At 45.7% G+C, this 1,052,694-nt stretch overlaps 2 protein-coding genes across 3 annotated transcripts; one reads left to right on the forward strand and one right to left on the reverse strand.

Moving 5' to 3' along the window:
* Positions 1-54,082: 54,082 nt before the first annotated feature.
* Positions 54,083-819,534, reverse strand: RASAL1 (RAS protein activator like 1). Its single transcript, XM_085633253.1, has 21 exons — positions 818,996-819,534; positions 773,567-773,623; positions 597,024-597,137; positions 591,000-591,061; positions 580,194-580,323; positions 495,573-495,654; positions 362,029-362,184; positions 348,651-348,742; positions 269,053-269,170; positions 266,828-266,981; positions 224,869-224,933; positions 221,016-221,128; positions 219,345-219,537; positions 208,477-208,614; positions 206,302-206,446; positions 136,637-136,809; positions 120,272-120,409; positions 109,842-109,977; positions 106,908-107,028; positions 72,777-72,856; positions 54,083-55,128 (listed from the first exon to the last, which is right to left on the reverse strand). The coding sequence occupies exons 1-21, from the start codon at positions 819,058-819,060 to the stop codon at positions 54,989-54,991; spliced, it is 2,472 nt and encodes an 823-aa protein (XP_085489379.1). The 5' UTR covers positions 819,061-819,534; the 3' UTR covers positions 54,083-54,988.
* An 87,896-nt stretch (positions 819,535-907,430) lies between these two features.
* Positions 907,431-1,048,892, forward strand: CFAP73 (cilia and flagella associated protein 73). 2 transcript variants are annotated; one of them, XM_085633499.1, is made up of 8 exons: positions 907,431-907,559; positions 963,748-963,853; positions 1,003,265-1,003,369; positions 1,004,907-1,005,107; positions 1,010,884-1,011,105; positions 1,016,565-1,016,723; positions 1,017,510-1,017,622; positions 1,039,921-1,048,892. In XM_085633499.1, the coding sequence occupies exons 1-7, from the start codon at positions 907,501-907,503 to the stop codon at positions 1,017,600-1,017,602; spliced, it is 945 nt and encodes a 314-aa protein (XP_085489625.1). In that variant the 5' UTR covers positions 907,431-907,500; the 3' UTR covers positions 1,017,603-1,017,622; positions 1,039,921-1,048,892. The 2 variants fall into 2 exon arrangements, with proteins under 2 accessions (XP_085489625.1, XP_085489626.1); XM_085633500.1 differs by lacking the exon at positions 1,039,921-1,048,892 and adding an exon at positions 1,021,429-1,021,990.
* The last annotated feature ends 3,802 nt before the right edge of the window (positions 1,048,893-1,052,694 follow it).

The raw sequence follows: 1,052,694 nt of genomic DNA on the forward strand, positions 1-1,052,694 counted from the left end.
ATAATATCGCCTTGGCTAATGTATTGGTTGCTTGTCTTCCTCTTGCTCGGCACCTGCACTGAAGTAGGATGAGCCTTCCAATGTAACGACTGGTTGACCTGCTAAGCATGTTTGTTATCAGTCCAATTAGGGAGTTGGGGAGGAAATCAGGACCTGAGGAGCAGCTACTGAAATTGCCTGGACCAACATAGTGAAGAGCATTCACAGCCCAGCCAACTCTCCCAAGTCCAATCGTGACGTGCTCCTCCTGTCCAGGATTTTTCTTTGAATTCTGTGACTTACTGTCTTGTATATTCCATTATAGAGCACGACAACAAGTTCCAGAATTCGAAGGAAAAAATATGGGGGCATATTATCAAGAACGGCATTAAAATTATCGCCGCTTTAGCGGCAGGAAACTGCCGCTAAAGCGGCGATAATGGGCTTGATAACATGCCCTGGAGAATTCCCATAGAAGCCCATGCTGACACCAGAACATGGCCTTCTATTGGAATTCTCAAGGGCATATTATCAAGCCCATTATCGCCGCTTTAGCGGCAGTCTCCTGCCGCTAAAGCGGCAATAATTTTAACGCTGTTCTTGATAATATGCCCCATGGACTGAAGCTGCACAGCAACATGGACTTCGGAAACTTGGCAGCTAGGCTTTCATGTTGACCAGGTCCATCCATGAGCGGCTCATTCAGGTCAGGTGTTTGCTTCGCATTCTGGAACTTGTAGTCCTGATTTTATAATGGGATGAAAAAGACTACAAGGCCAAGAATGCAAAGTGCAAACCTGGACTGGATGAACTACTCACACATGGACCTGGGAAACTTGAGAGCTGTGTTGCCTCACAATGCGATAGGTAGGCGTGCCGTGGGCGTGAGGGTGGGTGTTCCCATCTAACACCCACATTCCTAGACTTACAACATGCTGTAAACCTGGGAATGTGTCAAAAGCCTACGGCTCCTCAGGGGTGGCATACTGTTGTTTTTGTGAATGAAAGCGTCCCTTCCTGCACAAAAACAACCTATTTCAATGCAGGCACCCTTGCACCACGGTGCAAGGGTGACTACGGTGGCACTAGGCAGCCATTTGAGCACCAGTGCAGAATAGGGCGAATGGAATGCGCGGTATCTCATCGATAGGACACATTCCTGCCTTTTTCTTTTGACGCAGTGTAGCGCAGCAAATTGACGTGCAGCGCTGCCCTGCGTCAAATTGTTGTAAATAAGCCCCTTAGTTTCGCTCTTACGGCAGACAACATGACAAAGACTGCATAAATTGTTGTGGGAATGGTAAATGCTTCACTCATTAAAAGCAATTCTAAGCTTTGTCTAAATTCTGAAGTTGTCCCATCACAGATTTGAAGTGCTCATCGAGTCATATGTTTCGTTGGCATTTTGGTGATTGTGGTTTCACTTTCCTGTTAAAAATGCAAGAACTTAAATTTACTAGAATGTTCAGAAAAATAGAATGAATGGATGCTCAAGAGCTAGTTTGTGGGTTACCCTATGACTCCATATTTCAGGCCTTCACTTTCCCTATTTTATCTTTCAGATGTCAGTCCAATTACTTCAGTTGAAGTAAACCAAGATTACAACTCTCAAAATACATTACTATGTTGATTAAAAGTGCCTGGCTACAAAATGGTGTCCTCGATGACATGGGGTTGTTTAGTTCATCAAGCTACGCTTACTCTACTGCTACTAGCATAACTAATATAATCAAGCATAACTTGTTTTAAATCAGTTAACAAAATGCTGCTTTCTGGGTATTGTAGTTTTGGCTTTGACACATTTATACTAGCACAGCTGAAAACAATGATTGGTAAAGTAAAAGGAGTGGATTAGAAAAGCCGTCTCCAAATGACATGGGGGCATATTATCAAACACGACGTTAAAATTACCGGCTCTAGCGGCAGAAAACGGCCGCTAAAGCGGCGATAATGGGCTTGATAATATGCGGCAGAGAATTCCAATAGAAGCCCATGTTGACACCAGAACATGGGCTTCTATGGGAATTCTCACGGGTATATTATCAAGCCCTTTAAGGCCGCTTTAGCGGCAGTTTTCTGCTGCTAAAGTGGCGATAATTTTAACGCCGTTTCTTGATAATATGCCCCATGGAGTCCTCTTTTAACTCTACTAAAACGTGACAATAGACAATTTGAAAGTCCTGTTTGCTTTCTGTTTTTTCCTGGGCCGTGTCACCTTACAACTAACTGACTTCTAAAACAACTAATCATTCTAATACCTCGACCCACCCCAACCTCTTGGTTTCAGGACCCCCTCCCCCAGCCTTACATTCACCTGTTACTGTTTATGTTCCCAGCGCCTTCGAGTTCTTGATTCCATGCGTGAGTCGCTCTTTCAGGCCAATGTTTTTTCTTTTCATTGTGGTAGTTGTAGTCCTGTTTATGTCTTTGTAAATGTAGGACAACCAATACAAGAATGCAAAGAAAAAACCTGGACTCTTGAAACCTGTAAACCTGGATCTCTTTGGGACTCTTGAAACCTGGAAGTTCTGTGGCACTTTGGTTCTCTCTCTGGCATTATATGTTCGTCCCTCATCCTATTTATCTTCCTTCCTTCCTCATGACCCCGTCCCAACCCTTCCTCCTGGCCAAACCGAGAGCCACTTTTCAGTTTTTTTGCCCTTAATTAGGTTACTTTATTAGTACATATTACTAAGGGTGCAGAACGTTAGCCCCACATTTTCTCTGAACAACGCAATGCATTCTAGGAGTTGTGGTCCTAGTTCAACTCACTTAATCCAATTGAAAAAACATTCCTTGAAAATATGATGTGTAAAAATAGCCCAAGCCTGTAGGTTTGAGTCACTGGTGACTTGGAGTCACCTGCCAACCTTAATTGTTAAACAGAACATATATTCATTAAATCGCCCTTTCGTATGGAACATTCACATACCCGGCAAATCTGGGATTCCATGTGGTTTGCCAGTCACCAGCCCTCCTTGCAAATTTGCATTCTGGTACTTGTAGTTTAGTTTTCCCTTTGAAAAGTAAGACCACACATACCAGAATGCAGTGTAAAAGCTAAGAATGGATCAGCTACTCATACTAGTCTCGGGTCAACTTGAGAGCTCTGGATACAGCCCCAAAGAATGGGGTTTCTACTAGCCCTTCATTTCCTTATTCCAAACTCTTTCACTGCATTCCGCATCTGATCGAAGTATATTGTTGTCTCCAGTGTGATGAAGGGGAGTGTTAACCAGCCCAAATGCATTGGACATCCTTGGTCTGGCAGGCCCATGCTACTAAAGGGACTACATATCTCTAAGCTTACTAAGAGCTATTGCCATGACTAGCTACAAGTTATCTTCATGACATGGGCAATCTGGTAGCTTTGGCAAATAAAACTCTGTCTTGGTAGTAATAGTTCACTGATGCTGAAACTTTACCAATTTGTGCTCAATTAATTCCCCCCCACACATAATCGATGAGTGATCTCTGACCCCTTAAATTACACAATTCCAGTATTATCACGGTTTATATAGAGATATAATCCTCTTTTTGGCATCAGAGGCATTTGTCTGACATCGTTTGGGTTAGAATAGGTTGGGTTAAAGACAAAATTAATAGTTTTATACAGGAAAATACTAAATAAGATCATACAGCCGATCCCAAAATATGAAATGTTGAAACGGGAACCAAATTCTGTGGGCAAATCTCACAAGTAGTTTATTCAAAGAGGAACTTAGCTGAAAGAATGTCAGACTCGTTAAGGACTTAAACTGGCCGAGAGTGTGCCACCCTAGTGCTGCAATAAGCCAGTACCCCTCTGCACCCTTTCAGCTAAAAGATCCTCCCGCAGAGCTAAGAGTGGAAGGGGTGTGATCTTGAATGGCATGGTCTTCAAGCTGTCCCTTGGGGTCGCTCTTGGACATTTTCAGTGCACGAACACCGCTTTCACTCTACAATTCTGTTTGCACAAGCAAAGTCCCTGTACTCCTTTTCCATTACTGATGTCCTAGAATTTGCCAAGAAACATGACAGCAAGCACTGCATTTGTGCTGTTGATTCTCTTTTTAGGCCGAGCCTGGGCAGCACATGTGCTGGTCTGCAAGGCATGCTGTATTAGAGTATGGACTTGAAACTCTGCCCACTCTCCGCCCATATTTTCCATTGGCTTGTGTCACTGTTCTTTGTGAATGCTAGCTTCTGATTCGTTAATAGGCTTGTTAGTCCCTCCTTAGTACCACCTTGTCATCATTTGTAACCTCCCATAAGAACTGGACCTTTTACTTCTGTTATTACACGGTATGTCTTATTAAGTCTGTAAGCACAATTTTCTTTAATGAGTTTCTCCTACTGCAGGCACAACATGCTTTCCTGCAACATTCAAAGTGCCATGTGCGCTTTCACTTTCCAAACAGCCCAGGACAATGGTGGACGCTTTTTTGAAATGAAATAGGTCTTGCATTTACCACAGTTTGAGCTATTGGCACTGTAAATGACAATGCCTCTTATTTATGTGTTAATTATCACAACAGAGCAATAAAAGGCATTGTTATCAGGGCCGGACTGGGAACCAAAACCAGCCCTGACAAAGTGCTCGACCGGCCCCACCCCAGGGGTTTGGGGGTGCGGCTGAGCTCTTTGCCAGGGCCGGTTTTCAGCCGATTTTGTTACAGGGCCGATTTTGCAGCTATGCTGCAAAAACAGCCCTGTAACAAAAACGGGCCCCAGGGGCCCAAAACCGGCCGCCACCCATGCGGCGCAACAGGGGATTGCCCGGTGCCCGCTACGGCCAGTCCGGCCCTGATTGTCATTCACAATGCCAATAGCTTGAACTCCGGAAATGCGAGACAGCGTTGCATCGCATGTAGTGGTTGAGTTTTGACTTTGAATGGACTGCTCTTATGTGTTTTATCTTGAAAGATTCATGAATAGGCCCTTCCACTGCTCTCTGTGCATCACTGGGGACGCTCTGCCCAACAAAGAATTGTTTCAAATAAATTAAATAAAGCATGCACCGCGTTATAAAGCGTCGCATCAAAAGTGAAAAGATAATTGTGTTAGCCAGCATGTGATCCACGGGCTGGTACTGTGAAACCCCCAAAAGACCCATCGTTAAGGGACAGACATGAGTCCTGGTCGAAGGACCTGGTGCAGGGTTCTCCGAACTCTAGAGGGAGACATAAAGGCTGAGCAGCTGAAACGCTGACCTTGGTGTACCCAAGTCCTGCTGCGGTGAGGACACTGCATTAAAATCTATACTGGGACAGGCTTACCTTTCGGATCCCCAAGGATGTGATGTTATGTTATGCGTTGTCATATTGATGGTCCAGTAATGTGGCTCTTGTATTGTTTATGAATCAACTCTGTGAAGTGAGTCTCTCAGTGGAGCTTGTTGTTTCCAAGTATGGAAAGACTTTCAGTACTGGACTGGCCACGTAAAGTTCATAGCTTGATGTCCAGAAACATACCCGGTCTCAATAACTGAAGATTACGAATAACATTTCCTGGTGACAAGAATGATTTCAGAATTATCAGCAAGGCCGGCCCTGGAATTCTTGCTGCCCTCCAGGAAAATGTCCATGGGTACGCCTTTCCTTTCCTAGTATGCACTCACACACAACCACAGCAGAAAGTTATTTTCAACATATTCCTTGCACTCCTAATTGCGACCATTAGGTATAATACATATTTTCAAGGTAAAAACAGACTTAATAGATCCCTACAATAAATTTATATCACTGAAGTCACTGAAGGTTGCTTTAAAAATCAGACTCACTCACTGCCAATATACACCATTAAAGAATGGAAAGAAAGAAAGGAGAGGAAGAAAGGGAAGAGAAAGGAAGGAAGAAAAGAAAAACAAGAAAAGAAAGAAGGTAAGAAAGAGGAAGAGAAAAATGAAGCAAAAGAAGCATAAAGAGAATGGGAGAAATCCAGACAAAGATAGAGAAAAGTGAGAAATGCAAAATGAAGAAAAAGGTAGAAAAATACAATGTGAGAAAGAAATGCCGAAAGACAGACAGAATGATGGTGGGAAGAAAGAAGGAAGTTAGGATGATTGGGTGAGTGAAGAGAAGGAAGGATGAAAAGGACGAAGGATGGAGAGAAGGACGAATTGGTGAGGAGATAGGGTCAATGATAGATGAAAAAGAAGGAATAGAAAATAGAAAGAAAGATGGAGATAAGGAATGATGGATAGATAGATGAAGAGACAGAAAGAATGATGGATGAATGGATGGAAAAATTACAGAAATGATGGAAAGAAGAAGCAAAGCAAGATGGAATAGGACTGAAAAAAGGATGGGGTGAAGGAAGGACAAAAGGATGGAAGAAGATAGAGAAAAGGACGAAGAACATTTAACTGCTTCAGAATTCCCTTTGGGGAGGAAATCTGTTGAACGACTGCTTGGTTTTCTTTCTTCACCTGCTCACTCCGATCTACTTGGGGCATGGTTCTTAGTGGGGCTATTTTATTTTTCTGGCTACTCCCTTGAAAGCTAGCAAACTAGCCATTCATCCATTTCTCAATTCTTTCTTTATTATTCATACACGCCTCACTCCATCCTTGTTGTTTTTTTCCTTCCTTCTTTCATCCATCTATATTCCTCTTTATCATCCGCCATCCATACGCAATTTCTTGTCCATCTATTCTTCCATCCTTGTTTGCATTCAACCTTTTCTCTAGCCATCCTTCTTTTCGTATATATCCATCCTGAAATGCACATTCAAAGGAGTGCCGGGGCACCCCTCAACCCCTCCGCTCAAGCTGCTCAAGTGTGTGATGCCCCTCCTCATAGAACAGATGGAAGTAAGGAATAAAAGCAAGATGGAAAAAGAAAGTAAGAAGGATGGAAAGATGGCTGGATGTATGGATGGATAGATGGAAGGAAGGAGAAAAGACTGAAAGAAAGATGAAAAGTAAGAAAAAAAGGCATTTCGGAAATCCTTCGAGAGGAGCAATGTCCCGAATGACTGCTGGGCTTACTCACCTCACTCACTCACTCACTCACTCACTCACTCACTCACTCACTCACTCACTCACTCACTCACTCACTCACTCACTGCCGTTTGTGACATCATTTAATTGAGGGGCATTTTATTTTTCTAGCTAATCGCTGGGTTGTGCATTATACTTTGCTAGTGGTATGTCAGTGGCTACCATACCTGACTGAATTACATTTAACAATCCTTGTGGCAGTGTCATCTTTAGTTAAGATAAAGTTAGGATATTTGTAATATTTGGTTTGCTAAGGCTTTGGTGCCTCATTAGTGCATGCTCAAAGACAAACCCGCCCTCCAGAGGATCCAGCAGAGAATGAGGATATGGCAGGCTGCATCGAAAGAGCAGACTGAGTCCTGCTCATTGACTGGACATGCATGCTGAAGCTTCATGGGCAGGACAAAACATATAAAGCAAGATACCCATGGTCGAATATGCAATTTATATCATGAACATTTAGCATGTTATCTTTCCAGCTGATTCAAGTGTGCATGGCTTATATTGTCCCTAGTGTGAATGTTTCAACTAAGAGATTCTGGAAATGAAAAACTGGTATTTAGGCACAAACACGTTTTTGACAAATTACCAGCTGGTTCTTTGGAATAAAATGGTCTCATTTTGCGCTAAGGAGGCGTATTCTCAATGGTGTAGCATAATTTCTTAAGTAAAGTGTAGTGAATCTGCCTGTTCTACATGGTCACCCCAGATTTTTCACTTTTTTGTCTGTACCCTATGTTATTGCTGGCTGCTAACCAGAGGTAAAGTACTTGTGCTCAACCTTTCAACAAGGTAACATTGAGATACTCCTAATTGGCATTTTTCATTTACATATAAGTCTCTAATATGTGGTACAAAATGTACCTAGGGCCTGTAGGTCAAATGTCACTAGTGGACTTCAGCACCCTCTCTGCCATCCACTACAGTGACAGTGCAGACATGACTGCAGACCTACTAATTGTAACCTGACTGTTGTAGTTTTAGACTACAAATTCAACCTGTCAAATTAATCCCTTTTGGCAGGTCAAATCCTTCCTTTTACATGTTTCTAAGTCACACCTCAGTGGACCTTATTGGTTATGAGGAGGGTGCATGGTATTTAAAAGTAGGACTAGGAGTTTAATATAAAACATGTTCTTACAGTGAAATAGCCCCAAAAGCTATTTTCCACCGTAGGTAGGCAAACACTATACAATACAATATCAAATAATAATACTGTATCTCAGGAATGGGATTAGCTAGAAAAATAATGAAACATTTTTTTTACTAGTTATTAAAAATCCAATTCAATGGTGTAGTCAGATGTTCACTAAATATTAAGGAAAAATAACTTTAAGAAAGTTACCTTTTCCCTGCCTGAAGTTCCCGAAGATTAATCTGCATTTTGCTCTCCCACTTCTGCCAGAAAGTAATTGGCATTTGGATAGATGTGAATGGGTGTAAAATGCTTCGCAGGAGCATAAAATAGGTGGACCTGAATGGGCAGAGATAACCATTCTAAACCTTACAGAATATGCAGGGATGGGGCTGTAAGCATCCTTTTTGACACTAAAGTGTCAGTTTCTGCTTCATAGGTCTGCTTGGGTTTCCTCTACGACACTTGGGGCATACTTCAAATAGTCCTTTGCTGTAACAGTACATGTTTGCTGACACCTGGGCACTACCTCTCCTTTGTCGCCCTAACCCCGCAGACCACAATCACAGTCGGCCTCTTTTTTGCATTATGGTGTTAAAGCCTGCTTCACAGGTCTGCTTTGTTTATGAATAATACTTGGGGTGTACTTCAAAGGAAGGAAACAGGATGTCGAATCACTTCTTGTGTATTCACTATCTGACTGCTGAAAACTTTTTTTGATTTACCAGACTTCTGTCTTTGGGTTTATTTGGGGTACCATGATTGCTTTAAACTGGATTTTAGTGTTAGATATGGGAGGACACAAAGATTACCACAGTACACTGTCTGCAAAGACCCCCAGCACTTAGAGCCAATGTTTAGTGTTGCCATCTTGAAAATACCCAGAGTGGCTAGGGTTAGTCTCAGAAACCTTTACCCTATTAGTTAGAGTGTCCCCAAAGGGCATTTCCACCTATTATCCCATGCCAGGCATAAATGTGTCAGCCCTAGGCACCCACTTCAGAACACTCCTGGACTTGTGGAAGAGGAGAAGAACACTGAAACTGATCTCTAAGACTAAGGGTGGGCAGCAAACTCTGCTCCACCAGCGGAGTTGTCAGAGTGTTTGCCACTCCGTGCTCCACTTGGAGCACAGAGTTCAGCAAACTCAGCCGACCGCCAGCGGCGCGGAGTTGATTTTTTTTTACCAGCAAAGGCATGGCAACTGCAGTGCAAGCTAAAGGAAAAGGCTCGGCAGCTTCTTTGAAGTGCTCTGACACCAAGAGCCACCCAGTTTCTACCACGTGTCGAGCACGTCATTGGAGAGAGTACCTATCGCCTCCTCCCTCCCATTAATCTCTCTCCAGCTTCTTTGATGTGCTCTGACACCAAGAGCCACCCGGTTTCTACCGTGTGTCAAGCACGTCTTTGGCGAGAGCACCTATTGCTTCCTCCTTCCCATTAATCTCTCTCCTCCCTGCCAAAGATGAGGCTGCGGTGCCGCGGGCCATCCCGAGGGGCGTCAAAGGCCACGCCGCCACCTGCCAAAGTAAGGGTGCACGGTGCAGTAAATCCAGTGGCATCACTATAAGGGTGCGGGGGGTGCGGACCGCACCGGGTGACACCCTCACATGGGGTGACACCCAGCAGGGCGTAGGGGGAGGGCGAAGGCAGTGCGGAGCGAGGTTGCCTGCCTCTGATCACCGAGTTGTGGGCCCATGTTTTGAGCTGTCGGGAGGCCTGCGAAGACAACTTTCAGGCACATCAGCTCTGTGTACAAGCTGAGGCCTCTCGCCTGCTAGCCCGGCAGTTCTTCTCTTACTGAAGACAGTGGATGCAAGATGGGGTTCTCACTCTCTTTCCTCTCCTTTCTTTTATTTGCTCCCCTGTGAAATGGATCCAAAAAAGAAAATCCCTTTTGCTGGAAAATCAATGTCGTATTTTTCTCACATTTAATTCCAAAGTGCAGCATCGGGAATAAAAGTTTAAAAATATGCAAAATAAATAACTAAATAAAGTAAGACAGAGTGGTAGCAAACTGACCAGATTGATTTTTTTCACACCCAAACACGTTAGCGCCACTTTTACAGAGTTTGCCAGTGAAGCGCTATTTTTGTTCTCTTGGCCTTGTTTTCCCAGGGCTTGGAACTAGTGCACTAATCCTGGAGGTACTGCAATGTGAGGATTGAAAAACAAAATTTGTACTGCTGCTCTGCATCTAGGGATGTTGTCTTTTTTTACCATACTGCTTACGTTTTGTAAGGATATAAGCAATGGTCTTTGAAATGGGTCCATTCAGGGCCCTGTTGTCATGTCCTTAACTTTTCAGGCAAAAGCACTCACTGATTTCTGAACAGTGAGTGTAAAAGCATTAAGGTAACCATGTTGTTCCTGCTTACATTTCACATGGTTTGCAAAATTTTGCATTCCCTATGATCGTTTGCTTTTTCCAGGATGCTGTCACTTTTTACTTGTAGGCCACATATTGCTCTTGCCCAGTGCGTAATTCAAATTGAGCCGCATCCAGGTGTTTATAGCTGGCAACAATTGGGTTGTAGTTGAAGGCAGTCTGAGATTTTCTCAGTGGGGCAGTATGGTGTTCAGTGGGGGAGAGAATGTGGCACTATGGCCAGAGCTGCTGAATTTGGAACTCGGGAACCAGGTTCAGCCTTAATAACCAGTCCACCAGACCACTCTCCTGAGAGAGCACTATCTCATGCTAGACCTTAGAAAGCTTTGCAAGACATTAGAATCCCTGGTGTCGTAGCACCAGCAGGTGCACCCTAGCATGGCAAGTGTAGGTTAACCTTCAAGGCTTGTCCACCACTATTCATACTGAAGTTCACCCCCAGTCTTGCGGGCAGGCCTATGAAGCAGCACACCCTAGAACAACAGTGACCCTGTCACTGAGATCACAGGACCCTTGAGAAGGGCCAGCTCTAGGGCGGTGCAACCGGTGTGACCGCACCAGGTGCTGACTTTAGGTGGATAGTAATAGGTAGAAAATGCCTGCAAGGGGTTTTATTTAAAGAAAATTAGTAATTGGTTGTTCCGAAATTATTTGCTGAGTGAGTCTAGTTAGATCATACATGTGAGACCGGCCTCGTGGCGTGGGCCCTCCCGACCAGCAAGCAACCCTGCAACCGCACTTGATCCCCGATGTCACAGACTTCCGGCCACCATGACCCCACAAACCCGATGGCCGGCCGGGACACCAGCCGAACCCACAACACTACCGTGCATGCCCGGCCGAGAGAGAGAGAAACCCCCAAGCCAGACCGGGAGACGCCGTCTCGATCACACCCCTGATCTCGTACCCAAGGAGGGTTTCGATCGGCCACCAGGCCCCCGGTGAGCGGGCGCCTCACATGCTGGGCGTCTGGAGTCCCTCCCAGACCAACCTGAACAGATCAAAGGGCCGAGCGACAGGAAATCCCGACACACCGCCCCCAGGCACCAAGACCCCTCTCCGCGAAGACTCCGGACTTCAAAGAGGAGGGGGAGTATAACAAGGGGTGCTGAAGGGACGGGAGGGAGAAGAAGACCTGGACCTACGAGAGCCCTGCTGACCTGGTCGCGGCTCGATCCCTGAACCGAAGAACGCTACCCGAACTCTGAGCCATCTGAGCCCTGCTGACGCTGTCGCGGCTCCCCGAACTCTGAAACATCTGAGCCCTGCTGATGCTGTCGCGGCTCCCCGAACTCTGAACCACCTGAGCCCTGCTGACGCTGTCGCGGCTCCCCGAACTCTGAAACATCTGAGCCCTGCTGACGCTGTTGCGGCTCCCCGAACTCTGAACCATCTGAGCCCTGCTGACGCTGTCGCGCCTCCCCGACTCCGAAACCACCTGTGCCTGCTGAGTGACTCGCGGCACCCCCCTCCAGGGGAATCGGCAGAGATTGCCGAGAGAAACAACATCCCCCAGCTCGAGGATTGGGAGCTGTGCGAAGGATATTCCGCAGAGACACTGAATTCAAAGACTGTCCCGCTACCCCGATACCCCCCTTTACGAGACCGCCGCCGCTTGTGGTATTGATTTAATACCTGCATCTCGGATCATAAAGATCCCCTGAACCTATCGATAAAGTATACTGTCTTACGAAGAACTACTGTGTGGTGTCCCTATGTCAGATAGTGAAGCTCAGCGTGTGCGATCCTAGGAACGAGACCCTTCCAGGAAGGGCCTCCCCGCCCTTGCTCGGCCTAACTCTGGGAGAGGTGGGTCAAAGGGTGGTCAGGAACGTATTCCGAAGCCCCCCGGAGAACGCCTTTCCAACATTTGGTGGCAGACGACGGGATCCGAGCCGACACCTAGAGATCGTGCAGTAAACGGCTGATGCACTACCGGAAAGAGATGGAAGGAGAAACCTCCCTAGGTGCTGCAGGTACCAACACAAGCCCGACATTCTGAGAGGACCAGTTGGAATATTATACGCATCGAGAATTAAAACAATTCTGCAAAGACCTTGGAATCGCTACCACCGGATTAAGCACGAAAGAAGATTTCCAGGGAGCATTGAAGACCTGGGTCGAGGCAGGAGCTTCCCTGGCCCAAACAGAAGGAGAGCCGCCAAACGAGCCACGAAGCATCCCGGTAAGGAGCAGCGCCCCAGGGGGGGGCCGATCCCCGGAGGAGCTAGCGGACCGAGAGAGAGGCCGCAACCACGAACTAGAACTAGCAAAACTGAAAATAGAAGGAGAGCTAAAACTGGCCCGAGAAAAAATTAGCCGTGGAACAATTACGCCTACAAGGAGAACTCGAGGAAAAGAAACGCCAGAGAGAACACGAAGAAAGAAAACTCCAACTAGAACACGAATGCAGCCTGAAAGAGATCGAGCTCAAGGCCAAAAGTGAGGAGTCCAGAACCTCGGGAAATCAACCACCCTCCTCCACCGTGGAACCAAAGGTCCACATCCCCAAGGATGTGGTGAAGGAATACTACAAGAACGACGACATCCAGCGATGGTTCAAGGCCTACGAAGTTGCCATGACCTCCCACTGAGTTCCGCAGAAAGATTGGGGGGCTGGTTTGTGGGGCCGGTTCCTGAGCGAGGGGAGAGATACCCTGCTGGACCTGCCCTCCACGGTGCTGAACTCCTACAGTCACATGAAAGAGGCCCTAGTAGCCAGATATGGGCTCACCCCCGAAATGTACCGGCAACGGTTTCGAGACTGCAAGAAGATACCCGGTACTACATGGGTAGAGTACGTGAACTTTTACAGCCGGGCCTTGGACGGGTGGATCAAGGGCAGCAAGGTCTCCACCTTTGAGGAACTGTTTGACCTAATAGCATGGGAACACTTGTCCGCAAATTGCTTTGTGGAGTTACGCCAGCACCTCCTGGACAGCAAGCTCACGGACCCTCGGAAACTGGCCGTCGAAGCTGACCGATGGGTGAACACCTGGGCCTCCCGGGGTCCCGTGGGAGACTACGGTCGCCACAGTCAGGGACCCCCCCGCCAGAGGGGCGGAGGGAACCAAGGCCGACCGAGAAAATTCCAGGGGGGCTCCCAGCACAGTCCCCCCAGAGGCCAACCTCCGCACTTTCCAGCCCCACCTCCAGCCAGCACCGGGCCCCCGGGGAGGCCGGGACCCCGAGTCAAGATCACCTGTTTCCGCTGCCAACAGACCGGACACTATGCCAGTGACCCCCAGTGTCCCATGTACCAACGACCCGCAACGACCACCCCTCCGGCCCGACAAATGGCCTCCGTAGCCCTAGGAGAAGAGATGGACGACTCCGAAGAGTGGGAACCAGCCGCCATGGCCCTGGTCTCCCTAGGGGACCAAGAGATGGTCCCCGGAACACCCCTACCCGCCAACACGAAGAAGTACCGACAGCAAGTGACGGTCAACGGTCACCGAGTCGAGGGCCTCCGTGACACCGGGGCGAGTGTCACAGCGGTCCACTGCCACCTGATCTCCGAAGACCAGATCCTGCCCGACGCTTTCTGTCCAGTCATATCTTCGGACAATTCCGAGAGCCTCTGCCGGATGGCCCTGGTACCCTTCGAATGGGGGGGAGTCACCGGTAAATTGAGGGTGGCAGTCCGAACCTCCCAACCCGTAGACTGCCTCCTGGGCAACGACCTCGAGAGCTCCCCATGGGGACAAGTGGAACAAAGAGCCCATCTGGAGATGATGGGCCTACCCGAATGGGTATGCGCCACCACGCGCTCCATGACTACCCGATCGCCTTCCTCCGAGGGAGTTGAGGCCATACCGCTGAACACAGTCGCCGTCCCCGAGGACCGGGACGCGCTACCCGAGCCCGACAACCCTCTTCCGGAAGAAGTAACCGTTCCCGATGACGGGTCAGTGCATCCAGATCCCGAGCCACTGACAGAGCTCGGGGACCTGCCCGAGATGGCCCAGTGGCACTGCGAGGGAGGTCCCTCCCGAGAAGAGTTCTGCAGGGAACAGGCCACCTGCCCTTCCCTCATTGGACCCCGACAGCAGGCCGAAGCCCAGGCAGAAGGCGACCAGTCCGGAACCCACTGGGCATATTGGGAAAACGGCCTCCTGTACAGCGAACAGAAGTCGGCCGAGCTGGGATCGGCCTGAGTACTGGTGGTGCCCCTGCGCTTCCGAAGTCTCCTCCTGGGCCTAGCCCATGATGTACCCCTGGCAGGACACTTAGGCCAAGACAAAACCTATCAGCGACTAGTTACCCACTTCTATTGGCCCAAAATGTGAGCGAATGTGGAGGCCCACTGCAAGTCATGCCTCACGTGCCAGGCCAGTGGAAAAAGTGGTGGGAAGCACAAGGCTGCGCTACAACCCTTCCCCGCTGTTAGTACCCCTTTTGAGCGGGTGGAAATCGACATCGTGGGACCCCTGGATCCCAAGACCGCCCAGGGACACCGATTCATCCTCGTCCTGGTGGACCATGCCACCCGCTACCCAAAGGCCATTCCCCTCCGCACCGTGACGGCCCCCGTGGTAGGCCGGGCCTTGATGGGGATCTTCTCCCGCGTGGGGTTCCCCCGCGAAGTCGTGAGTGATCGTGGCACAAACTTTATCTCCAAATACATGAGGTCCCTATGGCAGCAGTGCGGGGTATCATACAAGTTCACCACCCCATACCACCCCCAAGGGAATGGCCTAGTCGAGCGATTTAACAGGACCCTGAAAGGGATGATCATGGGCCTCGAAGAACCCCTACGCCGGAAATGGGACGTCCTCCTCCCTTGCCTCCTGTTCGCCTACCGGGAGGTTCCCCAAAAATCTCTGGGGTTCAGCCCGTTCGAATTGCTGTACGGACACCCCGTCCGGGGACCCCTGAGCCTGGTCAAAGAGGGCTGGGAAACGACTCTCCGGGGAACCCTTCCTGATGTGTTCCGCTATATCCTGGCGCTCCGCAACCAGACCCGGAAGTTCCGAGAGCTCGCCGAGGCATACCTCGAGGCTAGCCAGGAAGAGATGAAGCGCTGGTATGACCAGAATGCCACGCTGGTCGAGTTTCAGCCGGGCCAACAGGTCTGGGTAATGGCCCCGGTGAAACCCTGCGCCCTCCAAGACAAATGGACTGGCCCCTTCAAAGTGGTCGAGCGGAAGAGCCAAGTCACGTATCTAGTTGATGTTCAGTCCCCGGGGAACCCCCTCCGGGTCCTCCACGTGAACCGCCTCAAACCCCACTTTGTGAGGACGGAGTTGAGTTTGCTCCTGGCCACCGACAATGGGACTGAAGAAGACACAGAGCCCCTTCCAGACCCCCTGTGTGCTACAGAGAAAGATGGCTCCGTAGAGGGGGTGAGACTGTCATCCACCCTCACCCCCCAACAGTCCGACGACTGTCGCCAGCTACTAAGACAATTCACAGACCTCTTCTCCCTAACCCCTATGGTCACCGACTGGTGTGTCCACGACGTAGACACCGGCGACAGCCCGCCAGTGAGACACCGAGCCTATCGGGTCCCTGACCGGGTCCAAACCTGCATCCAGACCGAAGTAACCAAGATGTTGGCCCTAGGGGTGATTGAACCCCCCGACAGCCCCTGGGCCAGCCCGGTAGTCCTGGTCCCGAAAGCGGCCGCCCCTGGTGTCGCCCCCGAGCTGAGATTCTGTGTGGACTACCGGGGACTCAATGCAGTCACCTGAGCGGACAAACACCCTATCCCGAGCGCAGACGAGCTCATCGACCGCCTTGGGGCCGCTCGCTACCTCAGCAACTTCGACCTAACCTGCGGATACTGGCAGATTGCGCTCACTGAGGGAGCCAAGGAGCGCTCCGCCTTCTCCACCCCGGATGGGCACTACCACTTTAGGGTTATGCCGTTTGGAATGAAAAATGCCCCGGCCACCTTCCAGCGACTGGTGAACAGGGTCCTGGCCGGACTAGAGGGGTTCAGCGCAGCGTACCTAGACGACATAGCAGTATTCAGCTCCCAATGGACCGAACACCTCCAGCACCTCCGGCACGTACTGCTGGCCCTGCGCCAGGCCGGCCTAACCATCAAAGCCAGCAAATGTCAAATTGGACAAGGCTCAGTGATCTATCTGGGGCACCAGGTGGGGAGCGGGCAGGTCGCCCCCCTCCAGCCGAAGATCAACGCCATCTTGTCCTGGGAACCCCCCACAACCCAAACGGAAGTCCGGGCCTTCCTGGGCCTCACCGGTTACTACCGGAGGTTTATTAAGAACTATGGTAGCCTCGCAGGCTCCCTCACAGAGTTAACCTCCAAAAAGCACCCGAAGAAGATACAGTGGACTCCCCCGTGCCAGAAAGCGTTCGACGCCTTGAAAACCGCTATATGTACTGCTCCGGTACTCAAGGCCCCCGACTACTCCCAGGAGTTTGTGGTCCAGACGGACGCTTCGGAACACGGCATCGGGGCAGTCCTCTCACAGTTCGACGACAAAGGCCTAGATCAGCCCGTAGCCTTCATCAGCCGAAGGCTACTACCTCGAGAACAGCGGTGGAGCACCATTGAAAGAGAGACCTTCGCAGTAGTATGGGCCCTCAAAAAGCTACGGCCCTACTTGTTTGGAACCCACTTCCGAGTTCAAACGGATCATCGATCCCTTGCGGTGGCTGATGCAAATGAGAGGAGAAAACTCCAAGCTGCTACGGTGGTCAATCTCCCTCCAGGGGATGGATATCACTGTGGAGCATCGCCCCGGGACGGACCACGCCAACGCTGACGGCCTGTCCCGATTCTTCTGCTTCAGCGAGGAGAACCCCCAAGTGGATGGGTAGTTCTCCCCGCCTTTCAGCTGGGGGGGCACGTGTGAGACCGGCCTCGTGGCGTGGGCCCTCCCGACCAGCAAGCAACCCTGCAACCGCACCTGATCCCCAATGTCACAGACTTCCGGCCACCATGACCCCACAAACCCGATGGCCGGCCGGGACACCAGCCGAACCCACAACACTACCGCGCATGCCCGGCCGAGGGAGAGAGAAACCCCCAAGCCAGACCGGGAGACGCCGTCTCGATCACACCCCTGATCTCGTACCCAAGGAGGGTTTCGATCGGCCACCAGGCCCCCGGTGAGCGGGCGCTTCGCATGCTGGGCGTCTGGAGTCCCTCCCAGACCAACCTGAACAGATCAAAGGGCCGAGCGACAGGAACTCCCGACACACCGCTCCCAGGCACCAAGACCCCTCTCTGCGAGGACTCCGGACTTCAAAGCATTCAGTCTTGGCTTATCTGCGTGCAGCGTGCTGTTACTCTCGCATATTTTAAATCCCTCATTCTGTCGCTTTAGTTATATTTAGGTTTGACTTTTTTCCCTGTTTTTAATCACGGCTGGCCCGCTTACCTGCACGCTGTCATCTTACCCGCACAGTAATTTGAAACACACCGCATTTCGCGGGTCCCTCGCCACTGTCTCGTTGGCGGCCATATTGGGTGAGGGGTGAGCCACATTGCGGTCTAGTCCTCATTCAGGAGGCTCGACCAGCATAAAGGGCAGCCATGCCTTCGCGCAGCGTCATCGCGCAGCGGGATCGCCGGACTTCCGCCGGAGTTACGCCTGAGTTCAGCCCGTCTGCGCCCGTCCGCGCTGAGGACGTGCTGCAGGGCGGGCTGGACTCGGCTGACCCTTCCTTACCGTTCTACGAGATGCCTAGGCGCTACTCTCCGGCTGAACTCATGGCCCTTAGACCCCCAGTGCAACGATGCTTTCACCGTCTCTCACCTGATGAGTGCGCGTACTTCCAGCGATGTGTGTTATGTAAGGTTTCCCTTTGTTACGCTGTTTCAAGCCCCATTAGATCTCATTCAAGTACGGGATGTTTATTTGCATCGTCACATAAAACTGGCTTTTTAATTAACGCGCGATCGTTGATTAAGCACAATATTGCCTTCCATGACTTTGTTGAAGAAAGACAGCCAGACTGGGTCTTTATTACGGAGACCTGGGCTTCGGACACCTCCGGTCACGATCTTCTTTTGGCCATCCCTGATGGCTATCTTCTTCATAGACAGGATAGATTTTTGCGCAGAGGCGGAGGAATTGCTGTTCTCATTAAATCCTCGCTCTCTTGCTCTATTAAACCCCTGTCTCTTCCTGGAGATAGTTTTGAGGCACTTTATTTCTGCATTCTGTGTGCACCATCCGTTTCTTTTACTGGAATACTTATATACAGACCACCTGGCCCTAGGGCGAGTTTTCCTTCTGACCTTCTCAGAATCCTGGAACCTTATTTCGGAAAACCCTCCCTTTCCATCTTGGGTGACTTTAATTTTCATCTCGATGATGTCAACTCAAAGGATACTTTAACACTAACCGAGTCACTTGAAGCTTGTGACCTTGTTCAGCTGGTTAGCAGCCCTACACATAAGGCTGGTCATATCCTTGATGGGGTTTTCTCGAGTGATTCCAGGTTATCTACGGGCTCACCTTTGCCGCTAGTCTGGACGGATCACCTTGCAATACCTCTTGTATTTGCCCTCCCCGCCCAGTTTTTAATTAATCATAATGACACATCATTCACCCTTAGGAGAAACTACAGAAATATCACTGATGACACCATTGTCCCCCTTATTCGACTCTCTGAATCCTTCTCTTCGAAGACTGCCAATGATGCAGCACAGGAACTTATGTATTCTATTTCTAGTGCGGTGGAGGAGCTTGCCCCCGCCTCCCTGCGATATGCAGCCCGTCAGAAACCTACTGCTCCCTGGTTTTCCGACCATCTTAGACTCTTAAGGCAAGGTTGTAGAAGTAGCGAGAGAAGATGGAGGAAGTCCTGGGATCCAGAAGATCGAGTAGCTCACAAATCCGCTTTGCGGAACTACAAACAGAGAGTCATACTGGAGAAGCAAGAGTATTTTTCTAACCTTACAGGTTCCCTAACGTCATCTAGGGAGCTTTTTAAAATTGCCGATTCCCTATGCTCTCTTCAACTTCCTGACCCGGTAGTGAGCTCCCAGGATCTATGTGATAACATCTCGGACTTCTTCCACAACAAAATCCTGGACATTCATCTGTCTCTCGAAGCCCAAAGTCAGTCCTTGGATAAGGATACTTTTGTTGCCATAGCCAAGTTAGATGCGCTGGGTAAAGAGCCTCTCAAATTATTGAGGGAATTTCCTTTACTATCTCTTGAAGGATTGAGTCTCCTACTTGATAAGATCAAATCCTCCTCTCCTATGGATCCTATACCCTTAAAAACTCTGAAGGAGTGTAAAAACAGTATTTTGCCATCTATGCTGGAAGTCATGAATAAGTCCATTGTTCAGGGCTCTTTTCCAGTAGTGTGGAAGAAGGCTATTGTAAAGCCACTTCTCAAAAAACCTTCTATGGACCCTGGTGTCCTTAAAAATTTTAGACCCATCTCTCTGCTTCCGGCTCCTGCAAAGATATTGGAGGCACACCTCAACTTTCATCTTTCCACCTTTCTTGAGACCAGTGAGTATCTTGATAATACACAGCACGGATTCAGAAAGCATCATAGCACTGAATCCGCACTCACGGTAGTAGTCGATAACATCCGACGCAAGGTGGATAGTGGCTAAACTATAATACTGGTCCTTCTAGACCTCACAGCCGCATTCGATACCCTGTCTCCCGCCATCTTAACTTCTCGGCTTAGTGAGGCAGGGGTTACCGGACCGGCTTTGAATCTTCTTGACTCTTTTCTCTGTGATAGAGAACAACGAGTAAAGCTTGGAAGTTTCCTCTCCCCTGCCAAGTCATTGCAATGCGGGGTGCCACAGGGGTCGGCTCTGAGTCCGACCTTGTTTAACATCTATGTGGCCCCCCTTGCCAGACTATTAAGATCGCAGGGGATGGAGGTGGTGTCCTACGCCGATGACACCCAAATTATGGTGTCATTGGCCCACTCCTCTGTCCAGACATCCGCCATTGGCTTTAGGTCATGCATGCAGCATGTTGCAGATTGGATGGTCATCAAGTCCCTAAAGTTAAATGGCGACAAGACAGAGGTTTTGGTCTTTGGGAAAGATCTAGACGTCTGGTCGAGTGAGTGGTGGCCTACTACTCTTGGCATCTGCCCCACCCCCTCCTTATCCGCCAGAAATCTCGGCGTGGTTTTTGACACCTCACTTTCCATGACGCTCCAAATAAACAGGACCGTGGCCACATGTTGGGGTGTTATTAGAACCCTAAATAGGATTCGTAGCTATCTTTCTTTGCAGGCGCGGAAGCAGATTGCAGTGGCTCTTATAGGCTCCAGGCTTGATTACTGTAACTCCTTATATGCTGAATCCAACAAATGCTTGATCCATAGATTGCAAATTGTGCAGAATGCTGCTGCACGTTTTGTTCTTGCCCTCCCTCTGGCATCTTCGGCTACAGTTGCTAGAAGAGATCTTCACTGGCTTCCTGTCCAATATAGAATCTCTTTTAAGATTTTATGTCTCACCTACAGGGCTCTTGTGGCTGACACCGAAAATGCACTTGGCTCTTTGCTTACTCGCTACTGCCCTTCCAGAACCCTTCGGTCTGCTGGATTATTTCAACTTGTAGTTCCACGCACTAGATTAGCCAGATGGGGAGCGAGAGCTTTCTCTGTGGTTGCCCCTAAGCTTTGGAACTCTCTTCCAATTGAGGTTAAGACTCTCCCTTCTTTGGATTTGTTCAAAAAAGCCCTTAAAACCTGGTATTTTACCAAAGCGTATGAATAAAAGTTCGCTGTTCTCGATTGATAAGCTGGACTATGTGTATTTGACTTAGGCGCCTTGACGCCCATTGGGCAAAGTTTTGCGCATGACAAGATTTAATTCATTCATTCATTCATTCAAAGAGGAGGGGGAGTATAACAAGGGGTGCTGAAGGGACGGGAGGGAGAAGAAGACCTGGACCTACGAGAGCCCTGCTGACCTGGTCGCGGCTCGATCCCTGAACCGAAGAACGCTACCCGAACTCTGAACCATCTGAGCCCTGCTGACGCTGTCGCGGCTCCCCGAACTCTGAAACATCTGAGCCCTGCTGACGCTGTCGCGGCTCCCCGAATTCTGAAGCACCTGAGCCCTGCTGACGCTGTCGCGGCTCCCTGAACTCTGAAACATCTGAGCCCTGCTGACGCTGTCGCGGCTCCCCGAACTCTGAACCATCTGAGCCCTGCTGACGCTGTCGCGGCTCCCGACTCCGAAACCACCTGTGCCTGCTGAGTGACTCGCGGCACCCCCCTCCAGGGGAATCGGCAGAGATTGCCGAGAGAAACAACATCCCCCAGCTCGAGGATTGGGAGCTGTGCGAAGGATACTCCGCAGAGACACTGAATTCAAAGACTGTCCCGCTACCCCGATACCCCCCTTTATGAGAACCTCGCCGCTTGTGGCATTGATTTAATACCTGCATCTCGGATCATAAAGATCCCCTGAACCTATCGATAAAGTATACTGTCTTACGAAGAACTACTGTGTGGTGTCCCTCTGTCAGATAGTGCAAGCTCAGCGTGTGCGATCCTAGGAATGAGACCCTTCCAGGAAGGGCCTCCCCACCCTTGCTCGGCCTAACTCTGGGAGAGGTGGGTCAAAGGGTGGTCAGGAACGTATTCCGAAGCCCCCTGGAGAACGCCTTTCCAACAATACACCCAATAGTCATCTGACTGCAACAATTAATGAACATAAAAAGCACAAAAACACGGGAATATCTTTTGATGAAAATGCAAAATTATTTATATAGATGAATCAAGATAAAAGAGGGGGGTACAAATTAACAATAAATTCAGCAATAGATCATGAAAGAGGTACAAACAAAATAAGTCCTTCAGTTCATGAAAATAACATCTATTCCAATGTAACAGAAATGACACATCTCCTAATGAGAATAATAATCACAAAAATTGTTTCGGAAATAGATGGAGGAGTCGACGTTTCGGTCTTTTAAGGCGTCAGTCCATCAGACCATCTTCAGGACAATGGATATTGCAAGTAAGGAAGGACCCTTTTTATAGTCAAACTCAACACGATTAATCCTAGTCGTGGAGATTAAATCTGTGCCGCTTATATAGATGGCGGGGCTATCACTGATCAATAGATCAAGTTTAGGCCAAATTTAATGGCAATAATTTCCAAGACCGTCAAAATCAATGGCGTCAATGTCAGGGGGTGGTCATTCATCCAATGCCAAATTTGTCAATAATCTTTCCTTAGGGAGAGGCGTTAACGGAAAGCCACCGTCAATCCTTGAAAGCAGACAACTGTTACTATTTGATTTTCCCAAGCCTCCAAGGGTATATTGGGTTTACCCTTTTTCCGACTTTAGGTGGAGGCATCATTTTTGCAAGTCTATTATGGTTTTAAAAGCGCTTGCTGCCTCCTTCCTGGCCTCCAGCAATTTTCGGTAACAATAAAAATGTCATGATGACTCTGGTGATTAATGTTCTTCCTAGAGAGAGATCGGAATTTTGTCTAATGGAAGATTTGACTCATGGAAAGGTAGCTCAGAGGGTTAATGTACCTGCTGCAAAGAACATGTACCATGCAGATCACAAAGTGCACATAATGTAAATAGGCCAGTGGGCTACTGCTTTTGTCAGAGAGATCCTTTTGTTACTTGCAGTTTATAAGTTAAAATCCTAATATAGAACAGTGAGCTATTAACTGTCATCTACTCCGCAGCAACACAAGTCACATTTTTTATTAACTTTTGATACGTTTGAGCTACAAACAATTTATTAGGTTCAATGGTCAGATCATGCTGCAGATCTTGTATTATGAGTCAAATATGGCAGAGCCATTATTATTTAGAAAACATTTGCAAACTAGGATTTTTAGCCATTCATGTTTGAACTGCTGTTGTGGAAAAGGGTGAAGTGCTGATGACAGAAACTCCATGGCTCGGAGACAAATGGCTTGTGCTTTTTATCGTATTTGGGGACATTCTGTGATTAGAAGTATATCCCACTTTCTGAATACATTTTACTGTCAATAACTCATTATAACCTTAAATAATCATGTGTATCCATTGGTTGATAAAACAGGGCAGTGAAACCAAATAAATACAAAAAATTGGGATGTTTGCGCATTCTGGCCACACCTCTGGCTCCACCCACTGATCCAATCCTTGGGTTATTCCCACCCTCTGATTCTCCGCCCACAGTTCCCCTACTTATTTCCCCCCACTTCGACCACTGATATATCGTGTTGCTGGATAGTGGGAACACCACACCAGCACAAAGTACCATACCTATGATATTATAAATTCCAATAAACTGTTGACTAGCAGGTAGCCCACTGTACAACCTGATGAATGAGTCATTATCACACTGTTGTTAACAGGCACATTTTGTAAATACAGGACCTACATTTACAAACGTTACTAAGGATTCTGTATGGTCCCGTTATTTGCCAACTGTGTCCACTGGCGGACTCAGAGCGGAGGAGGTCCATGCGGTAAGTCGTGAGGGGGTGACACCATGAGTTACCCGCACCGGGTGACACCAACCCTAGTGACGCCACTGAGTAAATCCCAATACTGTTCCACTGCCAGCCATATCACCAGCCTCGCCCGACCACACCGAAGTCCACCAAGATCCCTGAGGTGGGCCAACCTAGTCTAAGCCTGCTGCAGCAGCTGCGGAAAGGTAAATAACGCGGGCCAGCTGAGGTGGTTACTGATTAACCCTTTGTGTCACTGGAGGAGCGACATAATATAAGGTGCAGTACGCAGCGGTGCATGCAGACTTGGGGATGAGTACAGTATACTTATTACACTTAATTTATGTGACTTCACTTGTAGTTGCTTAAGTTGTTACTGACTCGTTCTGCCGTTGCACCTGACATCCTCACGGGCATGCAGAATGGTTGTGTGCTGCTGAGACATTCTGCTCAGTGCTGCTGACAATCGCTATTAAGCTCAAGGGGGGGCCAAGCAATACTTCGCCTGTGTGCGCAACTCAGCTGAATTCCACAGAGTTTTTTGGTAACCGCGCGGAATCCCGCACAGTGAAACTCCGTGTGCTCCACCCACCCCTATCTAAGACCTGCCAAGAGCAAAGGACTAAATCTGCTCTCCCTCTTGCACCCAGGACAAATAAGTGGACTGCGAGAGTAATAAGGCTGATCACCTGTTAAAGCTACAAGAGGCCTTTTCCTGCAACTACTGAGCTGACAGATGGCATCTGGACTGGACACCATTGTTTCCTTGGTTTGACAGCCTTCAAGCCTCTTAGTGCCTCCCTTGTGGTCCTGGGGGGATTTAGAATTGTACTAATATGGTGGATTGGGATTTAAAGAACTAACATCAGTACATAAAATCTTTGACCAGGATCCAATCGGCGAAGGAATTATGATAACTGAATAAAAGATTAAGAAAGAAAGAGAAGAAAAAAAGACCAGAAAGAAAGAAGAACAAAAAAGAAAAGAATTTGTTTGTCAACACTAATTTTTGATTATATGTTCATTACTATTGTGTGTGTGCTGGGGACTGTATTCATACTCTGTTTGAAAGGGGCATTCCATGGGTTGCTGTGGGTGTTCCCATGCAACATCCATGGAACGTGACGCATTCCCAGCTTTATAACATTTTGTGAAACTGGAAATGCGCCAGAATTTACACACCTTCCCAGGGGAGGTGTAGGAATGACACAACAAGTAAAAATACTTTTATTTCTCTTCATTTTTACCTCTTTTTATGCGTGCTGTATTCTGCAGCACGCATAGAAAGAGAAAAGGCTATTAATGATTTTTTTTGTGCAGTAAGGTGGCCCTTCCTGCACAAAAACAATCATTCCCATAGCGCAGGCACCCTTGCACAGTGACGCAAGGGTGCCTGTGCTGGCGTGTGGCAGCCAATTGTGCGCCAGCGCAGGGGAAAGCACAGTGATGTGTCGTATTGCTGTTAATACGATACATCCCTGTGTTTTGAAAATTAAGTAGAATGGCACAGCTAAATGGCTTGCGGCGACGCGCTGTGTCATTTTGTCGTAGATGAGGCCCCCGGTATTTAGGATGTGCTTGCGGGCAGAGGTGAGGCTGGGAAGGCCCCCTCTCCAATCAACTCTCAGCAGAGTCCCAGAACTGCCTGTGAAAGCTATGGCTCTTAGCTGATTTCTATCCCAAAGTGTACTGTAAAGTACTCTATTTGATTAGCTGTTTCTTTACACAGGTGATCTCACTCTCTTCTCCCTCAAACTCCCTGTTGGTGACATGTTTCACCCAGATACAGGTACTGAAGGAAGCCCTACTTTTCTTGCTAGCCTGAGGCTCCAAAGCTGCCTTTCCGATCTCCCCCTTCCACCAAGAGACTGACATTTGTTGTTGACAAGTTTCTTCCATTCAAATCTATCCCAGCCACTAAACCTGTAGGAAATGCAGCTAGCTAGCACCAGAAGTAAAACCAATAAAATAAAATAGGAGGATCCTGGAAAGACTCTGCAAGAAATATTATAGCAATAATGACAAACTAGCAAACCAATTCCAGTCTCTAGTAGACCGATAATGTTTCACACTATAGTGATATCAATTGCAAATTCATCCATGAGGATATTACTTTACATGTTTTTTCTGGGTACGTGTCCCATCTAAGCCAGATTAATTTTCAGTTTTGCAGTCCATGGGCCAGATTTAGGAAGTCTTTGTGCCGTGAAGGTGTAAGATCTAGAGAAACTTTTTACTTTCAACTACACATCTTGATTTACGCTGGAAAGTACCCTTAATAAATTAATGCAACATAGTGCTTTGCATTATTTTGCATCAATGGGGCATCCCATGAATGGTATATTGCCATTCCCATGCAAACCCCCACCCTGTGGGTTTTGCCTCCCACATGACCCTATAACTGTCTGCAGTTGTTTCTTCCTGCTCCATTCAAACATAAAAGTGTGTGATTTGGAAGACTACTGCTGTGCAGTCTCTGCTTTGATGGCATCTAGATTAGACCATAGCAATGTCAGGTACCTGGGCATGGCTGATTCCCTGTTAAGGTGTCTCCACATTCTTCTAATGCACGTTGCTAGATTGGTAGTTAATGCCCCCAATTTAGTTTTGTTATTCCTAACTCGAAGAGTTCATGCTGCTTGGTGGTCTAATCCAGAATTTAATGTTGTCTTCTGTATGGTAAAGACACCTCTCTTTGGAAAAGCCCTCAGTTTCCTGCAGAAGTGACTTTATTGAAATTCACCCCAACCAGATTCTTGCATCCTTCTAATTCTTCCATCCTGCAAATCCCATGCTTCAAAAATGAGAAGCTTGGAGGCAGGTCCCCCTCTGTACTGGCTCCCACCTCTGGAACTCATTCCTTGAGACTTGAAAATATCCCCCATCTGTTATCTTATAGGGAGCCATTAAAAGCATGGCTGCTCCAGTCATTCTTCTCTCGCCTCTGTGATTAGTAATATGCTTCTTCTTCCTAGAGTCAAGGGACACTATGGGTGAGTGCGATCAATAAATATTATATAACATAAAGCAGGAGCGGCAGAGCGGCAAGAGGTGTAACATGCTTTAGTAGAACCCCTACAACACCTACACTGCCCACGTCTAAGCGTTTATAGATAGGCAGGGCGGTAAGCCTGCATGAAGTGCATGCACCTTATTGGTAATGCAGGTCAAACTCAAAAGGATTGTCGCTGCTAGAATCGTAGGATGCCCAAATCATTAAACTCAACTCAAAAGATAAAGTACTTAAACGATCAGGAAAATAATTTATAAAAAATAAGACTGTTGTAATTAACACCATTAAAAATATGAATTAGGAAAAGTGAGAAAACCCTTAGTCCTATTGCGTTTCGGGAATGTGAGAAAATTCTGAAAATATTTCTAGGTCGCCTTATTATACCCTTCAGCAAGACCACAAAGTAGGCCAAGATGCAAGTTGACTTAGATGGTCTTAAGTAGAAGGTTAGGGCCGGTGGGATAAACTACTAAAGTCTAAACGTTTCACTTGGGTCATGTCCAGAAGTGATTGACCCAACAATGAGCCTGATGATTGTTCCATGAGGCTCGATCAGCTGAGTGGGAGCTTGCGTTCAAAGGTCTCTGAAGTGTGGCAGGAGGACCAGGATGGTTGTGTCTTTCCCAGACTATTGTTGCAGCTCATTGGCTGTGCTCTAATGAAATTCAGGAGTTACATAGTCTTAGGCACGGTTACCAATTGACCATGTTCTCATGTGCCGCATTGTCTAAAGCGCAACAGTCAGCTGCTCCGTACGCGGGAGATAGAGAGCTTAAAAATGTACTGCTGGGTGCTTCTCTACTAGTGCGCTTCTTGAGATACCTTCTGGGGTCATGCAGTCTCCTGTTGCCCTTTATCCATTTGGGACATCTCAGATATCAAACTCCTTTTCTCCGGCTTAACAATACAGGGCCATTATCAGGCATGCCTGTTTGAAGTGTTCCAGAACAGCTTAGTGTCTCATGTGCAAAAGGGATATCTACAGAATGTCTCTCCCAGCCGTAGTACGTAATCTCCATAGCGAGCATGAACCATTCCTCTACTTTGTAGAGAAACGACATAGCTCCAGAATGAAGCGGTTCACGTCTTGACTTTATATAGGCAATAGTGGACACCAGCTGGTGGAGTTCTAAAGTAGTCTACTCAACCAGTCTTAACTAATGCTTCAACCCCTTTTATTACACTCCACACTCCACTGTGCAGGTTGATGGCACATCAAAGCACATTAGTGTCTTTCTGTCCAGCCAAGATGGCTTCTCTGAACTTCCCTGGACAAGGCCAACCTCCTGTATTTAATGTCCTGATGATATAAACAGACTATTGTCATAGGAATTCTACTCCACCCCTGGCTTCTGACTCACACTTGGATAGCTAAGAGACCATGTGCTGATTACTTCAAAATAATTTCTCTTCGGGAGGACATAATATAATGTTTATCCCTTGCTTTTAATTAAAGTGTGCAAAAGAGGAGTGTTGGAAAGTTCTAGGCTGTTCCCAAGAAACTCCTCTGGCTAGCATCCCGAGAACTTTAGTAAAGCATGACAAAAGTTGATTTTATAAATGAATTTAAAAATACCTCATTGTCCTGCAGCTATGAAGCCCAGCTGTCACTAACTCCAGTTCAACTTTAGGGTTGATGTAAAGCTACTGGACCCATTTCAGCATCAATGGACATCTGTTTTTGTTCACCTTTATGCAGTTAGTAAAATTTTACGGAGCACCCTTGTGACTTGTGGATGTAGGTTAGGGTCACCGAGGCTAATGCATGGTGGTAGGGTAGCCAAGTAGGAACTGGCCTCCTGCTGCTGCATTGGACCCAGAGAGGCAAACAACCAGAGATGGAACTAGCAACCATAACAGCACCTGTGGCCACATCGCTTCACAATTGCCATAATCAATCAATCAATCAGGATTTGTGAAGTGCGCTACTCACCCGTGAGGGTCTCACGGCGCTGGGAGAAGAGGTGAGGGGTTTCATGTATCTCCGTCTCATCCAAAGAGCCAGGTCTTGAGGCTCTTCCTGAAAGCTTGCAGAGTGGGGATCGTCTGATGCTGAGGGGGAGTTTGTTCCAGGTCTTCGCCGCGATGTGGGAGTAAGCTCTTCCTCCCGTTCTGGCTCTGCGGATGCGCGGGGTTTCGGCAAGGGCGAGGTCGGCTGAGTGGAGGCTTCTCTTGGGTGCGTAGAAGGAGACCCTTTTATTGAGGTATCGGGGTCCTGTGTTGTGGAGGGATTTGTAGGCGTGAGTGAGCAGCTTGAAGGTCGCTCTCTTTTTGACGGGGAGCCAATGGAGGTCTTGTAGGTGCTGGGTGATGTGGTCTTGTCGAGGGAAGCTGAGGACGAGTCTGGCGGCGGTGTTTTGGATGGTCTGGAGTTTGTGGAGTAGGGATTTGTTGATCACGGCGTAGAGGGTGTTTCAGTAGTCCAGTCTGCTGGTTATGAGTGCGTGGGTGACGACCTTTCTGGATTCATAGGAGTGCACCTCAGATGAGGTCAAAGGGCAGATCAGTCCAAGCTACAACAGTGCATGGATTCCTTTCACTCGCTGATCCCTTTAACGGTGTTATGAGTCATGAAACTAGGGGGGATATTTCAATAAAATGTCAGAGTGCGGTGTTACTCCAAATTTCGTAACGCCACTCTCCGACATTTTTTAAACCAGGGATTGGCGCACCCCTGCGTTTCCCCTAGAGCTGGCCACAAAAATGCTGCCTAGCCCCAGCGCAGGCACCCTTGCATTTTTTTTTTTATCATCTGTTTTTAATAATTTTTCAAACACAAGTACAGGAATTCAGTTCACTGACATATTAGTTCCCTTATTGAAACAGCAGTATGTAGCGCACATGATAGGAACATAGTTGGGTCGCAGCATGGAAACTCCACCCAGCTGTACTGAACCCCTAATGAGGTACAGATCTTGAACATTGATATGTGCGGCCCTTCATTCCCCACATGAGCACGTCAGGATACCCCATTGAGTCCCTCAGCCGAATCAATAACTACTTTCAAAAGATCAATAATGAAACGAACATATAAAACCTCAACCACCTCAAAATTAGACCAGCTCCGTTGTTCATACCACCGTCCCTGCCCCCCGTATAGTCTCCCTCTCCCTTGGTAATGTGTAGTGAGTAAACTGCGGCACATAATCGTGTGTTTAGATGCATATTCCCACATCGCCCAATCTAGGTGTAAGTTGTGTGTGGAACACTACGAGGTCACTCCGACGGAGCTCCTGCTGCCCGTCTTAGCGTCGACCCCCCCTGCCTGCCCATCCCTCCCATCTCCCTCCTCAGCATGCCTGAGCGCCTGAAGTAGCTCCTCCCACTGCGCGGCTATGGGCATCTTCCTCAACCCTAGTGTCTCCTCCCGTCTGATGGCAGTTCCCTTCGCTCCGGCCCATGCAGTAAGTGAGTGCCTCCATGCCCGTGGATGAGGCGGGTCCTGCGCCTTCCACCTCCTGGTTATGAGGCGCTTTGCAACCGCGAGCCCTAAATCCAGAAACCTAGACGTCACCTTAGTTGTCTGCGTCCTGCGAAAGTGATGCAGTAGGTAGACCACCCAGTCAAATGATATATCCCGTCCCGTTATAGTGTGCAAGGAGTCATGAATGGTACGCCAGTAGGAAGCGCAGGCACCCTTGCACGATGTTGAAAGGGTGCCTGCGCTGCAGGGGCGAATGTTTAAACAATCTTGAAAGGCAATTTGCTGTTTCTTTGTGTGCTGCAGAATGCAGTACCCATAGAAAGAACAAAATATGAGGAGAAATTAATTATTTCTCCTTGTATCATCATCCTAAGACCAGGTTTTACCTAGTCTTATTTTTTGGCGAAGTCCCATCCTTGAAAATATAGCGAAGCGTCAAAAAGCAGTGGGTGTTGCGCTGGAACGCGCACTGCAACACCCATTGCATGCCCCTTTCACGCAAAGTGAAGCTTGAAAAGGGGACTAAAAGTGACGTTCTGGTGGCGGTATGCCCTTGTAAATATGCCCCTAGATATCACCGGTTTATAGAGATCACAAAGCACACAGGAGGACCACACGAGTGACTTTACTGATGGGTAAAGCAAGCATCTTTTCCCTTTTGCTAGAACATCGTCTGAGGGAAGTGAATGAAACAAATGAAGACCTTGAGGTTTCCGGGCTACAGGTGCCCCTGCAGAGGGAGTCCTAGTGCACACGGGATGATGGATGGGGTATTTATGTTAGCTTCATTCCCCCAGGAAACCGTGATGAAAAGGCTTGCAGCTGCAGGGGCGAGAACGTGCTGAGATAGGCAGAATCCCTGCCCACCCCCATCCCCAAGCCCAGTTCTCTGTGTACATTTAGGCTCGTGGCCGCACGCCTCACCGTTCATGGTGCCGGTGTTTTCTCTCAGATGAATGACTCGCAGAAGGACTCCTAATTGGGTTGAAGAGCCACAAACACAACAATTCTATATTTCCTATGCAGAGAATATGGCGAGGGGTGAGGAGGAGAGCATGCCTGAGACCTTTGGGAAATGGCTGGCTGAATTACCTGTGTGCAAAGGCAATGGTGCAGGAGCTCTGGCTGCAGGCAATGGCGCAGGAACGCTGGATGCAGGCAATGGTGCAGGAATGCTGGATGCAGGCAATGGTGCAGGAGCGCTGGATGCAGGCAGTGGTGCAGGAGCGCTGGCTGTAGGCAATGGTGCAGGAGCGCTGGATGCAGGCAATGGTGCAGGAATGCTGGATGCAGGCAATGGTGCAGGAGCGCTGGATGCAGGCAGTGGTGCAGGAGTGCTGGCTGAAGGCAATGGTGCAGGAGCGCTGGATGCAGGCAGTGGTGCAGGAGCTCTGGCTGAAGGCAATGGTACAGGAACGCTGGATGCAGGCAATGGTGCAGGAGCTCTGGCTGCAGGCAGTGGTGCAGGAACGCTGGATGCAGGCAATGGTGCAGGAGCTCTGGCTGCAGGCAGTGGTGCAGGAACGCTGGATGCAGGCAATGGTGCAGGAGCGCTGGCAGTGGCAATGGTTATGGGGCGCTGGCTGCAGGCAATGGTGGTGGAACATTGGCTGTAGGCAATGGTGCAGGAGCGCTGGCAGTGGCAATGGTTATGGGGCGCTGGCTGCAGGCAATGGTGGTGGAACATTGGCTGTAGGCAATGTTGCAAGAGTGCTGGCTGAAGGCAATGGTACAGGAACGCTGGATGCAGGCAATGGTGCAGGAGCTCTGGCTGCAGGCAGTGGTGCAGGAACGCTGGATGCAGGCAATGGTACAGGAGTGCTGGATGCAGGCAGTGGTGCAGGAGTGCTCGCTGAAGGCAATGGTGTAGGAGCGCTGGCTGAAGGCAGTGGTGCAGGAGACCTGGCTGCAGGCAATGGTGCAGGAGCACTGACTACAGGCAATGTTGCAAGAGTGCTGGCTGAAGGCAATGGTGCAGGAACGCTGGCTGCAGGCAATGGTGCAGGAGCGCTGGCTGCAGGCAATGGTGCAGGAGCGCTGGCAGTGGCAATGGTTATGGGGCGCTGGCTGCAGGCAATGGTGGTGGAACATTGGCTGTAGGCAATGGTGCAGGAGAGCTGGCTGAAGGCTAGGGTGCAGGAGCGCTGGCTGTAGGCAGTGGTGCAGGCGCACTGGCTGCAGGCAGTGGTGCAGGAGCGCTGGCTGCAGGCAAGGGTGCAGGAGCTCTGGCTGAAGGCAGCGGTGAAGGAGCCCTGGTTGCAGGCAATGGTGTAGGAGTGCTGGATGCAGGCAATGGCGCAGGAACATTGGCTGCAGGCAACGGTGCAGGAGTGCTGGCTGCAGGCAATGGCGCAGGAGTGCTGACTGCAGGCAATGGTGCAGGGGCACTGGCTGCTGGCAGTGGTGCAGGAGCGCTTGCAGCAGGCAATGGTGCAGGAGCGCTGGCTGCAGGCAGTGGTCCAGGAGCTCTTGCTGAAGGCAGTGATGCAGGAGAGCTGGCTGCAGGTAATAGTGCAGGAGCTCTGGCTGAAGGGAGTGGTGCGGGAGCATTGGATGCGGGCAATGGTGCAGGAGTGCTTGCTGCAGGCAATGGTGCAGGAGCAGTGGCTGAAGGCAGTGGTGCAGGAACGCTGGCTGCAGGCAATGGTTCAGGAACTCTGGCTGCAGGCAATGGTGCAGGAGTTCTGGCTGAATGCAATGGTGCAGGTGCGCTGGCTGCAGGCAATGGTGCAGGAACTCTGGCTGCAGACAATGGTGCAGGAGTTCTGGCTGAAGGCAATGGTGCAGGAACTCTGGCTGCAGGCAATGGTGCAGGAGTTCTGGCTGAAGGCAATGGTGCAGGACCGCTGGCTGCAGGCAATGGTGCAGGAGCGCTGGCTGCAGGCAATGGTGCAGGAATGCTGGCTGCAGACAATGGTGCAGGAGCGCTGGCTGCAGGCAATGGTGCAGGAACTCTGGCTTCAGGCAATGGTGCAGGAGTTCTGGCTGAAGGCAATGGTGCAGGACCGCTGGCTGCAGGCAATGGTGCAGGAGCGCTGGCTGCAGGCAATGGTGCAGGAGCGCTGGCTGCAGGAGCGCTGGCTGCAGGCAATGGTGCAGGAGTGCTGCTCCAGTGTTGTACTGAATACGGGAAACTGTATTACAACTCGCCCAACTACAGTGACTAAGATGCCCAGGGTGTGCGGGATATTATGTATAACGTCAAAGACTGCCTGCGAATGTGATGCAGAAATCAAATGCAAACACATAATCGAAAGGGCTACAATACAGTAAGAGACCATAACGAGAGAAAGGGGGATTAAAGCCAAGAAATAGTCCCGAATGTTAATAAGGTTGCCTTGATGGCATACCCCTGTGTATTGTGAGCCTGAATACATGATTCTCTGTGGCTGAAGAATGGGGCGGGTACAGAGTGAGGTGGGGAAGCACGAAGGGAGCGGCATTGGGGGTGTGATGGAATATGAATAGATGCTGTCAGTGGTTGGACATACTCAAGTGGATAGATGTGGGTAACTGCAAAGTGGTGCTCGGAGTAGGCTGCGAGTTCATGGAGGATGGTATTAGCAGACACATAGCAGTGGAAATGGGTTGCACTTAAATACATACTTAGAGGATTCATACTGGTGCAATATCTCCCACCCTATGGAATGAATGAATAGGTAAATGCAGTAAACAGGACAATAGTGAGGAGGTCATCATGAAATGGGTTTTGCTGAACTGGGTGCGAGCTAGTTATGCACCTTTTATGTAGCAGTGCAGCACATGGCCTGATGAGGTTGAGCTGATTGACAGGTATCTCCTTGCCATGCCTCCTAATATATTGTTTTCCTGGCGCAATTCAAGATTGGAAGTCACCTAATGTCCCGATGAAGGTTTAGTCAAATACTCTTGGAGCGGAAACGGTAGACAGTGTTTTCATATATGATCCAGATTCCCTACCAGGGCATATTTTCAGTTACAACTCGAAAAATTTAGCAACACAATTAGGCTTCAGTAAGTTGATGAAGTAGGTTCACTGCATATGTGAGATGTGGGCAACCTCCAATTTTTACTATTATATAATGGATTTGCTCCACAATATGGTACACAATGGTCTCTTGGAATTATGGTCAGGTTACACACGGATAGATGTTCTTTAATGTTAGTGTTAAAACATGTTAATCAATAAGCTCGATACACCTGATTTGGGCCATCTTCAAATTGCTGTTCCCTGCTATCATCTCCCACCATCTTCCTTCTTCTCTGCCTTTTTCACCTCCATCTGCCCCCTCCTCTCCTGTGAAAGTTTTGTTTGAGTGCAGCCACACAACTTTATTTACAAATGTAACTGATGGGCTGTCAGGCCATGATGGCCTGTATGGGAGAAGAAGCTCCCTGCAGAGGCATGTTGGCATTTGTCATTTGTAATTGAATACAAGTATGGATCTGCTAGTGCTAGGACAAATACCGTTCACGCTTTGAGTAGCTTTTTCATGATCTAAGTTTGGGAGTGTGTTGGGGGTATCCGATAGAGTGGGAAATCTTGGAACCCCTCAATGGGGGCCAAATCATAGCCTCCGTACACCACAGGCATTTCCACTCAGTGTTTTTGTGGCACACTGCCTAGAGGAAAGGGCCTTGTTCGGTCAAAAGACCTTCATGGCATCATAAATTGAGTCATCCTGTCTCTAAATTTTGCATTTTGACCAACCATGTATCTTTTTTGCCTAGTGAGCCTAAATCCTGAGCCTACCTGAAGGTGTGTTACGTGGTTGCTGTGACTCCTTCTTCTAGCAGACGATGTAGACTGTGGTAGACAGGTGGTACCCCAAGGTGTTCTATTATCTCAGTCCCTTCTTTGTTTTTTTTTTATGTCTGCCTTTGGGCTCCCACTACACATTCCCAGAATCTGCCCAGCAACTAGACACCCAGAGCTCCACCAGGCTAGTTGCCTTTTCCTCTTTCTGTTTAAGTGATTAGAGTCAAAAACAATTACTTTTTCTGGAGGAAGATGCCTTTAGAAACGATCGGAGAGCCATATGAAATTGCTCCCTGAATTGGTACTTGTTTTCCCCCCATTGCCCACTACTTTGGAAAAAAAGGAGGTGATTGGCGTTGGCGACCTCCACCTGAGATCATAAACCAGATCTAAAGCCCAGCTGAACAAGATCTGTTGTAAGGACATCCTTGAAGAGAAAGATCCTGGCCAAGATTAAAAGATCATTTGCCCTTAATAGATTTAGAAGCTTCTGTCTTGGAAAATCTAGCTAGTAAACTTATGAATAAAATATTATTTTGCAAAAGTTGAATGACAGCACATGCTTTACCAGTAGGCCAAATTTGGAAAAGTTCCAGTATAGTGGAATTTCAGTTCCTAAAATTTAAAGGGATGTTCACTTATAAAGAGGTACTTAGGAACTAATTTAGAGATTGGCGTAGAGGGTACTCGCAACGGCAACAACAAACTGAAGGACCACCCGCCTGATTTACAGACAGGCGGACCATAAGTATGTCAGTGACGGAAATTACAGTGGGCCATATTCAACAAGCATTACAATGCATTGTTAAAGTTAAAGCTATTGGCACTGCTCATGACATTATTTTTGTTTTTTTTTGTTTTTAAAACATTTAAAGAAACGGCATTGTTTATTTACAGTGTCAATAGCTTAATCACTCTCAAATGCGAGACCTATTGCATTTGCACCCACACACAGAGCCACACACCCAAAGCCACCCACACACACAGAGCCACCCATAGAGCCACCCACAGAGCCACCTACACACACAGAGAGTTACCCACACACAGACAGACCCACCACGCATAGAGCCACCTACAAAAAAAGCCACCCACACACACAGAGCCACACACACAGAGCCACCCACACACACACATACCCTCCCCCCACACACAGAGCCACCCACACAAACAGAGCCACCCACACACACACACACACAGAGCCACCCCCACACACACACAAACACAGAGCCACACAGTAACCTCAAAATTTGACACATATTTACTTTTTGCTGGATCAACTGACAAACCCCTGAACAGGCTCTATCAAGATTAAGAGAAACCATTTAGAATAGTTCCACAATAATTTACGTTAAAACCATAAAACAGCAATATACGTGTGACGTCATTGCCCACCGGAAAATACCATAGGCTTGAATCTTCTGGCAATATTTACATCGTGTCCGTGGGCTCAATTAACTAGCAGTCCTTTAAAGCGTTTCCTTAATTAAAGGGGGTTAAATTAGCTGTAGATACTATTGCAGCATTACAAGTTCAACCCACCTTCAGCTCTTCGTTAAAACATAATGAAATATTTGCATCACTTGATTGCAAAATTAATCAGAGACACCTGGGTCATAGGCCAAGGTTCAGAAGCCAAGCTGCAGAGGTCAAGCTGTCGGATTTTAAACGGTACATCATAACGATTGAGGGAAGGTGTTTGATGCCCAACTGGTTTAAATTTATTAAACCATTACACTTTGAAAAATGGCACTACAAAGTAATTCAGAGCACCAATTTTTTGGAATGCGTCTTGTACTGTACTTTCAAAGTACATGTCCCACTCTCGAGTTCTTCTGTGTGTTATGGTGTTCTCTCGTGAGCGGCCTTGAGCTCTTTCACTAGAGAAATGTTTATTTTAATGATCTTCAGGTGCATGTCTTAGTTATGATTTTCACGTGCACGTTCTTTGTGTTTGGAAACCTATGTGCTTGTAATGTGTGGCTGCGTCTTCAGTTGAGACACTGATGGCGGGTTGGCTGCGCACATTGTGGGCTCCTTATTTTCCTACAAGCTTAATTAAATTTTTCAACCTGCATCTGCTTGTCAAGTATTCTTTCTTCAAATGAAGCGGATGTTACCACTAAAAGAACTCTACAATGCGAACACTAATCTCAGAGGGCCAGCTGTGAAACTAGTTTTTCGCCGGCGCATGGACGTCCACGGAGGCCAGCGCCCGGGCTGCACGAAGCGGATATGTGGTTGTCCCTGCCATTCACCTAAGGTACACAGCTCTGCCTCTCCCCAAAACACACGATTTGCACCCCAAATGTTACCGCGACCCCCGTCTTTTTTCCTAGCCACCACCCTGTCCTCTTACAACCACTTTTGCCCCAAAGCAGATCGCAGTTCGACTCACCATGGTGGCGGTCCACGAGCAGAAAGGAAAGCGTTCTGCGCCGATAGCTCTCAGCCGACTTCAATGCGCAGGCGCTGAATGAGTGTGATCCGGAAGATCAGGGAATGACTAACCCGATGTCGTGAGTGGAGTAGCCATCTTGGAATGGTGCATTTGTACCGTAATGTAATACTGAATATGGCACACAGCAAGGCTATAGACAAATTTCAGTCTCTTTTACCATTTGAAAGTACTTTCCGAGTTTCGGGAAATATTTTGTTCATTTCAAGCTAAAAAGTGATGCGATTCAACAATATCATATTAATTTCTTATGATCCGTTTATTTCATGATTATTGTTGTAAATGGTACTGAACAGAACAGATGCGTTCATAAATGCACGTTTTGTTTTCAGTAGAGGACACAACCTGCTTGAGAGAGGCGGCCGGCCGCGGTGGCGGAGCTGAACGCTGCGGGTGGCTCCTGTAACTCGAGCTCACGGCTTCACACGTGGTGCGGGCCCCGGCCGCGAGTGCAGGGGGAGAGACTCGCACCTTGGTAAGTGGGGTTTTGTCGCGCTTTATCTCGTCGCCGAAACAAACTTTTCCGTGCTTTTTTGTTGTCCTCCATGAAGAGCGCTCGTTGTGCAGTCATGACTCTCGGACATACTGCACTCGGCACTGATTGCATGTTTCCCTCGATCTTCGTGTCTTTCAGCCTTTTAAAAATCAGCCGCTTCCTGGACAACAAGCGCAGCCTTCGATAGCCGAGACGTAAATAAACAGAGAACGTCCCTGTGAAAAGTAAAAAAAAAAAACACGCACACCAGTGAAAAAGGGGCGGGCTTCAAAAAAGAGAAAGAATCGGAAAAAACACGCCCCCGAATCGCAAAAAGACGGGGCTTGTTTGGAGAGACAAACCTCTCCTCCAATGGCTGCCCAGCATTTAAGAGGCCAGCCAATGGAGAAGAGGAGAGAAGAGAGGCGGGTTCAAGCCCCTCTTCTCCAAGTCATTAAATCTCACGAGCGAGACTGCGCAAGCACAGCCTTCGCTAGCCGAGACCTAAAAAGGGCCTCCGCCCTCATGGCGGAGGCCCAGCATTCGTGACAAGGGGCCCCTCACGCATGGCGGGATCATGAACTACAGTTTGTCATGTGGAGGTCCTACCATGACTGAGGGCATCCACCACGACTGCGGGCCTTCCCCATGAGTGCAGAGGCCCTTTGTGAATTGGGCCTGAGTCTGATTTGCAGACATTTTACTACGGGGCAAATGCAAACACCCACACACTCTCGACACTGGTGTTTGCCGTTTTGTTTTTTTACACTTCCCTCTCCACTCTGGCATCTGGCATTACACCACTTCCAACTTGAACACTGTTTGGCTAGGTGCTGCACTGTAGGCGGCAAAATGTTTGTTGGAAAAAAGACGCAGCACAAATTCCACATACCACTCTGTCACTATCGCTGACATACTCCCCTGACAGCCTGATGGAGTAAGGGCCATCGGAAGTTTGCCCATTCAATTTCCCTCCCGATTTAGTGTGGGTGGTTGAATGGCAGTTTTTACTATACCTTACTGCTATAAAAAATGTGTCTGTAAGGGACAGTATCAGCATTTACATGCCGGGCTGGTTCTAGAGTTTGTGGGGCCCCAGGCAGTATAGGAACCTGCGTGAAGGAAGTGACATCAATTGAATATTCATTTTCTGGCATTATTGAAGAAGTTTTGCAGGAAGCTACTTACCTAGTATGGATATGACTAAAAGGGCGTAACATATAAATAATAATTATAATAAAATAAGTACTTATATTTTAAAACTGTATTACGTGGAGATACATTAGATTAATCAAACTGGCTGAAAAGGCTATGCCTAGGTCTCTCCGAAGCTGATTTGATTTCTACGATGTTGACTAACTGTTTCCAGATTATGGCATGATTAAAATTCCAACTCAGATTATCCTAAATCTATAAAAAGGGGCTGCCAGTAACTCCCCAGCTCTCCCTTTACACTAGTGAAGTTGAACATAAGGCATTTGGTTTTAAGCAAGCATGGGGGATCAACACAACAGATACATGCTAGATCGGATGAGTGACTTGCAAAAGCTGTAGCAAACAACAGAAAGCACAGACTGCCAAAAGATGAAAAGAGGAGACAGCGCAAATGTCATAAACAGGTGGGGTAGCTAATGTATTGGCAGTCAGAAGCACCAAAGGCTGGACCACATCTGCACATGGAGCGCCTAAACACAGCAATTATTCACAAACTCCATTTTTAAGAGATGCAAAAAGCTAAACTAACTTAAAGATATACAGAACAGATGGCTAAAAAGGGAAAACATTTGTGACCAGGGAAAAAAAACATCCAGAGCTCTGCTGAGAGCTAGTCACTAAAACGATACATTAAAGCAACAAAACAAAAAAGGCTTACTGTACTAGACTTTGCGCAGTTTACAGCTACATAGAAAGGAAATGTAGCAACATGGAAAAGGTAGTTTGGGGGGGGGGGGGGTGCTTCACTTGCAAAATATCGCTAAACTAAGTGACTCACAAAAACATTATGAAACATGTCTCTAATATCTGGGAAGACACTTGCCAAATTGCAAAGAGACGAGAACCATGCCACTCAACTCATATTTAGCTTAAGAAGTAATAACCAAATTGTGGCTGGCTTCAGGTAAATCCTTTAAATCTTGGTTAAAGAGATAATTGAATGCAAGGCAATTTCCATCATCCACAAGTCACTTCAGTCACTCCCTGGGTACTTAACCAAACACTTGGTCTTCCAACCTCCAATGCAAAATCTGCCTCTTTGAATGTTCTGGCTACAAACTCACATAGGCTGAGTGTTTGGCAGATCACTCGATCTGTATTGATGTACTCAATGGAATGTCCCCTTGTTTCTCTGTTGCCTACCTCCCCCACACACCCCCATTGCCTGTGCACTTCCTTCTTCCCCTTCCTCCCACAGGAGGCCAATTCTAATTGTGCACCTGAACAGCAGCCACTTCCTCAGACCTTGCTGTCACTCACTGAGGTTTGGGATTATTTGTTGTGAGAGGAGGTGCACTTGCTTGCCCAGGCTGGCTCAGTGTCATTGTGCAGATGCTTTGCGAGCACAGTCAGACTGATTCTGTACACACCAACCTTAAGGCTGCAGCATCCTTTTGGGATGTGCACCAGCGGCCAAGCCAGCCCAAGCAAGGAGCTTAGTTTTTCCACAGTAATAAAAACAATAATCTCACAAAGTGGCCTGGACACAGGCTTGTCAGTCAACTGTGCATTCTCAGCCTTTCCTACCTGAATCTAGCCCATTTCTTGGGCCTCGCAGCAGTTAAGCCTTGCAGGATGGACTACTGTCCGTGCTCACTTTGCAAGATACTTTGCACACACAGAGAGATTGTAAGACCTATGTGTTTCAATCAATATCCACCTTCTCTAAATCAGTCCCTTTCAAAAGACATAGCTAGTGTTGGAAGGCGGACCCCGAGGAGTCGGCGAGACCACCCAGGGGGGCCCTCACACTGTACGAAGTAGCCGAGCGCTGCCGAGAAGTCTCCTGAGAGATCCTTCTCCTATCACGTACTAGCCCAGTAACACCACCACACAGGACTCAAGGAGGTTGTCTCAAGACAAGCAATTCTTTATCAGCAATAAAAAGGTTACGAGGTCAATATTTACACGATGGGATCGCGGGATCCACCAAAAGTCTCAGTGTCTCTTTGGAAGGGTAGGGGTAGCGGGACAGTCTTTGGCAGGAGTGCGGTACGAGGGTACCTGGGGCCCAGTTCTTATCCTCAAGCTGGAGGACCTCCGGATCTCGGAGGGGTCGAGCCGCGACGGCGTCAGCAGGGCTCTGGCGTACCGTTCGTGGAGAGCCGCGATCCAATCAGCAGGGCTCTCAAGATGGTTTCTGCTCAGCTCGAGCCGCGACGTCGTCAGCAGGGCTCCGAGGGAGGTTTCAGCGAGGTTGGGCCGCGACAGCGTCAGCAGGGCTCCGATGTTCCAGGTGGCTTCAAAGTGTTCACAAGAAGGAGCCGCGACGCAGTCCGCAGGGCTCGTGATGGTTCCGACAAGAGTTCCTCTCCGTAGGGTCAGCTGCGATTCAATCAGCAGGGCTCTCGACTCCGGGATACAACTGCCGATCTGTGGCGGGGTCGCCCCAGATATAGGTCTGGAGCCCTTTGATGTCCGGACCCATGCGCCCGGGGGGGGCGGAGAGGCCGGGTGGAGGTGGCCAGACGCACAGCAGGAGAGGCGCCAGGCCCAAGGGAGTTGCAGGGCGATCACACCTCGAGAGGGGAGGACAGTTGGGGGTCCCATCGATACTGTCCTCCGCCGGGGGCGATGAATGGTTCCTGCGGCACCCCCTGGCCAGTCCGTGGTGCCGGGATGTCGGGGCTTCGCTGGGGTCGAGGCCGGGTTGAGCGGGGTCGCGCCGGCTGGTGCCCAGAGTCACGTGGATGCCAACAAGATGGCGGAGCCACGAGGGGTATGCGACTGCGTGCAGCTCAGGATGAAGGGCCTTGGTGCAGTTCAGACGGGTGGCCCGTGAAGGCCGGGTCGGGGAACGGGCACAATCCGTGGGGTTAAGGACCACGCCACGAGGCCGGGTCCAACAGGCGTCCCCCCCAGCCGAAGGCATGGAGAGTCACCCATCTCCTTGGGGATTCTCCTCGTCAAGGCGGAAGAAGCGGGACAGGCCGTCGGCGTTGGCGTGGTCATTGCCGGGCCGGTGTTCGACGTCAAAGTCCATCCCTTGTAGCGAGATGGACCACCGCAGCAGCTTGGGGTTCTCGCCCCGCATTTGCATTAACCACCGCAGGGGCCGGTGGTCGGTCTGGACCCGGAAGTGGGTACCAAAGAGGTAGGGCCGGAGCTTCTTGAGGGCCCACACTACAGCGAAGGCCTCACGCTCAATGGTGCTCCATCGTTGCTCTCGGGGCAGTAGTCGTCGGCTGATGAAGGCCACTGGTCGGTCGAGCCCCTTTTCGTCGGCTTGGGATAGGACGGCCCCGATCCCATACTCGGAGGCGTCCGTCTGCACCACGAACTCTTTATTGTAGTCCGGGGCCTGCAGCACCGGAGCAGTGCACATGGCTGTTTTCAGGGTGTCGAAGGCTGCTTGGCAGCGGGGTGTCCAGTGCACCTTCTTGGGCTGCTTTTTGGATGTTAACTCTGTGAGGGGGCCAACAATGCTCCCATAGTCCCGGATAAACCGCCGGTAGTATCCGGTGAGGCCCAGGAAGGCCCGGACAGCGGTCTGGGTAGTGGGGGGTTCCCAGGCCTGGATGGCATTTATCTTCGCTTGGAGGGGGGCCACCTGCCCGCTCCCCACTTGATGGCCCAGGTAGGTCACGGACCCGTGGCCGATTTGGCATTTGCTGGCCTTGATTGTGAGCCCGGCCCGCTGGAGGGCGGCCAGGACGGCTTTAAGGTGGAGGAGGTGCTCTGCCCAGTGGCTGCTGTACACGGCAATGTCATCGAGGTAGGCCGCGCTGAAGGCCTCAAGCCCGGCCAAAACCTTGTTCACTAGTCTTTGGAAGGTGGCCGGGGCGTTCTTCATTCCGAAGGGCATCACCCGAAAGTGGTAATGCCCGTCCGGGGTCGAAAAGGCGGATCTTTCTTGGGCGCCGGGGGTGAGCTGGATTTGCCAGTACCCGGCGGTGAGGTCCAGCGTGCGCAAGTAGCGAGCGGCCCCCAGGCGGTCGATGAGCTCGTCGGCCCGGGGTATCGGGTGGGCGTCTGTCTTGGTTACGGCATTCAGGGCTCGGTAGTCCACGCAGAATCGCAACTCTGGGGGGTGGCCGGGAGCTGCGGCCTTGGGCACCAGGACGACAGGGCTGGCCCACGGGCTGTCGGAGGGTTCGATGACCCCCAGGGCCAGCATCTTCGTTACTTCGGCCTGGATGCAGGCCCGCACTCGGTCAGGCACCCGGTAGGCTCTGTGTCGCACGGGGGGGCTCTCCCCGGTGTCGACGTCGTGGACGCACCAGTGGGTCACCCCCAGGGTGAGGGAGAAGAGGGCTGCGTAGTCCCGCAGCAATTGCTGGCAGTCGTTGCGCTGTTCCGGAGTCAGGGAAGAGGCGAGTTGGACCCCTTCGATCGATCCATCATGAATGTCGGACTGCAAGAGGTCGGGCAGGGGCTCGGAGTCGTCCTCGCCCCCCTCGTCGGTCGCCAGCAGCAGGCTCAGTTCGGTCCGGGCAAAGTGGGGTTTTAGCCGGTTAGCATGTAGGACCCGGAGGGGGTTCCGGGGGGACTCCAGGTCGACCAGGTAGGTGACGGGTGTTTTCTTCTCCACTACCTTGAAGAGCCCGGTCCACTTGTCCTGGAGGGCGCCGGGTTCAACCGGGGCCATGACCCATACCTTCTGACCTGGCTCGAATTCTATGGTAGAGGAGTTCCGATCGTACCACCACTTCATGTCCTCTTGGCTGGCCTCGAGGTTGGCTTCGGCCATGGCTCGGAACTTGCGGGTCTGGTTTCGGAGGGTCAGGAGGTATCGGTAGACGTCAGGAGGGGCGCCTTGGGGCTTCGTCTCCCAGCTCTCTTTGACCAGGCTGAGCGGTCCGCGGACCGGGTGTCCGTACAATAGTTCAAACGGCTGAACCCCAGGGACTTCTGCGGGACCTCCCGATAGGCAAACAGGAGGCACGGCAGCAGGACATCCCATCTCCGCCTGAGGGGCTCTTCTAGCCCCTGGATCATTCCCTTTAATGTTCTGTTGAACCGCTCAACCAGTCCGTTCCCCTGAGGGTGATAGGGGGTCGTGAACTTGTATGTGACCCCGCACTGCTGCCACAGGGACCGCATGTATCTGAAAATAAAGTTCGTGCCTCTGTCGCCCACCACTTCGCGGTGAAATCCCACTCGGGAGAAGATCCCCATTAAGGCCCGGCCTACCACGGGGGCCGTTATAGTTCTTAGCGGGACCGCCTCCGGGTACCTGGTGGCATGGTCCACGAGGACCAGGATGAAGCGGTGGCCCAGGGCGGTCTGGGGGTCCAGGGGCCCCACGATATCGATTCCGACCCGTTCGAACGGGGTGCTGACGGCTGGAAAGGGTTGGAGGGGGGCCTTGAGCCGACCCCCCGTCTTCCCGCTGGCTTGGCAGGTCTGGCAGGACCGGCAGTGGTTGTCCACGTCTCTCCGCATCCGGGGCCAGTAGAAGTGGGTCACCAGACGGCTGTACGTTTTGTCTTGCCCCAAGTGTCCGGCGAGGGGCACATCATGTGCCAGGTTGAGCAGGAACTCCCGGAAGCGGAGGGGGACCACCAACACTCGGCTGGCCCCGAGTTCTGCCACTTTCTGCTCACTGTATAGCAGGCCCTCGGCCCAGTAGACCCAGTGGGTGCCGGTCTGGTCCCCGTTGGTTTGGGCGGACGCTTGCTGGCGGACCCCTTCGAGAGTGGGGCAGGACTGCTGCTCTTGTTGGAACTGCTCCCGGGTGGGGCCCCCTTCGTGTCGCCATTGTGTCAGCTCTGGTAGGGCGCACGGGGAAGCCATCTCTTCGGGGGAGGATTCACTAGGTCCAGGGTCGGTGTCCGCCTCCCCCTCGCTGCTGGCGGGAGGTGGTGCGAGCCCCTCGGGCTGGGCGGCCCCGGAGGCTGAGGATGAGCGGGGGGCCCGGGTGGTCATAGACCGCGTGATGGCACAGGCCCAGTCAGATAGTCCCAGCATTCGGAGGTGCTCTCGTCGCTCTACTTGAGCCCAGGGGGAACTCTCAAGTCGTTCCCCAGGAGGCAGTCGACTGGGGCGTCGTCGCGTACCGTCACCTTCAGCAGGCCCGTCACCCCTCCCCACTCGAAGGGGACCAGGGCCATCTGGCACAGGCTTTCGCTGTTGTCGGCCGTCCGGACGGGACACAGCACATTCGGTAGGATCTGTTCGGGGGTCACCAGGTGGCAGCGGACAGCGGTGACACTAGCGCCGGTGTCACGAAGGGCTTCGGCCCGTTGTCCATTGACCGTGACCTGCTGCCGGTACTTCTGTGTGTTGCTGGGGATGGGGGTGCAGGGTACCATTTCTCGGCTACCCAGGCAGACCAGGGACATGGCTGCCGGCTCCCATTCAGTGGTCCCTCGGTTGAGGGTCTCCTCTTCCTCTTCTCCTTCTCCCAGGGCGGCGGCCGCCAGCTGTCGGGGCGGGGGCCCGCCGGCCCCGTTTCTTCGGTTCAGGGGGCAGACCGGATCGCTGGCATAGTGTCCGGTTTGTTGGCAGCCGTAGCACGTTACTGGTGGCCGTGGTCCGGGTCTGGCCGGGGGCGCCCCCCTTCGGGCCAGGCTCGGGAAGAGTTGTTGCTGCGGTGGCCCTGGAGGGGGGCTCCTGGGGGCCCCGGCGGGAGGGTCTCGGTTCCTGTTCGGCCCTCCCCCTCCACCGCGTTGGCGGGGGGGTCCGGTGGGGTTCCTCTGGTACTCCCCCATTGAGTTCCGGGGGACCCGGGAGTTGACCCATCGATCGGCCTCGACGGCGAGTTTTCGCAGGTCGGTCATTTTGCTGTCGAGGAGGTGCTGTCTCAGTTCCACGAAGCAATTGTTGGAGAGATGTTCCCACACGATGAGGTCGACCAGCTGCCCGTAGGTGGTTACTTTGCTACCTCTGATCCACCCTTCTAGGGCCCGACTGAAAAAGTCCACATATTCCACCCAGGTGGTGCCCGGGATTTTCTTGCAGTCTCTGAACCGCTGGCGGTACATTTCTGCGGTTAGCCCGTAGCGGGTGAGCAGAGCCTCCTTCATGTGATCGTAGGAGGTCATCACCTCCTCCGGCAGCTGGAGCAGTGTGTCTCGACCCTCACTCAGGAACCGCCCCCACAGGCCCGCGCCCCAGTCTTTTCGGGGCACCCGATGAGAGGTCATGGCCACCTCGTAGGCTTTGAACCATTGTTGGATGTCGTCATTCTTGTAGTACTCCTTGACGACCTCTTTCGGGATATGTACCTTGGTTTCGGCAGGCGGTAGAGTGTCTCTAGTACTGGGGGCGTTGGTCCCTCCGTTCTTGGCCTTGATTTCGAGCTCCTTGAGGCTGCGCTCGTGCTCAAGGGTCAGTTTCTTTTCCTCCAACTCCCGGTGTCGCCTCTTCTCCTCTATCTCCTCTTGAAGCCGTAGCTGCTCTAGGGCCAGTTTCTTTTCTGCCAGCTGGAGTTCGCCATCCAGCCGCAGTCGTGCGAGCTCTAGCTCGTGGTTCCGGACCTTCTCCCGCTCTCGTATTTCTTCTTCGGAGATGCCGGTTTCTAGGCTCTTTCTTCCTCCGGTTGCCGGAGTCAGTGCGGTTGATATGGTCTCAGTCAGGGGCAGGGGACCTTCTTCCTGGGAGGGGCCTGCCCCGGCCTCCAGCCATGTCCTCAGAGCTTTCTGCATGTCCTCTTTGGTACTTAGGCCGGTGGTTGCAATGCTTTTGTCTTTGCAGAACTGTTTTAACTCTTTGTGCGTATATTCTTCCAGCCGTTCGGGCTGGAACTCCATTGTCGCGTTGTTTTCCTGGCTGCTCATGATTACTCTCCGTTTGGATGGGTAGCTAGTGGGTACTGGCTGGTACGTACTGCGTTCGGCTCGGATCCCGTCGCTGGCCACCAAATGTTGGAAGGCGGACCCCGAGGAGTCGGCGAGACCACCCAGGGGGGCCCTCACACTGTACGAAGTAGCCGAGCGCTGCCGAGAAGTCTCCTGAGAGATCCTTCTCCTATCACGTACTAGCCCAGTAACACCACCACACAGGACTCAAGGAGGTTGTCTCAAGACAAGCAATTCTTTATCAGCAATAAAAAGGTTACGAGGTCAATATTTACACGATGGGATCGCGGGATCCACCAAAAGTCTCAGTGTCTCTTTGGAAGGGTAGGGGTAGCGGGACAGTCTTTGGCAGGAGTGCGGTACGAGGGTACCTGGGGCCCAGTTCTTATCCTCAAGCTGGAGGACCTCCGGATCTCGGAGGGGTCGAGCCGCGACGGCGTCAGCAGGGCTCTGGCGTACCGTTCGTGGAGAGCCGCGATCCAATCAGCAGGGCTCTCGAGATGGTTTCTGCTCAGCTCGAGCCGCGACGTCGTCAGCAGGGCTCCGAGGGAGGTTTCAGCGAGGTTGGGCCGCGACAGCGTCAGCAGGGCTCCGATGTTCCAGGTGGCTTCAAAGTGTTCACAAGAAGGAGCCGCGACGCAGTCAGCAGGGCTCGTGATGGTTCCGACAAGAGTTCCTCTCCGTAGGGTCAGCCGCGATTCAATCAGCAGGGCTCTCGACTCCGGGATACAACTGCCGATCTGTGGCGGGGTCGCCCCAGATATAGGTCTGGAGCCCTTTGATGTCCGGACCCATGCGCCCGGGGGGGGCGGAGAGGCCGGGTGGAGGTGGCCAGACGCACAGCAGGAGAGGCGCCAGGCCCAAGGGAGTTGCAGGGCGATCACACCTCGAGAGGGGAGGACAGTTGGGGGTCCCATCGATACTGTCCTCCGCCGGGGGCGATGAATGGTTCCTGCGGCACCCCCTGGCCAGTCCGTGGTGCCGGGATGTCGGGGCTTCGCTGGGGTCGAGGCCGGGTTGAGCGGGGTCGCGCCGGCTGGTGCCCAGAGTTACGTGGATGCCAACAAGATGGCGGAGCCACGAGGGGTATGCGACCGCGTGCAGCTCAGGATGAAGGGCCTTGGTGCAGTTCAGACGGGTGGCCCGTGAAGGCCGGGTCGGGGAACGGGCACAATCCGTGGGGTTAAGGACCACGCCACGAGGCCGGGTCCAACAGCTAGGCTGGCTGAATAAGGTGCTTATCTGCTATGATAAAGATGACATACTGTGTTTGAGTTCCAATACCTTTATCACCTTCTGCAGTAAGCGTTGACTTCTCATTGTTGTCACTTTTGGAGAGACAAGTTTTTAAAAGGAATAACTTTTATCCAAATGAGTTGAATTAGTCAAGTTCTGAAACAGCAATTGTAAATAATGTTCTCCTGCACAGCCGCTGCCAATTAATCACCTATTGCCCTTGACCCATAGAAATGGTCTCACAATATACTTCAGTTTTTTTTCCTTTACAGAAAAATGTTGTGAGACAGTTGAGAAAATTGTAGCAAAGAGAAGTCAGATGATGTAGAGACGGTTTGAACCTGCTGAAGGGTTTTAAAGCAGAGAAACAACAATGGGTTTTTAGTTTTTACATTGGTAGGAACTAATGACGAGGCAAGCAAGATATTGCAAAGGGAGTTCAGGGCAGGAGCTAGGATCTCTGTATCTCCAGTGAGGACATGTGCAGGAGAGGGTCTCACAAGAGAAGTAATAGATGACACAGAGAGGAGACTGAAATTCAGCAGACACATTGAGGATGTTTCAAGATCACAACCCTTGGTGAGGGATGTTACATGCATCTAAAAACTAAGACTTTTGTGTCAAATAAAGAGATAGGGAATTGCCAACCTAGGTAGACGGCTTGACTGACTTAGCAGTACACACTAGTTCAACAACATTTTTATCTCTTCTCCAGCCTCCTATTCTTTTTGCTGATTCTGCCTGCTTACAGCCACCTCTCCCCTCTATGCTCTACTTTTCACCTCATCTCTTCCCAACCTATTGCCCACTCTTACTGGTTCAGCCCCTCTTATATCCACTACACCTCTGCATGAGCTCCTCCTCACCTTTCACCTGGCATCTTGCCTTCTCTTCCTGATTCTGACAATCTTACATCAATCTTTCCCCTCAATGCTCTGCTCCTTTCTTCCTATCTTCCCATCCAACCTCTTATATTTTCTTGCCTCAACTGTTTTAGCTGGTTTGTCCCCTTTACATCCACCTCTCCCTTTTCACCTGCCTCTTCTTGCTAGTTCTGCCACTCTTACATCCACATCTTCCTTCCACACATTGCTCTTTACAACTCTTCTCCCACAAGCCTCTTATCTTGTTTTAGCTGTCCTCCTCCTCTACATCTATCCCTCTCATTCCATCCTCCCACTCTCCAAACAGTTTTTTAATTTATCATTGATTCTGCCCCTCCTAACAGTACTCTCTTTTGCATGCTATTATAGGTGGGCAAGCCACGGAAAACTCGAGCCGGAGTCCTGGCTCTGCTCAGCTCGAGGTCCTTTTGGAACCTTGAGCCCAAAATGAGCTGAACTTTCACAGGAGGCGATGTGGCCTAGTGAATACAGCTGCCCACCATTCATCATGGGATGCTGGGCTTGACTCCTGGCCTCGGCTCAACATCCTGTAAAACTAGCGAATATTTAAAGTGGAAAAAAATGAACATAGTCTGCGTCTGTTGGACAGCGCTGTAATGTTCATGGCCAAGGTTTGTGCTGTATAAAACTGCCAATCCAGACCCTTGCTGCCACCCAGGCTCTAGTCTTATCCTCCAAGAATTAAAGACGAAGCAGTAAGCTTTAATGTCATAAAGAGATGCATGTGTAATTCCTGAATTGCAGCATGAGAAACTGGAAAATCTATTTCATCAACCTCTGTTTTTTTCATTATCATATATCAGAGCACATTCAAATCCGTGCAGTCAAGGTGTGTGCTAACAGCACCTCTCATGCTTGATGTAATAGACTATGAGTTTGTTCCATGTTTAAGAAGAATCTAGCCCCCATATAGGGTACACATGAACCCTGTCATGAATTGTAGTCAGGGTCAATGGAATTAAGCATTATTGCGCTCTCTGAATTTTCTGCATGATTATAGATTTGCTGCATAAGCCATCTGATGCATAATCTGGTTTTTGACAACTAAAAATAAGTTAGTGTCTAGCTCAAGCAGATAAAAAAAAACATAAAAGTTTCTAAAAATGCAGCAAAACTTGTTGCACAGTGGAAAGCCATTTACAAAGGTTGACTGATCATCTTTCTGTTGTTTATTGCTTTATTTGGGTATTTGGAAGATGAAACCTTTGCCTAGAAAGTAATGCCAAAGGGAAAAATGACTAAATAATGAGATAATACTATCACAGAATGTGCAGCATTGTGGCACATCATTTACCTTTCTTTCCTGCACAAGTTAGTAAACCCTGCCTCCTAATGTGGTCTTTTCCTGCCACATTATTCCTGTCACCCTGCTTTAGTCCACTAATACCATTATCATCTGGCCTGGGGCAGGCATGTTTCTCATGTCATGTTAAAAAACACTCACTTTTACTAAATACATCTCAAAGCAGTGATATATTCTGATGTACTAAAGTAGAAGCTTCTCTGTGTTAAAGAAATAGGTTTTTTAAATTTTGAGTTCACCATCTCCCTTTCCTCCTTTCTAGGTGAGTAAGGCCCATTGGTGATAGAACATGGTTCTTTCTTTTGTTGTGAACCCTGCAGGACACCCTGCCCTACATCTTCTGGGCTTTGCAGCGCTGCATCTTTGCGCATTGCTCTGGTGCGGGGCCCATTAGTTGTGAGCTGAAGCGAGGCCCTGGGCAGCTGCCAACACTGTCCATGCCTAGCACCGGCCCTTTTACATGACCCCCACGCCACGGAAGAACAAGCATTGGCATAGCCAATAGGTCTCGCCTTTGGGACCTTATAAGTGTTTAGCCATGCAACAGTTGCATAACTAAATACTTATAAGGTCCCAAAAGCGAGACCTATTGGCTATGCCAAGCGGTCGTGCGGCCGCGAAAGTGAAAGTGATCGCGATCAAACATCAAAGTGGCCGTGCGTCCGCGAATGTGAAAGTAATCGTGGTCAAGCGCAGAGTGCGCGCCCGCGCACATGCACTGTAGCTCTAGGCTGGCCTGGTAGCACATTTTGGAGCCCTCTCAAAAAGTCTCGCCAGACCAGCGCATGCGCTGGGTCAGGCGAGACCTAAAAATCCTGTGGACTTCCCTCTGCTTCCAAACTCTAATCTGCCCTTCAGTTACTGGCAGTAGTGTGCACTTTTCCAGGTTCTTTTTAATGTGCGGACTGGGGAATTGCTAGTATCCCAGATTTACATAGGGGCAATCAAAGTAATTTACTACCAATTTCAGGCATTTCTAAACTTATTTTGGCTACACAAAACGGAAGTGAATAGGAGCTCTGAGAAATGCAGGAAGCAAAAGGTAGAGGACTTAGGAATCCACGTGGACATAACCCTACTATTGAAATTGCACTTTAACTTGGGAACGGCATACCAGAATGTCCTAAACAGGCTTTATTGGATTCCTATTTCAATGTCTAGAATATCACTTATTGCATCCAGTCTCTGATATGCTTGTCATTCAGATCCAGGAACTTTTGGACTGATTGCGAGGTTGACGAATGATGTTCCAATCATCAGGGTGGCAGAGGGCATTCCGTCCGTCATCTTGATGGACTACTGAATGTTAAATTTAGGGATGGTACAGTTTTATTGTTTCGCACTCAATGTGCTGTAGTATTGTTTAAAGTAATGCATTTATAAACAATAAAGCTGTCACCTTAGTTCACAAACACATTTGGGGCATATGTACTAGAGAAGTGGCAGAGCGTGGCGTTAGCCTCCTTGGCTTAATGCCACGCTCCGCCACTTCTGAAATGCAGGGATGCACCATATTTACAATATGGTGAAGCCCTGCGTTTCCCCCTGCGCAAGCGTTAAATTTAAGCAGCCTAGCACCAACGCAGGCACCCTTGCACCATAGTGCAAGGATATCTGCGTTGAGGGGAAGATTGTTTATGTGCAAGAAGGGACGCCTTCCTGCACATAAACAATCAAAGGCCTTTTGCTGTTTCTATGTGAGCTGCACAACGCAGCAAACATGGAAACAGCAAACACGAGCGCCGGTTTAAGACCAGGTTTCCCTGGTGTTAATTTTGGTGCTGCCCCATATTTATGCCAACCTTGTAAATATGGGGAAGCTTCAAAATCAATGGGTGTTGCGGTGGAACGTCCACTGTAACACCAATTGTCCTCCCCTTTCACACTAAGTGTAGCGTGAAAGGGGGCCTTATACACAAGGTAGCGTTAAGCCAAATTAAGTGGCTTAACAATGCCTTGTAAATAACGCAAAGCACATATCGCCACAGGAAAGTCGCTGAAAGTGACGTTGCTGTGGGAATAGGATCTTGTAAATATGCCCCTTGGTCTTCCAGTACTAATTTTGTGAAAGAGAGTTTCTTACCGTAAGCACTTACAAGAGAGCTAAAACTTGCATTCAAATATTTATTGATAATTCGAAAATTCAAAGGAATCTCATGAGGCTGTAGCCTGGCCAGCACCTCCATAAGGCGAAGTGCCTCACATGCCCAATAAAATACCTATTTTCAGTTTATGGGGGTAGATCATTGTTAGATATGGGTTTCTGGTTGGCTAGGCTATGCACCTGGGCCAGGTCCAACAATCATTCAGGCAAAAGCTAGTTTGCTTGAAGAGCTGAAGATCCTCACTCTGTCCTCGATCGTCGGCTGTTATATGTGGTTGATCCCACGCTTTGGAATGAACCCCGTTGGACCTGAGCCTTGATACTAACCTGCTCAGATTCAGAAGGAAGCTGAAAGTACTATTGCTTATTTAAAGTTGTAATAGTTATTCTCTGACTGATGTGGAAGTTATAATATAGCCTTATAGCCCGCCGTAGCGAGCTATACCGGCTATTACAGGCCCGCTGCAGTTGAAGGCGATGGACTTTAACAAGGCAGCGGGACTTTAATAGCCGTTATAGCCGTGCTACGAAGGGCTATAAGGCTATTAGAACATTCTTCCACTAGAGGGCAGAATGTTCTAAAAAATAAAACAAAGCCTTCAGGGAGCGCAAGAGGATTCAAATCCCCTCAGGCTCTCTGAAGCCTTTAATGTTGGAGCTCCGGGCTTATACCAACGATTATAAGCCCGGAGCTACTCCATTGTTTTCAATGGAGCTTCCAACATTCCAATGTTCTAATAGGAAATAAGGATCCATTCCTCCTGGCCTTATGTGTGGCATTCACATATGGAGTGTTTACCCGGGGCTGGATGTAGGCACTGCTATTGCTCATAGTCTAGTGTTGAGAAACACAAGGTGAACCACTTTTCTTCTTGGTCCCCATTTAACAAGCTTTACTTATAAAAGACAATAGAACTGGGCAGATCCACCGGCAAAAGTGCCATCTGTATCACCAAGGGCCTGATGTAGGAAACTCTGTTGCAGTAACAAAACCTGCAATTCGCAAAGTCACAGACTCCTTTGACTACAAAAGAGAAATGTCACATTGTATTGAAAGTGTTTAGTCGCGAAAGTATTTCTGCCTTGCAAGTGTGATTTATAATTAGCAAAAAAGAAGGTGCATGAAAGGGTCCGTCTACTGGCCTGGGGATTTGCAATAACATATAGCGATGGTTTGTGATCACAACTGAGGCCCTAAACCATAAAACATATCATAACACCAGACTCTAAGTGGTGTCTGATTGGCTACGTGGAAAGCTGTCCCTCCTGGACATTTTCCGCCTTTTGAATGGTGGTGGCATGCCTTGGGGAAGCACCCAGTAGACTTATTTCATATGTATCAATGAAGCAGGGATCTTTGAGGCCTCCGATGAATGGGTATTTTGCGATTCGACTCATTAGTATGTCATAAGCTGCATCGCAAAAGGAAGCGCAGCCTGTGCAGTTGGCAACCCACTCAGTGTGCATACCTGGACTTCATGCACCAGGATCTGAGGTTTCCAGTACTGATTTGGGATAACCAGTCTTGCAAAATAACTAATTTCATGTACAGCTTCCTTCATAAATGTAAGAAACGCAGATAATACTCAAAACAGAAACACACAGTTACAAGTCTTTACTTTAAACCAAAGGTTGCACCAGGCATGCCTTTGAACATCTGCTGTACATAGAAGTGATTGGCACATGGCATTGGCTGCCAGTTAACTAGTATTTGGCACACATTGGTTTCTGCTCTCCACGTCATAAACAGGCATACACAGACAAGCAGTTACCCCACAATTCCATTAATCTATTTTCACCCAGGTTCTGCCTTTCTGGACAGTTGGTTGCAGGGAGCAAAACAGACCCTCATATGAGTGAAGAGCCAGAGGGTTCCCTTTCACAGAGCTGTACAGTCACAGGTGTTGCACCATTATGTGTGCAATGGTGTGTAGAAGTTCTTTAACACATTCACAGTGGTGCTTTAACACTTTCCCCAGGACAGCACTGCCTGGATATGTCCTTCTTCCACAAGCAAGCCTTTGTTCTTGTTTCTTGCTGATGCATTCTTGTAAACTGTTGATCACTGTGAAACAGCATTCTTTCAGCAACAAAACTTCTTGCTGCTTGTAGTTCTCACCTTTGGTCACAGCACAACCATTAATACATTGAATAGGCAACCTCCGGACTCTGAGAACCTTTGTCCTGCCATACTATTCCCCAGCCCAAAGAGACCTGATTCTGAGTCTCTGGGACTCCTCCACTGCCACTCCACATAGCAACAACACAGAACCAAACCCTGAAGCGGTGTTGGCAAGAGACACGGCACATGAGCTATGGTTCTAACAAGAACTGGAGTCCGGTGATGACGAAAAACCTTGTACGCCACAGACAACACAGGCCCCGGAAGTCTTCCCCGCACCTTCAAGCATGGCGGCCCCACTGGAGCCACGTCAGGAGTCGCTCAAGGTTCGCCCGCGTGGGTGGTGCAGCAACTTCATGGCACAGCCAGCAGTAAGATGAGCGTTTAGAGGTGATGTGAATGGTTGGTGGCCTCTTCCCGCTCCCGCCGCTCAAAGGCTTGGTGAGCGCGCTCCAGGTCCTGGATGACATCTAGGAGATGGGCAGTGGCGGCCATGCGGCGCTCATGAAAGGACTGACTCCTCTCTGAAACAGACGAAAAGGTTTGCATGTCAATTTTAAAATCAATTCAACTATTAACCAACATGTTACCTAAGTATCAGGAAATTGTCTTACATGTAGAATTAAATTATACAGTTCAGTGGAATTTCCTCTATTACCATGAATTGAAAAGCGTTCACTTGTAAATATAAGTCCCAGGAAGAAAAATGACAAAATTCCAATTTAAAATGGGGCACAACTCAAGTGCCAGAAGTGACAGAAAATAAAGTGTTTGCTACAAATAACCAATGTTTGTTTGTATAAATTGACCTTATGAGTTATTAGTTTAAATGTAATATAAAAAATATTAGTCCATTACATTGCTGCAATACGTAAAGAGAATAGCAAAGAAATACTCAACAGCTGAAGAAATCAAATTATTTTTAAAAGGAGGAGCCTGGCTAGCATCCAATCAAGATGGCGTCCAGCTGCTGTGCTCTACCGGGGAGTTTTTTTAATGATGTCTGCAGAGGTTTCCCCCACTGTGCACTCCCTTTACTTTTTGAAGGATTTGGATCACTATTTCTTCTACAATTTCCACAAGAAAAATTAAATGACCATATTCCGCTCAACGGGCAAACCGAATGACTGAACAGCACGCCCCGGGAGGCTGCATTCAAAATGGCCCTCCCAAAAGTGAAGCAACTACTCTGCAAAGCGTACTACCCTGCCACCACCTGCCTCGCAATCTTTGCTCATTGAGCCCATACTCCCAGTAGGAGAGGGCTCTACAAATTCTGGGTCATTGCAGGTAAGGAGCGGCTTCCCTCTTTGCTCCGCACCGGGGCCTCCACTCCCATCATGGTCCAAGCCCTGCATGAAGCTCTAATGGACTCCACAACCCAGACTCCGTGATCCAGGCCCGGTGTGACCAGCTCCTAAGTTCTGCCTCGGACCAGATACACCAGTGCAGATCTAGGAGGATACATTTCACCTTCCCCCCTACCCCTCTGTCTGGAATTATTCACACCTGGGCTCATCTGGTAGGTGCAATCGGCACCCGAGGCTGACAATTGGCTACAAAATTATCATCCGACTTATCTCTGCCTCGAAATGACAGCACATCAGCCGACATCCTGCTTACCCCGAACATGATGGTCCATTGGTTGGATGAGCATCCGACGAGCTCACACTAGTAATTAACCTCTTGGGGTAGTCTCTTTACGTTGCCTTCTGGATGCTGATAGTGTGACGTCACTCTAATGAAGCAATACTCAAATACTGCTGATGTGATGTTTCTCACCCCTCAAGTGTCTCCTACAGTGCCTCCAATATCCTTAGGTCAGGAAAGTGGGGAGGTGAGACAACCTCTTTCAGAGCACTCTGTAATTCCCCTGGTGGTGACCATTTTACATTCAAAGTGGAGCATATAATTAATCTGACTGGGAGTCTATAAATCACTCACAAACTACTCTACTGCTTCTCCCCTTTTTCACACTTATAATGAATAACTAAAGGCAGTAAACTCGTATCCTCGCAACAACCTCTGTGTGACTTGACTAAAGAGTATTTTCTGACGTGCCTGAACATGGCTGATCCAAATGGAAAATAATTCAAGGGAATTAAGGAGCAAAAGAAGCAAAAAATGGGTCAATAAATATCTTCACAGGAATCTCCTATTCCTGACTCTCCTATGAAGGGAAAATCTGGCTTACGTAGAAATATGGATCTCATCTTACGATACTTCAAGTCTCTACATGACATAACCCAGAGCACTAAATCTACTACCAAACTTCTACAATCATAAATAGTGGGTCAGAGATCTGACTTTAAAGCCTTGGTGAGCATATTTGAAGAAGCAAAAATGTGAATTGGTAAAACCGATCACAACCAAACCATCCTAAAGCAAAAACAGACTCCACAGGGGCGGCTCCTCCGGCCAGCAGATGATATATAAAATGACAATAACAAAGCTATTTTCATTTTATTTATTTTGTCTGGGCCCCGCAATACAATAACTATAGGGTAAGGCAGGGCCGGGTATGTGAGGGAGGAGGAGTGAAGTGCGCCGCTAGGCCGGTAAAACACACCTGCTTACTTATGTTTCTCCAACCCGGCTGTGTTACACCGCTTGGTTGGAGAAAAGGCACAGGTTCCAATGCACCATCTGAGCGGCAAATGAGGCCGCTCAGACCAATCCTGGTGCTGCTCTCATGCGAGAGCAGCATCCACATTGGGTGTGGAGCCTGTGCCCTGAGGGCCCATCCCCTTCTGGCCCGACGGCGACTAGAGGAGCAGCAAGGCGGTGTCAGCGGGAGCTGAGTGGCAGGTATGTTTTTTTTTCTTTTATATTATTTCAACCCTCCTCCCCTTCCCCAAACCCCTGCCCTCCGCTCACGGCCGCCATACCACCTAAGATAGGCGGCAGCTGCCACTGAGACTGCATGGCTAATAAACTAATGGTTCTTTAAAGGAAGTCACTGAGATCGATGATAGAAACAGGAGAGGCAACCTAAGAATCTTTGGCTTTCCAGAAAGCATTGAGGATGAAGCAAAATGACATGTTACCTTGCTGGAAAAATTGCTAATACAAGCATTAGGACAATCTTTCGGAAAAGATTTTACATTGAAAGGGCTCACAGAAATCCATCTCCCAGCTCAGGATTCCATAAAGAAAATTCAAGAACAAATGAAGAAAATAATGACTCTGAATTGGAAAGGCCAGAAAACTGGCATTACACAGGGCTATACAAAACTACATTGATGCACAGAAAAGGTTTCTTGGCCCTTAGGAATGAAATGAGATCTCTGAACATATCCTTCTCCTTTACTGGCCTAGCTAAAATGAAACTATTTTTAAAAGAAGAGAGACTCAATTAAGTCCATTATGGTTACAGAACAAAGAGACATTTTCATGACAACAGGGTTTCATCTGGACATATTAAGTGAATGTTAGCAACAAAATAGGAAAAACAAAACTTGCATAGTTAGATGAAAAGGGAATTTACTCATAACTGTAGTGCTCCTGCATTGATAATTTCATAGAATCACATACTTGAATTTTCTTATCATCAAATGGGGAACCATGCATTTCCAGCCTGCCGATGGTAAGTAATTCAAATGTGTGAATGTATGCAAGATCTAAACCTGAAGAAGAAAAAGCTTCTCACCTGTTACTACAGTTCTCTATTGTTGGACTTTTCATAGATACACAACCTTGTATTGTTGACCATCATCGAGATGGGTATCCAAGATTGCCAGTCTGATGATGAAGAATACCTTAACTATGTAAATCTATTAAATATCCAATAGATTCCCAGTATGACAATAGGGAAGAATTCAAGCATGTGGTTTTATGAAAGATCCAATGCTGGAGAAATTAACTTTTTCTCTTAATAATAAACTTCTGTCCCAGTTCAAGAATGTCCATATAATATGAATTGATTTATTAACAGGCACAGTTGCCTGCCTGATACAGTCGTATTCTTGGTCAAGAAAGTTTGAAGAAAAGTGGGTATCATATTGATTCTACTGAGTAACAAAAAGTCATTTTTAGAGAAATTCCTCTAGACAATGAAATGTGAGACACCATTTACTTCAATTTAAAATGAACACCACTGAGTGGATACCTGGGCAATTATATTGGGCAGAGTCCCATCACTGTGACTAGATGGCCTGTGGTGGAAAGGCCAAGGGGTCACGAGATCTGAGACTCCACTCTCAGAAACTCAGGGGATTCCCCCACTTATAGATGGGAATAAGAAACCACAACTGTGGTGGAGCAGAAGCGTCACCAGATTATTCAATTTAAGAGCTCTCATTTATGCTTCCTGCAAAATCTGGAAATTCCTTCTCCTTAAAAAGGTGGTGATCTACAGGAGGGTAGTGCAAAGGGGGCAGGCCAGGTCAAAGATTCTTTGCAGCATTTTGGCTCATTTTCAAGCTATAATGTGCAAAGAATGTGATGTCATATTCAATGGTCAAACTTAGGTAATGGTTCATTCCATCCCATTGTGTGTGACATTTGTCACACCAGTATCACCGGTAGGTGACATATTGCCCAACAAAACTAACCAAAAAAGTAAATAAACAAAAAAAACACATGATTCAATGGTGTGACTCGGTGTTCAGAATTCTGAGCTCCCCTGGAAGAAGGCCACTCCAGATTAGTACAGGCTGGCTCTGGATGACCTGCTTTTCATCTGGTTGTTCTCTCCTGATGGTGCAAGGGCCCTGACCCCCCCATAGAATTGATCAGATGGCCAGTCCCCAAAACAGAGCTCTACCAAGCATGATGGTGTTGTCCTCTAGGACTTGGCTCAATTTGCTGACCTGCTTTGTCAGAAAGTACCCAGGACAGGGTCCACAAGCCCTGTGTGGGCTCCCATGCTTGGTTGGCGTAAAAAGCTCTTACTGGGTTCCAGACTAGAGCTCTGGAAGGCCTGTGGGTGATTCCTTCACTGGTCAGTTGTGCTGGATATATGAGATTTTGTTTTTAGACGTCTGAGCTAGAGAATGGTATTGCAACTCTGGCTTCAAAATACCCGGATCTGAAAATAGTTGGCAACAGGTGAGGAATGTCCTTTTTCTCTTTTTGTCATCAATCTTACTCCTGTATAGACTACCTGCTACTCAATGTAAAACATGCCAATTTGTTTAATGAGGTCTGAATAGAGCCTGCCTGTATTCAGACCATGCATGTATTACTTCTTCTACAAAACTGAATATGTTTTGTTAAGGATAAATGCTGGAGGTTAATAATGATTTACTGGAGGACACAAAAAATGTGCAAAGGATTAAAAAATATTAGATTATTTCAGTGACAACAACCAAGCTGAGATTGGCCCAGTCATTTTGTGGGACATAGTGAAACTTACAGTCATTAACTCTATGTTTAGTACTGATCCTGAGCATAATAAGAAAAAGGAATCAGACATCCACAGATATACAAATGGAGATTAAAAATCCTGAATGAACTCAAAGGTAAGCCACAGCAATTCAAAATATAGAATACTTAAGACCTTGAATTACGATAATAATAGAATAATGAGCAAAAATGCCAGCCACTGGGTCAATTTTCAAAATCTGTGGAAGTAACAAATCCGCTAGAGCAAAGAAATCAAGGGTCCATTATCAATGCAATTAGATGAAGTAAAATAATGATTTCTATTGATAATAAAATCATCCTAAAAAATTATAAATATTTCTTTGAAAATCTATAGACTTCCAAAATAATGTCTGCCAAGGCAAATAGAAAATGCTATCAGTACTAACCTAATCCTACAGAACTATAAAAAAAAACAGAAACTCAATACTACTATAACAGAAGTGGGAACAAGGACTGCCATTGAGTTCCTCCCAACAAGAAAATCCCTGTGACTGGATGGTCACCTACAAGTGATGATTCTATTGTTCTTCTTCCCAAAGAATGGAAAGATCCCTTGTAATTGTCCTGCTATTAGCTTATCTCTCTTCTTAATTCAGAACCCAGTATGTATGTTTAATTTTATGCAAATAGACCAACTATGGTCTGTCCTTCCCTGAATCTTTCACATTCTATTGAGCAGGGGAAATAAAGCTCAGTTTCTGCATCGGCTATCAAGTTTGTTGCCAAAAAGTTATCGATTGAGTTTTATTCCCTCCTGGCTTGCTACTCTCAATCGAGCCAACTTGAAATGTTTATTCACCAGAGTTGCACTTGAACTCTATCAACACTCTAAAAGTGATATTAAAGTTAGCAGCTCTTCCTTAGATTTTTTTTTCTTAACAAGACACTAGGCACGCATATCTTGTTACTTCCCTACAATTCTTCATCACCCTTGAACCACTATCGCAGGAACAACAAAGAGAGGAAAGGAAATAGCTGAGTAGGCTGACAATGCCATTCTATTTGTAGCATAGTTACAAGATTTGTCCAGTCTGTGCTACACATCATTGAAATATATTTCTTATTATCAGCAATTGCTTCAAATAGGTCAGAATCATACACAATGCCACTATATATACCCTGCACTAATACAATGACGGAGAACACAGGGTTAAATTGCAAAACATACTTAATTTGGCCTCAAATACATTAATGACATTCCAGAAATGTAAACATAAATGCACTAAACCTATAGAGAAAATAAACAGAATTGTTGAGACTTGATGGGGTAGAGTGGAAGCCACTATCAATGTTACCAATGAGACTACTTTCATTCTTCTTCAAATATGTTGATTGTATCATTAATTCTTTTTGGGAAAAATAATCCACACATTGCCTTTACTAAATTAAGAACTGACCAAAGGCAAAGGAGTAATTAGATGAGCAGGCTACCACGACTATCTGATTGTATTTTTGATCCATATGGGGACGTGGTGGTTTCTTGAAGTACATATATAAGGAACCACACCGATATGGTTAAATATTGAGTGAGAACTGACCTGACCTCCACAATTGATGTCCTTAATATCAGTTTTGTCCAAAACCTATCTATCTCTAACGTATTAGCCAGGGTGCTGCTGGTGTTCTTTTAATTTAACAAAATAGACCAAAGCTAAGTTTTAGTAACAGTACATCCTTTCAATTATTGTGTAACAAAATGATTAAGAGCAACAGCATTACAATAATTTGGGTATACTTCATCAAAGAAGGAATACAATACTTAAGTGATTTATAGAACAATGCAACACTTTGGTTGTTACAGCAAATTCGCCATTTAGTAAATATAAACTTTTATGATCAATTAAATTGAAAGATGCCATTTCTAGGTTTATAATTAGTCGCTTTCTTTACTTAGTACGTAAGGCTGACACAAAAGGTCACGCTGCCTTCTTCATTTATAAATACATGAGAGATTGCTGTCTTGATCTTAATAAGACAGACTGGACTAAAGATTTAGAGGAAAATCTGAATTGACAGTCATAAAATGTCACTGATTGAAAAAAAAAAAATATTGCAATATTCTTCTGTCTTGTTTATGTGCATCTCCTCATGAATACACATATGTGGAAAGTAAAAAAAAACTTTATCCCATGGTCTTTCTTTTGGCATACCAAATTCATATTGTAACAAAGTCATCTCAAACGTGTTATGAAAATAATAGCACAGTCACTCATATCAGCTGCAACCGCTAGAACCTGGATTTGTAGAATGAGTAAGATGCCTTTGGATCAGAGGAAGTTATTAGACAAGGGAAAATAAACCACTGCTACAAAATAAAGGAGAGTAGGCCTGCATTCCACATGCAACATCCTGTTCAATAAGTAAAAGAACTACATATTGACTTAAGACCATAAAATGATATCCTTATGTGAGAACAATATTCCAGCATAGTCTTCTTTTTTCTTGAAAATCTTTACTAGTAGTTTAACAATTTTTTTTATCCTTTACCATTTATGTTTTGATGTAATTAAAATTAATTTTGTATTGGTATGACAGGTGTGATTGATGAAAATGCTCATTGAAATTGAAAAATAAATGTATTCAAATAACATAGTTGGAAGCCCTGGCTTTACCCCTTCTTTTCAAAGTGAATTATACTTGTTTGCATGCAAAATGCGATTGGCACTTCAACAATATACATTTCTTAGTGCACCTAATACATTTGAATATTTTACTATGATTTTCTTTTTCTTTTTACTTCCCAATTATTTGTTTGATTTAATCGTCTTTCTTTCGCATTGTTGGTAACACTTTTAACCACCTGTTTTCCTCTTCCCTTTGCTCCCTTCTTTTTTTTATTGATCCTATTGCCTCCTGTATATTTGGCCTTTTTAGGTCGAGCCTAGAACAGCGCATGCGCTGTTGCTCGACTTTTAGTAAGGGGATTTTCAAAGTGCTGCCAGCCACTGGCCTCAAGCCTGCGTGCATGTGCGTGTGAACGCGCGCAGCCACCTTCTGTCTTTTCTCCGTCAGGGTAATGTTCCCTGTCTGTCTCTCATTCTCTGTTTAGACCTCTCTGCCTTGCTTTATTCGTCTCTTGCACTTTCCTTCTTTTTCCAGGTCTCTCTTACTCTTCTTTACTGTGTGGTTGTCTCTCGCACTCTCTTGGTCTTTGGCTCTATCTGCCTGTCTCTCACTCTTTCTTCTCGCCTTCGTTTCTCTTCTGAGGCTTTGGATTTCTGCATCTCGTGTGCTCTCTTTACTTCTCTCTCGGACTCTCTCTCTATCTCTTACTTTTGTTTGCACTGCCTGACTCCTCCCCTCTTTGTCTCTCGCCCACTCTCTTTCGCTCTTACTGTCTGTCTGTCCCTGCCTCTCGCCATGGGGCTCCCCCTGCCAGTCTCCGATTCTCTTTAGCTGTCACGGTCTGTCTCCTCCGCTCTTTGTTTGTCGTCCACTCCCTTTCGCTCTTACTGTCTGTCTCTCACTACCTCTCGCCATGGGGCTCCCCTTGCCAGTCTCCGATTGTCTTAGCAGCAGCAATTAAACCGGTAACTGGTAGTTTTTACGCGGCTCGATCACACTGCTGTACTCTCAGCATCATTGATGACGTAATGATTACACCACTGAAGACAACACTTCACAAACAGTTTTAAATTGTTTTAACCCCTGTGTATAACTGCGTGTTTGTAACCTCGACAAATTTTGGCACACACTGTGATTTGCAGCATCTGAAGGAAAATGATTAATTGCTGCCGCATAATATTTGTGTAAAACTTTAGCTAGCATACTAGCCTACTATTCACATTTAACTCTGTAAACCATATGCTATGTTACTCTACTGGGTAGCTGTATAACACAGCAGCTGGCTATTACTTTGCCTCCGTGCGTTTTCTGAAAACATTTGACTACTTGCGATTCTCTAGAGCAGGTTGTCCGTTAGGCATTCGTTGCTGAACCACACTGGTGTGGGTGTGTGGTTTGAAGGGTGTGTGTTTTGAAAGGCCTGTGTTATTTTTAAAGAGGTATTTCCTGAAGGGCCGAGAGACGAGTGGGTCTTACAAAACATGTATTTGTAAAGAGCACACATCAACCCTTGGGGCTTTTTGGCGCAGGCTACACGTGTATTGTTATCCATCTCAGTGGTACTAATTTTATCGACCTCTGAAGGATGAAAGGCTGAGTGGACCCATCGAGATTAAAATCTGTGATCATGAGCAGTTCAGCAAGCCAGCAGACTTAATTAGACCACCCATTCTAGTCCATCTGATAAGTGTACAGTTTATCGTCTCTTCATGGTAGTTTGCAGTAACGCTTTGGGTCTTGAGCCACGCCGCCTAACCTGTGTCAGGTCTGGTAGTGTTACCGCTTAGGAGTAAAATATCTTGTGCCCTTACAAACAACCTGTGACTGTATGTCAACCTTCTTAGTTCAATGTGTGTGGGTCTTCTGGGGAGTAATATGTCCGATCAAGGTACCAACGGAAATTTCCCATCTATAGTACTCGTTTCCCAGTCACTTGGAGAAAGCCTGTCCTTTTCTTGCACTGCTTGCGCTGCTCATGGGTGCAACCTCCCTGTGAGGTTATGGCTGATGTTTCCCTACCCTATGTTCAATAGAGAGATCTCCGAGACCCACATACCAGTAGTTCCCAGTTCCCATGTTTACCCTGTTCCATCGGAGTTCGGCGCTCTGTTTCCTGGCCTCCCTAGTTATTGTTGTTTTCTTTTTTTTTTTGCCAACATCTCTCCAGATGTACACACTGTTGGCTAAAAAGAGAAGAAAGCCCGGTTGCAGCCAGCGATGGCTGCTTTGAGAGGCACCTGGTTTCTTTCATGTCCTCCTGGTGATTTACAGTCTTTCCTCTTGAGCTGTGATAAGGCTGTGAGTGACCAGTTTATTGCCACGCGTTTGCCTGTTCTTTCCCCAGCCTGTGTAATCAGTGCTTCGGTATGCCCCAAACTTGCACAAAACAAGCATTGGCATAGCCAATAGGTCTCGCCTTTGGGACCTTATAAGTGTTTAGCCATGCAACAGTTGATGTTGTTGCACTAAGGATATTGTACTGCATAACTAAATACTTATAAGGTTCAAAAAGGCGAGACCTATTGGCTATGCCAATGCTTGTTTTATAATCCTTTTCTATTGCCCACAAATCTTTCATCAAGTAAGGTCACCACAATGTCCGTCTCTTTCTCATTCCTCACCTCCTCTTTTTCAGTATTTTTCCATCCTTTTCTCCTCCCTCTATGCGTCTTCTGATAGTCGAATAAACTTTCAAAGTTTTTATGGGGAACTGCCACTTGTAAAATACTGAATTTCAAAGAGGCAACTTCTCTGTGGTACCAAACTAATATGGTAGAATTTGTATAAATGCTGCTGCAAATATGCAAGAGGAACAATGTTACTTGGAAATGTGCATCCCAATTTTCATTCACAAAATTTGAACATTTAACAGGTATGTTAAAATAAGTTTAAAAGAATAGTTAATCATAAGGTATACAGATAATGTAATCATCACTAGAAGTGTTAAAAATAATTGCACAGCACAATTACAATGTGATGTATAGTACAAATCTTTGGTAATAAAACATAGATCAATATTTTGTATATTTCAAAGAGAAGTTGAAAAAACATGTCTAAGTGAGAGAAAAGTATAACCATTTATAATTATTGTTTTGGAGGAAAGATTAATGTAAAAAGAACTCATATCAAAATGCTCAGTAACTGAATGATATCAAGAAAATGTAAAAACCATATTGCAGTTTGATTAGCAAAGTCGTGTTTAGTGAAGCCTAGTCTAAGATTGATGAAACAATTATGTGCTACAGACCAGAGTGTAGGAGTCAAACTGAAAATCACATAACTGATGTGCGGGAAGGCAGAGGTAAGAAATGACAAAGTAGAGCTCAAGAAAAAGAAGTCTTGGAATTGGCAAATGTTTTGGCTTTTGAATACTCAAAACTGTTTGCCAGTCGAGGTGGGTTCATAGAAGAGATAACACATGGGTTGCAAAGGTGGGTTCATATTTCTAATATGCACACGTTCTTTGTGAATGTATGACGTTACATTGCATAAATTCACAACGCAGTATTTTACATCGCGTTCACTACAACGCAAGTCGTTACAACGACTTGCGCTGGAGGGCGCTGGACTTAGGAATAGTATGATTTTCATTTTCCAACTCCAGTCTACGTACCTTAGGGAAGGTGTTGGAATAGTAAATCAGAGCGCCATCCAGCGCAAGTCGTTGTAACGGCTTGAATTGTAATGACCGCGATGTAAAGGCATTGCGATGCAAGGCGCGCATTGTATGGATGTCTCCCGTTTTTTGTGTGTATGCGTGGTAAGTATGTGAGTGTGCATATGTTTTATTTATTACAAACATTGGGCTCCGTATAGTCCACAGCCTTGATTGTGGGGCCCCTAATATGCTCATAGGGTTGTTTTGAATTTGGAAGACAGTGCAAAACGACTCCTTTAAAGAATTCTCCCCATTGAACTAAATTCAGGCAAATGAGACGTCTTCCTGGTACTGGGATGTCAGAAGACAAAATACACTGAGGAGGGCGTCAAGAAAGAACTAAATGAACCAATGAGGGCTAGGTGGAGACTTGTTCAGTACTATAAATACTAGACTGCAAGGGGTGGATTAAAGCCAGGAATACACGTAACAGGGTGGCTAGGTATGGAAGCCTACACCAGGACAGTAAATAGCCAGATGCACTTATAGAATAACTATATTCACAAGGATGCATTGGGGAGGTTTGTGGCTTGCCAGGACTACATGTACCAGGGACAATAGGGCAGGAATGAACTTAAGGATGCAAGTACTAGGATGCACTGCGGTGGGATTTACAGCAGGACTACAATAACCACGATGCACTGGGGTCAGAGTTTACATTTGGGTTGCAAGCACGAGAGTGCATTGGAGATGCAACTTACAGCAAAACACTGTAGGATCACAAAATTATGGCATACTGAGGAGAGTCAAAAAAGGGCACTCACCTGCAACACTTTAACTTCTCCTGAGGAAATAACAAATTAACATAACATGATATATAAAAGGATTAAGCATGTGTAAGTCTGAAAGGAAATATGACACCAGCACAAGGATATTGAACCTTCCACTGCTAAGGTGGACACACACAGGAAAATGGTGGCAAGATATTGAACAGTCCACTTCTTTATGGGATTGGTTGCGAAATATGCAGTTATCATGCCAGGGGTTGGATGATCCACGGTGATGGTTAACAGTGACATTTTAAAAGTATGGGGCCCAATCACAGAGCCATTTTGGATTACGCAAAATAGTCCTCTTTTAGTACTCTTTTACGTACTCTTATATGCCTTATGAATTGGTGCCAAAACATCTAAAATGGGATTATAACAGGAATACTTAGGGAAATATATATATGTAATTTGTACACATAGAAAGGAATGTACCCTCTTTGCACACTTACTAATAGTGAATTGGACGTTTCACGCATATTCACAAAGGAATGTAGGAGTACCTAAAAGCGTAATCCTATAGTACTACTTCTCATACTCATAAATACGTTTGTGAATTGGCCCCTATATTGTTAATCAATAATCCGAGATAAGACTCAAGGAAATTAGTTAAATAGGCAAATATAAAAGAGTTCCCACACTGTAGTCTTTTTGATAGTTTAATACAGTGATTGGCAAAGGTTAAACAGGTGAGCAATATCCCAAAATGCAATTGTCTTATAAATAGTTAGTTCAAGTTTTTATACCTTATACAATTAAAAAAATTATTGTGCTTTGTGATTAATATTTATTTGTATTTTGTACAGTTATTGAAAGGATATTTGACACAAAAAAGAGAATGAAACATTAAGGATAAGACTGTTAACACAAGTCTTGAGCATCGACAGTGTAAAGGGGGCGGTGAAACAATGATGGGTAACAGCTTGCCTGGGAATTTTTCTTCACAGTTTATAACACAGCCTCATCATTGTAAAACAGAAATGTTTCAGATCAGTTGAATAATTTCATGAACAGCATTCATCACGACACAAACCTGAGGCTTATTACCCACAGACGTGCGGCACTTATCCTTGCAAGTTAAAATTGCCCAATTGAAAAACAATCATAAAGTTCTTTATCTTGTATTTCTGGTTTTGTGACGGTATGAAATGATTAGTTTATTAAAATAAAAAGTGCAGGGGCTAAAGGTTTATTTTTGGAATACCAATGCTTGGTTTTCTGGTGATACGGAGTATATCTAGACTTGATTCCACTGCATGCCTCTTTCTTCCAACACATTGTACTTCCAGTCTCTTTATTGAGATCTTAACTTTCTCTTCCTCCTTTATTCTCTCTTTTCTGAGTCTCTCTCTTGATCTAGGTCAGTGACAGATGAAGAAGAACAAGAGAATTACCTTCGTTAATGCTCTTTCTGGTAAACTCCATATAACTGCATATTCCTCACCTTCTGAATATTCCCCATACATCAGACTGGATCTGGAAACTTTTCAACAGTACCTCTGTGCGCCAGTAAGTGGCGCTGTGCAACTCTGCGCTGATGCAGTTCCGCTCCAAAAATGATATTTGGGGTCTATTAAGGCGCCATGCCTGAATGATGACATCAGTTGCATTTGAGGCTGTCCGCGACCCCAGATGCAATGCCCCAATATCAAATGATTTGTTACCAGTGTGCGGATTCCTAGACTTGGGATCTTATTACAGAATAGAGTCCATTAGACAGAATGTGGAGGATGGGAGGGTTGGTGAGGAATCTGATGTTAGACGAAGTCTCTACCAGAAAGAGCGTCACCAAAAGGTAAGTAACTTGTTCTTCTGATAAAGAGTTCTAACCGCAGATTCCACACTTTTTGAATAGATACAAAAGCGGTACCTATTTGGAGGCGGGTGTGTGAATGGTCTCAAACCAGAAAGCAGTGGCGGCTCCTCCACAATGGCGGAGGAGCGTCGCTCCACCGCCTGTCGCAGAGCCAGCAAACGAAAAATAAAATGATGTCCTAGCATCGTTTTATTTTCCGTTTTCCGGCTCTGAGCCAGCTTGTGCAGGGAGGGGCGGGGCATGGGAGGGGGAGGAGGATTGTTTGTGCACTCCGTAAGTATGCATATGTGTTTGGCCGGCCGTCTCAGGCTGACCAAAACACACATGTGGGCTTAGGTTCTCCAGCTCGACTGCATTCAGCAGCCGGGCTGGGGAAACCCCACAGACTCCATGACCTGAGCGGAGCGTCTTTCCTGCCCTCTCAGGTCAATCCCCGCACTACCCTGCAGCGTGGGGATTGGATGGGAGTCTGTCCCAGGGGCTGCTGGGACCAGAAAGAGGACAGCAGGATCGATGTGACACTGGAGGCGGCCGACGGCTTCAGGTACATTTTTTAAAAATTATTATTAACACGTCCCCCTGTGCGTTCTCCCCACCCCGCCCCGTGCTCCCCCACCCGCCTACCACCCTTTGTTTGTGGCGGCCGCCACTGCCAAAGTCCTGTACAACTGAGTGGGTGAAATGCCCCTCTTGGCGAACCTGGCTGTCCAAACATTAGTGCTTTGTGAATATATGGAGAGATGCCCACACAGCTTATTGGCAGATGTCCAGGACAGGAACTTCGTGTGCCAATGCAGTGTTGACAGCTTTGGCCCTGCTGGAATGAGCTTGCAGTCCTTCTGGACCTGCTTTCTGGGCAATGCATAGCTGATCCTAATGCAGACTATGATCCAGTTGGAGATGGTCTTTTCTGCATGGCCTTGCCATTTGTTACTCCGGCGCACCTCTCAAAGAGCTGAGTGCCCACTCGTTGTTCTTTGGTACAATTGATGTAAAAGTTCTTTTGGGGTCTAAACGATGGAGTCCCTCCTTCTCCTTAGAAAGGTAAAGCAGGCAGGGTGGTGGTTTGTCTGACGTGGAACTGCGTCACAACTTTCGGCAAGAAGGATACGCTCGTTCACAGAACCAGTTTGTTTGGAAGGAAGTGTGGTAGGGCAGATTGACGTGCAGAGCCTGCAGATCACTCACTGGCCAGACCGTGTTATGGCAATGAGGAACGCTAACTTGAGTATAAGAAGCCGCAAAGAACAGCTGTGAAGAGGCTCAAAGGGAGTGCACCTCAGAAATGTGAGCATCAAGTTATGGTCCCACTGTGGCATGGCAATAGGAAAGGAAGGAAAAAAGTGTTGTAGGTCTCAATCGCACTCCCCGTGGGCTCTATATATCTTCCTGTCATCCTTTGCTTTTCCCACCAATCCTGCTCTGCTTTCTTCCTTTAAAAAATTTGATTCCTGCCACTCTTCTTTTTCTCTCCTGTCCATCACTTCTGCGCCATTTAGCATTGTTCTGTTGCTCCCCAACCTCGGTTGCTCACCCACCCCGTCCCCCGTGTCCTGTTCTCTTTTGCTCGGGGGCGGGGCCAGTAACTGCAATTTGCTGCTGAGATGCTCCTTTCTAGAAAATTCATTACTAGACAATTTTTTTTTAACGTACAACTACAAGGTGTGCGTTCACTGTCTTGCAATGGTGATTTAAAAGTAAAACAAAAATGACTGCTGGAGCATCATGATGCATATGTGGACACATGCATGTGAATGTATTGTGGGACTGGGAATGCCTTTTTTCTTTAACTTTTTCTCCTTTCTCATTTTGCCGATGCTGCTGAGCATTGGCAACTAACATTGGGAAGGCCACAAGGTGGGAATGGCGTGACCAATCAGCTTTGCCAATGCTTGTTTATCTAGTTTGGTATAGGAACAAGGCATTTGGATTCCATATTTATTCCTTTTGCACAGTTTCTTTTTCAATTACACGGGACACATCTCAGTGAGCATTTTCAGACATTGGAAGCATGGATAAACAAGAAGTGACGGGTGCTCTGGCAGGCGTTAAGCACCAGCAAAACAAAACTGAAAGTCCCTGGTGCCGGCGGCCATGCCAAGAGAGTGTTTATCAGCCGTACAGATGTGACAGTCGGTGAGACAATGACTCCACTACAAAAGAAAGAAAAAGCCCTGGTCATCCAGATAAGCAATCACAGAGGGGGATCATATTAACCATAGAACTAACTGGTGTCACTAGTTTTCAGTCACTCTGTCTCAGTAGCTTACTTTCTAGTATAAACAGCAGAAATAATGCTTTTCATTCATTTGTGTCTCTTGCCTACCAGTGTAGACGGTAACCCAATTTCTTCAATGGAGTTAATTTGATTAGCCTCGGGGAACTAATAAATGTGTTTCCTTCCAAAATAAATGGCGCCTTTTTGCACGACGGAGACGCAATGAAATTGGCACAGCGGAGAAAGAACAACGTTTTAAGATATGAAAGCATGGAGAAAAGACTGCTGAGGCAGATCACAGAGGACTTATTGTCTGAATCCTCGAGGAGTTTGCACTGTGGGATATTCGCTACTGCTCTCACCCTTTGATTACTCCTCACTTGTTCGAGACAACTGGTGCCTCGTCTTAAGTTATGCAAAATAAATATTATACTTTTCCATACATCAAGTATTACTCAAATCCATATCTAGGTAATAAACTGTGGGCATCCAGAATGCCTAGACCTAGATTAAAAAACATTTGTTTGCTGAAACATACTGTATTAAACAGTGAAAAGATCATCCTTTGGAACACTTATGTATTTAGCACAGTGTTAGAGAGCCCTTTCACTTCTGTGGACCCCCACTGAATCATTACTGGAATCTGGGGACCCCATTGAGTCATATTGGAAGCTGGGGACCCCCGGGTTAAGGAATTCTATGATTTAAACTTCAAAACAATACACAAAAATATAAAAACAAGTATACACCAAACAAATGCTTAAATAGTTTGATTCTTTATTTGTATATAGTTTATTAATTGTAATTCATTAAATGTTATACTAACTAATTTGGTACAACAGTCGTGGACAGATAGTTTGTGAAATTGGCACAGCCTCACAGCTTTCCATATTTATGAATGAATGGCTCAGGGGACTGTCACAGCAATTCAGAGCCTTTCACCTCTAGGGCTACATAATTCAGGAACAAGCAGATTGATTCACGCGGACTATGTGCACAAGGGAATTGATGTCTGGGATGTGCTATGTAGGTTATATATGGTGCGCGAGTGTTCCTTTATCTCCAGAAATGGATTTGCTGTGAACACTATTTGTGCTGATGGATTGGTTCAAAACACATCCCTTTCACTTCTAGAACTCTTATGTTATATTGCAGTCTTTGAATAGCACAGTATGCACTTTTTTCCAAGGCCATCTTTTGCTGTTAAATGTTTCAGAAATGTAAGCTGTGGCCTGCTGGTTGATGTGGGCTATCTAAGTTTGCGCTTTACAAATGTGGAATGTACATGTACATGTATCTTGCCATGTAAAATTCCACCTAACCTGTTTAAGTGTCAAAGGCATAAACTGTGTTTTTATAGGACTGGGTGCATTTGGGAATTACGACTGGATATAAGAGTCACTCCTAAGCAGACTGCAAAGGTTAGAGGGATCCAACACTGCATTGGTAGGAATGTTCAAGTCGCAGTGATGGTGTGAAGTAGTGATGTGAATACACAGGGCAGCAGGAGATGTAATGTCCTCTTATGCAAGGTCAAGCCTACAATGATGTTGGCTTATTAGATACAAATGCAATGTATTCTGTTCTCCTCCAAACCCCAACCACACACATGAAAACAGAGGACAGCTAGCTTTTAGCTGGATCTACTGGTACCCACAAAGCTAGAGCCTCCATGTGGATTTTGAAGTTCTAGCCTCCTAGCCCATCAGAAGATTTTCCCATTGGCCTGTCCATTTGGGCATAATTTAAAGAATATGTAACTGAGAGTAAAGAGCTCATACCCTGCCAGTGGCTGTTGCTTTGCACTGTAGCCTCCGGTTCGGTCGGCGTCCCAGGGTCGGAAAACTCAATGTACTTTTTCCTAAAGGGAAAAAAATAAAATGTTAAACTTCAATGTCTAGAAGAGATCATGCATGTAAGGTGGAGATGATCTTGGTGGAGGAAAAATATCCCTACAAAGTGCTTTGCACACCCCCATATGAACAAGCACAGTGGTGAAAACGAATCCTCCCCCATCCGATATCCAGTCCAGAGAGCCCCAGCTGAGCACAAAGAGAGAAACACCAGATGATGGACAGGCAAGATCTTACAGTATTGCGGCTTAACAAGGATGGAACAGTTTCAGAAAGACAAGAGTCGAGGAAATCCTATAACAAACATTCCAGGGAGACCATGAGCAAAACCCTACAACAATCACATTGAACTCCATGTGAACAGTAGCGGCTCCTGGAGGGAGTGCTGCGGGGTGGCGGGGCGGGCGGGGGAGGGAGGGTCAGGGTGGGGGGGGGAGTAAACTCTGGATTAAGGCCGAATGGAGTTCAGTAACTAAATAAATAAATAAAACGGAGCCGCTACTGCATGTGAAGTGAATGTTATCATGGCAAGCAGGTCACACTATTACTATGATCTCGTCTCAGGCATGGTCCTCTTTATTTAGTTATTACAGAGGCTGTATGTCCCCTTCTGGTTACTTCAGAGCACCAATTACAGATATATCAGTTTCCATAATGTTAGTACATGTCTTTTTTGGGGTCATACTTCGTGCATCCTGGTATAGATCTATAATTTGTAATCAATAATCCAGTTCATAGAGCGGGTTATGGATAATACGAAGGGGATTGTCTTTATTGGCTATTGGGTCGGATAAACAAACTAGGGGCCAGATGTAGGTGGCTAAATACCGGTCGGTAACCCCGAAATTCAGTAAATTTCAGGGTTACCGACCGGTATTTAGCCATTCCTAATGTAGGTGATGATTCGGTAAATACCGAATCTGTATTTACCGAATTCCTTTAAAAATTCATTTTTGAATTTTTTTTTAAGTGCCATGTGGCACACATCCATGCCCTTAGGGCATGTATATATGCCACATGTACACCCTGGCACCATTGAAATCCCTCCCGGTATTACCGATTCGGTAATACCGAATCGCTAATACAGAATGGCTTTAGATTCATTCCTATGGGCCTCCAAGCCCATAGGAATGAATGGGTAGGTATTCCTTATTACCGAATCGGTATTACCTCTTCGGTAATAGGGAATATTAAGGAATCTGTATTTTTTACCGATTCATTACCTACATAAGAAATACCGATTTCTTAACACCGAATCGGTAAAATTCGGTATTAAGAATTCAGTGTTTGTGGATTACCTACATCTGGCCCTATGTGTAGTTTGTGACCACTTTCTTCAACCACTCTTTTCATACATCTGATTCTAAGTCTTTGCAGGCATAGTTTGTGACTTTTGTGATAAAGAGGTTGTGAAATGATATTGTGGTTAGCATCAACAGAATGCTGATGAGTCTAATGGCTGGCAGGTCACAACATTGGGACAGTGGGGAATGGTCTTTCAGCTAGGTGGTAGACAGTAGTTATAATGTCATTGTCTTTAGATTAGACTTTGGGCGTAGTAACGTGGCAGCACCTCACACTGCTAAGCTTTTGTTCTTGCCATCAGGTAACATGATTTGCCTTCACCATCTACTCCCACAATGGAGATAGTCTTGTGGCCAGAAGGTGGCTCTGCAGATCTGGGCTTGGGGCCCAGGGGTTCTGAATGTGAAGATGGTATTGTGGAAGGAAACACAGGGTCTAATTTATATGTTGGCGGTATGTATACTCTCTTGCAACAGAATATACATACCACCAACATAATGATCCGCCCGCCCACCCGACTTAGATGCATGCGGGCCATGGGCAGGCTATGGCAACGACTACTCCATTACCGCCATAACCAAACATCTCCGACAGCCCAGTGGAGTAAGAGCCATTGGAGGAGCACTACTTTGTTTTATGTTTTTTAAAAAACATCTCATTGCAGGATTCTCTTTTTGAAAAAAACAAAAAAAGAAAACTGGTTGGTGCAGGGCTGCATCATGCCGACGCAGCTCTGCACCAAACAGATAAATGAATTGGTAGAAACCACTGTGACGGCGGTTCCTGTCAGTGCATTATAAATGATCGCCTGCTTGGGAGTCATTTATACATTTGGTGGTAATTTACTCCAACCTCCTGGTGGAACGATTCGCTGGATGCCAAATAATAAATTCGGCCACAGTGGATGAAAATGCGACAGTAAAGGCTGTGTTAGGAGGGGCTGTCATAGGCACTTTACTGTCTAGAGTTGGTTCTGTAGCAGGCAGATCTGAGGCTAAAGCTGGCCCGCAGTGGTATGAGGGTGATGCTGTGACAGTTAGTTCCGTGCGAGATGGAGCTGTGGCCGGCAGATTGGTGTGCAGAGAACGCCTCTAGCTAGCAGCACCTGTGGTGATGGGGCAGGGCTGAATGATAGTACAGGAACAACATATTGTGCAAGTAAATCACAGTATAAGAGCAGACAGGAAACTAGTCAGAGTGTAGGGATTGTGTTGTGTCACACAGATTGGTGTTAGGATGGTGTTGTCATGCTGATCACCATGTGGTGCACTGCTCTTGCATTAAGGTCGGCTATTGGGTGGTTTGTGGCCAGCACATGACTGTTTGGCGATAAACCTGTGGCGGGCAAGCCCCAGCATATGCAGGAATCACATTTATAGCTCTCTGCGATGAGCACAAAGTCTATTGGAGTAAAGAGGGAGATACCTACAGGAAGCAACAACCCACTATGGGCCGGCCTGATACCTGTGATCATTGACTGCTCACTCAATAAAACATGAGTACACAGGGGCCTTAAACCAAGAGGCAGATCCATGGAAATCCAACGCTGTGGAACTGACAAAACCCTGCACCAGAGCACGACATGCAGCTGAGAAAGGACCTAAAAACCTAACAAAAATCACCTTCGACTGATCACCATGTAGAGTAGGGGTTAATAATTGTAGATTGTCGGTCACAGCATCCATCTCACCTACCTGCCCTCTAACTGCCCATCCCTGCCTAACACTGACTTTTTCTTTTTATTGTAAACTCTCTAGTGATTGTATAGTAAATCTTGTGTTGAGATTTGTAGTTTAATTCATAGCATTTTATGAATCACCTAAATAAATATTGAGTGGGTGGTGGACAGGAAGACATGATAGAAAGTCAGACCTTGCTGATGGCGCCATGGCAGGCTGACCAGACTTTTGGTGGTGGTGCAGAGGCTGGCATATCAGACTGTGAGAATGGCACTGTGGAAGCAGATAAGACTGTGAGCATAGCCTTTTGGCCACAACGTCACTTCATGGTGATGGTGCTTTAGCCAGCACATCACTATCTGCAGGTTCTGAAATACATGCCATGTCGGATTCTGTGGCTGGTTCTGTGACTGTTCGTTTATACAGTGGGGATACTACTCCAAAGCAGGTCCAACTGTGCCTACCATGTCACTACAATATCACACTGTGCTCATAGTTGTGTGGTTTGGACATCCCAGTAGAGAGTGGGCTTGTTGCCGACGGGTCAGCCTGCGGGGATGAAGCTGTGGCTAGCTAGTCACACAGGAGAAATGGTCAAATATTAAGTTGATCTGCCCCGTCTGCCCCGCGGTTTTCAGAGGAAGTTAGGGGCATATTATCAAGGACGGCGTTAACATTATCATCGGTTTAGCGGTAGAAAACAGCCGCCAAAGCGGCGATAATGGGCTTGATAATATGCCCTGGAGAATTCCAATAGAAGCCCATGTTCACACCAGAACATGGACTTCTATTGGAATTCTCCAGGGCATATTATCGAGCCCATTATCGCCACTTTAGCGGCAGTTTTCTGCTGCTAAACCGGCGATAATTTTTAACGCCGTCCTTGATAATATGCCCCTTAGACAGGACAAAAGCACGTGTAAAAGACTGGGACGAAGATAATGCAGCTCTACTCTACTTTTTTCCCTGTTACAGAGTCCAGAGTAATGGGAGACGCCTGTACCCCCCCCAATAACTCGCAAGTTTTTGCGACATTTCTTCCAATCTCTGTAGAGGTGTCTCTGGCTGAACTTCGGAAATGTAAATCAGGTTCGCCAGGGGACCCCTGCCTGGTGCAGCAGTTCAGGCTGTTGGCCGAGTGGCTTAGCCCAGACCTTAATCACATTTTAAATGCTTCACTTAGGACTGGAATCTTCCCAGCCTCATTGAAACATGCTTATTTGTTACCTCTGTTGAAGAAATCCAACACCAACCCGGAAGTACTTAGTAACTTTAGGCCGATCTCCCTGCTATTGGCACCGGCTAAGGTGCTAGAGACCAACAATTAGCCAACTATGTGGAAGACAATGATCTTATACATGACTCTCAATCTGGCTTACGCGCAGGGTACAGCACGGAAACGGTGTTGATCGAGGTGGTAGACTCAGTTCGATTGTCAGTGGATGGCGGTGCTTCAGCCATGCTTGTGTTATTAGACCTTTCGGCGGCATTCAATACTGTGCTGCATGCAATCTTGCTGTAAAGGCTTAAACAGATAGGAGTACAGGGGACTGCACTCGAGTGGATTTCTTCATATGCTAAAGGACGTGCCCTGCAAGTCTTTCTCTGCCCTTTCATCTCCGCAGCTAAACCACTCAGATGTGGAGTGCCCCAGGGCTCTGCCCTAAGCCCGCTGCTTTTTAATATCTACCTGGCTCCGCTGGCAGCCCCTCATTTCTAGGAGAGGGGTCAAGGTGGTTTCCTAAGCAGATGACACCCACTTGGTGTTCTCCTTCAAAGATCACTCTACAGCAGCTTTTGATTCTTTTAAAAACTGCCTCAAAGACATTGCAGAATGGATGAATGTAAACTGGCTGAAACTGAATGCCGATAAGACGGGAGCTCTTATTCTTTAATCAAGCACCCCCCCCCTCCCCCCCTTCCTGGCCTATGGTGGCCTGGGGAGCTTGGCCTCCCACCCGTCCCTAAGGACTCGGTCAAAAACCTTGGAGTCAGATGAAATAGGGATTTGGCCCTCTCGGCACAAGTCCGGCAAGTCTCTGGAGCTTGCTTCGGTAAGATGAGCGCTATCAGGAAATTCCTTGGCTTCCTGCCAGAAGAAAGTCGGAGGATCACAGTTCATGCCCTGGTGACTTCCCACCTTGACTATGCCAACGGTCTCTACCTGGGAATGCCAGGGTTCTTGATCAAATGGCTGCAGGCGGTGCAGAACGCGGCAGCTAGGCTTATCCACAAGGTCCCGCTGTGCCAGCTCGTTTACCCTCACCTTAAACAACTCCATTGGCTCCCAGGAACCAGGAGGATCAAATTAAAAACCCTCACCTTCACCTTCCGTGCCTCTCAGGTTAAAGGCCGTGGCTACCTCAGGAAGAGGCTTAGTCTGTACCGCCAGGAGCGGAGATTAAGATCCAATCATCGGCATTATCTTGCTGTCCCCGGTTTCTCAGAAGCAAGGCAAGGGGGCAGGTCTTTCTCAGTTAGAACCACCAAACTTTGGAATGCCCTTCTGCACCACTTGCGTATGCTGAGAACAGGATTTCAGAAAGATGCTGAAAATCTGGCTCTTTAAGCAAGGGGAATAGTTGCTCGAGCCTCAAACTCTGTGGTCTGTTGCGCTAGCGCTGGGACACCTCGTCTGAGGTAGCCCTGCGCTTTATAAATGTTCTTTGATTTGATTGATTGATTTAGCACGCTCAAGATTTGGTAGGCAGCCACTTTAGAAACACATAACACTTCAGAGAAAATGCCATCATTCACTAAGACAGGAAGGAAGGAGGTTCAATCACTCCCACAAGAAAACGTATCTTCACAGTGAGCGTTTGCTGTGGAGGGGGCTATCTCCAGGGAAAGTCTTTGTAGCTTTCATTAGAATGCTTAAAAACAGGTCTCCTGAGTTCATAGACACAGTTGGAATTAGTGAGTCCATAGAGACAGCTAGAATTAGAGGGCGCTAAGATTGATGGACCTTGTGTCTTCTTTAAGCTACACCAAATACTAACATATGGTCACTATAGAGGAGTGTGTGGTTCCCTACAGATCCTGCTAGATGCACCTGGATTTACAAATCTTAGATATAAAAGGGGCGATGATAACTCCTTAGCCTAAAGAAATTGTGAAGACAAATACTTTTTTCACAACTCCAGTTGGAGAAGGATAGGGTTGTGTTTCACCAAGGTAAAGGGATTCAATGGCTTTTCCAGCTAAAACATGTATCCTGTCTATGCATGTTCTTCCCAATTACCAACGATTACCATATGAACTAATCCTTTCATTTGACTAAAGCTCTTGAAAATGTATATTGAACGGAGGAAAAGACAAGCGATCTCCTCCATAGTACTAGCAAGGACCATAAAAATGGCATGCCAGACCCTGGCCAATGCCAAAGGTCATCTTGTGCAGTATATGTACAACTCCTGGGTTTTTGGATTACGAATGCTGAAAAATAACCTCAGATCCTACTGAGGCATCTCCAGCTCCCATACAAGTTAAGGAGAGACATTCACCACATGTGTGGCTCTCCAGCTAAAGCACTCTAAATGAATGTAAATTGGGTATGTAAAATACTCAGTGAAGTATAGGTCCAATAGCTTATCTATTGTAGCCCAAAAACCTCATTATAGGGCATAGTCCTTTTCTAAGTTTTCATATACTAGTGTTTGCATGATTACTTAAATGTTTCTTTTTTTAACAGTGCCCTACTGGGTATTTTGGCTGCTATGTTGTCATTACTGGGCATCATAATGCCTCTAAAGTTGTTTGGGTACATATGGTATTGTTTGAAAGCTAATGGAGCACATATTTTGTTATGCCTGGTAACTGATGTTGGTGTAGATGGTCTGTTCTTTGGAAAGAGTGCAAAGCTTCCAACGAAGGGTGAATCTCTTAATACAGATACTGAAGGTATAGTTGCCACGAACACTGGTGAGGCCTCTCATGCCTACATATTCCTACAATTTTCTTTGACTGTGATGAACAGAAGGGTGAAACAAACAGACAACAAAACCTTTATTTTTTGCGTCTGCTTTGAATTACGTTGGGGAAACCCATTCCTGATACCACGACTAGCGGGGGACTGAACTTCCAGTGACTGTGGGATTGTTCTTTTTGGAAAGGAGTGAACAACAGTGGCATAACAAAAGCCCCAGCATCCCCTGCAGAATATGCCTCCTTTTCACACATGCCGTCACCACGCATGCAATTACAACACGCTTGTTACAACGACCGCGTTGTAACAATGCATACCATTACCCCGCAAGTCGGAACAACGACTTGCGGAGGGGGGCGCTGGATGTTGGAATGGTATAATTTACTATTCCAACTCCAGTCTGTGCGGAGAGTAGGGACGTGTGTTGGATTTTAAATCCAACACCTTTTCCCCCCTGCGTGAGTTGTTGTTCCGGCTTGCGGGGTAACGGTATGCGTTGTTACAACGCGGTCTCTGTAACAACCGTGTTTTAATTGCATGTGGGGTGACGGCTTCGTTGTGAGGGCTGTTTACTGCCCATTCAGTGCGGGGGCACCTGAACTCCGGGAGCCCCTCTCCCTATACTGACAGGCACCTGGCCTGAGAACTCCGGACTGGGTCTGGAGCATGGGTGTCTGCCTGCATGTACTTTGCAGGGGGGGCCCTCAAGTTTTGGTATGCCACTGGTAAACCACTGACTAAATTGTGAACCACTATATTTGGTACTAAACATGTAGAAGTAACTATATATTGAGAATCTTGAAAGGTAGTCTAAAACCTAAAGTAATTTGACAACCGTTTATAAATACTGGACGCATGTAAGATTTTGGCCTTCAGAAAGGGGTGGTTCCCGTAACATGTATTGGCTGGATGGGTTTTTGGAAATTTGATAGTTTGATGGTGCATTCATTTGAACTCATGGAGAAGATTGTTAATAAAAGATTGCACACCTTGAATCATTAGCAATGCAGGTTGTTTGGATTTATGAACTTGATATGAAACATATGGTTTTCGACCTTCTGTGGAGTATAGTTACGCAAGACTACCCCATTGGGATTTGGTGCTAGAGGTGGACGCAATCATTTACTTCTGACCCGAACTTTGACTCTATGATATGGAGCCTGTCTCCTACCTGAAACATTGTTTTGCCCTGGGAAAGTGTAATCATTTTAAACTTGTACTGAGGAAGGAACATGTTCATGGAATGATGGCTTTAAAGAGAGGAAGGATCTTAAGCTCTTACATTGGCCTCATTAGGAGAAACATCTATACCAGCTGAAACTACCTTACAGACGATGTAGTGACACTTCTCTTGAATTCCCTTGAAGGACAAGGAGACACTGGATTAGCAAGGGAAATCGATTGCCAACAAGGTGAAGTAACCATGAGCTGTGGATTTCCATTGTCCACTCATGCCGGAATAGGGATATTCTCCCAAAGGCCTTCTGGAAATTCACCAAGAGTTGATGCCATCCCAGTCAAGCATCAGGCAGAGATTAAGACCTATCAGATGCAGAGGCTGCATGAACACAATAGTTATTGAAATGGAATCCATGATGTTTTAAGGCGAGGCAACTTCATAACCCAAGACTGAATAAATGTGATGTAGCAACCAGTTAGTAAGTTGTACTAGGTCGCTGGGTCCACAAGAGTGAGTTTGCTGACTTTTATTGGTTTTGAAGTCTGATACTCAGCCTTACACTGGTCAAGAGCACCATCCAAAGTTGAGCCAGGTGGGGATATATTGCTTTCTTCAGCACATCCTATTTAAAGCCCGAAGACTTCCCCCGGCCATGATGCTGTATCAACACAGCTCAGGTCATTCTCCTAATGCTCAATTGTGTGTTCCATCACAGGCGAAGGATGGCATCCAGGGTCACATGCTTTCTTTATGAATTTGACTTGAGACAGCCAGTAAGGCTGTCTCAAGTCAACAAAATTAAGTATCAGATTTGGACAGTCACATTAATGTTCTTCCTAATCAGGGAACAAGATAGGTGCATTTTCTTGCACTGTAAATCCAGTATTCAGTAGGGACACACACAAAAAACTCACAAACCATTATTACTATACCAAGCACCACTACTGACTCATCAGAATGCCTGACCCTATGCAGCATCTTTAAATATGTGCATAGAAGTAATCAAAGTTTTTATTCCAGAATTACATGACTTTTGGACAAGGTAGCACCTATTATTAGGCTGTGTCACATTGACCTTATTAAAGCAGGAGTTCTCATCAGTGAGACCATGAATTTCGTTTCTTGAACATTTCAGACTTCCGAAACCCAGTGGCAGATGAGTTGAATACCTCTGAAGCAAAAGATGTCCTTTTTCCCAAAGTTATTTTATATTATGTAGCCCTGTAGAGCACACTATCACCCAGGAGGGTATCCTGGCGCTGAGCAGGTGCAAAAAGCCAAAACTAGTGCCTACGGAGGCTACCCGGAGAGCTAGGTCTTCAGCTTCTTGCAGAATACAAGAAGTGATGAGAAGGCTCGGACATATAGCTGCAGGTTGGTCCATGCTTTAGGAGCGATGCAAGAGATGGCTTGACCACCAGATCTGTCTTTCTGTATGTGGAGTCTGGCTGAGTGGAGGTGTCTAGACGGTTTATCAAAGCAGATGCAGTTGTTGATGCTGGGCCTGAGTTGTGTAGAGACTTGAAGCTGTGGGTAAGAAGTTGATTAGTGCTTGTTTGTGCATTGGCAGCCAGTGGTGCTCCCTGAGGTATGGTGTGAAGTGTGTTTGGTGTGGGGGGTTAAAAGTGGGTGTGGCCATTTAAGTCTGGATGAGTTGTATGTAGATTCTGGGATAGATGTTGTTCCTGTAGTACAGCTTGCTTGTGATGAGTGCGTAGGTGATAGTTTTCAGGGTGTTCGTTACAAGCCATTTGAAGATGTTTCTCATCATCTTCAGAGTGTGAAAGCATGAGACAGTGACAGCGTTGACTCAGGCAGTCATGTCGAGTTTTCTGTTTATGATGATCCTGAGGTTCTTGGTGTTGCAGGTTCTAGCTCTGCCGGCCACCAGGAGCTCCACAATGATGCACTCTTACTGAAAATCACCACGTCGGTCTTGTTGGTGTTCAGCTTCAGTTTGTCTTCATTCAGTCAGCGATATTGGTTGTGCATGAATGAGCTTGTTGCAGGTTCTGGGCATCTTGTCCATGAGGGAGATAGAGTTGCAATGTTGGAGTTGGACATGATACTCATGTCATGCCTGGATAGGCAACAAGGATTTATAGGTAGCCAAACATAGGCATCTTTCAACAGTAAGGAGAGAAGAAAAAGAGATGCAGTGGGTGGCAGGAGGGACGATGATAGGGAAGTAGGTTTTTGGATTGACAGTGAGAAGAATCAGATAGTGGCAGTGCTTTGTAAATCATGGTATTCTATTAGTGATGCTAAGGTAGGTCAGAAAGTCTCATTGAGGCAGGAAACTGCTCAGCCGCTTTGCAATATCTAAAGGCTGACCTCTCATGTGCCTCCTCCTAATAATAACATGTCACTGTGTGCCCACTGCTGAAGATGGAATAAGGTTTGGATAAATAACTAAGGTCCTAGAAGGGCAAAGAGGGCATCAGGGTTAGGTATTCGGTCTTTTTACAATTGTGTAAGGGCTGTGAGCAAATGAGCTAGGTTAAGTGGAGAGCAGTGATCGTTAGTCATGTTCTGAATTTCCATACATCATTCTTGTTAGAAGCCAGTCTAAAAATGTTCTAGAATTACATTTTCATACTTAAACTGAACATTACTCCAAACGTCATATTTCATGATCCTTTTGCCCCACAGAAGGATTCCAATTAAATATATGTACCATGCTATGTGCAAAGCATTAAGTTAAATTCCACAGAAGTTTCATGGAGATTCTTCAAACGGGGCCAAAGTTATCAGCAACACAAAAACAAAAAATTCCAATGGACAGCTGACCTAACTAAAACAACCCACTGGGTATGTATGTATGGGTGAGTGTATATATATATATATATATATATATATATATATATATATATATATATATATATATATATATATATATATATATATATATATATATATATATATATATATATATATATATATATATATATATATATATATATATATATATATATATCCTACTCCGCCTTTCACACTCCTTTCAGACAGGAACAGACGAATGCGGACCCAGGTTCTGGTGCAATAAGTTTTATTTCATGCCCTGCAGCGCCGCCATAACACGTTTCCGCCTTCAGGAGGCCTTGATCACATGACGCGCATGTGGGTGCCTTCACATTTTTTTAAAGTGACAGTGCTCTAACTCGTGACGTAACATGTTATCATAGACATGGAAGAAATAATCAATGTAGTTTGGACTGTATATCACATCAATACTAAAATGCTTTTTGTAATCACATTTATAGATGTCAATAGAGATGTTATAAATATTAATAAATATATAACTAAATATTTATTTAAAATAGGCATTGCATAATATATAATTCAAAATGCAAACGAGAATTAAAACCACAATTCTGGATAAAATACATATTAAAAATTTGATCTAGTCCAAAATTTTCATGTGTAATCATAACCCAGTCTTGTATCAATTGGTAAAACTCCCATACCCATATCACCCCCGAAGCATTTCTTAATCTGTGGGGGTTGCTAATGCAATCTTATACAGTGTAAAACAGTTATGCCCCAGTGGGCCTAGACTGTTTTCCATGGCCACGCATAAAAAAGTGCGAGTGCTTACTAAATATGGAGCCACCTACAGAAACACCAATTGGTTCTTAAAGTGCAAAAGTGCATACAGTACATATAGTGAAGACTAAAAACAATGCTGAGGCAGTGGTAAAAAGCGAATTCATATATGTATATCACTGTGCTATCAAATGCAAGTATAGAAATCTTTGCTGGAGTTGAGGCCATGTGGCGTTTTACAGTCCAACTCCAGTATATATCTAGTCGTAGGGTTTCCTTAGGAGAGCTTCCCTGTTGCCTCCCCGCCTTTAAGGGGGGGGCCGTGTTCACAACAAAATATTTCAGATTGCTCACAATGTTGCCGTGGTGCCCCTTAAAATGCCTCACAACCATGTACGACATGTCACTATTGTTGATGGCCCTTATGTGCTGGAGTATCCTCTTGTGGACCTGCAGCTTCGTACTTCCTACGTACCGCAGGCGACAGGGACACTCCAACACATACACTGCATATTCTGTTTTGCAGGTCAATTTTTTGTTAATGGGCATGGGAACTGTCTTGAATGGTATGGTGTACTCTGATATGCTCACCCCGTGCTTACAGGCCTTACATGTCGCACATCTAAGAAATATATATAATGAAAAAAACATGGGATTCTGTAATTCCTGTATAAATGGCAGTCTCTGATTTGTGTATAATCGGGCAAACTGTGAAGCATCCAGTCTCCGAAAATTCATTTCCTATGGAAACGTGGTCCAAGCTAGCCTGGCTGATGAGGGGTGATATCCCGAAATCGGTCCCAAGATGCTTGTTTCCTGTCCAGGGAGGTCCTGGCTTGGCAGTTCGGTATGGACTGCCCCCGTGAGGAGCAGGGTCAAGACTCTGGGGCATATTTACAAGCCCCTATCGCCACCACAACTTCACTTTCAGTGACACTGTGATGGCGATAGGAGCTTTGCCTTATTTACAAGGCAGCGTTAAGCCACTTAATGTGGCTTAACGGTGCCTTGTAAATAAGGCCCCGTGAAAGGGGCGGGCAATGGGTGTTGTGGTGGGCGTTCCGCAACAACACCCATTGATTTTGACGCTGCCCCCTATTTACAAGAGCAGCGTAAATAGGAGGCAGCCCCTAAATTAAGACCAGGAAAAACCTGGTCTTAAACAGGCGAAACAAGGAGAAATACTTTATTTCTCCTGTTTTTGATGTTTCCATGTGTGCTACCTTGGGCAGCACACATGGAAACAGCAAAACGCCAATGCTTGTTTATGTGCAGGAAGGTCCCCCTTCCTGAACATAAACAATCATTTTTAAAAAAAAATCAGTTTTGCAACTTCTATGTGTGTGAGAGATTGTTTATGTGCAGGAAAGGGGATCTTCCTGCACATAAACAATCTTCCCCTCAACACAGGCACCCTTGCACTATGGTGCAAAAGTGCCAGCATTGGCGCTAGGCTGCTAAATATAGCACCAGCGCAGGGGGAAACGCAGGGCTGCACCATATTCTCGTAAATATGGTGCAGCCCTGAGTTTCTAAAGTGATGAAGCGTGTCGATAGCCTTCTTGGCTTAATGACACGCTTCTCCACTTTCTTGTAAATATGCCCCTGAGTCGCACCTGGCTGGGTTCAAACTGGGGTGGCATAGAGAACAAAACAACAACGGATTCAAGCCAGATCTCTTGACTGGGGGTGAGTGGTTGAAAAGTTGCAGCACTCCGTCCATCATCTTGTTGTGTTTCCTATGTTTGCCCTAAGCGGCCATGGGTATGCCCAGACGTGAGTCCCTTGCTGGCTGTGCCACTGGATTCAAAGCTAGCCTGGCTGATGAGGAGTGATATCCAGAAACTGGTCCCAAGATGCTTGTTTCTGGTCCAGGGAGAACCTGGCCTGGCAGTTCGTGGTGGACTGTTACCATGAGGAGCAGGATCAAGACTGATTTGCATATGGCCAGGTCCAAACTGGGGTGGCATAGTGAGGAAAAGAACGATCGATTCAAACCAGAACTATTGACTGGGGGTGAGTGGTTGAAAAGTTTCAGCACTCCGTCCATCATCTTGTTGTGTTTGCTTTGATTTTTGCACACCACGCCTTCTAACACAGGAACAAGAAATATGCATATCAACCATGGTCCTGTTGAAATAGGAGTAGCCTAAACAAAACGACCAGGCCAGGAATCCTATGAATTGGAATACAAGTAACCCTAAACCAGTTTCGACCTATTTGGGCCTTGGCAGTTGGGTACAGCTTCAGTGCAATAGTACATTGAACATAGGACCGAGATCTGGGCTCAGCTATTGCTTTTTAAGTGTCACACCGAAGAAAGCAAAAAAGTGATGGATGCAATGCTTGAATAAATCTCAGCCACTGGAGAGCTGCATTCTAGTCCATTGTATTTTGCCCAGCATGTGACTTCTGACTGGAACCAGCGATATACAAATCAGCCTTGGTCCTGCTCCAATTTTGCATCGCTGCAAATGACGTGTGCCAACCTTAACTAAGTCATATTCATGTTATCAATCCCAGAAAGATGAACGATTGAGACACCCCTACTGGAATTCATAATTTCTACAGGTTGTGTGTAGATATCTGCAGATGGCACAATAATGGTACATATTACTACTGATATACAGTTGCCTATAATTTGCATTAAACAAAATGGAGCATTCTTTTTTCCTTGATGTCAAAAAGCATTATATCCTTTGTGCACCTTATGTTTACTTAGTTTTGCACAATATGGATTTCTTCACAGCACCATTAAAACATGAGACAAGATGCTATTAAAATGTATCTTATACTTTAATATATGAGGCTAACTTTATAGACTGTTATGGAAGGCAACATTCTACTGGCAAAAAAATGTACACTTATTCTAGCTCTTGGGTTAGATTGAAAGTGTTGCTGGGTACCCTGGCTGTTAATCGTTGGTGAGAGTGGGATACGATAATTGCAGCTTTGACCCATTTCACCAATTTACTTTAAATAGTCAGTCACAACTCTTTATTATGGAAAGAAACAATCATGTTTTATAATGATAACAGGGATTTGCATTTCGATTGTCAAAGCAATAAAAACACACACAGAACTGTCAGGGCTACAACTGTCCTCCCAGGAATATCTTTTTGTTGTGGCTGAAGGTCAGGCCAGCAGCTCCAGCCCAGCCGCCTAGCCCAGGGGGCTAAAGCCTTCTCAGTCCAACGGTAGTTGCGCGCCTGATCTGCATTCATCTGTTCTGGGAAAACCAAGTTCCTCCAGATACTGAAGACCTGTTACATAACTAATGCCCTACTATAGACAGTCTTTACCTGTATCTAACCCCTCACAGTCACAGAACATACACTGAGAAATGAGGTGGCTATAAGTAAAAAAGTGAGTACTGGTAACACTGCTTACTCTATGGAGAGAGTTTACTCCGTACCACACTGTTTGCAGACGGTGAAACTCTCATGAGAAATACACCACCGAGTATGAACAAGCCTTCCCAAAAACAACAGGTCTCGCTTATGCAAGAGCTATTGGCTTTGCCAATATGTTTTAGCAATGTTGTACACCATAGTGGATGCTGTTCAGAATGGCTAAAAGTTAGTGGGGTAAAGGAGAGTGGCGTGGAATGGAGTGTTGTAAAGTGGAGTAGAGTGGAGTGCTATGAAATGGCGTAGAGTGGCATGGAGTTGCATACACTAGAGTTGAGTGGCGTGGGGAGGAAAGGCGAGGAGTGAAGTAGAGTGTCATGGAGTATTGTACAGTGTTGTGGAGTGCCGTGGAGGGAGTAGAGTGTCACAGGTTGGAAAGGCTTGGAGTTGAGTGGTGTAGAGTGGAGTACAGTGTCAGAGATGAGTAGAGTGGTATAGAGTGGAGTGGCATAGAGTGCAGTGGAGTGGTGTAGAGCAGAGTGGAGTAGCGTAAAGTGTGTTGCATAGAGTGGAGTAGAGTGTTGTAGAGTAGAGTAGATTGTCATAGAGTGGCGTAGCATTGAGTGGAGTACAGTACTGTAAAGTTGAGTGGCATCAAGTGGAGTGGCATTGAGTGCATAGAGCAGAGTGGCATAGTGTCAGAGTGGAGTGGTACAGAGTGTAGTGGAGTAGAGTAGAGTAGAATGTCACAGAATAGAGTGGAGCAAGGTGGCATGGAGAGGCATACAAGGAGTTGCATAGAGTATCGTAGAGTGGAGTAGTGTCATAGAATGACAGAGTGCTGTAGAGTGAAGTGGCACACAGTGAAATAAAGTGTCAGTTGAGTAATGGAGTTGAGCATCATAGAGTGAAGTATCATGGGATGGAGTGTCTTAGAGAGTGTAGTAGGTAGAGTGGAGTATAGTGGCTTATAGTGAAGTGGCTTAAAGCACAGTGGTTCAGAGTAGATTGGTGTAGAGTGCAGTGACACAGAGTGCATTGGTTTTAAGTAAAGTGGTGTAGCACGTATTGGTGTAGAGTGCAGCAGTGCAGAATAGAGTGGGGTAGTGTGGAGGGGCATAGTGTGGAGTGGTGCAAAGTGGAAAAGAGTGGCATAGACTGCAGTGGCTTATAGTAGATTGTTTCAGGTTATAGTGAAGTGGCGTAGAGTGCAGTGATATAGAGTAGAGTGTCATAGAGTGCAATGGTGCAGAGTAGATTAGAGTGGCTTAGAGTGGATTGGCATAGACTGCAATGGCGTAGAGTAGAGCGATGCAGAGCAGCGTAGCAAAGAGATTAGTGGCATAGCGTGCAGTGACAGAGTAGAGTGGCAAAAAGTAGAATGGTAGAGAGTACAGTGTAGCAGAGTATACTGTCAAAGAGTGCAGTGGTGTATAGTAGAGTGACATGCATTGCATTGGTGTAGAGTGCAGTGGCACAGAGTAGAGTGGTGTGAAGAGCAGTGGTGTTGAGTGCAGTGATGCAGAGTAGAATAGTGTGGCATAGAGTGCAGTGACAGAGTACAATGGCGTAGAGCGCAGTGGCGTATAGTGGCATAGAGTTCAGTGGTGCAGAGTAGACTGGCATAGAGTGCATTGGTTTTGAGTAAAGTGGTGTAGAGTGCATTGGCATAGAATGCAGTGGCGTAGAGTGGCGCAGAGTAGAGTGGAGTGGCACTGAGTGCACTGACGCAGAGTGCAGTGGCATAGAGTAGATTGTTTCAGAGTAGAGTGCAGTAGTGCAGAGTAGATTAGAGTGGCTTAGAGGGGACTGGCATAGTGTACACTTGCATGCAGTGGAGTGGTACAGAGTAGAGTGCATTGGTGTAAAGTGATCTCAACCCTACTCAGTCTTGTAATGGTCCAACCCATAATAGAGGCTCTACCCTTGATCTAATCATCACCAAGGAAAATGTCATACAACTAGAATCCATATCACCATGTGAATAGCTAGATCACTACCAAATCTTCTTCTTCATCTTGGATAATGTACTGATTAGACAAGACAAACCTCGAAAAACAAAACAACGGTCAAAAGACTAGAAAAATCAATATAACCGGTCTAACCACCATGAGCAACAATCTCCTTTCTCCACCCTCAAACATGACAAATGTGAATGACCTCACCGATCACTACATCCATTCCATGTCAGACATATTTGATACAACTCTTCCAAAGCAGCTAAAAAGAATATCCAGTAGACACTCCAATCCCTGGTTCGGGGGCGACCTTAATGAGGTTAGTTGGAAATTAAGGCTTGCTGAGAGAGCATGGAGATTATCTCCTTCCACAATACACCTTCAGCACCTGCGGTCAATACGAAGCTACTATAACAAGCTCATAAGTAGCTCCAAAGCAAACTACTTTTGGACGCAACAGGACAACACCTAAAACAGACCCAAAAAGCTTTTTGAAATCGTCAAACAGCAAGCTGGCGGCAGATCTAATCTACACCTTAAAGATAATTTGACACTCCCAAGTGGTGAAGATTTCTCAACTCGTTTCACTGAAAAAATTAGGAAGATTGAATCAGATGACCTATTCTCCTCTCACTATCCACTAAGCCAGTCTCAATTCAATCTCCTCTCTATGCATCCCAGGATTTGGCCCCCTCTCTCTGATTTGACTTAAGAAAAATAATGCTGCATGGTCTAACTTTAAACTGCCTGAGATACTTAAAACAATAATATCAAATAATACCTCAAACCACTTCAGAGATCCTCTACCCACCAAACCCATCAAAGAGCTTAAATCCTCCATGCTCCCACTTTGGTCTAGGATTGTCAGTGCATCTTTCTCCCCAGGCACGATTCCTGATTGCCTAAAGATATGGCAGGTTACCCCAATCCCTAAAAAGCCAAATGTTGGCTTGTCTGAACTCAACAATTTTTGCCCTATTACTAACACTATGTCACTAGCAAAGCTACTAGAGAAATGCGTACACTTACAACTCTTCAACCACATCGAACAGTTTCAGCTCCTTGACCATTGCAAATCTGGCTTCACAACAGACCATAGCACTGAAGCAGCTCTGACACACATTGTGGATTACGCCTTGAGACTACTTGATCAGAAGAAACCCTGCCTACTTATACTCCTTGATCTCTCCTCTGTGTTTGATACGGTCAAACATGACAACATGGTAGACCTTTTGGAGAAAAGGATGAGTTTATTTTGTCCCGTCTTAAGTTTGTTTTTCTTGTTCCTTCATAATAGATCTCAACGAATCGAAGTCAATCAAACCTTGTCTGAGATTACTCAATTCTTGACGGGAGTACCTCAAGGATCTACACCCTCACCCATGTTATTCAACTTGCGTGGCGATGGAGAAGAGGAGAAGGCATTTGTGGAGGAGCGAGTTCAAACGCTGGGAGCCTATGCTCCCTTGGCGGGGACTGGAGCTTCTCTACCTAACGGCACATCCTCACCCTGGTATAAACTCTCCTCCTACTATGGAGCTGGGCACCGCTGATGACACTGGCCAAGAAAGTGGTGGTCTCGTGGGTCCATGCTGTTGCTTATCGGGGCCGGTTGCATTGGACATGTAGATTTGAAACTTTAAGAAGTTGCCGCCGTGAGTCTTTCTCCATTTAATTTGAACAATTGTTCCTAATCAGTAAGCCATTTCCGAGTAGAAAGCAGACTGCCCTCGGAGACGCATGCACTTTTAAGAAGTTAATGGACCAAGAAGGTGGGCAACTGTGCTTAGAGTGAAATAGCATGAACTTGAAAAATGCGTGTGTTTGGATTTTAAAGTTATTATAAAAATGCCCTTGGTCCCAGCTGAAGGACGTGTATAAATCCAGTCCGGGTTTTGCTGAAAATGGAATAAGGCATGATGGGAGTTTTCTTTAAACAAAATGAACTGGAGGACATAAACACGGATTAGCGCAGACTGAAAACAATCCTAAAGCAATCTAGTTTGAAGGATTTTCGCTTTTGCGGTTTTCGGAATAACTGTGATTATGCTTTGTTTAGAATGAATGGTCATCAGCCCACATGCTTACATGTACCCAATCGATCTGTGATGTAGTGCATCTTCAATTTTAGTGAATATTTGTTTTAAATAGAAGCACCAATATGGCGCATTTCAGGTTGAGAAAGGCAGCTTGACTACCGAAACGCGTTCCTGTTTTGTCCATAGCCTGATGTAACCTTCGCAATAAACGAGAGAACCCCCGTGATGACGAGTGCTGGCTCCTTAATCAGATACGCTTGGGGATTATTTCATATATATATATATATATATATATATATATATAGAGATATGTATTATTAAAAAAATGTGAGAGTGAATTCCAGCTGAGCTGCAGAAGGGCATGTGTTCAGTTTACATGTGCTCATGTCATGCGTCTAAAGGTATTAAGGAAAAGAAAAAGATGGTGCCTGGATGCTTGGCTCCAGTGGCGGCAGGCATGGATCGCGGATGGCGTGGTGGGCGTGGTGAGCGTGGCGGGTGTGACGGGCGTGGGGGAGGGTTGCGGGGGGTTGCCGTGGGGGGCTCACGGGGAGGTCACAGGGGTAAAAATAAATAAACTTACCTTGCCGCCAGGCCCCCTGTCTCTGCTCCTGCTCTCCTGACTCCGACTCTAGGAACAGGAAGAAGGCAGCCAGGCTCCCTCGACTAAGCCAATCCCAATGCTCCAATACAGTGTTGTGATTGGTCTGAGTGCCGTGACACGGCGCACAGCCAGCGGCTGGAGGGAATGGGCATGTTCGTCACGCAGGCTTTAATGCAGCCTGTATGGAGAACGGGGAAAGTGTGCATGACTGGTTTGGGCGGCCGGAGAGGGCTGACCGAACAGTCACTGCGCACTTAGAAGTGGGCAAATCACTCCTCCCCTGCCCTACTACTCCGAGAGCAGAGCAGCCCCGCCCACCCGCAAAGCAGCAGGACATAAAGCATAAAATGATAATAACTCTAAGTTATTATCATTTTGAGTTTCCACTTGGCACTGCTTAAAAGCGGTGGGGCAACGCTCTTCCGCGATAGTGGAGGAGTCGCCATGGCTTGGCTCGACTGTATTTTGAAAGGCCAGGCACCATGGGCCGAGGCACGAGCCAGGTATCCATCTAGTGTGGGGGGGCTTACTTTTCTTGCTGGCCTCTAATAGTAGCAGTTGTGTTTTTATAGTGCTAGAAATGCCATACGATATGGGAAACGCTATATAATTAACACAGTATTACTATCGTGGGCTCTATTAGCCATGCTACATTAGTCATGCTGAACAGTACCACAATTGTGTGGGGTTTCCCTGTTTTTGTTGTTGTTTTAGGTTTATTTTAAACTGTTAAATGTGGGTCGTATTGCATTTTTTAGTGGGGATTGGAAGAGCGATTGCAGCATGGAAGGAAGGCCTCGAGCATGACTCCTACAAACTGGAGCTTGAAATATATGTTACTTTTAAGAGAACTGCTAATTTTGCAGCCAATCCAGTCAATTACAGAGCGGTACTTACTAGGAAAACAAACTGAAAATGTATCGAATAATTCCCACGACTTTTTGCATTTTAATGACATCACAACAGATGCGATATATGTACATGGACACCAAGCGAGAGCAAAACAGACCAACAGGCGAATCAAATTTGCGACTGTCCATTTCTCTAACTATTTCAGCTTCTGAAAGCATTACTAGTGTCTGGCTGCACCCCGCCTCCCCTAACCTTTAGAGCCTGCTGTGGGCTGCATGCTTTCTTAAATTCGGTTTCCCCGAGGTCACCCCCGAAGATAGCTCATCCTCATTAGCCTTTCGTGCTTTTCTCATTCTCCCCATCTCGGAAGAGCGCCCTTAAGAGTGATTTGTCAATTGGGTTCTGCCTATTTCTGGCTCACATGAAGCGCAGGTCACAGGGTGGGCTGCCGATCTAATATAGTTCCAAATGAGTCCTACTCTCTTGTTGCAAATATCTGACCTTCAGCGTGCCAGTGTTGCAGTGACCTCTTGTGGCGGAATAGAGAAATACAGCTTCCCCAATTCTGCATAACATGCCACGAGTGGCTTCTTATTACTTCAGAGCTGCTCAGCCTGTTGAGGACCCAATCAATGCATGTACAACGAAATCTGGGTCTCTGATGAGACCGCCCAAACGGGTGCCAGTGCTGTGGCACGTCTAAAGGTGAGTTACCTGATAACACTATGGAAGAAGAGGGCACGAGGGTTTGAAGGCATGATGGTCTGGGACCATGCGTGTAGGAAAACAGTCTAATGGTGCAAAGACAAATGGGCAACGGAGGTGCTTCATATTTACATTTTGATATATATATATTTTTTTCTATGACTACAAGAAAGAAGATGGAAAAAATCAACCAGACTGGCTGGTCTATTTCCACCTGACATACCGTAGTGTGTACTCGGTTGATGATTCGAGTGATTAGTGAAAGAAAGGTCAAACCAGGAAGATAGAGGGCGGCTTTAGGAAATTTTTGGCACTGGCCCATGATGGTGAGACATCAGAATGTTGAGCACTATGGTAAGACTGTAAACAAGTGGCCTGTTCTGATGGCTGTTTGAGTGAATCTTCAGCAGTGCATTCTACTACTCTTTCCAATGCACTCACCCTATGCCTCTATCAATATATCCTATACATCCACTCTCTCATTCATCCCAAACCCCATACCACTACTATGACCCCCAAAATAACCCTCTCTAGACTCTTCCCTACTATATCCCTCCTTGCATCATCTCATACCTCTTTTACTATTCAGATCTCCCAAACCAGCCTTTCTAAACCCTTCTCTCTGACTCTTCCCCCTCCACCTCCCTTTTACTCATCCCAAGCCTCCTCCAACTGCTATGAGCTCCCAAAAAAAAATCTAAATCCTTCCCTCTTCCATCCTTCCCACTATCCTTTTCAATCCAAATAACAGACTAACATGTCCACCGCTCAAATTAATTTCCTCTTTCACAATACTAATTCACCACTAATCCATTAAGGGTTCTGGAGTAGCGTGCTACTCGCAGAAAAAGCACTTCAGCACCTCATCAGGGGTAGCAAGCAGGGCCGGACTGGGAACCCAAACCGGCCCTGGCAAAGTGCTTGGCCGCCCCCCCTGGGCGGTAGGGGGTGCGACCGTGCTGTTTTCAAGGGCCGGTTTCGGGCTTTTCTATTACAGGGACGATATTGCAGCTATGCTGTAAAAACGGCCCTGAAACAAAAAACGGCCCCCAGGGGGCCTGAAACAGACCCCCACCCTAGTGGCCCACCGTGGAAACACTCGGTGCCCGCTACGGCCAGTCCGGCCCTGGTAGCAAGCGCTATATAAATGCAAACCTTTTCCCTCTTTTATCCCTCCACTATCCTTCTCAATCCAAATAACTGACCAACATATCCACCACTCAAATTACTTTCATTTTTCACTATACTAATTCACTAGTAATCCTTTGTGGCTTCAAGAGTAGTGTACTACTCGCCAAAAAAGCGATTCAACGCTTCATCAGGGGTAGCAAGCTCTTTATAAATGCAAACCTTTTTCCCTTTTCTGCCCCTCCACTATCCTTCTCAATCCAAATAACTAACATATCCACCACTCAAATTACTTTCACCTTTCACTACACTAATTCCCCACTAATTCTTTATGGGTTCCAGAGTAGCATGCTTCTCACCAAAAAAGTGCTTTGTTGCCTTGTCTGGGGTAGTAAGCGCTATATAAATGCAATTACAATACAATACAATACTTCCTGCCTAGCAGCAGAGGCGATGCTGATGCGCTGCAGTGTTTTTTTCAGTGCCATGTAGACTGAACACGATTTGAAGCGACATTTGTCTTGTTTACTGTTTGGGAGTTGCTTTTCTTCTGTGTTTGTTTATCTCTATAAAAGATGTATGGATGTATGCTTTCGTGCTCAATGTTCCAACCAGAGCTGAAGCCTGTGATGTTATCATAGGAGGAATATTGTAGCTGTTGCTTCAGAGCAGGAGGTCGTAAAGCAAAGAAAGAGAGACAGGGCAGTTTTGGGAGCTGAGGCAAAAAGGGGTGGAGGCCAGGGGCTGCACACCGATGCCAGTGACCTTGAAGAAGCCTTTATATAGATATCCCCTGTGTTGGAGCCGGCCTCGTGGCGTGGTCCTGTTCCCCCTCGCTAAGCCGCACGAGGTCACATGCACCTCGGGGCTCCTCCATTTTGGATTGTACGTGACTCTACGTAACCACCTACGTGACCCCGCTTCACCCGGCCTCGGTCCCAGCGAGGCCCGACATCGAGGCGCCAACCCCTGGCCAGGGGGATACCACGTGAACCCTTCCCACTCCCGGCGGAGGGCAGTATCGATGGGACCCCCAACCGTCCTTCCACACCTAGGTGCGATCGCCCCACAGCTCTCTGGGGCCTGGCGCCTCTCCTGCTGGGCATCTGGCCGCTCCCTACCCGGCCTCTCCGCCCCCCCCCGGGCGCAAGGGTCCGGACATCAAAGGGCTCCAGTCCTATATCTGGGGCGACCCGACAACAGGACAACAGTTGTATCCTGGAGTCAAGAGCCCTGCTGATCGGATCGCGGCTGACCCTACGGAAGAAGACTCATCCTGAACCCACACTCTGAGCCCTGCTGACGACGTCGCGGCTCCACCGTGCTTAAAGACCTTCACGAACCTTTGGGGCCCTGCTGACGCTGTCGCGGCCCGACCTTGTTGAACCTTACCATCAGAGCCCAGCTGACCTCGTCGCGGCTCGACCGAAGCGGACCTACCACCGGAGCCCTGAGACCAGCACTCAAGGTCTGGCGCAGAGCCTTCCCGTACCTGGCTGGTACTAAGACTGTCCCGCTACCCTATCCCTCTAAAGACATTAAGACTCTTACTGGATCCCTCGATCCCACTGTAAATATTGAACGTACTACTATTGATAAAGAACCAAGTTAAGCAACTGATACGGAGTCCTGTGTGGTGGTATTACTGGGCCTAGTACGATCATAGGAGAAGGACCTCCCCTAGGGGGCTTCTCAGCGGCGCTCGGCTATAACTTTGCGGTAGGAAGGTGCCCCGGAGTAGTCTCCCCGACTCCCCAGTGGTCCTCCCTCCAACATTTGGTGGCCAGCGACGGGATCCGAGCCAGACGCAATCGTACAGGCAAGTAACGCACCCACTACCTAACCAGACGGAAAAAGAAAAGGGAACCATGGACGGCCAAGAAGCAACCGTGGCCGCAACCTTCCAGCCGGAAAGGTTGGAAGAATACACCCACAAAGAACTGAAACAATTCTGCAAGGACAAAGGGATCCCAACCACAGGATTGGGCACCAAGGAAGAAATGCAGAAAGCCCTGAAAGCCTGGGCAGAACCCGAGACCACTCCACCCCGAGCCGAAGGGACCTCGGCCCGGGACGGAAACCTGTCGACCCCAACCCCGACAGATGGGGGGCGAAACGTCCCAGAAGCAAGCCTTTCCCACGAAGAAATGCGAGAACGGGAGAGGGTCCGGACACACGAAATGGACCTCGCCCGACTCCGGCTGGACGGTGAGCTGGACTGGCGGAGAAGAAAATAGCCTTGGAGCAACTACGGCTGCAAGAGGAAATCGAAGAAAAGAAACGGCATCGGGAACTAGAGGAGAGACGGCTAACCCTCGAGCACGAGAGGAGCCTCAAGGAACTTGAACTAAAATCCAAAACGGGGGAGACCAGCACCCCCGGATCCCGGGACGCTCTGCCACTGACCGAGCCAAAGGTTCATATCCCCAAGGATGTCGTCAAGGAGTACTATAAAAATGACGACATCCAGCAATGGTTCCGAGCATACGAAGTAGCCATGACCTCCCATCGGGTACCCCGGAAGGATTGGGGTGCCGGCCTATGGGGGAGGTTCCTCAGCGAGGGCCGGGATACCCTGCTGCAACTCCCCGACGCGGTGATGACATCATACGACCACATGAAAGAAGCCCTATTCACACGCTACGGACTATCAGCCGAGATGTACCGGCAGCGCTTCCGGGACTGCAAGAAGCTCCCCGGTACCACGTGGGTCGAATACGTGGACTTCTTCAGCCAAGCCTTTGAAGGATGGATAAAAGGGAGCAAGGTCACCTCATACAATGAACTGTTCGACCTCATTGTCTGGGAGCACCTCGCCAACAACTGCTTTGTTGAACTAAGGCAACACCTCCTGGACAGTAAACTGACCGAGCCCCGGAAGCTCGCCGCCGAAGCCGACCGATGGGTCAACACCCGGGTCCCCCGGAACCCCGTGGGGGACTACCAACGGAGTACCACGGGACCTCCCCGCCAGCGAGGCGGAGGAGGGGGGTCCCACCGCAGTCGAGAATTCCCGGCCGGGCCGCCCAGAAGCCCGCCACGAGGCCAAGCCACCAACCACACGTCCCCGACCCTGGGCCGAAGGGGGACCCCTATCGCACGGCCTGGACCCCGACCGACAGTGACCTGCTTCGGCTGCCAGCAGACCGGCCACTATGCGAGCGACCCGGCCTGCCCCGTGAACCGACGGAACGGGACCGCTGGGCCCCCTCCCCGGCAAATAGCCGCCGCAGCCCTGGGGGAAGGAGAAGACGAGGAGGAAAACCACGACGGTGGGTCCCCCGAGTGGGAACCAGCTGCCATGTCGCTCGTATGCCTGGGCTCCCGAGAAATGGTGCCCCGAGCTGCCATCCCAAGCAACACCCAGAAGTACCAGCAGTGGGTCACCATCAATGGACGACGGGCCGAAGCCCTCCGGGACACTGGGGCCAGTGTGACCGCTGTCCGCTGCCACCTGGTGACCCCCGAACAAATCCTGCCACATGTCCTATGCCCTGTCCGGACCGCGGACAACACTGAGAGCATGTGCCGAATGGCCAGGATCCCCTTCGAGTGGGGAGGAGTGTCCGGCACCCTAAAAGTAACCATCCGCGACGACGCCCCAGTGAACTGCCTCCTGGGGAATGACCTAGAGAGCTCCCCTTGGGCCCAGGTGGAACGCCGAGAGCATCTGGGGATGCTAGGGCTGCCCGAGTGGGCCTGCGCCACCACCCGGTCCATGACCGCCCAACCAGCCGCTGCCGCGGCCCCCGACAAGCCGACGGGCCCCGAACTACCACCCTCCTCCGGCACGGAGGAACCTGACGATGAGGCCGGGCCATCCGAACTTTCTCCCGACGAGGCCGCCTCCCTCAGCGAGATCCCCGAGCTGGCCCAGTGGCGCCACGACGGGGGCCCCACCCGCGAACAATTCCAGCAAGAGCAGAAGGCCTGCCCGTCCCTCGAGGGGGCCCGACAGCAAGCGGCCGCCCAGGCCGCGGGGGACCCCACGGGAACCCACTGGGTCTATTGGGACAATGACTTATTGTATAGCGAGCAGAAAGTCGCCGAACTAGGGGCCGGCCGGGTGTTGGTGGTCCCCCTCCGATTCCGAGAGTTCCTCCTGAACCTGGCGCATGACGTGCCCCTCGCTGGACACCTCGGGCGGGACAAAACTTACAGCCGCCTAGTGACCCATTTCTATTGGCCCCGAATGAGAAGAGACGTGGACCATCACTGCCGGTCCTGCCCGACCTGCCAGGCTAGCGGGAAGACTGGGGGTCGAGTTAAAGCCCCCCTCCAACCATTTCCAGCCGCCCACACCCCGTTCGAACGAGTGGGGATCGACATCGTGGGGCCCCTCGTCCCCCGAACCGCCCTGGGACACCGCTTCATCCTGGTACTGGTCGACCACGCCACCCGATACCCCGAGGCCATCCCACTCCGCACCGTGACAGCTCCAGTGGTGGGCCGGGCCCTGATGGGCATCTTCTCCAGGGTGGGGTTCCCCCGAGAAGTGGTGAGCGACAGGGGTACGAACTTTATTTCAAAGTACATGAGATCCCTCTGGCAACAATGTGGGGTCACCTACAAATTCACCACCCCTTACCACCCCCAGGGGAAAGGACTGATCGAGCGGTTCAACAGAACCCTGAAGGGGATGATCAAGGGCCTGGAAGAGCCCCTGAGGAGGAGATGGGATGTCCTGCTGCCCTGCCTCCTGTTCGCCTATCGGGAGGTACCACAGAAATCCCTGGGCTTCAGCCCCTTCGAACTATTGTATGGGCACCCCGTCCGAGGGCCCCTCAGCCTGGTCAAGGAGGGCTGGGAGGCGCACGTCCAAGATGCCCCCCCCGACGTCTACCGGTACCTCCTGACCCTGCGGAACCAGACTCGGAAGTTCCGGGCCCTGGCAGAAGCCAACCTCGAAGCCAGCCAAGAAGACATGAAACGCTGGTATGACGAAAATGCCTCAGCCATCGAGTTCGAGCCGGGCCAGCAAGTCTGGGTCATGTCACCCGTGGACCCCTGCGCCCTGCAGGACAAGTGGACCGGGCCCTTCAAGGTAGTTGAGAGGAAGAGCCCCGTCACGTACCTGGTCGACATGGAGTCCCCGAGGAACCCCCTCCGGGTCCTGCACGCCAACCGGCTCCAGCCCCACTTTGCCCGAACTGAACTAAGCCTGCTGCTGGCTACCGACGATGGGGGCGAAAGTGACTCCGAGCCCCTACCAGACCTCCTGGGGTCCTCGGGCCTAGACGGCTCCTTGGAGGGCGTCCGCCTCTCCGCCACCCTGACACCAGAACAGCGCCATGACTGCCAGAAGCTGCTGCAACCCTTCGCTGCCCTCTTCTCTCTCACGCCCGGGGTGACCCCCTGGTGCGTCCACGACGTGGATACTGGGGACAGCCCCCCTGTGCGACACCGCGCTTACAGAGTACCTGACCGAGTCCGAGCCTGTATACAGACCGAGGTCTCCAAGATGCTCGCCCTCGGAGTCATCGAGCCATCAGACAGCCCGTGAGCCAGCCCGGTAGTCTTGGTGCCGAAGGCCGCCGCCCCCGGCACTGCCCCGGAACTCAGATTTTGTGTCGATTACCGGGGCCTGAACGCAGTCACCAAGACCGATGCCCACCCCTTGCCACGAGCAGACGAGCTGATCGATCGCTTAGGGGCCGCCCGCTACCTAAGCACCTTTGATCTCACCGCTGGGTACTGGCAGATCAAGCTCACTCCCGGCGCCCAGGAACGATCCGCCTTTTCCACCCCCGATGGGCACTACCACTTTCGGGTAATGCCCTTCGGTATGAAGAACGCCCCAGCGACCTTTCAGAGGCTGGTGAACAAGGTCCTGGCCGGGCTAGAAGCCTTCAGCGCGGCCTACCTCGACGACATTGCAGTCTTCAGCGACCACTGGGCCGCGCACCTAGGACACCTCGGGGAAGTCCTGGCCGCTCTCCAAAGAGCCGGGCTCACAATTAAGGCCAGTAAATGCCAGATCGGTCAAGGATCTGTGACCTATCTGGGCCACCAGGTGGGGAGTGGCCAGGTGGCGCCCCTCCAGTGAAAGGTCGATGCCATCCAGGCGTGGGAGCCCCCCGCAACCCAAACCGCTGTCCGGGCCTTCTTAGGCCTCACAGGCTACTACCGACGATTCATTAAGGATTATGGCAGCATTGTGGGCCCCCTTACGGAGCTCACTTCCAAGAAACAGCCCAAGGCGGTGCACTGGACGCCCCGCTGTCAGACCGCTTTTGAGGCCCTCAAGGCGGCCATGTGCGCTGCCTCTGTGCTACAGGCCCCTGACTACAGCAAGGAATTTGTAGTCCAGACCGATGCCTCGGAGTACGGGGTCGGGGCGGTCCTCTCCCAGATGGACGCCGAGGGCCTCGACCGACCTGTGGCCTTTATCAGCCGCCGACTGCTGCCACGAGAACAGAGGTGGAGCACCATCGAGCGAGAAGCCTTCGCTGTGGAATGGGCTCTCAAGAAGCTCCGGCCCTACCTTTTCGGCACCCACTTCAGGGTCCAAACTGACCACCGGCCCTTGCGGTGGCTCATGCAAATGCGGGGCGAGAACCCCAAGTTGTTGCGATGGTCCATCTCGCTGCAAGGGATGAACTTCACCGTGGAACACCGGCCCGGCAACGACCACGCCAATGCTGACGGCCTGTCCAGATTCTTCCGCCTCGGCGAGGAGAACCCTCAAGGAGATGGGTGACTCTCCCTGCCTTCAGCTGGGGGGGACGCGTGTTGGAGCCGGCCTCGTGGCGTGGTCCTGTTCGCCCTCGCTAAGCCGCACGAGGTCCCATGCACCTCGGGGCTCCTCCATTTTGGATTGTACGTGACTCTACGTAACCACCTACGTGACCCCGCTTCACCCGGCCTCGGTCCCAGCGAGGCCCGACATCGAGGCGCCAACCCCTGGCCAGGGGGATACCACGTGAACCCTTCCCACTCCCGGCAGAGGGCAGTATCGATGGGACCCCCAACCGTCCTTCCACACCTAGGTGCGATCGCCCCACAGCTCTCTGGGGCCTGGCGCCTCTCCTGCTGGGCGTCTGGCCGCTCCCTACCCGGCCTCTCCGCCCCCCCCGGGCACAAGGGTCCGGACATCAAAGGGCTCCAGTCCTATATCTGGGGCGACCCGACAACAGGACAACAGTTGTATCCTGGAGTCAAGAGCCCTGCTGATCGGATCGCGGCTGACCCTACGGAAGAAGACTCATCCTGAACCCACACTCTGAGCCCTGCTGACGACGTCGCGGCTCCACCGTGCTTAAAGACCTTCACGAACCTTTGGGGCCCTGCTGACGCTGTCGCGGCCCGACCTTGTTGAACCTTACCATCAGAGCCCAGCTGACCTCGTCGCGGCTCGACCGAAGCGGACCTACCACCGGAGCCCTGCTGACTGTGTCGCGGCTCGACCCAAGCGGAACTACCACCCGAGCCCTGCAGACGCCGTCGCGGCTCCCCCCGTCCGAGCCGCTCTGAGACCAGCAATCAAGGTCTGGCGCAGAGCCTTCCCGTACCTGGCTGGTACTAAGACTGTCCCGCTACCCTATCCCTCTAAAGACATTGAGACTCTTACTGGATCCCTCGATCCCACTGTAAATATTGAACGTACTACTATTGATAAAGAACCAAGTTAAGCAACTGATACGGAGTCCTGTGTGGTGGTATTACTGGGCCTAGTACGATCATAGGAGAAGGACCTCCCCTAGGGGGCTTCTCAGCGGGGCTCGGCTATAACTTTGCGGTAGGAAGGTGCCCCGGAGTAGTCTCCCCGACTCCCCGGTGGTCCTCCCTCCAACACCCTGGGTAGCTCGTAATCTAAAACTTGACATCTGCCAGGCCTATCCTGGGAGAGTTCCCAGGTTCCTGAGATCACACAGCATATCTCAGTGAAAAGTGAAACTACAAGTAAGAGCATGCTCAGTGCTGTTGAGTGCAAAATTCTGTTTTCAGGCAGGTCGCTACCCACGCCGCACAGCACCACCTGTGTGCCCGTGTCCCTGCTGCTGACCTCCGCTACCGCTGCCGTTAGTTCGAGGCCCTCCTCCACCCGCAGGCTGCCACCTGCGCCTCATCCTCGGTGGCCCAGTGGTTAGCGGTAAGTATCTGTCTGCTCGCTCTGCCCCTTTTGCCTTCTGTGTTGTTTATCCCTGCTCAGCTGTTTAAATTGTTTTCTCATTTTTCTGTACTGTATCTTGCCCTTAGTTCGTTCAGACCCCTTTTTTGTTCTGTATCCTGTGCCCTTGTTCTGTTTCCCGCCCGTTCTCCTTGCTGTACTCTGTGCCCAGAGTTGTATTCCGCCCGTTTTCCTGCTAGACTCTGTGCCCTTTTACTGTACTATTCTGTGCCCTGAGTTGTATTCCGCCCGTTTCCTGCCAGATTCTGTGCCCTTTTACTATATTTTACTGTATTTCCGCCCGTGTCTTCCCTGCTGTACTGTACCCTGTGCCCTTCTCTCCCCTTCCCGCCGCTGCATCCCCGTCCCCGCTCACCCATTCTTCTCGCTCCCGCCTCTCAGCTGCTCCTCCCTCCCACCTCCCCTTCTTATGGCGGCCGCGCCGCTGGCGCGCCGAAGGTGTGCTTAAGGCAAGCCCGTTTGCGCCCGTCTGTGCCTGGACCGCACCCAGCGCCAGACAACCTGGCCCCCGCGAATGCCACAACGACTGCCACCACTACGACGCCAGCACACTCCACGTGCTCAATGCAGGCCGATCCCATTCCTGCTTCCTGGCCGCCCCGAGGTGCACCCAAGGACCCTTCTCCTGCCGAAGCTGCAGCTTCACCAGCCTTGAGCCGCCAAACCACCCTCAGATGTATACTTCTCAACACCCGCTCCGCCCACAAGCACGCCATCGAACTCTGGGACCTGCTCGACACATGCTCCCCGGCCGTCGCCTTCCTGACGGAGACCTGGCTGAACGCCTCCTCGGCACCCGACATAGCCATAGCCATCCCGGACGGCTACAAGATCACCCGGAGGGACCGCACCAATGGAATAGGAGGAGGAATCGCCATCATCCACAGGAACACCTCAGAGTCTCGACCAGCACCGACGACACCCTCAGCACCGCAAAACACCTGCACTCCAGATCCACACTGACCCCAACACCACCCTTAGAGGAACCCTCATCTACAGACCCCCCGGACCCTGGCCTCAGTTCAGCGACTCCATCGCCGACTTCGTCAGCACGCACGCCCTCGCCTCCGCAGACTACATCCTCCTCGGAGACCTGAACTTCCACCTCGAGAACAACGACAGCCACTCCACCACCCTGATCGACAGCCTCTCCAACCTCGGACTCAGACAGCTCGTCACAATGGCCACCGACTCCGCCGGGCACACACTCGACCCCATCTTCTCTGCAAGCACCCACGTCACCTTCAGCCACACCACCGAACTCCACTGGACCGACCATCGCTGCATCCACTTCTCCTTCCAGAAACCCACCACACACCACCGCACTCAACGGACCCTCTGCCGCAGCAGGAGCAAAATCAACAAAGACCAGCTAAACACCGCCCTCGCCCGAAGCCCACCTTCCGACCCAATCGACACTGCCACCCGCAACCTCAGACAATGGATCGACGACTGCACCAACATTCTCGCCCCGATCAAAAAATCCTCCAACAAACGCACCGACAGGAAAGCCAGCAGGTTCACCGCCGACCTCCAGGCCTCCAAGCAGACCTGCTGAAAGCTCGAGAAGAAATGGCACCACGAACAGACACTGGACAGCTACGCAGCCCACAAGAACGCCATCCGCAGGCACCATCACCTCATTCGAACCGCCAAAAGGACCTCCTTCAAAGACCGCCTCGACAAGAATGCACACAATAGCAAAGAGCTCTTCAACATTGTGAAGGAACTCGCCAACCCCAGCGCCAGCACCAACGACATCCCACCTTCGCAAGACCTGTGCGACTCCCTAGCCACCTTCTTCCATCGCAAGATCGCTGACATCCACAACAGCTTCAACTACCAGACCCCCCCCGACAGCCAGCGACACCTCAGACCCACCATCCGCACCAACTCACTGCTCACCTGGACCCACGTAAACGATGACACCACCAAAAAAATGAACACCATCCACTCCGGCTCTCCGTCAGACCCATGCCCGCACCACATCTTCAACAAAGCTAGCGCCACCATCGCACCCCACCCCGCAGATCATCAACATCTCCTTCGATACCGCGACCTTCCAGGAGAGCTGGAAGCACTCCGAGATAAACGCCTTATTAAAAAAAAACAAGGCAGACCCGAGGGACCTCAAGAACTTCCGGCCCATCTCCCTACTCCCGTTCCTGACGAAGGTCATCGAAAAGAGTGTCAACAGACAACTAACCCGCTACCTCGAGGAGAACAACATCCTGGGCCCATCCCAGTCCGGGTTCCGCAGCAAACTCAGTACCGAAACTGCCCTCATTGCTGCCACCGACGACATCAGGGCCCTGGACAACGGAGAAGCCGCGGCCCTCATCCTCCTGGACCTCTCAGCTGCCTTTGACACCGTCTGCCACCACACTCTACACACACGCCTCCAAAACGCAGGGATCCGAGACAAGGCCCTGGAATGGACCACCTCCTTCCTCTCCGGCAGAACCCAGAGTGTCCGCCTCCCGCCATTCTGATCCAAAGCCTCCAAGATCATCTGCGGTGTACCCCAAGGATCATCCCTCAGCCCGACACTGTTCAACATCTACATGGCACCGCTCGCCCACATAGCCCGATCACACGACCTCAACATCATCTCCTACGCTGACGACACCCAGCTGATCCTCTCCCTCACCAAGGACCCCTCCACCGCCAAATCCAACCTCCACGAAGGGATGAAGGCCGTTGCCGAATGGATGAAGGACAGCCGACAGAAACTGAACTCGAACAAGACGGAGGTCCTTATCCTCGGCTCCACCCCCTCAGCCTGGGACGACTCCTAGTAGCCGACCACTCTGGGAGCAGCACCGATCACACACGCAACCTGGGGTTCATCCTCGACTCAGCACTCTCCATGACCAAGCAAGTCAACGCCATCTCATCCTCCTGCTTCAACACCCTCCGTATGCTCCGCAAGATCTACAGATGGATTTCCACCGAAACCAGACGGACGGTCACCCAGGCCCTCGTCAGCAGCAGGTTGGACTATGGCAACGCCCTGTTCGCAGGAGCCACAACCAAACTCCTAAAACGACTACAACAAATACAGAACGCCTCTGCACGCCTCATCCTTGACATCCCTCGACGCAGCCACATCACACTCCACCTGAGAGTCCTGCACTGGCTCCCCGTCAACAAGAGGATCACCTTCAAGCTCCTCACCCACGCACACAAGGCACTCCACAACACCAGACCCACATACCTCAACAGACGACTCACCTTCTACACCCTGAACCGCCAGCTCCGCTCCGCCGACCTCGCCCTCGCCACCATCCCCCACATTTGATGAGCAACCTCCGGTGGCAAATCATTCTCCCACCTTGCCGCCAAGACCTGGAACACCCTTCCCATCCATCTGTGGCAGACCCAGGACCTGCTTACCTGCAGGAGACTTCTCAAGACCTGGCTGTTCAAGCAGTAGCAGCACTCCCCCCACCCCCAGCGCCTTGAGACCCTCACGGATGAGTAGTGCGCTTTACAAATAATTGATTGATTGATTACAAATAATTGTTTGATTGAAAATTGGGGCTGGCTCTAATGTATCCTTATGGTATGGGGAAAGTTGACAGCCATGCCTGTGCTTGGTGACGTCACTGACTTTAGTTTTGAGCACGAGGGGTCAATGGGTGTTGCAGCACTGACCTCAGCTTGTCTCTCCCCAGTAACAGCTGCCGGTAGATCATCTGTGTCTCTGCATCTGGATCCAGTGGGTCACTCCAGTCCCCCAGGGTAACCGCGGAGTGTGTCCGACTGCAGCCTCGAACTGAAAAAGAAAATGGTGGTCAGTAACATCACTAGTGAAAGGCGGTGCACAAACTGCATGTCTTGGCCCTAGGGCCGGCACGAGGAGGCTGAGTCCTTGCCCTCATTCCTTATTGGTGATCAGTACAGTGGGAGGCAGAGACTGAATAGGTAGGACACTGATCTCTCCTACGTAGACACGCCTTCCAGTGAATGGGGAGGTGACTTCGCGAATATCCATCGGGAGGGTAAGCCTTAACTGGACGACAAGAGACAAGGTTATCGTAATTAGAAGTGGCCCACACAGAGAGGCCATGCGTTTTGAGCATCTAGGGTCAAGAAATGGGGCCCTCATACCTAGGCTGGAGACCATACCCAGGGACAGATGAGCAGGAGACAGGGCTGCCCACATGGAGATAATATCCGGCAGAGGAAGGGCCAATGTGCATGTGAGAGGCTTCTCACACCGGTGATGCTGAGAGAGTGGAGAGCATTGAACGTGGACAGTTCTCAGCTCTCAAGCCTGGGTAGGGCATCCAAAGGCATATTAAGGAATGGGGAAGAGACAGGGGTACATCAATAGGTAGGGCCCGCAGAGAGGGGCTCACACACCTTGCCATGCGCTCCAGTTAGGGCTTACACATTGAATGGCAGGAGAGGTGGCGGCAGGTGCGTAATGACCTCCTGAGAGGCGGAGCATTTAATGGTCAGATGGCAAGAGCGTCAAATCTAGGAATGAATGTCAGCTAGAGGTCAAACACTGTGGGCTGTAGGCTGAGCGCTCCTGCCTGAAGAAGCTGTGCAGAGCCAGGTCAAGCAGAGCCTGGGCAGCAGTCTGAGCTCTCAGACCTAGACGTGGTCCCTAGAGGAGGAGGCTTTGACCAGAAATCCCTTCGTTTCAGTGTCACAAGCCTTGACCTTTCTCTCCGTTCTCCCCAGAAATGAAAGGCAGTGGTCTCTTCCAAAATATGTCCTTTTCCCTAGAGGCCAGCCAGTCGACGCTCTTTGAGGCGAGGGTCTGTCTGCAATGCCCACATACACCTACTATGGCCACACAGCAGTTTGGGGCAAATCACTGCCTCCGGGGGCTATGGAGCACTGACAGCGCCCTCCTCTTCCGTGGTAACTCATCAATGTAGTGCAAGGGAAGCTCCAGTGCATACACTGCGCATAACTACAGCACAAACAACCCTAGAAGCAGAGGTCTAGAGCTCACTCAATCCCTCCTATCACACAGCACTTCCTCGATGGCAGCCTCAAACTATGACAATTTTGGAGCACACAAGGTAACACTTTAGATACATTTATCAATTCCAAAATACTCTTTGACTGAGATTTTTCCAGACATTATTTTACCAGTTTAGAAGCAATTTCTCTAGAAACTGCTCCTATATCCTTTTGATGCATTTCCTAACCTTTTCCCAATCAGTTTCCGGGTGTAGTTTTATATAAGATGAACTGTTGTCATATTTTAGATTTGTTCTCATTTTTACACAACAGTCAAAGTCTGGTTTTATTCAGATTTCTCGCCCCCCTGTGCTTCTCAATTTTTTTAGCGGTATCTAGTTCACACATTTGATACTTTCAAGTGGATATTTGATACGAGCCAACCATTTTTATTTCCTAAATAATTTGGATTGTGCTAGTTGCCCTCTAGTGGGGCTAGGCCCTGAGATCAACCCCATGGTACAAAAGGGATATTTCTAGGAGCCTTTGGCACAACTTCAGTTTGGGAATATCTTGATTTCGGATTCTTTAGAAGCTCAACTAACGTGCAGTAAGGTGCCAGGCAGCCACTCTGCTGTGCCAGCTTTTGCACACTGGGCACAGCATGGGCATCAAATCAAGAGAACAACGTACACAAATTCAATCCATAGATTCTAATATATCAAAAACAGTGGCCTGCACAAATGAGGTACTGACCCTTTGAATCTTAACGGGGTGTGAAACTTTCCTTCCCAATAAGTGTTAACAGCACCCGAGGGGCAAGCTGCAAGCAGACATTTGAGGGTGCACACTTATCGAAAGTGAGGGCTCATATTGCAGTTAGACTGTAGACAGCAGGATCAGAGTGGACGTGGGGGGAGGGGGGGGGGAGCCTGTAGACTCACCAGTCCAGCCAGACTGCAGAAAGCTGGGCCAGTGGCCAGTCAGTGAGTGTGGACTCACCTGTGCAGATTGCTGCCAGCGGTGAGAGAGTGAGTGTGGACTCACCTGTGCAGAGAGCCAGTAGTCCCATTGGCTACAGTGTGAGTGTGGACTCACCTGTATAATCAGACTTCAATCAACAGGCCTAGCGTGGAAAGGTTAAGTGTAGATTTAGCTGTGCAGTCAGGTAGCAGTTAACAGGTCGAGTTGTGAGAGAGTGGGTGAAGGCTCACCTGTGCAGTCAGGTAACAGTCAATAGGTCGAGTGGTGAGAGAGTGGGCGAAGGCTCACCTGTGCAGTCAGGTAACAGTCAATAGGTCAACAGGTCGAGTGGTGAGAGAGTGAGCGAAGGCTCACCTGTGCAGTCAGGTAGCAGTCAACAGGTCGAATGGTGAGAGCGTGAGTGAAAGCTCACCTGTGTAGTCAGGTAGCAGTCATCAGGTTGAGTGGTGACAGAGTGAGTGAAAGCTCACCTGTGCAGTCAGGTAGTAGTGAACAGATCGAGTGGTGAGAGAGTGAGTGAAGGTTCACCTGTGCAGTCAACAGGTCCAGTGGTGAGAGAGTGAGCGAAGGCTCACCTATGCCGTCATGCAGCAGTCAGCAGGACCAGGAAAGAGAGAGCGAATGTGAGTTCATCTGTGCAGTCAGACAGCAGCCCCATTGGCCAAGTAATGAGTTTGGGCTCACCTGTGCGGTCAGACTGCAGGCAACATGTCCATCGGCTGCTGCGAAATGCCCCAGGGTGATAGCAAGGCTGCATCCGTTCGTTGTAAATACTGGCCTTGCGTAGCGCTGAGAGCCACTGGTTCAACTCGTTTACGTTCTGCAGGAAAGAGAATGGCATGTTACCAAGGGCCGGAGAGCTTGTGTATTCAGAGGCATGCCAAGGTCCAGACCAAGAGCCACGAGTGTTCAATCTCAGAATAACAGGACACACACTAAAAACGCAACCCCTCGCCCAAGAAGCCACAAGCACTGAAGACTATTTATCAGAAGAGGGATGGACAGGCCAGCAAAATGAAGACCTCTCAATGCCTACTGCAATCCCATAATGGAGACGGAAAGGACTGAGTGTAAAGGGAGACAAATCAATCAGCCACTTCCTAGAGCCTGCAACTAGGAGTGAGGAAACGGCGTAGGAACAGAGAACACACTACACGTCATGTCATAGACCCATCCCATGATAGCATTGTACACACATGAAGACTGCATAACTACCCACTGCTGACTGCATCATCCACAAGAGCAGAATGCACGAAGACTGAGGCCTCTCTTGTAGGTGATCTCTCCATGTAGAGGACACTCACCCACCTACCATAATTACTGCTGTGTCTCTGAGAATGATATCTACATAGAAGTCTCAATGAGAGAATGACCCTTACAAACTAATGGGGAAACCCAAATATAGTCACAGGACCTGGGTGTAGCATGCTATGAAGAACAAATGGTCCTAGACCTATTACGTAAGAACGCAAAAAGTCAGACAAACTTTTTAGTAGGTGCTGCCAAATAATCAACAGCTGGTAATCAATACAATAAATATAATGAATGAATCTGTGGTTAGCACCCAGAAAGAGAAAAAGAGAGAACACACCCACATTCTGTTTTGTCAAAAACTATTAACTTTTTCATTTTTCTTTTCAATGCAAAAAAAATAGGTAAAGACATTACCACATATTATTTGAGAATTTGAGTAGGTTGCTCAAAGGGAAAGTTGTAAGGAGAAGAAAGGTGCGCGTGCTTAAAATAGAAAAAAGGGGAAATAACAGGCTGTAGATAGTCAACTTAGTATCCATTTGGTGTTGATACTGGTTATTTTATATAACACAAACCAGTATAATGAGACCTGTCCATAATAAAATTCACACAACAATGTAATGATCTTTTTCCATGCGCATAAATGCACCATCAGAAGGAAAGGGCAGGGTGATATAGTATGGTACAGATCCTTGCTGGGGGGTATGTGCCGACGTTTCGACCCGACTTGTGCATAGAGGGTAATTTAAAACCTCCGCTTGTGGGTCTTCATCAGGACAAAAGAGAAGGTGAGGCAACCTAAGAGGTGAAAATAAAATTAATGGCGCGCATTGTCCACCTAAAGCCAGAAGGTTCAATGGGGTGTGGGTACTAACCAATTCCTGGTGCCGAGGATGGGCAGACCAGGTCACTATTCCTGTAGGTGAATAGCCTGGAAAATGAATAAAAAGTGAGAGTCAAACTCTACTTGGAGGAATATTAATAATCCGAAGAAAGGGTGCAACGGAAAACACTTACCCACACAGTGCGGAGTGTAAAGAACAACTAGTTCGATGCGATGTCAATTGCGAGACTTTGCAGCAACTCTGATATGAGTTGTCATCATGGGTAATGAAAACCCAAGAGTAAATCCCAAAGGAAATTGAATTAATCAATATTCCTGTGAAAAAATTAATGGGAACCTATCAGTACCTAGTGGTAAAGTAACAAAAGTAACAGAGCGTGCGATTAATAGTACCGTCCTGTGGCCCAGCTGAAGCATACCTGTACTTGTCTCACAACGACTGAATGAGCATGTAGACTGATCTGGAGGTGATATGAACATAAAAGGGCCAATTACCGAATCAATGTCAAATGACTGTGAAGGATGAGTTATCACTGCAGACAGCATCCTTATAGAAGGGTCCATGAATGAAAAACCATGAAGACTGAGGTCTCTGGAAAGGATACCTACGTCGAAGAGTCAATGACTGAATGATCATGAAGACTGAGATGTCTCCACATCGGAGTCCGAAGCCTGAGCTGTCTCTGGAAATGAAACGTACGTGGAGGGGTCATTGATTGAATGATGATGGATACTGAATTATAATTGGTGACGATCTCTAAAACGAAGGGTCAATGATTGAATGATCATGGAAACTGAGGTCTCTCTAATCCCTGGAAGTGATCCATCCTATAGAGGCCAATGAATGAATGACTGTGAATACCGGTGACTCTCCTCCCTGAAAAAGATCCACCCAGAGAGGCCAATGACTGTATGATCATGAAGACGGAGGTTTCTCACCCTGGAACCGATGTCTTCATTGAGAGGAAATTGACTAACTGATAATGGAGTATGAGGTTAATTTTCCCTCAGTAGGGAATCCCTCCACACAAAGGCCAATGACGTGCCATGGAGATTGAGCCCACTGGAAATCTCCACTGACCAATGGGGCTTGGCGAGAGAGTGGGAGGGTACACGGCACGGGTCTATATTGGCCCACTCCCCTTTCAAGGTTGCATAAAGGGTCTGGCGAATCGCCTCTCTTCCTTCTTCTCTCACCACATCCCCTCTTCATCCCGGCTTTACATGTATCTACCTTCGCTTCCTCCGGTTCTGTGTGTATTGGGCCTAGCTTCCTCCCACTGAGAAAACATCATAGGGAGCTGCTAATTAGATAATTAAACCGATTTTTAATGAGCCCCCTCCTCCCACCCGCAGCTGTCTGATCACCCTACCAAGCCCCTCTCGTCTTGCTTTCTCGCTAATTGGGACGCTCTCCAGTCTGAGGCAATCAGAGGTTTCCAGAGCAAGGTTGCCAAGGCAACCCCATCACTGCTAGTGGCTGGAGCGGGGGACCATTTGGAGAGAGGGATGGAGGCGACATTTCCATGTCCACAGCCCTCTGGAAACGGACCTTTCAAACTGCCCCGAGGCAAGACTGCGCATCTTTCTATAAATGATTTACTAATAATATTGGTGATTATATAGGGCCCTAACTGCAGTAAGCGTTGTGTTCACACGAAGCATTGGGACTGCGAGGGATGAGTTTCCCGCTCAGCCGACAGGAGTTCCCGCTGCTGAGCAGATGGCGGCAGACGTCGTTTCTGCGCAGGAGAGTGCGGATGACGTCCCGTTTTACTGCACGAGATGACGGGAAATCGGATTTCCCGGCAGGAGGTGACGGGATGTTGCATTTCCCTACAGTAGATCGCGAGATACGACATTTGTCCTGAGGAGATGGCGGGATATCCTGTTTTGCTGGAAGACATAAAGGGAAAATTGATCGTCCTGTTGCGTGCGATGATGGCAATTCTCAAGCCCCAGGAGAAGATGGTGCATGAAATGATGCTAATTCTCACTCCCCTGCAGGAGATGATGGGATGTCCCATATTGTTGTGCAAGATGGCTGTAATTCTCACTTCCTTGCAGGAGAATGTCTGATATCCCATATTGTTGTACAAGATGACGGAAATTCTTACATCCCAGTAGGAGGTGGTCTGACATCCCATTTTGTTGTGCAAGATAACGATAATTTTCACTTTCCTGTAAGAGAAGGTCTGATATGGCCTACTCTTGTACAAGATGACGGATATTTTCACTTCCCGGTAGGAGATGTCTGATATCCCCTACTCTTGTACAAGATGACAGTCATTTTCACTTCCCTGTAGGAGATGGTCCGATATCATCTACTGTTAGTTATACAAGATGACAGTAATTATCACCTGCCTGCTAGAGATGACAAGATATTCCACTTTGCCGTAGGAGATGGTGGGTTTTCCCATTTTCTCTTAGGAGAAGCAGTGTACCCCGATTTCCAGGTGGTAACTGCGAGATAGTCTATTTTCCTTCAGGAGATATCATAGCATCCTGTACCCCTACAGGTGATGGCACAGATCCTGTTCCTCACAGGTTCAGAGTTATATATCGTTTACAGGAAACACAGGGATACTCTATTAGGCCAGAGACATCTGTGAGCCTTGATCTAAAAAGGATTTTGTGGCCACTTACATGGCCCTGTGCAGTTTTGTGCAGCACGTACGGACTTTTATAATTGAAAGTAAATCAATGCGATGCCCAGCGTTCCTTTGCGCCATGTGATTGCCCGGGCAAAACTTTAGTGAATAACCTTTAGGAGGTAGAAAGTGAATCCAACCACAAGGTTTCCCTCGAAAGAATGAGATGCAAAGTGAGGCTCTGCAAACCCTGCTGAGAGGAGAGTGGAGCTGAAGGCCCTGCATGTGAAAATGTGCACATGGACCCCCTGGATGCAGGAGATGAGACATGAGAGGTGCGCGCGCGTCCACCAGGCTGTGGTCGAGGAGCAGGCTTGGAAACGAAGATAGAGGAAAAGTCTTTCCCATAACTGTGGCCTTAAGGGCCTGCATGAATTCGGTTATCTGAGCAGGGATCTGAAAACTTTGGCTGGGGTTGACTGTTCCAACAGAAAGACTTTGATATTTGGGCATATTCCAGTGAAACTGAACCTATGGTATTTACTCTGATTTGCATTTCATTGTTCTTCTAACCAGTCTGTGCCTGCGCTACATGGAATGAACCTAATCATTAAGCTTGGGCGGAGTTGCGGAACTCCACAAAGTGACACAAAAACTCAGCTGTGCCACACTGAGTACAGCAAGCGGCAGAGAGCATTTGGTCATGCCTGTTGGCTTTGATTTTAAGCGTCGGGTGTTTCTCCTGCGCTGGAAAATCAACACAAACCACAGCATGTGCAGCACAGGAGGGCGTTGCTTCTTTTCTGCAGCTTGAGTAGATATTCTATTCGAGTGACAACTTTCTGAACGCGAAAACGGAAGGTTTCTCAGCGCGAACACTCACGACCACCCGCTTTGAGAAATTGGAGCGCCCACATGGAGAAATCTCATCGGGAGGTGGACTTTTCTTGCTCGTGCTCACCAACTTGACGTTGGGGCGCGCAAGCGAATAAAAATCTCGCCATGAGGTGGATTTTCCTTGCTTGCGCTTGCCAACTTGACGTTGGAGAGCGTGAGCGAGGAAAAATACTCTGCTCCGTGCGGAAAACTCTGCAAACTCAACAAATGGAGTGGAGTTCACCGCCAGGGCTTACTAATCATCCCAGGTTGGCTGCAACCCAAAGTGGAAGTACAGAGGAAACTACCAGGCCTCCCCCACCCGTAAAGGAACACAACACCGAGGTGAATGTTGGCCTTGTAAGGTGAGCACGACTCTTTGTTGCACAGTGAGCTGATGGAACCTCAGTAGACGACAGACACATTCTAGAGGTAGAGTTTGTCTCAGGATTCACAATCTTATGATGGAGATTTAAACTTCTCAGAACTGTCAGAAACCATGGCCATCACCCAAATATATATCTGTGCAATATCTGGCTGCTGCTCAAATCTTAATAAAAGCATAAACATCACAGAAAAACATTGAAGCCTTGCAAAAATGCCTTCTGTTTCTGATAAAAAAGGTCCCACTCAACGACAGAACCTTTCCTGTCAGATCCAATCTGATTTGCATATAGCTGGGTCCAAACTGAGTTGATATGGAGGGTAAAAGAACAATGGGTAGGAATACTTCCGTGTGTGATTGCCATTGGTTATATTTATTGCAAGCGTTCCTCCTATCACCTTTAGTGCCTAGCCTAGAGCTCACAGTGATCCCTCACAACCTGAATTCTGCACTACAAGAACCAAATTCAAAGACCATGCAGCACAACTGAAACTTTAATGAGACAATATGTACTGGTTGTGCACTGCCCCCTGGGTGTGAAATGTAGATACAGCTCATAGAGTTACCATATGGGATTGTGCATTTAGGATTGTATGTCCTGTATGTTTGTGTTAGTGTGAAACTCCACCAGGAGAAAGGAAAATATCTGAGCCAATGGCATCATCTAGAATCTTGCTTGGGGAAAGACAAGGACATTATTAATGCGTATAGAGGTGTAGCAGCTGCTATGGCGCTGACATTGAATTTGCTCCTCCTCGTTTCAGGAGCCATAAAGCCAGTGGCAGGGAAAGAAAGTTAATATAAGAGTCCTGTCGATGAGTGACTAAGGGTAGGAAAAGGGATCATATCTGGAATGTCATTGGTTGTCAAAGGCTGTGTGATTTAACCCCTTGACCTTTGGTGAATCATTATAGGTAAATACAGGTGGGGTGTTCTTTTATGCGAGATAGTGACGCCTCCCGCGTTTGCGTAATTAATTTCTGAACTATTCCTGCGGTGCAAGAGGTGAGGGAAAACACCCTGAGCCCTCAGACTGGACTTATGGCACAGTCCACAATCAACTGGTAATACTATCCTATGCACACACTCCCCCATCCTTCCTCTAGTAAGGTATGTAGTGATTCATACAGTTACAGTTTCAGATATGCAGACTAATGAGCTCTTATCAAAACAATCATAGTCGTTTGGTGTGTACTTTTGTTCTTTAGTTCGATGAATTGCCCAGTCAACACGTGTTTCGTGTGGGTGATTGTCCATTTGACTTCTTCAGGGCTTCTATTCGGCCATCATATATCCCGTATGCTGGCGGTTAATTATCCCGATATTGTATTCCTTTCCATTATAATGACAACAGGTGGTGTCCTAATGTGCCTGAGGCTAAGAGAACAGGAGCTTCAAAACCAACCTCACTTGAATCCAGGAGCAAGTCAGAAACATTGGGATCATAGCCTGAACATCCTGGACTCGTTGCTGCAGAGATAAAGCCTCGAGCTTCACCATATCAAAGATTGACCCAGTGAATGGAAACCTCAGTGAGGGAATCAGGTGGGACTTCTGCTCGTTAATGGTGAAGACCAATGTTGTTAAAAGTTCTGCTGTTGTGTGGAGCTGGTCCATGACTGACTGTGGCAAGCCCGAATTCAGCACCTAGTAGTCGAAGTACAGGAATACAACAATTCCTGACCTCTATAGATGAGCAGTGACCACTGCAATCACCCACTGGGAACACCCAAGGGGTGCTGGTGAGGACAGAGAGGGGCACAGCTCCTGCTCAACCTTGAACCATAGGTAACACCTGTGTACTGCAGGAATGGTATATGAAAAAACATATCCTGCAAGTCCAAGTACACCATCAATCACCCGAGTTCAGAGCATCTAGAGTCTGGGCCAAAGTGAGCATTATGAATCTGTCCTTCTGTAGGAATGCATTCAGGTGATGGAGGTCCAAGATAGGCATGAGCCCCCCCATCCTTTTTCAGGATGAAGAAATGAGGTGAGAGTAACAGCCGCCACCTTTTGCTCAGTCCGGTATCCTCTATATGGCACCTTTGGAGAGCAAGAGGCATACCTCCTGGAGGAGGATGGACCAATGTCCTTCTGAAATCTGTTCTGGTATGGGTCAGCTATTGGGTGGGAAGGAAAATACCCATTTTGAATAATTTGCATGACCAATCTGTCACATGTGATATATCACCAACCTGGAACAAAATACCTAATTCTGCCTCCCACTAGGTGGCCTAATCTGTGTATGTGATGGTTCACCAAACAAGAAGGAAGTGCCGAATCCTGCCATGCACCAGGTGGGCAAGGCCAACTAAGGGCAAATTAAAGTTGTTTGTTGTCCGTTGTATCAGGGGAGGAAGACTTGGAAGGCTGGTGCCCCCTATTGACCCTCACAGCGTCTACCAAATCCATGTTGGTGGCCCCTAAAAGACTAGGCTGTCTATTGCATAAATGGTTGGGAAAGCTGTCTACATGCCAGACCTCAGGAGAAGCCCCTCACTATCCGAAACTGGTGCAGAAATTGTTTGTCAGAGGACAACAACCCCAAGGAAAGGGCTGTAATTTTACTGCCCTTAAAGCGTTTCAAGGCAGAGCCTGACTGCTCACCAAAAGGGGGGAAATCATCAAAAGGCATATCCATCAGAGAAGCCTGCATATCACTGGGGAACCCAGAGGAGGCCTCATTCAGGCATGTCAACAAAGGGACACACAGATATCACTCACCCTGCTAAGGCACTAAGTGGTTTCCACATTGGCATGGTTTGGCCTCATCTTGCCCATTATGTATCATCTGGACCAGATCTTCCTCAACAGGTCCAAAAGAGCATAGGTGTATTGGCTCAGCGTACAGATTGTGTTTACCGACCACAATGTCAAATTGGCTGAAGAAAACATACTTTTGCCAAAGACAGCTATACATATATCAGGAGGGGAGGTGGAAAATGAATTAGGGTTCCTCTTACTGGTCGAGGCCTGTATAATAAGGCTTCTTGGAGTTGGGCACCTGGGAGAAAATCTAGGTCACCAGGCTCTGCTCTATGATGAACAGCCAAAGTATGTAGGTTTCTCTTCACGGACTGTTGGTCTCCTGGCATATCACAGGTATCCAAAGATATTGGAAGATGACACCTCACCCACCCTTCTTTGCGGCACGCTTTGTCACAGGTGCACCCCCCATCGAGGTAGTCAAATACCACCTTGATGGAATCGAACAGTGATGGGAGTGGAGTCCCAAATAAATTCTTCTGGATATAAGCAGGGAGCAAGATAACTAAAATGATCTGAAGATAAAACCAAAATATGTCTCTTTATTCAGAGGCTACCCTAGGCATAATTAAGAAATTGGACAGGGATGTTCATGGAAAGCAATGTTTCCCATATCCACTTAATTTCTCCGACATGTTTCAGCCATTTCTTGAGCCCCATTTGGTCATAGGCCTTATTAGGAGCATGGGTCATCCCTACCTAGTTTGCATTCACTATCATGATTTGATTACATGTGATGTAAAATGTAAGGTTAAAATAATTCTTGTTATAAACAATAAAATGGTTTTTTTTTGTCATAGAACTGTATCAACTTCCTTTTGAGTACCCTGTAAACCACACATTTGTGGGGTACCCAATGGTGAAGTGTGTACACAGCATAGCAAAAACAAACATGATAGTACATGTGTCACTCATCCTCAGTTATGCTGACGTCCTCTAAATTGGGGCCATTTTCACCTCCTGGACATGAAGCGGTTGAAGAAAAATCATTTGTATGCTGACATATCCTGGCAGGCTGTCTTATTTGTGGGGCTTTTCCCATTGCGTTTGTGAGTTGTAATGTCATCACTGGGGATATGAATGGTTTTAGACCAATACTCTGAGACTGTCTTGCCACATCTGAATGTGAAAAGGACGGGGAAGAGATATATTTATGCTGCTTTATTTAACTATATCTTGCACCTCCCCCATGCCTTGCTTATGGTTTGACCGCGGCCGCCCGTGCAGGGAAGAGCGGTGGGGCCGGGTGGGGGAGATTTCGACAGACGACAACGAGGGAAAATTTATTATTTATTTAATTTTCCCTCATTGTCGGCTGGCGAAATCCACCCCCCACCCGCCTGACCGCAATAATCTCTCTGACCCTTTTACTTAATTTTTGTTTGCTACAAAATCCAGCCCGTTTAGTGCACACTAGTATTGCAGACAATATAATATCTCCTGATGTCAAAGTGTGCTATATAAAAGTTCTTATTCATTATACATCTTTATATCATAGGAAAAGGCTAATGGTTCCAACATCTAAACACAAATATCTACCTTTCAAAATCCCCTAGTTCTAGTTCTTCTTGGCTTCAATTCATCCTCAGAACACCCCGCTTCCATGCACCTATTTCGATCCTTGATTTATCAGATCTTACCAATGTGTCTCACCCAAAGGATTGAAGGTTTAATGATGCCCTGGAACAGCATGGGGGGCGGTGGAACCACCGCAAGTGGGGGCATGTAAACTAGACTTCGACTGGTGTCAGCAAGCCGAAAAGGTGGTCTATGAGAGTAGGGGATGCCCAAAACATGGGAGAAGATCTGGAAGCAATGGAGCAAATATCGGAACTACTAAATGTTGATGGTTTGAATGCGGCATGCCAGGTGGAGGGTACTGAGTTACTAGGGTGGGTTCTGGGTGGGGGGGAAGTTTCATAATATGGTATTGTATACTGTCTTGGAAGTTGATATGAAGATATATTGTAATTTCGCGTTGCCCGTATATGGGAAATGTAATGTGCATCAACTTAATAAAAAACTGAAATTTAAAAAAAAAATGATACCCTGGATCTGGAGGCTTAAGGAAGTCTCCTATATTAAGCTGTGTTGAAACTAAGATGCAAGATTTCTATTGGGTTAACAGCCAGTCACCATCAGTCATTATATTAGTTAGCTTCCACTTATTGAAGAATACATTTTACTTCAGTGATACCAATTCCTGTAATTTTATTGTGGTCAAATTTCAACTGATGTCATTTCCTGTCTTGGCACTGGGGTAAATGTCACATGATATGGGTCCCTGCGAAGTCATGAATAGGTCATGATATCATTTCAGATACAGCTGTCATTCTGGTGAATGGAAGTCCATAATTGTTCTGGTTACCTCCAGCCCATCCTCATGGTCACTCACCTTACACTGGATGTACATGGTGTGGGGGAGACCCTCGTTGTCCTGAGTTATGATCTGCATCATGTTCTGCTGCTGGAAGGCGTTCTCATCCACTCGCTCAACCGCGCAGATCCGCTTCACGGGGATGGAGGAGCGCACCTGCAACAAGGCACTAGATGAAACGAAGGGCCAGTCACAGCACAGGGAAACCCCTACCACAGAACTATCGACTCAAACAGAATATAACCCAGCAGCACTGCCAAGCATCAGCTACAAAACTATCAAGGCAAAGTACAAGTCAACAAGAGCACTGGAAAGCACACACCACAGAACTATCATCTCAAAGAATTCACCAACAGCAGAATTGGGAAGCACAAGACACAGAAAGATGAACACAAAGAAAACACCAACAACAGCACTAAGATACACCAGCTACAGATCTATCAACTCAAAGAATGCACTGACAACAGCCTGGGAAGCATCAGCCACAGAAAGATCAACGTTAAGGAAGCACAAACAACAGCACTAGGAAGTGCCGGACACAGCACTATAAGCTCAAATTAAATACTGGAACGCTCGCTATCTGCTCAGAGCAAGCAAAAATGACAGCAACATCAAATTAATCATGAACCCAAACCACATAACTCTCAAATTCAGTATAATTAAATCAGTTGAAAGGAAGTACCATCCTTACTTCACATAACTACAGAACTATCAGCTTAAGTAACACAACACAAGGGCAGCCGCAGAACTATAAGATGAAGAATCAGCCACAGCACTTATGAAAGAAGACACCAGCAATGGTACCTTCAATATAACTAAGACGTGACCCACAGTGCCATCGCAGGAAGCACTAGCCACAGCAACACAAAATAAATAAAACACACACACAACTTTCCCACGTCAAAGAAATCAGAAGCAACAGCACCATCAGTTCAAATGAAGCCAAATCACAGCACTATCAAGGAAGCAAAAGCCACAGTACTAACAATACAATGAAGAACAAACCACAGCACCAACAAGCGATGCACCAGCCACACCAAACCCAGATGAAAAGAAGCACCAGCACAAGCCACAGCACTCTCACTTCCAAGGAAGCACAGGCCACATTACTATGAAAGTAAACACTAGCCACACTGGTGCAATTCTGTTGGAGAACCAGTCACATCACTATTAGCTCAAAGGAAGCACTAACATCTCTATCTACTCAAAGGGAGAACGAACCAGATCACACTCAGGTCAAGGAAGTACCCAGAGAAACACTATTGATTCAACGGCAGCACCAGTCACAACACTATCTGTTTAAAGGAAGCATCCAGCCACAACACTATCAAAGGAAGCACCACCATGCTGCTATCAGATCACAGGCAGCATCAGTCAAAGCACTGTCATCTCAATGTAAGCAGCACCAACAGCATTATTATCTCACACGAAACACACTAATCAACTCAAAGCGGGTACAAGCCACACCGCTAACACCTAAAATGAAAACACCCACTACAGCACAGGCAGCTCAAAGAACGTGCCCATCACTATACTATGAGTGCAAATTAGCCTCCAGTCATAGCAGTGTGAAAGAAAGTACTGTTCGAGGAGAAGCCATTTCCAACACCATCAAAGGAAGCTCCAATCATAACAATCCTATAGGAAGCATTCACCAACAGCACTATCATCACAAAGGAAGCACCCATCTCAGCACTATGATAACAAAGGAAGTATCCGCCACCCACAGTAATATAAAAGGAAATAACAGCTTAAATTATCCACTCAACAAAAACACTTTTCACTGCAATAGAGGAAACACTGAACTATTCACTCAAAGGCATCAGCAAGCAATCACATAATTAAAAGAAAGCACTGCCACATACAATTCGCGGGAAAGAAGCAGTAACCACAGCATTATCAGTTATTGTGAGCACCAACCACAGCGCAGTGAGCTCAAAGGGAACAGGACCGCAACACTAGCAGCTGAAGGAAGCCTCCAAAACCGCAATACCAGATCTAAGGAAGCACTGGTCAAATCACTATCAGACACAGTACTACTAAAGGGCGCACCGGCCACAACATAAAAAGCTCCAAAGGATTAACCAGTTGCAGTTCTACCAATTCATTGGGAGCACCCACTACAGCACCGTTCAGAGAGCTACCAGCTCCAAGGAAGCACCAGTCACAACAAGCAATTCCTATCCAAATTAGGTGACCTGGCTCCCTCAGCCATGTTAAATATGATCCATACCGAGGGGCGTGGCCTGCCGGGCTGCGAAATGGCCGCTAGCTAGGCGAGCTCTGCCGGCCAAGAATGAATCCTTCCATCATCTGCACGACTGGAGAGCTCTTGCTAAATAAAAACGTTCCCGAACACGGACCGCAGTGCGGGGCACCGAGTGAGCCGCCTTCCGCCCTTGGGTGTGCTACTGTAGCGGAGATGTGCGTCCCGGCGTAGGAAGGCCTGCTCACGACCACTGGAGGTATGAGCGTGCTGCCGGCTGTGGCGAAACTTGAGCCCCCGGTGTCAGAGAAGTGGAAGGCCGTGGTCAGCGCGGCAGATTGCCAGCGGTCTGATCAGGGAATTTGACGGTGGGAGGGTGTTGCGAATGTTGCTGCCCCGGAGGACATATAGGTTGCAAGCGGGCACTTCGCCCCATCCCTGACACCCTTGAGGCAGAGTTTGGACCAGAGGTCGCTGAAAACGAGCGAGGGGCTGCTGCTCTGGTAGGATCGGAAGAGGCCCGTTTGGCTGTGAGTGGCAGTGCTAAACAAGGGCCTAGTGCACCATCTTAGAATCCTGAGGTGCTTCATCTCCGTGATGTGAAAGGCGGCCATTGCTGTGACACTACTCTGTGTACATTGGGACTGGTGGCAGGGGAGTGCACCTTGGGAGAGCACAGGAGAGAGTGTCGTGCTACCCCCTCTGGATGTAGGGACCAGCTCGAACTTGCTGCGCCCGGGATGTGCGCTCATATGCAGGGTACTCTTGTTCACTGCGGCCCAGGTCAGATACGACATAGACATTGACAACATTGCAGGTGGCTGACCCAAGTTGGATGAGGCCTAGATGCTGGTCCGTTGATGACCCCCTGAGTGTCCTTTAGTACACGAGCAGCATGCTGACCACACTCCAGAGTAGGGAGTAATGGTAGACGAGCCGCTGGAGGGGTAGTTCGGCGACTATCCCATTGTGTGTCGACTGCTGGAGCCAAGACTCATCAGCGGATTTTATGAGAAGGCCCTGCGACAATCGAAGCGACATGGCTAAACAAGATGCGAAACAGCCGAAGCTGATCTTCGATCAGAGGAGGACCACAAGACTTACAGAGCAAGATCCAGAGGCTGGCGCGGAGAGACCGTCAGATTCGCAGATGGAAGACCGAGGAGAAGATTTGCGCACCTTAATGCTTGAAATGAGGTCCAGTCTTCGGAAAATAAACACCAAGTTGGAAGCGCTAACGTCCCAACTAGATACTGATAAAACGCAGGTGGGGTCGCACAAGACCAGACTCGATGTGCTTGAAAACCGGGCCGCGGACTTTCATGAGTTCCAAGTTGAAACCAAGGAACAACTACTACATAAGGACAAGGTGTTAGGCATTATCCACGCCAAAAATGAAGATTTGGAGGCCCGGTCCAGCCGCAACAACCTTCGAATTACTGGCATACCGGCGACAACAGCTATCAACAAGATGGAATCTTACGTAGTGGATTTGCTCCATGAACTCTTTGACCCTAACCTCTCCTCCGTTTTCACAGTGGAGCGAGCACACCGTGCCTGGGGCCACAAGCCTCCAGTAGGCGCCACTCCCAGACCCATCTTGGCCAGAATTCTGAACTATCAAGACAGAAATCTTATCCTGCGCCTGGCCAGGGGTAAGGGGCCTATCAAGCATAAAGGTAACAATTTCTCCTTTTATCCAGATTTTACACCTGCGGTGCAGGCGGCGCGGCGGAAGTTCCTCCCTGCTAAACGAATCCTGATGCAGGCCCAGGTCCCCTACTCACTTTTGTACCCTGCCAAGCTAAAGGTCACTCACGAGGGGTCTGCACATTTTTTCACGGATGCTAAGTCCGCCCTCAAGTTTGCGAAACACATTGGTGGGAAGAAATCCAAGCAAACTTCCAAGGCTACGGACTCAGCTGAGGACCAATTGAGTGACAATGACTGAAGGGGCTATATTTACCTAGTTAGAGTTGCTACGCCATGCGGTGAAGTGAGTCTGTTTGTGCCTGTCTAGGCTGGGAGGGGAGTTTCTCTTTACAGTTTAAGTGTGTCCGGTCTCTTTTCTGCAGAGGCTGGATCTCACTCACACTATTTATGGTTCAAACCTGCTTGCTTCTGTAGTGTACTGAGATGGGTTGGGACTTATGGGATTCTTGTTGTTTTGTAATACGCAGCCTACGTGTGTTCCTGTTCTGCTGGCTCTGATGTCTTGGGTTTTCTTACACGGTCTGTGAGATAAGTAAGGCTCTCCGCAATGTTCTTGGCCACCCTGTGTTGTCAGGGAAGTATGCCGGCGGTACTGCGCCCGCATGGGAGAGCTCCCACTTGTTGCTGAATTCTTTACGATGTTTGGGGTGGGTATTCTACAACCTGATTGGGGGGGTTGCAGGGGCGGGGGGGAGTGTGTAATGTTATGTTGTTTGCCAGATCATTGCTTTTCGCTTCAAAGTCTCGTCGCTGGGTGCAACCAGTTCTGCTATTATGTTTCGCTCCTATTGGCCTTCTACAATATATTGTGATAGATGTCCTATGATCAGTTAAAATGTTTTAACCTGGAACATCCGAGGGTTAAATGACGGCAGGAAATCCAGGTTAGTCCACTCCTATTTGCTTAGACACCACATTGACATATGCATGTTACAGGAGACACATCTCCGTGTTCCATCTTCTCCCAGACTATGGCACAGTAGATGGCAGTAGATGGGGCTCAGTTTACTCCTCCATTTACTCAAATTACTCCAGAGGGGTTGCCGTGCTGATCAGACGGGGTCATGATTGGAAGGAAGGTGACCTACAAACAGATCCAGAAGGCAGATATGTCATAATACTGGGCACCCTGGGTGGGATTCCAGTTGTCTTGGTTGCGGTATATGGCCCCAATGTTGACTCCCCTGGGTTTTTTCAAGATATATGGGCCAGAGGGCAGGCGACGAATTGCAACACCATTATCTGGGGCGGGGACTTCAATGCCAACCTAGATGACGAACTGGATAGGAAAGGGGTATCTAGAACGCTGCACCCATCAGCTGGTGCTGCATTGAAGGCCATACTCTCTGACGGGGACCTTGTGGACATTTGGAGACGTACTCACCCAACTGTTAAGGAGGGGACATGTATTTCGGAGTACCATAAAGCGTGGTCCCGACTGGACTACTGGTTAGTGTCCCGTGATGTGGCTACATGGTCCAGGGAGGTCTCACATTTTCCTAGGTCTCTATCAGATCATGCGCCATGTCGTTTGCGCCTAGAACTCCCCAACTCCGTTCCACGGATGTTTACCTGGCGGTTACCATAAGATGCCCTCTTAGACGAGGCATTTAAGGAAGAAATTAGGGGAGACATAACTGACTACTTTATCCTTAACACTGGATCAGTCAATACTTTGGCTTCCTTATGGGAAGATTTTAAGACAGTCATAAGAGGTAACTGCATCGCCCGACAAGCTGGGGTGCTGAAAGCCATTCGAGGGATGCTCGCGTCTCTGGAAAATCAGATTAAGGAACTGGAAACACAGTTCTATTCCTCTGACGATCCTAAGATATTGGCCTTACTGAAGGAGTAACTGCTCGAATTTGAAGAAGAGGCAAATCATGAAGTTACATTTTTGGGTAAATATGCCCAGGGTAGGGGGAGGGGGACCGGCAGGGAGAACTCTGGCGTTGATGATTCACGCCACAAGGTCCACAGCTTACGCAACTGAGCTGACAGGTGCACACCAGTCTGTACTTAGAGGCCAGAGAGATATCCTAGACGAGTTCTCCCATGTTTATTCTGAACTATACACCACTACACAGAGATCTAGCCCAGAGGGCTTGTTGCCCTTTCTCGATTCCTTGGAGCTGCTCTGGCTGGGTCAAAGGCATAGAGAATATTTGGACTTCCCCTTCACGGTGGAGGACGTTGATCAGGTCATCAAGAGCTTACAGCTAAACAAGGGCCCTGGATCGGATGGTATAACCACCACTTTTTATAAAACATATGTTGAAGAGCTGGCGTCGCATTTATTAAGAGCTGTACGAGGAGGCTTGGGAGTCAGGCGTCCTACCACCATCGATGCATGAGGCGATAATAATGACCCCGTTAAAGCCTGGGAAGCCAGAAAATGAATTAGACTCTTATAGACCGCTGTCATTAATAAACGTGGATGGGAAAATATTGGCGAAGCTGATTGCGAATCGGCGGCAGCCCTTACTCCCGCTGATCGCTTGCCCAGATCAGTCGGGGTTTATCCCCGGGAGATCTACTTCTCATAATCTGAGAACTCTATTCTCAGTACTGCATTATTTATACCCCAAAGTGCAAGCGGACGCTGTATTCCTAGACGCTACAAAAGCGTTTGACACACTGGAGTGGCAGTATTTATTTGCCATCCTGAGTTGCATGGGGTTTAATCCGCTGTTTATAAATCTCATTTGTCTGCTTTATACTCAACCGATGGCTCGAGTCAGAATGAACGGACTCATATCACCGCTATTTGGTATCTTGCGAGGTACGTGGCAAGGATGCCCATTATCCCCTCTACTATTCGCAATAGTGATAGAGCAGTTCGCAGCATGCATCCACCAACATCACACCGCCAAGGGGACCGGGTTTAGTGCTCGAAGTCTCTTAATTTCACTATATGCTGATGACGTCACCTTATACGTGACGGACCCGGCGTAGAACCTCGATCTGCTACTGTGGGAATTTATTAGATTCGGCGGCCTTTCAGGCATCTCAATTAGCTGGGCCAAATCAGTTATTTTTCCTTTAACAGACGCCACCACCCAGGCTCCCTCCGAGTTTCCTCTTCAATGGGCAGACGAACCTGTGAAGTATCTGGGTATATGACTCAGTAGGAAAAAGCAAGAAATATGCGACATGAACTACGGACGCGCCATAACATGGCTGGAAGAGAAAGTTGTTGCGTGGGTTAAACTTCCGCTTTCACTAGCCGGGAAGATAGCATTGGTCAAGATGGTGGTTCTGCCTAAATTCCTTTATCTGTTTGTCAACATTCCCCTCACACAGGCCTCTTAAAGCTTTCCATTCCCTACTGATCTCCTCGGTCTGGACGGGAGGACAGGCGAGAATCTCGTGGGATCTTTTGACACTCCCTCTGCGACAGGGTGGATTGGGGGCTCCAGATATGCAATTGTACGCATGGAGTGCACAAGCTCAATTTTTACACCACTGGGTACACCGACCCCTTTTCAACCTCATGTGGCTGTGGAGACGGATGCTGCGGCACTGGTCTCCCTGCAGGTCGCTTTATTTCAGGCTAACAGGCATCCCAGAGACGACATAAACACAGTGGAGACCCTACGATGGGCATGGGATGAATTGAGAAAGAGAGCTTGCAGTCCTATTCTCTATGCCCCGTCCATACCCCTAGCACATAACCGTATGCTATTCACCACAGGTGAGGGTATCAGCAAAGATTTAACACAAAAACGGTGCCTCCGTACTTTCGCGGACCTCTAACCAGAGGGGGCGTTTCGGCAGCACCCGACCTCAGTGGAGGATTATCCTGTGTCTTTTTCTGAACTATTTGTATACTACAATCTTAAAGCGGCGTATCGGTCTCTACATGCTACTTTCCCGGACGCCCCGCCAACCCTGAAAGCGTTCGAGAACGTGCTTAAATCGGACTAACCCCGAAGACTCATTACCCGGAAATATAATCACATGCAGACGTCTGCCCCTTTGTCACAGCCACGGGCGCTCCAGGCATGGAATGTAGAACTTCAGCCTCCACTTACGGAGGACCAGTGGACTTATTGCTATTGCCAGCTGACAGCATTGTCCCCTAACGATAAACGTCATCTTATCCACTTCAAGTTCTTGCACAGATTTTATAGGACACCCTCCAGTTTGCACCGCATGGGTCTGAAAGAAGACGAAAGCTGCTGGAAATGCGGTACTGCTCCCGCTAATTTTTTACACATAGCATGGAGCTGCCCAAGGCTGGCAGCATACTGGTCCAACGTGTTTACTGCGATACACCAAATAACTAGTACGATCGGGGATCCTGACCCTGTAAAGAAATTGTTGGACTATGTCAAGGATACGCCCGTCAAGGTCCGAAAGCTGCCTGCCCTTTTACTTCTATTTGCTAAACACCAGGTTGCTATACACTCGGGGTGTAGGAGGGTTCCCTCTAAAAATGATTGGATTCGGGACGTCACGTTTGGCCACTCACAATTGACCACCTTTTGGGAATTTATGCCTTCGGAATCCAGGCCCAGGGACATCTGGGAACCGTTTGTTGTGTGGGCCCGAGAACAACAGGAGGCAACTGGAGATACGACGACATAGCCTGGGTCATTATGAGCCAGCGCAGGTGGCCTGGGGGAGGTCGGGGAGGGGGTGTCACACGTCTCTTGGGGAGAACTATGTAATTGTTTGTCGTTGTGCTTAATCAATTGTGAACTCTGGAAGATGCTGCAGGGACTATTTCTGCAACGGTCTTTTGAAAGGTGTTAGCTGTTACTCTTTGTCATGATAGGATGTACTCTCTCCTGTTCACTTATAAAGCAATGCAGCGAATATGTATGCAAGACTATATTTAATTTAGATTATGGTTCTATGGCGAGTTAATTATGTATCAAATAGCAACTGGCTTGTTGTTTAAATGGTTTGTATCATTGTTTTAAAATGCCAATAAATACAAATAAAAAATAAAAATATGATCCATACCCCTTTGCGCAGTGGCATTGTCCCTGATCCACTAAAATAAGGCATTGTGGTACCGCTATTGAGCCTGCTATCTACCGCCCAATTCCTATTCTACTAGCAGTGGCAAAGATTTGTGAGGCTTATGTTGCCTCTCAACTTCTTGAACTTTACAACGTCTTAGATGACTCTCAAGGTGGTTTTCGCCCAAAGCGTAGCAATGAACTTGCTCTCGTGGCTGTTCTTGATTATCTTTGCCTCACAGTCGATGACAACTGTACAAGTGCATTGACTGTGCTCGATCTGCTGGCGGCGTTTGACACAGCTGACCACACCATTCTAATCAATCTATTGTTCCGTCTTAAATTGGTTTACAGATTTTCTCACATACAGTAGTCAGCAGGTGCTGCTGGGACAAACTTACTCTTCTTACACTAACTTTTTTTGTAGGGTCCCTCAGGACTCGTCACTATGTCACCTTATTATATATATATATATGTATACACACATACATATATATGTGTGTGCATATAAATATATGTGTGTGTGTATATATATATATATATATATATATACACACACACACGCGGCGCCCCCCCAGCCTGGATTGTGGTGTAGGCACTGGGGAAAGAGCAGCAGCTGGTCTGCTGATAGAGTTGCTCAGCAGTGACGAAGTCCGCCATCGACCACGCCAGTTAAAGGAACGAGCAGAACAAAGGCTGACTAAGTCAGGGGACAATTGTATGCACGGGCAGGTTATTATACCGCGCTCGCAATTTTGGACCTGTTTGTTCCTTTTGGCGAGATCGTCGCACTGGGCGTATTGAGAGGAACTTTGATTGACATATTGGGAGAGGGAAAGTACTGACTTTTGGGAACTTTCTCTGTCCTCTCTCGATAGGTACACCAGTCAGCCAATGAGATTCCTCCATACAGACATTTAAAACATCACCCCGCCAAAATCCTCACTTTTGGACTATCCAGCTGAAAACCGGCATTGATAAAGGCATCCGCCGAAACGCGTCTGCCAGGAGCTGTTATATGAGGACAACGCGTTTGTTTTTAAAGTGTTAATGGTGGCATTAAAACTTACTGCAGAGCACCTCCAGCATGTGTCTGACCCGTTTTTAATGGCAAAAGCGGGACTGGTGTTGTACATAAGGCGGAGGTCGGCTCCGCATTCAGGCACGCCTCTTGATCTGGAGCTCCGCGCATTGCCGACAAACTTTGTGGTTTGAGTGCACGGACTGCACAGCGCGGCGCCCCCCCAGCCTGGATTGTGGTGTAGGCACTGGGGAAAGAGCAGCAGCTGGTCTGCTGATAGAGTTGCTCAGCAGTGACGAAGTCCGCCATCGACCACGCCAGTTAAAGGAACGAGCAGAACAAAGGCTGACTAAGTCAGGGCACAATTGTATGCACGGGCGGGTTATTATACCGCGCTCGCAATTTTGGACCTGTTTGTTCCTTTTGGCGAGATCGTCACACTGGGCGTATTGAGAGGAACTTTGATTGACATATTGGGAGAGGGAAAGTACTGACTTTTGGGAACTTTCTCTGTCCTCTCTCGATAGGTACACCAGTCAGCCAATGAGATTCCTCCATACAGACATTTAAAACATCACCCCGCCAAAATCCTCACTTTTGGACTATCCAGCTGAAAACCGGCATTGATAAAGGCATCCGCCGAAACGCGTCTGCCAGGAGGTGTTATATGAGGACAACGCGTTTGTTTTTAAAGTGTTAATGGTGGCATTAAAACTTACTGCAGAGCACCTCCAGCATGTGTCTGACCCGTTTTTAATGGCAAAAGCGAGACTGGTGTTTTATATATATATATATATATATATTCACTGAAAAAACCATAGGTTTCACACATGTTATAGTTAGCTGGACATTTTACTGATAAAAAACCAATGAAATTCCCCCGTTATAGTTAGTGCAGGCAACTATAACTCACGCGACCGCAATCCTCTGCTGATGCTAATACTGTATTTAGACACTTATTTGCCCATGTCTTCTTCCATTAAATTTTAGCTGTACATATATTACAAATATTTTTTTTTCATAAAGACACATATGTCATCAGCAGAGGATTGCGGTCGCGTGAGTTATAGTTGCCTGCACTAACTATAACGGGGGAATTTCATTGGTTTTTTATCAGTAAAATGTCCAGCTAACTATAACATGTGTGAAACCTATGGTTTTTTCAGTGAATTTGCAAGGTTTTTTAAATGCTAATTCCTAACTATAACGTGTGTGAAACCTATGGTTTTTTCAGTGAATTTGTACGGTTTTTTAAATGCTAAGTTACTTTACGCCATTCGTGGCGTGCGCGCCCACTTAACGCAGTTCGTTCCGTGCGCGCACGGTGCGCTTCGCGCACCGCGCGCCCACTTTACGCAGTTAGTGCCATGCACGCACGGTGGGCACGCGGTGCGCTACGCGCACCGCGTGCCCACGTTACGCTGGATGGGCCATGTACGCACGATGCGCTTCGCGCACCGTGCACACATGGAGGACATATTATGCGCTCCGTTGTGAAAGGTAATCTTTGATTTTTAACTTTAAATTAATATGCCATGCACAAATGAAGCACTTCGTGCACCGTTTGCACACGGGGTGTGGAGAATGTGGATATTTGTTTTTTTTAATTTTTTTTTTTTACCGTACGCGTAATCGGCGATTTTTCAAAAAAAATAAAAATTGAATTTTTTGCCTTGGGGGTTCTTAGGGGACACCTTCATCATGGCTAGGTGGTCGCGAACAGTCTAAACAGCCCCTTTACATGTTTTTTGCCTTTGTTTTTCATCTTCCCCCTCAGAGTGCGAGATAGAAAATGGCGTCCGCCGCTTCCTGGTTTCGACCGATTCGAATGTTTACTAAGATGTAACAGCCAATCAGAATCGCGCTCGCGCACGTCACCGTACGCGTACGGTGAGCTTACCGTAAGCGCACGGTAAGCGCACCGTAAGCTGGCTCAGATATATATATTGATTTAAAGGCTATTTTCTCAGGATCTACTGAACAGATTTACACCAAACCTACAAAAGGCACTTCCTTGACCTGTAGACTACCTCTCTGCCAAATTTCAAGTAACTCTGTTCAGCCGTTCGGTCTGTAGCTGTGTCTAAAGGTCCTATGGAAAAATGCATGGGAAAAACGGGTTTTGGGACCCCCCTTTTTTCTCAGCCCCCGCTTGACGAATCTCCCCGAGACTTTCAGGGTAGGAGCGGAGCATAGCGCCCCACCTATTTTGAAAATTTCGCGAGGATTCGTCGACCGGCGCCAAAGTTATTCCAAATAGAATGTTGCGGATTTCCTATGGAAACGTGGTCCTAACTATAACTATCTACTGGCGACCGCCAGTAGATAATATATATATATATATATATATATTCACTGAAAAAACCATAGGTTTCACACACGTTATAGTTACGAATTCGCATTTAAAAAACCTTGCAAATTCACTTAACAAACCATAGGTTTCACACATGTTATAGTTAGCTGGACATTTCACTCGTAAAAAAACAATGAAATTCCCCCGTTATAGTTACTGCAGGCAACTCGCACGGCAGGGTGTGCGCACGGTGCGCGCGTATAGATATTGATATGCTTTTAAATGCTATTTTCTCAGGAAATACTGAACAGATTTACACCAGACCTGCAAAAGGCACTTCCTTGACCTTATGGCTACCCCTCTGCCAAATTCCACGTAATTCTGTTCAGCCGTTCGGGCTGTAGCTGCGACCCCCCCCTTTTTCTCGGCGCTCGCTTGACGAATCACCCCGAGACTTTCAGGGTAGGAGCTGAACGGAGCGCCCCATTATTTTTGAAAATGTCGTGAGGATTCGTCAACCGGCGCCAAAGTTATTCAAAATAGAATTTTGAGATTTCCTATGGAAACTAGGTTGTAACTCTAACTATCTACTGGCGACCGCCAGTAGATAATATATATATATATATATATATATATATATATAGCTATGTACCTCAGGCTCTCCAAACCTCCTTCCGGCGAAAAGAGTCACGAACTCCAGTGGGTGAATGGCATAATATCTTTTTATTTCTCGCAAGCCTCCGTTCTGACGCGTTTCGGACAACACGTGTCCTTGATCACATATATATATAATTTTTCATTCTCATGGACAATAATTGGTACTCCTTAACGTCATGGTCGTACCATTCACTCCAAAATATTGTTATTTACTTCAGACCATCACCTGCAGAGATACTATCCTAAAAGAAAGCTTTAAATGTCCTTTTTGATCCTAGATATTGAAAAGCCCATACAGGGCTCAGAACCTTTCTAGTATGCACTCTTACCTTATGGGGTACGCTACGAAAGAACTCAAACTCATCTTAAATCATCCCGCCTTCAGAAAATTTCTTAAAACCCTGCTTTTTTGTTAATTATGGTTGCTGAAAAGCATGGATTTCAACTCTTTCCTGAATCCTTGAATTTTTGATGGGTCCCTGAGGGACTTGTCCAAGCTGTTCCACCACCATGCCTCTTGTGCCTTAGTGACTTTCCTTTTTGCTTCTCTAATTTCAAATTCTGTTGGTGGTCAGGACTGAGAGGGTCATAAATTAGCATCCCCCCCCCACACCTTGCCAACTCACGGCGGAGAACAGGAAGAAGCATCATCTACAGAGCTAAAGCCAGATTTTCCAGTTGAAACCCTTGACCTAATGTCTGACAGGCCACAGTAGCACTTTCCCCACCTTATTAAGTGTGGGACGTCCATCAATAGAATTCCCTACCTGGGAACAGCGAGTGAAATCTGGCAGTTAAAGGTAGGGAAGTTGCTCAATGACCCCCACATGCAGGGAGAGAACTCCATGTGACTCAGGGCCAGTGATCTTTTTAGTTTTTCAAGAACAAACTCGTGCTTTAGGAAGTAAATCTAGTAAAATAAAAACGTCTGCGGAGCAGGCACAATAAACTTGGTGCCCATTCAGCAAACTTTAGCATTTGCCAGGGAAGGTCATGTATACTGGACGTCAAATGATCCAACTTCTTGGAAGTAAAGGACTGTTAAGTCATTTTGTTCTGTATCCTCTGCAGTCCAAGGATCTGTTCTTGGGTAGCCCTACACACAGGGTATTGCAACAGTCCAAGTGCAGTATTATCAAAGTCCTAATCTGGTGTATGCAGTGAATTATTTAGTGCAGAGGTGCAGACTTCCTAGGCAAGCTTAGCTGACAGTATGAATCCTTCACAAAGATCTGACTTGAAGGGAGAAGGATATATCAGAATAAAAATACAAATTCATTAGTTCTTCACTTTATGTGATGAGACTGGACAGCCTCAAGGAGTTAGGGGCCAAGTGAATGGTAACCGGCCTTGAACTGCTTCCAAACCAGGAATATCTTCGTTTCTGTTCCATTTAGACTTATGAAGATCTCCATCCACAAGCATCCATGGCCAAGTCACAATGCGAGATGTGTATTCTCCACTCTCTGCCCCATCAGAGATGAGATGTGGATCACCCACATCCTTCGTCCATATCCCACCAAGAAAATGTGGCGCTGTTCAACCACCTATACCAAGTGACCAGGGTGAACAAAAGTAGGAAGAGGATAGAACCATCAGGTTTCCTGAATGTAATTTTCTTGATGCCATATTTTAATCAGCCTACCCAGATCACTTGCTTGCTATCTGAGAGGAAGTCTGCCATCCATGTGAGCACCATTTCATATATCCTTAACACTTCACTGGAAGCTAGGTGGTATATGGTGCTCCACTGTGTCTGGAAGATCTAAAAGTGTTAGCTTCCTGTTGTGATGCACAGCCATGATATTCATGAACACGTGGAGATGGTGGGATTCATTGTTCTCTAGTTCATTACATGCGTATGGAATGTGTGAGATCAGTCTGTTGTTGGATTTGTCGCTGGGTTTCTGCCACAGGCTTCCTGAGAAGTGGCATTGTTATAACATGTTACAGGGTTCCAGGAACTGTGCCCCGAAGGATGATAATATCTTTCAACACCTGAGAATTATAGAGGGACGCGTTGAGGAAACAACACATGCATTAATATCCTATTGACATGCACTGAAGGAAAGTTATTGTTCAACAATAGTGGAAAAGAGGATGAAGCATTCCTGCGAAACAGGACCAGTTGGTAGTTTCGTAACTCAGAAATGAGCCCTCAGTTTAGTAGTTCTTGCTAGAAGACCCTCAGGCCTCAAAACATGGATCTGGATAACCCCTTTTAAAAGGTTTCAGATCAACCACGACTTGAACGTTTTTATAGCTTTGGTAAAGGACTAAACAAAAAAGTACCAAGTCAAGCTCTTTCCATGGATCTGCCTCGTGGCTGCTCAACTCATTGACAGTCAAAAGCATGGCTCCCTAATACAACAGCATTCTGGAGTCCACATTGACATCAAGTTTCTGCCTTCCTGTAGACCGCATTCCCCCATACCACGTTCACGGATATTAACCTAAGCTTATCTCCGTATATCTTATCTATTAGTTCCCATGGTCACTGACACCAAGTTGAGCATACCTTAGTACACTGTCCTCACTTCCTCATTGAGGGTCCAGGAACCACTGTCATGACACAAAGGTAACCTACCTTGGTAGATCATTTTGACTAGTCCCATGCTCAACAATAAAAATCTAAATTGATCTATGTAGTACAGCTTTATGACACCAAGATGACATTTTAATAGGGCCCCACACTCATTGACCAGCAGAGCTTCCACTGGACGTACAAGAGGTATTCTCTCAGTAGTACACCCTGTGAGGCCCACCACATAAAATGACAACAAGATAAACTTTCTCCAGCATCCCAGTCGCATGGGCTCTAAATACACTGAAAGCATGCGGAGTTCTCCCAATGCATACATTTCATGGGCTTCACACAACCGACATCATGCTGTGGTCTCCAATAATGAGTCAAATGTTCAAATGACACCATATTTTTTTTTCTCCCATCGCTGATACATCGTGTGTGCAGAACGTTGTGATACTGTGTTGTACTCGCCGGAGCTCCAGCAACCTTGGCTCAACACTCACTTATACCTTGGTTTTTGCTCCCAGTACTGATGCAGTCAGGCTGTTACACCACTTCCAGTTCTACCATGGGAGTTCTCATCACCACAGCATTATAGGCTTCGCACTCATTGACAATGCTGAGCTCTTCACAGTGAGCATGCTGCGCCCTCCCATTATTCATGGGTTCCGCACTCTTAGACTCCATGATGATTTACTCCATTTGTACAAGCTAAACTCTCCCAGTACCATGGCCTCATCAATGCAACATTCCCAGTCCCATTGCTGATCTCTCTCTAGCTGTACCCTCCTAGTGCAATAGCCTCATGGATTTCACTCTCCTAGACAGCACACTTAGATCTTATCTTTCTGACAAGCTGGGCTCACCCTGTACTACAAACTAATGTATCCCCACTCACTTGAGATGCACTGAGAAATCGTGATAATTAGTCTTAGGCTACCAAATGCATTCACCCTTATAAGATGTCCCCTTCTTAAGATCTGCGGTGCAGCTCACCTGCCAGTCGGGTGACTTGGAGTACGACAGTGTTTCGCTGCTCAGCCAGAAGTATCGCTTCTTAAAGGTGAAGCGGGTAACCAGGTGCACACCTTCTGCCTTGCGTTTGTGAAGATATCCTTCCTTGATTGTCACTGAGGGGTGAAACAGTGCCCGTTGCTGCAGCTCACTCACTGTCACACACAGAAAGAAGATAAGAGTTAGGCAGAGAAGTACCTTCCTAGATGCTTCAGGAAAGGTTGTCAACCAAAGTAGCACCCATTACAGATTAAGTAAGGCTGGGGTGCTCCTCTTTCTCAAACATGGCCAGGTGAGATAATACGAGTCCATCATTCAGGAAAGCTAAATATTTTGAAGAAGGACTGTTAAGTGGGATTAGCACAACCATTTTAGATCCACAATTTTGACCTACACTTATTTTGGATCCTAGACACAAAAAACAAAGAGTTAAGTATATAGCACTATTCATATAACCAATGTGTGGATGGAGTACATAAACTGGAACACAATAGAGCCTATAGGGGGCTACTCATATTGGATGATATCACATGGATCTATTAAAATGAAATTTGATAAGTAAAACCTCATCAGTTAAGATGCATTTTATTTTAACTTACTTAATAGCATTATCAATGACTTTGAAGATGCACCATGCTACCACTGTGAGATTATCTTTTTTCTATTTCTAATTTTTGACTTGTACTGATTTTGATTGAATGGAGGCTAATGAGGACAAACCTCCAGTCAGGAACAAAAGGGCATCTGTTCTGCTATGCCAACTCACTGCACGAACTAAATTACTTATCAGATCGCACAATTGGGTGATTTTTCAGCAGAGAACCTGCCTCTGACTGCCCCGCCCCATCACGCCCGGACAGGGGAAAACAGCTTTGACAGCACCTTAGAGCTGGGACTAATATATGCTGCAAACTTGCCCTACACCCTTTGAAATACATATTGGATGAAACTCAACGTTCCACACAAGAGAGTTGGTTGAGGGTTGGCCAAGACCATACCAGAGGTCACAGACTGGGAACCCACTCCTGCGACTACTAGGAGTCAATAGTAGCTGGGGTGTGCCTGATTTCAAGAATCTGACGTTGAGTCGGTGGACAACACATTATACAGTTATTGCTTGAATACTGAGAAAAGGCAGGAGACAGTAGTTTAAAGCAACAGACACTCTGATTGACAACAGCTCTGCTTTATGAACAGATTGAAGAAAATTAGTAGCAAAGCGGTAAAGGAAGTTACTCTGTGGGGCCGCTATCATTAGGGCAAAAGCTTAAGCAAATAGTCAAGCTTCACATGAGCGAACTGAGTAAATGCTAGAAGGCAACTTTCCTGCATAATTACAATGGTGTAGGATGGGTTCGGAGAGGCCTTCAGATCCACACAATGCCCTCCTATGAAAACCCAAATCTAAAATGGATAGAGGAATGGACAAGCATGGACACTTCTTCTCTCTTACGTTTCAAGCAGCAGATCTGAGAGGCTCTGCCCCTCTCGGATACTTATTCCAAGTTCTCTGGGTCAAACAGGAGGAAACTACTGTCCAACGAGGTGAACTGTGTCTTCTCAGAAGAGCTGGCTAACCCTAGGGGCTCTTTATCACCTCATCAAAGGAGCCTGACCAATCAGGACAGACCACTGGAAGGCTGAATTTCGGCTAACAGACAAGAAAGTCTTATAACTTCTTGTCTGTACATTTTAGGAGAAATTTAACAATACCATATTGTTGGATTTATCAATAGCATTCTGGGAAGTCCTTGAATGCTATTTTTATGTTTCTCCTAATGGAAATTATTAGCTAATAACTTATTGCTATGTTAACCTATGTGGCAGGGGATTTGCAATGGGAAAAATGACTTGGGCAATTTTTCCAATACCAGGGCTTAAAAAAACACCTTTTATAAGAACCCTGCTAATATTTACAGGACCCCCCCCCCCTCCCCCCCTGAAACACCTAGGGGTTCTGAATATGTAAACATATTGCAGATTCTCCCTCCACAGTGCTCCTAGCACAAAAGTCCATTTTGTGAAGCGCTTTATCACCATGTGGGAAGTGAAATGTGTAATTTCACTTAACCCAGGGCACAGAAAACTCATTTTATAAGGGTTCTCATTATAACACCTGACCCCCCACACTGGGAAACCTAGGGGAGACCTTGGGGGTACCTAATATTCCCAAACATTGTAGTTTATCCATTGTTAAGTGCCCCAAACACCAAGGTCGAGTTTGGGCACAAGTTGCATTTTAAAAGCAGTACAGCAATGCAGGACTTCTTTTAAACTGACCTCAGGCTTCAGCAGTGCACACATGCAAGTGCAGAAAGGGCTGCTGGCCTCTAAACTGCCATGCCCTATTATATTCCAGGGAATTAAAGGTAGTTGCGATCCCCCTGTCCTATTATGTACTAGGGCCTTATAGGGGAGGTCATGCCAATCACAGGGTTACCCTAACCCATAGTGTACCCTTGTGCTCGTAGGTGTGTTCTGTCTCTTTCAGCATAGCACTGGTCCTGGGCCTGGTTAGACAGAGCCCAGGGCCCGACAGAGTCAGTTACCACCAGTACCAGTCAGCAAAATGTTGGAGGGTGCCCAGGGCACAGGATGACTTTGCAACAAGCAACAACAGCAAATATGAAATAATGCCTCTTTTTTAATGCGTGACTATTTTTTACTGTGAAAATATATGCACTTGGAAAATTTGTTTCATTGTGATGTTTTTCAACGCTATTTAAGAATGATATACATAAACATGCATTTCTACATAATGTATTCACAACACAATTGCAATGTTGGAATTTGTATGCTTTCGCTGAAGGTCAAGTGCTAATCTGGATTTAAGGCCCTCAACTTTGTGCATTATGTTTTGGCTCACCTGTGAACAAGACTGATGTGGAACAGCCGAAATGCGTCAGGAAGCAGTGAATGAAATGCTACCTTTCTGAAGGAAATAAACACTGGTTTTCTACAGATTTGGGCTTTGATATCTCTTGCTGTGTGTGATTTATATGACAGGGCACTCTATGCCAGCCTAAACCAAGCGGCCTGCAGGGATGGGGCTCCCAGCAAAAATAGAGAATGTCATGTGGATTTATTATGGGGAGCATTTCCCGCTCGCCCCTTCTGCAAAACTATAACAACAGCACCAGTGGCGGCTGCCACAAACAAAAAGTGGTGAGACATGTGGGGAGGCAATGAAGGGGGAGCGCGCGGGGATAAAGTTTAATAATAATTTATTTTGAAGGAAGATTTATCTAAATGTGCCAGCCACCTCCAGCGTCGCACCTCTGTGTTCTTCTTGCTACAACCAACAGACACTGGGACAGCATCACAGACTCCCTGTCCAATACCCGCTCTGCTCTCATGCTATGAGTTCAGCGCAGGGAATGGCCTGAACGGGCTGGTTTGATGCTCCGCTCAGGCTCTGGAACTCTGTGCTGTTTCTCCAACCCAGCTGTTCAATACAGTCGGGTTGGAGAAACCTAAGTCTGCATGTGTGTTTGGTGGGCTAAGACAGCCAGCCAAACACACACATACACTTAGAAGTGCACCAACCAGTCCTCCTAGCCCTCCCATGGCCCTGCCCCTGCCTCCACACGCTGGCTCGGCCAGCAGGTGAAAAATAAAACGATGATAGAATATTGATTTATTTTTCAGCTGCGGGCTCTGAACCAGTGGGGCGGCGCTCCACCGCGATTGCAGAGGAGCCACCCCTGAATTGCACGAAGGTTTCCTGGCAACAATAGCACAGAGGTGAGAAAGGGAGACTGGAGGAGAAGTTTCTCCTCTTGCCATTTCTGGGAAACTCGTGTTTTCAAAGAAGACACTGATGTTATTTTGGCAGCAAATGTATTGTGCAAGATCAGCAAATATGAAAAGAAGCCTCCTTCTTAATACATGACTATACTGTGGACATATGTGCGCTGGCCAATTTGTTTCATTGTGATGTTTTTCGACGATATTTAAGCATGATATACATGAACATTGTATTTCTACATAATGTATTCACAACACAAGTGCAATGTGGGAAAAGTATGCTCTCAGGACAGGTCATGTGCTAATCTGGATTTAAGACCTCCAACATTTGTGCATTATGTTTTGGCTCACTTGTGAACAGCTGAAACGCGTCAGGGAGAAGTGAATCAAATGCTGCCTTTCTGAAGGAAATAAACACTGGTTTTCTAAAGATTTAGGCTTCAATATCTCTTGTTTTGTGTGATATATGTATAAGATATATATATGTCTGTGTGTGCGTATGTGCGTGTGTGTGTGCACAGAGGCGCAACTAGAGCCACATTTTGGGGGGGCTACTAAAAATTTCAGGGGGGGGCTAATTCTTCCAGTGATAGTCAGAGTGGAGATGCAGGGGCTCAAGAAGGGGTGAAAAAACAACAAAGTCTCATTAGCAAGTAAATGGTCATATATATATATATATATATTCACTTAAAAAACCATAGGTTTCACATATGTTATAGTTAGCTGGACATTTCACTCGTAAAAAACCAATGAAATTCCCCCGTTATAGTTAGTTCAGATAACTATAACTCGCGCACCCGCAATCTACTGCTCATGACGTCACATATTACATCACTCATGACATGGTCAGTGGAATCACTGATGACATCATCCTTGTGATAGAGTGGCGGTCGCGCGAGTTATAGTTATCTGAACTAACTATAACGGGGGAATTTCATTGTTTTTTTACGAGTGAAATGTCCAGCTAACTATAACGTGTGAAACCTATGGTTTTTTAAGTGAATTTGCAAGGTTTTTTAAATGCTAATTCCTAACTATAACGTGTGTGAAACCTATGGTTTTTTAAGTGAATTTGTAAGGTTTTTTAAATGCTAAGTTATGTATGTATTATTATAAAAAATAATTACATTAAACTACCTATGTATATAGTTATAGATTGACTGTATCCTGTAATATGGAATGGCTCGTTTAAAATGTTATTTTTTTTTTTTTAAGGTTTTTCACCGTGCGCGCACGGTGCGTGTACCCCGCGAATTTTTGAACAAATTTTTTTTTCCACCCTTCGGGGTCCTTCAGGGACCCCCTGACAAAGGCTAGGGGGTCAGGAACTCTCTACCCTGCCCCCTTTTCACGTTCTCCACCTTTCTTTTTCACTGTCACACAACAAACACACAAAATGGCGGCCGACACATCCTGATTTCGACCGATTCGTATGTTGACTGACATGTAACCACCAATCAGAATTGCGCTCGCGCACGTTAGGGTGCGGGCACGGTGCGCGCACGGTGCGCGCCTATAGATATGTATGTACTTTTAAATGCAATTTTCTCAGGAACTACTGAACAGATTGACACCATATATGCAAAAGGCACATGCCTGACCTGAGGACTACCTCTTTGCCAAATTTCAAGTAATTCTGTTCAGCCGTTCGGGCTGTACCTTCGACTAAAGGTCCTATGGGAAAATGCATGGGGAAAACGCGTTTTGGGACCCCCGAGACTTTCAGGGTAGGAGCTGAGCGGAGCACCCCATTAGTTATGAAAATTTGGCGAGGAGTCGTCAACCGGCGCCAAAGTTATTCAAAATAGATTTTTCAGATTTCCTATGGAAACACGGTCCTAACTATAACTATCTACTGGCGACCGCCAGTAGATAATATATACATACACACACATATGGGGATAGGGAGCACACTGCCTCTCATCCCAGCACAGTTCCCGCCATTGTATCCTGGTAAATGCAGTACGCTTACTTTCAAAGACTTGTGCACCATTTCAGCAATCCCTGATGCCTTTTCTCTGCTCCCTACTACTTTTGCTCTCTACTGATGAAGGGCTAAACCCAGAAACGCGTGACTAGAGATAACAGCACTACCTGTACCAACTTTGGTGAAAGACTTCAGCAATTTTGAAGCGAAGCTTACTGCATTTACCAGGATGCAATGGGGTGAACTGTGCTGGGATGAGAGGAAGTGTGCCCCCTCCCCCTTGTGCTTAAAAGGCTCCCTTGAGCCAATGAGCTGACGAGCTCTCCTAGGATGCACCTGTGTGCTTGTGGGGCGGTACTGTGACCTGTGAAGACTAGGGCACCATGTCAGCAAGCCCTGATGACTTTTCTCTGCTCCTTACTACTTTTGCTATCTACTGACGAAGAGCTAAACCCAGAAACACATGTCTAGAGATAACAGCACTACCTGCACCAACTTTGGTGAAAAACTACAGCAACTTTGAAAGTAAGCGTACTGCATTTACCAGGATGCAATGGGGTGAACTAAGCTGGGATGAAAAGCAGTGAGATTCCTTCCCCCTTGTGTTTAAAAGGCTCCCTTGAGCCAACGAGCTGACAAGCTCTCCTGGGATGCACATGTGTGCCTGTGGAGAGGTACTGTGACTTGTGAAGACTTGGGCACCATTTCAGCAAACCCTGCTGACTTTTCTCTGCTCCTCACTACTTTTGCCCTCTACTGATGAAGGGCTAAACCAAGAAACATGTGTCTAGAGATAACATCACTACCTGCACCAACTTTGGTGAAAGACTACAGCAACTTTGAAAGTAAGCGTACTGCATTTACCAGGATGCAATGGGGGTGAACTGTGCTGGGATGAGGCGCAGTGTGCTCCCTCCCCTATATATATATATATATATAGGCATGAGGACAAATGCATAGCATGGAATCACACCCAAGAAAAGTAGACTTATAGAACTAGGTATAATGGATTTAATATGGCTATGATACAATTTTTCTCTTTCTTTGCTTTATATATATATATATAGATAATTTTCTTTTTCACTATTGGTTTTGTGAAGTATATGTCAGCATTTTTCACGGTTATGGAGCACGTTTAACATTTTTTCATTCACTTTATTCAATATTCATGAACTGTATAAAGAGGGTCAACTTGGCATTGAGGCCTCAATTTTGAGATGTTTATCAGCATTGATTGTGCATTTCCAAAAAACTATATTTATATTATTAAATGTGGACATATTTCATGTCTAAAAACGTAGGAAATGCAAAAAGTGTCTATTAAGAACATGCACAAGCATTTAAGAGAATATGTTTGTAATAAACTATAGTACTATTACTATAGTATTTCTACTATGTTCATGAACCTCATGCACTGGCACTTTAAATAGCAGGACAAATAAGCTGAGCGTCGTCATGTGATCAAGGTCGCTTGAACGGCCGAAACGCGTTATGGCAGAGGACTAGAATAAAAATAAAATAATTTGGCACCATTGGAGGTCTGCACTCGTCATTCATGCGCAAGCAATTACGAGGCGTTACGAGCTGGAGAAATATATATATATATATATATATATATATATAGAGAGATATATATATAGATGTATATATATATAGATATATATTTCCAACCCTCTTTTTTCAGAAGAACTGGAGCGCACTCAAGTGTGACTTTCACAAATTCCTTTTAATTCATAAACCAATATTTAACGGGCATATCCTCGCTTCCAACCAACGCGTTTTGGTCTCTCCGAGACTTGATCACGGTTGATTTCTCACGCTTTTACTGCTATACAAATACTTTCAGAACCTCGTCATGTGATTTCCTGTTTCCTCACAGGGATTTCTGGGAATTGTAGTTTTTGCCAACATATTTCTTTTGTAACCACGTATTTTGTGTATATAATCTCATCATAACATCGCAACGTCGAGCCGGGGTGCGGCGACCGTATGCGCCGGAGATCCCACTGGGAATGGTAACGGCGCTCCCGCATGGCGGAGACTGGTCGGGACTGCAGATGTGGGAGGAGGCGGGCCTCCAAATGTTGGGTGACTTATACGAAGAGGGAGCGCTGGTCCCTTACCAAACGCTGCAAGAGCGCTTCGACCTCCCGCGGGGAGACTACCTGATGCATGCGGCGGTGACAAGTGCGATGCAGGCGCATTAGGGAGCGGGGCTCATGGAACCCGCCACATCCGCAGCCTGCCAATACACCATGATGTCTGCTGGCACTTATAAGGCGGTGACTTGTCTGTACTCCAGAATGTTGCGTGAGACTCTGCGGCCGCTGACGGCACTAAAGGCGAAATGGGAGCTGGAAGTGCAGACTGAGATCCCTGACGCTACGTGGGCGGGGCTGGTGCGGCGAGCTCGGAAAAGTACCAGGAACGCGCGCTTCCAGCTGATACACTTCTATATTCTCCACAGGGCCTACCTTACACCAAGTAACCTTGGGAAGTATTTTGGGGTGGCAGATGCGGCGTGCCCTAGATGTGGAACGGTGGGAGCGGAGCTGGGGCATATGCTGTGGGACTGCCCTCACCTGCAAGACTACTGGAGGGCGGTTGGTGAAACGCTGACCGAGGTGACGGACAGGGACTTACAATACACCAAGGCGGTTTGTGTCCTACACTGGTTTCCTCACACACCCAAGAACAAAAATACAAGTAGATTTATTGACATGGGCCTCCTATTAGCTAAAAGGGAGGTGACGAGACTCTGGAAGTCAAAAGCGGGCCCCACGCACGGGAGATGGGCCAAGGAGCTGCAGAAATGGGCGGCAAGTGCAAGCACGCTTCGATACCAATTAGCGACCCGCAAGGCTGATGACAGGGCGCTGGAGGCGGCCACGGCATGGGAGTGATTAGTGCAAGCCCTGCGAAATAGTATGCTAGAGGAGGACGGGACGCCGTCCGAGCCCGAAGGGGTCCCCCGGAGCAATCCATCCACACAAACGAAGTGAATAGTTATGTACTTCTGAATTGTACCCAGTCTACAAGTGAGAGCCGGGAACAGTCGCAGTTGCGGGCGTGAGCACGGGAGGTGGGGAGGGAGGGAGGGGGACGGGGAATGGGATGGGGGAGGGGCAGTGTTGGGGGCAGGGGCCGGGAGGGGGGGAAATCTCTAAAGCGGAACGTAGTCACCCTACCGTGTTAGCGGCAAAAGTAAAGCTCAAACTACAGTTCAGTATGATGATCCCTGAACATCGCTGCCCGGCCTCCGGGATGTGGGCTCATGAGCTGTGTACGGCTGTCTGAATGGCCACAGGATATATGGCATTGTTATCAGCGATGCAGGCAAAGTAAGAATGTATGCTGCTGCTATTATTGTTCTGCAATAAAAACGGTTTTACAAAAAAAAAAATAATAATCTCATCATAACATGCTTTCATTATTTGAGCATTTTAAAGTAGAGTTCACAATATTATTCTTGACAGAGAAGATCTTTGCCATATAATTATTAAGATTCTCGAATCCTCAGGTCTTAATTTCACATAATCGAGCCCTCCAGTGGGCATGCTTATTATTACACATTTGTTCTTTTTCAACCAATTCAAGAAACTCATAATGGAGAATAATTCTCCCTAATTTCATTCACCTCTGTAAATATGGTCTCAAGTTTAGGTGGAAAGCAGCTCCTGTTAGAGCACTCTCAACACCAGCAACACTCTAGATCTGCTCACCTTAAATGTCTGCTTTTCTACCAAAGTATTTAAGCATGGGATTAGCATGAGAGTGCTCTAACAGGAGCTGCTTTCCACCTAAATTTGAGAACTACCCAGAGTTCTCTGCTTCTTTTTTTACATAATTTATTCGTCACTCTATGCCTGAAAGGGTATTGTTTTGACTTATACTGGGTACTCCCTTGTGTCTGGACAAAGCTATACCTCTCTGAAGAGCTCTAATTAGAGTGAAACACTGTGTCAGGGGTTGCTTTTACTCATTTCAGGATGGCTTGGTTGGTATTTTACCAATTCAAAGCAGTAATACTGTGCCTGGAGTGGTAAATGGCTTTTGTCATTTTACAGCTCAGCATGGACAGTACTTGCTAGTCCTATGCTTAAAGACTTTGCTATAGAAATGGCAAAAGACGTTGTCCTTTTCTATCTCGGCGTGGATGGCACTGTGCTAATCCCATGCTTAGGCGAGCATAGGCAGACCCGGTGAACACTGCAAATGTTCTAAATTCCCCTCCAATTTTATTTTGACAACCGCAGTAATCATTCTGAGTACGGAGGCGGTGTGGAGCCATAGCGTCAAGCTCTTTAACACAGACACACTCGGGTGTATCCACATCACGAGCAGGTCATGTGTATGTGATTGTATCATACTACAAATCAGTTTGGATTGGCACAAGGCAGAAGGAACCTGTAATTACACAGGGGTAATACGGAAATACACAGGACACCCGAGTAATCTCAGGGGTGCAGTGCCCAATGGATGAGGAAGATGAAAGGTGGGCAGCTGCCCAAATCCTGTTCACACGGAGACAAAAATCCAAAACAACTATGGGGATAACGACGGTGGCTTCCCAAACCATAGAAGATAAAATTAAAATCTTGGAAAAACTTAAAAAGACAGAGATATCTAAGTGGTGGGAAACGATCTTGCTGCAGAACTATATTGACCAAGAGATGATCCCGAGGGGTCTACGGATATTTACAACACCGACTTATGAAACACCAAACCCGGCGATGCTTAAGGAATGGTCCAAGAATTCCGCACTCAGCTCCAGAAGAATGCTAGAAATTCTGGTGAAATTTGCATGGATTGATAGGGACCTTATCCTCAAACAGATACAGGAAATACGAGAAGAGCTTAACAAACTGCCGGAAGTAGAAACAGTGGAAAAACTTTGCAATAATATGAAGGATCGTCTAAAGAAATACGAAGATGACATCAAGGCACGCAAAGAGCGCAAACTCAATCGTGACTAGAATGATTATGATAGCGGCAGAATTTTAACCTTCAGCCGCAAATATGACAATCTCTATAATGACAAGGAACCATTGGTGACAACTTCCCTCAACAACGAGGACGGACAAACAACCTCAGTATCCACAGCCAGTGAAACTGAATCAGATGTCTCAGTTGAGGCAGCTTCCAACATGGATTTCACAAGCCGTCCTGTCAATTTTTTAGAGGAATACCGTCATCTGCGCCGGAGCAGACGGACGAAGCAAGACACTCCGGCACAGAGATCTCGAGGACAGAGGGGCAGAGGCCACGGCAGAGGCCGGGGAAACGCAGACATTGCAGAAAAAGAGTACAGCAGCGATGGCAGAAGAGGCAGAGCAAGGGGCAACGTGGGAATCAACAGCACCCGCTCCAGAAGAGCTCATTGATGGACATTGACATGGTAAACAAGACTATTATCAATCTATCCAAGAGGGTGATGAATGAAACTGAGAAGATGACTCTTTGTTTAGGTCTCTCCTTTTGTCCCTCTACGTCATTTAGTTACACAGATGCCAGAATAGATTTATTCAAGTTTATCAGAAAACTTAAACTTAAAAATGGCACAAATTGAAAAGACTAGGGGAGACGAGAAAAACCAAGACATATATTCCCAATGATCAGGATAATATTTATGTGGGTGATATTGACATCCTCATTGTTATGATGCAACTTAATCGGGAAGAGCCTGAGAATACTAACATTACAGGGCAACTAACTCAGAATTGTGAACACCTTGGCATCATCACCGACAGCAATGCTTCTTCAGGCTTTAGACCTAAGTCTACATTCTATCCCACACTTCCTCATGACACTATAGATACTTTTCACGAAAGTGTGGGCAAGGCTTTGTGCACTTTTAGAAACAGGAATAAGAGTCGCACGTCCACCAACAACAACCTCTTGTATCCTCAAAGACAGGCACTCAAATCACGCATCGAAGATACTGGCATTGTCATCCGTCCAGCAGACAAGGGTGGCAATGTCGTGATCATGGACAGGGACAAATACATTGCAGAAGCACATAGGCAACTTAATGACATCAGGTACTATGAATCCATTAGTATTGAGGGATACAATAACAGCATCACTGAACTTTGGGAAAAACTTACCACCTGGAAAGACAAAGGTATCCTTGAATGGGAAGAATTTTGCTATTTAAGAAATGATCACCCCATTTTACCTGCTTTGTATCTGCTCCCTAAACTCCATAAGGATCCCATTGATCCTCCTGGACGTCCCATAGTGTCTTCCAGAGGGAGTGTATCCGAACATATATCCAAGTATGTGGCTCATTTCCTCAGGGATAATGTCATCCGTCTTCCCAGTTACATCAGGGACACCAAAGATTTTCTCAACAAAATTGACGGTCTAGAATGGGATGATGAGTTCCTTCTGATCACTTTAGATGTACAATCTTTGTACACTATTATTGATCACCAACAAGGATTAGAAGTCTGTGAACATTTCCTCAAAACTAGACCTGCTCGTTTCAGAGAACACAATAAGATGATATTGGAAATGATTAAGTATTGTCTTTCCAATAACATCTTTCTTTTTAATGGTGTCCTGTACCGACAGACTGTCGGTACTGCGATGGGTTCGTGCTTCGCTCCCAGTTTTGCGAACCTCTTTATGGGGCACTGGGAGGAAGACATTTTCACCAACCCGGACTGGAAAGTTGATCTTGAGCATGTCATCATCTGGATGCGGTATATTGACGACCTGTTCATTGTGTGGAAATGCGGTGAACAGGAGGCGATCCGGTTCATTGACAGGCTCAATATCAACAACAAAAACATTGTCCTAACCAGCAGTATCAGCAAAGTACATGTGGAATATCTTGATGTCAGTTTGGACATTATGAACAATAAAATACAAACCACTCTCTTTAGGAAAAGCCCAGCTGGGAACAGTGTCCTGCATTCCCTTAGCAGCCACCCCGAGACACTCAAATGGAGTATACCCTACGGGGAGCTGCTGAGGGCAAGGAGGAACTGCAATACTGAGGAGGCCTACCAACTGGAGAGTAATGAAATGCTGGCTCAATTCAAAATCAGAGGGTATCCCAATTCTGTGTTATACAAAGCCAAAAAGAGAGCAGATGCGATGCCCAGATCCCTCACTATAACCGACAAACTAATTGAATCCCCTGACAACAATGATGACAATACCCGATTGATCTTGACCTATAATGCAGAGTCCAACAGCATTCGTAAAATCATTGCAAAAAATTGGGACATTCTTAAATGCGATAATACGATTGGTGAGCTCATTTCGGATAGGCCCAGTATAACTTACAGGAAAGGTAGAAACATCAGGGACATGTTGGTCCGCAGTGATGTTACCATCTATCCGCACAGACATGAACATGGTTTGAAGGGATTTTTTCCCTGCGGGCATTGCAAAGCATGCAAAAACAGCATTTTTATCAAAAGTATCTTATACAATGGTGTCACTAAAGAAATTGGACAATTTCTCACCTGCAGCACCACCTTCGTCATTTATGTAATTGAGTGCCCATGCAAACTCTGGTACATAGGAAGTACCACACTTTTGGCCAAGAAACGAGTTTTAGAACATTATCGGGCTATCACACATAATGATGAGAAGTATCCAGTGGCACGTCACTTCAGGGACAAACATTTCACCAATCCAGCCCTTATGAGATTTTTTATTCTTGAACAGATCACTATCAATCCCAGGGGTGGAAATAGAGTGCTCAAATTGAGACAAAGGGAGTCCAAGTACATCGTGGACTTCCAGACTAAGGTGCCAGGCGGTTTGAATCAGGATGAGGAGTTGGCAATCCATCTCAGAGAATGTTAGTTGTCACTTGTTCTCTCTCCTCTTTCACAGTTTCCTAGTTGGAAAATGGTTTTATGATAATTTGTGATACATGTATGTTATAACGTGTGATGTATGATTCTTCCTCTCCTTATTTGGTAGATCTGTGCAGTTGTGATTTTGTGCAATGATTTCAACTTGTTCTTAGTTGCACATGTCTTATAGACACTGGCACGCACACATCACGGGCAACCTACCCTTTTCCCCTCATCTTCACTTAGCACCATGACTGGTCAGCTTCTGTGAGCACGTAAGGTTTTGGACTTATAGATCACTAATGATTACATTATGGGCACTGGCCATCTATTTTACGTTGGTTATCTAGTCGCACATGACCTGCACATGTCAAATGCATCCACTTGAGGCGCAAGCATGTGCACAGTGGGCTAATTTAGCTCCATCGATTGCAAGAACTCTGAACACTTGTTCACCAGAGCTAGTAAGACTGTGTTATAGGGGCACTTGCCCATCTCTGGCTACAGCTACACGAGTACTGATCATGCACTCTGTGCAAACATCGATTCATTTACATTACGACGTATGCTATTTTAGCGTTTTTTAGCGTTTCGTTGCCCAATTGTGTTTATCGACATGTAATCAGTCAGCAGGTCGCTACATTTTCACTGACAACCGCAACATGGCCGGCATCATTTGAGTTTGACCACTCTTTGATTAATGCGGACACCATGTACTTTCACTTTTACATGCATAACTATATTGTTTATAACTATTATGATCCACTGTCATTTAAGTTTATTCTGAAAACGTTATTACATTATGCTAATCATTTTGCATGTTACCTTACTGTGTCAGTATACCATTCTAAGATGTCTGCCGTCTAAGTCACAGAACGACAATGGTTGTCCTTTGTTTATGCTTACAGCCAAAAGCTTTATCAGTCATGGTTTGTGGTGCACTGTTGGATTACGTAAACAAGGCTTCTCTGTAAGCTGAAACGCGTTGTAATTAAACACCCTTGAATCTCCGAAGTGTCAGTGATTCGTATTACTGAGAGCGCACGACTAGCAATTCTTGTGACTGGATATATATATATATATAGATATATATTTCCAACCCTCTTTTTTCAGAAGAACTGGAGCGCACTCAAGGGTGACTTTCACAAATTCCTTTTAATTCATAAACCAATATTTAACGGGCATATCCTTGATACCAACTAACGCGTTTTGGTCTATCCGAGACTTGATCACGGTTGATTTCTCACGCTTTTACTGCTATACAAATACTTTCAAAACCTCGTCATGTGATTTCCTGTTTCCTCACAGGGATTTCTGGGAATTGTAGTTTTTGCCAACATATTTCTTTTGTAACCACGTATTTTGTGTATATAATCTCATCATAACATGCTTTCATTATTTGAGCATTTTAAAGTAGAGTTCACAATATTATTCTTGACAGAGAAGATCTTTACCATATAATTATTAAGATTCTCGAATCCTCAGGTCTTAATTTCACATAATCGAGCCCTCCAGTGGGCATGCTTATTATTACACATTTGTTCTTTTTCAACCAATTCAAGAAACTCATAATGGAGAATAATTCTCCCTAATTTCATTCACCTCTGTAAATATGGTCTCAAGTTTAGGTGGAAAGCAGCTCCTGTTAGAGCACTCTCAACACCAGCGACACTCTAGATCTGCTCACCTTAAATGTCTGCTTTTCTACCAAAGTATTTAAGCATGGGATTAGCATGAGAGTGCTCTAACAGGAGCTGCTTTCCACCTAGATTTGAGAACTACCCAGAGTTCTCTGCTTCTTTTTTTACACAATTTATTCGTCACTCTATGCCTGAAAGGGTATTGTTTTGACTTATACTGGGTGCTCCCTTGTGTCTGGACAAAGCTATACCTCTCTGAAGAGTTCTAACTAGAGTGAAACACTGTGTCAGGGGTTGTTTTTACTTATTTCAGGATGGCTTGGTTGGTATTTTACCAATTCAAAGCTGTAATACTGTTCCTGGAGTGGTAAATGGCTTTTGTCATTTTACAGCTCATCATGGACAGTACTTGCTAGTCCTATGCTTAAAGACTTTGCTATAGAAATGGCAAAAGACGTTGTCCTTTTCTATCTCGGCGTGGATGGCACTGTGCTAATCCCATGCTTAAAGATTATACAGCATTGTGGGCGTGCGAGTTATAGTTAGCTGAACTAACTATAACGGGGGAATTTCTATGGTTTTGTACGAGTGAAAAGTCCAGCTAACTATAACGCCCCTGAAACCTATGGTTTTTTCAGTGAATTTCTAAGATTTTTTAAATGCTAATTCCTAGCTATAACGTGCCTGAAACCTATGTTTTTTTCAGTGAATTTCATAGGTTTTTTAAATGCTAATTTCTAGCTATGCCTACGGAGATAGGACATGTGAAGAAAGAAGGAAAAACGCACAGAAAGAAAAAAAGAAATGCAGAAAGAAGCAATAGAAGTCCTCAAAGACGAAGAAAAGTGCAGGAAGAAGTATAACGTGCAGAAAGAACAAACAGAAGAGCACAAACAAGCCTTGTTGCAAAATCATCCTGTACCCTCAACTTTTTCAGACGGATACTGGTGGTAACTCAGTCTGACTAACCAGTCCTAGAGCCAGTGCTATGTTAAAAGACACTCAGAATACAGTGAAAACAACTACATACACTAGGGCACACTATGTGTTGGGGTCCCCCTGTGATTAGCATGACCTCCTCTGTAAGCCCCTAGTATATAATAGGGCAGGGGATTAAAACTACCTCTTAAAACGCACCACAGGGCGTGTTTGAACACGTCACCTCATGCCCCGTCCCCTCCCTTCCCCACTGTGTAAACACGCCCTGTAGCCGTTTCAAGTTGGGAGATTAAGTCCCCTTGAATCCTGAGGGTCCCTAGGGTCCAACTAGACCACTAGGTACCTCCAGTAAGGGCCACAGAGCTGCGTTGCAGAGAGGTGTAAAAAGTGGCACGGCCTGCACCACCTCTCTGCTTACTGGAAGCACCTGGTGGGCTAGTTGGACCCCAGGGTCCCTCAGGATTGAAAGGGAATTATTTCCCCAACTTAAAAACGCGCCACAGGGCCTGTGGGCGTTCTGAGTTGAGAGATTAAGTCCCCTTGAATCCTAAGGGTCCCTAGGGTCAAACTAGCCCACTAGGTACCTCCAGTAAGCGCCACAGAGCTGCGTTGCATGGAGGTGTAAAAAGGGGCGTGGCCTCAGAACACCTGTCTGCAACGCAGCTCCCTGGCGCATACTGGAGATACCTGTTGGGCTAGTTGGCCCTCAGGGACCCTCAGTATTGAAGGGGAATTAATTCCTCAACTTACAACTGGCCAGGGGGCGCGTTTGCAGAGTGCTGCAAGGAGGGGGCGTGGCCTCCGGCGCGATGCCGGTCTTTTATTTATTTATTTTTAAGAAGGAGGGCTGTGTGGCCCCCTTTCTTTTTCTAATTTATTAGCCCTGGGGACCCCATCCCCCAGGGCCTGCACCCTCATTTTTTTTTTGAAAATAATTAATTTGGCCCCCCCAAGGCCTTAATCGGCCCCGGGGACCCCAACCCCCAGGTCATGGCCTTTTTTTTATTTTTTTATTCTTTAGGAGGGGGGCTGTGTTGCCCCCCTCCTCAGGCCACTTATGGCCCCGGGGCCGGCCTTTGTTTTTTATTTTAAAAAATATATATATATTTATAGAAACACCTAGGACATGCTGGACAAACCGTATGTACCCATCACCATGACGATTTGCGTGAAATTCATTAAAAGGCTACTATGCATACAATGAATCCACGTAGAATGTATTCACACCGCTAGTGAAGCTCTGACATGTCTGACACCCTACCGTGCCTAATCCCGGCGCCCCCGCTGGTGGGTACTCTCCAAGTAGACACCCTTGTAGTTTATTTATACAAACATGGGTAGCTATTGACGGGCACATTTAATACACATGCACACCAAGCCATTCAAAGGGGATTCGACAAAAATTCGACCAAACTATGCAAGAAACCCCCTCACGGTTAATAAAACACACATCCACCGCCGGATGTGTAATACTTTTTATTTTACTCTCTGGAAAGGAGACAAACCTCACTTGAGAGTCACAGCATGCTCCTGGCTGAGCCCAATGCTGTGTTACACCCACCAGTGCCCGCCGAGTGCCACACACCTCTGTGTTGTATTCCACCAGCTAGTGCGTATGCTATGACACTCTCTAGCCCATGTGCACTGTAACACCACCCCGTGAATATGTCATGCCAGACTTGCCTTCGCACGGGTTATATTGCCCCATCTAACGTGCCTTCCTCGATGCCTATGTTATAAAGCACATCACTATGCCATACATATTACAATCTGGGATCCATATCTTTGTCACAGTACATATGCAATGTTACACTACCCAGCACAAATTTTATATTACAACTTTAGAGACTACTTAGGTTACACAACACTGCCCTGTGCATATTACACTCCAGGGCGCATATCACATAGCAAGCGATAGTGACTGTGCTATCTCACGCTCTCCAATGAATCTGTCATTGCGCACAATGTATTGCATATTATATTTCACGCCCCGGTTCATCTTACATCACACTTTTTGGTGCATAGTTTATACCATATACTATATCTAGTTTTCATTTTCAATCGTGCTCTCAGGACTATGTTCTATATAACACTGCGTCCACCTACCCTTTTCACGGGCATTACATTTTGCGATGGGGGGTGGAGGGTCAGGGGATGTTTCTGCCAAGTGAGCCCGGAGTCACAGTCCCAAACGTCCTCTTCTTCCTGAATAAAAGTGAGATTATGCTGCATACTTGTTCATATTTTAAGTAGTTCGCACAGACACACATTTTAAAAACAATAAAGTTCTTAATTCCCACCTTCTATGAACAGTTAGCTTGCTGCCCCATCCACCTCCTCCCTATCCTCTGTTGTCTGAATCCATGGACTAGCCTCCTCCCTCCTGCCATGCATGGTCTGATGTGCTGCCACTGCCCTGCATTTAGCATGATGTACCAGTGCACTCATCCTGCCCTCCATTGCCCAATTCTATGGCCCATCATTGACCTCCTGCTTAGCCTCTGTGCTTTGCTTGCTGCCCCTATTCTCCTTCCCCCTGCCCTCCGATGTCTTTGTGCATGCCCCTGCTCCATCCTTTTTGACCACCATGTTCCATGGACCTGCCACTCCTATCTACTCTGAGTGTTCTGTTGAGCTGCCACTCCCCTACCACCTGCCTAGCATTGTCAGATGACTGTAACCTGTCCCTGCCACCTCCACCCTGCCTGTCCACATGCCATGCCCCTATCCCCTTCCTCCTGGGTCCATTTTACTGCCACACCCTTCTGCCCTCCTTGGTCTGTTGTGCTGCAACTGCTCCTCCTTCCTGCCCCGCGCGGTCTGTTGTGAGGCCCCTTCCCCTGAACTCTCTTGTCTGTGCCCAGGTCCTGACCCTCCCTTCTATCCTCCATGGTCCTTTGTGCAAGGCCCTGCACCCTCCTTCTTGCCCATCATAGCCATTGTGCTGCCACTAACCCTCCCGCTTGCCATGCATGGTCTTCTGTGCTGCCATGGCCACTCCCACCTTTCCTGTGTGGTCAGCTAGCTGCTCCTGACCCCCTCCCCCCTTCCCTCCATGGTCTGTGTGTATGCCATCATAGTCTCACTGTTGCTCTCCATGGTGTGTCTTGTTTCTAGTGCCCATCCTGCCTGACCTCCATGGTCATCTTGCTGCTCCTGCCCTGCCCCCTTGCCCCCAGCCCTCTGTTTCCATGTGCAGACCCCTATTCCCTCCCTCCTGGCTTGTCGGTTCCATTGTAATGCCCCTGATCCGTCGCTCCTGCCCTTTATGGTCTGTTATGCTGCAGCTTTCTCTCCTGTCTGTCCATTATGGTCGGCTAGCTACCATTGCCTCTTTCCCCTCTGTTGTCTGTTGTCCATGTGCATGGTCCTGTCCCCTCCCTATTGCTTTCTATGGATTGTTGTGCTGCACTCCCGTCCCGCATGCCCTGTGTAGTGTATTGTGATGCTGCAAACCCTGATGCCTGCCTGTAGGGTCAGTTTGGTGCACCTCTCAATGTCCCCCCTGTCCTCTGTTATCCGAGTCCATGTCCCTACCCCAATTCCTCCTGCCTACCATGATCCAATGTACCATACTTGCGAACATTTTGAACTTGGTAAGAGGGAGATTTTTAAATAAAACTGGGGTATTGATTTTCCCCTTTGAGTTACATTGAAAAAGAGAAGATTGTAGACAGGAAACAGATCAAGTAAAGCCCATTTGAGCTTAAAAACATTGGACGTTTCCTGGCTGAAACGGGTCTGTTGGGATGTATGGTTGTATGACCACTGCCTCTTCCTTCTGCCCACAATGGTCTATTATATTGCCACAGCCTCTCTTGCCAGTCCTGTATTGTTGGTTTGTTGCCCCTGCCCCCTTTTCACTGCCCTCCATAGTCTGTTGTGCTGCCACTGCCCTTCCTGCCTGCCTAGTGTGGTCAAATTGTTGCCTCTGCACTCTCCTACCTGCCTTCGAGTCTGTGCCCCTGGCCTCTGCCTCTCAACAGTATCCCAATGAACAACTAGATTGCTAACATTCTTATTTATTACAAAAGTGTGGAATGCCTGATGTCATCTTGATGTAATCAAATCTGTAATGCCTAGAGCATTTCCTTTAGAAATTACATATATGAGAGGGTCTTATTTGCATCAAAATTATGGTTAGTGCTCTAAAAAACTAAAATGAGGACATATTTTCTGAGTTTTCAAATAGCGACAAAGAACTTTTAAATTATTTGTAATCTTAGTTTTTTTATCCAGTTGACCACTTGATTAAATGTTGCATCCAAGGGGAGAGGGTGTGGTGTTGCTTCCAGAGCTGCAGACTTTGCAACTGGGGAACCAGGTTGGAGTTTCTGCTTCAGCTCAACATTCTGTGATTCTGGTCAAATCACTTAATCTCCCCATGTCTACAACCAAAATGAATTTGATCTTGTGTGATGTAACCAATGTTCATGTAAAGTACCCCAATACCTGACAAGTCTGCACTATATAAAACTGCAAATACACAAAAAATAAGTGTTTGCACACTTCTGTCATTGGGCTACATTTGGGCGACATCTGGGTGATATTTGGGCTACATTTGGGCTCTTTTGTCTCTGGTGGCCATTTTAGGAGATTTATTTGTTGTGAAGTTTCCTAATTTCCTCATTTATTGCAGTCTCCTCAGTAGGAAATGCTTTCAGTTTTTTACTTTGATTCCACCAAGAAGGTATTCAGATATGTCACACATTTGCCATAAATTCTGAATGTTAGCACTCTAGTTGCTCATTAGATCACTGTAGTAAAGCTACTGTTCACCACGGAAGTCTGCTGCTAGTATTAGAAGGGCATGTTTCAGTCTGCATATCAGAATTTTTTAATGAAATAGAAGAGGATTTGAGAAGGCACTAAAAATGTGCCCTAATTTTTCTTTCTTCAGCACTAATCATAATTTCTATGGCACAATGAACCCCCTCATTGTGTTCCTTTTTAAATTAAATGTTTTAAGTGTTACCAGTTTATTCCAATCAAGATGGCTTCAGGTGTGCCATACTTTTGTCATAAGTAAGACAGTAAGCGCTCTAGTTGTTCTTAAGAACACTCTAGGACATTCTGTCATTGGGCTATACTTGGGCTACATCTGGGTGATATTTGGGCTACATTTGGGGTCTTTTGTCTCTGGTGGCCATCTTGGGAGATTTATTTGTTATGAAGTTTCCTAATTTCCTCATTTACTGCAGTCTCCTCAGTAGGAAATACTTTCAGTTTTTTACTTTGATTCCATCAAGAAGGCATTCAGATGTGTCACACATTTTCCATAAATTCTGAATGTTAGCACTCTAGTTGCTCATTAGATCACTGTAGTAAAACTCTGTAGTAAAGCTACTGCTCACCAGGCAAGTCTGCTGCTGGTATTCAAAGTGCATGTTTCAGTCTGCATGTCAGAATGTTTTTATGAAATAAAAGAGGATTTCAGAAGTCAAAATGTGCCCTAGTTTTTCTTTCTGCAGCACTAATCATAATTTATATGGCAAAATTAATTAAATGTTTTAAGTGTTACCACTTTATTCCAATCAAGATGGCTTCAGGTGTGCCATACTTTTGTCATAAGTAAGACTGTTAGCGCTCTAGTTGTTCTTTAGAGCACTCTGGGAAGCTGCAGTAGAACACAAAGGAATCAACTGACAGTCTCTGCCCTTGTTGGATGTACATGTTTTACTGAGAATGTCAGACTTCATTCTTACATGACTGAGAAAGATAATGTGAATTTACAGAAAATATGCTCTCAGTTTAGCTTATAGATCACGTTCCAAACCTCTGTGGGAAAAGTATGAGAAAATAGTTTTCTCTCAAACATGGTTCGTGATATCACAGCAGAAGGCTTTTTCCCATGGTAAAATCACCTTAGAACACACCACAATTCCTAAAATGAGTATGGTACCATCAACAAATGATTTATAATGTAACTAAAGTCTTAAAACCTTCTATTAACTGCAATGCTTTTTAATAGGTGCTATCATGTATATTGGTCCCAAGATGGCTGCCAACACTTCTTGGATGAAGTACTGACAGCCAATCAGATCTCACGATGAGATGTGTGGTTAGGCTCCGCCCAGATATGTATGTGATTTTACTTTTGATTTTCTCAGGAACTACTGAACAGATTGACACCATATATGCAAAAGGCACATGCCTGACCTGAGGACTACCTCTTTGCCAAATTTCAAGTAATTCTGTTCAGCCGTTCGGGCTGTACCTTGGACTAAAGGTCCCTATGGAAAATTGCATGGGGAAAACGCGTTTTGGACCCCCCTTTTTTCTCAGCCCCCGCTTGACGAATCCCCCCGAGACTTTCAGGGTAGGAGCGGAGCGGAGCGGAGCGGAGCGGAGCGGAGCGCCCCACCTATTTTGAAAATTTCGCGAGAATTTGTCAACCGGCGCCAAAGTTATTCCAAATAGAATGGTGCGGATTTCCTATGGAAACACGGTCCTAACTATAACTATCTACTGGCGACCGCCAGTAGATAATATATATATATATATATACATATATATATATAAATATATATATATAAGGAGATTGCGGCATGCTTCAAATAACGAACTTTGGCTGACAGACTCACTACAATGACCAGAATGCTCCATGCTGCAGTCCATCGTGGCGCCCACTAGAGGGAAATCACCGGAGATAAATTGAGCAATCATCTGGCTTGAGTGCGTTAGTGCGGCTCCCAAATGCCTGAAGCTCCTCCTCTGAAGAAGGCCAAAGGTTGGCCGAAATGCATTAGGAACAGTGGAGTTTTTACGTTTGGCAAATAAATCTTGAATGTCACCGCGATGTGTGCGACTCACTCTTTCCCCCGAGGAGAGATTTTGCAATGTAATGCGGCTTGGTCCTGCCGCGGAATAACGCACCACCTTAAAAGCGCGCCAAAACTGCCCGCAAAAGGACCCTCTTTTTGGAATAGCGAAAGCTACAAGGGTAGTGGCTGCCACCAGGGACTGGCCCCTGGTTTCGGACTTCAGCACGCCCGACAATGGTGTGCAAGGAGATTGCGGCATGCTTCAAATAACGAACTTTGGCTGACAGACTCACTACAATGACCAGAATGCTCCATGCTGCAGTCCATCGTGGCGCCCACTAGAGGGAAATCACCGGAGATAAATTGAGCAATCATCTGGCTTGAGTGCGTTAGTGCGGCTCCCAAATGCCTGAAGCTCCTCCTCTGAAGAAGGCCAAAGGTTGGCCGAAATGCATTAGGAACAGTGGAGTTTTTACGTTTGGCAAATAAATCTTGAATGTCACCGCGATGTGTGCGACTCACTCTTTCCCCCGAGGAGAGATTTTGCAATGTAATGCGGCTTGGTCCTGCCGCGGAATAACGCACCACCTTAAAAGCGCGCCAAAACTGCCCGCAAAAGGACCCTCTTTTTGGAATAGCGAAAGCTACAAGGGTAGTGGCTGCCACCAGGGACTGGCCCCTGGTTTCGGACTTCAGCACACCCGACAATGGTGTGCAAGGAGATTGCGGCATGCTTCAAATAACGAACTTTGGCTGACAGACTCACTACAATGACCAGAATGCTCCATGCTGCAGTCCATCGTGGCGCCCACTAGAGGGAAATCACCGGAGATAAATTGAGCAATCATCTGGCTTGAGTGCGTTAGTGCGGCTCCCAAATGCCTGAAGCTCCTCCTCTGAAGAAGGCCAAAGGTTGGCCGAAATGCATTAGGAACAGTGGAGTTTTTACGTTTGGCAAATAAATCTTGAATGTCACCGCGATGTGTGCGACTCACTCTTTCCCCCGAGGAGAGATTTTGCAATGTAATGCGGCTTGGTCCTGCCGCGGAATAACCCACCACCTTAAAAGCGCGCCAAAACTGCCCGCAAAAGGACCCTCTTTTTGGAATAGCGAAAGCTACAAGGGTAGTGGCTGCCACCAGGGACTGGCCCCTGGTTTCGGACTTCAGCACGCCCGACAATGGTGTGCAAGGAGATTGCGGCATGCTTCAAATAACGAACTTTGGCTGACAGACTCACTACAATGACCAGAATGCTCCATGCTGCAGTCCATCGTGGCGCCCACTAGAGGGAAATCACCGGAGATAAATTGAGTAATCATCTGGCTTGAGTGCGTTAGTGCGGCTCCCAAATGCCTGAAGCTCCTCCTCTGAAGAAGGCCAAAGGTTGGCCGAAATGCATTAGGAACAGTGGAGTTTTTACGTTTGGCAAATAAATCTTGAATGTCACCGCGATGTGTGCGACTCACTCTTTCCCCCGAGGAGAGATTTTGCAATGTAATGCGGCTTGGTCCTGCCGCGGAATAACGCACCACCTTAAAAGCGCGCCAAAACTGCCCGCAAAAGGACCCTCTTTTTGGAATAGCGAAAGCTACAAGGGTAGTGGCTGCCACCAGGGACTGGCCCCTGGTTTCGGACTTCAGCACGCCCGACAATGGTGTGCAAGGAGATTGCGGCATGCTTCAAATAACGAACTTTGGCTGACAGACTCACTACAATGACCAGAATGCTCCATGCTGCAGTCCATCGTGGCGCCCACTAGAGGGAAATCACCGGAGATAAATTGAGCAATCATCTGGCTTGAGTGCGTTAGTGCGGCTCCCAAATGCCTGAAGCTCCTCCTCTGAAGAAGGCCAAAGGTTGGCCGAAATGCATTAGGAACAGTGGAGTTTTTACGTTTGGCAAATAAATCTTGAATGTCACCGCGATGTGTGCGACTCACTCTTTCCCCCGAGGAGAGATTTTGCAATGTAATGCGGCTTGGTCCTGCCGCGGAATAACGCACCACCTTAAAAGCGCGCCAAAACTGCCCGCAAAAGGACCCTCTTTTTGGAATAGCGAAAGCTACAAGGGTAGTGGCTGCCACCAGGGACTGGCCCCTGGTTTCGGACTTCAGCACGCCCGACAATGGTGTGCAAGGAGATTGCGGCATGCTTCAAATAACGAACTTTGGCTGACAGACTCACTACAATGACCAGAATGCTCCATGCTGCAGTCCATCGTGGCGCCCACTAGAGGGAAATCACCGGAGATAAATTGAGCAATCATCTGGCTTGAGTGCGTTAGTGCGGCTCCCAAATGCCTGAAGCTCCTCCTCTGAAGAAGGCCAAAGGTTGGCCGAAATGCATTAGGAACAGTGGAGTTTTTACGTTTGGCAAATAAATCTTGAATGTCACCGCGATGTGTGCTACTCACTCTTTCCCCCGAGGAGAGATTTTGCAATGTAATGCGGCTTGGTCCTGCCGCGGAATAACGCACCACCTTAAAAGCGCGCCAAAACTGCCCGCAAAAGGACCCTCTTTTTGGAATAGCGAAAGCTACAAGGGTAGTGGCTGCCACCAGGGACTGGCCCCTGGTTTCGGACTTCAGCACGCCCGACAATGGTGTGCAAGGAGATTGCGGCATGCTTCAAATAACGAACTTTGGCTGACAGACTCACTACAATGACCAGAATGCTCCATGCTGCAGTCCATCGTGGCGCCCACTAGAGGGAAATCACCGGAGATAAATTGAGCAATCATCTGGCTTGAGTGCGTTAGTGCGGCTCCCAAATGCCTGAAGCTCCTCCTCTGAAGAAGGCCAAAGGTTGGCCGAAATGCATTAGGAACAGTGGAGTTTTTACGTTTGGCAAATAAATCTTGAATGTCACCGCGATGTGTGCGACTCACTCTTTCCCCCGAGGAGAGATTTTGCAATGTAATGCGGCTTGGTCCTGCCGCGGAATAACGCACCACCTTAAAAGCGCGCCAAAACTGCCCGCAAAAGGACCCTCTTTTTGGAATAGCGAAAGCTACAAGGGTAGTGGCTGCCACCAGGGACTGGCCCCTGGTTTCGGACTTCAGCACGCCCGACAATGGTGTGCAAGGAGATTGCGGCATGCTTCAAATAACGAACTTTGGCTGACAGACTCACTACAATGACCAGAATGCTCCATGCTGCAGTCCATCATGGCGCCCACTAGAGGGAAATCACCGGAGATAAATTGAGCAATCATCTGGCTTGAGTGCGTTAGTGCGGCTCCCAAATGCCTGAAGCTCCTCCTCTGAAGAAGGCCAAAGGTTGGCCGAAATGCATTAGGAACAGTGGAGTTTTTACGTTTGGCAAATAAATCTTGAATGTCACCGCGATGTGTGCGACTCACTCTTTCCCCCGAGGAGAGATTTTGCAATAAATATATATATATATATATATATGTATCATTTTTTCTACTACCTAAGGTACACAAGGGCCTGCAGAATCCACCAGGGAGGCCCATTGTCTCCTCCAATTGAAGTTCTTGGACAACACTGACATCTGTGTCAACTCCTTTTTATTTCCATTTGTGAAAACCCTCCCTTCATATTGCAAGGATAGTGCTGACTTCCTTACCAAGATTAATAACCTTGTCTGGGCAGACTCATATATTATGATTACACTAGATGTAACTGCTCTGTACACTTCCATTGATCACAATTTTGGCCTACATGCTTGCGAATATTTTCTTAAAAAGAGGCAGGCAAATTTCTTGGAACACAATCGTATGTTTCTTAAAATGATCAACATATGTTTGAAAGATAACATTTTCATACACGATGGGACCCTGTACAGGCAGATGATGGGGTTGGCAATGGGGACCTGTTTCAACCCCAGCCTCGCCAATTTCGTGATGGGCTGGTGGGAGAAGCAGGTAGCCTGGGTTGATGTGAATTCTGAATATGTTCAGAGTACCTAGATCTAGACCTGTTACATTGACGATTTATTTCTGTTATGGAATGGGTCCAGGTCGAAAGCAGAGGAATATATAAGGGTTCTCAACGACAATACTTTTAATTTACACTTTACATCACATATGAGTTCAAGTGGGATCTCCTTTTTAGACATTTGTTTACAAGTGAAGGATAGAAGTATAAATACCACAGTCCATCACAAACTAACTGCAGGAAATAGCATTTTGCACTTTAAAAGTCAGCACTCGAAGAATTTGAAAGATACCATTCCCTACGGCGAAACCCTGAGATTGAAGAGGATCGTTAGTCAGGAGCAAGAATTTGAGAAAGAAGTGCTGAAAATGAATAACAGGTTCCACAAGAGTGGCTATGGTTTAAAATCTTTGAATATTGCAAAATCCAATAACATCCCCAGGAACCAGTTACTTTATCTGTATACAAGTAGGGAAAAGGATAACTCAGCAACTAGATTCAGCACGTCCTTTAATTCTGTGTCCTCAAAGGTATTTCAAATAATGAGAAATCACTGGAAACTGGTGAAAATTGATATAGTGATAGGGAAAGATCTGCCACCAGTACCTCCAGTGAGTTATAGGAAAGGGAGGACGTTGGGAGACAGCCTGACACATAGCTCCTTTGTAAGAAAACGTAAATCGGATACATGGTTATCTTCCAAAACGTTTTTTTTTTAAATGCAATCATTGTAAAGCGTGTAGGATGACTAAAAATGTATTGATGTTTCAGACCTCAGATGGCCAAAAAAGAAGGGCTCACTGCTTTTATAACTGTAATGCGGACTATTGTGTGTATGTGCTCTCCTGTGCCTTCTCCCTCCTGTATGTGGGTAGTACCATCTTTCCATTGAAAAAACGTATTTAGGAACACCAATGAGCAATCAGAAACAATGATTTTACCTACTCTGTGGCCAGACACTTTTATGACCAGCATTAGAGTGACCCAGGACTACTGAATTACTTTGCAGTAGACAGAGTTGCCCTCAATATAAGAGGTGGGAATAGGGTGAATAATCTAAGATGCTTTGAGTCTAGGTATATCTTAGACTTACATACCAAATTCCCAGCCGGCCTGAACAGGGATGAAGAGTTGGAGGTACATCTGAGCTGATTTATTTGATGCCTCTATAATATGCCATTTTATAACAGTCTATGCTTTTTATACTGAGTAAATGGATTAGGAACTGTAAACTGTCCCTACTATGTAACCAATTTGCTTGCGGCATCTCTCGTTTAATATTATTAATTTATTTATTGATGAAAGGAACAGCATGTTATGATTAATTTATTAACATTTTATAGTTAAATATTTCAAAGTATTTATATCCGGATAAAAACCTCCCCTTGTTTTGATATAGATTTTGATATATTTTAGAAATGAATTTTGACATATATTAATTATTTGGTGGAAGTGGTTTTACCCCTGGGTTTTATATAGGATTGATATATATACATATGTTCTTTTTTTCTGAAAGCTGTGAAGAGTCGTATCCATTTCATCTTGTATATACATTTTATTCTTTCATTACGATTGAATAGGGCACTGGCCCAAGAGATTACAGGATCTATCGAGACCTCCTAGTTCCCAGGTCAAAAGCTTGTACACTTAAGAGTAAGTTAGACAGGATAGTGTTATACTAATGCAATGTATTGACATTAGAAATGTGGAGAGGAAAAAAGAGGAAAAAAGAAAATTTGAAAAAAATGAAGAAAGACTACTGAAACATTGATGTCTTTTATGTCTATGATACTATGTACCTTTAAAACAGAAATGGCCGGATGGCCAGTGTAACTTTGATAAAGGCTGGGACCAGCCGAAACGTTTCAGGGAACTGAAACGCTGTGATTTTGAATAAAGAAATTATTCTTACCCCGTCTGGAGTGCCCACTGTTTCTCGTGTATCGAGAGGTTTGGAGTATATATATATGTCCCAGATAATAAAGAGATCATCGCTGTATCTCAGCCATAATGGGATGTGTTCGGTGTATTTTTCCAGTGCATCGGTCCATACCACCTGCTCCTCCCACCAGCCGAGAAAAAGATTAGCCAGGCTGGGGGCGAAGCAGGTGCCCATAGCTGTACTGGACCTTTGTCGATAAAGTGTCTTGTCAAAGAAGAAGATGTTTTCCTGCAAGCAAAAGAGCATCATTTGTTTTAACATTAATGCATGATTTAATTTGTCTTTAGATTGACGTTGCAGATAGTACATGCAAGCTTCAACACCTCTACATTGATCTCTTTCATGTCTATGATGACGTTTTTCTGTGTGTGTATTCAAAATGTTGTTCCCCCTACATCCGGGTAACTTGACAAAGGCCTTTACGGCTGAAACGCGTTGTTTGTAAGCAATTAAAGCTCTCACTTTAATCGGATGGTGTGCCGCTTCATTCCTTCGTGGATTGACCCTTTTTCTTGGATTTGTGGCTTTTCGCTACCACGGCAAGCACCGCCTCGAATTGGCAGGCGTACGGCGATACATGTTTTTGGAAATATATATGTATATATATATTATCTACTGGCGGTCGCCAGTAGATAGTTATAGTTAGGACCGAGTTTCCATAGGAAATCTGAAAATTCTATTTTGAATAACTTTGGCGCCGGTTGACGAATCCTCGCAAAATTTTCAAAACTAATGGGGCGCTCCGCTCAGCTCCTACCCTGAAAGTCTCGGGGTGATTCGTCAAGCGGGGGCCGAGAAAAGAGTGGGGTCCCAAAACGCGTTTTCCCCATGCATTTTCCCATAGGACCTTTAGTCGAAGGTACAGCCCGAACGGCTGAACAGAATTACTTGAAATTTGGCAAAGAGGTAGTCCTCAGGTCAGGCATGTGCCTTTTGCATATATGGTGTCAATCTGTTCAGTAGTTCCAGAGAAAATTGCAGTTAAAAGTACATAAATATCTATAGGCGCGCACCGTGCGCGCACGGTGCGCGCACGGTGCCATGCGCGATCGTAATTCTGATTAGTGGTTACATGTCAGTCAGCATTCGAATCGGTCGAAATCAGGAAGTGTCGGCCGCCATTTTGTGTGTGACAGTGAAAAAGAAAGGTGGAGAACGTGAAAAGGGGGCAGGGTAGAGAGTTCCTGACCCCCTAGCCTTTGTCAGGGGGTCCCTGAAGGACCCCCAAGGGTGAAAAAAACATTTTATTTTTTTTCAAAAAATCGCAGGGTGCGCGCACGGTGGCAAAAAATTCATTACAAAAATTACAACACAGTATATTAGGAATATAGCTCTTCTTGGAGAAGTGAAGTGAGTTCTGAAAAGAACTGTTGTTTTTTGTCGAGCAGTAAAAAAAAAAAAAAATGCAGCCAAAAAAAAAAAAAAGAAAAACTGTTCAACAGGAACAACAAAAAAAAGGAAAAAAATTAGGGGGTGGAGCATGTGTGCTGCTGTATCTTGTTCTCTATTAGGTTAATGCTGCTCTCACCATAACAGACAACAGCATTGCACACATTGCACCGTATATGCACCTTCTCGAACAGAGGGTGCATATCCAGAGGTCTGGAAGCAGGTGAAGCTGCGGCTGCAGATGATGTGCTCGGCAAAACCATTGAAATTCCCCCGTTATAGTTATAGTCATTGGAGATGTCATCAGTGATGTCATGAGTAATATCACTGACCATGTCATGAGTGATGTAATATGTGACGTCATCAGCAGTGGATTGCGGTCACGCGAGTTATAGTTAGCTGAACTAACTATAACGGGGGAATTTCAATGGTTTTTTACGAGTGAAATGTCCAGCTAACTATAACATGTGTGAAACCTATGGTTTTTTCAGTGAATTTGCAAGGTTTTTAAATGCTAATTCCTAACTATAACGTGTGTGAAACCTATGGTTTTTTCAGTGAATATATATATACATACATATACACCAAAATAACTTTAATCCGATATTATGGTGGTCGGAATAGTGACATAGAACTATTCAGTGTATGAAGGTTTAATAAGTGTTTCAAATAGGAGTTTCTCTCAGGTTTAATAAGTAATTTTGAAATGATTTTGCATATCTAACCTCTTTTTGGTGCAAAGGCACATGGGTGTGTGTTTCAGGGATGTGAAATTCCTATAGCCCGACTCCCGGTACATATTGTTTGGGGTCAAGGGCAACAAGTTTTCATGTGTATTTTGTCCTTGGGACAAGTAGGCCCAACCCTCTACAGCACAAACCCTTTGGCTGCTAGTTTATAGTATCACATTATGGATCAGGGAAGGGTATTGTCTACAGTTAAAGTAATATGGGTCCATGTGTTAATGCTGTTCAAACTTGTATTTACAGTTCAATTAATGCAAAGCCTTTATTATAAGGGTGAGCACTAAAAGTACATGTTGTAAGCTCATCCTGCACTACTAACAGTGGTTCCAGTATAAATGTGTTCACACGTTTTCAAAGTCGAGTAATATGAAGATATGTATAATGCTCCCAGAATGCTCTCTGATTAGATGCAATTTTTTGCAGAAGCTTGAAAGCAAGAGTGAATGATTCTTTGCTTTCAAAATAAAATGTTCACAAAAAATGCAAGTAGGAAAAAACCTTTTGCTAAACTACTGTAAGATTTTAGGTACCATATCTTTGCAGCATCATTTAGTAATATGTTGATGTATGCTTGTAATTCCCAAAAATATTCATAATGGTAAATCAGTGTAACCAGTTTAAATACGATTATGGGAAACAAAGATAAACAAGCATTGGCAAAGGCAGTAGGCCCGAAATTGGTGGTCAGCCTTTTGGTTTTGTCAATGAATGTCTTGTTTAGGCATGGTTTTTGTAGAACCTTATCGGTGTGGGAGCTGCTTGGCCCTCGCCATTCTAACAAGCATTGTCAAAATCATAAATTGTTTTTGATCTCAGAAAGCACACATTGCCACAGCAGTTCCGGGCACTGCACTAAACTACTTTGTGTGCCAATATGCACCTTGTAAAAGAGCAGAATACTGTCACTCACAGTGAAGCCAGCTGATAGACCGAGAGAAAGAGAGAGAGAGAGAGAGAGAGACAGAATTTTATCAAGCACAAAAAGTCATGGTTAACGCAAGGCCTAATTAGAGGCCCAATTATTAAAGAAAGTCTCAAAAGTGCATCCATGGTATATATCCTTGCATTAAGTGCATATATACAGTTTCCGTGAATTCACAAGAATTTAAAGAAGTAGTCCAAGAAATAGTACTCCGAGAAAATATTTGTGAACTGCATTTTAGCATGAGCAAATGTGCATGTGTAGATTTTGCTCATATGAAAATCTGAATGTTTTAGGTTCACTTTTCCTCCAAACACTTTTTTCCCAACCCTGGAAAAGGTTTTATGTCTGCCACTGTCAGGAGTACATTTCCAACCTTTTTAGATTAGAAAAGAGTTGGTGAAACCCCTTAAAACATGCAAGATAGTAGGTTTGCACAGACTCAATAGGGCATTCCAACCTTTGTACTATTGCTTACCACTACCTTCAGCCCCAGTATGTAGACCTGCCGAAACATAGCAACATAAGGAATTTGCTAGTATTTAAACCCTACTATGGTAGGAGCCCTGCCATAATTAGAGAGGCTATATCAGAACTCTTATATAATGAGATTGCTGTCGTAATTTGTCGCCGCATTACAAAACACAAACGGGACAAGTGGATTTTGTTACAGGACAAGTAGATTTATGAATCAATCTGCCCCATGGACAAGAAAATATTTTATTAAATTCCACACCCCTGGTGTTTGTTTGCTCGTGTTTTCTGCCACAATGTTCTTCTACAACAGCGAGGTCCAACATACGTTTTAGAAACTGGGGTGTAGCTTGGTCAATAAGAATAGGGGGATGAGCTTCAGACTATCCAACAATCATATCATGTTAAAATTAATTTTACGACAAGCAGGATGCATGAGAGGGGCTTAAGAGATAATGGAAAGGGAGAGGAATGCGGATTAGTAGGGGTCTTAAACGAGAGAAACCACAATATTTAGTAAAACAAAACATTTTGAAGACTATTAAAACAGAGAGAGGGAGAGAGAGAGTGTGTGCGTTTTTGTCTGTGTGTATGTAAAAATTGCTGGTGAAAACTGACAGACACCTCACCATCCTCGGCTGAAAGTACCAGTACCCAACTATTTAGCAGAAAATACATTTATTGGTGGGGCGCAATACCCCAAACACCTCCCTGAAGCTAAGCCCCTGTTTAGAGGTCTATACCAGATTTAGAGACTGACCATTAACTAAATAAAATTAACTTCACTTGGATTCATTATATGTCAACATATAATATGTAGATGGCTTGAAGTTCATCCTTGGCCTCCATGGGACACGCCTGCTGAAGGACACGCTGGAACGCCATTAGAGCCGGCTGCAAAAGGCTAGAGCTGAAAAAAAACATGAAGTGAGCACTTTCTGTAATTCGGACCCTGGAGCGCTTTCTAAAACGCTTATTCCCTCTGGTCTCAGATGGTGTCTTTAAATGCCTGACTGGACAGCAAGTTCTACTTTGCTTCGGACTCATGTGGTTGAGGTGACCTTCATGAAAAGCTCAGTCTGCTGGGCCAAATCAGAGATTTTTGAAGGCAAGGGAAAGTGTGCAATTGCCCAAGGGGGCCCCTGTGAAAGTGATTTTGCTCTCTATTTGACCATTGTCTATTTCTTTATCTCTCTCTCTATCTCTCTCTAAACCTCTCTCCCTCTGTAGCTACCTCTCTACCCCTGACTCAGTCTCTCTAGCCATTGTCATCTTGAGGATTTTTGGGGTTCCAGGCAAGATATATTTCAATTATTGTGTGACCCTGTTAATAAAATGTTGTATTCTTTGACATAACGAGGGCATGATTATTCAGGAAATGGTAACAAAATTCAAATTTGTTCCATAAAGTGGAGGGCCCCCCAAAATATGTCTTGCCCGGGGCCCCAAAGACTGTAAGATGACACTGACACTACTGGGCCGTGCTCTTTGTCCTTCAAGTCAAGGGTGAGCTTTTTGCCACACACAGGGCCACACGTTTCTCTTCTGAAAGACAAAAGCAGACCGTAGATCAGAAACCTAGGTCTTTCCTGGACCTTGAAGAATAAAAGCCCCTTGCAGAGGCTGTCACTGACAAAGGTCTCTCTGGGCTGGTCGCCCCTTTTCCAGGTGTCAGGCGAAAGCCAGTTACAGGCTCGAGGGCAGCCAGTCACCCTGTTTACCAAGTCATGATTTTCGTCACTACTGTCCTAAGCGCCTCCCTTGCTCAGAGCCTCTGTTCCCCGCTGTCTTCGCATCAACACCTCAGGCGCACGTGTCTCGGGGCTTTATACACACAGTGTTCATTTTCATTGCTTCTGGGAGCAGGGCCAGGTGTTCGCCACACATGCAGGCCATCAGCAGGTACCGTCAGACATCGAGGTTTCACTTTCTCGGGTTAAATAATCACATAGACGGGCAAGTCAAGAAGCGGAAGTGATTTAGGCCTATCAACTTCCGGATCCCTTGGCAACGACCGCTGAATCGGGAAAGTAGATAAATAGCAAATGTCAGAGCTCAGGAGGCTAGAGGAGGACGTCAAAGGCAGGGGGCGGAGTCAGACTCACAGGTGAGGTTTAAAGGCGATCATGCAGACACATACTGGAGAACAGGAGCAAAAACGGGCCTGAACGTCGTAGGGCGAGGTGTGGTAGCTGTCTTCTGCCGTTCGTTCCCTAATTCTGGGCCCGGATGTGGCCTAGCAGCCAGAGCTGCCGATTTTGGTGCTGGTGAATCAGGTTCGATCGTCGGCTCAACATCTTGTGATTCTGGGCAAATCACGTAATCTCTCTGTGCCCCCGGATGTGGCCTAGCAGCCAGAGCTGCCGACTTTGGAGCTGGCGAACCAGGTTCGAGCGTCGGCTCAACATCTTGTGATTCTGGGCAAATCACGTAATCTCTCCGTGCCTACCAAAAATGAATGTGTGTTTATGTGTAACGTAACTGGAGTTCATGAAAAGTGCTTCAATACCTTCAGTCGAGTTCCAGGTATATGAAACCGCATAAAAACATAATAATCTTGTGATCGAAAATAAGTCCCAAAAATATGAGTGCACCTGCAACAACCTACATCAATTAAGCACTGACTGAGTTGGAATTGTTGCTTCCCAACATGATTTAACTGAGTTTCACAAGGGAACAGTAGTGGCTGCTACAGGGCTGGGGTGATGGGAAGGGTGGACGGTTAAAAAAAGGAAAAATCCACTTACCTGCCAACCGCCGCCTCTCCTCCATCAGACGCAGAAACATGCGCAGGTCATCAGCATGACAGCAGTGTCGTGATTGGTCTGAGCACCGTGGTTCGGTGATCAGACATGGAATAGAAGCCAGTGCATGTTCTAAACCCAGGCTGTGCAATACAGCCAGGTGGAGAACATACTAAGTGCGTATGACTGTTTGGCCGGCCAAACGGCCATGCACACTTAGAAAGTGCCCACCACTCCTCTCCCTGCTCTGGGGTCAGTCCAGCCCCGCCGTGCACCAAAACAGAGACAGTACAAAAAAATAAAATGCTAATAACATGGTGTTATCATTTTATTCTTCCTGTGGGGCGACGCTCCTCTGCGTTAGCAGAGTAGCCACCGCTGCAAGGGAGTATCCAGAAAATTCAAATAACCCAACTTTGAAATAAAGCGCTGATGCCACAAAGCAAGCAAAGCATGTGAGCCAAACTCTCGCTATAACAGCTTTCTTGTCTCTTCCATTCATGCATCTGTACATTAATTATTTCACCCTTCCATCCACCTTCCATACTCCTTTACATTCTGCCATTGATTCATTCTTTCATCCACCATTCCAATTTCCCCATTCCATCCATCCATGAATCAATCCATCAAGTCTACCAACCTTCCATCCATCCATCCACTTTGCCATCCATCCATCCATCCATCCATCCATCCATCCATCCATCCGTCCGTCCGTCCGTCCGTCCATCCATCTGTCCATCCACTCTGCAATCCATCCAGCTCGACACTTTGCCATCCATCCATTCCGCCATCTATTAATCCATCCACCCACCCATCCCTCCATCCCCTCTGCAATCCATTCATCTCAACACTCTGCCATCCATCCAGCCATCCATTAATCCATCTAATCTGCCATCCATCGATCCACTCTGCCATTCATCCATCAATCTGTTAACTCTGCCATACATTCATCCACCCTGCCTTTCATCAATCCACCCTTCCATCCATCTATCCACTCTGCATCTCTTCATCCACTCACCCAATCTGCCATCCATCCATTCTCTCTACCATCCACCCATTCACTCTGCCAGCCAATCCATCCATCCTTCAACCGTCTACTCTGCATCCATCCTTCCTTCCATTCATCCACTCTTCCATCCATCCACTCTGCCATCTATCCACACATTCACTCTAACATCCATCCATTATATACACCATCCACCCATCCATTGTACCATCCAACCATCCACTCTGCTATTCATGCACCCTTTCAGCCACTCGGGCATCCATCAAAACACTCCACAATCCATCCATCCACTCTGCCATCCATGCATCCACTCAGCCATCCATCAATACACTCTGCCATCCATTCATCAACTCTGCCATCCATCCATTTATTCTGCCATCCACCTGTCCATCCAGCCACTCTGCCATCCATGCATCCATCCACTCTGCCGTCCATGCATCCAACCAGCCACCCATCCACTCTGCCATCAATCCATCCAGGAATCCATTCTGTCATCCATCCACTCTGCCATCCATCCACTCATCCACACTGCCACCCATCCACGCTGCCATCCATCCAGCCATGCATCAATCCATCCATTCTGCCATCCATTCGTCTGTGGAAATATGGATTTTTATGGTCGGTTATGTCCCCTATCTTGGACCCCAACGGTTTCATGTATAAATCACAAGTACATGTATGTTCCCTCCAGTTCCAGTTATGAAGACGCAAACACATGTGCGTCCACCGTCAACATGTCCTCTTTCAGATCCGCCATGAATGGGCCGGATATTCTATTCCTAAGAATGAAAGGCCACCGGCTTTATATGGTTCATTTATCCCATTTTACAGTCCAGGCGAGTAGGCCCCGATTCTGCCATTAAGCCTTTTCCTGCCTTCTGCCTCTGAAAGCTCCAGTCTGAGCTCGCATCTGTATCCATGAACTTTGTCCTACTCCCTGCGCGGCTAACGGTGCCTGACTCGGCCTGTCGGCCTATCTGCCTGCCAAAAACTGTATTTCACCTTCAAGATTATCTGCTCTGCTCCGCTCCTCATCCGATGCATTCCTGTCTAGCAGTTTAGGTAAACATTCCTCCAGCTACCGTGCAAAGGGGCCAGGCCTCGCTGCCCTCATGCAAGTAATTCATAGCCCGTTACCATGGAATATTCCTACCCCCTCGCATCTAGTGTAGACACTTAGACGCTTGTACACGCACTAACAGTCAGTATAGTCAGTATAGAATAAGATTCTATCCTAAGAGACCTCTCTTTTTGGATAACACAGTTCTTTAAACATAGGATATTAGATATGATTTGGGATTAGGTTGACATAACCCCAGACTTCTGTCTCCACATGTAGAGCTAAATGTCAAGTCCCCTTCACCCTCTAGTTACACGTCAATCACACGTCATGCTGCTGCGCGCGCATCTCTGCCAAGTATTTTTGCTGACATTGCGAAATTCTTTCATGGAACCACCCATTTGTGACATCATACCCAATGACGTTCTTTAGTTACGCCTAGTTACACCCATTTTAGTTACGCATGTATGCCCTTATCTCTGTTATCAACTGTTACGCCTCCTGCATCTGTTTCACTATAATGCCTCTTCTATAAATATGATTATCTGTCAATAAAGTATTGTTCTTCACTTCCTGAACCTTCGTGGTGACGGAATATGGAGTCCTCAATTCGAATTGATTTTGGAATAAAGCCCGTTCCGAACCTCTAATACCACGGATTCTGCCTCTTATTTTACTGAGCTATTATTATAGATTTTCCGCATCAAATTAAGTACCGGTAATTAAATTATTTACCACATAAATGGCGCCCAAATAGGGACACTTTCTCATCTCACGCGCCGGAGGTGCGTTGCAGGCCCGGTCTCCTGCCACAGCTGGACGGACAACAACGCGTACCCACAGGATTTCCTGTATCTCCCTCCTGCCGAGCGGGGGTAACTGAGGCTGCGATCAACACCCAGACGAGGCGGTGAGAAGTGCGAAGTATCCCGACCAGAGCCTAGCTGAGAGAGCAAGATCCGAGGTATACAGAGGCCCACCAGGTTCCGAAGTTCCGAAGTTTCGAGTCGAGTCCAGTCCGGTCCGAGTCCAGTTCAGTTCAGTTCCGAGGCCTTCCGTTCCGAGCTACCCGGTGAGTACCATTGTCGGGGAGGCGTTCTGACGTGCACATAGGTTGTGCCGGTCAAGACGGGTTTGGGTACACAAATCCGGTCTGCACTGTTTCAGCAGTGTATCTGTACTGTTCAGCAGTATATCAAGTATGTCTAGTATATAATTCAGAATTACCTAGTTAGTGCCGAGTATTATGCTTAGTGACTAGTTCCCTAAATGGGCATCATTGTTGTTCATTAAATGTTAAATGTTAAAATGTTTTAAATACGTTCTGCATATTGTGGTGTGAATGACTGTTCATTATTGTGTTTTGTTGTATTAAAACGTGTTCAGAATTAGGTATCAGATCAGTTCTCAAATATGCCGCTCTTTTCGAAATTAAGACAGATCAAAACTAGAAAAGGGGTACTCGAAGAAGCTGTTCCCATTCCTCCTAGGGACACTCCAGGGTACTTCATGTATCATAAACATGGCCTAGACGCCATATTATTTCTTGATTTATGGGCAGACTACACCAAGGAATTACCAGAAAGTCAGAGGTGGCCCGCAGCTGGGACCTGGGATGCAGATTGCATCATGAAAGTAGAGGAAGAATTATGGAAAAAGAAAGCTAGACAATCACAGAAAGATGCCATTGAATTATGGCGTAAAGAATCGTATAGACGTACAGAAAAAGCACGTAGACAGGAAGAGAAGAGTAAGGAGAATTCAAATAAAGTCCGAGAAAATCTATTAATTGAAGAAGGTACCCGAGCAAAAGCAGAACAAGTAGACAGACAAAGAAATGCCCTTATGAATGGTATGTATCCTCTTCTGGCCGAAGGGTTACCTAAGGCTACTCCGGAGATACCAAAAGACTTGCCACCCCCATTGTTTCCGATAAAAGCACATCCCAAAGGGCATCCCAGAACCGCAGAAGATGTTTTCCTTTCTTCTTATTTAGACGACGCAGCTCCCGAGTATGCTAATACTGCACCACATAGACCGCCTGCCGAGGGGGTTCAACGCCAAGACCCTCCTCCGTCTGTACCTCCACAACAACAAACTCCGATACAAGTTCCGGCAAGCACATCTGTTTCTACAGCTGTACCCACACCTATGGTTGCTATATCACGTTCAACGAATCCTTTCACACCCAGCACCCCAGGCGGTGCTACAGGAGGTACAACAAACATTTTTTCCACGCCACCCAGAGTAAATAAACTTTCCTTTCAAGAATTAGCCCACCAACGTACGCCCAAACTAGTAACTCCCGACATGCTTAAGGAACTTCTAATAGATTGTAGATATGACCCTGTGCCCGGCAAAAAGGATGAAATGCTGCTGGCCTCATTACGTATCCGACGAGCTGCAATATATTTAGGGAGGCTACCAGGAATGACTACACATTTAGAAAATATATATCATTTTGTCCAGTCAGGGCGAGATTCTGAAAGTATTAATAGAGCCATGGAGTACCAGAAAGTGGAGATACAGGGGGAACTGTTACGTTTCCTCATAAATTGTGTGGTCAGAAATCAAGACCGACCAGGGGTAAATCCGGAAGAAATGCAAATTCTTACCACATGGAGTCGGAATATATCAGAAGGGAGACATGATAAACGATTAAGTATAATAGCTATGTGCCGAAAAATCCGCAAAGAAGTAGAACGAATACACGAAGAAAGATTAGCAGTAGACCAGCCTGAACAAACCGAAGAGGAGGAAGAATTAGAACTGCCCACAGGACAGTTAGAAACAATGGCCTATGTAGGTAGAGGAAGATCTTGCAATAATACTAGATGCTTTACTGATCCGATACGTCCGATACGTCCAGATAATAACAGAAATTTCCAAACACCTATAATAAATATAAGGTCCCCCGAACATTCGTTCCAAGCCGCTGACAAATTACTCCGAGAACGAAGGGGTTATCATATACTCGATTCTATGGACGAACAAGAATTAGCCAGGTCAGCCGTTCACTGGGTTGACAGTCCCGGAAAATATAGTGATGATACACTAGCACACACGTTTTTGAACTTCAACCCAGATGAACAGCGTTTAGCTGGTATCTATATGATTCAACAACTCCTTATATTATATAAAAGCCAACACTCCGATCCTGGTCCCTTACCTGATATATTGACTGAATTACTCACGAATAAATGGAGAGGTTCAGGTACTGAGTTAATTAGAGAGATACTAGAATCCAGAAAGCAGTACATTCTTTTTGTATGCCCCGAACATGTCTCACTGCCCATCAAGGAAAGAACGACGTATTATATGGATAGACAGAATCCCTTACGCGAAGTGCACCCGATAAAAGGTGATGACAATCGATTTAAACGTGTGTTTGTATACACACCCATATCCAAAATGGAACTATTAGAAATGAAGAAAGTGGTACCCAGTCATGACAAAGACCCAGCGGGTTTCCACCGTGAAATTAAAGACATGTTGCTCATGGGAGAGTATACCTATCCCGACATTATGAAAATATTAAAGGTATTAATGCCTGCGGGCATTTACGAAAAACTCAAAGAAAAGGATTGGGAGGTGGGAGACCAAAAGATAGATTGGACAGCATTAGAAAACGAAGAAACAGCTCGAGGTCCAGGTTTAGGGCTTGGGGAAAAGACCAAAATACTACCAGGTTTATTAGTACAGGTACTGCCACGTTTATTAACTACGAAAAAGGAAGACTGGGGTGCAATCTCAGCCTGTAAACAAAAGCAAGATGAAGACACTAGTGATTTTTATGCCCGATTCGAAAAATGTTTTGGTATAAATAGTGGAATAAAAGCAAGTAGCGAATCGTATCCACATCTGTTTGTGACAAAATTAGTTGAAAATTCCTTGCCCCAAGTTAAGAATAGAGTATTGAAATTCGAGAGTACCTGGCAAGGTAACACGCCGTCACAAATGTTACAAATGTTACAGTACCATCACAATAGAATTAGAGAGGAACAAGAACATGAACAAAGACGCATGAAAGACACGAAAATGAAAATGCTAGTTTCCCAGACAGTTCCAGCTGACGGTCATAAAAAGGGTATGACACAGTCCAGTGTTTCACCAGGTCCTGTAAAAGGGACATGCAACTATTGTAAACGGCCAGGTCATTATGTACACGATTGTCCAGTTTTAAAACATAATATCGCCATAGGTAATACAAAAGAAAGACCACGGCCACTTAGACAGGATCAGAACCAACAAGGAGCCCCGCAGCATGCACAGTCCATGCCAGCTCCGCAACAGTCTATGCCAGCTCCACCACCGCAGCCTATTGCTGCCACTCAGACAACGACACAACAGATGTACCAGACCGCACAGTATGACTATCCCGATTATCAACGATACTCATGAAACAGCCTAGAGAGGGAAGTTGGCTTACCCCTTATCGAGGTCCCTGTAGATCAAGAAGGACCTTATGTACACAGTGAACTATTAGGCCAGGATAGAAAATTTTTACTTGATACAGGGGCAAGCCGAACAACCATAAAACATAGTGAAGTTCCAGGGGCACCCCTCTCAGGCTCACAGAATATTTCCCTTGGTTTTTCAGGAAAACCTATCATTAACGAAGTATCACAGCCTCTTCCCCTTACGATTAGTCCTTTGACACGAACTACAGATTTATTGCTTACTAAGTCATGTCCAGAAAACCTGTTAGGTATAAAAACATTGAAAGCTCTAGGAGCTATAATATGTTGTTCTCCGGAAGGAGTAAGATTGTTTTTACGTGATTTCAAAGGGCACTACGTGTCCCGAGACATGGATCACCGACTGCAGACTTTACCCGCACATTTATGGGCACAAGGCCCTACAGATGTTGGTTGCATGAACATTACACCATATCGAGTCACACTAAAGACAGGAGTGGTACTACCACGAATGCGACAATACAAGTTACCCCAGATGCTGTAGTGGCTTTACTGCAAATCATTGACGAGCTTATTACCCAAGGAGTGGTTGTGGAAACTGACTCCAATGTATGTAATTCCCCGATAATTCCGATTCTTAAACGAACTGATCCAAAAGCCCCGCCAGTATATCGATTGGTTATTGATCTGCGCGAATTAAATAAATGTATTGTACCACAATACCCCGTAGTCCCAGACATTTCTTCATTACTGACAGCCATTGATTCCGAAGCAACATTCTTTACTGTAATTGATCTCAAGAATGCCTTTTTCAGCGTCCCAATAGATCCGGAAAACCAATACTTGTTCGGATTTAGTTTAAATGGACGAAGCTTTAAATTCACGCGCGCACCTCAAGGATTCACAGAAAGCCCCAGCATCTATAGCCAAGCACTGAAGCGAGAACTTGACAGTATACACATGCCAGTCAACACTGCCCTGCTTCAATATGTCGACGATCTGCTGATCACCGCTAGAAGCGAACCTGAATGTGAAAAAGCCTCACTGACGGTTTTACAATTTTTGGCCGAAAAGGGGCACAAGGTGTCCCCTTCTAAGCTGCAATTCTGTGTTCAGCGAGTTGTTTACCTTGGTCACTCGCTGTCCAAGGAGGGAAGGCAGCTTACACCCGATCGCATCCAGTTAATTGCTAACATGCCAATACCCAAGACACAAAAGGAGGTACGAGCTTTTATAGGCCTCACTTCATATTGTAGGCAGTGGATCCCTCAGTATGCATTTCTAGCAAAACCACTCATTCAGTTGACAACACAGGAGGCGGCCACATCGACTGTCCTCCCTTGGACTCAGGAACATACACACGCCTTTGAAAGCTTAAAGAAAGCTTTATGCCAAGCACCTGTCCTAGCAACACCATGTTACAGTAAACAGTTTACACTCTTTGTTACAGAACGCGAAGGTACTGCCTTGTCAGTACTCACACAGGAACAAGCAGGAGCACACAAACCATGTGCTTATTTTTCTAGTACATTAGATCCCGTAGCTCAGGCTCTGCCTGCGTGCCTGAAATCAGTGGCAGCGACAGCTTTAGCAATCAGACAAAGCGATGCCATAGTGTTAGGACATCAATTGACAGTACAAGTACCACACGCAGTAGAGGTTCTTTTGAACCGCACACAAACACAACACTTGACTATAAGCGAGACTCACCGGTTACGAACTGACATTGTTTCAGCCACACATAGAAATCAGACGTTGTAGTACATTGAATCCTGCCACACTTTTGCCAGTAAACGGAACAGACCCACTAGCACATGATTGTATTGAAGTTATTACTATCACGACGAAACCCAGACAAGACTTGACAGACGTCCCATTGTCAGATCCAGACCTGACGTTGTATGTAGATGGTTCATGTATGAGAACAAGTACAGGAGAGCTAGTGGCCGCGTATGCAGTCACAACAGACACTGAAGTCATTGAAACAAATCGTATTAATACCTTGTCAGCTCAAGCAGCAGAGCTCATCGCTCTGACACAAGCCTGTATTCAAGCCACAAATAAGAAAGTCAACATATACACTGATTCACGTTATGCATTCGGAGTTGTACATGACTTCGGCGTGCTGTGGCGAGAGAGAGGTTATTTAACTTCTCACGGTGCCCACATTCAGCACGGACCCCTCATTCATGCCTTATTAGATGCAATACATCTACCCATTGCAATATCAATTATGAAATGTAAAGCTCATACGAAAGTTACTGATATCATTTCCCAAGGCAATGACCTAGCTGACAGAACAGCTAAACAGACTGCTCAGAATAAAACTCACACATCTGACATGACAAAGACAATAGTTCTGACACCAACACATTGCATGACGGTTAAGGATCCCGCTCTTGACGTAATTGACATACAGACACATGCTACACCAGAAGAAATAAAGAAATGGACTGAATTAGGAGGGATCCAAACGAATCAGGGATGGATGACGAAGGAAAAATCTATATGGTTTCTTCCCGACTCAATGGTCCAAGTTATCATTAATACAATACATAGTCCAGCGCACCTAGGAGAAAAGGCTATGCTAGACAGCATTCAACACATTTGGTTCAACAAACATTTACGAGCAGCAGCTAAACAAAAAGTTCGTACCTGTATGATCTGTTGTCAGTTTAACCCAGGTAAAAGCATTCCCGTAGAACAGGGTGGATTTCAGCCTCCTGATCACCCTTTTGAAGTCCTCCAGATGGATTATATCCAGATGGAACGATGTCGAGGATTCAAATATGTTCTTGTAGTTGTTTGTGCTCTTTCCCGTTGGACAGAGGCATACCCGGTCTCAGATTACACTGCCCCGACTACTGCCAAACAGTTAGTTCGAGAATTCTTCCCACGGTACGGTTTACCACGTGTTGTCTACTCAGATAACGGCCAGCCGTTCTCATCCGAACTAATGAAACACGTTTCACTTTTGTTAGGCTATCAATGGAGATTTCACTGTGTCCGACACCCCGAGGCAGCAGGTCTCGTGGAACGACATAATCAAACTCTGAAAATTAGATTGTCCAAAATATGTAGAGAGAAAGGTGTCGACTGGGTAGTAGCCTTACCAGTTGCACTCTTTTACATGAGAATGGTAGCGCACTCTCGAACAGGGCTATCCCCGTATGAGGTGATCTTCGGTAGACCACCAAATATGTGGGGGACGCCTATACCACGCAAAATAACTGATGTTGACTGTAATATGCTGACAGATTACTTGGTTTCCTTGATGTCTGCACTACAATCTTGTCGTTCACAGGTAGCTGCAGCCTTTCCCGACAACACCGAGGTGAAACCCCATGACGTAGTTCCCGGGGACTTGGTGTTAGTGAGGAATTTTGACCGGAAGACTCAGCTGGATCCTAGGTGGAAATCGCCTCAACTTGTACTGCTCACCACGAGGACAGCCGTGAAGATCGAAGGTCGCAAAGGTTGGATACACTCGAGTCATATCAAGAAATTTTATGGACTACCATCCGATATAGAGACTAAACCCTGTATTTCCTCAAAGACAGACTCAAAGCTCCCCTTGGTTGAGCAAACGAACTCAGAACTATATAGACTAAAATTGAGGTCCAGTCAGTCAGACAATTTGATTGTTTAAGTCCTCTCCAAGGTGAATCGGTCGAATTTGTCCCTGACATGTATCCTCTGGACCGGAATAGAGAAAGAAATAATCAAATGCAGTTGAAAAAACATGCGTACTGTAAATCACTGCGTAGTCATTGCACAGTGACGTTATTAATTTTGTTTTTCTTATGTCTTTTAATAATCGCTGCAAGTATATTGTTGCACATATATTATCCTATTTCTAAACATGTTTACAATGTTACTGCTGAACATTCTTTTAGTGAATTACCCCCGCATGAGTTGTCATATAGATTTGCGCTGCGCAATAACACTTTTATTAGTATGTTACATCATTCCCATCAGGCTAGCAATGCTACAAATTGTTGGATATGTGGCCGACTCCCTCCCTATCAGAACTATAAGGGAATTCTGCCTCTCTTTCCATATCCGTTCACACACAATGGCTCCTGTGGAGCATGGTTTAGTTTAATTAATTCCTTAGATTCGAACTCAGCAGTTTATCAAGACAACTGGGTATGGGGAAACCTGAACTTAGTTTTGCTCAAAGTCTGCTACCCTAACAAGGAGGGACTTCCCAAAAGAACAGGAACTGATCTAGAAAATGAAGTATATGGATTAGGTAATTTCACGCTTAATCTCATGATCCTGAATGTTGAATCCGAAGCTGCACCAATTTTGCCTGCTATGTCAGTATTTCCAGTTAAAGGTGAATTATGTGTAAGAAAGAATGGTTCCATACATATGGGCCATAGTAGATGCACCACTGTAATAGAATTCAGTGATCAAGGCAAGTCTACATTTAGAGCTTCTCGTCATTCCTACTTCATATGTGGCCAGACCGCATATATACGTCTACCTCTAGACTGGGATGGTACCTGTTACATAGCATTCCTTCTGCCACCTGTTTTCCTAGCTCCTCCTGATTATCATAGAAATACTCATTTAGTACACAATAGACAGCAGAGAGATCTCCCAATTGTCGATTACACTGAAACAGCATGGGAAAAATACACAGATTTCAATAAAGGTTTCTTCCCCTATATAGGTACAGTCACTAATAGTAAGTTGATACGTAGATTAACCAGAACCCTTGAAGCAGTAGTGAACGAAACTATTTCCGCCTTAGGCAATTTAACAGAAGAGCAGTCTGCTATGCGGATTGTTGTGCTTCAGAATCGTCTTGTCCTTGACGTCATCCTGGCCGATAGGGGCGGAGCTTGTAGGGTCATCGGATCAAGTTGTTGCATTTTCATACCAGAAAATTCACCGTCAGTATATAAAGCCATAACCCGCCTTCATAAGATTGTAAGCCAGATACACCAGAGTCCAGGCACCTGGACTTGGTCCGGTTGGTTCTGGGGCGTGTTGTCAGCCTGGGGATGGAGAATGCTCTCCTTCCTAGGTATTGGCTTTCTCATCCTATTCAGTTGCTGCTTATGTCTACAATGTGGGCCAGCGATTTGTGGTCTATGTGCCACCTCGTGTATCCCACATCCAAGTTTTCGTTCAAGATTCCGGAAGAAGAAAGAAGAACAAATGATGTTATATGAACAGATCAACGGATTGATGAAGATTGATATCTCCTAAGGGCAAGTAGGGGACAAGGAGGGAATGTGGAAATATGGATTTTTATGGTCGGTTATGTCCCCTATCTTGGACCCCAACGGTCTCATGTATAAATCACAAGTACATGTATGTTCCCTCCAGTTCCAGTTATGAAGACGCAAACACATGTGCGTCCACCGTCAACATGTCCTCTTTCAGATCCGCCATGAATGGGCCGGATATTCTATTCCTAAGTATGAAAGGCCACCGGCTTTATATGGTTCATTTATCCCATTTTACAGTCCAGGCGAGTAGGCCCTGATTCTGCCATTAAGCCTTTTCCTGCCTTCTGCCTCTGAAAGCTCCAGTCTGAGCTCGCATCTGTATCCATGAACTTTGTCCTACTCCCTGCGCGGCTAACGGTGCCTGACTCGGCCTGTCGGCCTATCTGCCTGCCAAAAACTGTATTTCACCTTCAAGATTATCTGCTCTGCTCCGCTCCTCATCCGATGCATTCCTGTCTAGCAGTTTAGGTAAACATTCCTCCAGCTACCGTGCAAAGGGGCCAGGCCTCGCTGCCCTCATGCAAGTAATTCATAGCCCGTTACCATGGAATATTCCTACCCCCTCGCATCTAGTGTAGACACTTAGACGCTTGTACACGCACTAACAGTCAGTATAGTCAGTATAGAATAAGATTCTATCCTAAGAGACCTCTCTTTTTGGATAACACAGTTCTTTAAACATAGGATATTAGATATGATTTGGGATTAGGTTGACATAACCCCAGACTTCTGTCTCCACATGTAGAGCTAAATGTCAAGTCCCCTTCACCCTCTAGTTACACGTCAATCACACGTCATGCTGCTGCGCGCGCATCTCTGCCAAGTATTTTTGCTGACATTGCGAAATTCTTTCATGGAACCACCCATTTGTGACATCATACCCAATGACGTTCTTTAGTTACGCCTAGTTACACCCATTTTAGTTACGCATGTATGCCCTTATCTCTGTTATCAACTGTTACGCCTCCTGCATCTGTTTCACTATAATGCCTCTTCTATAAATATGATTATCTGTCAATAAAGTATTGTTCTTCACTTCCTGAACCTTCGTGGTGACGGAATATGGAGTCCTCAATTCGAATTGATTTTGGAATAAAGCCCGTTCCGAACCTCTAATACCACGGATTCTGCCTCTTATTTTACTGAGCTATTATTATAGATTTTCCGCATCAAATTAAGTACCGGTAATTAAATTATTTACCACACGTCAACTCTGCCTATATCCATCCACTCTGCCATAATCCGTTCATCTTTTCACCCACTCATCCGTCAATCCCTTTAACCTGCCATCATTTCACCTGTTCATTCACCTATACAGTCACTCATCCATCAATTTACTCTGCCATCCTTTTATCTGTCCATCCACCTATCTATTCACTCACTCATCCATCCACCCTTCCCTTTACTTTGCATTCCTTCCACCTGAAAAAATATACAAAAATTTCCGCCCAACCTTAATTTATCAATATATATCCATCTCACCATTTAACTTGAATGTGATGAAGGCTTGGTGCAATTTCAGTTCACATCAACAATATTTATTTCATATCTTATGTTGATACATGTAAATTTTATTCATTGTGAGGTAGTCATTTTCTTTTGAGGATATATATATTTTTCTGGACAAAAAACCTTTTTCTTTTTGATACAAAAAAGACTTGCTTGAAACACATTTAAAACGTATGCATTCTCTCACTCATTTACACATGCGTACCTAAATCTCATACATTCCTCACACCAATGCCTTCATGAATCACAAAAGACTTGGTTGAATAAACATTCTTTTTTTGGGTCTGGTTTGCAACCACCTTAGATCAGATCATGAATACAAGTCACTCTTAGCTTTTGCTTATGTATTGTTAAATGAAACAAAACATGCATAAAACACAATATACTAAGATAGGGTCAATTTAACCATGCTATCTATTCCTTTCAACATTCTTGATAAAGTTGTAATTTCCTAATGCGGCTTAATCAGTCTTCCTCAACACGTGTTTCGGCACAAATGCCTTCCTCAGGTCGCGCCATATTTGAAGACCTCATCACATTTTCAAAGCTTTGATTAAAATAGTAGAAAGAGCATAGATCTCACAAAGCAGTATAGAGGCTAAACGATCCTGGTGAAATCCTTAGGGTAAATTAATTCACAAAGCGTCATACACCTTCGTCTCCTTTAGTACGCCTCACCGCAATTAAAGGGCTTGTGTGTCACTGGATGGTGTTCATAAAAAAGAAGGCATACCCACCAACACCGTCCAGTGACACACGAGGACTTTAAGGGCGGTGAGGCGTTGTAAAGGAGAAGAAGGTGTATGACGCTTTGTGAATTCATTTACCCTAAGAACCTCACCAGGATCGTTTTGACTGCATGAATGTCTGTTGCGTTTAGCACCTTGACTTGTAAAATGTACGAGGCATGGCCACCCCTGGTAGGAGACACAGAATATATGCCTTTCTCAGGTGCAGGCAGTGCTTTAAATGGGACGGTACTCACCGGTACTGAGTACCGGCACTTCTCATTTTTACCGCTCTGACTACCGGCACTTCTCTGCTGCCAAGGAGAGTACCGGTACTCATCAAAGGTAGGGTCATTGTTGCTTTGGCTCACGCGCACGGAGGAGGCTGTCTGACAGCCAAAGCGCCTGTAGCCCAAGCTGAGCCACCTTTAAACAATTCAGTAGTGCTCATCTGCATAATGTCTGGTGTTCACCACCACGCTGTGTTTGACAGAGCAGGGTCCATTCTGGCCCTATGCTGTCAATCACATTCACACCATGGTGTGCATTTGTACACACACTCGAATCGAGGCATCCCGCTGACAGCAGCAATAGCAGCAATTAAGAAAGCCATGGGAGATAAGGGGTGTAAAATGGCCTTTATCCCACCTGAGTCTTTTGTGTGAGTGTCTGTCTTTTGTGTGTCTGGGTGTTTGCCTGCTTGTGTGCGCTTGTTTGTGTGTGTGAGAGAAAAGCAAGTGAAAGAGGGAGAGAATCCAGACACTATGGATGTATTTTAAAGGACATTCTTGGAATGCTTTGTGTGAGCATTGCTGCTTGTTTCTGTGAGTGCGCACTCAAGAATATATAAGTATTCGGCCAGATAGTAGAAGTTTCTTATAGGTCTTGTTTTTAGCCCCGCCCCTAGCCCCGCCCACTTGCTACACTCATAGCTCATTTTAAGAGTACCTGCACTTATTTTTTCCCATTTAAAGCACTGGGTGCAGGCATGTCCACTTTGCATGTCTCCAGGAGACGCGCCTGACGAAGAGGGAACTTGATAAAGTTGGTAAATGATGGAGCGGTCAGGTGTTTGGTACAGGATTCTTGGAATATGCCCAGGGCGTTCTAATTTGGGTTGGTCCAGAGGTTCCTTTCGTGAAGCGCAGGCTCCTGATTGATAGAGAGGGCAGATATGTGGCTCTAGAGGGAACCCTGGATAGACACCCGTTTTTTGTAGTATTCCTTTATGCACCCAACACCACACTGGGAGAGTTTCTGGACTCCCTTTCCCCGGCTATGCTACTTGATCCATAGTCTCCGGGGTTGTGGGGTGGTGATTTTAACTGCATACATGATACAAACTTGGACTGCTCTGTCCGCTCTGCTCTCGGGCTACAAAACATTTTCGGCACTGGTCTCGGGCCCCCAACATGCATGATGTTTGGCACCTGGATCATCCCGGGAAGACAGTCTACTCTTACTATGCGCCAGGGGACCAGGTTCACACTAGGCTGAATTACTTCTTTTGCAACACTGACTGTTGGCCCCTTATACGTGGCTCTGACTATTAAGGCTGGACTCTGTCTGGCCCAAATCCATTGCAAGTCACGTTACAGTTGGGGAGTACGAGGGCTATCATTCCAACTTGGAGGCTTAGCGTGGAAGCACTACAAGACACGGTGTTTACAGATACCATCGCCATACACCTCACCCAGTAGTTTGCCAATAACGCGGGCTCAGTGGACTCTCGAGGACTTGAATGGGACGCCCTAAAGTTGGGCAAGCGGGGACACACTATTAGTACGACAGTACGACATTGGGAGTTTGAACAGCACTAACAGGCACAGTGCTGGACTAAGAGACACGTATTCGAACAACTGAGATAGAGGTGGTGATGACACCTGCCGCACGCCCCCGCCTTACGGACTTGCGTCATCAGTATCAGGAGGAGGTTGGACGATTGTGTGCTGATTATAAGACCTCCTTAGCCCACCACCATGCTGACGGCGATAATCTAAGGTGCACACTGACATGGTTGTTGCGCTCTGGGGTCCTCAGGATCCAGATTGGCACCATGCGGGATAGTGCGGGCTGTATGGTGAACACACAAACTGATATTAAAACATTTCCAAATTTGTTGCTTTTAAATACCTTTAAATACCAGAGTTGAAGTACTGCTGCTAAGGAGCGGGGGAACTTGATTTTGATCGGGCTGTGAGGAATTAGTCGAACCATAGAGAGGACCTCTGTCCCTCAGACACTATAGAGCCAGGGAAGGTTGGTGCTCTAGTTGTCGGACAGACACGTACATTCATGGCGGCAGGGGTGAGGGCTGGTAGATGAGTACGCTGTTCAGAGGTACAAGGTATACAATTTTGAAGTGAGCGACTGTTTTAAAATTAAGCTGCTGATTGAATCTGATGCTTTTTAAAAACACTGCTATTCGAATTTGTTGCTTTTAAATGCCTTCGAATACCAGAGTTAAAATACTGCGGCTAAGGGGCGGGGAACATGTTTTTGATCGGGCGGTGAGGAAAAAGCCAAACCATAGCGAGGACCTCTGTCACCCAGACACCATAGAGCCAGGGAAGGTTGGCGCTGTAGGTGTCAGACAGGCACGTACATTTATGGCGGCAGGGGTGCGGGTGCGCCTCTGGTATGCCAAAGGCAAGCCCGTCTGCGCCTGTCTGCGCCCGACTGGGACCAGGGGCCAGGACCTGCCAAAAGTCCCCCATACACTCAGAGCCACTTCAGGTACAATGTGGAAGAGTTACTGCGGCTCAGGCCGCCTGTGGGACCTCAGTGTGCCCACACTATCTGGACAGACAGACTAAAAGGAAACAAAGAGGTATGTGTCCAGTGCAACTTTGCTCTAAAAAAGTACTCAAATAACAAGTTTACACAGGTTACTCAAAGGAAGAAAGAACAATTGAGAATGGGGCTAATCAACAGCAGGTCTTATCCAGGGCATAACATTGAGATTGGGCTGTTGGTAGAGGAAAAACAATTAGATGCACTGTTCATCAGAGATACCTGGCTCAAAGAGAGTTCGCCCCCCAATATCATAATGGTCCTTTCCCCGGGATATTGAATTGGCAAACAGGACCAGGTGGGCCAAACAGGAGGAGGCATCGCCATTGTCCATAAAAAAGCGTTTAGATGCATCACTACACCCCTTACAATGACAAATTGTGATATCTTACAATTTGGAATGGCACTTTCTCCTACATGCTCATTTTCAGGAATCCTTATCTACAGACCACCAGGACCTTGTAGCACGTTCATAGAGGCCTTCCCAGACTCCCTAGCCAGCCTGATTGTGGGAAAAGGATTTATTACCATGCTTGGCAATTTTAACATACATATAGATGAAACCAATAACCCATCTACCAAGAGACTTCTACAGGACCTACAGGCTATGCAACTTATCCAACTAGTTGGCACCGCTCCCCATGAGAAAGCGGTACAAAAGGGGGTGGTGATGGACGGAGCATCAGAGCCAATCAAACACTCACACCCAGTCAACAGATCTGGGTTTGATCCATCACCGTTCTTTAGCCCACTCTGCCACCCCAGTTCAGACATGGCCATATGCAAATCAGTCTGACCCTGTGCCTCATAGGAACAGTCCAGCCCGAACCGCCAAGCCATGCCTTCCCTGGACCAGAAACAAGCTTCCTAGGACCGGTTTCTGGCATTTCAGCCGTCTTCAGCCAGGCTTGCTTGAATCCAGTGGCAAAGTGAGCAAGGGACTCACGTCTGAGCATACCCTGCCAACTTATGGCGAACAAAGCGGTACAAAAGGGGGTGGTGATGGACGGAGCATCAGAACCAATCAAACACTCACACCCAGTCAACAGATCTGGGTTTGATCCATCACCGTTCTTTAGCCCACTCTGCCACCCCAGTTTAGACATGGCCATATGCAAATCAGTCTGACCCTGTGCCTCATGGGAACAGTCCAGCCCGAACCGCCAAGCCATGCCTTCCCTGGACCAGAAACAAGCTTCCTAGGACCGGTTTCTGGCATTTCAGCCGTCTTCAGCCAGGCTTGCTTGAATCCAGTGGCAAAGTGAGCAAGGGACTCACGTCTGAGCATACCCTGCCAACTTATGGCGAACAAAGCGGTACAAAAGGGGGTGGTGATGGACGGAGCATCAGAACCAATCAAACACTCACACCCAGTCAACAGATCTGGGTTTGATCCATCACCGTTCTTTAGCCCACTCTGCCACCCCAGTTCAGACATGGCCACACTGGGTGTGAGTGTTTGATTGGTTCTGATGCTCCGTCCATCACCACCCCCTTTTGTTCTGCTCCCCATGAGAAAGGGCATATTCTTGATCCCATTTTCTCCAATGACCCAAAGATTCAGTTGAACACATCTATTCCTGAACCATAGTCAGATCATTATTTTATCCCTTTCTAATTTACGAAAACACCTATATGAAAACCATCTAAATCTACCTCAAAATCGGTCAGGAGCTGGTCCAAGCTCACACCTAAGTGTGGGCCAAAGACCATATAGGCCTCTATTCCAATCTTAACAGACAATCCAGACGAGGCCCACACACTATGGGAACATTGGATTTACCAAGCATTAGACCAATGTATTCAGTGATCCAGGCTAAGGTCTCAATCTTTTTTTTTTTAGTTTTTTAAAATTGAATTTTACAAAGAACAGTCGCACTGGGAGTGCATGGTAGTGTACAGCTCATAAAGACAGTGAAGTACAGTTATGACAATAAAGAAAATTCCCATATCCCAACAACCAAACAAGGTACAGAGGAGCAATTCCTGAAAAATTAACAATTATAATCACAGAGTGGTACATCCATTACATCTATTATAACAATACCTACAGTGAATCAAGGTTTGTCCTACTTTTAGCGGTTATTAATATCCAGCCACCAAGCTATCCCATAGTTCCAATCTCCCTGTATGGTACTTCGTGCAGCTGCAACTGTATGTATATTTCAAATTTCATCAAGGGGGTATGTATGTAAATACTTCTTCAGTGGTTGCCAGATGTCGCAAGGGCGTGAGGTGGGTGGTAATAGTGTAGCGTACACTTCACTCATGGTGTCACAGTAAATCATGTCATGGAGCCAGGCCTTCACCGTTGGCACTTGTGCTCTGCCCCAATGTAGAGAAATTTAACATTTTGCAATAAGCATGGCGATTGCAGAGAACCTTCAAATGCCTCTCATTAGAGGTTTAACATACCCCAATAATGCCATCAATGGTGTAGGTTGTACAGTCTGTTCTACCATGAGAGACACGTATCGAAAGATTTCTTCTCATTATGCCCGCACTGGTGCACAATTCCATGCAAGGTGTAAGAAGTCTGCCTCAGGGTCAGCACATTTAGCACATGTGTTTGATACGTTAGGGTCAATGTTTTATAGTAATTTCGGGGTTACATAAACTCTGTGTAGATATTTAAAATGTAATAATTTATGTCGATGGTTATTCGAGACGTATTTTGTTTGTGCACAGCAATAATGCCACATACTGTCAGTTATTGGCGTGCCTTGGTCCCGTTACCAGGCTGTCCGTGCTTTGGCCCCAAATACAGGGCGAAGGGATAATGATAGGTGGTATAAGCATTAAACGAAGTGAGTATTGTCCAGCGAGTTTATGATGAGCGAGAGAGGGGGAAAGTCACCCGGTTCTGTCGATGCATCCGGTATAGCCTCAATCAGGGATCCCCGGACCCTCTGAAGGAGGAACCTATCCATGTATGTAGCGTCCCAGCGGGCAGCAAGTTCAGTTATCGTACATGGTTGTGAGTCTTTAAACAGTTCTCCAATCTTCTGGAGTCTATGTTTGGCTAATATCCGTTTGGTAAGGGCTTCAGTGGTGGGGGGTAGCCATGGATTAACTGCTAATGGTATATGTGCCGAGTATAAGGACTTTTTTGTAAGTACCGCCGCAATTTGGTCCATGCCCAACATGTCGTGGACAGTGTTTAGAGCGAGGTAGGATATATTTGAGACCGCTCTGGCTTAAGGTATTGGAGTCGGGCATCAGGGCGATACCAATAATATGTAAAGTGGATTTGAGCAACCAGGTAATACAAGTAAAAACTCAGGGACTCGGAATCCCCCGCGTTCGTAAGCCATAATTAAAGTGGTCCAGCTTATACGTGGTTGCTTACCAGCCCAGACAAGACGAAGCAATAGAGACCGGAGTGTGTCAAAAAAATTTGCTGTTAAAGCTATAGGAATGTTCAAGAAGAGATATAAAAATTGTGGCAGAACCACTATTTTCAATATGGCAATTCTGTCGGCCATGGAGAGGGGGAGTTTAGTCCACTTTTCAATCTGCGTCGCAAGTTGGTAATATTGCGGGGCCATAATTCAGATGAATTACCTCGGGGGCACTACAATGTAAGTAAAGACCGAGGTATTTAGGGGGGGTCGGCATACCACTTTAGGGGGAACTCAAAATCTACTCGGGTAGTCGCTGGAGTCAATGGAAAAATATCCGACTTGGTCCAGTTGGTAACCAGCCCCAAATACACCCCAAATCGGACTACTTCTCTCAAGAGTGGGGACAGGTTCTCTGCTGGCCTCCGTACAAATAGCATTACGTCGTCTGCATAAAACGAAGCAGTGAGAAGACCTGTATGTAACTGTAAACCACGGTGGAGGTGTCGTTTCTGTATGTGGCACGTGAGGGGTCCATAGCCACAATAAATAATAGGGGCGAGAGAGGGCACCCCTGCCTGGTGCCACGTGACAGGGGGAATTGAGTTGTTATTTTACCATTTTACTTCAGCAGAGACACTGGGCAGGAGTACAGCAGGCGGACCAGATTTAAAAAGCCAATTGGGCTACCTAATTTCTGCATCACAGAGTATAGAAAAGGCCATTCCAATGATTTAAAAACCTTTTCGGCATCGAGGAGAATGACTACCCCCGGCAATGTGGACTCCATTTGGTTCATCACTGAGAAAACAGCACGTAGGTTAAGTGCAGTAGACCTGCCAGGGACGAAACCAGCTTGAAAGGGGCATAATGTGGTATCTACCAGTAATGATAGACGGGTAGCTGATATTTTGGCTAGGATTTTATGATCGTGATTGAGTAACGATAATGGCCTGTAGGACTGACATTGAAGTGGTGATTTGCCTGGTTTAAGCAGTAGTATGACTATGGCTTCCCGCATAGTTGGAGAAAGGGATCCGCTCTGCAAAGCTTCATCATACACCTCTGATAGTCGTGGAGCTAATTTGTGTTGGTAAGCTTTATAAAACTCCCCGGAAAGACTATCGGAGCCAGGGACTCGGCTGATAGCCAGGTCGTTTTATTGCTTGTTTGATTTCCTCTTCATCTATCGGGGAAGCTAGGAACTCACGCTGCCCCTCCTCCAACCAAACGATGGTTATCTCCTGTTAAGTAGTTCGTAAGGGCCTGTCCCACTAGGGGTTTGCGTGTCATGTATAAGTGAGTATAGTATGAGAGAAAAGCTGCTGAGGTATCTGTCCCCTTTGTCAGCGTGACATCGGTTTCGGTGTCTAGATGTGTGATAAATGCAGACTGATATTGGGGTCTGAGGAGGCGGGCGAACGTCCTCCTGGGCCTTTCACCCTCCCCGTACAACTGGGCCATTGCATGCTTGCCAAGATATTTAACTTTTCGAGCGGCTGAGTCAGTGAATTCAGTCAATAATGTTGCGCAGCCGCGTAGCGATTCCGGTGATGAGGTAGTCTGTGCGGTTGTGTCCATGTCTTTTAGTTTCTGCTCTATTTTCTCCAGGTCCCCCGGTATAGATCGAAGCATGCCAGCATGTTTTGAGATACAAACACCGCAAATGAATGTCTTAATGGCATCCCATAACACCAGCTGTGAAGCCACCGTTCCTTTGTTTACCAAGGTCTCAATTTAACATCAAAGAGCCCCCTGGTTTAATAGTCACCTAGCCTCCCTGAAAAAAGATTGTAAGAAACTAGAAAGAAATTGGAGTAAGTCCTATGCCCCTGCCCTAAAAACTCATTACAAGAGGGTCATCAGACACTATCACAATGAAATCAAACAAGATCAGGCTAAGCACTAAGAGGATAAGATCAACATAGCAGCCAATTCCCCTAGAGAACTATTTAAGATAGTAAAACCCCTGACAATGGTTGAGCAGGGTAACTCCTCCTACCAATTCACTAAGGAGAGCTGCAACAAGTTGGCTGCATTTTTTCAAAAATAAAGTGGATGACATCTATGAATTTCTTCAGGGGAATAACCCTGACATTTATGAATTATGGCTGGGTAATTACCCCTGTCCAGACCAGAATTTAGTAGCTGAATGCACAGTGATCGCAGCACCACCTGTATTAAATCACATCCCAGCCTTGAATATGGAAAATACAATGCTTCTCCTGGGCAAAATCAAATCAGGTCCCCCCCAAGATCCAACCCCCCCCCCATATTTTACTTAAGGGTGGGGACCCTGTTCTCTTCACCACAACAGAGCTTCTCACACTATCACACTATCCCTCGAAATTGGGAGGGTCCCAAAGAAATGAAAGCATGCAATCATGAGGCCCTTGTTGAAGAAGCCCCACCTAGATCCAGCGATATTAGGGCATTTTCGTCCTATCTCACTACTACCCATTCTAGGAAAATTACTAGAGAAACATATTAACCATACCCTATTCCAGTTTTTGGAAGAGAATAACTATTTGCATAAGACTCAGATGGGTTTCAGGCCACAACATAGTACAGGATCAGGTCCGAGATGATCCTGGGAACTAATCAATGGCCCAGGCCTATGATTAGCTGGTCAGATGATTGAGGAGATTCTCCCATCCCCAAACTCTCAATCAAGAATCTGGGCATGTGGCTAGATAATACACTATAGATGGAAATCCAAGCTAAAGAACTAGCAGCAACCTTCTTTGGCATACTCCGAATGATCCGGAACAGGCACGAAGAACGGTGATCCAGGCCATTGTGGTTTCTCGTCTGGACTATGGCAACTCCCTGTATCTGGGTTCACCAAAATTTGTTATTAACAGACTGCAGGTGGTGCAGAATACGGTGGCCAGGCTACTTTTAAAAATCCCACACAGGAATCAGTAAAGACCTCCCTGAAACAGCTTCACTGGCTGCCCATCGAAGCCAGGATTAAATTTAAATCTCTCTGCCCGGCTCACAAAGCAATGAATGGCAGGGACGGCAGGGGCCCAGCCATACTCAGAGACCTCATTTCACCATATGTACCAAAAACGTACCTCAGGTCATTCTAAGACCGTCTCATAGAGAAGCTGAGGATCAAGAAGTCAAGATGGAGAGGCATATCAGTCTCATTCCTGGCCCCGAAGTTGTGAAATTTCATGCCCCGGGAGGTGCGATTGCTGGAAGAAGCATGGTTGTTTCCATGATGATGTTATGTTATCCAGTTTTTTAAAGCGCAAACAGCTGCCCCAGCAACGGGGCGTCCCGGCGCTAACCCATCCAGTACCTGAGGGGTGAAGGAGGATAACCAACAGAGGACTAGATAAGGGAAAAGAGATGCGTTTTTAATTCTTTCCGAAAGGCAGTTAAGTTGGTTAGGGTGCGGATGTGTAGAGGCAGGGAGTTCCACAATCTTGCCCCCAAGACCTTGAAGGAACGTCCACCCATTCTACACAGCTTGGAACGGGGGACTGTCACAAGGTGTTGTCCTAAAGAGCGTAGAGTACGCTGAGGGGTGTAGGGAACAAGGAGCGGGCGTAGGAGTTCAGGGCAGTCCGAGTTAAGAATTTTGAATGCCGTGGTGAGGGTTTTAAAATGGATGCGGGATTCAATTGGCAGCCAGTGCAGATTGCGGATGGTAGCTCTGGCCGAGCACCTGCGTGGGATGCCAACCACTGCTCTGGCGGCCGAGTTCTGAATACGCTGCATCCGTGCTAATTCTGCTTTATTTGCCCCTAAGAATAGCACATTGGCGTAGTCCAGCCGGGCGAGAATCATGGACTGGATGATGAGTTGGCGGGTTCTAGAGTCGAAGAAACCGAGTATCGGGCTAAGACTTCTCATTAGGCCCACACACGTAGCTGCCACTTTCTTTGTGTGGGACTGGAAGTTAAGAGAGGAGTCGAGCCAAACACCTAGGTTCTTCACCACGTCTTTCGGCACGGGGGTGGGACCAAGCAAAGAGGGCCACCAATGGTCACTCCAATGGCTAGGGTTTTTGCCAAGGAGAAGCACCTCCGTTTTCCCGGCGTTCAGCTGCAAACAGTTGTTTGTCATCCACTGTGCAACTGCCGCTAGCCCATCCTTGAATTTAGTGGCTGAGGTGGATTACCAAACCTGTACCGTTGCCAGCATCTCTCTCTTCCAGCGCTGGGAAGCCCTTTTGGCAGCCATGCGCTTTATAAAACCGCCAAACAAACATAAACATAAACTCTCACACAATATTATGAACGGTCGTATTCTCCAGCGCAGCTACAAGATTATCTTCGCGCAGTGGCACTTCCCCGTTTGACCCCGATACAGTTGTGGGAACTGGAACACCCCCTTCAGTTAGAGGAAATCCATCTGGCTATTAGTCAGATGGCTTGTGGCAAGACCCTGGGCCCCGGCAGGTTTCCTGTGGAATATTACGCCACCTACAGAGAAACCCTAGCCCCTCGTCTGTTGGAGGTTTATCAGGAGGCGCATAACCGGGGCTCTCTTCTGGGGACTCTCCTCATAGTGGTGCTACCCAAGCCGGGCAGAGACCCTCTTGGGGTGACTTCCTACCGCCCGCTGTCAATGTTGACCATTGACTATAAGATATTAAGCTAGGTCCTCACCAACAGACTGATAACGGTGCTCAGCTCCTTAGTCCACTCAAAGCAATGTGAGTTTGTGCCACAACGGGCGACACACTCCAATATTCTGCGTCTGTATCATTTCATGGATGCTTTCCAGGGGGGACGAACTCCCGGTGGCAGTCTCTCTGGATCTTGTGAAAGCATTTGATACGCTGACTTGGTCTTACTTGCTCCAAGTGTTGGAAGCCTTTGGGATGAGCTCTGGCTTTTTACAATCGGTCAAGATACTGTACACTACCCCGCAGGCGAAGGTCTGCACTGGCTGTCAGATTTCGCGTTCTTTCTCCATCAGAAGGGGACCTGACAGGGGTGCTCCTTGTCACCGGTGACCATTGTACTAGCCATGGAACCGCTAACTGTTCAATTGTGTACTAGGGGCCCATCATGTCATCATAGGCTGATGATGTCTTGGTACATCTAAGGGACCATATACTTACCCTGCCGACCCTCTATGCCCTACTTGATCTTTTTGGTGACATGACAGGCCTCAGGGTAAATTGGGGCAGGTCCTGTATTTTCCCACTGCCCTGGGTCGTGCCTGAATGTTGCATGGCACCAGTGGAAGGTCGTCTCTCCTGGAGCTTTGAAACCTTTTGTTACTTTGGTGTGAATGTCTTTCAGACAGACAGAGACTTATGGCAGGAACCTGACCAATATGGAAGATGCTTATTCTCCTAAGGCTTTTATACTTTTTCACTGCCTTACTGACGATTCCCCAGAGGTCCTTTTTTGCTGCTTTATGAAGTTTAGAATCCGAGCTTTCCGGGGGAGCCGCTCGGAAGTGAGTTTTGCTTCCAATGATCCAGCATTCGATGCTTGAGGGAAGACTTGAGGTCCAGGACCTAGATCTATATTTGGCAGCGGCCCAGTTGCAATGGTCCATGTATACAGGCTGGCTGATGATCAGACTAATTAGGATCGACTCATTTGGGCGGACTTAAGGGATGTGAAAATATTAGACTGGCTGCTATCTCCAGGAGGTCCTGCTAGGGGATTGTACAGGCTTCCGCGTGTGGCCCAGCTGGTCTGGGTTTGTTAGATGAGCCCTCGCCGCGCACCGGTTCCTTAAGCACTGCAACTGCCCCTTTGAGGCGTACCTGCTCTCAAGGCCTTGCTTGAGGCACACGATCCTTTCCCTTGGCAGGAGGTAGCGCTTACTCAACTGGGCGACATGTACAAGGAGGGTGCTCTGTTCTCCTTCCAGGGCCTAAGAGAACTCTAAGGACTGGGGCCTGGCCCCTTTCTTCCCCATAATGCAATTGTGGCTATGATTGGGGTTATATGGTCGACAGGTCAAGCAGAGCCTCCACTACATTTGGGATTGCAATGCTTCTTGACGCATTGCCTGCGCCGCTGGGCAGTCTCGGCATTAAACGTCACATTACACGCGGGTCACTGATCTCTAGACTCAAGACAACTCCAAATGGGATGAGTGCTTAGGGGCGGACCTGATGACCAAACAATGGGCCATGGCCTAGGAGCAGTTGAAACACATTTCCCGGAGCAGGTGAAACGCATTTCCCGCAACAACCGTCTGAAATTTACACAATTGAACTACGTGCATCAGACCTACCTTACACCACACCACCTCCATAGAATGTTCCCGGGAGTGTCACCGGCCTGTCCGCGTTGTGGACATGCAGACTCTACATTTATGCACAGGTGTGGGAGTGTCCTCCGTTGCTCCGTTTGTGGACCTAGGTGATGGAACAAGTGTCAATGGTGATTGATGTGCAGGTACCACCAGAGCCACTCCTATGTGTGCTGGAGATTATGAAATGTACAAAGCGCAATAAGCACTATCTAAAGCTGGTGGACCTGGTGCTAGTCCTTTTTAAACACTTAATTGCTGGAAGGCCCCGCAGCCGCCCACACTTAGATTCTGGCATCAGGTGACTCATAAGTGAGCTCGAGCGGAGACAGACACCATGACACATGATCATCAACTACGGGGAGGAGGTGGCGCCACCACGTTTTGGGACACATATGTTCTCAAATTATTTGACAAACTACAAGAGACTCCGAACTAGGCTCTAGACTCCTATATACTGCCACCTGGAGATGTTTCGAGGAAATTGGGTGCCACGGGTCTCATCGAACATGCATGGGGGCTGGGCGGCTCTGTGGCCCATGTAGATCCCTGAAGGGGTCCAGTTAGGGATACACCTTTCTTCCCTCCTCCCCCCCTGCCCACCCACATGTAAAGATGTGTTGGCAAAGAGCTCCTGATCAGTTCACTGTTGCTCCCCAACATGCTGGCTCTGAGCAGCATTAGTTGTAGGGTTTTGTTGGTTGTTGGTTTGTTTTCATTGTCTAACAGGCAATTTGACTGCTTCTCTATCTGGTTAGATGCACTGCGTCAACATGGCTTTTGTATACTAACTCTCACGTGCCACATTTCTCTGTTTTCATTGTATGATCTGCTAGCAGGATACTGTCTTTCTATATGAGATGGGCCATATTTGAGTACTTACTCCTGGATGATACATTTTTCTGCATTTTCTCTGATATAAGCTGTTTTGTGTATAAATGCCAATAAAGATATTATTTTTTTTTTAAATAGATGTCTATTGATAAAGTAAAGTCAGTCAGGAGCTTTTGTACATTGTAACCTCCCATGAGAACTGGCCCTTCTACTTCATTGTTACACGGTATGTCTGTAAGCACTATTTTCTTTAATGAGACTCTCCTACTGCAGGCACAACATGCTTCGTGCAACATTCAGCACGCCATGCGCGCTTTCACTTTCCAAGCAGCCCAAGGCTATAGCAGCCGCTTCTTTGAAATGAAATAGGTCTCGCATTTACAAGAGTTTGTGCTATTGGAATTGTAAATGACTGCCTTTTATTTATGTGTTAATTATCAAAACAGATAAATAAAAGGCATTGTCATTTACAAAGCCAATAACTTAAACTCTCGCAAATGCCAGACCTATTGTATTGCAAATGCTTATTTTCCTTGCTCCTGCGTGCTCTTCTTGTGACGCTGTATTCAGCTCCTTCCCAGTGCCTCTGATCTGATCGTATTTGGTGGCACCTGGAGACCATCCCGTTCACAACACGCCCTGCACAAGAGAATGTACTCATTGTATATACCGCCATTTCACAGTGGCTGGCTTAACACTTCTTGGGTCCTGTTAGGGACGGCATCACATCTTTGTCAGTGTCTTCTGGCATGAAATGGAATTGCCACTACAACTTTACAAGTGTCACTGAAAAGCTCTGGAGTGAATAAATACATGTTCTACTAGAGCAAGAAACTTGCAATTATTTGGGTAAAAAAGTTTCCCTCGAGAAACATAAGCCATTCCATAAAAAGGAAAGGTATTTACTTGAGTGTAGGTGTTTTCCCCCAGGACACTTTGCCTAACAGGGAAAAGTGGGCAATTAGAAAGCACTTTTCATCGCATCCCTTGCTCATGCAAGTTCATTTCTTGAGAAACTTCGTGTGACGGTGGGAGGGAAATTGTCAGAAATCACAGGCAGGACATGGACAGAAAACACTCTTTTTGAAGCTGGAAATGGGTACTTTCACACTTTCTTGATTTATAGTTTGGAATACAGTGGATAGAAGAGTAGGTGCTGCTATGTTTCCTCTTTTAGTGATTTATATTCTGCTAAAGTGGAAACATTTATGGTGGAATGGGGTTTATTACCGGTCCCCTCAACAAGCTTGATTTTTTGGGCCGCCGCCATCTTCCTGCTGCATCTCTTTGTGCTTTGACCTCTTCTTTCAGCTTCACTATGTTCATGCCTGTCTTTTATCCCCCTTTCATACACGTGATTTCTGCATTATACTTTTCTGGACTGTGGTTTGGTGATAAATAAAGCGCATACCAAACTATCAAAATGTCCACACACCTGCCAACTTACAAATGAGTGTCACTGTATGAGAAGGGGGCAGGGCCTTGGAGGGGCGGGCCTCATGCGAAGAGCCACCGAAGAGCTACTCTGCTCATCACCAAGCCCCCCATCCCCTTGCCCTCAAAACAAACAAAAAAGATAATCGAGGGTGTTGCAATGCCTCGGTTTTTTCCCCACCTCTTAATGGACATCGGCTGCTTACTGCCTCCGAAAACGAGCTGAAAATCCACTGTTTACAGTGTTCAAGTTCAAGTTCAAATAACTTTATTCGATTGTAAACCTTACAATCATAAAAGCACATTTCATAAACATACAATTAAAATCAGACCATCCATTTCATTTATACAGCAGGAGTTTACATGATCAATATAAGACAAGAATAACAGGCAGAACAAAGCATATTTAAGAATATAAATAATTATGACATGGTTAAAAAAGATTAAAAATACATAACAACAATAACAGCATAATTAACCCTCCATACTTTTCCTGAAGGTAATTGCTAATTTCAGAAAGCTGCATACAAATAAGGTGCAGTCACTATTCAGGAGTTGAAGGTAATAAAGTGCTGGTTTGATCTGTGTAAATTTCAGTTCTTTCAGGCATGGTTTTCAAAATAGCCTCCGAGGTACTATATAATAAGGACAAATAAATAAAAAGTGTGCCAGATCTTGCGGAGACTTCCCGTCGCAGCCGCAAGCTGGCAACACTTGGCCTCGATGAGCCCCGCTCGGAACCGCTAGTAAATAATGAAACAAGTCAAAACGGAACCTTGTTAATAGGTAACGTTCGTAGCTAGACATAGGCCATAATAAGTATGGTTCCATTTGTAGACAGGTTTTAAGTAAGACATGTTTCCTAACACTGTCTTTCTGGAACTCAACCTCTTCCCGAGCAAAATTCCTGGTTATCATAAATATATTTTTCACAAAAAGGGGATCTGTTTTAGTGATGAAATTTGGGGTTAGAAACAGGTCTGGCCGACCTATTTCAGTAAAACAGTCTTTAATGTACTTTATCCACGGAACCTTGAACCTACCATCCCATGTTAAAGCTTCTTTTAGTATTTCATGGGTGAGAGGTATATCATTATTTAACCAGCAATTCAGCCAGCATAATAGGGGGTTTACTGCTATTCTGTCGCTAAGGTGGGGCACACCTAACTCCTCGTGTACCGAGAAGTTTCCGATTCCCCTTGGGAGCCTCAGTATCTTCTTCAGGAAATTATTTTCTGTAACCTCCAGGTCACGCGTCTGGCAGTAGCCCCAGAGCTCGCTTCCATAGCAAGCAACGGCAACACTTTTAGCCTGGTATAGTTTAAGTAAGGCAGCCACCGGACTATTGCCCATTTTTCTCGCGAAGCCAAGTATGGCTGCGTTTACGCGGGTTACCTCACCCTTCTTCTTGAGAACAGCAGGGCCCCAAGATAATTGGTAATCAAGAAGAACCCCAAGGTATGAAAAGGTTTTGGTGGTTGGAATTTTTTCCCCATTTATGTTGAAGAGATTAGGTTTTCGCGACCCTAGGCCTATCTTCATAACATAGGACTTAGAATTGTTAATACTTAGGCCTCGAGACTCCATAAAATCAAAGAAAGAATTTAAAAGTGTCTGGAGGCCGATTGCTGTCCTTGAAATAAGGACAGCATCGTCCGCGTATAGCAGAACTGGAATGCCTTTTCGGCCTACAAAGGGGTAATCCGCTCCAGTTCTTAAGAAGTATTCCTCCAACTCGTTAATATACAGGTTGAAGAGGAAAGGAGCCAGGATACACCCCTGTCGAACACCCCGATAAATTCTGATATCCCCCGTCACTTTCAGGTCTTGGGTATATCGGACATTTGCTCTTGTGTCGGAGTGTAAGTCAGCCAGTAAGTTAATTAAATTCTGCTCAACGCCCATCTTTGACAAAATGTCCCACAATTTGCCTCTGTCCACACAATCGAATGCGGACGATAAGTCCATAAAAGCCATATGGATGGTTCCCTGTCGAGCCAGGGTGTATTTACCTATAATCAAATATAAGTTCAGACACTGAGTCACTGTCAAGTGACCAGGTCTGAAACCGTATTGTATTGGGGATATAACTTTGTTCTCGTTTGCCCATGTTGTTAACCTATTCAGAATTACACCCCCTACCACTTTGGTTACACTGTTTACAGTGGTTTTTAGCTCATTTTCCCTGCCAACATGTGACTTTGGCTCCTCACTGGGTGACAAATGTGAAGAGAGCGAAAATCATGTGTGACACGCGGTGGCACGGTGTGAGTTGCCAGGGCTGCATCTATGTTGTGAAGCGAAAGGCATGCTGGCAGGCAGGCAGGCTTAACATTTTTTATCGCACTTACAAAAGGTGGATTTTGACAAGCAATTAAGTCCAGTGTGCTTGGCCAGGGTCCGACTGGGACAACAAATAGACCCAGGCACCAAATTAAAGTTCCCCACTTTAGTGAATCAGATAGCTAAAAAATGTGGCCCACATTTGCAAATCAGAGCAGTTTTTAACTTGTGAGGGCAAGGACTATAGGTGTTTTGCAAGGTATCTGAAACTGCATGCAGTTGTGTTTGCTAGGTCTAGTGTTTGTGTTAATAATTAAGGGTGTAGCTTCAGGGGGTGTTTGGTGTTACAACCACTAATAAATGTATTATCTGATAATTAGTTGGGTACAGGAGCTTTCAGTCAGGAATGGTGATATGGCTGTCGGATTTCACCAGGAAATTTTACATACACACAGACAAAAACACACACACTCTCCAGCTCTGTTTTGAAAGTCCTCAAAAATATAGCTCATTTTACAAAATATCGTGTTTTCTCTCTCCGTACTCCTACTAATCTACATTCCTGTCCCTTTCCACTGCCCCTAAAGCCCCTCTCATGCCCTCTGCTTGTCGTATAATGTATTAAAGCATTATATGCCAGAGTGATTGTCAGAAAATCCGAAGCTCAACACCCCCCCCCCCCCCCAATCTTACTGACCAAGCTAAGCCCCTGTTGATAATATCAGAGACATTAATAGTAAAAACCGGCGGATCAGGCACAAAAACTGACCCAGAGACATAACACAAACCCATACATACACTGATGTGTGAGAGCAGCCCTGCGGGCACCGCCTGATTGTCCTATAAGCCAGTCCGACCCTGGGCTTTGCTGTAGCCTGGCATTTCCTCATGGCGACTGCAGCCAGGGACGGTCTCTCAAGAGCCAAGGAGGGTGTAGTCACTCACTCTATGTAGGGCTAGAACCGAACTCAGCCTAGGAAAGAGGCCCAGACCAGCAGTACACTGCCCGAGGCAGCGACGCCAATGGGGTGATGGTGGCGTGGGAGGGTCATAGCGGCCCAGCTTGCTCTAAAAGCAGCCAGCAAGCCTGCAGCAGGCCGGGGAAACGCAGGAGTGGCATTTCCCTGTCCGGCCCTGCACCTGTGCACATGCTGTATGGCTTGCCTTCTTTATACATTGTTTTCTTCGTTCCCTTGGGGTCTGTGCACCACACGGCGTACTCTGTCTGTGCTTTCAAAACTCTGATGCCTCCTGCCAGAGATAGCAGGAGTCATAACATCAGTGAGGCCTTACTGCCACCACCTGAGAGCAGGTTCTTGTCAACCATATCTATTGATGCGTTTTACATGTGTAAAACGATGCAGAGGCGGTACCCCGACTCTGCCAGGCCGCAGTGTAACTTTTAAAAGTGCACATTAGCACAGTGACGTTTCCACAGCGCTGCGACTCGCCTCACAGCAGTGATTCAGCGCGACGCCTACAGGCCAAGCTAAAGCTATTTATCCACAGATATTAACTGGCAGTGCTATATTTCCCTTGTGGTGGGCTGTACACCTGTGAATTTCAGAGCATAACTTTAACTATTGTTGGAGCTCGTAAAGCTGAACTGGGATTTTTCTAAACTCTTTTCCAAAGCACGCTTTGATGAAGTAAGAACCCTGCGTTTCGGTTTTCCTGCCACTCGATTAAAGTTATATGAGCTGGCTGCCTGGAAGACGTCATCAGATGGCACGCTTGCTTCTCAGAATCTGCTCCAGAGGACAGCTTGTTGGCATCAATGTTGGATGTTGATTGATCTCAGCTTGGTAGAACTCACCGCTATTTTGCAGACATATCGTCCACTGGAGGTTCCACAACAGAAGGGATGTTGCCCTATGTTCTGGCACTGGGCATGAGGTAATTTGAAGTACTCAGCAGAAGGATGGGTCCCACGGATAGGAAAGTCTACTTTTGGTACCTTTTACGGGCCCAAGTGCCTATGGATCAAGGTTTAGGATTTCTTCATAAAATGATAATTTGTGGAAGGCTACCTTGAACAACTTTGGGGCCCCAGGCCTCCCACAGTGTTAGGAGACTCTGGCTTGCCTGAGCCCTTGAAGGGTGTAGAGTGTTTCCAGATCAGATCTGCCTCTCCCCTTGACTTGATCACTTGGAAGAGTGGGATCCTTTCCAGCGATGCTTGGATGCCTGTGACGGTGTGTCTCTAAGATGCCCAAGAGCAGGTGCTCCTGTGATGCAATGTATGGTAGATATGGACCCATCCCCCAATCCCTTTAGTGTTATGAGAAATTATTAACGACGAGGAAGGTAGCACAGCTATTCCTACTAGATGTCATGTTATCTTATGCAGATTTGCACAGTGCACGATCACCCGGGAGGGTAGTCTGGCACTGAATGGCACCAGAGGCTGGATCTGTTGGGCCTTCTCTTTTCCTGCACAACATTTCTTTAAAACCTTGAGACAGATCCTCGCACTCTGGAGGGACCCGCTTCAGCTTGTCAGGCCAGAACCCCGACAAAAAGTCTGGCCTGCCTGCCTCGAAGCCTTGATCTCGTTGCTTAAGGCACCAATCTGACATGTAAGGAAGGTACTGCTGTAATAGTGGGACAAACAGATGATGATCAATGTATCTATGTATGTATGTATGACTGTAAGTATGTTGTTGTATTTGTATGGGGCAAAACTATTGGGGTGGTAACAGTAATGGACAGGAGCCCTAAGGTACGATTCAGAATCATTTACAATAAGGTGGATAAGGCAAAGCAGACTCCACCTGTCCTACTCCAACTTAAGTAGTGTGCGTAAAACCTCTAGGGCACATCATTTCTACGCAAAGACAAGCAGTCCCACTTGTGGTAAGCTATAATTGAGCCTCAAAAGTAGAGGGACTAGTATTTGTGCAAACTTGTGCCTCTTCGGTGGATTCAGGCAGAAAGCAACATTTGTTGATGAAAATGCCTGAATTAATCTCGACCATTGCAATTACTCGGCTTAACATTCTATTCCATTGTTTATTTGCTTGAATGTATCACTACAGAAGCGAACCATTACATTGAAATCAGCCAAGAAATGTCCTGCAGCCCTTCCATATTCCTTGCACATAGGAACCGTGGTAAACCCATGCGCGTTTCGGCTTTGTTGGTGAAGTGAAGCCCCTATAAACAGCGAGCCACTGGTCAGGCCTAAGCATACACGAGCTACTTAGGGTGAATCACTAAAAAACAGAGGCAGAGGGGAATGCTTAAATTAATCTTATCCAGACTCCTACCATGGGCATCATCGTCATCACTGATTGCAGCTCGCTATGACGTTAGAGAAGACCAACCGTATGCAAATTCATCTTGAGCCTCCTCTAGAATGGCAAAGCAAAACATGGAGTCAGGTTTAATATGTGAATACTTAGATGTAAATCCCATGGCTCACTGTGCCAAGGGACTTAAGCTGCACCACACCAAGTAGACCCATTAGGCCAAACCGCCCACGGGGTCACCTGTGTACCCATACACGTTGTGAAGCTAGAGGAAGAGTGAACTGCACGTGCTTGGTCCTCCTCTATGATGGCCCTATTGAAGAAGGAACGGAATGCTACCTGCAAGGAACTTAAACTGATTAAGAATGAGTCAAGTTTTTTCTTACTTGCCTTTATGTTGTTTTTTTCCTCATAGAACAGCAAGAGTAGAACTGGAGGTTTCTGTGACAACCAGGACCCTCGTAACACTGGCAACCACCAATGAGCTGTGCCTGCCAGCAACGGGAGGACCTGATGGCAGACCAAGCCACAGCGTCTGGGTGACAGGGCACAACTCACCGTTCTCGCTGTCCACGTCAATCAGCTTGTCCAGGAAGTCCTTGACCCTGCTGATGCTCTGAAGAATGAAGGGGTGGAGAGGTGCCATCCACTGCTCCTTTCCGTGCCCAAGCTGCTGGCCCAGGTTCCCGATGCTCTGGACGGCCTGGAAGAGGAGGTGGAAGTTATTTAAGCTGTGCAAAGCAACAGTGTGTCGCCTCTTTTTGGTTGAAATAGAAAAGGGAGTTTGTCTTAAAGTTAAACAAACCATCCTTATGCCTCACATAGGGTGAGTAGCTATCATTAGTGCAGCAGGTATATTTGGCCCTGCTCCACCTACACACTTAGGGCCTTATTACGATTATGGCGGACCACAGACAGCCAGACCTGTGTGGAGTGGCGGTCTTCTGACCGCCCTATTACAACTAGGGACCACTGTAACTGCCAGGGATCAGAGATCCCTGCTGGTGTTGCGGTGGTCTTGAGGTCGCAATATTATGCATATTACGAGTTTTCTCACCGCCACACTTTTCATGGCGGTGTGACAGCCATGAAAAGTGTGGCAGTGAGGAAACAAAGATAGCCCCACAGGGCCCCCGTATGCCTCTGTGCAATGGGCTGCATGCTGTGTGCATTCACCTTAGTACCTGCAGGTACTGATTTTGACGTTTCCAGTGCAGTGCCTATTTCATAGGCACCGCTGCGGAAACGCCAAAGAACCGCCTGCCAGACAGGCGAAAACTCCTAATCTGGCACGCGGTTCAACCATGGGTTTGGCGGTGCGAGAGCGCGGCCGTCCCGCTCCTGCACCGCCAAACTCGTAATAAGGCCTTTAATCTGCCCAACCCGCACACCCCTTAAAGTCAACTGGAAAAACCAGAAATAGGTCTTGAATAAGAAGTACCCCCTGGCATATAAGTCAAGCTTCCGAGGGGCATCTCAACAGAGGAAGGGCTAAGCATGATCCACTGCTCAGGAATACTGGGGTGCAGGACAGACTTATCGGATGCCAATAGCACAATCTGTGGTGATGATTCAGGGGATGGATCTCCAGGGGCACAGCAATGCTGAAGCTGATAGAATATGATAAGGGATACCGTACTGCAGATCAGTTTCGGATCAATCTAGTACTAGATTGGGGGGGTCGTGGATTGCAAAAGGTGCAATGGCAATGTTGTGATTGTAGCAGAAATGATTGAGGTCTGGAATCTGGGCTGAGGTGCGTGGGCGCTGACTTGCGTTTATTGGCACTGGTGTGTGAAGGTTACCTGTGGTACAGAATGTCAAATTTAATTAGCATTGACGCTCCTATGGAATGTAGGCAGGTTTTGCAAGATTAGATTGAGATGCATTAGTAAAGCTGTGAGTGGTGACCCAAATAATGATTGCACTGAGCTTGCTGTAGGCCAGACCTCTGTTGCGCTTGAAGTGATGGTCTCAGTAATGAATAAAGAGAGCGTACTGTAGGTCACCATTGGGGAAGGGGTGAATACGCAGAGCGGAAAGTGGTGGTCCCAGAAATGATTATACTCAGCTTGCTGCAGGTGAGATTCCAGACTGAGCTGCATTGACAAAATGGCACATGACAGTATCAGTAATGGTTATGCAATGGCATACTTCATGACAGCGACAGACTTGGGGTGCTTTAACAGAGCTGTGACTGATGTTCTCCGAAGATCATGCACGGTTTTCTGAAAGCCAGGGCCAGGGTTGTGGTGCATCAACAAGGCTGTGACATTTTTTCTTCAGTGACCATGCAAGGTTTACTGCACACCTAGAACACGGTTCTGGTGCATAAACCCGGCTTTGACTGTTGTTCTCCAGTGATCATGCAAGGTTTACTGCAGGTTAGGGTTGGGGTGCAACAGTAGAGCTGCAAATAATGATCCCCAGAGATTACATAGGACGTCTCACAGATCAGGGTTGAGGTGCCTCAATGGAGCTGTGAGTGATGGTCTCCTGGTGCAGATTAGACCAGGGGTTGGGTGGATCCGCCCAGCCAAGGGTATTGGTTCCAACAGTGATTACTGCTGGTCAGACTGAGGCTCGAGGAGCACCAGCAGACGCGTGTCCTCCACACTAGCCCCGTTGAGACGTAATCAATGGAAACCTCAATGTTTAACTAACAGAGCTTCACAATCAACTTTCCCCTCTTCCGCTGACTGAAAATACTCCCGCTTTTTTTTTATGGCACACCTTGGCAAGAAGCAAGAGGGTGCGGCTGGTCCTCGTGTCGGCATGCTGGTCTCGAAGGTTGAACAATTTTGGTGTCAGAATGGCAGGAGCAAAGAAACGCAGGAACAAGAATCCACTGATGGCCAGGTACTTCACTTCCTGCAGATAAAGAAGACAGTATATTTTAATAAAACACTCTGACACCCGGCATAAACTAAAGAACCAACACACTGACAAACTGGATCAGACAAATAATGCATTGTAAGAAAATCAAAACACCACAACAGGTAAACAGCCAGTTGATGAATGAAGGAACTACTATTAAACGTAGCTACTCTAACAGATGAACACCCAGCATCAGAATTCACAGCCCAGAAGGCTGGATGGTTCCACCTCAGGAGCGGTGGAGTACCGCCCCATCTGCTGCGTGCGCAGCAGGCAAAAACAAATAAATAAAATGGCATTTGAATGCATTTTATTTATTTGCCACCACACCGGCTTGCGCTATGTACATCACGAGGGTGGGGGCCGGGCTGAATCCTGCAAATACAGGATGACAGCACTGGTCTACAGTGCGCATGACGGATTGACCAGCTGTCTACAGCCGTCCTATACGACATGTGCAGTGTAGAACCAGCTATCCAAAGGCTGTGAAACAGCCTGGAGATTGCTGCCAAGGAACCCCCAGCCTCAGTGCTGGGCGAGCCTGCTCCCACCAATCCTGGAGCTGCTTTCACAGAGTTAAAGCAGCTCCAGGATTGGTTGGAGTTCGGTTCCACTAGCAGAAAGTAAGTCCTTCCTTTTCCCGCTTGTGGATGGGAGAAGTGCTGCAGCAGTCACTCATGTTCCAACTCTGAGTTTATGGTGAGTAGCGCCTTCGCGCCCACCATTTTGTATTGAAGGTAGCCGCCACTGCAAAGTAGGCCAGATGAATCGAGGCATTGCACTCAGAACCAACACTTCTATCCACAGAGGACCTTTCAAATCCAGAAATGGTAACACATCCTCACCATTCAACAGGTAAATACACAGGATTCACGCATGATTATAGCATACCAGCCATCAGAGACAGCACTGTTGAGGCATCCATATCCCTGAGGACCTGTTGAATAAAAGGACAGTAAGAAAATCTCACCATCCAACAGGTAAACACCCAGGATCAACACTTGCATACAATCCCATGAGAAGTTGATGTATCAAGGGACTGCACCAATACCACACCACCCCAAAACGAAAATGCCCAGGATCAGCATGCACATCCTGAGAGGTCCTATTGAATCAAGTGACTGCACCAAAACCTCAGCATCCCAACAGGTGAGCACCCAAAATCAACGCACACCCAGCCCCAGAAAGTTGCGATGAATTAAGGCACTGCAACACAAAACCACCACAGCAGGTAAACACCCAGGGTCAGCATGTACTTCAACACGACCTGCTGAACGAAGGGACTGCACTAAAACTACACCACCGTGACAGGAAGCACTGAGTATCAGGGGTAACATCTCCAGAGAAACTGAATAATTAAGGTACTGCAGCAAAACCACCCTTCAGGTACACATACAATAGATCCACTAGCAGCGTCCTTGTAGGACCTAAAGAATCAAGGTGCCCCAACAAAACAAAATCACTGTGAAAAATGAACACCGTGGATCAGCACACACCTCCCCAGATGCTCTTGTGAATCAAGGCACTGCAACAACAAAAAAACACCCTGACAGGTAAACACCAGGGATTAGCAGCACGGGCATCCCCGGAGAACATGACGAATCAAAGCACTGCCACTAAGCCACAGTGAGTAATACTCATCCATGATACATTGTGGACCACAGCCAAATGAATGCAGAGGCTGTAAAAACTCCAACCCGACAGGCACCAGACAAGGACACAGTACGGACACAGCACCATGGAAATGCCACCTTTGTGAATTCATTGCTCCCTAGCTTGTCTCTGGTATAACTAATACACACTAATGAAATTATTAGGTCTCGCCTGACCCAGCGCATGCGCTGGTCTGGCGAGACTTATTGAGAGGGCTCCAAAAATTGCTACCAGGCCAGCCTAGAGCTACAGTGCATGTGCGCGGGCGCGCGCGCTTTACCGCGATTACTTTCATTTTCGCGGCCACGGCCGCTTTGATGTTTGATCGCGATCACTTTCACTTTCGCGGCCGCACGGCCGCTTTGCATAGCCAATAGGTCTCGCTTTTGGGACCTTACAAGTATTTAATTATGCAACTGTTGCATAGCTAAACACTTATAAGGTCCCAAAGGCGAGACCTATTGGCTATGCCAATGCTTGTTTGTGTTTGCAGCTTGAACAAAAGCCAAAATCGGCTAAGGGGCTGCATGGTAATGGAAGGGAAAGCCAACCATACAACAGCTCCAGGACTGCGCTACCCGTGTCCCTAACAAGGCCTGTTTAGCTCAAAGGAAGTGATTTGAATTCAGGTTATGAGGTTCCTTAAATTAACATAAGAAATGGTCACCCTCACATGTATTCTTTAGAGTGCACCAGACATACAGACTATTGGAATGTCTTTAACAGTTTCTGAAAGGTAAAGTTGGTAATAAACAGTAATAAGTTGCCTACCGCAAAATCGAGGGGACGGTCTTATTATATCTGTGTTTCTCAGTTACACCATTTTATGAGAATTATTTTATCTAATGCAGAATGAGAAAAAATAGTGTCAAGGTGTAGAGAGGCATTAAAGATTATTAAGTGGGATGTTAACTTTCACACGCACATGCGCAATACCATTTACAGTCACATGGTGTCTGGCAATCAATATGAGTATAGCACAAGAAGAGGTATACCCAGCAGAAAGGGAAGGGACGCTTGATATAGATGGTATAAAAAGCTAAAGGAGGAAATATAACCACCCCCTGAGGAGGAGTAAGTTAGACAGGTAACAGGCTCAGGTCAGAACTTTTGGAAATATCCACAGGCTTGTGAAAAGTTTTTGCTGGGCCCAGTAGGTGTAAAAAAGCAATACGTGGGGCCCATTTCTTTTATGGCAGGAGCACCCGAACAAATGTTTTTTGAAGTCGCAAATCCTGTGATTCTCAAAAATCACACCTGTGATTCTCAAAATCACATTATTTGCAATAGCAAAATACTTTTTAAAAATATACAAAAGTCCTATTTTAGGAGATTCAGAAAAATGTCCATTAAAGAGTTGTGACCACAGTTGTGGAAGCAAACCATTGATCGGATATTGACACCTCAAAGGGAGTGGTATGTGACCTGCAAAGGGAAAGCTTCCTCAAGTGGGACCTCTTCTCCTTCGTTAATAGTGTTGGAGGCCTCGGCGGGACAAGGCAGTGGTCATGGTACCACTGCCTGCTTTCTGCAGTGTCTTTCCAAAAAAGGAATCGTTTTGTTTTTTAACTAACAACACTCCTGTTAATAGACACTGGCTGCTTAAAAAAGTGTTTCCTGTTTTTGGAATGCGTATGTAGAGTAGAATGTCTGCTGTCCTTTTCTGGTCTCCATCCCTGCACTCGGAGCCAACCACTAGGGGCGCACTTGTGCACTGCCTAATTAATATTTATTTATTTAAAAGGTTTTATATAGCACTGGCTAGACCCGAGGGTATCAGAGCGCTTTACAATGGTTAGGTGAGAAAAACAATTGCAACATAACATTTGTACAAAAAGGTAAAATGCAGGGCAGTAAGAACAGTATGCATAGGACAATTATAACATGGACAAGAAAATAAGAAATAAAATTAGGCCATAACAAGTATTGGATAGTTAATCTAGCGTGGGACGTCAGGGATGAGGGCGGTGGATATGAAAGAAGAAGGGAACTGAGGAAGGTGATGGGAGAGGTGATAGCATGCTGGAGTAGACAGTAATTATAAGAGAACTGGAGGGGGGAGGTTAGAAGTATATGAAAAAATGAGAAGGGGGGGGGAGTGAGTCAGGTATAATGTGGCAGGAACATTGTACAGTCAGGAGCAGGTTGAGACACCATGCTAGGCGGCAAGGATTAAGGACCCCAGTATTAGTTGAGAAGGTGCAGCTTGAGGTCTTTTTTGAAGCGGAGGTAGGAGGGGTTGCAACGTAGATCTTTAGGGAGTGAGTTCCAGATAGTAGGCGCATTTCCAGAGAAGGAGCGCGATTGAGTGGATTTCTTGTTTAACAAAGGAGGAACTAGTATGAGAGCATTGGTGCTCCTCATTTCTCTAGAGCAGCCCGCTTTGTGGAGTTTATCTGAGAGATACAATGGGGTGTGATGATGCAAGGCTTTATGCGTAATGCATAAAAATGCATAATATTCATTTGTCCGGTCATTTTGCAACACCCTGCATGTTTCAGATTTGCTAAGCTACCCATCAGTTCAGTGGTCGCAGCGCAAATTGCATTCCCAATCACAAACCAATCAGTTTGCAAACTAGCATGCCTGCTTTACTGAATAGGAATAGTACATCAATCCCCTAGTTATGTCTTTGACCCACCCACACTCCCTCCTTGTGGTGGACCTGAATACCACATGGAGGAGGGGGGCGAGGGTTGATAGACACTATTAACAGATCAACAAAAAAATGAATGGTTTCTTAGGTAGGATGAGAGCCATTCATGAGCCATGCTAGTAATCTCAATAGCCGCTGCCAGGGTAGAGGTGCAAATCACACCACTGACAGATCGATAGTGGTGTCTGAGATGAGGTGATGAAGTTAGAGGCATGTAACAAAGCAGTCTCATTGATTGATGACCCCGTAAGTCAGACTGTAAGGAATCAGATGGGCTGGAGAGGTACCCGCAGAGCCTTTAAACACCAAGTGATCAAGAACCTTAGAGGAAAACCTAGCTGCAAGCAGTGGCAGCTGGCATGTACGGGGGTGCGGCAGGTGGAAGAAACATTAAGTAATAAAATAAAAACACCTACCTTCCTGGTGCAACGTCCTCCTCGCTCGGTCTTCTCGGGGCAGGCTCTAATGTAGGACACAGAAAACTGCACTAACCAATCCTGGAGCAGCTCTGATGCAGCATGAGAGCAGCGCCAGGATAGGAGGGAGCGGCCTCCTTCGGTACTTCCGAGGACACTGGAGCCCTATTCTTTCTCTAATCCAGCTGTCTTAGACAGCTGGGTTAGAGAGGTTTAAAATGCACGTCTAGCTGGCCAAAGAGACATGCGCACTTTAAACTTAAAGTGCCCTGCCCATCACTGCTCCCTTCTGCTACCAGTCAGCAGCAGCCCTGCCTCCCCCTCCCCCCCATCCTGACGCTTGGTTTGAGACAGGTTTATTGAAAAATTAAATGGTAATAAATTAACGTTATTATCATTTTATTTTTCATCTCTGGGGGCAATTTAGATAGTGGGGCGATGCTCCTCTGTCTTAACGGAGGAGCTATCCCTGGCTGCAAGACAGACCAAGATTCAAACTGTGAGAAGGGATCAGATATTGTGTTCTTAGTAGCTGCGGTGCAGCAGATGACTAAAATCAATGAAGATGCACATCTGGGTAAAGAGAAGATTGGATTACACATAGAGAAGGGAAAGATCAGAGTCTCAGAGTCCTAGAGGTGTGGTGATGCAAGGACATAAATAATCAGACGGGGTACAGAGTGGATTGGAGATATCAAGGATAGGAATATGCTTGATAGGGTATCTGCTGGAGAAAGTGGTGAAGCATGTTGACTGTATATTTAAGAGAAGAAGTAGGATGTACAGTGAGTAGGGTTCTAATGGTCTGAATTCTGAAAACCTTAGGGTGAAAGTATTTAGCACATCTATTGCCCAAGACTTTGGATAATTTATTGCCTATACAAGACAGAGAGAGAAGTGGTTGGATAGCTTGAGATTTTTAGGGTGAGGTCATTGTGGTAGTGTTTACCCTTGGTCTTACCAAGGTGTTTTGTTGTGTTATGCGAAGTTGTAGGGCACAGCTAATCACCTGTGAGAGTATCCAGGCACTGATTAGGGCAGGCCTGAGGGGGGAGGAGTAGATCATGCCTTTTTCGTCTGGAAGAGCCATGTCTTGAGGTTACTTGGAAAGGCCATGAGGAAGGGGGAGCTTCTGAGGTGTTTCAGGAGGTCATTCCAGGTCTTGGCTGCGAGGCATGAGAACTATTAGCTCGATGCATGCTAGGACATTGTCTCCCAGACACCATGCCATAATGTTAGGTTGACTGGCAATATGGCAGACTGAACAAATAAAAACTAACTGTGGAACTCATGCAGAACACATTAAGATCAATGCTTGAACATCATAGACACCCTAATGTCACCACCGACAAGCAACAATGCATAAGGGACGTATTAGTAGTAGCTGCTTTGTAAGGGGTGGAGAAATATAATACATAACTAACTATAGTCCTATGACCCAAGATTCATTAACCGATTGCATTTATAGAAAGCATCTAGTGTCAGGTTCCTCCACCGTTCCCATGATGGAGATAGCCATTTAGGGGATAGAGAGTGTTTTGTCAGAACAAGATAAAATAAAAGTTAAAAAAAAATTCTCTGAGTTTTATATAGCGCAGACTTGGCACAAAGGTATCCGAGCTCTTTACATGAGTACCAGTTGCGTTACAAACGGACACATTCATTCTGTTAGGTACAGTGAGATTAAGTGATTTGCCAAGAATCACAGAATTTTGAGTATCCCTGCCGAGACTCGAACCCAGTTCCACAGCTTTGAGGATGACCGCTCTAGTCGCTAGACCACATCCTATCCCCTGATCCTCCAATTGACATTGAAGTTGAACAAATTAAACCATGAAGCCTATAGCTGAAAAAACGGAACACTGTATGTTGTACTGTGACACTTGATGTAGGTGAGAAGGGTGTGAGCAAGGCAGAAGTTGCTGCAGTGAGCGCTACAGCACTCTTCATGATTAAGACTGTGGTAATCATTAGCAACAAAGGGCCACTGAGTATGCTCCCATGCAAGCGCGCAACGCCCATTGGGCTCAAAGGGCTTCAGCTCCCCCGTCGTGTGTGGCAGCCCGGGCTGAGACAGCTTCCCGGGCACACACACAGCCGCACCGAGTACTTCACAGGTCTCTAAAAGACCATTCGCTTGTTAATGAGGCTTTGTTGTTTTTTTCACCCCTTCTAGAGCCCCTGCATCTCCACTCTAACTATTGCTGGAAGAGTCAGCCCCCCTGAAATTTTTTCTTAGACACCCCCCCCCCCCGGAATTTTGGATCTAGTTGCGCCCCTGCCACTGACCTCTTAAGGCAGAAGAAGACAAAATCATGTCAGCTCTTTAGACATTAAGGGTCCTAATACACCCTCTTGATTTTGACATTATGACAGGGCGGTACCAACCTTGGCACAATTTTAAGCTATGATTGGACCTATATAATATATGTAAGGGGATATTGTACAGATTAGGCACATCGCGAAAAGGGTGTTAGAACCGCTTCCCAGACAAAAGGGTGGGACACAAGCATTTCACCGCCTCATCAGAGGTAATAAGTGCTGTAAAAATACAATTTACAATTTCAACTTAAAATTGACAATATATTGCTCTCTTAGGAGCTCATCTATAGAGCCCACCAGTTGCACGAGCATCCAGCCATGGTGAGGAGAAGACTCTGTAATGAAGCATGCCATCCTCAGTGGGCGGGACGTTGACGTCTCTTTAAAATAGTTTGAGTGGTATTTGGTTGGCAACAGCAGCACTGCCAAATGGGGAAATTGCCTTTGCTGATCCTTGTGACAGGGGCTTCAGTATTCAGCAGTAGTGTTATAGATGTACAGAGTAGATAGTTGAGCATGCATAATCAAGAGAACGGTGAGCATTAGTTCCTGCCTGCCTGTGTTAGAGTTCTAGTCTGGAGCCCAGAATCCTCCCTCCGTAACCTTACATAAGATTTTGACAAGATGGTGGTCCTTAAAGTGCCTGGCCTCCTCTGTAACACACACACTGCTGCAAAAGGATAGGTACAGTAATACAATCATCATAAAGCTAGTGTCATTTTCATTAGGGCCAAGATTGGGGCACAAGTCAATGTGCTTTTAACAAAGGTCTATTTCTAGGTTGACGTTAGGCAAGGGCTCCCAGCAGGTATGCACAATTCAAGTACAGTGATAGTTAACCTCACTGTATGTCGGCCAGTTTTTCGTTTTTACATCTAACACCCCTTGCACCTGGTGCAAAACAATTTCCTGAAACCAATTTCACAATAATATCTCTGGTACCTACTCCACCAGAAGGTCAGCTCTAACACAAACCCAACCAATGTCACCACAGCCTATTGCTTGGCTTGGACTGAATTACAGCAAGTCTCACCCACCCTCTTGGACATTGCCCTGACCTTCTAATGATGGGAAAAAGCGACAGACCTAATGGAAAGGCATTCCCTGGCTCTGACAATGGCTCCTCCACTGGGAGCCGATGAAGGGTGAAATAGACGAGGTCCTTGCAGGAAAGATAATTGACGAATTTATTCCAAGGTAGAGTAACAGCACTCAACATCTCTGAGCGATCGCCCAGGCTCCAAGGGGCAACTGACCAAGCCTAGAACTCTCACCCAGAGACAGCAGAAAAAAGAATAAACATCCTGCAGTTAACATTCTACAATTATATAAGTCCACAATACTTGGGCACTGGAATTATGCAGGAATGGAGGACCAATGATGTAGAAGAGTTGAAATACAGGTGGCAAGGAAAGGTGGATGCTGAAACATATTTGGGGATTAAAGACAAAATATGTGCCATATTCCCTGGTATTATTATAATCTTTTCAAGAAGGATTAGCCTTGCAAAATAATATTTTACGTTATATATTTATTAAATATCGTACTAGGAATTTGTGTTGGATCAAAGATATTAGACCATCAAAAGAGGTACAAAATGTCAGGCATTCTTCTAAGCTCACAGTGCCTCACGAAATAAACGCTGCTTTGAGAACAGTGTGATGTAAAAATGAATTTGCAAGAACAGTGAAACAAAAAAAGTATGACAAAGAAGGAATAATTCTTTCTACTGTGTTTGACTTTAAATGTGTAAGGTTTTTGATTCATGTTGTAAACGAAAGCGGTTTCCCAAGATTACCATTTGGTAAAATTAACATTCCACAGGCAAAATGCGCACTACAGTGAAGCAATAAACAGGGTTACTTTTGTAGAGTTTCAGGAACCGTGTGGTATCAAATATGCAGCATTTTAGCCACTTTTGATCAATTTGAGGTAGAAACATTTATTTTATTGAACCTCTGTACATTATACAGTGGATGGTGGATTAAGTGACAATTGTAGCAATTCCATTATTATGTGGAAAAGACCCAGGCAACTAAATCACACAATTCCAGTGGCTCTTGATATGCATAAAACTCGAGGACACAGAGAGTGTAAATGCCAGGGGGGTGTTATCACAGTAATTATACATAAGACTCACTAGAGGAAAGTGTACAAAACATTCTACATTCCAAGCATTCTATGAAAGCTATTAAGGAAGACACCACCAGGTATAAATAACTAGGGGTCAGAACTCGTGGAGTTTCACTCCGCAGAATTCCTCTGGGTTATCTAAAAACTCAAATAGATTCCATGGAGTTCCGAGAGCTGCGAAGTTCAGGACGTCGCGCTGCTCACTCTGATTTTTAGTGCCGGAAACTTGTCCCGTGCTGTGAAATCAGCGGGAATAGCACAATGCTGCGCCGCACAAGGAGGTGCTTCTTTCTACCACTCTGGTAGATTTTCTACTCAAGTGGAAGCTTTCTCAACGCGAACGGTAGCTTATTCAACACGAGTGGTAGTGACCTGCCGGGACCTGCCATGACCTCCCGAGTTAAGAAATCTCGCCGGAAGGCAGTCTAGTGCTCAATTTTCTCGCTCACATTTGGCAACTTAGAATTGGCGAGCTGCGTGTGTGAAAACACTCCGCCATATGGCAGTTGGCAGAGGTTTTTCAAAACTCGGTGTTCCAAGCGGAGCAAGCAAAACTCTGAGAACCCCACCAGAGGCACGGAGTTTACCGCCCACCCCTATAAATAACACTGAAATATAGGGCTTAAACAATACTAGATCGCTCTCACAATGAGCATTTATAATGCTTGGGCTCTGATAGTGGGTTGATATTCACTTCATGACGGCAAATATTATAGGTACACTTGTCTCCTTTCATAATTCTTGGTCATCTGACAGATGTTGTCATGTGTTTTGTGGTGTATGTGTGTATTTGTGTGAGAGAGAGAGTGAGATAGGCAGGGAGAGAGAGAGGTCTACTCCTTCAGCTGCATCTGATAAAGCTTATACTCTTGTGGCAGCTGCAGCTGATGACCCTGTCCTAGACAAAGCTACCACATTTGACAAAAGAACCTGCAGATTTATCTTTTGAAATTGCTCATACCACTAGCCGAGAAACCTTTAAGCTAAAAGTCATAGGCCTTACGCTGGCAAAGATATTACCACAGGAAAAGTAACCAGATGGTTAGATTTTTGAGTCTTGCCGTTTGGCATAGATACCTCCCTTTGGCAAAGGAAGCTGCTGTTAGAAACATCAGATCTCTACCTAGCGTAACTACCACCAGTGTAAGAAGAAGGGCGTGTTAAGTGACTTCTGATGGAAGAAACAGCTGCAGTTTAGGGGTCTTAGGCCTACCACAGGCATAGATACCTGTGGCATGGAAACCTCTTATTAAATATCTCTGTCTTGCCCCACAGCACAGCTTGAGACCATGACAGAAGAAACTGAGGGTGGATAATTAAAGTCCATCCCCTGATCGGAACACTTCTTGGAGTTAGAAAAGTACATACTACCGAAAGAACCTGTGGAATCATCAAATGATATCCCAGCCTATTACAGACTTTCTTCTCAACTCTCCTCTTCTCCTCCCGCTCCTTCCGTTAACCTCTCTAGATTCTTCCATCACAGCATCCTTTACTTCTCTTGGATTCAACACTTTCTTGTCAAACCACTCTCTCATTCTTACCTCATTGGTCGGATCTGGAAACTGGTCTTCAACACGTTTATGTAGCTGCTTGAAGGCCACCCTCATGATTGGTGGACACTGCTCCACGGAGTTTATGATGGCGTCCATGATGTCGCTCAGATACCCTTTTAGGAGCTCCAGACTGCTCTCCCTAATGTGATTCTCTGACAGAGAACTCTTGAATGAAATCTTCCTGGGAAATGAGATAAAAGAAAGAGTTTTACCAACAAGCTGTTCCAAACTTTAAGATTCTGACCTCCGAAGTGAATGCTGCTCCCGGCTACAATAATGCAACCAACATTCCAATCCTGAAGAGTGTGTCCTCCCATGGGCATAAACAAGTAACCAATATTAGAAGATTTGCATACACTGACCTTCCTACGGTCTGATCCTTCTGACTGCAGCAAAGCAAACAGTGCTCCCAAACTTCAAGGACATTCAGAAAAGACAACAGAGGCACAGAAGAGCTTTTAAATATACTTATTTCTTACTACGCGAACAAATGCCAGGACTAAACCTAGCTTCTAATCTACAGCCACACATTCCTCAAAAAATACAAATGTAGCAATGGGGCTAACTAAACATGTGATTTGTTGAAACTGAGCTCCTCTTTTCCTGATACCGTTGTTATTAAATCTTAGGCAAAGGTTGATGCACACCATGTGCATGGAATGCACTTAGGACCTATTGTACTGCAATATAATAAGTGAAATTATGTACAAATGTTCTGTCTCATGCTTCCTGTGATGCATGTCTTTACTTTCTCTGCTTGTATGTTTGTTATGTATGATAAATAGGCCTGGGCGGTAAATTCCGTTCCGCTCGTGGAATTTGGGTAATTTCGCGTTCCGCGGAGAACGCGGAATTGCCCAAAATTCCGCGATCCGCGGCTTCGCTGATTCTTTTTGCTTGTTCGCGCTATTAAAATGCGTGTTCACGAGATATTTCTCCCCGAGCAATCAAACAGCGTTCGCGAACAGGATAAAAGCATCGCGAACGGGCAGAACAATCAATTCCGTGTGTTCGCGGAATTTTTGCGTGTTCACGGAGATTTTTTATCGTTTTGCGGAGCTTTGCGTAGCGCGACTACCCAAATTCCCCCCACCCCAATAATAAATCAATAAAAGCTACCTAAAAAATGGATGACAAAAGTGGATGTTAGATTCTTTTGGAATATATTCATGAAGAGGCAAGGCGCCACAAGCTGGAGCTGCATCCAAATGTTTCCTGAATATTGTTTCTATTTTGAAAAAGGTCACTGACTAGGGAACATCAGTAACAGGCCTACATGAAGTTTGTGATCCAACCCCCAAAAAACCTTCCGACAGGCCTGCTAGTTGAGACCTTAGGTCTAATAACCTGAAGCTTTTGGTTGTTCCTAAATTTAAGAAAAGTGCCCTGGGAAGCTTACTCACTCTGGAATCAAGGTCTGATCACCCTTTAAGAAGTCTGGCCCAGGCTCCATAAAAACGTCTTGAAGGTCTAATAGGTGAGACATTAGATCTAATGACGTTCAGTTTCTGGTAGTTCCTCATTTTAAAAGAATTAACTTGGAAGATTGACTCCTTCACCTGTTAGGCGTTAATCTCTGGGATCAACTTCAACAGGTTTGTAAGAGACAGATACTGACCTCTGATCTCCCAAGCCCATGCACTAATGCTTTAAGCTCACCTGGTGCGGGTCTGGTCGATTTTGCATGGATCCAGCTCAATATACTTCTTCTCATCAAATATTCGATTCACTATCGACTTCAAGACTTCATGGAGGTAGGGCATAGCAACAACCTAAAGGGAGAGGGAGAGAGGGAGCTGAGGAAGGAAGAAAGTGTGTGATACGGACCCTCCTCACACACCAAGGCTACATCAATTAGTGGATACATCTTTTTTTGCACTCCAAGCCTGTGACCAATAGCTGGAAAATACCTTCTTTCCATGCTGAGCTCACATACATCAGAGGGCACAACCCCCCTAGACAAAAGACTGCATGAATAATCAGATAGACACTTCTCACACACACAGTCTTCACTTGCACACAAGTAGAGACTCCCTTCACACTCCAAGTCTGTAACCATTAGCAGTTACAGAAGTTCTTTAGGCATTACGCCTGCACCTATCAGCAATTAGAGACCTTCCTCATAGGCCAAGCCCAACACACCAGCTGATACAGACTCTCCACACAATATAACTGTGCCCATCAGCCAATACAGACCTCCTTGTACATCGTACCTGTGCCCATCAACAGATAAAGATCCTACACAACATGCTTGCATCCATCGGCAGACACAGCACCATCTCACATACCAAGCATGTGGCCCAAAGAGAATACAGAAACTCATCAAATGCCAAATTTGTACCCCTCAGCATATGGAGGTCCTCCTCAAGCATCATCAGATAGAGCCAGTGTGAAATCTGCCTTGTCTAGATGGTCACCCTGGATTTTTTGCCTATTCTTGGACCCTGTTTCTTTGCTGGTTTTAGAATTCTGTAAACCTTACTTCTCCTGACCAGTAGTAAAGTGCCTGTGCTCCCCCTTTAAACATGGTTGTATTGGCATATTACTAACTGGTGTTTTCAACTTAACTATAAAACTAGTATATGGTACAAGAGGTACACAGACCTGGAAGTTAAAGTGCCAACAGTGGACTGCAGCATCTATTGGCCATCCACTTCGGTGGCAGTGCTAACATGTCTTCAGGCTTGCCATTGTAGCCTAACTGTAGCAGTGTAAAAACTGCAATTCAGCATGTCAAATTAAATCCTTTGACAGGTCAAAAGCTCCCTTTTAAATATCAATAAGGCACCCCCGAAGTAGGTCTTTTGGCTCACAAGGCAGGCACATGGTATTTAAAATTAGAACATGTAGGAATTTAATCTTAACATTTCCTTACAGTAACTAGGACTCAAAAGCTATTTTTCATTGTGGCAGGCCTAGCTGGTCTATATAGAAAACCAAAGAACAAATAAAAATTCTAATGTTGTATCTTGCAAATGGGACTAGCTAGAAAACATTTTAACAATTTTTAGTAGTTATTAAAAATTCAATTCAATGGCAAAGGCAGATTTTTAATAAATATTACAGAAAGAGAACTTTTAGAAAGTTAACTTTCCCTGCCTGAAGGTCTTGGGGCCTAGTTACATTGCTTTCCAGCTTCTACCAGCCAGGACTTAGCAAGTAAATAGGTGTGAAAAACATGAGAAATGCCTCCCTAGAGCAAACAATAGATCGACCAATATGCAGGGTAGGAGGTGTGGGCATATTTTTTGCACTAAAATGTCAAATATTGATGGAGTGTTAAATGCCTCATGGCAGGCCTGCTCGGTTTATACAGAACACTTGAGGTGTACTTTAAATGTAGAGAACTGAATGCTGTTTGCTGCAGTGCCGGACCTTCGTCCTACCAGACTTCTGTTTCTGGGTTTAACATATAACACTTGGAGTGCACTTGAAAGGAATGGAACAGAAGGCCAAGCAAATCTTGTGTATCCACTGTCTGGTTGCTGATAAACTTTGCTTTTGTCCTACCAGAAATTTGTCTCTGTGTTTATTGGGGGTACTGTGGCTGCTTCAAACTGGATTTTAGTGTTAGATGTGGGAGGACACTAGGATTACCTTAGGATACTCCCCACACCCACCCTTAGCCCTCAGAGCCCATGTTTAGACTTTTCTCAAAGCGGGTAGGGATGGCTTCAGGCACTTTTGCCTCTATGGTTAGGGAGCCATTCCCACCCACTAGCTTTTGCCAGGTATAACTATGGTATGTCCAGGCACCCACTTTCGAGCACTACTTGACCTGAAGAAGAACAGAAAAGGACAGCGTCTACTGTCTGTGACCTGGGAAAATCCCTGAAAAACTGGGCCTGCTCCCTCTTGTACCCAGAAAAAAAGAAGACTCCAAGGGTCACAAGACTGACTTTCTGATCAAGCTACATGGATACAAAGAGCTACAAGAGGCATTCCTGCAGGTACCCAGCTGACCACAGGCAACTTGACCTGGACCGGACCATGCTGTCGGCCTCTGCATGACACCCTATGAGTTTCTATGTGCCTACCTTAGGTCCTGTGAATCTTTAGAAGTGTACTCCTGGGGTGGATTGAGACATATCGGACTCAATCAGAAGTAAAAATCTTTGACCAAGGCATACCTGGTTGGTGTATCCGACCCAATCTCCATTGCAGCTACACTCAAATTGCACCTAGGTACTGGTCTACCGCGACCATTGACTATCATTGGCATTGTGTGGATCGTTGTGCTATTCCTACCTTAAAATCCATATCTCTGTTATTACAATTTTCTCTATTTTTGCAATTCAGTTTGGGATTTTTATTCTTTTGCATTTTGATTTTATTACAATTTTGGTACTGCATAAATACTAAGGCAGTCTGCACTATGCCATAACTACCAGGGTGTTGAGCTCAGGTTAATTTAGTGCCATTGAGGGTTCACCCTGACAAAGAAGTGTTTATTCCTTGAGGTAAGTGGTCACCCTCAGCAATTAATAATCTATTTTCTCACAGAATCCATTTACTATGCTAAGCCCACAACCCTCAGCTGGCACAGACGCTCCTCACACATGAAGCCTGCAATTATTAGTAGATTAAAAGACATCTGGTACATGGCTTACCTGATCCAGATGTGGATGGTAATGGAAAATCTTCCAATTTCTAGAGGAAGTACTAAAACCAGAAGATAACCCAACAATGACATTTGCTCCACCATTCTATCTCTATGGTGGGGTAAATTCCACTATTTGATTAGCACTTACTGCACAGATATGGAGGTTTTCATTACCACCTGCCTCTAAATCAGGTGCAGGTCATTTACCAATGAGTAGAAATAGATTTCTCTAATGAGTAGAGAGCTTGCAGTAAAAGCTGAAAAAAAGATAGAGGAACAAAAAAGTAGAGACAAAAAGTAAAAAACTAGACTACAAAAAGAAGAGTACAGAAAAACATTGAAAAAAATAATGAAAACACAGAATGAGAATAGGGTTCAGGGTTTGAGTTCACTTAACTCAGGGGTTAGGATTCGAGTAACCTATATTTTATAGTCGGAGCGAATGTGTTATGGTTATGACTGGAGTTAGGAGTAAGAGGTAGGGTTTGGGTTAAGGTTTGGGTTAAGATTAGGTTAAGAAGCTGATTTAGTGCTAAAATTAGGGATAGATTAATGGAAAGTAAAAGTGACAAGAAGGTGGCCTGTTAGCATGGAGGACTCTCCCTGTAACATGGCATACACACTGAGGTGTAGGGAAAACGAGTTAGGGTTAAGGCAGGTGTAATAGGGCAATGTAAGTCTAATTTAAAAAATGTGATGAAAGATTGGCTGTTTATACTTCTACCTTTTGTATTTTACATACACATGTATTTATCTCAACCTTAATTCTTGTACTATTTTTGCACTTTACTTTTTTTTTACTCTGTTACGTGGAATCAAATAGATATTACACACATCAAAAGATACAGATCTCCTAGTGGGCAAATTCTATAGATAAGACAGTCCTGTAAAGCACAGAACATGCATCACCTTCATGAACTGCTCCATGGATTTTGAAGCCAGAGAATTTGATCGAAAAAGAGTGTTGGGATCAGCTACAAAAGAATAAGAAAGAGATTTACAGATGTTTTGATACAAAACACAATTTAACCATTTGGTAACGTTTCAACACATCATCACAGAGCTTCTTCATTGACCAGGTGAAACACAAGATGTGTCTGTTCTTTAACGCTTTTGTTTATTGGCATTTCAAAGATTACAACAATACATCACAATATTAACACTGAATCAGTATCCTGGGTTTACAATTATTAGCTCACGCTGTGCAGACAGGAGCAAGCGAAAATCACAAGGGATGGTGTTATGGTCGCACTTTCAGAAGAACTAGATGCCATAAGATAATAATAATACACATTTAAAATACAAACTATAACCAGTTACATGCTTGCCTAAGACATGTCACAGAATGTGTGTAAAGTGTCAGTTGCTGAGAAGTGGAGGGGGTGGGGTGAAGGAGCTGGGGTAGGGCAATCCATTCTGCCTATGCCTATCAGGGTTCCGCTCATTTTCTCAACCAGGATTTGACCTCACAGTCTGCCCCTCCTCAGAGTCAACTGCAGCCCCAGGGGATTCCCACTCATCAACCACTTCCCTCCAGAGCAATTCAATAGGTCTGTGACAGACACCCTTTGCTTCCTCCCTCTGTAGTGCCCTTTCCACCGCCCATGCCCAGCACGTGACGTCAGTCACCCATGTTTCCACATTAGGTCCCTCTGGTGATTTCCAGTCCATGGCGACTCATCGCTTGGCCAGAGGCCAGGCCAAATTAACAAATCTGTTCCCTATCTTCTTGGGGCCCGGCCTACGGAAGAGGCCCAGTAAACAAACTGCAGGCGTATTAGCGTGTGACCTGGACATGGTCTTATTAAGACACAAATGACCTCCCTCCTGAATACTGCGAGCCCAGGGCAAACCCAAGTCATGTGACTAAATTCAGCATCCAGTGTCGTGCAGTGAGGGCAACCTCTAGACTCCCACCATAGATAGTCTGAATCGTATGCGGATTAAGGTAGGTCCAGTGAGTGTAATTGAATTGTATGTATTTAAGACACCTGTTGCGAGAGACTTTTTGAGTATAAGCAAGCACCCTCCCCCATTCAGTATCTGTCATGTACCGGACCAAGTCAACAGTCCGGTGAGTCCAAAGGGTGACCAAAGATTTCTTAAGCTGCCCATTTAGAGCCTTATAGAACGACGAGACTAGGCGAGAGCCCATTCCTAGCTTCAGGAGTAGCTGTAGGACTGCATGTGTGGGAGGTTCCTCTCCCACATCTCCACACACACAAGAAGTCTCTGTTGTGGTATTCCACTATGCCACGCATACATCATACATTTTTTCAAAACCTTTATTTCCTAATCCACTATGTCAGCAGTTTTGTCTGAATAAATCCTTTTTTTATGATGTCCCAATAAGAACCAGAACATTGACGCATGTTGGTGGATCTCTTAATGATTAAAAGAGCCTAGAAAATTAAAAGGATTTTTTTGCTTCAACAACCCACAAGCCCCATAGAAAAACACTTATACAGGAAATTCAGCGTACAGAAACTCATCTGACAGTTGTGTTAACTCTGAGGGAAGTTCCAGTTGACTAGATACAAATGAAAATAAAAAAAGTAGATTCTATTTTCATCTTCAAAGTAGTTGATGGTGTATATGAGTATCAGATAGTAAATATTTAACTTGAAAACATCTTTGTTTTTTCTTCTCAACACATATTATCCACTGTAAAAAAGTATGCACCAGACCTGGATCCAGTTAGCAGCTAATACACTGGAATTTTCAACAAGGAAATTACAGGACTACATTGTTCTTGCTCAGAGAAGTCTTTGTTCTGTAACCACCCAGGTAGGGGATACAAGCATGTGTATCTTCCTGTCGACCATTTGAAACAATCTAGCATTGTCCTACATACATTAAACCCAATCACGCATTATCTTTTGTTAGGATCTGCTGATTGCTGACTGCTGAAATGGTGGCCCATATTCCAGGAACAATTTTCAATGGAGTGTCCCTATCTGTCAACATGTGCTTTGCTGAATAGCGCAGTTTACGAGAATTCTGAGAGGACGAGCATAGGCAAGAGGAAGGCTGATGGAAAAAGACAATGGAGGCAAAGTACTGGGGTACAGAGCCGTAAAGTGCTCGATGAGTATGACAAAGTAGTTTGAAAAGGGCTCTTTTGGAGAGAAGAGGAGTGGGTAAGGGCAGGGAGGCTGAATACAAGTTGGACAGTGGTGTTGTGAATAATTTGTAGTTTCTTAATGAAAGCAGTAATACAACATAGAGATAATTGCTAATGTCTGGGCGTCTAGTTATTAGAGGTGGATGGGTGGATGGATAGGTTTGAAGAATAGGTTTGAAGTTGGATGGATAGGTGTGGAAATGGATGGGCAGACGGGTGGACGGATGGATGGAATGGTGACAGACTGAATGATGGATGAAAGACTGAATGGATGACAGAATGTAAAGGTGAAATGGTGGATAGGAGTGAGTAGATGGAATTATGAAAGGATAAATGGATAGATGCTTGGATGAAAGAGACAAGCAAGCTCTTCAGGGGACTTGCTTCATTTGCTTGATGCCACATGACCTTTGTATTAAAATGCGGTGTATTTTAATTTCCTGGCTACTCCTTTGTCTTTTTCTCTTAATAATATGTGGGAGCTGTAGGAAGGCTGGGTTTCTGTTGCAGTAAACCCCCCCCCCACAATTTTTGCCAGACTATCAGGTTCCCAGGGCCTGTGTTCTTTGCCCAAAACTGTACCTTGTACCACCAATTGGCACCTCTCTGGCCACATGTCAGTCCCTTGTAAAAGGTATCATGGGTACCAAGGGCACTGTGCCCAGGGAAGGCCTCTAAGGGCTGCAGCACTTATTGTGCCACCTTTAGAGGCCCTGTACCTTTACACACACTGCCATTTCAGGCTACATTTTTTGGTGCAGAACAGAGTGAAGAGTCGACATGGCACACATCCATGTGTGCCATGCCTACAACCCACTGCCCTGGCATAGATAAGTCACCCCTCTAGCTGGGTGCACTATACCAGTGGTAAGGGTACAGGTGCATGAGCCCTGTACCCCCAAAGTGTGTAAGTCAATTCTTAGACATTGTAAGTACAGTGCTGCCATTAAGAGTATATGGTGCTTGGAGTTTTTCATTACAAACTCCACAGCACCATAATGGCTGCACCGAAAACTGAGAAGTTTGGTATCAAAATTCTCAACACATTAAACCCACACTGATGCCAGTGTGGGATTTAATGAAAAATGCACTCAGAGGGCATCTTAGAGATGCCCCCTGAAAAACGACCAGCCTCTGGTGGGTTCCCTGACTGGTACACACCAGCCTGCCACCACGAGACATGTTTCTGGACCCCTGGGGTGGAAGCCTTCGCTCCCGAGCTCAGAAACAAATACTTTCCTGGGGGGAAATGGTCACACCTCCCCAAGGCCAGGAAGAGCCATCTGTTGCAGTGGAGTTTCAAAGGCCTTAAAGCCTTTGTAATACAACCCCAGCCTCTCCTGCTATCAGGAGCAGGCCCCCTTGTCTGCCCTCCTTTTTGGCGGGAAAACATGCGGGAACAATTAGCCAGCTCAGAAGGTGTGCCCATCTCTGCCAACCCTCAGGTGGGGGAGGCGTGGTGAAGCCCACTCTTCAGTGACCGCCATCTTTATGATGGCAGGCACTCTCCAATCAGGATTAGGGATTGTGCTCACTCCCCCATGTGGGGTGAGCACACCAAGGGTGTAGTCACCCTAAGGTCAGTAGCTCATTGGCTACTGACCCAGAGACCCCTAAAACACCCTCTAAATACAGTATTTAGGGGGCAGCCCTGAACCAAGAAAGCAGACAAGAAACTACAAGAAGAAAAGAAGAAGAAGGGCCGAACAGACGTGCCGAAGCTAAGAAGAGGAGGACGTCCACTGACTTGACCCCAGCCCTACCGGCCTATCCCCACCACAAACCTGCGGAAGCAAAACTCCAGTGTGTCCTGCAGCCATAAGCCTCAAGAACCCTGAGGGCCTGCCCTGCCTTCAAAAGAAAAGACTCTCTCTCCCGTGAACACCAGATTTGTTCCCCAACAGACTCCAGCTGTGTCAAGATGCACGGGTCTGCACCACTCTACACCCGACGCCCACGGCCCGAGTTCGAGTGGCCCAACACCACGAGGAGGTCTCCCTGGCGATCGTGACCCGAGATCCAGTGATCCCTGATCTGCCTCAAGCCTCCAGCCGATGCCTGCAGCCTCAAACCAGAAGGTCCCCCCAACCACAACCAGGAGCTGGTAAGAAGACCTGACCCTAAAAGACACCCCTGCACCCGACGTACCACGGCCTTGGGTGGCCTACCCGACGGTGTCTAACCAACCCCCAGAAGACCTTCGTCCTCGAGCCTGCAGTGTGTTTGCACTCCCCACCGGAGACTCCCCATTGAAAGCTACAGGGCGCCCGATGCCAAAATAGCACTCTGCAACCGGCCGCCCCAGTGCCTCAGAGGGTGCACATTTTGTGCTGGCTTGAACCCCCATTTGCCCTGAGCTTAAGTCTAGGAGCTTTGCTCCTACAACCTTGTGGCCTGCTTGTAAGCAGCCACCAAACAGAAGACCCCTATCCCTCTTTGGATAACATTGGGCCTTAGCACTCTGCACCCGGCCGCCCTAGTGCAGCTGAGGGTGTAACAAGAGGCATCATTGACCCTGGAGGACCACTGAGTCTACCCCCAGAATACGAACTCCCACAACCGAATAGATACCTTTGACCCAATACCCCTATTTTCCTCCATAGGATAACATTGACTGTTTTTCTGTGAAAAGTTTATGTGTGGAGTTGGAAAATCTATAAAAGTCTCTAAAACAGTAACAAAATAACCAAAACGCTTTTACTTATCTGTTTACAGGAAATGTCCCAGTGCAGTATCCAAGTATACTGCATTGTGTAAGAAAAGTAATCTACTTGGCATTCTACTAAAAAGCCAATACAAACTAAATATGCAATATTTCAAAACATTGCGTTACTAGTAGTTCTACTGTAATCAAACCAAAGTATATCTACAACTGCAATCCAAACTGTTTACAAACTGTATTATTACTGCAAAGTACATATCACTTCCCTGTGCCAAGCTTGCTTGGTTCTAGGAAATAAAATAACTAAAAGAATATTTGTATACAAAAACAATTGGTCTGAAGTTCTGTATTTGAGTGAGTGATATCATTTGATGATTAAGTGTGTACAACAAATGCTTAACACTACCCTCTGATACTTAATCTTAGGCAAACTCATAACTGGCTTATGAAGGCGAGGACCCAAACAAGTCCACAGGCGTTCTTGTCCTTGGATGCCGAAAAGGCATTTGGCGCCGTAGACTGGATGTTTCTGGATGCTGCTTTGGCTAAATTTGGGTTCTGACCGAAATTTCGAAGTTGGGTGACACTTCTTTATATTCTTTATAATCAACCAGTGGCCACAGTGCGTGTTAATGGTACAGGCTCAGTACCTTTCCCAATCGAGAAAGGGGCAAAGCAGGGTTGCGCCCTCTCCTGCCCTTGCTTTTTGCGCTGACCCTCGAGTACTTGGCCTGCACAATTAGATCCCATCCCTCTATTAGGGGATTCCGCTGTACTTCCACAGACACCGAAGAAGAAACAATTTCTCTGTATGCCAGCAATATTTTACTGTACATCTCTCACCCGTCCACGACTCTACCGACTCTGTTCGAAACAATAGTTGAGTACGGCCACTACTTGGGCTACAAAATCAATTGGAACAAGTCGACGTTCTATTGCCCGAATGACTCCAAGACGGACTGGCCCCTGCCAGGGAAACTGCCAGTTGTCAAGCAAGGTTTTCAATTCTTGGGTATCTTTGTTACGCCACATCCAGAAAAGTGCAGGAAAGAGAACCTAGAGATTATCCTGACTAATTTCAAGTCGGACATTAAAAGATGGAGAGACCTCCCCCTCACCAAACACACACGGGCAGCACTCTTTAAAATGATTACCCTGCCCCAACTGCTCTATGTTCTTCAAAACTCTTACCATCCACTCCCTACAGGTACCTTTACTGAAATCGCTAGTGAAACCCGCACCTTATTATGGCAGGGGACACACCCTAGAATAGCGCTCAAGACAGTACAACATAACCCATATAATGGAGGGATAGCACTCCCAAATATAGAAGCCTATTATTGGGCCTCTCACTTGATACCCATAAATGAATGGATACATAAAAGTAAACTCCACCCCACATATCCCCACGAGCAGGCGGAGATGATGCCGCACACACACCTACATTATCTTTATGGGGGGAAAGGGAGCTCCCGACTGTTACCCGCAACTCGAGTGACTGTCGGCATGGACAAGGGCGACTAAAACTATGGGTTGGACGGCTCGAGTCACGTGGAGCACACCGCTCTGGGAGGGGCATGGTTTAAAGAGCTTGGAAAGCTCAGAGGATTCAGGACATGGGATCTCCTGGGATTTCCACGATAGGAGACATCACGGATAATGGTGAGCTCAAAACATGGGCAAAGCTCAAACAGGAGTATGAGATGAATGACTCCCAATTCCTTAAATACGCACAACTGCACCATGCCTGGCAGAAAAAGACTATTCCAAGTGACCAACTTGACACGCTTATCTGGAATGTAGGCTTCTGCAAGAGGAACTAACTCATAAGGCGGTCTCCTTTACTTATAAAACTATTAACAACAATATCCCGAACGGACTAGTGGGGCTTAGAGCATGATGGGAGAGAGGTGGGATCTCTAGAGGATATAGACTGGGAAGCGGCGTTAATGCACCCCAGAGATGTAGCCATAAAGGCGAGGCTTCGTCTTATCCATCTTAAGATACTACACCGCACATATTACGATCGCGATCGGCTACACAGAATGGGGCGGGCTGACTCGCCATCCTGTCTGACTTGCTCCAGGGCTAACAGTGATTTTTTCCACACGGTCTGGGCATGCCCCTAGCTGCAACTGTATTGGACGAAGGTACTTAAATTACTTGGAGACGTTCTGGGAGTGACGCTACCCGTAGAGCTCCGTTTTGTGATACTGGGGATACCAAGCGACATGGATGTCACCAGAGCGCAGCTCATTTTCACCTCCCTGGGGTTGGTAGTCGCTAAAAGGAATATAGCGTGAAAATGGGGGTGGCAGATAGACCCACTATACAGGAATCGATAAGGGAAATGGACTTATATTTGGCGGCCGAACGTGCCACGTATCACAGCAGGGGGTGTCCTAAAATATTTCATAAGATCTGGGACCCATGGAGAAGATACTTTGGGTTGGACATTGGGGACGACACACAACAGTCTATAACACATACAACACAAGGAACTCTCATAGCTAGGTCAAGATGAGGACTGACGTAGACAATATCTCGAGTGGACATACGAGGTTGCTTTCAGATCTCAAATACACCCGCATGACAGTCAAATGGGGATAAGGGTGGTGTTTATAATCCTATATGTATCAGAAGAGGGAAGGGAAAGTGGCTATGTTACCAAAGAGATTGTTTCTTACCATAGACATTAAATTATTGTAGACACATCATGCAATGACTGTATTGTGCTAATTGTTCAGTTGGAAAATAAAAATAAATATATAAATAAAAAACACTACCCTCTGATAAAGCCTTACTGCTCAACCACACTGCCACAAATACAGAGTAAGGTGCTATCTACTTTTACCTCTGCCTACCTTTGGGGTTCCACTGGACTCTGTGCACACAATACCTCACTTTGGCATAGTATATACAGAGCCAGCTTCCTACAGGGGCGAGGACAGAGTTCTGGCAGGTTAAAGGGGCAAGATATTCTTTCCTACTTGTATCATGTTGTTTGGCAATAACACCTCCTGTTGGGCGGAAGGCTGGTGGCCCAAAGAATTGGGAGATACCCCTTTACGCACCACATGTATTCTCACACTGTTCTGCAAAGGGCTCCCATTGATATCTCTTGGTACTTGTAAATTAGCAATTCAAGCTTCAATAACTAGCTGCCCGGACTATGGCAACGAGCTCTACGTTGGTATTACAGCTTATCTCATTAAGAGACTCCAAATTATTCAAAACACCACTGTCCAACTTGTATTCATCCTCCCCTGTCCTTACCCACTCCTCTTCTCTCCAAAAGGGCCACTTTCTTTTTTTTTGTAGCAATTGTTTTATTGGCATGAGTAAAGTCTTAAGAAACAACAAAAGAGACAGGGACATGCAAGTCCAACATGGATCCATATAGAAATTTAAATGTTGAGTCCGATACATACATTGAAGCCAAGTATTATGAAAATATGACAAAGGAAGAGAAAGAGGGTGTGGGGAGGTAAAAACCACAGACGGGAGGAAGAAAAGAGGAGAAGGGAAGAGAGGTAGAAAGAGGAAAAGGGAGGAAAGACGAAAACCATGAAACATGGGAGAGGGGGTCAGCCAGTGTTGGTGTGTCGGGCCAGTCAGGCAGAGCCTGAGTTTAATAGAGCGGGGCAGGCTGGTGGTTGGTGGTGAGGAGGAATAAGAGTTGGGGTCAAGGTCAGGGCAAGTCGGGGGTAGGGTCATCCTGTAGTAAAAAGGGGAACCTTGTGAGAAGGAAAAGGGCTGTCTTATCGATTGACTTGTAAATTATTTTTTCATAGGACACAGTTTTGTACATTGCAGTAAACCATTCCTCATGCGACTGCAGTAGCGGGGAGCACCGATATTGCAGGATACAGATCATTGCAGGAGTGATGGCAGTGATGAGTAGGCGTCGGGCACGGTGGGTCGATTGGGAAAGGTCTGTCAGCTCATAGAGGAGCATCAGGGAGCCTGGGGGCGGCAAAGGCGGATCCATAGATTTCCGGATCATTGACCCCCACTGCCATCTAAAAGGGGCGGTTAGTGTGGCGGTCCAGTGAGATATCAAAATTATCAGAGGGCGCATGATGGCATCTCCAGCAGGCAGAGTGAGGGAGCAAACCTGCAGTCTGAAGTGGTGCCAGGGTCCATTTCCAGCCTAGAAGAAACTTAAAAAGAGTGAGTTTCATCTAGGCCTCCTGGACCCCCGGTCTAGGCCTTCCAGCAGTTGTGCCTCAATCCTGAGGTTGGCCAATGCAGTAAGGAGTAGAGGTGACAGACTAGGAAGCTAGGGCTAGCGTTAGCTTTAGGATTGCCATGGGAGACAGCCTCTATCTTTCCAGCACAATTTACACAGCAAGAGGCCTAAAGAAGTCGTGCGCCCCTGCTCTGTTATTTATTGTGTATGTTTTTGACCTGGGCAAAGACCTGGATAACTCTGACAGGTTGTGCCAGAGTATCAATGGTGAATTAGTGTGTTATTTACATAACACTGTCCTACTAGGCCAAAAACGTATTGGCCTAAACCACCAACTAGCCACTCTGCAACATAAAGAGTCAAATCTCCTCTCATTAAATGTTGAAAAAATCACAATTAATGATATTCGGGTGGCAAAGGAAGGAAAAAAAGCCATTGTGGATCTAGCATTGACTCCTCTGCACAAGTAAGGTTTGAATATTTTCTAGTGAAATAATATTTAGCACTACTGGCCAGTATTTGAATCACTGGCACAGATTCAGAGAGGCTAGCCCTGGATCAATTAAATCTCTTGTATAGTAGGATGTGATTGTAATTCAGAAAGCGGGACTGAATCCAGGGGCTTGCTTTTTAGAAAATTCAATCCACTCTCAGAGTTGGGATGAGTTTTGGAATGACCAGCTGACCTTCAATTAACTTAATCAAGAAGTAAACAAACTTTCCTTATGTCAAATCTAGTCACTGTTGCTAAAAGGACACATTCTCACTATGTAAATGCAACTTCTGAAGTAAACCTCAGCGACATGTTCCACCCACCACCTCGGCATTATCCACGGCTTCTACGGATGATACCTATTCCTGCACTCCTGGACATCCCACCCAAGAGTTGAGACTGCGTGCCTTCTTTTATAATGTATCTACCTGTTGTAATTTGTGTCCCATATGTAGCTGGGACCTTAGACTGCGTGCCTTTTTCTTGTATAAGATATCCACCTGTTTTACCAAATTGGTCCCTCCCTTCCTAGCGCTTTGTATACCACCCTTAAACCTGTAAAGCGCTCTGATACCCTCACGGGTCTGGTTCGCGCTCTATAAAACTATTAAATAAATAAATAAATAAATAAACCAAAGCCAGGCTTACAGTGGGGAGCTGCTACCCCGCTTTTTTAAGAAATAATTTGGCCTGATTAAATTGGGTATGGGAAATATACATTGATTTGCTTCATAATTGAATAAGTTCCACCTTGGGTTCAAAAATGAAACATTAACTCGCAGTTTGAGTCTTTGTCATCAGCCAAATTGTCACCAGAAAAATTGGAGTTATCGGTATTAAATAAATATAGTATTCAGTCAAGTGCTGCAGCTGTCTCACTTATCTTGGAGGGTAAAGATTTCCAAACTTTGGTCGGATTTGATAAATTATTACAGATTGCATTGTTATTGTTTTAAGTAACTAAACAAATTATTGTTGACATTTACAGTGCGATATGTAGGGTACTATCGGGCTTAGATCCCCAAATTATCAGATGTTCATTGAGAAGTGGCAGGGAAAGATCACGTCCTGCTATTGAACACCGTTATTATTTGTTTAGTGTAATAAATTTCCCCAGGAACTTGAGTACTTGCCATAGAGGGCTCCAGCCCCTTTGCGAATCAGTTACCAGCCCTAATTGGGAGTCAATAACATCTATGATTTGCATCCGGAATTACGGTCACAAACTATTGCTATATCAGGGTATTAAACGCAATTTGGAAGAGACGCCAATAACACACCCCTTTCAAATAACCATTCATAAACCATCTCTAAACCGGTTTAGTGATTCAGCACCACTTTTCCGCATCAGTAACAGTGTTTATCAAACAAAAAAATGCTTTTTAGTGGTCGCAAACCCTCTGTTTCAGTGAATTGGAGGGTTTGCGGCTGTTAAATATTTTGCACATCAGGGCCGAATTTAGCTACATGATCTTTAATTTTAAAAAAACAGCTATTGAAAGACTAGGAAAAAAGTTTAACTACACCAGCAAGTAAAACTATTACGTTGACAAATGTTGCAAGAGTTTATAATCTGTGAGTATAACAAAAGAAATTGACACTAGATGAATAGGTTTAGAGCTTTTCTCTTCAGTCTTCAAATTGTCAACCCTCTAGAATTTGTGAGGGATGGGGCTGGATTCTGCCTCTGTCCATTTTTTCCTTTTTAGGTTTCACCTGCAGTGCGGATGCGCCATCAGCGAAAGCCATTGTTGTATTTTTAAAAAGCTTAAAAACAGGTTTAGAGACAGCCCATTACTTGCCAATATTTACCATTGGTCGGTTCCCACTTCACTCTCGTTTCCTTGCTTCTTACTGGTCAGGCCTCCTGCTCACATCCTCCTGCAGTCTTTTCTAGGCTTCTGTTCATGCCGTGGAGCATGGACCCAGCACAGCTTCCTGTTTCTGGCCAGTGTCCTTCCGCTAGGTGTGCTCGGCGGAAGGTACTTTTTCCCCAGTTTTGGCTCTAGAAGAGTGGATGGCACTGTATGGCTCCGACCTTCCCTCCCCCCCCCCCCCCCTAGCACCCCACGGTCCATTTTGACTACCACCCCTGTCTGTTTTCACCCATAGCCCCCCCATCCATTTTGACCCACATCCGTTTTCAACCCCAACCTCTGCCCATTTTGATCCCCTCCCTCCCGTTCTCATGGCCCTTTATTAACCTATTGCAGAGCAGCTGACTCCGGAACCCCGGGGCTCACGGTTCGCTCCCCGGTTCCGGCGGCAGATCAGCCCAGCACCATGTGACTCTGGGCAATAGCTCGCTGGGCAATAGCTCACTTAATCCTCCTGACGGCCCCCAGCGCCTTGACACTCTCGGGTAATTGTTCGTGCTTTACAAATACTGGGCAAAATGTACTCTAGTAAAATGGCCCTTGTTAGAGTCGTCCATGCTGATACAGGTCAAAAGGGAGATGAACAGCAGTAGCGAATCAAGGAGAAAGCGATGATTATATTGCAAACATCCCTGATGGTGACAAAGGTAATCAGACATCTGAACAGACGCTCTCCTGGCCTGCTGCCATTGGAAAGGGATAGACGTCTTACGCACTGATGTGCAGAAACGGATACCCGCGACTAAGTAGTCAGTATGGTCGATGGGAAATAGTCACCGTTACCAGATGAGTACTTTACAAAGGCCTGCAAAAAGTAAAACCCACAACATGAAACATGAGTGTCGCGGTGGGACCTAGAACCCTGTCTTACCACTACTCAAACTTGAAGCGTAAATGCAACTTTCATGATGCCACTACAATGCACATCGAATGGAGCAAGAACGGTATATGTGTTATTCGTAACGAGGCCCTGCTGGCTATAGCTAGATCCATTTTAAAGTAATGTAACTGCTGCTCTCACATTCTCTTCTTGGAGAAACAAGCATTGGCAAAGCCAATAAGTTTCGCCTCTGCAAAATCTATTGTGTTTGTCAATGGTATTTTCAGACATTTTGCACACCAGCACGGGCTGCTGTGCAACGCTGTTTAAAGTTTTTTTTAAAGCATAAATGAGGTTGCCAGCACTGACTGTGTCACAGCACTTTTTTTCTTTTAAAACTTGTTGAACAGCAGCTCATGCTGCTATGCAATATTTATAAAAGCAGCAAAGGAATGGGAGTGGTTAAGCAACACAAGTGCAATCTGGCTTAAAGTTAATCAAGGCGCTGTGATGCAGCCAGCGTTGACAGCATCACAGCGTTTGTTTAAAATGTTAAGCCATGCTGCCATCTTGTTGCCTAACCATTCCTTTCCTCAGGGCGGTTTTTACACATATTGCCGATCAACATGAGCTGCTGTTCAACATGATTTAAAAGGAAAAAAAGCTATATGACGCAGCCACGGTCAACGCTGGTCACGTCATATCGTATTTTAAAAAAACTTTAAGGCATGATGCACAGCAGCCCGTGCAGCTGTAAAATGCCCCCCCAAAAATGTAAAAACTAGTAGATTTCACAGAGGCGAAACCTATTGGCATTGTCAGTGCTTGTCTTCATTCATGCACAATCGCAGTAATATGTCTGTGATAGAGGTAAAGATGTAACCAGCATTTTGGGACTGAGGCGGAGGAGCCATTTATATCCAATATCCTGCTGCAGTTGGCATGTAGATGTCCCATGTCTGGCGGGCGTGATTCGACAGGTGGTCTATTTGTATGCGCTTCACCTTGGTCAAAACTTGGGAGAATTAAATGGCCAATTAACAGATGGTTCACCTCGCTTTTAGACAAAATCTGTGTGTCATCAGAGGCCTTCAGCTAGCCTTCGAGCCCCTCCATTTTGCTCTCACACCACATCTTTCCATAGTGAGAGATGTTTGAAACCCATAATGGCTCTCAGTAATCCCCAAACAGCCCTATAAACTATAATTTGCCCTCTGATAACGCACCGCCAGCTGGTCCTTCCAGATGGGCGCTCAGAGACCCTTGGCATGCTCCCTGGCATCAACGGGGGTATTTCTCAGTTCAATTTGCGCTAAAAAGTTATTAGAAATCCATTGGTTGCACCAGCAGTTCAAATCATGTGGGTGTGCTATATAACATGGCCTTCTATCATTTTTAAACATGTGTATATATATAGCAGCATCTTTGCTTTCTTCTACCGCTCTGTACATTATTTCACTAATATATTTTGACAAAGTCTTATTCGACAGGGCAGGATTAGAATATAAAAGTTAGACATCTCAACATTTCATGCAGAGGTCAGCAGGGCTGGCCCTCAGGTCAGACTGATTTCTGATGGTTAGTGTTGGACTTGGCCCCTTTTCCCTGAATTTTTCGCTTTTTCTCCCCCATGGTAGAGGAATGTATAGGCCATGTGTGGTGCGAGAGGCAGTGAAACATGCTGCGCGATGGCGTGCGCAGAGTCATCTTCCCCTTTGCAGAAGGGTTACTTTTAAAATGGACGCCATTGCTGTGTGCTTGTGCCTGTCTGCCGAAGCTGGGTTGCCAGTCTAGTTGATTGTTTCCCAGCAACCCCAGCTTTTGGAGGAAAGCCTGGCACCAAGGGTGCTCTACACCTTCCCCTAGACCAGTTAGGACCAGTTTTCCCAGACGCTTCTAGAAGCTTCTGGCACTGTCTGGTAGGTGGGAGGAGGGGTGTATATATAGGGGGGGCTGGACCACCATGTGCTCAGACGAAGCATGGACTTGAATGTGAGGGGACCTACTGCCAAGAGGTACCGCCGCATGGGGCTGTGTGCTGGCCCCTGTGCCCAACTGTAACCCCTCTGATGTTCACAGGGCTATTGAGAGCCCACTGCTGGAGTATAGACTGCTGTACCAGGAGGAGTGCCACGTTGTGGGGGATGACTGTTCCTAGGAACTGTGGCCCTGTTCTGATGAGTGCCCACTGACCGCTGATCTTGCCCAGTAGTACCTGGTGCTCTCCTACCTAGAGCCTTGTGGGACCCTGACTGCATGCCCTGCGTAGGGAGAGCGCTAGAATCAAGTTGCCAGGGGTAGGTGAGCGCTATATTTGAGTTCCCCCCCTATCCCTGCACCAGGGGAGCGCTTTAGGGGCACTGCCCAGGAGAAGGAAGAAGCTCGTGCCTGTAGCTCTGGGCTGTGGACGAATCCCCGGCGAGTGGGAACCCCTCCTGCGCTCTTGGAATTAGCGGGAGTGTTGTCCGGGGGAACTGCCTGCTCATTTGGAAGAACAGCGGGAGCCTACCCCGTGTTCGTGGCCCCAGGAGGAGAATCCTTAATCCCGGCGGGGCCCCGCATTGCAAGTTAGAGTGGGTGCCCACCCCGCGTTATTTTTGCTGCACTTTGCTGGTTTACGCCCAGCGGGAGCCCACCCCGCATGCCAGCCTAATTGGAAACCCAGCGGGAGCCCACCCCGCGGGTTTACTGCCAGTGAGAGCGGGTGCCCACCCCGCGTGTATGCTTTGACTTTGGAGGGAGCCTACCCCTCATTGCGGAACAGTGAAGCTGCCGGGACTCACTGCCGCCGGCCCGGGAGCACCGCGCGGGCTTCCCTGTGATGGCAGGGGAGCCGCGCTGGCATTGGCGCCGGCGGGAGCCACTCCAGGAAGTCCCGCCCTGCAGAGGCGGAAGCGGGAAGTGCAGAGCCTTGCGAGCTCCGCAACGAAGTCCCGGGTTCCAGGAGGGGGCCCGGGTGAAGCCAGGAGAGGAGCTTCGTGGGCTCCTGTGCCGCAGAGTAGACCGGAAGCCCTGCGCTGCTCCCCGCACCCACCGAGGAGCCCGAGCGGCACACATCCCTTCCGGCAGCCCGCCTCCCGCCAGCAAGAAGGGCGGAGCAGAGACCAGAGCAGCTCCGCCGGGATCCTGGTGAGTGGGGCGGCCTGGTCCAACTGTTGGAGGGGGGGGGCGGCCGAGGCCCATTGTCGGTGCCTGAGGCCCCCGGGACCCAGGAAGGGGCCGCGCCACCATTTGCGGGACTTACCAGGCAGCTGCCCCGGGTAGCAGTGGACAGCTGCCTTTCATCCGTTTACCGAGTGGGGCCTCCAATTGCTCCATGGTGCACGTGTACTTTTAAGGGCCAGTACTTTGTTGGGACACCCAGCGGCACCGCAGTTGTGGGCCGCTGCACCGGTTGGGATCCTTGGTGATTCAGAGCCCCAGAGGGGACTCCCCCTGCCCGTGTTTGGTTCTGGGACACAGCTGCCCTGCGAGAGCGCTGGGCCGCCGCAACGTGGACATTCCTTAGTTTGAGAGTCACAGAGAAGGGGGCCCCCCTGGCACAGTGACGCCAAGGACTAACTTACAACATTGGGCACGTTTGTTTTTGAAGTCAGGTTGTGCCTCTGCCCCAGGATGATGCCCCCAGGCTCACAGGTTTAGGTCCAGGGTGACTTATGCTGATATGCTGCTTTATGCTAATGATGTTTTTATTGCAGGGTTGATGCTAATGCGCTTTATGCCCACCGGGTATAGCTGAGGCTATGAAGGTTATGCCTACAGTTTTATGCTTCACATTCATTACTGGACTTCCATTTATCCTTTGTCCTTTTGCGATGGTTCTGGCAGCGGCCCGATTGGCGCTGCCCTGTATATAGTCCCCCTGTGAATTATTACCCGGTGCCGGCTGGCACAGCTTATCTGCACCTGTGATTCCCTTCTGATGTGTTTATTTTATAATACACATACTGTGTTTTTTCACCTAAACTGGTGTGGTCTCTTTTTGTAGTGTGCCTGGTGTGTCGCCTGTGTGTGCTGCGCGGATGCTTTACACATTTCCTCCGGAGTTTGGCCCACCCGCTCCGCGCCACGCTACCCCGTGCCTAGCAGTTAGATATTACAAGCAGTAGCTGTAAGAGCAGGCAGCAGGCACAGCTGCAAGGCTGCACCGGTCTCACAGGCACTGGCCGCAGACAGCACTATTTATGATAACCTATTAAATAGCTTTATTAGGCGGCATGATGGAATGCCTCCGCATGAATCATGAAACAACAGTCACAGCAGAAGAGCGCCAAGGAAACGGCACCAGCAATGCGCGACCCTATGAATTACCATTCAAATAGCAGATTTTGATATATGATGTCATTATTTCGTCCCCTCGCATCGGCTTGACATTTATTGAAAAACAGAAATATTGGTCCAAGCTTTCATTTTACGCAAATAAACCAGATTCCCCAGACAGCAGCTTGCAACTTTTTTTTATTAAATAAAGCCTTTGCCCACCTCATGGCAGTTTTTATCTGTAGTAAATCTACGAGTTTGGTCCCCAAATGTCGGCTTGTCATTTTCATCAAGTGCTTACATCTGCTGGTCCACACGTACAGAACCCGCCCCGCGGACCAATGTATGTGACGCACATGCAAGGGACGCCCATTGTATGTCTACAGTGGCCATCACATTTGGGGATGCCCACCTTCTGTCTAGATGACCACCCATCGGTGGATATAAGTGGGCACCATCTGTGAGCTGCACTATGCATCAGAAAATTACGAGGATGCCAACAATATGCTGGGGGGGGGGGCAAATTATGCCTTGCCCATCATGCTGCTAATAATTGTCCTGATAGAATGCCTACAGTGTGCAGATGAGGGATCCGGATGCCCACAGTGTGCCAAGTTGGTTGCCTTTTGTTAGGACCTCTGTAACGCTGATAAGGCCCACGGTATCTCAAAGATTGCAGTCTTATGGCAGGACCACTGCCACGCCTAGAATACCTACAATATGCCAAAGAGGAGCACCTGATACCAGGGCCATCATAATGAATAGAAAATCCACAACTCCTTACCAGTGTCGCAGCCAATTCAATCTCCCAATTTCCCTCTCATATTCACCTGTTTTGTATTTGGTCACATCTCTCCTTTTTCCCATCTCTACTCTCTTCCCTTTAGCTCTCCAGTTCAGTCTTATCACCTGAAGGACCGTTTCTGCCCCACTTCTCATTATTCTTCTCTTAAACTTTATCATCAGTTTCCTGTCATCCTTTCTACCAGCCATTTCTATTTTCTTAACATTGTCTCCTCATTTGTTTCCTTCCTTTCTAACGTCACCTCTCCACTCATCGTGTCTGAATTCATGCTGTCACCTCCTTGTCTTTCTTTCCAGTTTATCCTTTTTTAATTCTCTTTTGTTCTTTATTTTTTCTTTTCTTTTCCTTTTTCTATCTTTCCTTCATCCATAACTCTTTCCTGCCCCTTTTTGCCTGTTCTTTATTGCCCATCTTTTTCATGTTTGTTTCTTCTTTCTCCATCTCTTTCATTCGCATTCCTCAGTTACTTCTTTTGCCACCTTCTGCTCATTTTCTTGGATTTTTTGTTTCTTCCATTTTCCAACATTCTCTCTTCTTTTCTTCCCATTGAATGTTATCCTCCTTTTCGGCTTCCCTTATATTTTACCTTTCCTTTCTTCTCCCACTTTTCTCATGCCCACTTACTTTTTTCTTTACTTTCTTTTTTCTCGCTCTTTCCTTATTTTATTCTTTCTTTTCATCTTTCCTATTTTTCTTTCCCCTTCCTTTATCTCCTGCTCTGTCTTTTTTTTCGTCCCTTAACCTCTATCATTCTTTCTTTCATCCTCTTTTTCTTTTCCCATTTTTTTTATTCCGACTTTTCTTTCCCACATTTCTGTTTTCTGAGTTTCATTTTCTCATCATTTTAATTCACCAATTTCAATTTTTCTTTCACATGTTCTTCTCCCTTTTTATTATCATTCTCTTTTTTCTCTCAACCCCCTTTATCTAACCTTTCTTCTTTTGTCACCTTACTCTTTCTATCCTATTTATTCTCTTTATTTCTCTTCCTTATCTTTCACCCACCGTCCTACTTTTTTTCTCACCCTTTCTCTTTTCTCTGTCTCTTTCACATACCCTTTCTCTTTCTTTTTCTTCATTTCTGTTCCTTTCATTTTCTCCTTTTCTTTCTCTCCCATTCTTTCAGTTTGTCTTTCATTCTATCTTTCCTTATTCACTCATATTGCTCCTTTTTCTTCTTTCCTCCTTTCACTCTTCCTCTCTCTCCTACTGTTTAACTTTCTTACCCTCATTCTTTCTTTTGGTTCCCACTTGCTTTTATTCTTCCTCCCATCTTTCTTTCTTTCGTTTTCTTTCCCCCAATTTCTTCCCTCTGTCTTTAGTTCTCCCCATTCTCTCACCTTGACCTTATTTCTTACTCTTTCTTGCACATTTTCACCTCTTCTCTATCTTTCTACTCTCTCTTGTTTCTCTTTCATTTTTACCCTTTCTTTTATCTCTTCTTCTTGCTTTCTTTTTTCTTCTCTTTCGATTTTTGTCAATTTTTGTTCTCCATTTCTACCTTTTCCTCCTTCTTTCTGCCTCTCTTCCCCTCTTCTGTTATCACTCTTGGGGGCATATTTACAATGCCCCTGCGGGAGGTGCAGTGTGCAGGCCCATGTTTACAAGGCTACGTAAAGCCACCCTGTGTGGTTATTCATGGCCTTGTAAATATGGCCCCCTTTCATGCAATACTCTGCATGAAAGGAGCATTCCATGGGTGTTGCTGTGGGTGTTCCCATACAACACCCATGGATTCTGAGGCATTCCCAGATTTACACGGTTCCGTAAACCTGGAAATGCGCCTGATTCTAGTGCAGTTAAAATGACTCAACAAGGAGAAATGCCTTTATTTCTCTTTGTTTTTTGCTCTTTCTGCGTGTGCTGCATTCTTCAGTACACATAGTAAGAGGAAAACAATATAAATTTTTGTTTTTTTGCAGGAAGGTGTCTCTTCCTACACAAAAATAATGATCCCTGCAAAGCAGTCCTCACTGCACCCTAACGCAAGGGTGCCTTCTTTAGCGCTAGGCAGCCAATTGTGTGCCAACACAGAGGAAAGGGCAGGAATGCATTGCATTGCTGTAAATAGAATGCATCTCTGCAGTTTCCTATAGACGCAACGCTGCACCATGTTCTAGTAAATATGCCCCTTTGTCTTATTCCCTTTATAGGTTTCTGTTTATCTGTTTCTTTCCTGATTTGTTCATTTCTCCCACTTTTTCCTAATTTCCCCATTACTTTCTTTCCCTCTCTTTGTTCTCCCTCCAATCTTACTTTCTTCTCACTTTCTCTTTTTCTCACTTTCTTTCTCATTGTACTTTCCCCTTTCTTTTATCTTCCTCCTAACTCATTGTTTCTTACTTCCTGTCTTCATTTTTTCTCCTTCCTCCGACTCAATCTTTCTTTCTCACTTTCCTGCTCAATTTCTCTTTTTTGCCTCCTACCTCACCCTTTCTTTCCTTCTCTTGCATTTATTTTTCTTTCCTTATAACTCTTTCTTTTCTTCCTTTCTTTGGTTGTTTATTTCATTATTTCTTTCTTCCCATTTCTTTAGTTCTCTCTTTCTTCCTCTGCTTTAATTATTCTTTCTTTCTCCCTAGCTACTCTTTCTTTCTTCCTAAGACACTCTTTCTTTCTTTGACATTCTTTCTTTCTGTCTTTTTTCTTTCTTTCACCTAGCTTTCTTTCTTTCTTCCATCCTCCTAACTTTTGTTTCTTTCTTTTTTCCTCTTATCTCTTTCTTACTCATATTTCTTTGTTTGTTCTGCCCACTCTTTCTTTCTTTCTTTCTTTCTTTCTTTCTTTCTTTCTTTCTTTCTTTCTTTCTTTCTTTCTTTCTTTCTTTCTTTCTTTCTTTCTTTCTTTCTTTCTTTCTTTCTTTCTTTCTTTCTTTCTTTCTCCACCAGCCCTCAGTTCAGTCATGGAAGTACCTTAGTGTTCTTCAAGCACTTCTTTTAGAGTAAGTTTGCTTACTAGTACCTCCATGGCAGCCCTTCTAAATTCAGGCTGGAGGAGGATGGAAGTGTTCACACTGCCTTGGCTCCTCAAAATATCCTGATCCATTTTAACAGAGAGGCAGACTCTCCCACGTCATTCACAGCATTTTAATCCACTTGGTAAGAAGAACTCATCAGGTTCAACAAATATATACACGTTAGTCCAAAGAGGAGAGCTGGAAACCAAAATAGAGGGAGCTCACTACATCCCTTCGAATGAAGATGGCAGGAGGCTGATTGAAAGTGGACTGGCAGTGGGCGTGGAGAAAGGAGAAAAACTGAGCAAGAGAACAGGATAAGAAATAGAGAGAAATGAAATAGAGAATGTGAGGGATAAAAGAAGTAGAAATGAGTGCTCTGGGAAAGGAGGATTAGAGAAGATGAGGGAAAGGCCTTTCTGTGCTGAAGCATCACTATGAGGAACAAAGTGGACATACAGTAAACGAAGGCAGAAAGTGCGGAGAAAGTCTAGCTCTATCATTACAATAAGGGAGGAAAGCCATGCTTTGATAATCAAAGAATATACTCAAACAGGATTACTTTTCCTTGTGAAGGGAAAAAGACAATAAGTTAGCAGATGCACCTATTACCCTTCATAAAAGTACTCTTCATGCATAACTAAATGTGGTTGTTAAAGCTTCCAAATACTGCTACTAAAATTGGTTGTGAATTGAAAGAAGTCAGGAGTTTGTCCCAAACTTACGAGTAACCCCATGGAAGCACATTTCCAGGTTTGTTGATAAATAGGGCCTTTGAATTCCAGTTGCCAATGGCCTACTGTGAACCTGTGGCAGCTGCGCCTGATCTTGAAGACAAGTCTCTGGGATAAGGGAATGGTTGATTACATGTTTTGATAAAGAGCCATGATTATGTTCTCGAGAAGAAGTAATAACAACCTAGAAAATTGGATTTGCTTAAAGTGAAAACCTTTTCTATTGGAAGTGAAATCCAGTTAGACCCCTTCTGCACATGAGCCTGATTTGTTTTTCTGCTCTACAGAAATTGTTATAGATGTGATTGCCTTTTCATCTAATGATGTAAAATGAAATTCTGTGCTTTTCTGTTTGCTTGCCATTTCTTTTTTGGATGCGTAATGCTATTGCTAAAGGGCATGCGCCTCGTGTGTTTTTTGTTTGATGCCACCGTTTAGTGATTCATTGCTTGTGCTCCATCTTACTTTACCAGGCATGGATGCAGCCAAGACAGGCCCCAGATTTCTAGCCAAGCGCGAGTGGTTATTTCTTTTTGGTCTGGCTCGACAGCACAGCTGTCTGCAGACTATTATCTATTCTTTAAAATATACATAGAGTGGGCGTCAGCCCTGTCAAGATTATTTCTCTCTCATCTCATGTTACTGGGAGTTTGGTCTATCATTCCGAATGCTTTATACGCGGTGCGTGCATTACAATTCATTTTACACCCAAAAGTACTCAGAATCATCACACATTAATTATATTTATGCCAGGCAGGTAATGTATTAAGAAATATTTTGTATTTAGTTATCATTTCACCGCAGCAGGCTTCTTAATGTTTTACTCTGTACTCGTATTTTACCTACTAGAATGTCAATGCATGGGTCAAAAGTGTTTCTTGTGAGCTTTCTGCCTGTACTGCCAGGATTGCTGCGTACAAAGACTGCCTGTCTTGATTTCACTGTGTGACTCTTTCTTCCTCCGCTCTTCACCTACTGTTACATTCATTTCACTCTTGAGATCCCTTTTTTAGATCGAGCCTAGCGCAGCGCGCATGCGTTGCCCTGGGAGAGGGCCTCTTGGAAACACTCCAGACTTTCTTAAAGTTCCTGCGTGTGGTTGTCACATTCTATTGGCCTTTGCGTGTGGCTTTCAAAAATGAAAGCACGCAAATGGCCAAAGGCGGGTGTATGTTCTGCCTTTTCTCTAAACGTCACTCCCATGGCCTTTGGGTCTCGGGAGCGGCCAGCATCGCGCTAGGTGCCAGCTGCATTCCTGGATCATGTTACTCATTAACCCAGCGCGGTCGCTTTCACTTTCGCGATCGCACTTGTTTAGCCTGCCTAACAGGCAGCGCACAACTCGTGTAAATATGAAGGGAATGTGCTTTAAAGGACAAAAATGATGGTTCCAGTCGCACTTCCAATGCTTAATTTGTAACCTTACACAACTGCCGGGGCTTTTACTAGGCAGCAGCTTCAGATAACATGCTTCTTTTTTTACCCTGCCTAACAGGCAGCACACAACTTGTGTTAATGGGAAGTGAATGTGCTTTCAAGTACAAAACTTCTAACTGTACGAGCTCGGAAACCAGGTTCCACTCTCAAATGCTGCTCAATAGGGTGTGATTTTGGGCAAAGCCTTTAATTTCCATACAAGCAGTAAAAATACAGGTGTCATGGACTGCAGATAAAGTATTTCTGTTGAATATTAGGTGCTGCTGTTGAGCACCAGAAACAACCAGCTCATATTTAGCCCTGCACTTTCCCTCTATTTAAAACACCACTACATAATATAAAGCATGGCAACCTACATTCAATATTGGTTTCACTATTAAAACACGTCGCACAACCTGTGTAAATATGAAGGGGATGTGCTTTAAAGGACAAAACATCTGGTTCCAGTCGCACTCCCAATGCTTAATTTGTAATCTTACAACTGCCGGGGCTTTTACTAGGCAGCAGCTTCAGACAACATACTTCTTTTTTTAGCCTGCCTAACATAGAGCACACAACCTGTGTAAATATGAAGGGAATGTGCTTCAAACGACAAAACGTCTGGCTACAGTCGCACTCCCAATGCTTAATTTGTAACTTTGCAACTTCCAGGGCTTTTATTAGGCAACAGCTTCAGACAACATACTTCTGTTTTTTAGCCTGCCTAACAGGCAGTGCACAACTCGTGTAAATATGAAGGGAATGTGCTTTCAAGGGCAAACCTTCTAACTCTATGAGCTCGGAAACCAGGTTCCACTCTCAAATATTGCTCAATAGGGTGTGATTTTAGACAAAGCATTTAATTTCCCTACATGCAGTAAAAATACAGGTGTCCTGGACTGCAGATAAAGTATTTCTGTTGAAGTTCCCAAATGCGAGACCTATTGGCTATGCCAATGCTTGTTATCCTTTCTTTCTCCTTGCGCCACTGTTTCCCTGACTTTCTCTTCCTGTTTTTTTGGCCTTTGTGTCTCTTGCTCTGGGCCAGAATCTGATGACGAAAAATGAGTAATGGTCTCCAAAAATAAGCGTGCTGCCCACACCAGCAACCACCTGCACAAATTAAGCACAGGCATGTGACAATGGTGTAGTCACAATTGGAATGATTTGTATTCAGTTGGCTGCTACAGAGTTTTTCAGAACAGCCTTTGCCCCGCCCACAGTATCGATGGAAACGAGTGGACCAACCACAGACGATTGGACCCCTACTCCCCCACGATCATGGACTTTTAAGTCGAACTCTACGGTGCTCTCAGGTATCAGTGAGGCAACAATCGTCGCTACATAAAACGTCTAAATAAAATAAAAAATATATTGTTTCAACATATACATAGTACATAAGTGCATGCATCACAACTTGGTAAAAATTATCAATATGTTGAGCTAAATTAGGCTTTCTTTTCTTTTTCAAGACACCTCCAGACAGAAGTCAATACAGAACCAAAGCGGAGCTGGTGCTCCCGTCGCAGGGCCAGGAATTAAACAGCAGTTTATGCCTCCGAAGGCCAGGAGTGGACTGGCCCTTGTGCAGCTGTAAATCCCATTCATGGCAACATCTGGCAGAGGGGGGGAGACCGCCTGGGACAATGGTAGACTTGGGTTAGTGGTAGTTTTGTTACACAGGGCATTGTCAAATATACCCGGGGCCACTGGAAATATGCCGTTCTGCAGCTGCAGCGGTTTTCATATAATTATGTGTTTCGCGAACTTGCCACATAATCCATGATCATCTGCATAATTTGCAGAATTTAACAAAGCAAACTGTTACTAGCTCAAACCTATCATAAATTAGTGAGAACCCTACCGCACGTTGCTGCACATTGACAGGCGTCAAACACAGAGACTAATCGCTTTTCGCTTACTGGCTGCTGTATTTGGGGGTTAAACTGGTATTAATGAGGTGAAATATCTGCCCAAACAGTGTGAACTTGAGTGAAAATGACAAAATGGTGAAGCAATACTGCTTTAAAATGTGCTACATTACACTCATAGTTTGCCTTTTCTTCACGCCTAATTTAGTCAACTCTGCCGCATAATTTGGTTTTACCATTCCAGTGGCTTTAAATATACCGACTGGTCATCAAGAGCCAAACCGGAAATTAAAGATCTGCTCTTTTATCAAAGGCAGTGACAAGTTCAAGCCATTGAGTTCTAGGACACCTGTTCTAGGTCCGAGGTGGAACAGGCTGCTCTAGAACCCAAGAAACCTTCACAAGCAGAAGGCGGGAAAGGGATGACGTCAGTAGTGGAGGGGAGAGCTGTGCTTTAGAGGACAGGCTTCAGCCCTGTCCCTCTCGCCCCAGGAGAGTGGGTCCCGGCAGTTTCCATGGAAACAAAGCCATTTTTAGGGTAAGATAAATACATAGCCATGATGGAAGGGAAGATGGAAAGATCGCTGCTTAAGTTATTAAAATGAAGAGCCAGGCTTTCAGGTCAAGATTCAAAATGGAGACCTATTCATAGCGCTTGAGGTGTGAAGAAGCAGAAGGGGTAGGGAGAGCAGAATGGGGTAAGGGAGGGACGCGGGGAAGAGAGCACTGAGAGGGTGAGGGATGCCGGAATGGGAACGGGAGAGGGGAGGACAGATAATGGCGATATAAAGAGAGAGAAAAGTGAGAGTCTGGCGCAGAGATGGGAATAGAGAATAGAAAGGGCAGAAAAAAAGGCAGAGACAAGGGGGCAGAGATGAGGAGGCAGAGATGGGCCGGAGAGTAAATTATAGGAGAAGCAAAAATATATAGAAAGTGAGGGAGTGAGAGCTGGGAATATGGGGATGAAGGAAGAGCGGTTGGGCGAGGGGGGAGAGGAAAAATGGAAAAGTGAAATTGAGAGAAAAAATAATCATAGAAAGGTCGTAGAGTGAGGGATGGAGAGGCAGAGGGAGGGAGGGGCATAGAGTGGACTGGGGAAGAGTGTGGTGGATGAGAAAAGAGTGAGACATATAGAGAGGCGCGGGAGTCGAAAGGGGACCATGTGGGTGGCGAAAACTGAGTATCAATAGATCAGAAAAAGGGAAGGTGAGAGACTAGGTGCGATCGTTGGAGGAAGAGAGAGAAAAAATACGGACTTGGTAAAAATGGGCATGCAAAGAATACAAGTGGAGGAAAGAGAAAGCGGGTAGTGAGAGAAAGGAACAGGGACAACACGTGGGAGGACTGGAGGAAAGAGAAAAAGAGTGAGGGAACAGAGATGGGATGGGGAGGAAAAGTATATGGGAGGAAATAGTGTGAAAGAAGAGGGTAAATGGTGGATGCACAGAGATGGGATTTAAGAGGGATTTAAGAGGAAGAGTGCAGGAAAGAGCAAGAAAAAAACGAAAAGGACAGTTAAAAGTAGAAAGTCGCAGGAGGCATAGCAATACCAAGGACAGAATTACCATCCCACTGAAATGATGTGGCACGAGAGGGCCAAATTATGTGGCAGGGTTGAGTAAATTATGTAGCAAAATAAGCCAAATTATGCGGCACAACGCGTCACATTTTGTAATAGTATTACTTCTTCATGTCATCATGTTTTTTAAACTTGGTAACACTGACTGGGCATTGGTTGCACCTTATTAGTGCCAGTTTAACACCCAAATATAGCAAAAAGCAACAGAAAGGTGACCAGTCCAGCTTTGCAAAGGGAGCTTCACTGTGCAGCAACACATGTCGCCGCATTTTTAGTAACTTTTGAACCTTTAGAGCTAGAAACATTTAATTTTGCTCAGATCTGCAGATTATGCGCTGGTGATGGACTATGTGGCAAATGCTGCAGATTAATAATCATGCAAAAATCGCTGCAGCCACACAATTGCATAAATCCAGTGGCTTGCTAGAAGGTTCTCCCACCTTGCTCTATGCAGTTCCAGTTCAATGGGGGCAGACATGCTGCTCGGATATGCAGGCCTGGTTCCGCACCTGTTTCCGCAGATAAATTTCGCCCACTCATAGCAAGCGGAGGTGCAGTGTCCACCCCCGGCCCGAATCTGAGTCAGCCGGTAACTGGAGCTGGAGATTACTAGAGTGACCGATTGCATCCGGTATCTCGATCCCAGCAAGAGAAACAGAAAGCGAGAAAGGGAAAGGGGTGCTAGGGGAGGCAGAGACAGGAAGGGAGAGTGAGAAGCAATAGGAGAGAGGGACAAGGAAGAAGATGGGGGAAGAAGAAAGTGAGAGAGCGAGGTTGAGGAACAGGATTAGAAGATTGAAACGGGAAGGTTGTGATGGAAAGAGGACCTCATAACAAGAGGTACCGATGGAGAATCGAAAGATTTAAGAGCAAAGGAAAGAGCAATAAGAGGTTTGCAGCAGGCAGAGAAGATGTGGAGGACAGAAGATTAGAAGTGTGGGAGAGTGAACATAAAGTAAGAGGTAAAAGAGGAGAATGTCAGTAGAGGGAGGCAAGGGATAGAGGAGAGACAGAGAGACTAGGATAACGAAAGGACGAGAAGGAGGAAGAGAAGTAAAGGATGAGAGGAGGTTAGGATGTAGCTAAAGAAAGAGAGAAATGAAGAAAGGAAGGGTGAAGGAAAGGAAGAAAAAGAAGAGGGAGGGTTATAAAGCAAGGATGAGATAAAAGAAACAGAGAAAAATGGGGAGATGGGTTATAAAAATGGATGACAAGGAGGTGGGAGTAGGGAGATGAAAAAAGAAAGGAAGTAAAGAATGCAAGAGATGGAGGGAAGGAGGTAAGAAATCGAACAGTTGTTAAATAAGGAGGGACAACATGGTGGTGATGAGATGAGGCAAGGAAGAGCAAATTAAGGGGAAAAATTAGTGGGAGTGGAGGAAAGAGTAAATGAAGGAGGAGGAAGAGGGGGGAAATAAAGGGGAGATCAGTAAAGAAAGAGAGGAAGGGGCAGAAGAAAGATTATCAATGTGCTGGGAAATAAAAGAATGAAAAAAGGGCAATAAAATGACGAGTTGGGGGTATTTAAAGGAGAAGTAAGAGGAAAATAAGGAAAAGGGGAGAGAGGTGAGGAGATCAAGAGAAGGAAAACACACGGAATGGAACACCGGAGAATAGAATATAGCGAACGGAAGAGAGGATGGGGGTGAAAATATAAGGAACAAGGTGTAGGAGGATACAGAAAGGGAGAAGAAATAATGGAAAGAAATATTGTAAGCGGAGGATCAGATTCGATGATGAAGAGATGGAAAGGGATCACGAGTGGAAGAGACCGAAAGTAGAAGTAAAGGAAGAGGTGAGAAGAGGAAGAGTTGGAGATCAGAAGAGAGAGTGTGGTCAGGTAAAGACGAAGGGTGATAAGAAAAGGAAGAAAAGGGGAGCTCAAAATAAGAAGCGAGAGAGCAGATCACGAAAGGAAGAGAGAGGCGTGGTGGCAAAGGTAAGAGGTGGGAAGAAAAAGAGGACATTGAGAATAGGAGAGAAAGGGGGGTTATCAGCATTCAAAGAGAGGGAAGGAAAATAGAAGAAGAAGAAATAAAGGTCAAGTGAAGTAAAGATCAGTCACAAGGAAGGTGAGATAGAAAGGAAAATGCTGGGAAGTACAGGTATTAAGGGAACGTGAGGGAGCTGGCGGGAAGAGGATGAAGGTTACCTTTTTTTTTTTTTAGTCTGGGGATTTGTTAAGCAGTCACGAGAGGACAGCGACCTGCAGAGAGACTTTGGCTGCAGCGCGTCTCACAGAGCAGTGATTGCACGAGCGCACGAGAGTGATCTTCGGTAATCAGAGCTGGTGCCTGATTGCAGGGAGATGGGCAGGTGGCCGTAGGAGGAGGCAACTCCCCCGCGCGTACGTCGAGAGAGAATGGAGCGCTCTGTTTAAGGAAGCATGGCACCCTGGTTCTCTCATTCTTCAATGGAGCACTCTGTTTAAGGATACATGGAACCCTGGTTCTCTCATTCTTCAATGGAGCGCTCTGTTTAAGGATACATGGAACCCTGGTTCTCTCATTCTTCAATGGAGCACTCTGTTTAAGGATACATGGAACCCTGGTTCTCTCATTCTTCAATGGAGCACTCTGTTTAAGGATACATGGAACCCTGGTTCTCTCATTCTTCAATGGAGCGCTCTGTTTAAGGATACATGGAACCCTGGTTCTCTCATTCTTCAATGGAGCACTCTGTTTAAGGATACATGGAACCCTGGTTCTCTCATTCTTCAACAGAGTGCTGTGTTTAAGGATACATGGAACCCTGGTTCTCTCATTCTTCAATGGAGCGCCCTGTTTAAGGATGCATGAAACCCTGGTTCTCTCATTCTTCAACAGAGTGCTGTGTTCAAGGATGCATAGATCCCTGATTCTCTCATTCTTCAACAGAGCGTTGTGTTTAAGGATGCATGGAACACGGGTTCTCGCATTCTTCAATGGAGCACTCTGTTTAAGGATACATGGAACCCTGGTTCTCTCATTCTTCAATGGAGCGCTCTGTTTAAGGATACATGGAACCCTGGTTCTCTCATTCTTCAATGGAGCACTCTGTTTAAGGATACATGGAACCCTGGTTCTCTCATTCTTCAACAGAGTGCTGTGTTTAAGGATACATGGAACCCTGGTTCTCTCATTCTTCAATGGAGCGCCCTGTTTAAGGATGCATGAAACCCTGGTTCTCTCATTCTTCAACAGAGTGCTGTGTTCAAGGATGCATAGATCCCTGATTCTCTCATTCTTCAACAGAGCGTTGTGTTTAAGGATGCATGGAACACGGGTTCTCTCATTCTTCAATGGAGCACTCTGTTGAAGGATACATGGAACCCTGGTTCTCTCATTCTTCAATGGAGCGCTCTGTTTAAGGATACATGGAACCCTGGTTCTCTCATTCTTCAATGGAGCACTCTGTTTAAGGATACATGGAACCCTGGTTCTCTCATTCTTCAACAGAGTGCTGTGTTTAAGGATACATGGAACCCTGGTTCTCTCATTCTTCAATGGAGCGCCCTGTTTAAGGATGCATGAAACCCTGGTTCTCTCATTCTTCAACAGAGTGCTGTGTTCAAGGATGCATAGATCCCTGATTCTCTCATTCTTCAACGGAGCATTGTGTTTAAGGATGCATGGAACACGGGTTCTCTCATTCTTCAACGAAGCCCTGTGTTTAAGGGTGCACAGAACCCTGATTCTCTCATTCTTCAATGGAGCGCTGTGTTTAAGGATGCATGAAACCCTGGTTCCCTCATTCTTCAACGGAGCCTTGTGTTTAAGGATGCATGGAACCCTGGTTCTCTCATTCTTTAACAGAGTGCTGTGTTTAAGAATGCATGGATCCCTGATTCTCTCATTCTTCAACGGAGCGTTGTGTTTAAGGATGCATGGAACCCTGGTTCTCTCATTCTTCAATGGAGTGCTGTGTTTAAGGATGCATGGATCCCTGGTTCTCTCATTCTTCAATGGAGCGCTGTGTTTAATGATGCATGGCTCCCTGGTTCTCTCATTCGTCAATGGAGAGCTGTGTTTAAGGATGCATGGAACCCTGGTTCTCTCATTCTTCAATGGAGCGCTGTGTTTAATGATGCATGGCTCCCTGGTTCTCTCATTCGTCAATGGAGTGCTGTGTTTAAGGATGCATGGATCCCTGGTTCTCTCATTCTTCAATGGAGCGCTGTGTTTAATGATGCATGGCTCCCTGGTTCTCTCATTCGTCAACGGAGAGCTGTGTTTAAGGATGCATGGAACCCTGGTTCTGTCATTCTTCAACAGAGTGCTGTGTTCAAGGATGCATGGATCCCTGATTCTCTCATTCTTCAATGGAGCGCTGTGTTTAAGGATGCATGTAACCCTGGGTCTCTCATTCTTCAACAGAGTGCTGTGTTTAAGGATCCATGGATCCCTGGATCTCTCATTCTTCAACGTAGCGCTGTGTTTAACGATGCATGGCTCCCTTGTTCTCTCCTTCATAAACGGAGCGCTGTGTTTAAGGATGCATGGCTCCCTGGTTCTCTCATTCATCAACGGAGCGCTGTGTTTAACGATGCATGGCTTCCTGGTTCTCTCATTCATCAACGGAGCGCTGTGTTTAAGGATGCATGGATCCCTGGTTCTCTCATTCTTCAATGGAGCGCTGTGTTTAAGGATGCATGGAACCCTGGTTCTCTCATTCTTCAACGGAGCCCTGTGTTTAAGGGTGCACAGAACCCTGATTCTCTCATTCTTCAATGGAGCGCTGTGTTTAAGGATGCATGAAACCCTGGTTCTCTCATTCGTCAATGGAGCGCTGTTTTTAAGGATGCATGGAGCCCTGAGCACTGTGTTTAAGGATGCATGGAACCCTTGTTCTCTCATTCTTCAATGGAGCGCTGTGTTTAAGGATGCATGGAACCCTGGTTCTCTCATTCTTCAACTGAGCGCTGTGCTTAAGGATGCATGGAACCCTGGTTCTCTCATTCTTCAACAAAGCCCTGTGTTTAAGGGTGCACAGAACCCTGATTGTCTCATTCTTCAATGGAGCGCTGTGTTTAAGGATGCATGGAACCCTGGTTCTCTCATTCTTCAACAGAGTGCTGTGTTTAAGGATGAATGGATCCCTGATTCTCTCATTTTTCAATGGAGCGCTGTGTTTAAGGATGCATGGAACCCTGTTTCTCTCATTCTTCAACAGAGTGCTGTGTTTAAGGATGCATGGATCCCTGATTCTCTCATTCTTCAACGGAGTGCTGTGTTTAAGGAAGCATGGAACCCTGGTTCTCTCATTCTTCAATGGAGCGCTGTGTTTAAGGATACATGGAACCCTGGTTCTCTCATTCTTCAATGGAGTGCTGTGTTTAAGGGTGCACAGCACATTGGTTCTCCAATTCTTCTACAGAGCGCTGTGTTCAAGGGTGCGCGGCACCCTGGTTCTCCCATTCTTCAACGGAGCGCTGTGTTTAAAGGTGCACAGCACCCTGGTTCTCTCATTCTTCTACGGAGCGCTGTGTTCAAGGGTGCACTGCACTCTGATTCTCCAACGGAGCGCTCTGTTCAAGGGTGCATGGCACCTAGTTCTCCCATGCTTCAACAGAGCGCTCAGTTCAAGGGTGACGGCACCCTGGTTCTCCCATTCTTCAACAAAGCGCTCTGTTCAAGGGTGCATGGCACCTAGGTCTCCCATGCTTCAACAGAGCGCTCAGTTCAAGGGTGCACGGCACCCTGCTTCTCCCATTCTTCAATGGAGTGCTGTGATGGAGTGTTGTGTTCAAGGGTGCACGGCACCCTGGTTCCCTATTATTCAACGGAGCGCTCTGTTCTAGGGTGCATGGCCCACTGGTTCTCCCATTCTTCAATGGAGTGCTCTCTTCAAGGGTGACGGCACACTGGTTCTTCCATTCTTCAATGGAGCGCTCTCTTCAAGGGTGCATAGCACCCTGTTTCTCTCATTCTGCTCTGTTTATGGATGCATGGAACCCTGGTTCTCTAATTTTTCTATGGAGCACTCAGTTTAAGGATGCATGGAATCCTCGTTATGCCATTCTTCAATGTAGTGCTTTCCTTTCCCATACCAGGGATCCTTGTTCTCTCATTCTTCAAGGGAACGCTCTCTTTTACGTTGTCAGGGAACCTTCAACTCTCATTTTTCAAGGAAGTGCTCTTTAATGATGCCAGAGCTCCTCGTTATCTCATTGTTCAAGGAAGCGCTATCTTTTATGATGTCAGAGCACATAGTTCTCTCATTCTTAAATAGAACACTCACTTTAAGGATGCCAGGGCTCCTTGTTCTCTCATTCTTCAAGGAAGCACTCTCTTCAATGATGCTAGAGCTCCTTCTTCTCTCAATCTTCAAGGAAGCACTCTCTTCAATGATGCTAGAGCTCCTTCTTCTCTCATTCTTCAAGGGAGCGCTATCTTTTAGGAAGTCAGAGTCCATGGGCTTCACATTCTTGAACGGACAACTCTCTTTAAGGCAGTCAGGGCTCCTGGTTCTGTCATTCTTCAAAGGAGCACTCCTTTTAGCAATATCCGTGCTTGTCGTTCTTTCATTCTTCAATGGAGTGCTCTTTGTTGTCAGAAGCACTCTTTTCAAGGATGTCAGGGCTCCTGGTTCTCTTATTCTTTAATGAAGTGCCCTCTTTATGGACATCAGGCCTCTTTGTTCTCTAACTCTTCAAGGAAGTGCAGTCTATAAGGATGTCGTTGCTCGTTGTTCCTCATTCTTCAAGGAATCATTTTCTTTAATGAAGTCGGGGCTCCTTGTTCTCTTGTTCTTCAAGGAAGAACTCCTCATGAGGATGTCAGGGCCCCTGGTCATGAAGACCATACAAACTATGGGCATCCATTGTATGGCTCCTAATTCCCGAAGTTCTAAATTGTGGTGCATGATAGCAGTAGGCAGAGCAGAGGTTTGTGGACTGGAGGAAAAAGTTAACATTTGTTCATGAATCATTTAGGATTTCTGTAGATTTAAAATTGTACATTTGCACACACATGATGAATGCACTGTGGGTTTTGAATGGTGTGACTTTAGTATATTTCTAAATTAAGATATAAAATGAATGCTGATTTTGTTTTCTTAACTGGCCACTGGGATGTGTGTGTATACATATATATATACACATCCCAGTGGCCAGTTAGGAAAACAAAATCAGCATTCATCATATATATATATATGTGTGTGTATATATATATATATATATTAATTCAGGATATTTCTAGAACACCTCATACGCCTGGGTGGAAGACTATACAGTGGTATCCCTTGGGTAGGTATTGTGGACCCTCGTCTATACAATTCTATATTTTGATGGAGTTTGTTTTAAGACATATAATCCAATCATTGTGCCCTAACCTCCCTTTATTGGACCCCGCGTCAATTCGAGAAGCTCTAGACTGATACATGAAATGTCTATTTCCTCCTAGTAAACAGAACTGATGAATTATGTGGCATCCTATTGCTTTACAGTTGTGATGTTCTATCTCTAGGTCCTCTGAGACATTTGAGGACTTCCTCAAGGCCAGCACCGGCACCGGGTACATGGCTGATCCCAATAGAAAGACATCCTACAGACATTGCATTTGGAGGGCACTATAAATAGAGTTGCTCCTTCAACAGCTTTCTTGCAGGTGTTGGGTGGCAAGCCCACACCACTCACCATTGTTAAACCAACCATTCTCGACCTTCGAAATGAGGTAGAAATTGCCAGAGGGGGGCAGATAGGACAGCGGCCAATTTTTTGAGGCAGTGCCTTTAAGCTCAGCTTTAAATGATGCCCTGAGTTCATTTACCGTGTAGTGATAGGAAAGCTTTTTCAGTTTTGAAATTACTGCTTAATTACAAAAAAATAACACTTACAGAAACTAAATTTGGGATTCGGTTTCTTTTTTATATTCTCTTTTTGTGATTTCTTGACATGATGCTGACTTAATATGTAGTCTCTATTCATCTTCGGCTCTTAAAGCCCCTTTTAGCTTCTATCCCTGTCTCTTCCTTCGATGCATCAACATAGTCCAAACCCTGTTGAAACTTGGAACCTGTTCTCAGTCAGGAACCGGTCAAAAGACCAGCAACGCAGCATTAAACAGTTTTGCCCAGGAGTGATGGGCTTTTACTAGTAGGGTCATTATAGGATCAGTTTTAGAAGAGTTACCACTAGAGAATTTAAGACAGTATGGGTCAAGATTTCGCCTGACTTCACCATGGGGTCTGGTGTGTTGTCTGCTCCTTATGTGACAGCTTAAGTGGTGCAGTGGTGCTTGGGGGGTGTTGTATTGTTCCTTGGCTGCTGTAGATCTGTACGTTACAGCGCTCGTCAAGCCTCAAGGGTGATATTTGTGCTCAGTGAACACTGTCAGCATGAAAATTCCACAAATTCTAAGTGTTTTTCACACTATATGAGTTAACTGTGAGAGTGTGAGGGTTTGAAAATGGTTTCATCAGTTCAAAATATTTCTTGGGGTGATTTATTTTTGTGACAGTGTGCCTTCGAAGTATGAGGTTTTGTTCTTGCTGATGTTGTTTTTGTACACTTTCTAGTGGCTCCCAGTTTGCCATGTAGGCCTTGCAAGGAATTAGCCAACACTAGCATTTTGTAGGTGGAAAGGTTTTCTTTATTAGATTAACTTAATTGAAAACAGCTGTACAGTTTACTTTGCATTTGTAGCTCGAGCCTACTAGACAGTGCATGTTCTGTCTGTTGTGAGGCATATTGTGGCTTACCGAGAGTATAGCGGAACTTGGAGCCCATCCATTGCTTACCATTGGCTGGCTTTCCTTTCACTCTCATTTGCCTGCTTCTTATCCATGCCTCAGCTTGTCAATCTTCTGCATGTGCCTCCCACGAAGCATAGCCTCTTTACCATCGCATTGATTGGTTGGCATCTCTGCTTCTACTGCTTGCTTTGGAAGTATTCCTTTTTTCTGTAAGTCATTTCATGAGAGTGCATGTGTTTTTGAACTGTCACCCTGATTACATCTCTCCCTTTGCACTTCCTGTGGCACTCTGTCACCCAAGTTTTTCTCTCAACCCACTCACGGTTGCACTCACAAGTGTGCTTCTCCTCATTGCCTCCCTGCACACGCATTTCGTTTCCCCACCAGCTCACGCTCCATTTTACTTACCAGCGTCTCCTGCCCTCCCCTGTGTTGCTTTGGCTTCCCCATCGCGTTGCTCTAGTCTCCACCCCATCATGCTTGAAAAAAGCACTTTGCATGCTTTATTTTCTTTTTAGTTATGATCCAACTTGGATCAAAATAATACGGCACGCGCATCAAAGGCTGTTTTTTAAAAACATCTGGCGTCCTGCATAACATTGGGAATGCTGTGCAGCATGGTTGAAGCCCGTTGGTAAACCCAATAGGCCACACAGGTGAGAACGTTTGGCTTTGCCATTGCTTTTTATGGTAGATGGTGACAGCTCACCCACACGGCTGTATGGCATTACAACGCATTCCGTTGCGACGCATGCCTTTACCACGCATGCGTTACAACGCAAATGCCATTATCACGCATAACCTTTACCACGAAAATGCCTTTACTACGCATACCTTTACAACGATTTTTGTTTTAAAACCATGCATGATATTGGCATATTCATGGTAAAGGTTATCTCCGATCCCTGCCCCAATTCCTTTAACTGCTCCCCTGCACCCTCCCCCCTCCAACTCTCATATTTCTTTTTTATAATACCCCCTCTCTGTACCCCTGTACGACCCCCTGCCCCCATTCCTTCTAAGAAATACCCCTGCCCGGAACACTGAAAATCTCGCCCTGCGCGATTCCCCCACCCACAAACTCTTCTATCAAATACCCCTCCCCATAACCCTAAAAATGTACCCCTGCACGACACCACCCTCTCATCCCTTACATTTTTTTAAAACTAAAATCCCCCTTACCTCTCCATGACCTCTCCTATCCAAGCTCTTCCGAGGTGCATCGCATGTCGTAAAGAGGAAGCGGAAGTGCCTTTCCATTTCCTCTAACGATGCCAATTGCATCCACATCTTTCAACAACAGAAACAGAAAACGAGGGAAACAGGTGCGTTTCTTTTTTTGGGGGGGGGGAGACCCCCCAAACCCACTTTTTGAAACAAACATGTTTTTTGGGGGGGGGGGGGAGACCCCCCAAGCCCCCTTTTTTAATTGTACCTTTAACACACATGCCTTTACTAAGTATCTCGTAGTAAAGGAATGTGTGGTAAAGGCTATCCGTGGTAACCACGCATGCGTTGTGATGCATGCATGGTTAAGGGTATGCATGGAAACGGCCGCATTGTAGTGGCTGTTTCCCACCCACACAGACCATTTTTGCCCTATTGTAGACAAAGGTAGTAGAGCTCACAGGTGTTGGACCTGAGATGACAATGTTTTAAAATTCACCCATATCCATTTTTTTTATGTTAGTAAACACGATTTTCTGATTTTTTGGCTCGTGGTTCCCACTTTGTCAGACTGAAATTGAATAGAACCTAGAGTAGAGATGTTTTACTCATATTCACCAGACATCCAAAGATGAAGAACAGTTTGGATGAATATGCTTGTACAGTGGAGCATGTTCATGTGGACGTGGCCAACAATCGCTTTTATTTCTGGTCTTAGTCAATGCCTGTGAAGAAACAGAATCCAGGGGAAACCGGGCACTCGCAATCATGTACAAGGTAGGCTTGTTTTTTGCTGTTGCAGTTTTATATAGCACAAACTCGGCCCGAAGGTATTGGAGCGATTTAAATGAGCACTGGTTACGTTACACAAGGATACATCCATTTTTTGGTAGGCAAGGGGAAATTAAGTAATTTGCCCAGAATTACAGGACGTTGAGCCGAGACTCGAACCTGGTTTCCCAGTTCCAAAGTTGGTAGCTCTGACCGTTATACCACATCCTTTCATGAATAGGAACTTGAGGTTTTGTTAATTTATATTATCTGCCAGATTAATATAAACAGCCAAGCACAATCCACAGATATTAAGAGAACCTCAGATCGAGGTACCTTCTTGTGACAGGAGTTTCAGTAGCCAACAGTGTTCAGGTTATGCTGTCCTTGGGTTCTACACTGAAATTGTGAAGCAGCTTCAATGTCTGTCCTCACAATGTTATTCTTGTTTTTTGACTGCCTGGTATTAGGCATGGATTATGTAAGATCCCAAACTCTTCCAGATGGTCATCAACAGCTTGGTTAATTAATTTGCCGATACTGAAGATGCTGATCACTAGCACTGGATGCTGAAACAGAGTTCTGATATCAAGAGTTTATTGTAGTGGTGTAAGAGAGTCTGAGGTGTTCACAGAAAGGAAGTTATTGAGAGATTGGTGGATATACTGCCTGCCCTATTTAGAGAGTATACCCACAATCTACAGTCTAAATTGGACGAACAGGACATCTGGAAATGTTTGCCACATGTTCTGCATCCATCAAACTCTAAAGAACCCCCAACGTTTTTTATGTCGAAAAAGTGGGTAAAAAACATGATCACTCACACAAAGACATCAGGAGTCACTACATCGCAGCTACAACACCAGGAACATCACTACTTCGCAACATTTCTTGTAGTTTACTTTAAAGTTTGTGTGTGTGTGTGTGTGTTTTGTATGGGAGGGGGAGATAAACAATCCCAAACCACATTTTTATAAATTTCTGCTTTTACGCGGTAGCATCCATCCCTCAAATCCCCCATTTTTTACCCCTTTTTAGGTCTTGCGCCTAGAGTTGCAGTGCGCAGCCCTGCTCACGCAGCGCGAGGCCTCTTGTACGGGGTTCTGAAAGCTGACCACACGCTTGTGCGTGTGATCAGGCTTTCGCCGGCTGCCATTGGCTTTAGTGTGTTTTAAAAAAATAAAAATAAGACACGCAATTGGGCAAAGGCGGGTGAATGTCCTGCCTTTGCTCCGCCCATTCCCACCGGTGTCTAGCACGCGCATCAGCGCGGCACAGACGACAGGCTCCCTCGCCCCCGCTCCCCTGTGGTGCGTGCGCACCACTGGGTTAATGAACTTCGACCACTGGTTCTTACAAAAGAGCCACCCGCTTGTATATCACCTCTTCTTCTGAAAACGCAGCGCTTAACAACATTTGTTTTTAAGACTTTTCCGGCAGAGATATTTGACGGGGCTAGCAGGAGAGCATGTGCAAATAACAGTTCCGTGTTGCCCCATTTCAAATTACGAGATTTCGCTGAGATTCAGGTTCATCATCTGCTATTAAACCCCGCGCATTACAGTGGGGCCCACCGGCGCGTCGGGCATCGCCCCTTTAAGAATGCACATCTGCCTGCGCAGAGATTGGCGAGGAAGCTGCAGAGGGGAGCATCAGAGCCAGCACTAAGTGGCTGAATTGGCGGGGGATCCAAGCATAGGCGCGGGGATCGTGGCTACCGGCAAGGGGGGGCGTACCCTAGAGAAGGTAAGGTTGATAGGCGAACCCCATCTCAGTAATCCAGCGTCCCGCGATCTCAAGCCTGGAGGGGGTGTGGAGGTCAAGACTGGAACTTAAACACCTGTCCTTCGCTTCCATCATATGTGGCCTGCAATCACGGGCTCTGCGCGTGAGCACCACGATGCATGTGATACGTTTTCACTGGCTGCAGCCGTTCATCATAAAATAACATTGCATGCATGTAGTCTGTCATGAGTTTTGTCTTGGTGTTTAGTATGCAAGGAGCGCTCGTGCACTGGCGCTACTCTAACAGGGCGCACGCTGTACACCCCTGTCTAACATATTGGTTATGACAGCGACATGCAGACATGAGTACCATTACTGGGGGCGCGTGCACATCTTCTCCCACAAATGAAATAGGAATATTGACTATCACCTTTAGTGCATGCATTGTCACACTCGCAGGCTGCTATCGATTTGTTTTGTAAAAAAAAAAAAAGTAAAGGCAGTGCACCCATAGTTACTAACCCAAACAGTGCATGCATAACTGTTATTGCAGGCAGGAACATGCATGCCTGCTCGCACAGGAAGTGCATGTGATATTCTGGTAGCACAAGCAGTGCGTGGTCCAATATCACAGGCAGTGCACGTTTATTTACTAGTATAGGCCTGTAGATATCTTCTGTCACTAGCAGTGCATTCGATCTTGCAGTCTATGGCCATTATCACAAGCAGTGTGTGTATCTTCTTTTACAGGCTGAACATAGCAACTATCAAAGGAACTACATGCATATCTGTTGATACAGGCAGCTCTGACGTTTCTGTTATTGAGCGTAGTATCTGCACATATGTTATCAAAGGCAGGACAGGCACATAAGTCCAGGAGTGCTAAACCATTTTGCATTTGCAAAGCCTACGACTCTGTAATAACAAATTCCATGCACTATGTTGGCTGTGGAAATATTATGAGGACACGAGAAATGGCGCACACAGGGATGGTTTAGGTGCCCTTCTGAGACTCATTTAGAGACTGCAAAAGGTGAGAAAAATAGGAGAAAAACAATAGTGCAGGGATTGTGTGATGGAACTGCAAACAAGGTGCATTCGAGACTTCCTGCCTCTTGCAGGTTTAGAGTGCTCCAACCAATCCTGGTGCTGCAGAGTGTATCATCTGATGTCATTTTGTTCCTGCAGTATTGCTTGTTGGCCCCTCTCTATCTGCTGCACTTTTTCTTTTTCTCTTTCTCTATCTCGCCTCCAGACTAATTCTTGTTCTGAAGCTCTCATCACCATATTTTGTTCTGGTACCTCTCACTCTATCTATCTATCTATCTATCTATCTATCTATCTATCTATCTATCTATCTATCTATCTATCTATCTATCTATCTATCTATCTATCTATCTATCTATCTATCTATCTATCTGTCTGTCTGTCTGTCTGTCTGTCTGTCTGTCTAATATTTCTTGGTTTGACCGTCCCACCACCACTCTTTCCGTTGTTGCTCCCTTCACTTATTTCTGTATTTCTTACCCCCCTTCCCCCAAATTCCAGATGGATGTTTCATTACACATATGTTTGACCTTGCCTCATTTCTATCCTTCCTTCTCTCTCTCGCTCTACTCTTTTTACTGCAGCTGTCTCACTACAATTTAGTTTTCGAGCCTCCTCTCAACTGCCATTCGTTCTCTCTCGTCCTTGCACAATGCTTTTTTCTGTATCCCCTCTGCCTCGTCACTAATGCCTTCTATTCTCTCTTCTCCCTCTCTCCTCGCCAGTGTTTCAGCTAATTTTTAGGTCGAGCCTGTAGCAGCGCGCATGCAAAAATGCAATGCAATAGCTATTGGTGTTGCATTATTATTAGCAATGCCAATATCTCAAACTTTAATAATGCGAGACCTATTGCATTGCAAATGCTTGTTTCTCTTAGGGGGTAAAGCAGTGATTCTGGAGGAGCATGAACAGGGTGGATAGGTCTGTGTGCGGTTTCTTATGGTACATCATAAAGACACTAATCTGATTACTTCGGAGGGAGATTACAATTTCCTTTAGACCAACATGTTGATGTGCACTCATACAATTTTCCTCTTCCTCCTCTTAAAATAACCTTTCATCAATGCACGTCCAATGGCAGTTAAAATATCCCTGTTTTGTTGTCAGAATCTGCCTGACTCTAGTTTCCACGCGCTGCCACCTCTGTATGCCTGCCTTGCAGGTGGTCTTTAAGTAAGTGCCCTGATTCTGAATCACAGCGAGTATTGGTCATTGGTTCTTCTGCCAATTCCAGGATTGCTGCTCTAGGAAAAAGATCTGCAGTTGAATAGTTAAGAATCTAGATTGCAATGATCCTGTGTTAAGGTGGGATTTAAAGTACACAGGTGTTGTTAGTAAAGACTAATGTATCTCATCAATTTCCATATATAACATATATATCACAGTGAATTTTGTGCAACTCTTGAGAAATGTCTCTGCGAAGTTCACGTTAGAAAGGTCCATTTTTTTTCTACTGTGATGGTGGTAGTGGATCCTATGTATTTATCCATCCAACGTGGTCACTGTGGACCACTTCTGAATCTGTAACATCCATGCCAAAAAATATAAAGTAGCCCCTTACAGTCTATTTTAACTTTCCCTCACTGTCACTGCAGTCAAGGAATCCTCAGACAATTCTTCCACTGATACCATTGACCTGCCACCATCATCACTCAAATGAGCTGGGGTTAATTCAACAAATGTGGTCTGGGAAACTCTCACCAAACCTCCCGCTGAGCAAGCCATGCCTCTTACCTGACATTCAAGCGGTGAAAGGGTGCCTTTAGGGCAGACTGACTTAGTTAAAATGTTGCAGTGAATAAGTGAGATGTTTCAGCGTAGAGCTGCTATGACCATGGCTATTGGTGGAGAACAGGTGGTCGATGGTAAGCAAGTAGGATATAGGTCTCTTATGGCTGCAAAGCTGCATTCCTCTCCAAAAGTATGTTGTTACCCCTCTCTGGTCCCTTGGGAAGCAGGAATATTACAGGGTCAATGGGAAATGACATAATGATCCTCCCCAATGTTATCTTTTGATCCAGAGTTACTGTTCTTTCTGTATCTGGGGTTGCTAGCACTTCAAAAACAGAGGTGTTATGTAGAACAGAACAAGGCCATTGTCTCCATTTTCACAACTTTCTGAAATCAAGAGCTGATATAGCTTTTTAATGGAAACCCGTGTGCCTTAAGAGAATGAAGACAGGTGCCAACTGCTAATGAAGTTAATGGAAGGTTTTGATTACTGTACAGTTTGTGACTTATAAAATCCCATTGTTTTTCTATCCACCCTGAATTCTGTAATTTTGACGTTGTCCTATAGAAGTCTGTCCCCTGTGCACCTGGTCCTAAGCATCATTGTTCCTAGCTTTCCTTTGTACCTTACACTACATGAAGAGTCAACAATGTGTTTATCACAGTGACACTCGCATGTATGCCGTCACAGATCTGCAAACGATTTAGAGTTGGTGTTACAATTAGGCCTCGGCGTAGTTCGTGGAGTTTTGCTACGCGGAACTACGCGATCGCGAGCGAGGAAAAAACTCTGCTGCACATCGCGAAGCGGAGTTTTCTGCACTCCGCGGAGTGCGGAGTGCGGAGTGCAAAAAACTTTGCAAACTCCACGAACGGAGCAAAGTTCATCGCCCAGGCCTAGTTACAATATGGTTTTATCAACCTTTGTTACTGTAGAGCGAGAGTTAGCAGGAAATTGCACCTACCTGTTTTGGTCACTTCGCTCATGTTCAGATAGTCCAGAAATGGAACAGCTAGACCCTGGCCCAGGAAGATTTTCACCAGCTTCATGGCAATCTCTTGGCGGCTTTCCACAGAGCTGACCTCCTCCAGCATGGTTAGGGGTGTGATGTCTTCATCCTGGATATAGCAAGAGATAACAGAATAGAATAAGATACCATCCTACAGAGGATTCAAAGGCTGTGCTATCCAACACTGGGAGTTGGTGCCACTCTTCCCCTCCTCCCAAAATTGAATCTCTCACACATTGAGATAGGAAACAAACCTATCACTTTAAACCTGAATCTTTCTACCGCTGAGATAAGGGCCTGTCTCTATATTGCTAAACTCCCATGCTCCCTCTATTTCGCCCTAGCAGTGGACAATATCTTTCCCTCACAGATTCTGAACCACCTTCAAAGAGGCCAGTCTCCATTCTTCATACACTGAGACCTGTTCAGTTCCACTCCAGGTCTGCTGACAGGAATGTCAAAGTCTTGATCTCTCTCTCGGAGAAGGATATCACCAGCTATTATATAACATCTGAAGTATTTATTTTGAGAAAAAGAATACTTTTGATCATGATGTATGGTGAGAGAAATATTGTGAGAATTCTATTACAACTCCATGTGAAAACCTAAAACTAGTCTGCTTTCTTATTAGCACCATCTATTCATATGGCTACATGAATATATAGACTAGAATCATACTACCAAAACACACAATAAATGCCCAAAGTGGTGCAATAATGAAAATAAATGCATTATCTTTTGCAAATTATTAAAATACGTATATGAACTAAGTAATTGAGCAAATGCATACTGTGGTGGTGTGGGGGGATAATAGACACATAAGGTAAAATATATTCCAAGCAGAAGTTAGACTCCACCCTTCATACACAGAGCTATTCACTCATGTAGACGTTGTGCTCGTTTCATACACTGCGAACTTGTTATGTCTCACACTGGCAGAAATTGATCCCCATTCCTTAAACACACAGAGCTGGCTCATTTCCACCCTTTCAGATGTTGGTCACAATCTCAGGTGCACCCAGAGATGGCTCTGCCCAACCTTGACACAGGTCTGCTCCCATATTGATACCCAAACACTTCTGTTCCTCTTTTGGAGAGGTGGACTTCGTCCCTCGCACATTTAGAGCTAGTAATATCCCACCACGGCAAATGTAGTAGGTCAGCTTCTCTCACTTACTTAAAGCTGGCTTTGTCCCACTTCAGAAGACATTGGTCTCTATTGCTTGTAGACTCACTCAAACCTAGTTCTATTCTAATCCTTGTAAAATGTGGTCTCCTCATGCATTCAGATTGCCTTGGCTCTGCTTTGGCAGGACAGATATCAGTTTCCATCTCTCATACACTCAGAGCTAGTTTTGTCTCTCCTTGGAAGAGAGGGGACTCATTCCCTCATACACTCAGTACTGCTTTTATTCTGGCCCACAAGAGGTTGATCTTAATCCCCCAGTCACTCAAAGAGAGATTGGCCTTTATTCCTCATATACTTAAAACTGGTGCTGTCCCATTAATGGAAAAATTGTCTCTAACCCTCCTACCTTCAGAACTGATCCCATTTTATCCCAGAACAGGTCATTCTTTAGTCAATGTACATTTAGAGCTCCTTGTGACCCACTGTGTAAGATGTTATCCTGCAGCTCACATATATTCTCATATAAGCTTCCCAACTTAATTGATGTCACTGTCCATATTTTATGCACTCAAAGAAATGTATACCCCACTTTCACAGAAATCGGTGTCCTTCCCTTTCACACAAACCCAGCTTCCTTCCACCATGGCAAGGGGTGCTGTCCTTCCCTCTTATACTGAGTCCTGGTTCTGTTCCACATCATATGCACAGGTTCTGTTCTGTAATGCTCAAAGCTGATCTTTCTCACCCTGGGAGAGGTAGGTTTACACCCTTCAAGTGCTCAAAGCTGGTTCTGTTACCTTTCCCAAAGGCTGCGTCCTTGTTACCTAGAGAACTTTGTCCCAATCATGCCCACAGCTCATGGTGTTATACAAATGGAAAGATCTGGCTGCATCACATTCACACAAGTCCGTGGATCATTCTGTTCCAGGGAGGTAGGGATCTGCATTTCTAACTCCTGCTTACAGGGTGAAGGAGGAAAAACAGCATGGTGGTGGGAGTTGAACCATACAAAGATAGCAAATACCATAAATGCTCTCACACCAGGACTCACCTCTGGTGGATACAGAATAGACTCCACCAACAGTTCGATCAGCGGCTGATAATACATGGATGGCAGGATCCGGTCTTCTGCTAGACGAACCTTCAGCCTCAGGGCTCCCAGCTTTCCACTGGAACCGGAAGAAGATAGATTTGCATAAACATCATAATACTGCTTTTCAGAGACAAACTCACAGTTATATACACATGGTCATCATGGTGGTATCTACTGGCACAGTTCACACAGTTGTGCGCATATCATTGGTTATCAAAAATGTTTGTATAGGCAGTCACCGTTGTATGTATAGGTGGTCAGCAAACAGGTTTAAATGAACACAGAACAAACTGGTGTGTATATTTGCTTGGTTTTCTTAACAGTTTGTCTTAGGGTGACCACCTTTCCAGCCCTGAACGTTTCACCTACAAATCACTGATGTGATGTGGGTCTAATGAGTTGAATGGAAGCAAAACAAGACTACAACAGGCCAGCTCTAAACAGCACTGAATGTGCCCTTCTACTTATTATGGATGATATTCGCTTGCTGACAACTGGCGACTGAGCCACCTTTGTTCTACTCGGTCTGTCAGCAGCGTCCAAAACTGCAGACCAGCACATTTGGATGTCCCACCTTTTCCAATCAGTAATTGAGAGAGATGCCCTTGCTTGGTTTACTGATTACCGTAAGGACTGATCGCAAGCAGACAACTACCCTCCTCCGGTCCACTCACTGATGCCATATCCAGAGACCAAAAGGGCTTTTTGCTCAGCCTCACACTTTTCAATATTTATGTTTCTCCGCCTGCCGTTCTCAGCCTTTCGTTCATGTTCTCTTTCATGACATATGTGAATGATGTACATATCCTCCTTCGTCTCCACATATCTTCCCCTTCCAGACATATCAAAAGTGCCTCATAACCATTGTCTCCTGGATAAATCAGAATTCATTAAAATTCAAAACCAACAAAAGTGAAATCTCGATCATCATAGGTCAGCGTTCTTCTTTCTCCCACTTTAACTAGTGGCTGGTTGATGGGGGTCTACCATCAACTTCTGTACAAGAACCTTGGTTTCTGTTTCAATCACAACCTCTCGCTAATATCTCAGATCAACAAAATCTCTTCATTCCATTTTCTCTATATGCAAGATCATTCCTTTTCTTCCTTTTATCTTTCACAAAGACACTTGTTCGAGCTGTCATACTATGAGACTTGACTACTGCAATTCTCTTACATCAGTCTTCTGCCTATGATCTCAACCGGCTACTTCGCATTCAACATGCTGCTATTCAATTGATGTTTAACCTCCCCAAGGCTGCTTATATCTCTTTGTTCTTGTCCTCTCTTCTCTTGCTTCCCGGTCCTGGGTTCAATGCTTTCAAGTCTCTTTGTCTGCTTCCCTGAGCTAGCCACAAACTTGGGCTCTGTTGCCTTCAGATCAAATCCTCACACTATTCACCATCTTGTACTCTCCGCTCAGCTTGTTCTTTCATGGAGCACTCTTTCTCACTCTCTCTCCTTCTTATCAAAAACCATCTTCCCTTTCGGAAAAGTATCGAGACTTTGCTTTTCCTAGATGTGTCTAATCCGTCCTGCAGTTGCTTCTTCCATTAGTGATCTCAGTACTGTGGTACCTTGTTGGGTGACAGTTTGTGCTTAATAAATTCTTCTTCATCATCATCTTCATACAACACCATGAATGAAATAAGCTACCCAGTGCTTAATTTGTAAAATATTAACAGCTAGGGCTCTGACCAGGAGGCCACTGCAGCTTGCACCACCCATCGCCCTTGTTATCGCTGCCAAAAGAACTACTAACCATCTCTCTCACATGGAAATGCGACAGTTCAGATTTTTACAGGTCCCCAAAGCTAAAGGAATGGCTGGGGAGGCAGATATTAGCAATTTTAATGTATATTGTACTCCTTAACAACTGTTGTTCTGCTCATCTCTAAATTAGATGAGCAGCAGCACCACCATGTGGTGGACTGTTTTAAGTATGGTATTGACAATTAGGTGCTGGTGCTGAGGACCGGAAACAAATTAAGTGCCAGTGCTAAGCACCGGAAAGCCCCGGCTCAAATTAAGCACTGAAGCTACCACACAAAGTTTGTGGACTGGAAAGAGTGTCCGTAATGGCCTTGTGGGGAGGCGGTCACCCTAGTTTGTATAGACACATTTAATAAGCTTTGTATAAACATAACCCATTTATGTGCAAACATAATAAAACCACGTATGAAAACACATTTTCTATCTATGAGCCACAAGTCATGCAGCTACGTATATACAAAGCAATTACCATACAATTATGGGCTAACCACACACCAAGCCCACGTGCCCAAATTAAGACATCTTGCACATATATGTAAAGACACAACATGGAAGCATGCATTGACAAACACTTCATGCAGGGCATGGACAAATGTGAATGTATGAAGATACACGTTTATTGATTTGATATTCATTGATAGCATACAGGGATGAATAAACACATGTTTAATACAGGTATATATATATATATATGTATATATATATATATATATATATATATTTATCTATTTATCTAGATAGATAGATAGATAGATAGATAGATAGATAGATAGATAGATAGATAGATAGATAGATAGATAGATAGATAGATAGATAGATAGATAGATAGATAGATAGATAGATATGTGTGTGTGTGTGTGTGCCACTCTGTATGTACATCATACATACATAAGCTAGGAGGTACGTGTCACAATCATGTACTGTTGCACACAATGCAGGTAACTTACAGGCAGTAGGTTAAGACATTCTCATTGTCCTTAAATGTGTTTTAAACATTACAATACATAGAAATTCATCCTCCAGGTATGTAGAAACAGACATATTGTCTGTATGAGCAAGGACACGTACATATATGAATAGATGCATGCATCGCCAAGGTATGTTTCGACTTATGCAACACAACAGCCTGAAGGCTCACATGTATGCAAGGAGACACAAACAGTACGCGTAATTAAGGAATGTGTACAACATACAGTGACAGAAAGGATAATAGAAACATGACACAAACAACTAGGCATCAACACAAGAAAAAATGTTTTTGTGGAAATTGATCATATGGAAATATGATACAGTTAGGGACAAAAACAAAATGCATAAAACATTATGCAGGCATCATACATGGAAACACCTATAATGTACTAGAGGAAATTCAATAGCCTTTGGTCAAAATACAAACATCTAACTAGTTTCTGTTCTGTGTTCTTCCTCTCTTAGTTAGCGTCACATCTCAGCACCTCAATCAGAGAGTCCTTTCAGATCACTGTATATGGGATTAGTGCAGTATGAAAAAGATGCATTCACTTTTGTTAATGCAGATTTAAATCAGTCAGTATGTATGTTATGTGATGTTTTGTTATATTTTGTTGTGTATTTCCAAGACCACACATGCAGACGTTCATGGTGCTATAGGGAGACAGAAAATAACACCAAGATCTAAAAACAAAAAAGACAGAAGAAGATGAGATATAATAAACTAAAGCCCAGACGAAGCTGGGTAGAAAGAGATGTACTCTATGAAAAAGCAGGTCTGCAAGCGTTTTCTAAACTATCATATATTGGCTTCTGTTCTTAAATAGGCATGGGCGGATTTCGCAGAGTTCCGCTACACGAAACTCTGCGAAGTGGCCAAAAAACTGCACCGCGCTACGCAGAGTTCCACAAAGCAGCAGAGTGTGTTTGGCCATGCCGTTCTTATTGATTTTCAGCACCGGGTGTTTTTCCCATGCTGTAAAAACATCGCCAGTGGCACCATGCACAGTGCAAGAGGGTGCTACTTCTCTACTTGCTGCTAGAGTAGATTTTTTACCCGAGCTGCAGCTTTCTCAACGTGAACGAAGGTTTCTCAATGCAAGCGGTCGTGACCATCTGTGACCACCCACATTGAGAAATTTGACCTCCCGCGTTGGGAAATCTCACAGGGAGGGATTTTCCTTGCTCGTGCTCACCAATTCCGTGGAGCACGGAGTGCAGAAAACTCTGCAAACTCCCCAAACAGACCAGAGTTTACCGCCTCTCAGAATAAGAAGTGCAAACAAGAATGTAGATAGGGTCAAAAAAGGGAAAGGCTCTAATAGACAACCTTTATCACCTAAATAAATGATTATCTTAAAAAATAAACTTCTAAAAATGTTGTCCTTGTATAAAACCCCATTCACACTTCATGCAGTTACACTTCACGCAGTTACCCAGGTTGTAAATGCTAACACCATGCAGGTATACCCAGGCAAATGCATCACACGTGCATTTATAGACATAGATGTATAGGCAGGCATAGCAAAATATATAGACACAAACACAACATCCTGGGTCATAGTAATATACAGGAACACAATGTAGGTGTGAACTATGTACTGCGTATTATTGTCCTAAATTGGTCTGAAGGGGTTCTGGTACATGACAATAAATTACACAGATGAAGGGCAAGTGGTGTATATGTCACAGTCAAAGTGTGAGATACCGCATTCTATAGAATGCCTAGATAATGTATAGAATGCCTGAAAATCGAACGTCAAAGTATGAAATGATTAATAATTTATACATTGCCAAGGCATTGTATACTTTGCCGGATTGTCTGCCGGCAAAGTATATAATACGCCTAATCCCGCCATTTTATTCCCGCCCAGCAATGTGTGAAATCCCGCATTCTATTGAATGGCTAGGTAATGTATAGAATGCCTGAGAATGGGACGTCAAAGTATGAAATGATTGATATTTTATACATTGCCTAGGCATTGTATACTTTGCCGGATTGTCTGCCGGCAAAGTATATAATAGACCTAATCCCAGAGACAGCACAAGTTATCAGCAAGCGAGGGGCAGAGACAGCATAAGTTATCAGCAAGCGAGGGGCGGAGACAGCACAAGTTGCCAGCAAGCGAGGGGCAGAGACAGCACAAGTTGCCAGCAAGCGAGGAGCAGAGACAGCACAAGTAACCAGGCGGCAGTCGTGCGGTGGTGTGGGGAGCGACCTGCCTGCAAGCAGGGTCAGAGGTCGTGTATAGAATCCGGCTGAGGTTCCACAGACGCTCTGCCGTCATCCTTTCCCGTGGTTCTTGTATCACCATGTCGGAAGGGAGTGTAGTGCCAAGACAGGAATCACGCCATGCTGACATGCAACAACGGTTCTGCGATGAATTATCTCAAGTAAGAGCCAATGCTGCTAAAAACTGTGTTTTCCTAACCGAAACTAGTTACCAAAAATTAGTGGACGATGTGAAAAAGGCTAAGACGACCATTAAGAAGGAACCACGGGACTATTGGCTGGTGAAACACTATGACGTAATGATGGTCGAGAACACAACTAAGTTGATCTATCCTGTTAAAGAACGTACCAGTGCTATTCAGTTTTACATCGCGGACTCCGAGTTATTTGACGGACTCCATAAGACCCATTTGGCTATTGGTCATGGAGGACCGGACAGGATGTTGAAAGAACTTTCACCCAAGTATAAGAACATTATCCGTCATGATATTAAGCTGTACATTCACCTTTGTGAGCCTTGCCACAAGAAGCAAAAAGGTGTTAAAAAAGGTGTGGTCAAGCCAATGGTTTTTTCTGAATTCAACTCCCGTTGTCAGGTCGATCTCATCGATTTTCAGTCCCATCCTGACAGAGAGTACAAGTTTATAATGGTGTACCAAGATCATCTCACTAAATTTGTAGTTCTCAGGGCTCGGAAATCAAAGAGAGCGGAAGAAGTAGCCTACAAGCTTGTCGACATATTTACGTTGCTTGGTGCTCCAACGATTCTACAGTCCGATAACGGCAGGGAATTTGCAAACAATGTGGTAAGCAGCCTAAAGGAGTATTGGCCCACCTTGAAGATCGTCCATGGTAAGCCGCGCCACTCACAAAGTCAGGGGAGCGTCGAAAGAGCTAATCAGGACATTGAAAATATGCTGTGTGCTTGGATGCAAGATGAAAAAACTAGCTGCTGGAGTGAGGGATTGCGGTTCGTCCAACTTATGAAGAACAGAGCTTTTCATTCTGGGATTAAAAGGTCACCATACGAAGCTCTGTTCGGCTGCAAAGCTAGAGTAGGTCTCTCGACGTCGTCCCTGCCTGACAACGTTTTACAAGACGTAGAGACTGAGGAAGAGCTCGAAAAAATAATAGAGAGCGTACAAACAACACAACAGCAGGAAGAAAGATGAGATGAATCAATGCAAGAGGCACAGCTTCCTGCAGAAGACATAGCTGAGTATGCAATCCAAGATGGAGGAAACCAAAACAGTGATGAAGCCATGGTTATCGAAGATCCTTCCATTTCCGTGGTTACCGAAAATCCTTCTTCTTCCGCTACCTGTTGCGTCTGCTTAAAAGAAACCAGCGGTGCTCATACATGTCGAAAGTGTGGCCGAAACGTTCATGCCACCTGTGGACATTCTCCTAAAGACGATGACGGCGACGAAGTAGAAGGTTAAGGGGTTAGCATTTTGTGCAATGTTTGCTTCAATATTGAGAAAGCTATCCAAAGTAAAATGGAATCGAAATCGAACCTTGAGATTCAGGGCAAAAAAATGAAAAGGGATTCTGACAAAAAAATTCCTCCTGTGCCTTTGGGTGCCACTGTGCGAGTTCCGATTCCCGATGTCGACAAAAGGGGGGGTGACTCACGCAATCTCTTGGCAGTTGTTATGAATGTGACGGAAGATGGCTTTTACCGACTTGGAACTGCACAAGGAATCTTGAAGGAACTCTACGCCAGATCACAATTCATCGTATGTCCAAAGAACTTAATGAGAATTGAAGACGTTCCTGATCACGAAATACCTCTCCGATCTGCAGCTACTTCTCAGTCCACAGGAAGCGGCCAAGGATTCGTCAGGTGTATGTGCAAGACGAAATGCCAAAATATGAGGTGCCTTTGTGTGAAAAAGAAAATTAAGTGCAATTCAAAATGTCACTCTAGCCTTCCCTGCTGCAACAAGTAGGTCATGCCAGTTCTGCTTTGTGTTTCACCGGTAACAATATTCTGTTCGCATTCTTCTTTGAATCGTGAAATGTATGTACAAGATCAAAGTGCCAAAATAGAAGGTGTTTTTGTCCTGCAACAAGTAGGTCATGCCAGTTCTGCTTTGTGTTTCACCGATAACAATATTCTGTTCGCATTCCTCTTCAAGTCGTGAAATGTATTTACGAGAACAAAGTGCCAAAATATAAGGTGTTTTTGTGTGAAGAATAAAAGTGAGTACAATTCCACGTGTTACTCCGGACTTTCTTAGTGTAACAAGTACTTCAATCTCAGTTCTGCTTTCATTGTTTTCCGGTAAGAATATCCTGTGCTTTATTTCGTAGTTTTGTTCTTTGAGCTTCAAATGCGTATTAATTAATAAATGCTTCTCATCTTGTGCCCTTTTAACACTTTGCGTAAATGGTACTGGTCATTCTGTATAATGCCTAGAAATCTCATCTCGTGCCCTTTTAACACTTTGCGTAAATGGTACTGGTCATTCTGTATAATGCCAAGGAATTGTGTAGAATGCCTAGGAAAAGTATGTAACATTTTCACCAAAAAATTATATTTCCTAGTTTGCCTCTAAATCATCAGGCATTCTATACATTACCTAGGCATTCGATACAATACCGGGATTTCACACTTTGCCGAATGCCTAGGAATCTCATCTTGTGGCCTTTTAACACTTTGCGTAAATGGTACTGGTCATTCTGTATAATGCCTAGGAATTCTTTAGAATACCTAGGAAAAGTATGTAACATTTTCAGAAAAAACTTATATTTCATACTTTGCCGAAAACCATCAGGCATTCTATACATTACCTAGGCATTCTATAAAATACCGGGATTTCACACTTTGACTGTAACATATAAATGTCGCCGGAATGCTGATCGGGCATGTTAAAACCTATTTTTTTATATTCCTTGTAAATGAAAAAAATAGGATTCTTATTGTAAGTTATGGGAACTGACACCAAAGATAAAGTACAGTATTAATGTCACCAGAACTACAACATGCTAAGTCTTAGTTGAAAATCACAAGAGTCCATTTGATATAGGAGGGTTTGGTTTTGGATAATAATGAAATACAAATATATTTTTCCCAAAGAAAAATGGCCGTTGAAGGCAGCTAACTGACAGCTTAAGTGAGTTTTTTTTGTAATCCAAATAAAAGGAATACACACGTTAACATCGGTTATGTTAATATAAGATGGCTTTTCATTTCGTTATTTGTTAATTTAATTTTCTTATTCTATTGATGATATGTTTATGAAATTGATTTAATCCACATTGCATAGATTTTGTATTACATAAGCCTAAAAATATATAGCTCTTCTGTTTTGGTAAGGTTGTTTTGTTACAAAGTGTATTCGACCTTAAAATTGCCACTTTGAAACATATTTGTCTGCACATGAATGGGCTTTGACTGCTAATTATTTGCAGTATTCAGCTAACAATGGACAACTGATTGCGTTGAAAGTTTACGATTCGTAGCTAAGGTGCAGTTTCGAGAAGTGAACAAAGCAGATTGATTTTGTTTTGATTTCTCACAAAGTCTTTCAGGCTTAGAGAACAATAGCTAATTGAATGCTGAGGAGTGAGTCATACCGATCTCCTAATGCAAAGGCTTTCATTTGTAACTCCCATGAGTTATTGAAAATAATTAATGGGTATCACCCCATTCCTGTGAATTACATGTTTGCACATATATATGTATCTTATGCCTATGTGTTTGCATAGCACACATATCTCATTAATTTGTATAGTCTTGAATGTAAATCTCGACATTTGCCATAATGACATATAGAGAGAGAGAGTCGAAACAAACACATACATCAAACAGTCATGTAAGGAGACCCATATTATAAAGGTATATAAAGCCACTCACATCTTACAAGTATTTACAAACACGTATATACAGCTTTATACCACAGCAGTACCAAGAAATGCAGTGCATATTGCAAGCTTAAGACCTATTATTAAGGCATCGTGCCTTCAGCCCAACAACAGTGAAAAAATTAAAACAAGTACTGGCAATCAAAATAGGCCTGGTTTATAAATGATGGTGCCTCTTCACTCAGTGATGGATCAGGAACTCAATAAGTCATCATACATGCACTTAGTCACTCATTCAAGAAGAAGGATATGATTTACTCTGCCCTGCTCAACGCACGCTCTCTCCCTAAACATAAATACGAGATAGCAGAATTATTAGATAGATATGACTTGGATCTTCTATTTATCACAGAAACATGGGCTGACCCTTCAGCTGGCCCAGATTTCTGTACTGCTACTCCTGAAGGCTTCTCGGTATATAGATGTGATAGAACCTTGAAGAGAGGAGGAGGATTAGCACTCATCTATCAAGATGAGTTTTCAGTCAGGACCGAGGTGATTGCCTCCGAGGTCTGTGAGGCATTTAATTTTAATATAATGCTCACTAAACAACAGTCTTTCAAGGGAACCCTCGTATACCGTCCACCAGGCCCCAAGGGAGATTTTCTATCAGCAATAGGCAACCTATTGGAACCTGTGGTGGGCGAATCCAATCTGGGGGACTTTAATTTTAATCTGTAGGCCCTCACTGATACAGAATCGATAGCCCTCATTTCGGAACTAGAAGTACTAGGACTCTCCCAAAAAGTCATGATGCCTACTTACTCAGCTGGGCACACATTAGATGGTCTGTTCTCAAACAATGATCAAATCTCAGTAAGGAAGATTCTTCCCTTAACATGGTCTGATCATAGTGCAGTATTATTTGACATCAGGATACTACAGCCCACTTCTATGTTCACCAGCTCAATCCCCTCTAAACAATTCAGGGCCTGGAGTGGCATTAATCAAACCTATCTTAAACAACATTTAATAGACTCACAACCGGAAGCTGTGCCAGACCCTGAACTGGCCTCTACTAATTATACAGAATGGCTCCAAAATGCATTTAGCAGACTAGTACCTTACAAAACAGTCTCCAAAAACAGGAAGATTCCCTCGGCTCCATGGTTTAATAAGACACTTAGACTGGAGAAACAACACTGTAGGAATCAAGAAAGACGCTGGCGCCAAGAATATGAAAACACTGAAAAAATAAGTTACAAGGCGGATCTGACAAAGTATAAACGTCTTATAATATTTTTAAAAAGTAACTATTATACAAGAAAAATCGAAACAGCACACAATTCCGCTAAACAGCTGTTTCAGGTAGTATCCAACTGGCAGGGCCAGTGGTAAATTCCACTAAGGAGGCGTCTCAATCACTCTGTAATTCCTTAGCCAGCTATTTTCAAGACAAGGTGGGACAAATTTATTCCAATTTTTCGGATCCTACGGGAGGCTGGAATCAATTGGTTGATAACTGTAGGAGCAGAGACACCCCCAGATTTATGGAATTTAGGCCAATGTCGGTGGAACAGATCATTGATCTGGTCAACACAGTTAAATCAGGCTCCCCATCCGACCCATGCCCCCTGTTAGTCCTAAAAATTATCCCGGACTTGATAGGCGCTAATCTAGCGAGCATTTGTAACTCTATGTTTTGCTCAGGCACCTACCCTTCCATTTGGAAAAAGGCCATCATTCAGCCATTGTTAAAGAAAACAATCTCGACCCGGGAGAGACCAAAAACTATAGGACAATCGCACGTCTACCTTTTCCAGCAAAAATCATTGAACAAACTATGAACATTCAGCTGGCGCAGTATATTGAAGAGAATAAACTGTTAGATGACACACAATTTGGCTTTAGGAAAGGCCACGGCACAGAGACTGCACTCATCAAAGCATCAGATGAATTAGAATAGTGCTTGATAGAGGAGGTGCCGCAGTCTTGGTGTTTCTGGATCTATCAGCAGCTTTTGACACGGTTGATCATGCTACTTTGATCAACCGTGTCTCAGCCATAGGCATCGGACAAAAGGCCAAAGCCCTTCTGTCCTACTTCCTCTCTAATCGGACCCAGTCAGTCAGTATGTGTGAATTCGACTCATCAGTTTTTTCACTCCCTTAACGAGTTCCGCAAAGTCTGACCTTGTTCAATATATATGTGACGGACTTAGCACGAGTAATCAAATCCTTTGGGATGGGTCTCACATCTTATGCTGACGACACGCAACTGGTGCTTGCGGTGCACAAAGATGGAGAGGCAGTGGCGGCTAGCTTTCATGATGGCATGTTGGCCATTAGCTCATGGATGGCAAGTAACTGCCTTAAATTAAGACCGAGGTAATGGTCTTTGGTAACCCTGCCCCAGGATGGTCTCTGACCTGGTGGCCAGCTGAGTTGGGATTACTCCCCACCCCTGTTAAGAAGGCCAGAAACCAGGTATTATATTTGATGAGAGCTTTTCTTTTAAACATCATGTCAACGCAGTGGTCTCCTGATCCTTTTATGTCTTAAGTATGATAAAGAAATTGCTACCTTTCTTCACAATTAGTACTGGAAAAACATTCATCAGTGCCCTGATTATGTCAAAGGTCGACTACTGTAATGGCCTTCTAATCAATGCCCAAGAAAAGTTCTGAGCCGGCTGCAACTGATACAGAATGCAGCCGCCAGGATACTGTCAGGTACTCCAAAGTTTAAGTCAATTACTAATGTGGTGCGCCAGCTCCACTGGCTGCCCATAAAATGTAGAACTAAATTTAAAGCTCTATGTATTGCCTACAAGGCTGTTCGCGATATAGTACCTGAATACCTGAAAAAAGCTTTTATGGCACACGCGCCCAGCAGAGCCCTGCGCTCAGCAGATGCCAACCTTCTGATCGTCCCCAGAACCAAGAAAGTCAACTGGGGTGATAGAAGATTTATAGTGGCCACGGCTAAGCTATGGAATTCGCTCCACCTACAAATTAAGACCTGTTCCACCTTGTTATCATTGAGAAAACAAGTAAAAACTTTTTGTGCGATAAGTGGCCAGCCCACCGCTAATCCTTACAGTCCATAGCGTTGAGACACCCATGGGTATTTGTGCGCTCTACAAGTTGTTAAAATAAATAAATAAATAAATTATTGCACTCATACAACCTTCATACACACACTTACTCAGTTCTCATTTTTGCATTCACCTACTTACACCACCTCATTGAAACACGCCCAGACTCAACAACGTATGCCTGGTGGGCATATTCTTGAAATTATTAATTAAGTTAAACATACCAGCATGTGGATGTCTTGCAATGGTACTGTATTGTGCATCATTGTTTTTAAGTTCCAGCGTGACCCCCACATTTAGAACTGACATATTGGAATGGTAAATCATGGATACCCTATGGACAATACTGTTCCACGATAGTTGCCAATCTTAGAGGCAATTGCTATGCCCGATGTGGAGCACATTGCAGATGAAATGAGATGCAAGCAAGCATCTTGCTAGAAAAGTCTGGGAACCTGTAGCGTGTGCTAAAAATGAAGATAGAAAGAAGAGAAGGAAAGAATTAAAGAGGACCTCTAAAAGGAGAACATGGAAAACTAAATTTCGGGCCCACCAAACCTGGCAGTGAAGCACACTGATTTTGAAGCAGATGTGCACGTGTGCTCAAGCAAATATCGCAACTCACAGGTCAAGAGGGATAATGGCTGACACCTGCTGCCCCATAAATCTCCACCTAGTACTGTAATCTCTGAGATTCATGTGACAAGATACAAATATTTAGACTTTCGCACTGTTTAATAACAGTCTGCACTGACAGCTTTTTCTTAATAAGTTAGTCAAACCTACTGGTTTTGTCACAAGTAAACAAGATCAAATCTATGGAATGTGACATAATGTTTCCCAATGAACCAATAAGAGCCTTTAGCATTGGCTTAACACCATGATCAACACAAACCTACGGAAGTGTGCATAAACTGGCAACTATCATGCATACCGTCACAAACCTGAAAATATGTGCAAGATTACAGTTGGGAAAACAATAAACAAACCCCTTTCAGAAGGACCTAACAAGGATTATCACAGTGAAAATCTCCTACCCTAAGGTTTGTCAATAGGGGGTGACCCACACCAAAACCATTGGTTCTACAGTAATCCTGTGGGGTTTTATGTAACCAAACAAGTTCTACACTCTGTAATACAGTGGAATAACAAACCACGGTTAATTAAAAATTGGCTTTAAAAAATGCTCTTCCCGATAAAAAAGTCAGGCCTATTACCTTTTCCATACCTTTTCATAATAAATAGATCAAACCAATGGCCTAGGACATAATTTTGCCCAGTGAACCAATCTGGCCTATGGCCTTCATCATTGGCTTGTCACCATTACCAACTCAAACCCTCAGTATTGAGTGCAAGCTTTCCAACAAAGCAACTACCAAGCATTCAGTCATAAAATTACAAATATATGCAAAATTACAGTTAGCAAAGTAAAGTACTGTCTCTCCTAAAAGGGCCTAACAGGGATTATCATTGCACGAATCTTCAATTCACAAGATTTGTCAGAGGGTGTGGACCCAACACCAGAGCCTCTGCCTACTATGGTAACCTGTGAAACTCCATGTAACAAAGTGCCTCTCTCCAGGCTTTAACACAGAATGATAACAATCCCTTCTTAAAAGCCTAATAACTTTAATTCATGCTTTTCACAATAAATATGTCAGAGTTACTGCCTTTACTTTCCATAATAAACAGACCAGGCCAAAAAACATGATTGTAGGCTTTCCACCACAACAAATTAATTCCTATAACTGCAAATTATACACTCTTGTATGTTGCACACATCTTCTGTACTGTTCTATTCTGTTAAACCTGTCACAGTTGTTCATAATCCGTGAGCCATACAGGGTTGTGATGCAGGTTCCTTGCAGGCCAATTCCAAAGGCTATTTTGTTGCCACCATTGGCCGCCTGTGATTAACACCCTCAACAGGAGCACTAGAGACATGACCTCTGTGAATCACTGTGTTAGAAGACCTTACCTTTCATTGCCCTCACACTAGTAATTCACACTCTTGTCAGTCTCGTTGGCCTCATCGTGCATTCAGGTACTGTGACCTGTTCAGACTTGTTCCACACACCGAAGCCACTCTTCCTCGTTGTAATTGCCTACACAGGAACCATCCTCTTGTCACAAGAATGACATAAAAGCAGCAACTCACAGGACGGATTAATTTGTGTGAAAGCCCCTGGGATATCCTGCAAGAGAGAACCACAGTTCACACCACTCTCCAGAGCAAATTGAACTTCTTCCTTCACCATTCTATTTTACTGTTCAGCCAAACCATTACTCTGTGGACAGTATACTGTTTTGTGTGGGTCATTTGATATTAGAACGCCTTTCAGAGGGCCACGGGCAAGCAGGAGCTACTGGGCCCAACCGTGCAGGTTGAGGCCAATTTCTCCAGATGTCCGGGGGCCAGAATTACTATGGGTCCTTAGCAACTGGGCCAAGTACCCTTCAGCACTTGACGTTCAGTTTTAACGTGGGTCGAGCAGTCCAAGGCTTTTTTTTGGGGGGGGGGGGGAATATGTGCAGGGGGAGGATACAGGTTCACAAATTAAAATATGTTCAATAGCAGCAATACATGATTGTTCAGTCAAATACTTGCGTTTATGAAAAAAGGAGTATTTATATACAACCACAAGGTAACATACGGCATATGCAAACAATGCACACTGTCCCTGAGGTCGAGGCTCTAGTGCTCGATAGGCAGGTCTCTCAGTTCCACTTCCCTCCCACTACTGATAGGGGTTATTACTCATTATTGGCAACATCCAGGTTATGCCCTACTAGTAGTCCGAGTCTCAGGAGTCCCACTCCGACTCTTCCTAAAGTCAAAAGTGTTCCAGTGCCCGCAGCGGCAGAACAAGTTACATTGGGCGCCTTCTGGCCCTGCAATCACTCTTACCTGTTCCTCCAAGGTTTGCTCTACTGGAGTCCTCTGGATCATTTCTTTTTTGGAGGATGCAAAGAGCTGCCGCAGCTGATGACTGTAAGTAGCACTCGCAGCTCTTCAGGGGCAGCAGCTGGGCGTCCACAGCGCTTCTTACGATGAGAAGGTAAGATTCTCTGATCGGCTTCACAGGTAGGGGGATAGCTGTTTAAATTCTCAACCTTAGTCAGAGCTTAGGCACGCACAGGTGACCACAGCATCCTCTCCTCATGACCACGGGTGAACCAGGCAATGTCCCTTGTTCTTCACGGTGGTGCCTTGTGGCATACATGGTCAACAACCTTACTCTGGACATGGGTGATGGCCTGATCGGCATGGCAGTATCGTCCTCTTCACTGCACCAACTCTGGAATATGTGGTAACCAACTTCACTTCGCACAGGGTGTACTGCCCGACCGGCACTGCAGTAATCTTCTTGGTGGCCTCCTCTGGCAAATGGGGTCACTGACTTAACTCTACACATGAGCAATGGCCCGATCAGCATGGCAGCAATCTTTACGGTGGCCCCCTCTGGCATACAGGGTCACTGACTTCTCTTTGCACTTGGACTAAAACCTAAGTGGACTTCGCTTCCTCCAAGTGCTCTTGGCAAGTAGTCAGGCACTGGTTTGCTCGACTCCAGTGGCCGGTGGTCTTAAATTTGCCTGGCTGAAGTTCCCCCACTCAGCGGGAAGATTGGCAGGCCTTAGCCCCATTCCAGGTCCTATTCAGAAATCTTGCAGAGCTTTTCCTCCTTCACATTCCAACTGTCTGTTTGACAATTGACAATTTAAAGGGCCTTGAGCTCCCTTCTTACAGATCATTTCCAGACACCAAATGCGATTTAGGTTCAAAGTCCCTGAAGTTTGTGATGGGTGTCTGATAAGTTTTGTAGTGTCCACTCCGCTGTACTGCCCTTCCCCTAGAAAGCAGTCTGTCACAGCAGGAGCACTCCAAATTTGATTGCTCCTGATAGCCTCACAACACATCGTTTGACCTGCCGTCTTGGGTCGGCCAAACATTCATGTGCACTTTGCATGTTCCCCACCTTGCTGCATTACACAGCCTGGTAGGGGACATGCACAGGCTCCCTGTCCCCGTCTGAGCTCCGAACCACAGCGCTAAGACCAATCACAACACTGCAATGTAGCATTGTGATTGGCTTTGGGGAACATAGGGGAACCAATCACAATGCTGCATTGCAGCATTGTCATTGGCTTAGGGAGCATGGGAGCGCAGGTGCTTCCCCTGCGGCCAGGAGCGGCTGCAGAGAGGAGGCGGCTGGTGGTGCGAGCAGCAGGTAAGTTTTTTATATTTTTGTTTCTTTTTTTTTTAACCCTCAACACCCCCAGCCTCCCGTCACCATTCCCTATCAGCTGCCGCTGTTAAATCCATAAAACAGAATACAGAAAGATAAACCATCGTTACCAATACATGAATTTACAAGCGTAATTGCAGCTTTTAAAAAATAGCCAGTGCTGAAACAGTCCTCCTCATTGTCTAATTACTGTAAATAATTTTGCTCTCTTCTGCATTTTGCAAAATCAAGCTAAGTTAGAAGCGATTTTAAAAACTGCTTAGTATAAAAAAATACAAAACGTACAGAAAAATATGAAATGCAACATAAACTGTGAAGACACCCCATCACAGCACATTGGTCAAACATTAGAAAATTGATTGTGGTCCGATGAGAAACAGCAAAGACGCCATACAGTCCCAGATTTAAAACAAACCATTTTAAAACCCTTACCCAAGAATGTAGATAGGACAGAAGGTAAGGCTCAATTCTTGGTGATACTATTACCAATAGGACACTATCCTGTAAGGATGCACCATTACCATAACAATAGACTACTGCACTGTACCCAGCAATGAGAATGTGCTGGAATTTATAGATGTTAAGGAGAGGGTTCAAGATTTTACGCCTAGATGGTTGGGGAAGATTGGAAATCACCCCAGATGACCTAGATAGCTTTAGTCTGGCGATTGCTCGATGGGTCCTGAAGAGCCGAATACAACTCCCAAGTATGGGAAACACTTGACACTACTCAGGGAGTTTGTATTAATAGCAAGCATTAGTACGCTTATCCTCTTGGGGCCACATGCCATATTATGGAACTTACTATAATTCATTAAAAGGTACAGACATGCCATAAAGTTCAGAAACGAGCCAACCAACCTATGGAGGGCCTTGGACATATGGGCCATTAGGATCATATCGTCCGCATATAGTAATGTATCCCTATCGAACACCCCTGGAGAGGGATAATGGGACTGCCCGTTTTCCCAGAGATCCGAATCTAACAGCAGCAAGAGGTTTCTGTGCAAAACACAAAAAATTCCCCAGATTCTGGCCAAACCCCTAAATCTAGCAACATCAACGACAGTTTGGTCCAATTTACACAATCAAATGCGTTGGCGAGGTCCATGAAGGCCAGGTAAAGTGGACAGCGCTTGGCAATGGCATAACTTCAAAGACATTTTCCTTGGTGATTTCAGCCTGCACTGGAACGACCCCAACGCTATAAAAGATTTCCTAGCCACACAGGCCCTAACCCAAGTCTGCACACTCCCCACACACTCGAAAGGCGCCACCTTAGACTGGATCATCGCTAAGGAACCAACAGTCAAACTTATCACTATAGACCCTTGTGACTGGTCCGACCACCATGCTATCACCTTCCTACCACCTGATGCCCGGACGACTAGAGCACCGCAACAGGTGATCCCCAAATGCTGGGTTAGAGACACCAAGAACTTGGATCCCAGTGAACAAGTCTGACCTGCCCCCCCCCCACATCACATCGGTCAGTGACCTTAATGATCATTACTTGGTAACTATAACTAACATTCTTGATGACCTTGCTCCGCTAAAACGAAAACGAACCCAAATCAAAGACAGAAACCCCTGATTCAATGGGTCCCTCAACAGCGAGAGGAGATCCCTCTGGCAGTCAGAAAGAATCTGGAGACAGCACTCCTCTGCCGCACATCTAAAACTTCTCCGCCAGGCCAGAAAAACCTACAACAGAAACATCCTCAACTCAAAAAAAGAATTCTTCCAATCTGAACTGGGGAACGCCAAGAACAGACCCTGCAAGCTATTCGAACTGGTCAAACACCAATCAAACAAACTGGCCAAAACCCCCCTAGTCACTAATATCATCTGAGGAATTCTCCTCCTTTTTCTCTGACAAAGTCACAGCCTTAGGAAACAAACTTAGATCCTCCACTTACTCTCAACCCCTTCCGGATCTGCCTCCCCCCTCTGTGCCGCCTCCACAGGTTTCACCCAACAACCAAGCACACTGGACCGACTTCAAAAGCTATGACGAACACGCCGTCTCGGAAATCCTTTCCACCTTAAACCCGAACAACCACTTCAATGACCCACTCCCCGCTAATTGTCCAGCTGCCGCCGCCCAGTCTCTCATTCCTAGCTCTCCCCTTCAGGGATCAATACCCGACTCGCTGAAAGCTGGCCAAGTCCTAACCATCCTAAAATAAAGTCACTGGATCCTGCCTCCCCTGACAACTTTAGACCTATCTCTAACATCCCACTCTTAGCTAAAGTTCTGGAGAAGTGTGTGCAACAGCAGTTGAGCCAACACATCACCAATTTCCACCTCCTAGATGACTTCCAATCCGGTTTCAGGTCCGGGCACAGCACGGAAACCACCATACTCCACATTGTGGATGATGCCCTCCAAGCCCTAGACCAAGACAAAACCTGTCTCCTAACCCTCCTAGATCTGTCCTCGGCCTTCATGAGAAACTTCTCAAACGCCTCAAACTCAGGATGGGAATGGGTGACTCTGTCCTGGAATGGTTTAGGTCCTTCCTCCATAACCGATCGCAGAGATTCCTGATTAACGGCAATATGTCTGCTCCTTTCCCGGTCACGGTTGGAGTCCCCCAAGGTTCAACCCTGTCCCCCACCCTCTTCAACCTTTACCTAGAACCGCTTGCCGAAGTACTACACACCGCTAATATCTCATACCACATGTATGCTGACGACACCCAGATCTACATCAAGATCTCCTCCATCGAGGAGATTCTCTCCATAAATGAAGCCTTGAAACTGACTGTCCAATGGCTCTCATTCAATCAACTCAAACTTAACGCAAAGAATACAGAATTTCTTCTAATATCCCCATCCAAAACCAACCCTCAGATATGGATCAAGGCCATCACAGCCTTAAACTGCCCTCCAACCATTGTGGACTCGGCCAAATCCCTCGGAATAACCCTGGACGGCAACTTGAACATGCGGGACCACATTAACTCGATGGCTAAATCAGCCAGATTCCACCTGAGCTACCTAAGTAAACTGAAACCCTTCCTCGACACTACCAACCTGAAAATGGCAGTCCAGGCACTAGTCATCTCTAGACTGGAATATGGCTGCTCTACCCTCTCGAGTTTACCCAAGATCTCGCTGGCACCTTTAAAAGCCTGCCTCAACGCGTCCGCCGCCAGGCTTCTAATAGGCTCAAGGAAGTTCGACCATATCTCACCACATCTGAAAGCACTGAACTAGCTTCCTCTACAGGCCAGAATCTAACTCAAAATGGCATGTATCAAGCACAAGGCATTATACACAAACTCCCCTGCATATCTTGCCCAGAAACTCATGTTATCCGGAGGGACCAGAAACTCACGGTCCTCCAGAGACCTCCTACACGCTTTAGGAAAAAGAAAACTTACAATCGGGCCTTCTCTGGGGCCGCACCAAGAATATGGAACTCACTCCCGCCGCCACCAGAAGAATCCTGTCGCTGGCTCGCTTAAAAAAAGATGCCAAAACCTTCCTAATGGGCAAATTCCTCACCTAAACTCTGCCTGTTATTTCACCCAGAGATGAGATCTTGCCCCATCTCCTTTCTATGCATCCCCGGGAGTACACAGGCGCTATCCTCTAGGCACCTCTGGGCTTCCCACCATTGACTTTGGGACCCTCGTTTCCTTGTGAATTGTAAATCTCCAAGCCTTTGTATACTGCTGCCGATTCCTGTAAAGTGCTCTGATACCCAAACGGGTCAAGTTTGCGCTCTATAAAACTCAAAATAAATTAATAAATAAAATATTTACCAATTATAAGATGGAGATTCAAGCAATGCTCCACTGTATCCAGCCGAGCCCTTACCCATATTGGCAAGGATGGAGCATTTTATTAATATTTGCCCATTCCTGCATTATATTGAGCCCCCTGCTTTTTAATATATATGTCACGCCCTGGTTCAATTGGCTGAGGAAGGGGGGCCAGGGTTGTTGCATATGCTGACGACACTCAACTCCTGTTTACATGGGACAGGACTGACTTTTCTACCTCCAGAGTGCAGGGCTGTCTGTCAGCCGTTTTTCAATGGTTATCTGCTGCCCAACTGAAATGTAATGAGGAAAAGACGGAAATTTTACTTTACGGCAAATTTCCTCCTAATTTTAGGGATTCTATCTGGCCCCCAGCTTTTCCTCCTCCATCTTGCACGGGTCTCCCATTTAAAAATCTAGGTATTTGGTTCGACGAACAACTGTCCTTTTTTACTCAGATCAAAAAACTTACAGGCTGTTGCTTTGGCTTACTTAGATCTTTGAGAAAGTTTTTGCCTTTGTTGCCCAGATCAGCTAAGGAGACGGTAGTCCGGGCATTGATCCTCTCCCGTCTTGACTACGCCGATGGTCTCTACATTGGTCTGCCTGACTACTTGTTGAAAAAGCTACAGGTAATCCAAAATGCTGCGGCCCGCCTGGTGGTTAATCTTCCCATCAGAAGTTGTATTTTCCTTAACTTCGTCTACTGCACTAGCTCCCAGTCAGGAAACGCGTTGAATTCAAGGCTTTGGTTATTGCACATCGCGCCCTCTATGATGGAGGCCCTTCTTATCTTAAAAAACGTTTTTCTTTCTACCAGCCTACCAGGCTTCTGAGATCTTCATCGCAGCTTCTTGCCTCTACCCCCGGCGTTCGCCTTCAACGTATGGGGGGTAGATCTCTTGCTTCTAAGGCCTCTAGGCTGTGGAATGCTTTGCCACTATCTTTGCGGGCGATTCAGGATTCCAATCTGTTCAGAAAGCAACTCAAAACTCATCTGTTTTAATTTTTCTATTGTTCTTCTGTCCTCGTAGATCACGCCGGGACACTCCTTGGAGTATCTGAGCGCGTTATAAATACACAATAACATAACATAACATAACATATTGAAGATGACCCTGATGATTATCAAAACAGTGCTATCTGTAAGGGAAGTGGGCCAACAGTTTCTCGGAAGCGATCAATGACCCTTTTTAAAAATCAGCACAAAGGTGGAAATAGACAAAGAACTCCAAACTAATCTGGCACAATATTTTTTATAAACATATGTATGGAGGAAAGCCCATATTTCCACATTACATTTAATTAGACCTATTGGCATCCCATCTGGGCCAGGAGCCTTGCGGGTTCGGCTTTGTATTATAGCTTCTTGGACCTGCTCAAGGGTAAACATTCATTTAAAGAGACCACATAATGTATCCAACAATGTGGCTTGCAGACACCCATCCTCAAGAGAGAGATAAAAGGATAAAAAGTGTTTTACGCACTCGCTGCCAGATATATTACTACAAATGGTATTCATAGGACATTCTCTTTATCTACACTGTGTCACTGTGAGCCAAAACGTATTCTGCTTCTTAGAGGTAGCCACATTTTCAAGATGATCCCAGTCCACCATAGACAGTAAATCCCTATGCCTTTCTGAAGCAGCTTTGTATTTCTTGAGAGCCTGCGTAACAAAGGACGGAACCCTAAGACTGGTTAACTGAGCCTTCCTGAGCTGCTGATTGGTAAGAGAACAGTGTGAATCAAACAACCTCTGGCCTGGCAGGGACTTCTTCACAGGTTTCAAAAGGACAGAATAAATACATCGGCAAAATTCCTCGAAATAGAGTAACATAATATCACCTGATTCCACCACTGAAAAGCAGTTTAAAAACACCATCAAATTATTAGTAAGAAATGAAGCAAGGAATATGCCTGGGTTCTTCAGGGTCCTACACAATCTCTGCCCATCATTCGAGGGATGTGGTGGCTGAATGCACTTATCTGGGACACCTTCCCAAGACATTGGGATGCATTATGATCTCCCCAATCATCTCAAGGATGCTGCCCTATGGAAAATGGCCTAGGTGATCCCGTGTGGCAAAAATATAATCGAGGATAGAGGTGCATCCCCTTCCTCGGAAAAAGGGTAGCGCATAACATTCGGCATTAAACTGCTGTACCAAATCAAGTGTAGCTACATATCAGCCCAGTTCGGCTCCTCTGCGATCACAGGCTGTAGTGACATCTTTGTGTAGAATATACCCCATTACCGCCTTGTTTATAGCAAGTTTTGGGTTGACAATAATATTGGGTTGGGATATGTCAGTGAGGCTAAGCCCCTTTGATTTTTCAAAAAGCGAAATAATTTCACAAAAGTACTATTAGCCATATTCACAAAATCATTGTTAACACACATAAATAAAACAAATTGTTCAATCCTTTAATGAGACGTGCCTGAAAGGCAGGACATTTGGTTCGCTTTTACATCCATCCTAATATTTAGAGGCATGATTTAGATCTCGGCGGATGAGTTACTTCGTCACAATGGTAACGGATATAGGATATAATGGGATTTATATGTCGGCAGGCTGGATATTCGTCACCGTTGTGATGGAGTAACCCGTCCACTGAGATCTAAGTTAGGCCGTTAGACTAACTTCAACCCAGGCTGACAGACCTCCTCTAGCACAGCAGACGTTTGATGCTGTAGCAGGGACAGGATAACAAACAAAACAGTCTCAGGCTATAGCTGAAGTTTCCCAAGTTTCCTGAAACAGACAGATGTCGAATTTACTACTCACTGGAAGCCAGTCTGGGAGCAATATTTGGGCTCTATTCTGGCAGCTTTCCAACCTAAAAATTTACCTGTTGGCAGAACAAAAGGTGTTATCAGCAAGTACGCACGACTGGACATCCGTAGAACTAGCCGTGGTAGAAACAACTGCCTTCCCTGGGAATTTGGAAGTCAATTAACGCATATGAGGTTGGACAAAATGTCAAATCTATTTGACAATGGGATGCTTGTGTGGAGAGCTGTATTTATATTGGAGTGACTCACACTTCTACCCACAGTGGAACACATGCCAATGTTGTTCTCAAAAACGGGTTTGTAAAAATAACCAAGTGGAAGAGTAAGAATTGAATCATTCATCGGGCCCCAACATACATGGCAATTAAGTATGTGTCTGACAAAGATGGGAATTCTAAAGTTCACCAGCATGCAGTCATCACTCATTTCTTTCTCTGGAGAACCAATCTATCCAGTACTTCTTGTCATTAAGATATGGCTGCCAACCAAGGTAGTAAAGCCTTTATTTTCCAATGGAAAATTTTGTCAGACAGTCCATCTTCCGTTTACCAGGTCACGCCTAAGAGCTGGAACCCCAGACAAAATCAACACATAGCAGCAGGAAGCAGGAGGGAGATTTATGGAAACAGTACTAGCAGCAGCGGTTTCTTAGTGAGGGTAGGAGAGCGTCCCCCCCCCCCCCGCTGCGAGCCGCACTAAAACAATGTGCACCATAAAATGGCAATGAAATGATTTCATTGCCATTTTTTTTTTCACAAGGTGCGCTGCAGCTGTCAGCCTGCCCCGGAGCTGGAATAAATGAGGGGTGTGTCCTCTGCTGCATGCAGGACTACAGCAGTGGCTGTCCATACACTGCAAAGTGCGCAAGTCAGTTTGACCTGCTGTCTTGTGCAGGCCAAACTGGCATGCGCACTTTGCAGCTCTCCACCCAGCTGAGACCAAGCACAGGCCTACACGGCCTGAAGGAGCGTCTAGCCAGTACGCCTCATCCAATCCTGGTGCTGCTCTCATGCTGGTTAACTGCATGAGAGCAGCATCTGGATTGCTTAGGGAAGTTACCTCTTCCACAAGTGCCCGTCAGAGCCCCAGACTGTGAAGGACCGAGAGGACACAGCCTGGGTAGGTACATTTACTTTATTTTTATTGTAATGCATGCAAGGGTTTGTATCTTGCATGCTTGTTGTATGTATTTGTGTTTTGGGATGCGGTGCAGCACCTCGCTCGCCCCACCACTTTTAAAATGTACTAGCCACCCCTGAGTCCTAGGGAGTATCGAGCTCTTCTGTTGCTCCTCTATTGGAGATCGGAAAGTGGGGACAATAAAGAGGGGTCAGGCAAACCAGAATTCACACTGACGGCGGCCATCAAAAGGTAAGTGTTTTTTTATAGTTTTTTTTTACCCACCCCTCCATACTCCCCCCCCCCACACGCCACGCCCATTCACTGCCAGTCACCACTGGTGGAGTAGTTGACACTTGCACCTGAATAGGGCTGTGCCTGTCCCCACACAAACAGCTGTGCACCCCCCTATAGGGAGTCTGGAGCCAGGGCAGGAAAGGCAGGGACCTTGTGATCCGCAATGGCCTCCTTCAAAGTACCGTCTGTATTGCAGAGACCTGTTTCGAGGAGCAATTATTCATAGAAGACTGAGAAAAAAGACCAGGGCAATTAGGGGCACTCACAGGTTCGTTAGGGAGGGATGAGAAAGTTGCAGAGATGGAAGTGACACTATCGTCCCTGCATTCCACAGGCTGCGCATCATTAGAGTTCATAACAGTCTGAGAAGCCTGAGGTTGACTAAAAAAAGTATGTCAGCACAGCTCCTCTATGCTTGATTCAATCTGGCCCAGACAGCCCATAAGGTGCCAGCTGTAGGTGGGGGGTAGAAATGAACCCAGCACAACACTCCTCCAAGAGGGTTCTATCAGTACCACGGCCAAGTGTGCATCATCACTACATGCACCCGGGGGCCCTGAGGTTTTCTCCCCCTGTTTCTTCTTTTTAACCGCAGATGCTGAGAGGGATTCAAGCTCAGTCCCAGATAAAAGCTCTTCTCCAGAGACTGAAAAGGGCAGAGCTAGAGGTGGAGAATAGATGAAACAATCAGCCTGGGCCCACCAGCCCTAGTCAGGACACACAGTACGGACAGCAGATCCTTGAATCGGTGAGAGGCGCCTCTCAGTTAGGGCAATTTCATGTGCTATTCCACCCGCCGCTGTCTCCAGCATTTTATCAATGGATGTTCCTTTGTGCAGTGGATTAACGCCTCTAGGCACCTTCCTCTTCCTCATCATTACAGGCACAGCGGATAGTGTCCTCTGGTCCAAAGACAAAACAGCAGAAAAATTAAGACAGAGGGCCAAAGAAAGTGGGCCCAGCCCAGCATCCTCTGGGGTCTGACGGGTACAGACGGGCCCAATCTTGACCTTGAGTTAGCATGGGCATGTCCTGCGCAGTGGGGAGCACAACCACTCTTTGTAGCGCCTTGTCCTGCCTCCTTCCTGACTCCAGCAACCAGTTGGGCAACAGAGCTTCTGGAGCGCATCCCATGCAGCGGGCACCACAACTGCGCTTTCTAGCACCCTGTTCCCTCCTCACTCCAGCAAACAGGTGGGCAACAAGGCTTCTGGACTTTGTGGTCCCAAGCAGAATCCAAGTGCGTGATTACTTATTTGACCAATGTGTTTTGTTTCCGGCGTTGCTGGATGGGATGTAAACAAGTGACGCCTGGTTAAAGGCACTATATGCAGTCTGGGACATTCTGGAAAATTACGAAAGGCCTCAGCCAAACGTTTGCTGGTGTTTTACATATATGCCTGGCATCCTTGGCCTGGTTTCCCATGACTTTTTGCCTTCTGACCTCCTGTTTTGCTGACTTCATTTTTGCTGGCTTTAGGATTCTGGGCACTTTACCATTGGTAACCAGTGCGAAATTGCATATGCTCTGTACTCAAAACATGGTAACAGTGGCTTATGCACAATTGTATGCCGATCTCCTCTCCCCGGTCCACCACAGGTACAAAGTGCTGATTGAGTGGAGGGAGTGTTGGTAGACGCATACGGCTTCCCCGGAACACTCATTTCCAGTGGGACACCTCACGCTGCCATTTTAGAGACACGCTCTAGTTGCTCACTGGCTCGCCCACCGCAGCTTGAAAACCAGCTGATGGTGCCGACGCACAGCGTAGAGAAGCGCAGGCAGTGCTTCGAATCAGACACGCTGATGGTCCTTGCGCCCTGTGTACTATGTATCGAACATTTATATTTTAAACTTAATATTTCTGTCTGTGTTGCTCAAATTGTGTTTTTTAACTGTTTGGTGGCAATATGGGCTGAACCTGCTCACCTGGGTCACCTCACATCGCCAATTTAGAGACACGCTCTAGTTGCTCACTGGCTCGCCCACCGCAGCTTGAAAACCAGCATACGCGCACAGCGGGCGCACAGCGGGCGCACCGGCGGCGCGCCGAAGGCATGCCAAAGGCAAGCCCGTTTGCGCTCGACCGTGCCCAGGGGCCAGAACCCCTGGGTCCCCGCTTACCTACTCGGCAGCAGAGTTACGGACCTTTGCTACAAGTAAGTACACCCTAGATGCCAATGCTATGGTTAAGCTGCAGGCTGAATACCTATTGAGGAACAACAGGGCTGAGGTCATTTCTAGGCCACCACACATATTGGCCCAGGTAAATGCTCCTCCTCCCATAGCACTAGGTCTGAAGGTAGCGGTTCTCAACACACGCTCCTTACAGAAGCACCATCTTGAGGTCCTTTCTTTGCTGCAAGATGGCGATATAGACATTTTGGCCCTCACGGAAACCTGGTTAGGGGACCTGTCAGCCCTAGACATTATCGCTGCACTCCCAGCAGACTTTGATGCTCTCTGGCAAAATAGACCAGGGGACACTAGGGGAGGGGGTGGCTATTCTCTGTAAAAAGAGTCTAATGGTTACTAAGATAATGGCAGAAAATTATGATAATGCAGATATTTTGGGGGTAATAATTTCCTTTAAATCATCCTGCATATTACTCATGGTGGTCTATCGGCCCCCGAGGACCACCCCCAGTTTTAATGACCTTTTCTTGGAACTCATTACTGACCTATGCTCCAGATATAAACGTCTTTTAGTAGTCAGTGATTTTAATTATCATTGGGATAAAGCGCAGAGAGAGTCATCAGCTGGCCAATTTGACACCCGCTATGCTCTCAATGGACCTTCACCAACTGGTCAATAGCCCCACCCATGAAAAGGGCCACACTCTTGACCTTATTTGGACATCACAGCCTTGGGCGGATATAACAGATATTAGCCCTTGTGCCTGGTCCGATCATTCGCTACTTAGATGTTGGGTCCCGAGTGATAGTCAACTACTGCAGCTTCCACCTATGTGGAGAAAGGTGAGAAATTGGAAAAATATCGAGGCAGACCGTCTAATAGCTACTCTGCACTCTATTCCGCCCCCAAGGACTAAGATGGCGAATATTGACCATGAGAGTGAAGCTTTGCTGACCAATTTATGCCAGCTATAGATATAGTAGCACCTGAAAGGAAGGAAAAAGTCAGAGACAAAGGAAAGGGGGCCCCATGGTTCAATGAACCATTGAGGGAAAAAAAACAATGTATTCGCCAAGCTGAGAGGCAGCGGCGTAAAAGCTATGATCCAGCAGAACTGAATGCCTACAAAGCCCTCTTTACCTCTTATCAGCCATTTTAATCAGGAAAGCGGAGTATTATGAGGGAAGGATTGTCGCGGCAGCGAACAGACAGAAAGAGACTTTTGCAATTCTGAAAGAATTGAGCCAAAATGCCGAGAAGAAATCTACAGTCGCATCTTTAGACTGTGATGTCTTCCAGGATTTCTTTCTTCACAAAGTCAAAGACATCATTTTGGAAATTGCCACCACCTCGACTGACCTTGGTTCCCCCCACCAGACCAAGCCCCCACCCTGCTTCGGCAGTCAACTTACTAATTTCCCTAAAATTGATTCAGCCACTCTATCTCTATCAGTGAACCGCAATAAATCAGGCTCTCGAGCAGACCCCTGCCCTCCGAGGATTTTCCAAATGGCCCTTCCAGGGCTGGAACAACAGATCCTTGTGTTACTAAACAACTCCCTGGAAACTGGCTACCTACCTATTAATTTAAAAGAGGCCAGGGTTACCCCCCTGCTGAAGAAACCAGGTGCAGATGCTTTGACTCTAAAGAACTATAGACCTATTTCACAGCTCCCTTTTCTGGCCAAAGTGTTAGAACAACATGTACTAAAGACTCTTGCTAATCACTTGGAGGACCACCAGCTACTCCAAGCTAGACAGGCGGGCTTTAGAGCCCACCATAGTACGGAGCTAGTAATGCTGTCCATTCTTGACATGCTCAGAGTTACGGCTGACAATAAACAGCCGAGTGCCCTGATTTTATTAGATCTATCAGTGGCATTCGATACAGTCAGCCATAACATACTGCTGACTCGTCTCACCAACCTGGGCATCAGTGGGATAGCACACCAATGGCTAAAGCATTCTGTCTGACTGTACTCAGAGGGTTCAGTTGGGTGAGCACACATCGGACCTGGGCACTCTTGCCTGCGGGGTACCCCAGGGCTCCGCGTTATCTCCACTCCTTTTTAATATCTATTTGCAACCTCTTGTGGAGACCCTGGCTCACATGGACTGTCATGGTTTTAATTACGGCGACGATACCCAACTCCTTATCCGGATTCGCAACTCCCGTCAGGCACAGGAGTCATCCAAAAAAGCTGCTCAGATTCACAGTGAACTGGATGACGGCCAATTTACTGAAAATAAATTCTGATAGGACCGAAGTGCTCGTCATTCCAACAAGTAAAAGCCCCTGGTGTGATCTTTTCTGGCCTCCGGAACTGGGTGCCGCTCCGGCACCAGTCCCGGTTGTAAAAAGCCTGGGTTTGAAAATTGACTCTGAGTTATCTATGTCCAGCCAGGTCACCACGGTGGTAGGAACCTGTATAGGACTATTAAGGCAGTTACGGAAACTTGCTCCTCTCCTATCAACATCTTCATTACAGTCAATTGTTTCCGCTACCGTCATCTCTAGGTTGGATTATGGGAATGCCCTCTACATCAGCCTTTCCCAGAAACTTATCAGAAGATTGCAGGTGGTGCAGAATGATGCGGCTAGGCTTATTTTCAGACTTCCTAGAAAGACACGTTCTACACCTCTGTTAAATAAACTACACTGGCTTCCCATCAAATAAAGAGCTCAATTTAAGGGCGTAGGCATTGCCCACAAGGCAATCTACGGCCAAGCACCTAGGTATATAAAAGATCGCCTAGAGAAATATGTTCCCAACCGGACACTGCGATCATCTGAGGCCTGCCGTTTAGCTTCCCCCCGGTACACTATTAAATCTAAAGGGGGTAGAGCATTCTCTGTTTTGCTTCCACAAATTTGGAATAACTTACCTGAGTACCTGCATAGGGAACCGGTTCTCCTCACTTTTAGGAAACAATTAAAAACGTTCCTATTTAGAGAGGTGTTAACTACAGTGTAATTGCTGTCACCACTGCTGATTTTCCATCTGCTCTAGTGACTTGCTCACTTTTCTCTATAAGAGCTTAGAGACCTGAAGGTGATTTTGCGCTATATAAAAGGCATATAACAAAACATAACATAACATAACAATTGGCATATTTAATTTACTTTTAAATACCTAGTAAAGTGCACTATGTGTGCCCAGGGCCTGTAAATTTAATGCTACTAGATGGCTTGCGATACCAAAGGGGATGATGGACGGAACGTTTGAGCAAATCAAACACTCACCCCCAGTCAACTGATCTGGGTTTAATCCATCATCATTCTTTAGCTCACTCCACCACCCCAGTTCGGACCCAGCCATATGCAAATCAGTCTGACCCTGTGCCTCATGGGAACAGTCCAGCCCGAACTGCCAAGCCATGTCTTTCTTGGACCGGAAACTAGATGGCTTGCAGCACTGATTGTGCCACCCACCCAAGTAGCCCTTTAAACATGTCTCAGGCCTGCCATTGCAGACCCTATGTGTGCTGTTTGAAACTGCCATTTCGACCTTGCAAAGTTAACCTACTTGCCAGGGTCAAACCATCCCTTTTATTACATATAAGTCACCCTTAAGGTAGGCCCTTGGCCGCCCTATGGGCAGGGTGCAGTGTATTTAAAAGGTAGCAGATGTACTTTTGAGCTTTACATGTCCTTTTAGTGAAAAACTGCTACATTTATTTTTCACAACTGCTAGGCCTGTATCTCCCATAGGCTAACATCGGGAGTGCCTTATATAACAGAAGAGGAAATAGTGCAGGCCATACATGATCTAAGTTCTGATGAAGCACTCGGTCCTAACGGATTACCGATTGAATTATACAAGCTGGCGGCCCCTAAACTTGCTCCCTATCTCCTTCCCGTGTACAAAGACAGTGATCAGCTCGGCATGCTTCTAAGAGACCAAAGGTTGGCCTCCATTGTGGTTATTCATAAGGAGGACCCCCCCAGACGAATGCTCTTCGTATCGCTCCTCAATGCAAAAGGTAAGATTCTGGCTAAAGTGTTGGCTTCCCGTTTAATAAAAGTGATCATGACTCTGGTCCACCCACACCAATCGGGCCTTACGCCCTGCAGAAATACTTCCCTTAATGCTGAACCAGGCAAATAATCTCCAGGAAAATTCCCTAGGACTCTCGCTACATGCGAAAATGGTGTTTGGCATGGTGGAGTGGACCTCCATGTTTGAAGTATAGGTGTGTTTTTTATACTCTGGCCCACTTGCCCAGGAGCAATTCAATGGGGGACGCTCTCAGGTGTTTGTACAGTAATGAGGCAAATGACAGGACTGTCCTCTATCACCAATAATATTTGCATTGGTTCTAGAGCCTCTCGCAACCTGGATTTGCCAAGATCTGCTAGTTTGTGGCCTCTACTGGATGGATGACTGCAAGGACAGAATATCACCGTTAGACGCCGATATACTGCTCTACGTCACGGACCCATATTTTACACTGGACAGACTAATGCACATACACTCGTCATTTGGCCAATACTCAGGCTATGTGATAAATTGGCATAAGTCTATGATATATACCCTGACGGGGCCTGCAACCACACTGCCTCGTGATTGTGAGGCAGTCATAGTCACCAAAGGGTTCCACTACCTTGGAATCTATATTACAACTGACCCAGTACTATTTGTAGTAGAAATGTGTTGTCCCCATTGAACAGACTGAAAAGCGATGTTTGTCACTGGAGATTCTTACCGTTGTAGCTCCTGGAAAGAGCTGCCTCATTTAAGATGATGTCCCTGCCTCATTTTCTATACACTCTGCACAATACACCCTGTCTGGTCCGCAATTCATACTTTAGGACACTAGAAAGTGAACTCCAAATCCTACTATGGAATGGAGGTCAAGCCGTATAGCCCTACATCAACTCAGCAGGGTATGGTAGGATAGTTGAATGGCCCTTCCTGACATCGAAAAGTATTACTGGGCGGCACAGCTGACTACCATAAATTGCTGGGTATTTTAGCCACCAAAAGAGCATGTTTACTGAATGGACAGACTGAGAATGCTGCCGAGGGGGCACCTCAGTGCTCTGTACAGTAATACCTAACTGCACAAAGTCCACAATCCAACGACTGTGGCAATACACCTTTGTCACACAGCTACAAGAGCACTGGGCTGGAAAGGCAAGATCACACAAGCGACTCCCCCGTGGGACATGTCAGAATAAAGCTACTTGGGGATGCATGAAGGCTTTGCAGGCTTTGACAAATGGGATCTCATTGGCCTTTCCCGGGCAGTAGATTTATGGGCTCGGGGAGATGTAGTTCTTTTTATCGATCTGCAATGTGATTATGGCTTGGCTCCCTCTGAAACTTTCAGATATTTGCAAATAAAACATGCATTACAAGCAGTGCTGCTGAGGGGAATGGAGCTCCCTGAATCCTCACCCCTGGAGGACAGACTGCTTGACTAATTTATGCCAAGCAAAGCAATATCTTTGACATATAAAAAACATATCAACAATTTCCCTGACGGACTTCAAGGTCTACAAGAAAAATGGGTCACAGATCTGGATGGCCTGGAAGATGATAAATGGATGCAGGCTCTGGCATCTCCACGAGAAGTGGCCATTCAGGCGGGGTTTCGACTTGTTAAATTAAAAATACTACACAGCTCCTCCTACACACAACACACCTTGTTCAAAATGAGCAGAGCTATAGATGAATGTTGTAGGCGTGTATGTGGTAAACATTGTACCTTCTACACACTGTTTGGGGCTGTCCACTGATACATAGGTTTTGGGATTCTGTGATGGGATGTATGGGTTCCCAGTGCAACAAAAAGTTAACCATCTCTGCTTAATGGCTCAGGTTAAATATCTGGGGAGAAACAGACCTCAGTCGCACAGTACGGGTCACATTGGGACTGGCCATGGCCAAAAGAAACATTTCACACCTTTGGGGAACAGACCAAGTACTGCACCTTCATGATTGGAAAAAAGATATGGACTGGTACATGCTGGTGGAGAAGGTGGTCTACGAGGGCCGTAGGTGGCCCCAGAAATAGACCAAAATTTGGGGCCGCTGGAATGAGTATTGGGGTCTTAACCGTGACTCTGGACTGCATCCACATGCTGTCCATGCAGTGAGTGGGGCGGAGAAGGGGTTACTAATGATGAATGCCTAGATGTTATTTTTGCTGTTGAAAATGCTGCTGCATGACCAGGGGTTTTCTGCGTTTACTAATATAGGATCAATGAAAAAAAATATTTTTTTAAAAAACATTGGTATTGCTGTACAATATTCCAATTGGGAAAGGATAGAAATTTGGAGTTTGATGTCTCTGGACTCGCAATTTAAAATCACAACTTATGGTGAAGTCGGATTCAAAATTGTAAGTCTGAAAATGCCACTTTTAGAAAGTGGAAATGAGAATGTAGTGTTGCACTCAAAGTGAAAATAGTACTCAAAAGTTAACATAAGTCAGCTCGTTTTGTGCGCTTTGTGTTCACCCTGTGGTAGGACAATAGTCCCCAATTACGAAAATAAGAAAGTGTCTAGAACATAATCCTAGACGCAGTGTGCACTACTGATGTCCCGAACAAGGGATAGACAATATTAATTGTCACACTTTCATCAACGGCTCAAATAGTGGAACACTGTTAACTGTGTATGAATCACACAATACAATGACTTCAATCCATACAATATAATGCACAAGAACACTGTATTAGATCAAATCATTTTAATCTCAAAACCATAATTCTTCAATTGATTGTCGCTGTGACAGCTAGTCTTGTCATTCTCCAAAAACTAGCTTCAAGCAGAATCCCAATGTATTTCCTGCTCCATTGGTGGCCTTTCATCAGGGGTATCTATGGACAAATATGTACAAGCATTGTGTAACCAATGATTGAGAATTATTAAAAAAAGAAATCTCAGAGAGCCTCATGTCTTGACAGACATTCCTCGATACGAGTACCCATGAACCATAATAAGAGCCAAAAGGAAAAAAGTGCCCAAAGGAAAACAATATTGTTGGTCATGAAATCAAAATATCAGCAAAAAGTAATGTGCGTACCCGCAATTCAAACAAACCAAAACGGCAAAGGTGACACATTGTGAAAAACTGACCTTGTATCTCTTAAAATATAAACCGTGTACATTTAGTGTTAGTCCAGTAGTGAGAAACCTAATTCCCTGAATATAAACTAGGTGAACGCCCGACTAATTTGTGATGAAATTGTGAATATTCATGCTCACTCTGTGAAGAAATACCTCGCAAATTTATCATACTGTCAAAGTAACAGTGATGAACGCCAGCAGCCAATAGCACTACATGCGATTGTAATTCTGCAAATGAGCCATGAAAGAGACATGAACAGTGATACTAGCACTGTGTTCTGCCGACTAGGGAAGAAATGAAACCCGTCTTACCAAAAGAGAATCTAGTGAGATTGACACATTGTTCTCAATGGATGCGAGGATCAAACTAGCCAGAACTAAAGGAAAAAAACAGAAAGGAATCAGGAGTATGTGCACCTGAAAACCAACTCACTAAATATGACCAAATCTGCAATAACTTTTGTCTTATCCGAAACTGGTCATATCGGATTCCACCGACTACAACTCTGTGTGCCAAAATATAGTGTATTAGACGGGATTGGCCTCTGGCTTTTGTAGAAGAAGAAATAGAACTATGGGGAGTCCCGTCTTCCGTAAAAGAAATAGAAAAAACACAGTGCAACCGAGCGGACAAGCTCAAACAATAAAATTAGGTGAGTGAAAAAAAAGTAGGGCGAGTGCAAAAAGATTGAGTGAGTGTTTTTTTGAAGACGTGATAAATATCGTATACAAATGCACTTTAATAAGGCCTAAGAATCTGTAGTTGTTTTTTTCATGTGGGCAAACGGATATTTGAGGGTTTTAAAGTCCAATGTAAGATTAGCGCATATGAGTTTTTAGATTTGTTCTGTGTAATGAAATGTATGGTATATTTTAGCCTTTTAATCAGTGTTTGTGTATATGTGCTTTTATGGTCAAAATTTGGCCGAATAAAGTTTGTTTGACTTGACTTGATTGAGTGAGTGAAAAAGTGGCCATAATAAAAAGCAAAAGAAACAAAATTGATGGATGGAATGCAGAACAAATTATAACATTCACCCCCAGCCAGAAGATCTGGGTTAAATCCATCATTCTTTTGCTCACCATGCCACCCCAGTTTAGACCTGGTCATATGCAAATCAGTCTTGACCCTGTGCCTCATGGGAACAGTCCAGCCCAAACTGCCAAGCCAGGTCCTCCCTGGACCGGAAACAAGCATCCTAGGACCGGTTCCGGGGTTCCAGCCCTCATCAGCCAGGATAGCTTGAAACCAGTGGCACAGTGAGCCCGGGACCCACGTCTGTGCATACCCGGCGCACTTAGGGCGAGGAAGCAAAAGACACATAATTGATGGATGCAATGCAGAACAAATAAAATCATTCACCCCCAGTCAAGAGATCTGGGTTAAATCCATCATTCTTTTGCTCACCATGACACCCCAGTTTAGACCTGAACATATGCAAATCAGTCTTGTCCCTGTGCCTTATGGGAACAGTTCAGCCTGAACTGCCAAGCCAGGTCCTCCCTGTACCGGAAACATGCATCCTAAGACTGTTTTCAGGGTTTCACCCCTCATCAGCCAGAATAGCTTGAATCTAGTGGCACAGTGAGCCCGGGACCCACGTCTGGGTAAAAAGGCCTAAAGGCATCTTATAATGGTAGCTGGTTTACAATACAAAAATAAAATGCAACAGAATAAATGCAACAAGCTGCATCTGATTAGCCTAAACATTAAACATTCAACTATGCAGGCGGTGGTATTGTAACAAACCTGGTAATTGTAACAATGTTATAAATCTCATCACACTCAAATGAATGGAACTAATCATGCGACTGCTACAAAAATTTATTGTCTGATAGCAACATGTACATTACAGAAAAAAACTCTACTTTCAATGAATACTTATGCATTTGCTCAAGTTTGAAAAAAGCAGTAGCGGTTTGTCAACAAATATGTTACAAAAACATAAAATGAAAGTGAATAGTTTGAAGTGTCAACATCGTAAGAATATATCAATATGTGCCCATGACAACATAAGGACTCAAAACCTAACTGCACAATGAATAGTAATAAAGGTATAGAAAGCATGAAAATTCTATCTTGTCATTTAAACCTTTTGGAGTTAGGGTGTCAAGGAACTGTATCCAATAAGTCTCGCTTGTGATAGTGTCTTAGGTGAATCCCTGCCTGGTGAATGTATGACTGTCTCTAAGACGGTAACATGCATCTGAGAAATGGTGTGAGTAGCCTCCATCCAATGAGTTGCAAAAGGAGAACTCAATGTTCTGGTTCTGATTCGACTGTTGTGCTCAGTAATTCTTGTTCTAATCTGTCTCTCAGTTTTTCCCACATAAAAGAGCCCACAGGGACACTTGATTGCATATATGACATTCTGTGAGTTGAAATCTTCTGTAAAATTGAGTGTGATGTGTTTGCCAGTCCATGGATGGGAAATGGTGCTACCTACTAACACATTATTTCAATGTTTGCAATTACTGCATTTCATCATGCCTGTATGTTCGGTACCTACGTGTTTGACAGTCCTTGAAAACAATTCTTTCAAATTTCTGGATCTTTGGTAGGCAAATAGGGGGGAGCCTTAAATATGACTTTAAAATCTGGCTCCAAATGAAGTAACTCCCATCGTTGCAATATAGTTTTGTTGATGCTCGAAGACTTGGTAGACAATGTAGAAACAAATAGTTCTCTAGTTTTTTCAGGTTTTGATTGTTGTACTAGTAGATCCCTTCTATCTTTTAATAAAAGCCTTTGCTCTGCACGATCTATCACTTCTTGCTGCAAGAGCCAGACCGATGCTATTATAAGACTGTTGATACAATGGCCCCTCGTTCATTTGTCGTCTATTGGAGCAGGGACCCTATCTGACAAAGACACAAGATTCTGAAATGTACAGGTCTCTGCACCCCAGTCCACTAAAAGTGAATAACAAAGGCTTTGTTATAAATATTTTTTAAACTCAAGTCACGTGTTTACACTTTGCACAAGAGCCCGAGGCATCTGCCTTTGGAAGCTGATGGTGCTAATACATGAGATAAGCTCTCTTGTGCCCTGGGGGCTCCTCGCAGCTACTTGCTTCAGGCTACTGCCTTCTATGCATGTACTTTGGAATGTCATTATTTAATGGTTTATATTCCCTCCCATCCACGTGCTCAGTCACGCAGGTACATGTTGGAAGGGCAGAATGTTGTATTCCTACCCGAACGACATGGACTAAGACAGAACTTGCAGACAATCCAGAGAACTGGGAATTCACTCTAAACCCTAAGAGTGGGGGTACAAGAAAGTAGTACAGTGGCACATTAACGCTTTTATTTACCACAGAAAAGTGCACTCAGCTGCACTTTTATGGGATCCTGATCAGAACGGCAGCTGATCTCATGGGGCAAATCCCTGGTTGGTCCGCTGCATCAAATTTGACAGGTTTCCTGCTCCTTTCGTACTGCCTCACTGCATGTGATGAGTGTCGCTTCCACTCTCTTCATCGAATGACCGTGCTCCCTCCAAAGAGACCACACAGATGCTTTTTTAGCACAACTAAGCTGAAGGTCCTCCAACCCCTTATCATTGTGGTGGGGACCATTTTGATACAGCAGCTCCCTTTCACCGTCAGCCATTTGAACAACGTGACTAAAAATCTCCTTTTTCTGTGCCAGACTATTTGGGCACATGAGTGATCAAGGCGACATGTGTTAAGGGTGGCATGGTATGTATTTTGATAATACTTCCGTGCAGCATCCTGCACAAGCCTGTGGGAGGTATCCCACTTACCCAATACCCCTACACGCGATTAGGGCAAGAGGGCAGGGAGGAACTCATTCACAACATCGAGTGAGTATCAGCAAAATAGTTGTCATTTTTGCAATGCATAGTCTGTCACCTCTCACTGCAGACTAGGCCTTCGTGGGGACCCAACATGTGTCTCCCAAGCAGAGAAGGCAGTTGACTTCTGCAGCAAAGAATTTATTTTGGAAAAGGCTTTTTTTCCATCTCTAATGAAATTTAGACATGGCTAGTTTCTCTTTATTGTATCAACTTGAGACCCCCTGAAACTGAAATGTACATACTCTATATACTTCATGTTCAGTGGATCTAAATAAATAAGCACATTCTTCTATGTATTGGGCAGTGTACTAAATAGCGACTAAATGATAAACTGCCCAAACATGGAAGAATGACCTTGGCCTCAAGTGATCTATAACCCCTTTCACACCTTAGCAGGGGTGGCTCCTCCGTCATGGCAGAGGAGCGTCGCCCCCCTGCTGAAAGCCAGCCGAGGCAACCAACAAAAATAAAATGATATTAAAACATTTTTATTATCATTTTGTTTGTTGTCCTACAGGCTGCAAGCCGAGGGAGGGGTGGGGCCATTCATCCTGAAGCTGCAGAACCAGGGAAGAGGGGAGCGTGGTGGGCACTGCTAAGTGGGCATGATGGTTTGGCCGGCCCTTTGTGGCCGGCCAAACCGTCATGCACACTTAGCCATTCTCCACCTAGCTGTGTTGTACAGCGGGGTGGAGAAACCAACACAGGCTTCCAGTCCATGTCTGAGCACCGAACTGAGGCACTCAGAACAATCCAAATAAAACCAATAGCATTCCCAGCATGTGAGCAGCGCTGGGATTGGGAGCTGGGATCCTGCACAGTGTGTAGCAGTTCATGGACGTCTGTCCAGTAGGTGAGGATCGGGAGGAAGGCGGGATGAAGGTGGCGGCCGGCAGAGCAGGTAACTGTTATTTTAATATTTATCCTTTTTTTTCTCTAGTCTGTATTCCTCCCATCCCCGCCTCACCACTTCACAATACCAGAGACCACTACTGCTTTAGTGGCTCATGAATAATCTTCAGAGGATTGAGCCATATTAAGGGTATTTAGGTGCATGCATGTATTGTATTGCAGCATCTGTAAAACACTTACCCTGCAGGATGGCAAGCTACACCATGTGGAGTATGAGTTTTGGAGGGTGTTGTTTATGTTTTGAGTCTATGTGAGAAGTGTTTTCATGTTGTGCATGATGACCATCAGGGTGCAGTTATCCTGTTGTGGGAGGCGGCACCAGGCTGTGTGGTGGGTGCGTGTATGTAAGAGATTAACGCACAAACTCTAATTATGAAACGGACTAACCAGCTTAGTCACTACTAACCAGCTTAGTCACTGGGGCTGTGGGATGCTGTTTGCTTGTACACCAGAAGGGGGGGTGTAATCAAGGAAGGCCGTGCAATCAATACACCAACAAACAGCAGGCAGAGAGGCAGTTGAATGAGTAAAATGATACCAAAAGGGCAAGGTTGGCAATCGATGACATGAGCAGTAGCAGGGACACGATCTACTGCTGAAAAAATAAACCCCATGAAGGAGGAAGGATGCGAAAGAGTAATCAAGGGTGGCCAACTGAGCAGAAACTACAAAACTTGAGAATACCCAGATCCACACACTCCTGCTAGTCCAAAGGAAACCAGACTTTTTAAACATCACTCTTATTTGTAGTAATGAATGACATTTCAGGGTAAAAAAATAAACAATGTGGTGAAAGGAGATTTACCCCGCTTCATTAAATTGGCTAAGACAGTAGCATAGTACTGATTTGGCAGTTCTCTATTTATTCAACCTTAGCCCAGATCTTCTCTTACCTATGCCCTTGCAATTAACATTATTTATATATGCCTCTGCGCTCACCTCTAGTCAGAGGCATTTGAACTAAAACAGTAGTAGCCAATAGCTGTCATTTCTTGTCCTACTTGATTCCTTATTCAACTCCTCTCACTGCTGGCTCCAGCCAGCTAAGTGTGTTGATTGAGCCTACTGCAGCTTTGATCATCTCTGGAAGAGCAGAGCCTTTGCCTCCCTTGTTTGGTCAAGAACTGGTCTTGGGCCATACAGGCACATTACCAGAAAAGTTAGACTGGTCCTTGGACCTTTAAGGTTGAGTGCTATGCCTCGGGCTAGCCTCACTGATTCACAGGAACTTGGAAACATCCTGCTGACCCTTCACATTGCATAGATATGTCCTGCACTCTGCCATTACCAGCATTAGAAGATGCAAGCCCCATGAGCCTGCCAGCCAGGAAAAAATCAAACTACTACCTACCACATTAAGGTGGGTCACAATGTCTTGGGCTAGCCTTGCTGATTCCTGGGCACTTTGTCCAATCCTGCTGACCCTTTGCATTGCGCTAAACTCCACTCTGTATTTAAAGTCATTAAGAGATGTAAATACACTGAGATCGTGGTAGCACCCCCTACCACATTGAGGCTGATCACGTCTTAATCTAGCCTTGCTGAATTCTAGGAAAAGAATCCTATCCTGCTGATCCTTCCCATTGTGAAGATATGATCCACAATGTGCCTTTCTCTGCATCAGAAGATTGAAGTATGCGGAGCCCCGTCAGCCTGTAAACATCAACCTCTCCCCTGTTGCATTAAGTAAGGCACAATGTAGCAGGATAGCATTGCTGATTCCTAGACAATTGGTCTCATCTTGCTAACTCTTCCCATTGACCCACAATCTGCCTTTACCAGCATAAGATGAAAGTATGCCAAGCCCTGCCAGCCAGGGAAATCAAACTACCCCTTTTAAGGCTGGCCGCAGTGTCTCTGGCTAGCCTGGTCGATGCCTGAGCACTTGGTCCCATCCTTCTGACTCACAGTATTGCAAGGATATCACCCACAACCTGCCATAATCACCATTTGAAATTAAAGCACATTGAATCCTGCCGACTAGTAACTTTACACACCCCTACCTTTGACTAGGCCTGGGCGAAAATTTCGTTCCGTTCGCGGAAATTGCGATAATTTGACATTTTCGCGTTCCGCGGAAAGCGTGAAAATGTAAAAATTTCCGCATTCCGCAGCTTAGCGATAATTTGGTTCTTGCTCACGCTGTAAAATAATACATTCTCGCGCGCGCGCGATCGCCTTACCTGAATCCCTGCGTTCGCCGACAAGTTTTCTTGATCCGGTCGCGTTCTCCATGAGATGTTGTATTGTTTTTAGCCATTTACGCTGTCTCGCGACAGTTCGCGCCCGCAGTGACGTCATGCGTCGCGCGATCACGTCTTTCCTCTCGCGATCATGCACCGCGAAACAACTGAAAACAAGATGGCCGCGCCCGCGAGCAACCGAATGGGTAAGTTGGCGAGCCGCAACCATGCAGAAAATCTCGCGAACATGCGGGAAAAAAACTTCCGCATCTTCGCGATATTTCCGCGTGTTTGCGATAATTTTTAACATTTTCGCGATAATTTGCGAAAGTGGATTTCGCAAATTCCGCCCACCCCTACCTTTGACCAGAAGTATCTCGGTAGCAGGGGCATCGGTTGGAATAGTGGTCAGGATTTTACAGCACAAGTCTGCCATTAAGCAGAAAAGCCTCTGTTTACGCGTAGTACTGAATTGTATTGGAGTATCTGTATTGCTCTTACAACCTCTATGTGGGGCGCTGAAGTGCTTACTCACACGGATATCACGCTACACCATATATGGTATGTGATACAGAGGGTGTTGTTTTTGTTTTGAGCCTATATGGGGAGAGTTTTCATGTTGTGGATGATGACCACGGAGGTGAGGTTATCGTGTTATGGGACGCAGTGTGTGTCAGAATAATGGCTGAGAGTATGTGGGAAATAGATGCGCCAATTATAAATATGAGAACTAACCAGCTTAGCCACAGGGACAACGGGATGCTGTGTGTCAGTTATGTGTGTGTGTGTGTGTGTGTATTTGAATGAATCACTTTTTTGCTAACATCTAATGTCTGATAACACTACCAAAAGAACCACTGAAGGTGTCATGCAGTATTTGCGTACATATATGTTCTCTTTTTACTTTGTTTTACTTTTCGTCCTGTATTAAAGAAGGTTAATAGTCAAGATTTTGTAATTGAAACATTGTTGACACCATTTTTGTCTTGTTGGCACCCAAAAATAACCAGCAGATAGAGAAAGATAGTTTAGTAAAAGACAGCCAACTGTCTCATATGTTTTTCCTAATATTGCTTATATTCATTTTTGTGATTACATTTATGCTATCTGTCCCTTTTAGTCTAGAATATTTACAAATACATTTTATTTTTCAGAATAATTTATGATATACACTTTTCCCAAATGTTTTTGTTAGATCTGTCATCCTTAGGGTGGTCTTCCCCCAACTTTTTGCCTGCTTACCTACTCTTTTTGCTGTATCTTTTTGTTGGCCTTAGGTCTCTGAGCACTTTACCACTGCTGACTGAAAGTGCATGTGCTTCACCCATGAAACATGGTGACAGTGGTATATACCTGATTGTCATTTTTAGTTGACCTATAAGTCCTTTGTAAAGTGGTATACCATATGCGCATGCCTGTAAACTAAATGCTACTAGTGTGCCTGTAGCACTACTTGAGCCACCCACACAAGTAGTCTTTCAACCATGTGTCAGGCCTTGCAACGGCAGGCTTGTGAGTGCAGTTTACTGTCACATCGACTTGGCATTTAAAACCACTTGCCAAGCCTTAAACTCCCCTTTTAGTACATACAGGTCACCCCTAAGGAAGGCCCTATGTAACCCTAAGGGCAGGGTGCTGTGTAACTATAAAGCAGGGCATGCACTTTTAAGTTTTACACGTCCTGGCAATGAAAAACAGCTACATTCGTTTTTCACTGCTGTGAGGCCTACTCCTCTCATAGGCTAATATTGAGGATTCCTTAAAAAACGTTTTAAGCTGTAATTACTGACCAGAAAGGAGTAGCTACAATATGTTTAATATCTGTGAAATGGTGGTGATAAATCCTCTTTTGTGGTAAAGTTGAATCTGACATTACCATTTTAGAAATGTCACTTTTAGAAAGTGAACACTTCTCTGCTTTTACCTTTGCTCTGTGTGCCTGCAGCCTGTCTCCAAAACATGTCTGGGCTGGGTGACAGCTACACTTTGTGCATTCCCTCTAGACAGCCGCAAACACACAAAGGGCTGGGTGTAAGAGACGACCCATCTACATTCTGATAGCCTTCCTGGGCAGGAAGAGGGAGAGGCATCTCGCAATTACATCTGAACGGGCTGTGTCCTGTCCTCACACAAAGGGCTGATTACCCCCCACAGATAGCCTGTCAGACAGGACTGGGTTGAAAGGGATCCATGTGCACTTCAGAGAACTCCTTTCAAGTAACCCCCTACATCAAAGGCACTTTTGGGTATAACAACCAGGGCTCTGGCCCTACCAAATCAGTACACTACTGAACCTGGGAAGAACTCTGGTATAAAGATTGCCACTTTGCTGTGACTGATTGTTGCAAGGAACTGCTTCTCTGCTTTGCTGAGCTGCCCTCCTACCTGCTGATCTCTGCCCTGCTGAGGACAAGGACTGGACTCATCTCACTTGAAACCAGAGTGACTCCAAGGGCTTGCTGGCTTGCCTCCTCTTTTCTGAAGTCTCAGGGACACAAAAGATGTCCTGCAATTGTGCTGGTGCTGCTGGACTCTGCCATCTGTGAGTCCTACCCTTGCATGAGGTGCCTCCTCCAGTCCTGGGCCTCTGAAGTGGTTTCTGCCACTGATTGCTGCAAAAACGACACATCGCCTCAACTGCGTGAGAAATTCCCCACATTGACCTTCGAGGCTGACGTAGAGGCTGCTCGATGACATCAGTTTCACAGCCTGAGTGGCTCGACGATGACGCTCTGCACGGCTCGACGACAAAGCATTGCATTCACCTCAATGGAGCTTGATGACGATGCGGGACTCCCTTTGTGAGGCTCGATGACGACGCAGTAGATTCTCAATGTCAACCAAAGCTCCATCCAATGTATTTTTCCAGAGGTACATGTCTGGGTCCTGTAGCCAGCTTGCCCTCCATCGGGGTCGGCCTGAACTTTGAATTTGTACCAGTTTTGCGCGACCTTCAGTAACCTTTTGACAGTTAGTGACTACTAAGTACTGTTTTCATATTTAATCTTCAAAAATTCATATCTCGACTTCTTTTAATTGGATTATGTCACTGTGGTCTTGTACTCAGATAAATATTCTCTATTTTGCTAAACCTGTGTGGAGTCTTTTTGTGGTATTTTCAATTGAGTTACTGTAATGTAAGTGTTGCACAAATACTTTACACATTGCCTCTTAAGTTAAGCCTGAGTACTCTGTGCCAAGCTACCAGACAGTGAGCACAGGTTAATTTAGGGTGTGTATCTGACTTCTCCTGACTAGAGCTGTGGTCCGTACCTGGACAGGGTGCAAACCTCTGCCAACTAGAGACCCTATTTCTAACACTGGTGATCAGCAGTGAGGATAGGACTTTTGTTTGTGCTATACCATATAGCAACTCAGCGTTCACTACAACACTATACTTAAGACCAATTCAAACTTGATTAGCATTTTTGCCCTGTCCTTTGCTAATTTCCATTTTTTTATTTTTCTATTCTCCCTGATTGACATTTTTTACTTTTACCTAAATTCCTGTCTCTCACTGGTGAGCCAACAGCTACACCTACACCTGTACCTGCCCTTGCATTTGCACAATTGGAGTTTGAGTTGGCCAAACTGGAGAGTTACAAAAAGGCACAGCTCAAGAATTTCTGTCAGGTCTGTTTCAGGTCTCTATGAAGGGCTTCACCAGAAAGGTGGAGTTGCAAAAGGCACTGGGCGCCTACATGGAACCAAGGGATGAGAGGGTGGTGGGAGCACGCTGCTTCACGTCTCCGCGTCATTACCTCAGGGCATCTTGGTCAGGGTAGTTCTTTCTTCTTCGCACAGGACAAAGTTCAAAATTTCACTTGGCTTAATTCCATATTGCATTCAGCATATCCCTAGACACGTGTTTCTGGATTTCTCCGTCATCAGTAGGGAAAAGTTCAGAGGTTGCTTTGACGTGCTGCCGCTAATTTTATCAGGCATAATTCCGCTCATGGCATGCAGGCGCTCCCGAGCTCGTCAGCTCAAGGCGGCTCGTGGGAGCCTTTTAAAGTGTGAGAGGGTGGTGGGAGCACGCTGCTTCACGTCTCCGCGTCATTACCTTTAAAAGGCTCCCTCGAGCCGCCTTGAGCTGACGAGCTCGGGAGCGCCTGCATGCCATGAGCGGAATTATGCCTGATAAAATTAGCGGCAGCATGTCAAAGCAACCTCTGAACTTTTCCCTACTGATGACGGAGAAATCCAGAAACACGTGTCTAGGGATATGCTGAATGCAATATGGAATTAAGCCAAGTGAAATTTTGAACTTTGTCCTGTGCGAAGAAGAAAGAACTACCCTGACCAAGATGCCCTGAGGTAATGACGCGGAGACGTGAAGCAGTGTGCTCCCACCACCCTCTCATGGAACCAAGGGATGCAGGACCTGTGGTCCCAGAGGAGGAGTGTGAGATTCTGGATGAAGATGAGGAACTAGACCAGGAGGATCTGGGATTGCCTACAGGCCAGGAGGTCAACAATTTGCAAAGAGTAGTGGACCTCACCAAGACAGGGAGCATTGCCTCATCCAGGGACCTGACCCCAGAGGAGCTGTATAACAGGAGGGAGTACAGAAAACTAAAGCTAGAGCTGCCAAGATGTGGTTTGAGAAAGAGCAGGCTTTATAAGAGAAGAGGCTGGCTCTAGAGGAAAGGAAACTACCCCATGAGCTCAACCTCAGAAGCTGGACATTAAAGTCCTATAAGTGAGGTCCACCAACAGCAATGGTGGCAGCATAGCTGCAGTGCACATTTCATATCCCAAACGTTATGGTGCCCAATTACAATGTGAGGGATGACACAGAAGCATTGCTGGCAGCCTATGAAGTGGCTTTAAAAGTGCACAGGTTCCCAGAGGAGTTCTGGTGGGGTGGGGGGGGGGTAGTCTTTGGCAGTACATGCCCACAGTGGAGAGGGATACACTCCTTACAATAGAGGTAGGGGACCAGACCTACTACACTGCAATGAAGGCCATTTTAGTCAGGAAGTTTTTTTTGACACCTGAGTAGTACAGGCAATGCATCTGGGCTAGTCACAAGCTCTCTACACAAACATGGGTGGATTTTCTGGACTAGGCTGGTAAGACACTAAATGCTGGCTGAGGGGCAGGAAGGTTAATCATTTTGAAGGGTTTTACAATATATTTTTGAAGGAGCACATACTTGATAACTGTTTTCCAGAGCTGTGCCAACACCGGGAGGATAGCAAACTCTAGGAAGCTTGCTGAGGAGACAGACATCTGAGTCAGCTCCAGAGTGTCCAAGAAGGTATCGGGGGAGGGGGGGAGACTCCCAAGTTAGTGGTCAGGACTCCCAACATAAGAAAGAGAGGGGAAATAAAAAAGAAGGAGTTCTCTAAAGACCCCCAAAAAGACTCACGGAGGAAAGGGTCGGATTCCCATTCCCAATCTGACCGTCAGAATCAAAACATCCCTGGCAAAAGTCAGCAGCCCAAAACTCCCATATGCTATGAGTGTAGTGAGCATGGACACTACATGGGGGATCCCAAGTGTCCAAAAAGAGCACACCTTGCCACTGGAGGCAAGAACATTAGGAGGGGGGTAGCATAGTGCTGGGGGAGGAGTTTTTCCCAGTTAATGGGGAGAGTTTAGTGAGGTTACACTAGTGTCCTTAGGTGGCAACGAGAGGGTTCGTAAGATCCATGGGCCCTCAAATACTACTATGTATAGGCAATTGGTCATCATCAATGGGCAAGGTGTTGAGGCTCTGAGGGACCCAGGTGCCAGCATGACTATGGTACGGAGTCCTCTGTTTTCCACAGAGCAGGTGATTCCCAATGCAGTCCATCCAGGCTGTGGTGGCTGACAACCAGGAGGGTCACTATCCAGTGGCCCTGGTTCCATTTGAGAGGGGGGTTTACAGGTCTTCTGAAGGTTGCTGTGACCCCTGCCATGCCTGTGGACTGTTTGTTGGGTAATGGCCTTGAGCACACTATCTGAAAAGAAGTGGAGCTAAATGCTCATGTGGAGATGTTAAGGTTACCTGAGTGGATCTGTGCCACAAAAAGGTCCATTGCTGTCCGGGAAGGGAGTCAAAAAGGACTGAAGCCTGGAATAATGGCCCAGTTAGGTACTGAAAAGGGGAAAAGCAGCAGGCATGGGAAACTAGCCAAGAGACCCTGAAAGGCATGATCAGAAGTCTGCCTGAGGTCCTGATGAGAAAGTGGAATATCCTCTTGCACTGCCTGTTGTTTTCCTACAGGATGGTACCGCAGAAGGACGTGAGCTTCAGCTCCTTAGAACTTCTGTACGGGCATCCTGTCAGAGGTCCTCTCAGTTTAGTAAAGAAGGTGTGGGAGCAATCTCCTACGCAAGCTCCCCAGGATGCAAGGAGCTACATGCTGGCCTTCCAAAGCCAAATGGCTAAGTTGTGGAAGCAAGCTTCTGACAACTTAGACGTCGGTCAGGCTGTGATGAAAGAGTGGCATGACCAAAATTCTACCACTGTGGAGTTACAGCCTGGGCAGAAAGTGTGGGTCATGGCACCTGTGGAGCTCAGTGCCCTTCAGGACCATGTGAAAGGGCCTTATGAGGTAATTGAGAAGAAGGGTGAGGCCAACTACGTGGTGGACCTTAAGACCCTAAGGCAACTCCACAGGGTGTTTCAATTCAATCATCTCAAACCATGCTGTTGATGACAGATGGGGCAAAGGAGGAGGAGAGTGAACCAATCCCTGGCCTCTTAGCCTCCACAGAGAAAGATGGGTTTGTGGAAGGAGTAACACTATCCCCCACTCCAGCTCCTGAACAGCAGAGGGACTGTTGCCAAGTATTGGAATAGTAATCTTCTATTTTCTCCCTAACTCCTGAGATTACCCACCTGTGTACCCATGTTCTGGATAAAGGAGACAGCCTCCCAGTCATGAATAAATCCTACAGGTTGTCAGATAGGGTGTGGACCAGTATCAATAGTGAAGTCTCTAAGATGTTGGAGTTGGGGGTGATAGAACCATCCAGTAACCCCTGGGTAAGTCATGTGGTTCTGGTACCAAAAGCTGCCCCACCAGGTACTACACCTGAGCCGAGGTTTTGTGTGGATTATAGAGGGTTATCTTCTGTGACCAAGACTGATCCTCATCCCATCCCTAGTGTGGATGAGCTGATTGACAGGTTAAGGCTGCTCGGTACGTTTTTGTGTGTAAATATTTGTATTGTTTTTGAGCATAACAAAAGCCTGTGAACATCAAGACATAGTTTCAACAAGCAGCAAGCAAAATCGAATGGCTGCCCAGTACTTAAGTACCTTTAATCCTATATCAGGCAGATCACCCTAACAGAGGGTGCTAAGGAGAGGCCATCCTTCTCCACTCCAGACGATCACTATCAGTTTAGGGTGATGGCCTTTGGATTAAAGTACACCCTTGCCACCATTCAGAGGCTGTTGAGCGAGGCCCTTGCTGGCCTGGAAGCCTTCTTTGCTGCTTACCTGATGACATAGCTGTCTTTAGTAGCAGTTGGGAGGACCACCTTTTTCACCTCCAGGGAGTGCTTTAGGCCCTTCAAAAGGCAGCCCTATCAACGCCAGTAAGTGCCAGATTCGGCAGGGATCTGTGGAGTACTTGGGACACCTGGTGGGCAAGGGGAAGGTGCAACCCCTTCAGGCCAAGATAGAAACCATCATGGCCTGGCAACTCCCCAAAACTGAGACTGAGGACCAACCTGTAGCATTCATATCCAGGAGGTTACTCCCCAGAGGACAGAGGTGGAGTGCAATACAAAGAGAAGCTTTTGCTGTGGTTTGGGCAATGAAGAAGTTGAGGCCATACCTGTTTGGCACTCACTTCCTGATTCAGACTGACCACAGGCCCCTCAGGTGGCTCATGCAATTGAGAGGTGAGAATCCAAAAATGCTAAGGTGGTCCATTCCCCTACACGAGATGGACTTCAGGGTGGAACACAGACCAGGAGTAGACCACGCAAATGCTGATGGTCTGTCCAGGTTTTTTTATCTTAGTGATGAGAACTCCCTAGAGGTTGGGTAGCTCTCCCCACTTTCAGCAGGGGACACACATGTTAGACCTGTCATCCTTAGGGTGGTCCTCCCCCAACTTTTTGCCTGCCTTCCTCTACTTTGTCCTGTATCGTTTTGTTAGTCTCACGACTCTGATCACTTTACCACTGCTGACCAGTGCTAAAGTGCTTGTGCTTCTCTCGGAAAACCAATGGATCAAGAGAGCAATTTACTATTGGTGGTGTTTAAACTCTGTTTAAATGTTGTGCGAATAAGTAGCTCTTGAAGTTCTTTCTGAATGCTGGTGGGCAAGGCTGCATAGTCAGCTCTTCCTAAAAACGGTTACAGGTAGCTGGGCCCAGGTGTTGGACAGTTTGCTCGTCATTTGCAAGTGTGCCTCAGCTTCGGAGCATGAGTTGCTGTTTTGAGCTGTGGCAGGAAATTGTGTGCTTGAGGGCTTGTTGATTTTCTCAAAAAATGTTTTTTTTGCTGTGAAGTGCATCAGTGTGAACACAATTGATGCTTTTACTCTCAGCCACTTCAGGGGCCATTGGATCCTGGTGGATGTGGTGTTGGATCACTTCACGGTGTTCGGGGTTTTTGATGTCAAATGTTCAGTTTCTTTAGAAAGTCTTTTAGTAGCAAGTTTGAGAAGTTCAGTTTTGCTTTCTTTGTAGGCATATGACAATGTAGGTGACATTTCACCCATTCTTCATGTCACTTGCATTTCACTTTTCCTTTGTTTATCAAATGGGTATGCAATGTTTATCTAACAGTTTTTCCTCCGAAGGATGTTAAAACACAGGTTAGTGCAGTACACACCACGCAGGCCATTTTTGGCCTGTTTATAATGTGGTACTTTACCACCCAGTTGAATATTTTTTTAAATAACATACTTTTTATGTTATTTAAGAAAAGGCATTTAAGAGTTCAGGTCTAGATTATTTTTTAGGGTTTAGAGTAGGTAGAAATATAGGGAGGTACGTTTTTTAGGGTTCAAGGGTGAGTAGAGGTAAGGGTTTATTAGGGTTCAAAGGCAGGTAGCAGAAAAGAGAGTAAATGATTTTTAGGGGTCAGGGCTGGGTAGAGGTAATGGATTTTTAGGATTCAGGATTGGATCAAGGTAAGGTGTTTTTAGGGTTCAAGGGCAGGTAGCGGTAAAGGGACGTAAGGGCATTTTGCATATCTATATATTTACATTTATATTTATATAAAAAATGGGGGGCTCTCCACAATCAAACAAAACATGGGGCTTGCTGGGATTTCTTCCTAAAAATAATATACATCACTTTGTATACATATATACACATATTTATTTATTTATTTTTGAGTTTTATGTGGCGCTTGTTATGTGAAGAAGTTTACTCAAGCTACATGTGAGGATTCGTGTGGGTCAAAACAGTCAACAAAAAGGTATAGAAATATACAGTATTAAGGTAGCCAAAAATGGTCACAAGAGTATATAATTATAGCATTAAGGAAAAAGGTGTTGGTGGCAGATTAAAGACTGAGAGAGACAGGGGAACGCCACGAAGGCTCCTGCCACTGTGGTTAGATCTTTAGGAAAGATAGCTCAGTGTAAGAGCATGTTGAAGCAGTTGTCCATCAGTAGCAGTTTGAGGTCTCGTTTGAAGCAAGTAAAGGAGGTGTCACAGCGGAGTTCCTTGGAGAGTGAGTTCCAAATCTTCAGAGCATTTCCAGAGAAACAGCATGCCTGGGATGATTCTATTTTCAGCTTAGTAGGTGTGAGAAGTGAGTTGGAGCTTTTCAGTGCCAGGTCTCTTCCTGGACAAAAGTTTGGTTTCAAGGTATTTGGGGTGCTTTGAGTGACGGGCTTTGTGGGTGATACAAGCTGTCTTGAAGGTTTACCTTCCTTCAATGGGAAGCCAATTGAGACTCTTGAGGGCAGGTGAGATGTGGTTAAACCATTTGATTCCTGTGAGGAGTCTGGCTGCCGCGTTGAGAATTGTTCTTAGGGTTGCAAGGTGACTTTTCGAGGTTCCATTGATGATGGCGTTAACATAGTAAAGCTTCAAAAGGATATACATATGAAGTAAGGGGCTTATATATAGAAAATATTAGTTGTTACAACACAGTTTGCATTGTAAAGTACCACGTTCTAGTAACAATGCGTGGTAAAGGCATGCGTTGTACACAAAACTCATTGTAAGAACTGTTATTTTTTAATTATCTGCCAGTGGCTTGCTAATACATCACTCATTGTTCTAGGAAATTGAAGTTGTAGCTTCCCTCATCCGGTTGAATTATGTATTCAGCCTCTGGACACGTTCTTCTGTTGTATCAGTTTAAATTCCCTTGCCTTCCATCCTGATGTAATGCTTTCCTACTCATTTGGGACACAGTGCTTTGGCATGCACATTGAAACAAGTATTCATAGGGGTGCCCATCTTTTTTTATTAGGGGTAACTGTTGTCTTTTTTATCATCCCATTTATCTACCAAGGGAAGTTTTATTGGGTCCCTTGTGCTATTGACCTCAATTAAATCCTCCTCAGTTTTTCCGCACATATTTTCTCCTTACTTTCCCTACCCTCTCTTCTCCTTAAATTATAAAATGCCCTCCTATGGTTAGAGTTGGTTCTGTACACATTACAGAACCAACTCGGGGCTCGGGGTGTTATATTTTAGTATGTCTCAGCCTTCTTTTCCCTTCCCTTTAAGGATACTATGGTGTTGGACCATTACACAGATGTTCTCAGCTTGTGCTCGTCTTGCTCATTTGGAATCAAATAGGATGACTGTGCTGGCCGCCACCATGACATCTGCAGCAATGGTAAACCTAATTAATGCATGATGAGAACCTGGGAGCTTCCCTGTGGCTTCCAGACCTGTCAGTGGTTTTTTTTGTCGTGCGCTGATAGCGTCTAAAGACACACCATCTTTCCTTGTTGCATCCCCTAGAGTAAGCTGTAACATGTGTCTGCTAGGCAGCCAAGAAGAGAACTGACACCCTGCAGTGCGCCGGACAAGCTTCCCAGCTAATATCCCGAAAACTGAAGTCGACTTTAATCACATTTTATTCTTTGGCCCCTGTGAATATTTATGTCTTTCTAGATTTAGTAGAGTAAGTGCATTAAAGATAGTTGACACTTGATTGGGAAAGAAGCCAAAAAAAAAGCACAATCTTCCTTGAAGGCGGAGCACTTTGTCAAGTTTGATTATTTTATTTTCCTTGACAAGGGTCGCTTGCACGCGCTATCACGGTGTTAGCGAACAGGCGTGGAATAGAGCAATCGCTTGTCATTTCACTTATTGTCACCAAGATTTGAATGGTGATGTAATAAATAATGTCAACAGTGATATGATCGATTATGTGGGGTTTTATGGAAAGAGTTTTTATAAATAATAAAGGTTACTGATACTGCATAATAGCAATTCATATGTCCGTAGGCGTTTTTGGGACTTGAATGGTTGCAGTAGTACTGTCCAATAACAAATGTGCGATCAATGGATGCATATAAAATGGAGGCTGTACTTCTACTGTCACCATACACACATGGGAAAACAAGTATTGACAATGCCAATATGTCTAGCTTATCAATGCACTGTCAAGCCAGACCTAAAACTCCATGTACATAATGACTGCCTCCTTTTATCTGTGCTGCTGCCAGAGAAAAAAAACATATACTATCTAGTTATTTGAAACACTTTAGCAGCATTACAATGGCATGTGTGTGCCCCTGAACGTTCAAGCTCAGGCAGCAGGATAAACAAACTAAATGATCACAGCTGTGTGGAGGGCCAGCTCTTTTTTTGTGGAAGCACACAACTTCAGCCTAATCAAAAGAAACATGTACTCCTGGCACCCAACATGTGGGCGGACCAAAAAAACACCTCTCCTTGTAGACCTCACATAATTGTCTGGCAGCTGCTGCACTGTCAAGCCAGACCATGAAAAGAGAATGCATGCAGGTTTTTCAGGGCTACAACTTCCTGAAGAGCTTTGCCTTTTCTCCCATTTAGAGTGCATGCCCCATAGGTGCTAATCTGGTACTTTTGCTGTTTTCTCTGCGATGGAGGAGAGACCATTTAGCACATTTGCATTGCCACAATGACAGGAGCCTGGGACAGCAGTCATCTATAGCAATCCTACCCTATCCAAGCAGGAGTTAAACACACATTGCTCTCAACCCTTGGACAAGTATGTGGAGCTGTGGTGAGATGGCTCTCACCACTGGAGTAGCACTCCTGGGCCGCCCTAGGTGAGGACAACAAGCAGGTCAAAGACCCTAAAGTCACTTGCAGGCTCTGGAGGCGAAAGGAGAGGCCAGTTTGCTCGATCTGTCCCAGTTGCCATTTTATGGCCATGAAGGTTGGAAGGAGGAGCAAGGCCCTGGCCTCAGCCTTTTGGCTGAAAAGCCTGTGAGGTTTACCCTCCCTAATGCCCTTCCCCCTAGCTGTAGTACTTTTTAGGTCTTTAGTACAGACAGCTTTAGCTGTCTCTAGGCAGACCTATTATTCTAATACATAACATATACTTAGGGTGGGTTTGGGTCAGCCCCTTGCTCTTAATTGGATGACTTTGTTGTCTATCTCAGTTGTATCGTTTTGATTTGATAGCTTTCTTCCCTATTCTTGTCCTTGTCCTCCCAAGGAGCATTTCGGTTTCATCGTTTTGTGACTCGGAGGGTTGCATTCTTCCACTGCTTATTTAAGGGAACTCCTTTTTACTGTATTTTTAGCACTCCGTTAGAGTGCATGTGTGTTCCTTGCTCTCTCCTTGGTTTTTTTTCTCCACCATGCTCTCCTTCAATTCTCTCCCACTCCCTAATACTCCCTGCCTTGCTCCCATCCAGCTAGCCACCAAACACCTTGGGAAAGCCAGTAGCTTAGCCAAGCTAAGGCCTATTGTATTTGCCAATGCTTGTTAGAATACATGTTTGACACGCCAATTGGTTAACCTGACTCATTGGTCATGAAAAGTTTGTTCACTCTTAGTTTGCAAAATGGATTTACGAACCATGACTCCTGGTTTACAAAGCAGAACTGGCAGTTTGCCGCCGCTTAGCTGACATGAGATGGACCTCAGTAGAGCAGACATAAGGGGAAACAACCTTTACAACGCAACTTTTACAACGCACTACACTTACAACGCATTTTTTACAACGCAAAATCCATTACAACGCATTCCATTACATAGCATGACACTACAACGCATTTTTAAAAACTACCTTTACAACGCATTCCATTACAACGCATACTACCTTTACAACGCATACCATTACAACGCATAATATTACACTACACTATCCAACACTTACCCTACTGTTGCACCCCCTGGAGTTAGAATAGTAATTTTTACCCCTATACTATCCAACACTTTCCCTACTGTTGCACCCCCTGGAGTTAGAATAGTAATTTTTACCCCTATACTATCCAACACTTACCCTACTGTTGCACCCCCTGGAGTTAGAAAAGTAATTTTTACCCCTATACTATCTAATACTTACCTTAAATGTAATTTAATATTATGCGTTGTAATGGTATGCGTTGTAAAGGTAGTATGCGTTGTAATGGAATGCGTTGTAAAGGTAGTTTTTAAAAATGCGTTGTAGTGTCATGCTATGTAATGGAATGCGTTGTAATGGATTTTGCGTTGTAAAAAATGCGTTGTAAGTGCATGCGTTGTAAAAGTGGGCGTTGTAACGACATACATCCGACATAAGTTTACAATCAAAATTTAAATTTGTTAACGTTTTGATGAAGGAAACGGTCACAGTATATGCATTTTGCCATATTTCTTCGTTGACTAACAAGTTGTATGTTCTCAAACCCTATGGAACTAACCAAACCACGTCCGGTGTGATTCAGTCACTCAGAAAATGTTTAAAAACAGGATCCAATAATATCAGATTGAACCTTCAGAATTTCAGGTGGCAGCACGCAGGGTGGGTCTTTCCGGTAGGAGCAGGGAGATGCATGGCAGGGCAGCTGTGACGTTCAGCTGCGGACTTTCATCCATGCAGGGGCTTTCTGCATCACTCTGCTTTTTAAATCTCAGGGGGAAGTGTGTGATCCTGGCCGCGGGGCAGGTTTGTTCCCAGTGAGTTGTGAATCAGAAGTAAACAATCGGATTAGGAGACAGCGCAGCATCAGCTGGTAGCAAGCCCTTTATTTTTGGATCACAGACAGAGCTGCCCAGAATATGTGGAGCGCAAATAAATCAAATGTCTCTGCTGCGCGCATAAAAGAATAGCAGAAAATTGAAAAATGGGACAAAGGCACGAAAAACTGAAATGTTTGATATTTTTGTATTACCCACGCATTGTCAGCAGCACCTGAAAGCACCGTTCTCCGTGTACACCTAGGCATTGACTATCCTCTCAACATACCTGAGTACTTCCCCAGGGACTACTTTATGGCGGTGCCACCGGTGCGGCAGCACTGGGCACAGACCAGGAGGGGGGCACTGACCTTTTGGGGGATCCCGCATCTAGCAATAACTTATGATTTAAAAGCACCTGCTGCAGTGTTCCTTGTGCGTCAAGCTTTCAGGCAGCAATAAAAATGTCAAGATAACTTGTGATTAATGCTCCTGCTAGAGGGAGAGATGGAGTTTGGTCTAGTGGCAGCCTTGACTCATGATAAAGTAGCGGAGAGGGTTAATATGCCCGCTGCAAAGAACAGATCTGTATTTTATGTGGATAGATGAGTGGATTAGTAAAGACAGCTTTTACCAACGCTTTAAAGCAAACAAAATGTTTGTGAGAGAGGGGCTATGGAGGGATGAGGGACACTATTACAGGGTCGTAGTGAGAGAATCGGAGGAGAAGGTCAAGGAGAGAGGGTGGGGGCTAAAGCCGGCCCTGTACCACCCCTATCAGCAGCACACCCACCCACAACCCCAAGGACATACCTGTGCAACACACTCAAGATCTACCCTATCAGCGTAATGTCTAGGCTCTGCCTTCCTAGCACAACCATGCATTACCAGAATCAGTATATATAAAAGCGCTACCCAACCAGAAAACACCAGCACTCCTCTCTCAGCCACACCCCTAAGCACTGCCCTCCTTGCACACCCATTTGCTAACCTAATGCACAGCCATGTGGTACCCACCTAATACAGCCAAGCATCCCATGTCAAAAGAACTCTTACACTACCGTAGAGGCACACTCAAGCACTAAGGATTGGGCACAGCCATGCACCACCCTATCAACAGGGCTCCAATGCTAATCCCTCCGGGCACACCCATGAACGACCCCGTAACGATGCCCAAGCATCAAAACACCACCCTATCACTATGATTCCTATGCACTTCTACACAGCTCACCATTGCACTAACCTATACGCAGACCCAAACACTACACAACCAGAACACCCAAGCACCCAAAAACTATCACTATCCTCTGCACTTCTCTATTAGCACAACCATGTACTACCCTAGCAGAAGGACTCCTGTGATATCCCCATCCAGCACACTCAAGCACTACCATCACAGCATACCAAGTCCCACCCCATTCATGCAAAACACCAACTAATGATGCTCTCAGCACATCTATCAAGACACCACTCTCCCATCACTGCCCTTTCGGAAAACCCAAACATTGCACTCACAGGCCTCCCTGAACACTCATAGCATACCTAAGCACCAGCATGGACCTAAATTCAAAAGCGGAAATGACTTACATGTTAATTGACCTTCACTTTCACTCACACATACATATGCTTATACATATACAGGCATTCACACATGCACACACACTCACACACTCTGCCTACGCATGCACACAAATTCACACATACACATTCTCTCTTATATAAACACACTCAAAACTGCAAGCACACACACAGCATACATACATTTAAAAGCATTTTTTTCACTTACCTCAGCTGCCAAGGAAAGTCATAGTCCAGCTATTTTTGTATTCCATTCTTATTAAACTAACACCGAATAATGTAATATTATTCATTATTATTACAATAAAAAAAATTGACAAGACATGAGAGTGAAGCCCCCGCCGACGTCCAGAAGGACAAGATTTTTCTGTTCCTGCCACTGATTTTGCCACTGCTGATGCTAGGGGTCACAAAGGAAGTTCCAGAGGTCACGAGGGGCATGCCAGGGGTCGCAGTTCCCAGTAAAACCCAAGTAGTATCCTCACAGCACACCCAAGAACAGCCCTTTATTTGTCGAGTACTACCCTGTTCATAGCTCAGCCTCACCACAAGTGCCACCAGCCCCATGATCAGTAACTCACAGACATACTAAAGCACAGCCCTTCTGGTGCACACACAGCCCTGCTACATTTCTGAGGTCCTTGCAGGACTTGCTTCTCTAGTCCAGGTATTTGTGTTTGAATTCTGAGACGTATAGTCTTGTTTATTCCAGTATACAACCGAGACTTCAAGTCCACGAAATAAAAAACAACCTGGACTGGAGCAGGTCATTACCCATGGATCTGGGAAATTTGGCAGCTATTGCTGCCACATGCCCAAGTAGTACACTAATAACAGATCTCCAAGTCACAACGCTCCCAAAGAACAGAATAACCAAACACTACCATCCCAATAGACTCCAGTACTTCCAATTGGTAAACCCAAGGCTCACCCGCCCATCAACTCCAAGTACAACCACACATGCTCACCAAGGCAACCTTAGACTAAAGTCATGCATAGACACTCAAACATACACACTCCACACCATAAGTGATTTCACACAGCACACAACTATCTTCTCAGCACACACATTCAACCCTTCAAAGCAAGTGCACTATACTCTCAGCACTAAACACTACCTTCCTAGAGCAATAAGAAGCACCCTTCCAGCACACCCAATCACAACAATGCCAGCTCATCCAAACACTACCCACCACACAGACCTAAGAATCACCATCCCAGCACACCCAAGCACTATACTCTCAGCACACCTCAAAGCTACCCTTCCAGCACACCCAATCACAACAACGCCAGCACATCCAAACTTTACCCACCACACAGACCTAAGTATCACCATCCCAGCACACCCAAGCACTATACTCTCAGCTCACCTAAATGCTGCCCTTCCAGTACACTCAATAATGGCACCGCCAGCACATGCAAACTCTACCCACCTCACAAACCTACGAATCACCTTCCCAGCACATCCAAGCACTATACTCTCAGCACACCTCAAGGCTACCCTTCCAGCACACCCAATCACAACAACGCCAGCATATCTAAACTCTACTCACCTCACAGACCTAGGAATCACCCTCCCAGCACACCCAAGCACTATACTCTCAGCTCACCTAAATGCTGCCCTTCCAGTACACCCAATCATGGCACCGCCAGCACATCCAAACTCTACCCAACTCACAGACCTAAGAATCACCCTCCCAGCACATCCAAGCACTATACTCTCAGCGCAACCTAAATGCTGCCCTTCCAGTACACCCAATCACAACAACGCCAGCACATCCAAAGTCTACCCACCACACAGACCTAGGAATCACCCTCCCAGCACACCCAAGCACTATACTCTCAGCACACCTCAAGGCTACCCTTTCAGCACACCCAATCACAACAACGCCAGCACACCCAAACTCTACCCACCACACAGACCTAAGTATCACCATCCCAGCACACCCAAGCACTATACTCTCAGCTCACCTAAATGCTGCCCTTCCAGTACACCCAATCATGGCACCGCCAGCACATCCAAACTCTACCCACCTCACAGACCTAAGAATGACCTTCCCATTACATCTAAGCACTATACTCTCAGCGCAATCTAAATGCTGCCCTTCCAGTACACCCAATCACAACAACGCCAGCACATCCAAAGTCTACCCACCACACAGACCTAGGAATCACCCTCCCAGCACACCCAAGCACTATACTCTCGGGCACCTAAATACTGCCCTTCCAGTACACCCAATCATGGCACCACCAGCACATCCAAACTCTACCCAACTCACAGACCTAAGAATCACCCTCCCAGCACATCCAAGCACTATACTCTCAGCACACCTCAAGGCTACCCTTCCAGCACACCCAATCACAACAACGCCAGCACATCCAAACTCTACCCACCACACAGACCTAAGAATCACCCTCCCAGCACACCCAAGCACTATACTCTCAGCGCACCTAAATGCTGCCCTTCCAGTACACCTAATCATGGCACCGCCAGCACATCCAAACTCTACCCACCTCACAGACCTAAGAATCACCTTCCCAGCACACCCAAGCACTATACTCTCAGCACACCTCAAGGCTACCCTTCCAGCACACCCAATCACAACAACGCCAGCACATCCAAACTCTACCCACCACACAGACCTAAGAATCACCATCCCAGCACACCCAAGCACTATACTCTCAGCTCACCTAAATGCTGCTCTTCCATTACACCCAATCATGGCACCGCCAGCACATCCAAACTCTACCCACCTCACAGACCTAAGAATCACCTTCCCAGCATATCCAAGCACTATACTCTCAGAACACCTCAAGTCTACCCTTCCAGCACACCCAATCACAACAACGCCAGCACATCCAAACTCTACCCACCTCACAGACCTAGGAATCACCCTCCCAGCACACCCAAGCACTATACTCTCGGCGCACCTAAATACTGCCCTTCCAGTACACCCAATCATGGCACCGCCAGCACATCCAAACTCTACCCAACTCACAGACCTAAGAATCACCCTCCCAGCACATCCAAGCACTATACTCTCAGCACACCTCAAGGCTACCCTTCCAGCACACCCAATCACAACAACGCCAGCACATCCAAACTCTACCCACCACACAGACCTAAGAATCACCCTCCCAGCACACCCAAGCACTATACTCTCGGCGCACCTAAATGCTGCCCTTCCAGTACACCCAATCAAGGCACCGCCAGTACATCCAAACTCTACCCACCTCACAGACCTAAGAATCACCCTCCCAGCACATCTAAGCACTATACTCTCAGCGCAACCTAAATGCTGCCCTTCCAGTACACCCAATCACAACAACGCCAGCACATCCAAAGTCTACCCACCACACAGACCTAGGAATCACCCTCCCAGCACACCCAAGCACTATACCCTCAGCACACCTCAGGCTACCGTTCCAGCACACCCAATCACGCCACCGCCAGCACATCCTAACTCAACCCACGTCAAAGACCTAGGAATCACCCTCCCAGCACACCCAAGCACTATACTGTCAGCCCACCAAAATGCTACCCTTCCAGCTCACCTAGGAAGTACCACCCCAGCACACCCAAACCCTACCTTGGCAGAAGAAGCAAGCAATACTCCATTTGGCACACCCGGTTGCTAGCCTTATCCCAACCTACACTTTAGTGGGCAGCCCTGTTGCTAATTTCTTCCACTATTTAACTCTCCTTGGCGTTCTGCCCTGCTTAGCTTGCCCTTTTGTGGACGTGTCTAAATCTGCTGAACAAACGAGGTCTCTTTGTACCTGAGGTATGCACAGATAGACTTAAAAGAAAAGCCAGCAATGTGTGTCAGTGCTGGGTCAGCTGCTTTAAGAGCCAAGATAAGTGTTGTGATAGGACTGGAGCAAAGTAGGCACCTGGCAAGAGCCTGGTGCCAGATCCGCATTCCGTTCTGTATGGATCGGGTAACTGGAGAGAGTCACAAAGTTAACAAACATTGGCAAACGCAATAGGTCTAGCACTGGCTGCCAGCCTTTTGGGTTTGAGAATGCCTGTTTTGCTGAAGTGTGCTGACCAATTGCCCCATGCTGTATGCTGCAGTGGGCAGAGGGAAAATGTGAATGGAACAACAGCAGACCAATGAATGAAGAGGTTTAAAGCGCCTCTAAGTATGGATTTTATTTGCAATTTTGGTAAAATCAAAATGTTTTGGCTAAAGCCAGACCTAAAAAACATTTGCTAAAATCAAAAATATTTTTGGGTCTCAAAAAGCACACATTGCCATAGTAGCCCATGCTACTTAAGGTAACTACTTTCTGTGCAGATGGACCACTTGAATGATAATTTTACTTACAGTGGAGTTAGCTAATCGCTAAAGTGTGCTGTCCTTATAGTAAAATATTAATGGTAGCCAGATCAGAGAGTGGTGGAATCAGTAAGAAGGCAAGAGCAAAGGATGTTGTGAAAAGAAAGAGAGTAGCACTACTAGATAACAAGCATTGACATAAACAATTGGTTTCACCTTTGGGACCTTATGCATGTTTAGCCATGCAGCACATTTTCCTGGGTACTGTGCAGCCAGGGATTGAGGAGCTAAGCAATTACTACACACTGGTGACTTTTTTTTACTCATGGGCGAACGGCTCTCAACGAAGTCTCTCAATCAATTTATGGCAAGCATTATTTGTTTCAATAAAAGTCAATTCGGGTTCTCTCACTTTGAAGCCAAATGGTGAGATCCACCGGCTTTGCAAATACTTATTTGCTTCTTGGCCTAAGGGAGAGCAGGAGAAAGGGCTATGAGAGAGAGGGAGATGCTACACAATGACTCTAGTGTTAAAAAATCATAATTAGAAATTATTATTGGAGTAGTTGAGCCTTAAATCATAATATTTGTGTTAGCACAGGCATTGCAGAAACCCAGATAAAAAAAAAGAGGATTTCACCGTAGAAAGACCACTTACTCCACTTAAGCTGTATGGACCATTTGATTACCGGTTGGGCAGTAGAATACATAAATTATTATGGATCACTGGGCTTCTCAAACCTTTGGGCCCTGGTGGCACTGCGCCTGTTGCACTATTGCTGGCTATGCACCTAGCCTTCGAGTTTGATAAAACATATTTATCTATACTTAATGAAAGGCTTTGAACAATATTTTTGCCGGTGAGGCAATCCATTTTGAGAACTGTAGCAGCGAGTTATGTTTCCAATTTCATTTGGTTACTTTGCCTTAGAAACCCTCCATTGCATTGCTAAATTGAACAATTAACAAAGTAGCCAAGGTTTTATCCAGGCCAGCCAGCTGTTTCTGGAGTATTCTCTGAAGTAGGCAACAAAGACATACAGGATTTACTTAGGTTGTTAATATCAGCTACACTTACTCCGAGGATTGGTCGACTAACAGTACAGACGTATGACGTTTAGATACAACAAACATGCAGAAGTGCACAGGGAGGACTTTCACTGCTGACCTCGCAGGTCAGACATCTGACCCTATATCCGCACGCCAGCAGACATTGGTTATTGCTACATTTGACAAATACTTAATTTAACTTTCACGTTGCCCGTGTGGCAGCTGGCTGGCATGATGATTGGCCAGGAGTTCACAAAGGGTTTACTGTTGCTTTCATAGAGGTGCTGTGATGTTGGCAGACAGGCTCTGCAGCATTTTTCAAGTTCCAGCTTTGCCAACCAATTACTTTGCGAATATTATCACAGAGATGACTTAGGCGCTGATGACAGAGATAGGGATTAATGAATATATGTCTGGGCCAGCAGGTTTTGAAGCTTTTTTCACCAGTGCCACAGTCAAAGTTACCGATTGTGTAGAAAATGACAGAAGGCTTTAAGTTGTACAATGAATTATTTATGCCGAGTGAGTGACACTAAGCTAAGCACTCATAGTACCTACTAGTTCTGGTCTCATCCGTTGGCTATCCTCTGGCCTACAGTGGTAATCGCGCCCTTTCTTATACTGCTATCATTTATTTGCGCCCTGAGGCAGCTGGAAGAATATTCATGGTCCCTGCTGGGAAGCGGGTAAGAGGGTGCCACATCTGAACTGGAATGTGACTGAGTACAGTCAGAGCTGTTCGCTTCAAGCTGTTACGAACAGGATTCGGAACTGTGCAGGGAAACCCCATTGGAATTCGAATCCGACGCCTTAACCACTTGGCCAACGTGACTGACGAAAGTAGCATGCGACGCTTCCTTAACAAGGTATTTGCATGAAGTGACAGTGACTTTACTGTGAACGACGGCTATGTGCGTTCTTTACCACCACATTACACTAGGGCTGGTAACGCAAGCAAGAGAGACATATTTGATGCTGTTCTTTGGTCTCTAGGCGATGGACTATGAGGTGTGGAAGAAGGAATGGAAAGAAAAGACGGATATTTTAGTAGTGATCCAAGATGGCCACATGATCAAACTTAGGTGCAGTGCACCAAAGAAGAAAGACTGTATACGAATAAACATTATATACAGAAGATACGTAACGTAGAAATGTAAGACAGCTTGAAGCTTCAAAAAAAGATAACAGCCTACATTAATACAAAGTACAGCATTATTTTTATTTTAAAACGGTAAATCAGCGGAAATATATGACAGACGCACAGTCTAGTATTGGAAGACTAGAATGTCCTTGAAATAGAAGACGGACTGCACTGCAGACGTGTCTGCTGTGTCTGGTAATGGTACGCTTCTAGGGCGATGCTGCCAGAAATTGTGACAATGCCGAGCAGGCCATTAAGAAAGGGTTCCGGTATGTGCGGTAGTGTACACATTTGTTTAGGTACCCCGTGTCCAGAAAACACATAATTGTGGTTGGGCGATTAGGGCAGCGTGCCGCTGGTGCCGGGAGGTACCAGGCAAGCCATTATACAGGGGGTCCGGTAGAAGTGGTAGCACACACAAATGATAAGTTCCACACTACCTCCTTGGAAGAATGAAAAAAATGAAACATGAAGCACGGCGCCCATCCGTGAAGCAGGCACCGTCCATATAAAACAAAAACAAAAGTTTGTTTACACACACTACTGGTTGGAGAGTGCAAGCCCGGCGTCCATGAAGCAGGCGCCATGCTGAAGCACAAACCCGAGGCAGACCTCCAAAAAATATAGGGAGCACAAAGGAGCATATATTAAAAAAAGATTAAGACCACATGTAACAGGGGCAGTCTCCTGGAAGGGTTGGAAACACCAAAAGGTGCGACTAAATAAGCATATTTACCAAACAAAAGTAGGCATTTACGAACAGCAGCAACAGGAATGAATGGAAAAGATGGGAAGTGCTTGAAGCCTACATTGTAAATACGAAGCCCACATTGTAGATACAGCGTGTCTTGAAAGAGACAGAGCATGCGCTGCCTAGGCAAGACGTTAAAACCAGGGAAAGTAAGAGATGGCCTCAAAATTGAAGGGCATTTCGGATTAAATGAAAAGGGATGACAAGTAGGTGGCAGTGAACTGCATGACATAATGATAACCATGATTAGGATAAGACTGTCGAACACATGGAATAACGAGTGGAGACAGGACATGATAATGTAAACAAGTTAATCTTGATTGAATTCAGCAGTGTGCATCTACTGGTGCATAAAACGGACGAGCCAAGGTCAGAGGATTAAAAGCAGAGTGTGCAGCAGCAGCTCAAGTAGTTGCTGGGAATTGGGTCCATCTCTTGTACTGCTCCCGGGCCCTCAGCAAAGACTCATGTTACCATTCGAGGACACTGGGGAGGCTCGTGGGGGGGTGGGGAACATATATCACAACAGTGAGTAGAATATATCATCCCGCAGGAATATCAAGTGCACAATGTCGACGTCCGAAATAGCATCAAGGTATATATAGGATAGGGTACATTTACTATTCTGAACTTCATATCAACTTACCTTAAAAATATGTTCGTGCTGTCAAAGTACATAGATGTGGAGTTCAGTATAGCAAGTCTCTAGTTAGCTATACATACTTATGTTGAGGATGTAGTGGTAGTCGATAATCTGCACTCAAATCAATGTTGTTACAGGGTGACATAAAAAGTGGACATTGTGGTGCACACACCAGAAGCTGGATAGAAGAGAAGTGAGCACTGCAACATTGACCCTCGTACTGCCCACCGTCGCCAAATACTAACCTCCTGACAAAGGTTTGCTAATCTTACTCAACTATCACATGTGAGACCCGCGGGCAGACATTTGCACTATTTTACTTATACTCGCTATCCTACCCACATCAGTTTCCCTCTAAAACCTCTTTCTAGTTAGTAACCCAAGCCATCACCTATTAATTTTGGCTCCCGCAACACCCAGCGCCAATTGCGAAACCCATAGGGCCAAGTACAATATTAGAAAACAATACACCGCAGCCCGATTAATAAAAAATAAGGGTAGTTCAAAGAGAGATGTGGAAGGCAATGGCCAAGAAATATAGCTTCATATCTCAGGTACAGGCAAAACAGCAGAAGTAGTAGAGACACTGTCATGGAAGGTTTGAGATAAGGCAACATAGGGGATAAATCTTTGTGGGTAATCAATCAAGAAATAGGAACATATTCCTAATGAAGGCCTTAGGCTGTAGGAGAGATAGTATAAAATAAGGGACCAACTACGGGACCTGGAGAGTCCCCATAGATGAGAGAGTTAGAGCATGCATCAGTGAGGCAGACACCTTGTACAAGATAACAATTAGAGCATGCGTCTGTGAGGCAGACACCTTATGAAAGATTACAGTTAGAGCATGCATCAGTGAGGCAGACACCTTGTGCAAGATAACAATTAGAGCATGCGTATGTGAGGCAGACACCTTATGAAAGATTAAAGTTAGAGCATGCATCAGTGAGGCAGACACCTTGTGCAAGATAACAATTAGAGCATGCGTATGTGAGGCAGACACCTTATGAAAGATTAAAGTTAGAGCATGCATCAGTGAGGCAGACACCTTGTGCAAGATAACAATTAGAGCATGCGTCTGTGAGGCAGACACCTTATGAAATATTACAGTTTGAACATGCAACATTGCGACAAAAACCTTTTGCAAGATTACAGTTACAGCCTGAAACAGACACCTTGTGTAAGATTACAATTAGAGCATGCATCACTGAGACAGACACCTAATGCAAGATTACAGTTAGAGCATGTTTCAGTGAGACAGGCATTTTATGCAAGGTTACAGTTAGAGCATGCATCAGTGTGACAAAAACAACTTGTGCAAGATGTTAGAGCCCGTATCAGTGAAACAGACACCTTGTGCAAAAGAACAGTTAGAGCCTGAGACAGACACCTTGTGTAAGTTTACAGTTAGAGCATGCATTACTGAGACAGACACTTTCTGCAAGATTACAGTTACAGCATGCATCATTGAAATAGGCACACTGTGCAAGAGATTAGCTAGAGCGTGCATCAGTGAGGGCCCAGTTATCTAGAGAAAGAAGACACTGTGCACAAGAGAACAGTTAGAGCATGCATCAGTGCGACAAACACCTTGTGCACAAGAGCAGTTACAGCATGCATCGGTGATACCAACACATTGTGCACAATAACAGTTAGAGCATGCATCAATGATACAAACATATTTTGCACAAGAACAGTTAGAGCATACACAAGTGAGACAAACACCTCGTGCACAGGAACAGTGAGTTCATGCATCAGTGAGACAAACACCTCGTGAACAAGAACAGTTAGAGCATACACAAGTGAGACAAACAATTTGAGCACAGGAACAGTTAGTTCATGCATCAGTGAGACAAACACCTCGTGCACAAGAACAGTTAGATAATGTATCTGTGAGACAAGCGCTTCATGCACAAGAACAGTTAGAGCATGCATCAGTGAGACAAACACCTCGTGCACAAGAACAGTGAGTTCATGCATCAGTGAGACAAACACCTTGTGCACAAGAACAGTGAGTTCATGCATCAGTGAGACAAACGCCTCGTGCACAAGAACAGTTAGAACATGCATCAGTGAGAAGAAACACCTCGTGCACGAGAACAGTGAGTTCATGCACCAGTGAGACAAACACCTCGTACACAAGAACAGTTAGAGCATGCATCAGTGAGACTAACACCTCATGCACAAGAACAGTGAGTTCATGCATCAGTAAGACAAACACCTTGTGCACAAGAACAGTGAGTTCATGCATCAGTGAGACAAACACCTCGTGCACAAGAACAGTTAGTGCATGCATCAGTGAGACAAACACCTTGTGCACATGAACAGTGAGTTCATGCATCAGTGAGACAAACCCCTTGTGCACAAGAACAGTTAGAGCATGCATCAGTGAGACAAACACCTCATGCACAAGAACAATGAGTTCATGCATCAGTGAGACAAACACCTTGTGCGCAAGAACAGTTAGAGCATGCATCAGTGAGACAAACATCTCGTGAAACAGAACAGTTAGAGCATGCATACGTGAGACAAACACGTTGTGCACAAGAACAGTTAGAGCATGCATCAGTGAGACAAATACCTCTTGCACAAGAACAGTTAGAGCATGCATCAGTGACACAAACACCTCGTGCACAAGAACAGTTAAAGCATGCATCAGTGAGGCAAACACTTCGTGCACAAGAACAGTTAGATCATGCATCTGTGAGACAAAAACTTTGTGCAAAAGAATAGTTAGAGCATGCATAAGTTAGACAAACACCTCATGAACAGGAACAGTTAGAGCATGCAGTTAAAGCACACATTAATGAGATAGCCACCTTGTGCGAGATTACAGTTACAGCATGCTTCAGTGAAGGCCCTGTTATTCAGAGAAAAATGCACGCAAACATCTTGTGCAAGAGAACAGCAAGAGCATGCATCAGTTCCTTCCTCAAAGGGGTAGTGACTTTCTTTGTGAAAGTGTGTGCTTCCCATGATGTTCATTTGCTCAACAGCTCATCTTGCTGGCTTGCTAAACATACTAGGCTTGTCCTTCCAGATCTGCTTGTGGGCACACGTCTTGGTTTGCATTTAGTTAATCTGGTGATCCTTCCTGTAGTCATATATGCTGCTACTTCAAGGGTTATATTCAGGGGCGGCTCCTCCGTTCGAGGGAGGGGCATCGCCCCACTGAAATTCCCCCAGAGAGAAAAATAAAATGGCAATGAAGTTAATGAATTACCATTTTATTTTTCTTCACCCAGTACCGAATGGAGCGTCAAGACTGGGGCGGGGCTGCTGCTGAATGACAGCAGCAGAGAGAGCAGGGCACTTTCAGTTTAAAGTGCGCATGTCTTTTTGGTCGTCCGTCTTATGATGGCCAGCCACACATGCTTACTTTAAACCTCTCAAACCCAGCTGTCTTTAGTGTGGCCACTCTCACCAATCCTAGCACTGCTCTCATGTTGGTGAGATCAGCGTTAGAATTGGTAAAGGGAATTTGGAGCCTGCCTGCCTGCCTGCCTTGAGGAGAGAAGTCCATCGAGGAGGAAGAGGACGTTGCGTTGCGCTCGCAGCTATATTGTTTTAATTTACTTTTTTTTAATGTCCCACTGCCCTACCACCCTGGGAACTTGCCAGCTGCCACTGGTTATATTCTTTTGTGGATCTGTCAAGAGCCATCCCACCAACTGTTTTTCTTCCACAGAATCAAGCTTCCGTAGGATCTCGAAGAGCATTTTGTTCTGCACCACTCCTTACCCATTACTGGCTCCAACATGGGGTCAAGCATCGCTACCTTTGTAGAACACAACCTTCTACATATAGCAGTATTTCTAAGCAAACGCCACTCATGATAGAAATACTTATGAACATTTGGTGTGGTTTTTGTGCATTGTTTTTAAACTTATTCACTGTGGCGGGTGTTAAATAATTGTACTCTTTCCGGTCAAACACCAAGCTTTTAAATCATTACAGTAAAAAAAATTATAGCTCTCACAGGAAAGCTTTCTGGGAGGCTTTTTCCTTGAAACACAAAAATCAAGATTTTCCTTCACAATATACAGAGCCATAGACATATACACGTTAATATGCGGATTCGTTGAAAAATGCATCTTTCATATAGTCGATGAACGCAGTTTCTTCCCATTTCAAGCAGAATGTTGCAGGGTTCCTCAGTTTACAGAGTAACGAATTCAAGATCCTTCTTCTGTGTTTTTTATTTTTAGGCCTTGTCTTTGACAGAGCATGCCCTGCATGTGCTTTCACTTGCCACGGAAAAAGTATACAACAAGGGGCTTGTAGGCCATTGCTTGTCAATTGTTGGCTTATTTTCTGCCTTCTACATGGGCAGTACCTGCTTGCTTCACTTCCTTTTCTTTCCTATGGAGTGAGGACCAAGTACAGAGAGCTTCATCTTGATTAAGGTCTTTCCGCTGCTGGCGCTGTGATTGAGGTATTATTTTTAGGTCGAGCTTTCGAGACCTCTTGTATATACTTTTGTATATACTTATATGTGTACTGTGTGGGCTCTGGAGATCAGCCCCAGGACTTGTCTGCTTCCGCTTCGGGACTTTATATTCTGTTCAACTGCCTCCACTTAACTGTCTTGATAGAAAACGACCACCAGAGTTCAGTAAAATACCAGAATTGCTTTCTGCTTGGTCACCTGCCTCTTTTGAACTGTCTGGATGGAAAACAACCAGTAGAGGTTAGTAAAATACCAGAATTGCTTTCTGCTCAGGGACTTTCTTTATTTTATTTTTCTGGCAACTACATCTATTCAACTTTCTTGATAGAAAACGACCAGCAGAGGTCAGTAAAATACCAGAGTCACTTTAGCATTCTCTAGATTCCAGTCCATAGAAATTGTCTTCCATAAATACCCGTAGACAATAATATTTTTTTCAAATCCTGTATTTTCAGTGATATGACCACCGATGGCCCTGATTTTATATTAAAAACAGAGCTTTGGACTATACCATTTCCCGCTGAAAGGCAATATTTCTCTCCATGTGTTCCCATACCTGGTGTGCCACGCAGTTTGGTGCTTTCTTTCCCTCCATGTTAAAGAACATTAGATGTTTTAGCACCCAGGCTAATGTGCTGCATAGCTAAATACCTATAAGGTCCAAAAGGAGAGATCGATTGTATTGCAAATGCTTGTTCATGTTGTTTCTTCTTTTATTCTTAGTGTCAGTGTTAGCAACTGGCTCACTACCAAGAGCTTGTGAGTCTTAGGTGCTAATGTACAAAGATTTCTGTCAAATAAATCACAAATTGTGACATTTAACGATTCACAATTTGAGACTGAATGCATTGGTATTTTGCTAATCGACTTATGTACTAATAGGTCGGCTCTCAAAATACAAAATTGCAGTGGATCGCAATTCGACATACCGCATTAATATGCTTGAGGTAGGCCGCAAAATTGTGACCCACTAAGATGCACTCGCAAGTCTGATGGCCTGCTGGGGTTAACAGACTGCCGTATCTGTTATTGCTTCTGAATAAAGCAACCTTTTTTAAAAAATGCAGACCATTTTCCTTAAAGGAAAACGGGATGCGTTTGGGAAAATAATACAAAATTACACAAACCATTTTTAGGAGCAGTCAGTAGTCCCATGGACCATTGCCTGCGCCTAAAAAATGTTGGGGTGAACATTCACAAAAGGGGAAGGAGACCCTTAAAGACCCCTTTATCTTTGAGGAGGTGGTAAATTATTAGTGATTTGCAACTGATATTCGGTTGCAAAACAATGCTACACCCCTAAAGCAATCAGTATCTAGAAGGGACGCCCTTAACACGCTCCTTCCAAATACTGATTCAACATCTATTCCCAAACCCCAATTGCAATTTGGTAAGATTCAGTAACATCTCACTAAACCATTATTGGGGTTTGGGCAATTAAAAAGTGCCAATTTGGGGTTGGAAAGGCTCCGTTTTTAAGAATCAGAGCCTTACCAACCGCAAAATAGCTTAGTACATGAGTGTCAAAGTCTCAGCAAGAAACAAATGCAGCTGCAAACTTGGAATAAGGAGAACCCTGAAGGAGCACACGTCTTTCCAGCATTAAAATACTTTGGCTTTTCAACTCAGGGCTATAATTTGAACATGGATGTCATAAAAATTAAACAGTAAGAGCCTGCCTAATGACTGCTCCCAACCTGACGTACATGGCTGTCATAAAAATTAAAGCGAAAGAGCTTAATGACCGCTCGCCACATTACCTTTACTTTGCTGCCACCTTAATTGCTACTTCGCGCATTTTGATCGCTAAGCATGCTTTTTCAGAAATAGATGGCGCGTTCACTATCGCGGCTGGACTACTGCAATAGTCTTCACGGAGGGATTAATAAAGCCACCCTGAGGAGACTACAGGTAGTTCAGCATGCAGCAGCCAGATTGGTCCTAGGGCTTCCTCGTAGAGCGTCTGCCTCTGCCGCCCTGAAGACCCTCCACTGGCTCCCGGTTCATAAAAGAATCTTGTTTAAACTATTGTTGACGACTTTCAGAGCATACCGCCGCCTGGGTCCGGTATACTTTTCAACAAGATTCAAACCATACACTACAGCGAGAAAACTTAGATCTAGTGCTGCAAACTTGCTTAAAGTGCCTGGCTTCGAACTAACAACCAGAGGAGGGAAATTGGCCACGGTATTGGGAGCAAAAGCCTGGAATTGCATGCCAAAGGAAATCGGAGCAATTGAACAGGAGGAGCAGTTCAGAAAGGCTTTAAAGACATGGATCTTTGGAACATCTGATGCCTGCTGCCTGGCCCTAATTTAGGTCTCAATCTACGCAGCTGATCTTTGTCATTTACAGATTCCGTTAGGAGTGACAGATGCGCTATACAAGCAACACCTTTAATTTAATTTAATTTAATTTAATTTCACTTGGATTACCAGTTGCCCAGGTCTCTATTGCAAAATGCCTGTTGCAGTTACCCTGCCTACAACTACAATTGGTAAGTGATTAGACCGCGTCAGAGTACCCAAAATGGCTGGCCATTTAGAAAATCCTGCTTTCCTCCCCCATTGTAACTGCATAGACCGAGGACCCAGATTTTTCTTTAACAAAGCAAAGCCCTCTGAGATATTCGATTTTTATATATAAAAGTAATTTGTGACTTAAATACCATGCCCCTGAATATTTTGAAAACGTCAAAAATAAAGTGGCTTACTATTCCTTCTCTACCCTTTCCATGAGATAGCAAGACTGTTTACCCAGATAGCACAGACCAATTTCCTTGCGTCCAAAAGTGGGCGAATATAGCCTCAATTTTGTAAAGTGGTGTTTTTCATTCTCGGGCACTGCGGACACAGTGGAAACAAAAGTACTGCTTGCGTTTTACAGGAAGTTATTAATTTACTCTCTTAGAGTTCTTCCGCTGTTGCTATGATTGAGGTTCTATTTTTCGTGTTGCTTTTTATTTCCAATTTTCTTCTTCCTGTCTTTTTGTTCTATGTTGCTTCTATTCTCCATCCCTAACTCCCCACTATAACAAAAAAGCTAAACTACAATTGTAAACCAAATAGAACTAAAAACAAAAATACAGCAGGAAATTGAGAAAGGAGCAAAACTTCAAAATAATACAAGGTCCGCTAGAAAATTAGGTCTCCAAATAATCCTGGGAGATTTTCTAAGTGCAAATAACACCTACCTGATACTTGCATGTTCCATATACTCAACACTATCATTAACCTTCGAGACAATATTCCACTTCACAGGGGAACATCCAGGCACACTCTGCACAGGGTCTTGAATTCTCACAAGGTAACCCAATGGCAACTCAATTCCTTTCACATGCTTTTCACAATTGTATCTTTTCTGCACATGCCCTATGTGTTTTCTTACAGCAGACAAGTCTGCCACTTCATTCTTTACCATTCTAGCAATATAGAAGAGAACTAGCTTTGAGACTGGTTTTTGGAGTAGCAAAGGTTTGAAGGCATTCACCCTGGCAGTAGAATGTGGTGTGACAATGCAGTACCACATCCTATCCATGAGTATCATTTCTAGCTCTAACTTAGAGAAAATGGCCAGATGTATGTTGTACTTCAACATCTTATTCACTCTTTCTACCATACCATTATTTTGGTGCAACAGAGTAATGTTCAATTTAAGTAACCAAGTGATGCTTCTACGCTTCACTAGAGACAAACTGCACCCTGTTGTTAGAACATGCGTGGATATCCTTCAATGGCAAATGCGTTTTCCGAGAAAATAGATGACATCATCTGTGTCTGATTCCCTAAGAAAGACGTAGTATAACCATTTTCAATGAAAATCTAGAAGAACAATCAGGAATCTGTTGACCAAAGGCAAGTTTCCCAGTGGGCCTACGAAGTCTATTGCAAGGTTCTCCCATGCACCCTTTGAAAATTTAACAGAAATCAATGGTTGCGTGTAATGCCTGCATTGGCACACATAATGCAGGATTCCATGAAACATTAAAATGAGGCATCTAATGCCGGCCACCAATAACCTTTTTTAAGTGTTTCCTTTGTGGTGGTCATTGCTTGGTACCAATTCATGTTTAACAGGGGTGGGCAAAACTTGCGGAGTTCGACCGCAGAATTCTGCGGAGATAAATAAAATCTCTGCAAGATTGGGTGGAGTTCCATCAGCGGGCAGAATTCGGCACATTGCACTGCTCGTGCTGATTTTTAGCACTGGGAGCTTTTTCCGCACTGCCAAACCAGTGCAAATGACACCATGCAGTGCGCCCGAGGGTGCTGCTTCTTGAGTAGATTTTCTACTTGAGCGGCAGCTTTCTCACCACGAACAGTTGAGACCTGCCACAACCGCCCATATTGAGAAAATCTAAGCTGGTGATGTTCTAGCACCCGAAAATCGCGCTAGGGGATGCAAATTCTCACTCACCAAATAAATGTTGACGAGCTGAGCGCAAGAAAAAAATCCACCACGTGGCGGTTGGCAGAGTTTTGGTAGATCTCCACATTACAAGCGTAACGCGGGTGGGCAAAACTCCGTGAACTCTGCCGGTGAAGAATAATTTATCGCCCACCCCTAGAGTTCAACAGAAATTAATCTATTGTGGAGTTCCTTAGGAGGAGCAACACACTGACTTAAGTACAAACTCATACTGAGTTCATCTTGGACTTGGGCATATGATTATAGATTTCACTGTAAATATCATACTGTGTACCACCCCAGTATAATACGTTCCTTCACCTCCTCAAGCACACTGCCTGCACGTGTATCAGTCAACCATCAGTGGCAAAAGGTTCCCTTAGGGGGCCCCCGGCAAGGAATGGTGAGGGGGAACCTAGTAAAACCCATACCCTCGAGCTGACAAGGGGGACCCCTCTTCATGTGTAGATGACTGGGGGCCCCCGCGCCCCAGGGAGGAGGGGGTGTCCGTTACACCCCTGTCAACCATTAATCACAAGTGATGCCATCTGCAGACCCAAGCTTATCATTCACCAAGCCAACTACGCATTCAGTCTCCTCCATTCGATTACATCATTGGTACACTGCAACCTATATCTTGACACGAAATCAGCCCTTGCAAAGTTAATTTCATGCATATAAGACAATAACAAGTGTCAGAGCTGCACTCACCATACCGTTTTCTTCAAGCACGTACACTAGAAGCTTGTGGTCAGTACATCAAATACATTTCTGACCCCATATAACAATACAAACCTGTCCTGTACACACATGCAAGTGCCTCCCTCCATATCGTTTACGCAAAGATTCTAACTAATCCGCAGTGGCGGCTTGCACAGGTAATGCTGTGGGGCGGTGAGGCGTGGCTGGGGCGGGGTTGGGTGGGGGAGTAGTGGAGTGTGACATACGACGGGAAAGTGAGAAGTAAAGAAATAAATAAACATGCTGCGAATGCAAAGTAAGTGCTTTTATTTCTTTATGTTTTTTACTCTCCACTTTCCCGTCATATGTCACACTCCACTACTCCCCCACCCAGCCCCGCCTCACCACCCCGCAGTGTTACCTGCGTGAGCTGCCACTGAACTAATGCTAAGCCCTCCAAAGTCTGCCTGCGTCCCTGATCCCAGATGATTGTTGGTTTAAGCAAAGTGTATCGTGGGTGCTGTAAGCCCAGTTGTACTCAGAAATTAATTTAGCTTTTTCCACCCACAGACACTTTTTTTAATTAGATGCACTCTCGGGTCTCGTAACTGCCTGAATCCCAGAGTTTGCGCCACCAAAGGTTGTTCACATAATTTCTGTGCACTTTCTTAGCCCCGTATTCTATGTTGTTCGAACTGTAGAACTTCTGTACCTTTATAACCTCTAACAGCTCAGATGATGTATGTCCACACTCTAAAATCTTTATCTGGGTAGTTCACCTACTTTTACCTTCATCCTTAACACCTGTTTTCATCTGGCATTGTGACTAGTGGATGTAAGAACGGGGTCGTCAAACTCCTTTTGAAGAAAACAAGCTCGGATCATGGGGTGGAGCTAACTATAGTACATCTTTCTTTCGCCAGCAGTCACTAAAATTGGTGAGATGTTCTTGCTCATCTGCTCTCTAAATATCTTGAAGACCACAAGTTACTAGAATTCATTTTTATTTATTTATAAAGTTTTATATAGTGCAAACATGACCCACGAGGGTGCCTGAGCGCTTTACAAGTGGTCAGGAAGAAAGAAACAGTCAAACAAATAACATAATCTAGTGCGAAAAAAGAAGGATAAATCCCAACAGGAGGCCAAAACAGAGACTAGTCCGCCCACTAAATATAAATATACATGATCCCAGAAAGTCCAATAATTTATAAGGTTTTCGCAAATGTGGCCTAGTGTGTAATAGAGAACATGAACCTTAAATACAATAATGTGTTCATTAGTAGCAGTTTGACTTCCTTTTTAAATGATACGGTTCAGGGGATCAGCCTGATTTCAGAGGCGAAGGAGTTCCATATTCTCGGGGCAATACACACAGAGGCTCAATTATAAGTTTTCTTTTTATAGAATTTCTGTGGTTTCAGCAGTAAGGTGCATGATATTCTAGAAGATCAACAGCCACCAGATAACTCAAGATTTTGAGCAAGGTACCTCGGTTTTTGAAGTTTCCAAGCTTCAAGGCGTTCAGAATATAGCAGCTTGACTTGTCATTAACTTCCGGAAATTTGATAGGTTCTCCGAGGTTTGTCGTAAGCTGCACTAGTTGCCAGTTTGCAGAAAAATCCTTTATAAGGTATTTTGCCCACAAATCCGATTATGAAATAAGCCCCATGCTGCTTATATGTTTGCTTTCAAGTTTAACCATTCCATTAATTTGGGCTCTTCCCTTCTTCTAATGGACCCCAATTTTGAAAGGCTCAATGGAGAGTACGGCTGGAGGGGGTGTGGGTAGTAGAGGTTCACATTCGTTTTGTTGCTTCTTCTATTTGGAATACACTCCTTCTTGTCCTGCTCAAAATATAGGGGGATTCTGTGTTTAGAAAGGCTCTTAAAATTCATCTATTTAATGATAATCTTTTCTGAAGGTTAGTCAGTTCTGCGCCAATATGCCTTATGGTGTTTGTTGCTCTTTATAAGTAACAAATCAACTCATATTTAGGGAGTGCCCTCAGGCAATAAACACAGGTCAGGTATCACTTTTAGAAGACATCAAGCAGAAATAATGGATGGTGTCTCTTGTCCTGTGGTGAAAAAGTACTGTCACTTGAGGGATAGCATAGATGTCAGATGCGTGACCTCTGGGTAAACTGAGAGATAGATTAATTATGTGAAACAATTAGCATATATTTGATGTCTAACCAGAGGTATACCTCTGCCACCTAAAGCAAGCACCTCTATGATCAGTTTCTCAGAGTGCATTGTAAGTCATTTGCAGAATTTCCTTTAACATATACATTGCGTGTTTTTCCTCAGGGTTGTGTCTCTGCAGAGCAGTACCCCCACACTCCCCTTGTTTAGACATTGCATCGCTGTGTCCTATCTCTTCAAACTGGTGAAATGTAGCAGCAAAATGCTTGTGAAACCTTATTCTGCTATCAATAAAGCCTGGGTTTGTCAACAGCAGCATAACTCGGATACTGGGTATCATAAGCAGAGCCGGACTGGGAACCAAAACCGGCCCTGGCAAAGTGCTTGGCCGCCCCGCCTACCCCCTGGGGGTTGGGGGTGCGGCCGAGCTCTTTGCAACGGCCGGGTTTCGGCCGATTTTGTTACAGGGCCGATTTTGCAGCTATGAGGCAAAAAACGGCCCCCAGGGGCCCAAACCGGCCCCCACCCGTGCGGCCCACCGGGGGATTGCCCGGTGCCCGCTACGGCCAGTCCGGCCCTGATCATAGGTTAGAAATGCAAAAGCACCGAACAAGGAAAACACACACGTCTGCATTGCTATACAACACATGCTGTTAAGAGGTACTCTGTCTGTTACTGCTGGGGTGATCTTTTTGTGGGACACTGCACATCAGCCACACAATCTACGTGTTCTGGAGCTTGAAGGAATACTTGGATTCCTTGCATGCTAGAAAATCATTTGTTGCAGTTATTTCCTGGCAACTAACTTTTTGGCAGTTCTTTTGGCTTGGTGGCTTCCTGCATGATGTAGCTCAGTCATCTCGTATGAGAGCTGCTCGGTGTGGGGTGCCAACAACTGCTATTTTCTTTTTATTAGAACAAAACAGATTCCAGCCAATGTAATAAGCGATAATATTGCCAACCGATTGGCACTCATATTTTCAGTCTCAGAAGGGATGGAAGATGAATTAGGAATCAAACCCAAGACTTGTCAGTCTCGCATCTCAAAATCAGTTGTGTTAATACAGTCATCTCAATATTCTGAGACAAATACATGCATGTAAAATCAAACAAGCACATGTCACAATGTCCCGATGAGTGAACTGCAAAACGCATCATTGGTCAACAGTCATAAAGAAGTGTCTTTGTGAAGCTAGAATAAAAAATATTCAACCAGCTCACTGTCATTTCACAGGAGGAATTTTCTGAGAAATGTCAAAAACGGTTGTTTCATTGAGCTAACGGTGTAAAACGGGTTCTAAAGTGTGTTTGCATTGAAAACTGTAGAGGCTGCTTTTTAGTTGTCAAATTACTGATTGCCCTTTTTAAACATCTCTGTTGGCAGCCTACAAACATTGTCAAAATTCACCAAAACATGTATGTTGTAATCGTATCACGTTTTGTTGTGTGTAGATTTAGATTCTGTATATAGGTTTTCCGATTTATGCCCTTATATAGGTACAATTCATATTTCCCTTATTTAGGCATAGAAAATCCAGCCCTTATTTAGGCATTGTCCATGCTACCCAAATACAGGCATGGTCTCCTACATCCGACAATCCACGTCACAACGAGTTCTTGGAAAACCAGACACTTAAGCCTTTAGGAATTTCCCTTGCTTGGATATTGATTTCTCCAAGAACTCATTATTATGCATGAACATCTATTCCTTAGAGGTTCATTCATGACGTTCCGATGCCCGACTTTTACGTCAATACAGGCATTCCTAAAGACCTTCAAGGTATAAATATACCTGAACTTGCCCTGGCAAACCACAGTTCCGGCACGATCCAGCTCGACTGCATACTTGCGGTTCGGCACGACAAGTTCGGAAGGAGATCGAGTTCCAGCCTGATGCTCTGACCAGACGCTGTCATCCTCTTCGCAGAGAATCCAGCTCCAGTGTTTCTGACTCCCCTTGCGGGGTGTTAGAAATCGAGTCCAGGAAAGAGATTCCAACCTCACACATTCTAAAGGTATGGAGCAGACTAGAACTTAGAGAAACCTTTGGCAACTCTTGGCAAAACTAAAACTATAGCTATAGTTAGCTATACTTTAGAAAACAGCACCTACTTCTTACCTCATACTACACTTAGGATAGGTACACTGGGGTAGAACAATTTAGAAGCATCAGATGAGTATTCACATTTTTAGCCTATGTTATTTATGTATGTATTTTAATTAATATATGTCATAGCTACAAACCATGCTATTGCAGTATTATTTTATCTTTCTGCTAACTCTGTACATATTGTACTTCGCAGCCTGTCTTACGATTGTAGCAGTTCATATCTCTTGCATGAGAAATAAGACTGTTCAGTGTTCAATAAAACCTTTTTATTGAAACGCCCGTCTCTCTTTTTCTATGCAACTCTGTAGAACCGAAGCATGCACGATTGACTGAGTGAAACTGTTATCTATTGTTTCCACGATTCTGAGATTGTTCCGACTCCAAGGGAAACAAAGTTGTCATGTTTATGCGGTTGTCAGAAACTAATCCCTTCTTGTATCTTCGAGAAGTTTCTAGTGACCTCTGAGTTAGCTGGCACACACAAGTAATTAAGTTTAATGTACTCGATAGAGACATACTGACTTCAGTCCTATGTCAAATCTATAGTGTATATTCCAATGCGCAGAGCCTATCAGGGCTATAGGAACTACACTACAGTTTGACCAATATGTTTAAAATACTCAATTTATGACTCTATTTTCTTGTATTGGCTTTAAGGATTGCTCCGCCCCTTCTTTGAAGTGTTAGCCACACCTCCTTTGATTAATTTGTTAGACCGCCCCATACCCCCAACCTAAAGTTCAGATCTGCTTGAGCCCCTGGCAGGAGAGGCAGACACAGTAGACGAGGGAGAGCAAAAACACGAGCCGGGGGAGAAGCACACAATCAAGAAAGCAACACAAAGCACAGGGGAGGAAGGGATATTGGCAAGGGTGAGGCACGGGAGAGCTTCCAAAATGAGGGAGGCAGTAACGCTGAGTATAGGGGGCATTTAGCAGGGGGTAGTAACACAGTATGAAGAGGGCTGGATAACATGAATTTTCATAGAGTGCTTAATCAAAAAGAAAAAAGTAGTTCCTTAAAAGTGAGCAGTGGGAGGATAGAAGCCGGTCAGTCTGAGAGATTGTAAAGAGGCCATGATCCAGTGAAGGAGCAAACACAAGGTGGACAAGCTGGGACAAGGAAAGTCATAGAATAAGAAGCGAGCAAATGAGAGCGCCAATAAAGCCAACCAACAGCACGCAATGGGAGGGCTGAAACCCCCGTACATTTATGGTAAGCCTACAATATTTCTTTTATACCCAGACCGCTTGCGTTGTATGGTAGGTGAGACTTAAAAAGGTGGATAGCTGCTGGTCTGCAAGGCGCTTCAGGAGCTAAGAGCGCATTATGGAAAAGGTGAATCAGAAAAGACTGCACCGTGGATGGTAGTCACAGACACCTCAGACGGACAGATGCAAAAACAGACAGATGCACGCAAACAGATATACACTCGCATACACACATACATAACTTATATCTGTCAGATTCGGGGAGTGCTATAATGCAAACATGGCTTCACATAAAGATGGAAAAACTTAACATTTACATACAACCACGCAAACAAATACATAACTATGACAAAAATACAGACACACAAGTAGACGGGTGCACAAAAACACAAACACACGAAGACAAATAACATCTCCACAAATATGCACATATACACACTTATTCGTGCGTGTATGTGTAGTTACATATAGACACACAAACCACACGCAGATAAAGAAAACAAACATATAGACACACAAACCACACGCAGATAAAGACAACAAAACACCGGCCGTTCTTAAAAGCCATGCAGGTCAAGGGATGCTGCGGGCGCCAGGCAGCCAGAGTTTTAGGACATGTGGAAGGAATGCAGCTAGAGACTGAGAATGGCGTCTGGGACAACCCACCGGCCGGAAGACTACAATCTTGGCAGCTGTACCAATAAAATAGGGTATCTCATGATGGAATTTTCAACCATAAAATCGACTCACTGTGGTTGGGCACGTTTCTGCCTCCTCTTTGATGACATTTTAGTGGACCCGTCTTTCAGGTAATGTCACTTACCCATCATCCTCCTCTATGTTTCCAAAGGGAAGGAGCCGGAACCAGCCTTTGATGGCTGGGGACTTCTGAAGGGCATCCAAAGGAAACTCCACCTGTGGACAGTAAACACAGAGATGTGTGTGTTGTCTCTTGTTTTAGGGGACCACAATTTCAGTGAGGGCACAAGTACGCAAATACCACCTCCAATAGCCATAATTCCTCTGCCTCTCATCACATTCATAGTGTGTGTCTTGATCACTAAAGATGCCCAGAACTTATATTCTTCTGATGTCATTCATCATTTCAGAATACTGCAGACTTCCAAAAGTCTTTTTCTCAATTTCGACCATGGCAAATATATTTCTTGCAAGTATTTTTTGCAGAATTACATAGGAAAGAGTTGCTAAATTTGCTGTAGGCGGTGTGGGGGTTGGGGGAGGGTGGGCGGTATTTATTCCGGAATTGTGTTGTGTACATAAACTATGAAGAAATCCAAGAAGTATAATATTTATGCAGAAAAAAAAATCAAATTTAGATTCTTCCGAATATAATGTATGCGACATTACTGTGCAGAACTTTTACAAGCCTAACACTTCACACACAATCATTGACAGCTTTATGTAGAATTTCAGTTCCATTTCCACTGGCCAGACCAAGAGACGGGCCTTAATTCCAGAGGTGAGGGGCATTTTTTCCTTTTTCTTCACAAAATCCACTTTTCCACATTTGGTAGTAAAGTGGACACCTCATCTCAGCTGCAGGTGCCCCCCAGCTGGGCTAGAGTGGTCCAAGAATATTGGCCACATGGCGTTGCATTTCATGGGCATTCTGCAGTTGTGTGGTAGAGACAGCTTTACTTTTCTGCAAGACATGATGTCGTCTTGCCAGTTTTGTGAGGCGTACACTAGGTGGAATGTGCCCATTAAGGATCTAGAAGACCTGAACTCTAATCCAGGTCTCCCTGCTTGATCAAGATTCGATGATCATGAAAAATAGACTTTCTCCCTCTGACCCTAGTTTCCATACCCATCAATCAAAAAACATATTAGGCAATTCATAAAAAGTGAATATTTCTATTTAAGGTGGTTAAAGAGGCAGGCGCATGACAGAGTTACTCAAATAGCCTGCAGGTGTTAATAATGTGTACATGTTGTCTACTGCATCAGCTATTTAGGTTTCGACCAATGGCGTGAGACTTCGAGACACACAAGAAAGGAGAGGTGGATTCTTGTAGGGACTAAAGCATCTGGATTTGCGCACCAGAGGATGGATGCTCTTCAAGGCGAGGGGAGAAGCCCAGTGGGCCTATGGTCATATGTAACAAGCCTATGGTGAGAAGCTCAGCTTGACATTCTTCAAGCGTCCATAGTCTCTGTAGGGATGAACAACTACACAGAGAAGGTTTTTATCATAGAGCTCATCGGGGGATGCAGGACAGCGGTGAACCAGTCTGTCTGTGCAACACTTGTCCACACTGGTGGGACCACAGGGATCTTGGGGAGCCGCACTGGCATGGTTGAGTAAGTAATGCGATGCACGTAGTGCAAAACTTCAAATTAGATCCCGGCAATTCCAGACTGAACGGAATGGCCCCTTGATATACGTAGTGCTTAATAGTCATAGCGGGCTTGTTTCTAAGCACTCCCATTTGTTCTACCAGGAAGGTGCTGTGCAGAAACAGGTTTCCTAGGCTTCTAGGTTTGCACTGCAGATTATAGACCACAACTCTCTCCCTGCCCCCAGGGGTGTGCCAGGAATATTGGGGAGGACAGGACACAGATTGTGTTCCAGTGTCAGCCAAAGGTCTGAATCACCTGCGTATTCACCACTCACGCGGACATTTTCCACTATCCGTCAGTGAAATCAATGTAAGATGGGGTACGGCTCCAAGGACCCATATGTGCCAGTGAGATCTGTGTATCACAGAGTACATACAACTCTGCTGTCAAGTGTGCGAACGGATGACTTTGTAACATTGCCTATCACTCAACTGTTCACTGCCTATGAGGGCCGTCCATCATGAGGTGCAGCTCTTCCGTTACAGGTGTCGCCCTGTGGGAGCCGTCTATGGTGGGGTATAGCACTTCTGTCACAGGGGTCCACCCGCGAGAGACGTACATCATGTGGTGTAGCTCTGCTGTCCCAGGTGTCACACTGTGAGTTCTGTGTAGTGTGAAGTATATCCCTGCTGCTCCAGTTGTCAAGCGGTGAGATACATATATCAGGAGGTATAACTCAGAGATAGCATGTGAGCCCTTGAAGGCACAGTCCTATATGTACGGCTCCTATCCACAGGGAAAGCTGTTGTTTAAGGGCTGAGTCTGAAAGATGTGTATTCCTCGGTAGGCCGCTGCTGCACATTGTCTGTCTATCACATCTCTCTTAACATGAGACCTAGCCCTGCTGTCTTAGTCCTCTGTGTGTCACATCTCGTTAGCATGAGCGATAGCGCTGCTGTCTCAATTCTGCCGCCACCTTTTTAGCATGAGAGACAGTGCTGCTAAGCCACTTGTATGTCACATAGTTCGAACGTGAGTGCTAGTTCTGCTGTCTAATGTCCCTGCCTCTCGTATTTATTTGGCACGCGGGATGACGATACTTTTTAAACCTCCAGTCAAATATATCACTGAGATGAGAGACTGTACTGCTGTCACTTAGTTCTAACATGAGAGCTAGTTCTGCTGTTTAAATCTCCTCTTTTTGTCATACTTCTTTTACTTGATCAGAAGCTTTGCTTCCTACTGTACGTGCATAGAAAGCCTCTTTCACAGATTTAACATCAGAAATAACATCAGAGATGGTTCTGCTGTCTAAAGCCCACACGTCATGTCTCTTTAGGATGATGGGTAGCGCTGCTGACTGAAGTTTGTATCAATACAAATGGTGCATCCCCAGAGAGACCACTTGTGCGGGATGTGGACTTTTGCCAGCTGCATTACTGTAGAGCAGAGATCTTCAAACGTTTTTGCTCTGAGCCCCCCTATGCAAAATGTTTTGAAGTCAGGCCCCCCTCCAAAACTTTACGGCAAGGATTGGGGGAGCGGGAGGGACATGGCTGAACACAGGGGGCAGGGCTTATGAGATCATTTCAGGAGTACGTTTTCTATAACTCATAAACCACACTAAATATGACACATAAAACAGGAAATGCATAAACAAAAACGGGTATTGACCCAAAACTAATGCTCACTATAACTGGAGTGGTTTGAGCCTCTCACACTCCCCTGGACCCCAATGCCACTGCACTTGCTGCACTAATGACAACTGCAGTCTTCAGTAGCAGGCTATCACCCCTGCCTCCTTCACCCCCTCCCCACCATGCCTGGCCATCACTTCAATCTTGAAACATGCTTCGGTCCCTTTCAGAAACAAAGAGCTCCCACATGTTGTCTCCCTTTTTCGGCAAGGGTGCCTTCTACTAATGCTAGAACGGAAAAAAAACTCCCATGCCTCTGTTTTTTTTAAAGTGAGACAGTCATAATTGTGATGCAATGGGCCCCTCAGACCCCCGGGCCCCAGTGCTGCTTCACCTCTGTCATTAATGATAGCTACTGCCTTGCAAAGAGGGCAGTTTCCTCTGTCCTTTGACAAAAACATGGACTCCCATCTTGCCACACTGCCCTCTTTGCCGTGTCTCTGAGGCCAAACAAAGGTGTCTCCTCTGCTTTAATTTCCCCCTCCTGTATGCCATTGCTCCGAGGCCCAAATTAACTCTGGTAAGTGTGCAGTGTTCCCTAATGCAAGCAAGGAAGGAAGGGTAGTAATGCAGCCACAAGTGGGGTTTATTTGGCTCCTCATGGACCCTGGTGCCACTATACCTGCAGCACCAAAGATACTTTCTGTCCCTTTGTCTTGAAAAGAATATAGTCACCTTACTCTAATGCTAGCAAGTATAATGGGCCTCCAGTCTTCTTTTTCATGGCCATAATTGAGCAGTAGTGGCCACTAACACACCTGGCAGCAGTAACTGCTACTCTAATAGATCTCAGCCATAATCCAGAATACAGCAAAACGCAGAATGCAGCCAAACTGTTCTAAAACCTACTTAACTGCCTTTACCTTTGGTAAGCACCGCCATTAACTATCACCTACTAACTTCTCATCCGCATTTACGCAGTATACCACGAACTTACCACGGTATACTGAGACAAAATATATAACTACAGTTTAAAAATGTATAACTTTAACACTACTTACAATATTCACACATACTACCAAAAATTACCATTTACACCTCATAATGTATATTTCTGACACAATACATCTACATCTGTTTACACACTTTCACGCTACGTCTATTTCAATTACCAAACTCCACTCTATGTCATTCCACTCTATGCCACTCCACTCTATGCTAATCCACTGTACGCAACTCCACTGTACTCCACTCCACTCTATGCCACTCCACTCTACCCCTCTCCACTGTAGCTATTGCACTCTATGCCACTTCATTCTGACACTCAAGTCTACACCACTCCACTGTACACCCCTCCACTATACTTTATTCCAATGTGCGCTTTTCCCCTGTACGCTACTCCACTCTACCACACTATGCACTATGCTATTCTACTCTATGACATGCCATTATATGGAACTTCAATGCAATGCACATCACTGAACTGTATGCTTTTCCAGTGTACATCACTCCGCTGTACGCCACTCTACTGCATGCCACTCCACTCTACTACAATCCAGTGTATGCGTTTACACTGTAAACTACTCCATTCTACACGAGTCCTTGCCACTACACTCTACATCACTACACTGAACAAGACTACACACTACGCTATTCCACTGTACGACATTCCACTCTACCCTACTCCCCTATATGCCACTCCACTCTTCGTCACTACACTGTGCGCCAGTAAACTCAATGTTATTCCACTCTGCACCACTCCACTCTACGCTACTCCATTGTATGCCACTCCACTCCATGCCACTGTACGCCACTCCATGCCGCTCCACAGTACACTATTACACTGTACATCACTACAGTGTACCCCACTACACTCTACCCCACTCCACTCTACAACACTCCACTCTATGGTATTCCACTCTACAACACTCCACTGTATGTCACTCCATGCTACTCCAGTCTAGGCTACTCCACTCTACGCTATTCTGCTGTATACTAGTCCACTCTACCAAACTCCACTCTATGCCACTGCACTGTACACCATTCCATTGTATGCTATTCCGTTGTATGCCGCTCCACTGTACAACACTCCAGTCTACGCCACTCCATTGTGCGCCACTACACTGTGCGCCACTACACTGTATGCCAATCCAGTCTGCATTGTTCCCCTGTACGCACCTCCACTGTACCACACCCTGCTTCATGCTCTCCAATTTCACTCTACATAACTCCTCTCAATGCCACTCCATTCTATGCCACTCTACTATACACCAATCCACTGCACACAACTCCACTCCTGCCACTCCACTCTATGCTACCCCGCTCTACGCCACTCCACAACACATCCCCTCTATGCTATTCTACTGCATGCCGCTATGTTGTACCTCTCTCCATTGTACGCCACTCCACCTAACATCACTACACTCTACGCTACTCCACTCCACTCTACGCTATTGCCTCCAAACACACTCCATTCTACATCACTCCACTCTTCGCCACTCCACGGTACACTATTCTACTGTACCCCACTCCACTTTACGCAACTACACTCTACAAATCTCCACTGTACGCTATTCCACTCTAGCAACTCCACTCTATGCTGTTACACTCTACGCTACTCCACTCTCCGTCACTCCACTATACGCCACACCACTCTACGCTAATCCACTGTATGCCCCGCAACGTCACTCTACTCCACTCCATTGTACGCTATTACATTCTACGCCACTGCAAATTATGACATTCCAGTCAACGCCACTCCAGTATACGCCTCTTTACTCTACGCTACTCCACTGTACACAACTACACTCTATGCTATTCTACTCTATACCATGACACTGTACACAACTGCAGTATAAACCACTGCAGTGTATGCTATTCCAGTGTATGCCACTCCATTGTATGTCACCCACTGTACGCTATTACAATGCACACCACTCCATTCTAAGTCACTCCACTGTATACGCCTCTATTCTACGTCACTACACTCTATGCGACTACACTCTATGCTACTACACTCTACGCTATTCCAATGTCTGACACACCACGCTATGCCACTCTACTCTACGCTACTCCACGATATGCCACTCCACTCTACATCACTACACTGCAAGCCAGCAAACTTAACATTATTCCACTCTACACCACTCCACTGTACACTAATCCGCTGTATACCACGGCACGCAACGCCACTCCTCTCTATGCCATTCCACTGTACCTCACCCTACTCTACAACACTCCAACCTATACCTTGTATATTGATGATATTACCTTGTATGCCAATAAAGTCTACCTCTCTACACTCTACCCTGCTGTATTCTACAACACTTAACTTTACGGTATTCCACTTGATGCCCCTCAACTTTACTCTATTCCACTGTACGCCAGTCCATTCCACCACTGCACTGTACGCCACTCCACATGATGCTATTCCACTGTATGCCTCTTCACTGTAGAGTGTCGTACAGTGGAGTTGCATACAGCATAATAGTTTAGAGTGATTTTGCATACAGTGTAGTGTTGTAGATTGGAGTGTCATACTGTGAAGAGGCATACAGTGAAATAGCATCATGTGGAGTTGTGTACAGTGCAGTGGTAGAATGGACATACAACACAACACTGTATGCAAATTCACTCTAAACTATTACACTGTATGCAACTCCACTGTACGACACTCTACTCTATGCTTTCTCACTTAATGCCAGTCCACTGTATGCTACTTCACTCTATGCCACTTTACGATATGCTATTCCTTTATATGCCACACCACTCCACTCTACCTCACTCCATTGTACACCATTGCACTCTATGCCACGTCACTGTACTCTATTACTATATACGCCACTTTAGTGTACACCACTCTACTGTACGCCACTCCACTGTGCGCTACTCCATTTTACAGCTATTTCAGTGTATGCTAGTCGACTGTACAATATTCCACTGTATGACATGCCTCTCCCCTGTATGCCACTCCAGTGTATGCTATTCCACTGTATGCCTCTCCACTATATACCGCTCCACTCCACTCTATGCCACTCCACTTAAATTGTATTCCACTGTTCCCCTCTCCAGTGTATGCTACGGCACTGTACGCAACTCAGCTTTACACTACTCCATAACACTCTACAGCAGTGCACTGTATGCCACTCCAATCTATTCCATTCTACTGTAAGCCACTCCACTCTACGCCACTCTACTATATGATATTCCACTTTATGGTACTCCACTTTACACTAGTCCGCTGTACCTCACTCCACTATATACCATTACACTCTACCCAATTCACAAACTCTACAACATGGCATACCACTCCACTATATGACACGCCACTCCACTCTATAACACTTTACTCCACTGTATGCTACACTGTTACAGTGTACTGCACTCCACAGCACTCTACTATACAAGACACCACTCCACTATATGACACTTTGGTCCATCTAGGCTGGACCACTCTACTCAGCTACACTATACTACAGTTTAGCCCACTGTACAACACTCCAATGTATGCCACTCAGCTCCACAAAACTCTACGGTACTGTATAAAAGTGCACTCTACAACGCACTACTTCACTCTTTGCCACTATACTACACTGTATGCCCCAACACTGCACTTTACAACACTCAACTCCACTCTATGCCATTCTACAACACTCTACTCAACTCTGTACAACATGCCATTACACTCTACTATACTCCACCCCATTATACGACATACCACACCACTCAACTATATAACACTTTACTCCACTGTACGCAACACCACTCCTCTCTACTTCACTTCACTGTATTTCACTCACAACACTAGACTCTATGTCTCTACATTGTACGACACTGTCCTTTACTATACTCTACAACACTGCACTTAACAACAATCAATTAAATGGCACTCAACACTGTGATTTGAAACACATTTTTATTAAAACTGTTTTAAATTTATTTAAAAAAAAAAAAGTTTAAAGCTAAGTTATAGTCATGAAAACTTTATTCTTTCTATGCAAACCCAACTTAAACTATACAAACATTAGAAATTCTAAAGTTATGGTTATAACTTAAATTCAAAATGTACACACCACCAGTTATAACTTACATTTCTATTTTAAGCATCACCTTCAATTTAATACGTTGCACACCTCCGTACTCAGTCTCATCGCCTCACTCGCCACACTATATTAACTATAACTTGCCCCTTCTCTATGCAATAGTTATACCCTTGCATATTACATCACTTATACTATGTGAAATCATAGCATTCATAACAATACTTATCACATCTTAACATAGTTTGTCATAACTCAGTGGCAAGTTATAGTTAATGTAGTGCGGTGAGTGAGGCGACAAGACTGTGTACAGAGGTAAGCGATCTATATTAATTAGAAATGTCAGTTAGAATTGGTGGTGCGTAAATTTTAAATTTCAGTTGCAACTATAACTTTATAATTCCTAATGTTTACATAGCTTAAATTGGGTTTCTATAGAAAGAATAAATAAGCTTTCCGTATTATAATTTATCATTAACCTTTGTTTTTTTCGTAAAATATATATATATATTTCATTATATTATATATATTATATAATATGTGTGCATGTGTGAATAGTATAATATGTTTATATTTGAGTTGAGTGTGTTTGTGTGAGAGAGAGTGGAGAGAAAAAAATGACAAGAGAAGCAGATGGGAGTAGGAATGGATCAATACATCAATGGCTTCACGGATGAATGGATCAATGTTTACACTGTTTAGACACATAGGTGGAAAGGTGGACAGGTATTTTGTTGCATGGAGAAATAATGGGTTGAACAGATACTTTGAAGGTCGATATATGTGCAAATTAATGGGTAGATGGATGGATGCACAGATAAATGGGTGAGTGCATAGATGGACATGTGGATCAGTGGGTAGATGGATTTATAAATACATGGGTGGATAGGTTAATGTATAGGAAAGTGTCTGAGCAGAAAGGTGAGCGCATGGTTGGATAATTGTGGGGATGACTCGCAGATGCATTGCCAGATGGGAGTAAATGCAGGAGACAACATGTAGGGAGGGGCTAAATAAGACGGATCGCTGATAGACACACTGATCAATAAGAGAAGATCAAGACCCAGGGGCAGTTTCTCCATTAGGGCTTTGGGGCTGCAACCCTTTGAAATTCCTACACATTTTATAAAAAAATATTAAATAGATCTATTTATTTAGAGATATGATTGTATCTCTAAACAAATCGATGCTTTTAAGTCTTGGCTGTCTGTTCCAGGCTGCCTGACCCACATTGCTCTGAAGCAGGAAATGGTAGCCAAGCAGTAAATCTAAATAACTGCACCATGACGCATGACACAGGGCTCTCCTTTCTAAAGCCCTTCATTGCCATTGTGGTCTATGGTGGTATGCACAATAGGCCAGTGACGCTATTAGCGTCATGGATTCGGGCTTCGGAGACGTCATCCCTGCGTGATTCCAGACGTCCGTCATTTACAGGCATAGATCAAACTCTCTCCCGTTCGTCACACAAAGGAGTGGATGAAAGCATGTGTGATTTGGTGCCTTGTGCTCGGTAATGGTGAGTGTTAGAATGTTAATCTTGTGTTATGCATATTGTGCTGAGACCCCTCGTGGCAACCCAGGCCCTGACTGCAGATCACTGGCCCCTTTCGAAGTGGAGCTGCTGTATTTGTTCACCTGCAAAATTGATCCAAAAGACAAGCAGGGTTCTTTTTACCTTTCAAAGATAATCCAAATATCTGAGTCAAACGCAAAATGAGAAATATGTGTTCGACGTTAGACAGTTATCTGCTGTATTACATTAAAACCGGCCCTGTCTTCATGCCCTTAACATTAATGCCAAAAATATGGATTGATTTACTGACAATGAATGTTAAAAACGTTAGGGTAATGCATGTCAGCGATTTAGTTCCTCTCTAATTTCACATGCTTTACCTATTCTTGCATTTACCAAGAGAGTTAGCTATTTCATTATGTTGTGTTTCTGTATTTTCTTTCCTGTATCTTAATCTTGCATTGTGCATCCTTTCAGTTGTGCCAGGTGTTTATGAGGGGCTTTGATTGAGACCTCTGGCACTAGCTGAGGCTGAAGGCAAAGCAAAGTACCTGTCAGTGGGTTAGCATCTCTGCAGAGCACACACAACGTCCATGTATTTTCAGTGGCAACTGAAATTCTGTGTAAATGTGTGAAGGGGATACACAGGTGTCATAATATTTACAAAGCAAAAGCAAAAGAAAATAAAGTGCTTAAATGTGAGTGTGTGCAGTGCATGTTTGGGGGTGGTGAAATGAAGATGCAAGTAAGTGCATTCAGGGGGAGAATGTGGAAAGAGGATGCTGAAGAAGAATGAGAGGAGGGTGAAAATGTGCAGATGGGTGAGATGTGCTGAGAAAAAGGGCATACATATCCAACATAAAGCACACATAACTGAAGGCCAATACTCCTTCCACAGGCCTCAATAATATTTAATTCACAGTCTCACAATTCCAGAATTGAAACATTTCCAATGTCAATTATTTATAACAAATCACTGTTGTTACTGATTTAGCTAAAACCACTAATAACCATTGACAAAGCCATCGTACTGACAGGTTTTAGGTGTATGTCAGCTGTTGTGTGGAATATCTCGATGCAATAACATCTCAGAGAGAAACCAAAATACCAGTCGGTTGGCACACTATGGGAATCACATAAATGTATTTTACATGTTTAATTTTAGAGAGCCCCACTATTTAATCCCACCTAAAGGCCTGTTTGCACATATTTCTATATGACGTATTGCAGCCAGCAGCTGTGGGTGCTTCCCGAAGCCTGGTTACAGCATTTTCTTCCAAAGTTGATGCCGCATGCAGGGCAAGATATGTGGCAAGCACACACTTTAAAGGCCCTGAAGTTGTTGCACTATACAATGTGCACATTAAATTAACTGTTGAACATATTAATGAAGTAAGATGTGGCACAATTTTTAATGTATTTAATGTTTCAAGACTGTAAGTTCCCACTGCTTTCTCACTAAATTAATTTGCTTTCAAATACACCATATGTCAAACTTTTTTCATTTATTTCTCGGGAGGAGGACCAGGGCCGGAGGAAGAACACAAATCAGCCCTGGCAATTTTATTGGGCTGGCCCCTAGGGGGGAGGAGGGCAGTGGGGAACTGAAGGGGGTGGGCAAGGGTGCAAGCAGGAAGCCCTGGTGCTTAACTCAACTGGCCCCCAGCACTGCTGCTTTTGTTACTGTGGGACGATATTGCAGCGCCGCTGCAAAACCAGCCCCCAGTAACAAAACCAACCCCTACCGCTCCAAAACCGGGTCCTACCCTTCCAGCCTCTTGGGGAAATGCCTGATGCCTGCTAGGGACAGTCCGGCCCTGAGGAGGACCCACCCTGCACCCCATGTTTGTCTATTAAGCTTGCTCGCTACACAAAAGTCATACCCAACTTTCATGCCCTCACCACTTTCAAATGTCACGAGCCACCACTGTCAAGGTCAGCAGACAATTAAATTGCTAAACTGGGGGACAGGTGATGGGGTAGATGTACGGATAGGCACATGGATGGACTAGCATTCTGATGGACAAAGACAAAACGATGGGCAGGAGGGTGGATGAATACACAGGTTGCTTGAGAAGAAGAATAGAGGAACAGGTCTGCAGACAACTGGACAGATGGATATGTCGCCAGTAACTGGCCTGCTGAATAGACTGGCTGGTGTATGGATTGATGTGCTAATAAAGCACGAAAGATAGACTCTGAGATGAGAGGAATGATGACTCTGCAAGTGAATGGAATCATGCACAGACAGACACGTGTATTTCCTGAAAAGAATATGTTAAGAAAGAGATGGAAGCACACATGTATGGATAAAACCTGTGCATGCAATGTATTGATGAATGGGTATCTTAATAGGTGGAGAAATTGAAATTCATAGGGTTAATTTAAAAAATGAATAAATACATGAATAGGATGAGTAACAGACGTTGATAAAAGTATCAGTGTAGACTTCAATTAACAAAGGGTTTTTGCAGAGCCAAAATGGCCCGCATAAAGGATTTCTGAGCTACTGGACAATCCAGGGTTATGTGAAATGTAAAGACAAGGTAAGCATGCGCTTGAGTCTGGGCTACTGGTGAACTGAGTCTGAATTAACATTTTTCCTTAACAGTAGGACCATGAGCCAGTACCTTAGTAAACTTACCTGATCTTGGAATGATGTATCCAGACTAGGCTGTTTCCATAGGAGTAGCATCATTCTGTCCCATCTTACGCATGAAGAACAGTGTCTTGAAACAAATATGTTGTTCAGCCAAAACCAGCTTCTTTGCTCACTTATTTCCTATTGGCCTCTCTCCTGCTGTCGTAGCACATATCTGATGGTCCAGGGACAGCATGACTGATGACCTTAGCGAGTGTGGATTGTTGAGCAGTGGTCAGATCACACTGATGGGTGTTTCTCGAGACAGCGCCGTGGTGGGACATATCTTTACAACAGCCATAAAGTGATGAGGGCCGGAAGGAGGAATGTTAAAACTCCCATCATGAGTAACACAGGACATGGCCGACTGCAGAGATGCTCTTGTGTCAATTGTTGCTCTAGGAGGTGAGCTGTGAGACCAAGTTCTAGGAGGCAGAGGTGCCTCACATAGTAAAGATATTGCCCAGAGGAGGTATTATTGGAACCATCTACAAAGAGCTCTACAAATCCCTTTTTCTCCACATTTACTCCATACAGATGTGGTAACATGTCTTTCTAGCGGCTTGCCAATTGGACCCTGGACATTTGCCAGCTCTTCTTAGAGAAAATCACAATTTCTCAATGGACTCTTTACCCAGGTAACATTTTATATGTTTAATTTGATTAGTTATAAAGGCTGGCAGCCATTGTTTATCACTGAACTAATATTCTTTCCCCAAAATTATTGCACAATTGAAGCAAGACAATTTCTTGACATCTGGCAAATCCTAAGAGATTGTGACCTGATCGTGGCTCAAAGTGGCAACCAGTTGAAGAGCTTTCTTGAGGTTGTAGAATAGAGAAGGCATATTGCGCAAGCAACCATCACACAATAGACTGAGGGACTGGTAAACAAGTAGTTAGAAGCTTATGGCTAGAAATATAAACAGACTTGGATACCGCTATGGACATGGCAGGATGGGCAGAGTAAAATGTGGAAAACAGGCACATGGGCAGGCAGATGGACAGAAGCAGGATGGGTAGATTAAGGCTCGGACAAATGGTTGAATAAAAAATTATTTTCTTACCCTGCCAAGAAAATCATTCTTGCCCACCAAGTCCCAGTCCCAGACCTCCACACTGATAACAGCATCCTCGGTCAACTCGCTTGACTCCTCGACCTGCCTGTCCATGTCAAACTCCAGAACCTCATCCCAGTGTGGGAAGCGAGTCTTCTTAATGATCTGCAACATTGGAAAAGGACAAGGAATAATCAATCAGCAGTAAAACAGGGATGAAGAAACAGCCTAAACTATCCCCCACGAGTGGAACTCAGGATCTCATCAAATAAAAATATTGATAAGGTTATTATTAACTGAAATGGCAATGTCACACTGGGGTTCTTCCAAAAAGATGTCATGAAAGTGGGAATAAAACGGGAAGATGGCATGCTACTGACATACTAATCAAAAACACCTTGTTACATTCCTTCTTTCATCGCTTACAGGGGTGAGAGAATTCTCTGATACATACCAAGTGTCGCCTTACAAACACGGGAGAAGCCCTTTCAGTATGTACCACTTGTCACAGACTCTAGAGAGGGGTTCACTTGGAAAAACATTCTGCTTCACTGATGAGCAGGAGGGAAGAACACATTAGGATACATGTAGAGTAACAGCAAGGAAGGAACACTGGGGTGAATGCTAAGCCTCATGGAATTCTGCATAGCATAGACATTGGTGGTGACAAAATTTGCAGACACATTCAGTTGGACGAGGGCAGCAGAACAACTCTTGCCCTCAAATTCAGCAGGTTCCATTTGATATACAAAACAACCATATCTGTGCCCCATTGTGGCTGAAATTCATACTAGAAGTCTGCGATAAGCCAATTAAATCCAAGAGCTTGTAATTGGTTTCCCTGTTTTGAAATAGTTGAGGACCTTACTGGCGATACCATATGACACTGCGTGTATACAAATGGGAGAACAGCATGGAATACGCCAAGTCACTCATTTCGAATTTAGAAAAAAGTGAACAAATGTTACTAAATGTGCAAAAAGTGATTTCCATTCCACGTTATTTTGTTTTTAGAGAAATGAGGTATTACTGCTTCAGAAATTCAGCTATACTACTTCTCTGCCTGGGAAATTCCTGCCCTTTAGCACCATCTAAAAATACAGAATAACACACCAAATTAATGTTTACATCTAATTTATACTGATGTCGCGATTAGTGGTTGAGGTTACATAGATGTCAGAATTGTGTTATTACCACAAAATGGCTAATAGAGTCTAATGAGGATCTACTTGTTAATGCACGAAAAAATGGCGACTCTTTTTGCATTTATACAGTGCTTTTGCTCACAGGCATGGACTGGTTCACATGATTCACTTACTTCGAGAAGTAACTACTTGGAATACATCTGGGGCCAAATTATGCAAAGTGCCCAAGGGCCTCAATGGGTGTCTGCACCCACTTTATGCGGCCCAGGGCACTTTGGCATTACAGAAGGACATCTTCCCCAGGACAATAGGTATTAACATCGAATATTGTGAAGCAGTCCCTACTTCATAGGGCATGTTCACCAGCGTTAGAAGGAGGCGGGGCAGTGGGTTAGGAATCACAACAGACTACTGTCAAGGCTGCCAGTGTGCAGCATGTTTCCCAGGGCAACTCATTGTAATCGCAGCTTACACTATGGAACAGGCTATGCCCTTGCTTCCAAGCTACACTCGACACTGACTGGTTGTAGGCAGCGGGCATACATAGGCCTTGAGTCCGCAAACTATACGCCCAACACCAAAGCATCTCCTGCCTAGCTGAAAGCACCAATGAGGCAGTGGTAGTGAGGCGGTGACCGCCAGACCCCATAATTTTCTGCAGCACCCTCTGTGTTACATCCTGTCTGGAAAATAAGAGCTGTGGATGCTTAAGGGAACAATTCTTGACACAACATGGACCTCCCGCTCTTCAGCAATTCAGTCATTGAGTGCAGTACCAATTTGTACATTAAAAACGTGTATTTTGTATAGTTTCACTTTAACACCTTAAATCATATCACTGCACTGAGCGACATTTCCTAAAATGAGTGGACCACACCCTTTCTGCTGAGACAATTTTATTAAAGGCAGGTCAATTGTTTTGTTTCCTCCTAAATAAGCCTTTTGTTTTTATAGCTGGAGGAACATTACGGTTGATTAAATCTTACACAATAGAGTTTGTTGTACAATGTGCATCCTGAACTGTTTCAAGATGCTCTCAAATGTGGTGATTATGAAAAAATGAAGCACAGTGGAGAAAAGTAATCGACTAATGTCAGGCTGTGTGGTCAGGCGTGGAAGCTGGGATTGAAATCAGCCTTCTTGGTTAGACATTGTGCAGCTCGGACCTTGAATGGATCTCACATTCTTTCCCTCTTCCGCACTGATGGAAATGTTGTTAGTGACCCAGGAGGCAAGTCAGATGTCTTATGCCTCCTCTACGAGGACTTTCCAGCTGTCATAGATGAAGCAGCATTATGGTCCATTAAAAGGTAAATAAGAGAGGCTTTTGTATAGTGCACATTCTGAACTAAATTATTTCAAGGAGCTCTCAAATGTGATGATCACTACAAGAAAGCAGAAGGAAGAAGAGTAATTGCCCCGGGTCATACCGTTTGGTCAAGCTGGGACTCTGCGATTGAAACTAGGGTCTCCGGGTCAGGGTCCCAAAACTAGTCTTGCTCTAGGTCCAATAAAAGCTTCTGAATGGCCTGGGCATGTTCTGCGAAGGGCATTCAAATTATCCTTTGGTTTTTAATAAGATCGGCCAACAGCAGTGGAACCACCCCTCTCCATAGAACAGCTACACCTTGGGCAGAAACAGTGCAAGCATCCCTCCTTCAGAAGACAGGTACAGCTAGGGCAGCATTAGCACAAGCAAGTACAAATCCAGCAACATCATTGCAAGGTTTAGTTCCTCACAGAATAGAGGCAGCATGGCTATAGTAAATCAAGTTTCCCTCTCTCATATGAGGCATAGAGTGCAGTCTTCTATGTCTTCAGAACAGATCCAGCATAGTAGAGTCATAGAAGCTTTTATGGCTCACAGAAAATGAACGGTTATGGCATGAGTGACATTTAGGTTACAGACAGATGTATGGAAGAGGTGCTTAGCTCACTGAGGAATGTACCCGTGGATGAGTGAGTGGATATGTGATTCCTGACACCATTCTCACTCAGGTGATATTCTACATTAGCGCAGTGGCGTAACGATAATTGAGGGGGGCCCCCCTGCAAGGTACGTGGAGGGGTCCCATCCGGACTCTATCAGGAGCTCCCCGGCCGAAGTGCAGAGCTGAGGGGGCACCCTGGAGCTTGGGGGCCCCCACGCACTGCGGGGGATGCGGGGGCCTGTGTTATGCCCCTGCATTAGCGCTCTGAAAATCCTGCTGCTCTCACTCTGAGGCCTGTATTTATTGATTCTTTATTTTCCAATGTATTGAAAAATTGAAGTAACCTAGTGGGTCATTCTAATTTGGGACAACCTCACCACAGGCAAAGTAACTATGCTCTAGACAGGCACAAAGGTGTCAAACTCTTCGAAAAGGGTTTGAATGTGCCTGCATCAGGCTGTATGCAATCCCAGCCTCTGTTCTGCACCTGCTCAAAATATTGAAGTCTGTCGCCAGTCTTCAGAATGCAATGCTGAACGTTTGTTGGGTTTTCAGTTCAATCATTCACAAAAACACATGCATCAACTTTGCAACTTGCTGCGTCCTTTGCAAGAGAAGCAGTGCCTTAAATGGGCAGTTACTGTCAGGTAGTGAGTACCTGAACTTGTTTAATTTGAAAGGGAGAGTGCCTGTACTTCTCAGCAATTGTGCAATACTTCGAACTGAAAAGTAGCAGCACTTCTAAGCAGCAAACAGGTACACTGGGTTGTTGAATATCTGCTCTTTTGTATGTCCATTTCACACACGCTCAAGAGGAGTGCGTGCACAACTTTACAACTGGTTCATTGCACTTCCTCATGGGAAGAGTTGGAAACGAGTAAAGAATGGACTGAACTGATGGCTTGAACAAGGCTCACTACCTTGCCTGGGTGGGATCCCTGTACATGACTACAGGAATATGGAGCACTAGGACGCTGCCGTACTGGAAGAGGAGAGACACCAGCAAAAGTAGAAACTTCAGCAGATGGAGTCAGGGATCTAACAAATGTACCAGCAAAATAGTGAGGTTCAGTTGCACCTGATCACTGAATTGATACCAGAGCTTAAACCAAGACCACACTGAAGCAGTAAATAATGTTGCATTTTCTGGTTATGTGTTCTCTGCGACTCAGACATTAGCATCAGTAACTCTACGATGGATGCTGGTCATTGCTGCTGTATCGCACATTAAGTATTATCTAGGCACTTTTAAGTTGTAGTGCCCTTAAATATCAATCTATATACATGGGTACATGGCTTCCCACAATCGTCACCTTAAAAGAAGAGAACCAACCTTCCATGACACAGTACAATCTCCAAATGTTACAGGAGCTGTTGATAGCATGCACATACTCCTCTGCTGACTGTAAGGTCTAGAACATTGGTACCTTAATCTCAAAAATAAGGCACCGCCTCTGCATCTGTGTCATGTATGATGATAACAAATAATTGCAGACACACTCGCTAATAAGACTTGATGTTTGGGCATTCAAAAACAGCACGTTCAATAAAGACCCAAAACACTGGGACTTACTAAGTAAAGTTATCAGACCTCTTACAGTCGTCATCGTATTAAGTCATCATGGTTTCACCTATGATCAACGCTCAAAGTAAAACCTTTTAAAATAAAAGATACAAGTCCAAACCCAAATACCTAATGGTGGAATAATGCACAGAGTGTTAATCTAATGCTCACACTACAAATTTGTATTTTTATTTTACACGTATAAATGTCTATTTAAATCTTGCCACAGGGCTGACACATGTCGACATAGTTTATATGGTTTACCTCATATTTATGATGATTAGACTTGCAATATGCATGTTTGCACTACTGTATCTACACTTTGTTGGTCATTTTACCTATATTTTCCCACTGACATGCATAGTTGTCGCACATAGCTAATTTTGTGGGTTGTATGATAGAGGCACGCAAGGCTCAACCATGCGTGCCTCTACCATGTAGCCCGAACCACAAATGTGACTTAACCATGCATTCCCTTACCACGCATGCCTTTACCATGCACTTTTGTGGTAAAGGACTGAATGACACGGGTGCATGGCTGCTAAGTTCACCACTACTCTGACCCCCGACCCCCACCCTAAATTACAACCCTCCTACCTGCCCCCTTGCCCTAAGCCCTCAATTACAACTCCCCTACCTGCCCTCCTGAGCCCTAAATTACAAACCCTCTACCTGCCCCCCGCCCTGAGCCCTAAAAACGCCCAATTCCTTAACTCCTTGAGTGCCCCGCCCTTTCCCCGCCCTGTGCCGGCCCTTTCATTAGCGGGCGGGGTTCATGACGAGATAGTCTCGTCATGGGCACAGCGCAACCGCGGCCCATGACGAGACCATCTCGTCATGGGCACTCAAGAGGTTAAATACTTCTCCAAACCCAGCTCTTAAAGCTACCCCAAACCCCTCCTCCAGTGCTGAGCCCTAAAAACGTACCTCCTCATTTAAAAGTACCCTGATGCCCTCCCATTCCCTGAGCCCTAAAAACTTGCCACCAACCCAGCCATAGCGACCCCCTGACCTGAGCCATTAAACTTGACCCCCATCTTAAAAGTTCCTTGCCCCCCTCCATGAGCCCTAAAAATTTGCCGATGACTCCCCCAGATAGCGACACCTCCCGACCCTAAAAACTTGTCACTGGCCCCCATACCCTTGGCACTAGCCCCACTTACCTGTCTGTGACTGTGTCCGCTTTCCATTTGACGCTCTTGTTCCCAGTTCTCGCCCCTACCGAACACTGGAGCGCATTTGCATATGCGTGGTTTAGGCAAATCCGTTGTTCAGGCAAGCGTGGTTACGCTTGCGGGCTTCCAGAACACGTGGCTCTTGCGCGTAGTTCCGTATCTTTCCCAATTTTGTGCTGTTTCATACATGTAATCCATGTAGGATACACTTGCAAACCATTGTGTCAAATTTTAATATTTAATGAAGGTGTTTATAATTTTCCTAACAAGTACTTTTGTGCTGGCTGGTTGTTTGGCACAAACCAAATTTACTTTATAAAGTCATGAATATCTAGTACATAATGGATGATCATGTACCACTGATCTCTCATGTGTTCACAATGTCTTTGTCTGTTTAGGCCACATGTTCTTTGTTACTTGTGTCAGGTAAGTCTCTGTTGCATATATGACTTCTCACCAATGAATATCAACGTCTTTATCATGCATATTCTCATACTGTTTCTTATCCCCCTCAGTCCATTTGCAAACAGGTCATGCAAGCACTACACGAAGCAACCGTAAAAACGAATGCAATTTTTGATAGACCTAACCTCAAAAGAGATTATGACGCAATGTACACAGATCAATAAAATATAAAAGTACACTCAACGATAACAATGAAAAATCACTTATTTCAAATTGGCTGAAAACCTTTCGAGTGACCTTATAAAAATATCAAAAGGGGAAGGAGAAAGGCAAGCCACAAATCAGAGCCAAGCTCAGTGCGTGTTGTTCTAAATGCTAATGGTTAGAGGTACTTTGTCAAAGCCTTCAAAAGGCCACCATTTGAACTTTGGGTAATAATCAAATTTTCAAAAACGGATCGTTCCATCGACGCGTATCGCCCCCACAAAATACTTGGATTAAAAGTTTAAAATAGGAAATTCTGGTATCTCTAGAGGTAATATTAATAAAATTTGCTAATAAAAACATCTGTTAATTATAGCACCTAGAAACGGCTGAAGTACTGGTTTATAGCGCTATTTAAAAGAATGTATTATGATTATTATCATTACTACTACTGTGTCCTTCCTATTCAAAACTGTTGCCCCTCAAAGGCCTGCAGATTCTTTGCTTATACATGGGTTGTCTTTGGGCAAGTTTCTTGAAGGGCAACCAGCAAACACTGAGGACAATGCAATAATGAAGAGGTAGAATGGGTGTAGTATAGTGGACAGAGAGAACCAGCAATCACTCGGGCAGCATGGACAATAAGCTGGAAAGATGTCCTGAAAGACGGCCATTTGCACCGTGCAGCTAAATTACACAGCAATGCTTTGTTTAGTATAAGAGACATCTAATGCTAATATGTGTATCCGTCACTTATATAGCGGACAATCAACTATTAGCATAGCATTGCAGTTCTGAGTCATCCATCGCAGACTGGGGACTGAGTAGGTTTCTGGAGATGTTGTGTAGGTAGGGTAATGGATGTGTCTTTGTTCAGTGAATCTATCTGCGCCAAATGCCATAAATGTCAGGTTGGTGAAGCATTTTATTAAATAAGTAAAGACAAAGCTATAATATAGGACTTTTGATAATGACAGAATCCACAGTTTACACATCAGCATAATCTGTTATGTTACTGCTGCCTATGCATACAGCCCTGCCACTTGTAGGGCCTTTGATAGTGTCTCGTGAACATCATGGCCCACCCCATGCAGAAACAGTGAAAGGATGTTCGTCACTAAAGGAAAGATGTCATTTCGATATCTTTTTATTTTTCGGCTGCCGGCTGAGCCAGTGGGGCGATGCTCCTCCGCCATTGAGGAGAAGCCGCCGCTGGTGGTAATGCGCTGCTCCATGGCCTTGCAGACCCCACACTGGCACCCCTTGGGCATTCTACACACTGCATTGTCTCATCCAGGGCCTGAATAAATATGATCACTTCACCTCCATACTGATAGAACTCAATTGGCACCCATTGCTACAGCACACCATATTCAAAATCAGTTGCATCATTTTCAAAGCCATCATGACTCTGTGCTTATTTTGCAGACAAGCTCACCATCTAAGCACATCACCAGCCAGGACACCATCGGACTGCAGATGAAGACTTATTCTTTAAAAACAAGGCAGCAGGCCTTTTTCATCTATGCACTCAGGATCGGGAACAACATCCCTTTATCCCTCAGGACCGCCCAAACATTTATCCAATTCAGAAAAGTATTGAAAACACGCCTCTTGATAGAGCACTCTATCACCATGCATTAACAGACCACAAACCAGCTCCCTCGCTTACCCCTCTTTATACTTGTGTTTGACCCCATACATGCCTTTTGGCTGAGTTCACACTATAATAATTTCACATACGTACACACATACCAACCACTGTATTGAAAACTACATCACAGTGAAGTAACAGTCACGCTCCACTCCCAGAACTCAGATTCCCCTTCATCCTCTCAATGAGCATATCTCTGCCTTCGATTATGTACAGCACCTCACTGCCTTTTGGGGATGTTTGCACCATGTAAATACATACAGAAAGACTTAGATACATAGATACATACATACATACATACGTAGCAACTAGACCCAATAGAAACGATTATTAACTGGTAAAGTACAATTTTCTCAAGGGGTCGTAGCTCACCTTCTGTGGCAAAAATCACTGTTACCTGTGCTACACTGGTCAACACAGTTCTGTGAAAATGGCTGAACTTTGTTACTGGATGGAGAGGCAGGAGACGTTTCTTGGGATGCCTCAGTATCAGAAGGTGGAAAAACCGGATCAAATATACTTACAAAGACATGTTTCTCTAATAGTTTTACCATTGTGATACCACATTTCAGAATAGATATCCTGAACAAAAATTACCTTGCACTGATTTTTTTTTTAACGTAGGAAGACTGTGCTCTCCATATGATACGTTTTTCTGTTTACCCGTTGTTTCCTTGCATCGTTCCTTTCCTTCGCTACCCATTTCAGTTGGTACTTCATCTTGGGGATATGTTTCTAGTATTGTTTCATGGAGCAATTTTGAAGACAGACATAGAAAACAAAAAGTACTGACTGATATGCCCTGACACTATTGAATATATTCCCCAAAATACAACTAATGCATATGGGATACTACTGGTTCTTAAAAGGTCTACTCCCACAGTACATTCACCTATCTCAATCACTGCACTGGAAGAATAATTTCATCCGTAACGTGGAGTCTGATTTTGTTGTGTTCCTTCCCACCGGTGGATCCTGCACAGTCCCTCTTCCATGATGTGCATTGAAGGAATTTCATGCCACACAGCTATGCACACAGTGCAGTATATGGTCAGCCCAGGCCTTTCGTTTTATAAATCATTGTTTGCAGGTTTGAGTCCAATTGGTTGAGCGTCGTCTCTTGGGTCAAATTCCACAATTTGTGCATAACCAGTCCAGGAGCACTTGGCCCCTGATTTCCCGGGTGCTTCTTCTTGGAAGGGTTGCAAAGGCTACTCCAGTGTGTTGTAGAATTACCAGCACCGACAATGGAATGTTTCCTATGTAAGGACTGAGAATCCTATCAAAACTAATGCTGCCTGAGATGGATTTCAATCCTGAAGGGTTTTTCTGGAGAACGTTATCCCGGACGCCGTCACCTACACCGAGCACGCCAAGAGGAGGCATACTAAGGTTATTGTGTGCAGTTGTGACATATGTGGATATACTTGGAGATTTGGATATTTGATATTTGACCCTAGGACGCCGATTCCTGCTTTGCTGGTATCTGCCGTCAAATGCTCCCCCCCCCCCCGATCCATTTAGTCCATTATTACTATCCAAAAGATACACAGGTCACCACTTACCTGCCTAAACAAATTTTGTCAGTCCTCTGTTAAAATTTAGCAGTATGAACTAGGATGAACAGGATTGCGGCGTGCAGAAAGGTAAAAAAAATTAAAAAGTTAAAGGAAGAGGGGGCTGACTGAGGTTCCCGGCTATACTGGTTTTAAAACTTCCTGCTAGGCTTAGGGTCTAGAAACAACACAACCCCCGGAGTAAATCTGAACAATAGAGAGGAAACAGGTAACAGGATATTAAATATTCGAATTAATAATATTTTTTTAAAAACCCGGCATGCGTTCAGGAAGAGAGAGGGCATCGGGTCCCCCCACAAGAAAAGCACAGAAAGTACAAGTACCAAAAGTAATTTTAAAAAAAATCATACACTACGGGAGTGAATCAATCATTAATTTCACCAATAGCACGGATGTTCGAGAAATCCACAAAAGTTCCACACAAATTCGAATTTATGACAGACCCATCTGGAGCTCTGATGAAAATGCAAATAAAGTCAGAAACAAGTAAACTACAAACTCCGATTAAGGCAATTTTGGAGGTAGAACTCAAACTCCCGGACAAGAACAGGACCTGCCATCACTGGACAAAAGCCTCCATATTGTGGAAATAGAGGGCCATATTACCGGCCTTGAAATGCTAAATATATTATCAACTACTAAAACGGATCAAAATGATATGGTTGTGTTGGGAATACCCCGGGAAGAGATATCCCAGGGAGAGATAAACCAGAAAAAATTGATAACAACGACCCGCTACCTATAGAGATTAAGATAGAAATAAGGAAAAAGATTGAGACGGCCAGTGACTCTACACCCCATCAGCAGGAGGTTTAGCAAGACCCCAATGAGAACTTAGCAGATGCCATCCAGGTTAAACAATTTAGAATTAATAGTAATACTAGTTTCCCCTCTGGGGGAATCATGGCAATAAAAACTAATGCAGGTACAAATACGGAAATAAAAAACGAAGAGAAGGAGGGTCAATCCCTGAATCAACAAAATCTATTGACCAATAATGACCAAAATGTATGACTTAAACAAGATACTCTACAAGGAACTACTGAAAATTCAGGAACAAAAACGGAAACTGCATACTGCAACAGTATTAGTAGCAGCAAAACACTGTACAGTGGAAATGATAGTGGCAAACATATCGATATGGTCAACTTCAAAAAAGCAACTAAAGATCAATAAATCCCCCATGTTGATCTAAAAAGTACCACCTACAACGAGTATGAACCCCAGTATGACCAAAAGGCCCAAGCCATAGGCAACCAGGACTTGGGGTCTATTTGGGATATTTTTTATAAAACTTCATCACTAACTCTAGAAGCATTGACATACCAGTCGAGCAAAATGGACATTCAAATTGAATTACTCAGAGTGATGGCAAATGCAGTAGCCGGAATAGACCAAAACCTCGCTCAGCTAAATACTTTGATAATTAGAGCTCAAACTGAAACTGCTACAACATATCTTGATTGTGCATGTGCCCCAATGATAAACAAATTGGCAACAATACCGGATGCTATGAATATCATACTAGAAGATGTTAAAATGAGGCTCCAAAAGTAAATATATAACTACAAAGAGGATTTCTGCAAAATACAGGGAAAGAAAGATTATAATAACATCACGTATTTAAGAGATACGGAACAACTGAGTGCCACAATAGATCTAGATGACATGGATAATTTAACCCTGAAAATAGCTTGAACCACACAGCAGGATGGGAAGAATTCAACGGGCACAAAACCATCGGTCCCTCAAACAGGGAAGATAACTGAAAACCGAGAGGTCAAAGAAGCAGTTTCTCCATTGTTTAGCATAACAAAAAGACATAGGAAACAATTACGCAAAGCAAGAAATAAGGCCAAACGTTAAACAATACTATCAACATATACCCGAGATGAAGTACCAACTGAAATGGGTTGCGAAGGAAAAGAACGATGCAAGGAAACAACGGCTAAACAGGAAAACATATCATATGGAGAGCAGTCTTCCACAGTGAAGAACAAGAATAATAAGTATTTCGCTATATTCACAAAAAATGGAAAAGAATCAAATGACCAACCATGCACCCAAACAAATATAGCTATTACATCGGACAAAAACAGACGAACCTCTAATGAACTTGAGAAGGGGGGGGGGGGATCAAACCAAGGGAAAAGAAACTTAGGCTTCAAGGAAACGGTTGAATTATGGAACCGATAACTGAGGATATAAAAAGTGTATCGCCGGAAAAGATGGATCGATGCAAAGAGTGTGTCAATTTCTCATAAATCCAAAGATCTGGTAAAAGAAGAAGAGGGGAAAAAATATATATCGGTCCGCTAGTACAAAGGTCACTCCGGGTAGATCATAAAACAGTTCAAAGTTCAAGTTTGAATATAACTCAAAGTCAGAACCAGCAGCATTCTCAAAACCCAGAACACCAAATAAAGAAACCAAACCATATAAATGTGAAACAAAACAATATGATAGAAGAAACTGTGGATACCCGGTACGTATCGAATTGGGATCACTTGGTCATTGTAAGAAATGGTGAGGACAAACTAGTCACATATAAAGTCCCACAAAATATTGAAGATGGAAAAAAGGAATTATCAACTAATGGGATGGTACAACAAGTTTTTAAACTAATATATGACTCCCGAGGTAACCAAGACACACTGAATAGAGGAAACATTCTCTGCCTCTTTAAGTCTAACCCGTTGCTAGCAAATGTGACAAGTAAAGATATTGAATGTATCGAATTCTTATCAAACATTGAAGGCAGCCAGACACTAACTTTGAAAACTGTACCTTCTGTTTTCTTAGCGGAACGAATTATGAATGAAAAAGAAATCTTTCGTAGCTGGGGGATAATAATTAGCAACCCAATCCCAAAGGTATACCCAACTCCTCTTATCAAAGAAAGAACGTAAGAAAGAACGTTGAGCAGGTTTTCTCTATATTAAAAAATCCTCTGGGAAGATCGGAGCGAGATGTTGAAACGGCATTGACCCAAAGCAAAGTAGAAAAGGCAATAGGAATAAATGAAAAATGGATATCTACGGCTCTACATGGAAATACTGATCCATGACAGAACACAGCAAAATGCACAATAAAAGAAGCAAATAAGGACAGTGAAATATTAAGAATGTGCTCATGGAACATAAATGGGGTATGCAACAAGGTAAATAATGCCCACTTAAATTCTATGTCTAATTTCTATCAGATCATTTTATTACAGGAAACATGGGCAATCAACTCTATTATGTTACAGGGATATAAAGGTTATTTTGAGCCCGCAAACAGGCAACATAAATATGGTCGCCCTAGTGGGGGTCTAGCAACATTCGTATCCATCGACTTGAGAGTGGAACATGAGCAAGTGGATATGAATAAATGTAACTTCCTAACGGTAAAGTTACCATATAAAGCAAGCAATCGGGCAAAATTAAAAACCCTAATACTGATCAATGTATATATATACACACATTTCAAGGATCAATATGTGTGCTACTCTTACCATTTTTTTGTTGGAACAAACGATGGATACCCCTTTCGCAGATTTTATACTTACAGGGGATTTTAATTTAAATCTGTTAGTAAATTTCATAAGAGACGACATCACACAGTCACAAGATCACCAATGGGCAATTCCTCAGCAGACACTAGATACAGAAATAAAGACTAAACAAAGTAAAGTGGGAACAAATTTTGTGAAGTATATAGAAGCAATGGGTCTACGAATATTAAATGGGAGATTCCCGCAAGATTCACCACCTGCATGGATGTTTCACTCACACAATTCGAAGTCACGAATTGACTATACGATTGTATCATTAATCATCCTTAATAATTTTACCTTGTATTGTCTGGGGCAGGTGCCTGATAGTGATCATAGTCAGCAAATAATCAACACAAATTTGCCTAGTAAAAAACATCAATCGTATTTGACAACGCAAGGCCAGACGGGAACTATTAACTATAGGAGACCTATCTGGACACCACATAATAAAGATGACACTAACGAATTGGTGGGAAAATTGGTTAAAAATGTTTTGAAGATAAAATCTTGATAGCCCCAATTAATCAATGGGTAAACTTCACAAGTAAATTGGTCAAACCGTATGATTCTGCACCTAAAGCTAAGAAAAAACAAATGATACAAATGGAGAACAGGAATAACAATATCAATTTATCCTACACTATAAGGAAAATGAGAAGGACTCGTAACAAACTCAGGAGACAGCCAACCAAGTTCCCATATAATAAGGAATTACCCATCAAACTAAAAAACATAAATCAAAATTTCAGGGAACTAATTTTGAACGAAAGAAACCAAGCTAAACAAGATCTGTGGACAACGTTTTTTATGCTAGTAACCAAACAAATTCAAGTGAATTTTGGAATAAGATATATGGTCTAGTAAGACCTAATAAATCTGTGGTAGCATCTGTATTAACTGAAAAAGAGGGGGTTAATTTTCTGTAGAACACTCAAATTCCGATGGGAACATAATGAATTTGGATGGCAATCGGAACATGATGGATACACTACGTCAGGAAATTGACTGTGAACTTGATATAACAAAAACCCAATTGTCTAAACTAATATCGAAACAAAAAGATGGGGCACCAGGTCCCAACGGTATTCCGTTTGCACTTTATAAAGAAGAACCGGATCTATGGTCAGAACATTTCACAGAAGTTTTTAAAGAAGTAGCACGGACATGGACAATACCCGAATCATGGAGAGGGTCGCTAATATCCCCAATTTATAAGAAAGGAAATTGGGCCCACCCAGAAAATTATATACTAATAACTCTACAAGACACCGATGCCAAGTTGTTTGCAGGGAATTTACTATCAAATTTATCTGAATGGGCAAAGGATAACCAGATACTCCCGCCTAATCAAACAGGATTTATTAAAGGACTGGGAACTACTATAAATATCTTAACCTTATCGGTATTAATGGATAAAACTATCTCGATGAAACAACCCTTGTATTTGTGCTTTGTCGATTTTAGATCGGCTTTTGATTGCGTGCGTGTAGGACCTGGGGTCACCGGGCCCTAAGGGGGTAACGTGACTCGAGCGGTTGGGCACCCGAAGGCTTAAGTGTGAAGCAACCATACAGCACACACATCCCCTGAAGCAGGAAGCGCACGCAATAACTGACACCACACAGGATGTTCAATGAAAATCAATCAGTTTATCTAGTTCAGAAAAGGTTCAAAGGTAATTCATTAGGTTCTCACTGGCAGTACCAGTGTACATTCAAAAGCATTTCATTACACTTTAAATTGGCAACACCTGAATACAGTAAAACGTCAGGTTCAAAAGCATTTCATTATGACTCAATGGCTATACCTGAATACACTAAACCTGGTATGGAACCCAAGCGCGTCACCTGGTGATCCTGCGGGAGCGTCAAACATAGAGGTTAAACATGGCGCTGCGCATCTCACACTAATAGCGCTTCAAAACAAGGCCTGGAAACATAGCGCTACACATAGCAATCTAATCGCGCTTCAAATCAGGGCATGGAAACATAGCGCTACACATAGCCAATTAATAGCACTTTAACTCAGGCTGTAGGAACATAGCACTACACATATCAAATTAATAGCACTTTAACTCAGGCTCTAGGAACATAGCGCTACACATATCACAGGGATAGCACCTCTGAATCTTGGCTCCCAACATAGCAAGTTAACAGCGCTTCTGAAACATGGCATCTAACATAGCGCTGCAGAACTGGGCATTACAATGTAGCCTGCCACATGGCATCGCCTTGGCGCATTAAACCTGGCAGGGTATGGCAGCACTAGCCTGGTAAATCACTGCAGCGTGGGCCAACTTAACACTGGGGCGCTAAATAGACGCAATCCCCACAGTGCTAACCATTCTATCACCGGCGCGCTAGACCTCACAGTCACTGAGGCGCTATCATCGGGTGCCCTCCTCGGAGCTATCAGCAGGACAGCGCTCCCCTTGCAGGGGATAGCAGCGCTCCACCGGGTAGGAAGTCCCAGCGCTCTCCTGGTAGGCAGTCCCAGCGCTTCTTGGTCCGGGGTGAGAGGGGGCCAAAGAAGGAACGGTGGGTCCCCCCTGGGGGAGGGGCGTGCTTCGGGCTTCTCGTGGGCCTCCCCGCCCTCTTCCCCGGGGGGTTACCTTGGTCGATGATCCCTCGCGGGTCCCGGTGAAGGGCTCCTCCTTCTTGGGGCAGGCGAGGCGGGCCCTCCTGGAATCCTCCCGGCGATTTCCGGGATGACGGGGATAGCGCGGAGCTCCCGGACGGGCCAGACGTGGCCGGGGAGCTCCGCAGTGTTCACCGGGGCGTCCACGGATCATCTCACGGCGACAGAGGCCCGCAACCGCCAATGGTAGTGCGGTCTGCGGGGGGCGCGGCCCAATCGGCCAATGGCACAACGGCGGGGGCGGCGTTCGGCGGTCCGCCCCCGTCAGGTGACGATGGTTCTTGGCTTCGGGCCTACGCCGCCTTCGCTGCTCTACGGCAGCCTTCTCCGCCCTGGGACTGCGCGACCTCGGCTGCGACGGGGCCCCGGGCTTCTCCGCGGGCCCCGGTGACGACAGGGGGCAGTTTCTCCGCCCTGGGCCGCAGCGGTGAGTGCGCCTCAAATCCCCACACCAGGGGGGGGGCAGAAATTAAGGGGTGACTTTGGCGTCCAGCGCCTGTGACAGGACGGACTCGGGGGGATCCCAGGCAAGGTCGGGGAGCGCAGGGGTCACAGCGCTAGTACCTGGTCGATCCCCCAGCAGTCCAGTAGGGAGTCTTTGAGAATAAGTTTCAGTCTTCAGTTTTAGCAGTAGCTTTCAGCAGTAAGCTTCAGTATTACGTTTCTGCCATCAACTTCAGTATTACGTTTCAGCAGTCTTAGTGGCGCAGTTGGTTCTCGCGCCCTTAGGAGTTCTGTTCCTCGGGGGGGGGGGAGGGGTGAGTTGATGACTAGCTCCCTCCTAGTCGAGTTTGGCAGATGTCCCCTGGGTTTCCCTACTGCTGGGCTAGATCAGTGGGTAGGACAGGATCCCTCACTCTCTTAAAGGGCAGTGCCTAAACCCTGTCACCTTCAGAGGCATAAGTCCCTGCCTAGGCCCTACCGCCTAAAACTCCTGCGTGGGTTCCCCAGGTCTGCGTTGCTCCAACTGCCTAGAAAACGTTCCCTCCCTCTGTTAAGTAGCCCTAGGTCAGGTGACCACCTCCTAAGGCGGCAAAAGTAAAACCCCACCCTTCTTCTAGAAGGTTCCAGCACATTCCAGGAGCTTCCCCACTCTAGGTATAGGACAAAAAAGGCAGGCTGGTGTCGCAACATTGTTGTGGGGTCCCAGCCAGCTCCTGGCAGCTAGGGTGCACTAGAAAGGCCACTCCGCAGTAGCAGGGGCCTGTGGCAGCCATCTTAGGGGAAGGGAGCACCTGCACCTTAACACTGATTGGCAATGAAAAGGCGCCCAGAGACCTAAGTCCAACACAAAAATGAGGGTGGAAAAATGAGGCACGATCAAAAATACAGGGGAAGACCACCCTAGGGCTGACAGGTCTAACAGTGCGCAGACAACTTCTGTGGAGAAAATTGAAGGAGCAAGATATCCAAGTGCAACTGTTAAAATTAATTCAAATTTTGTATACCGACACTTGGGTTAGAGTGTGGATGGGGGATGGCTTGACACTAACAAAGGAAATTTTAACGACAGCAGGACTAAAGCAAGGGTGTGTATTGGCCCCCTTACTATTTAATCTGTTTTTAGCGGATCTTACTGATGCACTGAATGAAATAAATGCACACCCGCTTAAACTAGCCAACAAACAGATATCTAATTTGCTGTACGCAGATGATGTCATCCTTCTAAGCCAAACAAAAGTGGGGTTACAATGGCTAATAGATCGAATATCATTGTATTCAAAAGAAAATGGGATGGTGATAAATGAAACAAAGACTAAGGTTATGGTGATCAGCAAAAATTCAAGACTAAAACATAAATCAAAATGGTTTCTGGAGAAAGTCCAATTAGAACAAGTAGAATCATACAAATACCTGGGAGTTTTATTTGATGATAATGGACATTTTCTCTAACAAAAAATGGACATTCAAAGTAAAGCAAATGTGTTGACTGCTGCAATTAGGATTTTGCAGAAATCATTAGGTGATCTGACTTACCGCCCGTTCTTAAAGGTTATATCAGCAAAATTACTGCCTACCTTAACCCCTTCCATGCGCGGGGAATTCCCGCACCGTGCGGGCGTTTATATTAGTGGGCGGGGATTCGGACGGTCGGGAGCCGTCGTGCGCACACGCCCACCGTGACACGTGACGGCTCCCGGCCGTCATGCGCACGGAAGAGGTTAACATATGGTAGTGAGGCTCTAAGTGGGAAAAACGCTGTGATCATTAATAATGCGGTCTCCAAAACTTTTAAAACCCTCTTTCATCTGCCTAACAACGCATCACCAGCGCAAATAAGGCTGGAGTTTGGTCTAACTAACCAGTTATATGCCAGAAAAGGTCAATTTATTAAAGTATGGAATATAATAAAAAATGACCATGAAAACCAAATGTCCCAACTATTATGGCAGGAAATAAGTAATAACAGGAAATCACAGGCCTGGAAATACTAAAAAGCAGCATTAGAAGAATTTGCTGTGATGCCAATCTGGGGGACTACAATAACCCCGGAATCATTTAAAAAAGCAATCAATAAAACAACGAATCATCTATCGCTGGTAAGGCATAAAGACATACTAGGAAAACGAAAACATGCGTGGCCAATAATGAATGGGTTTACAAAAAGGAAGGTACAAGCATACTTAGAAACTCCATGGTTGTTGAAAAATAAACAAATCTTCACAAAAGCACATATTGGCGTATTACCGGGCCTATGTCATCTCCCACCGTGGATAAAGACAGAAGAAGATACATTATGTCGGCTATGTAAATAAGGAGAGGAGAACATTATTCACCTACTGTGTCTCTGCCCGGGATTGAAAATCGAAAGAAAAACCATACGCAAGAAACTTTTCAATGCTCGAGGAGTAAGGACATGTAGGCAAGCTTTGATAATATGTCTGCACTCCGACGATATACTAATGAACTCCACTTTGGCAAATTTTGATATGTATTAAAATGTAAATAGCAATATGAAATGGACTTTATCAAACGTAACTCAGTTAAAAAAAACACTGGACTTTTTATTCTTGTTTTATCTATTTTATATTCGTGAATTGGATTACTATAAGTATATTGCCTCATTGTAAGATTTTAATTAATCACACAATAAAGAATAATAATAATAATAAAATCTTGAATCTCTACTGATCATTTTATGACAATAAATTTACAGCTGCAGTGCCCGGTCACAAAAATTAACAAGAAGTTAATGATTGCTCATTGATTAACAAATCTACAATAACTGATGCAGTGCCAGTGTGGGAAAAAAATAACATTTCTCTTTTTGTCTCTCTCATGAACTGAAAATTAAATACACACATTAGACTTTCCGAGCCAAGACTATCAATGTAGCAAAGCAAATGAAACAAAAATGGTTTGTACTTTATTCTTGCACATAAGTGTGGCATGTGTCTGTAGCTTCATTAACAAACTGACCATTCCGAATGCATGTTCTTCTATAACACACACTGAAAATGATCCTTTGTAGGAAGCCCCAATAAGGGAGACATAGCAGGGGCGTAACACAGGCCCCCGCAGCCCCCGCGGTGCGGGGGGGCCCCGAGCTGCAGGGGGCCCCCTCTGCACATCCTCAAGCCCAAGAGCTCGGATTACATCCGGAGTGGGGTAGGGGCCCCTCCGTGTACGCGTACTTTCATTATGCCACTGGCTACGAGTTTATAAAAGGGAGCAAACCCTCCATGGGACATGAAGATGAAACCCATTAACATTTTAAAGACTCGCCGTTTGTTATCCCTCACCTTCCAGCGGTTATTGCAGGCGGCGCGAGGCCTTGGCCTACTGAGAGGAGATCGAGGCGGGAGGGAGGGAACTCTACAGGTGGAAGAGGGGTGCGCACAAAGCGCGGGAATGAAATGCAACCCCACAAGGTAACACATTTTTAGATAAACCATTTGAAGGCAGCGGACAACCAAGCCTATACCGTCTGCTCCTCGTACAAATCCAGCCACGAGGACTCCAGTTTTACCCCCCACTTCCCCAGTAATAGTGTTTGTTTCCTGGATCTCACTTAGCCATTCAGGGCCCTCCATGCCAGACGTTCTCCAGATCTCATTGGCTGTAGAAAGTACCTAGAAAGTTCAAAGGTGAAATTGCGGTTATTTCTCATGACTGTGGATAAGAGGGCTGCAGCGTCAGGCAGGGTTGCCGTTGCTACGTATTTCACGCTGATCCTGGACAATATGCAGGGGAACAGAGCCCCCTGAGCCCTGATAATTGTGCAGGGGAACAGAGCCCCCTGAGCCCTGATAATTGCTGTATATATACCCCAACAGCAGTCACATAGGGCCGCCCGCGCTGTGGGGCATTTGATGGCTGCCGCCCAATATGAATTTAATAATGCTGAACCCGGCCCAGGGTGACTGCATTGGACCTCGTTGGAGTCGTCCGTCACACTCACGGTAAGGTTCATTCAGCGGCCGCCAGGAAGACAGTACTCATAGCGACAGTCACCTGTTTGTGTAATTTGTGTTGGGGCAGCACGTCAGAAAGGTATTATGTAAATGCATGTTATTTGAGTTCCATAGCTTGAGGCGTGCGTTTTGGAAAACTTTGTATTTTGAAGTCCATTAGATTGATCTTATCGACACTCTGTGGAGCAATGGAAATTGTGTCAGTGAGTGCACTTTGTCGAAAAACGGAAAGCTGTCTTTCTCCTGGTTTGTAAATCCTGACAGATTAATTGGTGACGTAGAGACCTGTTTGCATAGGTCGGTGTCAATTGTGGTGCGCTTTACGGCTACTATAAAGCAGCTGTTCACTTCTCTGCATGTTAGCATGTTTTCGCAATATCATTTTTTCGCCGCTTTCCTGCACAAGATGTTGCTGTTTTTCGAGCATGTCTTTGTAAAAAAAGCTTTGTTTCTAACCCCTCTGCTCATCAAGCAAAACACAGTGTTGTACAAATCACGATAAATAAGTGGTAACAACTTTAAAATATGTATGTTTCAAAGAATGAATGTATATAATATAAACTTTAGTTGTACACACTGCTAGAGATAATATGCTGTTGAACTTGAAAGGCACTCTGGGCCTTCACGAAAGTGCATTGAAGTTTATGTATGGCACAGGATATCTGTCACCCTCAGCCTGTGCCACTGCCCGGGCGGGCCCCTAGTAATTGTTGTTGTCGCTGTCGCCTGACAACACTAGAACTCTCCTTCAACACATGCTCTGAGTCTGGGACTCGGAGAGGCTGAGCAGGTGGTGTTTAGGACAGGCTCGCCGCTCACATTAGCCGAGCAGTGCCACTATGACCCGTTTTGCATAGAGATCTCCTCACCACGAGCGTTGTGACTGGGGACAGACTGACTTGGCTACTGTACAGCAGCAGACACAAGGTATTATTAAATTATGGCTACCACAGTAATGTCACACTGATAGGGGTTAAATATACCTGTTGAAAGCATTTGACTGTACCAATGATACATTGCATATTCCCAAAGCTACGATCCATTTGCCAAGGCGCTAGGTTAGTTCCCTTAGATTTCAGGTGATTTGCAGCAAGTTTAAGATTTTCTTAGAGTTTCTTGTTGCTCAAATGGGTGTCATTTCTGATATATATATATGTTTCCCTCGTCTTTACTGCTTGATTTTGCTCGCGAAAAAGTGTCACTCATAGTGGTTGAAATGTCACTCAATTACACTGACTTTATGAAAAAGTCACACATAGCAATCTGAAACCTTGGCAGCTATGAAGCAGCTCTGAGACAAGACCGCGCCAGCCACCTGCATACCAGTGAGGCCCCAAGGAGCCAACCTACCACTAAAACTTCCAGCGTGGCTCTAGTAGTAGGACGTGACGTCCCCTGCAGCGCACCGGCCAATTGTATCAAACAACCTGACTGGGCCCAGCCCAAAGCCAGGTTGTCTGAATCAGAGCTGCATGGCGCCGCAGAATAATCACATAAAGATACATTGTAGCACAGTGAGACTGCAAGCGGCGCCTTAGCTCCGCTGGGAGCCCACAAGCCTACGGGGGCATTGCTCACAGGGCACTAGGCAGGGTGCTGCCACCTACCACACACAGTGCCTTCCATAGCGCGTCACAGTGACAGCTGACATATCTGCAGAAATGCGTGACAATCCATTTCAGTGCGGTGACGCGGAGCACCACACTGAAATGCGTTAAGCGTTCGCATCACGCCTGATGCGTGATACTTGGCAGGATTGCACATTGCTCATTTTACTCGCTTCCTCCATGGCTTGTAGCATCCTTGCTACACTACTGTGTCTGGAGTCAGGGCCTCGCTTCTGGTGGGTGGTTGTGGCGAGGTCTGTGTGCACCGCAGTGGATACAAGGATGGGCTGGAATACCACTAGCAGCCCGGGCAGGATTTGGTTGGGCACCAGTTCCGGAACTTTTATCATATCTTTAGTCATTCTTCAAGCAAACCAGGAGGTGTGGTTGACTCTAAGGGTTGGGAGAGGGAGGGTTATTGATAAGATGAAGGGGTATTTTCAAAACACCATAATCCGCAACGAAGCGCCCCTGGAAGCTCTGATTCAGACATTTAGCTGGGAAGGGTAGTGCTCGTGAGTGTAACACAAGATTATCACAATAAACATCGATTTCCCGTCAGATGTTACTCTAATTCTTTATTAAACGTGAGAGTAAAAAACACACAGCTAACCTCTAGTCCATATGGTACCAGAGTTGGGACCCAACAAAGCTCAACCATAGCTCCTAGAAATGTGCTATTTGGCGCTGCATCACCTACAAAGGCCAATATAAAAATTCAGTCTTTGGTGGATGAGTTAGGTACTCGTTCTCATCTGCCTGGAAGGTCCCACCCCAGCAGATTCCAAGAGGTCCAGTGTTCCTGTACTTACATTTAAGGGGTGTATGAATAAAACTGCTAGTTTTACCAGGTGCAGTTCCACCCCCAGTGCAGCCACATATGGATACACTGTTTAACCTGCTGATAGATGGTTGAAACTGTCAGAGCAGGAGGGCCAACTATCGGGGATTCACATGCATATTATACATTAGTTTCCGTTCCTGGGCCACTAACTCGTAATGTCTTTTAGCCCTGTCCAGTCCCTCGCAATTGCCTTTACTTAAAAGAAATGAAAGAAGGTGAGCTAAGATAGTGAAGTGGAAAGGCGGAGTCTGAAACCAATACCACCCCCACCACTCCCACAGACAGTTCGAAATGTAGTTTTTTTTAGGGTCGAGCCTGGGCAGCGCATGCGCTGCTCTGCGAGGCATGATGTAGAGTATGGAGTTGAAGCTCCGCCCATATTTTTCATTGGCTTTAGTCAATGTCCTTCGTAAATTCTGGTTTCTGATTCGTTAATAGGCTTGTTAGTCCCTCCTTAGTACTGCCTTGTCTTAATGTGTAACCTCTCACGAGGACCGGCCCTTTTACTTCTGTTGTTACGCAGTATGTCTTATTTGGTCTGCAAGCACTATTTTCTTCAATGAGTTTCTCCTACTGCAGGCACAACATGATTTCCTGCAACATTCAGTGCGCCATGCGTGCTTTCACTTTCCAAGCAGCCCGTACAATGGCGGCCGCTTCTTTGAGATGAAATAGGTCTTGCATTTACAAGAGTTTCAGCTATTGGCATTGCAAATGACAATGCCTTTTATTTATGTATTAATTATCAAAACAGATAAATAAGTCAATGTCATTTACAATGCCAATAGCTTAAACTCTTGCAAATGGAAGACCATTCGCATTGCAAATGCTTGTTTTAAGTTTGGGTCATGCCACCAGTAGTCTCACGCAAAAGTGCTGACTGTCAATGAACTAGATTTATGCACATTCGGCACATGTCACTGGCACCTAGCGCCATGTTGTCAGAAAAGCGCTCATCCAGCACCTTTCAAACAAACCCTTAAACACAAAGCAGCGAAGCAATTCTTATTATTATGGAACACCTCCTGCTTCCTTCAGGGCCACTTAACTCAGGCTAGACCCTTTGCAGCAAGGGGTTCGTTTAGTTATCACTCACAAGACTTAGAACTTACCCTTATCCCAGCTAAACAACCCATTCTTTTGAAGCAGAAGCTTCGCCAACCCTCATACGGTGGCTTGGGCCCCGGCACTGATAGGGGCACAACACAGGCCCCCGCAGCCCCCGCGGCACAGGGGTCCCCAAGCTCCAGGGGCCCCCTCACTTACTTCATCATGAATTGAATGGTGCACGGTGCGCAGTGCGCACGCCACCTTTAATAAATGAAATGGTGCGCAAGGCATGCATGCCTGGGCCCCCGCCAGGAGGCGGGCCTCAGAAGCTAATCTCTAATTAAATGGTGCATGCGCAGAGGCTTGCCCCGGTCTGCATGAATTAAATGGTGCGCAACAACAACTGCTGCACACGCTGCAGAGCCAAGGAGAGGTGGGCAGACTCTGGGTGGGCTCCATTGCAGCAGGGCAGGTTGGCAGTGGCTGCGTTCGCTGCAGAGCCAAGGAGAGGTGGACATCCTCTGGGTGGGCTCCATTGCAGCAAGGCAGGTGGGCAGTGTCTGTGCTGGGTGCAGAGCCCCAGGGGAGGTGGGCATTGCCTGTGCTGGGTGCAGAGCCCCAGAGGAGGTGGGCAGTGTCTGTGCTGGGTGCAGAGCCTCAGGGGAGGTGCGCAGTGTTTGTGCTGGGTGCAGAGCCCCAGGGGAGGTGGGCAGTGTCTGTGTTGCCTGCAGAGCCCCAGGGGAGGTGGTCAGTGTCTGTGTTGCCTGCAGAGCCCCAGGGGAGGTGGGCAGTGTCTGTGCTGGGTGTAGAGCCCCAGGGGAGGTGGGCAGTGTCTGTGCTGGGTGTAGAGCCCCAGGGGAGTTGGGCAGTGTCTGTGCTGGGTGTAGAGCCCCAGGGGAGTTGGGCAGTGTCTGTGCTGGGTGCAGAGCCCCAGGGGAGTTGGGCAGTGTCTGTGCTGGGTGCAGAGCCCCAGGGATGGTGGGCAGTGTCTGTGCTGGGTGCAGAGCCCCAGGGGAGATGGGCAGGGTCTGTGTTGGGTGCAGAGCCCATGGGGAGGTGGGCAGTGTCTGTGTTGCCTGCAGAGCCCCAGGGGAGGTGGGCAGTACACAATACTAAGCACAGATTTTTTAGCTTGGGTGTTTTTAGCCGTAATTACATCGAACACACACTTTGGAGAGACCCCCTATATTTTACATCCCACTTAAAGCCCCAGAAACAACACCATGTCGCTGTCACCTCATGGCCTGGCACTGTGCATCATGTATGACTCATGACAACTTTCCAGATTGCCTATGTGGAGAGGCATAGTGAACCCTTCCCCACCGAACCCCACCCCTTGCTTTAGGAACTACGGCGAAGTCCTTGATGGGTCTCTTCTGTCTGCAATTCTGCAGACAAAGGCTCAGCTCATAATTAATATGAAAAGGTGGGCAAGTGAGTAGGTGAAGGGATGGGTGGGTGGCTGGATGGATTAGTGAATGGGTGAATGGATGAATGAAAGGTTGAATAGATTGATAATGAGAGGATGGATGGATGGATGAGTGAGTGGAAGGATGGATGAGAGAAAAGGTAAATAGATAGATGGATGTATGGGTAGATGGATGGATGAGTGAAAGGATGTATGGATGAGTGAAAGGGTGGATGATGAGTGGGTGGATGGATGAGTGAAATTATGGATTGATGAATTGATAAGTGAAAGGGTGGATAGATGGATGAGTGAAAGGGTGGATGTAAGGATGGATGAGTGAGTGAAAGGGAGGGTAGATGGACAAAAGGATAGATAGATGAGTGAAGGAGTGAAAGGATAGATGGATGAGTGATAGGGTCAATGGATGGATTAATGAGTGGATGAGTAGATGGATGGGTGGGTGGATGGGTGGGTGGAAGGAAGGATGGCTAAGTGAAAGGGTCGATGGAGAGAGAAAGGGAGGATGGATGGATGACAAAGGGTGAATGGGTGGAAGGATGAGACTGGGTGGATGTATGAGTAAGTGAAAGGGTGGCTGGATGGGTGAAAGGGTAAATGGCTGGATGGATGCGTGAATGGATGGATGGGTGGAAGAGTGGATAGATGAGTGTACAGATGGATAGGGTGAAAGGATGGATGGATGGATAATGGATGGATTAGTGAAAGGGTGGATGGCGGGAGGGATGGATGAGTGAAATGATAGATGGAAGGATACATGATGGATAGGTTTGCAAATGGTTGAATATGTTTGGCTATGGATGGGCTTACTTATATACTATTGCGCGACCTCCTCTGATGTGTCTGTAAAACTTACCTTTTGTTTCGAAGTTATATCCTGAATTTTGACCTTGTCCTGAATTTTGACCCGTGGTAGGTGGTCGGCTGGGCCGCCGGTGGGGGGCCCCCCTCCATGTGCTTTGCAGGGGGGCCCCCTCAAGTTTCGTTACGCCACTGAGACATAGCGATTTGCCTAAGGTCACAATTCAGACTCAAGACTCATATTGCTGACACATTCAAACTAGTTAGGAGACTTGGTCATATCACACCTTTGCTACCCTCAGCTGACTTTCCCTTACCTGGTGGAGCCCCAAAAAATGAGCAGATTGTCCCATGTGTATTATAGAGTGGGCGTGGCCAGAGATGGGCGCACTGCCCTCCAGCACAATGCTATGTTTACTTTTATTAAAGGAAACATTTTCTTTTTCGCAAGGCTAGTATCTCAGACTTAATCCTTAGTTGCCCCTTGGGCACGGGATGTCCTTGCTTCTAATCATGAATACAAATTCTAGGACAATATTAGGAATAGTGAGATATTTAAAAACGTAATGAGCCTTCCCCTTTCCAACTCTATTATTCTAATGATCAAAATAGTCTGTGAATGTGTTTAAAATGCTTCATTTGACTCATTTTCCTCCAACCATGTCCTCTAATGCTGCTTTAATGGAGGTAAGGCTAAGCGCTGCTCTGCGTGACATCGAGGGTCTCGTTTAGTGAGAGTTTAATGAAAATGGCTCTCACTTCTTTTTTGCTCTTCAGTTCACCCCAGCGACGAGCTGCAGGTAAAACTGTAAGATAGAGGCTTAATCAGGTTGTAAAGCCTTGCACAGTCACAATATGTGCCTCGGGGCTTTTTTAACTGCCCGGTTTATAGTGAAATCCCGAGAGACTTCAGGTGTCCCAGATTTGCCTTCTAAAAATATAATAACCTTGCGCTGGGTGTCCTATCTGCCTCCCTCCTGAGCAAGTCAAAGGTTGATGCAGGCGCTGCCTGTCGCAGTGATGAGATTGCTTGCTCTTGCGTGGCCGCCGCTGCCGCGCGACCCTTTACTCCGTCACGCAGCACGAGTGTGTTGCGTATGGTGCATTTTGTGGGTGGGGAACGTCAGGTCGTTCAGGTATAGGACAAACTTTGCAGTGGGATGGGGCAGGACAGCTAAGAATGGGGCAGTCTTTAGGGGCCGAGGGTGTGGTAGAGTGGAAAGAGGCAGCACTACCAGGGGTGTGGAAGTAAGCCTGGTGCTGTTGTATAGTTCTTAGCATAGGCTTAAATATGTTACCAGAAGGGGAGTGACCAAGCAACATGGCCAATGAGACTTGATGGTCTCGAGCTGTGTTGCCCTAATATAAATCCTTCATCATCCTGAACATAGCGGAACCTAACGCGCCTGCAGATGTACTGCCACGAAAGTGACTCTTCCTGAGCCGCCTGAGGCCACCGACAGCTGGAAACCATCGTTGGGGATAGGAAGGGGCCGCGTGGCCTAGGACGGACCTGTGTGGCATTGGAGCCAGGGCACTGGTCGGGGGTACACGCGGGTACACGGCGTCCACGCACTACTTTCACAGGGTGGACGGCGCCGTCCACCCTACCAAGAAGTTAGGCCCACAGAAATATGTTGAACTTGTCCCAGTGTAATTTTCCGACACTGGGACACGTTCAGCAGCTCCTGCACGTTGTCTGCTTTCCATTCCCAGTAACAATGTGCAGGCAACGAGGGGTCTTCTTATTCACTTCCAGCTGGGCCACAGATAAAGGCAGAAATTAAGAGGCCATCAGGCCTCCTTTTGAGTATTGGACTGGAGGCGGCACATAACATACACATCACCCATTCAAAATAAATCATGTACAAATCAACGTACAAGATGTGTTACATGAGACAGTCAGGGTTACAAGGTGTAGGAGTCAAATACACTTCATAGCTCCCTGTGGTCTTCTAGAAGATTTACAATTTATGAACTGCAAGTAACAAAAGGATCTCTGTGTTCAAAGCAGTAATCCACTTACCTATCTACAACTTACCTATCTACATAAAATAAAAATCTGTGATCTGCATGTTACATGATGTGCTTTGCAGGAGACAACTTTAAAAAAAAAAACCACTTTTTATTGCATTTTCAGTCGTCATGTCATAACATACACATATCACAGCACTATTGCATAATTAAGTGGTACATTTATGCTCACAACATTGTAGAAGATGGAGACCATGTGTGTTGCAATATCATAAATAACAAACCCGAACAAGGAAGCAACAAAATAGAGGTTCAGCAATCCCAAAACGCCAAGCCCCACCCTACCGTCCAAGAACAGTGGGTGGTTATGTTTTGCAGGAGACAACTTAATCTTCTATACTACTTTGATTCAAATTTGGGACTACACAAAACACAGATCTCCCCAACAAATGCATTACCTCCCGAGTTATCTTACCATTATTATTATTCCCTATGATATACTGGGCAACTCTGCAGCAGATGCCTTAACCCCATGAAATATTTTAAAATGCAGACTTTGCAACCAATTAAGCAGAACAAATCTACTACCATGCTTTTTCTAGTTGCCAACTTCTGTGTGGCAGGGTTTTTAAAAAAAAGTATTAGTTGAGGCCCAGATTGCACCACGTTTTTAGCACAGCCCAGACTTCAAATCTCATTTGTTAAATACCATAATGCACTTAAATGTAGTCATCATACACCTGATAAACATATGTGTTAGATCTTAGTATCTGATGTCACTTCTTGTGATGTCACTTCCAGTAAGGTCACTCACTGTGATGCCACATGGATTGTCACGCGTCGTGACGTCATGTGCCGTGATGGCATGTGTCATGATGTCACTTTCATACTGCCTAACTTGGTCAGTCCCCCCACTTCGTTTTTTAGGAGATGTGCCCTGATTGGAGCCACTCTGTTTCAGAAGATAGCCGACAGCCCACCCCAAATAGTGAGAGGGGCTGTGGGTGGGGGGGGCCCAGTGGCAGAGTGAGGCTCGTGTGGATGGTGTCCTCCGGCCCGGCCCTGTGTGGAGCTGGTGTTGCGTTGTCCTGTGAGTGGCTGGCGATAGGCCCAGGGGCACAATGCCTGTGGGCAGGTGGCAGTGACACAGGCCGACGTCCCTCTAGCAGTGAAAGGAGCCACTGAGGGATATCGGAAATCTAGCGTGGCCTGGTAGAGTTGAGCATCGGCTGGGGCTCACAGGGTGCCTGTTGCATCTGGGAGTACCAGAACTGACTGGGCCAGGTGACAGGGGAGTCTAATGGAGGGGGGGTCGAGGAGTGTAGTGACCTCAGCACTGCTCTAGCGGTGCTAAGATGAACTGGAAACTAACACTATGTAGCACCCTTTGGCCAGGCTTGGCCAGAGGTTATAAAATAAAGGGGCAAGGACCGCTCGGGGTCCTCCGCCCATACCACTACATTGTGTCTGTGTCCTTTCAAGGGCAGCTGTGACGTGCACCAGAGTAATCCTGCGGCCGAGTGTGCGCCCCTCTACACTGGCGACGAAGGTGGTGACTCTGCTCACCCTGCCAACTACAACTGCGCACCAGCACCATCCCCACCGGTGGCTGCCTATATGCCCGCCATACCACAAGCCTGCCTGAATCACTGGCGTGACTGAAGCCAGCTCCATCGTATACCTTCGGCTCAGGTGCTGCTGCGTGGTAGGTTAGTTCACATTTGCCACGTCCCCAGCTAAGTCTCTGCTGCACGGTGGTGCTCTATGTACACGAGAACTCCAGAGACCCTCCCTGAGCGAGCGCATCATTGATCCAACACGGATACGCGGCCAGCCCGCTCTGGAAGCAGCTCCTCGTGGTGGCCAGTCCCATGTTTTCTACGCTAGGATGAGCATCTCTGGCTTACTTTCCCCCCAGGACTCTGCTGGCCTGCTGCCTGCCCAACACCTGCAAGCCTCCAGTTTCTCTGGTGCTGCCAAGCCCAGGACTCTGAAAAATGGAGGGAAAAAAAAAAGAAATAGCCTGAAAAGAAAGTACAGTAGAAAACAGAAAACAGATAGACGGTAAACGAAGGAAGGTCCATGTACTGTCACACAGCCTCCTGGGAATCCATGCCGCCTCCACACCCAGGGTAACAAAAGCATGGAGCATTCGGAAGGTGCAAGCAAGCACGAGCTACCACACCAATACCAGCTGTGATCGTCATCAAGCATTAGTTACAACAATACCTCTTCTGCGGCTTAGTGGATAAGCTACCCTACCCCCTCATCTGCATCCGCACCATCTCTTTGCCATGGCTGATGAGGCAGGCATCGCTGGACCCTAACAAGTGCAGCCTCACGCCCCTTCCGCCACCCAGCACAATCAAGTCAGTGTGCTGCCGCCAATCACCGAACTTGCGGACCCCACCACCGCCTCCCCCCGCTTAAAGACCTGGATTGGGAGGCTGGACAACTATTTTATTGCTACCCGGTAGACCGACGGCACAGTGAAGAGGTTCCTCCTGCTCCACACTGCCGGGGAAGATATCTACAAACATTTTGCGCACCTACCCAACACGGGGGCAGCAAATGACTACGATGCAGCATTCAGAGCACTCAATGCGCACTTTGACCCACAACTCAACCCGGACTACAAGCGTTTCAAACTCCGCCAGGTCTGCCAACGAGAAGGGAAGACGATGGACACTTTTTACGCATGGTTGTGAGAACTAAATAACACGTGCATTGCTGACGATCAACCCAAAGAGGTGAGAGCGCAAATCATACAGGGCTGCAGGAATAAAACATTGAGAGGTCTCATCCCAGCCCAACATCGCCTTAGAAAACATCCTTATCTTGGCACGCGCTCATGACCTGTCCAACGCCAGGGAGACAGAAATGGGCATCGCCATCACGCAACAAACCGAAAGAACCCCGACGGTGAAGATTGAATGCGCTGACGCAGTTGCACATGCGGAAGGGGAAACAGGCCTCGACAACAAGCCTATCACCTGCCTGGGTCCCGATGTGGGTATTGTAGAAGGGAAGAACACCCCTTGAAGAATGCCCAGCACAAGGGTGAATATGCTCCAAGTGTGGCACCCTAAACCAGTTTGTCACCTCATGCAGTGGAGGGCCAAGGAACCAAAGTGCACAAAGTAGATGACTACCATCGAGATCCTGCCACCCACAAACTGGGATGGGGGGGGCTGAACCCATCCTCATATTGTACAATTACAATGATCAACTTCGACATAAAAATACTGCGTAAGACCTTAGAGACCAATTTGAATCGGTTGGTGGGGGAACTAGTACAGGAGGACCATTGCGACTTTGCACCATGATGCAATACAGCCATGAATATAAGACGTCTGACACATGTACTGTACTCGGTGAAGGGCACAGATGAAGAGATGACCCTTTTGGCACAGACCTCAAAAATGGCCTTTAACATGCTCAACTGGGACTAACTTCGGGAGGTGATGAGGCACATAGGGTTGGGCCCAGGATTCAGTAAATAGGTCAAATTACTTTATGAGCAACCCACGGCCATGGTAAGGATGGGTAGACTGGTGCCCATCCAAGGACCATAAAGAGGGGGACCCAACAGGGGTGCAATTTTCCCCACTGTTATTTGCGCTAGCTATGGAACCACTGGTGCTCCACATCCGTTTGGAAATGGCGGCGTGGGGAATTAGGATAGGAGATGTTACCCATTTGGAATCCCTGTATGCCGATGTGTTATTTTGCTTAAAACTCCCACGCTTGTTGGTTCATGTATTGTTGTGCTGCTTAGAACAATTACGTATATAAGGTATCGGGTCCCCGCACGAACATTTGGAAAAGACTCCACTTCCCCCTTAGGGGATTGTCCTCAAGACCTCCTGTAGAGCTCCCGGATTTAGGGCTGAGATGAGAACATGAAAAATGTTGATATTTGGGGCTAGTGATAGCACAAACCAGAGAAAAATAATGTGAATACAACTTGGGGAGAGGGATCCAGGGACTCCAGGCACTAATTGGTGTCAGGACATCGCTATCCTCTCAGTCATGGGATAGGTTGCAGTGGCAAAAGATGGTAGTCCTGCTGCGCTACCTAAATACCCTGCATAAATCAATTTGCCCACTCCATCTGTCCATGTTTTAAAAAACTGGATAGTCTCCTGATTAAACTGGTCTGGGAAGGCAGGTGTAGCAGAGTCTCCTTAGCCTTACTCAAACTGGACTTGGAGGAGGGTGGTCTGGGACTCCTGGATTTATATAGAAGTCCAATTCACAGATGAGGTCTGGGACGAGCAATGCGTAGAGGTGAGACCTGTCTCAAGCAATGCAAGGTTTCAGTTGATACAATTCAACTTCTTGCACTGCACATTACTCACGCCAGTGGTCTTTAGCAGAATTTATCCCGAGAAGAGCGCTGCCTGTCTTCGTTGCCAGATAGAGAGAGCCCGATTTGTCCACCTAGCCTGGGATTGCCACCCCCCCACCCATGCTTAGACAATATTGGGACTCCAACCTCTCCACCTAATAGACAGTAACTAGGATCCTATTGGAGCCTGGCCCCCTGCAATGCATACTGAGAGTAATTCCCACGACAAAGGGGAAGAAATACACCATAAATTCTTGAACGTGGTGCTGGTATTGGCGCGTAGAACGGTCATGATGTGTAGGATGGGTAGCAGGAGCCCCCAGTTTCCCATGTTGCCACAGAATCATCAGGGAATGGGCCCTTGCAAAAGAGAAGCACATTACATTTAATAGACATGACGAGAAGGTTGCAGGGGGGCTTACAAATATAGGCGGAACTGCAGGACATGTTTGTGGGCGGGGAGGAGGCAAGGAGCGTTTGAACTCTGCGGATGAAGGACCCCCCAGGTAGTGGACACGCCGTGGCTCCTCCTGAAACTCCCAACTGAAAATCTGGATGGAACATGGAACGAGCGGTGCTCTGGAGGAAGACCTGTAACCCTGCTACGGAAACTGATGTTTTGTTGCAAGCATGTAATAGCGGAGGTCGGGAGGTCCACAGAATAGTCAGAGATTGCTTTACCTGTACCTTGGTAGGATTGCATGTTTAAGGGATTTGTAATGTAACGTGTATACTGCTATGTTATTGCTGTGAACGAAAACTAATAAAGTACAAAAAAAATCAGAAAGAGATGCACAGAAAAACATGTTACCGTCTTACTTTACACAGTTATTTGAAAGTGCTTAAATAGCGTCTTTGTTGGGCTCAAAATGAGGTGAAACCAATTAATTTGAAGTAAAAGAAGTATCACAGAAGCGTTATCTGTGTCCAAAAAAATATGCCACAAAATCTTGGAGGGGGTCTGGATTTTAGCCAACCGCACATTGCATTCTGGCATGTTTCCACCCACATTTGCAACATCAAAAGTTACAATGTGACATGTATGTGGCCAAAAGCCAGGATTGGCTGAAAGTGTCACACATTGCATGGACCCTATACAGAGATATCTAATAAAGTCTGGTCTTTAGGTAGCCCCCGTGAACAAGGGGACACCAGCATCTGCAGAGCAGATGTTAGTGCTTAGCAAAGTGACGAATCAGAGTAGTTATTCTAGCATCTTTGCTTAGCTCTCTTCTCTCATTCCTCTATCTTTGAATCTACTGTTAACCAACATTTCACTATTGTCTGCGATTGACTGTGGATACCGAGAGGTGTTGAAAAGGACATCCCTCCTGTTGAATCCACAATTCTGAAAAGTCCCATGCGTTGGCTGACAACAGACAACGTCCCTCTGGGCTCGCCGTGGAAGCTTCGCTGAAAGCGAATGAAACATTTGTGATAAAACGTTGAAACAAAACTAAGGTTGATGATTGATTCCAAAATTTATTCACAAAACTCAAAGGTTGATTCCATGTAGTCATATACTGGAGACTATTCCATGAAATAACATCGTTGTGTTGAGCCTCATCCCCAATGTTAAACTTGATCCCAATGCATTTCGGGCCCCTCTGGCCCTTCGTCAGGGGAATCTACATAACAAAGAAATATGTACATATAACTAAATGATACAATGAGGGGTTTGCCATCAAACAAAAGACAAAAGGACACTGCCTGAAAAGTGAGATTACGCTAAAGAAACCACAGTGTGACGGTGCTTTAGAAAGATATTCACCAAGACCTGGTTCGTGTGTAAATGTTATGAGTTCATCGTGTTGGACGGCATGAAACACAGTCAAAAAAATGTGAAGAAGTGCTAACAGTCCATTAAGAAGAAAGAGCAAACATTGACGAAGCGGAAAAGAAAAGTTCACCCTTGAACGTGCTCCGTGACTTGTTTGGTGAAAAAGAAGGAAGGAAAAAGGAAAAGTTCCTACGGTGCCAAACACCCGTGTGACGTATAAAACATGGCTGTGTTCAATCACTCCCGGGAGTCGGTGCGAGTTTGAAAAAACCATGTTGTGAAAAGACAAACAAAAGTGATCCAATTCAAAAGAACCGCATGGGTGAAAGAAACGCTTGTTTAAAACTCGCTGGTGAAGCGGAGCTCCATACCTGTTGTATACAACGGCGTCAAACAATCCTGTATCGGGTTTGTTGGTGCTCCAATGGGCGTGCTCTTAAAGAGGATATCCGCAAGGACCGTAAGTGAAACAAAGGGATGTTAAACCGCGAGTGTGCATTGTCGTGATAGCTGAAAGTGGGCGCCATCTTACAAGTAGTGAAAAAGTGTGAATAGGGAAGAGTAAAGAGTGCCCAGGTTAATAAGAACCAATAAAAAGAGGAAAGCAAACATGGGTGGAAAATGAGAAAAACTGTGTTGTAATCATACGTAGATGATGAAAACTTTTGACAACTGTGCGTTGTTTGATGATATCATGAATCAAAGATAACAAGCAAATTCCAAGCGGTCATTGAGACCCTTTGGTTTCAAAGATTCCAATTTGTAAATCCAATGATTTTCACGTTTCAACAAGAAACCATTAAAAGGCACTGGCCAGTCCTGGCCCTTGAAACAGATTTCAATGGCATCTTCAGCGACCCACCAATGTTCGCACACACCAGGAGCAAAAACATACAAGAATTGATTCGACCCAACATCGGAACACCCATCACGGAATTTCGGGGGACAATCCCCTGTTTAAACTGCAGCAACTGCAATAACATCATTAAGGGCAACATAATAGCACACCCCATGAGGGGCACCCCGATCAAATTAAGAGTAAATGCCACCTGTGACACCACCAATGTAATCTATTTACTGAAATGCCCATGTGGCCTCGTATATGTGGGCAAAACCGAAAGGAAGATCAAGACACGCATACACGAACACAAGAGCAACATACGCACCAGCAATTCAAAATCGACCATAGCAATGCACTTTCTTGACAATCAGCATAACATTGCACAACTGAAATTCATGATACAAGAGACTGTGGTGAAAAGGGAAGGCAGAGACAATAACTCTTTCTTGTTGAAACGTGAAAATCATTGGATTTACAAATTGGAATCTTTGAAACCAAAGGGTCTCAATGACCGCTTGGAATTTGCTTGTTATCTTTGATTCATGATATCATCAAACAACGCACAGTTGCCAAAAGTTTTCATCATCTACGTATGATTACAACACAGTTTTTCTCGTTTTCCACCCATGTTTGCTTTCCTCTTTTTATTGGTTCTTATTAACCTGGGCACTCTTTACTCTTCCCTTTTCATACTTTTTCACTACTTGTAAGATGGCGCCCACTTTCAGCTATCACGACAATGCACACTCGCGGTTTAACATCCCTTTGTTTCACTTCCGGTCCTTGCGGATATCCTCTTTAATAGCATGCCCCTTGGAGCACCAACAAACCCGATACAGGATTGTCTGACGCCGTTGTATACAACAGGTATGGAGCTCCGCTTCACCAGCGAGTTTTAAACAAGCGTTTCTTTCACCCATGCGGTTCTTTTGAATTGGAGCACTTTTGTTTGTCTTTTCACAACATGGTTTTTTCAAACTCGCACCGACTCCCCGGGAATGATTGAGCACAGCAATGTTTTATACGTCACACGGGTGTTTGGCACCGTAAGAACTTTTCCTTTTTCCTTCCTTCTTTTTCACCAAACAAGTCACGGAGCACGTTCATGGGTGAACTTTTCTTTTCCGCTTCGTCAATGTTTGCTCATTCTTCTTAATGGACTGTTAGCACTTCTTCACATTTTTTTGACTGTGTTTCATGCCGTCCAACACGATGAACTCATAACATTTACACACGAACCAGGTCTTGGTGAATATCTTTCTAAAGCACCGTCACACTGTGGTTTCTTTAGCGTAATCTCACTTTTCAGGCAGTGTCCTTTTGTCTTTTGTTTGATGGCAAACCCCTCATTGTATCATTTAGTTATATGTACATATTTCTTTGTTATGTAGATTCCCCTGACGAAGGGCCAGAGGGGCCCGAAATGCATTGGGATCAAGTTTAACATTGGGGATGAGGCTCAACACAACGATGTTATTTCATGGAATAGTCTCCAGTATATGACTACATGGAATCAACCTTTGAGTTTTGTGAATACATTTTGGAATCAATCATCAACCTTAGTTTTGTTTCAACGTTTTATCACAAACATTTCATTCGCTTTCAGCGAAGCTTCCACGGCGCGCCCAGAGGGACGTTGTCTGTTTTCAGCCAACGCATGGGACTTTTCAAATTATACACACTCCTTGGGTTATGAGAGTGATACCTCTGTGGCACCCGACAACATATTTAACGTTTTCAACCTGCGGTTTGTGCACGACCCAAACTCGTTTTTGGACATGAATCCACAATTCTGACAAGCATGAAACCTGGTGCTTGCTCAGGGGAAGATTCAATTTTGCCTAGGAGATCTAAAATAATGCCACTTCTTAGTACACACCTTTGCTTTATGATATTCTTAGCTTTCCAAATCTTGTTGCCCTTACTCTAGTCTTGCACTGCTGGTTTTGCCCTGGGTTCCTCTATTGCTGTGAGGAAAAGCTTCAGTCATTGTATTACTGCGCTCGCCTAGCAGGATTTTAGTGCATGTTTTTCCACAGAACTCTTTGCATCTGTTTACGTTCTGATGAATATTTCATGATTTCTGCTCATGTGTAATGTAGTGCAATATTAGAATAACTTTTGAATACCTTTACACTGTTTTAATGCATCCGTGATGCTTATTAGCATGCATTGGTGTTATTTTCACGCAGCATGTCCCAGCTTTGCACAAGGCTGTGTTGAACACTAAAAGGTTTTGTTTGCCTTTTTAGGTTCTTTCAAATGTATGTGGAGAGATGTGTGCTTTGCACACTATGTTCCGGCACGCAATGTGATAGTAGGACTATACATCAAACCACGAAACCTTGGATATTCTCCAAGATAGGGAACAGGAGGCATTGGGGTGTCATGCTTCTGAGCCATCAGGCAGAAACATGTTGATGGTCTAAGTGGAGATGGGGATTGGTTCACCTAGTTTTGATTTATCACATTGGTTTTTACATATTCATATCACGGGTTGAATAGTTAGAAGGGCCTCCTTTACTATAAAGTGTAGGCCCTCTCTTTATCAAACGGGGTTTTGAAGAGCGAGGGAGTCCTGTGATGAAGCATGATACCTGGTGGTGTTTGAGGACATCTGTCACAATTTTTTGTGAGTCCATAGATAGACTTGAGATGGGCAATCACTTATAGAGGATCAAATGAACATTTACTCGGGAGGCTTTTCTAGTGCTTAAGATAATAGGACTATAACCCATCATTCCAGTTCTTACCATCACTCGTGCAAACAAGCCAGTGAACACCAAGTGCCTCTTCCTCTCATGAACCTCTTCATGGACCCCAGAGCCCTAATGCCAAATTACACTTTTAACTAAACGCCTCTGATATCCTCATACCACTTCCTATCCTGTGCTGAGCAGACAGCTCCCCCACTTCAGATACATATAGAGAGATTTTCAGACCAGCTACCATTGGTCGGACCTTAGAATAGGGCCTTCATGATTTTTGTGACTAATATACTGCAAACCAGCTGTGACGTCACAGCTCTGCTGAGGTGGTTACCGCTTAACCAGACGCTATGACCCAGCTCTAGAGACACTGTTGTTCCTCTCATCTCTTCGTGATGGGACAAACAGGGATGCAGAGTAGCAGTAGCACAGAGGAGCGTGGGACTGGCCACTGCTTTGTTATGGAAAAAGGACCAGAGAGGGCTCTATGGGTGTGAATGTAATTTTTGCTCTGTTGTTGCTAGGGGAGGGCATCCAGATATGTTATCTCACAGGCCCAGATGAAAGGCTACACAAATAATCCAGATTCTGCCCCATTTGCCTAAATCTCTTCCCCAGGAAACATCTGATAGTCTTCTGAGTCAGGAGAGTCCAGTTGCTATTCGTAAATTAAGCCTGGAAGCCAAAATAGTCCAGTTCTGTCCATCACGTAGAATTAGCAAAAATATGAAACACTCAAAACTTCCTGCTAAGACTCTAGGTACCTTCTCCCAAGGTACCTGTACCAGGCTTGGCGCCAAGAACATCACGTAAGGTAGTTAAGCATCAGCCTGATCACATTATCCGGTTGTCATTTTACCCTTTTTAGATTTGGCCTGCAAACCACTTCACTTCTTTCGCAGCTTCTCTTAATGAAACAAATCATAAATAAAAATACAAGTATACACATAGTAGCTTTACGTAAGCCCTCTTCATCCATTGATCTGTTTAGATGTCACCTGCTTCTGCCCACAACAGAATGAAGCACAGGGCAATGGGTCTGTCCACTTCAGCCATTAGCCAGCTTGCACCGCGAGTGGCAACTTTCTACCTGATCACGTCCACCTAAGAAAAGTACATTTAAAGGCCAGCGCTGGTGGGCCACTCCTTTAATTTGCCAATTGTTTTTTCTGTCAATTCTTTATCCTCTTTTATTTTTTATTTATCCTTGTGTTTTTAAACTAAGTCCCATGTTACTGTAATTCATAGCGAATAGCAAGTTAGCTTTGCACCTATAAGAAACATAGGGGCCGATTGGTATTTTGGCAGACCGAGATATTGTAGTCAGGGCAACAGAATAACTCTAACTTCACCTCTGACCGCCAAATCATGAAATGACCAACAACCTGGCGGTCATTTCTTTAGGCATTGCCAGGACCCGCCGGCACAGCTGTTCCTGTCAATGCGTTTTTCAGTTTGGTTCAGGGCTCAGTCAACAGGATAGAGCCCTCCCCTAAACAGTTTTCTTTTTTTATTTTCAAAAAGAAAATCCTATAGTGAAATTTTCTTTTTGAAAATAAAAAAAGAAATTACCCCCCCCCCCCCATGCCATGGGACTCATCCTCCATGGCGAGAGGACCATTCTGTGCTTTTTACTGCCCTTGCTCATTCTAATGGGCTGGACGGACATATAGCCATTTCTCCTACGACCTTCATACATCAGGGCATTGGAACACTTTGACTGCGACAGAGACAGAGTAGTCTCAGCTGTGGTCAAACTATGGTCCACCCACTTTAAAATTGGATGGACAGACTATAATGTTGGCAGTAAGCACAGTCCATCGCCGTTCTGACAAAGTATGCTTACCGCCAACATTTAAATCTGGCACATAGTTTCCTGTGATGTGTATTAAAACTAAATAGGGTTTCTATGCCTGTTCCAAGTATATTTGCCTACTAGGAAGCACCTGTACTGTTCTTTTTCAAATTCTATGTGTGTTTATCTTTATGTGGCGCAGGCTTAAAAAAAGAAATGAAAAATTAGCCATCACACAAGCTCGCCAAGGCAGAACCTAAGAAGGGCTTTGAAAAAATTGCTTGTTGGTTTTGGCATGCACTTTGTCTCTATACCTAAGCCTTCTCCTTCAGCATTGGTATAAATAATCCCATGTCTGGTGTTATAGTGGTATTGCGCTGACAAACTGTCCGAGAATGGTACTCCCGGAAGTAAACTCGATATCCAATGATGAAAAGCTCCTTTTGTTCCTAGAATTGGCTGTGCATGGGCAGCAGTCAACCTTTTGAGGAAGGCATCCAGAGAGCTCTCTGTCAGAGCAGGCTTGAGCTCCTAGTTTACTCTAAGAGGACCTGCACTGAAGAAATGCTGATGCTGCTGCTGTATTATTTTCGTAAAGTCATGGGTCTTCTCTGCAAGCTCCCTTAAGGCTATCTTAGCTTATTTTATGTTATGCCATGGATGCAGGGGTGTAGCTTCAGGGGGAGGGATGTTTGGGGAGTTACATCACCCCTAGTAAATGTATTGTCTCATAAATAGTTGGGCATAGGTGCTTTCGGTCAACTATGGTAAGTGCTTGTTGGACTTCACCAGGAATTTTTACATAAAACAGACAAAAATGCACACACACTCTCTTCCTCTCTACTTAAAAAGTCTTCAGAAATGTTGGTTATTTTACATAATATTGTGTTTTCTCTCACTTATAACCAATACCAATCTGCATTCCTCTTCCTTTCCACTGCCCCTTTAGCCACTCTGTGCCCTGCTTGTTCTATGATGTCTTTTAACATTATATGCCAGCGTGATTGTTGGAAACCCTGAAGCTCACCTCTCCCCCCCACCCCCCCCCAATCTTACTGACCAAGCTGCGCCCCTGATAGAATGGCATAGTTTGATATGGTATGGTGAGTTACATGTCATTTGAAAAGCATGTCCTACCACTCTTCAGTCTTGCTCTTTCCCCGTCTGGGCTGTTGGAGACAGGAGTCTTTCTGCTTTACCCGAAAGGATGCTGGTCAAAACCTTTATCACTGTCCCATCAGTTACAAGCATGAACCTTCATGCATGGTCGGAAGGGTGTGTGGATGAAGAGTAGCACCCACAGGCTTCCGATGGGTGGTACCCCAGTAGGGACCAAGTACAGTCATCAAAGTAGAATCTGTCAGTGAGGGGGATTAGCTGCCAGAGGGGATAGGTTTGAGCACCCATATTCAACCAGTTATGTGGTTGTCCACTGGTTTGAGACAGTTGTTCCCACTAGCAGTCTGTGAGAGGCTGCCCCGTTGAGTTGGGTGAATCCTTGGAAAGATGCATACTTTGATCATTCACCATTGTTCATGCCCAATTACCATCTGTGTTCTCTGTGCCTTGGCATCCCGTCCATTGCCAGGACTTTGTAAGCGGCCTTATGACTAACATTTCAGTCTGCCTGCCAGCCATCAAAAGACTCTTGGCATACAAACACTCTGCTTCCAGTCCATCTGGGATTGGGCATTGGCTGCATCTATTGTCATTTTCCCAAGCAACCACTGGCAGTATGATGCTCACCATCTCACCCTGCCACCAAGTTTCTTCAGTAATAGTGACAAAATCTACCATCATGAGACACCACATGACAAACATAACATCAAGCATGGCTACTACCCCATCCTGTGAGTGTAGGGCTTAGTGAAGGACAAAGTGGGGGCTAAGAGTCAGACTCTCCTGGCTAATTCACAGTCAATTGGTTAGTTGTACATGGTTGAACTGTTTGCGCTTAATCTATGATTCTAATAGATGCACAAATTAAATCCGTGTTAGAGCTGTTGTCCTTCTGCAGTATGGTTTTACACAAAGTACCTTCGTAAGAATTCTGATGGTTATACTGTTTCAGCACTCCGTCCATCATCTCCTTGTGTTTGCTTTGTTCGCCCTTAGTTGGCAGGGCATGCCCCAAACTTGGGTCCCTTGCTCACTTTGCCACTGGATTGAAGCTAGCCTGGCTGATGAAGGGTGTTACCCAGAAACCGGTCTGAGGATGCTTGTTTCTTGGTCAGGGAAGACCTGGCTTGGAAGTTCGGGCTGGACTGTTCCCATGAGGCACAGTCAAAACTAATTTGCATATAGGTGTGTCTGAACTGAGGTGGCGAAGTGAGCTAAATAATGATGATGGATTCAACCCAGATCTGTGACTGGGGGTGAGTGTCTGAAAAGTTTCAGCGCTCCGTCCATCATCTCCTTGTGTTTGGTATACTGGGGTAGAAGCAGTGCTATCTTTCCCCTTTCAGTCAGGTGTTTAACGCAGTCTGAGTTTACTACCTGCTCACCATTGCTGTCTGCCAATGAGCTGTAATATACATCCACCTCCGCCTGAAATTGAACAGGCGTGCAAGCTAAGGTTGCAGCGGACGTCCACCACTTGCTGTGGAGCTGCCCATCCCTTATCATTTTTGGGGAGAATGCTCCACAAGTTTTAGCAACCTGCACTGAAATGCCTACACTTACCTCTTGGGAAACGTGCTTTGGGTCAATTTAACTGCCCAAAAAACTGCAAGGGAGTGAGCCGATTTTTGGATTTAGGCGTACAATTGTCAAAGATGTGATCACTTTGCGATGGAAGTCCACAACGCCACCCTTAGTCACATCTTGGGCCCAAGTGCTTCTGTGATGGTCCCAGGAAGAGAGAAAAGCCCTTCAAAGGAAGGCGATTATAGGCCCCACAAACATCCAATAGGTAGAGATTGGGGTGGATATTGGACAACCTGCATGGGAGAGACATCCAGATATGACACTTTATCCACATGAGCAGAGACAATGGTGACTCAAAAGGTGCTTTTACAGGCACAGCTGAACACCTACCTATAGTCCTCCCATTGACATATCATGAGTCTCCTTCTGCACATTCCAATGTCCCGAGGACCTGATTTGGGGTTATCTCCGGTTGCAATTCTTCACTGTTTGTCCTCAGATGTGTTTCACACCTTCAACAGCTGAGCCACTGAGTTACAACTCCCCTCCACTCATCCAACTACAAATACGCCTTTCGTGCTGTCGGTTTAGCGCCCTTTCCCTAAGAGATCCTTCACAGCCTGCTTAAAGTAGCCTTTCTCGGTTTATAAATATGTTAAATAGCTGTTATTTTTCTTTCTTTTCTGTTGCATTTGTCTTTCACTAACAGAAAACACAACTAAACGCTTAGTGTACAATTTTACACGATTCCTGATGTCTCTCCTACGGTATTAAAGAGTCAATGTCACAATTTATTGTACGAATCCTAATCCGATGCTTCGTTCAGGATGCTATTATCGGATGAATACAATCGATGTAATTTGTAACCACGTGTTTTGGATGCAATTTTCCTATTTCTGTAAAACAAAAATGTAGCTTCAACTAAGGTGAGCCCTGCCAGTCGAGCGTTGTGCTTCTGAGGGTAGCTGCATCAATGTTGACCCAAACTAGGTCCCTGAGTAGGGGTTGGTCTTCTGTCCATCTCTGCCATAAAACTAAATCTATTGTGAGCCCCTTGATCCAAGGCATGAGTAAGTGTTTATCTCTACATGTCCTACAGGAACTGTGCTAAGAAAAATAATTTTGCTCCCTTTCTCCTTCCAGCTAGGACTAGGTTGAACTTGTCAGCCAGCCTATCTGCTCCACACATGCCTGGAGTCACTGAAACATTCCAAAAATGAAGCACAAAAGAATCCAAGACCACCTGCCCATCCTTCAGCGACCATGGATACTGCCTATACCAGAGGCAAGCAAAGACAGAAGAAGATCCAGTGGTACAAGGAAAGTGATTAAAAGCGGCGATTGGGACTGACCATGCTTGGGCATCCTGCTTGACCAACATTGATGAGGCGATACCGCCCATCACCTCAGTGAAGCTCCCTTCATTCTGTGCACTGTGTTTGACAGTGCTGTACTGTGGCCACCTTGGGGTGCTGTGATCGAGTCTGGAGACAGTTGGGACTCCCTGCTTCCCCTGCATGGTGACAATACTGATCCCAGAATCGGAAACATTTTGTTCACTTTGCTCCCCCTTTGTTTTTTTGGCCTTGGAGTTTCAAAGGAGCCCACCTTTGACATTTTGACTCCGACCAATGGTTCCTAAGATATCAAACGTTATTTACCTGAGAAACCTGACATTCACGAATAGTTACTCTACAATCTCCCAGCGCTTGGAGTCTGAAATATTTTGATTGCGACTATGCTGTTACAAGAAATGAGTCTTAAAGAACCAATACCAAGGAGCACCAGAAACAGGTGTATAGCCACTTTCTAGATACTGTCCCCTGAAGTTCACTCAGTAGCCCTATTAGTTGGCCATAAGATGAGGGACACTAGTAGACGCTAGCGTACCTTAAAAAATGCTTGCTGCTCAAACCTAAAAAATCGAATTTTCTAAACCATCTTGATGTTCTCAGTTGACGAGGACTTACTTGATCCTTTTCCTTGTGCTTAGCAATAGGGCCTCCCCTGCTAAGATAACTTGAATTAAAGTATGCTTGTTATGGTAGGCTGAGCCTGCACATCTTGCTGCTTAAGTATCCCCTCGAACTTCACCTGTTGTAAAGTGTTAGAAAGCTAGCCCCATAGCTTACATTGCTTTGTGTTCTTGCCCCAGATAATGACATAGGAATATGTTTGGGTCCATATCTACGCAACTCTAAATGTGAGACACTTCAGGTTGCTGACCTTGTTTTCTACCTAACCTGAACAATTTGTTTAAAATGTGAATTCAACAAATGTTCCTAAACAAAGAAATGCTCCTAACTAGGCATTCATCTTTAAGCGTGATAAATATTGTGTTATACTTTATCTAAGCCCACCTCCTAGAGTAAGCATTAACTCCTGGATGACTTCTATCAATCTATAAATCAATCAGGATTCTTATAGAGCGCGGCTAATCACCCGTTAGGGTCTCAAGGCACTTCGGGGGTTGGGAAGCGGGTTCTGCAATTTAGTCAAAGAGCCAGGTCTTGAGGACCTTCCTGAATTGAGGCAAGGAAGGTGATTCCTGAGATGTAGAGGTAGAGAGTTCCAGGTCTTCGCAGAGAGGTAGGAGATGGCTCTTCCTCCGGCCAAGGTCTTGCGGATATTGCTACAACTGGAGAGTCAAGTAAAATCAAAGGGCCTTAGTTAACTTTTCAAAACAACACCATCCATTGCCCTGGGGAAGTGAGGAGAAACAACACTTACACACAGTGATACTGTCCAGTAATCTCCATCTAGCGAAAAGTCCAGCCTGTTCCCTAGGGGATCTGAAGTTCCCTTTTCCCCCAGACATTTCTAAACTTTTGAGAAAGTAATAATGTCGTAATAAAATATATTAAATGTAATCAGTGATTCCTAATACCACCTTCCTTACTACCAGTGTGATTGGACCCCTGGACACCCAGGGCAGAGACAAATCTCGACCAGATAGTTCTGAGATACCGGCACATGAATTTAGCCCAGTACCCTGACCAGAGAAGGGCACAGAAATCTTGGAATTCTGAGTGCCCCATAATAAGTTTACCGTTACTGGTTAAGAAAAATATATCTGCCACTGTCTATCCTGTAGCCCTTAGCACGAACCATGAGCCAAATAAAGCTATGGGGCATGAACACATAAAACAAGCTGGGAAAGCAACATACAAAGTACCACTTAACCCACAAGACTATCATTAAAGCTTGGTGAACTTTAATTGACCTGTGGCCCACAACCCTCTGGTAAACTTTGTGGGTTCCTATCTACCGCTGATGTCTCATGGCCACAATATTGGAGCACCCCAAAAGGCAGTAAAGTTACTCTCTTTAGGCAGGATAGTGGAACCGAGCAGTCAAGTCTTATTTAAGGAGGTGGATGAGGTTACAAACTCACACTCAGTGTGGCACAGAAAATAGCAGTCAAAAACATGAAGGTCCAGTCAGTACTTTAGTTTTTAAATAGAAAAGAAGTGAGTATGTAACTGTATTGAGTATAAACCATATAGTTAGAAAATGAAGCTCAACAAAGCTGGTAAATAAATACTTTAATGAAAATTAAGCTAAAGAAAGAAAACAAAAATGATGTTCCAGGGACAGAGGCTGCTCCAGAATAGCAATGTGTAAGTTACAAAGAGGTGTGTATGAAGGGGGCTTGCAGTTCCAGATATCTGAAAATACTATTGGGCCTCGCAACTAATAGTGGTGAATGACTGGGCATTCTCAGATCGTAACGACGCAGCCTTTCGGGGAGATCATTGGGCTATGGGAGAAAGGGGCTATCCTACCGCATTATATCATAGAAATAAAGAAAGACTGCTCCCACCTCACACGCAGACAGTAGTGCGCGCCTGGTGTGAGGCCGTCAAACACCTAGGATGAGAGGTGAAGTTGACTGAGAGGACTCCACTATGGGACAGCGATCAGCTACGAGAGGTGGGGAACCTGGCAGGGTCTAAAAAAATGGAAGTTACTGGGGATTGAAAGCCTGGGAGACAGCTGCGGTCTGTGTAGGTAACAGCAGTGGGTCGATGGGGCCCCGTGGGGGGAGATTTTGAGGGACAATGCTGAGGGGAAATTAATTATTTATTTAACTTTCCCTCTGCATCTGCCCTCGAAATACCACCCCCCCACCCGGCCCCTCCACCCCACCGCTGTTACCTGCATGGACAGCAGCTGCTGGAAGACATTTGGAGGGGACATGCACTACTTATGTTTGAGAATCTACAAATCGAATACAAATTGGCTGACACAGAAAGGTATAGATACTTACAGTTGGGCCATGCCCTGTGCCAACATATTAGGGAAGGGAAAACACTGATAGAATATTCCCCACTAGAAGATAGACTAATAATTGACCACATGGCAACCAAGGCCACCTCATTAACGTATAGGAAAATTGGATACAACTCGCCCAACCCGATAGATCCCCTGTGAGGGGCATGGGAAATGGAACTGGGACCCCTAGAGGAAGATGACTGGAAGAAGGCAGTGCAGCGTCCACGTGAGGTGGCCGTAAGAGCCAGGTTCTGTATCATTCAGTTGAATGTCCTCCACAGGTCTTATGCATCCAGAACATTGCTACATCAATTGGGCCATGGTACATCTCAGTACTGTGCAAGATGGTGTGGGCAGATAGGTTCCTTCTTTCATAATCTTTGGGAGTGTAGGCACATTCACAACTATTGGAAGGAAGTAGTACAAATTATGGCGAGAGGTCTCTGAGGTGGAGATCCCATCATAACCACGATGGCTAATACTGTGTGTGACAGGTGAGATAAAATGGGCCAAATACATAATGATATGGCTTAAAATTGCGGCAATAGTGGCAAAAAGGAATAGTGCCAAAAAGACGGGGCATCCAGACCGCCGGACCTCCGGGAATGGGAGGAAGACTTAGATTGGTGCTCAGGAGCGGAAAAGGTAACACACACAGCCAGAGGTTGCCCATGAAAATTGGACAAGATATGGGGGCAGTGGAATACATACAGAGGAATTTAAAAGAGTATGAAGTACCAAAGGAAGAAACAAAGCAGGCATAGAATATATATGGAAAGCGAAGATCTCAGTTTACCAAGTGTGTAACAAAATCAGGTGACGAAAGGGTGGGAGATTACAAATAATATTACACATTAATGGCATGAAAAGAGTGTGTTTGAATTTACTGTAATATTTCTGCAAGAAAGATGTACTGAGCGAAAATTAAAAAAAAAAAACAAGAAAACAAGATTTGGGGCAGAGATGCCATGTCAAATGTTTTTAAAGATTTTAAATTGTTATTTAACAGTGGCGTTTTGGCAACTATTCTTCTATGTGGTTCTTGAGTCTTCAGAACTGTTCTCCTATGTTTTTTAAGTGGCTGACATGGATACAGTGAACGATGCTGGTACCCAAGTTTATTTTGATGTGACATTCTTGTAAGCAAGGGATCCAGGAAAGAAAAATAGTCTATGACCAGAATAAAAGTGCAGCTATAAATAAAAGACTAGGGGGCATATGTATCAAACGATTTTGTATTCGCAAACGCTGCGAATCGCAAAAAAACAGCGTTTGCGAATACAAAATCGCAAAATGCGATGTATGTGTCATTTTCGCATCGCATTATTTTGCGATTCCTTAATTTTGCGTAAGCATTTAAGGAATCGCACATTGCGAATCCTTAAATGCTATGTAACACGCACCCAAGTTGTGCGATTTCTCCTTAAGAAATCGCAAATTACCACCAACTTCAAGTCGGTGGCAATTTGCGATTTCTTTGAAAAATGCAATTTTTGGCATTTTTCAAAGTGCCATTTGGCGCACATACATGCCCTTAGGGCATGTTTGTGCGCCATATGCGCACACATGCTCATTTCAGGGGTGCATCAGGGTGTCATCATGACACCCTTGCACCTATGAAATTATTCTCAATTTGCGATTAGCAAATTGCGATTCGCAATTTGAGATTTACTTCCCATTCATTCCTATGGGCCTCCTGGCCCATAGGAATGAATGGGAAGGTATTCCTTAATTGCGATTTCGCAATTTGCTAATCGCAATTAATGAATATTAAGAATTCGCAAAATATGTGTGAATTTTTAAATACATCCCGTTTTGCAATTCTCAAATAGCGATTCTCAAAAAATCGCTATTTGAGAATCGCAAATACGGTTTTTGATACATATGCCCCCAAAACTCAAACAATAAGATCTCTGCTCCCAAGTCTTAGGTGTGTCTGGTGATATCCAGTTCTCCTGGTGACTGGCCACGGTGTCCAGTTGGGGAACCAGTCCAGCTTTCTGTTGTTCATGAACGAGTAAATGGTCCGCCTGGCCCCTTTACTTGTGGTTGGGAATGGGAGAAAGCAGTGGACCAGCTCCCACTGCAGTGTGCCAAGGATGGCTTAAGTTCAAGTGCCTGCATATTAATATTTCCATTACCAGAGTATCACCCGTGATCAGGGACATCTACAGCAGACAGGGGTGACATAGGTAGCCACGGAATACTAGAAAGAATAGGGTTCAAACAGTGATATCTCCGGTGCCACACGACCTAGAACAATAGCTGAAACCAGAGAAGCCAGGATCAACACAGGGGATGTGAAGAGCAAATGTCTCCTGTTCCTTCTTCTTGGTTCTCACGTGGGCAGCTGAGCTGTGGTGACCTTGCGGATCCTGCGCAGTCACCTTCCATCGAGCTCTAATCACCCAAGTCCTTCCAGTGTGTCTTGCATAGATCTTCTTGGAATCATTCTATTCCTACTGGCAGCTACAGTGCAGCACTTTTAAGTTGTTCCATCTTAACCCAGGTCACAGCAGCAATGCCACTCCACAGGCTTCCCTCAGTCAAGGCCAAATGTGGGACAACATCTGGTTCTGTTGTCTCCTCTCTGACAGTGGTGTGCAGGCATTCTCAGTGCCAAGGAGATAAAGATGAACCATGTACTTACTGTAAGAGGGCCCCGCAGCTATACTCTTCTGGTAATAAAAATGGGATACCAGAGCCCACCAAAGGGCCTGGCACATTGCAGGATTGGTGGCCTCATCCAGACTTGGAGGAGCATCCTGGAGCTGCTGGACAGACTTTATAGTCTTCTGTGCCCAGTCTCCGCAGTCAGAGCTGTGCTGTGTAATGGAGATGTGGCGTATGTTCGCCTCTGCCTAGGTGCTCACACATGCTCATGGTACCAATTGAGACACAACACAAGAAATGGGTGTTGTGTGTGATTTACCCAATCAGAGGAGACCTACGCTAAGAAAAATAAAATACACTACAATCCTCCTCCACCCACCAAGTAAACAGATTTCAGGATGGCGACTGAGAGTGTTAACGCACGGGCTTGGATGTCCAAGATGGACTCCACCAGCGCAGCCTAGAGTGAAAGACCATTTCAAGCTGCAAATATATTTTTAGGTTCAATTTGAACCCACATTACCCAGTGTGTTAATGAACCACATACACACAACAGGTATATTTCATACATGTCCCAGGCATAATGAAGGCAAATGATCTTAGTTAACGAAATGTAATGCACTTTTTACTGGGAATAGCCGAATTGTAGTCTCTCCACCAGGTACTGAGTAGGCCTCACTTGTTTAGAATGTAGATGCAACCACCATTTGTCACCACATAGCAACGAAGGCAGGCACTCTTAGACAGTGGGTCTGCTTTGTGTGTCCCTTGACAGAGTACAGCTCTGATGTTGACAAAAACTTAAAACACAGGAGCCCCTCCAGTGAGATGAGCAGAGCAGAGTGGCACAGCTTTCCAAAGCAATGCAGAGGATTTTTGTTCCAACATTAGCAACCTTCCAAATGCTTCAGTCCCTCACCATGTGCCGACGCAATATGATGTACTGTACCAGCTTATCAGCATAGCATTACCGCCATTGAAGCAGTCGCAGGGTGACCCGCAGGGCCGGGACCCCTTTTGCTGTTACCTGTGGTTTAGAATGTTGGCCATCTTGTGAAGATGTCTAGACCTCAACTGTCCCTCATCATACTGGTAAATGTTAACACCACTCCAGACTCAGTTTTGTGTCGCTGGAAATACAAGGGGGAGGGCGGTTGCTTGCAGCCACGGCCGCTGCAGATAAGATCGGTGGTGCCGGGTGGGGGTGGGGTGGGGGGATTTCGAGTGACGACCACGAGGGAAAAATAAATAAATAGTTAATTTCCCCTCGTGGTCATCTCTTGAAATCCCCCCCCCCCCCCTCCCCCATCCGGCCCCACCGCTCTTACCTGCAACGGCCGCGGCGATGAGAGTCAATGCAAAGGTCAGTCAAGGATTGGGCAGGTATCTAGTTCGTCAATTTCACTTGAGCCGAGGAATTGCTTCCTGGGCTATATCTTGCGTCTGTTTGTTTAGGCTTATTCAGGGAAAGTATACAAACAGCTGTGTGACTGTTATTCAGAAAATTGTACCCAAGCTTGTGAATGTAACTTCAGAAACAAACTAATATATTAACAGAATGGCATTTTTCTTCTATTCTGTTCTTGAGAAATCAAACAATATTGATAAACTTATCGCTGCAGCTTTTAGACAGGAAATAAATACCCAGAACAGGTAGAGAGTGAGCAACAACAGACTAAGCTTCCCAAACACAAGGAGAATATACAGGAGAGGTGGCAGCAATATAAAATCAGAGCATGTGTTCCGCACAAACAAAACAGATACTCCTTATGCAGCACAGCAAGCTTCCTTCACATGCTAACATTAATTTCCCAAGTGGGTAAGCAAAATCAAGCTTCATTACTATGAAAACTCAGCAACATATCTTCCCCCACCTAAGATTTCCAAACAAGGTTCAAGCTACTATTTCTCTTGAAATATATAAACTTGATCACGCCAATGGCCTCTACCACGGATCATCTTCATCTACTATGAAAGGACTGCAACAAATTCAGAACTCTGCTGCCAGACTACTTCTACATGTAAAGACACAAACCCACATCTCCCCTGCCATGAGGGTGCTACATTGGTTATCGGATGCCAGGAAATCCACCTTCAAGTGGTTTTGTATCACCCACAAGGCAATACTCCAAATACATACAACAAATAAACCTCCACTCCAGATTGGCACATAGCCTCAAAATCCTAGCATACAAGAAAAAAATCATGGATGGTACATCTTTCTCTGTTCAAGCAGTAAAATTATGGAACTCATGAATCCCAAACATAAGATCTACAGATAAACTATTTTATCTTCAGAAGGCTACTCAAGAGCTGGCTCTTTCCCACATGACCAACATTCTCACAATACAAATGTACAGCATATGCCTGTGTATGCACACATTTGTAAATTGATAAAATGTATGTATTTAGATATGTGTATTTCTATGTACAAATATATATATACACTTAAAAATATATAGATATTCTTATAGGTCTGCTTAACAAATGTATATATTACTTATGGTTAAAAATCTATATATATGTGTGTGTGTGTATATCATTTTATATATATTATATATATTTATATATCATTTTATGCTTAGCATGTATATAAGTACCTGCATAGTTCACATATAAGTTATTCGATTATATTGTTATGGGTCTCTGCTTTATTTAGTTTATCTATCACAAAAGCTCCACGCAAAGCGATCACTCATACTAACATCTGGCATTGAGATTAAATTCTGCAAGGCACCTCCCGGCACCAGTGGAAATCAGGTCCCTAGAAACGATTAACCTGAAGCGCCTAAAATTGTCACACCAATCGCTCCTGAAGCTGTCCACCAAGGTGAAAGCAGTACTGGAGTCCAACACCTTATCCCACCCCAATAAAAATATGGACACTGTTTTCAACAAAACTACTAATGCACTGTTCAGTTGTTAACCCCGCTAAGAGACATATATCCCGGCAACCACGGAGCTTGACGGAGAAAACCTTAAACCTGAGAAAATAATTGAGAAGGGCAATAAGGAAGTTCAGGAAATCCACTGTCACAACACAGATAAGGTAGAACATAAAAAACCTGAAAAAGCAATATAAAAAACAATTCTGGGCAGAGTGGAAAACAAAATCAGATGAATTCTGGGCAAAGCTCCTCTTCAACTCTAAACGAACCAACACAAGAGCCTTCTGGGCAACCGTTAACAGCGTTAGTAGAGAAGAAAGAATAATAAATAGCTCAAGTGTCACCAAAATAACTAGGTAGCCCATTTGACAAAGACCCTCGCTAAACAAAAATGTGTTTAAGAGCAAAAGCAAAGAAATGATGCTGCGGGTAATGATGCAAAAGACCTGGCCACATTTACAACACCCTCAAGGAGCCTACAGCAACAGTTGCAAAAGTGATTATGGCAAGAAGTGATGAAACTTCAGGCCCGAATAGTATCTCGCAGCCATTATAAGCTAGACCCTGAATATTGGGCCAACCCACTAACAGCACTATACAGCAAGGTGGTGTCAACTGCTCAAATTCCCAGCGGCTGGAGAGGGTTGATAATAAACGTGATCTTTGAGAGAAGGGACCGATTCAACCCAACGAACTACAGGTTAATTGCGCTCATCGACTCAGAAGCCAAATACTAAGCTTCACTAATCCTGGAAGATCAAGTTGAGTGGCCCAATTCCAACAATCTGGTCCCTTTCAACCAGACAAGGTTTTGGAAAGGCTGCGGTACCATCATCAATACATTAGCGGTAACAACAATTGCAGACAAATACAATCGCTCAAAGAAAAAACAGCATCTGTGCTTCATAGATTTTAAACCCGCATTTGATCGGGTGGACAGAGCTCTCCTGTGGGGAAAGATACAGTGTGGGGCTCCCGCAACAAAACCCTGCAAGCCATTTAGCAACTCTACACACACACCTGGATAAAAATCAAGCTGGCTGATGGGACAAGGCAGTCCAAGAGAATATCAACAGCCATCGGTCTTAAACAAGGTTGTGTTCTCGCCCCCCACCTGTTTAGCATCTTTATAGCTGACTTATCTCCCAAGCTCGAACAGGTAAATTCACACCTCTGAGACTGAGACCACTAATTATGACCTACCTCGCATACACGGATAACATTGTCCTATTAAGCCACACGAGGGTGGGATAGCAAAGATCAATTGCAGAACTAAATAAGCATTGGCAAAGCCAATAGGTATCGCCGCTTGTGGGCACCACTGGTATTTCAATGTCCAGGCCGGTACAAAAATAAGCAAAATCCCCTATAGGTGGTATTTTTAGCCCTTATGTGTAAATAAGTCAAACAACACATATAAACAGAAAGCACTTTCAAATGTGTTCTAGAGCTGCGTTAACAATTCCTGACCAATAAAGAAAACAAAGGCAGAAAAGTATAGTTAGAAATTAATACATTTGATTTTGTTTAAAGCCCTGTTTAGTATCATGGTCCAGCCTTTGCAAACTCTTAAAACAACAACATATGGCCTGTATTTTTCTCTTGGAAAAGTGATGACCCAATTCGTCAGTAATGTTAAATTCACTGCCTCACATTTTCAGAATTAAAACATTTTCAATGTTCTTTACAACAAAATCATTGTTAGTCATTTATCTTAAATAGCTAACAACCATTCACAAAACCAATAGTCCGGGCTGGTTTTAGGTGTATGTCAATTGTTGCACTATATATCTGGATCCAATAACAGAAAGCTCAGAGAGGAACCAAACGTTAAATAGCATACTGTGGGAATCACAGAAATTGAGTTTACTTGTTTAAGCATCATCCTTAATTCCAAAACCACATCACCTCTGGAGAACTGGGTCTGGTAGCTTAGTGGACTAATGTGTCCACTGCAGGGGCCTGTGTTTGTCTTCATGGTTACAGGTTCAAATCCTGGTAGGTCAACTCAGCCTTTCATCCTTCTGAGGTCTATAAAATTAGTACCATTGAGTTGGGTAACAATAAACATCTGTTATTCAGTGCCAAGAAGCCCATCTGGATGAATGCGCGCTTTACAAATACATGTGCAGTGCAGTATTGCCAGTCAATTATAGCTTATAAACCAATAGCACTTTGTATACAGGGAATTTTAAATTCATCCTCCACATTATGTACCTTTTTCAACGGACACCGCCTTCTGGGTGGAAACTTTGTGACATTAAACAAACCTGATTTAATGCCAGATCCCCTTAAAGTGTGGGGCTGGAGGGGGCGGAACAGAAGACATTAAACCATGTGTCTCCTATTGTGATTTAGGGCAATATATGTGTCTTTACATACTACACCAATGAGAAAGTGAAATTACACGTGCTACATGAACGCTAGCTCCCTGACTGACCGGTACGATTGCTGCTTGTAAGCACTACAGCCCAAGTCTATCACTTTCAGCAGAGTTCAGGTTTCCGAAGTTTATTCTTCACGTCTCACCGCCATACCAAGATCAGATCCAATTAAAAAGCCTCGCAGTTAATCAGCTTTAGAGAGATCCTGGGCACGCGACCTTCAGACAATGTTAGGCTTACTGGGAGTTCAAACAAAATATATGCTCAGCAAAATCTTTCCGGAGCGCGTGTTTTTGTTTGTTTTACAAATAAAGGTTTGTCCCTCTATGTGAATTAAAGCGCGTTTTAGGGTAACTTCTCTTGGAAAAATCTTCGGTCAGACCGTTACAGACATGTCTCATGACAAAGTAAACATGTTTGTTCGGGTTCACCAGACCAGTTCATTAAAGTGTAAATAACAAGCTAAAAAACACTTTAGTCGTCAAAACCTTTAAAAAAATATATTTCTCATCGTGACCCAGAAATATGTCCATGTGGGGATATTTAATTTGCGCCGTAGCTCGGTTTTTATATAAAGTATGTCACAGAGATTCACTCGAAAAAGGCTTAGTGGGCTGTTGAACGGCACAACTGTTACGGATGTTGTTGTTGCATATAAAGAGGAAAGGCAAGTATTTTTGACACGTAAAAACGTAGGCTTGGCTGTCCTCACAATTTAGAAAAACTCCACCAATGTTTTTCTTAAACCAGTATCCGACTTCTGTTCTCCTGGACCGTATTACAAAACTTGACTTTGGAAAAATAATTATGTCATGGTTTTTAATCCGATTCATTGAGCTCAAATTTGCTGATTTTGTGCACTTCTGGTCGCAAGCGCAGAGAGAGGGAGTGAGTTGAGGGATAACATTCACACATATTGGAACACATTTCCACATAGGAAATACCAACCAAAACAAGCGCCGCCGCGAAAGTGAAAGCGACCGCGCTGTGTTTATTTAGTAACCTGATTCACGACGCGACCAGGAATGCAGCTGCACCCTGCGCGCCGCCGCTGCTCACTCCCGAGACCCAAACGCCGTGGAGGGAACATTTGAAGAAGAGGTGGGACATGCATCCACCTTTGGCCATTTGCGTGCTTTCATTATTGAAAGCCACACGCAAAGGTCAATCAAATTTGTGGACGGAGTCACACCCACACGGAGAAGTTTCGAGGAAGTTAGGAGTGCTCACAAGAAGCCTCCCATAGAGTAGTGCATGCGCGCAGCACTAGCCTCGACCTAAAGAATACGCAGTGGCCAATTAATTGAAATTAAAATTGACCAATACAAAAACAATGTCTATCTGGAAAGGACCTGGCCCCTCCCTTAAGATCAAGCTAGGAGATGAATGTTTAGAAGAGGTTAGCAACCAGAAATACCTGGGTCTCTACATTGATTACAAATTGAAGTTCCAGGCCCATACATGAACAGTATATGGTGAAGAAAAGTAGGGTTCTGACTAGGCCTTTTATATTCTTGCTAAAAAGTTGGATGGCCCACTCTTCAAAGCCACTACTGGCCATTATCGCTGCAAATTTTCTTCCAACAATGGCTTATGCTAGTCCTGTTATCCATGGAAAAGATGCCTCAACTCTGGACAAATTGCAAACAAATATTTACAAGCAGGTTTTTGGGCTTCACCTGTGCGCCTCCCCCGCATAGGTTCACCTGGAATTTGGGCTCATAAAGCATCATTATATCTCACCATTAAAACCTGGCATAAAATATGGTCAAATCACAGCAGCCCGCTGGTCAGTGCCTTGTGGCAGTCTTTGGAAAGCGACCCCCATTCGATCTACAGCAAATACTTCAGGTCTTCATTACTAGCAATGAACACAATCGATTTATGACACTTAAATCTACTGCATTCTGCTTTCAGTCGGTGAATGACCTAAATATCGATTCCAAAATATAGAATGGACAGAATATCGACTCCAAAATATAGAATGGACAGAATATCGAAAATCAAAATATAGATAGGTCAGAATATCGAAATTGGGGTACAAAATATCGATTTCCATAATATAGAATGTAAAAATATAGAATCCCATAATATCGAAAAAAAATTAGTGTTATGTATGGTAGTATATGTGTTAAAATTATGTATTAGTTTTGTAATGTATGTTTAATTTTTTTTAAACTAATGAATGTTAAGTAATTAAATTTTTGCGTAATTTAATTCCGTAGCGGGTTGTGAGTTTATAGGGGAATAGGGTGGGAAGTAATTTAATTATGGTAAATTAAATATTAATTATATTTAGATGTTTTGATATTTAATTGATTGACAATTAATTATTAATTGGTCATTAATTTTTATTAATTGATAATTTATTTATATTAATTGATTAATTGATGATTATGTTACTTTTAATTTGGATTATTAGCAACGGGTTGTGGGTTTATAAGGGAATTGGGTGGGAAGTAATTTAATAGTAATAAAGTAAATATTAATTATTTAATTTATGTGTATTGATAATCAATTGATAATTATTAATTGGTAATTAATTTGTGTTAATGGGTAATTAATTTGTATGATTTGCTAATGAATTTTTATTAATTGCTAAATGATTTTTATTAATTGATTAATTGATAATAATGTTAATTGTATTTTTTATTATTGGGAGTGGGTTGTGGGTTTATAGGGGAATTGGGTGGGAAGTAATTTAATTGTAATAATGTAAATATTCATTATTTAATTTATGTGTATTGATAATTAATTGATAATTATTAATTGTAATTAATTGTTATTAATTGGTAATTATTTTTTTAACAATGGTAATTAATTTTTAATAATTGTAATTAATTTTAATTAACTTTTTATTGGTATTGATAATTAATGTAATCTTATTTTAAAATTAAAGCATTACTTTCCCTACTGTTGCACTCTCAGGAGTGGGAATAGTTTTTTTACCCTCCCTCTATCCAACTCTTTCCCTACTGTTGCAGTCACTGGAGTGGGAATAGTAATTTTTACCCTCCTACTATCCAACACTTTCCCTACTGTTGCACTCTCTGGAGTGGGAATAGTAATTTTTACCCTCCCGCTATCCAATGCTTTTCCTACTATTGCACTCTTTGGAGTTAGAATAGTAATTTTTACCCCTACGCTATCCAAATTTTTCCCTACTGTTGCACTCTCAGGAGTGGGAATAGTATTTTTTACTCTCCCGCTATCCAACTCTTTCCCTACTGTTGCAGTCACTGGAGTGGGAATAGTAATTTTTCCCCTCCCGCTATCCAACACTTTCCTTACTGTTGCACTCACTGGAGTGAGAATAGTAATTTTTACCTTCCCGCTATCCAATGCTTTCCCTACTGTAGCACTCTCTGGAGTGGGAATAGTAACTTTTACCCTCCCGCTATCCAACGCTTTTCCTACTGTTGCACTCACTGGAGTGGGAATAATAATTTTTACCCTGCCGCTATCCAACGCTTTTCCTACTGTTGCACTCACTGTAGTGGGAATAGTAATTTTTACTCTCCCGCTATCCAACGCTTTCCCTACTGTTACACTCTTTGGAGTGGGAATAGTAATTTTCCCCCTACACTATCCAACGCTTTCCCTACTGTTGCACTCTCTGGAGTGGGAATAGTCATTTTTACCCTCCCGCTATCCAACGCTTTCCCTACCGTTGCACTCTTTGGAGTGGGAATAGTAATTTTTACCCCTACACTATCCAATGTTTTCCCTGCTGTTGCACTCTGAGGAGTGGGAATTGTATTTTGTATCCTCCCGCTATCCAACTCTTTCCCTACTGTTGCAGTCACTGGAGTGGGAATAGTAATTTTTACCCTCCCGCTATCCCTCACTTTCCCTACTGTTGCACTCACTGGAGTGAGAATAGTAATTTTTACCTTCCCGCTATCCAATGCTTTCCCTACAGTTGCACTCTCTGGAGTGGGAATAGTAACTTTTACCCTACCGCTATCCAACGCTTTCCCTACTGTTGCACTCACTGTAGTGGGAATAATAAGTTTTACTCTCCCATTATCCAACACTTTCCTTACTGTTGCACTCATTCAAGTGGGAATAGTAATTTTTACCCTCCCGCTATACAAAGCTTTCCCTACTGTTACACTCTTTGGAGTGGGAATAGTAATTTTTCCACCTCCACTATCCAACGTTTTCCCTACTGTTGCACTGTCTGGAGTGGGAATAGTAATGTTTACCCTCCCGCTATCCAACGCTTTGCCTACTGTTGCACACTTTGGAGTGGGAATAGTAATTTTTACCCCTACGCTATCCAACGTTTTCCCTACTGTTGCACTCACTGGAGTGGGAATAGTAATTTTTATCCCTGCACTATCCAACGCTTTTTCTACTGTTGCACTCATTGGAGTGGGAATCGTAATCTTTCTCTTCCCGTTATACAATGCTTTACGTACTGTTGCACTCTCTGGAGTGGGAATAGTAATTTTTACCCCTACGCTATCCAATGCTTTCCCTACTGTTGGAGTCACTGGAGTGGGAATAGTAATTTTCCCTTCCTGCTATCCAACGATTTCCCTACTGTTGCACTCTCTGGAGTGGGAATAGTAATTTTTTTCTCTCCCGCTATTCAATGCTTTCCCTACTGTTGCAGTCTTTGGACTGGGAATAGTAATGTTTACCCCTACGCTATCCAACATTTTCCCTACTGTTGCACTCACTGGAGTGGGAATAGTAATTTTTCCCCCTACGCTATCCAACGCTTTCCCTACTGTTGCACTCACTCGAGTGGGAATAGTAATTTTTACCTTCCCGCTATCCAACGCTTTCCCTACTGTTGCACTCTTTGGAGTGGGAATAGTAATTTGTACCCCTACGCTATCCAACGTTTTCCCTACTGTTGCAATTACTGGAGTGGGAATAGTAATTTTTACGCTCTCACTATCCAACAAAATCTCTACTTTTTTTAACTTTTTTTTATTATGTTTACATTTTAAGCTTTGTTATATTATATTATGTATGTTTTATTTAATTGTTTTTAATATTTAATTAATTTTATATTATTTTTAATACATTTAAAAAATTCGATATTTTGGCTAACTATATTTTAACATTCTATATTTTGGAATCGATATTTTAGTACTTACCTGTTTGTAGATAGCGAGTCGATATTCTGTCCTTCTATATTTTGGTGTCGATATTTTGTGTAGTCGATATTTAGTCCCTCGATATTTAGTCACTGAACCCTTTCAGTCATGCTATTACCAAGGTCGCTGAAGTGCATTCTCTCATCGATGTCCAGCACAAACTAACGGTTCGGTCAAGAGCCTGGATTGTACAGCAATCCTATGGCACATCAAAGCCAGCAGCGTAGCTCAGCACGACATATCCAGCCTATTTAAAGAGAAAGCTATTGGCCATTTGGTTATGGGTCCTGTCATCTTTGGCTGACCAAACAGCATGGAAACCCAAAGGCTCTTATGTATGCAGACTAAGTCCCTCAGGAGCCCGCCCACCCCCACAGACCACGCACAAAAACTCGGCATCATCCTCAACTCCTCCTTCTCCATGAACCACCAGATCAACGCCGTCGCCTCCACCAGTTTCAACTGCCTATGCATCCTCCGCAAGATTTTCAAATGGATCCACCCCCCCCCCGACTGCAGGAGAACCATCACCCACGCACTCATAACCAGCAGACTGGACTACCGCAATGCCCTATACACCGGTATCAAAAGAACCCTTCTACACAAACTCCAAACCATCCAGAATGCCGCAGCCAGACTCATCGTCGGGACACCACGTCACAAACACATGACCCAACACCTACAAGACCTCCACTGGCTCCCCACCGAGAAGAGGGTCACCTTCGAACTTCTCACCCACGCCTACAAATCAATCAACAACATCGGACCCAAATACCTCAATGAGAGATTATCCTTCCACGCACCCAAGAGAAACCTCTGATCCGCCGACATCACCCTGGCAGAGGTCCACCTCATCTGCAGAAACAGAACAGGCGGGTGAGCCTTCTCCCACATCACAGCCAAGACCTGGAACGAGCTCCCTGTGAACATCAGATGCTCCCCTACCTGGCACACATTCAGGAAGGATCTCAAGACCTGGCTCTTCAACTGATCAGGAGCTGCTGCCCCGCCCTCCCCTCCTTCCCCCCGAGCGCCTGGAGACCTTCATGGGTGAGTAGCGCACTATATAAAACTCTGATTGATTGATTGACTAAGTGGTGCTCAGAAGGACAACATCATACATTTAGTTTGCATATGCCCAGCCCTACAAAAGTACGTATTTTACTGCTGAAATCCACTTATGATGAACGGGGTATTCAAACCTGTCAGACAGCCATAAGAGTGTTGATCCTTCGTACCACCAAATCAATTGTAAACTGCTGACATTTCTGACATTGCATGGCAAACTACTTAAATAATGCTAGGTCTCTGTGGGAATAGCATAAAACTTGGCTGTGGCACCTTACCAACCAAGAACCCAGATCATTATTATAACTTGGTTTCTGAATTGAATGATATGTATTTATGAATTTATAGCACTCTAAATTCTTCAGCAGCAGGAGCTGAGATTTTTAATGACAAGCAGTTTACACTAATTTGAGCAAGGAAAAACGTATTTATTTTTTGCACCTCACTGTAGGGAGGTAGGATCCTTCTAGCATGGTTACCCCCACTTTTTTCCTGGTGTCAGTGTGTTTTTGACTAGTCTGCCTGGGATCCTGCTAATCAGAATCCCCGGTCACTGTCCCAGTTACTGTGCTTTCTTCCTAAATTTCACGTATTAAGTACTTCTGTACTTTCACAATTGGCTACTGGTGTACCCCTGTAAGTTCCTAGTATATGGTACTAAGGTACTCAGGGTATAGGTACACAAGGGGTCTCCCATGGGCTCCAGTATGTGTTATGCCACCCATGAGAGACCACTCAAACTGTGACTAAAGGCCTGCCATTGCAGCCTGTGTAAGCTGGTGCTAGCACCTCTTATGGCAGATATAAGTTACCTTATAAATGAGGTCACTACACTTAAAACCTATAAGTCACCCCTAAGGCAGGCCTGTCAATCTTGAAGGCAGGGTGATGGGTTATAAGTGTGAGGGTGCCCCTTCATGAGGAGGACACCCCTACAAACCCCGGAGCCAATTCTCTAGGCTTTGTAAGTGCGGTCAGTCATTTTAATACATATAGTGGCCAGGCGTCCTTACACGCTGGCTAACTGTATAGTGGCTGTGCCGAACCTGGGCATGTTTGGTATCAAACCCAAACACTGTTACCGGTGTTGGTGGTATGATTCCATGCACTGAGGGCTACTCCGGGAAGACCCCAGTACTCCCAGTAACACGTTTCCAGGGTATGTCAGAAAACTAGTGGCGCTGCCGACCCCAGACAAGATTCTGCCTTCCTGCTGCTGAGCTGAGCTCGAGCAGGGGAAGGCAGAATAATAGGTTTCCCGTCACAGGGAGGTGTGGCCACCTCTTAGACAGGACAGTGTATTGGTCTGGGGTGGAGGCACTTGCCAGCGCCACCAGATTGCTTTGAAGATACCTTTGGTGGCCTCCTTGCATACTCTAGTTAGAATCAGTTCTAGGAGCCCTTGGCTCCCGTTCAGGCGCAAAACTGGACAAAGAACATGGGACCCTATATCAATCGAGCCCCTCTTCTGGGAGGGACCCCTGAGTCATCCTAACCCCTTTCTTGGGGTTTAAAAGGGCTTAGCTGTGGATGGGACCTCAGAATCGGCGCAGGACAGGGCGCAAGCCTGAAACAATGTCACTCTTCGACCATCTGGACACTTGGAGTTCACTGGACTTCGTCTGGAACCAAGACTGCATCAAGGAAGACTCCTGCTGCTCTTGGTCTTGCTGTTCTGCAAGTGTTCTTCGTCATCTATGTCTATGCTTCTTCCAGGATCTTCAACAGACCTGTGGGCATCTAGGACACCCAAAGTAATCTCCCTTGGAGTGAAGGAGTTACTGCCCTTCATCTACAGGCACCTCAACGGAGACGACCGGCATGCTGCTCCAGACGTCCCACAGACTTCAAAAAGCTCAGCAACACAGGTGGTGGTTCTGCAACTTCCTTGAGTCCTGACTTGCCCTCTCTGCAATTTTGAGGCCAGTATCCCTTGTTGGAACCACTGGGACCGAACCCCTGTGCACCATATCAACTTGCCGTTGCCAAGACTTGTTGGCTCTGTACTCCAGAGATCTTGGAGCTACAATAAGCTTCAGCCCACAGCATCTCTTCCGGCCAAGATCTTTGTCCTCTGCACTGTGGACCTTCATCTTTGGTGAGCTGCTCGAGGTCCTCTTGTGACGCCTGTGTCTGCAACCTGTGGGTCCTCTCGAGGGTCTTCTCTTGCTTCAGTGGGCTCCCCTGCTTTCTTGGGCCTGCTTTGACTCTCCTGTACTTGGTGAGTCCCTTGGATCTTGCTGGTCCCAATGATGCTTCTTCATTGTTTCCCACGTCTGTTGCTACTGCCAAGGATTGTTGGTGCTTCCGCCGGACACCGACCCCCTGGTTCTCGACTTGCGACATGGCCCAGCTCTTGAATGGCTCCTGATCTTTCTCAGCATCGCCTGGTCCTCACAGCTGCAGTGACAGGGTCACCTTCATCACTCCTGCATCTTCTGTCATTGGTGGGCATTGCTCTTCTGTTCCTTCTGGTCACTTCCGAGTGGCATAGACTCTGTCTCCTCTCCTTGCAGGTTCTTCTATTCAAGAATCCACCCTTGGATTCCACTGGACTCTTGCACAGTCTTTTCCAGCGGCATCTTTACTGAGGTCCCCCATTGTGGTCTACGGCGTTTCTAACGTCACTTTGCACCTATGCACCCGGCTTCCCTGATGTAGGTATCCTAGTTCCTAGGGTATCCACGGGTGGGACGACTCCTCAACCTTCTGTCTTCCAGGGGGTTTCTTCAGGGTTCACTGGGAAGGGCCCTTATTCTTCAAAACTGCAACCACGATTTTCCTGTTGACTTCTATTGAGTATGCAGCTGTGTTTCCACTCTGCACACAGCCTCCATGTGGTTCCTGGGTACTTACCTTTGGTCGTTCTTGGTGTCCCCAGCTCTTCTGAGTCTCCTGGTCCAAGTCCCGACTTTGGTCCCAGTTCACATTCCACTTTCTTAGTATTTGGTTTGGTATCCCCGAGGAGACCACTGTTTATTGTGCTTACTTACCTGGTTACAATTGCAGTATTGTGTGTATTTGTGTTGATATCTCCAGGTAGGAGATATACCAATGTGTTAGTGAGTGTTGTGTAATAAATAAACATATCTTTTTATTACACTATGTGGTTCTTTTTCGTTTAACCTACACTACATGATTAGATCTGGTAAAACAAGCTGCTTAACACTCATTCTGGACTAAGCCTGAAGGCTGCTCTCCACAGCTACCACTTAGAGAGCTTTCTATGGTTGTCTGAGACCACTAAACTCACCATAAGGTATTTCTGGATTACTGCAAGGTGCTTAACTTAAATAAGTGTGCATCATATACTAAGCCAGCCTCCTACATTTATGCTTTTAGATTGCCTGGGTCAGTCGCAGTGTTGAATATTAATAGGTATTTTATGAACATTTTTAAAAATGGTAATTTTCAGGATAACTAACAAGTTACCAACCAACTCAATTTTATATGTTTTTGTGTATGGTAATGTTGTGATGTTTTTTTATTAACTTAAAATAATAAACAATTAATTTATTCATTCACAATGTGTGATAAGTTATACACGTTATTTAAAATAGAAGCTTGTGGGTCTCTGTTTTATTTTGACTATCACAATGTGTAAAAATGATCATAACAATTGTATCTATAAATGCTTCACTATTGAGCTATTGGGAAAAATATTAAATAAAATTAAATAAACGTAATTAAATAATAAACAATTATGTACATCAGCACTTGAAAGTCTGAGTTTCTATTTATTTATACATGCACATATGGGACTTTATATCGCTATATTTTTTTCCATACAAATGTTTACCTTTCAATGAAGTTTTGTACCTATATATTTATTACTTTACTCCTACCATAGAAATAAAAAACAGCCTTTGAACTCTCTCCAATGCACTACTCGATATTTTTTCCTATACCTATCTCCATATATCCTTTACCTCCACTCTGACTCATCGCAAACATTATTGTACTAATATAACCTCCCTAATAATCCTTTCTAGACTCTTCCCTCCTCTATCCCTCCTTAGACTCATCCCAAACCTCATTTTGCTACTTTGACCTCCATAATAACCTTCTCTAGACCCTTCCCTCCTCTATCCCTCCTTTGACTCATCCCAAACCTCATTTTACTACTATGATCTCCCAAACAACACTTTCTAGACTCTTCTCTTCTTTATCTTACTAAATCCAACCAACAAAGTCACATGTCCACTGCTCGAATTAGCAACTTATATTTCCATACACTAATCCACCACTAACCCATTTTGGGTTCCGGAGTAGCATGTACTCGCAGAAATGCGCTTCAACACCTTGTCTGGGGTAGTAAGCGCTATATAAATACAATTACACTTACAATATGCAGAACAGTTAGAGCAAAGTAATAAGCAGTGCAAGTTTCCTCATACATACAAATAATACCAGCAGAGACAGGAGGAGTGCAAGGTTCCCTTGTTCTTGGGCACTTGTAAGTTGCTATAATAGATCATCTCAAAGGGAACACATGATGACAAGGGATTGATGTGTACAGTGTGCACATTACTCATAAAGCCTCATCTAGAATACTGTGCACAGTTCGGAAGGAATCATACAAGAGATTATGTCCAGATCTTGCGGCCTCATCAGGCTGAATGTTGCTACTTTCATTGGTCCCCTCTATCATATGATGCAGGACTGGCTTTAGCACTGGTATCACCTGGTGCGACAATCTTTTTTAGGGCCCGCCCCATGACCTCTGCCTCAGATTCCCTCACTACCACTCAACAAAAGGACCTCTCATCTCTCCATAGCTCCTCTCTTGCAAGCATTTAGTTTGTTTTAAAACGCTGGTAAAGACTGACTTTACTAATCCCCTCAACTATCCACTTTAAATACAGATCTGTTCTTTGCAGCAGGCATATATGAACCCTCTGTGCTACTTTATGGCGAGTCAAAACTGGCACTAGATAAAACTCCAATCTCTCTCTCTCTAGCAGGAACATTAATCACAAGAGTTATCTTGACATTTTTATTGCTGCTTGAAATCTGTACGTGCAAGGAACTCTGAATCAGCTGCTTTTAAATCATACCTTATTGCTAAACACAGCGCGGCTGCCTGAGATCAACGCCCCCCACCCTTCCAGGTGAGCGCCCGGTGTGGCTGCACTGATCACACTGCCCTAAAGCAGGCCCTGATATGATCTCACAATCTGTAAACTCAACGTAGACTTATCAGTGCACTCCCATTTTCAATTTTACGTGATTAACGATTAAAGTGTTTAGGATGCTGGTGGGGTATCACCAACTGATCCAGGGTGTTGTCAAAATATTCACTAATGCACTACACCCAACTTGGTGTAGTGTCTTCCCCAGCACTCCTGTGGTCCCTTGTAGGTTCCAGCCAATTGTTTATCAATTCTCCATGTAAATAAATTGAAATGCATAAGAATAAATCTGTTGACAGAATGATATTTAAGATGCTTATCTCAATTGTATTGACTCACTCTCGCTCATTTGAGTAAACTTCAGTTTTTTAATATAATCACTCCGCCAGACTCATCCTCAATATCCCCTCTCAACCCCATAACCGGCCCCCTGAGAGACCTCCACCTGCTCTGAGTCAACAAAAGAGTCAACTTCAAGGTCCTCACACACGCCTAAAAAGCCCTACAGGATGCTGGACCTGCATGCAACAACCACCGCCTCGCATTCCACGCACCCATCAGAGACCCCCGCTCCGCCCAACTAGCCCTGGCCACCGTCCCACATATCTGCAAGACCACGGCCGGAGGAAGATACTTCTCCTACCTCGCAGCAAAGACCTGGAACCAGTGATGGTCAGCACAGGTAAGAGTGGTGGGAAAGGCGGGGGCAGGGCGGGGTGAGAAGTCGGCAGACGACGGGGTACGTAAAATTAAATTAATAAAACCACTTACCTTGCGCTAGCCACATCCCCAAAAATGTGATGCGGCGTGCGCAAGGTAAGTGGTTTTATCAATTGTTTTGTTTCATGTTACCTACCCCCGTCGTCTGTCGACTTTCCCCCACCTCAGCCCTGCCCTACCACTCTTACCTGTGCCGCCCAACGCTGCCTGGAACACCTGGCCTCTCCACCTCAGGAAATCATCCTCCCTGCCTCAATCCAGAAAGGACTTTAAGACCTGGCTCTTCGACTGAACCACAGTGCCTTTGACAGATCAGCATTCCACCCCCTACCCCCCACCCCCCAGCACCTTGAGACCCTTACGGGTAAATAGTCGCACTTCACAAGTCATGATTGATTGATTGATTGATTGATTGATTGATTGATTGATTGATCGATTGATTGGGGAAAGCAACAAGAGGCCTGCGGAAAGCAACACAGGAATGAGTGGTTGGGGAGAAGCAACATGGAGTATAGCAAATGAAGACCAAGCAATGTAGAGAAGGAGGGGAAAAGCAAACGGACAAGAGAGCAATGTAGAGCGCAGAAAGGAGCATACAGCTGAAAAAAATAACATGTAGGGAAGAAGCACGCAGGAGGGCAAGGGAGAAGCAGATGGGTGAGAGAGAGCAACGAGTGCGTCGAAAGGGGCAGGAGTGCACAAGGAAGACAGTTGGAAAACAACATATGCACTCTACTGGAGTGCTTAAAAAAAAGTAGTGCCTGAAAACTGACCAGTGGAAGGACATATGCAATGGGTCCTGCTCCAGAGGAGGGACAAACACAAGAAGAAATTATAAAGCCCATACAAGACAATGAGAAAAAGCATGCAAATGACAGTGACAACAAATCCAAGCAACCAACGGTAAGTCTACTGTAAGCTGACAATAGGTCTTTTCATCTACAAACAGCTTGCGCTGACTTGTTGCCGAGACCTTAAAACGAGTCACATAGGCCTTGATGGCCCCTACTACTCTTTCTTTTCTGTAAAAAAATGAGCTAGTGTGTGTCATACAAAACTCTAAATGTTGTGGTTTTGCGAAATATCCATATAATAGACTTTGTGAAAGTTGCTGAGTTTTGGAAACTTCAGGTCATTAAGGAGTGTCAGGCAATTCTCCCTAGAAAAGCTAGTAGGAGGTAGGAGTTATTCGGTCACAATCTACGTTTGCAGCATATCTTTTTGCAATCAAATGTGTACAACTTGTGTGAAGATGGTAGCGATTGCAAACTTGGGAAAAAACATTTCAAGAAGTTGTGCAGAAGAAAAACTTCACACCTGCACACACCCTTATTTCAAAATAGAACAAAGAGAGCAGCATTCCAAGCAGGCAATGCGGGTAGTCAAACACCTTCCGACCATGCAGCAGGGGCGCAGAAAAAAGACATCATAACCAGGACAAGTTCAAAGTGTCGTTTTGTACCTCACGGCATAGCGACAAGCTCTCCTAAAGGTGTGCACAACTGCACATGCAAAAGGGTGGGGAGCTAGAAGGGTGGAAGCAGGGCAGGCTGGCCATTAAGTCGGCATGGAGAATGCTTGACAGCCCAGGTTGAACTAAAGGCTTTGAAGCCACATCAACGCAGGTGTCCACATTCTGCATTAGCATCTCTAAAGGTAAACTAGTTCAGCAGGGTATTTTTGTGCTGCAGCGTCCACTTCCTTCCCGCCAGCCACCTTGCAAAGAAACCCTGGGGGCCTGTCTCAGCCTACCTCATGTTCACAGTATGTAGCAAGGTAGTTCTAGCGACATCTTGGCCAGACCGCTTTAGGGACAACCGCACAGGGTCGTTTGATGGACAACCGCCCAAGGACACTCAAAGGACGTCCAGACAGGACCATTCGAGGGACAACTGCCCAAGGCCCTTCAAGGGTCCCCCAGCCCAAGGCTGTTCCAGGCTTCTCACTTCACCCCTGGCTGAAGCACGAGCGACACTGAGGCAAAGCAATGCGTCACTTCCCTAGACAGAAAAGAACTGGCTCTCAGACGGCCAAGTAGTTCCTGTCGCTCCACCTGGCAACCACTGAGGCTGCACATGCATGCTGATTGGCAACCGGAGGATGCTTCGTGAAGGGATACATGCCCCTTGCAAAGTCTCTCTCTGCCAAGCGGCTCAACTGTGTGGCCAGCAGGATGGGCTAGGAGGGTGTGCAAAACGTGTTTCCTCGTTCGGCACAGTGGCTGGAGGAAAGACGTTTTCTCGTCATTGTGTAGAGGTGGGCAAGCAACAACATTGAAAAGAAGAGTCAAGCCAATTCCAGCAATGGGTCTGGGATGGTTCTAGTATTCAAAAGCACGAGCAGAGCCAACCTATGTCAGGTAAACCGCACAATCTGCTGAGAAGGACTATCCATCTGGATTAACTTGTATGTTGGAAAGCTTTTTTGCCCAAGATCACACAATTTCGCTTAGAGTAGGTGCCAGGATTTCAACCCAGGTTTCTGGTCATGCAGGCTGAAATTCTACCACAGGAAGTACCACCTGTGTGTGTTTGCACAGTAGAGCACTCCGTGTATATGTGAATATTTCAGGCCTTCCCACACTTAGCATGCAATATTTCAAAAGAAGCCTCACACCTCTATAAGGGCAGTGCACCAGCCTAACAAGACTTTATGAAGTCAGACAAGACGACTTTGAGCTTGCTTTGTGTTACAGTATAGTAATTCCAAGTTTGGCTGCAGTCTGTTTACATGCTGACGTACTTTCATTCTCTTGTTTTGCAAGTAATTAAAACTACATGTTCCTCTTTGGACGCCACCATGGCTTTTGACACATTGGAATGGGCGTACCTCACGGCGGTACTTAAAAGGATGGGTTTCGGCCCTAACTTTGTCGGATGGGTACAGCTGCTATATGCAGAGCCCCTGGCGCAAGTGATGGTCAATAATAAAATATCGGAAGCATTCACACTTGGAAGGGGAACAAGGCAGGGGTGTCCGCTTTCGCCGTTGCTTTTTGCGCTCTCCCTGGAGCCGCTGGCGGCCTGGATACGCGTCGATCAGGGGACTGAAATGGGCCGAGGGGTGGGAGGACCGGATCTCCCTATACGCTGACGACATCCTCCTCTATCTCGCCTCCCCCCGAAAGTCCTTAAGAGTAGTGTTGGACATCTTCACTAGTTTCGGGAGGAACTCCGGGTACAAAATCAACTGGGGTAAATCAGTAATCTATGTCATACACGGGGACCCCCCTAACCTGCCAGCCGATTGCCCTATCCAAGTGGCCATGGAAGGGTTCAAGTACTTGGGGGTATTTATCACCACCGACACTAAGGCCCGCTATGAGCGGAACCTAATTCCACCCTTGCAGAGACTCCGGCGCGACGCTGACACATGGAAGACACTTCCTATGTCCCTACTGGGAAGAGCCGCGCTCTTTAAAATGATGGCATTGCCCAGGTTTCTATATGCCCTACAGAATTATCCTGACCCAGTTCCAGACACGTACTTTGCAGCCATCGAAACCGCACAACGGGACTTACTGTGGGATGGGAAACCCCGACTAGCTCTTCAAAAACTGACCCTGGGATGGTACGATGGAGGTATCGCCCTCCCGGACATCAGAAAGTACTACTGGGCAGCGCACCTCTCAGCCATAAACCAGTGCAGATATAGCGACGGGGGCGACCCAGCATACAGTATGGATAGGTGGCTTCTCCCGGGGGGAGATTTTGCCGGGGCACTATACTCAAAACAGAAGAGATACCCCCTTACAGGACCAACAAGGCACACAGTGCATCTCTGGCACGCGGTCAATCGCAACCTGGGGTGGGCGAACAGGCTTACACTGGCAACGCCACTCTGGGACTCAGAGAAACTGGGCACGCTGGGGAGGACAAAAGGTTTCGATAAATGGGATCTCATCGGGATCTCCTGTATAGGGGACCTCTGGGGGAAAAATGGAATGGTGTCATTTGCGTCGCTACAGCAGACATACGACATGGCAGACTCAGAACACTTTAGGTACGCACAAGTCAGACACTCCCGGCAGGCCAACATTCCACAGGGATCGACATTGCCAGAGTCCTCCCCACTCGAAGACAGACTCCTAGACGGACACTTACCCGAAAGGAGTATATCCCTCACATACAAAAAGTTAATACACCATACCCCGGACCCCTTGTTGGCACTGAGGGAGAAATGGGGTAGAGACGGACTTGAAATAGATGACGAGGAATGGCAGGAGGCCTTGTCCTCCGCTAAGGAAGTGGCCATATCGTCACGATTACGGCTGGTGCAATTGAAAATTCTCCACCGAGTTTATTTTTCCGACCGCCAATTAGCACATATGGGTAGGAGCGCGGACGGTAGGTGCAGGAGAACATGTGGCCAAGAGGGGACCTTCCTACACACGCTTTGGGAGTGCCCGCGAATCCAAACTTATTGGGAAAAAGTACACAAGTGCATGAGTGGGATCTGGGGGGGTACAGCTGCGGCCTGAGGTTAAAAGGTGTATTCTAAATATATGGGAGCCCACGGACCTAAACACTAAAGGTAGGATCTGGGTGACGCTGGGGCAGATGGTCGCGAAAAGGAACATAGCCAGGCACTGGGGAGCGACAACGCGACCAAAGATAAGTGCCTGGAAACAGGACATGGACTGGTGTATGGCAAGGGAGAAAACGGTTTTATATGGCCCGTGGATGTCCTCGAAAATGGATACAGCTATGGACTAAATGGAATGTATACCGGGGGAACATATGTGAGCCCCCACTGGCCCCCTCCCTAGATGAGCAAGTAATGCTTTGCAATCCCAGAAACAAGACAGCACAATAGTGAGAATACATTGTTAAATAACTGCTATAACCTGTGACAAACAATGTACCTTGCGGGAAGAGAATGTACGCTTGTATGCCACTGCCGTTTGTTACTTGTTCAATAAAAATATGTTTAAAAAAATAAATAAAATACATGTTCCCTGGAAGAAGAAAAACCAACATTTCATATTTTATCAATTTTCTTAATGCATATAAGTATCTCGACTTCATTCTGCAGATTGTTTGCTTTCTTCTGCAACACTGCATAAGAGAGAAGGGAGAAGGGGGCGCTCTGGTACGTGAGTGCATGAGTTCTTGACAGAGAAAAAGGACTAGACTCCAACAATTGCTCGGTCATTCTTGCCAAGAATCATGGTTGATAATGAGTGGAGTGCCTCCCGTTCCAAGATGGCAAAGCAGCCGTTTGCAAAAAGGCAATCAGTAGGCCACTGTTCTGCTGAATGAATGCTTTACCATAAATGCAGAGCAATGGAAGCGGTCTTGCGTCAAAGCAATGATATGTGATGCGCTCCGCTCCTTCCTACCCTGTAGTCCAGCCCATCAGACTCTTCCTGGCATACAATAAAGTACTATTAGAGCAAAGAATCACTTGAGAGTAACGATAGGAGATGATAAAGCCTGGAGGACTTCTGCACATATTGTATGTAATCAGGGCTGGCTTTAGCGCTGGTGGCGCCCTATGCAACAATGTCTGTTGGTGCCCCCCCAGTGACCACCTCTGCCACTGATTCCCTCACTAGCAACCTTTAACAGTGCCTCTCAAGTCTCTATAACCACTGTCTCTCAGATTCACTTAGTTTTATGCCGGGACACAAGGTTGAGATGACATCACATTTATTAACAGTATAAATGGAGTATCACTTTTTTCATTCAGGTGATAGTTCTGGTGCTCACACAAATATATTGAAGGTGCGTGAAGTGAGGGGTTGGTGACATTTAAATATTACATTGCATTGAGAACAATAGACAACAATAGACAAAACTCCAATTAAATTAATGCAATGGAGGAGTTTTGGTTGTGGAAAAGGGGTCGACGGCGTTTCGATCTCATTAAATCGAGGTCATCATCAGAACGAAAGGGTGTGATCAAGTAGAATTTCGGAGGACCTGGAAGTCGGGGCCCGAGGCCAAAGGGGGCCAGGAGTAATTATCTGTGTGTAAATCAGTGTATAAGAAATGTTACATCAGATAGTACTACAAGGTGTAGTGTAGGAGTGGCATGTCATCGATACTAGTAAGCAATATAGTTAAAGTTCCTATTCAGGAAAGGCCCAAATTCAGAATTTAAAACGCAACATCATTGTTAATGGTTCTCTTTCATAAGAAGAATTGTTTTCTACCCAAATGAACAATTTTCACGAGATTAGGATGATGAAAGACTGGACAAAAAAACATATAGCTCTAACATATACCTTGCAGTTTGCAGCAGCTCTAGGGTGACAGTTAATAGTTCAATGTTCTATATTAGGATTTTGACTTATAAATGACAAATAACAAAAGGAGCTCTCTTACAGAAGCAGTAACCCACTGACCTATTTACATTATATGCACTTTTAGCAGCAGGAATTTTAACCCTTTGTGCTACCTTAGGATGAGTCAAAATTTCCACTGGATAAACCTCCAGTCTCTTTCCAGGAAGAGGATTAATCACGGGACTCCTCTTGACATTTTAATTGATGTCTGAAAGTTGCCGGAGGCCAGGAACGCGGCAGCAGGTGCTTTTAAAATGAAAATACACATTTTCAAAAATGATGCCCCACCCCAAGTCAACGCCCGGTGCGGTCGCACCGATCGCACCGCCCTAGAGCCGGCCCTGTGTGTAATTAACCATTCTTACAATGCCACAGGGAACGGCATCTCAAATTAGTTTTGGTGGAGTTTATGTTTATAGAACTGCGATCTTCTTGACCTCAGAATTGCTGTGTACCGAAGGCTAATGACTAGGGTGTGGTTGACGACTGACCCTATCCTCTGCCCAGCTCTGAATACTGTAAAGGTGAGTGATGACTGAGTCCCTTCGCTTGTCTGACCTGGCGACAAGGCACAATCAGTGGCATATCAAGGGTGCCGCAGGCAATGAGAACTTCCCCCAATCCACTGGTCAGGAAAGAAAAGACAGTAATAATCAGGGAGCCATAGAGCCCTCCACCCCTGGACCCAGGTGCCACTGCATCACTGACCCATTAATAGCTATGCCCCAGGGAAGAGTGGCGATCATCTCAGCCTGTTGGCTGCAGGATCCAAGAGACCCTGTGCATCAGTGCAGATTGTCCCCAAGGAACGTACTGACGCCAGGATACAGGAGAACGTGTGCCTAGGTGGAGATCGTCTCCAAGGAACATGCTAACTGCAGGATCCAAGAGAACGTGTGCTTCGGTGCAGATCATCTCCAAGGAACATGTTGACTTCAGGATCCAAGAGACACTGTGCTTCGGTGCAGATCGTCTCCAAGGAACATATTGGCTGCAGAATCCAAGGGACCCTGTGCCTCTGTGCAGATCATCTGCATGGAATGTACTGACTGCAGGATGCAAGAAACTCTGTTCCTCAGTGCAGATCATCACCAAGAAAAATGTAGACTTCAGGATCCATGAGATCCTCAGCTTCGGTGCAGATCATCTCCAATGAACATGTTGACTTCAAATCCAAGAGACCTTATGCCTTGGTGCCGATCGTCTCCAAGGAACATGTAGACTTCAGGATCCGAGAGACCCTGTGCCTCAGTGCAGTTTGTCTCCAAGGAACATGTAGACTTCAGGATCCGAGATACCCTGTGCCTCAGTTCAGTTTGTCTCCAAGGAACATGTAGACTTCAGGATCCAAGAGACACTGTGCTTCGGTGCAGATCATCTCCAAGGAACATGTTGACTTCAGGATCCAAAAGACCCTGTGCCTCGTGCAGATCGTCTCTAAGGAACATGTAGACTTCAGGATGCAAGAGACCCTGTGTTTCGGTGCAAATCGTCTCCAAGAAACATATTGACTGCAGAATCAGAGAGACCCTGTTCCTCTGTGCAGACCATCTGCATGGAACGTCCTGGCTGGAGGATGCAAGAGACCCTGTGCTTCGGTGCGTATCGTCTCCAGGGAGCATGCCGATTGCAGGATTGATGAGATCTTCTTCTTCGTACAGATTGGCTGCTATTAACATGCTGATTGCAGGTTTCATGAGGTTTTCTCCCTCAGAATATTCTTAATCCCCGTATGCGCAGAATGCACTAGCTCACAAAGGATCCTGTGGTGGCGGCATGGAGGCACTGACTTGCATGAGTTAATCTTTGAACCTCAGAGCAAGGATTGCCTCAATGCTAATTTTTCATATCCTTTATTAATGACAGTTCTTTGCTGAAACCATCTTTTTATGGCGCTGGCCTTTCACAATTACTTCCTTTATACTCTAATATAAATACATGATATTCATAGCGACCTGGTGCGCCGTGGGCGTCCCATCACCTTTATACTGAAGACCTTGACAGTCTTAAAACAATGTCAATCACACTTCATGTTTTACAACCTAATCCTCATATGGGTAGAATGTGGTTTCTGTGGCAGGACACAAGGGGAAGTGAACTTAAACAAAAAAGGGCCTGGATCAATGCTTGCCTTGGCCTCACGTCCTCTTTTTGCAATACCTAGTAAAGGTTAATCTAGAAAGAAAACAAACCTATAAGATTCATCTGCCAGAATCTGCCCTTACACTACAAACACATTACACAGGGGAGCACAGAATCACTTGGAGGTGAGTAGGAGCATGCTGCAGGCACCAGAGGGGTAAATGTGGGCAGATGGAGGTGGGGGTCCCTTTAGAGGGTCCTACTGGATAAAGATAGCAGGGATGAACAGGAAGGAGCAAGGTGCTTGGTGGAACCTAGATATTAAGAAGGGACTGTTCTCCCTGGTGTGTCCTGCATTGGTGACCCAAAAGGCTAGGAAGAGAGGACACTGGCAGGGTCTATAGGGGAGTCCTTTAGAGGGGGCCTAGGAGATAAGGAAGGGAGGTCAGGCATAGAGTTCCCTTGGAGGGTCTGGTTAAGAGGCCTCCGAGACAGGCAAGGGGGCACCATAATACCACCCACCCACTGGATATTGGGCCTAGGATCTTAAGAAGGGAGGAAAGGAAGACCCCCCGAAAGGGCAATCCATATCAAGGCTAGGAGATAAGGAAGGGAGGCATGGAAAGGGCTGCTTAGTGGAGGTTCAGAGGATTAGGAAGGGAGAGAGAAATAGTGCTTCCTCCTAGGGGGTTGTCAGAAGATTTAGGATATGGGGCAGGACTCCCAAGAGGAAGTCAGAAGATTAGGAAAGAGGGTCAGTAATCTGGGCTCTCCATGGCGATGCCAAAAGATTGGGAATGAAAAACAGGAATTGGGCTCCCTAGGGAGCTGCCAGAAGATTACGAAGGGACAACAGTAAAAGGGCTTCTTCCTAGTGGGATGCCAGAGGAATTTAAGGACATAGGGCATGACTCTCAAGCTGACGTCAGAAATTAGGAAAGAGGGTCAGTAATTTGGGATCCCTGGGAGGATTTCAAAAAATTAGGAAGGGAGAACAGGAATAGCTCTCCCCATATGATGTAAGAAGATTAGGAACGGATGTTATGGAGTGTCCTCCCTCCTAGGGAGTTGTCAGGAGAGGTTAGGAAAGGGAGGCAAGAAATAGGGATCCCTAGCAAGATGTCAGAAATGTGTAAAGGGAGCAGGAATAGATCTCTGGGGGGGAGGGGTGTTAGAAAATTAGGAAGAGAGGTCGGGAAGATGACGTCCTGTTGGAATGTCAGAAGATCTGAAGGGAAGAAAGGAATAGGGTTCCCTACAGGGATGTCAAAAGATTAGGAAGGGAGGGCGGTGATATGGCTCCCTTGGGGATGCCACAAGAACAGGAAGGGTGGGCAGGGCTCCTTGGAGCGGCGCCAGGAGATTAGGAAGGGGGGCCAGGCATAAGAGACAGGGTTTTCTTGGGAGAGTCCTGGCTGAGGAGTAGCTAGGGCTCAAGGAGTGAGAGGGGGCTGGGAGTCGGGGCATATAGTACTCTTCAGGCGCGTTCACAGCCCCAGCTCTTCAGTCAGCCTCACCCCAGCGCGTCCTTCTCACTCAGAGAACAAAGTGCATCCTGTTGTGACCCAAAATAAACAGCTATTCAGCAGTCACTTTATTTAAGTTTGACAACCTGGTATTTGCACCATAAACAGTACATGCCTTTGGCGTGAGAGCAGAAGTGGGGAGAAGGTGGTGCAGGTAAAAAAAATCTGCTTTGCAAGAATCTGTAAAATGACAAATATCTTAGCACGCTGGGCGAGGTGGGCAGTGCTTTCTGCAAATCCAATAAGGATGCAAAGTGTCTGTCACTCCGCACCCCAGGGCACCACGGAGTGCTTGAATTAGAATTCGAGACGTGCAGGTCTTCACTGTACCAGTGTGCATGTTCTGCAACAGAGAAGCGCGGCTACGCTCCCATTAGAAGTACTGAGACTAGGCCGAGAAGTTCAGACAGTTACTCTGCCTTTTAAATCGAAGACAGGCTCATACTCAGTGCCTGAGAGTACTAGCACTAGTACCCCGGAAACCCCTGGGATTGCCTTCTGCAAGGAGTGCACGCAATACCCCCCCTCCCCCCTCGAGAAACTGCATTCATGGGCATGTGCAGAACCAATAGGGACATGCCTGGTACATTCTCTTTTGGCAGGGTGGAGCTACCCAGGGATTTACCCATGTTTTGCGTGTGTAAATCTCTGTACAGGAGATGTTACATAACCAAAGGAGGGTTACAGGTGTAAGAGCCACGTATCGCCCCTACTGATAAGCATTATGTATTAGGAGTGCATTGTCTGAAGAAACATATAGTCAGGAATTCAAATGTAATGCAGTGGTTGAGGTTGTCTGTAGTAACAAGATTTCATTACTAACCAATGATCCCTTTTTAGCAACCTTGGCCTAAAGACAGATTAGAAAAGCCGGGCTCTAAACCCATGCCTTGCAGTTTGTTTGCAGCTCCTTGATATCGATTCATAGCTCACTGTGCTATATTAGAAGTATTGCAACTTAGGAACTGCAATTAAAACCATCTGTGTCAAAAGCAGGAACCCACCAGTGGTGCAGCCACGGGCCCTCGTGCAAGTAATGCAGGTATTAATAAAAGGCTACTATAAATGAGTTACAGCGCGCCCATCACACACCTGCACCCCGGTGTCACTGCACCTGCCATACTAATGCAATTTACAGATCTCCAAGTTCCTCGCTCTACTTGTCTTTCTTTCTCGCCTCCCTACCTCCACCATGCTCTCATCTCCTTCACCCATTTAATGCTCTCTTCTCTATACCCTTCATCAGTCTCTCTCTTCCCCCTCTTCGGTCTCTCACTCATCCTCACCTCCTTCCTTCTCGCCTTATTTCTGGTTCCTTTGTCTTCCTTGCCCATTTTGCTCATCCTTATCTTCTTTCTCTTTCGCGCTCAACTCTCTCCATTTCTTTAACCCCTTTCCTCTCTCTTCCTAATTGTTACTTTATCCTATACTCCCTCTGTGTCCCTCCCCTGAAAAGTAAACATAGTGAAGCCCCTCACATGCACAGTGTCTAAAGGAAATCAGAGCAGGCAGCCACCGAAGTAACATCAGCTGGTACAGGGCAGACTGAGCCCCCTCCCTCTGAGGGCCCGGTGCACTGCACCAGCTGCACCAGTGGTAGCTACGTGCCTGAAACCCACTTACCTATCTACATTAAATACAAATCTCTGATGCGCATGCTACGCGACATGCTTTGCAGCTGGCATGTTAACACTCTAAGCTACTTTATGAGTCAAAACTTTGACTCGATAAAACACAGATCTACCCATCAAGTTCAGTCAATACCAAAGTTATCTTACCATTACTGAAAAATTCTGGGCACATAAAGATTGCTGCAGAGAATGCAGCCTCTTTGTGACCAATTAATTAAGTGTGAAAATATTTACTGTTACGCTTGTCCTTGGAGCCAATTTCTTTGCTGCAGTGTTTAAAAATATAAATGTATACATTGATTGTCAGACTACGCCCTTCGTGACTCAATCCCCTTTTCGTTGCCATACCCTAACCACCAATTTATTGCCACCTACTGGAAAAGTAGGGGTGTGCAGCTGTAGGGGTGTCACGCAAAACTAGACAGGGCCCTAAGTCGTAATGCAGAAAAGCCTTTCTGGTGGGTACACCCCAAGGTCCACCAAAAATGGAGAATGATTGTCAAAGAAGGGACAGCTCCTGCAGTTTATGCATTAGTTACTGGAATAAATTCTCCAAATTTCAACGTCAATGTATTAGTGATTCATAATTTTATTAGTTTTGGGAACACAGAGTCAAAAAGTATAGGGAATGAACAGCCGACACGTGTTTCGCCCATCTGGCTATCCCAGCAAGGGCTTTCTCAAGGCAGATGTCTTAATATATATTCTTCTTGGTCCTGTTAACCACATGAGAGGGAGGAAGAAAAGCGGGCATCTCTAAAGTCCAATTCATGGGTTCCAGGAGTAAATGTTTTCCAATTCTAACATTAAACCCAACCAATAGGGCACATGTCCTTAAATATGAAAAAAGAGAGCTATCCCACGAGGCCATTCCCTTAGTAGGGGGTTATCGGAGCACTTAACATCTGAATAACTTTGAAAACTTCAGCTTGCCTTTCAGTTGTACTGGTCTGCTGGAAATTCATCTAATTTCCAATGGCTTGTCCCATTGCTTCTCTCCCTGCTGCGTTCAAACACTCACTCAGCTTTTCCAAACCTGTTTCAGATATTGAAAGTTTTTAGTTCATAGGGCTTGTTCTGCTTTAGATTAAATTCCATATGAGGTTAATATTGTGCGCATGCTAGTCTATATATGGGCATTCGCAAAGCGCAAGTCTAGCTAGGGAGCGAAGGGGCATCTTACAAGCTACATTGAGTTCAAGGAGGGGTGACAACTGAAGGTTGAGTGCCTAGGGAAGGGGATGTGGAGGCCGCCCAGCGAGTGAGGCTCTTAAAAGGCAATAAAGGTAAAGGTAAAGTAGGTGTGCCTTGATAAGGTGTCTACAGATTCTCCCTGAGCTGCAGGTGCAATGGGACAATCCGGATGAGTGCTGGAATGTTAAGCCAGGGGGACACGGTCCTTTACCCCTTTATTTACTCATTTACAATTTTGTGCTTTCCTAGTTCCTAGCAGTTTGTTGACCTTCAAGTGATTTTCATCTTTTCGGTCAAGTGGGAGGGTGTGCTGTTTATTAAAGCTTTGCATGTGATGCAGAAGGTCTTGAAGAAGATGTGTGCTTGGACTGAAGGCCAATGGAAGTCTATTAGGGTAGGTGATATCTGAGTGAACTCCTTCACAAGTTTCTGAGGTATGTTGCTGTCTGTATGATGTTCATCAGAGGTGACAGGTGTGTGGGAGCACTTCTGCCTTCCATAATTGGAAGGATTCATTTTAAAAGTGTTGTAAATCTCAGATTATTTATTCTGGGTATCTCTCTTTAATGTTTATTTACCAAAATGATGACCACCTCTTTCCAGTATTTTTGCAGTAGCGGTACAATGCATGTGCACTATAGATGGTCTGGACTAACTACTCTGCCCCAGTAGCCCGTAGGCTCGGGCGCTGCTATCAGAGCAGCATGGGTTATCATATGCTAAGCATGCTCTCTCTGGCCCCATTCTGGTTGTAGACTTCTGCAGTGTGGGGATGGTTTGACAAATATTGTGAGGACAGATTTTGGCTTCTAGTTAGGCCCTGTGTCATTGCCTTGCCCCCGGGAGGGTGTATCTCGGATATTTCCCAAGATGGTTTGCTGGGTCTTCAAAGTGGTCCATAGAGTGGGAAGGCTCCAGCATTCTCAATGAAAAGGTCATTTTAAGCACACAGGATATTAAAGACTTAAAATAGCTCAATTCTGAGGGTGTCTGATGCCCTGTGACATAGGATTCATGTGTCACGATGGTGAATATCGAAGCATGCCTCTCTGTAATATTTTAAATATGAACAACCATTTAGCATTTACAATATATGTGGCCCATTAGAAGTGAGCCACTAACCCACCGCAATTCCAAGATTAGTGGGAACGCTAAAGTTGCATAGCTTTTCATAAGTAAAGTGTGAAAACAATTGCGGCATTGGTGAGCAAACATCAATTCCTGCATTTTATTCACCATCTGTAATCAATTCGCACCCGGACCCCACATACACCATATAGGTCTATAAACAGCTTCTCAAGTTTGTGATCCTCCTGTTAAAATGTAAAAAAGTACCCTTTACACTATTGTACTACTCCTCCCTTTAGCATTATCTTCTCTTGATCAAATACCTGAAAACTACCCAGAATGTGACATCTATGGCAAAGTCAATGGACGTCCCCGAAACAAAAGAAATTCTATAATTTGATGGGTTGAGTAATGATATTTCTGTACTCCATTTTGTCTGACTGAAGATACCGCACTGCATGGTTTTATCTGAATTCAGCCATGCACCTAGCAGGTGAATTTGTTTCTCGATTAGCAAAATCTTGCATATCCAAGTTAACTTAGTTCAACCAAGGTGGAACAGGAGGTGTCTTCAATTTGACTGCAAGAACAGCTGTCACAGCTGAAGAGTTAACAACAGTCTCATGGTCAGGAGCCATCACTGACGAGGTTGGGTCTCACAGTCCTCCATCCAAAAGATGCCACAAAGATTTTGCTTGGAGCATGGTTTAATATACATCTATCACACAATGCATCCTCCTATGATAGCCTTTCTCCTTCTACAGGTTGTAGGTGGGTCACAAAATAGAGAGCAGATTAATCAAGAAAAAAAGCTTAGAAAAAGATTACAAATAAAGCAAATGTAAAGAATGTTTGATTTGCGAACCTTGCAGAGGGTGAAATAACCTAAGAAATTACTTTTTTCAGAAGAGTGTAGGCCTATTTGAAAGTGCTCTCCGCGTGTGTATTTGTGCCCGTATGGATAGTACACAAGAGAAGCAAGTAGATGCTCATGTGTACTATCTGAATCTGATGTATGGGCAGTTATGAGACATCCTGTGTATACATTTGCAAGTACTGGATTTCACACAAGGGCAATGAGGATATGAGCAGAGTGTTTTTTATTTGCTTGAACTTGGAGCAGCATAATTGTAGCTCCACCTTTACACGTCACAGTGGCGCAATATTTACGTGCATCTAGCACTATATAGTCTGAAAGCCTTCTTAACTTTATTAATGTGAAGTGAAGTATTCAAATGTGCTATTTGAATGCTTTCACTGTAGAACACTAGAGATTTATAAATGTGTGTATATTAATGTTTAGCCTAACCATGAAGATATGTAGTTCTTATACATATTTACCCTTATGTTTCAAGTTATGCTGCATTTATTTGAAAGTGCATTGCATATGTAACCATGACTGATTTACTTAAATTACATTTGTATTACTGTAGTTATTTTGAAGTTACACGTACACCTGTAATCATGTTACTGAAATGCACATTATAGTGTTTAACAAAGCTAATTCAACTAGGCCTGAATTCCAAAATGTATTTTTCTGTTTGCCTTGCATGTTCTTTCCTCTGCATGTGTCATTCAAGCCTTTGGTAGTTAGAGAAAAGAGTATTGTATATTAGTAATAAGAAGGCCTGAGAGAAGCTTTTTGGCAGAGATGTGGAGAGCTAACACACTGAAGAAGCCTCCTATTCATCGCGTATCAGGAACGGTGGGATACTCAAGGTTGATGTAAGTGTCCAAGTTTTCTGAGATGAGAAAATCTAGAGATGTTGCCATCGCATAAAGTGAAGTTCAACACCATTGGTCCCCGGAGGGGTGGTGTGAGTTCTGGGGGAACGATGAAGTATCTATGTGCTTTAGTGTACACACTGCTAGACGTTAGGAGAGATTCCTTGTTCTTGGAGAGGAACAGACCTCTCTGCTTCTCTTTTATTCTTACATGAGTGTGGCTTTATGCTAACACTTCTTTCTCTGTTTAGAAGACCTCACTGGAGTTTTCACTATGATTACACCTTCCTACATTTCTTAATTCCCCTGAGATCTTTTAATCCAAACTATCCTTGTCTTAGATTTAGAGCCAGGTAAGATGTCTTTAGAGTCTATTCATGCATAGGAGGGTGGAGGGTAGTAACTTGAAAGAACTCCAATTCCTAATTCTTGGCATCTGTATTATTCTGACTGTCATTATTCTATACTTGATGTTATTGAGTGGGAATTTGCTTTGACGGCTTAATTTGCTGGTCATGATTCTTTACATTTATAACATGTTTTTGATTTCTGCATCTTTTGGACTGATTATAAATGTATAATAAGCCCACTTAACTTTAATTATTGATTTCTGGTCCTTATTGTGTGGCCAAACGGGTTGCACAAGTATTAAATTGGATATTTGAATGTAGACTTCCTTTTGCCTCTCAGTCAAACAAAAAAGATCTATCAGGTGAGAAAAGGTTACCGATTCCTGCACTCCAGCAAACTGAATCAAATAAGTGGGTAACAAAAATGTACCCAGGGTTTAAATTAGAATTAAATAAACAAGTCGCAGAATGTCCTGTGGATATTTCTATATGTATGGGATCTAACATATAGTCTGTGACCAGACACTTGGAAATTTTTGCATGTACTGAGATTTGATTTGCGTTCTATCCTCGTGTAGAGGATACCAGAGAGTGTTATATATAATAAATACATATTTTTATAACTACTGTGTGGTTTCCCTTTCATTTAACCAATGCTATAAGGTTGCATTCTGGTAAAACAAGCTACTTAACATTCCTTCAAGACTTAGCCTGAAGGCTGCTCTCCATAGCTACCACTCGGATAGCTTTCTATAAAGGTTATCTTTAACCTAATCACCATAAGGGTGGTTTGGACTGGTGCAAGGTGCCCACTTTAATTAGTGGACAGCATATACCAGGCCAACTTCTCACATGCATGTACTCAAATTAAAAAATGGGCAGTGGTAACATATCCTGTGCAACGTATCCTCATGTACTGAATATGACAGATGGGCAGATGTTAGATATGTGTGTATATTTCCGTATGTACTAGAACTCACACATATGTAGTGTAGAGATGTTTGGAGTTTCTTTTGCTTGAACTATACCTTGCTATAGAGAAGATGAAAATGGTACTTACCTTCGGTAACCCTATCTCTGTTGGATACTTTATCTAACTTAATTTTCCTCACCTTGTGAATGCGCCCCCAGATATTAAACAGGATCCAGAAACTCAAAAACAGTACTCCTGTGCGCTGGTAGCTGGTGTTGCACAGCTCAGCATCAACATCCTTCTGTTCTGGAATTGACAAGCAGGGCTGCATGTAAGCACCACCGAGCACACTGACATCAGTTGCTTTTGAAGGCTTGTTCTCTTCCTCATACACTGAGGCCATCAGTATATTGACTTGAGCAGTGCGTAGATCTCTAGATAGGAACCGTTTTAGCAGAAAAAATGATCATCTCACAGAACAGGGAGGTAGGAGGGCAGTGAGAAGTCTGCAGTTAGAGAGAGTATACAGAGAAAGCTTTACCAAAAGTATTTTTTTCTTTTGATGGATACTTAAGCAAAGATTCCTCACAGTCTCTCCACCGGGTGGGCCTGTGGAATGAGTTAGACCAAAACTTCCTGTAGGACAAAATGGGCAAAACTATGCACTGATGCCCACGTAGGAGTCTGACAGATATCCACTGCAGGTACTTTGCATGTCAACATAGTAATATCAACTTTCGCTGGAGTGTAACCCTTTGGGGGGGCTGCTTTTTAGCTAAAGCATAGCACATTTTAATGCAGGTTGCTATCACTCTAGAGATAGCTCTTTTCTGTACTACCATGATCTTTCTTACCCTCAAGAACCCCACTATAACTTGATCGCCCATTTGGTCAGGAGTCCATGCTATGGTCAACATAAAAACGGAGGCTCTCTTGGGATGCAAGCGATGCAGGCTCTCCTCCTCTTTTTTAGGGATGGACTTGGCAAAGTATGCTGTAAGAGTAATGCCTGTCTGACATGAAAAAGTGTTACCACTTTAGGAAGGAATGCCGCTGGTGTTCTCAAAACCAGTTCATCACAAAAAGATGATCTGCAAGGCGGGTGAGCTGACAGTGCCTGAAGCTCATTCACACACCAAGTAGATGTTACGCCTACTAAGAAGACAGCTTTTTGTGCTACGTGACTCAGTGGACAACTGTACATCAGCTCAAAAGGGTTGCACATGAGGAAGGCAATGACCAGATTTAATTCACACTGTGCCATCACAATGGTTTTGGCAAGCAAATACTACAAATCTTTGAGGAATCTCATCACAGGTGATTGAAACAAAGAAGGCTGATCCAGCAACTATAAAATAGCCGACAAATAGCTTTTAATAGTGCCAAATGCAAGTCCATGCTTGGCCAATAACAACACAAACAACAACATTTTAAACAGTTTTACTTTGCATTGGGTCAATCTGGCAGGTGCTGCACCAGACCGCAAACTTGTCTCAGCACCTAGCGTGCACTGACTTTATAGATAGACTGCCAGAATAACATCAGTGACCTTGGGAGGACGATCAAAGGAAATTAGCTGCCATTACTCAGTCTACATGCATGGAGATGCAGATTGTGGAGCCCCAGGTGCAGGACCCTGCCCAGTTGCTGCAAAGGTAGAAGACAGATACTTATGTCCAGATGCTCTGGTACCACACCCTCCTGGCTCAATCCAGAGCCACTAGAATGACATGGGCCTGGTCTGTCTTGAGCTTCTTTAGGACTCAAGCCAGAAAAGGTAGAGGTAGGAAGGCATTCAAGTGTCCCAAAGTCCAATCCAGGCTGAACGCATGTGAGAAGTTGGCCTGGTATATGCTGTTCACTAGTTAAAGTGACCACCTTGTACCATGCCAAGCAACCCTTATGGTGTGGTTGTAAGTCAACCTTTTCGGACTAGCTGTCCTAGTGGTAGCGTAGGCTAAGCAGTCTTTGAGGCTAAACTCGTTAAAGCGTGTTAAGCAAGCTGTTTTACCATATATAACCCCCCTTTATACCAATGAAAGGACACCACACAGATATATATTCAAAATATATATGTATTTATTTCTCAAAGTATCCCCTAGACTCTTTATGAGCACAGGAGCACAAATCGTTAAACAAGACAACGTTATAATATACAGAAGTTGCACTTTATATGGATAGGCCCTGGTGGCCGATCAAACCATATACTAAAATAGTGGTATAAGTACCACGAGCAGGAAAGGGAAAAGGCCTAGGGCCTCTAGAATCGCTGGGTCTACAAGGAGCTAACTTCAGTTAGTGACCAGGAGGTCCACGGGTCGCGTGTGCAGTTAGGAAAGTTACACGCGTGCTCCCATAGGTTTTCAATGGGTGCGTAAAAGTTCAAAAGTTACTGCTAGAAGGGTCTTCTGGATGGACTACGAATTTAAGATTCAAAACACAGACATTAGAGATGTTTCTCTACACTTGGGCACCGGAGTGCCAGCATTACCTCACCCACAGGAAGCGGGTGCATAGGTCTCGAAGTGCGTCGGGTTTCTTCTATCGATTCAATGGAGCCTGACGACAAAGATGCTGCAGGCGGTCGGTCCAGAAGAGATGCGGTGGATCCAAGAGTGGATCGGAGTTGTAGAAGACCTGAAAGCAGAGGGGACAGTGTTCACAGTCACTAGCCAGTGACCGGCGTGGCACCAGGTAAGTACCAGGCGATGTCGTGTGCAAACAGGTGATGAGGTGTAGTTTGTCTCCGCAGCCACGTGGTCCCTGAAGGTCGACGATGTCCAGGAGTCGGTTCACAAGCTGTCCCACGCAGGCTCTCGCTGTCGGCGGTGTCGGCGACTCGAAAGAGGCAAACAAGCCTTGGCAACGGCAGGAGTCGTGGAAAGAGAGGAAAGCTGATTGTTCTGACCAGCAAGTTCAGAGGGGCTGCTCTTTTGAAGAGCAGCTCGGGCCAGTCTGGAGCAACCAGACCAGTGTCGTTGATTTCAAATTAGGTCGCCAAAATGGCCACTAGCCAATGGGCCAGGGACCGAGCAGGCGCGTCGAGATGCAAAGTGCAGAGGGGCCCCACACAGATCGTGGAGATGCTGGAGGGCTCACCTTTGGTGCAGATGCTGCTCAGTGGTTGGTCTTCTCAGGACCCAAAGCACAACTTGGAGAGAGCCTCTGTTGTCGCGCTTGCAGCTTGTCGTCGGTCTTTCAAGATGGCTGGCTCCACGTGTCTCGGTGCCTCCACGGGTTCCTTCTTTTCAGGAACTGTGGATCGGGCGGTGAGAGGTCTGGAGGTCCAGTTCTTGTTGGGCTCTGGGCTCGGGCTCCGGCGGGAGGCGGCGGCAAAGCAGACGTCGAGTAGCTGGTTGGTGCTTGCGTTAGCAAGATGGTCACTCCCTGACCATAGGGGAGATTTCCTTCTGTCCTCTGTGCAGCAGAGCGTCGAAGTTCCCGTCTTCTTCTTGTGGTTAAGTTGATTCCAGGATGTCTGAAGTCTTAGGACACAGCTCCTACCTTTAAGCGGATTCTAGGGGCCGGACTACCTGCTAGGTCCCTCCCTAAGGGTGGGACCAGGAAGGGGGGTGGTTACACCCCCAATCCTTTGTCCAGCTCGCCCCAAGTCCGGGGCTGGTGTGCCCCAGGACCGGTTTGAACTGGCATATGCACCGAGGCTCCTTGTGAGCCTCAGGCATGTCTGATTCCATTCAAGCCCTACCTGACCAATACACAAAATCCTGTCTGGGGTGGCGCTCGCACCTCCCCTGGCAGGAAACCCTTTGTCCACGTCTCCCAAGCTGGAAGGACTCCCAGCAGCAGGAGGGCAGACTTGTGTCTGTGGTGGCAGCATCCATTTTGTGGAGCTGAGGCTATGTCTGATTTTACCCGGGTTTCAGGTACTGTACATGTCGTGTCCCTCTAGAAGGGTGGAATGCTAACCCCGTCGCCAGAATTGGCGAGGGGTTAGTATTCCAATTCGTATGACACCTTACTCGACATGTTTTGATAAAGCCAAACCAAAGATAGCATTTAACCGCGAGGTTCATAATGCACTTAAGAGTATATGGTATGACGATATCTGGAAACGGTAGAAGGAAGTTGTTCTGACCACTGCAGACAGGCTCAGCTCATGCCAGAGCACCATCTCACATGGAACCAAGCACTCTGCCTTCAGGATTGTCAAGGCCTGCCATGGGAGTGACTTATAGGTTACCAGGTGTCCCATTTAAGGTTAGGTATAGGTATACTACACCTAAGTAAGAGGAGGTTACACCAACTTACCCCAGCTGAGTGATCAGCCAGTTGTGTCAAATTTGTTAGGCCAAGCCTGGGGTGGCATAATTCATGCTTCAGCCCCTGGCAGGCCTTAGATACACCAATGTCCTGGGTACCTAGTGTACACTGGTACAGGGGCTCACAGGGTGATCCAATTCCAATTGGTTATGCACCTAGGGTGCATAGTGTCAATTTAGTAGAGAAAACAGCAGGCTGGGGGTCTGATTAGCAGGCCCACAGCCTCAATATGTCAAAAACCAGTGAAGCAAAAAGCAAAAATTTGGGGTGACCATAGGATAGCAGACCCTACTCTCCTACACAACCCCCCCCCCAAACGCAGGGACATTAAACTAGCCTTCACCAGTCTCGTCTTCATGTCCTAAGTGGAAGTACCTGGAGAGACCATCTGCATTCCCATGGTCTGTACCTGGCCGGTGCTCCACTGTAAAGTTATGTTATGTTATGTTAAAATATTTCTTCTATAGCGCTCGGCTACTCCGAGGAGCATCCCGGCGCTAAAGTCCATCCCCTGTAGGGAAATGGACCACCTAAGCAGTTTGGGGTTTTCACCCTTCATCTGATTTAGCCACAAGAGGGGCTTATGGTCGGTCTGAATCTTGAAGTGAGTGCCAAACAAGTATGGCCTTAGCTTCTTCAGGGCCCACACCACAGCAAAGGCCTCCCTCTCAATAGCTGACCAATTCTTCTCTCTGGGGGTCAACCTTCTGCTAAAAAAAGCAATGGGTTGGTCTTGACCATCTACATTAACTTGTGACAGCACAGCTCCCACACCCAACTCAGAAGCATCTGTTTGGACAATAAACTCTTTGGAGTAGTCAGGACTTTTCAGGATAGGTGCAGAGCACATGGCCTTCTTCAGGTCATCAAATGCCTTTTGACAGCTTACTGTCCACTGAACCTTTTTGGGCATCTTCTTGGATGTCAAATCATTAAGAGGAGTCACAATGGACCCATAGTTCTTAAGACACTTCCTGTAGTACCCAGTCAAGCCCAAGAAAGCTCGAACTTGAGTCTGGGTGGTTGGAGGAGACCAGTCCTTGATGGATTGTATCTTACTCTCCAGTGGTTGAACTTGGCCTACCTACAAGGTGGCCCAAATACACAACCTTACTCTGCCCTATCTGGCACTTAGTAGCCTTGATAGTGAGGCCTGCCTTTTGCAGAGCCTCAAGTACCTTCTTCAGGTGGATCAGGTGATCCTCCCAGGTGGAGCTAAAGACAGCAATGTCATCAAGATATGCTGCACAAAAGTCATCCAACCCAGTAAGGACTTGATTCACCAACCTTTGGAAGGTGGCAGGTGCATTCTTCAGACCAAAGGGCATCACCAAAAATTGATAATGCCCACCTGGGGTTGAGAATGCTGTTTTGGCCTTGGACTCCTCAGCTAACCTGATTTGCCAATAGCCAGCTGTCAAATCAAATGTGCTCAAAAACTTAGCAGAAGCCAGTTTATCTATGAGCTCATCTGCCCTTGGAATAGGATGTGCATCTGTCCTAGTGACAGCATTGAGTCCTCTGTAATCCACACAGAACCTCATCTCTCTCTTGCCATCTTTGGTGTGAGGTTTGGGGACCAGAACCACTGGGCTAGCCCAGGGGCTCTCTGAGGGTTCAATGACACCTAATTCCAGCATTTTGTGTACCTCAGCCTTTATACAGTCCCTGACGTGGTCAGGTTGTCTGTAAAGTTTGTTCTTCACAGGCAGACTGTCACCAGTGTCCACCACATGGGTACACCAGTCAGTTTGACTAGGTATCAATGAAAACATGTGTTGAAATGATTGTAGAACTTGTCTACATTCAATCTGCTGATGCTCAGTGAGGTTGCCTCCAAGGGTCACTCCTTCAACTGAACCATCCTCAGGGTTCTGAGACAACAGGTCTGGGAGAGGGTCACTCTCTTCCTCCTGTCCCTCATCTGTAGCCATGAGCAAGCCCATGTCTGCCCTGTCAACATATGCTTTTAACCTGTTAACATGGAGTACCCTGTGGGGACTCCTGGGAGTTCCTAGGTCCACCAAGTAGGTAACCTCTCCCTTCTTTTCTAGGATTGTATGGGGTCCAGACCATTTGTCTTGGAGTGCTGCTGGGGCCACTGGCTCCAACACCCATACCTTCTGTCCTGGCTGATACTCAACCAAGACAGCCTTTTGGTCATGCCAAGCTTTCTGTAAGGCCTGGCTTGCCTCAAGGTTTTTGGATGCCTTCTCCATATACTCAGCCATCCTGGAGCGGAGACCAAGTACATAGTCCACTATGTCTTGTTTAGGCTTTTTGAGAGGTAACTCCCATCCTTCCTTCACTAAACACAGTGGGCCTCTTACAGGGTGCCCAAACAACAATTCAAAGGGGCTGTAGCCAACTCCTTTTTGTGGGACCTCTCTGTAAGCAAACAGAAGGCAGGGTAGAAGGATGTCCCATCTTCGCCTGAGCTTTTCAGGTAATCCTTTGATCATACCCTTTAGGGTCTTGTTGAATCTCTCAACAAGCCCATTGCATTGTGGGTGATAAGGAGTGGTGAACTTGTAGTTGACACCACATTCCTTCCACATAGCTGTCAAGTATCCTGACATGAAGTTGGTACCTCTGTCAGAAACCACCTCCTTAGGAAACCCCACTCTGGAGAATACTCCCAGCAGGGCCCTGGCCACACCAGGAGCTGTAGTGGTCCTAAGGGGAATTGCCTCTGGATACCTGGTGGCATGATCCACTACCACCAGTATAAATCTGTGCCCAGATGCAGTGGGAGGATCCATGGGACCCACTATATCTATTCCCACTCTTTCAAAGGGAACCCCCACCACAGGTAGTGGTATTAGGGGGGCCTTTGTTGTGCCACCTGATTTGCCACTGGCTTGGCAGGTCACACAGGAGCGACAAAACTCATTGGTATCTTCATTCATGTGAGGCCAGTGAAAGTGAGGGACAAGCCTGGCCCATGTCTTGTTCTGGCCTAAGTGTCCTGCTAGAGGAATATCATGGGCCAAGGTAAGAAGGAAGCCCCTAAATTGCAGAGGTATAACCAACCTCCTGGTTGCACCAGGTTTTGGGTCTCTAGCCTCTGAATAAAGGAGCCCATCATCCCAATACACTTTATGGGTACCTTGAGCATTCCCAGCAGCCTCAGCAGCAGCCAGCTGTCTGAGGGGTTCAAGAGATGGACAGGATGACTGAGCCTGCCCCAAGTCAGCACTGGAAGGTCCCCCTGTCCCCAGAAACTCAACCTGATCAGGTTCAAGCTCTTCAGGGACAGTTCCTTCAGGGTTCTCTAGATCATCTTCCTGGGAAGGCTGATCATCACTTGGAGGCAGGGGGGAAGGCACAGCCTTAACCCTCCTGTTCTTCTTCTTGGTAGGTGCTTGGTCCATTGTTCCAGGATCCAAGACCTGTGGTTCAGTAAGGCACTTTTTGGCCTGTGACCTGGTCACAGCAAGGACATGTGGTGATATACCTAACATCTCTGCATGTGTCCTGTACTCCACTTCTGACCATAGAGAACTCTCTAGGTCATTGCCCAACAAACATTCTACTGGGAGGTCTGCACTAACCACAACCGTTTTGAGGCCAGTTACCCCTCCCCATGAGAAGTTAACAACTGCCACACTATGTGAAGTAGTGGCATTGCTGGCATTGGTCACGAGGTAATTCTCACCTGGTATGTACTGTCCAAGGTCCACAAAGCCTGGTGTCACCATAGTGACACTGGCACATGTGTCCCTGTAGGCTTGAGCCACTTTTTCATTTATTAAAGGAGTCTGTCTGTACTTGCCCAGGTTACTGGGGCTCACAGTCAGGGACAAATCCATGTCCCCATCACAGATCAAGACTGCCTGTGTCAGCGTTCTGTCTAAGTCAGAATCTCCTTCAGTTCCCATAGTGATTCCCACTACACCCTTTGTCTGGGGACCAACACTGCTAACAGTAGTACTGGGAGCAGGTGCCTTAGGGGCAACAGTGTTGGGGGCTCCACCCTTCTTACAATCACTAGTCCAGTGAGTTGTTTTCTTGCAAGATTTGCACCAGGGTTTCTTTGGACCTTCTTTCTTCTTCCCTTTAGGTTGGGACCCACCCTTGTTAGTACTAGTTTGGGGCCCTGTTGAAGACTTCTGGTCTTTAGATTTCTGATCTCCACCATTTTGGTCTGTTTTCTTCTGATCACCCCCTTGGCCCTGGTTCTGGTTCTTTTGCTTAACCCTGGTTCTGACCCATTTGTCTGCCTTCTTTCCCAATTCTTGGGGAGAGGTCAGATCTGAGTCAACCAAGTGTTGATGCAGTTGCTGGTTCTGACAGTTATTTAAAATCTGTTCTCTCATCATCAAATTGTACAATCCTGTATAATCAGATACCTTACTTCCCCGCAACCAACCCTCCAAAGCCTTAGTGGCACATTCAATGTATTCAGACCAGTCCTGAGTCTGTGTCTTCTGGGTGTCTCTGAACATTAACCTGTACTGTTCAGTGGTTAAGCCTAACCCATCAACTAGGACACTCTTCAGGGCTCTGTAGTTTCTGACATCCTCCTCCCTAACAGTGAGGAGTCTATCTCTGCCTCTTCCTTCAAAGGAGAACCATAAGATTGCTGCCCACTGGTCTTCAGGAACCTGCTGCACTTTGCAGGCTCTCTCAAGAGCAGTCATCCACTTGTGGATATCATCCCCACTTTTGTAGGGGGGCACAACCTTGGACAGGTTCCTATTGTCAAAGACCCTATCTTTGTCCTTAGGGACAATGCTGCCACCAGTGGGTATAGACCCACTCTCTCTAGGTTGCCTAGCCGTACTCAGTTTCTCTTCCATCAGAGCTACTTCTAACTCCTGTCTCCTGATTCTCAGCTGAGCTTCCTGCATTCTGGCCTCATGTTCCCTCCTCTGAGGGGTGGTCATCCTTCTTCTGGAGTGACCTTGAGAGCCTCTAGAGGCATGAGAAGCATTAGATTCACCTGAGTGATTCCTTTGCCTCCCAAACCCCTGGTTAAGTCCACCAGGGAGATCCAATGGGATGATCCCATTGTCAGTCCCCAGTAGCCTTAGGTTAGCTGGGCCACGTATAACACTTGGCACTGGGCTAGTTCTCCCTTCATCCCCACTACCTTCTGTCTCAGTACCCTTATCACTTTCATCCTCTGTAGTATGATTCTCATCTAAGGGGTGACTAATGGAAAGGGGTACCTCAGTAGCATCTTCAGAAAGGGGGCCTCCTGTTCCAGCCCCTAAGGGGCCTAACTGGGAGGCTTTCTTAAGAGCTTTCTGATCTTCATCAGCCTGTAAAAGCTCTCTGAGTTCAGCAGAGGTAGGGCTCTTGGGCTGTTTAAGGCCCCTGATATTTGCCAACTGCCTGAGCTCATTTTGGTTTAGGGTAGCAAAGATGGATGGTGCCCTCGGGGGGTCACTCTCAACAGAGATGGGTACATTGGACCCCTCTGCCCCAGCCATTGCTCTTAAGTGTGGGTGGATGTGTTGCAACTACCTACACTTGGGTTTTCCTACTAAACCTATCTAGTAGTTGTAGTCAGGGTGTGCTACTCCCTTTGCTCTACAACAACTAAGTTCAGTAGAACTTAAGTATATCTATCTTGTTTTATATGTACCTAAAGGTACCTGTATGATCTTTCAATTGGTAACAAAGAGATTACAGAGGTAAAACACAGCAAGCTCAAATCCAACCGCTGCTCACCAATGTGAGAAGTTGGCCTGGTATATGCTGTTCACTAGTTAAAGTGACCACCTTGTACCATGCCAAGCAACCCTTATGGTGTGGTTGTAAGTCAACCTTTTCGGACTAGCTGTCCTAGTGGTAGCGTAGGCTAAGCAGTCTTTGAGGCTAAACTCGTTAAAGCGTGTTAAGCAAGCTGTTTTACCATATGTAACTCCCCTTTATACCAATGAAAGGACACCACACAGATATATATTCAAAATATATATGTATTTATTTCTCAAAGTATCCCCTAGACTCTTTATGAGCACAGGAGCACAAATCGTTAAACAAGACAACGTTATAATATACAGAAGTTGCACTTTATATGGATAGGCCCTGGTGGCCGATCAAACCATATACTAAAATAGTGGTATAAGTACCACGAACAGGAAAGGGAAAAGGCCTAGGGCCTCTAGAATCGCTGGGCCTACAAGGAGCTAACTTCAGTTAGTGACCAGGAGGTCCACGGGTCGCGTGTGCAGTGAGGAAAGTTACACGCGTGCTCCCATAGGTTTTCAATGGGTGCGTAAAAGTTCAAAAGTTACTGCTAGAAGGGTCTTCTGGATGGACTACGAATTTAAGATTCAAAACACAGACACTAGAGATGTTTCTCTACACTTGGGCACCAGAGTGCCAGCTTTACCTCACCCACAGGAAGCGGGTGCATAGGTCTCAAAGTGCGTCGGGTTTCTTCTATCGATTCAATGGAGCCTGACGACAAAGATGCTGCAGGCGGTCGGTCCAGAAGAGATGCGGTGGATCCAAGAGTGGATCGGAGTTGTAGAAGACCTGAAAGCAGAGGGGACAGTGTTCACAGTCACTAGCCAGGGACCGACGTGGCACCAGGTAGGTACCAGGCGATGTCGGGTGCAAACAGGTGATGAGGTGTAGCTTGTCTCCGCAGCCACGTGGTCCCTGAAGGTCGACGACGTCCAGGAGTCGGTTCACGAGCTGTCCCACGCAGGCTCTCGCTGTTGGCGGTGTCGGCGACTCAAAAGAGGCAAACAAGCCTTGGCAACGGCAGGAGTCGTGGAAAAAGAGGAAAGCTGATTGTTCTGACCAGCAAGGTCAGAGGGGCTGCTCTTTTGGAGAGCAGCTCGGGCCAGTCTGGAGCAACCAGACCAGCATCGTTGATTTCAAATTAGGTCACCAAAATGGCCACTAGCCAACGGGCCAGGGACCGGGCAGGCGCGTCGAGATGCAAAGTGCAGAGGGGCCCCACACGTCGACGTTCCCGTCTTCTTCTTGTGGTTAAGTTGATTCCAGGATGTCTGAAGTCTTAGGACACAGCTCCTACCTTTAAGCGGATTCTAGGGGCCGGACTACCTGCTAGGTCCCTCCCTAAGGGTGGGACCAGGAAGGGGGGTGGTTACACCCCCAATCCTTTGTCCAGCTCGCCCCAGGTCCGGGGCTGGTGTGCCCCAGGACCGGTTTGAACTGGCATATGCACCGAGGCTCCTTGTGAGCCTCAGGCATGTCTGATTCCATTCAAGCCCTACCTGACCAATACACAAAATCCTGTCTGGGGTGGTGCTCGCACCTCCCCTGGCAGGAAACCCTTTGTCCACGTCTCTCAAGCTGGAAGGACTCCCAGCAGCAGGAGGGCAGACTTGTGTCTGTGGTGGCAGCATCCATTTTGTGGAGCTGAGGCTGTGTCTGATTTTACCCGGGTTTCAGGTACTGTACATGTCGTGTCCCTCTAGAAGGGTGGAATGCTAACCCCGTCACCAGAATTGGCGAGGGGTTAGTATTCCAATTCGTATGACACCTTACTCGACATGTTTTGATAAAGCCAAACCAAAGATAGCATTTAAACGTGAGGTTCATAATGCACTTAAGAGTATATGGTATGACGATATCTGGAAACGGTAGAAGGAAGTTGTTCCGACCACTGCAGACAGGCTCAGCTCATGCCAGAGCACCATCTCACATGGAACCAAGCACTCTGCCTTCAGGATTGTCAAGGCCTGCCATGGGAGTGACTTATAGGTTACCAGGTGTCCCATTTAAGGTTAGGTATAGGTATACTACACCTAAGTAAGAGGTGGTTACACCAACTTACCCCAGCTGAGTGATCAGCCAGTTGTGCCAAATTTTTTAGGCCAAGCCTGGGGTGGCATAATACATGCTTCAGCCCCTGGCAGGCCTTAGATACACCAATGCCCTGGGTACCTAGTGTACACTGGTACAGGGGCTCACACGGTGATCCAATTCCAATTGGTTATGCACCTAGGGTGCATAGTGTCAATTTAGTTAGAGAGAACAGCAGGCTGGGGGTCTGATTAGCAGGCCCACAGCCTCAATATGTCAAAAACCAGTGAAGCAAAAAGCAAAAATTTGGGGTGACCATAGGATAGCAGACCCTACTCTCCTACAACGCATTACAGAAAGAGAGCCATCGTGTGAACTCTAGCATGTGCAGTGGCAAAAAGATCAAACCAGGGTTCTCCGCATAGCAAGAAAAAGCCCTGAACAACTTCTGGGTGTAAGTCCCATTTGTGAAACATGAGGTGTTGGTGACTGAGTTCATCGGCCCTGATGTTTAGAGATCCATCCAGGTGGTTCATAACCAGAAGAAATGTCCTGGAGAGTCACCACTTCCAGAGGCACAAAGCTTCTTGCCATAGGAATAAAGACTCCACTCAGCCCCACTTGCTTCAGTTCATCATGGCGGTGGGCTTGTCTTTGAAGGTGTGTACTGTACCTCCCTTTGGTATTTGGCAGATCATCCATAATTCAAACAACTTGATGTGGAGTTTCTACCAGAAACCAGAGTCCTCTGATCTCCACTGTTCCCAGATAGCCTCTCGGGCCCAGTAGTGATGCATTTGCCACCACCCTCAGCACAGGGTGGGAGAAGGAGAGGAGTCTGCTACTGACCCAGTCACTGTCTAGCAGCCACCAATGTAGATCTTTTCCAGTCTCCTCCAAAACCTGGTTTGAATCAAATAGGTTCCCCTGTTTCTGTGTCCATTGGGACTTTGGATCCACTGCAGAGCCTGCATGTGCTATCTGGCAAGTTTGACTAGAAGGATGCAGGAGGCCAATAGTACCAGTAGGTTCACTGTCATTCTCAGAGTGATCCAGGACAGAGGCTGAAACACTGAGATAATAGCCCAAATATACTAGACTCTCGCACTCCAGTGGGAAGGCACACAACTGCACAGTGTCCAGGATGGCTCAGATGAATGTGAGAGTCTGCTAAGCAGTCAGGTGTGACTTCTGGACTTTGAAAGTGACCCCAACAATGTTTGATTTGCTGTATTTTGAAGGTGGTCCACAACTGCCAGGGTGAGTGCTCCTTCAGCAGCCAGTCATTGAGGTAGGGGAAGACTGGCACACATGATCTCTGAAGGTGTGCTGCAACCACCAGCATCACTTTTGGGAAAACCCAAGGGCACAGGTGAAGCAAAAATAGACCACCACATACTGAAGATGCTCCTGGCAACTGAAAATCACAAATAACTCCTGCGGGATTGAAGGACAGGAATGTTGAAATATACATCCTGCAGGCCCAAAGCTACTATCCAGTTTTCAGGATCCAAAGCAGACAAAACCTGGGCTAGTGTGACAATCTTGAATTTGTCCTTCCTCAGGAAGGCATTTAGAAGGTGGAGGACAAAAATTTGTAAAGGCCTCTAGCTTATTTTGGCACAAGGAATTAGATGGTGTAAGACCGAGTTCCTTTTCATTAGGTCTAAACCCTCTTTAGGGCCCCTTTGTCAAAAAGGGCCTGAACTTCCTGCTGCACAATTGACCTGTGCACCTCCAACAGCCAACCTGAAGGGTGTGAAAGGTGAGATTGGGATGAAAGAAATAGAAGGGTGAAGCCCCTTTGGATAATTAGGAGTCCGATGTGACAACATGATGCTTGCCGCCCTTGAAAGAAATGTTGGATTCTGCCTCCTGCATGGTTGGTGTGTGTCAAAAAGGAAATATTTGGCCACAAAAGAGCTAAGAAGTGTGTTGTACAGGCCGTGAGGTCTGGCACTGGTGATATTGAAGACCCCTGGCATGTCCCTGAAAGGTCGGAACTGTTGGTGAAGGTGCATGGTAGGGGCAGACAGAAAGGAACAAGCGGTGAATTGATATTCTTTAAATTGTTCCAGGGCCAAGTCTGCTTTCTGGCCGAAGAGGCAAGAGCCATCGAATATAGCATGGCCATCAGGGATGTCTGGATATTACTTCAGAAGCATGTAGAACTCATCCAGGCATGGTGCCGCAGCACCACACTCATACTGATTGCCTGACCCAAGCAATCAATCATGTCCAGGTCAGATTGAATGAGAAATGTTGCTGCATCCAGGCCATCTTGGATGGTTTGGGCAAAGAATGCTCGTAGGCCATTCAAAACTGCCAGTAGGATTTGGCTTACTATGTTCCACAATGCATGGGTGTTGCGACCCTGGAGGCAGCTGGCGTTGATGGAATGTAGAGTAAGGCAAGCAGAAGAGGACATGTGTAATGTATGAGCTAAGCCACTTTGTGAAGGCAATGTGTCAGAGTCAGAATGGATGCTTATTGGCTGCGCTCTGGTGGGATTGTTACATGGCCTCAGCCGAGGTCAAGATGAGTTTAGTTCGGAATCAAAAATCACCATGAGATGTAGATCCCCCTCTGGTGCCAACTACATTAGAAACAGCGTTTATGTCAATGGAACAGAAGTTGACAATGAAGCCAGTGCAAAACCAGAAGCAGGTTCAAAAGGCACAGATGGTGCCAAGGGCAAACTTGCAGACAGAACTTGGGCAATAGCTCTTCACGGCTCCTTGTGGTCCAAAGCCGAGTCAGTGTGAACTGGAAGTGTACCAAATAGGTGCTGCATGGCATTACCTAAGGCCTCCTTAAAGGCCTCGATCTTCTGTGACTTCACCAACAGACCTGGAAATTCAATTTGCAGCGGAACCACATTTGGAATTGGCTCTTCAGCAGTTCGGAAGCGAGCCCGAGTGGCACATTGCTGTCCTTGCATCCTTTCTGGAGTTTCTGAATGGACTTTTTATGTGTTTCTTCAACTTCCCTGAAGACTTTGACTGCCATGAAGCTCTGCCTTGGAAATTACTGCGGGAGTTGAAATGTGACCTTCCTTTTGACTTCTACCAGTCACAGCACATGTTTTGCAACGTAGAGTTCTTGGTTCACTAAGCATTTGCCTTGCAGAGCCGTATAGCCTTTGGATTCATCTTGGCATGGTCATCACAGGCCCTGGAGTTGTGTTCCGATCCCAAACACCATAAGCATACCGTGTGGTGGCTGTCACAGACATTTGTTTGTGACAGTTCCTATAAGGTTAAATCCTGTAATTTTGCAATTTGAAATGTTCTTGCATACTGGTAAAAGAACACATTTTGTGAAGAATGCTCTGGATCCACACCTGAAGGCGCAAAAAGAAAGGAACTGACATCAGCGCTCCTGGGTGGTGTTTATATACAGCTGACTCATCACTTCCGGAGCAGACCAACATAGTTGCACATCCGCATGACTCTGCCTTCCTGCTTTTGAGTTTCAGGATCCAGTCTGGATGACCTTTACGGCCACAAAGCACTAAACCATGTCATCACCAGGGTCTTAGGACCATAATACTCCAACAAGACCTATTTTTTAGATATTTTTTATCACCCAGACAGACCCAAGAATAAAGGGAAACCAGGGATCTGCCTGAGGTATTTATTTTTAAACCCACTGGTCTTTTGTCTAAAGAGCTCCCAACACTGTGGTTGAGCCCACCCCGACTTTTAGGGGTCGGGGTGACCCGATGATGAAGCAGGACACCACTAGGGTGTGTGAGGGTAATTAAAACAAAAAAAGTTTCTTCCCCACATTCATGGTTGGGTTAGGTACAACCTTTCACTAGAGAGTTTTCTTCCCCCCACCCCCTCCTTCTTTTGTCCCCTACTTCGGGCATAGCTAGTTCACTAGCACCACTGACCACTAGATGGTCAATTTTGGAGTATTTTTTGTGATTAGTATACTAGTGAGGTTATTGGTAGCCTGTGCAGTATGCTCCGTTTCAAAGAGATGATATCTGAATTTGATTGGAAAGGTGCTGCATAGAGAGTATTGTTGGACGGAAATTGTGATTCCTGTTTGATGCCGAGACAGCCTCTTCAAGGCATATCTGACCTGCGCTGCATGTGTAAGGACTTCTGACCAATGTTGTGTATAAAAAGGTACAGTGATTGCCTTGGGAAATTAATGTAATTCTTAGTGCAAACGTCATTAAGTATTTAAGCTCATTTCCAATGAAAACTACAATTTCTCTTTATGTTGATTACCAGGGTTCCTCCTTGGTTCACTAAGGATTTGCCCTTGTCATTTTTACTTCAAGTGTGCAGTGTGGCTTGTGCTGGCAGCAAGTGCTGTTGGAAGCATGGTGATGACCCACTGGATGTCATATCCGTGTTGTGTTGGATGAATGTCAGGTGGTTTGTCTCGCATCTTCTATTGGAGGTTAGTGTGTTTGCTGCTACCTGAGCCATAGAAGTCACTACTGATGGCGGCAGGCGTTTGGGCTTCTTGTGTGCTTGTAGGCATCTACATTATGCGGGATTACCCAGAGGGGCAGGGGGGCGCTATGAGTTCACACTAAAAACAGAGTAATCCCAGTAATCTCGGTAATCCAGATGGCTACATGCACCTCTTCCTTAAGAAAGGGATACTGACCACTGGGTTGAATGATGCCAGGTGAGCAAAACAACAGTAGCAGCAACCAAAGTTGGTGACATGAGCACGAGCTACGGCAAGGACAGTGCTGGCAGCTGTGCCCTTAGACCACATGAGCTAGATGACAATGAGCGGAGCAATCAGGGTGGCAATCCGTGCAAAACCCTTTAAAAACCCGGATTTTACCTCCACTCTCTAAGCCGAGGGAGGCCGACTTTCAAGCAGGGGTCAGTGCCCCCAGATGCTCTCATACTCCCAAACACGTCCAACACTGGACACTCTACAGGAAGGAGAGGCCAAGCGGGGCCCAAATACTTATATGGCACACCTCTGCAAGTTAAAATACCCGGTTCCATTGTTACATAGATGCGTGGGTGCACGGGGAGTTCGGAACAGATGTGCTGAGTGTTAATGTGCTGGTGTGGAGGCTCATCTTGGTACAGATGATCCCCAGGGGTACATTCCATCACAAGGACACTTCGAGGAGGAGCATGCTGAGAACAAGTGCAGTAGGTTATCGTTGGATAAACACAGAGTTCTCTATGTTATGCTGAACCTTCTGGGGCTCTCTTGTGCAATCCTGTGAGGGCAAAGCAGAGGATGAGGAAGGACATTTAAGAGACAGAATAGCCAGTTTGACTGCACGCATTTTAAAGTAACAGATTTGCACTGCCTGAGATACAGGGAGCTGGTGTAGTTGGGGATGGAGTATGGAAGATCTCACAGGTACGGGCGGCCAATGATACGGATGAGAAGGAAGGTGTACCGAGGTGAGGGTCAGTTGTGCAAGAACCACACATCCGATCCGGGCTCAAAAGTTACTTTCCAGTTCAATTTCCCTCTAGACTTGATGCCTTTGGAGCTCAGTGCCTCCTCTGATTCACTGCACCAGGCCTCAGTCCGTGGGGCGGGCAGTGTGCACAGCGAAGGTCACCGCGGAAGTGAGCCTCGAGATGGAAACCAGCACAGCGCGAGCAGAGTCCTCCCAGGGGAGGCGCGGGAGAATGCATGCGAAAGAAGTGCAAATGAGAGAAGCCGCACTGATTAGAAATGCGCTCTCAATCAAGAACGAACTCCCCTGGGACAACTTTAGAGATAAGAAGCAACTCTCCTGAGAAAATAAAACCGTCTTGAGTTAAATTAGAAGACCGAGTGAGGAGAGGGATTTTTGTCTCTGTGGTTTTAAGCCTGCACCACTCCTGCTCAGATAATGATAGTGCAGACGGAGCATGCGTCAGATGATGCCTTTGGCAAGTGACGCGAGTGCAGGGTGTGGCCTGTGCACCATCACTTTGATCTGATGGATGTTGGACTTGCCCGTCACTAGGCTGTGTTGTCTCTTCTGCAATGCCACGTCTGTACGTTTCTCGTCATGGACTTTATTCCTCTATCAATCCCGCATATGCCCACTAGTGTGGTGGGAGAGGTGTCTGTTTCTGTTTGTTCACTCAGGGTGCGTGATTTTAGTAGTGTGTGTGGTTTTGGGGGTCAGTGTGAGGTGTGTGAGGTTCTTCTTGCTTGCCATTTGTTGAGCAGTGGTGTACCAGTCATTCATTCTTCTGTATCATGTATGTGCAAAACGTGTACTGCAAGTAGACAATGAGAATGCAGTATAACAGCAGCAGGAGTGACCCTTCTAAGTCTTAGAGAGTTTTTGTGTGCGTGCCTGTGTTCAAGTTTTGTTCACACGTATACTCTCTCCTGTGTGTGGTGTGGAAGAGCGTTATCTGCCAGTAGCCAGGATGGTGGAGTGTGTGATCAGTGTGATGAAGAGTGTTGTGATCTTGAATGGTGTGTGAATGTGGTGGGAATAATGGGTGTGTGTCTTGGTCTCTGATGGATTTCTGATGTGGTGTGATACAATGCAGTGACAATAGTCGAGATGTTTGTGCTGCTAGAGTGTAGCGCTGCGCCACTGGTTGGACCTTTTATCCAACCAGCATGTGTGCACCTGAACCTCTGAGCACCTCTTTGATAGAGTCTTTTATTATAGTACCTTGGTTGCAGAGCCATGTTGAGAAACTAACCCCAAAGAGGAAGTGAGTCTCTGTACACGGAAGACAATTCACTGTCCCTCTCGCATGTAGAACAGGTACCCTGGAATACGGTAGACAAAGGCTCCATTCCATTTCTTGCTGAGAAGTCTCTATGTGTTAAGAACTGAAAGCGAAGGACACTGGAGATAGGCACCTCAGGAAGCCGAAGGGAAACTCTTCAATGTTGGTTCTGCTCACTATTGTTTATGTTTGGTTACTTTATAAAGCACATCTTTCACCCCATGTGGTATCATGGCGATAAAAGCATGTCAAAACACTTCTTATTGCCGCTGTCTCATACCAACCTTAAGTACAAGGAAAAACCCGGTCTTAGCCTCTTTCTAAATCCACAGTGGTCTGGATCGTCTTTGAGTACATCTGGAAGAAGGTTCCAGTTCTGCACAGCTATGGCCAAAGACCCGGCTGCCTATTGTCTTCCACTGAAACTAGTTACATTCTGATGAAAGGCTGACCTCAAAGTGTGGTTAGGCAAATACAGTTTAAAATGAGACCTAAGAGGTGACCTATTGGGCAAATAAAAATCCTTGTGAACCCAGAAAAGTGTCTAATCCACTCCTTTACAGGCATCCAGTGCAATTGGACTAAAATTGGAGAGATGCACAAGCTGCGGTGGACACCGCTAGCTAACCTTGCTGCAAAGTTTTGCACGATCTAATTTCCCGAAAAGAAATGAAAGTAACCCTAAATAAGTAGTGTTAAAATAGTCCAGAAGATATAAAAGCATTTAGGATTGTAATTTTCTGGGATGGTGTAAATAGGGAAAGCACTTGCAGAGCATTTGCAATAAGCAAGTGTTCTCCGCTGTCATCAGTTGTTCAGGTAAGGTTAGCGCAGCGTCGATCTTGAAATCCATGTTTTTTACCTCTGGGACCAATGAAGGAGAGGACCTAGATCGGCGGGTCAAATTCAGATCGGACTGGCACTTCTGGTTTTGAGGAACCCGAAATCTCAGTTTTGGATCCATTTAACTTAAGAAAGTTAGAATTCGTCATGTGTACGCTAACTAGACAGTCGTGCAAGTTAGTTACTGCCTGTAAATCGCCTTTCTCTAAGCTAGCTAATATTTGGGTGTCGTCAGCATAGAGAACATGTTTTTAACTGGAATACTCAATCAGATAACACAAAGGGATTAAGTAAGATTTAAAGAAGAGTGGTGAAAGGATGAAAACATGTGGGACACCAAACGAGTATTGCCTCAGAGAGAGGATTTAAAAGGGGCTAGCCTTACTCAAAGGGCTCTGTTGGTTAAGAAGTCATTAAGCCAGGCAGGGGCTATGCCTCTAATCCCAATATCTTATAAGTCTGGGAAGGAGAATGGAATGGTTCACAGTGTCAAGTGCTGTCATTAAATGCATCAACAATAGAGCCATAGGTGTAGCTAAATCTGCCAATGGTTTCTTATCATCCAGGACTGAGACAATAGTTAGTTCGGTACGGTGGCCCACTCGAAAGCCCAGCTGAGCATCATGCAAACTTTTGTGGGCCGCAACAAAACTGGACAGTTGATAAAACACAACTCTTTCCAGCACTCTACCAAGCAAAGGCAATCACGAGACTGGTCTATACCTGGAAAAATCATCCGGATTGAATCCTGTTTTCTTTCAGTAGTGGAAAACTGATGCGATTTTAATGGTTCAGGCCCCTAGTCCTCTCTCAGTGACGCATTAACAATGGCTCTAGTCTAAATTGGATCAAAGAGCTCAAAGTGTAGATACTCTTGATTCAGGCTAGCTGGCAGCAACTCTGTGGAGAGCCCAAGGCTCTGCGTTGTGGCAGCAGAGACAAACTATCATCATTACCAGGACAGGACAGTATAGAATGTTCTAGACTACTGGTACAAGAGGCTATAACTTGAGTGATGGTGGACGAAATACAGGATTGGATGAATTCAAGTTTTTGGCAAAAAAAAGTCTGTGGCCTGATTAAAATTTTGTTTAAATAACTGTTTAGCTCTTGTACGGGAGGATTATGCAGGCTCTTAATAAAATAGAATAGTGTCCACAAGAAGGTATGTGCTTTCAAAAGCTTATCAGAATAGAATTTAATTTGACTGCTTTGATTACTCATTTATAGAGGATGTTGGCCATGGATTATTCGTTTTTACTGCCAAGGGTGTAATCTTGTCTCCATCTGCATTCTAGGTTTCTCAAAGTCAATTGCCTGATTTTTAATTCTGAATACTACCACACATTTAAAAGTTTATGACATTTTAATAAAATTCGGACTGGGACCAGCGTGTCAGCCGCTATCTGAAAAGACACATTATGTTCGGTGACCTGTTTAGAAGAAGATTAAATACCTACAGGGCTAATGGTCTGGTGTACCCTACATCTTTAAAAGAACTTTGAAAGTTCTTAGTCAACTAGCGATGCACGACGTTAATATAATCTCAAAAATATCGTGAGACACAAATATTGTCAAAAAAATATTGTGCTTGCAAGAATATTTTGGTACAGAATATCGCAGGTAAGAATATCATTTTTGTAAACTCTTTAGTATAGTTTATTGTTGTTTAGAGTATCAATTTTATACGATTTTGTAATGAAATACGATTTTGTGTGATTCAAGTTATTAATATGCACATTTTTGTTTGCAATTTTTTTTTTAGTTCTTTTGTTCCGATTATATATTTAGTGTTGTTTTAGAGTTTATTTAAATTTTGTTGACATTGTTGGTAGGTTGTTGGGTATGTAGGGGAGAAGGGTGGGAAGATATTTAAATACAGATTTACATTTTTCACAAATTTCTATAGTTTGTCAAATGTAATTATCAATTAGAATACATTAATTAATTAAATTGTTTTCAAGTCAGTCGATTTTTAATTTCTAATTGTCTAATTATGAACTTGAAAAATTATTTAAGTGATTAAATGAATAACTTTGTGTTATTTTTGTGTTCTAAAAATATGTACTATTTTTCTTTTTGCGATTTTTTTTGTTGATAGTTTGTTTTGTATCATTTCACATTTTTGTAGATTTCTAGTGGAGTAGGGTGGGAAGTTTTTTATTGTAAACAGCCGCGGCCCGTGGAGGGAGTTCCGTGGGGCAGAGAGGTGGGGCGGGGGAGGGGCAGCGTGGGGGGTACTAAAAACCGGAATATGGATAATTGGAGGTAAGTAAACAATTAAATAAATAAAACGAATTTCGTAGCGCACGCTGCATTGCATTTTGCGATGCAGTGCGCGCTACGAAATTCGTTTTATTTATTTAATTGTTTACTTACCTCCAATTATCCATCTTCCGGTTTTTAGTACCCCCCACCCTGCCCCTCCCCGCCCCGCCTCTCTGCCACACGGAACTCCCTCCACGGGCCGCGGCTGATTGTAAATTGATTAAGCTTTTTTATGTCAGAAATAATATTCATATTCGTAATTTTAGGCCAATTTCTTACATAATTTAGTAGAGGTTTAAGTGGTTTAAAAAAAATATATTTACTTTTTAATGATTTTCTGAAATATTTTTGAATGAACAAGTTACTTACTTATCTTTGGTAACGTTCTTTCTGTTGGCTACTTTCTGCCTTATTACGAGTTCACTGCTGAACCCTTTGTCTGAACACCCGCCACACTGCGGGCCCGCTCGCAGTATTAGGAGTGTGGAGGTGGACCACCACAGGACCACTGTGACTGCCGAGAATAAAGGATCCAGCAGCGGTAGCGCAGCAGACAGGAGCATTAATATGCTGGTGGTGCCTCTGCGGCACTGCCAAGCATAGTAGGAGTTGCCTGTCCACTGCCCTTTTATGGCGGTGAGCCCGCCATGAAAAGGGTGGCAGAGAGGCCACAAAGGGGGCCCTAACAGGGCCCCCTTCTGCGCCTGGGGTGCATGCGGGAGGCCCATGAATTACCCCCTCTCGGTTTTGAACTCCCAGTTCCTGCACAGTGTCGCATGTATGCCACACTGTGCAGGAAGGTGCACTCTGCGCTCTGAGAGCGATGGTCTGCACGTTAGGCTCTTCTATGAGCCTAGCTGAACGCCGCTGTCAGACCACCACAGGACCGCCTGCCAGACCAGGATTATACTCCTAATCAAGCGGGCAGTCGTACCACGGCTTTGGCGGTCCTACAGCAGCCAGCGTATTGCACCAGCCACTGTATGACCGCCAAAGTCGTAATAAGGCTCTCATTTCAGATTCCTCACCTTTAGAATATTTCAAGCGGCCATATTCTGGAAGATATTTCAGCATAGCCCCTGCAAGCCGGTAGGTGGTGTCATGCAGCTTCACATAGACCCTGTTCCATAAGGTTGTATGTCGGAAAAACGAGTACCTCTACTCCGCCTACCTTTACAAGGCGGTCTCTACAATGACCGTGTCTTAACCACAAATTGCTGGCATGCATGGTAAACAGCTATCCGTGGCTAAGGTTACCACCCCCCTCCCTCTCCGCCTGAGCCCTAAATAGACCCCCAACCTCCTAAAAACTACCCTGAACCCCCTACCCCCTAAAAACTACTCCGATCCCTTCCCACCCCCTAAAAACTACCCCGAAACCCCCACCCCCTAAAAACTACCCCAAACCTCCACCCACTAAAAACTACCCCAAATCCCCACCCCCTAAAAACTACCATGAACCCCTCCACCCCCTAAAAATGACCCCAAACCCCCTACCCCCATAAAACTATCCCGAACCTCCACCCCCTAAAAACTACTCCGAACCCTCCCACCCCCTGAAAACTACCCTGAAACCCCTCTTACTTGTCCTGTTTGGTTTCCGACACCCTTCTCTCCCCACCCATCCCGAACACTAGACTGTCTTGCCTTAACCATGCACATGCTTGGCTAAGGCAAAGTCGTTGTTCGGCCAAGTCGTTGTTCGGCTTGCGGGCTTCCGGAGCTCGTGGCCCTTGCCTCGCTGTTCCAGATGTTTCCCATTCCAAAACGGAAATGATGGCTGGAGCCACATGTAAGCACTTACATGTGGCTCCAGCCACATGTAAGTGCTTACGTCAGTTTTCATCTTGACACTGTCCATAACCTCGGACACAGAGGTCAAAAACCAGTTATTGATACAAGTGTGCAACTCTTTAGTTTGGGTCCTCTTTAGGTGGAAAAGGGTCTATTCCACAGAAGCCGCAGGCAGGAGGGTGGTGAGAAATATTTGGATAGATAGAGTATCCACAAGAAAGAGCGTTACTGAAGGTAAGTAACTTGTTATTCTCATGGTTACTTCTAATTGCAGATTCCTCACTGTTAGAATGGATAGCAAAGCAGTACCTCCCTAGTGAAATGACTTAGACTAAAAAGTCCTGCAGATCAAAATGGCCAAAATGCCTACCCATTGTACCCAGCTGTCAAGGCAATAGTGTTTTGTGAACATATGCACTGATGCCCACATTGAGGCTTGACAAATATCTAGGAAGAGCACTCCAGTGGTAGCAGCCTTGGCACTGGTGGAATGGGTCCTCAATCCTTCTGGAGGCTGCTACTTGACCAAACCATAGCAGATCGTAATGCAGATGACTATCCACCTGGATAACATCACCTTCAACACTGCCTTGCCTTTCATTGCCTAAGAGAACCCCACAAACAGCTGATTGTCCACCCAATGGTCTTTAGTGTGATCAATGTAAAAGCTCAGCAAGCTTTTTGGGGGTCCAAAAGGAGGAGTTTCTCCTCCTCTTTTGAGGTATAAGGTGGAGCAAAGAACATCAGTAGTGTGATGGACTATCCATCATGAAAGAGACTTTAGTAGGAAGTCCGTACTAGTCTTCAACACCAATATGCCTGGAAAGACGGTGCTGTAGGACAGCTGGACTGGCATAGCTTGAAGCTCACACACATGGCAAGCTGAGTTTATTGAGATGAGAAAGACTGTCTTCAGGGTCAGTAGACATAGAGGACAGCTGTGCAACAGCTCAAAAGTGGTGAACATAAGAAAAGTAAGGATCAAATTAAGGTCCCATGGTGGCATCACAAAGAGTTTAGGAGGGAATGTGGATTTATCCTTTGAGAAATTGCAGCACAACAGGTGATTTGATTAAGGATGGTTGGTCCGTTAAATGCAAAAAGGCTGAAAGGGCCAACAGATAACCTTTAATTGTGCCCACTGCATATTCTTGCTGGGCCAAAGTAAAAACAAACAACAAGACATCCAACAGATAGGCCTACAATGGGTCATTATTACAGGTGCCATAAAACCAGGCTACAAACTTGTACCAACGTACACACCAAATAGACTTTGTAGAGGGATGCCTTGCTGCAACCATCTCCACTATATCGGGAGGAAAATGTAATGCGGTCAATGCAGTCAATAGTTGCAGATCAATCTCTACATATGATGATGTGGATTGCACAGGACAGGGTGCACGAAACTGCCATGCTTCTGAGACAGAAGATTCTCCCAAAGCAGTAACATGATGGGAAGACAGATGCTCATGCCCACAAGTTCATGGTACAACAGACTACTGACCCAATCAAGAGCCACTATGATGACTTGAACCTGGCTGTTCTTTAGAAGTTAGGGCGGGAGAGGTACAGGTGCAAAGGCATACATGGGTCCCGAACTTTATTCTATATAGAATGCATCTACGAGAGAGAGCCTTCTTGGGAACTCCAAAGCATAAAAGCTTTGACATTGTAGTGAAGGGATCAAGCCAGTGGTGTCCTTATTGCTGGAAGACCCTGCGCCACCACTGGGTATAATGGCTGTACAAGGTCCGCTAGGCATCACTAGTTGGGTTACTTCAGCCTGGCATTTAAAGATCCTGCCAGTTGGTGTATGTTCAGGGAAATGCCATGATGATTTAGCCAGTTCCAGAGGTGCAGGGCATCCTGTCACAGGGCCAGGGAGTCCACCCCATCCGGCTTGTTACAATACCAATCGGCGGTGGTGTTTTCCATGAGGATCTGAATCAACCTTACTATGATAGATGGCAGAAAGGCTTTCAACACCAAGCGAATGGCCCACAACTACAACATGTTGATGTGGAGAATTGTCTCTGCCAGGAGACACTAGCCCTCTGATCGTCACTTTTGCCGGATGACCTACTCAATCCAGAAGTGATGTATCTGTTACCACAGTCAGCTCTGTGTGCGATTTTGAGACGGGTCTACCACTAGTTTACATTGCAGGTGATATGCCACTACAGCAGCTCATTTGCAATCGCCTTTGAAACTTTGATGAAATCTGGCAGTTGAAATTAGCACAAATCCCACTGCAGACCCTGCATATGCAGCCAGGTATGGTCGACCAGCAGGATGCCGGAGGTCAATAGTCCAAGAAGCCTCAGAGCCATCCTCATTGATATCTAGGACCAAGGCTGAAATATCGGGATCATAGCCCTAATGTTCTGTACTCTCTGATACGGAGGGAAGGTCTTGCTATGCACCAGATCTAAGATGGCTCTGATGAAAGGGAGCCTATGCGATGGAGGCAGGTGTAACTATGGCACGTTGATAGTGAACCCCAATGACGTCAGGAGATTCACAGTCATCTGAAGGTGGTCCACGACTGATTGTGGTGAGCCCATCTTCAAAAGCCAGTCTTTGCAGTAGGGAAAGACTAGTACACCTGACCTCCAAAGTTATGCTGTGACCATTACCGTCACCTTCATGAACATTCAAGGGGCACTGTGTGGCCAAAATGGAAAATGGTAAACAGAAAATGTTTGTGGCCCACCTTGAACAACAAGTAACGCCTGTGGGTTTGCAGCCGAGGACAAGGAAATTTGTGTCCTGCAGGTCCACTACTATCATCTAGACCAGTGCTTCTTAACATTTTCACCTCTGTCGAATCTCTGTGGAATCATTACTGGAATTTGGGAAACCCCACTGAATCATTATCGGAATCCAGGAACACCAGCCTAAGCAATTTTCAATGACTTGAACCGCAAAACAATACACAAAATTACAAATTATTAGAAATATTTTATTTAATTCACAAACAGGAATTCTGCACATATACACCACTATACACCAAGGGCCTGCTTTCCTGCGGATAGTTCTGTATATGTGCAGAATCCCTACAACACAACAAGTTAAGAACAGCTGATCTAGACTCCTGAGTCCTGGGCAAATAGAACCTGGGTAAGCATGAGTATCTTGGATGTTTCCTTCCAGGGGATACAATTGAGAGGTTGAAGCCACCTGAGAAGCCTTTGGATCTCATCCATGCATGGCGCCAGAGCATCATGCTTCTCCCGAATGCTCTGCCTAAATAGTCAGTCATGCTTGGCCATGTTATTTCTGGCAGGCTGGCGCAAAATTCCCCTGGGACTGCTGGCACGACCCCTGAGACCATGCCATGGGAGTACCTACCCAGCAAGCAGCTGGCGTTGAGTGACCGAAGGGGAGGCTTGCTGAAGAGAACACTTGTTTCCCAAATGCTTCAATTCTCTCCAACTCTCTACCTGGGGTTGAGGGGGTCTTGTGGAATAAGCTTGGATTGATCTTACTACTGGAAGCCTGAACTACCAGGCTCTCTGGACTAGGGTGCTGAGTCAAAAAAGCTCAGTCACCTGGGGCAGGTCTGTGGCTTTGTGCTGTCTATTTACAGATGGGCAGGAATCAGTTGTGACCCAGATGCCCACGAAGGTGACAGTCAAGGCTTCACTGAATGGCAGCAAGGGCTCGGACTACGAGGCTTCCAAACTTCAGTGAGGACATTAGTTTTCACTTCAGCCGATAGCAACTGTAAGTTCGAGATTTCAGCTACCCGTCTGACGACCACAGGAAATGAGTCTGTCTCTTCCACTGAAAGACCAGTGGGGAAACCCAGCCCCATTTCAGGAGAACTGTGTAGTCTACTGGCGTCTTGTATGTCAAAATAAAAATTGTTGTTGTCCTACTGTGGGGGAAGTCCATCTGCATCATTGCCAAAGACTGGTTGCCTATGGGCAGAATCCCACCCAAAAACTTGTTTGAGTGCTGGAGGGCGGCTCTTAGGCAAAGGTGCTGCTTTGTCTGAGTCCGACTGATCAGGGGCTGGTCATATCAGGGATGTTCTAGGATGTGACCTTAGTCAAGACAAATTTAGTTTGAGTCGGACAGGACAACTTGATCTGTCGTCTGCGGCGCTAGGCCAGTGTGCAACTTGGCAAGCACCAGCATGGAACACAGTCTCAGTTGTGGTGTCAGTTCTGGAGTTGCAGCTGAACCCAAAGCAGGTTCAGGATGGATCCATCGACAGTAACCACCCTGGAGGCCTCTGTCAATCCGTTGGGCCCAAAGGCACTCCAGAGGGAGTCACAGGATGCTAAATAAATGCAACATGGCTTCCTTCCTTGATAACCTCAATTTGTTTTGACATCATCAACGTCCTCCATACATTTAGGGGGGGTGAGGATCAGATGGGTTTACCTGAAGCAGGTTCTGGGGGGCACCTTGACATCCTTGTGATTTCTTAGAGAGTGGCAAGACTAAGGCAAGTTTCGCTTGGCCTTCTTACATTTGTTTTTGGACTTCGATTTACCCAAAGACTTGGACCATGATGAAGACTTGACGGGGAGTGGCCTGAGAAAGGGCCCACTCATTACATCGGGGCAGTGATTATGCAACTTCCTGCAGTGTTCAGCCACATACAGGTGAGCTGCATAATTCTGAACTGCCTTCGGGCACATGAGGGCACACTCATTGCACAACTTGAGTCATGACCGGAACCAAAACACAAAAGACATATCTCATGGGGATCTGTCACAGACATCTGCTTGCAAGAGTCCCTACAAGGCTGTACTTTTTTGGAGGCTAGATGTTCGCTTACATTCTGAGAAGAAGTTTTCATTATAACAAAACTTGTCAACTGATGAGAAAAGGTTTTGCGTATGAAGGTACAGAAAGATTGGAACTGACGTTGGCCGGATGGTTTCCGCTTATATGCGGCTCCAGCTGTCACTTCTGGGGTGGAGCAGGTAGCTGTGGAGCAGCACAGCACTGCACTCCAGATCACATGGACTATGCTGACACTTCTTCCCAGATCCACTCTGCCACCTAGAGCTATTCTAAAGGTGAGGAGTCTGTGGTAAGAAGCATCCATAAGAAATTAATTTTTAACGTTCTAAGTTTTTAAAATATATTTTTTTATAATTATTAGATGTTTTAAACACTTTCTCTACTGTTGTATAGGTTGGAGTGGGAACAGTAAATCGGACCCCTCCAAGTCCAATGATTTCCTTACTGTTGCTTAGATTGGAGTGGAGATAGAAAATGTGTCCTCTTCAAAGTCCAACATCTGTACCTTAGATTGATAGTAAATGCAAAACATCACAATTCTAATGCTTTCACTACTTTTGCTTGGATTGGAGTGGGAATAGAAAATCATGACCTCTTCAAATTCCAGTGCTTTCCCTACTGTTGCTTATGTTGGAGTGGACGTATTAAATCTGCCCCTTCAATGTCCAAGGCTTTCTGTATTGTTGCCTACGTTGAAGTGGGACTAGAACATCTGACCTACTCCGGCGTCCAACACTTTCCTTTTTGTTGTTTATGTTGGAGAGCGTGAGGGAAAGTCCAGAGATTTCCTACTGTTGCTCAGGTTGTAGTGGAAATAGTAAATCTGACCCTTATAATGCCCAGCGCTTTCCCTACTATTGGTTAGATTGGAGTGGGAATAGTAAATGTGACCATTCTAAAGTCCAACACATTCACCAATGTTGCTTAGGTTTAGTGGGAATAGTAAAGCTGCTCCTTACAATGTCCAATGCTTTCCCTATTGTTGCTTAGGTTGGAATGGGAATATTAAACCTGACTCCTCTATAGTCCAACGCTTTCGCTACAGCTGCTAAGGTTGAAGTGGAAACAGTAAATCCGACGTTTACAAAGTCCAATGTTTTCCCTATTGTACTTAAGGTTGCAGTAGAATATTAAATCTTACCAATCTAAAATCCAATACATTCACCAATATTGCTTAGGCTGCAGTGGGAATAGTAAATGTGAGACCCCCTTCCCAAAGTCCAACACTTTCCCCACTCTTGCTGATATTGGAGAGGGAATAATATATTTGACTTCTCCAAAGTCCAGTGCTTTCCCTTTTGTAACTTAGGGTGGAGTGTGAATAGTAAATGTTATCCTTCTAAAGCATACTACTTTTACCACTGTTTTTTAGGCTGAAGAGGGAGTGCTTAATTTTATCTTTCAAAATTGTTGACATTTTTTGTGGCAGTTTGGAATGTTCCTTTTGTTTTATTTATGTTTTTGTTTTAATTTTTATTTTAATAAAGATTCATTGTTTGATATTTAATTTAAATTTTTTAAGCTTATTACTTTAAATGTAGCATTTAAAATGTGTGCTTTTTGTTGGAGATATATATTTTTTATTAATTAATTTAGTAAGCTTTTTAAGTAATAATTTTAATGTTTGTACGATGTATATTTTATTAATTCAGTATTTCTATGATTATTTTTAATTCTAAATATTTATAATATGTTTTGTATTTTAATTTTTTCCACATATTAATGTTTTAATTTTTGTAAAAAGCTATTTTATTTAGGCATATATTGTTTTCTTTTTTAGTATTCTAATTTTTTTTAAACCTATTATCTTTATTTTTAAATTGTTCAATACATACATATATGTTAGAAATGGGGTTTCTGGTTGGCAAGGGTATGCACTTAAGCCAGGCAGAACTCACCATTCTAGTCAGGGTAAGTTACACACCTAAGATAACCCTGCTCACCACCTTGGTAGCTTGGTACAGAGCGCTCAGGCCTATCCCAGAGGCAATGTGTAAAGTGTTTGTACACACTCACTCAGCAACACAGTGAAAACACTACAAAAGGACTCCACACCAGTTCCGAAAAATAGGCAATATTTATCTGATTCAAACAAGACCAAAACGACAAAAATCCAACATACACATATCAAGATATCACTTTTTAAATATTAAATTAAGCATAGCTCTTAGAAATTAAAAATATCTCCAACCAGGGCTATTTGGTTGTGGCCAACGTCAACAACTCCACAAAGTCCATCTGACCTCGATGAAACGAGGGCCGGTTTAGGAGTCGGGCAGACCTCCTTTCAATATCTTGGAGGTGTTATGAAAAACAAAGATGATGTAAAAAAACACAGAGGATTTGAGGCGTTGCGGAGGCTGGTGTGGCGTTGGTTCCTTACTATTGTAGGTGAGGTGATGCATAGGATCCTTACTGCGGCAGGAGAGGTGATGCTGCAGTTGCAGGTGCGCTACCTCGGTCCCTTACCTTGGAGCAGCATTGATGCAGTGTCAAAAGTCAAACCGCATGGCTTCGGTTTCCAGGGCATCGACATTGGATCAGGCCACAGGCGTTGTTTTCGGAGTGGTGAGCCATGGATTTCCGTGATGCTGTGCTCGCGACTCGTGTAGTGGCGGAGCTTTGGAGGCGCTGCGGCGTCATTGTAGCCTGGGTTGCAAATCGCTGTCGGTGCGTTGAAAGGAACTACGGCTCCGGTGCAGACCCTGGCACTGTGTCAGAGTTGTGTAGCAGGTGCCGGTTAGTAGCACCCCAAACTCACTTCCAAGGTCTCAGGAACTCGAATTGGCACCACTTGGAAAGTAGTACTCCTCAGCAGAGGGGTCCAGGAGTTGCAGGTGAAGTCTTTGATGGCCCTGAGACTTCTTACCAGGAGGCAAGCTCAACTCAAGCCCTTGGAGAATCTTGGAAGCAGTATGCAGAAAGTAGAGTCCAGTCGTTTCACTCTCAGGACAGAAGCAGAAAGCAGCAGGCCAACACAGCAAAGCAAACAGCAAAGTGGCAGCGCCCCCTGACAGCTATCCAGCTCTTCTTTCTGGCAGAATGTCCTCAACCCAGAAGTATTCTGAGTATAGGGTGTCACAGGTTCAGTACTTGTACCCATTTTAGCCTTTGAAGTAGGCAAACTTCAAAGAAAGGCCCTTGTGGTGCACAAGACCCTGCCCTTCCCTGCTCTGGCTACAGACACACTACAGGGGATGGAGACGTCTTTGTGTGAGGACAGGCACAGCCACATTCAGGTGTCAGTGTTGACTTCTCCACCACTCTAGCTCAGGAAGGCCAATCAGCCTGGTGATGGGCCATCAGGATATGCAGGGCACACCTCAGCTCCCTTTGTGTGACTGTCTAGAGTGAATGCACAAACAACCCAATGTTATCCTGACCCAGATGTGTATTCATAGACAGGCAGAGGCACAGAATGGTTAAAGTAAGAAAATGCAAACTTTCTAAAAGTGGCATTTTCAGACCTGCAATGTAAAAACCAACTTCACTAAAATATGCGTTTTTAAATTCCAGAGACTCCAATTTTCTATCAGCTACCAATTGTCAGATGCACTTGTAAGAGGTTACAAGACAGCTCCAATGCTAACCTATGGCAGAGATAATCGTTGCTATAGCGAAAAACGAAAGTAGCAGTATTTCACTACCAGGACATGTAAAACACAACAGTTCATGTCCTACCTTTTAAGTCCACAAACGAATTTCGTAGCGCGCGCTGCATCGAATTTTGCGATGCAGGGCGCGGAACGAAATTCGTTTTATTTATTTTAATGTTTACTTACCTGCAATTATCCATATTCCGGTTTTTAGAACCCCCCACCCTGCCCCTCCCCCGCCCCGCCTTTCCGCCCCACGGAACTCCCTCCACGGGCTGCGGCTGCATTCTAGGCAGAATTACCAATGGTTTTGTCCCCAGTGGGATCATAACCCTGCTTCCCCTGAGTTTCTTTTACAAAACCCACAACCTGATTCCGGAGAGGAGGATCGGGATGAGAGAGATAACTGTTGCGCAGAGGGCTGACGCTTGTGAGCCACACCAGCTTGTACAGGCGCCTAGCTTATCCATGAGCAATTGCTTTGAACCTCTGTGTGAGCTGGACACCCAGGATTGACTTGGTCCTAGGCTGGGCAATCCTGCTACTTATAACCAAAACGTTCCTTTGGTACTCTAAAGGTTCTGAGCTGGAAAATCTGGTTAGAGGGAAACTAGTGGATAAGAGTGTACCGAATTATTGAGTCTTTCTGATATTATCTGTTTACAAGAGGGCCCCCTGTACCTCCTCAGCCAGGGGATGCATGCCCTGCGTGCATGTGCCCCAGTTCCTTTACAGTCCATGCAGTGTAGGAACCTGTGTGGCATCCCCATTGCGGTGCCTTTTTAAAAGGCACCGCCGCCTTTGAAAGAGGCACCGCCGTGGGAACCGCCATGCCACCTGTCTGCCCACAGGATTACTTATAATCTGGCAGGCGAGCGGGCAGCAGCGACTCTTGGTGGTGCGGGGGTGCGGCGGTCGCAGGCTGTCCGCCCCTGCACCGCCAAAAGTCATAAATGGGCCCTAAATGTTTTTTTATGTTTCACTTCTTATCTGGGATGAGCACTCTTTTTGTGTCTAACTGATTGTATTTGCGATCACATAAACCCTGCTTTTAGCTTGGATTTTGTACAAGAAATTTACTATGTTTTATATTGTGCGTGTTTAAGAGTACTTTATTTGATGTCCCTGTGGCAATTAACCTGCTCTATTTTATCTACACTGGCTTTTATTCAGAGTGTTTCACTCACTTTACGACTGCAATGTTTTATTGTGTATACTTTAGTGAATTTATGAACAAAATCCAATAAAGTTAATACTAGTCTTTGCATACCTGGTTCGTGATATGGCAGGTATTTAATTCTGCTTCTCAGTTACATTAAAGAAATTATTGAAAGATTACAGTACAGATATAAGAATCTTTATAATGTTCAGACCAGAGACTCTTCCAATTGCAGCTCGGTCACCTGCCTGGAATGATAAACCATTCTCTCCACTTTGCTGATGTGACAAAGTTACTCATGAAGCTCTTATAGATTTATAAAAAACACTTTTGTTGATTGAAGAAAAAAATGTCTGACGTCCATGGTTAAGAACAAAGGCACAAGTCACGTAAAGGAGGTTTTCATGGTAATATGGCATAGTCCCAATACAGCAAACAAATAAGTGAAGGTGTATATTTTATGGTAGACCTGGAGATGGAGAGACAAATATACTCAAAACAATGAAGATGGATCGTTTCACACTTAGCTACTAAAACTAAATTCTAGTTGCTCTACAAATCCTAGAAATCTGCCCCAGCTTCTCCCTTCTCTGTAGGTGAAGTGTGTTCACATTTTGACTTCGTACACTTCTCCCTTTCCTTCATGATACCGTTGCAACTATCTTATGAACAAGTGCTATACGTGCACCTTTATATCTTGTTGTGTTATGAGGAAGTGTTGTATGCTTAAATTTACGTTGTGATATCAAAGGGCTCTGTCATCAATAAAGAGTGACTGCATTTAAAATATATATCTAGCGGTTGCATCTAGTTACAAACATATTGTATCCAAAAAGTCTCAAATAAGTGTTAGGTAAGTTCAGATGTATTATTCTTTACTCCTACTTCCTCCTATCTATGTACCTATATATATCATGTGATAAAGGGCTCGGTGAAGCCTGAAACGCGTCATGGCGGCCAATGCACGAGAAATAAAATAACGAAGCACAAAAGAAGTGGTGTCCATTCCGTTTTTATTTGCTAAAGCGACAAGGAAAAGGAGTATTTAGTAATATATATATATATATATATATATATATATATATATATATATATATATATATACACACAAATCAGGTGAGCACCTGAACATGGCGGTACAGGTCGGAAGCGGGCTAATTTTCAACCCCACTTCCAACAGAAATTTGTACCTCCAATCAGGAATAAACGGAACTGCACTCACAGGGTTGTCATCCAAACTATTATTTAAAAGCAATTGCAGACAGTTTACATTCTATGTGTTCCGGCCTGCCACAGGCCTTGATCATGGATAAGGGCATGTGTACATAAAAAAAATATACATATGTACAAATATATATATTAGGGCAATTGTGGACTTTGATGTTGATATATATATATATATATATATATATATATTCAAACCATTGATGTCACGATTACTCTGCCTCTCTGTGTATATGTATATATATATATATATATATATATATATATTATCTACTGGCGGTCGCCAAAATCTATTTTTAACCCGACATTGCCACCTTGTGGCATTGATATTTTTGAAACATTGGTAATCAATGACCTCAAAAATTTGGCGAAAAAGAAAAAATGGTTTGTTGACAACCTAACCAAAGAACATAGACTGGCAATTAAATCTGTACAATCTGATAGGAATATAGTGATCCGTCAGTCAGATAAAGGTGGGAACGTTGTTATTTTGAATGTGCAGGATTATATACAAGAAGGGCTACGACAGGTCAATGATCAGGATTGCTATGAGCAAGTATCTATCATTGCCATAGATGAGTCAAATGTCATCTTTCATAATATGCTTAAAGAATGGCAGTCTAAGGGTATTTTAGAATGGGACGAATATTCTTTTCTCATGAATCGTAATCCTAAAATACCCATTCTTTACTTATTACCCAAATTGCATAAAAACTCTATCTCCCCTCCCGGGAGACCGATTGTCTCTTCAACAGGTTGTTTAACAGAGAATACTTCCAAATATATTGATTTTTTCTTGCGTCCATATGTGCAGACTATGCCTTCTTATCTAAAAGACAGCAAAGACTTCCTGAACAAAATCAAAGATGTCATCTGGCAGGATAGTTTTTTGCTAATTTCCTTGGATGTTTGCAGCCTATATACATCTATCTTACATGTGGATGGTCTAGCGGCGTGCAAACAATTTTTGGGTACCCGGTCGGTTTCATTTTTGGAACATAATGAAATGGTTTTATACATGATAAAATTTTGTCTTGAGAACAATTTTTTTGTCTTCAATGATAATTTTTACAGACAAAAACAAGGTACAGCCATGGGCACCTGTTTTGCTCCCAGCTTTGCCAACCTTTTTATGGGCTGCTGGGAGCAGCAGTTGTCCAGAACGGATGAGTTATACCGCAGCCATGTGAAAGTGTGGCTGCGGTTTATCGATGATTTGTTTATCATTTGGGATGGTTCTCGTGAACTAGCTGAGAATTTCATCTCCATTCTGAATATGAATACCAAGAATCTGAGATTTGAGGGAACTATCAGTAATCAGAAAATTCAGTTTTTGGATTTGGAAATTGAAGCAGTGGATAAAAGACTGTGTTCTCGACTCTATCGTAAGATCACTGCAGGTAACACTTTGTTACACGCAGAAAGCAGTCATCCAAAAACCCTGATTCGCAGCATTCCGTATGGGGAATTTCTTCGGGCTCGGAGAAATTGCAGCACGGATGCTGATTTCAAAGATGAAAGTGACTGTATGATTAAAAGATTTGTAGAGAGAGGCTATAAACTGAATGTGATACAAGAAGCACTCTCAAAGGCAATGCAGTTCACACAATCTGAATTGTTGAAACCAAAAGATATAGTGCAGGAGAAGGATGATCAGGTTGTGAGATTTATTACCACTTTCAACTCTAGCTCTTATGAAGTCAGAAAATGTCTAAATAGACGTTGGGAGATCCTGAAGACCGAATCTACTTTAGAGGCTATAGTAGGAGATGCTGTTAATATCACCTACAGAAAAGCGAATTCTCTAAAGGATAGACTATGCAGCAATGAGGTGCCTGGTACTAAAGGCTCTAATATGGATATACAAGGTTTTTTCACATGCATGTCCTGCAAGGCATGCAAAACTAGCTCTAATGTGAAAACAGTACATTTCCCAGTCTCTGACACCAACAGACGCATTGAGAAACACCTGACATGTTTGTCAGATTATTGTGTCTATGTGTTGATGTGTCCTTGTTCTAAAAAGTACGTTGGCAGCACTATGTTTGCTGCCAAGGAACGTATTTTGGAACATATGAGGGCAATTCAAAATAAAGATAAGTTGTCCCCTATCGCCAGGCACTTTGAAGAGTTCCACAAAAGTAATCGTAACCTGTTAAGATTTTTTGTTTTAGATAGAATTCTACCCTCCAAGAGGGGTGGTGATAGAATTCGCAAATTACGCCAACTTGAATCCAGGTACATTATGGAGCTCAACACCAAGATTCCAGTAGGATTAAATTCTGAGGAAGAATTGTCTTGGCATTTGGGGGATAAAACATAGAGCTTGGGTTATTTCTCGCCCCTTATTCTTCCCTATCCCCCCCCAATTTCAGAAGCTACAGTAAGATCTTTTACACATATATTATTATGCTTTGCTGTTTTAAAGACTAGGTCCCTAGTTTCCTAGTTTCTTTGTGAATGTTCAAGAACCTCATTGTCACATCTTCGTTCTAATTCTCTTTGCTATTCTGCCATGCCTTTACAATGTTTTAGTAAATGATGGGAGTTAAATTCTGTAATGGTGGGTTGGCTTTGATGTTTTCCTCCTTGTTGATTCTGAATTGATCCCCTCTCATATTTTAGCATCGGTATTGTATATTTTGATATGAGAGCACTAGTGTGATTGACAGTTTTGTTTTGTTTGATATCTCCACTCTGTTATGTTTAGGTGGTCCAAGAAGTAGAATTTAAGGATGAAAGAGGCTACTATCATTAATAAGAGTCAGAAAAAGAAGTATAAGAATAATTGAGGGCCCACTTGGGCTAAGTACATTTTGCATATATTTTGCACATTTAGCAATTTTGGTTTTTTGGTATAATTATTTTATATCTCTTATACTCTTGACTGGAGAGTAAGTAGAATTACTTAAGCTGACCCTTATGATATATGACATATAAGCACATCATGCAATATTGAATTTATGTGGATGTTCCTCTTTTCATCAATTATGTTAACGTTTACCCACTTGGGTATGATACGGATATGTTGTGAATTCTATGGACTTATACTAATAATACTTTCTTTATGCAAACGGAAGGCATTCGGCTGAGGTACCCACTGTTTCAGATTAGGATATATAGTAAACGGATGGCTAAAGAAATGTTTGACTGTATGTAGATGCAATAATTCAAACACGTAGCGGTTTAATTAGTAAAGCATATAGCATGCAAACCGACATACAACCAACATTATGGGCAGATTGCAACTAATGCAGGTATGTGAATTAACGTCATTGTGTTTTATATAGTCATTTCTTTCTCTTTGAATGTAAAACTTTATTGAGGTGCCATTGTGTTGGATATAGTATTATGCCTTTACCGTTCAAAGATGGCCGCCGTGCCGCCTGCCAGGAGTTTATGCAAACTATTGTCCTCTTTTACTGTTCATTTCCGCAAAACTTGTGCGTTGTTCCGATGCTTTTTTGAATGTATTTAACTGTTGAATTTGAACAGACATTTACCCGTGACCAAGACGATATGTTCGTCAAAACGCGTTGGGTATTATTTGGCTTAAATGCACATTAATTAAATCTTCGTGATTCAATCCTGAAACGCTGTTTCTTCTTTGGGGAGGAGTGCATCCGTGTATGCTATACACTTGGTGAAACGTTTATGTACAAATATATATATATATATATATATATATATATATTTTCAAACCATTGATGTCACGATTACTCTGCCTCTCTGTGTATATGTATATATATATATATAGATAGTTATAGTTACAACCTAGTTTCCATAGGAAATCTCAAAATTCTATTTTGAATAACTTTGGCGCTGGTTGACGAATCCTCGCGAAATTTTCAAAACAAATGGGGTGCTCCGTTCAGCTCCTACTCTGAAAGTCTCGGGGTGATTTGTCAAGCGGGGGCCGAGAAAAAGGGGGGGTACCAAAACACATTTTCCCCATGCATTTTTCCATTGGACCTTTAGTCGCAGCTACAGCCCGAACGGCTGAACAGAATTACGTGAAATTTGGCAGAGAGGTAGCCATAAGGTCAAGGAAGTGCCTTTTGCAGGTCTGGTGTAAATCTGTTCAGTATTTCCTGAGAAAATAGCATTTAAAAGCATATCAATATCTATACGTGCACCGTGCGCGCTCTGTGCGCGCACCCTGCCGTGCGCGAGCGCAACTCTGATTGGTTGTTAGATGTCGGTAAACATTCGAATCGGTCGAAACCAGGAAGTGTCGGCCGCCATTTTGTCTCTCGCAGTCTGAGGGGGTGAAAAAAAAGTGGAGAACGTGAAAAGGGGGCAGAGTGGACAGTTCCTGACCCCCTAGCCTTGGTCAGGGGGTCACAGAAGAACCCCCAAGGGAGAGAAAAACCATTTTTTTTTTTAAATCGCGAGTTGCGCGAAACGCGCGCGCACGGTACGTACTGTGAACCGTGGGTGCTCGGTACGCGAAGCGCACCGAGTGCCCACAGCGCGCACATGGTGAAAAACCTGAAAAAAAATAAATCATAAATACATAACTTAGCATTTAAAAACCGTACAAATTCACTGAAAAAAACATAGGTTTCACACACGTTATAGTTACGAATTAGAATTTAAAAAACCTTGCAAATTCACTTAAAAAACCATAGGTTTCACACATGTTATAGTTAGCTGGACATTTCACTCGTAAAAAAACAATGAAATTACCCCGTTATAGTTAGTGCAGGCAACTATAACTCACGCGACCGCAATCCTCTGCTGATGACATCAGATATTACATCACTGATGACATATGTGTCTTTATGAAAAATAAATATTTGTAATATATGTATAGCTAAAGATTAATGGAAGAAGACATGGGTAAATAAGTGTCTAAATACAGTGATGTAATATCTGACGTCATCAGCAGAGGATTGCGGTCGCGTGAGTTATAGTTGCCTGCACTACCTATAATGGGGGAATTTCATTGGTTTTTTACGAGTGAAATGTCTAGCTAACTATAACATGTGTGAAACCTATGGTTTTTTAGGTGAATATATATATATATATATATATATATATTCACTTAAAAAACCATAGGTTTCACGCATGTTATAGTTAGGTGGACATTTCACTCGTAAAAAACCAATGAAATTCCCCTGTTATAGTTAGGTCAGATAACTATAACTCGCGCGCCCGCAATCCAGTGCTCATGACATCACATATTATATCACTCATGACATGGCCAGTGGCATCCCTCATGACATCACTGATGACATCATCCTTGTGATAGAGTGGCGGTCGCGCGAGTTATAGTTATCTGACCTAACTATAATGGGGGAATTTCATTGGTTTTTTACGAGTGAAATGTCCACCTAACTATAACATGTGTGAAACCTATGGTTTTTTAAGTGAATTTGCAAGGTTTTTTAAATGCTAATTCCTAACTATAACGTGTGTGAAACCTATGGTTTTTGTAAGTGAATTTTTTACGTTTTTTTAAATGCTAAGTTATGTATGTTTTTTCTGGGTTTTTTTAAGGTTTTTCACCGTGCGCGCATCCCGCGATTTAAAAAAAAAAAAAAAATGTTTTTTCACCCTTCGGGGTCCTTTAGGGACCCCCTGACAAAGGCTAGGGGGTCAGGAACTCTCTACCCTGCCCCCTTTTCACGTTCGCCACCTCTATTTTTCAATCTCGCATCGACAACAAACAAAATGGCGGCTGACACTTCCTGATTTCGACCGATTCGAACGTTGACTGACATGTAACCACCAATCAGAATTACGCTTGTGCACGTTAGGGTAGATATTTATGTGCTTTAACTGCAATTTTCTCAGGAAATACTGAACAGATTTACTCCATACATGCAAAAGGCACATGCCTGACCTGAGGACTACCTCTCTGCCAAATTTCAAGTAATTCTGTTCAGCCGTTCGGGCTGTACCTTCGACTAAAGGTCCTATGGAAAAATGCATGGGGAAAACGCGTTTTGGGACCCCCCTTTTTTCTCGGCCCCCGCTTGACGAATCATCCCGAGACTTTCAGGGTAGGAGCTGAGCGGAGCGCCCCATTAGTTTTGAAAATTTCGCGAGGATTCGCCTACCGGCGCCAAAGTTATTCAAAATAGAATTTTCAGATTTCCTATGGAAACACGGTCCTAACTATAACTATCTACTGGCGACCGCCAGTAGATAATATATATATATATATATATATATATATATATATATATATATATATATATATATATATATATACTTGAAGATGAAGGATCACAAGAAGACAACAGCCAGCCAGGGCAAAAATCTGGATCCCAAAGGATTCAATGAGTCACAAAGAAAAGTTTGAGTCACTTCTTTCTTGTATATATATATATATATATATATGTAGAGAGAGAGAGAGAAGAGAGAGAGAGAAAGAGAGAGAGAGAGCGAGATAGTGTATATATATATATATATATATATATATATATATATATATATATATATATATATATATATATATGTAGAGAGAGAGAGAGAAGAGAGAGAGAAAGAGAGAGAGAGAGATAGTGTATATATATATATATATATATATATATATATATATATATATATATATATATATATATATATATATAGCAACAAAGTCCTGACCTCCCCAATACAACAGAGGGAGTTGAAAGCAGGTATGGACCTCTCCACCGTGCACAATGCTGACGTCCAAAAGTAAAGACACCAAGCGGTTCCAAAGTTTCAATTCCGACGTTTATTTCATTGTGTCAGACAAGTGTCCGCCTCAGACGCGTTTCGATCGCCTCCGCGATCTTGATCACCTGACGCGCTGGTGCCAGACCTTCCATTATAAAACCAACTTCACCCAATCATGTTGCTCAATGGTAATAGACATAAATAACATACTACAAACCTAGAGTGTGTCCTCTTAGAGAAGTTATGAGAGTAAATCAGAAAACATGGTGACCGGGTTGATATATCAAATTGATACATAAAATGCAGCGAAGCAAGTCATAGCAAACAAAATACAAGGCAAGTGCCCCTAAATGCTGAAATGCTAATTGCAAATCATAGCCACGGCTTACATGTTTCTGAAAAAGAAGCAACAGTTCATTGATAGAATCTAAACAATGCACACTCTTGATCATTGATTGTCACAAAAATAAAACCAAAAGAAAAAAGGAAGTAAGAAAAAGGTTGAGCAAAAAGCATTGGGGTGAATACTCAAACTTATAAAGAGACTGCCAGTTACAAGAGACCGCTAATCGATGTTACAAATACTGTTAGATCAACTACATTTAGGGGAAGAGAATAAGACCACAATAAAACAGACATTCACAAAAAGTTATGCAGATCCTCACTCGTGTTCATCCCATTGGGCATCTTAGTATCGAGTAATAGGATGAAGGAGGATTCTAACTGGCGTAATTGTTTTTCTCTGTTGCCCCCCCGAATTGAAGGTGGTACCGCCCCAATCACAAAATATGTTAGGTCACTGATCTTATTAGCATGAATGGCTTTGAAATGTCGGGCAACAGGATATGTGGGGTCCGAGTTGACAATCGCACGAAGGTGTTGCAAAATGCGATTGAAAACCGGTAGTTTGGTGCTCCCCACATATTTCAAATGGCAGGTACACTCTAACACATAGACCGCAAAATCAGTGTGGCACGTGAAATGTTGTTTGATTTGTACCGGAACATTGTTAAATGCAGTGTAATATTCGGAAACATTAATTCCGAATTTACACGCACGGCATGAAGCACATTTGAAAAAGCCAAAACGTGATAACCACGTGATCTTCTCCGTGACTTCAGGATTGGATTTAACCAACGCATCCCTCATTGAGGGTGCTCTCCTGAAAGTAATGTTAGGTAGATTGGGCAGCAAAAACTTGAGAGTCATATCAGTTAAAACAATAGGCCAGTGTTTGTAAATAATATTTCGCAAAGTTTTGTGTTGTTTGCAAAAAGTGGTAATGAGTCTAATGGGTTGAATAACCTCTGTGTCCACCTCCCAACTGAGATTCGTAGTCTGAGGTTGTTTGGTAGAAAGGCAGATTTCCCGAGAACAGAGATAGGCTTTGTCAAGGGCTTTTTTCAGATTTTCCGGTTTATACCCACGGGCAAGGAACCGATTGGTAGCTTCCTGTTGGCACTGTTCTAAGTCAAATTGACGGCTGCATATCCGACGTAGACGAAGATATTCCCCGTAGGGTATGCTACGTATAAGGTGTGGTGGGTGTGCACTACTGGCATGTAGGACAGAATTGCCAGCAGTGATTTTCCTATGTAATTTAGTTTCTATGTGTTGGTCTATAATAAACACTTCCACATCTAGAAACTCCACCCTCTCAGTGCTGATAGTAGCCGTGAATTGTAAGTTCATCGTGTTGTTATTGATGGATGCTACAAACAAAGAAGCCTCCTCTGTGGAACCTTCCCAGACGATAAAAATATCGTCTATGTATCTGCCATAGTAACGGATATGTGCATCCCACATATCCTTATGGTTGACTCTGAGGACATGTTCCTCCCACCAACCAACCAAAAGGCAGGCATAGGTAGGAGAGAAACATGCCCCCATAGCCACACCCCTCAACTGTTTGTATAGAACTTTATCAAACAGAAACAAATTTTTATTGAGACAAAGATCAATCATTTGAAGGAGCATGGTGTTATGGTCCTTGAAATTAATAGAACGGGAGTCTAAAAAATGTTTAACAGCAGTTAACCCTTGAGAATGTAAAATACTGGTGTAAAGGGAAGCTATGTCAAGTGTGATAAGTGCGAAGGTGGATTGCCAATCAATTGCCTTGATTTTATTTAAAAAATCACCAGTATCCTTAATAAAGGATGGCAAAGCGGTCATATGAGGTTGGAGAAAATAATGCACATATTTTGACATAGCTTCCAGAAGGTTATTGCGGGCAGAGATGATGGGTCTGCCTGGTACCGGGTGAATACCCTTGTGAACCTTAGGAAAGAAATACAGGGTGGCTGTAGTTGGAAAATCATTTTTAAGGAACAAATATTCATTCTTTGACAAGAGTCCCATTCTTTTCCATTGTGCCAATAGGGAGGATACAGATTTCTTGATTTCACCCAAATGGTCTCGGCCTACTTTGCTGTAACAATTAGTGTCAGACAAGTGGCGTTGAGCCTCTTGAAGATAATCATTTTTGGGCCAAAGAACTATGTTACCGCCCTTATCAGCACCCATCACCACAATTTGACCATTCCCACGAATTTTCTTGATCAACGCCCAATAATTTCTCAATTTTGCATTTATTTGTCTGCATTTGGAATAAGTGGACAAGTTTAGACTTTTTAGGTCATTGATTACCATGTCACTGAACACATCAACAGAGTCCTTGGGCATAATCGGATAAAAACTAGAAGGAGGACGAAATGGACTGGCAGCCGCCAATCCTGTGTTAATTCCTTCAAGACGTTCAGGTACAGTACCGGATACAGTAAGGTCCGAACTTTCCTTAGCCAAGGATTGCATAATTTGAAGTGTGTCAGAGTCCCGAACTTGTAGTGGATCCAACAACAGGTCGGATGTAGTGGCCATGCTCATAGATTTGTTCAATTGGAACAATTTTTTGAGTTTAATTTTTCGAATGAACTTGTAGATATCTATGCGAGACTGTTTATATGAAAAGCTAGACTCAGGACAAAATGAAAGGCCCAATTTTAACAGTTGTTGCTCAGCTTCGGATAATACAGTGTCCGTCAGGTTAATGATTGTGTTATCCTGAGAGTCTAGCGTTTCCATCTCCGTCCTCCTCTGCCCCTGTTTGATGGTCTTGAGGCGGTGCTGGCGCCTCTCTCTCCGCCGCTTGCTGCTACATTTGTTTGGCTTTGAGGATTTCTGGGGCGGAGGGTTGCTCGCCTGTCCATAGTTAAAAAATTAAGCTCCTCTCCCAGAGTATGTTTGATGGCCACTGTGCTAGATGTAACTGCTGTACTAGAGCCTTCATCCGAATCCCCACTGGTGAGAGAATTGACATCAGAGTCCACTTGAATGATGAGGTTGTCATTGCCAGCATTATCACGATTCCCTTGGACTTGGTCCGTGAGAGCTTTCCTTTTGACATTGTCAAATTTACGGGAAAACGTGAACACCCTTCCCGCCAGATAATCATCACGGTCCCTAGCAAACTTAAAGGCTTTGCGGGTTTTGATAGTCTCTTCATATTGTTGTAATTTGTTGGCTATCGAAACTCTGCCTTTGGCAATAATATCCTTCTGGACATGAGCATCAAGAGTCTGATTTAATTCATTAATCTCTTTAAGAATCCTCTCTCTATCGATCACGGCATATCTGATCAAAATATGGACCATGTTCATAGAGGCTTGGAGATTATTAGTAGCCCATTCGGAAAGCATCTCAGGGTGCGGATTTTCATACGAAGGTGCAATCATGACTCGCAACCCCCGTGGCACTCTGCCTACATCACGATATTTTTCAAGGGACTTGCTCTCCCACCATTTAGAAAGCTCGGTTTTTTGAAGTTTTTCCAGTTTCCTCAGTAAACTTCTAACATCGTTCGTATTCCCCTCATGGGTTGGCGATTCAGTTGCGACACTGGCAGTCGGTAAATCAACAAATAACGCTTCTGCTGCAGCCTCCCGGTCACGCAGCGCGTCCTGGGCTGACATTATAAGCTAACGAGCTTAATGTACGTCAAAAGATGGAACCACTTCTTTAAAGGTCAAGGACGTGGAATTCAAATTTTAAACAACGACAAAGATCTCCCAACCCGTTTGGATAACCTCTTAAAAACAGTGTGTGACTCCTTACCGGCGAATGAAGAAAGCCATCAGGGGTCCGCCGACTCCAAAGACTCAAACTTCCTCGTCTGGTATGCGGAGAAATGTTGCAACACTGTTGAGAGGAACGGGGGGCGTGACCAGATTACTCCTTCCGAGTCAAGTAGTATCACAGGCAGTGATATCCGGCCAAACACGATCACGCCACTTAACTGGGAGAGGGTCCACGATTCCAGAGTTCAGCCGATTTCCGGAAAAAATTGTATAGAGACAAAGTCCTGACCTCCCCAATACAACAGAGGGAGTTGAAAGCAGGTATGGACCTCTCCACCGTGCACAATGCTGACGTCCAAAAGTAAAGACACCAAGCGGTTCCAAAGTTTCAATTCCGACGTTTATTTCATTGTGTCAGACAAGTGTCCGCCTCAGACGCGTTTCGATCGCCTCCGCGATCTTGATCACCTGACGCGCTGGTGCCGGACCTTCCATTATAAAACCAACTTCACCCAATCATGTTGCTCAATGGTAATAGACATAAATAACATACTACAAACCTAGAGTGTGTCCTCTTATATATATAGATATATCTATATATATATTATCTACTGGCGGTCGCCAGTAGATAGTTATAGTTAGGACCGTGTTTCCATAGGAAATCTGAAAATCTATTTTGAATAACTTTGGCGTCGGTTGACGAATCCTCGCGAAATTTTCAAAACTAATGGGGCGCTCCGCTCAGCTCCTACCCTGAAAATCTCAGGGTGATTCGTCACGCGGGGGCTGAGAAAAAAGGGGGGTCCCAAAACGCGTTTTCCCCATGCATTTTCCCATAGGACTTTTAGTCGAAGGTACAGCCCGAACGGCTGAACAGAATTACATGAAATTTGGCAGAGAGGTAGTCCTCAGGTCAGGCATGTGCCTTTTGCATGTATGGAGTCAATCTGTTCAGTATTTCCTGAGAAAATTGCAGTTAAAGCACATAAATATCTATAGCCACGCACCGTGCGCGCACCCTAACGTGCGCAAGCGTAATTCTGATTGGTGGTTACATGTCAGTCAACGTTCTGGACGGTTGAGTGGAAATGCTGGTAAATGTGGGTATTTCCTGAATGGGTGGGGGGTGAGAATTGATTGCTGTATTGATGTGTTGGAAAAATAATAAAAAAATGTTTCAACAAAAAAAAAAAATGTCAGTCAACGGTCGAATCGGTCGAAATCAGGAAGTGTCGGCCACCATTTTGTTTGTTGTGGGTGCGAGAGTGAAAAATAGAGGTGGCGAACGTGAAAAGGGGGAAGGGTAGAGAGTTCCTGACCCCCTAGCCTTTGTCAGGGGGTCCCTAAAGGACCCTGAAGGTGACATTTTTTTTTTTTTTTAACTCGCGGGGTGCGCGCATGGTGAAAAACCTTAAAAAAAAAATATATATATATATATATATATACATAACTTAGCATTTAAAAAACCATACAAATTCACTTAAAAAACCATAGGTTTCACAGACGTTATAGTTAGGAATTAGCATTTAAAAAACCTTGCAAATACACTTAAAAAACCATAGGTTTCACACATGTTATAGTTAGGTGGACATTTCACTCGTAAAAAACCAATGAAATTCCACCGTTATAGTAAGTTCAGATAACTATAACTCGCGCGACCGCCACTCTATCGCAAGGATGATGTCATCAGTGATGTCATGAGTGATGCCACTGACCATGTCATGAGTGATGTAATATGTGATGTCATGAGCAGTGGATTGCGGGCGCGCGAGTTATAGTTATCTGAACTAACTATAACAGTGGAATTTCATTGGTTTTTTATGAGTGAAATGTCCACCTAACTATAACATGTGTGAAACCTATGGTTTTTTAAGTGAATTTGCAAGGTTTTTAAATGCTAATTCCTAACTATAACGTGTGTGAAACCTATGGTTTTTTAAGTGAATATATATATATATATATATGGTTATAATAATTTTGCAATGGTGTAGTGTGGACATTTTTCGACATAGCTTATGTGACGTGACATGGGCCCCATCAAAATGTTGTTGAACCTGTCTCCTATAATGGCAGCATTGAGCGCAAGAATGCTACTGGAAGTGGGTAGGGGAGAGTCATCTCCGTCTACAGTCTCCAATTATCCAGTGATGATTGAGATGCTTGTGCACTCAAGAAACAACTTACTCAGTTTTGTCCTAGTTTTGTATCCCTTCACGCTGCACATTGTGATGACAATCAGAGTTGGCGCCAGCCCGAAATAAGAAACAAATAAATAATACAATGATGTCTGCACCTGCATTCCACGTTACCTCCTATCTACTCTTCTCCCTATGCCTCTCCAATGGGATGCTCCCCATGGCCATAATTGTGCCTCGTTGGTATGCAGAGGCACTAGGATTCCTGCACAGCATGAACATAACAATTAAGCCGCTTCTCTCCCTCATCCTGCCTCTTCAAAATGACAGTCATATTCCCAGAGCGTGAAAACGATTATGCTATGCCTCGCTGTTAAAAAATTGCTTTGTAACCGCTGCACAGCGCTCTGAAATAGCTCTCACCACAGAAATCCTTAAATAAAATAACTAAGAAAAAATGTCTGGGACCAAGAGAGTGAGATGCATTTGTGGATGGGTTTGTCGGTCGACACGAGCTCCAGTGACATTTACTGTCTTGTGAACATAACTAAAACTACAGATTTGCTATCGCCATCATATATTTTCACATATTTTTGTTATACGCAAAAGAGGTATTTTTCTATTCTGAGTTCTGAAAATCTATATATTGCAATCAATGTTCAGTGAAATGTGAGAGTGGTACAGGACATATAATGTACTACGTTTAGGTTTATATTAACTATGCTTTCTAAAATGTTCTAGGGATCCATAAACTCTAAGTTTTGTCTATAACAGAACACAATTGCTCATCAAAGAAAGCAAAGAGATTATGGAAAATGCCATACTGCAAAACCATTTAAGGGTGCTGGGCTTCCAGAGAGATATCCGTGCCTTTTCATAGATAGGTGGGTGGTGGAGGTAATGGACCTGGGCAGAGACAAGACAGGATCTATCTTGACGACAATTGTCACAGGATCAAGCTACATAGCCCTTCAAATGCCAGAAGGAATTGCACTGGACAGACACAGACTTTCCGAATTATGAATTTACGTGACCAAACGACAATTCTAAAGGTGGTGAAAACGAAGAGCCATATGTACAAAAGCATTTTTGCAGTCGGTAACAGCATGATTCGCAGAACCGGGTCCTTTCCAACCGCAAAAAATGCTTTTACATATGTACCGAACACAAATTGCAATTTGGTAACATTTTAACAATTCAGAATTTGTGTTTAACGATTCTTTATTTGAAAAGGGCGTGTTCATGTCATCCCTTCCGGATACCGAATCGCAGTGGTATGTATGAACGTTTTGAGACTGAATTGCTGTCGCGAAATATTTATTTTTTACCAACACCTCAAGGGTGGTGGCATCCTTCAAGAGCAGGCAGTCGCCCCATGAACCACTGCCTACTCCTAAAAAATGAAACTTTAACATTTTCTAACTTTTAAACGCATCCCATTTTCCTTTAAGAAAAAAAGGCTGCATTTAAAAAAAAAAATAGAAATTGCTTTATTAAAAAGCAATCAGAGACATTGTGGTCTGCTGACCCCCAGCAGGCCACTCTCCCTGTGATGGTAGCGATTCCTAATGAGTCACAAACTGCGACCTACCTCATTAATATTCATCAGGTAGGTCGATTGCAACCCCATTAGAAATCGCTATTGAAAGCTTGTATGGTTTCTTAAATTGGGAATTGCCATTTCCTAACTGTGATTCAGTATTATTGCAATTTGGAAATCGCAGTTCCTAAATTTTGTACATGTGGTCCGAATGGAGACCTTCAACATAAAAGGCACAAAATTCTGATGTTCCAGAACACAGCACCAGATATTGTATGGAAAGAGGATGCCTGGACCAGACCAAATATTCAATAATGGGCACAGAGCATCAAAGCAGGGCTTTCCCAACAAGTGAAAATCCATGGCCGAAAACACAGGTACCCTGTGGGAGGACAGAGGTCCTGCACAATATCAAACATAAGTCTAGTGCAGTTAACATAACTTAAACAAAGGCTATACGAGGTGGGTCTCTTGTTTCCCCTTATGGATTTCTCTTCTCCTAGTGGTCTCTCAATGCCTCTCTTACAGTTTGGTAAGTACTTGTGTTTTTCTCCTATTTTACCAATGTAGACTTCCGTCAGCCACTCAGCGTGACAGTACGCCAAGATTATATACTTGATGTTCTAGCGTTTTTTAGGTTAGGTTCAAGCCTATTGTAGAAGTGTCATTATCTGTTTCTATAAGCCAATCAATAAATAATAAATAATACAAAGTCTATAATAGCAAAGGCAAAAATGTTATTTTTACTCATTTTGAATGTATTATTTACTTAGACTTAGGGGCTTACCACTGCTTTATATTTCTCAAAGTTTTTACTATGCATTTGTTCTCCCAATTTCACTTTGCAGTCCTGAGTAGTTTAGTGAATTTGCAAATTATAAAAATCACGGACGACTGCAAGTGCTTTCCGGGTAAGATTACATGTTTGAACACTGCACAACTAATGTACATACATGTGGAAGTTGCAAACTCAATGAAACATTTGGTGCAAATTTTGGTGTGTGATACCTGACTTTTTACTCATGATGACCTTTGTATATAACGAATATTTACTTACTGGTGGGAAATTTTAAAAATGTTAAACTTTTGATACTGCTTAATGATGCACGTTATTTTACATTTTCAGGCAAAAAAGAATACATTCTTGTTGTTTTATGAGTCACAGACAGCAAAAAAGACGCAAAAAACATGTTACTTTAGCTATCCCAGGAAATTAGTCCTAGCGGAGAATATCTTGGCCACGCCTGAAGGCTTGAATTGAAAAGCCCTTCAAAATCTTCATTATTATGTAGCCCACCAATGGTGTAGCTCGTTAGTAAATATACTTTCTCGTCACACAAGACCTATATTAACTCCAGAAGTACTAGCATGGCACTATGAAATGTGGTGCTGTGTCCATGGACCTTTTTAAGGGCAACTAAAGTGACGCACCACTTTGCACCACATGAGCACCGCCACAAAACATTAGTATAACTCCACACAACTCCTTTCTCCTTAAATGATTGAACCTGTACAGGTGCACACAGCAAGTTTGTCTAACCAACCAAGGGTGACATTACCATAAAAGGGCAGAAAGTTGGTCATTTTGGGTCCTCAAGGTTGCCAGTTATTTTCCAGTAGTTATAGAAAACCTGGCTTCATGCAGAAGACAGGATATAACTACCTAGAATCCCTATGTGGTAAGAACAGGTGTCCCAGTCAGATTATCTCTGCCTCTGGTAAAAGAAAAGACTACTCGATGCATCCTTAGATGCTCCATACTCACTGCTGTTTCCAGTGTTTGGCCGTAGCAGAAGACACGTGTGAAAGGGTCTGATGTTCCGGAAATATCTCGTGGGGCAAGGTCTCTAGTAAGAAAGGGATACAAAAGGACATGCAAACATCAATTATGAGGACAGGATGGTCCAGAGACGCCAAGTCCAACATCTCATAACACTGTCACAGCTACAAGAAGGTAATTCCATTTTCCCATTGAGCAAACTAAGACCAGAGCTCATCCCAACAGCCCCATCCTAGCGTGCAATACTTATGTATTTATGTATTGACTGTGAAGTAACAGAGCACTTTACAAATAGTTGCAATCAATAGCTAACCAATCAGAGCAGCAAAGAACATAACAAAACAGTCCTCAATTAGTCTAGAAGGTGTGGTCTGTGGGTGTGGATCTTCATGTCTTTGCTGAAAGTTAAAAGATTTAGCTTTACTCTTATTTATTCTGAGATCAGAGTCTGAAATCGAAGGTCTCTTGGATAGAGAAAACCTGGTTTAAGAGTCTTGGTATTTTGGCTTAAGAATTTCCAAGTCAATGGGCTTTGATTCTGGTGTTTCGTATGCCTCCTGTGGCCCAGAGACTGGTTTTAGGTAGGTCCACTATCATAACAGTGAAACAAACAGCCAAATCTCCTTCTCATTTAGAATGAGAGACTTATCCACATCTCCATTTCATCCCATTCTACCATCATCGCGACCAGCTCAATTCTACAGTGCAGGCAATGAACCATAGATCCCTCCCACTGCGCCTTCATTTAACCATTCTCAGATCAAGTCCATACTGCTGTGATTGACCATTATATAGCTCCATCCTATCACTCCTGACTACTGTGGCTTCAGTGACAAATTCATCTGCCATCACAGTTACCCATCCACAGCTCCATCCCACAGCCCTACGCCATCACAGTTCTAACTTACCCTGACATCACCGTGAAAATGTATCACGTAACTCCATTCTGCCATCAGGTGCCTAACTCTATCGTACCATGCCATTAGTAAACCATAGCTCTATTCATCCCTACCATCACAAGTCCACCTCACAGCTCCACTGCATCCTGACATTACAGTGCCCTTCCGCAGCTCCATCTCAACCATGCAAGTGAAACACACACAGATCCATTTCACCACTCCATCCTTCCCAGTGACCCATCGTACAGCTCCATCCCTCCAGGTTATACCAAGTGATGGTGCTACACAGTTATTCCCACAAAAGGGTAAAGAATGCTACCAAAAACCACTAGTGAGATATTCTATGGTAGATTAGACAAGTGCCCCTATATTTCAAGAACTTTGTTAAATGTGGAAAAGCGTATCAATATAGCCATTCATTTTGGGAGCTGGTGACTTCTGTCATTAAGTTTGATTTACCAGCACAATCCAAAAATAATATCCAATAAGAAAAGAGGGTAAACTTCATATGTAGACTTATGGGTAATTAAAAAATGTGTCATGCAAGTGACTGGTCAAAGAATGATAGTTAAAATTAAACACTCCCATGCTATGTGCCCCACATTTATTTAATCAGATTGCAGATGTATTCACATTTCAAGCAACTGGTCATAGCATGGTGGAAAACAGTGCTCTGACTCCCATCTTCATAAAAAGAGAAAAATGAGTCCCCTCCCAACGCTGACTCTTAAAAGAAGGGTTTTCTCTAAAATACAGTATTCCTCCCAATGGCAAGGGTAGAGAAGAGCATGTTATTCTCAGACAGGCTTCCATAAGAATAAATACTCATTAACCAACACCCCCATAGGAGAGGTCACTTCTGCAAAACACCTGCACTGTTGGATCCTTCAGTACCTCTGAACTGTGCATTCATAGATTGCTTAGAGGCTCTCGACCAATCCATACTAGTCGCATGTAGGAACATTTGATGTCCCAGGGGGGCATAGTCCTTTGCAATCTATGATCCACAATTTCTAAACTTTATGTTGCAAATTTGTCAAAAGCGATGCAAGGATAAAGAAAATTTGCCAAGGATCGGGGTGAAACATCTTTGCGGGGAAGCATTGTGATGCTTGCTCACACTACAGCAGGTCTACAAAAATCCCTTGATTCTCACCAGGAGTATTGTTGAGTTAAACAAATAGCCATTTTGTTCTGAATATAAAACAAAAGTGTAATTTGGTAACAATGGAAGAGCTAATGATTGCTTCTTGGTGGCCAAAAAGGGGAACATGTCATGTCATATATAATTATATACAAATCATTTTGGATAGCTCTTTGGAATAGACTGCTTTTCAAATTGAAAACTTTGGTTGTGGCTACAATAGGTCGGCGGAAGAGTTTCAATAGGATAACAGTAGTTGGTCTATAGCAGTGCTTAGAAAAGTATATATTGACATACTTGTTACAGAAGTCTCATAAGGGGTCACAATGTGGCTTCAATAGCTGAAACTAAGCTGGTGTTGCATTGCAGTGTTAATTTGGAAATCATCTCTTAAACCATGAATTATTTTCTGGTAAATCAAGAGCATTTGCAGTCAAAAGATGACAATAAGATTTGTTATATAAAAAATGTTTCACTAAATGGGTGCAAAAAAGATAAAGATTCCAAAATGGACATTATCTAAGAGAGCTCCTGTAGTCACCTGTGGTTCTCATAAATTCCCTGCAGTTTTCTTTGTCAGAAAAGCAGTAACTCACAGTATCTATTGCAGTAGTAGTAGATGTTTCCAGTGATGGGGGATAATTGCCCTTACATACCTAAACTCCAGACATCACCTCATTATTACAAGCCTTATAGGTAAACAATAATGGGGAGGAGTGGGAAGTGAGAACTGCAACACCTTATGGGCCCTATTACAATGCCGGTCGGAAGAGCGTCCAACCGGCCTTGCGTAGGAAACGGGACCGTCCGACAAGGAGGTCTTGCATTCCGAATTACGATGCGACCGTCTTCACTGCAGTTGTAAAGTGTAAGTTTACTATTGCAGTTTGTGCTGCAGGCCGCAGCACACGCAGCAATAATAAACATGCACTTTTTAAACATCCTGCACCATGTGGTAGGCATATGGGGCAGGGATGTTTAGAAGGGCAACACAGGTGACCCCCAGGCCTCATAGTGGAGGCCGAGGAGCGACAAGGGCCTTGCTAGGGGCCCCCAAATTCTGTTTCCGTCTGCCTTTCTATGGTGGTTGGACCGCCATAGAAAGGCAGACCAAAAGGGACATCGTAATCCCTATGGCCATACTGCCCTTATTGTGGGGAATGCATACTGACTGCTGGGCCATGGAACAGCAGTAGTTGGTCCCGCTGCCTGCTGCCTCCAAACGCTGCATAGTAATGTGGAGGTTGGATCGCAGGGGCAGGGATGTTGGTCGGACCGCAATCGAAGGCTGGTCAGTTGCGGTCCAAACGACATTGTAATGAGGCCCTTAGAGTTCATTCATTATGAATTGTGTAGAGAATTTGTTCGGATTGAAGAATTTTGGGTTCTATAACAAAATATCAAAAACAAAAATATTGTGATGAAGAAATATCAGGAAAAAAATCAGGACCCAAAATATCATGTTTGCATACTTTGTATTCAAACTACAAAACTATGCAGACACAAATAACATACACCAGAATATCATCAAAAAACAGCTAAGTATATTGAATTTACTGTATATAGCATTACATGTAACTTAATTAGGAATTAAAGTTTAAAATTAAAATATAATTGCAAATAAATAAAAGTATTTACAAATTTACAATACAAGTGAATTAAAAAGAATGTAAACATTACTAAAACAATAAAAACAATTTACATTACAAATATTAACAATATGAAAACACTAACAAACCTATATATAACAATAACATAGCAATTGATATAAACAAATAAAAACCGGATATTCCAAAAGAATGAAATTATTAAATAGAAAATTACACATTGTATAAGTTTAGAAACAAATTTAGAAATAGAAAAAAAACAATCAACTTAAAAAATAAATACTAACAATCCTAACTAAGCAACAGTATGGAAAACGCTGGATTTTAAAGAAGTCAGATTTACTAGTCCCACTACAATCTTGTCAAGAGTAGGGAGAGTGTTGGACTTTGGAGGGGTCAGATTAACTATATGAAATGCAATTTGAGCAACAGTAGTGAAAATGGTGAACTTTGAAGGGCCAAATTTACTATTCCCGTTCCAATATAAGCAATAATAGAATAAGTGTGGATTTTGGAGGGGTCAGACTTACTATTTTCTCTCCCAAGTAAGCAACAGCAAAGAAAGTGTTGGACTTTGGAGGGGTAACATTTACTATTCCCACTCCAATCTGAGCAACAAAAGGGAAAGTGTTGATTTTGAAGGAGTCAAATTTACTATTCCCACTCCAACGTGAGCAAGAGTAGGGAAATGTTGAAATTTGATAATCAAATTTACAATTTCCTCTCCAATGTAAGCAACAGTATGGAAAGTGTTAGACTTTGAAGGGGTCGGATTTACTATTCCTATTCCAATCTGAGCAACAACAGGAAAAGTTTTGGACTTTGGAGGCGTCAAATTTCCTATTCCCACTCCAGCCTGAGCAACAGCGGGGACATTTTTAAAAATTAGAGGGTCACATTTACCATTTCCACTCCAATGTAAGCAACAGTAGGGAAAGTGTTAGACTTCAAAGAGGTCAAATTTACTATTCCAATTCCAATCTGAGCAACAGTAGGGAAAGGTTTGGACTTTGGAGGAGTCGATAATACTTTCTCACCCCAACGTAAGCAAAAGTAGGGTAAGTGTTTAACTTTGGAGGGGCCAGAAGTATTGTTTTCATTCCAACCTGAGCAACATTAGGGAAAATGTTGGACTTTGGAGGATCAAATATTCTATTCCCACTCTAAAGTGCACATTACTAGACAAAGTGTTACATTTTAGAGGGGTCAGGTTTACTATTCCCCCTCCAACCTAAGCAGTAGTAGGAAAGTGCTGGACTTTGAAGGGGTCTGATGTGCTATTTCCAATCCAAACTAAGCAATGGTAGAGAAAGTGTTAGATTTTGGTGGGGTCAGATTTACTATTCCCACCCACTCTATCCTAAGCAGGAGTAGGGAAAGTGCAGGACTTTGGATGGGTTACATTTACTATTCCTACTCCAACATAAGCAAGTTGCAGCCATTGCAGTACATCGGGTGGACTACTTTTGTCATGGATCATGGCCGGCTGGGACATGATTAGATAAAAACTAAACTTTTTAAAGTCCTTTAATCCACTCTTTTGATAGGACTTAGGGTTGAATTTTCCATCATATATGTAGTCTGAATACACTTGCAGCCTGTCATGCTCCGTAGTTTTTTTTGTTGGGAGTATTATATAGCGCAAACTCGACCCGAAGGTATCAGATCGCTTTACATGAGCACCGCTTGCGTTACAGACAGACACATTCATTTTTGTTAGGCACTGGGAGATTAAGTGATTTACCCAGAATCACAGGATCCTAGGCGTCCCTGCTGAGAGTCAAGCCCAGTTCCCTAGCCGTTGGTTGACCGTTCTAGCTGTTAGGCCACATCCTCTGGTTTATTGCCTTCTTTTTTCTTCTCTTTGGCTGCTCTCTTGAAGTCGAGAAACTTGTGCAGAGAGGAGGGAACACTGGGGGCAGCCTTGAATGTTAAAACTTCCTCCCTCCAAAAAGAAAGGAGTGTCATTTTCAGTTATTTTGAGCAGGCTAAAGATACTTTTGGGCTGGATCTGAATGTGGATTATTTTATGTTCAAGCCCGCTCTAAAGAGCTATATAAAAAACACCCTGTTAAAGTAAGTCAGGGTAGAGACATCACCCTTTGTCAGTTAAATCAGTGCCACCAAATGGTTGAGGAGAGCAATTTGGGGGGAAAACTCAGCCTTATTTAACTTGGAATCTGCCTCATAGGGTTGAAGATTGGCCCTTTTACTGAGAATAGATTTGTTCTCTTTTCGTGTCATTACTGGTATCTTGAGACAAATTCCTGAAAAAGAGGAGAATGTGTGAGCTCTGCCAGTTACATATTCTGTTTCTCAAATATAACTTGCATTCTGCTTTGGAGACTCGAAAATCTATAAGGTTTCCACCCAATGAAATGTTTTGTAGTAAGATCTAACATTTCTTCTGATACTTTTTAAACATTTACTAGTGATTGTGGTTGAATTGCAGGTGGATCTGTGTTGTTGCTTCCCTGTCTTGTTATTACTGGTATTTGGGATAAAGCTCTGAAAAAGGAAAGAATGTGTGCGTTTTTTACATGTTCAAGATCATAACTATGGGGAGGAGGAGCCTAGCGCGCAACCAAGATGGCCGCGTAGGCTTGTGGCTCCCGAGGGCCTCCGCAACCTCCCGCGTCTATCCTGTCATAATCCTGGTCTTCTAGACGGGCTTTTGTCTATGATCTTGCGCTAAGGTGCCACTCGTTTTCCAAATCGAAATCGGACTCCGGGAACCGGACTGGTGGCGATCTGAAGTTTGCGGCCTTCTCCGGCCTTGGTCCCGAACTCGAGTTGGTGAGGTGCCCGGGTGCGAAGTGAACAACAGCGGCATGCCAGTCTGGGCCTGCCCCGAACCCCATGCTTTCACTTTCGGTTTCGAGTTGATATGCGGAAACTGACGTCGGGACTTCGGGTAAGCAGCGCCGAGGACGGAGTGCATGGCCTGATTCTCGAACTGTAAACGGGCCTATTTCAGTTGGTGGCCCGGATCTCCTGCATTGGTCGCCTGGCCTTCCTCCGGGTGCTGGAGGGTGCTGACCTTGGTGGTCGCTGATGATGGCGGCGAGAGTGGACGGCGACAAGCTGAAACCCAAGTCTACCCGGAGGGGAGCTTATACCCAGGCCAACAACATGGACCGCTATGCGCAGCCGAAGGGATCCCCTAGTGGATCACATAAATCGCCTGAGCGGCCCAAGGAGGCCTCGGGCGCATCGTCCGAATTGACTCTGCTGGATGTCATGGGGGCCATTGAGGAGATGAAGGCGACTGTGAACCAGCAATTTGATACCTTGGCTAATAAATTGGACTCGGTGTTGATTGATGTGAACTTGGTCAGAGCGGACCTGTCCAAAACAAATGACCGGGTCGACTCATTGACTCAAGCGGCGTCGAGCCTAACTGTGGATGTGGCCGCTTTGCAGACGGAGGTGCGGAGGTTGCGGCACGCCAGTGACCTGACTGATCGTCGCCTTGAGGATTCCGAAAGCAGGGCCAGGCGGAATAATGTCCGTATTATTGGGGTGCCCGAACGATCGGAGGAGTCTGCTGCGGATCTTTTTGTGGAGGATCTAATGGTGACTCATCTAGCACCCAAGGGACTGAGCAAGTTCTTCGCTGTGGAATGGGCCCACAGGATTCCGGGTGGTGCGCCCAAGGTGGGTGCTCCCCCGCGGCCTATCATTGCCCGACTTTTTAATTTTCGGGATAGAGATGCTATCCTTCAGGCATCGAGGGTGGCTGGGCCATTAAAGTTCGAGAACTCTAATGTTAGCTTTTACCCAGACTTCACGCAAGCGGTTCAAAAGCAACGGTTGGGATTTTTGGCCATCAAACGGCGCTTGAGGGACATGGAGCTGAAATATGCGATGCTATTCCCGGCTAGGCTGCGGGTTGAGTTAGAGGGTCGCTCGCATTTCTTTGACCGGCCGGAGGCGGTTGGAGAGTGGCTGGATGCCCTACCTAGGGGTCGAGGTCTGGAAGGTCGGATGGCGGAGAGCGGAGAGTGCTCGACGGAGTAGGAATAGAACTGGGATCCTGGCTATGGACCGGACTGGTAACGTTTTGCACCTGTGGCTGCACTGGACTCCAGTTTGTAACACTTTGCCCTTTGGTATTTGGAGGTTGCGGGGGGCTTGCTGGGGCCCTTTCCTCCTTCTGGGGTTTTTCTTGTCTTCTTTGTAGTGAGTTTCATATTGGGGCGACAGGCACACTGCACGTTGGGGGGGCTGTTTGGGCTCACGCAGGGGTGCAGGGAGGGGGGAGTTTTGTTGGGGTTGATGGGGTGGGGTTGGGGTTTGTTTGTTTGCATCACAAGGCGGGGTAATGTTTTCTGTTGTGTTATTATGATTGTGCTCTCCGGGAGGGGGATATTTTGTGCTGGGGGGGATGGGGGTAAGGGGTTGCGACTTCTTTCATGGAATGTGAATGGGCTGGGGGACAGGATAAAGCGGGGGGTGGTCCTGCAGTTCTTGAAACGTATTTCGCCTGACATTGTGTTTCTGCAGGAGACGCACCTCATAGGGAACTTTTCCATGCCATGAACAGGCGAGGATATCGCCTTCTGGCCCATTCTGGTTTCACCTCTGGCTCGAGGGGAGTGCGCATTTTAGTTAGGACCTCTCTCCCGTTGGAGGTGGATGAGGTGCTCCACGACGACAGAGGGCGCTACACTGCGCTGGTGGGGAGATGGGAGGGTAAGTTGATTTTGCTGGTTACTGTCTACGTGCCGCCGGGCCTGCAGACGGCCACCTTTGCTGATTTGGGGCGCCTGCTACTTGGGCTTCCGGGGGGGGGGTTTGGTCTTGGGGGGGGATTTTAACGCAGTGGTTTCCGGAGTTGAAGATCGACACCCCCCTAGGGACCTCCCTCGGGCCCAGAACTGGCTGGGGGGCTTTCTGGATACCCTGGGACTGATAGATTGTTGGCGGTTGAAACACCCTGGACAAGCACAATATACCTTCCACTCCGGGGCCCACGGTAGTCTTTCGAGGCTTGACTATATGCTAGTGCCTGCGGCCCAAGCTGGGATGATTGGGGAGGTGCGACACTTGGCCCGCGGTATATCTGATCACTCCCCTCTTTTGCTACACTTAGATATCGCCATGGGGGCGGTGGGGAGGGTGGCGCCGATCAACCCCTGGTACCTACGAAACCCCACGATCCGTGCAGACCTGGTTAGGTCCCTGGAACACTATTTTAACGACAACGTGGGGTCAGTGTCTTCCGCCGTCTCCCTTTGGGAGGCCTTTAAGACGGTGCTCCGGGGCCAGGCCCTGTCTCTCATCTCCCATACCAAAAAATGCGAGGCGAAAGAGGTGGTTCGACTAGAAAATGAGATCACCGAGTTAGAGATCGATTTGGAGCAAGGTGTTACGGATGACAGACTGCATGTGCTGGGGCTTAAACAGGCCGACTACAAGGCGCTGGTTACTGAATCTGCTAAGAGTATGAGCAGGGAGCAACAGGGGCGTTTGTACGATATGGGTGATAAGGCGGGGAAGTTGATTGCCTGGTTGGATAAGAAGGAGAGAGCGAGTCGAGTGGTGCCGGTTGTTGAGAGGGTGGATGGTGTGTGTGTGACGGACCCCGGTGATATTGTTGATTGCTTTGCGGAGTATTTTCACGGGGTTTACTCTCCGGTCCCTGAGCGATCGGAGGAAGACTCTCGCCTGCTGCTTAAAGACATTGCTTTGCCATCTCTATCTGATGAGGATAAAGTATTGATGGACGCGGCCCCGTCGCCGGATGAGATTGCTTTGGCCATTCGCTCTATTGCTTCTGGCAAGGCCATGGGTCCTAATGGCCTTCCCATCGAATTATATAAGTTGCGCCCAGATAAGATTGCGCCGTATCTCCGGGACATGTTCCTTGAGGCACAGGCGGCGGGCTCCCTCCCCCCTGACCAACGTCTTGCTACTATTGTTGTTATCCATAAGGAAGGGAAGCCGCGGGATCGGTGTACTTCTTACAGGCCTATCTCTTTGTTGAACGCGGAGCCCAAAATCCTTGCCAAGGTACTGGCCAATCGCCTGATCCGGGTCGTGGGCGACCTGATTCATCAGGATCAATCCGGTTTTATACCCCATCGCAATACCGCTTTGAACCTGCGGCGACTGCATGGCGTCCTCGCTAGAGCGCCATTCATGCGTGAGCCGGCCATTTTGGCGTCCCTGGACGCTACCATGGCGTTTGACACCTTGGAATGGCCGTATATTTGGGCAGCATTGGCGAAGTTTGGGTTCGGCCCGGGGTTCATCGGTTGGGTGAAATTGCTTTATGATAACCCACTGGCACAGGTGGTGGTCAACGGACGGGTGTCGGCTCCTTTTGTTCTGGGTAGGGGCACGCGACAGGGATGTCCGTTGTCGCCTCTTCTCTTTGCGCTTTGTTTGGAGCCCCTTGCGGAGTGGCTGCGGTGGCACCCTTCGATGCGTGGCCTCTGATGGACGCCGGAGTACGAGGATCGTGTCTCCCTATATGCGGACCATATCCTCTTGTATCTTGCATCTCCGCGCAAATCGCTCATTGTATTGGTGGATGTGTTGAGCTCCTTTGGTCGCAACTCCGGATTGGTCATTAACTGGGCTAAGTCTTGTGTGTACGTTCTCTCCGGGGAGGCCCCCCCACCCTTCCGCGGGGGTGCCCTATCCAGGTTGCGCAGTCGGGGTTTAAGTATTTGGGAATCTTTATAACCCTAGACCCGGTGGCCCGGTATGAGCGGAATCTTTTCCCCCCCTTCAGTGCCTAAGGGCGGATGTGGCGGGTTGGCGGCGGCTGCCGCTCTCGCCGCTCGGCTGGGCGGCGTTGTTCAAAATGATGTCGCTGCCACGCTTTTTGTACGCCCTACAGAACACTGTGGACGTAGTGCCGGCCCGCTATTTTCGGGAGGTGGAGTGTCTTCAGCGTCGATTGTTTTGGGATGGGCGGCCGCGGATCGCTCTTGCCAAACTAACCCTACCGTGGTACGATGGGGGGGTCGCTCTCCCTGATATTAAACGATATTATTGGGCCTCCCAGTTGGCTGCTGTCAATCACGGGATGTATGGGCCTGCTTTGAACCCGGCTTTTGAGATGGACAAATTGTTATTGCCAAGCGGGGATTATAATCGAGCACTATACTCGGGGTCCCTTGATGCGCGATTGACAGGCCCGACGCGGGTCGCGGTGCAGGTGTGGCATGCAGCCAATGCGGCGATGGGGTGGAGGGATCGCTTGACTCGGGCAACGCCATTGTACGCTTCCCGGCGTTTGGGTTATCTGTGTACTACGAAAGGCTTTGAGAAATGGGATATGATTGGTATCAGCAAGGTAGGGGATCTCTGGACGAAAGGGAAATTTAAGACGTTCGACATGCTGAAAACCGAATATCAGTTGAACGATAGGGAATACTTTCGGTATGCTCAGGTTCATCACGCCTTGTGTTCCGTATTCCCGGACGTTGCGGCTATTCCGGAGTCCTCCCCGTTGGAAGATAGAGTATTGGACGGCTATGTGCCGGATAGCACCATTTCGCTGATTTATAAGAAGCTTATCAATGATCGAATGGGTTTGCTGACCTCATTGCGGGAGACATGGATTGCCGACGGTTTGGAACTTGACGACGAGGATTGGGTGTCAGCGGTGGCCTCCCCGAAAGAGGTGGCTATCCCGGCCCGCTTGCGTTTCGTCCAGCTTAAGATACTTCATAGAGTGTACGTCACGGGGCCTGGTTTGATGCGTATGGGGTATTCGGTGGATGGTCTGTGTAAGCGAGGCTGTGGACTACTGGGGACTTTCCTCCATATCCTGTGGGAGTGTCCGGAGGTGACTCGGTTTTGGTGTAGAGTGCATGCGGTGTTAGAAGAAGTCACGCATGTTGCCTTGTTGCCGGAGGCACGGAGATGTTTGCTGAATGTCTGGGAGCCGACTGATTACACTGTGATGCAGACGCAGTGGGTGACTCTGGGCTATATGGTAGCGAAGCGTGACATTGCACAACTGTGGGGCTCCCAGAGGCCACCAACGGTCTCAGCGTGGAAGGAACACATGGACTGGTGTATGTTCAGAGAGAAAACGGTGTATGTGGCGAGAGGCAAGCCTGGGAAGTGGATTAAGGTGTGGGGTCCCTGGAACTCCTATCGTGGAGGTATTTGCGCCCCGCCCCAGACGCGAGAGATGGATGCTGCTCTGTCTCCCTAGCCCGCGCATTCCTCTATGCTCCTGCGACATGTGCATTTGGTTTCTTCTGCCTGCCCCCCCCCCTCTTTCTCCCTGGGTTTGTTTACCCCTTCAATACGGAGAGCACATGTTACTACTATTGACCTCCTCTGCCTTGTGTGTGTGATGTTTTTCGTTTTCTTTAAAAATATGAAACCTTTCTTTGCTTGTCTATGGACTGCGGCTGCGGCTGGCTGAGTTGATTAGCACTCCAGTAGCTCTCTTATTGCTTCACCGATGTGGTTGTTAAGATGTGTCTATGCTTTTAGTGTACATTAGCAGCCGGCCTGTTGGTTGTAGGCCCATACTTGTATGTCTCTGAAACTGTAATAAAGGTTTTTCAAAAAAAAAAATAAAAAAATAAAAAAAGATCATAACTATGTCATCTTTGTTTGACCTGTGTTTACAGAACGCATGTCATCACTTTTTAATGCTAAGGTTTTCAAATATAATATATGTTCTGTTTTGAAGGCGAGCAAATCTGTAATGTAATGTTTCCTCCGAATGAAATACATTGTATTAATGACTGATCATTTGTTCTTTTTTTTTAAATATATTTTTTAACTCTTACTAAGTCATTTTGTACTAACTATGCACACTGTCACTTTTTAAGGTTCGAAAATGAATGAATTGAATGAAGCTGGTTGGTTGGGTTCATGCATTATTTATACATCTTATATTGCATTATGCACGTTGTCGCTTTTTGAAGGTTGCTTTTAGATGATTTTTAAATGTGCTATACTTCTACATCTTACGTTGCATTATGCACAAAGTCACTTTTTTAAAGTTCGGTAATGAATGAATTGAAGAAAGTCGGTTGGTTGCGCTTAAGTGCTAATTAGGTATTGGCTTGGAGGAAATATATCTTACACTGTATTTATAATGTATTATGTATTGCTGTTTTGTATCATTGTTATTTGTTACGTGGACCTCCATTGGAATTCCTCTTCATAATAATAACAAGCATTGAAAATGCAATAGGCCTCGCCTTTTATCAAGTTAAAGCCATTTGCTTTTCTATATAATACCATTAGCAAAGCAAATAGCTTAATAAAAGGCGAGGCCTATTGCATTTTCAATGCTTGTTTTAAAGGGGGCCTCAAAAAGGGTCTCTATCGAGCTCTTCTATTTTGCCCTGGCACAGGCGGTCCCTTTTCCCCCCCGGACTGCAGTGACAGCAGGCACATCGATGTGCGCGGCTCACACTGCTCGCTTCCCACTAGTGGAGAAGTTATGGCAGAGGTCATGCCAGGTGAGCGTTGTAGGGGAAGGGAAATCCTTCAGAGAGTCCTTTTCTCTTTGGATTTCCCTTCTCTTTTTGAGCAGCAACATTGTCCTGGGGTCACCAGGGCTTTAAGTGGAAGCTTTTTCAATATTATATACAAGCCATAGTTGTTGCTTATTGATCTTATGCAACTAACAACTATTGACAAACCAATAGTCCTGACTTGTTGTAGGTGTGATGTTGCTTGTTGTTTCATATATCTGGATGCAATGACAGAAACGGCAAAATACAAGTCCGGCACCACACTATGCTAAACACAGATTTTTAGCTTACGGTTTTTAAGCCGCGCCCTAAAGTGCATTGGCCACGCCCCTTTGAGAGACCCCCACCCAGTTTTTTCATCCCACTTAAGCCCTGCCAGTATTGCAACCCGTGTCCTGCAAACGTTTTTCGATTGACAGGGAGCTCTTTCAGCAGTACAGTTCCTGGTTAATGTGTGCTACACAACACACTAACCTGCTGCTGAGTTGTGCCTTAACCTGCAGTGTCAGTTGCTTTTCCCCCTCGGCCGTGCAAGAACTGCATGTTATCAGAGGCTGCATTCCATGCAAGTTTAGTGTGAGGAAGCCAGGTTTCGACACTCTCCAGCCGTGAAAATCTAGATAAAGATGCTGGAATGCCTAGACACTCAACAAGCGAAGCATTCATAAAGTGGGAAAATAATACAATTTTCAGGTTTAAGGCCTTCTGGTAGGCAGTGGGTAAGGCAACATCTGTCTTTGTGGTATAAATTTCCTGAAGGCAACCCCGCAGCGTCCTCTGTGGCCCGATTCACATAAAAATGCATCAGTCTTCGCATTGGAGGCTTACATTAGATTTACGCGGTCTGAGTGCTTCACATCTGATAGTACACTAGTACATCTATGCTATTGGTATTTTTCTGTGCAAACCGCGGTGGCTTGCTAGTGAGGCAGTCAGGCCTCTGGACTATGCGCTGTTGACCATCATGAAACCGATTGACCATCCCACCCCGCCCACAATGACGTATGAAGGTTTACCATTTATCGTCAGTTTCTGGTACGGTACCAGCTGCAACTCTTGAGAGCAGTGAATTTGCTTGCGTCTCCAGTGTGGAAAGTGATCTTAAGACTGTTTGTGAATTTATATAATTTACGAGTGTGTAGTTCTTCGTGTTAAAAGGACCACTCCCTGTACTGGAATATCCACTTTCTTGCCCTTGCCCTTACAATTATAGCTGCGTACAGCCAGTCATACAGTTGCATTGTCTGCATGTCCCGAACTGCAAACTTTAGAATCATAACATTCTCCCCCAAGCACATTCCTCCAGGTAAGACCTGGCTAATCTAGTGTGCGAGAAATACTGTGGGTCCATGCTAAATTTGCAACCAGTTTGGCAGCAATGTTTGCTGCAGTTCCAAGCAACTAATTATTTGAAGTTTCTTCTTTACCCGGTTGTAACAGAGACCAAAATATGCGTTAAAAGGTTAGTCACACTTGCTAATGTTTTATTCAAAGCATTTCTGTTGAAATGCACTGGTAGTGTCAAACCACTTGTACGTTGCGGATGGATTTTGGACCACGTGGGTGAGTTTTTGTTCATGAAACAAGAGTTGTTCTGGCGCTGAAGTCTTGCTGAGATCTGTTTGTGGAGCTCTACGTTTTAAGGGTCCGAAGATCAACAAAGCTGTTCACGTTAAAGAGGTTCAACCTTGTAAGGAGCTACGGTTCCGTGGCAAGAAGCGCGAAGCATGGGCACCGGCACACTGACTTTGGTACCGGCGAGGGAAAGTAAACGCCCTCAAACCTTTCTGGGCCACTAGGCGCTCCGTACCGTCCTCTGCTTTCGTTTGCCGGCTTTGCCTACCGTTACAGGCACCTGTCATTAAAACAAAAAAGGGACTGCTGCGTAGATCTGGGAATGTGACCGTACTAAAATGGCGGTTTCTGTTTTTCCGGCCATTGAAACGTAACAGCTCCTTTGAGAGGCATGGCACAAGACTCGGACAGCAACGACCAGAGCTACAGCAGCAGCTCCCCTCCACCCAACAACAGACAGGTACCGCTTCCCTCCACCCAAAAACAAACAGGTACCGAGCGCCTCCTTCTTGAATCAGAGACCTCGTCACTCTGTCAGATACAAGCAGCTCCCCTCCACCCAGCACCAGACAGGTACCGCTCGCCTCCTCCCAGAAACCTGGCTACCTGACTCTCCATGTCCAGCGACAAACAGGCATGAGCAAACACGACTTCACTTCGTCCAGCAAAAACGGGCAAACACGACTTCACTGCTTCACTCTTTTAGAGCCGTCCCAGTTGGACTGGCTCGCGAGCCGCCCCAGTTGGACTGTCTCGCATGACTGGCTTCTTATCTTTATGGGGCCATGTGTTTGGCCTCATAAAGATAAAAAACCTTTTACGCCAGCAATAAGTCGGGGCAGCCAGTCCAATTGGGACGGCTCTAAAAGAGAAAAGTGTACATCACGAGACGCTCCTTTCCAATGGCTGGCCACTGTTTAGCATAAACGGTGACACCAGCCAATGGAAAGGAGGGGCGGGGCTTAAAGCCCACTAGAGAAATCTAACCTAAAACATTAAATCTCGCCAGTGAGACTGCGTATGTCTGCGCAGTTTTACGCCAGGCGAGACCTAAAAATTACCAAATTGGAACCTCGCAAGGCTGCCTTGTGTACTCATCTAGAGAGGATACTTTCTATTCTGCTTTATGCAGATGCCCAGAGCGCTTACCATGGCAGGTTTGAGTTTGTTTTACATGCATGGACAGATGCCAGTAGCATCCGAGGCTGCATTAGTGAGGCAGAGGAAGGAGCTGAGCCACTAAAACTATGGAACCTCCTCCCAGCAAGCACAAAAGACATCAAAGACTACATGAAATTCAGGAAGTCACTAAAGATTGCTAACAATGGGCATAATGTAGTTGAATATTCACTGTGCATGTGATGCATCAGCCGTCCAAGTTAATGAAGTTGGGCTTATATCCTATGCAGAGTTATATTATGCTCTTTGACAAAGTTAAACAGCAATGTGAAAGAGGAACCACTAATCTGTGCAAACAGATAGCCACTGCACTGAACGGTATTGCCTATTGTAAGGCAGAGTGTCAACCGCATGACGCTCGATTTACTTATTTTATTGTTTTGTATAGAGCTGGCTTGTGACAAAAAAGCCAATTTTTCACAGCCAGTATTTCAAAGGTCAGGGATTCCATTTGCATTAAGCAGCTGTAGTCAAACATCTGCAGCGTTGGGTACTGTCTGCAGTGCATCTTTTGCAGAGGTGCAGGAAACACAGTTAATGTCCTTCACGGGGGCCTGTCTTCTTAAAGAATGCACAGATGTGCCTTCTGAGATCTGGGATGGTATAGCTCACCTCCCGGGAAAGGCTTGTTTTCAGGCTTGATGTGAATGTCGGCATATTGGGTTGGTTTCTCAGGTTCAGTCAAAGAGAGTTCTACAGTTGACGGTATATGATTACGACACTTCATCATTAATGTGTCTTATAAGAAAACTTGGATCGAATAGTCAGGGGAAAAATATCAGTATGAACGTTTTGCAGGTACTCGGTCCCAGCCCTATTACATGGCAGGATCTGTAGATTGTACAGAGGAGTTTGAAAGTGATTCTCTGGCCCTTTAGGAGCCAGTGAAATGCCTTGGGTACTGGAAAGATGTGATCAAACTACTTCAGGTAAGGCATAATCTAGCCACTTGGCTTTCCATCTATTGTACTTTGAGGACGTCTTCCAGGCATGGCCCACACAGGTAAGAGCGGCGGGGCGTGGAGTGGGGTGGGAGGGAATCGACATACAACGACGAGGAAAACTTATATTACAAAAAAGAAAACCATGGTTTCTTTTTTTTTGTATATAAGTTTCCCTCGTCTTCGTATGTCGAATCCCCCCCTTTGCCCACCCTACCGCTAATACCTGCACGGGCCGTGCCTGATGTCTTTATGTGTGCTTCTGCATAAATTGTGTTGTAGTAGTAAAGCCACAATAGTACCAGAGCCCTGATGTGGTTAATCCAGTTGATGTCTGGTGTTTTAACAACAATTGCGACCTGATTTGCAAATGAAACATTTATGCTAAATTATACCATGAGATTCATTTACTGTCTGGGGCGGGGAGGGGTATGTTCTTTGAATGGAAGACTATTTGTTGGCGTGTTTCAGTAGTCAGGATTTTAGTTTGGTTCAATTCAAATGAAGAAAACTCTCAGCCACCCACTTGTGTATGCGTTTCAGGCAAGTTATTTTACTTGTTTTTTTGGTCTTGTTTTTGGTTCGCCCAGTTGGAAGTGAACTTGGAATATGAGATAAGGTAGCCCACCCCAAAAATTATTTTACTTGCTTTTTTGATTCATGGCTTCACCCAGTTGTAGGTGAACTTGTGATATGAAATAAGGTAGCACACCCCAAATATTAAATGTTATATTACAAAATCAAATAAAGCCATAACTATACATTCAGTTCTCAAGCTTAGTTTTCACATAAACTTATATTTAGCTTATATTTAGAGTTAGAGACACAGCACAAAGTCCACTATTTGGACCTTATTTACAAAATTTTTGAAAAGGTACTTTTACAAGTGCAGAGACAAGAAAATCATCTCAAGAGAAACATGGCAGTATCTACATTAGAATTGGCTGTGTCAATTGTCCATAATCTTTCATTCCTGAGTCCATATTATCCCTGTTCTGCCCCGGGTAGAAGGTGGATTCCGACAAGGTGATGGAAGATCAGAAATGACTGGATGACACGTGTTTCGCTCCCCTTGGATCTTTTTCAGACATTATAAGTGCTATATGAAGAACATATCCAAGTAGGCACGCTTCGAATGTTCAATAATGTGTTGAAGTACTTAGTGACAATAATAATCATTGATCGGTAAAGCTGAAACGCAATTAGTCAGGTCATCATTCCAAGCACACACATACCAGATGCATAGATTGGTTAATGCCAACTGATATTGTAATCAAGAGCTACATATATTAAGTACCAGGGGACGCATTCATTTGGCCTGACTAATAAAGTTTCAGCTTTACCAGTCAATGAGTACTAAATGGCACGATTGGAGCTCTAGCCCATACCCTGGCTGAGTTTTCCAATGTGGTAGGAAGGATTTTATAAACTACTCTGTCATGTTCTGTGGAAAAGTGAAGTACGGTCAAAATCTGCATTTTGCCATCACCTGGGGAGAAGAGCAGATTTCTGATGTCAGTAATTGCATTTTTCATGCCTCTGCTAGGACAGACACCCCATTGTCTGAGGTGTAATAAGTTATTCGTTTTTTTTTTACTTGTCTTGAGCATGTGCATTGCAGTTTATGCTATGTTTGAGTGCACGGGAGGTCAGAGAATGTTATGATGGAAGGATTACATCAGGCTCAACCATATCAGTACTGTTTTAACACTATGCAGCCGCAGCCCGTGCAGGTAAGAGTGGTGGCGCAGTGGGACCGGGTTGGAGGGGGGATTCGACAGAAGACCACGAGAGGAAATTAAATAAATAATTATTTTCCCCTCATCGTCGTCTGTCGAAATTCAACACCCACCCCCACCTGGCCCCATCGCTCTTACCTGCACGGGCAACGACTGACGCTATGTCCACGTAATCACGTTCACTTACAGTTCTACCTCGCCCATTGCTCCATATGGGTAGATGAAGCTCCGCAGCCCTTCATCCACTGTATTCCACACTGGCAGGAAAACAGACCAATGACTCTGCCCACACCTCCACACTGAAGCTGACAACACTGCCCACACTTTCACACGTTCACAGTATTATACAGCCTGCACCTCCACACCATGTTCTGTCATACTGCCTACACCACTGAGCCCTAGGCTTCCACGCTGCCTACCCAGTCTGCATACACTACCCACAACTATGAATACTACAAGTTTAATACGGAAGGTGCTTGGAATCTGTCCCCTTGCTGTGCAGACTCTTCTTGGTGGAGGTTCTTGCCACCTCCAGTGTTTGCCTCTGGTACCAGTACATAACAAGAGGGGGGTCGGAGCTGTCCTTCAGGGGTGCGAGGATTGAGTGTGTCGTGTACATATTGTGAGCTTTTTTGGCTTTGTACAACAATGTTAAGTTACCACAACAAAGGAGACCCATGGGACAGGTTGGGACATGTATTATCTATAGAACTGGGTGTGTGCGGAGCCCTGTTATGGAAATATGTGGCCAGATGTTGTGGTCTGCTTTTACTTCTTTGATGTCTTCGCCTCTTGATTTACTCATGCTGTGTCGTTAAATGGCTGTAATGTGCAAAAACGTTAAATAAAGTGTTAAAAAAAAAACTATGAGTACTACAATGCTCACTTTTCCATGCCTTGTATCATACAGCCACACTTCCACACCCTCTCCTATCATTCAGACACCTCTTCACCAGCCAATTCTAATACACTGACCACAGTAGCACACGAGTTCTATCTCACTGCCCGCGGTTTAGCACCCTGTCTTATTGTACAGCCTATAACTCCACAACAAATCATACCGCAATGCATACATATCCAAATTGTGCTGTAGAGCACTGCTCATACATTGTCATCGATTCCTTCCACACATCCCACACAGCCCTGCCAGACTGTCAACTCTTTCACAACCATGCCTGTCACAATGCCATCACTTTGGGATCCAGGCCTACCACACTTCGTGCACTCAGAGCCGGCTATAACGCTGGTGGGGCCCAGTGCGAGCATGTTTGTTGGCGCCCCCAATCACCTCCTTGCCACCCTTTAACAGTGACCCTCAAGTCTCCAAAACCACTCTCTCCCAAGCTTTTCTTTTGTTTTATAGAGCTACTCATACCAGTGTAGGGTGTCATAGCACTTTACATCGCACACAGACAATGAATCACATGTGTGTAAATCAGTGTATAGGAAATGTTAAATAACAAAGAGGTCTACAATGTATAGGAGTCACATGTCATTCATACTGCGTATAGTGTAAAAGTGCTTGATCTGGAGAAGCACACACTCATAAATTAAAATGTACCATCATTTTTGAGGGTCGTCTTTACTACTGAGAATTGATTTATAACCAAATTAACCTTTTTGCAACATTAGGATAACGAAAGACGGTGGGGGGAGGGGGTCAACCTACACAGTGCAGTTTCCACGCAGCTCTTTGATGACTGTTAATGGCTCACTGCTCTATATTAGGAATTTAATTTATAAATTGCAAGTAATAAAAGGATCTCTCCGTCAAAAGCAGTACCACACTGACCTATTTACATTATATGCACTTCTGTGATCTACAAGGTACACGTGCTTTGCAGCAGGCATACTAACCCTCTGTGCTACTTTATGAGTAAAAACGCCCACTAGACAAAACTCGATCGATCCCTAGCATGTCCATTAATCACCAGGGTTTTTCTGACATTTGTAATGTTGCCTGAAAATTGCTGGAGGAAAGGAACCCTGCAGCAGGCGTTTCTAAATGCACTATATATGTGACAACACAGCGCCCCCTGACGTCAGCGCTGCACTTCCACACCCTATCCTATCCCGCTGCATCGCGCTTTCACGCACAGCGTTCCACACTGTTCACTTTTATGCCAAATCTTGCCACACTGCCCGGATTCAATGTTATCACAGTGTCCACACTTCCACCCGCAAAGACGTCTCGCTGCTAGAATTTCCGCTCCCAGGCCTCGCTGGGTCCCAGCTGGGAACTGAACCTCATTGCCCTTTCTCCACCTCTCTCCCACCCAATAAGAATTGTCAGGTAGGAAGGAGATGCAAGGAACGGCCTTGTGGAGGCAGCTCTGCTCCATCCCTCGCCCCTCCTCCTCCTCCTCTTTCATTTTCCAACCCCTTGTCAGAGGACCACTATGTTGCTAAGCTCTCGGCCTCGTTGCTAGGTTACCGCCATGCCGTCTTCAGCTGGTACTCCACACGTTTTCTCTTTTCTCTTTTGTGTTCACTAATCGAGAGTAAAACGATCAGAATGTTTTACTGTCGAATCGGTGTGTTGAAGAGACATCAAGGTGTGTGTGTAATTATAACACCCACAGAGGGGGAGCGTGTGGCAGTGCAAGCCGAACCAAAGTGAAAGTGATACCCACAGAACAGGGGATGTCAGTGTTACACCCACAGTGGATGACCAGTTAGTGTTCGTGTGTGTGCGACACACACAGACCAGACGTTTCAGTGGAATGAAAGCCTCAATGCGTGTGTTTAGGCAGCCACAGTCCATGGTGTGTCATTATATGTGAAACCATAAGAGGCCGGCAGGCAGAGAATGGCAAGCCATGGCCCAGAGGGTGTGACATGCACAGTGCAAGTTGAGTCACTGAGTATGACTACGACAATGCAGATGGTTTGTCTGTGTAAAGACTTAGTCCCGCACGACGCGTGTAAAACACAGGACGTGTGGCAGCATGTGTGAGGGAGGTGACGGTGTGTGGAGGCAGTAGGCACACATGGGAGAGAGTAGGGTCCATACATACTCGACACACGTCACAAAATACTAGTTGCAATTTGCGACCAGTATTTTCGCAACCAGTTTTGTATTTTGCAAGCCAACCTATTAATAGGATGGTTTGCCAAATGCTGAATTGTAGTGGGTCGCCGACCTACTTCACGAGGGGAGGTCGCTAATTGCGACCCACTACGACTTGCTTCGAAAATCACAGGTATGGTGGCCTGCTGGGCTCAGCAGACCACAATGTCTGTGATGGGTTTTAAATAAAGCAACAATTTTTTTAATATAGCTTGTATGCCTTAAAGCAAACACCTGTGTTCAAAAAAAGTTTCTTATTTTCTTTTTGTTTATGAGGACACAGTGAGTGGTCCGTGGAACCTAAAAAAGTTTTTTTTTTACATCCCCAAAGAGAAAGGGACCCTTCTCTCTTGTGAATGAGTTACCCCCTCTTTTGAAGAGTGGGTAAAATATCTAAGTTTTGCAATCACAATTCAGTCGCAAAATATTGATACATACCGTACAAATTTGCTATTTGGAAGGGAGGTCTAAAACACGCCCCTTTTAACGACCAAGTCGGTTTCCATTCCTAAACACATTTGGGGATTCGGCAAGACTTTTCCAAATCACTAATGCGTTAAGTACACAGGAAAAAGGTTTTTAGCTTTTACAAACTCTCTACCAATTTGGAGGGTTTGCGAACACTAAAATCCTCTGCACATCTGTCCCTAAGCGCATAGGTATGTTACTGAGAAGAGGGGATGTAAGTTTACATATGTGAGTTAGTGTGTCCGCATCTGTTTATGTGTGTTTGTCTTAGACGCTCACATTTTAGGAGATGTTATGTTTGTCCAAGGGGGTCACCAAGAAGCCTGGATTTGTGAGAGACATTAAAAAGTGTCCACTTCGAATACAGATTTCAACAAAACAAGGACGCATAGTCGCACAAGAAACTTTGTAAGATTTAACTGGTCACCTTTCAATGGTTAATAAATATGTGTGACGTGGTCTCGGAACATTGTTGTCAGAATGTCGTCTGACATAAAATATCGTGTCATGAAACATTTTTACAAAAAAACTTCCCCATTAGAGTTAATATTAAGAAATACACTCACAATGGAGCTATATTTATGTACATGGTATTAAGGACGGAATATTTATGTCAGACAATATTTCTCTATATACGATATTGTGTCATACAGTCCAAGTATTTGCATATGTACAACGTGTGAATTTTCACCATATGGTGCTATTTTTCTTAAGTTGATGGATTTAGAAGGTATTTTAGTAGACATACATATATATATATATACACACACACACACACATATATATATACATATATATATATATATATTATCTACTGGCGGTTGCCAGTAGATAGTTATAGTTAGGACCGTGTTTCCATAGGAAATCTCAAAATTCTATTTAGAATAACTTTGGCGCCGGTTGACGAATCCTCGCGAAAATTTCAAAACTAATGGGGCGCTCCGCTCAGCTCCTACCCTGAAAGTCTCGGGGTGATTCGTCAAGCGGGGCCCGAGAAAAAGGGGGGGTCCCAAAACACGTTTTCCCCATGCATTTTTCCATAGGAACTTTAGTCGCAGCTACAGCCCGAACGGCTGAACAGAATTACTTGAAATTTGGCAGAGAGGTTGCCATAAGGTCAAGGAAGTGCCTTTCGCAGGTCTGGTGTAAATCTGTTCAGTATAGCATTTAAAAGCATATCAATATCTATACCTGCACACCGTGCGCGCACCGTGCGCGTACCCTGCCGTGCGCGAGCGCAATTCTGATTGGTTGTTAGATGTCGGTAAACATTCGAATCGGTCGAAACCAGGAAGTGTCGGCCGCCATTTTGTCTCTCGCAGTCTGAGGGGGTGAAAAACAAAGGTGGAGAACGTGAAAAGGGGGCAGAGTGGACTGTTCCTGACCCCCTAGCCTTGGTCAGGGGGTCACAGAAGGACCCCCAAGGGAGAAAAAAACAATTTTGTTTTTTTTTTAAATTGCGCGGTGCGCGCACCATGCGCGCACCGCACGCACTGCGTACCGAGAGCCCACAGAGCGCGCACGGTGCGCGCACGGTGCGCGCACGGTCAAAAACCTGAAAAAAAAAACAATAAATACATAACTTAGCATTTAAAAAAACGTACAAATTCACTGAAAAAACCATAGGTTTCACACACGTTATAGTTACGAATTAGCATTTAAAAAACCTTGCAAATTCACTTAAAAAACCATAGGTTTCACACATGTTATAGTTAGCTGGACATTTCACTCGTAAAAAACCAATAAACCAATGAAATTCCCCCGTTATAGTTAGTGCAGGCAACTATAACTCACGCGACCGCAATCCTCTGCTGATGACGTCAGATATTACATCACTGATGACATATGTGTCTTTCTGAAAAATAAATATTTGTAATATATGTATAGCTAAAGATTAATGGAAGAAGACATGGGTAAATAAGTGTCTAAATACAGTGATGTAATATCTGACGTCATCAGCAGAGGATTGCGGTTGCGTGAGTTATAGTTGCCTGCACTAACTATAACGGGGGAATTTCATTGGTTTTTTACGAGTGAAATGTCCAGCTAACTATAACATGTGTGAAACCTATGGTTTTTTAAGTGAATTTATATATATATATGTATATATATATATATATATATATATATATATATATATATATATATATATATATATATATGTAATTCAAATTAAGGTGGAAAGGTTATCTCTATTTAATGAAAAAGCGTTTCATGCAAATTCACATTTACATAACATACACAGCAATTATTTGAAGATGGCACTCCGAATGTGGGCGAATCACAAACACTTGGCATCTTCTTTTTGAAGTTTAGAGTCTAGACCAATAAACCGTGCTTTCTAGTGAAATAGCACATAAAATATTTAACATACAGTACAGGTTTCACAGGATGTTTCTGAATTGAAAGGGGTATATCCAAAAAAGCATACAGTATGAACACTGAGCAAACTTGAAATAAAGTCATGTTTTAAAACAACTGGGACGAAGAGAAGAAAAGAGGCACACTCTTATTGCAAGAGTTTGTACATGTAGGATTGTTTTCTGCTGGGTGCAATGTCCTATACACTTTAGACAAATTAATTTACTTTGGGGGGGGGGAGGGGGACAAAGGTCCATTTAAATAACTGCACTCCTGTACCTTTGAACAAGCCAGGAACATTAGTTGTCTATGAAGAACTAATTAATGGGATCTGCTCCAAGGGTATAGTTTCCGTTCTTGAGAATCTATGTATATTGCATTCTAGAATGCTATAATGCCAAAATAGCTTGGATGTAATGCCACAGAATGTATCACACTATTTGCCTTTGGTCTCATAAAATGTCACATCATTACCCTTTTCTTTGCTACATAATTAGGACAACCCATTCTCATAATTTGGTCTACCACTGCTGCATTATCACAATAGCTCTTCCTGTAGGTAATGGTAAGTCTGCATGCCCATTTAATGCTTGGCCCATCAAGCACTGCAAATCAGTACTTTGCTTATCTCACGCAACAATGTACATCACATTTAGGGTTGCCTAGTGGCTCCATGTGACCAAATAACAGGTATCCATCATGAAAGTTCTCTTTTCAAATGAATTTCACCTAGATATCTAGTTCGACTGGGACAAATGAAGCAAACAACAACTACCCACAGATTTGTTAAATGGCACCCAGGACTGGAAACATAGGGCCCGATTCACAAAAGTAATCTGAGACAAAATACTAACTTTACGACTTTCGGTATTCACAAAGGGCATTTAGGAGTAGTAATATTAGGATTCCTGACTGTACTAATCCTGAATGCCCTTTGTGAATAGCGAAATTCGTAAAGTTAGGATTTTGTCTCAGATTACTTTTGTGAATTGGGCCCATGGTGTTTGGCCAATATATGGATAGTGGTGGCCAACTTTGGCATGCAATAAATGCACAAATGTGAATCATATACATTAAGCATTCATTTGGTGTTTACTGCGTGGCAATGTCAACTATTTCACTTGCACTGCTTTGAAAGCAAGTAATTGCGTATTGACAGTTTGCAACAAAGCAAATGAAACTTTTAAATGGTTTCACTCTGCTAGGAAATCCACATTGCCTACTACTAAGTGCAAGTTTCAACAGGCGATGCCATTCGAAGAATATGGCTTAGAAGCTAAAACTTAATTCCAGAAGCATACGTCTGGGAGCCGACTATTCTACAGTCCAACATAACGCATATAGGCCTTATATTTTGATTATTTCTCCAAAACGATTTGGCATAGGGTTGTTGCAATCAGTCAAACTTGAAAATTGTGACAGCGAAACCCCAATAGGTAGAGTCATTTGTATAAACTGTAATTTGGGAAAAACGTCTTGTCCAATCCTCGACAGAAAGATGCAGGCATACAATAGTGATTATACCAGACACTCAAATGGCATCTCTCAACACACACACATATAGAGATATGTATATGTACTGTCTACACACTTTAATAGGTACATCTATCTATAGGGTTCATCAAAAGAATCTAGCTGTGTGTTTTGCTGACTTTTAAATGTATTTGACTCGTAGGTCCTCAGATCCTTTCTTAAAACACCTCCAAAGTAGTACAAGCTGTGAGAAGCCCACCTTTTCCTGTACACCCTCTGAATTTTTCAAATCTAGCTGAGGGCACGGACTCAGTCCAGACCACAATATATTAATTTGTGTAAAAATGACATTGATGATAGCTTTCAGCACTGACTGCTTCCAGGCGTTTAGAAGCAACTATGAAGTGCCACCCTGTGCTGGAATGGCCATCAGCTCTAACCTAACAAAGTTCACAAGAAAGGAAGGTGCACTCTGATAGAAGTCAGTCAACAATCACAAGTATTAGTCGATACATCTTCTTTATTGTTATTAAAGTTGTTTTTAAAACCGGCACACAGCCAACGCGTTTCGTTTCCTAGTGCCAAGGGAACTTCGTCAGGGCTGTAACAATTATAAAACTCACAAAGGAAAGGGCAGTAAGCTTTGTTACACAGAACAATACAAGCAGCTGCAGAATTTACAATATCCTAAAAAAGAATTGGGGTCTCCTTAAGGATGTCCCGGGGCTAAAAGGGTGCCTTACTAATAGACCGTCTATTACTTACCGTAAAGGCAGGTCATTGCGTGACGTTTTATGTCCCAGCTATGCGACCAATAAACAGCAAACATGGTTACCTTTCAAACCACAAGGTTTCTTTACTTGTGGGTCTTGTAACGTCTGCCCGTTTGGGAAAAATAAAACTACTGACTTTACCTACAACATCTCTGTACCACACAAGATTGCACATTTCATAAACTGTAATACAACACATGTAATATATGTGTTGGGTTGTAAATGCGACATCATATATGTGGGAAGTACAGTGCGCCCACTTAAAGTCCATATACAGGAACATCGCAGGGCAATACTCAACAAGGATAGTCGATATCCTGTAAGTGAGCACTATATACTTTTTACTATGGTTTGGTGCCTGCAACAAAACCATACTAGCTCATCTCATTTTTATCTACTTTTATTCACTGTTATGCACAGGCATATGTCTTTCTCTGTTGTCTGAACACATTATCTCTTTTTTCCTGTTTTTTTCCCTTTGTTCTTTTTCTTATTGTTTCCTTTTCTTACTGTTTCCTATATAAATGTTTTCTATGTGTTATGACACCATGGGTTAATATGTCTGGACTTTCGCTTTAGTACTCAATAATATCCTTTTGACATACTGTTCTATCAGGTGTTCATTTTCCACGCTGTTGTTATTCTATTTCTTTCCTTTTGTTTATAGATTTTCTATGTTGCTCACCCTTAGGTATTTGTGATTATCACTTCTTCCATTTTGTAAAATTGCATGTTTACAAAATTTTATATATATAGATCAATGTCTGTTTGATGTATTACTGTCATTATTTTGTAAACGTTGCCAAATGATTTTCATTGTATTGGTTTTGGGTCGTCCTGCATTTCAATGTTTGTTATCGTCAATTTGTCCTATGTACAAATTTAATTTATGTATATATATATATGTATATTTATGTGAGTTTTATAATTGTTACAGCCCTGACGAAGTTCCCGTGGCATTAGGGAACGAAACGAGTTGGGTGTGTGCCGGTTTTAAAAAGAACTTTAAACAATAAAGAAGATTTATGGACTAATACTTGTGATTGCTGACTGACTTCTATCAGAGTGCACCATCCTTTCTTGTGAACTCTCTTACAAAATTGACATCCATCAACGGCGGATGCCGGGAGTAGCTGCACCTTTTGCGATATAGGATACCAGTGGAATTGAAGTGCTCAACCTTGGTCGGCCGTTGCTTGATTTTTTGTTCTAACCTAACAAAGTAACATGCCACTGTGAGCATTAAGGGGCTTATTACTAATTTGGTGGTCCCACGGACTGCTGTATCGGCGGTAGTGGTCCGAGCACGGTGTGCTCGGCGGTCCGACTGCCATATTACGAGTTGGGTGGATCAGCTTTGCAAAGTCTGCCGCTGGACCGCCGAGACCGCCAGCAGACCGCCGATCACTGGGTTTGCGGTCTGGGAAAAGCAGCCACCATAGGGCGGTACTGGGGAGCAGCATTGCTGTCCTATTATGAGTTGCCTCTTACATGAGCGAACCGGGGTGGTCTGACTGCCTGCTTCAAGGTGGCAGTGACGAAGGATTTGGGGTGCGTTCTCACCCCTTTCTTCTTCGTCCAGGCAGATTCCGATGTGGATCCCTTTCTCCAGGTCCCCTTTTCACAGCAGGATCCTCATGCCGAGGATTACGACCCTGCTTGCGGCGATCTACAGGTTAGTCCTTTTGGAAGCATATACCTGCCCACATATGAGCTGAACTCGGGTAATGGGTACAGGGTATTTTTCTACATATATCATGCATATCTGTGCATCCAACACATCTGCAGTCGAAATGTTCACATATTTGTGAAAAGTACTCACCACCACTGCAAGATCCCCGCATCCACACTTGCCCTGTGACCAAATTGTAATATAGCGTTCTTTGGAATCCCACCTCTGTAGGCTGCTGGTGGGGACGGATGCGGTCCTATGGCGGTCGGACCACCAAACTCAGAACAAGGTCCAAAACAATATGACTGCGCTACCCCATAAACAACTGCCAGCCTTATGGACGGAAGGCAGAACCCTGCAAAACTAAGTGACAAGGTTGTTCTAATTTATGAGAGGCACATGTGTAGAACAGTACATGTTTTGAAAACTTATCAGAGCATCCGGTGAATGATGTCACAATTGGTCTAAAAACCAAAGCAAATGTTATCAAACAAAGGAACGTTATGGAATGCTTACTGTTGCTAATCGTTTAAAAAAAATGTTTTATTAACTTTATTTATATGTTTTAAGTAACATATAACACAGGTGTACAATCCAAGGTCAGCATTAAGTCGTCGTATGGGCTTCGGCACACCAGTAACTATTCCGACGTTTACAAGTATCAATATCAATCTCGTTGTGGTCCCCCATCTACTCCCTTTCTTCTTCTGAACTCGACCTGTACCCACCCCCTGATGTGCTTTGGGGGCTCCCCTGAGGCTCCTCAACCAGCAGTTCATGACAGAGTTCCCTCCATGCCCTTAAATCCTTCTCCAGTTTCTCATCTATGCTGCACGCCTTCATGTGTACCTCCTCGGCAAGTACATCCACGATCCCAATGGCGGACTTGAAGCTCTCCAACTTACACCAGTTCCATCAATTCTTTAGATCCTGCGCAATACTCCCCAGCACCAGCCGTTGAGTGACGCCTCTGTGTTCCAGATCCAGATAAATTGCTACAAATTGGGGTGTGACAGGCAATGAAGTCCAAAACACTTGTAGTAGTATAGAAAACACCTTTATTTCAAAATGTTTTTTTCAAAGTTTAGTAATAAGTAAAGCTCAGCCAACACGTTTCATTCCCATTAGGAGAACTTCAGCAGGGCTTATGATATCATGAAGCGTATATGACTGTTCATAAATCTCTCCAGTTTATTGCGCTGGAAGCCATCGGAGTTATACGGGCATAATCAAGCCTGTCGACGAAAACCGTCCAAACGTAGAAGCCGTCCACATCGGACTGCTTCTACGTTTGGACGGTTTTTGCAGACAGGCTTGATTACGCCTGAATAACTCCGATGGCTTCCAGCGCAATAAACTGGAGAGATTTATGAACAGTCATGTACGCTTCTTGATACATCTTCATGATATCATAAGCCCCGATGAAGTTCTCCTAGTGGAAATGAAACATGTTGGCTGAGCTTTACTTATTGCTGAACTTTGAAAACAACATTTTGAAATAAAGGAGTTTTCTATACTACAACAAGTGTTTTGGAATTCATTGCCTGGTGCACCCCCATTCGTAGCAACCTCCTCGGCACATCTCTCAGCCACGCTGTGACCCCAGGAGCACTCGCTCCCATTCAGATAATCGCTATTCTACACCTCGCTAGCACAAGGAGAAGTTGAAGCAGCTTGTATGCTGTCTTGTTTTGTTTTTTAGGTTTGCGTATGAGCACCAGCAGACAATGAGATGGCACCAACTTCACCCGACTGCTGACGCCTCTCCGTACCCTCGCTACCACCTCAGACCAGAAGATTTGTACTTCTGGGCACTCCAGGGCCAGGTGCAGGAAATTGTCCCCCTCCCTGTGACACCTGGGGGAGGAGTTGGGTCTCTCCAGGGATATGCGGTGTAGTCTCTCTGGGGTCAGGTATGTGCAGTGTGCGTAATTAAGGTGGATTAACCTAAAGCGGGCATTGCATGAGACCATGCGCATGAGTGCGCCCACTGCCCTCCAGTCTCCAACCTCCAGGGGCTCCTCCAGATCTGCATTTCATGCAGTGAACGCCCTTGGAGCGGCTCTGCCACATCTGCCCTTATGGCCTTATAAAGCAGGGAGATGAGGCATCTACCAGACCCGCATGTGAGCATTACATCTAAGGTCAGCGTGTGTTTTGGAAATGTGTGCATGAGCCATATTTCTTTAAATATGTTTGACAGTCTGGCATATTGTAAGTATTGTCACTGACCCAGCCAGAAGTCTCCGCACGCCTGTTCATAGGTAATAAAGTTCTCGCCTGGGTACAGATCCACCAGTATACCTCATCCCCTGTTTTGCCACGCGCGGTATGATATGCTGGACATCACCCTCCTAACTGTGGCCAGGTCCTACACAGATAGCTCCTGGTTATACGGCGCACCTTTAAAATACGCTCCACAAAGATCTGCCATATGTGTGCAGTCCGCCTCACAATGTATGGGGTTACGCCAGAGATTCCCACACCACCCTGTAACAGTACCAGTAAACTAGCTGCTGGTGTCCTGTCACACAGCAACCTCTTCTCCCAGATGTCCCCTAAGTCTAGCCAATGAGCAGCATGCTGTAGCTGTGTGGCATAATAATAAAGATCCAGTCTCAGAGCCTTGAGGCCGCCATCTTCATAAGTGCGGGTCAGTGTGGCCAGTGCCAGTCTGCTTCGGTGTCCTGCCCAGTAAAGTTCAATTAGAATAGAGTCCAACGTTCTAAATATCCACCTGGGTATGGGGCATAACACATTTTGCAATATGTATAAGCACGGGCCAGCACCACCATTTTGACCACCGCCAGCCTGCCCATTAAGGATAGAGGAAGGGTGTTCCAGAAGCTCACTGAGCGCTTCAGAGCATCTATCGTCTTGTAGACGTTGAGTGCAGAATTTGAGCATCTGTCACAGCCACCTGAATACCTAGTTACCAGAAGTGCTCCGTCTCCCATCGCAGACCCAGCCATGAGACGTCTTCCCAAGGAAGACTAGTCAACCGAGCCAAGGGGAACAGTAAAGATTTGTCCATGTTAAGCTTCAATCCCGAACACTTTCCAAACTCCTCCAATACCTGAAGGAGCTATGGGAGGGTCTCCAGAGGAGAGGAGATGTAGAACAAAGCGTTGTCTGCATATAGGGATATCATGTGTGGGATTCCGCCTGTGCTGATACCCCAGCTCCCTGCGTGCCCAGATCATTAGCGGTTCAATTGTCAGGGTGAATAAAAGTGGCAAGAGTGGGCAGCCCTGTCACATGCCCCTCTCCACCTGCCACCCTTCTGACCTGCTATATCCCACCCGGAACCTGGCACTAGGCGCAGTGTATAATATCTGCACCCAACAAAGCCAGCAACTCTCAGCACCTCCAGCAGGTACCCCATTCCACCGAGTCAAATGCTTTTTCTAAATCTATGGACACCAGGGCTAGCTCCTCGTCGCAATATCGCACCTCATGCAGGATGTGTGTCAGCCTTCTGATGTTCATACCCGTATTGCGAGATGGTATGAATCCGCACTGGTTCTCGTGGACTAGGTGAGCCATGTGCAGGCCAGTCCGGTTGACAGAATCTTTCAAAGTAGTCTGATGTCTGAATCTATCATGGTGAGGGGCCGGTACGCCACGGGATCTCGGTCATGCCCTGCGGACTTAAGAAGCAGGTCTATCTCACTCTTGCGCATGGTCAGGGGCACCAGCCCAGCCTCAAAGGGCTCCTTGTACACCTGCAGCAGGGGTGTTGCCAGCTAGTTTGAGTAGGCCTGCAAGAAAGCCATTGTAAAACCAGGAGACCCTGAGGGCTTTGGCGCCCGGCATAGCTAGTGGTGCCTCCTGGATGTCGTCAACAGTAATTTTAGCATCCAGTTCCTTCACTCCCGTAGGCAAGAGTTGCAGAAGAGCCATTCCCTGATGAAGGGAATGTAGCGATCAGCAGTCACACCTGGGTGAACAGTATAAAACCGCTGCAAGTGCAGCTGGAAAACCTCCAGCACTGCTGCCCTGGTGTGGACTAGATGCCCTCCCTCGGCCACCAAAATGGTTGTCAGCGGGGATGATAGCTCTCTTCACAGGATCCAGGCCAAGGAGGCACCGCGGTTTGTCCCCCTCGGCATGAAGCCTCTGCCGATACCGTGTCAGTGTAAACTTGTCTAGTCTGTCCCAGATATCCGCTATATGTGTGCATTGCACCTTTTCACGCTAATGCGAGTCCCGGACAGACAGTTCCCCTGCCTGTATTGCAGCTAGGGCTTTCTCCTCTGTGTCAAGTTCCCCCAGTAGCTGTCTTCTCACCACACACACCAGTCCCATGCTGCCCCCCGTGCCACTGCTTTGAGGACCTCCTATGCAGTAGCCCTCCCAGTCGTCGTCCCCAGTTCTCAGCCAAGTAATCAGTTACCACCTTTAAGAGGGCGGCCCTCCCTACAGAATCTTCGAGTATGTCTGGTGGAAATCTCCATCCGCTCAGCCCCCCACCTCACTATGCACCGCACCGGTGCGTGATCGGACAGGAAGCGTGCCAGGTGGGTGACTTCTGCATAAGGAAAAGCTCCAGTACCTGGTAGCAAAACTCTGTCTAGCCTACTGTGCGTTCCGTGAGTGAGGGAGTGGCATGTAAAAAGTGGAAGTGCAGGGTGGGCCTCCCACCAGATGTCCCAAGCACCCAATTTGTGCATTATGTCACTGAGTTTTGGTTTCGTCCCTGATTTGGGTGGGTGCCTATCGAGCTCAGCGTCGAGGATGCAATTAAAGTCTCCCAGCCATATGAATGGGACGTCTAGTTCGTTGACCAATAGTTCCTGAATGACCTGGAAGTACATGGGGTCATCTGTGTTCGGTGTATGTGTTCAGGATAGTGATTTCTCTGCCGTCTAGTGTGCCTCGCAGTAGGACATACCGGCCCTCTGTATGGGCCGCACTGTATGTTGTGGCGAATGGCACACCCGGGGCCACCCAAATCATTGTACTCCTAGCATCTGTAGAGAAGGAGGAATGACACGTTTGACCTCGCCACTTCTTAGCTACCTTGGCTGCACCATTGTTATCCAGGTGTGTTTCCTGGAGGCACGCTGTGCATATGTGATGGGGGTTTATAAAGGTTAAGACCATATGTCTCTTAGTTCAGGTGCCCAGGCCCGAACGCTCCAGGTCAGAAATCAAAATTATGTCCCCATGATGGGATGACCTCATGTCGGCGTCTGATGCAACTCCCCGCCTACCAGTCACTGACCGCCCATGATGCACAACTTTACAAAGAACTTAAACAAAATGAACCCCTACCCTCCTCCCACGGGCATTGTGCGAGCAATTGTGCATTCGTTAATGCCTACCCGTAATATGTGCCAGGACGCACACGTTACCCCATGTCACCGAACTGGGTCCATATCACTCATCCACCACAGGACAGGTTGGCCGGACCTGCCCGCCCAGAAACTTCATAGTCTTCTTTAGTCGTAAATCTGTACCCGAGTGCCAGGATCCGCCGGACCCCGGGGCAGAGGTATCCGTGCTCCCATCCCTGGAGTCCCCTTTCAGATGCTCCACCTGCCCCCTGAACCAGCCCACTCCACCCCAGCTCTCAATTTTCAATCAAGCATTTGTTCAATGTGTCAAGTTGCACTGGTACCCCTACACTGGCCTCCTGGCCCCTACTCTTCAGCCGTGTCTGTTTCTTGTTTAAGCAAGGTCTCCGGGACCACGTTGGCTGACGGTTCTGGCAGCTGCGTCAGCTCTCCCAAGTTCAAGGCAGCCAGTTCCTACTCCATGCCCGGGCTCAGTGTTGCATCCGTGCTCATGCAGATTATGCCATCGTCCCCAACAGTTACTCTTTGGCCCAGGTCGGGGTCCGCTTCCAGAGCAGCCGCTTCGCTCTACCCACGCCGGCCCCCGCGCTGGTCTGGTGCTCCATCGCTGCCTCCGATCCTGCTGCTCCCGCGGGAGAATCGCATCTCCACGGATCTCCTACCATTTCCATGCCTCCTCGGGAGCTTAAAAAAAGTGCGCCTACCCCTGAAAGAGAACCTTGAGCTTAGCGGGGTATGGTAGAATGTATTGAAGGTGCATGTCCCTTAACTTCCGTTTGACTCCAAGAAATGACTTTCTCTGCTCCTGCACTAGTTTAGTGTAGTCCGAATATATGGAAATGTTGTTGTTTTCAAAGCAGGCATTCTGTTGTTTTCTGGCGGCCGGCAGGATACAGTCCCTATCTCTGTAGTTCAGTATTTTCGTAATGAATGCTAGCGGCGGGGCCCCCAGCAGCGGGGGAGGAACCAAGGCCCTGTGCGTCCTTTCTATAGATAAAAAGTCCGATAGGCCCGTTGGGCGCAATTGAGTTTTGATCCACTGCTCACTCCCCTCAACCCCCTCGGGAAAACCGAGCACGCGAATGTTGCTGCATCTGGCCCGGCCCTCTGCATCCAGAGCCTTTGTTGTGGAGGATGTCTCAGCTACTTGCCTCTTCAAGGTTGACACCTTGCCCTTAAGTCCTGAGATGTCTTCCTCTGCTACAGCTACCTTGTCAGATACTTTGCGGAGGTCCTCCCGCAGGAGATTGGTATCTATAGATACTGCCTCTATCTGGTTCTCCAGCGCCTTCCGTGATCACTGGATTGCCGCCAGAAGCTTGGCCCACGACGGCTCAGTGCCGCTCCCCCATCCTCTTCTTCTTCTCCCGTCGTTTGTCGTGCTATGCATTTTGGGGGGTGGCGTGGCATAGTATTTTGAGTGATGGTGTTGGGTCCCCCCGTGCGGGCACTTCTGTCTTTGTCCATGCTGTCCACCGCCCCCTCCGCTCCAACCAGAAGCTGGTGGGAGCACTAGCTATGGTTCCCCCACCTCCTGGGAGGAAGCAAGCATGCCAGCCAGCGACGGGGGACCTTCCTCCCATGGCTGGCGCAGGCTCAGTTGTAAGGGTCCAATGTGCAGGCTGACGGTTTGTTCTTCCCTTGCTGGCGCCTATATTTGTATGATCAGGAGAGGCCCAGTGCTTCATAGCATTCTTGCTCCTGTGCGCCCCCTGGGGACAGCCAATGTTCAGCACAGGCCTCTGCTCCTCACCCCAATGAGCGCAGCACCCCACGCCTTGCTGTCTGCTCTGTGGCCCTGTTCTGGGCCCCCACAGGTCCAATACCTTTGGCACGCTCCACGCTTTCTAGGAGCCACTCATGCGCAGCTGTGCCCCACACCTGCTGCAAACCGCAGTGCAGCTTCGGTTTACCTTGTCATCACGGCTGGGGGTATCTGCTTTTACTCCGTGCCCATCCTTTGCCAGGGCCCGTCCCGCTCCTCTTGGTGCTCCCTCCTTTCAACACGGCGGTTCAGGCACGGGGGAGGCGCATCGAATCTGGCCTGGGCAGATCCCTGCCCGCAGGAGCAGCCAGCCAGCCGACAGGCACCAGACGCAGGTACCTCTCTCCTCTGGACCGCCTCCTGGGCTGGACACAGCTCACAGTTCTCTTGGCCCCGGCCCCCGCCTCGTGGGGTCCCCGAAAACAGGAGCTGGGTCGGTGCATCCCAGGCCGCTTGAAAATCCTGCTCTGCAGGGTCGCACGCTCTGCCGCCAACAGTCCAGCTTCCTCTGTTTCTGTGGCGGCCCGGTCTTCACTCTCACGGCCTCTGTAATCCCAGCCCAACTGTTGCATGGTGCATCGCTTGCCACCCAGGTCCCGCTCCTCCAACAGGCAGCAGCACGGGCCCGGCTCACCTCATTACTGCCTCAATGTCACCCAGGAGTGCTTCAGCCCAACGCTCCACCACAGCGTCTGGAATGCGGCCTCTGGAATCGTTTTGGCATCCGGGGCGCCAATGTCCTTCTTCCGCTGGAGCTTCTCCTCCACTTGGGCCTTTCACGCTCCGGTCAGTGCCTTCATCCATGGCATGGGGGATCCTGTGCTCGGGACGGGGTTGCGATCCCATACCCCCTGAGCTTCAGCTCACAGGGAGGGTCCGCCAGCTCCCAAGCCTCCGTCGCGTTATTCCCACAGCACTAGGTCGCCTTGTGAGCCAGGCCTGTCTCGGGGCATGGTCAGGTCCCGATCTCCATGTAGGGTGACCAACCGTCTGTAAATTTCACGGACAGTCCGTAATTTCGGCCGTCTGTCCGTTGTCCGTGAAGGATTCTTTAACGGACGCCATTTGTCCGTAATTTTAACCGGGCACCGGTCGCACCACCCTGTAGTATTGCATTCAAACATTGGGCACTAGGACCTCCTCGGCTGAGGAGGCGGGTTGAGGGTGGGATAAGGGAGGAGGCGGAGTCATGTCCTGGGGAAGGGCAGTAGTGAGAAGGATTCGATTAAGGAGGATAGCAATAAAGAGAGTTGAGAGAATCCTGACCCTGCGTCTGTGTCCTCTGTGGCTAGGACACTACAACTGGCGACGAGGGTGGCCCCGGCCCATGCGGTGTGGGTGCGTGCCCTGTGAGTGCGGCTGCCAGGAGGGGCTGTGCGAGCGCGTGGAGCACTTTTAAAGGATTTATGTGGCGCGGTTCAGGAGCCTACCCCGACTGTGTTCATTTTGGCACGTCGCGCTCCGGGTGCCCACCCCGGTCGTGTCTGGCTCGCTGACGGACTGAGGAGTAGTTGAGAGCCCCCCTGACGTTGGAGTAGCGTAGAAGGAGTGAGGGACACCTGTGAGCCCCCCCCGACGTTGGAGCAGCGTGGAGGTCCCACGTTTACTGCATGTAAAAGCGATCTGGGTGCCCACCCCAGTCATGTGTTGCTGAGCCCCAGTACCTGTGGGTGAGTGCCTTCCTTCGTGTTCGGCTGCTGGGGGAGGTCCGGTTGCTTGAGGAGCTGCTGCCGGTGTGTGAAAGGCCAAATCTCGTGGGGCGCGAGAGTTCGTGGCAGCCATCTTTAAGTCAGGCGCCTGTACCAATCCCCTGCGAGGAAGTCCCGGCAGCCATTGTGAAGCCAGGCAAAGTTTAAAAAAAAAAAAAAAAAAAAAGCATCAAGCACTGGTAAATGCACTGGTAAATTAAACTGAAAAAGCCTAAAAGACATCAAGCATGTAACTGAATAACCTGAAATTCATCAAGCATTGATAAATTAAACTGAAAAGTCTGAAAATCATCAAGCATTGGTAAAGTCAACTGAAAGGCCGCTTCATCACCATGTCTACTACACCACCTCCTCAAGCAGGTCCGGCGCAAGCCAATGTTGGACATATGGGGGTGCTTGGAGTGTCGTTTCTGCGTCCACCTGAACCTTTGGTCCTCGAAATGGGAGGAGGTATGGGTTTTCATTGGAAGGAGTGGCTTGAGGATTTTGAAGACTTCATGAAGGGTTCGCACGTGACGGACGCCGGTCAACAGCTGATAGCACTACGTAATTTAATAGGAAAAGACGTCGGCCAAATCATAAAGGAACTACCTGTAGCCGATGTGGCATCTTACACTGATGTGTGTGAAGCCTTGAACCGGAAATTCTTGCACAAAAAGAACATTGATTATGAGAGATACACGTTTAACCTGGCGGCTCAAGAAAAAGAAGAGCCCATGTGCGCTTTCATCACACGCCTTAGACGTCTGGCACGCTATTGAGAGTTTGACTCTTTCTCGACCGAAGATGCCCTTCGTCTGAGGGTTATTGAAGGCTGTCAGTCCGAATCACTAAGACGGAAACTGTTAAAGAAAAGCTATTCGCTGGACGAAATTGAGGAGATGACACGGGTGCATGATCAGGCTGAAGAGCATGCCAAAAAGATGGAAGCAGGGAGAAATGAAAAGCGTGAACAAGCTTTCAGGCTTCAATCTCGCAACACACGCAGATATTCTCCAGCGAAGCCGAGGTCATCCCGGTCCAAGATGAAGCAGCAACCTGTGAACCGACGACGTCGTAGCCCCAGTCGAAATAACAGACGGCGGGAGCGTCATCTCAAATGTTATCGGTGTGGCTATGATCTTCCCCACACGGACGGGTGCCCCGCTATGGGTCAGAAATGCAGGAAGTGTGGGGGGGAGAACCACTTCGAGAACGTATGTGGAACCTACAGAAAAGACAAACAGAGAGATCAGGAAAGGTCATCTCGACCTTCGAGCACGCGTCACCAGGCCAGAGCAGTACGTGATCACAGAGACTCGTCAACAGGATCGTCCCGCTCCAGCTGGCAGTCTCGCCGAAGTTATCGATCCCGACGCGCGACTTCTCAAGAATCAAGGTCACTGTCTCCCATCTCGCAGGACAGTGATGAATACGTGTGTATGGTCGCTGACCCCGACCGACTGAAGAAATATCCTCGGCTCAGCATCCAAATCGGCACGCACTGGACCAAATTTGTGATGGACAGCGGAGCTTCTCTCAATTATATACCAGTGGCGGAATATCAGAGGATGAAGTCACCACCGCAACTAAGCACTGCTCATATGAGAGTTTACACTTGGATGTCCAAAAAGCCACTCCCTTGCTTGGGAAAGTTCTCAACGCACCTCACGTATCAAGATCGCACAATTCCTGCCTACATCCATGTCATTAAAGGGTGAGAGGCTGATTGCCTTCTGAGTCTTCCGACTGCTGAGCAGCTAAGACTAGTAGACATTTTGTACAAGGTTGTGACTAACTTGATGTGGCTCAAAAATTTCCAAAGCTATTTGCTGGCCTGGGAAAGATGGCTCATTGTCAAATTCGATTACACATTAACGAACAAATAACTCCTGTAGCTCAACACCATCGACGGATCCCCTTTCATCTCCAACAAGCAGTCGAACAGGAGCTACAGGATCTGCTCAAAGCTGACATAATTGAAAGGACGGATAGATCTACACCCTGGGTTTCTCCACTAGTCGTCGTGCCGAAAAAAGGTGAACCTGACAAAGTCCGTCTGTGTGTTGATATGAGGGCGCCCAACACCCCCATTGAAAGAGAAAGACACCCCGGGCCACATATCAGTGACATGATTGCTTCACTCAACGGAGCAAAGATATTCTCCAAACTGGATCTCAATAAACGTTACCACCAACTGGAGTTACACGAGCAGTCGCGTTACATCACAACTTTCTCAACCCACATTGGTCTCTTCAGGTACAAGAGACTCAGTTTTGGAGTGTCTTCTGCTGCTGAAATCTTTCAAGAAGCCATTAGAAAAACGATTCATCACATCCCCAATACCCTAAACTGCAGTGATGACATCCTGGTTTATGGGTCCACAACACAAGAACACGACACCGCCCTAGAACGAGTCTGTCATGCACTAATGGAAGCCAACCTCACGTTAAATAAAACCAAGTGTGAGTTCCATAAGTCCACGTTGAAGTTCTTTGGCCATATCTTCTCCCAGGCGGGAATGAGACCAGATCCAGACAAAGTGGCTGCGTTGAATGACACCCCCAGCCCTCGGGATGCAGGAGATGTTCGCTCCTTCTTAGGGATGGCCAGCTACTGTGCCCGGTATATCCAAGACTATGCAACCATCAGCTATCCCCTGAGACAACTCACAAAACAAGGTCATTCGTTCCAGTGGTCGGCGGGATGTGAACAAGCCTTCTACGAAATTAAAGCGGCTGTGGAGTCAGCCGACAACATGGCTTAGTTTGATCCGAAGAAAAAGACAGAAATCACCGTAGACACCAGTCCCGTGGGGCTGGGAGCCATTCTAGCTCAATATGACTCTGAAAGTGACCAACGATACATAATTGCCTATGCCAGCAGAAGCCTGACTGAGACGGAGAAAGCATATTCACAGCCCGAAAAAGAAAGCTTGGCTGTCGTTTGGGCCTGTGAGCATTTTCACATCTTCATATACGGAAAACATTTCACATTAATCACCGATCATCAGGCCCTCATCACCATCTTTGGCAATCCTCGAGCTAAGATGCCACCGAGAATAGAATGTTGGGGCCTTCGCCTCCAAGAATACACTTACACAATTGTGCACAAGCCCGGAAAAGCAAAAAACCCTGCTGACTACATGTCAAGGCACCCCAAAGAGACAACCAAGTGCAGATCGTCTGTAGCCGAGGAATATATATGCCTTGTGGTGGATCAGGCCCGACCACCAGCAGTCCCGCTGGAAGCCATCTTAGTTGCCACTCTTGAAGATGTCACTCTGCAAGACGTAAAGCGCCGTATACAAAACAATGACTGGAGACACTTAGATGTCAACTCTCCAAACAGCGTAGTTGACAGACATGAACTTGTTATGTTATGTTATGATATTCGAGATTTGTTAAGCGCACGGGCACCCAGAGGTTTCATGGCGCTGATGGTGAGAATAGATGGTAAACAGTAACCTAACCGTGCGCTTGCTTGAATAACCAGGTCTTCAGTGCGCCCCTGAATTCCGTCAGATTAGTGCATCTCCGGAGTGACAAGGGAAAAGAGTTCCAGATCTTTGCGGCCGAATAAGCAAATCGGCATCCGCCAAGACGTTTCTTTTTAAAGGAGGGCAAGGTGAAGAGGGACAGGTGGGCAGAGCGAAGATTACGAGTTGGTTCATGTTTGTTTATGAGATGGTTAATAAACTTAGGGCTTTTTACATGGAGAGCCTTAAAGGCCAAACAGCCTACTTTAAAAGTTACCCGTTGGGCTATAGGTAGCCAATGATGAGTGGCCAGCAGTGGTTTCGCCGAGCTCCTGCCGTTGCTTTTAAAGATTAGTCTGGCCGCCTGATTTTGCACGATTTGCAGGCATTTAGACAGAGTCAGGTGGAGACCTAAATAAATGGAATTGGAATAATCTAAGCGGGAGAGGACCAAGGCGATTACCACCTGAATGAGGGCAGAGTGCGTGAGCAGATGAGCAATTTTCTTACTAGATGAGATCACCGTTCCCACCTGACTTTTCAGTGAGAGATCGGAGTTGAGGGTGATCTCGAGGCTTTTCACCGAAATAGAGGGAGACGGAGGAGATCCCATTGATGACGGCCAGAAGTGAGGGCCCCAGCTGGTTGCACTTATACCCGGGAGTACCAGCTCGGTCTTTCCAGGGTTGAGTTTTAGGTGGTTCACCTCCATCCACCCTTGAATGTGCAGCATAGTGGCCTGAAATTCCTCAACGGAGTCAGTTGAGTTTAGTGGGAATATAAACTGCAGGTCGTCCGCATAATTATATATTGTAACATTCCTGTTTTTTAGAGAGTGCAATAGGGGTTTGAGGTATAGATTAAACAGGAGGGGGGACAATGATGAGCCCTGCGGAACGCCGCAGGTGGTGGAAAGTTTGGGCGCTATGAAGTTCTCAAACTTGACTGCCTGGAATCGGTCATTCAGAAAGGACTTGACCCAGCCGAGGGCCGCGTCTCGTAGGCCGGCTTGTTCGACACGGTGTAATAAGATGGTATGATCCACCGTGTCGAACGCTGCCGACAGGTCCAGGAGCACCAAGTCCTGATGTATGCCCTTATCGGCATTAGACCTCATTGTGTCCAGGACAGCGAGGATCACCGCCTCGGTAGAGTGCGCCTGGCGAAAGCCGGCTTGGTTAGGCTCCAGGTAGTCGGATGTCTTTATAAAATTAGAGATACAACTGGCCACATTGGCTTCTAGAATCTTTGCACCAAAAGAGAGGAGGGATATGGGCAGGTAGTTCGATAGATTAGATGAGTCGGCACCTGTTTTTTTAATTAATGGGACCAGCGTAGCGTTTTTAAACGAGTTGGGGACTATACCCTGCAATAGGGACTCATTCAGGAGGGGGAGTATTCCTCGGGGGAGTGTAGAGTAAACTTTCTTTAGTACATGCGGGGGACAGGGGTCGTTGGGAGACCCGGACTTTACGCGATTCATCAACTCAGCTAGCCTGGATTGGTCTACGGGAGGGATAGCCTCAAGTTCGTAGGGGTTTCTTCAGATATCCACTCTGTCCGCCGTGGTAGAGCTGATCTGGATACTTTCTTTTATAATGGCGATCTTATCCTTAAAAAAGTCATTAAGCTGATTGCACATCATTTGAGTGGGGGGTTGAGAGGGGGAGGTTCTAACATCATTACATAGGTCATTTACGACCCTAAAGATTTCTCTGGATTTGTTTTGAGCATTGGAGATTTTTTCGGAGAAGAAAACTGCCTTAGCAGATAAGATGGAGTTCTTATACTTCCTACGGGCAGATGTATATGATGATCTATCTTCGTCAGAGTACCCGTGTCTCCATTTTCTCTCCAATTGGCGTACTTCTAGTTTTTGTTTTTTTAAGTCTGCGGTAAACCACCTATGGGCGTCCATGCGGCGAGCACGTGAGAACTTGGTTAGTGGAACGTGCTCGTTGCAGGCAGCCAAGAGCCATTCCGTGAGATCTTTATCCATAATGTTAATGTCTGGGGAAGATGCTGGGATGGAATTAGCCAAGGTGGACAGAAAGTCTAGGTTATTTAATGAACTCCATTTCCTTACTAGCCCCCCGCGGAAATGGGGGCCTTTGAATGGCCGTAAAAGGTGATAGAGAATTGCAGTAGGTGATGATCGGACCATATGCAAGGCATTATCGTCGGGGTGGATAATGGGACATTGTGTGACCAAATCTGGTCCAAGATGTGTCCCTTTTCATGGGTGGGGGTCAGGACTGATTGAGAGAAGTTCAGATGGGAGAGAAGCTCAAAAAGTTCTGTGGCCTGGGGTCCTGCTTCCGGGTCATTGTACCAATAATTCAAGTCCCAAATCAGCATAACCTTATCATAATTAATGACTAGGCTAGCCATTTGCTCGGTCAGAGAAACTGGGAATGTAAGCATAGTTTTAGGTGGGCGATAGATCAATACCAGCACCATAATTCCCTTGTCTGTATCGGATTTGATTACAAGGTTTTCAGTGTCTGGTAGGTCCAAGGAAGGTAAGGTGGTGAACGTGTGATCTTTATGGATAATGGCGGCGACGCCACCCCCAGGCTTTCCTGGTTCTCTGTTTGCTAACAATATGTAATAGTCTGCCGGTAGAGCTGTAAGGATATCCGGTAGGGAGTCCGCAGTGAGCCAGGTTTCAGAGACAAATAGCATGTCTGGTCTATCCGAGTTAAGCAGTAGGAAGATGACTTGCCGCTTTCAAGCACGTAAAGGAGGAACTGTCAGTAGCCACAAATGGCCTGCTCTTACAAGACAATCGAATAGTCATCCCGAAACATTTACGGCAAAGCATTATTAATCTGGCACATGAAGGCCACAGAGGCATTGTGGCCACCAAGAGAGCACTGAGGGAGCGGGTATGGTTTCCAGTGCTAGACCAAATGTTAGAGCTCACATTGAAGGACTGTCCCCAATGTCAACTGGTCAGTCGACCTGATCCTCCCGCACCACTGCAAATGTCCGATTGCCGGAGGGTGTGTGGCAGCATATTGCTGTAGACTTCTTTGGGCCATTTAAATCTGGACAATATATCCTGGTTATCATGGATGAGTACTCACGTTTTCCGATCGCACAACTCATTGCGTCAACAAAAGCGTCCAGCACAATACCTGTCTTGGATGAAGTGTTCGCCGCCTGGGGCATTCCCAAAATAGTGAAAACGGATAATGGGCCTCCGTTCAACAGTCAAGATTTCGTTGACTTTGCCAAGCATCTCAACTTCAAGCATAGCAAAATTACACCTCTGTGGCCACAGGCCAACGGAATGGTTGAGAGATTTATGTCTACATTAAAGAAAGCCATTCAACAGGCTGAAGTGTCGCGGCAAGACACTCAAATGGTCCTAAATGAAGTCCTGCGAGCTTATAGAAACACGCCTCATATCACTACCGGTAAGTGCCCCGCGACCCTAATGCTGGGCCGGCCGGTGCGCACCAGAATACCCATGGTTGACTGGAATGATGGAGCAGTATCCCACGACTCTGACCCAGATGACATAGCTGGCACTGACCGACTCAAGAAGGAGAGAATGAAGACGTATGCAGATTGTCGTAGAAGAGCTGCACCGTCCTTGATTTACGAAGGTGACTGGGTACTAGTGAAAGAAGAACAGCAAAAGAAAACCGATTGTCGTTATCATGAAACTCCACTAGTAGTCACCAAACAAAAAGGAACCATGATCACTGCTGAATCGGATGAGAAGAGAATCACCAGGAATGTGGCGCACTTTCAGAAGTGCAGTCCTAAAGTTAAAGAACTACTCAATGGTCCTGCCACTGGAGAAACGAGACTTAATGTAACTGAAACCAGTGACCAGCCATCGAGAGCGATCCCTGATGGAGGAGAACCTGACTGTCCAGACGTCCATATCCGTCCACGCCGAACCATTAAGAGACCGAGTCGTCTGATTGAAGAACTGTAACTATGTGACATTTTTTTGGGTTATCTATTGAAAAGCTTGAACTAACTCATTTTGTTAAGAAAGGGGGAGATGTAGTATTGCATTCAAACATTGGGCACTAGGACCTCCTTGGCTGAGGAGGCGGGTTGAGGGTGGGATAAGGGAGGAGGCCGAGTCATGCCCTGGGGAAGAGCAATAGTGAGAAGGATTCGATTAAGGAAGGTAGCAATAAAGAAAGTTGAGAGAATCCTGACCCTGCGTCTGTGTCCTCTGTGGCTAGGACACTACACACCCTAAAGCCGGCACAGCTTCCACCCAGCTCCCTACTTGACTCCGATGCTGTTGAGGTTGGGTGTAACAGACTCCGATGCAGCACCAAAGCTCAGATACCCAGCAGCATTGGAGAGGCTCAGCGGCATGGCAACCCTCACACCTTCCGCCCTTGATGAGCTGTTAAGAGTGCTTGAAGGTGACTGAGAGGGAGGGGCTGCAGCTTCAGGAGCAGGGGAATCTATTCAGATGCAAACAGCCCTGAATGTGTCATGTCTCTGCAATTTAGAGGGGCCTCACACATTCCCTTTCTGCCCAGGGCCCCAAAGATCCTAGAACCGGCCCTGATTACCCTGAGGCAGCACATGGTTCTCTTCACAGAGCTTAATTACTATCACTAAATTGCAAGCAAACCTCGGTTCTTCAAACTTGCAGTCTATAATGTAATAAAATAAAGAAATGGCACAATCGCACCCACACTAATTAACAAAGTATGGAGGACAATCAGTTAAATCAGTTCTCTTGGAGTATCTCCTTAAAGTACTGTACATCACAGTGGGGGATGGCAAAACTAACATTTTGGAAAGAGAGCCTGTCTTCTCGTTGTCTGGTCCAGGAGGGGATGAGGAGCCCTACCCCACCCTGGAAGAGACCAAGATGATACTAGAATACTGCATGCCCACCCTGGTGGATCCTGTTCCCCCTCCTGTGATGGCTCCTGCCCCCCCCCCCCCCCCCAGTGATGGCTCCTGTCCCCCCATGTGGTGGCCCCTATCCCCCCGCCTGTGATGGATCCTGTCCCCCCTGTGGTGGATCCTGTCTCCGTCCTGGGTGGCTTCTGTCCCTGTCCTGGAATGGCTCCTGCAGGGAGGGTGAAGTTCTTGATGGGCCTCTTCTCAAAAAGGCTCAGCTCAAAATTAATATGAAAAAGTGGGTGTGTGAGTAAGTGAAGGGATGGGTGGATGGCTGGATGAATTAGTGAAAGGGTGAATGGATGAATGAAAGATTGAATAGATGGATAATGAGACAGGATGGATGGATTGTTGAGTGAGTGGAAGGATAGATGAGAGAAAAGGTAAATAGCTGGATGTATGGGTAGAAGGGTAGCTGGATGGGTAAAAGGGTGGATGGATGAGTGAAAGGATGGATGAGTGAAAAGGTGGATGATGAGTGAGTGAGTGGGTGGATGCATGAGTGAAATGATGGATGGATTGATGAATTGATAAGTGCAATGGCGAATGGATGGACGCATGAGTGAAAGGGTGGATGTAAGGATGGATGAGTGAGTGAAAGGGAGGGTAGATGGACAAAAGGATGAATAGATGAGTGAAGGAGTGAAAGGATAAATGGATGAGAGAAAGGATGGTTGAGTGATAGGGTCAATGAATGGATTCATGAGTGGATGAGTAGATGGATGGGTGGGTGGATGGAAGGAAGGAAGGATGGCTAAGTGAAAGGGTCGATGGAGAGAGAAAGGGAGGAAGGATGGATGACTGAAAGGGTGGATGGGTGGAAGGATGAGTGACTAGGTGGATGGATGGATGAGTAAGTGAAAGGATGGCTGGATGGGTGAACGGGTAAATGGCTGGATGAATGAGTGAATGGATGGATGGGTAGAAGAGTGGATGGATGAGTGTACAGATGGATAGGGTGAAAGGGTGGATGAATGGATGGATAATGGATAGATGAGTGAAAGGATGGATGAAAGGATGGATGAGTGAAATGAAAGATGGAAGGATACATGATGGATAGGTTTGCAAATGGTTGAATATGTTTGGATATGCCTGGGCTTACTTATATACTATTGCGCAACCTCCTCTAATGTGTCTGTAAAACGTACCTATTGTCCTGAAGTTTTGTCCTGAATTTTGACCTCCTGTCCTGAATTTGTGTCCTGAATTTTGACCCTTTGTCCTGAATTTTTACACTCACCGTCCTGAATTTGCACCAATGCCAGTTGGTCACCCTATCTCCATGTCGGCCGCTCAGGGTCAATCGTGCAGGCAGGCTAATTCTTAGTGACGCCTCGGATTGCTTGATATTAATTCAGTGTTCCGTTAAGAGGATTTAGCAGGGTTATTCGGCAGGCTGGCAGAGAGCTGCAAGACCATGTTGTTTGGCCACGCCCATCACTGTTGCTGATTGTTAATGATACTGGACTGGATAAACAGAACTGTGCTTTGTAGGCCGAATTTACCAGATAGTGCAAGCTATCCGGTTACAAGCAACCAATTGTGGGCTTGCCAAGAATTTACAGGGTCTTACATCCTGCCCATTGCTTACCATTGGCTGGCTTTTTTTCACTTACTTATTAGTCAGTGGTGTTCCTTGTCCCAGCTTTTACATCTTGCGTTTGCCCTCCCTGGAGAACAGCCGCCTTACCAGCTCTCTGATTGGTTGGCTTCTATCCTTCCATTTCTCACTTTAAGGGAACTACTGTTTTCTTTTTATTCAAACACTCCATGAGAGCGCATGGGTTTTCCAGTGCTCTCCTTTATGTACTTTTCCCTTGCCAAATACTTGCTTCCTGCTCTCCATGTTACTTTCTCCCTCAAGTTGCAAGATCTCGCTCACGTTTTCAATCAATCAATCAATCATGGGTTTGTTAAGCGTGACTACTCAATCGTAAGGGGTTAGGGTCTCAAGCCACGGGGGGGGGGGGGAAGAGTGCAGGGTCCTATCCATCAAGGAGGAGGACTATCGAACAGACATGTTTTGAGGTCCCTCGTGAAGTTGGTGAGTGATGTCGTCTGTCCCGATCTGGACTTCCTGGTGCAAGGGACCACGGCGTAGGAGAGCTGGGCTGATTGTAGGGTCTTTTGGGGTACGTGGAATGTGAGTCGGCTATTCAGGTATGCTGGTCCGGTGTTGTGGAGGACTTTGTGTGCATGGTGAGAATCTTGAATGTGATTCTTGCCTTGATGGGGAGCCAGTAGAGTGTACGCAGGGGCTGGGTGATGTGGCAGTGTCGTGGCAGGTTGAGGATTAATCTGGCGGCGGCGACCTGGATGTTTTGAAGTTTGTGAGTGAGGTTTTTGTTGACTCCGGCATGGAGTGCGTTGCCGTAGTCAAGTCTGCTGGTGACTAGGGCGTGTGTGATGGTCTTTCTGTGTTCGAGGGGGATCCATTTGAAGGTCTTGCATAGGACATGGAGGAAACAGGAGGATGCGACAGAGTTGATCTGGCGGTCAATTTTGAGTTTGGAGTCCAGGATCATTCCGAGGTTGCATGCGTGGTCTCTGAGGGTGGGCAGGCTTCCGAGGGCGGGGGGCTACCAGGTGTCGTTCCAGGTGTCGAGGTATTTTCCACCTGCTATCTCCCTTCCCTCTGCTACATATTGCTTTCTCACATGTGAGCATCTCCTCTCTAACCCGTGCTGCTGTCTCTCGTGTGCTGATTTTTCCATTCCCATTGCTTCCCTCACCTACTCCTCCATTGCTACCCAGCACCCACCATTTTATTTTTTGGTGCGGACTAGGAAGCAAATTACTCCTGGCTCCAAAAACACTTTCACGCTACTTCTTTTAAATTGTTTTAAATTTACCAAACCATGTCAGATCGAAATAAAAAAAAAAACATCTTCCACAATATTTTGAAGGCGCGAATGCATATTCAAGCATATGCACGCCTACAACATGAAGCAGTGAAATTGTACAATTTTTACTTATGAAATCATATGGAAATTTCACGAGGTTATACTTTTGTAGCAAAATGTGATTTACTAGTAACCTGCATCACTTTTTTTTACCGGAGCAATTAGAGCACTTCAATAAAACTTGCGAGATACCTGCAGGATGCTGATCTGGGCAGAAAATGTCCCTCGGTGAGACATTTTTTGTGTGAACCAGCCTCCCACTATCGAGACTTTCTAGTCAAGATGCGAGCTCACGTAAGATAAATTATATGAAATCACAGAATGTGTAATTTCAGATAATTTCACAAATTTTGCCTGCATAATTAAAATTTCTCCCAAGCTTAATTTTCATTAGCATATTTTGGAATGAAGTACAGAAAGAAAAAGAAGACAATAAATCAATAAATGTACAGAAAACACATTCGCTGACACCCTATTGAGTCCAGAAACCCTCTGCTTTTGTGGTTACTTAGCCCCTTATAAGGGACGATCAATGCCCTGCCTCCCAGATGTAACACTTCTAAAGTGCTACAGGAATTCTCATAGGCACCCATACAATATCGTATATATAGATATATATATATATATATATGTATATATATTATCTACTGGCGGTCGCCAGTAGATAGTTATAGTTAGGACCGAGTTTCCACAGGAAATCTCAAAATTCTATTTTGAATAACTTTGGCGCCGGTTGACGAATCCTCGCGAAATTTTCAAAACTAATGGGGCGCTCCGCTCAGCTCCTACCCTGAAAGTCTCGGGGTGATTCGTCAAGCGGGGGCCGAGAAAAAAGGGGGGTCCCAAAACACGTTTTCCCCATGCATTTTTCCATAGGACCTTTAGTCGAAGGTGCAGCCCGAACGGCTGAACAGAATTACTTGAAATTTGGCAGAGAGGTAGCCATAAGGTCAAGGAAGTGCCTTTTGCAGGTCTGGTGTCAATCTGTTCAGTATTTCCTGTGCATGTTCTCCTGAATCCAGTCAGTAAGCTGCCAATTAAAAGGTGTTGGGAACTATTGGAGTGTTGTGGCTTCTCTCCGTTGGGGCGTTTTTGATGAATATTGGAAGCGGTTGTTGCTCAGCCGCTGAGGAGAGGAGCCCGCCGCATGAAAGCGGATCCTGTGCGAGCATTCATCTGTGCTTCTACATTGTGGAAACACTGTTCCAGTTGGCAACTGTAAAGCAGAGGCTGGTAATTCGGAAGAAGCGTGCCCAGACCCACTTGGGATTTGAAATTATTGTTGAAATGTTTTTGAAAGAACGGACTCACTGTAGTTTACATGCCGAGCACTACAGGACCCAGAAGGCCAGGTGATAGGCCACGCCCACTAGGCAGGTCCTTATTTATTAGACGGTGCAAGCAATCCGTTTGTTTCATTATGCATTACGAAGCCACTGAAGAAGGGAGTTTTTAATCCTGAAACGCGTATGGCGGACGTCATGCTGTGCATGTTCTCCTGAATCCAGTCAGCAAGCTGCCAATTAAAAGGTGTTGGGAACTATTGGAGTGTTGTGGCTTCTCTCCGTTGGGTCGTTTTTGATGAATATATATATATTATCTACTGGCGGTCGCCAGTAGATAGTTATAGTTACAACCTAGTTTTCATAGGAAATCTCAAAATTCTATTTTGAATAACTTTGGCGCCGGTTGACGAATTCTCGCGAAATTTTCAAAACTAATGGGGCGCTCCGTTCAGCTCCTACCCTGAAAGTCTCGGGGTGATTCGTCAAGCGGGGGCCGAGAAAAAGGGGGGGTCCCAAAACGCGTTTTCCCCATGCATTTTTCCATAGGACCTTTAGTCGCAGCTACAGCCCGAACAGCTGAACAGAATTACGTGAAATTTGGCAGAGAGGTAGCTATAAGGTTAAGGAAGTGCCTTTTGCAGGTGTGGTGTAAATCTGTTCAGTATTTCCTGAGAAAATAGCATTTAAAAGCATATCAATATCTATAGGCGCGCACCGTGCGCGCACCCTGCCGTGCACGAGCGCAATTCTGATTGGTTGTTAGATGTCGGTAAACATTCGAATCGGTCGAAACCAGGAAGTGTCGGCCGCCATTTTGTCTCTCGCAGTCTGAGGGGGTGAAAAAAAAAGGTGGAGAACGTGAAAAGGGGGCAGAGTGGACAGTTCCTGACCCCCTAGCCTTGGTCAGGGGGTCACAGAAGGACCCCCAAGGGCGAACAAAACGTTGTTTTTTTTTTTTTAAATCGCGAGGTACGCGCACGTTGCGCGCACGGCGAACCGTGGGTGCTCGGTGCGCGAAGCGCACCGAGCGCCCACAGCGCGCGCACGGTGCACGAATCGCACCGTGCGCGCACGGTGTGCGCACGGTGAAAAACCTGAAAATAAATAAATAAATACATAACTTAGCATTTAAAAAAACGTACAAATTCACTGAAAAAACCATAGGTTTCACACACGTTATAGTTACGAATTAGCATTTAAAAAACCTTGCAAATTCACTTAAAAAACCATAGGTTTCACACATGTTATAGTTAGCTGGACATTTCACTCGTAAAAAACCAATGAAATTCCCCCGTTATAGTTAGTGCAGGCAACTATAACTCACGCGACCGCAATCCTCTGCTGATGACGTCAGATATTACATCACTGATGACATATGTGTCTTTATGAAAAATAAATATTTGTAATATATGTATAGCTAAAGATTAATGGAAGAAGACATGGGTAAATAGGTGTCTAAATACAGTGATGTAATATCTGACGTCATCAGCAGAGGATTGCGGTCGCGTGAGTTATAGTTGCCTGCACCAACTATAACGGGGGAATTTCATTGGTTTTTTACGAGGGAAATGTCCAGCTAACTATAACATGTGTGAAACCTATGGTTTTTTAAGTGAATTTGCAAGGTTTTTTAAATGCTAATTCCTAACTATAACGTGTGTGAAACCTATGGTTTTTTCAGTGAATATATATATATACACACAATCAAGATTGGGAGATGTGAAAAAAGGTAAACAGGGGTTTGTGAAAAGACACTCACCAAACTGAGTTTGGCAATGCCACAGGCAGGTCACATACATATAATAACCATAAAATGTATTTATTTTTTTAATAAGAAACATAATCACAATGGACACAAAATAATTTAAGTGATTTCTCCATTGTTTTTTACGTGTAAATCATAGATAATCTAGTGCCTCAAATAACATTCCTGGCAGGTCTATTGTGCATATAAATACATATAATATGTCCCAAGTGCTAGGAAACACAACACAAACAACTTACAACCACAAGAGTATATATAGAAAGAAAGTTGTTGTTAAGCAACAGATAACTCTTCACAATGATTAGTAATCTCAATAGCATACAGGAAATAGGCAAGTTTGCCTGTTGATGCTGTCGCCAGCGTTTTGACGCACATCTGGATGTAAGAGTCTCATCAGGACTGACAATGGAGGGACATCCTGTGTGAAACAGAAATTAAAACCAACAGGGCGGGGGCCATAAGGATTGACAATTAACTGGGGTAGTTGGCCCTACTGGTAGGACAAAGCATGCAAGGTGAGCAGGCTAACCGCAGAGGAATGGCTGTGGTTGTGCAGGTTACATATGGATATATTATAATCAATGGGGGCAAGGCATGCATGGGGTGCATGCTAGCTAAGGGGAATATAATCACCTAATGCTTCTTTATAGGATGGAACAGCAGCGCTGCTGTATTCTCGTGTACCAAAACACTAGTCGATACGCGTCTGCAGCCCGCACACTGCAAGAGAGTAAAACAGTATTTTGAATATTTAAAAATGACTCTGTTGAAAAACCATTGAAGTAAATGTCATTATTGATGCGAGGCCCCAGGCAGAATACCAGATTAATGAGCAAGAAGGTGGCGTTGACCAGGGTCGGATTGGGACCAAAAAAGTGGCCCATATTCCTGGATCACGCCCGTTCACGAAACAGCATTTGGCTAGTCTCATTCGGCTCATCGTAAGATAAATAAGATATTTTCTCTTGCCTGGTGGGGAAGACAATAAGGCTCTGTGGGCCGGTTGACAAAAACCGTCCCACTGGTGACCCTTAGGCACCGGCCAATTGGCAAATGCCTGACTGCCCGCCTTCCCAATCCGATGCTGGCGTTGGCCACTGTTGAGGTGATCTTGCCGAGAAGCGCTGAGTTGTGAGGGCTGGAGCAACAGGAATTGCTCCTTTTGCAGATGCTGGAACCTGCTTGACTTCAGTGCTGCCATGACACGGGCCTGTCAGGACGGGGGGCTTAGGTCTCCCTTCCATGTTCTCTGTAGACGAGGAAGCGCTCGGTCAGAGCTGCTGAGGCCGGGGACGCGTGTAGCTGACTCCACGGTCGACGGGGAATGGCATAGTGTGCCATGCCCGGTGCATCTATGTACGCTAAGGAGGTGTGGCCAGAAGAGGGGGGGTGTCTGTGCAGCCCTCTACGATTGGTAGCGAGCAAGAAACAGCAGGAGCAGCTCTGTTCACACCTGCCTGCTGCTGGGAATGTGTAGAAGCAGGCACATTCACGCATTGGAGTAAATCATGAAAACATTAAACTATGGTGCAGAGAAGCCACAATCTTAATGTAAGATGCGGCTGAGCTCCAGTAAGGCCCAAAACAATCTTTCCAGCAAAAGTGCACTGGTTACTCTGGGGAATCCATGGGTCACCCATGGAAGCTTGGGACAAACAGCAATACCTTCCTCAAAGAAAATGTAACAAATAACTAAAACAACAATGAAGTTAAGAAATTAAGAACTTAGAAGATCCAAACCACTTTGGTTAAAAATATACATTTAATAAGTAAATTGCAGAGAAAAAGTAAATAACTTGGATGGAGTAATCAAAAAATGTAGCAAAATTCATTGAAATTACTTGTTGGTATAGACATTCAAAGCCATGTTCTCAGACACGTATGGCTGCATTGTAGTTTGCTAGAGGTCCCAGAGAGTAGTTAACTGCATACAAAGAAACAACTAACCATGTTTGGCAGCGTTGGTGCAGTTCTTCCAAAAGGGAGGAGCTGGAGCCTTTATCTGTGGATCAGTCAAGGCAAATTCTGGATTCAAAAGAGAGTCAAGCAGGAGCCTCAGTATAGAGGTGGCCTGGCAACATCTATGGCATAATTCTTGTTGCAAATCTAGGCACAACCCAGGCAAAATTCTTGCAGCAGTGTTCTGGATTCCAGAAACTTTAAAATGCTTGAGTAGCCCTTTCATGGAGCTCAAGTGCAGAGTTGTGATAGTCTACAATTGTGGCAGAGATGTCTATATTCAACTGCCTCCTGTCTTTATGAGATGGTTGAACGTGTTTTCTTAAGTTGCTTTAAGGGGAAGAAATATGCCAATGTTCCTAAAATAATTTGGAGACTGAACCGTAGGTCGACATCCAACTTAAAACATAAGGGAGTGTATTACAATGTCGGTCGGAGTTGCCTCTGACCGACACCATCTCGATCTCACGAATGCCCGACCTCCGGTCGGGAGTTCCGACCGCCTGATTACAATGCGACTGAATATTGTTCAGTCGGATACTTCCATTTCTCTATGGGAGCTTCTGTTACGGACGTAAACATGCCGTAATACAGGCTCCCCTAGAGAAATGGGGGGAGGGGTGTAAAACCCTGCAACCTGTGGCAGGCACCTAACCATAGGCTGCAGAGGCAAGGGGGCTCTGCTAAGGGCCCCCAAAGACACTTTCCGCGTTGGAAAGGCTGGCACACAAAGGCTGTGGGAAACCGACATCGTAATCACCACAGCAGAAACGGTATCCATAGGGGATTACGGTGCTGCTTCGACCGCTCGGAAGACTCTGAGCTGGTCGGAACCATGTCAGAATGACCGGCTGGTTTACGCTCCGACCACCAACATCGTAATTCGGCTGTCGGACTGCAAACCGACCGTGTTGTTCAAAAGCCTCTGACTGCAGTCGGAAAGCTTCCGACTAGCAGTTGGTCTTGATAGTTTTAACTGGTAAAGGACAAGTATCCATTTTTGGAGGCCAGAATGCCAATGTCTCACAATTTTAGTTATTGCCCACTATCATAATTTCAGTCTTTGAGGCATTTAATTTAAGCCAGTCCGAGCCTTTCCACTCTCAAACATTTCTCAGGCATACGGGCAAAGAGACACAAACATTCCCACATCCATCAGGCACAAGTGGATCTGGGTGCTGTCCGGGGACATGTTAAAGTCCAAGTTATGGGAGTAGACTCATCTGGCCAGACGTTCAATGTAAATATTGAAAACGTATAGGGTCTTGACAGAGCCTTGTGGGATGCTAAAAGAGATTTTATGAATTCATGGTACCTAAAAAAAATGCAAAGACTAGTCTAACGCATTTCCAGACAAAAATGAACAAGTAACAATAGTTTAAGGTGAATAGGCAGAATATCGAGCTATCTATTGCAATTTATAAATAATAATATTAATATTCTTCAAACAATCCAGCTGCTCAAATTATGCTCCATGACCTGACCTGCCTTATGCCTCGGCTGCTGGCTCAGGCAGCAGGCATTGTAACGTCAGAACTTGACTGTAATAACCCGATAATAGTCGAGTTCTAACGTCTTTACTTTATAATAGGCAACTTGGTTCGTTACAAGTCTCCGATTATAAAGAAATGAATGACTGCCATTTATACAGGACTTACAGAATCCCATGTATTATATTTTTATAATTGCATAAAGTATTTTTGGTTGATTGATTGATAGATAATGGTCTATGAAGGAGTGAGCACAATTTATATAGCCAGCACTTTACAGATCTGAGCTTTTTTTTTAACGCAATTTTAATAGCGCAAACTTGACCCGAAGGTATCGGGTATCAGTGTACTTTATACAAGCACCAGTTGCATTACATGAGGACACATTCATTTTTGTTTGGCACAGGGAGATTAAGTGATTTGCCTAGAATCACAGGATGTTGAGTGTCCTTGCCGAGACTTGAACCCTGTTCCCCAGATGTCAGGTCGACCGCCCTAGCCGTTAGGCCCACTCCTCTCCCCAAGCTTCTCGAGGAGCTAGTCACTCATTCGTGGAAATGATGGACCAAAGTGAGAAAGCAAAGCTCCTGAATAAAGGAGAAGATACTGCTTTGCAGCTTTTCAGTGGCTGCTTCATTTCTTCCTTCAGTAATCCTTTGGGCTTTCTGGCTAACTAATTTTGACAAACTTCTAAGAGGCTTTATTTTTTGTCACTCAGGGCTCTTCTAGGTGTGTAGTGACAGTAGTGTGGTCTTTGAGGCTTAGCAGAGCTGATCCAAAGAGGATTTGTGCATCAGACATGTGATCCTCAAGATTAACCCACAGGGAACTGACAGCCTTGGGAGGCATTTCCTATAATTCTTGCATTTGCAGGTTCCAATTAGTACCACATTTCAGCTATATGTAAGTGACATTTGCAGTCACTGAACATGAAAAAAAATAATTTGACATGACTAACCAGAGGTAAAATGCAAACTTTAAACCTGACAGTTATAGCACCAGGATATCATTCAGGGTAAATTGTGTGCTATAATAACACATATAATATAACAAAACATAGCATATTTGCAATTATATGCAATATAATGCATATATGCAATTTTTCACTGGTTGGATGAAGCAAAGGTTATTTTCACATTGGTCAGTTGATTCAAATTATATTTTACACTGACTGGTCAAACTAAAGGTCATTTTTACAGTGGTCGGATCTATTGATTTTTTTATCAGTTTAGCTAAATGCTCTTGTTAAAGGGAAATTTTTATATTATTGACACTGTACTGTATTTGCTATGCACGTTACCCTTCATATGATCTAATGTTTTTTTAACCTGGTTTATATTAGGTATTTAATATCAGCGTTGTAGTATATCTGATTCGATGTAATTCAGATCCTGCTGCACTTATCTATGATTGCTGTGTCTTTTATGGTTTTATTTTTAGAACCGAGTAAAGATTTTGTTGGAAAGGCGTTCGCCGGAGAGGGGTACGCTACACGTCTTGCCCACCCCCTTTGACCCACCTCTCCCAAGTAGGCCGAACCAGGCGCGCACACCCTGAGCTTACACTACGAACAGAGGGACACCACACGTATTTCTTCGTAGGACGATAGGTTCTTTTATCGAAGGTTTCAAGGGATCTTTATGATCCAAGTTGCAAGTAGTACATCAGTGGCACAAGAGACTACAAACCGGTGGTAGGGGAATGGGGGTAGCGGGACAGTCTTTGAAGGTAGTGTCTCAGCCAAGTACCCTGCGGACAGCTCACAATCCTCGAGCTGGAGGGTGTTGTTTCTCTTGGCGATCTCTTGCCAATTCTTCCTCGAGGGGAGAGCCGCGAGTCACTCAGCAGGCACAGGTAGTTCGGAGTTCGGGAGCCGCGACCTCGTCAGCAGGGCTCAGGTGGTTCAATGGTCGGGGGCCGCGAGTCACTCAGCAGGCATAGGTGGTTCGGAGTTCGGGAGCCGCGACCGCGTCAGCAGGGCTCAGATGGTGCAATGGCTGGAGGCCGCGAGTCACTCAGCAGGCCCAGGTGGTTCGGTGTTCGGGAGCCGCGACAGCAGGGCTCCGGTGGTTCCAGGTCTTCTCTGCCATTCGTCCCTCCGGCACCCCCTATTATACTCCCCCTGCCCTTTGAAGTCCGGAGTCCTCGCAGAGAGGGGCCTTTGGTGACTGAGGGGGTTCGGCGGGATTTCCTGCCGCTCGTTCCTTTGGTCTTTTCAGGTGGGTCTGGGAGGGACCCCAGACGCTCGGCAGGCGAGGCACCTGCGCCACAGGGGCCGGGTGGCCGATCGAGCCCTCCCGGGGGAAGGCGATCCGAGGTGTGACTGGGCTGGCGCCTCTTGGTCTGGCTCGGGGTGTTCCCGCTCCCTTGGTCGGACATGCGTGGTAGGGTGTCGAGTCTGGCGGGGGCTCTGGCCGGCCCTCGGGTCTGCGTGGCTGGGGCGGCCGGAGTCGGAGATGCCGTGTCTTGGGGTGGTTGCAGGTTGGCTGGATGTTCGGGAGGGCCTACGCCGTGAGGCCGGTCTCACACGCGTCCCCCCCAGCTGAAAGGCGTGGAGAACTACCCATCCACTGGGGGGTTCTCCTCGCCGAAGCGGAAGAATCGGGACAGGCCGTCGGCGTTGGCATGATCCGTCTCGGGGCGATGCTCGACAGTGAAGTCCATCCCTTGGAGGGAGATTGACCATCGTAATAGCTTGGGGTTCTCTCCCCTCATCTGCATCAGCCACCGCAAGGGCCGGTGGTCCGTCTGCCCTCGGAAGTGGGTTCCGAACAAGTAGGGCCGTAGTTTCTTGAGGGCCCAAACTACGGCGAAGGTCTCTCGTTCTATGGTACTCCAACGCTGTTCTCGAGGCAGCAGCCTTCGGCTGATGAAGGCTATAGGCTGATCTATGCCCTTGTCGTTGAACTGCGAGAGGACGGCCCGATGCCGTGTTCGGCTGCGTCGGTCTGGACCACAAACTCTTGGGAGTAGTCGGGGGCCTTGAGTACTGGGGCGGTGCATATGGCGGTTTTCAAGGCGTCGAACGCTTGCTGGCACGGGGGGGTCCACTGCACCTTCTTCGGGAGCTTTTTGGAAGTCAACTCCGTGAGGGGCCCTGCGAGGCTACCATAGTTTTTAATGAACCTCCGGTAGTATCCTGTGAGGCCCAAGAAGGCCCAGACTTCCGTCTGAGTGGTGGGGGGCTCCCAGGACTTGATGGCGTCGACCTTTGGCTGGAGGGGGGCGACCTGCCCGCTGCCCACCTGATGCCCCAGATAGACCACGGAGCCTTGCCCGAGCTGACATGTGCTGGCCTTCACCGTTAGGCCGGCTTGGCGCAGGGCCAGTAGTACTTGCCGGAGGTGCTCGTGCCATTGAGAGCTGAATACGGCTATGTCGTCAAGGTACGCTGCGCTGAACCCCTCGAGTCCGGCCAAGACCTTGTTTACCAACCGCTGGAAGGTGGCCGGGGCATTTTTCATTCCGAACGGCATGACCCTGAAGCGGTAGTGTCCATCGGGTGTGGAGAAGGCGGAGCGTTCCTTTGCTCCCTCCGTGAGCGCAATCTGCCAGTATCCGCAGGTCAGGTCGAAGGTGCTGAGGAAACGAGCGGCCCCAAGGCGGTCGATGAGCTCGTCGGCGCGGGGGATAGGATGAGCGTCCGCCCGGGTGACCGCATTGAGCCCCCGGTAGTCCACACAGAATCTTAGTTCGGGGGCGACCCCAGGGGCGGCCGCTTTCGGGACCAGGACTACCGGGCTGGCCCAGGGGCTATCGGAGGGTTCGATCACTCCAAGGGTCAACATCTTCTGTACTTCGGTCTTGATGCAGGCGCGGACCCGGTCAGGCACCCGGTAGGCTCGGTGTCTCACAGGTGGGCTGTCGCCGGTGTCCACATCGTGGACACACCAGTCGGTGACCCTTGGGATTAGGGAGAAGAGGTCTGCGAATTGTCTGAGCAGCTGGCGACAGTCGTCGGACTGTTGGGGGGTGAGGGTGGTCGACAGTTTCACTCCCTCCACGGAACCATCTATTTCTTTAGCGCACAGGGGGTCGGGCAGGGGTTCAGTGTCTTCTTCCGCCCCATTGTCGGTGGCCAGGAGCAAACTCAACTCCGTTCTCACAAAGTGGAGCTTGAGACGGTTCACGTGGAGAACCCGGAGGGGGTTCCGCGGGGACTGCACATCGATCAGGTACGTGACCTGACTCTTCCGCTCGATCACCTTGAAGGGGCCAGTCCATTTGTCTTGTAGGGCGCAGGGTCTCACCGGGGCCATGACCAAAACCTGCTGGCCCGGCTGGAACTCGACCAGAGTTGCGTTCTGGTCATACCAGCGCATCATTTCTTCTTGACTGGCCTCGAGGTTAGCTTCTGCGAGTTCTCTGAACTTCCGGGTCTGGTTGCGGAGCGCCAGGATGTAGCGGAACACATCAGGGGGGGTCCCCCGGGGGCTTGTCTCCCAGCCCTCTTTGACCAGGCTCAGGGGCCCCCGGACGGGGTGTCCGTATAGTAGTTCGAATGGGCTGAACCCCAGGGACTTTTGGGGAACTTCCCGGTACGCGAACAGGAGGCAAGGGAGGAGGACGTCCCATCTTCGGCGCAGGGGCTCTTCGAGGCCCAGGATCATCCCTTTCAGGGTTCTGTTAAAGCGTTCCACCAGGCCGTTGCCCTGGGGGTGGTAGGGGGTCGTGAACTTATATGTTACTCCGCACTGCTGCCACAGGGACTTCATGTAGCGGGATATGAAGTTAGTGCCGCGATCACTCACAACCTCACGAGGGAATCCTACACGGGAGAAGATCCCCATGAGAGCCCGGCCCACCACTGGAGCCGTCACGGTGCGGAGGGGAATAGCCTCGGGGTAGCGGGTGGCATGGTCCACCAGGACGAGGATAAATCTGTGGCCCTGGGCGGTCTTCGGATCCAGGGGTCCCACGATGTCGATGCCAACCCGCTCAAACGGGGTACTCACAACGGGAAAGGGTTGTAATGGAGCCTTGCTCTTTCCGCCACTTTTCCCACTGCCCTGGCACGTGAGGCAGGATTTACAGTGGGCCTCTACATTTGCTCGCATCTTGGGCCAATAGAAGTGGGTAACTAATCGCTGATATGTTTTGTCTTGTCCTAAGTGTCCTGCCAAGGGTACATCGTGGGCCAGGCCCAGGAGGAGGCTTTGGAAGCGCAGGGGTACTACCAGTACTCGGGCTGTGCCTAGCTCGGCTGACTTTTGTTCGCTGTATAGGAGGCCATTGTCCCAATATACCCAGTGGGTTCCGGACCGGTCACCGGCGGTCTGGGCTTCGGCTTGTTGTCGGAGTCCCACGAGGGAAGGGCAGGTGGCCTGTTCTTGGCAGAACTCTTCACGGGAGGGACCTCCCTCACAGCGCCACTGGGCCATCTCGGGCAGTTCTCCGAGCTCAGTCAGTGCCTCAGGGGCGGAAGGTTCCGATCCCTCGCCCGGGTTAGTGTCTTCTTCTCCTTCCGGAGGAGGGTTGTCCGTTTCTGGTAGGGTGTCCCGTTTCTCTGGGACAGTGTTCCGTGGGAGGGCCTCAACGCCCTCGGAGAGAGGCATTCGCGCGGTCATGGAGCGCGTGGTGGCGCAGACCCATTCGGGTAGGCCCATCATCTCGAGATGGGCTCTTCGTTCTACTTGCCCCCACGGGGAACTCTCAAGGTCGTTGCCCAGGAGGCAGTCTACGGGCTGTGATGTTCGGACGGCTACCTTCAATTCTCCGGAGACTCCTCCCCACTCGAAAGGCACCAGAGCCATCTGGCAGAGGCTCTCGGAATTGTCGGAGGATATGACCGGACAGAGGGCATCGGGTAGGCTCTGGTCTTCAGAGATTAGGTTGCGGTGGACCGCGGTGACACTTGCCCCGGTATCGCGGAGGCCCTCGACTCGGTGGCCGTTGATGGTCACCTGCTGTCGGTACTTCTTCGTGTTGGCGGGCAAGGGTGTTCCGGGGACCATTTCTCGATCCCCAAGGGAGACCAGGGCCATGGCAGCTGGTTCCCACTCTTCGGAGTCCTCTAGCTCTTCCCCTAGGGCCACGGAGGCCATCTGCCGGGCCGGAGGGTTGGTCGTTGCGGGTCGTTGATACAGGGGACACTGGGGGTCATTGGCGTAGTGTCCGGGCTGTTGGCAGCGGAAGCAGGTGGTCCTGGTTCGTGGCCCTAGCCGCCCCGAGGCTCCGGTGCTGGCTGGGGACGGGGCTGGACCTGCCGCCGATGGGCTGCTGGGAGGGCTGTGCGGAGGCCCCCCTTGGAAGTCTCTCGGTCGGCCTTGGTTTCCTCCGCCCCTCTGGCGGGGGGGGTCCTTGACTGTGGCGACCGTAGTCCCCCACGGGGCCTCGGGTGGCCCGGGTGTTCACCCAACGGTCAGCCTCGGCGGCCAGCTTTCGAGGGTCGGTGAGTTTACTGTCCAGGAGATGTTGGCGCAGTTCTACAAAGCAATTGGCCGCTAAATGTTCCCAGGCTATCAGATCAAACAGCTCTTCGAAGGTGGAGACCTTGCTGCCCTTGACCCACCCGTCCAAGGCCCGGCTGTAAAAGTTCACGTATTCTACCCATGTGGTGCCCGGTATCTTTTTGCAATCTCGGAACCGTTGCCGGTACATTTCGGGGGTGAGTCCATATCGGCCCACGAGGGCCTCTTTCATGTGGCTGTAGGAGTTCATGACCGTGGAGGGCAGATCCAGCAGGGTATCTCTTCCTTCGCTTAGAAACCGGCCCCATAGCCCAGCCCCCCAATCCTTCTGCGGGACTCAGTGAGAGGTCATGGCGACTTCGTAGGCCTTAAACCACTGCTGGATATCGTTGTTTTTGTAATACTCCTTTACCACATCCTTGGGGATGTGGACTTTGGCTTCTACGGTGGAAGCGGATGGTAGATTCCCGGAGGGTCGTGACTCTTCACTTTTAGCCCTCAACTCGATTTCTTTTAGGCTGCGTTCATGTTCCAGCTGGAGTTTCTTTTCTTCGTGCTCTCTTTGGCGTCTCTTTTCCTCGAGTTCCCCTTGTAGCCGTAACTGCTCGACGGCTAACTTTTTCTCGGCCAGTTTTATTTCTCCCTCGATTTTCAGCTTGGCCAGTTCAAGTTCGTGGTTGCGGCCTCTCTCTCGGTCTGCTAGTTCTTCGGGGGACAGGTTCCCCTCTGGCCCGCTGTTTCTCACCGGGATGCTTCGTGGTTCCTGGGCGGAATCTCCTTCTGTTTGGGTCGGGGACGCCCCTGTCTCGACCCAGGTCTTCAATACTTTCTGGAAGTCTTCCTTTGTGCCTAATCCGGTGGTAGCGATTCCAAGGTCTTTGCAAAATTGTTTTAATTCTCTATGCGTATAATAGTCCAATTGATCCTCTCGGAACGTCGAGCTCATTTCGGTACCTGCGGCACCCAGGGAGGTTTCTCCTTCCATCTCTGTTTGGTAGTGCGTCAGTCGTTCACTGCACGCTCTCTTTCGGTGTCGGCTCGGATCCCGTCGTCTGCCACCAAATGTTGGAAAGGCGTTCGCCGGAGAGGGGTACGCTACACGTCTTGCCCACCCCCTTTGACCCACCTCTCCCAAGTAGGCCGAACCAGGCGCGCACACCCTGAGCTTACACTACGAACAGAGGGACACCACACGTATTTCTTCGTAGGACGATAGGTTCTTTTATCGAAGGTTTCAAGGGATCTTTATGATCCAAGTTGCAAGTAGTACATCAGTGGCACAAGAGACTACAAACCGGTGGTAGGGGAATGGGGGTAGTGGGACAGTCTTTGAAGGTAGTGTCTCTGCCAAGTACCCTGCGGACAGCTCACAATCCTCGAGCTGGAGGGTGTTGTTTCTCTTGGCGATCTCTTGCCAATTCTTCCTCGAGGGGAGAGCCGCGAGTCACTCAGCAGGCACAGGTAGTTCGGAGTTCGGGAGCCGCGACCTCGTCAGCAGGGCTCAGGTGGTTCAATGGTCGGGGGCCGCGAGTCACTCAGCAGGCACAGGTGGTTCGGAGTTCGGGAGCCGCGACCGCGTCAGCAGGGCTCAGATGGTGCAATTGCTGGAGGCCGCGAGTCACTCAGCAGGCCCAGGTGGTTCGGTGTTCGGGAGCCGCGACAGCGTCAGCAGGGCTCCGGTGGTTCCAGGTCTTCTCTGCCATTCGTCCCTCCGGCACCCCCTATTATACTCCCCCTGCCCTTTGAAGTCCGGAGTCCTCGCAGAGAGGGGCCTTTGGTGACTGAGGGGGTTCGGCGGGATTTCCTGCCGCTCGTTCCTTTGGTCTTTTCAGGTGGGTCTGGGAGGGACCCCAGACGCTCGGCAGGCGAGGCGCCTGCGCCACAGGGGCCGGGTGGCCGATCGAGCCCTCCCGGGGGAAGGCAATCCGAGGTGTGACTGGGCTGGCGCCTCTTGGTCTGGCTCGGGGGGGTTCCCACTCCCTTGGTCGGACATGCGTGGTAGGGTGTCGAGTCTGGCGGGGGCTCTGGCCGGCCCTCGGGTCTGCGTGGCTGGGGCGGCCGGAGTCGGAGATGCCGTGTCTTGGGGTGGTTGCAGGTTGGCTGGATGTTCGGGAGGGCCTACGCCGTGAGGCCGGTCTCACAGATATTATTTACTTACTTACAGTGGTCAGTTGATTTTAATGCCATTTTGCATTTATTTATCGAACTTAAGGTCGTATTTAGGTCTGGCCTGGACCCAGCTTTAGCTATCTTGACAGCCTCATGTTTTTGTAAAAATAATACATAATACTGCACAATCATATTTACAAAAAATGGGCTCTAATTCAGCCCTCTTCAGTCATTGGTCATACAGAATGCCAATTCAAATATTTGTTCATCCCACAGAACAACATAGGTGCAATGGGGCAATCTCTCATTTCTCCTCAGCCATTGGCTTTGCTCCCAGCTTGCTTGGAACACTCTTCATTAAAAGGGTATGTCCTTCTGAAAAATTCACCCAAATCTTTACTCCGCATATCCACTTGACAGGAGTCAGGGTGCATGCCTGCTGTGATCCGCAGGAAACTGCTGCGCTCCTTGTTTGAAAACAAGAGCATAGCAAAGATATCCCATGACTCATTCACAAAACTGGATGGTGGGGGCAGCAGGGAGCCTTTACAGCACCTTACTTGCACTACCCTAACGTCAATCACTTTGAGGGGCTTCCGGTGATTTATTTACCCACTTTGCTTATTTTGGGTTTCTTTCGTGACTACTTTCAAGATGGAATCCCTGAACGTAGGAACAACGTAATGAAAAATACAGATATTCTTCAGGGGGAAATATATAAAAGGGAACTTTCTACAGAAGTCTTTATTTAAACCGAGCCACTTTTTAGGATTTTGGATTCTTAGAAATATGTGTGGAAATGCAGGTAGCATGGCCAAGGGAATGGACAGCTCCCTTTAAGTGTGTTACCGTGGTACCTTACTATGTTGGGTAGCATAAATATTTGTCATAACAAGCACTGAAACTGCAGAAAACTCACTGACACAATACCGTTATACAAGGGGCTTTTAAGGATTGAATGAAAGGCCCGTGGAAGCTGCATTGATAAAAATGTACATTCCATGTTTTTCATATTCCAGCCAATGGAGAGTAAGGTTTAGTGGCCGTTCTTTGCACCACCACCAACATGTTTCTTGATCTCAAGGTCGGTGCAGGCGGTAGAGCGGCAGCAGCGTTGGCTTAAGTAACACACTTTATGGCTTTCAGAGGATGAAACACAGTGAGGGGGCTCCGAAACTTACAGCTGATGTAATCTCACAATCTATCTTTCTTTGACTACGATACCGTGGCACCAGAAGGAACTCAGTGGGCACTCCGGGCTCTGGGCTCTCATATTACAGTGCCACGCATGGAGGACTCGAGTCCCCCTTGAGTTTAGTTGTCTTCTTTACTGATTCTTGCTTTCAATGTGAGGTGTGCGCACCTGTGGTGCTGAATGTGGTGGTCATTTCAGTGTGTAGATTATGCAGGCACACATTTGTTGTGGCTTGGTTCTTTCTCTTTAGTTCACAGAAATTATTGGATATTATGTAAATGAACAACCGGGTTCTGGATGAATACAGGCCCTCAGACAGTCCCCTCCTAAATCTTCAGTGATGGCGGCTTGAAGCCGGGGTGCGTGCTCGCCCTACTCCTCTTCAACCTCTACACAACAGATGTGGGCACATTCCTGGAATGCAGCAGTCTGGCTTCTACACAAATAGCCAAATCAAACGTACACATTATCCAGTACGCCGATGACATTGTCACCATGGATCATACCAAAGTCCAGGAATATATCGACCTCAATTCCCTCACAATCAACAAAGGTAAAACCAAGGTTCTGGTCTCTGGGCATTACAAGAACAAGACATTTCTAGCAAGAGGGCTGCTGTAATTAAAGCAGCAACGAAATTCAACTACCTGGGGGTTATGGTTTAATCAGTCCTCCAAACCCTCGGCACATATAGCTGCTCTAAAAAAGAAAGCCTGTGCTATTATTTACAGCCTCACTTGTCTCAACAAAAAGTTGAATAGTCCCACGGCTGAATCCATTCTGAAGGATATGAAATCTTCCCTTCTCCCGGCAATACACTGTGGCCACCAGGCCTTCCCATGGGCTTGTTCCCACAGCCATGACCATATACAATGCAGGGCCTACAGAAAGGTACTCCAAATTCCTAGATACGTTCGGAGGACCAGACTCCGTCTGGACCTTGGCTTAGCTAGCTAATTGCTAACCTGTGAGGCCGACATTTTAAAATTCTATATCAGGGTCCAGAGAGCCTCATCTAACTCACTCAAAGCCTGTGTGAAAGAGATATCTGGGTCTCCTGGGAACCCATGGCAACGGCAGGTCCAAAATGCAATCACTTCACTACAAATAGAAGGAGCCGCTTTAGAGCTGGACACGATTCCCTGCACAGCTTGGAAAAGGCCATACATAAACAGCTGCACATTCCTTCTTACACACAGGAAATTCGCTCCTCCAGCATCTTTGCACCTCTGAATAATTTCTATGTACCTCGCAGGGACATTTTATACATGCACCTATTAGGGCTCCCAGTGGCGGAGTTCAACCCATGCGCTGGTCCAGGGATGGAGGACGCCTGCAGACTCTGTAACTACATGCGAGAAACGCGGCTTCATCTTTTATGCTGTTGGGCATAACTCGATGCCCACAGGAGGCTCCCTTTGAAACCAGCGTGCTTGATGAAAGCAGTCCGTTCTTGCCTGGAGGCCTCGTCACTGGGCTTCTGCAAAACTGATGTAAGGAATCTTTCAAGATGTAGTAACTTTATTAAAGAACTCGGTGATCTCCTTCGGCACCCCGCTGCAGACCTGCAGCCCAGCGCTTTCCCTCAAAAATGAAGACCAGACCACTACAAGAAGAATCCTTGAAACATGAACCATGCAAGCACCTGAAATGCATCTGTGGCTAGGGCAAGAGTGCCTAAACCTCTGGTTTAATGCACTGAGCCCTTGACAATTACTCTTATCCATTAGGGGGCTTACAAAAATTGGATTCTTCACTCTGCACCTTAATCCTGACTGCTGATTTTACTATTTTTTTTAACCTTTGTTATATTGAAGGGACCATAAGTTCTGCACGTTGCACCTCAATGTCCGACAGTAGACATTTTTTAAAACTTTTATGTGGGGTTCTCCCAATCCCTTTTTATAAAAGGCAACCAACGTCTTTCTTTTATTTATGTATCTATATCTTTGGACAGGTGTTGTTATTTTTCTGTTTGTTGATTTTTAATTTTTTTCACATACTCAGGAGTGAATTGTTATGGGTTTTGTTAAGTACAACAATAAAGTAAACCGTAACCTTGTAAATGAACAAGTAAAATAACGGCTTGACAGATGATTAAGGATATTTGATAGATGGATGTATGATGTTGCAAGAGCCACACCTTGCTGTGGAGACACAGAATGGTTGTTTGCTGCTGCATTTTGCTTTTACTCATTTTTTGGACCAAGGTTTAAAAGGGTTTGGGGTGGATGGACATGACTGCATGAACTCTACCTCCTACATTGCTCTGTCGTTATTAGTACAGTGCTGAAACTCTTATACAATCATAAAGCAGACTCCTATATTTGATGGAATCCTCAACATTTGAGCATGAGGTACTTCTTACCGGGCATCCTTCTGGAGCCGGCCGCAATGCAAGGACAAGAAGCTATACACAGTTCCGGCTAGTAACACCACGGCCACAGGCTGTTCTACGTTTCCCTCTTTGACTAGTTCCTTCAAGATGGACACATGACTCTTTCAGCCTCCTATTCTGTCCCTGATGCCATTCCTCAATACGACCTTGTGTGATACTTGTGTGACTTTATAACCACTTAATGCTGTATTGTTCAACTAAGACTCTTATAAATCAACTCATGTACCTCTTGTAAACATTATCGCATAACATGTAAAGCGCTCCGAAACCTTCGGGTCTAGCTAGCGCTATATAAAACTCAAAATAATAAATATTATCCAATCAATCAATCAATCAATCATGGAACTTATATCGCGCACTACTCACCCGTAAGGGTCTCAAGGCGCTTGGGGAAGGGGGTCTGCTACTGCTCGAACAGCCAGGTCTTGAGCTGTTTCCTGAAGGCCAGGTGGTCCTGGGTCATCCGCAGGTGGACGGGTAGGGAGTTCCAAGTCTTAGCTGCCAGGTAGGAGAATGACCTTCCTCCAGCGGTGGCTCTCTGGATGCGAGGGACGACGGCGAGGGCGAGGTTAGCGGAACGTAGCCGGCGGGTGGGCGTGTAGAAGGTGAGGCGGCTGTTGAGGTACCCTGGGCCTAGGTCGTGGAGGGACTTGTGTGCGTGGGTGAGGAGTCTGAACGTGATCCTCTTGTTGACCGGGAGCCAGTGCAGGTCTCTCAGGTGGCACGAGATGTGGCTGCGTCGGGGGACGTCCAGGATGAGTCGGGCGGAGGCGTTCTGAATACGCTGAAGTCTTTACTGAAGCTTGGCCGTAGTACCGGCGTAGAGGGTGTTTCCGTAGTCTAGTCTGCTGGTGACGAGAGCGTGGGTGACCGTCTTCCTGGTCTCGGTTGGGATCCATCGGAAGATCTTTCGGAGCATGCGGAGGTTGTGGAAGCAAGCTGAGGAGACGGCGTTGACTTGTCTGGTCATCGATAGGGAGGAGTCCAGTATGACGCCCAAGTTGCGTGCGTGGTCCGTCGGTTCAGGTGCGGTGCCTAGTGCCGGGGGCCACCAGGAGTCGTCCCATGCGGAGGGTGATGGTCCCAGGATGAGGACTTCTGTCTTGTCCGTGTTCAGTTTCAGGCGGCTGATGTTCATCCATTCAGCGACGTCTGTCATCCCTTCGTGCAGGCTGGCTTTGGCGGTGTCGGGGTCTCTGGTGAGGGAGAGAATTAGCTGGGTGTCATCGGCGTAGGAAATGATGTTGAGGTTGTGTTGGCGTGCGATGGCAGCGAGGGGTTTCATGTAGATGTTGAAGAGAGTGGGGCTGAGCGACGATCCTTGCGGGACGCCGCAGATGACTTCGGTGGCCTCGGAGCGGAACGGAGGGAGGCGTACTCTCTGTGTTCTGCCGGAGAGGTATGAGATGATCCATTCCAGAGCCTTCCCTTGGATGCCGGTGTCGTTGAGGCGTTGGACTAGTGTGCGGTGGCAGACAGTGTCAAATGCTGCGGAGAGGTCTAGGAGGATGAGTGCCGCTGTTTCGCCGTTGTCGAGCAGGGCTCGGATGTCGTCGGTAGCTGCGATGAGGGCGGTCTCGGTGCTGTGGTTGGCTCTGAATCCGGACTGTGATGGGTCGAGGGATCCGTTCGTCTCGAGGAAGGCTGCCAGTTGCTTGTTGACGACCTTCTCGATGACTTTGGCGGGGAAAGGAAGGAGCGAGATGGGGCGGAAGTTCTTGAGGTCGGTCGGGTCCGCTGTTGGTTTCTTCAGCAGAGCGCTGAGTTCGGCGTGCTTCCAGCTCTCCGGGAAAGTTGCTGTGTTGAAGGAGGTGTTGATGATGTCTCGGAGGTGGGGTGCGATGGTAGAGGCTGCCTTGTTGAAAACATGATGGGGGCACGGGTCGGTCGGAGATCCGGAGTGGATGGTGTTCATCATGCGTGACGTGTCTTCGGGGGTCACCTCGGTCCATGTCTGGAGGGTGGCGGCGGGGTGCGAAGGTACGACCGATGGGTGCGGGGGTAAAATGTCGAAGCTGTTGTGGATGTTCACGAAATGCTTCCAAGACAAGACCATGTGAATGCCCTGAACTATAAAGACAAGGACCGTAACTGCGATACTTTGGACACAATAAATAGTATTACTTGGTCTTTGAAAACAATACTCCTTTTTTACATGGCAAATATGTCAGAGGCATGCACCTGCTCTTCTGTAAAGAAGTACTGAAGGTCTACAAAGATGCCCAAGATACTATGATGATACCAACTAATGCCAAACCAGGAGGCATGCACCTGCTGTTCTGTAAAGAAGTACTGAAGGTCCACAAATATGTCCTGGATGCAATGATGATACCAACTAATGTCAAACCAGGAGGCATGCACCTGCTGGTCTGTAAAGAAGAACTGAAGGTCCACAGAGATGTTCCAGATGCAATGGTGATACCGACTAATGGCAAACCAGGAGGCATGCACCTGCTGTTCTGTAAAGAAGTACTGAAGGTCCACAGAGATGTTCCAGATGCAATGGTGATACCGACTAATGGCAAACAAGGACGCATGCACCTGCTGTTCTGTAAAGAAGTACTGAAGGTCCACAGAGATGTTCCAGATGCAATGGTGATACCGACTAATGGCAAACCAGGAGGCATGCACCTGCTGTTCTGTAAAGAAGTACTGAAGGTCCACAGAGATTTTCCAGATGCAATGGTGATACCGACTAATGGCAAACCAGGAGGCATGCACCTGCTGTTCTGTAAAGAAGTACTGAAGGTCCACAAACATGTCCCGGATGCAATGGTAATAGCAACTAATGCCAAACCAGGAGGCATGCACCTGCTGTTCTGTAAAGAAGTACTGAAGGTCCACAAAGATGTCCCAGATGCAATGGTAATAGCAACTAATGCCAAACCAGGAGGCATGCACCTGCTGTTCTGTAAAGAATTACTAAAGGTCCACAGTGATGTCCCAGATGCAGTGCTAATAGCGACTAATGCCAAACCAGGAGGCATGCACCTGCTGGTCTGTAAAGAATTACTAAAGGTCCACAGAGATGTCCCAGATGCAATGGTAATAGCGACTAATGCCAAACCAGGAGGCATGCACCTGCTGTTCTTCAAAGAAGTACTGAAGGTCTACAAAGATGTCCCGGATGCAATGGTGATACCAACTAAAGTCAAATCAGGAGGCATGCACCTGCTGTTCTGTAAAGAAGTACTGAAGGTCCACAAAGATGTCCCAAATGCAATGGTAATAGCAACTAATGCCAAACCAGGAGGCTAGCACCTGCTGTTCTGTAAAGAAGTACTGAAGGTCCACAAAGATGTCCCAGATGCAATGCTGATAACAACTAATGTCAAACCAGGAGGCATGCACCTGCTGGTCTGTAAAGAAGTACTGAAGGTCCACAAAGATGTCCCAGATGAAATGGTGATAACAACTAATGCCAAACCAGGAGGCATGCACCTGCTGTTCTGTACAGAAGTACTGAAGGTCCACAAAGATGTCCAAGATGCAATGGTGATACCAACTAATGCCAAACCAGGAGGCATGCACCTGCTGTTCTGTACAGAAGTACTGAAGGTCCACAAAGATGTCCCAGAAGCAATGGTAATAGCAACTAATGTCAAAACAGGAGGCAGGCACCTGCTGTTCTGTAAAGAAGTACTGAAGGTCCACAATGATGTTCCAGATGCAATGGTAATAGCAACTAATGCCAAACCAGGAGGCATGCACCTGCTGTTCTGTAAAGAAGTACTGAAGGTCCACAAAGATGTCCAAGATGCAATGGTGATACCAACTAATGGTAAACCAGGAGGCATGCACCTGCTGTTCTGTAAAGAAGTACTGAAGGTCCACAAAGATGTCCCGGATGCAATGGTGATACCAACCAATGCCAATCCAGAAGGCATGCAGCTGCTGTTATGTAAAGAAGTACTGAAGGTCCACAAAGATATCCCAGATGCAATGGTAATAGCAACTAATGTCAAACCAGGAGGCATGCACCTGCTGTTATGTTAAGAAGTACTGAAGGTCCACAAAGATGTCCTAGATGCAATGGTAATAGCAACTAATGTCAAACCAGGAGGCATGCACCTGCTGTTCTTCAAAGAAGTACTGAAGGTCCACAGAGATGTCCCAGATGCAATGGTGATACCAACTAAAGTCAAACCAGGAGGCATGCACCTGCTGTTCTTCAAAGAAGTACTGATGGTCCACAAAGATGTCCCGGATGCAATGGTGATACCAACTAAAGTCAAACCAGGAGGCATGCACCTGCTGTTCTGTAAAGAAGTACTGAAGGTCCACAAAGATGTCCCAGATGCAATGGTAATAGCAACTAATGTCAAACCAGGAGGCATGCACCTGCTGTTCTGTAAAGAAGTACTGAAGGTCCACAAAGATGTTCCAGATGCAATGGTGATACCGACTAATGGCAAACCAGGAGGCATGCACCTGCTCTTCTGTAAAGAAGTACAGATGCATTTGGGCGAAATCAAGAACAAGACTCTTTAGGTTTAATCTATGCAAAGTGGCAAAACTAGGCAAGAAAAGCCCTAATCCTTGAAAAAGAATGCCACATGCCAGAGAAAGAGACTCAACACAGAGAGAGGAACAACAATCAGATGCTGTAAAAAGCTTACCAAAGGCATACAGCCTACTAGAAAACCAACATGCTGCCCAGCTATACTAGAAAGCAGAAGAGCAACCACTTCACAGTGCTAAATCACAGAACCAAGGCTCTTAATTGTCAACACATTTCCCCAGAGTAAAACCCTTTGATACATCAGGCCAAGGACCCTAATTCTAACAGGATTACATCCAGAGCTGAATGCATAAACAGCAGAAAACAATTTTCAGAGTGAGGTTGGGGGTGATGCCATCAATGCTACTTCACTGAAGTCATGGGAATAAAGAAACATCCAAGCGTCACACAAAGAACAAGTGTAGCAAATGAACCACGCCTATTCAGCACTAGAGTGGTATGGGTGTAGTATGTAGCCAGGAGTGCAGTTGGAAGCACACTGTTGCAAGCATATACAAAAGCATGGTGTGGTAACACACTCTCATTTAAATGCAGCACATTTTCCCATGCAATGGCCACTACATTTTCACAAACATGCAGTTGTAGTGATAAAACTATACATGCAACAAAAAATAATGTGCGGAAATTGGGGTACAGCGAATATTTATCATTTGTGCTTCACCGAATAAAGTGTCTTGATTTGTTTTGATCCTATTAAAATCCGTTCCTATCACACATCAGAATTACAAAAAATGAGCTTCAGTTGTACTTTCCTAACTACTAAAATATATTTTGAAATACGGGGGCCAATTTGTTCACCGATATTAAAATATTGTTGCATGTTAAAAAAAATTGACATCTCACAGTCGATTCTTTCACACTCCCTGTACCCCAGCAAGATAGTTATATACTTCAGTTTACAAACGCCTATCAATTTGCAGTCAAAGAAAGGTATACACCAATCTCCATGTTATTAATTAAGGAGAAATTCGTCAGAATAGTAGCCTGACAATTGACCTCTGTGTTTGAAAGAGGAAACAGCAATTACAACGTTAGGCCTGAGCTCACATGCCATTACAACGAAACCTTAACAGCGCATGCGTCTTTACCAAGCATGCCTTTACCACACCGTTTTTTACTATGGCCCGACCTGCCTTTACAACGCATGCCATTACCACGCAAAATGTAAGTAGAAAGGCAAGTGTATTATGTGTATATATATATATATATTCACTGAAAAAACCATAGGTTTCACACATGTTATAGTTAGCGGAAATTTTACTGATAAAAAACCAATGAAATTCCCCCGTTATAGTTAGTGCAGGCAACTATAACTCACGCGACCGCAATCCTCTGCTGATGCTAATACTGTATTTAGACACTTATTTGCCCATGTCTTCTTCCATACATTTTTAGCTATACATATATTACAAATATTTTTTTTTCATAAAGACACATATGTCATCAGCAGAAGATTGCGGTCGCGTGAGTTATAGTTGCCTGCACTAACTATAACGGGGGAATTTCATTGGTTTTTTATCAGTAAAATTTCCGCTAACTATAACATGTGTGAAACCTATGGTTTTTTCAGTGAATTTGCAAGGTTTTTTAAATGCTAATTCCTAACTATAACGTGTGTGAAACCTATGGTTTTTTCAGTGAATTTGTACGTTTTTTTAAATGCTAAGTTACTTTACGCCATTCGTGGCGTGCGCGCCCACTTAACGCAGTTCGTTCCGTGCGCGCACAATGAGCACGCGGTGCGCTTCGCGCACCGCGCGCCCACTTTACGCAGTTAGTGCCGTGCACGCACGGTGGGCAGGCGGTGCGCTACGCGCACCGCGTGCCCACGTTACGCTAGATGGGCCATGTACGCACGATGCGCTTCGCGCACCGTGCGCACATGGAGGACATATGATGCACTTCGTTTTGAAAGGTAATATTTTAATTTTTCGTATATGTTATAAGCCATGCACAAATGGTGCCCTTCCGGCACCATTTGCACATGGGGTGGAGAGAGTGTGGATAATTTTTTTTTTATTATTTTTTTTTAAATATTTTAGTTTAACTCATCTTTAATAAGCCATGCACAATTGATGCACTTCGGGCACCAATTGCACACGGGGTGGGGAGAGTGTGGATAATTTTTTTTTTTTTATAATTTTTTACCGTACGCGTACGGTAAGCGTAATCGGCGAAATTAGCGAAAAAATAAAAATTCCGTTTTTGGCCTTGGGGGATCTTTGGGGACTCCCTCAACATTGCTATGTGTGTGGGAGCTGTCTAAACAGCCCCTTTACATGTTTTTGTGCTTTATATTTTAAACATCACTCTCAGTGCGAGAGAGAAAATGGCGGCCGCCGCTTCCTGGTTTCGGCCGATTCGAATGTTTACTAAGATCTAAGAGCCAATCAGAATCGCGCTCGCGCACGCCACCGTACGCGTACGGTAAGCGTACCGTAAGCGCACCGTAAGCTGGCTCAGATATATATATTGATTTAAAGGCTATTTTCTCAGAATCTACTGAACAGATTTACACCAAACCTACAAAAGGCACTTCCTTGACCTGGGGACTACCTCTCTGCCAAATTTCTAGTAATTCTGTTCAGCCGTTCGGGCTGTAGCCCTGTCTAAAGGTCCTATGGAAAAATGCATGGGAAAAACGCGTTTTGGGACCCCCCTTTTATCTCAGCCCCCGCTTGACGAATCCCCCCGAGACTTTCAGGGTAGGAGCGGAGCGTAGCGCCCCACCTATTTTGACAAATTCGCGAGGATTTGTCGACCGGCGCCAAAGTTATTCAAAATAGAATGTTGCGGATTTCCTATGGAAACGTGGTCCTAACTATAACTACCTACTGGCGACCGCCAGTAGGTAATATATATATATATATATATATATATATATATATATATATATATATATATATATATATATATATATATATATCCCAAAAATTGCCCAGCAATTGAGGCCGCACAATACTGCGAAGAAGGAAACATCCTTATATATGGGAAACAGGCAGCTTCCGATTCCGTAATACATCCTGTGGCCTGACGCGTTTCGATGGACTTTCACCATCTCTTCAGAGGCCTCGTGAGCAGGAAAAAGTTACGTGCATGACTCGCCGCCCCTCGCATTCTTAAGTACACAGTACCTTAATTGGCCTCCGGTGTACCGTTTACAGGGGGAAGACGCCCTCTGTCCGCATCCACAAACTTCTTAGGATGGTGCGATCCCTCTGCGGCCTGGAACCGCCGCATAAATATATCTCAAAAATTGCCCAGCAATTGAGGTCGCACAATACTGTGAAGAAGGAAACATCCTTATATATGGGAAACCCTGTAAACGGTACTGCGATTTGTAATTTTAAACAGGCATAGTCCGATTCGGGAAGCCTAATGGAGGGCTTTAAAAACATTTATCCTGCAAGCAATCGTGGGCATGTAACCCACTGGAGGGGATAAATGGTGCTTAAATAGACTACGCTGCCCAGAATGCAACAACAGCGGCACACCGGAGGCCAATTAAGGTACTGTGTACTTAAGAATGCGAGGGGCGGCGAGTCATGCACGTAACTTTTTCCTGCTCACGAGGCCTCTGAAGAGATGGTGAAAGTCCATCGAAACGCGTCAGGCCACAGGATGTATTACGGAATCGGAAGCTGCCTGTTTCCCATATATAAGGATGTTTCCTTCTTCGCAGTATTGTGCGGCCTCAATTGCTGGGCAATTTTTGGGATATATTTATGCGGTGGTTCCAGGCCGCAGAGGGATCGCACCATCCTAAGAAGTTTGTGGATGCGGACAGGGGGCGTCTTCCCCCTGTAAACGGTACTGCAATTTGTAATTTTAAACAGGCATAGTCCGATTCGGGAAGCCTAATGGAGGGCTTTAAAAACATTGATCCTGCAATCAATCGTGGGCTTGTAACCCACTGGAGGGGATAAATGGTGCTTAAATAGACTACGCTGCCCAGAATGCAACAACATCGGCATACCGGAGGCCAATTAAGGTACTGTGTACTTAAGAATGCGAGGGGCGGCGAGTCATGCACGTAACTTTTTCCTGCTCATGAGGCCTCTGAAGAGATGGTGAAAGTCCATCGAAACGCGTCAGGCCACAGCATGTATTACGGAATCGGAAGCTGCCTGTTTCCCATATATAAGGATGTTTCTTTCTTCGCAGTATTGTGCAGCCTCAATTGCTGGGCAATTTTTGGGATATATTTATGCGGCGGTTCCAGGCCGCAGAGGGATCGCACCATCCTAAGAAGTTTGTGGATGCGGACAGGGGGCGTCTTCCCCCTGTAAACGGTACTGCGATTTGTAATTTTAAACAGGCATAGTCCGATTCGGGAAGCCTAATGGAGGGCTTTAAAAACATTTATCCTGCAAGCAATCGTGGGCATGTAACCCACTGGAGGGGATAAATGGTGCTTAACTAGACTACGCTGCCCAGAATGCAACAACATCGGCACACCGGAGGCCAAGTAAGGTACTGTGTACTTAAGAATGCGAGGGGCGGTGAGTCATGCACGTAACTTTTTCCTGCTCACGAGGCCTCTGAAGAGATGGTGAAAGTCCATCGAAACGCGTCAGGCCACAGGATGTATTACGGAATCGGAAACTGCCTGTTTCCCATATATAAGGATGTTTCCTTCTTCGCAGTATTGTGCGGCCTCAATTGCTGGGCAATTTTTGGGATATATTTATGCGGCGGTTCCAGGCCGCAGAGGGATCGCACCATCCTAAGAAGTTTGTGGATGCGGACAGGGGGCGTCTTCCCCCTGTAAACGGTACTGCGATTTGTAATTTTAAACAGGCATAGTCCGATTCGGGAAGCCTAATGGAGGGCTTTAAACACATTTACCCTGCAAGCAATCGTGGGCATGTAACCCACTGGAGGGGATAAATGGTGCTTAAATAGACTACGCTGCCCAGAATGCAACAACATCGGCACACCGGAGGCCAATTAAGTTACTGTGTACTTAAGAATGCGAGGGGCAGCGAGTCATGCACGTAACTTTTTCCTGCTCACGAGGCCTCTGAAGAGATGGTGAAAGTCCATCGAAACGCGTTAGGCCACAGGATGTATTACGGAATCGGAAGCTGCCTGTTTCCCATATATAAGGATGTTTCCTTCTTCGCAGTATTGTGCGGCCTCAATTGCTGGGCAATTTTTGGGATATATATATATATATATATATATGTGTATATATATAGTTCAAAACAAAACTCCTTCTGAAGTTCAAGCCCTTTGAGGGGTGGCGCGAAACCGGCGGAGAAAACCGGCAACCAATATTCCTACAAACGGAGTTCCAGTCGCGCTCTCAGAACAAAATCACACCTGGAAATCACAGGAGTAAAGCAACAAAAAGGGGGTTTATTAGCTTCGTAAACCCGCCGTGGCACGTTTCACCCATGAACGGGCTTGTTCACACAGCGTTATCCCAAAACAATGAAGCATTACATACTCTTCTGTATAATGTCATTAACAGAATGAAAGGGCTAACATTTCATGTTATGATTCAATGTCCGTTTCATTGGACGCCATCTTGTGATGTGTCTCTTGCTCACAGTGTATAGATACTGCTCGCATATGCAGATCGTAAATTGCAAGCGGGATTGTCTCAAAATATTTCATGAATTAACAGTTTGTATCACCATGTTGTAATACTAAAAGCATAAGTGCCATTATATCTTTTATGCGATATTACAATCAACTTACATGTCGAGTATGATTCTCAATTGAGGCAGTGCACAATGTAAGCAAAAAGTAAGCAAAAAACAAAAAACAAAGGTATGTCAAACTTTCCCAAGTGGTTAATACATTTAGTTATTTGGTTTTGTATTGTTTGTGTCCTGGTTCTGTTAATCAAAACAAGTGTGTCTTTATAGTCCACGGTGGTCTCAAGAACAGAATGCCTTACCATTGGCGTATGTAAACGCGAGCATAACCGGTCGTTTACAATTATTGCAATAAAGGCGAAATGTTCGTAAACATGTCCTAATATGTATGATGTATAACATCATTTACATGGGCGTGATGAAATGTCAAAACCCAAATAGTGGGAAGATAGATATCCACTCGGAGTTCACAGTGAATCCTCACATGATAGGATATCTTGAAAAAATATGTATAGTGTGTTGTACAATTAGGATATGATGTGGCTCTCTCCCATGGCAGTTATAGTAACCTATTGCAATGGAAAAAAACGTATTTTTTGAAAAAGAACCCTATTTTTGTGAAAGAGAAATGTTGCCTGGCTTCTTGTGTGGCTCGCCCCCTGTGTATCATCCTTAAACATTCTATATACAACAACCCAAGTGAAAAATCATATAGAAAAAAGAGAGAATTTCAAAAAGTCTTATCTGTGTCTTGGAAAGTGGTAGCTGGAAGGTATATGAAGAAAAGGGTAGGGATCCGGAAGAGAATGTAATGCTTCATTGTTTTGGGATAACGCTGTGTGAACCAGCCCGTTCCCGGGTGAAACGCGTCACGGCGGGTTTATGAAGCTAATAAACCCCCTTTTTGTTGCTTTACTCCTGTGATTTCCTGGTGTGATTTTGTTCTGAGAGCGCGACTGGAACTCCGTTTGTTGGAATATTGGTTGCCGGTTTTCTCCGCCAGTTTCGCGCCACCCCTCAAAGGGCTTGAACTTCAGAAGGAGTTTTGTTTTGGACTATATTAATTGAGAAGTTCACCACCGAGCTGAGAAGGAAGAAACACTTTTCTGAATGAGCCCGGACCACGCATGGATTGACCGCACGCTATCCCATGACGGGTTACACCGTGCAGGTAAGAAGAACCCTCTTAAGTAATTTGTGGATGGGCACAGATCAGTGTATACCCAAGACGATGCTGAACGTATAGTGTGTATTCCAGCACTCATACTGAAAAATTACGGTTGTCTGTGGGCTCACTAGTAAAATACGTAATGTTTCCACGACAACGTTTCTGTTCGCATTAGCATTCAGTCTTTATCAGCGGCAAGGGGAACTCTTTACATTAAAGGGAACAACCAGCACCTAGTAACCAGGAGTATTTCAACAGGGATCTTTTTCCCAAGATTCAATATGGAAGAGGAGAGAGAAAGAAGAGAGGCAGCACTAACTCTCTTCGCAAGGGCGCCGGGTATAGGACGTTCCATACCAACGGTGACACCGATAGAAAAAACAGTTATGGATACGTTACAAAGATTTGAAAGATTACACAAACAGAAGATATCCAAGTGGTGGGAAGCTACATCGCTTCAAGATTACATTGGCAAGGCGATGGTACCCTGGGGCCTAAGGATCTACATAGCTCCACCTTATGAATCACTAGATCCACAGATGTTAGAAGACTGGTCAGCCAATTCTGGAAGCGGTTCCAGAAACATGCTGGCAATTTTAGTGAAGTATGCCTGGTCTGATAGGGAAAATATCAAGAAAGAAATTGAAATTTACACACGGCAATGGTAAGGCATTCTGTTCTTGAGACCACCGTGGACAATAAAGACACACTTGTTTTGATTAACAGAACCAGGACACAAACAATACAAAACCAAATAACTAAATGTATTAACCACTTGGGAAAGTTTGACATACCTTTGTTTTTTGCTTACTTTTTGCTTACATTGTGCACTGCCTCAATTGAGAATCATACTCGACTTGTAAGTTGATTGTAATATCGCATAAAAGATATAATGGCACTTATGCTTTTAGTATTACAACATGGTGATACAAACTGTTAATTCATTAAATATTTTGAGACAATCCCGCATGCAATTTACGATCTGCATATTCGAGCAGTATCTATACACTGTGAGCAAGAGACACATCACAAGGTGGCGTCCAATGAAACGGACATTGAATCGTAACATGAAATCTTAGTCCTTTCATTCTGTTAATGACATTATACGGAAGAGTATGTAATGCTTCATTGTTTTGGGATAACGCTGTGTGAACAAGCCCGTTCACGGGTGAAACGCGTCACGGCGGGTTTATGAAGCTAATAAACCCCTTTTTTGTTGCTTTACTCCTGTGATTTCCTGGTGTGATTTTGTTCTGAGAGCGTGACTGGAACTCCGTTTGTTGGAATATATATATATATTCACAGCAATATTCCTTTTACGGAAAAGATTCCACACGCACTCCCGGGCAGATGTTTTTATCGCTCTTGATTTATTTAGGCAACAATATTTCCGAAAGCTACAACCCAACGCGTTTCAGTCTGTAAGCAGACCTTTGTCATGGGTAATGGGTGCTGGCATTAACGTTTCTTTTTCAGAACATCAGTGTTGTTACATCACTGCCTGATTGCTCAGCACCTAGCATTCTGGTCTTTGTAGTGCATAAAGTAAACGTGAAAATTGTGACAACAGTGAATACTAAATTGTTACCGTGTAATCGGGTTTTTAAAAATATTTTGGCAAATTGACTCTCAATATTATCTTTTTTTTCATTTCTATTTTTTGTTACAAACTTTGTAATTCATATTACAATTCGTTCATGCGAGAGCGCACTGCCACAAGAAATTTGTACCTTGACATCACCAGTTGCGCCAAAAATAAAATCCCAGTTCCTCGCCCTGCCAAACAACCAAGGACGCAGGTAGGTGTCTGTTGGATCCGGTTCTGTAACCAAGTTACCATCCATTATGTGGCAGTGCGCTGTCTCATGTATACTACATACGTAACATTACTGAAATGTGTTTAGCGATCGCACTGACAAACCTCACTAAGAGAGTGGAATGACACATTGAGTAATGGTGGACATAAAAGAGACTAACTGTGGAGTCCGTCTTTAATCACCATACTTTGCCTGTCCAATAGGAATTGGGGACATTTTTATTTAAATTGTGGCTCGGACATTGTAATTACGAATGGCACTGATGAAGGCTGATAAGCTGAAACACGTTTGCCGTTTATAGTAAAATCAAGATCAAGGGTTATTGGATGGAGGGGCATTTTTAGTGTTTAGGGTGGTTATGGGTTTTTGGGTGGGAAGGGATTTTCTTAAGGTTTAGGTGGGTATGGGTTTAAGGGTTGTTAAGGGTAAATATATCTATATTTTGTATTTTATTTTATTACATATTAATATATGTATATGTAACAGTAAGTATGTGTTGTACACACACATATATGTTAAAATATATACACACATACATACTTCTATGTATGTGTGTATAAAAATACATACACATATATATTTATTTAAAAGCGCATATGCTTTTACCACGCACGCCTTTTCAAAAAAAAATTAAGTATTTCGCAGATAACTATAAAGCCATCATATCTATATATAGATATATACATATACATATATATATATGCATATACATAGATATATACATATACATATGATTTTCTTTGGATTTTCTGTGATTACCAATGGGCTAAATCGAAATAAAAGGACATAATTCAACTTCTTGCGGAGTGCGACCCTGATTTTCTCCTTTTAGAGAGAGTTTGATATACATATATTATCTACTGGCGGTCGCCAGTAGATAGTTATAGTTAGGACCGTGTTTCCATAGGAAATCTGAAAATTCTATTTTGAATAACTTTGGCGCCGGTTGACGAATCCTCGCAAATTTTTCAAAATAGGTGGGGCGCTCCGCTCCGCTCCTACCCTGAAAGTCTCGGGGTGATTAGTCAAGCGGGGTCCGAGAAAAAAGGGGGGTCCCAAAACGCGTTTTCCCCATGCATTTTTCCATAGGAACCTTTAGTCCAAGGTACAGCCCGAACGGCTGAACAGAATTACTTGAAATTTGGCAGAGAGGTAGTCCTCAGGTCAGGGATGTGCCTTTTGAATATCTGGAGTCAATCTGTTCAGTAGTTCCTGAGAAAATTTCAGTTAAAAGTACATATATATATAAGCGCGCACCGTGCGCGCACCGTGCGCGCACGGTGACGTGCGCGAGCGGAATTCTGATTGGTTGTTAGATGTCAGTAAACATTCGAATCGGTCGAAATCAGGAAGTGGCGACCGCCATTTTGTCTCTCGCAGTCTGAGGCAGTGAAAAACAAAGGTGGAGAATGTGAAAAGGGGGCAGGGTGGACAGTTCCTGACCCCCTAGCCTTTGTCAGGGGGTCACTGAAGGACCCCCAAGGGTGAAAAAAACATTTATTTTTTTTGACGAAAATGCGCGGGGTGCGCGCACGGTGCGCGTACGGCACGCCCAACGCTTCGTGGGCGCTCGGTGTGCGAAGCGCACGGTGCGCGCACGGTGAAAAACCTGAAAAAAAAAATATTAATAGATACATAACTTAGCATTTAAAAAACCGTACCAATTCACTTAAAAAACCATAGGTTTCACACACGTTATAGTTAGGAATTAGCATTTAAAAAACCTTGCAAATTCACTTAAAAAACCATAGGTTTCACACATGTTATAGTTAGCTGGACATTTCCCTCGTAAAAAACCAATGAAATTCCCCCGTTATAGTTAGTGCAGGCAACTATAACACACGCGACCGCAATCCTCTGCTGATGACGTCAGATATTACATCACTGATTACATATGTGTCTTTCTGAAAAATAAATATTTGTAATATATGTATAGCTAAAGATTAATGGAAGAAGACATGGGTAAATAGGTGTCTAAATACAGTGATGTAATATCTGACGTCATCAGCAGAGGATTGCGTTCGCGTGAGTTATAGTTGCCTGCACTAACTATAACAGGGGAATTTCATTGGTTTTTTACGAGGGAAATGTCCAGCTAACTATAACATGTGTGAAACCTATGGTTTTTTAAGTGAATATATATATACATATACATTTATATATAGATATATATATATATTTTCAAAGGCTTTATACGTATTCTGCTAAATACTTACTTTTTCGTTGTAAAGGCATGTGTTGTAAAGACGTGGTTGTTGTAATTACCCCATTGTTAAGGGGCACGTAGTAATAGCATTTATGGTTACATCCTATAACCTTTTGAAAGCACCGAAAATGAGGCAAGATAAAATATCTTTACTGCTGATCCCACTTCTGAGCCTCAGCACGTTTATTTTGGGAGTGCTGCAGCACCACTAGCACCCCTACTTCCAGCGCCTACGGCAGAAGATTTGCAGAGCAGTGTGTGAAAAACTAGAATGAAAAAATGTGACAATGCTTGCCAACCTGTAGGACGTGCTTGGGAAATAATACTGGACAGCAAGAGAGAAAGAAAGACGAAAGAAAGACATCGAGCAAACCTGAATAAAATTAACCCTGATAGAGTTCAACAATATTTCTTGAATTAAGGATTCGTAATAAACTTTAAAGTAGCACCTTCAATGCACTTATCCCCTGTTTTCCTGGAAAATCTAAGCATCTCAAATAAGGGGTAAGGGGTAGGTTGCCAAGTGTCTGGTTTATCAGATGCAGTGACCCACTGGCAGTCCACTTTCCATATTTAAAGATCACCACCCACACCGTTTGGATTTTCCCTGAAAGAGATTGGGGTTGCACCAATATGATGAAAGCACTTTTAGTTACATTTCACATTGTCAGCTAGCCTGCCATGCTACGGCGATATGACAGATTTGCATTTTTCTAAGAACATTTAGAATCAGTTTTCCTGAAGTGCCTGGATTTTTCTCCACTTCCTGTGTGACAATTTTTAATATTCTGCTTGGACGTACTAGAAGCTCATGATCTATGGGCGAGCCCGCTGCCCATAGGGGTGGCTGCCAAAGCTCTGACCAAACAATCACAGATCCTTTCAGTGGAACACGATGCATTATCCGTGAAAAATCTATCCCATGGCAGTTGGGCGTTAAAACTTTATGATATTAACACCTTACCACATTATCTGTCATCCTCCATGAAGCCGTCGGTGAAACACCAGTTAATGAGACTACGCTTTGGACTAATCCCCCTGATGGCGTACAAGTATGGACGGAGGTACAAGGCAGATATGCCCTCTCAGTGTCGTTTTTGCAACAACGGGGAAGAAAACTTAATACACGTTTTGTGCATCTGTAGAATTTTACTCCCCTTTCGAACTTTTTGGCTGCGCCCCATCTGGAGAATTCTCACTGTGCGGACATGCCAAGAAGCCTTATAGGAGTGTATGAAGGGGGACTCAGCTCAGATGGCCACCCGATTTGTAAAATTCATGATTAAGATTAACTCAATTGTACCAGCAGATACCACCCATGAACCTCTGCTGTGTCAGCCATGAACTTCCTCCCCTTTCCCTTTCAAAAAAAAAAAAAAAACTATTTTAAATCGAGAGCAGAAAGTGCTTTTTTTGTATGAATTGCAATGATTTTAATTAATTGTGCAAATAAATATATCTATCTATCTATCTATCTATCCTGTGTGACAATGATCATTTTTTCCAGCCCTGGAGGGCCATGTTGTGCATGGCTGCCTCTGTCCAAAACAAAATGGCGTACATGGCATGGGAAGATCTATCCTGGATGGGGCAGGCCTTCCAGCACCTTGTCAGCGAGTGGACCAGCACGGGTTGTAGTGTTTCAACAGCAGAGCTGGCGTTATCTTCACTGTAAGAAATTCAGCGGTTCCCCCAACTCTAGATGATGCGGGCGTGGAGAGTTGAGTGAATAGAGCATCTGCAACCTTCACGAGGATGCACCATTATCTCCCAACTCTGCACTAGTTCCAGATTTAGTTGCAGCAAGATACCTTAGAACTTTGCAAAGCAATAAAACATTTTCTGGGTGAAATTCATTTGAGGCTGCATTAAATTGAAGGAATTCTATGGGTTTGAATATCCACCTGCTTCCTGGCTGTTTTTTTCGCAAGGTCCCTAAAACACAATCGCAGAGGCTGGCACGCCCTGCCCTGATGAATTGCTGGCAAGTATTTCAAAATGATCGCAAGCCCGCTCTCTTTTTTTCCATGTCCGCTATTATTGTATTTTGTTTAATGTCATTTGTTGTTTTTTTTTCTCTGGTCTTCCATGAAACGCTCTTTTGATTATTGTTTGGTTTTTGTTTTGTCTTTATTGCTCCTTGTCCAGCACTAGCCCATCTGTATGTGCCACTTAGATTTGCTGATGTCAGCTCTGTTGAGAGATGGCGCGATCACTGGGCAGAAGAGGGCAAAGAGACATGAATCGCATACAAGCATGAGAACGAGGTGCGCACTACCCTACCTGGCCTCCAGCACATGGCAGTGCAGGGTTCTCCTCTGCTGATTCTCCACCACGTGTATCTCAAGGTGAATCTCCCCTTGCACCTCCTCATCGGGGTCCACGTGGGTCAGGTTAATCCAGCTGTCAATACCTGAGAAGGAAGAGACCATCAGTGAACACCACAGAAGACTCCCTCAGCCCAACCACCGAAAGGAAGACAGAGATACAGACACTTAGGGCCATATTTACAAGGAATTGGCATAGGGCAGCGTCGCAAACCATTTTTCTGCGTTGCCCTACGCCAATTTGAAAGGACAAGAAAGCACCATATTTACAAGATACAGTGCATTCCTGCCCTTTAAGCCAGTGCTGGCCACATTTTGCAGCCGTGCTCCAACGTAGGTACTCTTGCACCGTGGTGCAAGGGGGCACACGCGGAAAGAGGAAAAAATGAGGAGAAATTTAAACATTATGTACACCTGCTCTAGGGGGGCGCAAGATTTTGGCACTGCCCCAGGTTTACCTGATGTTATAAGTCTGGGGCAGCGTCAAATTCCATGGGTGTTGAGTGGGAAAAACCACTGCAGCACTGATGGAACGCTTCTTTCAAGCAGAGTAAGGCAAGGCAGCCATTTGTGGTGCCTCGCCTTACTCCATATCTACAAGGCCATGAAAAGCCATGCAGGGGGGCTTTACCAAGCCTTGCAGATATGGCTAAGCCATGTGCCCTACCCGAACGTCACAAAAGTGGGCTTGTAAATATGCCCCTTGGTGGCCAGCGGCCCACTGCAACATGGAAGTCAGATATACTACAATCTAGCGCAGCACAAACACCCTTGGCTATAAACAACGTGCTTTCTCTACAGCCCACCATGGTGTTAGTGTTGGGCTTGCTTCACACCCTAGATGTGCACTGCCTGCAGCCCACCACCGTGTCAGTACTGTGCTAAATGGAGGTGTGGTCCTTCACACCTAGGACATACTCTGCCCATCGGTGAGTTAATGTGTTCATATATGAGGCTGTAGTGTCCACCCTGGAACCTGTGCATTGGTCTGTTGCCCATGTATATTTCTCCTGGACCTGCTTTATGTCATAGGAATCTATTCTTTGAATCGTGGGGCAGAAGATGCTGTTCGCGCTAACTGGAGGACCAGCTGGTGCCCCGTGGACTACACCTGTGCTCTTTGCAGTGTTCGGTTATTACCACAATAAATCTATTTGAAGTGATCAACTTGAGCAGTACATCTCTTTACACCACAGAAATTTGACGACAAGCATTTAAGGAGTAATGCTAGCCCAGCACAAATGTCGTTATGGACTTGCTGAGGACTATATTAGCCAAAAATAACCCTTGAGCACTGTTTATTATCTGCAACTTTACAGGTATCGCGAGGTTTCATACCTACTCTCTAGGGGGCATATTATCAAGGACGGCGTTAAAATTATCGCCGGTTTAGCGGCAGAAAACTGCTGCTAAAGCGGTGATAATGGGCTTGATAATATGTCCTGGACAATTCCAATAGAAGCCCATGTTCACACCAGAACATGGACTTCTATTGGAATTCTACGTGCTCTGCGCCCACGAGTCATGTCACTGGCGGCCAGTTGAATTTTCTTTGTTGTCAGGAATACACTTTAAGCCTGATTGGTGCATTTTATAAGGAAGAATGAGTTTTCAGATGTACTCAGGGAGTAAGTGAACTCTGGAATTTCACTTTAATAAGACTTCATTTCACAATCCTTCATTGACTAATTTGACCACGCAGAGAACACAGACATTTCTCTTACCTTTAACATTTGTGTTTATATGTACTATGTTTAACTTAACGTGTGACCATATTATGGTTCAACCATTTTACCTGAGACATCCACAACCATTTTTGTCCTCACCTGGTGAACTGGTGCTACAGTGTCAAGAATGTAAAAATCTGTTTCAAAATGAGCCCTTCACATTTGAAGATAGGACGGTAGATCTATCTGCTGGTAAGATTAAGAAGATCTTACTTAATTCACTTGGACCTGAAAGATTGTGTGTTTTTAACCAAGTACCCAGAAAATACGTGAGAGAAATTATTTTATGAATACATACCTGATCTTGATAACTATGGTGCACCGATAGTTTGTGTGTCTATAAATCGTAACAAAATTGTCCATCGACCACAGAGTAAAATGGAGACTGTTAATGACGGTGTGCCCGATTTATATCTTGTCGGTAGGCATAGTCCATCGCAACAGTGGTGAAGTTTGCTTACCATCAAGATAATGGTCCGCCCACCCAATATAGATGTGAGTGGACCAAAGGTTTAATCATAGCGAAGACTACTCCATCTCTGCCATAATTAAACACCTCCGCGGTCCTGTGGAGTAGGGACCATCCAAGGCAGACCTGTAATTCCGCCCACTTGATTTAGATGGGCGGAATTGGAGGTCAGTTTTCACTGCCCGTCATCACCAGGAAAAGCCTGACGGTAAGAGGAACTGAAAACTGCTAAAGGCTTCTCTCACCACGGGAGAGTGCTCCCATGACGAGGGGAGCATTGTCTTTTTTATTTTCAAAAAGGAAACCCTATGAAGATAGAAAACTGTTTGGTGCAGGGCTCTGTCATATTGACTGAGCTCTGCATCAAACAGCAAAATGAATTGACAGGAACCACCTGGCAGTGCTTTATAAATTACAGTACGATTGGCAGTCACTTAAAAATCTGGGGGGAGGTCCTTCCACTAGGGTGAAGGAGTAATTTACAGAATAATGGGCCATCCGACAGGAATTAAATTGGTCCCCGCCAAAGAACAAATACCAATTTACTGATTTTGTAGTAAAGATAAATGCTTGAAAGGAGAGGAACAAATTGATTTAGTCATACTCTAACTGCAACAACAAGATTTTAGATACTCTGTTAAAATGTTATAGTGTGGAGTGGGAGTCACTTGGCTCACAGCAAGAAATGCCTGGCGAATATACTGCAGCCTGAAAGGAATTTTAACTAAAGTGAGTGTGTGTAGGGTGAAGAAATAAATCCAGCCATGTGTTGAATGTGAAAGAGCAGAAAGGAATGCATTAGAGAGCGAAAATGAGGAGAGCATTATTTTATGCATTGCTAAGGATGCAAGAAAGGGGGTTTTGAATATTAATGATTATGTCAACTCCAGAAGAAAGCAGCTAAGGAGGTATAGGAGAAGAAATCTGATGGTGAGCTTCAGAATTAAGTAGAATCTATTGATATTGATCTGTGCAGTTATATAGGTGATAACTATGAAATGATTGGCTTCGGAGTACTGAAGTTAAGGTTTATTAAAAATAGGCGGGCAACTCTAAACTTTAAGAAGCCAAGGAGGGACCTTCAGTTTTGGGGGCCATGAATGCTGGATCCAAATAGTCCAAAGCAAGCACTTGTTTTCTACAAAGGCGAATCACTGGGGAAAGCTGTTCAGGGTAAGTATCCAGGAGTGTGATAGAAGGTTTAGAAAAGCTCAAAGGCTTTGTACATAGGATTGTTTTGAAAAAAGATGCATTACTCACAGTACAAAATGCATGTCAGAAACATACCCTGAAAGAAAGGAGGTAGTAAAGAAAGAACTAGGAAATCTCCTTTACACAAGAATCATTGAAAGAGTGGAATCCTTAGAGTGGGCGGCCCTTTTGGTCGTCGCTCGATGGTCAAAGGGTCTTTAAGGTTATGTGTGAATCTAAGGGACCTCAACAGTAATATCTTGGTTGAGCAATTTCCTTTGGTAAAAAATGATGAAATGTTGGCCAGAACTATGAGTATTAACTGGTTCTCCATACTAGACTTAGCGGCACCATACCAACAGGTCATTTTAGATTTTAAGAGCAAAGGTTTAAGCATATTTGTGATCCTTTTTGGGAGTTTACATTTCTGCCGCCTGCCTTTTGAGCTTGCCTCTACTGCAACATTTTTTCACAGACTGATGACAGGATTGTTTGGAGAACTGTCTGCGGTCTTGTACTCCCACGGTGATGTACTGATAACGGGAGCAAGGGAGGGACATGAAGGCATTCTGCATGAAGTGCTGGACATTCTGGAGAAGAAAGGGTTAGCTGCAAAACTTAAACTTGAGAGATGTTTTAACTTTGGTGTGTGCTGTGTGGTGAAGGCATCAAACTGAGGCAGAAGTTAAAAGAAGCCATTAAATTGTCTCTGCTCCGGAGCCCTGGGATGCGTTTTGGGGCTCACGGAGTTTTACTCAAAATTCATACAGAACATTTCTGATATAAGCTAAGTTCTTTCACATGTACTTACGAATCATACCAGTATTTGTGATCACCAGAGTGTCAAGAGGCATCTGAGGCTTTGAATTTTTTTTTTATAATTCTAGACCTCCTAAAGGTTTTGATGCCAAGGCCTCCAGCATAATCATCAGAGATACGAGTGGAAAAGGTTTCAGAGCAGTTTTGTCACAGAAGGACAAAGACAGCAAAAGAGATAATTTTGGCATACACTTCAAGATCACTCACTCACTAAGAATAAAAGAAATCTGTCATTGAAAAAAGGATTCTTGGATCATTTTAGGAAACTCATGTGGGCCATTGTTTTATCTTAGAAGCGATCACAAGCCGCGAACAAAACTCCTAACAGCAGGAGCCCTGCTCAAAGCTTCTGCCAGAATAGCTAAGATGTCAATGCACTTGCAAGATTTTAACTACAGATTCGAGTATGCAGTAGGTAGCAAAAATACTGTGGCAGACTGTCTGAGTAGGAAGCCATTGGCCTTGAAGGAGAGGGATATGAATGAATGGAACGAGTATAGCATTGACAGATGTTTTGAACTACACGACAAAGATCGTAAAGGTCTGTCATTAGAGGAAGGGACAGAAGCATATGTCCAACGTGAAAGGGAGTCATGACTTTTGGCAAGAATGCCGCCCGAGTCCTTAATACCACCTTGTCTTGGAAAAACAAAGTGTATGGTGTTTGCACTGAAAGTGCCTGGAGTTCAGTCACAAGATGAGCTGATGTAATCACAATATGGGTGATAGTCTTTAAAGTCAGGAGACGCAACAACCAACTACGCATCAGCTCAAAGAGAGTGCACATAAGAAACATTAAGACCAAGGTAAGTTCCAACTGTAGCATCACAAACAGTTTGGGAGGGAACATGTGAGTCAAAACTTTAATAAATCTCATCACAAAAGTTCATTTAAACAATGACGGCTAGCCTGGAAAATGGAGAAAGGCCAAAAGGGTAGGCAAATAACCTATAGTAGAGCCCACTGCAAGTCCTTGGTAAAAGAAACATCAAAACAAACAAAAGAATATCTGACAGCTTGGCTTGTAAAGGGTCAGTCTTGCGGAGAGCACCCCAGCGCACAAATCTGTCCCAGTGTCTGACATTAATGGACTTTGTGGAAGGATGTCTAGTGCGAGGATGACATCCACCACTTCTAGGGGCAGATCAAACGCAATCAACTGTTGTCACACAATCTCCATGCATGGAGTATTAGATTGAGTAGATTCAGGCGAAGGAGCCTTCCCTGCTGCTGGGACAGGAGAACATCCCAAAGTGGCAGCCTGATCAAAAGGCAGCTTTAGATTCCATTGTAGAGCTTGCATATGCCACCTTGCTTAATCCACAAGGAGGATGCCGGAGGCTACAAGGCCAAGAAGTCACAAAAGTACTCTCATGGAGACCCAGGAATGAGCCTAAAATATCAGAAACATAGCCCAAATGTCCTGAACTTGTTTCAAGGGTTGGAAAGCCCTGACCTGACCGTATCCATAACAGCTCCAATGAAAGAAAGCCTCTGCTTACTGTGGTAATTATACCGTCAATAACCAGTAATCGAGGAGGTAAAAACGAGCACCCTGACCTCTGAAGATAAGCAATGAAATCCGTCATCACTTTCAGGAACACCTGAGGGGTACTGGTGAGGTGCTAAAGGAGAGCAAAGTAAACTGAAATGTTTATTGCTCACCTTGAACCACAGGTAACGTCTGTTGGACTGCAGGATGGGTGTATGAAAATACGTGTTCTGCAGGTACATGGACACCATCCAGTCACTCGTGCCAGGGCATTGAGGACCGGCGTTAGTGTGAGCAGTTCCAATTTGCCCTCCCACAGGAAGGCATTTAGAGGTCAAAGGTCTAAGACAGGCCGAAGAACCCAATCCGTCTTTGGCACAAGAAAATTGCAAGAGTAGCAATCCCACCCCATTTCAGAGTCCAGAACCCTCTTGAGGGCTCCTTTGGAAAGCAGAAGTTGAACCTTTTGCAACAGAACGGACAGGTAGGTGTTCCTCTGAGATGCACACTGATGTGGGGAAAGGGTTGGTAGAGCAGAAAAAAGGGTAGAGCAAAGCCATGCTGAACATTTGATGGACCCATCTGTCGATGGTGGTGGATTACCGTCTTGGGAGATAATACTTGATCCTGCCTCCTACACTCTAGTTGTATACCACAATTGGCAAGCTAAATCAGCCTGGTAGCTATTGTATCTGGTGAAAGGGACTCTGAGGACTGATGCCCTTGTAGGCCTGCACGCTGCCTGCCAGATCCACGCAGCAGTAGCTGAGGAGAGTGACACTGCCTATATGCCAGCCCCTAGAGTAGCCCAAGAATTTCCTAAACTGATGAGGAAACTGCTTGGTGGGGGTCAAAAATAAAGGGATTGTGCTATGACTCTACTTTATTTGAAAACTTCCAAGGAAGAATGTGCTTTCTCGCCGAACAGGCAAGAGACATCGAAAAGAATATCCATGAAAGAGTTGTGTACATCTCCAGAAAATCATGAGAAGCGCATCCACACATGGCAGTGAAACACCACAGAGGTGCCAACTTCAAATTCAAGACAATCAGTAGAATCAAGTTCAGCACACATCATTTATTTTTTTACATCTTGACCATCCTGAATGGTTTGAGCCAGTGAGGTCCTAACATCTACAGGAAAAGTTGGCAAGATCTAGCTGTCCTTGTTCAAGGGATTATGCACATATCGGCCCAATAAGCAGTCTGCATTGACAGATCTCAGTAGTAGGCTGGCCGAAGAGAACATTTGCTTTTCAAATGTCTCAATCCTCTTCGACTACCTATCTGAAAAAATTGTGGGTTGTAGATTGCGGTTCTCCTTTCTGGTTGAAGACTAAACAACCAGACTGTCTGGAATAGTATGTTTAATGAGAAAATCAGGGTCGCTAGGTGCTGATCGGTGACATCTGGACAGCTGCCTCTTCACTGATGGGCAAGAACAGGGCTTTGACCAGGTGGCCTTAAATGTGTCAGGGAGGGACTCACTAAAATGGAGCAATGGTACAGATGTGACTGGCCCACATTGTAAGATTTCCTTGAGGATATTTGTCCTAATCTCAATAAAGGACAGTTCTATGTCCAAGACCTCAGTTGCTCTTCATATTACCACTGTAAATGATGCACTCTCTTATGATAGCAGTCCATATGGTGAGTTCAACCCTGTATTGGGGAAAGTAACAAACTCACTGGCCTCTTGTAAGTCCAGGTAAGAATTGTCACCACCATAATGAGAGGGGTAAATCATCTCACCCCCACCATCATCATCTTTGAGTAGATGCGAGCAATGGTCAGAATCGGAGCCAAAAACATAATGGAACTTCTAATGGCACTGCTGCCCTACTACAGGCATAGGATTATAGACAGGCTGTATGGCGAACAGTTGTGCTTTAGTAATTTTGCAGCATGACATTGGTCGGGATCAGGCTGAAGTTAGTTTGGGATAAAACATCAGAACCAGCACTGGGTCCTTCTCCAGCGCTGGTGGCACCAGTACTGGCAGTACCAGCATCTACGAGGGAGGAACTTACATAAGTCCTGGTACCTCGGTGGAAGTCTGCACCAGAGCCAGTATGGATCCCAAAACTGATCCAAGGAGTCAGATTGCGCTGAGTAGGGGTCCTTCATTGGTAATGCGACTAAAAGACCGTGCAGATCATAGGGGTCTGAGAGTGTGGTAGAGGGAGCTGAAAGAGCACCATATCCTCCTTAAAGGCATCAATTTGCAGCAGTCACCCATGGCCTGGGGAATTTGGGGCACACTGCTATCAACTGTGGAACTGGCTTGGCATCCAGAGATCTGGGAGGAGATCAACTCACGTTGTGATTCCCTCGTACCTTCTCTTTGGATAAAGAGTTGTGATATTGGGTTGGGTTCAGCTTCGCTTTCTTGTGCTTGCATTTGGACTTCAATTTTGCCATACTTGAGGACTTCAACCACACTGTTGACCTCTTATTGATGCGACCTTGGGAGTAGGAATGAGTCCACACCCTCGACTTAGAGTGGGACTTACGTGAGGCCCGCAACTTCGGTTCAAAGACATACAGCTTTGCTTTTCGGTCCCCGATCACCTTTGGGTGCATGAGGACTTTGAGTCATGTACCGAGCCCAAACACCAGAAACACACTTTGCATGGGTCAGTGACTGACATTGTTTTCTGCAATCACAGCACAGTTTGAAACCTGTATTCTTCCGAGGGGGCATTGTTTCCTAACACACTGGATTTCTGTTTTAGGAGTTGTTGGAAGACTAACCAAATTGAGAGCTGGGCTCCGGATCAGTGTCAGAAGGCACTTAAAGAAAGGAACTGATGTTAGTATAAAGGTGGCGCATATATTCGGCTCTCTCCATCACTTCCAGGGCAGTGTGGAGTCAACACGGTTCTGCATGGCGCAACCCAGCAGCACATGAGAAAATTCCTGTCAAAAGCTTTCTTTCCAGATCCAGTCTCGCACCTGGGGAGTAGGTGAGGAATCTGCTGTTAGAAGCATTTATCAGAATCAACTGGACAAAATGTTGTGGGCTTATCGCGTCATGGAGAGCACAAGACACACACACTTTGGGGTGATGAAGGGCTGCACTTCCAATTCCCAGGCTTATCCTGGATGGTTAGGCAAATCTAAGGAGTGTTACTGGAATGCTGAAGAAATAAAGAACATGTGTAGTTTGCTGTCACGTGCTAGGGATTATTATGACAGCAAGCACAATGTGGGCGATGTGATTGTGAAAGTGGGGCAATGAGTGCGAGTTAAACTGGGGAGAAACCTAGCCAAGGACACCACTATGTTTTCTGAACCAAAGAAGGTGTTCCAAATTGTGAAGAATTTGGTAAAAATAAATGATGGCAAAGTGTGGCATTTGGGAAGGGTTGTGCTGGACTGGCACTGTCCTGCTCAAATATATAGAGCGGCTCGCGGAAAGCTAAAGTTTGATTGGCTGGAAAATGTTACCTTTGCAGGATGTGAAGATGGAGCAGAAGAGCACAGTGGTGAGAGTGGTGGAGTATGTGAATAAGGCTATGGGTGGCATAATGAAGGTGGAGCGATTGGACGTCAAGCGCACACAGATGTAGTCCCTAAATGTCCTAAAACGAATATAAAACCCTCCAGGAAGAATACAGGATTATATTTGTATGCAGTTTTCGTAATAGTTAATTCAGTCTTGTGTTGGGTTTGTTCAGGTTACTATTTCTGTGTTCCTTTTGAAAAAGGGGAGGGTGTGTAATGCCCTCCCTGTATCCTGTACACTGGTATGTCCTACTGTGTTTATCCAGGCACTGCTTCATGCCATTGGAACGTATACTCCAATAGCGGGACAGGCGATGCTAGATGGGCTAACTGCAGGACGCGAAGATGTCCTGTGGACCATATCTGTGTTCCTTTCTTCGTTGGAGTATTACTGCAATAAATCTATTTGAAGTTCTCATCTTGAGTGCACTTAGCACCAGGACATACATTAGATCAGGCTCAGCATTTGTTGGGGGACAGATGGGTAAAATGTGTGGGACCGAGGCTTGCGGAAATGCCTGTGCATTGCCTTGAACATTACTCCCCCACTATATTGCATACTTTGTATTGCATGTAAAAATACTGCATTTACTACAGCGATTTATTTACTACCTCACACGTTAGGTATAGTGTGATTAAATGTGAAGTTAAGATAGTAAATGTATAGGCAATGTAGTGGCAGTGGTACTTATCTATGTAAGTCAATATATAGGATCATACATCCCCTGGGACACAAAGGATTTGTGAACAGAGAGTTGCTCTCTGTCGGTAGACATCAAGTGCCAAGAATTAAGACTTTGTGGAAGGGAAACCTTTTATTTTGTTTTTTAAAGTTGGGTGGTTGCACGTGATATCCAGACAGTCATGGAGAGGCGATATCTTGCAAGCTCAGGAAAGCATCGGTCATCACTGGTGACCTATTTGAATGTGGAGGGACCAGCTGTGTGGATCACAAAACGTTGTAGGGGACAATAGTGCCTTCTATAGTACCGTGAGGTGGCGGGGAGACCACCAGTGAGTCTCTGGAAAGTGGATTGAAGGCACCAGAGTGCATTTTTTACAGAGGAATAAATATAATGTTTGGGCTTTGCCTTGATGTTAATGGCAAGCAAGGTTTGGGGTGGAGCCGAGGCAGGGCAGGATGTGGAGAAGGTAGTGAACGAATAGTTAGTCTAAGATAGGTGGCAGTAACCGGCGGGACAGTGTTTCTTTGTGCTCCGCTTGTGTTTAGTCAATCAGTCATTGTGGTGTTAGTACTGAGCTGCTAGGGGTTCAGTCTTTATACCTGAGACATACTCTTTCTTCAGATCGCCTTGGTGTTTTTTAGTTTGTTGCTGCTGAAAAGGCTGGATCCTTTATATAATGGTCCTATGCAATGTCTTATCGCCTTTCAAGGTGTTTTTCAAGACTCCGTTCCTCAAAGCAGAGTTTACAACACCCTTAACATAGACTGTCACCACACTGAGAATAACATTAAGGGGTATTACGTAGCCATCTATTTTACCTGGTAAAGAACAGTCTCTATATTTTTTTATTATTGTTCTTTCATGTACTTACCTCGAGGATGAGACGCGATGTATTCTTTGCTGAGTGATATCTTCCCAATAACGTCATCATGCCTGGAGCGAGAGAAAGTGGAAGAAATTAGCACTGAGGACAAAGTACAGACAGCCGCTGAATAATGCAGTGTGAGCAACCATGGAGCAATCGTCCCATCGTGTAACGCCACTGGTGTCGCAAACCACCCGATAGCACAATATCTCAGGCTTCATTCAACGTAGTCAGCATTGACCCACAAACAAAAGTCAAACACCTCACAACATGGCAAAGAATCACCCTCCACGGTAACATCAACAAATCTGCCATAAAAGTATATTGTAAGTGGGCTAGGGGCTACAGCTGCAGACTTTGGAACCGAAAACCAGGTTTGTGTCCCGGCCTCAGCCCAAAGTCCTATGATTCTGATGTTTCAATTTTTTTTATGAGTTTTGAATTACTGAGCGGTACATTTAAAAAGAATACACCGCCAAATGGCCATGCAGGGCGAGTAAACCAACAAGGTAAGATGCAAACCCATAATCCATCTGTAGACCAGGCCTCCGTGGACAACCCGCAAAAAAATGAGGAAAAAAACCCAAAACAGAAGAGTATATAGCTCCAAGAACAGACACATGAAATGAATACATGGGCAACAAATATTACTTAGCAACTTAAAGAGGGTCAAAAAAGAACCCAACTATCAAGAGAGGAAAGGGAGACAGAAAACACCCTCCCGCAGTGGGAGGAAGGAGGGGAGGAGAACACCCACACGTGAGAAAATAAAAAAAGATTCTGGGAAAATCTCTTGACCACCAGGTGCCTAAACATGAGTAATGTAATCTGGTGCTGTAATGCTCATGAGTCAAGTTCACACTATATAAATCTGCAAACCAAACCAAAAATATATATAGTTCTACATGCACACGCTTTGTAGCAGAGCAAACTCTTGCTCTAAAAAGAGGGCTTGTCTCCAGCAAATAATCTATATTCTAACCAGGCTCACACAGATCAACCAAGGCAAAACATTCTTTCCAGAGAGGGCCCCGTGCTCACAGAGAGACCCCAAACTATGACAACAGTGTGACCGGAGAGAGGAGGTCTGGCTAACCTACCATTCAACCCTTAGGACATTCCTTGAACAGGGAGAAGTGCTTCTACCTCATATGAAATACCACACCTCAAAAAACAACCAGCTCCCTTTCCCGACGGCCTCCCTCTAAAGCACACAAGCGTAGCGCAAATCTGCATTTGCTACAGTATCACTAGAAAGTTCATCCTAAATGGCTCATAAGCACCTAATTGTATTGGTCTTGATTTGAAAAATAACAACAGTACACTATGATGTGTTGATTCTGTAATGACTATTGGCTTAGTGCTTTGTGTATTTTTATTGTTACTATTTTTGTCACATTCTTTTGAATGCTACGAGTCTTATCTCACACATGTGAATCGCTGATTTATTTGATAAACAATTCATTGTTTTATTGGAATTTTAAAAGTTTTTTTTACATATGTAAAATGATCGATTTAATAAAAGATTTATATATTAGCTTTGGTTTTCTGTGACACTCGTTGGTGAGATTAGTGTGGATGTGTATGGATGTGCCAGGAATCAATGATGGTATGCTTCTAAATAACCCAAAGGGAATCTGTTTCTGACTCATTGTCGTTTTGGTGTCCTGTCCCTTTGGTAAGGAGGACCCCTCTCTACTTTTGAGATTTCACTAAAGCTACACCATGACATGGGGCTCCCAAGAAGTTGTCCCTTTTCGTGACTACAAAACACACTTTTCAAAACGCTGTCGGATGTTTTTCCCCTGCATGGAGCATCCCCTCACACTACAAACAAGAAAAGGGCATTCACATTCACAATTTCATTCGAAAAGTGTAAGAGGGATGTGGTAAATCCTGACCAAAGGAGCCAAGAAGCAAAGCAGCACCACTTGACCTTTTCTAAACATCTTTCACCTAACCGTGAGTCTCCCCCTTGGATAATATCGACAGGAAACTTTATGACCTAGGAGAGGGAATGAGTTATCTATAGTTCTAAATCTGCCACATCATAATACTGAAAGGGAACTTTAGGCCCAAGGACACGTAATTAGCAATCTATTATGTTGAACCTGCCATTTGATGGTATTGAAAGGGGAATTTAGGACCAACAAGATCTCAACTCAACTTTGGAAGCACAATTGCAGACTTGGTCATCCTCCTGATACTCGACTCCAGCACCTTCATGCTTTTAAGCAACCTCAACTACCACCTGGATGACACCACTGAACCCAACACTCCCAACTTTCTGAGGACTTTACAAACCTCAAACTCACCCAGTTTGTGGAAGGCCCACCCATGTCACCAGACACCTATTGGACCCCGCCAGACACCTACTGGACCGCCTCTTCATCAGCTTCAGCGAAATCACAGTGGACAAGCTCACATCCAATTGTCAGGAGTAACAACCAGTCCCTACTACTAAAAGTGAACACTCTCTACAGCCACATTTGCTAAAAGAGCCTGAACTCCTTTCTGAAGAATTGAAAACTGGTCTGACCACGCCCTCATCCATTTCAACATACCCATCCCTCACCACTGCAGAAATGAAATCCCCAAACCCTCACAACAGGATTGGAGCAAGGACTCTGAAGAATCCTGGGTCTCAGAGTTCCTACACCACTGACCACAACACCTCAACAACAACCTTCTGAGATCCATCTCCAACGTCACAGTCTGGATCACCTCCTGCGCAAAACATTCTAGACCAACAAGGTGACTACAAGCTAGTTGATACACAGGAAAGTACAAACCCAGCAAGCGCCACTGCAAGCAGCTAGAATGCAGATGGAGACAAAGCCAGGATGACAACAAAAAGAGCAACTACAGATCAGCCTTCAGGTGGTACCACCAACAAATCAGTGCTACCAAACGCTCCATCCTCACCAAGTGCATCAAAAGCAGTGCCAAGAAAATCTTCGTCATCATGAAAGATTTCACAGCTCCAGCAGCAAGCTCCATCAGTGACACTCCCTCACAAGACTTCTGTCCCAGCTGTCCATTTTCTTCAGCAACAAGATCTCCAGCAACTATGGCAACTTTGAGCCCAAATGGACACATCCACCCTTGCAGTTGACCTAACCGTCACTACCAACACCCAGTGGGCTACCCTGACCACCTGGCCCACCGTAACCATTCTCGAAATGGCAGCGACCATGCACACCATACACTCTGGAGCACCATCGGACTCCTGCACCCATCAAATATTCAACACAGCCAGAATCCTGAATGACTAGAAACATGTCACAGTTCCCCCTCTCCTAAAGAAACCTTACGCAAACCCCAAAACAATAGCTAAATACCAGCCCATTTCGCATTTACCCTCCTGGTGAAAGTCACAGAGAAGATCATGAACAAACACCTAGTTGCCCACCTCTACGACAACACCCTCCTCAACGTCATCCTAATCTGGCCTCAGACCCAACAACAGCACTGAAACCAACCTCATCACCACCATGGATGACGATATCATCTCCCATCCCATTCTCATTCAATGCCGATAGGATGCCGGCATTCAGGCCCAGTGCTCCGCTGGATCTGCTCTTTCCTCACAGACCACACCCAGTCTGCCAGTCTGATTCCTTTCACCTCAGCAGCCCCCAAACTCATCTGCAGAGTTCCACAAGGATTCCCTCTCGGTCCCACACTGTAAAAGGCCTACACAGCATGTTTTTCCACCATCATTCTCACTCACTGAATCAACATTATATCCTACACAGGCAACACCCAGCTCATTCTCTCCCATTCTGGAAAAACATCGAACAACCAAAGCAACTTCTCCTCCTGCGAGTCCAAATTCATCAGATGGATGAAAAGCAACTGCCTCAAGCTCAAAACCGACCAGACAGAAGTATTCAACTTCGGTAAAGACACCTTGCTATGGGACTCCAACTGCTGGCTCACTGATCTCGGACCCACACCCAAACCAACCACCTACGCAAAGAACCTCAGAATAATAGTCGACAACAGCTCATTATGACAGGCTAAGTGAATGCAGTCTCTGCCTCCTGTTTCCACACACTCAAGGCCCTAAAGAATATTTTCAAGTGGCTTCCCTCCAACACCCGTAGAACCTGCACACATCCCCCACATATGCAGAACAAGATAATGTGGCCAGGTCTTCTCCTACCTCTTCCAATGCCTGGACAACCTACCCCTGTACATGTGATGTGTTGTTTGTTTTATAGCACGCTAACTACCCGTGAGGATATCCAGCTGGAGTGTGTGGCCAGCCCTGGGGAGGTACTTGAAAAGCCAGGTCTTCAGCTTCTTGTGAAGGTCACGAAGAGAGGAGGAGGCTCTGATGTGTTATCGGAGGTTATTCCAGGCTTTAGGGGGCAGATACTTGAAGGGCCTATGCCCGCTCTGCTTTTGTGTATGCGCGGGGTGTGTGCTAGTGAGAGACCAGCAGAGCAGAGCTGTCACGAAGGTTGGTAAAAGTTAATCCAACTGTCCTGGCAGGCAGGGTCAGTGTTGTGGAGAGCTTTGTAAGTGTCTGTGAGGAGTTTAAAGTGTGTGTGCCTGTGTATGGGGAGCCATTGGAGTTCACTATGGTATGGTGTTATGTGGGCTTAGCGTGGGAGGATGAGGACTAGTCTGGCTACTGCGTTTTTGTGTATGGACTGCAATCTTCTTTTGAGCTGGTGGTTAACCCCTGCATTCAGGGTGTTTCCATAATCGAGTCTCTTGGGGCTGAGGGCTTAAGTGATCATTTTACTGGTAGCAACTCCTCAGTTCTTGAATTCCACAAGAGCCAGTTCTTCACCTAGCCTCCCCCGACTCATCCCACGCTGCTCCTGCTTTTCAGCACCAGGATTCCATCCCGGGTGATTTGTGTGCTTTTCCAGCCGCGGCCCGTGCAGGTAAAAGCGGAGGGGCCGGGTTGGGGGTGGTAATTTCAAAAGACGAGGAAAAATGAATTATTTATTTAATTTTCCCTCATCACCATCCGTTGAAATCTCTCTCCCCCACCCGGCCCCACCACCCCACCGCTCTTACCTGCAGGGGCCGCGGCTGCAAATATCCATAACTTAACAAAGAGCCATCCACTGAGCTGAATCTGTACTAGAACTATGCTGAAAAGAGACTGTGGGGCTAATCACAAGTGATTAACTATCCATGACGCCGGCACTCTCCTGGAGTAATGTTGAGAGGAGTTTTTAAGTCTAAAGACAGATTAACACTGAGAGGAAACCTTAATACCAATGACAGATAATTAACTATCCGTGAAGCTGAACCCTCTATAGAGTAAAGTTGGGAGGAGAATTTAAGAACAAGAGCGGTTAATTGGCTATACACATTGAAAAACAGACCATAGGATAACAATGAGATGAAACTTTAATACCAATTACAAGTTAGTAGCTATCCATGGTGCTGAACCTTCTATAGGATATAATTGAGAGAAGTCGTTAAGACCAAGGACTGATAGCTGGCTATCCACAACGCTGAGCGTGCCATAGGACAACAATGGCGGGTACTGGACACACTGAATAAAACTGGGCTCATCATTTTCTATGGACTCTGCACAGACTGCTGTTGTACGAGCCTCCTGGGATTCGGAACTTTGAACGGATATAGTTAGAGAATTAAAGTTTTCTTCTAAATCCCTAAGGGTTACTGTAGGTTACAGTTTATATGCAGTAAGCATAAAGTAAATGACCAGGGACACTGATATGTATTGACTTTGGTAACAACAGTATCTTGTAGCACAACTTACACCGACTACTATAAAGCTTAGACCTTGAGTATTCGACCGAGGCAACTAGAGGCGAGTCAGGAAGCTAAGGAGTTCTTTGTCTACATTCTTACATTTATAATGTCCAGTACCCAGTCCAGAAGAAAGTGCAGCAGAACCACCTTTCCATGCCAATCACTTCTACCTATGTACTACCTGTATCTGGGGCACCGTCTGACATGCACAGCATTAGTGAGATAACGAATATTGACAGTGAGGAGGTGTCGGACCCAGCCAAGCTCGTGGTATCACCTTACCCTATTGTGTCTTCATCCATGACGTAGAATGCCAGGTTGTGGAAGCCCATCGGAAGGTGCAGTGTGTACTCTTCGCCCCAAAATGGATTCAGATCCCGCCATATTGTTGCCGTCCTGCAAAGAAAGAGAAATAGAGATTTAGATCCCAGGGCTATAGCTTTCCCTTTAAAGCACTGCAAGGTTTATTACGTCATATCATCATTGGACTGTAGCCAAAGGACCAATCAGGACCCTCCTCACCAACATCGTCACTCTATTGAGATTCACTGACACGAGCTCTCTCTCACACACATGGTCTCAAAACAACAGAAATACGAGAACAGTCTGTGCTCGAAAAATAAGCGAAAGTGCCTCATTAGCAAGTCATGGCTACTGTTAAGAGATGGCACCTTCTCAACTTTTTTGAGCAATTAACCAGACAGGGTAATTGTATTGCATGATAGACCAGAAGTCACCTTCTAGCTGCCAAGACGTCACAGCTGCTCCAAATCAGGGGTACTGAAAAAACGCCAATTACCTCGGATCACACAAGGGACTCACTGGGGCTCTTAACTTCAGAAAGTGCACAGAAAACGCCTCCTTCCGAACGTAAGGACACCAATCACAAAATAATTGTGCTATATAAAAAAATATCTGCTTTGACAATCTTGAGGGCAGAAATCACCATAGAAACTACTTCAAAGTCTGGGGGTTGAGCATAACTTAGAAGTAAGTGCCTGTGCCTACCTAATCGAAGTCTGCATGAGGGCTTAGAGAACAGGGGCTATGAATGCATATCCAAGATTTGAAAGTGTCACCACTGGTGGTGGAAGCAGAGAACGAGAGAGACTGGGAGCAGCGGCAGCACACGCATTGGTATGTAATGCTGTGGGCATGGCCTGACTCGTGTCCTATGCTGCAATCAAGAGTTTAGAGTCAGCAAACCATGCAGAAGCTGAATCGGTGTGCTGTGGTCCTCAACTTTAATTTCTAACTCTATATTTCTCCACTGATCAAGATTATAGTACAGCTAGGGCTTTAAGTGAGCCGGGTCTCACCGGGTCTGTGCACCGACAGCTTTTAAAGGGGCCTTCGAAACGGATCTCTATCGGGCTCTATTCTGTGCCCTGGCACAGCCGGTCTGTGTTCCAGATTGAAGTGACAGCAGGCACATGATGTGCGTGTGCTCACACTGCTCACTTCTCACTAGTGGAGAAGTTACGGCATGACGTCATGCCAAGTGAGCCTTGTAGAGGAAGGGAAATCCTTTAAAGGGAGTCATTTTCTCTCTGGATTTCCCTTCTGTTTTTGAAACTCAGGAGCAGCAACATTGTCGTGGTGTCATCAGGGCTTTAAGTGGAAGCTTTTTCAATATCATGTACAAGCCATAGTTGCTGTTTATTTATCCTATGCAACTAACAACCATTGACAAAGCCAATAGTCCTGACTTCTTGTAGGTATGATGTTACTTGTATCATATATCTGGATGCAATGACAGAAACAGCAAAATACAAGCCAGGTGTCACACTATGCAAAGCACAGATTTTTCGCTTATGTTTTTTAAGCCAAGCCCCTAATTACATTGGCCAGGCCCCTTTGAGCAACCCCCCAGTTTCTTCATCCCACTTAAAGCCCTGCCTATAGCAGACACCAGTTACCAGTGAGCACTTTCCATAGTATTTTGAATATGATTCCTAGGGGGACGGTGAGGGTACAGTAAATGAAACTACGAAACGTTGAAGTGAACAGTGAGAAAGGACTATACAAGGATCCTTATAGATAGGTTGACCAGAATTTTAAATAAAAAAACCGGGACGTTTCACAATAATAGAAGGACTATAATTTTACGTCAAGCGAGTGCACAGAATGACAGCGCTCCTCAGCAGAGAATGACAAAACAGGCAGTAAGGACATACATAAGATGCAATTTTTAAACCCAGTAGCCTGGCTGTGAATTAAATTGCTTCCTTGGAACAACTGCTAACTATCCCTGCTTTATAAAACATAAAAAAAACCTCCACCCGGTTTTTAGCCAACCCTCTCCAAAAACCGGGACATGAGCTAAATTTCTCGAAATCTGCCCGGACAGCTGGTGAAAAACGGGGACCGTCCTGGCAAATCCGGGACGCCTTGTCACCCTACTTATAGAGCAGTAACATGGGCTTTTTTTTAAAGAAATGCTATTGTAAAGTCGATGGTTTATTAGGGAAGTCAGATCTGATTGTAACTACTGTTATGTCCCTGTGCTAGTATGATAGCTCCCTACAGGAAATAAACATTCTACAGGATTTTACTTTTACAGAGGAGCCATAACATGATTTCATACGGCAGAACTGGGGTCCGTTCCGTGACAGAAGGAACATGGTCTGCCTGGTACCCGAGGAGAAGAGAGTTGGGCATCTTGTGAAGGTGCTGGTGTGGCCACTGCACCTTTGTTTGTGGGTCGAAAAACGCTATTAAAATGTATGCATCTGCACTGCAGCAACAGTTGCCAAGGCACTCTACCCCCTGGAGCTCTACAGTAAAACTCCTTCTAAATCCAACTCCGTGCAAAGAATTCAAGTTAACTGGTTTTCTCACCCACCGCAAACCAGTCTGGAGGCGAAGAAGTGCAGAAAAGACATAAAGCAAGTCACCAGGCCTTCTCTATCTATGCATCCAGGATCTAGAGCAGTATTGACATAGCCATCAGGACATGCCACGCCATGCTTCAGTTTAAAAGCTGAAGGCCCACCTCTTTGCAGATCACGATTAAGGTGTCTGGTTTTCGTTTTTAGGTCTCGCCTGACCCAGCGCATGCTCTGGTCTGGCGAGACTTATTGAGAGGGTTCCAAAAAGTGCTACCAGGCCAGCCTAGAACTACAGTGCATATGCGCGGGCGTGCGCGCCACGCTTTACCGCGATTACTTTCACTTTGATGTTTGATCGTGATCGCGATCACTTTCACAGCCAATAGGTCTTGCTTTTGGGACCTTATAAGTGTTTAGTTATGCAACTGTTGCATGGCTAAACACTTATAAGGTCCCAAAGGCGAGACCTATTGGCTATGCCAATGCTTGTTACTTTATTGCTACAGATAAACACAGACAGAACCAATCTTTTGCCTATCTGCATATATTTTTAAAGTGGAAAAATACAGAAATTGTGCTTCTTGTGAGTGACTTTCTTTGTTGTCATTCGTGAATTCCAGATCAACTTTTAAGCAGATAGACACCAGGGCCAGACTGTCTTAAATACAGGCATTTAACATATATTTGTATATAATGCTAATATTTACATGGCTGTGTAGTGTTTTGCTATATTTGGCTGCATAATTTGCTAATATTCAACAGGCATCAAGTATGAGTGCATGTTTATCAGTTAAATAAATGTTGAAATATACCATTTTACAATTCCATTAATTCTTAAAAACATAAAATAAATATGGATAAATACCAATAAAATGCCCCAAAAATAAAAATGGATAAATACAGATGGAAATGTTATGAAAATTAATACCATGAAACCGGGGCTCTAAAATTCATGCTGCAGAAATGGCACCCTTTTACACTTTCGAAAAGATACCCCTCCTATCATGCAGTGACTGCGTCTTTGGCTTGGACCCTGTAAAGCACTCCACTGCATTTTGGCTAAGTTTGCAATATATAAACACCAAAACACATATGTAGATATTGCATAGTCTCAGCCAGGAAGCTGGAATATCCCCACAAGACTATTAGTTTCTACTCAGGATTTTTTAAGTGATGGGGGGGTCATAAACTATGGGATCACCAAGCGAAGCAAATGTCACTCTTTCCTTGTCCTCTTCGACAGGCTCATTACAAGTGGACTAAAAATCGGTAGGTTACGCCTCTCCTGCAGGTACCATTACCTGGGGTACCAGTAACTCCAGAGGGCAGGGGTACTGCCCGAATATGAGTAAGAACCCATTGAAACGAAGAATTACCCCGGGGGAATCGTTAATCCAGCATCCAATTCCCAAGTAATTTCTTATTTCTCTCAGTTTTTCTCCTGGGAATTATACCTATTTGGAGTACGTGAACTCTCCAGGAGAAAAACACTGGGTGCAGGATAATCTGTGTACATTGTGTTTCAGATGGTGCCGGTAACAACAATTGCATGTGTTTGGGAACTAACATCAATAGAAAATCCACTGCACAATTGCCTGCAATGTGTCTGCATGTGTGCAGATGTACCTTGAAACATCCATTTGCATGTAGATGCCAAAAAGCATTGGCAAAGCGAACAATGAAAACAAGACCCGTTGACTTTGCCAAGGCTTGTTTGTACCTGGGTGAACATTCTGTTGCTTAAAAGGACACTTGAAGAAAACATGAGACTGTTATAACCTGAAGGGTGAACGAGTTCTTTACAATTATGGCTTCAGGGAAGGAACATGAATACTTTCGTAAACCGACAGCAAGGACACAGCCTCATACATGCAATAAAGTAGAGCACATGGTATACATGAGAATAAAGATGGAGTCAGATTTATACAGCTGTACTAACAACGGCCTTCAGTGAGGCGAGAACATAAGTACTTTCAAGTTCGAAAAGAGGACTCTGGGTTTAGAAATAAATCATTCATCTTGTATTGGAAGATCTGATGCAAGGAGCGTGTTCTATATAGAAACATCCAGGGCCAGTTTTAGGATTTTTGGGGCCCTGGGCGAAGGGGAATGTGCGAGGCCCCTCTAATTTACATAAGTGACACCTTCAAGGCTCTGGAAGCTCCTTTGAGCAGACTCCTCTTGGGCCGCAGCTCCCCTCTCTGCCACCTACAACCTCTTTCACAGCTCATATGGGGCTGAAGGTGTGAGAATAGTTTGGGTGCAGAGAGTTAAAACTGTACAGACTGTAAAGTACTGACAATGGGCGTCCCGCAGTGTCTCTCAATGGGTAGCCTGGCAGGAGGCCTAATTACAGGACAAAATGCATCTCCTTGCAACTGGCACAAGATGAAGTGTCCCCCTCCACTAGACCTCCCCACACCCTCGAGTCCCAGGGAGGGGCCCTCTCCTGTAAGCCCAATTGCAAACAGACACTTTCTTCAATGGAATCGGCAGGGGTACAAGAGGTTTGGTGTGAGTTGCACTGGTGCGGGGCCCCATGCTGGTGGGCTGAGTGTGAGGCCCTGGGCAGCTGCCCACACTGCCCATGCCTAGTGCTGGCCCTGGAAACATCCATGTCCTGTGATGAGGTTTTGTGGAGCTTGCTGCCACAGAGTGCTGTGAGAATACACAGGTTCTGTTGATAACTACAAATCCCGCTTCCCCCTCTGACCAAACTGTAACCCTGTGCAGTGACTTATCTTTTTATCCCTTATGTGCAAAAAAGTAGCAGAACCCTCTGCTCAGCATGGTGGACTTTTGCTGTAATTTATGTTAAACGGGGCACCGGGAAAAAGTCTCCTAAAGCAAATGGAATTCCGACATCTTAGTGGATTGTGTTTTTTACAAATTGTGGATGGTTGTAAACTGCTATTATATCACAGAGGCCTCATCACGACTGGTTAGCCCTCTTCAAGCGAGTTTGACATCCGACGTGGGTAGGGCTTGAAATGGAAAAATACAAGTGCAGGTACTCAGTAGCAGAGTACCTGCTTGTTTCTGAGAAGTGCCTGTACTCTCCAATTAAAAGTAGTACGTCACTCTTGAAAATTGCTGGTACTCTCCCTCTCAGAATAAAAAAGTGCTGGTACTCCGTACCGGACAGTACTGGCCCATTTAAAGCACTGGACGTGGGGTTGTAAAGATAGATTTGGCGGCAGGAGGACACTGCGTTTGGGCTCTGAGGATGCAAAAACTGTACCTCAGTTATACCAAAATACCATGAGACGACTCAGAAGGCAATACCAACATGGCGGGTAAAGAGTGTTACTGGACCAAATTTGATTGGAAATAAGGTGGGAACACAGCACTCCTGCTTTCTTTTGTTTCCTTTTTTTAAATTATGCACAGACATGATCCGGGAAACCTGGGAACATGTGCTCGGGTTAAAATGGAAAGTAATGTGGCGGAAAAACTACAGGAATCAGTGAAGAAGGAACACGGATTCATGTTGTTATTCCAGATTTCATATGGGAAATCTTGGAATATTGTAGAATGTCGGGCTTTCCAGGTGAGGAATCGGCAGTCTATTGACTTTTGTAAAGTAAGCTTTAAAACAGGGCAGGGGTTACTGGTGCTCCTGTGTGCCTGTCCTCTCACTGCTGTCTGTGTTCACATTTGCAAAAACAACAGTTGATGGACAGAATGCAGAACAATGTCCTACATTAAATTGTAAATTGATACTTGTATAGCGCACTACTCACCCGCAAGGGTCTCAAGGCGCTTGTACGAATACCGCTGTGGAACCCATCCTGGCTTTCCCTGTGAGGTGTCCACTCCTGGGCACCCCCAAGGTGGAGGCCAGGCATCCTTTAGCGTTGTAGGGGCCGTTGTGGAGATTGAGCAAGCTATTGCCCAGAGTTGCAGAGTGGGACTCCATGACTGGAATAGGCACCGAGGCGAGAATTATCAGGTCCGTGGAATATTTGAGCCCAAGACCCGCCGGGGCGGGGAATTAAACCCTGGTCCCGGGCCAGACCTCTGCATCAGGGTTTGCCGCTCTAACCATTGAGCCACACTTCTCCACATTCACCCCAGTACAGAGATCTGGGACTAAATCCATCGTTTTTTTGCTCACCATGCCATTCCAGTTTGAACCTAGCCATATGCAAATCAGTCTTGACCCTGTGCCTCATGGTTACAGTCCAGCCCGAACTGCCAAGCCAGGTCCTCCCTGGACTGGAAACATGCATCCTAGGACCGGTTTCGGGGTTTCACCCCTCTTCAGCCAGGATAGCTTGATTCCAGTGGCATGGAGAGCACGGGTCTGAGCATACCCGTCCCACTCAGGGTGAAAAACTCAAAAACAGCAGTTCACATTTCACCATAGCAGGTACTTTCAATACCTAATTTGCATAAACCTGAACGGAATTACGTGGTTAGGGGTGGAGCAAGGTTTGCTTGGATCCATCTAACACTAATCCAAATAGTTCCTTAAAGTCTTACCTCTCTTTTTATAGAATTTCTCATTCATTTATTCACAATGTATTGCTGCCTCCTTATCATTATTTTCTTGATGTATTTTCATTGTAAAATTCAATAAAAAATGTCAACACAAAAAAAAAGTCTTACCTCTCTTAGCCTATGTGACCTTAAGCTGGTAGAAAGATAGTGACTCCGCCCCATCTGTCGCTAGGTCTGCCTTTACTGTGCAGCTGTCGCCAGACATAATGTGATCAACTTAAAAAATAGCTTTCAAGGCTACCACAGAGAGAGACATTGGCTCCACCCATATGTTGGTAACCAGGAGTACAAATTTTGATTGGGCGGAAGTCGTGTGCTTCCACACAAAAAAAAGTGCTTCCCCTCCATATAGCTATGATTATTCTCTTTATTTATCCAGCGCCTGAGCCAGCAACAATATGGCTGCCTGACCCTGAAGTTTCAGTGGCACAAACATAACATTGCAATGCTGTTAAAGTGTCGTAGATAACTAGATAATGTAGGTGTTTGTTTTTCTCTGACAGCAGCACAGATGGGAGGAGAGCAGTCACAAGGAATGTGTGACAGTCCTGGGAACACCCATCTTCCATCAATAATTCTAGACATCAGAGTGCAGTTTTGTGTTTGGGAGCAGTAGAGGATGCCCATGGCTACACCAACTTACATGGATTTTTAGATCTTACTTGATAATGCAACGGTTTTATGCCTTTGTGGTGAACAAAAAAGAGCTTATAGACTACTACTTACAATGGGCTAGGCTCCAGCCACATGTTGGTTCCACTGAGTACAGGATCTGATTGGGAAGTATTTGTGTGCTTCCACTAACAGCACTACTTTTATTGCACTTTTTTGTTTGTGGTAAAGCTTATACTTGATAAAGCAGAACTGAGTTGGTCATGTTGGCAAGCATGATTTAAGACTTATCTGTTTAATAGGAAATGTTATGATAAAGGCAATAGGCGTCACATATTTATTGTGAAAAGCATATGATAAAGTCAATAGGCATTTAAATGTGGATTTTTATGACTCTATAATAAAGTCTACTGATAGGAATTTCTTACATGGATCTCACAGATTACTGTAGTAGGCAATGGTTTTGGTGCTGGTTACCCTATGTGACAAACTGTGCCTACAGAATCTTTGTATTGTTAGAATCCTTGTTAGACCCTTTTAGGAGAGGTAGTATTTTGCTTCGCCATTTTTAATTTTGTTTACCTTTCTAATTGGTTACCTTGTGGCAAATTTTACTTTAAAAACTGTAAGCCTGGTGACAGGCTATAGGCGTGGTTGGTTTTCTCGGAAAGGTTATGGCTGATGCGATAGGTATGGTCTGCTTGTTATGATGAAATATTATGACAAAGGCAGTTGGTCTAGTTTGTAAATTGTGTAAAGCATTTGTTAAAGCCAGTAAGCCTTTAACAGTTTGTTGTTATCACACTGTTTTAGAGGATACATATGTTATTACATGTAATCTCACAGATTACCGTAGAAGGAAAGGATTAAGGTGTTGACCACCCACTCTGACAAATCCTGGGAGTTTTCACTGTGATTAGTCTTTTTGGGTCTTATTAGGCCCTGTTCAGAGGGGTTGATTATTGTTTTGCAAATTATATTTCTCTTTTTGTAATTTGTAATTTTATACCTGTATACATAATGGTGCAAGTTTCTGTGCCGTTGTTAAAGCTGGTGTTGGATAACGTATAAAGCCAAAAGTAAATGTTAAAGGCTTCATCTGTTTATTGGGAACACTTATATCTGAATCCTAAGGTATGTTCTTTTTATACTGAAAATGTATGCCAAATCAAGTGGAGCTTACTTACTTTTTGTGAGAAGCATGTGTTAAAGATAATAGTCTTTTAAGGATAGATTGTTATTACACTGTGTTAAAGCCTGTCGGAAGGTATTTTGTTACATGTAATTTCACAGATTACCTTAGTAGGCAAGGGTTTTGATGTTGTTGATCCACCCAAATAAACTGTGAGGATAGAAGATAGGCACTAAAATACTCCTTGTGAAACTCTCTTAGGAGGGATAGGGTCTGAATTAGAGATGTATGCCGACCCAGTGGACACCTCTTGCATTTCCAGGAACCGCTGTCACAGCGATTCCAGTAGATTCATTGAAAGTTTGACGGACTTCTCTGTCAACATGACAGTGCCGTATGCCAAACTTTCAACTTTCTTTATTTTCAAGAACAAAATCCCAAAGCACAATTTTGCTTTAGAAAATAAAAAACAAAAAGGAATGATTCCCTCGCCATGGAAGTTATCTCCCATGGCTCAGGGGTAATTTTCCAGTTTTCACTGCCCCATACTGCCAGGCTTTACCTGGCGGTGACAGACAGCGAAAAATGGCCATCTGTTCAACCACTTTAAATAGGGTGGACGGACACATGGCAAATGTCCAATGGCCCTTTCTCCACCAGGCCACTGGAGGTGTATCTAAAGCCGTAGAGCCAGAGTAGTCTCCAACGTCTACATACTGAAGTCCTGCCGTACTCTAAATGAGGCAGGTGGAACTTCGCTTTTGCAGAAACGGTATTGCGTTGCCTTTGTGATGGAATATGCTTTCCGCCAAACTCTAAATCAGGCCAATAATATTGTGTTTTACCACTGTAACTGTAACTTTGTATAATTTGTATCTTTATTACTGCATGCCAGATGGTTTCCTTGTGGAAAGCTTATGCTCAGTACAGTAGGCCTGGGTTGGTTATGTTCAAACACACAAAAGGTGATGGGAGGAATTCCTGTAATATGTCTAACCACTGGTAATCGCGGGGGTAGCATTCCAACCCATCGTTCTTCTGTCCACCATGCCATCTCAGTTTGGACCCCCCCATATGCAAATCAGTCTTGACCCTGCTCCAATAGGAACAGTACAGCCCAAAGTGCCAGCCAGGTGCTCCCTGAACCAGAGCACAAACAAGCCATGACTGGTTTTTCAGGCTCTTCAGTCACATGTAGCTAGGTTCTAGTGGCAAAGTGAGCACAGTACCATGTCTGGGCATAGCCTACGCCACCTAGGGCATTACATCACACACACAGAAGGTTATGGAAGGCATGCTTTGAATACGTCCATCCACCGGCAATCGCCTATGGTGGCATTCCGACTCATCATACTTTTACCCACATTCCACCTCACTTTGGACCCAGCCATATGCAAATCAGTGTTGACCCTGCTCCAACAGTAACAATCCAGCCCGGACTGTCAGGCGGGGTGCTCCCTGAACGAGAACACAAGCAACCCGTGAATGGTTTCACCTGATTGGAGATTTTCATTTGGATGTAGCTTTTTTCCACTGGCAACATCATCTCAGGACCCACGTCTGGGTATACACTTGGCACCTTAGAGCATTGCATCAAACACACAAAAGGTTATGGGAGAATGCTTGCAATAACTCTAACCACTGGCAACCACTTGGGGTAGCATTCCAACTCATTGGTCTTTTGCCCACCATGCAACTTCAGTTTGGACCCAGTCATATGTAAACTGGTCTTGCATCGTGAGAATTCTAGTTAAGCCCTTTTGAGATTGCATTTTGCCTTGATAGCTCTACTTTTGTATACATTCACAATTTTATGTTTGTGGTCCTTCCCGGTGGTAGCCTTGTGAGAAAGCTTATGCTCAGCACAGTGGGCCTGAGTTGGTTATGTTGACAAGCCCAGGATAACAGCAATAGGCGTAATTGGTGTTAGTGTGGAGGGAAATTGTGTGCTACATGCCCTGTTTGTTATAAACAGTTATCACAAAGGTCATAGTCCTGGCTTATTCAATGTGAAAAGCATATGGTAAATAGACCCCTAACAGTGGATTGTTATCAAATTATGTTAGAGGCCGGAGAAGTATTTGGTTACACGTAATCGCACAGATTACTATATTAGGCAAGGGGTATAGTGTTTGTCACCCACTCTGGCAAACCATGAGAGTAGAATTTCACTGTAATGGTTCTTGTTAGGCCCATTTGAGAGGGGTTGTAAATGGTTTTGCCAATTGTAATTTTTTATACATTTGTCATTTATTTAATATGGAAAACAATAGTGTGAATATGGAAAACAATACATTCAAGTCACGTCCATATAAACGGAATCGCCCGTCATGCACTCCACATCAACCTGACCCGCTAATACATACTCAGGCAAGCTCTGAGACCCAGGCCCGGGGTTACTGATTTATAGGTCGGAGGTAGGATGGCACATAGCTAGCAGATAACCGTCCAAACAGGAAACCCTAGATAGGTGCAGCAACATTACAATGGTCAAGGGAGAACGGACCCAATAAAACACACATGGCCGGCGGAGGTACGCACATTCCAAAAACACCATAAAGTCAGATCCCATACGAGTTAGGAACATTTAGCCAATCAGAACACAGCACATGCAGTGATCATGCGCTCCCCATGCTGGACAACTGGACACATTACCCACAGGTCACATTGTATCAACGCAAGGTCGAGGCCCATCTGTAGTAACCATTTGACCATTAATTTACAACTCTAAGGCAGTAACCAACATTTCTCACCAGATACGCCTTACCGGAGAACTTTTACAACCTGATGAACACTGTATTTAAGAAGGCTCTCAACTGAATATAATTTGAGACAGTCCTCGGACCCTACTCCTGTAACTGCCCTCCCGGCCACTATTTTAAAATAAACAAACTCTTCCTGTTTTACCAAGCACCTCTTGTCTCTTGTTTGTTAAGGTATTTCAAATTCGAGCTCCAATTTTATTAATGTATGCCTGATTGTTGCCAGTTTATGTACACTTCAGTTGCCCTATGTTGCATGTCTTGTCAAGCCGCTGATAAAGGTATGGGGCCTTATCGGCTCACGGGAAAGCTTATGTCAGATTCCTAAGGTGTGATTTTTTATAATAAAAAGCAAGTAGACCTTACTTACTTATTCCGAAAAAGGTGTTAAAAGCAATAGGCTTTTAAGGGTGGATTGTTAATGCATTCTGCTAAAGCCTGTAAGAATGTTTTTTCTTAAATGGAATCTCACATATTATTGCAGTAGGCAAGGATTTTAGTGCTAGTGACCCACTCAACAAACCGTGGGGATAGACAATTTGCACTACAGTAATCCTTATTAGGCTATGCTAGTAAGGGTTTTACATTGTTTTGACAACTGTATTTTGTACATATTTGTAACTTTATTACAGTATACAAGGTAGTGGCTTTTTGGGAAGGTTTACCACCAACAGGAAAGGTCAGAGTTGGTTATGGTGACCAGCCAAGATTAAAGCTTATAGGCCTGATCATTTATAATAAACACTTAGATGAAGGCAGTAGGCCTTACATACTGATTGTAAAAAGCATATGTTAAAGTCAATCGGCATTTAAGGGTACAATGTTATTATTCTGTATTAAAGTCAATAGATGGGCATTTTGTAGCATGGAACCTCATAGATTTCCATAAAAGGCATGTGTTTTGGTGATGGTTACTCCCTCTGACAAACCATGGGTACAGAAGATTTGTACTGCCAGAATTCTTGTTAGACCTTCTTGGAAGAGATAGTATTCTGCTTTGCCAAGTGACATTTTGTACACTATGTACTTTAATGGCGGTATACCTGATAGTTGCCTGGAGGGAAAGCTTAAGTTCAGTACAGGACACCTCTGTTTGTTATGGTGACAAGCCAATCATAACAGTTATAGGCTTGATTGGTTCAATTGGGAAAATACTTCTGATGCCAGAGGTCTGAACTGTTTATTATGAAAAGTTAGGATAAACACAGTAGGCCTGACATATTGATTGTGAAAAGCAATATGGTAAAGTCAATAGGCATTTAAGATTGGATTGTTAGTGCTATGTATTAAATCCTTTGGATATGTATTTTGTTACATGAATTGTCATAGATTACCTTCGTACGGATGTATTTTGGTGTTGGTTACCACCTCCGAGAGGGAGAAGATCTGCACTGTAATAATTCTGGCTTGAATCTCATCTTAGCTTCCTGGCAGGATCTTGTGATAAAAATAATAATTACATTCATCCTCTTTCTAGCAGTCTGCATTTAGTTTCTGGCTGCCGCCTCTTTCTCTCTTTACCTTATGACTCTCCTTACCACCCTTATCTCGCTACTTCATGTCTATCTTTACGCTCCTTACACATCTACTTCAACTCTCTCACTACACTTCTCTCTTATGTCTGGCCACTGTCCCAGCCATTTCTCTTATTCAGCAGAGCTTGATGTCATTTTCTAGCCAGAGAAGTGTACACATAGGAAGAAGAGAGGAGGACAAGAAAGTAAAAGAGAAGTAAGGAGGAAATAATCAGATTTCACTGAATGCAATGGTGAAAATTCTTTAAAAATGCCAACTGTGAAGGGAGCTTTATTTTTTATAACGAAAATTCAGCAATTACAGTTACAATTTCAGGTGCACATGTATCAGTCTTATTTAAATATTATGCACTGGTTCCCTAAACATCAATTGCTGTGTCCTTCCTAAAATGGGGGGGGGGGGAGAGGCTGGTTAAGCCAGGAATTCCATGTAAAATATTGTTTTTGCAAAACAGTAAAATCTAGATTCAAGCACAATAAGAAATTGTTTTATCAATGCCTGCTCAAGTTTTCTTTTGGAACTATTTGCCTGGAAGACATGGTACAGCTTGAGCTTCTTGCTCTTTTTGCATGCCCCTTTTCTGGAAGATTTTTTATATATACAATTCAATATTGTTTGACATCATAAGTTCTTGAATTAGGTACCAAGGGGTAATAAATTCAAGTTTTTCCTAAAATTAGGCCCCACAATAAACCTTGCCCAGGCCGCAAAAATCCTTATAGTGGCACTGTACATTTTACTTGACTTGTCTGAGCTAGCTCCTTTTGATAGTCCAGTTTTGCGTTCTTTTATTTTCTAAGTGAAAATGATGTGTTATAATCTTATCTCTGACATGCCTTCCCTGCTCCACGCGAGGTAACTGAAAGTGGTTGAGTCAGTGTGGCTAGGATGTCCCTTAGCGTGAGTGGACTGAGTGCATGGTGAGGTGTACTAATAAATAACCTGGCTGGAATCTACCTTGCACACTAAACCTACAACTTGTTTATCTAGTTGAAGCACCTACCTTGCTCATGAGCACGTTGGACTGAGTCCCTTCCCTATATGGACCGCTATTCGATGGCCTGCTGGCTGGACCATCCAGTGTTAAAATGTCAAGCAATGGCAAATGGGCGCTAGAACGTCAAAGGTCATGTCAAACTTCAGCTAGGAAGGGGCAGCCACTTTGGGAAAGTCTGGTCGGAACAGTCCGAAAGCCAACCCATCACAGAAATGCTACTCCAGTGTTCTAGAAGGTCTAAATGCCAAATTATGCTTGGCTATTCACAGATGGCAAAGAACGGGGCAACAGTGTTATCATCTTGCTCTGCCTGACAAATAAAGCTGCATATGACTCTAAGGCAGAGGTCTTCAAACTTTTGGATGCCGAGACCCCCCTGTCAACATTTTCAGGTGTGAGGACCCCCTCCTGAAAAAAAAATCTAAACCTGTAGGCAGGGCTACTGGAATTACGAGGCAGGTGAGGACCAAATTGCACGACAGGTTTGACTAAATTGTGTGGGAAGAAAATGTAAATAATATTATGTTATGCAGTGTATTTTGGAATAGCATTGCTTCATTATTTTGACATTTTTTACACACAGTAACACTGAGGAAAGATTTCACCACATCAGTACCAGTTTATAACCAAAATACAGCAATTAACATCAGAAAGATGTCTAGTCAACATTTGTGAAGGGCCTTCCATTCTGCAGAAATACGTGCTGCCACATTAGAAGGTCACCTGGCCCTGGCCATGAGCAGCAGGGGTCCCTTAAAACCCTGGTGGTCTTGTGCAGAGTTAAGCAATTTACCCATGCTGCTTTCCTCTCACCCCCTCCCTTCCATCCCTCTCTTCTCTCTCGTCTCCCAACCTTGGATCCCTCTCTCACTTTGCAGGCCATTTTCTTTCACCCCTTTTTACAACTTATGAACTCTCCCCATGCAACCTCTCACTTCACCTTTAATCACCCCTTGCCTTTCTGTATTTTCACTGTCCTCATCTCTAACAGACTCCCGCATTTATCTCATCGCCTCTTTGGCCCCATCACCTCTCGTGCCCCTCAGCACTTCTCATTCACCTCAAGTCTCTCCATTCAAATTTGTGTCTATTTGTATCTTACACCTCTCCAGTCCCCCCATTAATCTTTCACATCTGCCCTTTGTTCTTCCACAGCTTCTTGAACCAACGTCCCTCTCCCCTGTTACCTCAGCGCCAGTGCCTAATTTGAGCAGGTGGTTTCTGGTGCTCTGCACTGGCACCTAACTGTGCGCACTGGCACTATGACCGTCTGCCACATGGTGGCTCTGTCTGTGTAATTTAGAGATGAGCATAACAGCTGTTTATTAATTCAATACACATTAAAAACGATAAACTCCTGACACCCATGCCGTTCTTATAGCTTTGGGGGCTTGAAATAGTCTGAGTAGTCACACTTGTACAAGTGTTATGGTTGGTAGTTGCATAGGTATGGTCATTGGCCATGCAGGCCAGGCAATGGGTGGGTGGTTAAAGTTGCAGTGGCCTACTGGTGAGGGCCCTGGAACATGTTTTATTACAAATTAATCACTGCTCAGCACCCACCCCAGTACTCCCTCTCTTCCCCTATCGCTGCTGTCCCTCACCCATGTCGCATCAAATTATCTTTTTAGGTCACAGATCATCTCTCAGCTTACTTCTCTCAAAGTTTAACAGTAGCCCTCACCTTTTGCTCACACTCACTTCTTGCGTGTCCGCACTTCCCTTCGGCACTTCACATTTCTCCTCATCCCTGACGTCTTCAATCGAATTCTCTCACTCCTTTGCCGTCCTCTCTCATCCTCTCACCTCTCCTCACGGAGCATACGGGTCGGACCGGTATGCTCCTCTCGGCCTGCGCCACTCTGCTTATTGTTCCCTAATTCAGGAAGGCATGAATTGTCTGTCTCACTGTTTTGGTGCAGGCCGCGCAGTTATGGAACTTGCACCCTCCTTTGCTTCGCTCCACCAAGAATCTACATCTAAATCTGCATATTCATCAAACTCCAGCTCTGGTCCAGGCAGCACAACAAGTTTTGGTCCCAGAGCAGGAGGGGGCAAAACGCCTGGATTCGTGGCTCTGCCAATGCCGCAGGGTAACAAACGGTTCCCTAAGCCTCCATACTCGGGGGCAGATTTACAAGCCCCTTGCCTGACTTTTGCGCAACAGTCACTTTTTTGACGCAACAGTGACGCAAACAATGCGGCCTATTTACAACGTGACGCATCTAGGGAGATGCGTCACGTTGTAAAGCCCTGCGTCACATTATACCTGCGCCAGGTATAATGTATGCAGGGTGGGTGTTTCCACGCAGGAAGGCCTCGTAAAAGTGGCTCAGTGAAATCCACAAGATTTCACTGCACCACTTTTAGGACGCCACTGCATCAAAACCTTACGCAGGCGTAAGTAGTGACGCAGTGTAGTGAGAATAGGCCTCAGCACGCATTGCTGGAGTTGTATCGTGCTTGCGACACAACTCCATCAATGTGTGACTTTTCCGCCAACAGATGCGTCCGAATTTCGGACGCATCTGTCAATCCTTGCACCATAGTGCGCCGTATTGCAAATACGGCGCATCTATGGTGGCGCAAGGGTTTCTAAGGGTGGCGCAGGGAAAGTGACGCATCTGTACAGATGCATCACTTTCTTGTAAATCTGACCCTCAGTGCTTTAAAATTTTTACAACTCCAGCACATCCACTGGACCAAATTCTCACGAGTTGGAGTGCTGAGATGCAATGGGACTTGTACATAATGTTTTTATAAGATACATTATTCTTATAATAGAAATTGGCAAAAGTGGAAAACACTTTGTGTACAGAAAAAAACCCTTTTAAGATAAATGAAGCCCTGGGAATTAGATGAAAGGTGGAATATTGGTGCCTTACAAATGCACAGATAAATTGTTTCATTAAGGGACAACTTGCTTATGTGCTGTTTTCAGACAAGCAGTATCAATAAACACCATGTAAAATAAGTGTTACTGCATACGATCCCTGCTAAAACAGCCCTCTCTTTAATGACCTCAGATAAAGGAAAGTCTGTGCAATCCCTCCGTATCCCACGCTTCTGTCACTTCTGAGCGCTAAACGATTTTTTGTTCTTGGTTAATTTCATTTGTTGTTGAACTGTGACATTCTTAACTTCCTGGAGTTTTATTCACAGCTGAGTTTCGTAGAACTGTTTAAATGTAAGGAATAGGCAGAGTGGGGGCCCAGGGGGTACTGGAACAAGAAAAAAAAACTAAGCCTCAGTAAGCTGCTTGCAAAGGCATGTAAATATACAAATGGTCTTTAACGACCTGTCAAAAACTCGGGCGTTTCGGAGATAAGACTCCAGACACTGCCCAGCCCAGCTGCAGCAGCCCGGGCTGAGACACACGACGGGAGGAGGGGGGCTGAAGCCCTGTAGTTCCATGGGCCTCGGCAGAAGTGTGACTGGGAATGCGCGACCCCCTTTGTATCACTTCACGCCCCCCCTGGGGGTCGCGCCCCACAGTTTGAAGACCCCTGCTCTAAGGGCAGGGCTTTAAGTGGAATGAAAAAACTGGGGGTCTCTCAAAGGGGCGTGGCCAATGTGGCTTAAAACACGTAAGCTAAAAATCTGTGCTTAGCATAGTGTGCCGCCCGACTTGTATTTTGCTGTTTCTTTCATTGCATCCAGAGATAATACAACAAGCAACATCATACCTACAACACGTCGGGATTATTGGCTTTGCCAATGGTTGTTAGTTGCATAAGATAAATAAGCACCAACTATGGCTTGTTTATATTATTGAAAAAGCTTGCACTTAAAGCCCCTGTGACACCACGACGATGTTGCTGCTCCTGAGTTTCAAAAAGAGAAGGGAAATCCAGAGAGAAAATGACTCTCTTTATAGGATTTCCCTTCCCCTACAAGCCTCACCTGGCATGACGTCATGCCGTAACTTCTCCACTAGTGAGCAGTGTGAGCATGCGCACATCCATGTGCCTGCTGTCATTGCAGTCTGGAGAAAAACGGACCACCTGTGCCAGGGCACAAAACAGAGCCCGATAGGCACCCGTTTCGAAGCCCCCTTTTAAAAACTGCTGGTGCTCAGCACCGGTGAGACCCGGCCCACTTAAAGCCTTGTCAAAGGGCACCACTGTTGCGACAGAAACGCCCCCCTGCAGTGTGATCAGCTGCCCTAAGTTCCCCTCCAGCACATCTCTGCTGGGCTTTCGGTTTACATCTCAGCATGCATAGCAACTATGCATGTGCGCGGAGGACCTCTGTGAGCAAGGTACAAGGTGGGGCACTGTGGTCTAAAGGGACACACAGTGTGTATATGAGAGTGACTATAGTCATTTCACCAATCTGGGAAGTTCTGACAGTGGTGGTCGCACCTGACTGTGGTCTTAGGAGCATGCATTTTTACCCTGTTACCTTCAGTGGGAGAGCTGTCTACCCATCTCGCCTGTTTAAAAAGTTGATATTGGTGGCACAAGTAAATTTGCTCTGTATGGCTGAGACACAATTGGAGTATGCATTTGGTGGTTTACTGTAAAAGCAGGAAGCAATCATGAGGACTCTTGAATGTGTGTGTCTGGCAAGATGTGGGTTGAGGCGGAGCTTACCAAGCGGGAATGTGTATTAGTAGAAAACCAACTCCCAATATCTCAGAGACAAGCCAGACTCACAGGACGCGTGGGTAGACTGAATATTGCCCTTTTGAGGTTTAGAGACAGCCCTTTTTTCTGTCTCGCCCTTCCCCAGCGGGGTGCTGCAGACCCTCTTCAGCAGTAGCCAGGCAGGCAAGAACTCTCTATATTTGAACAATGTTTTATAGCGCTTGGAAGGAAACACTCAACTCCACCCCCTCTTCCTGCATAAATCTTCAAATTACAGAAATGTGACCCAACAGTCTGTTGAAGTTGGCTCACTTCACTGATAGCAGACTTACCCAAAAACAGAAGGGGACAATGAGATGCACCTCGGCATATGGAAAATTAGGATACATACGCGGAGAAGTCCTAAGCCATTGTGCCAGAAATTCTCATTTACTTTTTCCAGAGGTCCCACAGCAGTCTGAACACCAGAGCTGGGGTCCTTAGCCTGTCAAGGCCCCTTACACAGGTTCTGGAACAGGAAACTAGAAGTTCTGTATTCTGCTAGAATCTGCCTTTAAGTACACTGATAGAAGGAGCCGCCTAACTACAAAAGGGTACTGGAGGTATCCATACACGAGGGAAAGGCTGTCCAGAAGAGGAGGGCCTCGAGAAGCTGTCCAGGAAGCAGTGGGCATTGGTCCACCCTAACCTAGGGAAGGATCCACACTGCCATGGTGTGTGGTGGGGCCCTGTGACCATGCTCCAAGACATAAGTGCGAGGTAGCTTGCTCCTTTGATGCATAGCGCAGACAGCCTGAAATAATGATGATCCAATTCAGAGAGACATCAAACTCAAAGCCAAAGCAAGAGTTGATAGATTAGGACAAACAAAGCAAGAGTGGATAGGATGCTGAGATCATCAGTATTATGGATTAAGACTAACAAACAACAAAACAGATTTGTTTTGTATCAAGATATTGTACAAAAAAGTCCTAAATCAAGATATCAATTTTAAAATATTGGCATATTCTACAGATGGACATAGATGTTAAAAGTGTATTCAGTGAGCCACCATTGTCTGCATATACATGACACGGGAATATAAAGGAAATAGTGTGAACACATAAGAAGCCAACGACCAGAAAATGTGCTGCCCAAATAGAGTCCAAAGCAAAATACCCCTAGATCATTCTAAAATTGTGCACACTGTGCTGAGATGAAAAGTCTTGTGATACAACATCTCTACAGAGGTAAAAAAAAAATTAAGTTAATGTTTACACAGGTCACACCAGAAGTTGTACCTATCTTGAGAGATGCATTGTGGAAAAATATATATTAGCAAAACATAAAGGAAAATTAAGACTAGCCTGTATGAACACAAACATATTATGAGGATCAACTTTGAGAAGTCAGCATTTGCTACCCACTTGAATGATCATGGTCATAGTGTTTTCCAAGTGATATACCAGAGGGTGGAAGCAACTGAGAAAAGAGAAAACAGGGAAAATGACAGAATGCTGCTACAAATACAGATATTGTGGATCAACAGAATGTCGAGCGTGGAGACGAGGAGTTGAATCACAGAATGCAAATGACTTTTTTCTGTGATCTATTTTCTTATTTATATTGTTCACCTACTTCTGGTCTCTCTGTTTTATTTTGTATGCTTCTTAGATGGTTTATGCATAACTGAGTGTAACGTGTTACATCTATATTAATGTAACTTTTAAGTGGTGTAAGCCCTTATCGTGATTTACCCTTCCTGTCTAATCTCTACCTGGAAGTTTTTGAGTTTGATTATGAGGTTTACTTTGATTCCCGCCCCTCCTTTGGGTAGTTGTTTTATTGCGTATTTCGTTTCCCCTTCAGTATGATGTCCCCCTTAACCGTGGCCTATGGTTACTGAGCCTTTCATGGGCCCCTAATTTGCAAGATCCATACACAGTGTCCTTTTTCAGTCTCCCTCGGTCCTTAACTTCTTTCTGTCTTATGGCACTTGTGATTCTCACACTCCCCCGTTTGGTTTTTCCAATTTTTCCACAAGGGATGGTTTTCTTCATGGTTTCTTTACATTTTTCCTAATTTATTCTTGTGTTTCTCTTACCTCTGTGTTCACATGTCCTGTGCATACATTCTGACGTGGGGCCTATGTTTTCTCGTTCCCCTTAAATGAAGTTTACTCTCCCACATTTACAATGTAGATCACTACTTCTCTTTAAATAAGAGTCAGTCATGGCCGGGAATGTTCTGGTTGAGACTCTTTCCGAGCCTGTGCTAGACATCATCTGGATATTGTTTCTGGGACGTTTTGAGGCATGGGCAAAGTGGGCAATTGCCCAGAGCCCCCACCTTCCAGAGGGCCTCTGGGTAGGTAATCTTTTCAATAAACTGTCTGTGCCTATTTTATCTTTAGCATATAATTCAATATTGTTTAGCTTCATCTGGCTTAAGTGAGCAGAAAATGGTTAATAAAATTCAAAGTTGTTGTGAATGAGTGCCCCAAAATATTTCTTGCCTGGGGCCCCAAAATCCTTAAGATGCTACTGTATTGTCTGAGTCCCAAGTGTGCACCCGCCACAGTCTTCACTTGCTATTTTTCTCTAGTCTGGTCTTTCAGCTTACCCATGTCTTTTCCCATCCACTATATTTGACACCCTTGGGACACTTGGTTTATCATTTTAGGTTTGCACCCAGCACGTTTTTTTGTTTAGCTGTTCCTCACTTGTATGTTTTTTCACTCTCCAATAGGCGTTTTCCTCCACTATCTTTACTGTAGTTTCTCCTCTGTTGTTTTCCATACAGCCCAGTTTATCATTCTGTGTATACAATGCATCCAATGTCCTTTAGGGCTCTTATTTCTTCTAACTTACATTTAACTTGTGTTTTATTGAACAAATTGAATCTTAGCAATTCCAGTTTAACACTGAGTAATGATTATGAATTCATGTGTATTTTTCCACCTGTATATTTTTGTCTTCCGTACATGTACTTCATGTTTTTTTTTGTGATCTCGCTCCCGATGAAGGGCATTGCCAATCTAAATTGAGGCCTACAACAACATATTTGGATAAAATACATGTGATGAATTACTAAAAGAAATAAAATATTGTTTTAATGATTTAAACCACCCACCCATGTTGATTTTATGAATGAAATTAAATTGTGAATATAGTTGACAAATTTTCAAAGTTTAGCACTCCCGCCAAAGGCAGTACGAAAAGGTGTGTGACACGAGACGCATTCTATGATTAGAGAGTGCTCGCTTTTAGTTGTTGATGGTTCCGGGGCTCTTCATGCAAGAGAATTTTCTACACTGAATATATCACAATTCAATACCGAGTGCTTATTTCAGAGTGTTCAATCATCAATTTTCATCTTGGACAATGGACCAGAAAGTGATATCCCCTCCTTACTGGGCAATTGGAGAGACAATAAAACCACTCTTTCTTCCGTCACTCGTCTCTAAAGGAAAGGTGCATATAGACTGCTTGGTGCCGATTAGAATTGCTGCTTATAGTTGAAATATCATTAACTTTAGTTGCCAAGCTTGACCCTCTTAGTAAGCTAATGTAGACATCTCTCTATGTAAAGTTCTATCGGACGTAGCCCCTGCTTATAACCTGTCATCTGTCCTTGAGGCCCGATTACTATCTCGCTAGGAAAGCCCTCCGTAGAAATCTGATCCGGAGGGCTTTACAAGTGAATCGTCCTCCTGGAGTCCGAATGAGCGAGTAGGATGCACCCGTATGCTTATGGACTCGGTTCGCTCGTACTCCCATTGAACTCTATGGAAGCCTTTATACTGGACGCATACACAGGCTCCAATAGCAAAAAGGGGTGGGTGGGGGAAAGCATACACCCTGTGGCGGGCACCCCATGGTGCCCGCCACACTGTGCATGCTTGGAACGGGGGTACCCATGGGCACCCCCCTGTGACAGATTCGAAGGACCCCGGGTGAAGAGGGGCCTGCTAAGGCCCACCAAAGTACAATTCAGACAGCCGTTTCATCTCACTGAGACCGAGTCGATGCGGCTGTCCGATTCGTGCATCGTACTCGCTAAGTCGGAATCCGGCTCCATTGCGCGGCACGATTCGGCTACGAACGAGTTGTACGGACATGATTGGGTTGGGAAACGATTCGGTCGACGCGTACGCAATCTTCGCATCATACTTGGTCGTTCGCATCTGTGTACGATTCGGTCGGAAATAAGGACTACAAATCGGATCCGGAAAAGCCAAACCTGATTCGGAGGTCTTCCTAACGACATCGTAATCGGGCCCTTAGTCTTGAACCTGCGGATTTCTTCCTCACCGTGCTGCCAGTGGCATATTCCACCTACTGCCAAAGACATCTCAACACCCACACCTGCCTCTGATGTATGCTAGTAGTACGGAAAACAATGGTCCTAAAACCTTTTCTTTCAGAAAGAATATAAATTTAATACATAATCATAATTCTGAACAATTAGGGAGCATACACCATATTAGCTCGCGGTAATCAAAAGCATCTAAGTTAATAATGTGCAACAACCAATACTTTTCAATGCAGCAATATATTTATTCTTTTATATATAGGCTGGCAATTTGATAATTTACTGTATAAGCAAAAACAGTGCTGGAGACAAGAAAAGGTTGCTCCTACTGGAACGTGCAGAAAGGAGTGCTCGAGTGAAAGGAGTTGGATAAGGAAATGGGAAAAAGTTCCCAGAGTGTTCAGAAAGGGATAATTAAAACAATTCAATATAGGACTGATCCGAAGGTATCAGTCTAAAAAGGCCTCGCCACGGATGATCTAAAGCCACAACTTCTATTCGGCATATTTTAACATTTAGAGATATATCATCATTAGGCACGGTGGGGTTGTGGGGTTTCGTTTTGGTCCAGGCCTCAGTGGTGTGGGCGTCAACGTTTCGACCCGATTTAGGGCACCGAGGGGATATTTGGGCCTCAGCCTACGGGCCTTCCTCAGGACAGGGGGTGGGCAACCAAATAGTGGTGTGTGATATCCGTGCTACACAGCCGCAAGGTATTGCGATGCGGTATGGTCCTGTTACTGGTCCATGGTACTGATGGAAGCATAGGTCCTCATCAGGAAGCAATTCTCAGTGGATGTAACTAATCATGTGTTACATAGTCATAGGAAAGACACTTACCCGAACGTTTTGGGCAGTGTGAATAGATCGTATCTATTCAAGGCATTGAATGCAGCAACTTAATAGTGTGCTGGCAGTCTCCTCTTCTGTGTGATCCGAGTTGCCATCATAGGGATCATGAATTGCACCAACTGTATAAGGGACCCCTCTTCTTCATTTCTCTTCAAAGACCATGCCTGAGCCCTCTCTCAGAATATTACCCACATCATTCAACATTCTTTCTGAGAACACTGTATCCCGGAGTATCTCCAAAAAGTTTCAATCTCCCCACTATTAAAGATACCTTCTTAGAGCCTTGGGACTCAGCTAATTATCATCATGACGTCACAGCTGTCTCAACACCTTGAAGAAACAGTCTTTGCTAGGGGATAAAGGGCCTGGTTTCCTCCCAGTCAGCGTAGTGAATCTGACTGGCAGACAGACCAGGTCCGGCTCTAGGCCCCTGCGACTGGTGCCCCCGCACCGGGTGCAGACTTTGCGTGCGGGGCGCCTGTTTGCTAGAAAACAATATGTTTTTAAGAGCATCCGCTGTCACGTTCCTGGCCTCCAGCAATTTTCAGCCAACAATAAAAGCGTCAAAGTAACTCGGGTGATTAATGTTCTTCCTGGAGAAAGACCACAGTTTTGTCTAGTGGAAGTTTTGATTCATCATAAGGTAGCACAGAGGGTTAATATGCCTGCTGCAATGAATGTATACCTTGCAAATCACAAAGTGAATATAACGTAAATAGGTCTGTGGTTTATAGCTTTTGTCAGAGAGTCCTGTTGTTACTTGCAGTTTAAAAGTTAAAATCCTAATATAAAACAGTGAGCTTTTAACTGTCATCAAAGAACTGAAATGCAGACTTCAAGTATAGATTAGATCATATTGATTTTTCCCCAGACTTTCATTTTCCTAATGTTGCACAAAGAGTTCATTTGTGTAAAAATCAATTCTGATTATTAAAGAGAACCCCCCAACCATGGAGTTACGTTTTAAATTCTGAGTTTGTGCTTCTCCAGACCAAGCCCCCTAAGCTATACTGCCTACCAGTACGGATGACATATAAATCCTACCCCTTGTAGTCCTCTGTCTTATGTAACGTTTCCTATACGTTAATGTACACACATATGATTGATTGTCTCTGTAATATGTGTGCAATGTAAAGTGCTCTGACACCCTTCGCTTTTACGAGTGACACTATAAAACTAATTAAAGGCATCTGAGAGAGAGTGGTTATGGAGACTGTTAAAGGGTGGTAGTGCAGGAATCCGTTGTGGAGGTGGCCATTGGAGGGGCGTCGAAAAACATTGCCACGCTGGGCACCACCCTGAGACAGACGATCTGGCCACGTTGGTCCTCTTGTACTACTCTGTGATACTGGATATCTTTGTCCAAGATCATCTTCTGGGCATGTTGTCTAGAGGGGTGGTGGTTGCTGGCAGCGTCTTTGGCTGGTTCAAGGCATTTCTCAGGTGCAGCGCAACTAACATCTGGCCTCGTGCTGCAGTTGGTTTTAAGAGATCCTTTGATAACTGACCGGTCTGGAACCCAAAACTTCCAAACCCATGTGGCAAAAGCAGCATGATTGAGGTGTCCATTATCTGCCCCATCTCTGGCATCGTGCGGTCTTTGCACTGGCGCCCTAAGACCCTACATGGAGCATGCCGGAAGCAGTAGATTCATTCTTTAAGGTGGTACTACTGGGCCAAGACAGCAGAGACTCGAAAGCCCTTCCCTGTTGTGTAACTGTCAATTGCCCCTTTTGACGCGGGAGCTTTGATACCTTGAGCTTTAAGTGCTATATACATGATTTACATTTGCAAGTGCTTATCTGTTCACACTCTATGTATGCATGATAATGCATCCACCGCACAAAAGCCAAACCTATTTGCTTTGTCAGGGATTGTAAAGTATTATTTATTATTCCCTGCAGCCGACCCTGTCCTTTAGCAGTTTTATCCTTAGCCATTTTCTCTCTGCTTGTCTTGCTTGCGGTCTCAGAGGAAATTACCCGGGTGTGCCACTTACTGGCTTGCTGTTTGGCATTTCAAGATCTCTGACTGGCATGGCACAAGTAATGAAATGTGTGTGTGACCTGATAACTAAAATCCCTCCGTCTGCCCTGCAAGCGACGCCAGAACATGGAGGCAATCGGCGCCTGTCTCTCTAGTTCGTCAAACACCAGGGTGCTGGCTGTCCCCTGATCCCCTACACTTGGCGCCCAAGGTGGCTCCGGGTGCCGTGATTAGCTGACCTGGGAGATCGGTGCCGAACAAAGGGAACATTCAGTGGAAACGTGATCTGGCGGGGCACTAACCACTCCACAAAGACGAAATGATGATTTTAAAACCAAGACAGGAAAATTGCCATGCTGAAATAAAAGCCGCAGAAAAAGGCGGAAATGCTCACGCGCCGGATAAAAAGGCCCTGCGGATCTATGGCACTGGCAGCGCGTGCAGAGAACGCGGAACGTGCTGCGCCAAATAAGATACGGACTCTATTCTTTCACCTTCACACACACTATAACCACAAAGGACTCTGGAGTAGCGGACAGGAGACACGCGGCCCTCATTACACGTTCCGGGAGAGGTATCCCAAGGGAGAGGAGCTGGCTATCGGCTAGGGCAGTCGACCTCAAATCTGGGGAACCAGTCTCGGCAAGGACGCGCAACATCCTGTGATTAAACTGGTGCTCGTGCAAAGCGCTCTGATACCCGATGATTAATACTCGGGTCAAATTCGCGCTATATAAAACTCCATAAAAAACATTAAATGCACCCTGCACTATGGGCATGAACGAATGCCCCCACGCATACTTACTCCTGCTCAAAGCAGGTAGCAAATGAGGGCACATTTTGACCCGTTTCCTTCAGAAGGGAAAAACATGCGGAGGAGGGTGTCTAGTGTTAATCCCCATTCTGGAAGAGAATAATTTACAATCCATGACTTGACTATGGGTGTGGCGATACCGTCTGGAAAAGGATTTTCTGGTCCGTCCCGTCCTCTTTTCCAGCACCTATATCCTAGGAACTCGTGGTGAGGCCCAAAGAACTCTATAAAAGTTGGTCAACAATCTACCTCATCAGTTGACCTCAGACCTAGGCTGTCCCCCCCACCCCACCACCCCCCGCTCTCTAGGTCACTTCTTGGATATTGGCTTAGAGTGTGCAGAGCACCTCAAAGGTCCTGCTTGGACTCATCTTGGTGGTTTTGACTGTCTCCTGAGAAATGGTGGAGATGATGTGGAAATCTGCAAATCAGTAATTTTGGTACCACCTTTACTGCATTCTTGAGCAGCAGTATTCTCGATTTATTATTTTTCGCACATGAATGAGGAATAGCTTGTCATAACTCTTATCACAAGATTTATGTAGAAGTTATCAACTACTTTTTACTGAAGGTGACAGTAATGTTTTTATCATGTGGGAGATAGGTATTCTCCCATGTGGAGTGCTCAATTTGAACCAGTGGTTTCTGGTGCTCTTAATTGTAGACAACGGCACTTATGTCAGTGTGCCACCTGGGGGCGCTGTTTGTCTAATTTATATATGAGTACATCAACTGTTGTCTATTAATTCAATATGAATTTAAAATGATTACTACCTGCTGTCCACGCCATTCTTATATCTTTGGATGCCTGAAATAGTGTGAATTGTCACACTTGTAGGAGTGCGAGGGTTAGTAGTTGTGTTGATGCTGTCACTGGCAACAGTAATAGGTGGTGCAAGCTGCAGTGGCCTCTTGACGAGAGCCCTGGTGCTTCTGTTTTCTACAAATTAAGCAGTGCCCATGTGTTGTCCTGCTGTCTCTGCCTGCAGTCGTGATCCGCTCACTCACTGTGATGCTATTAGTCATGTTCTGTACTCAAACGCATGCCTTAAGTCCTCGCTCGTCGTCGCCTACGGTTACAGAATATAGCAAATGTAGGCGCTTAATAACTTCTCATGCAGTATGCACCACTAAAAAAAACATTTAGAAAAACGAATACATCTGATGAGCAAAGTGCCCCTGTAATCCTGCCTTCTTTAGAAACTAATGAGAAAAGGCTTTCTAGTGGCAAAATAAATAGTAATATTTGGACCCATCTGTAAACAAAACTACTGAACTAACTGCATGGGTTAACCCCTCAACCTTCTCAAACACACACGTGTCACAAGTATGTTCTGCATTCAGAGGTGAAGAGAATACGCTTTACATGTTGGTACAGAAATGGCTAAAGAGCGAGATTCTGTAACTTTGTAAAGTGTTTTACTTAGAAGTGTCAATAAAAATGAATTAAGCAACCATTTCGTGAAACCCTGGTTGTGTGGAGATCTAAACCTTAATGGACCGGGGTGCGAGAAAGTCAAATGTAATAGGGCTACTGTTGTGACATATGGAACCGTTTACCACTGGCGCTTCAAGACCACAGCACTGTTTGACCCCAAACTGGATAATCAAATACTCTTTTTTAGCACTTGATTCTCAAAGTGGCCATGTCAGCCTGGTAAGTGCCTGAGGCTGGGCACAGCCAACTGGCCAGTCCATTGAGGATAATGCCTGGTTCAGGTCCCGGTACAGCAGAATCCCCACTTTCAGAAAGCACAAATGCTCATGGGCATGCATCTCATAAAATACTGGTCACAGTCACAAGACGTCAGTGGAGGGGGTTCCCATAAGAACGGGGCGATGGCAATGACCACTAAAGTCAGCGAAGACAACGCTGGGGCCAATGTACCTGTTGGGGGTGTTAACACATTTCTCTGACTGGAGCTGCTTGTCAGAGGAAGATGCAGTCAAATGTTCCAGATTTTGGACAATCTTCTCTAGCTGCCGATCTGAATTCCCGAGCCAGGGGACGAAGTCATGGTAGTCCTCAAGTCCTCCAGGCAACCAAAGTAGGCAAATAGGCTCCCTTATAAGTGGTCAGGGAGGAAGCAGTCAAAAACTCTTCATATGGGTGCTGATGGTGATGTGCAACAGCAGATGCAGACGTGGATGGCTTGTGGAACAGGTGTCTGGGTCTGACCTCAGGTCCTGGTGTGATCTATTCCAACAACTTTCACAGGCCTCAGCGTCCGCTGGGCTCTGAGCTGTGCTGGCAGGCCGGATTCCTGAAAGATGTTATCCAATGTCTTCTCCATAGATAGCCAGGTTCTCCACAGATAGGCAGGGCTCTCTCCTTGAAAGTCAGTAATAGCGGCGCTTGTATCAAGGTTTTAGCTCAAGCTTATTCCTTGTATGGATGGATGGTAGCAGTTGGCACGTCACAGCTACATAAGCTCCGTCCTTGGATGCTGAGAGATCATGGAAACAAGTGCTGGTCGAGAGACTCTGTTCTTATGGTCAACCCTAACTGTCTGCACTTTCGATTTTGGGGGTCACCTCCAGTTCTGGTAGGTCAGTGCATGCTGGGGTCATGGCATGCACCTACTTCCTGGGCCAATTTCAGCTGATCAAAGAGAACATTTTATTGGCCCCAGGCAGAGGGCCCAAATCTTCAGGGATGCAGACCACAGCAGGAAGAGATGGGGGGCTGATAACACTCTGGCAGAGTCACTACCACTACTTCATAGACCTCAAGGGCTACCTCCCCCACATATAGAAACTACCGGGAGGTGGTAGCAGACCTATGATAGTGTTGCGCTTTCGCATTTGGGGGCCACCTCTAGTTCTGTGATGTGGGCACCACGTGATCAGTGCATGCATGGGTCATAGTATGTTTTCTTGACTCCTGGGACGGTTTGATATGGTTGAGAATTGGTTATTGGACCCAAACAGAGGGCTTGAATTTTCAGAGATGCAAATAACAGCAGAAAAGAGAGGCTGTGGGTCTGCATTTCCTTCTAAGACCTTATGGGCCACGTGCCCCACCTACAGGCTCAACTACTGCGAGCAGCAGAAAAGAGAGTGCCATAGGTGCGGCGCCCAAGTCTGGCATGAGCCTAGGCCGCCATCACATAAAGTCATCCACCATCATGAACGCCACACGTGGAGCTCAAGGACTTCCAACATGCACTCAAACAGACGTTCTCACAGAGGCCACATGCAACCCACAAACATGTGTGCTCACTCTACTTACACTTCCCATGATGGAGGTAAGCTGTTGGAAACAGGATGGATCTTTTATTAGGGAGGCCAGTAGGCATCTCCCCCAGAAGGACACAGGTAAAAGGCCTGTCCTTTCACTATAAACGTCGCTGTCACCATTGGCGGTCTATGTTATTACCGGTAGAAACAGTAGTAGTGCCTAATTTCTAAACAATAAGTGCAGGAGCGCCAAGTTTTTTTTGAGAACTTGCCACTGGCACTATAGAATGACGTCGCTGTTGAATAACAAGTTACCTAGACGTGATTCCACGCCCTGCCTCTTTCTTCCACCACTTCAGATTTCCTGCATCATTATCCAACTCTTGCAGGTGATTTTTGGATACTAAAGACCACATCATACACCAAAGATATCACACATTTGTTAATGAAAATATCTAAAAATGGATCTGGCAGACTTCTTCCGCCTTTGCATATCCGGTGTAAACTCCCTCTACCTTATCCATTCCACACGAGGAAGGCATAAGCAGTAAAGTGCACACTGCAAAACACTGAAGTCATAGGAACTAACAGAGTCTTCACAAAAAACCTATTACATTTCTCTTTTTGCCACAGGTATTATCAATGGAACAACACATTTCATCAACAAACTGAACCTAGTGAATTTTCTGGAGCATCTAGCAATGCAAGAAACTTTATGGCTAAATTCAAAGACTTGCATATCCACAATGACCAAAAGTGTCAGCTGGGTCTTGTCACTTATCCTCAGTACAGCACCGATATATTCATCATTAGGATGAGTGCAGAAGAAACACTCAAACACTCATTCCGAAAATCATGGAACTCAGCCAAACAAAATACACTGGTTACATTCAGCCACGACATCAGCCAAACTGCCATTCCATTTCTGGATGTTTTATTGGAAATAATTAACAGCAAAATACAAACTAGCATCTGTTGCAAAGTCACAGAACCACTTATTACATTTCAACATTTCCACCCAAGACCGTAAAAAAACATCTACCTTACTCTCAACTCACCAGAGCAAAATAATTACTTGAGAAACCAAGGGGAATATTTACAAGGAGTGAATGTCACCAGAGCGTCACTTTTTCTGACATTCTGCTGGCATTAACTCCTTCGCCTTATTTACAAGGTGGCGCTAAGCCACTTAACGTGGCTTTGCGCAGCCTTGTTGATAATGCCCCTATACACGCAGCACTTACAGTTAAAGGTGCATGTAATGGGTGTTGCAGTGGGCGTTCCGCCGCAACACCTATTGCTTCTTCCATATTTACAAGGTATGGGGCAGCGCCGAAAATACCACCAGGGAATACCTGGTCTTAAGCAGGCGATACGAGGAGAAAGGTTCTATTTCTCCTAGTATTTTGCTCTTTCCACGTGTGCTGCTTTCTGCAGCACACACAGATGGAGCAAATCGCTTGCAACAATTGTGTATCTGCAGGCAGGTATACGTGCACATAAACAATTGCCCTTTGCAGCGCAGGCCCCTAGCAAAATGGCGCTAGGGTGCCTGCGCTGGCGCTAGGCAGCTTTTTTAGCCTCAGCACTAGGAGTAACACAGGGGTGCACCGCATTCATGTGAATGCAGAGCATTCCTGCATTTTGAAACTGTCGGAGCGGGGTGTTACCAATTCTGGCGTAACACCTCGCTCCGCTAGTTTCTTGTAAAGATGACCCCTAGAGTCATGAAAGATGCGAAGTAGACTTTTGCAAAAGATTGCAGTCCCGAGGTTATTCTCCTGATATTATTAAACAGGCCCCATAAAGAATAAACAAAAGACCTCAAAATTAATTGCTGAAAAAGACATGTGAAGCATGACATTTGCCTCTAAAGTTTTCACCAGGGATCAGATTCTCACAAGAACCATCAAGAGATGAGAGATCATTCATGCAGAAAGGGACTTTATGGTACTCTTTTCACAAAACCACTGTTTGCCTATTAAAATTCAGGTCAGTTCAATAGTATTGGTCCAACAATATCAGAAATAGTCACAAAGGACAAGACAATTAAGTCCATCTCACGAAACTCCAAACACCAAAGCAACATTGATTAAAAGAACATCAAATCAAGTGTGGTCACACACTTTTTAGAAAACAGACACAACAGAAGCCAACTCAAGTTTAAAGTCTTCGAGATGTATCAGCCACAAATTGATGTCTGAAAGATGTACACCAAAAGGGAAACAAATGGAGAAAAGACGCAAGTCTTCCAAAGGCATTAAATGACAGGATCGAAATGTCCTATAATGCAATGTGGAAATCATTTTTCTTTAGCTTTTAATAAAGTATCATATTCTTTGTTTTCCGCTACAATAATGTTACCTCACTGTCTGGCACATTTGTCTAATTGTTACACCTTTTCTTATTACTCACTGAACCGTGTTCTTGGTTTGAGAGTGGCTTTTCCCATTATTCCCATCTACTTCTGCGTTTTCATTTTATCCGATTTACTGCCATTCCTCTTCTTACCTGTTTATACTCTCTTTTTTCTATTTTTTTTCGATTTTGAGTTTATGCAAGACAGATTTCTTTTCATTCCAACCGACTCAGTTTTACGTTACGAACATCCAGACATTTCAGTTCACCACCTATGATATATAGGTATGTTTAATTCAGAGTCTTCTTCAGTTATTAGTACATATGCAAAAACATCTTGTCCAAAAGTCACTTTGCACATTCATCCCGTTCCACCATTTCACTAATCTATCAATCAATCAGGGAATTGTAAGCGTGCTATTCACTCAAGAGGGTCTCAAGGCGCTGGGGGAAGGGCGCCCGCAGTTCCGCTCAGTCGAAGAGCCAGGTCTTGCGAGCCTTCCTGAAGGTGTTCAGGGTTGGGGCGCATCTGAGGTCAATCAGGAGCTCGTTCCAGGTCTTGGCCGTGATGTAAGAGAAGGCTCTTCCCCTTGTTCTGGCTTTGTGGATGCGTGGGGTTTTGGCTAGGGCGAGGTTGGCGGATCGGAGGTTTCTTTTGGGTATGTGGAGGGTGATTCTCTTGTTGAGGTATGGGGGTCCGGTGTTGTGGAGCACATGAGCGCATGGAGTGATTCTGAGGTCACGGCCCAGTAAAGCCTTCCTCAGTTTCGTAGCCATCAATATAGCGGATATCATTACTCGCTTTCACCACCTGCCTGGATGCAACAGCATCATCTTTCACGTTCCGGTTGTGAACACATCATAAGGTGTTCTGTTGTTTAACACACATAATCTTTGCTTCTATTATGTGATCCAGCACATGAAAGCAATTTCATGATGCCTCTTTAGTTCCATGTCCACCATTAGATCTTCTAGCGTGGTGGCTAATTTCCCACCCTTTTTCCAGACACATCCGGTGTCATTTTAGATGCATTTTATTCACATTTCTTAGAGATAGAAAAGGGACTATCACATGCACCATCTCTACTCTTGTCTTCCATTCGTGAGCGTGGCGTTCTTTTGAGCATTGCGGTTCTATTAGTGTCTCTGGCGGCCTTTGCAGCTTGCCCACAGGATACCTTTTAACGAAAGTCACAACCCTCCTTTTCCTTTACAAATAGCATGAAACGTTCTTGTGGGAATGTAGTATGTTGAATTTTATCCAGGTAAATTCACTCATTTGCAACTGTTATTATTTCCTTCCATTATGTGTCACCTTAAAAAAATACTGATTCTATTGAACATCTGCAATTTCTTCTATGTGTCACATTCCTAAAGGGTGAATAGCTTCCACAAACACTCATGCTGTGGTTTTGTGTTTATATTGCTGTGATTCAGAATCAAAAATTAACTCCACTTTATGTTACTGAAAAGTTGTCTCTCACCTATACGTTGTCACATCTTTTTACATGACACCAACCCTTTCATCTAATTAGCCTGTTGTCTTTTTGTAGTCCAGATACTACATGCTATGCATTGCAGAATTCAGTAGTGCCACAATTGTTCAACAATACGTTTGCGTGAGGCGTGGTTTAAAAATAGTGCTGCATTAAGTAACACATTTTGATTGCGGCAGATTTTGTGATTCTACTTCCTTAAATAATTACAGAAAAGTTTGTTTCAAAGGATATAAAAGTTGAACAGACCCCTGATGAAGGAACTAAATTGATCTGAAATGTATTGGTGTTTAAAATAGGGGCAGGCTTAAAGATGTGTTCAGTTAAGATTGGTGACATAGAGTCAATGGCATTACACTGATTTCCCCTTAAAAAGAATTCACCAATTATCAACTTTGGATGTTATTCAGTAACAACAATAAAACGTGAAAAAACGAGTGGAGAAGGAAGTAATTCATTAACTGCAAAGATTACAGAGCACAGGGCCTGCATACCCTTTGTCATTATTTTCCAATTCTTCCTTTTCCTCCTTCTTTCTTCCTTTTCTACCTTTATTCCCTTATTCTGTTTCACAGTCTGATCTGTGGGGAAAAAAAGTCCTGGTTCGCAAAAATTAGTGCCGGTGGCCACCACCTGCAATCACTTGTACAAATTAAGCACCAGAAAGCAATAGAAACTCTCAAAAAAGCGCGTGCACTTGGGCGCATGGAGTGATTCTGAGGTCACAGCCCAGTAAAACAGGCGCATCCTCGGTGGACTTGCATGATTATTGATCGCAGTGAGGAGAAAAATAACAGGTCAGGGTCAACAGAAAAACGACACAGAGCAGGGCAGGTCTCCAGAGCCAGGCAGGGGACTTCCCGTCACAACACATTTTTAGACCAAGAAGTCCATATCATGCACTTTAATATTTAAGGTATACCATTTCCCTTTTACTTAAAAAAAAATACATGCAGTTACTAAACCATCATAATCCAGTTGGAGTTTTAGTGAATTTCACTGCACTTCTGAGGGGCTGAAAGATCAACTAGAGACCAAGGGAGAGCATTGAAATATGTGCATTATTGCTTATCTATGTCAACAAGGCTGGAAATAAAAAATGTAACCACACACACTCAACACTGTAAACATATGGCATAACCTTGTGTTTCATTGTGCTCACAACAGCACCCTTCTCTAAACACAAATCACAGCGACAGTATCCAACAGTACACATTAGATAGAACATTACATACATATCCTTCACACATATGCCATACAGTCTTGTGTTGGCAAGCATCAACGTACGTATCTATGTGGTAGTATGTGGCAAAGCATGAGCCTAGGTGAAAGGCACTGGAACACTGTACATCACGCTTGGAGTGGCCTACAGTGCAACAGGGCACATCCTGATGGGCTGGTCTAACGGGTAGGTGCGAGGGCAATGCTGTCGGTTGTCTGTGGGCCTGTTTTATGGTCTGCTGGGACAGTTTTGCCTGTTGATTTTCCTGATATCATAACAAACATTGCCTGCAGCAAGCACAAACCTATGCAGTCTTCCAGACCCTGAAAATCAATAATAATGCAGCATGTCTCAACAAGTTTAAAACTGCCCTGATTTGCAAACATGGGTCATTTTTTCTTATCTATATAATTCATTAATGAGGTCACTTTTATTTTGGTGCCTGGGACTATTTTCTCAGTACAAAGGGTCCCAGTTGGACCCAACATACATTCTTCTTTAATCAAAGACCACAGAAATACCAGCCAAAAGCAGCTTAGGCAGAACATTTAGCACACATCCAGCACAGCACAGATATGCCACGCAATTGATGTAGCCTACTGGTCTCATCCAACAAGCATCAAGAACATTCACCACAATGCATTGAAGCAGGTACATCCACCCAAAAGAGGAACATACCCAATCAGTAAGTCAAATATAAACAGAATGCCTAACAAGTTGAAGAACACAAATGCATTGTCACAGTAAAACAGTGGCTGAGCGACAGGTAGAATGTATCCAGCAATGCTCAAGTAATGCAAAAGAGCACCCATACAGAATTCCCCCAAGTAAATAACACCTATAGACGACTATCACAATAAACTACACATGATTCGGGCTTCTCTCATCTTTCAGGCGCACCAGGATTACTGCCATATGTTGTGTAGAACAGATTGTGTATCATGTGACTGACAATTCCTATGCCCTTAGGAAGAAGTACAAACAGGTACAAAAAACTAGAAAAAATTCGTTGAAAAAAGATCTTTGGACCCAATTACATACTTCATGTTCCATACGGGATAGCGCTGCTTTCTGAAAGGTTGTGAAATCACCCTTTCTAGCATATATCACGGCGAACTCTAGTCTCGATGTTGCGATCGATGAACAGGTGTGGGTTGACTATTTTGAGCGGATTTTCAGCCTCCCTCCATCCGCATCTCAACTGCCTTCATCTGACCCAAACTTAACTCCTTTTCCCTTGCCTATCCATATAACACACAAGGAGGTGGAACTGGCTTTGAAGGCCAGTAAATCTGGTAAGGCCCCAGGTCCAGACGGAGTTCCAATTGATTTTTTAAAATCTAATATGGAACTCTGGTCGCCAATTCTAACTAGGGTCCTTCAGGCATCATGCGAGGTGGGCCTTATCGACTCGTGGTCCCAATGTATTCTTGTCACCATATTTAAACAAGCATTGGCATAGCCAATAGGTCTCGTGCATAACTAAATACTTATAAGGTCCCAAAAGCGAGACCTATTGGCTATGCCAAGCGACCGCGAAATTGAAAGTGATCGCGATCACGCTCAATCATCAAAGCGGCCGTGCGGCCGCTAAAGTGAAAGTAATCACGGTAAAGCGCGGCGCGCGCGCCCGCGCACATGCACTGTAGCTCTAGGCTGGCAAGGTAGCACTTTTTGGAGCCCTCTCAATAAATCTTGCCAGACCAGCGCATGCGCTGGGTCAGGCGAGACCTAAAAAGGGGATCGTGAGTCACCATCTTGCTATCGACCTATCTCCTTGCTGGACTCGCTGGGGAAAGTGGCCGGCGGTGTCATCTTAGATCGACTTCGGCAGTGGGCTTCAGACAATAAAGTTCTATCTGACCTACAGGCCGGGTTTCGCGAGGGTCTGGGCACTATAGACCAAGCCCTCAATTTATCGCTATTAATTGGTAAATATGTTAACGCAAAGGGGGGGGACACTTGATATGGCATACGTTGACCTTTCAGCGGCATTTGACTGTGTCAATCATACTAAGCTGTGGGATATACTAATAGATATGGGTATTAATACCTCCCTCCTACTATTCTTGCGTGAATTATACTCAGACGCCACAGCTAGAGTCAGATTTGGTGTTGGGGGCGAGCTATCAAAGTCCTTTAGAGTGGAACGAGGGGTAAGGCAGGGTTGTGTCCTGGTACCTTTTTTATTCAATCTGTATACCGATGGCCTGGAAAAAGCCATGGTGTCGGGGTCCCAGGACCTCCCTACCATAAATAAGCGCCCAATATCGATTCTACTCTATGCGAACGACGCTGTAATCCTAGCTCGTACCCCTATGGAGTTGCAGCGTGCCCTTGCAAGATATCATACTTTCATGGCCAACCTTGGCCTAAAGGTAAACATCAAAAAGACGTTTGTCATGTCTGCAGGGTTAAGGGCGAAGAATATGAAACCCATGTACATTGAAACTCAGAAATTAGAGTGCACATCCACCTATCCCTACTTGGGCGTAGTTTTTGACCACAAATCCTCCTGGAAGCCTGCTATCGAATCTAGGCAACTTACTTTTAAGAGGACAACAGCTGCTGTGGTCAATTTCGCAACCAAGTTAGGTAGACGTCCCACCGCTGAACTCCTTGAGATTTATAGAGCAAAATGCGTCACTAGTGCAATATACAGGGCCGGGGTATGGGGTTTTTCCAAGGTTGAGCAACTACAAAGGGTGGAGAATAGTTTTTTTAAGATTCCTCCTTACAGTCCTACAGGGGACCTCGACCTATGCATGCCACTTGGAAACGGGTTTGACTTACATAACAGATCTGATAAAGATTCAACCACTTCTTTTGTGGCATCGCATAAGGTCGACCAATGAAACAACACTCTGTCGGGAATTCATCAAAGATTGTATATCTCTTGATAAAGCCCGAAAGATCAGCTGGATAGCGTATGTAAGTAAATTCTTTAGTGACCTCGCCATGTCACAATACTACTCCTCCCCTCCTTCAATTGCAATAATACCGAGGAAGCGCTTTAAAAAGGCATGCCTGGCTCACTTAGAATCTCTTCGACTATCCAGCGAGGTCTCCAAACCCACTGTTCAACACTCCCTACAAATTCAAACATCGATGATGGTTCAGCCCTATTTAACTTTTAATTTCTCGGGCTATGAAAGTTTTCTGTTAACTAGGCTTAGATTAAATATTTTCCACCACTTGGTTACTTTCCCCAAGATGAATACCTGGGAAAAATTTCCTCATCCTTGTCCTTGTGACGACAGTTCCCCCCGATCAACGATCCACATAACTCTATTTTGCAAATTTTACCAAGATATGAGGAAACAGTGGCTCGTTCCAATCTTGAAAGTTATGGGTCTACGTAGATGTCGTCCAGCATTTCTCGCCCTTCTGTGTTTAGATGCTGAACCTTATGCTAAATCGATAGCAACTTTCTTGAAATTGGTTGTCAAGCATAGGCAGAACTTGGGAGTAAGAATGGGATCCATTTTTTTCGAGATGAACGATGGCCTTTCGACTGTTGAGGTTTTAGAATCTGCTGCCCCTGTAATACATCTTTGATATTTCTTATTATTAAAAGTATACTATCCTCCTATTGTCGTAGCTTGCAAAATTGGAGTTTAGACTACTTCCCTATTGGAGGTTCGGTTTATTGAGGAAAATTTTAATCGGCTGCTTATTTTTATAATTGTATTATATTGTGCTTTTATGGATGTTTTCTCAACAACCGAATAAAGCTTGATTTGATTTGATTTGACTGACAATTCAGCACAATATCTGAACACAGACACCCTTTAAGGGCATTCATGGATAGACCATGATGCACTCCTTGCCCCTATGTGGTCACATTGGTTATCCCTGTCCTCCATCTGGGTTTTCCTTCTTAGGCCTGCTCTCATTCAATGCACAATTAGGACAAAGGGAACCCTTGCAGTTAAGTATTTGTAGCAGGACGAGTTAGCATTAGAAAAGAGCCTCCTATCCCACAGCACCCCAGCAGCTGAAGGGTGCTGATAACCACAGCACAGCACACTGCAGATGCAGTGTCTGAAACAATGTGTTCTGGTGTCAGAACTATGTAGCTGGCCAATTCGCTGGAGCAAAACTCAATTTGGGCAAAAAATCCCTGCTTGAACCAGAATCTGTCCAGTTACCCTTCTTTAAAAGTGCTATATGATAGGCACCCACATACACAATCTGCATGGCAGATCACAGTTTGTGGACTGGCCTTGCAGGAAACCAAGAGACTTCTCAGAAGGCCAGCAGGGCTGGGGAGGAGTCAATCGCCACTGACCTTCTTTTCACTGAATCCACCTTGACCTTACCAGTCTTCCATGGGCGATGGCATTAAATATCCTGATTTTATGAGAGCCTGGTCCTACTGCCCCCTGGGCAAAGTTTCTCTGGGATTAGTGAACCCATCATGGTTTTCCACAGATGACAGCGAGCAAACAGGACATTTAAATAAGGGCTTGTCTAGAGAAGGAGCAGAACACCAGCTCTTTGCATCCACAGCTTTTCAGGTCACAATTACCATCCCTATGCCAGTGTTATTTGCTGTGAATTTGGACTTTTACTCTGACTGCTGTTGAGGTCTGGTTTAATAGCAGGGTATACAATAATCTAACACCACTGCAGGGATGTTATAAATATGTGAAGACTCGCCCCTCCTTCAGCACTCTAAAAGCAACTCAACACTGTATAAATGTAAGAACAAATTTACAACCACATAGCCTTAGAGGACCGATTAAGGTGCAGCGAAAAGGAGTGTTAGACTCTTTAGGCCGTCTAATGGTCATGTCATCAGAAAGGGACATACATGAAATGTTTGAAATTATCATTTCACAGTGCATGAGGTTCTGGACTGCAACACGCCTTCCTGCCTGAGTGTTCGAACTAAGCATGTGATTCAAGTAGTGCAGAATTTTCTCTTAGTGTCTGGAACACTTAAATTCATTGCTGATAAAAGTTGAACCTACTGCCAGTGCTTCCGCCTGCTTGCCTGATGGTGGTGTACCACCACCAGGCCAGCCTCTGCTATTGGTCCAAAATGAATTAAGCAATGTTTGACATCTTAGGTCTGCTAATATGCGCGCTCCTGGCTTTTTCAAAGGCCCACTGAAAAGCGAAATCCAACCAACTCAGTAAGCAGCGTGATTATTGCGCCAAAGCCTGTCTGCTGGGAGGTGGTCTCTTTCAAAGGCCAAGAACAGCCTGGTTCTGTAGTTGAGCTTCAGGTGGGCAGGGATCAGTTTTGGTGGAGTAGCAAACAAAATGTTTAGTTTTAAATATCGACCTGCACATATATATGTAGTCTACTACACCATCAAGAAAGTTGATGTAGAGATAGATTAAACAATCTATACTTCCTAATATATGCTTACCTTCACGATATACTGCAAGCCGGTATTTTGCATGTTCAGGTCGATATTTCTGTTGTCGATATTTTGATGAATAACCATAAATACATTAATGGTGAGCTGTAACTTTAGTCCTTTTGGAGGTTTTGTAGGCCTGAGCTGGCATCTTGTCAGTGCCCATGACTTACATGAGTGACACAGTGAACAGATACTAGATGAAGGGCACACGCGCTGCAAGTTGTCTTCAAGCACATTTTTGCCCCCTGCGGGCATTAATCTCAATTTAGACCAAAATTGGGCTGTTCTGGGAGTAACTTTTATGTGAAAGGAATGAGTTCACACCTGAAAGCTTAGAAGGTCTCCATCTCCCCTCTCCCCATGGCTTTGAGGATGTTTCAGACGGTCTCTCTGTCAGAGGTCATCTCTCCCTTTTAAATTACGCTTCCTGATGGCCCCTCAGCCCCTGAAGAACTCTCGCCGCCCCGCGCGCGCGCCGCGCGTGACGGAACGAACACGAGAAGACCTTCCCCGCCCGCGAGACAAGCGCCGGGAGGTTGACAGGACCTGCCAGGAGAAGGCATGACGAACCTCCGCCGGGAGGAGGGCCTCAAAGGCGGAACACGGCCCGCGGGCCCCCATGGGAGGGCGGCCTGCTAGGCAGGAAGGGAGTCCTGTGATGATGAGATTGTCGCCTGTCAGCGGCAGCGAGCCGCCCGCGAACGAAGGCTGCCAGGACATGTCAACTGGAATCTCACCAGGGCACCGGAAGATTAGGCCTAAATTATTGATCAGAAGAATGAAGACAAGCAAAGGGATGAAAAAGTGAAGGGGGGGGGGGGGGGGCAGGGGCTGAGATCGAACGTACAAACAAGAACCAGTAAACATAAAATGCTGGAGAATGCAGGACGCCAGGGAGGGGGAAACAATTACGGGTGAAAGGCATTGGCTGACAGAGGGGCGGGAGTGCATTCAAGGAGCAAGAGATAAGAGGGAGAGAGGAGAAAGTGGGGGAATATCCAGAATGAGGGAGCACAAGGCGCTAGATGGAGAATTGCGTTTAACAGGTGAAATGAAAAGGAGCTGTGGGGAATGCTGATGGACAGTGCGTGTGAAAGAAGAGGGGAGGAAAGTCGTGGGGATTGGAGAGGTGAGGAGAATGTGCAACAGAGACAGAGAAAAGAGGCTGAGGGCGATAGTAATAGAGGGGGAGGGAGACAGAGCAATAGAGTGGAATGTAATGGTGGTGAGAAGAAGGAGGTACCAGAGATAAAGGGTTAATAGAAGGGAAATAAGAAGGAAGCACTGGCAAGAGGAATCGAAAGGTTAATAAAGAGGCTACTGGTGATAATGGAAAAAAGAAGGTGCAGCCGAAAAATATGCTGAAGGTAATGTGAGCAGTGCCGTGTATCCACTAGTCCTGGGTAAAATGCAAATTATGCCAAGGAAAATGTATTATTCCCAAATTTTGCATTATTCAATCTTGCGTAATTTTCGGTCGTGGTAGATCAGTTCAGGCACAAAATGTCTCACCAACTGATGTTTTCTGCTAGAATCAGTCTCCTGCTGGTACCTCATGTTTCTGTGCCAAGTATGTCTGCGCACGCACAAACTCATGCGAGGTAACAATAAACCCCATATCGTGCTAAACGCAGCATTTTGCGAAACTTCCATGAAATAATGCAAAATTTCATCTAAAAATTCTACAGTACACTTTCACACACATCTGTCCCCTAGAGATGGCGTGTGCGCTGACACAAGCAGGTGCTCCCACACTGGGAATCTGACTCTGAAATGTCTCTTGCTCCAAGTACAAGCGCCGGTTGAAGAGTGTTTGGAGCAGAGCTGGCCTTTAAGATAGCGGCGTGGGCAGAGAGACATTTGGCGCCCTTGCTGATGGTAGTACATTAAATGAGGTGGCTGATGGTCCCTTTTGTGTTCACAGGTAAGCACCTGGATGAGCAGGGGCTGGCCCCTGAACACGAACATCCCCACGCCACCTAAATCCTCGATAGCTTAGTTGCCTCACAGAAATGACAGTTTTGTTGATGTGTGCTAACAGTGGTCAGTGGACGAAAGGAGGGCAAGGAAGCGGGCTAAAAGCAATGGGGTAGCACGGTCCTTGCTTTTGCCTCACCACGAGGGCCGAAGGTAAGAGCGGGGGTGTGGTCTCCGCCCCCCCCTTTGCTACGCCACTGGCTAAAGGGATGTTAAAAACATCACCCGCCGTATGATAATGAAGGACTAAAACCACGTTAAACTGGCAAATCACACAGAAATGAACAGGCAGGGAAAGGGACAAGGCTGGAGCAAGATGAGAAGGGCACTGCTTTGCAATAATGTGAACGCACATAGCTCCTTGCGCCCCTCAGAAAACTGGCACCCTGGGCCTGGGCCCAGTTCGCACATTCTAAAGCCCAGCCCTGGTTTGGAGGCTCGGTGACACCAGTGGTCGAAGTGCATTAAAAAAAAGTATGGGAATTGTGATGCTGTGCGCAAAGGGGGCGGGCCAAATGCATGGCTAAAAAAACAAAATATTGTGTAACTTTGTTTGGACTTTCACCTTCAGGTAACTACATATAAAATGAGGGACAACTTAAATGAAAAATAAATGCAAGTTATGTGAATCATTGGGAAATGCACTAGTGCACATAATGAAACCTCTGTTAGTTATTCCACTGCAGAGCTCTGTGTCTGTAACCAGAGAGCCATATAATTGAATCCTGCATGATGCAGTGGAGAATAGTGGCTGGTTTATGTTTAGTACTCAAGGTCCCAATCTGTGACAAAAAGCATTGTGAACATGTCATTATTTTAAATTTGCATTCTACACAGTATAAGATAGTCCACTACGAAATGTGCAAAAATGTTTAAGACAAAGTGATTCCAAAATATTTATTTTAGTAATACACAGACTATACAAAGTGCAATATTCTTTTATAACAGTCCCTTTAAAGCATATACTTCACAGCTTAGCTGAAAACTCCCTTGCAATATCACTCAAAAAGAATAAATCTGTGCCATCAGGAAGCTTAAAATGATTCCATTAATTAAAGCCAATACCGGCTGCCAAGCACCCTTTATGTTTGCAGATTAACCAGTTGTGCACAGTTACATTTCTTTCAGGTAAGTAGACACTCTGACAAGAAGACTTGTTTAGCTGTCTGCCCCTTCCTGGGTTTCACAACACAGGAGACTCCCCGCCTTACGCTATAGCTGGCGCATTTCAGCTTACGGAATTAAACCGACCCAGGAAGGCTGCCTTTTCATATAAAGTAGGGGAACTGTTTTTCTTAAATTAGAAAAGTATGGGCTTGTCGTGCCCCTCTGTTCCTGCCCACTTCGACCACTGGGTGGCACTGTTAGCAGCCTCGACCCCACTACATATAGCCCCGACCTCCAGTGGCTTGCGCAGCTCCCCTCCCTTCTGAGGTTGCTGGGTGAAGTCCATAAGGCAGTCCATGAGATACAGGAGATAAAAGAAAATCTAGGAGATAAAAGAAAATCTAGGGGAGAAAAGAAGGCGATGATGTGGAAAATAGAGGGATATAGAGAGAGAAGGGAAAGCAGGAACATATGAAGAGGACACTACGAACAAAGGGAAATGGGAAGGGAGAAAAAGGTGCATTATTGAAGTCAAAATGAACCAGAAAACGTAGGCAAGGTGCATATTAGAAAGAAAGTGGAATGTAAGGAGGATATACTGGTGAATCTGTAGTGGAGATACAGATGGAAACAAATTGATTCACGAATACAGGGGAGTCTGGAGATACAAAGAAATAGAGAGGTGGGGGTCAGGGATATATTGGAAGGAGAGGGTAGTAGTGAGAAACAGAGAAATGCAAAGTAAAGAAATGTAGAGGAGAAAAGGAATGGAGAAATTTAGGAAGAGAGGACACTTGTGAAATATGGAAATAGTAGGGTGATCATTAGGGGGTTCATAGGTGGAGAAAGAGGGAAGACAAACTTCTGCTTCAGTGGTCTAGAAAGGGTTAATAGGGAGAAAGGGCAATAGATGGAAGAATGGAGCATATATAGAGATGAGAAAAGATAGTATAGGTGAATGGACATTGAAGGGGGAGGGATGTAGGGGGAATGGTGGACGTTGAAGAGAGTCTGGGTATTGTGCCTACCAGAATATAAAGAGAACCAGAAACTCAGGAAACAAGAATATAGGAATGAATTGGAGGGAGGGACCAATGGGAGGGTGGCAATATAGGGATATAGCGGGAGGGATGAGAGGGTACTAGATACACCGAAAAGTGATATAGAGGGTAGGCAAGGTATGGTGGGGGTACAAGTATACCAAAAGGATGGTTTGCAGTACTGGAATATAAAGGGAAAGGATACAGATACTGTAGATACAAAGATATGGAAACAGAAAATGGTAGTGCAGGAGTGATAAAAAGGGGATACATGAATGTAAATGGAGAAAAGAAAAAGGGATACTTGGGTGTAAGAATAGAGTGAAATGTGACTGGTATGTCCGGAAAATCACCATATAGAGGGAAGAACATGCTGGAGATAAATAGATGTAGAGGGGAGAAGAGATGCTTTTGGAATGCAGGGACATAGAGGGAGGAGATCCTCAGGATATAGGATTCTTAGAGGGGGTGAGATACTGTAGAGTAAAGGAACACAGAGGGGTACATGGAACTAGAAGGGGAAAGAAGGATGTACTGGGGATACAAGATATAGAGGGATATACCATGGAGGCAGTTATATATAGGCAGTGATGGAGAGGATGCTGTAGACAGGGAGTACTGGAGATACAGGGATCCAAGAGGAGGAGATGGGGAGGAAAATGAATACAGAGATCCCGGAAAGAGTGAGAGAAAAGGAGAGAGGAAGAAGATACTTGGACATGGGACTTGAAAATTCGGCTAACCCTTCCCTCCAGCACAACAGTGTGGCCGCAAACTGGCGTGCAGCTGAAAAATCTCTCTTATTAAAAATGCATTATAAATTGGCTGTATTCACAACTGGACAATACCTACTTTCTTGTCTTTCATGTACCTTTTTAAACGAGCAAGTAGAAAGTGTGTACCCTTTCCCTCAGTTTCTACCTATGTCTCTTGTATTGGGCTGTCCCATAGCCAGCTCAATGTCCCCATTGGCCTTGAAGCTTAACCTTCTGGAAACTATTATTTTTATCATTGTGGTGGCAGTAGTTATATACTTCATTCTTTTAATGTATAAAAATACCTCGGCAAACACCTAAATGAAACATATTTTTCCCTTTTCGATTCCTGCCACACATGCCGAAGCAGAAAATATTTTTTATACCGACAATCCGCTAACTTGTGCATAATGGCCAGAGTGTGCACATGGAAATGTACTATATGTGTAGATTTCCAAGTGTACTCAACTTTCATTTTGTTAATCATCACACATGGACGGACATACATCTAGGCAAACGCAAAACATTGGTTTACTTCTTGTAGATTTACACTTTCATGTGTGAAATGGGTCTGTATTGTTACAATGGTAGTTTTGTTATTAATTTCAGCCACTTCCCAAATAAATAATGAAAGAGCCCAGAGAAAAATCTAAATATTACATGTGCATGTTCCTGTCTGCCATGCCCTCCTCCGAAAAGTCTTGTGACACCTAAGGGCAAGTGACAGGAAGAGGACCAGGCCAACACTTGACTATTTGCCAGAATGGCTCAGGGAGGTTAAACAGAGGGAAATTTGGATGGATCAGCGACACAACCATTATCTGATAAATGGGCGTGCAAGCTCTGACTCCATTAGTCAGCCTGCTTTCCAATCTCTGAATCAGCTGGCAACTTTGCCACATGGTAAAACCACAAGGCACCATATCAGATTCACCCTTGGGTAAAATTATTTTACTGGTAGTTACTCTGAGGGGGTAATGACAAACAGCATGTGGTATCATCCTCTGTAGGGCTCTGATCAGACTAGTCACACCAGGCCTACTGGCAAGTGGGAAGGAGGCTTGCCTCCAGTGTTGCCAGAGGACAGAAACTCTTTCAAATGTAGAGGAAATGAAAAGGACTTTTTCACCATATCACTTGAGATGGAAAGTGGGGCAAGAGAAGGGTTCTTCCAAAGGCATTAGGAATATTAGTCTTGCTACACTACTGAAGAAGTATGTGTTAACATTCTTAGAAATGAGTTAGAAATTGGTTAAATCCCTGGGTGAAACACCATGGAGCTGCGATGTTCTTGCAAAACATATAAACTGACAGGACCTGAAACCCCAGGCCCCATCAGAATTTTTGGGCTACAGGTAACGAGGGACAAAAAATACAGTAGAAGAGAAGGTTTCTGAAGACAAATAAAATCACATTGAGACAGTGAATTATAATTAGAAAAGAAGAGACAGAATCTATGATAACATGACACTCAGAAGACAAAGCATTAAAACATTGCAATCAGACACAAGTCTGATCATTGAACCAGCTCACAATGTCTTATAGGATTATGGCAGGTGCCACATAGAGATCCTCGACCTTTTGTCAATTTAAACATGTTCAAACTTTGACAGATAATCTCACAATGTGCTTCAAGAAACAAATGGATTCCATGTTCAGTATTGCAGGTCCTTTCCGAGTCCACAATGAGAATCCCTGTCATGGATACTTTACCAGAAGTGAAGGAAATGCTGAACAATCCATCTGGGAAGACAATTATTTCAGCAATAAGCTCACTAGGCAAATCACTCTCATAATTTTGACACTTTTTCCTGAACTCTTTGTTCCTGAACTCACAATAATACACAAAGGAGACAATTTAATCTCTAGATATGAATTCAAAGATTAGCATGAAATGTCATGACAAGCTAGTCACGTGATGCCTGCAATCTATACACATGTGTACTACACTCAAAAGGCAAAACATAATAAAATGTATTAAACACATGCACATTATAATTTATTCATTATTATATTCAACATTTTACTTAAGCAGCCTTGTATAAAGACTACTTTATGTTTGAATATGACTATTATTGACAATTGCAGGGGACTGCAATGGGCTCTAATGTGTGCCCTTCATACGCAAATATGTTGTTAGTGGAAGCTGAGAACAATACATTTTTGTCTAACAATTCATTTTATTACTATACTGTACAACTGTACAAGTGTATCATACCAATGATGTACTTATGCTCTACATTTGCAACAAGAATACCATTTGCAGCTTTCCTATTTAAATAGTCTTTCACCATATGTTAGCCTCTCTCTGACGTTCAGTGACTTTACAATAAACTTTGTTTATATTACTATTCTAACCATTAGAATATTCTTTTTTGAGACCAAAATCTATAACAAACTCACTGACCTCAATAATACCACGCTGGCAATTAGTTATCACCCTCCAACCCTAACATGAAGTTATCCATATTCCTAAACATTAAAGATTAATTCAGATAAAATTTTATTCCACACAGCGTGCATATGAATTTAGAGAAACAGAAAATATTTTTTGATCAGGGATTCCATCCCTATGGGGATGCTGATGCCAGAGATCAAATGCTTAACAGGTAGACTGCCACATAGTCCTAGGTACAGATAGCACCAGATAACCAAAGGTTCCCAATAGTGACAGTGCTTAACATTCTATTTAGCATCACAAGAAAAGCTGTCCTTCAGAATTTGCACTACATACGTTGGGATGCTATTATATGTAAGAACCTGTCAATATTACTTCTGTATAGTTTCTATAATGTGACACAACTTTAAAGACAGTTAGTCGTGGCACATACCAGTGACAAATAACTATATATCACACAGTTGTAGGTTTGCAATAAAATGTTGTGTGTGGTGCTACTTTTAACAGGTATTTAATCACAAAAAATCAGAACCCAAAAATGAATTTAGTGTGACAGTGATACATGATCTACAAAATCAGATATCTATGTGGGCTTGCTAATAAAAGCAGTACAATATATTCATTTTTTGGCGGAACCAAAATTACTACATGATATAACCACCATTTTACATAATTTAATGGAAAATAGGCATGGGTCAAAAGCCTGAGTTTTCAGAAAACTAAGCAGATCGAGATGGGCCTTCTAGGAATGGACAAAGACCACCAACCTAAAGACTTTTGGGTTTACAGATTGGGGTCACTTGAACCTGGGGGAGTGAATGATGTGACAGGACTCCCTAGAAGCATCTGTTTGATCTCTCTTTTTTTCTTCTGTCTGACAGATTACCCTATGGTTGTAATATTTACTTACCTTACATCAATCCAACCATAAGGCCAAAATGACTATGGTATAGCAATAATGCATACGCTACAGTTTTCAGCAATGAAACAGGGTTTTCATTAATTGGATGACAACACGTTTCTATGCATCTCTGATGTACGGCCTACAACAAATGATCATCATGTGCAGATTTCTACATTAAGACATGCTTGCAAAGGGTCTTTTGATGCTTGCATTCAGAACAAACAAAGGGCCTTCAATTTAAAGTGTTTATGCTACTACACTGTTGAATGAAGATGGATTGGAAAGAAAGCACCATAAACCTACTGAGTTTTGACACAATGAGTCTCGAGCAATACAAATTCTAAGGGTCCCTCTACCTGCAGGCAAAAATGAGCAATCAACAATTGTAGCCGGGCCACTGCTCCTGGTGAACTGTCTGTGGGATATGGCAGATTGGGCAGTGGCAGAAGAACGGCACATGCGGAACACACGTAAGGACAATAAGCTGACTGATGATATGGAGTCCTGGTGGCTACGCTGGTAAAGTTGCTTAAGCCACCTGATGTGAGGCCACCATGAGGGGTCCATGGGCAGAGGCTGAGATAGAGATATATGCGGACAAGCTGGGTTGAGATCCAATAATGCGGGAGGGGCTGGTTCTGTGGAACAAAGGGTCGGTTGGCCTGAAGGTCTCAAATAATATTGCATATGTATGTGCGCCTTTCAAAGATCGAAAAAGTTTTTGATGGTAGGTGTCCTGTCTTTACTAATGATACAGTAGAGAAAAGGGGCATGGGGGGACATCCGGGGTTGTTTGACTTGTATTACCTCCTGATATGACAAATGTTGGAAACCTGAAATAGTGATTATAAATGCCAATGAAAATGTATACAAAAAAGGAATCTAATCGTAGCCCTTTGTGTACTCAATAGAATTGTACCAGACAGATGAGGGTAGTGCTCCATCACCATGAAAACTACGGTCATAGAATATTTAGGGGTAAAGTAGCTATTGGGGTTAACTAAATCCAAGTAGTAGATGCAGTACCAATTAATGTGGCAACTGCAAATCAATTTCTTCGAGCCATTTGACTCTTATTCGGATACCAAAGAATGCCGTAGTTCTCACAAATAATTTCAGTTTATAGCATATTGTATTTAAAAGGTTTCATATAATGTATTTATACGTCAGACTATATATACCACCAATAATTAAAAGATAGTTGTATGGTCTCTAAGCTTTAAGTCCTTATTAATCATTTAATGCCATAAAACCTTTGTTATGGTGTGCTTTTTGCTGGAACACAAGGATCCTGATTGAAGGATTGTCCCTTTGCCCCATTCGTTTTGTTAAGCAAAATAGCCTCTTGATTTATGAGTTATTCTCCGTTGTTGTCTTTGTATTAAAAATGTTGTGCATTTAGCCCATCTAAGTCATTTTACTGCCCTTTTTAGGACATATAACAAAGGCTTATTGCGCTCTGCTATTAGGGCTAATTGGAGGAACCAGTGTTGAGGACCAGCCTAGAACCGTTATATATTAGTCACTACTTTTAACTTATTTTTTCACCCAACAATTTTGGTTCTAGTGCCACAATCCTCCAACAAGGATCATAGTATTACAGCAAAATAAGGTCTTTGTGTCCTGTACCTGAACGCAATGGGGTAGGAGTCTTCCAAGGCCTGGATGGTTGAACAATTAGCCCCTTAGTGAGCCACAGGGGGAGAGGCCTTTCTAGTTCCAGAGGCATGGGGAATCAACACATGCAGTTGAGGAGAGTTAAAAACAGCAAGTGAGTGGGACGCATTTTTCTCGGTCATAGGGGTGAAGAAAATGAGTTTTTTACTAGGTTCTATTAATTTCCTTACATTCCTCCATTCCTTGCCATCTCGTGACAAAACCCTGCCTACAGCCTCCATTTCTGCTGACGCTCAAAACTATCAATAACGAAGTCCCCCTGTTTTTTGCAGTTAGCCAATTCATCAACAGAAAGCCATGAGACACCTACGCCCTGTGTAAACAAGCTTGTTTTTCATCTTCTGCTTCCTGCTTGGTAAACATCCTTGACACCTTGATCAGGTTATCTGGACAATGGTCTGACTGACCGAGTCTTGATCAAGCTGATTGAACAATGATCTGAATGCCGAGCCTTGATCAAGCTAATTGAACAATGGTCTGAATGCCGAGCCTTGATCAGGTCATCAACTACAAACACCGCCTTGATCAGGTCATCAACTACAAACACCGCCTTGATCAGGTCATCAACTACAAACATCGCCTTGATCAGGTTATCAACTGCAAACACTGCCCTGATTGAACAATGGACTGAATGCCAAAAGAGTGGAGTAAAAATGTATATAAGGCTTGTTCGCTGTGGAGTAAAGCAGCAGCCTCCTGGGTTTTGTCTCTGACTAGCTTGGGACTCTGTTCCATAGCCCGGGCTATTGTAATAAAGGTGGTTCTCTCTGCAGATAAAGGTTTTTTGTTCCACTTTATTATATAAGGAGGGTAAGAGTAGACTCGGGTGATTCCTGCACCGCCAAGCCCCCACTCCTGCTTGAGGTGGGCTTTTCTTGGTTCTACAAATAGCGCCCGAACAGGGACACCACGGAGATGTAGGTCTGGCCCAGTGGTCGTGAGGAGGCCCGTGGTGGAAGTCCGACGGAGATACCCTACCCGAGGCACCATTTTGAGTCCGGTAGACCAGAAGTCTTGCACACGGTCTTCCCCAACCGGTCTAGGCCACCTGACTGCGTCCCGCTGGTGTCCCCTTAAGTGCGGTCTCTGTCTGGATCTGGGCTCGTGCCTACGTCTGCAGAAGAGAACAACATTTTCGGGTAAGGGTGGACTGATCATCCACCACTTGTGCTCTGTTTTCTGTCTGTATTGACCTTTGCAAAAGCCAAGCCAGTGAGGTGAGTGTTTTTCTCCCACTGTTGTCTGCCTGAAGTAAAAATATGCCAGTCAGTAGTAAGTTCCGAAAGTTATGTTGTTGCGTATGTACAGAGGATTCCCTTCTGGATGCAGCCTGCCCACTTCCTCCAGAAGGAACTCCAAGTTATGAGATGTATGTTAAATATGGGCCAGCTGCTATCATGTTTTCTTCCTTATGGGTAAAATATACGAAACAAAGCAATGTTGAATTACAGTGGCCACAGTTTGGCTCCTTTGATCTCCAGGCCCTTTTTGAGCCTGGAGGAGCAGCTGCTCCGCAAATGGTCTCGTCAAGCCATGTTTGACGCCACCGCATTGTGAAGGAAAGAAATAGATCAAAGAATGAGAAAAAAGCAAGCGTTGAATAAAAAGAAAGAGAGGATGTCTATGGCTGATCATGCGAAAGCGCATTTAGAAAATAAGGTTCAGGAAGGGGTTGAAATGGCAGATAGGCATCATAGGGCTAAGGCAACAAAATGTTACCCCGCTCGTTCTCCCAGGGACCTTGAGGTTGAAGGAGAAGAGGGGGACTCATTGTTGAATGCTATTCTTGAAGGTCCACCTCCTACCTATGCTCCGGCTCCTATGTATCCCGCTCCTCCGCAAAATGTTCCTAACGCTCCACCCCCACCAGTGGTGGTTCAGGCTGCCTCACCCATTGTACCACTGCCCGATCTTTTGACTCCCGTCATCCTGCCAGAACCCCTCCCTCCAACAGTTCATACCGCCCCACCCATTGACCCAACCCCGACCATACATTCCCGTCTGCTTGATAATCAGTCTATTGGTACCCCTGTTGGTGACCCTTATGCCACTCCAGACCGAACGAGATGGTCCTCTCTGATGCCCAATATCCTGTTTGGATTCTTCGGTACCCCTAGAAAGGAGTCTTTGAGGTCTGCTGAACTTGCTGGGGGTAGTGAAAGGGACGCTAGGCGAAAACAATGTGCACTTTAGATAAATCATGGTAATATTTATGGCGTTAAAGATATCTGGCCGACGTTTAGACAATGGACGGCCATACAACAAACAGACATGGCCGAGTATATGTGCACACTTATAATGAAAAGATACGAAGCATTGTTCATAGATACTCCCCGGGGATTGATTGATTGATTTAAAACTAACTATTGCCAAGGGTCATGTTCAGGGAGATGATATGCATGAAGCCCTTGTTACCATGATTGTGTTCAGAGACACAACGGCTTTTCCGCCACCTCCGAATGACAAAGCCATGCCCATGAGAGAGACAGCTCCCGTCTTTATCCCTGCAGTGCTCGCCAATAACCAGGGTGTTGGAGCAGCCCCAGCCCACTGGCGTAGGATGTGGGTGCATGTCCCATGGAAAAGAGCGGATGTTCTTCAATTGAAATCCCAATTACCAGACCCCCATAAGAATCCAGCTCTTTACTATCAGGAATTAGGTCAGATTGTTTCCTCTGGTGTCCTTACCTTAGAGGATATTGACTTATTGTTCGGATCAGTAGTACCACCCGACATATGGGACAAAATACACCATGCCAACCATAATGCCGCTTTGCATGGTGACTGGACCGACTTTGAGAGGATGGAGAATGACAGAGAGGGAGGGACTAAGCCTAATCCGGCTATTCTGGCTCTCCCAGGCCATCTGTTGCAACTCATGAAGACCCTTTTGCCCAAAATAGCTGTTAATTGGGATAAGATAAATGCATGTAAACAACGTAAGGATGAGTCTGTTGCTGATTTTTTCACCCGCTTCGAAACTGAGTACAAAAGTCACAGTGGATTGGACCCTAGAGCCCCTGGCTTGGGTTCAGTGTTTATTGATACATTTGTATCTAATTTATTACCGGATCTCTCGGCCCGCCTTAAGAAGCTTGAGAGTACGTGGTCAGCTCAGACTATGGCAGGCATCCTTGCCATGGCCCAATATCATGAGAATAGAGAGAATGAAGATAAAGACAAAGAGGTTAGGAAGAACAAGGACCTTAAAACGAAAGTTTTGTTACAACAAGCTTATGCACCCCGGGGACAAAGTGCTAGAGGCCAAGGTCCGTCTTCGGACCAGTTCCAGAGGCTGCCCCAGCTCCTCCTTCAGTCTCCTTTACAGAAGTCCATCAGTTCGGCAGGTCCCGTTGATAAAGACCAGTGTGCCTACTGTAAGGCTTATGGCCACTGGGTTAGTGAAAAACTAGGCCCTGAACCCAAAGGGAAGGAAATATGGGATCTCCTAGGCAGAGGCGTGCACCAGATCCTAATGTTCGACCCCGTATGGGTCCGCCCCAGGGTACAGTTAACAGATTTGACAACGGCTATGAGGCCACTAGGACCTACTTTAACGATGATTATGATGAGACCGATGAGACAAGTTTCTACCAGCCATAGGAAAGCCAGGAAAGGGTTAATGTAAGAGTGACGATTCCTGTGGATCAGCGAGGTCCTTATGTCCGGATATCAGTTGCAGGGGATAAAAAGAAGTTTCTCCTAGACACCGGGGCTACTAGATCCTCTGTTGCGCACACCTTGACACCGGAGGCACCCCTTTCTGGCTCTCTCAATGTCTCAGTGGATTTCTCTGGGGTCCCTGTCACCAACCCCGTCTCTAAGCCTCTCCTGCTGGATCTCGGTCCAGCTCATATGGATGCTTCTTTGATTCTCACGACTGGATGTAGTGAAAATGTGCTGGGTATGGATTTGTTAAGGGCGTTTTACATGCTACCATTTCTTGCAGTCCTGATAGCGTGTCCCTTACCATATCACCAGATTCCTCCGCCACTATGTTCCTCTCTGGACCCCTCCCTCCCGTTCTGCAGGCCTTACCCTCATCACTTTGGGCCACTTCTGACACTGATGTAGGACTTCTCGACATTTCTCCGCATACTGTCCGTATCCAGCAAGGTGCCCAACTACCCCGGCTTCGCCAGTATCGCCTTCCCCAGGAAGGTGAGGCTGCCCTATTATCTATAATCAGATCTCGTGAAGACGGGAGTAGTTGAGGAGACACGTGGTAATGAGTGTAACAGCCCAATTATTCCAGTTCTTAAAAAATGTATTGATCCCTGTCCCGCGGCCCCCAAAATCTATCGGTTTGTCATCGATCTGCGGGCTCTCAACAAAATTACGGTCTCACAGTATCCCGTTGTCCCTGATATCACAGCCCTCTTGACCATGGTCCCAGCGACCGCCACTCATTTTTCTGTTATTGACCTAAAGAATGCGTTTTTCATCATTCCCAGACATCCGTACAGTTGACATCTTTTTGGTTTCTCCCTTGGAGGGCGGAGTTTCCGGTTCTGCCGCGCCCCCCAAGGTTTTACTGAAAGCCCCAGCATCTATAGTCAGGCTCTCAAGAATCAGTTGGACTCCCTGACGTTCTCAGCAGGAGCCACTCTGTTGCAATATGTAGATGACCTCTTAATTGCAGCCACTTCTGCTCCACTTTGTGAACAAGCAACAGTATGTCTGCTTCACCACCTTGCCTCCCACAATCATAAGGTTTCCTTGAACAAATTGCAATTTTGTCGAGAGAAAGTGACCTACCTCGGCCACCTCCTCTCGAAGGAGGGAAGACAACTTACCGCTGACCAAGTGTCCCTTATTACCTCCATGCCTCCCCCTTTGACACAGAAACAAGTACGTGCCTTTATAGGCCTCACTTCCTATTGCAGACAATGGATCCCTAACTTCTCGGCAATTGTCAAACCTCTTTTAGCTCTCACTACTAAAGATATGCCAGAAAGAGGTTTTCCATGGACAACTGAACATGTGGCTGCCTTTCAGACACACAAAGATGCCTTATGTACAGCTCCAGTGTTAGGCACCCGAGACTATAGCAAACAATTTTTTCTTTTTGTCCATGAGACACATGGCTGCGCTTGTGCGGTCTTAACTCAGATTTTTGGAGACAAACATCGCCCTTGTGCTTATTTCTTGGCTACACTTGACCCAGTAGCCCACGCCCTCCCTGGATGTGTACGCGCAACTGCTGCTGCTGCACTTATGGTCCGCCAGAGCGCAGGTATTGTTATGTCTTCACCCTTGACCTTAATGGTCCCACATGCAGTAGATACCTTGATCAACAACACCAAGACACAACACCTTACCAGTGCACGACTTACAGGTTATGAGCTCACTCTTTTTACCAGTCACATTGACATTAGGAGATGTAATATTCTACCCAGCTACACTACTCCCTACTGAGACACAAGGGAAAAATTCAGACCCTCATGACTGAATATTACGAACTGAAGAAGAGACAAAGGGTCGTGTGGATCTACAAGATCCCCCCTAACAGACGCTGAGGGAACACTATACATAGATGGTTCATGTCTTAAAAGATCAGATGGAACTACATCTGCTGCATATGCCCTCACCACTCTTGTTACAGTAGTTTAGACAGCACAAATTCCACAGGCATCGGCCCAAGCGGCTGAATTAATGGCCTTGACACGAGCTTGTGAAATCAGTAATAACATGACTGTTAATATCTATACGGACAGTCAATACACCTTTGGGGTGGCTCACAATTTTGGCAGACTCTGGAAAGAAAGAAATTTTCTCACCTCACATGGGACTAGAATACAACATGGTCCCCTGATACACAGACTTCTAGACGCCTTGACATTACCTAGAAAAGTTGCAGTGATTAAATGTAAAGCCCACCAGAAAGCGACTGATGATGTAGGGGAAGGCAATGCCCTTGCAGACCAAACAGCAAGACAGACTGCTCTAAGTAAATCAGATGGAATGTTTGTGACAGGACCAGCCAGATGGGTGGTGGAAGGAGAAATGTTGAAAAATACTAGTCAGAGTGTGGTCGAGATTCAATCTCATGCAACTGCAAAAGAACTGCACACATGGGAGGAACATCTGGCAGAGAAAGAGATAGAGGGATGTTGGGTGCGTATATCCGAAGGGAGGCAATGGATGTTACCAGACAGTCATGTCCCCCCGGTTGTCACTATGGCCCATGGCCCTGCCAATATCAGTGCGAATGGAATATGCAAGTTACTAGAGCCAATATGGTATAACGAAAAAATACCCCTATATGCTGACCGAGTGTCATGTATGATCTGCCTTATGCACAATCCAGGAAAAGGTACAGTTACCCCCGCTGGTGGCTTCTCCCCTCCTACATTTCCTTTTGAGGCCATCCAGATGGATTATATCCACATGGACAGGTGTGCAAATTTGAAATATGTCCTTGTAGCGGTCTGTGCCTTCAGCAGATGGGTGGAGGCCTACCCCACCAAGGATTGCACAGCTATTATGTTATGTTATGTTATGTTATGTTATAAAAACTTATAGAGCACTCTAATACCCGAGCGTGTCCTGGCGCTATTGCAGAGTGTCTGGAGAGGCAGTGACCAAACTGTCGCCAGAGGCGGAGAGTTAATCTAGATTGAGAATAGCCAGGTCTTTAGACCTTTTCTAAAAGAGAGGTGATCAGTAGTGGACCTGAGAAAAAAAGGGAGTTTGTTCCAGGCGTGGGCGGCTTTGCGTACAAAACTCCTCCCGCCCCAGTTTACCTTTTTGGCCCGGGTAATGAGTGCCAATTTGGCATCGCTAGAGCGAAGAGTTCTTCCTGGAGTGTACCACTGGAAACGCTTTTTAAGGTCCAGAGGTCCAGTTCCGTGGAGTGATTTGTGAGCTATGCAGAGGGATTTGAAAAGAACCCGGTGTCTAATAGGTAGCCAATGCAGATCTCGTAGGCCTTTGCTGACGGACACGAATTTGGGAGTGTTCGTTAGCAGCCTGGCTGCCGCGTTCTGTGCTATCTGGAGTCTGTTAAGATGTTTAATGTGGACCGTGAAAAAAATGCTATTGCAGTAATCCAGGTGAGATAGAGCTAGGGCTGACACAACAGACCTGAAGCTATCAGTGGTCAGATAAGGCTTTATTTTCCTCAGCATCCTAATGGTTAAAAAGCAGGTGGAAGTCACTTAACCTGTTTCTCAAAAGAGAGTTTGTTGTCCACAATCACCCCCAAATCTTTTACTTTAAGAGCAGGAGGGAGGGGGGACCCATATCACTGAGCCACCAGTCTGGGGACCAGAGACAGGGATCGTTCCCAAACAAGATGACCTCTGTTTTGCCGGCGTTAAGTTTTAAACAGTTGGCAGCCATCCATTTGGTGATGGCGGATATGCAATCTTGACAGGTGGAGGCTTTGGAAGCTTTGGTCACTTTGTTCAGGGAAATCACAATCTGGGTGTCATCAGCATAGGAAGTTAACCTGAGACCAAAGGATCGTATGAGAGGTCCAAGAGGTTTGACATAAACATTAAAAAGCGTCGGGCTCAACGAGGACCCCTGAGGCACTCCACAGGGAAGAACGAAAGATTTGGAGGAAAGAGAACCCATGTCCACGTTTTGTGTTCTGTTAGACAGGAAGGATTTGAGGAGGGCAAGGGCAGTGCCCTGAATCCCAACCTGAGCAAGTCTATCTGTTAGGATAGCATGGTGAACCGTATCGAAAGCTGCCGACAGGTCCAGTAAGATCAAAATGGCTGATCCTCCCTGGTCGACGGCTTCCCTAATCTCTTCGGTGGCTTTCAACAGGGCCGATTCGGTACTGTGCCCGGGCCGGAACCCGTATTGGAAATGATCCAACAGAGTGTTGGTGTCTAAAAAAAGACTGAGTTGCACGCTCATCGCCTTCTCTAGTATTTTGGCTGGTAGGGGAAGACGGGAAATGGGTCTGTAGCTGTTGGGGTCTTTTGGGTTGAGATTGGGTTTTTTTAAGAGAGGAAGGATCGAGGCAATTTTCCATGATGCGGGGTAGTGCCCTGTTGCCAGAATTTGATTAAGTAGTGGAGTGAGGGTATTAGCAATAATATCTGGGGCTAATTTAATTATCGAGGCAGGGCATGGGTCTTTCGGCGAACCAGAATTGCAGCCCATCAACAAATTGGTCACCATCTGATTAGACAAAGGCGTGAAAGTATCAAGGGTGGGGAGGTTATTGGACGGTATCGCGTTAGTGCTACTAACAACAGGGGGTCCTGAGGACATGTTGAAAGAGGAGAAGATGGCATCCACTTTGGACAGGAAGAATTGTGCGAGGGTATTGCAGAACTCATAGCTACTGACCGGGTTGGGTTTGGGGGGGGTAAGAAGGGCAGTAACAGTTTTGAAAAGTTCCTTTGCAGTTGATTTAGCTTCGATGATTTTATTGGAAAAATAGGCCTTTTTCTCGGTAATCAGTGTATTTTAATAGTCTAGGAGGCGGGATCTATACCTTTCTTTATTAATAGAGTTATATCCGTTCCTCCATAATCGCTCCAAACGTTTGCATTCTGTTTTCAGCTTTTGAAGGTTCTGCGAGAACCAAGGGGCGGAAGGATTTCTACGTTTGGGAATGCACCATTTAACCGGTGCAAGCAGGCAACATGCTGAATTAATCCAGTTAGCATAGGCAGCTGAGGCATCCTCTACACTGGGTGTTGGGTCCGGGGCTGAACTAATTCAAGCTTTGCTAAGGTTGGGTGGATTAATATTTTTCCAGGTCCGAATGGCTATCCCGTCTTTATGCTTATGGAGGACTTGAGGAGGGGTTGACTGGGCAATCTCGAAGAGGATAGCTGAGTGGTCGGTCCAGGGTAGGGGTAGGATGCCGGTGATAGACAGACAAGATGAGTTGGTAAAAATCCCATCTAGGGTGTGGCCGGCCTTGTGAGTGGGACTGGATACTAGTTGGTGAAGGTCTACGGCACTCAACGTGTCAACCAGTCGAGCAGTCTCAGGGTCCGAGGGGTCATTTAAATGAAAATTAAAATCTCCCAAGGCGGTGAAGGATTTGGCAGAGAGCCCAACCTCCAGCAACAGGCCTATTGAGTCGAGAAAGGCCACTTTGGAGCCTGGGGGGCGATAGATAAGCATCACCTTGAGTGAATCATGAGGGCCAGACCGCACATTAATGGAAAGTGCTTCACAGGAGCTATTAGACGCGTCCTCAAAAGTGGGGCAGAGGCTTTTGTGGTAAATCACTACCAAATCACTCTTTTAAGAGGGCGATCCAGGCTATAGCTCAGAAAATCGGGTGGGGTTGCTTTAACCAAATCTGGACCTGACGCGTTATCTGTCCAAGATTCGGTAATAAAGGCCATCTTGATATCCTGATCTTCAATCAACATGGAGCATTCTTGGCTGTGCTTCACTAGCGATCGAGCATTTACCAGGAGGCATTTGAGAGGAGACGCCTTCATGGGTAGCTCGATGTTTAAGCGGCCGTGTGTAGGGGTTTTAATAGGCGCAGCTATGATTAGAGGAAGTGCACAGGAACAATTGCCACAAAGATGTGGCAGCGTATTAGCGGGTATCATAGGGGAGAATCTAGAGCAGGGTAGAATGCCAGTGGCAGGGTTGAGCAGTAAAAGAGTCTCCCTACCGTAGGAAATATTTGTTTCAGGCGGAAATGCAGGGTTTACCGCCCTGAGCCCGGCACGAGCGCGGACGGGTGCAGACGGGCTTGCCTTGGGCGCGCCCGCTGCGTGGACGCTTCAGGGTGTGTTTATGTAGCATGGGAGGTTCGAGCGCGTCTAGAGCGCTGACTGAGTAATGGCCGCCGCTCACCGGGTCTAAATGCGGTAGGAACCCGCGAACCCGGCTTCAGCAGCGACCTCAAGGTAAGGTGATCACAGTGCAGTGCAATTTGCAATTAAAACAGATTTTTAAAAGAATAAAATAGCCCAAACCAGCAATGTGCAAATTAGCAAAATAGACGTTCTAACAGTATAGGAATACCGTAGGCTTAACATCCAGCCACTCGCACAAGCAGTCTGTACTCACACGCACCTGGAGGGTATTGAACACAACCCTCCAGGCAAACACTGCTGCGCGGTCGCTTCAGGGCGTGTTTATGTAGCATGGGAGGTTCGAGCGTGTCTAGAGCGCTGACTGAGTAATGGCCGCCGCTCACCGGATCTAAATGCGGTAGGAACCCGCGAACCCGGCTTCAGCAGCGACCTCAAGGTAAGGTGATCACAGTGCAGTGCAATTTGCAATTAAAACAGATTTTTAAAAGAATAAAAGAGCCCAAACCAGCAATGTGCAAATTAGCAAAATAGACGTTCTAACAGTATAGGAATACCGTAGGCTTCACATCCAGCCACTCGCACAAGCAGTCTGTACTCACATGCACCTGGAGGGTATTGAACACAACCCTCCAGGCAAACACTGCTTACAACGGCTAAAGTTTTGTTGAAAGAATACTTTCCTCGATTTGGGTTGCCCCATTTGATTTGGAGTGACAATGGCCAACATTTTACAGCCAATGTGGTCCAGTTTGTGTGTTCCGGCCTTGGTATCAGACAAAAGTTTCATGCTGCTAATCACCCCCAGTCAGCTGGGTTGGTGGAGAAATACAGTGGGGTACTTAAATTAAAATTGGCCAAAATAGTGGCGGAAACAGGTGTTACCTGGGTAGATGCCCTACCCCTTGCTCTCTTGTCAGTAAGGAAGACTGCCCACTCAAGGATAGGATTATCTCCCTACAAATTGGTAGACCAGCTAATGTATGGGGCGTACCAAGGCCAAAGAAATTGTCTGATGTTGAGTTCCCAGTATTGACTGATTACCTATACCAGTTAACTGATTCCGTTTGTACTCTTTTTCATCAGGTACACACTGCTATCCCCGACAAGAGCGAAGGCCCGGGTCACACCATCCAGCCAGGTGACTGGGTGGTAATCCGAAATTTCCAGCGTACCAAGTGTCTGGAGCCCCGCTGGTCGCACCCCCAAAAGGTTCTTCTGGCCACCCACACTGCTGTAAAAGTCGAAGGAAGAAAGAACTGGATTCATGCTACCCACTGCAAGAGGGTGCCTCTCCCCCTTCCGTATGACCAATAGGTGAAAGAAGGACTGCCGGATTGCGACACAGAAGTAGTACAGACCTTTGTCACTTTCAGTGATGCTCGACTTCATTACACCACTACGGAAGCCGAAACTGATCGAATCCTGGGGGGTCCAGTCATCCCTCCTCTGCAGGATCAGGGGAAGGAACAAGAAGCTCTTTCCAGACCACTCCATACCTTCTTCAAATCGCTACAACTTTAGACCAAGAAAAGGGGCTGGCCCTTGACTCTGTTTGGTGTCTATAGGCTGTAGGGCTGTGATATCCCGGCTGAGACCGGTGCTGGTATGCTGGACCAAGGGGATGTCCATAGGACTCTTGGTATCCACATCCAGTGAAGCAACCACTAATCACAGACAGCCGCTAGTGACAACAGGCGGAGCACAATGGCAGCAGTCCGAGGAACTGAAGCGCACAAGAAATATGTCAAACTGTTGAACAATAAATGTTTCCTTTCCACGATAGTTATACTTTTTGCTCTCCTCATCCTGCTGGTTGTGGGATGGCTTCTATTACTGACCTCTCCCCCAGCTCCTCTGGTTACGACACCGACACCTGCGGAATATCTCCACGCCACCTTGTCACCCCATGAACTACCACGATGCCTGGAATTCATGAACATTACTTTTGTACAATTATTGCACCAGCATCAGCTTGTGATTAATACTTCGAACTGTTGGGTATGTGGGCTCATGCCACACTTTATGACACACACTGTCCCCTATTTCGTCTATCTATTTTCTGTTTTTGGGTCCTGTCTGGCTTGGAGGATGCTCGTCACCGATGCATATAAATCAATGGAACAACGAGCTCCATCATTGGCGATTTTTATGACACTTTCACCCGAAACAGAACAGGCAATGTCAGTAAACCTTTCTGCCCTACTACGACATCTGACATCTTGAACATTTCTCGTGCTGAACGAAATGTGATGGTGGTGTTCAACACCTCGAGTAGAATCATCTTTTCTCGCTTCCAGTCCAGACGCAAAGTTCCCACCAAATTGCAGGCTTTCAATGTGCTCAGCACGCATGGCCAGGTGTGCCTGAAAGGATTGGGGACCCGGGAGGTAGGAGTCAGTGACTGCGCAATAGTTAGTACACTGAATATTACCTCACCACCACTCCTAATCGCTTCTCCAAATACATATTTTGTTTGTGGACACTCTGCTTATACCTGGCTTCCCGGAAATTGGTCAGGTGTGTGTTATTTGGACTTTCTACTCCCCACTACCTTTACTGCTGTTGGGACGCATCACTTGACCAATCCCCACCTCCACCATCGTATGCCTATGGGAGTAATTGAAGCCGATGACACTGCAGGACAGGAGGCGGGGGACTTCTTCAAAGGTTTCCTGCCGTTCTTGGGTCCTATGGTCGACAGCCGCAACATACAACACCTTACCCGAGTGGTGGAGGCCACCATTAATGAAACAGCAGGGGCATTGGGCAACATCACCGCGGAGCTTCAGGCGGACAGCCTGGTGACACTACAACATCGAATGGTACTTGACATCATCCTTGCTGACCGTGGTGGTGTATGTAAACTGATCGGCTCCAGCTACTGCATTTACATACCTGATAATGCTCCATCAGTCTATCAAGCTATCCAACGTCTGCATAAACTTTCCTCTGAGATTCATCAACAACAAGACGACTGGTCCCTCATGGGCTGGATTTGGGGCCTCCTTTCCAGATGGGGATGGGGGTTCCTCATTTTTCTTGCCTTGGGAATAGCAGTCATCATCTCATGCTGCCTGTGTATCCAGTGCTTGCCTATGCTTTGTGCTATGTGTACACAGGCCCTTAAAAGTTCCCCAGTCAGTACACGTGACACCAACGTAAGGATAATGCTTCAACAAGAGATTGGCGACCTGATGCAGATAGACATTTCCTAAGAAACATGTTTTGCCACTCAATGGCAAAAGGAGGGTCTGAAGAAAATGAGTTTTTACTAGGTTCTATTAATTTCCTTACATTCCTCCATTCCTTGCCATCTCGTGACAAAACCCTGCCTACAGCCTCCATTTCTGCTGACGCTCAAAACTATTGCATACCCAAGTTCCCCTGTTCTTCGCAGTTAGCCAATTCATCAACAGAAAACCATGAGACACCTATGCCCTGTGTAAACAAGCTTGTTTTTCATCTTCTGCTTCCTGCTTGGTAAACATCCTTGACACCTTGATCAGGTTATCTGGACAATGGTCTAACTGACCGAGCCTTGATCAAGTTGATTGAACAATGATCTGAATGCCGAGCCTTGATCAAGCTGATTGAACAATGGTCTGAATACCGAGCCTTGATCAGGTCATCAACTACAAACACCGCCTTGATCAGGTCATCAACTACAAACATCGCATTGATCAGGTTATCAACTGCAAACACCGACCTGATTGAACAATGGACTGAATGCCAAAAGAGTGGAGTAAAAATGTATATAAGGCTTGTTTGCTGTGGAGTAAAGCAGCAGCCTCCTGGGTTTTGTCTCTGACTAGCTTGGGACTCTGTTCCATAGCCCGGGCTATTGTAATAAAGGTGGTTCTCTCTGCAGACGAAGGTTTCCGGATCCACTTTAGTATATACGAAGGGTGAGAGTAGACTCGTGTGATTCCTGCACCGCCAAGCCCCCACTCCTCCTTGGTTCTACAGGGAGAGCACCTCCGAGAGTGGTGGGGAGTGGTAACCTATGGTTGTTTCAGGGGCCCAGTCTTCCAAGCAAGAAGGGCCCACTTATGGTGTTCTCTGCATTACTGGTTCTCGGTACGGGGATGTTTATGGTTGACATGTCCGGGTAGTGCTTGATTTCACTGACTTACCCTGCATATGAGTAACTGCTTGGAATGTTCCCTGATTGAGTGCAAATCTATTTCAACGGTTGCTGTGTTTGCAAGAAATCATATATACTTGCTTAGTTATGTGTCGCAGGTACCACCGTGTCCCAGTGTTGAAGAATCATCACATGAACCCAGGAAATACTGTCCCGGCAGGAAGAAGGATGGAGAGCACGAGGCCAGCGAGCCACGGATGGGTAGCTTTTGTGTTGCAGCTCAGTGGGTAGTCACTCTTGTGTCTGTGACATTGTAGGAAGGTAAGGTAAACAAACCGCTACATATACAAAACATGGTTGAAGCGCGTTAGTGAAGTAAGCTGCCCTTTCAGACAATATATGATGAAACCCAATTGGCTCGGGAGCTTGCCCTCTGTGAAGCTGCCAGGTAGCTGAGTGACAGGGCAAATGGAGACCAGAACTTGCACAGGTAGGTGTGAGTCACCTTTAACAGTTGTGATAATACTAGAGGGTGTGGGACGGGGGCACCTGAGCCAATCACAGACCAATGAAATGTGCCTACCCTAAGCTTTACCCACCACTTATAGCCCCATCCATCTGAGAAACTCTGTCTTCACTGATTCTCTGTGGCGCTTTGCCCACGGGCAATTTCAAAACTGCCACCACAATATTAACTGAAGAAAGAAATTGTGGAAGTGCCGCAGAGTCCCTGATTGAAGTGCATGGACCGGAATTCATGAAAATGTCACAGAACTTAGAGGCAGCTGCAGTACCAAGTACGAAGCCAAGTTCCATCGCTCTCTGGGGCTGCGCGTAGGACTGAACGGGCCTCACACCTCAGCCCCGGAGAACAAAGGGTTCCCGCAGCCTGGCACAAAGGAGCCAGCCTCTGGCTGCTCGCCAAATTAAGCTCTTTGTTACCTTAACATTCTGCTTCTGCCACTTTCAGTACAAAACCACAAGAGACAATTTATACAGCGAAATATCGATTCAACAATTACATTCAACTGAGTCATCTGAGCCACGAACAATTTCTTCATCACTCAAAATTTCCTTGAAAAGCTTTACTGTGAAGTGTCCTTTCCATCACACTCTGGGGACAAGGGACTGTGGCTCGTCATCTGGTTGCTATGTTACGCGCACACTAAGCACTAACTGAGAGGGTCTGCCAATGGCAATGAAAGAACAAGGCCTTTTTTAATGTTATTGTTATTTGTACATCACACAATCGCGATTGCAGATCTTTAAGGCATCAGATCTGCAGATATGTGGTCAATGCAGGTATGTGGGCAGTGGAGTGTATGAGGTTTTATCAATGTTGGGCATGTGTATAGATGAGTTGTAATGTTGATGGGTGAGGCCAGAGGGCAGTGCCAAATTCTTCTCAGTTGGTGTGCATGCCAAGTGCCCATCAGATCTAAATGTGGTGTTGTCTGATTTTGGAAACAAACAAGTGCTGTTTGGTGCCTTAATAGCCAGTTAACTGCACATCTCGGCTGTTTTGGATGTCCACTCAGGGATCTTTGGCTACGATAGCGGTGTTCCTCACACAAGGGTACCACGGGTCCTTTCTCTCTACACAAACATCTGTTCCCATGTTTTTCTATTATCTCATTAGAGTCAGTACCGTACTTAACATATCCCAATCGTTTACATGGAACTGAATATTATTTCAGTGTTGAGGGCTTTTTTTCTCCTTTCCACATCTGTCTTACTCCATTCTTCATGACTATCTAGTACATTTAGAATTCAATGCATAGAGGACAACCCTATTCAGAAGAGGGAAGCATTATTTAGCCGCTGAGGACAACGGATGCATTGAGCAACCAGAGACCTACCAAAGAGAGACAATATATGGTCAAAGTCAATGCGCTGTAGATGTTAATTACAGTTCAAAAGCGATCAATAAAGTGTGGTGATGATAATGAAATAGAATCGCTCACACCTTGGAAGCACTGATTACTCCCTTGCCCTTACAAATTGGCATAATCTTGTAAAGTGTCGTAAAGTGTCTGTGCTCAAGAATGTGGTCCATGAAGGAGACAAGGGCTGAAACTGCATTATTTAAAAAATGACCCTAATTTTTACAAACCCCGTTTTTTTAATTTCAAAATTATTTATTTTATCATAAGCAATATAGGCAGTGCCATACATTTAAAGACAAGACCTCATGTTGAAAGATTATATTCAACAGTTATGTTTACAAACAACCAGATGCTAGTTGGGAATTACTGCATTCCCTAAGAAGAGAAGGGAAATAAAAGGTGATAGAAAAGAAAACACAGAGTAGAAAGGAGAATAGAAAAGTTCATAGCGTTCTACTATAGAATGTTAACGTATATATTGCAAAATACATGACAATAGCTCATTACAATTGTGAAAATATAGATGTCTTTGTTCACAGAGGTTTAATATTTTTCCAGATAGTATTCCAGTTTTTCCCAAACAGCAAGCATTTTGGTTTCCATTGTGCCTGTCAGAGTGAGATGTTATCCGCCCCTCTTGTATAAATTAAACTGTTTTTCCAGGCTTGGGAAGAGGCTATACTTGCAATTTTCCAGGTACTTATAATGGTTTTGCATCCAAGAGTAGAAATGGTTTCCAACAGGTTTCTGTCATTTAAGACTGCAATGAGTGGGTCGTGTGGTCCCATTAATAAGTAAGTGAAACAAAGGTCGTTCTAATCTGAAGACGCTCTTCGATAAAATTAAAAGTGTGTTGCCAGAATCTATTAATGGACAGTAAAACATCATATGCGCAAGGTCACCACTTCCAACACAAGCGGTAATTTCTCAACTTCATTTTATATAGACATTGTGTGATCCAGAATGTTCTCTGTAAGAGGTGCTTCTTGGTTTGGGATAAGGAGGGTGTAATTTTGTGTTTAAACATTGACATTCAGATCTTTTGCCATTTGAAGTTGAGTGAGCTCATGATAATCGCTTGTTCTCATATAGCATGTGTATGCATCATTCGTCTAGCATCTCAGCCGTAGTAAGAGTATACTATGGAAACAAAGGGACCACTTCTAGAGAACAGGGTTTATAAGAACTATGATTGATGGTTGACAGTCTATTATTTTAGTCTAAGACAGGTCCTTCAGTCATTTGAGACAGTTATAGAAATCTCATGTTAACTGCTGCAGATTTTAGATAGACAGTGGCGTTTGTTTTGAGCCTAATTGTTTCAAGTTGTGGATACCCTTTGATGTCCAGTTAGTCCAATTTATGGGTGCACCATTTATTTCAGTGGTATTATTGTTCCTTATTGATGTTAGGCAAGAATGTTTGAGTTTAGTGGTATATTTCGAGTCAATGACAGAATCTTTTTTCAGTAGTAGGACATTGTTTCAGAATGAGGAAGAGTCATATTAGACGATGTCAAGAACGAGGTTAAGCTGAAATGTTGTGGGATCTGATTCTCCATCTCAAGCGCCATAGGTTGGTAAAGATCAATTTGTGTCAACCATCTGGAGGTTTGTTTGAAAACAAAGGACAAATGCTGTTTGGTACAAAGCAAAGTCACCCAATTGAACTTCACTTTGGTTTATGGGCAGCCTTAATTTTATAAGGGAAATCTTTGGTCTTTTGCCTCCTCAGATAAATTTGTTTAAGATGATACCTAGTTTGGAAAAAGTCACTTAACAGTATTATCGGATCATAGATAATAGTTTATAATTGATGTAATAATCATAGTTATTATTTCAAGTCGGCACCACTATGTTAAGAATTTTGGGGACCAACCTTCTAAAAGATCAGATCTTTGTGAAGAGTGATAAAATCATTATGTTTTGTAGATTCAGTAATGTCATCATTAAACATAATGCCAAGATACTTTATAAATGTTTAGATTGCCAAGATAGTTCAGAGGTACCCAACACTTCTTTACCTTTCAATATATTTCAAACAATCACTTCTGACTTATCTCTATTTATTGTATAGCCTTGAGGCTTGTTAATAGGAATCAATGGTGTTAGATTAAGCCCAGAGAAATGTTTCTGCCTTAAAAAAAATAGAATGTCACCCACATATTCAGCCGCCTTCACAATAGTAGTACCCAATGAAATTCCTGCAAGGTCTTTATTTTCTTTAATGGACTGTAGTAATGGTTCAATAACCAAAAGAAAAAGGGCACATGAAAGGGGGCAGCGTTGCCTCGTACCTTGTTTTAGATAAAAAATTGTCCAATAGTGTACGTTTCAGTCTAACCCTAGCTCTTGGTCTAGCATATAAAGCCATACCCATTCTAATGAAATCTTCCCCCAAGTTGAACTTATGAAGAGTAGCTTTCAGGAACGGCCGTGCCGCATTGTCAAAAGCTTTTTTGGCTTAAAGGGTGATAGCCACTGTTGGCGAGTCCACTGAATGGGCTTTCTCAATGACATGACAGAAGAATCTGTCATTGTCACATGATAGTCTGTTTTCAACAAAACCTACCTGTGTATGGTTAACCACTTTAGGGGTACATTTTTCTTATTGGGTAGTGAGGACATTGGCATAGATTTTGCAGTCTATGTTGATGAAAGACATTGGTCTTTACTTACGGGATAGGCTGGATCTTTTCACTCTTTTGGAATAACTGCGATCACTGCATCTGCAGGAGTGCCAGTAACTTCCCAATTAGCGGAGATGGCTTTGTGTAAATGAATTAACAGGTATACCAATTAAGGGCAAAAAAGTTCATAGAATGACACTGTATAAAACCTGCTCCTGGGGCTTCAATAGATTTTAGTGTTTTATTACTTCTCCAACTTTCTCAATTGAAAGGGAGGTGATAGATTTCTTATCTTCGTGAGAGATGGATGGGCTATTTAATTTGTCAAGATAATTGTAGTGAAGAATCACGCAGGTGTAGTTGTAAATCTCTTTATTAAGTAATAACACAACAGCATCCTCAGCTTGTAGGTCATGCAGGCTAGTCAGAGTCAGTGAAGGCAACCTCATCAACATTCTAAGGTGGCCTTCCTACCAACATTCCACGGCTGTACCAATGGCGTCATAGGAGAGGGGGTGCATGGCCTGTACCAAGTGGGAGAAATTACAACACATCTTCCCCCCATACCAACGGTAGCAGCAAGGTCTGCTTGAACCTAGGGAAGGAATAAAAACAACACAAACTAACTGGATGTACCTGAGCCCCTTGGAGGACTCCGAGGGAAAACGGGAGTAAGGTCTACCTCCCCATGCTATAGTACTGGTGCCAGCTTGGAGCGTTCTTTTGCCGGCCCCCTCTCCTCTGTTGTGCCACATCCATCCTCTCTTTGTTACCTTGTCCCCTGGTGCATTCGCCGCGAGGCCTTTCCCTCACGTCCCCAGCCACCCTGTCCATGCTCCATTGCTTCCCATCCTCCATGACAACCACATTTCTCTTGACCTCCTTAATTCTTCCCTGGGGTAATACTTTCCCCCCTTTCTTCTCATGACCTCAGGTTTCCTGATGTGCACCATTTGCCCTGGAAGAAAGGATCTCTCCTTGGCCCCCCACTTTCTGTCATACCACTCCTGGTATTTCCCTTGTCGGGCCACCGTTCTGTCCCTTAATTCCTCCTTGTCTACTTCCCCCAACTCTTTTGGACACAACCAATTGGGGGACAATTTCGATCCTGCCTTCCTTTCCCTCAACAGTTCAAAGGGGGTATGACCCGTTGAGAGACTGGGTGTAGTGTGGTAAGCCCAGAGCATGTCTCTAATGGCAGGTTCAATGGCCAACCCTGAATTGTTCGCCAGTTGTATGCATTCTTTTAGCATCCTGTTCGCTCTCTCCACCTTCCCATTGGCTTTAGGGCAATAAAGGGGAGTGCGCACATGTGTTATGGACATGTCCTCCAGGAACTCTCTCATCTCCTCCGACACAAACTGTACACCATTGTCTGTGACGAGGGAAGAGGGAATCCCTTCTTTAGAGAATATTTCGCTCATGAACTCTATCAGTGACCTGGTGTTGATGGAATTCACAAATTTACAGGTTATCCAGTTCGAATAGTAGTCAATGATTACCAAAAGTACCACTCCTGTGGTCCTTTGGCCCGAATGGGCCCCGTAATGTCAAGTCCCAGTTTGTCCCATGGTACCATTGGGATTTCTACAGGAATGAGTGGAGCGTGCCTTATGCTTCTTGACTTGTCACTCATGCTACACGCGAAACAGTCTTTCACCTTGTCCTCCATTAACTGATCCATTCCTGGGAACCAGTAATCCGCTCTCAGGCGTGCCTTGCACATGCTCCTGCCCATATGACCCTCATGGGTGAGATCGATTATTTTAGACCTTAAACCCTCAGGAGGTACAATTTTTCCTGACTTGAGCAGTAGTCTTCCCTCAATGGACAAATCATTCTTTACATTCCAGAACGGTTGAATGTTTTCTGGCAGGTCCCTGCACCTGTTGGGCCATCCTTTCGTCACCAGCCCTTTCACCTCACCTAGGACCCTGTCCTGGTCCATATGCTGATCCCATTCCTCTCTTGCCACCGCGGGGATCTTCACCTCCATCACCATTTCCTTTTCCAATGGTTTTTCCATAGGTGACCTTGAGAGAAAGTCTGCCACTTTATTTTGTTGTCCTGGGACAAATCCTACTTTGTAGTTAAATCCTTGCAGTCCTAGGATCCATTTTGCAATCCTTGGCGTTACGTTCTCCAAGTCTTTCTTTGCAAACAACCCCACAAGTGGTTTGTGGTCCGTGTATACTTCAAATGGCATGCCCCACACATAAAAATTGAAGTGCTTGATTGACCAATAAACCGCCAATGCTTCCTTCTCAATGGTTGAATAATTAGACTCTGCAGCTGTCAAGGACCTTGAAGCAAACGCAACCACCTTCACACCCTCCTCTGTTCTTTGTGACAGCATTGCCCCTATGCCTTTGCTGCTAGCATCCGTGGTGATCATAGTGTCTTTCTTTACATCAAAATTTCCAATGTACGGGGCCGTGGCAATGGCTTCCTTTATGTTTCTTATTGCCTCTTCCTGTTCCTTCTCCCAGGTGAACTCACAATTTCTTTTAAGCATTTCTCTCAAAGGTTGGGCCATCATGGCAAAATTCTTGATGAACTTTGCCATATATTCCGCCAGACCGAGGAATGAAATCACTTCTTCTTTGTTCTTCGGTGTAGGCGCGCACCTCACTGCTTCCACCAAGCTATACTTGGGTTTGATTCCTTCCTCCGATATTATGTGACCCAAATATTCTACTGATGTGACCCCCACCTTGCATTTGCTCTCCTTTGTTGTGAATCCTACCTCCTTCAATCTTCCTAGGACCCTTTCGGCATTCATTTTATGCTCCTCCTCACTTGTGCCATAAATCAGTATATCGTCCTGGAAGCACATGCACTTCTGGCAATCCTTTAGTACATGCTGCATGGCTCTTTGGAACGCCGATGCTGCCGATGCCAGACCAAACGGCATTCTTAGGAACTTGAAGTTACCAAAAGGAGTCGTGAAAGCCGTCAACGGCTGTGATTCTGGGTGCAATCTTATTTGATGGTAAGCGGATGATAGGTCCAAGACACTAAACACTTTCGCTCCCTGCAAAGTGCTTAACATTTCATGTATTCTGGGCAAGGGGTGTCTGTCCACCACTATGCTACTATTAAGAGCTCTCAAGTCCACGCAGAGCCTAATGCTCTTACCACTGTCCTTTGTCGTGATGACAATGGGCGCCAACCATGCTGAGCTCTCAATCTCCTTGATGACACCTTGTCTCGCCAATTTCCCCAACTCCATCCTCAACGGTTCTCTCATTAACAAAGGTACTGATCTCGTTCTGTGAATTACAGGCTTTGCCCCTCCTTTCAGTAATATTTTGTGCATATAGTTCTTGAGCAACCCCAGCTCCTCACTGAAAACTTCAGGGTAGTTCTTGATGAGTCCTGCACTATCCCCATGTGTTTCCATGAGCAATACCTGTTCTCTATTGTTGGGATCTAGCTTAATACCCAGCTCTTTCTGGTGTTTCCATCCCAGCAGGCTGGACCCCTCCTTCGCAATGTATACCTTCCCCACTGTGTGAGATCCTCATCCTCACCATGCCCTCTAGTGGTATAGGGATCTTATTGTAACCTGAAGGGGAAATGTCTGGACTTTCTAACTTCATGCCTTGATTTCCAAATTTTTCATCAAACACTCTTTTTTCTACTAGTGTAAATGGCGAGCAAGAATCCGCATAAACCTTAATCCCCACATCATCCAGTTTAATCTCACATGTGGGATATACAGTGTTGTCTTCCTTGCTCTCCCCCCCAATTTGAAAAATATAACTCTTTTCTGTGACTTCGCCCATCTCATTGCTTTCGACCATATGCACTTTGGGTGTAAACACATTGCAAACTTTTGAGAAATACCCTCTCTTGTTGCATTTCCTACATACAATATTTCTTGCAGGACACTTCCAGTTGTTCCCTAAATGATTATGGCTACCACATCTAAAGCATTGTAAGCTATTAGTCTTCTTATTTACCACCTCTTTATGTTTTTGCTCCACCACACACACAGCTTCGGTGACAGACGCCTCCTTGTGTTCTGCACTTTCCTTCCCTGCCTCTCCAATTTTCATCTCTTTCATGCACTGTGCCGTGTGTTCTAACCCCTTGGCTATACTAATGGCCTCCTCCAGATCGGGGTTTCTAGTGAGCAGCTCCTCTTGCACTTTCCCATCATTCGTACACCTCACCAATTGGTCCCTTATAAGCGAATCTGTAAGGGCCCCAAACTCACAAGTGGCTGACATGCCTCTTAACACAGCTATGTACGATGAGACTTTTTCATCTTTCTTTTGACTACGTTTGAAAAATGTGTGTCTCTCTAAGACCACATTAATTTTTACCTTGAAGTGCTCCCCCAACTTCCTTAAAGTGTACTCATACACATCCACACCTTCATCCTCCTCCAAAGGTTCATCCTCAACCAGTCTCCCTGTGACATCCTCGTACACTTTCCTTCCTTGCACTCCTAAGTTGTGTAATAAAATATGCTGCTTCCTTATATTGGAAAAGTTCCCTCCGCCAATGGCGATTAAATAGGATTTGAAAATCCCAACCCATCTCCTCCATGGTATATCAGGTTCCCCTAACTCATTCAGAAATGGGGGTGGTTGACTCATTCCTGCTCCTGCCATGGTCCAATGTGCGTGAACTGCAACTGCCGTGTAGTACCCTAGGTTAAAATTAATTAAATAATACCTTCCCACTTATATAACTACCAAGGTGCCCTGAGCAATGTCCCTGGAAGTGATGAGGAAAACAAAAACTATAACCAGCAAGAAACCGGAACCTAAGCGCTATAAGTGGGTTTATGACCGCTACTTCCAATGCACAACACCGCAGGAGTAAGAAAAGTGCTGCTGAATGAAACTTTAAACAGTGAAACCCACACTCCCTTTAAAGAGTAGATACTGCACCTAAAACCTGGACTTAAATGCACAATGGCCGGTAAATTCTTTTGTTCCAGTCCCCTTTCTATGCCGGTGAATGTTACTCAGGCCCCGCCTACAGGAGCGAGGAAGGCGTCTCACAGCAAGCTGACAGGATTTTCCTCACGTCGCGCCGATCTCCCGCTGCCACCAGAAGCCCCAGCTCTGCTCGACGAAATGTAAGTAAACGCCGCCTTTTGATCAATCTCTCCGTCGTGCACACAGTTCAATCCTCGCCGTGGCAGGTGGTACTTGTATCGATCCACTGCGCTTCCTTCACAGACTTCGCGTATACTTGGAAATGTCAATGCGCAAACCAGCCGCAACGTCAAACAGTCCTCTGCCTCCCCTTGAGTACCAACTCTCAACTCACATCAGCTGATCCTCCGTACCTTCCGTTGTCAGTTCCCCGCTGAACCAGCCGCACGTTAAAGCCTCTTCAGTCTTCCCGGCGTGCGCAACGGGTTTACATAGGTCCGCTGCAGTCCGCTAAGTAGCGCTAAAGTCGACCAACTCCAAATTTCTTCGAGAAGGAGAGTAGCATAGACAGTTCCATAAGTAAGACCCTCAGGGCTCAGGTTACTGTTCAACCTCGAACGAAAAGTAACCTCCGCAGGGGCGCCCTCCAGCTGACAGGCAGGAGAAAGATCACCAAAACAGTGAATAGGCTTCACCAACACGTCTCGCCTCCACTGTAGTTCATGCCCTGCCAAAATTATCTTGAAGAATCACCGATACAAGCTCAAAATCCACAGGGGAGGATGCTGCACCGTCCCTGCCACGGTCTCCCTTGTCACTCGTCGCCAAATCTGTAGTGAAGAATCACGCAGGTGTAGTTGTAAATCTCTTTATTAAGTAATAACACAACAGCATCCTCAGCTTGTAGGTCATGCAGGCTAGTCAGAGTCAGTGAAGGCAACCTCATCAACATTCTAAGGTGGCCTTCCTACCAACATTCCACGGCTGTACCAATGGCGTCATAGGAGAGGGGGTGCATGGCCTGTACCAAGTGGGAGAAATTACAACAATAATCTTTACATTTTTCATGGTCAATATGTTGATTATTGTTATATAAGTCTGTACAGAAATATTTAAAAAATTCAATCTATTCTGTCTGGGTTTAGTTATGTATTTGCCATCTTTACCTTTTATGTTAGTGGTAAAAGATTCATACTGCTTACATTTCAAATAAGATGCCAAGGTTTTTCCAGCTTTGTTGGCTTCACAGTGTTTAAAACTTTTCTGTTTATAGATCCATATACTCAACCCTCCTCTTGCATCCTGCCCCACTCCAGTCCACACAAACCGCCCCCTTCTTGCATCCTTTCCCTTTCACTTGACCCAGGCCACCATGACCCAGTTCTTCTTGCATGCTGCCCCCTCCAGTCTACCAAAAATCCCTCCTTCTTGCCCAGCCCCCCTCATAGTTTACTTCACCTCATCCCTCCTCTTGCATCTTGACCCCCTCCAGTCCACACAAACCGCCCCCTTCTTGCATCCTGCCCCCCCCCCCTCCTGCCCCTCCCTCAGTCATCATTGCTGTTAATCGTTTACCGTTCACAGATAAATCCATCCGCTCAATTTCATTTGAATCTTTTTTAAGGTACTTTACATTTTCAAGAGTAAATATTTGAGAAGAGATAAAACATCTGGACGAGCAGCTTATGCCAACAAGCCGCCCTGTTAGCCACTGAAGCTACCGAATCCTGCACCAAAGCGTCTAATGCAATGTGTTCGCTGTTACTGCCACTGACCCCACGGGCAACGTCAGAGCTCACTGCACTGTATGCACACCTCAGAGGCGGGGAGCTCCTCTGTCAGTAAGAACCCGTCTCCAAAGACAGAGCATAGGGCAGTGAGTCTGCACACCTCAGAGGCGGGGAGCTCCTCTAATAAGTACAAAACGATCTGCTATACCTATAATTTTTTAAAATGTTGCATATGAGTCAATTTTTGAAAAGAGAGAACCACTCTGTCTAGACCATGCATGAATCGTAAAACAAAGCAATTAACAATGTTTATCTTTTTTTTAATTTTATTTTATTTTGTTTTTGAGAGTTTAATTGAAAAAAACTTTAGTTGATAAATGTGCAAATAAATATTTGCAAGGACAATTTAATAAACAAAGGCCGAAATGGTCCTACAGAGTGATAACAAAAATGCCCACGGAAACCCTAATATATAAAATATTAAGTGCTCTCATTCAAACTCAATCATACCATAACCACATATACAGCAAACATCCTAAAGGGTAAAAAAGTGAACAATTTAGAGGCCCAACGTGGTAGGCTGGTCTTATAAGGCGTGAAACAACACAAATGAAAAATTGAACATGAATATTAATGCAATCAAAAATATCCAGTGATGGAAAGTAATAAATCTGTGTGAAGCACTATTCAGTTCAAGACGCCGACGCGCGTTTCGGTGTGACACCCCCTTTCCCTGGGGTAACACCTTCTTCAGGGCAATAAATTATTCGAATGTGGTTTCCATGGGACCAATACACATAGGGAAAATGTCCTCTGGTTCAATAGGACAAGTTCAAAGCTTCTTGCAGGGGACGTAGATGGCCAAAGAATCGAGCTCGTCCTCTAAGTGGGTTAGTGAATTTGCTGAACAGAGGAAACAACTTATTTTCGCTGCTAGGTCCAAAAGGAGGGACAACTCCGAGATGGTGGATGATGAGTAATATAGTAGTTTCTCAAAATCGTAGGGAAATGTCCAGGCTAGGTAGTTAGAGAAGAAAACAAACACGTAGCTCGTGTTGGATATGTAGATGAGACACTGAAACGGGCTGGTCGCAAAAACGTGAACAAAGTCTTTTGGCACAGTGAAACACCCGTCTTAGCTCATTCGAGCCGGGCAAACCTTGGAAGGCGCTCTTTCCTCACGAAGATCTTGCTATACGGAAGGGCCCACGTAGCTCAAATTAGACGGCTGGGTTAGGCGATAAAGTGTGTTTGCCGCGATTTCGTGGAGCCGTTTCTAAGCTGGGTGAAAATCCGTTTAAGTTCACTCGGGCAGCACGGACTGTAGAGAGTACTCCTCCCTCGTCAGGAGCTCTTTCCGAGGAAAGAGAAACTCTGTCAGTAAGAAACCGTCTCCAAAGACAGAGCATAGGGCAGTGAGTCTGCACACCTCAGAGGCGGGGCGCTCTTCTGTCAGTAAGAAACCGGCTCCAAAGACAGAGCATAGGGCAGTGAGTGTGCACACCTCAGAGGCGGGGAGCTCCTCTGTCAGTAAGAAACCGTCTCCAAAGACAGAGCATAGGGCAGTGAGTCTGCACACCTCAGAGGCGGGGCGCTCTTCTGTCAGTAAGAAACCGGCTCCAAAGACAGAGCATAGGGCAGTGAGTCTGCACACCTCAGAGGCGGGGCGCTCTTCTGTCAGTAAGAACCCGTCTCCAAAGACAGAGCATAGGGCAGAGAGTGTGCACACCTCAGAGGCGGGGAGCTCCTCTGTCAGTAAGAACCCGTCTCCAAAGACAGAGCATAGGGCAGTGAGTCTGCACACCTCAGAGGCGGGGCGCTTCCCTGTCAGCTACACACAATCCCCAAATCCCACTGCAGGACCTAACAGTGCGCACCGCATGCACACAGTAGAGGCGGGAATCTTCCATGTTCGTAACAATCTACAGAGCCAGTGCCAGAGCATTTCATGGTGTGCCTAGACACCTCAGAGGAAGGAAGCGTCTCTGTCAATAGCAAAACAGTCCCCAAGGCCAGAGCGCTGCAAATCACGGTATATTTGCACACATCAGAGGCAGGGACCTTCCATTTTAGTAACAAACAATCCACAGAGCCAGTACCAGGGCCTTTACACAGAGCCTGCACACCTCAGAGGAAGGAAGCTTCTCTGTCGATAACAAACTGTCCCCAAGGCCAGAGTCGCAGCATATCACGGTATATTTGCACACATCAGAGGCAGGGGCCTTCCATGTTAGTAAACAGAGTCTACAGAGCCAGTGCCAGAGCATATCATGGTGTGCCTGCACACCTCAGAGGAAGGAACCATCTCTGTCAACAGTAAACTGTCCCCAAGGCCAGAGTCGCAGCATATCACGGTATATCTGCACACATCAGAGGCAGGGGCCTTCCATATTAGTAACAAACAGTCTACAGAGCAAGTGCCAGAGCATATCACAGTGTGCCTGCACACCTCAGAGGAAGGGAGCATCTCTGCCAATAACAAACCTTCTTCAAGGCCAGAGCCGCAGCATGTCATGTTATATCTGCACACATCAGATGCGGGGAAATTCCGTGCTAATAACAGTCTACAAAGCCAGTGCCAGAGGATATCACAGAGTGACTGCACACCTCAAAGGACCGAACCTTCTCTGGCAATAGCAAATAGTCCCCAAAGCAAGTCCCGCAGCCCATCACAGTATATTTTCTAGGGGCAGCCGGCATGGCTCGCGGGTGGAGAGCACGGGCGCGGGGTATCGCGAGGGAGAGGCGTGCATGGATCAATCATTTAAAAAAAAATACTTACCTTGCCCCTGGCCGGGTCCCACGTCTCTGCTCCTGCTCTCCTCGAGCACATCGAGGAACAGGAAGCAGGCCTCACTAACCAATCAAAATGCATTGTTATTTGGTGAGCACCCAGGCTCCCCTGACCAATCACAACGCTGCAGGGTTGTGATTGGTTTTGAGCATTTTGGTTTGATGCTGAACCAGGAAATGGGGGCATGGGCTTTTTCTCCATGCACGCTGTAATGCAGCCTGCAAGGAGAGCGGGGAAAGTGCGCATGACTGGTTTGGGTGGCCTGAGAGGAGGCAAACCACTCCTCCCCTGCTCCAAGATCAGAGCAGCCCCACCCACCCGCAAAGCAGCAGGAAGCAGCCTAAAATGATAATAATGCAAAGTTATTATCATTTTAGGTTTCTGCTTCCCGCTGCTTAAAAGCAGTGGGGCGACGCTCCTCCGCCATAGCGGAGGAGCCGCCCCTGATATTTGCACACATCAGAGGCAGGGATCTTCCATTTTAGTAACAAACAGTCTACAGAACCAGTGTCGGGGCATGTCACAGTGTGCCTGCACACCTCAGAAGAAGGAAGCTTCTCTGGCAATACAAAAAGTCCCCAATGTTAAAGCCTCTGCATTTCACGGTATAGCTGCACATCTCTGGGGCAGGGAACAAAAAGCCCCTACGGCCAAGATCCCACGTGCCCACAGCCAGGGCAGAGCATAGTGTGCCTTCCTATCAGAGGTATTGATCTTCCTTGCCAGTAACAATACGACCCTGAGGTGGGCCCTGAGTGTTGGGAGGGCAAGGCCATTTCTTGCTTATGGTATCTGTTGGTTGAAGGACCGTGATAACTATATAACTAGCTCTACACCCCTGTTTCCGAGGTTCCACGGCCATGCATCACCCCAATACCCAATAGCAGTGGCGGCTCCTCTGCTATAGCAGAGGAGCGTCACCTCTCTACTTTCGAGCGCTGGAAAGGAAATATATAATGATAATAACTTGAAGTTATTATCATTTTATGTTCCCTTTGCTGGGGCTGCTCTTCTCTGCTCACGGAGCAGGGCAGGGGAGGAGTGGTTAGCCCACTCCTAAGTGCGCAATGACTGTTTGGTTGGGGGGCATGGCCTGCACGATCAGCAAGGCGGGCGTGTACTGGTCTTGCTCTGCCATTCATCCCCCTTAATGTGACACACTAATCCATTACACTCCATTTCTCCTGCCACGGAGCTGTGACTGAAGGTCCGGTGCAACCCCGGGGGACAATGGAAGTGCAGACTGTGCTGGGACAATACTCACAGCTGAGGGGAGCAGGGAGACCAGAGAGGTGCGGCCCGCGCTGGCCCAGCGAGGGGATTGACACGCTGCTCTGTCCGTAGAAGACTGGAAGAGCAGGAATACCACAGGTAGGGTGCCACCGGGAGCTGAGGTGTAGAGCGTCGGGAGATGGGACCAGTGCATCCAAAACTCAGAGGCAGTATGCAACGTTGCCTGCGTGGATTCTAAACGTGGCACAGGTGGCTGGGATACAGTAAGCGGGCCGCTCACGGGATGCAGGACACGGCTGCACGAACGCCTGCTGGCTTGCGGGCGGGAGGTGAGAGCGATATCGGTGGTGTGAGCTGCAAAAGCGCTGTTGTTACAAGGGGAGTGCATTGATGACCTGAGACTGATCTGAGTACGTCAGACAGGGCCCGGGTGCTGACCTCTACGGATATCAGCCCGGCCGAGGTGTGGAACTAGGTGGGGCCTACTGGAGATTTGCATGTAATTTATTGGTAGCTGTTCCTAGCAGCGTCTGGCCGAAACACAGGAGGCATCAGCTGGATAGCGAAACTGCTGCCGGCAGGCCCTGGTTAATACACGGGGACCGGTGTTCTGTGGGGACGACAGTGATCACCTCTCAGATGGATTGGGAGCGCGGCTGAGTAGCGAGGTGCGCATAACTAACAGAGAAATGGACTAGAGGAATTGAATTGCGGGAATAACACATTGAAGCCTGAATTACGGTGCTCTACCTCTGGAACCGGGGCAGACTGATGGTGATGAGCTATTCAGAGTGACAGGGAACACCATCTCTGGTTGTGATAAGCCCATTCCGTAGTTACGGAACCGGGGCTACCTCTGGTACAGATGGAGATTGTACTCCAGCCCTCAGCAATATCGCGGTGGTCTCCACACTTGGAAGTTGTGCAGTGCCCTGCCCTGATCAACGTGCTCGACATTCTGTGGCGAGTCGGTGAGTGCCGCTGAGTTCATGGGACACACCAAAGGAACTGGATCGAGGGCCTCCTCGCAGAACACTGGCCTCAATGAAGTAGATCAAACGCAATCATTGGAGATGCCGAAGCCCCCGGATGATCGATTTGAAGCTATCCTGAATGCAATAGAGAGGTCTGGAGAGTTGATGGAAGCTAAAATGGATAAAGTTGCCTTGGACCTTACACTGCTGCACGCCGACCAGCGGAAATTAAAAGACCGTGTTACAAATGTGGAGCAGGATATAGCAGAGCTGAAGCCTGCCTCGGAATTTCAAGAGAAGCAACAACATGCACATGAGGCCCGAATACAATACCTTAAGGAGCGGGTGGAAGACGCAGAAGGCCACTCCAAAAGGAACAACATACGCTTGATTGGGCTGCTGGAGGGAGCGGAAAGACAGGATGCGGTAACCTTTATGGAGCAATGGCTCAAGACCATATTACCATCCTACGCATTTTCCCCGTTCTTCACCACTGTGAGAGCGAATCACGTCTTGGGCAGGAAACCAGCCCTAGGTGCCAGAGCATGATCGCTCATCTTCAAATTGCTACATTACAGAGATCATGATGTGATCCTGAGGGAAACAAGGAAATTAGATAAGATTGAGTTTGAGAACGCACAGATCCTGCTCTTCCCTGACTATACGGTGAAGGTCCAGCGGCAACGATGGTCGTTATTGCCAATTAAACAAACGCTTCGTCAACGGAATATTCCATACTCATTGTAATTTTCTGCAAGACTTCAAGTGGTGTTTGACGGGAAGTCTAGCTTCTATGACACCCCTCAAGACGCCTGGGACTGGCTGGAGACCTCGGGCCAGTATTCGGGCTCTAGACCCACGGGCATATCAGGTGCATGGAATGGGGAGATTTGTGGGAGAGAGATACTACGACGGCAACTACCCAGGAAGCAGCTCTTTGGTTTATCGACAGCACCTGGCCCAGATAAGATTCCCCGAGAGCGGCAGGCTGTGGTCTGCATCGCAGAACAGTTGGCAGTAAATGCAGAATTGGACAATAAAGCAGACACTTTGTTTCACTTGGAGGGTGGGGCTCATCAGCGGCGGAGCTGTCGGACTTGGTCTCGCTACGGATGCCTGATGTCACGCCACAGACCTCGGATGGTATCGTATGATATAGACTGAGAATGGTGATAGCATTAGGAACTACCTCACAAACTACTATGTTATTGTCTCCCTGTAGTATCACATGGCATAGAGTTGCCTGCTCATAGGGTAGCACTATGGGTATTGCTTTCTGTCCCTTTGGGGTATTATCCGTGACACATAGCTTCTTACACATGGTTAGGGGCTACTTGGGGGATGTACATTGGCATGCCCTGTGTGGTTTCACACTCTATAATCCTCCTGAATATCGGGAACCAGTTGGACACGCAGTTGCTTTGCTGCTTGTTAAGTTTGGGCAGTTCCCTATGGTTCAGGGGGCTGCTCTTATAATGTTTTTTCCCTACCCTGTTGGTTTAGTTCTTTTCCTATCAGCTGCAGGTATTACTCTGGGGGGGTATGGCGGAAGATGCAGCACTAATCCGATTCATACTCAAAGATATGAGCATAGGCCGAGGTAGATTTTATTTCCTACATGAAGCATTGGCAGGATAGATCACACGATAATTACATGGAATGTACGTGGTCTCCCCACGCCATCCCGCAGATGTGCAGTATATTCATACCTTAAGAGGCACAATGTGTGTATAGCTCTTTTACAGGAGACACATTTAAATGCGGTGGAAACAATTAGATTACAGCGCAAGTGGAGGGGTAAAGTATACGCCACAGATTATTCTTTATTTGCTTGAGAGGCCCTAATCTGGATTTGCCCAGGTACGCCATTTGCAGTAGATGAGGCCATTGCGGACAAAGAGGATAGATTCGTACTTCTAAAGGGCAGATTAGATGTACGCCATATTCTGATAGGAAATGAGTACGCACCTAATGTAGAACAGGGTCAGTGTCTCTGCCTGCTGTCCCAAGAGTTAAAGAAATGGTGTGAGGTACCATGGATAATTGGAGGGGACTTTAATAGTATACTGTATATGGGCGTGGATAGATCCTTACCCCCACTCAGAAATACGATTGCCACGGCTAATTCCACGGTGCTCAACAACTGGGCGAATGGATGGGATTTCCTTGATCTCTGGAGACACTGCAACCCTGGTGTGACAGTATATTCCTTTTTTTCAGTTCCTCATAAACTGCATGTACACTTAGACCAGTTTTTAGGCTCCCCATCTCTGATTCCCTACGTAACAGGCTCAGAGTATTGGGGACACACACACTCTGATCATAATCCACACTATGTCTCACTGACCTGAGAGAATGGGATCCGTAGTGTCCCTACGTGGAGGTTACAACCTGTGAGGCTTGAAAATCAGGTCTGCCGAGAATCGATAGTGGTAGCTATAGATGAGTACTACACGCTTAATTCCGGGACTGCTACATCCTCTATGGTAGAGTGGGCGGCCATGAAAGTTACGATGCGAGGGAAATGCCTGGGGCTGGGCTGTGTGCTTTGGGGGCAGATAGAGTAAGACTTGCTTGCAGTAGAAGGGGTGTTGTTGGCACTAGAATCTCAAGTGGTCGTGGATGCTGCAGACGCCGCCCCCTTGTTAGAGGCATGCAAAAAACATGCAGAAGTCTTAGAACGGCAGTGATGTCTAAATTTTGTGGCTCACTCAGTGGCTGCGCGCGCTAAGGCGTACCGATCGGGACCTCTTCTTGCCTGGCTGATCAAACAAGATCAGTCGAGGGGACCCATCACAATTTCGATCTCTGGGAGGGGGGCTTAAATATACCCAACATGAAATACATAGTGAAATGACCACACATTTTTCATAGTTATATAGGTCTGCCCTCGGTGCCCTGGAGGGAACGATACGATAGTTTCTGGATGGCCTTTCCCTTCCTGTCCTTACACCAGAATAGCATATGGAATTGGATGCTCCGCTTACGCTAGAAGAGATTAGAGGCACAATGCGGGCTTTGCCATATGGTAAGGTGCCAGGTCCGGATGGCCTTCTCCACGAATTCTATAAAACATACGCCGACCTTCTAAGCCCGCACCGTTTTAAGGTATATACGGAGGCACTGGATGGCATTTCGCTCATGACCTCCATGACAGATACCAACTTGATTACGCTTCCCAAGCCGGGTAGAGATCCGACGTCCACAAGTGTTTATCGCCCTCTGGCGCTATTAAATGGGGACTATAAAATATTAGCAGGGGTTCTGGCAGTCAGATTGACGCCTGTTATCCCACGTTTGGTGCATCAGGGCCAGAACGGTTTTCTGACAGCTCGAAGTACGTCTCTTAATATTCGTAGGTTATATCGGGTGATGCTTTGTGCCACTTTACACTGGCCGACAGCTGGCTGTGTGGTATTGGACTTAGAAAAAGCGTTTGATACGGTCGAATGGTCGTTTATGTTTGAGGTACTTCACCGCTTCGGTTTTGGGCCGTATATGCTGAGCTTAATTAAATTATAATATGGGGCACATGCAGACAGGGTCCGTATGGGTACGTTGTTTTCGAAACCCATATTGATTGAAAGCGGGACCAGACAGGGGTGCCCACTTTCCCCATTAATCTTTTCCTTGGCCATAGAACCACTGGCAGTAGCGCTGCGGCAATCAGCAGCAGTCTGGGGGATACACCTCGGGATGGTTTGCATGCGGTTTCATTGTATGGAGACGATATTATGCTCTTTGCCAAAGATATACAGGCATTTCCTGGGGCCATTTTGGACATGCTAAAATTATTTACATCAATATCCGGTCTGGGTGTGAACTGGGGCAAGTCTTCCCTCTTTCCCTTTACCCCAGGACAGAGGCTTCTTCATTAGAGGTGGACAAGACTTTAACGTTATTGCAATTGGCGGTGTTCAGATACTTAGGTATATGTATTTATCACGATGACCGGGATCTCCGGAATGGCAACATATCCAGAGCAGTCACGGCTTTAAAATCCCAAATAGAATTTTGTAAAACACTCAACCTTTCAGTTATAGGCAGTGTAGAGCTGCATAAAATGGTAATGTTGCCAGGTCTACTCTATCACCTTGCCAACCTCCTGTCCTTCTTGCAGTCCCTGGAGGGTGTCATGAGGGGCTTTATCTGGAACAACACACGGTTCAGGGTGGCATTAGCAAAGCTATATTTGCCTAGGTCACAAGGTGGTCTGGCTCTACCCAACTTGAAGCATTACTATATGGCATCCCTGATACTTCGGGTGGCAAAGTGGGTGGAGGAATTACACCTGGCAGATACAGCAGAACTTAGACCCTCATATGCCCTGGATAGGATTCTTTTTCTTTTCCATCCGTGCAATAGATCACATGAATTGCTTCCTCTTCTGGTGCAGGTTGCTCGGAACTGCTTTCGTAGGGCATTACACCTTACTCGAGATGTTACACCATATGAGCCAGCTATTCCACTGTTAGGTATGCTGAAAGGGGAGGGATATGTCCAGGGGTCGGATCTTGCTGACTGGCAGGGGGCAAGTATATCTACTCTGGGGGTTCTGTACATGGAAGCCGCGCTGAGGCCATTCTTCTCTTTTTCTGAGGAAGAGGGTGTCCCTCTGGGGCTTTTCCTAAGCCATGCTTCCTGGCTGGCTATGTTGAGGCGGCACTGGGGAGATATCTCGTAGGAACCCTCAACGCATCTCATAATGCAGTATGTACATGTGATGGGGACGGGGAGTCACCTCGTAAAGTGGTTTGCAGAATCAATCCGGGAACATACCATGAAGGATTTAACATCATTGAGAAATAAATGGAAAACAGATAAGGTGCGATCATACACAGCTAAAGAATGGTCCACATTATTGGAAAGTCCCAGACAGGTCCCCAGGAATGCGCGTTTCAGGCTGATCCAATTTTATGTTGTGCATAGAGCGTACTTATCCCCAGATAAGATGAATAAATATTTCAACAGGGCGGATGCATGTTGCTCGCGATGTAAGTTGATAGATGCCGATTTGCTGCATATGTTCTGGTCCTGCCCCAAATTGCCAATGTACTGGAAGGAGGTGGTTTGATCCCTAAATACAAGCACAGATAGAGAATTATCGCAGACATGGGAAGTGTGCGTAACAGGGATATTCCCTAGGAGCACGAAGCATAAAGCCTCTTCGAAATTTTTAGATCTGGGGTTTGGTGTGGCTAAAAGGCTTATCACATGCCGATGGAAGGCTGAAGACCCCCCATCGATAGAGGCATGGTTACATTCCATGATAAATTGGGCCAAGGCTGAAGCAGTCTCATTAGTACGGGAGGTCACATTGGAGCTCCATAAATACCCCATTTCCACGGCATGGAGTGCAATGTTGTGCACACTTCAAAGAATTCTAATTCCTAATGCTGAATAAAGCTACTCTAATGCAAGTGATGTCATATGTCTCAAATTGTGATTTGAAATGTGCAATATGTATTATACACCTCACCCAAAATGTACTCATATATGCTGATAATATGTACATGTGTACGAATATATAATTGATAAAACTGCAATAGTCACTGTCCGCCTTTACCCCCATTCGGGCGTTCCTGCGTTTTTTCCCTTGTCCCTCCAATTGGTTATTTTATTGTTTTAATGTTATTTAAACCAGCATTTGGCCGAAATCTTCACGCATGGACTTGGAAGGGAGACACCCGCACTGCACATATGGCATTATTATGTACATGCACAGTACACTTCTACTGTATTATTATAAGGAAGCATACCAAACTTGGAATGATTTTATTTATATGTTAGGCCAAGAGTATGGGTAATCCAGGTTAACGAGACAGATCATTACTATTTTGGTATCCTCGAGACGGAAGATATAGACACGACCAGGACGTTAGACAGGGGGGCCAGATGGAACCGGCACAGGGGAAGACAGGTCTCTCGGACCATCAAGGAAGGCCCGACGGCTAATGGACTACAGCTTCCACACACTATGACTTTCTCAATGGCCCAGGATGTTACAGTACAGTGATTCAGGTTCATAACTGTGAATGTTTCTTATGATGTAATATATGCAAAACCCTAATAAAAACATGTCAAAAAAAAAATAAATTACTATTTTGGTATCCACTTATTGAATTATTGTGTTGAATTCTCAGTTTTTTCGATTGTCTACTGGTTCTTCTAAAAATGTATTCACCTGTCAAATATATTGTATATGTGAAAATCTAATAAACAGATCAAACAAAAAAATGAAAGTCTGGTCGGCCCTCTCGGGATGCCCAAACCAGTCATGCGCACTTTCCCCGTCATCCATGCAGGCTGCATTACAGCCTGCGTGGAGAATAAGCCCAGGCCCCCATTCCTTGGTTGAGCGTCAAACCAGGACGCTCAAAACCAATCACAACGCTGGGTTGCAGAGTTGTGATTGGTCAGGGGAGCCTGGCTGTTCCTGGCTTCCTGTCCCACGAGGAGAGGAGGAGCAAGGAACAGAGATGTGGGACCGGCGCGGCGGCAAGGTAAGTGTGTAATAATATTTTTTTCTTTTACATTGTCAAACCTCCACCCCCCGTGACCGCCCTCACCCCACCTCCCCCGACTCCCGTTCTGCCACCCGGGAGTCAGGCCGGCTGCCACTGCTCAATAGGGGGTTTGTATTGTTGCATGAGTAACCTACTCATTTCTTGAAGCCACGTGGTTTGCTTGCAATTTTGTTAATCTCTGCAAAAGTGGATGGGAGATTGTTGTAAAGTAGGTGGTCGCAGAAAGACACATGGACACCAGAATCGCTAAAAAAGATGTTCACTCAGAATCATGGTAGATCCCACCACCAGCATTGTATGCTGCTCAGCACTCATCACACTGACCAATGATTCCTTAAAGAACCCAAACTACCTGGCATTCTATGGCATCCCACATGTGGCCAATGCAGGACATCACCTCCCTTCTTAAGGAAAAGTACACAAGAACCAACATGAACCAAGACATAGCACACTAATCAAGATTAGATCACCAAACTGCATACAACACATAAGTACAAAAAAAAACTGCAGAAACCAAGCTGTTGAAACTGAGAACATAAATTACACATAATGCCAAAACAACCCAACCCTTCCCCTCCACAAGACTCAATGGGACTCTGCAACAATATCAGCAAGAAAACTTTAACTGCTTCCAAAGGTGGCATGATACAGTTATTCTTACTTTAAAAAAACAACAGTTTGTTAGTCTAACCTCAAACAACAACATATACACAAAACAACCACGCAAGAAGCATGCAAGTGTCATAATCACCTACATCTGTAAGCCAGACCAAGATGACCGGGCAACAAGACTAATAAGACTGGATCAAACATGGGGACCATACCAACATGACACCAAAAAAAGAATGAGTAAACAACAAACACATCTCTCTTACTCTCAAAATGACGCCAACATGGAGTCGCATTCACATCCGCCTAGCACATTGACGAATTGTCACCGCAAGGAACTCTTTCAGCTTCTACTACACATCTACTTACTACAGTGTCTGTAACCTTCGACTACAGATGTCTTTCAGTCCAGATGACATCTGTATTTCATGGTGGATGCTTTTCAACACATGCATCTACTGCTACATGTGTCAATTAACAGATATCTTTTTATTTGAAAGCAGGTGTTGATTTTGTTGACAGGTGCAATGTTTAATTTTAGCAGGTGATTTCCAGTACTCAGCACCAGCACTTAATCATCAACACTGCCACTTTTCATGAGCACCAGTTAAAGACACATTCATTTATGGTTGGCATGGGGAGACTAAGTGATTTGCCCAGAATCGCAGAATGTTGTGCTGACACCAAGACTAGAACCTGGTTCCCCAGTTTCGTAGTTGTCAGCTCTGACCAGTACGCTACACCCTCTCCCCACTTTCAGGGTTATTAGTTGGTTCTGTTTTAAGCGGCACTAACTGGAGAGATGGGCTGGTGTAAGCTGCCTCCTGACGAGAGCCCGGGCACTTATGTTTTTTTACAAATTAACCACTGGACAGGTGTCTTTTAAACTAGACATCACATGTCTGTCAACTCAGACATCGCCCCTGGCCATCATCATGTGGGTCAGTGAGGCAGAGGAGACGCTATCAATAATACAATAGTGAAGCAGATGCAAAGGCACCAGGGCCTATGAGTCTCAGGGGCCCATTTCACTCCAATAGGATTGTTTTTAAAACACTAACATATGCAAATTCTCAACAGACAAATAGTTCCATAGAGGCAATGTTTTACTTGCACAACCCTCCATCAAATTAAGACTTGTATTTTAAGATTTTTTTTCTAATTAAAATTATTTTATTTCTTCACTAGCTTGCACATTACAACATGGTGTACTTTCCATTTATGACCTGCATAATCTAGATTTGCTGCATCACAATCAGGATCTTGCTTAATTATACTTATGTGTTCATGATTGCAGTTTATCCAAATGTATTTCGGAAGGGTGTCCTTCGTTAGTGAGTTTTCCTATTTCAAATCCAAAATGCAATGTGAACAACTGTGCTCATATGAGTGGTGAATCCCATCTATGTTGCTCGGAATTATGGGGGCAATTTATATTTTGGCGGTACAGATTTTCCATTGCTACGTTGATGTGGTATCTATAGCGCCAAGATAATGGTCAACCCGCCTGATTTAGGTGCTGGTTGACCATAGGTTTGAGAATGGCAGAGACTGCTCCATCTCCGCCGTGATTAAATACCTTCGACTATCCTGCATAGTAAGGGTCATCGGAGGCGGTCCTGTAATTCCGTGCACTTGATTTAGATGGTTGAAATTAGAGGTCAGTTTTCACTGTCCATCACCGCCAGGAAAACCCTAGCGGTAAAGGCAGTGAAAACTGTTAAATGCTCCTTCAGCGTTAAGAGAGGGATCTCATGGTGGGTGGAACAATGTATTTAAAACAAAACAAAGAAAATCGTGTTCCAGGATTTTTTTTATTTTTAAATAAAACTCTTTGGTGCATGGCTCCATTAGGTTGACCATATAGACCGTATAAAGAAATGAGCCTGAAGGCTGAGTTCCTTTATAAGGTTACATAACTCCAAGAAGACTTGCAATAACCTTATCATGGATGACATGGGGTACTTTACTCCTTATAATACGTAGTCACACCATCACCTTTCCCACAAACCACTTAAATCATTGGTGCGTAGCTCTTTGAATATGAAAGAGAGGGCATGTTTGCAGACATGAAGATTATAAATAGAATCTGTAGTGCAAAATTTAACACATCAAAAAATATATTATTAGATAGCTGTTGCAAAAAGATAGTAAAAGTCAGTTTTTTAGAGAAAGGCACAGCAGACACATGCAAAAATATTCTAACTTTTCCCAAATTACCCCAGAAGAGCAAAAAATAAACATGTTACCATAAATACCTACTTTCTGCTTGGCACTGTACAGATAGAAAAACAGCAGAAGAAAACAATTAACGTTTTGTGTTGTTCTTTGAACAGCGGCTTTTGTGACTTGACCTGTCTTTCTCATGGCTGCTGGTTTTGGCAGTAGACATTGTGTCATCAGATCTCAATTGAAATGAGTAATTACAGTTGAATTCTGATATAATTTCTTTATAATCGGCGAATGGGTGCATCACAAGTTGCTGATTATAAAGAAATTAGAGACAGTTTTTTTAAAGGGGATTGCAGAAAAAATAACATGGTGCTCAACTATAATAACTTATTACAACTAAGCTGTGACATCAAAATGCCTACTGCCAAAGTTAGCAGCAAATGTGAAAGGCGGGTCATGGAAAACAACAAGAAATGTTATATCATACTTATGATCTGTTTTTTTCTAAAATGAACAGTGATCAGAAGAAAGGGGGGATTTAGGGCAACAACTTTGCGTAGAGTTCATTACAGGAAAGGAAAACTCTTTCTGCATGCTGCTGCTCATTCTAATACAGCCCTTCGAAATCTGATTTACTTTAAGCTGATTATGTTCTTGACCATATAATGGCCTTGTTCCTCTGTCTGATGGGCATGGAACTCCTCAGTGACTGCATATTTCTGTTCTGTATCTTTATCCTTATACACTCATGCCATGCTTGTGCCGTGGGGGATCTACGGATGAAGTGTAAGTCTCCTTTTGAAACAACATTACTATTCTTCATCTAGCTATTTTAATTTCTCTTTCTCCTGAAATGTCATGTTATAGTGAAAATTACAGAAAAACGTCGGAGAGGAAATTGTAGGTCAAGAGAACCGCACCTGATGCAAAGCTGAAACAGCATGGTACATACATGACAGGACTCTTATGGAGGTAACCTGGGGAGGGATGGCTGAGTTTTGTTCTATAAGGGCAGCAAAGTGTCATGCACTTCATGTCACATCCTCACATGTGCAGGGTACCACTCTACATTGGGTCTGAGTCATGACCCAACTAGAAGTTAATAGCCTTTGGAAGATGTTTGAAGTGCAACATCTTGTTCAGCCTATGAAAAAATACCCTGCAATCACAAATACAGCTTGCCTACACGAGTTGAAAACTATGTACATGTGGACCCTACTTAGAGCTATCTTATTCACTAATCGTGGGGCGTGGCCATATTTATTTTGAGTGCAGGCCTGTTTTCTGTCCTGTTCCGACCAAGGCCTCTGTGCGTGGTACGCCCTTGTCTACAATCACAACACAAGTCGCATTGCATTTGCAAACAATAAAAAACCTGTGACATATCATAACGCTTCAGAATAAGGAACAGGAAAACTTTTACTGTAACAACAAAGTGCCAATCAGGGTGAAAGAAATGGTCATCAAAAACGGAAAAAGAAACCTTGAAATATAGCCTCGTGCTGTGTGGAAAGGGTTACAAGGTTACCTCAACAAACGCCTCTCGTTCTACGCCCCGACTCGCCAACTCCGCTCAGCCAGCCTCGCCCTCGCCACCATACCACGCACCAGAAGAACAACAACAGGCGGCAGATCCTTCTCCTACCTCGCCGCCAAGACATGGAACTCCCTCCCCACCCACTTCCGACTGACCCAAGACCTTCTCACCTTCAGGAGACACCTCAAGACCTGGCTGTTCGAGCAGTAGCAGCACCCCCCCCTCCCACCCTCAGCGCCTTGAAATCCTCGCGGGTGAGTAGCGCGCTCTATAAATGTACTGATTGATTGATTGAAGCTGTCTCCATGACACTGGGACACCACTTTTCCATTCCTGAAATTCCTCATCCCTGAACTCTCTCTTTACAAGTCACTGGTTTTAGGTATGTTAGTCCAAGGAAACACTGAATGAAGACCAAAATGCACCGATGTGTTGAATGACACCCCAGGACTGGAAACAAGGAATCGGGGAGACATGAAGTGACCTGGTAACCCTGAGAGCAGAATGGAGTGGTGGTGATTACCGCTTCTCCCTCTTTACACACAGGGGCCATATTTACAAGGGCATAGCGCCACCAGAGCGTCACTTTTTCCGACACTACGGTGGCGCAATTCCCGGCTCCATATTTACAAGGTGGCGCCTAGCAACTTTGCCTGGCTTAACACCACCTCTAAATATGGGCTTCCCCGCCGTAGTTTTCTGCGGCAAAGGGGCGTGCAATCGGTGTTTTTGTGGGGTTTTTCACCTCAACACCCATTGCTTTTTGACACTGCCCTGGATATACAATGATCTGTAAATCTGAGGCAGCACCAAAAACGAATGCCTTTCGAAAGGAGACGTTAGGGTGGCGCAACGTGAAGAAATACTTTTATTTTGCCTCATTTTTTGCTCTTTTTTTGTGGGCTACATTCTGCATTACACATGGAAGGAGCAAAACACCACTTAGGTCTTAGGTGCAGGGAGTTGCCACAGAAGGCCTGTGCAGTGTAACTTAGGAACAAGAAGTTCCCACAGAGGGTCTGTGCAGTGTGACTTAGGAACAAGGAGTTACCACAGAGGGCCTTTGCAGTGTACCTTAGGAACAAGGAGTTACCACAGAGGGCCTGTGCAGTGTAACTTAGGAACAAGGAGTTCCTACAGAGGGCATGTGCAGTGTACCTTAGGAACAAGGAGTTACCACAGAGGGCCTGTGCAGTGTACCTTAGGAACAAGGAGTTACCACAGAGGGTCTGTGCAGTGTGACTTAAGAACAGTGAGTTACCACAGAGGGCCTTTGTACCTTAGGAACAAGGAGTTCCCACAGAGGGCCTTTGCAGTGTACCTTAGGAACAAGGAGTTCCCACAGAGGGCCTGTGCAGTGTGACTTAGGAACAAGGAGTTCCCACAGAGGGCATGTGCAGTGTACCTTAGGAACAAGGAGTTACCACAGAGGGCCTTTGCAGTGTACCTTAGGAACAAGGAGTTCCCACAGAGGGCCTGTGCAGTGTACCTTAGGAACAAGGAGTTACCACAGAGGGCCTTTGCAGTGTACCTTAGGAACAGGGAGTTACCACAGAGGGTCTGTGCAGTGTGACTTAAGAACAGTGAGTTTCCATAGAGGGCCTTTGCATTGTACCTTAGGAACAAGGAGTTACCACAGAGGGTCTGTGCAGTGGGACTTAAGAACAGTGAGTTACCACAGAGGGCCTTTGCAGTGCACATTAGGAACAAGGAGTTACCACAGAGGGCCTTTGCAGTGTACCTTAGGAACAGTGAGTTACCACAGAGGGTCTGTGCAGTGGGACTTAAGAACAGTGAGTTACCACAGAGGGCCTTTGCAGTGTACCTTAGGAACAAGGAGTTACCACAGAGGCTCTGTGCAGAGGGACTTAATAACAGTGAGTTACCACAGAGGGCCTTTGCAGTGTACCTTAGGAACAAGGAGTTATCACAGAGCGTCTGTGCAGTGTGACTTAAGAACAGTGAGTTGCCATAGAGGGCCTTTGCATTGTACCTTAGGAACAAGGAGTTACCACAGGGGGTCTGTGCAGTGGGACTTAAGAACAGCGAGTTACCACAGAGGACCTTTGCAGTGTACCTTAGGAACAAGGAGTTACCACAGAGGGCCATTGCAGTGTACCTTAGGAACAAGGAGTTACCACAGAGGGTCTGTGCAGTGGGACTTATGAACAGTGAGTTACTACAGAGGGCCTTTGCAGTGTACCTTAGGAACAAGGAGTTACCACAGAGCATCTGTGCAGTGTGACTTAAGAACAGTGAGTTACCAAAGAGGGCCTTTGCAGTGTACCTTAGGAACAAGGAGTTACCACAGAGGGTCTGTGCAGTGGGACTTAAGAACAGAGAGTTACCACAGAGGGCCTTTGCAGTGTACCTTAGGAACAAGGAGTTACCACAGAGGGTCTGTGCAGTGGGACTTAAGAACAGTGAGTTACCACAGAGGGCCTTTGCAGTGTACATTAGGAACAAGGAGTTACCACAGAGGGCCTTTGCAGTGTACCTTAGGAACACGGAGTTACCACAGAGGGTCTGTGCAGTGGGACTTAAGAACAGTGAGTTACCACAGAGGGCCTTTGCAGTGTACCTTAGGAACAAGGAGTTACCACAGAGTGTCTGTGCAGTGTGACTTAAGAACAGTGAGTTACCAAAGAGGGCCTTTGCAGTGTACCTTAGGAACAAGGAGTTACCACAGAGTGTCTGTGCAGTGTGACTTAAGAACAGTGAGTTACCAAAGAGGGCCTTTGCAGTGTACCTTAGGAACAAGGAGTTACCACAGAGGGTCTGTGCAGTGGGACTTAAGAACAGTGAGTTACCACAGAGGGCCTTTGCAGTGTACCTTAGGAACAAGGAGTTACCACAGAGCGTCTGTGCAGTGGGACTTAAGAACAGCGAGTTACCACAGAGGGCCTTTGCAGTGTACCTTAGGAACAAGGAGTTACCACAGAGCGTCTGTGCAGTGGGACTTAAGAACAGTGAGTTACCACAGAGGGCCTTTGCAGTGTACATTAGGAACAAGGAGTTACCACAGAGGGCCTTTGCAGTGTACCTTAGGAACACGGAGTTACCACAGAGGGTCTGTGCAGTGGGGCTTAAGAACAGTGAGTTACCACAGAGGGCCTTTGCAGTGTACCTTAGGAACAAGGAGTTACCACAGAGGGCCTTTGCAGTGTACCTTAGGAACAAGGAGTTACCACAGAGGGTGTGTGCAGTGGGACTTAAGAACAGTGAGTTACCACAGAGGGCCTTTGCAGTGTACCTTAGGGACAAGGAGTTACCACAGAGGGCCTTTGCAGTGTACTTTAGGAACAAGGAGTTACCACAGAGGGTCTGTGCAGTGGGACTTAAGAACAGAGAGTTACCACAGAGGGCCTTTGCAGTGTACCTTAGGAACAAGGAGTTACCACAGAGGGTCTGTGCAGTGGGACTTAAGAACAGTGAGTTACCAAAGAGGGCCTTTGCAGTGTACCTTAGGAACAAGGAGTTACCACAGAGTGTCTGTGCAGTGTGACTTAAGAACAGTGAGTTACCAAAGAGGGCCTTTGCAGTGTACCTTAGGAACAAGGAGTTACCACAGAGGGTCTGTGCAGTGGGACTTAAGAACAGTGAGTTACCACAGAGGGCCTTTGCAGTGTACCTTAGGAACAAGGAGTTACCACAGAGCGTCTGTGCAGTGGGACTTAAGAACAGCGAGTTACCACAGAGGGCCTTTGCAGTGTACCTTAGGAACAAGGAGTTACCACAGAGCGTCTGTGCAGTGGGACTTAAGAACAGTGAGTTACCACAGAGGGCCTTTGCAGTGTACATTAGGAACAAGGAGTTACCACAGAGGGCCTTTGCAGTGTACCTTAGGAACACGGAGTTACCACAGAGGGTCTGTGCAGTGGGGCTTAAGAACAGTGAGTTACCACAGAGGGCCTTTGCAGTGTACCTTAGGAACAAGGAGTTACCACAGAGGGCCTTTGCAGTGTACCTTAGGAACAAGGAGTTACCACAGAGGGTGTGTGCAGTGGGACTTAAGAACAGTGAGTTACCACAGAGGGCCTTTGCAGTGTACCTTAGGGACAAGGAGTTACCACAGAGGGCCTTTGCAGTGTACTTTAGGAACAAGGAGTTACCACAGAGGGTCTGTGCAGTGGGACTTAAGAACAGAGAGTTACCACAGAGGGCCTTTGCAGTGTACCTTAGGAACAAGGAGTTACCACAGAGGGCCTTTGCAGTGCACCTTAGGAACAAGGAGTTACCACAGAGGGTCTGTGCAGTGGGACTTAAGAACAGTGAGTTACCACAGAGGGCCTTTGCAGTGTACCTTAGGAACAAGGAGTTACCACAGAGGGTCTGTGCAGGGAGTATTTTCTCACTAACATCCGGATTCTGCACACAGAGGCCTTCTGCAGTGTGACTTAAGAGCGGCGGTTATTTCTCTCACTAGGACACGTTTATGCACACATAAGCTTTGAGCAGTGTGATTTAGGAACAGCAGGGGCAGAAACAGCGCAGAAAAGCGGGGGAAATGCAATGAAGCAAGCTGTTTATGCCCAAATGTGAGATGCAATAAGCAACGCGCTCAGGCTTGGGAAATGAGAGCTTCTCCGACATCTGCCTCTTCAAAGGTGAAATAATTTATGGACTCTCCATAGTAACCACTCTTTCAGTCTCAGGTTCTTCAATGCATCACTGGCTCTGAAGAGGAGGGGCTGCCCCCATCTCTGGAGGACCCCAGCGCGGGTCTGACGCTTGCTTCACTGTCACTCTTATTTTATGTATTTACTTTTGCAGTTTTATATAGCGCGAACTTGTCCCAAGGGCATCAGCGCGCTTTACAAGAGAACAAAAAGACTGGAGATACCAATCAATATAAAAATAACAGATGAGTAAGCAAGAAATCCTTAGACCTAGCCAATCAAATCAGGGCGGAGAGGTCAGGCAGACTCTGGATTATTTGAATAAGACAAAAGGGGATTCGGAAAATTGATCACAGCTCCATCCAAAGTGTTTCTCAAATAGGAGGATTTTAAGATCCCTTTTAAACGTGGCAAGATATGAGTTTGTGCCAAGAGCTGCTGGGAGGGAGTTCCTGGTCTGGTTGCACTGCCAGGAATGCTTGTTTCATTAAATGTTCGTGCCTGAATGTTGGCGGTCCAGCAGCAGTGCTTCGACGTTGCTCAATTCCCGTCCAGTGCCAGAGATTTTCATTTTTCCAACCAAACAGGAGGGTGTGGAACTGTGGAGGCCTTTGTGTGTGATTTATGCAATATTACATTGGGAACTTGCTTCAATAGGAAGACATTGTATGGTGCAAGGCACATGAGAGATGTGAAAGTTTGCAAACCTGGCAGTTGCGTGAAGCACTGCTTCAAGGGGTGCCAGATGTGCTTTGGGGAGCCCGTTGAGGAGAGTGTTCCCATATTCAAGTCTGTAGAGTACCAGCGCCCGGACCAGAGTGTTCCCATAGTCCAGTATGTAGAGTACCAGCGCCCGGAGCAGAGGGTTCCCATGGTCCAGTCTGTAGAGTACCAGCGCCCGGACCAGAGTGTTCCCATAGTCCAGTCTGTAGAGTACCAGCGCCCGGACCAGAGTGTTCCCATAGTCCAGTCTGTAGAGTACCAGCGCCCGGACCAGAGTGTTCCCATAGTCCAGTCTGTAGAGTACCAGCGCCCGGACCAGAGTGTTCCCATAGTCCAGTCTGTAGAGTACCAGCGCCCGGACCAGAGTGTTCCCATAGTCCAGTCTGTAGAGTACCAGCGCCCGGACCATAGTGTTCCCATAGTCCAGTCTGTAGAGTACCAGCGCCCGGACCAGAGTGTTCCCATAGTGCAGTCTGTAGAGTACGAGAGCTCTGGGACTGCAGTTTCCAGGTCCTGCTGAGGGATGAATTGCCTGATGTTCCACAACAGTCTAAGAGGGTGGCGGGCACTCCTGGCCATGGATGAGATTTGCTTCTGAAGGTTAAGGTGACTATCTAGGATAAATCACAATGATTTAGCCTTCTCCATGAAGACCTAATTCCTGTTCAGTGGACAGAAGGAATAGAGCCACTCTTGGACAGGTAAATTGAATGTTTTTGGGTGAGATTAGAAGAAATTCAGTTTTTCTTGGGTTGAGTTTTGGGTTGTGGGTGTCCATGCATTTTGTTAATTCTGTGGAGGCTGCTGGAGATTAGAAGGAAGTAATTCAGGAAAGCCACCTTCAGGTAGATCAGATTAGCTTCCACATATTGATGACAAAATTCCAGAGACACTCAATATCTCACCAGGTGGCTGGAGATGTAGATGCAGTCCTAAACTGGTTGGATTTCTATGTGTTTAACTTATCGCAATAGTTAAAATAGGAAACTATATTTCTAGCACGATGGACCGACAGCAAGGGGTTCCACAGTTTTGTGGGATTCGTGGTGGATCTGCGAATCTGGCAGAACATTTTTAAAAACACAAAGCACGGGCTACCGTGCTTCGTATAATTTTGGCTCCCAGGTGGGTCAGTTACTGGGGGCAATAACATATAAAGATGAGGGGGCGCACATGGGCCCCCACAGTCCCGGGGACCACCACCTCCCCGGGGCTAATAGTTTGAAGTGCAGGGGCCACGCAGCCCCAGAACAACCACCTCCCTGGGGCCACGCAGCCCCCGCAGCCCCAGAACCACCACCTCCCTGGGGCTTTATTTGATTTTAATGTGTGGTGAGGCTTCAGCCCCCCACGCAGCCCTCAGGGACGCCACCTCCCCGGGCTTATGATGAAAAAAGAAGTGTGGGGGCTCCGGCCCCCTCCACCTCCCTGGGACTATTTTGCAAGTGGGAGAGGGGCCACGCGCCCCCTCCTGGAGCCGTAAATGGCCCTGGGGATCGCCACCCCCCAAAGCCGGCTACAGCAATGTCCCAGGGTGCCCACACTCAGGACATTGCAGCGAGAACACTTTGCTTTTTACATGGGGTCCCCTGGGCCGAAAATGGCCTGGGGGAAGGGGCCAAACTAAAAAAATAACATTGGCCGAGCCTCGAGGCATGGGGTCTCCGGGGCCAAAATCAGCCCCGGAATTTGGGGTCACACAGCCCCCTTCCTAAAATTAAAATAAAAACTAAACCAGCAGCTCGCTGGAGACCCGGCACCCTTTCTCCATTACTCTGCAAACGGGCCTGCTGGCGCGCTCTTGGTTGAGGGATGAAGTCCCCTTCAATGCCAAGGGGTGTGAGTGGGTGCGTCAGAGATGATGTGGATGATGTCATCACTCATGTCATCAGTAATTTCATTTGAGATGTCAACAGTGATGTCACTGACAATGTCATGAGTGATGTAATATGTGAGGTTATAAGCAGTGCATTGCAGGGGCGCAAGTTATAGTCAACTATAACGGCTGAATTTCTCTGGTTTTGTACGAGTGAAATGTGAGCCTAACTACAACGTCCCTGTAACCTTTGGTTTTTTGTGTGAATATATTATATATATATCTATATATAGATTATATATATATATATATATTCACTGAAAAAACCATAGGTTTCACACACGTTATAGTGAGGAATTAGCATTTAAAAAACCTTGCAAATTCACTTAAAAAACCATAGGTTTCACACATGTTATAGTTAGGTGGATATTTCACTCGTAAAAAACCAATCAAATTCCCCCGTTATAGTTAGTTCAGATAACTATAACTCGCGCGCCCGCAATCCACTGCTCATGACGTCACATATTACATCACTCATGACATGGTCAGTGGCATCACTCATGACATCACTGATGACATCATCCTTGTGATAGAGTGGCGGTCGCGCGAGTTATAGTTATCTGAACTAACTATAACGGGGGAATTTCATTGGTTTTTTACGAGTGAAATATCCACCTAACTATAACATGTGTGAAACCTATGGTGAATTTGCAAGGTTTTTTAAATGCTAATTCCTAACTATAACGTGTGTGAAACCTATGGTTTTTTCAGTGAATTTGTACGGTTTTTTAAATGCTAATTTATTTATGTATTATTATTTTTTTTATATATTTATTTTACAATAAACTTTGTATTAATTTATTTTTTATTTTTTGGGGGGTTTTTCACCGTGCACGCACGGTGCGCGCACCCCCGCGATTAAAAAAAAAAAAAAATCTCTGCCTTCGGGGTCCTTCAGGGACCCCCTGACAAAGGCTAGGGGGTCAGGAACTCTCTACCCTGCCCCCTTTTCACGTTCGCCACCTTCCTTTTTCACTCTCGCACTGAAAACAAACAAAATGGCGGCCGACACTTCCTGATTTCGACCGATTCGAATGTTGACTAACATGTAACCACCAATCAGAATTACGCTCGCGCACGTTAGGGTGCTCGCACGGTGCGCGCTTATAGATATTTATATGCTTTTAAATGCTATTTTCTCAGGCACTACTGAACAGATTGACACCTGCAAAAGGCACTTCCCTGACTTGAGGACTACCTCTCTGCCAAATTTCAAGTAATTCTGTTCAGCCGTTCGGGCTGTACCTTCGACTAAAGGTCCTATGGAAAAATGCATGGGGAAAACGCGTTTTGGGACCCCACTTTTTTCGCGGCCCCGCTTGACGAATCATCCCGAGACTTTTAGGGTAGGAGCTGAACGGAGCGCCCCATTAGTTTTGAAAATTTCACGAGGATTCGTCAACCGGCGCCAAAGTTATTCAAAATAGAATTTTCAGATTTACTATGGAAACTCGGTCCTAACTATAACTATCTACTGGCGACCGCCAGTAGATAATATATATATATATATATATATATATATAGATATCCAGGCTCCAAGTCCCACCTTATTGCTGAACTCTTCAGGCGGGTGCTGTAATTCGCGAGGTGGGGATCGCGATTAAATGTTCCAGCTCAGTCACAATGAAGTGAAGCACTCACGGGGCAACAGGTAGGTTGTTAGGCATTTCTTTATTGAAAGACGCGTTTCGGCGGGATGCCTCATCAGTTTCACGAAATGCTCAATATTCCCGGTCTAATCGTTGGTATAAATATACTGTCCTTGGTTCTCATTGGATGTTGGCGGGCCAATGGCAAAGCTGCTCTCACTATCTTCAGCCAATGCAGTGATCTTTCTGTGCGTTGCACTCTTGGCCCCTGGAATTGAACACCATGTCCCCCTCACCAGCTGGTGCATCTGCGATATAGCCGCAGGCGTCGGTCGAATGGCTCGGCGTCATCAAGCTTGTATAGCTTACGACCTAAATGGTCGACGGTGCACGCATTGCAGCAGCGGTTCAAGCAAGAATAAATCCAGGCTCCAAGTCCCACCTTATTGCTGAACTCTTCAGGCGGGTGCTGTAATTCGCGAGGTGGGGATCGCGATTAAATGTTCCAGCTCAGTCACAATGAAGTGAAGCACTCACGGGGCAACAGGTAGGTTGTTAGGCATTTCTTTATTGAAAGACGCGTTTCGGCGGGATGCCTCATCAGTTTCACGAAATGCTCAATATTCCCGGTCTAATCGTTGGTATAAATATACTGTCCTTGGTTCTCATTGGATGTTGGCGGGCCAATGGCAAAGCTGCTCTCACTATCTTCAGCCAATGCAGTGATCTTTCTGTGCGTTGCCCTCTTGGCCCCTGGAATTGAACACCATGTCCCCCTCGCCAGCTGGTGCATCTGCGATATAGCCGCAGGCGTCGGTCGAATGGCTCGGCGTCATCAAGCTTGTATAGCTTACGACCTAAATGGTCGACGGTGCACGCATTGCAGCAGCGGTTCAAGCAAGAATAAATCCAGGCTCCAAGTCCCACCTTATTGCTGAACTCTTCAGGCGGGTGCTGTAATTCGCGAGGTGGGGATCGCGATTAAATGTTCCAGCTCAGTCACAATGAAGTGAAGCACTCACGGGGCAACAGGTAGGTTGTTAGGCATTTCTTTATTGAAAGACGCGTTTCGGCGGGATGCCTCATCAGTTTCACGAAATGCTCAATATTCCCGGTCTAATCGTTGGTATAAATATACTGTCCTTGGTTCTCATTGGATGTTGGCGGGCCAATGGCAAAGCTGCTCTCACTATCTCACTATCAGATATTTATATGCTTTTAAATGCTATTTTCTCAGGCACTACTGAACAGATTGACACCTGCAAAAGGCACTTCCCTGACTTGAGGACTACCTCTCTGCCAAATTTCAAGTAATTCTGTTCAGCCGTTCGGGCTGTACCTTCGACTAAAGGTCCTATGGAAAAATGCATGGGGAAAACGCGTTTTGGGACCCCACTTTTTTCGCGGCCCCGCTTGACGAATCATCCCGAGACTTTTAGGGTAGGAGCTGAACGGAGCGCCCCATTAGTTTTGAAAATTTCACGAGGATTCGTCAACCGGCGCCAAAGTTATTCAAAATAGAATTTTCAGATTTACTATGGAAACTCGGTCCTAACTATAACTATCTACTGGCGACCGCCAGTAGATAATATATATATATATATATATATATATATATAGATATATACATATTGCTTATTGCTTTTTTTTATTAAAACTTCTCAAATGTAATGACGCACTTAAAATTAAATTCAACTTTTAAACTTATTAAAAAAATAATTACATGCACAACATTGAACAAAATGTACTACAAATTGAAGAAAATAAAAATGTTAGTGAGGGTAGGTGTTCACTTAAGTTAGTTTACAAATTAATATTTATTGATATATTTTAATTATTCTATTATTTAATACATGTTGGACCAGGGCCCCTTTTTAGGGTCCCTCCAGATTTTTGCCTTCCTTTGCAGAACTCATATTTTTGGCTTTTAGTCTCACTTTACTCCTGGTAACGCCTGGTAAAGTGCTAGTGCTCTCCCTTGAAAACTTTATAAAATTGTCTTACACTTGATTGGTACATTTAAAGTACTTGTAGGCACCTAGTATATGGTACTACATATATTCAGGTCCTGTAAATTAAATGCTACTAGTGGGCTGCAGCACTTATTGGCCACCCAATAACATAGCACTGTAAAAATGTCTCAGACCTGCCACTGCAGCCTGCTGTGCAGTTTTAAACAGGTATTTCAACCTAGCACAATAAATCTTTTCCCAGGTCTTAACGTTCCTTTTTAATGCTTGTATGTCACCCATACGGTAGGCCATACCAGCTTATAGGGTTGGGTGCTTGGAATTCAGAAAACAGGACATGTGGTAGCAGTGAGAACCTTCTAAAGTTGTTTCTCACTGTTGTAAGGCTACCTCACCAATAGACTAACACTGGCTTATCATATTACGCTTAATAAGTGTGCCCGCCCCATTTCTTGACTTTTAAGGTCTGCCTGCTAAGGGCAAATGCAGCTCACACTTAAGCTTGCCCTCCCTTTGTTACCCTAGGAAGTTTGGAGCCACCTCCCACCCACAGGCTGCTAATGTGGATAAAAGTGGCACATTCAGAACCTCTCATGGAGACATTCTTGGACCTGTTGAATATTCTGAAGAAGGACTGTCCCGCTCTCTAAATAAGGAAGACGGGACCTGCTTGCCTTGAACCCAGACTTAGAATAACTGACTGCAGGGGTCAGTTGGCCAAGCTCCTGGTTGAATTACAGGAGCACAACAAGTTTCCAGAGGCCTCCCTGCAACTGCACAGCTGACATGCATCCACTGGACCTGCCTGAGCTCTGCTGCTGGTCTCTGCTGGATTGAGCCCTGATCCCCAAGAGGTGCCCCGCCAGGTCCTCAACACTTGGCTGGCTTCAGAGAGTACTCTTCCTGCCTCAAAACCACAAGTCCAGAGCTCCAGGTGAAGATCCAGATTTTTTGGGGCTAGTGAATGGACTTGTCCCCTGACGACCTTCCACAACTATCGCCGACTTGAATCTCCAGTGATGACTTGCTGTTTGTCAGCTCTGAAATTCAGCACCATCAGCAACTGGCTGCAGCAACCGCCAGCACAAAGCTCAAGCAATGACTGACTCTTTGCGCCTAAGAGGGAGCATCTGTGACACCCAACCTACTCCATGCGCTGACACCTGCCACTTTGCGCCCGCCACCAACGCAAAGCTCCGTTGTAGTACCCAGCATAGATTTGGAATCAGAGAAGGTAAAATCTTCAATGGGATGAACGTGGTTCCTGTATCGGACCCATGCTCCATTGTGGTTGACCTGAACTTGCGACTTTGAACCGATCCTGCGCAACCACATAACTGCAATTGGTGCTTTGTGCTGTTTGGCACTGTTTTCACTAGAAACTTTAGAAATTCATAACCCTGATTCTACTCATTGGATTTTTTATCCATTGGTTGTCATTTTATTTACTAAAAATAACTCTACTTTTTTACATTGGTTTGGGATTTTTCTTTTTGTTGTGCTTTCACTAGATGACTGTATGAGTGCTGCCTAAATACTTTACACATTGCCTCCAACTTAAGCCTGAATGCTTTTCTGCCAACCTACCAGAGGGTTAAGCACAGGTTTATTTAATGGCTTTTGTGGCATCTGACAAGGATTGTGTTAATGGTTTGAGTGGGGCTTGCACCCCTTGCAACTAATAACCCAATTTCTTACTATACACATTTAATTTGAGGAGTTAATGGCTGTAAACACATTTTTTATCCATTCCTGATTAATATTATTATTTCCACTCTTTTATATTTATATCATACAGTAAATACTTTCCCTATTCGTTAGGATAGAGAAATCTCCACCCTGTTGGCGAGATCTCCACCAGCAGCTAAAAAGCTACTTGTAGTAATTTCATTCTTATAAATTCGGTTGTAGCAGGCTCAGCCCCCTCACTTAAGGGGATGTAGACATATAAATCTACATTTCAGTTAAATCTCCACTGGAACTGGTGAACATCAAAAAAATGAAGAGTTACACCTAGATGTAGGAGTAGATCAACAACACATGAGTAAATATACATGTGTATTTAATTTTATGAATCGGGGTCCACAGTTTAGCATTTGTGCATTCTATTAACAGCACTACTATCGGTGTCCGTTAGTTGGTGCCCTCTTGTGGTGACGCTGTAAGTCAGCTCCCTTTAAGGCCATGGTAGGCTGAAGCTCTGGCCAGTCAGGGTGGCCTTTGCCACATTTAAAGTGGGCGAGGTCATTCTAGGGCACATAACTCCCACCTGGTACACAGTCTGGTATCAAGCATTCAGGAATTCAGATAGTGAGCCATCATAGTTTCTTTGCACCTGCTGTTTCAAGAAATATTTCAGTAGGTAGAGCATGCATTGTTGCAGACAACATTGCTCAGAAACAGAGTTTCAAGGGAGATGTGTGCCCTTTTTTGGGCAAAGCACAGCTGTCTGGTTTGCTAACAACATAGTGGGGATATTCGAAAAGCTTCTCTGGGAATGCATTCCACCTATTGCTTACCATTGGCTTTGTGGTTTGTAACTCACATTTGCTTGCTTTATATTTACTGACTATATTTGTTTTAGCTGTCCAGCTTTAGTCCATCCCTTTCGTTGCCCAAACCCTATTTACTGTATTCTTCCACCAGAACTGAATTTCTGTAAACCTGTCTTTAAGTCTGGTACTTATTTTGTTACATTTGCAGTGCATTCAAAGACAGAGGCCAAATGTCAGGCTCTGTCTTCCAGGGAGTTTATTGTTTACTTTTTTTTATCTGACTAAAAAAGTGAGAGGATTTATGCGACAATCCTGCTGGGTACCCATTTGAGACAGAAAGGCTGTATAAAGTTATTAGGTTTTGCCTGCACAACGCTTGCGCTGTGCTTGTGAAATCTATTGTTAATATAAATCTCAAAAAGGGGCCTACATCTCGCCCTTGCTTTCAGTTGGTTCCGGTGCTTGCCACTTACTTTTCCTCTATTTCAGTTGGCTGTAACATACTATTTCCTGTTCGTCCTTGTGTGTTTGTCTTGTCAGTCTCCTGTCGCCCAAGTACTATTTTTATCTGCTTTTGAAGCTGCATTTTTAAAAATGTTTTGCCTGCACAGCGCTTGCACGCATAGCTGAGAGCTCTCAATGCGTCCCCCCAATCATACGTCTCTATGAGGTGTATGCATTCGGACGCATACATTTCATGCCAGCTCTTCTTTCTGTCACGCTCACATAGCCTCTGCAGCACAACAATGAGGCATGCACAGACTGTTCTCGCTCTAGTCTTTCTTGAAACGCCTCTATGACGTGTGTGAATGCCGATAAATGCTTTGAATATTACTTTTAAACTATTGAAAATAAGAAACACCCATCTATTTAAAATAAAAAGCAGTATTTTGGAACATAATTGATTGTATTTTGCTAAAGAGATATGCTGCCCTCAGGGCACTGCTGAAGACTAGAAAACTAGGAATAACATTTTATGACTGTGGCCTTAGTATCGTCGCATTGAGAAAACATCTTCCGCAGTCCTTTCTCCATGTTTACATCTGTCGGATGGCATGTTCTTCTGAGGGAGATAGGAGTAGAAGCAGACAGTGAACGTCCTGCAGAGGAGCACAGAGCCGCTGTGTCAGCCTCTCTGCATTGCCTCTAACAACCTGTTCCCTGTAAGGTACAAAAATGGCTCTAGCAAGCAGTTACCGTAGCTACTCTTTCTTCCAGTGAAGCCCGGCTTTTCTGAGTATTCGGGGTTTGCCTTTTGCTGTACTCTGAAGAGACCTACAACTCTTGGGGTTGAGGTGCGTACTTCACCCCGGCTGTGGAAGTCGGGGTAGGTGGCACCATAGGATGGGAGCAGGAAACAACTGCATTTCGGCAGTCACATTGCCAAGTGTGGTTGATAGGAACGGACCTTTCCTGCTCTTATCCGACCCGCTGCTCGCAAATAGGCTAATTGCACTGCTGTCATCGATGTGAGTGTCCAATCCTCACGCTGCTATGACTTGCCCATCTTTTTACCTTTACAGTAAGTCTCTGGACCGCTGCTGTTTGCAGTTCCACTTATGTCTACAATTACTTCGTTACTTTAGTGTGCTCTCTGCAGCCGAAACACACAACAACCCTCTAATCACTAGGCCTACATTTTGCCATAGAATCCGTTATCTGCTATCTTTATTGTGCAGTTTTTGCCATTGTACAGTAAGTTAAGCTTTGCTGACATAAGTTTTACGGTCTGCAGTATAAACCAACTGCTACACCAAGGGCTTTAAAAGGGAGGATAAAAGTGTGGGGGGGGGGGGGTCTAAAAGGGACATGTCCATTAAAGCTAATACTTTTCCAGAGGTGTGGCCTATGCAATTGAGGGTATGGCTTAAAACAGCTAAAGTGAAATCTTGTGCTTTCCATTGCGTGCCACCTAACCACTATTGTGGTTCCTCTATGAGCTCTGAGATCTGGTGTAGTGGTCTTCCAAGTTTTATAATCGCAGACGTAATCTGCTTCCCACCATCTTAGCCCTCTAAGAAATGTATACTTTTTTCTCCCCCACATCTTTAAGAAAATCTCCATTTATGTATTTCATACATCATCATCTCTGTCCTCATTTGCACTTTTATATCACTCTTTCCTGCATGTACTTCCTTGCCTCTTCTTCACTTCACTTCTTTACATCCAAAATAGATCCACTCAACTGTAAGCCCTGCATTTTCATTTTCTTTAGCACTGTAAACAGGTTGAGAGCTGTGTTCCTCCTTCACAAACTTTTGCACAGAATCACAAACACAACTGGCATTCGTGACCAAGGATGGCAGCAGGAAGGAGGTGGAGTTACAAGGGACCGTCATATGTAGAGAAGCCAAGGACTGGACGAGCATGTATTCTGAACACATGTGTGCCCTGCCCCAATGACAGGCACTGTCAGATGAGATACTTACACTGCTTTGTGTCCTCTGCTCCAGAACTTTCAAACTTCCTGCGTTTAAACAGCCACCCACAACATGAACTTGCACACACACACACACAGGTGACCCAATTCATTGCATGAAATATTGTTTGTCTTATATTCTTTACTCTGTTTTCCAGTTCGCTTCTTGAGGCGGTGTGAGAGCATTTCACAGCTCATTGGAAGTTTAGTTCATGGCACGCATATCAAACGTGCTTGGCCACTGCATTTTTTTTCCCTTTGTCCTCTGCCATTTACCTAATCTCCCCACCCTGTACTGCCCAGTTACTGCACATATTATTGGCTTTCTCAATAAACAAGTCATAACACTTTTATAGAGTTTCAGTAACTTATACTGCACAACTGCTCACCAAGATAAATATAACAACAACAAAACATTAATATTATTCACAGAGGTGAAACCTAATTCATTTACCAATGCTTGTTTTTTCCTAGCAGGCTACTCGTGGTGTGATGTACGGTGTTATTTGTTTTTCTAGCTCAAAATAAAATTGAAATGTCTGTAAATGACCTATACGGTTATTTCAGAATATGGAAAGCATAAATAAATCACTTTTTTGGTAATTCAGAAGTGTGGTGGAAACAAATATTTTAATACGACCACAACACATCAATACACTAGGTGATGAAATTTCCACACATTATCGCTTGTGCACAGTATACTTTTATCAGTAAAACTGTATGTCATTGAAGATGTGATGTCTATAATGGCAGTGCGCTATCACATTATGCATACTCCACTTTACCCCACTCCACTCTACTCTGCACCACTCCACGACAATGCACTCTACTCAGCACCACTCCACACTATGATACTCCATTCCACTTCACACTGCTTTCAGACCTCTAAATTCACAGGCTTTCAGACCTCCAAATTCAAAGTTGTAATGACAAAGCCACCTAAAGGTCAATTTTGCTTGGCAAAAGACGTCCTTTGCACCACAGAATGAGCCCAAAAACTAAATAAAACCAAATGCAGCCCAGAGCAAGCATGATCCTTCGCAGTAGGTAGGGGGGATGCTTTCACTAAAGACATGTTTTATAAAACATAGTCAAAGCCAATAGGTCTGACCTTGGCAAGAGTGCACCGTTTTTTATTAATTCATGTATTTTGTAATCCTACGCAATACGCAAAAAAAAAAAAAAATGACTGACTTAAAAAATATATTGAATAGCCCAGCAGTCGAGATGCACCAATCCTGGCACTAAAGTGCACTACTTTTCAGGGAGCTGTGCACATATGGAAAGGAAAAATGTCTTCATTTACACTGTACGGCAGTCAATGAATAAATTCTACTGACCCATGCTGTAGGCTGTGGTTGACGGAAGCAAAATGTGAGTACACCTGAACAGCCCAGTGGATGAACAGGGATGACGGAAAGCCCCTGTATGCATGTATCCAAGTATGCATTTTTATTATGAACTATTTAGAAAACATAATGTGGCAAGACACTTACAGCTGCCTCTAGGCCAGACCTAAAAAATGTCTATTGGTGCACATTACAGCACAGGTTTTTAAATATTCTGGCTAAGTACTCTCAAGGCAGAGTTATGTAAGTCACCCACCCAGTAAAAGCTGCCCCCTAGTTTGCAACCCAGAGTGGAAATGCCAGAATGCCCAAATGGCAAGTCCGGGCCTTTGGCTTTGCACATCAGACCCTAGATGTCTTGCCAAAATCCGGAAGGCTAAAGGTGAAATAGTGTAGGATTTGTACATTTAGAGTTGGCCCGAACGGGCTGAAAACAAAGACCCCTTTTCTGTAATCCCCTTTTTACAACTGGGATTTCTGTGGTCTCCGCATGAAGCCCCCATTCTACTCCTGGTGCACACATACCAGTATCTGCCCCTGAAGTGTCTCTCGATCTGATCATGGAAACCAGAGGCCTGCTCAAAGAATTGCGATTGTCTGCTTATGAAGTGTATCGGGAGCTGATCTCACAGGGACAGGGAGTTGCACCTGAAGCCCCTGGGAACCTATCCAAGGAATCCGCAAGACATTCCAATGAAGAGCACTGAGATCTGATCCGGCAGTGACCGGGATCTGCTCATGAGATCTGATCCGGCAGTGACCAGGATCTGCTCATGATGTTCCCTCAGATCTGCCCTTGAGGTCTACAGAATCCCTGCATGAGTGGTCCAGAACCAGCTGCTGATGTCCTTTGGAATGTGCTTGCACTGGAAGTTCTCCAGTATCTATAAGGTAACCAGGATCTGCTGATGAACTATCAGCAGGATCCACTCATGTACAGCCCCATGGTGTTTCTATGAAGTGCCCCATAACCTATATGCTCCTCTGTGCTCATGATTTCTGCTCTTGGAGAACACCAAGACTGGTGCATAAAGCATCTTGGCTTATGCAAACCCCAGTGATATACCCTCTCAATCAAGTACATCAGTGAAGTAATCTACCAGTCTGTCTTCTGTATAGATCTGTGTGAAACCTGCAAGTTACAAACTCGAATCTGGGTGAGGCAGTCTCAAACTTTCATCCTACTTAGATCAATAACATTAGTAACAATGAGATGAAAAATGTTAATAAGAGTACCTCAAGTGCTAAGGATCAACTTAATTTGTTATGTCTGCACCCAGGTGTACAGTTGGCAGACATAGTTGGAGCAAGACCTCTGACCTCCTGGTCAGGGACCTGCTCTCCCCCCGCAGCTCCACTCTTAAGTGCCACCGCTCCGGGCACTGTGATCTGCTCGCTCATTTTTTTTTTAAAAACAGACTTTTATTGAACTTTACAAAGTAATACAAGCAAACCTCCCGCTCGCTGTCGGGCTACCCCAATGAACCAGGATGTAGGAAATCAGCCAACCCGCCAGTCAGAGCACAACAGCATATCTCTCTTCCCACAAGGCATCTGCGCCATAAGGCAGTCCGCCCATAAGAGTGGCCCATTATCACAAAGCAGTACAAGCAACAGACCCCCCCTCCCGCTCACCGGTAAATCTCCCCCAGCAACGCCCCTCACCCCAGCCACCCCCCCAAGCATGCCGCCAGTAGCCAACGTAGTCAAGTGAACCTTGAAACCTCCCGCCCCGCCTGATGGGTTCCCCTCCCACCGGGCACAGCGAGTAAACCAAGAGATCAGGGGGAAGCGTCCTATCCCGGGTCCAGAGTCCTCCCCTCACCCTACACTCCCATGATCATGGACAAATTCTCACGGGTCTCCTACCCCATCCCCCTCCCCAGGCTCCCCCTCGCCATCCTCATCCGACTGTTTGAAGAGTTCCAGGAGTGCCACCCATGCCCGGGCCATTTCTAGTGATTTCTCACTTCCATTCCTCCGAGCCATGCCTAGTCTATAGTTCCCCTCGCTCCCCGCCCACTTCACCATCTCCCTATTCCAACACAAGAGCTGTGATCTGCTCGCTCATGTAGGTGCTCAAGGCCCTCCTCCACCCGCAGGCTCCTGTCTGCGCCTCATTCCAGGTGGTCCAATGGGAGAGCCTTGCTCTTCTGCTGGCTGCTGTTGTCTGTGTCGGTCTTTGTGCTATTCTTCTGTTTTTCAGTCTCTGTGCGCATGTCTGTCTTTGTGCTATTCTTCTGTTTTTCTGTCTCTGTGCCAGTGTCTGTCTTTGTACTATTCTTCTGTTTTTCTGTCTCTGTGCCCGTGTCTGTCCTTGTCCCATTTTTCTGTCCTTCTGTCTCTGTGCCTGTGTCTGTCTTTGTGTCATTTTTCTGTCTTCTTTCTGCCTTTTATTGTGCCAGTAATTGTACCTCTGTCCTCTGTGTTACTTAGCCGTTTCTGTCTTCGTACCCCTTGCCTTCCGTGCCCTTCCCGCCACTGCTGCCCCCCCGGCCCCTCCCCCCCAGCAGTTCCGACGCTTCCCTCCCCTACATAATGGTAGCCGCTGTGCAGCCGCGCAGCAGCCGCGCCAATGGCAAGCCCGTCCGCGACCAGACCGCGGCCTGCGCCAAGAACCCTGGATCTACAACCTTCCACCGCTACAACTCCGCTGATCTCCTCGCACTCAACCTCAAAAAGAACGACAGCTGCCAGCGAGAAACGCGAACACCACCTGCAGCCAGTTCTCCTGCCGACACTGCTGACAAACCTTCACCATCGACAGCCATCAAACCCATGCCGGACGCCCGTACCACCGAAGCTCTGACGTGCAGCCTGCTCAACGTGCGCTCCCTCCACCGACACGCCGTAGAGATCTGAGACCTGATCGACACCCTCTCGCCAGACGTCGCCTTCTTCACAGAAACATGGATCAATGCCACCTCTGACCCCGACATTGCCACCGCCATCCCTGACGGGTACAAGATCCAGAGAAAGGACCGCCTCCACTGCCCAGGAGGAGGACGCGCCATAGCGCACAAGAGCTCCCTTTGGCTCCCCACCTCCAGCATGAGGTACCCTCTCTCCAACACAGAGCACCTCCACTTTCAGATCCAGACCAGCCCCAGAACCACGTTGGCGGGACCCTCGCCTTCAGACCCCCTGGGCCTTGCGCCTCTTCCGCCACCACCATTGCCGATCTCATCGCCCCCCCCCCACGCCATCGCCTCCACGGACTACATTCTCATCGACACCTGAACTTCCACCTCGACAACAGCAGCGACCCCGACTCCACCACTGTCCTTGTCAACCTTGCCAACCTTGGACTAAAGCAGATCGTCACCACCCCCACCCACAGAGCCGGACACATTCTCAACCCCATCTTCGCAGGAGGGACAAACATCCCCTTCAGCCACACCACGCAGCCCCCCTGGACAGATCACCACTGTGTACACTTCACCTTCAACACCACCACCGCACCCAAGCCCGCCCCGAGCCTGCCACGAAGGAACTGGAGCAAGGTCACAGAGGAACACCTCAACACCATCCTTTTCCACGAACCTCCCTCCACCACGACCGACGCCAACTCTGAAGCCAAAGAGCTACACCGCTGGATCACCAGCTGCGCAGACAAGCTCGCACACTCAGCTTCCAGGAAGAAATGAAAGACGTCGCAACCCGGATGAACTACAGCTGCCTTAAGCTCAACTCCGAAAAGACAGAGGTCCTCATCCTTGGACCCTCCTCCACTGCATGGGTCAACACCTGGTGGCCTCCGCCCTCGGAAACCCACCCACTCCATCAGACCACACCCAAAACCTTGGCATCATTCTAGACTCCTTCCTCACTATGACATGCCAGATCAACACCATTGCCTCCACCTGCTTCAACTCCCTCCGCATCCTCCGCAAGACCTTCAAGTGGATCCCGCCCGAATGCTGAAAGACCGTCACCCACGCACTCATAACCTGCAGACTGGACTACGATAACGCTCTCTACGCCATAATCAACAAAACCCTGCTACACAAGCTCCAAACCATCCAGAACACCGCAGCAAGACTCGTACTCAGAACTCCACGACACGAGCACATGACCCAGCACCTACGAGACCTCCACTGGCTCCCTATCGAGAAGAGAGCAACCTTACAGAGTCACCCACGCTTACAAATCCCTCCACAACATCAGACCCAAATACCTCAATGAAAGAGTCTCCTTCTTCATACTCAAAAGGAACCTCTGCTCCGCCGACCTCGCCTTGGCAGAGACCCCACGCATCCGCAGAACCAGAGCAGGTGAAAGAACCTTCTCCTACGTCACAGCAAAAACTTGGAACGAGCTCCCAGTCAACATCAGACGCTCCCCCACTCTGCACACCTTCAGGAAGAGCCTCAAGACCTGGCTCTTCGACTGATCCGAGCTGCACCCTCCCCCCCACCCTCACCCCCCCAGCGCCTTGAGACCCTCGCGGGTGAGTAGCATGCTTTACAAACCCCTGATTGATTGATTGATTGAGTGCATCAGCTTGTGGCTTCCTAAGAGTCAAGCACAGAGATAGAAAAGACCAGCAGAGAAGCTCTGTAACACCTCTAAAGTTGACAAGCTTTTCCCAAGAATTGCAGGTGCTAAAGACACCCTTCCTCCTCTGCCCAAGAGGTTCCCTTACTCGCCACTGATAGGGAAAAGAGGCGTGTGGTTTATAGTAAAGAGTGAGCAAAGTCAAGGAGGAAAGAGGTCCTTAGCAATGAGCAAGTGAGGGTCAGGAGAATGGTGGGAGTCAGGCCTTTTTCCTGGATCTGAGGGGATATTGGGAGTATTGTGTAGTATCAGGGCTTGGTGTTGTCATACCTCTTTACTTTCTATGCATCCTGGATACTATTTTTTGCAAAATCCAACCAAGGCTCCCTTTGTTTATTCACCAATTTAATACAAAGGTTGACCCACTTTGTAAAGCTCAGAGTCCAGTAAGAGGTTTTTCTTTGAAAATAATTAGGTATTAAATATTCCAACAATATTAATGTTGTCGTAAATTATTGTATTTCCTCTGGCGTTCCTCTGGCTTCCCACAATGGGCAAGAGATTGTGTGGGGATGTCGAGTTAGAAGGGACAGTAATGCTGGATTGGACGGGAATGGAGGGGCGTCCAGCTCTGGCGTGAAGAAATGCATAATGGTAGGAAGGGCATGAGGCCCATCTTACATTTCTGCATGAATGAGAGGGATGCTACTGGTCTTAAAAATCCGCAGATATTGGGTCACACTGGTTAAAATAGAAAGGGCTTTAACATCGTGTCACACAATTGCTCTTTCTTGAACGTCGTACGTGAGAGGGAGGAATGTACTTATTTATTCATTCATTCATTCATTCATTCATTCTTCCGTTTGGCTGTTTATTTATTTGTGTGTGCAGATTTCTGAATATTCGTTGGCTGCCGCCTGTCTGCAGTGGAGGTTATAAGCATGACAGCTTTGTGCTGATTGGATTACAGACAACTTTCTGGCTTTGAAGTGGTGGGGGATGATGTTGTCAGGGTAGCAAGGGTAGAAGATGCAGGAATGAAAATTATTTCAGTCTTGGATGAGTTTAACATGATCCCACTTCTGGGATTTGGGAAAGGGGTGTCAAGGACAGAGGTTCTAAGTGTTGGGCACAAAGAGATTGTAATGGGAGCCGGAGGAGCAAATAATGTCACAGAAAGTGGTGGTGCAGAGGGCAAAAATGTGCCAGTCCAAGGACAGACCTTTGGCGAACTACCCTAGGTGGGCATGGTAAGCAGCCCCAGCACAGAGCGGACAAGTGGCTTGAGGGCTAGGAGGATAGTCCATCCAGGGCAGTGCTGGTGATGCCTAGGAGGTGAAAGTAGCTAGCATGGATGGATGCTCATCAGCCTGGAATACTGATGATGCATTCAGGAAGAAGAGGGCAGCGAGGAGAGCAGTATGCTCTAATGCTCGAAGGTGGGCTTAAGGGCTGTCACTCAATGTGCCTGCATGCTACGCCTAGAAGGATGTTATTACTAACTTCGGAGTCTCAACTTGATCAGCAGTTTCCCCCTGGAGCATTTCGAACATGCTGGCAACAAGAACATTTGGTGTGTTGGGGGCATGACCTTGAAGCACCATCAATCCCTACATTTGTTTTATTGTGTTATGGTGGTCACAGGAATTGTCAACGGTTTTAAGCTTGCAAGACAGAGGTGCAGTGGAATGACACTTCTCAGTGTCTCCTGCCTATGGTGGGGGAGTTTTGGACTTATGGAAATATTTCCTATGATGCATACTGCTAATGAGTAGGCAACGGCGTAAGTCTAATGGTTAAGTTGTTTTGCCTGCTGAACAATGCCTTGAAGCTGTGAATGCTGAGCCAGCACGCAGTTGGGATTGGTGGCGGTTAGCTCCCTGGACACAATACCAAAGTACATCTGCATGTAGCACACTCATTGTGTCTCCCCATTACATTACGCCATGTTAGGTCGGTCGGAGTTTTCTCGGGTGAAATTGAAGTTGCAGTGCTGAAATTCACTCTGCTCACACATGCACCAGTCAAACCTGGAACGACCTCTCCCTGCACCTCAGAGCCTCACTATCGCTCCAGCAATTCAGGAAGGACCTCAAGACATGGATGTTCAACCAATAGGACAACAGGCAGCACTATCCGACAGCGCCTCAAGACCCTGACGGGTGAAGCAGCCATGCTCTACAAATCCTGCTTGACTGATTGATTGAAGCTGGTTGCACAGTGTTGGAGTGTCAGCAATTGACTCTGATACCATCACTTCTCCGGACATATAAAATGGGTGTCTCTTGCTAAACATAACATAGTGAGAGAAAAAGCCCGCAAATGGATTCCAAAGGATGCCCTATGATATTATTGTGATTTTCTTCACTCAAAACAGACGACAGCGAGTGATTTGAAGGATACAATAATTAACAGCTTTGTGTCAATATTCCCTCTACTCACACACCTCTGGAGAACATTACCTCATGCTTATTGACTGATGAATAGTTATTAGTTTTTTTGGCTAGACATAGTTTATTGTGTTAATTATTTAAGTTATCTTGTGTTAATTTATAATTTCAGTTTATTGCCTAAAGAAACATTGCTTGTGGCCAGCATGTCTCAGCCACCACTATTTTTTATCAAAGGCCCGACAGCCCATATTTGCATTGAAACCATGAAGTAATTCTTTGATAGCTATTTAAGAGCAACAGGGGTGAGATGATAATAAAGACACATTTTCTATTACACAACCTGGGTACAGAAGGGAGGAACATACAAGTGAGCATCCCTAAAATGAACATTGCTGAAAATAAAGGAGATTACCCTGAGTTAGATAAGATGGCAGTGAGTCGCATTTTGGTCCCAGGATTAATGTGCATCTAGAAAGAAACTCTTATTTTACCAGGTTTCCATGCAACATGGAAAGAAGTGGGAACTATGCAGCCAGTTTGAAAAACATAGTGAAGACTTGTCATTTTCGGATGTTAGCAGAGTCCCAAATACGTAGCCAGATTGTTGGGTGCACTAACAACCCTAAAGTACAATAGAGGATAATGGTGATGATCTGCTGGGATGATAATATCGAAATTATCTCAGAATATTGCTGCTGAACATGTCATGCTTGAGTCGACAGATTAAGGGACTGATTCACAAAGGTAAACTTACACTTTTACGTAAGTTTACAATTGTTTGCTATTCACAAAGGGATTTATGAGAACTAGCTTTACGAGTACGGAGTCTCTGCAAATAAAAACATAGGTCTCTTTATGTGTGGAGACTCTGCACTTGTAAAGATATTACTCATAAATCCCTTTATGAATAACAAACAATCGTAAACTTACACAAAAGTGTAGGTTTGCCTTTGTGAATCAGGCCCACACAGTCTAGAGAGGTTTAGCAAAGTGTTTGAAGAGAATTTAAGTTTGATACAGGGGGTTGAACATCTGGTCATATTTCAAAGGGGGCAGTGTCTGTGTCCATGAAGCTAATCAGGTGCCAAAGGTGTTGAGAGCACCTCTGAAGTGGAGGGTTGAAGGACCGACTAAGGCTAGCATGAAAGAGGAAATTGCTCTGTCAGATGGCTTGCCCCCCTGGTTCTGATGTCAAGGTAGGTGACAGTCAAATTTACATGGTCTAAGAGGCCTAAATGAAAACATTTTGGTTGATAGCCACCCTCTGTCTAATATATCAGTGTAGGCAGCTCTGCTTGGTAATGTTATGGCGTTCAGCATCATGGATATTTCCTCCGCTTACCACCAGGAGAAATTAGCTGAAAATCTAGGGCACCTTACATTTTTGTTACATCTTTGCAAGCTTTGAAATTTATTTGTGTGGTTTTGGGTCTAGCTCCAGCTTCTCTGGCCTTCTAGATGGTAATGAAGAATGTTTTCGAAGGAATACAGAATGTCATATTTTTTCAGGGTGATATATCAGTCCATATCTGTAATGCCATGGAGCATCATAAAGGTTTGAGTGTTGTTGGTCAATGGATTGACTGCAAAAAAGGAATAGTTTCAATTTAGAGTTGGTTCAGTGCACTACTTAAAGCAAGTGAGAGTATTAACCCTAAACTAGATTTGATTGTAGCAATTATGAAAGATGCCGCCAAAGGGACAAAGATGAAGTTCACTCCTTTCTGGTGTTGTCGAAGTATTATTCAGTTTTTGAAACATGCATACCCTCTGAGAAAAATGATGATAAATGTGATATTTCCATATGCTGTGAGGATTGTAGAAAGGCTTTTGAAGTGATCAAGGAAGAAATTAGCACATGCACCTTGAGTCATTTTGACTCAAAGAAGAAGACAGTGCTAATGATTGATTCCAGTCATAAGGGACTTAGAGCAGTTATGTGATAAATTGGTGCGGGAGAAAGAAACATTTATATATTTTCAGTTAAGTGAGAGAGTGTATGAGGATGTGGTCCACGTAGAACACCATGTATACGTCTAAGAGATCACAGAAGATGTCATTAACACAATGTTCGCAGGCAGCCAGAGGATTGCAAATGCCTAAGGGCATCACTAAATACTTGAAATGACCAACCATGTATTGAATGCTGTTTTTCATTCATACCCCTTGCTTATTCTCACCAGATTGTATGATCCCCTCAAATCAAGTTTATTTAATATTTTAGCTGTCTTGTGCTGGTCAAAGAGAACTGAGATGATGGGAAAATGATAATGGTTCTGGATGTTAATAGCATTTTGCTCACAATAATCAGTACACAGTCAATATTCTCCATTCACATTAGCCACAGAGAAGTTAGGGGATCCATATGGTGATGTTGAATGTCTGATAAAGCCCTTCGATAGCTTTTCTTTCATATATTGAGGCATAATTGTGTCTTTCTTTACCATCAAAGGATATATTTTTCTATGAGGAACGGGTTCCCCCAGGTATTACGTCTATAATACAGTCATACTCCCCACATATCGGCTCCTTTCTTGCTGAAGACATCAAGGAAGTCTCCATGGGGTGGTAGTATCACATAGTCTTCATCTGCGTCTTCCTTCTTTGATTCAGGACATGATTAGTGAAGAACAAGGCAGGATAATGACTGAGTCTTTTCTTGAGTCGGAACCTGGAATTAGAGTTCTGTACAATGAAAAAATTTAATAGACTGAGTTTCCCAGTCAATATGGGGATTATGTTGTTTTAGCCAGATTGGTCCTCATTTAATTGGAAATAAAGGTGCATCAAAAGGATCAAACAGCATCCTTCCCTCACGACCAGTCGGCGTTGCCCCGTAGTGATTGTGATTCTTTACAGCTCCCCATGTTAATGCTGTTACGCCAATGTCCTGAATATCATGTGGTTTAGACTTCTCTGTAATAGGATTCTGGGCTTTCATCTTAAATTTATAATTCATTAAGTGCCCAGAGACACTGTAGTACATTAAGGTAAAAATAGAAATTGGGCCTCCTGGTGTAGTGAAGAACACTTGGCAAAAAGTAGTGAGCTCTGTTGAAAATACACATCAGTTATTCTATTGGTTGGTCCTTTTCTGTTACTTAGGGATGAGTTAATCCGTTTCCTGACAGCTCTGGGGTTATCCGAACAAAAAGACCCATCTCTCTGTAATAAAGACAAAGTCCTATCTTCCTCTAGCCCTCCTTCTCTTCTATAGTAAGTTATTTTCAGGCTCCACCAATTTGCAGTGTTTCATCTTGGTTGCTCTGGATTTCAGTCAATTCCGAAGTCTTCGTAGCCCATGATTGCCGCGAATAACTTCACCTCTCTGCTCTGTGAGACCGTTGTTGTGGGTCCATTCTAAGCTTTAAGTCTAGTGCAGCTGTGAAGGTAGTAGATTGATTAACAACTAATGCTAATGTGTCCTTTAAATCTGCTGGAAGATCTTGATAGAATATAGCACCAGATGCCTCATTGCCCAAACTGAATCAGTAACCAAGAAGTGAGTGTCTAAGTGTAACAACCAGTTAGTTGTCTAGTGCTCAGGGTATCTTTATTTCCACGATCTCATTCTCCACATCTCTAGCCCTAACTAGGACTCTGCCCGATTCCCTTTCTCCACCCAGTCTGCATCCTGGCAGATTCGATGTAGGATGAAAAAAAAGCCCCATTGGTGCCAAATTAATTCCAAGCTGAACACAAGGAAAATGACATGGCTCATTGTTGATGTCCAAAATCCATCAAAGGGAAGAAATGTGGCGTCCAAGCTTTGCTGGAAGGGATGCCTTTAGATGGCCAAGCTGGATTCAATGACACGGACTCAAAAGTATGGAATAATGGAATAGTTTGATCTTCATATATTTGTACATTATTGCACGTCTCTAGTTAGACATGTGCTTTTTATAAGGCCTGTGTTGCCACCCTTTCGTTTTGGGTTTATGCATATTCCCTTTTACCTTGTTTTAAATCTTGATTGACATTACATGGATGTCCCTCATTTTACTGGTGCCATTTTACAGACTCGTAGTCTTTTTTTTTCTATTGCATTTGACTGAATATTTATGAAAACCTTTCTAAAAGACTTATTTAACAATAGTACTTTTGATTACTTCATAGTTAACATTTTTGTTTTGTGAGCGAATTGTTTACATTTTGTACCATTCACCTTCTCCAGTGCACATACAGTCATGTCTGAGTGTTGGATTGTTTTCTTTCTCTACTTAAACTAAAGCAAAGCCACGCCCTTTTTTGCAGTTTTTATTACAGTGTGTTCCTCATGGGGCATGAGGGCAAAATAGGCCTAAAACTGCACTAATCAAGCATCAGCTCACAGCTCTGGAGAGAAACATGAGTACCTGGAATCTTGAATTATACTGTTTATCAGGGCAGTTACAAAGGGCAGCTATGTGTTGGCTCAAATCGACACTCAAAAAAACTAGGTACATGTACAATAAACCAAGGGCGACCGGCGAAAAGATCAATAATTCCACAGCACCAGGGCCCCACAAGGCCCTCAAAATTGAAGGGAGTTGCTAGGTATTGATGGAACTGAATATTAGAAAAAACATGTTCCACAGCGGCATATGCACTGGGTCTCCCAATCTTGAGAGTACCTGATCTCAGAAAAGTGACAACAACCACAGGCAAGGAGGCTGGCATGTGAACATTGAGAGGCCTATGCGATGGTGAGATGCTACACACCTTTGAACAGGGCAATTCATCATGCGTAATGCAATATTGCAAGTGGTGGGGAGGCACAAGGGTCCCAAAGCCGCATACTGTGCTAGACACTATGTTTAACATAAAGGAAGGGCAGCAAGAACTGAAAAGGAAGGTATATGTCGCATTGCTGAGCATGATGCTCCCATCACTGCAAACGCTCAATGAACCCAGGAAGCGGGCATTGAGAGGTATACATCAGAGAGGGAATGGAGTAAAGTAGTGGCATAGCCCACAATGGATTCTTGCAACACTAGTTTTCAGCGGCTACAACTAAATCTTCTGCATCACACATACCTAACATTACATGTACCCACAGTGCGGGACGTATGTCCCAGATGGAAAGCAAACAATGCCACATTGTTACACATTTTCTGGGGATGCACGAGTATTGCAAGGTATTGAGGGGAGATCATCCGAGAGACAGAGCGGGTGATGGGCAGGGCGACCTCAAGGGACCCAGGACCAGTCTGCTGGGTCCATTTCCCCACAGTGAGAGATCTGAAACTGCAGCTAGGTTCACAGACGTAGCTTCAGTGGTGGAATTAGTGAAATGTGCCCTTTAGTGAGAACAGTGGCCCCTCATGCAAGGAGCTTGAGATGCTGAGGGTTTGTTTAAGGTGGTCCCTTACCTTGGCTCTGATTTCTTCAACCCCCTGATGCACCCTCGCCTCGCGTTTCCACACACTGATAATGGAAAAGGTGCTTTTTGAATAATACAATTTCCTCTGAATAAAGTGTTTCAATCTGCAGTTGATCTTCTCCTCCCCCCTCCTTCTTGTCCCACCCCCGCATCCCCCTACAACCCTGGCCGACTGGGGCTATCCCTGCTGAAGGCCAACAACCGCACTCTGCACACCCAGAGGTGGCACTAGACTGGACAACTTCAAAAGAAATGTCACCGCTTCCTGGGGGGCGGGACCCTGGAGGAGGCGGGGCTTCGTGCAATGAGTGCATTTAGGCACTCCTGCGCCCTCCCTCGCCAATTTCGCCCCACACCCCAAAGTAAATAAAAGCTTTCTGAAGCTTCCACTAATGTCCTGAGGGGGTTTCACACACATTAATGGACATCGGCTTCTCAGAGCCTTCGAAGAAAAGCTGAAAATCCCCTCTGTGCAGAGGCATGTGACCGTGATTAAAGCCAATATCACGTGACACACAGTGGCACCCTGTGATTCGGCAGGTTTGTGATACACATACTCACCACTGACTACCAAATAGTAGAACATATGTCCAGGCTTTATGTATGTAATTTCGTAGAAAGCTGATGTTATTAATTAGAAAATGCCACTCATACCTGAAATGTAATTAATAGGTCAAATGATAACGTAAGCAATATGTGAGCAATGCCAGCTTTGTAAGGTTTGCTAAATACAAAAATACAAATTTCCAACAAAAAAGAGTGTTCTATGCTACACCAAAATGTATCTGACACATACCTTCTACAGGAACCACTGTTGTTTCTGTATAACACTGTGGATTCAAAGTATTGGGGGTTGATGCCAGAATGAGAGTCATTGAAAAGGTTGAAGAGGTGAGATGGTACTCTGGAAGAGAATGCCAATATCTTGATGATTTTAGGACATTAGTGCATCTAGAGAACTAGGGAGAGGAGTCACAGTGAGCAAGGGGAGCGGGTTGTGTAAGAGGGCTGATAGGATGCAGCAACTAGAACCCCTAAGCAGTGTGCGGCTGCCACACAACAAAGGTGGGGGGAGCTGACGGGAGTAAGGAGGACAGGTGCGTGGGATTGAGAGTAAAAATAAAATATAGAACAAGCATTGGCATAGCCAATAGGTCTCGCTTTTGGGACCTTATACGTGTTTAGCCATGCAACAGTTGATGTTGTTGCACCAAGGATATTGTGCTGCATAACTAAATACTTATAAGGTCCCAAAAGCGAGACCTATTGGCTATGCCAATGCTTGTTTAAATTCAATGACCAAGGGGAGAGAGAACGAGAGAGAGAGAGAGTTTTATTTTTAATTTTGCTGTTGGGGTGCTGCACTTCTTGTAGCACTCCACAACATAAAATGCCACATGGGGCCCTTGCCCCTTTTAGGAGACCAACAGGATTAAAAAAATATATAACTAAAAAGCACTTGCAGGGTAGTATGGGGCACTCCTTCCTGGAGTAAGGAATAACAACAGAGGGTCTCCTGCTGCTCATTTATTGATTCTCTTTTGTGTGCTCTTTTTAAATTTTAGGGTGACCACCATCTCACCTGGGACACCCACACTTTAAATTAACTTTGGGGCCATAGGGAGAGCCATGGGCCCTTAATGGGTATTGACAGGGGGCATTGTATATTTTACGTGGGCGCCCAGGCACCCACTAAATGAATCCCTGGGGTTATGGAGGGAGCCCCAAGGCCTCCGCTAGCTCCCCAACCAGCACCCATAGTGGTTGTCAGTGGAAATCTTCCTTTATTTTTCGCGTGTCTAAGCGCTTTGTTCCTCATGTCCTTAGTGAAGGAGTTCAATGTATAATAAGCTGGCAACCACCCACCCTGCATCTGCAAGGAAGAAAAATTCACACTGCGGGCCATGAAACAAAAAGAGATCTGTCTGGATGTCTCAAGCACAGGTTATGGAGCTCAGCCTCCTGGCTTGACCTCAGCATTGAAAGCCCACTAGCAAAACAAAACGAGGAATGTCAGCGGATGGTAACCATTTAACGATGTGCACAAATGGTGGCACAATGAGCTGGCCTCTGCTACCGCCTAATTTTGGGGCATATTATCAAGCACGGCGTTAACATTATCGCCACTTCAGCGGCAGAAAACTGCCGTTAAAGCGGTGATAATGGGCTTGATAACATGCCGCAGAGAATTCCAATAGAAGCCCATGTTGACACCAGAACATGGGCTTCTATGGGAATTCTCAAAGGCATATTATCAAGCCCATTATCGCCGCTTTAGCGGCAGTTTTCTGCCGCTAAAGCGGTGATAATTTTAACGTCGTTTCTTGATAATATGCCCCTTTGTTTTTTAGCAACTTCGCCCTGCAAAATCCCGAAGACAAATTGGCCGGGGTTTTTTTTTTCAATGAAAGGATCGCCACATCAGGCAGACGACGTCAAAATCTTGAAATGTGGATGAAACCAAGCAAAAATGTAATCTCCAATCCCAGGAACCTTCAGGCCTTTGTGTGCATGATCCAGTTTGGGGAGAACCACCTTTCAGGACTGCAAGCAAAACTAATTTAAAGAAAGCCTGTGAATCCTGGTGTGACAAACAAGGTATAAGCAGGGCCACTGGAAATTTACGCCAGGAGAAGGCTAAATTATGCGGCAGGGTTGAGTATAATATCCAGCAAGAAAAGATACATTATGCGGCACATTTTGCAATCGTATTACTTCTTTATTTCGTCATTTTTAAGCTTGGTAAAACTGTCTAGGCATTGGTTGCACTTCGTTAGTACCAGTAGCAATAAGCAACAGCAAGGTGACCAGTCCAGCTTTGCAAGGGGTCTTCCAATACGTGGCAGCACGTGTCACTGCAATTTTAGTAACTTTTGGACCGTTTGGGCTAGAAACAATTTTTTTGCTGAAATATGCAGATTATGCGGCAGATTGATAATTTATGCGGAAAATCTTAAACTATGAGAAAATCACTGCTGTCGCACAATCGTATAATTCCAGTGGCCCTGGGTACAGGTACCACCACTACCCAGGGAAGAGGTGGGAGAGCTGGAGGATATATCTTAAAACAACAAGAATAAGCAGATTGCGCAGATTGCGTAGCAGTCTTCCTGATGCCCTGAACGTCTCCACTCAACATGGAGGGCCATGCTCAGCATTGTGGGTGTCCACCTTAATTGCAGGTCTCCAGACCATGCCAGACCATGAAAACGCGGTGGCAAAAACGTTATAGGAGAATATTTGTACTGCAACAGAATTCTCGAACATACTTTAGCCAGAAGTAGTAATTGCAGCACACATCTGCCCCTTCAGATTTATTTAAGGCCTGGCTGGCATTCACTTTATCAACCAAAGTTTGAAAAAAACAACACACCCTAGGAAAGGTGTCACGCTACGGTAGATTCTCCTACCAGAGCACGAACATCTGCAAATGATTGCTCTTCCATGAAAGACGCATCCTCGCGCTAAATTACCTGTGCAATATGTGGTAAGAGACGAGATGTGGTAAACAATGCAGATATCCTGCTCTGTAATCATTCTGCAGATCTTTCGTGTTCCACAACTCTTGTAGCATGCATAGATGTGGTGGCAGCTGGAATTATTATATATACCACAAAAGAGCCGCCACCACGTTCGTTCGCTTTACCACATATATGCCGCATGTCTGCAAGCTTGTTTTTTGGTCTCCTCGCGCAAAAGAATGTGAGCTAAAGGAAATGAGGCGGTGGCACAAAAGAGGTGATAGATTGTGTTTAAACGCCATAAAAAGGAAAGCTTTTTAGTGCAGTACTGTTAAAAAAAACTATGATGCCTGAACCACTTCACGCAAGAATATTACATTTCATGCTAGCCAGCGACAGGCCTCAGTGGTTGTAAAACACCATCGATTACCGACAGAGGCCGAGGAGAGTGTCGCTGAGAAGCCCATAACAAGACAAGCCCGGCAGAGCGTGGCGCGCGCGCTTGGCGGGTGCGGGGGAGCGCATTCCAGGCGGGGGAGCGGACCCTTTGAAGTAGGATGCCAAACGGATTGCATGGCGGCACGATGCACGTGATTGTGCGCGTGCTCGCCATGCAATCCGCTTTTGGGAGCACTTTTGGGAGCCCCTTACTATAGTCTTGCCTAGCGATCGCTTACGCGATAGCTAGGCGAGACCTAAAAACTGTGTCCTCTTTACAGTTTTAACATAGGGAGTTGCACGTTTCAGTGCCGATTCACAAAAGCACATAAAAGAGTACTCCTGTAGTACTACTTCCCATACTCATGAACGCTTTTGTATGTGGCATCAAGCTATTTATTTATCATTGTTAAACCATGAAGAGTAATGTTTGCTGAAGATCCTGGAATTCAACTCTAAATATAAACATATGAAGTCTTACCACTTTTTTTTTTCTTCAAACTATTGAACTTTATTTAGAAGTTTATTTCACAGCAAATATTAAAACATTACAATGTTGAGAGCTCCATTGAAGACAATGGAGTAGCTTCGGGGCAGCATTTTCTCCCTTTTTAATTTAGAACATTCTACCCTTAGTGTATGGAATGTTCTAATAGCCCTTCTACCTCGGGCTATACGGGTTGCTTAAGGCCCTGAGCCCGAGTTATCGGCCCAAGCCTCTGCAGTGAGCATTAAGGATGTATTAGAGTGGCATATAATGTGCGTTGCTCATACTGTGCAATGTTGCTGTTCCAGGGCTGGAGGAGGGGAGTCTCAATCCTTGCACGTCAAACAGAAGTCTGATGTTTTGTCAACGTGATATGATAATAGGGGAGCAATTATGTTAACTGGTTGTCGCGCTTCGTGCTGGTTTAAGGGAGGTGGAACCCAAACAGAGTAAGAGTAAAGGCAGAGATGGAGGCTCGGTTCAATAGTGCTGCTGTTAATAAATGTGTCCATTCGAAATAGATGGATCCCTTCTTAAAATTAACTGCTGTGCAGGGCCGGACTGGGACTGCAGCCCTGGCAGTTAAGTCTGACTGGCCGCGGCGAGGGAGGCCCATATTGAAGCACTGATGCAAAACCGTCCCTCTATACCAAAAATGCCCCCCACCGGTCCAAATGCAGTCACCACCCTTCCGGCCCACCAGGAAAATGCCTGGTGCCCGCCACGGCCAGTCCGGCCCTGCCGCTTTGGACAGGGTAAGAAGAGAAAATCAAGAGGATAAGAGTAAACATGCCAGTAGCAATATTTCTATTTATATAGCACACACACTTAACCCCTTCAGCGCGGCGCGGATTACCGCGCCGTGCTGAAGGTTCGTTGCGCGGGCGGGGCCGTGACGGAGCGGTTCCGTCATGCGCACAGCGCGACCGACGCGCATGACGGAACCGCTCCGTCACACGCATCGAAGGGGTTAAGGAACAGTTCACAAATCAATGGGTTACTCCTTCTTTTCCTCATAATGATATAAGGTGGAGCCAATTACGACGGCCCCAGTCTGTGACCTGCAGGACACAGATGGATTTCTACACAACCCGAGAAGGTGTCTTTCCAGACTCCCAGGGGCCATGCCACAGAAACGTTCAAATGATGAAAAGGGATTACTCTTCAATCATCTTTGCAAACAGATTTTATCGGGTTCGTATTACAGAAAGATTTTTGCACCAAGCTAAACTTGTCTAAAACAGATTGTGAAAGCGAATGCCGCACACGCATTGCTTGTAAATCATTCAAGTCATCAATATTTCAACAGTGAAATCCTATTCCACATTTAACTGGTTTCGCTTCAATAGCCTATGATTTCCATTTATAAAATGGAAAAATTATATTGCTACCACTTCTAAATATGTAAACAGCAAAAATTGTATGACATAAATTTGCTCCACGGTTCCAATTCCTTAAAACACAAGCAGCAAAAATCGTACCAATGAAGTATTCTGTTTTTACAGCATGGCATTTTTTTATATGCATTTGGAGATAAAACACTTTATTTTCTAGTTGTGGGAGCTGATGGCGTCCAAAAACATTACATTCTGGGAAGTGAGGAAAAAAGTCATGACATTTTAGAAATTCTTGTGCCTCATAAAAGCTGGGTGCTGGGACAAAGCCTTAGGCTTGTTTGTGTGTGCCTGCAGTAGCTGCAGCGGGGGGTCGCTTTCTGCCATTAAGTTGTTTGTACCCATGTCACGGATGTAGAAAGTTCATGTTCTGTCGGCTGGGGCTGCTTTTTGCCCAAGGCAGGCGGTCTCTTTAAAACATCCAGCATGCCTTTTCAGGATGCCCTGACAAAGATTGACTGCAGCACTTCATATATAAGTGCAGCACTTCATATACAAGTGCGGAGGCCCAATGTTTTGCTCAGGAGGTCACTGCAGCTTGCACTACCTACCGGAACTACAATCACTGCCAGTCTAAACACTGCCTACTAAACATCACACTTTTAGTTTATACAATTCCAGGCTACACAAAGCAGAAAGAATGGCCTGGATGAGCTAGAATGATGTTTTAAATGTGTATTTAAATATGTAGACTGCCATGTAAATGTATATGCTGGTGCCGAGCATCAGCAAACACCAACACAAATTAAGCACTGAAATTTGGTGCATTTGGCTTTTCCTTCAGTTTACAGCTCAGTGTTTTTCACAATCAGTCCCCATTTTAACTTAATTGCAAAGAATCACCAAATTAAAAATGGCCACTGTGGGGCCGTGGCCTGGGAGCCGAGCAAGATGGCGGCACCTTAGTGGAGCTCCAATAACTGACTCTGTAATCCCCTAAAATCCGTCCACCCATCCGATCCTGCAGGTGTCCTAATACCGGCGCTGTGCTTGGGACATCTGTGGGCCAACCCGGAGCAAGGAAGAACCTCGAGAACACCACCGACGACCCACCATATACCTCGGGGTGGGTGCGGGCTGTGCAACGCCTACTGGCGCACTTTTGTGGCAGAGAAGGAAGATTGCGTACGAGGCAGCCGTCCAAAACCCCTGCAGCTGGACGGTGCTCCGCTACAGTCTAGGACCCACAAAGCGACCTGTGATTAATCGACCTGGGCCTGGAAGCTCAGGCATAAGTGGCCAGAGCGGTGGGTCTGGAGGCCTGGGGGGCGGGGCGGTTCAGCGATGTGCGAGGTGAGCCACCAGTCTTTCTCTGCACCTCCTTGGGGTCAATATCTACCACCTGGTGCGGCAGAGGGGGGATCGGCCGCACCGCGTGGGGTCGCTGGTGCTTTGGGGGCCCCCCTCACGGCGCTCTCGGCTGGAGCTGCGTGGGCAGCCATCTTTGCGGGATGAGCGGCGGAGAAGATCACAGTGGGGCCAAATATAAAGACAAATTACCACAGTGAACGTCGTGGCCCTGAGGTGGATACATAGGAGCTGGTACAAAACGCTGCCCCCCCCCCCCTCGAAACCAACACCCAGACAGAAAGAGGAACGGCATGGTCGAGGCTGGGATGACCCCCAGTAAAAAAGATGCTCAGCTAAAAAGAAATACTGGTGCCAGCTGCGAAATACCAGGGGGAGGAGAGTCTTCACGAGCTATGTCCGCCAGCAAGAGAGTGGGCAAGTGAAGTGCCCAGAACCCAAGAGCTCCATAGAAGATACGTGACTGTGGTGACGCACGCGCCCATAGTAAGGAGATACAACAGTGGTGGTGGGGAAGACCTAGGGTCCCTGGGTGATAGGTCCACCATACGATTTAGGGAGGGGCCTGTGTCCACCGGGAGAGCCGGGCTTTTCTTGTGGCGCTGGCCCCGATGTACCTGTGGGCAGTGCCCTGATCGGAACAGTGGTGCGAGCCATCTAGAGAGCCCCAACCCAAGAGGTCCACCAACGAGGAAATCGACGGGGACACTGGGCCCCCGGATGAAGCCCAAGGAGCAACCCGGGACACAGTTGAACAAAATGGACAAATACGATGTCCCGAAGTCGACGGCTGCCGCCCTGGAACAGCAGCCTGAGACCACAATATTACCTTCCCTGAGTGCAATAATGGCAGCAATTGCAGATCTAAAAGGCACCATAGAAACTAAATTGGATGTCGTAACTGTAGATGTGAATCTCCTGCGGGCCGATTTTCACAAAATGGCCTAAAAAGTGGCTGCCACAGAGACAGAGGTAACGCACCTGCAAACCAGCATGAAGAGCCTTGAGGAGCAAGTCCGATCCCTTACGAAACAGCAAGAGGTGATGGCTGCCAGGTTAGAAGACCCGGAAGGGCGGGCACAAAGGAATAATATCAGGGTTGTCGGAGTCCCAGAAGGAATGGATGGACAGAGTGTCGATTTGTTCTTGGAAGACTTAATCCTCAACCAATCGAAGCCTCCGCCCCTCACCACACATTTCACCATAGAACGTGCGCACAGGGCTCCCATTCCCAAGCCAAAGCCTGGAGCTCCACCTAGAACAATTATTGCAAGGCTCCTCAACTATCGAGATAGAGACACGATCCTGCAGACAGCCTGGGCACACGGAGATCTGCACCATGAGAATGTGGTGATACGCTTCTTCCCAGATTTTACACTACAAGTCCAGCGGCAAAGAAGAACATTCGAGGGAGGCAAAAGAGAACTGCTGAGCAAAGACATATTCCATGCTATTCCTGGCGAAGCTGAGGGTAATCACCGAAGGGAAAACGTGGTACTTTCGACACCGGTGAGCAAACCTGTGGGCAGCAACTCCCAACGTGAGAGAAGATGGGGCCCACCGAAGGACAAACGGGGGGACCAGTAAAGAATGGGTCACAGGTTTCGGACTAAGGTATACCCAGAAGGGGGATCCAGCTCTAGCAGGTAAAGCGACTATACTGCATTGACACTTAGAGACATATAGGTGGACACCCCACACTAGGTGGAAGGTGTGACTCTTTATGTCAGACCCCACCCACCATTGGCAGTTTATGCTCAAGGGCGTCGGGGCTCCGCCCCCTTTAATTTCACCCCCAGCCAAGCTACAACGGAAGTCATTTGATCACACTAACTATGTTTTATTTATCCGAAATAAAACACTTACACGCAGTGCTACTTGCTGCCTGAGGGGCAGATGCACTCTGCGACTGATGTGCCTCTTGCTTTGCTGCCTTAAACATGCTGCTGCTGGTGGGCAGACCAGACTCGAGAGTATTTGCCGGGCTGCCAATCTCACAGCCCTGAGGCCTGTGAGGTCATCAGCGTGGCAAAGACAGAGCCTTGCAGACCAGTCTTCACCCCCTTAAGACGTGAGGGTAAAATTAGCCCCGGGCAGCTTAGACAGAAGCCCTTAGTACTGGAGCTTCACGTCAATCAGGGTGTGGAGAGAGTGGTCAACCCACCCTTTCTCAAGTTGTCACAGGCAGGGGGATCCCTCCCTGTGACGATTTGGGAAAGGGCGGGGTAGAAGCTACAGGCAGGTGAAAAGCATAGAAATTGAGTCTCCACAGTCTGTCCTGAGTACTTTTGAAGACACACTGCGCAGACTCGAGGCGTCTGCTTCATGATTCCCATGCTGCAGTAAGGCAGGGCACAATTTCAGCTCCACTCAGACTCATGGTTTTGTGAGAAGCTGGGCACGGCAGATGGCCTGTGAAGATTAAAGGAGTCACCTAGCTTGAAGGCCTCAAGCTTTCCCCCAGTTCCGACGATGCCCCACAGCCTCAAAGAGCAGGTATGTCAAAAAAATGTAGCCGCCCCCATGGGGAAAAAAGTAAGCGACTCACTCACGCCCGGCCTGTTTGAAGTTTTTTGCATAAACTTCTGTTTACTATTGCTTCAACTCTACCTGATACATTTTAAAATTAAGGACATCTGTTCTTTCTTCCATGGCGACAGCAATTAATATGTTTATTCTTTATGTGCAGCTCCAATACTCCTTGTTTTCCTCACACCCTCATGAAAGATGGAGGTAGATTAAGATTTTAATAAACAAAATCGAGAGAACATATTTCCTTTGGCCTGTACTGACTTGGGAGCAATTTCAGGCCGTGCGAGAAAGATAAATGAAAGCCATGTTTGCCTTTCGAAATTCAAGTGTCTCTCACCTGGATCGGGTCTGTCTGCCATGTATATGCAACCCACAGCCGTGCTCTGCTCTCACCCTGAGTTTCACTTGTAGGCGTTAGTGCTCTTCGTCACAGAAGCTCTTTTTTTTATTTGCAGTTTTAATATGTAGCGCTAACTTGACCGGAATGTATTGGAGCGCTTTACCAGTTACATTACACATTAACACATTTGCATTCTTTAGCACAAGGAGATTGTGATTTTCCCACAATGGATCCCAGGATGCTGTTGAACTAATAGACTTAAACCTGGTTCTCTAGTTCCCACAGCTGCAACTCTATGTCCATTACCCCACATTTGCCCTGCTCTCATTGGTCTGAGCTACAGCCTTCTGGAGGAAGGAAGGTGAGGGGTCAGAGGCCTGGACAATAAGCTTTCCGTCCACGGCTACCTTCTGAGTAGGATTTCACACTTTTATTTGCTCCCCTAGTTTAGTTTTTAAATCTCGGCCTAAACTTTCTCAAGCAAAACTGTCTAAAACCATGTGAAAGTCGGCGGAAACAATTTTTAACAAATTTTAGCAACGCAGATTGGCATACATGCATGGTACTAAGAAGGCGCCACCAGTTTGGGCCTTGAGGCAAGGGTGCTAAAGTTTTAAAAAGTCTATGGTAGAGACCCCGGCCCTGCGGTGCCAAAAAACAAGCAAGGAAAATAGGCCCCCATAATCTGTCTTCTTAGTTCAAAAACACCTTTGGGGTACAGAGGGCCCTGGTGCCACAGTACCTTCTGCACTCATGATATTTATGTCGCTGCTACCATGTGGAGTAGTCACAATTCCAATTTCACAATTGCTTTATTGACCTTCTTGCTTTTGTCAAATTTGCTTGGAAATGCACCATTTGGCGACTCTTTTTTCAAACTTTTCTGGGGGAGACCCCTCCCCCCAAAACACCCTTAAGGCAGTTAGGCTCACTCGCTGCGCTCGCTCGCCATGGGACACTCATCCCAAACTTTTACGCCCACCTCTTTCAAATGTCACTAGTCGCCACTGCCACCCACTGGAACTTATAATTGGCTGATGGCCTGATGAATGCCTGGCAGGACTGGAACAGAACTGAGGGAACTTTGGGATGTGCGGGGAGTCGGGGATGGTGCTCCAGTTTGCTTGGCGCCTGCCAACCCCCAAGTAAGTATTCAGTTAAGGGCGACAGGCATTCTGCAGAGTTGGGGAGGTGGGTGGTTGTTTCACCCACCAGCAGGGTAGCAGGGAGGGGGGAAAGGAGAGTCAGGGTATGATGGGTTGTAACAGTTTTCTTAAAGATTCATACTTTCTGTTAGAAAAATGTTGGTATACAGGACTCAGGCAACATTTCGCAGCTGAGAAAATGTGGGTGATATCTAAATGTGCAGTGATGGTGCTATTTTATTCTGAATGGAGGATCAAAGTATATTGGCGCCGTGCCAAGGGGAATATGGGAGTGCTAATAATCTTACAGTTCTGTCTTGGAACGTTAACGGTTTGGGCATTCGTATGAAGCGCGCTGTCATCTTGCAATATCTCCATAGACATGCCCCAGATCTGGCACTGATCCAGGAACGCACCTAGAAGAAAATAGCTACAAAGCATTGGATAGATGCTGGTCAAACCCGGAGAGTAGCGGGGAATTGCTTTGGGACACTAAAAATACTTAGAAAAATTCTTGATCTACTGCCGTCCAATGCCAGGAAAACTATTGTCCATGCCGTGGTGACCACCAAATTGGATTATGGCAATGTACTATACCTAGGGGCATCAAACAAAGGGCTGACTATACTTCAGTCAGTGCAAAATGCAGCTGCTCGACTGGTATTAAGCCTCCCTAGAAGAGCGTCCACAAAGAAAGCACTGGCAGATCTGCACTGGTTGCTGGTTGAAAAAAGAATCGTATTCAAAGCAATGTGCTATTGCCAACGAATTCGGTCCAAGACAAGCCCACGATACCTACATCCTCTAATAAATCAATATACACCTAGCCGGGACCTAAGATCTAAAGGCAGGGCATTGGTAACTGTACCTAGAATTAACAAAGCAAGGATGGGGGCACGCTCATTCAGATACCTTGCTGCTAAAACATGGAACACCCTACCGGAGTATCCAAGAACGGAGCTTTGCGAAACCAGATTTCTAAAACATCTCAAAACTTGGTTATTCTCCTTAGTATATTAGAGCTCCACGAATTCTTAGGTCCTATCAGCGGAACGTGCCTCCTTTCCTTTTTAGTGAGTCTGTTTTAGCACGGGGACACACCGGTGGTGTAACCATGCACTCTACAAATGGATTAAATGAAAATACATTAAATTAGATACGATTATAGGCTTGCAGCACACTCAGGCTACACAACAGGCTCGAGGGGGGGTAGGGATACTGGTCAAGACTAGCCTCCCAAGGTAGTGAGGAAGATTTGGCACGACCCCCTGGGAAGGTGCACGGCACCTACTGGAATATGGGAGACGCAGACACTGAATACATACTCGGGCTACATACCACCAGCTCTGCAAGCGCAGGCACTGTCTGCACTAGGGGGCCTATTAGTGGACCTCCCACCAGGTATCCTGATATAAGGAGGAGGAGGATGAGCTACACTACGGACCTGGAGAGAAACAGGGTAACCAAGGCTACAAGGGGGGGTGGGGGGTGGAGCCGCTTTGCACCTTATTAGAGTGGCCTAACGGATGGTGCCTTCACAATCCCCGGGAGCAACAACCCACTTTTTATTTAGCCGTGCATGGCAGCTACTCTCACCTAGATCATATCCCAACCCTTTGTGGTTGCGAAGGGTGGTTCTGTAATGGCCACATCAAGTTGCGAGGAATCTCGGACCATTCGCTGGTGGAGGTGACCCTCCAAGGCCCGGCCAGAACTAATGTTTTGCCACCCAGAAGAAACACTTGGGTTTTCACGAATAAGGACTTAGCTGATCAAACTAGGGAGAGGGCGAAACTGTACTTTCAGGAAAATGAGAGATTGGTAGACTCGGCATGCACCCTGTGGGAGGCATTCAAGCTGGTGACACGAGGGCATATCCAAGCCCACCAGGGGGGCTGCAAAAAAGAAAAAAATATCCAATGGGATACGTTAGAGACCGAAGTAGCCGCAATAGAGGCAGGGATACTGGCGGGGGTAGAGGCAGACCCACCACTTGCGCATCAACTTGAACTTAAACAACAAGAGATGAAGAGCCTTGCAGATAATTCTGCGGGGGCTGCCGTATTGGCAACGCAGCGGCGGGTATATGACTTAGGGGATAAGGCTAACAAGATGATTGCCTGACTGGAAAAGAGGGACAGAGAACGTAATTGGGTGGCTGAAGTACGTGATTCGCAGGGGACAGCGCACATAACTGGGGAGGGGATAGCAGAAACATTTGTGAAGTGTCATGAGGAGGTTTATGCCTCTAACCCTGCCAGAACGGAATTAGAATGTCGGGAACTGCTGGTTGACCTCCGGCTACCTACGCTGTCCGATGAGGACAGGGAGGCCGTGGAAAAAGATGCAACAATCGAGGAAATTGAAGGGGCAATTCAAGATTTGCAGGCAGGGAAGGCCCCCAGGCCAAACGGCCTACCAGCGGAGCATTTTAAGATAATGACAAGTGTTTTGGCGCCGCACATCCTGACAATGTTTGAGGAGGCTAGAGACGTGGGTTGCCTGCCGCTGGACCAACCATTGCTGTTATACCCAAGGCTTGCAAACCACCGGAACACTGTAGCTCATACAGACCCATATCCTTATTGCATGAGAGTGGAGAGGTGCACCACTAGATTGTCTTTTCCAAATGATGTAAACGGACAAAGTTCCTTTGTATTTGATTTCCTTTATTTCAGCAATATCATAACATAGGCTCCAGCCAACGTGTTTCGTTCAATAAAGATTGAACTTCATTAGGGCTCGAATAATATACAGATGGTAGATGGTCCAATGATGGGGTGTCGGGATTAATAAGCAAGTACAAGTCAACTGTAGCACGCACTATTACCCCCGTGTTCCATGTGTGGGAACCAGTATCTATTATATTAAGAACTGCGTATGTACCATGATGGGGCTCCCAAGTAAGGGCCAGGCATCAATACCTGGGCCGCGTGTGTAAGGCGTCCTCTCTCCGGTTCCAGAATTCTATATATAATAGATTCTGGTAGGTAGCCGGGCGCTACACAATAACTAAGTTGGAGACCACGAACCCAGTGACTAGACAGTGTACTCCGATGTCTTTGTGTTTGGCCCATTCTCCTGGCAGACCAGACTCTGGGCAGAAAGAGGAGCAGAACACGGTAAGCAATGACACGCCAGCTCGAGAATACATTGTCTTAGCACCTGTGCTTAATTTGTAAAAAATTAAGTGCCATGGCCCTCATCAAGAGGCCACTGCAGCCTACACCACGCATTGCCCCTGCCAGCGCTGCCGATGACAGTACCAAACCAGCTACTAACCATCACACTTATACAAGTGGGACAATTCAGACTATTCCAACCTATGAGATTAGCCTGGGCGGCAGGTAATAGTCCATTTTAACGTATATAGAATTAGTAAACACCTGTTGTTGTACTCACTCTTAATCAGACGAACAGCCCACCATGTATCAGACTGGCATATGTGCCGGTGCTGCCAATTTGAGCACCAGAAAGCACCGGCTCAAATTAAGAACTGCTTAGCACACAACTAGCTGTGTAGTTGTGGTGTAGAGATACACATCTCAGGGTCACATTTTATTCAAAAATAATGTTTAATTTAAACACAGTTGTTAAATGTAACATTGTCAGAATTCACTTCCAAATATTACAATAATTTGTGAGTCATAAGTCACGTCACACAGCCATCCAGACTACCTGGCATAACACATAACATGTTACATGTTGGTTAAGAACTACTCAACTCTAATCTAGTCTGGCAGAATCCACGAAATAAAAAAGTTTGCATCCACTATCAGAGCGCTCAGTCTATGAATGTCCATGGACCATCAGACCGTGGGCTATTTAGGTGGAGCTCAGTGTGTAAATCACGACTAGTTACCTGGGTGCACACTGGGGTAAAATCAATGCAACTGGTGATACACTGCCCTTCATGAGTGTATCCCACCCCACCGCACAATATGACCGAAAACTAGAGCGGAGACTTGCCTAACCTATGAGGGAGACAAGACAGCTCTTGCTATGATAGTAAACTAAGAACATACAAATGAACCCTATCTAGAAAATACAACCCAGTTTATTACCTAGAAAAGACGGAAGGGTGGGTGACGAAAAAGCAGCCGCTGTCATACGTGAAAGCCCATGTGGGGTGAGGCGCGGGCCCACAGACACGGCCCACAGACACGGGCCCACAGACACGAGCCGCTGGGGGAAGGTAATGATCAAAGAGGCGGAACTGGCCTCTGCTTGGAGTTATAAACCGTATGGCACCAAGAGCTGACTCACAAAGCACCACACATCCCACCCTGCGACCCTACCCCGGAAGAAACAACCTAGCAGCCTCCCACACTGAAAAACACTCTCTTAGCAAAGAATGGCTCTGATGCAACCACAGCTTGCTCTCAAGTGAGTGTCCTGACATCACGGACAGGAACCTAGAGGTGAGCGGATTTACAGGTAAACCGGACAGCGCCATCTTGTTTCAACATGGTTAGAATATTGCGGAAAGTCGTTCTCTATATTCCACAAACTGAGCGTAAAACTGTAGTCTTGATGCAAATGTTGTCCAGGATCGACTATTGTAATGCCCTTTATTTAAATATGAATACATTTTCCATTTAAAAACTTGAAACTGTGCAGAACGCACTGGCGAGTGTCATCTTAGACATCCCTAAGTACCAGTCGGTTGCTGCTGAATTTGCCAGCCTCCGCTGGCTTCCTAGCAGTAAACGAGTCAGCTTTAAAGCCTTGTGCCTTGCACACAAGGCTTTATATAGGTCAACAATTGGGCTATTAGAGCTACATTTCAATGGTACCTACCGGCAAGATCACTTAGCTCTGCTAAGAATAAACTGATGGCGACGCCAACATTTTGAAAGGCGAGATGGGTGGCAAGATCTTTCTTTGTAGCCTCGGCTAAACTGTGGAATACTCTGCCATGTTAACTAATTGTTACTGAAAATAATGCGGCCTTCAGAAAGGCTTTCAAAACCTGGCTCTTCTCTGTAGAGTGACTCTGTTCCCATTAAGTGTTTTCACCCCAAGTTTTAAGTGTATACATGGCTCATAGTGCCTTGATGCCAATTGGTAATTGTGCGCTTTATACATTTATTACAAATTCATGGTCTTATACAACCTGGGACTAAGGTTGTGAATCCAGCAAGCACGGGCTGAATAGTAAAGAAGATGGAGGAGAAAGAGACACAAGAAGAGGCTTACCCCAGGCTAAAAAGACATCTTGCTGTTTGCCTCTAGCCCTGAGTCATAGACCAGCCAAGGCTGGTAATAGTCCTAAGATCATGTAGAAGATTTATTGACTTGAAAATATTTCTCCTACATTCTTCCTGAAGGGTGTCTCCATAACATCAGCAAGATATCCAGGACCATCCCGACTAGCCGTGGCTACAGAGCTGAGGGACATTGTCGTACCTCGTGTACCTCACCCATCTCCCTCCACAGTGGGTCGATCAGCTAGTCAACGGTGAGAGAGAATATTGAAAGTCCGATGGATGCTTGCGTCCTCCATAGGGAAAACACGCTTGCAAGGGTGACTTCAGGCTCGTTGGTAGGACCACAAACCTATAACAAAGATGGTGACCAGCCAATGACAGGCACAGAACGTTGCTGGGCCCATGATGGAACTAGGTGAATATTATAGCCTTATAGCCCGCCGTAGCGGGCTATACCTGCTATTAAAGGCCCGCTGCAGAGTTAAAGGCCCGAGCCGAAGGCAAGGGACTTTAACAAGGCAGCAGGAGTTTAATAGCCGGTATAGCCCTGCTACGAAGGGCTATAAGGCTATTAGAACATACTGCCACTAGAGGGCAGAATGTTCTAACAAATTAAACAAAGGCTTCAGGGAGCGCGAGGGGATTGAAATCCCCCCAGGCTCCCTGAAGCCTTTGTTCACAAAGAAGCATCGGAATGTTGGAGCTCCGGGCTTATACCAGCCATTATAAGCCCGGAGCACTCCATTGTTTTCAATGGAGCTTCCAACATTCCAATGTTCTAATATTCTTTAAGTTTTTTTATCACCCAAAAAGCCTCCAGGAGCACCTTGGGTAAGTGATGTATGGTACTGCCACCACTTGCAACTGAAAGGGGCATGATATGATATAGATTCCTGCGACCAATCACGGCCTTGAAACACCTAAAGATCTTCAGAGCCAGGAGTAAACTGCAGACATCCTGCCCTTAGCCTACTGCCACTGCCTTAATTGCGTTCCTCTTAATGGTGCCTCTGATGTCCTGTCTGGTGTTCTGGAGGCTCAGTCAATTGTCGTTCAGGATGAAGATGGGGAATAACAGAACATGCAGAGATGTCCTTTTGCAGGGAGTACATGCTCTTCCATTTAGAAGAAGAAGAGCCATGAATGATAGAAGGTGAAAACACAGACAGCAAAATATCTTTTGCATAAACAGAATCCCCAAAATATAGATCAACAGTTTCCACTCTATAGAAGCATCTCCCTACAGCAGTTTTCACCGGCCACTGGGCCTACTATGAAGCTCTTTCCCCCAAACATGTTAGGACTGGAGATAGAATAGTAAATTTCCACTTTCTAAAATACATACAAATAAGGTTGGCTGAAATTAATAACTAAATAGAGGTCGAATTTTTTGCAGGGAAATATTTATGGAAAGTTGCAATTTCAGCAGGATATATGGTGGAGTCTGTGTTTTTAGCAAAGATGATTTTTGCTGTCTGTTTTGACATGGAGCCATGAATGTCTTGGAAATTCCCTGTGTGATGATTGTCCATTACCTTTCTTTGTCCTTGTTCCTATCTCTGAGAATCCGAACTATAACTTCATGTACCTGTGTTTATACTTAATGCTCATAAAAGAACAGCATGGCATAACTAATGTATGCAGATGCACAGAGAATAACTTGCTATTAGGACCATTCTTGAGGGTTGGGAAGCACAACACACGAGGAATTAACTCTCATACACAAAGTTAATAAATAGCATATCACACTGCACATATACTGGATGGATGAATGGATGGGTGGGTGGCTGAATGGGTGAGTGAGGGTTTTAGATGGATGGATGGATGGGTTGATAGGATAGATAGATTATCTACCCATTTGAAAGCCATATGAATAGAATAAACTCAGACTACTACAAAGGCTTTGGCACTCTAGACGACCGGTAAATAGAAATGTAATATCCGTCATGAGCTGCCAGAAATAACGATGCACTGGAGAAAAATTGAGCTGCTTATATGTAAAAGTGTCAAATTGACATAATTTTCCCTTTCGTATGTCATGCCCAGAGACATTGCATTTGAGAGAGTTCTATGACCCAATAATTAAAGAGTGAGAGTTCACAGTTAAGCCAATCCATTCCTTGAAAAAGTTACTCTGTGCTTGTTAGACCTGTCAGCCCTTTGGGTGGTCCCTCCTCATCATTATTTATTTTGTCCCACTTTTGCCTCAAACCCTGTTTGAATTTTTCCTTTTTGGGAACCACCAGATTTTTTCGTGTTGCTGCAGATTCAGGGAGCCATTTTAGCTACCCCTGAAACTTCTGTCTGAGGGCCTGAAGCACAAAATGGTGGCCACCTGTGACATCACCAGCATCCACTGGAACCTACCAGCACCTTCCAGAACATTCCAGAACCCTGTGACAGTTGGAGGCGGTTTAGAATGTTGGGAAGCTAAGACAGAGAGTTGGCAGTTGGAGTTGGCAGTTGGCACCTGACTGGTGAAGAGTGAGCAGCACAAACGTGAAGGAGGAAGGAGTGAAGCAGCAGGGGTGGAAACTTGTGCCTGGAGTGGGGTCCATAAACCCACCCTTGATACTAGTCCCTACTGACGGAGCCCAGCCTAGAGCCCTGTGTGGGAAGAAGTCAGAAAAACCCTCCTGAGGACCTGGACAGCAGGAACAGGCCTTAGAAACAGAGAACAGCAAGATCCTGACCTGAAAACTGGTTTCCCTGGAGTCCGACGTTGAGTAGCCTGAGACCTGGAGCCCGAGGTGGAGAAGCGGCGCTGACTGGAAAAGCAGACGTCGTACCCGGAGCCGCCAGAGGTCGAGAGAGGGCGCCGTCAGAGGTCGTGAGGAGTACCAGAGGTCGAGGAGGAAGTCACCCGAGGTCGAGTGAGCGGCGTCATCGGAGGAGTGAAGTCCGCCCTCCGGAGTCGTCGGAGACCGAGGTGAAGGGTAACGGAGGTCGGGAGTGAGGATCGCACTCCGGAGTCGCCGGAACCTGTGAGAATCGTGCCGGAGGTCGGGAGTGGAGGTCGCACTCCGGAGTCGCCGGAAACCTGTGAGGAGCACCGGAGGTCGGGAGTGAGGATTGCACTCCGGAGCCGCCGGAAGTCGACATCGAGGCAAGGCCGGCCGACGTCATCGAAGCCGAGGTCGCCATCGGACCGGAGCCGCCCGAGGTCGACATCGAGTAAGACTGCCCGACGCCATCGAATCGGAGGCCGAGATCGAACCGAGGCCGCCGACATCAAAACCGGAACCGCCTACCGGCGTCGTCAAGAACTGACATTGTGCCGAGGCTGCCGACATCGAACCGGAACCGCCTCACGGCGTCGACACGACTCCAGCGGCGTCGGAGCATCAGAAAAAGGGCAGTAAGTGGAGTAGAGGGCGCCTAAGGCCCTGTGGAGACCTGAGAGACTGCTCTAAGGGGCTAGGGAGGTGCTAGAACCAACCTGACTGTGCCAGGGGTGAGCTGGGACTAATCTAGAGAAGTTGTGTGGAGGGAGAGAGCCAGGTCTCTGGTATTCCCCCCTTGATCTACCTCAGTTTAGGCCTCAGCCTTGTCCAAGCCAGGGAGTAGACACCCCCAAGCCTTCCACATCCCCATAAGCTGTGCCTGGGCCAAATCAGCCCTTAGGAATTCAAATGTGATCTGATTCTATGAGTGTCACTGTCAGCTTTTAATTATTTATTAGGGGCACTGTATTTATTGTAATTAACCTATTTATTGCTTCACTGTATTTATTGGTCCACAGTATTTATTGATGCACAATATTTATTGGTTTACAGTATTTATTGCCTCAGAATATTTAATTGCCTGTATGTATTGCACTTGTATTTATGCCTTCATTATTTATGATCACCCCTATTTATTGAATCATTAAGCCAGTATTTATTTGACCTGCACTATCTAAAAAGTTGTATATTGTGATTGTTATTTATTTATCCAATCAGCAACTAAGAGAAAAAGAAGATAAAGAAAGATATTTTCATAATTTTTACGGTGTAGAGTCGTTTTTGGAACGGATGCACGCATGGTTATTGTATGGGTATGTCGTATGCTTAGCACGGAGCCTGATTCCTGACCACTCGAGCCAAGCTACCACAGTGTGTCCGGAAGACCACCACCACCCTTCCAGTGTGGGAGTGTGGGTTTTCCAACATAAATTGGTGTTCAGTGGTGGGATAGAGCTGTGCCTACGCATACTCAACAATAACTGTGGGTAGTCCATAGGCCTACACCGGGAGTTTTCTCAAGAGCGGCCTTCCTAATTGTGGGTTTTTGTTTTTTCCAAATTTACTCTGGTGGTGGGAGGAGGTATTATTAAAGGTACCCCCCTGCATAGTTACTGCACAAAAACCTGTCCTCTAACCTGAGTGGGCAAGATGGAGTTTGTACTAGAAAATCTAGAAACGTACACTGTGGCCCAACTCAGGGAGTTTTGCCAGCGGGAGGGGGTGTACTGTCCCCCAGGAGCAAAGAAGGGTGCACTCCAAACCAGCTTAAGGGCTTGGGGGGAGGCACGCCGAGAAAGCAAGGCTGAGGAGGAAGACAGGGATGGAGAGCCTGACACCGAGGGGGCTGAGATGTACCAACCTGAGGTGGGGAACCTGTCAGCAGGGCCCAGAACCATTTCTAGGAAGGGCAGCAGTGCCTCTAGCGGTGGCTTGTCTGAAGTGGAGCTAACAGACCGGAGGGAGAAAAGACAGCTCACATGGGACTTAGCAAGGCTGGAAAAGGAGAAGGAGGAGCAGAGGATGGCCCATGAATTACGACTGAAAGAAATAGATCTTCAGATCTTGAGAATCGGGGCACAACCTGTTCCTAATGGTGGCAGCCAAACCCAAGAGATCACCAGGGAACCTAAACCATACCTGCCAAAGGACATGGTAGCTAGCTATGGAGTGGGCGACGATATCGCCAAGTGGCTAGCGGCCTATGAGGTCTCATTGAGGGCCCATGGGGTTCCAGAGAAGTACTGGGGAGGGGGATTGTACAAGTACATGCCTCCAGCGGGTAGGGATGCTTTATTGGCCCTCGAGGAGGATGAGCAGACCCACTACCCCACCATGAAACTGGCGCTCATCAGAAAGTTTGGACTAACACCTGAAAAGTACAGACAGAAGTTCAGGGGTAGTCACAAACTGGGCACGCAGAATTGGGTGGACTTCCTGGACTATGCGAAGAAGGCAATGGAAGGTTGGATTCAGGGCAGTGAAGTGAGGAACTACGAGGGGTTGTTTGACCTGGTACTAAAGGAACACCTGCTCGAGAAATGTTTCCCTGAACTGCGGCAACACCTGGTGGATAGCAAGCTGACCAGTCCCCGGAAGCTTGCTGAGGAGGCGGACATTTGGGCTAGTACCCGGGTGTCCACAAGGGGGACTGGAGGGGATACTCAAAAGGCCGGACAGGGCGCCCCCCAGAAGAAAGAGGGAGGGGAAAAGAAAAAGGAGTTCTCCAAAGGCCCCCAAAATAACTTCCAAGGGAAGGGAACAGGATTCACCTCTAAGGCTAACCCGCCCAGAAACCCTAATCCTGGCCAGAGTCAGCAGCCAAGGGTTGTCCATTGCTATGAGTGCGGTGGCGTTGGACACTATAAAGGAGATCCGAAGTGCTTGAAACGACCACCCCCTCCCACTGGAGGAAAGACCCCCGGAGTAGCTAGTGTAGTGCTCGGGGAGGAGATGCCCTTAACTAAGGGAAGGGAGTGGGCGGGTGTCACTTTAGTGTCCCTGGGAGAACGGGAGATGGTTCCTAAGATCCAGGTGCCCGCAAATACCGCAAAGTATGGGCAGTGGGTCACCATCAACGGCCAAAGAGGGGAGGCTCTGAGAGACACAGGAGCCAGTATGACTATGGTGCGTAGCCAACTGGTGTCTCCAGAGCAGGTAATTCCCGATGTACTCCACCCAGCCGCGATGGCTGACGGCAGAACAGGCCACTATCCCGTGGCCGAGGTTCCCTTTGAATGGGGGGGGGGTTGCAGGTTCACTTCGAGTTGCCGTAAGCCCTGCCGTGCCAGTCGATTGTCTGCTGGGGAATGACATGGAGCACAACGCTTGGAAGGAGGTGGAATACCGGACTCACACTGAGATGCTGGGTACACCTGACTGGGCCTGTGTTAGCACAAGGTCCGCGACTACCCGAAGAGGGAGTTCATTTCGGCTGGAGCCTGGAACAAAGGCCCAGTCAGCTGCCAGTCAAGGGAAGAACCGAGGACAGGAGGAGCCTGCCTCGGCGTCCCCACCCCGTAGGACGGATAGGCCACCGGAGGTGGTGGACCAGGAGTCTGCGGTGGGGGACGTTACCAACCTGGAGGACCTACCCATCCCGGCCGAGTGGCACGTGGAGGGAGGCCCGTCCAGGGAGGAATTCTGCCAGGGCCAGAGGGAGTGCCCTACCCTTGAGGGGCTAAGGCGACAGGCCGAAGCCCAGGCAGCAGGGAACGTTGAAGGGAACTACAGTGTTTACTGGGAGGATGGCCTCCTCTACAGTGAACCCAAGGCACCCCTACATGGATCGTCACGAGCCTTGGTAGTTCCTCAACGTTATCGAGCCTTCCTTCTGGAGTTGGCTCACGAGATACCATTGGCAGGACACCTGGGGCAAGACAAGACCTTCGCCCGTCTTGTCCCACACTTTTATTGGCCTCAGATGAAAGTGTCGTCCGATACCTACTGCCGGACATGTGTGTCTTGCCAAGCCAGTGGGAAAACAGGGGTGAAGCTGAAAGCTCCCCTGGAACCACTTCCTGTCGTTAGCACCCCCTTTGAAAGGGTGGGCATCGACATTGTGGGTCCGTTAGATCCACCGACTACAGCTGGTCACAGGTTTATCCTGGTTCTGGTGGATCATGCCACACGGTACCCAGAGGCAATACCTCTGAGGACCATAACAGCACCTGTTGTGGCTAGGGCCCTGATGGGAATCTTTACCCGAGTGGGTTTTCCCAAGGAAGTTGTGTCCGACAGGGGGACCAACTTCATGTCAGCGTATATGCGGGCGATGTGGAAGGAGTGTGGAGTGACATACCGGTTCACCACTCCTTACCACCCCCAGACCAATGGTCTGGTGGAGAGGTTTAACAAAACCCTGAAGGGCATGATCAGAAGTCTGCCTGAAAGCCTGCGGAGGAAATGGGACGTCCTCCTACCCTGTTTACTTTTTTCCTACAGGGAAGTGCCACAGAAGGGAGTGGGCTTCAGCCCCTTCGAGCTTCTGTATGGGCACCCTGTACGTGGACCTCTCAACCTGGTGAGAGACGGATGGGAAAGAACTCCCAGAAAGCTTCCCCAGGATGTGGTGAGCTACATGCTGGCCTTCCGGAGCCAAATGGCTAAGTTGTGGAAGCAAGCTTCTGACAACTTGGAAGCCAGCCAAGCAGTGATGAAGGCGTGGTATGACCACAATGCTCACCCGGTGGAGTTGGAGCCTGGCCAGAAGGTGTGGGTGATCGAACCGGGAGAGCTTAGTGCCCTCCAGGATCGCTGGTCAGGACCCTTTGAGGTGTTGGAGAAGAAGGGTAAGGCTACCTACTTGGTGGACCTGAAGACCCCTCGTCAGCCCCTGCGGGTGCTGCATGCCAACCGCCTCAAACCCCACCACGAGAGGCCTGAAGTCATCTTGATGATGGTGACTGACGGAGGAGAGGACGTGGAAAGCGAGCCTCTCCCTGATCTGTTTGCGTCTCAAGAGAAGGATGGGTCGGTGGAGGGAGTGATTCTCTCCCCATCTCTAACTCCTGAACAGCAGGAGGACTGTCGCCAGGTCCTGGGGCAGTACTCCTCGTTGTTCTCCCTTGTCCCGGGTAGGACTCACCTGTGCGTCCATGACGTGGACACAGGAGACAGCCCACCTGTGAAGTCCAAGATCTACCGGATGTCAGACAAGGTGAAGGCCAGCATTCATAGTGAAGTCACTAAGATGCTGGAGCTAGGAGTGATCGAACCTTCTAGCAGCCCCTGGTCCAGTCCGGTGGTGTTAGTACCAAAAGCTGCACCACCGGGTGCCCAACCAGAACTGAGGTTCTGTGTGGACTATCGGGGACTGAATTCAGTGACCAAAACTGATGCTCATCCGATCCCTAGGGCGGATGAATTGATTGACCGGCTGGGAGCTGCCCAATATCTAAGTACCTTTGACCTTACTTCTGGGTACTGGCAGATCTCTTTGACTGATGGAGCAAGGGAAAGGTCAGCCTTCTCCACGCCCAATGGCCACTACCAGTTCTGTGTGATGCCCTTTGGGCTCAAGAACGCACCTGCCACGTTTCAGCGCCTGGTAAACCAGATCCTCACCGGAATGGAGAGTTTCTCTGCTGCTTATCTGGATGACATAGCCGTCTTCAGTAACAGCTGGGAGGATCACTTGCGTCACCTGCAAGCTGTTCTCCAGGCCCTGAGACAAGCTGGATTGACGATCAAGGCCAGCAAGTGCCAGATCGGGCAGGGGTCGGTAGTGTACCTTGGACACTTGGTGGGTAGGGGAGCGGTGCAACCCCTCCAGGCGAAGATCGAGGCCATCATGGCCTGGGAACCCCCCAAGACTCAGACTGAGGTCCGAGCATTTTTGGGCCTCACGGGATACTACCGCCGCTTTGTGAAGGGGTACGGTACCATCGTAGCCCCCCTCACGGAGCTCACAACCAAGAAACAACCTCGACGGGTAGTCTGGACGGAGGCTTGTCAGCAAGCCTTTGAGAGATTGAAGAAAGCCATGTGCGAGGCCCCGGTCTTAAGGGCCCCAGACTTTTCCAAGGAGTTCATTGTCCAGACAGATGCATCAGAACATGGCATTGGGGCAGTGTTATCGCAGCTCAACGAAGAGGGTCTGGATCAACCCGTGGTCTTCCTATCCCGGAGACTACTTCCCAGGGAACAGAAGTGGAGTGCAATAGAGCGTGAAGCCTTTGCAGTGGTATGGGCTCTGAAGAAGTTGCGGCCATACCTGTTTGGCTCGCACTTCCTAGTTCAGACCGACCACAGACCCCTTCGTTGGCTGATGCAAATGAAGGGGGAGAATCCCAAGTTGTTGAGGTGGTCTATTTCCCTACAGGGGATGGACTTTCAGGTGGAACATCGGCCTGGAGTGGACCACGCCAATGCAGACGGTCTCTCAAGGTATTTCCGCCTTAGTGATGAGAACTCCCAAGGGGTTGGGTAGCTCTCCCCACTTTCAGCTGGGGGGGACGCGTGTTAGACCTGTCAGCCCTTTGGGTGGTCCCTCCTCATCATTATTTATTGTGTCCCACTTTTGCCTCAAACCCTGTTTGAATTTTTCCTTTTTGGGAACCACCAGATTTTTTCGTGTTGCTGCAGATTCAGGGAGCCATTTTAGCTACCCCTGAAACTTCTGTCTGAGGGCCTGAAGCACAAAATGGTGGCCACCTGTGACATCACCAGCATCCACTGGAACCTACCAGCACCTTCCAGAACATTCCAGAACCCTGTGACAGTTGGAGGCGGTTTAGAATGTTGGGAAGCTAAGACAGAGAGTTGGCAGTTGGAGTTGGCAGTTGGCACCTGACTGGTGAAGAGTGAGCAGCACAAACGTGAAGGAGGAAGGAGTGAAGCAGCAGGGGTGGAAACTTGTGCCTGGAGTGGGGTCCATAAACCCACCCTTGATACTAGTCCCTACTGACGGAGCCCAGCCTAGAGCCCTGTGTGGGAAGAAGTCAGAAAAACCCTCCTGAGGACCTGGACAGCAGGAACAGGCCTTAGAAACAGAGAACAGCAAGATCCTGACCTGAAAACTGGTTTCCCTGGAGTCCGACGTCGAGTAGCCTGAGACCTGGAGCCCGAGGTGGAGAAACGGCGCTGACTGGAAAAGCAGACGTCGTACCCGGAGCCGCCAGAGGTCGAGAGAGGGCGCCGTCAGAGGTCGTGAGGAGTACCAGAGGTCGAGGAGGAAGTCACCCGAGGTCGAGTGAGCGGCGTCATCGGAGGAGTGAAGTCCGCCCTCCGGAGTCGTCGGAGACCGAGGTGAAGGGTAACGGAGGTCGGGAGTGAGGATCGCACTCCGGAGTCGCCGGAACCTGTGAGAATCGTGCCGGAGGTCGGGAGTGGAGGTCGCACTCCGGAGTCGCCGGAAACCTGTGAGGAGCACCGGAGGTCGGGAGTGAGGATCGCACTCCGGAGCCGCCGGAAGTCGACATCGAGGCAAGGCCGACCGACGTCATCGAAGCCGAGGTCGCCATCGGACCGGAGCCGCCCGAGGTCGACATCGAGTAAGACTGCCCGACGCCATCGAATCGGAGGCCGAGATCGAACCGAGGCCGCCGACATCGAAACCGGAACCGCCTACCGGCGTCGTCAAGAACTGACATTGTGCCGAGGCCGCCGACATCGAACCGGAACCGCCTCACGGCGTCGACACGACTCCAGCGGCGTCGGAGCATCAGAAAAAGGGCAGTAAGTGGAGTAGAGGGCGCCTAAGGCCCTGTGGAGACCTGAGAGACTGCTCTAAGGGGCTAGGGAGGTGCTAGAACCAACCTGACTGTGCCAGGGGTGAGCTGGGACTAATCTAGAGAAGTTGTGTGGAGGGAGAGAGCCAGGTCTCTGGTATTCCCCCCTTGATCTACCTCAGTTTAGGCCTCAGCCTTGTCCAAGCCAGGGAGTAGACACCCCCAAGCCTTCCACATCCCCATAAGCTGTGCCTGGGCCAAATCAGCCCTTAGGAATTCAAATGTGATCTGATTCTATGAGTGTCACTGTCAGCTTTTAATTATTTATTAGGGGCACTGTATTTATTGTAATTAACCTATTTATTGCTTCACTGTATTTATTGGTCCACAGTATTTATTGATGCACAATATTTATTGGTTTACAGTATTTATTGCCTCAGAATATTTAATTGCCTGTATGTATTGCACTTGTATTTATGCCTTCATTATTTATGATCACCCCTATTTATTGAATCATTAAGCCAGTATTTATTTGACCTGCACTATCTAAAAAGTTGTATATTGTGATTGTTATTTATTTATCCAATCAGCAACTAAGAGAAAAAGAAGATAAAGAAAGATATTTTCATAATTTTTACGGTGTAGAGTCGTTTTTGGAACGGATGCACGCATGGTTATTGTATGGGTATGTCGTATGCTTAGCACGGAGCCTGATTCCTGACCACTCGAGCCAAGCTACCACAGTGTGTCCGGAAGACCACCACCACCCTTTCAGTGTGGGAGTGTGGGTTTTCCAACAGTGCTGATATAATTAAAACCTTCATACGCCATTTACGATAATCTGATTACACAGAATGCAGATGACAGCAATTTTAGCCCTAGAAAGACGAGACTGCTGGTGTGCATCAGACTGAAAAGAAAACCTCCCATTGGATAAAACCTTTAATTGGAATATGAACTCTGCAGCCAATTGTAATTGTCCTTTTGTGGACAGAGTAATGAGTGCTTGCTTGTTTGTTAATCCACTGTAATGTGTTTACTTTTCTTCTTTGTGATCTTTTTAAGGGGCATCTTGGACTTGGTTCCCGTTCAAGAATGTTTATTGTTGTAAACTACTGTTAGAAATGGGGGGTCTCTAGTTGGCAAGGGCTTGCACCTTTGTCCAAGTAGGGACCCTTCTTCCTAGTCAGGATAAGGGAGTTACACTCCTAAAATAACCCCTGCTCACCCCCTTGGTAGCTTGGCATGAGCAGTCAGGCTTGTCTTAGAGGCAGTGTGTAAAGCATTTGGACATAACCGACAGTATTACAGTGTAAGCACTACAAAAGGACACCACACCAGTTTAGAAAAATAGCCAATATTTTTATATACTTTAAGATAAGACCAAAAGTGATAAAAATCCACAATACAGTACTCAAAAATCTACAGTTGCCAAAATAAGCTTTAAAAACAGTTCCTTGGTGTCGATAGCTCCGTCCGGGGCTATCACGGTGTCGTGAGCAACAAATCCAAACAGTTCGGGCTGATCGCGGAGTCACGGACCAGCTACGGTGTCGGAAATAGACGCAAACAGTACCTGTTAGAAATGCAGGGCGTCGAGGCCCTTGATGTCACTCGCGTTGCAGGTCGAGCTCCTTTCTGTTGGAATCAGAAGCGCTATCGTGTGCTGCAGTGCGAAGTGCAGCGGTGCGGCATGCAGTGCCCTCAGTTTGCAGTGCGAGCAGCGGCTCGGTGGTGGCCTCAGATGGCGGCATCGGAGAGACCAGGATTGCGGTGCGGGATGAAGGCGGTGCTCGTCACGGTGCTGGCAGGTCACGGTGCAAGCAGCGATGGCGGCATTGCTGAAGCGCTGTCGTCGGCTGACGAACGGGAGTCGATGGCGCTGGCGTTGGTAGGCCAAGGCTGTGGTGCGGGATGAGGGCGGTGCGTCGTGTAACTTTACGAGCGGTGCCCTCGAACTATGGTGCAAGCAGCGGCGTCGATTTAGGCGTGCAGCGGTGTCGTCGGGGAGGCCAAGGCACCATCGTGAAGCGAGGCAGTGCAGAGTGCAGTGCCCTCAGGTCACGGTGCGAGCAACGGCTCGTTGGCAGCATCAGCAGGCGTCGTCGGTGAGACCAGGGTCGTGGTGCGGTGTTGCGGGCTGCCCTCTGCAGTGCCGTCAGGACACGGAGTCGGCAGCAGCGTTGTAGACGTCGCCGAGTTGCTTTTCCTCTGTTACAGCACAAAACACACAGTCCCCAGTGCTGTGGGCAGAAGAGCTTGAAGTCTTTACTGTTCCTGAGACTTCGTGAACCGGGGGCAAGCTCTACCTCAAGCCCTTGGAGATACTCACAAATTAGGTTGCAGAAAGTCCAGTCCAGGCCTTTCACAGCCCAAGACAGAAGCAGCCACTGCAGGTCAGCCCAGCAAAGCACCTAGCAAAGCGGTCGTTCCTCCTCACAGCTTCTCCAGCTCTTCTTCTTGGCAGTCTTCTTGATCCAGATGAGTTCTAAAGTTCAGGGGTCTGGGCCCCAGTATTTGTATCCAAAAATCCTTTGATCTTTTAGGCAGAGGGTGTCTGTGCCCAGCCAGAACCAGTTCTGCCTTCTCTGGTGTGATTTTCTGGCAGGAGGTGGAGACAGCATTGTCAGAGGCAGAGCAGGCCCTTTGAGGTGCAAGGAAATCTCTTCCCTCTTCCCCCATCGCAGCCCAGGTCTATTCAACCCTTTCCTGACCTACCTAGACTATCGGGAGCCACTCCTGCTTCCTAGCCATCTGTCGTCCAAACCCACACAGGCAATCCACATTCCAGCAGAGGCACACGGGATGGCTGAGCAGGAAAATACCTTCTTTCTAAAAGTGGTATTTTCAAACACCGAATGTAAAAATCACCTTCACTAAAAGATGCATCTTTAGATTCTGAGTTCAGGCATACTAAACTCTATTTCTCTACTTGATTGCCCGGGCGAGTCATGTTTATAAGATGTTATAAACGAACTTCCCATTCTGTCCTATAGGGAACAGGTAGCCTTGCAATAGTGAAAAACGAAATTGGTTGTAGTTCTCTATTAGGACATGCCTCACACACCAGGGCATGTCCCACCTTTCACATACACTGCACCCTGCCCATAGAGGTACCTTGGGCCTACCTTAGGGGTGCCTGACAGGTAAGAAAAGGGAAGGTTAGGGACCGGCAAGTGTGTGCACTGGCCAAGTTGACATGGCAGTTATACACAGCGTGCAGACTCTGCAATGGCAGGTCTGAGTTACGGTTTTTAGGGCTACTCACGGGGGGGGCACAACCAGTGCTGCAGGCCCCCTAGTAGCATTTGATTGACCAGCCCTGGCACACGCAGGGCACTTTACTAGGGGCTAACAGGTAAATCAAATGTCCAAACATGGAAACATAACATAACATGTGTATTTGTAAAGCGCACGTTCACCCCCTAATGGGGCATCTTGGCGCTGAATAACAGATGTTTATTGAAACACTAATCAATACCACAATTTACTATAAGAACACCTGCACTTTACCACTGATCAGCAGTGCGAAAAGTGCGCAGTAACGTTACACCAGCAAAAACAGAGTCAAAACCGGGAGGGCAGAAAGCAAAAACTCAGGGGAAACACGCCAAAAGATGCCACGTCTTACAAGTACTTTTCAAAACTTGAATTTCTGTTGGACGTAGTTTTAATAAACGTAACGCTTTGGTTAAAAATCTGAATTAATGGTCGCACTTTTCATGATACTAGTCTTAAATTTTTGATTGCATTTCTTATTTTATTTGAAAAGTTTTACGAAGCGGACACATGACCCAAAAAGGGTATCAGAGCACTGTACAAAGGAGGGTACATGATAAGAGGTTTAAAACATGGGTACAGTACAAAATAGAACACAAGAAGTACCTAAAAAAAGTTACAGCAGGCAGTACATCAAAAAGGACCCATGAAGAGAAACATAACAAATTTTGAGTGACAGGTAAAAAGACTGTCAAGCTGGCGATGGAAGTGGATTAAAGATGGCATCAGGGCTATTGCTGTAGATGTTCATTCAGTAGTAGCCACTTGACATGTTTTTTGAATGAGGTAGTCAAAGGGTTGGATCTGATCTCGGGAGGATGAGCGTTCCAAATTCTTGGAGCAAGACCAGAGATAGCACGGTTGTATGTTCTTTTCTTATTGAATTTGGGTGGTTTCAAAAGTAGGGTATAAGAGTTTCTTAAGTTCCAAATCGATCTCGATAGCTCAAGTGTTTTTTGCTAGTTGGACGGTGGTGTTGTAATGAGTAGCTTTGTGCATCAGGCAAGCTATCTTGAAGCGAATCCTTGCTTCAATGGATAGCCAGTTAAGCTGAAATAAGTCCGGAGTGATATGGTCATGGAGCCAGTGATGAGTCGGGCCAAAGCGTTAAGAGTGTCTCTAAGTGGAATCAATCTAGCTTTAGGAAGGCCAGTTAGGGTTACCAAACCATATTCTAAGCATGAGATAACTAGAGATTGGACTGCTGACTGGATGTACTCAGGAGGTAAGAATGGCTTGATTTTCCTTATGGAGTTGAGCTGATGATTGGCACCCCTAATAGTGGCACTAATGTGAGCTTGCATAGTTAGGTATTTGTCCAGGCTGATGCCTAACGATCTAGCAGAGTCAACAACATGAGGGGTGCAGTTGAATGCAGAGAGTTGTTTGATCCAGTCTTGGGTAGGAGCCGAGTGGTTGCGGGGGGAAATCAGATGGAATTCTGTTTTGAGGGTGTTTAATAACAAATGATTATGTGTTAGCCACTGTTGAGTTTTCAGAAGTGCATCATTAAGAGTTTTTATGTCATTAGAAGAGGAGATCTTCAAATAAAGTTACGTATCATCAGCATACATATGGTATTGAATGTTAGAGCCATTCACAATATTGGAAAGAGGTTCCATGAAAAGGTTGAAGAGCATGGGCGACAGTGCAGAACCTTGAGGTACTAATAGTGGCCGGGGTACTGGCAGCAAGTGATTGGCTAACTTTGATTCTTTGGGTACGGTCATGCAAGAATGAAGCAAACCAATTTAAGACAGGGCCCGATAACCCAATCCTATGTTGAAGAATAGCAATCAAGTTTCCATGTTTAATAGTGTCAAATGCTGAGGACAAGTCAAGAAGGATCAGAAGACAAGGGACATTTTGATCGAGGGATCTAAATCATCAACTATGTGGGTTAGTGCTGTTTCAGTGCTGTGCCCAGCTCTAAAACTAGACTGGAAAAGTTGAAGGAGCTGAAATTTCTTGATGTGATTGCAGAGCTGTGTGTGGACGCGTTTTTCGAGTAATTTCGCTAAACTCATGATGCTGGTGATCAGACGGAAATTATTGGGATCCACTAAGTCGGCATTCGGCTTCTTGGGGATGGGAGTGACTTGCCCCATCTTGAGACAGTCAGGAATCCTCCCCTGTAAGAGAGATTCTTGAATGATCCGGGCCCAGAGTGGAAGAATGGCTGAATTGAGATATTTGAGATGCATACCAGGAAGAGGATCGCTGAAGTAGTTAGAGGGTTATAGAGACGCCAGAGTAAGTGCCAGCTCTGCCTCATCCGGGCGCAGGAAAGAATTCCAAGAAACAGCGTTTTTAGGAGAGCAGACTATGGGGTGGGAAAGTGCAATCTCTGCTTTAGGTCGACCAAATGCAGGGGAGCTCAAGGACCGCCGGTTTGGTGCGGCACATTGCAGTCCAAGTTAAATTTTCCTTGCCTTCTCCGAGAAGTGAGCTGAGAAAGCCTCCTTACTGGAGCAGGAGGTCATGAGTGCCGATATAAGGTTTGTAGTATGAGTAGCTTGTTGTTTGATGATTTCAAACAGTTTCTTGGGTCTGTTTTTAGCGCTGTCAAGCTGATGTGATGTGATTTCGCACTGCGAATGTGTTTGTTGTATGCACTTCTCATCCTCCTCAATTGATTGAGGCTTGTAGTGGAGGGAGAGTTTCTCTATACTAGTCTCCCAGAAAGCCTAAGTTTGCGACATTCCTCGTTTAGAGATCCATTAAACCAGGGTTTGGGTTGTTTAATCGGAATCCTTTGAGTTGCTTGGGAGCGATAGAGTCAAATATTCTTGACATGGAATTGATGTAGTGATCCGCAAGGTCGTCCAAGTTAGACATGTAAGGGGGAGCCTGAAGCAGATTCTTGCTGATTGTGGTTAGATTATTGATGTTGATGTCTCTCAGATTGCGAATCAGCTGTTTGGTTTTAAGCGGTTGACCTTGTCTGAGCAGGACCTTTTCCAAAATGTGAAAGGAGATTTAGTGATGATCCGACCAATCAGAGGGTATAATGTCAAGAAGTATAATGTTGTCTCTAGCTATGATAAGGTTCAGGGTGGCGCCTTTATTGTGGGTGGGTCCATTGCAGGACTGGATGAGGTTGAGTTCAGACAGGAAAGCCTTAAAAGATCACACTAGGGCAGAGGTCTTCAAACTTTTTGATGCCGAGACCCCCCTGTCAAAGTTTTTTAGGTGCAAGGACCCCCTCCTGACAAACATTTCTAGAACTTGGTACTCCTCATCATTGACAACTATCGACAACCATAAACGCCCCCAATTGCCACAGCAAATAATTTTTGCAGTGGGTAAATAATATTAAACAGTGTTTATCAAACCCAAGGTCAGTGAGCGTGGCAGTGTGGTCCAAGGTGCGGCTAAAAACAAAGGGCCTCATTTATGAGGAATTGTCCTAGGGCAGAGCTTCAAGCCTTCTTGCTGCGCTGCCCTATGCCAATGTGAAAGGGCAAGAATGCACCTTATTTATGAAATATAGTGCATTCCTGTCCTTTCCCCCTGCGTTGGTGCACATATTTCTGCCTAGTGTATATGTAGGCAGGATTGTTTTTGTGCGGGAAGGTGCCCCGAGAGGGTTTCCTCTTTCTTTGCGAGCTGCAGAATGCAGCACACATGGAAAGAGGAAAATATACAAGGAGACATGAAAACATTTCTCCTCATTACACCTGCTGTGGGGATGCGTAAGGTTTTGGCGCTGCCCTAGGTTCATATGGTTTTGTAAATCTGTGGCAGTGTCAAAATCCATGGGTGTTGCGTGGGAACCCTCACCGCAACGCCCAGGGAACTCCAACTTAACAGACTAAGGCAAGGCAGCGACTTGTAAACGAGGCCACTCAACCACACAGGGTACTTTGCGTCGCCTCATAGATATGATTGCGACGATTGTGCCGCTGGAGCTTAAACAAAATGATGCTCTGGTGGCTCAAGCCTCTCATAAATCAGCCCCCAAATAAAGTAGCTACATATAAAATAATGGGTAGCTTCAATGAAAAATACATTCTAAAAAGTTGTTACACAGTGGTAAATGCACTGTACTACATTAGAAAACCTCTATTAGTCAATGCACTTCAGAGGTCTGTGTGTAACCAGAGAGCCACACAATTATATTTGGTTGATGCAGTGGGGTATAGTGGCTTGTGGGTTTTTGGTGCTACGAGGTCACAGCCTGTGACAGAAAGCACTGTGAAAGTGTAAGTCATTACTTTATTCTTGCAATACACACATTATAAGGTAGACTCCTACAAACAGTGAAAATAGTTTTAGGATATAATGGAGCTTCCAAAGTGTACATTTTAGTAATACTAGAACATAAGTAATGCATTTTTTTTGCATTCCCTTTAACACGTCCTCTGAGGTACTAAGCAATTAAAAACATGCTCTTCTTACCACCAGTAAAACAAAAATATTTGCCATCACAAAGGAATTAAAGCCAGAATCACTCCCAAGCACCATTTGCATTAGCAGATTAACTCAAAACGCACAATTGCATTTCATTCAGGCAGCAAGCAGGCACCCTGGCACAAAGGATTGTTTCGCCTGTCCTCCCAGCCTCTTCCTCTCACAGAGCAAGAGACTCAATTACCTTCAGCTGAAGCATTTTAAGGGCCGAAATGAAGCGTCCCTGTTTTCAAAAGGAAGAGCACATGTTTTAGATTCCAGGCAGGAGTGAGGCCTGGAAATGCGCGACCCCCTTCCCAGGACTCCAGGGCCCCCCTGGGGGTCGCGCCCCACAGATTGAAGACCTGTGCACTAGGGGATCATTTGTGTCATTCCAGTGTAGGTTAAAATCCCAGAGGAAGATATGGCTAGTGTGAAAGTCCGCACATGAGGAAATGGACTCCATAATTTGCTCTGTAAGGTGGATGATATATCCTGTGGAGCACACAGGCACTCTTGCCATTGTTCCAGATTTCTGCGACTAGGTGCTCACAGGAGGACATCGGCACCTTTGGAGCCTGTTTCACTGTGATGAATTGTTAAATGTACTGTGAATGTTTTGCTATCAGTATGATAAAAGTAAACACAATATATTGCACGGTTTCAGAGTACTGCTGCAGGATGAAAGGCTGAGTCTGGCCCATTATTTCAACATCTCGCCTGAAAGTTACATGAAGATCTGTCACAGGTCGATTCGCTCACTGAGCTATCTGTCCAGCTCGTTTCTTTGCTACCATGCCCACGGGAAGGATTGCCCCTTTATTTCTCCAGCTAGCAGCAATCAGCTTGTAGGTCACCACCTCCGTGTATGAAGAGATTCCTATGATATCAGTTCAGGGGTCAAGTCAGAGATTCATCCTTCTGAGGCAAATGCATGGAATTCCCTTTAGTTGCATTAAGCTGTTCTTTAAAACTCTGGCCGTCTCTGTAGGTGTCCTCTCAGGGGCGCCCGCGAGTCTTGAAACCAACTCAGGCTGTACAGGGGTTTCTGCCAACATTTCGACTACAAATTATGTCGAATTACCATACTGACTAGCTGTTTTCATCTCGCACATTTTATCGGGGGAAACCTGGCTATATCCGCCAGGGAAAATAGGCAAAAAAACAGCCAAAATATGCAAAATCCACAGCCGGGTGTTATTCCTCATTCCAACGTCATAAATACTGTCTTCCCTGGTAATTCCTCATTTACAGAGCGGCCAATCAAAGGTCCACTTGTCATCCCTGGTAAAACAGCCCCGCTGGCGTTACCGATGCCCCTCGTAATGAGGCCCTGAAATGCGCTGTGTGCTAATCCCGCCGCGATACCACACGTCCAGGGAACCATGACGCAATGAGCGCATCAGCGGCATTATCCAACATGTCACTCGGCATTCTGAGGGCCTAACTTTATACATGTTGACTCTTCAGACCACAGTGTACATTGTATGGTTGGGAAGCACACGGGAGCCAACTGCTTAAATAAACAGATTAAAGGTTGCAAAACATTCCTCAGAGCCACAGCCCTGCACACAGGCCGCTATTACCGAACACTGTCATCGTCTCAGAAACCAGGGCTGGGAAGAATCCAGGGAAGCAGCAGGAAACTGTTTTCCTGAAAAAATAATTACGCACAGAGAACAACGTGAGAGGTGTCAACCTTCAGATAGAACACCGACGACCCTAACAAAATGTAACTGTTTTTCTGATGTGACCATCGAAAACGTACATCTGGCCAGTGCATTGCAATTAAAGTTCACATTTGGCCAGAGACGCGTGATGACCCATGTAGGCATTCAGTCCGCCTCCCGCAGCACATCAGGGGACAAAGAGGGGTTCACAGGGGGTAGCTCACTTTCAAAGGGCTCTACTCTGCTCCCTCCCCTCTGTCGCATAACTCATGACCACTTCCGGTCATGACCCACTTCTTTGGTCCCTCACCCGTCCATGGTCGAGCAGCTAATGACGCCCACCTGCAAATGGCCGAAGGGCTCTTGGCCAAGACTGAAAAACTTTGGAAGCGAGGCTAGGAGGTGCAGTCAGTTTAATAGTCAGTGCAGTGCAAAGGGAGGAAGATTCAGAAATAATACAGCGCTCCACATGTCTTGGTTCTTTGGGAAGGCAGTGATTCGGAAAGCCTTCTTGACCTGAATCTTAGAGCAGGAACGATGGAAGAATTTAGAAATGTTCAGCGGTCCAGTCTTTACCAAATCAAGGGATAAAAGCAAGGTGGGATCCACAGGCGCCAGCTTGTAAGGGTCTGGGTACAAAAGAAGGACAAAAGCAAATTGAACTAGCATTGGCATTGCCAATAGGTCTCGCCTGTGGGACCTTATAAGTGCTTAGCCATGCAACAGTTGATGTTGTTGCACCAAGGATATTGTGCTGCATAACTAAACACTTATAAGGTCCCTAAGGCGAGTCCTATTGGCAATACCAATGCTTGTTTTTTTTTAGGACTTGTGCCCTGAATTGCTTAGGAAGTGTAGCATTAAATTGATATGTGTCTGCATTTTTAGTAGTCTGACAGGTTGTTGCAATATATGGATATCTGATAGATACAGGTACAGCTAAATGGGGAACCATCTTCAGCCGTGACCCAAGGTAAATGAAAATACAGTGAATAGAAACAATTTACATGCTGCCATGAAGAGAAAGAACACAGCCTAAGAGAGATGTTGGCTGGCCTCAGGGAAAAGCGCTCAGCTTACATGATTACGGGAGAATAGAGTCCTGATCTAAAGTTGATACAGGGGAGCCCTACTAAAGTGGGCGTGAGCATGGCAAGTGAGCCGACCACGAGCTCGCATGCAAAAAAGGGGCGAAAGGGGCAGATATCCAATGAAGGCGCAGTATGTAGCTAGTACCTGCCGACAGGGTACAACTTCCAAAGAGCGGGAAAAGGGGGGCCCACATAACAGAGAGATAAGTCTCCTCATGTTTCTAGTCCCGGCTATACATCATCAAGGGCCAAGGAGAAAAAGCTGCTGACATTACCGCAGAAATTGTCCGCATGTAAACTGTGACGTAGAGGGGTGCGTGGCTGATAAGCCGATTATACACTCAACTGCAGTGAGAGAAGGGGAGGAAGGTGCAGGCTTTAAAGTAAAGCCGCACATTATTGCTAATGCTGTGCGCCTGCCGACCGGCCCTGACTTAACGAAAGTGGTAGACGATGCTCATACGCGGAAAAAATCTTGTTTTGCACTCTGCGCCTGCCGCAGAATAAACAAGCATTGGCATAGCCAATAGGTCTCGCCTTTGGGACATTAGAAGGGTTTAGTTATCCAGCAAAATATCCTTGGTGCAACAACATCAACTGTTGTATGGCTAAACAAAGGCAAGACCTATTCTCTTCATTCTGGTGTTTGTAGTCCTGATTTTTATTTAATGGTATAAAAATGAACTACAAGTCCCACAATGCAACCCAAAATTCTAGACTGGATGAGTTAATCACGCCTGTACCCGAGAAACTTTAAAGCTCAGACCTCGTTGCTGTGTGGATTTACTGTACATACTTAACTATTCCCAAAAACAAAGCATGCTCCCGCCTTTACCCAATTGCGTGCTGTCTTTGTTAAAAAGACGCACGCAAAGGCCAATAGCCTGGGACAAAACCAAAAGCACACGCACGAGCGAGTGCGAACGTGTGGTGAGATTTCTAAACCCCTTACATAAAGTCGAGTAGCGCATGCGCGCTGCACTAGGCTCGACCTAAAAAAGGGTGGGGGCAGGCCATTCATGTGCTGTCATTCAACCAGGTGACTTCAACATACCATTCATGTATCAGATACCTTGGCGTTCTATTAAATGTGTGTGGACAGGTGATTCTTGTATCTCATGCCTCTTCTAATTGCAGGGGTTGTGAACAGCCCACATGCATGTCTCATACCTCTTCATTCAAAGAAAGAGGTGTCATTCATGTACGTCTTACCTCTCCATTCAATAAAAAGAACTGTGGACAGGCCATTAACATACCTAACACTCTTAATCAATAATGAGGGGTGTGGACAGACTATTGATGTATGTTATAAGTCTTCATTAAATAACAAGCATTTGCAATGCAATAGGTCTCGCATTTATAAGAGTTTGAGCTATTGGCATTGTAAAATTACAATGCCTTTTATTTATGTTTTGGTTTTAAAACAAATAAAAGGCATTGTCATTTACAATGTCAGTAGCATAAACTCGCATAAAAGAAGTGTGTGGAGTGCAGCAGTATGTGGAGTGCAGCAGTGTGTGGAGTGCAGCAGTGTGCGGCGTGCAGCAGTGTGCGGCGTGCAGCAGTGTGCGGCGTGCAGCAGTGTGAGGCATGCAGCAGTGTGCGGCGTGCAGCAGTGTGTGGCGTGCAGCAGTGTGTGGCGTGCAGCAGTGTGCGGTGTGCAGCAGTGTGTGGCGTGCAGCAGTGTTTCGTGTAGCAGTGTGAGGCATGCAGCACTGTGTGGCGTGCAGCGGCATGCAGCAGTGTGCGGGTGCAGCAGTGTGCGCCGTGCAGCAGTGTGCGGCGTGCAGCAGTGTGCTGCGTGCAGCAGTGTCATGCAGCATGCAGCATGCAGCAGTGAGTAATGCAGCAGTGTGCAGCAGTGTGTGGCGTGCAGCAGTGTGCAGCGTGTAGCAGTGTGTGCCGTGCAGCAGTGTGTGGCGTGCAGCAGTGTTTTGTGTAGCATTGTGCTGCGTGCAGCAGTGTGTGGTGTGCAGCAGTGTGTGGTATGCAGCAGTGTGTGGCATGCAGCAGTGTGCGGCATGCAGCAGTGTGCGGCGTGCAGCAGTGTGCTGCGTGCAGCAGTGTGTGGCGTTCAGCAGTGTGTGGTGTGAAGCAGTGTGTGGCGTGCAGCGGCATGCAGCAGTGTGTGGCGTGCAGCAGTGTGTGGCGTGCAGCAGTGTGTGGCATGCAGCAGTGTGTGGCGTGTAGCAGTGTGCGGCGTGCAGCAGTGTGTGGCGTGCAGCAGTGTGCGCGTGCAGCAGTGTGAGGCGTGCAGCAGTGTGAGGCGTGCAGCAGTGTGAGGCGTGCAGCAGTGTGAGGCGTGCAGCAGTGTGTGGCGTGCAGCAGTGTGTGGCGTGCAGCAGTGTGTGGCATGCAGCAGTGTGAGGCGTGCAGCAGTGTGAGGTGTGCAGCAGTGTGTGGCGTGCAGCAGTGTGTGGCGTGCAGCAGTGTGTGGCGTGCAGCAGTGTGTGGCGTGCAGCAGTGTGAGGCATGCAGCAGTGTTTCGTGTAGCAGTGTGAGGCATGCAGCAGTGTGCGGCGTGCAGCAGTGTGCGGCGTGCAGCAGTGTGTAATGCAGCAGTGTGTAATTCAGCAGTGTGCGCAGCAGTGTGTGGCGTGCGGTAGTGTGCGGCGTGCGGTAGTGTGCGGCGTGCGGCAGTGTGTGGCGTGCAGCAGGGTGCGGCATGCAGCGGTGTGTGGCGTGCAGCAGTATTTCGTGTAGCAGTGTGAGGCATGCAGCACTGTGGCGTGCAGCGGCGTGCAGCAGTGTGCGGCGTGCAGCAGTGTGCAGCGTGCAGCAGTGTGCTGCGTGCAGCAGTGTCGTGCAGCATGCAGCAGTGAGTAATGCAGCAGTGTGCAGCAGTGTGTGGCGTGCAGCAGTGTGCGGCGTGCAGCAGTGTGTGCCGTGCAGTAGTGTGTGCCATGCAGCAGTGTTTCGTGTAGCATTGTGCGGTGTGCAGCAGTGTGTGGCGTGCAGCAGTGTGTGGCGTGCAGCCGTGTGTGGCGGGCAGCAGTGTGTGGCGTGCAACAGTGTTTTGTGTAGCAGTGTGCGGCGTGCAGCAGTGTGCGGTGTGCAGCAGTGTGCTGCGTGCAGCAGTGTGCGGCGTGCAGCAGTGTGCTGCGTGCAGCAGTGTGTGGCGTGCAGCATTGTGTGGCGTGCAGCAGTGTGTGGCGTGCAGCGGTATGCAGCAGTGTGTGGCGTGCAGCAGTGTGTGGCGTGCAGCAGTGTGTGGCGTGTAGCAGTGTGCGGCATGCAGCAGTGTGTGGCGTGCAGCAGTGTGAGGTATGCAGCAGTGTGTGGCGTGCAGCAGTGTGTGGCGTGCAGCAGTGTGAGGCGTGCAGCAGTGTGAGGCGTGCAGCAGTGTTTCGTGTAGCAGTGTGAGGCGTGCAGCAGTGTGCGGCATGCAGCAGTGTGCGGCGTGCAGCAGTGTGTAATGCAGCAGTGTGTAATGCAGCAGTGTGCGCAGCAGTGTGTGGCGTGAGGTAGTGTGTGGCGTGCAGCAGTGTGAGGCGTGCAGCAGTGTACGGAGTGCAGCAGTTTGTGGCTTGCAGCAGTGTTTCGTGTAGCAGTGTGAGGCATGCAGCACTGTGTGGTGTGCAGCGGCGTGCAGCAGTGTGCGTCGTGCAGCAGTGTGCGGCATGCAGCAGTGTACTGTGTGCAGCAGTGTCGTGCAGCATGCAGCAGTGAGTAATGCAGCAGTGTGCAGCAGTGTGTGGCGTGCAGCAGTGTGCGGCATGCAGCAGTGTGCGGCATGCGGCAGTGTGCTGTGTGCAGCAGTGTGTGGCGTGCAGTAGTGTGTGGCATGCAGCAGTGTGTGGCATGCAGCAGCATGCAGCAGTGTGTGGCGTGCAGCAGTGTGTGGCGTGCAGCAGTGTGAGGCATGCAGCAGTGTGAGGCGTGCAGCAGTGTGTGGCGTGCAGCAGTGTGTGGCGTGCAGCAGTGTGTGGCGTGCAGCAGTGTGAGGCATGCAGCAGTGTTTCGTGTAGCAGTGTGAGGCGTGCAGAAGTGTGCGGCGTGCAGCAGTGTGTGGCGTGCAGCAGTGTGTAATGCAGCAGTGTGCGCAGCAGTGTGTAGTGTGCGTTAGTGTGCGGCGTGCAGCAGTGTGTGGCGTGCAGCAGTGTGCAGCAGTGTGCGGCGTGCAGCAGTGTTTCGTGTAGCAGTGTGAGGCATGCAGCACTGTGTGGCGTGCAGCAGTGTGCGGCGTGCAGCAGTGTGCGGCGTGCAGCAGTGTCATGCAGCATGCAGCAGTGAGTAATGCAACAGTGTGCAGCAGTGTGTGGCATGCAGCAGTGTGCAGCGTGCAGCAGTGTGTGCCGTGCAGCAGTGTGTGCCGTGCAGCAGTGTTTCGTGTAGCATTGTGCTGCGTGCAGCAGTGTATGGCATGCAACAGTGTGTGGCGTGCAGCAGTGTTTCGTGTAGCAGTGTGCAGCGTGCAGCAGTGTGCGGTGTGCAGCAGTGTGCTGCGTGCAGCAGTGTGTGGCGTGCAGCAGTGTGTGGCGTGCAGCAGTGTGTGGCCTGCAGCGGCATGCAACAGTGTGTGGCGTGCAGCAGTGTGTGGCGTGCAGCAGTGTGTGGCGTGTAGCAGTGTGCGGCGTGCAGCAGTCTGAGGTGTGCAGCAGTGTGCGGCATGCAGCAGTGTGAGGCGTGCAGCAGTGTGAGGCGTGCAGCAGTGTGAGGTGTGCAGCAGTGTGTGGCGTGCAGCAGTGTGTGGCGTGCAGCATTGTGTGGCGTGCAGCAGTGTGAGGCGTGCAGCAGTGTTTCGTGTAGTAGTGTGAGGCGTGCAGCAGTGTGAGGCGTGCAGCAGTGTGCGGCGTGCAGCAGTGTGCGGCATGCAGCAGTGTGTAATGCAGCAGTGTGTAATGCAGCAGTGTGCGCAGCAGTGTGTGGCGTGTGGTAGTGTGCGGCGTGCAGCAGTGTGCGGCGTGCAGCAGTGTGTGGCGTGCAGCAGTGTGTGGCGTGGTTTGTAAACAACAAGAAAAGGGAACATCAAAGGAAGGGTGGGAGGGAATGAGCATATGGGGTGTGAGTTATAACGAAAGTTCTGGCGAAAGCAGTCTGCTGCTTTCAAGTCCGATGCCAGATGCCAGCTTCGCGCTTGAATGCCTCACATGCACTGGCCATAAACCGCATTCCTAAGGTCTTGTGCCCCTTACTAAATCTCTCTGAATGTGTGAGGCGGCGCACGTGCAGGAAGTAGCTGGTGGCAAATGGAATGTGCGTGGTTGTGCACGTAACCGCCACCCGATCCGCCTGGGAAGCCTTTGCGAGCATTTTCTGAAGCCCCTACACAAGTCTCGCTGGGCGATCGCTTACGCGATAGCCAGGCGAGACCTAAAAGGGTGGAGAGAGGAACTTTTCGAATAACTGTAGAAATTGTCTGCGTGTTAATGCACCATTTTGAAAAGCATCAAAACACTCAGGGAGAAGAGAAAAGGTGCCGGGGGTGCGCACGACTGTCAGAGAGGGTGCAGGCACTCTGCGCCTAACAACGGCAGCTATCTCTCAATGGAGTTGGAGGGCAGGCCTATGGAGTGAGACAGCAGAAACGAAAGCACTGTCATCGTCTCAGAAACCAGGGCTGGGAAGAATCCAGCGAAGCAGCAGGAAACTGTTTTCCTGAAAAAATAATTACGCACAGAGAACAACGTGAGAGGTGTCAACCTTCAGATAGAACACCGACGACCCTAACAAAATGTAACTGTTTTTCTGATGTGACCATCGAAAACGTACATCTGGCCAGTGCATTGCAATTAAAGTTCACATTTGGCCAGAGACGCGTGATGACCCATGTAGGCATTCAGTCCGCCTCCCGCAGCACATCAGGGGACAAAGAGGGGTTCACAGGGGGTAGCTCACTTTCAAAGGGCTCTACTCTGCTCCCTCCCCTCTGTCGCATAACTCATGACCACTTCCGGTCATGACCCACTTCTTTGGTCCCTCACCCGTCCATGGTCGAGCAGCTAATGACGCCCACCTGCAAATGGCCGAAGGGCTCTTGGCCAAGACTGAAAAACTTTGGAAGCGAGGCTAGGAGGAGCAGTCAGTTTAATAGTCAGTGCAGTGCAAAGGGAGGAAGATTCAGAAATAATACAGCGCTCCACATGTCTTGGTTCTTTGGGAAGGCAGTGATTCGGAAAGCCTTCTTGACCTGAATCTTAGAGCAGGAACGATGGAAGAATTTAGAAATGTTCAGCGGTCCAGTCTTTACCAAATCAAGGGATAAAAGCAAGGTGGGATCCACAGGCGCCAGCTTGTAAGGGTCTGGGTACAAAAGAAGGACAAAAGCAAATTGAACTAGCATTGGCATTGCCAATAGGTCTCGCCTGTGGGACCTTATAAGTGCTTAGCCATGCAACAGTTGATGTTGTTGCACCAAGGATATTGTGCTGCATAACTAAACACTTATAAGGTCCCTAAGGCGAGTCCTATTGGCAATACCAATGCTTGTTTTTTTTTAGGACTTGTGCCCTGAATTGCTTAGGAAGTGTAGCATTAAATTGATATGTGTCTGCATTTTTAGTAGTCTGACAGGTTGTTGCAATATATGGATATCTGATAGATACGGGTACAGCTAAATGGGGAACCATCTTCAGCCGTGACCCAAGTGTGTGGCGTGCAGCAGTGTGTGGCGTGCAGCATTGTGTGGCGTGCAGCAGTGTGAGGCGTGCAGCAGTGTTTCGTGTAGTAGTGTGAGGCGTGCAGCAGTGTGAGGCGTGCAGCAGTGTGCGGCGTGCAACCGTGTGCGGCATGCAGCAGTGTGTAATGCAGCAGTGTGTAATGGAGCAGTGTGCGCAGCAGTGTGTGGCGTGTGGTAGTGTGCGGCGTGCAGCAGTGTGCGGCGTGCAGCAGTGTGTGGCGTGCAGCAGTGTGTGGCGTGGTTTGTAAACAACAAGAAAAGGGAACATCAAAGGAAGGGTGGGAGGGAATGAGCATATGGGGTGTGAGTTATAACGAAAGTTCTGGCGAAAGCAGTCTGCTGCTTTCAAGTCCGATGCCAGATGCCAGCTTCGCGCTTGAATGCCTCACATGCACTGGCCATAAACCGCATTCCTAAGGTCTTGTGCCCCTTACTAAATCTCTCTGAATGTGTGAGGCGGCGCACGTGCAGGAAGTAGCTGGTGGCAAATGGAATGTGCGTGGTTGTGCACGTAACCGCCACCCGATCCGCCTGGGAAGCCTTTGCGAGCATTTTCTGAAGCCCCTACACAAGTCTCGCTGGGCGATCGCTTACGCGATAGCCAGGCGAGACCTAAAAGGGTGGAGAGAGGAACTTTTCGAATAACTGTAGAAATTGTCTGCGTGTTAATGCACCATTTTGAAAAGCATCAAAACACTCAGGGAGAAGAGAAAAGGTGCCGGGGGTGCGCACGACTGTCAGAGAGGGTGCAGGCACTCTGCGCCTAACAACGGCAGCTATCTCTCAATGGAGTTGGAGGGCAGGCCTATGGAGTGAGACAGCAGAAACGAAAGCAAGAGAAAAGAGGGTACACATAGACACAGGAAATAAGGAAAACAGAACAGCGGCAGAATCCCGCATAGACTCTTGAAAGCACAAGCACTAAAAGAACAAGCGCGCCGTGGCGAAAGTTAACTATTAACTGAGAGGGGGAGTAGGAGGTGAGCCTGCGAGTGGTGCACGCGCATGCGCCTGGAAGAGCTACGACTATAGGCCCTGAGAGGAAAGCCAGATGGCTACTTACTGTGCGCGTAACCGCACGCGCTAGGGCCACACAAAAAGCTGAGGTCAGCTTTTTGAAGCCCGCTTACTAAAAGTCTCACCAGTGCAGCGCATGCGCTGGCCCAGGCGAGACCTAAAAAAAATGTGTGCGCTGTTCTGTGACTGGATATGAGCCTATCCTGGATGGGCTTAATGGGAATTAGCACTGTTAATTCAAGGGCATTGTATGGATGCTGATGAAATCGAATTGTTATATTAGAGCAGGCTTCTCCAAGTAAATTGTGAGCTACCAGCAGCTCTCCAGCCACCTGTAAGCAGCTCTCTTGTGTGCAGCCCAGCCCACTAAATTAGAGACTTTTGTTCCGTTGAATTAATATATGTATACCTAAATTAAGAGTGTATATTATAGACGAAAATGTGTGTGTTTTCAAAACTCATACACTGAGAAAAAAGGGTGGAATTTCAAAATACATTTAAAGTTGATATTTAGGTGATAAATCATGTGGCATTGAACATACTTATTACTAACATTATTCCCTCGGTGCCAGGGGCATTGCAGCTATGGCTGTTAAGTATTAACTATTACCCATGTAGAGGCATTCAAAATTTGCAAAGCCTTTTTTTTACAATATTGCTTACCTGTTATCCACTCTTATGTTTTTTGCATGTTGTAGTATAAGTGCAAGTCTCTTATCACATGGTGTGAGTGGGTGAGGGCTTTTAATAGGTTCTGGGCGGGATATTCTTGTTCTGAAATACTCGCATTTCTGTAGTGGTCTATGTAGGCTAGAGAAAGAGGTAGAGGGTGGATGCCTAAAAGCTAGTTGAATGACAAGGTAGCCTACTGTCTGTCCACTCAAGAGTAGCATCTTAGCAATTCATGAGTCAAGGGTAAAGTTTCGAAGGCTCAGGACTGTGACAGTAGTATCTAGTAAGTTGTTGCCTAGAAGTTTCAACTTTGTATTTCAAAGGTAACCATTCTTCACACTGTGCTTATGAACTTCAGATCAGTTGTTCATTGTCCCTCTTAGGTGAGAGTGTTCCCTTTAGTCATTTACACTAAAGCTTTATTGACTGCTGATGTCAACTAAATCTTGGTATTTGTGGTTCCTGGCAGGTACTCTGACCTATGTGCACAAACAGCAGGATGAGCACCAGTGATGTTTCAGACTAACATCGCCAGCATTACTTGGCCGTAAAGCCAGACTGATTTTGTTTGTTTCCATGGATTGCGCCATGAGTGAGAACAGCAACTATTTGGAGGCGGGTTTGATTTCATGTCTGAGTTCATGGATAAAGTCTTTTCTTGTTGCAGGAGCTTCTCAGCACTTCTACTTTTTGGCGTTTTCCAAAATTTGGGCTGAAGGTCCTGATCAACCTTCTGGTGAAAGACCCTTGGCGTCCATCGCCATCAGTTAAGTTCTAGTGGTCCAACTAAACATCACCAACACACACTGAATCCACTCATGTCTATTAGAGATATGGTATTTTCAGCGCTTAATTTGAGCCAATGTTTGCCAGTGGGGGCCATCGGCACTTATTTCTGGGGACCGGCACGTATGTTTTTTTTTGCATAAAACATCTGCTGAGAGCAAGAGATAGAGAAAAATACACAAATCGAAAAGGCAAATGATGAGAAAGCATAGAAAAACTGTCATAAAGAAAGAAATTAAGAGCCTGTGGGAGTGAGATAAAGGAGCAGGGAGTGTCTGGTAGTGAATTAAAGAGGCATGAGGTAGATTTAAGACTGCCTTGATATACGGCATGCAAATCTTTAATTGCACCGGCCACAAACTTATGAGCAGAGCTCCAAGCACCAGCACTTTTTTTTTTTTTACAAATTAAGCACTGGGCTTTCTTACCCATCATATTAAAAGTTAATCTGAGATCCGACCTGAAACTGATTGCACCCTACACCTCACACAAGCTGCAGTGTCCCCAAAGAAATCTGGGGCCAGACCAAGATGCTTCTCAACCCTATTGGGTTTGAAATAGCTTTTAATGGAATGCATGCTTCATACCAGAACAACATCAATTAATGCCCTGCACATAAGACATCCTACACTTTGAGCAGCCCTGGAGTAGGTCACAGCCCTGCCTGCATAATTTCTGGTCAGAAGACCCCAGTGCCCCTTGTTAGGTGATGCACTTGGACGAGAAACTGCACAAGAATTTGCATCATTGGACTCTCAGCAGAATGTCCAGAGGACCTGCCAACAGGAGCATAAACTTGGGATAAAATTCACGAAATGTGAATTTGCAGGTCTGCACCATCGCATAGGTGTAGATTTCTGAACTTTTTTAATCCCAAGAGGAGAGCAGAATCGTACAAAGTGTAAACCTGCTGATGGGAAGCGAATTCTCAGTGTACAATTAATCTTTTTTCCAATTTTTTCCTTTTTTTCATGGACAAAATAAATTATTCCCGTGAAAACACCGCTTCCCCTACGTCCCTCCAATATTGAGGGTTTCCCATCTTAATCCCACCTTGGACAGGGTGTAACACGTGTCTTTGACAGGAGTATATCTCATCCATTTCCAAGGAGGGAATGATACATAATAGCGTTTATGAACACCCACAGATGAGTATCAGTGTGGGTGTACACAAATGTTCAGAGCATACTGCCTTGAAACATTTCCTTCCAGAGCATGCTGCCTTGAAACATTCACTTCCACCCCAGCGACCAGATTGCTACATCTTTTTAAGAGTTTTAAACCACCACTTTGAATTGCAAAACTACTCACATGTGGATGATACCCTTTCATGCACTCATAGCTCTGTGAACCAGTCTTTCAGGGCGTGCATCCCTGTTCATCCAACTGCACGGATCACCGTGCATCTGATTAGGTTCTATGCATAAAGGATTGACTGGTCCTTGCTGTTAATTGTCCATTGTCCTGCCTGTGATTTGTCTTGTCATCGAGGAATTTTGGGTCTGATTACGAGTTTGGTGGTCTGGGAGCGGGCCGCCATGCCAGAGCCCCGCTCCAAGATGCCAAAACCATACGCAGACTGCCTACTGTATTTGGATTGGAATACAGGTCGAGTGGTCCTGCGGCGGCTGGCCCACAGTGGTACCTTTCAAATGCCCATATGTGGCCCTTAGAAAGGCAGCAACATTGAACGGCCACAGCTCGTTCCTGCATGGCATGGACTGTCAAGTCCAGGCCGTGCTGAAACTGGGGGTGCATGCATACAGGGGGAAACCATGAGTCCCCCTGCATGCATACCCAGGCCCTGAGGCAACATGGGGCCCTGTAGGGCTCCTTTTGTTTCCTTACTGGAACACTTTTCATGGCGGGCTCGCTGCCATGAAAACTGTGGTGGTGAGGAAACTCGTAATATGCTTGGCAGTGCCGCAGCAGCACCACCAAGCAAATTGCGAGCCTTAGACCGCTGCGCCAGTGATGGGAATCTAGGATCCCCAGCTCTTGCAGCGGTCTTTTGGCGGTCCGAACGCCAAACTTATAATAAGGTGGTCGGACCACCGGTGTGGTGGTGCCCGCATCGTCTCCATGGCAGACCGCCATAGTTGCAATCAGACCCTTAGTCTTATCCAAGTCCTTCTTATGCTTGCTCTTGGGATAAATTGGACAAGTGACTTCGATTCAGGCCCTTCATGGCTCCTTAAGATGTTTGGGACATTGGGTTGTTGGTTAGTGGAGTTGATTGTCAAAAGGGAAGGTTCCCACGCCACTGCAAAACTGCAATGGGGCATCTATGCAGACAAACGCTGGTCTCGATTTTAAGTTTCTCAACATTTAACATTTTTATCTGCAAAATAACCATTCTTGGGTAAAGTATTGAAAAATGTGGAAGGAGGAAGACACATCCATATTTTCTGGTCCCCTGAGTGTGTCTCCAACAGGGGGGTGTAATTTGTTTCATATAAGTGATCTCAGTTTGTTGTGATATTAATTCATAGGTATTTCGATTTCGAATTGTAAAGAGTGATGCATTCGAGAGACCCATCTCTTCTCTCTCTACTTGGCTGGTGCCCTCCTGTTACCCAGTCTCGACCACTCTGACTTGTCTGCACTCAGTTGATAGCAAAAGACTGCCATAAAGTAATTAAAATCTGTGTAAATTATGCACAGAGGTATCCGGTAGAAAAGAATGCCAATTGTAAACAATGACATTCTGTTAAGTATCAACACAATCACTACCACTTCGTCTTCTTGTTATCATCGGTGACCTTTTCATGGGACTAGATATTGCAAACAGAAAGGGGAAAGTGGACAACTCTGACTCACAACCATCCACAGATTGATTGGTCAGGACATCTATTCATTGACTGTTATCCATATTGTGTAGAACTTCCATCCCATGGACCATGTCTTTTTTTATTGAGAATTGAAATGCTTACAACCAACTCTGACTGCAGTCCGTTTACAACATAGCATGCATCAGCACATCAGATTACAATACTTCAATTTACATGATGCGCATTGTTCAGGCAATACTCCCATCATCCCTGCACATGTCCATACTTGTCTCTAGGTACTCCATATCAGGCAGGTTCTCGCTGAGGGTTTGATGTCTCTTCTGCCGATCCACAAGGAAGCCAATTAACCCACCCCTTATGCAGCCTGCTCATCAGAATCTAAGGCAGCCACATACTCTCCAAGTGGTCCCCACCCAGTAATCTATTGGTTTGGAGAAATGTGGGAGGGTTTCCGCATACAGCTCTGCTAGTTCACTACACAGTACCATATCTTTTATCCAACAATTAAGCTGCAGCGTCTTTGTACCTCTCCCGTCCTGGCTACTCTGTGGCAGTCCAAAAGAGTTGCCATTGCCAACAGTTTCCTGCTGTGTTTCAGGGGCTCCACCAGACAACCCAACGGTACCATCATGGGGATATTGGAATCGCATTATCTATAATTATTTATGGTCTTTTTTTAACCTGTGACCATAATGTGGCCATCACCGAGCACCCCTATGCTAGATAAAGAAAGTCCATACAGGGGGTGCCACATTGGCAACAGCTAGGGTGAATGGAAATGTCATGTCTGGCCATACTTACAAGTGTGTGATATGTCCTAAGGAGATATTTAGAGTGTATGAGTCTATTTAAGGATTCTTCTATAGCCTGTGCACAACAGAAAGACCATTGTTTATCAGTGATCTCAATACCTAAATTTAGTGACCATTGCGTACGTGCATGCAATTCTGGTTCTGAGGCTTTGTTTAGAGGCATATCATACATTCCGGTAACTAGATGGTTGGATGACGGGTTTTGTAATATCATCGACATCATTCCCAGTCTGCCGGGGGCTTCTTGAATGTTGGGAGCAGTTGTTTCCTGTTGTGTTTGAGATTGTAATATTCTAGTTTATCTAATATTGATGATTGTGTATGGGCCTGAAACTCGATGAGCGATATAACCTGTTGATTTGGGGATGTGGTCTTCCATGATTCTGAGTTTCCTTCACCTGAGCAATGGGAACATCGCAGTATTTTAGCTTAAGTGACCCTGTAAGTAATGCTGGCTTTCAGCTCAGGCCGAATACTGAGTCTGATGTTCCCCCAGTTTACCCAAACATGTGAGAGCACACCCTGTGCAATGAGCTTTATGAATCGTGCGGTACGGGCGGTGTGGCCTAGAATATAGACTTGCTTTGATTGAGGCGGATCCGCCAGTCCACAATCCAGGTCGAAGTGCAGAGCTCGACGCTGGTTATGTATCCAGTAATGAGCGAAGTGGGCCTGTTCTACTAGGTGGTACAATTCAAAGTTGGGGGCACCAAATCTCCCCTTGGTTACAGCTTCTGCAATCTACTCCAGCTAATACGCGGCTGTTTTCCAGCCCAAGCCAATGTGATCATTGGCCATTGTAGCTGAGTAAAGAACACCTTTCGGAGAGGGAGAGGAATATTTTGGAACAACAGTTTCGGCAGCATCACCATTTTCATCAGTGCAGTTCTGCCATCCACCGTAAGTGAGAGCCTAATCCACCTCTGCAAGAGATCATCAGTCGCTGATATACAGATCCCGTAATTAGCAGCAATAAGCTTGTCAATATGCCTATGGTACATTATACCCAGATACCTAACCTGGTCTGTGGATCAGCACAGTGGATACTCAATCTCCAGCTGCACCATGGCATCCATGAGGGGGATTAATATAGATTTCTTCCAGCTGATGTTCAAACCCATCGCCCATAAGATATTATGTCTCGCATTATTGGGGGGTAAAAGTTTCAGGCTGGTTTTTTAACCAGGAGTAAAATGTAATTCGCATACATCGAAAATAGGATATCACGTTTCTCAAATTGAATCCCTCTATTATGATGTTGATTTTTAAGGAGGAAAGCCAGGGGCTCCATTACAATGGCAAAGAGAAGAAGGGACAGGGGACATCCATGCTACATCCCTCTGCCAATCTCAAATGACACCGATAGTAGTTTATTGACCCTCACCTTAACCCTGGGGGAGTTGTAGATCACCTTAATCCATTGGAGAAAAGATTTCCCCATTCCCATCTTCTCTAGGACTTTGTGCAAGAAGGGCCATTCAGCATCTAAGAAGGCTGCCACCAACTACAGTTCCAGGTCCAGTTTGTGCATGACTACAAAGATAGCTTGCAGGTTATCTGCCGTAGGTAGGCCTGGGATAAATCCTGCCTGGAACGGGTGTACCAGGAGAGGCATTAACGATAGAAGCCTATTGGCTAGTAGCTTCGTGAGGTTTTAGGAATGCTATGATGACGTCTCCGCTATTGATTCAGGGAGTCTGCCCTTTGGGAATGCCTCATCATATACTTCCAGCAGTGCCTGAATTAATTCCTCTGCATAGACTTTATAGAATTTGACCGGAAGGCCGTCACTGCCTGCGGCACTACCATGCTGTAGTTCCCTGAGCTCGTCAATCGTAATTGGCTAGCAGAGCACGTCCACTGGTCAGGGGCCAGCCATGCCATGGGTACATCATCCAGAAACATGTGAACGTCTTGTGGAAACTCCACCAGACCTGACTCACAGAGCTGCTTGTAGAAACTGTGGAAGGAGTCCACTATACTGCGCAAGTCATATGTGGTCCACTCTCCTGCCATTCGCATTCTTGGGATATTGACTACAGCCAATTTTGGTTTGATCAGGGCTGCTTGAGTGTGCCCAGGGCACTCTTCCCTCCTCAAATATCCTTGACCTTTTATATTTGCTGCAGAAGTGTATTTCTCTATCTGCTGCATCCATATAATCTTGAATTTTAGATTGTATTTGCTCCAGCAGTGGGGCCCTATCATCCCAATCATACTTTTCTTCCAATGATTTTATCCCCAATTCTTATTTGGCAAGCTCACCCTGGATGGATTTTAATATCCCATTGCTTTTTATTATGTATCCGCCTCAGATCACTGCTTTATAAGCCTCCCAGAGTATGAAGGCAGAGTTCACAGTCTTTATTTTCATTGAAATATTGCTTTGTTGCATCTCGCATTTCTTCCACGAAGGTCTATCCAGTAACTTTGCAGGCTGTAGTTGCCGTTGTCACATTGTGCGGGGCTCCTCTGGAAGGCATAGGTCTAAATGCACAGGGGATTAGTCTGACAATGTACGGCGAGGCACTGGCCACCTGCCGCTCACCCTAAAGCATCTTTTGTGCTAAACCAGTCCTCTAATCAAGAGGAAGTCATGCACTGAGGAATTAAATGTGTATTCCGTACAGTCAGGATGCATTTCCCTCCAAATGCCAATCATGGCATATTCCCAGAGAATAGAAACTATAGAGTCTCCTGCTTTGTTATGTTTGTGTGATAAGCCTTTAGTGCAATCCATTAGTTAATGTAGTACTGCATAGTGTTCGCTTCCCCCATAGTATAGACCGTACGTCTAGTGCATGAACACGATTCATGAGATGAGTGAAATATTCTGGACAATCGTTTTAGGGGCACAGGAATTAACCAGGGTGAGGTGTGCATTCCCAAACAACCCTTGAACTATCAAGTACCTTGTCTCCGGGTTTACAGTCATGTGTAAATGCTGGAACCTGGTCGACCGGTGGATCATAAAAACAGTAAACAAACCCCCTTCCCACCGACCTCCCAAACCGGGCCCCAATTGCCCTGTAGTTGTTCCCCAAGAACCTCAGCCAAATAAACACAATTTGAGACTTAAACAGTAGCCGTGATAGGTAGTTAGGAAGTTAAATGGCACCTTGCCTAGAGGGACCAGAGATAAAACAGTCATGTAACAGGTCTCTGTAGCCACTGATGTAAAAATGAACAGATCAATAAGGGGAGAAGAAGTCTGAAAAGGATATGAGGATGTAGCTGTTTACCACCTTGTCCATTCCTGGTGAAAGGTCACAGGTCTACACCTCTTATGTCCGATACGCCATAGCAGCCTTGTTCTTTAGTATGAGGTATTTTTGGTGTAAGGTCGTACTTTTTATTCAATATCAGACAAACCTCTTTCCCGTGTGACTCTGCGGTCAGAAGGTGTTGCATTCTTGTTTTTGCTGAACCTGTTGAGGATTAAGGATGCCTCCTTTGGGTCCGTAAAAAACAGCGTTTTGCCCTGTCAGCTGAATCGGGGGCAGGGCCGGAACAAGCATGGCATATTGGATCCCCGTATCCTGCAGTTTTTTCTTGACTAAGACAAATTTTGGCTGCGCGTCCTGTATGCTTTGTGTAAAATCAGAGAAGAATAAAAAAAAAGATATACCGTTGTATTGGATGTTACGTTTTTCTCACTCCAGTCTTAGGATAGTGTCTCTAACCCTATATTTGAGAGGTTATGCAATGAGGGGCATGGTGGGGCTCCTGGGACTGGCCTGGGGGCCAAGGCATAATGTGGTCTCTCCACCACCAGCAGGCGAGTGAGCGACTCCATCCCAAAGACGCCTCGGAGCATCTTTTCTATATGGTCTTCTGTCCGCTCATCAATGTAGTTTCAGCCACGTCAAGTATCCTGATGTTACTTCTACGCGATCATGCCTCTAGATCTTCATTCTTTAATAAGATCATTTCCATTTTGGTCGCCATCTCTTTTAGTGGCACCATATGCTATGCTTTGTCATCTTTCACATCCAAGATCCTTCGCTCAGTCATATCTATATGCACATTTTGGCAATCCAGACGCTCCTTCTTAACATCCAGCCGGCTAGACAATGAATCAATCTTAGTATCAATTGTTGATAGGATGTTTTTCATTTCTTTGAGGAGATAGACGACTTCATGCGAGGATGGCGATTCATCTAGCACTGGTTCTACTTCCACCGAGTCTTGTGGGCCAGCAAGTTATGGAAGTGTTTGCTTCCGCGGGAATCAAAATTCAGGCTGGATTGTTATTGCCTCTTGCCTATGATGTGAATAAGAGTGGCACTCACCTGCCGCGCCGTTTCAGGCCAACAGTTGCACGGGATGCAGGGTACAGGGTCTCCCATATGTCACAGTTCAGGGTGGTCTACCAAGGTGCCCGGGTCTCACAGTGGCAAGAGCAGCGATAAAGATGATGTTGCTGCTTGGCTGCAGTGCAAGGGATCACTATTAAGGGCGGACGTGGGTATTCTTCAAAGCAAGGCATCAGTGTCTTGTTGGGGGCCTCTGCTGGGAACTGGGGGGCCAGCCGTTCAGGTCTTGTGCCCACACAAAAGTCTTAGTGCTGAACCTCAGCAGTTTTGTACCCCCACCACTCGTGCAGGACCTCCCAGGGGCACGGCTGTTTCATACCATTGTATCCAAGTCCCAAAGTCCTAGTCTTCAAAGTGCCACTTCCCTTCAAGGATGTCATGCAGCGCCTAAGGTTCTGAGCTAATGCTGTTGTGCCCGCTATCAGGCCATGGCAAGGTGACACCTCACCTCCATGTGGACCAGCACAGGGTCAGGGGATCTGCTTGCCCTGCTCCCCAAGTCTCCTCGGGTGCAACTAAACCTCTGGTGGGGTGTAGCTAGTCCTTCCTCCTGTCCGTTAATCAGGGGAGGCCCTGGCAGCTGCGCACACCGGCCTTCGCCACGATGGTGGCACGCCGCTCAAGCCTCCTGGCCTAGCACACCTCGTGGCAAGGATCAGCCAGGCCGCGCCATGGAAGGGCAGCCTCCAGCGTACCGTGCCTGCCGCTCGTCGGGACTCAAGAACGGCACAGTTTACCTGCTCTGTCACTTCACTGAGCTAAGTGGGTAAGATCAAAGCAACAAATGTTCAATTTAGTGGATGTTTCTGTGGGACAATTGCTCTGGCCCATGGAGCAAGTTTAAAGAGCTACCATCTTGAAGCAAGCTCGCTTGCTCCCCCATCACATGGAACATTTCTGTTGTGCTCCTGCCACGTTCTAGGCATCTCCCTAGTCATGGTCCTGCTCTCATTCATAGCTTTCACAGTATTTGAGCCAAGAAATGTCTTTCTTTCTTTCAAAATGTGGGCATGTGCACACCAGTTAAAAATGGTCATAAAGATATCATTCTCATAATGACAGAGGAGGATAACCCCTTTAAAACCAATCCTAACTTAGTTTAGGTGACATTTTCGGCTAGTACCTTCCTTTCTTCTCTGTCTCTTGCACAGTCAGATTCACAGTATTCTTGGCTAACTAGTTGATAATGTTTTATTATCTGACAAAGAATAGCATATTATTCAATCTGATTTACTTCTCCTTGTTAATTGGCGGTAAGGTGTAACAATATCTGAAAAATAAGTATCTTCAGTTATCAAGGACAGAGAAAAGGACAAATTCTATAGAAATTAATTGTACATTACCGGTCATGACCAAAAATTAATGTAGGCCCTGAACCCCAAAAATCTGAACCACAGTAAATCGTAATTTAATTTTATAAGCGGGTAGGTGATATTTTTAAGGGGGGCAGGTGGGGTGCTACCACATTCATTGTTTTCTTCTTTGTTAGAAAATTTCCTGTCACAAGACCCCCAGCATTGGCCCTTACCTTTTGTCCTCCTTCCACCCCACCCCCATAATTCAGCGGAAATCCTTGCTCCTTTATCCTGTTTACTGATATAGCGCCTGTAGTTCTACTGTCCTGCCTCTCTTCCCACCCACTTGTACACTTTAGTATGCAAAAATATTTCATTTTCAAAATCATTTAGATTATGAATTTAGATAATATGCTTTAGATTGTTTTGGGATTTGTTATTTATGTTGTTATTATAATACTAGGTACTATGTTGTATACCAATACATGTGAAATCTTTTCAAAGAAAGTAAATATTGAAAACACGAAAATTACAGTACATATGCTTGTGGTATGTTATTAGGGTGCACAACAAGAAACAGATTACTTTAAATACAGTGTTAATCAGGACAGCGTGATTTGCAACAAAGGATCATTTGTTTTCCCATTGGTGTTGAATATGGGTCGCAGCAGCACATTACAACCCAAAAACCCCTGTCCCGCAGGCTCAGTGAAACCAGTAAGCCGCTGCTACACCATGTAAATGTCAGCGAAAATAGGAGGTCGCTGCTACACCATGTAAATGGCAGTGAAACCCAGAGGCCGCTGCCACAGTGTAATGTCTGCGTCGCTGTACAGAAATGTGGGATGCGCACTGTCACTCACCTGGCCACCACCTCGTTGTCCACCTTCACTATGCAGTAGGGGTCACTGGTGCCAGACCTTGGGAACAAGAGAAAAATCGAAGAATAGTTGAACATTAACAGCAAGCGAGAGTTCCAAAGCACACAATTCAGCCATTCATAACAGGATTCCTGGTACAGAGCTTGGGGAGGGGCCGGGCCCCCCTTATCCCTCCAGAGTAGAGGTGCAGGGGAGGGGGCTGCTCGAAGAATGAATGAATGCACTGTTTTAAATCCCAGGGTCCTTTCACTTCATTAGGACAGGTATGTAGTTACAGTTTGTTTACCCAATAGCAGACCCACAGTCTGCCGGGAAGTGAACTGGGCTAAAGGTCTTTTAGTGTATGACTGCACTTACTATGGGTTGGGAGAAGAAAGGTAGAGCCAAACTGAGGGGAGAACACCAGAAACAGCGGGAAAACTGGTGGGAAGCAGTGCTTAATTTGTAAAAAAAAAAGTGCTAGGGCCCTTGTCAGGGGAATTGTCCTTGTCAGTGTTGCCAATCACACTTCCAACAAAACTTCTAACCATCACACACCTACAGGTGTTACAACTCAGGCTACTCCAGGTCCTGTAGGTTTAAGAACGGCCTTGGCGGCAAGTATTAGTCATTTTTAATATGTATTGAATTAATAAACAACTGTTGGTTTGCTCATTTCTAAATTAGACATATAGCTCCACCACATGGCAGACTGTGATAAGTGCCAGAGTTAACAATTAAGTGCTGGTGCCCAGCTCCAGAAACCACTGGTTCAAATTAAGCACTGAGGTATCAGACACCAGCACTACAGGTGAGGTAAAAGAGGTTAAGAGAGCTGTTAGCGAATGAAATGAGCCTGGTAGCCATCAGGGGAGAGGCATTACGCGTAGCAGTGAGGGAAAGTGTCTGAGCATGTATAGGAGAGAACAGCAGCAGCAGGGAATGTGCTTGGGAGTTTACAGGAGAGCGTGGTAGCAGTGAGGGAATATGTCTGGGAGTCTGCAGGAGAGCGGGGTAGCACTGGGTGAATGTGAGTCCAGAGCAGAGAGAGATGGTACTGAGGGAATGTGTGGGAGTCTACAGGAGAGAGAGGCAGCAGAGATGTGTGTATGTCAGGGAGTCTACATAAGATAGAGTTACCAGTGGATGAATGTCGGAATCTACAAAAGAGAGAGGCAGTTATGAAGGAATATTTCAGGGAGACTACACAAGAGAGCACGCAAAGTGGGGGAATGTTTACAGGAGTTTACAAGAGAGACGCCTATCAGTGAATTAATGTGTCTGGGAGTCTACAGGAGAAAGCAGTATCATTGAGGACTAGATCAGCTTTGGCGCTGGTGGTGCCCGGTGCAAAAATCTCCGCTGGCACCCCTCCCCCCTTGACCACCTTCTCCATGGATTCCCTCAATACCACCCTGCCACAGCGCCATCCATCTCTCCATACCCCCTAACACGCATTTCATTTGCCTTATAGTGCTACTCGTACCAGGGTTGGGTGTCAGAGCACTTTATTTCACACACACATTATAAAGAGTCCACAAATCATATGTGTGTAAATCAGTGTATAGGACATGCTACATAACAAAATACGCACTACAATGTGTAGGAGTCACATATCATCCATACTGGTAGGCAGTATATTTTAAAAGTGACTGGGCTGGAGAAGCACAACTCAGGATTCAAAATGCAGCTCAGTGGTTGGCTTTCCCAAAAAATAATTTATCTATACCCAAACAAATTCTTCTTAGCAACCTTAGGAGAATAAAAGACTGGAGAAAAACAGAAGGTTCTATCCTAGGCTTCTCCAACAGGAGGTGAGCTACCTATAAGCAGCTCTCCTGTGCGCAACCCAGTCTTCTTAATAAGAGAATATATATATATATATATATATTTATACTTATAGATATTCACTGAAAAAACCAAAGGTTACAAGGTAGAGACTTGATAGTTAGGCTCAGTTTTCATTCATACAAAACCAGTGAAATTCAGCCATTATAGTTAGTGAGCTAACTATAACTCATGCCCCTGCAATGCACTGCTTATGACCTCACATATTACATCACTCATGACATGGTGAGTGACATCACTGATGACATCACTGATGACATTATCCACAGCATATATGACGCACCAACTCACACCCATATAACCTTTTTTAATACACCCACTCCAATTTTCACGCTACCATTCTCAAGCCCATTCACACACCCATACCAGTACTTACACAGGCACTCACTGATTCATTGATCCACCTGTGAATTTGTGACAAAATTAAATTTAAAAAAATTATTTTCACCCCCGGCAGGGTCCCTGTGGGACACCTCTACCATATCTGGGGAGCCAGGGTATTTCTACCATGCCCCCTTTTCATTATTTTGTACTTCTTTTGTGGATCTCAGCTTGAAGCAGAGTCCCAAGATGGCGGCAGACACTTCCTGATTGAAGTGTTGGCAGCCAATAAAATTTTAGTAGGATTTGCGAGTCCACTGCAAGGACTCTCGCCCCAAGATATCTATATTTTTTTAACTTTCATATCTCTGAAGCGACTGAACGGATTTACACCAAATTACAAAAAGCACACTTTCTGGACCAACACCTAGCTTTCTGCCAAATTTGGTGTAATTCCGTTCAGCGGGTCAGGCTGTAGTGATGTCAAAAAAGCTTTAATCCACATAAACCACACATGGGCAAAAGGCATTTTAGGACCCCCCTTTTTTCTTGGCCCCCGCTTGACAGATCAGCCCGAAACTTTCAACTCAGAAGCTGAGCCAAAAGGGTAATTTATTTGAAAATTTTGTGAAGCTTCGTCAAGCAGCGCCAAAGTTATTGGCAAAACAAAAATTGGTCCTAACTATAACTACCTACTAGCAATATATATATATATATATATATAAATATATATATATATATATATATAAATATATATATATATATATAAGGAAAAAATATTGCATCACTCTCCTTGGGATTTCAATTATTTATTCAATTCTCCATCTCTCCAGCTCTCTCCTCCTACTACGCGTTTCAACCATCACGGTCTTGCTCACGGTAATTAGCGTAGTACCTTATCAGTTTTACATTTATATACCTGAATGCCACTCCACCAATAATGAGGCATTGTGGGATCAGTAGTTCAAACAAATAAACATTTAACTTAAAATTACTTGTGACTTTGGTAGCGGTGCCATGATATTATGCCCAATTCTTACTGGCTTTAACAGTACGTAGCAAGGATGTACAGGCCTCCCTCCTTGTATTTTTATATAAATTTGAACACTTTTATCAGACACTGCCAATTTTTTGATAAACATTTCTACTAAGGGGCCGATTCCGATTCCGGTCGGAAGGGCTCCGACAGACAGTGGGAGCCCTTCCGACCGATTCGGATCATGTCAGCCGGATTCCTTTCCGACCGAGCCATTCCGATGGGCACGATCGGAAAGGAATCCGACACGGATTTCTGGATTGCGGACGACAGGCTCGGAAAGCCTGTCCGCCGTCCGGAAATCTCCCAGTACTCCCTCGGCTGCCTCTTTGCGACCGAGGCAGTACGATGGCAGCTTTTCACTGCCTTTTCGTGCTGGTTTTTCCGACACTAAAAGGCAGTCGGAAACTGTCTTTGGGGGCCCCCCAGTAGGTCCCCCATGGGTGCGAGGCTGCCGAATGGCAGCCTGAGGGCACCTATGGTGCCCCTCTGTGGATCCCTGCACCCGGTGGCAGGCACCTTGGGGTGCCGCCCACAGGGTGAAGGGATGAACTGCACCCCTGTTTTCAAGGATGCAGGCATGCATTCCGCTCGGAATGCATGCCTGCATTGTCTTGTATACGAGTGCAACCGAACCCTGTTCGGTCGCATCGCACTAGCAGGGCCGTAACCGACGACAGCAGGTCAGTCGGTTACGGCTCCTGACCGATGTCGGACTGACCTGAGCCCGTCCGACATCGGAATCGGCCCCTAAGTGTTGTGGCCATTAGCATGTCTGGTCAGATATACATTCCATCATTGTAGTGATTTTTAGCAGTTAGGTCATGTTTGCACTCTTACACTACTTTGCATGCTGGTGGGGGTGTCCAATTTTTTAAGTGTCAACAATTCTGTACTGGGCTAAGTGCCATTGTCCATTCTGTGTAAACATGCCATTTAGCTCATATTTAGTACTTTACTACTGCTCTAAATTACGGGACTAAGTGTCCAATGACTTTGTGTCCACTTGAACTGTGTTAAGCTTCATGTTTTTGTCAATGCACCAGCTGCAAAGTGCGCCCCAGCCGCAGGACTGCTTTGTTGGATTATATATATATATATATATATATATATATATATATATATATATATATATATATATATATTCACTGAAAAAACCATAGGTTTCACACATGTTATAGTTAGCGGAAATTTTACTGATAAAAAACCAGTGAAATTCCCCCGTTATATACGCGAACGCAATCCTCTGCTGATGCTAATACTGTATTTAGACACTTATTTGCCCATGTCTTCTTCCATACATTTTTAGCTATACATATATTACAAATATTTTTTTTTCATAAAGACACATAAGTCATCAGCAGAAGATTGCGTTCGCGTGAGTTATAGTTGCCTGCACTAACTATAACGGGGGAATTTCACTGGTTTTTTATCAGTAAAATTTCCGCTAACTATAACATGTGTGAAACCTATGGTTTTTTCAGTGAATTTGCAAGGTTTTTTAAATGCTAATTCCTAACTATAACGTGTGTGAAACCTATGGTTTTTTCAGTGAATTTGTACGGTTTTTTAAATGCTAAGTTACTTTACGCCATTCGTTGCGTGCGCGCCCACTTAACGCCACCAAAAGCACAGGGGGTGGGGTCAATGTGGATAGTGGTTTTTTATTTCGATTTTATATTTTTATTATAATTTAATGCAATTTTTTTTTATTTCATTTTTTGTAAGCCTTTTTTTAATAATTTATGTACTATATCCTGCATTATCGAAAGGTTTTTTTTTATGCATTTTTTTCCGTGCGCGTACGGTAAGCTGACGCTACGCGCTTGTAAAATACGCGTACGGTAAGCTGACGCTACGCGCTCTGGACGTAATTAGTGCAGCGCGCCTACGTGATACGTGCGTGCCGTACGCGTATACCCGGGAGCAACGTCGCGGTTACGCAGGGGCGTGTAATGCGCATGCGCGATACGTGATACGTGCGTGCCGTACGCGTACACCCGGAAGCAACGTTGCGGTTACGCAGGGGCGTGTAATGCGCATGCGCGAAAGTGACGTAAGCGCTGCGTAAGCGCACCGTAAGCGTCACGTGCGCGCACGGTAGGCCATGTGACTTACAAAGAACACTTTTTATTGGTTGAAATTACTTTCACTTCCAGAAACTTCCCACACCACACCCATTCCCCTCTTTACTGCTTGAAAGAACACTTTTCATTGGTTGATACTACTTTCAGTTCCAGATTCTTCCCACACCACACCCATTCCCCTCATTTCTGCTTGTGATTCTCTAGGAGCAGGAGCTGGATTGACATTGGGATACAATGGCAGAACAGCAGGGCTCTTCTGAGAGTGAGGCCAGCAGCACCACCATGATCCAGAGAAGGAGGAAACAAAAGACTTCTTTTGTATGGGAGTATTTCACTTTTCCAGAGGGGGAGAAAAAGGTCAATGCTCCAAAGGTCACTTGCATACTTTGTGATCGTGTTTTATCAAGAGGAAATCCAAGTAGGAAATATTCCTTTGGAAATCACTCTATGATGAGACACCTTCAGGACAAACACCCAAGGACCTTTGCTCGACATACTGGAGAAAACTCTTCAGTAAGTCACCAGAGCCCAGCCTCAGATGCTCAGCCGAGTACATCATCGGCAGCTCAGCTGAGCCCTTCCTCTGTTGTTGGAGCATCACCTTCTTCTTTTCCTTTGGACATCAACCCTCGATTTGCGAGTGTTGAAATGAGGTGTACAAAATGTGGTGGTCTTATTGTTTTTGGGGAGGTCAGTCTTCCCCTTATTAACAATAAGGTAGACCAGCATGTTTGTAGACGCTCATAATACTCCCATTCTTTCTTTCCTCCATCCCTGTATGAACCCAACGGCTCTTATAAGAGCCAACCTTACCTCACAATTTTTTTTTTTTTTTTTAAGCTTCCCTTTTCGCAAAATTTTTTTTTCCGTGCGCGCACGGTACGCGTAATTCCGCAGGTCGCCGTGCGCGTACGCTACGCGCATACGGCGATTTTTCGAAAAATATTTTTTTTTTATTTTTGCCCTTGAGGGTCCTTCTGGGACCCCCTGACCAAGGCTAGGGGGTCAGGAACTGTCGAGCCTGCCCCCTTTTCACATTATCCACCTTTTTTATTCACCCCCCTGACAGTTCGAGAGAGAAAATGGCGGCCGCCGCTTCCTGGTTTCGACCGATTCGAATGTTTACTAAGATCTAACAGCCAATCAGAATCGCGCTCGCGCACGCCGCCGTACGCGTACGGTAAGCTTACGGTAAGCGCACGGTAAGCGCACCGTAAGCTTCCACAGATATATATATTGATTTAAAGGCTATTTTCTCAGGATCTACTGAACAGATTTACACCAAACCTACAAAAGGCACTTCCTTGACCTGAGGACTACCTCTCTGCCAAATTTCTAGTAATTCTGTTCAGCCGTTCGGGCTGTAGCTCGTTCTAAAGGTCCTATGGAAAAATGCATGGGAAAAACGCGTTTTGGGACCCCCCTTTTATCTCAGCCCCCGCTTGACGAATCCCCCCGAGACTTTCAGGGTAGGAGCGGAGCGTAGCGCCCCACCTATTTTGAGAAATTCGCGAGGATTCGTCGACCGGCGCCAAAGTTATTCAAAATAGAATGTTGAGGTTTTCCTATGGAAAAGGGGTCCTAACTATAACTACCTACTGGCGACCGCCAGTAGGTAATATATATATATATATATATATATATATATATACATATAAAGTACCAAAATTGGAAAATGTGTATTGGAGATGAAAAATGAAAATGTTTGAATTTTCAGAATTTATAAGCCGATGGTGGAAGAACAAATCGTTGCTTTACCAAAAGATATTTAAAGCTCATATTTTGGCATCAAATCATGTGACGTTGGGGAGACTTTTTGCTAATATGATTAACTTGATGCTGGTGACATTGCAGCTCTGGCTGTTATGTACAACCCATGTAGAAGCATTCCATATTGTCAAAGCATTTTTTCACATTGCTTCTGGCAACAGTGCCAGATGCACTGAAAGGATCCCTGCCGGCAACCTGGTATAGAGTGGCCACTAACATAATCTTGTCATATTGATCCCTTTTTACAACTCAAATAATATTAGTAGCTTGGGATGATTTTCATTGAACATAAGTAGGTCTTATTACAGAAAATGCTGGAGACCCCTGTTCTAACCTATACCTTGCAGTTTGCATGCATCTCTTTGATGAGAGTTCACAGCTCACTGTGCTATATTGGGAGTCTAAGTTATGAACTGCAAGTAGCAAAAGGATCTCTGTGACTAAAGCAGTAACCCACTGAGCTATGTACATGGAATACAATTCTGTGATTTGCACTGTCCACATGCTTTACAGGAGGCACATTAACCCCCTTCATGATGAATCAAAATTGCCACTGGGCAAAACTGTAACCTTTCTTCAGCAGGTACATTAATCACCAGAGGTATCTTGACATTTTTATTATTGCCTGAAAACTGCAGGACACCCAAGAAACTCTGCAGCAGCTGATTTTAAGATCTTTCATAACACAGCGCACATGAGCTCGGCTCAGCTCCAGCGGCACCAGTCGCCAGTGACGGCCCGTGTAGGGCGTTTTACCGGGGCGGTGACGTGGCGCAGAGGAGGGACAGGGTGGGGGGTTGCAAAATGCGGCAAACGGCCGATTTCAGGTAAGTTACGAAAAAAAATAATAAAACGAATTTCGTTGCACGCGCTGCATCGCATTTGGCGATGCAGCGCGCGCAACGAAATTCGTTCTATTAATTTTTTTCGTAACTTACCTGAAATCGGCCGTTTGCCGCATTTTGCAACCCCCCACACTGCCCCTCCTCTGCGCCACGTCACCGCCCCGGTAAAATGCCCTACACGGGCCGTCACTGCCAGTTGCACTGCCGATAAGCTTCCCCTGACTGAAGAAATACAGCTATATAGCTACAAAAGAGAGAGGTAGCAGAGGAGGACAGTGTCTGACAGTCTACAAGAGAGGGAGTGTACTATCACTGAGAGAGTGTGCCAAGTAGTGTGCAGGCATGAGAGGGGATATGCCTGGGAGATAGCAGGTGAGGCAATTGATAAAAGTGGAATCCTGCACCTGGAAATCAACAGGAAGGAATGGCAGGGAAGGAGGAGCGTAGATAGAAGAGAGTGCCAGCAGTGAGTGCGTTTGGGAGTGTAGCGGAGAGAATGGCAGCAGCAAGGGGATGTCCCTAGGGTCTACAGGTGAGAGTGGTAGGAGTGGATGAATGTTTCTGTAAGTCTACAGTGAGAGTGGAGTCAGTGAAGGAATGTCAATTGGAGACTATAAGAGAGAGTGGAAGGAGTGGAAGGATATTCCTGGGATTCTACAAAAGAAAAGTGGCTGAAGTAAGAGATAGTATCTGGGAATATACAGGATAGAATGATAATAGTGAAGGGATGGCCTTAGAGCCTACATATGAGAGGAATATATGACGTCACAACGCAGAGCATTAAAATGCATGTGTTTACAACGCACCTACCATTACATCGCACGTTCTTACAATGCATGCTATTACAACGCATGTACATAGGGATACATTGAAACTACCATTGTACATGTATTTACTACGCATAGCGGATAGTAATTTAGAATATTAATATCGTTTTGTCTTTTGACACTCAACCTCTGAGACGGGATGCAAGGGATACAGGGGTTTTGGGTGGGGGAGTGTATTAATACCTGGGTATTAATTTTAATCCTCGGGTATTAATTTACATACTAGAGCAATATTTTTAAAACCGGTATATTAAATAATACATTTTTTTTTTAACTAAAAAGAGTTACCCAAAAATAAACATACACAGGCACTGATTACGTCCAGATGGGACTATGCGAACGTCCTTTACCTGGGCCTACCGGACTTCCTCCTGCCGCGCCTTCAGGTGGTGCAAAATTCAGCAGCTACGGCGATTCTCCACTTAAAACCTAGGTCCCATATGGCCCCTCATCTCAAGGCCCTGCACTGGCTCCCGGTGTGGGTGCAGATAAAATTCAAGGCCATGATAACTTTTTTTAAAGCCCTCCACGGTAAGGGTGCCAGTTACCGCAGGAGACGCGTCTGCCGCTACGCACCTACAAGAGTACTCAGATCATCCTCTGCAGTTTGTGCATGTGTCCCTAAGGTACGCCTGGTACGCAGGGGCGGTAAATCCTTTAGTCTCCTAGGGCCTCAAACATGGAATAAACTTCCGGTGGCCCTTAGAACCTCCACTGATCTGACTAATTGCAGAAAAATTGTCTTTTTAGGAGCTAAACCGTCTCTAAGGCAGTCGTGTGTGTACCTGTAGCGCCGTGACACTGCGGTTGGAGTAGCTGTGCACTTTATCAATACCAGTCATTCATTCATTCATGTAGATGTAGTAGGAGTGGATGAACGTCCGTAGGAGTCTATGGGGAGAGTGGGATCAGTGATGAGATGTCAATGGGAGTCTACAGTAGAGAGTGGCAGGAGGGGCAAAATATGCCTACCAGTCCATGAGAGAGAATGTGGGTGCTGTGGGTGGGCCTTGCATTGTAAAGGTAAGTCGTTGTAAAAAAAAAAAGGTGACATGCGGTTTAAACTTGCATTGGCTCAGGTAACTGAGTCCCCCTCTAACCCATATCTCATTTACCTACTTTGTTTTACAGACTCTGTAGTGCCATGTGCACTACTACACCACTGTGTAGCTTGTTTTGCTTTGATCTGTTTGTTTATTTTTGTGTTCTTTCTTATTCACAGTTTTCTGCCTTGGAGATGGTGAGTCTGTGGGGTAAGTCTGTCACACAAGGGCGCATGCGTGTTGCTTACAAGCTTTAGGAAATTCAAGATAAAGAATAAACAAAAGAGAGGACAAATGAGGGGTCATTCAATTTTGGAGGCAGACCATGTGTTTAAGAAATGTGGCTCAGGTGAGGAGAAATTAACTGCTGGGAAACCTCTAGTCAGAATTTTAGTGGTTGCAGAAATTCTGACGTCATCCTACGAGATGAACTTTAGTAAGTACTCTCGCACACCTATGTACAGATGCTCGTATAGAAGGTGCGCAAACAAGGTGTGTAGGGTGAAATCGTCCCGGAAGTGACTCTATGATCTCATAACAAACAGCTTAAGGCATCTTGCAAATCCTGGTTCTGGAATTTAATAATTTAATAAGCATATTAATACACGGCCTCTCTTTATAAATTATAAAGAACAGAACAACAAGATAATCCTCCCAAGGAAACTTGAGAACTTCTTGTGATATCAATCTAATGGAACATAAGAGGAGGAAATATGTAATGATTCACATAGGAACAGGTGTGGGGAAGGGTAGACAATGACGAGACTGTGTAGGTGAGAGCCATAATAAATACAAAACACACATGAAAGGAAAGCCTGATCTCACCGATAGAGAGGTGGTAGCGGAGGGAATTCATAATCATAAAAACATTGGTACGGTTCGGTCAAGCGCTATAGGGATATTTGCCGTATACTTCTCGACATTAGACAGTTTGAGGTGTCACAGTATGGTAACATAGACAGAAAAAATCAATTATTATGTTTTGATCCGTACCTCAATAAAACAGACAATCGAAATAAAAAAGGAAAAATGACACAAACACCTTTCACTTCCAGACAATAAAGATCTTAACAGAGCCAACTTCTGCAAACCGGCTCGAAGGCCCTATAGGACAGGGTTCCCATCTCAAAGCTGTGACCCAGTCAGAATCCTAGCCAGTAACAGACTTGTAAGTGAGCAAGTCGGGTCTGTCCACTACCACCATCCACCAGCCCCCGAGAGAGGTCCTCCGTCAGCTGCGAACCCGTGGGCCCCCCGCTCTTACCTGCACCAGGCAGCAAACGTAGGGGCCACCCCGGGGCAGTAGGGCTAGCTACACCACTGGGCACACATAGACTGTAACCTCTTGCTACACCACTGGGCACACATAGAATGTAACCTCTAGCAATACCATTGGGTACACATAGAATGTAACCTCTAGCTATACCACTGGGCACACATAGAATGTGACCTCTAGCTACACCACTGGGCACACATAGAATGTGACCTCTAGCTACACCACTGGGCACACATAGAATGTAACCTCTAGCAAAACCACTCGGCACACATAGAATGTAACCTCTAGCAACACCACTGGGCACACATAGAATGTAACCTCTATCTACACCACAGGGCACACATAGAATGTAACCTCTTGCTACACCACTGGGCACACATAGAATGTAACCTCACTGGGCACACATAGAATGTTACCTCTAGCTACACCACTGGGCACACATAGAATGTAACCTCTAGCTACACCACTGGGCACACATAGAATGTAACCTCTTGCTACACCACTGGGCACACATAGAATGTAACCTCACTGGGCACACATAGAATGTTACCTCTAGCTACACCACTGGGCACACATAGAATGTAACCTCTTGCTACTCCACTGGGCACACATAGAATGTAACCTCACTGGGCACACATAGAATGTAACCTCTAGCTACACCGCTGGGCACACATAGAATGGAACCTCTAGCTACACCACTGGGCACACATAGACTGTAACCTCTTGCTACACCACTGGGCACACATAGAATGTAACATCTAGCAATACCATTGGGTACACATAGAATGTAACCTCTAGCTATACCACTGGGCACACATAGACTGTAACCTCTTGCTACACCACTGGGCACACATAGAATGTAACCTCTAGCTACACCACTGGGCACACATAGACTGTAACCTCTTGCTACACCACTGGGCACACATAGAATGTAACCTCTAGCAACACCACTGGGCACACATAGAATGTAACCTCTAGCTACACCACTGGGCACACATAGAATGTAACCTCTTGCTACACCACTGGGCACACATAGAATGTAACCTCACTGGGCACACATAGAATGTTACCTCTAGCTACACCACTGGGCACACATAGAATGTAACCTCTAGCTACACCACTGGGCACACATAGAATGTAACCTCTTGCTACACCACTGGGCACACATAGAATGTAACCTCACTGGGCACACATAGAATGTTACCTCTAGCTACACCACTGGGCACACATAGAATGTAACCTCTTGCTACACCACTGGGCACACATAGAATGTAACCTCTAGCTACACCACTGGGTACACATAGACTGTAACCTCTTGCTACACCACTGGGCACACATAGAATGTAACCTCTAGCAATACCATTGGGTACACATAGAATGTAACCTCTAGCTATACCACTGGGCACACATAGACTGTAACCTCTTGCTACACCACTGGGCACACATAGAATGTAACCTCTAGCTACACCACTGGGCACACATAGACTGTAACCTCTTGCTACACCACTGGGCACACATAGAATGTAACCTCTAGCAATACCATTGGGTACATATAGAATGTAACCTCTAGCTACACCACTGGGCACACATAGACTGTAACCTCTTGCTACACCACTGGGCACACATAGAATGTAACCTCTTGCTACACCACTGGGCACACATAGAATGTAACCTCTAGCCATACCACTGGGCACACATAGAATGTGACCTCTAGCTACACCACTGGGCACACATAGAATGTAACCTCTAGCTATACCACTGGGCACACATAGAATGTAACCTCTAGCAACACCACTGGGCACACATAGAATGTGACCTCTAGCTACACCACTGGGCACACATAGAATGTGACCTCTAGCTATACCACTGGGCACACATAGAATGTAACCTCTAGCAACACCACTGGGCACACATAGAATGTAACCTCTAGCTACACCACTGGGCACACATAGAATGTAACCTCTAGCTACACCACTGGGCACACATAGAATGTAACCTCTAGCTACACCACTGGGCGCACATAGAATGTAACCTCTAGCTACACCACTGGGCACACATAGACTGTAACCTCTTGCTACACCACTGGGCACACATAGAATGTAACCTCTAGCTACACCACTGGGCACACATAGAATGTAACCTCTTGCTACACCACTGGGCACACATAGAATGTAACCTCTAGCAATACCATTGGGTACATATAGAATGTAACCTCTAGCTACACCACTGGGCACACATAGACTGTAACCTCTTGCTACACCACTGGGCACACATAGAATGTAACCTCTTGCTACACCACTGGGCACACATAGAATGTAACCTCTAGCTATACCACTGGGCACACATAGAATGTGACCTCTAGCTACACCACTGGGCACACATAGAATGTAACCTCTAGCTATACCACTGGGCACACATAGAATGTAACCTCTAGCAACACCACGGGGCACACATAGAATGTGACCCATAGCTACACCACTGGGCACACATAGAATGTGACCTCTTGCTACACCACTGGGCACACATAGAATGTAACCTCTAGCAATACCATTGGGTACACATAGAATGTAACCTCTAGCTATACCACTGGGCACACATAGACTGTAACCTCTTGCTACACCACTGGGCACACATAGAATGTAACCTCTAGCTACACCACTGGGCACACATAGACTGTAACCTCTTGCTACACCACTGGGCACACATAGAATGTAACCTCTAGCAATACCATTGGGTACATATAGAATGTAACCTCTAGCTACACCACTGGGCACACATAGACTGTAACCTCTTGCTACACCACTGGGCACACATAGAATGTAACCTCTTGCTACACCACTGGGCACACATAGAATGTAACCTCTAGCTATACCACTGGGCACACATAGAATGTGACCTCTAGCTACACCACTGGGCACACATAGAATGTAACCTCTAGCTATACCACTGGGCACACATAGAATGTAACCTCTAGCAACACCACTGGGCACACATAGAATGTGACCTCTAGCTACACCACTGGGCACACATAGAATGTGACCTCTAGCTATACCACTGGGCACACATAGAATGTAACCTCTAGCAACACCACTGGGCACACATAGAATGTAACCTCTAGCTACACCACTGGGCACACATAGAATGTAACCTCTAGCTACACCACTGGGCACACATAGAATGTAACCTCTAGCTACACCACTGGGCACACATAGACTGTAACCTCTTGCTACACCACTGGGCACACATAGAATGTAACCTCTAGCTACACCACTGGGCACACATAGAATGGAACCTCTAGCTACACCGCTGGGCACACATAGAATGGAACCTCTAGCTACACCACTGGGCACACATAGAATGTAACCTCTAGCTACACCACTGGGCACACATAGACTGTAACCTCTTGATACACCACTGGGCACACATAGAATGTAACCTCTAGCAATACCATTGGGTACACATAGAATGTAACCTCTAGCTATACCACTGGGCACACATAGAATGTGACCTCTAGCTACACCACTGGGCACACATAGAATGTAACCTCTAGCTACACCACTGGGCACACATAGAATGTAACCTCTAGCAACACCACTGGGCACACATAGAATGTGACCTCTAGCTACACCACTGGGCACACATAGAATGTGACCTCTAGCTATACCACTGGGCACACATAGAATGTAACCTCTAGCTATACCACTGGGCACACATAGAATGTAACCTCTAGCTATACCACTGGGCACACATAGAATGTTACCTCTAGCTACACCACTGGGCACACATAGAATGTAACCTCTAGCTACACCACTGGGCACACATAGAATGTTACCTCTAGCTACACCACTGGGCACACATAGAATGTAACCTCTAGCTACACCACTGGGCACACATAGAATGTAACCTCTAGCTATACCACTGGGCACACATAGAATGTTACCTCTAGCTACACCACTGGGCACACATAGAATGTTACCTCTAGCTACACCACTGGGCACACATAGAATGTAACCTCTTGCTACACCACTGGGCACACATAGAATGTAAACTCTAGCTACACCATTGGGCACACATAGAATGTAACCTCTAGCTACACCACTGGGCACACATAGAATGTAACCTCACTGGGCACACATAGAATGTTACCTCTAGCTACACCACTGGGCACACATAGGAATGTTACCTCTAGCTACACCACTGGGCACACATAGACTGTAACCTGCTACAAACATTGGAAAAGGGCTCTGTACTCAAACACATGGGGAAATGCTGGGTCCCTGTATGTGGGAAACGCCCTACTGGGGCAGACAAAGAATGGCAAGAAAAATCATGGCAGAGAGGCTGCCTGCAATAATAATAAAGCTACTGATAAACACTTGTTTAATGCTTCACTCTGCACGGCTGCCATGTCTAACCAGTGGAAGTAGCTGGAGTTATCGTTACCTCGAGTACTTGCACACCGTTTGCCAAACTCAGAAGGATGGAAGTCCGCTGTGGCAGGATTCCAACCAGTGACCGCCAGGTGGTCCCCACACTGGACTCCATCTGCCATCAGCAAGCTTTCAGCTCACTCAGCTACCCTGCTGAAGAAATGGAAGGGGAGGATGTGCCCAGATGGAGCCGTGAAGTGCGAGGCCAAATCATAAAATAGTAGGTTTTAAGGGTGAGGATTGCACACTTAGGGCATAGCAGTCACAGTCTAAATCAGGTAGTAGCAGCACGGCACATGTTCCAACAGACACTGCTAGATGAAAGGGTCACACAAGGGTCTCGTTTTACATCTTACACAGAACAGGGAGAAGGCAATGCTCTGGCACACGGGCTCTTGTGCAGGTCTGTGGTTGCTGGGCAGTCTGCTTGAGGGTGCTGTTTATCTTCTGTGCGGTGCCCATGGCCATAGTACCGCTGCACTCCAAAGGATACTCCAGTTATTCACTTTAGGTACTCGACTCTCTTGAGGTAGAGAGGATGAACAGGGACGACTTACTCCAGTAGGTGATGAGTGTTAGAAGCTCAGATTCTGTGTACCCCAGTGAATCACACTCAAGGGTGTGCTGGGGAACCGGGTTCGATTCCGGCGGGACGCTCAGCATTCCGTGATTCTGGGCAAATCACTCTCTGCGTGCCTAATAGAATGAAAGCGTCTGTCTGTAACGCAACTGGTGCTCACGTAAAGCACTCTGATACGTTCGGGTCTAGTTCCCGCTATACAAAACAAACAACAACAAAAACTGACCAGAAAGAGGTTTAGGAGAAGAGATAATTATATTTAACACACGCACAGTTTAATAAAAGAAGTTAAACATATAAATCCTGAATGTACTAGCTTCTTTTAACTGACTTATGACCCCAAATTTTATTACAGTTTTTTCGCATTAAGCACTAGATTTCTATTAAAGTTCGTTCAATTGTGAATGTTATCCTATGGAGGTTTGTTTCCGACTACTCAGGGGATTTAATAATCTCTACGTTACCTACTCATTCATAAAATGTGTATTAAAACCCTTGGTTTTGGGAGCGAGACAGAGATTTTTCCTTTTCCCATAGAGATGCTGCCAGGGTTCGTTGAGATTCTAACAGTTAGAACTTAGACACTTTTCGTTTTCCTCTCAAGACTCTGTCCCTTTAGAGAGAGATTTTGCTTTTTCCTCTGAGGATGCTGTCTGCTCCATTTATGATTTTTGTTGCTTATTTGGATTTAGAAATAATTCTAATTTTGGGCTGTGTGCTATGTGCAGTGGCAGTTCCTCCGCTATGGCCGAGGAGCGTCGCCTCACTGCCTTCTAGCAGCGCGAGAAGCACAAACATAAAATGGAAATAACTTTTAGATATTACCATTTTATGTTTTTTTTTTTTTGCCAGCGGGCGGATAGGCGGGGCTGCTCTGCTTACGGAGCAGCAGGGCAGGGGAGGAGTGGTTTGCCCACTCCTGAGTGTGCAATGACTGTTTGGTCGGCCCTCTCAGGATGCCCATACCAGTCATGCGTTATCCCCTGCATGGAGAACACGCCCCCCCCTCCAGCCCCTGGCTGAGCGCCGTATCACGGCGCTCAGACCAATCACAAAGCTCCATTGAAGCGTTGGGATTGGCTTAGGGGTGAGAGCCTGGCTGCCTGCTTCCACCCCACTCCCCCCATCTGCGTGCCTGCCTGCCTCACCACCCACGAACCGCGCCGGCCGCCCCCGACTATGTGCTTGAATCTTCATGGCAAATATTTTGCATGTCTCTGTATTGCCTATTTTGAGATTTTGTGATGAGAACCTTTAACTTTTCATTGATCTAGAACTCAGTTTTTGGGTGGTCATAGTTACTATGTTTTATTACTATGCAAATTTATTGGGCCTGAGGTCGAGGAGGGTGGTAGCTCATTGCAATATAAAAGGTGGGGCATAGCCACCGGAGGCAGTGGCGTAGCTAGCTCTTTGGACGGTTGTGGCGGTCTCCGTATTTGCTGCTCCGAGGAGGGGCGGGTGACGGCAGGTAAGAACGGGGGGGGGGAGGCTCCCACCCCCAAAACTCGAGCCACCAGGGGCGGGCCGCGCTGGCCCTCCCACCCCCGCCTTGCCCCCCCTTGCTACGCCACTGACCTGAGGTCAATTTGTTCAGATGATCAAATTATTAGGGTACCGTAAAATATTGGGGTTCTTCTCGCACACATGTACGTTCGAAATGTTATTATTGGGGGCCAGGCTGCCCTGAGTAAATACTGTTGGCTAGAGCACTGTTAATACCCACAAACATACAAGTATGTGTTTGTGTTCACTAACTTTTAGGTCATCAATCCTTCCCCCCAAAAAATGTCCCTGGTTCATGGTCGTAGCAAAGGGGTGGGCCCCATCCCTCCAGGTGGCCACCTATTTAGGCAAAGCGAAATTCCGCAGGTGGGGGGGGGGGGGCTGGTTATTTTGCATCATGTCCCTGCGCCAATCCAGTCAATTGTTTACTGATGCAGAGTCTGTAAACCAGGAAGTGGGTTTTTATGCCTGCTGCTCGTGGACGCCACTTAGCCCCTGCCAGCCTCTGACAGGTACTTCGGAGCCCTCCCTACTGTCTGAAGTCTCCACTCATGTCCTTTCACCAAACCCAACCAGGTTCAAATAGCAGGTGAAGAGTTAAATTGTAAAATAAGGTGTCAGTCATCTGAGGTTACCGTTGAATTTTTGACGCCACTTCTGTAGTTTGCGACAGGAACGTCAATGTCGCAAATTAAGTTTTTTACACGCATAAATTCCAATTAACTGCGCAATAAACTTTGGGAATCGAGGCCACGGAGAGGTCGGGAGGTAGGAGCACGATTGGAAAGGATTACAGAACGGAGATGTATGTGTTTTACCACCATACATTTCCTACCAAAGAAACTCGAGAAGCTTGCCTTCCCGCATTCAGTGGAAGTTGAAGTTTGTTTGTTGTGTAAAGCAAGTTTAGTGCCGCCCGCCTGGCCCCGCCCTCGGGGAAACTCCTGGAAACAGGGGAGGTTAAACAGATGCTGAACATATCTCCGGACCAGATAGCGCACGTGACAGCGACACTGCCCATGAAACAACCTGGAAACTGGAACGTCTGCAATTTCGATATTGCTTTGTGTACACAGCGTGTTTACTTTGTAAATACCTTGCTGGCGTGCCATGCCAATAAACCACTTTGTGTTGTAGAGTATATTGCGAAGGTAAGAGGTGCAGCGGTGGGTGGACACGTGCTCAGGTGAGGAGGCAGCGCGAATGTTCGGAGAAACGTACGTGAAAATCTGTCGGCGTGTTTTCATACGTCTGCAGGGGGCATGTAAAATATTTGAGAAGCTCCATGAAAACCGTGTAGAAACAACTGAGACAATATGAAATAATGTTTCTCGCCAAATGCCAAAATATTCAAACAAATGAATTAGATGGGAGTCGCGGTATTTATTTTCAGCATTTCGGGATATTTTGAAACAAGCTATTTATATAGCCAAGGGCCCCGTCTCCGTTAGAGTCACACCTGCTCAGGCACTCTTGAGGGCCTATTTACAAGCCCCTATGCTACAGGAACGCCACTTAAGTGGCTTTACGCCGCCTTGTACATAAGGCCCCCTTTCAAACTACACTTAGCGTGAAAGGGGCGTGTAATGGGTGTTACGGTGGGCGTTTCGCCGCAACGCCCATTGATTTTGATCGTGCTCCCTATGTACAAGGGTTGCATACATAGGAGGCAGCACCAAAATTAAGCCCAGAGAAAACCTGCTCTTAGCATGGCAAATAGAGGCGAAATGTGTCCCTTCCTGCACATAAACAATCATTTAAAAAAATTACGATTTGCTACTTCTATGTGTACTGCACAATGCAGCACACACAGAAGTAAAAAATTGTCATTCTGGATTGTTTATGTGCAGGAAGGGACACCTTCCTGCACATAAACAATCATTCCTCCCAACTATGGTGCAAGGGGGTCTGCGCTGGCACTAGGAAGCTAGATTTAGCGCTTTGAGTAACGCAGGGGTGCCCTGTGTTCTTGTGAATACGGTACATCCCTGCATTTTCAGAAAAGCGTAGCGTGGCATTAGCAGTGTTTGATATTCACTTTTGAATATGCCCCTTGTTTAATCCCAAAGACAATATCTTGGTTCGCTTCGCAACGGTTTCCCATCAGCCTCCCTGAAGCACCATGATGTCCGGCCTCTGTTTCCTGACACACTAGGGTCTTCAGCTCAGAGGGAAGAGCCGTGCCAGTGTGCGTCTGCGATGTCCAAGGCTCTGAGGAGAGAGTATCATAAACTCCAGTGAAGGTGTGTGACCAGGGTGTGCGTGGGGTCTACAGTACTACGGCAAGTGCTTTATAATACCAGCTGAAGGTGTGCCAAGCTGGTCTCCAGCACTGGGGAGAGAGTAGTGCAGTGAAGGTGTACTTTTGAGGATCCTGCTGATTGGTTTGTAGTAGTAGCTTTGTATCTACAGATGGCAGCCTCCACTACTGAGGAGGGAGTACGCACACTGGATGAGTGTTCTGGATTACTTTACAGCTCTGGGGATAGAGTAGTGCATGGGTAGGAGTACCTGTGGTCTCCAGCACTGAGGAGAGTACAATTTTTGTATGCATGTGTGGTTAGAGAGGCTGCAACACTGAGGAGAAAGTACTCAAACAAGATGGGGGTGTCCAGTTAGTGTATGGCACTGAGGAGAGAGTAGTGCTACTACATGTGTGCATCTGGAGAGCCTCCAGCTCACCAGCGAGGGACCAACCTATAGAGGGTGTGTGTTAGTCCTGAGACACTTTTGGTAGTGTTTCCCAAAACTTTTTGCTTTTTTCTCATGAGCTTTTCTGATTATCCTTTAGTGGCATTAGAGCTCTGGGCACTTTCTCGCTTTAAATGCAGTGTGCAAGTGCACACACCCTTCCTACACGTGTTAGGAAGTGGTGCTTACCTGTTGTTTTTAAACATGGCTTGAAGCCTGCCATGGCAGGTCTGTGGGTGCGCACTTGCACTTATGAGGTTTTTAAACATGTGTTAAGGCAGCCATTGCAGACCTGTGTGTGCACTGTTGTATTTATGCTCATGCTGGCCTTTCTAACCCACTGGCCAATCCTGAGGTCATCTTCCACTACCACTAGGGCACCCCTGCGGTAAGTATTATGTGGAAAAGCAAGTGGTAGGTGAAAGGCAGGGCAGGTAGACATGTGTGTGCCCTGCCCAGGTACTGAATAATACCCGTGTGTATTTTCACTACCTATGAGGTTTTCTCTTCTCAATAGTGGCTTCTAGTAAGGCAACCTCATAATGTTTCCTGTCATTGTATTCACAATGACAAACCCTATCCTGTGGCAAAGAGTGATTTGTCATTAATAGCTTTGAAATGTCGCTTCTAGAAAGTGGCCATTTCTCTGCTCTAAAACTCTTTGTGTGCCTTTTAGGTTGGCTCCAGTCCGCACTGGAGGCAGGGGGAGCACATCTGGGCATTCACAATTGACAGCTACAAAACATTGGGCATGCAACTGGAACAAAAGACTTTTGCCATTTGTGGGCCTGGCTGAATAGATTGGAGGGAGAGCTTTTGAACTTGGCCTCTGGGAAGTCTCACTAAAGATTAAGATCTGCATTCCACGGCCTCATGGTAGACAGGACTGAAATTTAGGGGAGACGTGTGGTTCAAAGTGAACCCTCTGAACCACACCCTACTTCAAAGGCTCCTACTGGTGCCATACTTCAGCAGGGCAGAAATACCCTTGTGGGGACGTGGGACCGGAGATCCTAGAACTGAGGGGTGCATAAGGAATGCGCTGTGCACAAGGAGGATTACTTCTATTGGAAGGGACCATGCACTCTTCCTGAATAGTGGCTGGCCTTGGCTCAGTGGCACCCTAAAGTGTGCTCTCCATGGGAATGTTGGTTTGCCCCCTGTTCTCTTGTGGAGGTTTCACGGACATAAAAGACCTCCTGTGAGGGACCCACGCCGTCTACTTGCGACACCTGGTGAGCGGTGTCATCTTAAGTGCCTGCATCGTCTGCTGGATCCCAACTGGTAGCTTGGCGTGAGCATGGAACTAAGTATTGTGCCTGGAGACTGGATTGCCTTGTGCAGAGCCCCAAATGTACTACCTGCATTTGAGGAGTGTGGCGCCTGCATCTTGGAGCCTCAACACACATAGGCATCTTGTTGGTAGTCAGCGGATTCACCGGTTGCGGGACTCCTCTTGGCCCGCTTTGTTGATCATGCTTCATCTGTCTCATGCGACATGCCGGCTGCATGCTCATTGTGTGCGGTGTCCTATTTCACATGTTGGGACCTTCGGAGGAGAGGACTTACCTATAGTAGTGCATTATTCTCCCTCATGAGGCACTGCTGAACTTGTGCCTGTGTGTGTGTGATCGGAATTATCTGGTGTGACTCAGGTCAATACGCACCTGATGTTGTGCCTCTTTCCAGGGAGGTACGAAATTTGCAACTCTTTGATGTGTGTGACCAGAACTGTCTGGTGTGACTCAGATCAGATTGCACCAGACATCATACCACATTTCCAGGGCGGTACGGAGTTTGCGACTCTTCATTGTGTGTGACCGGAACTGTCTGGTGCGACTCATATCAACGCGCACCAGACGTTGTGTATCATTTCCAGGGAGGTGCAGAAGAGCGGATCATGTTCCGTTGTGCCCAGATTGCCTGGGTGCTACTTTGATCGACATGTGTCTGACGGGGTGTCTCCTTCTTTCGAGAGGCTTCCCTGCTTCATCCCCCATTCATCGATTGTTCCTTTTGTGCCCTTCATGAGCCGGACCAACTACCGTCTCCTCATCCGGCCCAACAACTTTTGCTGCCAGGTAGTATTCCCCAGATCGGGTCTGGGTGGTGAGAGTAATTGACTGGGCTAATGAACGCTTCTGAGAAGGACCGGAAGCAAGTCAAGAGACTGCGTGACCCCGTCCATGTGCTATGCAGTATTGGCCTGGTGCTAGAAGGCACAGTGTGGAATCCTTTCACTGAATGACTAGCCCACTTCTGCTCCACATACTGTGGGTGAATTTCCAGAGTAGTAGCCCAACCCCCATTTGCCGCCTATTTAGACCTGCTGCCTACAACCACTGTCTTCTATGGGACCCTGACTAAGTGTGCCTCCGGCCACGATCGCCCTCGTATCAGGGGAAAAGTCTTCTTTATCTCCAGCCCGTGGGTGTAGGGTAGTCAGGTTAGCTGAATGGTGGAGGAGGGCTTGGCTGTAGTAGTCAAAGTTTCTAAGTGCCACACACACACACGTGTGCGCATGTTCGGGCCAGGATTCCAGAATAGAGCCCAAAACTTGACAAGCGCATTGCGCACTGCTGTCTGCTGGACTGCTGCGCGCCGCTATTTCCACGTCAGCGGCAGCCCCGCCCCCACACACACCCACAGACTGCGACGCGCCCTCAGTGAAACTGAAAAGGACTTTCAGGCTGGATTGGAACGTAAATGCCCTTGCAGGAGTTTGCGTCCATTGGGGGTGTTGGGGCTGTTCCAGCTTAGTGGGGCAACGTCCCAACGCCCCCAATGGACGCACCGCCACTGGGCTTGGGTCACATGGTCTGCATGTGCATTATCAACTGACCTGCTCAATACGGTGCTGTGTGCGTGTGTGTGTGCGCTCCCTACGGGCCTGCCTTATATCCATGGCACCGCATATTGGGCTGAGTGAGTGTGTGGGAGTGAATGTCTGTTCTTAATTACACCATGCAATGGTGTTGATTTATACGTTGATTCCTTGCCAAAAGAATACTATGTGCGGCCTTGACCCATGGTGCTGTGTAAAAGTGTTGTAATTATCTGTGTGTACACATTTCTCATATTGTTGTGGTCTGGGGTGCACCCTATAACTGTGTGGTGTTAAATTATAATAATTGCCAGTGTGGGCCTCGTTCTGACAATGTTTTGCACCAAATAAGAGTGCTCGGGGATAAAGTAGGATCTTTCCCAAAGTGTGGATATTACTGATGTCATTTTAACACACTTGGGCCTAGGACTGCTAGTGATATTTCCAAATGTGGTTTATGCCCAGAAATACATGATGTTCATGTTGTGTTAATTAAAGTGCTTGTTGAATACAAACTTTACTTACATACACCAATGCTTTACACATTATCTCTGTGATAAACCTGACTGCTCAGTGGCAAGCTATCCAAGGGTGAGTGCAGGTTATACAGTGAGTTCAATCATCCAAGCCTGACAGGAGTGGCAGGTTCTGACTAGCTAGGGCCTCGCCTCAGCCAACCAGAACATGCCAGTTCCATCAGTGTGAGTTTGAGAAGCCTCCCGTACTGAGGAGACAGTAGATGGGTGTGTCCGATTACTTTTCTGACCTGGGGAGAGTGTAGTACTGGGGCAGGTGTCTAGGTCAGACTGGGACAAAAAATAGACCCGGGCACCAAAATATGTGGCCCCCTTTAGCGAACCAGATATCTAAAAAAGTGGGCCACATTTGCAATTCAAGGCATTTTTTAACTTTTAATGACATGCTGTATGGATTTTTTTGCAAGATATGTGAGACCGCATGCATTTTTGTTAGCTGCAGGCAATGTCTGTGGTAATATCAGGGAAATCAACAGTAAAAACCAGCCCACCTTGCCATAAAAAAGGCCCACAAACTGCAAAACAACAGGCCCACACACTGATCTGTCAGAATAGCCCATCAGGCGCTGCCTGCTTCCCCTTTAGATCAGCCGGACCCTGGCAGGTGCCTATTGGGCCTGTAATGCGGAAGAGAGAGTACTCACACTGGATGGGTGTTGTGGATTGGTTTTCTGCACTGGGGAGAAAGTATTATTGGGCATAGGAGTCTGGGGTCTCTAGCATTGATGTGAGAGTACTTGCGCCGATGGGAGAGTAGTACAAGGGCAGAGGCATCTGGTGTCTCTAGCACTGATTGGAGAGTATTCACACTGGAGAGGTGAGTCTGATTTTGCACCACTGTGGTCAGAAATGTACCAGGGCAGATGTATCTGGGGTCTGTGGAACGGAGGAGAGAGTACTCACACCGTATAGGTGTGTCTGAGCAGTTTGTGGCACTGGAGAGAATGTATCTAGAGAGCCTCCAGCTCAGAGAAGAGAGACCTACCATTTAGGATGTGAGCCTGAGAAGTCTCCAGTACTCAGGCGAGAGTACTCGCACAAGATGAGTATGTCCGATTAGTTTGCGGCACTGAGGAGAAAGCCTCCAGCTCAGAGGGAGAGTCCTAGCCGTAAAGGGTGTGAGAATGAGAAGTCTCCAGTTCTAAGGAGAGAGTACACCCATCAGGTGACTGAACTAGCCTTTTAAATTAAATGAAATACTTTTTCAAGGTCCCTTCTTTAAATCACAACATCTATATGGGTTGAACATTATCTATACTCTCACTCCATTCCTAAGTGCATGTCTACTCATTCGAAAACCTGGAAAATACTCCTTACTCTAAAGTTTGGTAAGATGGTACACGTGACAAAATATTGGTGGCAGTTGTAGCTGTTGTACTATTGGTTTAAATAATTGTCACAACAACCTTCACCAGCCTATTCGTTTAGATATGGTAAAATATTGATCATGCTGGTGTGGTTGATTGTATTTCACCATCATATCAACATCAACTGTCTTACCAGTTACAGGCTGTGAAGTTTTAACATTTGTATGCATAAACAAATGTATAAATAAAAAAATAATTTTATTTCAGATTATTCTATATATATTGAACCTATTTCTACTAATCAATATTCTAATGAAATTTACTGCTTGGAATGCTCTTGACAAACCTTGTTCATGTTATGAGCTATGGTCCTTCCCATCCCTCTGTAAGCACTCTCTGGTAGAAAAGTGAAGTGTGGTGTAGCACCCCATGTACCATACGTGTTGTCCTTCACATCTATAGAGTGGTCGTAGATTTAGCCATACTAGCATGAACTGTGCAGCCGATATATGTGCAATTAACAGTCAAATGACCTTTTGAGAGGTATTTTAGTACAGTGTCATAGTCAGAATATTTTCCAACATAAAAATCTAGTCCTAAATATTGTTTACAAAAATATTGTACCATTGGAGTTAATATTAGAAAGTTTACAATTAGGGAGTTAATAATAAGAAATCTATACCGAATTGCTGATATTTCTGGAAACAATATTTTGAACTCAATATTTATGTCACATGATATGTTTAAATGACATTTAGAGGACAAGATTTGTGTTAGACAATATTTATGACATGATATTCTTGTATGTTTTTGTAAACAATATTTAAGGCACAATATTTATGTTAGGCAACATTTTGTAGACAATATTTTGACATACAACAAGGTGGAACCAAAAGATAAGTACAGTATCTCAAGGTTAGGCTTAAAATCAAATGCCTTACCATGGGGCCCCAACTTTGCTACTTAAGAGAGGTACCCCTTGAACCACACTAGAGCTAGGGGCAGGTTTCAAACCATATACCACCTTAAAATGGTTGCGAGACATGCCATGCAAAATTGAATAACAAGTGATCTCATTAATGGAATGACGTTTCTGACCAGCACATAGTAATTAAATGGAATGGGCTGTGCATAAGAGGTCTCTTAGTGTGCCTAAAGGAATTGGAAAGAAAACAAAATGTCCTTGTTAAATGCAATGTTCTTGCTAAACGCAGAAGTGGCCTTCACTTCGCTATTCAGCGTATGGTAATTTACAAACCATATATGTCTGTGGTTTCATCATTGTCAAATATGGGTGTCTGTTGCTGGTTTTAAATATGGTTGGTTTGAGTTCCTTCCCATGGGAATAACAGAACAGGGGACCATTCACTTCCTAATTCAGTTGTAAAGCAGTGCTGATCTGGTAGACATTCCAGGCACCAACTGTGCTCTCAAAGGGAACACAGAGCAAATACAAATTGATTAGGGAGGAGGAATCGCAGACAAAAGTCCACTGTTTTGCTGCCCCATCTCCTCATGGTAATGGTATGGTAAGGTATGAATTGTCTCCTCTCCTACATTTTCAGATTAACGGTTATAAACGGTATGCCAAGGGGAGAAATGCAATGTCACATAATAAGGATTTTGTTGATAAATTATATATTTAAGAAGATTGTATATTCCCCAGATCATTGAACCACAAGAAAAGGAGAAAGAGAGCGAGGATCTGAGAGGGAAGCGTCTGTTGGATATTTTCCCCGTGCCGGGGAAAGAGGCTGAGGGTCCAGCGGCGGATGCCCCCCGAATCAGGACTGCTGCCAGCTGGAACACAAGGAGGTAATGCACAAGCACTACAATACTATGGTCCGACAGTAAAGCGCCCAGTAGAGGGGTGCGTGCACGCAGACAAAAGAATTTGACTCACTACTGTGGATCGCTCTCAGACCAGGGTATGGTCTGTCCTGTGGCGTAGAGACCACAGAGAATGAAGCCCTAATTTTACTCTCACACGTCGCGACAGAGCGATTGTCTAAGAGGTGTTTCCCTTCTCCTGATTCAAGTGACGATGATGATGATACCCTTCCTTCGCCACCCTTCTTCCCCAGAGGGAATACCCAGAGGACAGGAGTAGAAGAATGGCCCACCTCCCTTGGATCCCGTATGATTTAATTAGTATTTAGAAACAATTCTCTACACTTACGCCACACAATGGGTCACACTCGGTTGCATGATAGCCAAAAGGAATATCGCACAGCTCTGGGGGGCCTCCCACACACCCACTATTGCAGACTGGAAAAAGGACCTTGATTGGTGCATGCAATGGGAGAAATCTGTATACACAGCTCGGGGCTGCCCCCGTAAATGGTCCAAGATATGGACCCCTTGGAACTTATATCGTGGAAGCATATGTGCCTCCCCTCGACTACAAGATGAAAATGTCTCCTCCACCCTGTAATTCCTACTGCATAAGCTTACTGTATCCTGAAGAACCTTTGTTTTGCGGCTACCTTTGCTATTATTCTGTGATACTATGCCTTGTTGTCGAACTAGTTTTAATAAAAAGATTTATTAAAAAAAAGAAACAATTCTCTAACTAGGCAGATGTGAATCAGATGTTGTGATTGGTGATGCTGATTGATGCTAGAGAAAGATTGGTGGGGAAGTCGGCGAGGCCAAGGGTTGCCCCTGGTGGTGAAGGAGAGTTGAATACAGCAAAGGATGCGTTGTTAAATGTATTTGCGGATGTGCACACGATTGGACTAAGATCTCGAATTGTAAGCAAAATAAGGGTGAAGTACAGGCTGATGTGTTTAAGATATAATCTGGTCTAGCTCCTCCTACAGAAATGGCTCAGGAAGCTGCCTTTGTGCAGGGATTGTTGATAAATGTTTGGAGGCACATAATGACTATCTGCAATGGACGGCAGACTAAGAAATTGGCCAAATTTATAACTGTCACTAACATAGCATCTCAAGAGAGAAAAAACAATATTGAATCAAGAATTATGTTGTTAAGGTTGCAGACTATGCAGGGAACTGCTATGGGTGCGGGGCGGGGAACCCTGCAAAGGGATGAACAAAGGGTGGAGGGAAAGGTAGGAGGGTGAGGTGGGAGAAACAATGGGAAGGCCCCAGGATCGAGAGGGTCAGGTTTTTCCTGCGGACAGCTGCAGCATTGGAAACAGAACTGTCCGAACATTGTATTTAATGCACCAGCCCTCCCTAGTTAGTCTTGGTTTTATCAGATTACTCAAAACTTTTATCCTGAACTTTTGGGCAGCCCAAAAGATTCCGACTGTGCCATGAATACCTTAACCCCTTCAGTGCCCATGACGAGCTGGACTCGTCATGGGCCGCGGTGGCGCTGTGCCCATGACGAGTCCAGCTCGTCATAGACCCCGCCCGCTAATGCAACGGCCGGCACTGGGCGGGGAAAGGGGCGGGCACTGAAGGGGTTAAGCCAGGTAAATTAGAAGTTCCCCTATGTAGATTGTGTCATTAATGTTAAGTGTACAACCCGTCCATTAGCCTCTCAGCTCTAAAAACCTTAGAATCACCTACTTTACTTCTCTCTGACATGTCCATAAATACAGTCCGTATTTCTAATCAAAGAGGTCCTAACTATATTTCTGACCTGTGTCCATTTCCCTGGAACCTCTTAGCAATAGACATTCCTTTTTACTGAGCATAGCTTCCCCAACTAATCTGTTAAGCAGGGACATGCTAAAGGGTAAGCTAAATTATACTGTATTTTGCACTCTGGAAGGTGTGTTCTTGGATATACCCCTATAACTAAAGAAAACAAAGATGTGACTTGATTTGTGTTTTTGTAAAGCACAAACAAATGTCCAGAGGCGTTTTGGCACTAAGTGACAAGAGGTAGTGAACAGTTACAGCTTCTATTGACTAAAAAGACAGGTTTTTAAATACTTTCGGAACAGTAACAGTGACAGGGCTGTTTTGTGTGACAGCACACATCACCAGGTAACATCTACTCTGTGATCCACAGGGGTCAACAATGTGGGGTTAATATCATCAACTGAGCCAGAGAAGATGAAGTTTGAACCTTAGAAGAAACCACCCAGAATACCCCAGTATCTGTTTAAATCCAAAGCAGAGGAAGGGATCCATCCTGCAATAGCAGATTTGATTAGGCAAGGGGTTTTAGTACCTATTGTTAATAGATTTTAATAGTACGATTCTCCCGATTCGCAAGACGGAGAAAACCAACGTGTACCTGTTTGCACAGGACCTTAGGGCCATTAATAATGTGGTCATCCCATGCTTGCTTGTGGTTGCTAACCCTGCCACCATTCATTCTTGCATCCCCGCTAACACCCAATGGTTTACTGTGGTTGATCTTTGTTCCGCTAGATCACATTGCAAAGAGGACTTTCGTCTATCTAGTCACCGAATTGGCTAATAAAGGGGACAAGGCTTTAAAGGTTCTGCCTTCTCTGAGTGTGATACCTTGACCATAGAATCTCTTTTGGCAAGCATCACTTGTCTCCGAAATGAGTTTAAGCCATTTATAAATTGCACTGCTCTGTAACTGTCTCCCAAGTACATTCCCCTCTGGGCATGCTGGATACTGCAGACAATGGATTCTGGGCTACGCTGACATAGTGAAGCCTTTTCAGGATTTCCTCAGAAATGTTGGTACAGAGCAAAGGGAATCAGAAGGAACTCATAGCTCATTATTCTTCAATTCTGGGCCAGGTTGCAACTGGGCTCCAGACATGTCTAAGGTCTGTACCAGTGGCCACAAGCTTTGTTGAAGCATCTGGAAATATTGTGCCAAGTTCTAATTTGAATGTTTCTGTGCCTCATTCTTTGGTTCCACTCATCCTCACTATAACAACCTAGCCCCATTTTAGAGCTCGATTGTCCGGTATGAAATGTTGTTGTCGGCTTCTCTCATTACCCCAATACGGTGTCCAGCCCTGAACCCTGCCTCTATTTAATGCACACCAGTGAGGATGGGAAACTCCATAATTGTTACTATGCATTTAACCAAACCCTGTGTGAACTTAACTCATGTACTTATTCTTGACCGTGAGTTAACATATTTTGTCGATGTATCATGTCTCAGAAATGGTGATGGTGTCCTGGTCGCTTGTTATGTACCGTGTATCAGATTGTGGACAATTATTATGAATGTGAGATCTTCTCAGGTTGGAAAGCTTATAACTCTCACCAGAACCTGTGTTTTAGCCACAGAAAAAAATTGTAACTCAGAGTATGCGTTTGAAGTAATGCAGAACCGTGGCCCTTTATAGATAGAATGTACTTTTTAACATGGGCCAGAACCCGTATTAAAAACGGATAGTATGTTTAAAATCTTTTGAATGCCTTACAGTTGTCTAAGAAGGTAGCGGTAGTAAAGTGTACCAACCACCACGACGGTTAAAAACCTAGCTGATTTATGTGATAAAAATGCTGCTTTATCTAAAACTACTGATGTTGCTATGTTTGTCATGGGAACTCTCTTATTTTTTGTACCAGTGCTAAAGGATTAGTTTCAATTTCAGGAGAAGTTTCCAAAATAAAAAAAAGTCCTGGATCAAGCAGAAATGTGAAAGAGACCCTGGCGGGTGTAGAAAGACAGCAACGGGTGAGCGGTCACACCACAACCTCTACTCCCCAATCTTGCTGGATTGTATCACTGAGAACCATTGGTATGATCCCTTGTTTTTTTCCATAGCCCAGAGTTGTTGAGACTCCTGTGCCGTCTGCGTATCACACAGTATTGGCAACGGGATTAAAGCCATGGGCTGACCCAGAATGCTGCCCTTGTATGTTATGTTATGTTATGTTAATTAATTTGTAAAGTGCAGCGGTTACCCTGGGGTGTCCTGGCGCGAGTTACCTATCTTTCCGGCCATCGCCAAAAGAATTCTAATTATTATATAGCAATAAGGAGTTCTAATTATTAAACAGCCAAGTTTTCAGAGCCCTTCTGAAGGACAACAGATCAGGTGCGTTTCTGAGCTGGGCCGGAAGATCATTCCACGCCTAACCATCCCCCACCATCGGCAGCCAAGTTGGAGTTACAATTGAATGCTGATGCAGTTTCACAGTATTGCATAGAGCTTATATAGTTACTCTACAGTGCCTGTTCTCAGGCTCCAGCAACCTTACCCGAGTGTCCACCAAACGCCTGCCACTCCCTCCAGCACAGTGACTGGGTGTACATATGTATTCACCAGAAAAGACTGCACTGCAGCCTTGCTGGCACGGGCTCTATCCGGCCCTGACCAGCACCAACACAGATGTCAAATGCTGTGGTCTGGTGACAGGGATCCATTCATGTCACTGTAAACAAGCTGCTGCTCCTAGAGGTGACATTGCTCCTGCTTCTACTTCTGGGTTTGAAACTGGCCCTGGATTCTGACCCCTGTCAAAACTATTGCTGCTGCTTGCTTGCTGTGTGCTGGGTGCGACAAGGCCTCCATGCCCACCTTGTTTGCCTGCTCCCCCACCGCCACATGATGTTGCCCCTGCAACCTCTCATCATAACCACCTCTGTCCGGGGGGGGAAAGTGGCCTCCTCCTTCGGGATAGCAGAGTCCTCCGAGGGTTTTGACTGCTCTCTTTGTCGCAGCTCTGAATGACAGCTTAGGGGTGGAATACATCCTTGCTGCAGAATGGAGACTCTACTGAACCTTTCTTTGAAGAGAGACGCTGCTCTGCTAAGAGCGTAACTCCTACATGTTGATCTTGGAAAAGTACAGACAGACAATGAATTCTTCCTCTTGCTAAATTTGCACGCACAAGCCTGTTGATGCGGAGAATAGCATTCCTATGATCAGAGTACCCATCCGTTAAAATGACTCTTGCCTTCATCTTTTCTACTATGGGCAAAGACTACCAGAGTATGCCCGCACCTCCCACACTTCCAACCTAGGCCTTGAAACTTTTAAAAACCCTCTGAGCCTGAACTTGCCAGACGCGACTCATCTTGCAGTGTCCGAGCAAGGATGTACTTGCAAGCACAGAGAGGCAAGTGTCTCCATTGTTTCGGATGCTCACAGTAAATGTGATGTAGCAGTGGAGAGCATTCCTTCTGCATTAGCTCCTTTTGAGTTCCGTCTTCTTCTCGGACTGTTATCTATTAATGGTCCCCAGCTAGGAGGCCATGCCTATTCCACTCGTGGGTCAAAAGCCTACCCATGGCTGCCCTTAGACTGGACTGGGACTTGTTATCCAGGATTCATTAACATCTCGCACCTCCTCCAGAGATGCTCCTACCACACGGTCATTGGACTGGGCTTTACTGAAAGTAACGCGTTACTCTCACATGATTAGGTTCCATAGACATGTATTGAGAGAAAACACATGTAAACAGTACTATATTGCATGTATTTTAGCATTCGCCTCCAACTGACCCATTGACAGCAATAGCCCTGGTAAGTTAAAATGACGAGTTCACTTTGAATAGTTGCTGCTGCTGTTTGCTATTTCTATATTAAATGCAGGTTAGGCTGCAGGGCTCCCTGATGTGTTTCCTTTTCTTTTTACCAGTATGCGGTGCAAGCAAGGGCATACGCCGGCTACGGCAAGACATGACAGGAGCCCTGCAGAGCAAGCATTGCCATGCAATGACAGTCACTGTGCACATGACAAGCCATGCCAGGCTCTGCATAGTGCCAGTCATGCAACAGCAAAGCAAGCCATGAAGGTACTCGCCACAGAAGTGGCAGCAAGTAGACAGATGTGCACATTGCAAGCAAAGCAGGGGCAATGCAAGGTAAGCAATGCAAGCTTCTCTGCGGGACAAGCAATGCTGCGGTCTGCGCTGTGCAAGCGGTGTAGGAGCAACGCAAGAAGCTATGCAGGACAAGCATGTCAGGAGGCATGTGCAGGACAAGCAATGATACGACCAGCCCAGTGCAAGCAATGCAGAGGCAACAGAAGGCAAGCAGATCAAAGAGCCATGCATGCCGGGCTATGCCAGGATTTGCACAAGGACACCATTAGAGGAAGAGCCTATGCAGGGGCGGAGGAGCGTTAAGGCAGAGGAGTGTCACCCCACTAAAGATTTGCCCACAGAGATGGAAAAACAAAATGGTAATAAAGATCATTTATTACCATTTTATTTTTCAAAACCGCGCAAGAGCCGAGTGTCAAGACAGGGAGAGGGAGAGGGGTGGGCGGGGCATTCTGCCTTCTGCTGCTGAAAACAGTGATGCACAGGGCTCTTTAAGTTTAATGTGCACATGTCTTTTTGATCGGCCGTGCATGTACATTTCAAATCTATCTAACCCAGCTGTTCAAAACAGCTGGGTTAGAGACAGCATAGGCAGCCACGGCCCATGCACATAAGAGCAGTGAGGCGGTGACGCCCTGTGGGGGGGATTTCAACGGACGAGGACGGGGAAAATTAAATAAATAATTAATTTTCCCTCATCATCATCCAACGCTCTTACCTGTACAGGCCGCGGCTGAGCATAGGGCTCCAGTGTCCATGGGAGCAGCATGAGAGGCCGCTCCCTCTAATCCTGGTGCTGCTCTCATGCAGCATGAGAGCAGCACCAGGATTGGTTACTGTAGTTTCCTGGGGCCTGCCTGGAGAGAAGACCTGGGCGAGAAATACGGCGCACTAGGAAGGTAAGTGGAATGATTTTTTTTTATATACTTATTTTTGTCCCCCGCCTCACCACACTCCTTACATGCCAGCCGCCACTGGCCTATGGCAAATAATGACAGGAGCTGCACAGAATCTGCAGTGCCAAGCGCGGCACCCTGGACAAGCAATGCCAGGATCTTCACTTAGTAAACAAGGCAGCTGCTGCATATGGCAGACAATGACAGGAGCTACACATGACAAGTAGTGCCAGTAGCTGAACACAGGACAAGATAACGCAGGATCTGCAACAGGCAAGCAATGCAGGAGCAAGCTACTGAAAGCAATGGCAGGAGTCATGCAGGGAGTAAGCAACGCCAAGATCTGCACAAGACAAGCAATGTGGGAGCAAGACAAGCAGTGCCAGGAGCCACTCATGAAAATCGATGCCATGAGCTATGCGCAGCATTAGCAATGTCATGATCTGCACAAGGCAAGCAGTGCAGGAGCAGCCTGTAGCCAACTATGACTGGAGCACTGAAGAGCAAGTATTGTCATGGCCCTGTACTGACAAGTAAAGTAAGGAGCTCTGCACAGTACAAGCTATGGCAGGGTATGCTCAGGCAAAGCAATAATGGAATATGGAAAGCAATGCAAGACCATGCATGTCAGACAATGCCAGGAGCCTGCACAGTGCAAGCAATGCAAAGGCAACATATAGCAAGCTATGCAACGAGCTGTGCAGAACAAGCAGTGCCAGGATCAGCAGGGGAAAAGCAAAAAAGGAATAAGGCAAGCAGTGCAAAAGCATGCATGCCAGACAATGCCAGGAGCCTGCACAGTGCAAGCAATGCAGAGGCAACATATAGCAAGCAATGCAACGAACTGTGCAGGACAAGCAGTGCCAGGATCAGCAGGGGAAAAGCAAAAAAGGAATAAGGCAAGCAGTGCAAAAGCATGCATGCCAGACAATGCTAAGAGCCTGCACAGTGCAAGCAATGCAGAGGTAACATATCGGAAGCAATGCAACGAGCTGTGCAGGACAAGCAGTGCCAGGATCAGCAGAGGTAAAGCAGAACAGGAATAAGGCAAGCAGTGCAAAAGCATGCATGCCAGACAATGCTAGGAGCCTGCACAGTGCAAGCAATGCAGAGGCAACATATAGCAAGCAATGCAACGAGCTGTGCAGGACAAGCAGTGCCAGGATCAGCAGAGGTAAAGCAGAACAGGAATAAGGCAAGCAGTGCAAAAGCATGCATGCCAGACAATGCTAGGAGCCTGCACAGTGCAAGCAATGCAGAGGTAACATATCGGAAGCAATGCAACGAGCTGTGCAGGACAAGCAGTGCCAGGATCAGCAGAGGTAAAGCAGAACAGGAATAAGGCAAGCAGTGCAGAAGCATGCATGCCAGACAATGCTAGGAGCCTGCACAGTGCAAGCAATGCAGAGGCAACATATAGCAAGCAATGCAACGAGCTGTGCAGGACAAGCAGTGCCAGGATCAGCAGAGGTAAAGCAGAACAGGAATAAGGCAAGCAGTGCAAAAGCATGCATGCCAGACAATGCTAGGAGCCTGCACAGTGCAAGCAGTGCTGGGGCAACATATAGCAAGCAATGCAACGAGCTGTGCAGGACAAGCAGTGCCAGGATCAGCAGAGGTAAAGCAGAACAGGAATAAGGCAAGCAGTGCAAAAGCATGCATGCCAGACAATGCTAGGAGCCTGCACAGTGCAAGCAATGCAGAGGCAACATATAGCAATCAATGCAACGAGCTGTGCAGGACAAGCAGTGCCAGGATCAGCAGAGGTAAAGCAGAACAGGAATAAGGCAAGCAGTGCAAAAGCATGCATGCCAGACAATGCTAGGAGCCTGCACAGTGCAAGCAATGCAGAGGCAACATATAGCAAGCAATGCAACGAGCTGTGCAGGACAAGCAGTGCCAGGATCAGCAGAGGTAAAGCAGAACAGGAATAAGGCAAGCAGTGCAAAAGCATGCATACCAGACAATGCTAGGAGCCTGCACAGTGCAAGCAATGCAGAGGTAACATATAGCAAGCAATGCAACGAGCTGTGCAGGACAAGCAGTGCCTGGATCAGCAGAGGGAAAGCAAAACAGGAATAAGGCAAGCAGTGCAAAAGCATGCATACCAGACAATGCTAGGAGCCTGCACAGTGCAAGCAGTGCTGGGGCAACAGAAGGTGGTGTGCAGGCCAGGTAATGCCAGTAGCCAAGCATGTGAGAAGCAATACCAGTTTCTGCACACTGCCAGCAGTGAAGTGGGCATATAATTCTAGAAGCCATGCATGAGACAAGCAATACCAGTGTCTGCACACTGCAAGCAATCAAGGGGCATGCAAGGCATGTAATGCCAGGAGCCGTGCATGCGACAAGCGAAACCAGTGTCTGCACACAGCAAGCAATGAAGGGGCATGCAAGGCATGTAATGCCAGGAGCCGTGCATGCGACAAGCAATACCTGTGTCTGCACACTGCAAGCAATGAAGGGGCATGCAAGGCATGTAATGCCAGGAGCCGTACATGCGGCAAGCAATACCAGTGTCTGCACACTGCAAGCAATGAAGGGGCATGCAAGGCATGTAATGCCAGGTGCCGTACATGCGACAAGCAATACCAGTGTCTGCACACAGCAAGCAATGAAGGGGCATGCAAGACATGTAATGCCAGGAGCCAGACATGTGACAAGCAATACCTGCGTCTGCACACTGCAAGCAATGAAGGGGCATGCAAGGCATGTAATGCCAGGAGCCGTACATGCGACAAGCAATACCAGTGTCTGCACACAGCAAGCAATGAAGGGGCATGCAAGGCATGTAATTCCAGGAGCCAGGCATGCAACAAGCAATACCTGTGTCTGCACACTGCAAGCAATGAAGGGGCATGCAAGGCATGTAATGCCAGGAGCCGTGCATGCGACAAGCGAAACCAGTGCCTGCACACTACAATCAATGAAGGGGCATGCAAGGCATGTAATGCCAGGAGCCGTGCATCCGACAAGGGAAACCAGTGCCTGCACAGTGCAAACAATGAAGCAGACACGCAGGGCATGTAATGCCAGGAGCCGTACATGCAACAAAGCAATATCAGTGTTTGCACACTGCAAGCAATGAAGGGGCATGCAAGGCATGTAATGCCAGGAGCCGTGCATGTGGCAAGCAATAGCGAAACCAGTGCCTGCACACTGCAAGCAATAAAGGGAAAGGGGCATGTAAGGCATGTAATGCCAGGAGTCGTGCATGCGACAAGCGAAACCAGTGCCTGCACTCTGCAAGCAATGAAGGGGCATGCAAGGCATGTAATCCTGGGAGCCGTGCATACGACATGCGAAACCAGTGCCTGCACAGTGCAAGCAATGAAGGGGCATGCAAGACATGCAATGCCAGGAGCCGTGCATGCGACAAGCGAAACCAATGCCTGCACAGTTGAAGCAATGAAGGGGCATGCAAGGCTGGTAATGCCAGGAGTTATGCATGCGACAATCAATACCAGTGTCTGCACACTCCAAGCAATGAAGGGGCATGCAAGGCATGTAATGCTAGGAGCCATGCATGCATTGAGCAATACCAGAGTCTGCACACTGCAAGCAATAAAGGGGACATGCAAGGTACTTAATGCCTGGAGCCATATATGCGACAAGCAATACCAGTGTCTGCACACTACAAGCAATGAAGCAGACATGTCTGCACACTACAAGCAATGAAGCAGACATGCAAGGCATGTAATGCCATGAACAGTACATTTGACAAGCAATACCAGTGTCTGCACACTGCAAGCAATGAATCCGACATGCAAGCCATTTAATGCCAGGAGCCAGGCATGCGACAAGCAATACCAGTGTCTGCACACTGCAAGCAATGAAGCAGACATGTAAGCCATGTAAAGCCAGGAGCCATGCATGCGGCAAGCAATACCAGTGTCTGCAGACTGAAAGCAATGAAGGGGCATGCAAGGCATGTAATGCTAGAAGCCATGCATGCCATGCATGCAGCAAGCAATACCAGTGTCTGCACTCTACAAGCAATGAAGCAGCATGTAAGGCATGTAATGCCAGGAGCTGTGCGTGCGACAAGCAATACCAGTGGCTGCACATGGCAAACAATGAAGGGGACATGCAAGGCATGTAAAGCTGGAAGCCATGCATGTGACAAGCAATACCAGTGTCTGCACACTGCAAGCAATGAAGGGGCATGCAAGGCATGTAATGCCAGGAGCCGTACACATGTCTGCACATTGCATGCAATATGGGGGCAATGCAAGACAAGCGATGCCAGGAGGCTTACAGCACAAACAATGCCAGGAGCCTTGAGAGAAAGCAATGCAAGAGCATGGTACAAAAAGATAAAATGTCAGCAGCCGTGCAGGGAAAGAGATACCATGGATCATGCAGAGTAAATGTCGCCATTGGATGCTCCGAGCAATTGACTGCAGCAGAGGTGAAAGCCAATTGATGTTAAAAGTCAAACAGGGCAAGTGATACACTATCTTTATAGAGCAGGCTGAGAACAGAGTAAGGCAAGCAATGTTTGGAGCTGTCATGCAGGGCAACAGATACTGATAGTCCGGCAACGCAAGCCATGCCAGAAACACTGCAAGGTATGCAATGTCAGGATTTATGAAGGACAAGTGACACCATGAATCATTCAGGGCAACTGAAGCAGGAGCAGCCACGCAGCACGGGGGTGCCTGTTAATGCCACAAGCCGCTGTAGTCCAAGGCAGACAAGAGCTCATGCAGTGCATGCAATGCCAGGACTCACCCACGAAGCAATGGCAGGAGTCGTGTAGCGTAAGAGTTGCCTGGAACCTTAGCACAGCAAGAGATGCTACTAGCTGAGCAGAGTGAGAGGTGTCAAGATGTACACTGGGCAAGCAAACATCAAGCAGTGCCGGAATCCACACGGGAATCAACAAAACAGCTATGGGTGAAATGCTTGAATTCATCTCAGCCACTGGTAATTACATAGCATGCATTCCAGTCCATCATTAATTTGCACACCATGTCACCTCTGATTAGGCCCGCATATGCAAACCAGCTCTGGTTCTTCTCCACTAGGAACAGTCCAGGCTGAACTGCCTAGGCAGGCCCTCTCCTAAACAAAACACAAGCAGCCCAGGACCGGTTTCGCCCTGATTGCAGCTCATCAGTCGGGTGCAGCTTGGTTTCAGTGAGCACAGGACCCAATATGGGCATTGCACTTAAGTAAACAAAACAGAAGTGACTGGAGTGCTTGAATCAATTTCAGTCACTGGTAATTAGAAAAGCAGCATCCCAGCCCTTCATTATTTTGCTCACCATGTCACTTCCGATTAGGCCCAGTTATATAGAAATCAGCATTGATCATGCTGCACAAGGAACATTCCATCCTGACCTGCTAAGCAAGGCCTTGCAGGGCGGGTGATACCAGGAGAATTGCTTTGCAGTCTTCCAAGCCGTGCTAGAACCCATGTAGTGTAATGAATGCAAGCAGCTTCCATTTTGGGAGAATCGCTGCCCTATGATGTATGAACCATGCAAGGCTGGTGAAATCAGGAGCCATGCAAGGCAAGCTGTGCCAAAAGGGCATGCAATGCCAGGTTTGAAAAGGCCAAGAGATGACTGGAGCCACGCAGCGCAAACGCCAGGAGAAGCGCAGGGCAAGCAGAGCACACAGCGGAAGGATCTTTGCAGGGCATACAGTGTCAGGAGCAGTGCTTAAGTTGAGCCGGTGGTTTCCAGTGCTCAGCACCGGCACTTAATTGTCAACACTGGAGCTTGACAGTATACCACAGGGTGGCGCTGTCTGGCTAATTTAGAGATTATTACAACAACAGTTAATTATTAATTCAATAGAAATCAAAAATGACTATTACATGTCGCCCAAGCCACTCTTGTAGCTTTGGGGGCCTGAAATAGTCTGAACTGTCACACTTGCAAGAGTCTGGTGGTTAGTAGTTGTGTTGTTACTATCATTGGCAGCACAGCAGGGGCAATGTGTGGTGCAAGCCGCAGTGGCCCCCTGACAAGAGCCCTGGCACTTATTTTTACAAATTAAGCACTGGTCAGGAACAATGCAGAACATGTTCTCAGGCGCAGTGTAGGGCAAGTGATTCCAGGATGCTTGGAGGGTAAGCAGTGCTGAGAGCATGGGGTGGCGTGATATCAGCACTCAGGTCCTGTAGGCAATGCCATATGAGAGAGCAGGTGATGACAGGATCTGTGCAGGGCAGGCGATGCTGAGAGCCGTGCAGGGGGGTGGTACCCAGACCAATTCAGGGCAGGCAAGGCCACATGGCAGGTGGTACAAGACCAGCACATAGCAAACAATGCCAGGAGCCGTGCAGGGATGTGACCCCATGAGCAATGCAGGGCACGCAATGCCATGTGCCATACAGAGCAGGTGTTGCCATTGAGGGCAAGTGACGTCAGGAATAGCAAGCGATGCAAGAGCTGGCCAGATCAAGATAAGCCAGGGGCCAAGCAAGGCAAGCACCCCAGTAGCAATGCTGAGCAAGCGAAGCCGAAAGATGCGCAGGTCAGTCAGTGCCAGGCACCACGCGGGACACTTGAGGCCAAGACCTGAAGAAGGCAACGAATCCCAGGGCCGTGCCGCCTCGTTATGCTTCGTACAGTCCAAACGATGCTTGTAGTCGTGAAGGGCAAGTAGTGCCAGGATCTTCGAAGGGGTGCAATGCCACGAGCCACAGGGGACAAGTGAGGGCAGGCATGGCAAGTATTAGGATCAGGCATTGAGCAGAGCAAGACATGCCAGAAGGCGACACGCCAGGCAAGCACCTCCAGGAGCCATACAGGTCACCCAGGAGCAATCAATGCCAGGAGCCACAGAGGACAAATGAGGGCAGGCATAGCAAGTAGTGTCAGGTGCTGAGCAGAGCAAGACATGCCAGAAGGTGACACACCAGGCGAGCACCTCCAGGAGCCAAACGGGACACCCAGGAGCATGCAATGCCAACAGCCACAGGGGGCAAGTGAGAGTACACAGAGCAAGGAGTGTCAGGTGCTGGGCACACCAAGACAAGCCAGGCAAGCACCTCCAGGAGCCATACAGGTCACCCAGGAGCAATCAATGCCAGAAGCCACAGAGGACAAGTGAGGGCAGGAATAGTAAGGAGTGTCAGGTGCTGGGCAGAGCAACACACGCCAGAAGGTGGCACCAGGCAAGCACCTCCAGGAGCCATACAGGTCACCCAGGAGCAATCAATGCCAGGAGCCACAGAGGACAAGTGAGGGTAGGAATAGTAAGGAGTGTCAGGTGCTGGGCAGAGCAAGACATGCCAGAAGGTGGCACCAGGCAAGCACCTCCAGGAGCCATACAGGTCACCCAGGAGCAATCAATGCCAGAAGCCACAGAGGACAAGTGAGGGCAGGAATAGTAAGGAGTGTCAGGTGCTGGGCACAGCAAGACATGCCAGGCAAGCACCTCCAGGAGCCATACAGGTCACCCAGGAGCAATCAATGCCAGGAGCCACAGAGGACAAGTGAGGGCAGGAATAGTAAGGAGTGTCAGGTGCTGGGCAGAGCAAGACATGCCAGAAGGTGGCACCAGGCAAGCACCTCCAGGAGCCATACAGGTCACCCAGGAACAATCAATGCCAGGAGCCACAGAGGACAAGTGAGGGCAGGCATAGCAAGGAATGTAAGGTGCTGGGCACAGCAAGACATGCCAGGCAAGCACCTCCAGGAGCCATACATGTCACCCAGGAGCAATCAATGCCAGGAGCCACAGAGGACAGGTGAGGGCAGGAATAGTAAGGAGTGTCAGGTGCTGGGCACAGCAAGACATGCCAGGCAAGCACCTCCAGGAGCCATACAGGTCACCCAGGAGCAATCAATGCCAGGAGCCACAGAGGACAAGTGAGGGCAGGAATAGTAAGGAGTGTCAGGTGCTGGGCACAGCAAGACATGCCAGGCAAGCACCTCCAGGAGCCATACAGGTCACCCAGGAGCAATCAATGCCAGGAGCCACAGAGGACAAGTGAGGGCAGAAATAGTAAGGAGTGTCAGGTGCTGGGCAGAGCAAGACATGCCAGGTAAGCACCTCCAGGAGCCATACAGGTCACCCAGGAGCAATCAATGCCAGGAGCATCAGAGGGCAAGGGCAAGTGAGGGCAGGCATGGCAAGTAGTGTCAGGTGCTGGGCAGAGCAAGACATGCCAAAAGGTGGCACCAGGCAAGCACCTCCAGGAGCCATACAGGTTACGCAGGAGCAATCAATGCCAGGAGCATCAGGGGACAAGTGAGGGCAGGGAGCAAGTAGTGTCAAGCGCTGGGCACAGCACGACATGCCAGACAAGCACCTCCAGGAGCCATACAGGTCACACAGGAGCAATCACTACCAGAAGCCACAGGGGACAAGTGAGGGCAGGGAGCAAGTAGTGTCAGGTGTGGACAGAGCAACACTCGCAAGAAGGTGGCACCAGGCAAGCACCTCCAGGAGCCATACACTTCACCCAGGAGCAATCAATGCCAGGAGCAACAGGGGACAAGTGAGGGCAGGAATAGAAAGTAGTGTCAGGTGCTGGGCACACCAAGACAAGCCAGGCAAGCACCTCCAGGAGCCATACAGGTCACCCAGTACCCAAAGAGGGCAATGGACGCCGAGCACTGCAAGTGATGTCAGAACCTAGTCAGGGACAGCACATGCCAGAAGGAGCCACGCAAGGCGAGCACCTCAGGAGCCATGCAGTGCAATCAGTGCCAAGAGCCACAGGGAGCAAGAGACACCAGGCACTGCAAGTGATGCGAGGAACTAATCAAGGACAGCACATACCAGGAGGAGCCACGCAAGGCGTGCATCCCAGGAGCCATGCAGTGCAATCAGTGCCAAGAGCCACAGGGAGCAAGAGACACCAGGCACTGCAAGTGATGCGAGGAACTAATCAGGGACAGCACATGCCAGGAGGAGCCACGCAAGGCATGCACCCCAGGAGCCCTGCAGTGCAATCAGTGCCAAGAGCCACAGGGAGCAAGAGACACCAGGCACTGCAAGTAATGTTAGAACCTAGTCAGGGACAGCACATGCCAGGAGGAGCCACGCAAGGCGTGCACCCCAGGAGCCATGCAGTGCAATCAGTGCCAAGAGCCACAGGGAGCAAGAGACACCAGGCACTGCAAGTGATGTCAGAACCTAGTCAGGGACAGCACATACCAGGAGGAGCCACGCAAGGCGAGCACCCCAGGAGCCCTGCAGTGCAATCAGTGCCAAGAGCCACAGGGAGCAAGAGACACCAGGCACTGCAAGTGATGCGAGGAACTAATCAGGGACAGCACATGCCAGGAGGAGCCACGCAAGGCGAGCACCCCAGGAGCCCTGCAGTGCAATCAGTGCCAAGAGCCACAGGGAGCAAGAGACACCAGGCACTGCAAGTGATGCGAGGAACTAATCAGGGACAGCACATGCCAGGAGGAGCCACGCAAGGCGAGCACCCCAGGAGCCATGCAGTGCAATCAGTGCCAAGAGCCACAGGGAGCAAGAGACACCAGGCACTGCAAGTGATGCGAGGAACTAATCAAGGACAGCACATACCAGGAGGAGCCACGCAAGGCGTGCATCCCAGGAGCCATGCAGTGCAATCAGTGCCAAGAGCCACAGGGAGCAAGAGCCACCAGGCACTGCAAGTGATGCGAGGAACTAATCAGGGACAGCACATGCCAGGAGGAGCCACGCAAGGCATGCACCCCAGGAGCCCTGCAGTGCAATCAGTGCCAAGAGCCACAGGGAGCAAGAGACACCAGGCACTGCAAGTAATGTCAGAACCTAGTCAGGGACAGCACATGCCAGGAGGAGCCACGCAAGGCGTGCACCCCAGGAGCCATGCAGTGCAATCAGTGCCAAGAGCCACAGGGAGCAAGAGACACCAGGCACTGCAAGTGATGTCAGAACCTAGTCAGGGACAGCACATGCCAGGAGAAGCCACGCAAGGCGTGCACCCCAGGAGCCATGCAGTGCAATCAGTGCCAAGAGCCACAGGGAGCAAGAGACACCAGGCACTGCAAGTGATGTCAGAACCTAGTCAGGGACAGCACATGCCAGGAGGAGCCAGGCAAGGCGTGCGCCCCAGGAGCCATGCAGTGCAATCAGTGCCAAGAGCCACAGGGAGCAAGAGACACCAGGCACTGCAAGTGATGCGAGGAACTAATCAGGGACAGCACATGCCAGGAGGAGCCACGCAAGGCGAGCACCTCAGGAGCCATGCAGTGCAATCAGTGCCAAGAGCCACAGGGAGCAAGAGACACCAGGCACTGCAAGTGATGCGAGGAACTAATCAGGGACAGCACATGCCAGGAGGAGCCACGCAAGGCGAGCACCTCAGGAGCCCTGCAGTGCAATCAGTGCCAAGAGCCACAGGGAGCAAGAGACACCAGGCACTGCAAGTGATGCGAGGAACTAATCAAGACAGCACATGCCAGGAGGAGCCACGCAAGGCGAGCACCACAGGAGCCATGCAGTGAAATCAGTGCCAAGAGCCACAGGGAGCAAGAGACACCAGGCACTGCAAGTGATGCGAGGAACTAATCAGGGACAGCACATGCCAGGAGGAGCCACGCAAGGCGAGCACCCCAGGAGCCATGCAGTGCAATCAGTGCCAAGAGCCACAGGGAGCAAGAGACACCAGGCACTGCAAGTGATGCGAGGAACTAATCAGGGACAGCACATGCCAGGAGGAGCCACGCAAGGCGAGCACCCCAGAAGCCATGCAGTGCAATCAGTGCCAAGAGCCACAGGGAGCAAGAGACACCAGGCACTGCAAGTGATGCGAGGAACTAATCAGGACAGCACATGCCAGGAGGAGCCACGCAAGGCGTGCACCCCAGGAGCCCTGCAGTGCAATCAGTGCCAAGAGCCACAGGGAGTAAGAGACACCAGGCACTGCAAGTGATGTCAGAACCTAGTCAGGGACAGCACATGCCAGGAGGAGCCACGCAAGGCGTGCACCCCAGGAGCCATGCAGTGCAATCAGTGCCAAGAGCCACAGGGAGCAAGAGACACCAGGCACTGCAAGTGATGCGAGGAACTAATTAGGACAGCACATGCCAGGTGGAGCCCGGCAAGGCACGCATCCCCTGGAGCCATGCAGGGCAACCAGGTGCGATCAATGCCAGGAGCCACAGAGGGCAAGGGACGCCAGGCATGACAAGCGGTGCCAGGAGCTGTTCAGGGCAAGACAGGCCAGGAGGAACCGCGCAGGGGAAGTAACCCCAGGAGCCATGATTTTGCCATCAATTGCGAAAGACACAGGACAGTCAATGCCAGGAGCCACAGGGGGCAATGGACGCCAGGAGCCGCGCAAAGGATGGCATGCCAGCGGTGTGGTGTGTGTATGGTGCCACCTGTGCTCTTTTAAAGGCTGTAGTTCTTACCCTCTGCTCTGTCCTGAATGGGCATTTCTCGAGTGCGCCAACGTGCCAATAGCTTTCATTGACGGGCTGTACAAGCTCCAGTCCCCAGGGACAGAATTCTATTTTAGTTAATTGTTTTATCCGTATTTGGTAATTCACTTATCCTGTAACCTTTGATCAACTCATTGCCCTAGTTGCACGTTTAAGCGCCCTCGGGTCTGCATGCAGCGCTATTATGAGTTGATACCACGAATAATAAAAAAAATCGCAAATAGTGACTCCTCTCCCTGGGCAGAAATTTGTAAAAATCAGAGTGGAGCTGTGTCTGCTCTGCAACAGCCAGAAAGCACGATTTCGAATCCTAGCTTTCCACTACGTTGTGAACAACGTTTGATCCTGAGCAAACCACTTTAAGCCTCCCACTCTCACACACATGAACATCATTTCACACACTCGCTCTCTATCTCTCGCGCACACACATTCTCTCTCTTTGTCTCAGCTTTTAGAGCCTTGCAACTCGCTGAACCCCAGAATAAAGCGACATCTAAAAACCTGTGATTTGTTTTGAATCATCCATAACTAAAACAAGATTAAATCGCACTTACACATCCTTGGCGGGCAGGCTCCTTCCTTCCACCACCCTGAAGTACAGAGACGTGTTTTTGGCCATGCTGCTCGATGAGGATAACCACCAAAGTTGTTCTTGTTCCGGTGAACAGGTTCAACGATTGGCATCAAGTCCGGGAGGAGGAGGGTCCTGGGTCCTGGCCGTCAGAGCTGGATGTCCGGCAGCCCGGTGCCCATCCTGGCGTCAGGTCCGGCCGTGCATCGTGCGCCTTGGAGGGAGAGGCCCTGCAGAGACCGCGTTGTGGGCAGCGCTGGGTATGCTAGGAAGCAGCAGGTGGCACCCGAAAGAGGGTTGTTGTCTGGTGACAGACACCGCTCCTGGCCCCGCTTTTCAGAGGCACCCTTGGTATCTACCGCTCCACCTTTGCCCAGGCAGGTAGGAGGCTGGCCGGCGGGAGCCGGTTGTCTCACGGTCGCACTCTGTGGGGTTTTGTTCCTCCGGAGGTGTAGACAGGTGGGCGCAGGGGGCTGTCGTGCCGCTGCAAGGTCTGACGGAGAAGAAGCCACTTTGGTCTCTGACAGCTACAGGTTGTAGCCGAGGAGAGGGAACTGCAGGAGACGCGCGGAAGAAAAAGAGAAGCAGACGGACCTCTGCCGCCCCCTGCTGGTGGCAGGGGGCACTGCTGACACAGAGAAAAGCGGGAGGGACTGGCTTCGTAGCCACAGCGCATCCATCATCCCGCCAGCTAATTTACTTATCTGTGCGTTCGGCTAATTTATGCATCTGTTCACTTAACCTTCCATGTCTATATATTCCTACGTGTTTATTGTCCATACATTAAGTTGTGCATGTAGTATATGTATTTTTGTATTTCTATTTATGTGCAAGGGTTTGTTTCAAGTATTAATTCAATTGCTTTTTAATTAGCTGTACACAATCCCGCCTATGTCCAAAATCCTTCGATTCCAGCGTATCACACTTTCGAACTAAAACATCGGGCTTAAACCAACATTAACGTACTTTTAAATCAACATTAACGTACTTTCCACTTCTCTTTGTTGTCGCGTGTGTCTCCTTTGTGGCTTTGTGGCTCTATGGCCAGAGCTGCTGACTGGGGAGCTGGGTGACCTGGGTTCGAGTATCTGTTCTGGTTTTAGTGATTCTGGACAAATTACTTTTTCTCCCCGTGCCTACCAAGAAATGAGCGTGTCCTTGTGTAACGTAACTGGTGGTCATGTAAAGCGCTCCAATACCTTATGGTCCAGGTCGCGCTATATGGATCTTTAAACAAATAAGGTATTTATTCCCTCATTTTCTCAATTTATATCGAAGGGAAGTTAAATGAATCGTTCCTTTTTCACCTCACCGCTAATTGAAGATTTCGCACGTCAACAGAAATCCCCGGAGAATCTCGGGGGAACATACTTATCCTTAGGGCTACAAGTCATTCCCGTGCACCTTGGCTAGTGGCAGGCTAGAAGGTGCGAGGGTCTCTGTACGAAAACAAGGAGAGATTCTCAACGGACAGCAAAATTCGCGAGATCGAGGTGTAATGGGAATGTTGGGGGGGAGGGGGGTAACTGTTTGCCCTCATGCCAGTGGGAGTGCCTGGTTTATATGTGTGCGCTATATTTCCCGTCTGCACATGGGACAGATATTCACAGGAATGTGCCCGAATCCCAGCTCCTAAGAGCGGGCATGCCAGCTTCTGCCAAGCTACATCCATAGCGGCCTGTTGCTGGGGAAATTCAGACGCACAGGCTCTCGTCACTTCTGACATCAGACCGGGCTTCCCCACCTCCTCTGTGAACCCACCTCACAGCGGGGGCCATCCACCCGCTTCTCTACCGACTCAGCCCTCCCCAGAGGGGATTCGAGTAGAGATCATGACAGCAGGCCCGATGGCAAGTCCAGATTCCAGCAAAGACCGTTTAAGATAACACCCACTTATGTTTGTGCCTCGAGCACACAGCGGAGGGATTCAGAAGCTAAGGGAGGGGGTTGCCGCGACAGAGTTTGCATGCCGCTATCGTGTCCTAAACGGTGATGCTTCGACCACAAACAAAAAGACAACCCTTCTTTCTTCGCCGCATGCTGGAAACAAGCATCGGTGAAACACAACAGGTCTGGCATTGGCCGCCAGCCTCTCGGCTTTGTCGGTTCTCTTTTTGTCATGGTTTTTGCAAAACCTAAACACATATGCATCTGTAAAATAAAAAAATATTCTTTTGACCTCAGAAACGACATAGTCTCGTACTATTCCAAGGCACTGGGAGATCTATTTCGTGAGCGGATGTGCTCCTTGTGAAAGGGCTGGACCCATCACCCAGCGTAAAGTGATGGCTGTAGTAGGTGACCCATTACCCCCCTCCCCCATGTATGCAGTAGTGGGCGAAAGACAAATGTGAATGACGCAATAACAGTCCAGTACTGATGAGGGCTGGCAGAAAGCCCCTGCAAGTAAGGATATTACATGTATCAGTTTAGTAAACTCAAAAGGTCCGAGCTAAAGCCAGCCTTAAAAGTATAGCACGAGCACGAGTTTGGAGTCAGTCGGTTGTATGGAGTGCGGTTACATGTCCGTTTTTTGTGTCTCCTCGCTGCCTGTCATCTTTCACCAACAATAGGTGTTAATACAATGGCTCTCAGTGCCTTGGTCTCTGCCTCTTATAGAACCGGAACCCACAAATCTCCAATTTAGGTCCGGGAATAGGGGGAGAGGGCACAATAATCATAAGGGAACATTCCAGCTAGACCTATCAACATGTATTACAGGGATTAATCCAACATTGTCGCTGACCCAAGATCTTCATTCTCTTATTTATTCTTCATAAACTGCTTGTGATCACATACATTTCATATTTTTTTAACCTAATTTACATCACATTTTTTCCTAATTCTTTTATAGAAACAATACCCGTCACGGCAGATCCTAATCTTCCTGCAGAAGCCACCCCGTATACAGTGGTTTTAGCTAATGTTCCCCCTTGCTCACATAACGACTTCGAGCGCTGGTCCACCCTAAAGAATAAGTCCCTCCATTTTCTAACTACAAAGATTGGTCTGAACAATCATCTTTTCGCAGATTTTAAAATGGTTCGTAGGATTGGATGGGTCGGCCCTTTACCTACATCATTGCGTGGAGATTGTGTTGTTTTAACGTTTAGGTCACCCTCATCAGTACACACAATCTTAGAAAGGGGCATTAATGGACCTGTTAACCCGAATGCCATAAATATACTACCGCTGGGATATTTTTACAGACCATGCAATTTGTTACAACATCAAGCCTATATGCCCGAGGGAGATAATCATAGGGGAAGAAAGTAGTTTAGATACCCCATTCCAACTTATAACCACTTTGATGCATTGAACTCCCTGGAAAATATTGATTGACTGGACCTCGGGAAATTTTCTCGTACCTTCCAGCCATGTAAATAGGAGTAAAGGAGGTACATTAGCAAGGGATAATGATAACCTTTCCCCTAAACCTGTAACTGAAAATACCAGAGGTGAGGCCCGAGGACACATGGACTTGAATATGGAGAGTCAGGTCGATTCTCAGGATACCTTAGACGGCTACATTTTAAATATAGATCTAATTAGCGACCTTTCCAAAAGTAGAGGAGGCGAGGTGCGAGGACTTTTAGCCCCTGAACACAAAGTCACGATCAACTCTGTCGATCTCTACAATGCTCCATATCTATTCAGTCACACGCGGAAGGAATTGGAGGGGAGGTCAACTTACCCAAAAAATTGTACTGATGAGGGCAAATTTCTCTGTTGTAATATTGCATCATGGAACATAGCTGGGACTAGTTCTAAACTAAGTAACCAACTATGCTGGGACTTTATTACCAAGTTCGAAATTCTGTGTCTTCAAGAAACCTGGACCAAGGAAGAGATACATCTGAACAGATTTAGGACCTACCATACCCCGGCAGTTGATGCGCAGAGCGGTAGGGCTAAGGGTGGTCTGTGTACATATGTATCGAATACCCTGGAAATAATGAAAATCACTCTGTTTGCCACTGATGACTACCACCACCTAATTAAAATGGATGTGGACTCTACTTGTTCTATAGTCCTGGTTAACTTTTATAATAACATACCGTCAGGAAAAGCGGGCACTGTCTTGGCAAATATCTCGCAATCACTGCAGTCAGCTAGCAGAAGAAAGATAAAGGATATTATGGTAATTCTGGTAGGGGACTTTAATTGTCCACTATGTCCCAATGCTGGGGATAATCTATGTGGAGCCTTAAGAGAAGACGGGGTAGGCTCGTCACACTTTTGGCATACTGCCTAAGGGGAGCTGTTTAATGATCTTATCCTCAGTCATGATCTAGGATTTGTAAATGAGCTATGTCCATCTCCTGCCCCTCTGCCATGGACGTTTAATGGGAGGGGACTTTGCTCTACGATTGACTACGTACTTAAATCAAGTAATTACGCACGTAGTCCTCGTTCTTTTTATGTTTCTGGAAACCTACTTAGTGATCATTTCCCACTCTGCCTGACGATCATACTGCCATCTAGCAGGAGGATCAGAACCCATAACAACAATGATAAGCTAAACTTTAGCTATCGGGAGCACCATTGGATATTCTCTTCGTTGGGCCTCGGTAGACCAAGAAAAACTGATTAATACAGTGGTAAAGAAATGTAAAATTGATAAAGAGCTCTGCCTGAGTGAAGAAGCTGTTCCTGAAAAGATTTTAGCTTCATTTCTGGGTATAATCACTGTAATAAGTGAGTCCCTCACTAGAAGGAGGAAAAACAACGACCCACAACATGGATGGTTCGACGTAAAATGCACCCAAGCACATTCCCGGTTAAAAAAAGAACTGCAGAAAATTCCTAGAAATGTCCCTGCAATAAGGATAGCCAGAGGGGCATATAAACAGGCATTAAGGGGTAGAAAGGCTACAATGAAGGAGGCTTGGGAGGCCCTTTATCTGGCCTCAGTAACTAAAGATAGTGCGGCATTTTGGAGGGCAATTAGGGCCCCCTTTTTTGGTCTCGCTGAGCCCAGCGCATGCGCTGGCTCATAGAGACATTTTGTATGTGAGTTTTCAAAGTGCTGCTGGCTGGCCTATCGCTTGCGTTCACACGACCGTGCACGCGCGAACCGCTAGCCTTCAGCAGCACTTTGAAAACTCGTGCGTCATCGCGATCACTTTCGCTTTTAGAGCGATCGCGATGACGTGTGATTTACAATTACGCAGCGAATCAGGCTCAAAGAATCTTCTTATGCTAAGGCAGGGTAACATTTTACCACGAGTTCACAAAGGTAAACATATTGCAGTAAGAAGCCTCTGGCAAAACTGTTCAAGTGAACACTGTAAATTATGTGTGAAAAGGTTTCAGCATTCATTCAGCTCCCAGCCAGCCAAATGTCCCCCTTCTGTCCTCCCCTTGCCCCGCTCTGCCCTTGCACTGTTCTCTGTGACACTGCAGATCAATCTGCTCCCCCCCATCTATCTCCATACGCTGTCCAGCTGCCGCTGCCTCGTGAGCAGACCCTCGGAGCCCGACCCCCGTCCCCATTACTTTCGCTTTACGTCTCCTTTTGAGCTTGCTCTTTTGCCCCTGCTGCACTAGATCTGACATTTTGTCTTCCAGAGTGGGCAGGGTTGTTCATGAAAATGAACAGCAGGCACACATTAATAGGAGTAGGGTGATAGGTGCAACTGGCTGTCGTGGTGACATGTTATGTCATGTCCTACAGTTGTTGTATTATATAGGCCTGTGCTATTTTTTGTTACACTGGTGTAATGGAATTCAGATATAGCTCCCCACTATATTTACACTACACGATCCTGTATCATCTCCCGTTACCTCCGGTATAGTCCTCCGTTACCCCCAGGCTAGGTTTGCATTACATGAAGACCAGTACGTATTAACACAGTCTCTAATTCCTACTAAGGATGGTTCTGTCGTTTCGTTATTTAGTTCGGGGCATTTTAAAGGGTGTTCTAAATTCTGCACACACGTGTCCTGAGTGGCTAGGTAACTAACCACTGAATGAAAAATGTTCAAACACTGTCAGTGTAGAGAGCAGATAAGTCTACTGAAAGGGAATGGTCCATACAGGCACACCTAGATTTTTTGGCCTAGTTTCATCTGTCAGTACCTGTGTACCGACACACCGTGGAAAGTGTGCCACGATGGCTGTGTTTTACCAGGGAGGTCCTGAACCTTCATTTCATCGGCAACTGGTACTCTTCCTCTCTGGGTCTTATCTGCCACTTATCTCTGCTCAGACTGCTGTTGGTGCATACTTTTGTGTATCACACCAGCTGGAATTTCGAGACTCCTATTACAGTGAAAGCTTTCCTCACATACTAACCAAATACAATACAGTCAGCAACAGTGTACTTTCCCCTCCTGTACAGAACAGTGTCAGCATGGACAGCACATGTGCAAGCTTCCCTCTTGCCAGAACTACAACAGCACAGGCACCTTCCCTACAAAGTACATTACCAGCATGATCAGCGCAAGCTTCCCAGATACAGTCTATATGAAGGACAGCAGCGCAAGCTTCAGAGATACCAAGTCTATATGAAGGTCAGCGCTAGCTTCCCAGATACAGAGTCTATATGACCGACAGCAGAAGTGCAAGCTTCTATTACAGAACGTACAGGCACAGTGTGTTGCAAGATTCCATTGCGAAGAGAGCAAGTACAGTACAGTCAGCAGTAGTACAAGCTTCCTCATACTCCCACAGAACTAATAAAGTACATGCAAGTACTGAGCAAGCTTATGTCTTACATGAAAACGGTACTATGCATGTAAGACCAATTTATTCTGGTCCCACACGGATGAATGTTTTGTTCCCCTGCAGTATTGCTTTCTCACGGGTATAGAACAATATCTTCATAGCAGTAACATTAATAACTTGGCATAAAGTAAAGGAATACGACCCTTGCAAAGTTGGAAGATGTTTCAAATACAGCTGTGGATTTTAACAGAACATTTCATATGTGGCCTTTTCTCGAGCTGCCAAGGCAGCTACTTGGCATTCATTCTAGCAATTAATGTAACTTACCACTGATGTTCCTGGTTTACAGTACTGTTGCATCCCAAGTGGATCGCCAGCTACTCACTGTTGGGAGTTGACTTTCAGAGGATAGCCGGGTTGATCAGTGTAGCTTTATTCTAAGATGTGGGGTGGGGTTAGACACCTAGAAACAGTATAACACAGCCAATAACTTGTCTTAAATTCAATGGACAGACAATTCTCACCTTTCTATTTTAAACAAGCATTGGCATAGCCAATAGGTCTCACCTTTGGGACCTTATAAGTATTTAGTTATGCAGCACAATATCATTGGTACAACAGCATCAACTGTTGCATGGCTAAACACTTATAAGGTCCCAAAGGCAAGACCTATTGGCTATGCTAATGCTTGTTAACTTGTGAGATGGGCCCGACAATTGAGATAGCTGAGATTTTAAAACCCACTGTTTTGCACAATCAGATGGTTTTAACTACTTTTAACATTCAACCTTATTTAACCTATGCACAAGGCGTTTATGACAGGTTCTTATTGATTAGTTTTAGGCTAGGAGTCTTTCACCGACTAGTCACTTTTCCTACAACTAATGACTGGTCTCATAATCTCCAAGCCTGCCCATGTGATAATCCTTCCCCACAGTCCACGATTCATGTTACCCTCTTCAGTAAATTTTAAACGGCTGTAAGGGCTCTGTATTTACTGCCTATCCTTAAACACCAGGGGTTACGCCAATGCCGACCAGCCTTATTGGCTTTACAATTTTTAGACAACGAACATATGGTTTTCAGGATATTGACTTTCCTGAAAAAACTCTTGTTCTACAGGAAGCAATTGTCCATGATTTGATATACTGTGTCAAGAGCTTTTCTTAGTTTACTACTGTTTTAACCTTTTAATGCTGGAGTTTAAACTAATATACGTGTGAATTTTTTTTCGAATGAATTACAGTATTGTATTTTTATTGTGCCTTTATGATTGTCTGTATAAACAATCAAATAAAGCTTTCTTGACTTGACTTGACTTGTGTCTCCTCGCTGCCTGTCATCTTTAACCAACAATAGGTGTTAATACAATGGCTCTCAGTGCCTTGGTCTCTGCCTCTTATAGAACCGGAACCCACAAGTCTCCAATTTAGGTCCGGGAATAGGGGGAAAGGGCACAATAATCATAAGGGAACATTCCAGCTAGATCTATCAACATGTATTACAGGGATTAATCCAACATTGTCACTGACCCAAGATCTTCATTCTGATATTTATTCTTCATAAACGGCTTGTGATCACATACATTTAATATTTTTTTAACCATATTCCATCACGTTTTTTTCCTAATTCTTTTGTAGAAAAAATATCCATATTGCAATTCTTTGTCCTGTTAGAAAAATTGCATACAATAACACATAAATTACCAAAAACTACATCACAAGGTTAAAATACATTAACTCATAAAACTACCCTGCATCCCACTTGTAATGTGCTGTAACTCATTCACACTCACACAATACACTGACACGTACTCCTAGCATACATTTCTCATAACCCCAGTAGAATCCTAAATAGCCCAACAATGAGCCCACTTCTTTTAGTCTTCCATTGCTGTGTCTTGGTCCTGGGTCTCCACACAACCTTGGTCAACGTACATTTCGGTGGGTACACAATTTGCTTGAGCACCTTCTTCAGGACCTATGTCCAATAGTGTGATTCACCCAGCACAACAAGTGGAGGTACATTAAATTGCAAACTTATCCTGTTTTCTTTTTATATAAACATTTTTATTGACTTTTACTGTGTCAGAGTCAGATCTACATTAACATACATTCCATTACATATAAAACAATTTTATATAAACATTTAAATTGCATAGTGTTTTAGTCCATCATTGCATGCCTGTGGTCTCCCTGTTTTGACATTTCCATTTCCACTGTTGGGGAAACACATAGTTCTCCCGCTCCATTTTTTATCCCACTTTTTAGGACATCCCCTGGATTTATAGACATTTTTTTCAGCAATCATACACTTGTCCATTTCCGCTACCCAGCCTATTGTCAATGGTCGATCCGCTGTCCCTCATTTCATAGCAATTGCTCTTTTCACCAATGTATAGCCCAGGGTGACTAATTGCTGCTCTATTTCTGTCAGATCAGTGGCTTCCCAAATATTTAGAATCCCCAGTGGTGGTGTTAGGGTAATTTGTTTCCCTAGTGCGTCTTGCATCTTCATTGTGGCCCTCTCCCACAGGGGTCGTATTTGGGGGGAGTCCCTTAGAATATGATAAAATGTTGCTTCTTGGTGACACCCACGTAAACAGAGTGCGTCTTGTCTCGTCCCTATTTTAGCTAGGGTTACTCCAGTGAGGTGTGTTCTGTGTAAAATTTTCAGTTGAATCAATCGAAACCAATGATTTATGGCTGCCTCTCTTGGGGACATCAATGCGGTCTGACAGTCTTCCTCGTCGAGCTGCCCCAGGTCTGCCTGCCAGTGATGTCTGAGGGTGCGGAAGGGGTCTGGTAAATTATTGCACAGGTTGCAATATGTAAGTGAAATGGCTTTGTCTGGGATAGGCTCCGATAACAGCCGGTCCTCTAATGGAGACGAGTTCGGCACTTTTGTCATGTCTGGGAGTGCTGTCTTAAGAGCATGGCGAATCTGTAAATAGCAAAATATCTCACTGTCTGCTAGTTCGTGTTGTGCTTGTAATTCCTTAAATGTGAGGATCTTACCCTTATGTATGAGATCTCCTATGGTGGACAGTCCAATGGTATCCCATTTGTCAAAACCCAAATGGTGACAAAGCAGCCCTAGCTGTTGAGAGGACCACAGGGGCGTGGCCTTTGTCAACCCCCCTGTCCAACTCAGACGTTTAGTTGCTTGATGCCAGATGATTACATGCGGACCTTACTGTATAGGGCCCCTAGGTACCCCTCTCATCCCATCTGATATCTCTCCAGTCTGTATGCTGGCTCCGCTGGGGTACGGTACAGCCAGTGATTTATTGCCACCAGTTGTGATGCCCAATAATAGAGACGTATATCTGGGAGTGCGATTCCACCGTCGTATAATCCCTTCGTCAGTTTCCCTAAAGCTATGCACGGTGTACCCCCATCCCACAATAGTGTGCGGACCTCACCCTCCAAGCTGTTAAAATACGAGTCGGGGATCCGGTGTGGACAGTTCTGGAGAATATAAAGAAATCTCGGTAGAGCTAGCATTTCAAATAGGGCAGCGCAACCTAGTAATGACAGTGGCAGCAATCTCCAATGCTTGACATCCTCATGGAGTCTTTTTAGGGGGACTGCTAATTTCTTGTCATAAAAAGTTTGAGGGTCGGGCGTAATGAAGATCCCCAAATAGCGGAATCCGTCATAGGCCACTTCAATTTCACACCCCCGGGGTAGTCTGGGTGTAGGGCCCCGCAGGACGAATAGCACTGACTTGGTCCAATTGATAGCATATCCCGCATATTTGACGAAATTTGTGAATATATTTAGTAGTGCGCTTATTGAGGCATACGGGGATGCTAGATAGACCAGGATGTCATCTGCATACAATGATATCCTGTCTTCAGTGTCTTCCTCCCATTTCAGTCCCTGCAGTGCCACGTCTCGTCTCACCCAAGACGTCAGTGGTTCCAGCACTAGGGCGAAAAGTAGGGGGGACAAGGGGCAGCCCTGTCTGGTACCTCTATTCCGCCTAAACGTCCGAGACGTGCGGTTGTTCACCCTTACTTGACCCCTCAACTCTGTAGAAAGCAATCTGACCGACTCTATGAACCGCGGGCCGAATCCCAGACAGGCCAGCACTTCGAAGAGATAGGGCCAATCTTTAAAGTCGAATGCCATAGAGGCATCCAGCAATAGTATTACTGCATCTTCGTCTATACGGTGTTGATGCCCAAAGACATTGTGTACGTGACGAATATTCAGTGCCGTATTTCGCCCTGGCATAAAGCCCGATTGGTCTTCGTGGACCAGTGAAGGAAGAACGGTACCCAAACGAGACGCCAGAAGTTTTGCTAGAATTTTAGCCTCCGCATTGATACAGGAGATTGGCCTATAGGAGCTGCAACAGTTCGCCGGTTTCCCAGGCTTTCAAATTACTACAATGGAAGCTAATCTTTGATCCTCCGGCAGAATACCTTTCTCCAAGCTTTCTTTGTACATATGTTTAAGATGGGGCACCACTCGTAGGACCATCGATTTAAGGAACTGAATTGAAATCCATTGGGCCCCATTGCCTTTCCTGACTGAATGCTGATGATGGCTTTAAATATTTCATCATCTGTTATATCTGCGTCAAGTTCAGCTCTGTCTTCATCTGATAATGTGGGCAAATTTATGTCTGCCAACAGTTGACGTGAGTCTTCGGATGTATAAGTGGTGGAGGAGGTATACACCGCCTCCAGATGATCCGCAAATGCCTCCGCTACCTCTTGGGGATTGGAGATCTGTTTATTCTCTTTAACGGACAATGTGGGTACCCACCGATCTCCCTGTTCCCTTCTTTCCAGCCAGACAAGCATCTTCCCGGCTCTATCTCCCTGTGTGCAGACCCTATGACTCGTGTAAAGTAGTCGTGCCCGGGTTTTTTCCCGTGCCATATTTTTATGCTCGAGTTGTTTAATTGTTAAGGGGTGTGAAGTGGACTCACTGGGTGAGGAACTATTCTGTGCCTCCAGTTGTAGGAGCTCATTCTCTAGTTGTAGTAATTGATGGTAATGGTTATGTTCTACACAGCTGACGTCCTACGATGCCTTCCTGGCATCCTAAATCAGCCCTTCTTCCCGTGTGCACTGATCTCCTCATGCCACAGCACTCATAAATTGACTACTCGGTCCTGATGATGATCCTAACTTGAAAGGATCGAAACGCCGTCGACCCTCCCACATCAGCAAAACTCTTTTGGCGCACACCGTACTTTGGTTCTCAGAATTGCTGAAAATCATAACCTATCTTTACGAAATAATCATGATGTGAACCAAGAATTCTGTATATATTTTATTTTACTCTTCACCTTGCGCCCTGCGCTGTGTTTTTCTCACGTTGTCACTTGGGCCGTCACGTTTTATCAGGAGCACAATGTGCACTTCCTTTGGGTTGCCACTGCATACATGCTTAACAGTGCGGTCATAACTGTTATGTATATTCTGATCTTCTAAATATATGATGCCTAAGAGCACATTCAGCAAATAATTTGGAGTCTCTCACCTTTGTTCTTCTATTGTAATGTCTTGCACATACAAGCCTAATTATTGTCAATGAATCCGGTTGAGATATTGTTGCATATTTGTAATCTATCTACCCAGACCTCAACTAGGTTTATGGGTTATTCTCCTGTTGTTTTTCCCTCTTTAGATACTGCAGCACTATTCCCCGCTTTATTTTGTCACCCAATCCATTTACGTTCCACGTCAAAATGAACAATTCCGTTTCTATTGTGCTTCCCATGGTGGACTATCGCTAGGGACTGGTGAAACTCCTGTGGAGGTCACTGGATGGGCGCCCGTCTCCTCCAACAAGTTAGCATTCATCTTAATAAACATGGAGCAATCGTGTAGTCCAGAATTCTCCTTGAACTCCCGATATTTATACTATGCAGTCATAGGGAGGACATGACTGTCCCAACCTGGTTTGTGACACTGTGCATTGTGAAAGCCAACATTAACACTAATAAATCCCCTCTCCCTGCCCCCCTGCCAGTGGATTTCCAACTACCCACTCCCCAACAAGGCAGAGTTCCTGTCGCTTCCCCCCTATTCGTGAGGTGTTTGGTTTACAGCCCTTCCCCTCCCGCCATAGATTTAGGATGTGAGCAATTTGTCATCCAAGCATGTCCCAATCCCATCTGGTGCTTACACTTCTAAAGCAGCTCGTTGTTGGCTGTCCCGCTGTATTAGGTGATAGTGGAGCACCCTTTGTCAACTGTGGGTTGGTGGACAATACCCCATTACCTTTGCCTGACTTCTTACCCTATACCCAGGTGCCTCATTTGTCTCTCAGTCAATACACCTCGAAGTCTTAAGTGCTTTGTCTCTTTAGCCGTTCGGTGTCGAGTTCAGCTCTCTCCGGGCGGGTTCGCCCTGCAGCTTGGTGATGTTGTTCAACCTGTTGTTCAGGGGTCTATCAGTTTGATCTTCATTCGTCTTCCCAACTCTCCGCCAACCTTCCAGCCATTCCCAGGCATCTTCTGGTGAAGAGAAAATCCATGTTTTACCCTCAGCCTCAACCTGGAGCTTCACCGGGAAGAGCATGGAGTATTTTATTTCTTTGTCACGCAGTGACTTTTTGACTGCTGTGAAACTGCGTAGTTGAGCTTGTACTTTGGTCGTAAAGTCCGGGAAGAAGGTGATTGCACTGTCCTCCAATTTTAATGCCGGGTTGGCCCGTGCCGTTTGGAGTATGATGTCACGGTCGCAAAAGTTGAACACCTGTGCTATAATTGGTCTCGGCGGGGCCCCCGGTCTTGGCCTCCCCCCGGGACTCGGTGGGCGCGTTCAATGGAGAAATAACTTGACAAACGTTTTGGCTGGAGATTTGTCAACACTAAGTCTTCGACAAAGAGGTCCACTGCCGGAGCCTCCGCCTGCTCCGGAACTCCCAGGATACATATATTGTTCCTACGCGCCATTCCTTCATAATCATCAAGTAGTCCCTCCATTTTTGTCTGTTGGTCCTGTAGTTGGGTCACTTGTTGTTTCAGGATGGCTGTGTCAGAGGTGAGCGTTGTGGTAGCTTCTTCCACCTCTTTAATTCTGGAGTCCATTTTCTGCCAGTCGGCCCTGATGAGGAAGACCTCAATATTAACTGAGTCAATGCAAGTCTCTAAGGAGGTCCGTACTCCGGCAATGGCCTCCATGATGTCCTGGAGGGTGAAGTCTTGATGGGGAGCCTGATGTTGTTGAGTCCCCTTTCCCCCTGCGGATGCAAACTTATCCTGTTTTAATGTCTTGTGGCAAGCTCAACTAGAATAAAACCTTCTCTTGTGTAACAATGATATCTCTTCCCTATAACACAATGCCTGATCATTGCTGTGCACTGTGCAAAAGTTATGCGGCGAAGCCCCCATGGCACTGTTAGTAGTGCAGAAGGAGGAGGCATGGTCCTCCTCTCGTAAAATAGCTATGATCAAAGACTGCGTAATTTAAAGTGCGCATGTCAGGCTGGAAAAAAGCTCGGGTGAGTCCAATATGACATGTGCACTTTAAAGGCCTCTGATACCGCACCGTTGGAGAGCCTGGGGGCTGAGACGGCAGGTCGCTGGTCTCTGTTGGAGCGCTGGCTTGCCCTGCTCGAGCCAATCCCAATGCTGCTCTCATACACTACAATGACAATCGAACACTCTTTATTTTAATGTGCAGCGTTGGTGGCTCCTCCGCCAAGGCGGAGGAACGTCGCCCCACTGCTCGTGGAGCAGTATAAAAGAAAAAGTAAAATGATACCAACACAAGTTATAATCATTTTATTTTTAGTATCTGCCAGGTTCGGGCTGGGTGTGGCCGGGCTCCTGTGACGAGGGAGGGGGAGTGGTTGCTGCACTCTAAAGTGTGGATGATGGTTTGGCCGGCCGTCTTGGCCTGGCCAAACCGTCATGCTCACTTTGCATGCTCACCACTCAGACTGCATTACAGCCTGGGAGGAGAACATGCACAGGCCCCCGTCCCTGTCTGAGCGCCGAACCTCAGCGCTTAGACCAATGACAACACTATATTGCAGCATTGTGATTGGTTCAGGGGAGCCTGGGTGCTATTTTCCTCCGGCCGGAGCTGAGGAACGATGTGGGAGACAGAGGAGATGCACGGCGATCAGGTAAGTGCATTTATTTTTAAAACCCCCACTCCCCACAAGCCACCCCACCGACCCCTGTACCGTACCGGCTGCCACTGAGCGTTGGGATTAGCTGGGCTGCGCTGGGCACATACCGTCATTGCAGTGCCAATGGCTTCAGGTACAGCTCAGAGTGAGGAGGCTATTGTGAATGAGGTGGACCCCACCCTGCATGGAAACTCATGATCTTTGCAAAGAGCGATTATTATATGTCTTCTTGCCTAGTGAACAGATAAACTCCACTCAACTGAATGGGCAACACAGCATGGTGAATGGAATCACAGGAGTGAGCACCAGGTGAGCAGAGTGACACATTGCTTGCTGTAGCAAGAGTGACACATTTCGGATCGGAAATTGAAAACTTCTTGATGAAAAGTAGGTAACATTAAGCCACAATGCCAGATTAAAGTATGCGTTCCTTTTGTGTCACTCCAAGAATGACGGAATTCAAACTACTTTCGCCTCTCCCTGCATTATTGAAATATGTGAATTGACCGAAAAGCAAGCATACAGTATACTTCCTTTTCGGTCAATTCCCATATTTCAATAACGCAGGGAGAGGTAATAATAGTTTGCATTCCATCATTCTTGGAGTGACACCAAAGTAACATGCGGCCCACCGCTTTTGAAATGGCACCAGCCACCACTGTGTGAATTAAACTTAACATAAGGGGAAGTAGACAGTGTTCCAGAATGCCGCTAAGAATCTTATTGTCAACATTTAACATTGACAAGGGCCGATAGTCTGTGACTTCCGTGGCAGGTTTACCAGGCTTGATTAAGGAGACAATAAGGGCCTCTCGCAGAGTAGGGGGCAATGTTCTGATGGACAATGCATGTTGGTACAAGACTGCCAACCGGGGGGGCAGGAATATCAAGATAAGCAGCATAAAATTTCACCTGGAGGCCATTGGTCCCTGGAACTTTACCTCGGATATAGGTTGAACCTCAGCTCGGATCTCCTTCTCTGTGATATCCTTCCCCAATGCATCTACCACCTCCAGAGTCAACTCGCCAGGCGGCAAGGCAGTCAACCAGTCCTGAATGGCGGAGTACCAGGGGACCTCCTGGGCCACATATAATTGAAAGTAAAAGTCTGCAAAAGAGTGATTGATCTCTCGCTGGGCGTAGTGATGGGTATCGTTCGGATTTACAAACTCCAGGATCGGTGATCCGTGGTGAGAGGGGTTAGCCAACCAAGCCAGCAAGGGGCCGCATCTATCCCCTTCAGTGTGTGACCTGACCATATATGCTTTGTGATTGAAACCGTGGAGATGCTCCGCATGTTCCGCCACTCTCTCCTTTGCATCCAGTAACTCTTGCTCTGGGCATAAGCACTCCAAATCCCGGAGGGTCCACTCATGGATGACAGTATCTCACAACAGGGATTTTCAGACCCGCAGACTCTGACAAACACTGCTCCCTAATAACCACCTTAAAGGCCTCCCACTCCACAAGCGGAGAGGAAGCCGAACCAGTAGTCTCATCAAACTAATGGTGGATATCCTCCTGAACTGTTTCACGAAATGTGGTGTCTTTGAGGCTCACCACCTGCAGGCACCAGGTAGAAACACAAGGGCGTGTACCACCCCATTTTAGCCTCATCAACAGAGGATTGTGTTTAGAGATGGTTCAAGAGAGATATTCAATGGATGAAATAGCACCCAAAATATCAGGAGAGTATAAAAATGAATCAAGTTGCACATGCAGATCATGCATGGCCGAGTGGAATGAGTAGTCCCGGTCTTAGGGGTAGTGATGCCACCTGCCATCAATCAGGCCTAGTGACCCTGCCAAGCAGCGAATTTCTGAGCTAAGCAAACTATAGGGGAGTCTCAGAGAGAAGAGTAGAGCGATCTAGGTCAACGGTGGCTAAACAGCTAAAATCACCACCAATAATGAGCAAAGGAGGCAACACCTTGGATAGTTTGTCCAAAACCAAAGATTGATCAATGTTAGAAGTATAAACATAAATAAAAGAAATATCCAGACCATCCAACCGGCCTGTGAAGACATAGAAGCACCCTTCGGTGTCAGTCGAGTATGCCAATACCTCTTAGGGCTTGATCATACTATGCAGACCCCGGACATTCCAGAGGAGGAATTTGTCACATGGAATTTCCCCCATCAAATAAGATTCCACAACCACCCTACAGGGCACACCCACAGCAGAGGAGGGTTGCAAAGCCACACCCAGACAGGGGAGGAGCAGGAACAGCCAACCACTGAACCTCAAACAACAAAACAGTCCTACATCCTCTCCCCAGGACAGCAAGGCAACAGCCTCCATCCAAATGAAGAAACACAACTAAACAGTTCTGTGGATCCGAAAAACACCCACAGTTTAGGCAGCGGGGTGGAGAAAGTAAGACACAGACCCTTCGAGATGGAAATGGAACCGACAAGGTACCCCATCCCACAACCAGGAACCAAACAAAAGTAGCTCACAGCACCCGAACAAGGGAGGAAAAAAGGGAAACCCCCCACCCGGCATTAGAAGGGAAGAGGGCAAGGCCACCCATTCACAGGCACAGAAGAAAGAAGAAATTGCCAAGGGAGCAAATTATAAAGCACATAAGCAAACATTCCAAATAAAACATTACATTAAGGAACCACATCTGCAGTTTGGGGGGGTGACCTTGGGCGGGTCCCAGCTTTGGTTGGAATGTACAGTAGAGTCAGACTCCAAGCCCATGTCAGGACCACCGGACATTGCCCCTTTCACAAGCAAACGTCATTCAGAGCTGGAAGTCGCAATTTTAGCTGCCATCTCAACAGCACTTTGGTGATCTCTTCATACTTGATAAACGTGGGGGCTCCACAGCACCCTCGTCAATTCCAGGGTCGATTCCAGGAATGCCTGGTACGCACTCTAGATTCTGGACTCAGGTCAAGCCAGTTCCACACCTCGTCGGTTCTAGAAAGAATCTTGTGCCCTGGTCAGTGTCTACCCTCAAGTGTGCAGGGTGAAGCATAGTTGTTAGACCTGGCACCATTGGCGTAGGCTCCCCTGCATTTTTGCCTTTGCCTCCTGTGTTTTTGCTGTGTGTTGGACTACGTTTTGCTGGTCTAGATGCTTTGGGCACTTTGCCACTGCTGTTCAGTGCCAAAGTGCCATTGCTCCCTTTTGTAAATTGTTTTTATGGATTAGTGATTCCATGATTGGCAGATTTGATAAACGTGTCAGATCCTAGTATAGTGCACTGTGTGTGCCCAGGTAGATTAAAAGCTGCTAGTGGGCTGCAGCACTGATTGTGCCACCCACAGAAGCAGCCTGTAAAATGTAACTCTGGCCTGCCCTTGCAGAGCCTGTGTGTAGTCTAGTACTGCCATGTTGACTTGGCAAGTGTACCCACTTCACAGACCCTAAACCTTCCCTTTTCTACATATTAGTCACCCCCAAGGTAGGCCCAAAGTACCCCTGTGGACAGGGTGCAGTGTATGTGAAAGGTAGGACATGCCCTAGTGTGTGTGGCATGTCCTGATTGTGAATTACTGCCAATGTCATTTTTCACTATTGCAAGGCTACCTGTTCCCATAGGACAGAATGGGAAATTTGTTTATAACATCTTATAAACATAACTGGCCCTGGGTGCAAGGTAGGAAAATAAAGTTTAGTATGCCTGAACTCAGAATGCATTCTTTAGTTAGGGTGATTTTTACATTCTGTGTTTGAAAATACCACTTTTAGAAAGTAGGTATTTTCTTGCTTAACCATCCAGTGTGCCTCTGCTAGGTTTGTGTATTGCATATGATTTTGGATGACAGGGGATAGAGAGGGGCAGTGGCTCCAGAGAGCCTGATAAGTCAAGGCTGAGCTGAATTGACCTGGGCTGCATTTAGAGTAGGGGGAGGGGAATTCCTTTCACCTGAATGGGCCTGGTCTATCTTCAACAATGTTGTCTCCACCTCCGGCCAGGAAGCTGCACCAGTGAGAACAGAACTGGTTTTGGATGGGTACAGACACTCTCTGCCTTCAGGGAACAAAGGATTTTAGTGTATATAAAGAGGGGCCCAGACCCCAGACTTTTAGATCACTTCTGGGAATCAAGAGGAACCTTTGCCAAGGAGAAGAGCCGGAGAAACTGAGGAGTAATACTGCCCCTGTGCTGTTTGCTGTCTGGGGTTGGCTTGCAGGAGCTACTTAATGCCAAGGAAAGGAGAAAAAGGACTATACTGTTTGCTTTGTCACCTGCTTGAGGAAAATATCTCCAAGGGCTTGAAATTGAGCTTGCCTCCTGTTCTGAAGTCTCAGGGACACAAAGACGTCATCCCTTCTGTCTCTCTGCATCTGGAACTGCTGTTTCAGCTGCCACAGAAGTAAATTGCAACACTGACGCCGGCGAGCAACGCCGTAACCTGCACCAAAGCCATGGGCACCGCTCGTGAAGAGCACGACTCACCGCCCCGACTTGCACCTTAGGCCCGACGCCTGCTGACGCCGTGCCACATCGATTCTGAAGCCGTTATCAAGGCTGCTGCCTGCACCAGAGCCAAGGACACCGCTCATGACATCCATGACGCACCGTCCCGACTCACACCGCAGCCCCGACTTAACCAACACCGGTGCTTCATCAACGCGGAGCCGATCCTCGACATAGGTGACTCCTGAATCCATCGACATCGCACCGTCGTAAGGAACCGCCGCCTCGCCGCCCTCGTGACGTCACCTCCCTGACACAGTAAGGAACCGACGTCTCACCTCCCCTGCACCGCACTAAGGGACCGAGGCTTCACATCCCCTGGGGTCGTAAGAAACCAACGCCATCCGGTGCCAACGAAGCATCACCTCCCCGACGACGTGCACCGTGTTTGAATTAATCAATTCCAAGGTACTGTTCTTTGTGGGTCTGCTTGACTCCGTGCCGAATGCCGTGCACCTCGCGGTCGACGCCGTACTTTGGATTTTTACCTGTCACAATGATGTAATAACTCCAGAGGAAGTTATTTGTTGCTACAAACTTTATTTGAGTGAATAACCTATTTTTGAGGATATCCTGATAACTGTATTGTGGATTTTTGTCGTTTGGTCTTGTTTTGGTTTAGACAAAGATTACAGAAATAGTGTGGGAGGCAGTGGCATCACTAGGGTTGGTGTCACCCGGTGCGGGTAACTCATGGTGTCGCCCCCTCATGACTTACGGCATGGACCTCCTCCGCTCCGAGTCCGCCAGTGGACACAGTTGGCAAATAACGGGACCATACAGAATCCTTAGTAACGTTTTTAAATGTAGGTCCTATATTTACAAAATGTGCCTGTTAACTACAGTGTGATAATGACTCATTAATCAGGTTGTACAGTGGGCTACCTGCTGGTCAACAGTTTATTGGAATTTATAATATCATAGGTATGGTACTTTTTACTGGTGTGGTGTTCCCACTATCCATAAACACAATATATCAGTGGTCGAAGTGGGGGAAAAAAAGTAGGGGAACTGTGGGCAGAGAATCAGAGGGCGGGAATAACCCAAGGATTGGATCAGTGGGCAGAGCCAGAGGCGTGGCCAGAATGTGCAAACATCCCAATTTTTTGTATTTGTTTGGTTTCACTGCCCGGTTTTATCAACGAATGGATACACATGATTATTTAAGGTTATAATGAGTTATTGACAGTAAAATGTATTCACAAAGTGGGATATGCTTCTAATCACAGAATGTCCCCAAATACGATTAAATGTGGAAGCCCAAGCCATTTGTCTCCGAGCCATGGAGTTTCTGTCATCAGCACTTCTCCCTTTTCCAAAACAGCAGTTCAAACATGAATGGCTAAAAATCTTAATTTGCAAATGTTTTCTAAATAATAATGGCTCTGCCATATCTGCCTCATAATGCAAGATCTGCAGCATGATCTGACCATTTAAACTAATACATTGTTCGTAGCTCAAACGTATCAAAAGTTAATAAAAAATGTGACTTGTGTTGCTGCGGAGTAGATGACAGTTAATAGCTCACTGTTCTATGTTAGGATTTTAACTAATAAACTGCAAGTAACAATAGGGTCTCTCTGACAAAAGAAGTAGCCCACTGGCCTATTTACATTATGTGCACTTTGTGATCTGCATGGTACATGTTCTTTGCAGCAGGTACATTAACCCACTGAGCTACCTTTCCATGAGTCAAATCTTCCATTAGACAATATTCCGATCTCTCTCTAGGAAGAACATTAATCACCAGTCATCATGACATTTTTATTGTTACCGTAAATTACTGGAGGCCAGGAAGGAGGCAGCAAGCGCTTTTAAAACCATAATATACTTGCAGAAATGATGCCTCCACCTAAAGTCAGCACCTGGTGTGGTCACACCGGTTGCACCGCCCTAGAGCTGGCCCTTCTCAAGGGTCCTGTGATCTCAGTGACAAGGTCACTGTTGTTCTAGGGTGTACTGCTTCATAGGCCTGCCCACAAGACTGGAGGTGAACTTCAGGATGAATAGTGGTGGACAAGCCTTGTAGATTAACCTACACTTGTCATGCTAGGGTCCACCTGCTGGTGCTATGACACCAGGGATTCTAATGTCTTGCGAAGCCTTCTAAGGTCTAGCATGAGATAGTACTCTCTCAGGAGAGTGCAGTGGCGTCACTAGGGGGTGCGGGGGGTGCGGACCGCACCGGGTGACACCATCACATGGGGTGACACCCGGCACCGTGACACCATCGGGGTACTGGGGGCGTGCTTTCGAATTGGAGCTCAGCCACTGACTTCCTTTAGGCCTGGAGGGGGGAAAGTGATTCACCAATCCAAACTCTAGCAGAGTGGTGGGGGGTTTCAAAGGATGCCCACGCCCACCCACGTGAGAAGAGGCCACCGTAACAATCCCCTGCGCGGCTGCGCCGGCCTCACCGCGCCCAGAGCACAACAATGCGCGCGCTTAGAACACCTTCCTGTAACCTGAAACCGCACACAGCGCCAGGTTGCCTGCTTAAGTCCATAACTACTCGCTCCTGTCTCACAGGTAAGTGAAGATTACTTACTGCCAGCGAAAGCCATCAGCTTTCCCCACCCACAGCAAGTAAACACCGCAGCCAATTGTTGAACCATTCGAGCTCCCCTTCCGCCCGTGCTCCTCCCTCCCCCCAGACATTGCCTGTACGTCAAAGCCTCGCCCTACCTCGGAGAAGAGGCATAGGAATACCTCAAATATTCGAGGAAAGGAGGATTTACTATTAGTGGGTAATTTGCACACAAAAAAAAAAAGTGCCGGGGCTCGCTTCAGGAGGCAGCTTGCGCCAGCGCATTTCTCCTGTTAGCGCCGCCTAATATAGAACCAATTACTAACCATGAAAGGGTTGGGGGGATGTGACGTAATGGTCAGAGCTGCTGACTTCGCAGCTGGAGAGCCGGGTTGAGTCTAACCACATTGGACCCAATTACGAGTTGGTCGATAAAATGAGGGGGTAATGCTGGGCTCATTTACTGTCCACTACAAGTAGGAGGAATAACAGACCGGACCCAGTATTACTGGGATATTTACCACTTCCACTGCCCCACCCCTCCAATTCCAGATCATTTCACTCGCCTCAGAAAGTAAGACAGAGTGGTAGCAAACTGGCCAGATTGATTTTATTCACACCCAAACACATTAGCGCCACTTTTACAGTTTGCCAGTGAAGCGCTATTTTTGTTGTCTTGGCTTTGTTTTCCCTGCGCTTGGATCTAGTGCACCAATCCTGGAGGTACTGCAATGTGAGGATTGAAAAACAAAATTTGTACTGCTGCTCTGTATCTAGGGATGTTGTCTTTTTTTACCATACTGCTTTCGTTTTGTAAGGTTATAAGCAATGGCCATTGAAATGGGTCCATTCAGGGCCCTGTTGTCATGTTCTTAACTCTTCAGGCAAAAGCACTCACTGATTTCTGAACAGTGAGTGTAAAAGCGTTAAGGTAACAATGTTGTTCCTGCTTACATGTCACATGGTTTGCAAAAATTTGTATTCCCTATGATTGTTTGCTTTTTACAGGATGCTGTCACTTTTTTTTGTAGGCCACATATTGCTCTTGCCCAGTGCGTAATTTAAATTGAGCCGCATCCAGGTGTTTATTGCTGGCAACAATTGGGTTGTAGTTGAAGGCAGTCTGAGTTTTTCTCAGTGGGGCAGTATGGTGTTCAGTGGGGGAGAGGATGTGGCACTATGGCCAGAGCTGCTGAATTTGGAACTGGGGACCCAGGTTCAGACTTAATAACCAGTCCACCAGACCACTCTCCTGAGAGAGCACTATCTCATGCTAGACCTTAGAAGGCTTCGCAAGACATTAGAATCCCTGGTGTCGTAGCACCAGCAGGTGGACCCAAGCATGACAAGTGTAGGTTAATCTACAAGGCTTGTCCACCACTATTCATACTGAAGTTCACCTCCAGTCTTGTGGGCAGGCCTATGAAGCAGTACACCATAGAACAACAGTGACCTTGTCATTGAGATCACAGGACCCTTGAGAAGGGTCAGCTCTAGGGCGGTGCAACCGGTGTGACCACACCAGGTGCTGACTGTAGGTGGAGGCATCATTTTTGCAAGTATATTATGGTTTTAAAAGCGCTTGCTGCCTCCTTCCTGGCCTCCTGTAATTTACGGTAACAATAAAAATGTCATGATGACTGGTGATTAATGTTCTTCCTAGAGAGAGATCGGAATATTGTCTAATGGAAGATTTGACTCATGGAAAGGTAGCTCAGTGGGTTAATGTACCTGCTGCAAAGAACATGTACCATGCAGATCACAAAGTGCACATAATGTAAATAGGCCAGTGGGCTACTTCTTTTGTCAGAGAGACCCTATTGTTACGTGCAGTTTATAAGTTAAAATCCTAACATAGAACAGTGAGCTATTAACTGTCATCTACTCCGCAGCAACACAAGTCACATTTTTTATTAACTTTTGATACGTTTGAGCTACAAACAATGTATTAGTTTAAATGGTCAGATCATGCTGCAGATCATGCATTACGAGGCAAATATGGCAGAGCCATTATTATTTAGAAAACATTTGCAAACTAAGATTTTTAGCCATTCATGTTTGAACTGCTGTTTTGGAAAAGGGAGAAGTGCTGATGACAGAAACTCCATGGCTCGGAGACAAATGGCTTGGGCTTCCACATTTTATCGTATTTGGGGACATTCTGTGATTAGAAGCATATCCCACTTTGTGAATACATTTTACTGTCAATAACTCATTATAACCTTAAATAATCATGTGTATCCATTGGTTGATAAAACTGGGCAGTGAAACCAAACAAATACAAAAAATTGGGATGTTTGCGCATTCTGGCCACGCCTCTGGCTCTGCCCACTGATCCAATCCTTGGGTTATCCCCGCCCTCTGATTCTCCGCCCACAGTTCCCCTACTTTTTTTCCCCCACTTCGACCACTGATAAATTTTGTTTCTGGATAGTGGGAACACCACACCAGTAAAAAGTACCATACCTATGATATTATAAATTCCAATAAACTGTTGACCAGCAGGTAGCCCACTGTACAACCTGATTAATGAGTCATTATCACACTGTAGTTAACAGGCACATTTTGTAAATATAGGAACTACATTTACAAACGTTACTAAGGATTCTGTATGGTCCCGTTATTTGCCAACTGTGTCCACTGGCGGACTCGGAGCGGAGGAGGTCCATGCGGTAAGTCGTGAGGGGGTGACACCATGAGTTACCCGCACCGGGTGACACCAACCCTAGTGACGCCACTGCGATTTTCCATTCCGTTGGGATCTTAGCTGTAAGAAGCGAGGAGTTTATTATATTATTAATAATAGGGTTTACAATTTCAATGAGAGCGTGAAGTAGCGTAGGGGGGCAGGGGTCGAAAGGAGAGCCTGGTTTGATGGACAGGATCGCCAGGCGTGATTCCTCCATCGTGATTGGCTGGAAAGTTATCATACAAGCAGTATCTGTGCCTGCGGAAGTCCCCTTATTTCTGGCAGAGGAAATAGGAGAGGGCAAGTCTTTTAAGAGTGTCAAGACTTTTTCTTCAAAATAATCTGCTATGTTATTACAGAGGCTCTGAGAGGGAGGAATCTCTTGAACTAAACTATTTGGATTTGTAAACAGATTAACTATTTTAAAGATCTCTTTCTGTTTGTTATTGGTGGTTTTAATGGACTCAGTGTAATATGTTTTTTTGAGGTTTTGATCAAGGCATGATATTTTCTGCGTGCAGATTTGTAGATGTTAAACTCATTTTTATCTTAATTCCGGCGCCATCTGCGTTCTAATGCCCTAACATGGCCTTGCAGTTCTTTTAATGATTGTGAAAACCATGTATCAGAAGGTTTCTTTTTAGATGGCCTTGAAGGCGAAATTGTGGGTGCCAACCGGTCTCTTAGTTCATGCATCAATTGCCCAAAAGGCTGATTGTCAATTATAGGGTCTCCAACCATGTTGGGTCTACCCTTAAGGGCTTTTGGAAGAAGGTCTGGAAGCCTTAATAGTGCCTTCCAGCTGACTTTATCCTGTTGTAGGATTTTTATTTTCTCCTTAACAGGGAGCCTGTCCTCTATCAGGATCTCAAAGGGAATTAGTTTATGGTCGGTCCATGTTTGAACAACAGGGGGTTTCACTTTGAGAGTATCTAGGTTAGAACAGATACAGTCCAGAATATGGCCTGCACTGTGTGTAGCAAATAAGGAGTGTTGTTGTAGGCCAAATACGTCCATTACCTCCTTGAAGCAAATTGCTCCAGGGTCCTTGCAGGAGTCAAGATGTAGGTTGATGTCACCTCCGACAAAGAGACCCTTCGGGGGACCCGTGGGGAATTGCAGCGCCGGTCCCACGAGGAGCAACTGCCCGATGATGAAGCATGACACCTCCTGGGGTGTGTGAGGGCAACAGAGGACAAACATATGGTTATTCCACCTCACTATTGGGTCACCTTTACCTAGGATGTCTTTTGTTTCTTTTTTCTTTTTCTACCTTTTCACCCTTCTTATTCTTTTTGCACGGGTGACTATTTGCACCCTTAAGCATGGATTACTTTTTAGCATCCTGCTATAGGAACAGTGTCCCTTTGTGAAATTGGATGTAGACTTTTGGAGCATGGGCACTGGACCTTAAATAGCCCCTTGGCCCCCCCCCCCCTCTCTTATTTGTGATATATTATGTACGGCGGTTCAGCCGAGGGCCATTACTATTTCTATCTTTCTTGTTGTCTTCCCATGGGCAGACAGGGGACCATTACCATCCATTTGGGGACTTGGTCGCAGATCCAGCATGGCTAATTGACCTTGTGGCACTCCGTAATGTGGATTCCGTATAAATAACCCCCCAATACTTTCTCCAAAAATATTTGTTTACACATGATATTGCACAGGCAGTAGTTTGGAGGGTTTGTTAGGGTTCATATCCTCTAGATATCTGTCTAGCCTCCCCTCTGTTTTTCATTTAATAGAACTTGGGTCAGTTAAATCAATAGGAACGGGCATCAGCAACACTGACCGTCTGCTTACTTCATTCAGCACGGGGTTAGTCCTGGCAAAAATACTAAATGTGATCTGTGTCCATGTGTTAGGACGTTTAGCGCGAGTGAGTTTGGTTATGTATTTGCTGCATTTTATCTAGTGGGATTTCTTGTTAATCATCACTGCTAATTTAAAGATTACCCACTGCAGTATGCCGCTGACCACTCAGGCTATGCGCATCCACAGGGGAATACCCTTCCCCACTAGTGCACATTCGCCGTGTATTTCTACTCTCGCGCATGTGCGCCATTGGTGAACTTGTGAGGACAACCCGGAAAGGGTTTCCGCCCACTCCTCACCTCTTCCCCTTATTTCATAAGAACTGCGTCCTGCCATCACTGTGTGACTTCCTGGCAGACGCACGGAGGGGGTAGGTGTAGAGGAGGCAGCACCCCGGCGAATTTGTAAGTAGATTTTGATGACAGAGACTGGGACACAGCGAGCAACTTGCACGTTACAATCTGTGCCGCGTTCCCATTCTGGCATTTTTTCCTTAATTTTCTGTCCATTACTCTTGCTCTTTCAGTCCGGTAATGTGCGGGCGTCTCTGGCTCTTGCCAGTGGAGGTTCCTAAACGAAATGGCGGGGTAAGCCCATTTTGAGAACTCACTACCTTCTGGTACCGATACAGGGCGGTGCAATATCTGCAGTAATTTATTAGTTGCTGAGACACTTTTTTGCACTATTTATATTTAGGACAAATGGAGGGTTACGAGTGCTAACAAAAATTACTCCAACTAACTGATACGGTGTGTTTATAAGGATCGCACTGGGTTAGACCCCTCCTAATGTATATGTGTCTCCCGAGCCTCTGTTTTCTTATTGTCTGTTATAATTGATGCGCACGCAGATGTGGCACATTATAAGGCATCAAGTTGTTACTGATGCTCTTATCTGTTGTTTATGTTTTTTCTGTTTCCTAGGTTTTCATCAGGAGCGTTCACTCAGTATGCAGCTGTAGCCATATTATAGGTATACAGGTTACTGCCCTGCCCTGTTTGACCTTAAGGGTTTAGTAATAACTTTTTATCACGTGCACTCCACATATTATTGTTCTGGTCCTGAAGAAGCGCCAACGACCCTTATGGCGACACAGGCGCGAAACATGTTGACCTATGACCTTTTGACACCTGGGCATAGTGTGCCTCGTGGACAAGATTTTATGTAGCAGTTTATCTGCCAAGGGTTTACAACTTATACATTCGATTCATGTTTACCCTTTATTTAAAAAAAAAAAAAATTCATCACCTTGCACGCACTTTCTTTCACCCTTTTTAGACCCATACCCCACACACCCGCATGCACCATCCGGCAGTTCTTTAAAAGATCTCCGACAAAGAGACCCTTCGGGGGACCCGTGGGGAATTGCAGCGCCGGCCCCACGAGGAGCAACTGCCCGATGATGAAGCATGACACCTCCTGGGGTGTGTGAGGGCAACAGAGGACAAACATATGGTTATTCCACCTCACTATTGGGTCACCTTTACCTAGGATGTCTTTTGTTTCACCCTTTTTATTCTTTTTGCATGGGTGACTATTTGCACCCTTAAGCATGGATGACTTTTTGCATCCTGCTATAGGAACAGTGTTCCTTTGTGAAATTTGATGTCACCTAGCAGAGCACAATTAGAAAACCTAAGAGCAAGGGTGCTAACCACCTCTCCAATGCTTTCTAAGAAAACATTATGCTGTCCCGGAGGGCGGTACACTAGTGCCCCAGCAAAGGTGAAGGAGTCATGTAACTGAATGCAGAAACTAATGCTTTCAGCTCCTTTCAGATCTGGTAGTTGATCTATTGTGCACCTAAAAGTGTTGCCATAGATAATTGCTAGGCCACCCCCACGTTGCTCTGGTCTGTCTGCCCTTTGAATAAGATACCCAGGGGTGTACCATGAAGTGGACCATACTGGAACAGCATGTAGTAGAAAATCGTAAATTGGAGTAGGGTACAGTGGAATGTCATTGAGTTGTGAGCAGTACAGTTTAGGGGTGTCCAATAAACTGGCATACACGAAAGTGTAATAGAATGCAGTAGTGAATAGTATAATAGTATGGAGTATAGTGGTGTGCATTGCATTGGTGTACAGTCCAGTTGGGTCAAGTAGAGTGGAGTAACGTACAGTGGGTTAGCGTATAATTAATTGTGTATAATGAGGTATTGTAAAGTGGAGTAGCATACTGTAAATTCCGTACTGTGGAATGGTGTAAACTAAACAGTTAGACAGTGGAGTGGCGTAAAAGTGGAGTATGTAAATTAAATTAAATGTAGCGCTAAAGTGTGTCTAAGGATGGAAAATGTTTTTCGCAAAAGGATAATACTGTAATATGTTAATGTTGTGGGGGTCCCAAAAGGTGGTTACATTCAATGTAAGTTGCTTAATTTATTTCAATGTGTGTATTTCGAAGTCCATCATTCAGATTTGGTGAAAACTTGGCTGGGTTAAATATTATAGTACGCAAATGCTTACTTTGGGTTGTGCAGGCAAGTAGTGTAAATGTTTTAGAACTTTTAATGTATTTAAATTTGTGAGATCTGTTTGCGCTGTATGTTTGTAAAATATTGCTGTAGATCTTAGTACTACCACGGTACATAATGATGCCAAATCATTAGCTGATTGACTAATGACTGTCCCTACAAAAGTTTAAGGAAGGCATGTTGTTTTTAGGTACACTTTTCCTGTGTTCTGCATTACGCCTTCGGATATAGGTAAGCAATTGGTCTGATATTTTTGCCCTACCTATTAACACTTTACTAATGTGGTAATAGGTTTTGCAAAATATTTACAATTTTCTTTTGTTTATTTGTATACCCAGGGAGTTGCACTGTACTACTATGGTACCACAACATTATTTGTAAGGTTACCATTGTTATTTCTAAATTCCTCTATATTTTTGTAGCTCTCTACGGGCAGCGGCATTTTAATTTAAGTAGCTTGTTCCTTTTTAGTAATTAACATGCTACCCTGTACCCTTTTTCCTGCAAATTAAATATATACAAATTGGAAAGTACACTTTAGCACACTATATTAAAAAAAATAGTGTATTATAGTGTTTTTCTAAACCAAAATTCTGGTACTGCAGTAGTATTATCAATGATGTCAAAGAGGATGTCATTATTGAGGTAATATATAAGGTGAGTGCATGGTGAGGGCGAGATTTATAGTTACCTTAGGGCATGATCTATAGTTACTTGCGGTGAATATAACTGGTGAATTTCAGTGGTTATTAGGGTTTCAAATGTTATGCTGTTATTGAACATAACATTATTTTAACCTTTGTGTTTTTTTCAGTGAGTATCTAGTTTTTTTTTAACGTAATGTAATATTTAGTTACCGTACGTTAATCCAACCCCCCACCGCGCATGGCCTGCATCCAGGCCTCGCATCCAACCCCCTGGATGTAGACAACCCCATGCTGCACAGGGCGTTCTACCATGCATGGTGGGGGATTGGCCTATGGGGCTGGCCTGCAGCCGGTTCCTTCTTCCCGAGTTGGCGGGCCAGTGGCATTTTGGAGGTCCGGGGAGAAAAGACATGACACACTAAAGCGCAAAGAAGTGCAGTCTTCCAATAATACTGGACTCTGCATAGCCACCACAATAAAAACATTGGCTCATCTGTCTCAGAGTGGGCAGCTTTTATATTGCCAATGAGCCACCACAAGTAAAGAGTACTAAAGACACATAAGTTAATACTCAAGGTGGAGCAACTTCAGCACATGAGAACATTCTTACCAATCGAAAATACCTCCAGAGGCATACATCTCGGGTATTTAGGCGTGCCATTGTGTAATCTAAATTGATCAGATTTAGATCTATTGATCCCCCAACCCTCGGCTGCATTAATTTAAAGAAAGCAAGCGTTCCTGAGGAGGGTGGATTCAAGTATATTTATCCACTGAAAGGGGCGTTGGCCTGATTATTTTCCAATTGGCGGCATAACCATGGATAATAGTGATGGATTTTCGCCATGAGTTTTTTGTTGCACGCCATATTCACGCTGGAAAATAATGAATGTGATGTGTGTATGTGTATGTCTGGTATGCAATGACTGTATGTGAGGTTAGTGTATATATGATAATGGTAGGGGAATATGCTCAAACATGTTAATCTGTATGTATAAATTGCATAATTATGATTTATTCGCACATTTAAGAAAATTGTGTTAATGTTGAATTATTTATGATCTACACTGTACATATGAACACACAGGAAGCCATGCATGGTGTGCGGTTGTCTTTCTGTGGGGATTTGGATGTAGGGCTTCGCTGCAAGTCAGGCATTGTGGCCAGCCTCACAGCCTGCACGATCAAAGGCCTTGCGCGGCATGGGTTAGGCTACCTGCAGGGGGTTAGCAAACCCCTGCCATACACGGCCGAAGGCTGTGTGCAGTGTGAGGTTGACTGCCTGCGGGGGTTTGCAACCCCTTGCTGTCCACTGCCAAAGGCCGTGTGCAGCATGGGGTTGGCTGCCTGCGGAGGGTTGGCTGCAGATCCAGGCTGTCATCAATGTTGTCATTTGAGATGTCATCAGTAATGTCATAAATGTCATAGAACATGTCATGAGTAATGTAATATGTGAGGCCATAAGCAGTGCATGGTGGGAGGCACATTTTATAGTTGGCTCTCCTAACTATAACTGATGAATTCCTGTGTGTTTTTATAGATCAAAATGTTAATATTCTATCTGACATATTTACCTAGCTATATCGTCACTTTAATCTTTGTTTTTTTTAAGTGAATGTTTATATATACTTTTCAATTTTTAAAAAAAGTCTTGGCTAATGCCAGACCTAAAATGTTTTAAAATGCTAATTCAATTAAATTTTCAGCATACATGCACATAAATTCCGGCTTGAACAGCAGTGTCCTATAATGTTCTGTGCAGTAGTTTTACTGTCTGTCTAATGCTACCAAATCTGTCTTTCTATTCATTGAAACAGAACAAAAAACAATCTGTCTCTGTGCCTGCGGTTAATGCTTACTCCAGCATTTATCAATAAGAGAGTGCTACTTCGCAGCATCTTTCCTTCTGCCTTTTGTTCTTCTGAATGGGCCATTAACATCGCTTGACGCTTAAATAATTGCTAAGTAGCATTTGATAGAGATATTCACATTTCTGAAGGGGTTGAACTCTCACAGTATCCGAAGAAAGGATTCTCAGCAAAAGAACTCAAGGCCACCGTTCACAGCTGGGGTAGGGGCCACGAGGGTTGCTTATAAGCTTGACATGTGCACAAAAACATTTCCTGCACTTACGAAGTAGTATTTTGACTGCAAAAATATTGAAAATAGGTCAAAGAGTTCACAATGGCTGTGTGGCACATTGTCCTCTCCCTTTACTTTAGCACGAGGGTGCTGATAACAATGAGAACTACATTGACCAGGAAGCTGGCAGGGGCTTGCAGCTGTGCCTATACGTAACCAAGATTTGTTTCGTCAAGGAGCTGGAAGAGTGTACCGGAGGTAGGGGGCTTCTCAGTAGCGAGACCCTTCCACACCGTTGGTGGACCTAGAGAGGTAACCCAGTATCTGTGCCTGTCACCGCCATACGCATTGTTGGATGACAAGCGCTTCATCATTTTGGAACCCAGAGCAACCAGGCTGCCCTCGGGGAGCAGGATACACTGTCTGTCTGGCTCCCGGGCCTCCCATCGAGTTTTTTTTTTCTTGCATATTTATATAGCGCGAACTCGACCCGAAGGTATTGGAGCGCTTTGCATGAGCACCGTATTTACATTACACATTCAGGCACGGAGCGATTAAGTGATTTGGCCAGAATCACAGGATGTGGACGCGATCCCGAGGCTCGAACCCTGGTTTCCAGCACCAAAGTCGGCAGTCTAACCGACAGACCACATCCTCTCCTGTCCTCCAGGGCCAGACTGGCCATTCTGACATGTTTCCAGTGGGCTGGAACGTGGGGTGAGGGGTGGGGGCGGGGGAAAGGGGGAGTTCAGAGCAGGATGAGCTGCCATTACCCAAATATGAAAGTCCTGGAGTTCCATTTTAGTTGGGCCTCCTGCAGTGTGGGCTGCACCGGACATTTTATCCAGGGCTCATTTTGGTTTCCAGTCCGGCCCTGCTGCCCTCACCTGGGGTATCCTTCCTATAAAGCACTGGATTGGTGCAGCACCTGACCCCCTGGAAACTTCTCCTCTTCAGGTAGACATCAGGCCTGCCCAACCATCCTCCCACCTCACAAATCATGCCCTACTGCAGTCCACACTGGCAGCAGCGCTAGGGACTACACACATAGCTCGTCAAGCCAGTCACCCACCTATTGTTGGACAACAGTAGTGAGATACTGAAAGTCTGTAGGGTTTTGGGCAACCATAGAAAGAAAACGGACATCTGTAGAAAGGCACTGAATATCCGCAGACATTTTAGATTAGATACCTCAGGTTTGCAGGTGTTTTGGACAGAAGAGCTATGACACTGAGCGCGCGCAGGTATTTCAGAGTGCAGTAGTAACACATTAAACGTCTACATGCATTTCGGATAACAGTAGTACGACACTGAAAGTCTGCACGTCGTTTGGATCACATGAGTAGGACAGAGCTTCAGAAATATGGTCCGAGGCCTGCGCGGGCCTGAATCATACCCACCTGTGGTGGCCCGGTACAGGCCACGCGTGCTGGATGTTGGGACAGTGACCACAGGTAGGCTAGGTACTGCTTAACCGGAAAGACCCCGAGCGGTCTTCCGTAACTTTATTTATACCCTCGAGGCGAGCCCGCCTTGAGGGGTGGGGGATGCATGTACAGAGTTATACATTGTATGGTAGAGGCCGAGTGGCTCTCTACATCCCTCCAACATTTTAGATAATGTGAATCATTAAAGTTCTCCCTTAAGGCGAGGGGCACATAAAGTCTCTGAGTCTTTGGCTTGGAGCAAGATTACCTCGCAACCGGGAGCCTGCTCCTCTGCTGGAACCACCTCTGTCTTCCAGGTTCCGGGAAACAGACTCTTCTCTTTGAGCTCGGTTTTCCTGGTGGCTGCCTGCGGTTTGCCCTGGTTCGCCCGGTGGTACGCCTTCGCTTCGCCTTGGGGATCCCCTCCCTGGGGCGGCCGACCAGTCTGGGGAAAAGTCGTACTCCATTCCTGCTTCTTCGCTGTCCTGTTCTTCTGCTAGTTCCCCGTCAACCTTCTTGAAGTACGATGCATTCCTCGTCACTCTCACATCGCCTCTTCTAGCCGTGATCATAGTTCCTTTTGTTGATAGCACTGTCCACGCCTCTGGTTCGAAAGGTATACGGAATTTCCAGCCAGGGTGCCGATCTTTTACTACCACCTTGTCTCCAGCCACTAGGTGATGCTCTCGGTCTCTCCGGTATTCACTGGCCTTGTTGTTCGTCTGTTCCCTTCGATCTTGCACCGCTTCAGCGTCATGTGCCGGTGGACTCCAGGACGGATCGGCCGGTATCCCGTCTCGCGGGGCTTCTTTGAAAAGGAGATGGGCTGGTGCACACTTCGTCGTGCAGTGAGGCGTGTGTCGATAGGCGTCGAGGAACTTGGTCAATGCTATCTCCACATCTTGTCCTTATTCTACTGCAATGAACAGGGCTCTATTCAGAGTGCGCATCAGCCTCTGGATGTCCCCATTCGCCTGCGGCCACAGAGGGGTTATCCGCCTGTGTTTGATCGCTCGCTTCGCCATGTACTCTCTGAATTCTTGGCCGTGGAAGGGCAGCCCGTTGTCCGATCGGATTACCTTAGGGTTCCCTAGCATGGCGAAAGTCTTTTCCAGAGCCATCCGTATGTGTTGGAACGACGTGGACCCCACCACCTCTACCACCGAGAATTTTGTGTAGGCATCCACAAGTACTAGCATCTGTCTTCCATCTGGAAAACTGCCGAAATCCACACTCACGTTGGACCACGGGTGATGACATGGTTCTTCGGTGATGATCGCCGCTGATGGTGGGTCACCTCCTGTGATCGTGCATGCTCGGCACCGCCGTACTAGCTCTTCTACTTTTTTGTCCATGGTTGGAAACCAGACCTTGTTCCTGAGATGTGCCTTGGTTTTCGCCATGCCCTGATGGCCTTCGTATGCCAGGTGCAGAAAACACTCTTGCAGTGCTCTTGGGACGACCAGGAGATGGCCTCTCAGAACTGCGCCACACTCCCCTATGCTTAGCTCATGACGAACTTGCCACAACTGTTGCTGCGCGTGTTTTTCTTCTCCCGTGAGCGCCTGGTTACCTTCCAAGAACCTCTTCAAGTCGTGAGATGCCAGGGCCTTCTTGACTTTGGTCAGGGTCTCGTCATGGTCCGTGGCTTGGCCAACTTCTTCCAGGGTCATCGCATCTGGGCAGGCGTCCCGGCCTATCATCTGCACGTAGGCGTCGGAGTATCTGACGTCCGTGGGGACGCATGCCGGGGGAAGGTCCTCTGGGTGCCGGGATAGGTAGTCCGCAGGGTTGTGTGCACCTGGGCGAAAGAGTACCGTGAACCGGTATTGCTGCAGCTGTACTGCCCACCGTTCAATGCGGGGTGGTGCTAGCCGTGTGGTGCCTCCAAACAGTGGGACCAAAGGTTTGTGGTCCGTGATCACGTTGAAGTCTTGTCCAAACAAGTACAAATGAAAATGTTGGCATGCCCACTTTATTGCTAAGGCTTCTCTTTCAATTTGTGCGTACCTCGTCTCTGTATCAGATAGCGCACGACTGGCATAGGCAACTGGTTTCCATGTGCCTCTTTCGTGTTCCTGTAGCAGCACTGTTCCAAGACCCACCGGACTTGCGTCCATGACGAGTTCAGTCGGCCTTCCGGGGCGGAAGTACGCCATGACAGTTTTATCTTGCAATGCTGCCTTGATCTTTACAAATGCTGCATTGGCTTCCACCGTCCATATCCAGGGCTGGTCACTTCACATGAAGACGCGAAGGGGTTCAGACAGGGCAGCTAGGTTTGGGATGAACCTCCCACAGTACGTTGCCATCCCGAGGAAACTCCTCACTTCGGTGGGTGACTTGGGGATGCTTGCCGACCGCAGGGCAAGTGCCTTCTTCGGATCCAACTTAAGGCCTTCTCACGTGAACGTGTAACCGAAGAAGTCAATTGATTCTTGATAGAACACACACTTCTCCTTGTGTAGTGTTAGGCCATGGTCTCTGAGCCGTTGGAGTGTTGCTCTCAACTGGGCATGATGGTCTTCTAGTGTACACGAGAATACCAGGATATCGTCGCTTAGATTGATTACTCCTGTCAGGCCTGACAGGGTTTCCTTAATGGCGTTCTGAAATACCTCCGCCGCCGAAGATACTCCAAAACTGAGTCGCTTATACCTTCTGAGACCCACATGTGTAGCGAAGGTCGTAATGTACCTGCTGTTTGGTTCCAGCTCCAACTGGTGGTACCCCGCGTTAAGGTCCAATTTTGGAAAACATTTAGCGCCGTTTAGGTCCGCTACGATGTCATCCATGGTTGGTGTTACATGGCGCTCTCTCTTGACAGCAGCATTGGGTAGCCTCATATCGACGCACAGTCGAATCGCTCCCGGTTGTTTTGGCTTAGGAGCGACCACTAGCGGGGATACCCAGGGCGTGGGACCAGTGACTTTCTCGATGACGTCCAGCGCTTCGAGCTTTGCCAACTCCGCTTCGACCTGGGGCCTTAAGTTGTACGGTATCCTTCAGTGCCGCAGGGCTACCGGTTTGACTGTGGGATCTATGTGGAGCCGAAATTGTTTACCTTTCAGCTTTCCTAACCCTGTGAACAGTTCAGGGAACTCCTTCATCATGTCCTCGGCGTGTGCTTCATGTACTTCGTTTGTGAAGAACACAAGTCCCAAGTCCTCAGCTGTATGGAAGCTTAGGAGGGTGCCCTTCCTTCCTTCTGTTAGACGGAATCTGTCCGCGGTGGTGAGAGGACCGCTGGTGACCGTTGTCTCAAAGGTACCTCTTAAGGGAAGGGGGTCGACTCCTCCATATGCGTATATTCTCGCTTTGGTTGGTAGCAGAGGGGGTCGGTGCGCCAGTGCTTCGAACTGTTGGGAGTCCATGACGTTCACCGTTGCCCCGGTGTCTATGAGTGCCCGGAGATCAGTACCAAATATCCTGACTGAGCACATGGGCGGCGGCCTGCACCGGCTCCCTGATTGACCTACAAAGGAGACATAGTGTACCTCGTCGTCTTCGTCTTCCAGGTCGAGGTTCGGGTGGTGCGTTGCCCCCTTCTCTGCTTCGTCTGGGTCAGCGATCGACAGTTGCCGGACTCTTTGTGTGAACCCTCTCGGTCTTCTTGGGGCAAACCGTGGTTGACCACTGCGGCACACTTTGGCGTAGTGGTTCAATTTCCCGCAGCGGGAGCACTCTCGCCCTTTTGCTCCGCACGTGGCCGTGGGAGGGTGATCTTCTCCGCAATTCCCGCAGGGTCCTCCAGGTGGCGGTCTTGCCCTGACTGGTGCAGACGTTGGTCGCCTTCGGATCACGTCGACGCGTTCCTCTTTGATCTGAGGAGACCTTGTGGTGCTCTGTGCCGGGGGCGGTTTGTGGAGGGCTGCGGCCATCTCTTCCACCCTGACATCCGAGAGTTCATGTGACCTGGCAGCACCAGGATCTGGTCCAGCGTGATGCCTGGCTGACGCAGTATCAGCTTCCTGAGCAGTATTGATTTGCATCCCAGTATGATCTGGCTTCTTATCTCCTTCCTTTGGTAGGCAAATCCGCATGTAGCCGCTAGCTTCCTCAGGCGCGCATGAAACATGTCAACGGACTCATCCTCTAACTGAAGGGAGCGTCGAAATTTGAATTTCTCAAAATCCGGGTTGAGTACCGGATCAAAGTGTTGATTGAGAGCCGCCACTGCTGCGTTGTAATTAGCAGGGAGCGCTTCACCGTGCCGTCCATTTCACGGGTCCCCGTGAAATAGTCGTTGAGCTGGCCGACCCAAACTCTCCATCGTGGGGCTGCAGTGGCTGGATCCGCCATCTCGTTGAAAGGCGGAAGTGGGTTAACTGTTGCATGATTGTGGCGCGGGTCGTTCGCCCTTCCCCCTCCTCCTTGGGTCGCCTGCTGGGGCGGTGGGGCGTTGTTACCTGCTTGTGGCGGGACGCTCATGCTTTTTGGCGGATCGTGCCGGCGCGCCTAGCGAAGCGCACGTGAGGAGCGGCTGGGCTGGGAGAAGTGGGTGGCTTACGGGCGTGGTGCGTGCAGGTTAGTGTACTCACTCCGCCGTAGGATGTTCCGAAGCCCCTCTACGCAGTCAGCTCCTGGCAGCAGGTAGGGAGGGGATGACACAACCACACCCGGCCGGTGAAGTCCAGCAAACCTGAAGGATCCCACAGCAGCAGATGGAGGACTTGCCGTTGCCAATGCTTGTTGGAAGCAGGGGTACTTGCTTTTGCCAATGCAGGTTGAATGGGGGAACTGCACACGCTCCTTCAGACCGTCTCGGCTGCCTGCCAGGTGGTTATCCCCCAGCGTGCTGGGACACGCAGCCTCCACTCCGCTGACATCGGGGGGGGGGCGCCCTGGCAGCCACGTGGAGAGGCAGACTCCTGCAGGCGAGGGTCCCCGGGCTCAGCAATAGCAGCTGGTGGTGCTGACGCAGCGCGCCCGGTGCTCACCGTGGGAATCTGGCAAGGACGCGCCCTGCCCCTGGAGCGTGTCTCCGACAGAGAGGGAGATACGCGGGCAGGCACGGAGGAGCAGGGCGGCTGGGGCGCCGCTGCTGGGAAGCGCAGCCGGTCGCCGGAGGATTGCCGGCAGCGATGGAGCGTCTCGGGTGGGCTCCGCTGATGCCGCGACAACAGCTGCAACTCACTGGTGGCACGCAGCGTGACTTCCGGCCTCGTTGCCAATGTGGTGGCCCGGTACAGGCCACGCGTGCTGGATGTTGGGACAGTGACCACAGGTAGGCTAGGTACTGCTTAACCGGAAAGACCCCGAGCGTTCTTTCGTAACTTTATTTATACCCTCGAGGCGAGCCCGCCTCGAGGGGTGGGGGATGCATGTACAGAGTTATATATTGTATGGTAGAGGCCGAGTGGCTCTCTACACCACCCATGGCTATCCTGATTGATCATGAATTATGATGCAGGGAAACAGTCGGAATACCTCTGTCACTCTTAACCGCGCGCGCTCCAACTACGCAAGCTCAACCACACCTGCCTTGATCACGCATATACCTTAACCACACATATGCAGGAAGGCAGGAAGAGACACGGTGAGGTAAGTGGAGTTTGGGGGGTCGGGGTAGTTTTAGGGACTGCGCGGGGTAAGGGGTAACATAGGGTAAGTAGAGGAGCAGGGTTTTAGGCCTCAGGGCATGGAGAGGGGAATGGATAGTCGGGGAAGTTTTTAGGCAGAGGGGGGTCGGGCAGGTCCCAGGGAAGTAAGAGGGGAATGAGTAGTCAAGGTAGATTTTACGGCTGGGGGGTCGGGGTAGGTTTCAGGGCAGTGGAAGGGGTTAGAGTAGTTTTAGGGACAGCGTGAGGGTGGGGTGGGGGTCAGGGTACTTTCTTTAAAGGGTTAGGGTTTTAAACTTTAGGGCAGGGGGGAGGAGAATGGGTAGTCGGGTAGTTTTTTTACCAAAGGGTTGGGGTAGGTCTCAGGGCAGTGGAAGGGGTTGGTGTAGTTTAAGGGACAGCACAGGTGTTGGGGGGGTCGCAGTAGTGTAAGTAAAGGGGCAGGGTTTTAGGCCTTAGGGCAGCGAGAGGGGAATGGGTAGAAGGCGTAGTTTTAGTGACAGCGTGAGGTGGGGGGTTGGGATAGTGTTTGTAAAGGGACAGAGTTTTAGGGACAGCGTGGGGGTGGGGTGGGTCCGGGGGGTCGGGGCAGTGGTGACTCTAGCCACACATACCCCTTTACCACAAAATTTCGTGGTAATGCCATGCGTGGTAAAGGAATGCGTGGTTAAGACGCACTCGTCGTTTGGGCTCCATGGTAGATGCATGCGTGGTTTAACCATGCGTACCTCTATCATACAACCATTCAGGGAAACAGTCGAATACCGTGGTCTTAACCACACGTGCTCCGACTACGCAGGCTCAACCACACTTGCCTTAACCACGCAAATGCCTTAACCAAACATATGCGTGGTGAAGTCGGAAGCAGGAAGAGACACAGTGAGGTAAGTGAGGCTGGGGAGTCATTTTCAGGGCTGGGGGGTTGGGGTAGTTTTAGGGACCACGCAGGGTTGTGGTGAGTCAGGGTAGTGTATGTAAAGGGGCAGGAATTTTGGCCTTAGGGCACGGGGAGGGGATTGGTTGTAGGGGTGGGTAGTGTTTAGGCCGGGTAGGTTGGGGTAGGTCTCAGGGCAGTGGAAGGGGTTGGTGTAGTTTAAGGGACAGTGAAGGGGATGGGAGCGCTGGAGTAGTGTTGGTAAAGGGGAAGGGTTTTAGGCCTTAGAGCAGTGTAGGGGAATGGCTAGACGGGGTAATTTTAAGGACTGCATGGGGGTAGGGGGTCAGGGTAGTGTTTGTAAATGCGCAGGGTGCAAACCTTCCTCTCCCCTACCCACATGAAATATTTTTGGGAAGACCAGGCCCAGGTAACATGTTCCATACCAGTGGTCCGGTAACCTATAATAAGATCTGTTCCCACAGATGTAATATATTCCAGGAAATACCGGATCATTTCCTCCTTTAAATCCCCATCCTCTCATGATTTTATATAAGTCATGGCATTCACTTGCACCTACAAAATAATTATCATAGACAGTATTATCTCTACTAATGCACAATTTCCCTTTCTGGGGCCAATCTAACGCCATTGCTGGATTTGTATCCCCCTTTAAATGATTTTCCACTCCAACATCCCAGAATGTTGTTTCCATCTTATCCCCAGACACCTTCCTTTGCATCTTAACTCTCCTCTCCTCTACCATGTTCAGAAAGATTTTCTCCTTTTTTCTCAAACTACGAGAAAGATTATTCGTAAACACTTCTTCTAAAGTTAACCTCTTGTTTGCAGAAATAATTCACCTAATGTTCTACCAGGAATCACCTTGTTTAGTTCAGGAACTACAGGTATCTGTGAGAAAACATTATCTACGTCAGTGTAATAGTATTCCAATTTTCCTGTTTTATAAAACAAACTAGCTAAAACACTACAAGTTATTCCATATGTCAAAGGAAGATGATGGTAAGTGACACCTTCTGACACAGATGCAGGTAACTGCATGCAAACGTATCAGTCCCTAACCTCCATAGTCTTTACATACTCGTACAGCAACTTTGAAAAAACATTATTAGAAAAATCATTTATGGGCTTATCTTTGTGAAGTTCTGTTCTATCTACCAGTTTCGTAACCTGACTTTCATCAATCTTTCCCTTATTAGTCCTGTTTTCGGTGTGATTTTCTATATCTTCAAATGGTATTCTAAATGAAATTGTTATTGCTAATATGATCCAGACACGCATTAGTAATCCTGTACAACAAAAACACATTTTACACCATCTTCAGAGAAACCCACATGTAGGTGTTCTACCTTCTCTGTTTGCCATTTCGGTAATGATCAGTGTGTTTTGATTTAGCCTCTTTCCGTCAACAATTTACCTTTGTCTAAACCTAAGGTTTTGATTGCCTATTTGGTTCTTTTTTGGTCATGTGTCTCATCCGGAGTTTTAATCCTTTGTGATTTTCTTTGTCATTTCAGTCCATGCATGGATCATCTTTTTCTTTAGGTTCACAATCTTTGTTCAGAACCTCCTGATCATCCGTTTCTTCTCTGATGTCAGACAAGATATCTCTCAGAATTTCTGAATCTTCTTCCTCAACCACTTCCTGCACAGTCACTCCTAGACTTTCTTGGCTATCCGCTTCCTCTTGTATATCAGGAAGTGCCGCATATGTCCATTCTGGTAACTTGTACTTCTGGTTCGGTTTCTTTATTTTCTTTGCTCCTGGCAAGTGTTTCTGGTCAATGTCTTCTGATTTTTCTTGACTAGACACTTCATTCACTTGTTCAGCATTAGAAGATTTTATCCTCGTTAATCTTTATCTCAATCTTTTGAGTTTGTTGAACCAAATTTCTTCTTTTGACGGCCTCTTTAATTTTGTTCCTTTCCCTTCTCGCTCCGTTTTCCAAGCTCTTTTCCTTAAAGTTCTTCCCCCTTTGTTTTCTTCTTCACTCTCTTCAGATTCTGTATCGGTCTGGCTTTTACTTTCTTTAGATTTTATCCTCAGGACCTCAGGTTCACTATCTACATTTATCCCTCCTCGTGTTTCTTCCACACAATCTTCCTGCTGACTAACTGTCCCTTCTTCTACCTGGGTGTGTGTTGTCCCTACACCTCCTCGGGGGTCTTCCTCAATGATCTTAACTTCACTCTCTGTATCTAATTCCTCACCTTCTATTTCTATGATTTCGGGCGGAATTTCTCTTATGCTTGTACTCAGGACTTCCTTACCAAAGATTTCTTGTTCAGTTTTTCCAGTATTCTCATTTATTCTTTCTTGTATTCCCACTTGTTCTGTCTCTGATTCAGAACTGGTATCAGAAATTTCAAGTCGTCTTCTTAGTGGTATATTCTCTTGCCCCACAATTTGACTCAAATCTGCTTCTCCTGCTCTTGGGGTTTGCCTTGTTTCTTCTGATTCTGATTCAGAGCTGGTATCTGACGCTTCCAGATGCTCTTCTTCAGATCGATTTGCAGGACCAGGGACTCAAAGAGTGTGACTGGCATGAATCCAATTCTTTAGCTTGGCACACTTCACAGCAGTCGTTGTTGTCAGAATCACTTGACGTGGTTTCCCCCAACGTGGAACCAGGCAATTTCTCCTTCAGTGCACTTCGATGCATACCCAATCTCCAGGACTCAAGTCATGAGCTGGCTTCTTTTCGAGAGTGGTCGTATCTGGTCCAACCTGATGAAACACAGGATGTACCATATCAGCCAATCCTTTGCAATAATCCAAGCTGAAGTCATCAGATTTAGGCAGTAGTTTGTTGACAGGAATGAAAACGTGTCTCATTGCTCTACCCATGATAATTTCAAGGGGACTCAGAGCAGCGTTCCTATCAGGAATTGACCTAATTGTCATGAGTACAAGAGGCAAGACATCTGGCCATTTTAGACCTGTGGCCAAACACATTTTTCCCAATCTGTTCTTTATGGTGCCATTTATCTGCTACACCACTCCAGAAGCTTCTGGTCGGTAGGCACAATGTAGTTATTTTATAATTTCATTTTGGAAATGCGTTCCTCTATCTGATTCAATCGTTACTGGGAAACCAAATCTTGGACTGAACTCTCTCAGTAGGAGTTTTGCTACAGTAACTCCATCATTCCTTCTGGTCGGGTAAGCCTCCACCCAACGTGAAAACAGACAGACAATCACCAGTACATATCTTAGCCTGTTACATGGGGGCATTTCAATAAAATCAAGCTGCATTTGAGTGAAAGGACCTCCCTCCCGGTCTATGGTTCCCAAGCTCACCACTGTTTTTCTTCCTGGATTATATTGCTGGCATATAAGGCATCTCTGACTTTGCAGGTCTGTTTGAAAAGTCTAATCATGGCATCCCTACCTATGTGAACCTGCCCATGGTACATCCGTGCCATGGTAGAGATCATGCTATCAGGCATTACTGGTCTTCCATCGCAATAAACCCAAACTCTGTCTGCCTCTCGTGGTGCACATCCTGATTTTATCCACTGTTTCTTTTCCTCTTCTCCTGCCTCTTCCTGTAACTGCCTCACCTCATCCCATATATTCACAGTGTTAGTAAAAAGCAAGGGACATGACTCCATTTCCCTCTCCCGATTACGGTTCAAAGAATTTTGATTTTGCGCACAATATTGTGCTATGTTATTGGCAAACTCATTGCCGGCTGACACATAATCAGTTCCCTTCGTATACGCTGCACATTTTATAACTGCAATTTGTTTAGGCAGCTGTAACGCCTCAAGTAATTTTCCAACCATCTCTGCATTTCTGACTGGAGTTCCACTCGATGTCAAGAAACCTCTTTGGGACCAAATCTGCCCAAAGTCATGCACCACTCCAAACCCATACTGTCATAACCACAGTGACTTGCAGATTCTTTCCCAACTTGCATGCTCTAATCAGTGCAAACAACTCAGCAACTTGAGCAGATCGTACTCCTCTCAAACAAGATGCTTCCAACACAGCCGCTACAGTACACACAGCATACGCAGCACTCAAAGTCACTTTCTTTCAGAGGCACATCTTTTATGTCCGGCCGAGGTTTGATGCAAAAATCAAGCACTTCCAAACAGTCGTGATCAACATCATCCTTCACTTCCACGTTCACAGCATCAGGTAGTAATGTCGATGGGTTCACATTAGTGCACCTTACAAGACTCACATTTGTAGCACCCAAAATGACCTTTTCATATTTGGTTAGACGACTATGCGTCATGAACTGAGTCTTGCTCCTTGTCAAAAGCATTGCCACATCATGGGGCACAAACACTCTTACAGGATATCCTATCACAATTCCTTCACTTTGTTCCAGACTTTTACACATGGCTGCCACAGCTTTCAAATAACCAGGCAAAGCTACAGGATCTAACACAGCTGAAAAATAGGCAATTGGTCGTCTCAATCTTCCATGCCTTTGTACCAACACAGAAAGTGCACACCCATCTCTCTCACTGCAATAGAGCTCGAATTCCTTCTCGGAATCAGGCATTCCAAGAGCTGGTGCTTCACACAAGCTGTCTCTCAATTGCCTAAAAGCTTTCATTTTTTCTTTATTCAGCTGAAGGGGATCTTTTACATCACTTTTTGTTAAGCGTACCAGTGGTTTTGCAATCAACGAGAAGTTGCTGATCCACTGGCGACAATATCCTACCATCCCAAGAAGCATTCTGACTTCTCTTTGTGTCATTGGTGCTCTCATTCCTTTTATTATTCTAATCTTGTCCACAGTCACCTTTCTCAGACCCTTTTCAATCTTATGACCTAAGTATTGTACTTCTTTTTGACAAAACTGTAATTTTGATGGGGATACTTTGAGTCCTCCATCAGCCAAATGATTTAACAGTGCAACTGTGTCCACCACGCATGCTTCTCATGTCTTCAATGCCACCAATAGGTCATCGATGTACTGCACCAGCACTGAACTTTCGGGCCTTTTTAAATCTTCCAGGGACTTCTTTAGAATCTGATTAAATATTGATGGACTTTCTGTATACCCTTGAGGGATACGGCACCATGGCAAAATACGCTTGCCGAACCGAAACGCAAAAATTTGTTGGCTGTCAGGGTGCAATGGGATAGAAAAGAAAGCATGACACAAGTCAATGACTTTGTACCATTCTGCATCATGGGGAATCTGATATAGGATTACCGAAGGGTTCGGTACAATGGGACCGCATGGAACAACGATTTTATTCACTTTTCTCAAATCCTGTACTATCCTAAAAGTCCCATTCGGTTTTTTCAAAGCCATGATCGGAGAATTACATGGACTACTCATTATCTCTTTCAGAATTCCTTGTTCAATCATTCTGTCAATTACAGGCGTTACTGCTGCAATTATTTCTGGTGTTAGTTTATACTGAGGGATATTCGGGTAATTTGCCCCTTCTTTTACAATTATTTTCACAGGATCTACCCTTTTCATTAATCCAATATCCTCTCCTGTGAAATCCCATACTTCGGGTTTTACGGTTTTCTTCAACTCTTGAGGCAATCCTTCCGGATCAAATACAACAAAAGCCTCCGTGATTTCAGGTTCTAAGTTTGCCATTGTCATTCTATACAATACGTCTTCATCAGGAGTTTCAAAAGCTATGCCATCAGGGGTACAGAAAATAGTGCAATTAATTTTGCACAACAAATCTCTCCCCAACAGATTTACGGGGCTAGTGTCACACACGACAAATCGATGCATGTCTGTGAATTTCCCTATGTTAACCTTTACAGGATCAGTAAGATAAGCTTTTATCTGTTTGTTTGAGACCCCAACTACTTGGATAGTTTCACCCGAGAGAGGAAGATTTTTAACGTCAGCTGATCTAACAGTTGAATGAGTTGCACCAGTATCTACTAGGAAAGTAATGTTCTCTTCATTCACCTTTCCATCCACAAAGGGTCCTGTCTGGTCTACCTCTAGAGTTGCATCAAGTACGCACTCCTCTTCCTCTCCTAGGCACCGTCAATAACTCTCCTCTGGCTCACTCTCATCACGTTGCAGCCAATACTGCGAAACAGCACTAGCGCGCGGTAGCTTTGTTACCTGTTCCTCGGTGTAGAATCCTGTCTCATTACTGTATCTCTGAGGATTTACGTGATGTGGAAAAGGTGGCTTTGGCACCTGACACTGTTGGGCAACAACCTGCTGCTGTCACGGCAGTTGGCAACTCACATCATTCTGCACCTGCGGATTCAATGATGAATTATCTCCATTAGCTCTCGGTGGCAATTTACACTCGGATTTCCAATGCCCTAATTTTCCGCAATATGACATGGCCACTTCTTTTTAGCTTCCTCTATGCTGACCTGTCCTTTTCCCTTTCCAATATTAGGTTTTTGTTTTACTTGGTCCATACCATTAGCTTGCTCGATCAGCTGGGCTTCTTGTCGCTCAGCTACCTTAACCTGTGCCCACATTGCTTTTTCTTTCAGTTTACGTTGTTTGGCTTCAATTTCATCACTAAATTATTTTGCATGTCGTAACACCTCATCTATCTTTTTATTCTGCCAATCTACTGTATGTTGTTTGATCATTTCACTAACCTCAGGCTTTAAACCATAAACAAATCTGTACACAAAATGACTCAGATCCTTTTCGCTTAATTTCTCATCTCCACTATATTGCTTAAAAGCTAACAACTTCTCATAATATGCATGAACAGATTCTTTAGGCTCCTGGTGAGTTCTGTCAATTTTTACCCAGTCAGTTTCGCTGGTACTTTATTTTTCAAAAAGGTAATTACCTGATCATATTTTTTCATTACTTCTGGATCAGGGGCTCTCGTCTTAGGATCCCTAGGATACTCTTGCGTTGGCCAATCTATTGTAATTTTACATTCTGCCCATAAATCTGCAGGTACAATTATATTACAAAGACCGTTCAGATCTATCCACAACACCTTTGAAAGTTTGACAAACCTTTCTACCTGTCGGTACCATTCAACTGGTTTTTCTCTTAACCTTGGAAAATCATTGGTAAACGACAAAATATCCTGTCTAGTCCAAGGGACATGCACATATCCCCCTCCTGGGATTTCTCTCATGGGACATTCTGTTACCACTGGCTCTTTTTCTCTCACCGGGAATGCTAAGAAAGCCTTATCTGTAGTTTCCTCTCTTTTTCGGAACCATCTACTTTTCCACCGATCCACATCACCCCATTTCCTTAGCAAGGCAATCAGTTCTTTAATTTGGGTCAACCTCCCTGCAGTATTCAAAATCTACCCTATATGGTTTCTGCAATGACCTTATTTTCTCAAAATCAATTCCCATTTCACTCGCTGTCTCTTCCAATTTTTCATGCAAAGTTTTCGCTCGTCAAGTTATACTTTTGCAGAGGAACATTAGCTCCTCATCCTGATATGCTTTTAATTTTTCAGCTGGAATGGTTCCTACGATAAATTCTTCTCATGTTACCTTTAATTTCGCTACATCTAAAGGTTGGGGTTCTGTATCTTTTCTCTGTAAACTTCTTAACCAATCACTTAATTCTTCAGATGTGGGTCCTACAGGGGTTGTCTCGGTTCTTATTTTATCCGTTATTCTCTCTGGGGTTTCAGTTACTGATTCTGTTGTCATAAGTGTCTTACTCACTGGACTTTGATTTATAGTTACATTTTTAGGAGTACTTAACCCTGATGTTCCTGCCATATTCTTCCATTCATTTCCTCCGGAACCACTACTTTCAATCTCTTTTTGCCTACCACAATTATAAGGAACTGTTAAACAATGCTAACTGTCTTTCTGTTTCTCAAAGACAGGCATCACCAGCCCTATAGTTACACGTACGGTCACTGCTTCCATACTCTTAGTTAACTCTCTAATTTTCTCCATTAATTCCAATGTAGTTCTAGCTAACTCAGCTGAATTTTCATTTCCAGTTCTAACGGGTTGTGACATTTCAGGATCTTTAAACTGATTAATTTTTCCCAAATTAGGTGGCGATTGCTCAAAATGTTTATTCATTACGGTTTCTTTTACCGGTGCACTCAGCGTCATTAACGTAGGATTCGGTTGCTATAGGGGTGGATTTTTATAGAACATGTCCTCCAGAACTTCATCTTCTGATTCACTCACTCCACATCTATAACCTTCTGACCCTGTGTTATTTCTCTTTTCTGTACATTTCCTGCCACTCGTCTCTTCAGCATTTCTCAGAGGAAACATACCATCAGTCATATTCACATTCGGCCATCTTCTCATTCTGTCATCATGACTTTCTTGACCACAATGTCTACCAAACATGTATTTATACCTTTTTCCAGTCTGATGCCTTTACCTTTCATACATCTCTTCTTCCCATTCAGTCAAAGCCTCAAATTGGGTAGGTCTGGGTTTAGGTTCTAACCTTATCATCCTTTCTCTTAAATTTCTTAATACTGCCAAACTAAACGAACCACTTTCTGGAAATGCTAGTACTCCATCCTCTTTGGTATACCTTGCCCAATTCACCAACCAGATACATGTATGATAACCATGTTTCGTTACCATAAAAGATCCAGGCGATTTCGGCGGAGGAAGTATCTGTCCTTCCCTAGACACAATCGGCTTATCCTTCTTAAATAGGCCTTTATTTTTCCCAAACCATGATTTTTTCTCTTTCTCAGGTGGATCGTAGTACATCATTTTTATTTTTCAAAGTTCTTAATCGACTAAGCTTTGTAAATCACTCCCTTCATGGCTTCTCCGTATTCTGTCCAATCCCAGCACGACTCACACCAACGCACCAATCCGGGGCGTCTACGTCACTCCTGAAGTTCCTCACTCCCAGTGCGACTCACACTAACGCACCAATCCTGGGCGTCTACATCACTCCTGAAACCTTCCACTCCCAGCGCGACTCACACTAACGCACCAATCCTGGGCGTCTACGTCACACTGGTAATTCTCCACTCCCTGCGCGACTCACACTAACGCACCAATCAGTGGAAGCGTCGTCTCTCTACAGCTGACCAATCCCAGCGCGGCCTTTCTGATGTCAGCTTTTCTCGCTACTCCTGCTCTTGCTGACCCCTCCTTTACAAAAAAATTCAGCCAAAACGTTTTCTTACGTTTTCTTTAATCAAAATCTGTTAGTAACAACATAAAACATCTCCATTGCCTGTTTCGCTAAACCAATGAGATAGTTTTGTCCACTTACACAAGAATTCTGTCTTTCCAGTAGGCAGCGCTTACATCTACCCAACCACAGAATTATTCAGTTTCGCCGATAAAGTAGCACTTCCCTCTACCTTACCCTTCTAACAAACAAAAAGCGAACCCGTTTCTCCAGGGATAAAACCCATATGGAGACTACACTTCTCCTGAGAATTAAGGCCAGAGTTTCACAAGAGAACCTATTGCTATTTCACTCACACACATTCAGACAGAAAATGTCCCTACCGATAACACACGACAATGTTACCACCCAGACAATGCACTGTGCGACTTCACTTGCCACACGTTTCCCCCTGCCTGCATACAGGGCAACCAACTTCCTACTTCCCGGAAGCCTTTAAAACATTTGACAACATAAAACGCAACACAAACTCAACATAAAGTGTTAAACATAAATCAGTAATCACCAAACCAATGCAATAAAACCATCATTCTGTTACCAGGAAAACTGCTCCAGCGGAAAGGGCAAATTTACATATTCCCCCTATGTCACCGACTCGACATCACATCCACTCATCCATACACTCATTCATTGGTGGGGCCCATAACACCAACACGCACTCGTCTCACTCGAATCTACACACAGGAGAAAAAGCGCTGGACATGTGGGTACCTTATTACTTATCAGGATTAAATTTCTTTACATTATATACATTATATACATCGGCACCTATGGAATCCTGACCTTAACATCAAGGCACTCCACCACTTGGTTGACGGACCAATTAGTTGGATTGGTTAATGGTGATTTAGAACCAACTAAAACACAATCAAAGCCTAGGAAACATTTGATTAATTTCGGTACTCGATTAAAGAATCACAAACTCATTTCTTATTAATCCAAATTTGTTTATCTAATATTAATTTGCTCTGCATTAGCATTTAAGCACTTCAGAATATAACATAATTCGGTTTATTTCAAGAAGAAATCAATTCTTTGGAACATAAGCATAGATTTAGAAATGCGTTAAAGTTACCAAATATCAACGTTGACGACCCTCCGATCACACAGAGGATTATTCAAAGTCTCTGCTACAATCTCCGGGATAAACTGTCCAACCCACAACAATAATCAAGCACATCAGATAAAATAATTTCCCCTAAAATCAAAGAAACCCAAGGTAAACCATGGAAATCTTCATCAACTCAACGTAGACCCAACGCCATAGACGATCAGCCCAAAGAACCCCCCCCCCCTTTGGGCGGATGAGGGTCTTTTATACCCTTTTTCCCTCTTACTTGAGATCAAAATTCAACAATTTAGGGGTAGAAACTGTTCTGATTGGCCATTCGGAGTCAACTTGCAAGTTAATAAAAGTTTCCCATGACCAACTGTTTTCCATGAGACTTGGCATAGCAAAGCGCAAAAATTTACTCTATCCTTTGGTTCACAGGCGAAAGTTCCGAAAGTAATAACTAGCAAGCCTCTTTGTACAGGTCCTCCATTGTCCCCTTGGTGGTTTACATCGTTCATCACTTGGCAACCCTCCATGCTCCTATCCTTGACAAGGAACACAATGGTGTAGGGGCTGAGGTCACTTGGAGATCTCCAGAGCCATCCGATTCTGCGCAGTAGTCATCGCGCTCACATGACAGCGGCATCACAGGAGCTCCATTTTAAGTACTGCGGCCTAGCAGGCCCGAATGCCAACTTTAAGCAAAAACAGACATAACAGTAATTAAATTACAGAAATGAAGATTCTAATGTTTAATCCCACTCTGATCCCAATGTATATTAGTATTGTCCTAGCTTGTAGCAACATTTAAAGCAATAATACTCACCATTCTGCAGTACTAAAAGCATAAACCATCACAAAGCAACATAAATCATGCAATTTTCTATTTCACCACGATCTAAAGTTAGTTTGTGTACCACAGTTAATAAATTTAGTTGTTCTGCCATGCAATTAGCATTTTAGTCCCACGTGTATCTTGTGTTTATCAAGGTGTAAGGATTGGTTAATGATATTTCACTTCAAACTAATTAGTACGAGTTAATATTTAGAATGATTTCGTAATCAATTTCATGCAAATAGAGGAGGTATACAAAATGTGTGTTTCACCTGCTCCATCAGTGGTTTATGGTATTTCCATCGCATTCTCGTTCAGAGCCCCCGAACCCTAGCTGTTTGCTCAGTGCAAACAAACAAACTCGCGTTTTCTTCTCCCCAAGCCGCACCAAGGGGCTTGAAAACCCCGCCTGTACGCTGAGCTCCAGGGACATGCCAGCCAATCCCTAATTAAGGTCCAGCCCTGTAACTGGGGACCCTGGTCAAAATTCCAGCGGGCCAGTGACAAATGGTTTGTACTGGATGCAGATACTAGCACTGGAAATCTACTGAAATGTTGTTGAGATATGTTCAATTGATTGAGCGCCTGGGAGTTAGTTAACCGTGTCTGGTGATAGTGGTGGAGGCTTTGTCAAGGAGTAGTGTGTTCATGTTTTTTCTAGATAGAAGCAGTGGCGGCTCCTCCTCTAAGGTGGGGGAGCGTAGCCCCACTGCTATTGCAGCAGTGAAAAAAAGAAAAACGTTTAATAACAAGATGGTATTATCATTTTCTTTTTCTTTCGGGAGTCGGGCGGAACTGGCTCCCTAACGCCAAAGCAGGGGAGGAGTGGTTTGCACTCCTCTAAGTTTGGCCCTATAGGGCCGGCCAAACCGTCATGCGCACTTGGCATGCTCTCCATTGGGCTGCGTTGCACAGCCCTATGGAGAACATACCCAGCCTCCCGAGCACTGCTTGAGCATCCAAGCAGGACACTCAGGCCAATCACGAAACTGCTCCTGCAGCGTCGTGATTGGCTGAGAGAGCCCGGGTGCCTGAGTGCCTCTGGTGCTTCCAGCAGAGGAGGAGAGGCGTGCAGCGGTGGGAGAGGCGTGTTTTTTATGTTTTATTTTTGTCTTATCAAATCCAGTGGCGTAACAAAAGTTGAAGGGGCACCCCTGCAAGGTACACAGAGGGGCGCCCGCTCCGGATTTAATCCAGAGCTTTCGGGTGTGAGTACAGTGCTGAGGGGGCCCCCTGCAGCTCGGGGCCCCCCTGCACTGCGGGGGATGCGGGGGCCTGTGTTACGCCCCTGATCAACCCTTCCCGCTCACCACCCCCGTTTCGAGCGAGCCACTACTGGATGGAGGATGTATATACTCCAGTGAGCAAATGTTTTGCACTGGATTTAGAAGAAACCACTTGTAACTGGTCAACTGGAATTTCTACCACAGGATGTACTACATTTACAAGAGAGCCCAGAGGCCTTTCTGGCCAGAAGTATGAATTCAGAATAATAGCAGATATTATGCATGATGTCAATTAAAAATAGCCATGAGTGGTAGCTGCAACCTCTGGTGTTGCCCTTTGGTACCCTTGTCAATGCCCTTGCTAACCCTGGTTTTATGGTTAATAAAGGCAGCAACAGGAACAGAAAGTAAACACGGTTCTCTGAACCCTGTTTACTGTCTAGTTTCCTTACCTTGCCCTTTCTCCAGCTCCCAGCTGCAAACAGGAGGCTATTGAGGGGCTAAGTATGGGAAAATGGGTCAATTTTGTGATGTTAGTAGCACTATGCCACTTCCACTATCTCTGGCACTGTGGTGAACTGACGCCCATAGTCTCTGACGTCATAAAGTCACGTGTAGGAACATGAAGTGAGCATGGCACTAAAATCTATTTATTTTCCGTAACTCACGTTCTTTGCCATTGCTACAGTTCCTCGGGAGCAAACAGCATCCCGTAGTGTCTACAGGTGGACTAGGGATTAAATGTGTTAGGTCTTCATAGATCAAGTGGCAGGGTATATCCAGAGCACTGGAATTATGCGGCAAGGGAGCAGCAAATTATGTGGCAGGGTTGACTAAATTAAGTGGCAAGAAAAGGCAAATTATGCTGCACAGTGCTGCACTATTTTTGATAGTATTACATCATTATGTTGCAAATTTGACACATGATAATGCTGCCAGGCCATATATATCACCTCATTAGCAGAAGTTCAACAACAAAATACAGAAATAAGCAACTGAAAGATGACCAGTTAACCTTTGCGAAGGGCCTTCCACTGCATGCAAACACATGTTGCCACGTTTTTAGTAATTATATGATGCATTTGAGCAAGAAACATTATTTTCTGTTAAAATCTGCAGATTATGCGGCATATTACGGATTATGTGGCAAATGCGGCACATCCATAACTATGTGGAAAAAAGCTATGGCTACAGATTTGCATAATTCCAGTGGCCTTGGATATATCACTTCACCAACCCTGCATTTTGTTGATGTGACCATGATGATCTTATTACTTCACAAAACAAAATGTGTGTGGGCAGGCACAAGGCATGTGGATGCTATATGTTTCTGCATAAATAACAGGAATCTGCGTTCACATCCTGACTGGGGCACACCTGCTCTCGCTCCTTCAGATATTGGCAGTGGCATAACGTAAAATGATGGGGCTTCCAGAATGTAATGAAAGCCCCCGGAGTCCCCATATCTCCCAGATAGTCATTTGACTTGGGATGGGTGGGGACGGGTTGCCCCTCCACCCCCACCCCCTCCCCCATGCAGCAGGGGCTGCAGGGACCTGCTTTACGCCCCTGGATATTAATTAACTAATCATTTTGTAAGGGGGGTCGAAAGAAAATGTTCTTTTCAGTTCTACAAACTGCAAGGCAGAGGCAGTAAACACTTTATAAACAATGTCTTTTTTCCTGCATGATATCTTTACATTAGCTGTTCTGTAGCCTCATGATTAAATGTCCAGCGCTTGCTCACATTTACTTAAATAAACAAACATTGGCATAGGCAAAAGGCCTGGTATGCATTAAAAAGCCTGCTGCAGTGAAAAAAATGCTTTCTGTATACAATATGTAAATGTAATTTAAAAAAATTATTCTGTGATGATTCAGTTTACTTTGAGATGTAAAGTAGTCTATCGTGCACTGCAATGCTCGCACTCCATAGGAGGCGGATTGATAAACCAAACAGCCAATAGCATGTGGTTTGAGAAAAATACTACTATGTGTAGAGCCAAAGCTCACTCTACACATATGCAAAAGAATTGATGACAGTAGGTCCTGCACACAGCTGTGCTATTGAGCCAGACATAGTAAATTGACAATTGCCCTCTACCAGGTACAGTGGTGAAAAATCTTGGGATGAAGAGTTATGAGAAACTGTAGTTAAAGCAATAGGTCTCAACAGTTACGCCTACCAAGCCAGGACTGGCCATACCAGGCACCAGATGTTTTCCTGGTGGACTGGCAGCATGAGACCGGTTTTACTGCTAGTGGTGGCTGATTTTGTTGCTGGGGGATGGGCTGGCATGCTTTAAACACAATACAAAACAAATGCTTTTAAAGTGTGACGGACACACCACGCCTACTTGAAAACCACTTGTTTTTGCATTTGGTGAATTACTGTCTCCTGCAGAGTTGATATGAGCAGCGCTAACTTTCAGGGGTTCTGGGGGAAGGGAGGTGAGGGTTCCACTATTGCTTGACATTTAAAAATTCAAAACAGCATATTCTTTTACAATGTAGCGATTGCAGCCATCTCAACTGAAGCACTGGTATGCACAGACAAAAAGAGAGCATGCATTAGGCATCAAAAAAGACAAGTGAGATCATGCCGAGTCCAGCACATCACATCATCTTTCAGATCTAAAACTTAATTTTGAAAAGCTACAAGCTTCCGATTAAACTTACATTTTTTATTTTTTCCAGTCAATTAAATAAAATAAAATATATTTTGTGTGTATTTGTTTGATGTTTATTTGTTTCTGGACTATCATTGAAATTGCTTAGTCTGGTTTCCAGTAGTGAGTCAGTGGGGGTCCACGGAAGTCATAGGTTAAGACCCGTTGCTCCCCATGAAGTCCGTTAAACAATTCAGCCTGAAGAAGGTCAGCGTACAGTAGTGTCAGGCGTAGATGATTCCCTTTTGGCCTTCTGAAACTCTGTTTTTAGGATTGGTGAAAGGTTTATTCAGATTAATTCAAAATCAAACCGCCAGGTTAGTAGGAGGGGAACCAAAATCCTCTTGGGTGTCCCCTACTTTAAATTGGCTTCCGATTACAGAACCGCTTTCATTGTTCTGTATTTAATCCTCACATCTCTTGCTGGTAAACCACCTGTAGTGTCGAACAGCCATTTTAGTGTGTAGACTGAGAGCCACTGGAACTATTCACATTAAATCCCGTAAGTGTTCTTAATTGCTTGAATTTATTTTCATTTTTTCATACACAACATTGCATGTCATATTTGAGGCAGCTGACACGTTTCGCAACAACAGGGCTTCTTCAAGGCTAATAATCAGAATCATTTGTTATGCGTGATTCACGATGAGATAACTTATCTATTATGCCCTTCACTTGTGATTTTGCTTATATATAGTCAAGGGCAGAGTCCAATATTTCTTTTTTCACAACTGATCAGATGCTTTAAAGGTTTTACTTTCTCACTTTCAGGTTGTTTGGTTGGAAGAAGATTTTACCTGTTGTACCTCAAACCTCCAAACCTGTCAATTTTGGAACATTTTTCGCTGTTCAAGGAGCCCGCAGAGCTTTAGGGGGGGGGGCAGATCTTTGTGTCGTGCACAGCCTAAGGCACTCAGCGCCTCTCCCCACCCACACAAAAAACAACAAATGTTTAGACACGGGCATAGATGTCCTAGGGAGGGTTTACACCCTGTAATGGCCTTAGCCACACAGAGCCTCCAAAGAATTCGCTGGAAACCTGCTGTCTGCAGGGTTTCCATTTGTTTGCAGAGTGTGTGATATCAGCCCCTCAGGTGAACTAATATCAGGTGACACTCAGTAGCATCGGGTCTGTTGGAAGGTCTATGATCCTCATGCAAGTGAAAGTTTACTGAAGGTGTCAAGCCATCATATCTTACGTTGCTGAGCGCTATGGCATTTTATAGCACGTATGCACCGCACAAGTGTCTTCTGGGCACTATCTGACCTGACAATTAGAAGAGCCAGATCTTCACTGCCCTGCGAAGGTGAAATGATCTTTAATTCTTCGGATTTCCAGGGGATACTTTCCCATCTCATGAATGTCTGTACAGGGAATGAGCTACCACTTGTGTACTTAAAGAACACCCATACTATACAGAATGGCATCTGACGGGCGGAGGGCTTTCCAGGTGTGCAATATGTTCGTCTTTCAAAATTGATGGTTCAAGATTATAAAAAGGAACACTTGGTAGACACATCTTACAGAGCCTTTATTATCCTTGTAAGGAGGAAAGTCAAAAGCTGTTTGCACCTTCTGATTCATCCTGATATGTTTGGCTTTAGCCACAGAATTTCCCCACATTTGTTTACGGACTGTATTTGGGTGGCCCTGATCTAATGAACTATCCATGCATCAATTCCAGGGCTCCCACGGGCATACTTGGGGCTCCTTTTAAAGTACGACAAGTGGTCTGTTAGGCCAGCAGTCCCTGCGTACCTGATGGAGGACCACACTTAAAGATCCTTGCCACTAGAGCTTTGCCGAGTGGACACCATGTTTGATGTCCCACTCAGCAAAAATATGTAATTCTGAAACAAACTCCCAAATAAGTCGTAAACAATAACAATAGCTCTGACATGCATGGATTTATTTCTCTGGACGTAGGGGTTATTGAGTGCTTTCCCTACTAGGGACCACCATGCCTCACACTGAGGTCCTGGGCTGGGAAAACATTTAAAATCGTGCCCTGCTTCAGGGAAACAGCCTGCATCTTCATTCTCATACATGAAACCGAGCAAAGCTTTCATTCTCTTGCAGTTTAAATGTCCTTGGAGCCACAAGCCTGGGTGGACTTATTCACTGGTATCTTGGACTGTCATTTATATTCTACAGATTTTACAAGTTTGCCTTGTCTCAGGTCTCTGGTTCCCACAAATGCATGCCCCCAGCAGATCGACGGAAGAGTCTCCTGTGTTACATCAAGAGGAGTAGGGGGAGTTGCCAGGAATATGGGGGCAGATTTACAAGAAACAGATGCATCTGTAGAGATGTTTCATTTTCCCTGAGCCTCCATGTGAAACCCTTGCGCCACCATGGATGCGTCGTATTACCAATACGGTGCACCATGGCACAAGGACTTACAGAAGCGTCAGAAATACAGACCCATCTGTTGGTGCAAAAGTCACGCATTACTGAAGTCATGTCGCAAGCACAACGCAACTCCAGCATTGCATGGGGAGGCCTATACTTATTGTGCTGCGTCACTCCTTACGCCTGCTCCATGCAGGTGTGAGGCTTTGACCCAGTGGCATCCTAGAAGTGACGCAGTGAAATCTTGCAGATTTCACTGCATCACTTTTACGAGGATTTCCTGTGTGGAAATGCCCACCCTGTATACATTATACCTGACGCAGGCATAATGTGGCGCAGTGCTTTACAAGGTGACGCATCTCCCTAGAAGCGTCACGTTATAAATGGGCCACAATGTGCTGCATTGTTTACGCCGCTGCTGCGTCACAAAAAGTGATGCAACGGCGGCGCAAAAGTGATGCAAGGGGCTTGTAAATCTGCCCCAGGATGTTTTGGTAAACCTACAGTTGTTACACTACGGGACTTAGAACTTCAATTCATCAACAATTGACTACATGTCGCATTTTAGACATATTGGCAAAATTGTTCGTTTTATACTACGCTATCAACATTTGTATAGCGTCTTCTACCATTAGAAGTGCCGTGAGCTGTTGTGTGTTTTTCTTACCAGTGGCTGCCGTGACTAACACAGTGTTCCTGGATTGCAAAAGCAAGTGATAGTTGCTGTGTCCTAAATAGGGTGAGGCTACAGTGCTTAATTTGTAAACAAACAGAAGTGCCAGGGACCTCTTCAGGAGGCCATCACAGCTTGCATATCCCGTTGCCACTGACAGCGCTGCCAATGACAGCACCAACACAACTACTAACCATCACACTGCTACAAGTGTGACATTTCAAACAGACTAAGCCCCCAAAGCTGTAAGAATGGCTTGGGCAGCTGGTATGAGTTGTTATTAATCTACATTGAACTAATAAACAACTGTTGTTCCGCTCATCTCTTAACCCCTTCAGCGCGGCGGGAATTCCCCCGCGGTGCTGAAGGGTTCGAGCGCGGGCGGGGCCATGACGGAACGGTTCCGTCATGAGCACAGCGCAACCGATGCTCATGACGGAACCGTTCCGTCATGGGCATGGAAGGGGTTAATTGCACAAATAGTGCCACCATGTGGAAGCTGTCACAAGTGCCGATGTTGCTAATGAAGTACTGGTGCTTGTTAGACCTGGCACCATTGGCGTGGGTCTCCCTTCCATTTTTGCTGTTGCCTTATGTGCTGTTGCTGGTGTTAGATGCTTTGGGCACTGTGCCACTGCTGTCCAGTGCCATAGTGCAAGTGCTCCCTACTGTAAATGAATGTATTAATTGGTGACTCCATGATTGGCTGTTTGGTTTACTTGTCAGACCCTAGTACAGTGCACTGAATGTGCTCAGGGTGTGTACATCCAAATACTTTTGGTGGGCTTGCAGCACTGGTTGTGCCACACACAGGAGCAGCCTGTAAAAGTGTTTCTAAGGTCTGCCGTTGCAGAGCCTGCGTGCAGTCTGGTACTGTCATGCTGACTGGGCAAGTGCAACCACTTGCCAGTCCTTAAACCTACCATTTTCTTCATATCAGACACCCCTATGGTAGGCCCAAGGGCAGGGTGCATTGTAAGGATGAGGTAGGACATGCCCTGGTGTGTGTGGCATGTTCTAATAGTGAATTACAGCCATTTTCGTTTTTCACTATTGCAAGGCTACCTGTTCTCTTTAGGCCGGAATGGGCAGTTTGGTTATTACATTTTATAATTCTAACCGACTCAGAGAACATGGTAGACATTCGAATTTAGTATGCCTGAACTCAGAATGATAAAATACATCTTTTAGTAAAGTTGGGTTTAACATTCTGTGTTTGAAAATACCACTTTTAGAAAGTAGGTATTTTCTTGTCTAACCATTCAAACCTGCCTCTGCTAGGCTGTGTATTCCCTGTCTGGAGTTTCAGTGACAGGGCTGGGGAATTCCAGGAGACAGGGTGAGGAGTCCCAGTGGTGAGTAGAGAGATCTGCATCTAGATGGGTGGAAGGAGTTGCACCTGGGACCTGAATCGGACAGTGCCAGCCCCCCCACAGTGCTGGCTCCACCCCCTGTGGTGCGTCTGATGTCTCTGCCCTGCACTGTGAAAGGAGAGAAGGAATCATGTCAACAAAGTGCTCCAGGGCTGTGCTTTCCCTCCACACTGCTGGCTCCACCTCCTGTGTGGCGTCTGATATTTCTGCTCTGCACTGTGAAAGGAAAGAAGGAGTCCTGTAAACAGAGTGCTCCAGAAATTGTTTGGGCTGGGCAAAGGCCCCTCTGCCCTCAGAGGACAAAGGATTTTGGGGTATAAATATTGGGACCCTGATCCCAAGAAATTAGATCACTTTTGGTTACAAGAAGAAACCTCTGCTGAGGAGAGGAACCTGAAGAAACTGAGGAGAGACTATTCCTAAGCTGAAGTGCTGCTTAGGGGACTGGCCTGCAGTGGTTGCCTGACTGCCAAAGAGAGGAGACAGAACTGTGTGTGCTTTACTTTCAACTTGTGAAGGATCTCCAAGGGCTTGGAAAAGAGCTTGCCTCCTGCTGAAGTCTCAGGGACAACAGACTTTAACCCCCAGCTCCCCAGAGTCCCATTGGAGTGCCTGTTTCTGTTTTGGGCCTTCTGAGGGACTGCGTGTCGCAAGGAGCTGGAAGCGCGACTCAACGAAGAAGAAGCGTGTAGCGGTCGCTGCTGCTGCAGTCGCATCTCTGAACAAGGGTGTCGCCGCTGGAGTTGTCGCACTGCACCGCATCGAGAGAACCATCTCGCAACGAAGAGGAAGCGTGTCGCCGTCGCTTCTGCCTGCCGTCGCACTTCTGAACAAGGGTGTCGCCGCTGGAGTTGTCGCATTGCACTGCATCGAGAGAAGGGTCTCGCAATGAGGAAGAAGCGTGTTGCCGTCGCTGTTGCTGCCGGCGCACTTCTGAACAAGGGTGTCGCCACTGGAACTGTCGCATTGCACCGCATCGAGGAAAGCGCCTCGCATCCCAAGAGAAGCACGCCGCCGTTGGAGCTGCTGCCGTCGCTTTTCTGAACAAGGATGTCGCCGCTGTAGTTGTCGCATTGTGCGGAAGCTTCACGCAAACTGGGAGAAGAGTGTCGCAGCTGAAGCTGTTGCCGTCGCACTTCTGAACAAGGGTGTCGCCGCTGCAGTCCACGCATCGAACTGAGAACTTCTCGCATCCCCGGAGAAGCGTGCTGCATCTGGAAGATCTTCGCGTCTTCATTTCTTTGCACCAGAACTTTGCCGCATTTCCATCGCTGCGACATTGCTTGTCGTGGAAGCGCAACCACTAGTTTGGCAAACTGGGAGCAGCGCCAATTAACAGCAGTGCTGCTGCTCTGCCAAACTCTAAATGAACCAGCTGGTGTCTTATGGGACAGTGTAGGCCCCCAAACAACACGTTTACCGTTTGGTCTTGAGATGGTGTCCGCAGGATAGCTGCAGCATTAAGGCAACTGTTGGCCGCTGCCTAGTGGCGCCTTCTCAAGAGGGCAGCAGATTACAGTAAGTTGCCTCAAAAATTGTATTATCAAGAGAGGAAAAGTTGCACCTAAATGTCAAAATGTCATTTTTGCTTAAGGCTCTGATAAACCTACAACAACAGCTGTGTATCTCCCGTAGGTCCTTTTATGTTGGGTGCTAGCTGGTGGCAAATTATATATTTGGGGGGAATTTGTGACAGAAGATATTTTCCCTTTATTGTGGTTCTTCTTTTATTGGGTTTTATACTACTCACAATATTTGTGGTGCTTCTAGTGTATATAATGTGAAAGTAAACTAGGCACCAATTAAGTAATATGTTATTAGGAGTGCACCCCTTTGTACTTAGTGTTCGGGAAAAAGTATTCATTCTTACCTGTACTTCATCATGTGTGTTGCTAAATAGTGTGAACACAAGGCTTGCAAGAAGGAAGCAGGCAGATATTGCACAGAGTAGGGTTTATGGCTGATTACTGTGACACCACAAGTAGCATTTTGGTTGGGGCTTAAACTAAGTTAGGCCTGGCTGTGGTTTAGGACGTAGGTGTCAGAAAGTATTGTGTCTAAGCCAAGCCTACATCCTTTACATTGCAAGCAGCATCTACATCCTTTTACACCTTAATCCAGACTAAGGGCCCGATTACGAGTTTGGTGGTCCTGGAGCGGGCCGCAACGCTGCCGCCCCACTCCAGAATTGCCAAACAGGCCGCCCGCCAGTTTACAAGTATTTTCATAGTCTGGCCGGAGATCTGGGGGCGTTCCCACATCAGTGCCTTTCAAAAAGGCACCGCAATAGGAACGTCAAATCCCGTTCCTGCAAGGCATGGAGTGTCAAGGAAAGGGGGTGCAAGCAAACAGGGGTGCACACCATGTGCCCCCTTACATGCATCCCAAGGGCCTGAGGCAACAGGGAGCGCTGTAGGGCGCCCTTGTTTCCGTACCACCAGCATTTTCATGGCAGGCTCACAACCATGAAACTGCTGGCGGTGAGGAAACTCGTAATATGCGATCTCACAACAGTCCAACTGCCGTAGTCGTAATATGGCAGTCGGACCCCTGGTGCGGCGGCCCCCGACTTCCACCGCGCCTTCACCATGAGTTTTGCGGGCCAATGGACCGCCAAACTCGGAAACAGGCTCTATATCTTTTAAACCATTAGCCTAGCCTGCATCTTTTGCACCTTATCCAAGCCCACATTTTCTTCACCTTAAGCCAAGCCTACACCTTATACACCATATGAAAACCCTACATATTTTGCATCTTTAACCAGGTCTAGTTCTTTTACGCCATGATCCAAACCTACACCTTTCACACAATAAGTCAAGCCTACATCTTTTTGTCTCACTTTTTGCAGGGGGACCATAGGGACCATATGGCTGATCATGCTGAAGGCCAAGGACAGGTTAAGAAACATGAAAACCATCAGAACCGACCTTGTTTCTCTACCTTGGCAACTACAGAGACACCTGAAGCTGCGCATTCACTGCACACTTCATTCATTTTAGAGTTCATTGGACATCACAAATATGAAAATTGTTCCCAAAGTTGAATAGGCCCATCATTTGCCTTCTTCTTCATGTGATGTTATGTTATTTTATTTTCTTAAACCCTTGTACAAAAAGTTTTTGGCACAGCTTGTTACGAAAACAGCCAATTTGCGTTCAAAATGAGAGAACATAGGAGATAGAACTATGGAAGCAAATAAAAAAAATAGAAAGGCGTTATTGGATGCTGCAGGTTTACTGGAACTTATCCTGTGGCTAAAAACTGATCCATCAATCAGTTTCTTCATAATAAGTTCCATTTTGGTGGGAACATAGGTTTTCTATATATAACACACTATATAGGATCATCTGTAGACGACCGGGCCATTTGCTGAGTTAATAACAACGCTGCCACCAGCGATATGAGTATATTTCCAATTCAAGGAAGATGTTCCTGGGACAAATGAGGTACAATTTATTTCTCATACCCTTGTAGGTGAAAGAGAACGTCTGTGGTTCAGTCATTCCATTTCACACCAAAGAAAGGAGAGTGTATGCATGGAAAAGACAATACTTATTGTGCTGCGTCACTCCTTACGCCTGCTCCATGCAGGTGTGAGGCTTTGACCCAGTGGCATCCTAGAAGTGACGCAGTGAAATCTTGCAGATTTCACTGCATCACTTTTACGAGGATTTCCTGTGTGGGAATGCCCACCCTGCATACATTATACCTGACGCAGGCATAATGTGGCGCAGTGCTTGACAAGGTGACGCATCTCCCTAGAAGCGTCACGTTATAAATGGGCCGCAATGTGCTGCATTGTTTACGCCGCTGCTGCGTCACAAAAAGTGATGCAACGGCGGCGCAAAAGTGATGCAAGGGGCTTGTAAATCTGCCCCAGGATGTTTTGGTAAACCTACAGTTGTTACACTACGGGACTTAGAACTTCAATTCATCAACAATTGACTACATGTCGCATTTTAGACATATTGGCAAAATTGTTCGTTTTATACTACGCTATCAACATTTGTATAGCGTCTTCTACCATTAGAAGTGCCGTGAGCTGTTGTGTGTTTTTCTTACCAGTGGCTGCCGTGACTAACACAGTGTTCCTGGATTGCAAAAGCAAGTGATAGTTGCTGTGTCCTAAATAGGGTGAGGCTGCAGTGCTTAATTTGTAAACAAACAGAAGTGCCAGGGACCTCTTCAGGAGGCCATCACAGCTTGCATAATCTGTTGCCACTGACAGCGCTGCCAATGACAGCATCAACACAACTACTAACCATCACACTGCTACAAGTGTGACATTTCAAACAGACTAAGCCCCCAAAGCTGTAAGAATGGCTTGGGCAGCTGGTATTAGTTGTATTTAATCTATATTGAACTAATAAACAACTGTTGTTCCGCTCATCTCTTAATTGCACAAATAGTGCCACCATGTGGAAGCTGTCACAAGTGCCGATGTTGCTAATGAAGTACTGGTGCTTGTTAGACCTGGCACCATTGGCGTGGGTCTCCCTTCCATTTTTGCTGTTGCCTCATGTGTTTTTGCTGGTGTTAGATGCTTTGGGCACTGTGCCACTGCTGTCCAGTGCCATAGTGCAAGTGCTCCCTACTGTAAATGAATGTATTAATTGGTGACTCCATGATTGGCTGTTTGGTTTACTTGTCAGACCCTAGTACAGTGCACTGAGTGTGCCCAGGGTGTGTACATCCAAATGCTTCTGGTGGGCTTGCAGCACTGGTTGTGCCACACACAGGAGCAGCCTGTAAAAGTGTTTCTAAGGTCTGCCATTGCAGAGCCTGCGTGCAGTCTGGTACTGTCATGCTGACTGGGCAAGTGCAACCACTTGCCAGTCCTTAAACCTTCCATTTTCTTCATATCAGACACCCCTATGGTAGGCCCAAGGGCAGGGTGCATTGTAAGGATAAGGTAGGACATGCCCTGGTGTGTGTGGCATGTTCTAATAGTGAATTACAGCCATTTTCGTTTTTCACTATTGCAAGGCTACCTGGTCTCTTTAGGACGGAATGGGCAGTTTGGTTATTACATTTTATAATTCTAACCGACTCAGGGAACATGGTAGAAATTCGAATTTAGTATGCTTGAACTCAGAATGATAAAATACATCTTTTAGTAAAGTTGGGTTTAACATTCTGTGTTTGAAAATACCACTTTTAGAAAGTAGGTATTTTCTTATCTAACCATTCAAACCTGCCTCTGCTAGGCTGTGTATTCCCTGTCTGGAGTTTCAGTGACAGGGCTGGGGAATTCCAGGAGACAGGGTGAGGTGTCCCAGTGGTGAGTAGAGAGATCTGCATCTAGATGGGTGGAAGGAATTGCACCTGGGACCTGAATAGGACAGCGCCTGCCCCCCACAATGCTGGCTCCACCCCCTGTGGTGCGTCTGATGTCTCTGCCCTGCACTGTGAAAGGAGAGAAGGAATCATGTCAACAAAGTGCTCCAGGGCTGTGCTTTCCCTCCATACTGCTGGCTCCACCTCCTGTGTGGCGTCTGATATTTCTGCTCTGCACTGTGAAAGGAAAGAAGGAGTCCTGTAAACAGAGTGCTCCAGAACTTGTTTGGGCTGGGCAAAGGCCCCTCTGCCCTCAGAGGACAAAGGATTTTGGGGTATAAATATTGGGACGCTGATCCCAAGAAATTAGATCACTTTTGGTTACAAGAAGAAACCTCTGCTGAGGAGAGGAACCTGAAGAAACTGAGGAGAGACTATTCCTAAGCTGAAGTGCTGCTTAGGGGACTGGCCTGCAGTGGTTGCCTGACTGCCAAAGAGAGGAGAAAGAACTTTGTGTGCTTTACTTTCAACTTGTGAAGGATCTCCAAGGGCTTGGAAAAGAGCTTGCCTCCTGCTGAAGTCTCAGGGACAACAGACTTCAACCCCCAGCTCCCCAGAGTCCCATTGGAGTGCCTGTTGCTGTTTTGGGCCTTCTGAGGGACTGCGTGTCGCAAGGAGCTGTAAGCGCGACTCAACGAAGAAGAAGCGTGTAGCGGTCGCTGCTGCTGCAGTCGCATTTCTGAACAAGGGTGTCGCCGCTGGAGTTGTCGCACTGCACCGCATCGAGAGAAGCATCTCGCAACAAAGAGGAAGCGTGTCGCCGTCGCTTCTGCCTGCCGTCGCACTTCTGAACAAGGGTGTCGCCACTGGAGTTGTCGCATTGCACTGCATCGAGAGAAGGGTCTCGCAATGAGGAAGAAGCGTGTTGCCATCGCTGTTGCTGCCGGCGCACTTCTGAACAAGGGTGTCGCCACTGGAACTGTCGCATTGCACCGCATCGAGGAAAGCGCCTCGCATCCCAAGAGAAGCACGCCGCCGTTGGAGCTGCTGCCGTCGCTTTTCTGAACAAGGATGTCGCCGCTGTAGTTGTCGCATTGTGCGGAAGCTTCACGCAAACTGGGAGAAGAGTGTCGCAGCTGAAGCTGTTGCCGTCGCACTTCTGAACAAGGGTGTCGCCGCTGCAGTCCACGCATCGAACCGAGAACTTCTCGCATCCCCGGAGAAGTGTGCCGCATCTGGAAGATCTTCGCGTCTTTATTTCTTTGCACCAGAACTTTGCCGCATTTCCATCGCTGCGACATTGCTTGTCGTGGAAGCGCAACCACTAGTTTGGCAAACTGGGAGCAGTGCCAATTAACAGCAGTGCTGCTGCTCTGCCAAACTCTAAATGAACCAGCTGGTGTCTTATGGGACAGTGTAGGCCCCCAAACAACACGTTTACCGTTTGGTCTTGAGATGGTGTCCCCAGGATAGCTGCAGCATTAAGGCAACTGTTGGCCGCTGCCTAGTGGCGCCTTCTCAAAAGGGCAGCAGATTACAGTAAATTGCCTTAAAAAATTGTATTATCAAGAGAGGAAAAGTTGCACCTAAATGTCAAAATGTCATTTTTGCTTAAGGCTCTGATAAACTTACAACAACAGCTGTGTATCTCCCGTAGGTCCTTTTATGTTGGGTGCTAGCTGGTGGCAAATTATATATTTGGGGGGAATTTGTGACAGAAGATGTTTTCCCTTTATTGTGGTTCTTCTTTTATTGGGTTTTATACTACTCACAATCTTTGTGGTGCTTCTAGTGTGTATAATGTGAAAGTAAACTAGGCACCAATTAAGTAATATGTTATTAGGAGTGCACACCTTTGTACTTAATGTTCGGGAAAAAGTATTCATTCTTACCTGTACTTCATCATGTGTGTTGCTAAATAGTGTGAACACAAGGCTTGCAAGAAGGAAGCAGTCAGATATTGCACAGAGTAGGGTTTATGGCTGATTACTGTGACACCACAAGTAGCATTTTGGTTGGGGCTTAAACTAAGTTAGGCCTGGCTGTGGTTTAGGACGTAGGTGTCAGAAAGTATTGTGTCTAAGCCAAGCCTACATCCTTTACATTGCAAGCAGCATCTACATCCTTTTACACCTTAATCCAGACTAAGGGCCCGATTACGAGTTTGGTGGTCCTGGAGCGGGCCGCAACGCTGCCGCCCCACTCCAGGATTGCCAAACAGGCCGCCCGCCAGATTACAAGTATTTTCATAGTCTGGCGGGCGGTCTGGGGGCGTTCCCACATCAGTGACTTTCAAAAAGGCACCGCAATAGGAACGTCAAATCCCGTTCCTGCAAGGCATGGAGTGTCAAGGAAAGGGGGTGCATGCACACAGGGGTGCACACCATGTGCCCCCTTACATGCATCCCAAGGGCCTGAGGCAACAGGGAGCGCTGTAGGGCGCCCTTGTTTCCGTACCACCAGCATTTTCATGGCAGGCTCACAACCATGAAACTGCTGGCGGTGAGGAAACTCGTAATATGCGATCTCACAACAGTCCAACTGCCGTAGTCGTAATATGGCGGTCGGACCCCTGGTGCGGCGGCCCCTGACTTCCACCTCGCCTTCACCATGAGTTTTGCGGGCCAATGGACCGCCAAACTCGGAAACAGGCTCTATATCTTTTAAACCATTAGCCTAGCCTGCATCTTTTGCACCTTATCCAAGCCCACATTTTCTTCACCTTAAGCCAAGCCTACACCTTATACACCATATGAAAACCCTACATATTTTGCATCTTTAACCAGGTCTAGTTCTTTTACGCCATGATCCAAACCTACACCTTTCACACAATAAGTCAAGCCTACATCTTTTTGTCTCACTTTTTGCAGGGGGGCCATAGGGACCATATGGCTGATCATGCTGAAGGCCAAGGACAGGTTAAGAAACATGAAAACCATCAGAACCGACCTTGTTTCTCTACCTTGGCAACTACAGAGACACCTGAAGCTGCGCATTCACTGCACACGTCATTCATTTTAGAGTTCATTGGACATCACAAATATGAAAATTGTTCCCAAAGTTGAATAGGCCCATCATTTGCCTTCTTCTTCATGTGATGTTATGTTATTTTATTTTCTTAAACCCTTGTACAAAAAGTTTTTGGCACTGCTTGTTACGAAAACAGCCAATTTGCGTTCAAAATGAGAGAACATAGGAGATAGAACTATGGAAGCAAATAAAAAAAATAGAAAGGCGTTATTGTATGCTGCAGGTTTACTGGAACTTATCCTGTGGCTAAAAACTGATCCATCAATCAGTTTCTTCATAATAAGTTCCATTTTGGTGGGAAAATAGGTTTTCTATATATAACACACTATATAGGATCATCTGTAGACGACCGGGCCATTTGCTGAGTTAATAACAACGCTGCCACCAGCGATATGAGTATATTTCCAATTCAAGGAAGATGTTCCTGGGACAAATGAGGTACAATTTATTTCTCATACCCTTGTAGGTGAAAGAGAACGTCTGTGGTTCAGTCATTCCATTTCACACCAAAGAAAAGAGAGTGTATGCATGGAAAAGACAATACTCAGTCATTGCTCAGTGATAAAAAAAAAGAAAACAACAGTACCTTCATCCTCACAAATGAAACCGTCCAGATCTTTCATTCTTTTACCTCATAAATGCCATTTGATCCATGGGCCTGTTTAGAATAATTCATAGTCTTTTACATTCTGTGAAATTACCATTAAAATGTTGCATTGTTTTAGGTCTGTGGTTACCCCATGCCTTGAGTCCACAGTAGTGTCCTTTGGTAGTTCAGGAGCACCTACATGTGTGTCGGTAAAAAGGAAGAGCCTAAAAAATCTCAAGGGATATTCATAGATGAACTGTACGTACAAAGACGGGCAGAGAGGGGTAGGTCATGAGCGTGACTCCGCGACAGAACATTTTCTATCCTTAGTTGTTAAGTGGGTCTCCGCCCTACTCTATTGTGCTAGGACCGACACAGTCACAGGGTTGGATATTGTTAAGTCTTTTAGGGACCTCATGATCAGGTACAGTTTACCTATGAATATCCGTTGAGATTTTTTAGGCTCTTCGTTTTTCACAAATACACATAAACCCGCCCTGGTGCAGGGTAGGGATTACTCATTCATTCCATCTGGTCCTGAAGAAATGCCACGGAGACCCTCCTAGGCCATACAGGTGTGAAACATGTCGACCTTTTAATAATCCCAGGTGTAGAAATTGTCACAGCTCATTACACCCCAGTGACAGCTTTTTGCACTTTTGTTTTAAACCCCGCCAAAGGGATCATATATTAAAATATTTTTTTCTGATACTCTTAGGTAGTATTAAGTCACGGTCCCTTCAATTTATACTCTACCCTGCGTTCACAGACCCTCACTTACTCATACGGCCTAAGGAGAAGATCTCTGCTAAAGAGCCCTTTTGCAGGGCCCAGGGAACATTGCAGCGCCGGCCCCACGAGGAGCTAAGCCCTATGATGAAGCATGACACCCATCTAGGTGTGTGAGGGCTCAATCTTCCAATAAGGAAGACCCCTCCTTAACTGATGTTTTTTCCACTTACACTTCTCATCAGACTTTCCCTCTTTCATTTTTTTTTTTAACTCTTTTTATTCCGTTTTTTAGTTTTTTGAAGATCAGCACAAACTCATAAAGCATATTTATACAGTGAGGTTACAACCAAATTTCTTAGTAGTCAAAGCATCATAAAGAAAATAAGCCTTCTATCCTCCGGCTCCCATTACAAATCAGATACAAACACATGCAAAACGATACAGTAATACTTCCCCACCATAATATAATCCAGACGTTAGGTTTAAACAAGGCACTGCCATGTTTCGTACATAAAGCGACCACCAGATTTAAAAAAAAAAAAAAACATTTGGGCTATAAACCCTCTAGATATTACCTCCAGTCCTACTTGACTTATAAGCCTACGTTATTTAACTTTCTATAAATCCTTCCACCTTGCTAGAGGAGCCCAGATATGCCGTCCCAACAGTCTCGCCTTTTTACCCTTCCTCTCATAGATAGATCTTTCCATAATAAACAAATAATCGCGAAAACCAATGCTGAAACGTAGGGGGCAACGGATCAAGCTATGGCGGAAGCGATACTTATCCACACTACAGCCATAGCCAGAAAAAGAAATTGAGAAGCCGGGTCTTGTATTTCGCTACTGCTAACTCCGAGCAGGATCAGAGCAGGGGTTAATATAACTTTCAGTCCTAATGACAAATCTAAGAATTTCATAATGGATTCTAGCAGATTTTCAAGGCGTGGGCAGGATGCGAATTTATGTACAAGATCAGCTGCAAGTGCACCACACCGCGGGCAAGTAGTACCTGCAGACCCACCCCACTGTGTAATTCTCGCTGGGGTATAGTAGGGTGCAAAGATAGTCTGATAATGCTGTGCATGAAGCCCAGCCGAGCATAGAACCGACCGGTCTAATTTTAGAGAATCAGAAAACCTCTCTGGTTCGACACCCACCTGTTCCATCCATTTTCCCGCATGTTTAATCAGATCATCTTGCTTCAATGCAACTAATTCAGCATACAATAGCCCAATAACACCCTTCGTACTACCTCGGATAATATATATAACTTTAATACTGCTAAACCCGTTAAGCCCGCCCACCTTCTTACAAAAAAAACTGCGCAACTGTAAATATTTGACAAAATTACCTCTATCGAGTCCAAACTCCGACTGAATATCCCCAAACTGGCAAAAGCCTTTGTTCTGTATTAGATCCCCTTACTTCCGGACCCCCCTTTCTGACCAGTCTGTCATGGTCTCATCCGAAAAGATTTCGGGAAGCATGGGGCTTTTATAAAGCTGGGTGTAATAATTAATCCTTCCAAGACCAATCTTTTTTTTTAGTGCAGCCCAGATTTTAAAGGCGGCCGCGAGAGTCTTAAATGTTGTCCTTTTATAATAACTGGGCTCAACAAATTTCATAAACCAATTCTCGGCATGATCCCCGAGCAACAACTTATATACATCGGGGAGCCCTGTTTCCCCTTCAGCGTCCCCAGAAGGTGTACCAAATAATATACTCATATATTAAAGAGCTGCTGCCCAATGATACATTCTAAAATCAGGAACCGCAAACCCCCTCACTCCCGTGGTAATGACATAAACCTGAGAGCCCTCCTAGTTTTCCCGTGCGCCCAAATGAATCGGTTTACTATACTCCCCAGCGTTACAAACCAATATTTCTCAAATTCCATCGGTATTGCCCTGAATAAATAAAGGATTTTTGGTAAAAACATCATCTTCACCACATTACAGCGGCCCACTAATGATATGTGTAAGTTGTTGATTCTATCAAAATCAGATCTCGCCTTCCTGATCACCGTCTCGATGTTCCTCGCTACCAAGCTCCCCAGATCTGGCGTAATCATTATTCCTAAATACACTGCTGATTCTGTTACTCGAGGATCAATAATAATGGCATGCCTGTTCTTTATGACTTGAGTTTTAGCTCTATTTAATGCGTACCCTGAGAATCTGCCAAACTCTTGTGCTACTGACTCAACCACCCTCAATGCGGTAGAAGAATTTGCCGTAACGATAGCAACATTGTCCGCGTAGGCCAAAGCTTTAGATTCCAGACCCTGACAAACAATAGGCTGAATTCCATTATTGACCTCAAATAAATGTATTAAAGGATCGATGTATATAGCAAATAACAGGGGAGAGCATAGGCATCCCTGCTGTGTCCCCTGCTCGATAGTAAAATGTGAGGTATAGCCACCATTTAACCGTAAGCGAGCTGTGGGTGCCATATATAGTGCCTGAATGGCTTTAATAAAACCACCCCCCAGGCCAAACCATTTCATTGTTTCCCACAGGAAATCCCAGGAGACCCTATCAAATGCTTTCTCAGCATCCAGTAACAAAGCAGACATAGGGTCCCCTGGGATCTCTGTTGCATCAGAAAGTGTTATCACTCGACGCACATGCTGCGTTGTTCCCCGACCGAATATAAACCCATGCTGGCAGGGGAGGATTGTTCTCCTCATGATATTATTTAACCTTGTGGCCAAAGCCTTTGAAAAGATTTTAACATCGCTATTTAAAAGCGTTATGGGACGGTAGGAGCCTGGCTCCCTCGATGGTTTGTCTTTTCCTTTTAAAAAACACTATGTCCACCCAGGCCCGTGACTCCGGCGCTGCCCCCCCCCCCCTCTGAGCTTGCCGAATAACCTCGAACAAATCAGATCCTATTATATCTACAAAAGTTTTATAGAACTCTAAAGGGATCTGGTCAGGGCCAGCGGCCTTACAAGATGGCAGATTTTGCAGAGCACTCATTATTTCCTCTTGTGTTAAAACCATCTTGAGTGCTCCCCTGTCTGTTGGATCAACCCTCTGCAGGGGTATCTTATCTAAGTATTCTTGCTTTGCCATCGGCGTCTCTAAAGATTCTTTGGTATAAATCTGTTGATAAAATTGCCGGAACGTCTCTCGAATCCATGGAGAGTCAGCTATTATACTCCTATTAGCATAAAAAATGTCAGATATCTCTCCTGCACCAGCTTTTTGTCTTAATCTCACAGTGAGGGTATGTCCCACCCGCTCGCTATACTCATGGCAGTGCTCTCTTTTTGCCAGAAAAGTTTCTGCAGCGTTAACGGCTATCTGTTCTCCAGTTTCAGCCTTATTTACAGCCAACTGTAGCATTATATCTTCAGTTGGATTACCCATATTAACAGCCGAGGCCAGCGCCTCTTCTAATTTAGTCATCTTATCTCGGACCACATCCTCATGCTGTGCCTCCTTCCTTTGACGGTGCATGCTATTGCTCATTGTTTCCCCTCTAACCACGCTTTAAAAGCATCCCAGACTATTCCTGCATTTGTACTGCCGCAATTAAAATCCCAAAATTCCTTAATCCACCCCTTCATGTGAGACACATAATCTGAATCATGTAAAAGCCTCCGTTCAAAAGTCCAACCCCGAGTTTGCTTGGCCCCCCCCATTGAAGTTAACTGTAAGAACTAATGGATTATGATCCAAGAGTATCCGAGGATACTTCACTATCCTAAAATTAGAAATAAATTGGTGTGATAAAAAATAAAAAAAAGTCGGGAGATAGCCTTATGCGGTGCAGAAAGTAAAGTGCTACCGGGGTCTGTGGGTTTCATATAGGCCCATGCATCCGTAAGACCATTATTACTAATCAGATTTGTTAAAGCTACACAGATGCTTCTTTTCCTACCCAAATATTTACTTCCCGGGATACCCCAGTGGACCCCCAGCCCATTAATATTAAAATCCCCACACACGATCACCGGAGTAGGCCACATTGCAAGTTCAGAGTCCAAAAATTCAAACATATCCGGGTCGTCACACGTTGATCCATATACTGAGCATATTGAAAATATTTAACCTCCCACGGAACATTCGACCATCGCCCACCGGCCCCAGTGATCAGCAGATTTTGTTATAGCCTTTACGTCACTTCTACGAGTAAGGATAGCTACCCCTCTTGTGTGGGTACGCTGTGTGGTACATCCTATATATCCTAGCTGTTCCAAGATACGGGCTCTGATACCTTCTATAATTGTTTCTTGGATGCAGAGAATATCTATGCGTAAAGATTTAAACAAAATTGCAGCCCTTTGTCTCTTATTTTGATCATTTAGCCCTCAAATGTTTATTGTAGCTATTCGTAAACTCCTTATGTTATGCTTCCCCAATTCCCATCAAAGACCCCCATCATCCTGCCACCTTGTACTACATCATAACTTAATCATATTCTTACAAAACTCATTCTACTCATAGTTTGACTCCAATTGATTGTCTCAATCCCTCCCCTCACATATTGTACTGTATCGTGTTGTGCTAACCCCGTGCCCAACCCCTTCCTCAGCCTCCCCGCCACCCCCACACCCCCCCCACACCCCTTACAGGCAGATAGGTCAAACATGACCTATATTTGGCAGCTGAACTCCCATCAAAAGCAGCGCCAACCCTCCAAACGCCCCCCCCCCCCCGAGACCCACCGTACCAATAAACCTAGATGGACTCACCCCCAATATCAATCTAAACCTGTGATAAAACACCAACTCTTGAAACATTTAAATAACCAACAAGTAACTTTGTACTTCATATCTCACAGACAATGTCGCCACCCGACATTAGTCAGCAGCAGTTGAGCCCCCCTGTGTTATATGGCCTGTGCCACGATGCTGCCTGGTCTCCTTTAGCTCGGTAAGATATTCCTGAGCCTTGATTTCAGAAAAAAACATTCTGACCCTCCCGTTGGAAATAACCTTTAAGCGTGCGGAAAATAACTGGAAAGCTTCACAACCCGCCCCCTGAAACGGAGTTATCATCATCTGCCGGAGTCTCCACCTCTGCTCGACCGTAGTATGACAAAAGTCAGGCCGAGCGAAGAAGGTATGACCCTCATGAGTCCGCTTTGAGTCAGGTCTGGCCCGATCTATTATAGTCTGCTTTAATAAAAAATTAGCAACAAAAATCAAAATAGCTCTAGGTCACTTCCCTTGGCTATCAGCATGAGTACTCCTAAACACTGGGAATCAATGAGCCCGCTGTATTTCCAGCTCCCAGTTCCAGTGGGCAAGGTCAGGAAAGGCACCTTTCAGCAGTGTAACGACAAAGGCCATGATGTTCTCCCCCTCCAAATTTTCTGCCGGACCAAGTAGCCGTACATTATTTCGGCGTTGCCTGTTTTCAAATTTTTCAAGCTTCCAGCATACATCCAGAGACTGCTTTTCCTGGGTAACCTTGAAAGCCTGTAATTTGTCAACTTCCACCTCCACGGCAACGGTTCTTTCTTCTACTTGTATGGCTCATTCGTTCATATCAGTACATACCTTATTCACCGTACGAATCGCCCCTTGCAATTTTTTTGTGGCCTGTAACGATCTTCTGCTCTCCTGTCTTGCCTCCCCCTGCATCTGCTTATGGGTAGCATACAATAGCTTCAGAGTTGGAGAAGGAGCAGTAGATTCTGGATTGTTGGGACCACCAAAACCACTTTGTGCTGTGTTTCCTAAATCAGATCCACAAACCGTACTCGTGGTCAGAGTTGTCGCAGAATAATCCCATTCGAGTTTACGAGTGGTTGAGTCTGATTTTGAAGATCTAACTTTAGCCTTAGCCCTTCGCTTTGAATTAGCAGACCGGCTGCGTTGTGTTTTCTGTGTTGCAGAGGACTCCCCTGAAACCGTCTCCTCCGATGTCTCCAGTTCACTAAGCTCCGATGAGTCAGAGTCATCATTTAGAGAGAAGAACTTATCCTCCTCTGGGGATAACAGAGGGGCACTTGACCATGATGGTGTTATGACATGATTATTCTGGCCGCTACTGGCATTACCCCATCACTCTCCAACGTTGCAGGCTGTATGTCAAGCTGTGCCTGTGCCTGCAGCTGTCTGTGCGTGAGTTGAGCTGCTGCCATATCAGAGCGTGTATCCAAGCTTACCAGAATAGTGTCACCATTGCCATTGCTATTACCATTATCAATCTCGGTCTCTACAAATGCAGTCTCGGTGCCCACAGCCTCCTTGGCAAGTATACTACCCGTTACCAAAGTCTGTGCTATAGAAGGGCATCCTCCAGCCAGCACTGGATTTCCCTCAATACACCAATTTTTAACTGGCTCACCCAACAACTGTACCAGCGGGCCTGTCAGGGACCCATCAGCTTTTCCCATTCAATTTTTTCCAAGATCCTGACCCCGAGCACCGCTCAACTCCAGTCCAGGGTTTGTGTCTACCTCAGTATTAGCAACAGTCTGAGGCGGAGGACTATGACGACCAGACTCCATCTTGTCAGCCGTGATAGCTTTGATGCCAGCCGCATCCTGGCCTGGATCACCCGAAATGAGACCGGAGACGCTCTGATCCCTCTGACCCTCCGGGACACCAAGGACAGCTGGAACACCGGGGCCGACAACACTCAAAGCCATCACCGCTCTGAATGCCTCCGCAACTGTCGGTTGCTGCAGGGAGCCATCCCCAACAGCATCAGCAACTCGAAGCCTTTCCCTCTTTCTATATGAACAGCTACCCTTCTTTTGTATTTATACATTGCTTTATGGGAGCATGGGCTCTGGACCTTTATCTTGCTCCTAGTACCCGCACTCTGTTTGATTGACTGCACCGGAAGGTGTGTCTGGTCAGAAATAGAATGTTTTGATAAACCTTCAGTTGTTGGCCGGGACTTAGAACTTCAGTTCAACAGTTGGTTATATGTCATAATCCAGAAGTAATATGAGAGCTGTATATTTGTCATTGTCATCTGCAAAGTGCCTTCTACCATTAATTTGACATCACAGTGCTTTCTTGATTGGGTGCCCTTTTCATATAGTTCTGGGATTTCCATCCCTCGATTACGCATGATTGGTTGGTTATGTTTGGTTAGCTTGGAATCACTCATGGAAAAACAGAGGGCTACAAATGAAGAACTGAGGCGTTGATCAGGATGATCATGTTACAAATAATGGAATAGCCAGGAGGCTACTCAGTGTCTGCTTGCAGTACTGGGTTAAGGTACAGGTATCTCAATATCATGTAGACAAAATGGCAGGACTGAAGTGTATGGTGTCAATACTAGCATAGCAGGGAGTCCAAGGCCAAGATTGAGATTGTGATATAAAAACACCAAGAAAACTGCATCTCAGGACTAAATTGCACCGGTGGAGCTCTATACGGTACAAGATTTCAAGAAATAGGGGGGGAAAGAGTTAGGAATGAGATACAATAGCAGTGTTGCATATGGCTTTAGAATAAGATGCGTTCGATCTTCTCAGGGATCTTTAATGTACTTTGTGTATGGATTTGTATCCCGAAGGGCGCTGATGCTTATTTTATTTGACTGTCGTGCACTGTTAGACCCGAGTAGGACATGCTGTTGAGCTGTCTTGTTCACCACTTTTTTTTTTTGTTGCTATTTCTATAGCACGGACTTGACCCAAATCAGGTATCAGAGCGCTTTACATAGCACCAGTTACGTTACATGAGGACACACATTCATTTTTGTTAGGCATGGGGAGATTAAGTGATTTGCCCAGAATCACAGGATATTCAGCGTCATTCCCGGGACGAACCCAGTTCTCCAGATTCGAGGTCGACCGCCCTAGCCGTTAGGCCAACTTCTCTCCACTTACATGGCTATGATGCACTGTTGTGCACGTGTGGATGTGGCATGTTTAAAGTAACCTGTTCTGTGTGGTGTAAGGACAGGGATGTGCTACTGAGGCAGAAATGCTTTAACAACTATGCAGCTGGGATGCGATAAATGCAAGAGATGGGAACAAAGACCATCTAATGACAATCTATCAATTGTTGATCTCTGGTGGATGCCTGGGAGATGTTTTGTCAAACATGTTCTATTGGTAGATTGGCTGCACTTATGGGGAAAATGAAAGCAGGACAAACAACATAAGCCTAGCATTGCCTAGATACATAGATAGCATCATATAGCATCAGGTCGTTATGACAAAACATTGAATAAATTGAGTCAGTACGCTAGAGCAAAGGGAATATCAGATGAAGCTTTGTCATTGACACGGGTGCCAAATGACATTTATCAGGTGTCGCTGTACAGGGTCCCTGCATAACTTATATCGAGAAATGAGAAAGCAGCGCGCTGATGGGCAAACACACTCATCAGATGGGCTAATGCTTAGAACTGTGACACCCTGGCAGAGCACTGTATGGTAACATTACTAGAATGGCAAGGTGGTAATCGATTAATTTGTGCATTCTCTACCATTAGAGAGCGTCCCTCTGGGCGCTGAGGTGTGTGAATCGCATAGGCGAGATTCAGGTTCTTGAATATTTGAATCAATAGCACTGATTAAAAACGTGTGATTGAAGGTTGAATTTGATCTTTATTCATGAATAGTTTGTGAATTAGAATAATTTTCACAAGACATGATCCCCCATTTGATAAATGTTGTTTTATTGTTTAGATTTCCCCTGATGAAGGGCCCCAGTTGAGCCCGAAATGCTTTGGGATCATTGACAAAAATATGATTGACTTTATCAGGAAGATATTCCTACGTTGATGCAAAAAGAACTTATCTTTATGACATGAATAAAGATCAAATTCAACCTTCAATCACACGTTTTTAATCAGTGCTTCTGATTCAAATATTCAAGAACCTGAATCTCGCCTATGCGATTCACACACCGCAGCGCCCAGAGGGACGTTCTCTAATGGTAGAGAATGCATGAATGAATTTGTGACGATAACACTCCAAGGTGATAATAGGCCAGGCCAGAGGAGTATTGGCAGACATCTGTAGCAACCAATGTTGGATAGTATGAAGGCTACATGCCAGCGCTGCTTATTTTGAGCCGATGGTTGCAGATGGGACCCACCAGCACTCATTGAGTAATGTTGGTTGTCATATGCTACATCATATTTAATTATTTTTATCAATGTTAAGTATGCACTTGTCATTGTGTTATGTATTGGTGTTGACCGTTTGTATTGCATTGGTTATGTGTTTGAATGTTATTTTCAGCCCTGACGAAGTTCCAGAAGTAGATGGAACGAAACGTGTTGGCTGGATTTTATCTAGTTTGATTACAGAAGATTCACAATAAACAGCATATTTGGAATACACACATTGGGAATGTATTGGACTTCAACCTTTTGCTGGTGCACCTATGCTATTATCTTTGATCTGCTGGACAGTGGCACCGAACAGCGGCAGGTGCCGGATTAGTAGTGCACAGGACTTTGTTCATATTGTGTGAATTAGGATTGAGGTGCTGTCCTTGTAACCTGCCGTTGTTTCAATTTTTGGGGTCCAGCACTTATTTTTCAAAATCAGACTTTGACCCAGAGCAAGCGAGAGATAGACATGGAAGAGGGCTAGAAGGTGGAAGAGAAAGATGGAAATCCAGTGTCAAAGAGAGAAATCAGGGATGATAAATAACTTGTAAGCGTGAGAAAAAAGGGCAGAAGTGTATGGTGGTGGATGAAAGAAGCATGGAGTGAAATCAAGACTACAAAGCCATGGTATTCAGCAGCCCTGATAATCATCGGCACAGTCTGGAATGTTATGAGCACAACTGTGGGCGCTAGCATTTATTCTTTTACAAATTAACCTCTGCTGTGTCAGTGGGAAGGAGCTGTGTATGTTACCAGTGCTGGAACAGCTGCTGGACCGGATGGGTGCACCTGTGTTTGCAGTGGATGGGCACTTCTCAGCACACATCGAGGCCCAATTCTTTGTACAGATACATGCCCTGTCCCTGGAACAGTCTGAGTAATCTCTGTGCGCGGCAGATCGTGAGAACGCTGCTGCTACAAACAGTATGAGGCCTGGACGAGCTTCTAGTTAGTCAGACAGAAGCTGTGCTGGCACATTACACGGGCAATTTAGAGAGGCATTTACTAGCGAGAGCTCTGCCAGCGAACAGCCTAATGAGTAGGCACGGAAGGAGCCAATGCGAGTGAGTGTCTGAAACATAACTCCAGAGGGAGAGGGAACCAGCAAAAACAAGGGAGGAAAGACTGAAAAGCGCAGCTTCCTTTCTTCTTTTATGCCCTCTTTTCTACGTGTCTGTCTTCCCCCATTTCATCCTACTGGTAGTTATCTCATTTCTCTTTATTTCTTATTTTCGACGTTCGTTTCAGTTTTCTTCCTTATTTTCTCGTCAGGCTTTCCTCTTCCTATCGTTTCCCTTCAGGTCGCTGTTATACTCCTCTTTCCCTGCCCTTCCCGTATAATTCAAAGCCCAAGGTCTGCACAGTGAAACCAATAATACATTTTCTCTTTCCTGCCTACTTTTCTTTTAGTCTATAACTTCTCCTTCCTATCATTATTTTTTTTCCATCACCTTCGCCTTCCTCTTCATTTCTTCACCTTCATGTCCTCCTCCTTATTTCCTCACCTTTCGTAACTTTCTTTCTCTTTCCTTTCTTTTTTTAATTCCTTTCTCTCTCTCTCTCTTTCTCCCCTCCCCTAACCCTGTCATCCGAAGTTATCTCTACTTCTCTATCTATTTCACCATCTTGTGTCCTTCATTTTCCAATCTCCTGCCCCTTTCTCATTTCCTCTCTCTTCCTCCTACTGTCTTTCCTAAAAAAAAATAAAGGTTACAGGGACTTTATAGTTAGGAAATAGAACTTTAAAAATCTTAGAAATTTACTAAAAAAACAAAGGTTAGAGGGGCTTCATAGTTAGGGTCAGGTTTTATACACACAAAGCCATAGAAATTCAGAAATGATAGCTACCTGCGCTAACTATAACTTACGCCCCAGCAATGCACTGCTTATGATCTCACATATTACATCACTCATGACATGGTTAGTTACATCACTGATTACATCTTAAGTGACATCACTGATGACAGCACTGCTGACAACATCCACAGAACCACTGACACCCCACACAATCTCTAATACACCCACTCCCACACATACAGACCCACCCACATATCTACTCACAGACCTATACAACCACTCACATACCCACTCATTTAACCATGGAGCCACTCATACACCCACTCAGTCACCTCTGCAAGCATTCACATAGCCACTCACTCACTCATGCAGCTATTCACACAACCACTCACTCACCCATATAACAAATCAAACAGCCACACACTTACCAGTACAGCTACTTACACACCTACTTATTCAACCATACGGCCACTTACACAGCTATTAACTCATGCATACAACCTCTGAACACATCCATACACTCACCCATGCAAACACTCACACAAACATCACTCACCAGTACAGCCACTCACTTAACCAAACACCCACTCAAACAGCCACTCACCCATACAGCCAGTCAGACACCCACTCACACATCCATACAGCCAATCACACACCCACCCATACACCCACGCACATAACCACTCAGTCACTGATTCAACCACTCAGACACCCACTCTCCCACCAATAGAGCCACCCACACAGCCACTCACCCACCTATACAGTCACTCACACACCCACTCACTCACCAATACAGCCTCTCACAGCCACTCACTCGCCTATACATCTACTCACAAAGCAATTTATTCACCCATACAGCTACTCACACCCCCACTTATTCACTAATACAGGCACTCACACACCCACTCACATACCCATACAGCCACATACACACAGATACAACAGTCACACACATAACATATGTTGGAAATAGTATCACTCATTAGTAGTACACAAAGTATACTAACAACATTTGTGGTACCTTGGTGTACATCTATAACACTCATAAACTTTCAAAAAACACTAGATGATTTCATCAGCGATGTAATTTGAGATGCCATCAGTGATATCATTTGAGATGTCATCAGTGATGTCACTGGCCATGTCATGAGTGATGTAATGTGTGAGGTCATAAGCAGTGCATTGCAGGCGTACGTTATAGTTAGCTCAAGTAACTATAACTGCTGAATTTCACTGGTTTTATACCAGTGAAACCTGTAGCCTTTATTTTTTTCAGGACATTTCTAAGTTTTTTAAATTCTATTTCCTAACTATAACATTCCTGTAAACGTTGGAATTTTACAGCAAATTTCTACGTTTTTTCAAAATCCTATTTCCTAACTATATTGTCCTCATAACCTTTGGGTTTTTTTAGTGAACATGTATATATATATATATATACATATATTATCTACTGGCGGTCGCCAGTAGATAGTTATAGTTAGGACCGAGTTTCCAAAGGAAATCTGAAAATTCTATTTTGAATAACTTTGGCGCCGGTTGACGAATCCTCGCGAAATTTTCAAAACTAATGGGGCGCTCCGCTCAGCTTCTACCCTGAAAGTCTCGGGGTGATTCGTCAAGCGGGGGCTGAAAAAAAGGGGGGTCCCAAAACACATTTTCCCCATGCTTTTTCCCATAGGACCTTTAGTCGAAGGTACAGCCCGAACGGCTGGACAGAATTACTTGAAATTTGGCAAAGAGGTAGTCCTCAGGTCAGGGATGTGCCTTTTGCATATATGGAGTCAATCTGTTCAATAGTTCCTGAGAAAATTGCAGTTAAAAGTACATAAATATCTAAAGCCGCGCACCGTGCGCGCACCGTGCGTGCACGGTGCGCGTACCTTAACGTGCGCGAGCGTAATTCTGATTGGTGGTTACATGTCAGTCGACGTTCGAATCGGTCGAAATCAGGAAGTGTCGGCCGCCATTTTGTGTGTTTTGTGTGTGACAGTGAAAAAGAAAGGTGGAGAACGTGAAAAGGGGGCAGGGTAGAGAGTTCCTGACCCCCTAGTCCTTGTCAGTTTTTTTTTTTTTTTCACGGGGTGCGCGCACGGTGAAAAACCTTAAAAAAATAAATAAATATATAAAAAATATAATAATACATACATAACTTAGCATTTAAAAAACCTTACAAATTCACTTAAAAAACCATAGGTTTCACACATGTTATAGTTAGGAATTAGCATTTAAAAAACCTTGCAAATTCACTTAAAAAACCATAGGTTTCACACATGTTATAGTTAGCTGGACATTTCACTCGTAAAAAACCAATGAAATTCCCCCGTTATAGTTAGTTCAGATAACTATAACTCGCGCGACCGCCACTCTATCACAAGGATGATGTCATCAGTGATGTCATGAGTGATGCCACTGACCATGTCATGAGTGATGTATTATGTGACGTCATGAGCAGTGGATTGCGGGTGCACGGGGGAATTTCATTGTTTTTTTACGAGTGAAATGTCCAGCTAACTATAACATGTGTGAAACCTATGGTTTTTTAAGTGAATTTGCAAGGTAAAGACTTGCGTAGTAAAGTACACATGGTAAAGGTATGCGTGGTAAAGGCATGCATTCTAAAGTCATACATCCCTTTAATCCACTCTGCTTATGCCACCATTTGATCTTTGTGTGCCTTCTTTATGTCCCTTTCCCCCACTAAGTGCTTCCCGTTTATCTTACCTTCATTTCTTCTACTCTCATGTGTGACCCTGTACAGTCTCCCCATTTTGCATCTTTTATTTGCTGTTCTCTCAATCTTTCTATTCTCCATTTCCTCTTCCCTTCCTCCTATTTGCCCTATCGTTCTTCTTTCTCTCCTCCTTCAGATAACTATAACTCGCGTGACAGCCACTCTATCACAAGGATGATGTCATCAGTGATGTCATGAGTGATGCCACTGACCATGTCATGAGTGATGTAATATGTGACGTCATGAGCAGTGGATTGCGGGCGCGCGAGTTATAGTTATCTGAACTAACTATAACAGGGGAATTTCATTGGTTTTTTACGAGTGAAATGTCCAGCTAACTATAACATGTGTGAAACCTACGGTTTTTTAAGTGAATTTGCAAGGTTTTTTAAATGCTAATTCCTAACTATAACGTGTGTGAAACCTATGGTTTTTTAAGTGATATAGATATATAGATATATATATACACTTAATATATATGTTATATAAAAATATATATATTTTTTGTGTATATATATATATATACAAAAAATTAGGTTTGCCGTTTTCTCAAGCTGCACTCGTAGGCTGATAAGCGCGGATACAAACAGGAGCTTCATGCCTGGACACGCGCTTCATTTTCTTCCGCCAAAGCGTTTCGGGCACACGCCCTTCTTCCCAGGCGGTTTAAACAAAATAAGGCATGCTGGGACCACCAGATATATTCCCATAACATTTTATGCTGATAAGTATCAGGTGAGTATTCTACACAGGATTCTGGGACTGGTAGTCTCATATCTTTAATCCCATGTGGGTCGCTGCCAAACATTGTCTTTTTAAAAAAGGGTGTTAATTCCTGGAGCGCAAAAAGTGTGTCCATACCATTTACTCCTGGAGATAAAACCAGCTTCAGCCCACTCTCATACTGGCTGCCCCAATAAACAGCCAGGAGCCCACTCGGGTGGCGTGGGGGTGCAGTCTCGTGGCCCAGGCCGGAACACAATTAACAAAAAATCTCGAAGCTCCTGTTTGTATCCGCGCTCATCAGCCTACGAGTGCAGCTCAAGAAAACGGCTAACCTTATTTTTTTATATCTATCTATCTATCTATCTATCTATCTATCTATCTATATATATATATATATATATATATATATATATGTATATATATATATAGAGAGAGAGAGAGAGAGAGAGGGAGAGAAAGAGAAAGAGAGAGAGAGTGAGAGAGAGAGATATATAGATATATATATAGATATTTATGGATATATATATAGATATATATATGGATATTGAATTAATTCAAAATATGCGCTCGCCATGGTGAACAAGACTGCAGATGGCAGCTGAACTGCACAGATGAATTGACTCATTTCGGTGATCTTTAAATAAAAGTAATACTGAATTCCTACCTCGGAGTGCCAATTACGCTCTTACTGGGAACTACATATATATATACACTGAAAAAACCATAGGTTTCACACATGTTATAGTTAGCGGAAATTTTACTGATAAAAAACCAATGAAATTGCCCCGTTATAGTTAGTGCTGGCAACTATAACTCACGCGACCGCAATCCTCTGCTGATGCTAATACTGTATTTAGACACTTATTTGCCCATGTCTTCTTCCATACATTTTTAGCTATACATATATTACAAATATTTTTTTTTCATAAAGACACATATGTCATCAGCAGAAGATTGCGGTCGCGTGAGTTATAGTTGCCAGCACTAACTATAACGGGGCAATTTCATTGGTTTTTTATCAGTAAAATTTCCGCTAACTATAACATGTGTGAAACCTATGGTTTTTTCAGTGAATTTGCAAGGTTTTTTAAATGCTAATTCCTAACTATAACGTGTGTGAAACCTATGGTTTTTTCAGTGAATTTGTACGGTTTTTTAAATGCTAAGTGACTTTACGCCATTCGTGGCGTGCGCGCCCACTTAACGCAGTTCGTTCCGTGCGCGCACGGTGCGCTTCGCGCACCGTACGCGCACAGTGAGCACGCGGTGCGCTTCGCGCACCGCACACCCACTTTACGCAGTTAGTGCCGTGCCCACGTTACGCTAGATGGGCCATGTACGCACGATGCGCTTCGCGCACCGTGCGCACATGGAGGACATATTATGCGCTTCCTTGTGATAGGTAATCTGTTGAAATTTTTTGGGAAAATTTTCTGTGCACTGATAAGCCATGCACAAATGGTGGCCTTCGGCCACCATTTGCACAAGGGGTGGAGAAAGTGTGGATAGTGTTTTTTTTATTTTTATTTTTTTACCGTACGCTTACGGTAAGCGTACGGTAAGCGTACCCCGCGAAATTGCCGAAAAAAAAATAATGCCGTTTTTGCTCTTGGGGGATGTTTGGGGACTCCCTCAACATGACTATGTGAGAGGGAGTTGTCAAAACATCCCCGTAACATGTTTTTGGCCATCATGTTTGATACATAACACTCAGTGCGGTAGACAAAATGGCGGACGCCGCTTCCTGGTTTCTGCCGATTCGAATGTTTACTAAGATCTAAGAGCCAATCAGAATCGCGCTCGCGCACGCCACCGTACGCTTACCGTAAGCGTACGGTAAGCGTACCGTAAGCGGGCTCAGATATATATATTGATTTAAAGGCTATTTTCTCAGAATCTACTGAACAGATTTACACCAAACCTACAAAAGGCACTTCCTTGACCTAGGGACTACCTCTCTGCCAAATTTCTAGTAATTCTGTTCAGCCGTTCGGGCTGTAGCTCGTTCTAAAGGTCCTATGGAAAAATGCATGGGAAAAACGCGTTTTGGGACCCCCCTTTTATCTCAGCCCCCGCTTGACGAATCCCCCCGAGACTTTCAGGGTAGGAGCGGAGCGTAGCGCCCCACCTATTTTGAGAAATTCGCGAGGATTCGTCGACCGGCGCCAAAGTTATTCAAAATAGAATGTTGAGGTTTTCCTATGGAAACGTGGTCCTAACTATAACTACCTACTGGCGACCGCCGGTAGGTAATATATATATATATATATATATATATATATATATATATATATATATATATATATATATATATATATATATATATATAGAGAGAGAGAGAGAGAGAGAGAGAGAGAGAGAGAGAGATGTTTCACTTACCAGATATATACTTACATTTTTGTTGTAAAAGCATGTGTGGTAAAGTCATATGCATGGTAAAGACTTGCGTAGTAAAGGACACATGGTAAAGGTATGCGTGGTAAAGGCATGCATTCTAAAGTCATACATCCCTTTAATCCACTCTGCTTATGCCACCATTTGATCTTTGTGTGCCTTCTTTATGTCCCTTTCCCCCACTAAGTGCTTCCCGTTTATCTTCACTTCATTTCTTCTACTCTCATGTGTGACCCTGTACAGTCTCCCCATTTTGCATCTTTTATTTGCTGTTCTCTCAATCTTTCTATTCTCCATTTCCTCTTCCCTTCCTCCTATTTGCCCTATCGTTCTTCTTTCTCTCCTTCCCCTGTTTTCTTCTGTGTCTCTTTGCAGCCTGCTCTATTTTATCCCCCCTTTCTTGACATTCGCATTCCTTAGGCTCCCCTTATTTTAACTCAATCCACTCGCTTCTATATTTCTTTGTTTTATTCTCTCTGCTCCTACTTGCTTTCCTTCATCTTTTTTCTTCCATCATTTCCTTCCTCTCATTGTTCGGCTTTCTCCGACTCTCTCCTTGTCAGTGGCGGTGCGTCCATTAGGGCGCTGGGGTGTTGACCCACAAGCCGTGCCCACAGCTCCCTCGGAGGCTCTGTCTGAACTGAAAATGCATGTCAGTCAGCATGACGCCTGACCTCCCACCCCCTTCAGAGTCTAAAGGGGGTGGGTGGTCCTGCTTCATGCTGACTGACATGCATTGTCAGACCAGGGGGAGGCGCGGAGCGCACAGCAGGCAGCAGCACAAGTGCGAAATCTGGGTTTAGGTCGGAGAATTTTTCCGACCAGCCCAGTCGTGTCCACTAGTGTTGAGTCTGGCTGGCGTCTGCGCATAAGGAGAGCGAGGGTTGATCAACGCCGCAACCCTCGATCTCCTACTAGGCGGGCAGGCAGCGAGTATCCCTGCTAAGCCAATGGATTGGCTATGAAGGGTTGCCAGTGACGTGGCTGTTCCTGATCAAGAAGGTGAAGAGTGCCAACGCGGGATCCCGTCCCAGGAGCAGAAGTGGGCGCGGTGCGGACAGGTACGGTTTCTTTATATTTTCTTTTAATTTTAAACTTCCCCAAACCCCACCCCAGCGTGACCCCCCGCGAGTATTGCACGCCGCGACTGGTGTACATACAGTGTCACGTACAGGGCTGCCCCCACTAGCCATGTCCTTAAGATGTCACTCACAGGACTGGTCTCCTAGAGTGCAAGGATGTCACACAGGACTGACTCCAACACTCTGTGTACTTAGCATGTCACATACAGGGCTGCTTTCAGTGGTCCATGTCACACAGGACTGGCTCCAATGCTCCGTGGCCTCATGTCACACACCATTACCGCCCCGGTCTCCGTGTGGCTCTGGTCTGCTTCTAAATGGCTACATCATGGAGTGCGGCGCCAGAGGTGACTCTGCTCTGAGCTGCCGTGGTCGCAGAGCAATATCACCCCTGATGTCGCGCTCCATGTAGCAGTCTTTTGGGATCACCCCTTTGCTGCACAGGTTACATTGGCTTCCTGTTAAACAGAGAGCCAAGTTTAAGGGCCTCTGTATCGTCCGTAAAGCCATTTTTGGCCAAGCCCCGGACTATATTAAGGAGCGTCTGATAAATTATGTTCCAGAACGCACACTGCGATCATCCACGGCAGGCTTTTTGGCCCTTCCAATAGTCAAATTGGCATAGAAAGGTGGCCGAGCATTCTCGGTTTTAATTCCACGAATCTGGAATGAATTACCGGAGAATCTTAGGATGGACTCTGCCCTCCTTTCCTTTAGGGAAAGTCTTAAGACTTTTTTGTTTAGGGAAGCCCTGGCTACAGTATAATTTACTGGCCTGCATGTTCCTGGGACTTTTGTGGCTACCTGAGCTTTATCGACAATCACTGACACCTGCAGGTGATTATGCGCTATATAAGCTACAATTAACATAACGGAGTAAAAGGGAAGATATGTGCAGATATGTCTGTGTACCTGTGTACGTTTGTCTCGTGTTGGTGTGTGTATTTGTGTAAAACTGTATGTGCGAGTCTCCATATGTGTGTATCTGTATCGTGAGAGAGAGTGCTCATAGGAGTGCATGTGTCTGCTAAGGGTGAGCGGGAGCGAACTAGCAAATTAACTAGAAGAGCCGTGGCAATAGACTTCGAGAGCAGCCCCAACACGATCCAAAGTATGTAACGGTTGACATATAAATCGTATAGCAAACAGGCTCTTCAAAGTTCGGAAGCATGTTCCTTTAACATGCAGAAACATGTTATCAATGTGCTGCGAGTGACATATATTTAGAAGAGGTACTGTAAAAAAAATCCAGCTTTGAAGCAGTCATGCTCTCCCCTCCTGCACCCGCATACAGATGCCATTAGTAAAACAAGGGGCAAGTCAGTTATTTGTTCCCTCTATGTGGCCTAGGTAATTAAACATCGTGCAACACCACAGTTCATTAAATCAAACACAAGTGGTGTTTGCACAGCACACTACTAGAACTCCTGTGTGTCAAGGCGCTTTAATATGGAGTACTGAAAAAAGGAAGAAAACGAAATTAAAAAATTGCGTAGTATCACACAATTTGATTTAGCGCGGAAGCTGAGATAGCTCCTAGGTTTTCCTATTTCAAATTGTTCAATTCAGTCACTAGATGGACATTTCTTTCTATCCCACCTCAAATGACTCGGATGCATCTTCGATTATTGGCAGATAAGGTTATAGGACGGGAGGCACCACCTGAAGATTTGGCTCATTTGGGGTTCAAGCTTTATTTATTTATTTATTTTATTTATTTAGTGCATTTTTATAAAGCGCGGACATTACCCAAAGGTGTCAGAGCGCTGTACAATAGAGCTAGTTACGTTACAAGAGAAAAGTGGTATGGAATATAACATTACAAAGACTAAAAATGAAGGGTACACAAACACAAAATCCAACACAGCACACAGGGGTGAGGAATGTACAGGAAAAAATACAAATTTACAACGAAGAGCGAACTTCCAAGAGGGGCCTGAGAATAAAGGGTACACAAACACAAAATCCAACACAGCACACAGGGGTGAGGGATGCACAGGAAAAAATACAAATTTACAATGAAGAGCGAATTTCCAGGAGGGGCCGGAGTATGAAAGTATTAGTTCTGAAAGTGTCTTTGGAAGAGAAGAGTTTTGAGTTCAGCTTCGATTCTGAAGATCCGGGTAGAGGAGGTGGCTCTAGTCCGGCATCTCGCTACAGACTTCAGTTGCTCGCTTAACTCTAGGGCTGATGTGGTTTGTATATCAATCTTTACGCCTCATCAGTTTCTAAAGCCACCAGCCGCCACTGCCTTTACTTCCCTTTCGCTTCTCTTCACATTTTGGTTCACCCTTGCTATCGTCCTTCCCTTCTCCTCGCTAGCCCCGCCTTCACATCCAGGACGCATCTCCTTGGTAACAGAATGCGGCCCGGCGGCTCCATGGTGACCAAAGCAGAGCGCGTTTCTGCCGTGCAAGGCTCGAATCCCACGCGTGGCCCTTCTGCACCGCAGCCTGGACCCTCAACCAGCTCCATGGCACGTCTCAACATGGAAGAGTACTTCCGCACCGCCCTGGAGGACAAGCTGCTAGTGTAAGAGGAATGAGTGGGGTGTTCTGCTGGGGGGAGGAGGGAGCGTCGCGTGGGGACATGTCTAGTAGAGAAGTTATTTTGCCGGACGTGCATGCTCGCTGCGCGGACGAAAATGGTCCCTTTCGCTGCTTTTTGTCAGGGGCCTATAGAGATCCCTCAGAGGTCTGGGTCCCGGTGCCACTGCACCAGGGGCACCAATGGTAGCTACGCCCCTGGAAGGAGGTGGGCATGTAGATAGGGGAGGTGCTGCTTTGCACATGAAGGGTGCGCATTGCTGAGGAAAGCGTCAGCTCTGTAGAGAAGAGGCGTTAGCTACCTCTGCAAGACTATCGATAGGAGATGCGCGCTACAGAGGTGCTCTCTGCAGGGACAAACTCTCCCCAGAAACAGGGGACTCTCTATGGGGCGAGATTTGTGTATTTTTTGGTGGCGTCGGGTAGGAGGCATAGGATCTCTCCCCGAACCTCCTTGCACGAGGGCACCTGGAATGGCTATTGTGCTCACTACCAAAAGGAGACCGATATGGGTGGCCACCCTACTATAAACACTACTACAAGCAGCAGGCAAGGTGTAAGTAAGGTAGTGCGTCCTACTGCACGAGTATTGTAAGGTATGTACACTACTTCAAGAAACATATAAGATGTGCGCACTACAATAATGGAGTGTACTCCACCTAAAGAAGCAGGAAACGTGGTGTGCTTTACTGCAAGTCTGCAACGGTGGAGTGAGAGTTGACTGAACACTACTGCCAAGGAGGGGGAGGAGTACGAATGTATACAAGGAATGATAAGGTTTACACTACTTCAAAAAAAGGCACGTGGCTGGCTGCTTGTTACTATTCGCAGAGAATGGCTTACACTGTACAATACATGCAGGCAGCAGTGCGCCCCACTGTAGGGCTGCACTACTACAAGGAGTGGGGAAAGGGCTACAGGCAACTAGGAAGCGATACGGGCTTCATAGTGAGCCGAATAGTGGAGAGGTGGGTCACACTGCTACAAGTAGAAGGGTGGTGTATGCACACTGGAGGGAGGCTCACGTGAGGCCTTCAGCTACACTCTTCCTTTTATGCTGTCTGGGAGCATCGGCTCACCTTTCGACGTCCCTTCATGCTTCCACCGCATAGCTCTGAGCTTTCCTCTGTCCTGCTAGTAGAGTTCCCATATGATGCACATTGGTTTCACTTTTCGCCCCACTGGCTGGGAGAGCCAAGGTTCCAGCTGCGCAGAGCTTGTTGCTCCTTCCTCGCATAAGGAGTCACTTTGAACAATGAAACATGAAAGAAACAGAGGTCAAAAAGAACACAATTTAAAAGACAACAGGTTCAAGATGTAAATGTATAGAAGAACTTTGGTCGAGCTCTGCTCTCTTTAGGTGGAACGTACCAGACAGTGCAGTTGCAAAAGACATATTGTGCACTTACCAAGAACACACAGGTGCTTGCAGCCGGCCCCAGTGCTTACCTTTAGTTGGCTTTACTGTCACTCATTTGTCTACTTCTTATACGATGGATTTTCATGTCCCAACTTGTCAATATTATGTTTGTCCCTCCCATGGACCAAAGCCTCCTTACCATCTTTTTGATTGGCTACCTAGCAGTCTTCCTCATGTTCAAGAACAGCACCAACATTTTAAGCAAAAAACAAAATGCCTTTTCCATGGAAACTCTGACCTAACTATAACCACACAGTGGCGACTGCCACAGTGCAATAACATTATAAAACACAATGGCGGTTGCCACTGTGCATGGTTCAGATGCACTTTCTATCGAAAATGTATTTTTTTTTATTTGACTGCAAATTTTGACCTAGTGACAGATTTGCACAAAATTTGCAAATCACTAAGACAGTCAGCTAAGGTCCAGCATGCTAAATTTTGTGCAGATCAGTTCAGGGGAATAACATTAAGGGTGTGTGTGTGTGGGGGGGGGGATAGTGTTAAAAGAGACAGTTTTTCCCTTTCAGCTCTCATAGGGTATTTTGCTCACGCATGGAGCCTAAACCTCTGAACGGATTTATGCCAAACTTGGTATGAAAGTAGAACCGTACTTCAAAAGCTTGCTTTAATTGGTTTTGTGAAATACATACAGCTTTTTTTGAGATATTGGTGTTTAAAAATGTTTCCAAGTAGCCCTGAAAGGTTTAACACTTTTGTGTATCGCTGTCATTTTAAATGCAAGTGATGGCTTATGATTTCTGTCAATCATATTTGATTTTTTTCTGGATTGGCTGGAGAGGTGCTCAGAAATGCTTTTTCGTGAAGTGGAAAACAACTTTCACAGCCATGGGACGGCACCAGGTGAGCTGCCGGACCACAAAGGTGGTTCTTCGAGGCATCAAGAGGCATTGAAAATGCACCAAGAAATCACCAAAAAATGGACTCAAAGCACAAGAATTATGATTTTCATGAAAATCGGAATCCAGGGCCAGCAATTTTAGGTAAAAGAAAAAGCCGCCATTTTGTGTTGGAACTCGTTTTCAGCCTAAATATTACAAAAATGAAAATATTGAATAATTATTTTCCTGTTAAAAAAAAAGAAATGAATGGGGAAATTATTTACCCATTAAAAAAAAATGACAACACATCTTGCACATGGCAGTTCAGGCTGGACTGTTCCCATGAGGCACAGGGTCAAGACTGATTTGCAAATGACTGGGTCCAAACTGGGGTGAAGAAGTGAGCTAAAGAGCGATGGTGGATTCAACCCAGATCTGTGACTGGGGGTGAGTGTCTGAAAAGTTTCAGCACTCCGTCCAGCATCTCCTGGCATCTGCTTTGTTCACCCTAAGTTGGCAGGGTATGCCCAGACGTGGGTCCCTTGCTCACTTTGCCACTGGATTCAAGCTAACTTGGCTGAGGAGGGGTGTTACCCCGAAATCGGTCCCAGGATGCTTGTTTCCAGTCCAGGGAGGACCTGGCTGGGCAGTTCAGGCTGGACTGTTCTCACAAGGAACAAGGTCAAGACTGATTTGCATATGACTGGGTCCAAACTGGGGTAGTGTGGTGAGCAAAAAGAATGAAGGATTTAACCCAGAACCTTGTGAGTGGGGGGGAATGTTTGAATTGTCCAACATTCCGTCCAAACTGTTTCCATGAGGCACAGGGTCAAGACTGATTTGCATATGGTTGGGTCCAAACTGGGATAGCGAAGTGAGCTACGATGGTGGATTCAACCCAGATCTGTGACTGGGGTTGAGTGATCTGTGACTTGGGGTGAGTGTCAGAAAAGTTTCAGCACTCCGTCCATCATCTCCTTGTGTTTGCTTAGTTCACCCTAAATTGGTCCATCATCTCCTTGTGTTTGCTTTGTTTGCCCTAAGTCGGTCCCAGGATGCTTGTTTCCGGTCCAGGGAGTACCTGGCCTGGCAGTTTGGGCTGGACTGTACCCTTGAGAGACAGGGTAAAGACTGATTTGCTTATGGCTGGGTCCAAACTGGGGTGGCGAAGTGAGCTAAAGAACACTGGTGGATTCAACCCAGATCTGTGACTGGGGGTGAGTGTTTGAAAAGTTTCAGCACTCTGTCCATCATTTCCTTGTGTTTGCTTTGTTTGCCCTGAGTTGGCAGGGTATGCCCAGATGTGGGTCCCTTGCTCACTTTGCCACTGGATTCAAGCTAGCCTGGCTGATGAGGGGTGTTACCCCGAAACTGGTACCCGGATGCTTGTTTCCAGTCCAGGGAGGACCTGGCCTGGCAGTTCGAGCTGGACTGTTCCCAGGAGGCACAGGGTCACGACTGATTTGTATATGACTGGGTCCAAACTGGGGTGGCGAAGTGAGCTTAAGAACAATGATGGATTCAATCCAGATATGTGACTGGGGGTGAGTGTCTGAAAAGTTTCAGCACTCTGTCCATCATCTCCTTGTGTCTGAAAAAGACCATTGGCAGTCAGAGGTTGGCCGCTAGCGATGGGTTGGGTGCAGGGTTAACCCTCACTGCGCAAGGAAACCGTAGTGTGCACCAGGAATTAGCCGCCCATGGCGGCTTCGTTGCAAGGTCTAGCCTCAAGGATGTGTGCAGCAGGAAAGTGGTGGATGGCCACTCTTGCTGGGCGATGCCAAAGGCTGTGCACAGCTGGGGTTGGGCACCCATGGTTGGATTGGGAGCCACATCGCTGCTGGCATTGCCAAATGGTTTTGAGCTGCTGGGGCTGAATTCCTCCAGCTGGCTGAGAACAGGACCGGGTGTAACCCCAGCTCTATACAGCCAAAGGCCATGTGCAGCAGTGTTTGCGTGCCTGTGGAGGGTTGGTCATAGTGTTTCCACCCAACCCGCAACCCCCCTCCTATTGAATACACCAATAAAAAAAAGCAAAATTCATTGAAAAACCTACAGTTTAAAAGTGATTTATGGTTCTGGTTCAAACACAGAAAACCTCTGATATTCACCAGTTAGGATTATCAACGCACACATGCATAACTCTCACCAATCCCGCCATGCTCATAACCCCGATTTGCAAATGGAACAGACACACAGAAATGGCTAGGAAGCCAGTGCTTAATTTGTGCCAGTGGTTTACGGTGCTTGGCACCGGCACTTATTCATCAGGGCCGTGTCTACAGTACACGCCTGCCACAATGCCATACGATGTGCAAGGTAAATATAATTACCTCACTGATTCACCACAGACAGTGTTGTTCCTCTCCTGAGTCTCCGTGAAGAGTGTTGTGGCTGTGAGAGCCAATAAAAGATTCCAGCCATAGATATCCATCATGCGAGTTTACCTTACGCCCTTAGTTCAGTGTTGTCGGTGGGCGTGACATTGATTGGGCTCGATTTGGTTTACAGGGTAGGGGCTGTGCGTGTGGCATTGCAGCGTGCGTAGATTTTTTCCAAAATGACACGCACCCGTCGAGTCACGAGCAGTTCAGCTCGACATTGAGGGCAGGCAGCAGCAGGCCTATTAATAAAGGCAGTGCCGCCCACCAGTAACTGTAAGTAGCCAAACCAACGCTGCTTGCTAATAAACAGACTGACTTGGTATGAAGTGTGAGTGAACTGAGTCGGAGGCCTGCCGTGAGCAATCATGCCTCCAGCGCGGGGCACCGTGCTCAAGTACAATGCCCCGGCCAGGAGGAGGCTCAAAAGGCAGGGCCTTTAACTTAACCCCTGTCGTTGATTCATACAAAAATGCTGTTTTTTCAGTGCGTATCATCATCTCTTAACTTTACTTCTCCACGGTGTGCATTGCAAAATGGCGGTAAGCCTCGTGGTTGTTTCTGCATGCAGCAGTGCCGTGGTGGTCACTGGTTCCTGATGTCACACGGACCTGTTGGGCGGTGGCCTATGCCATCTGTTTCTGCATGGCCTCTTTCACTAAGTTTGTGGGTGATGTTTTTTTTTATCTTGACTTAATTCATTGTGCACGTTTGGCTTCAAGCTTTCAGTGATGTTCGCTGCCGGCCACGTTTTGTCTGTATTTGTTTTGCTGGAGGTCCTGAGGCCCCGGAGAATTAGCATAGTGTGGCAATGTCCCTATATACGGAGTCTGAGACTCCTAATGAGGCAACAATTAGTTCAACTGCTTAAAACTTCAGCGCATTATATGGTTAACTCGGCATACGTGCGAACATGTATGTCTGTGCCCAAAACCTTCACGAATCCCATTATTATTCACTGTTTATAAGATTGTTCTGATTCTGAAAAAATAGCAAAGAGACTTATCGGTCGGGTCAGTTCCTGGGTGGTATTAGAGGTCAAAGTGCATGTGTTTTTTTTTATTTTTTATATATATATATAGCGCAAACTCAATCCGAAGGTATTGGAGCGCTTTTACACTAACACATTCATTGTTGGTTGTTGAGGCATGGCTGGATTAAGATTTGACCAGAATCCAAGTATGTTGAGCTGACGCCGAGACTTGAACCTGGTGCGCCCGTGAGCCCCTCATCCCCCCTCCCCCCCCCCCCCCCCCCCAGCTCCAAAGTCGTCAGCTCTCGCAGTTAACAACATCCTTTTTCCTCTACTCTAATTTTGGCGGCATAACGCTACTGCCCGTTATTTATGGTTTTTCTGGAGCGCTGTACGTGGAAAGTCTTGACGCTAGGAGCACTGATGGCAGTTAAAGAGCAACCATGCCCTGTGCAAAGTTCATGGTGTAGCACGTAATAACCAGTGCCAGAGGTAGGGGTCCAAAACCTTTACAGACCTGTCGCTATATCGGGCCCACCGAGTAATAAACCCTCAGAGCTCAAGGACCTTTCCATAAAGCTACTAATAGGGCGATTGGACAGAAACACATGGCCAGTCCTATGGTTTGAGGCACCAAAGCTTTTTAAATTGCAAACGCTGATTCACCCGCTGTGAAAGGAACAAGGCAGAGACATAGCCAGAGCAGCAAAGACTAGAGACTAGTGCAAGCTTCTCTAAGGATTAGCTTGTGACCTTTTGGTAGGTATCCAGTGTTGCAGTGGGATGGGATCTACACCATGCAGATACTAGGTGCAAACTCAAGTACACGCTGCACTTGAGTAGTGGACATTTAGTTCTGGGTTGAGGCTTAACCAGTGCTTAATTTGAGCCGGTGGTTTCCAGTGCTCGTCACTAGCTCTTAATCGTCAACACCAGCGCTTATAGCGCGAACTCGATCAAAAGTATTGGAGCGCTTTTCATATGCACCAGTTAAGGACACATTCATTTTTGATAGGAATGGGGAGATTAAGTGATTTGCCCAGAATCACAGGATGATGAGCCTATGCCGAGACTTGAACCTAGTTCCCCAGCTTCAAAGTACACAGCTCTGGCTGTCTCCCCGCTTGTAGGGTTTCATAGTTACTAGTTGGTTCTGTTATAGGCGGCATTAATAGGAGCAATGGGCTGGTGCAACTAACTCCTGACGAGAGCCCCGGCACTTATTCTATCACAAATTAACCACTGTAGGAAGCTAAAAACATATGGGCGCCAAAAGCTTTGGCATTTTTAATTTTTCTAGCGATACATGATGATGATGAAGAATATTTAGAAAGTAAAAAATACGTACTTTAAAAAAGGGTGCCTGGTGCTAAAAAGAGCGCAGCTGCTGGCTTTAAATAGTGCTTTGAGAAACGACACATTGCACAACTAGCCCATCAAAGGCCTCCTCTTAAGACTGCGCCCGCCAGTGATCAGAAATAAAAAGACTATAGGTTGGAAGTGGACTAACCAATCAAGAGGCCACTTCTTACATCCACCTTTAAAGGCAATTATGCAATTTGTTTTTTAGGGAACTACAGGTACAATCTTAATGTGCACTGTGCATGAGGCACATGACAGTGTTCAACAGAAGTATGAAAGTACATAGTTAAAAACTATTTTTAGACCCGATAACAAGAAGTATATATAATTTTCCCTTTATGACCAGAGCATCAAATTACAGGTCCTATCCTAAAATAACTTTGCCTGTGATTTACAAGGTTCCAAAAGAGTAATCATTTACTCTAGTAGTAGATTGAAAAAAACGATGGGGCAGATTTACAAGCCCATTGTGACACTTTTGCACCGCCGTTGCATCACTTTTTGTGATGCAGCAACAGTATAAGCAATACGCCATGTTGCAGCCCATTTACACCATGACGCATCTAGGGAGATGCGTCACGGAGTAAAGTCCTGCGCCACATTATACCTGCGTCAGGTATAATGTATGCAGGGTGGGCTATCCCACACAAAAAGCCATGTAGAACTGACACGGTGAAATTTACATTTCACTGCGTCACTCTACGCCTTCACTGAGTCAGAATCCCTACACCTCTTAAGACCAGGCGTAAGGAATGACGCAGGGCTTTCTGAATGGGACTCACTTCAGTTGTGGTGCAGTGCTGGAGTTGTGTCACTTTCATGAGCAATTCCAGCAATGCATCACTTTTGTGCCAAAAGATGCGTTAGAATTTCTGACGCACCTGTTAATCCTTGCGCCATGGAGCACTGTATTGTAAATACGGCGCATACATGGTGGTGCAAGGACATTTCTCGCTGGCGCAAGGAAACTGACAAATCTAGGCAGATGCGTCAGTTCCTTGTAAATGAGGCCCCCATGTCTGCTAAATCAGACCCAGAAAGAGACCTCAATTAGGCTATATACATTATACAGTCGACAATAGGACTCTGTAGTTGTGGTAAGGTCAGAGTCTCCATTCAAAACCTGTTTATTTGTTTTGATAACCTGCTAATAACTTTGGTGCAGTTTGAACAATGTGCTGGAAATTTCCCCCCCAAAAAACAAATCCACTGATCCAGTTTACTTTCGATATGGCACATTTTGTGCAGATCCGTCCATGTAGAGGCTGGAGAATATATTAGGTGTGAGGTTCGAAAAAGCAGTGTTTGACATTTTCACTTCCCTAGGAACCCTTGCTCTCCAGTACAGAAAAAAACTGAACAGATTATTTAAAAAAAAATGTTTTTATTGATTTCAGTGACAATCATACATATAACATTGAACGGTAAATTCCAAGCTACTCATATCATTACTGATTATACAGGGGTCGGCATCACATATACATTAATTAATCACATCTCTGTCTGTATTTCTGCGCATTTCTAACTCCACCATCGGGGATATGCATATGTCCCCACGATACACATTCCATTTGGACCATTTCCTGTCCCATTTTTTGGGGCAACCCGGGCAATAAAGACAACACTGAACAGAATTGAAATGAAACTAGAACTTTACTCAGAGGAGTGCCTTTGCTTGGTTTGGTGTAAAAGTGTTCAGTTATTTTCAAGAAATTGATGCACAAAAAAACGTTGAAGGGGCATTAAATGTTCAAAATAATAGCGCTATCTGAGGTTTTAGTTCGCAAACTGTTCTTGAATGACAGCTAGTGCAACCAAATAAAAAAGATAGGGACTCTCCGTTGGACAAGGGAGTTTTTTGTCCGGACAGGTTGTGGTATTTAATACATCTGATAATTAATAATTACTGGATATATAAATAACTTTCAACTCGCAATTCTAACCCGCGCACAAACAGAGGTTTGCACACAGATCGGAATTCACCGACCCTCTTGCAATCAGACCATCTGTTGCAGGATCACAAACCATCAAATTCTTGGACCTATGCTAGGACAAGTGATGTAGAGCACGGATTCTGTCCAGGGTTTGTAAGCTATGAGACTCCGGAACTCATGTTGGGTGCCCTGCCATAGTTTTAGAATTTGAAGACTACCCTTGTCATTTGGGTGTGTGGAGTCTTCTGACGTGATTTTAAGTCTGCAAACTATAGATACGTTTGGACCTGGCCCGCCAACTCCCTCTGCGCAAGTCTAAAGGCAGTGCACTCCAGGGGTTGGTAACCATCAATTGGCTACCCGTGGGTTGTGCACCGAGCGTAGGTTGGTCGTCCACTGTAGGTTAGTCAAAGGGCCAGGCACGGACTAAGGCGGTGTGCTCCAGATTGTTGCCCTCTGGTGGTGTGTCTCCAGCATGGTTACAAAGTTAGATAAAATGTATCATCAAATTATTCAAGAAATTCACTGGGGAAAAAAAACATAGCTAAAGTGAAATATGGTTACGATGTGATATAAGACCAAAAATATGCTTAAAATGTTACTTTAAAAGGCAGTGCATTTGAGAACGACTCACAAAACTCAATAATTAAGAGCTTGCATGTATTAACTCCTAGGATGTACAAAGTCACCTGAGGTAGGTGGAAGATTGTGCACATGCAGAACAGTGGTTGTCAGTCTTCTGTGCATGCCAACGCGCGGTTGTGCACAGCAATAGGTTGGCTGACCCTAGGGGTTCAGCGTAGGACCAAAGGCCATGTGCAACAGTGGTAAGCCACCCGCATGCACCACCCTGAGGTGTTTGGATCAGGATCTGAAGGCCAGAACCTGCTATCACCCCTAGTTCGCACAGCTGAAGTTCATGCACAGCAATGGTTGGCTGCCACGTTAGGTGTGCATGGCCGTAATATATATTTAAGATATCTGAAACAATTGACCGGATTTTACAGTTCAACGTGTGGGCAGGCCCAGCCATAGGACACACGGCTGACAAATGTTTCTTAAGACAAGTGTTTTCCCATACTTAGTAACACAAGTTTGCACTTTTACAGTGATATAAACAGCAGGTGTTGCAAGAATCTCAATAAATTTATACTCGCTTAATCGATCTCAACTTAAAGGATGAATTTGCCCTGCAAGCAGTTCAATCTTTTACTCGCAAGCTGCAGACCGATTGCTACAGCAGGGAGGACACCAACCAGTTATTTGATGAATTTCATGCTAGAGTTAGTCAACGCCTTTTAGCCCCTGTGTCGAGTTATTTATGGATCATCTCACATACAAAGGTAAAGGTGATTGATCCCCAATTGAGAAAACTTGTGTATGTTCCCAAGACAATACATGGTCATATTTTATCAAATACACGCTCTTCACTGGACAAGATTTATATATATAGATGTGGAAGTGGGCACACACCGCAAGGGGCTGGAGCAGTGCCCTAGACATAGGATTCTACCAGGATTCTAGCACTGGTGTTGCCGCAGATTTTTGACAGTGGCAGAGACACAAGTGTACTAGCGTTGTGGCTGCATCAGTGTTTTATGGTGGGCTGCTTCAGGGTTTGAGCACGGGTGCTGCAGCAGTGATGACGATATAAGTGTCCTAGTACTGTGGCTGCAGCAGGAGTCTAGACCTGCTAATGCAGCAGTGTTCCAGCAGTGATGACTACGGAAATGTCATAGCAGTATGGCTACAACAGGGTTCTAACAGTGGAACTCTTGCAGGGTTCTAGCAGTGGAACACTTGCAGGGTTCTAGCAGTGGGACCCCTGCAGGGTTCTAGCAGTGGAACTCCTGCAGGGTTCTAGCAAATTCAAATTCAAAGCTTTATTCGACAGCATTGTCATAAAAGCATATTTACATCCTAACAATAAATATAAATACTATTTTTAAAACAATATACAATCTTAAAAATACATTAAACCATGATGCTGGCGAATAGTTCCGATGAATTAATAACATCAATTAAAAACAAGCTTTTGTTAAAAATAGAACAATGTCCTTGGTGTCAGATGTTCTTTATCCTTCTTCTAACATTTTTAGGGTGCGTAAACGTATAACCCAGGCCCACCCCAAGAATTTTGCTACGGCAATAACCAAGTATGGAGTGCAATCAGATTCAAGTATCCTCAAGGCATCCTTGTATCTACGTATTCCCAAATTTAAACATACTGGTTTTATCCATCTGCGACGTGGAATGACATACAATGGACAAACAAATAATAAATGACCAGCATCTTCAATCAAATCTCGACAGTGAGGACAACAATTATCATGGTTGGGTAGCCAATTCTGAGTAAATGCTTTAACAGGGAGAGTCCCAATTCGAAACTGAAAATACAGTTTTCTATCAAAAGGCCTCTCAATGTAATCCCAAAAAGCCTCACAAGATGGAATACTTTTGGTGTCGAGATATCGTCCTGTTAGATTGGTATTCTGGCCAGTGATAATAACAGATGTTGTAATCATATCCCAGTACATTTTTTTGAGTGCAGACTTAGGAGGAAATTTTAACCCATTTGAATCATCCCATAGATGCCCCAGATCTAGTTTTATTAATAAGTCTCTGATTTCTTTAAGCCATGCTATAGAATGAAATTGGTCGGCCCTAATAATGTCTTTTAGGGCGGTAGCATAGTGGGCCAATTCCGGTGTGACCATGATACGTCTCCAATAAAGGAGTGGGCGCAATCGTGCCAAATCCTCGATTCTTTTCCTGCCAAGATCATAGGCTAATGGAATCATTGGGGTACTTCGGGGAACTCCCGTTAGGCAACGTAAGAACTTGTTTTCAGCTAGACTTAGTTGTTTCAGGTTGCCAAAACCCCATAATTCTGAACCATATAATACGGCACTAATAGCCTTCATATTATAAATCTCTAAGGCTGGAGTGATAGGTTTGGTCAGGGATGTTTTATATTTTGAGACAATTGCCCCCGCTAACTGATGGAATTTTAGGGCAGCCATATCAATATGGTTTGTCCACTTCATATTGTTCTGGAGGGATATCCCTAAATATGTAAATGCCTCTACTTGTTCCAACGGAGTGTCATTGAATTTAATAACGCCTCTAAAATGTTTCCTCTTATTTAAGCACATGAACTTTGTTTTGGAGGTGTTTATTTCAAGACCACGTTCTCGACAAAACTCACCGAATGCATTTAGCGCCTTCTGCAGGCCACTAGGTGTCCGTGAAACTATCAGTGTGTCATCCGCGAACATGAGAACAGGTACGCGGGTTCCAGCCAATACGGGAGCGTCTGTGGGCGAACGGCTCAGATGTTCTACAATACCATTAATAAACAGGGAGAACAAAGTGGGCGCCAGGACACATCCCTGCCGAACACCACGCTCTACAGGGAATGTGTCAGTAACCTCCCCCTGCGTTCCCCACCTAATTCGTGCATAATTGTTTTCATGCAAGCGGACGAGTAGTGTCAGTAATTCTGGAGCAATCCCTGCTTCGTCGAGAACCCTCCATAGTTTGGAGCGAGGCACCAGATCAAATGCGGATTTTAAATCTATAAAAACCGCATAAAGGGTCCCATTGGTTAGCTTTACATTCCTCCAATAGAGTGCTAAAAAATAGAATACCTGATCAACCGAACTAGTACATGGTCTAAACCCAGCCTGAAAGGGAGACAGAATGTTATTTTCTTCAATCCAGGTATGTAATCTATTTTGTACTAATCGACCTATCAGTTTCTGGGCAGAATCTATGAGACTGATAGGTCTATAGTTACTGGGTAATGACTTGTCCCCTTTCTTAAAAACTGGGATTATTTCAGCCCCTTTCCATGAGGGGGGTACAGGCGCCCCCATAGCAATAGAATTAGCTAGATATTGGAAATACTGACACCAGGACAATCTATCAGTTAAAAATACATCCGCAGGTATTCCGTCCATCCCGGGGGCACGGCCCCTGGTTATACAATCTAATGCTAAATTTATATCTTTAATCGTGAACACCTGCGTTTGAAAATAAATGACCGGAGGGGGTGAGTACTCTCCTTCTTGTGAGACTGAAGCATATTGTGGTTTGAAAAAATCAACCCATTGGTTTATTGCCACATTATTTTGGGGAGATGGTGCAACCCCGCCTCTGTCCCATTTTACTATCGCCCAAAACTTCTTTTGGTCCTTCGACATGCAAGCTGCTTTCAGATCCTGCCAATGATCCTCGTCCCATTCCTTCTTAGCCTTTAGCTGTGTATACTTATATAGTTTTCTAGCAGATCTCACACTATCCATATTTTTTGATCTAAGGGCCAAACTTAAACTCTGGCGAGCTGTTCTACAAGATTTATTGAACCATCCCGCCATAGGTTGTTTGTCCTTATTGGATTTTTCACCCACTAGGGGCTTTTTAAAAATTTTTGGGAGATTTAGAAAAAAAGTGGTATGGACCTCATCCATTGATGATAAAGATGTGTTTCCAGATGCTTGTGTAAACAATTTATCCACTTCATCAGTTACCACTTTTTTAAGATCTTCTAGTTCTTCGGGCTTCTCTATAAATCTGTCCCATTTAACATGCCTCATGTTGTTTGATACAACAACATCCAGGCTAATTTTCCCATCTTTATTTCCTGGTTCTGTGGGCTCATTAAAGGTTTGTAATTCCAAGTGAAGGGCATTATGATCACTGTCATCTCGTTTGATTATGGTCATATCGTTCAGTTTAGGCCAAATCCTTATATCCACTAGGAAATAATCAATACGACTAGTGGATCTGCCATTGTCGAACGTATTTGCCCCCTGGCGATCTGACCGAGTACGTCCATTAGCAGCCCTAAGCCCTCTCTCTAGGCAAAGTGCTTTCAATTGAATGGCCATGGCGGTCCACCTCTTGACCGGGGGTAGTTCCAGCTGGGGAACCCCCCACTTACTATCTTCTTCTTCTGCTAGGAACTGATCCTCCGAACCAAGAGGTTCGAACGTCGTATTAAAATCCCCACCTACTAAAATAGGCTTCTCCGATGGTAATACAGAGAGATGTTGGTCTAAGACAGATATTACGTCTGATGAGGAGCCTCCAACCGTCCCTCTAGCATAAACATTTGCTATAGCCAATCCCTGGTCATTAGGCCAGGTGATATTTAATGACAAAATGTCGCTAGATTGGGAACTAAGTTGGTCAATTTTACAGCGAAGGGATTGGCGGATCCAAATTATCAAGCCTCCTGAGGGACGACCTTTAGCTTTTTTGGTAGCAGGTACGTAGAAATTAAGGAAACCCAAGCGATAAACCGGGTCCATTGACCACGACTCTTGAAATAATATTATATCGAACTGGTCAACAAAGATGCACCACTCAGGACAGTGCATTTTGTTGCCAATTCCTGCAAGGTTCCAGGATAAAACGGACAAATGAAGCTTAGGTTTAATAGGACTAGTAAGCTCATTTAACATTAGTGAGCTTTGGATATCATCTTCAATCCTATTCGTATAATCAGTCCTGCTACTTGGATTACTTAATGATTCGTTTATTAGTGCCTGTAATTCAATATCTCCAGTTCCTAGTTGGGTGGGTAATGCAGATCTACAAAGTTCCTGTACAGCCAACTGGGTAGAGCTGGGGTTGCCTTTTACAATACTGTCATTGCAACTGGCTGATCCTATAGGGATAGATAAGGTATCATGCAGAGTAGATGCAACAGCCTCAAATCTAGCATTCCCATCAAGTCAATCGCAGTCATTCAGATTTGACAGGACCTCAAATCTGTTTTCTATGTTGATATTCCACATCCTATTAAGGTCACTCCCACCCCCTGTACTAGATAATAGGGTCCGCCCTTTCCTCGCCATCGCTTGATTTACCACCCCTTTCTTTCTGCAATAGAAAAAGTGCAGTGTTAAGGGAATGATAGTGCCATGTCTCCGTTGTGGGGGAAGTATGTTATGCAGGATATTAGGGAGGACTGCCAGGTTGGAAAAATTAATAACCACACAATCCCCGGCATACTTTTTAGGATCATGGCCTAACCATGGGACCCTTCTTGCCATGATGATTTCGCCAGCTAGTTGTCTCTCTCCCCAAGGAGTCATTCTCATATTTTTTGTTAACCAATGTAATGATTTACTAATGAGGGAAGATGTAGTTTCTATTTTGTCAGAAGGTAAGTTAGGTACATTGGCAAGAACCAATGTGGTAGGAAATGCCTCAACAATACATTGGAACTGGTCATTCGCTGGACGTTGAGCAAGTCGGTCAATAGGAAGGCCTGGTTTAGATGTTTTCTGGGTATTCCCCTCAGTTGTAAATTGCAAGAGTGGAGGATTCACAATCTCATTTTGTGTAGCCCTTCGCTCCCCTCTATCAGATGGTGCTGTCAGACTACTGTGACTCGGTGCCGGAGACTCAGTTCTAGGTACTTCTTCCACAGGTCTATTTATCAGGGAGTTTAATCTGACTACCTCTGTCATTAATTCATCAATTCTGGCTACCAGAGGAGTAATAACACTCTCAATTTTAATATCAATCATGTTTGCTATTTTCTTGGACAATTCATTCTCAGAATATTTAGCAAAATGGGACTCTGATGCCTCAGCTTTCTTCACAATTTTGGGTGCAGAGGTAGCCTTTTTTTTCCCTGGGCGGGAACCATTACTTTTAGCCTGATTTTTCCTACAGGTTCTAACTTGCCTGACTCTGGGGGGAGGGATGGAAGGATCGGTATCAGCTAATTCGACGGCCATGTGCAAATCTACATCAGAAATGGGTTGTGAGGTGACTGTTGGATAAGTGCTTAGTTCAATAATGTCACTCTCTAACTCATCAATTTCAGTTGGGGTACTAGTATTAGCCATTAAAGGGGAAGCCAAAAGTGAATCAGACAAAGGTGCTGGCACAGGAGATTTTTCAGAAGGGTTTTGAGAACAATTTAACCCCAGTGAAGCCCTTCTGTCGTTATTAATTTTACTAACGATCTGCACCATGTAATTGTCCATAATGTTCGCACTTGTAGTTTTTTTCGATTTCGGCATTTTCACCACACAGCTATGACAGATCTACTTCAAGTTCACTGCTGCTTGATATCAGCTGTGTTAGAGCAATTGACAGTAGTGCCCAATGTGACAAGGTTCGATGAAACACTCACTCAGACACGGTCATGGTAGTCTGGGTCCGTCCCGTCCTCTGTCGTCCTCTGTCGTCCTCGGACGGCCTCAGACGGCCCGCCCTTTGCCCGGGCTTCGCCCGGGCTCGTTCCGCGCTGCGGAAACCGAGGCTGCAATTTAAAGAGGCAATGGGCGGGAGAGCAAATGGGCGGCCCTGAGCACAGGTGGAGACAGCAGAGGGCGCCTGGGAGAAGTAGTTCGCCTCCTTGTTCCTCCCTTCCGTATTCAGTCGAGGCGCCGGTAAAAATCCAATCACGGGAGCTGGGTGGCCTTCAAAAGCTACACCGCTAGCAACAATGTAGCAAGTTCTAACAGCAGCTGACAAGGCGAGCGGGACCCGCGCCAGCGGGTTCCGCGAGCACTCTTGAAGGTCCGGTAGGCGGGAGGGCAAATGGGCGGCCCTGAGCACAGGTGGAGACAGCAGAGGGCGCCTGGGAGAAGTAGTTCGCCTCCTTGTTCCTCCCTTCCGTATTCAGTCGAGGCGCCGGTAAAAATCCAATCACGGGAGCTGGGTGGCCTTCAAAAGCTACACCGCTAGCAACAATGTAGCAAGTTCTAACAGCAGCTGACAAGGCGAGCGGGACCCGCGCCAGCGGGTTCCGCGAGCACTCTTGAAGGTCCGGTAGGCGGGAGGGCAAATGGGCGGCCCTGAGCACAGGTGGAGACAGCAGAGGGCGCCTGGGAGAAGTAGTTCGCCTCCTTGTTCCTCCCTTCCGTATTCAGTCGAGGCGCCGGTAAAAATCCAATCACGGGAGCTGGGTGGCCTTCAAAAGCTACACCGCTAGCAACAATGTAGCAAGTTCTAACAGCAGCTGACAAGGCGAGCAGGGTTCTAGCAGTGGGACTCCTGCAGGGTACTAGCAGTGGAACTCCTGCAGGGTTCTAGCAGTGGGACTCCTGTAGGGTACTAGCAGTGGAACTCCTGCAGGTGTCTAGCAGTGGAACTCCTGCAGGTGTCTAGCAGTGGAACTCCTGCAGGGTTCTAGCAGTGGAACTCCTGCAGGGTTCTATCAGTGGAACTCCTGCAGGGTTCTAGCAGTGCAACTCCTGTAGGTGTCTAGCAGTGGAACTCCTGCAGGGTTCTAGCAGTGAAACTCCAGCAGGGTTCTAGCAGTGGGACTCCTATTGGGACTCCTGCAGGGTTCTAGCAGTGGAACTCTTGTAGGGTTCTAGCAGTGGGACTCCTGCAGGGTTCTAGCAGTGGAACTCCTGCAGGGTTCTAGCAGTGGGACTCCTGCAGGGTTGTAGCAGTGGAACTCCTGCAGGGTTCTAGCAGTGGAACTCCTGCAGGGTTCTAGCAGTGGGGCTACAGCCAGTGGCAGGTTGTTTTCAGTTTGAGAGAAATTATATTGGCCATGTGACCTTATGAAGGTGGAAGCTGAGGAAACCTGAAGTTGGAGGAAGGCTGTTAAGAAAGGGCACAATGAGGCCTCATATATGTATATATATATATATTATCTACTGGCGGTCGCCAGTAGATAGTTATAGTTAGGATCGTGTTTCAATAGGAAATCTCATAATTCTATTTTGAATAACTTTGGCGCCGGTTGACGAATCCTTGCAAAATTTTCAAAAGTAATGGAGCGCTCCGCTCAGCTCCTACCCTGAAAGACTCAGGGTGATTCGTCAAGCGGGGGCCGAGAAAAAAGGGGGGTCCCAAAACACATTTTCCCCATGCATTTTTCCATAGGGACCTTTAGTCGAATGTACAGCCCGAACGGCTGAACAGAATTACTTGAAATTTGGCAGAGAAGTAGTCCTCAGGTCAAGGAAGTGCCTTTTGCATATATGGTGTAAATCCGTTCAGTAGTTCCTGAGAGAATCAAAAGTAAAATCATATACATATCTGGGCGGAACCTAACCACACATGTCATCGTGAGATCTGATTGGCTGTCAGCACTTCATCCAAGAAGTGTTGGCAGCCATCTTGGGACCAATATACATGATAGCACCTCATTAAAAAGCCTTGCAGTTAATAGAAGGTTTTAAGACTTTAGTTACATTATAAATCATTTGTTGATGGTACCATACTCATTTTAGGAATTGTGGTGTGTTCTAAGGTGATTTTACCATGTGAAAAAACCTTCTGCTGTGATATCATGAATCATGTTTGAGAGAAAACTATTTTCTCATGCTTTTCCCACAGAGGTTTGGAAGGTGATCTATAAACTAAACTGAGAGCATATTTTCTGTAAATTCACATTATCTTTCTCAGTCATGGGAGAATGAAGTCTGTCATTCTCAGTAAATCATGTTCATCCAACAAGGGCAGAGACTGTCAGTTGATTCCTTTGTGTTCTACTGCAGCTTCCCAGAGTGTTCTAAAGAACAACTAGAGCGCTAACAGTCCTACTTATGACAAAAGTATGGCACACCTGAAGCCATCTTGGTTGGAATAAAGTGGTAACTCTTAAAACATTTAATTTAAAAAAGGAACAAAATGAGGGGGTTCATTTTGCCATAGCAATTATGATTAGTGCTGCAGAAAGAAAAATTAGGGCACATTTTGACTTCTCAAATCCTCTTCTGTTTCATAAAAAAATTCTGACATGCAGACTGAAACATGCACTTTGAATACCAGCAGCAGACTTCCCTGGTGAGCAGTAGCTTTACTACAGTGATCTAATGAGCAACTAGAGGGCTAACATTCAGAATTGATGGCAAATGTGTGACACATCTGAATGTCTTCTTGATGGAACCAAACTAAAAAACTGAAGGTATTTCCTACTGAGGAGACTGCAGTAAATGAGGAAATTAGTAAACTTCATAACAAATAAATCTCCCAAGATGGCCACCAGAGACAAAAGAGCCCAAATGTAGCCCAAATATCACCCAGATGTAGCCCAAGTATAGCCCAATGACAGAATGTCCCAGAGTGTTCTAACGAACAACTAGAGCGCTAACAGTCTTACTTATGACAAAAGTATGGCACACCTGAAGCCATCTTGATTGGAATAAAGTGGTAACACTTAAAACATTTAATTTATAATGGAACAAAATGAGGGGGTTCATTTTCCCATAGAAATTATGAATAGTTCTGCAGAAAGAAAAATTAGGGCACATTTTGACTTCTCAAATTCTCTTCTATTTCATAAAAATATTCTGACATGCAGACTGAAACATACACTTTTAATACCAGCAGCAGACTTCCGTGGTGAGCAGTAGCTTTACTACAGTGATCTAATGAGCAACTGGAGTGCTACCATTCAGAATTTATGGCAAATGTGTGACATATCTGAATACCTTCTTGATGGAATCAAAGTAAAAAACTGAAAGCATTTCCTACTGAGGAGACTGCAGTAAATGAGGAAATTAGCAAACTTCATAACAAATAAATCTCCCAAGATGGCCACCAGAGACAAAAGATCCCAAATGCAGCACAAATATCACCCAGATGTAGCCCACATGTAGCCCAATGACAAAAGTGTGCAAAACACTTATTTTTTGTGTATTTGCAGTTTTATATAGTGCAGACTTGTCAGGTATTGGAGTGCTTTACATGAGCATTGGTTACATCACACAAGATCAAATTCATTTTGGTTGTAGACATGGGGAGATTAAGTGATTTGACCAGAACCACAGAATGTTGAGCTGAAGCAGAAACTCCAACCTGGTTCCCCAGTTGCAAAGTCTGCAGCTCTGGAAGTAACACCACATCCTCTCCCCTAGGTGTAACATTTAATCAAGTGGTCAACTGGATAAAAAAACATAAAGATTACAAATAATTTAAAAGTTCTTTGTCGCTATTTGAAAACTCAGAAAAGATGTCCTAATTTTAGTTTTTTAGAGCACTAACCATAATTTTTATGCAAATAAGACCCTCTCATATAATTTCTAAAGGAAATACTCTAGGTATTACAGTTTTGATTACATCAAGATGACGTCAGGCGTTCCACACTTTTGTAATAAATATAGAATGTTCGCAATCTAGTTGTTCATTGGGATACTGTTGAGAGGGAGAGGCCAGGGGCACGGACTCTGAAAATTGAAGGCAGGTAGGAGAGTGCAGAGGCAACAATTTGACCACACTGGGCAGGCAGGAAGGGCAGTGGCAGTACAACAGACTATGGAGGGCAGTGGAAAGGGGGCAGGGGCAACAAACCAACAATACAGGACTGGCAAGAGAGGCTGTGGCAATATAATAGACCATTGTGGGAAGAAGGAAGAGGCAGTGGTAGTACAACCATACATGCCAACAGACCCGTTTCAGCCAGGTAACGTCCAATGTTTTTATGCTCAAATGGGCTTTACTTGATCTGTCTCCTGTCTACAATCTCCTCTTTTTTAATGTAACTCAAAGGGGAAAATCAATACCCCAGTTTTTTTTCAAAATCTCCCTCTTACCAAGTTCAAAATGTTTGCAAGTATGGTACATTGGATCATGGTAGGCAGGAGGAATTGGGGTAGGGACATGGACTCGGACAACCGAGGACAGGAGGGACATGGAGAGGTGCACCAAACTGACCCTACAGGGCAGGCATCAGGGAGTGCAGCACAATAATCCATGGAAAGCAATAGGGAGGGGACAGGACCATGCACATGGACAACAGAGAACAGAGGGGAAAGAGGCAATGGTAGCTAGCTGACCATAATGGACAGACAGGAGAGAAAGCTGCAGCATAACAGACCATAAAGGGCAGGATCAGGGGCCTTACAATGGAACAGGCAAGCCAGGAGGGAGGGAAAAGGGGTCTGCACATGGAAACAGAGGGCTGGGGGCAAGGGGGCAGGGCAGGAGCAGCAAGATGACCATGGAGGTCAGGCAGGATGGGCACTAGAAACAAGACACACCATGGAGAGCAACAATGAGACTATGATGTCATACACACAGACCATGGAGGGAAGGTGGAAGGGGGTCAGGGGCAGCTAGCTGACCACACAGGGAAGGTGGGAGGGGCCATGGCAGCACAGAAGACCATGCATGGCAAGCAGGAGGGTTAGTGGCAGCACAATGGCTATGATGGGCAAGAAGGAGGGTGCAGGGGCATGCACAAAGGACCATGGAGGATGGAAGGGAGGGTCAGGACCTGGGAACAGACAAGAGAGTTCAGGGGAAGGGGCCTCACAACAGAGCGCACGGGGCAGGCAGGAGGAGCAGTTGCAGCACAACAGACCAGGGAGGGCAGAAGGGTGTGGCAGTAAAATGAACCATGGAGGACACGAGGAAGGGGATAGGGGCATGGCATGTGGACAGGCAGGGTGGAGGTGGCAGGGACGGGTTACAGTCATCTAACAATGCTAGGCAGGTGGGAGGGAAGTGGCAGCTCAACAGAACACTCAGAGTAGATAGGAGTGGCAGGTCCATGGAACATGGTGGGTAAAAAGGATGGAGCAGGGGCATGCACAAAGACATCGAAGGGCAGGGGGAAGGAGAATAGGGGCAGCAAGCTAAGCACAGAGGCTAAGCAGGAGGTCAATGATGGGCCATAGAATTGGGCAATGGAGGGCAGGAGGAGTGGACTGGTACATCATGCTAAATGGAGGGCAGTGGCAGTACATCAGACCATGCATGGCAGGAGGGAGGAGGCTAGTCCATGGATTCAGACAACAGAGGATAGGGAGGAGGTGGATGGCTCAGCAAGCTAACTGTTCAGAGAAGGTGGGTATTAGGAACTTTATTGTTTTTAAAATTTGTGTCTGTGCGAACTACTTAAAATATGAACAAGTATGCAGCATAATCTCACTTTTATTCAGGAAGAAGAGGACGTTTGTGACTGTGACACCGGGATCACTTGGCAGAAACACCCCCTGACCCTCCACCCCCCATCGCAAAATGTAATGTCCGTGAAAAGCGTAGGTGGACGCAGTGTTATATAGAACATAGTCCTGAGAGCACGATTGAAAATGAAAACTAGATATAGTATATGGTATAAACTATGCACCAAAAAGAGTGATATAAGATGAACCGGGGCGTGAAATATAATAAGCAATACATTGTGCGCAATGACAGATTCATTGGAGAGCGCGCGATAGCACAGGCACTAGCTCGTGCTATGCGATATGCGCCTTGGAGTGTAATATGCACAGGGCAGTGTTGTGTAACCTAACTAGTCTCTAAAGTTGTAATATAAAATATGTGCTGGGGGGTGTAACGTTGCATATGCACTGTGACAAAGATATGGATCCCAGATTGTAATATGTATGGCATAGCGATGTGCGTTATAACATAGGCATCGAGGAAGGCACGTTAGATGGGGCAATATAACCCGTGCAAAGGCAAGTGTGGCACGACATATTTACAGGGTGGTGTTACAGTGCACATGGGCTAGAGAGTGTCATAGCATACGCACTAGCTGGTGGAATACAACACAGAGGTGTGAGGCACTCGGCGGGCACTGGTGAGTGTAACACAGCATTGGGCTCAGCCAGGAGCACGCTGTGACTCTCAAGTGAGGTTCGTCTCCTTTCCAGAGAGTAAAATAAAAAGTATGGATGTGTGTTTTATTAACCGTGAGGGGGGTTTCTTGCATAGTTTGGTCGAATTTTTGTTGAATCCCCTTTGAATGGCTTGGTGTGCGTGTATATTAAATGTGCCCGTCAATAGCTACCCATGTTTGTATAAATAAACGACAAGGGTGTCTACTTGGAGAGTACCCACCGGCGGGGGCGCCGGGATTAGGCACGGTAGAGCGTCAGACACGTCAGAGCTTCACTAGCGGTGTAAATACATTCCATGTGGATTCATTCTATGCATAGTTGCCTTTTAATGATTATCACGCAAATCGTCATGGTGAGAGGTACATACGGTTTGTCCAGCATGTCCTAAGTGTTTCTATAAATATATATATTTTTTAAATAATAAAAAACAAAGGCCGGCCCGGGGGGATGGGGTCCCCGGGGCCATAAGTGGCCTCAGGAGGGGGGCAACGCAGCCCCCTCCTAAAGAATAAAAAAAAAAAGAAGCCCATGACCCGGGGGTTGGGGTCCCCGGGGCCGATTAAAGCCTTGGGAGGGCCACATTTTTTTTTATTAAAACAAATAAATTAGGGTGCAGGCCCTGGGGGATGGGATCCCCAGGGCCAGTAAATTAGAAAAAGAAGGGGGGCCACACAGCCCTCCTTCTTAAAAAAATAAAATAAATAAAAGACCGGCATCGCACTCTGCAAATGCACCCCGTGGCCAGTTGAAAGTTGGGGAATTAATTCCCCTTCAATACTGAGGGTCCCTGAGGGCCAACTAGCCCAACAGGTATCTCCAGTATGCGCCAGGGAGCTGCGTTGCAGACAGGTGTTCTGAAGCCACGCCCCTTTTTACACCTCTATGCAACACAGCTCTGTGGCGCTTACTGGAGGTACCTAGTGGGCTAGTTTAACCCTAGGGACCCTTAGGATTCAAGGGGACTTAATCTCTCAACTTAGAACGGCCACAGGGCGTGTTTACACAGTGGTGAAGGGAGGGGACGGGGCCTGAGGTGACATGTGCAAACACGCCCTGTGGCACGTTTTAAGTTGGGGAAATAATTCCCTTTCAATCCTGAGGGACCCTGGGGGCCAACTAGCCCACCAGGTGCTTCCAGTAAGCGCCACTGCTCTGCGTTGCAGAGAGGTGGTCCAGGCCGTGCCTCTTTTTACGCCTCTCTGCAATGCAGCTCTGTGGCGCTTACTGGAGGTACCTAGTGGGCTAGTTGGACCCTAGTGACACTCAGGATTGAAATGAACTTAATCTCCCAACTAAAAACGGCCACAGGGCGTGTTTACACAGTGGTGAAGGGAAGGGACGGGGCCTGAGTTAACGTGTGCAAACAAGCCCTGTGGCGCGTTTTAAGTTGGGGAAATAATTCCCCTTCAATCCTGAGGGACCCTGGGGGCCAACTAGCCCACCAGGTGCTTCCAGTAAGCGCCACTGCGCTGCGTTACAGAGAGGTGGTCTAGGCCGTGCCTCTTTTTACATTTCTCTGCAACGCAGCTCTGTGGCGCTTACTGGAGGTACCTAGTGGTCTAGTTGGACCCTAGGGACCCTCAGGATTCAAGGGGACTTAATCTCCCAACTTAAAACGGCCACAGAGCGTGTTTACACAGTGGGGAAGTGAGGGGACGGGGCCTGAGGTGACGTGTGCAAACACGTCCTGTGGCGCGTTTTAAGAGGTAGTTTAATCACCTGCCCTATTATATACTAGGGGCTTACAGAGGAGGTCATGCTGATCACAGGGGGACCCCAACGCATAGTGTTCCCTAGGGTATGTAGGTGTTTTCACTGTATTCTGAGTGTCTTTTAACATAGCACTGGCTCTAGGACTGGTTAGTCAGACTCAGTTAACACCAGTATCCGTCTGAAAAAGTTGAGGGTACAGGATGATTTTGCGACAAGGCTTCTTTCTGTTCTTCTGTTTGTTCTTTCCCCACGTTATCCTTCTTCCTGCACTTTTCTTCGTCTTTGAGGACTTCTGTTGCTTCTTTCTGCATTTCTTTTTTTTCTTTCTGTGCGTTTTTTCTTCTTTCTTCACATGTCCTATCTCTGTAGCAATCGTTAGAAATTAGCATTTAAAAAACCTTTGAAATTCACTGAAAATACCATAGGTTTCAGGCACGTTATAGTTAGGAATTAGCATTTAAAAAACCTTAGAAATTCACTGAAAAAAACATAGGTTTCAGGGGCGTTATAGTTAGCTGGTTTTTTCACTCGTACAAAACCATTGAAATTCCCCCGTTATAGTTAGTTCAGCTAACTATAACTCGCGCGCCCGTAACTCACTGCTGATGACGTCACATATTACATCGCTCATGACATGGTCAGTGACATCACTCATGACATCACTGATGACATCTCAAATGACATCACTGATGACATCACTGATGACATCATCCAGTGAATGTGTGTTTTTCTGAAAATTACATATGTTTTATATATGTATATCTCAAGGTCGATGGAAGAATAAATGGGTATATAAGTGTCTAAATGGATGATTTGTTTTTGAAAAATAGATTGTATAACTGACTGATTAAGTGTATCTTAGTCAATACATGGCTTAGTGAGTAATGTTTAAATATGTAAATATCTGTATCAGTCTCTCACTTTGTGTATAAGTTTCTGCATGGGTTGGTGAGTAGTCTATATAGGTTATTAGTTGGTTTTTTGAGTATCAGTATGAGTGTCTGAGTGTCTGTATGGTTCGGTGGGGGGTATTACGTAGTGCATAAGTGCATGAATGAGTGACTCACTGTTTGTATGTGTTGAAGACAGCATGTGTGCAGGACTGTATGGGTGGATGAGTGTGTGCATGGGTGTGTTAGTGAGTGAATGACTGTCTCAATAGTGTCTTTATGAGTAACTACATATGTTTTAAACTAGTATATGTGACTATTGGTGTATATAAGTGAGTATATGTGAGAGTGAGAGATTGAAAGAGTTCCTGTATGAATAAGTATGTGTTTCTATAAGTGATTGTTTAAAAGACTAAGTATGTGTAAGTTTCTGTAGAAGTAAGTGTGGTGGTGTGTGTATAACTGTATATGCAAGTACATGGATGTTTGATTCTTTATTAGCATGAGTGACTATGTGTGTGAGTAAGTCTATGGATGTGTGGCGTTGTGTAACAGGATGTATAGGTGTATGAGTACATATGATGAGTGAGTACATGTATGAGTGACTGTATAGGACTGTTGGTGAATGAGTGGATGTGTATGTGAATCTTAGAATTACTGAATAGGTTGTTGTAACTGATATTGGTATGTCCATTGTTTTGAAAATTTTAGTTTCTATTTTTGAATGTGTGTATCAAAGGTTATATTAGGGGGAGAGGAGGTCTGCCACTCTATCACAAAGATGATGTCATCAGTGATGTCATTTGAGATGTCATCAGTGATGTCATGAGTGATGTAATATGTGACGTCATCAGCAGTGCATTGCGGGCGCGCGAGTTATAGTTAGCTGAACTAACTATAACGGGGGAATTTCAATGGTTTTGTACGAGTGAAAAAACCAGCTAACTATAACGCCTATGGTTTTTTCAGTGAATTTCTCTATATATGTATATATATATATATTATCTATTGGCGGTCGCCAGTAGATAGTTGTAGTTAGGGCCTATTTTCCATAGGAAATCCGCAACATTCTATTCCCAATAAATCTGGCGCCGGTTGACGAATCCTTGCGAAATTTTCCAAACTTTTGGCCAGCTTCGCTCCGCTCCTACCCTGAAAGTTTCGTGGTGATTCGTCAAGCGGGGGCCGAGAATAAAGGGGGGGTCCCAAAACACGTTTTCCCCATGCAATTTCCCATAGGATCTGTTGTTGCAGCTACAGCCCGAACCGCTGAACGGAATGACACCAAATTTGGCAAAGAGGTAGTCCTCAGTTCAGACTCGTGCCTTTTGCATAAATGGTGTGAATCCGTTCAGTAGTTCCTGAGAAAATTATAGTTAAAAGTACATAAATATCTATGGCAGGGGAGGATCCGCGGCCCCTACACGCACCATAAGCGCACCCTCCCCGAACCGAGCGTGCACCTTCCCGATCGCACGCTGAATGCTAATTGGCTGTCGAGTGTCTGTCTACACTCGAAACCAGGAACTGTTGGCGGCCATTTTCTGCCTCGGTAGAAGCGAGGCTGAAGAAGCAAGGGGAATAAGTGTGTAAAACATATAAAGGGGGCAGAGTGGAAATACTCTGACCCTCTAGAGGTGCTTAGGGGGTCCCAGAAGGACCCCCTGGGCCCCCCTTTAAAAATAAAAACAGCGAAATGCGCGCACGGTGCGCGCATCCTATCGCGTTGGATGCACGGATCCTCTCACGGTTGGTTCGCCGATCCAAAAACATGGAAAAAAAATATATAAAATAAAGTTTTGAACATATAGTTAAAAAAATATTTTGAAAAATATAAAAAAATATATTTGAAAAACCCATTAAATTCAAATAATATTTTTTAATTTTTAAAATAATTAATTGAAAAAATAAGTTTAAAAATCGGTGCTAAAAAGTGTTTTTAAAAAAACATGATTAATGAAATTGACACACTGATAGAAATCCAATAAAAATCATTAAACATGATATCTTTAGAGATAAGTTATAGATAGGAATTAGCATTTAAAACACCTTTGAAATTCACTGAAAAACATAGGTTTCATGCACGTTATAGTTAGGAATTGGCATTTAAAAAACCTTTGAAATTCACTGAAAAAACCAAAGGTTTCAGGGGCGTTATAGTTAGGAATTGGCATTTAAAAAGCCTTAGAAATTCACTGAAAAAAACATAGGTTTCAGGGGCGTTATAGTTAGCTGGACATTCCCCTCGAACAAAACCCTAGAAATTGCCCTGTTATAGTTAGTTCAACTAACTATAACTCGCGCCCCCGCAATGCACTGCTGAGGACGTCACATATTACATCACTCATGACATGGTCAGTGACATCACTGATGACATCACTGATGCCATCTCAAATGACATCACTGATGACATCATGGATGACGTCATCCATGTGATAAATTAGTGCATCTTCTCACACCCTAATATAACCTTTGATACACCGACTCAAAATTTCAGACGGCCATTTTGAAAACCATAGATACTCCAATACCAATAACTACATACCCACTCATTAACTCTTAGATCTACATACACCTCCACTCACTAACCTGTACAGTCACTCATACTTACGGTCACTCCGTACAAGACTATCATATGCATTTATACACCTATATAGACACTCACACACCGCCAATCATCCATTGAGGTACTGACAGACCTAGGCAGTTGTGCAAATAATTAAACACAGTCCAATTTACTCACCTATACAGTTAAGCACACTCAAGATCACTTACTCATAAAAATAGTACCACATTTTTACGCTCTTATACAATCATTGATACAAGCACACACTCATCCATACAGCCACTCTCACAATCACACACTCTCACATATACACACTTATATACACTTTCACACATATATACTGCCTTTCACATATGTAGTTAGTCACACATGTACCACTGAGATATACATTCAATCCCTAACACACCCATACATACACTCACCCAACCATACAGTCCATCACAGATGCACTCTTAAAACCATACACCCATAGAATCACCCACTTGCACATCTATGCATAGAGTCACGCACACCCTACCTACACAAACACTCAGGCACCCATACAGATACTCAGACAACCAATCAATAACCCATATAGACACTCATATAGCTATTCACAAAACCATGCAGCCACTTATACACCAACACACAGACACATACAGACATTCATACAGTTTAGTCACTAGTCTGCAGTAAGATACATTTAATGACTCACTTATAGAGTCAGTTACGCACCTAGAAAATCATTCATTCACACACTTGTACAACCACTCATTCTTCAACAGACCTTTCCCTATATATATTAAACATATTAAAACTGTACAGAAACACATACTCACTGAATGATGTCATCAGTGATGTCACTGGCCATGTCATGAGTGATGTAATATGTGACATCATTAGCAGTGCATTGCGGGGGCGCGAGTTATAGTTAGGTGAACTAACTATAACAGGGGAATTGCTAGGGTTGTGTATGAGGGAAATGTCCAGCTAACTATAACGCCCTTGAAACCTATGGTTTTTTCAGTGAATTTCTAAGGTTTTTTAAATGCCAATTCCTAACTATAACGCCCCTGAAACCTTTGGTTTTTTCAGAGATTATATATATATATATAAGCAGGTGCTGCAGTAGGGTACTGATGAACGGGTAAAAGGCGCCTTCAAGGGCTTTATTTGGAATACTCTCTTCTATTGCTTTTGATATATAGTTTTATCTGCAAGAATTATTGATAAACTCACCAGAGACATATTATTCAAATGTATTTTAACTAAGAAATATTGTTGTTCCTTGTGAGGACATAAGAACCAATGAACCAATCACAAAATAATAAATATTCAAAACACGGGTATATATAGAAAAATTGTCAATGTCACTATTGTAAACACTTCTTCTCATTGTACATTATTTTCCAGAAGAGAGTGTGAATTCACACTCTCTTCTGGAAAATAATGTACAATGAGAAGAAGTGTTTACAATAGTGACATTGAAGGATTATACAGTTGTATTTATTTTTCTCTTGTTACATTGTTTGTATAACTGTGTAGTACCCTTGATAAATTTCAAAAGATAAAACTTTTTTCTATATATACCCGTGTATAGAATATTTATTGTTTTGTGATTGGTTCATTGGTTCTTATGTCCTGACAAGGAACAAAAATATTTCTTAGTTAAAATACATTTGAATAATATCTCTCTGGCGAGTTTATCAATAATTCTTGCAGTTAAAAAATATATATATCAAAAGCAATATAACAGAGTATTCCAAATAAATCCCTTGAAGGCTCCTTTTACACGTTCATTTGATTTGCCCATGCCCTCAAGGGTAGATTGGGTTTCCCATTATATTCAATTGGAGTAGGGTACTAGCAGTGAAGGCAGGAGTAGTGTCCTAGCACTTGGACTAAAGCAGGGTTCTAGCACTGGTGCCGCATCACGTTTCTGGCAGTGATAGCGACAAAACTGCCCTAGTGGTAAGTCTGCAGTAGGGTTCTAGCATTGAGCTCTACGCAAGTATCCTAGTGGAGGGGCTGCAGGATGGGGCTAGATGTGGGGCTGCAGCAGGGTCCTAGCAGTGAGGTACAGGGTTTGTTCAAATATCCTTGTGGTGAGGCTAAAGTAGGGTTTTAGCACTGGGGCTGCAGTAGGCTTCTAGCAGTGGGGCTGCAGCACAGGTCTAATGGTGGGGCTGCAGCAGAGTTCTAGCAGTGATGTTTCCAGAAATGTCCTAGAGTTGGAGCTGCAGCAGGGTTTTAGCAGCAGAGCTGCATCAGTGTTCCATCAGTGGGGCTGCAGCAGGGCTCTTGCGGTGGGGCTCCAACACATTTCTGGCAGTGATGGCGACAAAACTGCCCTAGGGGTAAGTCTGCAGTAGGGTTTTAGCATTGCGCTCTACACAAGTGTCCTAGCAGAGCATGGGGCTAGATGTGGGGCTGCAGCAGGGTCCTAGCAGTGAGGTACAGGGTTTGTTGAAATATCCTTGTGGTGAGGCTAAAGTAGGGTTTTAGCACTGGGGCTGCAGTAGAGTTCTAGCATACGGTCAGCAGCAGTGTTCCATCGGTGGGGCTGCAGCAGGATTCTATCAGTGAGGCTGCAGCATGGGGCTAGATGTGGGGCTGCAGCAGGTTTCTAGCAGTGAGGGTTTATTTAAATATCCTTGTGGCGAGGATGAAGTAGGGTTTCAGCACAGGGGCTAGAATAGGGTTTTAGCAGACGGTCAGCAGCAGTGTTTCATCGGTTGGGGCTGTAGCAGGATTCTATCGGTGGGGCTAGAGCAGGGTTCCAGCAGTGGGGCTGCAACAAGTCATTTTTCAGTTTGAGAAAAATGATATTAACTGCATGGCCTTATGAAGGTAGATGTGGTGGAAACCTGCAATTGGATGAAAGATGGGGAGGAAGTGTGGGTGTTGTCATGCTATGGAGAATGCATAGACACCACAAATGGCTGTTCTTTTACTATAGATGTGGCTGAATTATTGTACAGTTCTGTAAATGGAGATTTTGGGGCCGATTTAGAGTTTTCCACACAGATTATTCCATCGCAGCGGTGACGGAGTGACCTGTTTATCCAACTCTTGGTCCGCCCGCACTATTTTCAGTTGGACAGACCGCCAGGTTTACACAGAGAGCAAAATGAACTCCGCGTAAACCACCCTCCAATGGCGGAAGGAGGATGGGCTGATGGAGGTAAGCCATCTGACTGTCCGTGTTATTTAGAATGCATGGTTGGATGACTTTTTTTCAAGACGCTGGTCTTTGTTGGATGACTCTTTTACTGTCCGTCACTGCTAGCAATATCTTGGTGGTGAGGCACTGTGACAAAAAAAAATCACCCCCACACCATGTGAGAAAACTCCCATGGTGTTGTGGCCATTCATTTTTCTCTTTAAAAAAAAACTAACTCCCGCTTTGGAAGTTTGTTTTTGGAAAAGAAAAATCTTTTAAACATTTGCTGTAAGCATTTGTCACCAATGACGGGCACATACCAAACTATTTATATGGCTTTTTATGAAGCACTACGACAGTGTTTTATACAAACCCATAGAGTTCACCGCAGGACTGGCTACGAACTTTAAATTTGATTGGCGAAGTGAATGCAGGGAAGTGGACATAATCCTTCATCCCCTTGACTGCCTTCACTCCACCTGCCAAACTCTAAATCAGGTCCTTTGTCTTGAATCGAAGACAGGGAGCCTTGTGCACACAGAGCTATGAAGATCATTACACGTTCTGGAACTTAAATCAGTCCTTGGATCTGACAGAACCCCAACAAACTTTGATGGCCCATACCAGCATCCAGTACGCAGCCTTCCTGCATTGTTGTGGGTGATTTGTAGCCATTCAGTGTGTGCTTTCTGGTGTCCAAGGATCAAACTTTAACGTGGTCTAACCAAAGGGGGACATCAATGAGGGGAAAGAGTTGGGCTGAGACATGAGTGATATAAATGAGCCTGTAGTTCCTGCCATGATCTGGCCCAGTGGAGCTGAGTGTGAAACACTTAAGGGACCTGTGATTAGGCTTATAATAAGTCACGGACGTCACCATGAAGCTCTGTTGTTTTGTACTTTCTCACACTCAAAAGACAGTCAACCGCATACTCTATGACTGACACTACCCCAGCCCTTCAAGCCTTTCAGAAGCCCCAGCAATCTGTTAGGAAATCAACCAATTGATAATGCAGCTATACTGTGAGCACCACTACCTCTGCACACATATGGGGCAGAAAGTGATGGACACTAGTGCATTGGCTTCAAGACAAGTAGCTTGGTTAAACGATCAATCAGCGGGCAGTATCTTAAGTGGACACTGCGAATTGCCACTAGTTGTTCTGGACCATTAACGCTATTGCACTCCAATTGGACATCCAAGTGACTCCCTTTGGGCCCTTAACTCTCCAGGGATAGAGAAATGAAGCAAACAGGGCTTTCTGTCTGAGGTGGTAGGTTTAGAAATGCAGATTTACCATGACACTGTAAATAAAGCAAACACAAGGGGATGATCGACAGAGCACTGAAACTTTTCAGACACTCACACCCAGTCACAGATCTGGGTTGAATCCATCATCGTTCTTTAGCCCACTTCACCACACCAGTTCAGAACCAGCTATATTCAAATCAGTCTTGACCCTGTTCCTTATGGGAACAGTCCAGCCGAACAGCCAAGCCAGGTCTTCCCTGGAACGGAAACAAACATCCTGGGACCGGTTTCGGGGTAACATCCCTCATCAGCCAGGCTAGCATGAATCCAGTGTTGAAGTGAGCAAGGGAACTACGTCTGGGCATACCCTGCCAACTTAGGGCAACAAGGCAAGCACAAGGAGAAGATGGACGGAGCACGGAAACTTTTAAGACACCCACTCCCAGTCACAGAACTGGGTTGAATCCATCATCGTTCTTTAACTCACTTCGCCACCCCAGTTCAGACCCAGCTATATGCAAATCAGTCTTGACCCTGTTTCTTATGGGAACAGTCCAGCCCGAACTGCAAAGGTGTCCCTTCCTGCACAAAAACAATCACCCCTACAACGCAAACAGCCTTACAGCATGGCACAAGGGTGCTTGCTTTGGCGCAAGGCAGCCCATTGTGCCCCAGCACAGGGGAAAAGGACAGGAATGCACTGTATCTTGTAGGTACGTCACATTCCCGCACTTTCCTTTTGACGCACGGCAGCGCAGCAGGAAGGCTTGCTACGCTTCAGTGCCTCAATTTATTGTAAATGAGGCCCATAGTTCCATTGGTTCTGGAAACAATGTGATCAGCTCCAGCAAGCGGGACCCAAACCTAAAGCCTAGGGAAGAGGAAAATCTCTATGCTCTTTTTGGGCTTGTTGTGGTGAGGGTGCATATACTGACAATATTGAATGCCGGGAGAGTTGGCTCATCATATACTTGGTGTGAAAGCATCTTTGCAGATCCTCAACTACACATGATGATATTGTGTTCCATCAAAGACTCTGGTCAGGTGGGCTACAAGGATCTCATGCGAAGCCAAAGCCAACTTAAGTGTGAACTTAATTTAAAGTTCAAAATCTTCCACCATTCAGAAGGTTGAGCAACCTTGGGTTTACTTCTGATTTAGGCATGGCTTTTCTAGGATGGTAGCATAGTTCAGGCAGGTCAGAACCACTCAAGGTCATTTGTGGTAAGAGCCAGACTCATCAAGAGACAGTTCTGCTTGCTGGGCTGCAACTGCACAATACAGGACAGGGGAGCAGCATATATTGTTAATCAAACACAGTTTACAGAATAAATGACAGTAGGAGCGTCCCTGAAACATTCATGCCAATCAACACACATGTTACGTGTAGGAAGAAAGGCCAAAACACTAGTTATAGGGCAGTGGGCGGACCCTTACTCTAGAGAGTCAGTAGTTGGCCGCCACATTAAAGAGTGTAGGAAAAAAGGCATGTACACCCATAGTTCACTACCAGTGAGCTCAAAGCCTAATGCATGGAGGGAGTAACTCTTCGCAATGGTTGGGGTGAACTTTGCCATACTTCTTTCCAGAAGAGCTTTTCTTTTCCGTGGAACATTTACAGTGAGCATGCAAGTTATTGAGTCGACTCAGGAGGACATAAAGCAGAGCACAAAATGAACAGAAAAGGGTAGCAGAGCTTTTCATAGCCATACAGAAGACTTCTATCCCAACACAAGTATTTTAGAATGAAGTACTGAGAGACACAGTGGCAGGGTGACACCACCATGTACTTCAGATGAGAAGTTGTGAAACACGGGAGAAACGACCTGCGAAGAGTGTTACAGGAAGATTCAGATATCTTAAATGTAAATCCGTATTTGTAAAGCGCGAACTACTCACCCTTACAGGTCTCAAGGCGCTGAGGGCCGTTGTGGAAATTAAGGGCCATATGTAGGAAGCCCAATACCGGTCTGTAACGGCCGATTTTCGGTAATTATCCCGTTACCGACCGGTATTCAGGCTTTTGGTATGTAGGGGGCACATTTCAGGATTCGGTAATTTACCGAATCGGTAAAATTACCGAATCGGTAATTTTACCGATTCGGTAAATACCAAATCCTGAAATGATATGTAGGGGGAGTGTGTGGTTGTTGTGGGGATTCGTTATTTACCACCAACTAAAAGTTGGTGGTAAATGACGAATAGCTGGAAAAAAGCATTTCTTTGCACTTTGAAGTGTGCAATGTGGCAGACATACATGCCCTTAGGGCATGTATGTGTGCCACATGTGCACACATGCAGGAATCAGGGGTGCAACAGGGTGTCACTGTGACACCCTGCCACCCTTGATTGTGCTCCCCCCATTACCGAATCGGTATTTACCGATTCGGTAATGGTAACTGGCTTCCCATTGATTCCTATGGGCCTCCTGGCCCATAGGAATCAATGGGAAGCCAGTTACCATTACCGAATCGGTAAATACCGATTCTAAATTACCGACCCATTCCGAATCGGTAAATATTACCGATGGATTACCTACATATCATTTACCACTTCATAAATACCGAATCGGTAAAATTCGGTATTTATGAAGTGGTAAATGTTAGGCTACCTACATATGGCCCTAAGTGAGCTATTGCCCAGAGTCACATGGTGCTGAGCTGAGCTGCCGCCGGAGCCGGGGATCGAACCGTGAGCCCTGTGCTACGACGTCAGCTGCCCTGGCCTCTGCACCACACTTCTCCACTTGAGAAGAAACTCTGCAACTCAGGGACAGGAAAGACAAACAGAGGGATAGGCAACAAGTAATTTGTTGACAGGTAGATACAAACACTAGAAGAGAAAAGCAGGGGGGCGTCGATACACGAGTTAAGATGGTAGACGCGTAGTCTCCCGGCTCCGCTTGAATGCCTTAATATCCAGAGTTATCCTGGCAGCGTGTGTGCCGCCATCCTGCCTACAGTGGCGCACTCCTGACTGGGATGTTCGACTGAGATGCCCTTATCCTGACTTTCTCCTCGTCTGGGGCTGGGCTAAGACAGACGAAGGGCGAGGCCTCGTAAGCACTGCAGTGTTGTGATTGGTTTAGGGGAGCCCGAGTGCTTCCAGTTCCGGCCCAACACGGAGGAGAGACATAGGAGAGACGGGACTATAAGGTAAGTTTATTTTAATTTTTTTACACCCTGTTACCCCCACCCCCTGCCACTTGCCCTGCCGACTCCGATACGTGCAGGCCGCCACTGGGGAGAAGACGTACTAAACACAGTGCCATTTTGGGCACCCCTGGGCCCTGCACAACCTGCGGAATGACCGGCCTGTGGGCTGTTTATTGCTGGTCCCACTTCGGCTGCCAGCCGTTAGTGCTGTGGACCGTAGTCCTTCTGGACCCTCCTTTTTGAGCAGCGTGACCCCTGACCTGGCAGCATCACCTCCTTGCTCCTCTCACCACAGACTTCTCCCACTCCCTTGTAGCGGAGCATGAACGCCGTTGGGCTGCTGGAGGCTGCGATCCGCCGAGATGACAGCCCTTGTGCCTTCCCCCCTTGGAATACACTCCACTGGACTTATGATCTCCATATGCTGTCCCTGATCACCTGAGTTTCCTGCTGTGCTTACTGGAGCGGGGGCCCCCCTGGGACCCCCGGCTACTCGTGCTACAGGCGTAGCTGTCTGCGAGGTAGTGCCGGTAAGCGGGCCCGGGCTGGATTGTCCAACCCGTCATCTTATTCTCAGCTAGTGGACACCATTACCCTGCCGGCCCCACTGCAATGGGGAAGCTTTGCTCAGCAACTGCATCTCAAACACTTGGACCACTGGCCGGCCTCCTGCATCCACGCCACCCTTGTGGAATTCAAACTTAATCGACAATCTTTGGAAGAACTGGCGACTTTGGCAAAATACTTTTATTTAACAACTGTGGCACCAGAAAATTCAATGAAGACTGTTATAAACAAAAGTTTTCAACAACCTGGCAACCCGTGGGCAGCTGGCCTTGCCTCAGCCAAAGAACTTTTCAAACTAACCATAGAGAATTGGGATCCCAATATAATTAAGTACACCACCATTAAAACATCAATAAAAAAGCAAGTAAGATCATGCTCTCATATATTGGACATCGAAGCTCTGACAGCTAGAGGCTTTCTTGAGACCCAAAGCTCCCCTCACACATCAAATGGCCATTAACCCCATCTTACACAGCCGGTGGGGAGGCAAGCCCTCCATAGGACTCTTGCAGCCAGACTACATCCACGTCCCCTAAAATATCTGTACCCTTCAGTGAAAGTAAGACCGGCCATTACGGAGTGCCGCCTATTACAAGCGGAAATCACTGACTCACATCTTGCTATGCTGTCCTACCTTCCTGCCAGTCCGCCGAATCCATGTAAGGCCCATTCTCCTCCAACTGGGCACGCGGACGGCAAATGAGGCTGTTTAACAGTTATATTTGCTGGACACAGTGAAGCATATGGCCAACTTTGCCAAGTTCATCTATCACGCCCGCACAGCTCGTATGGACAGGTCAACTTTGGCACCGCGTGGGAATTATCTGGATGAGGGGCCTACCCAGTCTGGCTCCCATTGAAAGTTTGCTTTGGCGTATTAAAGGACCATTATTAATTGCATTTTATAAAACAAAAACACCAAAGGAGGTTTTAGGAATAAGACGTGTATATATATTATTCTATTTTAATTCTCTTTTTATATTGACCGCCCTTTTGTATTGGTTTTTATTAATCACACAAATACAGAATCATTCATTCATTCAGTGGTGTATAGATTAATTTGCTTTACACACTCCTGCCATCTAGTGGTTAATCCAGATTTGACTAGTGGCGTGTTTTCAAAAAGTAAGAAGACAACGAGTATTTTCAGACAATTGATTTGGTTTGGATTTTGAGTCATGAGTAAACTTGCAGTGAAAAAGCAAAGTAAAATATTTATTTCAGTATACAGTGCATCTGAGATAAAGATTGTAATGTGTGATGGGTATAGATTGCCTAGGCAACACCTACAACAAGCACTGGTAAATGAATTTGGTTTCGCCTATGTAATTAATAACCTGTTTTTTGTTGTAAATTGTAGTTTGGTGAGTTCTAACACCTGAAGTTTTTTAGTGTGCAACAGGGAAGATGTGAGTTGCTCTACTGCACACTGATTTGGAAAAAGGGGGTGGTGATGGACAGAGTTTCTGAATGATGCAGAATACTCTTACCAAGTCAAGAGATCATGGTTTTAATCCATCACCGTTTTTTAGCTCACTGCACCATCCCAGCTCAGAACCTGGCTACATGCAAATTAGTCTGTGCCTGTCCCAGTGCATGATGGGAACAGGGCAAACCAAACTACCAAGCCAATTCTTATACTGGGAAGGAAACAAGCTTCCGGGGACCGGTTTCTGGCATCACAGCCTTCGTCGGCCCGGCTTGCCTGAATCCTGATGGTGCAATGAGCAAGGGACTCACGTCTGAGCATACCCTCCCACACTGAGTGTGGTTAAAAAACGATTTGGGAAAAAGGGGGTGGTGATGGACAGAGTTTCTGAATGATGCAGAATACTCTTACCAAGTCAAGAGATCATGGTTTTAATCCATCACCGTTTTTTAGCTCACTGCACCATCCCAGCTCAGAACCTGGCTACATGCAAATTAGTCTGTGCCTGTCCCAGTGCATGATGGGAACAGGGCAAACCAAACTACCAAGCCAATTCTTATACTGGGAAGGAAACAAGCTTCCGGGGACCGGTTTCTGGCATCACAGCCTTCATCGGCCCGGCTTGCCTGAATCCTGATGGTGCAATGAGCAAGGGACTCACGTCTGAGCATACCCTCCCACACTGAGTGTGGTTAAAAAACGATTTGGGAAAAAGGGGGTGGTGATGGACAGAGTTTCTGAATGATGCAGAATACTCTTACCAAGTCAAGAGATCATGGTTTTAATCCATCACCGTTTTTTAGCTCACTGCACCATCCCAGCTCAGAACCTGGCTACATGCAAATTAGTCTGTGCCTGTCCCAGTGCATGATGGGAACAGGGCAAACCAAACTACCAAGCCAATTCTTATACTGGGAAGGAAACAAGCTTCCGGGGACCGGTTTCTGGCATCACAGCCTTCGTCGGCCCGGCTTGTCTGAATCCTGATGGTGCAATGAGCAAGGGACTCACGTCTGAGCATACCCTCCCACACAGAGTGTGGTTAAAAAACGATTTGGGAAAAAGGGGGTGGTGATGGACAGAGTTTCTGAATGATGCAGAATACTCTTACCAAGTCAAGAGATCATGGTTTTAATCCATCACCGTTTTTTAGCTCACTGCACCATCCCAGCTCAGAACCTGGCTACATGCAAATTAGTCTGTGCCTGTCCCAGTGCATGATGGGAACAGGGCAAACCAAACTACCAAGCCAATTCTTATACTGGGAAGGAAACAAGCTTCCGGGGACCGGTTTCTGGCATCACAGCCTTCGTCGGCCCGGCTTGCCTGAATCCTGATGGTGCAATGAGCAAGGGACTCACGTCTGAGCATACCCTCCCACACTGAGTGTGGTTAAGAAACCGGTCCTAGGATGCTTGATTCCGGTCCAGGGAAGACATGGCTTGGCAGTTCGGGCTGGACTGTTCCCATGAGGCACAGGGTCAAGACTGATTTGCATATGGCCATGTCTGAACTGGGGTGGTGTAGTGGGCAAAAGAACGATGGATTTAACCCAGATCTCTTGACTGGGGGAGAATGTATGCATTGTCAGCATTCCGTCCATCATTTGTTTTTTGTAACGCTTTTCGCCCTAAGTGGGATGGGTATTCCCAGACGTGGGACCCGTGCTCACTACGACACTGGAGTCAAGCTATCCTGGCTGATGACGGCTGATAGCCAGAAACCGGTCCTAGGATGCTTGATTCCGGTCCAGGGAAGACATGGCTTGGCAGTTCGGGCTGGACTGTTCCCATGAGGCACAGGGTCAAGACTGATTTGCATATGGCCATGTCTGAACTGGGGTGGTGTAGTGGGCAAAAGAACGATGGATTTAACCCAGATCTCTTGACTGGGGGAGAATGTATGCATTGTCAGCATTCCGTCCATCATTTGTTTATTGTAACGCTTTTCGCCCTAAGTGGGATGGGTATTCCCAGACGTGGGACCCGTGCTCACTACGCCACTGGAGTCAAGCTATCCTGGCTGATGACGGCTGATAGCCAGAAACCGGTCCTAGGATGCTTGATTCCGGTCCAGGGAAGACATGGCTTGGCAGTTCGGGCTGGACTGTTCCCATGAGGCACAGGGTCAAGACTGATTTGCATATGGCCATGTCTGAACTGGGGTGGTGTAGTGGGCAAAAGAACGATGGATTTAACCCAGATCTCTTGACTGGGGGAGAATGTATGCATTGTCAGCATTCCGTCCATCATTTGTTTCTTGTAACGCTTTTCGCCCTAAGTGGGATGGGTATTCCCAGACGTGGGACCCGTGCTCACTACGCCACTGGAGTCAAGCTATCCTGGCTGATAGCCAGAAACCGGTCCTAGGATGTTTGATTCCGGTCCAGGGAAGACATGGCTTGGCAGTTCGGGCTGGACTGTTCCCATGAGGCACAGGGTCAAGACTGATTTGCATATGGCCATGTCTGAACTGGGGTGGTGTAGTGGGCAAAAGAACGATGGATTTAACCCAGATCTCTTGACTGGGGGAGAATGTATGCATTGTCAGCATTCCGTCCATCATTTGTTTGTTGTAACGCTTTTCGCCCTAAGTGGGATGGGTATTCCCAGACGTGGGACCCGTGCTCACTACGCCACTGGAGTCAAGCTATCCTGGCTGATGACGGCTGATAGCCAGAAACCGGTCCTAGGATGCTTGATTCCGGTCCAGGGAAGACATGGCTTGGCAGTTCGGGCTGGACTGTTCCCATGAGGCACAGGGTCAAGACTGATTTGCATATGGCCATGTCTGAACTGGGGTGGTGTAGTGGGCAAAAGAACGATGGATTTAACCCAGATCTCTTGACTGGGGGAGAATGTATGCATTGTCAGCATTCCGTCCATCATTTGTTTGTTGTAACGCTTTTTGCCCTAAGTGGGATGGGTATTCCCAGACGTGGGACCCGTGCTCACTACGCCACTGGAGTCAAGCTATCCTGGCTGATGACGGCTGATAGCCAGAAACCGGTCCTAGGATGCTTGATTCCGGTCCAGGGAAGACATGGCTTGGCAGTTCGGGCTGGACTGTTCCCATGAGGCACAGGGTCAAGACTGATTTGCATATGGCCATGTCGGAACTGGGGTGGTGTAGTGGGCAGAAGAACGATGGATTTAACCCAGATCTCTTGACTGGGGGAGAATGTATGCATTGTCAGCATTCCGTCCATCATTTGTTTGTTGTAACGCTTTTCGCCCTAAGTGGGATGGGTATTCCCAGACGTGGGACCCGTGCTCACTACGCCACTGGAGTCAAGCTATCCTGGCTGATGACGGCTGATAGCCAGAAACCGGTCCTAGGATGCTTGATTCCGGTCCAGGGAAGACATGGCTTGGCAGTTCGGGCTGGACTGTTCCCATGAGGCACAGGGTCAAGACTGATTTGCATATGGCCATGTCTGAACTGGGGTGGTGTAGTGGGCAAAAGAACGATGGATTTAACCCAGATCTCTTGACTGGGGGAGAATGTATGCATTGTCAGCATTCCGTCCATCATTTGTTTGTTGTAACGCTTTTCGCCCTAAGTGGGATGGGTATTCCCAGACGTGGGACCCGTGCTCACTACGCCACTGGAGTCAAGCTATCCTGGCTGATGATGGCTGATAGCCAGAAACCGGTCCTAGGATGCTTGATTCCGGTCCAGGGAAGACATGGCTTGGCAGTTCGGGCTGGACTGTTCCCATGAGGCACAGGGTCAAGACTGATTTGCATATGGCCATGTCTGAACTGGGGTGGTGTAGTGGGCAAAAGAACGATGGATTTAACCCAGATCTCTTGACTGGGGGAGAATGTATGCATTGTCAGCATTCCGTCCATCATTTGTTTGTTGTAACGCTTTTCGCCCTAAGTGGGATGGGTATTCCCAGACGTGGGACCCGTGCTCACTACGCCACTGGAGTCAAGCTATCCTGGCTGATGACGGCTGATAGCCTGAAACCGGTCCTAGGATGCTTAATTCCGGTCCAGGGAAGACATGGCTTGGCAGTTCGGGCTGGACTGTTCCCATGAGGCACAGGGTCAAGACTGATTTGCATATGGCCATGTCTGAACTGGGGTGGTGTAGTGGGCAAAAGAACGATGGATTTAACCCAGATCTCTTGACTGGGGGAGAATGTATGCATTGTCAGCATTCCGTCCATCATTTGTTTTTTGTAACGCTTTTCGCCCTAAGTGGGATGGGTATTCCCAGACGTGGGACCCGTGCTCACTACGACACTGGAGTCAAGCTATCCTGGCTGATGACGGCTGATAGCCAGAAACCGGTCCTAGGATGCTTGATTCCGGTCCAGGGAAGACATGGCTTGGCAGTTCGGGCTGGACTGTTCCCATGAGGCACAGGGTCAAGACTGATTTGCATATGGCCATGTCTGAACTGGGGTGGTGTAGTGGGCAAAAGAACAATGGATTTAACCCAGATCTCTTGACTGGGGGAGAATGTATGCATTGTCAGCATTCCGTCCATCATTTGTTTCTTGTAACGCTTTTCGCCCTAAGTGGGATGGGTATTCCCAGACGTGGGACCCGTGCTCACTACGCCACTGGAGTCAAGCTATCCTGGCTGATAGCCAGAAACCGGTCCTAGGATGTTTGATTCCGGTCCAGGGAAGACATGGCTTGGCAGTTCGGGCTGGACTGTTCCCATGAGGCACAGGGTCAAGACTGATTTGCATATGGCCATGTCTGAACTGGGGTGGTGTAGTGGGCAAAAGAACGATGGATTTAACCCAGATCTCTTGACTGGGGGAGAATGTATGCATTGTCAGCATTCCGTCCATCATTTGTTTGTTGTAACGCTTTTCGCCCTAAGTGGGATGGGTATTCCCAGACGTGGGACCCGTGCTCACTACGCCACTGGAGTCAAGCTATCCTGGCTGATGACGGCTGATAGCCAGAAACCGGTCCTAGGATGCTTGATTCCGGTCCAGGGAAGACATGGCTTGGCAGTTCGGGCTGGACTGTTCCCATGAGGCACAGGGTCAAGACTGATTTGCATATGGCCATGTCTGAACTGGGGTGGTGTAGTGGGCAAAAGAACGATGGATTTAACCCAGATCTCTTGACTGGGGGAGAATGTATGCATTGTCAGCATTCCGTCCATCATTTGTTTGTTGTAACGCTTTTTGCCCTAAGTGGGATGGGTATTCCCAGACGTGGGACCCGTGCTCACTACGCCACTGGAGTCAAGCTATCCTGGCTGATGACGGCTGATAGCCAGAAACCGGTCCTAGGATGCTTGATTCCGGTCCAGGGAAGACATGGCTTGGCAGTTCGGGCTGGACTGTTCCCATGAGGCACAGGGTCAAGACTGATTTGCATATGGCCATGTCGGAACTGGGGTGGTGTAGTGGGCAGAAGAACGATGGATTTAACCCAGATCTCTTGACTGGGGGAGAATGTATGCATTGTCAGCATTCCGTCCATCATTTGTTTGTTGTAACGCTTTTCGCCCTAAGTGGGATGGGTATTCCCAGACGTGGGACCCGTGCTCACTACGCCACTGGAGTCAAGCTATCCTGGCTGATGACGGCTGATAGCCAGAAACCGGTCCTAGGATGCTTGATTCCGGTCCAGGGAAGACATGGCTTGGCAGTTCGGGCTGGACTGTTCCCATGAGGCACAGGGTCAAGACTGATTTGCATATGGCCATGTCTGAACTGGGGTGGTGTAGTGGGCAAAAGAACGATGGATTTAACCCAGATCTCTTGACTGGGGGAGAATGTATGCATTGTCAGCATTCCGTCCATCATTTGTTTGTTGTAACGCTTTTCGCCCTAAGTGGGATGGGTATTCCCAGACGTGGGACCCGTGCTCACTACGCCACTGGAGTCAAGCTATCCTGGCTGATGATGGCTGATAGCCAGAAACCGGTCCTAGGATGCTTGATTCCGGTCCAGGGAAGACATGGCTTGGCAGTTCGGGCTGGACTGTTCCCATGAGGCACAGGGTCAAGACTGATTTGCATATGGCCATGTCTGAACTGGGGTGGTGTAGTGGGCAAAAGAACGATGGATTTAACCCAGATCTCTTGACTGGGGGAGAATGTATGCATTGTCAGCATTCCGTCCATCATTTGTTTCTTGTAACGCTTTTCGCCCTAAGTGGGATGGGTATTCCCAGACGTGGGACCCGTGCTCACTACGCCACTGGAGTCAAGCTATCCTGGCTGATGACGGCTGATAGCCTGAAACCGGTCCTAGGATGCTTAATTCCGGTCCAGGGAAGACATGGCTTGGCAGTTCGGGCTGGACTGTTCCCATGAGGCACAGGGTCAAGACTGATTTGCATATGGCCATGTCTGAAGTGGGGTGGTGTAGTGGGCAAAAGAACGATGGATTTAACCCAGATCTCTTGACTGGGGGAGAATGTATGCATTGTCAGCATTCCGTCCATCATTTGTTTGTTGTAACGCTTTTCGCCCTAAGTGGGATGGGTATTCCCAGACGTGGGACCCGTGCTCACTACGCCACTGGAGTCAAGCTATCCTGGCTGATGACGGCTGATAGCCAGAAACCGGTCCTAGGATGCTTGATTCCGGTCCAGGGAAGACATGGCTTGGCAGTTCGGGCTGGACTGTTCCCATGAGGCACAGGGTCAAGACTGATTTGCATATGGCCATGTCTGAACTGGGGTGGTGTAGTGGGCAAAAGAACGATGGATTTAACCCAGATCTCTTGACTGGGGGAGAATGTATGCATTGTCAGCATTCCGTCCATCATTTGTTTGTTGTAACGCTTTTCGCCCTAAGTGGGATGGGTATTCCCAGACGTGGGACCCGTGCTCACTACGCCACTGGAGTCAAGCTATCCTGGCTGATGACGGCTGATAGCCAGAAACCGGTCCTAGGATGCTTGATTCCGGTCCAGGGAAGACATGGCTTGGCAGTTCGGGCTGGACTGTTCCCATGAGGCACAGGGTCAAGACTGATTTGCATATGGCCATGTCTGAACTGGGGTGGTGTAGTGGGCAAAAGAACAATGGATTTAACCCAGATCTCTTGACTGGGGGAGAATGTATGCATTGTCAGCATTCCGTCCATCATTTGTTTGTTGTAACGCTTTTCGCCCTAAGTGGGATGGGTATTCCCAGACGTGGGACCCGTGCTCACTACGCCACTGGAGTCAAGCTATCCTGGCTGATGACGGCTGATAGCCAGAAACCGGTCCTAGGATGCTTGATTCCGGTCCAGGGAAGACATGGCTTGGCAGTTCGGGCTGGACTGTTCCCATGAGGCACAGGGTCAAGACTGATTTGCATATGGCCATGTCTGAACTGGGGTGGTGTAGTGGGCAAAAGAACGATGGATTTAACCCAGATCTCTTGACTGGGGGAGAATGTATGCATTGTCAGCATTCCGTCCATCATTTGTTTGTTGTAACGCTTTTCGCCCTAAGTGGGATGGGTATTCCCAGACGTGGGACCCGTGCTCACTACGCCACTGGAGTCAAGCTATCCTGGCTGATGACGGCTGATAGCCAGAAACCGGTCCTAGGATGCTTGATTCCGGTCCAGGGAAGACATGGCTTGGCAGTTCGGGCTGGACTGTTCCCATGAGGCACAGGGTCAAGACTGATTTGCATATGGCCATGTCTGAACTGGGGTGGTGTAGTGGGCAAAAGAACGATGGATTTAACCCAGATCTCTTGACTGGGGGAGAATGTATGCATTGTCAGCATTCCGTCCATCATTTGTTTGTTGTAACGCTTTTCGCCCTAAGTGGGATGGGTATTCCCAGACGTGGGACCCGTGCTCACTACGCCACTGGAGTCAAGCTATCCTGGCTGATGACGGCTGATAGCCAGAAACCGGTCCTAGGATGCTTGATTCCGGTCCAGGGAAGACATGGCTTGGCAGTTCGGGCTGGACTGTTCCCATGAGGCACAGGGTCAAGACTGATTTGCATATGGCCATGTCTGAACTGGGGTGGTGTAGTGGGCAAAAGAACGATGGATTTAACCCAGATCTCTTGACTGGGGGAGAATGTATGCATTGTCAGCATTCCGTCCATCATTTGTTTGTTGTAACGCTTTTCGCCCTAAGTGGGATGGGTATTCCCAGACGTGGGACCCGTGCTCACTACGCCACTGGAGTCAAGCTATCCTGGCTGATGACGGCTGATAGCCAGAAACCGGTCCTAGGATGCTTGATTCCGGTCCAGGGAAGACATGGCTTGGCAGTTCGGGCTGGACTGTTCCCATGAGGCACAGGGTCAAGACTGATTTGCATATGGCCATGTCTGAACTGGGGTGGTGTAGTGGGCAAAAGAACGATGGATTTAACCCAGATCTCTTGACTGGGGGAGAATGTATGCATTGTCAGCATTCCGTCCATCATTTGTTTGTTGTAACGCTTTTCGCCCTAAGTGGGATGGGTATTCCCAGACGTGGGACCCGTGCTCACTACGCCACTGGAGTCAAGCTATCCTGGCTGATGACGGCTGATAGCCAGAAACCGGTCCTAGGATGCTTGATTCCGGTCCAGGGAAGACATGGCTTGGCAGTTCGGGCTGGACTGTTCCCATGAGGCACAGGGTCAAGACTGATTTGCATATGGCCATGTCTGAACTGGGGTGGTGTAGTGGGCAAAAGAACGATGGATTTAACCCAGATCTCTTGACTGGGGGAGAATGTATGCATTGTCAGCATTCCGTCCATCATTTGTTTGTTGTAACGCTTTTCGCCCTAAGTGGGATGGGTATTCCCAGACGTGGGACCCGTGCTCACTACGCCACTGGAGTCAAGCTATCCTGGCTGATGACGGCTGATAGCCAGAAACCGGTCCTAGGATGCTTGATTCCGGTCCAGGGAAGACATGGCTTGGCAGTTCGGGCTGGACTGTTCCCATGAGGCACAGGGTCAAGACTGATTTGCATATGGCCATGTCTGAACTGGGGTGGTGTAGTGGGCAAAAGAACGATGGATTTAACCCAGATCTCTTGACGGGGGGAGAATGTATGCATTGTCAGCATTCCGTCCATCATTTGTTTGTTGTAACGCTTTTTGCCCTAAGTGGGATGGGTATTCCCAGACGTGGGACCCGTGCTCACTACGCCACTGGAGTCAAGCTATCCTGGCTGATGACGGCTGATAGCCAGAAACCGATCCTAGGATGCTTGATTCCGGTCCAGGGAAGACATGGCTTGGCAGTTCGGGCTGGACTGTTCCCATGAGGCACAGGGTCAAGACTGATTTGCATATGGCCATGTCTGAACTGGGGTGGTGTAGTGGGCAAAAGAACGATGGATTTAACCCAGATCTCTTGACTGGGGGAGAATGTATGCATTGTCAGCATTCCGTCCATCATTTGTTTGTTGTAACGCTTTTCGCCCTAAGTGGGATGGGTATTCCCAGACGTGGGACCCGTGCTCACTACGCCACTGGAGTCAAGCTATCCTGGCTGATGACGGCTGATAGCCAGAAACCGGTCCTAGGATGCTTGATTCCGGTCCAGGGAAGACATGGCTTGGCAGTTCGGGCTGGACTGTTCCCATGAGGCACAGGGTCAAGACTGATTTGCATATGGCCATGTCTGAACTGGGGTGGTGTAGTGGGCAAAAGAACGATGGATTTAACCCAGATCTCTTGACTGGGGGAGAATGTATGCATTGTCAGCATTCCGTCCATCATTTGTTTGTTGTAACGCTTTTCGCCCTAAGTGGGATGGGTATTCCCAGACGTGGGACCCGTGCTCACTACGCCACTGGAGTCAAGCTATCCTGGCTGATGACGGCTGATAGCCAGAAACCGGTCCTAGGATGCTTGATTCCGGTCCAGGGAAGACATGGCTTGGCAGTTCGGGCTGGACTGTTCCCATGAGGCACAGGGTCAAGACTGATTTGCATATGGCCATGTCTGAACTGGGGTGGTGTAGTGGGCAAAAGAACGATGGATTTAACCCAGATCTCTTGACTGGGGGAGAATGTATGCATTGTCAGCATTCCGTCCATCATTTGTTTGTTGTAACGCTTTTCGCCCTAAGTGGGATGGGTATTCCCAGACGTGGGACCCGTGCTCACTACGCCACTGGAGTCAAGCTATCCTGGCTGATGACGGCTGATAGCCAGAAACCGGTCCTAGGATGCTTGATTCCGGTCCAGGGAAGACATGGCTTGGCAGTTCGGGCTGGACTGTTCCCATGAGGCACAGGGTCAAGACTGATTTGCATATGGCCATGTCTGAACTGGGGTGGTGTAGTGGGCAAAAGAACGATGGATTTAACCCAGATCTCTTGACTGGGGGAGAATGTATGCATTGTCAGCATTCCGTCCATCATTTGTTTGTTGTAACGCTAGTGCACACTGAGTCACACGTGAGGCTTTTTATGTAGACCACAGGCAGACGTGAGGTGGTCCAGGGTGTACCAGACTTGAGTGCTATAACCTGACTTTGAACTCCTTGCCTGTTAGTGCAGACACAGTGCACTTGTGAAGCACTCATCACAGCAGGTGATGTGTCACTATTGGCAGAGCTGTCGACTTTGCGACTGGAGGAACGAGGTTTGTGTCTTCGGTAGGCAAAACAGCCAGTGGTTCTGGGCAATTCACTTAATCTCCCGTGCCTTAAAAAAACATAAGCATTGGCATAGCCAATAGGTCTCGGTTTTGGAACCTTATAAGTATTTAGTTATGCAGCACTATATCCTTGGTGCAACAACATTAACTGTTGCATGGCTAAACACTTATAAGGTCCCAAAGGCGAGACCTATTGGCTATGCCAATGCTTGTTTTTAAAGCTGCCTCCGGTGTTAATCACCGGCAGGACCCGGCCCACTTAAAGTCTTGCCGACACCACATGTTGTGGACATATGGCTCATTATCGCAGTATTGAGTAGAGGTGACTACTCAACTTGCACAGATGGACTGCTCAGGGCCTCTCCACCACTCCTGGGAGGCTTGTGCCTTAGGTTGCTTCCTGCACTCTGAGAAACAGAAGGTTGAGGTACATTTTGCTCTGTGTTTTTGTCTTGGGCGGAGGCCACTTCTCTGCACAGAGAAGAATTCTGGGGGCTCTGGAAATACCCCATTGACATGGAATCGGGCCATGAAGCAACAATTCCAACTCAGTCAGTGCTTAATTGATGTAGGTTGTTGCAGTTGAAGGACCCTGCACTCATTTTTTTAGACTTATTTTTCATCATCAGATGTTGACCCAGAATAAGAGAAAGAAAGGCAATGTGGATGCCTTATTGCTACGTTTCCGAGAGGTGCTGGACAACAATTCTACCCACTCCTAGCTGCCCCCTAACACAGTACGCACAGCGTGTCACCAAAATCCTCTTTAAAGCGTTCAGTGAGCCTTTTTTCTGCTTCCCGATGTCGGATTGGGAAGGGGAGCAGTCGGGCATTGGGCGATGGGCCGGTGCCTAAGGACCTCTGCTTCGTTCCTATTTTATTAAACTAGAGAGGAGGTGGCGTTACAGCCAAACTTGTCAATGTTGGAAGTGGGAAACTCTTCCAGTTTCTGCGTCGGCTCAGCATAATGTAATCCTGGGTAAACCACTTGGGGCCAAATTACGATGTCGGTCGGACTATCATCCGACTGACACCATAGCGGTACGGAACTGCCAGACTATGTGTCGGCGGTTCCACTTGCTGAATTAGGATGCAACCCCCCCCTATGTGTTGCAGGGGTACATGGCGCGGGCCTAGCAGTGGCGGCGCAGCAAACAGACAGAGACCACACACCGTTATTACGTCTCGGCGCGAGTGCCCAACGGGGCACACCCCCATTTATTTATACTGCCGCGTACGCCACCGTCGCGGCATACGCATGACACTGGTAACCTGCGCGCTCTAGCGTCGGACGCTAGAGCTCTAACTGCAACATCCCTCTCCAACTTGGATGATGAAACTCGAACTCGAAGTCCCCACTCAGTCACTTACTTGGCAGGCAAAGTCTTTGAGGCGGCTGCTCGGTGGAGGATTCCCTCGCAGCCCATACCTGGCCGTCGCTCGGGTGTTGGTGTTTGACGGGCAGTCGCGTTCCGCCCTGTCAGCTTCGGAGCTGGGCCCGTCCGGGTCTGCTGTCAACTCTGGCCGGTTCGGAGGTGACGCAAGTTCTCTTTCGGGGACCCCGGCGTCCTCCTCATCCTCCCCTACGGGCTCCTGTTGGTGTTCTGTGGCCGTGGGGATCCGTTTGAACCATGAGATGTTGCGGGTGGCTGATTCGCTCCCCTTTCGGGCTGTAACCATGGTCCCATGGCGGCGTTCCACCGTCCAGCTCCCGGGCTCGTACCGTGGCTTGAACTTCCCCCCGGGTCTTCGGTTCTTTATGAGGACATTGTCCCCTGGCCCGAGGGCGCGCTCCCGACTCCCTCTGGCCCGGCTCACTTGCTGGTTCCGGCGTGCTCGTCGTCGCAGCGCTTGCTCTGCCTCAAATGGTGGAGGGGCCCACCCTGGGACTGTGGGTAGACCATCACGGCGTGTCCCTTTTAGCATGAGAGCCCAGGGGGCTTGCTTGGTGGAGCAGTGTGGTGTGCTTCGATACTCCCCTAGGAAGCGTTGGATCTCTCGCTCCGGGTCCCGATGTTCGGCGCCGGCAATTCGTAGGATTTTGTTTAGTGTCCTCATAAAGCGTTCGATCTCACCGTTAGCTTGAGGCCACTGCGGGGTGATCCGCCGGTGTCGTATGCCCTGGAGTGCTAGGAATTCTCGAAACTCGTGGCCTTGAAATGGTGGCCCATTGTCGCTTTTTAGTTCCGAGGGGCGCCCAAACATGTGGAATATCTTCTCCAGCGCTGGCCCTACAAACGTGAAGGCGGTGGATGGCAGCGCCTCCACCAGGGGGTATTTGGAGAAATTGTCCACCACTACCAGCGTTACTCTCCCATCGGGGAGGGTCCCAAAGTCTACACTGATTTTGTCCCAGGGGTGTCTCCCTGGCTCTTCAGTCACGATGGGGGCTGGAGGTTCAGGTCCGCTATCATGTGACATGCCGGGCAACTCCTTACGATGTCTTCTACCAAAGTGTCCAATCCCGGGAACCACACCTTTTCTCTCATTCTGGCCTTCATCCTCTCCGTCCCTTGATGTCCCTTGTGGGCGAGGAGGGTGGCCTGGCGGCATAGCGTTGTTGGCACGACGATCCTGGCCCCTCTCAGGACTATCCCGTCCCTGGTGGCGCTGATCTCATTCCGTACGCGCCAGACCTGTTGCAGGTCTGCCCTTTCTTCCTGGGTCCACGTGTTGGCAGACTGTAGGAAGTTGGTCCACGACCCTCGTTGGAGGGCCTCCCTGGTCTTGGTCATTACGGGGTCCCGCTCCGCTGCTTGCAGAATCTCTTGGAGTGTCAGTACCTGGGGGCAGGTTAGGGCGGCGATGAGATCTAGGTGTGCTTCAGCATCATCTTCTTCGTCTTTCCCTGCCGGGATGGGCTCGCGTTTGTCTGGGTGGCTTGACAGGAAGTCGGCCAGATTCTTTGCGCCAGCCCGGTAGATTATGTCCATGTGGTACTGATGTAGTCCAATGGCCCACCGTTCTATTCGCGGCGGGGGGTGTGGTGCTGTCCCTTTAAAAAGGGGTACGAGTGGCTGATGCTCCGTCACGACCGTGAACGGGTGTCCACAGACGTACAGGTGGAAATGTCGACAACCCCATCTTATGGCCAGTGCCTCCCGCTCGATCTGGGAATACCTCTGTTCGGTCGCTGTGAGCGCCTTGCCCGCGTAGGCCAGTGTGGCCCACCGCCCGCCTCTTGTTCCTGTGTGAGGACTGCCCCAAGTCCCACTGGGCTGGCGTCGACTAGCAGCTCCGTCTTCCGTGCTGGGTCAAAATAGACTAGGGTGGCCTGGTCGAGGAGTGCAGTTTTGACGGCTTGGAATGCGGTGTCTTCCTGGGGCCCCCACTGCCACGGTGCTTCCTTCTTCGTGAGTTGTCGGAGTGGCTCGGCAATCGTCGCTAGGTTCGGAATGAACCGCCCGCAGTACGTGGCCATCCCCAGGAAGCTGCGCACCTCCGAGGCGGACGCGGGTGCTGGGGCGTCTTTGATGGCTTGGGATTTTCGGGGGTCAACCTGAATGCTGTTGTTGGTGAATGTGTACCCGAAGAATTCGATCCGCTGCTGGAACAGCTGACACTTGTCCTTGTGGAGTGTGACTCCGTAATCCTTGAGGCGTGTCAGCGTGGCTCTGACTCGCCGATAGTGCTCATCTACGGTTGTGGAGTGGATCAGTATGTCGTCACTCACATTCATGACTCCAGGCAGGCCTTGTAATATGGCCCTGATCGTGTTCTGGAAGATCTCTGCCGCAGACGATATCCCAAAGTTGAGCCGTCGGTATCTTCTCAGCCCAAGGTGTGTACTGAAGGTGGTGATGTACCTACTCTCCCTGGCCAGTGTCAGCTGGTGGTAGCCGGCGTTTAAGTCCAGTTTGGAGAACCACCGAGCCCCGTTGAGGTCCGCAATGATGTCATCCATGGTGGGCGTGATGTGTCTCTCCCTCTTGATGGCTTTGTTGGGGAGCCTCATATCAATACACACCCGGATCTTGCCTGGTTGACGGGGCTTTTCCGCGATCACCATCGGGGACACCCATGGGGTGGGTCCAGTGACTGTTTCTATGACCCCTTGTTCTTCCAGTTTCTTGAGTTCTTCTTCCACCAGAGGGCGTAGATGAAAAGGAATCCGTCTGTGCTTCAGTGCCGTGGGCGTGACGGAGTGGTCGATGTGCAGTTTGACCGGCGGGCGTTTGATGTTCCCTAGACCGGTGAATAGTTCCGGGAACTGGTCCAGCAGGTTGGCCGTTTGACTGTCTTGAACTTTCCGGAGGAACACTAGGAGCCCTAGGTCCTCGGCGGCGTGTCCACTCAGGAGCGTGTCTACCTCTTGATTGATGATGTGTACATCAATGGTGATTTCGGCGTCCTCTGTTCCCACCGGTACTGTCATTTTACCCAGGAGGGGTCAGGGGACATCACTGCCATAGGCATATATTCGGCCCTTCAATGCCTTGAGTTCTGGCTTCGGTCGGAGTCGGTTGTATTGCTGCACCCCCATGACGGTGACTGATGCCCCAGTGTCGATCACGGCGTTCACTTTTGATCCTGCGACCATGATGTCGCACCGAGGTTGTGGTCGTCTTGTGCTTTTTAGGGCTCTGGTGAACGAGACCACGTATGTCTCCTCTCCATCGTCAGACTCCGAGTCGTCCTCCTGCAGGGCTTGCGTGTGTCTGGGCCCAGCGTCGGTGCGTGAGGAGAGGGACAGCTGGGATAGTTGTCTCACCATGCCTCTTGCGGGCCTCTTCCCCCGGTGATCCTTCCGTGTGGCGCGCTTCCGGCAGACGGAGGCAAAGTGGTTCAGGGTGCCACAGTTGGTGCACGTTTTTCCTTTTGCTGGGCAAGTCTTGCCTGGGTGTTCTCCGTACCCGCAGTAGTCGCATTGTGTTGGGGGCGACCTCCTGGCTGCCGGTCGGCGCGTCTTCTCGTGCGTCCGCACTGCGTCTGCGCGCTCTGTCTTGACGGTCACTCCTGGCCCCGTGCTCCGTGTGAGTGCTTGTTCCATCTCTTCCGCACGTGCGTCGGACAGATCGTGGGACCGTGCAAGCACCAGGATATCAGCCATTGGAATGTTTGGTTGGCGGAGGATGAGGCGCCGCAGCTTCTTGCTAAGGATGCCATAGATGAGCTGCGCTCTGATCTCCTCTTTTGCCCGGTCGCCGACCAGATGAGTGTCTGCGAGCACCCTCAGCCGTGCATGAAAGGCATCCACTGACTCCCCCTCCTTCTGCTTTGCCTGACGCATTTTGAAGTTTTCGAAGTCCGGATTCATCTGGGGGTCAAAGTGCGTGTTGAGGGCCGTCACGGCCGCGTCGTAGGTGTCTGCATTACCGGTGTTAGGGAGGTGCTTGAACAACAGGTATACTTCCTCCCCCGCGTAGTGAAGAAGGAGCGACCGCTTCACCGCGCCATCCGTCTCCCTGGAGCCAATGAAATAGTTGTTGAGCCGACCGATCCACGTCTGCCAGCGTGGGGCGGCTGTGGCGGGGTCAGCGGTCTCGCTGAAAGGCAGTAGGACACCGGTCAGTGGGTGGAACGGGTGGATCGGCGCCGGTTGGACGTCATCCCCCATGGTGTTGCCGTGGAAGAGTGGCGCTGGGTGGCTGGGCGGGTGCGTGAGGGCTGTACAGCGAATGGCACCGAGGGCCACGCAGGGGCACACCCAGGCGACGTCAGAGGCCTGTGTATGGGCTGGCACAGAGGATGTAGCACGAGGATGCAGGCATGAAGCAGGGCTGTGTTATGACATGCGGGAATCTTCGTCCGCCTTTCAGTGATTGCGATGCTTGGTGCACACTTGCTCACCGTGCGGTGTGGGGCTGTAGCAGGGCAAAGGCGCCGACAGGGTGAGCTGTGTCGTCATGCACGTGGTGTCCCAGGCTCAGGCGAGCAGCGTGACAGGCCGGAGCGAGGCTGGCGTTCAATCGCGGGACTGCCGCGATCGGATCAACAGGAGGCAGCGCTGTGTGTGGTCCACGAGGCGGGTCCGGCCGCCTCGTCGCCAGTGTTGCAGGGGTACATGGCGCGGGCCTAGCAGTGGCGGCGCAGCAAACAGACAGAGACCACACACCGTTATTACGTCTCGGCGCGAGTGCCCAACGGGGCACACCCCCATTTATTTATACCGCCGCGTACGCCACCTTCGCGGCGTACGCATGACACTGGTAACCTGCGCGCTCTAGCGTCGGACGCTAGAGCGCTAACTGCAACACTATGGACGGTCAGAAACACCCATTTTTCAATTGCAGCTTGTGCTGCTGCCGGAACAGGGCAGCAGCACTAGCTGCAATAAAAAAAATGGATGTTTTCAAACATCCCTGCACCATGTGGCTGGCAACATTACGGTGCCTGCCGCACAGTGCAGGGATGTTCAGGGGGGGCCCCATAGCGGAGGGCCAGGGGGTAAAGAGGGCGCTATTAGGGGCTCCCAAAGGCACTTCTCCCCAGCCTTTTTATGGCGGACGGACCGCCATGAAAGGGCAGGTGGAAAGCGACATCGTAATCCCTATGGCGGAACCGAGGCTGGCTCCACCGTCATTATGGGATTACTCTTCCGCCTGCTGCCCCGACAGGTTCTGTGACCCTGTCGGAAGCAGAGCGGAATTCCCCCGCCGGTTTCCCTCGGACCGCCACTGTTGGCATGCAGTAGTCAGACGTAAACCTATGAGGTCATGCGGAAAGCCTCCAGCGAGCTGTGGGATGGCTTTCTGCCTGACATCATAATTAGGCCCTTAAGCTCCAAACGCCTGAAGTAAAAATTAATTTGATCTTGTGTAGTGTAACAGGTGCTCATGTAAATTGCTCGTGTGGCCTAGTGCCGAGTTCACCCTATATAAAACTATAAAAAAAGTAATTAGAAAAAAAACTGCAATTTATTCATGATATCGGATTCTTCAAGTGCCAGAGAATGGTAATTAGAGAGCACTCTTTATATAAAAATATCCATATTGTATTTTAACATGGCTTTTCTATCTTTGTTTAGTTTAGCTATTAGTCACGGATGAGTAAAGCACCTTAAGAACACATTTTAAAGTGCCTTCACCTTACGCTGACTGTTTAAAATACATACTGATCAGAGTTTAAAATAAAGACTGGATGATTTTCTTAATTTTCGCAGCTGCCAGGATATTAAAATACAGGTTATGTTGGTAATAAAACGGCCGAGTGGCACCCCTAGCCAGATCAGGTATTGAGGTCCTTGGGACATTTTTATTTCACCTCGCCCCCCATGGCCAAAATGCAGCGCTTCTCGTTTTCACCAATCTTACTGATTAAATAGGCTTTAAAAAGATTAGGTTACCAAACATTTCTCTAAAAATATGTCCAATGAGACTAGCTAAATGATGTTTCATAAATGGGCATGATCTGCGAATGTGGGCCACTTTTTTGGGACTACCCGGGCCTAATTGCAATTACAATTCAACCCTGCCCAGAGCTGGCAAAGACGCAGCTCCTTAGCCCATCTTTATGGGTCCAGTCATGCGAGCATGGGATGGCAATTGCACCGAACCCCGGACCATATTATCAAGGACAGCGTTAAAAATTATCGCCGGTTTAGCAGCAGAAAACCGCCGCTAAAGCGGCGATAATGGGCTTGATAATATGCCCCAGAGAATTTCAATAGAAGCCCATGTTGACACCAGAACATGGACTTCTATTGGAATTCTCAAGGGCATATTATCAAGCCCATTATCGCCGCTTTAACTGCAGTTTTCTGCTGCTAAACCTGCGATAATTTTTAACGCTGTCCTTGATAATATGCCCCCCCTTGTCTAGTCTCATAGCCTGCTTCCTCACCCCTGTTTCTCCGCTGGTCTCTCCCCCTGCACCCCTTTTACTCCCCCTGACCTCGTAGAAGCATCGTATGGTACACGCTTGTATCTTCATACGTTGCACAAAAAACACAATACAAATATTTAACAAAACCAAACACTAGAAGAGGAAGAGATGGACTTTGGGATAAGGAAGATGGGGTAGGTTGACAGGAATGGGCCATGGAGACATGAACAAAGTGTTTTGAACACTGAGACTTTGAGACAAGGATTTTGTCACAAGGAACAAGCAGCTGCTAGGACCTGAAGGCATTAGCAGATGGTCAGGAAGGCATAGACTTGTGGACATTTATACAGAATCACACTCCTCAACAAACCAGCAAAAACCACACAGCCCTTCATGCCAAGAGCCAATGGCATATGCTTCCCTTTACAAAGCAAAACCTGGTGTACCAGCCAGATGTACCCTCGATATTCCAAAAATGGCAATCTGACAAACTAAAGTCTATTTGTTTCAGTGTGTGTTGTGCCACACATTTGCATTCCATATGGTACTCCTCTGACATGGAATACCGCAACCCCACACCTTCGCCAAGCCAATAATGAGCACAAGCCTCAATTCTACCATTAATCAGAACAAACAAGTTGAGGAGCGGATTAAAACGTAACATTCAATTTCCTTGTACCTTCTAGAAAAATGCCAGAGAGGGAAGATGACTTCCTAACTCCTGCCACCCGCATGTTGGAAAAGAGACGAGAAATGGCTGAGGTGGAGCAGGCACTTCTTGCTCAGAAAGAGGTAAGTGGGAATGGTTTACTAATTCAGATAATTTGATATGAATTACATCTGTTTGGAAACAGATTGCTTGAAGAAGCAATTGCTGAGTAATTAAATAGAGAGATACGTTTTTAAACAGTCGGGCAAAGCCAACAGATCTGTCATTGGCTGCCAGCCTCTTGGTTTTACAAGTGTTTTTTAATCTTTTTGTAAATCTTTATTAAAAAAATAAATTACAAAATAACCACCTGTGCACACAGAAATATGTGCATGTACAGGCAGATGTCTTTAAATGTTTTTGTAACAAAAATGTACAGAAATATTCAGAGATGGCCAACCTTGTTTGGTAATATGCTTCCTGCATTGGTGCCATCTTGGAATAGGTTGGAAGCCCATTCAAAGATGGCCACCTTCCATGCACCCAAAGACTTTCTCATAGGTCATGGCATTAGTGGCAGCACATTTGCAAATGATGGGGATTTTGTCAACTATTTCTCGATGTGCCTTTTCTCATCAAGTTCATCTTCATTTCAATGTGACTGTGGTCCTGCTCCAATGCTTATGACTATGGGTAAGTCATGTAAAGTTAATCCGGACTCCCTGTTCAATCCACTCACTAACTGAGGCTGTCTGGACACCCAAAGTACAAAAGCATTTACTTTGGAGGAAAGACTGTTTTCTATCCTCCTGCTGAAATGTCTGACTGTTCAGAAACGTAAATATCTGACAGCCAAACAAGTCTACTCTCTTCTAGGTTCCATGGTCTCCTGCATCTTTCTGGTTCCCAACACCACTCTCCACAAAAGACTGCTTCAACAACCAGTGGTTCCCATGCTTGTTATGTTATGTTATGTTATGTTATGTTATAAAGGATTTTATAGCGTGCTCAGTTACTCGAGAGTGTCCTGGCGCGAGCAGTTATTGGAGAACCTTAGAGACGCTTGTGCATTTAGAACAATCTGTTGAAGTACATGCCTTTCCACCAGGATTTTCGCCACAAAAAGAGTGACAGATGCTTCTCTGGCAGGTTGGGCTGTGCATGTGAATCAGCTCCATATTCAAAGCACATGGTGCAGAATAAAATGTCCTACCACATCAACTTTCTGGAACTCTTCTTGCTTTCATGGAACACTCCCTCCTTGTTCAAAAAGAAAACATAACAATGATGTACTGGTTGAACAGGCACGAGATTGAGGATTCTATCTCTGCAGTTAGCCTCCCAATTGAGTTGAATGCAGAAGCAGATGCTCTTAGCAGAATATTCAGGAGTATCACAAGCGGATTCTACACACACCAACATTTTTTTATGTAATCTACAAAAGGATTTTTCTTCAGACATTATCTTCACAAATAGGGTAAACAAGACATGCACAGACTTTGCCTCCAGGTATTGCCAACAAGAGTTAAATATGAAAGCTGTTCTGATAGACTGGTTAGGGAAATTCCTTTATATATTTCTTCCAGTTCCCTTGATTCCAGCAGCCATTGTCAATTGCAAGATTTACGACAAGACCAGAATGATTCTCATTGTCCAGAATGGCCACGACAGTGGTGGATTCCAGTTCTATTGCACCTGTCGGAACATCCGCACAAGAACTGCCTTGCTGACTGGATCTTCTTCCCAAGTTCAAGGGTCAGATTCTACATTCGAAGCTACCATCATTGAGCTTGGCAGCTAACTCCTGAACATACCCAATGTGGTCATTTGAGCCGCTCACAAGATTGCATGGACATTTGCAACTCTGGCAGGGCGTCCTATTCACTTAAATCTAAGAGGTTCTGCATTAAGGGCCTGATTTAGAGTTCGCTGGACGGGTTACACCATCACAAATGTGACGAATATCTCACCTGCCATATTACAAATGCCTTTGGATATAATGCACTTGTATATTACGTTTGTGACGGAGTAACCCGTCAGCCTAATTCTACATCAGGCCCTTAGTGCCTCACATCATCCTAAAGAAATGCAAGGAAGCAATACTGCTTTACCTGTTCTATTCGGCCAAGCTCTGGTTGCATTTTTTCATCATTAAAGATATATCTTTCAGTTGTTAATGCCATGAAGTCCTTTGCAAACCTCATTTATAACTGTACCACAGATCCTTTGCTGACCCCAGGTAAAATAAAAAATAAAAAAAGGTGACCTTTTAAAATAGAAGCCCCCCAGGGTAGGTCAGAGCACGGAGTGGTCAGCAGAATTTACTTATATGGAGAGGGGGTTGTGCGCCCCCCTCCCCAAGTCCTTTGAAGGAGCAGGTTCTATTTTTTTTATGGGGAGGGGGCATGTGGCCCCCTTCCCCAAGCCATTGAAGTCCCTGGGTTCCCAACCCCTGGGGTCCACTATATTTTATTTTGTGGAGGGGAACATGGTATAGACTGGGGGCCTCTTCCCTTTGGGATTGCTCACTGTTGGTGTTGCGGGAACCTCAATCCCCCAGGACACTGTTCCCTGACCACAAGAGCTCTGGAAGGATAGACTTCAGAACTCCCACCCAGCAGGAGCAGAATGACTCCAGCCAGGTGGGAGCTATGATGTTTCTTCCTGCCTGCACTGTCACGGGCAGGGAGCATAGGATTGTTCCCGCCTTGCGAGAGAGCCAAGAGAAAAGTTTCTCCCAGCCAGGCGGGAGTAAAGCCGGCTCCCTTAGCACCCATAATGGCCACCAAAGTTAAAAATGTTGTAAATGTTGTGGAATGCCCCGGCACAACCCAGCCTTTAACATTTTGGCAATGACATCCATAAAAAAAAATAAAGAACTTCACTGAAGAACATTTAAAAAAAAATTAAATTCACTGAAGAAAACAAAGTTATAGTTAGATGTTTGAATAAACCTTAGAAATTCCCTGAAAAAGCAAAGGTTAAAGTGACATTAAAGTACCCTTTAACTCATACCCTTGCCATGCACTGCTAATATCCTCACATATCACTAAAGACATGTTCAATGACAGCATTGGATAACATCACTGATGACATCTGAAATGACATCATATATGATCAGATTGTGCATGGCGGGCACACAAGTTATAGTTATTTCAGGATGCAATTTATAGTTACTTCATTTAACTATAACTGGTGAATTTCAGTACTTTTTAAAAATTCTGAATCTTAACTTCTAACTGACATTTCCACGTAATTATAACGTCTCTTTAACCTTTGTTTTTTCAGTGGAAAAAAATAAATGATATATTCCTTCTTCCCCCTTTGGACCCCTCTGTTAAGTTGTATTCCATCCCTCGCTCCCAGCTTCTCTTTCTTGTCTTGCCTATTGTGCCCTTCGCATTGTTGTATTTGGCAGCGAGGACAGGCGAGCGGCTGCCTTCTGTGAGACTGAGACGGGCATTTATATTGTCTGGGAATAAATACCTTCCCCACATCGCATCTGGACTCCTGCTTTCATTTCGGTTTTATCAATATAACAATGGCGACAAGATTTCAACGGAGCCAACATCACCCCTGAGGCTTAGGCTGACAGTACTGTGAAGCCTATTAAGCCCAATTCTGATTTACAAGATCATTCCTTTGTGGATTTCTTACTGAGTTATGACAGATGAAGATGAGCTCCTTGTCTCTGCTTGAGGAATTATTTCGGCTCTCATCTTCCTTTTTTTTTTGTTGTAGTTTTAAATAGCGCAAACTCGACCCGGCGGTATTGGATCGCTGTACATGAGCACCAGTTACATTACACAAGGACACATTCATTTTATTTTTAGGAATGGGGAGATTAAGTGATTTACCCAGAGTCACAGGATGTTGAGCCGATGCCAAGACACAAACCTGATTCCCCAGCTCCAAAGTCGGCAGCTCTGCTGAAAATCTTCTGCGGCACCTATCGGCGTGTTCCAGTGCGTGCGCTGCTTGGAGCCTTTGAGCCCCGCACTGCTGCTCACATCCGCAGCATTCACGTATTTGTACTTTCCTTGCTCCTAGCTACCTGCCCGTGGTAACATCTCAGCCCTAGCTCTACTTAGACGAAGTGAAGATATTTGGACTCTCCTGCTGCTGCTCGTATCTTTGTGTGTGTGCTCTCCACACTTATTGTGGCGGTTTCCTTATTGGTTTACTCGACATAACAATTTGTGCTTTTGTTCGGATTGCTATCCCGTTCATCCTTTAACTTTAAATGCTGTTTTACAGTTCAGTGTATGCACAAAGCTACATGAGGGTTCTAGTCTCCCGCTTATGAAGAAGCCCCTCAAATCATGAGTGGTGCATTCATACTGTTTACCCCTACTTCACATCTTCCAGAAGGCGGGGCCAGTTCACCCTGATACCCACAGAGATCACAAAAACAAAGGTGGGGGCCTGTTTCACTGGCCTCTATTCCCTCTACTGCTCGTACAGGCTCCCACAGCAGGGAGGAGTTTAGAGGGGATTTGATCTCACTTGCAAGGACTAGAATCAATCTTCCCCTTCTCTGGCTCCCTTGATGTGCCTCAAGCTTCTTTTCCACACCAGCTCCCTTGATGTGCTGCAAGCTTCTTTTCCACACCAGCTCTCTTGATGTGCTGCAAGCTTCCTTTTCTCCTTGCGCAGCTGTCTTCAATTTCCATGATCAAAAGCGCCCGCTCCACAAGTCTCACAGAAACAGCTCCCATGCTGCTGATACCCTGGTTCCTCATTGAACTCTTGGCAGCAGAATCCATCTGTCATAGAGATAACTTCCTTAAGTTCCAGATGCAGTGAGCAAGTATCTTATATCTTGCCTTCACACTGCGGGTCGTGGCTGGCTTCCTTTGGACGAGCCTGGTGTGGCCGCCTCTTCATTAATAAACATCAACAGCTGACCACTCAGGCCAGACTTTTATCACCTCTGATTGATAGGCTCATCCAATCAGAGGGTCTGCTACCTTTGCATCCCGATTATACCTCCAATCACAAACCATTCATGTTGTGTGCAATGCATGACCAAAGCATGCACAGATGACTTACTGTATTTTCTGGTATCAGCCTGTGCTATTCCCTAAAGAGGAATTTTATTTAACTCCAGACCAGGAGGTACTGACCTGGGGGGGAGGGGCTCTTAGCAAAGTTAGTGCAGCTAAACCCAGATAAAAGCTGAGTGTCTACCCCAGCCCACTAGCCTCTCCAAGGAATTGGGGGGAGGCACGGGGGAGCTAGGATGTCCAACATAACAGCTCGCATTCCACACACTGGCTCAACTCACCATTCTTCCCCAGTACACCCACTAGCTCTCAAACACACGTCAGGTAGACAAAGGCAATAGGACCCCAGGCAAGAGACAGACTGCACAGACTTGATCATGAGGGTGGCTAGTGACTCACCCCTCCTCACTATAGATTTATTGCTACCACCACTGTCAGTCTACCCCAGCCTGGGTAGAGAGGGCAGTAGCCACTCTCTGAAAAATAGGGGTGCACTAGGCATGCCCCTCCACCTCAGAGCCAAGCTCTAGGGTCTCAATCCATGTAAACAGGGAGACCCTCAGTGGACATGTATGATTGTCATGCTCACTGAGGTAGGGATCTAGAAACCATACAGTAGCTTTTGAGTGACTTGCCTGGAGATTAGCATAAGGCAGGGGAAGCACTCTCTCCACAGACATGTAGAGGACTTCCCGTCCCAACACAGTGCCTTTTACTTCTTGCACAATATCTTCCCTTTTACCTCATAGGGGGACTGGAAAAATGCAAATTTTACTCTCACCAAGATTTACATCTACATTGCTAGTACATATTTCATGAAGAACAGTAAGACTTTAGGTTTCTGATTATCTGCTTTATTCTAATTGATATTTTTGTTTCACCGTCTTCTCATGCAATTTGCACTACTACCATATTTTTTGCTGTGCTATGCTATGTTTGTGTTTAACATCCAGTATATAACTATTAGTATTTACTGTTAACATTGTTTAATATTTCTTGGTGCATTACTTTGTATTGTTAAAAGGCTGCAGCAATTATGAGCCAACCTCCTCCTCTGTCTGAGATGAACCAACATTACCTTGGAAATAGTGGGTAAAATTGTTTGAATCATATCTAATTGATATTATTGGAGGTGATTCAATTCCACCCGTTAGAAAACAACACATGTTATTAAATAATTTGAGAAAGATGACGTAGAGATGTCAGGTGACATTGATGTTTATTCGAATAAGCTAAAACAATTATAAGAGCAATTTGTAAAATAAATGAATGTTTTATTGGAAAGACAAACATTTTTAATAGAGCCCAAGGCAAACACGAAAAAGAAGGGTATTACATTGCTGTGTTAAGAGGATTAGCCAACAATTGTGAACTTGTAGAGCTGTCTGATTCTTTCATAAGACATCAACTAGTGAGTTGTACTAACAACCCTAGAATTCACAAAAAGCTTTTAACTAAGAATCCTAATCTTAAACACGCAGTTGATATAGCTAAGAGTGTGGAGCATACAGCTGACTGTGTGAAATAAATGAACTATTGAACACAAAGTGAATTAAGTCAAGGAACACATTAAAAATATTGATTTAAAGAATGGAAAAGAAAATATATGTATCAATAGTAAGGAAAGAAGTTATCAAGAGAACAAGTTTAAGTGTTTCAGATATGTTAGTGTTTGTTAATCACTTACCGAACAACCCAAATTTTCCTGCAGAGAATGCCTTATGCAGGAAGTGCAACAGGAGAGGTCATTTTGCACGTCTACAAGGATATCAGACACAAAACTGCAAATACTTTAGAGAACAATGAAGAAGATCAAAATTAATGTCTTTTCCAAGTGAACAGTAAACATGATAAGGTAAAACTACCAGGTTGTGAATCAAGTTAGATTATCAAAAAACTCAGTGTTTCCTCTGATTCATGTTCACCATTCACTTTTATTGACAATGACATTTTTATGCAAATTTGAATGAGGTACAATATTCACTTCAGCAAACTGATATAAATCCAGTGGGCTATAATTCAGACCCTATACCTTTGGAGGGGATGCTCTCAATGAACATGTCCTTCAAAGATAGAAGTACTATAGGATGATTATGGACGGGGGAGTCTGTCGGGGGAGATTGTGGGAATGAGGAGGGTTGAAGAGTACTGCAGTGTGATAACCCCACTTGGACATGATCTTTTGATTGATGAGATTGCATTTAAAATGGACTTTACTCTGGCCACAGGTTGGAAGAGGCGGGGGTTTGCCTCTGTATGTTGTATGTACACATACAAAGTACAATAAATAAAGATGTTTTAAAAAAAGATAGAAATACAGTAGGATGGAAAGATAAGTGGCAAAAAGAAGGACCCAACCTTTTATGCTGAATACATCAAAGAGAACTAGGTATTAAACTTGACCCCACCCTAGAGGAAACAGTCTTAGTAGTAGAAAGATCTGTGTATGGAAAAGAAAAAGGTTAAGAATTTTCTAAAAGACTGGGGCATTTCAAGAATTTCCAACATAAAATCAAATTAAAAGACAAAACTATACCTGTTGCACGCAAATGCAGGTCTATAGCTCTTATGATGAATATACCTATGATGAAAGATTTAGAGAAATTAACCACAAAAGGTCATTGAATCCATAAAAAGCACAGAATGGGTTTCACCTATAGGTATTGCTCCCAAGGCATGTGGGCAATCAATATGGTTATGCATTGGTCTTAGAGATCGTAATGCTGCATATGGGTGATCATCAACCTTTACTAAAAATTAATTAAATGTTAAGTATAAATAGCGAGCAGGGATGTGGAATTCCTATAGCTCGACACCCAAGACATATTGTGTGGGGTCAGAGGCAACAAGTTTTCATGTGTATTTTGTTCTTGGGACAAGTAGGCCCAACCCCCTGCAGCACAAACTCTTTGTCTGCCAGTTTTACTACCACATTATGCATCAGGGAAGGGCTCTGTCTACAGCTAAGGTAATATTTTTGCGCATATGTCAATGCTGTTCAAACTTGTAGTTATGGTTCATTAATTGAAAGCCTTTATTATCAGGGTGAGCGCTCTAAGTAAATGTTGTAAACTTCGACTGCACTACTGACAGTGGTTCCAGTATAAAAATGTGTACACCCGTTTTCAAAGTTTAGCAATTTGAGGCTATGTATAATGCTCCCAGAATGCTCTCTGATTTGATGCAAATATTTGCAGAAGGTTGAAAGCAAGATTGATGATTCTTTGTTTCAAAATAAAATGTTCATAAAAAAATGAAAGCAGAAAAAAAACATTTTGCTAAACTACTGTAAAATTTCAGGTACCATTTCTTTGCAGCATAATTTAGTAACGTGTTGATGCATGCTAGTATTTCCAAAAAAATTCATAATGGAAAATCAGTGTACCCAGTTTCAATAAGATTAATGGAAAATAAAAATAAACCTGCATTGGCAAAGGCAGTAGGTCTGAAATTGGCGATCAGCTTTATAATTTCGTCAATGTGTGACTTGTTGTGGCATGGTTTTTGTAAAACTTTATTGGTGTGGAAGCTGCTGGGCCCTCATCATTATAATAAACATTGGCAAAAGAAAAAAAAAATTTTTGGTCTCAAAAAGCACACACTGCCACAGTAGTTACGGGCACTGAACAAAACTACTTTGTGTGCCGATATACTCCTTGTGAAAGAGCAGAATGCGGTCACTCACAATGAAGCCAGCCAATACAGAGAGAGATAGACAGAATTTTAATAAACACAAAAGATCACGGTCAACGCCAGACCAAATTAGGGGCCCAAATATTAAAGAAAGTCTCAAAAGTGCGCCCATGGTATATGTCCTTGCATTAAGTGCAGCTAAACGGCTTTTGTGAATTACAAAGAACTTACAGAAGTAGGACAAGAAACAGTACTCCTAGAAAATATTTATGAACTGCATTTTAGCACGAGCAAATATGCATGTGTAGATTTGCTCATGCGAAAATCTGAGTGTTTGCAAGTTCCCTCCAACCACTTTTTTCCCCAACTGTGGAAAAAGGTTTACGTCTGCCATTTTCAGGAGTAAATTTCTCGAGATGGGAAAAGATTATAGAAGAGTTGTTGAAAACCCTTAAAACATGCAAGTTAATAGGTTTGCATAGACTCAAAAAGGGCATTCTAACCCTGGAACTATTGCTTACCACTACTGTCATCCCCAGTATGTAGATCTGCATAATCAGAGAGGCTATATCAGTCAGTCAGTCAAATCCACTTTATTCGGTTAATTAAAACCATAAAAGTACCCAAACAAGGCCATATACAACACCACAAGACATAAACATGTTAAAATAATCATAGGCGCCATAAAAATTAGATTTGATTGGTATAAAACTGGACAAAGGTATCTTTGTTGATTCTTCTTATAAAAGAGAAAGAATCATACATAAACAGTAATTCATATACAGTCAGGTCATAAAATGATACATATCAGTTAAAAAAGCAAACATATAAAACATCTTTCATCCTGATTCAAAAACAGCAGCAACTTTACTGGTCATAATATGCCTTCTTTTCCTTTCCCTGGCAGCGGCGACTAAAAAACTAGCAATATAAAAAATCTCCCTAGGGTCATTCAACATCTGAAGGTACACTAATGCCGGTCGTACCTGAGTAAAACCGTTTCCCTTTAAAATGTATTTATTTATTATTTATTTTTAGCACTATCACCACCTATCAGGCATCCTGGCGCTGGCATATAAGTTCACTGAGAGACTACTGTTTCGGGAAGATGCCAAAATAACCATATCATGCCATAGGAAAGAGCCAGGTTTTTAATCTCTTCCTAAAAGGCAAGAGATCAGCCTGATGTCTCATTTCCAACCGGAGCTTATTCCATAATAGGGCGGCAGAGATGCTAAAAGCTCTGCCTCCAGATTTTTTTTTTTTAATCTTGGCACCTTCACTAGTCTAGCTGACGAAGAGCGAAGGCTTCTCTCAGGGACATACCAAGCAAATTTCCACTGCAAAAGTTCCAGTCCCAATACATGCAAGGCCTTAAAAGCTATGCAAAGGGACTTAAACTGGATTCTCTGCAATATCGGTAGCCAGTGCAGTTCTGCCAAAGCCAAGGAGGTCGAAAACCGTCTTGACTTCCCCAAAGCCAACTTAGCTGCAATTGCTTGGATCCTCTGGAGCCTATCTATTAGATATCTCGGGGAATCCAACAGCAAAGCATTACAGTAGTCTAATCGGCTTAAGATGGTACTTTGGGCTACCAATACTCGCGCATGGATTGGGAAGAGCAGGAAGATTTTGCGAAGGGCTCTAATAATAGCAAAACAGCTCCCCACGGTTTTATTAACCCGAGATTCGAGCGTCAGCTTATTATTAAACAAGATACCCAAATTCCGAACCTTGTCGACAGGCAACGGTGGACGCTCCGAATTTGATGGCCAAAAGTTCCAGGGCAGCATGGGAGTGCCTTCCCTGCTAGGCAATAGAGAACTTCGGTTTTATCAACATTAAATTGCAATGAGTTTTCCTTTAGCCAGTAAGTTATATCTCGCATGCACAATTGAAACACTACAAGGGATGTGGACTGTTCTCCCTCCAAGGAGAGGATCATTTGAGTGTTGTCCGCATAATTAACAATGTGAATATTATGTGCCCTTATAACGGGGATCAAAAGTTTCAAGTATATAATAAATAAAATCGGGCTGATTGCGGAGCCCTGAGGAACGCCATGCGAAGTATTAATAAAATTAGATTGATATGGAGGAATCGCCACTGCCTGACTCCTATCAGAGAGGAAAGATTGAAACCACTTTATTATTGGCAATAAAAACTTCCTACGGCTTTCATGAAAATGGTCACAGAACATAATAAAGTGCATAGTGTCTTTGGTGGAAAAATTATCACATGTGCAAGGGCCTAAATCTTTCACCTTGCTCAAACACTGCGGTTTGGCCAAAATACAGTGCAGAAGGTTAAAAAGAAATCTGATTAAAAGAAAGTGATGGTATGGTTTTGTTACTACTTTCAGGTATGGTTCTGTCGATGGAGATGTTTTTAACAAAAGGTAGGCTTGTACCATGGGTTTCATTATCTCTTAGGCCTCTCTCCATATACATCATGTGTAGAAAATGTTTTTTAACCCACGGCAGGTCCTCTTTCCTGACTTTCTCTGGGGAGTCAAAGAGATTGGGACGTCCTAATTTGTTTATTAGTAACTTTATATACTGTAGCCACGGGATGCAGCTAGTTCTGTCCAGGGCTAAACAATCACAAACAATCTCTCTATTCATCAGCAATTCAGGAATAGTCCAAATCGTGAGCCAACATACAAGGGGAGCCAGACCTATCAGATCAGATACAAAGACAAAACCTAATTCTTGGTCAATGATATATGAGGGAGTGGATTGCGGAACTGAGAGCAGATTCCTAAAAAATGTGTTTTCCATTATTTGTAAATCTGCTGCTGGTTTATAGCCCCAGATTGCAGAACCATACTTGGAGATGGCAATACATTTCGATCTGTAGATGTTAAGCATAGCTTCAATTGGCTTAGCCCCAATTCTCTGTGCAAAACCAAGGATAGCTGCTGTAGATCTTGCCATAGCATGCTTTTTTGCTTTCCGTTGTGGGACCTACAAGCCCTTCTCATCAAACAAGATCCCTAAATGTGTGAATGAAGTCACCCTAGTTAATTCAGACCCTTGGCAGTAGAATGTTTTGTACTTTTTAGGTCTCTGACCTATATATCAGAACTCTTATATAATGAGATTGCTGTCATAAGTTGTCGCCGCACGACACAGCACCAAAGGGGCACGTGGATTTTGTTACAGGACAAGTAGATTTATGAAGCAAATTGCCCCATGGACAAGTAGACATTTTATTAAATTCCACACCCCTGAGCGAGCCTAGTTATTTTCTGTTATATATCTTTCATCTGCTTATCATCAGGTGGAACTCTATCCAGGCAGTAAATTACTCACTTCATTTGTCACACCATTTGGAGCATATAGATTTTGTAGGATGTCTTTTGAAGTGACATCTTCTGCTGCCGTCTTTCAAAGAATAATGCAGCAAATTTTGAAGATAATGTCTTATGCTGCCAAGATGATTTTTTGATTCATGGTAACACTGAGAAAGAACATGCAAGGTTCTTCAAACAGTTTTAAGAAAACTAAAAGATGCTGGTCTTACAATCAAGGAAGAAAAGTGGACAATTTATTTCAGATCTGTCACATACTTAGGTCATGTCTTATCTAAAGATGTATCTGTATCAAACCTAAACATGATCCTATTGATGCCATTAGAAATGCCCCATCTCCAAATAGTAAAGAGGAAGTTACATCTTTTTTAGGTCTGTCATAGTATAATTCCAAATTTGTGAAGAATTTCGCAAGTTTTACTGATGCACTCTGGAAACTCTTAAAGAAAAATTAGAAATTTATTTGGGATAAATCTTGAAATATTTTAATGATTAAAAACAAAAATAGTTAATGCCCCATTTCTCTGCAGTTTTGATGCTAAAAGACATACCATTCTCACCATAGATGCCAGTACTAATGGTATAGGTGCCACTCGGTCAAATCGTAGGAGGTAAGGAAAGACTAAATGCATTTGCGTCTTGTGCACTGGCAGATGGTGAAACAAGACGTTCAGTGATAAAGTGATAAGCACAGTCTTGTGTTTGGGCCGGACGTCATTTTAAGTTTTTTCATTGCGGCATACCATTTGTTTTAAGGCAGACCACAAACCACTGACTTCAGCCTTTACTATGAAGGGTGTGGAGAAATCTACTCCTTGAATATCAAGATGGTTTCTGGGATTTGAAGGCTTTCAATTTTTATATGATTTATGTTCCAGAATAAAAAATGTAGCTGCTGATTGTCTCTGCATAATGCCATTATCACAAGAGAGTGTAAGTGAGGATGCCAAACGGCTGAGCGAATATAAACCAAACATTGGCAGAAAGCTAGATCTTGAACCAAAAGGGATGCTTTTTGTGATTTGCTATAAATCCATTTTGCAGTCTTTGACAAACTAAGCCTGAAAAATGTTGTTTCACCATCGCGGAGGATCTGCAGAGCCGATAGATCTCAAGATAAGATCTGATTGGCTGCCACCACATCAACAATGATGTTGCGGCAGCCATCCTAGGACTTGGGACTGAGTCTCTTCTCCTAGAAAAAAAGGTTAAAAAATTGATTTAATGGGGCAGGGTAGGTATACTCTGCCCCCCTTGGACAGGTGACCAAAAACATATGTGTTTTAAAAAGAATTGTCACACGTTTGCAGTGGATCTGTGAATCAATGAGAAAATAACACCCCCCTCCCTCCTCCACCTAAGGCATGGGTAAGGGCCCAGGGACTGCGGCACAAACTATTTGGAAACGGATGGGAGGAATGCAGGCCCTTCCCCGAGCCTTCTTCAGGTCCCTGGGACCCCAACCTACCCAGACCAAATAAAATAATAAAGGGAGGGGGGCGTGCAGCCATCCTCCCCAAGTCTCTTTAGGACCTGGGGACTCCATCCCCAAAGGCTGTTATTTTAATTTTGGGGAGAGGTGGCACAAGGCACCCTGCCCGACACTATTCAGGCCCTGGGGACCCAATCCCCTGAGGCCATTATTTTAATTTTGTGAAGGGGTGGTGCACGGTCCCACTCCCCAAGCGAGATCAGTCCTGTGTACCCCACCCACCGGGGCCTGATACTCTGCAGTGTCCCTGGGAGCTCAAACAATGTTTTTAAAAGGCCAGCCTGAGCTGCTCATTTTTGTTTTTACTGCTCCAGCAAAGAGCATCCCATAATGCCCTAGGGCTTTTTAAAAAAATAAATATGTTCTTGCTGGTGGAGCCTCTAGAGGAGGCAGGGCATTACCAAATATGTTTTAATATTGTGGGGGATGCAGAAACTGCAACAGCTCCCCATCAACATAACAAAAAAAAAGTAAGTCCGCTGGGTCATGAAATCCAAGACCCCAGGATAACTTACCTTATTTTTCTGAAGCACTCTTACCTGTAGCTCTATGTTCTTCAGCTGGAGTGCCAGATCCTCTTGTGGCTGTTTTGTAACATTATTGGTGATTTTTGGACAAAGATGATAGATCTGCTTTATATATGTTGATATGCTCACCCTTTCAAAAGCCAATAGATTCCCTATTTTATATTTTGGTTTTGTGACCCTTTGACAAAGTCAGTAAGTCTGACTGACTGCGGCCAGGCCCCGTGGGAGTTAGGGTGCTTGCAGGGGGTTGGGTGCAGGGCCTGGCCGTATGTCAAAGGCTGTGCCGAGGAAGCGGCTGGGTGCCAGCGAGGGGTCAGACACAGGGCCCGGCCCCACGCTGCGCACAGCTGAAGACCCTTCACCCAACCCCATGCATCGCACGGCGATGGACATTTTACTTTATGTTATAAAAATTGGGAAATTCTCTGAAAAAACAAAGATTAAAGTGATGTTATAGTTAGGAATTGTAATAATAAGTTAGTTTACATTTAAAAAAACTTAGAAATTCACTGAAAAAACCTAAGGTTGAATGGACATCATAGGTGAAGATGTCATTTAAAGCATACAGTTATAAACAACAAAACCACTGAAATCTCAAATAACTATAACTTATGCCCTAAAGTGTCTATACCTCGCGCCCTTGGGATGCAATGCTAATTACTTCACATATTACATCAGTATTGACGTGTTAACATCACTGCAGCATCTGAAATTACATCATTGATGACAAGACTGTGCATGGCTGTGGTGTAACGTATAGTTATTTTATGGCAAGAGTTATAGTTACTTGAGATAATTGGTGAATTTCAGTGTGTTATTTAGTTTAAAACTATGTTTTTGACTGAAATTGTCACCTAGCTATAACGTCTCTTTAACCTTTGTGTTTCTTCAGTTAATTAATATATACATACATCAGTGTATTCCTTCCTGCACCTCTGGTAAATTTGAGCCCACCCCTCTTGGTCTCTTCCAACCTCCCATTTCTTTTCCTTCCTTGCCTATTGTTCTTTTCCTTTGCATTGTTAGGGCCATTGTTCTGTTTGAAAGTTATGACAGTTTAGCTGCTGCTGTTTGAGAGATTGAGGCGTTGACGTTGTCTGGGAATAAATTCCTTCACGTCATCACAACTGGACTCCTGATTTTATTTGGTTTTTCTCAATGTAACACATTTGTTGAGTGCAAAGACGTTAAAGCAAAAAGTTTATTTTTTAGTCTTCTATCACACCCCAGACAAAGTCAACTGCTGCTTCCTATAGTGATATTGCTTTTTGGGGAATTAGGAGTAATCATAATTATTCATTAAAATTGTAGACATCAGAAACGTTTAGACCTTTGTATCGATTTTGAAGTCGTAGTAGTAATTTTATGTTTATTGTAGGCATTTGCAACTACTTCCGGTTTTGCCACTTCCTGTCATGTCACTGCCTGTCATGTCACGTATTACGAAGACAAGAGTTATGCTAAGAATTAGCTACCTTCTGAGCAGCTGTCTCTTCTCAGAAATATTGCGTTTCCTATTCGTAGCCTTGACGTTGTTTTGAATACCACCGTACAATGGGCCACAGGAAATGTTGCAAGTCCAGCCAGCACTACATTTTAATCATTTGATCGGGTTAGAGCTTCCGTCCTGGCCACAGATTGACAGCATTGTTGCAAAATGAAGATTTTTGTTGACCAGGGCGAGAAAATATGAGACATGGTGTATTGAGCGAGATGCAGGGTGCAGACCTAGTTGCAATCTCAGCTGCTGATGGACACGACTGTGTTGTATGGCTTGGAGAAGCATCTTGGAATAGCTAGAAACAAGGAAAGTCTTCAATGTAATGGCTTCATTTACCCCAAACAACCTCAGAGAAAGTAGGTTGTCATCAATATACTGGTGCATGGTGACCTGGTGGCATGCTAATAGAGGTAGGACCATGCGGTTGACCCTACCAAACTCAAGGAAATGCCGCATGGGTTTGTAAGAGACCTCTGGCTATGGTGGACTAAAAATAATCAAGGAAGGAGGAGGACTGAGGAGTGGCAGCTAGTGAGGACGGACGAGAGGTGGGCAGTAGTCAACGCAGGGCTGACGAATGACCGGGTGGCAGTCCTGATGAGTGACGGGGAGTGAGGGTAGACTTTCAGGGCTCGTGGGCAGCAGGTTGTAAGTCATGCAAGAAAAGACAGATGGGTGATGGGCACCGAGAGTAGGATGTCAGGTCTTGTGGGTCATGGCTAGTGATGGTTAGAAATAGGACTGGTTAGTGGCAGCGAATGAGGGCTTGGAAGGCCTTAAGCGAGGACTAGGAAGTCAGGCAATAGGTCATGTTGTAGTGAAGGAAAGAAGATACGGCTAGTGGGGTGGCAGGTGGTGAGGTAAGAAGACAGGACTGATGGGCAGAAGGTAGTGAGGTCAGAAATATCGACAACCTTCGTAAAGGGGAAGTATACATAGATAAGTATCAGTTTACTGTATTTAAATAAAAATATATGTACCAGGACAATACATATATATATGTTCAAGTCGAGTAGATGCGGAGTGAAGAATAGCAAATCGATAATTATTTATATATACTCACCTTCACGATGTTCTGGAAGCCGGTATTTTTGCCACAGGATTTGGCTGATCGATATTTTAGTTCTTGATATTCCGACACCCAACCGTGTCTTTTGTTTCTAAGACAGTCTTGAGACTATTTATTCAAAACGAATACAGAAAGTGCCATGAAAATGGACCACAGCAGGCCACAGTTTATATTGAGACTAGAGAAAAAAATGCTTTGGTTCGGTAGGAGAATAAGACACAGTAGGCTGTGCTTTGTTATGGGAACGAGGCTGAAAAGGCAGTGATTTGCTTTCAGAATAAGGCAAAATATGATGTCGTTTGTTATGTGAATGAAGCAGAAGCGGTTGTGATTTGTTATCAGAAAAAAACACAGGCTGTGGTTTGATATGAGAACAAGACAGAAAAGGCTGCGACTTCTTATTAGAAAAAAAGCGGACAAAGCTGTGATCTATTGGGTCAGGCTTCCCTGTGCTTTTAGGGTAAAGTTGTGATTTGCAAGTGTGCTAGGCTGTGATTTGTAGCCACGTTGTTTCCGAGGAGGTGATTTATGGGTCCAAAGTGGATGAATCTTTGATTTACGAGCACAAAGGCTGGTAAGTCAGTGGTGCATGGACCTATGAAGGTAAATGATGGCACGTGGCTCCAATTTATGTGAACAAATATGGCGGGCTATGATTTAGGGAAACAAGATGTCGAAGTAGTGATTGATTGGAACAAGGCTGGTGATGTGATTTATGGCAACGTGGTACCTGTGGTGATTGGGCCCTCAGGCCCTCATGCATACAAATGAAGGACGCAGGACACTGGATTACTGGTGCAGTAAACTGGCCACGAGCACGTGCGCTCGGCCCCTTTTATTGTCAGGGTCACCTGACTCGTGACGCCTGTGGTGGGTGGGTGTTCAGTGTGGGTTACAGTAAAGTGGAACACTAGAATGTATCCAGCCGGATACTACATCCCTCCCAAACTTTAATGAAAGTTAAACCAAAACGAAGTCCGAACCTGTGGGAGAAAACGCACAAGTTACAAACAAAACATTGACTGGTGAGCAGGACTTCCACGTAGTCTCTTTGCTGATGGTCGACTGCCGGCGAGGGTGTTCTGACAGCCGGGACCACTCTGTCTCTTTGGCACAATGTCCAAGTGCTCTATGGATGCGTGATTTGGGACTTACAACGTGGAAGTGCGCTTCACAGTCTCTTTCTTGTACCGCCGTCGGTGGAAGTGTGGGTGGAATGACGGTGGACCCTCGTTATTCGACCTTCCGCTGTATGCCCTGGTAGCGGTGTTTCCTCCAACTAGTAGTTGTCTTCTTACAGGACTCCCCGTTGCAGGATATCCCTCTCACGGATACCCCTCTCTCGTGGGTGTCCCCTCTCACGGGACGACCCGGAGGCCCTTTTGTTGCCAGGCTTCCACTGGAACGGTTTGACCGCGCCTTGTCGCTCCAATCGCGTTGGAGGAGTCGCTACGGGTCCTCTTTCCGTGTCCGAAGTTCCACCTAAAAGGGTGCTGTTGGCACTTGGTCCTTCGCGCTCTGCCTCTGTTCTCCTAGGATCTCCAGAGCCAGCTTCAACAGTCCATCTCTCGTCTTGGGGATCCGCTGCCACCGGTGCCCCTGAGGCCTCTGCCCCTTGGATGTCCACGGTCCTGTTTCCGTGACGTCCCAGAGGTGGTTGGTACCAACGGACCGGCCTGCTCGTCTCTGTCATCCCCGGGTGACCTTCGGGTTTACGCATCGACGTATACTCCCAGTGGGGCTGATGTTGTTTTCCAGGTACTAGGTCTGGGTGCCCATGCACCTTCGCACTTCCCTCTTCGGGTACTCCTTCTGGTGTGTGTGTTGACCTGTCACGCACGCCTCTGTGCACTTCTCCTTTCCTCTTCGGGTGTTCTCCTTCTGGTGTGTGCGTGTTGCTCTGTTGCGCACACCTCTGTGCTCTTCTCCTTTCCTCTTCGGGTGTTCTCCTTCTACTTCCACTGCGACGTGATCCAGTCTTCCTGCCGTTTTGCTCGTCCGTACCAGGCTTCCTCGTGTAGCGTGCACTCTACGCGTTTCCCTCTGGTCTTGTCCCGCCACTCGGACACTGTCTTCCTTTCGCTCTGTGACTGGACCAATCATCGCGACCTTCTGTCTCGTAGTTGCTTCTGATGTTGAGTGACGTTACTGGACCTCTTTTCCTACTCCTCCTGGTCCTCTTTGTGAACCTCTCATGGGGTCCTCTTCACTGACGTCCCTTCGGACTTCCTGTTCTCTTCAGCTCTGACCTCTTGGCAGGTCAGTGCACTCTCCGAACTCTTGTAGGTCTATATCCTCCTTACGACCAACTGGTGGTCAGCTTCGTCCTCCTTGCGACCATCTAGGTGGTCGGCAACCTTCGCGCGACCATCTGGGCGGTCGGCAACCTTCGCGCGACCATCTGGGCGGTCGGCAACCTTCGCGCGACCATCTGGGCGGTCGGCAACCTTCGCGCGACCATCTGGGCGGTCGGCAACCTTCGCGCGACCATCTGGGTGGTCGGCAACCTTCGCGCGACCATCTGGGTGGCCGGCTTCACGAGGTGCGTCACGTCGTGCGACTACCTGTGTTTGCTGAGTTGTCGAGTGCTGGTGCATGCTTCTCTTCGTACCGTCGCGGTACATCTTCAGAGTCGCGTTGCTCCTTGCGCTGTGTGATTTCTTGACGTGGTGGCTTCTTGGCGCCACTGGGTGTACTTCTTCATCCTTCGCCCGCCAGTGTCGGATGCTTGCTGCGCGCATCTTCGTCAGTGAGTTCCTCTTCCTTGGCGCTGCTGTGTACCTTCCGCGTCCGGGGTACATCTGCGCTGAGTCCTTTAGTTCGCTCGAGGGTTCCGCTCCACTTGACGCGGCGACAGCGCAGTCCTCGCTGGGGTGGATGTGGCTAAACACCGTTCTTCTTTCTTGTTGCTGCGGGATGGCGCTGCATCCCTGTGGCCCACTGTCTCTTCAACCTTGCCACCCAAGGCTGGTGCACTCTGGTGTCTTCACTCTTGCGGCGACTACCCCTGGCCAGTAGGCGTCACCGCACTCCACGCAACCTTGTTAGCAGGCTCTTTCCTGGAGGTTTCCTGGTGTGCGCACTTGTTGGCGTTTGCCACTCGGGTGTGGGCGGTCGTGCATACTCCACTCCACTCTGCTCTCCTGTGCAGTTTTCCCCTTGCTGATTGTGCAATTCAGCTGCAACCGTGCTTGCTCTCTTTACGTTCCCCATGCCCATTTGGGTTACTGCAGCTCCCTCAGTGCTGCATTATCCTCTTCTAGGCACTCCTTTGCCTCCCAGCCCACTAGCTCATGTCCGTTTCTTTTTCCTTTTAGCATGTAACCTTGCTGCCACAGTCTTTAATGTCTTGGTTGCAACGATGCCCTTTGGCCACTAGATGGCAGTGTAGGGTTTTCCAAGGCCCCCCCGGCAGTCTTACCGTCCCAGCTGACTCCTATTGCAGAGTGCTTTGTACCGAGGAACAGCGTGGCCTGCATTCACTGTGCAGGTGCTCTTCTGGGCCACCTTTCTGCCTCTTTCCCCACAGCTCCTGACGGCCACTCGGGAGGACTCGGTGAGTGCAGTTATTTGCGTGAAGCCGCTCTTCGGCTCTTGGGATCCCAGCTTGTGCTCACGTCTGCTGCCTGGGGACACCTCGCGCTTGTCTCGTAATTAGCGCTTCTTCCGCATCCGGTGCGCCTTCGATCCAGCACCCGTCCCCCGCTTACTTCACTTGACTCGCCCCACGGCGCCGGCCGCCTGCAGCCGCCTTTGCTCCCCGGGCTGCTCAGGGTGAGGAGGTGGGTGCCGGAGTAGCTTCGCTTGGCCTCATTCCGCTTTCACCCCGCCGCCACAGTCTCACCTTGCATGTGCTGCGCGGCGGGGGTGTCGGCGCTGTCCAGTCACCGCGGGTGGGCTCCGCTTTATTTATTTCCGACTGGCAGCCCACGTATCCACGCCGCCAACACTTTCCTTTTCGTTCTCCCCCCACCGCAGCAGCGTCTCCGGGTTCACACGCTGCGCGGGGGAGGAATTGGACGATCTCCTCTCTTCCTTGCCCCTCGCCGCCGGCTCGCTACTCACAAGCCGGGTGGGGAGATTTGCGCTGCCCCTGGGGGCTGCTCACACTCGTCCTCAGACTTCGGGCTCATTCTACCGTGCCCTCCCACGCCTCCGCAGCCAGGGCCTACCTTCTGCCCAGCGGACGTTGCGATCGATGCGCTCCGCTTATCTCGCATCGAGCTCCCCTTCACTTTCGGGCGCGGGGTGGGCTCCCGCGGACCGTGCCACGCTCCGGGCAGACCACGCTTGGTCACGGGGGTGGAGGGCGCGGGGTGTGCTCCCGCTGGCCTTCCTTTCTTTCTCGGGCTCCCCTCTTCACCACCGGGCACGGCGGCAGGCTCGACGGGGTCGGGGTGGGCACCCGACGTCGTGTTGCGGGGTCACGGTGCCGCGGCCGATGCGGGTGGGCTCCGCTCGGCTCGCTCTTCTCCCCCTGGGCTCTTCCACGCAGGGGGGGCAGATCAACTCAGGCCCATGAGGTGTGAGGTGGGCTCTCAGACACCTCGCTTCCCGCCGGGGCTCTTCGCACGCCCGCAGGTGATCAGGCGCTGTCTGTGCCTGCTGGGGGTGACACGCAGACAGCTCTCACCCCTCCTTTCCTTTATTTGCTGGGCTGCTGCACGCCAGGGCACAGCCCCCTCGTCGCCAATGTGGTGATTGGGCCCTCAGGCCCTCATGCATACAAATGAAGGACGCAGGACACTGGATTACTGGTGCAGTAAACTGGCCACGAGCACGTGCGCTCGGCCCCTTTTATTGTCAGGGTCACCTGACTCGTGACGCCTGTGGTGGGTGGGTGTTCAGTGTGGGTTACAGTAAAGTGGAACACTAGAATGTATCCAGCCGGATACTACAGTACCCAAGGATGTGATTTACAGAAAGGGAAGGAAGCTAAATAAATGTGCGGTATGTATACAAGTGGATTGACACTGCTATGATATTTCTTGGGGGAGAGGGGTGCTAGACATGAGTAATGAGTGATGAGTGGCATTTGGGTCTTAGGGTGAGCTTTTTGAGACAGATTTTTTTGTCTGTGGAGTAGGACTGGCATAGAAGGTTGGGCTGGAAAGGCTGGTTTGTTATGGCAGTACACCGAGAATTGCGGTGACATGTTGAGGATTTATGCTGACGTATGACGTGTCTTGTTTTGAAGGTATGTAGGCATGCGCTGTAATTTTTATGGTGATATGTTGAAAGATGCAGCTGTTTTGGATATTTTGGATTATGCTAAAATTGGGTGCGTTTTAGTCTTTCATTTCTTTGTAGGACTTTTGCCTATATGTCATACATTCCCAAACTATTATTCACCGATCGCAAAGCAGCTTCTAAAACATTTGCAACAAAGTAATATACTAGACACAGTTCCTCCACCATCCACCGGTGATATCCAGTTATCCATGCCCCTTCACATTATGTCAAATATCGCTGTATATAGACTAAAATCTAATAATAATAACAATAATATAACCAGCTCCCCATTCCCCCATCCTTCCACACTGTTTTGTTGCTTAGTCCTTGGCTTCCCTCCCCCAGGTCTAGCTCTGTCCCCCCTTTCTCAGTTTGACCATGTCATTGTATCTTAGTACACAGGCCTTCGTCCAGATGCATTATATAGTAGTACAGTCTACTGATGTTCGGGTTTAGTTCACTCACTACTTTTACGTGCATTCCCACAGACTCTCACATTCCAACTCTCCACATCCCCAACACTTTGAGCCTTTTTGTAGTCTTGCTGGCAACCAGTGCCACCAGTGGAGGAATTTAAAACAGGTACATTTCAGAGGTGCCTCTCATGCTTTTATCATGTTCCTCCATCAGTGTTTTCTAGCCCTCATCTAGAAATTGAGTCGCCAGACGCATTTCCCACCAGTGGCATACGCTAGTTGAATATTTACAGAAGATCTTGTCTACAGTACTAAATAATGACTCACTATTGTCCACCTATGTTCCTTCAATGTTCATAAATTGTGGAGAATAGGAAATCTTGTCATAAACAGTATCAGTTAAAGACAGTGAGATAATTGGAGATATCTCCAATGTTGGAATTGCAGTAAACCGAACTCTTGTCTTAATGCTTGGTACATACTAACTGTCTCCTCCGATATGAGGTCTTCACGGGATTTCATGCCTTTCACCTTCTATAAGGGCCAATCAATTTCCCTCTAACGAATTTTGCCTGCTCTGTTTCCATACAATGAAGCTTTGGAGTGTATCTCTGCTGTGGATATTATCAATTTGTTGACTGTTTTCTAATGCTTGTTGTAACAAGCATTTGCAATGCAATAGGTCTCGCATTTACGAAACTCTCGGAAATGTGACACCAAGTGCATTCCAAAAGTTTATTTGTAAAAGCACCCCTGCTGCACTTTCACATTTGAATGTCAGTCGTGCCCTTTTCCTTAGACAAGCCGTGTCTAAATAAAAGGGCATGGCCGCCATTAAAGTGAAAGCACGGTATGGTACGCTGTTACAAAAAGAAGCATTGGTTTGTCAACTTAACCCCTTCAGTGCCCATGACGAGATAGTCTCGTCATGGAGCACGGTTGCGCTGTGCCCATGACGAGACTATCTCGTCATGAACCCCGCCCGCTAATTCAACGCCCGGCACAGGGTGGGGAAAGGGCGGGGCACTGAAGAGGTTAACAAACAAATGCTTTTTTTGTGAAAGCGCCTCATGCCGCGGTTTCACTTTAATGGCGGCCGCGCCCCTTTCCTTACACACGGCTCGTCTAAGGAACGGGGCAATTAAGCACTCATGCGGTCTATGCATTCGCACTGAAAACCGCCCAACTGCCAAAGAGTTTAGAAAGAAATGGGTGGTAATAAGAATAAGTGCAACCAAAAAGTGGTATTAAAATGGAACACAGCAAAACAAAATTTTAAAAAACAGAGGCCCTAATGCGCTTCAGATTACAAGAAGGCCCTTTAAGAGCAGAAAATACAATTATTATGTATCACTTCTAATGGAAATCGCACTATACAAACATGCGGTTTCGTTGTGTACACTGTTTAAGTTTCTCTGAGAAATGTAGTCACTCTAAAACTGATTATTTTAGCACGTCCCCGAAGCCATACTCCCTCCTGTGTAATGCGTTAAAGTTTCCTTCAGGCAACTCCAAATTGTTGAGGCGGGGCATGTAAGTACAATAGATGCAATACTTTGCGGGTCCGGATGCCAAAGGCCGTATCTTATGATTGTCTTGTGCTCCTCCTCGTCATCCTAAAGACCTGTGATATAGATAATAGCTATATGTGAAAAAACACACTTCATAAATTATGGTCTAATGAAATGCAGCAAACCAGAGGGCAAGCACGTCTGCAGGGAGAAATCCTCGCACTGATTTACTGATTTCAAAGTGAGATTCTCTTACTCGAGGAGCAAATTTCTTCAAATGCAAACTTTGATCGTAATACGTTGTGCCACCCATGTTTCCTAGACAAATGATCAGGTAAACTACTGGCAGATGAGTGAATTCGATGTAAGCAGAGAATCCTAGTAGGAGATGGTAAAAGCTTTGTAAGCATAAAATGTTTTAAGCGACGTTAGCCTCCCCTTTAAGTATAGTTTATGGTTGAAAAAAAACACACGGAAGTGACTGCAAAAGGAAAACAAGCATTGGCCGCGCGGCAGTAAAAGTAACGCCGCGCGGCCGTAACAGCGAAAGTCATCGCGATCACTCTGAAAGCGAAAGTGATCGCGATGACGCGCTAAAGCACGCTAGGGATGCGCGTGCAGCAGCAGGCGGAGGGGGCGGAGGCAGGGAGCAAGCAAGAGGAAAGACAGATGGCGCTGAAAGCTGGCAGTTCGCACGTGCACGCTCGCGTGAACGCAAGCTTGTTGCCAGCCAGCAGCACTTTGAAAACTCACCTACTAAAGTCTCTCCGAGCAGCGCATGTGCGCTGACTCAGCGAGACCTAAAAAATGTAATACAGGGTTGTTTTCATTCTGCATTTTCAGGTGTTTTGTGTAGAACACTGCCAATTCCCCAGTTGCTTAAAACATATGTCTCTCTATTTGTACCCATTTGGGAGTTTCACTATGTTTCTATAAGATATACATTGCCGGTAATAGTTGATGGGCTATACAATAGGGCTCCATGTGTGGGAGGTTTAAGCTCTTGCTGGGGTGTCTGTGTGCAATTTTAGGCTTTTCAATATGGGTCAGCTCTCTCCCCATGTAATGATCTTGGTACTATTCTCTACAGACTCGCCAGTTCTTTTGGTATTGTGAAGGGCTCCATTCCAAATACGTAGTTGAATCTGGGGGATCATTTCATTTTTAGTTTGCAGCCTACCAGACAGTGCAGATGTCTGGTTTGCTAAAGACATCTTGGGGACACTCAGAAAGTTGACCTAGGAATGCATTCTGCCAGTTGCTTGCCATTGGCTTTGTGGTTTGGATTGTAACTCATGTTTTCTTGCTTTCCATTTGCTGGCTTTATTTGTTTTAGGCTGTCTAGCTTGAGTTTGTACCTTCTCTTGCCCAAACCTTATTTACAGTATCCTTCTTAGTGCTCGCTTCTGTAAACCAGCCTGTAAATCTTGTTCCTATCTCATCACATTTGTGTGCATTCAGAGACAAAGGTCAAATGTCAGGCATTGCCTTCTGAGGACACATGTTTACTTTTCTTCCTCTGACTTCAAGTGAGAGGATTTATGTGACAATCTTGTTGGTTACTAGGGGTAGGAAAAAGTTTTTTTCTAGTGCATGACAACATTTAAATGAACTGTATAAGTATTTCAGAATATATCAGAATTAGAAACACAAATGAAGCACATTTTGTGTTATTCTGGAGTGTGTTGGAAACAAATACTTAAATATGATCAAAACAAATCATTGCACTGAGTTATCCAATTCCCACACATTTTTGTCTGTGCACCATATAGTTGTATTACGAAAACTGTGTGTCTATGCAAATGTAATGGTCATTTCAATTGAAAATGTGTTGTCTGTAGTGTGCTACCACACCATGAATACTCCACTCTATGCCACTCCACTTTACTCTGCACCAATCCACACCACTGCCCTCCACTCTGCACTACTCTACTTTACACCCCTCCACGGTACTCTGCGTCACTCCACTCTACGTCACTGCATTCTATGCCACTACACTCTACGCAACTGCACTCTACGCCTCTCTACTCAGCCCTATACCACTCTACTCTATGCCAATGCACTCTTTGTTACTCTACTCTACACCACTGCACGCTTCATCACTGATGTATACCCCAGTCTGCCACTGCACTCTGTCAGTACACTCTACGCCAATGCACTTTACTCTGTAGCACTCAACTCTATGCCCCTGCACTCAATGCCAATCTACTGTACACCACTCTAATGTACACTACAGCACTGCATTATATGCTACTGCACTCTACACCACTTCACTCAACATCATTACACTCTATACAACTGCACTCTACCCTGCACCACTTCACTCTACGCCACTTCACTCTACTCTAAAACAATCTACTTACACCACTGCACTCTACTCCACTCTGCGCCACTCCACTCTATGCCACTGCACTCCACATCACTCTACTCTTAACCACTGCACTCTACGCCAATGCACTTTACACAACTGCACTCTGTGTCACCACACTCTACGCCACTGCACTCTACTCTGCATCACTGCACTCTACGCCACTGCTCTCCACACCACTTTACTCCACTCTACACCACTGCATTCTGACACTCAACTCTGCAACACTGCGCTCTCCGCCGCTGAACTCTACACTACTCTACTCTGCACTACTCTTCTCTACGCTACTCCACTCTACGTCACTGCACTCTATCCTACTGCACTCTATGGCACTATATTCCGTTTTGCACCACTCTATGCTATTCTACTCTGCACCATTCTACGCCTCTGCACTCTATGCCACTCAACTCTGCTCCGCACTCTATGTTATTGCACTCTATACCATTCGACTCTACGCCACTGCCTTCTGTATCACTCAGCTTTAAGCAACTCCACTCTGCACTCTACACCTCTCTACTCTACGCTACTGCACTCTATGCCACTGCTCTCTGCACCACTGCCCTCTGCTATGCACCACTATAATCTACACCACTGTGTTCTACGGTTCTACATTGTACGCCACTGAATTCAGTGCAACTGCACTCTGTTTCACTGTACTCAATGCCATTATACACTCTAATACTCTATGCTAATGCTCTCTACACCAGCCCACTGTACTCTATGCCATTCCAGTGTATGCCACTCTATGCAACTCCACACTTTGCCATTCCAATACACAACACTCTCTACCACTCCACTCTACAACACTCTACAACACTCTATGCCATTCCACTCTACGACACTCCACGCCACTCTCCTCCCTGCCACTTTTATCCATGCTGGTGTACAACACTTTGCCAATGCTTGTTCTTATTTTTTAAACATCATAGGACAACAGGCTATTGCACACACCCGTACAACAGGCTGATCAAGTAACAGGACAGATTATTACTTAGTGAAAAATCAATTATCTTTAATGCAAAATAATCACTAACATCTGTTCGCACTTCAGCAATGAGTCACTGCATTGTGCTCCATCAAAGAAACATAAATGTACTATGAGCAATAACCAAGACATGCACATCTAGCATTAACACTGTAATTAACACTTAGCCCCCACTCTCTTTCTACCCTCCCTCTAGCTTCCAATCGGTTATCAGATTGAACAAAAAAGATTACCCTTAGTTCAACCTACAAGTCCTCACCTACCTTTTCTCGGTGTGAGTGGTCACTCGTTCCCTAGTGTTCAGGCATCCTTCCCCCATAGCAGCTCTACTATACTGCTTAATTCAGTGAAAAGTTTCAGGTTGATTGCCCTCCAGGGGGCTTCAGCAACCCTTGCGGTATTGTGCCCCAAGACAGCAGGGCATCTGCTACTTTCTTGTTCATGTGGGCCCTCCTTCTGTGTGCCTCCTCCAACCCATTCCACTCCAGCAGGTCCTTCTCCAAGGCCTCCTGTGTGGGAGGCTGTGCATTCAGCCAGCTAATTTCTGTGCATCTTTTTGCCACTGTGAGCCCCAGTATTGTGAATAGCCTATTTAATTTTTTGGGAATGTCAGGGAGCAGTCTCAGCATGCATTGGTTAAACTTGTGTGGCACATCCCAACCTGTCACACGTTTACGTTGGGGCAATATCTCCACCTAATACGATACGATAACTGGGCATTGCTATACAACCTCTAAGTAATCTGGCACCGCAGTGCCACAACAAGCACAGCGTGGATCCCTGGTGATGCAATAGTGTGCAGCCGCTTGGGGGACAGATAGGTCATATGGGCCATGTTATATTGTATCTGCTTAAACCTAGCACAGATCAACACCCTGCAGACCCCTGTTTGTATTTTAAGACAGTCTTTGGGGGTAATAGGATCATCCCTTATGCGCTGCCAGGTTTCTTCTATATGCAACGGCGCCAATCGTTTGCCTGCGTGTAGTGCATGGTAGATGTGTGTTATGAGCGTATGTCTGCATGCCATTGATTGCATAGTCACCTGTGTGTGTGTGTGTGTGTGTGTGTGTGTGTAAGTTAGGGGGGCCTGGAGAACGTAGGCTACCGCTGGCATGCCGTAGCCGCAATTTTTGCATGCTTGAGGAACTGTCCGCCACCCAGATGAAATGTCTCAATCGCTTCCTGAATGGTGATGAAGCATCCCTCTGGGTAGAGGTCTGAAACATTATACAACCACCTGCCTGCCATTTATTAACTGCCATTAGTCATCCTATTTGCTCAAAGGAGCGCATTATCCATATGTCCACGTTTGGGGCATATGGTGCCCGCTTCATCAGTCGTTGCAGCGCTGTTTCCCAGAGACTGCCCATCAGACGGATCACATACGGGAAACAGTCAGGTTAGATCCCCTCATCAACAGCTCTCCGAGCTTGTGCCCATTGTGCGTGCCTTCTAGTAGTGACCTTTCCCAATTGGGCTTCCCATCCAGTCAATGGACAGCGTGCTGCAGGTATGCCGACAGATGGTATAATTCCAAATCTGGAACTTCCATCCCTCTTCTAGCCCATTCCCTCTTAAAAGGGTATTAAGACCAATTCTACATCTCTGGCTGGCCCAGATGAGTTCCACCAATAGTGAGTCCAGTTCCTGAAACACCCTACAAGCAATCTCATACATAGCACCCTGCAGAACATACAAACACCTAGGTAGTACTACCATTTTAATTAGCACTATCTTCCCCATTAAGGATAACTTTAAGTTGTTCCAGAATGATATTGAGGGGCACAAATTACAGAGCACTTGACCCAGATTTAATTCATAAGTTCGATGCTGTCCATGTGCGATATGGATGGCAAGGCATTTGACACTGTCCACCTTCTAGGGCAGTCACGATTCTGGGAGTTGGTCTATGAGCAGAACCATCAACTCACCCAGTGGGTATAGGGTGGACCTAGTGCTGTTCACTCAAAGCCTCGAGAATTCCCCAAATTCTTGCCTAACATTAAGCAGTATTGGGCCAGTTATGTTCGGCTGGTGTAGATAGATCATGGCAACGTCTGCGTACAGTGATACTAGATGCACCATACTGCCAACCTGTAAGCCCCCCCTTGGAGGGTCTGCCTAAGCCGATATGCTAGAGTCTCCATCATGATAGTGAAAATCAATGGGGACAGCAGGCACCCCTGTTGCGTGCCCCTCTGCAATACAATCTCGGCCGAGATCTACCGCCTGTGTCTCACTCTCACTTTCATGCTCGTATACAGCAATTTAACCCAGTTGATAAAGCTGTGCCCCAATCCCATCCTATCTAGCACCTGCCAGACATAGTCCCATCACACAGAGTTGAAGGCTTGCTCAATATCAAGGAAAACAAGTGCATCTTGATCGTGGTCCTGCACGGGCGCGTAAAGAACATATGTCAACCAGCATAGGTTATGCTGCGTATTCCTATGTAGGATAAATCCCAACTGATCTGTGTGGATCAGATGTAGAAGATGGGAGAGCATTCTTGCCTCCAATACATGACTGAGGATTTCCTGATCTACATTTAACATGGAGCTCGCCTCCGAAGGGTCTTTGCCTAGCTTCAGTATTACTATTAGGGCCTCTCTCATGGAGTCTGGGAGCAACCCCCTTTCCAGTTCCTCAGCGTATACTGGCAACATTCTGTCAACCAGGGCCTTAGGAAAGAGTTTAGAAAATTCTTCATGAAGTCTGTCACCTGCCAGCGCCTTAGTAGTTTTCAATGTGGCCCCAGCTCCAAGTAATTTCTGTCCATCCAAAGGGGCCCCCAGTAGCTCACGGTCCTCCAAGAAGAGCAGCTCTGCTAGGTATGCGGCTAGTAAATGGGCCTCCGAGCCCATGCATACACCTTCAGCCAAAAATGTCATTGAATGCCTGCTGAGTGTATACAATGCACCCCAGTCAGTCCCTGTTCACCAAGATAGGCTGCACCGAGGCCTCAGATCTAATCAGTCACACTAATGAGCGTCCAGCCTTATCAACTTCCATATACCAATGGCTGCCGCAATGTATGTTGAATGTGTTTTTCCAGTTGGTCCCACAGTTTACACACCCTGTGTCGTTGCCTAGCCCAATCCCTCAGGCTACCTATATCAATGCCTCATGGGCATAGCCTAAGTAGGATGTGGCATAGACCTGACCTCTCCACCTTTTGTCAGGTATTTAATGCGGTCCCGGCCACAGATGAGTTTTCTGGAGAAATGCCACAGCTAATCCATATCTCCGAAAATATGCATTCACCCTGTTTCACTTCTCAGGACTATTCAGACCACATACATTCCAAGTCAGTAGTTTATACTTAGTTCCAAGGCCCGCCATAGAGATTTCGGAATAGTGACCAGTCCCCCCCATCCAAGAGAGTGACCTGAGACGCAGCTCACCGCACCAGTTAACCACGGAAGCTCCCCTACCTAACAAAACTAAAGTTAAACAACATGGTCCTAAAAAAGAGAACCCCTCCAGCCCCTCATCCCTCCTTCAGGAAGAATCTACAAGTCCCTCTTGACACAACTACCGGTAATAGGGGTGGCAAATTCCACCCCAATTACCCTCCGCTCCCTCCTAATCCCGACTATGGTGCTAAAAAGACACTTGTAGAATTTTTCCCAGACACCAGGACCCCCACAATTCGCGAGCTCAGCAATCCATTTTGGCCTAGCCCTTCGACTGTCTCAACTAAGAAGTATATGTTTGACAGCCAGATCTGCATCCATTAGCAATGCTTCGGAACCCAAAAGAAACTGAGCATTTCAATGGTCTCTTCCATTGTTGTGGCATGCCACCAGTATGAGGTGTTACCTGGGTTGTGGCACAAACCTCCATGGGCCACCTGACCCACTGCTGCTCATCCCATCTCAGTTCCGTCGCTCAGGGTCTTTTGGATGAGGCACAGCAGTCAGAAGTTTTGTGTCTCTAGGGGCATAGTCACAGAATGTAGGGTGCTATCTGGGCATACTAGGATACGTTCCCCTCTCACCTCCGCTGGGGATCTGGGCTGCTTCATCGATGCCGGTCGGTTTCTGGCCGTGAGACGCACACCATGGTGTCTCGCCATTCTGAAGTCCGTTCTTCTTGTCTCGGGCCTAGGGATTCCAGCCTCTCCACTGTTTCTCGTAGCGATTTGTAGAAGTACACTTTACCACTGTGCTGAACGCATAGCTTAGCCGTGAACATCAAACTGTATTTTATATTGTGCTCTCACATCTGTCTCTTGACCGACAAAAAGTTATTCTGGAAATCCTGGACTCTTCGTGTGTAGCTGGGGAAAATTTGTCAGATTTTTTCACCGTAGCACGGGGCTGTGGGCGCGGACATGTTGGAGTATTGCTTTTCTGTCTCTGTAATTCAACATGCGATCTATAACTTCTAGGCGGTGCTCCAGGATGTGGCACGGGCACTGGTGCCCTATGTGCTCGTTCAATAGAAAGAATTTTGCAAGATGTTTGGGTTTAAGCACATTAACAATCCATTCTTCAAGGAAGAGTTCTGCAGAGGGACCTTCCTCACGCTCCAGGAACCCAAGGAAGTGCAGATTATTCCTTTTGGACCAAACCTCTGCATCTTCCAGACGCTCTTCCATTTGCGTCGCACTACACTTCAGCCCGCTACCATAGCCTGGAGTTTCTTTAACGTCCTTTCAGAGGGTAGAGACCTCCTCCTCCTCAGTGCTTGTGACTCTTTTAACGAAGATCCAGTCTCAGGTGATTTATGTACATGGCCATTGTGTCCATTTTAATCTCCAACACTCTTCTGGATCCATGTGTAGCAGTCATGATCTCCGTGGTGCCTTACACTGGGTCCCTAGGCTCCGGGCTCGCCCGGCTTCCTGGTCCCATCTCCTGGGGGCCTGGGCCAGTTGTGGTATATTGTAAGATTGTATTACATTGTGCTCCTTTCTGACCCTTGTCCTTCACCATTATGGGGCCTAAACAGGAGGACTGTGCAACAGGGGTGGTTAGTTTTCAAGCACCAGTGGGAGCTGCTACACTTAGGTCAGACACCACCATTGTCAGCACATGCAATGAGGGATGCCTCTTTGGCCACTGGTCAACGCTGCCCAGGGAACACCAGCCTCCTAGCAGAACGTGGATAGCACCCAGGTAATCTACTGGTGCACAGCTTGCCTGGTCACTCAGGTGTGGATCGTCAATAAAGGTGCCCCCACACGTATGTTATAGCATCCCCTCTATGACCATGGGTGTTCACATGGGCGCCATACAGAATCTTACAGCAGATGGGGCAGGCCCCCTCATCAGCTTTGAGGCCCCAACCAGCAAAGGGCATGCATTATCAGTTCCTTTCAGTGGCAGCCAGCAGGCCAGCAGGCCCAATCACACCAGTCGCAAACAGTGCGAGGATGGCTTACCCCGCTCACCAGGCCACATCGGCCCACATCCAGCCTGCCGCACCGAACAGGTTTCCTCGCAGTCAGCCAAGCACTTCACATCCCTCCTCGACTTTACAGAGGCACAGGTCTGCCACTTCTCAAACAAAAGGTGCTGCCACGTTGTTACACAGGCCCAACGTCAGGCCTGTAGAAGACCGCTGGCTGGGACAGCTGCTTTCCTTCACACTCCCCAGGTTGAGCGCCAATGCAACGGTCAGTTCTCTTGGGACCCTGCGCCTTCTCCCGATCACTACCGGCTGCCTGCGCTCACAAGCGATGCATGGTCCTAAGGCTGTGCAGTACCTTCAGCCTCCATAGGAGACCACCAAGCCTCAGCCTAAAGGACATTAGGCTCGAGTAACGCTCACCCCCAGCAGTGTTGCTCTGTTGCCGCCCACAATCCACCCAGTAGCGCTTCAGTTCCTCGCCACCGGACCCCTCTAGCCTGGCAAGATCCGCTGGTCAGTTTCCTCTGTTGCAAGGGGAATGTGAGGTAGCTCAGGGGCACCACCAGACCTGTTCAGGCGTCCCAAGTCACAGGCTCAGTCAGCGGCTCACCGCACCCAGGGCAGCCATCATGAGTGTCGCAGGCAGCACGCCCTGCCGCCAGATTAGGGCCTCCTCCTGTCATTCCTGTGTGGCTCCCCGGTCTGAGGGATGTGTTGCAGGGGCAACATCAGCTCCTTCTGCCGTAGACCACTTCTGGCCTACAGGTCTTACTGCTCCCGGGCCACACTGTCCCCCGGGAGCACTGCCTCACATAAGGCTGCTCTGCAGCCGGGCCTTTACAGGAGCATATCTCCCACCTACACAGCAGCGGCCCTTGTTTTTCGGAACTCTACAGAGGCTCCAGGGTACCTAGGTGTATGCACCCTCCTCGTGCGGTTCCAATATCTTAGTCAGGGCACAAGTCGGGGGTGCACGGAGTCCACCCTCTATTTTCAAGGGGTGGACGCAGTCCACCCCATCAAGAAGTTGTGCCCCACAGAAGTATGTTGAACTTGTCCCGGCGTACTTTTCAGACACCGGGACACGTTCAGCAGCGCCTGTACGTTGTCTGCTTTCCGTTATCAGCAGCAATGTGCAGGCAGTGAGGGGGATTTATTTTTCACATCCAGCTGGGCCGAAGATAAAGTCTGAAGTTAATGGGGCTTCAGGCATCCTTTTGTTTGAATATGCTGACTGGAGCCGGCCTGGTACCTCACACTTAAAGGTAAATGCAACATAGGAGAAACAAAGGCACACAGCTTGTTATCCCTTCACAGGTACTTAAGAGAGGAATGCTTTTGACTTTGTTCAGTCCCTGTATATATAAGTGCATGCACTGTAAGAATGTCAGATATGTTGGTCTGTCCCAGTATTTACACAAATAACAATTTCAATAGCACTGTTTTATTTCTTTTATAGCGCTACGCATCCCAATGGAGGGTGTCAGAGCTCTTTACAAAACATACATATTATACATTGACAATAAATCATGTAAGTGTGTAAATCAATGTACAAGATGTGTGACATGAGACAGAGTTACAAGGTATAGGAGTCAGAGGCGCAACTAGAGCCAAATTTCGGGGGGGGCTAAGAAAATATTTGGGGGGGCTGGATCTTTAAGCAAAAGGCAGAGTGGAGCTGATTTCGGTGGGGAGGGGGCTGAATCTTTAAGCAATAGGCAGAGTGGAGCTGCAGGGGCTCTTAGAAGGGGTGAAACAGGCCTCATTAACATGCAAATGGTCTTTAAGACCTGTGAAGTGCTCGGGGCGGCTGTGTGTGTGCCCGGGCTGCCACACACGACAGGGGGGCTGAAGCCCTTTGAGTCCAATGGGTGTTGGCCGCCTGATAGGAGTCACATATCCATATCTTACTGTGCTATAATAAAAGGATTACATTTTATGAACTGCAGGTAACAAAAGGATCTTTGTGTCAGAAGCAGTAACCCGCCGACCTATCTACATAAAATAAATATCTGTCATCCGCATGTTACATGATGTGCTCAGCAGGAGACACATTAACCTTCCATACTACTTTGAATCAAATCTGGGACTTCACAAAACACACATCCCTCCCACAAATACGTTAACCTCCAGAGTTATCTCACCATTACTACTATTCCCTGATATTTACTGGGCACCTGTACAGCAGATGACTTAACCCAATCAAATATTTTAAAATGCAGACTTTGCAACCAATTAACCCCTTCCATGCTGCGCAAATTCCGCCGCTGTGCTGACGGTTTCTTGCGCGGGCGTGGTCATGACGGAACGGTTCCGTCATGAGCACAGCTCAACCGTGGCTCATGACGGAACCGTTCCGTCATGAGCACCGAAGGGGTTAAGCAGAACAGATCTGCTGCCATGCTTCTCCTTGTTGCCAATATCTTTGTGGCAGGGTTTAAAAAAAAGAAATGTATTAGTTGAGGCCCAGATTTTGTGTCAGGATTGCGTCACTTTTTTGGCACAACCCCAACGCAAAGTCTCATTTGTTAAATCTCATAATGCACTTAAATGTACTCATGATATACCTGATAAACATGTGTGAGGTCTTAATATCTGATGTCACTTCTTGTTATATCACTTCCTGTGATGTCACGTGCAATGTCATGCGTCGTGACATCACACACTGTGATTGCACGCGTCATGCTTTCACTTGCATACTACCTAACTTTGTTAGTCTCCCCACTTCTTTTTTCAGGACTTGTGCCCTTGCCTTAGGTGTGTCAGGATGCAGCAGGATTATGCTCTCCTTGGTGGGAGCTGCAGCAGGGCACGTCTAGTCGGCCATCTTGCTTGGCCATGCCCTCCTCTTTCTTGTAGGTGCATAAGTTTCCAGGGTTCTATCAATGCATGGTCCGTCATAATACTCACACAAACAATTCCTGTGTTGATATATGATGGAACCTATCATGTCTTCTTCACCCTACAGGGATCTAAAGATGTTGCAAAGGTGGTCTTACCTACAATTTATCGGGCATGCTTCGTCATAGGTTATGTATCCACACCAAAGTAGCCAGCTACCACTCTGGTGATCTCAACCAGTATTGGGAGTTCTTAGATAAGTTATTACTGGGTTAAAGCAGGCATCCAGATCTATAATAAAATAACTCCGGGTATACCCTCAGGAATTACTTTAATTTATTGTGTGCATTGGATAGTGTTGACATTTTTAATATTTTGGATGCCTGGTAAGATGCAATGATTCATCTATCCGTGGGATTTAGCCCGCTAGGTATACCCCGAGATATTTTACCATTCTTGATTCCTTTCTTTTTTTTAAAGGAACTGATTTCTGTTTGTATTGACGGCACTTCCAAGGCTGTTTGAGTTACTTCTGTGTCTACAGACCCTGTCGATAGCTTGTTGCCGCCAGCTTTTTCTTCCTGTGCTGAAGAAGTTATTAATGCTGGCTCTGACAATATCTGTTGTCCTGATTGGGTTTATTGCTGTTTGCCACAGTTTCCAAGAAAAGTAGCAGTCTCACATGCTTTACTCTAGACAGTGACAGGTTCTGGTTCAATAAACGACTTCGGTTAATAATGCAGATTAGGTGCTTATTGAACTGTTTCTCAGCGTTATAGGGCTCTGCATGCCTTTAGTGTTATATGTAAATAGTCCTTCAGTTTCAAGCCTGGTTCGTGTGCACACAAGTCATCTTTCAGAGAGAATAAGTATATAAGTCTGTTGCTTGGTTATTAATTCTTATTCACTAGGTTTTGTGCATTCTTTATTAAGTAAAAATCTCATCCAATTCGCCATTATATAATGCCCACCTTCTACTTGTACGCTCCCCTCGTATTGCTGCCAGACATGTAGAGTGTCATCAGAAATGTGCAGACATCTCATTCATCTCTTCCAATATGGCCACCGTTTCACGAGCTTTGGTATTCCCTGTTGCACGCCCACCCACCTTGGTCTTGGTGCCTCTTCCCAGGTTTCCTTTTATGCTAGGCTCGTTTTCATCGCCTAAAACATATTGGGGCAGATTTATGTTCCCTGGCGCATCCCTGCAAACCAGCATGGATGCGCCAGGGAAGATGCGTCACGCAAGTTTGCCCTTGCGCCACCGCAGATGTGCCGCATTTACAATGCAGCGCATCGTGGCGCAAGGACAGGCAGATGCGTGACGCATCTGCCGGCGTAAGGTTGGCGCATTGCTGGAGTTGCGTCGCAACCGCGACGCAGCTCCAGCAAGGCTCGGGGTGCCCCTATCCCTAACATGCTGCGTCAATCCTTACGCCTGCTTCAAGCAGGCGCAGGGTTTTGATGCAGCATGGCCGGAAAAGTGACTGAGTGAAATCTTGTAGATTTCACTCAGCCACTTTTCGGAGGCGTTCCTGCACCGGAACCCCCCCCCCCGTGCAGGTACGCCCACATGTGGCGCAAGCTTTACAACGTGACGCATCTCCCTAGATGCGTCACGTTGTAAATAGCCCGCAGCATGGCGCTGGCTTTGCGCCGCCGCTGCGTCACAAAAGTGACGCAACGGCGGCGCAAAAGTGGCGCACGGGGCTTATAAATCTGCCCCATTGGGTCCATTAGTGCAATTGCCACCGCGGATGGCAGGAGCTGCTTTCCCCTCCTCTGTGTGCTCATGGGTGCTCTCTGTACCCTCTGTGGACCTTCATCTTTCCAGCTTGCTTGCGGATTCCTCTTTCCCCGCTGCAGTCGCATTGTGGAGTTCCCCTCTCTGAAACAATCCCTGTGAAGTTATTCCATGAATTTGATTCCTGTGTATCTGGGCTGTTTCCTGTGATCGTCAAGGAACTCTATCAAAATGCCACTCTTTTCCTCAGCCCAGTCTCTGTCCCACTGGGGTACATGTAGTAATGAAAACGAGGATCACACTGGCTGAGCAGCAGGTACAACAGTACACTTTTAAAATAATTTAGCTGAAAGTTTGATTTGCGTTGGAAATATGCCAGAAGACTTTGGTTACTGGTTATGTACACAAATCTCATTAGGGGACTCAGTGATTTGTTGTGGATAATGCCCAAAGTTTTATGTTTCGTTACAGGAATACGTATTAAGCAATGGTTTATGGTGACTGTCAAACTAATTCGCCTTGGCCTAGCAAACTCGAGGCATCTTTGTATTGAATGTTGCCCGTTGTCCCCAGAAAACTAGGGGCCTCATTTATGGAAAGTGACGCATCTCTGCGTGAAAACAGCAATGTGTCACTTTTCAGTGTGCCCTCCTTGCGACATGCTGGATGCGTCATATTTACAGTATGACGCATCATGTCGCTAGGGGTTACAGATACGTCAGCATTTCTGACGTATCTGTAGGCGCAAAAATGACACATTGCTGGAGTGTGTCACGAAAGTGATGCAACTCTATCAATGGGTCATTTCACATGGGCAAGTCCCATTTCAAATGTGCCTGCTTCAGTCTTATGCCTGCTGTGAGGCAGGCGTAAGATATTGATGCATTTGCGTCCTAGAAGTGACACAGTGAAATCTCATATGTTTCACTGCGTCACTTCTACTAGACTTACTTGCGTCAAAACGCCCACCCTGCATACATTATACCTGGCGCAGGTATAATGTGGCACAGGGGTTTACACTTTGTAAATATGACGCAACATGGCACATTTTTTACCCTGCTGGTGCCTCACTAAAAGTGACGCACCGGCGGCGCAAAAGTGACGCAAGGGCTCATAAATAAGCCTCTAGATATCAGATACTACTAAAAGCTTGCTTAATGTCAAGACCCTCCTTTTTAGGCTTTGACTGAGATCATAGGGATGGCACAACAAAACGTCAAGACTTGAAGGATGTTGTGGAAAAGATAGAGTTAACACTATGGGGCCGATTAGGATGTATGGCAGATAACCACCGCCCGCATGGTAACTGCATGCGGGGGCCCCCAGGATATTGGGGTGTGGGGGGTGCACATGGGGGGTACCTATGGTACCCCCCTGCATTTGCATGCACAACATGGCAGGCACCGCGCTGTGCCTGCCACGTTTTGCATGCAAATGCACAACATGCCTTTTTAGATCTCGCCTGACCCAGCACATGCGCTGGTCTGGCGAGACTTTGCAGAGCCAATAGGTCTCACTTTTGGGACCTCATAAGTATTTAGTTATGCAACTGTTGCATGGCTAAACACTTATAAGGTCCCAAAGGCGAGACCTATTGGCTATGCCAATGCTTGTTGACATTGCGGCGGGTGCTGCTGAAAGCACCGCCCGCAGCAATGTCAGAAATGCAGGATGCGCCCGCCAGTGTGGCGGGCGCATCCTAATCTTCCCCACGGGACCACCACACATATGGCAGGCGGTCCCATCTCCGTTAGGGTGGCGGGTGGACAAGAGTCCGCCAGCCATCCTAATCAGCCCCTACATTGAAACAAAGTATATATAGGGCCTGATTCACAAAGATTTTGATGTGTCTTAGTGTTGTAGTACTCCTCATTTACTGCCTAAATCAAGGAGTAAGCCAGGAATGCATGCACTCGAAAGTGTCGAATTGCAGTCATGACAAAGTACCTGGGTTTAGTTGAGAGTGCCAGCAAGCAATGTCTTACTCAACCTGGGCTGCAGGTAAAAAGCCTCGTATTACACAGCTGTCAGCTACCACCACCGTTAGTCATGTCGTGGTCTAGACATGAGAATGGAGTACCCCCCATCTTCCAATAGAGTTGAATATTCTGCTGCTCATCAAATCACAGGCATAATTGTCTAGGGTACATGCTGGGACTCATAATCAATCGCTTCGGTATTGAGTAGGGAGCATGCCAGGTAGATCTAAATATGATGAGGGCAGCAGCAGAGTGGGCCAGTACTTCTTTGCTATGGAGTTTTGACCCGGCAGGCATGCATACAAATATCATTTGTTTTGGAGAGGCACAGAAATGGCTACTATGATTATACTATATATAATTTTTTAAGGGGAATAATTAGAAAATTTGTGATGTTTTTAAGGAAATATAAAGAAAATGCTGCATCTTTGTATGGAAATGCTAGTAGAAGCCGAAGTGTGTTTTGGTTGCTCTGACATGTAAAGGGCGAATGCGAAGCCTGATGTTTACAGACAGATGATGAGATGACTTGAAGGGATGCCGGAACGTTTTTCTAGAGTGTTTTGTTCCCTCCAGGAATTCCAGATGAAAATGGAAAGTATTCAGCAGCGTCGGGAGGAGCTGGAACGCAAGGAAGAGCAGCTCAAGGACTCCATCTTTAAATTTGACCGATTCCTCAAAGTAGGTTCTCTTTGCATCTAAGTCGGTGGGTATTTCCAACAAATCAAATGGAGCCAATCTTCTCTGGACCGCCTGTCCTGCTTCTGATCCACCTCCATGTCCCCATGTTCTGCTTATGGCAGTTCGGCTGGACTGTCCCCATTGGTGCAGGATCAAGACTGATTTGCATATGACTGGGTCCAAACTTAGGTGGCAGGGTGTGCAAAATATGATGGACTGGGATGCGGCCCGAGTAATTACCAATGGCTTTGATCAATTCAAGCATTCCATCCATCACCTTTTTGTATACTTATTTTTGTTGTGTGGCCTGCCCATGATCTTTCATTGGGCTCTTGTGCGCATTAAGCATGTGATGTGTTCCCATGGGCCACCTGTGATAGGTCGTTGGGCTCCTTTGTCAAGCTTGTGATATACTGTTGGGATCAGGTGTTGTGCTTGTGATTTACATCAAGCACTGTACTTTTATGTCCTGGTGCTTGTGAAATATGTGTGGGCTCCAGTGTTCTGCTTGTGACCTATTCCTCAGCTTGTCTGTTGTGCTTATGATCTGTCACTTGGTTTGGTGTTCTGATTGTTCTGTTATGTGCTGGGGTTCTGTGTCCTGCTCGTGATTAGTCACTGCTTATCTATGCTGCTCGTGATTTACCACAGAACAGTGTTAGTTATTGTGACCTGTCACCTGCGATTCTGTATGCTGCTTATCTCCTGCCCTTTGTGATGTGTCCTGGGGGTTCTGTGTCCTGCCTACGGTCCATCACCAAGCTCTGTTCCTGATCTGTCATTATGCTCAGTTTCCTGTCTATGATCAGTCACTAGGTTCCTGTGTTGCTTTTGTGATCTATAAGTTGTCCAATGTCTGTTGCTGATCTTCCCTGGGGCTTCCAGTCTCCTCTTGGCTCATTTGTCTCCTTCCACTCTCTCGCCGTGCACTGTGCTCAGCTTTTTTTCTCCTTGCATTGAAATATCTGACCAGATGCAGAACGTAAAGCTACAGCTGAATATCTAGCGATCTACATCTGTTTAGGGGTTTTCTTCGGACAGCTCTAATCATTAAGTACTTGAATGCCCTACAAGGGTTGTTTGCTTGCTTTTATTGTACATCATTAGATTAACTTTGTCATATATGAATATTATCATAAAGTTTTTTAAAAACCTACAGTGTTCAGCTTGTAAATTGACCTGTATTGATGTCAGAGTTGAGGGCGGGTCAGGTGCTGTTACTGTGTTACAATGGATGTTCATCTCTAATTACAGAAGTCTCAAAACATTATTCCGCATATCAGGTTGCCTGAGCATCCAAAAATAGGAATTCAAATGGAAAGGTTACAGGCATTTTGGAGATGGCCTTGTGACCAACAAGGCCTTACCATGGATTAAAATACATGGTCAACAGCAGAGCTTACAAGCTGAAGCTGTATCCCAAAATGGCACCTCCCTCAATAAAATGAAATGGCCTATCTGGAGGCAGAAAGCAGGTTTGAATGGGAGGAGCACTGAGTTCTGCTAGCCTTATGCATGGTTTCTCTGAATTGTGCAGGAAAATGACTCCAAGCGAACCCGTGCTGTGCGGAAGGCCGATGAGGAGCGCCAGCTGACTGGGCAGAAAGAGAAGGAGGCCATACGCATACAACAGGAGATCACACAGTTAGGCGAGCAGAAGGAGCGGCTTCAGCAGCGCATGGCCAGGCACGCTGTGTTCCAGAAATACCTGGAGCGGGTGCTAGAAAAATCGGATGAGGTACTGTACCTCCTTCATGCTACCTGTCCTCACTCAACTGATTACTCAGACTGTCTCAAGACAGAACACTGGCTTTGAGCAGTCCTTCCACCCTCCACACACACTGACACCTTAGTCATGCAATACTTTCTTCTTTGAAAGGCTCCTCATGTTGTGATAATTGTTTTCTTTCCTCCAAGTCAAAAATCCTCTTCCGCTGTGCCTTTTGTCGCTTCTCCACCATGTCACTTGCCTCATTGCCACTCTGTTGTCTGTCCCCCCTCTCTGGGCTTCCCTCTGCAAGTACTGTGATTCTTCTCTCCTTCTTTCCCTTTGCTGTGCCATTTCTCCCACATTCTGTGCTCCTGGTTTCCATATCCACAGCTGTACCTTTTGCCTGCCCTTCTGCTCCATAAATGTTATTTTCCTCTCACACACTCTTGTGCCAATGATCTTGCTAGTGGCCATGGACTCTGGTCAAGCCTTTTGATTCTTATCAACAATCCCCATGTTCTCTGCGTCCTTAGCTCTGCTTTCGGTCATGTCCCAGTGAGTCTACGGTCCAATTTCCTCCTGCAGTGGTCTAGTGACCTCAACACTACCTCACCCTGTGCCCTTCCTACTCATTCACCTCTGTTGAAGCGTTCGTCTCCACCGCCCATTCACGGCTCAGACTGCATGAACACAGACGCAAAACATCTACTTCCAAAATATATACCTTACTCAACTATCTTCCTTCATATCTTTCAATTTATTTTAAATTCCTACATCCAACCGAACGAACCTCCCTGTTGTAAGACAAAGTTAACATAGTAAACATACTATTCAAACGCCAGCACTATCATACTTGTGGGGACACACTGGATTGTGTATTTAGGCACAGGAAGAAGTGTTTATAAGAAGAAATGTGCATGTGTGGTAGATATTTGGTAGTCGCTTTTAAAGCTATATTTTTGCAAGCTACCCCATTCATATATTTGGTCCCCACCATGGTGCCTTTGATAGTTTTGCTGTCCTTGGTTTCTGACCACGAATGCTCAGTGTGTGCTTGGCCCTGGTCACTTTCAAGCACTTCCTACCTGTGCCACCCCCCCCCCCACACACACACACATACTTAAATATATCACTGGTTTCCTTCTTGCTTTAACAGCATATTCATCATTACAGATGTCACGTTATAAGAAATGCACGCTCTCCCTGTTTTTGTGCATTTGTGCCACAGTATTTCTGTTCACTAGCTGTTTTAATAGGGTATAAAATGGGAATATTGGACCTGGCCACTGAACTGCTTATTAAAAGTGTTGCTCCACTAAAGACCAGGTGGAGTGATTGGAATAAACTAGTGAACGTGTGTTTTCTTTCGGATGAGGGTTTGGTTGTTTGCACCTTGGCCAGTCAGAATTAACTCATACATCACACCAAAGGGACCAAATGGTTTTGAGAGAAGCAGACTCACCCAGTGAACAATATTAATATTTCATCTGTAGATGGGTAAGTGGGCTGAAGATGAGACAGGTAAAAAGAATATCAGGATTTGGGGGGAAAGAACCCAGGAGCAGAGCTCTTCTTTCTACCAAATCCTATGGTCCATAAAGCCCATGGCGGCGTCTATAGACTTCAAGTGCAAAGTGACTTCCCCTCAGACTGAGCACTGAAAAGGATGAGAGAATGAAACCCCCCTGAGAGAGCTACAGAGTACTAAGTAGTCCTTGGCGTGAAGCCAGTTTGTGTTCCTCGAAACTCAGGGACTCTGGTTGCAGACTGTATGGCTCAGCAGTAAACCCCAGGTGTCTTGCACAGCCCTCCATCGGGGTGGGTGCATTTAAAGGAAGTTTTTTCAAAGTTAGCACAAGTCAATATCTAGAGCAACCTATATATTCCTGGTCTACCAGCCCCATTTTCTTTTATAAGTGGGATGTCCATCATCGCTATGAAGAGAGACCAGATGCACACATCAATTGTGAAGCCAGAGATACTGTGTGGCCTACCAGAAGATGAACCCCAGTAGCCTTACTTCAGTTCCTTTCTTAATTCTGTAGCCCAAGGAGTTTACAAGTAGTGGATAGCAGGTGGAATGCTAACAGAACCGAGGCGTGGTAAGGAGCCTGGTAAGAAATGCACACAGCACAGAACATTTCTCTCTGCTAGCCAATCCAGAAACAAGGGCATGTCCCATGGACTGTGTCAGGAAAATGGATATATTAATTTATACTTTTTGTGCATGTTCGTTGTTTATTTTTGCATACTCTTACATGAAGAGACTTTTTGAAGTGACAGGGCGTGACGGAGAGTCCTGGCACACACGGAAGGGACATCTTATGTGGCTCCCAGATATAATAGCCTATAACCCACAGCTGTTTCTCTGTTCAAAGGGATAGTGACCGGATTTACCCCAGAGTTACCATCATGAACACTGCTGCCCAAACATGGCAAATGCAATGTCTCTGTGAATTTCACAGCATTGCAGTAGCATGGTGATTGCCACTGGGTCTCGTGAATTTTAATGTATGGGTCTTTCCTACTTTGATGTGTGACTTGCAGATTTTCAGACAAAAACGTATAAATCACACTGTAAAAAGACACCATGTGAGAGCCCTAAAACTCCATGTCAGTAACAGCTACTTTGCAGGACTTTGGGGGTCTTTTGTATCCATGACCCACTAAAGACCAGACCAGAGGTTGGAAATCTCCCTTAAGCCTTGAGGTTCACAGAAATTCCTTACCTCGCCCCAGCCCCCTAAATCTGCATGTTATGCCTTCTGAGCTGAACAGAGAGTGGTGGGTAAAAGGCACCTCCTTTGAAGTTATTCCAAAGCTCTGGGGTTGCTTTGATAAATGAAGCAGAAATCATGAGAGCAAGCCATTGTGATCTTTTGTCTGAGACCTAGTGGAGATAAATGAAAGATATTTATTAGTTATTTCACCGTTATGGCAGAGGTTTAAAACCTGATTGGTGGTACAGAAAAATTATATTTTTTACTGAGTTGGGAGGTGCCGAAGTTTTTTTTGTGCCACCTGTGTGCGTTTAGGCAGTTTTAGCCACCTCTGCCATCTGAATAATGCAATAATAGTTATTCACTTAAACACCATGTCAACAAGCCCTGTAGAGGTACCCTGCTTCATGGCATTAATCTTGAATTCTTAAATTATTTCCTTTTGCACTTTGTAGGGATTAGGTTAGGTGGACTCATAGAGCACATGTATACTCCCACAGGACAGGACACTTGCCAAGACTTACCAGCATTTACCAACAAAATAGTGTAAAAAGGGAGCCAACATTCAGATTTAAAGATGTTTCATCAATATCAGGTGATTAGAGATCAAGTACAATTCACTAAAGAAGAGACAAGCACAGAGAGTGCCTCGCTATCCTTGTAACGCCTCTTGAATGAAGGTAAAGTTACCTGTTCCTGATCTGTTGAATGGAGAGTTATAGCATAAGATAATATTGTTGAAAACATGAGGGGTTACATCAGTTGCACTCAATAAATGGTGTGTGAGCTAAAGTTACTCTTGGATGGCCATCTGACCATATATCATATCATATCCCTGTATTCTTGAAGTATAACACTCATCGAGAGCAACAGAACGCAGTCAAATTTAGGAATTAAGAGGTTGAAGCCCGGATGCATTATCTCCCCAGGAATGTGCATTAGGAGGGCAGGAAGCCCAGGTTGTAGCTGCCGGTTTTCTAAAGAACACATCCATATCTAAATGTATTAGTCTCAAGAACATCCACCTTAAATTCCAGCTGTTTGCGATTAATACTTTTGAGGTTAAAATCACCCAACCGGACAATTTCCTCACTGTGTGAGGAGCAGGCCCAGGCCACGCCCTGACCTTTTCTCTAAGAGGTGACTGGCATGGATTCTCACCAATTAGGAAGAGTGGCCAAGCTGTAGGTGACAGTGTGTGAACTCTACATTGTCCATTTAGGAGGGCGTTGGGTAAAGGCCTAAAAGGATTTTCTACTGTGAGTTCATCCACTGGAGTGCTGGAACAAAGGAGTGCCTCACATTGAAACTGTCTAGATCTGGGGATTCCATTGACATAGACTTGCATGAGAGTAGAGATGCTGGATAGACCTAATCCAACACTTTGTGAACTCCCCTGGCAGGCAGTCCAACATCAGTTCAGCCTCATGAGAGATTATTGGGTCTTTGACCAAACAGGCCAACCATATTGGACTAACTAAACATCCATCGTTGGTGGTAGCGTTCAATTGTAACACCGTCCATTGTCCATCCTTTCCTCACCCCGCTCTCCATTGTACATTCCTCGTTTATCTCTCATTGCCTTCTCTCTGACACCTGATACTTCCTGTGATACATGGAGCTTCTACGTTCAGTGCCTTATTCTCTCTGTCTTGTCTCTACCAAATGTGGCCACTTTCCTCACTGTCTGTGTCTCCATCACTGCCTCTGTTATCGCATCCTTCTCTGACTCATGCTCAGTCTTTCATTCCATCTTTCTTAGCACTGCCCATTCTTATTCGCTGCTCAGTTATCTACCTCAGCCTTGCCCTCTCCTCTTTTATGCTAATATTGTCCATTCTCCCATCCTAAATTCACTTCCTCCTATCCCCTTATTGTCCCTTGGCCCCCCCTCAAAGCTGTCCCCCATGTCTATCTCTGACCCTTGTCTTTTTCGCCCCTTTGCCTCATTTAGTCGCCCTCGTCTCTGAGGCAATCTCCCTCCCTTTCTCTTTCATCTCTACCCCTTCTTTGAGGTGGTTTCTCTGGCAGTAGTCCTCCGCATACAATGGTCCTAATACTTTGAAAAGCTACTTGCCAGTTCAGTGGAAGGTATTGCCCATCCTGGGGCAGGGACTTTGCACAAGATATGGCAGGCACGTACGCTGCTTTCTGACTATTGTATTTTAGGCCTAGAGCAGGTCTACATTCCAAGAAAGGAAATGATGTGAATGTGGAAAGAGGCAGGCATACAGACACTAATAGGGTACAACATCTGAAGTTTATTAAGTAAGCAGTATACAAAAGAGAAGGAAGTAAGACGCAAGCATCCTACGAATTCTAGGTCTGTTGTCATCACTCCCCACGCTCCAAAAGCCCTCCCGCATTCCATTCTAGTACCCCGTAAACTCACAAGCCTACTTGATGGCATAGATATAAAACACCTCCCTTCAAAAGGATGAAAACAATTTAAAAAATCTAAAGAATAGATTACTAATACAAATAAGCATAAATCTCAACATGCATTGACCATAAAATACATGAACGCTTCAACAATGACTTTTTGCATATAATAAGTACATAAGCTTTTATCCTATAACAAAATCTTCACATTTCTTTGGAATTCTCCAGTAGCATGTTGATGTTGCACACTAGTTATGTTTTAGCCATTAATTTGACATTTTTTATCCATAGCCTCATCATTTCCATTCTTCTTATCCAGCCTGGGAAAACCAATACCTTGATAACAATTGGTGACCTCCTGTACTTTGACCTCCCGTGAAACATTTCACCATTGACCACTAGTCAACTTTACATCCCCCGCCAGTGTGCCCTTTGCCATACTCTAAACCTTTGGCCTATCATGCAAATAAACAGCAGTGACCCTGCAAACAGATTAGATTGTAGATTGCTTGGCCAGTGTTATGTAGTACCTTGAAATTGTGGGTGAGGAGTTTAAATTGTGCTCATTTGTGAATGGGGTGCCAGTGATGCTCCCTCAGGTGTAGTGTGATGTGAGTGTGGCGTGAGAGGTTAGAGAAATACCTACTCACTGCCCATATCATGACCAGGGAAGGTGGTCTATAATATTATTACTCTTTCAGTTCCAGGAGGTACGGGAAATGATTGACCGGTTTAACACCCTGGTTGCCACTCAGGCCAACCTGCTGCGGCGCGAGATTGTAAACCAGGAGGCCATGGAGCATGAGCGGGCCATGCTGTTCAAATACATGGAGGAGAAGCACAGCGAGATCCTGCAGGATAACAATGAACTAGCAAAGCTGCAGACTGAGCTGGAGACCGCACGCGGCAACCTGATTCAACTGGTATGTCAAGGCAACACCAAGCAGTGATAGTCAATGTGGATTTACTTTCTTGTATGGCATTCTGTGTCATGAGTGAAGGTATCTCTGAAGGACCAGACCAGTCACTCTAGCTCCCAGTCAGAGTTTACTATTTGCACTACAAACAGCTACCAAACATAGCTCCCTTGATACAAATACCTCACACTAATATAGCACTTGTACAAGGAATTTCTTGGCTTTATCAACTCGCATGTCGCCAATTTTTGAAGCAGCATTCCTAAATTTAAGGGCCTAAGACTCTTGTGATCACAAACAGGGGAATTTAACCATGCATACTTTAGAAACCGCATTAGCAGTGTTCCTTATAGTTTATCACCAGAGTAGAGTACCACAATAAGACTTACACTTTCCACAAGCAGAGCTCTGGGTTGTGGAACAGCTTCTCTGCTGAACGCCTTCCTTGCACTGCTGTAGACTCAGGAGAATTTACATGCTCAGCCTGTCGTATGAAGGAAGACTGTAGACTGTATACACTGAACTTTCCTTATTCTGGAGTTTTCCACTTTCCCTATCAGAAATGTTTTTGATACAGCCCCTTTTAGGAACCATATTCGTCCCCACCTAGTTAAGTCATAAGAAGATATGATTGAAAACATAAACTTCAAAGCTGCTAATATGCAACTGATTAAGTTGCCATCTTTATCTGAAAAAACAATTTGACCTGATCAATGTTAATTGAATTAATTTGGGGCACCAAACTAATAGGATAATGTAGGTAGAAACCTGTGTAATGACTAAAGCCAGGTGGACAGAACTGACGCTAGGTACTCGTATTCGCCAACAAAACTTGCATTGAATGATGCCTGCCTAAGGGGATAAGTTTGTGCTAAGATTTAGAGACAAGACAAACAATCCTTAGATAAAAAAACTATAAGTATTTTTAGATTTTATCTGTCCATAGCATCACAGGTGAAGTATGTGTCTAGTAGTAATATGTTCTAATACATATTCATTTTGAGTAAAATCATCCACATGTTGTACTCTGCTTTGAGCTAATATTGGTTGAATCTATTGCAAACTCGAGGCTAGATAACTTAATTAACATGTACTTAGGAAACTTATCCAGAAACCTCAAGTGCTGCTGACAAATTAATGTCTTTATATCAAAATCTCCGAAACAAACGTACATTCCCTCTCCAGTTAAAATGATTACATCAAAAGTGACTGGAGAATTTTGCTTTGTAAATGTCAACATTAGGAGTTTCTTCTGTTGGAGTTCTAAATCTTGAAATGCTCTTCCACTTTCCTTGGGTTCTGAGCTCCTGTTTAGGAAAGATCTTGAGATCTCCTTTTTCTGGGTAGGCCGGGTTATGAATCGGTTTGCCTCTATTCTAGAAAGGCCCGTGTTTAATCTTAGTGAACCGCATCCAGTACATACAGCACCATTTATTTGTCCTTTACAAATGCATGCTTAGTTAACATTTTTAGCTTCCCATAATCAATTTGCTCCCTCCTTCTTGTGATCTGGAATAAATACCTTGAAGGAGATGATGGCCTCTGGATGATCCCCGAGTACTACCGGTAGTTACTTTCCTTACACTCAACCACAAATCTGCCATAGGTTGTGCCAAAGGTCTAGATGTCACATAACCATAAGCCATCTACCTCTGGTAAAGGCAACCAAAATCCTTCAATCATGACACCTTAACACAGTTTCAATGCTGCTAGCATAGACATATATGAAAGCATTAATTTTGTGGGTCTCTTCAAATAACTATAGAGGTCTCCACTCGATCTAAACATACATACCTCAGCATGCACATTTGAAAGTATGCATCTTATTCCCTAGCGGGAGTTCCTCTAGTAGCCGTTGACCAAGAGATACACTTTTCAAAGTTCTGTTAGGAGTCAATAAAGTGGAAAAAACATAGTTAATCGACCATCCACTTAAATATTTGGGGCCTTATTTATGAGAAGTGTTGCATCGCTGCGACAAAGCAGCGATGCAACACTTTCTCATAGATTTCATTGTGCCACTCCTATGACCCTTTCTTGCGGGGGAATACCCACCCTGCATACATTATACCTGACGCAGTTATAATGTAGCGCTGGGGTTTAGAAAATGATGCTTCTGCCTAGATGCGTCACTTTGTAAATATGGCGCAACGTGGCGCATTAATTACTAACCCAGATCTGTGGCTGGGGGTGAGTGTGTGAAAAGTTTCAGGGCTCCGTCCATCTCCTTGTGTTTGCATTATTTACGCTGCCTCAGCGTCACAAAAAGTGATGCAACAGCGACGTAAATTTGACGCAAGGGCTCATAAATAAGGCTTGGGTTGAAACTGTTTGCAATCCACTTTTCCACCGAGAATGTTCACAATCTTGTACAAATGTCCTCTTTGAATACCTCATTCCTATACTTATTGTCTTCAGTTGCTGTACAGAGCTCAGTTCCCGTAAAGCAGAACAACTCCGAAAATATTTTTCAATCATTTATTGCCCAGTTCCAATATTGTATGTCTTAGGAAATAGTAAAGTGTATCTAGTCTGCCCCCGAAACTAGGTAACATAAGCTGGGTCTCACAGAGCTTTTACTTCTGTGACTTAAAGAGATGGCACTTAAGCCATTTGGTTACTGCGTTTCTAGTCCACACATGAATTGAGGCCCCTGAAAATCATTCTTCCTGCAAGGCAAGCACATAACAAGATGCAGCAGAGACTGCCTTCCAAGAAGTATGTGGAGAACACAGGATCCAAAGGTTTTTCTTCTTTTCCCTCCTGCCAAATCATCAGCAATGGTGACACACTACACAAAGTCCTCTTATCTCAAATGAGGAATTATTTGTAGATTGCCTCCTTCTGGTAGGTTCTTCTGCCTCTTCTGACAGTGCACACACTTGTCTGGCAGCAATGTTGGTCATACAACATCCATGCGCTGCTAAGTGGTATTCAGGAAAACTCAATCCTTAAACTGTCATGACACAATGGAAGTATCCTACCTATGGCCATGCCCAATGCTGACTCATAATCTGGTAATGGCTATAATGCTCTGGATGGGAGGATGTTTGCATCCTAACACTTGGGCTTTTACGGGAAGCAATGTCCCTGCTCACAAGCTGGAAATCAGAGGAAAGTCCGCTCTTGTTGGAGAAATATCTCCGAATTGGACAAGTGGTGAACCCTCTGTGCATGATAAGGCATGGGCTGAAGTGCCTACCTAGCCAGGGCTATGGCCTATCCCTCTTATATTTGTTCTAAATTTCCTCCTGGGCTCCACTGAATCTTGGGTAAGTGGTGCCAGTTTTTGGATTTTATGCTGTCCCGTAGAGGAACACGCAACTAGGCCACTGAATCATTAATTTCCATAGTCACATAACTATGGCACTAAGAATCTTTCAGCAACTTCAGTTAAATAGCACCTTTCACAGGGGCATTGTAAAGGAGGCTCTCACTACATGTGCTCTTTTAGCGTGGCTCCTTATGATGTTTATCCAGAATCCTAGGTAGGTTAGGCAGGTATCCCAATTTAATATTACAACACAACACACCAACAAATGAGAAGCAACAGAGAATAGCTTTTTGAGCATACGATCTTCTGCAGCGCCCCGACCAAGCCACTTCTGAGGGATTCATGAATGGAACCCCTTCATTTCACCCCAGAACATTTCAGTGAAAACACAGTTCAATAAAAAGTACTGAATTGATAAACCATGTAATTGATAATCAAATTCAGAGATATACAAATCGGAGACATGCATTCAACTGAAATTTGAGATAATAAAGTGAAATATGAGGTCAACATTCGGATTAGGGAGAAGTTCTGGTTCCTGAGCACGTTGGGTCCAGATTTAGAGTAAGGTTAGGGTTAGAGACACTGTCAGAGAGTCAGAGTAAAGATTAGTGTTAATGTAAGGTAGGTGTCAAGGTTAACTTTTATGTCAAGGTTCGCTTAGTTTCATTATAGCGGTTAGTGTTGAATAACAATGAAGCATGAGAAGGCTTATGGTCAAGATTAGGTTTAGGAACAGGGATTGGTTTAGACTCGGGTTAGGGTTTGCACAAGGGTCAAAGGTTACTGCAGGGTTTGAATTTAGGGCTGGGTTTCAAGGTATATACAAAACAATATTTTCAAAATATTTAAAATGAAGGATGGATTTCACTGAAAAATACTGCTTTTCAACGACCTTTTCATTGAATGTTAAACCAGATAGCTTTCATTAAAATTCTAGTGTAAAAGTGTAGCAAAGCCTGACTTTTTCAGAGAAATAGTTGTTAAGAGGTTCTCGATCGACGGCGATCTGCCATTGTCCGTGTTTACTATGAGGTCTTGTTTAGACTCATTGCTTGTTACGAGCTATTTTGCACTGATTGTTGAAGGCATTGTTGTTGTATTGTAAAATGTAAAACTTCAAATCTTAATGAAAAAGATTCAAACAAAAAAAGATGAATCTGCTCATTTTTGTTTTTAAACAAAAATTATAACGTGACCAGCACTCAGGGTCCCTCAACCGAACATATGTGTAACAGTTTCCCATATCACACCGGAAATGTAATCAACTCATGCTTTTTCATGCATTTTTCTGTCCTCAACACACACCAGCATAAAGCTACACCTTGATGACTTACTTTAGGTCATAATAATCAGGGTTGTTAATTAAACTGCAGTGCAGTATGGAACATGATGGCCCTGGCGAGGATTAACTGAATTATCATGTAAATAAACAGTAGTGACCAAGCAAACCTAATGGAGCTTATGCCTATCTTTATCATCCTGGCTAATGGTCTCAAACTAAAGCACTATTCCTGGCTATGAATGCACAAGACAGGAAGACACATGGAAAAGATGACACTTTTATTGATGATGTGCAGCAAGTTTCTCCACAAAGTAGTTCCCTTTGTCCCTCAACCCAATAAGCATAAGGTGGTTACTCATGTCTTGTTGCCTTTAGAGGTAGAAAAACCAATGTTACGCAGCACCGCCTCCAAATAAAACAGTTCTTTAAATCACATTCAGGAGGATGTGGAATGCTAAAAGGTCCATATAGCACTCAATACAGTCAACTCCACTGGTACAGATTCATAGAATACACCAGACCCACAGAAACAGTCTAACAGATAACTTTGCCATGATTTATTCCAGGGCATTGATTATTGGCCAGGAGTATTGCTCAACTGACGAGCTGGTGCATTGGTCCATTTTAGATTTCAGGATTTGGCAAGGAACGTTATATGGTCATTGGCCTGACGTAAGTGTTAATTTTAGCATGCATTAATAGTTACCTTTTGAGCTAACATCCTGGCCTGAGCTCCTGCGGTGAGGAGCCAGGATTCATGCGAAACAAATATTTTCTGATTGGTGGAGACAAAAAAGTTTTACTTTGGCAAGACCAGGAGAGATCATTGAAAAGGTGTTAATGTTTTGGTGATTGTAAACAATCTTACATGGAAGGTAGACAACTTTCTTCCATTATCTGCTTTAGGAGTCGAAATGGACTCATATCCAGAACACTGCAGCCCAGAAGACGCTCACGATTGGACTGGTCAAGATGGCTACCTACAATCTATTCCAGATCCTCACCAAGCAGATGCATCTACAGCCAAACATCCCAATGGAAGACACAGAGGGTCAACTGGACAAGGTTAAAGCACAATTATACTCTTTAGCTCAGCTTAGCCAGTGTGAATAAAGATGCAGCACAGAGCTTTATCACAACCATCATTCCTGTACTATCCTCTATATTCCCACTACACCATGTGTTCCTGTACACCTTCTATAGCCGTGCCACACTCTATGTACCTGCTTCATTTCCTACGGCTCCCCTGCAGCCAGTGCACCTTTGCTCTTCCCTATTGTTTCATTATAGCCAGCTTCTGCAGAGCTATCCAAAGCTTTTCACAGTCAAGGCTCCTATACCCTTCCCTAATGCTCCACACAGCCAACAATTCTACACTATTTCTGTCAACTTCCTGCAGTGAGAAACTGCAACATCCATCATTTCCAAGTTATCAGTGCTCCTGTAGTATTCGACACATATCCCACGTACCCTATGCCACTGCACCAATCCTTATTACTTATTCAAACTCAGCACTCCTGCGCCATGCCCTGTCGCTTCCTCATAGCCAGCGCTCCTTCTCCATTCCATAAAGCTCCGGGGCAGCACCCCTGCACCATTACTGAGAGCTCTCTCTAGCAATCAGTTTGTGTAGTTTCCATCATTAGCAATCATCACATTTCCTATAGCACTCCAGCAGCCAGCCGAACTCTTTATTTCTGTTAAAAACAGTTCCAATGTAGTGCTTCTGTCTTAAAGTAACTTATTTTCCATTTCAAACACCTGTCCTTTTTGCTCAGTCTATGCCTTGAGTGGACATAGCTGTTTACAATCAGTCTAATCTCATATGTTGTGCTTTCCTTTCTTCCACAGATTGAGATATGTTTAGGAGATTTGACAGATATCTTTGCAGACCTTCGAAAAGCAGAAACTGCATCCAGACAAGCCCTTTCCACTGCCAACTGACCCAACCTTCCTCAACTAAGGTGAGTAGCTCATCGGTGGGGCAATGTTCCCTGTTACACAGGCCATTCACCACCCACACTCTAAACTATTGCTTAGGGGGCTGCGTGGTATACGCGGGGGCAGAAACATCAATGAGGTGTGTGGCATACGATCAAAATGACAAGGGTTTTAGAGGTGCATTTTGGTACTACAGAATTTCTGAGGCCGTTTAGTAGGGGGAGTTAAAAAATATTATCTGACTAAGCCTGCAGTCTTCATTGTTGTAAGAAATATGCTGTTTCACAGTAACTACATTTCCCCTACTTCAGTAGCTTTCATAGAGTCTCTCTATCTTTTTACATTAGTGTCATACAACGCTGAGCTCTCTGAGGGAGTGGCGATCAATGCACTCTCACCTCACTGGCTGAAGTTTGGGTTTTTTCTAATGAGGCGACTGGGTTACTAAAATACATTGGGGCATATGTACAAGCCCCTATTGCCACGGGAACGTCACTTTTTGTGATGTTCCCGTGGCGATAGGGGCTTTGCCTTATGTACATAACGTGGCTTAACTCTGCCTTGTACGTAAGGCACCCTTTCACGCTATATTTAGCGTGAAACTGGCATGCAGTGGGTGTTGTGGTGGGCGTTCCACCTCAACACCCATTGTATTTGACGCTGCCCCCTATGTACAAGGGTGGCGTACATAGGAGGCAGCGCCAAAAATAAGACCAGTAAAACCCTGGTCTTAAGGTGGCAAAACGAGGAGAAATTATTCTCCTCGTTTTTGCTTTTTCCATGTGTGCTCCCTTGTGCAGCACACATGGAAAAAGCAAAATGCCATGGTTTGTTTACGTACAGGAAGGTGTCCCTTCCTGTACATAAACAAACCTTTTAAAAAAAATGCATTTTGTAACTTTCATGTGTGCTGCATGAAGCAGCACACATGAAAGTTACAAAATAGCATTTTAAGATTGTTTATTTGTTTATGTGCAGGAAGGGACACCTTCCTACGCATAACCAATCCTCCCCTGCGCACAGACACCCTTGCACTCTGATGCAAGGGTGCCTGCATTGGCGCTAAGTTGTTAGCGCCGTCTCAAGGAGAAACGCAAGGCTGCACCACATTCTTGTAAATATGGTGCAGCCTTGCGTTTCCGAAGTGGTGGAGCGTGTCGTTAAGCCCAGGAGGCTAACGACACGCTCCGCCACTTCATTGTACATATGGCCCATTGTTTTCATGTTTCTGAAGTAGTTTTATTTGCACTGCTACGATTTATTAGAACATTGGACTGTTGGGAGCTCCAGGTTTCAAAAGACTGGTAGAAGCCCAGAGCATCAACATTCCAATGTTTGTTCACAGCTGTTACTGTGAACAAAGGCCTCATAGAGCCCGAAGGGATTTCAATCCCCTCGAGCTCCGTGAGGCCTTTGTTTTCCAAATTAGAACATTCTGCCTGGGGTGAAATGTTCTAATAGTCTTAGATCCCTCCTTAGCATGCTCTACCGGCCGTCAAAGGCCTGCTCCCTTGTTTAAGGCTCTAGCCTTCGGTTCAGGCCTTTAACTCTGGAGCGGGCCTTTAATGGCACGTAGAGCCCGCTACGGCGGGCTCCAAGGCTATATTAAAAAATCCCACCTTAAGTAAAATGTTTGTATTTAATTATTACCTATTAAAAATTCAAAACATTATGTGTAGAAATAATTTAATGGAATGTAATTATTTTCCCCACAATATTAAGTTACTCCTATTTTTTTATTAAAAAATGTCAAGATATTTTATCATAAAATAATATTATTTGCTTTATTTATACAGCTTCTAGTTTCCTCTAATCAGGTCTGGGTAGCTAATAATACTATGTCAAATTGCCATCTGCGCCCAACCCTGGGCTGAACATCTAATTTAACTTCCATCGAGACAATGGAGTGATTAGTTAAGGGATCCGTAAGGGGGTTAGCCCACATAGCCATTTAGCCTCTACTAATCGATTGTGAAACCCCAAAAAAGTCCATTCATGATGCAGAACTGAATCGACATGAAAAACAAATACATTGTAAAAAGAACAGGAGGAGCTAAGTGCCAGGTATCCACTAATGCATAATCCTGCTTTAGGCATGCTAATAACCTGCAGTTTTGGACTTAAGCTGTCTTTTTGTTCTACTCGAAGTGTCCAATTAAAAGTTTTGTATAAATTAAAATCGCCCCCAAAAATTAGAGGTCCTACCGAGCCCATGGGAAGCTCAAAGAGTTGTTTAAGCTCCTCTAGCTCATCCTCGATTGGACCATAATAATTAATAAAATTGAAACTGGACGCCTCTACTCGACCATAACCCATATTAATCTACCTTGGTTATCTCTCTTGACATCTACAAAATGCCATTTTATACTAAATGAGAAATAAATTAGCCCCCCCCCCCTTACTGCAGACCCTGATGATGAATAAAAGGAGTGAGAAAGTCTTTTAGGGATCAATATCTTGAGATTATTAGACTGAAAGTGAGTCTCCTGAGGAAAATAAATCACCTCTGTTCTAAGTGAGGACAGCAAATTCACCATTAAACTATATTAACGCCCAATCAGTAGGCCATTGGCATTGCATGTGACAACCCTTATTAATTGCACCATTCTAGAAGATCTGTTATAGCAGAGTTCATAAATTTAAAACAGCTGCTGGTCCCAACGACCTTGCCATCTTGAGGACTAGAAATAGGCAAAGCCACAACTCTTACTCGCTTACTTCTACTACGATGCTAATTTTTTTGCTTCTGCTCACCTCCTGTGACCATTGCCCCCAACCTTTAGTGCCCCCTCCCCCAATCGAACCCTTAAAGGGGAAATTGCCCGCCTTATACCCTAAACAAACCCTAACCTTACCTGGTGCCATGTTACTGCACCTAGCGTCGCCCCTCTCTCTCCCAATTGGGATGACAAACCTCCCTTTCACTCCCCACTCAGCAACTCAATGTGGAAGTGATCCTTACAATACAAGAAGCCAAAGAAGAAACGGGCCAAAACACCACCCCTCATATGAATGCCAATGCTCAAATTAACCCCTTCCCCGCTCATGACGGAACCGTTCCGTCATGAGCCACGGTTGCCGTGTGCTCATGACGGAACGGTTCCGTCATGACAATCCTGTTGGCGGCCGCTCCGCCTGCGCGGCGCTGTTTCCCCGCCTGTGCGGGGCGACAACGCAAATGGGCGGAGTCATGACGGAACCGTTCCGTCATGAGCACAGCTCAACTGTGGCTCATGACGGAGCGGCTCCGTCATGAGCACAGGCCCACCGCGCTGCCCCCCTGCCCCCCCCAGCGCTGCAGCGGAATGTCCGCAGCAGCGAAGGGGTTAAGCAAGAGCAGAAAACAGAAACATATGAACAAGATCTCCACCAATTCACTCAAATGGGGTACTATACATGTACATCTCACCCCCACCTGGCTTTGTATTTTTGATAACAATTCCTGAGCCTCTCTTACAGATGACCAGAGATGAAACTGCTCCTTAACAACTACTTTAAGCTTTGAGGGTTGAGCGAAAGATGCCTGCACACCCGCTGATTTAAACAGTCCCACAAAGCTTAAAAATTCCTTTCAATGTCTTGCTGCTGAAATCGACATATCCAACTAAATACAAAACTGCTGGTTCTCTGGAAGTGAAAATGACTTTCTCGTAGTCGCTGTAGAGGGGATCTGCTCCTTAATTCTAAAGTCGGCAAAATTGATGAGAATGGTACATCGGTAATTTGATTGGGTACAGACTGTGCGGTGCGCTGCACAACCATGTCCTTGACGATTTAATCTAAAATGCAATCCCTTCGATGGGTTTTTGTCCTGGTTTAATTCTGATAGGAAGGACCTGTTCAAGGACAACCTACATAGATGCTGCCAGCCCCCAAGAGCCTGGACCCGCAGACTGCCAGGGTATTTATGGAGTCTTGTTTGGATTTGGGAATTTCATACAAGGAAGAGGCACGTGGACATCAGGCCTGCAGACTTGTTAAGGCTTTCCTTGAGACCAGAACGCGTGCTTAGAATGTTTGACCAGGCTCACAAGTTAAAATGTGGTCTTCCATGGCTAACAGACAGACATTTAAATGCTGAAGATCACCCCAGACACTGATTCCTAAGTACAAGATGAAGCAAGGATTTGCCCTGGTTGACAGAGCATGTTATGTACAGTAAAGGTCATTTTGAGGATTCCAACTATCAATACCAGCCTCTTCCCTTTGGTGCTCTCATACCTTTGACGATTATTTTTTAACTGTGAGACAGAAACAAATGTCTTTCCTGCTAATGAGGGTCAATACAACACACCACACTACAACACAGTATAGTACACTGCAGTGCCATGCAATGTTGGTCACTGCTGTGCATACTTGCAGGTCTTCTGTGCCTTCTTTTACTGGGATGTAAAACTATGCTCCTTGGAGATGCATTGCACACAGTAAGCCAATTCTTTTAATGCCTAGTCTAAACTGCCTCACATCTTGCATTGTTCCCACCTGACATATCTGTTTACAGCCCTCTGATCCGGGATAAGTACAACATGATTGTCCACTTGAGGAATGGGAAAGTGTCTTGAACATACTCTCTGGGAAGAAAGCGAAACAACGAACAAACAGAAGCAATTTGGTATTTTCTGCAGATTTAAGTTTACTTTAGTTTGTTTACATGGCCCTTCAATACCTACTGCCTCTTTAGCAACATATTTGCTCCATTGTTTCTTTGTTGCTGGAGTGTCTGGAAAATACGCACATCGGCGCGTGGGCTTTAAGGAGGTGTTAAGGGAGGGCTAGGGAGCGGTTTAGGAATTGACATGCACCTGCCCACAAAAGAGTATGGCAGCGTTACTCACAAACTGCAAGTTTTTCACAAACTGCACTTCTATAGTTACTACAGCCACAAAGGACACAAAACAGTTGCAAATATCCTCCAGCACAGAACTGGAGTAAGTCCAGCACCACATATGGCCAACCATTGATACTACAACACAGGCGCATAAAAAATAATGGAGGCAGGGACATAAAACAGAAGACCAATGGAGCTAATGTTACATTAAATAAATGTAGTTAACATTTTAAAAATATACATTTCATCTAATTTAAAAAAAATATATAAATACAACATAATTATTAGTTTGTTATAAAATATGTAAACTACTTTTCTTACATTTTAAACTAATGTAACTTTAATTTTCTAATAAAATAATTGAATGAATTTGAATTAATTCTGTACATAACTTTTAATATTTTTACTACATAATAAATATAGAATTAATAGTGTTGTAAGATTTTTTTTAATTACAACATTAAATATATATATATATATATTCAAAATAATAAAATATGTAATTGAATATTAAGGTAATAATGCTGTAGCAATCTCAGTGGTGAAAGATTTGGTTAAAAAGGGCTCGATACTTAAATTTGGGGACCTCCAGAGGCACTACAAGATGGCTCCAGGGGAGGTAGTCAGATACCTACAAGTAAGACATGCCTTACAGGCGGCTTTTCCAAGCTTTGAGGACATACCGGACTCATCGCCACTGGAGGGCCGCTTGCTAGATGGGCCACTACATTCCAAAGCCATATCTTTAACATACAAGAAACTTAGTAATAAGCTACCTGATGGCTTTGGCAAGCTTAAGGAGCAGTGGGAGAGAGACTTGGGAACGATTGATGAGGATTGGCGATCGGCCCTTATGTCACCTAGGGAAGCGGCCATCACACTTAGATTTAGACTGATACAGCTTAGGATTTTACATCGGTCCTATATGACATGGCTAACCTTAGCTAAAATAGGCGCAAGACAGGACGACCTCTGTTTGAAGGGCTGCCGACAGCTGGTTTACCTTCTACCATACCCTTTGGGAGTGCCCGGCTCTCCATCACTTCTGGGTGGAAGCCACAAATCACATACAGACTGCACTAGCAAAGATGGTAGGGCTGACACCGCAACTGGGCTTATTAAACATCTGGGCAGCCACCGGCCTTCTGAAATTGAACAACAGCTAGTGACGCTGGGATACACGCTGGTGAAGAGGGAACTGGCGAGGGGGTGGGGGGGGGGCGGCATCGCCTTCCACATCTCTATGGATGAAAGAATTAGACAGATGCATGATTGCGGAGAAAGAAGTTTTCATAACCCGGGGGTGTCTGAAAAAGTGGGACAGGAAATGGGCCAAATGGAATGTCTATTGAGGCGACATATCTATATCCCCAGTGGTGGAGTTGGAAGTACGCAGAAATATGGACCGAGATGTGACTAATTAATGTAATTGCTTTGCTGACCTCTGTATACTGTACCATGATGTGAGTAACCAGTCAATATTATCAATCGGTAACATCTGTATGATTGTCATTAAGTTTAATAAAAATATTTAAAAAAATAAAAATAATGCTGTAGCATTTCTTTATTTTGGTCTACATTTAAAATAGGTAGTTTAAATTAATGTACTTTTCCTAATACTTTGCCATCAGGAGATCTCCGATGGTGAAGATGTCTGCCTACCTGTGAAAAGTTACAAGTGGTAATTTTGCACTCGCAAATTAGGCACAACCTCGTGCATTTATGGAATGAACAGATGTAAGCTTACATTCTATAGTAAATTCACTAAAATCACATGAAGTTGGTTTCAGTTTGAGGCATTAATCCTGGATTATTTAGCCCCAAATGCTACCTGATTTTTCGTAAAATTCAGTTCTACTGTCATCCAAATGGCTGCATCGACACATGTGGGTCACATGACCCATATGTGATATCCTAAGATTTTATGATTTTTTATACTTCAGTAGTCTTCCTAAATTGATAGGCTGGTCCTACAAGGCTAGTTAAATGAGCAATGGAAAAGCTTCTCTGAATTTGTGATCCATATGAGTCTCTCTGTGCTCACTCAGTGAGAGTGCTATGCCTTGGCTTTCATGACTGTTAAGGTACAAACAAAATAGCAAATTTTAATAGGATGGAAACCTGGTCTTAGGTTACAGACCTATTCTGTGGTATCTGAGTGAAAGGCCTTTTTTTCAAAACTGCTCTGTACACCAGTTACAGAACTCTGAACAGTACTGTGGCAGCGACTGGCGGACAGTGATGGTTGGATTTGTCAGGGGAGCTCCTGGTCTCGGTTATGCAGTTTCTGAACTTTGTTCTACACCCTTGAAATAAGATGTTCAGGGAGTCCTAGAACAGGGGGGTCCAATAGTGCATCCTATGTAGTGTTGGATGCTGTGACTCAGGAGTCTTCTCTAACAACGTCTTATATTCTGTGGCTGACCAATCTAGGCACACTGAGATGGTCTGAAGCCAGTGACGAAATTGCTTTCCGCTTTTCATCTATGTGGAAATCAATTTTTTTCTACCTTAACACAGTCTTTTGTATTTTTATTTTTACTTTATTTTTTTGCTTTTGCACAATTTATATACTCATCATACAATATTTACTCAATTGCTTCTAGTTACTTGTGAGAATAAGATTTCATGACATATTAGAAGAGGTGATCTTTTGTTTTTTTCTGAAGGCAAGGGAAGTTTGAGAGAACAGAGTGAAAAGTTGGCAGCTTTCACAGCTTATCGGCTTTGGCACAGATGCAGTCATCAAACCCCTCACCTAGCCAATGCCATGGCACAAATGTGAGATGCAGGTTTAGTACTTTACTATGAACACAGAGGACTCCCAAGGGCAATGGGAGAATTCAAGGCTGGGGACCTGTGCATTTATTTTTTCTGGCCTTCCAATGCAGACTTAATAGTGAAGAAGAGACTCTGACTAAACTTTCATTATAGCAACATATCGGCAGGGGACCTTGAGTTATTACTAAAGAAATGCAGATCTGCAGAAGTTTTAAGAAATAAGTCAAATACCATCATCAAAGGTGGCCAAGCATTTGTATGCAGGAAAACATTTCTTAGCAGCAATATCCTTCCTGTTGCTGAAAACATGGCCTATAGTAACCCACAGATAATCAACATCAGATTGCAGCTGTAATGTTTATCAGCCTGTAGAAGGCAGGTAATGTAATTTTCTACTATTTTACTAGTGTTGGGGAAAAGAAACATAACCATGCACTGGAAGATGATGAAAAGCGCCAAAGGCAGTAATCACCGAGTGCGAGTAAGTGCTAAGAGCGGAAAACATTTCTAACATAAACACACACTAAAGGCAGTGACAACCCAGTAAGGAAAGTGCAATGAGTGGTGACAGCCAAGTGCAAGGTAACACTGTCATGAGAAGCAGATGAATGCAGAGAAACATTAAAGGAGGTGATGACCAGATACATAGAGAATACAACCACACTTACCAGAACCTGAGCAAAGAGAGCAATCCGACCTCAGCATCAGGCGCTGCAACCCAAGCAGAAGCACAGGACTGTGCTTACGAGGCTGGTGAGTCATGTCAGACCGACTGAAAGGCCGTGAGAGACGGTCAGAATAGAGACATTTCTTTTCCAATGGCAACACGAAAGGAAGCCTCACAGCGAGCAAGGTGGTTGAAAGAAAACGACATCCAAACCCGCACATTGCTGACATGAATACTCAGCTGAATAAAGCCAACGTCTTTTCCTGCCTCGATTTGAACAAAGGGCATCCCCAACTCGAAGAAAATTACAGGTACATTAGTACCTTTTCAACTCATGTTGGGTTTTTTAGGTATAGAAGACTAAGTTTCAGAGTGTCCTCAGCAGCAGAACATTTTCAGGATGTCATTCGTTGCATAACGCAGCCTTCACAAATGATTTCTTTCAATTACTGTGATGGCATACTAGTTTTAGGGGCCACACAGAAAGAACATAATAAAGCTCTTACACTAGTGTGTCGTATACTTGCTGAAGCAGGTCTCACATTAAATGTAGAAAAGTGTAAGTTTCATAAAACAAAACTCAAGTTTTCCTGTCATATCTTTTCTGATGGGGGAATGACTCCAGGCCCAAGTAAAGTACAAGCCTGGTCATCCACTTCTTCCCCACAAGATGTAACTATGCTGCGATCCTTCCTTGGTATGGCCAGTTACTGTTCAAGGTATACACGTAGCTTTGCCACTGTGAGTGCCCCATTTCGAGACTTAACAAAACAAAATGCTCCATTTCGATGGTCACGTGACTGTGAACAAAGCTTAAAGAAAATCAAACCTGCTATTGAGAACGCCACTGACATGGTGTGCTTTGATCCGAAATTGCAGATGAAGGTTGTTGTTGATGTGAGCCCACTGGGTTTGAGTGCCATCCTTGCCCAGATAACTGGACATCTCAATGCACCAAGACCCATCGTGGCTTATGCTAGCAGGAGTTTGTTATCAACAGATCGAGCCTAGTCACAAAGCCTCGCTGTGGTGTGGGCTTATGGACATTTTCATGTGTTCCTGTATGGGAAGTATCACGACCACCAAGCAGTGTTCACTATTTTCTGCAATCCTACAGCCAAGATGCCCCCTTGCATTAAGAGTTAGGGGTTACAATTGCAAGAATATGATTATACAATTGTGCATCATTCAGGAAAAGATCAAAATCCTGCCGACTACTTCTCACGTGGACCAATACCATGTCATGGCACCACTTCCAAAGTAACTAGTACTTATATTAACTTCATCGTGAAATCCAGTACACCTGCTGTATTATTGGTAAAACAAAATTACTTCTACCACAAGCACTGATTGAGATTTGTAAATCCTCAAAGACATCATTACCCATCAATCGTGGAGAAAGCATGCTCGACCTCTTCACGATGACCAAGAATACCATAAATTCAAAAATGTGCAGGAAGAACTTTCAGTCGCTCCAGAAGGCATCATCTTACACAGAGCAAGAATTGTCATACCTGAGAGTCTAAGACAACAAGTCGTTGAACTGGCACATGAGGGAGATTGTGGGATATTTGCTACTAAACAAGCTCTATGGGACTGAGTGTGGTTCCCTCGCCTTGATGAAAGAGATGAGAAGAAATTAAAGGGTTGTCATTTGTGCAGCTGTTTGTCATCCCAAACCACCCTGCATCCATTAAACATGTCTGAACTCCCAAAGCATGCAAAGAGAACATTGCAATTGATTTATTTGAACCCCTTGACATCATCTACTAGTCATTGTTGATGAATACTCCTGTTTTCCCCTTACAGAAGATCTATCATCAACTACTCATGACAGAGTCACTGAAAAATTAGAAAGTATTTTTGCACCATGGGGTGAATCTTTGCTTTTGAAATCTAACAATGGCTCGCCTTTCAATAGTCGAGGATTTAACATTTTTCTCTCTCATCTGAATTTCAAGTATCAGAAAAGTGTTGAGAGGTTCATGAACACCTCAAGAAGACTGTTCAGAAAAAGATCTGGGGGCCTTGACGGAAATACAGGGAGATGGGGGGGTGGGTCGGGACTAGGTCCTTCGTATTGAATGCCCTGCTTATGTTGATGCTGCCCTTATATTATATTGTAAAAATGTCATTCTATCACATGCTATTTGACCAATGTTTTGTACTGTCTGATGATATGAGCATAGTTAATAAAAATAATTCTTTTAAAAAAAGAAGACTGTTCAGCGTGCTGCACTAGAAACGTTTGACCTCAAATCAGTTCTTCAGTCTATGCTGAATACATGTCAACTCCCCATACTACCACATATGAAAGCCCTGCTACCTTAATGTTTGGGAGAGCCAAAGGAAGCAAGTTGCCACAATGGACCGTTCCAAAGATCTGTTGACATTGATAAACTTCATGCTACTGGTTCATTTCACAAACGAAGTGTGAAGAACTACGCGGCTAGGCACTGCTGTGCTAGAAGCACTGTGTTCAGAAGAGGACACCATGTCATTGTCAGGCAGAAACGGAAACGCAAGTCTGACACTCCTTTAGATGTAGACCCATTGAGGGTTGTGAGCAGTAAAGGACACATGGTGATTGCTCACCGTCCTGGAAAGTCCATTACACATGATTCTTTGCATTTCAAGCACCTGCCTCGACCTTCGCCAACTCCAGATGTCAGAAGTGAGACTTATCCACCTGAGAATCCAGACAACCCAATGACTGTACCAATGTCTCTGTCACCAGTGCCAGTTATGGACACTTCTCCTGTATCTCTGCAGCTTCACATGACCAAATGTGGGCATTGATTCGAGCACCAAAATGACTTATTGAAGAGTTAATGTATGTATTATTTGTATTTCGTATTTAACAAAAGGGGGAGATGTAGGGGCATATCAACAACAACCGGCGATAATTATCGCTGAGCGCACTTAGCGCTCGGATAATTATCGCCGGCTAGCGCCGATTTTTATCGCTGACATAGCGTGCTATTAGCAACGCTTTTCTCAATAGCAATAAAAATCCTCACGCTAACTGGCTAACATGAGATTATCGCTGGAAACCCAGCGATAATCTCACGTTAGCTTGTTGATAGGGACTCACAAACTTAGCCATGATATCCACCGTCCATAGGATATCATGGCTAAGTCAGTCCTGAAGTAGGTGTTAGGAAAGTAGCGATAACAGGTGTTATCGCTACTTTTCCTGCCGCTATGCTTCATAGCGTGGGGCTTGATGATAGGAGAAATGTCGCTTAGCGACATTTCTCCTATCATGTCAGGTCAGGAACGTCCACTTTGCATCTCATTAGAGATGCAAAGCTGGGCGTTAGAAATCCCCACGCTAAAGCAAGGTTTCACGCGTTAGCGTGACCTTGCTAATATAGCGATAAAATTATCGCCGCTTTTCGGCCGAAAATGGCCGCTAAAGCGGCGATAATTTTTTATCGCCTCGTTGTAAATATGCCCCGTAGTGTCTTGTGAAAGAAATGACGGCACCCTTTTGGAGGAATAAAGATGTGTAATTCCAAGCTCCTTGTGTGGAATGATCATTTACATGTACCCGAGCTGGGGCAGATACTACATATGGGACCAAGAAAAAGGACTTCTCTTCTACAAGACTGATGTGCAAAATATCGTCCTCCTCTAAAGAGAACACGTCGATAGACCTGGTGACGCAACAGGCACTTATCAAAGTCTAAGACACAGAACATTGAGCAAGAAAGCCCTAGCGAATGTGTCATTCCAGGACTCGTGAATATCGAGCTCCAGGAAGCACACAATGTATATGCAGGTACTTGGACTAACAACCAAGATGGAAAAGCCCTGAATCATAATGCACAGAACTATGAAATGTATTGCCTTTGGGATCCAGTAGCTATGACAAATGGAAAGATTCCCCCTTCAGAATATTTTCTTTGATGGAAATTCTTTAGTTAATGGTGACATTACATCAACATATAAAAATCAAGATATCTTCTTGGGCTTTGTCCTGATAGTAGCATCAAGAGAACTCTTAAACTTTTTAATACATTTATATTTTTGCTACATGACTAATGTCAAAGCTATTGGAAAAACAGTGGAGTGACAACATTTTTTGAAGGAGCTATATACTTTGGCAGTTGCTTCGCCAGTATTACACCAATTGAGAACCTTCTGTGGGATGATGAAAAGATTCCAACTTCAAGAAGACCAATCCCTGTATTCTGAATTTGATGATTCAGGGAAAAGACCGTCATTCAAGCGTATATCACGGGAAGAAGTCATTGCCTATTTTTATCAAATTTCATAAGGCCATCTCAGAAGTGTCAACAGACAAAAACAACTTAACACCTGAACACACACACGATGGCGCAGTTATGTCAATTTCTTTCGACTTTATCACAAGGTCTAACTCGCTGGTACTAGGTGTGCCGCTGGTGCTGCTGCACCCCAAGGTCATCTGGAGGGATTCAGCAGGACACTGAGAAGTAATGAGGCCCTTTGGATTGTTTATTTTTGCAGCACTGAACCTTGATAAGAAAGACAAGACTTAGTGATGACTAAAATAAACTGGAACAGCACAAGTTGCTGGTGTTGATTGAATTATATTTATGTAGAGTAGGTTATGAAATAAAAATACCTTTATGAGTCTTGGTTGGGAAGAAGAGACCTTGGGGAACATCAAACGCCACACACCTTTAGGAAGTGCAAAACATGAATGCCTATATGCTAAAGTTTTGTTAAGGGAAATGTAAGATTTCTTTTTAAAAATGCTCTTGAGCATGCTCGGCCTCACATATTAGATGACCACAAGTAACCGGTGTTAATATACATTATAAATATTACAGACTACTATCGCACAGTAATTAATATCCATTTCCCAACTCAGTTATACGTGATACCTAGGGGGAGTTGGAAAGATGGGATGGCTCCCTCAGCTGATAAGCAACAAGCAGGTTTGACTGTTATTACCAAGGCAGTGTGACCTGCAGCTGCTCTGGGCTTTTCTGCCATTCTCAGGAACCACACCAGGCATTGGGCGTTAGAGATAGCAGGGTTCGGAGTGCACTTGGTATCAGCATTAGAGTTCTCAGGGAATCTTGGTATTATATGGAGAAACACGAGTGGGTGTAAGTATTTGAGCACAGCAGAGCTCTCTGTGGCTAGGCTGTGAATGGCCCGGTCTGTCCCATCCTTAGCTCTTCAATGGCCTCCAGTTTGTTGCTGAAGAGTCTGGGGAAGGAAAATGAGTGGCTACAAAATTTGAATGTAGCACTCCTCATGATGATCAACAGACAATAGCGTAATTGGGTGTGAGATGTTGGGTTTGGGGCTCTAGTTGCCCATTGTAGTTTGCATGCTTCTACCTGGAGGGTGGTGGGGTATTGTTGAGCATGCGCACTATACATCTTTTAGGAGAAGATAGCCAAGCCACAATTTGGCTCATCATCAGAAAAGACATGCAAAACATATGAGACAGCCAGGAAAGCTGAAATACAAAAACGTCAGCTACACACAGCTTTAAGTACCTACTTTAGCAAGGTTTGTCTGAATTATTTATGTTTCATTTTCATAAAGCACAGCTCAACTGCAAAGGTGTCTTTGTGCTGTACATCAAATAATGTCGAATTGGGACAGTGAATCAAATGGTCCATTTATATATGATGGCCTTTAAGTATGCTGTAGTAAAAAAAGTAAACTGTACTTGATTTATGTGGACCTGAAGTCAGCCTTTGACCTAGTCAATCAGGAGAACTTATGGCTATCATTGCACAGGATGGGTGTTGCTTGTACTATTTTGACTTCCAGCTGAGACATTGTTGTTTGTTACAAACTATTGCCCGGTCTCTCCTGGGAAAACGGGCCTACTCCTGTTTTTGGGTCTTTTCTCTTTTGAGGGCAATAATTGGACGGCTTACCAGCAGTACAGCTAGGGCCCTTTAGGGTCCCTTTAGTGAGTGCAGTGACTCCTTCCTGATTGACCAAGGATTCAATGCACGCTGGCTCCAGTCCTTTTTAGCCTATTTTTAAATGATATGGATAGCATCTGTTAAAAGCTGACCTTGATGTACCAATTATTGCCGGGAATAAGGTTCCAACCCTTCTTTAGGTCTCGGCTCGAAGGCTGCGCTTGCGCAGTCTCGATCCGAGATTTAATGACTTGGAGAAGAGGGGCTTGAACCCGCCCCTCTTCTCCCCTGTTCTCCATTGGCTGGCCTCTTGAATGCTGGCCAGCCATTGAAGAAGAGGTCCGTCATTCCGATTAGGCCCCGTCCTTTTCGGATCGGGGGGCGTGTTTTTTTCAGAAAGTCTAATTATCTCCTCCAGCCAATGGCAAGAGGAGATAAAAGCAAAACACGCCCCCGAATCCAAAAACGCCACTGCGTTTCTCCGAGGCATTTCTGCTCTGCCTCGGAGAAAGGCAGTGCTGTGCTTGCCTTTTGCTCTGCCTTGTTTGTTTTGGGAATCTGGTCACTCTAGGTACAGGCCCCACCTGTGGCCGGATCCCACCATTTGTGCATTGTCCCTTTTCGTACATTTGTTCCGGGGCCTATTTTCTGTCGTAGTCCGACCCTGCCTGAGCTCTGTTGTCTCCGCTCCGTTTATCTGTACCCACACACAGCAGCACGCACTGCCTCCGGCCGACCCCGTGCCACTCATGATTTCCCCAGGTGCAGAGAGTTAAGCAGTTAATCAGAGGCGCCCGGCCCGTGCCCTGGCCCGGCGCTCCTCACCGCTGCCAGCAGAGCCGGCTCCCCCCGTGCCCAGCTCCCGCCACCAGCGCTCAGACACGGCCTTGTGGCCTTGGACAATGCCCTCTGCCTGCCGCTGGCACGGAACCCGTCCTCTGACAGCCCTGCCCCAGCGGCTCGCGATGCAAGGCGCAGCGCCTGCTCCTGCTAATGAAGCGGGCACCCGAGCACCAAGGGCCACGAAAACACTGCTTAATGGAAGTTTCCACAAAAAAGGCTCTATTAAAATGGGAACACTTTGCAACATTTGACAGCTCGATGTATTACTGCGTCAGTCCGGGAGCGCATCCTTCACTTGCATACAGATATCTGTTGCCGTGTAATTACAGTCCACCTTTTTATGTGTCTGAATTTTGAATATTTTTCATGTCTGTCTGTCTAGCTGTCGCGCCACCTATAGAAGTTCTCCAGTCTCAAGCCCTCTATGTAAATATATACGCTCACTCGTTCTTTCGAATTTAGCCCTCATTACGGGACATAACCTGTGAATTCTGGCGCCTTTCGCGCAAAAATCTGCTTGTTTGGGTATATACAGGGCCTTTTCCCATTGATAAATGTCAGCAGATTCGACATGCCAATATTTAAATGGGGTACGCAGACTTTATTGAACCCAGTAATAAGCTCTGACCCACTGGTAACTGCAGCACCAACGGCAAACAGGGGTTTGTGCAGGATTATAATTACAGAGGCATTTGTAATCCGTGCATTAGGTGTCTCTAGGGTTTCAGTACATTGAGTCCTGAATAGAAGTGCCCATTACAAACAAAAGTTTGTACAGGGATCAGAATTGAGTTGTGTGGCAATTACCTCGTTTTCGCACTCACAAAGGAGACCTCGGCAGCTGTAAACGGGCCTCGCCTGCTTAGAATCCCTCTGTGAATTCCCAGCTGGCACAACAACAAGCATTTACAATGCAACGGTCTCGGCATTGTTAAAGTTAGAGCTATTGGCATTGCTCATGACATTATTTTTGTTTATGTTTTTAAAACATGTAAAGAAACGGCATTGTTATTCACAATGTCAATAGCTTAATCTGTGTGTGGGTGCAAATGCAATAGGTCTCGCATTTGAGAGTGATTAAGCTATTGACATTGTAAATAACAATGCCGTTTCTTTAAATGTTTTAAAAACATAAACAAAAATAATGTCATGAGCAATGCCAATAGCTCTAACTTTACCAATGCCGAGACCATTGCATTGTAAATGCTTGTTTTGTAGATGATGCAGTGTTACTAGCTACAACTGAAAACACATTACACAGATTATTGGGGTGCTTTATAGGTTACAGAAGGATCTAACTGTACACAAAAAAGAAAATCAAGGCTATGACTGTTAAACCGTCACTGCTACTTAGAAGAAAGCCTAGGGTCCATGGCGTACTATTAAAGTGTGTTATCATACTGTAACTATCTGGTCATACGCTTTGAAGACCAGTTAAAGTGGAAAGCCCAGATAGATAAGGCATCCATTAGCTTACTACAAACCACAAGATACACACTTGGCTTTAGACAAAGGTGGGTGGCCTCTTCTAAAGTATACATTTGCAAATTTACCAACAGAAAGTAGTGGCTGCTGCGCTGTATGGAGCAGAGCTATGGGGGTATGGCAATCTGAAAAAGCTTCAAGAGATAGAGAATAATTTTTAAGGACCCTGTTGTTGCTAGGCCCTGCAGCCCCATTAGTGCCCCTGTATGTGGAGCTAGGTTTTTCCCCCATTGCTGATCAGGCGGCATTAAAACCTGTATTGTATTCGGCCCATTTACATAAAAACTCTTGCACATTAATATATCTGAAATCAGTTTTAGAAATGGCTCCATATGCAGGCAGGGCAGAAGAAATTGGTTGAACTATGTTAAAAATCTCTTAATATCCCTACAGTTAGAGGGTTAAGGGAAGGATCCTAACCAAGTAGGCCTATGACTCAAAGGAAATTATTAAACAAGCATTTACAATGCAATGGTCTCTGCATTGTCAAAGTTAGAGCTATTGGTATTGCTCATGACATTGCTTTGACATTGACTTAACAGATGTTAATGCAGTGATACTAATGTGAAACACAAGCGTTCAAGAATTAACCTGGTTTAATCTGAAATACTCTTTAGCATATTTTACGTGACGTTTGCTGCATTATTAACATTACGAATATTTTGATAAACGACGCTTGCTTTGGCTCCTAGACACAAGCCAGATCTGCTCGCCCGATGAACTTCATGGCTCACCTCTAAAAAGGTACGCTTATTTACTCTTTTATTTTACGCAGATATCGTTACAGTTGGCAAAATAAACCACGCCCTACAAACTACGCAACTAAACACTACGACCATTAAACGTCCCCGAACACACAAAGCTGCATTCGACTCCTGCCACAAATATTGAAGTGCGAGTGTTATTATTGTGAGGTGAGTTCAGAAATGATCCCGCTGTTTGCTGTCAAGATAAGAGCAGGGCCGAGTCCGCAGTCCGTCCTATGAGCAGCTTAATATTCACGCTTCACATGAGAGAGAGATCCGTCATCCGCCGACGAGCGCCGCAACACGCCCGGAATCACTGCACGGACAGCTGGTAGACCTGATCCTCGCTATATGAGAGTATTTTGCAAACATTGGAGGAATGTGGCGTAAAGGCCAGAGCTGCTGACCTTGGCGCTGGGGAGCCAGGTTCAAGCTACGGCATGAGCTCAACTTCCTGTGATTCTGGGCAAATCATTAAATCTCCCCGTGCCTTCCAAAAGTGAATGTGTCCTTGTGTAACGGAACGAACTGGAGCTCACGTAAAGCGCTTGAATGCTTTCATGTCGAAAGAAGGCGTCTATGGATTATTACATCATCCCAGCCATAAATCTGGCCTCTCTAATCTGTTAGGACACTGCCCGCGAATACTATGACGGGCTGCGCTCTCTTTTTCCACTGTCTCCGCCCGTCAATAACACCCTGTCAAACCCTGAACCATGGCAGAGGGCAGCTCTGAGACGCAAGAATGCACACAAAGCGCTACTCACACCGAGGCTGGCCAGCCGGGTCTGGGCGCCGACCCTTGCTTTGCAATGATGCCGTTCGCTGGCAGCGAGCACAGGGCGGGAAGGCTGCTCCCTGCAGGCACCGGGGTGATGTTGTTGTGTCTGCTCCTCGCTGCCTCCTGCCTGTGTGCATACATCCGGCACACCGCATGGACACCCAGGCGATACAACCCTCCCCAAGAGTGCGGCCCCGCCCCCTCCTTGCCAACGGATGAGCAGCAGCAATAAGCAGGAGAGATGGCGCGCCTGGTCGCAGTCTGCAGGGACAGCGAGGAGAAGTTCCCGCTGTTCATCGAGGACACCCTGACGGTGAGTGAGGGCGAGGGCAAGAGTGGGTGACCCGTGGTGCAAAGGTAGCTCGCCGACTTTGTAACCAAGAAACAGCGCGTCATTTTCGGATTGGGGGCCGTGTTTTTGTTTCTCTCCTCTTGCCATTGGCTGGAATGTTTACATTCCAGAGGAGAGAAAGAATCGAAAAAACACGCCCCGAATCCGAAAAAGACGGGGCTTAAACGGACAGACGTCCCTCTCCTCCAATGGCTGGCCTCCGTTTAGGAAGCCAGCCAATGGAGAAGAGGGGCGGGTTCAAGCCCCGTACTGAAATCATTAAATCTTGCGAGCGAGACTGCGCAAGCCGAGACCTAAAAAGAGGCATTGGTCCTTTAAAATAGAGGAACATGTATACAGCGTACAGGAGGGTAGCCCATTGGCAAGGTACCTTGAATGCAAAGTGGATCTGGGGATTGAGAAGTACTTTGACTTGAGTCATCCGGAACTGAAACACTCCTTACATATAACACTTGGACTGGTTACCTTTTCCAGCTAGGGAACACATAGTGAGATGTGAAAGGTACCGCAAAGGTAATGATCGCTGTGACTGTACTTTTGGTGTAAAAGACACTGTTAAGCACTTTTTGCTATTTCCCACCAAGTTTGACCAGGTCTGTAAACAATGGTTACTCTCTTTATTCAAGCTTTATGGTACTCAGTCTGTATTAGACGGCCTGACACTCTGTCTAAGGACAGATAAGCAAATACATTTTAGCTCGGTGTCCTGTGTCCTTCTATTTATGGGTAATATGGCCGAAAATCAAGCGTTTGGAGCTGTCGGCTTAAAGCAGGCGAGGCATGCTACGGGTAGTATTATACTGTTCCAGGATAGATGAATAAGTATTTTTTTTATCCTTGGGCTCTTCTATGCATGTTGGCATGGTTGTAAGCCAAGTATTTGGGGTGGGGTTTGGTAACTTAGACTAGGCCTAGTGTACTATTGGTCGGATAACGTGAGAGAGGTAACCCCAATAATGCATGTCGTCTAATAGTTTTGTCAGGTGGCTTGCTTTGAAGTAAGAGTTGTTATACTTGACTCCCATACAGTACAGGTCTCGGCTACTAATATGTGTGCAATAGATGAGGTTCTATATTGTCAAATATTAATTTGATTTGACCGGCATGGCGTGAATTGTATGGGAGTGTTTGTTTCCAACAAGGAAGGGATTTTAGGATGGTTATTAACAAGGAAGTAACGACTGCACTATCATTTTAAGACATTAAATAAAAGTATTGTGTTCTCTCCTACTTTTGTAGAAAACGTCTTTAATTAAGGAATTGTTAACTCAAGTTGTGTCATGGGGGGAAGTTTACAATGAATAACATCCGACTGTTACTAACTTGTGGGCTCTGAATCATTTAGCTATCTGAAGTGTACCATTGTATACCAAAAATGTCAAAGCAGATAAAGGGCAATAAAAAAAGAACGAATTGTTACCTTTGATACAGAAAGAGATGATCATGTTTTATTTTTAGCTGTAAAAGCTTATATTAGTATGTTGGTTTCATTCTTTGGTCCGTTATGCACATCATATAAATTCTTTATAGAAGGGATTGTGTATAGAGGGTTTTTATTTAATGCTTTATATTATTCATTATGCAATTAAATGGTAAATTTGATCTGTACGAGCATTTTATATTGTTTTTCTGATGACAATAAATACATTGTTTGACTGATTGAAAATAACAAGGGGGCTTATATCAGCTCCCTGGATAGATAGGTCTAGCACGAAGAAAGACAACAGATTATAAAACAACAACGATTCAGAAACAGTTTCAGGAGAGGGTATTGAGGGATGAATTCAGCGAATAATAGGAACAGAGCAGGCTGTAAGCGGGGGTGTGCAAGAGGTAGATGGTAGGTGATTGGGGTTCACAGAGTAACTACAGCCATTAGGTTGTGTAAGTGATGGGGAGACAAGACCGGGTTTTTGGTAATGGTAGAAGATGAGACGGGTACTAGCGTGAGATCAAGAAGGGGAAATATCGAGTGTGAAACCTTGAGTTGAGAGGATGCAAGAGTGGAGATAAGTTTCTATAGCGAGCGATGGCTAAGGGACTGGAGGAGACTAGGACAGGAGGAAAAGAGAGCATAGGGTGAACCACGGAGCCATGGGAGGCTAAGGAAATGTTGAATGAAAACAAAGGTAAATGGAGAAACAGTAAGGGTCCCTGAAGGGTATTAGCTCAGATAGAGTTTAAACACCTACTTTGTTAGTACTTTGCAGTGTTAGACAGTGTCTTAAGAACATCTTAGGTCACGTCCTACTGACTTGCAGTGTCAATTAAGTTATGTAGATTGCAGTGCAAAACGGGACTAATTTTCCATTGTGCCAGCAATCTGACAGGCGCGGGTCCTGCACATCTGTAGTTACCCCAGAATTCCTTAAGTGAAACCAGCACGGTTCTTAGCCTTCTACGTGTCTCCAATTCAAGCTAAACCCCTGCGCCAGTTCGCAGCCCAGGGCCTCACTGGAGCATATAGCTAGGCAACTTAAAAATGAGATCATCAGCCCTGAATGCCCAGTTCAGGCCACAATGCCGTAAGTGACTGCTGGTGCTAAGCGATATTTGGAGGGCCCTCTCACTAAACCAGATGCCTCGGTCCCTCATACACCCGGCATCTACAGAATCGATGATCCCTTCACCTCTGGCTCTGACCATTACTCTTTTCAGCTTTGGACGCACAACTATGCATCTATCAAAGGGAGGATACAAAAAGGTCTGACTGTAGACAAGGTGGAGAGAGGTAACACAGCATCCTGACTTGCAAGGCACTTGTTGTGCTGCCCCAGTATCTCCCTATGTACAATGATTTCTCTCTCTCTGTCACACAGCGATCCCTCCCACTGTCATCTCTTGCCATCCTTAATTCTAATTTGTACCTGCTTTCCTGTTCTAGCCTTGGCATCACCTCCCTCTCCCCAATACATCTTCATCCTCTCTTCCTACTCGTCAGGAGCTTAAGAGCAGCTGCTCACAAATCACTATTGCTTCCTCTGGTGTGATGCTGGCATTTCTATCAAGAAGACAACTGCATCATTCACCTTCATCCTGCCACACCTCATTCCGTGCTCCGAAGTGACGTTACAGTTGCGTGTAGCACTAAAGAAGCAAACAACACAACATAACACATTTTGCAAGCCCCGCCGAACCCTTTTAGGCCTGAAAGTCTAGCTGTCCTGACATGAAGTGGATAAAATATCCCAAAACAAAAGTTGCATTTAGGCTGGTGTCAAACCCAAGCTTCCCCGGCATCCTTACAATGAAGCAAAATCAAAAGGAAAAGCCCCCCAAGGAAAACACCCCTAGCGAATCCCAGGAAATTACCCCATATAATAACTCCCCCTGGTGAACTGTAGTAGAAACTTGTCAGCCAATCAGAGTGGCGATGTCTCTGGAACGCTTAACACGCAACCAGTGGGAAGCATCTGAATATGGCTTCTTGCTGGACAAAGGGCCCATATATAACACAATAATGCGCTTATTGTATTAAATGTGTAACTTTTATGCAGCTATTTTAAATCAACTTTGGATCTCTATATTGAATACTAGTGTGGTAAGTCAATTTATGTAAGATCTATTGCTGGAGAACTTGTTCTTAGATGCTAGCAGAATAAGACAAGGCTGCACTTTGGGTAGCTCTACACTTTCATGTTTCGCACCTCAAAGCTCCATTTTCACCAGTTCTGCAGCCTCAGAAGTCCACACTGAATCACATCATGTAAGGAACTCTTGAGAGGCCCATGGTTGCAGACCCGCAGAGCTGAGTGCTTTTGAGATGTAAAGCTTCATAGCCCCCTCCTCGCCCCTCTCTTTAACACATTCTTACAGCGGACGGGTGTGGGGTATTAGGGGACGGTCGGAAAAAGTTAAGACTCACACAAAGATCTATTGGCAGGGTCAGGCATGGTCTTAACTGATGAAATAATTGCACAAATTATACAATTTAATGTATTTGTTTTCCTCAACAGATCCTTATATGCCTCATCCCATGGGTTGTGTAAGCCAAAAGGAATCTCTTCACTAGTACTCTTCAAAGTGAAACCAGTTCTGTCATTACTGCGCAAAATCACCAAGAACTTCGATAAGCAAAGTAACTTTGCTTCCACGAGAAAATGACATGGGTGGTAGTTTGGGGCCACCTATATGAAACAACTGCTACACATTTATTGTGCTATCTTCCAACTTCGGCAACCGCAAAGGTCTCTCAGATATCTACTTCAGGACTGGTTCTGCACATGGGCAATTTATACAGTCTAAATGTGATGCTGTGAATGGTTAAACTCATGCGTCGTTGGTGATCCACGGAGTCAAAATCTCAGTAAGATCTTAACTCTCTTTCCCAACGATTAAGGATACAGTTCTCTATTCAATAAAATACTGGTCCTTTACATACAGACCTGTAAAACATAATGCCAGAAAAAATGGGAAGCACATAGAGTAGTCTATAGAGATTTCAAACATAAAAGGAGTGGTTTGTGGCAGGTGGGTGGTACAAACGTAAGACTCAGAATGAGACAAGATGGGAGACTGGATGTAAGCTGCATTTGGAGTGTAGGCAAATGGCAAAGGCAAAAAAAGAAAACAGCCATAGAATGGAAGCTAGGAATACTGAATGCCTGATGCGAACTGCTGTCAAATCTGGATTCTCTGCAAGAGTCTCCTCTGGCCATGCTTTATACCCAGAAAGTCTCTCCATAAGAATAAGCACTTGTATCCTCCACAGCATCTGTTGCTTCCAGCATCCTTTGTTACTGACAACACAGTTTAGAAGTGTGATCAAGACTATGGAAAACAGCAAAGCCTCAAGATGGGGCCATAGGACCCAAAGGCCATGGATGCAAAGTTGTACAGTTCACTTAACCTTCAAGAAGGCACTTTCCTGGAACTTGGGATACCACAGCGATCCAGGGGAAGTAGAGAACATATTATTAATTTCAGTGTCTTTGAAGCGAATTGTAGAGTGCCTTTGAAGCAATGTGTAGACTCCCACAAGACCTGCAGCAATAAGAAGCATTCGACTATCAACACTGTATCTTCCCCAACAAACCTTTAAAGACTTCTTCTCATACGACAGATCATAATATTCCTGCGCCCCATTCACCAGGGTCTGATCATTTTTCCATCAGTATCTAGAATTCTCAGATGTGTCCTACAAGGAAATGCCATCAGTCAATTGATTTCAAGTGTAAACACCAGATAATCCGTTGTTCTTTCAGATTATGTGCCATTACCATCATCTCCCCTCTTTATGATGTGCACTGTTCAATTCTTTCATCTTCATAAGCCCATCAACCTTATAACAGACAGATTGGTTCAGTGTTCCAAGAAGAGAGAATAGTATCATTCCGTGTCTTCCATGAGACTAAACCTTCATCCCTCGGTGTTAACCTAAAATACATGACTGGCCCAAAGTCCTTACTGTGCTTGAGAACAGACTACTGCCCACCCACTGTCCTATTTTCTTTTTTTTTAAACTCCATCCTTCCTCCCCCAGCTTCAGAGAACTATCCATCAAACTTATAAAATATTCAAGAACAAACTGCCGTCTTGCTGAGAGAAAATAGACAACGAATGACCAGAGGCCTCCATCTTGCTTCTCAACAAAAACCTACTGAGTTTAGAAAAGCTTCTTGACAAACCGAAGATAATAACAGCATCCTTACAGCAAGCTGCGCTTAAGAACTAAAGACTTATCACTTTAGATGCTACAGACTTATGGAATCAGCAGTAGCACAGATTGTATAGAATTACTGTGATTCCTTATTTATATTTTTTGTGCTTTCTTCTGGGATGTTCAAAGTTGTTATGAACAGGATGGCTTTTGTTTTCTACCTGCAATGTCACCATCAGTGTATGTGGTTGGACACACCCTTTTTGTGTAATTTCTATCTTCCTCTTGACCTGGATACCCTCACAGCTCCTGGATACCTTCATGGGTGATAGGCAGTGCCAAACAAATCCTGATTGATTGATTGATTGATTGATTGACCGCACATTACGCCATGCTAGAGAAGCTTTCTGACTGAAAAGTGGGAAAGAAAAATGCTGATAGTTTTATGCCAAGTGTCAGGATTGGATGTCAGTGGAGCACAGATTTCTGTGTCTGGCTTTAAACGACTTAGGTTTCAGAGCTGATGAGGAAACCCCAGACAGTGGGCAGGCTGATTTGGCGGGGGACAATAGATTTTAGATTCTGATGAGAAACTGGGCACAGTGTCCCAGGATCCAAAAGGTAATTTAATTTTACCAGTGCTCTCCCATCCTCCAAAGTCTCCAAAGGACAGTCCACTCAGGCAACCAATATGGAAATAGTTTGGGAACATGCTGGGAGTGGGTCAAAATACAGACGATTAATCCTTGACACTGAAACATAAAAAGATCCTGGTATGGCGGTGCTGAAAGGTCACAGCGGATCCTGAAAAGATATCTTCCATGCCAAAAAGCCCTTAGATCAGACTAGGAATTAAAGCTTTCAGCATCTAAAAATATCCACGTGTTTGTGATGACATTTTCTTAGCTGTAACAATAAATACATCTTTCGCAGTAGCATTTGCCTGAAGTATTACATGGCACTGTAGTCAAAATCACCCCAGAGTGATCTTGGTCCAAATCACGTACAACAGGACACCAAATCTCCCCATCATACCCTAGAACACTATCAGATTGAGGGGGGCAACATGTTTTTTAATAGGACCCGTAGCATAAGACACACCAGCTGTATGTCTACAATGCTCTGTAAGTACTTAGGAAGCCTGTCACAAAAGAAAACCGGATATATTGTTTCGTGTATTCAGTTATTTTACCCTTTGACTGATAAAACCCAACCCTTGAGGCCTAGAGCAAATTCTCCAAGGGAAAAACTAGATTATTTGTCTTTATTGGAAATGATGACTCGGTCACATACAGAGTATTGTGTAGATGATGAAGTAATGCAAAATATCACAGAGGGGCAGATAATAATAAAAAACAGATTTACTACTACTCACTTTTCCCATTCTCCACAATAAGCGGGGTACTTCTTTGCCATTGGAGTAACAGAAGGTCACATCTTAAAAGGGAATAGTTACTTGTAACAGTATCTTTGTAGCTGACGCCTATTCTTCATTCACCTCACAACTTCCCGCGTCCACAGTGAAGAACACAAAATATTTCTATATATTTACATTATACTTCACTTATACTAAAATGTAAGAGAAAATAGAATTGAAGACTGCAGAGACATTGAGGACTATTGGGGTTGACCTGATCATGAGTCATATAGCCGCTATCTGTTATTTATGCATAAAAACAATTCATGCCCTCAAGATGCTTTTCTGAGCCCAATCATTAGATGGTGGAACAATGCAAAACCTGTGGATCTTGAGTATTCTCAAGCTGTACAGCCACATTACAGGTAATTGTTTTTTGTTTTACCATACAGGTGTCCTTTGCGTTCCAACATGCCCTAAGTGTGCCCTGAATCCTCAAGAGGGTGCAAGATTACACCCAAACTGACATCCCAGCAAATCCCTACTTCACATGAGAACCTACAGTCAATATGAGAAATTAATTATCATTATTAATCATATTTAATGTAATTTGAGGACAGATTATCAGGGAAGAATTTAACTCAATAAATGATAGTGCCCAAGGAAAATTGACTGATTTATATAATTTCTGACTGAATATAGTCCGTTTAGAAAGCCATAGCCCTTGTTGTATCATGCATTTATAAGGCTCTTTGACAGGTGCACTCTAATTGAGTACACGTTCAACTTTTTACTTGTATGCCTAGCGTTAAATAAAAACCTCATTTAAAAAAGAAACTGTTATATATTTTGGGGCTGTAAACTTACTTTCTAATGTTCTGCAATACAGAAACAGGAGACACGGTAATCTATCCTTTCCCAGGCCTATGTATTTGCTGGGAAGGCACCTTCGGCTGCAAGGTAAACAGTTGTGCACCCCTACCCGAAGTGCCCTGCTGTATGGGAAACTGGTATCCTGACTTATTTTGGCCCTGGCATCATGCTAATCTAGCGTACACACAGAGGCCTAGGCCTGTCCCTGGTAATGGAAGATCCCCAACGTGTTCTGTGAACCAGAGGGGAGCAGGAAGGGTGCCCTATTAAGGGGCAGTATTCTACTCTTCATACCCTGGGCAAAATGGTAGTGGCGGCGTACTGTATTTAGTGATACTTTATTGTCACCAGACCTTTTCTCTTGGAGTCAAAGAGAGCGTAAGTTACTGACCGCTCATGTGTAACGTTCGGATGCTGTTTGAAACCCAGAACCTGAGGCTGATAGCTGGTGTGCATGTTGAGAGTCTGTATATGCAATGAGTATGTATCACAAGTATGGTATCTGGTAGTAGGGCTCTATGTTGTGTGAATCTAAGTACTGAGGCAAGTGGGTTCCATTCTGGTTTAGCCTGTTACAAGATGGTGGATGAGGGCAAGTTCCCCAGTTAGTGAAAGAGTACTACCTGTATTCCTCTGGCTGGAGGGTGCTTACCAAGATACTGAACCGGGGAGAAAGGAGACATGGCTACCTTTAGTAATTCAACTAGGACCTTTCTACCAAAAGATTGCAGAGTAGTTCTTCCTGACCAATGGTAGACGTGAGAGGTTGGGCTTTAGTTTCTTTTGTTCAAGATGAGGACGTTTCTAGGCAGTTACAGCCCTTTTATCTATCCGATTACTCTGCACCTGGCTGTCATCAGCCTTCCTGATGCAGTAATTACACACTTTATTATGCATGTGTTCTGGATTCTCCTACTTGGAGCCAGACCTATTGTTACCCTCACTTTGCACAAAAGAAGTGTCTGAAAAGTAGCCTGAAAACAGCATTTGAAAGAGAACCATCCTAAACCAATCCTGAAGCCTTAGACAGGGGATCCACCCCCCCCCCCTATCTAGACAATTTGTATAGAAACCCGCTTTGTTCCAATCCCATGTTCTTTTTCGCTAGGGAAGGGAGTGCTCCACTGAGCATTAGAAGAGCTGCTGCCCAATCAAGGATGGTGTTTGCCTTACAGCCTGGCTCTCAGAGGCATGGGGGCAGTGCCTAGAAGTCTGCCTTCTGAGGGAAGAGTGGTCCTGGCCTGCTGGAGGAGAAAGAATCCTGCGTGTTTGTGATGTAAGAAGCTCCTAGAGAAAGCTGACTTTCCCATGAACCCAGGACTGACAAGTCATGAGCAGGTCCCCCATGGTTGCTTTGTGCAGTTTTTCGTGTACGCTGAAACAACATTGTACCAGAAGATCTGCTCATGTCACACAGCAGATGGCTGTGGGCTGAGAGACTAGTGCAGCCATTGCCGATGCTGTGGGGAAGACTGTGTTGCCATCATAGCAAGAATCTGCAATCGGCCCGGAGTCTGCAATGGCCAGATGACACCATCACAAAGGGTTCAGCCTGGAGGCTGTAATTCCTACCGCAGGGTACCCTCCATAGCTGGTCAGGAAAGTCATCGCTGCTGAGGAAGGGCGTTGCTACATAGGCCTGCCGCTCCAGTTACTTCAATGACTTTTGTCGTGAATGAGACTGCCACAGCAGCCTACACGGAAGAGGAACTGCTGCTATGAAGACAGGAGCGGATCCACTCCCACCACACTGCCTAAGCTGCTACAGAAAGCAGCAAGTAAATTGCAGTGGCTAGTCTGCACGGAGACCAGAGACTAAAACGCACTCTGTGCTTTTGTCCCCCACTACCTCCCTGAGAAGCCTGTGACTGCTCCCCTGGCTACCATGAGAGTCAAGTGAGCAAAGGCTTGTGTTTAGCCCTGATTGCAGAGCCTTAATAGGATGGACCCCAGAGCATTAGTGGCATTTGACCCCCATCACCATAGTAGGGGCCCAGCTGATTGCCCTGTGACAAATAGGGTCTGACCGTATTACCTTGAGTTTAATTTGACCACCTTAGAAAGTTACTTGTCTGTAATTGCATTGCTCCAGCAGTGGTATCTCATAGGTCATTGCGGTTTTACAAATTCCACATTGTCATCCGTGGAATATACACTTGGTTAGGTAGTCATCCGCCACATTCGGGTGCGGTTTTGCCCTCAGACAAAGGGTGCATGCACCCTAAGCTCCCAGCAGAGGATCTCCAAGATTCTTCTATTAAGGAAGGTGTATACTCAAAATATCAAACATGACTTACCCGGACGAGGGTGAGATGAGTATGAATCTAAGACGTCAACATTGGATCTTAGACACTTTGTAATATAAAAGCAAGTAGTTACCTGTCCCACTGGTTCTTCTGTCATGGCCTCATTACCTGCACGTAAAGTTTTAGAAAAAAGGTTGAAGTTTGTCACGTTGCCTTTGTGTAAATCTCTTGAAGCGGCATAAAGCACGCATGCCACTTGTAATGACGTAGGTGGTAGGCTACCGCTTTTGTCGCAGCATTACCACCTGCAGATTCAATCCAGTCATCGTACCACCTTCCAAGAGAGGCCAAGATAGGCCTTGGCAATACCTGCCCACACACATCTGGAAAACAGAGGACCAGCACACTGTACCGGCGGGTTTAGAAATCCCATAGGTCACAGTGAGTTTTCCCACGTGAGGCAACACTTTTTGGGAGGCAGCAGAAGAGGAGACCATTCCTGACGGTGCAGGGACAGAGAAGTGCTGTTGGTGGGAACATTGATTTCCATAGGAGCAAACATTGCTGATGCAGTGAGCAACAAAGAAGCAGTTCTGTCGCCACTGAATGGAGTTGCAAGGTCAGATTAGATTGTGTTTGCAAGTAAACACTGAATCTAATTCAGGGTCTGTAGTGTAATTAAAAACTTGCAGTTCATTTGGAAGCAATTGCAGAAATACCACCCGAACCCAGAAGCTCGCTAGGTGGAAACTGCAAAAACAAGAGCTTTGCTTTTTAAATATTGTTATGGATTACTGCTGGTCTGCTCCCCTTCCAGCAATGTAAATAAGATGTGCTATTCCAGAAGCCAATGTTTCGCATTTCAGCTTCCTTGCTTAAGACGATGCACAGTGGTGGTTAAAGAGCATGTTTTTTTCGTTTTTCCCACTGAACTCAAGACTTTTTGGTTGCACGCAACGTCCTGCAATAGATTACATTTGTTTAAGAATATGGAACTCTGCATAGATCACAAATTGACAGAGGTGGCTTTTTAATATGTTTTACGCCCATACCTTCTCCGGCCCTTCCAAGGTTCCCTTTCTATCATTTTGTAACTGGAATGTCGTTCCCATTTGCTGGGATACTGTCTTTAAAGTTAACTATAAGTCTATGAAAGGTTTGGCTTTAGTCCCCAGGTAAATATGCCTCGAGGTAGGGTCCTCATAGTTCCACAGCATTGGTCGATGATCAGTGGCGTAGCAAGGTCAGGTGGTACTCGATGCGGAAAATTACTTGTCACCCCCGGCTTGACAAAAGGGCAAAAATGTGTTTAAAACACATATTTTTGCCATTTTGTCACCCCCCTCAGTGATGACACCCGGGGTGGCCCACACCCACCACACACCCCTTCCTACACCACTGTCGATGATCAGCTCATGTCCCTATAGATCATCTCAGTTCACACTCCAAGACCTTTAATACGATTTTTTGCATTCGACCATAAGAGGTTACGCAGAGTACAATCATGAAAGCATGCATGTAGTTGCAGCAGGACACTGGCCTATCACCGATTGGCCAGAACACAGTGTAGATGTTTTAGGGCACTGAAACATTGTTTGCATTTGTATAGTACAAACCACAATTTCCACTGTAGAAACACAGAAGAATGGTCACTATGGAGTCCTTTACACCGGTGTTCACAATTCAGTTAAAACGCGATGCAATGTATCCACTATAGTAGAAAGATAATCAATAAAGGGGACTTACTTTCAAACCTTGCTTCTCAAACATGTAGGAGTATGGGAGAGGATAACAGCCGCAGGCAATGTGATTAATACATATTTTTCATAATATGGAAAGTTGATAATACGTAAATCGTCTGAACATGATCATCTCTTTGACTGATATGTTATTTCTATTTCACAAACCATTCCAAAAGGCAGCAGAGCGCTATACAGGGTCAAAGGCAAGCTTAAAGTCGGCGAGTCATAGGAAAGGAACCCGAGTGAACAGTTAATGTTTTGTGATGAACTGTTATTTAAAGAGCGGAGTCTTCAACTCGTCGTAAATTGGAGCAGCGTTGGGGTGGTCCAGATGGATACTGGGATGTTGTTCCAGATTCTGGGTGCATAGATAGAAAAGACCAGTTGTCTTGTATTTGTTTTTTACACTTCCTAGTCTGCAGTTTGATAGTGTCCTGGCTGCGGGTGTGTCAATAACCACCAGTGATGGTGAGCTTAGCAGGGTGCTGGTTGTGATGGCTTTGTAAATGACGCAGCTGATTTTGAAGATGGTGCAGTCTGGCAAGGGGAGCCAATAGCTTTCCAGCAGGATTGAAGTGATGTTATCATATGTGTTAAGGTGCTGGATGAGATGTGCTGCAGTGTGTAGGATGCCCCTGGTGAGTGTCAGTGTGGGGTCTGAGGCCATGGAGTAGGGCACTACAACCATAAAGATGCGAAAGAACAGTCATTCTAAAGCCGCTTTCTGAAAGAAACAGCTTGATTTTCTTCAAAAGAGAGCTGGCACCAGGCTGTCTTTGTTTTTTTTGGCAGGGTGTTCCTTGAGATAGGGGTTGGAGTTCAGGGTGAATCCAAGTGATTTGGCATTCTGTGAAAGTTGGGGTTTGAAGCCGCTATGGCTCACGTCACTGAGCCAGGTTTGTACTATGTACTTTATAGTTTGTATTATTCCATTCAAATGACTCAATAACAAAAAGTTCCTGTTTGGATTCACTGCAGGCCCTGCCCTCTTTTCTAACAACCCTTTCCACATCGCTGCTATTCTGTAACAATGTCACCTTCCCAACCAGGAAAGCAATAAAATAAATGTATCTAATGTTTTATGGTTTTTGGTTGTGAGAGAATAATTGAGTGTGTGTTTAGTTTCAAAGTGTTTTTGTGCTGATTTGTGTGACAAACTGCATTCGATTTTAGGAAATTTGGGCATTTTTCCAAGTTGGGTGATTGGCTTTCTATTGATGTGATGAAGTAAATAAAAATACAGAAAATATTTAAAGAAATAGACAGTGGCCGTGGGGGGTAACTGAGGAGCGGATGAGGAGAAATAGGGAGAGGACATTGGGAAGAGAAAAGCAGCACATAATGGAGAGCAACATAGGGGAAAAGTGCATGATCGAGAAAGAAACACAGCGTGAGGGAGGGGGAATCACAGGAGAGAAAAATAATGGTGCCCTAATAGGGAGCAACAGAAGTTTGGAAGCCAAGCAATCAGAAAGAGGCTAAAGAAGCTATGCTCCAGTGGATGGACAAACATAAGATGGAAAGTCTGAGAAAAGGAAATCCATCAGAAACAAGCAAATGAGAGGTACAATAATCCAACCATTGGTAAGCAATGGGAAGGCTGCAAGTCCCTGTAAATTCTTGGTAAGCCCACAATAGGTCTTTTGCAACCAGACAGCTTGTACATGGACAACAGGGTGTCACACTGGTGCAGGAGTGCTGTAGAACAAAAATCCTGGCCAATCGCATCACTATTTTTCTCCCAAAAATTGGATCACTTACAAACATATAATCCAGACTATCAAACACGGTGATTTGAGCAGCTGAACATTTTCTAGGCCTTTATAAATATAGAGTGATCAGATCTGCTCCTTTAGTGTAGCTGTATATTTGTTATGATAAAAGTTTTTGCTTTGATTTAGGGGAGTGTTATATACAGTGGACCACAGCAAAATCCTGTGTAGGGCGCACGCGGGGTTCAACATTTCCAAAGAATCGAGCCTGTCCCTTGGAGTTTATTCTAACTTCAGAACTACTGTCCCTTTTGGCTGGTTAGAAAAAGGGCCAATCTGGGTTTAGGTGCCTAACTGTGCCCAATATCAATAAAATAACTGCTCATGCAGTGCTGATCAGGGAAAGGGGAGGGTGAGCTACCTTTGGTCCAGGTATGTAACTTGAACATTGCAGTTTAGACACTTACTAGTGTCGTGTGGAGAGGCAGTGGCTATAAAGGGTGCCGGGCGACCTAATCCGAGCAAGGTTAATGCAGCCTCACCACTACCAAGTAGTAAAAGAAAGCAGTATTGGAGGTGCAGTCCCCCCGGCTAAGACCGCTGGGCCCCAGTGCCACTGTACCTGCTGAACCATTGATAGCTATGCCCCAGGTAACGCACACACCAACAACCTGGAGGAAACGCACTCACTCGCATTTGACTCTCATTCAGTGTTTGACTTTCTATTGTGGCAGTGTTGCTCTTCTTGGCCTCTCTTCCATCAGTGAATAATCAGTATTATCACCAGCAACCTTCCCTGCAGTCTGAGGGTTGCTGTGATCGGAGAGGAAGGAGGGTCAGAGTAAGAGGAAAGCGAAACGAGATAAAGATGGGATAGATCTCAAGTTTACAAGGGGAGAATATATCTCAAGTTTACCAGGGGAGAATACATCTCACGATTACTTGGGGAGAATAAATCTCACGTTTACCAGGGAAGAATACATCTCAAGTTTACCTGGGTAAGAATAAATCTCACATTTACCAAGGGAGAATAAATCTCATGTTTATAATGGGAGAATAAATCTCAAATTTACCTAGGGAGATTAAATCTCAAATTTACCAGGGGAGAATAAAACTCAAGTTTACCTGGGGAACATAAATCCCAAATTTACCAGGGAAGAACACATCTCAAGTTTACCAGGTGAGAATAAATTTCAAGTGTACCAAAGGGGAATACATATCTAGTTTAACTGGGGAGAATAAATCTCAAGTTTACCAGGGGAGAATACATCTCAAGTTTACCAGGGGAGAATACATCTCAAGTTTACCTGGGGAGAATACATCTCAAGTTTGATATTTATTCTCCCCAGGTGAGAGCAAGGGTGAGATGAGTCCGTATGGACCTCGGAAGGTCTCATATTTAGAGACTAAATTCCCTTACCTTTATAATTGCAGCATTCATTTTGAGTTGCACTGTTAAACAGAAATCCAGTTCGGTAATGTTTCCTTCGTTTTTCCTTTTGTTCCCTATAAGACTTGCTATACTCACTGTCACTCAACTGGTTCTGCCTTTTGAGTGGTATAGTAATTATAGAAGGGGGAAGATCAGTGGCCACACTTCCTAAGCACCATTGAAAATCACTCTGATTGCAGGAGATGAATTATATCACAGACAAAGCACCATGTGGCAAGGTTAATATCTATGCACACTCATGTATAATGTGTGATTCCACCTGTATTGTATTTCACATATTTTGTTTATATGCCAAGCCCTTTTTACCAGAATTGTGCATTTTAACTATGCACTTGTTTGTTCGAAAGTGAAATTCTTGTATTGCAAAGTCCTTGTGCATTGCCTTGACGAGACCCAAAACATGTCGACTATTGTGATCACATGGAGTTTCCTAAAATGCAAATCACAAGACAAATGCAGACACATTGACGTAGCACTCAATGGCGAGCAAGAAACCCATTGATCATTTATAGGGGTCATTTCTGGATGTTTTTGAAAACTACCATTCACATGGACTCACTTAGGAAATTATAGAGATTCTCATATTGAATACACACACAAGGAATGCAAGGTGTGAATTTTTATATATGAGGACTTCATTAACTGAAGCTGTGATCTGCTTCTTGTATGTGTTGTCTGTATTCTTTTGTTCAATGTTGACTAACATGCTAATGGTGTGGCAACCCCACAACTAATTAAAGCAAATTCGATTTCCATGATGCTTAGAAATAATATGCACATTCCATAAGTGAATCAATTTCTATTGCGGAGTTCAAACGGCCAGTGCTGATCAATCCCTAATGGGAACCCCTGTTGAGATAATGAGATTGAAGCCCGGGTTCACGTAGGGTTATTCGTGCCCCCCCCCCTTCTGTATGATATTGACCAATTACAGACTTACAGCACATCATCTATGTGTGCTGCATTTGGTTTTCCTATGCCTGAAAGTATTTCAGACCAACATAAAAGGCAAGGTGTGACGGGTACCGATGGACGACATCAAATAATTGTATCTGAACAAGCGAGGGCACAATAATCTGCCCCAATCCAGACGGTAGCAAAAGACTTGGCATCAGAAACAAAGTCTAATTAGCAGCCACATGACTTCAACAACATTACAGACACAAAAAGCAGGGACTCAAGCAGGATTCACAAGTGGGAGCTTGATCGCAAAGTTCTGGAAGACATCCTTGCCTAACAAGGTATCCCACATATTAATTTGTTTGCCAAACAGGAAAAACAAAAATGGACAGATCATGACTCCAAATACCATCATAGAGTCAAGGGCTCCTAATACCATGTGGATCAGTTAAGTAAGAAACATTTACATTTACATTTCCCTCAGTCCCACTCATTCCACATTTAGTAGAGAAATATCAAGGTACCACGCAAGGCTCACTCCAACTGCTCACACAAGGCCCATGCCCCTCGGCCAGCACAAGAAATTGTTGCTAGTTCATGTCTAGAGTTGCCTCAGGGCCAAGCCAGACACCAGGAATGTATGCCACTAAACATGGCAGCATTGCTCCTGAAGTCTTAAACTTAAGGTAACTGGACCACCCACAATGATGTATGGACCTCATTTGGGAGCCCAGAGAGTCAAGTGTGTGAAACTGTTAATCAGCAAAGTGGAAATGTTTTATTGTAAGGTGCCTTCAATAGCATATGACACTTTACACCTCAGATCAAGAAATTCTACAGTATTTTCA

Source organism: Triturus cristatus, chromosome 11 (genome assembly GCF_964204655.1).
Source record: "Triturus cristatus chromosome 11, aTriCri1.1, whole genome shotgun sequence".
Taxonomy (NCBI): Eukaryota; Metazoa; Chordata; class Amphibia; order Caudata; family Salamandridae; genus Triturus; species Triturus cristatus.

What these genes read in the sequence shown, in the direction of transcription:
- RASAL1 (XM_085633253.1), bottom strand. Translation starts at nt 819,060, where the DNA reads ATGGCCAAAAACACGTCTCTGTACTTCAGGGTGGTGGAAGGAAGGAGC. An exon ending in CCTGCAGTCTGACCGCACAG is followed by an intron (nt 107,029 to 109,841) that starts GTGAGCCCAAAC and finishes TTTCTTTTTCAG; the next exon opens with TTCGAGGCTGCAGTCGGACA. An exon ending in AAGCAACAGCCACTGGCAGG is followed by an intron (nt 55,129 to 72,776) that starts GTATGAGCTCTT and finishes CGTCTGTTTCAG; the next exon opens with AGAGGAGTCAGTCCTTTCAT.
- CFAP73 (XM_085633499.1), top strand. Translation starts at nt 907,501, where the DNA reads ATGGCACGTCTCAACATGGAAGAGTACTTCCGCACCGCCCTGGAGGAC. An exon ending in TGCTAGAAAAATCGGATGAG is followed by an intron (nt 1,005,108 to 1,010,883) that starts GTACTGTACCTC and finishes TTACTCTTTCAG; the next exon opens with TTCCAGGAGGTACGGGAAAT. An exon ending in GCGGCAACCTGATTCAACTG is followed by an intron (nt 1,011,106 to 1,016,564) that starts GTATGTCAAGGC and finishes TATCTGCTTTAG; the next exon opens with GAGTCGAAATGGACTCATAT.